At 46.5% G+C, this 1,153,433-nt stretch overlaps 3 protein-coding genes across 4 annotated transcripts in view; 1 reads left to right on the forward strand and 2 right to left on the reverse strand.

Annotated features, from left to right (window-relative positions):
• Positions 1 to 45,018, forward strand: part of CC2D1B (coiled-coil and C2 domain containing 1B) — a 654,195-nt gene extending 609,177 nt beyond the window's left edge. Inside the window, exons 25-26 of the mRNA XM_085602619.1 lie at positions 43,864 to 43,911; positions 44,038 to 45,018. Of these exons, the coding sequence (XP_085458745.1) occupies positions 43,864 to 43,878 (15 nt within the window). The 3' untranslated portion in view covers positions 43,879 to 43,911; positions 44,038 to 45,018. The remainder of the gene's footprint in view (positions 1 to 43,863; positions 43,912 to 44,037) is intronic.
• A 129,195-nt stretch (positions 45,019 to 174,213) lies between these two features.
• ZFYVE9 (zinc finger FYVE-type containing 9) lies at positions 174,214 to 740,020 on the reverse strand. The gene is made up of 19 exons (XM_085602620.1): positions 739,665 to 740,020; positions 574,245 to 574,345; positions 513,516 to 513,620; positions 492,454 to 494,540; positions 440,724 to 440,823; positions 377,792 to 377,971; positions 375,140 to 375,309; positions 361,395 to 361,518; positions 335,139 to 335,261; positions 276,549 to 276,704; positions 263,832 to 264,056; positions 262,360 to 262,442; positions 245,117 to 245,221; positions 231,494 to 231,644; positions 211,933 to 212,013; positions 195,113 to 195,275; positions 181,470 to 181,575; positions 180,844 to 181,020; positions 174,214 to 176,596 (listed from the first exon to the last, which is right to left on the reverse strand). The coding sequence occupies exons 3-19, from the start codon at positions 513,583 to 513,585 to the stop codon at positions 176,435 to 176,437; spliced, it is 4,263 nt and encodes a 1,420-aa protein (XP_085458746.1). The 5' UTR covers positions 513,586 to 513,620; positions 574,245 to 574,345; positions 739,665 to 740,020; the 3' UTR covers positions 174,214 to 176,434.
• A 33,421-nt stretch (positions 740,021 to 773,441) lies between these two features.
• LOC146834977 (uncharacterized) lies at positions 773,442 to 784,742 on the reverse strand. 2 transcript variants are annotated; one of them, XM_085602622.1, is made up of 2 exons: positions 784,472 to 784,742; positions 773,442 to 777,264 (listed from the first exon to the last, which is right to left on the reverse strand). In XM_085602622.1, exon 2 carries the CDS (start codon positions 777,089 to 777,091, stop codon positions 774,479 to 774,481), a length of 2,613 nt encoding a protein of 870 aa, XP_085458748.1. In that variant the 5' UTR covers positions 777,092 to 777,264; positions 784,472 to 784,742; the 3' UTR covers positions 773,442 to 774,478. The 2 variants fall into 2 exon arrangements, with proteins under 2 accessions (XP_085458748.1, XP_085458747.1); XM_085602621.1 differs by having other exon boundaries at positions 773,442 to 777,279.
• Between the last annotated feature and the right edge of the window lie 368,691 nt (positions 784,743 to 1,153,433).

A 1,153,433-nucleotide genomic window follows, 5' to 3' on the forward strand; every position in this document is an offset into this window, starting at 1 on the left:
CTCCCGCGGGTGATGCCGCCCCGCGTGTCATCCTATCCACCGTTTCCCGGTATTGGGGCATCGAGAGTCCAGATGGAGACTTACGCGGCAGCTTTGCAGGCCTCGCTGGCGTCTCCTCCTTCCCCACCTGGGGTGTCGGCGGATCCCTCGCATGGCGCAGGGCCCTCCGCAGCGCCACCGGTGGCTCTGGCCCCGGCGCCGACTACGTCGGATCCAGGCTTGGAGGATGTGGTGCTGTTGGGGTGCGGCTCCTTTGGGGCACCTCCTTCAGGCCACGGCATCTCTGCCTCACCGCACACCCCCGCGGGGGTCCCTGTGGTGTCGCGGAAGATCGCCGGGGCTCGGTCGCATCCCCGAGCCCCTCTCAGTCCCTTGGCAGGGTGGTCCTGTCTAAGGCCAAGGTGACGCCGCTACGGCGCTGGCATAAGCTGGACCATGCGGAGCCACAGGGATCAGTGGCCCCTCCTCGTCCCGCACCGGGTCGAGGGCAGACCCCTCGTCCCTCTCCGGGCCCCGCCTGTACCTCCTCAGAGGCGGCTGCCTCGTTGGAGGTTGTATCGTCCCCGGCACCGCCACAGGGGTTGCCGGGCGAGCTTCGCCTCCTTCTGGGCCGCGGCCGGCGGAGGACCTCGTGCCCCTCCCCGGGCCTATCCCGTTCACCCACGCAGGTGGTTGCCTCGGCGGGGGTTGGGCCAGTGCGTCTCCAACTCTACTCCGGTCCCCGCTCCGGTCTCCGGTGCGGGATGACTTGGAGGTCCCTTGCCCAGCGACGCCGGATGGCGCCAGTGTCCTGCCTCAGGCAGCATGCTCTACAGCTCCGCGCAGTGGTCGGTGGGGTTCTGCTTGTGGGGGTTCCCTTGGCCTGGCAGGGGTGAGGTTCTACCTGGCCCACAGATTTGGTCCCCAGTGGGGCCCTCTGTTCTGCTTTGGCTGGTGGGGTCCTTTCGCAGACCCTCCTTCCCGGGGGTATTGCTAGGGTATCAATTCTACGTGAAGGAATCTGCGGCTAGTAGTCTCTATCAGATGTACGAGTTACTTACCTTCGGTAACCATGTATCTGGTAGAAACGATTCTAGCCGCAGATTCCTTCATGGCCCGCCCTTCCTCCCCTATTCTGCGAGGTCCCTTGGGTTGGTCTTCGGTACTCGCATCCCGGTGGGGGGCTGTGTATCCTGTGAGTGCCTTCCTTGTTCTTAACGGGTGGCTCCATCTGGGGGCGGTTCATTCCTCCCTTGGTTCTTTGGAGGATGGGGTTTCGGTGCGCTGGTGCCCTGCTGCTCTGGGTACTCCAGGTTTGGGGGGGGATTGCTTATATCCTTGCCCTCCCTCCCCTCCCTTCCTTTCATTGCTATCCTCTGGTTTGAAGGTCCTCTGGCCATGTCTTGCCCTTGTCCTGGTGGGTGGTTGCCCTCTCGGTTGGGGTGGCTTGGTGGTTTGTTGTCCCTGTCTGTCTTGGGACTGGTCCCATTCCTTGCTCAGGATGAAGGGGGTGGGCTTCCTACGTGTGCCATGACTTTTTATGCCTGTTCTTCCCTTTGGGGCACAGGGATGGGAGGTTGTCTATGTGCGGGCAGGGTGGCTCTGCAGGTGTCTGCTTGTTCTTCTTTTTTCTTTCCCTGCCCTTGGGTTCTGCGGTGTTGGCACTACCCTGGTGATGTTGTTAGTCACCGTTTCTTTCCCATTTTTTTATACTCTTCGCACACTGTTTCCATGCTCCCACAGTTTTTATCTGGTGGTTCTGCGTTGTGGTTCAGAAAAGTGCTCCCAAGAAAACTGACGTGGGCGCACCGGCGGGTCTTATGTGACCTCGCTTATGTCACGTACGCGGACGACGCCTGGGCGGAGTCGCGTGATGTCGCCCCGCCCCCGGCGCCCAGGGATGCTGTGGCAAAAAGTTTCCGGATCCAGTCTCACGCCTGGGGATAATTCTACGTGAAGGAATCTGCGGCTAGAATCGTCTCTACCAGATACATCGTTACCAAAGGTAAGTAACTCGTACTTCACAAGGGTCAAACGGGAGTAGAGCCTGTGCTCCCCTACATTGAAGCGCTGTATGACATATTATTAGGGGCATGGGCTAAGCTTGTTGCGGGGACCCCTGTGGACCGGTCCATAAACACCAGCCCACCACTGGGGGACCCGGCCTGTCTCTTCCGGCACCCAACCCCAAGAAGTTTTGTGATGCAGGTCTCTTCAGCCTCCTCTGACTCCCTTATGTTACTCTGGACAGGGAGTCCAGACGGCTGGGCGCTTGTGAAAGAAGCATCTTCTCCTCCGCTATTTCAGCCTTGTGGTCAATAAACACTGCATGTGTTCTGGGCCGTTTTTTCCCCATGCATTGTTGACTTGGCTTCCGGAGGAAACCCAGAGTGAACTCGCCCAGACACTTCAGGATGGGGGAGAGGCAGCTAAATTTGCAATAAGATGTGGCATGGATACCACAGATTCAGTGGGTCGAGCCATGGCTCATTCGGTGACACTTTGCCGTCATGCCTGGCTACGCCACTCTGGCTTTTCGGAAGCTGCCCAAACCACCCTGAAGGACATGCCCTTCGATGGTGCCCGCTGTTCGGCACTCAAGCTGATTTTGCATTGCAGCGCTTTAGGGACAGTCTAGGTCGACCTGACTCTTGACTCTGTCTATTCTTGTGCTGGCTCTCTAGTTACTCGAGTTGTAATAGGGGACACTCTTTTTTCTTACAGATGGACCAATGCTGGTGTGTATTCCTCTACTCTCTGTTGTGAGTGGGCTTCAGCTCCCCTCCACGGCCTACCCATGTAGTTTTTTCCCATTCATAGTACCCATCCATCTTCTGGTGGCACCTAGTGTGGTGTTTCTGCCTTGTGCAGGCGTTATTTCTTACGGCCTGTTGATGACAGCTTTTAGCTCCTGCTCTCTGGGAGGTATTTTCTTTGTAGCCCTAAATGGGTTTACCACCTGATGGCAAAGGGTTTTCTTTTCTTTTTCTCTGAAGATGGGCTATAGTGTCCCTTACAGGGAGCTTTTTGTTACAATTACCTGGTAGACTTTGTACAGGGCTCACTGCTTTGCACTTCAGCCTAATTACGGGGAATCTCTTGTTTCTCCTTGCTTCACTTTATGGAGCATTACTTATGCTTCTTGCTCTGTGCCTATCCTACGTCTCCTGGGAGGTTATTACTTTCCCAGCATAGCAATGGGACAAGTGGTAACGCCATTCTACATCACTGCATCCTTGCACTTCTTTACCGAGTTGCTCGCACTATAACTCTGCAGGATGGGCTCTTACCGCTGGTCTCTCTGGCACTGGTGGTACCTGGGTTCAAATTCCTTCTTGTGTTCTCTATGAAAGGGGATTTTTCGTTCATCATTTTACCCTGATGGTCTTCCTTGTTGTGGCATCTTGCCTCCATTTCCAGTCTATGTGGGTCTTGTTTCTAGGCGCTGTTCTCTTGTGCCGCCAGTATTTTTGTTCTACTGACGCGAGGCCGTCTGTGATACTTACTTATTGCTTAGAGGCAAGGTTGTTTGCTTTGACTGCCACGGGCAACTTTGATGCAAGTGTTCTCGCACCACCCTGGGCATCCAGATGTTTTTTTGTTTTTTTTTAAATGTCTTATGGTGCTGCAATATAGCCCTTTTTCTGTGATGTCTGTCTTCCATCTTACGATGCATACCTTATTGTTTACACATATTCCTTCAACATTTTAGTTCGGAAACATCTATTAAAACGCAGGCATTACATCGTAGTACCTTTACAACGCAGTCAGTACCACAACTGCAACGTTACCACCAGTTCCATTACGACGACTCACTTTAGGCAATGCTTTGTTAGACTGGTGTTGGATTTTAAGGCCAACACCTTCCCTACTGATACATCGACTTTAGTTGGAATAGTAATTTATACTATTCCAAAGTCCAGCGCTTCCCTAAAGCAAGTTGTTGTAATGACTTGCATTGTAATGGAACTCGTGGTAACGACACAGTTGTGGTATTGACTGCGTTGTTAAGCCACGCAGAGTTTTGGCATGCGTGGTAACAGATGCTATTCTTTTAGTTCAGTTTTTCTTAGGATTAGTTCTTAATGGGGACTGATTACTCCCTTGGGATACAATCTCCATGGTCAGTTCCTTCCACTATATCCTACAGGGTGTTTTCCTGTTCCTAGCCCTATAATGCTTAGGCGTTCTTATTAGGGTTTCTTGCTTCTTTAGGAACTATCCCCCTCTAGCTGTGTCCCTCACTTCCTTCCGAATTAGCCAATATACCTTAGTATAATGAAGGCTGTGGGCTTGCCTAGCCTTTTGCCTTCTGGTGGTTTTCAAGTTCCCTTTTTTCCTGTTGGGACATTATTTTCCTATACTCAAGAATTGTTGCTCTTCTGTGTAGTTGCAACTCTTTCTGTTGATTCAGTTTTTTTTTAAAAAAAGGTGAAATAAATGTATTTTGGATTGTCGGGCTTCGTCTTTCGTGGGGGGGTTTGTCCCTACAGGAATAGGTCTTTTTCCTTTTGTTCCATACTTCAGCGGCGGCTTCTCCGCTAAGGCAGAGGAGCGGCACCCCACGAAAAATACAATGATAATAACATAACGTTATTCTCATTTTATTGTTACGGTACTGGCCCAGTTTTGTTTAAGGGGTGCGGCTGGGCTGTCATTCAGTAGGGGGAGGAGTGGTATGTGATCTTAAGTGCACATGACGATTTGGCCAGCCAAACAGTCATGTGCACTTTGCATGTTCTCCACCCAGGCTGTATTACAGCCTGGGTGGAAAACATTTCCAGGCTCCCACTGCCTGTCTGAGCGCCGCACTACGGCGCTCAGACCAATGATGACGCTGCTATCAGCAGTATTGTGATTGGCTGGGAGCCTGGGTGCTTCCTGATCCTGTTCATACGGAAGAAGAACGGAGAGGCGGCAGCCAGGTAAGTGCAATTTTCTTTCTTTTTTTTTTTTTTTTTTTTTTTTTTTTAACTCCCAACCTGCCCACCCCACTCACCGCTACGACCCCATAGCAGCCGCCACTGTACTTCAGCCAGATCCTTACAGTTTGATTTTGATGCTGGGCAGCTGTCCTAGGCCTTCCATGTGTGAGCCTCTTTCCCCTTGACCTTCTCTTAGATCCAAGTTGTGACCATTTTGTTGCTATCATAGACCCCAGTTGCAGGTAGTAACTGTTTCCCTTCCAAAGGGCATATTTGAATTAGCCGAGGAATCCATAGTAAAGTAAAAGGGAAAACAAAATGGCTGAGCGATTTGATTTCTAAACTTTCGTTAAACTTTGTTAGGTGTGGGCAAAAAATCAGGAGCCTAGACAAATGTATGGCCAACTTTGTGAGTTGGGCAATTAACATTTGTTCTGTATAGATAGATTTCATAGGCTTTTTATACCTTCTTGGCCAAAATCCACAATAAATATTAAAAATTCAGAGTCTTGTTAGCTGGTGAAAATGCATTTATTGCCTCTCAAACTCACCTGGATTCTGCACCGACTTCAGTGCTGACTTCCACTCCAGCTCCATGTTTAGGGCACGAGGCTTACTCATAATATATCTGAGGTAATAGTGGCTGTTTCTGGAAGGCACGATATCACCACACACTAGTATATGTGGTAGGCAAGCGCCCACAAGAAGCAGCAACTTTCTCAGGAGGAAAAAGCCAAAAGCGTAAAAAACCTCCTTCTTAGATGGAAGGCTTCAAGGAATCGGGAATCCAGCAGTGGAATTCTACTGGAGCGAAGATTCAGCATCAGCAATTGGAGGGAGTGAGGAGCCAAATAAAGGAACACAGTTTGGTTACGACCCACCCTTCAACCGGACTGAACCCCTAAAACAGAACAGAAAATGACACCAGACACCACGTCAGGAAACATATTGCGATAATCGGGTAGGAACCAAGGAAGAAACAGCCATGATAGAAAAGAGAACAAAAACCTGAACTGGGATAACTGTGGAGATGCTTTAAATGGTTTCCAAATCCTCATGCAGGTGATTGCCATTTTGGTGTTAAGGGAGAAGCTTTCATGAATCGGGTAGCTCTAGAAAAGGCAGCCCCAGATGAGTGAACCTTCCCAGTCCGCAGCTGTGGACTTATTGTGTTTTTTTCTGACCCCGTGAACCGCAGGGCCATGCAAGCTACAGTGGTTCTTGGGCACCCAGGCGGCTGAGGTACAGCGGACACAACACTCCACAACCTGTACCTGTTCGTTCAACATCAGCAATGGTCCTGATACTGCCGGGGGGGCCCTTTGCCCATATCCGTCTCTGGGCCAAACTCACCTCTGTCCCAACTAAGGTCTCTTGCTGACTTCATTTCGACGCACCCGGTTCCCAGATCACCAGATTCAGACAAAACACTGCCTCTATCACAGAGTCACCCTCGGTTTCTTCACCAGGTTTTTGGTTCTGACTGATCAGAGTTTGCTGCCATATGGAGACAACAACGAAGATGAAGGGGACGATTTTCCTCCACATTTTATATTGAAATTACAGGAGACCATTGGGCTTGATAGTTTTTGGGATTGTTTGGTGTAAACACCACCCACACCCCTCCTCGGCCACCAATGGAAGAAGGTGCTTCCTTTGCAATAATGGTTAAACATGTTGCTGAGGTCCTGGATCTGTGGCTTCCTTCTGTGAAAGTCAAAACGAATGTCCTTGCTCAAAATGTTACAGCCTAGGCTACTTGATGGGCACCTTATGTAAGCCTTACTTTTACCCACCGGTGAACAGGCAGCTAGCTAGAGGCCGCAGAAGGGCACCAGACCACCCTGTGTGTTTTTTACTCAACATCCTTCCTCTAGGAAGGTAAATCCCAATAAAATTTCTACCCACCACCCGGAGTGGGAGTCGAAGCAAATTGAGGCATACAGAAAACAATTGCTTTCTTCAAAAAGCCTAGCTCTAAGTTTAGTCAACACAGGTTACCTACTGGGATGATATACGTACTCCCTCTAGGACATGATCGGCAAGATTTAGCAATGGTCCCTGGCTCAGACTATTCAAGATGGATAGAATGCAGCCAAGCTATGATTCGATCTGGCTTGGACACTACTGATTGTTTGGGGTGAGCAGTCAGCACTAGCGTGGATGAGATTCACAGACTTTTCTGCTGATGTGTAGGCATTTCTTATGAATATGCCTTTGAATGGATCCCACCTTTTTGCTGGAAAAGCTGATTCTGCCTTGGAAAGCTTCAAGGAAAGCCAGGCCATGGCAAGCTCTTTGGGCCTTGCCTGGCTTTGAAAGTCTTCCTACTGACCATAAAGGGAGGCTGTTGCATGTTCTTACAGACAAAACCACTGCCATGCTGTATTACAACAAGGAGGGTGAAGTTGGGTCCTCTGTCAAAAAGCTCTAAGCCGCTGATGTTGTCTGAGGCTTCAGGACATCTCCCCCATCGTGAGCCACCTGATGGGATCTTTGAATATTAGAGCAGATGAGTCCAGCCAGTAGCGCCTGCCAGATCACGAATGGCATTTACGCCCCCAGGTGGAACAGGGCATCTTCCAACACTCAGTGTCACAACCTTTGCTTGTTGATTTTCCCAAGAACACTCTCTCTAGGAGATACATTGAAGATAGAGCAGAGCACAGGACTCTTGTATGCCTTGCCGCCACTGCCCTGAGTTCTGATGAATATCAGGAACGACTGGGCCCTAGTCATCCTATTGGCTCCATATTTGGCCAGGATAGTTTGGTACCTGGAATTTCTGGCCTCCAATCAAGTTACCACTTTGGGAGGATCTTTTGTCGGAGCTGCAGGGCAGGGTTCTGCACCCAATCCTGCACAATCTACATCTCCACACATGGAGATTGAGCAGTGGCAGTTGACTGTGTTTGACATATGACTGGAGTTTGGCATTTTACCCTCACTGGCAGGCATCTCTCTACAAAGTCCATTTATGCCGGGCATGGGGTTAAGTTTGTGGCCTGTTGGATGTTTTTCCATTTGTTCTGTCTTTGGGTCTGCAAGGACTTCTGGGCACCACTAGGGGTTATTTGTCCGCGCTTAGGACCTTTTTGCGTTTACCATACCATGTGTCCTGAAGTGATGTGTTTTATTGAAGATTGGCCACACATATTCCCTCCCAACCATTTTTTTAATAAATATGTCTTCATTGCATTTTTATATCCGAACATTCTGTTGGCAAATAACAGTTACTGTTCAGGCAGAGGATACAGCCCCACCAGCAGTGTCACATGTATACATAGATCAAAATTAATTCATTAGTCCAGATCTCCATCTGCTTAGCAGTGCCCAAGTGCTGCAGCGGGAGCGCCCAACTGTAACCCAGTTTACAATGGGGATCAGCAAGTGCCTCTTCACATATCAAACACAATGCAACATTAACATAGCTTTAACTTGGACTGAGGCAGCGATATCCCTATATGAAAAGGATCTTCATTCAAGAATCTGCGTACCTGAGAAAGGACGGGGGAGGACAGGGAGACTAGGCACACAATGGGGTTAATCAAAATCTGAAAGAGACACGTTAGTGATAGGTTTCTTACCTTCAAATTACCCCCAGGCGTCAGACTGGATCCGGAAAGTTTTTGTCAGCAGTACCTCTGCGCGTCGGTAGGCGTCGTCGTGCGGCTCCACGTACGTCGATGGCGTCGTAGTCGCAGAGGTGACGTCAATGGAGCTACTTAGACGCACCCACGCGGAGCCGCCACCATGGTTCGACGAAGTCTTCGCACTCTGGGTCAGGTAAGATGAAACACAAGAAGTCGAAGAAGCAACGTCGCTCTTCGCCTTCCCCTAGCCTGTCGCGCGACACGGCTGAGGGTGCAGGTGGTGCCACCCCCGCGGCTCTAGAGGAGCCTACGCAGTTGCCGACGGCCTACCCGCCTTTCCCGGGTCTGTTGGTGACTCAGGCCCAGCTGCAGGAATTCCTGTCTGCTATGGGCCCCGCGGGCCCGACCGGGGGTCCTCGCCTTCCTTCGTGGCCGGCTCTGGCCCCGACATCGACAGCTCCGGCCTCCGCGCCGCGAGACCTCCGTGGATCCATGCCTGGATCACAGCCGATGCTGGTTGGCCTCATATGACCTCCACCGACATCGACGCCTACAGCGCGACCGGCGCTGGCCGGCCCCCTGACCGACGCCGTCTCCCTGACCGACGCCGTCTCCGGCTGACGTGGAGATGGTGCTGGACCGGTGTCGGCCGACGCCGATTCCGACGGTGAATTTCTATCCCTTTATCCACCTGTGGAAATTTAGTTCGTAACTGAACATTATCTGCGCCATCTTGTCTCTCCCCAAGCGCCACACGCAGAAAACGCACGACGGCCATTTTAGGCACCATGACCTCATTGCCGATCGCCAGCGCGTCCCTCTGGCGCTGCGAACATCCCCCCGCGCGCTGACCACCCCCGCTCTCTCATACATGGGCCATAAACCCTCTCCTTCTGCGCGACCCTGCCATGGAACCACATCCCACGCCTGACCGACACCTTTTTTCATCCCATACATGGTCATACATCCCTTTGATAACCCCCTTCCTCTGCGCCCGATTGTCCGAACCGACCCCAGGCCATCACCTAGCCCTGCGGATGCAGTTTATTGCCCCTACTGTAAGGGAAACACCCCACATCAAAGGGATTACAGTAGATCAAGACCCCCCACCCCCTGAGACCCGACCAGTCGCACACACCCCCGGGAATTGGCGGAATGTCCAGCTGTGTGATAGCCATCTCCTACTGTGGGTGGGGTGGGAACTTCTACTGTAGCTATGTGTGGGAGCGGATCTGAGCCGGGGATTCTGAGGATGTTCTTTCATGTATCAAAGCGATCTCAAGAATGTGCCATGTATGATAAACCTGCAATAAAGTCATAAACCTGTGTATAAGAGCCCAGGCCTCAGAGATGTGGTTAGAGCACCTCGTGACGATACCTTGCTGTCTGATCTGATGTGTTCTACTCCGACGGAATAAAACTTTGTTTCCTGCCTTCCAGTCTCCGGCGCCTGCCTCTTTGTTTTTTTTGTTGTTTTTTTTTTTTGAAAACCTTTATTGACATTTCAAGCAATTACACATATGGGCCTACAACCCCCGGGGCCGGCCGCTAAACAATCAGAATAACAGAAAGCAGGTCTATCACAGTCAGTACCTCGGGGAGCAAAATCTCGACACTAGCATACTCCCAGTCTCTGAACAGCCCAGATAGGAGACCAGGATAATAAAGGTTTACATTTTATAATAGAAAAGGATGGAAGGATCAGGTGCCAAACAGTTTCCCAGCAGCGAAAAATGGCAGGCAGAACGATGAACGTAAACAATACACAGCAGTCTATCTAAGCAATGGCGCTGAAACAGTTAGTTCAGGATGTGGAGGAATGACACGGCCATTTGCGCCTGCAACCCCCTGCCCCAAGACCCAGGAAACTCCACGGAAATTATGGCACTCCGGAAACAGCAGTGATTAACAACAAAGGAGTACTACCATACTGATCCCAGAAAAAGACAAAGAAGAGTAAGAGAAGAAAAGGAGGCCATAGAAAAAGGAGGTGAAAGACTAAAGGATCCCCCCCCCAACCCCCCACCCTGCACCTCTGCAGATGAGTACGGCCCCCCCCCCCCAGCAGTGTGCCTGTCGCCCCGGAACCAGACCCGAAATATAGAAGAACAGAGAAAAGAAGTGGGAAAGAAGCCCCCACCAGACGGGGGGGTAGAGAGAGTATTAATAAACTGGAGGAGGGCCTGCAAAACACGCCCCCGGCTTCTCCCTCCCGCACCACACGGTTTCCCATAAAGCATACAATAAAGAACACAAAATCGACCCTGTCAAAAGAGGAGTAAGGAGCATTACGCACTTGGTACACTAACAATTATGCCATGGGGGCACACAACTCCCGAGCCCGCCCGCCTAGTAGGTGACCACCTCGGAAGGGTCAGCATCATCCTTGGCCACTCTTTGCAAACCCACCCATGCATTCCCCTCGTCCCAGTGCCATGTCCAATGTTACCAGGAAGAGACGTGTCCAATAAAACTCAGGAAGCGACACACACAGGTAGGGTAAAGGGATCTGAAGATCGACACAGTCAGCTCTAGGGAGGATCATCTTTCCCGATGCCGAGCCAGGATTTACACTGCACACCAGGCCCAGGAAGGCGGAATCAGCCAGGGCGGGTGACCGTTGCTTGGACGTTGCCTGGGTCGTCGGAGACCGCGCACGGGACAAGGCCACCCCCCCCCCCCGCTCAGGTCCGAAACCTCCGGAACAGACCAAATCCACAGCCAGCTGATCGCACGTTAATATACTGTCCGGAGAGTCCAGGTGTGCACTATTCACAGGGGCGGCCACGACACGGTCCCCCCGTGTGCGGCGTGAGAAGTCCCAGTGTACCTGGGGATAGGCAGGCGGCAACTGTTCCGACGCTGATGTCACTCCATCGAGCTTGCTCCCCAACACCCAGGCTCCGTGAATCAGGGTGGAGTGAAGGGCACCGAGAGCCTCGAGAAGGTCACCGTACCCCAGTACAGCTCCCGGCGCTCGCTCCGCTACGCTCCTCAGAGTCACACCCTCCCAATTCTGCTGCAACCCAGTGTACAGGATGGTGGACTCTGGCATACCAAAATGGCCGCTGGGTAGGTCCATCCCAGATCGGGACCGGGGCTCAGACACAAGCGCCTCGGGTTCCATGGCACTGGTAACCGGGTTCCGAGGGCAGGCAAGCAATGTGTCCGGTGTGTGGTCACGGGCCACAGTCGTCCCCACCACGGACCAGCGCCCGCGAAAATCCGGGAGCAGCCCGCAAGAATCGGGACAAGTTACGGGCGGCGTCCGGGCAGCTCACCGGCGAAGGCTGAAGCAATCACCGGAGAGTCCTGTAGTTGCCACCTCAGGCACGCACTCGTTCAGCTACGCTTAGTGGTAGGAGCGACCACGGCGAAGCGCAGTCCGACATTCGCACCACTCCGGCAGTCCGACCCCACCCAGTCACCAAAGGCCGTTGTTGTTGCACTGCCGCCCGGCCACGGCGTTCACTCGAGATCCTGGCTCCGGGGCTGCACAGGCCGCAAACTTCAGACGGACATTTCTCCGGCGGTACCGCTGCCAGAAATTTCGGGGTCACACGGCCGGTTGCCGCTCGCGTTCACCAACACGGGTAGGTAGCGCAGGCTAAGGATCTCGTGCAGGATATCTGTGCGGGGTGCGGAGGTTCACGGAGCCGGGAGCCTACGCTGCCGTCCCGGTCGCCATCTTGGCTCCTCCTCCGCCTGCCTCTTTGTTGGTTAATTATCGGATGGTATAAGAGGCGATTACCGCCGGGCAATACTTGAAAGGTTATCGACTGCGACCGCCCCTACCTTTTAACAATTGGCGTCCCAAGCGTGGGGCCCATCAGCGACACGTGGATCCAGTGGGAGAGGTCCTGACGACAAAGTGAACGACTGCAACGATCGGGAGAGCTCCTGCCCGATAGACCCTCGTCTGGCAGCCGATCATCCGAACTTCACTGGTTCCGAGCAGACCTCTCTCGAGTGATCTACGGTCCTGACTGGGAACCATCAGGAGTGCCGCGGCAAATACGGAGAGTAGAGGACGATCGGGCGCTGGAGGCGGAAGACGAGAAACTGTCCATGCGGTCCGGGTAAGGTCGTGAAACACAACAAATTGCGAAACGATTGATTGATTGATTGAAAATACTAGTATTGCTTATTGATTGTTCTCTTTGAGATATTCGCTGTCTACAAACGGAGAAAAGTAGAAATACTCTCTCTTCCTTTGCAGATAGTGAAGGGTAGGTAACGCAGACTTTTGTCCCCATTGTAACCCGTCGTGCCTATTTTTATCTCCCCACTGATTGATTGTCCGAACATTGATTGTTTTGAAGAATAGTGCTCTTTGAGATATTCTCTGTTTGCAAATAACGTAGAATAGAAATATTCTGTCTAGTCTTTGCAAATAGTGAAGGGTAGGTAACGCAGACTTTTGTCCCCATTGTATCCCGTCGTGCCTATTTTTATCTCCCCATTGATTGATTGATTGTCCGAACACTAGTTGTTCGATATTGGTTCTTTGGAGGTATTCTCTGCTTGCAAATAACGAGGAATAGAGATATTCTGTCTAGTCTTTGCAAGCAGTGAAAAGATAGGTAGTGCAGACTTTTGTCCCCGTTGTAACCCGTCATGCCTGTCTTCTCCCCACTGATTGGTAGTTGGTTCTGCCCGGACCGCTTATTAGAGGTGAACCATCCGGCTCCACTGGAAGGCACCCCTAATAAGGACATGTTCACTAAATATGGACTAGTCGCCGTAGCTTATAGCAAACTATGGCATAAATATACAAAGGGGGACCCCGAGAGTCAGTGGCCACTGATGGGATCCTTCGATGATCACAAAATAGAAACACTAGAAATAGCTCTACGTAGTAATAAAACAACGCCTACTATGCTTGACAGTATCGGCATGTGGCGCAAAGAAGCAACGCAACGGAAAAAGAGGGAAGAAGTAAAAGCAGAAAGGGAATTACGAAAGGCAGCTCACCTTGCCGCTAGAAAGTTAGAGGAAGAGATAAAGGAGAGAAAGGAAGCTAAACTAAAACAAGAGTCTGAAACATCAGGCCAGTGCCCTGTTAGGACCTCCTCTACGCTCTACCCTGAGTTACCTTCCAAGCAACGAGCGAATGACGAATTACTATTAGGTCCCCCGATCATCTACATGCCCCCTCCATACGCCCCCTTCCAACCTGTAGTACAGCACCCACAACCCCCAAACGCAAGTGAAAGCAGTACCAGGGCCTCGGTCCTCACGGCCTCCGCGCCGGCCGAGCCTCTCGTACTGAACACAACGTTAGCAATAATGTTAGATGACCCTGAGATGAGAAAGAAAGATTCCGCCAGAATGAATCGACTAACAAAGGATGAACAAGCCGGAATCGATAAGGTAGTAAGGACACTAGTAGAACGAAAAGAAAGTGAGGAATATGTAACAGACATGTACAACTCGTATGCTGACAACCGCAGACGGCACTTTGTCGTACGACTTTGTTATCGCACCCTGAATGCCTATGAGGATAGGTACCAAGATAGAGGTCCCGGAGGCTTAGCGACCTTGTATAGGAAGGTAGACATTGGGGAGGAAGGAGAGGGCGATGTGACGAACCTCTTCACTCGTACACTCGAAGTCTTCCGGCATCTTAGAGAACACAGACAGACAACCAAAGCAGAGGCCCCCATAGCAACTGAACCCCAGGCAGGGAAGGCTGATACCATGATGCCCATCAAAGAAGCTGCCCCCTACTGGGTCCCCCCACGAGGTCAGGGAACACACGACGACATCAACCACCAGGATGCGAAGGGGAGGGTTGTATATAACTGGGTTTACCAACCATGGGACCGACAAGACATCTTGACCTTTAGAAAAACCCTACTCGACTTAAGAAAGAACCCGACGGCCTTCTACACCGAACTAGGTACGGCCTTAGGTTCAACCATAATGACCTTAGCGGATATCGATTTGTTCTTTGGGTTATGTCTGCCGGCTGATGTGTGGAAGCAAATCCGGAAAGTCGACCACGCTGAACCGTTCGGATACACCTGGGTACAACTCGATACCATAGATAAGCAGCGAGAACCTGGACAAAAACCCCTAAAAGCCATATTGGAACTCCCAGACAAGATCGTACAGAAATTGAAGACTCTAATCCCAGAAAGGAAGGTAGACTGGTCAATAGTGACGGCCTGTCGCCAGAAACCCCAGGAGGATGTGTCTGAATACTTCTCTCGATTCGAGACAGTGTTTTCCGATTATAGTGGCCAGGACATGACCACTGCAACCGGACATCACCTCTTTGTCCAGAATTACGTGAAGGGTCTGTCACAAGAAGTCTCCCAGAAGCTACAGACCAGTGAGAGTAGTTGGGCGGCCTCCAAACCCGCAGCTATCCTCCAGATGGCCCAATACTACGAACATCAAAAGAATGAGAATGATAGGGCGTCCGAGAGAAAGAAAAAGGAACTGAAGGAGAGGGTAATGATAGCACAGTTGCAAGGGGTGACCATAGGAAGGGAGCCCCCTAAAGGGAATTACCAACCAACCGCCCCTAGAAAGCTACCCCCTAGAGACCATACACCTGCACCCTACGCTGGACGAAGAGACTTAGACGGGAACCAATGTGCGTTCTGTAGAGGGTTCGGACACTGGAAATCCCAGTGCCCGGTCCTTCTGGAAATGAACAAAAATAGAGACACCAGAGACATAGCATATGACCCCAGAAGTAGAGGACAGGGACGAGGGTACACGAACGACACCGCCAACGATAGGCCAGGCAGACCAAACACCTTTGATCGCCCCCGACAGAACCAATGCCAGCAGTCCGACTACGAAGACACCCATGACTTTGCATAGGACCGCCAGGGGCAAGGGAGGGATCCAGTCGAACTCAGTGTTGACCAGCAAGGTCCTTACGTCACTGCTAAGGTCTTGGGCACAAAGTCTCCATTTCTGGTAGATACTGGGGCGACACGTAGTGCGTTATCTAAACGACTGATTCCTAGGGCACCCTTGTCTGGCTCACACGTAACCTCAATAGGCTTTGATGGAACGCCCTCCACTAACCCCTTGTCAGCACCAATCTCCTTTGACTTAGAAGGTAACACCACTGACACGACATTCCTGCTCTCCTCCAACACCCCCGATGCTATCATGGGACTTGATTTGCTAAAACATTTCCGAGCTACCATCAGATGTTCCCCAGACGGAGTACGAGTCATCCTGCACGATAACCCGGATCTGTTCAGGTCTTGTCTCACACGACGTATTTTCTCCATAACCAATGCTGACTTGTCCCTACTCGACACGTTACCCTCACACCTATGGGCAAAAACTGACTCGGACGTAGGACGCATGGTGATCGACCCCGTACACATAACTGTCCGACCGGACGCAGTGCTCCCAAAGCTTCCACAGTATCGGGTATCGCCCGAAGGCGAGAAGGCATTGGTGGAAATCATCCAGTCCCTAGTCGATGCAGGAGTGGTAGAAGAAGTAGTCAGTAATGTTTGCAACAGCCCTATCCTACCTATTGTAAAGAAGCAAGGCGAGGGAGATGAGAAAGCATACCGCTTCATTGTTGACTTGCGAGAGGTTAACAAAGTAGTCATACCTCAGTACCCCGTGGTCTCGGACATCACCACCATCCTCACCCTGATTCCCTCCACTGCCACCACCTTTACCGTTATTGATCTCAAGAACGCATTCTTTTCCATCCCCATCCACCCAGACAGCCGCTACCTGTTCGGCTTCACCCTAAAAGCCCGTTCATACAGATTCTGTAGGGCACCCCAAGGCTACACTGAGAGCCCCAGCATCTATAGCCAAGCCCTCAAGAGACAACTAGATGCAGTCCAACTACCAGATGGAGTGGTGTTAATACAGTACGTCGATGACATTCTTTTGGCGGCCGACACCACTCCACTTGCAGTTACAGTCACCATTCACCTCCTCCACTTCCTTGCGGAGAACGGTCACAAGGTCTCCAGGAAGAAGTTACAATTCTGCCAACCCCAAGTGACATACTTAGGCCACCTCCTATCCAAAGACGGGAGGAAACTTACACCTGACCGAATTCAGACCATCTTAGAAACCCCTGTCCCCAAAACTCAGAAGCAAGTGCGGTCCCTGGTCGGCCTCACCTCCTTCTGTCGACAGTGGTTGCCAAACTTCAGCCTTATTGTAAAACCTCTGCTTTCCTTGCTAGCTAAAGACGCCCCCTTCCCCCTCCCCTGGACACCCGAATGCCAGTCTTCCTTCAAAGAATTGCGAAATGCCCTTTGTTCAGCACCAGTCCTAGGAACCCCAGACTACACTAAACCTTTCTCCCTCTACACCCACGAAAGGGAGGGATGCGCGTTGTCTGTCCTAACCCAGTCCATAGGTCCTAAACAACGCCCTTGTGCCTACTTCTCTGCCACTCTTGACCCTGTAGCCAGAGCTTTGCCCGCCTGCCTTCGAGCAGTAGCCGCCGCTGCTGTCTCTATCCGGCAAAGTGAGGGGATCGTGCTCTCGAACCCCCTCACTGTGTTAGTACCCCATGCGGTTGACACCCTCCTGAACCAGACCAAGACTCAACACCTGACTAGCGCACGACTGACTGGTTATGAACTGACTCTGCTTGCACCCCACATCACACTGAAACGATGCACCACTCTGAATCCAGCTACTCTGCTACCTCTCCCAGACACTGACCCCAACGCGTCCCCTATACATGACTGTGTGACCCTCACTGACGAACAGACCAAGAGTAGGGTTGACCTCCGAGATACTGCCTTCCCAGATCCTGACGGAGAGCTGTGGGTAGATGGCTCATGCATCACGCTCCCCGACGGCACCACCTCAGCCGCCTATGCAGTTACCACGGCCCGAACAGTTGTTGAGACAGCCCGCATCACACAGCGATCCGCACAGGCAGCTGAACTGATTGCTCTCGCCCGAGCATGCATCCTAGCAGCGGGGACAACCGCAAACATTTACACCGACAGCCAGTATGCCTTCGGGGTGGTTCACCACTTTGGGCTCCTATGGAAGGAGAGGGGATTCCTGACTTCCCATGGCACACCCATCCTACATGGAGATCTAGTCTCCGCTCTGACCTAAGCAGTCCTCCTCCCCACACGGCTGGCTGTAATCAAATGCCAGGCACACAAGAAGGTGACAGACCTTATAGGACAGGGAAATGCACTGGCTGACAGTACTGCCCGAACCACAGCCGAGAATAGGTCCACGACCCGCATGTACGTGACTAGGTCACAAACTGAGAAATAGAAGGATGCTAGAGAAACGATTAGGGACATCCAATTAGCCAGCTCACCACACGAATTGACGGAATGGGCACGGGTGGGATTGAAAGATGATGACGGTTGCTGGTGAACTAAAAACACGAACAAATGGTTGCTACCCGACTCATTCCTGATTCCCATGCTGACTATGACACACTCCCCCGCACACATAGGGTCTGCCCCCATGATCGAACTCATCTCTAAGGTTTGGCACAACGACAAGATCCCAGACTCAGCCAAACGCCTGGTCCAACAATGCCTGGTATGCCTCCAACACAACCCTGGTAAAGGAACTGCTGTACCCCATATCCAGTTAGAAAGGTGCCAAAGCCTGAAGTACGTACTTGTCGTTGTGTGTGCTTTCAGCAAGTGGGTAGAGGCCTACCCAACCCGCGATAACACTGCTATGACTACCGCAAAGGTATTGCTGAAAGAATTCTTCCCCCGTTACGGCCTTTGTCGAATTTTGTGGAGCGACAACGGCCCCCACTTCGTAGCCGAAGTTATCCAACTCATCCTAAAGGGGTTGGGTATAAAACAAAAGTTCCATGCGGTCTTCCACCCCCAATCTGCAGGCTTGGTTGAGCGACATAATGCCATATTGAAGCTCAAAATAGCCAAAATAGTTGCCACCACAGGACTGAAATGGCCAGACGCCCTCCCACTAGCATTGCTATCAATGCGTTCCACTCCTACCAAACACCACTTAACCCCCTACAAGGTAGTCTTCGGGCGGCCCATGAACCTTTGGACTGCACCAAAACCAACATCCATTCACGACGTCCCGGACGTCCTCATGTCTGACTATTTGTACAACCTAACTAAAACGTTGTCTGTTATCCATCAGCAGGTGCTGCAAGCTATTCCCGATGCTTCCAGGGGCCCCGGACACGATATCCAACCCGGAGATTACGTCCTAGTGCGTAATTTCCAGCGCGCAAGGAGTCTGGAGCCCCGGTGGACGGGCCCCCTGCAAGTCCTGATCACCACCCGAACAGCTCTTCGAGTGGAGGGGAAGCGCAATTGGCTGCATGCACATCATTGCAAAAAGGTATCACCGACCCTGACGACAACCGGCAACATCGTCGGCCAAGAAGAACTCCTGGACAAAGACCGACCATCCCTGAGCTGCTACCCGGATACAGAGACACTTGAATTAATGAAATACCCCGATCCAACTGTGCCATCCAAAGAAGGGTATAACCTGCGACGAAGGGAGGGAACTTCGGCTAAGCAGACCACGAGCTAAGTTGAAATCTCGAACCGGTAGCCTAATCACCTCAAAGGCCTCCAGAAGAGAAACTAAACAAAGTCTGTGGTTCTGCACGCTACCGAGTCCCTTGAAGGTGATGGAAGCGCCCGACATGAAGATGATGGAAGCAACCGGACGTCCGCATATCCACTACAAAAACCCAAAGACTGACAGAATGCACAGCTCAAAGACTATTGCACTTTTTATTACCCTCCTCTTTTGCCTTCTCCTCATGGTCACCTTCTGGATCATGGAAGAGAGCGCACCCGCCCATAAGACATTGCTGACCACCGTTCAACCAACCACCATGAAAGAACACCATCTGGTCTCACTTTCACCCCAACTCCAAGAAAGGCGTAAGGAGTTCTGGAATAACTCTTTCGTGCAGTTGCTCCACCAACACAATCTTGCCGCCAATACCACTAACTGCTGGATCTGTGGATTGCTACCACATGCCACTGGACACTCTATCCCTTTCATCCCTTCACCTTTCTCTGTCCATGGCTCCTGCCTCGCATGGCTAATCCTCCTGCAAGAAAGCTATAAGGACAATGCCACTTCCGGCAAAACTGTGTCGCACTTCTACCATGGGTTCTGGCTGAATAAAACTGGAAGAACTTCTGCCCCCTTCTGTCCTCTGAGATCAAACACTCCCTTTCACATGGACATCCCTGCCAAAGAACGAGTTGAAATGCAGGTGTTCAACAACCCAGCCAGACCCACCTTCTCTTACCTCCGGAAGCGAACGGCCGCCACCCTAACAGTGGCCCTATACGTCCTCAACATCACCGGTCTTGTGTGCCTCGAAGGCCTGGGGACACAGCTGGTGGGCCACAGTTCCTGTCTCATCACCCGAACATTGGACTCAGCTGCTCCACCCTCCTTTGTTACCTCCCCAAATATGTACTTCGTCTGTGGTACTAAGGCCTACACCTGGCTTCCGAAAGGTTGGGGAGGCACCTGCTACATCGCTTTTGTCCTTCCTCCGACATATGTGGCTCCAGCAAACCATCACCGGCAGAAACGTGCCAAGGACATTGTACAAGCTGACTCCACTGGAGCACAGTTCATGGATGCAGTAAAAGGACTTGTTCCACTGTGGGGTCCAATGGCAAACAGCCGTGCCATCCGACACCTGACCCAGGCAGTCGAAACCACAATGAACATTACAGCCGGCATCCTCACCAACAACACCGCTGAGCTTCAGGCCGTCCGCCTGGTGGCTCTTCAGAACCGCCTCGTCCTAGATGTGGTTCTGGCTGATCGTGGAGGAGCATGCCGCATCATTGGATCCAGCTGCTGTACCTACGTACCTGACAACTCACCCTCAGTCTACAAGGCGATCGAACACCTCCACAGACTTTCCTCAGAGGTTCATCAGGAGCAAGGAGGATGGTCGCTTGGGAGTTGGTTTTGGGACACTATCAAAAGTTGGGGGTGGAAGTTGTTTGCGTTTATCATAATACCAATTGTGATCCTATGTGGATGTTGCCTGGGGATTCAGTGTTTGCCACCTTTATGTTCACTTCTCATAAACGGCATCTGCCCTAAGACTCTGAACTTTGAAGCAGAACATATGAAAGCGCTTTATGATTTAGAAGTACGAGGTATTATGGGGATAGATCCGAACTAAACAAGCTGGCGAGATATGTTAAAAGGGAGGACTGTGGAAATTTAGTTCGTAACTGAACATTATCTGCGCCATCTTGTCTCTCCCCAAGCGCCACACGCAGAAAACGCACGACGGCCATTTTAGGCACCATGACCTCATTGCCGATCGCCAGCGCGTTCCTCTGGCGCTGCGAACATCCCCCCGCGCGCTGACCACCCCGCTCTCTCATACATGGGCCATAAACCCTCTCCTTCTGCGCGACCCTGCCATGGAACCACATCCCACGCCTGACCGACACCTTCTTTCATCCCATACATGGTCATACATCCCTTTGATAACCCCCTTCCTCTGCGCCCGATTGTCCGAACCGATCCCAGGCCATCACCTAGCCCTGCGGATGCAGTTTATTGCCCCTACTGTAAGGGAAACACCCCACATCAAAGGGATTACAGTAGATCAAGACCCCCCACCCCCTGAGACCCGACCAGTCGCACACACCCCCGGGAATTGGCGGAATGTCCAGCTGTGTGATAGCCATCTCCTACTGTGGGTGGGGTGGGAACTTCTACTGTAGCTATGTGTGGGAGCGGATCTGAGCCGGGGATTCTGAGGATGTTCTTTCATGTATCAAAGCGATCTCAAGAATGTGCCATGTATGATAAACCTGCAATAAAGTCATAAACCTGTGTATAAGAGGCCAGGCCTCAGAGATGTGGTTAGAGCACCTCGTGACGATACCTTGCTGTCTGATCTGATGTGTTCTACTCCGACGGAATAAAACTTTGTTTCCTGCCTTCCAGTCTCCGGCGCCTGCCTCTTTGTTGGTTAATTATCGGATGGTATAAGAGGCGATTACCGCCGGGCAATACTTGAAAGGTTATCGACTGCGACCGCCCCTACCTTTTAACACACCCACCTTCTTTCCCACTTTTCCGCAGGTTGCGGAGGACTGGGAGGGGTCTCGCAGCCCAATGCGAGATAGAACCGGAATGGGAAGAGGATTTAGAGGATGCAGGTGGACTGGATTTTTCTCAAGGACCTGGCGCACTGTCTCCTTCTACCGTGGCTACGGAGGAGGGTGATACTTATTCGGAGGTGTTGCGTAGGGCGGCCGAGGCTCTTCACCTCAAGCTCCCTACAGTGGCTGTCAGGACTAACCTCCTGACAGAAGTTCTCCGGCCGGCGTCTTCCTCTACGGAGCGGCTACTACCATTCAACGATGCACTTTCAGACGTCCTTTTGGGCACCTGGTCCAGGCCCAACATAGGGGCTCCTGTGGATAGGAACGTGGCCCAACGTCATCACCCGCCCCAGGACGACCCAATTTTTCTCTCCCAACACCCTACTCCTGAGAGCTCGGTTGTCCAAGCTTCTGCGTCTCCAAGCGCATTCCCTTCCACACCACCGGACAGGGAATCCAAGAAGCTGGAGCAGTTTGGTAAGAACATTTTCACTTCCGCCAGTTCAGGGCTGTGGTCCGTAAACACTGCATGCCTCTTGGGCCTTTATTCCCACTCTGTGTGGGATACAGTTGCGCAGGTGCTGCCCTGCTGTCCGGAGGAGGCCCGGACGGTGCTCTCCCAAACTATTGCTGAGGGGAGAGACGCAGCCAAGTTCACAATTGGTTGTGGCCTTGATATTGCCGGCTCGCTGGGCAGAGCAATTTCCACGACAGTGGCGCTATGCCGCCACGCCTGCTGAGGACATCTGGCTTTTCCAGGGATGTCCAGAACACTCTGATGGACATGCCCTTTGATTGCACTTGCCTTTTTGGCGACAAAGCAGATACTGCGTTGGAGCGTTTTAAGGACTCGCGGGCTACGGCCAAGTCCTTAGGCCTTTCGGCCACGCGCACACCTTCCGCTTCTGCTTTTCGCTCCTTTCGTGGCCAAGAAAGGGGCGCCCAAATACGTTTGTTTCAGAGCCACAGGCCTGCGCAGCAACAGTCTCGGTGCGGACGTGGGACCTGCAGAGGTGGGTCTCGTGGCCAGCGGGCGGATCAATCCACCACCTCCCCTGCCACCACTGCCTCCAAACGTTCCTAATCTGGTGTTTCAGGCTCACCAAATGCCAGTGGGTGTCAGGATTTACCATCACCTCCCCCACTGGCGCACCATCACTTCGGGCAGATGGGTCTTACAGATAGTCCGAAGGGGCTAATCCCGCCCCTTCGAGACTACCCCTCCAGCCATGCCACCTCCGTTCCAGCGTATGTCGGGATCACTTGGCACTTCTTCAGCGGGAAGTTGCGGCCCTCTTGGCCAAGAGGGCCTTCGAGCGCGTTCCGACACCAGAAGTAGGTCGTGGTTATTACTCCCACTACTTCTTGGTTCCAAATAAGGACAAGAGCCTGCGTCTTATCTTAGACCTTCGGAACGTCAATCGCTTCCTCCGGAAGGAAAAGTTCAAGATGCTCACACTTGCTCAGGTCTTGTCGGCCCTAGACCCGCAAGACTGGATGGTAGCGTTGGACTTGCAGGAAGCTTATTTTCATATTCCCGTCCTGCCGGCCCACCGGCGTTACCTGCGGTCACGGTAGGCCACGAGCACTTTCAGTTCACCGTGCTCCCTTTTGGCCTAACCAGCGCCCCTAGGGTGTTCACGAAAGTGATGGCGGTGGTCGCGGCTCATCTGCGCAGATCAGGGGTTTCAGTCTTCCCCTATCTCGATGACTGGCTGTTGAAGGCGAGCTCGCCCCAGGCAGCCGTCTCCCACCTCCTGCACTTGCTGGGGTTCTCCATCAATGTGCCGAAGTCACACCTGATTCTCTCTCAGAAGCTCCTCTTTATCGCAGCGATTCTGGACACGGTGCGGTTTCGGGTTTATCCTCCCGAACAGCGAGTCCGGGACATTTGGGCTATGATTCCGATCTTTCGGCCCTTGTTCTGGGTTTCGGTCAGGATGAACTAGAGGCTGCTGGCCTCCTGCATCCTGCTGACCAATCATGCCAGATGGCATATCGGGCTCTGCAGTGGGACCTGAAGTTCCAGTGGGCACAGCATCAAGGGGACCTGTCTGAGTACATCCAGATCTTGGAGGGCACAGAACTTGCAGTGGTGGCTCACGAACCAGCATTGGGTCAGCGGCAGATCACTCTGCCTTCCCCAACCGGAGCACACAGTGGTGGCGAACGAGTCCTTCCTGGGATGTGGCAACCACATGGGAGAGGCGGAGATCAGAGGCCTCTGGTCTCCGGCGGAGTCCAGGCTCCATATCAACCTTCTGTAGCTCCGGGCCTTCCTACTTGCACTGAAGGCATTCCTTCCCTCTATTAAGGGGAGAGTAGTGCAGGTGTTCACAGACAATACCACCGCCATGTGTTACTGCAACAAGCAAGGTGGAGTGGAGTCATGGACCCTATGTCAGGAGGCTCTGCGTCTCTGGACATGGCTGGAACATCAAGGCATCTCCTTGGTGGTTCAACACTTGGCAGGTTCTTTGAACGCCAGGGCGGACAAACTCAGCCGCAGGTGCATGATGGATCACAAATGACGTCCTCACTCGGAGGTGGCGCAAGGTCTCTTTCAACAGCGGGGAGGGCCTTGGTTAGATCTATTAGCCACCGAAGAGAACGCGCAATGTCAGCAATTCTGTGCGTTGGAATTTCCAAGGCGGCACTCGCTCGGCGACGCTTTTGGTCACGAGTGGAGTTGCGGTCTATTGTACGCCTTTCTGCCTATACCACTTCTGCCCAGAGTGCTGAAGAAGATCAGGCGCGACCAGGCCCAAATCATTCTTGTGGCCCCGGACTTGGCTTGAAGAGTTTGGTATCCCGAGCTACTCAGTATGAGCATGGATCCCCCGATCCTACTGCCTCTTAGGGGACGGTCCTCCAACCGAACCTGTCCAGCCTCCACCTCCATGCGTGGAGCTTGAGCGGCAAGAGTTGATTCCATTTGACTTGCCTCCTGAAGTCTGTGATATAACTCTGGCAGCCAGGCATCCCTCCACTAATTCGCTATACGCCTACAGGTGGAACAAATTTGTGGCATGGTACACAGCAAAGGCTGTGGATCCCCTTTCTGACCCTCTTTCAAAAGTCCTTTTGTTCCTTCTTTCGTTGGCCCGGCAGGGCTCTGCTTTGGGCACTATTAAGGGCTATCTTTCTGCAATTTCGGCCTTGATCAGCTCTCTCTTTTCAAGTCCCCTGTTGTAAATATATTTCTCAAAGGCATTACTCACCTTTTTCCTCCTATTCCATTTGTAATGCGACAGAGGGACTTGAATCTGGTTCTTACTTATTTGATGTGCGCTCTTTATGAGCTGTTTCACAACTGTCCTCTTCGTTTGCCAACTTGAAGACTTCTTTCCTGGTTGCCATCACCTCTGCTAGGCGCGTGAGTAAGCTCCAGGCTCTTTCCAGTAAACCTCCTTTTCTGTGGGTTCATCCGGACAAGGTTATGCTCCGCATTCGGCCTTCCTTCTTTCCAAAGGTCGTTACTCCCTTCCACATAGGGCAAACTATCACCTTGCCCACTTTCTTTCCGCCTCCGCACCCTTCCAGGGAGGAAGAGAGACTCCACCGTCTGGACCCAAAACGTGCGCTCTCATTTTACCTGAATCGCACACAACAGTTCCGGGTGGATGACCAGCTCTTTGTTGGCTACGTAGGCGCCAAGAAAAGCCGAGCGGTACACAAAAGGACTATCTCCCGCTGCCGTCTTGTGTATCAAAGCCTGCTATTCTCTGGCTAAAAGGGAACCTCCGGTGGAGTTGCGCGCCCATTCTACCAGGGCGGCAGCAGCTACTACTGCTTTGGGACGTGGTGTCCCCCTGCAAGACATCTGTCAGGCAGCCACGTGGGCCTCGCACACTTTTACTAAGCATTATTGCCTTGACAGTCAGGTCCAGAGAGACGGCTTCTTTGGCCGTTCTGTTCTCCGTGACTTTCTGGTGTGATCTTGGTTTGCAGACCCACCACCGGGGTTGGTATTGCTGGGGTATCTATTCTAAGGTAAGAAATCTATCACTAACGTGTCTCTTTCAGATGAACTAGTTACTTACCATCGGTAACAATATATCTGTAAGTGATAGATTCCTTACCCCCCCACCCATCCTCCCCATTTTGTGAACTGATTTCTAGGGTTAAGGTCATCCCTTTCAGGGCCCTAGTTTCAATGCACCAGTGGTCAGTATCTTGCATGGCTCTGCGTTCCTGGCGTGGAAAGTCGTGTACAGAACTGATGTCAGCGCTCGTGGGCGCGTTTAAGTAGCTCCAGCGACGTCACCTCGGCGACTACGACGCCATCAACATACGCGGAGCCGCACGACGGCGCCTACCGACGCGCAGGGGTACTGCTGACGAACACTTTCCGGATCCAGTCTGACGCATGGGGGTAATTCTAAGGTAAGGACTCTATCACTAACTAATGTCTCTTACAGATATATCGTTACCGAAGGTAAGTAACTTGTTCGTTAGGTAACCATTTCCCACCAATGGATGGTCCGTGTTGTTGGGGGTTACCAATTTTGTTGATCAGTTTAGCAACATAAGTGTCCCACAGGGTGGCAGAGCAAGCACCCTACATCACATGCCCACTCCCCTGTGGCTCTTGGGGTATAGCGTCAGCCTTCGCCACTGCTCACTTGCGTACTGTTTTAATCTAGATCGACTTTCAGTCCATCGCTAACTGATGTTTAAAGAGTAACATGGCTATGTCTGCAAACTTCATGTAGTGTCTTGTGCATTTGTTCTCCTTGCGACTTCCAGAAGACACAGCAATGTGTAGGAGCCAACCAGACATCAACCACTTCTGACACCACCTCCATCACTATCACCGAAGTCGGCCCTGGGCACTCCCATACCCTATGTAGAAATGTTGCATCAGGATGCCTGCTCAGCAGGCACTCCGGGGACAAACGTGGGAACATATTACGCACCCTGTGGGGCATGAGATAGGCATGGTGCAAGTAGCTGAATTGCGTGAATTTCAAGCGGGCATTGTGGCAGGCACACTTTACATACTGCATCTTCCATTGTTTAATTGAAAGGTCCACTTGGAGGTAGCCCTCCCATTTGTGCTTACTACGCTGCGATTGGATTTTACGTTTAGTCAACAGTGCACCATATAACATTGTGATCGCCCGTCTCCCATCCCTCGATCACAACAGTTTGTGATGCCCAAGTGGGACCTTAATTTGGTCCTGACTTTTCGAATGTATACTGTCAAGCCGATGCACAACTGCTTGTTGCGTATTTTGACTCTAAAGGCAGTCTTTCTCGTTGCCATCATTTAATCGCTTTACATGAGTGAGGTCCAGGTTCTTTCAGTGCACCTGTTATACACCACCTTTTTTCCAGACCAACTGGAGCTGAGAACTAAGGCGGCCTTACTGCCGAAAGTTGTGAATGTTTGCCTTATTATGTTAGACAATTCTTCAAACTCCCGACGTTTTAGTCTCCCTAATAGAAAAAAGAAGAGAAAATACATCTGTTGGACCCCAAAAGAGCTGTAAACTGTTATACTGAACACAGCAAAGATCATTTAATGGATGATCAGCTTTTAGGGGGTTGTCTGAGGTAAAAAAAAAAAAAAAGTAAGGTGGTGCAGAAATGGACTTTATGAAGGTAGATAGTCCTTTGTATTAAAATCTGCTATGCATTGGTTTCAAAGCAGCCTCCGAAAGGCTGCCACCACTATGTTCCTGTCCTTGATATCTGTCGGCTGTGACATGGGCATCGGTGCACATGTTCATGAAGCACTACTGCATTCACAGCTAGGTCCAAAGGAAGGGCATTTGCCCGTTTGAGCCCTCTCAACAGATTGTCCACCTTGGGCGGAATCTACAGTGAGAAATGTTCATCAAAAGAGCAAGTTGCTTATCTTTGGTAATGCTGTTTCTCTTGGATCCTCTATCTAACTGCAGAGTCCTCACTGCCCTTCATCCTTCTCATTCTGTGTAGTTACCATTTAAAAAGGTCTGAAATTGAGGTCGTGGCTTGGACAGCCAGCATGGCGCACGCAGCTCTTCATGTCCACGCCACAAATCCCACACAATCCGTATTAAATCATACCTAGTGCTACCCCTCGGACATCGGTGTTATCACACTAACGCCCGGAATAACATCTGTGGGCGGGAGGAGTGGAATGGTGGACATCAGCTGGCGTATTGCTTGTCGGAGCCTTCTGAGGTGTGACGTGGGCCTGGGTATGGCACGGCCCGTCTGTTCCCTGACCCCTGATTTGGTGCTTGCTGCTGAATGCAGGGCTGGATCGGGCTCTGGAGGTGAGGTGGGGTGCCCTGACACGGGGGCGGGCAGCGGTGGTTCCGCTTGTAACACCTGGTCCCCGGGGATCGTTGCGTGCCAGCTGTGGCGGCGGGCTGTCGGGCGGCAGCCACCGAGCTCCATACTGCGGTGTTGAACGCACGGGTTCCTGGTTGGATCCCCGTCAGCGGCGAAGCTTACCTGGGCCTGGCACCGGCTGGGGTAGTCTGCCCTGACGCATACTGAAGAGCGGGTGGCGCTGTACACCGGCCCCACGGGTCTCCTCCAGGCTGGTTCCCCCCCCATCGCCGGGGTGCGCCTTGCATTGCCTTTGGCTGGAGGGTGCATTGCCCCTGCTGCTCGGCGGGGACTGACGGAGCTGCACGCCGGCCCGGCTCCATAAGGCCAAACACAGTGAGGCTCCTGAGTGCCCTGGCGTCTTCCCCTCTATCATTGTGCGTGCAGGTTAGGCTTTGGTGGGTCTGGCTGGCAGCTGTGGTGAAGCTGCCCCCTCCCTGTTGGACCCTTGAATCTCCTCCACGTTTTGTGGGTATAGTTGGTGGACCTGCCCTGGGCCCCTGAGCCGGGCGTGTTGAACATCCTGCGCTAGTGCTGCATGAAGAGGGGGTGCCCTGCTATCATGGCCAGGAATAAGAGATTGGGCTCAATGCCAGACGGCTTGGTGGGGGCATGCGGCGGGTTGTTGGCCCGGCGAGTCTGGTCCCGGTAAGGGGGGCCCTACTTGGCTGGCTGTCGCAGGTTGCAGAGGCTGCCGAACTAGGCTCGGTGCGTCTTGTGGCCCGGGACTCGTCAGATTCTGTGAGGACCAGCCTGTGGTGTCCCCTGTGGGATAGCCAGCAAGGCGGATCCAAGACGCCCGGAGACATGTAGTGATCCTCCAAACAGAGCGGTGTGCCCCCCACCCCCTCCCTTGGCTGCGGACTCTCTGGGACCTTTGGTCAACCATTACAAGGTGAGAAATCATGGGCAAGGACAAGCCAAGTGGGACAGGAGCCAAACAAAGCACCCTCGACCGTTACACCCAGGCCCCAGGTGGGGGGGCGCATGCGGAGCCGTGCCGGACAACGCGGCGCTCCTGGCAGCTATCACGGAGGCCAGAGACACACTAGATGTTAAAATTAGTGCAGTAGGATCTGAGGTCTCCTTCCTACACCAGGATTTTCGAAAGGCGGTGGATCGCATCACGGAGGCGCGGGTCTCTTCCGTGGAGGACACCGTGACTACCCTGCAGAGGAAAGTCAATAAGCTGACGGTAGTGTCGCAGGAGCTGGCATATCGGGTGGAGGAGGCAGAGGGCTGAGCCAGGTGCAACAACCTCCGCTTCGTTGGCTTCCCGGAGGGCTGCGTAGGCACCTCCATGAACCGCTTTCTCAACCCAATCCTTGACGGCGGCAAAGCGGAAGCTACGGGATCTTAATGTCCAATATATGCTACTCTATCCTGCTAGACTACGCGCCATTTTTAATTCCATGTCCCTCTTTTTTGAGAAACCTGAGCCTGTCTTCGCTTGGACTCATCTGAAGCCTCATTCTCCGCTGCCGCTGGAGTCTGATTCCTCCCGTGGCTCGCAGTGGAACAGATCTAAAAGGGCGAAATCAAAGCGGCGACACATATCTGGTTCCGACCGATGCTCCTCCAGTCCTGAACGAACATCTTGAACTGAATCAGCTGACAGGGCTCCTTTGTCCCAGTTTTCTACTGATGGTCCGTTCTTACTAAGCACTGAGGTGGCATGGACAACAAAAAGAAAAGGCTGCCCAGCCCCAGACATTAGTACCACAAGTTGAGGTTTTATGGGAAGGTTGGGATTCATTGGCGGAGGGACTTAGGACCCCACTGTTGGAGGCTTTGGGTGTCCTTCACCGCAACAGATGCTCCTTGTTCATGGCAGTATGGGGGGGGGGAAGGTGGGAAGGGGTGGTCACGTTTTTTTTGTTTGTTAGAATAACATTAATTTTAGCACGAGTGCAGACACACGGCCTAAATCCCGATACGCCAGGTACTCAGAGCGTGTGTATAGACACTAGATGACTGCACAGGCTCACATTTCCCCACTTGGGGATCTGACTGTGGTCTCATGGAATGCCTGGGGGCTACTCAACAAAATCAAGAGGGGCGCCATTCTTCATCAGGCTAAGTGTTACGGGGCCGACATCCCCCTCCTACATGAGACTCACCTATTGGGCACCAAAGCTCCCTGTCTGGCGAGGTTTGGATACCCCTTGATAGATCATGCGGGGTTCACGAGGGTTTCCCGGGGGACTGCTATTCTCATCCATCATCGTGTCCCCTTCGTGCACTGGACAGATCCAGGGGGACGATACATCATATTATCAGGCACACTAAATGAGGAACATGTTAGCATTGGTAGTATTTACGCTCCTCCTCCCTTAGGGAATGCATTCATTGACAAAATCTCACATCTCTGGAGTGTACTCCCGGACGGATTGCCCCTTTTCGGGGGAGACTGGAATGATGTCTTGTTATCACTAGATAGAAAGCGCGGATCCGATACAGGCCCCTCAATCGATACCTCTAAATTGGGCCTCCTTGCAGCCACACTGGGATGGTCAGACATATGGCGTGAGTCCCACCCCACCGAGCTGAGCTACACTTACATGTCCACAATTCATGGTTCCCTATCCCGGTTGGACTATATGTTCACGCCATATAGCTACATCCATAGATTCTCTCAAGTTTCCCACCTCCCTAGGGGGCTGTCGGATCACTGCCCGGTCTCTGTTAAACTCCACACACGTTCCCAAAAACCTCCCTTTAGGTGGCATATGTCCACATGGCACCTCCGGGATCCTGATCACCAGGAAACTCTCACTAGGGCAATTCAGGAATATCTTGACGTAAATGTTGCATCGGGCCCATCCAAGACTACCCTATGGGAAGCCCTGAAGCCCACAGTCCGAGGGATCAACATCATATCGCACAAATGAGGAACGTAAACATTCCGCCCAATGGGACGAATTGAAAGCCTGCTATACATCCCTAGAGGCACAATATATTCAGGAACCCAGCACCACCCCCCCCCCCCCCTCCCCCTCCATCGCAGTATTCTTCAAACGCACCAGCAGACATAACAGCACCTCATGGGTGAGGCGAAAGAAATCTGGTTGGCTTCGCAACACCGTATTTATCAAGGGGGGGGGGGGGGGGACAAATCCAGTAAAATGCTACATAGATTGTGTCAGGTGGTGAGGACCCCGGCCGCCATCCCAATTATTCTAGGCACGAATGGGGGTATTCATTCATCTCCAGGGGCGGTCGTCAAGGAATTTACGCATTACTTCTCTGCATTGTACGTGCGACAAGAACAGTTATTGGAAGCGCTCATTGCTGAGTTCCTTAGAGATATCCCCCCGTAAACTTATGGACCAGATGCGTGATCACCTAGATGCCCCTATCACAATGGACGAACTAAGCGCGGCACTTGTAGCAGTGCGTCCTGGGCGGGCCCCGGCCCCAATGGATTAATCATGGAATTTCTTCGGCCACACATGCCCACATTAGGCCCTCACTTGTTAGAGGCAATACATGACGCCTTTGAACAACACCTGTTACCCCGGGATTGGCAGCATGCCGAGTTTGTCCTCTTCCTCAAGCCAGGTCGCCCACCGGAAGATCCATCCTCATATCGTCCCATCTATCTCATTAATTTCGAGCCCAAACTCTTGGGTAAGGTCCTAACTGATCGCCTACAGGCTTGCATAGAGGACCTTATCCAGCCAGATCAATCTTGCTTTATGCCACCCGCCACAACATTCGTCGGGTCCACAATGCCATGGCTGTGGCCCCTGAGCTAGGGCGCCCCGCAGAAATATTTTTAGCCGATATTGACAAAGCGTTCAACTCTCTCAGCTGGGTGTACCTTTTTCAACTTCTCGAAGCCGTCAATATCGGCCCGCGCTTTCTAACATATGTCCACCTACTGTATACAAATCTCAATGCCTCGGTCCGCTTGGCAGGACACCTTTCAGCCCCCTTCCCTGTCTGTTACGGTACACGACAGGGCTGCCCCCTGTCCCCACTCCTATTCACCCTGGCTGTGGTACCTTTGGCGGCGTGGGTGCGCGGTGACCTGGTACTCCGGGGCTTTGAGGGGCCACGTTTGCGACCCGACTGCTTCACGTTATATGCGGATGATGTCCTCTTCTTTATGACATACTCATGGATCTCAGGCCCATGAATCCTGCAGATCCTCTAAGTATTCGGCCTGACTACCGGGCTCCATACCAACCCTTCTAAATCCGTGCTGTTCCCGATATGCCGAGACCAGGGACGATGCACCTGGGTGGCCCAGTTAACCTACGCGACCGAGGACTTTAAATACCTGAGTATTTTCATGTCACCCTGCCCGAAGACTTCATGGGCGCACAATATAAATCCACTTGTCGCCAGTCTTCAAGATGAGACAACAATATGGTCCTCTCTTCCGCTCTCGCTGTACGGGCGCTCAGTACTATACCGACTGCAGAACTTCCCATATCATATATCACATTCCTGGTTTGCACAAATAAACGCCATCCATAATAAATTCCTATGGAATGGTGGGACGGGACAGGTGGCACTACAAACTTGAGCCCTGTCAACATATTGAGGTGGCATTGCAGAAGCAGATGTATATTCCTATTACGCAGCCTCAGATTTATTGATTATTAATGAATGGTGGTATAACTCACCAACAGACCCGGCGTTTGCACTGGAGCATGCGGTGATGGAGTGTGTCCCTCGTCTTCGGCTATTATATAGTGCTCAAAACCTAGATTTCTTACCTCATGCCAGCAGAACAGTGGTCCGGCTCTGGAGATACACGGTTGGCCGATGGGCTGGCGTGGCCATGTGACCCAAGCGACCCTCCTGTGGCACGGCACCTATTTGCGTCAGGTGACGGCTCTAGTGGGATTTCGCAAATGGGACCTAGTGGGCATATCCACATTGGGGGATGTTATGCAGGGCACTGCTCTAAAGTCCTTCCACCAGTTACAGGTGGAATTTCAGCTGAATTAGACGCAATTCTATAAATACCTTCAACTACGTCACGCTCTTACCCCCTTGATTCTCTCTCTGGACACCCCTTGAGGGCCGCCTCCTCATGGGAGACTTGGGTGCCCATAAAATCAGTCCGATCTATCAGACCCTAACGTCACACGCCAGAACCACATTACATAAGATTATTAAGGCATGGCAGGACGACATACCAGACTTGACAGATGACGATTGGGCCGAAGCTTTAGCTAGCCCCCGGGGAGGGCCATGTCTTCTCGATACCGCCTCATCCAATATAAATACATACACCATGTGTACTATACACAACTTTGCCTCTGAAAGATCGGGGTCATCCAATCCCCCCAGTGTTTACGTTGCGGAAGGGAAGAGGGATCATTCATACACACAGTGTGGAGCTGCACCACACCACAGCCCTTCTGGTGCAAAGTCTCAGCCTGCTTGGGCAGGGTATTATCCTGGGATCTCCTGTTCGACCCAAAATAATTTCTACAACATAGTGCTGACGGGATAGGAGAGAACCTGTATAAACAGCACCTGCTCTTCCTGGCCCTCAGTATTGCCAAGCGTGACATTGCCCAGTTATGGAAGGGGGCTTCTCCCCCGACATTGGGGAAATGAAGGAAAGACCTAGACAGTAGCATTGGAACAGAGATTGCGATATTCCAAGCCCGTGGCTGCCCCCAGAAACATAGGGAAATATGGTTCGGATGGGCAGCATACCGGGGAATAGACCTACCTACCCCCTCCCCTCCCAGACCCCCTGATAGGAGATCCTGTCTGCGCTCCCCTTACAACACTATATACATTGTACCTCATCACTGCCTATACACATACCCATCTGAACTTCTCACGGTACACGGGTATTGGATCTGTCTACGCCAAATTGTTTTTGTTGATATGTATATATGTTATACAATTAATACGATATACATGCTTGGTACACCAAATTATTTTTGTCGTTACTATGTATATGCCGGGCTGCTTCCCAGAATGTACCATGGAAAACTAATAAAATGTGTCAGAAATTAGAGATCCACAGACGGATACCTCCGATTGTTTTGTGCTCAGCGTCCAAGGGCGGGGAAAAAGTCAAGGAAGAGACTGATGTCGGCTCACAGAGGTGGGTCTTTTATGCAGCTCACTTTCAGGGCGAAATAAAGTGGTGTGTAGGCGTACTGTTGTGAAAGCTTCTGGATCCAGGTTAGTCACTGGGGATAATCTAAAGGTGAAGAATCCAGCGACGGCTCCTCCACTATGGCGGAGGAGCCTCACCCCCCCCTTCCAGCAGCCAAAAAGCAAAGCAAAATAAAACAATAATAAACCGTGGTTTATTATCATTTTATTTTGTGTCTCGGGGAGCGGGCCAGGGGGATAACAGGCACCCATGAGGAGTGGTATGCACTGTTATCAGTGTGCATGACAGTTTGGCTGGCCGTCTCAGGCCGGCCAGTCATGCGCACTTTGCATGTTCCCCACCCAGGCTGCATTACAAGCCCAGACCTCCAGTCCCTGGCTGAGCGCCGAAAAACGTCGCTCAGACCAATCACAACGCTGCCCAATCACAACACTGGGAGCCTCAGTGTTTACCAATCACAACGCTGATAGGCTATGGGGAGCCTGGGTGCTTCCTGAGCAGAGGGATGATGAGGAGAGAAGTGGTAATAAGGTAAGTTTAAAAAAAAATCTTTACTGCCAACGCCCCCCCCCCCCCCCCCCCACAACCACCAGCCCTAAACCGTGCCGACCGCTACTGGAAGAATCTGCGGTTAGATAGAGTATCTACCAGAAAGAGCGTTGCCAAAGGTAGGTACAGTAAGTAACCTGTTATTTCCAGCACGTGTAATGAGGTTTCCTCTGCCGGAGAGCCTTCCTGTATCTGGATAATTGAGTTTCACATGCTGCTTTCTATTAGGGCGCATTCAGCTTTCTTAGTGATCAGTGTAGTGCCTTTCAGAAATTCTGAAAACCTCTTTTTTTTTTTTTTTATGGCTTAGGTTGCCTTGCGCAGCAAAGTTTCCCAACTATGAATTGGTCAAATAATGCATGTAGGAAGTAGTACTACAACAGGTTGTTAGGTCTAAGCACAAGTGGGTAGCTTTTGGAGTTCATTCATAAGGTAATCAATTGTGGAAAGTCCTTATTTCTCCAGAGGTGCGGCTTGTTGGTTATTCTGAGCTACCATCCCATTGTGTTTCAAGCTTGACCTGAATAAGATAATGGTTTGTCGAGCCCTGGGAGTTCACCTCCAGATTAGAATAACCAGGTAGCACCCAATCAGGAGTGCGGTCCTTCTCATGTGTGGGCCACCCTTGCACTAATTTACACAAAGCAAGGGCCTCCAGTGTTACCAAGTCATCAGTGTAAAAGTTAATGTCTCCCAGCACCGTCCCATTACTGTATTACAGGAAGGTTAAGCCTCAGTAAAGTGTTTCACATATCTGAAAGAAACACGTTAGTTAGATTCCTCACCTTAGAATATCCCCAGGCGTCAGGCTGGATCCGGAAAGATTTTTCGTCAGCAATACCCCTTGCGCGTCGCTAGGCGTCGTCTGCGGCTCCGCGTCCGGCGTCGTGCGTCGGAATGACGTTGTCGGAGTACTTAGACGCCGCCCTCGCGCGCTGACGTCAGTTCTTCTTTTTTCCGCGCCAGACAGTGCCGATCTGGGGAGAGCTTACCCCTTAGTCATTTTTTGACTAAACTGTTTGACTCTTTTTGGTCTACTGTCGACTCGACTCTGGTGCCGGTAGGATACCTGGGTTTAAAGCCTGTGACTTCTGTCACCGACTGACGTCGGATCACCATCGCCGGTGCCTTTACTGTCTGAGGCCCGACCATGATGCGTAATCTTGTATCGACTGTCAGGCCTTGACCTCGAAGGCTAGGCGGGAGCGGTCCCGTAAGCTTCTCGAGCTTCGACACTCGGTTCCACGCTGTTCAAGGTCCCGGTCCAGGAGGAGGTCGAAGGAACGGTTGCGGAGCCACAGCCACCATCACTGCTCGTCGGGCTCGAAGTCTTCGGGTAAGTCGAAGCACTCAAAGAAGTCCAAGCTCTTCGGACTCCCCTCGTCGGTCGCGCGACTCGGTCGAGGGTCAGGGTGGTCCCACCCCCGCAGCTCCGTCGGAGCCGCAGAAGCAGTGTCCGTCCCCATACCCGCCGGTCCCTGGGACTGACGCGACTCTGGCGGAGATCAGTGCCTTCCTCTCGGCCATGAGGGGCCTGGCTGTGCTGTCGATGCCTGCCGGCGCGCCTTCGGGCCCCGCGGGCTCGACTGGGCGGCCTCGCGAGCCGGTGGCTCCGGCCCGGTGCCGTCGACGACTTCGGTCCCGACGCCGCAGGTCCCCGAGGGATCCAGGCCTGGATCTCTGCCGGCGCCGGTCGACCTCACGATGCCTCCTCCGCCGGAGCCGACACCGGTTCCACCTCCGGCGCCGTCTCCGAACGACGCCATTCTCCGGTTCAGCCCCGGTCCGGGCCCTGCGCTGGCGCGGCTCTGTCCGACGCCGCATCCGAAGCCGATGGATGAACATTTCATCTACCGCCCGGCTCCGATTATTCCCCCTGTTTATCAGGAATCGGATGACGGGGGCGACTGGGAGGGGTCTGAGGACCCCATGGTCAGGCAGGCCCATTTATCACAGGACTGGGCAGACGAACTGTGGGATGCCAGTGGTCTGGACACCTCCCCGGACACTGGTTTCGTCTCCTCCGACTGTGGCCTCGGAGGAAGGTGCAGCTTTTTCAGTGGTGCTGCGCAAGGCGGCCGACGCCTTTGGGCTGGAGTTGCCTGCTGTGGCCGTGAGGACTAACCTCCTCACTGAAGTGCTTCACCCGTCAGCAAGCTCCTCGGAGCCTCTGCTTTTGTTCAATGAGGCACTAGTGGATGTTCTGCAGGGCACCTGGTCCAAGCCCTCCACAGTACCTCCTGTGGATTGGAACGTGGCCCGGCGCCACCGCCCCGCTCCAGGCGACCCCAGTTTTCTGTCCCAACACCCCACGCCTGAGAGTCTGGTTATCCAGGCCTCTACTTCCCAATCCTCCTTCCCATCCGCACCTCCGGATCGGGAATCCAAGAGGCTGGAACAGTTCGGAAAGAAGCTGTTCTCTTCCCTTAGTTTGGGCCTGCGGTCTTTGAATACCGCTTGCCTCCTGGACCGTTATTCCCACTCTCTGTGGGATACGGTGGAGGACGTGCTGCCCCTGTGTCCGGAGGAGGCCCGGACACGGCTCGCCAAGGCTCTCACGGACGGGCGAGATGCAGCACGACATGCTATGTGATGTGGACTAGACACTACGGACTCGCTGGGTAAGGTGATGTCAACCACGGTGGCGCTCCGTCGCCACGCCTGGCTGCGGTCCACGTCTTTCTCGGGAATGTCCAGAGTACCCTCATGGATATCCCCTTTGATGGCACTCGCCTTTTTGGGCCTCTTGGACCCGCGACCGCAAACTTCCGCCTTTCGCCCCTTTTGTGGCCAAGGAAGGGGCGCCCCCTCACGTCCGCCTAGCCACCGGCCGCAGACTCAACCTGCACGCGGACGTGGATTCTGCCGAGGTGGTACCGGGGGAAAACGTGCCGGTCAGTACACATCCACCCCGGCAGCATCCGCCTCAAAGCCCTCCTAGTCTGAGCTTTCAGGCCCATTCCACGCCAGTGGGCGGCAGAGTTCGCCATCACCTGCTCCACTGGCGTTCCATCACTTCGGACAGGTGGGTGCTGCAAATCGTCCGAAGGGGCTACTCCCTCCCCTTCGAGACGACCCCTCCAGCCATGCCACCGCAGTACCACCGTATGTCGGGGGATCACTTGAATCTTCTGCGGGAGGAAGTTGAGGCCCTCTTGGCCAAAGGGGCCGTCGAGCACGTTCCTGGTCCAGAAGTAGGTCGTGGTTGCTATTCCCACTACTTTCTGGTTCCCAAGAAGGGCAAAGGGGGCCTACGCCCTATCTTGGACCTCAGGAGCGTCAACGCCTTCCTCCAGAAGGAGAGGTTCAAGATGCTCACCTTAGCTCAGGTTCTGGCTGCCCTAGACCCTGGGGACTGGATGGTAGCGTTGGACTTGCAGGAAGCTTATTTCCACATCCCCGTCCTGCTGGCCCACCGGCGTTATCTGCGATTCACGGTGGGTCAGGAGCATTTTCAGTTCATCGTGCTCCCCTTCGGCCTCACCAGTGCCCCTCGGGTGTTCACGAAAGTGATGGCGGTGGTCGCAGCTCATCTGCGCAGATTAGGGGTTCCAGTCTTCCCCTATCACGTGGGCCTCGCTGCACACGTTTGCCAAGCATTATTGCCTGGACAGCCAAGTCCGGAAAGACGGCTTCTTTGGCCGTTCTGTTCTCCAGGACTTTCTGGTGTAATCTTGGTTCGCAGTCCCACCACTGGGGTTGGTATTGCTGAGGTATCTATTCTAAGGTGAGGAATCTAACTAACGTGTTTCTTTCAGATGAACAAGTTACTTACCTTTGGTTACGAAGGTAAGTAACTTGTTCGTCGGTTCCAGCATTTGGGAGGCAGCATACCAACACAAATGTATGATCCATGTTAAGCAATATCTGAACCTGGCAATCTTTTAGTTCAGACTTCGGGGCATCCATTCTGGGGATGAGGTTACAAGCCAGTGCGTGTTTAAATAGTAGGACTGCTCCTCCCTCTGGAATGGTAAGAGACGGGAATGGAGAATCATATTGCCAGGTTGCCATAAGGAGCAGCAGGTGCAAAAAAAGGGTGTTCACCTGGACCTGCCAGTTATTCTGGCAACTTACTCTTATCTTATATTTACATTTTGCACTTCCGTTATTGCTCTGATTTGTCTATCATATGAATGGGTGCAATTTACTAATTTGTCCGGAATCACAGTGCTATAAAAGAACCAATTGAATTGATTTGGAATTTGAAGGTTTGTGAGAAATTCCATAGTGATTCACAACAAGCTTGATGGTTTCCGGGGCTGTAAATGGACAAACCCTATGCCTTGTTTAAAGATTTGTTAAGTATCACATAAGAATCTAATTCGTGTGACAAGCATTGAGAGATGGCATTTAAAACTGTTATTCAGCATTCTAGGTTTGTTTGAAATTATTATGTAAAAATCCTTAAAAGACCCACGAGTCATTCTGATCAGAATATGTAATTTAAATCAACAATACAACTATGATTCTTTTTGTTATGTTGCAAAGATAATTTATTAGACAACCTCTTTTTAAGTGTTCTATTTTTCATCTATCCTAGAGTCATATAGAGTTTTGCCACCTTAGGCCACGAGTACAAGTTAAGCAGAGAAAAATTAAGACTTTTTTGTGATTTAATTTTGAAACCTAAGCCTCAAGCTATTTTTCCAGCTGGAAAAATCAGGTCTGGTTCGCCCACACCCCGTAAGATTTGGTCTGGAAAAACCTAAGAAGTCGTAACCAGGGAACTCTAGTCTTTAACCGGCTACAACCTTTTGTGGAGGCGAATAACATTATTTCCAAGCAGGCTTTACACCAATTCATAGTTCATAACCGTGTGTAATCACTCTTCTGGATTACCTAGGGCTGATGGTCAGTGGCAGAGGTGTCAGACTGCTTGTCTTAATAGATTCGTCAGTGGCCTTAGTTTGATACCCTTGAGCACGCCACCATCTTGACAAGAATTCAGGACGGGGGAAAGGGGGTCACCAAGATTCAACCTTTTCTCACTTCCTGGGCCCAAACCATCTTTCTTCCACCTTTCAGACCCCACTCTAAACCCATCAGGTAGGGTAACTCACAAGGTTCAATCCTTTAGCCACTTCTATTTAACATCAGTAAAACCCCATTGGCACAACTCTCTTAATAGGTGTCCACTTCTACATGTATGCGGATGACACACCGCTTACATTTAGACCTTTCCACCTTGCAGTCGTCCAACAATACCTAGATCTTTCTCAAAGCTCTGTGTTCCATGCTGTGACCACAGTCTGCCACGGGATAGCTGCAAAGGTTCCTGATGCCCAGTCCTGTAAAAAAACTACTTCTCATCAATAAATGAGACCAACAAATGGGACTATTTTAGATAGCCAGAAGTAATGGGATCACCTCCATTCTCTCCCAGAGTGGTATGTAATCTGGGCATCTACTTCAATTCCGATCTCTAGCTTGACCTCCAAAGTTTGAAAGTTGTCAGCTCCTGCTTCTCACAGTTAAAACTACTGAATATTGTGTCCTATATCGACTCTACCATACGTGTCTCGTACTGTCCTTAGTGCAATCTTGCCTTGACTACAACAGCTCCTGTTACTTGGCTCTTCCTGATAAACTCATCAGATGATTATAAAAAGATATAGCGGCTCTTCTCATTTCATTCAGCCAACGATGGGATCATATCACACCAATTCTTATATAGTTCAAGTGGCTGCCATCAAGAAATGTGTCTTTTTCTAAGTCCAGAATTGTTCCTTGTGTCATTCATAGTAAAGCCCTGCACATTGAGACTGCTAAATTCCATCTTTACCTCCCCCAGTAATCCAGTCAATCTTCGGTCCAGTGTTTGTTAAATAATCCATAAACCTGCACATTGAAGCTTGGGGAGAAAGTATTCTCACGACCCACAACTTAGAAATGGAACAGACTTCCAATGTCCTTACTCTCCATTGCCTTACCATACCTTCTTTTGTGCCCCTCTTTTATACATGTAATTTTCTACTGCAGCGTCAAGAAACATTGGTGTATATGCACTGTAGGAATAATAAATAACATAACATTATCCTCAATCCAAGGGTAGTGGATGTTCGGATTTATGTAGTGACATTCCAAAGTTGTTTTTCTTTTCATCTCATCCTTTCTTTTATTTGAAAGAGTTCAAGAGAATAAATTGAACCAAGATATTTTGAACTTTGAGAAGCATGTATATGTGAGGAAATAAGGTTCTAAGAATCAGTTTGTCTGCCTCATTTTAGAAGTCTACCAGATGTGCAGTCTAACAATTAATAAGAAATGTATTTTCGGGGGAGGAGCCTAGCCTGCAGCCGAGATGGCCGCCTAGCTCTTCGGCTCCGCCGACCCTTTCGCCCTTCGTCGATATCCTGGCAAGAATCCTGCGCCTCCGAGCCCTACGCTTACCTGCGCCACGTCCCTGACCACGATGCTTTGACTCCGGTCGAAAACGGAGCTCCCCCGGCGGAGTTGGGCCCCGGTTTCCATTCCGGCCTTCCAGGCGGTCGCGGCCGGGCCATTGTTTGGTGGGGACGGCCGGCGGCGACAACGATAGCAGCGGCCGCTGTGGAGAGGGAGGAGCCGGTACACCGGACCTGGAACGCGGCGCTGGGATTCTCACAGCAGCCTTTTTCGTGCTCGGCTGCCCAGCGCGCCCCGCTTGCAACATTGTATCCAGCTCCCGTATACTGTATCCCGGCCCAGCTGGGAGAGGGCCGGGATCGCTTCTTTGTTGCAGCCTACAGCAGCGGACGCCATCTTCCGCATCGGAGGCCCTGGTCTCGCCGGTGGGTTTCCCTGCACCACAGATTCTCCTGTCCCTGAAGCCTTTCCACGACCGGCTGCCTCCACGTCTCCTGCACCACCGGGGCCCCGCAGAGAGCTTATCACCTTCCAGATACCGATGGTTGGTGAGGGGGGCTTGCTCCCCGGGGCGCTCGATGGTTGCTTGCCTAAGATGGCGGACGCAACAGCACCCTCCATCCTTGACCCACCGCTGGGGCTTCGCGACATCCTGGCAGCACTGGAGGACCTGTGGTTGGCCTTCCGCGACTCTGCCACTGGTTTGGAGGACCGGTTTGATCGGACTTTTTCAGCTGGCCATGATGATTCTCCGGTGCGGCATGTTAAGCCACATCTTCAGTCGACTGTCGGTGGATCACCCGAGTTGAGGTATGTGGCGGTGACGGGGGGACGTGTCCCAGTGCCCGCTGCGGTACTCCTCGGCTCTGCCCTGGAGGAGTCTGACAATCCTGCTCCCTTGGTATGGCCGGAGCTTGTGCCTCAGCCGCCGTTTTGCCCATCTCCTCTGTCCTTTGGTGCCACGTCTCTGAGCGTCCTCCTGGACTTGCTTCCTGTACATCGGCCGGCCGCTACTCTGGGATTTATGCATCGTCCTGCTCCCTGTTGTGCTAGCCACCGCATAGCAGTGGCGCATTCTGTGGTCCTTTACTATCGAGCTTCGCTCCAGTTTGACTTGTCTCTTACCCCTCGATTGCTGCAACGGACTCCATGGTGGCCCATCCCGTCCAGGTTGGCTGTACTGCAACTGGACTCTGTTGGACTGCAGATTCGAAGGGGCCAAGGCTGAGGAAGGGGGTTTTTCTTGTTGCACATTGATACGTATATGGCTGGGACTGGGACTTGTGACTGTTGGAGGTACATGTAGCAGGGTGTTAGGTCGGGGCTTGGGGTTGGGTGACCGCGGGTAACGATTTTGCTTGTATTGAATAGATCCTTGGCCCTCCTCCGATCAACCGTGACATTCTTTTTCTTTTTCTTCTCTTTCTCTTCTCCTACATTTCGGGTACTCTTTTGGGGCGACAGACACACTGCTAGGGGGGGTAGGCCGTAGCCTCTGCATGCGTGTAGGGTGGGGGGTATATTTCCTTGTTTGTTTGTTTTTTTCTCTATGGGCCTCCTTTTTCTTTCTTTCTTTTCTCTCTTTCTCCTCTCCCTTTCTACTCTTTACCTTTCTCGTTTGTTCTCTCCTTTCTTCTTTCTTGGGTCGAGGGGAGGATTGGGAACTTGTGGGTAGTGCTTGGGGATCGTCATGTGATATGCTTCTTTTCTATCCTGATTTTATTGAGTGCGATTGATTACCTTACGGATAATGCTTGCTGACTCTTCTGATGATCGTTGCCCACTATAGTCCTAACTGCATTGCTCTGATTCGGATCCTTCCAGACCTGTTGCTATGGACTTATTTCAAAACTTTATAAAACTTAAACCTCATCATCCTGCGCTCGGCGGCACAATTGTGTATAACGTACTCCGGTCTATTTGTGCTTGTACTGATATGCTGCTGAATCGTATAATTGCTTGCTGATGTGCCCTTTTTTTATGTCGGGGCCGGCCTGAGGGTTGTAGGCCCGTATTTGTCTGCACATACTGTTAAATAAAGGTTTTCCAAAAAAAAAAAAAAAAAAAAAAAAAGAAATGTATTTTCTGACTTAGTATCAATGTTTATGGCTTGATGAACATGGATTACATCGGAGTCCTTTATAACTAAAGTTACTTTCTCTGTGGCCACGGTTATACTTATTTGATTTCCTGGGACAGAAACAGTGCATATATTAGTAAAATTGAAATCTGTCTGCTGGAGTGCTGCCGGTATACTAGCAAAAGGCCATTTTCAGGTATCTTGCAGTTAATTGTCTCTGACACAGAGTGGTGTACCATGGCTGCTGCCATACTATCCATTGCGGAACGACGGGGGCTGCCATGTAAACATCAGTTGCACTCACAAGAAGAATTGAAATATGGGCAACATTTGCTAAATAGCAGAGATAAAAGACTCCGAATGTGTTTTTAAAGTTTCCCAACCAGTCGTGCATGACATACTTTTTTGAAGTACTGTTAGGCCAGTGCTATACACTTTCACCAGTATACATCTATGTGATAGTATGTTCTCAGTACATTGAGTCTAATTCTTATTTAGTGATTTCACAAGTTTCCTTAAATTACACCACCTTTGCTTCAGACTGGTATCCTCTTTATTAAGTAACTTGCTAAGTGTGAGAACTCACAAAGTTACAGTATGCTCATGGTCTTGTCAAAAAATCTTTGGAGGTGGATGTATGTGAAACTCTTTACCCCTTGCGTTTCCACTACTTCTAAACTGCCAACATTCGTTTTTTTCTATTTGAATATCCGTATGTTGGTGTGCTTAAAGATTCTCTAAATTAGAAGACCTTGTTACTATACATTTACCAGTGTTGGATGATTTTGGTGATGTCCAAGATTCTTGATATTCAATTTATAGCCTGCAACCTAAAGTAACAATAGAAACATTCTGATGTTTAAATATGTTTTTTCAGGTTGGAAATTCATGAGTAAAGCACTCTAATCTTCTAATGCATAATCTGGTAAGTCTTTCATATAACAATAGTGATTATCATAAAAAGTGTTAGGTCTATTTTTCTAGTGGTTAGACAATGAACACTTAATGATAATATATCCAAGGTTACTGTGATTTTATTTCTCTTCTACAGATGTGGATTGTGAAAAAGGCTGCATGATAACAGATATGGTGATTCAAACTTAGCTACAAATGCAAGCGCCAAAGATGAAGCCATTTGCACTACTGAATGTAGCACAGCCCCTTAGCTTGACAACCATTATGGTGCATCACAACCACGTGTTTTATATGGAGGCTGTCCAAGTGGCTGAGAAGGTGCTGTTTTCTTCTGTCATAGAAGGCAACGAGAATGTGCTAATGGTACATGATGTAAAAGCATTTGGCTCTACAGACTTGACTGACTGAATGCCATCTCATTACATTGTCTGCTGTCAAGCCAATGCAGTGTACCTCCGCGAGTAGCTGTGGTTGTACAAAGAGTTGTGTGTCTGGATATTGCACTGCGATACATAATAGATGACAGGGACTCAATTAAAACATTCTGCATACAGGGAAATTTCTAAAATAGAGGTATTCAAACCTGTGCTGTTGACTTCATGCTGCCCTTACGATAACTGCCAACATTTATTACTTTTTAATATATAGCACTAAAATGACGTTCTCATAGTGCTGCAACAACAGAATTTGCCCTCTTGTTCCAGAACATATGTGAACCTCTGCTGTACAAGCACCTTGTCCTCTTTCTACATCACAGGCTGATTTCCCATTCAGAAGTCAGCAGTTAAGATTATATTAGTTTACATCTAGCTCCAGCTTTGCCTGTTTTATGTGCCTTCATCATAAGACTGACTGTATTTCACTTTGACTTACCGCTTCATTGTAAATTCAGAAGTTGTAAAAGCATAATTATCATAGTTTTATTATTTTTTATGGGGTGGGGGCAGGATATAACATTTTGTGTACTTCATGACACTATGAAAGTAAAATGACTGTTACTGAATAAAACAGAATCTGTTATTTATTGCAAACGCTGGACCAGAGTTGTTAAGATCATGTGTGTAGATACAGTTGTATCTGTACTGTGTTTATATATAAAATTTTATGGGATACAAAACTGTTTTCTGTTTTCCTTTATGCTTTTCCTCAGAATACCTCCGTGTACTGATCTTTAATATCATAGGATGTCTGCCATTGGTGTGTGTGAGTGTGTGTGTGTGTGTGAGTGCCGAGTGAGTGTGTGTGTGTGTGTGTATATATATATATATATCAGGCTCACTGGGGATGTCCAACAGGCAAGCCGCACTCGGACACAGGACAGCCTTCCCCAAATCAGCTTTATTAACGGTAAAACAGCCACTCTTTTCCAGAAAGCATCAGACCGCTGCCCTGACGCGTTTCGAGTTCTCCTCACCCACACATGCACTTTCGGACTGCCCCACCCTTTGAAAAAGAGGAGAACTCGAAACGCGTCAGGGCAGCGGTCTGATGCTTTCTGGAAAGAGTGGCTGTTTGTACCGTTAATAAAGCTGATTTGGGGAAGGCTGTCCTGTGTCCGAGTGCGGCTTGCCTGTTGGACATCCCCAGTGAGCCTGATATAACAAGCGGCCGTCCTGCCGCTAAGCCTGCACCACTTCGAATTATGGAGGTCACGGAGCTCGCGATACACAGGGCTCTGAATGTGAGGCACATGACGAGGATAAGAGCAGCCACCCTTCCCAGGGCTCATTGAGAGCCTTGAATCTGCATTTAATGAAAGTGCATCCAATTGATGGAAAAATTAAGGACTTCACCTCCCAGAAAGCAACGTACTTACCTCATATAGAGAAGTCCAATCCATGGCGTACGATCTCGCATATAAGGAAGGTGACGCCCACACATGCACTTTCGGACTGCCCCACCCTTTGAAAAAGAGGAGAACTCGAAACGCGTCAGGGCAGCGGTCTGATGCTTTCTGGAAAGAGTGGCTGTTTGTACCGTTAATAAAGCTGATTTGGGGAAGGCTGTCATGTGTCCGAGTGCGGCTTGCCTGTTGGACATCCCCAGTGAGCCTGATATAACAAGCGGCCGTCCTGCCGCTAAGCCTGCACCACTTCGAATTATGGAGGTCACGGAGCTCGCGATACACAGGGCTCTGAATGTGAGGCACATGACGAGGATAAGAGCAGCCACGCTTCCCGGGGCTCATTGAGAGCCTTGAATCTGCATTTAATGAAAGTGCATCCAATTGATGGAAAAATTAAGGACTTCACCTCCCAGAAAGCAACGTACTTACCTCATATAGAGAAGTCCAATCCATGGCGTACGATCTCGCATATAAGGAAGGTGACGCCCACACATGCACTTTCGGACTGCCCCACCCTTTGAAAAAGAGGAGAACTCGAAACGCGTCAGGGCAGCGGTCTGATGCTTTCTGGAAAGAGTGGCTGTTTGTACCGTTAATAAAGCTGATTTGGGGAAGGCTGTCCTGTGTCCGAGTGCGGCTTGCCTGTTGGACATCCCCAGTGAGCCTGATATAACAAGCGGCCGTCCTGCCGCTAAGCCTGCACCACTTCGAATTATGGAGGTCACGGAGCTCGCGATACACAGGGCTCTGAACGTGAGGCACATGACGAGGATAAGAGCAGCCACGCTTCCCGGGGCTCATTGAGAGCCTTGAATCTGCATTTAATGAAAGTGCATCCAATTGATGGAAAAATTAAGGACTTCACCTCCCAGAAAGCAACGTACTTACCTCATATAGAGAAGTCCAATCCATGGCGTACGATCTCGCATATAAGGAAGGTGACGCCCACACATGCACTTTCGGACTGCCCCACCCTTTGAAAAAGAGGAGAACTCGAAACGCGTCAGGGCAGCGGTCTGATGCTTTCTGGAAAGAGTGGCTGTTTGTACCGTTAATAAAGCTGATTTGGGGAAGGCTGTCCTGTGTCCGAGTGCGGCTTGCCTGTTGGACATCTCCAGTGAGCCTGATATATATATATATATATATATATATCGCTGGCGAGCATTTTTCGTCCCTTAAGTGGCTTGGCCCAAGTCGCGAGAAAGCCCGCTGCGTCAAAGCGGACCTGTGATGCGGTCATTTTCCACCACTCTTAAGGGACGACAAACGCTCGCCAGTGAGAATTCTGCTAATAGCAGCAGGCACAGAACTTCTTAAAGACATTGACACACTTGAGAAGTTATTTCCACAGTTTTGCAGCGGCAGCACCCACTGGGGTTTCACTATGGCTCGGACTGCAAATACCATGGTGCTATGCGGCACATGCCCAGGTGGGCAGTAGAACTCGCTGGGAAGGGCGGGACTCTGTTTAAATAAATGCAGGTGTTCTGAACCATGTTTGTCGTTGTCTTACCTGTTTGGGGCTCTAGAAGAAGGATAAACTCCAAAACGCGTCCGCCCACGAAGCTTTTACAATGTTTTTAATGGAGAACAGTGGCCTGCTGCTGACCTCGCTGTATGGGGCAGGCTTTCATGAGGGCTTTCTCACAAAGGGTAACCTTGGATTGTATGTATGTATGTGTACATGTGTGTGTGTATGTATCTATATATATATATATATATATATATATATATATATATATATATTTTATTGGATTTGTGAGATAGTGTGCATCCAAATTAAAATAATTTTCGAATCTGATTAGAGTTCAACATTATTTACCTTACAGCAAACAGCTCGGAGTTGGAAGTTACTACTTACCTAGAAATGGAGTACTGCAGCATCTTTAAAGTTGAACATATCCTCAGATGCTAAGAATTAATGAAATATTTGTATGGGACGATGTGGCTTATGTACGGGCCATGTATATCCATATTTGATCAGAAATATCTAGCCACAGAAAAAACATGCTTCAAAGGTGTCAGAAGAGCAATGGTGAAATGTTTGTAAAATAATAAAGATTTTATCAGAAACATTGTGATGGTCAGGTAACTTGTTATACAATTATAAGATAAAGCAGCAAGGTTATACATGAGTGCACAGCCTGGACCTGTCACTTAGCAGTAGTGAGAGTATTGCCCACCTCAAATGGCCAGCTGCTTAAACGACCATAAATATAGCATATATACACAAGTATGAGAGGCAACACAGAACTAAATGCACTGTATTAATACAGAATGAAAACTGAGTGCTGAGTCCACACAAGGATTGAATGTTTCAAATGTTCTTTATTCCAAAATGCGGTGCAACCATATTCGCAGCCAGCGCGTTTCGCCCAAACATGGGCTTCTTCAAGGCTGTTAAAGATCATACAAATACATTAATTATAACATTTAACATGTACATAAAAAAGCTTCACAAACACGACTCGTGTGATAAAGAAACACCAGAAAGTGCAAGGAAAAAACTAAAGAAAGCAGAGGAAGAGCACGAGGCGGCACAGCACGTAGAAGACAGTAAAGACAAAATAACAAAAAGCCAAATGTGTTTGACAAAAGGAGTTTAAGAACTAAGTGAATTACACCAAGTCCAAAGATTTCATACTAAGCTAAGAGAATATTAAGACCAGAGGTGGAAGATCTAGGCTAAAAACAGTCGCTTACCAAGGTTAATAGAACGTGAGTGCACATCAAGATATTCAAAAATGTGACGAAGGCAGCTGGACCCAGTATTGTGTCTGTAATATAAGAAAGCACAATAAATAGTGTCCCAAGGTAGGGAAACACCGATAGTGTGCATCCAAATTAAAATAATTTTCGAATCTGATTAGAGTTCAATATTATCTACCTTACAGCAAACAGCTCGGAGTTGGAAGTTACTACTTACCTAGAAAGGGAGTACTGCAGCATCTTTAAAGTTGAACATATCCTCAGATGCTAAGATGAGACATAGAATTAATGAAATATTTGTATGGGACGATGTGGCTTATGTACGGGCCATGTATATCCATATTTGATCAGAAATATCTAGCCACAGAAAAAACATGCTTCAAAGGTGTCAGAAGAGCAATGGTGAAATGTTTGTAAAATAATAAAGATTTTATCAGAAACATTGTGATGGTCAGGTAACTTGTTATGTCTTCTACCTGGAGATTCTTTACCTTTTGAAGAGACTACTAACGCAGCCTGTAACCTGTTGGAAGCTGAAATACAAAGCATTGCATTGCCATACTAATGGAAGACTGTGCTATATACATTGCTTGCATACATAATATACAAATATACACCCAATCACCCAGTTCCCCTTTTACCACCAAATCTGTTTTTAGAACCCTCTTCTCTCACACACAGCTCATTTTCTCTTATGCAGCGGCTTGTCCCAATACATGGATCTCTTTAAACAGTTCTCTTCTCTCCATCATCTGCCTTCACATGGGACATCAGCTGTTGGCTGCAGCTGACCCATATGTATTGATCAGTCATCTCATGTATGCCAGCACTTTTTGTACTAGCATTGGTACAAGTTTTTCTCAGAACCACTTGGTTTGCATGCAGAAAAGTCAGGAGGCAAGGACAGAGCCTGGCAAGGATATTGAATGCCCTGCCTTCAGATGGAGTTGTGAGACATTCATTTCATCCACTCCTCCTCCTAACCTCTGGGACTCTTTTCCTACACTTTGAAGGTCACTCTCTAAATCAAACAATCACAAGGAAGGAGGCATGTGTGAAAACCTGGCAGAAAATAAAGTCCTTATGTACCAATCCTTTTGGTGTGAAATCTCAGAAAGGCAAAACTTCCCCGCGCATTTATATCTAGACTCTGCTATTGATGCGTTGGGTGTACAATCTCTATGGGACGTCACACCCTTCTATGGGCCTTTGAAAAAAAATCTAAAAATCACGTAATGAACAATCTTTCAGCAGTTGACGTCAAGGCATCTCTATCATGCAGAACACATGTCTGGATGATTTTAAATGGTTACAAATCCACGTGCCCTCAAGCTTACCTGGAGGTACATAAAGAGTTAATTCATGAGGTTCAGTTTCGGCCACCTTCCTGCATTAGTTCATATCTTGCCTTGGCTGCGGAATGAGGATCCACAATTTTGCAGGCTGTGCCACATGGCCAAGGAGGACATTGTACACCTAGTCTGTATTTGTCTTAAATTCATAAATTAAAGGAGGCCTTTTTTAAAAGTGTTTCTTAATCAACGAGGTATTGGATCATGTGGGCAGACGGTGATAGCGTGTTTTAACCCTACGGATCTTATTTTAAACCATCATTTTAACCTCCCTCATTTTGGATTATTAAGGACTCAATAATAGCAATACAAACCTTGGATAATTTATTATTTGGTTTTAATACAAACCTTTAGATTAATGCTTTACTCACAAAATGAGAAGCTTGGAACTCTCCTCACTATGGTTAAATAGTGCCTTTAAAATTGATCCCACTATGACCTTCTTAAAAGACTGGGCTGCTTTTGACATGCTTTATGTTAAAGATCTTGGTGAAATCAGGCATCCTTTCTCCTATGCTATGCTTGCTGAGCAAAGTCAGCCTCCAACCCTTACAACTTGTATTACTTTCTAAAAGTTGAAGCCCCTCCTATGTAACTAAAATCACCCTCACCCCACGGATTGTCTCGGCTTCCTCGAGAAACGTTCGTACAAACCACATAATTCTTCCCGGATATATAGAATCTTGCGTAAAAAAAAAACCTCTAAGCCTAATAATGCCTGTTTTCAAAAAGAAAAGTATGGGAGGACACTTGCTTAAACTACAATGTTGAAATCATCTCCCTCTCCTCCTGGGAGGAAATATGAGACTCCCGCTTTCGTCATAACATTTTCCCCCTACTTCAGTTTAAATACTGGACTGCCCACAGACCTTTCTGGTCCCCAGTGCATCTCTATAAACATGAACTGTCAGACTCAGAGGCATGCTGTCGTTGCAGTCTTCTTCTGGGGAGCTTGACCACCTACTCTTTTACTGCAAACATGTTGAACCTCTATAGAGAGAGTTGAGGATACCTGCAACAGCTGTTGTATATTTCTTTATTGAAATTTTCATTTTACATGAAAAACAATTAAATACAAAGTACCCTGCTCCAGCATAAATACTTTACTAAATATGACCCCAAAAAGGAACAAAAAAGAACTTTGGTAAGAATGAAAGAGAAATAGAAAAATCGAAATCCAATAAGCAACAAAAGACAATATCACTCAACAAATACAGTTCAAGCAATGCCCAAGATAACCTAGCCACACACGTTACATACATCCAAAAAACAAAATTAATTAAGACATCAACCTCAAACATTTCAGATCATAGATGAAAGAACTCCAATAGCCATCACAGTTGAATGGATAAAAGTACACCACAGACGAGGAAGATAGTTAAAATTCACATAAGCTCAAAAATGGCCCCCAAATCTCGTCAAATACCTGGAGATTTAATCTTGAATCTTATAAATCGAGTGTTAATATGAAGCTAACCGATAAAGTTCAGCTAGCCAATCTTGATGTGTGAGCACCTGGGCTGTACACAAGTGCTATAATATTCAGAGCTTAGCCACCATAAGAGCCGTCAACATCGATCTTTGCCAATGAGAAGTTGCACTATCTGAAGAGCAAAAATCATGTAACAACAAGGCCAGCTTGTTCGACTCTTCGAAAGGAATAAAACTAGTTGAGGGTATCGTCTCCCATACATAGCACAAATATATATCCAATACTGGGCATGACCAAAGTATGTGATGCAAATCGCATGCAACATCTGGACACCTCCATCATCCAGCACTAGGAGCCAGACTAGCCTAATAAAAATTGAATGGAGACCAATACCAGTTATGGAGGATTTATAAATAGGCATACTTTACGAGCGCTTCTCAGAGCGAGTGATCATGTCAGTCACCATCTGAGTACTCTACACCAAGCCGCTCCTGCCAATAAGATTTAACCTCAAAGCAAATATCTTGTGAGTAGATACTGTCAGTGAGACTTTGGTTCATATTCGACATCCCTTCCTTGGAAAAGCCTCACAACTTTAGGTAGTTTAGAATCTGTGAAGCCGAGAGATGAATCTGATACCATCCGAGCTTACATCTTATACAATGCCGCACTTGCCAATACCTCCGGAGCTGTGACTGGGGAAGAGAAAATTTTGATTTTAACATCTCAAAGGAACTAAAAGAATCTCCATTGTGAAGATCTCCAATTTTTTTAATTCACCCCTCTCTTACCATAAAGACCATTTTATCGGCTGTCGGTCTACAGTGATTCCCTCATTGTACCAAAGTGGCGCATCTTTACAAACTGTTCTGTCGACTCTCAAGAGTCAGTCTGAATCTTTCCATGCATCCCATATAGCCCTTAATGATGGAAGACAGAGCGGAGCTGTCAAAATGGGAGTATTGTAGAAGATGCCTTAACCCAAAGGAGCCTGGTCAATGTTTCGCGCCCATGATACCCAATGAGGCTGATCAGCTACTGGAACCAATAGATATTCCAGTTGCGATAAATGTTGAGCTAGATAGTAAAGCTGCATGTCAGGAACCTGGAAACCATCTGACCTGGCATCCGCATGCAACTTAAATGATTTAAGACTCATTTTCCTGCCTGCCCAGATATACCTCTTTATGCCCTGATTGATATTATCGGATAGAGACTTCTAGATGCAGATTCCTTACCTCTGCATTTCCAAGGCATCAGGCTGGATCCGGAAAAGTTTGCTGAGCAATAACCCTTGCTCGTGATGTTGGGTGGCTCCATTCGGCTCTGCGTGACGTAGTCTGCATCGTAAGCATCAGTTAGGACGTTGCTTTGCCTATATAGGCACCACCCAGGTGCGCGGACGTCAGTTCTTTTCTTTCAGAGCCATTTAAGCGCTGATCCGGGAAGAGTTAACCCTCTGCCGCTTTCTGGCAGGTTTTTTCTCGACTTTAGTTGACATTGTTTTATTTTTTCTGACTTTGTCAACCAGGGATTTCTTCAAGGAAGACTGGTTTCAAGCCGTGCAGGACTTGTACCTACATGATGTCAGTCAGCCATCCCCACCGCGTATGTCTTTGGTGTCTCGAGCGGGACCACGATACAAAGTCGTGTTCGGACTATCGGGAGATGGCTCTGAAGACCTTGAGGTCACGAAAATGAAGTTACGGCCCGGCAGTCAACACCGTCCAGCGAGACTCCGAGGAGGTCATGGTCCCGATCGAAGAAGAGGAGGTTGCGGGACCGCTCCCACAGCCCTAAGTCCTCTTCCTCCCATTCGAGGTCCTCTGGACACTCTGGGAAGAGGCATAAGAAGAATAAGAAGTCCATGTGGACTTCGTCTTCACCTCAACTGGCATCTGTCGTCGATTGAGGTAAGGAGCACCTACGCTTCAGGCACGGTATTGAAGCAGGAGCCAGAGTTGACTTTGCGCCTCCCCCTTTCCGGGAGCCGGAGCGACTCCCGCTCCGAAAACAGAGTTTTACGAGGTCATGTGCCGCATATTTAATAGGAACGACCCTGCTGGTGAGCCTTTTGGCCCGCAGGGTCCGATGGGCTCCCTCGGGTTCGACGCCGTCGGTTCAGGCCACGACTCCAGTGGGGCCTCAGGGATCCGGATCTGGTTCAATGCCGGTCGTGCCACCGCGACCTTCCCTGGTGTCGGACCTGAAGTTGGTGTCTGCAATGTCACCAATGCCCATTGGTGGCGCAAGCCCCATCCTCATTCCTGCCGACACTGAGCTGGAACGATGTCGATCGACGCCAATTCTGATGTCGACAGAACCCAGGGGGTTCTATGTTGTCGCCTGAGCACTTTAAGGATGTGCTAGGCTAAGGGGGAAGAATGGGAGGGGTCTGGGGACCCTCTTGATACCCAGGAAGTCTCTGAGGAGAATTTGGACTGCTATGTGGAACTTGGGGAGACCATTGGACTGGATACTCCTCCAGATACTGGCATGCTTTCTTCACCAACAGTGGCTACGGAGGAGGGGGCGTCCTATGCCATGGTGGTTAAGAGGGCAGCAGAGGTCCTTTGACTGGAGCTGCACTCGGTGCAGGTCAGGACTAATCTCCTGACTGATGTGCTTCAATCTGGAGCTTCTACTTCCGAACCATTTTTGCCCTTTAATGAGGTACTCACGGACTTCCTTCTAGGAACATGGTCCAAGCCTAGCACAGGGGCTCCTGTGAATAGGACGATTGCACGCCGCCATCGCCCAGCACCGGGCGACCCAAAGTTCCTCAGCCAACATCCCACCCTTAGAGTTTGGTGGTGCAGGGCTCTACTTCCCAAGGCACATTCCCTTCCGCCCCTCTGAATAGGGAATCCAAGAGGCTGGATTTATTTGGAAAGAAGTTGTTTTTTTCCTCCAATCTGGCATTGTGGTCGGTAAATACTGCATGCTTATTGGGCCGTTTCTCTCATTCTCTTTGGGAGATGATTGCGCAAGTGCTGCCACAAGCCCTGGAGGAAGCCAGGGCTGTGCTCTCCCAAGCTGTCAAAGATGGGAGAGCTGCAGCAAAATTCACCATACTGTGTGGTCTAGATACTACCGATTCGCTGGGTAGATCGATTTCAATGACGGTGGCCTTGAGGCGCCAGGCCTGGTTTCAAACAACTTTCTTCTCGGGTAATTTGATGGACATGCCCTTTGATGGAACCTGCCTTCTTGGGGAAAAGGCTTACTCTGCCCTGCTCGGGTTCAAGGACTCTTGAGCTACGGCCAGATCCTTGGGCCTCTCCTCCAACCCCCATGGCCAGTCTTCCTTTCACCCCTTTTGTGGCAACTGAAGGGGTTTCCAGCCACGCCAACCCTATCTCAGCTACTGTCCCGCACAGACTGACCAAGCCGTGTGAGAACGTGGTGCATTCCGAGCTCGGAATGGAGTCCAGAAGTCGTCGACCACACTTCCCCCAGCAGCCGCAGCCTCCAAGCACTCCTAAGCTAATTCTGCAGGACCAAACTACTCCAGTTGGTGGGAGAATTCGTCATCATCTCCCCCCACTAGAGATCCATAACATCGAATAAGTGGGTCTTGTAGATAGTTCAGGAGGGCTATTCTCTGCCTTTTCTTTCTTTTCCTCCTACTATTCTGTCAAATCAGGAACAGCTGTCGGAGCATCATTTAAAGTTGCTCCAAATGGATATTACGGCTCTCTTGGCCAAGGGTGCTATAGAAAGGGTTCTGATTTCAGAAGTAGGTAATGGCTGTTATTCCCACTACTTTCTGATTCTGAAGAAGAACAAGGGGCTACGGCCCATTTTAGCTCTTCGGACCGCCAATCTCTTCCTCAAAAAGGAGAAATTCTGCTCACTCTGGCTCAGGTCTTGTCTGCCCTCGACCAGGAAGACTGGATGGTTGCGTTGGATGCGTATTTTCACATTCCCATCCTGCCTTTCCACAGGCGTTATCTGCAGTTCAAGGTAGGCCATGAGCACTTACAGTCTACCGCGCTCCCCTTCGGCCTTACCAATGCCCCTCAGGTGTTCACCAAGCTAATGGCGGTGCTCGCAGGTCATCTGCACAGGTTAGGGGTGTCAGTCTTCCCCTACCTCGATGACTGGCTGTTGAAGGCGTCCTCGCCCCAGTCAGTCGTCTCCCATCTTCAGACTACGGCGAACCTTCTGCATTCGCTGGGGTTCTCTGTAAACGTGCCGAAGTCAACCTGACTCCTTCTCAGACACTCCCTTTCATCAGAGCAGTTCTGGACACAGTGCAGTTTTGGGTTTATCCTCCCGAGCAGCGAGTCCAGGATATTCAGGCTATGATTCTGATATTTCAGCCTCTATCCTGGATTTTGGTGAGACTGACTCTGAGGCTGTTGGGTCTCATGGCCTCCTACACCCTGTTGGTAAGACACGCTAGATGGCGTATGCGGGTTCTGCAGTGGGATCTGAAGTTACAATAAGCACAGCATCAGGGAAATCTCACCAACGTGGTTCAGATCTCGGAAGGAACTGCAAAAGATCTGCAGTGGTGGTTAACGAACCGCGATTGGGTCAGTGGTAGACCCCTCTCCCTTCCCCAACCAGATCTCACAGTCTTGACAGATGCGTCACTTCTGGGAGAAGTGGAGATCAGGGGACACTGGTCTCTGGTGGAGACAGGGCTCCACATAAGTTTATTGGCGCTCCGAGCGATTCGGTTGGCATTTAAAGCATTTCTTCCCTTTGTCAAGGGGCAGTTAGTCCAGGTGCTCATAGACAACACCACTGCCATGTGGTCCTGCAACAAGCAGGGCGGGTGGGGTCGTGGACCCTTTGTCGAGAGGCTCTTCGTCTCTGGATATGGCTGGAACAGGAGGGCATAACCCTGTAGGTTCAACATCAGGCAGGTTCTCTGAAAGCCAGGGTGGCAAACTCAGCCGTTGATGCCTAGCGGATCACAAATGGCCTCTCTAGTTGGAGGTAGCGCAAGGTCACTTTCAGCAGTGGGGAGAACCTTGGTTAGATTTGTTCACCTCCGAACAGAAAGCGCAGTGTCAGCTGTACTGCGTGCTGAAGTTTCCAAGGCAGCTATCGCTCTGCAACGCTTTTCGTCATGAGTGGAGCTCAGGCCTGTTGTATGCCTTTACACTCGTACCACTCCTGCCCAGGGTTCTGAAGAAGATCAGGAGCGACCGGGCCCAAGTTATTCTTGTGGCTCCGGACTGGGCAAGGAGAGTCTGATATCCTGAGCTTCGGAGAATGAGTATCGATCGTCCAGTCAGGCTGCCTCTTCGGTAGTATCTTCTGTCGCAACAGCAGGGGAGGGTTCTCCACCTGAACCTGTCAACTCTGCAGCTCCATGCACGGCGATTTAGCGGCTACAGTTGATAGCTTTTAACCTTCCTCCCGAAGTCTAGCATTATTCTGGCGGTCAGACGGCCCTCCGCTAAGACGGTATACGCCTGCCATTGGCAGAAATGTGTATTATACTGTACAGAAAGGTCCGTTGATCCTCTTGCTGCTTCTCTTTCTACTGTCCTTTTATTCATTCTAACCCTTGCCCAGTAGGGCTCTGCTTTGGGAACTCTCAAGGGTTACCTTTCTGCTCTGTCTGCTATTTTCCGGCTGCCAGGCCAGCCATCTTTCTTCAAGTCTCCAATTGTAAATAGATTTCTGAAAGGTTTGGCTCACTTATTTCCACCCATGCCCTTTGTTATGCCACAGTGGGACCTTTATTTGATCCTTACCTATCTAATGTGTGTTCCCTTCAAGCATTTGTACAATTGTCCCCTCCGGCTGTTGACCATCAAAACAGCCTTCTTAGTGGCGATTACATCTGCCCGGAGGGTGAGTGAGTTGCAGGCGTTATCTTGCTCATCTCCTTATGAGCATTCTTTTTGCCAAAGGTTGTGAACCCATTCCATCTGGGTCAGTCCATCACTTTGCCAACCTTCTTTGCTCCCCTGCATCCCTCTAAGGAAGACGAGCGTCTCCACCAACTGGACCCAAAAAGTACGTGTCATTCTACTTTGACCGCACAAAAGAGTTCTGGGTGGATGACCAACCCTTTGTGGGGTACGTAGTAGCAAAGAAGGGAAGGGCACTGCAGAAAAGGACCATCTGTTATGCCTTGGCAAAGAAGCAGCCCCCTGAGGGATTAAGGGCCCATTCCACCATGGGAAAGGCTGCAACTACGGCCTTGGCTCGGGGGGTCCCAGTCAAAGATATCGGTCAGGCAGCCACATGGGCTTCTTTGCACACGTTCGCAAAACATTACTGCCTTGATGGTCAGGTACTCAGGGACAGACATTTTGCCCGTTCAGTTCTGCAAGACTTCTTAGTTTAGGATGTGAGTCCGCAACCCACCACCGGGATCGTATGGCTTAAGTATCTAATTCAGAGATAAGGAATCTGCAGCTGGAAGTCTCTATCAGATGAACAAGTTACTTACCTTTGATAATGCATTATCTGGTAGAGACTCTAGCTGCGGATTCCTTACAGCATCACCCATGCCTCCCACTTTACAGACTGATATTATGGGACTATGGTTGTCCCCCCTTTTTCTCAGGGCACTAATTTTAAACACAACTATGTCAGTTACTTTGTGGCTCTGCGCTTCTGGCGTGGAAAAAACGAAAACTACTGACGTCCATGCACCTGTGAGTCACCTATATAGGCACCGCTACGTCATAACCGATGCTAACGATGCAGACGTCACACGGAGCAGAATGGAGCCACCCGACATTGCACGCAAGGGGTGTTGCTCAGCAAAAGTTTCCGGATCCAGCCTGACACCTGGGAAATTCAAAGGTAAGGATTCTGCAGCTAGATTGATTCTCTACCAGATAATGTGTTACCGAAGGTAAGTAACTTGTTCATTACAGGTACGCACAAGAATTATCAAGGCAGCAAATTAAAAACAAAGTTAAATCTGGGAGCTGTCACCATCTTAAAAACCTGTACTCTACCCCAAAAAGAGACCTGTAGGGCAGACTATCTCGTGAAGTCCTGTTCCATTTTATTTATCAGTGGTTGTATATTATCAGCCACCATATTGTCCAACCCCTCTATTTATCAGCAAACCCAGGTACTTCAAACCCAAACCATTCCACAAGATGCCAAAAGCATCTTGCAGAGTTGTACAATCTTTACATGTGAGTGGCGGGGTCTCACACTTAGACCAATTTATCTTATATCCAGTGAAGATCGAAAAAGCCTTGAGTAAAGACATGAGTTGGGAAACAGAAAGGTCTGGTTCACTCATAGTCAATAAGATATCATCTGCTTATAACTAGATTATGCAAGCACCAGCAGGTGTTTCTATTCCCTGCACAAGGGGAGACTGACAGATTACTGCTCTCAATGGTTTGATTGCTAAAAGGAACAACATGGTGACAGCAGACAATCTTGTCTCAAGACCCATGAGATATGAAAGGGCTTTGATAGATGTCCTCCATAGTCAATCTGCACTAGGGGAGAAGGTGTATAGCCATCTGAGTTGAGAGACAGCCGGGCCCTATCCCTGCCCTGCTTAAAGTACGGAAAAAATATCCCCCACTCAACTTGACTAAAAGCCCTCTCTGCATCCAACAAGAGCAACAGCTTATCACCTTAAGTCATTTCGGACTTTCCATATCAAATTGGATACAATACATATATGATTACATGAAGAACATCCGGGTACAAAACCAACCTGGGAGCTATGAATCAAACTGGGAAGGACTTTGAGAAGGGTTGCAAGGACCTCTGGAAGAATGTTCATGTCCACATCGATAGGCAAAATCGGACAGTAGCTTGCGCAGGAAGTAGGATCCTTATCGGGCTTCAAAACTAGGCTGATGAGCACTCCATTAAACTCCGACCTAATGAATGCACTATCTATCCTCTAGCTCCTTAAAAAACCTATAAAGAAGCAGGATCATCCACTCTGTAAACCTTATAAAAATCAACCGGAAAACCGTCGTCACCCGGGGCTTTGTTGTTATACATACTCTTAATAGTCTCTGAAATCTCCTACTCCATGATCTCCCCCTCAAGGCGCTGCCTACCATCCTCAGACAAGGAGGGGAGATAAAGATGCCTCAAGAAATCCAACTCGGAGGCAGTATCAGCAGGAGTTTCTTAGCTATAAAGTGCTGAGAAGAAATGTGCAACTGTTTCTGTAATCTCCACTGGATGTGTGAGCAATCCTTGAGTCTCACTATATATTGCTGGAATGGCAGAATTTGCCTCCAGTTGGCGCACCTGGTGCCATTTCAGGTGAAGCAGAGCATATTCGGCTTGCATAGTAAGATACATATCATGGTTTAAATAGTTTTATTGGATATTTTTGTAAACGAGAACCATACCACCTACAACTGGCCGGCGGGGAACTTTGCTGTCAATTTCAAGTTTTATTAAGTCAAACACAAATTAAAACAAAAGAGAAAAACAATGGAGAGAGACCATGAATAGTAAAGTAAAGATGAGAATGAGATTAATTGGAGAGAGGAGAGACAGAAATCCACCTACTGCTCAAGATAGGGCCTGGTAGGGTTTTAAGGCTGAGGTCCCTTCGGGGAAGAGGGTGGGGCCGCAGGGAGCCGCAAGACCCTGAGGTAACAGGGGCAAGGAAGCTCAATGAAGTCTGAGGATAGGTATGCCACGATGGGCCCCCAGATCCTGTCAAACTTGGGCAGCGTGCGGTTGATCCCAGCAGTGATCATTTCCATCCCGATCCAGCGCTAAAGTGATCACCCTACCCCTACAGTAGCAGAGAGGATATGTGAGGGGGTTAGGCAGTCCCAACAAGATTTAGCTGCGGAATCTACAAAGTACTGTCTGTTATATGTGGTCAACTAAGGGCAATATGGAGTCCCAGAATGACTGTATCTTGGGGCAGTGCAAAAGAATGTGGGACAGAGTGCCCACCTGACCGCAATTGCGCCAACAAAGATCGTTGCTGCGGGGTTTCCACTTGGCAACACGTGCAGGGGTATAATACCAGTAGTGTGCAATTTTTAGGAGCATCTCCTTCCCTGAAGTGCTGCACGATGATGCTCGGGCCCTGTGTGTAATGTTCGCCCACTCTTTTGGGGAAAATTCCCGATCCAAATCTGATTCCCACCTACGCTGAGCTGGGGGACTTAGTTTGATTCTTAGCCTTGTTGAGAAAGTTATAAATGTCTGACAGGAGACTTTTGTTTGAAGTGCGAGTAATGTACCAGATCTCGAATTTTTTAAGGAGCCGACCTGCATGTATACGGACCTGGGGCTGTGTGACCCAATGGCGCAGTGCTAGGTACCGTGAGTACGCCTCCTTGGGGATCCCATAGTGAGTCACAAGTTGGGGGAAATCCATAATTCGCTACACATCAAAAAGGTTGTTCATACGTTTACAGTTTGCTTCTTGCCATTTCAAGTAGGCGTTCCCTGTGAGACTTAAAGAATAAAAATCCTACTACACCTCCAGGTATCCCTTTATTAGTGGGGATGTAGTGGATGTTAAAAAATATATAAAACTGGTCTTTATAGGAGGTTATTGTCCTAAGACCCTAAAAGGCTGTCAACATGTTTCAGCCCAAATGGTCGGCCAAAAATGGTCCCTACATCCCCACTAATAAAGAGATACCTGAAGGTGTAGTAGGATTTTTATTCTTTAAGTCCCCCTGGCCTATATCTCTTAAGGGCTTCCTGAAACACGGTTTAGCCCACCCAGACCTTTAGGAGTCTGGGTGAACCCGATGATGAAGCATGACACCAATAGGGTGTGTGAGGGTTAAGTAACAAAAGGAAATTTTTCCTTCCCACTTTCGTGGTTTTTTGTCACCAAAGGAGTTAATTAGGCCTGAGGAGCCATTTCCGGGGTTTGGATACACTTATTATGAGTAGAGTTTGAGCTTGGGAGGAGGTATCCTCACCGTTTGCCTCTCTTACCCCTTATTGTGGATAGTGGGGTACTCCCCACTGCCACGTAGTGGTCACAGTACTTGTGCAGCGTACAGCTGTGGGGTATAGGAACATTTTCACATTCAAAAAGTGCACCAAACTTTAAAAGTAAAGGGAAAAAGCGATTTGCCTGAACCTTACCAACCACCATACAAACAACCGGTTAACACACAGATATAACAGTAATCACCATTATGGCAGAACAACTAGGAGAAGGATATTCTGATGACATGGCAACAACAATTCTGGCAGCTCCCTCGCTACTACCAGACACAAACATAACCCAGTGTCTAGGCCAATATCAAAGCTGGGATGAACCAAAAGAAATAAAACTAAATCAAATGAAGATCTTAATCCACGAGGCGATTATGACGGAATATTTGAGAGGCAATGCAGCTCCGACCCGGCCTGATCGTCACAAATCAACCCATCTTCAAAAAGGAGTGGTCACTCATCGCGCGGCACTGTACGCGCCAGTGGTTGATCCTAATAATCAACACGGCCAAACGTTTAACTGAGGCACTCCTGATAAACATCAAGACAAGTGAGGACGCCCTGAACACACAAATAAAGATCACAGTGTTCAAAAAGAAACTGGAGGAGGTGAACAAAGGGATAACTGAGCACAAGGAATTTCTGATGCAGAGCAAAATAGATAAACTACAGAAGGACCTAAAAAAGTTCTCTCACGAGAAGGTCTACCCAGACATTCGGGAGGATTACAGCAAACAACCTGATAGTGACACAGGGTCTTCAAACAGGAGCGATTCAGGCTCATCATATTCATGCCAAGATGAATGGTCCAGCGACAATTCCAACAAAAGCTGGAGAGGAAGACAACAAAGACAAAGTAGAGGAGGATACAAACAAGAAAATCCACCGCAACCGTTCCCATGGCAAAATCCAGACCATCAACAACCTTTCCATGGACCACCTCAATTCTATGGAATGCCCTTCTACCAGCCCAATCAAAATCAACAGTATTTTGTAGGACGGGGCGGGAGGAGAGGCAGAAGAGGAAGACGTACAAACCGAAGGGTCCAATGGGAACAGGACAAAAGGATGAATACAAGAAGCCAAACAAAGGAACAAGTAGCAGGCCCGAGCTCAAAATAGTCCTGGTGGTCAATCTCACTGATGGAGTTCTAACCACAGCGGAACGAACAGTACTTAACAAAGGCCTAGGATTCGTCCCTACTACACATATAGACAAATTCAAAACGCACTGTGAACTTGGAGAGTTTTTCCGGAAAATCCGTGTAAAAGCTTTCTTTGATGGTCAACCTATCCAAGACAAGGATACTGGATACACTACACTTCGTGAAAAATCTACCTTTCACCCTCCTCCATCCATCATACCACCTGAGGTAGAGGCGTTTGAACATGCAGTCACCAGGGAAATTGAACTACTCCAACCCAATTACAAATCATATAATAACCTCAGCAAAATGGAACGAGATGCCCTGGAGTCACTAAGCAACCGGAAGAATCTTGTCATCAAACTCGCCGACAAGGGGGGAGCAATAGTCCTACAAGGGATCAATGCCTACAGATCAGCGTGCATCTCCCTCCTCTCTGATGGCCGAAATTACAGGAAGTTCCAGCGAAACCCACATCAGGAACAATAATCCCTATTCAGATAAAATATGAAAGTGGCTACGGTACATAGATGACATTTTTGTTGTCTGGCATGGAGACGAAAGTATCAAGAATTTCATGACATGCATCAACATCATCAATCCATTTCTGAACACTAAGACCAAGGTTACTAGCCGGTTTATAGATCTGGGGTTGATCCTGGCTAAGCGAGAACTTACCTCCCGTTGGAAGGCAAGGCAGAATCCTAGTTTGATGAGGTGGAACAGAGAGATGGTGAAGTTGGCTGAGAGTGAAGGGAACTATAGGTTACAGATGGCCCGGCGTAGTGGCAATGGGAAGTCTCAGGAAATGGCACAAGCATGGGTGGCACATCTGGAGTTGCTCAAACACCCTCCGGATGATGGTGCGGAGGGTTCGGAGGAGAGGGATGTGGCAGGGGGCACTTGAGCGAGCCTTCACCGCAGGGGAGAGGGTGGAACGCGGGGAGATGCCTGGCTCGTGGGATCAGGAGGGATGATTTTTTCCGATGTTCTTGTCCGACTCCTTGCTGTGTCCCGTATGGTAGAGAGCGTGGGAGGTGGACTGCGAGGTACATCTGGTTTAGTGAATAATTTAGTAGCTGGCGACATGCTTGGGTGGGTGGTTGGGGGGGGTATTGTTGGAGATGTTTTTGAGTAAGAGAGGGGAGAGGGTGGGGGGGGACTGATGTTCCACTATGTTGTATTGGAGGGTACATGTATGGTGGGCGGCAGGGTAATGTGGATATCTTATGGAATGTTAGATATGGGTCTAGGCTGCGATTGTTGGACTGCTGATGGTATTTTTGTTATTTTATTTTTTATCCTTGTTATCGCCCAGGCATTGGGCGGCGGGGATGTGTTTGATTTTACATGAAAATTAATAAAAGCCTGTTTAAAAAAAAAAAAAAATCAATCCATTTCTGAAATTCACTAGCACCTGTAACAACATGAGTGTATCATTCCTGGACATTAACATCTTAGCCAGAGATGGGAAACTAAAAAGCTCACTATACAAAAAACCCACCGACCGCAATGGTCTCCTGCGCTTTAATAGCGCACATCCCCGTTTCTTAAGGGAAAACCTCATGGTTGGACAATTCTTGAGGCTACAGAGGAACTGTTCAAATTTACAGGACTACAATAAAGAGGCCAAACTACTCGCATCCAAATTAGAAGAGAAGGGGTACCCCATAAACGTGATCGAACAAGCTAAAAAAAGATCCCACAACACACCTCGAAGTCCTACTACAAACCAATACAAAAGAAGAAAGTACAGAACTCATTTGTGTCACTACACACAATTCATCCTCCGATAACATTAAAAAAATTGTACAGACTACTAGCGGATTTTAACATCTAACACATTGAAATTTGAGAAACCCATGTTCTCCTTCAGGAAAAACAAAAGCATAAGAAACATGTTGGTCCATACAGATAACTGGGAACCAACGCTGGACACTCAGATGACCCTTTGGAACCAACCACCAGTCCAGGGCTACTTCCCCTGTGGGAAGTGTACAGTATGCCCTTTTACCAAACACACTAAAAGCATTGACTTGAGCATGCGATCAGATTGGGAATAGCATAATCATCAATTGTAATTCAGCAAATGTGGTTTACTTGATCGTATGCCCGTGCAAACTGAAATATATCGGAATGACACCGCGAAAAGTAAAGCTCCGAATTGGAGAACACAGAAGCACAATCAGAAGAGCAATCACCGCTACTAGACTGACGGCACATTTTTCTGGAACTTAAACACAGCAACAAGGACCTAGAATGGACAGTGATTGAAAAAGTCAAAGAAGGTCCCAACGTCACTAGAAGACTTCTTGAACGAGAACGACACTGGGTGTATAGATTGGGGACTGACAACCAGGGACTCTATTCCTTGGAATACCCTAAACAGGAGGTAAAAACTTTACAAAAAATTCACATAGTAAGAACTGCTCTTAGAGACCACGTGTTAGACGACACAATCTGAGTGCATCTTAATATTGAACATCGATTGTGATTACCCATAACTGGGGTATCAGACATGTGATTCAAGAAAATGTATCAACCTCTCTACCCCTGTGGTTCACCTTGACGCGGTTTACAAACACTCCACAGCTGTCTAAGTATCACTGACAAAGTCCCTTGGGGCCTCCTTGCTTAACTTTATATCTTATTACTTGCCATGAAAGGAATCCTAGACATTCCTAAGTCTCTATTTTTCACTTAATACTTTCCAGTGTATTGAACAATAGACTTTAAAAGCCGGATATGCGATATATACAACTCAATTGTGAATGAGGAGATCCATGTCTACTATAGCTATTACCATCGATGCATCTATGGTTTTAAATATGTATAGAATTAATCATAGCACCTACTGACATCTGTCTTAACATGGTACCAAGACCAACCGGCTACAGTAAGATAAAGATCATTTAGCGTGTTATTTTACACAGAACCAAGCAACACCATTGCCCTAATCTTTCTACTCCTCATATGGTTGTTTCAAGTAAATCTTGTAAAATCGTGCTTAATAAGTAATTCAGGCTAAACTGAATAGCCTGTTACCACTCTGTGGGGAATTCACTAAAACTACAATGACGCTGTAAATATACTACACTTCCCATCAGGCAAAGCTGGAAGTGTCACTCGCGCACTGGTAGTGACGCGTCATAATACCGTCACACGCACTCGCCCCACCCCCATACTGGTGGGTATGCGGAGTTCACCCGCATATAGAGGCGCCCAACTAGCAACACAGTGCGAGCGCCGGGGACCAGAGGTACCAAATAGGTTTACCGACAGGCAGGACCTTTGAAGTAGTAAGTGGGCACTACGGAATGCAAACTCTAATTACAATATTAACGCGGAAGCCCTTTTTTTTCCTTTTCTGATCTTAATAGCGTTTGACTATGTTATATGTGTTAACCTACTTTCCCTTTGTTTATCTCGTGCTTGCATGCACGAGATCATATGCATGTTATTTTATAAACCCTTTGGTTCATGGCACGATCACAGTGTTCTAGAATAGAACATGTGATCGGTCCCATGAACCAAGAGGCGACAGTTGTTGGAGGTCTGCTGGAGCTGGAAGCTGTGTAACCAGCGGTGCTTCCTTTTCTTTATTTATGGATTAAATCTCGTTTTGAATCGTAATACGACTATTGGATTTACTCAACAAAACTGGCGACGATCTAAGGAAGCTCCTTCTTTCGAACCTACGAGCTGGATTGATTTTTCTTTAAAAAAATATATATTTCAAGAATTTCTTCGCATTTTTTTAATGCTCATCATCCAGTTTTTTTTTACTATCTCGTTTGAACTGGACCTCCATCATAATTCCTGGCCACTGTGCTTAACTTCGTGGGAGTTTATTGTATTGGGTGTTCGTTCCTCGAGTTCGTTTCCTTCAAGTGCTGTACCTAAGTCTGAACGGATTTTGAGACGGAGCGGGGAAATAAATTTATTTAAAAAAAATAGTGGACGAGCTCTTCGTATTTTACAGAGGTGTGGAACCTACAATGTAAGCATCGATCTTTTACACATGCGGAGCATTTGTGGCTAGCATCTGTGTACTTGTTATGTTTTAAAACATAACCAACGCTCCACTCACCGAATTCACCCCAGGAGCTCCATCGTCGTTCTTCCGTGCAGAGTTCTTTCTTCTTCCAGCACTGACTACGTAACTATGGTGATGGCGTGTGCGTCTTGAGTCACGTGCTACGCTACACATAGATCGGCAGAATTTCAACAGCCTACGGACTTCTTCATACTGACTGCCTGATTCAGTATTGTTCATTTGTTTTTTGAAAAAATCGTTTACCATCATTAAGGAGACGGATTTTATCCTTCTTTTCATCCTTGCGAAAGAATTACCATCGAAGACTCTTTTTATTCATTCTGTTCCGGTTTGGTTCGTATTTGCGAAGCAAAATTTACTTATGTTATTTTCTGTTCGATTTTTGGGTTAGCTGTTTTTGCCATCTAGTGGTTTAATATGGTATTTTTTTTTTTGTGTGGCATATCTGTAATTATTGCATTTCAAAGCATTTAGGTGTGATTCCTTCAAGTTTTTTTTCTTCAATGTTTTCTTTGGCAGTTTAAAGTGTGTTTTGGATATAAGCACATTATCTGCCTTGCTTTTGTGCACTTGTAGTACCTTATTTGATTCATATATCTCACATTTACTGTGTTTCTTTCTGTAAAACATTAACATGTGCGCACAAGGTTATACTCTTTCCCCTCCGCAACCTTATTGGTCAGCTGGTAGCTCTCCATGTATGCCCTGGGTTGAATGGAAAGCGTATTTCATAAACTATATTGAGACGTTGGATTCTAATGGTAAAATGAAACCACCAGAAAAAAAAGGCATTTTCTTACATTCCTTAGGTCCGGAAGGTCTGAAAGCGTTTAATCAATTACCCAGAGTGCAGAGCAGTGGTGATGGTAATGTTTTTGATAAAGCTATTTCAGACTTTGATCGCTACTGTTCCCCTAAAGTTTGTGTTGGCATTTCAAGGTACAAATTCTTTCAAAGGAAACAGCTTACTGATGAATCTGTGGATAGTTACGTTTCCATTTTGAAAACTTTGTCTTTAGATTGTAAGTTTGGCAATTTACAAGAGGAATTCATTAGAGATCAAGTAGTAATGCACACTAACAATGCTACTATCCGAGAAAGGTTATGGGTCAATGGGGATTCAGATCTGGAGAGTATTCTAGCCATCGTAAGAAAATCTGAAATGTCATGCAGAAGCGCAAAGCAGGTCAAGGGGGAATCTAACAGTGCCAATAAAGATACTATTGCTAAAGTTAATACAAAAACTCGCTTCAAAGAACAGGACGTTAAATCTAATAAAACCTCTAGTTCTTTCAAGAATAAGAATGACGAAAAAAAAGATAATTTGAGGTGTTATAGATGTGGCAGTAAAACTCATTTAGCTAATTTCAAACTTTGTCCTGCTATCAAGCAGAAATGTTCTAATTGTGGTTTAGTTGGCCACTTTTCTAAAGCTTGCAACAAAAAGAAGGTTAACAACAAAGTAAAGTGTATTGATCAAACTGATGATAGTGAGGGCGAAGAACCTAACTCTGATTACAGTGAGGTATGTTCTTACCTTCTCAATATTAAAGATTCAGATCATCCTATTCTGAATATTGATAATTCAGTCATCAGGAAAAAACCGTTGTGTGATATGGTTATCGGGGGTGTTAATACCAAGATGTATGCTGATTCAGGTTCCCCTTACTCCATAGTGAATGAGAATGTATGGAATTCGCAATTTGTGCCAAAACTTGGTTGCACGTTAGAGTTGACGGACATCAGTCCAGAGGGTTATTCCGGTGAAAGAATTGACATTCTGGGTTATAGAACTCTCATCTTCAGGTTCAAAAATAGGGAGTGCACCACCAAATTATATGTGTCAAAGAAAGGACCATCTGTCTTAAGCTGGTTCGATCAGGGCAAATTAGATATTATTCTTAACCCCAATAGTCCTGACCCAGTCATGGTAATTGATGAGTCTAATGGCCTTAGTGCACTTTTATTACGAAAATTTCCCAGTGTTTTCAGTACTGATATTGGCAAATTAACCAATTTTAAACATGAGATCCGTTTAAAAAAAGATTCATGTCCAAGGATTCATAAGGCACGCAACATTCCCTTGGCGGCCCGTGAGGAAGTTAAAGTAGAGTTAGAATCATTAGTGAGAGATGGAATTATTGAGCGAATTGAGTCTTCTGAGTGGGTTTCTCCCATCGTCGTTGCTAAACGTGCCAATGGGAAAATTAGGTTATGCATTGATTTACGCCATTTGAATAACAACATCATTATTGATCAGTTTCCTTTACCACGCATCTCTGAAATGCTGAGCAGCGTTGGGGGGGGCAAATTTTTTTTATACAATTGACCTATCGGCAGCGTATCACCAGATTGAATTGAATGAGAATAGCAAAGACTACACTGCATTCATAACTCCTTTTGGATGTTTCAGGTATAACAGAATGCCTTTTGGTTTGGCGTCTGCCGCTGCCATTTTCCAACGTGTAATGCAGGACATTCTCAAGAATTGCAAAAATGCAATTTGTTTTCAAGACGACATTCTTGTTTTTGGTAGTAATTCTCAGTCACATTTGTCAGCACTGGAGAATGTACTTAAAGTTCTTTCTGACCATGGTTTGACCATTAGACTTTCCAAATGTAAATTTGGAGTGAAGTCGGTGACTTATTTAGGTCACGAATTGTGTGAGGAAGGAGTCAAACCCAAAAATGATTTGGTTGAGGCTATTAGATCTGCTCCTCATCCCAAATCCAAGGATGATGTTAGATCTTTTTTAGGTCTTACTGAATTTTATTCAAAATATGTGCCAAATTTTTCTTGTCGAACATTTAACAAATGACAATTGCTAAAAAACAAAAGCAGATTTTTGTGGTGTAAGGATTGAGAGACTGAATTTAATGATAAGAAAGCCATTTGTGTTGCAACTGCACTTTCAGGTTTTGATCCTTCACTCCTTAGTATTATCACTACAGACGCTAGTTCGAAGGGTTTAGGAGCTGTGCTGTCTCAGAAATCTAATAATGGGAATGAACACATCATTGCGCATGCGTCCAGGGCACTCACACCTGCTGAAGAGAAATATTCTACTATAGAAAGGGAAACTTTAGCATGCGTCTGGGCGCTTGAGCATTTCAGGGTGTTTGTGTGGGGCAAGGAGTGTTTACTTAGAAGTGACCATAAACCTTTAGTACGCCTTTTAACCAGTGAAGGCATGTTGAAAGCTTCAGCACGCATAGCCCGAATGTCTATGCGCCGTTAGGATTTTATTTACACCATTGTTTATGTGTCTGGAAAAGATAATGTAACGGCTGACTTTCTATCAAGAATGCCTTTGCCTCTGAGAGAAAGCACATACAAGGAGTGGGATGATTATCATATAGCCTTGGTGCATGATGAAGACCTTTTACCAATTGACCGAAAGATTTGGTTTAAGGAAGTTGAAAATGATCCCATTTTAAAAAATGTTGAAGGGTACATTTTATCGAGTTGGCCTAATAAAAAGAACATTAATTCTGACTTTAGAAGTTTTTGGGAGATTAAGGATGAACTTTCTTTGGTAGATGGTGTGCTAAAAAGAGGTGATCGTGCCATTCCTCCATGCAAATTAAGACAGAATATCATTTCTCACGGTCACGAGGGTCACTGTGGTATTGTCAGAACCAAGCAAAAAGTGAAAAATAATTTTTGGTGGCCAGGCATGGATGTTTTTATTGAACGTATTATTAGGAATTGCGTCACTTGTGCGAATGCTGATAAGACTTTGGTTACTCTCAAACCTAATTTAGGTGAACATAACATTCCGGATTTTCCGTGGTATACTATTGCCATGGATATTATGGGTCCTGTTGGTCCTAGCTCTAAATTTGTTCTTGCAACCATTGATGTTTTTTCTAAATGGCCAGTGGTCAAAATTGTGGATAAAGTGGACACTGATTCTGTTTTATTGTTTTTGGATGAAATCTTCACTGAGGAGGGGTTACCAGTGCGGCTAATTACAGATAATGGTGTTCAATTTCTGTCTAACAAAGCTAAAGCGTATTTCAATAGAGTAGGCATCATTCATTGTACCACTTCTCTGTACAACCCAAGTGGTAATGGTGTCATTGAAAGGTTTAATAGAGTTCTCAAAAGTGCAATCCAAGTTACGGGAATTGGAAATGATAAATGGGAACTACACATTTTTAAAACTGTATGGATGTACAGAACCTCCATTAATGCTATGACGGGTTACTCCCCGTTTGAAATAATGAGGGGTAGACTTCCAAGAACCAAATGCAATCCTGCGTGGTTAGCCCCGTCTACCATGTCGAGTTTGTATTTTCAGATTATAAAGGAAAATCTCATCAAAAATCATGATGTTAATAAGGAACGGTATGATAAGAAGAGAGGGTCTGTACATGATCCTATTGTTAATGTAGGGATGCTTGTTAAAGTAAAGAAACCCTGGAAGGTCAAAAAAGGGGAAAGCCAATTTATGGGACCTTTTGAAATAAAAGAGGTACTTAAGAACTCTGTCAAACTTACCAATAATAAAGTTTGGAATTTGAGTAGAATTGCTGTTCTCAAAGGGGACAAAAGTATTTATTCCAATTCTGTGGATGAAACAAGGTCAGTTGACAATTTTGAAGATGAAGATCTCGTCAATTGTCCTATCAACAATGCCGAATTTGTAAATGTTTCCATTGATGTGGAATGTGATGCAGATTCTGGAAAACGACAGCGGAAAAAACCAGGGTGGATGGCTGATTTTGTTTCATTTATCAGAAACAGATTTGTGTATTAAATGTTTTAATTTTTGTTTATTTTACTTTAGGGGGGAAGATGTGTTATATGTGTTAACCTGCTTTCCCTTTGTTTATCTCGTGCTTGCATGCACGAGATCATATGCATGTTATTTTATAAACCCTTTGGTTCATGGCACGATCACGGTGTTCTAGAATAGAACATGTGATCGGTCCCATGAACCAAGAGGCGACAGTTGTTGGAGGTCTGCTGGAGCTGGAAGCTGTGTAACCAGCGGTGCTTCCTTTTCTTTATTTATGGATTAAATCTTGTTTTGAATCGTAATACGACTATTGGATTTACTCAACAGACTACAAGGCTACCTCCCTCCCAGAACCCCGTGACATGCCTTTTCCCCTCTAACAGGGTAAGGGTGATAAAAAGTGTAATGGCAGAGAATATGGGGTGAATGACATGTACTGTTCTACTGAGTACTACTGAACGGGAGTGCATAACCTTGATACATTAACATGACTAATGACTACCGAGTGAGCATGTATGAAAGATTGTGAGGCTCAATTAACACAAGGCTTTATCTTCTCAGTCACGAATATTATTCTCTCAGTCTCGAGTAATTTTATGTTGACAAATGTGTGGCCTCTGGTTTTGATGTTTTCAAATAAGATACGAGTGATTTGAGATGCTTAGTATGTGTGGTAAACTGGAACAGGCTTTTAATTTTTCCGCTTTCATAGTACAAATGGTACGCTATGCTAATGCGCACACTGCCGTTTCTGGGCAGTTTTGGATTAATAGTTTCAATACAACTTTACAGGGTGTGGTCACAGAAACACAGACCATGCATGAACAGGATTAGTGCACTAACGCATGATGAGGAATTGCACTTTAAGACTACGATTGAAATACAATGTTGTTTGTCTTTTTCCTTGTTTCTCCTTTTTTCTCCCAACTGGCGGAAGTTTTTGTGACAGAAGAAGGGAGATAAGTATTCTCCCCATTGTGATTGTTTTTTACTATCACTATATGCCACGAAGGTTGCAGCTTTCTGCACCTTCAAATCTAATACGTAGGTCAGCGTAGTTTGGTTTAATCAATACCAGGGAGACTATTACTTTTTGCCCTGACGAAAGCCCGGGCCATTTTTAGCCGACCATTTGGGCTGAAACATGTTGGCAGTCTTTTAGGGTCTTAGGACCTTAACCTCCTATAAAGACCCGTTTTATATCTTTTTTTAACATCCACTGAATCCCTACTAAAAAAGGGATACCTGGAGGTGTAGTAGGATTTTTATTCTTTAAGTCCCCCTGGCCTGTAACTCCTAAGAGCTTCCTGAAACACGGTTGAGCCGACCCAGACCTTTAGGAGTCTGGGTGAACCCGATGATGAAGCATGACACCAATAGGGTGTGTGATTCCTTCCCACTTTCATGGTTTTTTGTCACCAAAGGGGTTAATTAGGCCTTAGGAGCCATTTTGGGGTTTGGATACACTTATTGTGAGTAGAGTGATATAGCCGTAGACAGCTGACATTTCTCCTGGACCTTATCCCATACCTTCATGGTAGCACGCAGGAACAGAGAGAGGTATACGCCCGGTGGGCCAGGGGGGAGAGAGACTGTTTCAGATTGTTGCTCAGACCACCGCTTCTTAAATTCTTAAACTTTTAATAACATTGATTGCTCCTGTTGAATTTGTACTGTGATTTTAACATATTTTAACAAGGGGAATCTGTGTGTTTTTACAGTTCAGCGCGTAGCCATTTCGGAGCAAGCCCTCCCGAAGTGAGTCAGCGCTCTAGTTCCCGGGTCGCACACTATAAAGCACGCTATGACGCGACCGCGCACCTGATCGAAGGGGGGAGAGAGACTGTTTCAGATTGTTGCTCAGACCACCGCTTCTTAAATTCTTAAACTTTTAATAATATTGATTGCTCCTGTTGAATTTGTACTGTGATTTTAACATATTTTAACGAGGGGAATCTGTGTGTTTTTACAGGTCAGCGCGTAGCCATTTCGGAGCAAGCCCTCCCGAAGTGAGTCAGCGCTCTAGTTCCCGGGTCGCACACTATAAAGCACGCTATGACGCGACCGCGCACCTGATCGAAGGGGGGAGAGAGACTGTTTCAGATTGTTGCTCAGACCACCGCTTCTTAAATTCTTAAACTTTTAATAACATTGATTGCTCCTGTTGAATTTGTACTGTGATTTTAACATATTTTAACGAGGGGAATCTGTGTGTTTTCACAGTTCAGCGCGTAGCCATTTCGGAGCAAGCCCTCCCGAAGTGAGTCAGCGCTCTAGTTCCCGGGTCGCACACTATAAAGCACGCTATGACGCGACCGCGCACCTGATCGAAGGGGGGAGAGAGACTGTTTCAGATTGTTGCTCAGACCACCGCTTCTTAAATTCTTAAACTTTTAATAACATTGATTGCTCCTGTTGAATTTGTACTGTGATTTTAACATATTTTAACGAGGGGAATCTGTGTGTTTTTACAGTTCAGCGCGTAGCCATTTCGGAGCAAGCCCTCCCGAAGTGAGTCAGCGCTCTAGTTCCCGGGTCGCACACTATAAAGCACGCTATGACGCGACCGCGCACCTGATCGAAGGGGGGAGAGAGACTGTTTCAGATTGTTGCTCAGACCACCGCTTCTTAAATTATTAAACTTTTAATAACATTGATTGCTCCTGTTGAATTTGTACTGTGATTTTAACATATTTTAACGAGGGGAATCTGTGTGTTTTCACAGTTCAGCGCGTAGCCATTTCGGAGCAAGCCCTCCCGAAGTGAGTCAGCGCTCTAGTTCCCGGGTCGCACACTATAAAGCACGCTATGACGCGACCGCGCACCTGATCGAAGGGGGGAGAGAGACTGTTTCAGATTGTTGCTCAGACCACCGCTTCTTAAATTCTTAAACTTTTAATAACATTGATTGCTCCTGTTGAATTTGTACTGTGATTTTAACATATTTTAACGAGGGGAATCGGTGTGTTTTTACAGTTCAGCGCGTAGCCATTTCGGAGCAAGCCCTCCCGAAGTGAGTCAGCGCTCTAGTTCCCGGGTCGCACACTATAAAGCACGCTATGACGCGACCGCGCACCTGATCGAAGGGGGGAGAGAGACTGTTTCAGATTGTTGCTCAGACCACCGCTTCTTAAATTCTTAAACTTTTAATAACATTGATTGCTCCTGTTGAATTTGTACTGTGATTTTAACATATTTTAACGAGGGGAATCTGTGTGTTTTCACAGTTCAGCGCGTAGCCATTTTGGAGCAAGCCCTCCCGAAGTGAGTCAGCGCTCTAGTTCCCGGGTCGCACACTATAAAGCACGCTATGACGCGACCGCGCAGCGGACGCGCGCAGCGGGCGCGCCGGCGGCGCGCCGAAGGCAAGCCCGTCTGCGCCCGTCCGCGCCAAGACCGCGACCAGCGCCATGTGCCGTACGGCCGGTATCAGACTTGGGTACCGGCCGGATGAACTACGCGCCCTAAACACTGGTAAGTGTCCGCGGCCGACTCCTTTGTTCGACCATGATACAATAGGCCCTAACTGCTGCTCAATGTGTGGCCTAAAGACGGCCTTCTTTGCGCCTTATGGTATCTCTGCCCCTCTGAATTACTCCGATCTTAGCCCTCCAATCCAATGTTCTGAACAAAAAGTCCCCCGTGATCGGAACGTTAGCTCGGCCAATACCGCAAAATCGTGTAAGGAGCTGCTCTGTATTCTCCTGAACACTAGGTCAATGGCAAAACATAAGTACGAACTGGAGGATCTCATCTCAGCCACCAGTTCTGATTTGATTTTTCTTACAGAAACCTGGTCATCGGTTACCTCTGCTCCAGACTGGAACATTGCGGTCCCCCCTGGATACTCACTGGCGCACATAGACCGGACAGGATCGGTTGGGGGGGGTATTGCGCTTATCTATCGCTCCCACCTCAAAGTTTCCTTTAAACAAGAATCCTTACTAGAGGCCGAAGCCATGTCGTGTATTATAAAACTTAATAATGTGGAACTTCTATCCGGTCTACTGGTCTATCGACCCCCTGGAGTAAGAGCCCCTTTCACAAAATCTCTACAGACCTTTCTTGAATCGTGCTATGATACCACAACTCTCACAGTCCTAGGTGATTTTAATTTTCACCTAGAAGATTCTACCAGCTCAGACTCCTCCAACCTTGTTGACATCATGGCAGGTTATGGACTCTGCCAAATCATATCTCAACCCACCCACTTGGCAGGCCATACTTTAGACGGAATTTTCACCAATAACGATAGGATTGCTGTTAAAAATATTCAACGGGTCCCTTGGACGGACCACGCAGTAATCCTTTTTAAGGTGGACCTCCATCTACTTACAACGGGACGAAAATCCCGCCCTCGGCTGGTCAACACTCGCCCTTGGAACAACATCCAAGGCACCGAACTAGCTCAAGCCTTGCTAGAGGGTATCCCTCACCCTAAAGACAGCAATGGCGGGGCTACCAAATTTGATTCCTGGATCAGCAAGGCAATTGACAACCTAGCCCCAGTGAAATCTACTCAGCCAAAAAAACGACTAGTGACCTCACCTTGGTACACACCAGAACTGAAACTTGCTAAAATCAAATGCAGACGGCAGGAACGTCTTTGGAGATCAGATTATAGTCCTGCATTAAAGAAGGAGTATAATCGTACTCTGGATACGTACAAGTCCTTAATAAAACAAGCCAAAGTCACTTACTTCACTAATAAGATTCAAGAGGCTAATAGTTCGTCGAAGGAACTCTTCAAAATAGTGACTTTGCTTTCTAGGAGTCCCAATGATTCCACTTTCTGTCCTGACCAAAAATTCATTGACAATCTTGCCCTTTTCTTTCAACGCAAGATTCAAGATGTCTATAAGGAACTCCAGGAACTACAATCTGCTCCTGGGAATATCATAGGTCAGCCTTTGGAGCTCCTTACACCACCCCACAGCCTGTCCCAATTTTCTCCTCTCAGTGAGGAACAGGTCAGTGACATACTACTCCAAATCAAATCTGGATCTCCTCTAGATCCCTGCCCTCCTCGCATTTATCACCTGGCCCCTACGGTGATAAGCGCATCTCTGACTCCCCTGCTAAATGAGATCATTAGCTCAGGTGTCTTTCCTTCAACCTGGAAAAAGGCGTGTATAAGGCCGATTCTTAAGAAGCCTGCACTTGACCCCCAGGTCACAAAGCATTATCGCCCTATATCTTGTCTACCTTTGCCCGCCAAAGTCTTAGAAAAAGTGATCAATCAGGAGCTGATGCAATTCATCGATACTAGCAGTGCCTTGGACACCACACAACACGGTTTCAGACCGCGCCACTCCACTGAATCTGCCTTAATTATGGCTACAGAGGAAATCCGTAGAGCCATGGACAGTGGGGGCAGGGCCACTCTTGTCTTACTGGACCTAACGGCGGCGTTTGACACCGTTAATCATGTAGTTCTACATGACAAACTGATCCAGCTGGGCATAAAGGACTCTGCTCTGGCGCTCCTCCAATCTTTTCTCGAGTCCAGATGTCAGCAGATCCACTGGGATGGTCTCCGGTCTGAAGAACTTCCTCTTCCTTGTGGTGTGCCTCAAGGATCAGCATTATCCCCCACATTGTTTAATATTTATGTTACCCCACTAGCCAAATTAATAAAGGATCATGGGCTAAACTTGGTTTCTTACGCTGACGACACACAACTAGTAGTGTCCTTGTCACAAAATGTTGAAGCTACAGCGGAGAAATTTAAAACCTGTCTATCCAGAGTGATGAGTTGGATGAGCCTAAACTTCCTAAAACTTAACACTGAGAAGACGGAGGTGATAGAATTTGGCCACAAGCCGTCCATCTGGAATCATCTTTGGTGGCCATCTGAAGCGGGCATCTGTCCAGTCCCCGCACCAAAAGTAAAGAACTTGGGTTTCCTGATGGACAAAGACCTTTCATTGACGTTCCAAGTCAATCAGGTGACCTCGGCCTGTTTCCTCATGATTAAAATACTTCGGAAGGTCCTCCCTTTTATCCCGTTTACCTTGCGGAAAACAGTAGTGGGGGCCCTAGTCCTCTCCCGTATTGACTACTGTAACGCATTGTACGCCGGGATAGGGGAGCGTCAGCTTGCTAAGCTTCAATCCTTGCAAAATGCGGCTGTTAGAGTCCTGCTTGATCTCCCGAAGCATCATCCCACATCTTCCTACATGAGGAAACTCCATTGGCTTCCTGTTCGTAACAGGATCCAGTTTAAGACTTTATGTCTAGTGCATAAGGCTGTACATGGAGGAGGGGCTGATGACTTGAAATCCTTATTTCCTACCTATGTCCCCTCTTGCACACTCAGATCTTCTACCATGGGCCTAGTTTGCCCTTCAAAATTTAAGAGGTCGCGATGGGGAGGCAGGGCCTTTTCGTTCCAAGCAGCAAAACTTTGGAACACTCTACCAACAGCACTTCGATTGGGAACTAACATGATCCCGTTCAGAAAGGCCTTGAAGACCTGGCTGTTCACCAAATCTTAAGCTAGCCCCACCTCGTCCCTTCTATCACAGCGCCAAGACGCCTCGGCATAAGTGCGCTTAATAAATAACTCAGTCAGTCAGTCAGTCCCCGAGGGAGCCAGGGAACCTTTCAGATGTGAATCCCCGCCACGCCCCTGTCTATGAAGCACCAGTGCTTTTCGGACTCTAGTTGATACCATTCCACCATCCAGCGCATTTGCGCTGCTTCATAGTAGCGACCAAGATGGGGGACTCCAAGACCTCCATCCCCCTGTTGCAAGTCCGTGAGGTGTTGAGCCATGCGCTGTTTCTTTCCTCCCCAAATGAAGCCATTAATTAGTTTTTGCATTTGGGCCAGTATCGTGGTCGGCGGACATAAGGGGAGCATCGGCATTATGTAAAGGAGACGTGTCAAAATCGTCATTTTAACGGCGGCTATCTTGCCCAGCCATGAAAGGGCATGGTTCTTCCAGTTGTTCAGTTCTTGGTGGGCCTTAGCCAGCGTTTCCGAGTACTTCACCTGGGCCTTCTTTGCGGTGGTCGAGAAGACCCGGAGCCCCAAATACGTGATGTCACTGACAGCCCACGAGAATGGAAAGAGCTGCAACAGTTGGAGTCGGTCTGCTGCTGGGATTGTGAGACTCAGCGCCTGGGTTTTCTTCAAGATAATTTGGAATCCCGACGCCGCGCTAAAGGCGGCAACCTCCACCAGCAAGGGGGTAAGAGATAGCAATTGACTGGATAGGAAAAGGAGCACGTCGTCCACGTACAACGAAATCTTGTGCTCCTTATCCCCCATCCGGATCTCGGTGACCGCGGGGAATTGGCAGACTCTTTCGGGAAACTGTTCCATGTAAAGCGTGAAGAGGCGAGGAGAGAGCGTATACCCCTGTCTCGTGCCACACCTAATCTGGAAGGACCGGGAGACCACCCCGTTGACCAGAATGCTGGCTTGCGACCCTTGGTAAACACAATTCACCCATTTCCAGGACCGTTCCCCAAGTCCGAATCGACATAGGACCTGTTGCAAGTAGGGCCAGTGGACCCAAGCAAATGCCTTCTTGGCATCCACCGATAGAGACAAAGGACATGCGGAATGGGTGCCCCATCGGTACCGAAACCCCTGCTCATGGAGGAGGCATGTGACTGGTCGAAGTTCCCTGCGCCACTGCAGGGTGAGGGGCGAAAGATCCTTAAAGACCCCCACCTGAAGGCCCTCTAATTCCACCGTCGAGCGGTCCCGTGTGGCAGCCATGATGATCTCCTTCTGTCGGTAGGAATGCAGGCAAGTCAGGATGTCCTGCGGCTGGCCGGGTCCTGAGGCAGGTCGCCCAGCCCAAAGTGTGCGATCCAACGTGACCTCCTTGTCTCGCAACTCCGGAGCCATGTGTTTAAAGAGGCGAAGAACCCATTCTTCCAGCTTGCTACCGTCTGCCAGAAGTGGCATGCCCTTAATGCGAATATTAGATCACCTCGAGTGGTTTTCTAGGTCTTCCAGCTTGAGGTACAGCTCGTCGTTCCGTTCGCGGAGGTCGTTAAGCTCCCGTGCCTGAAGTGTAAGCCCCTTCTCTCGTCTGTCCCCATTGCGTTCCAGGGTGGAGGCCAGTTCTTGACGTAGGCTAGCGAAATCATCCCAGAGGGAGCTGAAGAGCTGTTCCATGAATTCTTTTGTGACGGGTTCAGCAGCGTGGCCGGCCTCAGGATCCCTCCCAGGTTCACCGGTCTTTTTCCCGCCCATTTTCTGGAGCAGGTCTTTAATGGATGGATCCTTGCTCATGGGGTGGTCATAGCCACAGCTCGCAGGGCCCAGAGCTTCGCAACTCCAGGTGCAGGGGTAGGTGCTCCGCCAGCCGTCCACAGCGTTGGGGGTAGAAGGAGGTACAAGCAAGGCCCGGAGCTCTCACTCACATGTCCGGCCTTACCCCTCTAAGGGTAATTTAGTGAGCCCCTGTAGTATTGTTGTTGAGACAAGATCAGGGCCTCTGCCTCCCGCCGTTCACTCCGGCTCTACTGAAGCCGCAGCGCCGTTCCTCACCCCTCACCACTCTTGCGCTCCACCGCTGGGCCCTTGCTGCTTCGCGCGGATCAGGCTGTTCACTCACCCGATGTAGGCCGCACCGTGTGGTGTCCCTCGGCCCGAGCCTGCACGTCAGCCACTGACTCAATCTGGCCCCTCAGAGCCAGGGGGGCACCGCTGCTAGTTTCATCCGATTAGAAGCCCCAGGGGAGGGCCTCGCCACTGGCTTCCGGCATCGTCCACCAGCCTCACTAAATATGGCCGCCTCGTGGTCTCCGGCCTCGGACAGGCCCTCACGCTGGTCCGCAGGAGGCAGCGGGCCCCCCGGTGTCATCACCCGCTCCGCCTCACTCCACTTTGTAATCAGGGCTCCGCCAGCTCCAAGTGCGGTGGAATTCGCAACCACAGGGGCCTTCTCTGTCCCAGCCGGGTCCCCCGGAGCAATCCCCCACTGTCACAGTTCACGCGGCCGATCACCGCGTCTAAGCCGCAGCAGCCGGTTCCTACTGAAGGCGTGGGCCGCTCACCAGCCCGCCTCGCTCTCTGTCTGCAGCGCAGTCTGGGATCGCTTTTGGCCCCCTCTCGTGTCTCAGAACTGCCAATGGATGCCTTGTATCGGCCTCGGCAAGCAGAGCCCCAAATTAACAGTGCTACTCTGCCGCCATCTTGGCCACGTCCCCCGTAAGATGCATATTAAAATCATATTTTGCTTGCTTTAGCTGACGTCCATAAGATCTGTGCGGAAGTTATAGATGATTCATTATCTAATAAGAATTGACGTAAATAAGTTTGTGTGCTCTCTGGAGTATGATTATTTAACAGATTCAGCCACCAACTCTTGGATACTGGAGACATATGCCCTAAATCCAATTCCCGCGCTGTCACAGCATGATCAGAGAGTCCTCCAGGGTCAATAGTGCAGGCACTCAGGTAGGCCAGCAAGGCATGAGACATTAAAAAGAAGTCTATACAGGAGCAAGTCCCATGAACATAGGAAATAAATGTATACTCCCTATCTCTTTGGTGTGTTAAATGCCATAGATCCTTCAAGCCATGATCACTCAGCACAACATGCAAGATTTCTCTATCCCTGCCCTGTACCCCTGGCCAAAGCAACCCTAATGGGGATCAATCGCTGTATTCCGGTCCCGTCCAATTATTGTCTTGGTATGACCAAACTCAGGCAACACTGATAAAAAAAGGTGCCCGATCATGGTTGGGGGCATGCCCCCACAACCAGAATCTGATCCATAGTTTTCAATTGTACGGAAAAGAAATAGCCTAACGGGTCTGTCCACAACTTCAGAACCGTGACTGGTACAGATTTGTGAAACAAGATTGCTAGTTCACATCGTTTTGAAAATGTCAGTATTAGCAAGGGTGTTGGGCAATTACCTACTACTAACCAGAGCCACCCAATCCCTCCTCAATTTGTTTGATTCTAGGGTGAAATATGTGTCTCATGTACTAAGGTGATGTGTAGGAATTTTGGGGCAATGTAAGGTAGTACTTTCTTCCTCTTCATGTAGTGTGTGAGGACATTAACATTAAGGAATAGTATGCGCAATCTTTTCAGCTGTGATGGCAATGGCATGAATCAAGGATAGAACTGAACTATTCGCAATGTGAAGGTGATGAACTAGTATTACATTTTGGAGAGTAAAGCAATGATTATTATATACCCTATTACATTATATACAATTTGGTCTGAAAGAGTAGCTATCCAAGGACTGCAAAAGTGCAAGGTGCCAGATTAAAGATAATATTTTTTAATAAAGGCAAGAATTTAATAGTCTAAATAAGAAGAAAGGCAAAGAAAAAGGAGAAAACTAGCCCCAACACCCCAAAACAATAACAGGAACCGCGTACTCTAAACGATTTAATTGTTTCTCGAGGAATCCTGGCTTGTTCAAATGCCCCGATCTTAGACAACTGGGACTGTTTCATGATAGACATTTTGCTTTCTGTTGGCCATCCTGACAAACTGGAAACATTATAAAACAATTTCACATCATACTTGGTAGGCTTGGGTATCCTTTAAGTGCGGACAACAGCATACACAACTGTGAATACAACAACAAATCCTTCCGTTTAATATGGTCAAAATTGGATCTTTATTTAGAAAAAGTCATACCTCCCTGAGCAGCACCCTTACACAATACATAAACTTTGTATCTCCCTAGAGCACATATCCCTGCCCAGCCTCCCATGATAACCCTCTCTTCTCTATATACTTCTGTTACTATGGCTGACTCTATAAATCCCTTCACTCTTTCTCTCTACCTTGTTTTATCTTGGTACATTTATTAATGTCTTTACTATATAATATTGGTGTCTTCACCTGACAAAGCTTTTGTTGTGAAATGTTTTAACATATAATGCCCAGGCTTTATTATCTGTGTTGTTATAAGATGAAACTCTCAAAAGCTTGTTGAAATAAAAAACTATATATAAGTGGACTGTGAGGTACGACATGAGGATAAGTCAGCACTACAGGACTGGAGATTAATCAGGAAAACTGAATTTTAATGCGAAATCGCGGTCCGAGGGAAAAAGCAATCGGGTACTTTGGAAATTTGACCAAGCAATTCAAAGAAAATATCGCAGATAGAGGTGGGGTGGGGGGGATAAAGATGGAAACAAGCTTATTTTCTATAGACACCGCAATATATAACCTATCGATCCATCTGCATCTATCACATGAAAAAACAGGATAAAAAGCAGAATCAATTAAGCTGAACTTCACATAAATAATGTGGAACGAGAAACGCACCCTGACTCATGAAAAAGTGCAACTGGAAAACCCTGGAGGCAGTTTGCAACAAGAAGGATGAACTGGAGGGCAAGACCCAAACTCAGTAACTTATGAATTGCTGAACTTGCAAAACTAATCTCAACAGTAAAGATTGAAACCTACATAGAAAATATGATCACAGAACTTTTTGGCAAGGAGCCTCTCATACATGTTTGCGGTTGAAAGGGCACACACAACTTTGACACCCAGGCTGCCTTCAGGTGCACCACCCAGGCCCGTAATGGCGATACCTTCTGATATTTGGCCAGGGAGAAACATGAGCTCCCTTATCAAGGGACTAAAGTCTCCGTTTACTAAGATCTCATACCACCTGTGCAAGCAAAAAGAAAAGTATTTAACATTAGCTGAGAGCTCTGCATATACGACTTTCAAAAAGGATACCAGAATCCTCAACACTAGTTTGGGTAGGAATAATTTAGTGTAGGGCGGTTGTATTGATAGTTTGCTCATGCAGCGAGTTGACCTAGTCGCAATGAGGAAGACAGAAATTGCAACATGCAGCTGTGCATCGGCTCAAAGTGAAAACATATGAAACAAATAATTAAGATCCCACTGTGGCACCACAAATGGGTTGGGAGGGAACTTATGTGTTAAACCTTTAGGAAACCGTATCACAACAAGTGATCAAAACAAAGGCAGTCTTTCTGGTATGTGCAAATAGGCTGAAAGGGCTGACAAATAATCTTTAATAGCACCCACTGCAAAAAACAATAAAACACCCCGCAGTTTGGCTTGAAAAGGGTCTGTTTTGCAGTCTCCACACTAGGTCACACATTTTTCCCATACCAAAGCATAAATAGATTTTGTAGACGGATGCCTGACAGCCAGGATGACATCCAGACCCTCAGGTGATAGATCGAATGCAGTCCACTGCTGCTGCTGCTCAGTCTCCACGAAAAGAGACTGCTCATGCAGGTTTGGGCGTAGAACCCTGCCCTTCTGCTGTGACAGTGTTGCAGGGATTCTGCACATATACAGAACTACGTGCAAGAAACCAGGACCTCGGTGTATAGTGGTGTACCAACTGCCCACCTTAGTGCCCGGAACCCCAATCCGACTAGCTATAGTGTCTCATTCATTCTCCGTACTACAGCGAAGCTACCAATGATTAGACATCCTAGAACATGTAACTCATACTCTCTCAGTAATCGCGGGAGCAAGAGCACTCTTTCGCCAACTCACTCATTCTTGTCCACAACATAAGTAATCATAGACACAGTATAGTTTAAAATGTTTATTTTAACTAACATGCTCTATAATGCAGTACACGAGTCAATACTAGAAGCAAAATGCATAAACTCAATATAGTGAGCATTGTTACAATTCCATAAAATATGAACGGGGAGATCATTTTATAAAGCTAGTGGAGAAAAAGGCCTAATTTGCCTTGCCACCCTCCCCGTGCCAAGAACTAGTTTATTTTATTTATAGAAGACCTCTGGGCTTTGTCAGGGGGACCCCATAAATCCAAGTTCAGATGCAAAGAGTTACATCTCCGGACAAGCACAGCTCTTCTTCTCTGAAAGGTTTTCTTCGAGTGCCTTAACATGCCTACAATGCAAAATTAACAGCACTGGATTATCGGTAGTGCACCTGTGGCAGTATTATGTCTAACATGCGTGGGACTGACCAACAGCAGATTAACGGAGCACATTGTTTTTTTACCTTGAACACGCTGTGCACACAGAGCCTCAGAGTACAGCAAGAGAAGTGAAAGGTAGACGGTTCTCATGTGAGCGAGCACAGGCAGAGGAGTCGTGGAAAACAAATGCATGTAGGAATTTGTGCAAAAGAGGCAACATGGCAGCCAAGCTTATACTAACATATGCTAACTTAGCAATGTATGCAGTGAATCCATACCCTCACTACACCCTCCCCTTGGTAAGTCCATTGCATATAGTCATAGGACTAACGCAGAGTATAGGAAGTATGAGCAGAGTTCGAGAGCGTATATAGTCCATTGAATTTAGAGAGATAGGAGAAAAATGGTAAAAAAGTTCTTCCGGGTTTGCAAATAGGTGCCCAAAAAAATGTCATATATATAAAAAAAAGGCCAAGATGAACGCCAGCCATTTTAATGCATCAGAGTGTACGAGCAGTAGACAGCAACGGCTTCCAATAGGAAATTATTGTCATCGGTAGGAAACATAGAAGCCATCCAGTTTAGCAAGCAGAATGAACATTCGTGATCGTCACAGTTGGGTGCATCTAGCACCATCGCAGGATAACTTGCGTGATATTCAATGTAGCTACGTTGTAGGAAATCCTGCACTGCCGCACAGATATCCCATTGTGCCAATACTCCAAGCGCAGCCGCGCATGCCATAAAACCAACCTCGGAGCATTCTTGCTCATGGGCCATCAATGGACTCATCAACAGGTTGTAATTCGGGTGCGGGTGATGACGTATTGGAGAGGCAGAGCTCCAACGCCCATTGAAAGGAGTATTCCAAGCATGAAAAGACGGGTTGCACGCAAGTGTAGTACGCAAAGCGGAAGGACAGTCTATAAGCCATGCTGAGTGTAACCAGTGACAACGTGCCATAGCATTCAAGCTTCCGGTCGCGCAGCAATTGTAACCGGTCTTGGTAATGTAGGACCACAAGCAGTGTATCCATTGCGTAGCAGGCAACTCAATAAAAGGACACCAGCGGCTATGGTAAGCAACAGTGGTAATCTCCCAAAGACGCTGGAAGCAATAGAATGAATAAAGGCTGGTATCACACCAAATATAGTCTGAAAAGAAGATAGAAGGCCAGAGCCCACAACTTTAAAAAAAAAAATGCACCAGGCCATGTGTATACGACGCATTGAAGATATGATGAACTAGTTCACAGAAATGTTGTGGGAGGTTTGTATTTATAAGGGCTTGAATCTCAGAATTTGTACTCGCTATCTGCAGGACAAATGTCTCACGAGCATAAGTGAGCGGTACCTCCTGTTGGAACAATAACGTTTTTATTCTGCTCAATTTATTGAAGTCTGTTTTGAAACTTGGGACGCAAGGCCAAATTGAGGTATCGAGGTTCCCATGCAGGGGTGGGAAAAGCACATTTTTACATCAAACCACGCGGTGTGAAACTTACAATGTACGGTATGCCGGCAAGCAAACCGCAACATTCATCGTTGTTCAAAAGAAGATAGCTACCATTCGAAAGTAGGGTGAAAATGGGCTTAATAGCTGGTACTGGAATACCTTTTAACCCCTTTGCCGCGGCACGAATTTTGCCGCGGCACTGGGGGGGTTTGGGGACAGCGCGGCGCCGCCATGCTCGTGACGGAACCACTCCATCATGAGCCACGGGGGCGCTGTGCTCATGACGGAGTGGTTCCGTCACGACTCCGCCCACTCGCGCTAATCGCCCGCACAGGCGGGGAATCAGCGCCGCGTGGGCGGAGCGGCCGCCAACGGCCGCAGCATGACGGAACCACTCCGCCATGAGCACACGGCGCCCATGGCTCATGACGGAGTGGTTCCGTCATGAGCAGCGATGCGGTTAAAACACATGCAAGATTTGGGGTGGTAACATTGCAAGCCCCGTGTATCTGTACGTTTTTGCAGACCAGGGAACGGCCTAATGCAGAGTCACAAGATTCCCCTGTAAGGTATACTTCTCTGTCATCTCGCAAACATCTGTATGTAAAAGGCTAAAAGGCAAGGACCACACTTCATGGAGGAAAGTGCTGCCAAGGGGTTCATAGCGACCTATTGGGTAATGCTTAATGCACAAAGTAAATTTAAACAAAGGAAATGGTAAAGAGATAACCCCGTGGATGAGCCAAACAGCCACAGAGTCCGTTTCAGCCACGGAGAATGGTGAAGGGTCACTGTTCTCAATATGTAAAAGCGTGTATGTTGCATTCTTCCTGGACATAAACTGTTGTTTGTCCGTTAAATTGAAAGGTTAATTTTGACCATGAAACAACACAGACACAGCCTCTTGTATAATGTCAACAACAGATGAAACAATATTATCTAATGTGTAAATGCGAGAAGATAGTGTGTTCATACTATTGTCAACAACGGCAAGAACCTTTTCTAGATTAGCCTGATCTATTTCCCTCAAACGTGGTGCGGCCTCAATTTGAGAAAGCTTCCATATTTCATTGTAAGCCGCATAAAGAAATCTTTGTTCTGGGACCAAAAGGGCCTTTAATAAAGTCGACCAAGTCAATGGTATTGGGCAACAGCGATAAGTGACTGATGATAGGGACGAGTGTTGTAGCTAACTTTGACACAATTGTCCCACAGAATAAGTGATAACTGAATGTGCATCAGCAAAACATAGATCTAATGTATCTTGTTTGTAAACAGGGACCCTGTTATGAAACTTTGTTTGCACTTAAATGATAAGAGTACTTTGAAGGGAACCCTTGAGGGTAATTACCAGCGATTGCTGCCAAGATGTCATTATCAATCTGAGTCATGGATCTTGTAACGGCTGCAACTAGACACGTGGCTACTGCAGAACGCTTCATCAGCCAAGCTGTTGCCAACAGCGTGCGTGCCCACATGTTGATGGCCAAGAGTATGTATAACGTGTGAGTGGCAGACGTTGCTTAAGATCTGCCACTCGAACCCAAAGCATTTTATGCTTAATTGTGCTGCCTTTGGAATCACGATAGTCATTCTGAGACCAAAAGAATAAGTTGTCATTGAAAGACTGAACACATTAATAGGAATCACTTACAATGAGAGTATTCACATTCGGATCGGCAAATTCTAGTGCAAGCACCAAAGCGCGCAGCTCGGCTAATTGGGCGGTACAGTCTCCTAGTGCCTGTGTATGCACAACCCTGGACTTGAACTCACCGTTCTTCATGGTACCTGCCACAATTGCACAGGCCGCCGAATACGCATGCTTAGAAACTGTAGCCGGTTGCACTGAACCATCGGCGTAAATGATGCAATCGAACTCCTCAAGTGGGCGCATAGACAAAGGAGGAGGATAAACGAATTCATACTCCTGTGTCTGGAACGAGGAGTCAAAGATAAAGGTAACATTCAGAGACGTTAAAGAAGTAGCCCACTGTATCCAACGAGGATGTAAAGCCTTAGAGTTTGGTACACTTGCCTTTGTCACTGCTTCAAGTGCAGGGTACAGTGTTACAAGTAAAATGCGTCTACCCTGTTCCAGTGCGCGTTCCTTCAGGATCGCCATCTGCACAGCTGTCAAGACTTTTTCAACAAAGGAAAATCGCATCGCGGCAGAATTGTATAAATGTGATTTGTAAGCAATAGGTACTGTCACCTTCATTAAATGTTAAGTAAGTGAAACCCACAGCTCCTGGTATAACTCTTATCACCAGGTTTGTGTGGTTATCACGTGTTAACAAGTATTTAGATTCAAGAAGATCAGCCTGCAAGGATTGCAGGATAGTCTAATGTTCCGGAAGCCAGCAGGCCTTTGAAAAGGTTGGTTGTATCAAGGCATAAAGAGGCTTGATACGCTGGGCATGTAAGTACGACCGAAGTTTAGAAATTCCAGCAATGATTGTAGTTTTTTCAGTGTTGTCGGTGGTCACAAATGTGCGCATTTCTCCAGAAAGTTAGGCACCAAGCCTCTACCTTCGTTATTGAGCTCATAGCCCAAGAACAACACCGTGTACTCTGCAATGTGAGATTTTGCAAAGTTGAATTTGTAACCGTAGTCCGCAAACAAAACAATGATGTGGTCTACTCGACAGAGATGCGGCCATAATTCGTTGTCCGTGAGATAAATATCATCAACGTACGAGTACGCATCTGGGTCTATGCTGTCTAACAAAGGGACAACACGTGCGGCGAAAACACCGGGCTGTTTTTATAGCCCATAGCTAAACGCCTAAATTGTTTTTGTTTACCATCGGCTGTAAAGGCGGTCCATTGACTGCACGCTGGCGACAGATTGTGACTAAAAAAGCCATTGGAAATGTCAAGTGTAGTTTTATATTTTTTATGAACAAGACTGTCTGCAAGAGCAGAACTATGGGTATTCTGCATCGCAAAAGTACGATAATGAGAGTTCAAATGTCGATAATCCAAAACTATGCGGTACGACCCATCAGGTTTGGTAACGGTAAAAAGAGGGTTATTTATTGGTGACACACATGTCTCAATCACTCCTTGATACTCTAATTGTGTCAGAATCTCAGAAACGGGACCCTTTGCTTCCCGCCGGATGGGATATTGGGGTTGTGGCTGAGGCATAGACCGCAATGGTATCTCATGGGGAGGCGAGTGTTTATCCCATCCCACATGCTTACGGTACAGAGCTGGTGCAAGCACCAAAGCCCACTCTTCAGCAAAAGACTGAGCATGCTCCTTGGAGACATTACGTGAAAAACTCGAAAGTATCACTTCCTCCCCTTTAGGAGCAGCAGGAACAAATGGTGGGGGCCAGTCTGTCTCTACTAGTAAAATGACGTAAGAAGAGGTCAGTTTTTCCCAAAAAATCCCTTTAATGACACGCTGTACATCACCTTCAATTAAAAAAACGATGTCATATAGTCTGTTAGGGGGACCTACTCGAGTGTCGGCTGTTTCAACTGTAATGAAAGTGTCAGTTGCTGTCGCCTCCAGAAACGGACGCAGTGCTTGCCACACTATTGTAACCTCTGCTGCGCTGTCTAGCAGCGTTACTGCACATGTTAAATTCAGGAGTCTGGTTCTCACCGTCTGTAGCATATCTTGCTGTTAAAGCTGCAACTTTCTTTTTCTGAAACTGTGGGCGCTGACGCGGAAAATCGCCTGGTATTCTCTTTCCGTCAGTCTGACAAGGCTGTGCTCCTGGCGTTCTCCACCACCGGCTTGTGAGCCTGATGTTTTCTGTAAAGAACGAGGACAACGCTGATCAGGAACCTGAAATCTGTCAGGTGACCTAATTCTCGCGTGGTCACGCAAATCATAAGTGCGTTCAGAAGACTCAGGTGTCGGTGACGCCGCACGCAACCCCTGTTTCTGTTGTTGCTTTCCCTGTTTGTTAGTTCTCCAATTCTTTTTATTAAAGACTGAAGGCTCGTCTTTCTCAGACTGAGATTTTTGTTGTGTTTGCGGTTGAGCTGATATCTTAGCAAAAGGCTTAACCCCCAAACTACTGCGGCCAGTGGTCTTATAAGCCTGTGCAATAATTCTCTGTAGTTCGCGTGGCCTGTCCGGTTCTGGGACCAGAGCCAAAGCATTAGCTACTTGAAAGTTCACTGCATCTCCCTTAACATTAGCAAGGATCAGATCAGTAACTACGTTGAACACCCCGACCAGTCTCATTCCCAATTCAATAGCCGCTTCAGGGCCGTGTTCATCCTGAACACATTTAATCACGGAAGGGAGTACGATCATTGAGGGAGTGCCGAAACATTTCGCATATACTGCCGCGAATACCTTACCCCAATTGTTACAATCAGTTACTTCGGGTATTAAGTCTTTCTGCAAACTAATTGTCAACATCCTGTTTTTCTCCACAGGAGAGGTATTCGGAAATACAGCCTCTAGATGGTCAAATTTTTCCGCAAGCCAGTAAGGTAAATCATCTTTATTTTGAGGACGCTTGCCCATTACCGTATTAACCATAACGGGACTGATGGTCCCACCTGGACGTTGCGCATAACATATCGTACACAGCCCTATGCACCCGTATCAAAGAGGTGTGCATTATGCGGAGTTCATCCACTCGAACTGTTAGATAACGTGGGTGTGGGGTGTACCCAGCCAAAACCGGCCATGTGGACCCATCGATATATAAAGGGCCCAAACGAATCAAAGTCACTGGATGTGGGAGGGCGCCATTAAACCAAATATGGTGTTGCCATGCCGTTAGCTGAACCTCAAGATGTGTATAGGGCCGATAATTGTGAGGAAGATCCGACGGAGTATAAGAATGGAACAAATCATCGTCCCCATTTACCGCCGGAAACGTGACCCACGAATAAAACACTTCAAAGTGTTGTGTTGGATCAGCTTCGACCACAAAGACTAGATCGACACCAGCGTCTGGCACTCCAGCGACAAGCACAGCTCTTCTTCTCTGAAAGGTTTTCTTTGAGTGCCTTAACATGCCTACAATGCAATATTAACAGCACTGGATTTTCGGTAGTGCACCTGTGGCAGTATTATGTCTAACATTTTTGACCGTGAACACTCTGTGCAGACAGAGCCTCAGAGTACAGCAAGAGAAGTGAAAGTTTTTCATGTGAGCGAGCACAGGCAGAGGAGTCGTGCAAAACAAATGCATGTAGGAACGTGTGCAAAAGCGGCAACATGGCAGCCAAGCTTGAACTAACTTATGCTAACCTAGCAATGTACTATGATTCACTCGTTTTCTATGATTGAGTAGCAATCCTCAATTCAAGACCAATCTTATAGTCTGACTTCTTTTGAAAGAATCCTTTTATTTTAATTATTAGTCATATACTTATTTGGATTTTTCAATTTCTTTAGACAAAAATTGAGATGACAACAAAAATAGAGACTTGAACAAAATATATACAACAACGTATAATATGTACAAAGACATAGGCAATGTCACAACTTTCATGTAATGTATAATACTTAACACAATATTCAGTAGACATATTCAACATTTAAAAGACAACATTAAGTGCACTTAGGGACATAAACATCAAGACCTAACAAATTGACGAAACATTGACAAATATTCCTGTTCATGGACAAGTGAAAACGCCCTGTGTTGATTAAAGTTTTTTAGAAAACAGGTGCGGATTCTGGTGATTAATAAAGAATTTATTTGTTCTTATTATCATATAATAGACCATCCAATAATCTGATTTTTAAGTTTGTAATCCTGGGGAGATTGGTCTATTTGAAAGGACGGAGATAAAGGGAACAGGGGTCGACGCGTTTCGAATCCCCTAAGTAACAGGGATTCTCATCAGGACCGTGAAGATTCAATCTAAAGAAGAAATAATAAAAACATTCTGTCAGTCATACTCAGAACACTCAACTTCAATCTATCAAGCAAACTCTCAGATCATACCTTTGTCATATGATTCAGTAGTCGTTCTCCCAATGTAGTTATTTGGAATATATCTGTAATATTAAGGATTCAATGGACTTAATTAGGTTGGTGGACCAGTAGAAAGGAAAACAGATAACTTGCGTGAATCAGGGCACTCACATGGAGATGCGGTGTATCCGCGTGATCAGTTCCTTCTTGTCGATTAAATCAACCGATTCTAGAAAGAAGAAAAACCTTTATTTGCCTCGGCAAAAAGGGGCAAGCACTGGCGACTTCGTGAGTGAAATTAGCTCGGAATTAAGAGCATATAAGCACGTTACGCGTCTGATTGTGAAGGGAGGGTGTGCCCATAAATGAAATAGTTCTTGCATTCGGTTACGTACATTAACGAAGACGTATGTGAGTACTTCTGCATTCAGATTCGTTTAGATTACGGCGGCTTCCTAGGTTGTGAAAATAGATTAGGGTTTAGGAGATCTTACCGGTGTTAGTTTATCAAGTCTCCTCCATACGCATCCATGTCCATGACTAAGGCGCGTTAGTGCTTGACCCGGTTGACCCGGTTGTAGAAGTAATCGGAGCCTGCTGCTAAGGCTTCTGGGCATCGTAGTTTTTTTATATATCTTGATGCATTTAAAAATCGATTGTCCACTCTATCCATGAATTCTTGTAACAGTAGGTGGAGGGAGAACACTGTGTTCATAAATTGTAAAGTTCCGACATTTCATTCAAGCCCTGTGTGGCCGAGTTGAATTTTAGGATCAACATCGCTTCTCGTTGTTTGAGTTTGGTCTCAAGATCTCCACCCCTCTGATCATGCTCTAACTTTGAAATGACGGTCCATCTGAAATCGAGATCTCCGTGTGACTCATCAATCCAATGTTGTACAAGAGGTGCTGTGGTGATTTTTTTCTTTATTCGTGATTTGTGTTGGGAGATTCTCTGTCTGATTTCCTGATTTGTTTTCCCTATGTACAGTTTAGGGCATGGACATAGGATGGCATAGATCACGTTTTTCGATTTACAGTTCGTGAAAAGGTTGTGTTTCCATGAGATACCTTCGTGTTGGAATAAATTCCCTTCAATTGTGGAATTACAACACATGCATGTTCCACACTTCTTATGTCCTGTAACAGGAGGTAAGTTGACAAATTCACGTATTGTAGAGGTCTTCTTGGCAGGGATGGCTGCCCTGATTATTTGGTTCGCAATACTTTTATCTTTTTTGAAGGCAAAAAGTGGTTTTTCGTTTAACTGTGTGTCAATATCCTTTATTAAATGCCAGTTCTGGTGGATGGTTTTTTTGAGGAAGTTGGATGTTGCCCCAAAGGTAGTCACACAAACTGTGCGTTCAAGTTGTCTCTTTTCTTTCTTTTTCAGAAGTTCCTCACGTGGTGTCCACCACGCGCGTTTAATTGCCTTTTTAACCAATTTGGATGGATATCCCCGGTCTACAAGTCTTCCCATAAGTAAATTTGCATGGTACATATACTCGTCTTTGAATGAACAATTTCGACGTATGCGCAGCAGTTGGCCTATTGGTAAATTTTCTTTTAGACTGCGCGGGTGGTTGCTTGAAAAATGCAAGGATTTATTGCGGTCAGTCTCTTTTCTAAAGAGGGTCGTCACCAGCTGTCCATCTGAGCAATAAACTTCCACGTCTAGGAAAGAAAGTCTTGTCGGTGATGACTGGATACTGAATTTGATGTCCATTGTGCGACTGTTAAGCCATCCATGGAAGTCAGTTAGTTGTTCCATTGTGCCAGACCATGTGAAAAAAATGTCGTCGATGTAACGAACCCACCCCCTTATCCAATGTGAGAAGGGGTTGTTGTTGTGTACGTATCTGTCCTCATATACACTCATAAAGAGTATAGCCAGCTCCGGGGCAAAGGGACAGCCCATGGCTACTCCCTTTATTTGGAGAAAAAAGTCCTCATGGAATTTGAAGTAGTTTTTAGTCAAAGCCATCCTGGCTAATTCCAAAATGAAGTCCGTGCTTATATGCTCTTAATTCCGAGCTAATTTCACTCACGAAGTCGCCAGTGCTTGCCCCTTTTTGCCGAGGCAAATAAAGGTTTTTCTTCTTTCTAGAATCGGTTGATTTAATCGACAAGAAGGAACTGATCACGCGGATACACCGCATCTCCATGTGAGTGCCCTGATTCACGCAAGTTATCTGTTTTCCTTTCTACTGGTCCACCAACCTAATTAAGTCCATTGAATCCTTAATATTACAGATATATTCCAAATAACTACATTGGGAGAACGACTACTGAATCATATGACAAAGGTATGATCTGAGAGTTTGCTTGATAGATTGAAGTTGAGTGTTCTGAGTATGACTGACAGAATGTTTTTATTATTTCTTCTTTAGATTGAATCTTCACGGTCCTGATGAGAATCCCTGTTACTTAGGGGATTCGAAACGCGTCGACCCCTGTTCCCTTTATCTCCGTCCTTTCAAATAGACAAATCTCCCCAGGATTACAAACTTAAAAATCAGATTATTGGATGGTCTATTATATGATAATAAGAACAAATAAATTCTTTATTAATCACCAGAATCCGCACCTGTTTTCTAAAAAACTTTAATCAACACAGGGCGTTTTCACTTGTCCATGAACAGGAATATTTGTCAATGTTTCGTCAATTTGTTAGGTCTTGATGTTTATGTCCCTAAGTGCACTTAATGTTGTCTTTTAAATGTTGAATATGTCTACTGAATATTGTGTTAAGTATTATACATTACATGAAAGTTGTGACATTGCCTATGTCTTTGTACATATTATACGTTGTTGTATATATTTTGTTCAAGTCTCTATTTTTGTTGTCATCTCAATTTTTGTCTAAAGAAATTGAAAAATCCAAATAAGTATATGACTAATAATTAAAATAAAAGGATTCTTTCAAAAGAAGTCAGACTATAAGATTGGTCTTGAATTGAGGATTGCTACTCAATCATAGAAAACGAGTGAATCATAGTGCAGTACTGGCATTTTTTTGTTGAATCTTATATTGGCGCAGCCTTACTGCGTTGGAGCCAGAACCCTCATTGTTGTCACTTTGTATAGCGGGTATTCACCCGCGAGGTTCCAAAAACCGCTGTTAAAGCATTAAATAACTAAACAGGTTTTCTTCAGGTTCACTGCCGGATTTTTCCTCCAGTTTGAACCCGTCCTCCCCTTTATCTTCTTCTTTTTTTGTTCTATTAATGGATGATTGAAGTACGTGTATGTATGAATGAGTCCATTTGGGTCCCCCAATAATAAAAACAACAGTTAATTGACTCAACCCAGAGACTGCTAAATTGAATATGTCAGAAGAACAAACCTTCGCATACAGCGAAGAGCATATAAAAAATCTTCTCAGGAACCCTCCTTCTTTCGGTTCCGCAACTCTCAGCAGTACCGCACAAACAAACAACGAATCTGACAAACTTATTCGTCTTAAGAAAAAACAAATTCGGACGGATTTGCATGGTCATTACCTTCTCCAACACCTCAGATCAGGCACAATACCTACAGGCTTGATTGTCAAAAATATACCCGTGATTTTTACGGAAGACAACATCTATAAAAAAGGCTTCAGTTACATTGAAACTAAATGCAGCAGAGACCTCATGGTCTTAACCATTGAAACCGCACAAAGGTTATCCACAGTTCAATTGGAAGAAATCGGAAAATTGGAAACGGAAATTAAATCAAACTCTTTAATTCAAGATTCCAAGACCCTCCTAGAAAAAATCGAGAAGGAAATCTTGGAATTCAAGGACTATTCTGTACAACAAAAAGAAAACAATTTCGAGAGAGACAAGCGCAATTTTTCTTTGGAAAAGGCTTACCCTTACCTGCAACAGGATTTTTATTCTCGCCCAGAAGCGAGACGTTTTTTATCGGACAATCAAGGTCGATCAAGAACAAAATATATAACCTTCTCGGACACAACATCGTCATCAGGAGGAAGTGATTCCGAACCAGGTACATATAGACCCCAATTCAATCGACGTGGAGGATACCAACAACAGCAATATCAACAAAATTTCCAACAAAATAAACAACAACAACAACAACAGCCTTTTTTAGATCAAGTCCAACAGAAAACTCGCGGAAAAACAAGATACAACCAGCCATGGGAGATGTCCACGAGGAGACAAAATTACAAAAACTAGAAGTTTCGTCAGTGATTAATCTCTCCAATAAAGTCCTTTCCTCGTCAGAAGTTAGTGTCTTGGAAAAGGGACTTTCTTTTGTCCCTGCTAAACCTCCAGATTTTGTTAGACTCAAATTGGAATTCATTGAGTTCTGCAGAAAGATTCGTCTGATTGCCTTTTTTTCAGGTAAAGAAATAATGTTGCCAGCAGAAACTACGGGTCTTAAGAGGAAATCTACTTTTTGTCCACCAGCATTTAAAATACCCAAAGAAGTTACATACTTTGAAAAAAGTGTATTGTCAGCTATTTCTTCAGAAGAAAAAAAGAACAAATTCTTTACTAAACATAATTTGTCGAAAAAAGAAAAAGATGCACTTGTCTCACTTAGAAATGATGAAAGCATTATAGTGAAGCAAGCCGATAAAGGCGGTTCGATTGTAATTTGGGGAACCAATGAATACATAGCGGAAGCCAATCGCCAGCTACTTGACATAGAATGCTATCGGAAAATACGATCAGATCCAACAATTGAATTTCAGAGAGAACTTGAAAAAAATCTTCAAAATGGGTTCGAACAAGGCTTTTTGGGCAAACAAGAATTCAATTTTCTAGTCAACAAACACCCAAGAATTCCATTGTTCTATGTACTCCCGAAGGTACACAAGAATGCCAAATCACCACCGGGGAGGCCCATAATATCTGGGTGCGATTCACTTTTTGAACCCATCTCCAAGTTCATTGACTTCTTCCTTAAACCCTTCACATTGACAGTTCAATCCTTCCTGAGAGATACCTCTGACTTTCTGTGCAAATTACAACAAGTACCATTTACCGAAGGACAAGATCTATTAGTAAGCATGGATATAGTATCACTATATACCCAAATTCCCCAGGATCAGGCTTTAGAAGTGGTGGAAATCTTCTTGGATAAAAGAGATCGTCCAACAAAAATTCCCACGGACTTCATTTTGGAATTAGCCAGGATGGCTTTGACTAAAAACTACTTCAAATTCCATGAGGACTTTTTTCTCCAAATAAAGGGAGTAGCCATGGGCTGTCCCTTTGCCCCGGAGCTGGCTATACTCTTTATGAGTGTATATGAGGACAGATACGTACACAACAACAACCCCTTCTCACATTGGATAAGGGGGTGGGTTCGTTACATCGACGACATTTTTTTCACATGGTCTGGCACAATGGAACAACTAACTGACTTCCATGGATGGCTTAACAGTCGCACAATGGACATCAAATTCAGTATCCAGTCATCACCGACAAGACTTTCTTTCCTAGACGTGGAAGTTTATTGCTCAGATGGACAGCTGGTGACGACCCTCTTTAGAAAAGAGACTGACCGCAATAAATCCTTGCATTTTTCAAGCAACCACCCGCGCAGTCTAAAAGAAAATTTACCAATAGGCCAACTGCTGCGCATACGTCGAAATTGTTCATTCAAAGACGAGTATATGTACCATGCAAATTTACTTATGGGAAGACTTGTAGACCGGGGATATCCATCCAAATTGGTTAAAAAGGCAATTAAACGCGCGTGGTGGACACCACGTGAGGAACTTCTGAAAAAGAAAGAAAAGAGACAACTTGAACGCACAGTTTGTGTGACTACCTTTGGGGCAACATCCAACTTCCTCAAAAAAACCATCCACCAGAACTGGCATTTAATAAAGGATATTGACACACAGTTAAACGAAAAACCACTTTTTGCCTTCAAAAAAGATAAAAGTATTGCGAACCAAATAATCAGGGCAGCCATCCCTGCCAAGAAGACCTCTACAATACGTGAATTTGTCAACTTACCTCCTGTTACAGGACATAAGAAGTGTGGAACATGCATGTGTTGTAATTCCACAATTGAAGGGAATTTATTCCAACACGAAGGTATCTCATGGAAACACAACCTTTTCACGAACTGTAAATCGAAAAACGTGATCTATGCCATCCTATGTCCATGCCCTAAACTGTACATAGGGAAAACAAATCAGGAAATCAGACAGAGAATCTCCCAACACAAATCACGAATAAAGAAAAAAATCACCACAGCACCTCTTGTACAACATTGGATTGATGAGTCACACGGAGATCTCGATTTCAGATGGACCGTCATTTCAAAGTTAGAGCATGATCAGAGGGGTGGAGATCTTGAGACCAAACTCAAACAACGAGAAGCGATGTTGATCCTAAAATTCAACTCGGCCACACAGGGCTTGAATGAAATGTCGGAACTTTACAATTTATGAACACAGTGTTCTCCCTCCACCTACTGTTACAAGAATTCATGGATAGAGTGGACAATCGATTTTTAAATGCATCAAGATATATCAAAAAACTACGATGCCCAGAAGCCTTAGCAGCAGGCTCCGATTACTTCTACAACCGGGTCAACCGGGTCAAGCACTAACGCGCCTTAGTCATGGACATGGATGCGTATGGAGGAGACTTGATAAACTAACACCGGTAAGATCTCCTAAACCCTAATCTATTTTCACAACCTAGGAAGCCGCCGTAATCTAAACGAATCTGAATGCAGAAGTACTCACATACGTCTTCGTTAATGTACGTAACCGAATGCAAGAACTATTTCATTTATGGGCACACCCTCCCTTCACAATCAGACGCGTAGCGTGCTTATATGCTCTTAATTCCGAGCTAATTTCACTCACGAAGTCGCCAGTGCTTGCCCCTTTTTGCCGAGGCAAATAAAGGTTTTTCTTCTTTCTAGAATCGGTTGATTTAATCGACAAGAAGGAACTGATCACGCGGATACACCGCATCTCCATGTGAGTGCCCTGATTCACGCAAGTTATCTGTTTTCCTTTCTACTGGTCCACCAACCTAATTAAGTCCATTGAATCCTTAATATTACAGATATATTCCAAATAACTACATTGGGAGAACGACTACTGAATCATATGACAAAGGTATGATCTGAGAGTTTGCTTGATAGATTGAAGTTGAGTGTTCTGAGTATGACTGACAGAATGTTTTTATTATTTCTTCTTTAGATTGAATCTTCACGGTCCTGATGAGAATCCCTGTTACTTAGGGGATTCGAAACGCGTCGACCCCTGTTCCCTTTATCTCCGTCCTTTCAAATAGACCAATCTCCCCAGGATTACAAACTTAAAAATCAGATTATTGGATGGTCTATTATATGATAATAAGAACAAATAAATTCTTTATTAATCACCAGAATCCGCACCTGTTTTCTAAAAAACTTTAATCAACACAGGGCGTTTTCACTTGTCCATGAACAGGAATATTTGTCAATGTTTCGTCAATTTGTTAGGTCTTGATGTTTATGTCCCTAAGTGCACTTAATGTTGTCTTTTAAATGTTGAATATGTCTACTGAATATTGTGTTAAGTATTATACATTACATGAAAGTTGTGACATTGCCTATGTCTTTGTACATATTATACGTTGTTGTATATATTTTGTTCAAGTCTCTATTTTTGTTGTCATCTCAATTTTTGTCTAAAGAAATTGAAAAATCCAAATAAGTATATGACTAATAATTAAAATAAAAGGATTCTTTCAAAAGAAGTCAGACTATAAGATTGGTCTTGAATTGAGGATTGCTACTCAATCATAGAAAACGAGTGAATCATAGTGCAGTACTGGCATTTTTTTGTTGAATCTTATATTGGCGCAGCCTTACTGCGTTGGAGCCAGAACCCTCATTGTTGTCACAACCTAGCAATGTAGGCAGTGAATCCATAACCTCACTACAACAGAAGGTCCTCCTAGAGGGGCAACCTGATTGGGGTAGACATACATGCGCAGAAGCTTTGGGTACAACACTCCTGGCCAAATCTGCAGCCACTAGGATCAATCAATCAACCAGGGTTTGTAAAGTGCGGCTACTCACCCGTGATGGTCTCCAGGCGCAAGGGGTGTTGATCCATCTGGGCGCTGGGTTTCAATCAAAGAGCCACGTCTCGAGCTCCTTCCTGAATTGGGTCAGCGACGGGGCCTTCCTGAGTTCCTGAGGTGGAAAGGCAGGGTGTTCCAGGCCTTGGTGGTGAGATAGGAGAAGGATCTTAGCGAGTTAGGAGAAGGATCTTCCTCCAGTCCTGGTATTGCAAATCTCTGGGACGGTGGCCAGGGCCAGTTTTGCGGAGGGGAGGTGTCTGGTGGGTACATGGAATGAGAGGCGGTGGTTCAGATATGCTGGTCCTGCATCGTGGAGGGCTTTGAAGGCGTGTGTGAGGAGATTGAAAGTGACTCTTGTTGACTGGGAGCCAGTTGAGTTCTTGCAGGTGTTCGGTGATGTGGCTGCAGGGGGATGCTGAGGACTAGTCTGGCTGCGGCATTTTGAACATTCTGTATGTTCCTGGGGAGTTTATGGGTAACACCGGTGTAGAGTGTGTTGCCATAGTCTAGTCTGCTGCTGATGAGTGCGTAGGTGACTGTCTTTCTGTATTAGGTGAGGATCCATCTGAAGATCTTTCAAAGCAGGCGAAGCAAATGGAAGCATGATGAGGATACGGTGTTGATCTGACGGTTTATTGTGAGCACTGTAAACAGACCTCCGGCTCCAAATTTGAAGGCATAGAAAGAAAGATACTAGCATCAGACACAGGATTAGTGTTCATATGCGGTTCTGCTCCATCGCTTCTGGAGTGGACCAAATCCTACATGGAGCCACACAACGACACCTAGTGGTGTGCTGTAACACTGCTATGAAAATTTCAGCTCCAGTTTGGCGTCTTGGGAAAGATGAGGAATCTGCAGTTAGAAGAATCCATCAGAAGTATGCTATTCTTCCATCTTCTCATTAAGTGTTATTGTTATTTCTGTAAGAATATTTATGGTTCATAGTACTTTATTGGCTATTTGTATTTTCTTCTAAGTTCTCCCATGTTTTCCAATATTTCTGTAGAAATCCAGACTGGATTCTGTCAGCGGTCTCTCTGGGCTCCAGTTTTTCGTGCTCTCTTTGGGACTGCAAAGGCCTGGTTAAGGGACAGTTTTTGAGCTCCGGTGAAGTTCTTATCCTCCCAGACACACAACACTATCGTCAGTGGTGTGTTTTGTAGTGGTAAGCCTATTATCTGTTTGAGTCTGGTTTTAATCCACATCCAATATGGTTGAATTGCTAGGCAGTTCTAAATGGTATGAAAGAAGGTTATCACCGACCACATTTGCAAAGGCATTTTTGCATCTGTTTTGAAAATGTTGTATTACAGTTCCCTTACATAATATACTCTATGCACAAGTTTAAGTTGTGTCAATCCGGAGCCACCAAGATGACTTGGGCCCGGTCGCGCCTGATCTTCTTCGGCACTCTGGGCAGAAGTGGTATAGGCGGAAAGGCGTACAACAGACGAAAAGCGTCTCCGAGCGAGTGCCGCCTTGGAAATTCCAACACGCAGAACTGCTGACATTGCGCGTTCTCTTCGGTGGCGAATAGATCTAACCAAGGCTCTCCCCACTGCAGAAAGAGACCTTGCGCCACGTCCGAGTTCAGACGCCATTCGTGATCCATCATGCACCGGCGGCTGAGTTTGTCTGCTCTGGCGTTCAGAGAGCCCGCCAGATGTTGAACCACCAGGGTGATGCCCTGATGTTCCAGCCATGTCCAGAGGCGCAGAGCCTCCTGACAAAGGGTCCATGACCCCACCCCGCCCTGTTTGTGAACACCTGCACAACACTTCCCCGGACAGAGGGAAGGAAGGCTTTTAGTGCAAGTCGGATCGCCCTCAGCTCCAAGAGGTTGATATGGAGCCGAGTCTCCGCCGGAGACCAAAGTCCTCTGATCTCCGCCTCTCCCAAATGGCCCCCCCATCCCAGGAGGGACGCATCCGTCACTACGACATGCTCCGGTTGGGGTAGGGAGAGGGATCTGCCGCTGACCCAATCGCGATTCGTGAGCCACCACTGCAGCTGGTTCGCAGTGCCCTCCGAGATCAAGACATGGTCGAACAGGTTGCCTCGATGCTGGGCCCACTGAAACTTCAGGTCTCACTGCAGAGCCAGCATCCGCCACCTGGCGTGAGGTACCAACAGGATGCAGGAGGCCATCAGCCCCAGAAGCCGCAGCACCAACCTGACCGAAACCCAGGACAGAGGCCGGAAGATGGAAATCAGGGCCTGAATGTCCCGGACCAGCTGTTCCGGCGGATAGACCCGGAACTGCGCCGAATCGAGAACCGCCCCAATGAAAAGGAGCTTTTGGGAGGGACTAAGGTGCGACTTCGGCACAGTGATGGAGAACCCCAGCGAGTGCAGGAGGTCGACCGTAGTCTGGAAGTGGGAGACGACTTGCTGGGGCGAGCCCGCCTTCAACAGCCAGTCGTCGAGATAGGGGAAGACTGGAACCCCTGATCGGCGCAGATGAGCTGCGACCACCGCCATCACTTTCGTGAACACCCGAGGGGCACTGGTGAGGCCGAAGGGGAGCAAGGTGAACTGAAAGTGCTCCTGACCCACCGTGAACCGCAGGTAACGCCAGTGGGCCGGCAGGACGGGGATGTGGAAATAAGCGTCCTGCAAGTCCAACGCTACCATCCAGTCTCCAGGGTCTAGGGCAGCCAGATCCTGAGCTAAAGTGAGCATTGTAGGAGAGTAGGGTCTGCTATCCTATGGTCACCCCAAATTTTTGCTTTTGCTTCACTGGTTTTATGACTTAGTGTGGCTGTGGGCCTGCTAATCAGACCCACAGCCCTGCTGCTCTCTCCCTAAACTAATGCCAATGCACACTAGGTGCATTACCAATTGGAACTGGTTCACCTTATTGGACCCTGTAACAGTGTACCCCAGGTACCCAGGGCATAGGTGTATCCAAGGCCTACCAGGGGCTGCAGCATGTGTTATGCCACCCCTGGCCTCTCTATTTGACACAACTGGCTGATCACTCAGCTGGGGTAAGTTGGTGTAATCACCTCTTACTTAGATATAGTATCTCTTTATCTAAACATATATGGACACATGGTAACCTATCAACCACTCCTATAGCAGGCCGTAACAATCCTGGAGGCAGAGGGCTTGGTTTCATGTGAGATGGTGCTCTGGCATGAGCTGAGCCTGTCTGCAGCTTTCGGAACAACGTCCTTTAGCTGTTTCATGATATTGCCATACCATATACTCTTAAGTGCATTATATACCTCGCGGTCAAATGCTAAATTTGGTTTGGCTTTATCAAAACATGTCGAGTAAGGTGTCATACGATTTGGAATACTACCCCCTCGCCAGTTCTGGCGACGGGGGTAGCATTCCACCCTTCTAGAGGGACACGACATGTACCTAACCTGAAACCCGGGTAGAGTTAAACAGAGCCTCAGCATCACAAAATGGATGCTGCCACCACAGACACAAGTCTGCCCTCCTGCTGCTGGGAGTCCTTCCAGCTTGGGAGGTTTGGACAAAGGGTTTCCTGCCAGGGGAGGTGCTAGCACCACCCCAGACAGGATTTTGTGTAGTGGGTTAGGGAGGGCTGAATAGATTGAGACATGCCTGGGGCACACATGGTGTCCCTGTGCATATGCCAGTTCAAACCGGAGCTGGGGCTCTCCAGCCCCAGTCCTGGCACGAAACTGGACAAAGGAAAGGGGGTGTAACCAGCCCCCTTCATGGTCCCACCCAGAGGAGGGACCTAGCAGGTAATCCGGCCCCTAGATTTGGAATAAGAGTAGGAGCTGTGTCCTAAGACTTCAGATCATCCTGAAACTCGACTTAAACAAGAAGAACTACTGGACTTCGACGTTCTGCTGCACAGAAGACTGAAGAGAATCTCCCTTGTGGCGAAGGAGTGACCACCCTGTGAATACAGGCACCATCCAGCAACTCGATGACTGCTTTGCCGCCACCTCCCGCCGGAGACCGAGCCCAGAGCCCGACAAGACCCAGACTCCCAGACATCTCTGAGCCAGATCCACAGTCCCTGCAAAGAAGAGACCCGTGGAGGCACCGAGAGACGTGGGACCGGTCATCTTGAAACGTCCACGAGAAGCTGACTGCGCAGCACCTGAGGCATCCTCAACGCTGTGCTTTGGGCCCTGAGAAGCCCCAACACCGAGCAGCATTTGCACCAAAGACCAGCCCTCCAGCATCCACGAGATCTGCGTGGGGCCCTTTTGCTTTTTGCCACTCGACGCATCATCCCGGTTACTGGCCCGTTGGCTAGTGGCCAACTTGGCGACGAAATCTACGAACAACACCGCTGGTCTGGTTGCTCCAGACTGGCCCTTGCTCCTGTAAAAAGGAGCAGCCCCTCTGACCTTGCTGGTTAGAGCACCAAGCTTTTATCGGATCCTGCATGGCTTGCATTAGCCAAGGCCTGTTTGCTCCAATCGAAAAGCCGACACCGCCATCAGCTAGAGCCTTCGTGGGACAGCTCGTGAGTGACTCCTGGTCGTCGTCGATCCCTTCACTTCCACGTGGCTGCGGAGACAAGCTTCCCTTCTTCACCTGTTGGCACCCGACATCGCCTGGTTCCTTCCTGGTTCCACGCCGGTCACTGTCCCCTCTGCTTACAGGTCGTCTACTCTTCAGATCCACCCTTGGATCCACCCGAACTCTTCCTGCCTGGCCGCCTGCAGCATCTTCATCTTCAGGCTCCATAGACCTGCACAACGAAACCCGACGTACTTTGACACCTATGCACCCGCTTCCTGTGGGTGAGGTAACACTGGCACTCTGGTGCTCCTGTGTAGAGAAACATCTCTAGTGTCTAGGTTTCAAGTTGCTAGGTTCTAGTCCATCCGGAAGGTTCCCTTTTCTTTAACTTTGTGACTTTTACGCACCCATTGAAATCAATAGGTGCACGCGTGTAACTTTTCACACTGCACACGCATCCTGTGGGCCTCCTGGTCACTAACTACAGTTAGCTCCTTGTCGCCCCAGCGATTCCCAAGGCCCTAGGCCTTCCTTCCTTTCTATTGGTGGTTCTTATACCACTATTTTAGTATATGGTTTAGCTGGCCACCTGGCCCATCCATAATTGTGCAACTTTTGTATATTTAAACACTGCCTTGTTTTAACGAATGTGCTTCTGTGCTCATAAAGAGTATAGGGGATACTTTTAAGTAAATAAATACATATATATTTTGAATATATATCTGTGTGGTGTCCTTTCATTTGGTATTCAAGGAGGTTACATATGGTAAAACAGCTGGCTTCACATGCCCTCAAGAGTTTAGCCTGCAGACTGCACTGTCCACGCTACCACTAGGATAGCTGGAAGTTGACTTCAACCACCACCATAAGGGTTGTTTGGCATGGTACAAGGTGATCACTAGAATTAGTGAGCATCATATACCAGGCCAACTTCTCACAAGCATCTTGAAACGGTCCTTCCGGAGGAAGGAGTTCACGCTCCTGAGGTCCAAGATCGGGCGTAGGCCCCCTTTGCCCTCTTGGGAACCAGAAAGTAGTGGGAATAACAACCACGACCTACTTCCGGACCAGGAACGCGCTCAACGGCCTCTTTGGCCAAGAGGGCCGAAACTTCCTCTCGTAGAAGATGCAAATGATCCCCCGACATACGGTGGTTCAGTGGTGGCATGGCTGGAGGGGTCGTCTCGAAGGGGAGGGAGTAGCCCCTTCGGACGATTTGCGCACCCACCTGTCCGACGTGATGGAGTGCCAGTGGAGCAGGTGATGGCGAACTCTGCCGCCCACTGGCGTTGAATGTGCCTGAAAGCTCGGACTAGGAGGGCTTTGAGGCGGATGCTGCCGGGGTGGATGTGGACTGACCGGCACGTTGACCTCCAGTACCGCCTCGGCGGAATCCACGTCCGCGACCGCATGCAGGTTGGTTCTGCGGCCGGTGGCTGGGCGGACGTGAGGAGGCGCCCCTTCCTTGGCCACGAAAGGGACGAAAGGCGGAACTTTGCGGCCGCGGGGCCGAAAGACCCAAGGACTTGGCCGTGGCCCGGGAGTCCTTGAACCGAGCCAGCGCACTGTCCGCCTTCTCACCAAAAAGACGAGTGCCATCAAAGGGCATGTCCATTAGGGAACTCTGGACATCCCCTGAAAATGACGTGGACCTCAGCCAGGCGTGACGCCGAAGCGCCACCGTGGTGGAAATCGCCCAACCCAGCGAGTCCGTTGTGTCAAGTCCACACCGTATGGCGTGCCGTGCTGCATCTCGACCTTCAGCAAGTGCTTGAGTGAGTCGTGCCCGGGCCTCCACCGGGCACAAGGGCAGCACGTCCTCCACCGTATCCCACAGAGAGTGGGAATAACGGTCCAAAAGGCAAGCGGTATTTAAAGACCGCAGCCCCAAACTCAGGGACGAGAACAGTTTCTTGCCAAACTGTTCCAACCTCTTGGATTCCCGATCCGGAGGAGCAGACGGGAAGGAGGATTGGGAGGTTGAGGCCTGGATAACCAGACTCTCGGGGGTGGGGTGTTGGGAGAGGAAACTGGGGTCGCCCGGAGCACAGCAGTGGCGCCGGGCAACGTTCCGGTCCACAGGAGGAACTGTGGAGGGCTTGGACCAAGTGCCCTGCAGAACGTGTATGAGGGCCTCATTAAACTGCAGCAGAGGCTCAGTGGAGCTTGCTGTCGGTTGAAGGACCTCTGTGAGGACGTTAGTCCTCACGGCCACAGCAGGCAACTCCAGCCCTAGGGCTTCGGCCGCCTTGCGCAGCACCACTGAAAAAGCTGCACCCTCCTCCGAGGCCACAGTCGGAGGAGAGATGAAGCCAGCGTCCGGCAAAGTGTCCAGACCACTGGCATCTCCCAGTTCGTCTGCCCAGTCCTGTGCAAGTTGACCCTGGAGGGCCATAGGGTCCTCAGACCCCACCCAGTCGCCCCCGTCATCCGATTCCTGATAAACAGGAGGAACGATCGGAGCCGGACTGTAGATGAAATGGTCATCCATCGATGTCGGGTGCGGCGCTGGATGGCGCCGTACCGGCGTCGGATCCGGAAAGGGGCTGAACCGGGGAACGGCGTCGTCCGGAGACGGCGCCAGAGGTGGAACCGGTGTCGACGCCGGAGGCGTCGTGAGGTCGACCGATATCCAGGCCTGGATCCCTCGGGGACCTGCGGCGTCGGGCCGGAGCCGTCGACGGCGCCGGGGCCGGAGCCCCCGGCACGCGATGTCGCCCAGTCGAACCTGCGGGGCCCGAAGGCGCGCCTACAGGCGTCGACGGTGGAGCCAGGCCCCTCATGGCCGAGAGGAAGGCACTGACCTCCGCCGGAGTCGCGTCAGTCCCAGGGACCGGTGGGTATGGGGACGGACGTGCCTCCTGCGGCTCCAACGGAGCCGCGGCGGTGGGACCACCCTGACCCTCAGCCGAGTTGCGCGACCGGCGAGGGGAGTCCGAAGAGCGATGTCGTCTCTTGGACTTCTTGGAGTGCTTTGACTTACCCGAAGACCCCGACGAGCGATGACGATGGCTGCGGCTCCGCGATCGGTCCTTGGACCTCCTCCTGGACCGGGACCGAGAGCGACGTGGAGCCGAGTGCCGAAGCTCGAGAAGCTTACGGGACCGCTCCCGCCTAGCTTTTGACGTCAAGGCCTGGCAATCGAGGCACGACTCCGCGTCATGGTCGGGCCCCAGGCAATACTGGCACCGGCGATGGTGATCCGTCACCGACATCAGGCGATGACAGGCATCACAGGCCTTGAAACCACGCATCCTACCCGCACCAGAGTCGAGTCGATAGACCAAAAGAAGTCAAAAAATGACTGGGGGTAAGCTCTTCCCGGATCGGCACTTACTCGCGCGGAAAAAAGAAGCACTGACGTCAGCGCTGTGAGAAGTTGGCCTGATATATGATGTACCACCTGTATCAGTCCAAACAACCCTTATGGTGATTGGTTGTAAAGTCAACCTTATAGACCAGCTATCCTAGTGGTAGCATGGACAAGAGCAGTCTTAGGCTAAACTCTGTATGGCATGTGAAGCCAGCTGTTATACCATTTGCAACCCCTTGAATACCAAATGAAAGGACACCACAACAGATATATTATAAAAATAGAATGTATTTATTCTAGTCAAAATACCCTCAGCACTCTTTATGAGATTCGAGGTAAGTACAACACAGTCTTATTTAAGCATACATAAGTCACACAGGTAAGTAATACAGTTAGGCCCTAGGGGGCCACGCAAACCATATACTAAGTAAGTGGTATAAGAACCACTGTCACGAACACAGGTTAGGCCTAGGCCTAGGGAATCTCTGGGGCTACACTATCCTATCAGTTGCTAGGCAGTGGGAGGCCCACGGGGTTCAGGTGCAGAGTGGAAACACTCACGCGTAATGCGTTAAAGTTGATAGAATTAGTAATATTTAGAAATTAAGAGTTTTAGGACACTTCGGAAGGAACTAGGAGTTAGAGACTTGGAAACTAGACACTAGGATAGTCAATACCCTTGTGAGCACCGGAGTACTCAAGTTACCTAGCCCACGGGCTGCGGGTGCATAGGTGTAAACTTGCGTCGGGTTTCGTCGTCGACTCCTATGGATGCCTGAAGAAAAGATGCTGACAGTCAGTCAGTGAAGAGTGTCCGGTGGATTCCAAGGATGGAATCAAGAAGGAGGATACCTGCAAGCAGAGGGGACAGAGTCTAGGTCACCAGCCAGGAGCCGGGAAGGAACCAGGAAGGAACCAGGCGATGTCGTGAAGATGCAAGTGAAGAGGTGAAGCTTGTCGCAGCAGCCACGGGTACCAGGAGACGTCGAGGACGACCAGAACCAGGAGGCGAGCTGTCCCACGAGGGCTCTTGCTGTTGGCGGCGTCGATTTTGAGTTGGGACACAACAAGCCTTGGCAAGCGCAACCCACGCAGAGTGAAGGATTCGCTTCTGTTGCAGACCAGGAAGGCCTGAGGTGCTTCTCTTTCACAGGGAAGCAAGGGCCAGTCTGGAGGAGCCAAACCAGCAGTGGAAAGTCAAGGGTTCGTCGTCACTGAGGTCACTAGCCAACGGGCAAGCAACCGGACAGACGCGTCGAGCAGGAAAATGCAGAAGGGCCCACGCAGAACTCGTGGAGGGCTGATCTTCGGTGCAGATGGTGCTCGGGGTTGGGGCTTCTCAATCCCCAGAGCACAACTTCGAGGATGCCTCAGAAGCTGCGCTGGAAGCAAGTAGCCAATTTTCCCAGGTAGCCGGTCCCACGTCTCTCGTCGCCTCCACGGATCTCAGCTTTGCTGTGGATGTGGATCAGGGTCGGAGAAGTCTGGAAGTCAAGGCGCTGGTCGGGCTCTGCAGTCGGTTCCTCATAGAACTTTGGGCAAAGCAAACGGCAGGTCGCTTGATGGTGCCGGTTTGCACAGGGTGGCCACTCCTTGGCCACAAGGGAGATTCTTCAGTCTTCTTCCGTAGTCGAATGTCGAAGGTCTAGAGTTTCTGTTCAAGTTTCAGTTATCAGGATAATCCAAAGTCCTAGGGACTCAGCTCCCACTCTTATACTAATCTGGGGGGCTGGGTTACCTGCTAGGTCCCTCCTATGGGTGGGACCAGGGAGGGGGGTGGTCCAGTTTCGCGCCAGGACTGGGGCTGGAGTGCCCCAGCACCGGTTTGAACCGGACTATGCATGGGACACCTTGTGTGCCCCAGGCAGTGTCTCGTTTCATTCATCCCTCCCTGCCCCAATACACTAAGGCCTGTCTAGGGTGGTGCTAGCACCTCCCAAGGCAGGAAACCTATTGTCCAAGCCTCCCTCGCTGGAAGGACTCCCAGCAGCAGGAGGTCAGACTTGTGTCAGTGGCAGCAGCATCCATTTTGTGATGCTGGGGCTCTGGTTAACTTTAACCGGGTAGTAGGTCTTCAACATGTCTTCTCCCTTTAGAAGGGAGGAATACTATCCTCATCGCCAGAAATGGTGTGGGGGTAGTATTCCAAAGTGTTAGACACCTTACACGACATGTTTTGATAAAGACAAACCATAGTTACCATAACCGCGAGGATTATAAGGCACTTTAAGAGTATATGGTAGGCTATATCATAGAACAGCTATAAGGACATGGTTCCGAAAGCTGCAGACAGGCTCAGCTCATGCTAGAGCACCATCTCACATGTTACCAAGCACTCTGCCTCCAGGATTGTTAAGGCCTGCCATAGGAGTGGCTGATAGGTACACATGTGTCTATATGTAAGTTAGGTATAGGAATACTACACCTAAGCAAGGAGTGATTACACGACCTTGCCCCAGCTGAGTGATCAGCCAGTTGTGTCATAATGGAAGGCCAGGCCAGGGGTGGCATAATACATGCTGCAGCCCCTGGTAGGCCTAGGGTACACCTATGCCCTGGGTACCTAGGGTACACTGTATAGGGCCCTAGAAGGTGATCCTTACCAATTGGGTTATGTACCTAAAGTACATAGTGTGAATTTAGAGAGAGAACAGCTGGGCTGTGGGTCTGATTAGCAGGCCCACAGCCACATCTAAGTCGAAAACCAGTGAAGCAAAAGCAAAAAGTGGGGGTGAACATAGAAAGCAGACCCTACTCTCCTACAAGCGCACAAGGGCGGCGTCTAAGTACTCCGACGACGTCATTCCGGCGCACGACGCCGACGACGGACGCGGAGCCGCAGACGACGCCTACCGACGCGCAAGGGGTATTGCTACAAAAATCTTTTCGGATCCAGCCTGACGCCTGGGGATATTCTAAGGTGAGGAATCTAACTAACGTGTTTCTTTCAGATTCTTTATATAGCTCCGCGGCCATGCCATCCATTCCGGGGGATTTAGCTGTCTTCAAATGGGCGATCGCGGCTCTCACCTCCTCTTCTCTGAAGGGTGCCCACAGGGATTCCTGACTGTCTGGGTCAAGGCAAGGTAGATCCATCTCAGCAAGGTAGGCTTCCAAAGCATGAGGGGCGAACATGGATTTGGGCTCGGAATATATTTTTTGGAGGTGTGAGGTGAATACTGCATTAATCTCATACTGGGTATAAACCATTCTGCCCTGACCGGCTTTAAGGGCCCGTATCGGGAGAGGCTGAGTCTCCACCCTGATCAAGCGCGCCAATAGGCACCCTGCTTTATCACCCTCAGTGTACCATCGATGCCTACTCGTGGTCTTATTGTACTTGCCCAGTGACTCTCATAGATCCCCTATCATTTGTCGCTGCTCCGTCCATTTGGCCGGCTCCTCTGGGTCTGTGTGAAGTTCTACCTCTAGGGTCTGTAAGCGTTTCTCCTGTTGTTTTAGGTCCCGCTCTAACACTCTCCTCACCCCCACCTCCGTAGACATACATATCCCCCTCAACACCACTTTCATCGCATCCCATTCTAACGCCCTTGAGCTAGCCGTGTTCCAATTCACCTTGAAATAGCCTTCCAACCCTGTCGCGATCGCCTCCTTGTACACCGGGTCCGTCAAGGCCTCAGTATTCAATCTCCACAACGGTATTTTGGAACGCGGGCGGCCCAAAGTGTAGGCCACCAGCAGGGCGGAGTGATCGGACAGATATCGGGCCAGGTACTGTGTCTCGAGAATCCGACCAGCCGCTGTTTCCTGAATAAAACAATAATCTAGTCTGCTATGCGTATTAGCTGCCGGAGTATAACAGGATTATACCCGACTATAGGGGTTACGGTGCTGCCATATATCTGGTGATAATTGTTCATCATCTGGCGTATGGATTCCCGTGTCCTGGGTTTAGCATCTACCTTTGGGGGGTGCCTATCCCATTACCCATCCAAAGCACAATTAAAGTCTCCTGCTATAATGAGTTCCATGTCAGGTGGCAGGTCTAATTTCCCCAGGACCTTAGCCAAAAAGTCCCCATCGACGGTGTTTGGAGCATAAACGTTCACTAAACACATGTGTCTCCCAGCCAGTGTCCCTTCCACCACCATTTATCTCCCATCGGCGTCAGGACTACATTGTAAAACCTTAAAGGGGACCCAAGGCGCCACCCATATAAGTGCCCCCCTGGCAAACCCCGAGTAGGAGGTCGCGAAAAACTGGCCCCTCCACCGCCGTTGGACATACTTCAGGCAATCCCCCCAGAGGTGCGTCTCTTGTAGAAAGGCCACACTTATCTTATATCGCCTAAGGTATGTTGCTATCCGAATCCGTTTGACCCTATTGTTGAGCCCCCTAACATTCCACGTTATAAGTTTATAGATCTGCTGATCGCCTGCCATAAATAGAAAGTTTCGGTGGACCGCAATACCTGATGCAGAAATGGTAAGAGCCACAGTGTATGATGACGGGAACACCTCCGCCCCCTCCGAAGGCTCTCATGACCTCTGGTGACCCGGCATAAAACATTCCCCTCATAAAACAATAAAACAAAAACAATGTGAACCTTCCCCCCCACCCGCAGGCAGTAGAACCTCATTCGCACAACCCAACCTAGGTCCGAGAACTCAGGACTCCACCCCATAACCACCACCCTCCCCTGAAACCCCCCCCGCAACAGTGGAAACAACAATGACAATCTACAAAAAGAAGAACCCCAGTCCTTGTTGTACAATCAAACTTCCCGGCGCTGCGCAGCCCCGCCCAACCTGCGGTCTAGCCGAGCTGGCACAGCACACCACAGCTGGGATGCCTAGACTGCAGTGTGGTGGATCCGCGCCCCCCCCCCCAACAGCTACTCTCCCACCCTCCCTTATAGTCCCTGAAACTGAAGACCCTCCCACAGGCGCTCCACAGTAGAGTTAGGTTACAGTTTCAATGAGGTCCTTACTTACAGCATCTAGTGCAGCCCCGCCGACCACCATCCCCCAAGTGGCAGTTCCCATACTTGCAAATTCGTGGCTCACAAGCCACCAGCTAGTGGGTCAGCAGTGCCTTCCGTTTCCGATAGAGTTTCTTGGACGAGGCATTAGGGGGAAAACTGATTTTGCGTCGGTATGCCCCCCCAACTCTTCTCTCAGGGTGCCATCCGGCCCCACCATGATGCGACCTCCGTCTGGTGTCCCCTGTGGCGCGGACCGCTGTCCTCCAGTGAGACCAGGCTGAGTACGCTGTTGACCGCTCCGTCTCTTCTGCTCCTGCCATCCTTGATGTTGATCTTGCCCCTCCAGGCCCATCGAATCCATCCAGTCCGTGGCCTCCTGTGGGTCGTTAAAAAAGTGGACCCTGTCTGCATACTGTACTCTGGGCTGGAAACATTAGGCTGTATTTTAGATTGAGATCTCTCAACCTCCTTTTGACCCTCAGATAGTAATTCTGCAAGTTTTGTACCTTTTTCGTGTAGTCCGGGTAGATATGGATCTCTTGGTTCTCAAACCGGGGGGGACCATTCTTGCGGATGAACTGTAGGATCGCGTCCCGGTCCCTAAAATTGAACAAACGAGCGATCAGAGTTCTAGGCGGGGACCCAGGTTTCGGGGGGGGGGGCAAGGGAGCGGTGGGCTCTTTCCACCGCAAACATCTTGGATAGTCGAAGACCAGGGAGGGCGGATCCGATCCACTCCTCCAGAAATAGGTCCGCTGCCGGCCCCTACGCTTTTTCCGGAAAGCCCAAAAAACGGAGGTTGTTTCTCCTCGAACACCCCTCCGCGTCTTCCGCCCTGTCTTCAAGATGAGAGGTATGTTCCTTCAATGCAGACACCGTTGCTTGCAAGTGTCGGACCTCCGCTTGCAAGGAGGTCAAGTCCCCCTCTGTAGTAGTGACCCGATCCGCCACCTTCTGTAGGTCCAAGCGCAGGTGATTGATGTCCATGGCCATACCATCCATCTTGGACTCCAACGCCGCCCGTGAGTCTAATGGCCTCCAGGATATCTGCCTTATCTTGCACCGCCGATCCCTGCGGCGGCCCCTGCTCAGGGTTCGGTCTGGTGCGCTCCGCCGATGTTGGGCCCGGTACTGTATATTGCATGATTTTGTTCGCTTGTGCTCCTCTAAGGGGTCGATCTTTTCCCATTTCCAGTAGGGGCTGGTCAAGAGCGTCCTCGGGCCCTCCACTCCGTAACCCCAGGCCCAGAAAAGTCGTCAAGGGGCACCTCGGGCCCAGGAGGCGTGTGTCCCTCACTGCACCCTAGTCCATCAATCGGGTGTGTTGTATCTGGGTGTGGCTTCTCATCCGTCTGTCTAGCGGAAACTTGGTAAGGGTATCCCAGCGGCCTCTCGCTCCCCAGGCTAACGAAGCAAGACCAGCCCAGGGCACAGTCTGGTCTGAAGGATATCCACCCTGCCACCATGCGTTGCCCCAAGTCCGGGTCAATATGTCACTTCAAAATAAAGGAATCGCCCCTCAGCCGCCTCTCTCTGTACACGAGGCTTGCCAGTGGCCACTTCCGGCCTGATCTCCACTACGGGCCACTTGTATTTGTACCTGTCTAGCTCCCCTGGCTTGCGGCTGGGCGGCCCCTTCACCAACCTGCGGAGCGAGTGCCCCGGCCACCGGCGACCGCCGCAAACTCTACGGCCCTGGCCACCTTGAGAGCCGCAACCTTGCAGTCCAGTCCAGCCGTCCGCCAGTCGACGCGGACACCACTGCCCCGCCACCATCAGCGGTGATTCCCAGGCGTGTGCGGCAGGATACCAGGTGGGCCAGTCGCGGCTTACATACAGCACGGGCTCGTGTAGAGCGTGCACCCGGATCTCTGTGCACGCAGCAGGCGGGCGATCCACAACAGCCCCTCGCCTCCACAGGGCCTCCACTTGGTGCGGCGAGGGCAGCGGCTCCGGCCGGGTCCCCGACACAGGTCTCCGACCCGGGGCCATTCAGGATCGGCTTACAGAGCGGCCCCGGATCCCCCGGCAAAGGCCAGCGCCGCCATCTAGCGCACCGGTGAGCCGCCGCGTCTCAGGATGTCGAGCGGCACTTTTCCCCTTCTGCGTCCTGTCTTCTCACCTCCAGACAGGGACCCTCAGGCACAGGGGGAGCACCGATGCCAATTTTCACGAAGAGAGTCACAAATCCGCCAGGATTTTTGCAGGATTTTGACATACGGGGCAGGAGCTACGCAGAGATGCGACTAGCCGGCCATGTTGTCAGGCCACGCCCCCCCCACCACGCCCCCCCATGCTTAAGACACTTACAGGCAGAATTGGAACGTGTCGAGGTGCAGGGAATGGGGGGGCAAAAATGAACATATATCCTTACGACTGGCAATGGTCTCAGCCCACCTTGCCATGCTGGTCGAGTCGTGTGATGTTTGGCGTCTGCTCATTGCCCTGTGTCAGGGGACACAACTCATAGCCCATGGGATCTGCATGGAGCTGTGCCACCGGACTGCGCCGACTGTGCGCTATGCTGACAGTGAGCAGGTGAAAAGGACCAAAAAGGTCACATGTCGTGCTACAGTGCCATGTGTGTAGTCTTCCTCCAGCAGTATGTCAGATTTAGGAACGTTGCCAAGCGATGCGGTGCAGCTCCGCACATGGGGCTGCAGCATCTTGCACAGGTGTGTGACAACACACATAGGTGCACACACATGCATTCTGAGTCCGATCGAATGCAGGCATGTCCACTGTTGTTCTGGCTTATGTGACCATTCCTCCACGATGCAACACGGTGTTGGGACATGTGCTCTGGGTGTCAGTCAGTTGTGGCTGCAGGAAGGTAGTTACTCATCCATGAATGCGAGCGCTGCTTCATAGGCAATCAGTTCCAGAAGTATGTTGTTCTCGAATTCAAGGAACACGAGGTAGAGCCAATGCATTAACTGGTCCGGACAGATGTGCTCCGACCACGCAGTTTCACCAATCCGCAACACAGCCCAATAGGGGAGCGCCTCGATGTGGTAACTGCACACGATGACTTGTGCAATGTCCCATCCACTGCTGCCAGCACAGACATCACATATCATGGCATCCCATGCCCGGGTATCACCGTTGCACTCCTGTTCGTGGGCCAACAGGGGGCGCACACACAAGTCATCATCCAGTTCAGCTACCACTGTGTTGGATAGGCAGACTTCCATGGGCCTATCGAATGTGCATGATCGACAGTGGAACCATGGCTGCTCGTATGTGACCTACGCAAGCCGGAAACTCAGACGGTAACTGATTCGCAAAACTGCCATTGGCAGAGCTCCCAACAGATGCAGCATTCATGCACGGTACAGTTCCACGTGACTGGGATTGTGCATGTGGCCGGTATGGCCTGCCATTGCGTATGTTGGTCTCGTACCATCGGCACTCCTCAGACCAGCGACAGTTCTGTGGACGATATGCCACAGCTCCGAGCAATGAGTCGTATGAATGTGTTCGACGTTTGGACGTATGGGTTGTCTTTTTAACAGATATGTTGGGAGCATGCCATGCAGGTGTAGCTCGAGCAGGGATAAGTGTGTGTGGGGTGTGGACATGTTGCTCTTTCATTAGCGCAGTTCGTGGGGTGGGAGTCACCAGAGTCCGGTATGGTATCTCACTCAGGGGGTGCCGGGCGCTTGGAGACCAAGGTCGGAGGTTCGGATGTATTTCCGCCTTGTGTATTGAGCCAAATTTTAGTCTTACTACTGCTTGTATTTCTGACATGTGATGTGGCCTTCGCGCTGGAATTGTTGCCAGGCCTTAGATTTTGGGTGCACCAACTGCGAGACACACGCTACAGTTGGCATGTATGTGCCAAGGGCCCAATTGTCCTTGCGCTCCTTTGTCAGTCTCTCTCTCTCTCTCACCTTCTTATCTGGGATATTGTCTCACAGGCTGTCACTTACGGATTGTCCTGAGATGACCCGCCTTGACTCTTCCAAATAGTTGATTGGTGAAAAATGTGATTGTTATATTTTGTTTGGACTCTCAATGGTGAATGGTTGATTCTGCTTTTTCTGTACTCACATGACTGTTAGTTGTTGTGAGTCTGCGGCCTCAGGTGAATGATTTTGTGATGTTGATGTAAAGTCTCTCGGTCCGGGGGAGGTGGAGGGTGCCCGGGGTCGGGCCCCGGGAGGGTGGGGGGGTGATACGGGGGTGGGTGGCAGTGGGTGTTGTGGCCCTCTTCGGTGGCCGTGCTGCATGATCAGTGGATCCATGGCATCTATTGTTCTTCAGGTGTGGCTGTGGTCTGGGCTCCCTTTTCTGGTGCCGGTTGTAGTCCGACTTTGCACCAGGTCAGAGCAGGTGTTAGTTTCCTGCTGCTAACGCGCCTTATTGCCTGTTTTGTGATCTTATCGCAGATCAGGCTGGTCTTTGAGAATGTTGAGGTGTGGTGTTGTCGCTGATTTTTCCTCGGGATTGCCTACTCTGCATCTCATTAGCGTTAGTTGCTGGGGTCATCTGTGGCGATGTTTTTTGAGGATGCTATCGCAGGAAAACTGGTGAAATAGGCTGTTTGCACCAGCTTGTGAATGGGGCGATAAATTTATCGCCAATTTGGCTGCGATAAAGGGCCGATAACTCGGCGATAGCTCCATGAGAATATGCCCCCATGAGATCGCCTCACGCAAAATGCCCCAACGGCTCCATTGTGAGGGGAAACAGCAGTGGGGATAGGGGCCATTCCTGACGTGTTCCACGGGTCACCTGGAGAGGCAGTGAAATGTGCCTGCCTATGCGAATCAGAGTTCTGAGGTCGGTGTATAACAGCTTGATGTGCGCCATGAGACAAGGGCCCACCCCCACCCGCCGCATAACCGCAAATAAATACTGCCATGCTAAGGTGTCAAACGCCTTCTCGAGGTCCAGCACAAGGCACGCAGCGCACGGGAACAGCGCCCTCGTACCCTATCTTGGACATGGAAAGGCCTTTGTATATTCTGGGAGGTATTCCTTCCCGGCACAAAACCACTCTGGTCGGGGTGCATGAGAGGGGGGCAGCACTTCCATGAGCCTATCTGCTATGATCCTGCCCAGTATTTAGAAATCTGTTGTGAGCAGAGTGATAGGTCGGTACGAGGACCTAAGCAAGGAATCCCGATCCGGTTTGGGGAAAGTCACCAGTACTGATTCCCGCATGGACTTAGAGAGCGTTCCAGTCTCTAACGCTGCCTTGTAGACTATGTCTAACTGTGGGGCCAGTTGCTGGGAAAAGGTGTTATAGAATTTTATTGGGAATCGGTCCTCTTCCGTCAACTGCGTCATAGTGATGGAGTGTAAGACTTTGTGGATGTATTCCTCCCTGTTCGGGATGTGTTCATCACTGTTCGGGATTGGCTCCCTGTACAGATCGCTATTGCACTCATGGAAGGTTAGCATAATTTCCGCCTGCTTGTATGTGACATCCCCTGACGTATTCCTTATGCTGGTGATGGGTTGTGCACCTAGGTTCTGTCGGATAAGCCATGCGAGCAGGGTTCCAGCACTGTTTCCCTCTCTGTGGGCTCTGGCAATATAGCCGCGGAAGTTGTATCTGCGCAGGCTTCTGCGTACTTGGTCTTAGCTTCCGCTACTTGTGTAGGGAGGGTTGCTTGTTTGTCTGCCTCTTTGGACAGCCATCTTGTGCTCTGTATCACCATTTTGTCAAAATCTTTTTATTAAGTTTACAAAAGGGTACAATCTTTGTAGCTCCGCCATGCTCAAATAACTAAACAAACACATGCAAAGATCATCAGTTAGCTAGAGATACAGCACAGTTTGATCACAAGTACCCCGCATGCATGAGGATTTTAACTAGGAGCTGAAAGTCCCATCAATTCAAAGTCCTACTGTAACACATCACGTTTCATGTTGCTTCTGCATCCAATTTCAGGAACCAACCATTTAAACCCAACGTAAAACACAAACATACCGAAAAGGAAAAAATTAACATTTCCTAGGTGTCAGAGAGTGCACATTCATGAAGTGGATGAGAGGAGTGTGGGGTATGCGTCCCCTTGCACCCAGTGGTAAAGGGCGAGGAGAGCTCGTCGCCCCCAACAGGAGCCCTATCCATTATGTCAGGAAGAGGTGGCGGGCTCGCAACCTAGTAACAGTGGTAAGCCCTCCGAGAGGAATCTCACCAAGAAACTCCAGATAAAGTCAAAACTTTTAAGGGAATCTTCAATGATATCGGTCATCCGTTCAAGGGCTAGGGCTCGCCATAGACGGGCGTGCCATTGGGTCAGAGAGGGGGCTTCAGGTTTTTTCCAGGCAGCTGCTATGGCCATCTTAGCTGCACCCAGGCATAACCACATAATTGAGCGGTCTCCTTGTGTTTGGTGCTTTAGGCCAGGGTCACGGAATCCCAAAAGTGTGTGTTCTAGAGAGGCAGGAATCGGGTAGCCGAGGAATTGTTTCATTTGAGAGAAGATCTCTTTCCAGAAGAGTTGAATAGCGGGGCAGTCCCACCAAATGTGACGGAAGTCTCCCAAGAGCCCACATCCCCGCCAGCATCTATCCGACGTGTTTGGAAAAATAGAGTGTAGTTTATGGGGGTAGAGTAACCAGTAATACATAATTTTGTAATGGCTTCTCTCAAAAACATGGAGCGATCAGATTTGGTGATATCTTTGTAGAGGGACCCCCATTGTTTCTCTGTGGTAGGAACCTGAAGTATGTCATCCCACACCCTTCTGTGTCGCAGAGCTTGATGTGGGCCGAGGGTGAGAAGGAGGGCGTATAGGAAGGAGACACAGCCCTTAGCTGAAGTGCCAGTTTGGACAAACCTTTATATAGGGAGCAGTTCCCTGGTCGCAGCCGGTCTCAACAGGGGATGCTGTACTCAGTGTTTCAGTTGAACATAATGGTATTCTTCCATAGGCGGGAGATTGAAATGGGTTGCACAGTCAGCGAACAACCGCACTTCCCCCGCCCGGAAGAGGTCCAAAATCATAAGGCATCCCCCCCCTCCATTTATCAAAGGGCCCTTCCTCAAGTGCTGGGGAAAAAGTGGGGTTGAAGTGAATAGGAGTATAAGGGGACAGGAATGTGGTCACCGGTAGTGTTTTAGTCACATTGTCCCATACCTTCAATGTGGTGGCTGTGGGGGTGCTCAAATAGGCGTTATGCGGCCTGTCCGCTTTCGTTTTCCAGGGCAAATTCCAGATAGTTCTTCCTGCAACCTGCCTATACATGTGTAGCCACAGTTTGTTTGAGGCCTTAAGAGACCATTCCCCCAGGACACGTAATTGCACAGCTCTATAATGCAAAAGATAATCAGGGAGAGAGAGACCACTCTCCATGCGTGGCCTTGTCAAGAGACATTGGGAGTGGCGAGCCCTCTGGATTTGCCAAATGAATTTGGTGGTCATACTCTGTAGCTCTTTGAATAGGACCTTGTCGATTGTGATGGGAGAGACCCTGGAAGAGATAAAGAAGGCGAGGCAGGACGTTCATTTTAATGGCGTTTATTCGGCCTATCCACGTTAGGCAAGCAGAACCCCATCTTTTAAGGTCAGCTTTAAGTTGTCGCAACAGGGGGGGGAAATTAGCTTTATAGAGGTCTGCCAATTTGGGGGTGATGTTAATGCCCAGATATGTAATTTCCTTGCGTGCGCACCGGAAGGGGGAAGCACTCTCAATGTCCCTCTGCATGTCTGGAGACATTGTCAATTTTAGTACAAAGGATTTAGAGAGGTTAACCTTGAACCCCGACACTCGTTCAAATGAGCGAGTTCGAGTTGTACTGCCGGAAGTGAAGTGGTGGGGCGAGTAATAGGTAGTAGGACATCGTCCGCAAAGAGCGAGATTTTGTGCTCGTCAGAGCTAAAACTAATGCCGCTAATCCCCCCATTGGATTTTATCCTCGCCGCAAATGGTTCGATAGTAAGGGCAAAGAGCATTGGGGACAAGGGGCAACCCTGTCTGGTACCTCGAGCAAGGCTTAAGAAGTCTGTGGCCACCCCATTTGCCAATACCCAGGATTTCGGGGATCCATAGTTGGCTTTCACCATTCACAGAAAGGCCGCACTAAACCCAAAGTGGCTTAGGGTGCGCAGTAAGAAGGACCAATCAACCCAGTCGAAGGCCTTCCCGGCGTCCATGAAGAGAAGGGCCGCTGAGATGCGTTTCTTCTGGACTTTGTCCACCAAGTGGAATACTCTATGGAGGTTGACTTAGGTCTGGCGACCTTTGATAAAGCCCGATTGGTCGGGGTGAATGAGGGTGGGTAATACATCCTCCAATCTGTTGGCCAGAACTTTAGAGTATAGTTTGGGGTGTACGTTAAGCAGGGCTATAAGTCTGTATGAAGCATATGATTTGGGGTCCTTCCCTGTCTTTGGTATTACCGTAATTAGAGCCTCCCCCATGGTTGAAGACACACTCTGGCTCGCCGCTATAACGTTGAAGAGGTCCGTGAGGTGGGGAGTTAGCTCGGATGCAAACGTTCGATAAAACTGGGCAGTTAGACAATCTGGGCCTAGGGCTTTCCGGAGCTTAAGACTATTGCACTCTGTACCTCCTCCTGTGTTATGGGACAGCTAAGCTCGTCATTGGTGGCCGGAGAGACCTGTGGGAGCACCAGTGAGCCCAGGTATTGGGTCTGGTCTTGTTCCAGTGGGGGGATCTGAAGTCGCAGAAGGCCCCTTTCCTGTCTCACTAATGTGTAGGGACCCCCTACTTTTAACTATCTGCTTGACATAGTCTTTTTCTTGTTTTGCTCTAAGCTGTTGTGCTAGCAGTAGGCCTATTTAGTCTTTACCCTCATATCCCCGGGCCTGGAGCCTAAAGATAGTTTTCTCTGCCCTGGTGTAGATGGCTTGGAGCTTCCCTTTTAATTCTGTGACTTTCTGCAGGGAGTGGATGGATGGGGAATCTTTGTGTGCCCTCTCTTGCCAATCGCAGATCCCTCTCTAGTGTCGATATTTCCTCCGACTGCAGCCATTTCAGGGAGTTGGTCAGAGCGATGCAGTGTCCTCATATGATTGCCTTGATTGCATCCCAATTGTTTACTTGGGAGGTGTCTGCGGGAACTTTGGTGGTAAAGAAGTCCTTGATCGACTGTCGTAGATCATGCTGATGGAGCCTATTTCGACATAGGATATTGGGAAAGTACCACCTAGCAAGTTTGGAGCGTGGAGCCAGCCAGGTTAGTGGACTTGCTAGCAGGGCATGGTCGGAGAGGCTTATAGGGGTGGAAATGGGCACTCGTGATGGAGTGCAACAGTGATTGGCTGTCAAAAATATAATCAATCCTGTAGTATGATCTGTGGGAGTGGGAAAAGAAAGAATAGTCCCATGTTGAGGGATTAAGGTTCCTCCAGACATCCAGCAGGCTCATGTGTTGCAGAGATGATTTCAGTGCTTTACTAAAGACCACCCCCCCGTGGCCTTTTGTGAGTGCGTTGTGTCTGTCTTGGGATCACAAATGAGATTGAAATCTCTCATTTAGACAATATCCCCCGTTGCAAAGCCCTCCAAAGTAGAAAGAAATGAGAGAAGAAAATCCGACTGCCCCGTGTTAGGAGCATAAACCGTGGCAATGGTCAGGGGGGAGTTGATGGGGCGATCCTGCACCATCAGAGACCTCCCCTCCCTATCTGTTTTGGTGTGGTGAGATTGAAAGTGGATGGCAGAATGAATCAGCAAGGCCACTCCATTCTGCTTTGTCACGTTAGAGAAGCGAAAAATAACAGGGTAGTTTTTAGGTTTCAAGCAGTGGTCTTCCCCCTTTTTAGGTCTCGCCTGACCCAGCGCTTGCGCTGGTCTGGCGAGACTTTTAGTGAGGGCTTCAAAAAATGCTACCACCGGCTACAGCTTGCAGTGCATGTGCGCTTGAGCAGAGGCGCCATATAGCGTGATTACTGCTGCGCGCGCACCACTCGCGCACATGCACTGCAAGCTGTGGCCGGCGGTAGCATTTCTCCCCCATTCGTGAATGGGCTCGTCAGTCATCCAACAAACCGCAGAGCGAGACCTGTGACCGGGTTGACCACTGCTCAATTTTACCGTTCCTATCAAACATTCCTCGAGCTGCTGCCCCAACTCTCTAACCCTCACCAGCCCCTTTAGAACCGCGATCGGCAGCGAGAACACCTGGCCCGTCTGAAAGGGCATTCACCTAGGTGTCGTGACTAACTCACCTTAAAATCCCTACCACCAAAGTCAAGTCCACCCCGCTCTAAAGTGGGCGGCACATGCCGACTTGCAGTGATTGTACCTTAACAGAAACACATGGACAACTCCACAGCCAATTAGCACTTGGCAATTCTTTGCTGCGCACTGCGATTGGTCGCTGTTCTCCGATACTCCACTCTTAAATGACCTTACATGTTAACAGTCCCAGAATATGTTTGTAGGAGAGTAGGGTCTGCTTTCTATGTTCACCCCCACTTTTTGCTTTTGCTTCACTGGTTTTCGACTTAGATGTCGCTGTAGGCCTGCTAATCAGACCCACAGTCCAGCTGTTCTCTCTCTAAATTCACACTATGTACTTTAGGTACATAACCCAATTGGTAAGGATCACCTTTTTGGACCCTGTACAGTGTACCTTAGGTACCCAGGGCATAGGTGTACCCTAGACCTACCAGGGGCTGCAGCATGTATTATGCCACCCCTGGCTGGCCTTCCATTATGACACAACTGGCTGATCACTCAGCTGGGGCAAGGTCGTGTAATCAACCCTTGCTTAGGTGTAGTATTCCTATACCTACCTTATATATAGACACATGGGTAACCTATCAGTCACTCCTATGGCAGGCCTTAACAATCCTGAAGGCAGAGTGCTTGGTAACATTTGAGATAGTGCTCTAGCATGTGCTGAGCCTGTCTGCAGCTTTCGGAACCATGTCCTTATTATTATGAAATCTGTTTATTGGCATTTTGTGGATATAATCACAGGCGCTTGTAGATTTGAACAATTTGAAGGATAAGAATTGAAACAATACCAGAGGTACATCCATAGGCCTGAGTTTAGTAACAAACAGGAGCGAGTGCCACCCCCACTGGTTGGAAAAGGCGAACATTACAAGTCTCCCGACCATTACCATTATCCCAACAGTCTACGTGTACTCTTCTGCCGTTGGGGAGCTTCCCCTGAAGGAGCCATCCATAAACCTCCCGTATGTCCCTGTGGTATGCCTCTAAACAGTTCCTATAAACAGCAAGAAAAGAGGGCAGAAAGAGCCTCAACATAACAACAGCAGCAGCAATTTTGACAGTCGTAATAATATCTCCACGTTTCGTCCCCCGAACCGACCCCCATCCATCAGCTCCCCGTCTCCCCCTGCACGCAGCGCCACTGATAACATCACTCCGCTCCCCAGCTCCCCTCCTAGTCAGCCAAGGCCCGCATGGTCCTGGACATGCCCACCTCGGTCTCCGCTCCCCCACCTCGGTAAGTGGATCCCCATTGGGCGTGTCACAGGGTCTCAGGGTGTCCCCATCTAATTGTGTCAGGGCCTGCAAGAATGCGTTCCACTGGTGTGCTATTGGTGTACTCCTGAGGCCCATCGTTTCCTCCCGCAAGAGGGCCATGCCCTCAACTCCCGCCCATACCAGCAGTGAGCTCCGCCATGCTCGTGCTCGGGGGGGTTCCGTCGCCTTCCAACGTTTGGTAATCAGCTGCTTCGCCACCACCAGGCCTAGGTCAAAAAATCTAGCGGCAACCTTCGTGGCAGGGGTTCTGCGGAACAGGTGTAGTAAGCAGATCGACCACTCCGGCGGCACCAGCTCCCCCACACAGGCACTCAGCGCTTCATGCACCATCCACCAGTACACAGTCAGCGCAGGGCAGCTCCACAGCATGTGAACTAGCCCGACGTCCAGCGCCCTGCAACGCGGACAACTTGCGTCTGCGCGGCGGAAATACTTATTTATAGATTCGGGCGTGAGATACGCTCTGTGTAGAGTAAAATATTGAATTTGACGGAACCTCATGTTCCTGGGGATCCGTGTGGGGCCCTGCAGTGCTCCGCACCACTCCTTATCAGCCATGGGACGATCCAGGTCCGCCTCCCATTTGCGGCGCAGTGGGGTCAGGTCAGTCGCCGCATGCGTGCGTAGGGAGGCCGCAAACCATCGTATCAAGTGCATCCCCCGTCCCAGAACATGCAGATATTGCACCATTAGGTGCTGCTCCGGTTCCTCCTTGAGATCTCCCCATCGGGCCGCCAACGTCGCGATAAGCGAACGGTGACAAAGGAATTGACCAGTCGATAACCCTGTCTCCTCCGCCAACAAGGCGAACGGAACAAGAGCACCATCGCGATATAGGTCACCCAGTGTGTAAAGATCCGCCGCATGCCACTCTGCGAGTTCAGCGGAGCGCAGCAACCCCTCGCCCACTAGGGGAGCCCTCTATCGGCACAGCAGGGGCATAAGGGATACAGCTCCGGGTCAGGTAAAGGGCACGGCGGTAGCATTTGTAGGCCACCTTAACGAGTAGGGGTCTCGGTTGAAACACCCCTGCGGTTGGATGGAACGATGCAACAATGTCAGCCAGAGGGATAGGGGGCTTCGTGGTCGCCGTGTCGTCTCGTTCCCTGTCCGCCAGCCACCTGGCCACCCATTGAAGTTGTGCTGCTAAATAATAATGCGCAAAGCCCGGCATCGCGAGTCCCCCCTGACCCGTGGGGAGGTACAACTTAGGCAGTGCCACTCTGTGGCGCGCGTCACCCCATACAAAATCACGAAGCGAACGCTCCAAGGTTGTAAAGAAGGATGCCGGGATATATATAGGCAGGTTAGCAAAATAGTATAGGAGCCTGGGCAGGACCACCATTTTGACTAAGGCAATGCGCCCCGTGACCGTCAGGGGAAGGGTGCTCCAGAACCGCATCTGGGCCCTGACCGCCGTCACCGCCTTACCCAAATTGCCCTCCACCAGGTCCGCCGGGAGCCTATACATTTGGATGCCCAAATATCGGAAGGTGTCCGGCCGCCATTTGACTGCCACCCCCCCCCCCCCCCCCAAACAATACTGCGGATCCTGTGTATCAGTCCGGAACGCGTAAAGGCACGACATAGCGGCGTTGACTCGGAGTCCGGAGAGCGCTGCAAAGTCAGTCAGGATGCGCTCCAGGTCCCCGGGGATGCACCCCACATCCTTTATGAAGACCAGGAGGTCATCCGCATATAAGGAGACCTGATGAGTCGCGTCGCCCATCGGAATGCCATCTGCCAATACTCTCCGTAGGGTTGCAGCCAAAGGCTCTATTGCGATCGCAAAGAGGAGTGGCGAGAGAGGGCACCCCTGCCTGGTGCCACGGCCAATCGGGATGGCATCTGAGATATACGGGCCAGTTCTCACCCGCACCACAGGATTTCTATAAAGGAGCGCCGCCATTTGAAGGAACCCTAGGCCCAGCCCGTAGTGTGACAGTGCTGCCACCAGATACCCCCATTCCAGACAGTCAAAGGCTTTTTCCAGGTCTAATACCAAACAGCCCGCTCTTGGCCAATTCTGCGCTCCCTCTGTGGCCACACGGAAAAACCGACGCAGGTTAAGAGAGGTGCTGCGTTTGGGCACAAACCCATTTTGGTCCTTGTGTACCAGCACCGGCACCGTCGGGGTCAGCCTCTCTGCTAGGACCTTGGCCAAGATTTTATAGTCAGCGTTGAGAAGGGCAAGGGGGCGGTAGGACCCCAAGTCGGTAGGGTCACGCCCCGGCTTAAGCAAGGAGATCAGGTATGCCTCCCTCATTGAGGCAGGCAAGGTAGCCTCCTCAAGGGCCGTGAGATACAGCGTATGTAGCCTAGGCGCTAGGGACTCTCGGTAGGCTTTGTAATACTCCGCTGGAAGGCCATCCGGCCCAGGCGCCTTCCCAGAGGCCAGCGAAGCCACCGCCTCACCTATCTCCTCCAACGTGAGGGGGGCCTCCAGAGTCTCCTGATGGGCATCCGGGACCCTGGGTAGACAGGCGGCCTCCAGGAACTGATCCAGATCCTGCTCCGGCCTGCGCCCCGTCGAAGTATATAGGGCCGCATAATGCGCTGCCAGTACGTGGTGGATATCCCGTTGCGTATGTACCACCGTCCCGTCCGGCCCGCGGATAGACTCTATTGGTGTATGTGCCGCCTCCTGTCTGATCAACCAGGCCAATAACCGCCCCGCCCTATCAGACGTCGCATGAACTCGAGCCGAATGAGCAGCATAATTATGACACCGCAGTCGCTCCATCAGCTCAGCGTGGCGCGTCCAGAGCCGCAGCAGCCGAGTCGAGTCCCGACCTCCTCCCTCACCATGATGCTCACATGACAGAAGGCGTGACTCCAAGGCAGCGAGCGATAACATGAGCTGCCTACGGATATTCCACGTCGCACCCAAGCAGTGCCCCCGCATTGTGGATTTGTGGGCATCCCATTCCGTCAGCGCATTCCCCGCCGTTCCCTCGTTAAGGTCGAAGAACTGCTCGATAGCCGTGCCTAGCGAGGCCCGGAATTCCGCATCTTCGAGAGCAGCAGGTTGTAGTCGCCACGTCGGAACAGGAGGTGTTCCCGGGTCCCAGCAGAGACGCAGCCGGAGCGGATTATGATCCGAATGGGTCCGACCTAGGTATTCCGCCTGAGCTATCAGAGGGGTCAATGAGGGAGAGCCCACCACCCTGTCGAGGCGGACATGAAGGTCGTGTACCGCTGAGTAGTAAGAGTAGAGACGATCGCTCGGAAGCAAGACACGCCATATATCACACAGCGCCCAGTGCGCCAGCCATTCCATTAGACTTCTCGCGTTCGAGGTCGCCTGTGTGCTGCGGAGTGGTGGGTATGATCTGTCGAGGAATGTGTCAAGCACTGCGTTAAAGTCCCCACCCAGTAGCCATGGTAGACCCACATACGGCGCCAGCGCCACTGAGAGCCAATCCAAAAACGACGCTTGGTCGACGTTTGGGGCATATATCGAGCCCAAGAGTATAGGCTGCCCATTAAATTTCCCCCTAACCAGCGTGTATCGCCCCTCGGGATCAATCACCGTGTCTGTACATGTAAAGGGTGTGCCCGCCCTTACCCAGATAAGTGTGCCCCGGGCATGCGCAGAGTATGTGGTCCCAAACAGTTGTCCCCTCCACCTAGTGCGCAGCTTGCCGAGCTCTGGTTGGGTCATATGGGTCTCTTGTAGAAGGGCTACGGCCACACCGTGCCGCTGGAGGTAGGCAAAGACAGAGTAGCGGCGCGCCGGTGTGTGCATACCTCGTATGTTCCATGTAACTAACTCAGTGTCCGCCATCGGGTAGAAAGAAGAACCGTATGAAGGACAGGGCTGGGAGCGGGCCAGCCAGAGGGACGGACTACTACCACAACTGTCATGGTCGCCCACTGCAAGAAACTAATGAACAAGCAAACGACGGTGCGCTGCTGAGTGCACTCAACTAAAACCAAAAACTGCAGAACTGTGAGGGCAAACCCCAGAACGGGCATTCGTCTAAACTTATAACTCAGTGACCTATAGGATACTAGGTCAGGTGTTAGTTGGTGGACGCTAGGGGCAGAGCAATTAATCCCAAGTCAATAGAGCCTAATGTCCTCTTTGTTTGCGCCTTGTGTGCCTACTGGGTTGTCAGTTGTGTCAAAACACCCCCCCGAGGCATGAGCATTCTCACCGCCGCCGCCCACCATCTATTGGCTGGATCAGGTGTGTCCCGTGCCCTCCACTCCTTGGGCGGGAAAATCTCCGCTGCCCCCCCAGCCCCCCAGTCCATCAGCGAAACCTCAATTAGTCCACACACACTGATACAGGGGGAGAGGGCCGTGTGACAACAGAGAGGAAAACAGTAAGGTCTACAACCCCAAGTCCCATGGGAGTTCAGTGGGAGGTACTTCACCCCTCCCCATCCCCAGTACCTGTTCGGATCCCAAAAAGGCAGTGTTCACATGATAATGTCAGCAGTTTGCGGTGTCACCACCGGCAGCATCTGGTCCTCCGAGAGTATGGCAGCTGGGGAGGAGGATCTGTCAGTCTCGGTATCGCTAGGCTCGCGAGCAGGTATATCCCCTTGACTGCTCACAGACCCCAGAGTCGCCACTGCTTCAAGGGCCTCTTGGCGTTCCAATCGCATTCTTTCTGGGCTAGGCGCTGCAGGGAGCCCCTGCCCCGTCCCTCCGCGTCTTTCCCTCTGCCGATGTCGTCGCGGCCGCCGCTCTCGACGTCCTCCAGCGCTTGGGTCCTGGGGTTTCGGACCACTGTGTTGCCCTGTTTCTTCCAACCAGTCCCAGACCTCAGATGGAGCATCGTAAAAGTGCGTCCCCCCTTTCGTAACCACCCGCAGGCGTGAGGGGAACAACAACGAGTATGGGATTTGCAATTCACGCAGCCGACGCTTCACCTCCAGGGAGTTGCTTCTCCGCCTCTGAACTGTCGCTGTGTAATCCGGAAATAGCATCACCGGGCCACCTCCTACTGCCAGGGCAGGCATCTTCCTCGTTTCGCGTAATATTACATCCCTGTCGCGGTAATTAAGGAGTCTGAACAGAAAGGGACGTGGTCGCGCCCCAGGGACAGGCCTCCGCGCCGGCACCCTGTGCGCCCGCTCCACCACAAACTGCGGGGAGAGCACCCCGGGGGGGAGTATGCCTCGCAGCCACCCCTCCACAAACTGCTCCGGATGCCGCCCCTCCTCACCTTCCAGTAAACCCACCACTCGTATGTTTTGGCGTCGAGATCGGCCCTCCGCATCCTCAGCTCGGTATTCCAAAGTGTTGACTCGGTCAATCAAGTCTTGTAAGGTGGCAGAGTGGCTTCGCACCACCGGTTGAACATCCTGCAGCAGCTGACTCTGGCTGGCGACAGTGTCCGCTAGTTTGCGGTGGTCAGCATGCAGCAGGGTAAAATCCACTGTGACTTTATCGATACGAGATTCCAGTGACGTTCTAGTCTGTTCCAAGGTGTTGCCCAGACGGTCCACCGCCGCCAGCATGGCGTCCATTTTGGCCTCCAGTGTCGACACCGGCGGTTCCGCATCTCTCTCAGGGCGACTAGGCGCCAGCCCCGGGCCCTCCACTCGAGGGCGGCCCTCAGACTGCTTGTTCCGCAGCAGCCCCATGGCCAACTGCTGTGCTGACGGCATTCACGAATCCTTACGTGGTGTTCCAGGGAGGGCGATCATGGACAGTGCGCTGGCCAGGTGATAAGGGGCCAGACTCCCACCTCCACAACCAGGCTCCGGAGGTGACGAGGGCCGCAGAGTCCCCACTCTCACCAACGGCGTTCCAGCAGAGTCGGCCCCGTCCAGGCAGTCCCCTCCGCAGTACCAAAGCGTCGTATCCCGGCCACACAGGGCGCAGCCCGTGGCAGATCCGCCTACTGCACAGCTCCTCTCGGTCCAGCAAGTACGCTAGTCGTCGGCAGAGTCCCAGGACGCTCCCCCGCAGTCGTTAGCGCCAAACGCCCGGGGACCCCCGCCAGGGGCACCTCAGTCCACTGGGCAGCGGTAGCAGCCAATACCGGGCAGCGTTGAAGGCTCCTCCGCGTCTTGTGCTCACGGCCTTTCCCCTCCACCAGAAGCCGCACCGACACTCCCCGCTGGCGCTCCGACAATCCGGTCAGCCACGCGGTGCCTCCTACGGACGACAGGCCTGTGGTGAAGCAGGGCCCAGCTGCAGTCATGCACCTCCCCTGTCGCAGTACCGGAAGGGGCCGCTCCACCGTTTAAAGGGTCCGCAGGTCTCCGCGCCTCCGCCCTCCACCAGCACCGGGACTGTCCTCAAGCGCCGGGCCACAGTATGTTACACCGCTGGGGGCTGGGCCGCAACAGCGGCGCATAAGACAATAGGGCAGCCCGATTCCCCAAATGGCTGATCGGGGGCATCCAGGTGGGTCATTAGTTTCGCAGTGTGGATGGACTCACCCATGCAGTGTCAGCGGGTCCCCCGGCTCCAGACGACAGCCCCGCACTCCTCACCCGGTCACTGTAGCGGGCGATCTCCGAGGCTCCACCCAAGGGATTGCAGCAGGAGCGGGAGATACTCTCCGTTCAGGCGCTGGCCACACCAGTCCTCAGCATCGGCGCCAGCCCCGTCGTCCGCGTCACACAGCGCCGTCTTCCGTCGGGGATGACCCTCGCAGCAAGTCCCGTAGCTCCGACACTGCTCGGGGATGATGCCTGCGCCAGGGCGACTACCAGCTCCCTCGAATCCTGCGGTCCTCTAGGCAGCCGCCAGTGGGCCCGTAGATCTCCCGCCCATCGCGCTCCGCCCGAGCTCGTGACCGGCAGAGCGCGTGGCCTGGGCACCTCGTGGCAAGCCGCGATCTGTATTAGTGTCCGCAGCTGGCCACCACTTCCAGCACGCTTCAGGACAGCCGGCGGAGCCAAAATCTGCAGCAGGGAGCCGGCTCCAAGTCCCGTTTTCCACTCCCGGGGCCGCCGGACTCCCGCAGCCGAAAGCGGGCGGCGGCAGCAGCTCCGCTATGCGCCTCGATCAGGAGAAATGCAGGAGAACGGCTCTGTGTAGCGGGAGCCCTACAGATTCGCGGCCATCTTTACTGTGCGCCCTCTAGCGCCCCCCGGAACCATGTCCTTATAGCTGTTCTATGATTTCGCCTACCATATACTCTTAAAGTGCCTTATAATCCTCGCGGTTATGGTAACTATGGTTTGGCTTTATCAAAACATGTTGTGTAAGGTGTCTAACACTTTGGAATACTACCCTCACACCATTTCTGGCAGTGAGGATAGTATTCCTCCCTTCTAGAGGGAGAAGACATGTTGAAGATATACTACCCGGTTAAAGTTAACCAGAGCCCCAGCATCACAAAATGGATGCTGCTGCCACAGACACGAGTCTGACCTCCTGCTGCTGGGAGTCCTTCCAGCGAGGGAGGCTTGGACAATAGGTTTCCTGCCTTGGGAGGTGCTAGCACCACCCTAGACAGGCCTTAGTGTATTGGGGCAGGGAGGGATGAATTAAACGAGACACTGCCTGGGGCACACAAGGTGTCCCATGCATAGTCCAGTTCAAACCGGTGCTGGGGCACTCCAGCCCCAGTCCTGGCGCGAAACTGGACAAAGGGAAGGGGGTGTAACCACCCCCCTCCCTGGTCCCACCCATAGGAGGGACCTAGCAGGTAACCCAGCCCCCCAGATTAGTATAAGAGTGGGAGCTGAGTCCCTAGGACTTTGGATTATCCTGATAACTGAACTTGAACAGAAACTCTGGACCTTCGACATTCGACTACGGAAGAAGACTGAAGAATCTCCCTTGTGGCCAAGGAGTGACCACCCTGTGCAAACAGGCACCATCAAGCGATCTGCTGTTTGCTTTGCTCAACGTTCTACGAGGAACCGACTGCAGACCCCGACCAGCGCCTTGACTTCCAGACTTCTCCGACCCTGATCCACATCCACAGCAAAGCTGAGATCCGTGGAGGCGACGAGAGAAGTGGGACCGGCTACCTGGGAAAATTGGCGACTTGCTTCCAGCGCAGCTTCTGAGGCATCCTCGAAGTTGTGCTCTGGGGATTGAGAAGCCCCAACCCTGAGCACCATCTGCACCGAAGATCAGCCCTCCACGAGTTCTGCGTGGGGCCCTTCTGCATTTTCCTGCTCGACGCGTCTGTCCGGTTGCTTGCCCGTTGGCTAGTAGCCTTTGTGACGACGAACCTTGAACTTTCCACCACTGGTTTGGCTCCTCCAGACTGGCCCTTGCTTCCCTGTGAAAGAGAAGCACCTCAGGCCTTCCTGGTCTGCAACAGAAGCGAATCCTTCATTCTGCGTGGGTTGCGCTTGCCAAGGCTTGTTGTGTCCCAACTCGACATCGACGCCGCCGACAGCAAGAGCCCTCGTGGGACAGCTCGACTCCTGGTTCTGGTCATCCTCGACGCCTCCTGGTACCCGTGGCTGCTGCGACAAGCTTCACCTCTTCACCTGCATCTTCACGACATCGCCTGGTTCCTTCCTGGTTCCTTCCCGGCTCCTGGCTGGTGACCTAGACTCTGTCCCCTCTGCTTGTAGGTATCCTCCTTCTGATTCCATCCTTGGAATCCACTGAATACTCTTCACTGACTGCCTGTCAGCATCTTTCTTCAGGCATCCATAGGAGTCGACGACGAAACCCGACGCAAGTTCACACCTATGCACCCGCAGCCCGTGAGCTAGGTAACTGGAGTACTCCGGTGCTCACAAGGGTATTGACTATCCTAGTGTCTAGTTTCCAAGTCTCTAACTTCTAGTTCCTTCCGAAGTGTCCTAAAACTCTTAATTTCTAAATACTACTATTTCTATCGACTTTAACGCATTACGCGTGAGTGTTTCCACTCTGCACCTGAATCCCGTGGGCCTCCCACTGCCTAGCACCTGATAGGATAGTGTAGCCCCAGCGATTCCCTAGGCCTAGGCCTAACCTGTGTTTGTGACAGTGGTTCTTATACCACTTACTTAGTATATGGTTTGCGTGGCCCCTAGGGCCTAACTGTATTACTTACCTGTGTGACTTATGTATGCTTAAATAAGACTGTGTTGTACTTACCTCGAATCTCATAAAGAGTGCTGAGGGTATTTTGACTAGAATAAATACATTCTATTTTTATAATATATCTGTTGTGGTGTCCTTTCATTTGGTATTCAAGGGATTGCAAATGGTATCACAGCTGGCTTCACATGCCATACAGAGTTTAGCCTAAGACTGCTCTTGTCCATGCTACCACTAGGATAGCTGGTCTATAAGGTTGACTTTACAACCAATCACCATAAGGGTTGTTTGGACTGATACAGGGTGTACACTAGAACTAGTGACATCATATATCAGGCCAACTTCTCACAATGTTCAACCGTGGGATTGGCTGGCAGGTAACCAGGAGGTGCTAACAATACTGCGAAATTTCATACATTAATATGATCTGTAACGGATAACGAACAGCAGGCTGAATTTATGGATGGTCCATGTAAGTAGGAGGCAGGCGAACCCTTTACTGTTAATGGCTCATAGTTTTTGTACACCTTATATAAATAATGGCTTTTTATTAAAGCGCTTTGCATGCTGGTATTTTTGTTCCGGTTCTTATAATATTAAAAGCGAAACTACAAGTGGGCGATGCAATTGACTACTTCACACAAAGTCGGGAGAGGATATGGTCCGTCGGCTTAAACTGCCGACTTTGGGCTGGAAACCAGAGTTCGAGCCTCGAGGTCGCGTCCACATCCTGTGATTCTGGGCAAATCACTTAATCTCCCCGTGCCTGAATGTGTAATGTAAATACGGTGCTCATGTAAAGCGCTCCAATACCTTCGAGTCGAGTTCGCGCTATATAAATATGCAAAAATAAAAAAACAGTAATCCTTTTGCCAAGTTTTAACACCCTGTGTCCAAATCAACCTTGTTGCATTTGAGAGGTGAGTATCTTCGTATGTGTCGTCAAGTCTGCACTTACTTCCAGGTGGTTGCCTAGATTTGTGTGTCTATATCTTAAAGCTCTCGTCAATTTCCCCTCAGTGTACACACTGTGCCATTCTCAGCTGTAAGCTCTCGTGTTTTACTTGCTGTAATAAAACCTATCCGCCTCTTGGAATCGTTGCTGGTCGTTTCTTTAGTTTTCTAGCAACTCAATTTTTGCCGTTTTGTCATTCAGTTTGCCCCGTTTACAAAGTGTTTTTTCTCTTCGGCGACTAGAACTCGGTGGAGGAAGAGACTAAAGCTTTACCACTGGACAACGCATCAATTCCTTAAGCAGGTGTTTCTACAAGAGTTGCCCCCCCTGCACGTCTTGCCACTCCTATCAGCCTCATGCCCAAATGCTTTCATTGTTTTAACGACTGAAGCAAATGCTAAATGTTAAATTCTTTTACTCACTACTTTCTTCGATGCCACTTACTGCCTTTCTTCAAAAGATTCAGACCAGTCTGTCGAGAACCAATAGCCAAACCTATGGTTTGACCTTGCAAGGCTGGTGCGGCGGTGATACCTTTTTATTGCAAGAATATTCCCCAAAGTAAAAAGACGGAAAAAAGCTAAATTGCTGCTGGCTAAACAAGGTAACTGTGCGCTTGCAATAAAACTGTAAAACGAAATTTACAATCTCTCATCATTTAATGGAACCGTGCAAGTGCTGCCTGACGGGCAGGTTAAGTTAGAACAGTTGAAGAAACCCTTTTAATGTTTAATGAATGTTGCATGACAATTATGATTGTTCGTGGTACACCTCGATCGGGACTTGCAGCAGCTTCTGAAATGTTAGTCCTGGCGTTTACAGAGTTCGGTTCAGATATTCACAGACCTCACCTGCCACTGCCCTTTTTACAAGCACTTTAAATAGACCGCTCGTGCAAAGCCCCTTATTCTTCACCTGCAGCCAGGGCTTTAAGTGGGATGGAAAAACTGGGGGGGTCTCTCAAAGGGACGTGGCCAATGTAATTAAGTGTGTGGCTTAAAAACACATAAGCTAAAAATCTGTGCTTAGCATAGTGTACCGCCCGACTTATATTTTGCTGTTTCTGTCATTGCATCTAGATATATGATACAACAACTAACATCATACCTACAAGTCAGGACTATCGGCTTTGTCAATGGTTGTTAGTTGCATAAGATAAATAAGCAGCAACTGTAGGGTGACCAACTGGCATTGGTGTAAATTCAGGACGGCGAGTGTAAAAATTCAGGACAAAGGGTCAAAATTCAGGTCACAAATTCAGGACAGGAGGTCAAAATTCAGGACAAAACTTCAGGACAATAGGTAAGTTTTACAAACACATCAGAGGAGGTCGCGCAATAGTATATAAGTAAGCCCAGCCATATCCAAACATATTCAACCATTTGCAAACCTATCCATCATGTATCCTTCCATCTATCATTTCACTCATCCATCCCTTCATCCATCCTTTCACTCATCCATCCATTATCCATCCATCTACCCTTTCCCCCTATCCATCTGTACACACATCCATCCACTCTTCTACCCATCCATCCACTCATCCATCCAGCCATTTACCCTTTCACCCATCCAGCCATCCTTTCACTTACTCATCCATCCACCCAGTCACTCATCCTTCCACCATCCACCCTTTCAGTCATCCATCCATCCTCCCTTTCTCTCTCCATCGTCCCTTTCACTTAGCCATCCTTCCTTCCATCCACCCACCCATCCATCCATCTACTCATCCACTCATGAATCCATCCATTGACCCTATCACTCAACCATCCTTTCTCTCATCCATTTATCCTTTCACTCCTTCACTCATCTATTCATCCTTTTGTCCACCTACCCTCCCTTTCACTCACTCATCCATCCTTACATCCACCCTTTCACTCATCCGTCCATCCATTCACCCTTGCACTTATCAATTCATCAATCCATCCATCATTTCACTCATCCATCCATCCATCCACTCACTCATCATCCACCTTTTCACTCATCCATCCTTTCACTCATCCATCCACCCTTTTACCCATCCAGCTGCCCTTCCACCCATACATCCAGCTATTTACCCTTTCTCTCATCCATCCTTCCACTCACTCATCAATCCATCCATCCTCTATCATTATCCATCTATTCAATCTTTCATTCATCCATTCACCCTCTCACCAATTCATCCAGCCATCCACCCATCCCTTCACTTACTCACTCGCTCACCTTTTCATATTAATTTTGAGCTGAGCCCTTTTGAGAAGAGGCCCATCAAGAACTTCACCCTCGCTGCAGGAGCCATTCCAGGACTGGGACAGAAGCCACCCAGGGCGGAGACAGGAATCACCACAGGCAGGGCCGGACTGGCTGTAGCGGGCACCGGGCAATCCCCCGGTGCGCAGCACGGGTGAGGGCCGGTTTGGGCCCCTGGGGGCCATTTTTGTTACAGGGACGTTTTTGAAGCATAGCTGCAAAATCGGCCTTGTAACAAAATTGGCCGAAAACCGGCCCTGGCAAAGAGCTCAGCGGCACTCCCAACCTCCTGCGGGGGTGAGGGAAGGGGGCAGCCGAGCACTTTGCCAGGGCCGGTTTTGGTTCCCAGTCTGGCCCTGACCACGGGGGGGGGGGGACAGGAGCCATCACAGGCGGATGGGGGGACAGGAGCCACCACATGGGGGACAGGAGCCATCACATGGGGGACAGGGGCCATCACAGGAGGGAGACAGGAGCCATCACAGGAGGGGGAACAGGATCCACCAGGGTGGGCACAGGGGTGGGCATGCAGTATTCTAGTATCATCTTGGTCTCTTCCAGGGTGGGGTAGGGCTCCTCACCCCCTCCTGGACAAGACAGCAAGACAACAGGCTCTCTTTCTAAAATGTTAGTTTTGCAATCCCCACTGTGATGTACAGTACTTAAAGGAGATAGCCCAAGAGAACTGATTTACCCGATTGTCCTCCATACTTTGTTAATCCGTGTGGGTGCGATTGTGCCATTTCTTAATTTTATTACATTATAGACTGCATGTTTGAAGAACCGAGGTTTGCTTACAATTCAGTAACAATAATTAAGCTCTGTGAAGAGAACCACGTGCTGCCTCGGTGTAATCGGGCCGGTTCTACGATTTCTGGGGCCCTGGGCAGGAAGGGAATGTGTGAGGCCCCTCTAAATTGCAGAGACTTGACGGATCCAGGGCAGTTTGCCTCTGAATAGATGCCCCTGCGCCTGAAGCTGCAGCCCCTCCCTCTCAGTCACCTTCAAGCACCTCTTAACAGCTCATCAAGGGCTGAAGGTGTGAGGGTTGCCGTCCCGCTGCGCCTCTCCAATGCTGCTGGGGATCTGAGCTTTGGTGCTGCATCGGAGTCTGTTACACCCACCTCAGCAGCATCGGAGTCAAGCAGGGAGGTGGGTGGACGCTGTGCCGGCTTTAGGGTGGTGCGACCGGTGCCCGGTTAAAATTACGGACAAATGGCGTCCGTTAAAGAATCCTTCACGGACAACGGACAGACGGCCGAAATTACGGACTGTCCGTGAAATTTACGGACGGTTGGTCACCCTAAGCAACTGTGGCTTGTATATAATATTTAAACAAGCATTGGCATAACCAATTGGTTTCGCCTTTGGGACCTTTTAAGTGTTTAGCCATGCAACAGTTGTTGTTGCACCAAGAATATTGTGCTGGATAACTAAATACTTAGAAGGTCCCAAAAGCGAGACCTATTGGCTAAAGTGTACCTGTTGATCCCCTAGAAATGTTCATAGGCGCTGCCTCTTGTTAGGGGAGTTTAGGCCCCTAACATTCCATGACATGAAAGTAACTACCATGGCAACGCAGTGGTGTGTCGTCCCGCATGGACCCGAGCTCAGCGGCGCCCACCCGATCATCAGCACCCCCAACCTCGTCCCCCCCCTCTCCCACCTCCATCCCTCCCAGTGATCCATTCAAAAGATACCCATATTAGACACCACGATGAGAACACTAACAATAAACTAAACCAATAACAGTCATTTAGGAAGTCCAGGAAGCCATCAAAGGGCTTCATATTATGGTGGCTTCTGGGGTAGGACCATTCTCGCTCCCAGAGCCCCGTAAGTGTTCACGGCGGAACCTTTACTTGGGCCGCAGTTGAGGTGTGCACACCCTGCCTGCTGTGGGCACATGTATGAGGTCCCATTGTCAACGTTTCATCGACTTGCCCTTCTTGGGTGTGCGCCACGGAGCAGGCGCATGTCGCTCCGTCGGCTGCTGCAACTGCCTCTTGCTACAGTGGGGATTTCCCAAGGCCAAGAAGGGCTACCGCCCCCTCCACCTCTATGAAATGATGTTGTTTGTTGCTGTGGGAGAAGGTTATCCCAAAGGGGTACGTCGAGCGGTATTTTATCTGGCGCTCTTTTAGGGCTGCTGTGATCAGCCGGAACTGCCGTTGACGAGCCAGTGTGGCCTGGGCCACGTCTTGGAAGAATGAGCATGTCACGTCACACCCCGAAAGTTGACTGTGTCACTGCTTCTGGCTTTCCTAAGGACCAGTTCCTTGACCCCGAAGGAGCTAAATTTAGCCAGGATATCCCTCGGGTGTCTATTCTCTCCTTTCTGTAATGGGCCCACCCTATGTACGCACTCCAGTCGCACCTCCGGGGGGGGTGGGGGGTGGCGGTCAGGGGAATGAGGGCGGGTCACAAGGCATTTTTTCCCTCACACCCCTATTTTTATTCTGGTGGGATTTCATAAAATTTCTACATGGTCTGGCGTATTTGATGAGCACAGGTGCGCCGGGGTGGGATAATTGTATTTGGTTGTCGCTTGAAGCAGGTGCATGGTGTTTGGCAGCTAGTTTTTAGATGGTTATAGGTTAAGTTTACTGTTCTTAACAAGTTACACCAGGAGGAAGCTATGAACGAGAAGTTAAGATAGGAGATATTTAGATAGGTAGATGTTTATAGAAGTAGGTAAGAGGTTACAGGGGCTTAAAGTTCACTTTTGAACGACCAAGTAGGGGTTTTAAAACAGTTGCAAGGAAAGAATACTAGGGTTAAACCTTAGGGGTGAGGGGATGAGCCAAGTAGGTGAACAAATGTATAGTTAGGTGTAGTTTTGTAAGGCAAAGGCCAAGGTTAACATTGTGAGGTGCACCTGTCTTCAATAAAGCAGCCTTTTTCACACATAAAGAGCGAGCTTGTGGTCTGCGCTGTGCCTCCTTTGGCCCAATTTAGGGCTTTAACGGGGCCAGGCCTCAGAGGACAGAAAGACTGCAAGAGAAGGCAAGATAAAGGGGAGGGCATCAAGTCAGTGTGCTGCAGGTAAAGAAAATAAATAGCACTGTGTTTCATACCTACTGAATAAAAGTTAAGTAGTGCAACCTGCATAAACGAAGGGCACTTGTAGCAATAATAGTTTGCTTTTCATAAAGGGTTTCAAGCCGCTGTTCTGCTTCTTTTAAGCAATGTAATTATCTGATCAGCAAGTGTGATACTCCCATCTTTTGAACTACCTCACCTACTTCCCAGCACTCAATGTATGTACACAGTGTCACTGAAAAATGTGAATTTGCAGCCGAGGATTTTTACGTTTAAAATTGTTTCAGCCACGCTTGGCACATAATTTAAGCTGCATAGTTAAAATGTATACAATCTATTAGCGATAGTGTCTGACATCTTGCCAATGTTAACTAGTCAGCTTTCAACTGTTGATTAGTGAATGTATGCATTTATTGAACTGGCAATTACGTTCAGATTGTGCAAACATCCCCCTTATGCTCATGGACTGGGCAGCATGAAACAAAATACTTACATTCAAACATAAAATTCATAACAGACAGTTCTCATAGCAGTCATTTCAAGAGAACACAGCGAGCATTGCACATCTCTATTTATATATTGTGTTTTGATTCATAAAACACCACCCTATGAAATGTATGTAATACACTTGAAATGAACCACAATGCTTTTTAAATGGAAAGCTGTGCTTTAAAAGACCCATCAGACGAACAAAAGGTTAACATGATACTCGTATTGTACTTACCTGGTAACAAGAAACTATTTTCTGTCATCCTTATCCTCCTGCCAATGTGCATGCCGGGCCAATGTAGACATTGTACCAGCCAATCCAGACACTGTTTTCATATTTATTTATAGTAAAGAGCATGAGAGCAGCACTTGGATTTAGCAGAGCAGATCTGATAGAGATGTTTAGCTGCAGATTCCTTACCTTTGAATTATCCCCAGGCACCAGACTGGATCCAGAAATGTTTCTGCAGCAGTACCTCTTCGCGTTGGTAGAGGGCGTTGAGCGACTCCATAACTACATCGTCCACCAAATGTGACGCCAGTGTCCATATAAACCCTCCCTTGACACACTGATGTCAGTTACTTCCTTTCCGCGCTTCCACATGGATCCAGAGTGGTAACTCTGGCCATTTTTGGCCTCCCATGATGGAACAGTGTGCTCTTTTCTAGTTATGTTCAAGGTCCAGTGGACTACGATGTTGACCCCTCATCCTATTTGCATGTGGTGTCAAGGTGCACACCCTGATTCCGAATGGTGTGGCTCATGTCTTTGGCTTTGGTTGTCGGCGCTGCAGGAGTGCAACATGAAACTTAGCGGCGGTCAACGCCACCTCGTTGGTCACAGTCCTCTTCTTCCTACGAGGATCGCTCCAGGGCCAGCTCCCAAAATCCTTCGTCCTCGCTGTCGCCTACTAAATCAGACAGTAGGCAGTTGGTGTTGCAACCTTCCTTACCTTTACGCACAGTGTCACTGACTTGCCTCCTATTCCTTCGATTTTGGAGTCAGAGCGTGTGTCTGTCTCACACTGTCCAGGTTTTCCCAGCACCCAGACAACTATCGCTCAGTTGTGAGAATACTATCTATCCCTTCATGCCATTTTTGGTTCTTAGCCTTCCTCTGGTGCGCTTCTCAGACCCAAGGAGGTCGGTGAGGCCTTGACTGACTTCAAACCAGCAGGACCTCCTCGGTGTAAGCGGGCCCTCCAAGTCCGTGATCGACTCAGTCTTGGTTCGAGTGCACAGCCCGTTGGGGTTTCCATGTGTGACGCCCGAGTTGGATCCGCAGGCACCGACTTCGGCGTCAATGACACAAGTTGCCTCTACTTTGTCTCTCCTCCCCGACGCCGGGTTGTCGCCCTCTCGATGCCGGTCAGGATCGGTGTTGATGTAAAAGTCCTCTTCGGGCTACCTTCCTCCACCTTCAGAGGAGCCCCTCATTATTTTCGCCTTGACACAAGCATTTTGATGATGTGGGTGATCACGTGACTGAGCCTCCTTCAGAGTTTCATAAGGGTTTCTGCCCTTGGTGATGCTAGTGGCCTTGATTATTCTCCATCCTCTGGCCTGTTTTCTCCATTTAGCCTTGCTTTGGAGGCTAGCTCAGCTTTTGCAGAGTTGATGTAGTTCTGGGGGTGCAACTTCCTTCTGTGGAAATAGCCATTGATCCCCTATTTGGGGTGCTTCAGCAGGGCCAGCTGAGAACTGAACCTGCGCTTTCCTTCAGTGATACCCTCTTTGATAGTCTGTTGAGCACTTGGGCATAACCCTTTTCTAGGGCCTCCGTGGACTGGCCTATAGCTCATAGGCTCTATCCTGCCCCTGTAGACCCGCTCTGCCTTTCCCATCAACCTACTCCACACAACTTTGTGGTTCAGGAAGCTACAGCCTCACCCTGCATCAGTGCCATGCCGGACGTCCCTTCAGACAGGGAGTCTAAAGGTCTGGATGCTTTGGTCGATATCTCTTTTATGCTACCAGCTCCCCTTTACAGCTTGTGTATTGGGCTGTTTTTCTCACGTGTTGTGTGATTCGGCCTCACGCCTTCTCCCTTCCGTCCCTGATGACTCTCGGGACACTCTTACTGAGCTGATCCGACGGGAGATCCTTCTCCCACCTCGCCGCCAAGACATGGAACACCCTCCCACTGAGCCTACGACAGACCCAAGACCTGCTGACCTTCAGGAGGATACTCAAGACCTGGCTGTTTGATCAGTAGCGCCCCCCACCAGCGCCTTGAGACCCTCGCGGGTATGTAGTGCGCTTTACAAATGATTGATTGATTGATCCAGGATGGCCGTCAGGTGGCTACATTGCTGATTCATTGTGGCATGGATACCACAAATTGGCCCTTTCGGTAGCTCTTCGCCGGCATGCCTGGCTATGTACCTCTGGCTTCTCTGAGGCTGTTCAGTCCAACTAAGTGGACATTCCTTTCAATGGTAAATATCTGTTTGGTTCTCAAGCTGACTCCCTTTTATGCCATTTTCGGGATAGTCAGAGTGGGGAGAAATCTTAATACCGTTTTGCCATACCGTCGCCCCCACCTGTACTCATTAGGGCGGGAAATAGTCTTCTGCATTCCCTTCTGTGTGGTTGTTATGCGGCAGTGCCAGTTGGCTGCTTCTTTTCACTCTCCACCGCCGCGTGCCGTCGGTGTGGTGCCCCTCTTTTCTTGTCTTCTGACCCCGTTTGGTGTCTACGCTGTTGGCCGCATGGTGATCTTTGTTTTCTACCCAAGTTCTGATAGGGGTGTTTTCATGGTATTGTGCGGATGCACTGTTGCCTTGTTCTCTGCTCAACAGGATACTTTGTCTCTATGCCTTACAGGTATTCATCCATATGTTTCTGACACCATAGTACCCCTTATAGGGGACTCCACATGCCAAGCTTTGGTGTACTGTTGCAAGTTGGAAGATGGTTCATGGTGGTTCTTCCCCCACAAGCCCTGTTGTTGAGTGTTTCTCCACAGTGGCCAGGAGTTTCTCCACTCTGTTTGGTGCCCTTCTTTCCTGGCAGACGCAGGAGAAGGGGCATGGTTCTTTGCCTAAGGTTCATTGTCTGATCCTGCCCTACGTAGTGTTACTTCTTAGTCTCTTCAGGCGTTAGCACTTCTTCTGCTAGTTTTTGCCATTACACAGGCAAGTAGAGCTCCTGCCTTTCATTTTTCTCTTAGATTCCTTCCGACTATACCTTGTCTATCTTGGCATGGGTGGCTTTCTTCAGTCACCCTACCTCTTCTATGCCTCTACATGGCCTGGTTTTTCTCTGCTTCTGCCGAAGCTATGGTTGCTTTCGCTTTTTGATTGGAGACGTTTCCAATACACCTACAATACCAACCCCAACGTTTTGTTACTGATCCGGCTGTTCTTCAGAAGTGCCTTCTACCCTTTTTGGAGGTTTATGGCAATCTTTCATCTTCCATTTTTCTTAGACATGGGTTCTTTACCCGTCCACTCTGGGTTAGCTCGTACGGTGGTTTGTGATCCCTTGGGATTCTTTTACGGGGAGTTTCCTCCACTTCTTGCGAGCGCAGTTGCAGTTCTAACCCCTTTGGGGGTTCGATTCCCTTGTACTAATAAGCATACCAAGTACGATGTTGGGTGAAGTCAGGATCATCCCTCACGTTGTTCCCTGGCTTGTTAGCTAGGCGCAGGTTACCCCATGCACACAAGGACTTTCTTTTCCTTCCGGCCTTCATGCTTGTTGGCCCATGCACACAAGGACTTTCTTTTCCTTCCGGCCTTCATGCTCGTTGGCCCATGCACACAAGGACTTTCTTTTCCTTCTGGCCTTCATGCTTGTTGGGCTCTGCCTCTCCATCTAGGGTCTCGGGCTATAAATTCCGCGGACCGGATATTCTCGCCTCAGTGCCTATTCTAATCATGGGTCCCACGCTGCAACTCTGGGCAATAGCTTGCTCAATCTCCACAACGGCCCCAACAGCGCTGGGATGCCTGGCCTCACCATGGGGGTGCCCAGGAGTGGACACCTCACATGGAAAGCCAGGAAGGGTTCCTTCAGCGGTATGAGTACAGCGCTGAGATACCCGTAGTGGTGATCGGCGCTATATAAATACCTATACATTACATTACATTACACTTCAGTTCTTTACACTGGCGGTTTGGTTGGGCCTCATTCCTGACATTTGGCTTCCCATTCTATGTTCTTTTGCGATAAGGACTAGTTATCTGACAAGGCATCCCGTGTTGGCTCTGTTCAACTCGACCCTTTTTTCCAGTTCTGCCTTGTGGTCTTTTATTTCTCTAGTCTAACGGGGTTGTTTCTCCCCTGCGGTTTTCTTTTCACTTGTCTCTCGACTGCCTAACAGTACCCCTACAGTCAGTAGTACTGTTTCTGTCTGCTTACTTGGTTTTCTGGGGTGTGTGAATTCTACCCCACCTTCTCCCTTTAGACAGGGCCATGTGTCTGGTTTGCAGCTCGCCGTTGTCTCACCTTCAGCCCTTGTTGTGGTCATTTGTACGTACCGTTCTTGGACACATTTTATTGTACAGTGTGAATTTTGTGTGTGTATATATATATATATATATATATATATATATATATACGCGCTCACTTCCAATCACTTTCAGGAACTTGGAAAAGCACTCAACGGGACACTCCTGCAATTATTTAATCATTTATTGCATTTGCGAGCATGAGAAAACATGACGCGTTTCGGCGATGCCTTAATCAAATGTTTTACAAAAATCGCGCCAGAGAACGGCATATTTAAAGAGGCAGAACAGGAGTCACATGATATTATTTCTCATGGTCATCGAAATGGGACAACAGAAAGGGGCGATCGTCATTAAAAATCAGCCGCCATATTGGGAGAAACAATAGTTAAAATGTATAGATACAATTTACAAATCGTTAAACATTAAACCATAAATAGGTCCCCAATATTGGTCTACATTTTAGAAAAAGCAATTATTTACATAAATATGTACATTTACTTTACAGTTATTACGCCGTATATCGGCACATGAAGTCCCACGGGCCTGACCATAATTGAGCCGTATATCGGCTATCTGCATTGCAGGATCAACAGTGAAATACGAAGAGGAAATATTCCTCCATTGCAGAGGAACAACTTGCAACTGTAGATCAATTGCCAAATGTATGAAAAAAGTTTCTAGCATGACGCCGTGTATCGGCCTGAACCCCTGCGTTAACACTATCTTACAAGCAGTAATGTGACCCCTGATACGAAAAGCCTCTATCACAATCATTTTATACATACAAAAAAGATAGATATGTTATCAGTCCTCACACAGAAACAGAACCACTGATATAAGTGCAACATCTCACAGAATCCTGAATACCTGATCCCTATCATAGGGCCATATTGCTCTATCCTGTTATTATTTAGTCACCAAGATGGACCGATAATTCCTCGCCCACATTCATACCCACGGGATTTTTTGTACCCAGATCTATAATGTAACGTGATTCAAGCCTACGTAGTTGTTTGATTCTATCTCCTCCCCTGATGCTTATGGGGACCTGGTCCAGACCATAATAGCGTAATAGCTCCCTATTGCTATTATGTTTTTCAGAGTAATGCCTTGCGACAGAATAGGTGATATCATTCTTTTTTTTTTTTTTTTTTTTGTTGAAAAACCTTTATTGACATTTCAATCATTAACAAGTATGGGCCTACAACCCCCCTGGGCCGGCCGCTAAGCAATCAGAGCAATAAGAGCAAATGTAAACACAGGCGGCACCTCGGAGAGCAGAATCTTCATTCCAATATAGTCCGGCCAGTGAGCCGCGCAAGTAGGACACCAGGAGAAAAAGGGTTTTTCATTTTATAATGAAACAAGACAGTAGGATCAGGTGCCAAACAAGTTCCCAACGGCGATAAGGGGCAAGAATAATAGACGTAAGCAATAAGCAGCAATCTATTGGATCAATGGCGCAGACACGGGAAAATCCGGATGGGGAAGAATATCAAAAACAGTTGCGCCTGCAGGCCCCGGTACCTAACGCCCAGAAAACACCCCGGAAACTGTGGCACACATGAAGAGGCGACGATTCACAACAAAGGAGGTGTACCGCGCTGATCCCAGAAAAGAAAAAAACAAGAAGAAGCGGAGCAGAAAAAGGAGGCCATGGAAAAAGTGATAAAGACTAAAGAGTCCCCTCCCCCAACCCCCCACCCTGCACCTCTGCAAATGAGTATGGCCCCCCCCCCAGCAGTGTGCCTGTCGCCCTGGAACTAGACCCGAAATATAGAAGAAACAGGGAAAAAGGAGTAAGAAAGAACCCCACCAGATGGGGGGGTGGAGAAAGTATAATAAACTGGAGGAGGGCCTTCAAAACATACCCCCGGCTTCTCCCTCCCGCACGGTGAAGTCTCCCCACCGCAAACAATAAGCAGCACCAAATCGACCATATCAAAAAAGGGGAAATGGGGAGCATTATGCACCAACTATGCTAATAACCATGAGAGTACGCAACCATGAGTCCGCCCGTCTACTAGATGACCACCCCCGAAGGATCAGCCTCATCCTTGACCACTCTTTGCAATTCTGCCCATGCCTACCCCTCGACCCAGCACCATGTCCGATGTTCCAAGGTAAAGGAGTATCCAAAAACAACCGGGAAGCGACGCACACAGGTGGGGTGGAAGTCTCTGAGTACCAACACAGTCCGCATCATGGAGGGACGTCTTTCGCAGTGCTGCCCCAGGATCTGCACTGCACACAAGGTCCAGGAAGGCTGAATCAGCCAAAGTAGACAAACGTTGCTGGAATTGTCCCTGGGTCGCCGGAGGCCGTGCACGGGACAAGGCCACCACCTTCCACTCAGGTCCAATACCTCCGGAACAGATCAAACCCTCAGTTAGCCGATCACACGGTAGCATACTGTCCGGAGTGTCCGGCTGTGCACTAATCGCAGGGGTGGCCGCGACATTATCCTCCTGTGTGCAGTGCGGGAAGCCCCTGTGTACCTGTGGACCAGCATGCCGCCACTGTCCCAACGCTGATGCCACACCATCGAGCTTACTCCCCAAGACCCCGGCGCCACGAGCCAAGGAGAAATGAAGGGCACCAAGGGCCTCTAGGAGGTCGCCGTACCCCAGCACAGCTCTCTGCGATCGCTCCGCCACACTCCCAAAAGTCACACACTCCCAATCCTGCTGCGACCCAGTGGACAGGATGGTAGGCGGCATAGCAACAAGATGGCCGCCGGGAAGGCCCGACTCGTATTGGGGCCGGGACCCAGGGACAAGCGCCTCGAGGTCCACGTAGCTGAAGACAGGGGTCCGGGGGCAGGCACAAACTCAGCCGTTGCGTGGTCACGGGCAACAGTCGTCCCTGCCACGGACCAGCTCCCGCGAAAAGCCGGGAGCAGCCCGCAAGGATCAGGGCGAGCTAGGGGCGGCGTCCGGGCAGCTCACCGTCAAAGGCAGGGGCAAGCACCGAAGAATCTGAGAATTGCACCCCCGGGCATGTCCTCGGTCCGCTACGCTTAGCAGTGGGAGCGACTACGGCAAAATGCAGGCCGAGGGCAGCACCGCTCCGGTGGACCGACTCCACCCAGTCACCACAGGCCGCTGTTGTGAAACTGCCACCCGGCCAAGGCGTCCACTCGAGGTCCCGGCTCCGGGGCTGTACGGGCCGCAAAGTTCAACTGCAGATTTCTCCGGCGGTACGGCAGCCAGAAACCTCGGAGTCACACGATCGGTTGTCACTCTCATTCACAAACACGATCTCATAGCGCAGACTGAGGATCTCGTGCAGGATATCCGTGCGGGATGCGGAGGTTCACGGAGCCGGGAATCTACGCTGCCGTCCCGGTCGCCATCTTGGCTCCTCCCCGGTGATATCATTCTTAGCTATCGCTCGCATATGTTCCAGGATGCGAATCTTGACACAATGAATCGTGCTGCCCACATATCGTAGGCCACACGGACATTCCAGACAGTAAACTACGTAGTTTGTGTTACATGTTATGAACTTCTTAATGGGTCGGGGATTTTTGAGGCCAATAACCTGATAGGTCAATGTCCTTCTGCTGCCTACACAGGCTTTACATTTGCCGCATGGAAAGAAACCTCTAAGATCCCTCAGGGTTCCCATCACCTTGGGGCTAGTAGATAGATGGCTTTGAACCAAACTGTCCCTTAAAGATCTGGCTTTTCTAAAAGTTACTAGAGGGACAGAAGGAATATCTGGACCGATCACATGATCCGTTTTCAAAATGTGCCAATTTTTTCTTAGGATTTGCTTCAATTGATTGGCACCATTTGAAAAGGTGGTCACCATTCTGAACTTATTGGTATCACACTCATCCATTCTACTTTTCTTGTTTCTCTTTTTCTTATCCTGTGTATCCATTTGCTGGTCATCTTTGAATAGAGTGGCCCTTGGTATATTCCTTACTCGCTGCAGAGTATTCTCAAGGAATGCTTTACTATACCCTCTAGTTACAAATCTACTGATGCTATCTTTGGCTGCCTTTTCAAAATCATCAACCCTGGTGCTATTCCGTTTGAGCCGTAAGAATTCTCCGTAAGGGATACTTCTTACTAGCCCAGGAAGATGATTACTGGTAGCATGCAGGATCGAATTCCCGGCTGTGGGTTTGCGGTACAGTGATACAGATAATTGGTTATCTACTACCCTAATCTGTAAATCGAGGAAGTTGACAGTTTCAGCACTAACTTCACCACTGAATTCCAAATTGATAGTATTCTTGTTCAGATTACTAATAAAGGTAGTAGCTGACTCGAAAGAGCCATCCCAAATAATAAAAAGGTCGTCTATGTACCTATACCAGCTGACCACCCTGTTGTACTCAATCGGTCCCGGTGCTCTGGACACCTGCTCCTCCCACCAGCCCACGAATAAATTCGTGTAACTGGGGGCGAAACAGGTGCCCATCGCAGTACCGGACCTTTGATGGTAAAAGTCATCACCGAAAACAAAAATATTGTTTTTAAGGCAGAACTCAGTAAATTGAAGGATCATGGCATTGTGTTCCGTAAATTTCAGAGGTTTTTTCTTCAGAAAATAGGCTATGGCTTCTAGGCCATGTTCGTGTCTTATCCTGGTGTACAGGCTAGTGATATCTAGCACAATGAGTTTGAAATCAGGATTCCATTGTCGTAGCTCAATACGCTTCAAAAAATCTTGTGAATCCTTGATGTACGCCGGTAAGGTTTTCACTAACGGAAAAAGAAAGGAGTCAACAAAAATAGACAAATGTTCAGTTAATCCCCCTTGGGAAGAAACAATAGGTCGACCCGGGGGGTGTTGAATGTCTTTGTGGACTTTGGGAATATGGTAAAATGTGGGAACCACCGGATTCAAACAACGGAGGAACAGGTACTCTTCCATACTGAGCATAGACTTGTCAAGCCATATCTTAATCATGTCATGGTATCTCCTGATGCTATCCAAGTATATATCCTTGGGAATTTTCTGATAGTTCTCTGCATCTGACAATTGTCTAATGGCCTCCATCTCATAGTTCGCCCTTGTTTGGAGGACCACGTTCCCCCCTTTGTCTGATGGTTTGCAAATTACCGTGTGGTCATTTCCCAATGTATCAATCGCCATACGTTGTTCCGTACTTATGTTCTGTTTGGTGCCCAAATTTTGAAGTTTTCCACGAAGGATCAAGAGATCTTTATTGACAGCCTCCGAGAATACATCAATCGCATCCACTGGCAATTGAGGTAAGAATTGTGATGTAGGTTTGAAGGTGCTAACGTCTCTCACTTGGTTAAAACCCAACCTTGTAGATCTTTGTATTGGATCGTTGTCCACGACGTTGTCACCTTGATCTTCTTCTCGATTGCCCGTCCGTAATGACTCCATGATTTCAAGAGCAGCTAGATCTTCACCTGTCAAAGTGTCAATCACCTCAAGTTGGCTAGAGGGTTTTTTGGATTTCAGAACACTGGGCTTCATTTTAAAATATTTGTGAAGCTTGAACTTTCTTGTTAACTTAAAAAGATCAATTCGTGTCTGTGTATACTCCAATTGGTTCGAGGGGCAAAAGGTTAGACCTAGCTTCAGGACTTGCTGTTCCACAGGTGTGAGGGTTCTCGGTGTCAAATTGATAATGGTGAGATTGTCTAATTCCATTTCCTCCCTCTCCTGTTGCGTGAAGCTCTGGTAGGGACTTTTGGTCCTTCGTTTCCAGCCGCCCCGTCTTGTCTTTCTTTTTCTTTTTCCCCCTCGGGTGGTCTGCTCTTGCCACCTCTCAGCCATGTCTGCCTCATTAGTCGGAATTCCTCTTGAAAAGGAGTCGCGATAGGTCTAGATTGTCCCGTTGCATCATCTGAGCATTCACCGCCCGTGAGGTCCGATTCGGATGTCTCAATTCTGGTGGTGACCGGTTCATTCAGTCTCGCTCTTAATTCTTTGCGTGGACCCTCAAATTTTTTGGCAAACGTAAGAACTCTTCCCAGGGCATAATCGCGCTCATCACGTTCAAACTTATCCTGTTTCCTTTGTTTGATTTTTGCTTCATACTTCACAAGTCTTTTTTTCATTTGTTCCTTTAATTCCTCTATTTTCTTCTTGTCTTCCTCCTTATCGATCTCCGCCTCCATTTTCTCAATTTCTTGCAAGGCTTTATCCCTATCGCTCCAAGCGAATTTCACTAGTATCACTAGCATTCCCTTACTTGACTCGGTTGTGTGTGCGGCCCATTCATCCAATAACTTTGGATCCGGGTTTTCATAGGCCGGGATTGTGTAGATTCGCAGCCCCCTGGGGACGCGTTCCACGTCGATGTAACTCTGCAGGGAGGTTGCCTCCCACTATTTCCGCTGTTCCCGCTCATATAACCGTTCAAGTGCCATGAACTTGGTAGTCAAGTTAGTAACCGTAGGGGAAGCCTTGCCGCCTCTCTGTGTGGTCTCTGTAAAGGTGTTCCTTTTAAACATATCCTGTGCCGCTTCGCGGCGCTCTGATACATTAAACATGCTTGCATGAGAATTGCTTATTAGTGAGAAACTGCAGGGTCCCTCGTCTTGCCTCAATGGTTCAGGGGAATAGCGAGTAAAACGTTGGAGTCTCGCTTACCAATCGCCGCTTGTCGGTTGATCGCTGTAGATACGGTGCGAACTCTGAACTCTGCAAATCCGTCCTCGTTATAATCCTTAGTTCCCCTTCGCCTCGGCGGTGCCGCTGATGAAAACAATCATGGCTCCATCTGCACCTCCAAACCAGCGCACTCAGTAGACGGGTGCTTTGAAACGCGAAGGTGCACTCGCGTTTAAAATGCGCGCTCACTTCCAATCACTTTCAGGAACTTGGAAAAGCACTCAACGGGACACTCCTGCAATTATTTAATCATTTATTGCATTTGCGAGCATGAGAAAACATGACGCGTTTCGGCGATGCCTTAATCAAATGTTTTACAAAAATCGCGCCAGAAAACGGCATATTTAAAGAGGCAGAACAGGATTCACATGATATTATTTCTCATGGTCATCGAAATGGGACAACAGAAAGGGGCGATCGTCATTAAAAATCAGCCGCCATATTGGGAGAAACAATACTTAAAATGTATAGATACAATTTACAAATCGTTAAACATTAAACCATAAATAGGTCCCCAATATTGGTCTACATTTTAGAAAAAGCAATTATTTACATAAATATGTACATTTACTTTACAGTTATTACGCCGTATATCGGCACATGAAGTCCCACGGGCCTGACCATTAGTGAAAACCTTACCGGCGTACATCAAGGATTCACAAGATTTTTTGAAGCGTATTGAGCTACGACAATGGAATCCTGATTTCAAACTCATTGTGCTAGATATCACTAGCCTGTACACCAGGATAAGACACGAACATGGCCTAGAAGCCATAGCCTATTTTCTGAAGAAAAAACCTCTGAAATTTACGGAACACAATGCCATGATCCTTCAATTTACTGAGTTCTGCCTTAAAAACAATATTTTTGTTTTCGGTGATGACTTTTACCATCAAAGGTCCGGTACTGCGATGGGCACCTGTTTCGCCCCCAGTTACGCGAATTTATTCGTGGGCTGGTGGGAGGAGCAGGTGTCCAGAGCACCGGGACCGATTGAGTACAACAGGGTGGTCAGCTGGTATAGGTACATAGACGACCTTTTTATTATTTGGGATGGCTCTTTCGAGTCAGCTACAACCTTTATTAGTAATCTGAACAAGAATACTATCAATTTGGAATTCAATGGTGAAGTTAGTGCTGAAACTGTCAACTTCCTCGATTTACAGATTAGGGTAGTAGATAACCAATTATCTGTATCACTGTACCGCAAACCCACAGCCGGGAATTCGATCCTGCATGCTACCAGTAATCATCTTCCTGGGCTAGTAAGAAGTATCCCTTACGGAGAATTCTTACGGCTCAAACGGAATAGCACCAGGGTTGATGATTTTGAAAAGGCAGCCAAAGATAGCATCAGTAGATTTGTAACTAGAGGGTATAGTAATGCATTCCTTGAGAATACTCTGCAGCGAGTAAGGAATATACCAAGGGCCACTCTATTCAAAGATGACCAGCAAATGGATACACAGGATAAGAAAAAGAGAAACAAGAAAAGTAGAATGGATGAGTGTGATACCAATAAGTTCAGAATGGTGACCACCTTTTCAAATGGTGCCAATCAATTGAAGCAAATCCTAAGAAAAAATTTGCACATTTTGAAAACGGATCATGTGATCGGTCCAGATATTCCTTCTGTCCCTCTAGTAACTTTTAGAAAAGCCAGATCTTTAAGGGACAGTTTGGTTCAAAGCCATCTATCTACTAGCCCCAAGGTGATGGGAACCCTGAGGGATCTTAGAGGTTTCTTTCCATGCGGCAAATGTAAAGCCTGTGTAGGCAGCAGAAGGACATTGACCTATCAGGTTATTGGCCTCAAGAATCCCCGACCCATTAAGAAGTTCATAACATGTAACACAAACTACGTAGTTTACTGTCTGGAATGTCCGTGTGGCCTACGATATGTGGGCAGCACGATTCATTGTGTCAAGATTCGCATCCTGGAACATATGCGAGCGATAGCTAAGAATGATATCACCTATTCTGTCGCAAGGCATTACTCTGAAAAACATAATAGCAATAGGGAGCTATTACGCTATTATGGTCTGGACCAGGTCCCCATAAGCATCAGGGGAGAAGATAGAATCAAACAACTACGTAGGCTTGAATCACGTTACATTATAGATCTGGGTACAAAAAATCCCGTGGGTATGAATGTGGGCGAGGAATTATCGGTCCATCTTGGTGACTAAATAATAACAGGATAGAGCAATATGGCCCTATGATAGGGATCAGGTATTCAGGATTCTGTGAGATGTTGCACTTATATCAGTGGTTCTGTTTCTGTGTGAGGACTGATAACATATCTATCTTTTTTGTATGTATAAAATGATTGTGATAGAGGCTTTTCGTATCAGGGGTCACATTACTGCTTGTAAGATAGTGTTAACGCAGGGGTTCAGGCCGATACACGGCGTCATGCTAGAAACTTTTTTCATACATTTGGCAATTGATCTACAGTTGCAAGTTGTTCCTCTGCAATGGAGGAATATTTCCTCTTCGTATTTCACTGTTGATCCTGCAATGCAGATAGCCGATATACGGCTCAATTATGGTCAGGCCCGTGGGACTTCATGTGCCGATATACGGCGTAATAACTGTAAAGTAAATGTACATATTTATGTAAATAATTGCTTTTTCTAAAATGTAGACCAATATTGGGGACCTATTTATGGTTTAATGTTTAACGATTTGTAAATTGTATCTATACATTTTAACTATTGTTTCTCCCAATATGGCGGCTGATTTTTAATGACGATCGCCCCTTTCTGTTGTCCCATTTCGATGACCATGAGAAATAATATCATGTGACTCCTGTTCTGCCTCTTTAAATATGCCGTTTTCTGGCGCGATTTTTGTAAAACATTTGATTAAGGCATCGCCGAAACGCGTCATGTTTTCTCATGCTCGCAAATGCAATAAATGATTAAATAATTGCAGGAGTGTCCCGTTGAGTGCTTTTCCAAGTTCCTGAAAGTGATTGGAAGTGAGCGCGCATTTTAAACGCGAGTGCACCTTCGCGTTTCAAAGCACCCGTCTACTGAGTGCGCTGGTTTGGAGGTGCAGATGGAGCCATGATATATATATATATATATATATATATATTACTGCTCCCTTTGCACCTTAGGTAAAAGGACAAAGGACAACACCAATGGCAAGTACACGAGTGGAAACTTCAGAATCCGACTTAACGGAAAATGAATCAGGAGACGAACGGAACATACAAGCATTGGAAGGTGTTTCTAGGGTGACTCCTTTTCACGACGAGTTTCAGATTATAAGGCAATCATGGCTGCGGGGCGGCAAAAACAAACCACCCGAATATCAGTCCGGAGAACACGTCGATCAGGGTGGGGCCGGAAGAGGCAGAGGCAAACCCACATGGATGTCACGCAAGAAGAGAAATCAGAAACGCCAGTGAAAGAAACCAATCTAACAATTGTTAATCTCACTCCTAAAAAATTAACGGACAATGAAATCAAGGTACTAACTTTAGGGCTGACGTTCTGCCCAACTAGTAAACTTGAGTTTACACAGACGAGGATTGACCTGTATAATTTTGTACGGAAATTGAAGCTACACAAATATTTCAAAACAAGACCAGCATTAACCAAAACTACTACAGCGGGAGAAAGAATCACGATAACCGACACACTTACCTGCAATGACTTACCAGGAGTTGAACTTCTGCATAATCTCGATACTGGGACACCCACCCAATCAGGCATCACTGAAGATACGGCACAAAGGGCAATAGCAGTGGGTATCGAACAACAATCGGAAGTAAGTCCTTTCAAATTAAAATCTACGTTTGTACCACAAATGCCTTTTGATGCCATAGATGTATTTTCGGATACAATGGTCAAGGACCTATTGAAATTCAGGTGTAACAATCAGAGGCGTAATAATTGTGATAACTTGACCAAAGAGGAGAAACAAGCTCTCGATGGTCTATTACGCGACACAACGATCATAATAAAGCCTTCTGACAAAGGTGGAAACATAGTGTTACAAACCAGATACCACTATTGCAGTGAAGCCTTGAGGCAGTTGTCAGACAGCAACTACTATGTGAAATCCACTTGGGAAATCTATCAAGCAAGTGTAAAGAGCTATGAGACTTTGATCAGAAAATGGTACGATGGACAGATGTTGGAGACTGATGAATATCTATTTTTAAGAAACACTACTCCTGTGGTGGCAACTTTTTATCACATTCCATAAATTCATAAAGATAATGTGAGACCACCAGGTAGACCAATTGTGTCCTCCCAAGGAAGTTTAACATAACACATGTCCATTTTTATTGACTATTTTCTGTTTTCATTTGTGTCACAACTCGAATCATATGTAAAAGACACTAAAGACTTTCTGAGTAAACTTAATACTCTAATTTGGGATGGCAAATATAAGCTCATGGTATTGGACATTACCAGTTTATACACATGTATAAAACACGAAGACGGTATAAAAGCTGTCCAATTTTTCCTAAACAAAAGACCATTGAGATTTGCAGCGCATAACTCTATGCTAATAGAATTTACCAACTTCTGCCTCTCCAACAACATTTTCGTCTTTGAGGATCAATATTTCAAACAGGTTTCAGGAACGGCGATGGGCACCTGCTTTGCCCCCAGCTATGCCAACTTGTTTGTAGGCTGGTGGGAGGAGCAGGTGCCCAGAACCTACGTGAGAGCAGACACCAAAGGTGAGGTGAAAGCATGGTATCGATATATCGATGACCTGTTTATCGTCTGGGAAGGCACAATAGAGTCAGCCAGAGGTTATATAGAAATTTTAAATAACAATGACCTCAACTTGCACTTTTCAGGTACAGTAAGTCCAGTGGCAGTGGACTATCTGGACCTGAAAGTGTTTGTTTCCGAAGGCAAGCTGGAAACTGCTCTTTACCGAAAAAGTACAGCGGGCAATTCTATTCTTTTTGCAACCAGCAATCATCCCCCTAAATTAATCCAGAGCATCCCATACGGAGAGCTTCTGAGATTGAAACGGAACAGCTCCAGAGCCTGTGATTTTGAGGCAGCAGCTAAAGATTGTATATCTAGATTCTGCATAAGAGGCTACGGAAAGGCACATCTGGATAAAACATTAGCCAAGGTCAGGGGGATCCCTAGACAGCGTTTACTTGAGGAGAAGAGTGAAACCAGCAAAGGTACAGGGTCGGTTGACTCCCAAGAAGCTAAGTTTAGAATGATTACCACGTACTCTGCAGAAGCCAATTTCTTGAAACAAATGCTAAAGAAAAATTGGCACATTCTCAAAAGTGATACTATCATAGGGGAAGATATTTCAAACTACCCCATGATAACCTTCAAAAAGGCGAGGTCACTAAAGGATAGGCTAGTCAGCAGTCACTTAGTAAAACAACCTACAATGCAGGGCACTTTGAAACATATGCAGGGTTTCTTTCCTTGTGGTAAGTGCAAGGCTTGCTCAAACAGCAAGAGAGTTTTAACATACACAGTGCCCTATGCAAATTTGAAAAGACCTATCCAAAAGTTTCTAACCTGCAGCACTTCTTACGCAGTCTATTGCCTTGTTTGCCCGTGTGGATTGTTGTATATAGGCAGCACCATTCATTCGTTAAAGATTCGAATACTGGAGCACAGGAGAGCAATAGTGAAGAGTGACGCCTCATATCCAGTAGCAAGGCACTATGATGAAAAACATCCTAATTGCAAAAACTTTTTACAGTTTTTTGGCCTTGACTGCATCCCAGACAATATCAGAGGAGGTGACCGTCTCAAGAAGTTACGCAGGTTAGAATCACGCTACATTATAGACTTGCAAACTAAGTTCCCTCGTGGTTTAAATAGTAATGAGGAATTATCAGTACACCTGGGAACTTAGTAAACAGCCGGTTATGAAAACAATGAAATCAATGAAAGTATGTGGGTTTTAGTAGTGTAATGACCACTATGGTAAGCTTTTAATTGCCTTTTTTCAATTACCTCTTTGTAGAATATAGTTTGACAGCAAGGCCGATACACGGCTTGATTGATTGCCATGCCGATACACGGCCTGATTATGTGTAGTAGAGTAGGTGCCACAAATCCATAATAGAGCGTAAGCCGATACACGGCTCTACAAGTAAACACGTAGAATTGGTGTTTAAAATATTACTGTTTTGGTACTAACGTTGATCTTTTGAGTGTGATTAACGAGGCAACAAGCTTTTTCCAAGTCTGTTAATCTCTGACAACTTTGAACAATCTGTACTTTCAGTAGTATGTATATGTTTATGTATTCGTATACAAGGCTTTGGATACATTACAAGATGGCGCCACCTTCTCTATGTACATTTACGCTGTCCTCTTTCTATGCTTAGCGCATGATGCACTGTGAGGTTTAAATAATGGCGTTTCACGGTGTGCTGTGAACACCGAGGAAGGCAGATCGCCGACACGCGTCTGTTCTGGGAATAAAGTCCCGTTGACACGCTACCCGTGAGTGCTTTATTCTTTACTATTGGAGAATTTTGGAGCGTCTATATATATATATATATATATAGTTTTATACCTTTCTTTCTTGGGATTCTTCTTTGATTAGTCCCAGAGGACTTCCTTGTCTCTCAAAGTGTTCCCTCTACCTCAAGTGGTCTATGGCTATGATTGTTATTGCTCGCAACCCTTTTCTTAAGCTATTGGTTGGTGCTCTGCATTGCCTACTTCTATGGCTAAAAGCTTTGGCCAAGTAGTTTTAGCTATTGTCCTTAGCCTTCCGCCTCGGTCTCTTGGGCCAGTTGACCTTCCCGGGGGCTTTGTAGCGCTATGTTTATATGGAGTGTTCTCCCAGTCACCTTATTCTCTGCAAAATAATTCTACTTTTCTTCCAGATCCCTCTATGCACCCTCTTGCCTTTCGTTGGTAATAATAAACAAGGGAAAATAAACCAAGCAACCAATAATAATTAATATAAGCGTCTTTCAAAGAGAGGATTCTTTTTTGGCACACTGTTTCCATTGCAGTTACTATACAAAGCTCTGCGTTTTAGCACGGAAAGGAGTGGTGGAAGAAACTGAAGTCAGGGGAGGGCTTATATGGACTCTTGACGACATCACATCCAGTGTACGACTTCGTTAGAGTCGCACCACGCCCTTCACCGACGTACAGAGGCACTGCTGTAGAAAAATTCAATTATCCAGTCTAGCACCTGTGGGATTATTCAGAGGTAAGGAATCTATGGCTAGATCGAGTCTCTACCAGAAAAGGCGTTACCGAAAGTAAGTAACTTATTTGTTACACCAACACTCCATGGGGTCTGTGTCTGTGCAGCCCCCGGCTCCCTGAAAGTGTAGAATAGTCGAGGCCTGGGTGCGAATGTCAGGCTGGATACAGCCAGACTCCTGTCCAACTGGACATGCGCACTTCAGTTCCATGGCCCTACTTCGGCTCAACGTAACCATGCCCTAAAAGAAGAAGACTCTTATGCCCACAAGGGGGAAAGAATAAATGTATGTATAAGTTGAAATAACATATGGAGTATATGAGGAAGGCGGCTCACAGTAAGTGGGGCGATGCTCCAGCACCCCCTATGGAGGAGCTGCTGCATTCTTTCGGACTGCATTCGTGGTCCCTTTAATTTGCAATGAACCAATCCTTTTCCCTTCTGCAGACATCGACACTACAGAGAAAAAGAAACAAACCAATCATTATCTGCTTCTCTACTGGGAAGAAAGACTGTGCTCCATTTGCATACTTTCGCCTTATTTTGACCATCTGTGTGTTATCTTTCAGATTCATGTGTGAAACCCTAAACTTTAACTCTCACTCTCTAGGAATGTTAAGAAAAAATATAACAGCAAAAAAAGTCCCACTCACTTGTTTATACTTTCACATTTGCAGCAGTAGAAGTGAGAGCAGAGCAGGGAGTTGTTCAGCTTGACTCTCTCCCGCCTTGTAGTGTCCTCCCCTGCTGTACTCTCCTCGGAGTGTCAGCAGGCTTGGGCTCCAGCTGGTGTCACTCAAGAGCTACAGCGTGAAGATGGCAGGAGTGGTGGAGCATGGCTGACAGTTAGAACAAGCGACAGGGGCAACAGGGCAGGAAGCAGGGGTGCAAGTAGACCTGAACTGAGGGCGGGGGAGATTATAGCACACCATGCAACCTGGTAGGGCTAACACGCCAAGCAATGGGGCAGGGCCATGCGCAAATGTATGATGGCACAATGCATGCCATTACAACACGGTTGTAACAACGCAAGTGCTGTTACAAAGCATTACAAAGCACAGTTTTACCATGCATATGCCTTTACAACGAATTTCGATGTAATAGCATCAATGGTAAATTCATATGCGTGATCAAGGTTGCATTTGAAAATATAAGAATTTTACAGGGAAATAATATATATGTATATAATATATGTAAAATACTTACATTTTTGTGGTAAAGATATGCTTGGTAATGGCATATGTTTTCTTTAAAAAACGTGCAGGTATTCAGCGCCTTGAACAGTTTTTTCTACAAATAATACTAAGACTTCAATGTCCCTGTATAAACGATTGGAAAACAAATTGCAGTTCAGTGAAGTAAAATATAGATGACCATCAAAGTGCTTTCTGGGGATTGCAGTATTACGAGTCTACAATGAGATCCTGTAGTCTCAATGGGGCGTATAAAACATGATGTAACGCCGCAAATCCTATGGACTGCTCACCTATGAACAAGGCTTTATATAAGCCGAAACACGTCAGGAGGAAGTGAAAGATTAAGCAAGTTGCCTTTATTGATTAAAGCGCACTTTTTCTACGAAGTTCGGTGTGCGGCGTTCTTCTTTGTGGAAGTACAAGGAAGACTGTGTTGAAAATATATATATATCTATATATATAAAAAAAAACAGGAGGGGCCTTGCATTAAGTACGCTACTCCACGGCAGAAGGTTCACTGAATCTTTAATGCAAAACCGCCATTTCATTCCGATAATAAAACATCCCTTACGCGTTTCAGGGCCACTGCCCCTTAATCATAGGGAAAGTTTGCCAGTCACAAATGTTCAAAACTCCCCAATTTCTCCTTTTAAGCACTTGACTTGATTGCCCTCCGGTGGGTCTCACTGTGTCACGATGTCTATGTATGCTGGGAGTTGTAGTTACCATTCTCTCCCCATCATATATATATATTTCTTTAAAACCCCAAAACTCAACCCATACCGACCCTAAAAGCTTAAATTATCCTTGCCAACCAAAAACCCATGCCCACCTTAAACCCTAAAATTACCTTTGCCATCCAAAAACCCATACCCACCCTAAAACCTAAAATTACCCTTGCTACCCCAAAACCCATACCCACCCTAAACCCTAAAATTAGGCTTGCCACCCAAAAACACACGCCCACCCTAAACCCTAACTAAAATTACCCTTGCCACCCTAAAGTCCATACCCACCTTAAACCCTAAAATTACCCATGCCAACCAAAAACGCATACCCACCCAAAACCCTAAAATTGCCTTTGCCACCCAAAAACCCATACCCACCCTAAACCGTTAACCATACACAACCTTATATAATATAAACTTAATACTTACAGAATACATATAAAATGCATATCTCTTTAATATTCATGCCTTTACAATGAAATTTGTTATAAAGGCATAAGGATAGTAAACGTTTGGGTTGTAATGGCAATGCGTTGTACTGGACGCGTTTTAATGGTAGTTTACCCCATGCGCATCGCCAATCTGATAAGGAGTGGGAATGCATCCTCTCCACCACAATTGAGTCAATCTTGCATTCACCTACTTGCCTCGGCAATAAAACAGACACAAACTCTGTAATCTGAGATTCCATGTAACAAAATCCCACTCTACAGCCTTCAACTCAGTGTGATGACAATGCACCCTTAAGGCCTATTGGCCTTGATAAAAGCATTTCACAATAGTAAATCAGGTCTACTTCTTTTGCAATAACTTTACCATATGCAGGTTTCAATATGTCAGACCTACTGTCTGTGTTGTACCTTTAGGATAAACCGATCAGACCTATGGTATTTTTCATAATTTTTCTCAATTAAACAATCATGCCCATAGCCTTTATCACTGGCTTCTCACCAATCTGGCCTATTGTATTAAGCATAAACGTTGCCACTAAGCAATCATCAGGCACACAGTCGTAAAAGACAGAACATGCACAAACTTAGAAAAGGTAAAACAATTTTCAACCTATAATTAAAGTTCACATTTTGTAGCAGCCGGGTTTGTCACCAAAATACTAGTCTACAACAGTAATCGGAGATTCCATGTAACAATATAACTTACATTTCTATCTACAGGCTTTAAACACAATATAAAAAACAATACATAATACCAACCCACCCTTAAAGGCTTATTGGTTTTATAGATCAATATATGGTTTCACAATAAATAATTTAGGCCTACTGACTTTGACTAACTTTTCATAATAAATAGATTAGACCTATTGTCTTCATCATAGATTTTCCAATGACCCATCTAATCTATTCTATATTTTGAAATATTGGTAACAATTTCTCTCCTCAGGCGTTATCCACCCCTCTGCTCACAGAGGTACTGCTTGTCTCTTGCACTGGTGCTATTTAGTCTCCAAGGTATGCTGGTCCACTCCTCTATCCTCAGTGTACTGATCAGTTCCTCTCCTCACTATGCTACCCACACTTTCCTTTATGATGTACCCCTCTCAGTGTGCTGTTTTTTCTCTCTCTCTTGCTGCAGCCCACTGAATCTAGTAGTTTCCTCCATTTGGGTGCCTCTCGTTCTCAGAAATGGCTTTCCTGTCACTCTCACGGTGACGCGTTGCCTTCTATAAAGGCAACTATAAACTATGGCACATCCACCTCCTCAGTAGTGTGGTATTCTCTCCATTCCAGGTACTGTCCTGTCATTCTGAGCATGCTACTACCTATTTGGTTACTCCCTCCTCGGAGGTGGTGTTCACTGCTCTGGGTTCCCCACCATCCCTCACAAAAATACACAAACTCTTGGGTTCTCTTCTGACTAGACGTTCTGCCGAATGTGCCTCTCCAGTACTGCCCCACCTATGGAAGCCCTCTCATGGTGCTAACGTTCATGAGGTAATGAGGCCTCATGAGAAACCCGTCACAGGGTGCTACTTAGTTTATTAGGTCTCGCCTAGAGTTGCTGCGCACATGTGCAGCTCGCTTGGCGAGATTTAATGCATGAGTAGTTTTCTAAAAAAGGCTTGAAGCCCCACCCCTCATTCTCATTGGCGTGCGTCACCGTTTATGTTAAACGGGGCGCCGCCATTGAGAATAAGCTTTCCAGGGTGCCTCCTTTTCCCTTTTTTGACCGGACTGGCTCGCCTGCATTACGGCTGTCATGACGAAGTTTCTTATCAGAAGCTTCGTCACGTTGCCTTGCACGCGCCAGTCAGGCTCTTTGATTGGGTCAGACAAAAAAGCAGACAGGGCGCCTCATGTTTATTTTCGCATCTAGTTTTCACTTTAAAGTGAATGCGCGATGCAAAAATAAACAGCGGATGCCTGGCGAGCGCTTGTTCTTCATAGCCCCGCGAGTTAAAAACGCGCTGTAGAACGTGCTGCTGTGTAGATGGCAATTGCCCCCTCCCCCCACTCCTCATGCTATCCATCTGAAGTTAGTAAAATTAGTATCTTTAAAACTTCTGATATTATCACGCTACCTGTACCGCTTAGAAACGACATCAGTGCGTTATGAGGCGCTATTTACAATCATGTGGCTGCTTTCAGCAGAACACGGTGGCGGTGTTGCTAAGGCCTCGTTCTCCTCCCGGCTGGCCTTAATCTCCGGCAGCAGTGCGCACCCCCAACTCTCTCTCGTGTCTGGGCTGCAGCGGATGCCCACAGTGCCCCTTCCATCCCCGGATCGGAGCGTTATCCTTGCAGCGGAAGGGGAGCAATTCATTATCCTTCTTATAGTCGTGATGCAGGAGGCTTTGTGCAACCCCCAAACCCTCCGTTTGGATATGGGTTAGTTGCTTACATTAAGCCGTCGGGAGGCGTCCTGCGGGTTTGTGCGCTGCTGCCCACCCTCTTTGAACCCCTTGCAGAGCGCTCAGTGCTTCTTCGAGTATCCTGAAGAAGCGCCAGGGGGGAGGGGAGAAGTCGCTGGTGGCCTCAGCTGACAGTGTCTTTTTGTCGCTCTCACACTGGGGGCCAGTGTTACTTAAAAATTAGTCTATCGCTAGAATATCAATGCGGGAGCTCTAGAGGCCCTTTTAATAAGTTGAAGCCTTCATCTCGCGCTTTGGAATCCAGCTGTCTTTGCTCAGCCTTTCATCCTGCCGAGGTCAGTAATATAAGTATCGTTTATTTAGGTACTAAAAGAACACAGCAGTGGCAGAAAACTCTACATAAGTGTCCGCTGTTCTTTTTTCTTTCCCCTCCAATTGCTTATTCTTTCTACCACTGTTGGAAAGTCTAGCCACAATCCACATAGCGCTGCCTTCTGGCCGCTCTCAATGCTAGCTTTGTGTGTGTGAAGGTGAGGCCTTGTCCTTCACCAGAGGGCGCTTAGTTCTGGCCCTCTCTGCCAGAGCTGTCAACTGTCTGACTTCTCCCGTCTTCACAAACGCAGAGTGCTTAGAAGCTAAACTGCTGACACAGAAATGCTACATAAAAGCAGGGTCGCTAACTTTTCACGCAGACATAAGTGGCGTTGGACCTGTCCCAATTATTTTTGGGGTGTTCTCTTTTAGTTATGGCCTGACTAGAACTAGCTCAGCAAGATTTTCCAGGTTGAGGAGTTACCCGCAAGGGGTAGATGAACACACACAAATATACATCTTGGTTGGTGTTTATCTACCGCTAGGTGGGACGTCCCTGGAGCGCCCTCAATCCAGTTCCTAAATACAAATTTGCCAATGTGGAAATTACAGCACAGAAACATAATTTCTGTGTCCGCAAACCCCTCGTGCAGTGGAAAATTTCATCAGCCCTTTCTGCGCATCTCAGGAGAACTTAGGTGCACAAAAAGGTTGAATTGGACCCTTTAGTTCTAGCCTTGTTCTCCTTGGAGTGCGTGCACTTTCTACTTGTTCGCACCTATTTCAAGATTCCTTTCACTAGAGCCCCAACAGTAGCTTTGAGATTCAGCTATGTGTGTGTTGTGTGACAACACCAAAAGTGTGGGCCTTTGGAACATTAAGGTGCAATGGCAGCTCTACTTTTAGATTTGGCTAGGCAGTGCACTATCTACTTCACAATCTACTTATTGTTACCAGTTAATTAAAATATACATTGAGTGTGCTTTGGCCAACATAAGTATTTGTCTTTGAGCTCACACTGTTGGCTGTGTGGTGTATAATTACACCTCCAATGAGGTGCTAGCATTGAAAAGTAGAAGGGCTATTTTACATCTCAAAAGAACACTGAAAAGACACACATAAAATTCAAGCAATCTGATTTTGGGTTCAACTCAGCATTTTTATAGCTGGACTGTAATAATGATTGACACATTTCTCCCACAGGCAAGGCGGTATAGTTTTAGAAAAAGAAGCAAACTATTCCTTGAAAGTTCAAATTGTGTGCAATGCAGAAACAGCTCGTTGTTAATCGAACTTTGATCCCTCTTTGGTTTCCTTGGATGTTTGCACTCATGCCGCAAACATTTTGTATGTCTTTTTTCCCCCCCAAAGGTGACAATGGGCATTGTTTAAAGGCAAGGCTTCTGATACCAATGCTGCACTCCAACAGCCTTACATGTACATATTACAGCATGGCCTAAATATGCACCAGAAAAAGCATCGAATGAGCCTTGTGACTTATTAACCCCTTCAGTGCCCATGACGAGCTGGACTCGTCATGGGCCGCGGTGGTGCTGTGCCCATGACGAGTCCAGCTCGTCATAGACCCCGCCCGCTAATGCAACGGCCGGCACTGGGCGGGGAAAGGGGCGGGCACTGAAGGGGTTAAAAGGCATTTGTATAGCTCTAGTGGGTATTTGATCCATTCGCCATAAAACGCATGTCCGATCTCAGTTGTCTGCTGCATGATAAACAACACCGTAGTAAAGTGGCAAAAACCAGTAATTTCATATTTTGTTTTGTGTGGCAACTAATCATAACAAGGATTTGCAATGCATTAGGTCTCACATTTAGGCATGTTTGAGCTATTGATATTGCAAATAATGCCTTTTATTCTTGTTTTCATTTTTAAAACATAAATAAAAGGCATTGTCATTTACAACACCAATAGCTTAACTTTGTGTAAACGCGAGACCTATTGCATTGCAAATGCTTGTTTATGGTGCTGCTGTCCCCTTCATGTGAAACCCCTCTTGAAGAGCAGAATTTCTTTGTTATCTCTTCCCAGTCACACACCTCTTGCTGTATTGCTCTTACTTCTGGTACTGCTTTGTAAGGGTGTTGCTGCTCTCTCACTCTGGTGTACTGTCTTAGGCACTGCCTTTGTTCTGTGAAACCCCTATCAAAGTAATGTTCACTCTACTTTCTCAGATGCTGCAGTCTCTTTATGATACTGACCTCTTTTGGGGGTCCACCTTGTCTCTATTGCCACTCAAGCTGCTCTCCCGTCAATTGCTTCCACTTCAAAATAGCGTTCTGTCTTTCTTCTCAATGTGCTGTCCCATCCAAGAAAATCTCTCTATGAGTAGCTGTCTCTACGTGTGCAGCTCAATAACAATGATAGTCTCCTCAGTGCATTATTGTCACTTTAAGATCCTGATGCAGATTTCATGTGAAGCCCTTCTCATGGCACTGCGTAGGGTTCCAACCGAGAGCGGTGTTCTGTATGTGCCACTACCCTCTCCTATGCTATATTTAAGGTGCTCTCGCTGAAAACAATCAGGATCCTACCCTCGTTTCTCCTTCTGTATGCTGGCTTCTCTCAGGGTGCTGTCCCCTTCCTGTGAAATGCCTCTTCGGGCGCAGCTCTCTCTCAAGAAGCTTCTTCAACCCAGGAACAGTCCTCAGTGCACTGCTGCTACTGGAAGTGGGACAGAGGGGACGGGGAGCACTGAAGCCCTTTTAGCCCAATGGGCAGTGTGTGCCTGGCATGAAGGAAAGCAGCAACAACGCGGGAGGGAGGGGGAAGGAGCGACGAGGCAATAAGCAACGAAGGAGGCAACAAAAAAGTACCTCCATCTGAGCAGAAGGACATCAATGAAAACATTAAACAGTACTTGGTTCACGCTCCATTTAAAAGAGGACAACACAACGAGGAAGTTTAGTCTGCACGCACTGACCAATGTGAAGCAAGGAAATGAGAGTAACAATGAAGCCAATCTTATCCAACGATAAGTAACAGGTGGGCTAAAAGCACCCTTTTAAGAGGATTGTTGTGACGGTGCATGTGCTCTCTCTGCAGGTGACAACTAAAGAGGGAACACAATATAACACGGTGTAACACAAATGCAGAAACATAATCTACACTCCTGTCAGAACAAAATATAAACTAAATATATTTGGGAACCGGTCCGCACATACCTGTATCACAGAATACCACAACAAAAGGCAGATGCAAACACAATACATAACAGATAATGAATCTGGAACTGTAGAGACAATGTCTGTTATACTGCTGGGCAGATTAACAAGACCCACACTAACCCTCTCGCAATACTGTCACTATATGATTGCTTTGCTGTAAACAATATCTATGAACATCATAAGACACCACCATTTTATTGGATGTTACCATATGTAAAAAGGCCCTAAGTACCACTAAGTGTAACGGTTTTGCTATATTATTGAATACAAAAATGATCATGATGTACTGCGGTCAGTGGAGTCAACATAACATATTGTAAACCAGCCGACATGTTCAGGCAACCTAGCCTATTTCCCAGTACGGTCTTCCCTGTTTATATAATTTGTATGGCTAGAAAAGGTAGCATTTAGCAGTAAATCAGCAAAGTTGCTTCAAAGGCCCCCACTTGTGCCTATTTTGGGTTGTCACGGAAGAGGTTCATAACAACTAGAGATTTCAGTTTTTCCATGAGAAACAGGGTCATCTCTTGTGCATGTTCACATTCCGGGAAGACTAAGAAGGGTCTCCTTTCACCTTTCCCATATATTTTCGTGTCAATCTGAAATAATTCGATATTTAAATTAAATATCTCATGCATACACCCTGTAGGCATAGTAGGACATCTGCAAGGAATGTTTCCTGGTCACTACCTTCTTTGTCCACTAGATACTGTATTACTTGAAATGTGTTTCCCTTCGGATTTTGTTGTTGTTGCTTCTTTCATCTACCACACAAAGACTGTCATAACAAGAACCTTAGTAGCAAATGCAATCAAATCAGATTACATACTAGCGGTTCTACTTTACCTTTCAGTTTCATCATAGTTTCAATCACACCTCCAATTTAATCTTTTATGTTGGGTTCCTCTCAATATTTGAAAAAAGTAATACTGTACTTGCTTATGTTCGCGATTTGTCATATTAGTGAATGCCTTAGCTAGGGAAACTTTTCTATCCTTTTTGTCTCCGTCAAGGTCTGGTGGATGGTAGAGGGAAGTCAATGTTGTATTTGCCTTTCAATGTTTTCCTAAGGAAATTCAGCATTTCCTGATGCGATATTAACCCATGGCTACCCCAAATACTCTACACCAGTAGCGGTAGTCCCCTGCCAAAGTGTCAAGGCGGGCCGGAGGAGGGTGATTAGGGATGGGAGGTAACTTTGGGGGACAAAAAAATAACAAGCATTTGCAATGCAATAGGTCTCGCATTCACACGAGTTTGAGCTATTGGCATTGTAAATGACAATTCCTTTTATTTATGTTTTGGGTTTTAAAACATAAAAGGCATTGTCATTTACAATACTAATAGCTTAAACTCTCGCAAATGCAAAACCGATTGCACTGCAATAAAGGGCTTTCTCGACCGCTTGTTAGATTGTAAATATCAGAGGAAGAGACAGGTCTGTGACGTCTTCAAAGCAGTGATAAATAGTGCAGGGAAGATGTGTAAGTGTTGTAAATTACACAGACACAAAGTGTGAAGTGAGAGTTACATATGATCCGAGCTATAAACACTAACAAAGCACTCCAACACCTTTAGCACTGTGATTACACTGTTGAAGCTCAGGAGGAAGAGCGGGAGGGGTTGGGGAGCTATTTCCTGCCCTCTATGTAATTTGAGTGTGCAGTGTGGCATTGGCTTCACCTCCTGATACAGGGCGGGCTGTGCTTTATGGCAGGCATGTAGGGACGGAGGGAGGGATGGTCTCAGCTGCAGCTACGGCCTTGTACAATGCCCCTGCTATTACTAGTGAAGGAGATGTGCTGAGGTGGTGGTATTGGTGGTGGTGGTGGAATTGGTGGAGGTGGGATTGGTGGTGGAGGTGGGATTGGTGGGGGATGTATTGGTGGTGCTGTTATTGGTGGTATTGGTGGTATTGGTGGCATTGGTGGTGGTATTGGTGGGGGTGGGATTGGTGGTGGTGCTGGTATTGGTGGTGGTGGTATTTGTGGTATTGTTCATATTGGTAGTGGTGGTGATATTGATGGTGGGGTATTGGTGGTGGTATTGGTGAAGATGATGGTGGTGGTACTGGTGGTGGTATCGGTGGCAATGGTGGTATTGGTGGTGGTGGTGGTATTGGAAGTGGTGGTATTGGTGGTAGTGATTGTATTGGTGGTGGTGGTATTGGTGGTGGTAATGGTATTGGTGGTGGTGGTAATGGTATTGGTGGTATTGGTGGAGCTGTTGTTAATAAAACAGGCTTTTTTGGAAACAACCCTTCAGGTGGCTTAGTAAAGATGACATGTAACACAGATGTGCTGTTGTCAGCTTCAGCGCATTAGCACACAATTATGTGCTACCTGGAATTCACATGACTTAATTTGCTAATCATTTCTAAATCCCTTTTACTGGGGGGGGGGGGGGGGGGGGGGGGTGAAACAGACACGAGATAATGCCGGGTTAAAGTGGGAAGTTACAAATGAAGACAAGGCTGTACTAAGGAGGGACTAATACGTCTATTAACGAATCCTAAGGCAGCATTTACGAAAGACAATGACACAAGCCAATGAAAAATATGGGAGGAGAGTGGGCGTGGCTTCTCTCCCATACTCTACTACAGCAGTCTCGCAGAGCTAGCAGCACATGCGCGCTGCTGCTAGGCTCGACCTAAAAAGAGCTATGAAGCAGCCAGCGCTGGTTGCGTCGTAACTCTTTTTTTATCAGTCCTGTTAACCACCCCCACCTGCTCTCCCATTCACCACCCCCACCCGCTCTCCTGTTCACCACCCCCACCCAATCCTCTGTTCACCACTACACCAATTGCCAAAGCCAATAGGTCGCCCAAAGTCGAGACCTATTGGCTTTGCCAATGCTTGTTCTCTCTGGGTCTCCTGTGTTTCGAACACATTGCGCAGGATAAGGGAATATATTATTTGTGCTGGATCTAGGATCTGACTACCCAAATGTGCTGAATGTGTCTTTCTGCAATTTGTAGACAGGTAGCACATTCACTGGCACCTGCACTTTGCATGCTTTGTGTTCAGAGCCTGCAGGGTCTGAGGGAGGGCTTTTATTTTCAATTCCACCTGGGCCGATCATAAAGGTCCCAATTAAAGGGCCATCAGCACCACCAAGTCTCATCCCGGCTGGGAGCTAGCTTGAGCTTAACTCCTTGATGCCAATGCCATTGTAGACAAGCATTGGAAATGCAATAGGTCTCGCATTTGTTGGAGCTGGGCCTATTGGTATTGTAAATGGCAATGTTTTGTACTTTGAAAAAGGTCTTGTGTTTGTTGGAGCTATTCACATTGTAAATGGCAATGTTTTTTATTTATCCTTAGGGTTCTATATAGCACGAACTTAACAGCCTCTTTTGTGAATTTCGATTCATCAAAGTTTTGTGAGCCCTGAAATGTGCACAAGTAAAGTGCTAACAGTATAAATATGGGCACTGTTTAATAAACGAAGCCACTGCAATACAAGAGCAAAGGTGACCGAGTGACTGCTTCTGGGTTTACGGAGTTGCTTACACTCCCTGCCCGTTAAAGCTAGCTAGCCCGCTACTATGAGTTTATCAAACTTAATGCTATGTTTTCTTATGTTATGTTATGCTATGTTTTGTTATGCTATGCTATATTTTGTGTATACTATGTTTTGTTAGGCTATGCTATGTTTGTTAGGCTATGCTATGTTTTGTTATGCTATGCTATGTTTTGTTGTGTTTTGCTATGCTATGCTTTGTTATGCTATGTTTTGTTATGCTATGCTTTGCTATGTTTTATGTTCTGTTATGCTATGCTATGTTTTGTTGTGTTTTGTTATGCTTTGTTATGCTATGTTTTGTTTTGCTTTGCTATGTTTTGTTATGTTCTGTTATGCTATGTTTTGTTGTGTTTTGTTATGCTATGTTTTGTTTAGCTATGCTTTGTTATGCTATGTTTTGTTATGCTATGCAATGTTTTGTTGTGTTTTGTTATGCTATGCGTCGTTATGCTATGTTTTGTTATGCTATGTTTTGTTATGCTATGCTGTTTTGTTTAGTTATGCTATGCTACATTTTGTTGTGTTTTGTTATGCTATGCTTTGTTATGCTGTTTTGTTTTGTTATGTTATTTTTTGTTATGCTATGTTGTGTTTTGTTATGCTATGCTATTGTTTGTGATGCTATGCTGTTTTGTTATGTTATGCTTTGTTATGCTATGCTGTGATTTGTTGTGTTGTGTTAAGCTATGCTATGTTGTGTTTTGCTATGCTGTTTTGTTATGCTATGTTTTGTTATGCTATGCTTTTTTATGCTATGTTTTGTTTTGATATGCTATGCCATGTTTTTATGATATGCTTTGTTGTGTTTTGTTCTGCTATGCTATGTTTTGTTCTGCTATGCTATGTTTTGTTGTTTTTTGTTATGCTATGCTTTGTTTTGTTATGCTATGTTTTGCTATGCTTTGTTATGCTATGCTTTGCTATGCTGTGATTTGTTGTGTTGTCTTATGCTATGCTATGTTGAGTTTTGCTATGCTATGTTTTGTTATGCTATGCTATGTTTTGTTATGCTATGTTTTGTTTTGATATGCTATTCTATGTTTTTTTATGCTATGCTGTGTTTTGTTTAGTTATGCTATGCTATGTTTTGTTGTGTTTTGTTATGCTATGCTATGTTTTGTTATGCTATGCTTTGTTATGCTATGCTATGTATTGTTTTGTTATGCCATTTTTTGTTATGCTATGCTGTTTTGTTATGATATGCTATTTTGTGTTTAGTTAGGCTACGTTTTGTTTTGTTATGTTATGCTATATTTTGTTATGCTATGCTATGTTGTGTTTTGTTATGCTATGCTATGCTATGTTTTGTTATGCTATGCTGTTTTGTTGTGTTTTGTTATGCCATGCTTTGTTTTGCTATGTTTTGGTATGCTATGCTATGCTATGCTATGTTTTGTTGTGTTTTGCTATGTTATGTTTTGTTTTGCTATGCTATGTTTTGTTATGCTATGCGTTGTTATGCTATGTTTTATGCTATGCTATGTTTTGTTTAGTTATGCTATGTTTTGTTGTATTTTGTTATGCTATGTTTTGTTATGTTTTGTTATGCTATGCTTTGTTATGCTATGCTATGTTTTGTTTTGCCATTTTTTGTTATGCAATGCTGTTTTGTTCTGTTTTGTTATGCTATGCTATTTTGTGTTTAGTTATGCTACGTTTTGTTGTGTTTTGTTATGTTATGCTGTTTTGTTATGCTATATTTTGTTATGCTATGCTATGTTGTTTTTGTTATGCTATGATTTATGCTATGCTGTTTTGTTGTGTTTTGCTATGCTATGTTTTGTGATGCTATGCTATGTTTGGTTATGCTACGCTACGTTTTGTTGTGTTTTGTTATGCAATGCTTTGCTTTGTTTTGTTATGCTATGCTATTTTTTCTTATGCTATGCTATGCTTTGTTATGCTATGCTATGTTTTGTTTTGATACTTTTGTTATGCTATGCTATTTTTGTTGTGTTTTTTTATGCTATACTGTTTTGTTATGCTATGCTATGCTTTGTGATGCTATGCTATGTTTTGTTATGCTATACTATGTTATGCTATACTATACTATGTTATATTTTGTTATGCTATGTTATGATTTGTTATGTTATGTTAGGCGAGGCTATGTTTTTTTATGTTATGTTATGTTTTGTTAAGTTATGGTATGGTATGCTATGCTATGCAATGGCTGTGTTTTGCTATGCTAGGCTTTGTTTTGTTGTGCTATATTTTGTGATGCTATGCTATGTTTTGTTATGCTATTCTATGTTATGTTATGCTATACTATGTTATGTTACGCTATACTATGTTATGTTTTGTTATGCTATGTTATGATTTGTTATGTTATGTTAGGCGAGGCTATGTTTTTTTATGTTATGTTTTGTTAAGTTATGGTATGCTATGCAATGGTTGTGTTTTGCTATGCTAGGCTTTGTTTTGTTATGCTATGCTATGTTTTGTGATGCCATGCTATGTTTTGTTATGCTATGCTTTGTTATGCTATACTATGTTATGTTATGCTATACTATGTTATGTTTTCTTATGCTATGTTATGATTTGTTATGTTATGTTAGGCGAGGCTATGTTTTGTTATGGTATGCTATGCAATGGTATGCAACGCTAGGCTATGTTTTATTATGTTATGTAATGGTATGTTTTGTTATGTTAGGCTATGTTCTGTTATGTTATGCTGTTATTTTATGTTAGGCTAGGCTATGTTTTGTTATGTTATGCTATGTTATGGTGTATTAAACTACTGTGGATTTTATAACATCCAAAAGCTGATGAATGGAGCGGGCTTGCACGTCTTTGGGCTTGTGCGCGCTCCCCTCCCTCCCCCACCACAGTACTTTGCATTTTGCCCTGTGTCTGTGTTTAGTTATGCTACGTTTTATGTTATGCTATGTTTTGGTATGCTATATTTTGTTATGCTATGCTATGTTGTGTTATGCTATGTTTTATGCTATGCTGTTTTGTTGTGTTTTGTGATGCTATGTTTTTTTTTTTGTTATGCTAGGTTTTGTTTTGCTATGCTATGTTTTGTTATGCTATGCTATGTTTTGTTATGCTATGCTACGTTTTGTTGTGTTTTGGTATGCAATGCTTTGCTTTGTTTTGCTATGTTTTGTTATGCTATGTGTTGTTGAGTTTTGTAATGCTGTGCTATTTTTTCTTTTGCTATGCTATGTTTTGTTATGCTATGCTTTGTTTTGTTATGCTATGCTTTGTTATGCTATGCTATGTTTTGATATTTTTTGTTATGCTATGCTATTTTTTGTTGTGTTTTTTATGCTATACTATTTTGTGTTATGCTATGCTATGTTTTGTTCTGTTTTCCTATGCTAGGCTTTGTTTTGTTATGCTATGCTATGTTTTGTGATGCTATGCTATGTTTTGTTATGTTCTGTTTTGCTATGCTTTGTTTTGTTATGCTATACTATGTTATGTTATGCTATCAGTGGAAGCAAAGCGTGAAGGCGATACACTGAGGACAAATGAGTGTGTGGCAAAGGAGCAGAGAGTGATGTAAAGTTAACTAAGGACAACATAGGAGGAAGGGAGAGATGGAGTGCTGAAGACAAAGTTGAATGGAAGCACAAGCAATTATCCTTACCGTTTGTCTGATCGTGCCTTTACATTTATTTACATGCGTTAGAGGACACGCGCTGTAGATGATATGAAATGAAAGTACAAGCGATAATCCTTCACGCTTGGCTGCATGCTGTTAGTTGAAGATGGGTAAGACTTCCCTTGAAATCGGAACAAGCGCGTATGAAACAAGGCTCAGCAAAATAAAAGAAAATCAAAGGCGGTAAAAGGCTTGAAAAGTTTGTAGCCGCGAAAGTGAAAGTAATCGAGCAGAGCATCAAAGGGCTGGGTGAGAAGGGAGGGGGGAATGCAAGGGTCAAAGCGGCTAAAGTGAAAGAAAGCTATAGAGAAGGGAGGGGGGTGTGGGAGCAGCTGTGCATGTGATCGTGCACTCAAGGTTTAGGCCAGCCAAAACTGTGGGTAGCACTTTGAAAATCCCACATACAAAATGTCTCTTCGAGCCTTTGGCTCGCGAGACCTAAAAATTACTTACCTCAACGCCGCCGCATCATGCTCTTCATGCCTCTGGGCACAGGCTCCCAGACAGCATTGCGGCCAATCCAGACACTGCCTGAAAGCAGCGTCAGGATTGGCTTAAATGCTGGCAACTGGTGCTCCAAGACAGACTGGGTAGCTTGTGCCTAATCTCTCCAGCCCCAGCAATGTAGCTGGAGAAAGCTTTGCTGTGCATGACGGTTTGGCTGGCCTGAGATGGCCTGCCAAAACAGTCATGCGCAGTGTAGGAAGTACATTACCTCTCCCTTACCAGCAGTGTAATTCCCCTGGAGCCGCCTACAAGACTCGTCAGAGTCCTGGGGGATTAAAAGTAACCAATAAGAAAACAGGTTTAAAGTCCATTTTTGTTACCGTTTATGTGAGGGTGGAGGGTCTCCTCCGCCTTAATGGAGAGGCCGCCGCTGCTCTGTCCCCACCAGTCAGGTGACCCTCCTTGGGATTTGGTGGGCTATAACATGAGCAATGTTCTGCCAACTTTGCACTGGACTACGAGCCACACCCAGCATAACACTCCTTGATTCCACTCTACTTTATCTCAGACCTTAGCATGAACCCAATTTCTGCCGTGTCCATGTTTTCCTTTTCCTCCAATTTCAGGGGCAAGCAGTCCTCCATTCTCCTCTGCTTCGGGCTGCATTCTGTTCCTCATCCAGACATTTAAGCAGGAGCGTGCGCTTCATGCCCAAATCTGAGTGTTCGTGCCACATTAAAGTCATAAAAAAGTAAGATATGGACTACAGAAGGGTAACTTGGACATTTTGTCTGGTGCTACAGCTGTAGCATCTTCAGCAGACAACTAATTTACAAATGAACCCAACACATTATCCTCTTCATAGAGTTATTACTAAACACCAAGTTAAATCATGCTGCTTTAGTGGTGGTGGCATGGTATAATTTATTTGTCCAATTATAGTTAAATACTGCTACACACTTCATGATCTCATCTAGGCAGAATCTTTCCTTGTACAAGAAAATATGTTAAATAAGTGAGAAAACAAATTTTGTTAGATAAATAAAAACAACAACAGAAATTAAACAAATATATAACTATACAAAAGTGTAATGTATTTTCTAATAATGATAGTGTTAAGCTGAATCCCAGAAGCCTCAACTAGTATATACTGTGTTTCACAAGGGCCAAGCAGTTGCCTTAGCATTTAGGCACACCTTACAATATTTAAGACGCACCCGGATTGGGTTAATTGGCCAAAGATGTGTGGGCAAGAAGATTCCTACTTGAGGAATACAATTTCTCAGTTCAGTTTAGATACACACCAGTATGACACTGTGTCTATCATTCTTATCTTATAAATCCATACTGATCTGTGCAATTTAACTTTGCTAGTCACACTCTGTAATTAGGAGGGCAGCAGTGGTCCCCTTGATTAAGCCAAGAAGACTATTTCCACTCTTATCACTGCAGGTCTCTTGTGGAACACAGTACAGTACACAACCCTTTATGCTACAAGTTCCAAATGAATAAGTCCACCCATTAAACATTCATTCCTCTGGAATCATTAATTTCAGTTAAAATGTCGATTTCAGAAAGTACATGGCTAGACTAGAGAATCAAATAATCTAGCAACTTGTAAACTAAGCCCTTTTTTTAGGAGAACTCAAGAAAATGTGCGTTTACGAAAAAGTTTAAAAGACGCCGACTTCTGACTCTCCAGTTACTATTCCACCACTTCATGGCTTTTTCTGATAACTCAACACACAGTAGCATAGATAAGTCTTTTGCTAGCCCAATTGTAAATATGCAAGGTATTTCTATTATCTAATGTCACAGACAGCAATATACCAACCTTTGAATAGCATGATATCAAAGCTCTTCAAAACATGGGAGGAAAGGCTTTACGGAATTTGGATGCCTGTTAGATTCTGAAGCCCCCACCTTTCTCAGCAGGAGTCTGGTTTCCACTCTTAGCAGTGAAATGAAATACATCCGTCCCACCATAACATCGACGGGAGGAATCCAATATCACCATCTTGGAGTGATCTTGAGAGTCAATGTTGTATTACAACTCAGACTAGCATTCAACAATGATGAATGAGCATGTGAAAACATATTTCTCAGGGAAAGAGGTCAAGATAAACAACAAAAAAAAAAAATCTGAAACATTAAAAAATAAATAAAAATGAATAGGTGGAAAATGGAATGCGATGTAATCGCAATCATTAAACATTTTTTTCCCCACAAGACATGCATAATTTCAAAATTACATACAGATCTTCCATGTCTGAGGCACAATGTTGTACAGGATTGACAGTGCCAACAAAAGTCTCCAGAAATGCGGGTAGTTTTCCTTACCATTATAAAAATAATAATAAAATTTATTCTGACAGCAACATGGTTGTCAATAATATATATATGTATATATTTACACAAAAATAACTGTCAATTTATAAGGAGCTGTTTCCTCTGGATCCTGTGAGAGATGTGTATCTAATCTGGCAACGAATCATGCACTCCCCCTACTTTATGTCTCTCACATGAATCTGACAGACATGTTCTATATGTTATGGCTAGGCATCCGTACCATGCAACATAATATGGATCTTCAAAGCAAATAGCAAATTGTCTTAGATGTCTTTGACTCATTAATCAGTCAAAGAAATGTAAACCGTACTACTTTACAAAGTATGCTGAATAACCACTGGATGTGTCAACAATTAAGATGAGGTTGCATTGTAGATCTCGATTGACCCTTCTGTGAACGTCTCTTTCACAACACTGCGTTCAGTTGTTCCACCATTAATCCGAGAAATATTTCAACCCGTTTAATCTTATAAAGTACATAGCTGTAATTAGGTCTTGCAATTCAGGTGCAGCAAGATTACCAAGAACGACTGTCAATCATCAGCTGTAGAGGAAAGATCCTTTTTTTAATTTTTAGAGGATAGAAGCTGCCCTGATCGTCTTTATTATTGACAATGCATAGAAGATTTAGAGTCATGGAACATCGGTCCTCAGACCTCCCACCTGCCCGAGCCCATTTAGTAGTGTTAACAAAAGCTTAAACTTCCAGTTTTAAAGTGCAAATGATTCAGATGCAATTGCAATGCAAAAGGTCCGAAAGAGAACGTGAAGTCCACTTATGAGATGTTTTCCAGGATATAAAATATAAGCTCCATGATGACTGGTCCCTCGTTCAATTGACATGCACCTCCATGAATCACTGGCACTAAGGCACTGTCAAGATCGTTCATGTACTGTGAAGGCAGGGGTTGCCCGTTACTTCCAGCTTGATATCCAACCTGCAACAAATACAAAAGTTAATGACATTGAGAGTTCCCAGAATAATATGCATTCATTACCTTCTAGGTTTCAATTTATTTACATATTTAACAAGTTTCATCAGACTGGTACAAAGAAGGCATAGTCCTAGCAAAATATGTCCATACAGCTTAAGGTTTGGACTGCCTTTTGCTCACAATATGGTACAGTCTCTATAGTGTAAAGACAAACATTAGTTCAATAGCAAAATATCTGGTAAACAGAAATGGAATATTTGAAGACGCACATGAGTAAACATTTCATATGATGCAAAACCATTTTCACAAGCTACCAAACTGCAGTTTCTTCAATACTATTTTTAATTTAACATTAAACACCCATCTCCAATTTGAAAATGCTACCATTAGCTTGCTGAATATATACAAGCACTAATTAACATACCCCTACAATCTCAGCTATGTTTCTCAGATTCTAATTTTGCTTGGCCAACGAGGAAACTAAGATTTAGTTAGACTATATTATATATAACCCAAGGGATCTTGACCCACAAAAATGTGATGTTGTCATATTTCAATATGTTTAAATGGTACATTAGTTCATAAGAATGCACAGATAGGAAAGAAATGGTAGACTTACACAAATTTACTCAATGACCAGAAATATCTCTATTGGAAATAAAAGAGAACAACTTTTGTAAGAGATAGCCCGATCACAGTGTTAAGATCATGCCATCCATGTAGATGAGTAGTTATAAGAGGTAACTCATATCCTCTAACGATTTAATCATTGTCTTTTGATGAGAGAGCTAATCTAAAGCTTTCAGGTTCTATTGAATGCTACTGAATAATCAGGGTGTCGGGCCTTTTAGCAATATGACTGGGGAAAAGACCAATGAAGTGACACCAAAAGAAATATGGCTACATTATACTCAACGCTATTAAAAAATGGGTACTCGCCTAACACAGTGACTGTATTGGGCTCCTATTAAAAGGAAGATATTGGAGACATTCCTTTTGTTGATGGTATAATGAACTAACAGCTAATTTAAAACATTTGGGGGTCAAATGTTCAGTCTTGGTATGTTTCTAGGAGGGTGTATTCCAAAAAACATAAACCTAACCTGATTTGAATTTAGTTATGTTTAACAGCATGTCTTTCAATAAGACCAAACAGTAAGATAAAAGACTGCATATCTAAATGCTTAGGGAGTGTAAAGAAACAGATTCTTTGTAGCTGGAAGAATACATTGAAAATACGCTCTTGTATGTTGAGCAATGCCCAAAGGCAGGAAAACAGCATTATGACTAGAAACAAGAAAAACTTACAGCATTAGGTATGACACGTTTTTAGGTGTAAATGCATTTTGATAGGTTGACCTTAAAATGTGAATGCTTACTCTCTTACCAGGTTCCCATTCAAACTAGGATTAATAATTAGCTATAATTGTCTTTTTCTTTACAGTACTCACTGTACCTATGAGGTTAATATTCTGACTAACTCTCAGGATATCAAATGTGGCGACACCTACCCGCTTACTTGGACTGATCATTCACTAATAAATTTTCAACTTACTAGCCCTATTAATTATATTTCTGTTGCATCCACTACTCCAGCCACTCGTCAATATAGACCAGTGGTTCCCAAACTGTGCGCCGCGGCACCCCGGTGCGCTGTTATGAGTAGCCAGGGGCGCCACGGCAAGTTGTGGGAAATTGCAGTCACAGCGCAACATACGGGGGAGAAATGCCACCTGCATAATCAGGTGACATGGTTTGGCCCAAGCACTGTCGCCATACGTGCGTGCGTACGTACGCGCTTTCACAGGCTTAGCATTATGCACATGCAGCTCTGATGCAGCTCTGAGTGTTTGATTCGTTAGTGCTGCCCGCCGTGCCTTGTGGGACCCTCTTCACATAGGACAGGTAAGTTCAGACCCTCTGGTTCTCCTCTCGTGTTATGGCCTACCCCTTCCCCTCCAGCCCCACACCCGAGCACGCACCTGGCGCAGTCACGTTCCTCCCTGGTGGGATGTGTAACTTCTCTGGCGGGTCCTGTGTTCGGCTGTAATAGCTGAGAGGGCAGCGTCTGGGAAAGTGTTCTCGCTCTCAACTTGGGAGTCGGGCTGTCTGGGTCTTTTCTTGTAGGGAGGAATGTCCAAATTGGACTCTACTGGCCTCAAGAGGTGCAAGGGGCAGGACCCAGGGTGGGTTATGTCAGTGGAATGATTCCCTAGGACTCCGAGACACGTCGCGCATATGGAATCCAGGCACCTTTGCTTATACCTGCTTGTCAGCTTCAAACAAAACAATGTTGCGTATTGACTTACTATTCCTTCCCGCCGCTGACCTCATTTACACGACCGGTTCACATATATTACCTAATGTCATACCAGAATACACTCCTGTGACTCTCCACCTCGATTTTTTGGGGACGCACTCCCGCGGTATTTGCCAACTCAGTGCCTCGTGTATAGCTGATAAACAATTCACGCAATATCTGGCCCAAGAGGTGAAAGCCTGCTTTGATCTAAACAAAGATACACTGAACTTCCGGGCACACTATGGAAATCTGGGAAGGCAACTGTGCAGGGCAATGCCATGTCCTAGTAGAGAAGAGAAGAAATCAAGAAGTAATGACAAACAACCGGCATGGAAATCAAGGTCTTACCCCTATAGTGGACTACCTGAAGCCCCAGACCGAGTCAGAGCGATGGCAGTTAGACATCAACAGGGTTTTCCTGTGAAAGCTCTCTCTCAAGGAGATGCCGAATGTTGGACGGCCTTGATGAGGAGAGTATATGAATGGAAGGATAAATCGAGCAAACTGCTAAGCTGGCTAGCCACAAGGGACACAGCCTCTTGGGGAGGGGGAGGGAGCAAGGCCATACCTAGTCAGGGAAGGTGCTACAATCGAGAGGGATGCCGTAGTGAGGTAGTCTGAGGCCTCCTCGCTGTTAGGGGTCCCTTGGAGAGTGGACTGTACCTCATTCCATGCAGGGGGATTTGACTGTTGGGGTGGCCACTGAGGACAGAATTGCCCTCTATGCAGACAATATCCTTTACTTTCTCCCACGACTCTCCCTCACAGGACCTCACTTGAGTCAGATGCTAACCCTTAATGGGAAGGTCTATGGACTTATGGTCAAATGGGCCAAATCCCTCCTGGCCCCTCGCAAAGGAGGCATACGATAGACTGACACTGGCAATCATTATTGCCTATCCTTATACTCAGCTTCCAATACCTGGAAATACATATAGCTCTAGAGCCTCACTTGGCTTTGAATATGAACTTAAGACCCTTTATGTTTAAGACGAGTACGGACCTTACCAGATGGGTCAAACTTCACTCAAAGTCCTGGGAAGAGTATCCCTCTTTAAAATTATGTTCTTGCCATGACTGCTCTACATCCTCCAAAACCTTCCCTTGCTCATTCCCCAAACTTAGTTCAAAGAACTGTTGGTGAAAATGTTTACCTTCCGTTGATGGAACCAGCCTTTCTGGCTGGCTTTCGGCAAATGTGTACAGTTACCATGTGATGGAGGCATGGCCGATGTCCACCTCTACTACAGGGCTGTGCAGATCTTGGTGGTAAATGACTGGTTAAGCCGGAAGTGGCACGACCCAGACTTCCGTCTGTAGGTGGCACTGCTGGACCAAGATGCTATTGTGGAGCTGTTCTATGGGAACCCCATACCACGCGCCCTTTGCCCTTTCGGAAATCACCAGGGTGGTCCTGCTTGCCTGTTGATCCATGCTGAGGAGGACCAGGTGGGATATTAGGATCATGCTTCAGATTCCCCAGTGGTGAGGTAACTGGCAGAGGCACACAGTGACCCTCAAGAGCTTTGAGAGGTAGGATCGTATTGGCATATCAAACTTGAGTGACCTTTGGAACGCAACACAAATAAAGTCCTTCTAAGTCTATCAAGAGCACTTTGACATGCAAAAGTCACAATTGTATTGCTACCTACAAGTATGTCATGCACTCTTCTTCCAGCGTAACTCCTTTGAAACGCTAACAGAGTATAGTCCACTCGAGGACAAAATCTTAGAATAAAAAGCTATTTTCTTTCAGCAGAGAGACGAAATGGTACAGAAAGGAAGCCTAAAAAAAGGATGAGTATTAATCAAAAGTTGTCTTTTTCTAACCTCATCAGGTCACTTTTATGTGTCTGACTAGTGTAACGAAAAAAAATGTTTACATTTTTCAGTCATATTGAAGTTTTTCATTTGTGCGCTGCAGAAATAGAAACCCTACAAAACATACTCGATTGGTGTCAAGTGTAACACGCAGGCCCAGTTTGGTCATTCCATCTTCCTTTAGCAGCTTGAGGTGTGGACAGAGTGCTAAACAGAAGGCCTTGGCAACGTTTTCAGTCAATCTGCTGTGATCAGCCGGGTCACTCAGACCATTCTGCTGGTCATCGTTCTCCAGAAAGAACACCTGAGGAAATAAAAGCAAACTAATATTGGCACTTCATACATGACAAACATTAATTGATATGTAGCAGAAAGGTTGAGTAAAGTTAAAAAAATAATAAAACTGGACATAAGAAAATGAATACCGAAGTCAAGAATTCTCTAGTAATTATACCAAGACAGCAATACCTTTTGATCGCTTGGAGACAGAGTTTTAGAAGTGTCCTGGGCTTAAGTAAACCTATCACATTTGAAGTTATTAATCAGTCAACTGAGTCAACATGAGGACCAGCTCTGTAGAGGGCCATTATGCCTTACTGCGATGTATTGCCTGCTGAGAGCACTTTATTGTAATACATACTTGGCATGAGCCTTCTTTATTCCCTTGACAGACAGCTGGAGAAGAACTTGAGGGATGATTGGAGCTCTGTTCTTACCCCTTACATTCTTAAGCAACTGAGCCAATTCCCTTACCTCTGTCCACCTAATGACTTTTCCATTTGCTTTGTATTCCGACCCATGAAAGATTTTAACACTGGTTATGGACTCCATCGATTTACCATCAATAGGACTTACAACTCTGTAGGCCGAAAAAGAGAAAAGAGATGCGAAATATTGTTGAGCTGATTTCACAAAATGGGCAAAACTTTCCTACATTTAAATATGTAAATCACATTACCAAAGATAACTTCATTGGTATGGCAAAGTATTCTTTCTTCCGAAACATTACACAACAAGACAACGCACAACCAAAAATAAATTCACATTGAAAACAAGCATCATTAAACTGAATCAGGACCCAACCTTTGCTTCCTTAAAGTGTATGATCTCACCACAGACATGTATGAGTGTGTGACTGTCAAATAACCAGGAAGCGAGCATCCCTTTCGGAGGGTCACTGTGTGACACAATTGCTGATGCTTGGGTTAAAGCCTGCAAGAATCATTACATATACTTTGTTGATTACAGCTTATTGTTATGATGCCTTAATTCATTTATCCAGCTACTCCAGGTCTGATTCTTCACCCAAAGTTCTTCAGAAAGATTTGGTTTAAAACTCTGCAGGCTTTTTATATTAAATACAATACGTTAATAATGACCTGAACATAAATATAAAATACAATATGGAAAAAACAAGAAGTCTTTGAAAAATAGTATCAAGCAAATGATAGAGTCACTCAAAATAAAATGTCTCCCTTCAGCTGTTATGTCAAGCATTAAACACCACAAAACACAGACCTAAAGGGAAGACTTCCAATAATTGCAGGTATAGTAGAGATCACATCTACAAGAGCTATTGGTGTACAACAACAAATCCAACAATTTATGCTATAGTTTTGAATGAAGAATTAACAAGAAAGCCACAAAAAACATGCTGTAAGGAAATAAATGTTAATAACCAGATTTCATAAAAGAGAAAACAAATCAAATACAAACTTAAACATTTATCTCCAGGCATCGATGAACGAACTGAGGTTCAGACCATGGGATAACTTTAGTCACTATGTTACTGCCGGGCGTGAACAGGTTTTCATATAGGATCAAAGCATTGTACTATTGCACCCCTGGCCACCACCAACGTGGAATTTTGTTGCATGCCTTTTTAGCCGTTTGGACTATGTCTAGTCCTTCCATGTCCTAGAATTTTGTTGTGAAACAATCATTTCATATTGTTGCTTGTTTTTATAAAAGTGTATTGTTCCTATATGTTTTCCTATGCGGTTGTTGGTATGAATGTGTGTCTTGTCTGAAGGAGCACCTTTGGGACCATTAACTACTGCTTGTATAGAAACTGTATTATTCTGATTTTTTGTCTCATTATATACCTTTTTGATTTAGTCTGTGTAATCTCCCTCTATATGTACTGAAAATTAATTCCTTATCTATTATAATCACTATTACAAAATAAATAAAAAAATATATTTTCTCTAAAACTCGCTTATCTCTCTATATCTTATTTGTTTGTTCTCTTGACTCTGAACTGGTTTGCCTCTTGGTTGTTGTTTCTGAAGCATCAGGATCCTCTTTAGGGCCTCCGTGTGATTTATCCGTGGCAGGTACTCTTTTTTCCTTTTGAACTCTCATGGGATAACTTTAGTCACTATGTTACTGCCGGGCGTGAACAGGTTTTCATATAGGATCAAAGCAAACACAAGGAGATGCTGGACGGAGCGCTGAAACTTTTCAGACACTCACCCCCAGTCACAGTTCTGGGATGAATCCATCATCGTTCTTTAGCTCACTTTGCCACCCAAGATTAGACCCAGCAATTTGCAAATCAGTCTTGACCCTGTGTCTCATGGGAACAGTCCAGCCGAACTGCAAAGCCAGGTCTTTTCCTGGACCAGAAACAAGCATCCTGGGACCGGTTTCGGGGCAACACCCCTCATCAGCCAGGCTAGCTTGAATCCAGTGGCAAAGTGAGCAAGGGACCCAGGTCTGGGCATACCCTGCCAACTTAGGGCGAACAAAGAAAACACAAGGAGATGATGGACGGAGCACTGGGAGAGTATGGGCGAGTCAGTGCTTACGAGCAGAGCTGCCTCAGATTCCTGAAAGACATGCTGCTGGCACTGGTAGGTTTGCACCTGGCTAGTGGAAATGTGGTCTTAGCCCCGATCTTGGGTTGCTGCCTAGGGAAGGTACCCCCTCAGAGAGGCAGACTACAGGGCTCCCACAGACTCTGCCAACTCCATGTTTTCCTTGGTCTTTTCTAACACCTCAACCACCTGGGGTCCAAAGAGATCATTAATGTTGAATGGGATGTTGAGGTGGTGTCGACTTGAAAACAGATATGTGAAGGCATGTGTGGCGGATGGCTGAATCTGCAGCATAGAGTGTGCAGTGATTATTCACTTTAAATGATTTTTCCTTCTGCAACTAGCTCCTCCGCTCTCTTTTTGTAGTCTCGGGGAGGTGCAAGAACACCAACTCCATCTTCTCCCAAAGAAATCTGGCATAGCTCAACAGCAAGCTGACTAAATTGGTGATAAGCCATTGGATGGCTTTATCAACTACCATGCGCTTTCCGGTGGCGTTGAACAGGAGTGAGTGTCCTGAACAGCTAGCACGAGGCTCGATTTCTTGCTCTGTTACCACCAGGGATTCTGGGAGAGGGGGAGACCATAAAATGGATATAAAGCAGGTTTTTGGGAAAAGCCTTTAACTTCTTCTCAAACCATTGGGTGACCACCTTCCCCCCCCCCCCCCCCCCCCCCCCGACAGGCTTTTTTGAAATTATCTGGAGGTGATTTCAACATGTCTGTGGGACTTGGCCCTTTTTCCAGAAATTTTTCGCTTTTCTGGGAAAATAAATGTGTAAATGGAAAGACTGAATGTGTGCAGACTGAGTTTCCCCATTTTAAAAATGTAATTTAAGATGGATGCCAAAGCTGTGTGGTTGCGCCGTTTGACTGAGCTGGGTTGACAGTCTAGGCATTATTTCCCAGCAGCCCCAGCTTTTGGAGGGAAGCCTGGCACCCAGGGTGCTCTACCCCTCCCCCTAGGCCAGTTAGAGCCAGTTTCCCCAGATGCTTCTAGAAGCTTCTGGGACTGTCTGGAAGGTGGGGTGAGGGGCGTCTAAAGGGCGGAGCTGGGCTGCCATGCAGTCAGTCAGAGGGTGGACCTGGGAGAGAGGGGACCTGCTGCCAGGGGTTACCGCCACATAGGCCTGTGTGCTGGGCCCTGAGCCTACCTACCCCCCCCCTACTGTCCACAGGGCGAGGGAAAGCTATAGTGGGGGCAACGCAAACCTGGAAAAGCCTTCGCAGGAGTTTAGGCGGTAGGATCAGTCAGGGACCTATGCCTCTGAAAGTGACAGGGCTTAGGTGCTGCCTTTCAAGTGAGTGAGGGATCCTGAACTACCCACTGATCTGGCCCGGCGAGGGGAGAATCCAGGGACGACAGGCAGAGACTAAATAGTCCGCCTTCAGCCACCAACGCAACTTCCCCCCCTCAAGAAACCCTCAACCAAGGGGCAGGAAAGAGAGAGCGCTATTTACAAGCCCCCCCCCTGGAAGGAGAGCGCTAGATTTGGTGAGCGCTACATCTGAAGGGACTGTATTCTGCTGGGGGCCGCTGTCTGTCCACTCCCCTGTGCTGTCGCCATATGGATGGTAAATCGACGCCAGCGGGAGCCCACCCCGCGTGATACCGGCCGTCGGCGCGAGTGAGAGCTGCCTCGGCACTTATTCACAACATCGGGAGCCTACCCCGTGTGTGTGCCACCACGCGGTGGGTGTAGTTAGACCACGGGAGCCTACCCCGTATTGGCGCTGAATTAAGAAACGGGAGCCTACCCCGTATTGCCCCAGCAAGAAGAAACTGACCAGAACTCACCGCCGTGGGCCGGGACCTCGCTGGTAGCGTGGCCGGGCGGAGAGAGCATTGCGTGTCCCAAGATCACCACCGCCGCCCGGGCCCACGGGAAGGAGAAGCACCCTGGCGAAGGAGGTCGCCGCAGCTCCGAGGTCCGGGGAGGGCCGCAGCGGCTTTCACGAGGGCGGTGCTAGGCCCTGGGAGTGTCGGCGGAGCGTTGCCAGGCGACCGGGGTGCCGGCCGCGTCATCGGCCGCACCTCGCCGGAAGCTGCGTCCTCATTGGTTCCCGAGCGAGGGCCGGAGCTGGTCCCGATCGTTACGGGAGGGGCTCCGCTGCCAGAGGGAGCCCCTCGATCAGCTACCCCGCCTACTGAATCGGCAGGAAGGAGACGCCGAAGGAAGTGCTGCCGCCCGGGGGTCTCTCCGCGCACTGAGGAGAGCCCCGTGTGCGCTGCCTGCCACCAGCGACGCCGAAGCCTGCCAGGGAAGTGCCGGTGAGTGGGGCCTTGGTCCGCGTTTGCTGGGGGAGGCATCGGGGCATAACCTCGGTGCTCGCCTTCCCCCCGGGGCCGCGTGGGGGCAGTCCCTGAGTTCCCCAGTCCTGGAGGGGGACTCCAACGGGACCGCCCGAGTTTGGATGTTTCTCAGCTGCCCCACTTGACAGCGGGCAGCTGCATCGGCCCCCAGAATCGATTTCAAGCACCTGGGGGGCAGGCTCCCCCACGAAGGGGCCTTTTTGAGGAGCGGGGGATTGGGATTGAGAGGGCGACGGGGCACATTGTCGGTGCCCGCCCCCCCCCCTTGCACCAGTGTGACTCTGGCTAACGCGGGACACGGGAAGAAGGGACCCGGGGAAATATTCCCCAAAGAAGGCTCCAAGCCAGAACCAGAGGTAGCGCTTGGTTCCCTGACATTGGGAAGCGCTGTAGGAGCTGGCAAAGTCTACTGCTCCAAGAGCTTGCTATGCGGAATGCCCAGTGAGGGCCATATATTAAGCGCCAGTTTGCCAGGTGTAGCACCATGCTATAGTGTCAGGTTCAAAGCGCTATGGTAAATGAGGGTTGTGCAGCGCTAATGATGTGCTATGTTCAGCGCTAGGCCCAATGGCTATGTTTAGGTGCCATGTGCTGAGCGCTATTGCCGTGCCATATTTGAAGTGCCGGGGTAGAGCTGTGATTGCTGGCCTAATGTTATGATAGGTGCAGCGCTAGGGTAAATGCCTGATTTAAAGTGCGATTCCATTGCCCCGTGCAGCGCTATGTTTAGTTGCCATGCCCTGTGCGCTAAGGCCTTGTTTTAACGCGCTATCGCCGTGAAAGGTGCAGCGCTATCTTTGAATGTCATGTGCTTAAGTGCTATGTTAATGGTTATGTCTAAATGCCAGGTTAATGTATTGATGCTCTGCCTAATCTAATTTCCTGCCTCAAGGGATGCCCGGGACGGTCATGTTTATTGTGATGCTGTGAGGTTTCCTTTACAGGTGTTCCGGCCTAATGTCTCACGTCATGCCCTGATGTATTTTATTGCAGGATTAATGTGGATGGATGGGAGCTTTATTCCTCACGTACAATTATTTTATCTGTAAATCGCAATGATTCCGGCAGGGGCCCGATTGGCCCTGCCCTGTACATAATTCCCCCCTGTAAATTGGAACCGGGCGCCAGTTGGCGCAGTGTAGAGATTTCCTGACACCTAGTGGTTTTGCCAATACAAAAGTTATTTCTACCTAAACTGGTGTAGTGTCTCTTTTTGTAGTGTGCCTTGTGTGTCGCATGTGTGTACTGCGTGGATGCTTTGCACATTTCCTCTGGAGTTTGGCCCACCTGCTCTGCACCACGCTACCCGATTCCAACATTGGTGTTCAGCGGTGGGATAGGACTTGTGTTTGCGCAGTACCGCAGCGACCACGGGTTGCACTGCAAACTGAGTGTGTAATGTAATCTCAGGTTTTGGGGAATTATTGTTTTTTCCATAATTGTGATTTCCTCCTGGAAGTGTTTTTAAATTGTGTCCCCTTGTTGCACTGTGGGTGGTGTGTCCCGGGTGTACCTTGCCAGGATGGGGTTGACCTACAACGAAGGTGATCTTGGGGAGTACACGGAGCAGGAAGTGATTTATTTCTGCAGGGAGAGAGGGATACCCCCAGTAGGCAACACACGCAGGAAGCTATTTCTCTATGAGGCCCTCAAGAGGGGGGAACCCTTAGAGATTGGTGGGGACCTGTCAGATTACCCCTCCGCATATTTAAAGGGTGGATTTAGTGGAGACCCGGAGGAGGACCTCCAGTGTAGGGAGGACTCCGAGAGTGAGGGGGCCCAGTCCATAACCCAGGAGGTAGGTGACACTGACGAGGAGGAGGAAGATGACCGGGGGGAGACGCCAGTATCGAGTAAGGACACCAGAGTTAGGGAGTCCAGCGCTGGGTCCAGTCCCGGGGGCACTGCCCCGTCCCTTTCCCTGTCCCCAGAAGAGTGGGTAGATAGGAGGGAAGAGAGGGAGCATCAGCTGGCGCTGGGAAGGCTCAAGGTGGAGCTAGCGCGGCTGAGTGTGCAGGAGAAGAAGCTAGAGACGGAGAAGGTCCTAGCGCAGGAGAGGATGGCGGAGGCAGAGAGGGCCTTTGCCAGGGAGAGACCAGCTCGGGAGGGTAGGTTGTCCCCTGAGAGTGGTTTTTGTGGTCTGGATTCACCAGTAAGGGTGGGATCCAGTGGTGGCAGCGAGAGTGGTTCCAATGTAGGGTGTCCCACTCCCAGAGCCCAGGAGACGGTGCCTGATTCCCAGGAAGAGGGGGACAGGTTAGAGTTCAGGGGCAGGGGAAAACTGTCCCACCAGTCCTGGGGGGAGTTTGTGGAGGTGTGTGGGACTGCATTGGAGGATTGGGTGGTGAGGAGTGCAGTGAATGAGTGGGAAGGGCTGTGCCAGGTACTCATCCGGGAGCACATGCTCAGAAATTGTTCCCCCAGGTTGCGTCACCACCTAGTACAGTGTGGGTTCTCCGACCCAAGGGAGCTTGCACAGGAGGCAGACCTCTGGGAGAGGGCCAGGGTGTCTGAGGAGGCATTGGGGAGTGACCCTGAAGGGGGTGGTGCAGGAATCTTCCAACCCAGCGAGGTGGGAGAGGTGGCGAATAGCCCAGCTAGGTCCCCGGGAAGAGAGAGGGTTGTAGGGCCTCACGACCTATCCATAGGAAGGAGTGAGACGGGGAGGTGTCCCGAGGTGCCCCAACCGCAGTCTCAGGGCCTGGAGAGTTCCGTAAGGGGGCCCCAGGTTGGGAGCCTAGGCTGTCCTGATGTGCCGCCCGGTGAGGGGGAGCCCCTAGTGTTAGGAGGACCCGGGGCATCTGTAATTAGAGCTCCCGAGGTTCTGGGGTTGGCCCAGTTGCAGGGTTTAGATCCTGGGCTGGGATGCCAGGTTCAGGGGTTGCCTGACCTGGCGGGTGGGGCATCTGTTAACAGTGTCCCCCCAGAATTGACTTCCCGGGGTACTTCTCCAGGTGGGAGGGTGCGGAACTCTGGAAGGGGGTGCCGAGGGAGGAAGGTCTCACCTCGGGCACCGGCTCAGCCACAGGGCCTAGATCCTGGGTTGGGAGGCCAGGGATGGGTACTGCCTGACCTGGCGGGTGGGACATCTGTTAGCAGTGTCCCCCCAGAATTGTCTTCCAGGGGTGCTACTCCCGTTGGGAGGGTGCGGAACTCTGGGAGGGGGTGCAGGGGGAGGGAGGTCTCACCCCCGGCACCGGTGCAGCCTAAGGGTTTAGACCCTAGGCTGGGGAACCAGTTGAAGGGTCAAGGCCCTGGACTGGCGAGAGAGTGGTGGTCTGAGGGTGCCTCGCATAGGAGTAGGGTGAGGAACCCCGGAAGGAGAGGTAGGGGGAGGAGAGCCTCGCCCCTGAGGGCTGGTCAGCCTGAGGGTGCGGACCCCAGGTGGGAGGACCAGTGGCAGTTCGGAACTGCAAGGAGGAGGAGGAGAGTGGTCAACGGGTACTACGGGCCTGGGGTTACTGCCCCCCACTCTGTGAGACCGCAAGGGCCAGGGACATCTGGGTGGCCTAGGGGCCAGTCTTGGCCACAACCAGCTAGGGAACCCCCGGGTGGTGGCTCAGTCGGTCGAGGAAGGTTTGAGAGAGGGAACCTTCGGGTTCCAGAGTGGAGGAGAACCTGCGGGTGCTTCTGCAGTTGTGGGCCTGCGTCCACCTTTTCTCGCCCTAAGCAGGGAAGCCCATCAAGGCATTGATCGGTCTACCCTGGCTTTTGGCTGGAAGGGGGTTGTGTGGGACTTGGCCCTTTTTCCAGAAATTTTTCGCTTTTCTGGGAAAATAAATGTGTAAATGGAAAGACTGAATGTGTGCAGACTGAGTTTCCCCATTTTAAAAATGTAATTTAAGATGGATGCCAAAGCTGTGTGGTTGCGCCGTTTGACTGAGCTGGGTTGACAGTCTAGGCATTATTTCCCAGCAGCCCCAGCTTTTGGAGGGAAGCCTGGCACCCAGGGTGCTCTACCCCTCCCCCTAGGCCAGTTAGAGCCAGTTTCCCCAGATGCTTCTAGAAGCTTCTGGGACTGTCTGGAAGGTGGGGTGAGGGGCGTCTAAAGGGCGGAGCTGGGCTGCCATGCAGTCAGTCAGAGGGTGGACCTGGGAGAGAGGGGACCTGCTGCCAGGGGTTACCGCCACATAGGCCTGTGTGCTGGGCCCTGAGCCTACCTACCCCCCCCCTACTGTCCACAGGGCGAGGGAAAGCTATAGTGGGGGCAACGCAAACCTGGAAAAGCCTTCGCAGGAGTTTAGGCGGTAGGATCAGTCAGGGACCTATGCCTCTGAAAGTGACAGGGCTTAGGTGCTGCCTTTCAAGTGAGTGAGGGATCCTGAACTACCCACTGATCTGGCCCGGCGAGGGGAGAATCCAGGGACGACAGGCAGAGACTAAATAGTCCGCCTTCAGCCACCAACGCAACTTCCCCCCCTCAAGAAACCCTCAACCAAGGGGCAGGAAAGAGAGAGCGCTATTTACAAGCCCCCCCCCTGGAAGGAGAGCGCTAGATTTGGTGAGCGCTACATCTGAAGGGACTGTATTCTGCTGGGGGCCGCTGTCTGTCCACTCCCCTGTGCTGTCGCCATATGGATGGTAAATCGACGCCAGCGGGAGCCCACCCCGCGTGATACCGGCCGTCGGCGCGAGTGAGAGCTGCCTCGGCACTTATTCACAACATCGGGAGCCTACCCCGTGTGTGTGCCACCACGCGGTGGGTGTAGTTAGACCACGGGAGCCTACCCCGTATTGGCGCTGAATTAAGAAACGGGAGCCTACCCCGTATTGCCCCAGCAAGAAGAAACTGACCAGAACTCACCGCCGTGGGCCGGGACCTCGCTGGTAGCGTGGCCGGGCGGAGAGAGCATTGCGTGTCCCAAGATCACCACCGCCGCCCGGGCCCACGGGAAGGAGAAGCACCCTGGCGAAGGAGGTCGCCGCAGCTCCGAGGTCCGGGGAGGGCCGCAGCGGCTTTCACGAGGGCGGTGCTAGGCCCTGGGAGTGTCGGCGGAGCGTTGCCAGGCGACCGGGGTGCCGGCCGCGTCATCGGCCGCACCTCGCCGGAAGCTGCGTCCTCATTGGTTCCCGAGCGAGGGCCGGAGCTGGTCCCGATCGTTACGGGAGGGGCTCCGCTGCCAGAGGGAGCCCCTCGATCAGCTACCCCGCCTACTGAATCGGCAGGAAGGAGACGCCGAAGGAAGTGCTGCCGCCCGGGGGTCTCTCCGCGCACTGAGGAGAGCCCCGTGTGCGCTGCCTGCCACCAGCGACGCCGAAGCCTGCCAGGGAAGTGCCGGTGAGTGGGGCCTTGGTCCGCGTTTGCTGGGGGAGGCATCGGGGCATAACCTCGGTGCTCGCCTTCCCCCCGGGGCCGCGTGGGGGCAGTCCCTGAGTTCCCCAGTCCTGGAGGGGGACTCCAACGGGACCGCCCGAGTTTGGATGTTTCTCAGCTGCCCCACTTGACAGCGGGCAGCTGCATCGGCCCCCAGAATCGATTTCAAGCACCTGGGGGGCAGGCTCCCCCACGAAGGGGCCTTTTTGAGGAGCGGGGGATTGGGATTGAGAGGGCGACGGGGCACATTGTCGGTGCCCGCCCCCCCCCCTTGCACCAGTGTGACTCTGGCTAACGCGGGACACGGGAAGAAGGGACCCGGGGAAATATTCCCCAAAGAAGGCTCCAAGCCAGAACCAGAGGTAGCGCTTGGTTCCCTGACATTGGGAAGCGCTGTAGGAGCTGGCAAAGTCTACTGCTCCAAGAGCTTGCTATGCGGAATGCCCAGTGAGGGCCATATATTAAGCGCCAGTTTGCCAGGTGTAGCACCATGCTATAGTGTCAGGTTCAAAGCGCTATGGTAAATGAGGGTTGTGCAGCGCTAATGATGTGCTATGTTCAGCGCTAGGCCCAATGGCTATGTTTAGGTGCCATGTGCTGAGCGCTATTGCCGTGCCATATTTGAAGTGCCGGGGTAGAGCTGTGATTGCTGGCCTAATGTTATGATAGGTGCAGCGCTAGGGTAAATGCCTGATTTAAAGTGCGATTCCATTGCCCCGTGCAGCGCTATGTTTAGTTGCCATGCCCTGTGCGCTAAGGCCTTGTTTTAACGCGCTATCGCCGTGAAAGGTGCAGCGCTATCTTTGAATGTCATGTGCTTAAGTGCTATGTTAATGGTTATGTCTAAATGCCAGGTTAATGTATTGATGCTCTGCCTAATCTAATTTCCTGCCTCAAGGGATGCCCGGGACGGTCAAGTTTATTGTGATGCTGTGAGGTTTCCTTTACAGGTGTTCCGGCCTAATGTCTCACGTCATGCCCTGATGTATTTTATTGCAGGATTAATGTGGATGGATGGGAGCTTTATTCCTCACGTACAATTATTTTATCTGTAAATCGCAATGATTCCGGCAGGGGCCCGATTGGCCCTGCCTTGTACATAATTCCCCCCTGTAAATTGGAACCGGGCGCCAGTTGGCGCAGTGTAGAGATTTCCTGACACCTAGTGGTTTTGCCAATACAAAAGTTATTTCTACCTAAACTGGTGTAGTGTCTCTTTTTGTAGTGTGCCTTGTGTGTCGCATGTGTGTACTGCGTGGATGCTTTGCACATTTCCTCTGGAGTTTGGCCCGCCTGCTCTGCACCACGCTACCCGATTCCAACAATGTCCTTGAGCACGGGGAAGAACTGAACGGTATGTTCCATCTTGGAAAAGGTCTCGGACATGTCTGGACACAGTGGAGGTAGAGGTTGCCTGCCTGGGTGTGGGAGGTCCTGTAGCCTTGCCCCTATGCTTTTTAGGCACTCGATGTATTGAAGGCAAGCTGCTCTTTGAAGGTTAGTCTTTATTTCTATGGAATCGGGGACAGAGGGGTTGAAGGTTTCACTGTGGGTGGCTTTGCAGTAATCTTGCCAGTGTCTAGCTGTATGAAGAGCCGCTTTTGTCTGGTTTTGAGCTCCTCAGTCACTCAGAGGTGCTCTAGGCATCTATATTGGCTATTAAGTGGGGGGCTGAGGGGGAGGCAGGAGTTGAGCACACTTCAGAAAAGAGGAAGGGCTATTTGTCAATGGTAGTCGAGGCTCAACACTCTTCACTGGGAGCTAGGCTTGGCTCTGAAGCCTTTTCTCTATGCCGACCACACCCTAAGGGCAGCGGCAGGCCAAAAGCTGAGATTTATTTTTTTTTGCCTTGGTCAGGGGCTCAATGTCGGACTCAAAATGGGAGTGGTGCACTGCCTCAACATGGGAAGTGAGCAGAGTTTTGCCCCCAGGCGTAGTTTCAATAGATATGTCCTTGGTCTCAAAGAATGACTGCTGCTGCATATTTCTAGTGCACCCACCAATGTTCTCTTTGGTACCTTAAGGGCTTCTTACACTGAGAGGTGAGGCACAACTCACAGGTCGTCTCTATTTGTTCTGGGGAGAGGCAAAGGTTTCGAATGCCATGCTGGTCCAACCAAGGGTACTTCCTGTCTGCATTCTCTGATGTGAGATTTGTGGAGATTAAATGAGGCTCGGCTGAGTCAAAGAAGGTGACCGGGGCACCGGGCAGTCGAAGTGAAGCAGGCACAGTTCTTGGAGGTAGAGCGATGTTCCCATGGGAGAACCATTGAACAGATGCGGACTATGCAGCGATTGTTCTTCAATCTTGACAAATTGGGCAGTTAGGCCTGAAAAAAGCTGTGAAGATTGCATCAGTCTCAGAGCCTTTGCTAAACACATTTGAACTTAATGGTGGAAAAAAACAATCTCGGGTGAGGAGTCGGTGCCAAAACGCATTGTGGACAAAGGAAGGAGTCACAGCACATCCAGTGACTTGAAACTTGTTTGAAGAAAGACAATTTGTAATGTCCGAGCACAACACTAGATGGCAAGAGTACGCAAAGCATATGTATCTACAGCTACATATGCTACAAACATGTCTGTTACACAGTGAAGGGAAATAACCGAAACTAATGAGTGCTGCAAGACTGCATTTTCCATCTACTATATTCCTAAATGCATTCATTCCAGTGAAATGAAAAATACAGACTAAAGGTTTGTTTTGAATAGAAAGCCAAGCCTTCTTATTCTTGCTAAAAATAAATTGGACTCTTATGACACTTTTTGTTCAGAATGTAGGGCACCAAAACCCTAAAAAAACGAACTGTATTTTGGAACCACTGTTACAATAGAAACTTTCATACTTGATTTCTACTAGGTTTCTACAATGAGGTCAGTAGAAGCCCCCACTAAAATGGTGTGAACAGACTGAGTGGATAAATAATTTTCCTAGTAAGAAAATCAACTAGAAAAAAAAAAACTTCAGTTACTCAAATAAAAAAAATATCAAGTAATATGATCAAGGCTTCGGATAGAGCAAAGTAATTCAGAAGCCAATAGACACCAAACCAAGAATATGATTGTGTGAACGCAGCTGTTCACTTGATAAAACTCAGGGTCATCATAAGATGGTTCTATGTTTCAGGAACCTGGGTATCTGTGGGAAGATTTCGAAGACATGACTGTCACCATGTCTTCTAGGTCTTCCAATAGACATCACAGCTGCCGTGTAACAGAATCTTCTTTTCCTAGTAGACATTTCCATCTATAAAAGGAAGTGGCACTCACAAAACGTATGGTGATACCTGGGTTGTTTTTGTATGACCATCAGCACAAAAAATATTTGAGAAAAAAAAGCTCTTAACTGCAAAGTGCTTAAAGGAGCAGTGCTAACATACTCTCATGGTGCAGCAGAAAAAAGAAACCATGGCAGTGTGGACGAGCAGGTGACCATCAGCCTTGTTAAGATTTTTTACATCCATAAAAGGGATCACTAACTGTGACAATGAAATGTGAACCATGGCATGGTATCAGTGGGTTATCAGCCTGTAGCAGAACCAGCAGGCTAAACAATTAACACAGTAAAAATAATACAGGCTTACTACACTGCAGCTCTTAAGAAAACTCTAAAGCATCACTGAGCTCAAAATATTTTGCATCTATTATTTAAGGTAGCCTATATCTTATTTCATACTACTTGCCTTACCCATTATCCTGTACCAGAGAAAGAAAAATAAGAGAGGCATAAAACCACGTGGTTTTGGGAAAGATGACCTTTAAATCACAAAGTCTTACCCAAACGTGGGTCCTTTCAATTGTATCACATTACTTCCTACGTTGCCCCACATGCAAACATTCAACAAGTCTGACAACACCATCTGCTAAATGTTCTATAAGGTATGCAGCTTAGAAGCATGTGAATAATAAAATAGAGAAACAAGGCTATGTTACTTAGGGAATTATTTACCCCTTGTTGACGTTTCGGTCATCATCCACCCACTGGATGTAAACATGTTCCTGAGCTTCTTCAGCATCTGCTTTTCCACAAGTGATAGTGAAGTCTTTCATTTCTCTTAGCGCCTGCCTTAGTGAGTCCATGTTCTCAGCAGTTATTTGGATCATAACTCCATCTGGTAAAATCAAGTTTTATATGTTAGAGGAAATCACTGCAAGTGGAGAATGCCATTCCACAGAAATCTGATAAAAGTTATATTTTTATAATTCTGTAGCATGAAATACAAACAAATAATCATTAGGCTAATTAAGCACCGGGCTGTAAGAATAGTTCACCTAACATAGATGGAGAGACAATCGTGAGTGTGAGAATCATCTTAGCTAAGTACTGGCCAACAATATCGGCATCTGTATGGGACCAACTTACATAAAAGTAGAACAGGTAAGGCTCACTTGTTTGCAAGGCACTGAGCTGTACTTTTTCAAAGGAAGAGCATGCTATAGACATTGAAAATTACTTATTTGGTAATTTGGTGTAAGTGTTGGCATAGCTAGAGGATGCTGAAGAAGATTCTCTACAACTTACATGCAGAAGGTTCCAATAAGTTCTGCAAGGATATCAAGTTTAGTGCAATATATGTGTAATCCAGGTAATTTATAGTGTTTAAAGCCCATGAAAATGGGAGATCTTCAACCTCTGTAGGGTGCCCAAGCAGAAAACCTTCAACTGGTAACATATTATAGAGTAATTCCTACAACCTCTCCAACCAAGCAACTATCTTCATGGTCTCGTGAATATGACCAGACTTGGCAAAAACATTTAGTAGCTGGACAATCCACTATAAACAGATAGAAATTCCAGCTGTTAATTATTGTTCATGTTCCACTAAGCGTTCTGTGGTACATATGTGCCAATGGTTCTATTATAAGCATGAAGGGTAATGGAGATTGTAGGAGCTCCCAATTCCCATCTGTAGCTTCCTCTGTACCATTCCATTTGCATGATTGACGCCATTCAACTGTGAGAGCTGTTTTGCACCTTCAGTGATACCGACTGACATGCTGTGCAAATTTTCTCCATCTAATGGGTGTGCTGGAAACAGAATGCTGTTTGGGTAACCTTTTGAATTGTGGCTATTGGCCACAGGTGTGTTTTAAACCACTCACTTTGAAGTCCACAATGGCAGAGAGCTGTAGACATTATATTCAGACTGTTAGTATTTTTTGCTACACATCTTGGAAATTGTGATGTAGAATAGTGCATTATCAATCATTACTAGAATGTTCCTGTCTGGTAGTATTCATTGATGGGAATGTTATGACGTTAGCATGTGACTATAACAAAGTCAAGCTCCAGAACAGCTTTAATAGGCTTGAGACCCATTTGTTTTAAGGCAGTAATCATGCATATTCCCATGTTGTGTGCTTGGGCTAGTCGAAAGCACATGGTCCGTAATATGTTGTAATACAACTTCTACTTCTTGCCTTGCCTAAATAATCACCCACTGTGTTGTGGATATGTACTGAAGATCCAAGTGGCTGACTTGCCTATGTCTGGCAATGACATTACAAATGATTGAAGTGTAACTGCTTTTTTATCATGTACAATGAAGCTGCGGATCTGACTAAGAGACTTAATAAATATTAGAACATTGGAATGTTGGCAGCTCCATTGAAAACAATGGAGTGCTCCGGGCTTATAATGGCTGGTATAAGCCCGGAGCGCCAACATTCCAATGTGTCTTTGTATGGCTGTGAACAAAGACTTCAGGGAGCCGGAGGGGATTTGAATCCCCTCGCGCTCCCTGAAGGCTTCGTTTTGTTAGAACATTCTGCCCTCTAGTGGCAGAATGTTCTAATAGCCTTATAGCCCTTCGTAGCAGGGCTGTACCGGCTTTTAAAGTCCCGCTGCTGTTGTTAAAGTCCCTCGCCTTCGGCTCGGGCCTTTAACGCTGCAGCGGGCCTTTAACAGCCGGTATAGCCCGCTACGGCGGGCTATAAGGCTATAATACAACTGTATGCAATCCAGTGTAAAAACTTTGCAATTCCTACATTATCAATGGATTTCTTGTTGGTCGATCATTCAATACCTCTTGTTCAGTTATTATGAGAACAACTCTAACATCTACTGTATGAAGAAATAACCGAGTAGTTTATAGTAAGTAAAACTGTTAATAGATCAACAGAATGACTAACATTGATAATAGACCTAATTAAAATATCCATTTAGGGTGTATTCTGAAAACTATCATTGAGTTGTGTTATAATACTATGCTAAGTGTCTGTTGTAAAAGCTAAAATTGATGCACTGTTTTTTAAAAAGAGGATGCAATTAATATAGTCAGCACACATTTAAGTTTTCCATTGGAAGTGGTATTTGATGTGGTGGAATCTTTCCCCGAATTGCATGTGTTACTGGTATATTAAAATAACAATATTCCTTCTTTTCTACGCATGTATGCTGCTGGGGTAACTAAATATTTTCTTATTGAATACTAGGATAACTTAGTAGTCACACAAACACTAGAAAATGTAAAATATCTGACTAGAGGCACCAGTGCTTTAACCATCATTCTACAATTTACAATCCATTGGGCTAAATAATGCATTCTAGCTGCTGGACTCCTAGTTTACCAGAGGATGTCCATGAGTGTGTGAAAAATCTAGACATCCATATTATCCGCAAGACTTCATAACCAATGCTGCCGGAAACATAGATAATCGGTTGAGATACGCTGGCAATTTCCATTGTTTTGTGGCAAACACCTGCATCAAATATTAGAAACAAATCTATCTGGCCCATGTTGTGCAGTGATAACCAGTGTCATCTGTTAAATATCTTTTATTGAAAGGGTACTGGGATAGATTTCTTAACCCACTACAGATACAACTGCTATTTTGTTCTGATATGGATGAAGAAATCTTCCATTACCTGCCAATTGTTTACGTACCGGGAAACATGCAGTCCTTGAATATGCAAGCTCACGACTAATAGGCATTTGACAAGCACCCACCGTACTGGTCGTACATACAGAAGGTAGGACTATCATTTAGTAATGTTTCCATTAACAATGTCTCGATCAGTGATTTCCTGGCTTTGACAAACTTGAAGCAGAACCTGATCTTGATGATCAGAAGCACAAAATGGGCCAACGTTCTGCTGTTCTGAAACTGGTGGTTAAATCTCTCCTTCCCACTGACTGATAAACTATCATTGTGGGAAAGGGGTGAATTGGCTATTGTTGAACTGGGCTACACCCTTTTGATTGTGGTTTTTTTCAAGTAACCAACTTTCTTCATAAAATAACTCTTTTGCAGATGTTCCCGGGTTGACGGTTAACTGAAGGCATAAGTCATACACTTGTGACATAGTCCTGTTTTAAGGAGGTTGCCTTCTTGAGGGTGTTGCAGCCATACCAAAATTGCTTCTGGGCTGCAGAGCTCCCATTGACTTAGCTGTCACTATAGCATTTATTGTGTCTAGTACTTCATTCACTCCTTGATCAAACAGATGTTTCCCTTAGAATAGATGGTAACATTTGCTCACAAATCTGATCGGAAGCAAGAGACTCAAAGTGAGGTGTTGCAGGAACGTGCCTCTTTTCGCATGATTAACCCCCCGTCCACACACACACTTTTTGCCTGACATCTGATGCAACCTGACTTGATGCGCCCTGGGTCCTTGCCAATCAGGTTCCCAGGGCCTGTGTTTTTTCCCAAGACTGTACCTTTGTACCCACAATTGGCACATCTCTGGCCACAGGTGAGCCCCCTGGAAAAGGTACCATGGGTACCAAGGGCACTGTGACCCGGGTAGGCCTCTAAGGGCTGAAGCACCTATTGTGCCACCCTTAGAGGCACTGTACCTTAGCACCCACACTCTGCCATTGAAGACTGCGTGTTTTGGTGCAGAGAAAAGTGAAGAGTCAACCTGCCATGCTTGCAACGCACTACCTGAGGCCTAGGTAAGTCACCCCTCTAGCAGGGTGCACTAGCCCTCAAGTGAGGGTACAGTGGCATGAGTTCTGTACCCCTACAGTGTCTTAGACATTGTAAGTGTAGTAAAGCCATAAAGAGTATATGGTATATGATCTAGGAGTTGGTCATTACGAACTCCACAGCTCCATAATGGCTTTACTAAAATCTGGGAAGTTGGTTAGCAAACCTCTCAGCACATTACACCCACACTGATGCCAGTGTTGGATTTAATGTTAAATGCAATCAGAGGGCATCTAAGAGATGCCCCCTGAACGACAACCATCCCTAGTGTAGTTCCCAAATGGCTGCCCGCCATTTGCCACCAACGGACAGGTTTCTGGACCCCTGGGTAGAGCCTCTGCTCTCTGGGTCCAGAAACAATGCTCATTTTGGGCAGAGGTGTCATGCTTCTCCCCCCAGGATGGGCTGGGTTCATGAAGAGCAAGCTTCAAAGGCCTGCCACCTTTGTAAGTTGTCCCTGCCTTTTGCTGCCAGGTAGCAACTAGCCCGCACTGGTACGGCCCCCTCCCCACTTTGGGCAGGAGAATTGCCGGGAAAACTAAGCTAGTGGGAGAGGTGAGCACACCTTGGCCAACCCTACCCCTCAGGTGGGGGAGGCGAGGTGAAGCACACATCTCAGTCCCCTCCATCATGAAGATGAGGGGGCCCAGCCAATTAGGGAGAGGCTCATGCCCCCTCCCACTGGAGAGTGGCATAATGGAGGTGTACCCACCCCAAGGAAGGGACCCATTGGTCTCGACCTGCACATCCCTTGAACGCCCCTAAATTTAGTATTTAGACGCAACCCTCAACTTTGCCTCCTCTGACTCAAGGAAGAAAGACCGAAGAACAGTGCTGACCCAAGAAGAAAAGGACACCTACTGCTTTGGCCCTAGCCCTACCGGCCTGTCCCGCCTTTAACCTACCTACAACGAGAACCCCGGTGAGTCCAGAAGCCAGCAACCCCCAGAGCCCGGAGGACCTGCCCTGCACTCATCTAACAGACTCCGTCTCCCGTGAACACCAGATTTGCTCAAGCTAAGACTCACCCACAGAATCCGGATCCAGGCAGCCACATGATTTTGCCCCACTCTGTACCAGACGCCCACGGCCTGAGTTCGAGTGGCCCAACACCACGAGGAGGTCTCCCCAGCAATCCTGACCTGGGATCTGGTGATCTCTGACGTCCCTCAAGCCAAAGCCAAAGCCTCAACCTGGAGGGTTCCCTCAACCACAAACTGAGCTGGTAAGAAGACCTGATGCCAAGAGACACCCCTGCACCCAACGCCCCACGGCCTTGGGTGGCCCAAACGACAGTGTCCAGGCATCCCCCAAGAACCCAACTTACCTCTGCAGAGGGTGGTCACCTTCAGGAAGTCTCCCTGAGACTGAGCCTGCAGCTACTTTGCAGAACCCAAGGTCTCCATTGGAATCCACAGGGTCCCCGACGTCTTCTTGGCACACTGCACCCGGCCGCCTCTATGCCGCTGGTGGTGCAGCTTCTGTGCTGATTGTTGGCCCTTGCAGTGCTTTGCTCACACCCCAGTGGCCTGCTTGTAAGCAGTCTCTAACCGAAGGCCCCCTTAGCTCCATGGGCTAACATTGGGCCCAGGCACATTGCACCCGGCCGGCCCAGTGCGGCTGGTGGTGCAACTTGAGTGCCTATCCAGATCTTGGAGAACCTTGGTCCTAACATCCAAAACTCCCACTCTTAAGACGTTTTCTTACCTGTGAAACTGATAACCATTTTTCTCCCATAGGAACCAATGTTAGGCGTTTTTGTTCCAAAAATGCTAGAAGTGTTGAACTGTTGTTGTATGGAAGAAAAGTCATTGTACCTTAAACCCTAAAAAGTCTTACCTACCTTGTGTTGCGAGATTCCACGGTGTGGTATCTAAGCATACCACCCGAGTGGTCGATATAATCTTTTGAACCAATACATACCTGTAACGATTGCAAATCCATTTCCAATTGCATTTCTGTGTAAAGTCTTACAATTGAAAATACATTTTACCTACCCGTACCAAGTCCTGCTTGGTTCTAGAAATGAAACATCAGTATACCTATTTTACAGTTACGCAATTGGTAATGATCCGGTCTCTGAGTGTGTGTAATCAGTACTTGATTGAGTGAATACAATAAATGCTTAACACACTCTCTGGATAAGCCTAACTGCTCACCCACACTACTACAAAGAGAGCTGTAAGTACTTACCTCATTTAGCCTCTGCTATACCTCTGAGGACTCTCTGGACTCTGTGCACACTATACCTTACTAAGGTATAGTATATACAGAGCCAGCTTCCTACAGGTGTGTCTTAGCACAATGCCTGTAATACACTGGCAGCTTATATCCAACATGACTGCAATAAAAGCTTTTCAAACCTCCTTTAATTCTTAGGCATTTGTTTAACCCAGTCCCTTTTACCTTTCAATATTACTTTTACAAATTTGTTCATATCATCCCACTGATAATGAGCACATATACCCAGCGATATGATGGAACTGGCAAAGGGTCCCAGCTTGTCTACCACACTTAGTTCTCTTCGTATCTTTATCTAGATAGGGTCCTCTTGCAGTGGTTCATGGGTTAACAGACACTTTCCTGGCAAGTCCAAAATATATTGAATATGAGTCTCTCATCTCCTGATGTAAATCAGGGCCTTTGTAGCTGGCTTGTACTTACTCTCTAGAGCAAACAAACGACTGATTTAACTGTATTTGCGCTTAAGAAGTTGGACTTGCCTGACTGTACTACTTTACTCAACATAGGGTGGTTTTATTTCTTCCTAGGTAAAGGAGTCAGTATTTCTACTTAGAATCAGAAGTTATTGTCTACTTCCATTGTATATAGATGTGAAGCAGTCTACATTATAATGTCTCTACATTCTTTAAAAGGATAGGAGACCGTTTCCAGACTTGGAAAATGAGCCTTCCCATGCCTGCTCAGAAGTAAGATGTTTTTCCTTGTATTCATGCATGCATGCATGGAGGCATTTCCTCTCTTGAAATATGACATACTGTTTCACCCCATCTTTGAGGTAATACGTGAGGAGATAATATAGGTGTCCCCTGAACCAAAATGATCGCTATGCCCCTTGGTTGAATGTTTTTCAGCCTGGAGGTACTGTTCATTTAAAGGTTACCTTTGTTTATTTTAAAGCTCAGTAATACCTAGTTTTTTTCTTCCTTGTTTTTCAGTGTTTTCAGCTCCAAAGGTTGATCATGTGCTCTCACCTGTTCTAAACATGAGGTATAAGTTGTTCTTTTGAGGCACTGAAGCTTGTTTGTGCATTGAAACCAAATGCATAGATATATCTTTAGAATAAGGGACTTGGATGCACCTTCGTTATTCAGAGGACCTATATGCACAAGTTTACCCAGACAACATCTCTGCATGTGTTAATGAGCCTTTTGGGTCTTTAGAATGGCTAAATTGGCAAGAATGTCAATCTAAAATTGTAGTGAAAAGTCCTGGAAATTATTCTCTGCTTCAATGGACCACGATTTTGGAGCAGGCTCAGCCTCAACATTTCAATGTTCCTACTCATAGCATGCTTGTGCTCTCGCTGAAAATTTTTCAGCACACAATTTCTGTCTCGACTCAAATGAAGTAAAAGGGAAACAACTGTTGGCTTACTAAGAGATGTGTAGGCTCAAATTAGTACTGTCGCGAGATAGATATAAATGTACTAGGTATTCACACAAGTTGAAGAAATGAAAGACATATGAAACTATTCTAAAGATGTTCACAGCTAAGGAAGAGAAAATCATGCCAGAGATACCATCAGGTCCTGGTAAGGAGTGGCAAACATCAAGTCTCTGAATTATTTTTTCAAATGGATACACACTGTCATGAAGTCCGTAGAAAAAGCCATTTACCCGGGTGCTAGACTAAAACATGAAACGTATGCACCCATCTCACTTCACCTGTACTAAGTGGCATGCTTCAACGTCCTTTGGTGCATCATGAAACTTCGCTAGAAGTGACACGTAAAACACTTCTAGCGAAGTTTCATGGTAGATGGGCAATCATTGAATTAGCTATGGGTGGCACGTCCTGTGCAATTTATGGCTCTAACCAGGACGATCCTCAGATATTCGAGGATTTAGAAGTAGAACTTGCTATCTGGCCAACCCCTTTGATTCTCTGTGGGGATTTGAATATCTCTCTGGACCATGTGACAGGGGTGTACACGGGTCGAAAGCCCAGGGTCTATAGGGCATTTAATTCTTTAAAAACTAGTCATGGCCTGGTAGAAATCTGGGCTACAAAGAACTTCGACAATCCTGGGTATAAGTATTTTTCCTGCCCACATAAAAAATATATTAGGATCGATTATTTCTTCTGTACAAGGGATCTTGTTGAGCGAGCCAGGATTAAGAAACTCCCTAAAATAATCTCTGACCTTAATCTCCTGATTTTAGAACTTGAAATAGCCAGTTTTAAGAGATCACGGAGTAGGTGGACTTTCGACAGGAATCTTCTCGTGAACAGTGGATATATTATACATATGAAAAAGAGGGCACAGGAATTCCTTGATATAAATAGGTTCAGTGCTAGTAGGGGGGTGGTGTGGGACACATTCAAGGCGGCCTTTCGAGGCGAAACCATTTCTTTTGTTATTAGGTCTAGAAAGCAGCAGGATTTAAAAAAGCAACAATTGATGCAAGATCTAGTTAGGGCTGAAGAAGAGCACTTTACGCAGATAGCACAGGGACTGGAGGGAGATCTAACTCAGTATCGAATTATTGCACTGAAAGCAGAGCTTACTAACTGGCTAAATCAGAAATCAGCTGAGGAGTATCAGTCGCACCGTGATAGTGTTTACGAAACCGGAGAACAAGTCGGCCGTAGGCTAGTGCTTTGTACTAGGCAGAAGACAGCCTTAAGCGCTATATCTTTGATTAAAATCGGTGGACAAGCCTATACCGATCCGGAAGACATCATAAGGGAGTTCCAAAAATACTATCAGGTTCTCTATCAAGATGATATTAATAAAAGTCGAGAAGAGGTCTCTCAAGGTATGGTAGGGCTGTTTGCAGGCATTACTATTGGTGAAGGGATGGACGGGCTCATGAGAGAGGAGTTAGAGGCAGAAATTACACTTGAAGTTCAACTAGCATTGTCAAGGTTGGCATCAGGAAAGGCGGCGGGCCCGGATTGTATACCTCTCGAGGTCTACAAAATCCTGGGATTAACTATTACACCTTTGCTTTTAGATCTGTTTAAGGGTGTACAATACAGTGGAGCCCCCCCTGAATCTTGGAAAGAGACCCCCATTGTAATTTTTCCTAAGAAAGGGATACCGGTGGATAATCCATCGTCCTACATCCCCATTTCCCTGATTAATTCTGACATAAAAATCTACTAAAAAATTTTGGACAATCGGCTAGGGAGGGTCATAGAACATCTGGTTTCCCCATGGCAGCATGGGTTCATCCCGGGCAAAGGAACATCGGACCATACCCGTAGAGTTGTTTCTCTCTTCGACATTATGTCTGGGGTGGGGGCCAGATGGCTATGATCCTTCTCGACGCAGAAAAGGCCTTTGATCGGGTGTCATGGGAGTTTTTATGGCTGATATTAGAACTGAACAGTATTGGTCCCCAGTTTGTAAAGGCTATCAAGGCAATGTATTATCAGCCAATAACCCGATTAAAACTACTGAAAAGAGGGGGGGGGGAATCTGGCAGTATCAAAATATCAAGAGGGACTAGACAGGGCTCTCCATGTTCCCCAATTTTATCTGCCTTTTATATCAACCCACTAGTTGACAAACTGTTACAGACCACGCGTATTGCACCAATAATTGCGGGTGGGTTTGAGACAAAAGTATTGGTGCACGCCGACGACATTGCGATCCTTACTCGCGACCCTGCCGAGGCGATCGAAGAAATCAGTAAGATTGCTGAGGCATATGGTCGCTTCTCTGGCTATGCTCTGAATGCTGGGAAAACAATAGTATTATGCACAGATAACCTTGACTTTAATGATTCTAGGAGAGCAACTGCAGCAGTCTACCTTGGAGTCCGAATAAGTGCCAAGGTATGAAATTAGCAGAATCAATTTCATACCCTTGATTACAAATATAGGGAATGACTTAAGGAGGGTTAATGGGCTGCACTTATCTATTATCGGGAGGGGGAATTATTTAAAAATGACCATATTACCGAAAATATTGTATTTGTTTTGCTCTATACCATTGGCTGTGGACGATATTTTATTGAGGACACTGGAAACAATTTTCTCTAATTTCATATGGCAATATGGGAAGGTCAGAAGAGCACTTGTATATTTAGCACTGCCCCAGGATAGGGGAGGCCTCGCAGTTCCTAATATCATGATGTATTACTGGGCAGCCTTCTTATATCAGATGACTACCCTGTTATCGGTGAATAATATCAAGGAACCAGCGCAGGGCCCAAATATACCCACAATTTATGAACTTTTAATGGGGAAGGAAGCTTCCGGGCTGCTATTGAGACAATTGGAACCCAGCTATTATAAGAAGGTGCGGTTCAAAGTAATCTATGGTTCGTGGAGAAATTGGAAGCAGGTCTCCAAGGTTATGGCAATCCCAAGAATCTCTAGATATACCCCTTTATGGCGATCATCATTGTTGCTTTACTTGGCGAATGATGATATGGGGAAAAAGTGGGAAAAATACAGGGTAGGAACAATAGGGGATTTCTGTGGGGGATTGCAAGATGCCCAATTCCTTAGGCTACAGCGGGTGTTTGGCATTCTAGATAATCAATATTTTAAATTTCTCCAGATCAAGAATATCCTTACCACATGGAAGCCAAAGATTAAACTGGAGGAGATCCCGCTTTTAGAAGCGGTAACCAGGGATACGAGCAGAATTAGGGATTTTTATAAAATACTTGTTGATAAAAGCCCCGACGACCTGGAAAAAACTGAAGCATCCTGGGTAATGAAATTGGGCAACCCTGATGTGGATATCTACATGAGCATTTCCCTAACTGCAGAAATTTTCTTAACTTCGAATTTAAAAGCTCAAATATATAAAACGATATTCAATCTCTATTTTACCCCTGCTAAACTCTACCAGTGGGGGAAGAGGGTTGATGACAAATGTCCTAGATGTGGGATTGGACCTGCCACTTTGATTCATATGTTTTATGGTTGCGACAAGCTGGCCCTACTTAAAGAAGGCCTGTCAGGTTTTTGGGAAGTATGGTTTGGTTTTAGACCAGAATTAACTCCGACCCTGCTGATTCTCGGATACGTTAGTACTATGGGTCTCAACACCAAACAAAAATATGGTTTGTTCCTGGGGGCAGCAGTATACAGGTTATTACTGGCCACAAGATGGAAAGACCCGGAGCCACCAACCTTTCATATGTGGCTTGCTAGGCTCCTTGGGATATACAAACAAGAGATGTCTATATATGCTTGTAGAGGCAGACAGGCCAGGAACCGGGGCAGGAAGATCTGGGCGCTTATCGCTGAAAGGAGCAGAGACGTGAGGACGAACTAGCTGAGCTTCTCCACGCACCCTAATTGATAATTCTGGGTAAATTGTACTGGAATGTCGGTTGCTCTTTCCTTTATCTGTGTAAAATTTTCTCAATCATCAACGATTTTCGTATTTTGTAAACTGTCTCCATCTTAATTTAATGAACTTGTATGTATTTGTATTTATTTTTCCTGGATATGCTTATAATAAAAATAATTAAAAAAAGAAATGACCTGTAGAACAAATGGCGCTCAAGCATAGGGAGCGCTTTTTGTTTTAGCCGCATCTCCATTGACTGGGGATGCAGAGTAGTCAAAGATTTTCCCTGGGCTTGCTGCCTGGTTTGACTCGGACACCGTGAATCTTTTCCCCATATCCTCTTTAAGGGCTAATAATATTTCCGCCAGTGACCCAGGGGCAGACCCTGGAGAAATTACCTGGGTTGCCGAGTGGGAACTTGGATGGGCGTCCTGCACATCCAAGACTGAGAATCTATTAGAGATACAAACCGTTGGGTGGATGGCAGAGAGGATATTCCCAGACATTTCCGTCTCCACCTCACCTAGACCACTCGTGGGATCTGGAAGAGCAGTAGACTGCATAATGGTCAAAGTTGAATCTGGCAGGCCTGAAAACTTGGAAGGAGCGGAGCTCAATGGAGTGTCAGATCGTAAACTGTTGGACACCGGAGAGCTTCCCTTATTGGGGCACTGATTCGTGGGAGTAGACAGGACTTCATAGAACGTTTTTAATGTGGGAGTGATTCTCACTTTAGAAGATGGAACTTTCTTCCCCCTTCTTCCCTCTTCCTTTAGCTCCAGTTGTAGTCTTGTGGTAGTGATACCTTTACTCTGCCTGGCAGACACTCGAGCCTCAGCAAGAGGAGGGGGGGGGGGATGGCACTGTAGTCTCAATAATATCAGAGGACTTGATGGCACTAGTGCACAGGGTATATCTACACACTTTGGATGAAAGAGCACCAACTTGCTGAACTTGGGCAGTGCGCATCTCCATGCAACATAAAGACCCTCCTTGCACCCTTCCGAACTCTGACATCTTGCCCTGTCGGTAAATAATCACACGGCAGTTGGGGAGATCCAACAAGTCACGAGAAAGGTAACAGGTGCTCTTACCTTCTACCAAAAAGGGAACCTCAGCTTCAGCATCGGGTTTAATGGGGGAGTCAGGATGTAAACGCCCTACCTTGTTCAGGCACCCTACCGCGCTCTCGCCTCTCCCACTGCCAACGACGGCGTTCAAACCTTCTTCCAGCGCGGAATTCCCTCTCGCATTCTCCCCGCACCAGACGCTGTCCCTGAGGCTCGCGTAGTCACAGGTGCTGCTTCCTCCAGCCGTAACCCGGAACCGAAAGCAGGAAACGCTGCTGCGCCGGCGCTCGCAGGCGAACCACCGCTGGAGCAAGGCACCATTCACTGTGCCTGGACAAGTCGATCTTCGTGGGCAAAGAGGGTTAAAATCAAGGTGAGGATGGGGTAGGGGGCATAAGTGGTATTTTCTAGCCTAAAAATACATGAAAAAGGGGCCCCCAAGAGTAATCGGCTCACAGCCCGAGGAGCACTGGCCGCGACCGCTAGCTTACGGCCGCCATGTTCCCCATCTCCATCCGTCCATTACCCCTTTTAGGTCCCACCAATACTGTAGTAAATTGGCTCTTTATGCCGACGATTTGCTATTGTACACTAACGATCCGGCTGAGGTAATACCAAAGGTTGAAGAAGCCCTATTGGAAGAATTTGGCTCATATTCGGGCTATTTAGCCAATACATCCAAAACTGAGGTGATGTGTTGGAAGATCAATAATTGGGAGGGCAGAGTAAGCAAAGAGTTTAAATACCTGGGAATTAACATAGTCAATGACTTAGACAAAATTCCACAGATCAATCTAAAAACGACCATCAAAGAAGTGGATCGTTTATTTTCTAGATAGGAAAACCTCCCCCTGACAATCTTTGGTAGGGTCAACTTAGTTAAAATGGTCACCCTCCCTAAGCTGACGTATTTGTTTAATGCTATCCCTCTTAACTTCCCTAGTAAGGATATTGGCAAAATTCAAAGCAAGAGTGGAAGTTTCATTTGGGCCAACAAGAGTGCTAGACTGTCATGGACGAAGTTGTGCCGCAGACTCCTGAAAGGGAGTCTAGCCCTCCCAGATATTGCCTGGTACTCCGTTGCTTTTCAATTTAAAAATATCCAGATGCTCCTTGCTAAAACGGAGGAAACAAATTGAGGTAGGTTACTGGGAGAAATGGTCATTGCGGAGGGTGGGGGGGAAGACTGCTTCCTTAAATTTGGGTCACCAAGGTACCTTAAAAAGGTACGCCTGAAAGTCCCAAGGGCTGCTCTCAGTTTGTGGTACAAGGTCAGATGTAGATGGGGGATTGGGTATTACTCTGACTTTGCCCCAATCTGGGACTCCCCCGGGACCCCGGCATGTTTTAAAGATAGCCTTGCGACACCAATAAAGAGGGCTGGTATCTCTATATGGTCAGAACTCATTTCATCAGAAGGTGTCCACCCTTGGGAAGTGTTAAGATCTAAAATCGGAAGCGGTTTCTCCAAATTCAAATATTTACAATTCGTCTCCTGGTTTTCAGCGGAAAAGGAGCCCATTAGTGGTGATTGGGAAACTGAGCTTCTCTTGCAAGACCTCCATTCTAAAAGGAGGGAAGTCGCATTATGGTACAAGAAGCTCCTGGAGGCTGATGACGTGGATTATCCTCCGCAGTATGTAGTTTGGAATCAGTCTCGCCTTGACTCGAACTTTGAAGACCTATTTGATTTATCATGGAAATTATATAAGTTTGTTAAGCCGGCATGTTTAAAAAAGAATCACTTTTATGTCATCAACAGACTATTACACCCCGGCGAAGATAGCTAAATTTGCCCCTCTATCCTCCCCTAAATGCCCAAGATGTGATCTTCTTAAAGCTGACGACATCCATATATTTTTTGAGTGTTCTAAAATAAGTGCCTTTTGGAAGAATGTGGAGCACGTCTTATGTGGCATTTTTTAAGTTAAGCTGATAGTTAATTCCACCATAGTAATCCTCTGCATTGATAGTGATTCTCTTGATCTTTTATAATCACCACCAAGAGGTTTATTGTTATATTTAATTCTTATTGCCCGAAGGGAAATTTGTAAGCTATGGAAAGATCCGAGGCCCTCTTTGTGTGAGGAGTGGTTGAAAGCTGCATTTGCTATGGCAGACCTGGATCAGGGGGCTTTTAATGAGCATAGCACGAATATCTGGATGGACCTTCTACATTGGGAAAGAGAGGGGAGACTGGTCGATGCACCCATCCCCCCGAGTCCTATGATTACACCAAGCTTCGAACAAAGGAGCTGGCCTGGCCAGGTCTAAAGTGAATGCAGTAGCCATGGGGTGCATAGTTCGTAAAGACGGCTTCGTGTCAGTGATTGCAGACGCTAAATGGTGAGATGAGGACAAAAAAAAAAAAAGGTTTTCTCTGGGGTCTGCTCAATGTTTTCTGCTGTTTCCTAAGTCATCAGCTTCAAGCCCAGCCTGATCTGCCTATGTCATTTGGCATCATCCAAGAAGGAAGTGTTGACACCGTCTTGATCCCCAGAGTGCTTTGAGCCCCTACAGTGATGGAACAGTCTTCTTAATTAGGAAAAGCAATTCGGAAGTAAGCGATTTCGTACCTCACAGTTCACCATTTCTATTAACTAGTTAGCAAGTACTTTTAGGAAGCTTGAGAGTCCATTCGATAAGGGGTACATAGATCACATTTCAAACAATCTGCAATGCAATAACTTGGTACTTAGCATACCCCTTCTATAAACATTACTTTCTGGCATCAAAGAATTAAGAACAGTCACAATCTGACAACGATCTCCTGCAGTTTTTCTTACTGTAAGGTAACATGGCTATTCAGCTCACTTACTTTGGATTGCTATATCTAAGGAATCTGCAGGAGTAGGTATCCAGAAATAGAACAAGTCACTAATGTTCTGTAACATTATTTCTAATGGATAAGGGAGCTCCCACAGAGGTCTTATGAACCTTAGACTTGCCCACTTGAGGATGCTTGTTGGGCTATGGATTCTCAAATACTTTTCAAAATCTGCTTTCGATGAACAACCAAATTGTACGAACTAACACCTAAATGTGCTCCTGATTAGAGGTGATATAATGGCTATGGTTCAATTAAAATCATAACTAGCCACTTATCCACACAAATAACTTACAGGTAATGAGATATTTTATTTAGTTAGACTAAAGTCTTCTGCATTCAGAATTAGTTTCAATTTCAAATGACCAGTTTCACCAGCAGAATTTTTAAAGCTAAAGCAAATATGAAAATGAAAGTAGACAGCCTTATTTTGTTCTGGCGAGGTCGATTTATGCTGATATTCACTGATCTGTGAGACTAAGGAGTCATTAAAGCTAGTTGACAAAAGGTACCTAATGTTAGACTGTCAAATGCTTTTCCAACATCACTGCTCAACGCTCAACAACCCCTTCAAAATTGGTTAGTTCTCCTGGTAATGTTGATAGTATTCAGTATTATTTCTCCCAAACCATTTTGAAATGGTGCCGGATTATTCTTGTAGACCAATGATTTTATGGCATGTCTTAATCTAACTAGCCACATTTTTGTTAACATTTTTAAACTCTTCATTTATCAGATAAATAGGTTGCTGATGTCCTTGTATTATAGGTTTTTGTCTACTGTATGCAGGAGAATTAATGTGATATATTTACAGTATCCAAGAAGTATCCAAATTTAGTAGCGTCATTATAGACTGCTGGCATAATATTGACCAGTGATTTCTTAAAGGCATTATAAAAGCTATTGGAAAACTAAGTGCGTTGTGACATCACGAGAGTTAGCAAGTCAGTTGGGAGTTATTTAGGGGTTTGTGGCTACTTCAGGGCCCTAAGAGTTTTAACATAAATCTATATCTGACGGTTGAGTTGGGAATTAAGAGTTTGACTGGAGTGAAGCAGTGATCTATTTTTCCACAAGAGCAACAACATTTCCTGTGTAGACTTCTCTTTAACTTATGCTTTTTTCCAAGATCATCAAATTGTTGTGAACTTAAGAGAATATAACCAAGAGGGAGAACTAAGTTTCCTCTGCAAATATTATGGTCTGAGAGACATGTTGAACTATAGCGACTAAATTCCTGCAATGCTGGGCTACGATTGCAATAACAAACGGGTTACAATTTTACCCTGCTACCCCCACAGGCTAATCACAGTTTATAACTATTATAGCAAATTTAATATAGAGAATTATTTATTTAGACATTAAGATACTGACGAGAGAGAGAGTCAGGCACAGCATCCCAAAAAACATAATGTAATCTAAGAAAAGTGTTTTACCTTCAACGATACTGGACTTCGCAAGGTATCCTGAAGATGATTTTAAAGCTCCACTGAACACAAAGAAGCTGGCACCAGTCACTACAATGATTACAAAAGATGGGTTTAAGAAACACTCATGTAGAATCAGTGACTGAACTTCTGGTCTTCCCCACCAATTCAAGATCTACTTATGCAGTCAGAAAAGTTGGAACCCTGAAGCATTACATAAACATCACATTGAAAGGCAAAACTGTGTCATAACATCATATCAATAAAAATGGTTGTAGTTGTATAAATTAATGATGACCAGTTCAAATGCCACATTATTAAAGCATTTCTGTGCTTTAAATGACATTCTTTAGTTTTTATTTTCCTTTTTTTGTTTTATTTAGCGCAAATGAGGCTTAGAATCTTACAACACTATGTGAGTGAGAGGCGGTTGCCCGAATGGAATAGTCAACAATTTTAACAAACAGTATGGAGATCGTAGACAAAAACATAGCAATATAAGACATACAGGATAAAAGCTCCAATTCTTTTACAATTTTGTTAATTGTTTTCAAACAGACAAAACGTATTGTGGAATGGCAATAAAGGGAAATATTGCCCTGAATACTAAATGCCGGTACGTTGCATGGGAACAGTCGTCTCAATGAGCATTTGTGTAATTCATGCACCTGCCAGTATATTATTATGGAATCACTGGTTAGTAAGCATTCTATTTGTGATGACACATAAATCCCAGGGCTATTTCTTTTTTGTGATGGTTTATCATTTTATTCATACTGTTTGTACTACTTTTTACAATCTGGCACTTTGAAACTGGATCTCGTCTGGCATTGACTGTGCTATATGAAATTAATAAAGACTAAATACAAATAAGTCAAGAAAAACTGCATACATTTAATCGTTACATCTTAAAGAATCTGCTTATTGGCTGCCCAACAAAACCTTCTGAAAAGTAATTTTTCATAAACTTGTAAAAAAAAAGTGCCATTCTTCTTCCATCACCTTCAAACAAGAAAACTGTGCAAGGTGACAGTTATGTTATGTTAATTTTCTTAAGTTTCCTAAGTATGAGGATACTAAATGTACAGATTCTTATGAGCTTGCCTTGCACAGCTGCTAAACTGAACACAAGATTTTTAAAAGAAGGTCAAACTGTAACACTGAATTGGGGCTCTTCTCTTTTGGAGGCACACATTAACTACTGGATCATATAAAAATAGCATGCAGTCTTTACCCCTTGGTCTTTGCCATGTAGGACGTCACCATGCAAGTACGTACACAGGCAGGCCCTTTTTTGAAACTTTACCATGCAAGTAAGTATTCTTTTTTTATTTCATAATCACTATGCAATTTGTTTTAAAAAGGAATTCAGGGTCAAGGAATGGTAAGAGAAGATAAAGGAAGATATGGGGGTTTTTAGGGTTCAGAGGGGGGTAGTGGTAAAGGGAGGTAAGGTTTTTTTTTTAGGTTTCCGGACCGGCAAAGGGAGGTAAGGGGCATTTAGGGCTTATTGAAGAATCAAGGTAAAGAGTTATTAGGGTTCTTGGGTGTGTAAAGGGCGGTAAGGGTTTTTAGGGGTTATGGGGTGGGTAAAGGGTAGTATGGGGAATTTATGGTTCAAGGCCAGGTAGAGATAAAAGAAAGTAAGGAGTTTTTCGGATTAAAGGGTCGGTAGTGATAAAGGGAACAAGGTTTGTTAGGGCTCAGGGGACGATAGAGGTTAAGGAAGGTAAGGGTTATTTGGGGTCAGGGCAAAGTAGATGTAAAGGGAGGTGAGGGTTTTTTAGGGATCAGGGGTGGGTAGAGGTAAAGGTGAGGTAGGCGTTTTTTTTTAGGTTCAGCGTCATGACAGGTAAAGGGAGATAATATATGAATCAGATAATACCAATGCCTAGCGCTGTTAAGGCCTGTGTGGTAAAGCCCTGGATGGTATTACAACACATTCTAAAGGTCAAAGCGTTGTATGCCTATGAGTTACAGGCTGCTATTGGTATTCATAGGTTAACTTGTCGTGTTGTTGATTCATATGGTGCGCACTCTATCATCTAGTGTTGGGTTCAAAACATTACAACTTGATTTTTCTCATGAAGTCATTGAGTTTCAGTTTCCAGCAGGTTACAGAAATATATTTTCAAATTTGCACCCTTTTCACCATCATTAAGTGGGTGTAGGAAGTGTCTGCTTTAAGAATTTTCACAAACTTTCCCTGGAGATAAATTATTAAATAGCACAATTTACAGCTTAAAATTGGGAGCTACTTTTACTGTAGAGTCTGCACCCATTCATGTTGGCCTTCTCAAAAGGCACTAGCCCACACAGAGCTTTGGTGACTCATCAGCACAACAAGCGTATCGCCAGTAGACCGACCCACCTACAAACAGGGGCCAGTCCCCTCGAATGTCTTCTGGTCAGCAAAGACTCCTTTAATCTAGACCTGTAGACAAAAAGGAAAAACCCACTGCATAACCATCAACCATGCTAACTCTCTTCCAGCTAATACCCTCATCGCCTTTAGCCTAATTTTTGTGTGACTTTGTTAATAAACATTTTAAGTCTGCAAATGCTCTCAAACAAACAAGTGCCTCCTCCGCAAGCGACCTACCCCAATCGTTAAGCCATAGTTTCAGAGTTAACTGTTGCATCTTTAATTGAACTGTCTAATGACTGAGGTATTATGAGACTGACGTGTCTAATTGTCGAAATTATGCGATTATGCCTGCTCGAGTAAATAAAAGTAATTTGTGGAAAAAATTCCCACCTCAGAAGCACAGGAACAACAAACTTAAGCAAGCATGAGGGACTGATGGCTGTTGCTCTTCACATCCTGTCGCATTTAACTATTTTCTTGACGCAAAATGCATTCTCTGGCCCATTTCAACCACAAGGGTGCATTTTGCGCTAAGAAAATAGCAAAAATACTGGATAAAGCTTCTTGTGTACTTTTGTGGAAATTACGCATAATTACACTAGAGACAATTACACAAGTTACACACACCCCTATCTGAAACTGTAGAGCAGCCTATGCGTAACATGGTAAAGGTAAAGCAAAAAACATGATAGGGTGTACTGGAGGATCTAATTTCTGTTAGTTGTAACCAGTCAAATAAATGAATTACTACATTCAGAATACATTAATTAACAAAAGGGTCAGCTACCTGACACCACAGTGAATGACTTCAGTCACAGTGCTAGCACTTTGCTTGAAGTAAGATTGTGAAGGTGGAACTTCCAATGTATAGGTCTCCTAGCTACCCATGTTGGTGTTTAAAGTGTGGCAACATCAAGGTAAATGCTGGCTTGTTAATTTTAAGTCCTGACCTACATTTACAACAGCTGAAAATAATAATAAGTTGGTAGCTCTAAATTGTTCAAGAGGCCCGCAAGCTTCAGAAACAAGTAAAGGCCAAAAGTAGTCATCTCACTCAGTCATCATTTAAATGTTTTTCTTCCTGGTCTTTATTCCCCATGTTTAACTAAGGGGAATATTTATATATAAAAAATTATGATGTTTGGCAGTCTGCAGAAAAAAGATGAGGAAAAGGGAGACATTTTTGAAGCAGTTTCCTGTAGGGTGCAGCTACCTTTGGGCACTGATGGGAATCAGAATGTCCAGGTTTTGTTTAGCTTTCATGAATAAAATGTTGATTAAACAATGAACTAATCATAGACATGTGTAGAACGGGTTTGGGTCTGTCATTATGAGGAAACTCATAAGACTAGTCAAACCTGTGGATCTGCTAAATTTTCAGATGAGTGATACATGGCTGTGTAAACCTATATGGAGGTTTGTAAAGAGCAACTTACCTACCTCCGGTGACGCTCTTTCTGGTAGAGACTATCTAGCTGCAGATTTCTCATCTTTTGAATATTCCCCAGAAGACAGACTGGACCTGGGAACTTTTCAGCAGTACTTCAGCATGCTGTCAGGTGGTTCACTATGTGGCACCGAATTTACGTCATTCTGTTCCAGAAATGATGTGTAGAGCCTACATTGGCGCCACCCTTGCGTGCTGACATCAACTAATTTCGAGACTGCCGCGCCCCCAGATGCAGAGCCCCAGTAACAAATTGGTTGTGAGAAGTGTGCAGTTTCCTAGACTTGGGATCTTAATAATGGGTGGAGTCCAATCACAGAATGGGGGAGGATGGGAGGGCTCGTGAGGAATCTGTGGCTAGAGTCTCTACCAGAAAGAGTGTCACCAACGGTAAGTAAATCATCCTTCTTCTAGAGATGTCTAGCCAGAGATTCCTCATCTTTTGAATAGTTACCAAAGCAGTACCTATTTGGAAGTGGGTCAAACCAGAAAGTCTTGCAGGACAGGGCAGGCAAAAGGCCCCTCTAGGCAGACTGAACTGTCCAGACAATAGTGCTTTGTCAACTTGTGGAGTGACACCCATGTAGCTGCCTGGCATATGTCTAGGCCAGACCAGAGCGAACTTACACAGTGGTAGCAGCTTTGACCCTGGTAGAATGAGCATGCCGTCCTTCCTGAGGCTGCTTTTTGGCCAATGTGTAACAGATTTTAATGCAGAGCGTGATACAGCAGGAGAGTTTTCTCTTCTGCACTGTCATACCTTTTTTTGCTAAAGAGAACGCCACAAGCGCTGATCATTTGGTGTACTTTGGTACAATCAATGTAAAAGCTGAGTGTTCTTTTGGGCTCTAAGCGATGGAGCCTCTCCTCCTGCTTAGAGGGATGAGCTGGAGAATAGAACTTTGGAAGGGAGATAGATTTACCAACGTGTAACACATCACAACTTTCGGTAGAAATGATGCCTGCGTCTGCAGAACCAGTTTTTCTAGGAAGAAGGTTGTGTATGGTGGATTGACTCAAAGGGCCTAAAGCTCAATTAGATGTCCTGCCAAGGTGATGGTGACAAGGAACTCCATCTTAATAGTAGGGAGCCATAAGTGACATCTGAAGCGGCTCATATAGAGTGCACATCAAATAAATCCGGACCAGATTAAGGTCCCACTGGGGACAAAGAGAAGGGAGAAAAATAAGTTGTAGCCCTTTAAAAATTGCATCACAACTGGTGACTTTGACATGGAGGCCTGATCTGACAACCGTAAGGCAACCTGGCAACCGTAAGATTGCTGAAAGGGCTGAAAGATAACCCTTATCATGGTCAAACTAAAGTCATGCTGGATAAGAGACAACACATACAACAGAACGTCAGATAGCTTGGTCTGGAGGGAGTCAATCTGGTGTGTGCTGCACCAAACCACAAATTAGTCCCAACAACAGGTGTATACAGTTTTCGACGAGGGATGTCTGGCAGCCAAGATGGCATCAACCACCTCTGGAGGAAGGTTGAAGGTGTTCCGCCGCCACTTTCAAGCATGAAGGTGGCGGCCTGGGTACAGAATCCAGCCCTGTTGCTGCAACAGCAGGTCCTCCCGGAGGGGCAGCCTGATCAGAGGACATACGCTCAAGCCCAGGAGTTCTGGATACCATACTCTCCATGTCCAATCTGGAGCCACTAGGGTGATTTGGGCCCGATCCGTCTTGATCTTTTGAGAGCTTGGGGCAGGAGAGGTACAAGCGGAAAGGCATACAAAAGTTCCAAATTCCACTAGAGGCAGACCGAGAGATGCCTTGAAAACTCAAACACACAGAAGAACTGACATTGCACATTCACGTGGTGGCAAACAGATCAAGCCAAGTTTCTTCCTATTCGTGGAAGAGTCCTTGCGCCATCACTGTGTGTAAATACCTCTTGTGATCAGCTAGGAGCCGACGGTGGAGTTTGTCTGCCCTGGCAGTCAAAGTGACCCCCAGGTGGTTGGCAACCAGAAAAATTCACTGGTGGCTTAGCCATTTCCAGATGTATAGCACCTCCTGGCACAGGGCCCAAGACCCTGCCCGCTGTGTGTCACAATACCACATGGCCGTGGTGTTGTCCATGAATACCAGAACCAGCCGCCCCTTGAAGGGTGGCTTTCAGAGCCAAGCAGATGTCCCTCAGCCGCCGGAAGATAGATGTAGAGCCGGGGTTCTGCCAGAGAACCCTAATCTCCACCTCTCCAAGATGGCTGCCCCAAATCAGAAGCGATCCATAGGTCACCATTGTCCGTTCTGGGTGGGGTAGAGAGAACAGTCGGTCTCTGACTAAATCATGGTTCAGCAACCACCACTGCAGGTTTGCAGTCTCCTCCAAAATTGGAACGTTGTCGGAGAGGGCCCCTTGATGCTGGGCCCACTGGGACTTCAGGACCTGCATATTCCACGTGGGATGCTCGACCAGCAGGATGCAGGAGGCCATTAGTCCCAGCAGATTCAGTGTCGACCTCACTGTCCAAGACAGAGGCCGAAATAATGGAATCGTAACCTGAATGACCTGGACTGTTTCCCACTGGAAATGTACAGAACCAAACAGTGTCCACAATGGCTTAGATTAAGGGGAGCATCTGAGAAAGAATCGGGTGTATTTTTGGCAAATTGATCGTGAACCCCAAGGGTGACCGTAGGTTTGTCAGTCTGGAGGTGGTTGACAACACAGCCTAGGCTGAGCATGCCTTCAACAGTCAGTCGTGGAGGTGGGGGAAGGCTGGCATCCATGACCTCTAAAGGTGTGCTGCCACTAACAACATCACTTTTGAACACCCGAGGTGCACTAGTGAGAACAAAGGAGAGCATTACAAACTGAAAATGGTCCCACTACAATCCACAGGTAGTGCTGGTGAGCTGGCAGGAAGAGTATATGGAAATAGACCTCCTGCAGGTATAATGTCACCATTCAGTCGTCACGGCTTAGGACAGATAAGACCTGGGCTAGGGTGAGCATTTTAAATTTCTCCTTCTGGAGGAAGACGTTGAGAGGACACAGGTCTAAAATAGTCCACAGACCTCCATCTTTCTTGGGTACCAGAAAGTAGCAGGAATAACCACATCCTACATTTGGAGCTGGCACCCTCTGGGCAACCCCTTTGGACTAAAGGGCTTGCACTTCCTGCCACAAAATTGAAAGATAGACTGCTGTCAGTCGCTGGGTGGACAGTGGAATGTGCAGTGGGTAAGAGGAAGAATATGGAGTATCCACTATGAATGATCTGTAGAACCCACCTGTACGACGTCATTACCTGCCAACACAGGAAGAATCAGTGGGTTCTGCCTCCCACTGAGTGGCTGTGCTCTTGCTAGGGCATGCTAAAGAGGTTTGGCAGGGGGGCTAGAGGGATAGGTTTAGACTGAGCAGCCCGAATACACGACCTACGGAGAGGTGGCGATGGGCTTCTCAACCTGGACCTCAGAATTACTGGTTTCATTGTTGAGTCTGGACAGGCTGGCAGTATGGGACACCTCTAAAAAAAATCCACGAAAGGTGTGGAAGAATTGTGGTTAGTGAGGAGGTACGGACAGGCCCAGAGAACAGGCAGTAGCCCTGCTCACTATGAAATGCTCTAAAGCAGAACCAGACTTGTCTTCAAACAGGCGAGTTGGGTTGAAGAGCATATCCATCAGGGAAAGACTGGACATCACCTGGAAAACTAGTCGATCGCTGCCATGCATGGTGGCGAATCACAATACTGATGCCCATGGCCCACCCATGGAATCAGTGGTGTCCAAGTCACAACCTGGCTGCATTAGGACTGTTTTGATCTGCCTGTGCAAAAACATTTCAGGAATCTTCAGCCACACCAAGGAGGACTTGTGCCACAGAGTCCCAAAAGGCATGGAAATAGCATCCCTACAAACAGCTGATGTTAACTGATCAGAGTGCGGGGCATGGCCAAGATGGCGACTGCACTGGACATGTTCCTGTGAGCTCCGTCTAGGGTCAGCTAATTATCCTACTATACACGTGCGACCCAGCCTCGAATCGCCATCCCTCATATGGGAAACTGCCCAGGAGCGTCACTGGCGAGGTGTGCAGCTGTTTCTGCTGCGGGGCCTGGCTGTCGCTGAGGCTGAGGCCGCTCTCCTGGGCCACATCGGAACTAGCGGTGTGGAGGCTGTCCCATCTGCTAGTTAACCGATGAGTGCCCTGCGGAGACAGAGACTGAAGTATGCTGGACCTGGCGGGACACGGATCCGAACATGCACTGCAAGCTGTGGCCGGCTGTAGCATTTTTTGAAGCCCTTACTTAGTCTCGCCAGACCAGCGCAAGCGCTGGGTCAGCGAGACCTAAAAAGGGGGGTATTAGGTACTGATTCTATAACAGGTATACTATGCAGATGGGGGCAGGGTCCACATGACTAGTCCGGTGTGCCTGCTTGTGATCAAGTTGCTATCCGTAGCCCTTGATGAGCATGTGTTAAGCAGTCGAGTGTACCATGTTAGACCCCACTATTACTCTAGCATAGTGAGCATTACTCTGCAAACCTGTGAGTAGTCTTTCACATTATGTCATCAGATGTTTGGGGAGTGATGATGGGGCCACCCCCCATTATTGTTGCGAGGCGGTCAGTGAGGGGTGTCCTCCACCTGGTCATCGGCCTCTGAGCCCTGAGTTGACTGGGGATGGGATGCTGCATATCTCTTGGCGTTCTTCACTGCTTGTGCTCTCTCCCTCACTGCCTGGTCCTTGGTGGGACCCTGTTGTCCGCATCTGTTTCGCGACATACGGCGCCTTTGCGTCTGCCCCCGTTGTTGAGGTTTGGACCTAGTACCACTGATGGATGACATCCCATGTTGTTCCATCCAGAACCATGCCTCTTCCTGTATGGTGCAGAAAGTGGTGGTGCTGTCGTGTTGTATCCTCAGGGTGGCTGGGAACTGAAGAGCGTACTGCACATTGTGTTCCCTTAGGCTTTTCTTCACATCAAGGAAGGAAGACCTGCGTCGTTGCACGGCCAGTGTATAGTCTGGGTAGATAAGCATCGATACGTTTTCGCCCAGCCATAGTCCACGTGCTCTCATTACTTGGAGTATATGACCTCGGTCTCGATAATTGAAGAGTCGTGCCACTACCAGTCTTGGTTGGGCTCCCGGGCGGGGGTACCACCCGGGACCCTATGGGCCCGCTCAACAGAGAAGAGTTTGCACTGCTTACCCTGGAGGACTGTATCGGTAAACCAGGCTTCGAGGTAAAGTTCCATGCTGTGTCCCTTTAAGCATTCGGGGAGTCCCACTATGCGTAGGTTGTTCCTGCGTGACCTCCCTTCTTGATCCTCCACCCGTTCTCGGAGTTATTCCACCTCTTTCTGCAGAGTCTTGAGCTGTTTGTGTCGCCAATGACGATTCCGAGTTTTCAACCCGGTCTTTTAATTTTTTTGTGGTCTTCACGTATTAATCCCACCTCAATGCATAGTGAATCTAACTTGTGGCCTAAGGTGGACTTAATGTCCACAACTGCTGCCAGGAGTTCATCAAAGCGATGTGAGTGGCCCAGCCAGGTGTTAGACACCAGCCTCTCGGCCTGGGCATTGTTCGGCGGGTGTGTCGCGGACTCCAGCGCGTCTCCTGCTGGGCATTGGTGTCTGTCTGTTCTGCTCTTACCTATCTCGTAGAGGTCGCGAGATCCAAGAGCATGGTGCCCCGAAGCAGTTACGTAAAATATTTAGGTGTGGCAGGTGGGAGCGTCGGTCTTTGCGGGGGTGTAGTCCCGCACTGCCCGAGTCCCGTGTGCCTTAGTGGGGAGGAGGGGGACCGCGGGGGCATTCCACCACCATCCAGCGTTGAGGTCCATAGGAGTATTGACCCACTTGGATTGAAACCAGGTCTGCGGGCCGCAGGGGAGGGTATCGTGACGCCCACTGCATAGGGGAGTTGATGACGTGGGTCCCACTTTCAGCAGTTTTCAGGCATTTAGGCAGGGGTTCCCCCCTCCAGCTCTTTATCACATTGCGCTGTATCTCGCCTTTCCTGGTGTGAGATCTGCCGATGTGATGTGTGCCGGTCAAGGATTCCAGTGTGAGGGGCGGTCTGTGCAAGGCAGTGTCCATGTCCCCCCTCGAAGAGGGTGTCACGTATTCACAAGATGCAAGTATTGAGAGCCAGGGGCGGCAGAGTCGCCTTGTCCCTCCCAGGATGGGCACAGTTCTTTGCAGGGGTGGTTCAGTCCACAGTGGACTCCCAGACTCTTCTGTAGTGGTGATAATTGGTATTTACATCCGAGGCTGCCCAGCATGGCCTGCTTCACCAGTCTCCACAGTAGCAGGCCAATCAGGTCGACCGATGGGGTTCCCAGAGCGTTCCAAGCCACCCATCGCCAGACGTGTAAGCAGGGCTGACTTCTATCTCCATGGGCTTCAGCAGCAGTGGCAACGAGCGCTCAATATTCGCCAGTGAGCTGCCATTGTACCCTGTACCAGTCACAGGCGGCATGTTTTGTCTCTCTGCTGTCTTCTCCAGTGTGTGCGGCACCCAGGCACACTGCTGCTGCCAGCCCTCATAGCGGATCACCACACTGTGGCACACTGCTGCTGCCGTCGCCCCATAGCATCAAGGAGGCACTTGTACAACCGCCGGTCTCGGTGATGCTCAGCTGGGCTCCCCCGTGCCAGTGTTATCTAGTTTTCATTACAATGGTTTTTCTACATCAGTATGGATATCCTTTGAAAACAAGTGGTTCCCGTCTTATTATCACGGTAGATCACCGATCTCAGTTCGATAGATTTCAGTCGGGGAAGAAATTCCCTCGTGTCTATCCAATTCTCCAGAATTTAATCCAGGACCCGGCCGCCTCTGAATTCCCGTGATAATAGGACGGGAGCCACTTGTTTTTAAAGGATATCCATACTGATGTAGAAAAACCATTGTAATGAAAACTAGATAACACTAATTATCTTATATCTACTCTTGAACTAGCCCGGTGAACTCCATCCTGGGCTAAGTAGATCCAGTGTCCTCTCAGACCTTACATCCCCTATAAGACGCCAGTTGTGGGCGAACACTATCTTGGGAAGGCAGTTTTTGTGATTCATTCCGATCCTATATGATTATGTCCAACTTCAAGTTCTTGTGGCATAACAAATTAGATTGACTAGGCATTAAGGAAACCTAGGAAATTGAACTGACTAAACTTAATTAATATTGTGAGTTTTCGCCGTTTGAAAATGCCATCAGCGCCCTGAGGAAGGAAGGTGTATGAGATTCCGAAACGCGCGTCGACACAATGGTTTCTGTATTTTTTGTATTTTTCTTTTAATGTATATGACTGTTTTGAATGTTTCTATTGATTTTTTCACTTTCATATGCACTGCACTAATTGTAATTGTCTTTCATGTGTTTGTGTAAATTGTTTATGCAGCTCTAGTATATATACTGTCTCGACTTCTCCAGTCCTAACACATGTGGCTGCTTGGACAGGAAGTAGTGCGACTCACACAACAATCCCCCGGAAACAAAGGTTCCGGTTTCCATTATGTTGTAATACTACAAGAAAAGTCCATCATACACAGAGAATACGTCATGACTCGAACGTGGCTGCATAGGTGGGACACGCTCAGCAAATCATTCCCAAAACAACATTCAGAAGCCCGTGCACTCGCTCATTTAACGCTCAGATCAGAGCCAGTCTTGCCGAAGGGGGCCATCTTGGAACGGGCAGAGCTCCCTTTCTTAGACATGGAAGTATTACCGTTCTTTAGTCAGAAGACATTTGTGGAAGCGCTCCGCTTAAACAGGTTAATAAAGGCCGCCATCTTGAATGAGGATGTCAAGAGGAGATCTAATGACAGCTTGAACAACACACTAAAAAATCTCAATGGTATATAGCTCGACACGCATTTCCACTTTCACTTTTGCAATGCTATCGCAGTTCGCCTTGTTTATGCATAAGGCTCCCAGTTTTCCGTGTTTACTGATTTTTACCGTAAAATACTGACAGAAATCATTGTGTTTCCTATCTGTATTTCTTTTTAAAAGTGGAAAAATACACAAAATTGTACATCTTTGGATTTAATCCCCATGCTGTCATTCATGAATTCCATGTCATTAGCTAGCTATTCGGATTGACAGCATGGGGAGTTAAACAAGCATTGGCATAGCCAATAGGTCTCGCTTTTGGGACCTTATAAGTGTTTAGCCATGCAACGGTTGATGTTGCACCAAGGATATTGTGCTGCCTAACTAAATACTTATAAGGTTCCAAAAGCTAGACATATTGGCTATGCCAATGCTTGTTTATAGTGGATTATTTATTTGAATTATAGTTGTATTGCAGTTAACTGCTGATGGCGGACCACCCATTGTTGTATCGGCCTGGGATTGGGAGTTGGGGATTATTATTGTTTACGAAACGCAGCCAGTGTCGTGAAATTCTGTGTGTTGGCCGGACAATTGTGACTACCTGTGCAACATGTGGGAGACAAATGCATGCAAGTGGGAAAAGCACATGACAACGTTATATTGGGCTCAGGCCCCCCTTAACATACCATGTCTATGACAACGGACACGGAGGAAACTCCAAAACTATTACTAACCTGGAATGTCAGTGGGCTAGCAGGCTATGCTATACCTACAACACCGAGTCTACCAGTACCTGAGAAGGCATAAAATTACGATTGTGCTTCTTCAGGAGACCCATTTGACCACTCAGACACTCACCTCAACACGTAAGCGCTGGAGGGGCACAGTAGTGGGGACCACATACTCTGGTTATGCACGGGGCCTTGATATGGGTGGCACCCAGGACCCCACTGGAAGTACTCCACACCGGCACAGATCCTGATGGGCAATATGTCACACTAGAAAGACTATTAGATGGCCAACTGATATCACTGATCTCCCTTTACGCTCCCAACTCAGGTCAATCCCTGTTCTTACAATCACTGTCCCTAGCGGACCTTCAAGATCCCACTAAACCAACCTACTGGGACGGAGACTTTAATTGCACTCCTGACCTAGAACAGGACCGCTCTCGCCCTCCTCTCCTAGGGGCACAATCCATCACCCTAAAGCAACACCTACAGACCTGGGTCACTAATCTCCACCTACACGATGTATGGCGCGGTATGCACCCCACTTATAGGGAATATTCATTTTACTCAGGACTGCACGACTTACACACACACACACACGTGTAGATCGAATATATTGTTCCCATGAGGTCCTCTCAGGAGTGACACGGATTACCTTGGCCGCACACTCTACAACTGCAGCTGTCACGGGGGAAATATAAACCTAAAATACCTACATGGCGTTTAACTTTCGAGGCACTGCGCAACGCCCCATTACATGCCTCCCTCACACAATCAATCACATCATACTTCTATGTAAATGAGGGTATGGCATCCAGTATCGGGATAAAAAGGGATGCATTTAAGGCAGTCCTGTGGGGACATGTAATTAAAGCAGTATACAGTGCCAGACAGACCCTAACTAAAGAAGTGGATGCCCTGGAGACAGAGATACAATGCTGTAAGTGCCAGCTACCCAATATCCCACAGCTCGCACCCACGCTGGTCCAAGCTAGGCTGTCCTGGAAGACAACATTAGACCGGCTATGTGCCTTATATTATAGAAAGTACTTAGCCAGGAGAAACGCAGAGGGGGACAAGGCGGGCTGGACGCTGGCATGGTTGTTGAAGTCTGAATTATCTCCAACACCCATCACTGCCATCCATAATCTGGAACGCCGCCTAATTAACATGCAGGACGAAATCAACTCGGCCATTTTCCATTATTATACCTCCCTATACAGAGCCACCCAACCACAAGATTCGGCGGAACTGCAACACCTTTTAGAGCAAGTGACGCTTCCCTGGATCCCACAGAATCGCTATGTGGCCCTGGAAGACCCCATATCAGACACTGAAATTGCGGACGCTATTCAACAACTGGCAAGGGGGAAGACACCGGGCTCTGATGGGTGGCCCCTAGAATTCTAAAATTTGTTCCGTACACACTTGGTCCCTCGTCTACACCGTGTGTACACAGAAGCTTACGAGCAGGGCATATTTCCACCCTTGCTCCTTGAGGCCGTCCTGGTGGTGCTCTTAAAGGACCCGCTGCAGATGGGCTCATCCTGCCTCCTGACACTCCTGAATACGGTAAAATACTGGGCAGGGTACTGGCTGATAGATTGTCAGAAGTGATACAACTGCTGGTGCACTCAGACCAAAATTGGGTTATACCAGATAGGAACACCAGCCTTAACCTACGCAGACTCTTCTGTTAGACTGGGCCCGCACATCCAAGAAACTGGCATGGATCACCTCTAGATATAGAAAATGTGTTTGATACACTTGGGTGAGAATACCTGCAGAGAGTGCTAGCAGGCTACGGTATTGGCCCACAGTTCCTACAGTGGATCAGGCTTCTATATACTGCGCCGAAAGCGTGAGTCAAGAAAGGCTGCATCATTTCAGACCCTTTGATTATAGCACATGGCACTAGGCAGGGTTTCCCTCTATCAACAATAATCTTCGCTTTAGCGATGAAACCCTTGGCCTGTGCATTGCGCCTCCAGGCACCCACCTGGGTCATCAAAGCACACAATCAATGGCATATAATCTCATTGTATGCAGATGATGCACTGATATACCTCTGCGGCCAACAGACAGTACTTCACGATCTAATGGACTTGCTGGATCGCTATGGACGCATCTCCAGCCTCAAGGTAAACTGGGGAAAATATCTTATTCCCAATGACCGCATGCTGACCTACCACACTCCCCACTCACCTGGGCCTGCAAATCCTTCAAGTACCTGGGAGTACAAGTATATCACTCACAAGTAGATCTAATCGATGGCAACCTGGGCAAGGCGATTGCCAACGCTTGCTCTTCCTTGCCGTTTTGAACAGAACTACCACTGTCGCCCATGAGACGAATAGCCCTCTCCAAAATGCTACTACTTCCCAGGTTGCTGTACTTCTTCGCTGCCCTGCCCTTCTCATTGCCAGATAAGCTGTTCCGCAATCTGAAATCACTATTAACGTCTTTAATTTGGGGTAAGAGTAGAATTAGAGTTGCACTTACAAAGCTTTACGCTCCAATCGCCGTTGTCGGCCTGGGAGCACCTAACTACGAACACTATTACGCCGCTGCACAGCTGCAATGGCCAATGCGGTGTCTGGCAGGAGGCAATACAGCCGAATTAGGATGCTGGGCGTACAGCCTACGTCAATCCACATTGCTGGAATAGAGACTTGGCTCCGAAACGACGAACCCGAAGAAGCTAGGCAATGTACTGATGTCCATGTGCTGAAGTCCACGGCTTGCAACTGTTGGCTCTGTTATTTACGGGTGAGACAGTCGTCACCACCCTATGCCCCTGACCTACCACTAGGAGTAATCCCTGGCTCTACCACTAGAGTTTCACGCCCGGAGATGACAGAATGGTCCGTGGCAGGCCTCAATACGTGGAGCAATTTGTTTGTCAACTCGACTTTATGTGAGTTCCAGACACTAGACCACGATTATGGTATATCCCCAGGCTCATTCCTAGTGTACGCGTCACTCACTCGACAATTATACAGGACATGGGGCATCAAACATGACAAACCTAAGACATCAACTTATTACACACATTGCTGACACATGGCGTGAGTAAACGGGCAATAACCATGCTATATACCTCTCTAAGATTGTATGCTGGATCCTCGTTAACACAAACGGAGCACTGGGATGGGGCATTATCAATCAAATTAACCGACAAAGAATGGGAGCAGTGTATAGGCTCCCCGAAGAGAATATCTACAAATGCCAGGCTAAAATACACTCAATTGAATTACCTTCATCACACATATCTTACTCCTCACAGGCTGGCACGAATGTGTGCGACATCCTCCGATATATGCCCTCGTTGCCACAACCCAGAACTTACGTTCATACATATGGTTTGGGCATGCCCCCAACTGGATGCCACTCTCCCAGGCCACAGACATGTTGATTGCAGCGCAGGGCCCTCATTTTCTACTGGGCATCACTAAGATCAATACATGGCTTAAAACCATCAATAAATTCCTAGTTCTTGCGCTAGGATTAGCCAAACGTCGACTGCTAATGTCCTGGAAGTGACAATTGCTTGGCACCCCCTATTCATTACTGGCTTCTAGATCTTTGGGGGGCATTAGTGGCCGAATAGGAGTTACCAAATAGCAACATCCTAGGGCACCCCACTCCCACCAACCCCCCAGATTGGAAAAGATATTAAACATTCATAGAACCCAAATTGGGCTATGCCCCCTCCAGCCCGGGGACTTCATAGGATCAATTTAACCCCTGACAGATGGTGTTCCACTCCCAGGAGACTGACCCTATGCCAGCGTCTGGTATCCCCCCATCATCCCCTCTCTCTCCCACTGTTCTACTTCCTTTGTAGGATACGCACACAGTGCAGTCCCACTCAGACTTACCACACTCAAACATACCCCAACGAGCAGGCGAGTTGGGCTTGGTCCTCATAGCCCACAATATGATTACACATAAAAATGCACACAACTCATCTCGACCAACACAGACAGTTCATTAAGCTACTTTTTCCAGTACACGATAGGCACGAACATGTTCAAAACTTTGTTACACTGTTATTCATAACCATGACTGTACATACTATTATTGTTGCTAAATCTCCAATAGTGGTGAATGATGCAGCACTTATGAGGCTAAACGCTGTTATACTGTCATATGTATCGCTTCACTTGTCCTTGAAGTTTGTACGCTAAATTGTAAATCAATAAATATAAAAAAAATGTTAAACTGATCAGGGTTCTAGGCTGCTAGAGAAAAACACTTCTTTCCCAAATGTTTCCACTCGCTTAGATTTCCTGAGTGTGCGGGGTGGCACGGGTTGGGGGGGGATTGTGGGAAAGGTGTTGGGATTAGACCTACACGTGGAGGCCTGCACCACTAGACTTTAGGGCGAAGGGTCCTATCCTGTGAGAGAAAAGCAGGGCTGCCTGTAGTAGGGCAATTGCGCCTGGCAATTAGTCGGTTGACTGGGGTGGCACCAGAACAACGATTATCCCAAGCCCTCAATAAGAGGTATCAGTCAGTGCCTCATTAAATGGAAGACGGGGTAGAGAAGATGTTTGCTCAGGTTGGAGGACTTCTATCAATATATTGGTCTTAACCTCCAAGGTGGAGAGCTGGAGGTCAAGTACTTTGGTTGCCCTATTCATTACCAAAACGTAGGAAGCGGATTCCTCTGTGGCTGGTCTGAGGCCGAGAGTAGTCCAGTTTCTGGTGATGTGTCAAGACCAATAGCTTCCTGTAAGTCATTGTACCACTTGTCATCCTGCTAGGGTTGAGTGAACTCATCACCCGGCACATAATCGTTATCTGAGTTTGTTCCGAAAAGAGAATGCACAGTATGTGTTCTCCCTTGTAGAGGTGGTAAGTAGGGAATGGGCACCTTGGGCGGTATCAGGCGCGACTTCAAAGTAGGACCGGCAATGATTTAGCATATGAGAGAACTATTGGAACTCCCTCCTCCTGCATCAATGGAGTTGGCATTGAAGTGTCCAGGGATGGCGTAAGTATTGGGCGGAAGAGGGTTTGGAACTGGAGCCAGAGGCACGATGGGCTCAAAAGGTCAAACTGGTGCCTAATGTAAACCCACTGGAGGTACGCCAGATGGAGGGCCTCTCGGCTACTTGGGGCCTGAAGGTGCTCCAGAGGTAGACAAGTAGGGATCCAAAGAGCCAGATCATATCTACGTTGAGCTCTTCGATCTGATGTGACATGGCTTTTGACCCCAGAAACTCAGGTTGTGCCGGAACCGGCTGAGAGATTGGCTCTGAAGTCGGCTGACTTCAGAAATGAGATCAAGAGTGAGAGGCACGAGGGGGGAAGAATCCTACTTCGTTTTGTTTGTGCTTTTTAAAAAAAAATTACTGTCAATTTGAACAGCAACGAAGACCAGCCTCTAGAACGGCTTTGTCAACTCCAGGAACCCAATCGAACTTTAGACACGGACCGTGAGTTAGAGCAGGACAGAACGTAGTCTTTTATGCTTGGCAATGTAAAGGTTCGCCTTGTTATCATCGATGCACAGTGCTGCAGGCCTTAGACCGAACCTAGGCGCTACAGGCATACCTGGTGGGGATATGTAAGAGAGTTGTTTACGACAGTCCTTACAGGATTTAAAACCTGCTGCTTTTGGGGGTGGCATCCCTTGCAAACTAAACAACATTTGAGGTACACATCTCTGAGAGACACGAAGGGAGCTCTGGATCAGAGTTTGGTGGTGCCAGAAGAAAGGAAGTGACATAATCGCTCACGGCTGTGACCAATAAAGGTTCCGCACAGCATTTCTTGAGCAGAACAGCGCAAGTACAGAGCCACACAGTGCCACTTAGTGGCATGTTGAGATACTGCAGATTTTTTTTTTTTTAGATCTGTTCTGACACGAGAATATTCAAAAGGTGTGGAATCTGCGACTAAAATGCTCTATCACAAAGAGTGCACAGATTTCACAGAAATCTTGTGTGTATGGTATTCTTGCGAATATAAGGAGATCATATTTGTGTAAGGGAATTTTTCAGTTATTCAAAATTGGTGAAAGATGCCTGTTTCGATGGACGTTATTGTAGTGAAATCGGGGCGCAGGTGAGCATATCTGTACTGTTACAGCAGAGTTTAGGTCCACACATTCATAGAAACATGCCAACTACCTGCAAGCACTTTTCCATTGGTGATGATTGTGGTTTGGGGGTGGAGGTGTGTGCATGTGTGTCTGCCTATTACCCTCTCAATGCAGTACCCTCATTACATTGAGGGATGAACTTCTGGAGTTATTACTTCACAGGCATTACACAACCTAATGTGTACTCTAATGAAGGTAATTTTTCAAACAATTACATTGGGGGTCACTATTTCACAATTAAAAATTGCTAAATATTACTATTTAAAAAAAGTATTTATGTTCTTTACCTTAAACCTCAAAAACAAAAAAGGAAAACACCCATTCTAAATGTATTTTCAAACACTGGATTGCAGGAATATTAATTTGATCAACTTTGAATGAACACAAAAATATATGGATGTTATAATCAAGTAACAGTAAATATTTGCCCTTTGGTGGTGTAAGGCTGAATACCCTGCATCCACCAGATCGCTCTTTCACAAACAATTTGTGAGGCATCCCATAACCACCCGATACAGGAGATGAAGTAAAAGGGCCTATTCTGACATACAAAACTCTCCCATTCAAAAACAGAAAAAAACATTAATTACGCCGAACCCCACTCAATAGATCTCACTGCTAGTGATGCAACAGAATTGGAATGATGAGGGTGAGGACCTGGGGATACCAATTCTTTGGAACAGTGTTTTAACTGGGTGCAGCACAAGAGTGTGTTATGCCTAGAGCAGCTGATGGCATCAGAGACTCTTAATTTATTTTGAGTGCTTTAGGTGAGGTGCATAGACGCAACTCACTATTATTATTCATGTGGGACTGCATAACAAAGACATCAAATGTCTTTCTGGGGCTGTAGCGTCAGAAGAACTGGTGGTTCTTTTTTCAGTAGGGTGTGAGGGAGGAGGTGCACAGTCTGTCTGACAGCAGATCGGCAGGATTTCATTTTTTTTTGTTGTATGAAGAGATATTTTGAACATGTGTGCATCTGAGTGACAATAAAATAGCAAAAAAACTAAAAAGACTTGTGTCCAGTAAAACAACACAATCTGGGAAAGCCTAATGTTTGGAAAACCATCACCGCTCTATCACTCACCCTTCCGAGGCTGGTTATGAATACTGATGGCCTGCGTTTGATAGTGTCCATCATCATTCTGCACACAGACTAGATGAGAGTCTGCTTTCTCATTAAAGCATGCGCCACCTGCAAGCACATGCTCGTTGGACTTGTTCATGGCTTTCATCATCTGAAACACACCAAAAAGAAACCTTTCTCAATGGAGTCTGAAGGAAATTACAGAATGAAAAAAACGCTGCCATACACGGTCTTCTAAAAATTATTGTTGCAAGTGATTTGGTTTGGATTGTCCAGTACACACAGTAATACTGAAGAGTTCCCAACCCTCTCAAATAGGTCTCCTAAAATATTTTCAAAGCCTTTATATGATGCATTTCTTAAAACTTGGTTAATGGAACTTCAGCTTACCAGGTTTTAGATAAAAAAGTCAACATGTGCATCTTATGATAATGGGGATGCCCATTCAATTACGCTCCTTAGTCATTAACACAACAGAATGTATAAAGACAGAACTCTGACCAATCAGTTTAAGATATATAACTCATTCCTACATGCCCGGTCTCACCTTCTGTTAAATAACAGCACAGTGTGTTGTAAATTGCAACAGTCAGATTAAGGCTAATGACCACATCATTCCTTGGTGAGAATGCTTCTGATTTGCCACCACCTTCTGACACTGCCCCAAGTCTCCCCTACTAGGGCAGCGATGGGCCAGGCGCACACAGCTCCCTTTGAAAGAAGGTGTCAAAACAGCATGCTCTATCGCTTCCAATACTGCACTCATCCAGTTTCCAGCACCTCATGCTGAGGCCATATACGTTGGGATCAATGGCACCACCACCAAAGGTTCAGGCCAGACCCACATCTGTCTCCATCAAAGCCCCAACAAAGCAATCCGCATATGTCATGAGTAGCCAAAACCTTGACGGTTCCCAACATGTCCCCCTGAGGAATCAATGTCCCATCATCCAGCTCCATACTGGCAGCAGTCAATGAAGAAAACATAGAACCACAAGAGAAACATCCTGGGAGGCCACTGTGGCACTATGACGCTAGAAAGACCTATACAATACATTTATGGTGGGTTTTAAAGTAGAGGTTCTGGCAAAAGGAGTATCTTTGGATCCAAGTCCCAGGCCAGGGAGCCTTGTGAGTTGCCCCCTAACTGGCAGGTGGGCAGCTCTGTGAAGAGGGCCATATGGGGAAGCCTGCTGTATATAACTTTATCTATCCAGAACCGAGTATGGGATAGATGGAGCGGGCATGGGCTCCGATGAACTCAGGAGCACCAACGGCACATTTCAGATTACAGTCCATCAGGGTAGGCTGCATAGTAGTCAGATCATATTACTGGAGTTCCACACACCAGTTTGTTACTTAACAGGGCCTACATTCTTTGCAAGGCAAAGGTGGGGTCAGGGGTTTAGAGTGGGGATAAGGACTGGGCTCCCACAGGTTCCAAAACCCAGGTGGTCCAGTATCATGAGAGGGACTGCCCTGAAGGGGTGGGCTCCATTTTGCAGAACCACAACATCAATTGGTTGGTGGTTTCCTTACCCCCCTGCTGGGTGGACTTATCAGTTACAGTGAGGTAGGAATGATCAATTTAGGAGCCTTCCGTCTTAGCTCTTCTGAGGCAACCTTGCTAAGGAGAGAACCTGGTGCCAGCTGCAGCCATTCAATGCGGACGTCGTTTCAGCCTGCTGTCATGTGAAGGAGGAGGCCTAAGGAGCGGCTGGTTTAATCCTCGGCCAGCAGTGAGGCACCTACGACTGCTCCACCCTTTCCAGTTGACTGTTCTGCCTCTCACACCCAGCTTGTATGTGCATTGCTACCTGCTATATTTGAATCCAGCAAGCAAGCAGGTGCTATGACTGCCAACGTATGTATGACAGCCTATTCTTTAATCACATTGCACTTGGAGATTCTGTGGGTTGCAAGACTCAGGGTGTGATGATTTCTGAGGGGGCAGGTGGGAGGGCCCTGCACCTAAGGACTTTCATTGTTTATTGTAGTGTTCTATCTGTCATGAAGAATGTTGGGGGTGATTGGGTACTTTACAGGCGACGGTTGTTCTAACCAGTCGTCTCTTTATGGTTGTTGTTAAGCTGTCTTTGTTGTGGATTAAATCTACATTTTCCGACCTCAACGTGTGCCGCCTCATTCCTATGTGTATTTGGCGATGATCAGGAAGAAGCGAAGGCAGCACTCACCTGTTTGCGTGCTCATCTACGGTACTGCAAGGAAGAGTTGGCAGCTTGTGTTACGCTGGTGCCGCAGCGGCTTTGCAGTTTAAATTTTGTTGGTGCCACTGCGCAGTTACCACATTGTCGAGACCCTTGTGAGTCCCTTTTTGGGAATTTTGTTTTCTGAGAGTGATAGTGGTAGCTGGAGTTGGATTAGCGCATGCTGTCCAGTGACTCTGCGCGTGTACTGGATTCTGGAGCACGTGCTGTCCATCGTATTGGATCCTCAGTGACCTTGCTGTTACGTTCGCACACAGGTGCCACGTTTTGGCGGCCATTTAGGCCTTTTTTCGTGTACTGCCAATCATATTTACAGCGTTCATTATACCTGCAAGATTATGTAGGCACGCTATTGAATTTTATGACTAACACTAGCCTGCACCTTTGGTGGCGGGCACACCTGCGTGAATAGAAGGTTCTATATCCTGCACTGGCACACCAATTGCTACTTTAGAATATCCAGCCTGTATTATCGGTGACTGGCACACTTCTGGTAACAGTAAGTTTTATACTGTAATTTTTTCATACATTTTGGGAAATTGTGGTACTGTTGGGTGGTGTTTTCATTATGGCTAACATTGCAGCACCGCCAAATTTTTTACAAGTGGCAGGTGAGCCCAAAATGGAGTGGGAACTAGGATTTCTTATGTTCTCAGCATATGTAGAGGTTCTTGAGAAGGAGGATTGTCCTGCTAAGAGGAAACTAGCATTACTTAAGCAGTTTGGGTGATGCAGGCATGAAGGAATTTAGCAACATACCTCCCATAGAGAACGCTGGGGATATGGATGTTTTTGAAAAGGCAATCAGACAGATGAAGGTCCGTTTTGGAAAGAAGATCAATGTAGTGATGGAAAGGTTCAAATTGTATTCACTCGCACAAAAGGAGGAGGAATCATTAGAAGATTACGAATCTGCACTACGTACTTTGGCCGGGTCTTGTGCTTTTCAAACTATTACTTACGAACAAGTATTAAGATATCAAATAATGATGAAGCCCAAGAGTAAAAAGATTCAAGAAAGATTATGGTTGGGTACTGAATCTTCTCTTAGTGCAGTGGTAAATACAGCTAAAGGCATTGAACAGTCTGAGAAATGTGTTACTGAAATTAAAAAACAAAATTTCAAGGTTCAAAATACTGAACCTGAAGTTTCAGTGGTAAGGAACCAAATGGGACCAAATAAGAGTCTGACTAGTTTCACCAAGGAGGTTGAAGGAAAAATGTTTGACAATAAATTGTATGCTAAGGGAAATACTATAATTTGCTATAGGTGTGGCAGTACGAACCATGTAGGAAATTTCAAAGGGTGTCCTGCCTGGGACAAAATATGTGTAAAGTGTCAAAAAACAAGCATTTGCAATGCAATAGGTCTCGCATCAGTTAGAGTTATTGACATTGTAATTACAATTTTGCACGTATCCAAAAAAAACTGAAACGCTCAGGTTGTGTTACCGACATGCGCCATGGAGAGCTAACAAGTGATATACACAGCATAGACGCTACGTTCTAGAGGATAAAACAGAGCCGCAGGTTGTGAAAGTGGAATCAAAATAAAGCTGCGAACCAATCTCGCATACTAGAATGAACACAGGTGGCAGGTGATCGTGCAAGCTGTGTTATCTGACACAGTTAATATAGGTTTAACATCACAACGTTTTCAGTCAGGTTCTTTCTACCTGTGCAGCCACAGGTTCTCTTACACATAGGAGATGGGATGAAGTTGGTAGGGTTGACTACATTATGTGAGAAGAAAAGGAAAATTCTGCAGGAGATGATGGTTATGAGGCAAGTGCGGCAAATGTATAATTCTGTGGGAAACACTGCGTCCACCGTAGGAAGCCAAGTTGGAAAATGTGCAGTATTGGGCGTGATGGTTCGGCATGTGTCGTGGGACGTGCTGTTGCATCACCTGTCGCTGTGGTTATGAGTGCTAGTGACTCGTGGCGACATGTCCTTGTACTGTTGCTTGCCTTTGCACTAGCGAGGGAATGCTTTCCCTCCACATATGAAATGCAGTGGTTCCTGTACTAGTGAGGACCTGATTTCCCTGCACTTGGGAAATGCCATCTTTCTCTGCAATTGTGGTATGCGCTGTGTCTGCGCCTGTCCGATGCCAGCTGTCTCTGCGCCTGTCAGATGTTATCAGACGTTATCAAGACGCAGAGCATTTCTCACACAGTAGCTCAGTGGGATGTATGAATGTTGCAGAGAGCGGTGTTCTTCCATAATCCAGTACAACTTAAGCTTTTATCCTTTCCAGAAGATGAGTATCGCTGAGCTGGGCAGCAACAACACCTTTTTTAGGTTGGCCGGATACGTACAAGTTGGCAGGACATTAGTTTTCGTTAGTGAGCTGTGCAATGAGCCGTGCAAGGTGCACCTGAAACAGCAGTGTCTGTTCAAAGAAGACAGCGGTTGGCTCACAATAGGTTCTCTTTGAAATGCAAAGCACTGGAAAAGTAAGGTGGGAATTGGGGTGATGAATGAAGAATAGGGATAACCGAAAACCAGGCAGGTGCTATTTTACATACTGACACTATGGACAGCATCTCTGCACACCCAGATGAGCGTGCTCTAATTATATAAATAACGAAGCGTGTTCTTATAGTGACGTTTAGCGCTGTGCCGTATCTATTCTCTGTTATAATGAATACCGTTTATAGCTCATATTTCAATCTGATTCGACTCCAAGCACTGAATGTTGTGGTAAATGGCACATTTTATCTACTTCAGAAGGATGAAAAACTGAGTGAGTCCCACTGAGATTCAAACTTAAAAACTTAAGGGTAAGAGAAATTTGCAGCAGGCGCATTGCCCCACTGGGCTACGGTGGGACTGCCTCAACGTAGTATTCCACGCCCCTCCTTTTGAACAAATGGGAAAATTAGTAAAAGAAAACATGACCACACTAGAATGTATGGCTTTATAATCGAGATGTTCAGAAATCTGAAGTTGTTCTTAGTAGGTTATTCAAACTGAGCGACTAATTTGCATTTTGGCTCTTGTGGGTGTCCCTACAAGTAGCAGAATGCAACGTGAATCACGACCGTATGAACTGCTTTGACGTGAGGTAGGGCACCTCGTGATGACCGGAAGACCTAGGCACACAGCAGAAAGGGGTGCAGGGCTGCGTTACCTCGAGTGCAGCCTCCTGGTGCCGGGCTCCAGGTGCTCGCTGTGCAGGAGAAGAGCCATACAGTGGAAGAGGAAAAACAAAGCTGCTGACACCCTTCCAAGCACTGCCCAGCCGAGGTTATCACAAACTGGAGGGAAAAGGCAAAATCCACCCCGAAAACACGCCGGCAGCGGCAATCCAGGGGCCAGGAAGCGTATGGCCCCCAGTTCCTGGTCCGTAATGTAATTGTTCATGCTACGGCAGCTAGGAAGTGAGGTATACAGTACACACAATCTGTGAAGCAGGCCCCGCCCCGCGCTGTGATGTCACCGCAGCTAACTTTGTCAAGAGTGTGAGAGAGAGGAGGGTCCGGAGGGCTGCTCAGATCTCTGTATTTCTGCCCAGAAGGACCTTGATCTGTCCCCGTCTGATGTGACAAGCCAGCCTGACATTCACGAGCAGAGCCGCCTGTCCTTGGCGTGCAACAGTTGACTGCACAAGTAACGCCGGCACTGCAGGGCGGGCGCCCGACCTGCTCGTCTGAGATTTTAGGAGTTTATATAATGCCCTTGGTGAGCCAGTGCCAGTGAAATATCTCCGCACAACTTACAAGGCAGCAAATCTAATATAATTCCATTCGCTTCATTTGTTTCGCAAAAGCTCTGTGTGTAAATATAGCAAGTGGGACCTGCGGAAACATCCGTATTTCTACCGATGTAATCAACGTGTAAGCCACATCCTGTCCCTGCATCGGTGACCGCTTCATGGACTCATCATATATGTGCGGGAGCGTGGAAACACGTAGCACAAAAGCATCTCCGAACCACATCCTATCCCTGCGTCGGTGTGCGCACGTACCTGGGAACAAGCACAGAGCGCGGAATTACAACGCGGTGTAATGTGCAGTAACATGAAAACATAGCAAAACCAAAGGGATGTCACGCCCTGCAAAATCTCCAGTCTGGGTGGGCGAGGCAAAAGGGAGATAGGGAGGGAACAAACAAGCCTCACTTCCAGTAATAAGCGAGCGTTTATGACGTGTGCCATTTAAAAGCATGGGTGACGCTTCCACCCATCTTCCAAAGAACCCAGACAGAAAACTAACAACAATAGATCTCGCAAGCGAGCAGCGCTGCAATGCTAGGCAAGACCTAAAAAAAAATGGTCAGTTTGGTACAGTATGCAGATTGTCTCAAAGAGATAACCACATCACATTACTGTGTGTTGGTGACGCTAATTACATGGGGTTTCCCTGATGTAGAGCAATAATTGATGGCAAGCCAGTGTCTATGATGGTTGACTCGTGCTTGATATAGCATTATTGGGAAAAAGTTGTTCAATGAACTTTGGAGTGAGAAGCAATTATTTCCACCTAATATTCAACCTGGTGGTCACAAAATCGATTTAGAAGGGTATATGTGGGCAGATTTGGAAGTTGAGGGAAGAAGAACTAGAGGTAAGGTATATGTGGCAACTAAAGGAGTGGCTATTCTGGTATGGCCACATCAGCAAGAAATGGGCTTAAGATTAGTTCCGAATGCTACTCCACCTGTCTATGTTGTTTCCGTTGACAATGAAGAGTTTGTCAATGGAATCAAAGAAACATTTCCGAAACTTTTTGATGAAACTCTGCGAAAATACATAAATTTCAGACAAGATTATACTGAAGAATGAGGCAAAACCTGTCCGGCACAAGGTGAGAAATGTACCTTTAGCATATCGGATCATTCTTATAGTTATGTTAAATGATTTAGTTCAGAAGTCTATAATTGAGCCCATCGAATCCTCATCTTGGGTGTCTCCCAATATTTATCTTTTAAGGGTACAGGGGATCTTCTTCTGTGTGTGGTTCTACGCAGTTTGAATAAGGAGATATGGGTTGACAAAACATCCCCTCCCTAATATAAATTAATTATTATCTACGCTATCAGGTGCTTCGGTGTTCTCCACTATCGATTTAGCTAGTGCCTACCACCAAGTAGAGTTGCATGATGAATCTAAGCGGTTAACAGCCTTTGTAACACCAGAAGGTGTGTTTAAATTTTTGCAAATGCCATTTGGTTTGGCAAGTGCTGCTTCTGTTTTTCAGCATTTGATGAAGGAGCTTTTGGAAGGTAGTAAGGGAGCTATTGCCTTCCAGGATGATATTTTAATTTTTGGAGGAACATATGAAGAACATGACAAGAATTTGGAGGATTTGTTAAGAAGAGTGCAAGATAAAGGGTTGACATTGAAATTTTCTAAATGCAAATTTAGGCAGAATAAAGTTGAGTATTTAGGTCATGAAATTTCCAGTGAGGGTATCAAGTTTAAATTTAGCCATGTGCAAAGTATTTCTAATGCAACTGCTTCAGTAACCAAAGAGCAATTATTGTCGTTTCAAGGTCTAACTGAATTCTATGTTAAATTTATACAAAACTACTCTACTAAAGTGCATCTGTTAAGACTATTGTTAAAGAAAAAGGCAAGATTTGTATGGGTGAAAGATCAACAACTGTCATTTGATGTACTAAAGAAAGAAATTGTTGATGCTTCATTTTAAAAATCTTATGCGATTGGTAAGGAATGCATTGTATCAGTGGATGCTAGTAGTGTGGGTTTGGGTGCGGTGCTCATGCACAAGGATAGTACTGGTGAATATGTGGTATCATATGCTTCAAGGATGCTTTGTGACTCTGAATGCAATTACTCTACTATTGAGAAGGAGTTTCCACCTTGTACTTGGGCGGCCCAACATTTTCGTAAATTCTTATGGGGAACCAAATTCCGATTAAGAACTGACCATAAGCCATTGATTAATATGCTTGCGGCTGGTGGAGGCAGAACACTGACAGCTCGTTTAGCGAGATAGGCTGCCAAACTGCATGAATACCAGTGTGTGGTTGAATATGTTCCAGGTCGGGTTAACGTTCATGCAGACCGTATGTCACGTCTACCTTTAGTGCAGTGGTTCCCAAATTTTTTTGACCTGCGGCTCCCTTGACCTATTGGTTGATGGCTGCGGCTCCTCCTGAAAATAATTGCAATGAAGGTATTATAATTATAGATGTATCCTAAGTGATTGACCATTTGTCTGTGGGTTCCCTTAGACCACTGTAGTTACAAAGCGCTGTGCACATAGGAGGAACTCATGAACGGAAATAACAGTAACAGTTCGCTATATAAGGAATTCAATAATTAACACCAAATGCACATTACATACCATGCATTGATGCCATATTCTGCCATGCTGGTGAGATACTTTTCTGAGTGACATCCTCTTGTGTGAGAAATAGGCTCCGGTGAGCTCCCTAACTGACAACTGAAACCTTTTTACTTTACTATAAATTATAAGGATATTATCATTCAGTCACTCAAACAGCATGCTTTAGTGGACTAAAATAAACCTGCTTGTATGTGTGCAAATACACAGATCACATGAAATACAAAGTATTGCTTTGGACACCATCTCACAGAACAATCTTTAATAAAAACTTGGTTATACCACACCCTGGCAGGGTCTGTTAAAGGCACAAAAAGGACGTGCATTGGTTACCAGGATGCCACTTTCATCTAGTCAAAAAAGTGAAACACAAAACATGTGGATTTATTTTCCATAAGGGAAAAAAAGGATATCTGCTCTGGATGTTAGCACCTGTGACATTATTTTGCATATGAAATATTGGAAAATCGTGAAGATATTTTGAGCTGGACTTTATAAATTACCGCCGCTGGGAAAGAATAAGGATACTGCATAACTAATAGTCCAACTCCGGATGATTTGGTGCATGGAATTAGAGTCCAGTGGAGGCAGCTGTGTTTTAAGCCCTTTGGACAACCTAGCCCAGAATAATACGCGGAGAATCGTTCATGAATAAGTGCGCCCTGGAAAGGAGGGTGGTTGCCCTTATGAACTAGAAAACTTACCTGCAGCTTGGTTTATCTGTTCCGCTTTCTCTCCTTGACACGCCAAAACGTGGGGCTCGTTTCTTGCCTTCCTACACGTTTACGGCTGATTCTCTGCTAGACTGCTATGTGAAAAGCAGCCACTAGTTGGCAGCACAAACCAAGAATTTAATGACAATTGACTTGTAGACTCTCGACTGGAAATGCAATTTATTAAAAAATGCAGAGGCATTTAGCGGACCAGGAATGTGTGGTTTTGAAACTGTGTGCTTGTTGCACAGCACCCCTGACTAGATTTTATGGCGCAGCAGGGTGCCTCGGTGCACAGATTGGAAACCACTGCTTTCGTGGATGTAACCGAATTCAAGGACAAGGAGGAATGTGACGTGGCTTATACCATGGATGACGTCAATAGAAGTTTGGGGGAGGAGCATCCAACTAAAGACACTTCTGAGGAGAAATTAAAAGAAGCTATGAAAGAAGACTGTATTTTGAGTGAAGTTCAGAAGTGTTTGCACAATGGTTGGCCTGAAGAGAGGACGTTGAGTGGAGAACTAGCTTCATTTTTCAAAATCAGTGAGGAGCTTATGTTTTTACAGGGAATAGTCATGAGGGGGGACAAAATTGTTCTTCCACGGAAAAGAAGGGAAATAATTTGTGCTTTGGCCCATGAGGGACATATGGGAATGTCCACCACTTAGAGAAGAATAAGAGCGTTCTACTGGTGGAATTGATGGCATGGTTGACAAGTGGATCCGGGAGTGTTCTCCTTGTGCTCGGAGTGACAAGTCTGTTAAATCATTAACTGTTGATGTTACACCCACTGAATATGCTCCTGGACCTTGGAGAAAATTGAGTGTTGATATTGTGGGTCCTTTTGGTACACATCTGGGCAAGGATATGTATGCGTTAGTTCTTGTGGACTATTTATCAAAATGGCCGGAGTTGAAAATTGTAGAAAAGATTACGTCAACTTAGGTTATTGAATTTCTTGATGATATTTTTTGTCGTGGAGGGTTACTGGAGGAACTTATTTCCGACAATGGTCCACAATTTCTAAGTAAAGAACTTGAATTGCTTCTCAAAAGATGTGGTGTTCTACATAAGAGGGTGTCTAACTATCATCCTCAGGCTAACGGTCAAGTAGAATGCTTCAACAGAGTAATTAAGGAGTGTATTCAGCTAGCCATTAAAAGTGGTATGCTGTGGAGAAAAGCTTTACTGGCACTTTGTTAACTTATCGAACGTCACCAAATTCTGTCACAGGATTATCTCCTTTCGAGGCAGGAGACCTGGATCTAAACTTATGCATTGGTGGTTGAAAGAGAAAAATTCCTATGATACAGTTTTGAATTTTGCTGAAGTCAGGGAGCGTTTTAAGAAGTACCAAGAAAAGATGGTTGGTGACAATTCTAAGAACCAGTCTAATGAGTCTAAATTAAAAGTGGGGGATTAAGTCTGTGTCAAATTTGGGGGACTATTAAACAAGAAGTTAGCCAAATGGTCTGATCCTGTGAAAATAATTTAAGTCTTTAGTAAAGCAGTGAGAGTAGAAGGTGGGAATATGTGGAAGTTTAGACTTATTTCTGTCTGCAAGTTTCATGCTGGAGAGAAGCTACATGGGTTTCCGAATGATCAGTGTTCTAAAGTTTCAGACGACAGGGTAAGTTCGAGAAAGGAATTTTCGCACAGCAAGTCTGATGAGGATTGTGAATGGATTACTGGTTTTGATGATATGTATGACAGTCTGAACACTCAGTCTTTGAGTGAGTCTGATGCCAGTGTGGGCAAGAATTTTATTGGGCAGGACTCTGTTCCAACCACCAATTCAGATAATCAAGTGGCACAAAGTATAACTCAACCTATGGGTGAACAACATGTAGGAGGAATGAGAAGAAGTTCACGTATCAAAAATTTGCTCATGAAACTGAAGGATTTTGTTCAGTATTGATTTATTTTATGTTAATGTTCGGCACCTTATGCATTATATAATCAAGCATTGTGTACATATTACTCTTATGTTTTATTCTTATGTATTTATAAAAAAACAAATTGAGTGTGGTTTTTTTGTTAAGGGGAAAGGTGTGTAGTGTTCTATCTGTCATAAAGAACGTTGGGGGTGATTGTTTATTCTATAGGCGACAGTTGTTCTAACCAGTCATCTCTTTATGGTGGTTATTAAGCTGTTTTCGCTGTGGATTAAATCTACATTTTCCAACCTCAAAGTGTGCCGCCTCATTCCTACATGTATAATAGCTGGACCCTTTGGTTCTTGGGAGCACCCATTCCAGGAAGGAGTTATGGCTGTAACTCTTTCTTGCTGGTCTTTGCAAACTGCATCTACTACCAGAGAATAACAACCACAAGGAAAAACAAGCACTCCCATGCTCACCCTCCAGCATTCTACCCCTTGCCAATCCCCCCGTAATTCCCAAGCAGACCAATGGACTGATACATATTCCCCCTTCAGCACCTCTCCTCTGTCACCCTGGTTCCCACCTTGCTGGTTCTTCAAATTGATATTTCGGATTCTTTATTGTCATTTCATTTATGAAATAAACCACAACATAAAACTAAAATAAAATGAAGAAAAAAAAACAGCAAGGTAGATCTCTAACTGTAACTTAACCACTGTAATATTTTTTCCTGACTATCTCAGGGGCTGCTTAGTGCACTATAGGAGTGCATTACTGCCATCACAGACCCCACTATTTGACGTCACGCATTATACATCAAAACAAACATTACACCATAACATAACGCGTGTATTTGTAAAACGCACTTATCACCCATGGGTCTCAAGGCGCTGAATAACAGATGCGATATATTTTGTGCACAACCGTCTGCAGGACGAGGCTTGAACGATGAGAAAGCAGGGTCAGTTCCGAAAACTATAAATGTTGAGTTTTCATTGAGGCAAGCGGCAGACTTTCTAGAAAGTTCACTGACAACTGTGAAATAATTATGAATGGCTGACACCTTGGAATACTCTGGGTCAGTCAAAGGGTAGGATCGGTTTTTGGGGTTGACCCATTTGTGCAGACACCCCTCATGGAGAAATCTGGGGCCGATCGGATTGGGCTGTAGAGAGACATAGATCTAAGTAGTTACAAAGTCAGGCCTTTGCCCCCCCCCCCCCCTCCCCCCCCCCCCCACCGCCCGTACAGTAACTTAGAACCGTCTCTTAAACTTGTCAAGAAGGGAAATTTGACAGTTCTTTCTATCCCCCTCTTTCCTCCTCCACCTCATAATAATTCCAAGTAGACAGTGCTTATCGTTGTGTTCGAATTCACAGTCTCTTCTCTCAAATGTCACCTCTTTCCTCTGATGCCCAAAGGCCTGCCCAAGAAACAATCACCTACTGACAAAGTCACTAGCATCACGAATAGGATTTTATTATTAGTCAGTAAACCGATCAAAAAGAAGCATAAAACCTGGGAAATAAAGTTTGCTTTCTTCTGTAATTCTATTCCCACGCAGTGACCTGCTCTGAAAAATAAGAAACTTTAGTGAAGGAGACAGTTACTTGAGTTTGCAGCTAAGCCGATTATTTGCAGACATTATAAACAATGAAAACTAAATCATGTTCTCTGCCTTGCTTCAAATAAGCAGATATCTGCCAGCAAATGCGGGAGGTAATTGACAGGAATTGGAATTAAGGAGTGGAGAAGGGGATTGTTTTGAAATGGACTCCATGTTGTAGACAATATTACATCATCGGTTTTGCGCTGGGGGGGTGGGGGGACGACGACTGAAAATGTATGGCGTCTTTATTGCCGCCGGAGGACGGCCCTGTCTATTCTGAGCCCAATCACCCCTCAGGTGCCCACTTCATTTCTGACGGTCACAACATGGCGCCCCGTTTCACTTTTGTGGAATCCATTTGCTGTGAGAGTTTGCGACGTGGATTAATGGCGCCTTACCTAACGAACTCAACTAGAACGGCGGTTCGGACAATCAAGCAAAACCTTTTTGTACTCAAGGGAACACTGAAATGACGTGACGTCAGCGCTATACACTCTCCCTTTGATTTGTGATGTGCTCAGCTGGTAACACATGCTGAAGCAGTCCCTGGCCATAATGCGTCTGAACAAAACACAATTAGCTTTTCAAATTACCGATCTATTCCAGGGTAATTTTCTTAGAACACACCATAAAGCCAACATGTGTCACGAATTCAAATTTCCAACTTGTGCCTTCATTAATGCGTCTGCTCACAACACATGTACGTGCTCCTGTGTCTCTCATCGTCCCTAATGGAGTTTGATTGACATGCAGCCTGAAATACTATCCAGTGCAGAAAAGACAAATGTCTGCTAAAAGCAACCACAAGACCTGAACAATTAATGTCTGCAGCACGCTGACATTGTACTTAGGAAGGTAGGCATACTGCACCTCATTGTATCTGTTGCTGGGAATTTTGATGCAAGTTTTTCGGACTTCCATGTCAACCACCAAACCTTGCACCACTGTCAGTGTATACTGGTAATTTCTGAAGTCCTTGTTGGCAGGATAAAGAAAAAGTAAAAATAGTCTGGGTTAGTGTGAAAGGGCTGGTTATTCATCAATACACAAGCAAACCCTGCAAAACTGTACAATCAAAAGCAAACCCTACAAAACTGTACAATCAGAAGCGAGGTGATACCGAGTCATCCATGGCATGTTCAAGGACAAAGGGGGCATTAGAATCATGGGAAACCGAGTCCTGAAAAAGAGAGTTGGAAATGTAAACATGAAAAAGAATCTGTACTAAGGTCCGGTCGATGGTTGGTATTAAGACACTCTTCCATTAATGCTTTTTCACAGCAGGAATGACAAGGATGTGTTAAACTACAGGGCACAATGCAGAACAATGCAATTCATATCAGCAAACAACACACCCCAACCCTGTAATTCAACAACCACCTGTTGGCCAAACTCTACCTCTATGTTTGCTGCTCTTATGCTGTGAGGTGAAAAAATCTCCAATTATGTTACGGTGTTTAACTTTGGATACGGAGGACTGAATAACTGTATTCCAACAGAGAGCTTTGTATAAGAACATGGTTCTCCTCACACTCCACCCGTTCTCCTCACACTGGATGTTCTCAGCTCTTGTCAGAGAGGGAGTGAATGCATCTTCCTGCCCTCTTGCCAAACTCTGTTCGCATAACCCTAGTCAAGCTTGCAGATGCTTCGGAAGCAAGCAAGCAGACCTTTCTGGATTCACGCAGGGCACGCTTCGATACGCAAACATTCACAGGCACGACTTCGCAAAGTTACATGTACCTGTTCACATTATGTCTGAACTGTCAAGTCTGCAATTTCTACAACTGGAAACCAGAGCAGGCAGCAGATGGGAATGATGACTAACTATAAATAGGGTTTTGCTTTAGTGGAGGGATAAGCAGAAAAAGAGGAAGGTAAGTCATTAGATGAGAAGGAAGGAAATGAAAGTAATAATAAAGTTAACCAGTGTTAAGTAAAGCAAAGGGGCAAAGTATTGTAGGTTTATGCGTATACAGTTAGGCCACTCCTGGCTTGTTTTGGATTTTTGTAACTTGTAGTCTTATATAACGTAATTTAAAACTAGGAGTACAGGTTTTACAAACTAAGTAGAACTTGGGACTGAATAACTAGTGACATGTAGACTTGGGGAAACTTGGCAGTTATGGTTACAGGCCACGGTCTGTAAGCCTAGCATAAGATAATAGGTGTTTACAAGTAGACCGCGTGTGCTGTTTGGTAGGGGACAAATAAAAATGGCAATATACAGGTGATTGGTATGTATATATTTTATGGAATCCCGTAGAAGGGTAAGGGCAGTGTTAGTAGTGATAGTAGAAATATTATGTGTTTAGTGCATGCCTCCACTCGCTTAGTGGAATGAATGTTTAATAATTTCTTTTTAATTTTGTTTGAGCATTTGTTTCATTGTTTTGAAAAAGTTTAGTGCATGTGTAAATTTGCAGTGTTTGTAAGTTATCGTATTCGGAAAGTGGTGAGTACAGACCCATAGTAGTATTACACGTATCACTGCTATATTTCTTAAGTGAAGTTAGTATTGTATGTTTTTTATTGTAACGTTTTAATTTGCATACATGCCCGTCACATTTTAGAAGAGACGTGCCCGTGCTTATTTGTATGGAACTTTTAAGGCCTCTAATGATGTAAAGGTAACATTTAAAGATATAGTAAATTGATTGCTTACTGTGATATGATATGGGCTTTTAGCTGTGGGGCATGGTAATAATTATTGGCTTGATTTATTGTATATTTTGCCTACAAATATAAAATTGTAAAGTTAGAAATTCTTTACATAGGTTTCAATTATTTTTAACGAGATTAACTGATTGTTTTGTGATATAGGTGCTGGTTTGCATTCAAGGGAAGTCATAAGGAAAGAGGATTTGTACATTTTGAATATAACTGTGTTTATGGCAGCGTAGTGGCTATGTTGAACTATCCATTCCTTGTATACTGAAAGCGTGAGCTTTGGAGGTTCAAATAATGTGCAGAATATTTTAGTTAGTGATATAAGCCCTGGAGCCGTTTTGGTGTTTTAATTTTTAAGGAAAGCCATTAGGAAGGTGTGCATTAGGCAACCGGCAGACTTTCTAGAAACGATTGTCATTCACTGACAACTGTGAAATAATTACATGTAACATGTAGAAAAGACCAAGGTAAATATGCCTTTCCAGTAGCACACCAGAAAATTAATATCGAACTTCTAATTTAATTTAAGTCATACCACTTATACTCATGCACGTCATGCCACTTGTAGGACTTCACTTTATTCCTGGTATGGACCTTCTTGAGACCCAAGATCTAACATGATCTTTCAACGTGTTTCCCATAACCAAAAAGACAGACAAGGGGGTTGATCTCTGGTTGTAGCTGTGGCGACGGTGTGGAATTCTCTATCACAAGCCATTCATACTCAATTGAACCTTCTCACTTTTAGGCAACACCGTAACACATTTTTCTTTCCTATAATGGCTAAATAAAGGTTTAAGAGGGAGCTCCATCGCCGCTTTCATAGTTCTAGTTGTCTCTCCCTAAACAATATTCTATCAGTTCCATTGTTGAATAGGCCATGGGGGTGGAACAACTGTCTATTTTAGATTTTCTTTAAAGCGTCAGGACACTTCCTTGGAAGTAGCGGTTATAAGTGGCTTCTTTCACTCATTCATTAACTAGGCTACTGCTGTTTTTATTAAGGATGTTCCCTTGATAATATTACAACTTACTGCTATGATGTGATGGTATCTACTCTTAAAATACTATTTTACTCTTACTTAGGTACTCTCCTTTTTGAAGCAGCAGTTCTGCAGCTAAGCAAGCCAAACACTGCAGGCACATATTAAGCCCACTTTTATTAAGCCATTTCTGCTTTGTTCGGACTTTTTAGACACCTCTATAATCCAGCACACTAGTAAGCACTTTTAGTATTCTCTATGAGTGGAAGTTTACCCTAGAAGGAGATATAGTTATTGGACTATAATTGTCTGTGTTTAGGTTACGACCTTTTGACAGTATGCTAGGTATTTCTGTGTGTGTTTTGTCTTTACTAAGTGTATTTCTACAGCCCGAATGCACACTTTTTTTCATTTTTCTGTGAGTTTTGCATTTCACTAGGCCTTCTTCTGCGCACTTTAGGTAACTGAGGGATATCAGTGTTCCATTCTGTAACATGTCACATTAAGTGTCATTTAACATGAATTTTTGTGGCAACGTTTGATTTTTATGAGTAGGTTTTAGTTATCCAGTTGCACAAAAACAGAGAGAAGGTTAGCTTTGCTGTGTGGTTGGAGTTTGTTTTATGCTGAGTTGGAAGATCACCCCTTTGATGATCATATTGTTTTGGAATATGAAAGGTTTGTCAGTAGAAGACTGAAGTGAGGAAAGAAGAAGATGTGGACAGAAGGGCACTTAATGTAACATATTTGGGGATTTCTGAATATGGAAGCGGCAGGTTAAAGGAAGATTGCATATGAATGGAGTTGCAACAAAATATCTCGAAAGGAATAATAGAACTAAGTGCTAATGTCGTTAAGATAGAGAGGTGTTTGGGTGGGGGGGGACAGTATGTGCGGCGTATGCAAAGCCTTGGAAAATGTGAAAAGTGATTTTGTGAGGCAATCAACAGTAGCATGCTTTTCAAGTGTATAGCTGTGGCTACAGTGTTTTGTGCAAAAATGAGAAATTACTTTAGTGGGTGAGCAAGTGTTATGTATATGGAGTTGTACCCGAGTGTAGTATTTCTAATGAATAAGGGTAGTTGTATGTGCAAACTGCAAAAAATAAATAAGTGGTAGCACACAGGGGTGCATTTAAAGTTGTAAAGGAAGAAAAAGGGCTTGGGTCTTGGGGTCAAATGTATTGTTCGAATGCAAACAAATGGACGCAAAGAAGGCAGTAGGAAAACATGTATGTAGATAGCTATAAGGCATGACGGGGGTGTCAAGGCACAAGGGAATGGAGCGGGGTTGAGAGTTACAGCATTGGGATCTGCAGCTCTTTTTTCGTGGGGCAAAAAATGGTAAACTATTCAAATTGTTGTGGTTGAAAAACCTGAGTGTGTGTGTGGGGGGGAAGAGTAAAAAGAAGAGTATGTTCGTAAAAGAGCAAAGTTTGATGAGGCAAATTTGCAAGTAAGGGATATAAATACAGTTTATATGCAGTTATATGTGATAAATGTGTATTTTGAAACGTGAAGTGCATGTTTATAATAGTGTGTATGTCTGGAAGAAAGAAAAGCAAATAGGTGTGTGAGTGAACGAGGACCCTGTTGTTTTTGGAGTGTTGGAGGATAGGGCAGTCTACAGTGTTGCTTAAAACTATGAAGTGTAACAATTATGACTTTTTTTATTTTAAGTAAAGAATTGCAATGGTAAAAAAGTGCCCTTTTAGGGGAGCTTTGTAAAGTGTTTGACAGTGAAGGGGCAGTGTGCTAGGAGTAACCGCTATCAGTACTGATTCAGTGCTGTACATGGGTCTAAAACCAGACTGTGAAGGGTCCAGGAAACCAATTGACTATGTATTCTGAGTTTTTTTTTGTTAATATAACCTTCTAATAATTTGCTCATCAGATGAAGATGGGAGATAGGGCGATCGTTAGATTAGATGCAGGGAGATTCGCCTTCTTACGGATAGGGATTATCTGAGTCTCCTTCCACTCTGGTGAAAGTTGGCCTTCCCTCAAAGATGGATTTAATTTCGGGTAGATGGATGGGGAGGCTGAGTGGATAGCAGCGAGAAAATCTTGGCTGGCACAATATCAAGAGGCGACCCTGATTTAGCCGATTTCAGCATTCCTTCCACAGTGTTCACCTGAAGAAGAGTGTAATTTTCTAAAAGATGGACATTATCCTTATTCAGTGGAGGGAGGATGGTTAGTTCTATGAGATATCACTGGCGCCAGGAAATGCATCATACATCAAATTTATTTGTTTCTTCAAAGTGGTTTGCGATAGCGTCACATAAATCTTGAAAAGGGAGAGTAACGTCAGTGCTGGCGATGGGGTTAGTAAAAGATTTGGGAACTTTGTAGAGTACTTAGGAAGAGTTCCCTGCTCGACTAAGTTGAGAGGCAATGTGGCCTTTCAGTGCTTTTTAGGTAGAGCCTAGAGTTAGTGCGTATGCACTGCTCTGCGAGACTTGTTGTAGTGGAGTAGGGAATAGAAGCCCCTGCCACTCTCCGCCCATATTTGCCACTGACTTGTGTCACTATCCTTCCTAAATGCTTGCTTCTGATTCGTAAATAGGCTTGTTAATCCCTCCTTAGTATTTCCTTGTCTTAATTTGTAATCTCCCATGGCCACTGTCCCTTTTACTTCGGTTGTCTCTGCTGAGCACAGTCACTAAAATAAGTAAGCCATGCCTGCTTTTTTGACGTGTTTTTAAAACAATCAAAGTTAGCCAAATCGTTTCAGGTCTGTAAAGTTTGGCACTGACAAAGAACTACCCTAAGTGACACTGGATACAGTTCACTGTTAAGGTCCATTCTATATCGAATATCACGCTATATAAAAACGCACCAATAAATAATAAATACATCTCGAGGCTGCTTGTCATGCAGGCCTTGGCCCGCCGATCAGAAGGCTTGCTCCACCCTGCTCCAGGCACTGGTGCTATCTCGGGTGCCATATTGACGCAAGGGGATATCATGAAGCAGGCACTTGGTATGTTTATGTTTCTCTTGAGCCGCTCATCAGAAGGCTTGACCCACCCTGCTCCAGGCACTGGTGTTCTCTCGGGTGCCATGTTGACTTTAGGGGATATGATGAAGCAGGCACTTAGTATGTTTATGTTTCGGAGTTAGGGAGGCAGGGGTGGGGGGTGCTCCCCGGCCCAGCCCAGCTTCTCTCTGCTCCGCTTCAGCATAGATCTGCAGGGCATAGGGTGTACATACAGAGGCTTATAGAGGTGGCATCGTGTTATTTGTGTGTTCTAGGTCTCTCTCTCCCTAGTAACATGCGTTTCTGACCACTTGTTTCAATTGTCCCTTTATAGTTTGAGTAAATAGATAGTAAGTGCTGTTAGCCACTCTTCAGTTATGGTTACGTTGTATAATTATTGGTATTTTTATAGCGCACAGTTGGTGATTTGTTTGGCTTTGCTGCACTTTCCAGGGTACCTTGTACTTGTATATATTTAACTCTAACCACTAGAATCTGTAGTAGATTTGTGTACTTACCACCATTCTTATGTGAGTTTAGAGTTTATATGTTTGTGTCTTGTATGTAATTCATGTACTCTGAAGTCCTTATGTAACGTAACTGGTTCTATTGTAAAGCACTCGGACACCTTTAGGTAAAGTTCGCGCTATATAAAAAGGCATAAATAAATGCATTGAAAAGGCATGCTGGCATTTTTTAAATTGTTCAAAAACAGGGCGCCTCACAAGGCCATGAAGGTCAGCGTCTTCAAATCAACTGAAACTAAAGCCTTTCGTCGGGCCGGAACTTAGCTTCTAGGTCCTGCGATTCAACATGAGTGATGGGTGCTATGCTTGCAACTTTTGTACTTTTGTAAGCATTTGCTAAATCATATTAAGTTTCACTTTAAAAAATGTGATTGTTCCAAAAGAACAAGTTACTTAACTTCGGTAACGATGTATCTGTAAGAAACATAGGTTAGTTATAGATTCCTTACCTTAGAATTACCCCCAGGCGTTAGACTGGATCTGGAAAGTTTTTGTCAGCAGTACCTCTGCGCGTCGAAAGGTGGTGTTGGTCTGCTCCGCATCCGTCGTTGGCGTCATGGTCGCCGGAATGAAGTCGCGGGAGTTACTAAAATACCGCCCTCGCTCGCTGACGTGAGTTCTTTAACGACTTTCCGCACCAGAAACGCAGAGCCATGCAAGACACTGACCACTGGTGCACATACCTAGGGCCCTGAAAGGTTATAGAAATTAGTTCGCAGAACTGGGAGGATGGGTGGGGCAGTAAGGAATCTAGGAACTAATTTATGTTTCTTACAGATATATCGTTACCGAAGGTAAGTAACTTGTTCATCTAGAAAGAAACATGTTAGTTATAGATTCCTTACCTTAGAATAGATACCCCAGCAACACCAACCCCGGAGGTGGGTCTGCAAACCAAGATCACACCAGAAAGTCCTGGAGAACAGAACGGCCAAAGAAGCAGTCTCTCCGGACTTGACTGTCAAGGAAGTAGTGTTTCATAAATGTGTGCAACGAAGCCCACGTATCTGCTTGACAGATGTCATTCAAAGGAACGCCTCATCCCAAAGCAGTAGTTGCTGCCGTCGCCCTGGTGGAATGGGCGCGCAGCCCCACTGGAGGCTCCTTCTTTGACAGAGAATAGCAGGCTTTTATACACAAAATGACCCATCTGGAGGTAGTCTGCTTGTGTACGACCCAACCTTTCTTGGCACCCACGTAGCCAACAAAGAGCTGGTCCAGACGGTGGAGCCTCTCTTCCTCTTTCGAAGAATGCAGAGGCGGAAAGAAGGTGGGCAAAGTGATGGTCTGCCCGATGTGAAAGGCAGTGACAACCTTAGGCAGGAAGGATGGAGGGGTTCTGAGAACTACCTTGTCTGGATGGACTGACAGGAAAGGAGGCTTGGATGAAAGAGCTTGGAGCTCACTCACTCTTCTGGCAGATGTGATGGCTACCAGGAATGCAGTTTTAAGCGTCCTTCTGTTGGAGAAGGCGCAGGTGATCCTCCGACATGCAGTGGTATTGAGGTGGCATGGTGGGAGAGGTAGCCTCGAAGGGGAGGGAGTAGCCCCTTCGGACTATCTGCAAAACCCACCTGTCCAACGTGATGGCAGATATTGCCGCCCATTGGCGTTTGATGGGCCTGAAAGGTCGGACTAGGAAGGTTTGGAGGCTACAGCAGAGGGGGGGTTGGTGGACTGGCCCTCCCGCTGGCCCCCTGAACCACAGTGGTGGTTCCCACGGCCCCGGCCGCGCAAAGGTTGGGGAACTTGCTGCAGCCTGTGGCTCGGGCGGCATGTATTGGGGCACCCCTTCGGTAGCGACGAAAGGGGCGAAAAGCAGACTGCGCAGGGCGGCTGGAGAGGCCCATGGACTTGGCCGGAGCCCAGGAGTCCTTGAAACGCTCTAGAGCGTTGTCCGCTTTGTCACCAAAAAGGAGACGGCCATCAAAAGGCATGTCCATAAGGGTATTCTGGACAACCCCGAAAAGCCAGTCGTCTCATCCTGGCGTAGAGACGAAGGGCTACTGACGTGGAAACCATCCTGCTCAGGGAGTCGACGGTATCCAGCCCACAACGGATGGCAAACTTCGCCGCATCTTTCCCGGTGGTAACAGCCTGAGAAAGCACTGTCCGGGCCTCCACCGGACACTGAGGCAGAACCTGCACCACCGTATCCCACACAGAGTGGGAATAACGGCCCAATAGATATAAGGTGTTTACCGACCGCAGTCCCAACCTGGCAGAAGAAAAAAATCTTCTTTCCAAGATGATCCAGCTTCTTGGATTCCCTCTCCGGTGGAGCGGAATGGAAGGCGCTCTTGGAAGTGGAGGCTAGGACCACCAAGCTCTCTGGGGTGGGGTGTTGGGAGAGGAAAGTGGGGTCGCCCGCAGCCTGGCGGTGGCGTCGGGGCAATCATCCTATCCACGGGAGCCCCCGTGTTGGGCCTGGACCAGGAGCCTAAAAGGACGTCGGTAAGGGCCTCATTAAATGGCAGCAGGCGCTCCGAAGAGCTCGCTGCCGGCTGACACATCTCTGTCAGGAGGTTAGTCCTGACCGCCACCGTAGGAAACTCGAGGTTGAGAGCCTCGGACGCCCTACGCAACACCACTGCGTATGACGCTCCCTCCTCCGTAGCCACCGTAGGAGGAGACAACATGCCAAGGTCAGGGGAGGTGTCTAGACCACTGGCATCCCCCAGTTCCTCTCTCCAGTCCTGCTCAGATTCTGAGAGGGTCACCTGACCCCTCCCAATCCTCATCCTCAGTGCCAATCTAGCTAAAAAGGGACCCCAGGAGTTAACAGGGGCACAAAAACCCTGCTCGGTGTCAGAGCCGGGCGACATTGGTCTGGCTCCGGGTCCACATCAGGAAGGAGGCTGGGGTTGATGCCCGCCAGGGGCACGACCGGCGTCTGTTGTGACAACGGTGCCAGAGGAAGCGGTGGAGGTGTAATCGGGTCAACCGGCACCGATCCGGATCCAGGCCCGGATCCAAGGGGGGGCCTGTGGGGCTGGAGACATATCAAAACAAACAAATACCTCTGAAACCATAAATGAAACTATACTTATGCCACAGTAGTCCTTTTTATTAACTCTGGGCTTCATTCATTGAGTTCTTTTTACAATTTTTTAAGGTAAAGGTTCCTTTCACATAACACATTAGGACATACACCTCTGTTTTTTATATATATACAAAGACTTTTCAAAACAACTCACAAAACAGCTAACAAAAAAAGATATTTACATCACATACATGTGTTTTACTACTGAAAACAAATAGTTTTTTCACACATAAAAGCAACAAGACCCGTGATTGTGAGAATACTTTCAATTTTTAAAGGAATAAACTTCCCATCAGAACTTTGAAGTCCTACTGGCTTGCCTTTGTTATTGGGACTTATTTTGTTTTTGTCCTCAATGTAGTCTATTTCATGGTTCCTAAAGAGGTCAGAGATTTATTTTCAAACTCTAATCTCGAGCTTATTAAGTTCAGCTCAAGACACCCAATATTAGGCGTTATATGTTTCTCGGTTGCTCTGGGCCTCTTGATGGTGAGGGCCGGAGCCGTCGGCGGAGAAGGCCTAGGTTACCCTACCGGGGTTCGGGCTGCCCAAAGATGGTGTGCATCGCCTCGTAAAATTTACGAAGCTGGGCAGGAGTAGCCCCGGGTCCCGGGAACAGAGGGAAGCCCAGAGTCGGCTATTCGGGCTCCGCATGCGGAGCCGCAGGAGGGGTACCGTCCGCATCCCTTGTCGGGTCAGCCGACTAATGGGGAGAAGTCGACGAGGCTTCTTCGACTTCTTCTTGTGCTTCGACTTTTCCGACCCTGTGTGTGAAGACTTGGAAGAGTGAAGATGGCTCTGCGACCGGTCCCTCGACCTCCCTCGCGACCAGGACCTCGAACGGCGCGGAGCAGACTGCCAGCGCTCAAGAAGCTTTCGGGACCGCTCCCGCAAAGCCTTCGGAGCCATGGACCAGCAGTCGGAGCACGACTTGGGGTCATGGTCACACTCCAGGCAAAAGAGGCACACGCGGTGCAGATCCGTAACCGACATCAGTTGACTACAGGAACCGCATGCCTTGAATCCGGGCATCCCTACGTGCACCTGGAGTCGTAGACTCAAAAAAAGACATCGACAAAAGTCGCTCAAAAAAGTCTATCAAAAAGTGACTGGAGGTGCCGCTCTCTCCGGATCTGCGCTGGGTGGCGCGGAAAAAGAAAGAACCAACGTCAGCGTGAGAGGGTGGCATCTAAGTAGCTCCTGTGACGTCATCCCGGTGACCATGACGCCAACGACGGACGCGTAGTTGACCGAAGCCCCCTTTCAACTCGCAGAGGTACTGCTGACGAAAAACTTACCGGATCCAGTCTGACGCCTGGGGGTAATTCTAAGGTAAGGAATCTATAACTAACATGTTTCTTTCAGATATCGATATTTCCTTTTGAAATGGTTACGTTACAGTTGAACAAAAAATATGTAAAGATGTATTAACTACAGTGTTTTCTGGAGCACTGCCATGTTCTCTAATAAGATTAAATGATAAAGTTTATCACCAAAGTATGACAATTTCTTACTGGCAACGCACGGGACAGATAAACCTATCACAATGTAGAAATGAGCCGCAAGGTAAAAGTTTAATTCCCTACATGCAAGTGACAAAATTCGAGCCAAATATATATCTTGTACCACAAGTCATCCTTTAATCGGAGATAGAGAAACAGTCTTTCAAACAAGCATTTGCAATGCAATAGGTCTCGCATTTGCAAGAGTTTGAGCTATTGCCATTGTAAATGACTATTCTTTTTCTGTGTTGGTTTTTAAAACAGGTAAAAAAAAGGCAGTCTATTCTCAATGCCAATAGCTTAAACTCTCGCAAATGTGAGACCTATTGCATTGCAAATGCTTGTTTATATTCTTGTGATAAAGTGGTAAAGAACTGTTGTAGGTTTGCTTCTCTTTCAGATTGCTAGATAGTCGCCATCGTCTGTCCAGTTGCAAATTGACTTCTTGCTCAATTCAGGCGAGTACCAGGACTCAAGCTGCCTCTAAGAAGCTTTGTATTGTTTTAAAGGGGAGATGATGTCAATAGCTGATTTTAGAGCATCATGGTAGTTGTCAAAACTTAAGTTAATATCACCTGACTCCCGTATCATAGGAGCCGTGAACTCTTTCTTAAGATCAGTCAGGAAATAGTCCGACCATACCACCTGGCGGGAGGCCTTGGTGTGTATATTGGGAGAATTAGTTAAAATGAGGACCAGCGTATGGCCAGCAGAATGGGTAGGACTAAATTTGGTCTTTTTCAGGCCCAAGGAGGCCAGGTCAGAAAGGAACCTTAAAGAGTTAAGTATATTCATGCGAGCAAAAGAGTGAAGAAGCTTAAAAGTGTAAATACAATTAGATGACCAAGGCTCACACTAAAAGTTAAAAGGCCTTCCCAGGCGACAAATTTATGGAGAATTTAAAGCAGCATTATAAGCTAAGAGTGCACATGAATGCCTTTTGAAGACACTGGGTGTAAACGTGTAAATTCAACAGCAGCAAGATCGAGAGGAGATTGAGGGGACAGGAATGTCTCTGAAGCCTTGCAACATATTTGTAGGATCTTTGAAGGCTAGTACTGCTGCTAAGTGTTATTTAATTTAAAAAAAAGATATTTAAATATAGTGATAGTGCACGAGTGTGCAGGTAAAGATATAAAGTTTGAGAAAGGGTGAGCTGATAGGTGACAGAAACACGCATAGGAGAGTTAATGGAATATGATGCATTGGTGTAACGCAGTGATAAGGATGCGAATGAGGAAGCTAGGAAGGATATGGAAAGTTGTACATGTGAATTGGGGTTTAGGTAGTAGCAGTGCAAGGTTTGCTGCAGTGGACATGACTGCTTTGATGTTGTCAGTGTACTGTTTGCGAAGGTGAATTTGTAGAGGAGCGAAATTAAAAGATGCGTTAAAGATTGAAAAATTATTGTTGGGGAGGCAGGAAGGTTGGACAGAAAGGAGACTTGATTTTTCCCCCTCTTTTTGTGTGTTTTGTGTCGATGATTTGAAATGTAAAGGACATTTTTCAGAGTATGAATTAGAAATAAAGGAAAAGAATGAATGTATGAAAATGGTGAGTGTGATATTACGAATGTAAGTTGGTTAAATATAGTTGCATGAAAGCATGTGAGAACCGTAAACGTGGCGTTGTTATGGTTCCGGGGGTAGAGAACAATAGTATAAGGGTATAAAAGTGCAGTGCATTCCAATTTTATAATCTGGGAAGATTAGGCATGAAGAAAGAGTAAACGTTTGTGTATTGATGCTAAATAGTAGGCTAAATTGCATGTTTCTTTTGTATCCTGGTGTCATTTTAACCAAATCAATGGGCATGGAGAAGCGTGTAAACATGGCCACACAAATAGAGTATTTAGGAGGCTAAAGGTTGCAATGTGAAAAGGTGAAGAATGTATAGTACGTTTGTACTGTCCACGTGTAATAACTGGGTTGCAGTTATAAATCTGTTGAAAAGCGCTGTATGTAATGGTATATAATGTATCCTGGACAGAAGTGCAGCTGAAAGTGGGAAGCTGTATGAAAGTGCAAAATGCATGTCCGAGCATTTCATAGGGCGAATGTGTTCAAAGAAAAAATCCGCAAACATTATACTGAAAATAAATGTGCAGGCAGAAGCAGCCATGAATAAGTTTGGAAAGCGTTGTGTAGGGGTACATCCCACGCAGAGCAAGAACTGAATGTTATTCCTGTATCCACCCTGGTACGACGGTTGTGTCAGGGATAGGTATGAGACTAAATATATGTGCAATGGGAACTGGTACCTATAATGATTGGGTGACACCATGCATGGAGTGTAACTTGTTTATGATGCCTTACACGTATCTGTAACCTTTAAAATTTTAATAAAAACAGATTAAAAATAAAAAATAAAAATGAATACGTTTGGAAAGACTGCAGTTTAAATAATTGGACGGTTTAAATGATTAAAACAGAATTATGTAAAGGACAAACAGGAAAATGGAGGCGGAAGCTGTTAAATATGTTATACATGTGAAACACATGTAATGTTATGCAGTGCTTTAGGAAAGTACATTTTAATTAAATAAAGGTGCACGGAGGAGCATGTAAAAACTGACATAGTAGGCATTGGAACAAAGGAGCATTTCTTAAGCTAAAGGTCGCTATGTAAGCAAATAAAAATGTATAACCTAGAGGTGGTGTTATAAACTAGAGCAGTGTTTTGTCCATCTTTCGACTTCAGTGGACCCCCACTACATCATTGCTGGAATCTGGGGACCCCCAAGGGATTGTTATTGAAATCAGGGGACCCCCACTGAGTCATTATTTTAATCCTGAGTCCCTTGCCCAAGCAATTTGGATGATTTGAATTTCAAACAATACACAACTATACGGAAACAAGCATTCAAACAAATACAAAATAAGATGAAATATTTAATTTACAAATAAATATTAGAAAAATATAATGGAATGTTGGAGCTTTCCTAAATTTTATGTAGGCCTTCCATTGTCCATGCTATATTGTATTTGATGCACTTGCACTTCTCCCACAAATCGATTTAAGGATACCAACTTAATTTTTTTGCCTCCAATTTCAAACTCCTTCATATTTACAGAACATTCATTTTTTACAACTTCCTGTTTATTCATATGCCCCTATTTAATCTGTTAATGTAATTTAATTTTCTAAACAGTCACAGACCCCCTGAGTAGGAGCCACGGACTGAGGGTGATTTCAGAAAAAGTTAAGAAATGGAAAGCAGCGGGACTGCAGCTGGAAGTGTCAAGTAATAATAATTTAAAAAAAGACAAATGCACAGGAGACAGGAGTGCAGCTAAAAACACAAGGCAGTTAAAACGACAAGTGCAAATATGAAATAATAAAATAAAATATTCAGGGAAAAGCTCCTAAAACAGAGAAGTGTTGAATGGCCTGTAAAGGCAGGAACAGGACATGCGGGATTGAGGTTTTTTAACACAGAAGTTTGTGGTCCAGGAAGGGCAAAAACACAGAAAATGGGGGAAACTCATGTAGTGCGTTTACAAAAAGGAAAAAAAAGGTTCAGAATAGCAGACATTTGGAGTTGTTTTCCAGGTCAGCTAGCAGAAGGTCCCCAAAAAATCTTTCTGCACTGCCTGGCATTGTTAGACCTAAAAAAGGAGAATCCTGGCAAGATCAAATCAAAACTTACTATAGGGCATGCTACAGGACTACGGAATGGGCAATCAATGGGACTATAGTAAGTCTCATCATTTTTGAGAGCTAACAATTCTTGGAAGAAAAAAGCAAATAACCGGTGTGGAAGGTCGTGTGATCAGGGAAGGAGCGTGGGCAGACAGATGTCCTTCCCCAGTAATCAATTAAACAGATTGTACAAGACAGTGAAATATGAAGCCTTTCCATTCACGGAGGGCTTCGATTTTTATTTTGTAGAGGAAAAAGAGGCCTTGTGTTGGTTTGCAATAACAAGCCTGAGAGCCATAGTCCAGTCGGCTGGTGACTATGGCCTGAGGGATGATTTTTCTGGTGGTAATGGGAAGCCATTTGAAGATCTTAAGGAGCATGCAAAGTACGTGGAGGCAGAAAGAGGTGAATGCATTGATCTGACTTTTCATGGTGAGTTTGCTGTCCAGGATGATGCCACGGTTGAGGGCTTGGTCGGTCGGTGTGGGTCCAAGTTCAGCGGGCCAACAGTTGTTGTTCCACGGGGCACGGTTCCACAGGGAAAATGTCTTATAGCATTTAAAGCATTTAGTAGAGAAGAGGGAAGAGTAGGAGGTGGTAAGATATTTTGGGGAGGGACCTATTTTGCATGGGCTGCCCATGACATCCGTCCATTTGCACAGACAGTCCATGTGGCCAGCTTAGAGGGAAGACTCAACACTGTAAGAGGTGTTTTACAGCACAGGTTTCCAAGAGGCATTCTTGACTACTTGCGCTTCTCGCTCATTACCTATGCCACCAAGAACCCCTCCTGTGGAAAATGGCCACATTTGATACCCACCAATCTACAAGTGTTTATATAGCAATACTAGAATTGGCCGGAGAAATTGGAGAGAAAAAGGTCTCCCTTAGACAGTGGTAGAGTATTCCAGTATGCCTACATCAATCTTCAGGCTCTCTCTTGCCCTTTGAACCCTTTTGCCCTCTGCGATCATCTTTCCATTTTTCACACTATGCTGATTGCACTATAATTTTTCAGTTATTTTCTCTCCCTAGTTTGATTCACTGTTTATGTCTCTTAACTTTCAACTCCCTTTCTCCCCGTAGCCCTATTTGCCCGTCCTTTTTCACCTTCTCCTCCTCTCGCTTTCTTTTACACTCTCTCTTCCCTTTCCACTCTATTCTCCGCTTGCTCGCACATTCTCCCTCTGTCTCTTAGGTCCCTTGATCCCTCTCTATCATTATTTATTCTTGTTTACCTCAATTCATCTCCCAGTGGCTTGGACCATTTTTACCTATCACCTGCTTGATAACTCTTTCTGTTTGCCTCACTCTGTACTGCTCCTCCACTGTGTCCAGTCTCGCTCCTTTTTAGATTCCTCTTTGACTCCATTTGCCTCACCTCTATCTTTTCTTGGCTATATCCTAGTTTATTTTCTGTTCATCTGTATCTGTAATTTCTCTCCCCATCACTTTACATTGTGCTTTTCCTCTTTCCTTCAATTTATTTGCCCTATTCGCTCAATGTTCACCTCTCAAATTCTTTTCGTCCAGTTTCACTTCCTCTGACTACATCTATCCTTTTTTTGAACTAATTTCTCATGTCATCTGTCTCACTCTGAACACCCATATATCAGTCTTCAACAGTCAATTCACTGTTACTATGCGTCACTCTACCATCTCTCCCAGTCTCCCTCAGTATCCTCCTTCGCATCCCTATCTACAGCTCACTCTTATGTGCTGATCTTTCTTTGTTCCCGTCTCTCCAGCTGCCTTCTGTATTCGCCCATCTCTTGTTTCCTGCATATCTCTCTCCTTTGCTCTCCTCATCTCTGCCAACTTTCTGCTTCGTATCCGTCTCTCCAAATATACCTTTCTGTTATTCGATGAAAATCTCTATTCTTCCTCCCTCATTAACATACACTCCATTTCCAAATCTACATCTCCTTCCATCTTTATAGGTTTCTCCATCTTTGTGTCTCTGAACCTCTGAGAATCCACCTAGCCCTCTCTCTCCCCCTTCTGAATCTATCAGACAATCTCCTGTATCTTCTCTAGATCTCCATCCAATTCACCTACTCTGTCTACTAGATTACTCTTCCAGCTCCACCAGAGTTTCCAATATGGTCGTTTTGGTCACTCTCAACCTTACAGGTCCCTCAACATCTCTGCCCTGCTTCTTCAGGTTAATCTTCTGTCGATTCTTTCCCTTCATCTACATGCCCCCTGATCCCTTAAACTCCCAATCAATGTTTATATTTCTTTAACTTTTTTCTCAATTTCTCCATCGCTCCCATGTGTGTATCTACTTGCATTTACCACTCTCTTACCCCCAACCTGGCTCTTTCTGTTCTTATCGTGATAAACAACGGCAAAACCTGTTAACAGAGAATGTAATCGGGCATATGCAAATAGTACATATTAGGACAGGTCTAAACCTGTTTAAACCCATCCATATGGAAAGTCAAGCAATGTGGGGAAAATACTAGTAACAACTGCCTTAAGATAGCATCCAGGACACGTGGATTGGACCATTAAAGAAAAAGATCAATCAGCCAAAGATTTCTCAAAAGCAACCACAGTATCCTCAAATTTTGTGTTCTCAGGTGAAGCAATTTTTTATTTAAACCCAGGGTTGTTGAGGTTGAAAATTCGTCCTAAGCTTGGCCTTGACTACCTTAATTTGTTCACATTTGAAAAGCAAGATTAAAAGTTGTATTGTGCCTTTCATTCAGTTTTCATTATGTATGTAATTCCCCCAAAACATATTCAAAGATTCACTTACTGCCAGAAGGTTCATTATTGTATGCCCAGTCTCTCCAAACAATGGCTTCCGAAATCTCACACTAAAAAGTGGACATGGATACACTAGGAAACAAGGTGCAGGATATCATTAGTCGAAACATTATGTGTGTCTTAAACAGAAAATAATGGATATACACCTATGTTATGCTGTATGAATGTATGTAGCACAATCCTACAAATAGAATACTCAGTACTTTTGAAATCCGGGAGCCATTGATGATTCTGGGATTCTCACGGGCTGGAGTCAAAGTAGTCTTGTGACGTTCTAACTCATTGTGTTTATACTGGTTAGTGGCAAGTCATATCCGTTAATGATGGCAACGTTGGAACAGACTAATATATTGATTAGTTATGCTAAGTTACTTAGTTTTTGTCTTGAGTGCCTGTAGTATACCACCATAGCACTCAAACAGCCTGGAGCGGTTATAGACAAACATGTATTTTGGGTTGGGGAGGTGTCGCTCACAGTATGTTGAAGTAGGAGGACTTGGGTGTGTTGCTTGAGGGCCTAACACATGCTCTGGTCATATTGAAGCGAACCTAATGCTGTTGGTATGCATGACATTGTTTATAGCGGTAGCTATTTATGATTCATGCAGTATTTATTACTGTGGTGATGGTGAAACCGGGGAATCAACAAACACTACAATAAATGGGTCTATGTGTTTGACCCTTGGTCTACTCACATGGACGAGTGCTATAGGGAACTCAGGTGTGTAGATGTGAATAAGTAATCCTGCTGATAGTTTGCAGTTAGATTTAAGAAAAAGAGGGAGTAGTGAGAAAGATGTTCAAAGAAACATAGAAGAGTGGAAGTCATCAGGGGAGGGTGAGGACCCCAGTCTCAACCTGAACCAAACGGCAAATAAAGTCGTTACAGGAAGTCGTCCTTAGCTTCTCCACCTTTTATCTGGATGACTGGCCGGAGGACCCTGAAATTAGGGGATAAGTAAAGGAGCATCCAGGATTCTGAGGTTGGGTCACTTGATCAATAGGCAGGCCCTAAAACTGGGACCTGCCCTATAGTAGAGAAAAGTTTCTATCTTGTTTACAGAGAGAGGGTGGGGACTGGGAGTGGGGGTCAGGAAGAGGCCCAAACTGCAGGCAGATTAACAGAGGTGGAACAAGGGTGGGGGGGCAGAGACAGGCAGGGAATAACAAGACTACACTGTATAGTAGCCGGTTACATCAGGGTGTCAATAATTAGGAGTAGGAATGAAAGTGCCAAAAGAGTTTAAGGCTCATTTTGTTCTGCTGGCGTGCATAGCTAGAATGATCTGTGTTGCAAAGTATTAACAAACATAATTCACTGTGTTGTTGAAAAATCTCCACATGCAAATAGCACATCATCAGAACTGCTTATCCAAACAGTTACAAAAAATGTAATTAAAATATTTTAATGCATTAAAATGAGAACAGCACAAGCAAAACAAAGACAATACCACCACTCACATCTGTATTCAGCCCCCAGCCTCAGCATCAGTCGGATAGGGAACACTTTTGCCCATGGAGTCTCCCATTTCTGAATCAGAATGCCAAACAAATAGGGAGGAGCTGGAAGCACCAAGTCCTGCAGAGATTGATACGTTGATGTAACGTAGAGGAAACCACCATGCTCCTTGCTGCCCAGAAAACTCTGGCTGAGAAAAGAGTGTCCGAGGTTCCCAACAACAGTGCCTGCAAGTACAATATGCGAGTCAGACAGTGTGGGACTGACAGGCACAATATCTTTCATTTTTATTTTCTAAAATCATTTTTATTGGCATTACTGATTCCTACACAGTGCATACTTTAACATTTCTTCGGGGATAAACAACATTCAAATTATACATCACGTCATTTGGTATAGCCTCGCATCAGTAACATATCATATACTTAAGTGTCATTGCCGGCGTGGGAAGGCATACTGGGGATAACGATCTGAACTCTTCAAACGGGGTGACTATAACTGGGGTACACAGTTTTTGAGGTAATATCGCACGATTGGGACCGGTAAGCTGATGTATCCGAATTAAGCTGTGACCTGCATGTTTGTTGGGGGGGGGGGGGGGGGGGGGGGGAAGAGTGCATCTACTCCGTGGAACGACTGCATCGGGCAACTACATGGTGCACCTCTGCTGTTGGGGATCAGTTAGTGTGCGACAATGGCTCCTCCACTATTTACTGCTTAAAGGAATGTAATAGGATAGCCCACTGCATGGATATGGGGTGTTTGCGGATACCTTTAATTTCTTCCGACCAGAGCACCTCTTCCTCCGCAGCGCCCCATTTCTTGACCGCCCCCATCCAGGCCTAAAGTGGTGGCCCCGGGTATCCTCCAGTGCATTGCTATGCAGCGTTTAGCTAAAAGGAGCACCAGGGACGCAAATCGCATTTCTACTTTTTGGTTATTACGGCGTTTGGTTGTGCCCAACCCACAGGCCTTCCATGTATTAATGTCAGTAAGCCACGTGTCTGTAAGAAGGGTGGTGTGGATTCTGGTCCAGTAAGAGCGGAGTGTTGGACAGTCCCAAAACATATGGAAAAAGATGCATTGGGTTCTTTGCATCTAGGACATGTAAAGGACGTGTCCGCATAGTACTGTTGGAGTTTCTCAGGGGTCAGGTAGGCGTGGTGTAATATGTGTAATTGGATGGACTTGAACCGATAGTTGGGAGACACCTTTTTAGGGAACTCCAATGCTCGCTCCCACTCTTTGTCGTCTAATGGTCTTTGGATCTCAGCCTCCCACTTCTCCTGGAGGGGCAATGAGGGTGATTGGATTTAGGGCTCGCACCACTTTATATATCCTAGTGATCAGATAGCACCCTGGGCCCATCTGCAGTATTGTATCACCGATGGGTGGGGGGCTCTCAGTATCTATTGTGTGCCACATACGACAGCAGTCTTCCATCAGTTGCCAATGGAGAAGAAATTGCCCCCTGGGGAGATACAGGTCAGCTGCCAGTTCTGCAAATGTCTGTAATTGCCCGTTCACGTAAAGGGAGCCTACCTCTGTGACGGAGTGCTGTCCACTCTCGCAGTGAGTGCGACCCATAGGGAACCCTACCAGCAGCAGGACAGGGGAATACATAGGAGCTTCATGGTTCATTCTATGCACCCATTTCAGACAAGTACGCAGAACTGTCAACTGAAAGGGACACAGGCACAATATCTTTCATAGTAAATAAAAAGCCAAATTAGAAATGTTAATGTAACATGATCATTACAAAGAGAACACCAGTGATAGGGTTTGATATCACCATAAAATAGTTACAATTTTTAAGAAAATTACAGCCAAGAAATATGTGCATTTTACAATGATAATTAACATTTTAGGAAAAATTACATGGTGCTGCCACCTCACCTCCTCTTGTACAAGAAGACAATTTGCTGCCTGTGCAAGCAATCTACCATCCCTTGCTGTAACAATTGTCTTTCCTAGAACAGAGTCCATTGACCGTATGTCACAAATATAGAAGATTTTGGGGACTTAGACAAAAGTGAAACACTTGAGAAATTGAGGTTGTGCAGAAGCATGACCAAAAAGGGTAAGATTTGAGCACACACAGTGGAGTCAAAGTTAAAGCTCTTTCACACTGCTGCTTGAATGTTCTACTCATTTATATGATTTCAAACGTTTCTGAGCCAGTTTCTAAGATACAAGCGTGCATGTAGATTCCCTGAAACAGGAAATGCTAGCTTCCAACATCACATACTACTTCACCTCAACTTTTTCAAATAAATCCATTCTTTAATACTCCCTGATGGAAGCAGTTAGATGGGCAGAAGGCAGGAAAGGAATGAAAAGGACAACAATCTATGATACATGTTTAGCAGCTATAAAGTTGTGAACAAAATCCTCTCCTCCAAAATGTGGGCAGCCACCGCTATCAAATCTCAGATACAGATAAGCACCACAATAAAGTAAACAATATCTATTCATGTTGCAGCTGCATAGTAAGGCTTTCCTCGTCAATGTTACTTTCACTTAGGTCCTCTCTGGTAAAGTCGGTCCTGGGAGTCATTTGTTTAATTGATTACCAAACCCCTTCACTCCAATGCCGGTGAATCTATCACCAGTGGTCTTGGTGGTGTCTCAATAGCTTCACCAGCTCCCTCTTAATTTCAAATCTCGACTACGGGAGCACATTCTACACCATCTCCTTATTGTTTTATGTTGAGGCAGCTGAATTAGTATCTGGACTCTCTAGGTTACTATAAGACTTTGTTCTTCTCTTTCATGAAACCTTTCTGCAAAGTTCCTGAAGTCTTGACTTGCCTCTGTGGCAGCCCCTAAGGACAGGCACTTGGCAAAAAAAGGACCAAATCCATTTTCTACCACCGAATCTCACCAAAAATCACACATTGCAATACTTATTCATCATGTATCGAAATACTGGTCTGCTTGAAGTAATACTTGCTGTGCAGAAAACACTACAAAGGTTTAATAAAATGCTGTTTGTTGAACTACATTTAACATATTTCAAGCAAAATTCTTTAATAATGTGTTTTGGAATGAGGAAATACACTTGTCACAGAAAAATAATCTTTTATGGTTGTTTATGAGGAGTTGCCAAAGCATCTTTGCTGTGCAGGACTGTAGGGTTTGCAGTGGTTTAAGATCGTAGTAATTTGTCTGTCTGAAATATCTTCAGTTTAACCTAGCATGGTTGGCAGCAAATTAATATCCAAGACAGATCTCGGATAATTACTGGAAGGTAATTAATTATAAACACCACAAGTTGAGTATTTAATTAATAAATTGACTGTTACGTTAAAAGCACAGTATTAGCCAAAGAGAGAACCTTCTCTTAGGGCTGGCGACCAACCTGAACACATAGGGGTATCCTGCAAATTCAGTGTACAAAGGATCCTTAGCGAGGTACTTTGCTGGCTGTATAAAATGATAAATCTCTGCTCTGTAAAAAGCATTTGAAGGGTGGTTGAATGAGGAGACGTACATATTTTTAAGCAAATGCTCTATAGAAGAAATGTAAACAAACCTTGGGCACACCCTATACATAGAGTATATATGGTTAGTTTCCGTGCAGTAGTTATTCCGATTGAACATTAACATGAGGAAGAGAATATGTTTCATATGAATAATGCAATCATCCAAGTCTTTGGATTCAGCAGAGATCTTTTATTCGTAGATCTTGTTCAATATTCATGTAGCCAGCATGTTTTTCGTTGGTTTAGTGACTTCATCAGGGCTACAACAAGTAAAGATAAAAATCAGGGATACATACTCCCAAAGTATGCCTAATACATTTAGGCAAATTCATCACCAACACTAGCTGGCGTGAGGTTGTGATTGTCACGTGCATATTTCCGGCATATACATATCCAGTATTCATGAGCATAGGTGCAACATCATTTCAAGTCACATTTATAATGATTAAATAAGATAAAATAATATTGCTCATGTTTATCCGATAAGTAACATTGAAATCAACATGTACAGTTTTGCTTTCTATTCTTTACAATTACTAATATGCATGTTAATAGCAGCGAATATGTGAATACATCACAGCGGAATAGAGAGGTGCAATAAAGATTGATAGGATAGTATCTGAACAATGTACCAAAAGAAGTAGCAGGAAAATGTCGATTTTATAGACCCTTATAGCCCTATGCAGTAGTAGTTATGTCATTGCTGATCACATACCCGATTTAAATAAAGTAAGGTCAGATGATAGGCAGGATCGTATTCGAAAGTCAGTAATCCACACAGGATATGTTCCTGGCGTGCCAACTGAATTGGTAATAATACTTAATTATATGGTACGAGCCTGTGGGGAACCAATAGGAGTAGAATCATGTAGTATTTATGTAATAGCTGCCAGCAAAGATCACCAACTATCTGAATTGCTAGTGCTCTATTGATTGCAAACAAAAAATTAAATAAAATTTCTTAGTGGTAAATATGAAGCGACAAACTTAAGAGGTAGATGACCTACAACTCCCTTGTATGGCGTAAGTTAACTGGAGGGATCCAATAATTGTTAACTCCCAGTTTGTTATGGGCTCCTAGAACACATTTTTTCAATTGTATTTTCTAAGTACAGCAAGTGCTGTCGGGTGTGACATGTAGCCCATCTATCTGTATAACGCTAGGTAAAATATGGGCCTAAACGATGAGCTATTGGACCAAACTTATATTAGTCATCGTGGTCATAGACAGTAAAACGGGTCCAGAGCTATCGAATTGGATCTTCAGTAATGTAAGCTAGCTCGGACTAAGGAGATTTCTGAGAGTTCTCCCCCTATGAAAAGTAATGTTTGGTTTTACAGAGATGTGGTCGTTAAGTAGTTGGTCAGTAGTTAGTAAGTGCCAATGTTTTTGTAGGTACTTCCTGAATTGAGAGGAGAGTCTGCTGTAGTTCGTTATAAGTCTCACTTCATTCTATCCTGTATGTATCCATTGTTTAATGGAAAGTGTCCCTGATCTACTTGTCTTGGTGATACGCTTTCTTGCAGCGTTGAACACCTAATTACTATATCCTCAATGAAGGAACCTCATTTCAATTTCGTTGAGTACTTTCTCACATTCCTGGTCATTACTGCAGTTGCGTCTTGCCCTGGTCATCTCCCCAAAGGGGACAGCATCTATTTGACATTTAGGATGTGCACTCGAAGCATGTAATATCGAGTTCCAAGATGTTGTTTACGTAAGAGTCTGCTCTCTATTTTATTATTTTCAATGCCCAACTCTACATCAAGGAAAACAATATTATCCCTGCTGTACTGATATGTAAAGCTAATGTTGCATGTGTTACTGTTAACCCCTTCAGTGCCCATGACGAGCTGGACTCGTCATGGGCTGCGGTGGCGCTGTGCCCATGACGAGTCCAGCTCGTCATGAACTCCGCCCGCTAATACAAAGCGCGGCACTGGGCGGGGAAAGGGGCGGGCATGCAAGGGGTTAAGGTATGTGTAATAAAAAGAAAGCGAACACTTCAGCAGTCTGCCGACAAAACACAAAGTTAATGAGTGGCGAAAAACACATCAAAAGTAAGCAGCACTACCTCAAATCAACCTAAAAGATGTTTTATAGCAATAAAGGTAGAATTCTGCCTAATGTGTATGTTTGCTGAATGTATCCCGCAAAGAAAGAATAAGAACTTGCAAGGTTGGAGCTGCCTTGGTGTTTTGAATCTAGCTGCAAGTGAAAGACGCATCATGCTTTTTCCCATTTCAGGGTCACTGTGGGGCACAAAACAAACCTGGTAATGAAATTACTCTCACATAAAGAAAATGCAATCATGATTTCACTGTCTCCAGAGGACTGCTAAATCAAAAGTGATGCCATGTAAAGAAATCCTGGAGGGATGTTCTGTCCTCAATAGGATACACAACACAGAAGAGGGTTAAAGTTCTCTTTGCCCTTAAATTTGGCTATTGGGTCTTCTTATGCTATTTTTATGAGCTTTGCAGAAACCTTGGCTATTCAGAGTAGTAAATAATGTTTTTTTTAAACAGGAAATTACCATTTTAATACCCTTATTAAATTGTATATTGCGTTTTTTTCTGTACAATAATTATAATTCAAAATTGAAGCGCTTATAAGTAAAGTTAAGCAAAAAATCGCACATTCAACGCAAAATCCAAATAAAATGTGCAATTCTTCACACAAAAGTTTGATATATCTTTATACAACAATAAATCGAAATGCAAATAACTGACACCAACCACTTCCCTGGACTCCATGTAAAGGTTTTTTAATACTTCTCACTGGGTAACCTCAAGAGGGGCCCTTCATTTATTATTCAGTTAATTGCCTGTCTGTTTTCTTCCAAGTTTGTACAAAGTAGGGCCTGATACATCTTTATTTAATCAGAGAGCAGAAATCCCCTTGTAGAGAGTTCCTTCTTTCTCAGATGCTGAATGAAATACTTCATCTGAACAAGTCTTACTCTCAGTGATTACATTTTATATTTCTAGTCTTTGGAGGACCGCCTGAGCTCTCTACAGCTACCCCGGAAGCCTTTAATACACTAAGCTCAGTAAAGAAGCATATGGCCGGGTATAGACCTTACACATCACTAAATCACACCACGTTGTCGAGAAATCTTATTTTTATTTCCAAACTAAAATGAGATGTTCTCCTTAACACACTGTCAGAACATATCCTTAGCAAGAGTTTCCATTTACGCTTTCCACTGTTTCGGGGTCCTGCGGCTCAATAATAAATAATGGAGTTTGACTGGTAAGTCGGAATGTCGCATTTAGCCACCTGTTGAAAGATCTGCACATCCATGAACAACAAATCAATCCTGGGATGAATGTGGTACATCACCCCGTGCGACAAACCACACAGTATTTCAGACATAAAACTCAAGCAACTCAATAGTTTTACCCGCCCAAAGGGAGAGACCCCACACAGTTACACAGACCTTTCACAGTCTAACAGAATTGCTAAGATATAGTCACCTCCCGAGATAATCTTGTATGCAAGCACTTGATGTTTGATGTGTTGGCCATCTCCTGTAAAATTCTGGAGACTCAACATTCAGATGCTAATAACTCCTCATTACTTCAAAATCCTAACAAGCCACTTTTGACACCACTGAAGGGGGATAGGAGCACACTGCTTCACCTCCCAGCATAGTTTACCCCTTAGCATTAGGGTAAATGCAGTTCACTTTAAATGCTTACTTGAATTTTTGCTGAAGTTTCCCACCAAAGTTGGTGCAGGTTAGTGCTGTGAATCTGTAGACACATGTTTCTGGATATTATCCTTCATCAGTAGAGATAAAAAACACGAAATTCATCTGGGGTTGCAGAGCTTTCTCATCAACCCTTGATGAAATTTGTTTCTATCTCTACTGATTAAGGATAATATCCAGAAACATGCGTCTAGAGGTTGAATAGATTTAGGAAGTGTACAGATCCCAATGGAACACCGAAGAAGTGGCTAACATAAAAGGACCTGACTTAACTCTGTGTAGTATATACCAAAAGATGTAAACCAACTGATCTCAGCATCACTTCATGTCATTTAAAAGGGTTTGATCAACGGTGCAAGATGCCACTTACAGATCTAGAAGGATCACTGCACTGACAAAGCCAGCAGTGAGGCATAGATCGTTGAACGCTGCACAAAGCACACTTACTGTGCTGTAGCCAGAAGGGAAACAAAAATCTGGGGATCATGCAGCACTCCATTAGTTTCTGGAAAGGTTCAGAATTCTTTAGTCAAATTAAGTTCCAATACTTTGGTAACCGCAGACGAGAGATATTGGCAGGTAGTTGGCCGAAAAGTCAAGACCTATTTTTTTTGTTGTTTTTTGTTAATCAGAAGGACAATATACCTATTTTGAAGGAAGTGGAACAGTGACTTCAGAGAATAAAGTGGTTAGAAGAGAATGGAGGGGTATGTTAAAGATGTCATCTGTACCAAACAAAAAGGATTATAATAGGGTACACAGGAGTGGACCGTACATATCGGACGCCATCCCGGTTGGTCGCAGCACCAGGCAGGGGTGTCCACTGTCACCCCTCTTGTTTGCGCTCGCAATGGAGCCATTGGCAGCTAAGCTTCGCAAGAGGCTGACCGGCGGCATCCCGCTGGGCGATGCGGTGCACCAGGTGTCCCTCTATGCGGACGGCCTGCTGATCTTCGTCAGGGACGTGGCCTAAATCCCTGTTGAGCTGGAGCGCATTTTGTGCAAATTCAAGAGACTTTCGGGGCTCCGGATAAATGCCGCCAAGTCCTGCTTTTACGCGTTCGGACCAGACGTCACGGATCCTAGTTATCGCCTTGGGGGAATACAGGTGCAGTGGCGACCGGACACCTTTCGCTATCTGGGTATCCAGATATATCGCCAATCGGCGAATCTCCTGGATGGCAATCTGGGAAAGGCTGTATCTGGAGTCCGGGCCCGGGTGAAATTTTGGAGTACCCTCCCTCTCTCGGTTACTGGCCGAATAGCATTAGTTAAAATGGTGATCTTGCCCCGACTACTGTATTATTTTGCCAACCTCCCCATCTATGTCCCGGTATCCTTTTTCACGGGCTTGACGCGCTCCCTCCGAGACTTCATATGGGGTGCCGCGCGGCACAGAGTCGCGCTGCCCAAATTGTACCTCCCCGTTGGACAGGGGGGGACTTGCTATGCCATGTTTCGAGCATTACTATCTGGTGGCGCAGCTTCAATGGATAGCTCGCTGGTTGGCAGACAGAGGCCTTGACGACACCGCAACTGCGATAACCCCCCCTCTTTCGTTGACTAGCCTCCTCGGGCTCTTTCACCCGGCGGCGGAGGTGGAGAGGCCTGCGCCGCTCCTATTGGCGGTGGCCTACAAATGTTTTCGTCGGTGTCTTCGTCTCACCCGGTCCAGGATCCCCTATGCACCGGCCATACCGTTGGAGGGCTCCCCTGGTGGGCGTGGGGTGCTTGGGGTTTCAGAGCTGGAAGACTGGAACGCAGTGGACGTGTGCACTTTAGAGGACCTTTATCGAGATGGGGCTCTTCTCTCATTCACCACTCTGGCGGAGGAAACAGGACTGGCCCCCGGCCAGTTCCTTCGGCACCGGGCCCTGGTGGAAACACTGGCGGAGCGGTGGGGAGACCTAACAGAGGAGCCAGAGCAGCACTTAGTGATACAGTACCTTCATGTGATGGGACGTGGGAGACACCTGGTTAGATGGTTTGCTTCGGCTCTACGTGCGCACGTGGCAGTGAGCCTGGCGACACTGCGGGGAAAGTGGGAGGCGGATTTAGACCGACCCATGACCGACAAGGAGTGGGATAGGGTGCTACAGGGTCCGAGAAGGGTTCCCCGAAACATGCGCTTCCGACCAATCCAATTCTTCATTTTGCACAGGGCATACCTTATGCCCGCTTCTATCAACAGATACTTTCGCCGCGCGGATGCTTGCTGCCCCCGTTGCGCGGAGCTGGACGTTGAACTGATTCACATGTTGTGGAGCTGCCCAGTCTTGGGCGTCTTCTGGCGGGCGATACGAGACACGCTCTGCGAATGCACAGGGCGTGATATCCCCTTCGAGTGGTCATCCCACTTGCTGCATTTTTTTCACAGAACGCCCCCCACAAAGGTCACCTCTAGATTTCTAGACCTAGGGTTTGAGGTGGCGAAGCGACTTCTCACTAAGCGCTGGAAGGCAGATGCCCCTCCACATGTAAAGGCGTGGCGCGGCTCCTTCCTGGTCTGGGCGAAGGCGGAGGGCGTGGCCCTCTGGAGAGAGGAAACATTAGGGCTCAGGACGACACCCATAGCGGCCCAGTGGGAGTCACTGGTACAGTCCATGCTGCAATTGGGAGAGACTGTCGCAGAGGAAAATGGGGGGTAACTTGGGGAAGTCACGCTAGCTGGCGAGGGGCTGACCTGCCTGACAGGGTGCGGCAACATACGATGTCATACCTTGGGTTGAAATGGTGAACCATAGGAACACACGCACCGCTGGTTGTGTGCTATCTTGAAGAGGGGATAGGGGGGGGGAGGTGGGGGGGGTGGGTAGCGGCTCCGGGTGGTGGCGGAAAGGGGATGCCTGGACAAACACCGGGCGCTGCTATCGAGTTTTATTGTTGTTACTCTGCAGGGGTGTTAGTCTCCCAACTGCGTAATCTTGTTCCTGATAAAGAATTTGGTTATCTGTTTATGATGAGCAGCTACAGGACAGTAAACGCAGATGCAATGCCTCCACATTATAGTTCCCCACACAGGGGGAGATCTCGAGATGCATAGCAATTCAACAAGTGTAACCACAGCCGTTGAGACCTTCAGTATGGACATGGTATAAGAGTTGCTCCCCATTGTCGCAGTTAATGTTGCATTAACATGAATATTCTCCTGTGCACCATTTGTAACTGTACATTATTCTACTTCGTGGTATGATGTATGTCATTTAAACTTCAATAAACAGATTTCTAAATAAATAATAGGGTACACAGGAGTGCCATATTTACAGTGTCAACTAAAGGAACTGGTAAAAGGCAAAAACCTATTTCAATACAATGACAGAGAAGTGCTTTTAAGGATAGCTTTCCCAGAGACACCCTTGCAATAAAACTGTGACCAACATGGGGGAGAAGGCAGTCCACGGCCATGGGCTGGCTTAGGCAGGTTTTGGGAGCACAAGAGAATGGCATCCCCCGGCACGAACACATCAGCCAACACCTTCGAACGCTCCACTGACTCCCCGTGGAGAAAAGATCGACCTTCAAAATCCTCATCCACGACTACACAACACCGGACTCAAATACCTCAAAGACAGAATCAACTTCCACAAACCCAAAAGAAAGCTCCGATCTTCCAACCTCACACTGGCCGAAACCCCGCACATCTGCAGAGTCAGAGCAGGTGGAAGATCCTTCTCTCACATTGCAACCAAAACCTGGAACGAACTCCCGGCAGACATCAAACTCGCCCTCTCCCTGAACACCTTCAGGAAGGCCCTCAAGGCCTGGCTCTTCGGCTAACGGATCTGCAAACCCCACACCCCCTTGGCGCCTTGAAACACTCACGGACCAGTAGCACGCTTAATAAAACCCTGATTGATTGAAGAGAACAGCATTAGCCCTCTATTCTGCTATCTTGGAAAACCCTCGAATGTGCTTACCCAGGAGCAAGAAGTGCTGTAATATGTAGGTGGGGACATACTGGAAATTTGTACAGAGAAATGTTCATAGGTCACCACTGATTATAACCACTGGGAAATTAAAGTAGTGCTGGAATCTGGGACTGTGCACTCCTGCCACCTAAAGAAAAACAACTAGAAACCAGTTTTCTTTTAAATCTTCTGACGTCCATTTTTTTTTAATGGAGTTTTATATAGCGCAAACTTGACCCGAAGGTATCGGGTATCAGAGCGCTTTACACGAGCACCAGTTGCGTTACATGAGGACACATTCATTTTTTGTTAGGCACGGGGAGATTAAGTGATTTGCCCAGAATCACAGGATGGTGCACATCCTTTACGAGACACAAACCTGGTTCCCCAGTGTTGAGGTGGACCACCCTAGCCGTCAGGCCAACTCCTCTACCCATTCTCTGTATCAGGGAAACTACCCTGCTTGAAGTCCATACAGATTAGAGAACTCACAGAATCCCTGCAGAAGAAATATGAGGCTAGTGTACCAGGACTTTTGTTGGATCCCCGATTGAAAACGGAGGTTGAGCTGTATGCACCCCACTGTAAACTGTGACCTGATAGCATAGGGTGTGTTTCTCAAGTTTGGAAAACTTGAATCCATAAGAAGACACTTAGATCTTTAGGAAATTTGGACTTTGAAATGTTTCATCTCCCAAACGCTGAGCTTACTCAACAACTGTGCACCCTTAATAATAAAGCTTTCCTAGATCAACCTGTTCTAAGCCATTTGCTGCTAAGTTCAATTCTTCAGCTAAGAAAACATGGTATTTGATCACACGAAAATTTGCCAAGTCATGCCTCCAAGTGTTGCTCTGATTAAGAATTTGTTTACTTGAAAATAGAGGGAAAAGGTGCGGGAAAAGTCGTTGAAGTGTGCCAAGTGCCAACACAATCTTGTGGTTACAGTTTTCAAGTTTATCCACTTGGAGCTTCTGATTTCAATCTTCAAGGCTTCAGTGGGATCACAAATACAGATATATCAGACCTTGGGAAGCCCAGAGCAGCCACAGTGTCCTCCTTTGCCCAGCTGGAAGATGACAATTAATAACAAAGACTGAGTCAGAAGGTGAAACTGTTTTTCAGTTCAGCCGGAAGCGTGGCTAAGACCCAGTCAACAGTACAACAAAGCACTGAATTTAAGGTATCGATTATTTTCTGTAGCTGTTTTTTTACCATTTCTCTAAAAGTGTATATTTCCTAAACATACAGTATGTACATACCATAAATACATTTGTTTTCTGAGAGATGCTTGTGCATCAAGGTACCAACCCCACTTTGTATCTTAAGTACTAAACTGTTTACATTTATAGGACCTCAGCTCCAGCTCACATCAAAATAGAGGCTTCTTTCCCCTAATTATTAATCCACTTTTCTACCCGAGGAGAATTTAACAAAGAAATAAAAGACCCCTTCCAAAACACAAGATAGGTTATATTAGTCACAAAACAGACAATAACTGATGTTAGGAAAATAAAAATGTTGTTCCGAGTAGATTTTTGCAACGCAGAAGCATAGTCTCACATTATTAGCGTAGTATTCATGAAACGTCAATCAGTAATCATTTTTACCTGCAAGGGCATCCCTATAAAGCTGCACAAAGTGGCTGAAGATATCCTTGGGAAGACACTTTTCATCTTGCAAACACTGCAAAAGAATAACTAATTCGGATTGGCCAACTGCATGCATTCCCTTGGTAGTGAAACACCAGCATTTCCTGTTGACATCTGTGGAGAACAAAAGAAATAAGTGAGGCTTGGACCAGCATTTATCAGCAGTATCCTTCACAAGAATATCAATGCATCATTGCAAATATGAGGCAAATGATAAATTACTTTTCACTACAAATGTAATAACCGTATTTAAGATTTGCATTAAGAAATGACGTGAATGGTTATAAAACTAATTAAATGTTCTTTTATAGCCTGAAAAAAGCTGAAATATATCTATCAGCAATCATTTTTCTCCACTGTGGGTATCGGTCATATTTAAGAACATTGATTTATCAACTTTTTTTTTTTATAAACAGAGTTTTATATAGCGAACTTGACCTGAAGGTATCAGGTATCAGAGCACTTTACATAGCACCAGTTGCGTTACATGAGGACACATTCATTTTTTGTTTTTTTGTTAGGCTCGGGGAGATTAAGTGATTTGCCCAGAATCACAGGATGTTCAGCGTCGTTGCCGAGACCCGAACCCAGTTCCCCAGATTCTAGGTCGACCGCCCTAGCCACTAGGCCAACGCCTCTCGATTTTGTTTACATGGATATTGGCTATCACATGGAACTTTTATAATTTAAAGAGTATAGCAGGCAGCTCAGACTAAAAATGACAAATTTCCGCTATTTCTCAATCTTCTGTTTTGGTAGAGGACCATAAACATTGCTATTGCCAAAATATATAACAAGTCACATGGCAAACATATCACAATCCCTTTCTCCGCTCAAGATGTTGGAGTAGTATCGTATCTTGGGGGAGACATCCCATACACCCTGGCACGGAGCAATACATAAAACAGGACAGGGGGGTCACATCCCATTATCGAGTTTCCCTTCATATGAGTAAAACATGGGAGCCACACCCTCTCAACTTTGTGAACACCTTCATGTACAACAGCCAAAAGCATGTCCATTGCAGAAACATTCCACACCTTTCCCCCCATCACATGTTAAGTTGGAAAGTTGTTCGCAATTTCCAGAACTGGGCAGTGAACAATCTGGCAGACAGTAGAAAATGCAAAATTTATTTCCTTATCAGTGACAACAAATGAAATATAATGTTTTTTACCGGTCCCCCCCAACAAAATAATCAAGGATCGCAGTGATAGAGTAAAACTAGTTACGGCCTTCATTTCTGACAGGATTTCACACCAGAATATTTGAACATGCATGCATGAGCAAGATGTATGAAGCAGCATATCCTACTCCTAAGACCCTTCCCACAAGTATCGGGTCTCTCAAACATTGCCTTCTATCTGGTGGGAGAGAGATACCACCTGATAATAACCTTAACGGAGTTTGCTGCATGTATTTTAAGATTTGGCAGGACTCTTCCAGATAGCCAAACAGGTCGTATCTGGGATTTCCTTCTCCAAAAGCTTTTCCCAATGTATTACATATTTGTGTATAGGCAACAGACACGAGTTCTTCAATGTATCGATAAACCCACGTGATGCCCTTGTGACTTGCTCTTTTCACAAAAAAAGATTACCAGCTCACGTTTTCTTTTAGTTCTCAGTTGTTAACCAAATATAAAATTCACAATAGACTATATTCATCTTCTACAGTCAAATCAAATCTGTCTTAGTACCTCGCAAGACAAAAAGTACCCATTTTCCAAAAATTCCCCCAGCAATGGAGTGTTATTTGGGTTCCAACTACAGAAGTGCAGATCAAATAGGCCTGGCGGAAAGTACAGATTTTGAACTACTGGCATCAAGAGAGAGGAGTCAGGCGAAGAGTCTTCCCTCCTCATTACCAGCTACCAGTAGTCTATTAAGCGTGATGTGGCTTACAAGAACGTGAGTGTTTTGGGTCTAGCTTTAGGGGAGAGCTGCCACAGCAAGTGACAAAGAGGAGCTCTGGAGAATTCCTGCTTTACCTTTTTCCATGTCTTTAATTCTGGATTATAGTTCCAGTCAATAACTGGGTGTATTTGGGCCGCCTCAATGTGTGTCAACATCTGGGAGGCCTAAGCCTCCTCCCTATTTATGCGATAGTGTTGTTCTAGTATGGGCGATCTAGCTTTCCAAATGAAACCATGCATCTTCTTTGGAATGTGGGTTATTGTTGATCTGGAGAAGTTAAGAGGCAGTGATTTGGCTACATTTAGGAGGGGGCATAACGTTCATTGTTAGGCTGGCTATCCTCCCCACCCATGACATTTCTAATTTGCCACAGCAGTACATGTCTTTCTATAGTGTTTGTCGAAGAGGATGAATATTGCAGTCGTATATGCTCTTTGTAGCGGAAAGTAAAGCGATGCCCGGGTATCTATTAGGATTTTCAGCCCAAGCAAAGCCAACTTGTGTTAATGATTCCTAAGGCATGTTATGTGGGTTTATTTTGCCTTTGGCCGGGGATTTCAAATAAATAATCTGTAACCCAGAAATATCAGCGAATTGGTAAGGCTCCAAATCCAATGCTTGTATAGATGGCCCTGCACGGGTTATAAATCAAAGAATACTGTTGGCCAATAGTGCCTATTTGTGCTCCACAACTCCCATTGTGAGACTCAATGTCTGGATTATGTAAAACAAGTCTAGAACCAAGGAAAGCGCAAACATTAGGGGTGAGAGGCATCCATGTCTCATCCCATCTCGATCTGGGTATATTAGCTAAATATTTACCATTTATACTTAGTTTGGTGGAGGGGTTTTTATAGGAGACTTGAATTAGAACGTTTACCTTTGGGCTTAGTTGTGGCTTGTCCAATGCTTTCATCAAGTAGGGCCCATCAACCCTGTCAAAGGCCTGCTCTGCATCAAGCTAGAGAAGGATCATCAGCTCATTGCTCTGGACTGCCACCTCTTTCTGGTTAAATGCCAGCCTTGCCACCTGCCTTCTAGGTGTTGATGAATCCCAATTGTTGGATAGATATCAGTTTGGGCCATAATGAATTAAGTGTCTGTACTCTAACTGAAGCAAATAATTTCAAATCACAATTCAGCAGTGCTAATGGGTGGTAGGATCTGCAAAGCAGAGAATCTCTGTCAGGCTTCAGTAAGAGAGATAAAGGTGTAGCAACCATAGTCTGCACGACTTACTTGGATGTCAGGAAATAATTAAACTCTCTTGTGAGGGCTATCTGCTAGAACAGTCATGAAGGTTTTATAGAATGAGGCTGGGAAGCAGTCAGGTACAGTCAGCTAGACATTCTTTTGATGGAATCCCTAACCTCATCCACTGAAATGTCATTCCCCAATGCCTCGATATCAGCTTGAAAGGATGCAGCCACTGAGTTAGTCATATTGTTTGGTTGAGTCTATTTTTTGGTGCCGAAAGAGTGAGTAGAAGAGCAGGAAGACTGTGAGGATCTCTGAGGTGGTGGAATATTTACAGTCCTCATCCACGATCTCCCTATTGTGGTTTTGTGCCCTTGCCAGTCTCAGTCTATATACAAGACGTTTGTCAGCCTTATCCCCTTTTTCATAGTATGTCTTCTTGACATAAAGATGCTTTCTAGTCGCTTCCTTCATAATACATTTTTCAAATTCACCTCTTATTCTGCGCAGCTCTCTAAGTGACCACATACAGTACCCTTGTTTATGACGAGCCTAAAACGTCTGCTTGGCAAGAATTTGAAGGTGGCTGTAAGTAACGTAAGTACCCCTCTTATCACTGTATTCACTACCTCATACAGAGTAGATTGGTTTACCTCGCCACTGCCATTCTCCATGAAGTATCTTTCTATCACTTCCCTAATACTTACCCATAGTGCCGGGGCTCACAAGGCTATTTCATTTACAAGCCAGGAGTGTGGGTGGAGCCCCTGCAGGGGGAGAACGCTCCTCTGTAGCCATTTAGAAGCACGGTACGACAGTCTTGACACCAATACAGGAATCCAGGATTCTAGGTAACAAATCTCTAGAATTTTGGAAATAATCAATCCTAGAGTCGGATTTGTGGGCCATGGAACAGAACATGTAGACTACATCGCTGTTGTGGTGATGTCGTCAGATATCCAAGAGATTTGAATCACCTATTCCCAAAGCGGAGGGTGGCGGGCTGTTGTAGTGCTCTGTCTCGTCTGAAATTTATCTGAAAGGATGTCCAAGTCTATTGAAATCAACCCTTTCCTCCCCGCCCACATTAGTTCCCCAGGAGCAAACTGAGCTAATCTAGGGAAAAATTGTAAAGTTGCTCTTTGCCTCATTAGGGGTGTAGATATATATCAAGGCTACAGGAGCGTGACCAATTCTGCCTCAGATTCCCACTGATCTACCCTCTATATATATCTGTGTTTAGCATCTATAGAAAGGTCTACACCCCTTCGAAGAATAGCCACTGTCCTCGTCTTAGGTGGCGTGGAATTGAGAAAGGAACTAATAAGATTGTAACCTTAAAACATCTTCAGCAAGGAGGTCGTTCTCTTGAAGAAAGCCTATATCAGCTTCCTTGCACTATGCCACTGGAGTATCACTCTGCATTTAATTGGGGAATTAAGAGCTTGTACAGTCATAGAAACCAAAATCAGTGGGACCATCTTCTACCTATGTATAGGTTTGTGCAATAAAGATCCTGTTATAGACGGAAAAGGTTTAGAATATTTGAGGACATTAATTAGGTTAGTTCTGACTAACCCCTTCCTGTTGTTGACCATCTGCCACATAATTGCGTATGTATTTACCTGCCCTGCCTGCTAATAGTGTAGAGGAAAAGTATAACAAACAAAAACAGCAACCAGTTAAAGTAACCATTTTACAGTACACAAATAGCTTGATGGCCACTGAGACATGATTATGTCCATGACCATCAAAGTGTGTTGAAGTTGTAGGTAAGGGGGATTAGTGGGGCCACCTCCCTCCACAACTGAATTCCATATTTAAATAAGTCTTGAATAGTCGACATCTTTAAAAGTTATTGAAAAGAGCAGAGTATAACAAGTAATTCAAAGGCGATGTTCTAGGCTTCTTCTGAGGACACAGGATGGATTTTTCTCCCTCTCTCTCTCGTTGACAGTATTTAGCTCTCTTTACGTCTTGCATTTGATTTCTGACTGTGCCATCCGCTCGATATCGTCTGCGACAGTGTGCTTAGCTGCTTGTTGAATGGATTTTGTGATCGGTAGACCAAAAGCCTCCTGTGCCTCTCACACCTGTTTTCCTGCTTGACAGTTCCTGCTGATCGTGAAAAAGAGGCAGAAGGGTTAACACCATAGTATGGATTTTTTTGCCTTTGTAGATGGGATTTGGCAAAATTACTTGAGGCACATGTAGTCCGCTTTCTTTGTTCATTTATAGAGGATTCAGACTTCCTGTACTTGCGTCAAGCGGGATTCCAGCCGGCAAACTCCACACAAGCAGTGATCATGTCAGTAGTAGATGATATGCGAAAGGAAGTAGACAGTGGCAATACTCGAGCTTTGGTGCTACTTGTTATGTTATGTTACAATATTCTTATAAAGCGCACAGCTACCCAACAAGGGTTTCCCAGCGCTGAGGACTGACAGGGGAGGAAACAAACAAGTTTAAGCGCTAAAAGACAATAAGGAAAACTGATTATTGGTCAAACAGCCAAGTCTTCAGACTTCTGCGAAAGGATAAAAAAGATGGCTCAGTACAGAGTGTTATTGGAAGAGAGTTCCAAAGTACAGGACCAAGGTAGAAAAAAGAGCGGCCGCCCATTCTTTTCAGCTTAATAGTGGCCACCATGTATTTACCCTGAGTAGCAGAACGAAGCACACGCTCATTTAGATAGGAAATGAGTCAGGGCGGCGCGCGAGGCTAGAGCGCGGACTAAAAGACGTGGCCCCTTCTAAAAATGGCTGCCGTTTAGGATTCCCCCCAGAAAGGCAGTAAGTGCAAAAAAACGCAAGTGCAAAGTAGCAAAAAACAGGGTTAAAAATGGACCGTAGGATACAATTAAAATAGTACAATGATTAACTCTTATTCCACTTTCGGCATTATCGCTTCAAACCCACATTCAAGAGAAAACAGTTCCCCCAAGCAAAATAACCTGTCAGGCGCTGCGCGTCCGCTCTGTGCTCATTTAAATAGGAAATGAGTCAGGGCGGCGCGCGAGGCTAGAGCGCTGACTAAAAGACGTGGCCCCTTCTAAAAATGGCTGCCGTTTAGGATTCCCCCCAGAAAGGCAGTAAGTGCAAAAAAAAACAAGTGCAAAGTCGCAAAAAACAGGGTTAAAAATGGCTGTCTGCGTAGTCTGTCTGCGGTATTTGACATGGACAACCATATCCTTTTGGCTGACCAGATCAGGGCCGCAGGTCTACGGGATTCAGCCTTCAACTGGATAATTTCATTTCTGAGAGAGAGATCTCAATCGGTTAGGTTACCCCCTTTTAATTCGGCAGAGGTACAACTAAATTGCGGGGTGTCACAGGGCTACTCTCTTGCTCCCCACCTCATCAATATTTACATTTGCCCCTTGATCAACTCTCTTAAAAACAAGAAAGTCAATATCTTCAACTATGCCAATGACATGCAATTGTCTTTATGATTAATGATAGCCCCACATCGAGACAGCAGTTTCAAGACACTATGCTGTTCATCCGGGACTGGATGAACAGTAACCACCTAAAGCTATACTCTGATAAAACAGAGATAGTTATCACAAAAAATAAGGTGGATCGCTGGAATCTCTCCCTCTGGCCCAGTGACATGGGTCCTCCTCACCTGCACAAAAAGGCAGTAAAAAGCCTCGGTATCATTGATGAGGAGTTAAGCAGCAGGTTGGTGCAGTGACATCAGCAAGCTTCTGTCAACTCCAACGCATAAAAAAGATAAAGAAATTCCTCACCTGGGAGGCGTGACCCAAGTCATAATAGCTCTAGTCATGTCTAGAATTGACTATGCCAATTCTCTCTATTTGGGTCTCTCCAAATTCCTCCTGCGTAGGCTCCAGCTAATTCAAAACCAGGCCGCCCGGCTGATATATCATCTGCCCAAATATGGTCACATCTCCCAGGTGACTAAGGACCTCCACTGGTTGCCAGTCGCACAGAGAACAATGTTCAAGGTGTGCGGTACAGTCTTTAAGGCTTTATATATGAACTGTCCCGCCTTTGTTAAATCCAGAGTTATTAAATACTGCCCTACCAGAGAACTGAGATCCAGCCACCTACACTATCTAATTATTTCCTCATGCAAAACCCCCCCCCACCCAAAAAAAAAACAGGAGGGTGTAGGCTCTCAGTCATTGCGCCGCAAGGAATACATTGTCATTGGAATTTAGGACTACTACTATGCTAGATTTAGACAACTACTGAAGGCATGGCCCTTTAAACAGGCCCACCAATAACTGTAGATCAATGTTGAATCAGTTACCTAGCACCAAGAGAACATTTGGTGAAAGTGCGCTCTAGAAATTCGCAGTAACATTACATATATTTGTGTTTTTTCAATGTGCATTAGGAGCATCCAGGAAAAATAGGATTGTGTCGCCCCTAAAAAGCATTGGTTCTGGGTTATGGTCCTTGAGGACCATCTTCTCTTTCTCCTGGTAATAATGAACAAAGGTCAAAAATTTCTGGCAGTAAATTAATCTTTTGTTGAAACACAGAATACCCTGTATGCGTTCTAGATTATCTTGTCTTCAGGTAGTTAAAGCAGCTGGGAAAAGAGGATTCAAAGTCTGTGTTAGCTACTTCCTTTGCGACACGAAGGAGCTATACATTATTGCACCATGAGCGATTTTCAGAGTCATCAAGTTTCTCCAGTATTACTTGGTATTGCTGTTCCAAGGTATCAGTATGAAGTGCCTGTTCATCTTTTTGATGCGCTTGTTCTGTTTTGGAGTGAGTGATCCAGTTCTGATAGCACCTTGTTGAAATCCTGAAGTAAGGAGGAAATATATTTTCTGAATTCCGATAAGAACGTATATATGTCCACTTTTGTGGATGGGGCTGGAGATGTGCAGCATCCGACATTTTAGGAATCCACCTTGTAAGGGCTTGTTTTTTGCGTATGAAACATTTCTTTAATGGATTTCGCTTTGGGCATCTTAGCTTGATTTGCAGCCATAATGAGTGAGTGGTGTGCTAACCAAGTGGATGTGCTAGGCTTTGTGCTTCAAAACAGAGGTCAACTTAAAAATTACTGTACCACAACATAGCTCTGTCCCCATTTTTTTATGTCCTCAGCGCAATCTTCTTGCCTTAAACCTTTTCCTGTGGGCATTCCTGGGGCCCTTCTAATGGGACTGGCTTGTCACTTTCTGATAATCCGCTATCCTATAAAGCAGTGCCTCACCATATGGTCGCCAGACGTGTCTTACAAGAAGACTACCCGCTTAAATCCTCTGGGGCGCAGGTCAGTATGTAAAGGCAACTCCTGACCAGTCGTAGTGTAAGCTCTCCACTCCACTAACATAATGGAGGGAGGATTTGCGATCAAGCCAACCACCATATCCTTCCTCCTTGCCACCCGCCAGCGCCAGAGATTAACTGACGATAGTCCTCAATGGCTACCAATCACCAGATGTTCACCATAATGCTGCAATTCATGTATCCTTCTTCTGGGCCACGGTCTCTTGCTGCTACAGACATGGCAGCAGCAGTTTTGTATCGTCTGCCCCATTGCTTCTGTCTGTTCCAGTTGACCTCCCTAAAGCTGCAACTCATACTGCTGCCATCTTGGAAGCCACTGCTCAGATCCCCTGGCTCTACTTCTAACCTAGCAAATTGTCCATGTTGTTTGATGTTAAGACCATGAGGCTTTTGAACCTTTATTCTTTCCTATGTTGGTGGACTTTCAGCGGCATCGTGGGCTTTGACAGGGGGCTAGGATCATGGTGCTCAATGGAGAAGCGCCTTGGTCACGCCCCAAAGACCTACGATTTAAATGAAAAAGAACAGGTCATCTTAAAACGTGAAAGTGACACTCATACTGTAGATGGATGTTAGCAATTCAATGGTTCATGGAAGGCTCCTATTAACCTTGCTCCCTCTATTTGGACTCTTTCCAATCACAAACTATGCATCCAAACTACAGTACACTACTCTTGCTATAGAGGCAGGTATTTTGCCACTGGCCTTGCCAACACCTAGCACAAGCACCATTCCTCAATAACATGTTCGTTAGTGGTTTCGCCAGTTCAATTTGGGCCAACGTGAGGGGGATATCAGCACTTTCTACAAAAAATTAAGCATGAAAGATAAACTTGTCACGAATATGATTGCCTTTATAAAGAACTCTGATCACATGAAAGAAACCTTTTCCTCATTTCCTTTGTAGCATCATAATTCTTAACATTTCAGAACTGAATTGCAAGCGGTCTTATCAAATATTGGTCAAGAGGACCATGATTTCCTTTAAATTGAAAAAATAACTTCCAAAATCTAAATAGACACTATTCACAGCAGAAAATACAGATGCTCCTCCAAGTAGCAGCATGACTTTCACCAATGAATATGTTCTGTAGAACTTCCATTCTCCACCTGGTCATAGCTGAGAGTACATGATCTACTAAGTAGAGAGTAGCTAGCTTTCTTAGAATGTAATCTTATATGAATACAATCTGAAAGAGCTTAGAGTATGTTAGATTCGTTATTACAAAAAGTGGGACCTTCAATAAATTTTATTGGTTGTCCCAAAGTCCTCAGTAACACCGGTCACCGCTGCGTATCCCAGGTCCTCTTGCCCCTACTTACCATGTTATGTTAAAAAAGATTTGTATAGCGCACGTACACCCGAAGGTTTCATGGCACTTCATTGTCATAAGGAGACGCGGCGGACGGACTAGTTGTATGATAGTGCAAACAGCTGTGTTTTCAGGGCCTTTCTGAAGCTCAATAGATTGTTCTGCATTCGGATGTCTAGAGGTAGCGAGTTCCAGAGGCCAGGCGCGAGGTAAGAGAACCTACACCCTCCCTGCCGTTTCCGTTTAATGGTTGGGGTAGCTAGTAACATGAGGTTGCCGGACCGTAGAGAACGGCGTGGTATGTATTTTATGATCAAGTTGCTGAGAAATTTAGGGCTCTTACAATGAAGCGATTTGAAGAGGAGGCAGCCGATCTTAAAAGCTGCACGTTGAGCAACAGGGAGCCAGTGTAGTTTAGCCAAAAGGGGGCTGGCGGTATGCCATTTGGGTTGCTTGAGTATTAATCTGGCTGCCTGGTTCTGTACCATTTGGAGACGTTTGAGCAGGAACATGGGCAGGCCAAAGTAGATAGAGCTGCTAAAGTCGAGGCGCGATAGAACAAGGGCGATCACTGCCTGAGTGAGAGCCGAGGGGGTAAGTAAGTGAGCAATTTTTTTGAGTTTCCGCAACTGAAAGACACATGAGGAAACTACGGACCCCACTTGTCCCCTGAGCGAGAGATTGGCGTTCAAAGTCACTCCAAGGCTTTTTACTGAGGGAGAAGGGGAGGGAGGTGGTCCAAGGTTAACAGGCCAAAATTGAGGGCCCCACATGGTTGCGCTAGTGCCTGGCAGGATTAGCTCAGTCTTGCCAGGATTAAGTTTGAGATGGTTGAGATTCATCCAGCGCTGAATGTGTAGCATGGTGGCTTGGAAGTCAGAGGCTGAGTTAGGCCCGTCTAGTGTGAAAATGAGTTGGAGGTCATCTGCGTAGTTAAAAGTTGTGACCTTCATATTTTTTAAGGAACTAATGAGGGGTCTGAGATAGAGATTGAATAAGAGAGGGGAGAGTGACAAACCCTGAGGCACTCCGCAGGAGGTGACCACCCTGGGGGCGATGAAAGTGCCTAGACGGACTGCCAGCGTTCTGTCTTGAAGAAAAGATTTGATCCAGTTGTCAGCGGGGCCTTGTATACCTGCTTGTTCGACACGGGATAATAAGATATGATGATTCACCGTGTCGAACGCGGCCGACAGATCTAAGAGGATGAGGGCCTGGTGATTGCCTTTATCCGCATTTGCTCTCAGGGTGTCTAGTACGGCGAGGATGACTGTCTCCGTGGAATGTGCGGGGTGGAACCCGTCTTGATTGGGTTCCAAGTAATCAGATTGTTCAATGAAATTCGAGAGGGACTTGGTGACGTGAGCCTCAAGAATTTTTGCTAAGAAGGGAAGCAAAGAAATGGGGCGATAGTTGGAATGATTCAGGGGGTCAGCCCCGTGTTTTTTTTAATAGTGGGACCACTATCGCATTCTTAAAGGCAGAGGGAACCTTACCTTGGGTAAGGGATTCATTTAAGAAGGGGAGTACAACATGGGGAAGGACAGATAGAACCTCTTTTAGGATATGAGGGGCACAACAGTCGTTAGGTGACCCCGACTTGACTCGGACCAGTAGTTCTGAAAAGAGCTGAGGGCATAGAGCTGGAAAGTGGTCCAGGGTAACAGGGTTAGTCATGACCAGATCAGAGTGGTCTGGGCAGCATGTGGCGGGGATACTGGCCTTAATTGTGGATATCTTGTCCACGAAAAATGAGTTCAAAGAATAACAAAACTCCTGAGTGGATGGCTGATCGGGGTGAATTCTGTCTGAATTACATAGATCGTTAATAATGGAGAAGATCTCCTTAGATTTATTTTGAGCATTCAGAATTCTAGCTTAAAAGTATGCGGCTTTGGCTTCGCGAATGGTCTTTTTATAATCATTGCGGGCTGAGGAAAACTGAAGTTTATCCTCCGAAGTATAGTGTGATCTCCATTTTCTTTCTTTTTGCCTTAACTCCAGCTTCTGTTTTCTAAGTTCCGTGGAGAACCACTTGAGAGGATCAGAGTGTCGGGAGCGAGTAAATTTTATGAGGGGAGCATGAGAATTATAGGCGTTAAGTAGCCAGTCGGAGATAGTAGTATTCATGATATCAACATCTGAGTTGAAGGGGGGGCTGGACCTGGCTAGGGTGTCGAGAAAGGCGTGTTTATCAATAGAACTCCATTTCCTTGATATGCCACCGCCTTTTGAGGCAATCTTAGGGGTGATAATAGCGGTGAGCGTGAAATCGATAAGGAGGTGATCGGACCAAATGCAGGGTGAGACAGTGAGCGCTGAAAGGGTAAGATTTGAGGTCCATATTTGGTCCAAGATGTGTCCTTTGGCATGGGTAGGCGTGGAGACGTTTTGAGTGAAGTTTAGACAAGCAAGCAATTCTGACAGTTCTGCGGCATGGGGCCCACCACGTGCGTCGTTGAACCAATAGTTCAGGTCGCCTATTAGCATAATGCTAGCATAGTTGGTAAAAAGATTAGCCATTTGTTCACTAAGGGCTGAGGGGAAGGTGGGCATGGCAAAAGGTGCTCGATATAATAACACCAGGACGATAGAGCCGGATGTGGCCTCTAACCCAATTACTAAATTCTCCACCTCAGGGAGAATCAAAGGGCTAAGGGCAGTAAAAACGTGATTCTTGTGGATAATAGCAGCCACTCCACCACCGTTTTGCCCTGGGGTCGATTGGCGGCTAGAATGTAGTATTCCGAGGGGAGGGCTGCTAAAATGTCAGGTGACGAGTCCTGGGTGAGCCAGGTCTCCGTAAGCAGGAGAATGTCCGGCTGCTCAAGGCTAAGTAGCAGAAAGATGTCCGTTTGGTGTGTTTGACCAATGAACGAGTGTTGAGGTAGAGTATGCGTAGAGTGGTAGGTGTAATGGGTGTGAGGGAGCTGGTATTGAGGGATTGAGAGATACGGGCGAGGGGAAAGCCATGGTCAGGGGAATGAGCATAGATGTTAAGTTCCCTGAGGCGATTTATAGTGGCTTGATTCATGGGTGAACAGCACTTGGCTAATGAGCGCAAGTAAATCGAGGAGTACATGGTGATTAGGCCAGAGTCTGTGGCCCCGGGGCCCGTCTGGGCGCGGACGGGCGCAGACGGGCTTGCCTCAGGCGCGCCTTTGGCGCGCCCGCTGCGCACGTCCGCTGCCACGAGCATTTGAAACAAAGCCCCACCCTCTTGCTCCTCCTCCTTGCACCCGATTGGATAAGGCCAGGCGAGGGGAATGTCAGGGGGAGACAAACGAAGTGAAGATTGGCAAACGCCGTGAAAGTTAAAAAGCGGCAACTTTGAAGCGTTTCTGGTAAGTTTCAGTTCCTTTTTTAAAACAAATGCAAGTTACAACAAAATGCAAGCAGCTATCTGCGCGTAAGCATAGTGGACAATTCCCCGCTCCCGCGCTGCCACGAGCATTTGAAACAAAGCCCCACCCTCTTGCTCCTCCTCCTTGCACCCGATTGGATAAAGCCAGGGATGGGGAGTGTCAGGGGGAGATAAACGAAGTGAAGATTGGCAAACGCCGTGAAAGTTAAAAAGCGGCAATTTTGAAGCGTTTCTGGTAAGTTTCAGTTCCTTTTTTAAAACAAATGCAAGTTACAACAAAATGCAAGCAGCTATCCGCGCGTAAGCATAGAGGACAATTCTCCACTCCCGCGCTGCCACGAGCATTTGAAACAAAGCCCCACCATGCCAAAAGAGGCAAGAAATCTCCTGCCAGCCATGCAATGCCGGTGCTGCATATGAACCTTAACAGAGACCCCGCCCCTGAGAACAGGCTGGCTTGCCAACTTAGGTAGTGCTAGGGCAGGTAGGCAGTTAGAGCCTAGCATGTTCAGCCTTCAGGATGTTAAGCAGTAACCCACGCACAGGCTGGGTTATAAACAACTCAGCCACCGGAGCCAGGGCATGTTGGGGAAGCTAGAGAGGCAGCCATTCAGTATCACAACCTCTGGGCATGCCAGGAGACCTGCTGAAAACCCCTCACTTGGGTCTAGGCCAGCACCAGGCTGACTACACCTGCCTCAATTCACCAAAGGCCTAGTAGGATGCAATTTATTTGGAAATTTAGGGGACGGTATGGGAGATGGGCTCTGGCCTTCATCAATGTGTGCTTCCTGTCCCCCCAAAGGCTAGAACTGGCCAAGTTCCCGGCTCGGGACAAGTCAGACTACTGGTATGCCCCACAATTATGTAATGTTTATTTGTAAAGCGCACTGTCACCTTCGTGGGTATCCTGGCACTGAGCAGGTGTGAGTCTGGCATCCCCTAGGGTGGGAGAGGCTAATCAAAGAGCAAGATCTTCTGCATCTTGCAGAACTCAAGGAGAGAGGAGGTGGCTCTGATGTGGAGTGGTAAATCCTTGCATGCTTTATGAGAGATGTAGGAGAAGGCCCAAACGCCAGATCTGGTTCTGTGTATGCATGGGATGTGTGCAAGTAGGAGTCTGGCCAAGTGTAGATGTCTGGCTGGTTGGTGAAAGGAGATGCAGCTCTTGAGTTATGCTGGGCCAGCGCTGTGTAGTGCTTTAAAGGTGTGAATGAGGAGTTTGAACTGCACACGCTTGGGTACTGGGGAGCCAGTGAACCTCATTGAGGTGCAGTGTTAAGTGTGATGTGTGTACTGCATGAAAGGTTCAGACTGATTCTGGATACCCAAGTTTTGGATAGTTTGAATTCTGGTGAGTTGTTTGCTCATGCCGGCATAGAGGGTGTTCTCAAAGTCCAGCTTGCTAGGGATGGCAGCGTGTGTGACGGTGTTGTGGGTGATGCTTGGGAACCATTTAAATATTCTCCTCAGCATCGCCAAAGTATTGCAGCAGGAAGCTGTAACAGTCTTGACTTGAGCGGTCATGTTGTGATTGCTATTGATGACGAACCCGAGGTTCGTGGGATGGGGAGTGGGAGTGGCTCCTATGTCAGCCGACCACAAGGGGGTATCCCATGGTGATGTGTTCTTCCCGAAGAGGATTACTTCTGCTTTGTTGGTGCCGAGTTTGAAACAGTTGGTCTTTATCCAGTTGGCAACTTCAGTCATGCAGGTGATGAAATTGTTCCGGTTGACAGTAATGCATCAAGCAACCCAAAGCAGAGCCCATGCTAGGAACAGAGCTTAATATGTACACCGTGGTGGCTGGGAACCCCACAGCACAACAGGATTTCTTTTGTGTGTGGCTGCTTCAGCTAATTCAGTTCATGGCTTAAGGTCAGTTCCATCCAGAGGCAGGCCTCAGGCAGCCCATGTCGTGTAATAGGAGAACTGAACTGGTTCTGACAAGACAGGTGCTGGTCACTAGCGGTTTATGAGGCCAAGTGTTATGGCTGACATCACAGGGGCAGTCCAGAGAGAGGATAGCCATTCGCAGAAGTAAAAATGACATCCACTATGTACATTTGTTGCGTACATCAGTGATTGGTTGCATAGACATGACAGTCACCCTTGGGAACCTTCTGAAAAGACTTTAGGGCACTCTTGGAGGATCTTTGGAGAGGGAGGACTTGCTATCAGAGTTTTTGCCATCAGGCCTGCGCCCTTTCAATGCTCAGGCTATTGATACACTGCTTAACAGCATGTAGGAAACGAAACGCTCTTCTCAGCATAAGGTTAGGCACCTGTCAATGTATATGAATGAAGTTGTAAAGTCACTGACCTGTCTGCATTCCCATCCAGTTTGTATCACTACTTCCTGCAGTTCAACAGCTGTTGCATAAACTGTAAGCACTTCATTTTTTTACAATTTTAACTGGAGACTACATGAGCGGGAGAACACAGAGGAGTGACCACTTTGCAGGGGGGACTGGCCATATGCATTTTGTGGATTCAGATAAGGATTAAGTATCCAGTTTGCTGTAGGGGGGTGTGGTCTCACAAGCAGCGAAATGGCCGCTCACTGAGCGAGCTCTGCCAGCCGTGACAAGATCCAGCATGATCACATCCTTATTCCGCACCGGAGGTGAAAATAAAGTCGGAGATCGATCCCCTGATGTTGAGCGGAGCAGTTTGATACCGCTCTGGGGGCGAGGTGAGCGTTTTCCGACTCTACAGCTAAATGCCGCGCCCGCCTTGGCACAGTGTGTGGCGGATGGTGAACTTCGAGTGAAGCGCATCGCCACAAACCCACGGCAATAATCGTAGAGACCATCCTGAGCTGAGGTGGGGATGCGGAGTCACAGGCACCCTATCTACGTTGCAGCCCTAGCACAGAGACTAGGATCAGTTGGAGACAGTACGCCTCTCGTCCCCGAAGACGCAGCGGCCGCCATCTTATGGTGCGGGAACGGGACACAAGGTCAGCCCGGCATGGTTGCTGAATGAGTCTCCATGTACCGGGCGAAGCGGGAGACACTGCAGAGGAATCACCCTGAGCCGACTGGAAGGAGCCGTGAGGACCCCAGCGCTGGTAAGAGGTAGCGGGGGGGGAAACGGGGTGGAGATTAGATCGTTCCGCTTTGCCTGATGCACTGGAGCTGGCGCTGACCCACCTTCTCGGCGAGCCTCTGCAACGCTCGCACAACGGGCTGATGTCATTCTGCTGGCCCCCTCTTGTAGGGCAGTGATTCGTGCATGAGACGTGCGTGTGAGGCCCGCGAGGCTCACGCACTTTTACCCCACAGTGCACCAAGCTAAAGGTGGGCACAGGACAGTGGTTGCTGCCTACATATGAGCCCTAGCTTCGGTGTAGTGACCCTGTGCAGCGTTATTGAGGTGGTGCGCCCCCCCCCCACTGATACATTGGGTAAGAGCTGGCCTACTGCATTGAAATAGAGACTAGGCCTATACCCTCAGCAGAACCCCGATATCTCTTCAAGAGTAACTGCATCTTCGGTGTCTGAGCAGGGGCAGCATTGTCAACAAGGTCCATTGTCTACAACTGAGGGAAGGTGCCCGGGTTCGTGGTGCCAGTCTCCCCATAAGGTGCGCCCTGAAGTGAATTGCGCTAGGGTGAAAGGTGAGAGAGGGTCTATTTTAATAACATAGCGTGCCCCAGGCCCGTTCTGTCCACACCTGAGCTATGAGACCCTTGCCCTGCCAGCCTAATTTGTAGGCCATGTTAAATTGACCGAAGGGTCCTGTGTTACTATATAACAAATACCCTGAGCCATCTTTACCACTCAGCCAGCATAAAACCCCTGTGTAGGCCCTTCTGTTCAATATGTAGGCCTCTTTGTTAAATTGACCATAGTTCTGCCATTTTTCTGTACAACAGGCTGAAGGCAGGTCTGATCCAAATCATATCCAGCTCCTCTCTCTGTGAGGCCTCCGGCTCCAAACTAAAGAGCCCCCAGCCTACTTGTGTGCGAAGTTAACCATCTCAAAGTTCAACATCCCCCTGTTCTTTCGACATGCAGCAGACTGCATCCTGGGCCAGTACATACTTTTAGGGAAGTTGCCACCGCAGATGTCTCAAGCTGAGGCAGGAATGTGGCAAAACAAGACGTGCAGATTTATACATGTATATATAGAATCCCTTTACAATACACATTTTTCTGCTTGCCCCATCCAATTTATGACAAGCGCCTGGCCTAAGACATGAACTTTCACCTAGCTCACTTGCCACAGTCACTGGAAAAGGCGTTACCATGTATAGTAAAATGTGCAAACCATGCCATAAGTGACTAGGTAGAAGTGGCGTGAGATGGCGTTATTGTAGGCGCGTCTCATAGCCTAAAACCATATAAAAGGGGAGCTCTCACAGTCCTCGGCGGACTACCCCACCCGTCTGTTAGTAGATGGCAGGCGGGTGTGGGTGCTCCCCCAAGAGCTCTTGTTTTTTGTTTTAGGTAGGTACGTGAGTATTCTCAGTACTTTAGATCAAGTGTGTTTTGCATTCTGGGAACATTTAACTTGATGTAACTTATGTTTTTCATAATGCATTTATAGATGTGTCTGAGGATTTCTGAAGTGTCTCTCTCCAAACGAGTTCAATGCCTTCTGATTCATGCGAGGTCACTATATTTGTATTTTGATGTCTTTGTCTTGCAGTTTTTGAAGTTGCACCTTCTTAATAAAACTGCCAATACTCTGAGAATCAGTTTCCATGGCTCACACGTCTGTTTCCTTCATTTTAGAGCGAGCGTTCCAAGAAACCCCGGCTCAAATTAAGGTGTCCCTTTTGTCCCTAACTCACTCCCCCGATCATACGGTGAAGGTTCCCTGAGCCCTGTGCTCAGCCCCCTGCCCTCTTGACCCTTAAAAAAATCTCCCTCCAACATTTGGCGCCGTGACTTGGATTGGCAGTACCAGCAGACAGGAGACAGCTGGGACCGAGAGGATGCAGATTAAACACTTGTGACTCCTTTCTAGCTGAACCACAGAGAACGCCGATTGGGTAAGTTATGTGACTACCTGAAGTGCTAGTGTCTTTTTTTTGGTAACAGTTTGGGGGGAGCGCTTGTGAGATATCTGCGTTCCTTCTCCCTTTCAGTTTTCTTCCCTATCTGGCTGGTCTCGATAAAGGAGATTCTAAAGCTGAGGAAGCTTGTGTGCGAAATGGAATTCTGAGCCAGAGAGTGAAGTTAGGAAGTTATGTGATTTACGTGTTTTTCTTGCTATAAATAGACGTACGTTATTATTGTGCCTTTCGTAGAGCCAGAGGGAAGACTGCGTCTGGCATCTTTCAGTGCTCATTTTTTTATTATTTTTATAACGTGTTATCGTGCCTCTCCAATATGGCTAGGGGAGGGCCTCTGTCCAAGTCACAAGGACCGGACAGGGAAGGAGAGGTTGCGTTTTGCATCTTTAAGTGGTTTTATGTGTTTTTTCAGTGTTTCTCTGAAAATTCAGAGGGGGCCCCTATTTCAATACTAATAGGGAAGAGGTCAATTACCAGACGGACCCGCCTAGCTAACAGGCTTATGGATATCTCCGGTTTAGAGTGTATTACAGGTGGTTACCCAGGGATGATTTATTAGATATCATATTTTCGCTACCTTAAGCATTGTTTTTTTTAGGGCTTACATTATGTTTTTTTTTTACTATTATAGAGATATATTTTGTGCAACGGAGATCGAGTTTACGCCTGTGCAGGAAGGCAAGGAGTTTGTATGATGCAAATCTCAGCTTTTTGCGGGCTCAGGAGCGGTTCGAGTCCCAGATAAGATGTGCCACTACGCCTTGTGACTGGCACATGAGGATTTATGATAAACAGTTATCAGACTTCCTCGGCTTTTGCGAGGGACTGTCAGTATATATTTTTATTTCCAAAGACAGTCAACATGAGTATTGTGTGATTATGGTTTATGAACAGAACACCTTCCAATGTGGTTTTTTGTTATCTTCCTGCGTTAAAATGAAATGTAAAGACGTTTATTTTTTGCTATGTTATTTTAAGACACCCTTCTGTACACATTTAGGCCAGCAGAGGAGAATGCGCAAATAGCGCAGTAGGTTTATATATATATATATATATAAATAGACGTGTACATAATATGCTTCACATTTTGTATAATTGAAGTGCGAATATTTTACGGTCAAATGTCTTTTTATTGTGGACTTTTTTTTAGCATTCATTGTGGTTGTCCTTTTAAGCATCTGTGCCTGACGCACCGACCTTTCATGTAAGACCAATATTAACTAGGATTGTTACTGTTTTTTATATCAAAGCTGTTGCCTTTTTTGTGTATAGGTAGTATTATATAGTCACCCCTTGCCCCCCCCCCCCCCCCCCCCCCAGCCCCTGTCTGACCCATGTGGCGCAGCACCACATTTAATTAGCACAGGTCACTGTCAGATAACTGACCACGTAGTGCACAACAATATACCCCGAATTGTTTAACTATTTCCTCACATTTATATTTTGAAGCATGTACTTGGTGACAGGAGGTTGCGTCCGGCGTCTCCCACTTTGTGCCACAAATACATGTTTATGGGACTGCGTCTGGCACCTCACATTTGTTTTGAATTTTGATTACCTATTTGGTGTAAATTGTATTGTTTGAACGTTTATTTCTGCAGGGAATGGGAGGCATCTTATCACATTGAGTTTAACAGTGTCTTTTTTTTCAACTGTGTGCTTCCAAAAGGGGAGCTACTACTCTTCATCACATCGCATTGTGGTTTCCTATCTTAGGCCTGGCAGTAACCAATGCCTTTCGACTTCTCTCTCCATATTGTAATGGGTGTCCTCTGTTGTTCTCCTTTTTCAGCTACATGCGGTGTACTTTAATAGATATAATGTCTTTCACCTTCTCTTGATTTCAAATTTAGCGTCTCTCCCTCTCTTACCTGGGTTATAGGCCTTTCTCCCTGAAGTGACGCAATTACTGTTCAATAGATGTTCAATTTCATTATGATTCATGGTCAATGATTCTGTGACCTTTGAGAACTTTTTTGTAACGTGGGTGGCACTTCTATTTTCTTAAATATTTCCCAGAAGTGACCACAATGCATCATGTCCTATAGGTCAGAGGCACCTGATAATGGTGTCCTTTTGTGGGCAATAGTTCATCATTAAAAGAGTATAAAGATCTGCTCCTTAGACCATTCGATGGATTACCCCGCTGCAGTGACCCCTTGGGTCACTGACGCCTGTGTAGTCTCCTTCAGCCCTCTATCTAAGCATCTTTGGCTGAAGCTCTAATTTCTTATTGTACTTTAAAATGGTCTTTTTCTCTCTCCTCTGCATTGCCCTTATTCTAAAACATTATTGCAAAGCACTAATGGTTGTCCCTCCTAACTTAACGTGTGCATTCCTAGCATTGCAGTAAAGTATATGTTGCATTTTGAAAGTATTTCCATTGACTTAAAATATATTTGCATTACATGAGTTTGTTCTTCGCTCTAGAAATGTGTGTTTAAATGCTAAGACTTTGTTGAGACTCCCAGGCTATATATTGAATTTTTTTCAACAAAAAAAAAAAAAAGGGTTCTTCTTTCATATAAATCAGAAAGCTATTTTTCTCTATTGTTTACACGTCTATTTTGTCATACTTTTGCAGAAGCACCCCCTCAAATTAAGCTGCCTTGGTGCAGTGCCCCAGAACCATGAAATGTACCCCTTTCATTGCCTTTAAATATATTTTGAAATTGTAAATCCTTGCACGATTAATTTTCTCATTTAAGGGTTTGCCTTCTAGATACTTGAGCGTCATAAACATCTATTCTTGTGTTACTATTTTTGGCAGATTACAATTGTAGTTTTGAATAGTCTTTCTGGAGCTAACAAACTGATGAATATATTCTCTGCTGTGGTAATGATTTGATGAATAAAAGTGCCACTTCAACGTAAGACCTTTTGTTTTCAGAAGGGAAATACTTACCATTAATCTCTTATTTTGCTTATGGGCCCTCCTCATCTTTCTCTCACAGTGGTACCACAGGAGATGTTATGTATAGGGGTACGTCTCTTGTGCACTGCAGTGAGAAGTGATAAGCAGGAACATCGGGGTACATGCCAAGCACACCCACTTTAACTGAGACAGGTTCAATTAGAGACCACGCAACTGGTGCGTGGTGCATCCAGTGAATAATGTGTCTAGCTTCCAAGTAGCTGCCTTCACGACTCTTAATTACGTCTTTTTTGAGCGGGTTTTAAATAGGCTCCCCTATTTTAACTCATTACACACTGAATTAAGTAGATTCTGTTCCTTGACAGTCACACCTCACGCTTCTCATCTCACCTTTCTGGCGTGCTTGAAACCATAGTAAAGAATCCTCCCACTTGAATATTAAGTCAAGTGGTAGGAAGAGGGGGAGGAAGGCTTTTTGCATGCATTTCTCGCCACAACACACAGCACCTTTTTGCGTTTTCTGGTTGCTATTACACCCTCGACTTGGTCCAGCGTCAAATGATAGACCAGCCACACAAAAGAAAGAGTGATATGATAAGGTGAGGTCAAGGACTGCCGCCCCTTACCGCCCAGATCACAATGATAGAAGATGTAATACCAGGTAAAATGGAGCTGTTCCTTTTGATATTTTTGGATCATGGCCCACAATATTAAAAAGACTGAAAGTGCCATCAATATAAGTAATATAGTTTCATGGCAGAAAAGGAGATACTTTCAGTTTCAAATGCATATGAATATATCTCTATTTGGATGGCCAACTATAATTCACACTGAAGATTACACCAAATGCTGTAGTACTGAGCAACCAAGTACAGAATAATTTACTCCTACCTGCGTCCAAATTCAGCAGCAACTGAAGCAGGCACAAGCAGTAGCCCGAATGCTAGGGCAGATCCAGTAAGTGCTACCACAAAGAGCACACAGTTGGGGCTGTTAATAGGAAAAGTTTTGAAATTGTGTCTCATGGCCAAGAAAGTTAGTGACACTAGACTTAGAGCAACGTAATTGTCGGAGCAGATGGTGCACATTAGACAGAAGATTGGAATAAGCAAGTTAAGACTGAAGACTGTTCCCTTCCAATTTCGTTTGCACGGAAGTGTACAGAAGAGGGGAGATAAAATGATGGAGTGGAATGCACGCTAGATATACCCATGGTTTGACTTCATGATCACACGTCAAATGCTGCTAGGTCTCCTCAGCCTTTCATCTTTCCAAGTTGGATAAAATGAGTACCATTGAGTTAGAGGAACAATAAAGATTTGCTATTTTTCACCACAATACCATTCTGAGTAAACATGCGTTTTACAAAAAAGCCATATTATTTTAAAATAAGCTATATTTTACGTACATTTAAAGACAACACATGTCTGGATACTACATGGTGTTGAAGGGTTAACAGATTTTTGAGGCTGCCTTCAGAAGTAGCATTCCTGGCTGACCACAGATTCTGGGCGTTGAGCCAGGCAGGAAATGGGCTTCCTGTGGTAGGCAGCGAACATAAGATTGAGTAGAAAGAAAATGTATGTGTAGAAATATAGTTGTGTCTATGGAAATGAACAAGAGAAATAAGTTGCCTAGAATCACACAATTTGGTAACGGGGGAAGCAGAGATTGAATACAGTGTTACAGGTTTCACGTTGTGCAGTTTAGTGAAGGAATATGTATGTGTTTATGTGCAGATGGGTGAGAGGAGGTAAGGAATACGTTTTTGAATAAGCACAGCTGTGTGCAGCCCTCAAAACATGACACAACCATAGATTTGTAGGAATAAGATTACCACAGGTAGCCACCACATGCCCCAGTGCTATAAAAAGACAAAAGAATAAATAATACGAGCCGATATAAAGTAGATCTCAATGCCAAAGGACGATATGCATGGAGTGAGCAATGCTCAGTATCGCAGTGTTGTCAGAATAATAGGTGAAAATTTAAAGAGGCCTTCTAAAAGTAGAGTTGCAGACTTTAGAGGTGGTTGCGTATATTTTGCAGTTCGACCACTACAAGTTTTTATCTCTCTTCAAAAGTTTCTATCTTCTGTTTGGGTTCTTCTTCGCTTTCTTAGTTAATAAATGATTAGAGGTTTTGCAACATTATTATTAGATTCTTCCCTGCGTCTTCAAGAAGTGTATTGGATTTCTCATCTTTGGGATGTTTGCTTACATAGGCTCAATATTGTTTATCACCTCGTATCTGGTTAGAAATAAAATACAAATAGGAAAATGTATCATACCAGAGGCTCAGGCCCACCACATTTTCCCACACGTTTGGATGACAGCTAGACCATGTGTCCATTATGATATAAAAGCAGCAACAACTTTCAGCAATGCCTGAACGGACTGTTTAAAGGTAATAAATTGAGAGAAAGCAACAATAGTTTATTGCCCATGGATCACTCTGTTTTCACTCACAAATATTACAATGTTCTGACAACAACTTAACGCCCCATATACTTCTCCCTGAACAATTAGTATATGTATAGGTCACATCAACTAGACATCACAATGGCATTGAAATTATGTAAGAAGGCATTTATTTGTATAAATTAACACCCGCTGCGAAGTTTCTTTCTACTCAGGTATTCAGGCAGAAGGGGAAGGGCCCCATCATCCCTGAGTCCAAAGAAGAAGAGGACAGGTGATCAGTCGCAACAGGAACACAACCATCTTCACAAGCAGATGTTCTTCAGAGTTGGAGAGAATATTGGAGTAATAAATTACAGTGTAAGGTGGAATGTGCTAAAATGCATTCTAAATGCAGTGCATTCGCCAGGGACACAAAGGATAGGAATAAAGAAAAGTAGTAATGTTGTGTTTATATTATGTTTAGGTATTGATCATTAGTAATAAGTATATGCCAATACGGAAGGATAGTGTGCATTGAATAACTGTGCTTCGTATTATAATGTTTCAAGGATACAATGTGTACAGATTTAATATGTGTGTTACTATACAGGTGCATTATTTTAGGGTGTTTGAAAATAGGTTTCAAGGTGTAGGGATTGGCACAAAGGGGTGTGGAATTTAATGAAATATCTACTTGTTCATGGGGCAGGTTGCTTCTTAAATATACTTGTCCTGTAACAAAATACACTTGTCCCTTCTATGCCATGCAATGAAGCGACAAATTATGGCAGCAATGCCATTATATAAGAGCTCTGAAATAGCCTTTCTGATTACGCTAGGGCTCCTTCCATAGTACGCTTTGAATACTAACAATTCCCTTATGTTGCCACGTTTCCGCAGATCTACATACTGGGGCCGAAGGTAATGGTAAGCAACAGTTCTGGCTCTCAAAAAAAAGTGGCTGGAGGAAAAGTGAACTTGCAATGGCTCAGATTTTTGCTTGAGCAATATAATACACCTGCATGTTTGCTCATGCTTAAATACAGTTCACAAATATTTTCTAGGAGTACTATTTCTTGGCCTACTTCTTGTGAATTCACAAAAGTTGTATATCTGCACTTAATACAAGGACATGGGTGCACTTTATTTCATGATTTGGCCCCTAATTAGGTCTAGCGTTAACTATGACCTTTTATGTTTAGTAAAATGTCTCTCCCTCCCTCTCTTGGCTAGCTTCACTGAGTGACTTCATTCTGTTCTTTCACAAGGAGCATATCGACACACAGTTGTTCTATTCAGTGCCAGGAACTACTGTGCAATGTGTGATTTGCAAGACCACAACAATTTCTGCTTTTGCCAATGTTTGTTATAATAGTGAGGGCCCAGCAGCTTCCACACCAATGAGAATACACAAAAATATTGCCAAAACAAGTTGTGCATTGACAAAGCCAAAAGGCTGACCAACAATTTCATTGGCTTTACCAATGCTTGTTTATTTTTTATGTTGCAAAAAAAAAAATGCTCCCTACCTTATTCCAGTAGTTTAGCGAAATGTTTTTGCATGTTTTTTGTGTGAACATTTTATTTTGAAAGCAAAGAATTATCAGTCTTGCTTTCAAGCTTCTGCAAATATTTGCATCTAATTGGAGAGCATTCTGAAAGCAGTATACATAGCCTCACATTGCTAAATATTGAAAAAAAAAGTGTGTACACATTTTTATACTCCAACCACTGTCAGTAGTGCAGTCTGAGCTTACAACATTTAGTTAGAGTGCTCACCCTAATAATAAAGCCTTTGCATTAATGAACAAGAATACAGCATTAACACATGGACACAAATATTACCTTTATTGCAAAGAATGCCTCTCCCTGATCCATAGTGTGGTACTGTAAACTGACAGCCAAGGGGTTTGTGCTGTAGGGGGTTGGGTCTACTTGTCACAAGGACAAAATACACATGAAAACTTGTTGCCATTGACCTAAAATAAAATATGTCCTGGGAGTGGGGCTACGGGAATTCCACATCCCTGGGCACATTTTGACAAACTATGAGTGTTTTTGGCTACTAAAGGTGTTACTGTGACAGAGATTTTCATCTGTGTTTGCTGTTGGGTCAAGCTATAGTACAATGTTTTAATTCCTCTTTTGCTTTTGGAGATAATGAATTTCTTTTTAAAGTCTTGTACAGGGATGCCAATATAACTTGTGGGTTCTTTTCTTCATTTGGAGTTCCCTCCTTACCTCAGCTGGACAACACATGCAGCGTGCACCATTAATAGCTCAATTATTGCAAGGCCTGTTACTACCAAAGTTTCAATTGTAGAATGTGCTGCACACACCTCCCCCAAGGACTGTATCAATTGGTAAAGAATTTATTGATGCAGATGTACAAAAAGAAATAGCATTAACTGATTGTGAGTACACAATGGTTCAGATTGCTTCTACTACACAGGATATCATGATATAAAGATAGAGGATGATGATATGTACTATGACACTAAGTAAATTATTGAAAGGGCTGGGAGTAAGAAAAGGAAGAAGGGAACAGGGGAGGATGTATGCAAACAGAAAAGGGATATGAATAGGCCCAAATGGAAAGATATGTTCACCAACGATAATGCTTCCCCCATGGCCCGTCTTTTTCATGGTTCATCACTTGTACGACGTGATAGGAATATCAGACTGTTTTCCTAAAGCTGTATTTCCACTGCATTTCCCCACATTAAATGGACTCCATCAACATACCCTCCTACTAAAACTACAAGTACGTGTTGGTTATTGTGTGCATGATCAGCAAATGGACCAAGGCATGCCAATTCAAGAACAGCAATGCACAGACTATTGCCAAATGCCTCCTGAAAGAGTTCACACCGCGCTTTTGAGTACCTCTGCTTTTGGGTTCTGAAAATGGACCGGCGTTCATCTCACATGTGATTGAGGGGTTGTGCAAGGGGCAAGGAGCCACACAGAAACTACATGTGTTCCACGGAAACTACCAAGTGGGAATGGTATCCCAAGCTCATCCTGAAAGGTTGCACGTGCTACACAGAAGAGAAAGGACGTGTGTGTAAGCGGGCCCCAAGGATACATCACCTAAAGAACGTCTGGAAACATCGACGCCCCAACCCCTCAGTCTACAAGTAGTGACAACGAGACATCTTTACCTTTTCTTCACTTTGTTTTCTTCATATCGAATGTGCCCAAGTAATAGAAGCGCTTGCAAACCTCTCAAATTACTTGAAGACAGGCACCAATGGTTACTTTTACTGTTTACAGGTATCATCTCTGAGGCTCTACATTATTGCTCAGCAGACTTTTTTTTTATGGAATAAAAGTTCAGCAGAAGACATTCTTCCAACTAGTAACACTAGCCACACGTACCAACGATTGGAACAATGCCTCAAGACTTGCTCAAGACTTTCAGAATTAGAGAAAATGATCATGGGTGCTACTAGCAGCATTGACTCCCATTGCTGCTATTATAATGACGTTTGTACCACATTGAATAAATTGCCATTGATAAAGACGGGACAGGGGGACAGTTGACAGAGCAGGATGTTATGCTTGCACACAACGGCCTACCGACACAGAAAGCAGCATGTGTTACAATGTCATACCTGTTTGCCCTAATGTACAATATGCTCTTCAGTAAACACACTGAGTAGGTAGCAGTTGCACCTCCTGAGAAATGCATAATTAGCAAAGGGAGAACAAGGATAGAACAGGGAATGTGAATAACTTAGCACTTATAGACGTTGTAGAAGTAACAATAGGACTACACTAAATGCAGCCTGCTACCATTACCAAATACCTCAAAGACCTGAAAGGTATGCTGTGAGGATTTTGTTCAAGAATGAACAAGAGGGGGAGGAGGAGCCTAGCGCGCAACCAAGATGGCCGCGTAGGCTTGTGGCTCCCGAGGGCCTCCGCAACCTCCCACGTCTATCCTGTCATAATCCTGGTTTTCTCGATGGGCTTCTGTTGATGATCTTGCGCTAAGGTGCCACTCGTTTTCCAAATCGAAATTGGACTCCGGGAACCGGTTTTGTGGCGATCTGAAGTTTGCGGCCTTCTTCGGCCTTGATCCCGAACTCGAGTTGGTGAAGTGCCCGGGTGCGAAGTGAACAACAGCGGCATGCCAGGCTGGGCCAGCTCCGGACCCCGTGCTTTCACTTTCGGTTTTGAGTTGATCTGCGGAAACTGACGTCGGGACATTGGGTGAGCAGCGCTAAGGACGGACTGCATAGCCTGATTCTTGCACTGTAAACGGGCCTATTTCAGTTGGTGGCCCTGATCTCCTGGCCTTCCTCCGGGTGCTGGAGGGTGCTGACCTTGGTGGTCGCCGACGATGACGACGACGAGAGTGGACGGCGATAAGCTGAAACCCAAGTCTACCCGGAGGGGAGCCTATTCCCAGGCCAACAATATGGACCGCTATGCGCAGCCAAAGGGATCCCCTAGTAGATCACGTAAATCGCCTGAGCCGCCCAAGGAGGCCTCGGGTGCATCATCCGAATTGACTCTGTTGGATGTCACGGGGGCCATTGAGGAGATGAAGGCGACGGTGAACCAGCAATTTGATACCTTGGCTAATAAATTGGACTCGGTGTTGATTGATGTCACTTTGGTCAGAGCGGACCTGTCCAAAACTAATGACCGGGTCGACTCATTGACTCAAGCGGCGTCGAGCCTAACGGTGGATGTGGCCGCTTTGCAGACGACGGTGCGGAGGTTGCAGCTCGCCAGTGACCTGACTGATCGTCGCCTTGAGGACTCCGAAAGCAGGGCCAGGCGGAATAACGTACGTATTATCGGGGTGCCCGAACGGTCGGAGGAGTGTGCTGTGGATCTTTTTGTGGAGGATCTAGTGGTGACTCATCTAGCACCCAAAGGGCTGAGCAAGTTCTTCGCTGTTGAACGGGCCCACAGGATTCCAGGGGGTGCGCCGAAGGTGGGTGCCCCCCCGCGGCCTATCATTGCCCGACTTTTTAATTTTCGGGATCGAGACGCTATCCTTCAGGCATCTGTGGAAATTTAGCTTGCAAACTGAACATTATCTGCGCCATCTTGCCTCTCCCCAGCGCCACGCACAGCGAATGCACGGCCGCCATTTTAGGCACCCCACTCTCTCCCCGCTCATTCTCGATCACCAGCGCTTCCCCCTGGCGCTGCGAACATCCCCCGCGCGCCGGCCACCCCCGCTCTCTCATACACGGGCCATAAACCCTCTCCTTCAGCGCGGCCCTGCTACGGAACCACATCCGACCGACATCCCATACATGGTCATGCCGCTCCTTTGATAACCCCCTTCCTCTGCGCCCCATTCTCCGAACTGGTCCCAGGCCATCACCTAGCCCGGCGGATGCAGTTTATTGCCCCTACTGTAAGGGAAACACCCCACATCAAAGGGATTACAGTGGATCAAAGCCCCTACCCCCTGAGACCCGGCCGGTTGCACACACCCCCGGGAATTGGCGGAATTCCCTGCTGCGCGATAGCCATCTCCCACTGCGGGTAAGGTGGGAACCTCTACTGTAACTATGTGTGGGATCGGATCTGAGCCGGGGCTTCAGGGGATGTTCTCTCATGCATCAAGAGAATCTCAAGAATGTACTATGTGTAATAAAGCAATAAACCGGTGTATAAGAGACCAGGTCTCAGAGATGCAGTTAGAGCACCTCGTGACGATACCTTGCTGTCTGATCTGATGTGTTCTGCTCCGACGGAATAAAACTTTGTTTCCTGCCTTCCAGTCTCCGGCGCCTGCCTCTTTCATTGGTAAATTATCGAGTGGTATGAGAGGCGATTACCGCCGGGCAAATACTTGAAAGGTTATCGACTGAAACTGCCGCTACCATTTAACAATTGGCGTCCCAAACGTGGGGCCCATCAGCGACACGTGGATCCAGTGGGAGAGGTCCCGACGACGGAGTGAACGACTGCAACGATCGGGAGAGCTCCTGCCCAATAGACCCTCGTCTGGCAGCCGATCATCCGAACTTCACTGGTTCCGAGCAGACCTCTCTCGAGTGATCTACGGTCCTGACTGGGAACCATCAGGAGTGCCGCGGCAAATACGGAGAGTAGAGGACGATCGGGCGCTGGAGGCGGAAGACGAGAAACTGTCCACGCGGTCCGGGTAAGGTCGTGATACACGACAAATTGCGAAATAATTGATTGATTGTCCGAAGCTTTTGAATACTAGTATTGCTCATTGATTGTGCTCATTGATTGTTCTCTTTGAGATATTCGCTGTCTACAAACGGGGAGGAGTAGAAATACTCTCTCTCTCTCCCTTTGCAGATAGTGAAGGGTAGGTAACGCAGACTTTTGTCCCCGTTGTGCCTATCTTTATCTCCCCACTGATTGATTGTCCGAACATTGATTGTTTTGAAGAATAGTGCTCTTTGAGATATTCTCTGTTTGCAAATAACGTAGAATAGAAATATTCTGTCTATTCTTTGCAAATAGTGAAGGGTAGGTAATGCTGACTTTTGTCCCCGTTGAAACCCGTCATGCCTATCTTTATCTCCCATTGATTGATTGATTGATTGATTGTCCGAACACTAGTTGTTCGATATTGGTTCTTTGGAGGTATTCTCTGCTTACAAATAACGAAGAATAGAGATATTCTGTCTAGTCTTTGCAAGCAGTGAAAAGATAGGTAGTGCTGACTTTTGTCCCCGTTGAAACCCGTCATGCCTATCTTCTCCCCACTGATTGGTAGTTGGTTCTGCCCGGACCGCTTATTAGAGGTGAACCATCCGGCTCCACTGGAGGGCACCCCTAATAAGGACATGTTCACTAAATATGGACTAGTCGCCGTAGCTTATACCAAGCTATGGCATAAATATACAAAGAAGGACCCCGAGAGTCAGTGGCCACTGATGGGATCCTTCGACGACCATAAGATAGAAGTGCTAGAAATAGCCCTGCGTAGCAATAAGACAACGCCTACTATGCTTGACAGTATTGGCATGTGGCGCAAAGAAGCAACGCAACGGAAAAAGAGGGAAGAAGTAAAGGCAGAAAAGGAATTACGAAAGGCAGCTCACCTTGCCGCTAGAAAGTTAGAAGAAGAAATAAAGGAGAGAAGGGAAACTAAACTAAGACAGGAGCCCGAAACATCAGGCCAGTACGCTGTTAGGACCCCTTCTTTGCTCTACCCTGAGTTGTCCTCCAAGCAGCGAACGAATGACGAATTGCTGTTAGGTCCCCCGATCATTTACATGCCCCCTCCATATGCACCCTCCCAGTTAGTGGTGCAACACCCACAACCCCCGAACACGAGCGAAAGCAGTACAGGGGCCTCGGTCATCACGGCCTCCGCGCCGGCCGAGCCTCCTGTGCTGAACACAACGTCGGCAATAACGCTAGATGACCATGAGATGGGAAAGAAAGATTCCACCAGAATGAATCGATTAACGAAGGATGAACGAGCAGGAATTGATAAGATAGTAGGGACACTGGTGGAGCGAAAAGAAAGTGAGGAGTATATAACAGACGTGTATAACTCGTATGCCGACAGCCGCAGACGACACTTTGTCGTACGGCTCTGTTATCACGCCCTGAATGCATATGAGGATAGATACCACGATAAAGGTCCCGAAGGCTTAGCGGCCCTATATAGGAAGGTAGACATCGGAGAAGAAAGAGAGGGCGACGTGACGAACCTCTTCACTCGTACACTCGAGGTCTACCGACACCTTAAAGAACATAGGCAGACCACCAAAGCAGAAACCCCCATAGCGACTAACCCCCAGGAAGGAAGGGCTGATGCCATGATGCCCATCAAAGAAGCTGCCCCCTACTGGGTCCCCCCACGAGGTCAAGGAACACATGACGACATCAACCACCAAGATGCGAAGGGGAGGGTTGTATATAACTGGGTCTACCAGCCGTGGGACCGGCAAGATATTTTGACCTTTAGAAAAACTCTACCCGACTTGAGAAAGAACCCGACTGCCTTCTACACTGAACTGGGTACAGCCTTAGGTTCTACGATTATGACTTTAGCAGATATCGACTTGTTCTTTGGGCTATGTCTGCCGGCTGATGTGTGGAAACAAATCCGGAAAGTTGACCACGCTGAGCCGTTCGGATATACCTGGGTACAACTCGATACCATAGATAAGCAGCGAGAACCAGGACAGAAACCCCTGAAAGCCATATTAGAGCTCCCAGACAAGATTGTACTAAAACTGAAGACTCTAATCCCAGAAAGAAAGGTAGACTGGTCGATAGTGACGGCTTGCCGCCAGAAACCCCAGGAGGATGTGTCTGAATACTTCTCCCGATTCGAGACTGTTTTCCGATTACAGTGGCCAAGACATGACCACCGCAACCGGACATCACCTCTTTGTCCAGAATTATGTGAAGGGTCTGTCACAAGAAATTTCCCAGAAACTACAGACCAGCGAGAGTAGTTGGGCAGCCTCCAAACCCGCAGCAATTCTCCAGATGGCCCAATACTACGAAAATCAGAAAAACGAGAACGATAGGGCGTCAGAGAAGAAGAAAAAGGAACTGAAGGAGAGGGTAATGATAGCGCAGTTGCAAGGGGTGACCATAGGAAGGGAACCCCCGAAAGAGAATTACCAACCAACCGCCCCTAGAAAGCTACCCCCTAGAGACCATACACCTGCACCCTACAACGGACGGAGAGACTTAGATGGGAACCAATGTGCGTTCTGTAGAGGGTTCGGACACTGGAAATCCCAGTGCCCGGTCCTTCTGGAACTAAACAAAAATAGGGTTCCCAGAGACACAGCATATGACCCCAGAAACAGAGGACAGGGACGAGGGCACACGAACGACGCAACCAACGTCAGGCCAGGCAAAACAAACACCTTTGATCGCCCCCGACAAAACCAGTGTCAGCAGTCCAACTACGAAAGCACCCATGACTTCGCATAGGACCGCCAGGGGCAAGGGAGGGATCCAGTCAAACTCCGTGTTGACCAGCAAGGCCCTTACGTCACTGCTAAGGTCTTGGGCACAAAATCTCCATTCCTGGTAGACACTGGGGCGACACGTAGTGCGTTATCCAAATGACTGATCCCTAGGGCACCCTTGTCTGGCTCACATGTAACCTCAATAGGCTTCGATGGAACGCCCTCCACTAACCCCTTATCAGCACCAATCTCCTTTGACTTAGAAGATAACACCACTGACACGACCTTTCTGCTCTCCTCCAACACCCCCGATGCTATTATGGGACTTGATTTGCTAAAACATTTTCGAGCTACCATCAGATGCTCCCCAGACGGAGTTCGAGTCATCCTACACGATAACCCAGATCTGTCCAGACCCTGTCACACACGGCGTATGCTCTCTATAACCGATGCTGACATGTCCCTACTCGATACATTACCTTCACATCTATGGGCTAAAACCGACTCAGATGTAGGGCGCATGGTGATTGACCCAGTACACATAACCGTCCGACCAGACGCAGTGCTCCCAAAGCTTCCACAGTATCGGATATCACCCGAAGGCGAGAAGGCATTGGTGGAAATCATCGAGTCCCTAGTCGAGGCAGGAGTGGTAGAAGAAGTAGTCAGTAATGTTTGCAACAGCCCTATCCTACCCATTGTAAAGAAGCAAGGCGAGGGAGATGAGAAAGCCTACCGTTTCATTGTTGATTTGCGAGAGGTTAACAAAGTAGTCATACCCCAGTACCCCGTGGTCTCAGACATCACCACCATCCTCACCCTGATTCCATCCACTGCCACCACCTTTACTGTTATTGATCTCAAAAACGCATTCTTCTCCATCCCCATCCACCCAGACAGCCGTTACCTCTTCGGCTTCACCCTAAAAGCCCGTTCATACAGATTCTGTAGGGCACCCCAAGGCTACACTGAGAGTCCCAGCATTTATAGCCAAGCCCTCAAGAGACAGCTAGATGCAGTCCAACTACCCGATGGAGTGGTGTTGATACAGTACGTCGATGACATTCTTTTGGCGGCCGACACCACTCCATTTGCCGTCACAGCCACCATTCACCTCCTCCGCTTCCTTGCGGAGAACGGTCACAAGGTCTCCAGAAAGAAATTGCAATTCTGCCAGCCCCAAGTAACGTATCTAGGCCACCTACTATCCAAAGACGGGAGGAAACTTACCCCTGACCGAATTCAGACCATCCTAGAAACCCCTGTTCCCAAAACTCAGAAGCAAGTGCGGTCCCTAGTAGGCCTCACCTCCTTTTGCCGACAGTGGTTGCCAAACTTCAGTCTTATCGTAAAACCTCTGCTTTCCCTGCTGGCTAAAGATGTCCCCTTCCCCCTCCCCTGGACACCCGAATGTCAATCCTCCTTCAAAGAATTACGAGACGCCCTCTGTTCGGCCCCAGTCCTAGGAACCCCAGACTACACTAAACCTTTCTCCCTCTACACCCACGAAAGGGAGGGATGCGCGTTGTCTGTCCTAACCCAGTCCATAGGCCCTAAACAACGCCCTTGTGCCTACTTCTCTGCCACTCTTGACCCTGTAGCCAGAGCTTTGCCCGCATGCCTTCGAGCAGTAGCCGCCGCGGCTATCTCTATCCGGCAAAGCGAGGGGATCGTACTCTCAAACCCCCTCACGGTACTGGTACCCCATGCGGTTGACACCCTCCTGAACCAGACCAAGACTCAACACCTGACTAGCGCACGACTGACCGGTTACGAACTGACTCTGCTTGCCCCCCACATCACATTGAAACGATGCACCACTCTGAATCCAGCTACCCTACTACCTCTCCCTGACACTGATCCCAATGGGCCCCCTATACACGACTGTGTGACCCTCACCGACGAACAGACCAAGAGTAGGGTCGACCTCCGAGATACTGCCTTCCCGGACCCTGACGGAGAACTGTGGGTGGATGGCTCATGCATCAAGCTCCCCGATGGCACCACCTCAGCTGCCTATGCAGTCACCACAGCCCGAACAGTTGTTGAGACAGCCCGCATCACACAGCGATCCGCACAGGCGGCGGAACTAATTGCTCTCACACGAGCCTGCATCCTGGCAGCAGGGACAACCGCAAACATCTACACAGACAGTCAGTACGCCTTCGGGGTAGTTCACCACTTTGGGCTCTTATGGAAAGAGAGGGGATTCTTGACTTCTCATGGCACACCCATCCTGCATGGAGATCTAGTCTCTGCCCTGACCGAAGCGGTCCTCCTCCCCACACGGCTGGCTGTGATCAAATGCCAAGCGCACAAGAAAGTGACAGACATTATAGGACAGGGAAATGCACTAGCTGACATTACTGCCCGAACCACAGCCGAGAATAGGTCCACGACCCGTATGTACGTGACCAGGTCACAAGCTGAGAAATGGAAGGATGCTGGGGAAACGATTAGGGACATCCAATTAGCCAGTACACCACACGAGTTAGCTGAATGGGCACGGGTGGGATTGAAGGACGATGATGGTTGCTGGCGGACTAAGGACTCGAACAAATGGTTGCTACCAGACTCATACTTGATCCCCATGCTGACCATGGCACACTCCCCCGCACATATAGGGTCTGCCCCCATGATCGAACTCGTCTCCAAAGTCTGGCACAACGACAAGATCCCAGACTCAGCCAAACGTCTGGTCCAACAATGCCTAGTATGCCTCCAACACAACCCTGGGAAAGGAACTGCTGTACCCCGGGGAGGGTTCGGGGTCCCCAATCACCCTTTTGAAGTCCTACAAATGGACTATGTCCATTTAGAAAGGTGCCAAGGTTTGAAGTACGTACTTGTCGTTGTGTGTGCCTTCAGCAAGTGGGTGGAAGCCTACCCAACCCACGACAACACCGCTATGACTACTGCAAAAGTACTACTGAAGGAGTTCTTCCCCCGATACGGCCTTTGTCGAATTTTGTGGAGCGACAACGGCCCCCACTTCGTAGCCGAAGTTATCCAACTCATCTTAAAGGGGTTGGGTGTAAAACAGAAATTCCATGCGGTCTTCCATCCCCAATCTGCAGGCCTGGTTGAGCGACACAATGCCACATTGAAGCTTAAGATAGCAAAAATAGTCGCCACCACGGGACTAAGATGGCCAGACGCTCTCCCACTAGCATTGCTATCAATGCGTTCCACCCCCACCAAACACCACTTAACCCCCTACGATGTCGTCTTTGGGCGGCCCATGAACCTTTGGACTGCACCAAAACCAACATCCATCCACGACGTCCCGGACGTCCTCATGTCTGACTATTTGTATAACCTAACTAAGACGTTGTCTGTTATCCATCAGCAGGTGCTGCACGCCATTCCCGATGTTTCCAGGGGCCCGGGACACGACATCCAACCCGGTGACTTCGTCTTAGTGCGTAACTTCCAGCGCACCAAGAGTCTGGAGCCCCGGTGGACGGGCCCCCTGCAAGTCCTGATCACCACCCGAACAGCTCTTCGAGTGGAGGGGAAACGCAATTGGCTGCATGCACACCACTGCAAGAAGGTATCACCGACCCTGACAACCACGGACAACATCACCGCCCAAGAAGAACTTCTGGACAAAGACCGACCATCCCTGAGCCGCTGCCCAGATACAGAGACACTCGAGTTAGTAAGATATCCTGATCCCACCGTGCCATCCAAGGAAGGGTATAACTTGCGACGAAAGGAGAGAACTTCGGCTAAGCAGACCACAGGCTAAGTGGAAATCTCAGAGCGGTAGCCTAGTCACCTCAAAGGCCACCGGGAGAGAAACTAAGCGAAGTCTGTGGTTCTGCCCGCTACCGAGTCTCTTGAAGGTGATGGAAGCGCCCGACATGAAGATGATGGAAGCAACCGGACGTCCGAAGATCCACTACAAAAACCCAAAGACTGACCGAATGCACAGCTTCAAGACTATCGCACTTTTCATTACCCTTCTCTTTTGCCTTCTCCTCGTGGTCACCTTCTGGATCATGGAGGAGGGCACACCCGCTCATAAGATATTGCTGACCACCGTTCAACCTACCACCACGAAAGAACACCATCTGATCTCACTTTCACCCCAACTCCGAGAAAGGCGTAAGGAGTTCTGGAATAACTCTTTTGTGCAGTTGCTCCACCAACACAATCTTGCTGCCAACGCCACCAATTGCTGGATCTGTGGATTGCTGCCACATGCCACTGGACACTCTATCCCTTTCATCCCTTCACCTTTTTCGGTCCATGGTTCCTGCCTCGCCTGGCTAATCCTCCTGCAAGAAAGCTACAAGGACAATGCCACTTCCGGCAGAACCATGTCACACTTCTACCATGGGTTCTGGCTGAACAAAACTGGAAAAACTTCTGCCCTCTTCTGCCCTCTGAGATCGAACACTTCCTTTCACATGGACATCCCTGCCAAAGAACGAGTTGAAATGCAGGTGTTCAACAACCCAGCCAGACCCACCTTCTCTTACCTCCGGAAACGGACGGCCGCCACCCTAACAGTGGCCCTGTCCGTCATCAACATCACTGGATTTGTGTGCCTCGAAGGCCTGGGGACGCAGCTGGTGGGCCACAGCTCCTGCCTCATCACCCAAACATTGGACTCAGTTGACCCACCCTCCTTTGTTGCCTCCCCGAATATGTACTTCGTCTGTGGTACTAAGGCCTACACCTGGCTTCCGAAAGGTTGGGGAGGCACCTGCTACATCGCCTTTGTCCTTCCTCCGACATATGTGGCTCCAGCAAACCACCACCGACAGAAGCGGGCCAAAGACATTGTGCAAGCCGACTCCGCCGGGGCACAGTTCATGGACGCAGTGAAAGGCCTTGTTCCACTCTGGGGTCCAATGGCAAACAGCCGTGCCATCCGCCACTTGACCCAGGCAGTCGAGACGGCGATGAACATTACAGCTGGCGCCCTCGCCAACAACACCGCTGAGCTTCAGGCCGTCCGCCTGGTGGCTCTTCAGAACCGCCTCGTTCTAGATGTGGTTCTGGCTGATCGTGGAGGAGCATGCCGCATCATTGGGTCCAGCTGTTGTACCTACGTACCGGATAACTCACCCTCAGTCTACAAAGCAATTGAACACCTCCACAGACTGTCCACAGAGGTCCATCAAGAGCAAGAAGAATGGTCACTGGGGAGTTGGTTTTGGGACACTATTAAAAGTTGGGGATGGAGGCTGTTTTCATTTATCCTCATAGCAATTGTGATACTATGTGGATGTTGCTTGGGGATTCAGTGTCTGCCACCTTTATGTTCGCTTTTTATGAACTGCATCTGCCCTAAGACTTTGGACTTTGAAACAGAGCGAATGAAAGCTCTGAATGAGGTGGAAGTACGGGGTATTATGGGGATAGATCCAAACTAGGCAAGCTGGCGAGATATGTTAAAAGGGAGGACTGTGGAAATTTAGCTTGCAAACTGAACATTATCTGCGCCATCTTGCCTCTCCCCAGCGCCACGCACAGCGAATGCACGGCCGCCATTTTAGGCACCCCACTCTCTCCCCGCTCATTCTCGATCACCAGCGCTTCCCCCTGGCGCTGCGAACATCCCCCGCGCGCCGGCCACCCCTGCTCTCTCATACACGGGCCATAAACCCTCTCCTTCAGCGCGGCCCTGCTACGGAACCACATCCGACCGACATCCCATACATGGTCATGCCGCTCCTTTGATAACCCCCTTCCTCTGCGCCCCATTGTCCGAACTGGTCCCAGGCCATCACCTAGCCCTGCGGATGCAGTTTATTGCCCCTACTGTAAGGGAAACACCCCACATCAAAGGGATTACAGTGGATCAAAGCCCCTACCCCCTGAGACCCGGCCGGTTGCACACACCCCCGGGAATTGGCGGAATTCCCTGCTGCGCGATAGCCATCTCCCACTGCGGGTAAGGTGGGAACCTCTACTGTAACTATGTGTGGGATCGGATCTGAGCCGGGGCTTCAGGGGATGTTCTCTCATGCATCAAGAGAATCTCAAGAATGTACTATGTGTAATAAAGCAATAAACCGGTGTATAAGAGACCAGGTCTCAGAGATGCAGTTAGAGCACCTCGTGACGATACCTTGCTGTCTGATCTGATGTGTTCTGCTCCGACGGAATAAAACTTTGTTTCCTGCCTTCCAGTCTCCGGCGCCTGCCTCTTTCATTGGTAAATTATCGAGTGGTATGAGAGGCGATTACCGCCGGGCAAATACTTGAAAGGTTATCGACTGAAACTGCCGCTACCATTTAACACATCGAGGGTGGCTGGGCCAGTAAAATTTGAGAACTCTATTGTTAGCTTTTACCCAGACTTCACGCAAGCGGTTCAAAAGCAACGGATGGGATTCTCGGCCATCAAACGGCGCTTGAGAGACATGGAGTTGAAGTATGCGATGCTATTCCCGGCTAAGCTGCGGGTAGAGTTAGATGGTCGCTCACACTTCTTCGACCGGCCGGAGGCAGTGGGAGAGTGGCTGGATGCCCTACCCAGGAGTCGAGGTCGGGAAGGTCGGATGGCGGAGAGCGGAGAGGGTTTGACGGAGTAGGAATGGAACTGTGATCCTCTCGATGGACTGGACTGGTAACGTTTTGCACCTGTGGCTGCACTGGACTCCAGTTTGTAACTCTTTGCCCCGTGGTATTTGGAGGTTGCGGGGGGCTTGCTGGGGCCCTTTCCTCCTTCTGGGGTTTTTCTTGTCCTTTTTGTAGTGAGTTTCATATTGGGGCGACAGGCACACTGCATGTTGGGGGGGCTGTTCGGGCTCACGCAGGGGTGCAGGGAGGGGGGAGTTCTGTTGGGGTTGATGGGGTGGGGTTGGGGTTTGTTTGTTTGTTTCACAAGGCGGGGTAATGTTTTTTGTTGTGCTATTATGATGGTGCTCTCCGGGAGGGGGATAGTTTGTGCTGGGAGGGATGGGGGGTAAGGGGTTGAGACTTCTTTCATGGAATGTGAACGGGCTGGGGGACAGGATAAAGCGGGGGGTAGTCCTGCAGTTCTTGAAACGTATTTCGCCTGACATCGTGTTTCTGCAGGAAACGCACCTCATAGAGAACTCTTTCCATGCCATGAACAGACGAGGATATCGCCTTCTGGCCCATTTTGGTTTCACCTATGGCTCGAGGGGAGTGGGCATTTTAGTCAGGACCTCTCTCCCGTTGGTGGTGGATGAGGTGCTCCATGACGACAGAGGGCGGTACACTGTGTTGGTGGGGAGGTGGGAAGGTAAGCTGATTTCGCTGGTCACGATTTACATGCCGCCGGGCCTGCAGACGGCCACCTTTGCTGATTTGGGGCGCCTGCTACTTGGGCTTCCGGGGGGGGGTTTGGTCTTGGGGGGGGATTTTAACGCGGTGGTTTCCGGAGTTGAGGATCGACACCCCCCTAGGGACCTCCCTCGGGCCCAGAACTGGCTGGGGGGCTTTCTGGATACCCTGGGACTGATAGACTGCTGGCGGTTGAAACACCCTGGACAAGCGCAATATACCTTCCACTCTGGGGCCCACGGTAGTCTTTCGAGGCTTGATTATATGCTCGTGCCTGCGGCCCAAGCTGGGATGATCGGGGAAGTGCGACACTTGGCACGCGGTATATCTGATCACTCCCCTCTTTTGCTACACCTAGATATCGCCTTGGGGGCGGAGGGGAGGGTGGCGCCGATCAACCCCTGGTACCTACGAAACCCCACGATCCGTGCAGACCTGGTTAAGTCCCTGGAACACTATTTTAATGACAACGTGGGGTCGGTGTCTTCCGCCATCTCCCTTTGGGAGGCCTTTAAGACGGTGCTCCGGGGCCAGGCTCTGTCTCTCATTTCCCATACCAAAAAATGCGCGGCGCAGGAGGTTGTTCGGCTAGAAAATGAGATCACCGAGTTGGAGATTGATTTGGAGCAAGGTGTTACGGATGACAGACTGCATGTGCTGGCGCTTAAGCAGGCCGACTACAAGGCGCTGGTTACCGAATCTGCTAGGAGTATGAGCAGGGAGCAACAGGGGCGTCTGTACGATATGGGGGATAAGGCCGGGAAGTTGATTGCCTGGTTGGATAAGAAGGAGAGAGCGAGTCGAGTGGTGCCGGATGTTGAGAGGGTGGATGGTGTGCGTGTGACGGACCCCGGTGATATTGTTGATTGCTTTGCGGAGTATTTTCACGGGGTTTATTCTCCGGTCTCAGAGCGATCGGAGGAAGACTCTCGACTACTGCTTCGAGACATTGCTCTGCCATCACTATCTGATGAGGATAAATTATTGATGGATGCGGCCCCGTCGCCGGATGAGATTGCTTTGGCCATTCGCTCTATTGCCTCTGGTAAGGCCATGGGTCCTAATGGCCTTCCCATCGAATTATATAAGTTGCGCCCAGATAAGATTGCGCCGTATCTCCGGGACATGTTCCTCGAGGCTCAGGCGGCGGGTTCCCTCCCTCCTAACCAACGTCTTGCTACTATTGTTGTTATCCATAAGGAAGGGAAGCCGCGGGATCGGTGTACTTCTTACAGGCCTATCTCTTGTTAAACGCGGAGCCCAAAATCCTTGCCAAGGTACTGGCCAATCGCCTGATCCGGGTTGTGGGCGACCTGATTCATCAAGATCAATCCGGTTTTATACCCCATCGCAATACCGCTTTGAACCTGCGGCGATTGCATGGCGTTCTCGCTAGAGCGCCATTCATCCGTGAGCCGGCCATTTTGGCGTCCCTGGACGCTACCATGGCGTTTGACACCTTGGAATGGCCGTATATTTGGGCAGCATTGGCGAAGTTTGGGTTTGGCCCGGGGTTTATCGGTTGGGTGAAATTGCTTTATGATAACCCACTGGCACAGGTGGTGGTCAACGGACGGGTGTCGGCTCCCTTTGTTTTGGGTAGGGGCACCAGACAGGGATGTCCGCTGTCGCCTCTTCTCTTTGCGCTTTGTTTAGAGCCCCTTGCGGAGTGGCTGCGGTGGCACCCCTCGATGCGTGGCCTTAGATGGACGCCGGAATACGAGGATCGTGTCTCCCTATATGCGGACGATATCCTTTTGTATCTTGCATCTCCGCGCAAATCGCTTATTGTATTGGTGGATGTGTTGAGCTCCTTTGGTCGCAACTCCGGATTGGTCATTAACTGGGCTAAGTCTTGTGTGTACGTTCTCTCCGGGGAGGCCCCCCCCCTTCCACGGGGGTGCCCTATCCAGGTTGCGCAGTCGGGGTTCAAGTATTTGGGAATCTTTATAACCCTGGACCCGGTGGCCCGGTATGAACGGAATCTTCTCCCCCCCCCTTCAGCGCCTCAGGGCGGATGTGGCGGGTTGGCGGCGGCTGCCGCTCTCGCCGCTCGGCCGGGCGGCGTTGTTCAAAATGGTGTCGCTGCCGCGCTTTTTGTACGCCCTGCAGAACACTATGGACGTAGTGCCGGCCCGCTACTTTCGGGAGGTGGAGTGTCTTCAGCGTCGATTGTTTTGGGATGGGCGGCCGCGGATTGCTCTTGCTAAACTAACCCTACCGTGGTATGATGGGGGGGGGTCGCTCTCCCTGACATTAAACGATATTATTGGGCCTCCCAGTTGGCTGCTATCAATCACGGGATGTATGGGCCTGCTTTGAACCCGGCTTTTGAGATGGACAAATTGTTATTGCCAAGCGGGGATTATAATCGAGCACTATACTCGGAGTCCCTTGATGCGCGGGTGACTGGCCCGAAGCGGGTCGCGGTGCAGGTGTGGCATGCAGCAAATGCGGCGATGGGGTGGAGGGATCGATTGACTCGGGCAACGCCATTGTACGCTTCCCAGCGTTTGGGTTATCTGTGTACTACGAAAGGCTTTGAGAAATGGGATATGATTGGTATCAGCAAGGTAGGGGATCTCTGGACGAAAGGTAAATTTAAGACGTTCGACATGCTGAAAACTGAATATCAGTTGAACGATAGGGAGTACTTTCGGTATGCCCAGGTTCATCATGCCTTGTGTTCCGTGTTCCCGGACATGGCGGCTATTCCAGAGTATTCCCCGTTGGAAGACAGAGTATTGGACGGCTATGTGCCGGATAGCACCATTTCGCTGATTTATAAGAAGCTTATCAATGATCGAATGGGTTTGCTGACCTCATTGCGGGAGACATGGATTGCCGACGGTTTGGAACTGGACGACGAGGACTGGGTGTCAGCGGTGGCCTCCCCGAAAGAGGTGGCTATCCCGGCCCGCTTGCGTTTCGTCCAGCTTAAGATACTTCATAGAGTGTACGTCACGGGGCCTGGTTTGATGCGTATGGGGTATTCGGTGGATGGTCTGTGTAAGCGAGGCTGTGGACTACTGGGGACTTTCCTCCATATCCTGTGGGAGTGTCCGGAGGTGACTCGGTTTTGGTGTAGAGTGCATGCGGTGTTAGAAGAAGTCACGCATGTTGCCTTGTTGCCGGTGGCACGGAGATGTTTGCTGAATGTCTGGGAGCCGACTGATTACAATGTGATGCAGACGCAGTGGGTGACTCTGGGCTATATGGTAGCGAAGCGTGACATTGCGCAATTGTGGGGCTCCCAGAGGCCACCAACGGTCTCAGCGTGGAAGGAACACATGGACTGGTGTATGTTCAGAGAGAAAACGGTGTATGTGGCGAGAGGCAAGCCTGGGAAGTGGATTAAGGTGTGGGGTCCCTGGAACTCCTATCGTGGAGGTATTTGCGCCCCGCCCCAGACGCGTGAGATGGATGCTGCTCTGTCTCCCTAGCCCGCGCATTCCTATATGCTCCTGCGACATGCGACTTTGGTTTCTTCTGCCTGCCCCCCCCCCCCCTCTCCCCCCTCTGTCTCCTTGGGTTTGTTTACTCCTTTGATCGGGGAGCACATGTTATTGCCATTAACCCCCTTTGCCTTGTGTGTGTGATGTTTTCTCGTTTTTTTTTTTTTTTTCAAAATATGAAACCTTTCTTTGCTTGTTTATGGACTGCGGCTGCGGCCGGCTGCGTTGATTAGCACTCCAGTAGCTCTTTTGTTGCTTCATCGATGTGAATGTTAAGCTGTGCCTAGGTTTACACTGTGCATTAGCGGCCGGCCTGTTGGTTGTAGGCCCATATTTGTATGTCTCTGGAAAAAAACAAACAAAAAAAAAAAAAGAATGAACAAGAGGAGGGAATGAGAGAGGGTCTATTTTTATATCATAGTGTGCCCTAGGACCGTTCTGTCCACACCCGACGTATGAGACCCTTGTCCTTGCCAGCCTAATTTGTAGGCCGTGTTAAATTGACCGAAGAGTCCTGTGTTACTATATAACAAATACCCTGAGCCATCCTTACCACTCAGCCAGCATAAACCCCTTTGTAGGCACTTCTGTTCAATATGTAGGCCTCTTTGTTAAATTGACCATAGTTCTGCCATTTTTCTGTATAAGAGGCTGAAGGCAGGTCTGATCCAAATCATATGCAGCACCTCTCTCTGAGGCCTCCTGCTCCTAACTAAAGAGCCCCCACCCTACTTGTGTGCGAAGTTCACTATCTCAAAGTTCAACATCCCCCTGTTCTTTCGACATGCAGCAGACTGCATCCTGGGCCAGTACATACTTTTAGGGAAGTTGTCACCGCAGATGTGTCAAGCTGAGGCAGGAATGTGGCAAAACAGGACGTGCAGATTTATATATGTATGTATAGAATCCCTTTACAATACACATTTTTCTGCTTGCCCCATCCAATTTACGACAAGCGCCTGGCCTAAGATATGAACTATCACCTAGCTCACGGGCCACAGTTACTGGAAAAAGCGTCACCATGTATGGTAAAATGTGCGAACCATGCCATAAGTGACTAGGTAGAAGTGGCGTGAGATGACGTTATTATAGGCGCTTCTCATAGCCTAAAACCATATAAAAGGGGAGCTCACACAGTCCTCGGCGGACTACCCCACCCGTCCGTTAGTAGATGGCAGGCGGGTGTGGGTGCTCCCCAAGAGCTCGTTTTTTGTTTTTAAGATACAATTTAACTTGACAATATATTTGCTGTATATGCTATGTATGCTATTTTGCTATGCTATTTTGTCCCTAAATTGCGTTTTCTTATTGAGCATTTCATACTTATATTACATTTGCAAAGTTGCTTTCTTTTAGGTTTTAGGTAGGTATGGGAGTATTCTCAGTACTTTAGATCAAGTGTGTTTTGCATTCTGGGAACACACTTTCCTTGATGTAACTTATGTTTTTCATAATGCATTTATAGATGTGTCTGAGGTTTTCTGAAGTGTCTCTCTCCAAACGAGTTCAATGCCTTCCGATTCATGCGAGGTCACTATATTTGTATTTTGTATTCTGATGTCTTTGTCTTGCATTTTTTGAAGTTGCACCTTCTTAATAAAACTGCCAATACTCTTAGAATCAGTTTCCATGGCTCACATGTCTGTTTCCTTCAGTTCCCAGACACCCAGGCTCAAATTAAGGTACCCCTTTTGTCCCCAACTCACTCCCCCGATCATACGGTGAAGGTTCCTTGAGCCCTGTGCTCAGCCCCCTGCCCTCTTGACCCTTAAAAAATCTCCCTCCAACAAATGATATTGGCAGCACTGCCTCGGAGTGGTGAAACAGTGCAGGGATGGGGAAGACGGACTCCAAGCAGTCCAAGTTGTCCTTTGATAAAAAAACGGCACAAGCGCCAAACAGACTCTGGAACTGAAGGTGACGTGATAATCCTCCCACAGGACATACTGATGACCGCGATGAAGATCTGCGCGCTTTACTGTTAGTAATGAGGTCCAGTCTCAAAACAATCGACACCAAACTCAATGTACTTACCTCACAACTAGATCGGGTCAAGAAGCGCGTTGATACACACAAAACTAGGCTGGATCAATTGGAGAACCGGTTATCAGATGCGCACGATTTTCAAGTGGAGGCCAAAGAACAGTCGTTGCAAATGGACATGGTTCTGATCCTGATCAGAGCCAAAAATGACGATTTCGAAGTCAGGTCCAGGCGCAACAATGTCCGCCTACTTGGAATTCCTGAAATGACGGCCATTGCCAAATTGGAGGCATTTGTGGAGGAGATGCTGTGTGAACTGTTTGGGGCCGACCTCTCACCAGTTTTTATTGTGGAACGCGCTCACTGCACACTGGGACCTAGACCAATTGTGGGCGCCACTCCGTGTCTGATCCTGGTCTGCCTGTTGAACTACCGGGACCGTGATGTGGTGCTCCGCCTGGCCAGGGAGCGGGGGTCCATTCAATACAAGGGCAACACAATCTCATTCTTTCCGGACTTCACCCCCACGGTCCAGGCGGCGAGACGTGAATTTGTCCCAGTTACGCGACTGCTGCAACAAGCGGAGATTCCCTATACTCTACTGTACCCGCCAAACTAAAGGTCACACAACGGCACCCCTCATTTCATCACGGACGCTAAGTCAGCTATAAAATTCACAAAACATATATGGGGGGGGGGGGGGAAGATATGCAACACCGGAGCCAAAAGAATGGCCATATCTGTTCACCATACTGAGGAGGATAGGACTCCTTCCCAACTTCATAGCTCTAATCCAGCTACTGTACACAAGACAGTCGGCGAGGCTGCGCATGAACGGTATGATCTCCAGTCCCTTTGTTATATCTCGCGGGATACGGCAGGGCTGCCCACTATCCCCGCTACTGTTCGGATAGTGGCAAGGATATGCCAACATCACGCAGCCAGGGGGTTGGGGTTCAGCTCTAGGGGGTTACGGATTTCGTTATATGCAGATGACATGACACTGTATATAAATGACCCGGAGGTCAACCTCGCAACACTACTTTGACAGCTCACTTTTTTTGGCAGCCTCTCAGATATATTCATAAATTGATCCAAATCGACCCTATTCCCCCCTCACAGCGGCCACTAAGTCTTTTGATCAGGATTTCCCGCTTAAATGGGGAGATGCCCCAGTAAAATATTTAGGCATTTGGCTGAGCTGTGATGTGCAAGAAATATGGAATTTGAATTATGGCCGTGCTCTCGCCTGCTTAAAAGGGTAAGTAGGGGTATGGGCTAATTTACCCCTCTCTCTTGCCGGCAGAATAGCCATAGCGAAGATGGTCGTATTGCCCAAGTTTTTGTAAATATTTATCAATATACCACTTCCATTGACCCAGACGTTTTTTTAACACCCTTCGGTCTCTCATGATCTCCTTGGTCTGGGCGAAGAGGCAGGCTCGAGTGACCTGAGAGTTACTTACCCTTACCTTGGAGCAGGGCGGACTGGAGGCTCTGGACATGCCGCTGTATGCATATTGTGCGCAAGCGCAGTTTTTGCATTTTTGGTTATATCCCGTCCCAGTCTCATGTGGCTGTTGAGGTGGATATAGCAGCCCCAATCCCTCTCCAGGTAGCCGTCTATACAAAAAACAGTAGAGCAAGAGATGGTATAGACACTGTCGAGACCCTGAGATGGGCATGGGAACGGTTATGCATTAGAGCTGGACTGGAGATACTGTATGCTCCTTCCCCCCCATGCCTTACAATCCACAGCTCCCAGCCATGAGTGATGATGGAAATGTGGCACTGGCATCATCAATGGGGCTCGAAACATTCGCAGACGTATACCCAGCAGATGAATTCTGTCCCCCACCAGATTTTGGTGCGGAGACATTTTCAGCACTTTTCCTCTATTTTAAAGTCAGAGCCACATGAAGGCAAATGCATTCCTCTTTCCCCAAACCCCCTGAACAGCTACCAGCGCTAGAGCAGTTGATAAGTATGGCAAACCCCTGTAGACTCATAACACAACTGTATTGTTCTATGCAAACCACGTCACCTCTAGTTGTGCCCAAGGCTTGGCAAGATTGGAATGTAGAACTTGATGGGCATTCATATACTTTGCATAGATCGCCGTCTGGTGTTGGCTCAGATGCTTGCAATTTGTTTTTTTCTAAGAAGTCTTTGTAGTCACGAAGGTAGGTGACTCCTCCTTACGATGATAGAGCGTATAGGCATCGCCTCCATCTCCAGATTGTTTTGCCATAAAAGGGTGATGATGGAGTTAGTAATAAATAGAAAAAGGTGTCCATGTGTGATGTATCTAAGTAAGATAACACTGCAACAGATAAAGGTACTCGGGGAGGCGGGTGGACGTATATGAATCTACAGCTCTACATGCCAAGAACAGATGCATACTGGTAAGTAGCATTTTCCGTTCGAGGCATACGAGCTGCAGATTATATACTTTGCATAGACTATACAGCAGTTATGTTTGTCGCGGTGACTAACCTGTATCTGTTGCAGTAGTTTGAAAACGTGTTCTTAATACAGCCTGGCCCACACAAGCTGCTTGTTTTGCATGCACATCTAATAGTGTTTTGTGAAGTTGTGAGTTGTAGACCAAGTTGCAGCTTTGCAGATGTCATGTTCCCTAAGAATGCCACAAAAGACCTTAGTTTGCATGTGAAATGCGCCCTAGAGGGAACGGTTAATGTACCTTTTGCTTTAATGTAGCATATTTGGATGCATTTAACTATCCATCGTGCAATACCAGTTTTTGAAATGTGATTGCCTTTATGCGGTGGTGAAAAAGCAACAAAAAGTTGTTTTGTTTTCCGGAAAGACTTAGTTCTTTCAATGTAGTAAAGTATTGCTCTTTTGACGTCTAGTGTGTGAAGAGCATGTTCTGCAACTGAGTCTGGTTGAGGGAAAAAAATTGGTAGTTCAATCGACTGATTGAGGTGAAAGGCAGATACAACTTTAGGTAAATATTTTGGATTAGCCTTAAGAACCACTTTGTTGTGATGAATTTGCAAAAATGGTTCTTGTATGGTTAGAGCCTGGAGCTCACCAACTCTCCTAAGAGATGTGATGGCTACAAGGAAAGCTACTTTCTAGGTGAGGAATTGTAGTTCGCATTTGTGCAACGGTTCAAATGGTTGACCCATAAGTCTTGTAAGGACAATATTAAGGTTCCAAACTGCAGAGGGTGGAATTCTAGGAGGGATGATTCTTTTGAGTCCTTCCATAAAAGCTTTAATAGATGATACTGTGAAAAGAGACAAGTGTTTTCTGTTTAGTAGATAAGTAACTATCGCAGCGAGATGTAATCTTATAGATGTGTATGCTAAGTTACAGCGCTGTAGGTGTAAGAGATAGCAAATGATGTTTTGAATGGTAGAGTTTAGTGGACCGATTTGATTATTTTTACAGTAGATTAAATATCGTTTCCACTTTGCAGCGCAGCATGCTCTTGTGGTGGGATGTCTAGCTTCTTTAATGACGTTCATGCAGTCTGGCGGGAGATTAAGGTAGCCAAACTCTAGGATTTCAGGTGCCAGATCGCAAGGTTCAGTTGACTGGGATCTGGATGTCTTATCTCTCTATGGTTCTGAGTGAGGAGCTTTGGGGAGAGGTACAGTCTTTGGTGAGGAACTACAGATAGTTCTAGCAGGGTTGTGAACCAGGGTTGTCGGGCCACATGGGAGCCACTAGGATCATGGCGAGGGAATACTGTTGAAGCTTCCGAACCAATAATGGAATGAGCAGGAGAGGCAGAAAAGCGTAAGCAAATCTTCCTGACCAGTTCATCAATAGCGCATTGCCTTTGGACAGTGGGTGTGGATACCTGGCCGCAAAGCTTGGGCATTTTTTTCGTTCTGGTGTGTGGCGAACAGATCTATTTCTGGGTAGCCACAGAACTTGAGGGTGTAACGCCCATTCGTGTATCTGTTGTCGTTGACGACTGAGCAGATCTGCTATGGGATTGTGTACTCCTGGCAGGTGTTCCGCAAGAAGATATATATTTTGAGGTATGGCCCATCTCCATATGCTTTGACCTAGTTGTGAGAGCTGTATGAAGTGTGTCCCTCCTTGTTTATGGATATAGTACATTGCTGTCATGTTGTCCGTGCGGATTAAGACAGCTTTGTGTACTAGATGGACTTGAAAGGCTTTTAACGCTAGAAAAATAGGCATAAGTTCCAGGTAGTTTATGTGGAATTGCTTTTGTTGTAGAGTCCACATACCCTGAATGGTGTGATTGTGAAGATGAGCTCCCCAGCCGGTGAGCAATGAGTCTGTTGTTGGCACGATCTGTGGAACCGGCTCGAGGAACAGTCGCCCTTTTGAAAGGTTTTTTGTGTTCCACCACTGCAGAGTGCGATGTGTGCGGCTGTCTACCAACACCAGATCTGTTAACAGACCTTAAGCCTGGTTCCACTGATGTGCCAAACATTTCTGTAGAGGACGCATCTGGAGTCTTGCATAAGAGACGATAAGAATGCAAGAGGCCATCATCCCTGTTAACTGCATTAACACTCGAGCTGGTAATGAGCGTTGAGGTTGAAATTGGGATATTAGGAGTTGCATGGTGTGTATCCTGACTGGGCTGGGGTATGCTAGAGCTTTGCAAGTGTCTATTGTAGCTCCTAGATACGCTTGTGTGTTGGAGGGCTGGAGGTAAGACTTGGTGAGGTTGACAGTGAATCCCAAGTCGTGAAGTACCAGTTACTTACCTTCGGTAATGGTGTATCTGGTAGAGACGATTCTAGCCGCAGATTCCGTAACTTAGAATTATCCCCAGGCGTGAGACCGGATCCGGAAAACCCTTTTTCTTGCCACAGCAACTCCGTGCACCGGGGGCGGCACCACGTAACTCCGCCCTAACGTCCGCAGGCGTGACGTCAGCGAGGTCACATAAGCCCCACCCCGGCGCGCTGACATCAGTTTGCTTCAGAGAACTTTTCCGTGCTACCACGCGGAGCCAGTGCAAACAAAAAACTGTGAGAGTATGAGAACAGTGTGCAAGAAAGTAGCAAAAAAGAAGAACAAAGTAAGCAATCCACGGTGACCAAATAGCACCACGAAGGCAGTGCCCACACTGCAGAGCAGAGCACCATGACCGACAAGACCAAATCTGCATTCCGAAAAGGACAGCCCTACAAGGGGGAGGGAGACACCCACCCAGGGGACAGATAAACCCAAAGACCTACAAGAAGGGCAAGCAGACGAAGGGAGACCGCAGCCATATCCGGGAACAATAAGGGGAAGAAGCCCAAAACAGACAAGGGACCACAAGACCCTAGACAATCCCTTCAAGGCACACCGAGATCCCGCAAGGGCCAGGGACCGAGCCACAACCTCGAAAACTCCAATCCAGAAGACTGCGAGCGAGGAGAAAGCCCCAGAAGCAGGGGACACAAGAATCCACCACAAAAGACCAACCAGAACGCACCTCCACCAGGGAGATAGCGAACAGGGCACCCGAAAGGGCACAGGCACCATAGAGAGGCGAAAGCAATCCCAACCCAAGGGGGAGGGGCACCAGTAGCGACCAAGCCACCCAAAAGGGGGCAAGTGCCGAAGGCCCAGCAGAAAGGGACCTCGCAGAACGGGGAGGAAGGGCAGGTCATGAAGGAATCTGCGACTAGAATAGTCTCTACCAGATACACCATTACCGAAGGTAAGTAACTGATACATCTGATAGAGATTACTAGCCGCAGATTCCTTAACGTAGAATAGATACCCTAGACATACCCAGAGGGGAGGAGGGACTGCGAGAAGAACCCACAAGCCCAACAGAACACAGAGCCCCAAACGTGGATGCATCATGAGGCAAGGAGGAACGGACCAGCCCCACCAGGCAAAAGGGTCGCGGGCACAGGGAGGAGCGAAGAAGCCCCCTGCCGAAAGCCAAGAGGCAGAGGGGAAAAGAGGGGCAGAGTCCCCCAAAGGAGAACGCCACCCCCACCCACATCGAAAGGACGGCAGAGCAGAGAGGCGCCGCATGGCAGAAGACAAGACAGGAATGGCACAGAGCCAAGAGGCGCAGACGTGCGAAGGAGGCACAGGCGCGCAAGACCCCAGCAGAAAAGAAAAAGTCATCGGAGACACACCACGGCCCCCTGAGAAGGAACACAACCCTCGGTGACGCACAGCTGGCACCAGCCGCAAAGGCGCACAGAACAACGGAGCACAAGGCGAAGTCGAAGGAAGAGAGCTCGAGGAGAGGCCCCAGAAAGAGCCGACCCAGCGGCAGAACCCTGGAGGAACCGGGGCAGCAGCCCAAGGGAAAAGACCCGGAATTGAGCACCAGAATTGGGGCCAGCTGCGCCAACGCAAGCCGAGACCAACCGGACACAGCAAGAACCGAGGCGGAACCACAGGCACGACTCCACCAAGGGAAGGCCGCCCAAGAGCCTGAAACCGAGCAAGAAAAAGAAGAAAGGCCGCCCCAGGCAGCATACAGGGTCGCCAGGGAACGCAAGGAACCCAAGAAGGCAGCCACAGCCGCCGGACTAAAAAGAGGACTACACAATAGTCAACCAGTACCCCACCTGGGGAATGACATCTCCAATAAAACCAGGGGATACACCTCTTAGGGGCAAAACCCCGCAGCAGAGGAAGAACAAAAAAGTGGGGCCCGTAGACAACCACAGGTGGCTTACCAAGTTGCCAAAAGAAGACGTACCAAGAAGGTGAAGGGCTGAACCAGCAGCCAAAGGCACAACGAGAGCAATAGCAAGACCTTGAAGGCGCACTCCAACCTAAAGCCATACACACCAGCGACCCAGAGGAGCAACAAGAACCTCAGGAGGAAGAAAGCCACAAGGCTGAAGGGCTGTACTAGCAACCAAAGTGCAGAAGGGCCAATAAACGGCCACCATGGCAGACTTCAACCAAAACCAGACACAACAAAAGACAGAGCTCCAACGGAGCAACAGGATAAACGTCTCCCAAAGAACACACAAGAACAGACCACCAAGGCTCATGGAGGAGGAGGAGGACGAAGTACCGCAAGGAGCCGCTGAATCACAGAATCCCCGTGAGTGTTAAACAGATGGACTCCACCAAAGGGTAAATCAACCAAGCGCTCCCGGACATTTTCTGGGAAGACACCATCCCGCAATCAGGCATGGTGGCGGAGAGCAACCGAACACGCCATAGCACGGGCGACAGAGTCCGCGTCATCCAGAGCTGATCGCAGAATAAACTACGCCAACTCGCGACCATCGAGCACATGGCGCCGCAAGTCCGCCACAACGCCGTCCCCGGAGGTGCGGGATAGAAGGGACTCCGAGGAATCGCTGATGTAGTCCTAGCCAAAATACAGAGCGTGTTGAGCACACACAGAGCGGCGGTCGAAGATGCAAAAACATTACGCCCCCAAGAGTCTAACCAACGGGCCTCCCACGACAGTGGGAGCAACACCAAGGGCAAAGACGGAAAGACAGCCAGAAGAACAGGGTCCTGGGCAGAGGGATGGGAAGAGAGGCAAGTAGGCCCATGTGGAGCCGGGCGGTGGCGACGAAGCAGTGGCGGAGGCACCGGATCCCCTGTAGCAGGGCAGCCCCAGGCTCCCAAAAGGGAATCATGGAGCGAAGCTTCAAAAGGAAGCAAAGGCTCCCCACCACCAGAGCCCTGGTGGAGAACCTCCAACAAATGGTCAGGAGGCACCGGCGCGATCGTGTGGCCCATCTGCAAAATCCCAGCGGCCGTGACGATAGCCCGGACAAAGGCGACGCTCGCTTACGAAGGACCGCGCAAGGGCGAGAGTTAGTCTTATGTGGGCGAAGGCTGCAAGCTGAGCCCCCCGTCCCCACGCCCCGCCTGAGGAAGGAAAGGCCCGCACAGAAAGGACAGGAACCCCACAGACGAGTGTGGAACCTGAGGGGCCCTGGAGAAGACGGGGAAACCGCAGGAGCAGCCCGGCGTGAGTGGTCACGGGATTCGCGGGGACGGGGTAGAGCTAGCCCCAGAATGCGCCGGAGAGAAGGCCACAATGCGGTGCCCAGACTCCGGCGAGGAACAGACAAGAAGACGGCAATCGTCCGAAGATGAAGGAGCGTCCGGGGAATAGTCGACGCGCCGATGCCGAGCCCGCGACAGGGGCCGGAGCTTACCCCACCGGCGCCGTTGCATCCATCCGAAGGGTCGAATCCACCTCCAGTACCACCCGACGTGCAGTAGACAAGGAGACGCGACAAAAAAGGCGTCGGCACGACCCCAGAGGGGCCCACCCCTCTGGGGTTCCCCTCCCACCTCCCCACGTCCCACTGGGAGAGGGACGTGGGGAGGTGATCTCAGACCCAGCCTCAACCCGCGGCGCCATCCGGCCCGGGGAAGAAAGCCGCAGGCGCCGAACCGGCGCCAGCTCGGCCGCCAGGAAGGCAACCGCCTCTCCAGAGGACCGAGGGGGACCCGGGGGCGAGCACCGAGTCCCAGCGACCCCCTGCGACGCTTTGCGCCGAGGCGGGAGCACGTGGGTCGAAGAGAGGAACCCCGAAGGGCTGCACCCCGGCGACACCACGTCACCCGCTCCTGAAGCCGCACCTGGCGGAACCGGGGACGAATCGGCGACGACTCTGCAGCCGGCCCCGCGCAAGGCAAGGGGACCGCGGAAGTCTCAGGGGGAGGGGTGGGGCGCAAGGGTAGGCCTCCATCTGAGCCCTGGATGCCCCGCGCCGGGGAACGGCGGATAGGGCGCCGACGTCCGAGGATGACGTCCCGAGAGGAACCTGCGCCCTCCACCAACCGAGGACCAGGCCCCGGAGGCAGACTAGCAGACTTACCCACCGGCGAGCGACATCCAGGGAGCAGCGGGGGAGGGCGGCGGCGCAGCCGGAAGCGGCGAGTCTTGGACCCTTCTGGGGACAGACGTGGTGACGAGGCCGACCTGGACAGGCAGGCTGAGAGCAGCTTCATCCGGCACTCCCGCCGGGACTTGGGCTTGAGCTGCTGGCAGGCTTCACAGTCCGTGGAGTCATGGTGTTTGCCCAAACACCACATGCAAATGGGGTGAGGGTCCGTCGCCGACATCGCACGCGCACACTCAGCACAGGTTTTGAAGCCCGAAGGCATCGCACACAGTTCCCACCAAAAGAGGTAAGGCCTGAAAACAGGCGAGCAGAGGTAATCCAGAAAAGAAGAAAACTGATGTCAGCGCGCCGGGTTGGGGCTTATGTGACCTCGCTGACGTCACGCCAGCGGACGACATCAGGGCGGAGTTCCAGGGTGCCGCCCCAAGCACGCAGAGTTGCTGTGTCTCTTTCAAATACAACTTGTGGGTGTGTTGAAGACAGGTTTGTTGTGATTTGGCCTTTATTAGCCAATCGTCCAGGTAAGGAAACACGTGAATGTGTTGTCTTCTTAAGTGTGCTGCAACTACTGCTAGACACTTTGTGAAAACCCTGGGTGCTGTGGTTACCCCGAATGGGAGGACTTTGGACTGGTAATGTTGACCGTCCACCACGAACCTGAGATATTTCCTATGAGCGTGGTGAATGGGAATGTGGAAGTAGGCGTCCTTTAAATCCAGAGTGGAAAGAAAGTCTCCTTGCTGTAGTAATGGGAGCACCTGTTGGAGGGTGACCATGTGGAAATGGTCCAACTAAATGTAGAGATTTAGCTGTCTTAGGTCTAATATTGGCCTAAGAGAGCCGTCCTTTTTTGGAATTAGAAAGTAGAGAGAATAAACTCCCGTGCCCTGATGATTGAATGGGACTGGTTCTATGGCATGTTTTTGTAACATGGAGAGAGCCTCTTCTTTTAACAGGGTGAGATGTTCCGAGGACATTGCATGGTGTTTGGGAGGAATATTTGGAGGAGTGGAGGCAAGTTCCAGGCAATAACCATACTGTATAATTTGACTTACCCACTTGTCTGTTGTGATGGAATTCCAGACATGTAGGAACTGTGAGAGACGTTCCCCGACAGGAGTGGTAGGGGAGGGAAGTCACTGTTTGTGGTAGCAGGGGAAGTGCAGGTGGAATTATTTTTGCCTCTTCCCATATTGTTATTTCCTCGACATCATCTTCGAAAATATCCTCTGGAGCGGAAAGACTGATTGGGACTTTTGTAGGTGGAGGAGGTATTTTCTGATGCCATTGTTTTGGAACTAACCCTGTAAAAGGAGCGACGAAAGGAGCCTCTGTTAGAAGGTAGTTGCAAGGCCCCCATTGACTTGGCAGTCTGTGTCTTTCTTCATCTTTTCTAATGAAGAATCTACAGTTGTTCCAAAGAAATGTTCCTGATCAAAAGGCTAATTAAGTATAGCTGATTGAACTTCTTGTTTAAATCCGGAGATTCGAACCCAAGCGTGGCGGCGTAGTAAGACGCTGGTGTTAATGCCACAAGATGCTGTATCAGCCACATCCAGGGCACATTTTATAGAGGTGTTTGTAATCAATGTACCTTCTTGAATGAGGTAGTTTGCTTTACCTTTGTATTGATCTAGTAAATGCTGTATTAGCTTTTCCAGTTCATCATAGTGAGCTCTGTCATAGCGTGCTAGAAGGGCATGTGCATTGGCAATACGCCAATGATTAGCAGCTTGAGATGCGATTTGTTTGCCTGAGGCGTCTATAAGTTTTGACTCCTTATCAGGAGGAGGGGCGTCACCTGTGGCTTGTGAATGAGCTCTCTAGCACACATTAGAGACTACAAGAGTCCAGGGTACCTGACTTTTGATATAAGCTGGGTCGGTGGAGCACCTTTATATTTTTTGTCCACTCTTGTGGTGAGTATTCTAGCTCTAATAGGGTCTTTGAATACTTCATTGGCATGTTTTAACATGCCATTTAGCATGGGCAAAGTATTGGTGGATTTTTGTGAGGGAGTGAATGTTTCTAGTAAGAAATCCTTCTCTAGTGGATCAGTGTGTAATTCCACCCGATGATACAGAGCAGCTCTATTAATAAGCTGTGCAAATCCAATATTAGCATTGGGTGTTGATGGTCTGGAGGTATACAAGTCCAGATCATTATCATTATCTGGGTCTTTATCGTAATCATCACAGGGATCTGTGTCCTGTGGTATGGTGCAATGGTAGTCATCCCCATCCCCATTATCATCCCCATCATCATCATCCTCTGGCTCAGGTGAAAAATGAGGTGGTGTTAAGTTATATGGAGAAATTAGTAAGTTAGAATTAGTATGGAGGAGAGGGAGGTGTGTAAGGTGGAGAGGGGTTAATACCCATGTCTTTGCTCTTCTACAGGGGTATATGGTAGTCCCCTGAAAGGTCCAGTTTCCGTTTTTTAGGAAGGGTTGCTATAAGGTGTCCAGTTGCTGGGTCAATATGTAGTTTTTTCTGTTTTGTGAAGGAAGTTCTTTGGATGGGGCATCCTTTTCCTTGTGTGTTGTTTCAGAGTTTTTTATTTTACCAGGAATGGTCTCTGAAGCTTTAGAAGGAGTGGTTTGCTTTTTCGGCTCCGATCCCTTCGGTGCGGGCTGTTTCGGCTCCGAAGGTTTGTCTAAAGGCTTATCTTTAGTTGGCTTCAGCTCCGAAGGCGTGTCTTTATGTTTCGGCTCCGGAGGCTTGTCGTTAGGTTTCAGCTCCAAAGATTTGGGTTTATTTATTGGGGGCTCCGAAATTTTGGCTTTATGAGCTTTCAGGTCAGAGTCTGTTGGTGCCGAAGATTACTTCGGTGCCGGCAGCGAATCATCGGGCACATGCTTGGGTTTGGATTTCGGTTCCAGAGATGGGGTCTTGGTGCCGGAATGAGGCCAACTCGACCCGGAAGACTTACCTTTGTGTTTCATAGCCGGCCCCGGGGGCGGGGCATCTGAAACGCGTTCACAGTGTTTACCTAGGCCTGAGGGTGAAGGTAATACCGGAGCCTTTGTTGGTTTTGTGACATGGGGCTCGGTACTCACTGTTCGTTGACCCGGAGTGACGTTCGAGTCTTCTTCCATGTCGGAGTCATCGGCTTCAGACACGGAGATTTGTTCCTCTTCTTCAGCGCTGTGCTGATGCGATTCAGACTCTTCTCCGAAGATGTCCGGCACCGGGCTAGTGCCGCGTCTCATTTCATGACGTCGAGCCAGACGTCACAAGTGGTTTACTCGATCGGAATGATCGACAGGCCTCGCAGTTGGTTTCTTCATGCTCCGGGGATAGGCACAGGTTACACACCTCATGCAGGTCCATGTGTGGGAACTTAGCACCACACCCTGGGCATTTTTTAAATGGAGTCCGTTCCATCTGCTGCTGGAGTGGTCGGCGCGGGTAGGCCTCGCGGCCCGCGTCGAAGCAACTGATCGAAGTTCTTGGATTTCAACGATGCGCGTCAAAGGGGAAACCGTAATCGAAACAATACCGTTGAGTGGTAAGGATTGCGCGTCGAAAGGGTTCGAAGACGATTACCGAACCAGAGCGCAGCAATACACATCCAAACCCGATGGCGGAAAAAACTATCTGGAGATGGAGTCGATGCCCATGCGCACTATCATCATAAGGAGGAGTCACCTACCTCGTGACTACAAAGACTTCTTCGAAGAAAAACAAAGTGCAAGCATCGGAGACCAACACCAGATGGCGATCTATGCAAAGTATATAATCTACAGCTCATATGCCTCAAACATGGGTCTTTTGCTGCGGCCAACTTCAGGTACTCTCACTTAATTATTATTAATTACCTAAGATTAATACACTTCAACTATCTACATAGGTTCTACAGAACCCCTAATCAGCTTTCCTGCTTGGGATTGCGGCCAGATTCTAGATGCTGGAGATGTGAGCATACTCCTGCCACTTTTTTTTACATATGTCCAGGAACTGTCTGCTCATTGCTGCCTATTGGATTGCAATAGTCAAGAAGATTCATGATATACTGGGGACACCCCATGAGCCGCATCCGATAATAGGACTTCTAGGTTATGTTAAAGACACTAAGGCCGAGCACCGTAAATTGCAGGCTTTGTTACTATTGATGGCCAAGTGCAGGGTATCCATACACTGGGGAAAAAGAGGGCGCCCACGGTGAAAGCTTGGATTACAGACGTCACATTCAGCCACACCCAACTGTCGATTTTTTAGGAGCTGATGCCTGCGGCCTCCAGGCCGAGAGACATGTGGGGACCAATCTTTGACTGCCTAAAGACACCGCAGGCGCATGAGCCCACCCCTCCCGCTCAAATCGCAGCTGACACCTCACTGCCATCAGAGGCGCACTCAGTAGCTCATTCAGGTTAGTTCACCCCTCTTAGTTGACTGCGGTGTCTCGCAGAGCGCAGGCGGTGGGTTTCGAAGGTATGCTAGTTGTCAACCTTGATGTGTGATGCTTTAGGGGAGATCTGACCTGCTGTTCTTGGTGTCTGGTATGATGAGATGCGTAGTGTACTAAGCCTTCTGTCCCTTTTTACATAGTGTGGATAGCTGTTCTTTGTTATTTTCTTTTCATTTTATGTTTGATTGTTCACATGCTCAAACCTATGCAACAATTTTGATGTCCTATTTCGATAATGAGAACTGTTTGTGTTTTATAAAATGTCAATAAATAAAGTTTTTTTTAAAAAGTATCCAGTTTGTTCAGCATCTCATAAATAGTTACCAAGTTCAAATCCGTCCATGCAGTTAATACTTACAATTCACAATTTTCACCATAGCCAGCAAGTTTGCATTTAAGACAAACACAAGAGGGTCAGGGCCACCATCTTCCAACTGTTGCATCACAGACATCTGGGATGGCCGCTCTTCTACTGCATAGTCTAAAGGAATACAAAAAGAAAAAGGGATTACTTGCGCAAATGGGCTGAAACTGTCATTTGATTTCTTAATGCAAACTCGCCAACATTTGGATTGCTGTTTGTTTTTATTTCCAGAGGGGAACTGAACAGAGTGCTTTTGGTCCTTTTTCAGATCAACCTTCAATATCTAAACGTGCTAGCATAATCTTGCATGAAAGAAGAGTGCCTGTCTTTAGAAGCTTATCAAATCAGAGTCCCTCTAAGATATGTTCCACTACGCTACCAACTGGCCACCTGAGCCAAGGAGCCTCTGGACTTCCAACATCACAGAGGTTAGCTGCAAGCAAACTATGTTATCTCCACCAGTGTGGTTTTACAGCCCCCCCCCCCCCCCCCCCCTGAGAGAGCAGTAATCTGCTGTAAGCTGTTTAAAGTGTGTTTAATAGAGACTGTGCACTTCGTTTTGTGGCCAGGAGAGGGAGTAAAGCTTTATACAAATAGTATTGTTAGAGGACAAGTTTGTTAGGGCCTTACCAAAGTGTGGATTGAGCCTGTCTGTGTCCTAGGAGATCTCTGAACAGAGCAGCTCCCCAGGCCCAGCACCACCCCCAGGCCAGCAGATCTAGGACTGCTATTGGTTTTCCCCAGCTCCAAGCAAAGCTGAGCCCTCCTCTCTCACCTGCCCAGGCCCCTTAAGGCTTTGATGGGTGCACCCCAAATCATTCTCCTCCATCTTGTGAGTTGCAGCCTACCTGTGCCCAGATTGCAGTGAGCAGAGTCCAGGAAGTGGTAAGGAGGCAGACTAGTGCCTAAAAAAGTTTTAAAAAACGATGTTCCCTACCTGTGATTACATCATCCTATTTTTTCTTTTTAAATTTCTTTACCTGTCTTTGCCGATGGTTGTTACAGTTTAAAATTGTAGTTTTAACCTGGCAGTGATTGCATAATTTATCTCATGTTTTTGTGTTTAAACTTGTGGTTTTTCCTGCCTGTGACTGCATCCATTTAACCTTTTGAATTGTGGGATTTGCAGTCCAAACTCTGTAGTTTTTCCCTCTCTTTCCCCGTGACTATCAGTTCTTCCCTCCAAATGTCTCCTTTGCTCTGTGCTAAGACCTGTATGTTAAGCAGTGCACCCCCAGCGACCATTTTGTGTTAACAAGTCAGTAAAACCAGCCCCCCCCCCCAACTTCCCCACTGAGACAGCAGTAATCTGTTTAATGGGGACTGTGCACTTCGTTTTTTGGCCAGGAGAGGGAGTACATCTTTACACAAATAGTGTTGTTAGAGGACAAATTTGTTAGGGCCTTACCTGCAGAATTCCAAAGTGTGGATTGAGCCGGTCTGTCTCCTAGGAGATTTCTGAATAGAGGAGCAGCTTCCAACTCCCTTGCCAGCAAAACTTGTCTGAGGTAGCTGGGACCTTATATAGTCTGATATTGTTTGGTACATGTGTACACTGATTGGTGGTTGTATCTGACGTTTCTATTGGATTAGGGTTAGTGTCCTCATTGGTTGGGTATTTGAGGGTTCTGATTGGTTTCTGGGTCTGTGATTCAATCAATGTAGGGTTGGGACTAGGGTTAGGATTTCTATTGGAAGTAGGCACTAGAGCTTCCTGTGTTATTGGTTGTTGGGACTAGGGCGGGGTTAAGGTAAGACCTTGAATTGGAAGTAGCGATTAGGGCTTCTGGTGTTATTGGTTGCTGGACTAGGTGCGGGACTAAGAGTAAGTTTAGGCTTTCTATTGGAAGTAGTGCCTAGGGCTTCCTGTGCTATTGGTTGCTTGGACTAGGGGTGGGACTACTGGTAGGGCTAGGGCCTCTATTGGACGTAGAGATCAGGGTTTTTGAAACTGATTGGGTGCTTGGACTAGGGCTAAGATTTGCTGTAACGTCCTGGTCTCCTATTGGTTCTAGATTTTAGGGCTAGTGTTGTGATTGGATAGTGTTAGGGATAGGGTTCCCGTTGGCTGAAGGGATCACCTGACTACTAAGGCTATAAAGGGCCTAGGTTTAGGGTGTCTCAGCCCGGGTGGAGAGGCTCAGGGTGGAGAGGACAAGGGTCAGTGCCTGTTTGAGCCTGGTCGAGACCTGGGCCAGAAATGCTGCCCATTTTCCCATTTATTAATACCCACCCTATGTATGTGTCCCTCTGTATATAAGCATTTATTTTCACTATAGATATGTACCCATCTTTGTTTATTGCTTTGTATAAACATGTAGAGTAATTATGTTGTTATTAAAACAACAAAAAATATAACAAAAAATTAATCTTTGATCTACATGTACTTGCTTCCATTGTGCATCTATGTACCTCCATGTTCTTGGATCGGTGTGTCTGTCACTTTTCTCCTGAAAAAGCATATCCAATGCACTACCCTATTGCTCATCCTGTACCTCTATCAATATCTTTAATGAACAAGTTACTTACCTTCGGTAACGATGTATCTGTAAGAATGATTAGTTAGTTAGATTCCTCACCTTAGAATATCCCCAGGCGTCAGACTGGATCCGGAAGATTTTTGTAGCAATACCCCTTGCGCGTCGTTAGGCGTCATCTGCGGCTCCGCGTCCGACGTTGGCGTCGTGCGCCGGAATGACGTTGGAGTACTTAGACGCCATCCTCGCGCGCTGACGTCAGTTCTTGTACATAGCTTTCCGCGCTAGGAACGCAGAGCCATGCAAGAGACCGACACTAGTGCGAAAAGATCTAGGGCCCTGAGAAAGGATAGCCTTAACCCTAGATGTCGGTTCACAGAACGGGGAGGATGGGTGGGTCGGTGAGGAATCTAACTAACTAATGTTTCTTACAGATACATCGTTACCGAAGGTAAGTAACTTGTTCATCTGAAAGAAACACGTTAGTTAGATTCCTCACCTTAGAATAGATACCCAAGCAATACCAACCCCGGTGGTGGGTCTGCGAACCAAGATCACACCAGAAAGTCCTGGAGGACAGAACGGCCAAAGAAGCCATCCCTCCGGACTTGGCTGTTTAGGCAATAATGCCTGGCAAAAGTGTGCAGCGAAGCCCACGTCGCCACCTGACAGATGTCCTGCAGAGGGACTCCCCATCCCAAAGCAGTAGTAGCCGCTGTGGCCCGAGTAGAATGGGCTCGCAGCCCAACAGGAGGGTCCTTTTTTGCCAAGGAATAACAGGTTTTTATACACAAAACGACCCACCGGGAGATGGTCCGTTTGTGCACAGCTTTCCCCTTCTTAGCACCCACGTAGCCAACGAAAAGCTGGTCGTCCACCCGGAACTGTTTTGTGCGGTCCAAATAAAAGGAGAGCGCACGTTTTGGGTCCAGACGGTGGAGCCGCTCTTCCTCTTTGGAAGGATGCGGAGGCGGAAAGAAGGTGGGCAAGGTGACAGATTGCCCAAGATGAAAGGGGGTCAACCACTTTCGGTAGAAAGGAAGGACGAGGCCGAAGGACAACCTTGTCCGGATGAACAGATAGAAAAGGAGGCTTGGACGATAGAGCCTGGAGCTCACTCACCCGTCTAGCAGAGGTGATGGCTACCAGGAAAGCAGTTTTAAGAGTCAGAAGACGAAGAGGACAATTGTGAAGAGGCTCAAAGGGAGCGCACATCAGAAATGTTAAGACAAGATTCAAGTCCCACTGAGGCATTACGAAAGGGACAGGAGGGAACGTGTGAGTAATGCCTTTAAGAAAGCGTGAAACTACAGGGGACTTGAAAAGAGAAGGCTGATCAGGAAGCCGTAAGAAGGCAGAGATGGCAGCAAGATAACCTTTCAAGGTGCCCAAGGCAGAGCCCTGCTGGGCCAAAGAAAGAAGAAAGAGGAGAACCTAAGAAAGAGGAGAACCTCAGAAAGAGGGGCGGAAAGGGGATCCACAGCCTTTGCTGTGCACCATGCCACAAATTTGTTCCACCGGCAGGCATATACCGTCTTTGTGGAGGGATGCCTGGCTGCCAGAATGATATCACAGACTTCAGGAGGCAAGTCAAATGGAATCAACTCTTGCCGCTCAATCTCCACGCATGGAGGTGGAGGCTGGACAGGTTCGGGTGGAGGACCGTCCCCTGCTGCTGCGACAGAAGGTCCTCCCGAAGGGGCACACGTATCGGAGGATCGGTCAACATACTGAGTAGCTCGGGATACCAGTACCTTCGTGCCCAATCCGGAGCCACCAAGATGACTTGGGCCCGGTCGTGCCTGATCTTCTTCAGCACTCTGGGCAGAAGTGGTATAGGCGGAAAGGCGTACAACAGACCGCAACTCCACTCGCGACGAAAAGCGTCGCCGAGCGAGTGCCGCCTTGGAAATTCCAACGCGCAGAACTGCTGACATTGCGCGTTCTCGTCGGTGGCGAATAGATCTAACGAAGGCTCTCCCCACTGCTGAAAGAGACCTTGCGCCACCTCTGAGTTCAGACGCCATTCGTGATCCATCATGCACCGGCGGCTGAGTTCGTCCGCTCTGGCGTTCAGAGAGCCCGCCAGATGTTGAACCACTAGGGTGATGCCCTGGTGTTCCAGCCATGTCCAGAGGCGCAGGGCCTCCTGACAAAGGGTCCACAACCCCACCCCGTCCTGTTTGTTGCAATACCACATGGCGGTGGTGTTGTCCGTGAACACCTGCACAACACTTTCCCGGACAGAGGGAAGGAAGGCTTTCAGTGCAAGTCGGATCGCTCTCGGCTCCAACAAGATGATGTGGAGGCGAGACTCCGCCGGAGACCAGAGGCCTCTGATCTCCGCCTCTGCCATATGGCCACCCCATCCCAGGAGGGACGCATCCGTTACTACGACATGCTCCGGTAGGGGTAGGGAGAGGCTCTTGCCCGTGACCCAATCGCGGTCCGTGAGCCACCACTGCAACTGCCGTGCAGTGCCCTCCGAGATGAAGACATGGTCGGACAGGTTGCCGTGATGCTGGGCCCACTGAAGCTTCAGGTCCCACTGCAGAGCCCGCATGCGCCGCCTGGCGTGATGCACTAGTAGGATGCAGGAGGCCATCAGCCCCAGAAGCCGCAACACTAGCCTGACCGAAACCCAGGATAGAGGCCGAAAGATGGGAATCAGGGCCTGTATATCCCGGACCCGCTGTTCCGGCGGATAAACCCGGAACTGCGCCGAATCGAAAACCGCTCCGATGAAGAGGATCTTCTGAGAGGGGCTCAGGTGTGACTTCGGCACGTTGATGGAAAACCCCAGCAAATGCAGGAGATCCGCCGTAGTCTGGAGGTGGGAGACGACTGCCTGGGGCGAGCCCGCCTTCAACAACCAGTCGTCGAGATAGGGGAAGACTGGAACCCCTGATCTGCGCAGATGAGCTGCGACCACCGCCATCACTTTCGTGAACACCCGAGGGGCACTGGTGAGGCCGAAGGGGAGCACGGTGAACTGAACCCACCGTGAACCGCAGGTAACGCCGGCAGGACGGGGATGTGGAAATATGCGTCCTGCAAGTCCAACGCTACCATCCAGTCTTCAGGGTCTAGGGCAGCTAGAACCTCAGCCAAAGTACATTTTGAACCGTTCCTTCCGGAGGAAGGCATTGACGTTCCTGAGGTCCAAGATAGGGCGTAGGCCCCCTTTGCCCTTCTTGGGAACCAGAAAGTAGTGGGAACAACAACCATGACCTACTTCTGGGCCCGGAATGCGCTCGACGGCCTCTTTGGCCATGAGGGCCGAAACTTCCTCTTGCAGAAGATTCAAATGATCCTCCGAGATACGGTGGTGCTGCGGTGGCATGGCTGGAGGGGTCGTCTCGAAGGGGAGGGAGTAGCCCCTTCGGACGATTTGCAGCACCCACCTGTCCGAAGTAATGGTACGCCAGTGGAGCAGGTGATGGCGAACCCTGCCTCCCACTGGCGAGGAATGGGCCTGAAAGCTCGGACTAGGAAGGCTTTGAGGCGGATGCTGCCGGGGTGGATGTGGACTGACCGCATTGTCCTCCAGTACCGCCTCGGTGGAAACCACGTCCGCGTGCAGGCTGGTTCTGCGGCCGGTGGCAAGGCGGACGTGAGGAGGTGCCCCTTCCTTGGCCACGAAAGGAGCGAAAAGCGGAAGGTTGTGGCCGCGGGGCCGAGAGGCCCAAGGACTTGGCCGTAGCCCGGGAGTCCTTGAAGCGAGCCAGCGCACTGTCCGCTTTCTCACCAAAAAGGCGAGTGCCATCAAAAGGCATGTCCATGAGAGTGCTCTGGACATCCCCCGAAAAGGACGTGGACCGCAGCCAGGCGTGACGTCGAAGCGCCACCGTGGTAGAAATCGCCCTACCCAGCGAGTCCGTAGTGTCGAGTCCACATCGGATTGCATGGCGCGCTGCATCTCTCCCATCGGCCAGAGCTGAGGAAAGCCGTGCCCGGGCCTCCTCCGGGCACAGGGGCAGCACGTCCTTCACCGTATCCCACCGAGAGTGGGATTAGCGGTCCAAGAGACAGGCGGTGTTCAAAGACCGCAGGCCCAAACTGAGCGAGGAGAACAACTTCTTACCGAACTGTTCAAGTCTCTTGGAATCCCTGTCCGGAGGAGCGGACGGGAAGGAGGATTGGGAGGTAGAGGCCTGGATAACCAGACTCTCGGGGGTGGGGTGTTGGGACAGAAAACCGGGGTCGCCCGGAGCAGGGCGTTGGCAACGTTCCTATCCACAGGAGGGACTGTGGAGGGCTTGGACCAGGTGCCCTGCAGAACGTCAATGAGGGCCTCATTGAATTGCAGCAGAGGCTCAGTGGAGCATGCGGCAGACTGAAGCACCTCAGTGAGGATGTTAGTCCTCACAACCACGGCAGGCAGCTCAAGCCCAAGGGCTGCGGCCGCCTTGCGCAGCACCACAGAAAAAGCTGCACCCTCCTCCGAAGCCACAGTCGGAGGAGAGATGAATCCAGTGTCCGGTGAGGTATCCAAACCACTGGCATCCCCCAGTTCATCTGCCCAGTCCTGCGAAAGTTGGCCCTGAAGGGCCAGAGGTTCCACGGACCCCTCCCAGTCGACCCCATCATCCGATTCCTGGTAAACAGGGGGAATGATCGGAGCCGGACGATAGACAAAATGTGTCTCTAGCGGCGTCGAGCGGCGCCGCACCGGCGTTGGGTCCGGACAGGGGCTGAACCGGGGATCGACGTCGACGGGAGTCGGCGTCTGAGGTGGCACCGATATAGACGCTGGCGGAGGAGGCGTGACTAGGTCGACCGGCGTCGACGGGGGCCCAGCGGCGTCGGTGCCGGAGCCTCCAACGGCGCCGGGGCAGAGCCGCCGGCGCGCAAGGTCGCCCAGTCGAGTCCGCGGGGTCCGAAGGCGCGCCAGCGGGCGTCGACGGCGTGGCCAGGCTCCTCATGGCCGAGAGGAAGGCACTGACCTCCGCCGGCGCCGCGTCAGTCCCAGGAACCGGCGGGTATGGGGATGGGTGCGGCACCTGCGGGGGTGGAACCACCCTGACCCTCGGCCGAGTCGCTCGACCGTCGAGGGGAGTCGAAAGAGCGGTGTCGCCTCTTGGACTTCTTGGAGCGCTTCGACTTACCGAAGACTTCGAGCCAGACGAGCGATGATGTCGACTGCGGTTCCGCGACCGATCCTTGGACCTCCTCCTGGACCGGGATCGTGAGGGGCGCGGAGCCGAGTGGCGACGCTCGAGAAGCTTACGGGACCGCTCCCGCCTAGCTTTCGAGGTCAGGGCCATACAATCGGAACACGACTCTGCGTCGTGGTCGGGGCCCAAACAGTACAGGCACCGGCGGTGATGATCGGTCACCGACATCAGTCGGTGACAGTCGTCGCAGGCCTTGAAACCAGGCATCCTACCGGCACCAGAGTCGATAAAGTGACCAAAAAGATTCAAAATATTTAGTCAAAAAATGACTAAAGGGGTAGCTCTCCCGGATCGGCGCTTTCTGGCGCGGAAAAAAGAAGAACTGACGTCAGCGCGCGAGGGCGGCGTCTAAGTACTCCGGCGACGTCATTCCGGCGCACGACGCCAACGACGGACGCGGAGCCGCAGACGACGCCTAGCGACGCGCAAGGGGTATTGCTACAAAAATCTTCCGAATCCAGTCTATTCTAAGGTGAGGAATCTAACTAACGTGTTTCTTTCAGATCTGCATATACTTACCTCCTTTATGCATCAATATACTTTCAATGTACTTATGGATCTATATATTTATCACTTTCTTCTAATTTAGCATTTCCAATGCACTACACTATTTCTCAGCCTATACTTCTCTCAATATATCTTCTAGTCCAACTTTGACTCATCTCAAACGTTTCTACTACTCTTTTCAATGCACTACCCTATCTCTCACCCTATACATCTATTATATCATCTACACCCACTCTCTCATTTATCCCAAACCCCATACCACTACTATGTTCCTTGCATCATCTGACACCCCTTTTACTATACCGATCCCACAAAACAAACCTTTCTAAACTCTTCCCTCTGACTCTTCCCCTCCAAAAACCCTTTTTACTCATCCAAAAGCCTCCTCCTACTGCTATGACCTAAAAAACAAGAAATCCTTCACTCTTCTATCCCTCCACTATCGTTTTCAATCAAAATAACAGACTAACATGTTCACTTCTCTAATTCCATATTCCACTAAACTAATTCACCACTAATCCTTTATGGGTTCCAGAGTAGCGTGCTACACACCAACAAAGTGTTTCAACACCTCATCAGGGTTACAAACGCTATATAAATGCAAACCTTTTTCCCTTTTTTACCCCTCCCCAACTCTTCTCAATCCAAATAACTAACAGAACCACCACTCAAATTACTTCATATTTCACTATACTAATTTTCAACACTAATCCTTTATGGGTTCCGGAGTAGCCTGCTACTCGCCAGAAAAGCGCTGCAACACCCCATCAAGGGTAAGAAGCGCTATATAAATACAAAACTTTTTTTCTTTTCTATCCTTCTCCTATCCTTCCGAATCCAAATAACTGACTAACATATCCACCACTTAAAATGTACTTGCATGTTTCACTATACTACTTCAACACTAATCCTCTATGGGTCCCGGGGTAGCGTGCTACTCGCCGACAAGCGCTTCGACGCCTCGTCAGGGGGAGTAAGCACTATACAAATGCAATTACAATACAATACTTCCACACTGTACACCACTTTCAACTGAGAAGAATTTTCTTCTCTACTAGTGCTGGCACTTGCAGATTCATCAGCTGCAGACAAAGCTTATGGCTAGGCCTCAGCAGGACAAAACTCAATTCAACTTCAGCCCCTGAGTGAACTGTATTCCTGCCATGTTGAGGTGGTGCCTAGTTTGTCTTTGTTTAACCCACAAGCAGTCTTCATAAGGATGCTTCAAGCTGCCCACTTCTAATTCCAAGGCCCAGAAGCTAATAAACCTGCATAAATCTCATTAACATGCATTAATCTTATCAGTTGAACACAAACATATCCTTACGGAAAACATGTATTGTTCCATGCTTTGATATTTGATCATTTTATGTTATTTAGTAAGTCAAGGTTGGTTATATGTTTCGCTTTCTAAATAACATGGATTACCATAAGTAATTGGAAGGTTTCAGAGCTGGAATATATATACAAGTGTGGACATAGTGAACCCAAGAACGAGCATGGTGTTTTTTGAAGGATGGTCAGGGCGAAGTGCTATGAAGTGCCACTTGGGATTGTGAAGGAAAATATTGGTAATGTGAGCTGGGGAACAGTGGAGAGAGGCAGTGCTCTGTGGAGAGGATAAAGGTATTAAAATTGGACATACAGTAACTTTAGACCAATCTGTGCAAGTGTTTCATTAGTGGTGATTAAGTACACTGGCTGCAGGATTTAAAACATTTTCTTTTTTCAGACAGTAGAGTTGGGGCTGGGAGAGGGAGGCTAGGTTTTAAGTCATATCATTTACATACGTGTTGCCTTGGAACCATTTTAGAGCACTTTCCTACTGCAACTCAAACATTTTGTGGATTGGATAACTGATGGAAGAGTCACAGCTGACTGGTGACACCCATCACCGTGTGCTGCTGGATGGGTAGCTGTGTTGTAAGTCCAAGTTTAAAGACTAAATTAAAATTGGACATGTTAAGTTGCGGATATTAACAAAGGGCATGCAGACTATAAATGACAGCTCACAGTAGGTTAAGAGTCCGCAAGGATAAGGTGTTCGTTCCTATGAGGTGCTCTCAGTCACTGTGTTGCACCGTATTACCAGTATTGCAAAAGGTCCAGGGATCCTGATCCCGAAAAATGTGCCCAATATTCTAAGTTTTTGAATAAGTGGAGAAGACCTATCCAGCATCAATTAGTTACTGGTGCGAAATGAATCTAGTATTTACTCTGCCTTGATTAACATTTTTCTATGATTGTCCACAGAAAGATCCCATTTGATTTTGAGGAAAAACTCTTTATTTTATGATTCTTTTTGTATTTTCTTCTTGAACTTTATCGGTTACATCCTCATATATCCAGGTTGTTGTATGGAATACATGGTAAGTACTGTAGTAGAAGGGATTCTTCTGTGGACAATCACAGAAAAATGTTAATCAAAGAGGAGTAAATACTCAATTCATTTCGCACTATGTTGCAATGTACCAGATATTAATGGCTTGTTTGAACTGTTTTGTTTTTCAGGAATCCTGTGGATCACACATGGTTTGGTTGTGATAAAAAAGTGTGTTGAGAGTACTCCATAATTTAGGGTTTAAACACTTAATGAACTATCCACTTGCTTTTTTCACTTCATCTACTGGTAGTGAATTGATCTAGTTTGACCGTAGGTTCCTGGTTGGGACATGGGAAGATACCAGCACCTGCAGTTACCCAAGACTATTAGAACAATCTTGTGGGTGACAAAGGACTTGATCTAACCAGCAGTCAGTACTTATTAAGCTGAATTTGTGCACTTTTATGTTGATATCTACTCTGGCTGCCTGTAAAGAGTTCTTTTCGGTGACTAGTATAAATAACATACGAGTAATCCGGGCATGCCATGTTATACTTTCTGCTCAAGTACTGGGGATGTCCAACTTATGGTCCTGAAGAACTGAATCACCTTGGCCCCTCAGAGTCATTATTTATGCATCTGCATTATTAGACGAGTGGTAGTTTTCTTTGCAGCAGTAGTACAAATGGTCCAGGCAATTTAACCATCATTCCTTTAAGTTAGTTTTGTTGCATGCATTATCAAAGCCAGAATGTAGAACATGTTACTTTTATTTGGTTCAGAAAAATGCTTTTATGTAGTCTTTCTTTACACACCATAATGGGATTGGCTGCCATTATTTTTGGGGGGTCTATCATGGGAGACATGTTCAGTGGAGGAGCAGAGTGCTCCATTTAATCTTGCTATTGTAATGTGGCGGGAGATAGACTTTGGCACATTTAAGGAGCGCCCAAGGAAAGCTCATCTACGCTGGGTACAACCTCTGACAGGGAGCTGCAGAATTTAAAACATAACAAATGTGTATTTTTCCTCCAATTCATGCGACCCGTGGCTGCATTTCTATCATATAAAGCACCTGGCAGTTACCACACTTGCAGTTATTTGGGAATGCTAAATCATATGTAGCGGAATCCATACCCACAGCATCTTTCACCGTAAATTATTCAAAAAGTCCTTCTCATGTCCTCATAGCCAAGAACAGTCTTGGTATCGTACTACTAAGGAAGCAGAGGTAGCGCAGGTTTTGGTTAAGGCAAGTTCAGCAAAAGCCACATAAATTCAGAAAATATTACCATTATATAGATCAAGAATGCTATACATTTTGATTTGATACCCCATAATAAATTTGACAGAAACAGAGTAATACATATTAAAACAAAAAGCATTTTGTATTTATACATCTGGTACTATTTGTTTCCAAGAGCTTAATGATAGGCTCGATTACACCTCCCCTACTCTTGCTTGAGAGATAAGTGAGCACAAGAGAACTACAAGGGCCGTAGAAAAAAACGCAGAGGAAGTTAAGGGAGTGCTTTTGACATTTAATTCAAGTGGAAAATTCCAGGCATTGCTCGCTTGAATGGAGGCAAGCAGAAATGCTAGCCTCCTAATAGGCTCTTCTTACAGCCCGAAAAAAATGCCTTCATTCCATTAATTGTTCTAGCGAATAAGGTCACAAGTGGAAAATGTGTGTTAAGTTGTCTAACCTTACAAATAAGCCTGAAGATGTGCAGATTGTGAGAAATGCACTGGGCGATTTCAACTAGAACTGTTTGAGAATTATATTACTTAATTGAGAAGTCATTGTAGAAAAAAAATATTGGATGTAAAGTTAAAGCCATGAATGAATTTGATGGTTGTTACAACTGCATTAACTGATGATGAGTCATGTCAAAGCTAGTGCAGTGATCAGTGGGAGCTTTCCTTTGTCTTACCGGGTTAATATTACATAATCTGTGGGCTTCTAAGTGCTCCGATGCAAAATATCCAGAGCTGTGCTCCCACGTGAACCCGAGCCCTCTGATCGTCGTCTATCTGCTGTCAAATTCTGAATCAGAGGACTGGGAGCAGGTCCATTATGTCTCAGGAAGCAACTCCACTTAACAATCTACACGCTGACATTAGAACTGTTACTGCTGAACAAAGTGTTTCATGAAAGCACCAGAAAAGGTATCTTCTCAGCACAAGCTCCCACTATATTGTGTGGTAGATTAATACGATGAAGAGGATGACAACATTTTGCACCGTTGCAACAGCTCGATTTTGTTTTCCAGGTTATTAGCATGCATCTTCAGCTCTGCACCTACCACTGAGCACAAATACATTTAACACAAGGAGTAACACACTAGAGCAGTTTGCAGAGTTAGGTAAAGAAATAGGTCAGTCAAAGATAGTAGGAAACAAACTTTGTAAAGGGCAGTCTCAAAAGACTACTGGTGAGAATGCAACAGATCAGGGGACAATAAAAATGGCTGACAGCCGCTGCGAGGCCATCTTCAGGCACTAGCAATGGTTATCAAAAATTTGGGGTAGGGGACAGGGGAATTCATAGGTGGGGATATAAAACAAGCATTAACAATGCAATAGGTCTCGCCTTTTATTAAGTTAAAGCCATTTCCTTAGCTTTACAATACCATTAGCAAAGCAAATGACTAACTTAATCAAAGGCGAGACCTATTGCATTTTCAATGCTTGTTCTCAGCTGTTATCTCCACTTGGGAAAGAGCAGGTCTGGTGCAAGGATGTTTAAACTCTCAGGTTAAATGGCCTGTTGCTGTTCAAGTGCTCCTTTTTCCCTAAGCAAAAAGTCCTTTTTGGGCCATTTCAATCCGAGACCACCAAGTGGTTGTCTTTGATTGTAAAGTTCGCTGCCATGGGTAAGGGAGGGAGACTGAGCTTGTGTTGCTTCGCTGTAGACTCGAGCCGCTGGGTAGTCCCCAGCGGTGCCACCATGTGCCTTGACTCTAGTGAGGCCCCCGCGGTGCCAGCAGGCGCTTTACTCTGGTAAGTACCCCATGGTGCCAGCAGGCACTCGACTCTGGTGAGGCACCCACGGTGTCAGCAGGCACCTTGACCCTGGTGTGCCCTCCTCAGTGTTCCACCACGTGCCTTGACTCTGGCTAGTCCCCCACGGTGCCACCATGTGCCTTGACTCTAGTGAGGCCCCCACGGTGCAAGCAGGCTTTTTACTCTGGTAAGGCTCCCACGGTGCCAGCAGGCACCTTGACCCTGGTGTGCCCTCCTCCGTGTTCCACCACGTGCCTTGACTCTGGTGAGGCCCCCGTGCCAGGAGACGCCTCGACTCTGGCGAGGCCCCCGATGTGCCAGCAGGTGCTTGACCAAGATGAGCCACCCCCCTCCCCATGTGCCAGCAGGTGTTGACCCTGGTGACCCCCGCTCTCCCCCCCTCCCCCGTGCCAGCAGGCGCCTCGACTCCAATGAGTGGCGCTGCTGTCTTTGGCACTTGAGAAGCGGCATGTAACACGCACAGCCATCGGCTCCAACCCTGCATGAGGTTATAAAGCGCCGGCACACCCAAAATATCTTGGCGCTAGAGCGAGACCATCCGTGCTGGTTAGAGGGATTGGGACAAACAAGCGCCTACAGCACCTCCTAAAAGCCAGGTCTTCCTCAGCTCAGGTTATAGCGTCAGGACGCGGGTTCCGGAGGGTCCTTCCTCCCAGACGCCATCTTTTGTTACGAGGAGCTAGAAGGAAGAGCACACAGGGGCCGGGTGGTCTTTAGGGTTTCAACCGATCACGTATTCACGGGTCTGCGGTCACTTCGGGGCACTAGGTAATGACCAGAAGAGGGGTTACAGAGGTTGGGGTTGCGGGGGGGGGCGTCATATTCATCTGCCCCAGAGGTATGGGGTTAGATTAATACACGCGGGGACAGTACCCCCCACAACCCCCCCCCCCCACACACACACTGAAATATTCCAGCTATGGGGAGACTTATCTCTCACCTGCTGGACCCCCACCCAGTAGATCCGGGTCCAGGCCCCCCTCTCTCTGCCCCTCAGTACACAACACGACGTCAGAGAGCAGCTCGCCCGGCTGCCCCCGTGCCAGGTTCAGCTCCTAGCGCCTCCCCTCGCCTCTGGGCACACCGCAGGGACTCCAGGCTGTATGTAAATGCTTCCAAACCACTAAATTCACGAGCTCAGCCTTTCTTTCCCCCTGCACCTCCTTTCATCATATGGTTTACAGTAACTTATTCCATCTTTCTTCGACTTTCCGGCACTGTCTTAGATTTCCGACGTGAATGACAGCCTCTTGTTTCCAAGCCTCGGTTTCAGGACTTTTCACAGCAAATGATCTTAAAATGAAGATTAAGAGCCCTGGGCATGTGACCCCTTGTGACCCGCAACCGAGCCTCGAGGCCGCCACGTACGAATCGAAGTGCTGCAGCAGGACGACGTGTCAGCAAATGCTCGAGCTACAACTTTCAGCAGATGACCCCAGAGAGAGTGCCAACACTTCACCCCTATAAAATAAGAATGACAAGGTGTACGTTTGCTTTATACAGATTACTGCTGCTTGGGACAGCCGACCCTGCGGCCTTAATCACCAAGACTCCGTGCGCCCAAGGTCAGCGGAGGCATCAGGGGCGCTAGGGGATTCGCAGAAGAGGCGCTACAGTGCAGGCGGTGGAGGGGGTGGGGGGTGAGGGGTGTCCTGTTTCACTGCCCCAGAGGCGTGGGTTAGGTTCACACACGCTGGGACAGTGCACCTTCCCAAGGTCAGCGGTGGCGTCAGGGGCCTGACTATAAGGTGTAAAGTGACTTTTCAATCACCATTACTCTGTGGCTGCTGGTGCACTCTACATATTTCCGACACGAAGCCAAAAATTACGTCTGCGCGGCTCAGGCTGGCATTAACTGACCCGGCCTAGCCTGCGACCCGCTGTAGGGGGAGCACTACATGACGCCTCAGGGGTCCAACGCCGGAGCGGTGCTGGTCGGGACTCTGCCACATCCATAGAGGCGGGCGAGTCCGGCGTGGTGCGGGCGGGGGGAGGGGGTTGCGAAAATACATGGACAACGGACCTTATCTTTAGGGAGGGCCATCTAGAAACAGATGGCCCTCCCTAAAGATAAGAAAGTGCTTCATGACAGCCGTGAAGCAGGAGAGCCAGTCCGGGTGGGCCGTCCAAAAAGGCGAAAGGGCGGCCACCGAAAACCCTCCTTTTCAATGGGAAGCCAGCATTTAACAAACACTGACGCTCCCCAATGAAAAGGAGGGGTGGGGCTTAGAGTCCCCTTCTTGAAACTACCTTGTTGACTATAGTTCTCGCAGGCGGGAGCGCATGCGCGCTCCGACGCCAGTCGAGACCTAAAAAGGGCAGCATTTGGCAAAAAACTGGAGTAAAGAATAAAACAAAAGCACTGTTGAAGTGAGAGGAAGTAAAAATAGGACGTGTACACAGCTGTCACGGAAAGTCGTAGCAAACACTGCTATTTGGGACAGTCTATGGGCTACCACTCTGGCTGTTTTTTCAAGTATATTTCAGATTCTGCCTCTGTGCCAATATGGCAAACATTTCTTAAACCAAAATTATTCTAACTAGGCAAAAAATACATATAGTAACGCAGGAATATGCCTCACAGCCTGTGGTAGACGTGGTGAATATCAAAATGTGTTTTACAATATGGAAAGGCCAAAATAGGAAAACGCTTCTTACGTGGTGTTCTGACAGAACGCTAATTCAAATTAAAGGCAATAGTTAATATGAAACCGCAGTATTGCAAATAAAATGTTTCATCAGTACGACCAATCGCATTTATCAGTTAATTGAGTACATTTGATCTTTAGGCCATATAGAAAAAAGAAACAAAGGAACAGACAACTGAATTTGCACCCAGACAGCAATTAAACTACGAGCTAAAATACTACCCAGCGGCTTCACCATCTCCAGCACATTTTGCCGAATGCCACAATACAGAGGAGATTTGTAATAAATGGTACATGCAGCTTAACTTTGGCATAATCCACGCAATATGTGGTTAAAAGGATAATGTTCCTTACCCAGTAAGCATCTGTTCTTGGCATATAGAACTGTAGATTCACATGCTTTGCATACTCCTACCATCTAGTGTTGGGTCCGGATGTTTGCAAGTTGTTTTTGTTTGAAGAAGTTTTTCCAGTCATGAGGTAGGTGACTCCTCCTTTCGGTGATAGTGTGCATGGACATCGACTCCATTGTTGGATTGTTTTCCCGCAGAGGGTGAGAATGAAGTTAGTATGTTTGGAAAGAGATGTCCATGAGTATGAATGTGAATTAGGAGCCACAACAACTACAGGAGACCGGGGAGGTGGGTGAGCGCATGTGAATCTACAGCTCTACATGCCAAGGACAGATGCTTACTGGGTAAGTAACATTATCCGTTCAAGGCATGTGAGCTGTAGATCGTATGCTTTGCATAGACTATATAGCAGTGAACTCCCAAAGCGGTGGCTAACCTGTAGTAGTTGTTTAAAAAAGTATTTTAAGTACTGCTTGGCCTACATTTGCCTGTCGTCTTGCTAACACATCTACACAATAGTGTTTGGTGAATGAGTGAGGTGTAGACCATGTTGCTGCCTTACAAATATCAGCTATGGGAATATTACCCAAGAAGGCCATAGTAGCCCTTATTTTGCGAGAAGAATGCGCTCTAGGGGATACTAACAAAGTTCTTTGCTTCAACATAACATGTTTGGATACATTTTACAATCCATCTTGCAATATCTGACTTGGATATAGGATTGCCCTTGTGAGGTGGAGAAAAAGCAACAAATAGTTGCTTTGTTTCCCTAAATTCTTTGGTTCTTTCTATGTAATAAATTATAGCACATCTAACATCAAGTTTGTGTAGAGCTCGTTCTGCTAAAGAATCAGGTTGAGGAAAGAACACAGGTAACTCAACTGATTGATGATATGAAAAGCAGAAACTACTTTAGGGAGAAATTTAGGATTGGTACGAAGAACCACTCTATCCTTGTGAAGTTGAAAGAAATTTATTATTTATCTGTTCCGCATCCGAAGCTCTTCCTTTCCCCCCTCGCGTTACTTTTGGCGCCATCCTAAAAGTATTGCTAGGGGTACCGCTGGCTGTTCTTGAGTAGCTCCGAAAGAACGCCGATTTGAATACACTGCCTGCAAGCTCCTCTCCAGGAGATGCACTCCGTGAGCTGTATTGCCGATCTCTCGGTGTTCTGCTTGCCCCCCTGGCTCCTACAGCAATGACAGCAGTCCCGTCTCTCTCGCCGTTCTCAACTTTGCTGACTCTGCTCTCTTCACTGCCCGCTACGCTTGCTCCTCTGTCTGCATCCGATATCAGCCTGGCTCCCAGCCCGGCTCTCCAATCTCGGAGCTCTGCAAACAATGTCGCTACCGCCGCCAGAAGTTCGTAAATCAACCCCTCGGCCGCTGACATGAGATCACCTGCGCTGGGGGCTGCTTCCATGGGGTATGTAGCCTTAATACACCATTTAAAGCCTCATTTCGTTTCTTGGCATCGGGAGCGTTCTCTACTGCCGCTAGTCAGACGCCATCTTGCCTCCTCCCAGTATGCTCCAGAGATCTCAAAGTAACTTTCTCCAGACAAAAAACTGTGTATTCCCCCCTGACACAGGGCATATCCATGCGAAACCACCATCTAAGCACAAGCTTTCTGATGACAGCCCATGCAAAATTCTTTTGAAGAAAAAAGTGTAGGCAGTAGTACTTTCCATCTCCTCCATCACTATAGCTTGATCCATTACATATTACATCTAGTCAGTCTCCTCCACCTCAATTTGATGCAAGTGACACTGACGATGATGCACAATTACCAGATCCTTGGACGGACTACACAACTGATCCTCCACAGGATACAGACCCAGATCTTTATCCTGCCAGGCCATCTCCATCTGATGACAATCTGTCATACCAACAGTTTATTGCTAGAGCAGCAAAATACCATGTGGTGGAGCTACATAAAGAGTCTTTAGAGGAAGATTTTCTTTTAGACACTCTAGGATCACATAAGTCCAGTCAGACCCAGCCTATGCTCAAGGGTATGTTAAGGCATACAGACGATATTTTTTAAGATCATGTCCGTGCCAGAATCCTTACTCCTAGAGTAGATAAAAAATATATAAATCTTCCCCCACAGATCCTATTTTTATCAAGGGTCAGTTACCACTTGACTCTTAAATGGTATCAAATCCTAGAAAGAGAGCTAACTCTCAACCATCTGGGGATGCCCCTTCCCCAGATAAAGAATCAAAGTTTATTGATGCTTCGGGCCAACGTGTAGCTGCGCAAGCAGCTAATCAATGGTGTATTGCTAATACATCTGGCTTACTTGCAAGATACGATAGAGCCCACTGGAACAAGAAGGAACAATTGCTTCAGTTTCTCCCAGAGGTTGATAAGGCAAAGGCTCAGGATTTAATCCAAGAGGGCCAACTAATTTCTAATGCCTCTATCAGATGTTCTCTAGATGCAGCTGACACCGCAGCTAGAGAGGTAAATACTAGCATCTTACTACGACGACATGCATGGTTACGGATATCAGGATTCAAACCTGAAGTCCAACAATCCATCCTGAATATACCTTTTGATAAAAACATCTTTTTGGCTCTGAAGTCGATCTAGTGCTTGAAAAAATGAAAAAGGACACCAATGTAGCAAAATCGATGGGAGCGCTTCAATCTCCCTCAAATAGAGGTTCCTTTTGGCACTCTTTTTAGAAGGGAGGGTCCAGTGCCACAGCCACTGACCAGAACACTTCCTCGTACAAAAGCAATTCCCAATCATCTTTTACAAGAGGATTTTTCAAAGGAGGTTATAGGGGAAATAGTCCCAGGGGCAGAGGTAAAAACACCACACCCCACACTTTCCCTTCCTCAAGTAAACAGTGACTTCCCAACACTTCTCTCCGACTAGGAAGACTTCAAGACTTTCTCCCCATTTGGAAATCAATAACAACCGACAAATGGGTGCTTGTCGCAAGCAGTGGCCCCAGTGGCACAGAGGATAACGTAGATGCAGTTGACAATTTCTTTTCAGTGACTGATGGGTCTGAAGATATTCTATCCGAGCTAGAAAGAAGCGATGAGGAGGTCTCTACAGACGCCAGTCTTGGTCTTAGCTCAGGGAGCAGCAGAGTCTCCCTTAAAGAAAAGGACATAGCCATTAGAAGAAAGAGGCTCTCAAAACGACAAAGAGATACACAGTCACAGGAAAAAGCGTCTAGTGGGCAAAGGCGTGTTAGCGGAGGGGGTAGCGCAACAAATCTAAAATGGGATTACTCAGCCACCCAGGAGGTTTATCCGGAGCCACTGATGCAGGGGGGTATCGGAGAGCCAGAAACGGAAGCTCCTCCGCTGCAGTTGATATTAAATTCGATAAAACAACTCCAAGAGGCAACGAAGATTGAGGGGAGGAAAAATCAGCTTGCAACCAGGAATCTGCAAGGCTCAATTAAAAGAATTGCCAAAATCTGCTCAGACACAAAAACGAAGGTATCCCATCTAGAGGACCGTATTAGCACCTTGGAAGATCAACATGCAGAAGATACAGCCATGGCGAAAGGACACGAACAGCAACTCTCTGACATCCAATGGAAATTGAAAGACTTAGAAAACCGCCAACGGCGGAATAATCTAAGAGTTCTGGGTATTGAAGAAGGAAAGGAAGGGAATGATGTGAGAGCCTATGTATTGAAGATGCTGAAAGGAGCCTTTCCAGAACTGAGTCATTGGGACTGGGAGAAGGAAGTCCAAAGAGTACATCGATTCCCAATGATGATGAAGAGGAAAGAGATACAGGCTCAGGCAGGAACTCAGAGACCACAGAGACCAAGAGCTATATTGATATTTTTCGGAAACTTCTTATTAAGGGAGGAAGTGTATGCCAAAGCCCGTCCCGACTCTAAATGCTCGTTCGACGGCCAATCCTTCTTTACAACCCCAGATTACTGTCATACAACAGTGGAAAGGAGATGGAGACAGAGAGTTGCTAGATCCATGCCATCAAATGGGATTGCAGGCTTATTTGATGAACCCTGCCAGTCTGAAGATTATATATAAAAACACGGTTAGAGTATTCACTTCTGAAGTACAAGCAAAGGCGTATATGGATACATTAAAAAAGACTAGTACTACTGCCTGAAGCAGGAAATATAAGAAATATTATGGGCCTCATGGTCATGTAGATCTATGCAGATATTGGTGATGGGGGGAAAGATGACAATACAATGGACCTTCGAGACTGTATGAAGAGGGGGAAAGAATATGTTGCAGGACAAAAAAAAAAAGGTAGAAAAGGAAGGAGGGGTATAATAACAGAAGAAGAAATGGACGATATTGCTGTATAATGCACCAGAAAAAAAAAAAAGTTAAAGGATTTAAGGCTTAGGGAGGCTGACAGTCAGACTCCATCACAGAGACCTATTGGTCTGCTTGCCTCACTGGGTGGAGGGGAGGGAGGGGCTACCCCACGGGGGGTCCCTGCAGGAAGGGTGGGATAGGGGGGGATTTAGGGGGAGAAAAGAGAGAGAAAACGACATCATCATCAAGAAATTATACAGGAGGGGGAAGGAGGGGATTAAGTGGGAAAAGGGGAAAAAAAATCAAACTTTATGCGGATAGTCACAATCAATATAAGTGGTCTGAACGATGCTAAAAAACGGAGAGAGCTGAAAGAATACTTTAGGGCAATACACGCCGATATTGTATGTGTACAGGAGACACATATTGAGATATCTCGGGGCGGCATGTGACAGTAAAAAAAAAAAGAAGGCAGACCCCTATGGTCGATGGGTCATAATAGAATGCAAGGTGCAAGAGTTTGGCTTTACACTTTGCTCCATCTATGCTCCAACAGTTGATGATCCAGAGGCCTTGGATCATATTAACGCACAATTGACAAACTGGCCTATGCCCATTATAGTCTGTGGAGACTTGAATATTAACGGCTTACATGGTCTGTGGAAAAACGATCCAGCTAGGTTCACAGGTCGAAAAAAGAAAAGTCATAGGGCACTAATACAGATAATGCAGGATAATGGGCTGATGGATATATGGGAACAGCAAAATACTGGGGGAGGGGGAAGCACCTATTATTCTGCACCACATAAATCTTTAGCTAGATTGGACTATTTTCTGGTATCACCAGTATTGATAATGATCTCTAAGGTTAGAAAATTACCGCGGGTGGTATCAGACCATAGTCCTCTAATATTAGATATTGCCATCTCAAATCAACAAAGAGAGAGATCTAGCTGGACCTTCGAGAGAGCTCTGCTGCTTGATTCTAAGTATGTTACCCAGATGGATAGCTGGCTAAAAGAATATTTAATGGTAAACAGAGGATCTGCTTCCCCCAGAATAGTTTGGGATGCTATGAAGGCTGGCATAAGGGGGGAGACCATCAGCTTTTCATTAAAACGAAAAACTAGAGAAAGAAGAAATGGAGGGCAAACAGAGATCAGTCGCTGCTATTGAAGAAGAATTAATCAAAGCAATTGAGGCCAAACAAGAGGTCGCTGGAATACTACAAAGGGTGGCAATAGCAAAGGCAGCTGTGGGCGAGCTGCTCGCAGTCAAAGCGGCCGGAAAATATTTGGCGTGGAAACAGGACCAATACGAGTTTAGCGAACAGATAGGGCGTATTTTAGCTATTAGGACATGACAGGCGGCCACTAAAGGAGAAATTTTACAGGTTAACTCTGTGGCAGGGATAACAGCGACAACACCAAGGGGGATATGCTCTATTTTCCAAGAGTTTTATCAGAATTTATATAATCCTGAAAGTGGCGCTGCAGGTGGTGAAATAGAGAATTACTTAGAAAGTGCGCAAGTAGAGAAATTGACAATGGAGGATAGAGCGGAGTTGGAAACCAATTTTTCGCTAGAAGAGGTACGGGCAGCAATAAAAGATTTACCTGCTGGGAAAGCTGTGGGTCCTGATCTTATACCGCTTGAATTTTATAAAAAATTCCTCCCTAGTATAGAAGAGGATTTCTATCAATTAATGGTAGCTACGCAAAGAGGGGAGACACCTCCCGAGTCTTGGGGGGAAGCAACTATGGTGGTATTTCTAAAAAAGAACATTAATACAGACCTATAAGTTTGATGAACAGCGATACTAAGGTTTACTCTAAGATATTAGCTAATCGCCTTAGTGCAGTTATAGGCAAGATCATCTCTCCCCGACAGCATGGGTTTATCCCAGGCAGGGGTACAGCGGACCATATTAGAAGAGTGTGTGCATTGTTTGACGGGACGGCAACCTCACGAGACCCTATGGCTTTAATTTTGTTAGATGCTGAAAAAGCGTTTGATAGGGTCTCGTGGGGCTTCCTCTGGGCGGCTTTAGGGAAGGCAAACATAGGAGATGTCTGTATTGGGGCTCTGAGAGCTCTATATAAGAACCCCACGATAAGATTAAGGATTATGAGAGAGCAGAGCGGGATAATAAAGATTGGACGGGGTACCAGGCAAGGGTGCCCCTGCTCCCCGCTACTCTTTGCCTTTTATATAGACGCTTTCATAAGAAAGATAGAGCTAAATGAAAACATTCTGCCCGTTGTTTTGAATGGATTTGAAACAAAAATTTTAGGGTATGCCGACGACCTAGCCATAACATCTACGGATCCAGCAGTAGCGCTGTTAGAAATAGAAAGGGAAGCAATGGCTTACGGGGCGCTCTCGGGGTATAAATTAAACCAGAGTAAAACTCAAATAGTAATCAATAAAAAGGTAACGATGGTGGATCAAAGAATTACAGACTCAGCTACCTATTTAGGGATAATAATAACTTCAGATCTCTCAAAAGGTAGTGGAAATGAATTTGGGGCCGGTAATAAAAAAGGCTAAAGGGGACCTAGATAGATTAAATAATCTACACTTGACAACAATAGGCAGATGTAACTTAATAAAAATGATATTTTTGCCTAAAGTACTATATCTGTTTCGCACCATTCCATTAAAATGTAATAATAACTGGTTTTGTGAAATAGAAGGACTCACAAATCGCTTCATATGGGCTAAAGGCAAAACGCGGCGAGCATTGAAATTTCTGTCGTTACCGAGAGAGCGAGGGGGCTTGGCGGCACCTGATTATAGGGTTTATTATTGGGCGACTGTCCTGCAATATATCAGAGGGTTAGTGGGTGGAAGTATGGAGGATCGGTGGAGAGTAGGAGAGAGCGTTCCTGATATATATGAGCTATTGATTAAGGACTCTAATAAGTGGCTTCTTTAGTTTAATGAAGGTAGCTATTACAAAAAAGTCAAGTTCAAGACTCTAGGTGCGGCAATGGCAGTATGGTCAACTGTCAAGAAGAAAATGAAAATGGGGAGGATGAATTATTACACCCCGTTATTTAATAATCAGCTGTTGCCAGAGGTATTTCATGATCCAGTTATGAAGAGGTGGGATATGATGGGGGCAAAAATGATAGGTGACCTTATGGGTATAACAGGTTTCATAACATTTGATCAAGCACAGCAGTTAGCTTAGATCGTAGGGACTTCTTTAAATACCTTCAAATAAGATCAGTTTTGTTAAAAAAACAGGGAGGGGATACTAATTATAAGAGAGTAGAAATCATGGAAATCCTAAGAGATAAGAAGGGCTGTTCAATATCCCAGGTATACGGGGAATTGACCAGGCATAAGGAGGACGATTGTGCAAAGGTTATAGAAAAATGGAACATTAAATTCAATTTATCTGGGAACGAGGTTGAAAAAGCATTCAAGCTATTAAATTCAGTGTTAAGAGTAGCCACCTTACAAGTTCAGCAATATAAGACCATGTTCGAGCTCTATTACACGCCACATAGAATTGCTCAATTGGGTGGAACAACAGGAGTGGTTTGCCCAAGGTGCCAGGCAACACAGGCGGATACTATACATATGTTTGCTGCATGCCCCGCCTTGGATTTATTTAAGAACTCAATAGAGCAATTTTTGGATAGAGCACTAGGGATTAAAATTACTATAACTAACGAAGTTATGGTTCTGGGGGTAACTAGGGATGGTGTAGAAATACCCCAATATGAGTTTATATATATAGCGATGACTGAGTCGACTTTGTGTCGCAACAATGTGGAAAGACCCTAATCCGCCAACATTTCAACAATCGTTATCACGATTATTAGCTGTATCTGCATTAGAAAAAGCCTTGTACGATAAAAAAGGATGGAAGACAAGGCAAATGGGGAATCGGATATGGGCCCCTATTGCTTATTGGAAAGAGAGGCTCGAAAATGATTAAAATAATGACATTCTCTTTTTTGATTGGGGGCAATTGGCTAGCTTTTCATCAATTCATGGCCTAATCATGTCTTTTTTTTTTTCTTTTACTCTGTTTTTTTTGGTAATTTTTTTTTTCTTCTCTTTTGATGAAACTGTATAATGAAATGTATTATTAAATGTAACTCTTGATGATGATGAATAAAAATAAAAAAATAAAAAAAACATCAAATCCAATTTAGGAGGTACAGTGTCTATGTTTGGATCCGGTTGTGTTGTAGGCAAGTCTTTGTTTTTCGGCACCGAAGCTTTCAGAGCCGAGCCGGAATGCCCTTTTGGTGCTGAGGGTTTCGACTCCGAGGGTTGTTTCTTGGGTTTCAGTGTCGAAGGTTTCGGTTCGGAAATAGGCTTTGGCCAACTCGGTCCCGGGCCGGAAGGCTTTTCTGAGTGTTTTGGTGCTGAGCCATGAGGCGGAGAGTAAGAAACCTCTACTCGGTGCCGACCTTGGCCTTGAGGCGGTCGGTGGTGCTGAAGCCTTAGATTTTTTAGGGTCGGTAGGGGGAAGGGGGGGGGAGGGGAGAAGGTGTCTTCGGTACTCACGTCCCCTTGTCCCTGTGGCACATCATTGTCCTCGAGGTCGATCTGTAAGTCTTATCTGGAGTCAGACGCAGCTGAAGCCAGCTCTTCCTCTGCTGTTGGTACCTCTTCTTGTTCCGAATCTTCACCGAAGAGGTCCAGTGTGACATCCAACCGCTGCATCTCTCCACATCGAGCTAGACGATCACGGAGAGTTTTCTTTGATCTGAAGGATCGGCATGCGTCGCAATCTTGATCTTTGTGCTCGGGGAACAAGCACAAATTACACACCGGATGAGAGTCTGTATGCGGATATTTCACGTGGCACAGGGGACAGAATTTAAATGGAGTCCGTTCCATCGACGAGGAGCCGAAGGGGCGGGGATGGGTCAGAAGGCCGCCAGCAAATCTTCCGGTCGAAATGTTGAAGTCTTGAAACTCGAATCGAACCGTGGAAAGAGAAAGCGCATTCGAAAACAATATCTTTGAGGTACAGAGAAGTACGCACCGAGGGGGAACCCGAGGATCGATTTCGAAGTGAAGTGAAGCAATACCCGTCCGAACCCGATGGTGGAAAAAAACAATCTAACAATGGAGTTGATGCCCATGCGCACTATCACCGAAAGGAGGAGTCCCCTACCTCACAACTGGAAAGACTTTTTAAAACAAAAACAACTTGCAAACATCCAAACCCAACACTAGATTGCAGGAGTATGCAAAGCATGTGATCTACAGCTCACATGCCTTGAACATAGTATTTTTACATTGCAATCTAACACGGTTTAATTTATTTCATCAAATGAAGATAATGGCAAATGATACATATTTTGGAACATGACACCTAAAACTGTGCCCCTTCTATGATGCCCCTATCAACATCCCTTTGACATTATTTGATCAAATGAAGATAACCATGAGTGCTCTTCAGTGATTATTATTCTGCTAAATGTCTCACTCACCTCCTTTGACTCCGGTAGAGATGAGAATTGGAGGGAGACCATCTTCAGGAATAAGATTCATTGCACTTCCAACAGGACTTCCGACCTGAGTAATACTCCCAGAGAAACCAGAAGTGTTTTCACTCTAAGAAAGAAAAGAATCAACAGAAAGTGAGTGAAATAAGCAAGAGAGGTAAGTAAAGCATTTAGGTAAGTGATAAGATTCTTACTTTTTTTTATCTACAACAGGAATAGAGTTCACATTCAGTATTCACTATTTGAAAATGGACGAGGACATTTGTGGAATGACCACTTGAACAAACTAATGCACAACACAGGCAGACAATTCCACAGATAATCAAAGTAATCCTAACAGAACATGTTGTGGAAATGTGCTTGTTACCTCCTGGCACTATGTTATATTAAATCCATGCAAAAGTTTTCACCTTTGAAATGAAAAACATAAATGCTTAAATGTAATTACTGGGATCATTTTCCAAAAATAATTTTGAGTTGTTGTCCACAAAATATATTTTTTCTGTCCATTTAAAAAAAACATCTGTGTTCATACACCATCTCCCAACAGTGACAGATGGCTGTTTTACCAAATAAGTAATTGTGATAACAACTGAAAAATTCAATAACACAGCAAACAGTACATTATATATATATATATATATATATATATATATATATATATAAAGCACTGCCAGTGCTACAGAACTGAAGTTTTGAAAGTTTCCCAGCCGTACAATTAATTAGTCGATCATTAGAGGGAAATCAAACTCAAGTATGATAAAGTGACCTACTTTGCGCCTGAGGAAGCTCTCATATGACACAGTGCACTATGTTGCTGAAGAAAAAGTGACCAAAGTGCTTAAATCAGTTAAAAAAAACAGCATTGAAGATCCAACGCTCTTTATGTGTGTGTGAACCCATACAAAATGCAGTCAAAGAATTAACACCCATCCTTCGGAGCCATACTCAGCAGACCTTCATTAACATGGTTATGGTAAATGACTAGAAATGTCAGCATAAAGTTATAGTGCAGCCAGCGATGGTGCACACACAAACAACGGGAGTCCAAATAACTGGACCTGGGTGAAATTTAAAGTACGCTAGTGTAATTTTGGCAATTTCGAGTTATGAAGAGCATAGAACAACACGTACAACCAGAACGTGAGCAACTGTTGTTCGCAGAAATTGTCTTTCTCGTGTATTTCTTAGTGCAAAATGCCTCCTTGCATCCCAAAAATTAATTGAGGACGCATTTTGAGCTAAAATATATTGCTACATTTTAGATGTGCTTGTTGCATAATTTCACATTTTCCCCAAATTTCTCTTATTTATACAAAAGCAAATTATGTGAATTTCTCACAACCCAACAAATAACCAGTGAAATACTGTGTAAGTCGCAATACTCAGCAGATTAAACATATTGTTTTTTAATACATGCAAGACAAATTAAAGTAAATGACCCACACTCAAAAAATACTGTGCCACTTCTGACAGGTAGACGTTTGATAGAACACTGAGGCAATGATGATATTACGTACCACGCTGAACATGTAGAATTTGCTTAAAGTCCTCAATAACAGTACAATCCAGGTAACAGTGTAAAATGTTTTACTGTGGAGGGCAACATGTATAATTATCTAAAAACAAGAAAATGCCAATACTGATACAAATTACACAGTCAAATCAAACAATCACTCATGCCACTCATAGTGATTGAAACCATCTTACTTTTGCGTTACTTTTGTCGGGGCTCGATTCCCCAAAGGTGTTTAGAAAGCATATTACATTGTATTAAATGCGGGTATCTGTTGTTTCAGTGGATTGCCAGATATGACCCAGGTCCCGGTCGCTGCTTAGAGGATTTATTCAAATATGGGCCAGCAAGCCATTTTTTGAAGGTAAACGGAGTCTGTAATATTCTAGCTCTGTTTTTTAACCGATTGACAGTTAAAGTAGTAAATACGTTTTGTATTTGTATTTTTGACTCCAGAAGGTTAAACGTGTTTGAAATAACATCGGCTGTGAAGCACTATGGGTGCCGTCACAGAGATTAAATAAGGTACAGATTGCTTTGTCTTGAATAGAGGTGTATGAGAATAATTGGAAGATATATACGTGTGTAACACATGCACTTTTGTTTTATTTTGACAGCTCATTTTCCCAAGTCCTGAGGATAACCCATAAATAAACACAGTGTTTGAAACGCGTAGACCTTCTTTGTTAGGTTAAAACAAGTGGTGTTATTAAATAAAAGGTGTCAGGTTCATATACAATGTACGACTGATAGGTTTAGGTCGTATAACCTGAATACCGTACTGTTTTGCCAAAGTTTTCTGGGATTATTATGTTCCCTTTTTTATGTGTAATTCTTTAAATTTCTTCCTGAGTTTTATTCCTACTTTTTCTTTTCTCTTTATATTCTTTATATTTTTTGCGGGATTATGGTCATGTTTAAATTGGTTGTATATTAGTGTAATTTGTAATTTTGTCTTATATGTTGTTCACTATCTTGGAATTGTAAATATTATTGTTTTGTCCATTAAAATCTGTTGTTTTATCTAATCTTTAATAATTAAAAGATTTCTTAAAAGAAATTTGACTAGAATACGAAATATAAAATAAAAATAATTTCTGAATAAGATGGTTTCAATCACTATGAGTGGCACAAGATATTGATTGGACTGTGTAATTTGTATCAGTAGGGACTTTTTTAGTTTTTGGATTATTGAGTTGGCCTAGCAATGCTGATTAAGGGCCAGAACCCTTTATTGATTGCTCCAACATGTATAATTAAGCAGCTAATATTGGAGAACAAGCACACAAGCACTTGTAAAGTCAATAGGTTTCACTTATGTGAGATCTATTGTCTTTGTCACTGCATTTTTAGGTCGAGGCTGGCAGCGCGCATGTGCTGCTCTGCGAGGCAAGCTGTATCTGCTTTCTGGGATTGATCCCACCCCTTGCACGCCCCTCACCTTTCATTGGTTCCCTTCAGTGCCTTGTCTAAATACGGTTCTTTTGTGTGGTAAATGGGTCACATTACTCCCTCCTTTCATGGTATGGTTCACACCCATGGCGACTGCCGCACTTACGCGTCTCATCTCTCCAAGGGGCATTTAGGTCACTTGAGTGGGAATATTCTCTTACTTTGCGTTGCCTCGGGGGTTGGTTTGTTGATTTTTAAGGATGGGAGAAAACAACCGCACATTAGCAAACATGATTTTCCCCATGCCATTCCCTTCGCCGTCGCCCCGCCCCACTTCTGCTCCTTTCACAGCTTCTTTCAGTGTAGTGACCGCTTCCTGCTTCCATTCGTCATCACCCACATACCTCAGACGGGTACAAAGTTTTGAGGGGTTCAGCGAGTGTGGATATCGTAAGATCTGCCCATCTTCATAAGGTTATGCTGAGAATGAATTCATTTAGCCTTTCTGCATGGTGGGCATATGATATGTGCTCTTTTTGAGGAATTAGCTAAAATGTGCCACACAGCGGAATGTGTATTAACTTTTAACCCCTTCAGTGCCACGCCCTTTCCCCCTCCTGTGCCGGGCGTTGCACTAGTGGGTGGGGTTAATGACGAGATAGTCTCGTCATGGGCACAGCGCAACCGTGCTCCATGACAAGACCATCTCGTCATGGGCACTGAAGAGGTTAAAGTAGCCTTCATCATAAAACACATGTACTGTTGTGACCGCTGAGAAAATAATATCCTTTGACGAACACCATCATTACATGAGCTGCATGCCCCTTTCCTCACGGCATAGTGTAAAGGAAGAGCGCGGCCTTCGTCTAATATTCCTAGGCCGTAAAAAAATTCTCAGGCTAGCGCGGAGGTAAACTAATTTCAGCTGAACGCTGCCTTTATATAAGGTATGCGCCTCATTCCTCAACGCATAGTGGGGAGGATGCGCAAAATCTTCATGCAACATTCCACAGGCTGTAACGGTTTATCAAGTAGCGCTGAGGTGAACTCCTTCTTTAATACCATTCACCTCGTTGTCACTAGCGCCATGTCTGTGGGCTAAATAAAGTACAAATATTCTTTCTATACGTCAGGGCCCTCAGCACATAACTTCTTTGTGGAAACTATCTCACCCCGTCCTCCCTCAAGGAAATCAGGAGAACTCGGGTGGTTCCCTTCCTGTACACGCCCATTGTGTAAATATAGGCAGTTTTCCATTGTACACACCCTTATGGTACTAAAACTACTACTTTTAACACACCTACTGTAAGAAACAGAGAGGACTATCTTCAGTGTGTTTAAAGAAACAGTATTTGGGGGATACAAGCAAGTGTACTGAACAAGCATTGGCAATTACAACAAGCATTTGCAATGCAATAGGTCTTGTATTACTGAAAGTTTGAGCTATTGCTGTTACAAATAATAATGCAACGCTAATAGCTAAAGCTTTCAGTAATGCGAGACCTATTGCATTGCAAATGCTAGTTTAGACCTGTTGACCAGCATTTGCAACATTTGCACTTTTTTTTTTCTTTACTATAAGCCATGTTGAACAGTAGCCTGGGCTGCTGTGCAACATAACCTATGATGCAGCCAGCGTTGAGGCATCATACACTTATTTTCTCCTTTTAATTAAAGTCATGTTGCACAGCAGCCCACACTGCTGTGCATTATGCAAAATAAAAAAAAGGTGTTGGGCAAGCCACACGGGCAAGGTTCAAGGAAGGAGGGAGGTAGCAGCAACAACAGAAAGCAGGATGTGGAGGAAGCAATAAGAGGGAGGTGCAGGGAGGAAGCAACAAGAGACATCAGAAGGAAATTGGGGAAAAGCAACACAAACGAAGTGCAGGGGAGGAGGGAAGGAGCACCAAACAATGGACAGTGAAATGAGGGGACACAAGCAACATGAAGGCGGTGCAGAGCAGTAGCAAGGGAGCACCAGCACAATAGACAGCAGAAGGTGGGCAGAGGGGGACAAGCAACATGAAGGGGGCACAACTAAAGGGAGGAGACAACAATGAAGGCCAAGGAGGAAGCAGAAAGGAGTAGAAGGCGCTGACCAATCAGAAGCAAGGAAAAGAGAGCAATATGCAATTCAACCACTGGTAAGTATTGGGCGGGCTTCAAGTTCGTTTTTAGCTTTATTTCAATTTTTTAACATTGAATTTAGCTGACAGCACATGCAAAACCTAAAAATGAGGCTCAGAAATTAAAATATGCATTGTAATGTTGAAGTTACCATTATGTTTCATTAATAGAAAACATTGCCTTGAAAGTGCTGTTAAAAAGAAGCATATACATAACAGGTCTCTTAATGCTATATACAGTACACTTTGCTGATATTTATGAACCCTTAACATAATCACCAAAGGCATTAGCAGATTATAAGTAATGCCTGCTTCCAACATTTGTTCACAAGATTTAAAAGCACTGTCATTTAACAATTAATTGTCTTCAGTTCTCTTTTGCTTGATGTGTTTCAAGTCAAAGTAAACACAGGCAAGTAAAAAGCACCTGATGTACAGTTTGTAAAAGGCAGAAACAAGGAGCCTCTTTGAGGAAAGATTGTTATCATGCCTTTATAGGTCGGGCATTAGCCAAGACCTTTTGATTTTACTAAAATTATATGTATAAGATACTTACCTAAAGGGACTTTCAGCCGGCTCCCTTCATCCACTGGTCTATTGTTGTGACATTCATATTTTGCTACCACCCACTAAGGGATACAGCATGGTGCAATGTGTCAGCCTACTTCAGCTACTGGCTAACTGGAGTTACAGCATTTTTTTCTTTCACAAGGAGCACATACACACACAAAGGAGTTCCTTTCAGTCCCAGTAATTTTTAGGTCTCGCCTGGCGAAAGCAGCGCATTCGCTGCTCCCGCTATTGCGAGTACCTTTTGGAATCAATTTGCCGAGGGCTTTCATGAACGTGTCTGCATGGACAAACATGGCTGCTCTTGCCATTTGTCCATAGCAAACAGCATGCGCGTGTCCGTAGGGACTGTGGACAGTCCCATGCCATTTTGTTGCCATAGCAACGAAAATGCCGCTTTGCGTGTGCTTTGCTTTAGTTTTGCTGTTAGTTCCCCCGGCGCACAAGCAGGCATCCACTTCTGTCTTCTTGCTGCAATCAGCTTGTTTCTATTGGGACAAATGTCTCTCCACATAAGACACTGCATGTCTTTCGTATTCCACAGAGTTTCACTAGCTGTAATTTTAAAAGATGTGACGGCAATCTACAGAGAAACTACTACAGCACTCTCTGGGGAAAGGAGGAAAGCTCTGTTTACACTGAGCACACGCGCAATAAAAATGCTTGTTTCAACATTGCCTCGCCGCCTTCCCAGAGCGGAGCGGGGAAGCAGAGCAGTCTGTCTCCGATCGGCTTAGTTCGCTGCACGTGCCATTTTTTTCAGCGCTCCAGTCCAAATTGAACTTTGGAGTGGGCGAATAAACATTAATCAAGGGCTTTGCCCTGCGGATTCGCGCAGGTTTCTCCTGCCACATAAATCTGGCTGTTTTTTGCCTGGTTTCTGCATGTTGGGCTCTATTGCACCTGCTCTGGGGCTCATACCCCGTGAAGTGCTGCAGTGTGAAGAAACAAGGGATGGTGAAGAGGTAACGGGTGTTTCCTGCCTGTACTCTCTTTTGTTTTCCACTTGGGCTGAGCATCCTTGGGAATGCAAGACACTGGTGTCTCATGGCAGCCTGACCTTTAATCGAACACAGCTCTGCCTGGGCACCCTGCCTATATTTCCACTCACTACGAAGCGTCACTAGCAATAACAAAGGCCGATAGAAGCTCCAATTGCGTGACAAATGCATTTCAGCGCAGTGATGTGGGAACTAGCACTGAAATGGGTTATTCTTACTTTATATCCGTAGCACTTGGCAGAGCTAGTGTGTTAACTCAGGCAAGGTGGCAAAAAGATAGGGTTAGAGGATTGAGACACGCCTAAAAATTCCAGCCTCCTTGGACTCATTTCACCCTCAGACAAGCAAATTCATACCTCTCAACCTTTTGGAGCTGCTTGGAGGATGAGAGACAGGTCATTGTGTTGCCTTTACATGCCTGTTGGGTCTTAGTGTAAGGGGATGTAGGACGTAGAATCAAGAGTGTAGAATATGTATAGGAATGTTGAATGTATTGTTTTGAAGGCTAGGCAGTTGCTGGTTCTGTGGCTGCATCACTGTGACTTGGAAAATAAGTAAACTTACTGTGTAAGTATCCTGGTGTATGTATCTTTTTAAACCAATACCTTGCATTGGCAACGAGCAGAGGAAGAAATTTGTTACAGCTGGCAGGGTGGCGGTTGAGAAAGAATTGACCCTGACAAACACGTCCACACTTATCTGCAACAGTGGTTGAAGTGGCAATGGTGCCTGGGACTGGCTGTTCATGTCCCAATGTATGGTAACCTGGATTGGGGTAAGATGTGGTGTACATAATTTAGTTAAAAGGAGCATCGTTGATGTCACTGAACTACACTGAAATGCTAGTGCGTGACGAAGGGACGTTGTAAAGTGGTGTTTCAACCTGTGTGTCCTGCGCCCATGCGCGATTTGAACAAGCCTTACTGATCGTAGAAAATTTAGTTTTTCACACTGGAGCAGCAATTTTGAATTGTACTACTTCTCCTTAATGTGCATGGTTGGCACGACGTTGTGGGAAATTGCGGCAAATTGGCAACATATTATTGTCAATCACAGTGACAGGTACGTCTTTGTGCTTAAAGGCCTGTACGCTGCCTGCATACAGTGATCTTTGGTGATAGGCACGCCTTGTGTTGACATTACGACGTTGGCTGATACAACTTTGTTTCTGTCCTGCAAGTTTTACGACAACAGGCACGACTAAGAAGTAATTAAAGGTATGAATGTAACTTTAATGTTATAATGGTGCCTGTGCATTTCTGGTGTTAGGCATGCCACATACCCTTTTTCATCCATCTGTGACTTTGGTTTAATCCTGGTCTGGCTACAAGTGGAGTATCGTTTTAATTTGCATACCTTACAAGTGTGGGGCACGGTTATCTGCACACCTAGTTGCACTCATCATATTCAGTATACTCTAATTAAAAGCATCAGGGATTCGCACACCTGGAAGGTTGTGAACGCTGTATTTTTTACCCCACAGGAACTTATAAGGAGGCATAAGGGTAGTGTAGGTACTGTTTTAGTATATTTCTATATTGGCTAGAGTATTGGTTAGTATGCAACAATACATTAATCCTCCTGCACCTTTCTTGTCATCTCTCGGTCTGCCTCCTGTAGATTAAGAACAGTAAAAGGAGGAATTTAAAGCATACTTGGAGACAACCGAGGGTGAGGTTTTCACACAGAAAAAGAAATTCATAATATTACGTCACACCTTGGTCAGAGAAGGCAGGAAAGTGTTGAAACATCCACCTGTGTCGCCTGTATTAGGTGAGGGAAATGTGGTGGATGAGTATGTGTCTGCCATAAAAGTGTTGGACTTACGTTTCAAAAAGAAATGTCCTAATGGAGCAACATAAATTTTATAGGAGGCATCAACTTTATTAAAATGTTTACAAAAGTGGGGGCGTGGCCATGAGCATCAAGATAGCAGTCGCACCTTAGGTGTGCTCCGGACCTCTCCTTCATCCGCAGCCATCGAGACCGTCTGGCACCCTGCAACGCTTACCTGGATGCCGGGGGGCCTCTGAAGTCCCTCGTGTCCCGCTAGGTGCTGCGTTGGAGCGGGGCGAGCTGCTCTGGCCTTCCGTCTGATCGCGCGGACGCTGTAAGATGGCGGCTGCAGCCGCGCAGGGACTCGGCACATTACTGGTCTGCGACCGGCCCTGCTAGCCTGTGGCGGGAGCTCTCCAGGGGGCCTGGGAGGTGGGCTCTCCTCCGCCTGGACCGAACGGCTTCTATCCACATCAGAGGATGCTGCCCAGGCCCGACAACTTGCTCTCATTCGGAACGACATTCGACAGCTGTCCCTGGACGCGGCTAAGCTCCTCTGGAGGTCCTCGGTGGCTAGAGTTTACGGTTGGGGGGACAAGAATGGCACGATCCTGCACAGGTAGGCCACATATCCCAATGGCCAACACCTTCGCTGCCTACTATCGTAGGCTGTACATGGCACTCGCCCCTGAGCTGCCCATCTCAGCTCTCCTTGAGCGAGGTAGGGTACATCTCCCCAGGTTGGATAGGGCTGCTCAGAAAGATTTGGAGCGCCCTATCTCGCTGAAGGAAATAGAAGAGGCGATCACCCTGGCCTCCCCAGGTAAGACCCCGGGCCCGGATGGACTTCCTCTGGAATATTATGCGGCATACCGGGAACCCTGGCGCCCCACCTGGCCAACCTATTTCACGAGGCTGTGGAGAGAGGTTCCTTTCCACGGGAAACGGATATTGCCACCATCGTGGTCCTCCCGAAATCCCAGCCGGCCTCCAGTAGATATGCCTCCATTCTGGCCCAGCGATTGAAACCCTACTTAAAATCACTGGTACATCCAGACCAATGTGGGTTCATGCCTCGGCGCGGGACCCGCCACTGCCTCTGCAGGCTGCAGCTGGCTCTTGCTCACCGGCACCTGCTTACCCCTTGCTTAGCGCTCCTGTCCATAGACTTTGAAAAAGTGTTTGATTCGGTGGACTGGGCGTACCTACAGGACGTGTTGGCCGAGATGGGGTTTGGGCCCCACTTCCGCTCCTTGGTTCGTGTCCTGTACGCTCACCCGAGAGCGCGGTTGCTGGTTAACGGGGCACCGTCAGAGGCCTTCCCCATCGCCAGGAACACTAGGCAGGGGTGTCCTTTGTCTCCTTTGCTATTTTCCCTGGCGATGGAGCCCTTGGCTTCCCTGGTGCGGGCTGAGGATCGTATCCGCGGATGGGAGTGGCCCAACACTGAAGTGGACAAGATCGCATTGCACACCGACGATGTCCTGATCTTCCTGGCGGACCCAGCCTCTTGCGGGCCACACTGCCTCCAGATCTTGCACTCTTTCGAGCAGGCCTCAGGGTTGCGGCTAAATCCCGGGAAATCGGTTCTGGTGTTTTGATTGGCAGTCCACCATACCACTTCGGCGTCAATCCTTTAAATACTTAGGGATATGGATTACCCTCCTTCCCGAGCTGGGTTGGTCCCTCAACGTGGCGCCGTTGGTCCGGAGGGCCAAGGAGGACCTCCATAAATGGAAGGCGCTGCCTTTCAACACCCTGGGGAGGGTGGCCCTGTTTAAAATGATGATCCTCCCCAGATTCCTTTACGTCCTACAGAACACCCCTTTCTGTTTCCCCAGGACTTGGTTCCGGGAGCTAGACAGTCTAATTACCAAATTTCTCTGGAAGGGAGGAAGGGCTCGCATGGCTCTGTCTGTTTGCCGGATTCCCTCCTATGATGGGGGTATGGGGATGACGCACTTGTACCTGTATTTCTTGGCGGTACGCCTCTTGGTAGTCCACAACTGGTTCAATGGGGGCTGGTCTGACCCAGCCTACAGGCTTAAACTGAGCGAACCTGGTCTAGCTAACATACAGGCCATGATGTACATTGGGCCCATTTCATCCCGAATGCCTGACGTGACACGCTCCGTGCTATTAGCCTGGCGGGCCTCGCTGAGACACACTGGATGGACAGGTAGGCTGACCCAGTGTACTCCCATCTGGCATGGGGCTTGGCTCTGGACTACAGGGGTTTAAAACTTGGGGCATTATTGGCGTCTTGCAGCTAAGGGACGTATGGGCTAGGGGTCATATGCTGTCCTTCCAGGAGCTCCAAACCCGCTACCCCCTACATTCGTCCCAATTCTATAAATATTTGCAACTGAGACACGCTCTCCGTATGCACATTGTGGACGACACAAGGCTCCCCGAATATAACCCCTCTGAGGCTCAGACGATGATGGGCGACTTGGGTAAGGGAGGGGTCTCCCGCATTTATCGCACCCTAGTTAATAACACCCCAAGTCTCATTAGGTAAGTTGAGGGCTCAATGGGTGGGCCCCCTTGACGAGGTGGATTGGCGTGATGCCCTCATGGCCACTAGAACAGTTAGAGTCTCTGCCAAACTCAAGCTGATTCAGCTCTACTACTTACATGCTGCATATCTCACACCCCTGCACCTCTATCGATCGGGCTCTATCGAGCGGGCTTATGCCAAGATGCGGCATGCACGCGATGCTCTCATGCCCCGGCTGACTTCCTCCATATGGTTTGGTTGTGCCCCCGCCTGGAGCACTTCTGGGGATCTATTGAGGTGGAGCTAACAGAGGTATTGGGCTGGGTGGTTCCTCATGACCCACGTCACTCATTGTTGGGGATCACGGATGGGCTGGATGGGTCCAGAAACTAAAAGTTATTATTTAATACTGCTATGATGGTGGCCAAGCGGGACATAGCGGCGGCCTGAAAAAGCCCTGATCTGCCCGACCTGGGGGGATGGCGCAAGGGGTGGACTGGTGCGCAACCCAGGAGAAGACTCTTTACATGGCCAAGGGGTGCACCAAGAAATATCGTAGAATGTGGGGGAAGTGGCTGGGCAATGTGGAAGGTCCAGGTTGACCCGGTCCCCTCTTCTGGATGTGCACGTACTATGGGGGTCATGATGGTGGGTTGCACTGCTTTTAAGAATGAATTCGAACCAATGATTTCCGTGTATTTGCTGATTTGTTGTATGTGTTTTAAAAACAATAAAAACTTGATTATCAAAAAAAAATGTTTACACAAGTACAGAAACGTTAAGTAACTGTCACAGATCAATCAAAAAACAGAAAGATATCTCATGAGTAAAATATGCAATAGGAATAAGAACAAGCATTGGTATAGCCAATAGGTCTTGCTTTTAGGACCTTTATAAGTATTTAGTTATGCAGCACAATATCCTTGGTGCAACAACATCAACTGTTGCATGGCTAAACACTGATAAGGTCCCAAAGGCGAGACCTATTGGCTATGCCAATGCGTGTTACTTTATTACGTTAGAGTTGCCTTTGTTTTTAGAGACTGATGTGCTAGCAGGACACTTTCTACGAGCTCTCTCATGCACAAGGCACATTCCAGCTTTATCACTTCCTGTCTCCTACTAATGCTGTTGCAAATTCATTTGCAAGTGACCTTTTAATCTGACTGCTGCTATTTCACATCATACCAGCTTGTGTCCACTGAAACTGTTCTTATAAATGTATCTTCTTTTAATGTGCACATAACGAAGTGTGTTTATAACCGCAGGCCTGCATGTCATGCTGGTGTGCATTTTTAATTGAGGACTACAGTCATACTTGTAAACATTTTAGTCTGTATGTCTGCTTGTATGGCTTTCTCGTTTGCTTCCAGTGCTCTTGTATACCATGTTTAGACATTTAACTATTATATTACTAATTGGAGCTATGCATTTATTCCAATTTCCAGTCCCATTTATCTTTACAACTCCTATCTGCACAATATATATCTAACTTTCCAGAGCTATCAATATCTCCCTATCCAGGCAACCCTATCTGTCTCAATCTTTGCAACCCTATCGATCTATCTTTGAAACCCATGCTATCTATCTTTGCAACACTACCTACCTCTCTATATTTCTATCTCACTAACTTTATCTTTCTAGCAACCTCTTTTTCTCTCTAACTCTCCATGTCTCTCCTATCTGTCTTTGAAACCCTATCTATCCATCTCTCTATCTCTTCAACTATCTTTGCATGCCTCTCTGTCTGTCTATGTACACCTCTATATTGGTAATAAAGGTTTACAAAAACATTGCAAAGGCAAGAGGCTGGCAGCCAATGCCACAGTGATTGACTGTTTTAGGTCTGGTGTTAGCCAAGACCTTTCAATTTGACCACAATTAGGTGTACAACATAATTATAGGGAACTTCAGCCAGACCTTATACATTAGTCTATTTTTGTGTCATTCACATTTTTCTTCCACTCACTATAGCATGGATCATAGGGTAATGCGTCCACTTCAGCGATTCGCTGATTTTGCTTTGAGATAGGGCATGTTTCTCATTCACAAGGACCACATCCACACAAAGCAGTTTGAATCAGTGCCAGGAACTGCTATCGTAATTTGTGCTTTTTTGAGACCCCAAAAACATGTTTGCATTTAGGCTTTTATTTTTTTTAAAGATTGATGAGGTACCACAGCTTCCAAACAATACATTTTTGCAAAACTCATGACAGACCAAAACAAGAATTGCTAAAGCACAGAGGCTTGTGACCAATACCAGACCTATTGGCTTAGCCAATGCTTGTTCAGATAAGCCACCACAGTGGAGTCCCTAAGCTTGACCCTCAGCATGCCTGAAAATGCTGAGAAATCTCTTCTTCTGCACCAATGTGTTTCCAGTCCAGACTGACGATTTTAAACACTTTTAAACTAGTCATCCATTGACCTTAACCTGGAAACGGAGTAGCGGAAGACACATAACTGGAGACAGTCTTTCATTGCGTGCTAACGGAAGGCCCTATCATCCACTGTTTAACCATATTTGTAGTTGTTACCAGTACTTCATCATCTGCATTTTGCTGAGAGGTCCTGTTTAAGAGGCAGCTACATGTATTCAGTGATAATCATGGTGTCACAAATGTAAAGATGAGTGCTTAGTATATGCAGAGCTATCAGCACAATGTTCAGCAACCAGAAAAAGAAATTAGAACTAGTATTAACGATAACTACAATACATCTCTCTATTGTGCCATGGAACCCTCATCCATACGTGCGGTTACAAATACCCATATGCAAATGGAAATAAGCACAGGGCAACTGGTGATATTAAGAATAGTTAGTGATATAATATATTTAGTTATTACCTCTGAAGACGCAGGACTATTCAACACGGGTTTGACTTGTTCATGTGACAATGCTAGAGACCCTGCAGCAGTAGTCCCGGTCACTGTCAATTTTGCTTCATCCGCAACTTCCCCATTGGGCAATATTCCATCAGCAAACCAGACCCGTCTCTGCTCTCGGGGTTGTGTCACTTTTGAGATTAAAAAAGAGAGCGAGATTGAGAAAAAAATATTTATAAACTTGGCTTCCCATTTAATTACATCCTTTCTGATCACCACACAATAATCAGTTACTAAGCTGTAGGAACAGATGAATTAACAGATAAGATGCATGTGTAACTTACTTCATTGTGTACTGGTATTACAGCATCCTCTACAAGTACATTCTTATACCCACACCCAGCTCCTGATTCATTTGGCAAAATAATGAAAGAAACATGCAATAGCAGATAAAAAGCCACCACTTTATATTGACCTCCAGCCCCCATTCCATCTCCACGTGACCAACCTTGAACAAGTTCAAGCCTCTTGAACCATCAGCCAGTCTGCTGCATACAACCGCCCATCAATCCAAACAACTTTTACATCACACATTCATTCGAACTCATGTTGATATATTGGATCAAGACCTCCACGTAACCTTCTGTGTAGTTATGCAATTGAAGAGGTCATTTCAAACATGTGAGAGTTTGGAGAACCTCAAAGTTGCATAGCTATCTTTACTTGCAATGCTAGAAATGTTGGGGCCCTGTATGATGAAATTAATATAATATCAGTGGACACCGATTGAAGGAGATAAAAACTTGTTTGTACTAACCTAGCCCAACTCTTCCCCTAGGCAGCAAACATTACCATTCCTTCAATTAAGGCTTTTTCAGTGAATATTAAACCATTCGTTAGCCCATCAATGGAATATTGCACACCTAACTGTACTTTATAAAGATTTTCCAAGTCGTCGAGAAGTTACAAGAACATAAAGAGGAACAAGACCACAGGCTGAGTGCTATTATGAGGTCATGGAACTTCAAAGCAGACTTGAAATGTCCTTTCGAAGCTAGTAAGGGGTACAATAATGCACATAACAGCCCCCCAAATGCCACAGTCAGTTTCCTAGTCACCCAGATATGCAGGAGTAGTTCATCCAAACAGTTTTCCTTTGAATCTAGGAATTTGTAATTTACTTCGATCTAAATGCATCCTTCCATATTCTTCAAGAGCTCCAATAACGGCAAGCAGTATCAAGCGAGGACCATGGGTTAGGAAGGTTCTAAAAACAAGAGCATGCAGGACCTAGCTCATGACAGCTCTCCTTTCCAGAGTTCCATATGCTGGAACTACTTGTTTTAAAAATGTCCTACCATCCTGTCACAGTCTCCTTCCTCTGGGAATTTGAGCAGGAGACAGAAGAGAAGGTTTAATCAAGCAAACAGGCAATCATTTTTTTGTTGTGCTGTTGCCTTTCTTTGTTGTAGGTGCTATTGCTGCACGACGCTGTGTCTGAAGGCACAGCTGCAAAGAGTATAAGATTTAAAATGATCAGGAAGGATTCAGCTATTTAACCAAAAGATGTGAAAGTGCTTCCTACTGGAAAGCCCATGTCTGTTAGGATCAGTCTCCTAATCAGAAAGTGTGGCCATTTTGAAGACGGTTTACAGGCTCAGTTCATGTTGCGAATATATATTTCACTACATTTGGCTCCAGTCTCACTGACCTAATGTGGAATCACTCTCAAATCGCTGTCAGTAATCTTCCATCTGCAAGTCAACGTCCAAGGATCTGACCACATTGGAGATTTAGGCCATCATCATTACAAGGCATATTAAAAATTAAATTACTGTGTGAATCAAGGTAATTCTTAATGTCATTTTGTTCATACGCAATCCATTTAACTGTTGCAATGACCAATAGCCCAATTCATTCTCCTAGATTTTTTTCCACACACCGCCCAAATAAATTAAGGACTGGGAAAGATAACATTTTTAAAGAGAGCTATTACAAATTGAACACCAAACAGAGAAAGATCTGAATAAAGGTTTTAACCAGACAGATTTACAGTTTAAAAAAACATGAAAATCCATACTGCAAGGTTCCATCACAAAGACAGGAATATTTCTGTCTTATAGAAGCAGGGTTGTGCTTCTATAATGTGCATATTTATTCTGACAAATGGAAAATATCTCCATGTTCTAGTGCATTACACAGTAGCTGGACTTTATCTTGACTCCGATGTGCTCGAAGCCCAACAAGTTAAAATCCAGATGCGTCACTGAACAAGCCAGCATTTTGGAAGCCCACATTATGCTGTGCAGCACATGTGGTTTACTTTTAAAGCTTTCATTCCCTCTATACCCAACACTGGTCTTGCATCATTGCTTGGGCAGATAATGTAATAGAAAGTGATAATTTTTAAATTAAATCTTCGCACAAAATTGAGGACACTGAAGAACCGATGATCTTTGAGGATAAAGCACACTGATACACTTCAGTGATGTACAGATTTGAGGCGTTTAACAATGCATGAAGTTCATTTTGTCTCACCACTTAACCCACAGCTACGCTGCTGCTTAGATCCCACTGGTCCTATTATCGCTCCATTCAATGGAATGACGCAATTCTTTCAAACGTGCACCAACATTTAATGTCAGAGAAAAGAACATCAATGTTATGACTTACCTTCTGCCCCAGGGTGCTTCAGGACTCCCACGGGTACCATGACAGTGAGAGGAGGAGAGCTAAGTGCGCCTGATGCTTGAGCTTGCTGCAGCGGTGGGATTGTCGAACAGTATTCAGCGGGATTGTTGGGGTTAGGGCTCTGGCTGTTTGAGGCACTCATCATGTTGTCCCATGCTTGAGCTGAAGTAAACAAAGGGGAGAATGCATGACAACATCCCAACAATAACTTACTTCCACTGAATATTCGGCAATATTAAAAAGAAGAAATCTAGCTCTACCCCATTTTACTTACCAAGGTATTGTTTCTAACTCTGCAGATCAGGCCTCAGTAATTGTATGCTTTAGAAACATCCCAGCAAATTTGTCTAACAAAGCTGTGATGGAAACCATAGGTACCCGCAAGATACCAGTCAACCCATCTTGAAAAGAGATCTCTTACCACTGAAAATGATTAAAGGAAATTCCCACTGAATATGTGTGAATAACTCGTAAATAACAGGGGTTTAGCAATGCGCTTAAGCACCGTGAATTATTACATAAATATTAAGTGAAACAATATCAATTATAATAGATTGGTATTTACCTCAGTATCAAGGAATATTAAATAACTAATTTCAGTTCCATTAAGTCACTGTATCCCTCATATATTTGCCTATTGTAAATGTTGCCATGTTGTAGTGAGGATAAGAAAGTGCCTGTACAATTTTAGAATTAATCAGTGTATTTCCTGGCGTTATCTGGTCGACTCAATCTTTCCTCTTTTTCTGTAGCTCTCTGTTCCAGAAAATGTAGTCAGTCATTAAACCTGTGGCAAAGGCTCATCTGGGAAGAAGGGTATCTACAATACGAGAGTTGAAGGTACTGGAGTCACTTATCAGAAGGTCCCTCTGCTGGGAATGATTATATACTGCCCTTGACTGTGAAGTCTGAGGGCTTTCCCATATATCCCACCCCTTTTTAATATTAACTTAGCCATTATGTTCTCTATGCTGGCCAGCTTTAATGCTGCAAAAGTTCTACGCAGCCAATACCCAAATCTATATTAAAAAATAACAATTCCAGAGCACCTGACAGTTACAAAATTGCCTGTTGTTCATCCAGTATTGGACGAAGACCAACAGGCTCCAATAATTAATAAGGGAAAAATAAAATCATTACCTTGGAACTTAAAATAAAAAAATAAAATACAAATTCATAGGAACCGCTCCAGGTGTCCTCAAAGAATCTCTCCAATTAGCTGCTACCACCCAGTGGTGTACTCATGAGCTAAAACAAGAGATGCACTAAGAGAAGTAAAGATGCAATACAGGGGATGACGAAACAGGACCCAATGTTCATTGGTGCTGAGTAGCAAAAGCTGAGGACTACAGCAGGCTCCCAGGCCATCGCCGACTACTGGGGAAGGCCAGGAGCATCAGTCCTTCACGTGCAAAGAACACAGCTGCTATGGGGTTGGTGAGGAGGTGATGGGAAAAAAGTGAGGAGCAATTGATGAAAATGAACTAGGAGACAGAAGCCATATAACTGCCATCCAGCTTCCTGGAACCACTCAAGGAGAATTAAGCTTCTGCCAGATCTCAACAGCCATCTTAATTAAATTCTTCTGTAAGATGAGGACCTGTATGAGGATTCCTTTTAGGGTGGATAGGTGACAAAATGCCCTTTTAACTATGAAGAGTGCAACTGACATAAAATAAATATCACAAATAACCTATCAAAGTGCCCACTGCAGGTCCTTGCTGGATTAAAGAAGGAAAAAAAGAGAATCTGAAAGCCAGGCATGTAAGGCATCAGTGTTTCAGACCTGACTTCGTAATAGGGCTTATGCCCACTGAGATGACATCAACCACCTCGGTCGGCAAGTCAAAAGCATTTAACAGCTCAATCTCCATGCATGGAGGAGTAGGTTGTGGAGACTGTGATGCAGGACCCTGTCCTGGTGCTGAGACAGGAGGTCCTCCTACAGCCTTAATCGAAGGCAAATGCTCCAGCACTCTGGGTGCCACAATCCTGGCTCAGTCTGGGACTATTAAGATGATTTGTGCCCGATTTATCCTGATCTAGAGGCAGGAGAGGCAACAGTGGGAATTTGCATAACAGTCATTTGTACCATGCCCACTGGAATGCTTCTTCAAGTGAATGCCTTGGTCAAAGAGGACCAACATTGCCTCATGAAACTCCTTCAGTTGTTGAGGAGCAGGCCTGGGAAATTCAGGATGGCATAGGGCTGGGGCTGGTTCTGTGGAATTACTTCCGGAGCAGGTCATGGAGACACAATGACGCACTAATGCCCTTTCAGGGGACAGATTGGCAGGATGGGGTCAGAATCCACTTTGGCTTCTTATGTTACTTCTTGGACTTACCTGAAGTCTTAGATCTCAATGACGATCCACTGCAGGAAGGTCTTTGGGAGCTGGGATGGGAGCGTCCCCATGACTTCAACCAACATGGACTTTTGGGTGCTTGGTGACAAAGCTTTGCCTCGCCTGTGGGTGCATCAAGGAGCAGCTGCAGGTCTTTCAGTGGTGGTCCGACCACCAGACACCACATGCAAACAAAGTGAGGATCAGGCATTTATTTGCGCCATTCCATATAAAGTATAAGCCTGTTAGACTTAGATGGGGATATTTCCCTAGCAAATTGGAAACAATAAGGAGAAAAGTTGGGGGAAAAAAAGTCTAATTGAGACCAAGGATAGCTCTGGATCCCCATCTATGGGTTTGGAAAGAAAGGAAGTGATGTCATGCACATGGGTGGCACCTATATAGGCCGACAAGCATCACTTATGGTGCGGAGTGACGCAGACCCACTGGTGCCACCGGATGGCGAGCATGGGTACTGCCTATGATGTTCAGATACAGTCTGATGCCTAAAGGAGCATACAAAATGTGAAGAATCGGCGGATAAAAGCATCCATCAGAAACAGGATTTACTTTCTACTGTGGATTATGTTTCTAGTGCAAGTAATAATAAGCTGGATTTCTTATCATGCATACCAGCGCAGAAAGACGAGAATGTGAGAGATAAATGCACATTAGTGATTATGCAGGAGTTGGAAGTGTAATAAAAAAGGAAGAATAATCACATGATTACAAAGATGATGAAACACTTAACAGAGCAAGTACATGGATTGTGGGAAGGTGGTTGTGGCCTAATAAGAAATTGAGTAGTCATTATGGTGCATCAACAAAAACATGAGTTAAGAATCCTAGTCTGAAAGAAGTTCAGTCAACACCTTTGGGAATAATAATGGTGTACCCTGAAGATCACCTTGACCCAATGGAAAAGAGTCTATAAATCAGTGACATTGTTTTTTTTTAATGCAGCAAAACAATGAAATGATAACCAGAAGCTCTGTTCTCCATGAAATTAGAAACAACTGAAGGAAGCTACTGGTTTGAAGCATTTGTGCATCATCAGATGTGATGCTCACATTTGAAAGTAACAAACAACAAAGCTATGGAAGCAAAACTTGAATTGTTCTCAGCCGCTCCCAAACAATCGAGCAGCATTTCAGCCTATCGTTTTTCACCCACTGTGCCACTTTAGACAGGACCAGTCCATGCTCAAACTGCTAGGCTAAGTCACCTCTGAGATGGAACACAAGCAACGCCTGACCCGTTTTGGCCTACTTGTGCCTCATCAGTGAAGTACAGCTTGAGTCTTGTGGCATAGTGATCATGCTATTCCTATTGGAGCAGGACCAAGGATGATTTTTTTATGACTGGTTCCTGTTTAAGGTGGCACGGTGGGCAAAAAATACAATGGACTGCATTGCAGCCCAGTAACTTGAATTAATTCATGCAGTCCACTCATCACCTTTTTATTTTTCCTCACACTTCAAAGTAAGCATTCTGACTGGCGGGATGGTACAGGCCAGCTTAATAAAATTTGATGCCCTCGCCAGAGGATGAAAATAGTTTATTGTGGCTATTTCTCTAAATTCACAGATTTTACAAGCATCCTCCTGCTAGTCTTCAAATTGGAGTAAATAATGGGATTGACACTGTGGGAATTTCTCAGGGGCAAAACCGCAACCATTTACTTTTGTTTCAAGAAAATACAAAAAATGAGAGAGGCATTGTTATAAAAGTAACAAATTGTTTGTTGGGTTCAAATCCCACAGATGTTGGAGAATGGCGATGACAGAAATAGCCAGTCTTTCAACTAGATGATTTTGCAGATTCTTTTATTCATCAGTAAATACAAAGCAGCCAACGCGTTTCACCCATGTGGGCTTCTTCATGGCAATTCGGTTGTGTCACGCAGTCAAACACGGTGTCCAGAAAGAGATGGCCCAGTTCGGTGGGCACTCTTTTTATAATAGCTAAGTTTCAGTCGTAGAATCTGAAAAAGTATAATCCAATGTGTGAAAATCCGTTACGACTAATCCCCTTCAGGGACATAGTTGTGTATCGCGCTCAATCGCCAGCCTCTTCACGTGGTCATCGTGGAGACTCGTGTCAGGTCCAGAGTATCAAGACTTTTTTTTTTTTTTTAAACCTTTATTCTTTTAAATCAGTGACACAGCTATTCAGCCGACAACCCGGAGGTACGGCAGCTTTAGAAACACAACACATGCGAGCGTCCACATTTCACTGACAGGAGAGTCAAAGGTTCAGTTTTAAATAAACACAAACCCAAACCTAAACACAAGCAAGGCGATAAGTACTGAAAGCATAAGAAGGGTTCCCATCAGGGGGAGCGAGCCCCAGTTCGGCCAACAGACACAGGTCGATAGCAAGGGAAAGGAGGGGAAGTCAGAGACTCAAGAAGACAAACACATACCAGCAAGAAGCACAAAGCCGGAAAGAAAGCTAAGGGGAGAGCTGCTCCTCAGGCGGGTCCGGGTCTGGGGGCAGGCATATGCCCCCTCTGTACTGGTTCCATCGCCCCCATACAGAGTGCCATTTCCGAGGGCGCCCTCGAGCACAATACACTGTCTTCTCCCTAAACATGCTCCAATCCAGGTTTTCCATCCACGCAGTCAATGTAGGAGGCCTAGTAGAGCCCCACAGACGAGCGATGTCGCGCTTGGCTACCATGTTCCCTAGGGTCACCCATTGAGTCTGTGCCGCGTCGTGGTCAGTAGGGCCCCAAACATTCAGGAGACAACACCGCGACTCAGGCTGCATGACGATGCCTGTCACCTCCCCCATCACATCGTGGATTCGCTTCCAAAACTCCATAATCACACCGCATTCCCAAATAATATGTAGGAAGGTGCCCACCATACCACAGCCTCTCTTACATAAGCCCTCCTCAGAGAAACCCATATGGACCAGCCGGGGCCCCGTCACGTAGACCCTATGGAGTATTTTAAGCTGCACCAGCCGCAGGCGCGCGGGGATCGCGACCTCTTTGGGAGAAGAAACTGCATACTGCCAATCCTCATCATCGAGTTCGAGGCCATCCCTGGTCCATTGATCGCGCAACCCTAGAAGAAGATCCGCCCGAACATTAATTAGTTTCTTATAAATGAGCGAGATCGTACTCTCTGGCATATGGCCATCCAGGATCCGGTCCTCTAACGGAGAGGACTCAGGCACCTTCTCCCCTTCTACAAGGAGTGATCGCAAGGCGTGGCACACTTGAGCGTATCGGAAGAACTCCGTGCTCCCTAGCTCGTATTCCTTCTGCAGCTCCTCGAATGACTTTATCCTACCCTTAACCAAAAGGTCTCCAACCCTGGAAATGCCGATCAGGTCCCATTTCTCAAACCCTTTTGTATGCCAAAGCTTTCCTAGAATATCGGAGTCAAACAGAGGGGTGGCAAGGGTAAGCTTACCCTTCCAGCCCAGTGAATCCGTCGCCACCTTCCATACATGCACGGCCACCCTGGTGGGCCCCGTAAGAGTTAAGTCCAACGACTTCGAGTACAACGCTCTGTGGTAATTACCCCCACGTAGTAACCATCGGTCCATGGCAAAGCCGGGGCTCAGCGCCGGACCATATACACCATGGTTAATCGCGCTCAACTGAGTGGCCCAATAATAACGTCGAATGTCTGGAAGCGCGATACCACCGTCATACCATGGAAGCGTCAACTTAGCAATCGCTATGCGCGGACGCCCTTCCCACAATAGCGCGCGCTGGTGGCTTTCGACCTCACGGAAATAACTGGCCGGGACCAAGTCAAGGGTATTCTGCAGGGCATAGAGGAAACGGGGAAGAGACATCATTTTAAACAGGGCGGCATGGCCAAGGAGGGAAAGCGGCAACCGCCGCCAGCCCGCCACGTCCCGTCGCAGACGTGCCAAGGGAGGGAGCAAGTTCTTCTCGTATCGTAAAATGGGGTCGGTGGAAATATAGATCCCCAAATACAAAAAACCCTGCTGGGCTATCTGGATCGAGCAGTTGCGCGGGACAGGCGGGACATCCCCACACAGGACATACAAGTATGACTTCCCCCAATTGATGACAAGACCAGAGTTCCTACCGAAAGAAGTCAAGACGTCACAAACCACTATAAGAGATTTCTTAGGCGAGGCGAGGTATAACAGAATATCGTCGGCGTAAAGTGAAATACGGTCTTCGTGGTCAGGCGACCAACGAATCCCACGTATATCGGGGTGCCATCGTATCCACGCCGCCAGCGGCTCAAGAGCAAGGGCGAACAACAACGGCGACAGGGGACAACCCTGCCGGGTGCCTCTCCCGAGCGCGAACGGTGTCGACGCCCGCCCGTTCACCACGACGCTAGCAAGAGGCCCCTCATAGAGCAACCTCACCCAGCCTACAAATCCAGGCCCAAAGCCAAACTTGGCTAGCACAGCCCACAGGTATGCCCACTCCACCGTATCGAAGGCCATCGTGGCATCAAGGGACGCCACAATAGCCGGCTCTCGCATCGTGCCCGTCCTAGCAATCACTCCATGGAGACGTCTAAGATTCAGTGCAGTGTTACGGTGCGGGATAAAGCCCGACTGATCCGGGTGGATCAAGTCGCCAAGCACCCGGACCAGGCGGTTAGCAAGGATCTTAGCAAGGATTTTCGGCTCAGCGTTGAGAAGTGATATCGGCCGATAGGAGCCACACTTGTCCCGGGGCTTACCGTCTTTATGTATGACCACAATCGTCGCCAGCTGTTGATCAAGCGGAAGAAACCCATTCACCCGCGCCTCCACAAACATGGCGCGCAGGTGAGGAGCCAACTTATCCGGGCGAAGCTTATACAGCTCAATCGGCAAACCATTTGGGCCCGAGGCCTAACCGGAGCGCCACGCACGGATAGCACACGCCACTTCGTCTACAGTTATATCGCCATCGAGGTCATCCCTATCAATGGCAGAAAGGCAGGGCAGAGCGATATCACGCAGAAGGTCACACGAGTCCTCAGTCGGCCTATCCGAGACCGAGGTGTATACCGTACGAAAATAGTCCGAGAAACACTGGACTATACCGTCGGGGTCAGTGACAACCTCTCCCCCATCCATCGACAACTCCGGCACCACTCGATTAACACGCTCTTTTTTATCCAACCACGCCAGCAATTTCCCGGCCTTATCACCAACATCGTACAATCGACCCTGCTGCTCCCTATTGAGGGTCTTGGCAGCGTTCGTCACCAGATCCCTATATTCCAATTGCTTCAAGCTCAAATTATGCAGTGTGGCCGTTGCAACATCCTCTTCCAAGGCCACTTCTAAAGCCGCTATCTCGTCCTCTACTTGTGTCACCTCGGCGGCTCTCCGCCGCTTGGCGGCCACTACCAAGGAAAGGGCCTCCCCTCTCAATACAGTCTTAAAAGCTTCCCACAAGGACACCGCCGATTCAACCGAACCCTGATTATCTTGAAAATAGTGATCAACTGTCTTCAGCAACGCACTGCGCAGCTTGGGGTCACGAAAGTACCAGGGGTTAATGGGAGCCACCCTGCCCCCCACCACCCGGCCAATATCCAGACGGGCCCACACCGGCGAATGATCAGATATGCCCCGTGCCATGTGCCTAGCCTCAGATACCAATGAGGCGTGCACAGCCAGAGTGAGCAAGTAATCGATCCGAGAGAGACTCCCGTGGGCCCCGGAATGAAAGGTATATTGTCTCTGAGTGGGGTGCCGTAGCCTCCAACAGTCTACCAGCCCAAAAGTATCTATAAAGTCGGGAAGCCACTTCTGAGCACCCCCGGTGTCCCTGGGCGGGTACCTATCGAGCATTCCAGACCCAACCGCATTGAAGTCTCCTCCCACCACTAGCATCCCTTCGGGGAGTTCCAACAAGGCCTTGCCCAGATCAGCAAACGTGGAGGCCTGCAGGGCAGGAGGGACATAAACAGAAACCAATACCAACGTTCTGCCCTCCCACCTCCCCGCCACAGCCACAAAGCGCCCCCTGTCATCAGCGATGGTGGAGTCAACCTCAAATGGTAGGGAAGCTCTAACAAGTATGCCCGCACCCCTGGAGCCCGAGGAAAACCCCGAGTGAGCAATGAATTTATAACCCTTTCTGTTAAGTGCATAACATGTATTCCCTATAAGGTGGGTCTCCTGCAGGAGGACCACATCTGGCGAGGTCCGTTTCAAGAATTGCAGGACGATCCCCCGTTTAATACGATCCCCTAAGCCATTAACATTCCAGCTAATTATGTTTAAGCCCCTATCCCCCATCCCCAAACACAAAGAGACCTCCACCCCACCGGAGAACCACGATCGGACAATACTGACAACCATTGCTACGCCTTGCAAGAAAAAAACAACCCCCAACAACAACCCCAACATCCCGAATCCCCCCCCTCCCTGCACCCCTGCGTCAGCTTACAAAGCCCCCCCAACTTGCAGTGTGCCTGTCGCCCTATCAAAAACAAATCTACAAAAAGTACCCCAAGGGAGGAAAGAGCTCCTATCTTCCCCCCGCCGCCCTCCCATTACTGCAGTAGGGTACGAGTCACTGTCCGGGGCTGAGTCAAAACAGACCGACACCGGAGGTATCACTTCTGTCCATCCCGGTCGCCTTCCGCTCCATCCACGCGGTCCCGGCCGGGCTGCCGCCGAGGGAGCGGATCCAACCAGTCCCCCGCCATGTCCGGTGATTCGAAGAAGAAAGTCCGATCCTCATACACCACACGTAGCCTGGCGGGGAAAAGCATGGCATACTTCAGGTCCATCTCCCTAAGCCGCCGCTTCACCCCCAGGAAACTCTGCCTCTGTTTCTGCACCATCTGGGTGAAGTCAGGATAAAAGCTCACAGAGGCATTCTGAAAAGGCACCGGGCCTGTCACCCTCGATGCTTTCAGGATAGCGTCTCGATCCCGAAAATTAAAGATCCGGGCGACAATCGGCCGCGGGGGGGCTCCCACCTTAGGCCGTCCACCAGGCACTCGGTGAGCCCGCTCTACCGCAAACAACTTGCCAAGGCCCTTAGGCGCAAGATGATTCACCACCAAGTCCTCGACGAGTAAATCCACGGAGAGCTCCTCCGAAGTTTCCGGGACCCCAATAAGGCGCACATTGTTGCGCCGGGCCCGACCTTCAAAGTCTTCAAGCCGGCGGGCGGAGAGGTCAATCGCGGTTCGTAGCTTACGAACCTCAGCCTGGAGTTCCGAGACATCGTCCGCGAGACCAGTAGTCTTGAGGTCCAGGGACTTGACCCGCTCATTGGTTTTGCCCAGGTCCGCGCGAATCAAGTTGACATCAACCAGAATCATGTCCACCTTGTGCGCCAGGGTCTCGAATTGTCACCCAATCGAAGATTGCATCCCATCTATCGCCCCCTTGATATCCTGCAATGATAACTCCAAGGCTGGGGATGAATCGGCCTTCTGTGCTTGCAGCGACTGTCCCGATCCACCAGGCGACCCCTTCTGCTGGGCATAGCGATCCATATTGTTGGATTGGGTATATCCTCCCCGCCTGGTAGTCTTAGACTTCGACTTGTCTACCTCCAATTTGGTCGACATCTCGAACAGCAGGGCGGTCAGACGCAAAAAGACGTCCCTCACTCAGCCAGAGGAAACAGGGTCAACTAGGACGCCAGCAGCCAGCCAGGGCCGAGCGGAGGTCTTCCAGACAGCAGGGGACCAGCATGAAGCACTCCCAACCCAGAGCAAGCAAAGGGCGAGAAAGCGAAAGTGAAAGTGCAGCGGCACCCGTTCGCCAGTTCACACCTCCCGAGGCCGCTGTTGTTCAATTAGTGGCTGGGCATCCTGCCAACGCAAGCCCCTGGCATCCTTCGGAGGTAGGCCGCAATCTTCCGCCATGCACAACTTCGGTTCCCGGTGGGCGATCTTAGCCCGGACAACGTCAATCGCCCCAGCTGTGACTCATCTGCAGGATTCCGTGCATGAAAATCAGGATTTAGGACAGGATAATTGCAGGAGGGCGCGAGGGTCGCGGGAGCTCAAGGCTCACGCGGCCATCTTGGTCAAGCGCTAGGCTCCTCCCCCTGATCAAGACTTTTTTGTATTAGAGACTGGTAGTCACGAGGAGATCAGGCTTATGAGAAGAGAGCCAAGGAAGGCACAGTTGAGCCCCTCAGAAACTAGCTGCTCAAGCTGAGCAATTTTATGGAACGATGAAGAATTTTACTTCCATCCATGACTATTAGGTCTCTGCTGAAAAGATGCTAGAAGTGCATGAGGAGGATGTGCAGAACAGTCCGTGACCAGGGCCTAGCCCAGTATACCCGCCTATGCCAGGGCACTGGCATAGCTGGGCATACTCGGCTGTCCAGGGATTTTCGGAACTAGTGAAATCAGAAAGGCATACATAAACATGCAAGGGCAATGCAGCATAAGACAACTGTGGCATACAGATATGAGATGCATTGTAAACAGATCCTTGTAAGGTCACTCCTGGATCATAGAGATGGAGGTGAGAATGACCTGGTTGGATGAGTATAGGTACCTGCTTAGGCTGTTATCCTCTGGTTGCGCTCTTCAGCAGTTTCGGAGATTAGAGTGTACATACCCTGAAATGTGTGATCAGGACATGAATTAGTAGGTGGGCAGTGCTACCCAACCAAACTTCAGAGGAAGGGCACACCACATGAAAGGTGTGTGAGCAGTGGACTAAAACAAAATAAGGAAAAACAAGGCAGCAGGCTTTTTCCATCTATGCACCCAGGATCTGGAACAACATCCCGTACACATCAGGACCGACCCCACTCAGCTTCAATTGAGGAAAGAGTTGAAGACTCACTACTTTAAAGAGCGCTATATCACAATGCATTAAACAACCATAACCCAGCTACCTCTCCTATTAATGGTTGCCTATATGCTGGTCTTTGACTCTTTACAGCGCTACTCTGCCTTTTGGCAATGTTCGCACAACAGAAATACGATCTACATACAGGTGGTCGAAAACTGATCCAACAACTGTGCAAGCTTAAGGTCAATGGTCTACTGTTATACAGTTAGCCAGTTACCCTGAGAAGTCTCTAAAACCTTCCAGGAAGAGGTTCCCAGTCTCCTGGATGGATTTCAATCACCAATCAACGTATTGGGGGAAGGCTCCAGTGAACATAATGTTCTTTAAGCATCAATGAGGATTTTAGTAGATTTCACAATAACCCAAATTGAAAGTGTTTGCAAGAACCGGTAATCTCTTTTGATGAAGATCTTACTAGGTATCCATTCAGGTGAATGTGGGAATTGAGTTTGACGGTCTTCAAGGGTCACACTGGGTCCAGCATGTTTCTAAATACTTAGTGAGCCGAGTTGCGGCCAAAGGACCTCATCCTGTAATACTATACTGGCCCCACGCACTTGCAAAGGGGTAATATCCTGTGATCCTGAAAGACACATTAAAGTATGCATCCAATTGGTCTAGAGAGCTTAACCAGTTATCTTTCTGAACATAGTGTAGCACTTGGGTCAGTATATTGAACTTTGAGAGGGGTAGGAACTGATTTAGAATATATAAATTCAGTGCTGCACACTGTTCTGTTCCTCACTAGGTAATAGTGGGGATTTGTAGCCAACTTCTCTTAGAAAGTGGAAGAGGGTTTCAGCTCACTCAAGATGAATCGCCCCACCTCTCCTCAGCGAGATCCTGGGACACCAAATGAGGCATAAATAACTTCAAAGGCAGATGCAGAGGTATTATAAAAAAAACGCCTCACCCCCAAAAAAAGAGCACATAAAAGCCCACTGGGACCACTGCTGACAGTGATGTCAAAGCCTTCCACAATGCAGTGACAAGCATTCCCGTCAGTTAAGTAACAGAGACCACCTGGTCGCTGAGGATAAGGCTGTGAAATAGTAGACACTGAGCAGAGCTGGTTAATTAAGGTCCTTGCCTTCATATTTCTTAGCTGATTGAAAGGCAGAGCAGGATCTTTCCTGCTCATGTGATCCTTGGACAGCAGCAGATCCTGATGAACTGCCCCTTTCCAGGGCTTAACATACGTTTCCTGGAAATGATTGGGAAGCATTCAAGGACTGTGGTCAACTTTCTGCAATATGTGCAAATTAACTATGACTGAAATTAGCCTAATTGACAAACAACCAAACTGGCACATAACCATGAAGGAGGATAATCTTTTCCATCTGGGAGATTCCCTGTGATAAAATGACAGCCACTTATCAAGTTTGATTTCTTTTAGTGTACCATAGCAGCTTGAGGACTTACAGATCCAAAAGAGAGGGAATGTTTTGACAGGGGGCCAAGGATGCCATAAGAGTGTAAATGCTCTCTCTCACTGAATGGCAGAGGCCAGTGTGTCCATGGACATCAATTGAAGCACTTTGCTTGGACTGATTAATACCTTCAGGAAGCCAGTTCATCACTTATGATGTTACTGTGTGCAGAACTTCCAAACTTGGTGTTTTGCTTATAGACAGATTACCAGTAAGGTCAACTTGGGAGGCTTGGGATGGACAGCCCAGTGAAAATCCCCATTTTGGAATGAAATGGAGAGGCCCCATCTGCTGTTCTGCCTTGGAGGTTGATGACACATGCTTGGCTGTTTGCTTAACACTGAAAGGTGCACAAGAAAGTGTCCAACATTCGAAGAGACGACAGCAAGTTTTTAAACTCACACTATCGATAAGCATGAATACAGTACTCTAGAACAACATTTTGACAGTGTGATTGTGGACTTTACAACAAACTGTCCTCCAGGGACCCCCTGACAAAGGCTAGGGGGTCAGGAACTCTCTACCCTGCCCCCTTTTCACGTTCGCCACCTCTCTTTTTCACTGTCGCACCCACAACAAACAAAATGGCGGCCGACACTTCCTGATTTCGACCGATTCGAACGTTGACTGACATGTAACCACCAATCAGAATTACGCTTGCGCACGTTAGGGTCCGCGCACCGTGCGCGCCTATAGATATTTATGTACTTTTAACTACAATTTTCTCAGGAACTACTGAACAGATTGACTCCATATATGCAAAAGGCACATGCCTGACCTGAGGACTACCTCTCTGCCAAATTTCAAGTAATTCTGTTCAGCCGTTCGGGCTGTACCTTCGACTAAAGGTCCTATGGGAAAATGCATGGGGAAAACACGTTTTGGGACCTCCCTTTTTTCTCGGCCCCCGCTTGACGAATCACCCCGAGACTTTCAGGGTAGGAGCTGAGCGGAGCGCCCCATGGAAACAATTAAACGTGCATTGCGACTGTCCAGACAGTACAGTGCTTTATGCCTGGTAGTGCCTTGTTCTCGGATCTCTAGATTGTCAGATTCGTTTGAGAGACACAAAGATAAAGTGATTGCTCAGGGTCACACGGTGCTGCGAAGTTTATCAAGTGAGAACGAACATATTAGAAGTAAAATCTCCTGCTTCCAGTACCAACAGACCCGCCTCCACCAACCAGTCTGATCTGTGAGGCATCTTCCAGGCGCTGCGCTGGAACATGAACAGAAGTCTCCAAAATTAAGGCTACTTGCTCTAAGCCCGGATTTAAAAACATCTCCATATCCCCGACAAACACAGACTCCACAGCCTTCAACCTCAACTCGAATGCACCCCAGTATTCCTGCTGTTCACTGCACAGCCCCTCGGTGATAACATTAAGAAGCAACCCGTTATTTACAATGCCCACTGGTGCATTTACTGTGCTTGTCGGATTCACTCGTCTAGGTAAACATCTCCAGGAAGCTGATCCTGTTTACTACTCACATTTTATGGCTGTATCGCGTGATCCCAAATCCGGTGCGGTAGGGGCGGGCCATAGATTTCAGATGCCCCTAGAGTCGAACCGATACATAGGTGAAAAGGCGGAACTATGTGAGAAGGCAATCGAGTAACTACTCAAATGATTTTGACCCCGGTGCCTGTGGGGTGGGGGTGTCATCCATGGAAGAGGCTACTCAGAAGCCCCATAATCCAATTGGTCGGACAATGAACTCTCATAGCGCTTTGGCGAGGTCTTGGAGGGCCAGCACACGAAGAAAAACAAGAATAAGCCCGCGAGAGCGAGCACCAGGCAATCTGTTTTCAATTATCGCGCCCGCGTCTGGGCATGATAATTTAAAACAGATGGTGCCCGTGCACGTAACTGCAAACCTTAGACTGTGGGCGGTTACGTTGGCTGGGAAAGGCTGGACATGCGCCCGCCTTTACCCAATTGCGTGCTGTCTTTTAAGTAAGACGCACGCAAACGCCAATTGCAGGAACAAAAGCCACATGCACAAGCTTGTGAAAAGTGCAGGTCAGCTGCGAGAGGTCGTTTTCCTATTGCAGCGCATGCGCGCTGCTATATGCTCGACCTAAAAAGGCCCCCTGCACGAAGCTAACAATATTAGTAGTAAGTCCCCACCCCTACAGTGTCCCCTGCACCAAGGTAACAATATTAGTAATAAGTCTCCCCAGTGCCGCATGATTTATCACTCAAATATCAGCATATTTTGGAAACTTAATTACTTTTCCCAAAAATCAGCTTATTAGTTCTCAAAACACACAATTTCATCTTGAATAAATGCTTTTCCATTTTAGTATGCATATATTCACCAAACTAATCTAGTTGGATGGGCTGCACACAGGAGAGCTACTTACTGGGAGATGGAGAGCTACCAGTTGCTCACGAGTTACTCGTTGTAGAAGCCTGTTCTAATAACTAACAAGCATTGGCATAGCCAATAGGTCCTGCCTTTGGGACCTTGTAAGTGTTTAGCTATACCTATTGGCTTTGCTAATATGTTTAAGCTATGTTGTAGATAAGTGTGGCTTGTGTGTAGCAAAGTAATAGGTAGGTAAAGCTTTATTCGATAAAAATATCATAAAAGCACAACATACAGTATTAAAAAGGATCAAGTTAGACAGTAAAAAATCAATTGATCATAGGTACATCTAAAAAGGATTATAAGAATAGTTAAGAACAACATGTGCAGAATACAAGGAGCTTGGTGGCCTGAAGTTCATTAAAGTAATATAAGGACAAATCGCAAAAGTGAATCAGTGCATATGAAGGGCAATTTCTTTTTTCCGTAGTAGCCAAGCACAGCCCAGATACTTAGCAATACCGCAGACGATAGTAAGGGACGAGGCATCGGTTTGGAGGATGCGTAACACAGTACGATAGTCGCGGCATCCGAGCATTCTACAAATCGGACTCAGCCACTTGGCTCTTGCTCTTCTATAATGGAAACAGGCAAATAAAAAGTGGGGAATAGACTCTTTGGGTGCTGTACAGCTCGGACAGCCAGCGGATGAAGGGAGAGATCCCTTCCAACCAGCAGTAACACAGTTGAGGGGGAGGGACCCCAATCTGAAGCGCACATCTATCCAATGGAGACTGGATAAAGTCGAGATAGGCTTCCAATTTGCGGAAGGGCTTATGTTCGAAAAAAGCCTCGCTCAACTTCCCCGACTTTGGATTGTTCAACTCTCTTGAGTTTACCCAGCTCCAGTAGGCCTTCTTAAGATCCTGTTTCGAAGGGGGTAACTGGGATTCCCAGCAAGCTTCATAGCCAATGGACCTCAATGTTTGTTTTATATAGGAGATCCATTTTATCCTCCTCCCAGTGTCCACTGATATAAGATCACTTAAGCCTGCAGCATATTTAGCAAGTTCTGGGGTCCGTCGCAGTCTTGCCCAGAATAATAAAGGTCGTAGACGTGCAATGTCCTGAATGGAATGTCTACCTAGGTCATACAACAGGGGTTTTAGTGGAGATGATGTAGGGACAGAAATAAGATTCCTCATGAATTTATTCTCCGAGACGACCAGGTCATGAATATTTTCGTAACCCCAGATTTCAGCCCCGTACATAGAACTAGACAATGCCTGTGCCTCGTATACCACAAGGGCCGGTGCCACAGGTCGACTGGTAGAGAGGTGTTGTTCTCTAATAATGGCACCAGATACCCTCTTGTGGCATAGGAGCATCTTGGTCAGGTGCGAACTCCACTTCATCCCTTTTGCAATACGTATGCCTAGGTAATCGAAGGAATCCACAATATCTAACGGTATGCCATCCAGAGTAAAAGTATATCTAAAACGTCTCGGAGGATTAATGACCATTAGTTTGTTTTTTTCTGTATTTATAATAAGACCATAGGACTTGCAAAAAGAGTCGAATCTATTTAAAATTCTTTGCAGGCCAGCCGGGGATTTAGAAATCAGGAGAGTGTCATCGGCGAACAGGAGAGTAGGGACCTTTTCACCAGCCAGGACTGGAGCATCAGCTGGGACCTCTCTAAGGAGATCCACCACCCCGTTGATATATAGGGAGAACAGGGTGGGTGCCAGGACACAGCCCTGGCGTACCCCCCTGTTCACCGCGACACTCCCTGTAAGCTGGCCCTGGGCACCCTAGTAGCAAAGTAATAGTAAAAAGTGATGTAAGCATTTCGTTACCTTTTCTATAATTAAGATGATATGTATAACTGAACAACTTGGCAACACACCTAAAATATGTGTAACTGACGGGAGCTATTACATTGACTTTTCTATTTTTGCCAATGTTGTCTGCAATAGGCGAGTGTGTGGAAGGGCGGGGGCTGAGTGAGATAAGATTAGATGGCTTATATTACGGGAAAGAGCCATTGCATCATACAGTAGAAAACTTTTGAGGTATTAGAAAAAAAGAGAGGAATAGATAGGGGTCAAGGGGGAAAGGAGGGAAAGCAGAGTAGGGGTAGAGAAGGGATGGTGGAGGGAGGCGGACCTCCTCGGTAGGAGATGCAAGAAGCTAAAGTGTAAATGAGAGAGGGGGTTGGTAGAGAGGCAAAGGTGAAAGAAGTGTATAAGAGGGAGAAGTGAAGAAAGAGAAAGAGTGGAGGGGAAGTCGGTGGTGGAGAGGGTTTAAAAAAGAGAATGGGAGATAAGAAAGGGGAAAAGAGAAGGAAGGTGGAGAGGCAACACGGAAGGAAGTTGGAGAAGTGTAGAAAATAGTGATGGGGAGGGGCAGAGAAAATGAAGCTGGGGAAGAGTTATAGTGGAGGGGTAAGAGGGCATGCTGGATTTGAGGGGAGAGGAAATGATCAGGTGAGAGGTGGGTAGCAAAAGACAAGAAGAAGGGGACTAAAGGGTTGACATAAGAACAAAAGGAGTGGTGGGGGAATGAGAGATGGCGGAGAGAGGTCAAACGAAGGGCGGGTGGAAGAGGGATGAAGGCAGGGTGAGAAACAAGAGAAGAAAACGGACACGGGTGGGAACGGGAGGAAGGTGGTATGAGGGCTAAACATGAGAGGCAGACCTAAAAAGGTGAAAGCACCATTAGCAAGTCGATATTAAGAAACGTGTACATCACCCATTCAAGCACATAGATGCCACGCACTATATTTAGTTAGGGTGACCACAGTGCCCAGCATTTAAATTAAAGGCGATCCCCAGTAGTGAGGATCTTAGTCAGTGCTCAATCACAAACGGCATATTGTGCACGTAACTGTAGTAAAGGCTCCTCATTAAGAGATGCGGCATGATGGAAATAAGACCCCGCTTCCGAATACGGAAAAAATAGTACCCATTAATGGAAATCGTTATGAGGCGTACTGTGCACACAAACATAGTGGAGGCTAAATGACAAGAAATGCAGCATGCTATGAAGTGTTGCACGATCCCAAATATGAAGCAACTTTATTCGGCGTGTCCATAGGTAACCATATGTTAAATAACATATGTTACGTACTACGTATAAACACATACACTGCAGAGTGCCAAATACCGTAGATCTAATGACCAGAAGCCGCATCCATATAGGGCCAATCCTTAACTTAGTCAGATACGTCCGTGAGCATTAAGTCCAATATGGAGATTTAAATTGCGCACCATGTTAAAACACATTTAAAGAATAAGCGGTGTGAAAGGGAAAGACGTCACCAACAAAAACAAGCACGCGAGTGGTGCGCGCACCACAGCGAGACATCTGTTTTGAATTATCACGCACGCGTCTGGGCAAGATAATTCAAAACAGATGGTGCCTGTGCGGGTAACCGCAAGCAATAGGCCGTGGGCGGAGCAAAGGCAGAACATGCACCCGCCTTTACCCAATTGCGTGCTGTCTTTCTTAGAAAGATGCACGCAAATGCCAATAGCCTCTGACCAAAAACAAAGCACACACACGAACGTGTGGTCAGATTTTGAAGCCCTCTTACAAAAAGTCTTGCAGAGCAGCGCATGCGTGCTGGCCCAGGCGAGACCTAAAAACAAATGCCTCTCGGAGCCCGAAGGAGGTTTAAATCACCTCGGGCTCTGAGAGGCCTTTATTCACAGTAGCAGTTGTGATACGAAAAAAACATTGGCATGTTGCTCTGCTGGCTTCTACCGGCCCGTTGAAGACCTGAGCACATCATTGTCTGCAACGGAGCGCTCAACATTCCAATGTTCTAATGGTGTTTAGAACTTAAGGTCACTGTAATCAATGTTGTATGAAAGAACATCAAAACATTATTTTTGAATTAAGGTGACCGCATTCCAAGTTATACCCCAAAAATGACCAACTAGCTGAACAGATGGCAGAGCTGCCTTCCCAAAAGTTGCTCGTTAGTTTCAAGTGCACAGCCTATCTAAGATTTGAAGGCAAACAGGGAAAAACTTGAATGAAAAACCATAAAGGCTGCATAACTTTTAATGTTTTGCCATACGACTGCATTTGTCGTGAACACATGGCATGTGTTTTTCTGCTGAAATCTCAGAAATTCTTATGTATGTCAAAAAAGCAGTTTGGTAATGTAACACCATTAAAGCATTTTGATAGATCTTGGTCCGAAACCCTGCATTAATACGAGGGGAAAAACTGGAATGAAATATAGGAATCTTGAAAGCTACACAACTTCAAAAATTCAACATCTTTCTGATTTCATTAAGATCTGGTCACAGAAAGACTATACATATACTCACAGCAATATTTAATATATACCATAGGGTTACTCCTTTTCGTCCCAAAGGAATTCCTTGTGCCAAGTATCAGAAGTACTGCATAGATAAATTAAATGTCCCATACAATACGGTGGTGGAGAACCCTAAAGCACAGATTTTGGAATGAAAATGAGTGGCTTTCTCCAGAACTCCCCAGAAAACGCTTTCCAAAAATAAGGAGACCTATAGGTGCCCAATGTTCTCCTGAAACAACTTCACGTCGTTCTTTTAATGACATCAACATTGCAGGAACACGCCTGAAATTGCGTTTTAAGACTAACACTAGAGAATGTAGGACTCAATGACCAACTTAGTATGCAGTTGATTCCAGCAAGTTCTAAGATGGATTAGTTTGGTGGCATTGATGAATCGAATAATTGCAGATCTCAACATAAATGATGGGTTGGAATAGCATGCAGGACCCAAGATGGCTAACTTTCAGAAATGCATTGTGTAGATATCTCTGCTTTTATTATGATGGCAAAACAAGGCACCTTTCTTCATGTCTCTGGGTGTCCTGTCCTGTAAACAGGGAGTGGAGAATCATGGACTCTTAACGTGTGTATTTAGCTGGAAAAGGTAGTAGATGTTTTTGGTCTTTTAGACTGCTACCCCAGATTACTGTAAATCCCTGGTGTCTATTAAGTACCTTTCCACAGTCACTCAACTTATATATATATATATATATATATATATATATATATATATATATATATATATATATATATATATATATATATATATATATATAATTAGTTCTTTGCTATCAAAACTGCCTTGTTTATCATTTTCGATGTAATTATTGTTGTAATAAGAAAAGTGGAATTAAGGAAACATAATATCTCACTGTTTGGAAAGACACAATATGACATGGTTACAAAGTTGGTTCATGTAAATAAGAAGAATGGTGTTTAACAGCTTCTGGGTAAGGGCAAAGTCATGTCTTTCAGTGTACCCATAGGCATATAAAAATGCTAAACAAAAGAGCTGAGGAATAAGAGGCTCTTGCTATCAAATTATAAAAACTTGGTATGCATTACCCTCCTAATGATATGTTCACATTTTGAACTAAATATTGGACTTTTTGTGGTCATTACAACATTTATAGTGTCACATATAAAGGATAACGGTCTGTTGGTATATCAATTGTTACATCCATCTATAATCTAGGTTTATCTAATTGACTGCTATTTAATGTGTGGTTTGGTCGAGTAAACTTATGCTAAACCACTGCAGTGATAGTTGGACAATGACAATGTATTGTAACAATAAGAAGATAAAGAGACAAGTATACAATACATGAAAATTACTGTTTATGTATGTTTATTGGTAAAGAATATTACATCCTATTTCATTAATTATTATGTCTGCCGATAAAATAATTTGAGGAAATTAATTTATGACAGCATTAAGTGTACTATCAATGAAAAATATGAGTTATTCTGTTTTTCTGTGTAGCTGCAAACTCCAAGGAAGCGAACATTTTGCGAAACACATGCTGGCTAGATACATGAATAGACAAAATAACTTGTAACCATTACAAAGAAGAACGCCTTTATAAGCAACATATAAAAGTATCACAAAATAAATGGATTCGGAGTTATGAGAATTATTCTACTTCCCAAAATTCAGAGTTAACTATAAGTGAGAAACTGATGTAGTGTGCACTCCATCAAACTAAGGGAAAAGGACTTCAGGTGGGTTTAATAAAATATATGTGGGGATATCATGGACAGTACTCTTACATCGGCTGGGTACCTGCGGTGTGAAGGGCTCTGCCTGACAATGGTTGGTATTATATTTACAGGACCGCTCCTTTCAAGTGGTGCAAAAACCCTACTCCTCTGATCCGATCTCACTGACCCAGGGGGTGCCACAGGGCTCTATCTTGAGCCCTACGTTATTTAATATCTATACGCGCCACCTGGCTGAAATTGTTGAGTGTCATAACGTGTCAATTGTATCCTATGCGGATGACACTCAACTACTAGTTGCACTATCTCAGATGTCAGATGGGGGGGCTGAGCAATTTGAGAGGTGCCTGACAGGTGGATAAATGGATGATCAATAGCTGCCTCAAATTAAATGGCAACACAACTGAGGTTCTCATCGTAGGAAAAAGCCCTTCGATCTGGTTATCAGCTTGGTGGCCTGATGTAATGGGCTCTGCCCCGGTCCCCAGGGACAAAATAGAAAATCTGGGAGTGTGGCTAGACCCGGCATTATCACTAGAACACCTGATAGCTGCTGTGGCGGGAAAGTTCTTTAACACCTTCAAAATGTTAAAAAACACTTTCAATGTCCTTCTGCTCTTGGCAAGGAAAATCATCGTACAGGTATCAGTCACCTCCCAGTTGGACTACTATAATGTACTCTATCTGGGAATTATTACATTGAGATTACAGAAACTACAGTGAGTGCAAAACTCTGCGGCCTGTCTTGTACTAAATCTGCTGAGACGTGCTGCTGCTAGGCCTGCTCTGGCCAGTCCACACTGGCTACCACTTAAAGAGAGAATCTTATTTAAAGCCATGTGGTCCTGTCACCTAATCTTTAATGATAAACGGTCCAGGGTACTTCGCCTCTCTGGTGAAATGCCACAAACCAAGCTGTAATCTCAGATCCTCTGAAACAAACCAGGCAGTTATTTCGTGGGTAAGGAAAACTAGATGGGGCGGTCTCTCCTTTGCATTTCTAGCAGCTCAGACATGAAATTCCCTACCCCTCCATCTGAGGGTGGAACCATCGGAGCTACTGTTCCAAAGGAGACTAAAACGTGACTATTTCCCCTAGATACCAGCGTAGTCATAAATCTCAGTTCTGGCAGGTAGCTAGACATATGGCATTAGATCTCTTTATCTGGTCACTCTCGCGCAGCGCTGGGACAAATAGCCTAATTATTACTATCTTGGACAGTAAGGGGGTAGTAATCAAGAGCGAGAGGAGTACATTAGTTGCCTGTACGGTTTTCTAGAAGTAATTACACACAAAAGGTCCTGAAGAATATTGTGATATCGCAAATCAGTGAGCATCCCAAAAACATCAGAAGAGCAACAGGATAAACTTAACTACCCTATGCAGGTTATGAACGTCCTAGAGAGGCAGCTAAGATGGTGAAACCTAACAAAGATCTAGGTCCTGACCAACAGTTAACTTTTACAAAGCTCATGGTTTTCCAGACTTTCACTCTTTCGGAGGTCTTCAATATGTTTACCATTGATTGAGGCAGGACGTGTTATAGAAAAACTACAACTGTAGTGACCGTTGCCAAAATTAATATTGATCCACAAGACAGGCAAAGAAACCACTGAATAAACCGAACACACTCAATTGGTCTGACCAATTCAAACACCAAACCCTTTGCAAAAATCCTAGCCAACAGACTTAAGAGTGTTATTCCACAGCTGAAAAAGGTGTTCGAATGGGCTTTCTCAAAGGCAGACAAACCTAGGACAGTGTGAGAAATACGGTCCCCTGATTGAGAAAATCCAACACAGATGTCTCTGTGCCACCACATTGACCTCTGAGACAGGCAAGGCATTTGAATGAGTTAAAGCTAACTATAAATGTATAAAGTAGGTCAGAGTTAACTACAAATATCCCAAGTCAACCATCCTACTTAATAGTGTGAAAAAAGAATCTCTCAGCCTACAGCACTTGACAGGGATGTCCTCTTACCCCATCACTATTTGCAATAGCAACAGATCCTTTTCTGATAAGTATTCGCCAGAAGCCCGAGATCATACAGGTACCCTTTGTGGTGACCTGTTTAAAATCTGTTTGCTTAAAATACTCTTTTTGTGCTATGGAAGCCAGAGAAATCACTTGCATCCCTCGTGGGTGAGCTGGAGGGGTTTGAAACCACCTCACGGTTTAAAATAACAAGTCAATGGTTGAGCGGTCAGTGGGCCTTGGAAAGGCATACAGGTTCAGTTACACTACTTTTTTATATGTATATTTGTTTCAGTTGTTAGTATTACAGTAAGCGACTTTAATAACCAACAACAACAAAAAAACTGAGAATCCATAGAGGTTCGGACATTCGGGAGTAGGAACGCCAGCTGCGACTCCCTATATATTTCATTTATATTCATCAGTCATGTATTTGGTACACTTCACCTCTCTTTCTTTCCTTTCCCTCCCTTTTATCCATATAATTCTTACAAACAGAGCATCCTAGGAAATAACCCTACCCACATTTCAACTGTAATTAATACCAAAATATAGACAACTCTATACAGTACGTTATTTATAGAAAACCCTGCTGTGTTTGTCGTTGTCATTTTCAGATACCAATAAATACCTCAGTGGGCTCCTACTCTACCTATTTCTCATGGCCCTCACGACCCTTCTTCATTACGAACTGAAACAGTTGCAGGCATACATATGTATGCTAGAAGATCCAGACTATATATATCGAAACCTGACAGCTCACAAACAGAGCTTGTCCCAACACAGTGCAGTACTATACAGCCCTGTCACTACTAGAGAGTGGCTCCCATGTGAAACAAGCATTGGCAAAGCTAATAGGTCCGTGCTAGCTGCCAGCATGTTGGCATTGACGTTACTTATATATAATAAGGTGACCAAGAGTGGCTCCAAAAAAATTCCCTCTCTCTGTGTTTAAATATATAGTGGCAAAAGACACACAGTTGATGGACGGAATGCAGAACATTCACCCCCAGTCAAGAGATCTGGATTAAATCCATCATTCTTTTGCTCACCATGCCACCCCAGTTTAGACCTGGCCATATGCAAATCAGTCTTGACTCTGTGCCTCATTGGAACAGTTCAGCCCGAACTGATTTGCATATGGCCAGGTCTAAACTGGGGTGGCATGGTGAGCAAAAGAACTATGGATTTAGCCAAGATTTCTAGACTGGGGGTGAATGTTTTGATTTGTTCTGCATTCCGTCCATTAATTGTGTGTCTTTTGCTTTCTCACCCTAAGCGCCAGGTATGCCCAGACGTGGGCCCTGGGCTCACTGTGCCACTGGAATCAAGCTATCCTGGCTGAAGAGGGGTAAAACCCCGAAACCGGTCCTAGGATGCTTATTTCCAGTCCAGGGAGGACCTGACTTGGCAGTTCGGGCTGGACTGTTCCCATGAGGCACAGGGTCAAGACTGATTTGCATATGGCCAGGTCTAAACTGGGGTGGCATGGTGAGCAAAAGAATGATGGATTTAACCCAGATCTCTTGACTGGGGGTGAATGTTTTGATTTGTTCTGCATTCCGTCCATCAATTGTGTGTCTTTTGCTAAATATATAGTGGCAGAGTGCAGCTGGGAGAGTTCTTGGCCTAACCTTTACTGACACTGAGGTGAATGCTATTTTAGCAGGACCCTCACTTTTTGCTGATCGAAATATAGCTCTAACCATTTCCCAGACAACTGAATGGGAGAAATTGACTGAGCAGAAGCGGAATAGAATTAGAACTATCCTACACGGTACAATCTTGACAGAATACCTACGTAACAACACAGCACCAAAGGGCTTACTAGTAACCAATGCACCTTAGATTTTCTTGGAGGATGCAACTTTTAGAAAAGGGGCCCAGATCGCGTGGCAATGTACACACGACTGGCTAATCTTAATTATCAAAACTGCATTGAGACTATCAGAAACAATGTTGGTTGAGATCCAACTTACTGAGAATCACTTTAAGACCATGATTACGGTATATAAGAAGAAGTTAGACAAACTGAATAAAGAAATCAATGAATATAAAGAGAATCTTACTCATTCCAAAATCCATAAGTTTCAGAACGATCTGAAACGTTTTTTCTTCAACAAAACTTATCACTATGCAGTTCCCCCTACAAAAAATGACAACCACTTTGACCTCTCTGAGGAGGACTCCTCCACGAACAGTGGGTCTAGTGGAGGGAGTTTCAAATCAAGACAAAGAGGGAGAAACAGATTTCACAAAACACAACAGCCATGGCCACCTTACCCTACACCAGGAGGGGGAAGTTTCCCCAACCATTTCAATCCACATCATCAATATTCAATGATGGGCTAAAATCCTGTTTTCCTACATGCCCCGCAACCACCCCTCTTCCCTCAGAACACATATAGACTGCCTTTTTTAGGAAGAGGCAGAAGGGGAAGGGGAATGAACCAGTTTAATTGGGAGGAAGACGAACCATTAGGGAACAACACCGAAGCAAGTCACTGGAACAACAGGCAGGGACGAGCAATCTAAGAGCATGATTACAAATTTATCCTCCGTCACTTTAACACCCACGGAAGAAAAAGTACTCAATCGTGGACTGGACTTTGTACCCATGGCCCGTCTTGATAAATTTAATTTGCATTGCGAATTATCTGAATTTTTCAGGAAGCTTAGACTAAAAGCCTTCTTTGATAAACAGGAGACGAGGGAGGACACTAATCCCATGGGTGATACAGGACTACGGCTGAAATCTACTTTCTGTCCACTACCACACCTGTAGAAATTCTTACATTTGAACAGGCTGTGTTTAATGACATAGAAGCAGTGGAAGACAGGGGTAGCTTTAAAAAGCTGAGCAAGGAGAGCGCGCTGCGTTTCAAGATGGCCGCTCCCTGAAACGCTCTCTGACACCGAGCTCCAGTCAGCGCTGGAAGGCTCATTAAACGGTTGCGGTTCTGTCGTTTGAGCATGGCCCCTTGTGTACAAAGTAGCGGAGCACACTGAGGCAAGTTTGTGGGCATATTGAAGGTCATTTTCACTGGTTTTGCTTCAGCGCTTGCCTCTCCTCAGTGTCTCTGCCCTGAACGACCGCCATTTTGTGAGTTTGCTGTTGCTTTTCTTCACACAGCAATAGCTTAACGCAACCTTTTTTTTTCCTGGGATTTTCAGCCCTTTCTCAACAAGGACCATAACCTGGCTTGCTAAGAGGACACTAAATGGATCAGCTACTGTTATTTTTTTTGCTGGACTCTCTAATTTTACCTCTTCATTGTCTGCCATTTACTGCTACCTTTTAATGGCCAGTAATTTGTCACAGTGTTATGTGCATTGACAATATCAGGTGGTCTCTCTCTATTGTGGTCTCTTTTTTTCTTTTCTGAAACCTTCCTCTCCACATTAAGGATTTAATGGCTCATTGAGGCAAGTCTATAGACCCGCTGTCCGTCTTTTTTTTTGTCGCCCACTGCTTCTCCTCATGGTCTCCAATTTATGTGGTCACCAATTAGTGCTTTTTGCTACCAGACCCTTTTTATTACAGAGCTCTTCCACAGCATATATGGCTGATAATAATTTTTGTTTTTTTCTGCAATATCTGCAAGCAATGGTCTGTCTGATATCTGCACATCAGAACGGTTCAGGTATTACTACATGTCTGCTGGATGGCTCATCTAATTAAGGCTCTGAAGCTCTTTGTACTTTTCAGTTAGCTTTGCAAGTGCTCTACTAACATCACTTCTAATTGACTGCACTAATGGTGGCCTTAGTGTTTTTGGTTCTACGAGGTCCTACCATTTCTTGTGTTGTTCACATTATTTCGCTATGGATTCTTCACACTCAAACAAGTCCCTTGGAGCTACTGGGTCCACCTCTGGAGGATGTAAAGATTCAGTTGCAGGTGCTAACAAACGACCCAAAAAAGACCCGTCTTCTCCATCAAAACCACCTCTTCCTTTGAGGTTAGAGGACATAACGGAGGAACTACGCCACATTAGACCTTTTATGTCGGATACTACTGCCACTCTTCAGAGAATTGAAGAGAAATTGCCTGGACTTGAGCCAAGACTTTTGGATTTGGAACAAAAAATTAGCCATGCACAGGACGTTGTTGCCAGAGTCGATATCCTCACAAAAGAAGTTATTGAACTTAAAAAGTCTACAGAGGACTTACAAAATCGTAATAGGCACAACAATTTACGCATTTACGGAGTTCCGGAAGGTTCTGAAGGCTTGGACATGATCTCATTCTTGAAGACTCAAGTTCTATAGATTGTGGGTCTTCCAAAATCTCTGGTTCCTAACATTCAAAGGGCGCACAGGTTGGGTCCACAAAATGCATCTTCCACGTCTAAACCAAGAGGCATCATCGCTTATTTCCTCTTGTACTCAGACCTCATGGCAATTCTTAATGCTGCCAAGCAACACAAGCAGATGCTCTGGTCGGGTCACAAAGTCTTTTTTAGTCAAGATGTTTCTAGGCCAACTGCTACCCGGCTTAAGGAATTTCTCGACCTCAGACCATGCTTGAGATCCATGAATGCCCGCCATGGTCTTATACACCCGTGCTTTTTCAAAGTGGCTTATAAAAACAGAACTTTTTCTTTTGACGATCCGGCTGATCTTCGGAAATTCATCCATACCCATAAAGGAGTAGCTATGGAATTGAGTAAATCTTAATTGTATTCATGTCTGTTCTCTTCCCCATTTCTTAGGTCTTCTCTGTGCAGTCCTCGATGCTGATGCTCATACTCTCGTTTTCCTTATGTTTTGTTTTGTACGAGTTATTCCATTCATTGTCTTCCCATTGTCTGGTAAGTTCCCTTCCATTTTGTTTAATATGTTTACCATACACTTTCTTTCTTTTCCATTTGTAAACTTACCCCTTCTCGGAGTCCCACCATTTTTTGGAATGACCGTATTGTTCTCGCCCCCCCCCCCCCCCCCAATTAATGTTTTTTCTGTTTTTGACCACCATGACTAAAGCCTCTTGGCTTTTCGCCATCTTTTCTATCTCAACTCTTTCTGGGCGACTATAGTCCCCTTTTCATCTTCTCTTCTGTCTCCTTTTCCTTTTCTTTTTTCCCCTCTCCTTTTCACGCCTTTTCGCTCTCGTCTCTACTGCTGCTCCTTTTTTTCTATTTCATGCTTATAATACGTCATTACTTTCTCCTTCTTTCATTCTTATGGATACAGCAAGCTAGTAACAAATTTCCTTCCTCTTTTTATCCTTCTACTTTTTGCTCCTTATTCGTTATAATTAATCTCTATGTTACCTATTCTTGCTTTTTTGAGATACTTGTATATTCTTTTTTTTTTGATGGGTTTGTCACACATTCTTTTCTACCTCTTTTTTTTATTTTTACTTAAATTTTATTGATGACAGGGCGTGGCTTAGCAAGCCCGCATGGCGGACGTCTTCTAAGTAGGCTCCGTCCAGCCCTTCATTAATCCTTCTTTGATTCTGCTCCTCTGGCCACGATATCACCCGTCTGCTGTACCTGGAGGTGGGGAGACGCGGCGACGCTTGTTGGTGGTGTTTTGGGGGCCGGAGCGGCATCCTGCAGAGGCAGGATCGGATCGACGCTGAGGCCTGTGGGCGGCGCTGAGACCGCGGCCTCGAGTGCGGCCCGGCTGGTGGATCCTGTAGCGGCGGAGCAGTTGTGGATGGGGTGGCCCCCCGCTGGTGGCGCGGAGTGAGTCATCCTGCTGGCGGGGTTTCCTGTGTGGTGCCCCCCCCCCCCCCACATTGATCGACGGTCGGTCGGACCGAGGGGGAGAGTGTAGGCGACCAGGGAGGTGTTTTCTGCTGCGGCCGCCATTTTGGCCCCCCGGCGGTGGAGCTCCCGGGACCCGTGCCTAGCCTGGTGGTGTTGGCGGTCGGCGAGGGAATTGCTGGTTTGGACATCGTGGAGCCGGGGCCTGGTGCGTGGCCCCCGAGCTGCGGAGGTTGGCCCGCTCTTCGTGGTTCGCGGGTGGGCTGCAGCCCATACCCTCTGCGCCTCCGGCGATTCCCGGCCATTACAGAAGATCGTTCCTAGTTGTCGGCAGTCAGATCGGGCTGTGGGGAGGACCCAGGCGACACTGGGTGAGTGGTCGTATCCCCCGCTGGGCCCAGGGGTGTGCTGCGGTGGACCGGTGGTAGTGGCCTGCTCTCCACAGGTGGGCTTGGGTCCCTGCCCTCCCCCCCGTCTTCTCCAGGTCTGTGTGGGGGTTCGGCAGTGCTGTTGGACCGCGTGGGGGCGCAGGGTGGTGACCACGGCCTGCAGAGTCTACAGCGTCTCTTGGATGGCCCAGGGGCGCATCCTGTCCGTTCCCGGGGGCCTTTCTGTGGCTCTGTGGGGGTACCATTGAGGACCCAGACTCTGGGGCATACGGTGATATTGGGGCCAGTGCTGTGATTTCTTTGACGCCCTGGCAGAATCCTCATCGCCCACGGGGTCGCTGTGGGACATTGACATTCACCCGTTGGGTGGCGTGGAGCAGTGCCACTTGGCGCACAGGGATTAGGGACAATCGGCGAGGGCACCCCGGCGGCCGCATCGGCAGTTGGATCGAGCTGCGCGGACCGCTGCCGGACAGTAGTGTCGCCCCTGAGCTACTTACGCTACCCTACCGGGGTGCACAGTGATAGCGCCTGCCTGTTGGGAAGGGGGATCACGAAGGTATACTCCGCCCACCATGACGAGAGACAAAACCGGTGGAGGGTCCTCCAAGCAAAGTACGCTGGACAAATTTGCTGGCCCTGGGGGCTCCGCGGTGGCGGCGGGTGGGGCCCAGGGTACTGTTCCGGACAATGCCGCCCTCCTGGCAGCCATTACCCAATCCAGGGACGCCCTGGATGCCAAAATAGGGGCAGTGGGTTCAGACGTTATGTTGCTGCGCCAGGACCTGCGAAATGTGGTGGCACGCATCGCTGAGACTGAGACACGGATCTCTGGAGTGGAGGATGTGGTGACGACCCTGCAACAACGAGTGGCATCTCTGGAGACTACTCAGCGGGGTTTGGCGTCTAGGGTGGAGGATGCGGAGGGCAGGGCGCGACGCAACAACCTCCGCTTTGTTGGTTTTCCGGAAGGGTGTGAGTCTGGAAACATGGAGAGGTTTCTCACCCAGTGGCTGGAGAGCTGGCTACCCCCCCCCCCCCCCCCGACTCCCTATCTAAATGCTTTGTGGTGGAGCGGGCACATAGAGCCCCGATGCAGAAGCCTCCCCCAGGGGCTCAGTCGAGGCCAGTGATTGCGAAACTACTTAACTATCACGATCGGGATGTGATCCTGAAGCAAGCCAGGGCCCAAGAACTTTTGCAATATAACAATGCCCGTATCCTGATATTCCCGGACTGCGGGAACTCAAACTTCCATATGCGTTGCTCTACCCGGCCAGGCTACGTATTTTTTTGACTCTCCGGAGAAGGTTTTCCGTTGGACGGATGAGACGGTGCGGCTGCGCCCTCACTCTCCGCCTGGGAGAGAATCTGACTCATCCTCGAGCGGAGTGGTCCGGAGCGTGCCTGGTGGCCGGGTGAGGGGGTCTCGCCGCTCCAGGTCCAGGAGGCAGTCCAAATCCGGCGATGTTCCATCATGTGCGGGATCTGCTTTGGATCAAGCGGCACCAGCTGACTGATTAATCTCTGTGCATGTGCATCTATGATTCTTAGAAATGTTAGTAGTGTTAAGAGGAGCCCGATGAGGGCCGGTATCTCTGTTGGTTATTCCAGACGGGGATGGAGGCTAGGGGACGATGGGCTGTAGTTTGAGGATCCACTGGCAGGTGAGGGGTGGTACCCTCTGTTGGGGTCTGCCCTGCCTGCCGCGACAGGTACTTCACTGTTTGAGGTATAGGGTGGGGATAGGGGGTTGGTTGGGTTGTTCAGAGGAACTGTTGTTCTTTCATCGCACTGTCCAATTGCAGGTCTGGGTCGCGCTGTGCGTCATGTCTTGGGCCACCAGGGTTCTCCATGTTTCTGATGTTTTGGCATGGTCGCCATTGCGGGTAAATCGTTAGATTCCTTGGGGTCCCTGCGCATTTTGAGCTGGAATGTCAGAGGGGTGCTAGATAAGATTAAGCGTGGCGCTATCCTTAAGCAGGCTAAACGCGCCTGTGCAGATATCTTGATACTACAAAAGACACACCTTATGGGGACTAAAGCACTCTGTTTTCAGCGCTTCGGATATATCCAAGTGTTTTATGCGGGCTTTGTGCGGGGTTCAAGGGGAGTGGCAGTCTTGATCCACAGACGATTCCCTTATATCCACATTAGAACGTGGGGTGATGCGCAGGGCAGATATCTTTTCCTACAGGGTACGTTGAGGGGCGAGTCCATGATTTTCGGGAGCGTCTATGCCCCACCACCGCTGTCCTGGGGTTTTGTAAAGAAACTTGTGACCGTGTGGACAGATATCCCAAGGGGACTGGCAGTGGTTGGTGGGGACTGGAACGATGTGCTAGATATTGCTCTTGACAGGTGGAGGCCCGACGGGGACCCGATGGTTCGCAATCCCACCAAGCTTCATTCCCTCGTGGTGAGTCAGGATTGGGATGACCCATGGCGTCGGTTGCATGGCGGGACTCCGGGGTTCACCTATCTCTCGGCGGTCCACGACTCCTTCTCTCATATTGATTATATCTTCGTGTCTTGGGGGGGATGCTGGCAGGGTGGTGGAGGCCGACATTCTCCCTCGAGGGTTATCTGATCACTTGCCTGTGGCCATTACACTGCGTGCTGGCCTTGTGCGAGGACCTTTCCGGTGCCGCCTCTCCACATGGAATCTCCAAAAGGCAGAATATAGGGAACACATGGGGGACGCCATAGACCACTATTTGTTGCACAATGTGGGAACGGTGTCGGCAGCGGCGTCTCTGTGGGAGGCGATGAAGTCCACACTCCGTGGGGTGGACATCTCCTCTTGCGTGGCGGCCCGCAGGGAAGCTCTTGTTCGGGCAGAGGCAAAGATCTTGGACCTAGAAGCGCGCAGTGGAGACAAGGGGGGGCGGCTGGTCCGCCGCCAGTTGTCGCAACAGGATTACAGGACGAAGCCCGCCAGGCATGGTTGGCAACCCGCAGCAGGATATATCAGTGGGGGGACAAGTTGAGCAAACTCTTACATAGATTGTGCCAAGGGGCGACGGGCTCCCTTGTTCTCCCGGGTATAGTCGGACCCGATGGAATACTGATCTCGGATCCGTCGGCCATCGCAGAAAGTTTCGCGGTCTACTATGCGGACCTCTATGCTGCCCGAGAATGTCTGTCGGCAGAGGTTATTGCCCGATTTTTGGATGATCTTCCACCCAGAACTCTGACTGACTAGGTAAGCGCGGACCTTGACCGCCCATTCTCGGCAGATGAATTGAATTCTGCTCTCCAGGAGCTGCAGCCTGGTAAGGCGCCGGGTCCTAATGGTTTCCCGAATTAATTCTTTAAACGGTACTTCCAGCAGCATGGTCCCCATTATTGTAGGGTCGTGGAAGAGGCTAGGGAGGTTGGTCGTTTGCCCAGAGACTGGCGGCATGCTGAGGTGGTGGTTTTATCCACACTCAGTGTGGGAGGGTATGCTCAGACGTGAGTCCCTTGCTCATTGCACAATCAGGATTCAGGCAAGCCGGGCTGACGAAGGCTGTGATGCCAGAAACCGGTCCCCGGAAGCTTGTTTCCTTCCCAGTATAAGAATTGGCTTGGTAGTTTGGTTTGCCCTGTTCCCATCATGCACTGGGACAGGTACAGACTAATTTGCATGTAGCCAGGTTCTGAGCTGGGATGGTGCAGTGAGCTAAAAAATGGTGATGGATTAAAACCATGATCTCTTGACTTGGTAAGAGTATTCTGCATCATTCAGAAACTCTGTCCATCACCACCCTCTTTTTCCCAAATCGCTTTTATCCACACTCAGTGTGGGAGGGTATGCTCAGACGTGAGTCCCTTGCTCATTGCACCATCAGGATTCAGGCAAGCCGGGCTGACGAAGGCTGTGATGCCAGAAACCGGTCCCCGGAAGCTTGTTTCCTTCCCAGTATAAGAATTGGCTTGGTAGTTTGGTTTGCCCTGTTCCCATCATGCACTGGGACAGGTACAGACTAATTTGCATGTAGCCAGGTTCTGAGCTGGGATGGTGCAGTGAGCTAAAAAATGGTGATGGATTAAAACCATGATCTCTTGATTTGGTAAGAGTATTCTGCATCATTCAGAAACTCTGTCCATCACCACCCCCTTTTTCCCTAATCGATTTTATCCACACTCAGTGTGGGAGGGTATGCTCAGACGTGAGTCCCTTGCTCATTGCACCATCAGGATTCAGGCAAGCCGGGCTGACGAAGGCTGTGATGCCAGAAACCGGTCCCCGGAAGCTAGTTTCCTTCCCAGTATAAGAATTGGCTTGGTAGTTTGGTTTGCCCTGTTCCCATCATGCACTGGGACAGGTACAGACTAATTTGCATGTAGCCAGGTTCTGAGCTGGGATGGTGCAGTGAGCTAAAAAACGGTGATGGATTAAAACCATGATCTCTTGACTTGGTAAGAGTATTCTGCATCATTCAGAAACTCTGTCCATCACCACCCCCTTTTTCCCAAATCGATTTTATCCACACTCAGTGTGGGAGGGTATGCTCAGACGTGAGTCCCTTGCTCATTGCACCATCAGGATTCAGGCAAGCCGGGCTGACGAAGGCTGTGATGCCAGAAACCGGTCCCCGGAAGCTTGTTTCCTTCCCAGTATAAGAATTGGCTTGGTAGTTTGGTTTGCCCTGTTCCCATCATGCACTGGGACAGGTACAGACTAATTTGCATGTAGCCAGGTTCTGAGCTGGGATGGTGCAGTGAGCTAAAAAACGGTGATGGATTAAAACCATGATCTCTTGACTTGGTAAGAGTATTCTGCATCATTCAGAAACTCTGTCCATCACCACCCCCTTTTTCCCAAATCGGTTTTCCACAAACCCATCAGGCCTACTGAACACCATGCATCTTACCGTCCCATCTCTCTTCTCAACGTCGAGGCTAAGGTTTTGGCCAAGGCGCTTGCTAATCGCCTCCGTCCTCATGTCTCGTCTATTGTTCATCCGGACCAGGCCGGGTTTATTCCTCAGCGGGCGACCAGTCATAATATTCGTAGAGCTCATACAGCAATCGCGGCAGCCGAGAGCTTGGGGGGTACGCGCGGCCTTATTGCTTGTGGATATGGATCGAGCTTTTGATTTATTGAGCTGGGAATATTTATTCGCCCTCCTACGCAGATTGAATCTAGGACCTCGCTTTCTCTCCTATCTGACTTTACACGGACATAACAGCGTCTGTGCGCGTGGCGGGTTCTGTCTAGTCGGTCTTTCCCATTGGTCGAGGCACCAGGCAGGGGTGCCCCCTGTCACCCTATCTGTTCACCCTGGCATTGGAGCCCCTGGCTGCATGGGTGAGTATTGATGCGCAAGTGTCAGGGCTTGAATGGGCCAACGGACTGTCGGATCGTATAGCTTTATATGCGGACCATGTGCTATTCTTTCTTACTCAGCTGGATAGGACTGACCCGCGGTTGCTGCATATCATGCAGGTGTTTGGGGAGACTACCGGCCTTTATATGAATGAGCGTAAGTCTACCCTGTGGGTCCTGGGTGGAGGGGCTGACCCTGGTGCCTGGGCCTCCACGGTGCAGGTGACGTGTGGGGGGCTGAAATATTTGGGTGTGTTCCTCTCGGACGCACGGTCGATTTCCTGGGAAAGGAACTTGGTACTGGTGTGGAACAGGGTGCGTGAAGATCTTAGAGTCTGGTCCCACATGCCCCAATCTATATATGGCCGCTCTGCCATTTTCAAGATGGTCGCTCTTCCTCGCTTGCTGTACCAGCTGCAAAACCATTCATATCCTATTTCCTCGGGTTGGTTCCGCCAAGTTAATGCGGCTTTGGGCCAGTTTCTCTGGGGCGGGGGTGTTGTTAGGGTGGCTCTCCGTACTTGCTTTAAATCCACGTACTGTGGGGGACTCGCTGCTTCCAACATTCTTTCGTACTATATGGCCTTCCCAACTGTTGGTTCTTAACGAATGGTGGTATGGCGGCAGGTCGGATCCTGCGTATATCCTAGAGCGCCGTTTAATGGGAGATCACTCACTACATACGCTCCTCTATTCTGCGCCCTTGCGGCGTTCTTTGCCGAGTGTGACACAGCTGGTGTTTCAGGTTTGGAGACAGGCGTTGCGGAGGATGGGCTGGTGGAATCGCCTAACTCGAGAGACGCCACTTTGGCAAAATGGACGTCTGCCGCAGTTGGCGGCCTTGCCCGGCTTCCAAGACTGGGATGCGATTGGGATCTCCACCTTGGGGGATGTCATGAGGGGTCCTGTCCTGAAATCATTTCAGGACTTGCAGAAGGACTTTCAAATGCCGCGCACACAATTTCTTAAATATTTGCAATTCCGGTATGCTCTCTCTCCTAGCTTGGTGGGCCTGGGGGAGCTAGCCGACTTCAGTCCGGTAGAGGCAAAAGTTTTCATGGGGGACCTGCAGGACCATAAGGTATCAAAAATATACCAGTCCCTGGTAACACACTGCTCCCCATCTCTGCAGCGTCTCCGTGGGGCATGGGAGGAGGATGTGGGCTCACTTGAGGAGGAGCACTGGACGGAGGCCCTGGCCTCCCCACGCGGGGCGGCTATTGCTATGAGCCTTCGACTTATCCAGTTTAAATACCTCCATAGAGTGTATTTTACTAGAGTCAGACTGTACTGGGCTGGTCTGGTGGCATCCCCGAATTGCCTTCGCTGCTTGCATGAAGAAGGGACTCTGCTGCATACTATATGGGATTGTTCTGCGCTAACTAGGTTTTGGCGGGGTGTACTGGCATGCCTCTCAGAGGTTCTGGGTTGGGATCTCCCTCGGTCTCCTAAATTAGTGCTCCTGCATGTTATGGAGGATATAGGGGGCAATGTCTACAAGTGCCACCTGATGCTCATGGGCTTTACCCTTGCCAAGCGCGACATTGCGAGGGCTTGGAAGGCGTCGGCCGCACCCTCCGTCTCAGTGTGGAAGGCAGGGCTGGATTTCTGTATGGGCCTTGAGGCACCCATTTTTATAGCACGGGGCTGCCCGCGTAAACATTATAAAATCTGGAAGCGCTGGGCAGATTACAGGGGATTGGAATTGGAGCCCATTCCAGCGTTGGGATTGTGTGGGTTGTAGTCTTTTCCTCCCTTGTCCTGGGGGGGCATGTAACATATGCGTATTGGGCGGCATGGTGTCTTTTGGACATGTTTCATAGCGAGAGTAGAACGGTAGCTTCGATCATACTTGCTGATTTTGCTGGGTTGGTTGTGCGATGGGGTGGGGGGTGTTATTTGTTATTTTGTTTAATTGTGTTGTATTTTATATGCATGTCCCTTCTTTATTCCTCTTTTGTTACTTCATGAGAAAACTGTCAAAGTCAGTATTTTGTCCATTGATGCTACGGAAGCCTCTGGGTTACAGAGCTCCGCTGAATGTGCATTTGACAAATAAAATTTGTTTACAATTTTTCTTTTTTTTTATTGATGACTGGCTTTCGTGTAATCTCATGGAATGTTAAAGGTATTCGTAATCTTGTTAAAAAACAGCGAGTCTTGTCTCACCTCGCAAAATTGAAAATGTCATATAGCGTTATTACAAGAAACACATCTGAAGTTGCACGATCTGTCTTCACTGCGCAAACAGTGGGTAGGGGAGGCTTTCTGCTCCCCGGCAGTTAACAACAAGATTGGAATTATTTTGTTTCACAAGTCTTTAAATGTTCAGTTACAAAATGAATTCCAAGATACTAATGGTAGATGGCTGTTTTTGAATGCTAAAGTTAATAATATTCAACTCTCTTTTTGTAATGTTTATTGAATGCTAAAGTTAATAATATTCAACTCTCTTTTTGTAATGTTTATGGCCCCAATGGCATTGACTTAACTTTTTGGAATGATTTTTCTACTCTTCTTTCTTCTCATGCTGCAGATAATTTGATTGTGGGTAGCGATTGTAACCAACTTATGGACCCTTTCCTAGATCGAAAATCTCAAACTAAATATATTCCTAACAAGATGTAGAAAACCTTTGATAAGGTTATCACCTCTAGAGGACTGGTTGATTCATGGAGAACTGCTTACCCTGACGTTTTAGAATATTCCTTTTTCTCCCCTGTTCATAGATCTCATTCCCGCATAGATTACATTTTTCTTACTCAACATGCTCTTCAATTTATGACTAATGCAGAGATTGGCTCCATTCTTATTTCAGATCATGCCCTGTCATTTTAGATATGGATCATCCTTGACCTTCCCCTACATCCCGTCATTGGCGTTTTAACAAATCCCTTCTTCTGGATTCCCAATTTGTTTAACCATTCATGCTTTTTATTCAGGAATTTTTTCATAATAACCTATCCTCTGCTTCTCAATATCACTTTATTTGGGATGCCTTCAAAGCTACTGCCAGAGGCTTCATAATCGACTTTGTATCCTGGAAAAAAAAGAATGCTCTTATTGATTCAACCCTTATCGAAATCAAAGCTCTTGAGCACAAATACTTCACTACCAATTGTCCTGACACGGTCAACTCTTATCAAAGCTAAAATGCAATATAATAAACAATCTTGGGATTCCACTTGTAATGATCTCCTTGAATTCAATGCTAAAATGTACGGTGGTCGGAATAAGGCAGGTAGGTCTTTAGCCAATTACCTTAAAATCAAAATAATCAAAATCTAAAATTGCGGTTATCCCAGATAACTCCGGAGTTCGGCATATTACTGATGCAAAGATTCTTGACTGTTTCACTCAATATTATACCTCCCTTTATACTCCAAAGTCCACCCCTTCCCCTGAACAAATTGATTCCTTTTTTCAATCTATCCCCAAATCTCCTGAGGATATCGTCCATCTCACATCCTTGATGCTCCCATCTTGGAACAGGAAATCATTAATGCCATTAATCTAGTACCCAAAGACAAGTCACCTGGCCTGGACAGTTTTACTGTCCGATTTTTTTCTTCATTTTAAACAACTTTTAGTTCCCCAGTTATTCTCATTGATAGGTCACTTCTTACTACCGGTGAATCACGAGGATCTTTCACTCAGGCAATGTTGTGTTTGATCCTTAAAAAAGATAAAGACCCCTCCATCTGTAAAAACTAGAGGCCCTGAGCACACCCTGAAGGACGTAATGAACGCCATTGCGGGAGTTCGTACCTCTATGGAACAACGCACCAACGCCATAACAGTGGAAGTCACCCTCATCAGGGCGGAACTCTCCAAGATGAGCGACAAAGTAAAGCAACTTGAGGTCACTTCGTCTAGTCTCGTGGATGAGGTCTCACAGCTGCAAAACTAACTCAGAGACCTTCAAGCCTTAAAGAAGCAAGCGGAAGACAAGCTAAATGATTTTGAGGGGTGCTCTAGAAGAAACAATGTGCGCATTATTGGGGTGCCAGAAAAAGCAGATTGGCAGGCGGCGGACCTGTTCGTTGAGGACCTTATAACGAAACATCTATGCCCCAAAGGCCTGTCTCGTTAATTTGTGGTCGAGAGGGCCCACAGAGTACCAGGGGGAAGACCAAAACCGGCGGCTCCTCCACGACCAATCCTGGCTCGTCTGCTGAATTTTAAGGACTGCGATGTAATCTTGCAGAGCGCCAGAGTAGCCCCGCCACTCAAGTATGATAATTCCACGATATCCTTTTTTCCAGACTTTACTCAAAATGTACAGAAACTCAGGCGTTCCTTTCTTGCAGTCAAGAAGCAGCTACGGGAAAAAGGAGTAAAGTACTCGATGCTCTTTCCGGCTCACCTACGTGTGGAATCCAATGGAAAAGCCTGGTTCTTCGAGCGCCCTGAGGAGGCAATGGACTGGCTGGACGGCTGGCGTGATGCGAGAGACCACAACGCCAAGTGAGGTTCCAGAAGGGGCCGCACACACTGACCTGGTAAGACGCTTTCCTGACTCTTTCACTGATTGGAGGTGAGACACTGATGGGACGCCGGAGACTGACTTCTCACCCTGCACTCTGGTCGGGGAGTGCTTAATCTGCGGCAAATATGGATATTAGGGTGGCCTAGCTGAGGAAATAATCTGGACCTTCTATTTTGCGATTTGGGCGGGCTGTGGGGGCGATTGTTCCCCATAGTTATCTTCTTTTATGGTTCACAGGTTGGGTGACAGGCACTCTGCACAGTTATTTTATTTGAGCAGTTTGAAGCTCAGTGTGCAGGGTAGCAGGGAGGGGGGAATTGGGCTTGGGGGACAGGGAGAAGTTCAAAGACGTTTTCTTTTACAGTTTAGTTGGTTGTTAATTGTGATAAGGCAGCTGGATATCTTGCACTCTATACACATGGATAATAGTCACACAAATTCACGCACAGTTATAACTACTTAGCTGGAATGTTAACGGACGTGGAGATAGGCTAAAGCGTACATTGGTCCTCCAATACCTCAAGCGCCGCTCCCCGGATGTGGTGCTTTTTCAAGAGACCCACCTGAAGGGAATTACCTGTAGAGCTCTTAACCGATGGGGCTATAAGATGATCGCTCATGCTGACTTTACCACTAACTCACGGGGTGGGCATCCTCCTGAAAACCACGTGTCCCTTTACTCTGCAACAGACACGAACCGATGATGGAGGTAGATATGTGGCTGTCACGGGACGGTGGGATGGACACACCCTCAATCTAATTTCAGTCTACGTCCCGCCCGGCCTCTATCAAACAACATTCACTGACCTGGGGACGCTTCTCTTGGGCCTCCCTGAGGGTCTCCTCTTTGTAGGCGGAGATTTTAATGTGGTAGTTTCAGGCTCCCTAGACCACCACCCCCCGAGAGACTTATCTTCCTCGAACCGCTGGCTGCCTGATTTTCTTGATTCCCTGGGACTTACTGACACGTGGAGGGCACTGTACCCCACCAGTATACAACACACATTCTTCTCGGGAGCTCACAAGTGCTTCTCTCGCATTGACTATGTGCTCACCCCTGCTACACAAACGACTTACATCCAGGAGGTCGAACACCTTGCTAGGGGCATCTCAGACCATTTCCCCCTGTGGGTGCAAATAGGGTTGGGAGAAACGCAGACGGGTGGGGTCGCACCGATCAATCCATGGTATCTGCGAAACCCACAGGTCAAAAAAGAACTCTTAAAAACTATTCGGTGGTACTTTCAAGAAAACCAGGGCTCGGTAGAATCCCCACAGATACTCTGGGTGGCTTTTAAATCAGTTGCTCGGGGTAGTGCCATATCTCTTATTGCTGGGACCAGGGAAGAGAAATATAAAGAATTAGAAAAAAAATGAGTGACATTTTAGACCTTGAGAGGCTTTCGGATGGGGATCTACCTCCAGACACACTGCATCTCCTACACCGAAAAAGGGAAGGATACAAACACATAGCAACAGATAAAGCCAAGGAATGGGGTGCGGAAAGAGATGGTGGGATCTATGAATGGGAAGACAAAGCCGGCAAATTGATCGCCTGGCTCGATAAAAAAGAGCCAGCAGACTGATCTCGGAAATGACGGTCGACGGCGGCAACATAATCAGTGACCCCATGGCAATAACGAACGCATTTGCAGAACACTTTAGTGAAGTATACAAATCCACATCGCCCCTTGGGGAGGACGGCTCTGGAGCCCTCCTGCGAGATATCAGATTGCCCACACTCTCCCCTGATGACAAATTATATTTAGACCGCAATATCACTACCGAAGAGATAGCACAGGCCATCCGGAGTCTTAAACCAGGGAAGGCCATGGGTCCCAATGGGCTCCCCATTGGGACCCATGCCCATGCTATGCCCTGACCTGCTCTCCCCGCACCTGAAGGCAATGTATGAAGAGAGTAGAAGTAGAGGCGCTCTGCCATTGGATCAGCGTCTGGCCTCTCTGGTAGTTATCCACAAAGAAAACAAACCTAAGGATCTGTGCACCACATACAGGCCCATCTCCCTTCTCAATGCGGAACCCAAAATCCTCGCTAAGCTACTTGCTACTAGGCTAATTAAGGTCATAAGTAGTTTAGTGCACGCTGACCAATCGGGCTTCATCTCTCAGCGGAGTACGGCCCTTAACCTGCGGCAAGTACATGGTGTATTGGGCAGGGTTGACACGATCCAGGAAGACGCCATTATACTATCCCTGGATGCCTTGATGGCTTTCGATACCCTCGAATGGCCATATCTCAAGGCGGTGCTTGAGAAGCTGGGTTTTGGGCCTACCTTTATATCCTTGATCAGACTGCTGTATGCGACACCACAGGCACAAGTAGTAGTTAACAACAAACGCTCTGAGGCCTTTCAACTAAGTCGAGGTACCCGTCGGGGGTGTCCACTGTCACCATTATTATTTGCTCAATCCCTGGAGCCCATGGCGGACTGGATCCGACAGGACCCAGTTATTCGAGGGCTGAAATGGTCAATGGATTGGGAGGATCACATCTTGCTATATGCAGATGACATACTCCTCTTTTTAAGCTTTCCCCCGTAGGTCGCTCAGGAGTATCCTGGACATTTTTGCAGCATTTGGGCAACACTCCGGTTTTTCGATTAATTGGGATAAATCCACAATGTATGTGCTTAAGAGTGCCCCCCCCCCCCCGTTTACCTGACGATCGTCCCATCCAGACCGCTGGATTTCGTCATTTGGGAATATTTGTCACTACCGACCCCAAATTACACTTTGCAAGAAACCTGCGCCCACCTTTACAAAGGCTGCGGCAAGATATTGCTACCTGGAGGACGCTGCCTCTCTCCCTCCTTGGATGGGCAAGTCTCTTTAAAATAATATCGCTACCCCGTTTCCTGTATGCATTACAAAATACGCCCAATCCAGTGCCGGCCAGTTATTTTAGGGAAATTGAGGGTCTCCAGAGGGAGTTGATCTGGAACGGGAGACCTCGCATAGCACATAAAAAATTGGTCCTCAACTGGTATGACGGCGGCATAAGCCTCACAGAAATTAAAAAATACTACTGGGCTACTCATCTTACCGCCTTTAACCAAGTCACTTTCCGCAGCCCACATGATCCAGGCTATGCCATGGATAGATGGCTCCTGCCGGGCAGGAACTATAATGTAGCATTATACTTCCCCCACAAAAAGATACCGCTCACTGGCCCAACTAAACATACGGTAAGGATTTGGCACGACGCCCAGAAAAGTCTGGGTTGGAGTGGTAGGTTAACTCTTGCCACCCCTCTGTGGGACTCGGAACAACTAGGTCAGCTGAGGACCTCCAAGGATTTTGATAGATGGGATCTAATTGGCATATTACGTATAGGAGATCTCTGGTCAAAGGGAGAGGTAGTAGCATTTGACACTACAACAGCAATATGAATTGGCGGACACAGAATCCTTCCAATACTTACAGATCCGACATGCCCTCTATGCGGCTATACCAAAGGGCACTCCCTGATTCCTCCCCCGCTAGAAGATAGACTCCTGGATGGCTACTTACCGCAAAAAGCGATTTCTCTTACGTATAAGAAGCTGCTACATAATACCCCTGACCCCCTGGAGAAACTTAGGGAACACTGGGTGGCAGACGGCCTTGAAATAGATGAGTGGCAGGAGGCGGTGGCGTCCCCCCGGGAAGTGGGTATCTCCGCCCGACTGCGACTGGTCCAACTCAAAATCCTCCATAGGACCTATATCACAGGACCATAACTGATACGTATGGGGAGGGGAGGTGAGGGTGAATGCCGTAGAGGGTGTGTGCAGGTAGGAACGTTTATACACATCATCTGGGAATGTGACCATATTCAGCGGTTTTGGCAAGCGATACATCGGACCTATAGGACGGTCCTGACCAAAGACATACAACCCAAAGCGAAGCGCTGCCTCCTTAACATATGGGAGCCTACTGACCTTAACACCTCAGAGAGAACCTGGGTGACATTAGGTCTTACAACGGCAAAAAGGGACATTGCACAAAAATGGGGTCCGTCATGCCACCTACATTGTTAAACTGGAAACAAAACCTTGACTGGTGCATGTTTAGAGAAAAGACTGTATACATTGCACGGGGATGCCCAAAAAAGTGGTCCTCAATTTGGGGTAGCTGGAATGCTTACAGAGGGGATAGATGAGAGGCACCTTTGATACCAACAGATGACGAAGACCTGTTTTCTTGAGTCCATGTCATGAAACTGTCTTGAAATGTAGTACCGACGTTTATTATATGTATTTTGCAAGTGATAGAATCGTTGTATTTCTCTACTGCTATGCTGCTGTCTCTTGGTATTCTCAATAAAAAGAATTTAAAAAAAATATTTACCAATCAGGGTTCGTCAAAAGGACGATTTATCATAGATAATTCAAGAACATTTTTCAATATTATTCACCTCGCTTCTAAAATGGATTCACCAGTTCCTGCCATTACATTAGATGCTGAGAAAGCATTTGACAGGGTCACCTGGGAATTTATTTTTGGCGCACTTAGATGGCACGGCTTCAGCCCTTCTATTATTAAATACATTCAATTGTTATACTCTGCCCCCTCTACCTCCATTTGGGTTAATAGCTGTCAATCTAAATATTTTCCACTCCTTAGAGGTACTAGGCAATGCTGCCCTCCAACTTTTATTCATTGTTGCTTTAGAACCCTTCTTAGTGAAACTCAGACGTTCTCCTCATTATACAGGTCTCCAATTTAAAAACCTCGATATTAAATACACTTCTTATGCGGACGACATTTTGTTGTACATCTGCAACCCGTTCACTTCCTTGCCGACTCTTTTCTCTTTATTACAAGATTATTAGTTAGTTTCCGGCTTTAGATTGAACATTGAGAAGTCTGAAGTCCTACCATTAAACAAATACTGCCTTCCTCACATGTTTCATGGCTCAGATTTTGAGTGGAACTCCATAAGTATCAAATGCTTAGGCATTCTATATGCTAATAGCATTAGGGAAACTATCAAAATTAACCTTGTGGATATACTCAAAAAGCTCTCAGCCCTTATTGAGGGCTGACCCCTCTTTTCTTATCCTGGTGGGGTAGATTTGCCACAATTAAAATGATGCTCCTTTCGATTATCAACTTTTATCTTTCTATGCTCCCGGTTTCCCTCCTGCTTTCCTTTTTTAGTAATATTAATCGCGCCCTGATCAAATTTTTGTGGAATCGTAAAGCTAGGATTTCACTTTCTCGTCTCCAACAATCCAAAGATTTAGGTGGAGTCAATTTTCCCAATCTTAGACGTTATCACTCTGCATTCACTTTGAAACAAATATGGACTTTTTTAACTGAGTCTCCACATACGCCAAATACGGCTTGGAGCTCATTAGAACAAGCACAACACACACCTTTTTCGTTTATTACTGCAACTCGTTTATCTCAACCTCCCAAGCGTTTTTCCTCACCCACCTTTATTCATTCGAAAGCACTTGCATCCTCTTTGCTTCGACCTCATCTTTCCTCTGCAGATCAATTCTCTTGCACTCCAATTTGGTATAACAAACATTTAAAAGATTAACAACAGAGCATTATTGTGGAAGGAGTGAATTGATAAAGGCATCATTACTCTAGACCATTTGTTGAAGGATGGATCCCCGAGGGACTTTTCGGATATCCGAGAGTCGTTTGGCATTTCCACCATGCACGCCCTTCATTACCCTCTACTTAAGGCATCCCTGATTCATCTCCTTTCCCAGGATTGCTCTTCTGATGCACCTAATCAGGCCTCCTCCTCCCCACTTGATTTTTCTACCCAGTATAAAGCAGCAGTTATTTACAAAATGTTATCTTGTCCTTTGAACGTTAGAACCAAATCCAATTTAGAACTCTTATGGGAGAAAGATTTGGCCCATAATTTTTTGTTTCAAACATGGGATTCTATTTGGTCCAAAATACACACTTCTTCTCGCTCAGCTAGCACTACGCAGACTTTATATTATTTTTACAGTAGACTTTTCTTCACTCCTACTGAATTGCACAAATTTAAGTTGTTAGACTCCAAAAATGTTGGTCTTGCTCCCATGAAAATGGCGATTTCCTTCATATGTTTTTCCACTGCCCTTTGGTTAAGCCCTTCTGGTCTCGAATTTGGTTAAAATTGAATGAAATTTTATCTACAAACTTTTCTTTTGAAATTGTACGTGTGTTTTTGGGTAGTTCTTCGCCTATCTGGGATGTCCAGATCCATGTGGGTAAATTTATTGATTGGTTTTTAGCTATTTCCTTCCAGATTATAACCACCAATTGGAAGGACACCTCAAAAATCTCTTATCAAGCTTGGTGGAACTTGCTTTGTCATCATCACAGGCTTGAATGTGCCCACACCACTTCATTCCCTCTATTGATCAAAAAAAGATTTGTTGTGGTCACCTCTAACCTCTTTTCTATCTAGATCTGCTACCTGATTTCACTCGTTTTTAATTGTACTGTTATCTTTTATTACTTTATAATACGTATTGTTTTCCATGATTATGCATTACTGCTTTACCTTCTGATGTATCGCCCATCCTTCTCTCTCCCCCCCTCTTTCTTCCTTTTCTCTTCCCTTCCTTAAATTAGAAATGTTAAAATGCATTTACTCTATGTACAATTTTTCCCTCTTGAGGGTTTTGTTGGCATTTTCGTCACATATATTTTTTGCCCTTAATTCCTTTGCTATATGACTATGTAATTATGTTTTTACTTTGTTTATTATATTAATAAAGCATTCTAAACTAAAAAAAAAACCTGAGCAAGGAAGAGACAAAAGCCTTACAACATTTACACGCAAATGACACCATCGTGATCAAACCAGCTGACAAGGGAGGGGGGGTGGTCATACAGGATAAGTCAGAGTACCAAAAAGAATGTAGAAGCCTTCTAAATGACTGAACTAACTACATCCCTTTGAAAACTAATCCTACCCAAGAATTGAAAAATAAGATCGGAAGCTTGGTGAGTTACGCAGAAACTAATGGGCATATCTCTACACAAGGCAGATTTCTTAGTAATAGGGGCCGAAAAACAACAACATTTTTACACTCTGCCCAAAATACATAAAAACAGGACCCCTCCCCCTGGCCGTCCCATCATCTCAGGGATTGGGACCCTGTTGGAACCCTTGTCTCGCTTTTGCGATTTATTCCTAAAACCTCTTATACAGAAAAATCTAACTTATCTGAAGGATACCGAGAGCCTTCTTAATCTGCTACAGGACATAACTGTGGATGATGACTCAACCATTCTAGTAGGCCTCGATATCGAGAGCCTATACACGAGCATCCCACAAGATGATACGATCAAAGTAATTAGCAACGCACTAGCAGACGCCAACTGGAACTTCCGGACACCGAGACAATTCATTATGGAGTGTAAGGAGAACTTTTTCAAATTCGAAGTTGACTTATTTCTCGAAATCACAGGCACTTCGATGGGCAGCACCTTTGCCCCGAGTGTGGCAGGGCTGTATGTGCATGATTTTTAGCAAAAATAAATCCTCGACGAAAGTAACCCGTTTGGCACATGTATCTCTTTTTGGAAGAGATATATTGATTATGTCCTTGTCATTTGGCAAGGACCGGAACAAACACTTACCGATTTCTTTGAATGGATAAATAATTGTGACAGTAACCTGGAGTTCACCCATTCATTTGACAGGAAAGAAATGTTTTTCCTGGATGTAACTATCACAAAAGAAAACGGAAAACTTGAGACAAGGACGTATCACAACCCAACTGCAAAAAACAACCTCCTTGAATTTACCAGCTTTCATCCGAAGACATTGAGAGAGAACCTGCCTTATGGGCAGTATCTCCGCATAAGGAGAAATTGCAGTAAATTGGAGGACTATGTCACCCAAGTAGCAGATCTATCAAAAAAACTGTAAAACCGAGGCTACCCGGACATAATCCTTAATAAAACCCAAAAACGAGCAAGAATTCTGCCTCGTGAGGCACTATTAGAGGAAAATCCTAAACACACAAATCAGATCCCCCTCACCTGTGTGACCACCTACAGCACAGCGTCTAATGCTGTTACAAAATCGATCAACAGGCATTGGAAAATCTTAGAGACCAACGACAGGCAATGGGATAAACCTATTTTCTCATTTAAGAGTGAAGTATTCCCTGGTATCTACTCGCCCACGAAAAACAGACCTTGGCCCAAACCCCCTCAATTCTAAATGCCTGGGGTCTCCCAAGTGTGACAAGTCATTTTCCCTGTGGGAACTGCAGCGTCTGCCACTTGACATCCCCTGCAAAGAGCCTTGAACCAAATAAAACCTGGACTCTAAGATCACACACCAATTGTAATTCTATGAACGTGGTGTATCTGATTACGTGCCCATGCGGCCTCAGATATCTGGGAATGACCAACAGGAAGGTGAAGCAGCGTATCTGTGAACAAAGAAGTAATATCCATTGCAAAAAAAAAACACCACCAACAACCTGAGATGGACTGTAATTGAACAGATAAAACCAAGCACAAATACACCTAAGCTCCTTTTTGAAAAAGAGCAGCGCTAGATCTACAGGCTTACCACGCACAAACATGGGTTAAATGACAATATTCCATGGAACTAAGTAATGCGAAAGTAAGACACCTCGTCACTGTAAGATAAGGAATTAATGTACATACTCCCTACCAGATAGAGATACATGGCTTCTAGGAGTCAACACTTTATTAACACTACTGCCTAGGACGCATTTTGTCCCCCTGACGGGTAGATATAATAGACACGTACATACATATGCTTCCACTCTCCTGTGCCTTATACCCAAGCACTAGCCTGCCCAAGACTTAGAGGACATATAAACAGGTACAGAATTAGTCTACATGGGATGCAATAATATGTAATTTGTACCCTAGATACTTGTGTTTACTCTGGATCTGTATTTTCCAGATAAGACTTAACCACATGTATGGATAATATATACTGTGACCCACAAGTTGTTAATCTAATAACCGTATATCTATCTCTATTCTTTTCCGAAATGCTCGTGTGGCAAGATGGTGTATAACTAATAAAATTTCGAAACAGGCCACCATTCAAGAGAGTTAGCATTCCACTCTTCAAAAACACGCTTAACCAACCATGGCGCTCGCAGCCGCACTTAGAAGCGATGACGTGAACGCTATGCGTCGTCGCGTTCGACGTGCTGATGCGGACGCCTGCTAATTCCACAATGGCGGGTTGAATATGCCCGACTCAAGGTCTCCCGTATCCACGGGGTCCAGGTGCCGAAGGGCGTTTGGTCTTGGCGTAGTGAGTATGACTTAGTCTAGCACCAGTCGTAAGGTAATTCTTTCGCCTGTTAATTTGATTTAAACATGATAAACTGCTTTAATCCTTTACCTAGTGTGTGACTACAGACCAACACCCCCCGCTAGGATCCATGGGGTAGGAACTCTCTACAGCGCATGTATGTAAGCCTGATATTCGTGATCTCCCCCACACTTGAGTGTACATGAGCCCAACGTTATCGTGATGCTCACCGATTAGTCATGTTCATATGTTTCTCTTCACCAAAATTGTTATATAAAAACGTCAGCCCACAAGACACGATGCGCTGACGGGAAGCAAATGCAGTGCTAATATGAACTTTATATGTGTTTAGTCTCACACAGTACTTTGGATTAATATAGACCACGTGAGGTACTATCGACTGAACTGTAGTGCTAAATCACGCACTTCACGATAGGCACTATAGGCTTGTTAGCCTGTTATAAACACTTTTGAATAGCACGCATGGCAGCCCGAGGTTTGAACCACATACTATTGCACTGAGTTCTAGTGTAAACCAACGATGTGACATGAATGTTTTCACAATGTGCTGAATGTCTAAAACCTGTAAGTTTACGGTAATAAGTGTCACAGGAGAGGGTGCACCTTAGCGTGTGCATACCCCCGTGACAATCCTGATCCAGACGAAATTTGCATTTTGATGCTGAAACATGTAGACTGGCCACAACCACGTATTCACTCAAGGATGTTACTGGTCAATTTAACCAGTTAAAACATCCACTTTCGCATTTTTAATCTTGCCTTACTTTTCCAATATTGAAAATTGGTTAGGATAAGTAAAGGCAATTTTAATATTCACGTTGTTATTGTGCACTCACTTTCATATTTCAACAAAACCTGCTCCGCTGTAATCAGGTGTCATAGCACACCCGAGAGGCATTCGGCCCCTCGGTGGGAACCCTATGATGAAGCATGTCACCAACTAGGTTGGTGAGTGAAGGTTCTTTTAAAACACATATGTGACTCCTTTTGCCTTATTCAAGTCAATCATTTGGAATCACTCTTTCATTGTTTACTTACAGTACGATTATTATGTCATGGTTTATTTAAAACTTTATTGTAGGAGGAAAAAATAAAAAATAAAAAAAACACATTGGTTAACTGCAATTTCTTTTTTTTTGGCTTCAAAACTTAAAAGACACACATAGTCATAGTAGTCCCGAGTACTGAAGGGAACTAACTTGTGTGTGGTGTTCTTTGTGAAAGAGCAGAATGCTGTCACTCTCAGTGAAGTCAGCCAGTGGCATGAGCTGACACACTGCCCCATGCTACATGCTGTAGTGGGCATAAGAGCAATACATTTTAATGATGCAACAACAGACCAATGAATGAAGACGGGTGGCTGAAAGCCCCTATATGTATTTATTTTATACACATTATTTTATAACGATGTTTCAAGATGTGCAGGGACCAGAGGTATTTTTGCCTCTGTGTATTGTATGGGGCCATTTCAGAAGTGGAATTATCAACACCAACTGAAAACAGTTCTGTGAAGTTAAAATATCCAACAGAGATAAACATGCCCTTAATATACAGAGGACCATTATAAGCTAACGTTCCATGGTAGATGATAAACAACAGGTGTAAATTCTCTAATCACATGAGCCCCTGCTGGAGATACGGGAGCGGAAGAGGGAGACTGACTGTGTGTGGGGTAGTTCTGTCTGCAGCTCCAGTGCTTTTCTGAATGAGATTACTTATGATTCTAGGGAAATTCTGTTTGTCGTGGGAACAGGGATGCCAGAGTCAATTTACTGGAGACACAAATGCTGGAACGATGCTTAGAGCTGGGGCAAGGAAGAAGTCACAAACACTAACAAATATTCATAGTTACCATAAACTTTGGGAAATCTTAACACTTGAGAAGCTTACTTAAGAGAATTAATTTAAAAAACAAATTCTACAGGATTTGTAGTTCGCTGCAGAATTTTTTTGCCAGCAAAGATACTGCATTCACTTGACTACCAGAGTTCAGGTCCCAGAATATTTCTATTAAGTTGTGCATAAAGCCAGTGGGATCAATCCAGGCAAATACGTTTATTGGGGCATTCAGCCCTTCACAATTTCAGAAAGTAGAGGAAATGGGGGAGTGGGGGTGTACTGATTCTGGAGTTGGTGTGTTCTGTTTACTATAGTGGTTAATTTACTGAATGGGGTAAGTGGGTTCACAAGACAACACTGATCCTTCTTTTGATTTCATTGCACTGTTTTATCGGAAACCTAAATAAAAAAAGATTTGGTCTAAAATACAACTTCGTGGCTCTCGACAATAAAAGAACTCATCCAAATACACATGGAAAAAATATTGCATTTCTTCTGCTGCAGCATAATCAGCTTCATTTTACTATATTTTCATATAAGACCATCTGTTTGATCTCTTCCTCTTTTCACTGTATGGTCTTTTTCCAATTATACCTTCGATTGCACTAAGATCAAAAAGTTAAGGCATGTTTTAAAGTTCCTGTGACTGATAAGCCCCTGCTTGTTTTCCACAGTGATTAGGCGATGCCGTTCTTATGAGACCCCAACTATACTTGCGTCGTAATATAGTGAGAGAAATGCTTACTGCAGTCATGTCTGCAAAGCAACCTAGAGCGGCTCACACACTAAGCCAGGGCTGCAGTAATCATTATTTTATATTAGCCTTTTATAAAGCGCTGGCACGAACCGTGAGTAACTAAGCACTTTACATGACATTTTTTTCTTGAAGGACAGTTTTTGTTTCTTTTCAATTCAATTCAATAGTTCAATTCGGTGGTTAAAAACCATCATAAAAGAGTACACATATATACAGTTAAAACAGTATTAAATAAATTTACAGAACATTGAACGAGTCTCTATACATACCATTAGTTCATTAATCACAGAAAATCCTTCTTGATCGCTTATTCAAACTGACAAGTTGGCGAGTCTACAGTGTTCATAATTAATGCTGGCCTCTAGTTACCCTGAGTCTAAGTGCAAATTTCAGGAAACTTATCACCGTACATAGTGTTAGCGGGTCACTAGCCCTTTGAAGAAAGGTCAGTGCCTCTTTGGCTCGGGTGAACCTTGCCTTTTTAAAAATATCTTTTAAAAATCTGCGTCTTGGAATTGTGTATATGGGACATAAAAGTACAAAATGAAGGGTGTCCTGCGGAGACCTATTGTCGCAGCCGCAGGCACCCTTCTGCTCAATTGATTTACTAAAACCAGCTGGATCAGCTAACAAATAAGGTAAAAAATTGAGCCTAAAACGTGACATTAAAAATCTTTCTTGGGCATTGTACAAGACACAGAGATACGGTTCCATCCCTTCAGTGGTTTCAAGCCTACTGTAAATGCTCACTGTTGGTTTGCTCCCTTCTAGTAAAACCCTGCCCGATACTCTTGATTCCATAAAAAGTCTCTTCAGGTTAAGCTTATCCTGAGCAGTAATCAGTGAGGGGTTTGAATACAGCTCTTGATGACCCAAACTTTCCAAACTAATCTTAACATAATTGATCCATGGGATATTCAGATGTTTATCTCTACCAAGGCAATCTTGTATAATCAGCCTGCTCAATGCTGCTTCCGGGTTCGTCCATAATTTGAGCCAAGCCAGGATTGGTCTAAACTTGATCAGATCCTCTAAGTAGGGTCTTCCTAGTTCGTTGTGGACTATGAGAGCTGGTGTACAATTGGGGACTTTCAATACTGAGCGGAATATTTTATTTTCTTCCCTTTGTAGTCCATCCAGATTTATAAAACCCCATACTTCTGAGCCGTACATAGTTTTTAGACAACACATTGAGCCATAAAGGTTCATTGTTTGTTCCGGGCACCAGCGGCCAACTCTCCTCCCGTAACCTGAAATTGCCCCAGATGATGCCACCAATTTGCCACACCTTTCCTGCGCAAGAGGTGTGAATTTTAGTGACTCATCGAAGAGCACACCTAAGTACGAGAACGAATGCACCCTTTCTAATGTGTGGGTGCCGATTCTGTAAGTGAAGCCAGTCCGTGGTTTGTGGCCTGCTGACATTACATATGATTTTTTTAGGTTGACAGACAAGTCTAGCGCCTCCATGAATTTGACGAACCCATCAATTAGGGTCTGCAGACTTTTTGGGGTTCGTGCCAGAAGCACCGCATCATCTGCGTACAACAGCACAGGTATATTACGTGTCCCAACCCTTGGGCAATCTGTTTTTAGATTGTTAAGAGATTGTTCCAAATTATTAATATATAACGAAAACAAAAAAGGAGCTAAAATACATCCCTGCCTCACGCCACTAGTACAGCTAAAGGGTTCTGTCAATCCCCCATCCTTGTTATAGCGTACCCTGGCGGAGGTATCTCTGTGCAATTCCCTCAGTATGCAGATTATCCCTGGGTCAATTCCGAGTTGGTTCATCATTACCCATAGCTTATTCCTATTGACATGGTCAAATGCAGCGGCCAAATCCATAAACCCCAAATACATGGCTTCGTTGCTGGTTTTAGTATACTTTGCGACCAGCATGTATAGGTTCAGGCATTGATCGCTGGTGGACCTACCGATCCGAAAACCGTACTGGGCATCTGAGATGATATTATTATCCTCTGTCCACTCAGTCAATCGATTCAGGATTACTCTGCCCAGGATTTTGGCGGTAACATCTATCAAAGAGATAGGGCGATAGCATTGAGGGTCATCTTTGTTGCCTTTTTAAAAAATGGGTACAATAATGGCCGATGACCAGGACCGAGGCAAACCGACTGTAATGGCCGCGTTTATTACTCTAGTTATAATAGGGGCCCATAATTCCACGTGACTCAGGAACAAATCTGGGGGGGTCCCATCTGGGCCTGGGGCTTTATTTTTGGTAAGTCCCTCGATACCCATTCTAATCTCTTCCAGGGCGAATACCACCATCATTCTCTGTATGTTCACCCCCCTCTCCTCTATGGTGTCCACCTCCCCATGGTTGTACAGGCCCTCGAAGTGAGCTATCCACTGTTCCGGTAGGATGTTTGTTGCGACCTCAGGGGCGTTGTTGTCTTGAAAACAAGGGGAATTTATTAATCTCCAGAATTCTGTAATATCCCTTTTTTCAGAGGCCTCTCTCAAGGCCGCCCATGCTTCCCCCTGCAGTGTTACTTTCCTTCTTTTTAGCTCCTTCCTATATATTGACCTGCATGTGTTAACTTTTACTGGGTCCCTCGGTGTGCTGCTCAGGGCTAATTTTAGATCCTTCAGAGCGCGTGTACAACCCCCATCAAACCATCTCGGCGAGTTGGGGTGAGTATTCTTGGGGGCCTTGGTCAACAATAGCCCATCCACCAAGCCAGTTATTTGTCCAAACGCGTTTATTAAGCGAGCCCCTACCACAGAGGTCTAAACACTCATCAATAAGTGACTTGCCTTTTTCCATCAGGGACCGATAAAATCTGACCCCATCTAATTTTGCCCACTTGAGTCTTCTGCCCTGGGCCGTCACACTTTCAAGGGTGCCCTCAACTGCCTTCTTCTTTTGCTTGGCCTGATACAAAAGCTCCATAACCAAAGGGTTATGGTCGCTAAATGAGCTCCACTCAATTCCTACTTTAGTGATCCGATTTTTTAGACCTCTAGAGACAAAAATATAATCTATATAGGACGAGCACCCTCTCCCTTTAAAAGTAGGGGGAAGTGTGCCGTCCGGTCCCAGTGGGATCATATCTACTGTGTGTTCGAGGTCATGAGAGTGGAAGAGCTTGCCCAATTCTAAACCACTTGGGGAGTGGCTAAAATGGGGACCTTTAACTATTGGACATTTTGACCAATTGGCGCTGATCGGGAGCAGCCGCGGGCATAAGTGGCAATTCAAACCACCCGTTACTAGTATCGAGGGGGCCAAAGCACCATGGACGGGAGCGAGTTCTAGTTTCAACTTAGCGTCTAATTCCCTCGTGATAGTAGTATCATTTTCAGGGAGACCGGTATTGTACACATTGAACAAAACAAAACCAAACCCTTTATTCCTGAACCTCAGGGCCTGGATGTTCCATGCGAACCAGTCCACGTTAGACCATTTACCTTCTATATTTAGGTCAACATATACAATCAAACCGCCCTTGGCCCTACCTGCAGAGGTTTTTTGTGCAGGCGTAAAAAGCATTTATAACCCGCCATTTGGAGGTGGATGTTATCCAATGCCCAGGTTTCTTGTAGGCAGATTATATGGAAATGGTCCATATACTGGCGCCAGTCCTTGTTGTCAAATTTTCCTGCAATACCTGCTATGTTCCAAGATATAATTTTCAGGCCCGCTTTCTCAATAGTAACGGGCCCTGCCCCTGCCCCTGCCATGCTTTGAGTGATATTAGCCCACCCCCCTTTGTTCCTGGGGGATAGTTTCTGCGAATCACTATCCTGCTGTCTTAGTACAGGGGCTGTGATTCCTGTCCCTAAGGGCGTTTGTGGGCAACCCCCATCAAGAGGGTCTGGAGCTCCTGAGGTCCTTGCTAGGGTCCTGCGCCTACCCACCCCTGGTGAAGACTGTACATCTTCTTTGGTCAGGCAATGTGTAGGAGGGGTTCCTTCTATCGAGTCAATCCGATCGGATTTTGTGTGATCCATATCAGCCTGCACAATAGGGGAATGTGGAATGAGTAGTCAATCAATCTCTTCTAGCGACCTTAGTGGGGTGAACCTATTTGCCCAACATGGTTGTCCTCCTTCCCAGATCCCTGTCGCTTGGCGTGTGCGAATTGGGGCCCAGTTTAAACTAGGATTTCGTCCCTCCACGCGTGCCCCCTATAGTGTACTGTCCCTCATTTGGTACCTGCTGCCTCAAATAGAAGTAGCTAAGTGCCAATGGCGTTATGCCCGCCGTGCATCCCCGTGGTCCCTGTCTTAAAATATGCTCAACCACCCCCCTGTCCCTAAAGTTAGCAATAATGCAGTTTCCTTCAATATTTTTAGGTCTAGTCCCTATCCAATTCACTCGTCTGACCAAGAGAATTTCCCCATTCTGGTTATTAGATATTGGTCTGTTTTGGGTGAGCCAGTAGATGAGTTTGTTTTTAAGCTCCTGATGTGATTCTCTCTGGTCCTCTTTTAGTTCTGGGACCCCTGCAAAAACAACGACCAATGGGCACGACTCTGGGGGAAGATTTATGGTAGGGAATCTCTTACGTGTTGTGATAAACCTATCTTCGTGATTTGCTGCATTTAATTTGGGGTCAACAGGGGGTTGGGACTGTTTGTCAAATTGTTGTGCACCTGGGCCACTGTTACGGTACGGTCCGCTCTCACTAGGGTTATGATTCCTGATCACTTGTCTATGGGTAGCCGGGGCATCGTGGATCTGTGCAGATGTTATTTGCACGTTCCTTATGTCACTGATGTTATTCGCCCTTTGGATTACTGGGTTAGTATCTAGGGTGCTAGTGGGGTTGCTTGAGACACCTAGTGAGCTGCCTTTAGTCTCTCTATTCTTTAGTTCACTTAAAATTTTGTCCAGCCTACTTGTCACCGGCTTCAGCAGGTTTGTAATCAATGTTTCTATTTGGGCCTGTAGGTCTAACATGATCTTAGTTAACCAAATTGGAGGATCTGCTTGAGCGGATGTCTGTGTGGCTCGCTCCATCCCACTATTATTTCTACTCGGGAGATTGGGATGGGAGATTAGGCTGTTTTTATTCTTAGGCTTTTTTTGGGCGCATTTCTTTTTTTTAAGTAGAGTAGCACGTTTGGTGGGGCCTAGGTCCTCCTTATTCCTGGTGGTGATGAGTTGGGCACATGAGATGTCCTTCTCACTGGTTTCTGAGGGACTAGGGGGTGAGATTAATACAACCTCCTGCTCCTGATCTTGTGTGATTAAGAAAAGATCAGGATCTGGGGTTAGAGACAAGCGCCTCTCTGTGCGCTCGATTTCGCTCGACACAGCCCCTAGCGCTCTTTTGAGCATACGATCAATAGCAGTAGGCTGCATGATGACAGGGAATACAGAACTAGTATCATCTTTGTGTGCCATAGAAGCCTCGGGGGTGCTACGCTTTGCTCTGAACGAGCGTGGCACTGTTTTGCCTGTCATACTTCCCACCGCTACAGTCAGTACCTATACTAATATATTAGGTGTATTTGATCACCCCCACCCTACCACACATTCACTGCACCCTACGTGGGATAAAAAGCGTGTTAGACCCCTCCACCCCTTAACACGGCTTTCACAATATGCAAACCCAGCATGAGTGGCTTGTCAAATGGTAGAGTCTCGAATGAATGGGGTGATGTCTTGCCTCTATCAACCCTGAGTCCCGACCAGTATTACTCACGTACAGATGTCCTGCGATTACTAACAAGAGGGGTGGCCCGGCCTGGCCTCTTCTGCCCCCTGACGGCCACAGACGGCCCGCCCTCTGCCCGGGCTCAACCCGGCGTCGCCCGCGCGCGTCCGCGAGGCGGAAGGAGCTGCCTGCTTTTAAGCGCCTCCAGGCGCGGCAACCAGGAAGTGGGCGGTGTCCCGAGGCATGCTGGGAACTGTAGTCCGCCCCACTCCGCGGCCGAGCGATGTCAGCTGCTCGGCGGCAGGGGCGACCACAACGTCGGGGCTCCTGCAGTGCGGCAAGGTAAGTGGTGGCAACGCGACCCCCTCCTTCAGCTTCACGGGTCAAAATGCTCCTCGCTCCTCTATGGGAGCTACCTGCTTTTAAGCGCCTCCAGGCGCGGCAACCAGGAAGTGGGCGGTGTCCCGAGGCAGGCTGGGAACTGTAGTCCGCCCCACTCCGCGGCCGAGCGATGTCAGCTGCTCGGCGGCGGGGGCGACCACAGCGTCAGGGCTCCTGCAGTGCGGCAAGGTAAGTGGTGGCAACGCGACCCCCTCCTTCAGCTATACGGGTCAAAATGCTCCTCGAAGCGATTCAATTACTGCGTATGTATCCCTTAGGCTTATGGATTGAGCAGAAAAAAACCGTTCGTGTGCAGCTAGTGTCTCATGGAGGACTGTATAGCCATGTCCTCTAAGGCTCCTGTGCTCCTTCTCTGGTCCGCAGGGCCTCCTCTGACCCAAACTGTGGGCACTTGCTGTTGATGGGGAGGGAAGCTGGGCAAATCTGCCAATGCACAAAATTGAAGGCGGAACAGTGGCAAAGTAAATGCACAATCCGCTCGAGGCAGTCAGAAAAAATGGGGGGGCAGGCGAAGGGTCAGGGGCCGCACCGCACCACACCACACCCGCGTCGACTGACCCAGTCCATTTCCACCGAGTTAGTCGGTCGGTTGGTCGGGCTGTGTCGAGGTAGAGACAATTGCTCCGGCGGTTACCTCGTTATTCCTGGCTTCCTTGGCTTGTGTTGATGTACCACGAACCTCCGCTACTACCGCTACTACCGCTGCCGAAGGCCGTCAAACCTGCAGCGCGTTTGTAAACAAGCCGTGGGCTGGGGGCTGCGGTCTGCGGAGGAAGCCTGCCTTACTTTCAGTCCCCTCTTCACGACCTCCACAGCCTTTGCGATAATGCTTGCCGATCTCTGCTCTCGGAACTTAGTTCTCAGCCGCGACTGCAGCCGCGACTAATCTGCTAGGCTGCGTAGTCAGCGGGCCAGGTGAGCGGCGTCCGCCAGTACCTTCCTCAGCCACTCGGCACTTTAGGACTTGTTTCTTTTCACTTAGAACGGTTTCAGACGTTTTCAAAAGAACGTTTTTTTTACACAGAGGAAAGAAAGAAAACACTACCAGATACTATAAAGAACATGCTGCCTAATTACATAACAACTTGCATTGTAAACCTATCGAAAAATGTAATAACCAGTAAAGATGATATAACATCATGTGAGTGTCAGTGAGTTGTGCTCATGAAATAACCTAATTTCAAGAAATGTAATGGCTACATTCAGTAAACTTAGGATAAAAGTCTGAAAGCAAATGGAGAGCAGCAGACATACTCCATCAACTCCTAGAACAACTAAGTCTCCTGACAATCCTGTGAATTTGGTGCGCCCACTAAGAAAAAAAAATCATCCAAGTAGTGTCATGATGTCTTTCCCCGCTACATTTGTAAACAATTTCTGTAAAAAGGAATTGAAAGCTTCAAACAAGGAATGTGAAACTGAACAGCCCATAGGTAATCAACTCGTAGTCCGCAGGGTGTACCGGTAGTAGTGGGAAAGCCAAATTAACTTCACATTTCGCCATCAAATCGCATCAGTCAGTCACCAACTGAACAACTGTCAGCCGACACACAATGCACCTTTCCTGCACACCTCTGGAATTAAATTGCTCTCCTACAAGCCACCCGCCACAAAAGGCTATAAATCAAAACAAACTCCCCCAGCTCTTTTTTAGAAGCCACCTCAATCAGTGAAATCCTTTAGTTCTCTATTGGCCATTCAGCAAAGGGCTCTTCCATCCACCCTTCACCATTTCCTTTGTCAGTTTGAGATGTGGAGGCCTTGTACACTAATATCCCACAACAGGCAACCCTCACAGTTATTGAAGCGGCCCTACGCAATGAGGAATGGACATCACCCACACCAGTGTCATTTATCATGGACCTGGCGTCCCTGGCATTGACGGAGAACTTTTTTGAATTCCGGAATGAGCTATTCCACCAATGCCAGGGGACTTCTATGGGGAGTACATTTGCCCCTAGTCTGGCCTGCCTGTACATGGCCGCATTCGAAGAGGAGATCATCCAGAGCCCCACCAATCCTTTTGGTGATAACTTGGTCATGTGGAGACGCTTTATAGATGATGTCCTAATCTTGTGGAAGGGTCCGTGTACACTTTGTGATGATTTCTGTCAATGGATTAATGTGCAGAACCCTTATCTGAAATTCACTAATCACATCTCCACGACTCACATAGCATTCCTGGACCTAGATATCAGATTGGCTTCTGGGGTTCTGTCTACCAGCCTTTACAAAAAACCAACCGACAGGAATAGCCTCTTGCTTTATAGCAGTCACCACCCCAAGGCATTGAGGGACAACTTACCTTTCGGTCAGTTTCTCCGTTTGAGGAGAAACTGCAGCTCAGTAGTGGACTACAAAAAAGAGGCGGATACCCTAGCAAACAATTTAAAAGAAAGAGGTTATCCAACTAACACAATTACAAGAGCTATGAAACGCGCAAGGAATAATCCCAGAGAAGCACTGCTGGAGACTAGGACTAGGGAACAAACTGACATCCTAACCTGCGTTACCTCATTCACCCCATCCTCAAATAAAATGAAGAAGGTGATTAAAAAACACTGGGGTATCCTATCTTCTGGTGAACTTTCTTTACCCCAACCCAGATTCGTCTTTAAGAGGACACAGAATCTGAAAGACCTATTGATCCATACCAGGCCAGCCAGAAAAGAAATACAGAACCCCTAGGGCACTCTATGGGGGCTACCACCAGTTGTTGGACACTTCCCCTGTGGTAGTTGTACGTCCTGTAAACAGACGATCACTACCAAGGAGGTTACCTTGTCCGACTCCCTCACTTGGTCATTGACACGCCACACGAATTGTAACTCCACCAATTGCATATACCTATTACAATGCCCCTGTACACTGATCTACATAGGGATGACGACACGAGCTATTAAGACACGCATCACCGAGCATAAAAGTAATATACGATGCTTGAAGGAGACCACAAAACTGTATACCCACTTTAAGAATCTACACCATACACCAGACTCCCTTAGATGGGTCGTTTTGGAGTCACATCCGAGAATCACAGCGCAAGCACTATTCAGACTCGAACAAAGATGGGTGTACAGACTATCATCTGATAGGAGAGGTCTGAATGACGACATACCGTGGGGTTCACTTACACACTGATATATTAACACTCTTCCATAGTGTTGGCATTGACCTTACAGTTAATGGGTGTTTTGAATTATTTACTGTCATGGAAATAACCCCCGGATGTTCCGCACTAATAATTGAACTCCCCCGGTGCGTGAACAGTATAACAACAACTCCGGAGTTACCATGGTCTAACTCGCATTACATGATCTCTCTCACGAAGCATACAACCTATACTAGCTACTCTGTCGAGTTTACCTTACCCTGTGAATTATACAACACGGGACCCTAGTGTAGTGAGCATCGCTTCTCCATCTAGAGTCATTTTTCGCAGTAGTTATAAGCCATGCACACCATTTGCACACGGGGTGGAGAGTGTGGGGATAATTTTTTTTTTTTAATATTTTTTTTTTTAATCTTTTAGTTTTTTACTTATGTAATAAGCCATGCACAATTGGTAACCTTCGGTCACCAATTGCACACGGGGTGGGGTTAGTGTGGATATTTTATTTTTTTAAATATTTTTTTACCGTACGCGTACGGTAAGCGTAATCGGCGAAATTAGCGAAAAAATAAAAATTCCGTTTTTGGCCTTGGGGGATCTTTGGGGACTCCCTGTACATGGCTATGTGTGTGGGAGCTGTCAAAACAGCCCCTTTAAATGTTTTTGTGCTTTGTTTGTTAATCATCTCTCTCAGTGCGAGAGAGAAAATGGCGGCCGCCGCTTCCTGGTTTCGGCCGATTCGAATGTTTACTAAGATCTAAGAGCCAATCATAATCGCGCTCGCGCACGCCACCGTACGCGTACGGTAAGCGTACCGTAAGCGCACCGTAAGCTGGCTCAGATATATATATTGATTTAAAGGCTATTTTCTCAGAATCTACTGAACAGATTTACACCAAACCTACAAAAGGCACTTCCTTGACCTGAGGACTACCTCTCTGCCAAATTTCTAGTAATTCTGTTCAGCCGTTAGGGCTGTAGCCCTGTCTAAAGGTCCTATGGAAAAATGCATGGGAAAAACGCGTTTTGGGACCCCCCTTTTATCTCAGCCCCCGCTTGACGAATCCCCCCGAGACTTTCAGGGTAGGAGCGGAGCGTAGCGCCCCACCTATTTTGAAAAATTCGCGAGGATTCGTCGACCGGCGCCAAAGTTATTCAAAATAGAATGTTGCGGATTTCCTATGGAAACGCGGTCCTAACTATAACTACCTACTGGCGACCGCTTACGATTACGCTTACCGTACGCGTACGGTAAAAAAAATGTTTAAAAAAAAAAAGTATCCACACTCTCCCCACCCCATGTGCAAATGGTGCCCGAAGGGCACCATTTGTGCATGGCTTATCAATCAAATGAAAACAATAAACAAAACATTTCACAACGATGCGCACAATATGTCCCCCATGTGCGCACGGTGCGCGAAGCGCATCGTGCGTACATGGCCCATCTCGCATAATGTGGGCACGCGGTGCGCGCAGCGCACCGCGTGACCACCGTGCGTGCATGGCACTAACTGCGTAAAGTGGGCGCGCGGTGCGCGAAGCGCACCGCGTGCTCACTTTGCGCGCACGGTGCGCGAAGCACACCGTGCGCGCACGGAACGAACTGCGTTAACTGGGCGCGCACGCCACGAACGGCGTAAAGTAAGTTAGCATTTAAAAAAACGTACAAATTCACTGAAAAAACCATAGGTTTCACACACGTTATAGTTAGGAATTAGCATTTTAAAAACCTTGCAAATTCACTGAAAAAACCATAGGTTTCACACATGTTATAGTTAGATGTAGATTTTACTGATAAAAAACCAATGAAATTCCCCCGTTATAGTTACTGTAGGCAACTATAACTCACGCGACCGTAATCCTCTGCTGATGACATATGTGTCTTTATGAAAAAAAAATATTTGTAATATATGTATAGCTAAAATTTAATGGAAGAAGACATGGGCAAATAAGTGTCTAAATACAGTATTAGCATCAGCAGAGGATTGCGGTCGCGTGAGTTATAGTTGCCTACAGTAACTATAACGGGGGAATTTCATTGGTTTTTTATCAGTAAAATCTACATCTAACTATAACATGTGTGAAACCTATGGTTTTTTCAGTGAATATATATATATATATATATATATATATATATATATATATATACACACACACACACACACACACACACATGCAATCCTTGTTACAGCGAGATGGCGCAGTGCTTCCTGATCTGCGGTGGTGGTCGTGATGCAGCGCGCCGAGTAGTTAATCAATTAACAGGTTCCCACTCTTATCAAGAGGAACCACGGCACTCCAGTGCTGCTACATCCAGTTATGCTTTATTTGGAAGAAGCATCAATGCGTAGATGCTTCTTCTGAATAAATCATAACTGGATGTAGCAGCACTGGAGTGCCGTGGTTTCTCTTAATACGAGTGGGAACCTGTTAATATATATATATATATATATATATATATATATATATATATATATATATATATATATATATATATATATATATATAGAGGGCTTGAACCAAAAAAATTAACAAGTTAAAATCTCTTATTGAAATCTAGAAATAACACAGGCATAGCAGACCAGACTCAGGGACCCCAAACCCAACTAACATTACCCCTGAAGTTACGCCCCTCATGAATGTGCAGCCACAAAAGTATATTTTTGTTCAGTTGAATGGCAACGCTGGGAACAGATAATGGTAACTTCAGACCGCATGGATTGGTTTGGGGCTATGTATATTTACAAGTGTTGTACTCGCCATACAAAAGGGCTAGTGTCTACAGAGACAGCAGAAGAGCTTCAGGCAATCTGTTCAAGTAAAGGGAATTTGGGTCTCAGGAAACAAATCCCCACCCTCTGCCCACCCCTGTAAAAACCGTCAAAGGTAAGGCGCGGGAAGGTCACATGTACTACTGGATCTGACAACCCTGCTCACTTACCATGGCTTTGCTGCAGTGTCTTTATGATGTGTGCACAAAGTACCACTGACTGGCTTTCTGGGGAGAAGCAGTGAGTGCCTAATCAAGGCGCCCCTATTCTTGCGCACACTTACCATTCATGAGTACAGAATGGCAGATTACACACACACGGGCTTCCTTTTTGTCCATGTACAGAAGCTGGCATTTCAAGCTGCAACACGCTGCACAGAAGACCTGAAGCAAAAAAAGAGAAATAAAAAGACACACAACACACAAAATCTAGCGTTACCATATGATGACAAACCTCACTTCACAAAGTTGATTAGACAGAAACAAATGAAGAACATTTAAGAACAACTTGAAAAAAAGAATAGCAATTTCAAATTTGCAATGATACACAAATAAAACGCACTGTACTGCAGACAACAAAGAATGTGTTTAGCTGCATGCAGGGCACAGTTGCAGCGGCTGCTTCCGGTGGCCAATCTGAGGATGAATAAGTATTTAAAATCCATGGAAGCTCTCAACACCTACACAATAGTATGCACTATGTTCATTTCTCACAGTCTAGTTGTGACGTCACTAACCTGCGGCAGGAAAATTACATCACTACTCTACTGGAATAACTTAGATCTCAGTTCTAAAGTCACAATGCCTGCTCCATGCGTCAGACACGTGAAAAGCAGCCCAACATGACGCAGTTGAAGAAATAAAAATAAGGTCTATCTGATACGAAGACACGTACAGTAATAGTATGTGAACGCAGAATGTTCAAAACATTAATGCAAGAATCTAGCTGCTTGTTACCACACATTTAAAATACCTGTTGGAAAAACAAAATATAAGCTGTTTTATTTATATCCATAGAGGAGATTCTATAAGTATTCTGGTATCTGCAGCCTAAAAGAATACTTGCATTGGAGGGAGCGGAGACCAATTACTGGAGGGTGACAGCCATGAACTCAAAGATGCCCGCGATATCCACCAAGCTAGGGAATGCTGCATACCGTACAAAATGAAATTCTCTAAAATGGCGGTGCACAATAGGTTCCTTGTACTATAACTTCAAAGCTTCGCATGAAGGCCAGCTTCATGTGATCTTAAGCCTATCAAGTGGAAAATGGCGTGTACCTCCACTGTGCCCAAAGTGTAGCAATACATGAAACAAACAATCAAGGTTTAGAATCATTACGTCCATTGTAAACTATTGTCAGCGCACTGCCATCTTCTCTCGCTGTACCAAGGTGTTTCCAGATGGACCGCTTCCATAGAACTCTGGAACCAGGATTATGGAAATTCATAATAGGAAATTCTCAAAGTAAAGGTGGTGTGAAATGCCCCACACCGTACCCAAACAAGCATTTACAATGCAATAGGTCTCGCAATTACATTATTTTGAGCTATTGTCATTGTAAATGATATTGTTTTTTGTTTTTCTTTTCACAAGCATTTAATAAACCCAATTCTTCTGTTCCCCGGTAACTGTTGTCTAGCTCGATGATATCTTTGTACCAGGACATCACCAACCTCAGGTGAGGAAAGGGGGGGCGTGAAGCGGGGGAGTTTGGATAAACGTGGATCAGTGTGCCAGCCATGCTCACACCACATGCACTTGAACCAGAGGGAGAATGTAGAGAACATGGAGGAGAATTAAGCATACAACAAAAAGTAGTAGTGACAGCAAAATAAAAAAAAATTAAGTCACAAGTTGTTGTCAAGTAAAGATTGAAATAATGGCCTCAAATACTGGGGGGAGAGGGAGAACACATGAAATGACATCATTCTAGCATCATTTCCATGAGGCCATAGAATAAAAACTTCTGCGAAACATCAGCGGGACTAATCAAATAACCTTATTTCGCTAGTTGCATGTGGAGCCCACAGGCAAAAAAGATCAGTGGGAGTTAGTCTGGTGTGCAGTATGTAATAAATTTGATTTATCCTCTGTCTGTGGGCTCATAGTATTAAAAAAAATTCAGCGTGCTGCCCATCAAATGCTCATTTATGAAGCTTAAAGCCAGCTAACAAAGCCTGGTCTGTCGTCATTGGAAGTGGAAAGTTGTCATCACCACCGCCTTTGCATGCGCCTACGTGCCGGCAGATGGAACTTTAAACCGGGCCTATGAACCCGCGAGTGCACACCGGGGTGTTCTGCACGCTCTATGCCGCCAAGTTGCAAGCGAGTAACATTGCTTTCTTCTGATGTACTGGAGGCTTTCCAGCTATTTAATTCAATAGAAAAACGAAAGAAAGAGCGGACAAAGCCAGTCTGTTTTGCCTGTCCCACTCGCTGGGCTGTTGTTCGTCCCCTTTCAGCGAAGGAGCGGGCCAAGCTGGGTCAAAGTTGGAGAACATTGGGCAGGATTTAAGCCTGATGCGGAGATTCGGATTGTAGGGTTTAAGTGGAGGCTGGGTTGGTTCTTCAGAACTGGAAATGTTTGTGCCACGTGTTTTGTTGCTGTGACAGATGGCGGGCAAGCAACCCACAGAGAGAAGCGGAAGTGTAGGACTGTGTCCAGTGTTTACTGAAAGGCTGAAATATCCCTGCGAGCGAGTTTGTGGGTAATTAGAAGGAACGCTGTTCAGACCAACACCAAATGAATGCATGCACGCGGTGAGCACACTAGGCCTGCTTCCTTATTTCAGTCCAATTGTATTGAAATCACCGCTCTCTCCCTGCAGACGCCCTCATTATATGAGCTTGTAATCCCGTTGAGCCCCAAATCTACCGTTTTAAAACAAAACAGGATTACAAGTGACCCTAGCCTTCTAAGCACTTGCTACAATCAGGTGGTATGTTGCGGGAAGGCAGCCGCTTGTTTATATTTGCATCGCGCTTTCACTTTAAATAAAAGCGCGATGCAAAAATAAACATGCGGCTGAGTGAAACTGATAATTAGAAACAGATGGCCCCCCTAAAGATAAGAAATTGCTTTGCGACAGCCGGAAAGCAGACGACCCTGTCCGGATCAGCCGGAGGAAAAGGCAAAAGGGTGGCAACAAAAAAAAACTAATTTCCAATGGCAGGCCACCGTTTAGCATAAACAGTGACGCCAGCCAATGAAAAGGAGGGGCGGGGCTTCAAGTCCCCTTCTCAAATCTACTCTCTCGCTATATGTCTCGCCGAGTGAGCAGCGCATGCGCGGCAACACTAGGCGAGACCTAAAAAACAGCCACTGAGAATGTGCTAAGCCTGACTTGAGCCTTTAGTGCGTGCGTATTTTAAAGAGGAAATAAGTGCCAGAAACCACAATTTTTATTAGGTCAAGTGACACTCGCACTGCAAGCACTTTCAGTATGTGCATCAGAGGTCTGGTGGAAGGGAGGGCCAGAAGAAGGCACGGGAAATAGTAGCGTGTGGTTCCATGGTTCACTAAAGTGCTTTCAAACATATTATACATTTATATCACAGTGAATATCGATCACATGCCTTCGAGAATGGGACTAGTAAATGCCAACTGGGTTCACACTCTGCATGTATTGGGCATCGGACAGTACTGGATAATGCTAAAAAAACAAAGGGCCGTTACTGGACATATGTTATACCACCTTGGCTGTATTTATTCAATGAAACCTTATTTTGTTTTAGAAGCATGATCATGCCAGACCGATTCCAGGTTTTAGTTGTGCCTTTTATATTTTTTAACTTTTGAAAGGGGTTGTAGGTGGTCACTGCCTGAGCTCCAGCAGCCAGAATATCCAGGTGAATTTTGTATGCATTGCATGCTGTTTTATATTGCTTTAAAACATCTTGCCCAGTCAATGCTAAGCGGGAGACAAACTATCCCACTGTTAAGCGGCACAGCGCTTCGCTTCATTTTTTTGATTTGCCTACAGTGAGGCTGTACAGGATATCGCAGATAATGCATTTGTTCTCGGGCAGCAACAGTGAACCACCACGCCAACAGACCATATTTAGAACCACATATTCCGTTCCCATGCAGCATCCATACATTGTGACAATATATATTTGTAAGATAAGGGATGTGATGGGTATGCTAATGTGGAAATTTTGGAAAGGTGCAAACGGCTTTAGTGTGGTAAAATGCTAGGACTTTATGCTGGTTGGTTTGTTTATGCACCCATTACTAAATGCCATATGTATTTTGTGTTAACATAAAACGTATGATTTGAAGTAATTAGACAATAGTTCAGCTCTAACAATTAAAAAGGCCAGTGCACTAGAAGTATCTCAGTTTTATTTTATCGGTACTCACACTGATGGATTCTTAATATGTTTAATGGTGGTTGTTAAAAAAAAGAGTGTTTTTTTACTCCGCAATTTACACCTTCTTTTGCTGGGAACTGCCTCGGATTAAACACACTGTTGCAACATTTCTCAATAGGATGAATCATATTTTACGTACATGAATGCCACGTCCAGGAGCAATCTCAATGACAAAGCCCTCACTACGTTTCATGCACCACATTAAGAGTGAAAGCCTGAAGGAGAGTTACTGACTGCAAGTCAATCTATGCGACATCGGTCACCTTGATGGGCTATGACATGCGGCTGCACCATGACAGTTTAGGCAAAAATGTACAAAAGGACATTTTAAAACTGCATTTTCCATCATTTGTGCCTACTATAGCAGCATCAACCTAGACATAAGCGCAGGGGTGCAAAAATACCTCCTGGTGGCTCAACACCAACTAATCTGATACAAATGAAGCAGCATCTGTAGTACTTTTTTAACCAGAATGCATAAAGACAATCCTCTATACAGAGAGCACGAGGTTCATGGGCCGGGGGCAGTCCTGATTGGTTGGCATGCGCGTGGGCAAGCTTATCTAGTTAGGGACATGCAGACAGTTGCCAGGTGCCATTTTTGTTTTATGTTGCACCCCGGCTGACAGGGACAGTTTATCAAGGTTTTTTTTAAAGTTGTTCTGAGTAGTTGTGGTGGCTTGCTGTAAGTTGTTCTGTGGCAATTACGGCTGATACCAAAGAGGAAGTGCGCCAGGCGTGGATGATTCTTTGTGAGCTGGGTAGAGCGGCCTGGTTAGCGGCTGGGACCCTGGCTACCGTAGGGCCTGTAGCAAGGCCCCGCAGAAGATCAGCAGGAGTTGCGGTGGTCGTGATGGCCTGCTCATCTCCTCAAAAGCAAGTAAGGAGAGGACGTTGGGAGGGTAGAGGAGGGTCAGGCAGCACAAGCAGAAATCAAAGCTCTGCAGGGAGAGTGGGGAGCCCAGAACATTATGCCCGAAAGGAATGGAGGGTTGCGGGGCCTGGGCCAAGCTTGGCTGGAGCGATGGGCAGACAGCAGCGTGGGTCCACTATTGCTGCCAGATTGACCCAGGGGGTTTTAGTTTCTGGTGGTGGGGAGAGGGGCTACACAGACATGTCACTGGTTTCCAGGGTGTGTTGTATGGCATGGGTGGATGGGGCGATTTTTCAAGGTGGGGGCCTGGGAGGTGGGTATGGTGGGTATGGTGCCAAGACACCCTCCCCCCATTTAGTTTCGCGGGCCAGCTAGGTCATGGTCAGTTAGCGGTCAGCAAGGTAGTTCAGGCAAGGACATTGGCAGAGGTGACAGCGTATCTGTCGGGAGTGTCTAGTGCGGCCTGGCGGCCCTGGCCCAAAGTCAGAGTTCGCGTCAGTGCAGCCGGCTCTTGGATAATGGTGGACCGATAAGCGGAGAGGCAAGGTTTAGGATCTGTGGGCGCCTTGCTCGATTTCAGCCCATCTCAGGACCTTTATTTACACTCACAAAAGTCATGTTCATGGGGACAGAAACATTTCTTTAAAAATGTCCTTTCTTTGTCTGTCTGCCTTTTTCTTACTGGACACTAGTTTCCTGACTTTTGTGAGTTGGCAACCAATGATGATAAAACGTGGGCATACTGATGAGAACCAGCTGGTAGCCTCCCTGGTGTTGCGTACGTGAGGTGCCTTCTCACTCTTCACATTTATTTCTCTGATTATTTTTTGGAGTTTTGGCGATTTACTTTTTGTGGAAAGTTACTGTCAGGCAACGGAGGGCTTTGCTGCAGGATTTTTTAACTGAAATCTAAGAGGTTTAGGACTGCACTAAGTTGGACGTGATGCCAGAGACTGGGGGGAGATAGGTATTCCCACCAGCAGTGTAGGTCCCAAGTTAAAGTGTGATTCCTCTTGGTGTCAAGCCTTCATTGGTTTTGATGAATATTGAGAGGAGGGCGGCTTGGCATGTACCCTCTTTAGCTCCAATTTGTGAAGGCTGCTGAGGGGTAGCCAACTGGGACAACCTATGACTGGTTGTCCCACAAGGCTTGCGGTAACTGCTTCCGCAGCCACGAAACGGCTGGCCATAAACAAGGCAGCTGATGATTAAGGCCAGGGTGAGATTCTTGAATGAGCTTGTAATATAAGGGAGTCTTACCATGTCACTAAGGGATATAAGAGCTGACTGTAGTCTCACAAGGACAACATGCCTTGAGAAAAATCTTAATAACTTAAAGGTAGACAGCTAGATGCTTTAATTTGAAATTGGAGAGAGACTTAAGTTTATTTCGAGAAGCTGAATAAAGAAACAAAAACAATGAAGAGCCCGGGAGAAGTTTTATAATACTAGGAGGCAGGCTAGGATTTCCGGTACCACATGTTTGAATTATACTAAGGGTGTATACGTACGGAGCTACATTTTGAAGAGTATGCTGGCTATATTCCTGCAATGCAACAGGAACCCAATTTATGCGTGATATCCACAGGACAATGCAATCTCAACCAGTTTTTGATCTCACCAATTACAGTAGCGATTGTATGAGGCCCAGTGAAATTTTATTAAGAAGGCTGCAGTCCTTGGTGACCTTTGAGTCAAGGATACAGCAGTCACTGTAAATTTAATGGATAAAGCATACCCAAATTAATTAAGATTTTCCTTAGCAGTCTTCACTTGAATCACACTGCATCTGCTCTGAAGCTTTTGAGAATTGAACTTAAGTACCAACATAATAGCTATTCTTTTCTCGTTTCAGCAAATGCAGAAAAATCAGCCTTTTTATATGGAGGATCAGAAACTGGAGCCACAAGATAAACTAGCTTAGAAGATAGCACTGTCTAAATGTCTACGGTATGGTCAGACACACCCAGGACAGCTATCTTTGTGCTCTTCTTGTGTTTCCTCTTCCTCTCCATAAAGGATTTTAAAAAGGATAGACTTTGAGGCTGACCTAAACTGGTGTAGAGGCTCTTTACGCATAAGGGCTATAGAAAGTTTGACCATGCATTCTTTAATGGTCTTGGCATTCATGAGGCTGCATTTATTACACTGACTTTGAATCGTGCTTCAGCCCCAGGCACCACAGGCAGACTTTGTGGGGGTGGCATGTGTATTTCTGTCCATTGCAGGAACAACAGGATCACTACACACTGCACTTTTTTAATGTAAATATTTAAAGAAAACTCTGAAGACTGGGGCAAATTCACAAATAGCAGCTCTAGATCAGTTGTGATGGGTGTGGGAAGAAAGGAAACTGAAATTGGGGGGGGGGGGGTGAAACGAGATGCCAGTATATCGCTCCAATGACATCACACAAGCGCCATTTCTGGTGCAGAGATGGAGATACCTCTACTCGCAGACAACAGAGAGAGCTATGAAATTTGGTGGGTTTCAGTCTGGTGCCTGGGTACATTTATAAGGTGAAGAGCCTTCAGCTGGAAACATCCATCAGAAATACTGATGCAAAATAGACCCTTGCCTAGATCTAGTGCAGTTGTGATGGACTGACCTTGAAATATGCATGTGACCGACAATAGAAAGATAGACCGAACACCCTTCTGACTCTTATGAATACTGCAATATCAATAAAGATAGACCGAACACCCTTCTGACTCTTATGAATACTGCAATATCAATAACTGACGGTTCATTAGAATTATGATGCTTGAGCCCTGAGAAGGCTTATTGGTAATTCAGGGATGGCAATGAGACAATTGGCAACTGCAGATCACCAAAAGGATTATGTTACTTACCCTGTAAGCATTTGTTTGTGGCATGTAGTGCTGTTGATTCACTATACATACTCCTGCCATCTAGTGTTGAATTCGGAGATGTGCAAGTTGTTTTTCTTCCTCTCGGTGATACTGGCCATGGGCATCGACTCCTCCTTTAGATTGTTTTCCCGCAGGTGGGTGAGAAAGGAGTGTAAGAATCGTGTAAGAATGAGGATGTCCATGCTAAATGCAAATGTATTACCCAAGTATGACATGCAACTACAATGGCCACAGGCGTCCGGGGAGGATGCATGTAAATCTAAAGCACTACATGCCATGAACAGATTCTTACAGGGTAAATATCAATCCGTTTGATGGCATATGTAGCTGTAGATGCACATGCTCTGCATAGACTGTAAAGCAGTCCCTCCTAATAAGCGGTGGCAAGCCTGTGGGAGTTGCAGTAGTTTCAATGAGTACGTAGCACTGCCTGACCTACATTGGCTTGTTGGCATGCGAAAACATCCACACAGTAATGTTTTGTAAATGTGTGTGAGGTGGGTCACGTAGCTGCCTTACAAAGCTGAGCTATGGGAATATTTCCTAAAAACGCCACAGTAGCTCAATTTTTACAAGTCCTCTGGGATTAACGGGCAAAGATCATTTGGCTTTAATGTAGCAAGTTTGAATACATTTATCTATCCATCTGGCTATGCCTGATTTCGATATGAGGATGAGAAAAGGCTACAAAAAGTTGCTTTGTTTTCCTGAAAGTTTTAGTTTGGTCTATTTGGAACATGAGAGCTCTTAACATCTGGGGTATGAAGAGCTCTTTCTGCTACAGAATCAGGGTTAGGGAAAAAAACAGGGAGCTCAATGTACTGATTGAGGTGAAATTGAGAGACTACTTTAGGTAGAAAGGTAGGATTAATACGAACAACCAGTTTGTCTTTATGTATTTGAAAGAATGGTTCCTATAAGGTTAAAGGCCGAAGCTCACTAACACGCCTGAGTGAGGTAATGGCAACCACGAATGCCACTTTCCATTAAGGAAACTGTAGGGGGCATGAGTGAAGAGTCTCAAAATGGGGACTCATGAGCCTGGTTAGAATAATGTTAGGGTTCCAAGATGACGCTGGAGAAACCCTAGAAGGGATGATTCTTTTTAGACCTTCCATAAAAGCTTTATTGACTGCTATTTTGAACAATGAGAGATGCTGTCTATTTTGGAGATAGGCAGCGATGGCATACAGGTGTAATCTAATGGAAGTATAGACTAATTTAAACTTTTGCAGATGGAGCAGGCAGCTCCATCTGCCTGCTTTAATAGGATCAATTTGTTAAGGTAGGCAGTAGTCTGATCTGTCCTTGAGATCTGTCCTTGAGTTTGAGTGAGAAGGTCCGGCCTGTTGGGGAGCTTCTCGTGTGGAACTACTGAAAGATCGAGTAGTGTTGTGAACTACTGCTGACGCGCCCAAGTGGGAGCCACCAGGATCATAGGGAGAGATGTTTGCCTGAGTCTCAGAACAAGAAATGAAATGAGAGGAAGAGGTGGAAAAGTGTAGGCAAATATCCCTGACCATCTCATTCATAGTGCGTTGCCCTTGGATTGTGGGTGTGGGCACCTGGAGGCAAAGTTTGGGCATTGTGTGTTTTTGGCTGTGGCAAAAATGTCTATTTGAGGACCCCCCCGCCCACTTTTGAAAGAAGTAGGTAAGGAGGACAGGGAGGTGGAGTTCCCACTCGTGGGTCTGTTGCTGCAAAATTGTTGTCGACTCCCAGCAGATATTCCGCCATGAGATGAATGTGGTGGTGAAGAGCTCAGTTCCATATGATCTGAGACAGTTGTGAGAGAAGACTATGTCCCCCCTGTTTTTGTAAATATTACATGGCTGTCATTGTCTATCCGGACTAGGACAACCTAGTGAGATAGGTGTGGGAGGAAAACTTTCAGGGCTAGGAAAATCACCTGAAGCTCCAAGTAGTTGATGTGTAGGGATTGATTTTAAACATCCCATAGACCTTGTACTATGAGGTCTCTAGATGGGCACCCCAATCAGTCTCCGATGCATCCGTGGTGAGAGTGAGGTGAGGAACAGGGTCCAGAAAAGGCCAACAATGTAGCAGGTTGTTGGTGTTCCACTATTGCAGAGAACAGGGAGTGTGGTGGTCTATAAACACTAGATCTTCAAGGTGACCCTGTGATTGAGCCCACTGGTGATCTAGACATTGCTGTCGGGGACGTGTATGTAACCTCAAGTAGGGGACTATGGCCATTATCCCCATCAAACGCACTGTGAAAGATGAGTTGGGTTGGAAAGGTGGGAGAGTTATTTGAAAATTCTGACCTCAAGCTGGATTGGAATATGCTAATCCTGACTCTGTGTTGAGGATTTCTCCTAGGTATGGCTGAATTTGGAGAGGTCGAAAGCGAGACTTAGGAACAGTTACTATAAACCCCAAGCTGTGAAGTAGATCCACTGTCAACTGAGTGTACTGTTGGCACTGAAGGGAGGTACTGGCTTATATGTGCCAATCGTCCAGGTAGGGAAATATCTGAACGTTGTGTTAGATATGCTGCCACTACTGCCAAACATTTTGTGAACACTTGAGGTGCTGTGGTCACCTCGAAAGGTTTAACTTTGAATTTGTAGTGTTTTTCTGCTATGAAAAACCTGAGGCATTTGTGGTGAGCAGGATGCATGGTTATATGAAAGTAAGCTTCTTTTAGGTCTAGTGTTGCCATAATGTCGCCCTGTTGTAGAAGTGGAATGGCATCCTGTGGAGTAACCATATGAAAGTGTTCTGATAGGATGTGGTGGTTGAGAGGTCGGAGGTTTAAGATTGGTCTTAGTGACCCGCCCTTTTTTTAAATCAAAGTATAGAGATATACTCATGCACCTTGTTGTTCATGAAGGACTTGTTCTATGGCCCCTTTGAGAGGAAGGGGTTTGACCTCTTGTTTGAGAAGTGTTAGGTGACCCTGTGATAACCTGCGAGTGCGAGGTGGGATGTTGGGTGGTGTGGTAAGGAGCTCCACACAGTAACCATGTTGGAGAATGGCTAGTACCCACTGGTCTGTGGTGATGGACTCCCAGACTGGGTGAAAAAATTGTAGTCATACCTGCCAGGTTTTGTGTGGTCAAGGGGAAGGATTGGTTAGTCACTGTTATGCAGTGGATGTTGCTGCATGTGTGGAGGTACTCCTGCTCCTTCCTTTATTGTTACCATCTCTGAAGGAGCCCCTGAAATAGCCCTTATTATAGGTGGATTGGCCCTGCTTTTGCTGAGAAGTGGAGGCATCTGTGGTGGTGGATTTATATCCGCCCTTGTAGCTGGAACGAAGAAAGGAGCCACTAGGTGTAGTAGCTTGTAAGGCTCCCATAGCTTTAGCAGTGTCTGTGTCCTTTTTCATTTTATCTAAGGTGGTGTCTACCTGTGGGTCAAAAAGATGTTCTCTGTTAAAGGCATGTTGAGAACTGCCTGCTGGACTTCTGGCTTGAATCCAGAACATCTGAGCCCAGCGTGTCTCCTATGGAACACGTTGGTATTGATACCTCTAGTAGCTGTATCTGCTGCATCTATGGCACCTGATGGAATAATATGCGACAGCCTCACCCTCTGCAACAATTTGTTGTCCCAGTTTACGATGGCCCTCACGGAGATGCTGTAGTAGCTCCTCCATCCCATCCCAATGGGCGCCATCATAACGTGCTAGAAGGGCCTGGGAATTGGCAATGAGGCAGTGATTAGCTGCCTACGCTGCTACTCTTTTCCCCGCTACGTTGATATGCTTACCCTCCTTTTCAGGAGGTAGCGTAGCCTGGCTGTTGGCCCTTTTACGAGCAATAGTGGCAACTATGGAGTCTGGTGGTACCGGAGTCCCTATGAAGAGGGGTTGGACTGAGCCGCTTTATATTTTTTATCTACCCGTGGGGTAATAACTCGGACATGGACTGGTTCTTTGAAGATGTTGTCAGCGTGTCAACTCCATTATAAGTAGCTGCTCTAGCAATGACCTGTTGAAAAGAACTAGCATCTTTGGGAGGGGCAGGCTGGATAAAGATCTGGATCATTTGGCATCATAGGATCTGTATCATATGTATCTCATTGATCAGGATTCCCCAATGGCTCTCCTAATTCCACTATGTTTGATCTTGGTGCCCTGGAGGTGTAGCATCAAGAGGGTCATGAGGTGAAGATGCTGGGGAAGGAGGAGGAGATGGTCGAGGTGGAGGTGGTGGTGGCAGAGGAGGCTGATGAGCAGGACTGGTATCTTTGTCCTGTTTGGGAAGAACAGGAGCGGTCAATGTATCCTAAAAGATTAAATTGCCTCTTTGGTGTAAGGGAGGCCATTATTTCTCCTGTGCATTCTTGAATATGGCTCTTACGTTGTCTAATGTCCATTGCTTTAAGGATAGGCTCAACAGGAGACCTGGAAACCGAGGAATGCTTCGAGGTTTTGGTCTCAAATGGTTTCGGAACCAAAGGTTTTGCGATGGATGAATGTATCTTGCTCAGTACCGAGGTTGATGGGGCCGGTTGCTGGGTCGTTCCATAAGGTTGGGATGAGACTGAAGCATGCGCTCGATCCGAGGAGGAGGTCGACACCGAGGGCTTAGCCTGGAAATGTTGGGGGGAGGGGCAACCAAAGTGTTTTTTTCGGGTACGACCATGGCCACACAGCAGTGGTGGTCCAGCGACCTCTGATATTGGAAAGGGAAAGTTTTTTTAAGGTCTGCTTGAGTTGTGGAGCAGGGTCTGGGGAGATAGTATTCACGCGCTACCCGGGTGACAGTGTGTACTCTAATTCCTCCTCCATGTCGGAGCTAGAGATTTCTTTTATGGAGAAAGCCCCTTCTTCCTCTTGCGCAGCAGGCTCCTCGAGGGTATGCTCCTCCCCGAAAATGTCGGGAGTGTCGTCTTCACTCTGACGAGACAATGCCAACTGACGAGCCTTTTGGGCCCAGCACGTCTTTTTGGATGGAAAACTTACAGGCATCGCAGTTGGGCTCGCAGTGGTTGGGCGAAAGGCAGAGGTTGCACACCGGGTGCTGATCAGTGTGCGGATATTTGGAGTGGCACTAGGGGCAAAATCGAAAAGGTGTTTGTTCCATCAGGAACACCTCTTGTACATAGAATGTGCAAGTAAGATGGTAGGCCGAGACGGGCAGAGCCCCGCAGGGCGATCGGTCAGTCAGTGTCCGAACCAACAAAGACTTAAGAGGCGCAGTAATGGAAAAGCATGATCGGGACAAACTATACCATTGAAGACAGAATAGGACCGAGGACACTTAATGAACGGAGTTCAAAACTGAGGAGGGTCGCACACGTTGGAACCAAACGGCAGAGAGAAAACAAAGTAGTCAATGCCCATGCACAGTATTACCAAGAGGAGGAGTCACTCGATCTCCTGATCGAAAATCTTCTTCGAAGAAAAACAACTTGCACAACTCAGAATCCAACATTAGATGGCTGGAGTATGCAGAACATGTGTATCTACAGCCACACATTCCATCGAACGAACAAGTTACTTACCTTCGTTAACGCTTTTTCTGGTGGATACAGTATCTGCCTTATGCTTCTTGGAGATTTTAATCTCCACCTAGAGGAGGTTTATCTCCCATTAGTAGTAGAGATGACTGAAGGTCTCGGAGTACGGGATCTAAAACAATTGAGTAATAACCCTACTCATAATAAAGGACATACTCTTGACTCCATTTTTTCTACAATCTCTAATCTAACGGTGGCTGATCTGATTCCTCTTCCTTGGTCGGACCATTTTCTGATCCCCTTCTCATGGACAATTCAAGGAGCTGATTTATGGGTAAAAAAAAGTACCAGGTCAGTACGATCTTGGGCAAAATTGTCATATGATTCTTGGTCGAAGCATCTAGAAGAAACTGTCCCTATACTAGACTCTAATCCAGCAATTGCTAACGACCAACTTAATAACTGGTTACAATCTTCATTGGATATGGTTTTACCCCAAAAATGTATTCATAAAAAAAGAGGGGGTCACCATAACTTATGGTACACACCTAAGTTACGTACCCTTAGACAAAACTCCAAGCAGCTAGAACGTTGCTGGAGGAAATCTCCGACAGCTGATAGGAAGGAGGACTATAGAATCGCAATCACAAGCTATAAAGATGAAATAAAATTAGCAAAATCTGCTTTCTACGAAAAAAATTCTTTTAGCTGAAAATAGCCCCCGTGAAATTTTTAAAATCGCCAAATCTCTTTTTATCCCTCCCGCTCCCCCTAGCATTGATAAGGATAGTTTCCAACACTGTAATTTAATTGCTAAATTCTTCAATGAAAAAATCCAGGCTATTTATCAATCATTTCCTGCGGGCTTAGAATCACAGGTAATACCCCCCATACGCACTGCTATTAATCAACTTGAGACTAGTCCCCCTATAAATCTAACTATTCTCCAGAACATTTTCAACCAGGTTAAATCTGGAGCTCCGTCAGATGTTGCCCCCCACTACGATTTTAAACAGAGTTTTTGAAACCATTGCCCCAACTGTTCTTGAAGTAATCCATACCTCCCTAGAATCAGGCTCTGTTCCCCTCTTATGGAAACAAGCTATGGTCAGAGCCTTATTAAAGAAACCCAATCTGGATCCTGAGATACTGTCTAATTATCGTCCTATCTCACTACTGCCGGGTATTAGCAAACTGGCAGAGAAATATGTCAATACTACGATCTCGTCCTTCTTGGAAACTAACAACTGCTTCCATCAAACTCAGACAGGCTTTAGAGCCCAACAAAGTACGGAAACAGCTTTGCTAGTTTTGACGGAAAGTTTAAGAAGGATCACGGATAATGGAGGCTGTGCTGCATTGATTCTGCTTGATCTCAGCGCAGCCTTCAATACCGCGAACCATCAGCTTTTAATCCAAAAACTTAAAAGCCTTGGAATTACTGATATGGCATTAAAGTGGCTACAGTCCTATCTTGAGGACCGCTCATTTGTGGTCTTCGATGGAAATGTTGCTTCAGAACCATTACTTCTTGGCTGTGGGGTCCCTCAGGGCTCGTCCCTGAGCCCCACTCTATTCAATGTGTACATGAGTCCCCTTGACGAACTGGTAATTCCCCATGGAATTCAGATTATTACTTACGCAGACAATACCCAGTTAGTGGTATCACTCAGCCAAGAAAATAAGTCTGCTCCTAATCTCATGCTGTGTCTGCAAGAAGTGTCAAAATGGATGGATGTTTCTTACCTAAAACTTAATGTGGACAAGACGGAACTCATGTTTATTGGAAATTGCTCCCCATCCTCTATAGCTCCCTTCTGGCCTAACTGTCTTGCCCCCCCCCCCGATTCCAAAAACAGAAATTAAGAGTTTGGGAGTTTGGATAGACCATGATCTGAACTTTAAGAAGCAAGCGAATAAGGTAGCCGCTAGCTGCTTTGGATTGCTCAGAATGTTAAGGAAGATTCTCCATTTTCTCCCACTCACTGTCAGAAGAACAGTAGTCCAGGCGCTCATTCTGTCACGCCTGGACTATGCGAATGTCCTGTATCTGGGAGCTCCTTTGGTGGCAATTAACAGACTTCAAGTCATTCAGAACTGTGCAGCACGACTTCTCACCAATTCTGCTAGGTGGATGTCTGCCAAACCCTCTCTGGCATTACTTCACTGGTTGCCGGTTCCCCAAAGGATCCATTTTAAAGCCTTGTGTATTGCCCACAAGGCACTTTCTAACAAGGGCCCCCCAGTTGTCCGATCTCTTATTCAGTCTTATTGTGCAGCTAGATCATTGAGATCAGAAAATAAACACCTGGCCCTAGTACCCATTGTAAAACGAATACGTAGTGGAGGACGGTGCTTTGGCTACAATGCTGCGAAGCTTTGGAATGGCCTACCATTGACCATTCGATCTGAATCCAATTACATTCTGTTTCGCAAATGTTTAAAAATAACATTTATATACAAATGCATAACCAATAAATGCATGGAAAAAGGGCAACAGACCAAGCATTTCCCATTATTAAAACATAAGAATGAAAAAGACATTAAAAACATTCATGTCAAACAGGTAAAGAATTTTCTTTTGGTAGAAACAGGTGGACAACGAGGAGGCGGGTGGGACAGTGAGGAATTCACAGGCAGATACTGTATCCACCAGAAAAAGCATCACCGAAGGTAAGTAACTTGTTCTTCTGATGGATACTTCTGCCTGTGGACTCCTCATCTTTTGAATAGAATCCCAAAGTCGTACCTCTCCCGGAGGAGGGTGTCCACTCGACTAGACCAAAACATCTTGCAAAACAGAACGAGCAAAATGGCCATCCCTCCTAACCTCCGAACCCAAGCAGTAATGCTTTGCAAAGGTATGGAGGGAGGCCCAAGTTGCTGCTTTATAAATATCAATAACAGGAACACCTCTAGCCAAAGCAGAAGATGATGACTTAGCTCTGGTAGAATGAGCTCTGATACCTTCAAGAGGGTCCTTCTTGGCCAAGGCGTAGCAAATCTTAATGCACAAGATGATCCACCTGTAGAGAGTCCGCTTGTGCACAGCCTTGCCTTTCATTCGCCCAAAGTAGCCCACAAAGAGCTGATGGTCTAGTCTCAGATCTCTTGTTCTGTCCAAATAAAAGCTGACAGCTATGTTAGGGTCCAAACGATGAAGCCTCTCCTCCTCCCTGGAAGGGAGAGGGGGAGGATAGAAGGAAGGTAAGGTAACGGACTGTCCCAAATGGAAAGGAGTACCACCTTAGGAAGGAAAGCAACCCTGGTCCTTAGAACCAACTTATCTGCATGAATGGTCAAGAATGGAGGTTTAGAACTAAGAGCCTGAAGCTCACTTACCCTCCTTGTCGAGGTAATGGCAATCAAGAAAAACGTCTTAAAAGAGAGAAGCCTCAAAGGGCAACTAGGAAGAGTCTCAAAAGGATAACCCATTAAAAAGGTAAGAACAAGATTTAAATCCCACTGAAGCATAATAAAAAGAAGGGGAGGAAACCTATTAGTAAGTCCCTTAATGAACCTCATAACAATGGGGGACTTAAATAAAGACGGCTGGTCCGGCAAACATAGAAAAGCTGACAAAGACGACAAATAGCCCTTAACAGTGGCCACAGCACAACCCTGCTGGGCCAACAAAAGCGAAAACTGAAGAACATCTGACATGTGGGCCTTCAAAGGATCAATGGACCTCTCTCCACACCATTTGACAAATCTAGACCATCTGAGGGAATAAATAGACTTAGTGGAGTGTCGCCTGGACGATAAAATAACTTTCACCACATCCGGCGCGGGAGAGAGAAGGAACTCAGATTGCCCCGTTCAATCTCCAGGCATGAAGGTGCAGGCTCTGGAGGTGGGGGTGTAGAACCTGCCCCTGCGACAGGTGGTCTGCCCTGAGAGGGAGATGGAGCGGAGGGTGCGATGAAAATCTGTGTACCACACCCTTCTTGGTCAATCCGGGGCGATCAAAATGACTTGGGCCCGGTCTTGGCGAATCTGCCTCAGAACTCGAGGAATCAAGGGTATGAGAGGAAACGCGTAAAGGAGTTGCAAGCTCCAATCCAATTGTAACGCGTCCCCCAGTGCTCCCTGCATCGGATACTAGAGACTGCAGAACGGGCAGTGCGCGTTCTCGTGAGTGGCAAATAGGTCCAACCGAGGACACCCCCACATCTCGAAGATGCGACGGACCACTCCAGATGAAACCGCCATTCGTGATCGGCTAAGTAACGCCGACTGAGATGGTCCTCACGAACATTCAGCACACCGGCTAGATGATTTACAAACACACAAATCTGATGGTCCTGTGCCCAGGACCAGAGTTGCAGAGCCTCTCGACAGAGGCGATACGACCCTACACCTCCCTGTTTGTTGATGTACCACATCGCGGTAGTGTTGTCTGTCAGAAACTGAACTGACCGACCGTGAAGGGAGGGAAGGAAGGAAAGCTTTCAGTGCTAAACGTATCGCCAGCAATTCCAGAAGGTTGATGTGAAGCAACCTTTCTCTGGATACCAAAGACCTTTGACCTCCAGATCAGTGCCCCACCCTAGAGTGGAGGCATGCGTGATCACTGTGGCCACCGGCGGAGGAGGCTGAAAAGGCTTTCCCTGAGACAGGCTGCCCTGCACACCCCACCAAGACAGCTCTGCTGCAGCGTCTCTGGAGATTCTGATCTTCTCCCAGAGATCTCCGTTGTGTTGATACCACTGCCTGCGGAGGCAACACTGGAGTGCCCTCATGTGCCAGCATGCATGACTGAGCAACAGAATGCAGGAAGCGAACAGACCGGGCAGACGAAGAACCTTCAGGACTGGAACAACCGTTCCATCGTGAAATAACAAAATCATCTCCTGTATGTCGAGAATCCTCTGCGGAGGCGGGAATGCCCTACACACAGTAGTGTCCAGTATGAACAGGCTGCGCTGAGAAGGCACCAGGTGAGATTTGGGTACATTTATCGAGAAACCCAAGCTGAACAACAGTTGTGTTGTCGCTTGGAAGTGGCGCAACACCAACTCCGGAGACTCTGCTTTCAACAGCTAGTCCTCCAGGTAAGGGAAAACAGGGACCCTACCCTTCTGAGATGTGCCACTACCACCGCCATCACTTTTGCAAAGACCCGAGGTGCGGAAGTCAGATCAAACGGAAGGACCGCAACTGGTAGTGTTGTGATCCCACCGTGAACCAGAGATACGTCCAATGCGACTTCAGGATGGGAAGATGAAAATACACATCCTGCAGATCGATGGACACCATCCAGTCTTCCTGTTGCAGCGCAAGAAGAACCTGAGCCAAGGTCAAAATTTGAACCTTTCCTGCCTGAAGAAAAGATTCAAAACCATGAGGTCCAAAATCGGCCCAAATCGACCGTCCTTTTTGGGGATCAGGAAATACTGGGATTAGCCCCCCTGACTCCTTTCATGCTCTGGAACCACCTCTATCGCACCTTTCTGTAACAAGGTAAGAACCTCCTGCTGCAAAAGCAACAAGTGGTCCTCTGAACACCAACCCTGGCGAGGAGGGTAGGGAGGAGGAAACTCTAAAAAAGGGAGGGTGTATCCATTCTCTACAAGATTTAAAACCCAAGGGTCTGAAGTAATCTATTTCCAATCTTGTAGAAAGTGTGACACCCAACCCCCAAGAGGACCAACATGTTCTAAGATGGGGGATCTAGAACTGCTTTCCTGAGGCGCCAACAGTGGGGGAGGAGAAGAGGAGGAGGACTGCTGTCGAGGAGCTCCTCTAAGACGGCCCATGTTTTTACCACTGTATGATTTGTACAAAGGATTCTGCTGCTGGCCCTGTTGAGGTTGTTGAGGGCCACGAAAGGAAGCAGCCCTCCCAAATCCACAATACCGCTTGTAGCCGTATCCTCTAGACTGCGTTTGAAGGTCCAGCGATCTTGCAGTCGCTCTGCTATCCTTAAAGCGTTGTAAGGCAGAGTCCGCTTTAGTGCCAAACAGTCTTGAACCATGAATGGGAAAATTCAGCAGGGTTGCCTGAACATCAGGAGAAAATCCAGATGACCTCAGCCAAGCTTGTCTTCTTGTTGCTACAGAAGACCTCATTACACGAGCCACAGAGTCAGCCATGTCCAGACCCGATTGTATAACTTGACAGGCCGCAGCCTGAGAGTCAGAAAGAGCCTCCAGGAAATTATTCCGATCATCCTCAGGCAACATTGGAGCTAGCTGCTTGACAGAGTCCATAAGAGCATGGATATAGCTGCCAAGTAAACAGGTAGCATTAGTTGACTTTAATGCCATACTCACAGAAAAAAATACCTTCTTTGCCGCTTGCTCCATTTTTTTAGAATCCCTATCCCCTGGAATGGTAGGGAATGAACCAGAAGATTGTTAGGAGCACGAAGCCTGGACCACCAAGCTTTTAGGTGACAAATGTGAAGAAAGAAATACCGGATCCCCAGGAGCTGGCGTGTACCTTCTTGCAACGGACCTGGAAACTGCTGGAGCAGTCAAGGTTTTTTGCCAGACTTCTAAAATAGGCTCTGTTAAGGCCTCATTGAAGGTCAGAAGAGGCTCAGAAACTGCAAAAGACGTATTTAGAACCTCAGTCAGAAAGTTAGATTTTACCTCAGCTGAAGTTAACTGCAGATCAAGTAACACAGCTGCTTTCCTTATTACAACATGATAAGGTGCAACATCCTGTAATACCCCAGCCTTTGGAGTTCATACTTAGGGGAAGTATTCAATCCACTGGCCTCCTGTAAACCTTCAAACTCGTCCACAGATTCGACAATTTCCCCTTCCTCCTATTTCTGTCTATATTCCTCCTCTTCAAGCAGCCTCTGCGCATCGCTCCCAGAGCGCTGCTTCAGAATCGGCATCGGCGTCGATGGAGGACCTTCAGTTTCAAATCTCGGCATCGATCGAATCCGAGGCGGCACCGACTCAACAGTCGAAGGAGTCAGAGGAACCGAAAGTGGAAGACCTGAGCACCGGAAAATGCCAAGCCAGAGTCATTAGCAAGAATAGCACGAAGGGTGCCTGGGCATACTGGTGAGGTACACCCAAATTAAAGGCCAAAGGACCCACGGGGCCCGAAGGCGCACCAGATGGATTAGAGGCTCTGGCAAACATGCCAAACATAGCATTTAAAAAATGCGGAGGGTCCGTTCCAGGAAAAGGAGGATATGGATCCATGCCTTCCTGAACAGGTATCACCCGAGGCTGATCTAGAACTTGTGGAGCCGGTGAAGACAGCACCCGCACAGGTGAAGCCACACGAACGGGAGAAGACTCCCTGGGCGTCAGAGACTTACTGGGAGCCGGAGAACCTTTAGGTGTCGAAGAGCCCCTTGACGCTGGCGACATCGGAACCGGAGATTGAATCGGCGTCGCCTGAGGAGAAGGAGTAGGAGACACAAAGTCTTTCCTTTGAAGACGCTTAGCTGGAGAAGGCGACCTCGAAGCCTTGTTCTTCGACGAACGGCACCGAGAACCATGCCTCTTCTTCAACTTCTTGTGTTTTCTCGACCTCGAAGTGTGAGAAGACGACGACTTTGCACGCTTTCGACCCCTCTTCTCCTTTTTGGCTTTGGCCATAAAGAGTTAAGCCTCACGCACTTTAAGGGCTTTCGGATTCATCTTCCTGCAGTTGACACCCTTCGACGTTGTGATTGGAAGATAAGCACCAAAGGCAATCATCATGGGGATCAGTGATCGACATGTGACTGCCACACTCCCTGCAGGGCTTGATTTCGGACTTCTTCTAAGTAGCCATCTGAAATCTTCAAGGAAACAAAGTAATCGCCAAGAAAATGGAGAGTCCCTAGAAAAACCGTTATGCGTCAACGGAGCAGAAAAAAGGGAACAGACGTCAGCACGCCGACGAGGTCGTCTTATGGCTCCGATGACATCATACGGAGTCGCGGTCGGAGCCGTGCTATTATGACAACCACACACGAAATGCTGGCGCAGGGGGTATTCAAAAGGTGAGGAATCCACAGGCAGAAGTATCCATCAGAAATATGCTTATGTTTACCTGAATACTTCACAAACATGAAAACAATGATAGCGTCACAATGCGAGAACTGAAAAGGAATTCTAATAGCGACAAAGAACAATTCAGAACATAAACAAAATGGAGGATTACATAGTATACCAACAAGGGGGCCTCCGTTGTTCACAATAGCTGCTAAACTTCAAATATTTACTGGGCAGCAGTGAGAAACCCAGGCATGCAGAGACAGCACCTACAGAATAAAAATCATGAAAGGCTGTTCCGATTCAAAACCAAATACCTGCCTTAACAAGCACTGAACAATTGAAATTGAATCTTTCAGCACAACAGAGGCTTACACATGTGACTAAAGAATCATTGCACAGAGGCATGGAAACCTTTATAACTGCCTTCCGTGGCTGTGCAACTAACGCATCAGCGTCCAAGACATGGCAGAAAAAAAAACGTATTTGAACTGCTACAACAGGACGACAGACTAGTTTCAGAAGCAGCATGGCCAAACGTCTGAGGGACAGTTCCTCCGCTGAGGCTGTCATGAAAGAATCATCATGGCAAAGGAACTTGACTTCCAATTCTTCAGGGTCTGTGTAGGAAAGTAGGATCTGCTTTTATGGTTATTCCCACTTTTTGCTTGATGTAACACTGTTTCTAACTAGTCTGACTGGGATCCTGTTAATCAGGACCCCAGTCTCTGTGCTTTCTCCCCTACATTGGTTTGGTAAGTACTTGGGTACATCCCAGATTGCACGCTAGTGTAACCTTATCAGTCTTTAGTATATGGTACTAAGGCACCCAGGGCATAGGTACACCAGGGGTCCACCATGGGCTGAAGCATGTATTATGCTACCCATGGGAGATCACTCAATTTGTAACTACAGGCCTGCCATTGCAGCCTGTGTAAGCTGGTGCTAGCACCAATAACAAAAGATATAGGTTTCCCTATATCTAAGGACACTGCACTTAAAACCTCTAAGTCACCCCTAAGGGAGGCTTTTCAATCCTGAAGGCAGGGTGCTCGGTTCTAAGTGTGAGGGTGCCCCTGCATAAGCAGGACACCCCACCAGCCTACGGAGTCTATTACCCAGAGATGTAAGTGAGAAAGCCATATAACATATATAGGGACACCGCATCATTACGCGAATGACCATCTCGAAACTGGCTGTAACGAATCATATCATGTTTGGCATCAAACATGTTGGAATCATAACCTCACACCGTAAACGGTGTGGGAGGTATGATTCCATGCATCGTAAAGCTCCTTTGGGAGGCCCTTGGTGCTCCCGATACCAGTCTTCCAGACCCGGACAGCAATCTTGGGCTGCTGCCAGCCAGAGACACGTTTCTGTCCTCCTACTGCTGAGCCAAGTTCGGGCAGGGGAAGGCAGAACAATAGGTATCCTGTCACAGGGAGGTGTGACCACTTCCCAGACAGGGTTTAGTGTATTGTGGCAGGGTGGAGGCGCTTGCCAGTGCCACATAGACTGACTGTAGGGCACACTTGGTGTACTCCATGCATAGTCCAGTTCAAACTATTTTAGGGAGCTGTTGGCTCCTGCTTTGACACGAAACTGGACAAAGAACAGGGGAGGAACCTCCCCCTTGTCCAACCCTCAGTAGGGAGGAACCACTGAATCGTCCCAACCAAGTCCTTACGGTTCTTAAGGGCTTACCTGAGGGTGGGTCCCTAGATTCGTCGTGGGACAAGATTAATTTCAGACACCACTTCTTCAATTGTCTGGGCACTCTGGACTTCGCTGTGGGCATTAAGGCAACCGGGAAGATTCCTGCAGCTCCTGATTTCGTCACCCTGCTCTTCTGCTGCAACGTCCGTCCGAGGACTTCCGATCCCAGCATGCACAGGCTCACATGAGTACTATTTAATTTCTGATGGGGATGACTCCGTGGTTGTGACTGCTACATATATTGTGTACTGTCTTTGAGGAAGGAAAGACTGTTTCCAAAACACATCAGGCATACTACTGCTTTGTTTTTAACTTACCTTGAACGCTTCCAGAGAATTACATGATCTGCTTTGAAGGGTGCACTTCGCCTGGGGGCATATATATCCCAAGATGGCCGACTGGTAGGAGCCCTACGAAGGAGCTCCATGCGCTTGGGATCCCGAATTCGGAATATCCCGGTTAGCGGCAACAACGGAACAGAACGGAACACACCACAGTAACAGGATTTACTCAGCATCGCACGTACTTATTTTCAGAAGGATCAGGTCAAAATCAACGCCACTTACCCCGATAAAGCCTGTGGATTGTCCAGTTGTTTTCAACGAGACTCGGTCGGCGAGCTGGTGGAGCCCTCTCATCCACCCAATGATGTAGCCGAAGCTGATGGCAGCCGGAGGAGCCGTGACTTGGATCGCATCGACGAAGGAAGGAACCAGCCGGGCGTACGATGCAGAAGGTTAACCCCGGACCCCATGACGAGGATCGCATCTAAGAAGGAAGAGGCCAGTCGGGCATTTGATACATAAGGTTAACCCCCGGACCCCTGGACGAGACCACCTGACCAGAAAAGACTGCTGCGCCCCCGGAGGCTGCTGTTGAGGGCCCCTACAGCACACATCATAGTGGAAGCAGAGCACCGAAGCACAGCCCCGGTCCACAGATCGGAACGTGATTGCAGGAGCGTCCATCTACGAACCTGCTAATTCGCGCACTGTCGGCACGGGCCAATGATCTGGGAGCGCCCAAGGTGGACGGCAGGCAGCACTGGAGGAGGCAGAACCTTTCTAACCGCCTCTACAAAGGCACAGATAAAACGCATTTCTTCCCGCACTGCTTGGTCTGCGGTACGCGACGGAAGCAGTCAGTTCTTTTCCCCGGCCCAAGGCTCAGAACACAACGACGAGGAGTGCACACAAATGGGTTTCTTGAGTTTGCATTTGGATTCGTATGGGGTATAGAATGAATCTACAGTAGCCCCGTTACAACCCCACGGTAATCAAAGACTGGCCCAGCGGGAGCCCGCAGTCCCACCAGGCGGGGTATACATCTACTGTAGCAACGACATCAGGGATGCCCTCTTGGTACGGTCACTCATTCTTCCTCTATTATTATCTTTTACCTTACTTTTAACTGTATACTAAGCTAGCTGACAATACCCCCCGGTCACAGACTCGTAAAATGGCCGACCACTGAAACAACAAGGGCGAGGGGTCCACCTCCGGTCACTGGTCGCTCCTGTCCTAACAATTTCATCCTACGCATAAAAACTGAAAGAGGACTAACAACTACAACAAGCATTGGCATAGCCAATAGGTCTCGCCTTTGGGACCTTATAAGTGTTTAGCCATTGAACAGTTGCATAACTAAATACTTATAAGGTCCCAAAAGCGAGACCTATTGGCTATGCAAAGCGGCCCTGCGGCCGCGAAAGTGAAAGTGATCGCGATCAAACATCAAAGCGGCCGTGGGGCCGCGAAAGTGAAAGTAATCGCGGTAAAGCGTGGCGCGCGCGCCCGCGCACATGCACTGTAGCTCCAGGCTGGCCTTGTAGCACTTTTTGGAGCCCTCTCAATAAGTCTCGCCAGGTCAGGCGAGACCTAAAAAGGAAAGGAAAGTGAAACAAGCTAATTCACATGCCACAGAGATACACAGGTCAGCATAGATAGCCATTCGACTCCCGGTCAATGGAGGCGGCCATCTTAGAATGACTCGATTTCAAGGGTATACCACATATCCTTTCAACATTGACCGACCTTCCTAAGAGTTACAGGTCTGATTCTTTATGTAAACCTTTGCCTATTATATTCTTTTCTCTGCACAGCCTGCCCCCCTATCTCGCCACGCAATTTACGCCCATGGTCCATTCCATTAGGGCTATAGAATTAACACACTCTCCCCACCCAGAACCAAACCTACATACCTATGCAGCTGTTTACCTCCCCCAGCCACCTGCCTCCACAATCCAGCCTTAACTCACAACACAGACCCAACACAAGCCCTATACACTTTTTGAGCCCCTTATCGTCACATAAACGGCGCCATATCATGGAACTCACAGGCTCCCATACCTACACCATCATTTACCCTCCCAACCTATCAAAAAATTCAGCCAAACGCTTTAAACACAATCTCATAAAAATACATCCTGAAACATCCATCGCTGATCCCTACTTCTCACTTTACAACGGGCACACTACTACCGATATCATTTTTCATACGAAACGAAGAGCGCAATGGAGGAAAGCCGTCCTTACCTTATTTACGATTTCCTCCACTTGGAAATCCGCACACGGCCTAGTTATTTACATCTCCCCCTCCCAGCTCTTTCACGCGACAGCAACCATCACCATTTACAATAACGGCACCATCCTCATGCAATCCACTGTCCGTAATTTAAACCTCCTGGATAGCATCTTCCCTATTATTAAAGATCAAGTCTCGAAATCCCAAATTAGCACCCAGGCCATCCCCACCACCACCATACAAGTTACCCCAGCATCTCTCCCCATTGACAGCCCTGCCCCAGCACCAGCCCCACCACTACCTCCATCAGAATTAGACGCTACTTCCACCCAGACTACTTCTGACTACAACACGCAGCACATCATCCCATCAAACATTCCCCCCCACCCTTGCGCCGTTATTACACCGACCGTTAGGCACATTGGATTCAAAGGCAACAACCATATCGCCTGACCCTCTTTCAATACTCCAACCCAGCACTACCGTGGCAGCATACGCACCACTAACAGATAACCAATCCCCCTTATTCTCGAACACAGCTGCCCCAATTGTCAACACCCTCCCCTCCATACCTAACACTCCAGCCACTCCATCTCCACTTACCACCGAGACTCCCTGCACATATAGCCCGCAGCCCAGCCTACCACACACAGTTCAACTGGCAGAACATAATAAGACTCCATCACCACACTGATGACTCACCACCACCGGAGCCCCTTCTGGCCCCAAGTACACCTCCTATACCCTCTTCCCACCCACCCACGCCAACAGTTCAACCTTCCACATCCCCTAATCAGACATTCGCACCCGCGACACCCCTTCCCACCCCTCCCATTTCTGCATTAGACCACGAACCAGACCAAACCACAACGCACCCAGCCATAGCCACATCACAGCCTACAACCCTACTCTGAAACACTCCCGACCCCAGACTTGATGAGATCATGATCGCACTACATAAAATCAAAGAAGAAATCCAAGCATTTAATGAGCTGATATCGAAACAACCATGGTTCTCTGGAGCTACAAGACAGCCCAAAGCTAGCGGGCTCCTGATGCAGCTAACAAATACCTCAATTCCGATCTTATCTAGCTGGAAATCAGTTCCCTCCATCAATAACTCTACCCGCCCTCGACGAAGCAACAATTCGCTTTCAGAGAGGGATCTACTATCTCTACTTAACTCATATGCACCCTCCCTCACGAACCCTATCACGCCCTCTTCTATGACCATCCCAACTATCCCCCCAACCCACACAGGGCCATCAAACATAACATTAGAGGCATCATTGACAACAACCTAAAAATAGTCCCCCTCATTCAAGAACCTACATCATCCCTCATTACGCCCCAACTCAAATGCATCCTCTTAAATTGTCGATCGGCCGCTAGACACGCAGCGGATATAGCCGACCTCATTCTCACACAAGAACTGGACCCGATACTGCTTACCGAAACCTGGCTAAATGAATCCTCCTCACCTATCATGGACATACTAGTACCCCCTAACTATGACATCATCAGACTAGATAGGATTGATAAAACCGGGGGAGGCATCGCTTGTATACACAGGAGCAGTATCTCATTAAGCAGATCAATTGCACCGGTATTCCCGTCCTGCGAATACATATGCCTCAACATCTCCAGTAATGACTGAGAAGTTGGCCTGATATAGGATGTCACTAATTCTAGTGTACACCTTGTATCAGTCCAAACAACCCTTATGGTGATTGGTTGTAAAGTCAACCTTATAGACCAGCTATCCTAGTGGTAGCATGGACAAGAGCAGTCTTAGGCTAAACTCTGTATGGCATGTGAAGCCAGCTGTTATACCATTTGTAATCCCTTGAATACCAAATGAAAGGACACCACAACAGATATATATAAAAATAGAATGTGTTTATTCTAGTCAAAATACCCTCAGCACTCTTTATGAGATTCGAGGTAAGTACAACACAGTCTTATTTAAGCATACATAAGTCACACAGGTAAGTAATATAGTTAGGCCCTAGGGGCCACGCAAACCATATACTAAGTAAGTGGTATAAGAACCACGGTCACGAACACAGGATAGGCCTAGGGGATCGCTGGAGCTACCCTATACTAACAAAGGTTAGGAAGTGGGAGGCCCACGGGATTCAGGTGCAGAGTGGAAACACTCACGCGTAATGCGTAAAAGTCGATAGAATTACTAGCAGTTAGAAATTAAGAGTTTTAGGACACTTCTGGAGTAACTAGGAAGTCGAGACTCGGAAAATGGAACCTAGGATAGTCAATACCCTTGTGAGCACCGGAGTACTCAAGTTACCTAGCCCACGGGCTGCGGGTGCATAGGTGTGAACTTGCGTCGGGTTTCGTCGTTGACTCCTATGGATGCCTGAAGGAAAGTTGCTGACAGGCAGTCAGTGAAGAGTGTCCGGTGGATCCCAAGGATGGAATCAAGAAGGAAGGATACCTGCAAGCAGAAGGGACAGAGTCTAGGTCACCAGCCAGGAGCCAGGAAGGAACCAGGACGGAACCAGGCGATGTCGTGAAGATGCAGGTGAAGAGGTGAAGCTTGTCGCAGCAGCCACGGGTACCCGGAGGCGTCGAGGACGACCAGGAGACTAGCTGTCCCACGAAGGCTCTTGCTGTCGGCGGCGTCGATGTCGAGTTAGGACCCAACAAGCCTTGGCAAGCGGAACCCACGCAGAATGGAGGACTTGCTTCTGGTGCAGACCAGGAAGGTCTGGGGTGCTTCTCTTTCACAGAGGAGCGAGTGCCAGTCTGGAGGAGCCGGACCAGCAAGATGAAATCAAAGGTTCGTCGTCGCAGAGGTTAATAGCCAGCGGGCCAGCAACCGGACAACACGTCGAGCAACCCAGGTGCAGAAGGGCCCCACGCAGAACACGTGAAGTGTGGGGAGCTGGTCTTCTTTGCAGATGGTGCTCGGAATTGGGGATTCTCAATTCCCCAAGCACAGCCTAGAGGAAGCCTCAGAAGTCGCGCTAGTCAGTTACTAGCCACCTTTCCCAAGTCGCCGGTCCCACGTCCCTCGTCGCCTCCAAGGATCTCAGCTTTGCTGTCGATGTGGATCTGGTTCAGAGGTGTCTGGAAGTCTCGGCGCTGGTCAGTCTCTGCAGTCGTCCCTCACAGGATTCAGTCGCAAAGCAAGCAGCGGTCGCTGGATGGTGCCTGGTTGCCCAGGGTGGTCACTCCTTGGCCACAAGGGAGATTCTTCAGTCTTCTTCCTGAGGTCGAATGTCCAGAGTTGCTGTTCAAGTTGCAGATTCAGGATAATCTAATCCTGCAGGGCTCAGCTACCTACTGATATACTGGTCTAGTGAGCTGGGCTACCTGCAAGGTCCCTCCTATGAGTGGGACCAGGAAGGGGAGTGGTTACACCCCCTTTCCTTTGTCCAGTTTCGCGCCAGAGCTGGGGCTGGAGTGCCCCAGCGCCGGTTTGAAATGGACTATGCATGGTACACCTTGGGTGCCCCAGGCAGTGTCTAGTTTCTTTCATCCCTCCCTGGCCCAATACACTAAGTCCTGTCTGGGGTGGTGCTCGCACCTCCCAAGGCAGGAAACCTATTGTCCAAGCCTCCCTCGCTGGAAGGACTCCCAGCAGCAGGAGGTCAGACTTGTGTCTGTGGCAGCAGCATCCATTTTGTGATGCTGCGGCTCTGGTTAACTTTAACCGGGTAAGTAGGTTACAACATGTCTTCTCCCTCTAGAAGGGAGGGATAATATCCTCATCCCCAAAAATGGGATGGGGGTATTATTCCAAAGTGTTAGACACCTTACACGACATGTTTTGATAAAGCCAAACCATAGTTACCATAACCGTTTAAGATTATAAGGTACTTTAAGAGTATATGGTAGGCTATATCATAGAACAGCTATAAGGACATGGTTCCGAAAGCTGCAGACAGGCTCAGCTCATGCTAGAGCACCATCTCACATGTTACCAAGCACTCTGCCTCCAGGATTGTTAAGGCCTGCCATAGGAGTGGCTGATAGGTACACATGTGTCTATATATAAGGTAGGTATAGGAATACTACACCTAAGCAAGGGGTGATTACACAACCTTGCCCCAGCTGAGTGATCAGCCAGTTGTGTCATAATGGAAGGCCAGGCCAGGGGTGGCATAATACATGCTGCAGCCCCTGGTAGGCCTAGGGTACACCTATGCCCTGGATACCTAGGGTACACTATACAGGGGCCAATAAGGTGATCCCTACCAATTGGGTTATGCACCTAAAGTACATAGTGTGAATTTAGAGAGAGAACAGCTGGGCTGTGGGTCTGATTAGCAGGCCCACAGCCACATCTAAGTCGAAAACCAGTGAAGCAAAAGCAAAAAGTGGGGGTGAACATAGAAAGCAGACCCTACTCTCCTACAATGACAAACCAATATGCTCCCTACACACGATATATGATCCACCAAGTGACAACCTGGCCTTCACCGAACACTTCATGGACCTGGTATCAACAAACACCGGACGCCAAAATACCCAAATATTCCTTGGCGACTTCAATCTCCATTTGAACGACCACAAGGATGCAGTGGTCAATAGCCTCAAAAATTTTCTAGAAGACCTAGACCTCACCCAAAGCTGCAACACCCCCACACACGACAAAGGCTCAATACTGGATATAATAATCTCTGAAAGTGATTGCATTCAGCTAGACTCGATCCAACCTTGTGACTGGTCTGACCACCATATCATTACCTTCTTCATCAAGGAAATAGTGAAACTGAACTCGGTGCAATCCACAAGACCTAAAGTTTGGAAAAGAGACATAAGAAAAATCAACCCCATTACTTTTTCATCCTCCAGCTACAACCTACTTCTGCCCCCCCATGGGATCTTCAGAAGTCCATGACCTCACCAATCACTACCTTAATTCTAAGACCAGGATAATAAATGAGGTAGCCCCCATGCAACTAAAGAGAGCCTCCATTAAGGACTCCAAGCCTTGGTACAACGGAATGCTCAATGAAGACAGACGCTCTCTCCGAGCTTCGGAACGCACTTTGAGGTCAACTCCTTCAGCCAATCACCTAAATACACTAAGGAAAAAGAGAAACGCTTATTTCAGAAAGATCAAGTGCACTAAAGCAGAATTCTTCAGCCACCAAAAAGACCAGGCAAGAGATCGTCCCAAAAAACTCTTTGAACTAATCAAATCCCAATCTAAGGACCCTTCGCAACGTCTACAACACATAGATTGCCGGCAACCCAATTGTGAAGAATTCTCCGCCTTCTTCACTCTGAAGACAGATAATATCAGGACTGACCTCCTTAATGATCTAATCTTACACACGGGACCGCACACGAAGACCCCCCCACAAAGGCCAATGGCACCTTACCATTTCCCATCACAGCCTAACCTAAAAAATAATGCCGACTGGTCATCCTTTTCGACATTCTCCGAAGGAGCCAAAGGTAAAATACTTGGTGCCATGAACCCTGCCAATCACTTCTCCGATCTCCTACCCGCTAACGCTGTTAAAAATCTTACCCCACTCCTTCTGCCTCTCTGGACTAAGATCATAAACAGTTCACTTCAACAAGGTTGCATTCCGGACACCCTCAAAGTGGGTCAGGTCTCACCCATTCTAAAGAAACCCTTGGCCGACCCTACGGACCTAAACAATTATCGGCCTATTTCCAACATGTCTACATTGGCCAAACTCCTGGAAAAATGTGTACTCCTCCAACTGACAAGGCATATCGACCACTTTGACCTGCTTAATAAATACCAATCAGGCTTCTGAGCAGGTCACAGTACAGAATCAGCCATGACACATAATTGATGACGCGCTACAAATCCTGGATCAGAATGGATCATGCCTACTCATCCTGCTGGACCTATCCTCAGCTTTTGACACGGTCAAACACGAAAACCTGTTGGATCTTCTGAAGCACAGAATGAGTTTATCAGGTTCAGTGTTAAACTGGTTTACCTAATTTCTCCATAATCGAACACAGCAATTCAGGGTCAACAATACCATGTCTAAACCCGTCCCAGTAACATTAGGAGTACCGCAAGGGTCCTCTTTATCCCCGACTTTGTTTAACCCTTTCATGGAACCCCTCACCAAAATTCTTCAAGCTTCTAACGTGCAATATCACATGTACGCTGACGACACTCAATTATACCTCAAGATCCACACCTTAGACGATATCAAACTGCTCAACACAACGCTTGGGAATACCCAGACATGGCTGGCAAAAAACCATCTCAAATTAAATGCCCTAAAAACAGAGTTCCTGCTTATAGCTCCACCCGCCCAAGTCCCTGTAATGCAAGATTGGATAAAACACCTTATGGCACTCAACGTCCAACCAATCATCGATGACTCAGCGAAATCTCGGGGAATAATTCTTGACAGTAACCTAAATATGCAAAAACACATCAGCAACGCTACTAAGGGAGCTAACTACCAGATAAACACACGGAGGAAGTTGAAACCCTTCCTGCCAATCAAGGACTTTAAGCAAGCAGCTCAAGCACTTGTTATCCCCAGAGTGGAGTACGGAATTGTCTCTTTGCGGCCTACCCAAGGCAACCACCGCACCATTAAGAGCCTCAATCAATGCCGCAGCGAAACTCATCATTGGTTCTAAAAGAAATGTACACATCTCACCGGACCTCAAATCCCTGAATTGGCTACCCCTGGAAGCCAGAATTCATTTGAAGATAGCGTGTATGACGCATAAAGCCATGCACCACAAAGCACCCAGATATCTAACACAGAAGCTGACGATCTCTGGGGGGCTCAGATCTTCTAGAAGTGCGAAAAACTTAATACTAAAACCACAGAGATTCAACAAGAAAAAAAACACATAACCGTACCTTCTCAGGGATGGCACCAAGAATTTGGAATGCTTTACCACCCGAAACCAGACTTAACCCCTCTATTGTCTCCTTCAAAAAGGAAGTAAAATCAATTCTCATGGCCAAATTCACCTGAGTACGGTCCAAAGAGTGGGGGTGATGATCTTCAGTGTTGCCATTACCCGGACTAGGACAAGGGTCCATCTAAGTAATTTGGACATTCCATCTTCCTGTTTCCTGACGCAAGGGGATATAGTCCCAATGTACCTGATCACTTTGTTTGTGCAACATGTGTCTGTATAGATGTTACAACTTGCCTTTTATTTGTGTCTAAAAACTCTATTTACTGGTAAGCTCTCTGATACCCGCAAGGGTCTTGTTCGCGCTCTATAAAACTTTCAAATAAATAAATAACTCCTTTAAAAAATGTATGTATATATATATCTCCAGAACACGCCACTAGCAAAAGACAAAAATGTACTCTACAGGAGTCCTGATGCATACATTTTGTAATCCTCAGGCAACAACTCAAAAACAGGAGTTGTTTCCTGAGGATAAAAAAAGTATACATCAGGGATCCTGGAGAGAGCGTGTTTTCCTTTGCTAGTGATAAGAAGCATGTTCTGAAGATTTCGGGCACCCCATGCCCGCTTACGCGTCGCAAACTACGGGGACGGAGGCTGATATATATATATATATATAAATAGCACTGAAGAGAACTACTTTGTGTGTGCATCATCTCCATGTGAAAGAGCAGCATGCAGTCTCTCACAGTGAAGTTAGATAATGGCTGATGCAAACTGACCCATTTCTCATGGTGTAGAGGGTATAGGAAAAATTTGAATGACACATGAACCTACCAATGGATGAATAGGGCAGGCTGAAAGCCTCTATAGGCAAGTATAGTATACATTCAATTTTAGTAAAATGAAAAGATATTGGCTAACACCACACCTGGAAGCCTTTCTTTGACTTTCCAGAGAAATCAAAATTGGGAGAAAAATCCACCCACCTTCACTTCGTGTGTGAACAAGAAAAATCGAATATGTATCTCATCCAAATGGAAAAAAGCATTCTGCTTGAACTACCCACTCATGGGATGAACTGAAAATCGCAGTCCTGGGAGTTGTGGGTTGTTCAGAGGAATTTCGACAGGCTGCCTGCCAGACTGCCCCTACCATATGAAACATTTCAACCAATCAGAATAGGGCCATGTGTTAGGACAATTCCGAATAGCTGTTGCGAACTTATCAGTATGGCAATGGCATTATGGCGCATTGGACGTCTGCTAAATTATTTTGTACAGGTTGCCCCCACTTTTCTGATTCTTGTAGTTGATTTTGGATCACGTGTAATGTGCCAATTCAAATACCTATACCACAGACAAAAACAAGTTTATCGACCACAGTAAAGGAAACATCCCAAAGCACAGGGGGTCAATCCTCAACATTCCAATGGCAGTACCACAGAGAAAGGGTCACCCAACCCAGGTTCTAGGAATCTGGCATGAAACGTATTCCCGATGAATGTCTAACCTCAGAATATTTCGTCTCAGGCAGCATCTTCTCTCTATGTCTTGGTCAATTCATTGCTCAATTAGTCACTTAAGCACGGAAACTGGCCAAGTGCCTGGAAAAAAGGCTCTTGTTCGATCACTTCTGAAAAAGACCACTACTGAGCCATCAATTTTTAGTAACTATAGACCTATCTCTTGATTGCCAGCAATGGGAGAAATGCAAAAACTTTGGTCAATGCCCAGAGTACTAGTCCTATTGAAACGAGTGGCACCCTTCACATGAATCAGCACTTTTAGAGGTTACAGTATTTATTTGAAGTAACTTCGATCTAGAAAAAAAAGTCAGCGGTCATTCTTCTCGATCTATCTCCTGCATTCGATAGTGCCCCATGATATCTTGTTGCAGGGATTATAATCTCTAGTTCCAACATCAGTGCCCAGAAATACAGGGGTGCATTTGGACACTGATCGATCATTTAAGCCACAGGCACTGTCAACAGCAGCAGTCTGTCTTACCCATTTAAAATCTTTGAAAAAGAGGTTAAAAAGGTCTCCCAGTTGAGAAGTGGAAGATTATTTTACATGCCTTAATTACATCCAGGTTGGATTATACTAACACACTGTACCTGGCTGCACCAATGAAATTGTTAAATAGGCGGCAAAGAGCGCAAAACATGGTGGCTAAACTGGTCTCGAATATTCCTAAAGGGCAGTTCGTCCAGAAAGTTCTGGAGCAGCTACTCTTAACACTCAAGCAAAGAATGACGTTTAAAGCTTTAATGATCACTGATAGGGTCAAAGGCAAAAAAAAGGGCATTTTTTATGCAGGAAAAAACTTTAAAAAATATATATACACCTCAAAGCCAGAGCTCCTCTCAGCAAGCCAAAATCTACTTTGAATTCTCAAGATACTTAAGATCAGAGCAGGTGGAAGGTCCTTTGCTTTTCAAGCAGCTAATCTTTGCCTGACCAGCTTTTCGAGCCAGCTTTTAAAGCCAAATTGCTAAGTTTTTGGTTTAGAGAAAAGTAGAGCATTATGGCAGAGAGTGAATATATGATGTTGTTTTCATCTACTGCTTGGCGTTTGGACGCGTCTGTTCGCATTTAGAAATATTTTTCATACATTCAATCATTCATCTATTATTAATTAGGAAATTGAGAATACTTCTGAGGGCTGAAGGTCTTTTCACAAAAGTCTTTATTCGTCGGCTGAGTGGGGCACCGAAGTCTGATTAGAAAGGAGGAGCCTCGTACAATGTTCCTTAAATTTTTTATACCGTTTCCAAGGAATTACGTTTTTTGGAAGACAATATGTTTCAGGGTATTTTTTTGTTACCGCTTAATTTACCACTTTTTCTAAAATACTGAGCTTTGAACAAGCAAAGAGTAACATTTAAGAATTGATTAAATAAAATATACTTTATTTTATTTGTTTCACAGAATATCTGAAATGTACGTTAGCGAGATATGGGAAACACCGGTTATGTTCGGAGACTGAGTGAATGAAGTTAATTGCCACAAGCCTGGTGTTCACTACCCTTGAGCATTGTAACATAAGATCAGAAACCTTCATAGAAATTAGTCTTGTAATATCCAGATGGCTTTTCAAAAAGCCGCCGATACAAAACACTAGTGCTTTCCTTTTGTGTTGGCGCAAATCTGAATTTTATTTCTGCAGCTAAATTGAAAATGTTCCCCAAGGAAAGGAAAGGAGCACGTGCAATATAGGAAAGAGCTGAATTGCGTGTCAATTAGAAAGCATTAAGTGGATTCGAATTATCACACAAAACAGGATTTTTGCCTTCAAGTGTTTTCTGCACAGAACATTTTAAGTATCAAGATTTGGAACGGACATCCGGGTTAATATATAAGCCTCTTTGCTTATAAGTGACATACTTCTAAACCAATGCATGCATTCATGTAACTAGGTCACAGTAAACTGTGTAGTGGACAGCTGTACAAGCATTGGCAACGCCAATAGGTCTGGTTTCAATGTGTGATGCAAGTACACAGGCAATCACAAGTGCTGTTTAGCGCAATAAAACCAGCCCTTCCGGCTTTGCAGATGTTGGGAAAAAAGTCTAAAAAAGGATTGATTTCTGTATTCAATGTGTATAGGAGATGAATGTGAGAAACTGTGTACTTTGTAGGTGTAAAATAGTCACTCGTGCCTTTGAGTGGAAGAACTTCCTAATAAGTGTAATAATACACTAAATAGTTGAAAAGTATGAGGAAAGAGAAAAACATACATTTGAATGCAGCCAAAGCACACTATGTATATTTGAAATAACTGACATAAGTCGACCTGATAGAGCCGTGCTTAGTTAGCCGTCTGCCTTTACATGTACTGAACTCCATTAAGGCGGTGCCTGCATATGTGAGTGGGTGAAGGTCAGGGCACATGCACCCATTTCACTCCTTCAATGAAGTCCGTGCACGCTGCACGGGCTCCTGTTCCCAGTCATGGCATTTCAAAACTCTGCGCTGTCCATATGCATTGCTTTCATGCAGCCAAGGTTGCCTCAGCAAACTATCAACCCTACCAGCGACCGAAGGATTTGCGTGACACAGTCTGCTTGCCACTCACTCACCTATCTATGTAGGAAAAGTTCTAGTCCAATAATAACTCTTTAAACATGCTATAAAACACACTCCTTCTGTGTGGTTGACTACTTCAGCAAGCTCTCACTGACGAAAGATTTCATGGCAATGAAACACGAATAAGAACAAGCATTACATAGCCAATAGGCCTCGCCTTTGGGACCTTATAAGTGTTTAGCCATGCAACAGTTGATGTTGTTGCACCAAGGATATTATGCTGCACAACTAAATACTTATAAGGTCCCAAAGGCGAGACCTATTGGCTATGCCAATGCTGGTTTCTCTTGCATGCCCAAGGTGGCTGTTTTTGCAGAAATATGCCTCCAAGTGGGGTATACATATTTCAAAAAAATAATCTATAAAGTCATAGTACGAATTAGTGAAATAAAAACCTATGTCAGAAAGAAGGCAACATTAACTGAATCACTTTGAATTTAAAATTCAATGGGGTCCAACCATAGGATACACGTGGTGGATAAAAATAAAAGTAAATTCATTTGAGTAGTTCAGGTTGGTGGACTTAACAAATAAAACCATACACAGGTGCTGGTTTGATCTAGTCTAATGTGAATTACCTATAGAAAGCAGTGCATCCTCTGGGTGGGGCAGGTCTAATCAATCGTCGGTCAAACAGAATAATTTAGGGTTTGGTGGTAATTTGAAAAAATGGCGATCAACTCTTCCAGTCGCATCTGGTGCAGAGTCGAGGGAAAAAGTACCACCCCAGTGTCTTGTGGGAGAAAGATCACAATGAATTTCCACTGTGTGCTTCGCACTTGCTTGTAGCTACCTTCAGAGCACCAAGGACCCAGGGTAAGGGTGGTCCCTAGCACTAGAGAGAAGTAGCGAATTAACTAAGATGTAAATACGTTTTTAATGGTTTGTGAAAGCTGGGACAGCAACTGACTGAGTGAAGGCTGAGGGAGAGCGGTCCAGACATCGGAGGTGATGGTGGAGGATGCCCAGATATCCAGATGCCCAAGCCTAGCATGTAAAGCCCAGAAATGGCCAGATTAGGAGAGACGGAACAACGGGCTCTACTGGGCCTGTAGAGTTTAAAATAGAAGAAATCCAAGGCCTTTGCTTTGAAAATGGGGTGAATTTAAACTAGAGCAATGGCTATTCGGTCCCAGAATGAGGATAACAGCACTATCCTGAATGTGCTGCAGTCTGGCCAGGACTGGGAGGACAACAAAAAGAGCCTTGTAATGATCTAAGTGCGGTCAAATAAATGTTTTAACTATGGTTTTGTGATCTGGAAGAATGGAAAAGTCTTGATTACCTTCTGTCCAAAGAAGCAGGTAGATTTAAATGTATCAATATGAAAGGGGAAGGAGTGTAGTGCCTCATAAATGACACCAGCATTGTGGGTGGATGAAACCGGATTAGGTGAAGGGCTCAGATCTTCAGACCACCAAACCAAGGACCACACACAGGAATTTCCAAACAGAAAGACTGTTCTGTCTGTGTAGAGATGGAGAATTAATGTACAACCATTTAAAGACAGAAAAACACACCATTTTTTAACTGGGTTAGTAGAGAAGATAGGTCGCCATCAAGTCAGAGGATTAACTGTGGGTTATGTGGATGGGCAGTGAATTGCAGGAGGAAATGAGGGGCGCTAGTGGTGAGACATAAGTGCTGAACCAGGACAGGTTTACCCCATGGGAAACCACAATAGACCTCTCCAAAGGAACAGTAATAGAGGGGGGGAAGAGTAAAAGCTAGACCGTGGTCTTCGAGAAAAAAAGATAAAAACCAGGTGGGGGGGGCTTTCACAACTGTATATGCGAGTCAGGAAGTCAATGAGAGAACGTTTCCAATACTGCAGAGAGCTCTAATGAAATCAAGGTGGTTTCACCTCCCATGTCAAGCAGCATATGGGTGTCAATAGCTGCTGAGACCAAAGCAGTCTTTCTACCGACCCAAGTGCTGGACCCAAATCGACTGGGGACAAAAACATTATGGACTTCTCCTGATAGGCTGTGTTTTCTATGATTTTAGCAGGAAAGGGGAGTAGTGGAATACAGTTGTAGATAGTAAGCACAGAGGGGGGGTAGCACTGTTTTTTTTTTTAATAAGGGTACAACAAGTGCCTTTTTCCAAACATGTATACGGCCTGTGGTAAGGGTCAACAGATGGTCGCAGCAGTATTGGGATTAAAAACTTGTGACTATAAGCACCTTTTAGTCCTCCCCTCATTAATACATAATGACCAGTGTGGCTTTATGCCCAATCGTAACACCTGACATTGTAACCATAGGGTCCAGGTGGCAGCGGAGTACAAAGATAGACTAAAGGGTGAAAACTCTTTCTTACCTCTTGACTTTGAGAAAGCATTTGATATGCTGGACTGGGACTTTTTGTAGGACAATCTGCACCGAATAGGATTCGGGTACAGATTCATATCATATAAACATATCTTGTATAGGACTCCTAGGACCTGGGGGAGGGGGTCATTGGTGCCTTGCTGGATACATTCCCCATAGGCAGGGGCACACAACAGGGATCAGTTGTCGCCTCTGTTATTTGTTCTAGCGATAGTGTTGTCGGCGACATGGGTCAGATGTGAAGCCCAAGTAGAGGGGTTTCTATGGGATGAAGGGATGGAAGACAGTATAGCACCATATGTAGATGATGTACTGCTGTTTGTGGCTCACCCAGAGTCCGTGTGCACACGTATCCTTCAAATGTTCGATCTGCATGGCTAGGCTTCAGGCCTGCAAGTGAATTAGTCCAGATACAATGGTGCCCCTCACAGGCGCTACAGACACTAAAAACTGGCTGACTCACATCCCCGTCTGTCAACTGAGTTTTAAGTACTTCGATAAGTATACATATAACTTTGCTACCGAAACTGGAGTAGTCCCTCAACCTGGCCCCCTTGAGGACTACAATGCAGGCAGATCTCAGGAAATGGGCCAGACTCCCCCTTAATATCATTGGCACAGCAGCCTTATTTAAAATGAAGGTTCTGCCATGCTTTCTACGCGTGCTCCAGAATTGGAGAGATAGCAGTCGCAGCCCTAAGACTATACTACTGGGCTACTCAGCTCATTGTGATAAGGGACAGCTCCAGGGAGTGTTGAATGACCCGGAATTTCAGTTAGAAGTTTCCATGCTAGATGTTGAAACTATTGTGAATATACTATATGGTTCGCTCCTCCCTGGTTCACTCTCAGAGCTGACAAATGGGATATTTCATATGGGGAGAGTGGCTCTGCGCTGGACCGGGTACAACAGAAAGATCACACTGCAAACCCTTCAGTGAAGAGGGTGACAGTTGGGCCCAACTGCGTAGCTGGAGGGCTGCACTTAATGGGACCTCATTGGTCTTTCTCAAGTAGGGGATGACTGACGAGGAACTCACATGATTTTGTTCCAAGACCTAAAAAAGGAATTCCACTTACATCAATCCCGGTTCTATAGATACTTCCAACTCGGATTTGCACTGTCAACCCTCGGGAGCACTATTGGAACACTGCCCAGAGTACAGCCCAAAGGAGGCACTGCTGCTGTCAGGAGCATTAGGGAATGACCTTACACACATATATGTCATTAGTCAATAACTCACCTGAATTGTCCACCCCATTGAGGACTAAATGGAAAGCATGGGTAGATTCACTGGAGGACTGGGAATGGAGGGAAGCCCTCATGGCACCAAGGGAGCTGGGGATCTCCAACAAGCTGCGTTTGATTTAACTTCATTATACGGATATTACAAATGTTACCCCACTGAGGTTGTGGAGGGCCTGCAGGCATCCCTGATACTCCTGCGCAAGCTGTGGTGAGGAGGACGCGGGCTGCTACCATGTGGGCTTAACTTGCTCTATCGTATCTCGCTATCGGGGAGCTGTTCTTCATAACTTATCACGTTATTTTAGGCGCCCAATACAGAAGATGGCACATATTCCCCTCCTGGGGCTGATGGAGGACGTGTGGGGTGGGGGGGCGGGAAAGGTCATTGGTTGAGGTAGGAATTCTGATTGCAAAGAGGGATATTGCTCAATTGTGGACACACCCCCAAGATGGCAGACTGGTGTATGGGGAAAGACTGGTGTGCCAAAATGGAGGAGCCCATATATGCGCAATAAACAAACAAATCTGGGGGTCAATGGTGGAGTTTTTCTGACCTGGATTGAACCAAAACATACGAATGTGTATTATCCGCTGTTCTAAGCCTAACATCACTGTATGCTCAGTAAATGCTACTATTTAATTTTTGATGAATTTAAAATCAATAAAATCTGGTGTATTAGAAAAAAAAACTCATAACTATACCTCCTGCAGAATAATGGTGCAGCAACTATCCATGATGCCATTTACACTAGCCCACTGAGCTTTTTGTCTCCAACTTGTGAACCATGGACCGATCTGGCCAATGCTGCCATGCATATAATCCTTTTTAGGCTCCCAATCAATTTTGTCCTGATTTTTTTGTAAACATTTTATAGGGTTTTGTGTGACACACATTCTCGGATCGTCATTAATTAGAATTACATAATATAGCGTACTTAGCGATACATTGGCGAATTACAATCTGTTTTTCGCAGTAGCCGAATTACAGTCTTGGTATCATCAAATTGGTTGGGTTCATTCACCCCCACTCCACTCCACTCCCCCCACCAAAACACTCCACCCTCCCTCGCACTGCTGGCCATCGTAAATCTCGCCTACCATTGTTTGCTGTGTTTCCTATTAGTCATTAGCAGGCCGTGTAGTCCTCAAATCTAACTCTCTGAGTCATATTTGTTTCATTCAATTTTACTGATTCTGTGGGCCTATGTCCCCGGGTAGGGCTCTAAGTCAGGCTCAAGTTCTCGTCTCTGGGTGCTCCCTTGTCTGGACCCCGCCGCTGTGGAGGTGCTGCCAGATTCTTGCCCATTACGCTTCATCTTCTCCACCAGTGTCTAATCAATTTTGTCCTGATGATGACCCGTTAAGCAATTTAGAGGTCAAAACACAGTTGACACAACAGGCAACTAGACCAGATAAAGTTCTTGTTTAGATTATGTTTGTTGGATACATATAAGTGACTGGGTAACAGCATTACTTATTTATTTATAGGTGGCTCATAAAACACTGCATGTCACTATGTTCACATTTTGTCATGTATTTCGCCTGCACTGTGTAAGCACCTGTGAGATAAGCACTTTTGGACAACAGTTTTTCAAACATATTGTGTTTTAATTAAAGAAAAGTATTGTTTTCAAATTCTTTGGTATGGTCATTGCAAGGCATTAATAAAAAGAGATTAATTGGTTGAAATATGTATACATCAAATATGTTTGAGAATAATATAATGCACTCCAACATACCTCATGAAATCTTATTCTTTATTTGTATTAACTGCCGCATGTTCTTGGTGGTTTATAGGGCAGGTACTGTTATTTGCACATAATGTGGAAAAATAAGTATTGTATGGGGCCACGAGGCAAGAACTTCGTCTATTTTAATAGGACATGGGTCGAGGGTGAAATGAGATTGATCTAAGCTTCAATAAAATCACAGTTTGGGGCTAGAGTGAAGAAAGATGTAGAGTGAGTATATTAATGCTTCTGAAAACCATTCAGTGGTGAACTTGTATGGCGAAGAAAACAAATTGAGAATGTTGTCCATTTTAGAGTGAAAAAAATCATTGAACAGAACTGAACAACGTTTCAGCAGAGATGCTTTGTTGATAACCACAGGATAAGCAAAGCTGTTCTAGATTGAAAATACCCCTCTGGTGGGGTTGACCACATTCACAATGAGAGCCTAATAGAAGCAGGTACATGCATGGCACGCCAATGTAATGTTTTGAACTTGTCCTGACTCTTTGTTAATTTCTCTGTCTAACGTGAACTAGTTTGCTTACCAGCATCTTTCAAAGCCTTTATGGGATTGTTTGGTGGTTTCCACATTCTACGTGAGGACCAGGGGGCAGACGTCTGCAAGACTTGGCAGGTATATGGGCAATAGTGGAGTTAGGTGCTGCTGCAATCCAGTTAATCAAAGTGACAACACTGAGATTTACTCCAGTGTCTGAATTCAAAGAAGAATTATTTTATTTTATTTATTTAGAAATTTATAAAGCGCTCAGCTACCCCCGACGGGGGTGTCCCGGCGCTGACAACAGGAGAATGCGACGGGCAGGGAGGAAAAGCAGAAAAGGAAGATGGAGCTAAAGGCGAGAGAAAAGCCAGGTCTTCAGTTTTCTTCGAAACAGAGGCTCAGATGTCGCAAATCTGAGTTCCATCGGCAATCAGTTCCACAATCTGGAGGTAGCCACGGCAAAAGCCCTACCTCCCATGCGTGCCAGACGGAATCGTGGGCAGAACATTAGGCGAAGATGATTAGATCTCAGATTTCGTGTCGCCTGAGTCAATCTGAGTCTATGCATTAAGTATGCAGGACCTCGGCCATTAAGAGCTCTAAAGACAAGAACTAGAGCTTTAAATTGAATGCGATAGTTCACTGGTAACCAGTGCAGTTTGGCCAAATAAGGTGAAATCGAGTGGCGATAAGGGATGTTACAGATCAGCGGAGTTCTGTACTATCTGCAAACGATTAATGAGGAACGCTGGCGCCCCGATGTACGGACTGTTTGCATAGTCCAAATGAGAAGTTATTAGGGCATGGACTACTGTTCTGCGGAACTCAAGAGGCAGGAAAGGGATGATTTTTTTATCATGCGGAGTTTTCCAAAGCAGGAGGAGGAGACTTTATTGATTTGTGTTTTACAAGAGAGTTGGGTATCAAATTGAAAACCCAAATTACGAGCAGCCTGAACTGGTGCCGGGGGAGGATTAAGTTCAGCTGGCCACCAGATGTTGGAAGGAATGGCAGATTTCTGATTGAAGAAAAGAACCTCCGTTTTGTCAGCATTCAGTTTTAAGTTGTTGGTAGACATCCAGGAGGCGATGTTAACCAGGCAGTGGCGAAAATTAGCAAGAGAGCTTTCAGAGTGATCCTTGAATGAAAACACAAGCTGAGTATCATCAGCATAGAAGATCACTCTGACGCCCCAAGATTCGACCACCTTCGCCAATGGCCTAAGATACACATTAAATAGGAGGGGGCTCAGGGCAGAACCCTGGGGAACCCCCCATATCAATGGTTTCTCCGTGGACACAAAAGAGCCAAAGGTGACCTGTTGGAATCTGCCCGTCAGAAACGATTTCACTCAGGCCAATGGAGTCCCGCCAATGCCCACTTCCAGGAGACGATTTAGTAAGATGTTATGGGAGATGGTATCGAATGCTGCGGATAGGTCGAGGAGGACCAGCATGGCCTCCTCTCCTCTATCCACACATTCGCGAATTGATTCAGTTGCTTCAAGCAGGGCTGACTCCGTGCTAAAGTTTGGCCTGAATCCTGACTGGGTGTCATGTAACAGATGATTTGATTCCAGGTAATCAGACAGTTGCTCCTGTACCGCCTTCTCTAACACTTTTGCTGGTTTAGGGAGAAGTGAAATGGGCCGATAATTAGTAAAACAAAGGGTCGGCACCCGTTTTTTTCAGGATTGGTAACAACAGAGCATGTTTCCACAGAGAAGGAAAAAGGCCCGATTGCAACGATGAATTCCATATTTTTAACAGAGGTTTGATCAATATCGGAGCTAATTCATTCAGAATCTGAGCTGGGGCAGGATCAAGGGGGGAGCCGGACTTACATTTTAGAAGGAGGGACAAAGCGTGATCTTCAGACAGCGGTTTAAAAGAGGTAAATGTTGTGGCGCAAGTCAAGTCATTGGCTGAAGTAGTAGCTAGGGGGGGTCTGTTGAATAGCTGCCGAAATGTTCACAATTTTCTCAAAGAAGAAGTCCGACAAGCCATCGCTAAGTAGTTGGTAGGGGTGACAGAGCATGCCATAGCAGAAGGGTTTGCGAACTCCTTAACAATATTAAAGAGCGTCTTGGTGGAATTTTCAGCTTTTTTAATTTTGTCCGTAAAGTACTGTTTCATGGCAGTACGTTTGAGTTTGTGAAACTCTTTAAGAGCTGATCTATAGATGGCTTTGGACTCCGGGTCGTATGAGCGGCGCCAAGTCCGTTCCAGTTTTTTACATTTACTTCTGTTCTCCCGTAACAACGTTGAAAACCAAGGGGCTGATGGCTTAGAGCGTAAAGAGGAGAAGTTCTGCATAGGGGCAATTTGTTCAATGGCGGCGTTAAGATCATTATTAAAAGTAGCTACAGCTACATTGAGATCATCATCAAGAGGATCAGAGTTGTTCCTAAACAATTGTTCCAGAGCCGTATAGGTAACTTTATGCCACTTTCTACCCTGGTCTCTGATAGTCAGATTCAACTTAGATGGTGAAAGAGTGGATAATTCAAACGGAATCAAGTAATGGTCAGACCACGTGAGGGGCAATGGTGAAAGAACCTTAAGGTCAGACCAGCTAGAAAAAATCAAATCAAGGGTGTGCCCTGCAGAGTGAGTGGGGCCTATGACTTTTTGGGTTAAATTCAGACCTTGAATAGAGTCTAAAAGATTTTTGGCACGAGTACAATCATGTACATCAATATGGTGGTTGAAATCTCCTAGTACCGTAAAGTGAGGATGTTTAAGGGAGAGATCAGCAATGGCCTCCAACAAAGCGATAATTGCGGGCTGGGAAACATTAGGGGGGGAATATACCAAGGCGCCTGAAAATATGGCATTGGAGGCATCTGAGATGGAAAAATAGAATGCCTCTATGGAACCTATATTAGGGATTTTCCTTGAGGTAATGGTTAAAATAACCGCAATACCACCTCCAGACTTTCCTCCCTCGCGGCTAATTCCCGTTAGGCGATATCCAGGGGGAGTGGCCAGAGCAATATCTGGATTAGAGGAGTCCTTGATCCACGTCTCTGTGAGAAAAAGTAAATCCCAGGACGTTTCAGAAAGTAGTAGCCATATGTCACTAGAATGACACGGCAGAGAGCGGCAGTTTAATAAGCCAGCCGTATATAGTCGGGTAGGCATGGGAGGAGTACATGTAGGAAGAGGGCTGGATTTATTATTCATAACGGAGAAGGTGCAATGCTTGCATTTAAAATGAGGCCAGGAAGGCGAGGTCAAATTGCAGCGTACCTGGGGAATAACAAGCTTCTTTGTTCAAGGCCATCAGCTGGGATCTGGAGCAGGGTGTCTTTGGGTAAGATGAGAACCGACGGCATGACTGACCCTAGGCCCGGGACTGGCACGGACAGGCGCAGACGGGCTTGCCTTCGGCGCGCCGCCGGCGCACCCGCTGCGCCCGTCCACTGCGCCTCCTATGCCAGGGAACCATTTTATGCTGTGTGGCGGGAGGGGCCGAGCACTAGACCGCTCTCCAGCTCCTCGCCTCACTCAAGATGGCGCCCGAAGTCGACACCTCACGCAGTACCTATTCGTCTGCAATGGGCGCTTCGGGGAAAACAGAGGGTTCCCAGCAAGTGAGTAGCAGCTCAGCGTGCGCAAACTGAAGAAAAGTAATACAAATCAAGCTCAGTAATAGGCGAGTAAAGTGCAAGTGCAGTTAAAAATTGAGTAAACTTAAAAACACAATCTCAACAAACGCTCTTGCAGGGTCCCGGCTTCCGCCTCAGGACCGACACATTCATCTGTAAATCAACGAGTGAGGGGAAAATGCCGAGTATTTATGCTGTGTGGTGGAAGGGGCCGAGCACTAGACCGCTCTCCAGCTCCTCGCCTCACTCAAGATGGCGCCCGAAGTCGACACCTCACGCAGTACCTATTCGTCTGCAATGGGCGCTTCGGGGAAAACAGAGTGTTCCCAGCAAGTGAGTAGCAGCTCAGCGTGCGCAAACTGAATAAAAGTAATAAAAATCAAGCTCAGTAATAGGCGAGTAAAGTGCAAGTGCAGTTAAAAATTTAGTAAACTCAGTTAGGTGCTGCTGCAATCCAGTTAATCAAAGTGACAGCACTGAGATTTACTCCAGTGTCTGAATTCAAAGAAGAATTATGAAGTCCAAATTGGGTGAAAAGGATATTGCGAGAGAAGCTAAAGTATTAAATATTGACCTGGGTCTTCTAACTTAGATAGGATAAATATTTAAGGCTGAAGAAGGAGCAGTCGGGTAAGTGAGAAAATAGGACTGCAAGATGGTGTGACCAGTACAAGGACTGAAAGAAACTGAGCAAGGTCTGGATGAGAAAACAGAAGATAAAGAGCGTGGCCTGCTCAGGGCCTAGGTCCTACTACCTATTGATGTAAGACTAGTAAAGTGGTGGGCTAGACCGCATACTTCCGCGGAGGAGAGTCTAGGAGTGAAAATCCCAAAGAAAGATCAGCTCATAGAATTTGAGTTTGAACGCAGGAGTCCACTCCATAAAAGGTTTGAAAAAGGTATTCGGTAAGCCCAGAGGCCAGGAGACGAAGAGTGTTTTGAAAATGACAGATGGGCTGAGCATAAGGTTAAACAAGAGCATCTCAGCAGGAGGAATAGCATCAATTGAAAAAGAGGAGATGGAAATCAAATATTTTTGGCAACACCTATTCTACCCCCTGGATGAGAAGGTTGATCTGCACATAATATATAGTATTTGGGATAACAGCCTGGAAAAAGTCTGGCTCAGAATGTTCTTTTCACCACATTTCAGTGACAAAGTTTATCTAATTCATGTACTTCCATACCATGCATAACCATAGAGTGAGTGCTAAGTAAAACAACTGGAGTGGGGCTATCCCGAGTTATGCCATCTACTCCAGGAAAGGGAGGTCACTCTAGGATATAAAGAGGACCATATGATCTTGCGAGATACTTGCAAGCAAGGAGTAGATCGGTGAGGCAATCAAGCGTAATCATACTCAGGGGAGTAGAAGCAAAGGGAGGCATTCCTTACCTTAAACCTTTTCGGTTGCTTGTCAATTTCGGAAATATTTAAGTAGTCATGTTTGTGTATCCTAAATGTGTGTCCAATATTGATTTTAAAAAATGCGAAATCGAACGTACCTGCTCTCAAATAACAAAATCAAAATGAGGCCTTCAGTTCTGTATTTGGTTTCAACAATTTGTATCCATTTTGACATCAAATAGAGGGACATTATTATCAGTTCTGATTTAATGGAGATTAACACCTGCAGATATGCCACCAATTTGTATAATGCAGCACATCACTGAAAGGAACTCAATAACCAGGACAGCAAAAGCAACAATGTAGGCGAGTACCAGCAATATGTAAATAGGGGCATGCTGGATTGAACTAGCACTGATGTGCAATAGCAGGCTGCAACATCCCTGTGACAGAATGGCTATTTCAGTTCAGGGAAACTATCAGTGCTCCAAGAAAACTGTGCTAACGCATAGCCATTCAACTTTGTCCCTGTATGCTGATGCAAAACATTTCTGTTCCCCCAGATTGCCAAGGTCAGCTCAATTAAATACTTGAAGCTGCAATAGTCACCAGCTTGAGGCACTCAGGCTACCTGAAAGCACAGGAACTCTTAACTGCTTATGCAGTCCATGGATAGCATTACCAGATGCTTGTGTCATGGTCGGCATCAGCAAGTGCCCAACTCCCCACAGTGTTAACTCCCTCTATTGTGGACTCTCCAGCTTCTTGACACCGAACCTTCACAGGAGATCACCCCACAAGCAATTGATTTTCAGAAGAATTTCGATGGCTCCCTAAATGGAAGAATGTAACAAATATCTATCCCAAACCTTATGCACTAGTTCATTATTAAGTCTTAGATTGGATCAAAACCACACAGCCCTCTCAATATGTGCCAGCAACAGTGCATAACAAGCTAGTGCATCTGAGAGCTCAATAGAAAGAATGACATCTCAGGTAAATCCAAAGTGGTAAGCAAGCCTCAATTACGCCTCCCGTAAACCTTAAATCTTAAACCAACATAATCGAGATACTGACACAAACAAACAAGCTCTTGGCTAGCATACCCGAGATACTGGCTGACATTAAGCAAATATCAAATAAAATATCCTTATTCTGGCTAATGTGAGACAGTCATCAGCTTTGATCTTCTAGCTATGACGACGATCAAGCATATCAATTGGTGTTTTCTGGTGTGAATGAGACAACAGGCTATTCTGGATTCCACTACCAAGGTTCAACATAATCAATAAGCCATTACTAAGGCTGCATTAGATATTTATCCTGGATGCCATTATGGAGAATCAGCTCCATTATACCAGGTAGCATGAGAAAGTCTGCAAACACAAATAAAAGAAGATTTTTCAGCATAAAGTTATTTTTTTATTACATTGTTTCCCTTTCCAATAGTAAATCACTGAATACAGCCTCTACTTGAAAATTGTGAAGGTTCTGTTTCCACCCACACAATGAAAGTTGATAACAGCTCAAGCCTGGACAGCGAGCTGTGTCCATAGGTGTGGTAATGAAGCATTAACCCCTCAAAGAATGCCACTGTGGACTAGGCTTCCTAAAAAGTTAGACTCAAAAACACATTTATCAGTGGTAGGCGTAAACAACTTCAATTAAAACTACAGATATTAAAGCATGAAAGCCTCAGTAAATCACGTGACACATAGGGCCCCTCCAAACCCTTTGAGCGAGGACCATTGATGAGAAGTCTGAGACACAGTAATGTTTTCAGCATCTCTTGTCCAGTCACTCCCTTGAGCGGTACAGAGGTTGGTGAGCTCACTTTTCAACCTTTTGGATTTTGGTTGAGTAGACCTGGTCCACAGTATCTCAAATGATCTAATTGGGGGAATGATAGCAAATTTCTTGTTTTCCTGTTATCACAGCAACTAAGTATTTCTTGTGCATCATTTAGTTGCTGGAAAGGAGGACACGGTTTAGATTAGGTCATGTGGTATATAAGGTATACTATGTTGTGGTATGGACAGTCACTTTGACAACAAGGACAATTTCTAAAAGAAAAAGTGGTGGTGAGCATTGGTGGAGTCAGAACGCTGTACAGCCAGCACAGCTGTGTTTTTTTGGTGGAAGTAATCAGAATAAAATGGGCAGCAATAAAGATGGTTTTGCTAAAATAAAAAAATACTGTCTTATTGGCAGAATATGAGTTAAGAATTGTTAGCTCAAAATTGCATGTTTGGGATATGGCGAGATGGAGTAAAACCAATAGATGAGAGGTAGAGGTATTGGAAAAGAAGGTAAAATGCTGCCTTTAGAAAGTAGGAAAGCAAAAGCAGAATGATAATGAGGAGAATGAGAAGGGTATTTTATAAAAGAGTGACCAACAAGGTCATACAAAATGGTCACTAAATGATTTTGGCTGGAAGAATAGTCGTGGAGCTTGAGTTAGATATTAGGGCCAAGCAAAGGGGAAGGGTCATTGAGTGTAGGTGGATAATGGGTTATACATTTGATGGAAGAGAGAAGCTTGAAGGGCATGTAGTAAAGCTAATGGTGTGGGGAGGGTCTACTTGGAAGAATAACAGGTTTGTGATAAGGATCTGGGGATTGTGAATACTAAGGTCACAGAAAGTAAGGCTACCTTAATTCAAAATTGAAATGAGTAAGCTTAACTCTGTGTGGCTGTTGGGTTTAGGAGAGAAAGTGCTTGATTTTTTATTCATCTTGGGAAGCAAGAGGTTCATGCTCATTACGTGGCTTCTCCTGTGCATAAATGGTGGCTAATACCAGGCAGGATCAAAGCTTTCTAAGGACATATTCGTTACTAAGTGCTTTTGCTCAGGCTTGGAATCATGTCACCACGAGACCAACCTATGATTTTCTTGGGCTTACCTAGCCAGCAAATACATCATTTCTCCTTCCAACTGTGTCACTGGTGCCGCGCTAATGGTATGCCAGTATCCGACCAGTTATTTTGAGTGGTTAGCGCGAGGAACTAACTGGAAACGCCTTGGAAATGCCAGGCAAGAGTTATGCCGGCTTATAAGAATTCTTACGAGTATGGGAAGGACTACACTAATAGATTGCACTCAGGGCAGAATGTCAAATGGTCTCACAATTATCTGCTGAGCTTCTGTTTACTTATTTTATATTATGTACATAACTAAGAGGTCAACAAACATGCTTTTTTGACGATCAAGTAAGCAATGCTAGAAACTACCAACGGTGTTTGTAGCATCAAAATTGACATTTTGTGTGCAAATAGTACAAATATAAAGGTTGTTTGTACAGTCAAACAGGGAATATTTATGGATGTCAAAGGTGCAGAATGTGAAAGTAGAATAATTTAAGATGAGACAGACTAATGGTTCTTACCAGAGGTACGCCCACTTCTAGCTCCTCTTAGGTTAGTAAGAGAATACCGGTTTAAATAATACATAAATGATGAGTTCTAAAAGCCAACAGGATGTTGTCAGCTAGGAGTGAGTCTGAACGTCTCATGTTCTTGGGACAGACTTCAAGGTTATTTTGGTACTGTTACTTCATGCCAATTGTTTTTGTAATTACGTTTTAGTAAACTGTCCCAGCACAAGCTTCAATATTCCCATTGTCTGTTCCTTTTAGAAACCTAAATTGGGAGAGAATGTAGCCTTGCGGCTAGAGCGGTCGACCTAGAAGCTGGGGAACCAGGTTCGAGTCTTGGCAACAACGCTCAACATCATGTGATTCTGGCAAATCACTTAATCTCCCCGTGCCTAAGCAAAAAATTAATGAATCCTTGTGTAATGAAACTGGTGCTAATTTAAAGCGCTCTGATATTGGATATCTTTTGGTCAAGTTCGCGCTATATAAACCTGAAAAGAAAAAAAAAGGAAATGTAGTATAAAAAAACTGCTCAATACGTGACTAAATGGATGACAGATTTCAATTGTAGGCTACCTTGGCCTACTTGCAGATGTCCTAATGACACTAATTCATTAGCATATGGGGAGATGCTGTTCCTCTTACCATACAGCACTCACAGTGCGTAAGCACAGAGACATGGCCCTTACATAGGTTTATAAATTATTATAGCTAGAAGTCTTCCCCTACGTATTTTTGATAGAAAGTATAAGTAGAGCATATTGTGTGTATCCTCTTATACAGCTGGTTTTCGAATATGGTGACAAAAGCTACCTCCAGTTTCAAGACTACAAACTAGTTATAACTGACTGATTTAGATCATCCCACCAACACCCATTTCTGATTACCCATTAGCAATGAGTTGCTCCCCACAAAGACTTGCAACATCTTGTTTAACAAGGAAAATAGACATTCTTGATACACCACTCTCTGTTTCCAAGAAACTTTTCAAGACGCTTAATTGTAGGGTCAGGCCGGAAAAGGACACATTTAACATACCACGAAAACAGAGGCCAGCAGAATAGTTCCTTAGAAAAAACATTTGTGCTAAGGAGAATCTTGGAAACCTAAATTCTAACATCGACCACACACTGGCATTATTTATTATTCATGCCTGCCTCCGACGGCCAACTTACCTTCCCGCATGCTCTGCAGTGATGTCTTCTCTTTGTGAAAGTGAACTTAGCCTCACACTTCATACAGTTTGGTGCCTTTGAATCGGGGACCCACACTGGAGCCACCTCTCCCAGAGTGGTAAATGGCTTTCTTGTGGGGACTCCATATTGATCAACTAAAAGGTCATTGTCTGGACTATCAGGTGTTGCAGCAATGCAAGGACTAGTGATGATCCCAGCGTCAAACTCCCCGAAATGTTGTCCATTAGTTTCGGGAGGTGGACTATTTACTGATTTCCTATCATGACATTTATCAGATGCCAGACTGTCCCCTAATTTTGCTTTACAAAGTCCATTTTTATTTTTACTGGTAATCCCGCAGTTCGGGGGTACCAGGTCACTTTGTAAATGGTCTGACAAAGGCTTTGGAATTGGCAGTTTAAGATTTGTGGGTTGTTTAGGCCGAGCACCACCAAAAGGAACACTTGTGGTGGGCAGATTTGACGTTTTTGGTGATGTTGGGCCTTGCACAGATGGCGCCTGATTGCAAATATTATGTACATAGTTTTTCTTCATTTGGTCACCACTGCTGTGCACAAGCATGTCCCTCCCCTCTAAAGACTCATCAACTCTTTGTTGTTCATAAATAGTGATGTAGCTTTCGGACTTGCTCTCCTCAATCTCTTTCTCTTCTGTTACTGAATCTTCTTTAGAGGGTAAAGTCTTTGGAATTGGAGACACCACTGAGTTTTGTATTCCATAGGAATGACAACCATTTGACAGAGAATCTCCTGTTGATCTACCGAGAACAACAGAAAGAACGGATTCTTCTAGCTCACTCGTACAAGTTCCTTCTACCACCATACACGGACATGATTCCATTTCGCTGTATTCCTTCTCTCTGTGGGTGCCAGATGGCTCTTCAAATATTGGTTTCACCTCAAGCCTTTCATCATCTGCCATTTTCTGCTCTTCGCTCATTCCATTCAGTAATGACCCTTTACCATTAGCCATCTGCTGAGGTTCAGAGAAGTGCTCTTCATGGCTGGATAACCCCAAGGTACATGGACTGTTCTGCCCATTACCAACTTCAGTTTCCATTCCGCTGATGTTACAATCAGCAAATAACAGATTCCTGTCATCATCCCTCTCAGACACACCAAAATGTACGTCAGCCAGCTTAGGCTCTCCCACTTTCAAAGGTGCTGTAACTGTTGTGGCTTCGGTGCACAATTCACTGATTGACCTCACATCACTTGAATGCAGAGGTTGCTTTTTGACTTTGGATTGTGTTACCAGAGTGATGGTTCCTTTAGAAGAATCTTCATCTGATGCACAACTCTCATGCATGTAAACTGCTTCGTCTATGGTTTTCTGTGACAAAGTCACTGAATTCATGCCTGGAGTTTTAAGTCCGTGATATAGAGAATCTTTACCTCTATTATTTTCACAATTCAACTCTAAGTCGAGACATGTATTGGCTACACTGTCCACTGATTTATTACTAGAAAGGCTAACCAAATCATCTTTAACATGTTGCTCATTTAGCAATATTTGTTGGACCTCTATATTGGATTCTCCAAAAGTGGGACCATTCGCAGTTACACTCAGCTGATCACATTGTCCATTTTTAAAATCTGGTGCTAGATCAACAGAATCCACAAGAGAACCACTGTTCGAATTGTTACAACTCAGCAAATCCCCACTAGGTAGCGTCCTGTTGTCACAGTTGTGCGTGATTGCTACTATATGCACATTTTTATCTTCTGGGAAGCAGGTTACGTCTGCACACACTTTCTCGGATGTCTCAGTGGAGCTGTTGCAGAGGGCATCAAGTCTACTGCTTTTGGTATTTAATGGATCCTCTGCCATGGTCTGATCACCAATCAACATTGTGGCTTCTTCTGCCCTGCCTTTGCCATTAGCAAAATGTCCTGTACTTTCCATAGACGAAGGCGCCAAGGTGATCGATTTGATGATCTGGTGCTGTGTCTCAACAGGTACTTGACTCAAACTGGTCAGGGAAGGATTGCAAGACAGCCGGTGGGAGGGAGGGTCAAGAATTTGACTCCACTTTGCAATCGATAAGCGGGATGCGATATTCTCATCTGGAAAACAAATATTTTAATGTTAAGCACATAGGAAGTACCCTGGATAACAAATCAGTTATATTTGCACATTTTAAACCAAGTATTTTCCACCGCTAGGCCACCTAAAAGAGGTGCAAAGCTTTCTTTACATAGTGGAAATGCAATTAGAATGCGACAGCCCTTTATTGTTATAGAAGCTTCTTCGTGAAAGGAAGTCTGTGGCAGGGTCAGAGAGCAGTATGAGGAAAGGCAACATTGGTGAGTAATGAACAACTGCATTTAAGTGCACAGAAAATAGATATAGGTTAGCTTAACTTGATATTGTTTAAGATTTTGTCTAAAGCTATAGATCTTAGCAATTTGAAACAAATAGCCATTGCTTGCCCAATTAAGTATAGATTGGTGAGGCCGCTTGATAGGATTTAAGAAATGTTGGTAAAAAGGGTTAGAAATGTATGAATAAAAGGGTTCAGACTAATTTGGACCACACCTTTGTTTACCTGCATAATAGAAACAGTGGTAACAGCTCACATTAAATTGTTTAAATATTGAAGTCAAATCGAGCACAAGTGTTTCCAAGTGTCAAAAACGGTAATAATTCAAAAAAATGCTCTGGAACCTGTATTTAGCACATGCATGTTAGTATTTTGCATTTTTCCAAATTTTCGGTATCTTGGATTTGTCACAACTGAAAAAATTGGTTCCAGGCGGTAGATGAAAGAACGTGAGCCTGTTACAGTGCAAAAACACAGCCAGGCAAAGGACCGCTTGGTGGTGCCATGCATGATCATTGTGAAATGAATGAAGTCCGTGGTGATCAGTCCTGTAGGAAGCGCCACAGGTGAGCCACATTGGAGTGTTCATCTGAAGTGAATGAGTGTGTGTATGTATGTGTTGCAGTGTGCAGAGGGGTGCTCATCTGTGTGCATGGGAGACACAGGTTAAGCCCCGGCCAAACTAATATACACAAGGCTGGCGAGCATGTGCTGTTAGTTTGAAAGGTGTAGGTATGCACAAGGATGTATATATGTGCGGTTATTCGGAAGTAGAGAAGCTAATCTTGAACTGATCGGTTCCCACTTACCTAAGTCACCTAACAACTCAAATTCCCCCTCCCTCGATATTATCCCTGCTCCCTCCAGCACTCACTGTCCCTGATCCATTTAGGTCCTCCCGGCTGTGCTCCAAGTAAGCTTCATCAGTTCTCCACATAAGCTACATCAATTCTCCACTCAGTCCAAGATCACTTCACTGCTCCCGTCTGTTGCTCATTGCACCCATTTCTTATTGTGCTCCTAAAACACATCCTGAACTTATATACTCTACTTGTACCTGATACTGGTAGAGGCCAAAGACACAGCTACAATAATCAGAAATCCAATGACTACTGTGGCGCAGCAGTAACAAAACTACTAACTCTCTCTCTGAAACCGTGCACTTCGCAAGCAAGATTTAAAAGGCACACACAGCATTTCAAATGGTAACTACTGTTGAGGACAGTTGTGATAAATGCATCTCTCTGGGGTTATGATACTGAACACATGATCAGCCACAAAAACAAAGCAACCTTGTATTTGAATTCCTTTCTAGTTTTTGTCTTGTTTTATAACTCATTACAAGATCTCGGATCATAAAAAAATATATATATACGGATACTAGAACTGCTCCAAGCCCAGTTCAAATTCATCCTTGCCAATCACGCATTTGGGGCAGTATTCCAAATTATTTTCTAAGTCAGGGATAATTACATTTGAAATAAAGCATGAATCATTGCATATAATATATACATTAATACTTAAGTAAGGAGCTAACGTTTTCGTATACACAGATCAGAAAGAAAAAACTGTTAAAGGCTGATGACTTCGTGATAATTATTTATTTGTGCTTGGTTAATAGTTAACAGTGCAGACCAAAGCAGAACAGTAACGCATGTTTCGACCTGTAGCGGCGTGCAGGCCTGGGTCCTTTTCAAGGCTTTGTGGCATTTAAATCAGATAATGCCTCGAAGTAACTAATTTAAAAAGGTATGCTCCCGAAATGTCTTCAGAAAATCTGTAACAATGGGCTGTAATTAGTGGTTCTGTTCGGAGAAGCGAAAGTAGCAGTCAGTATCCCAGTCAAGGGAATTGTGTTTCATGCTGTCTGGACTCACACAGACCGCATGAGACCGACTTGCAAAACAATTTGGAATAAACACATTTTATGAGGGATGGGGTCCTACACTCAAAGGGGAGAATTACAGGGGTGTAAAAACGGCAATATTAGAATATTAGGATCCCAAGACCACTCTACCTCAAATGGAGTAGGTTTGAAATTCATCTATTCTGTTTGTTTTTCTGCAAGCGAGATACCCAATGTTAAAATCACTAGATGTGAACTTGTCCTAACACAAGGAGTAACGAATTACACTTTTCTACTAGACAGGATTGCTGAGGTGCTGACGTTTTGTCCTAATTTTATAATTCTGGAAAAACGTCTTAACCTTTTTACAAACCTTGACACTTTAAACTTTCTGTTAGTATTAGTGGATGAACATCATACCGGCTACACTTTATTCGTCACTTTCAACCCAGAACATCTTATCCTTGATAATACACTTATCTCTACATTCAGAACTGACCATCAGGTTACCTATTTTTAAAATTACCTAATCGGCTCTCTGTCTCAGATCATAACTCTGCCCAAGATTTTTTTTTTTTATAAAAGATGGTTAAATATTTGGATTTGATGGCAGTGGTAACAAGTGTCACTGAGGGTCAAACACAGATATTCTTCCTAGCAAATTTTGAGAAACTTACTAAAGAATGAAAACTGGCACTGCACAATTGCCCCTCAAATAAAGCTAAAATGTGTGCCCTTAATAAACACTGGCAATGGTTTGCCCTAATCTTCAGTACGCTAAAGCTAAAAATGAGCCATGCAACATACATGGTGAACTGAGTATACCAATAAAACACAGATACTATGTGCAATATATCAAATAGTTAATGATAAAAATTATAAAAATATACTATCCATGTAGAGTTGGTTAATTTTAATCAAAGACTGACAGGTCGTACAATAATTTTGTCATACCATTGACTTAAAATCTTTGTTAAACCTTCACACTAGATATTTATTACCTCTACATCGTCTTTGTGGATGGATAAAATCTAAATACTCAGCATAAAATATTGATCACCACCAATGGCTATTAAACTTCAGGATGACCACAAACTTTTTTTTGTAAAGAAAATTGGCATTCTTCACCTGATCAAAATGCAAGCCAGCTTTATCTGAACCTTTAAGTGATGAAGAAAAACAGCATCTTTTCATCTTAAGTAAAGGTTTAGTTCTCCCCAATGACTCCTTGCCATTGATATATTAACTGTTTACTGAACTAGACCAGATGAGAGCAATATAACAACACCAACCTTGCCAATTCTGTCCTAGCTCCTAGTAGGAACAATGATCACTCAAACCCACGTGGCCCTTTCACTGGTTCTCCAGGTAGCAGATACAATAAAGGTGCACTTTTTATCACAACAAATCAATTCTGAAGATAGTTTCCTCCCTCGATTAAGCTAAAAGAAATTCAGGCAACTACAGCATTGGTAACAATGAACTTGCATCACACTTACAGAACCTTCCTTTCCTAAGCAATAAGGCACAGCAGGGGTGGGGGGTGGCTTTGGAGCGTCAAGATGGCGGTCGCACTCTAAGAGTGCTCTGGACCCCTCCGTCATCTGCCCAGCCATCTTTAAACATCGCTGTGAAAACTGCGACCCAGAGCGTGAGCATACTCTCCTGAACCGGCACCGGATGACCAGACGTGCCGCTGTGAGGTTGGAGGCGCCGCCTACTGAGACCCGGGCCAGCCGCCAGCACAAGATGGCGCTGAAGCCCACTGAATGAAATCCCGAGACCTGGCCGGTGGGTGTGAAGTGGCTGAATCCGCGGCGGTCTCCCTGCAGTGGCACTCAAAGTCATGTGGAGCCTACGCAGAGGTGTGCCAGACGCGAGGGCAGATCTTGGCCTGGCGTGGACACAGCCTGTGTGACACACCGCTGCCACTAAAGAGGTAATTCGGGCTTACCGCGACCTCCCTGCTGCGTGGCGCCGAAGAGTGATCGAGGGCTGGGGTGGACCCCAGCTGCGCCTGGACTGGAATACATCACCCGACTGCGGCAGGGCTCGAGCAAAACCTGACTCAGAGTCGTCCCGGGTCCTGAGGCGTGGGTGGCGCTGAGACCAAAACTGTTGCGGGTGGCCGCGAGGCCCAGTGCCTGCTTCCCGGGGTTGCATACGTCGCACCAAGAGGAACTTAAATTAGTGGCATGGGCCCGAATTGCGGCAAGCTGCGGGGGATGCTCCGGAGCACTGGGGGAACACTGCGGTTAGCTTCCCATCCAGGACAGGATCAGCAGACTACGACGGCTGGTGGGGGGGGTGGGGGTGGGGGCGCTGAGTGGGCCTAGCGCTCAGCGCTGAGGCGGGGGCCGACGGCCCTGTTACAGTCCGGTTGGCCCTGCGAGCTCAGTCGGAGCGTATACGGATTGGAGGCCTAGAAGAGGACGGCATTGGGGCCTACCGAAGGCGTACCTGAAGGCCAGGCAAGACCGAAGAAATGAGGGTCTACCACCAGGCGCCGGTCTGAGGCACACTCCAAGGAAAGGGAAGAGGCCATTCCAGTGATTGACCTCCTTTCATCCCCTCAAACAATCCGGTAAGCTGTCGGGTGGGTTTTGGTCCCCAAGGAGAAACACGACCCTCAACCCCGCAGTGCCTATCGGCCCAACTGATCACCTGGGGAGGCCTCCCAGAAATACATCTCTTGAACTCTTCCAGATTGACGCGGCTAAGGTCATCTCCCGAGGATCCTCCCTCCCCATCGTTTGCCCTGCATTGGGAAGTCTGGCAGTAGGAGGAAGTGGCGTGGTGGGGCCGTTACAGCCAAGAATACAGACCATTGATTGGATGCCTCACTACATGCTCACACAGGACACCACAATAGACACGGTCCCACACTCGGTCCCTCATTGACCCTGCACTACTAATGCTCGGTACCTGATCCAGTGATCCAGCTGAATGGCCGTGGGAGGCCCTCGGGAGAGCCGGACGCTGAGCTGACTCGAGATCCCCTGCTCCGACCGCTCACCGGAGCCCTGTGACAACACGGTTAGTCGGGCCGGCGAATAGAAGACTGCTGGGACCTAGTAACTCATACCACCTTATCTCTGCATCGCCAACCACTGGACGCAGCGAGAGAGACCCCTGGCGGACACACTAGACGCTCCCCTCTCCCAATGTCCAGAGCCACAGACAAACACTTCCCTTCTCCCTTTTGGACGCACCGGACTGCACCCTGAAGCATTGGACGTAAGTAAGGCACATACTCTGTCACCATCACGGGGAAAGACAGAGGACCTAAGCCTCCCCAACGCAGACCAAGATGGCCCAATTTACCACCAACTAATCTCGGGCGGCGGACGGGCCCACAGAGAAATCACCTCCGCTGTGGCTGACCTCAATACAATCCTGCAAGCAATCAGTGCCTCACAAACCTTGGTCGAAAACAAAATTGGTGAAGTTCGAGTTGATATGGCTCTCCTTCGACGAGACCTCCGCAACGCGGCGGCTCGGATTAAAGAAACTGAATATCGCATTTCCACAGTCGAGGACGATTTCCAGCAGCTAAAGGAACAGGTCACACGTCTGAAAACCTAAACCAAGGAACTGCACAAGAGAGCAGAAGATGCTGAAAGTAGATCAAGACGTAATAACCTCTGCCTAGTGGGATTCCCGGAGGGTTCAGAGCAAGGCCAAATGAGCAACTTTATTGAACATGGATAAAATCCTGGATGCCTCTGGCTCCAAGATCCCCACCCGGAGCACCATCATCGCCAGGATCCTCAATTTTAAAGATGGGAACTCCATCCTAAATGAAGCACGCAACCAAAAATATCGATCATACCAAGAGCAACCAATAATGATCTTCCCAGATTATACTCAAGAAGTCCAGACTCAATGACAGGCGTTCGCTGAGGTGAAGCAGAAACTGCATGCTCTGGACCTCCAATACCGGCTGCTCTTTCTGGCCCACCTTCGTGTGGTGTTCCAAAGCAAAACACATTTTTTTGATTCTCCAGGGGCGACCTGGACTTGGCTGACTGAGGAACGGCCGCTAAGAGCAAACGCCCGGGATCCATCCACCAGGCCTCGGGCAGGGGTGCCCAAGTGAGATCATCCAAGCCAAGTAGAAGACGCACACGCTCCGGCAGGGGACAGGTAACGCACCAAGTCAGATCGGACTCCTCTGCAAGCCCCGGACTGCATCATAGGGACTATGCACCATTGAACAGCTCCCGCTCTCCACAAAGATCCGGTTCAGTGAGCCGCTCAGAACCTGGAATCACCGCGCCCAAAACACCTCACCTGGACTGGGCTGGCTCAGACCATTCTCGAAGTCTGGCGATCCTAGGATGAACACCTTGGATGACTGCGGGCCACCCGGAGACACCCTGCATGGGATATCTTAAGAGAGACGCTTCTCACTGCAAATTATAGTTGTTTCACACTGCAACGATAAGTATCCTTTCGTAAAGAGGGGTCCTCGACGCAATTCCATACCCAAGCGTTCTAGTTTGGATTCTCTCTTGTTTACTTGGGACGACAGATGCTTCTGTTATCGAAGTATAGGGTGGGGACCATTGCCCCGAATTTCAGTTATTGCATTATGTTTACTACACCAGCACCTTCACTCAGCAGTAGGACAATCTCATACATTGCCCGCAACATGGGAGGGTGCCCATGACTCCCCAAATTGCGCACTGTGCAGAAAGCTCCACACCCAGCTCATGTCTTACAGACCTCCATCTACTCCCTTACCCACCGTGACAAACACATGTAATGGCGGGATCCACTCTGCATACTGTCATGGAATGGGTTACTAGACAGAGTTAAACGAACAGCAGTCCTGTGATATGCCCAACGCCAGGCAGCCAACATAATATTACTTCAAGAAACTCACCTTATGGGCAATAACTCCCCCTTCATGGCACACTATGGCTACGATAGGGCTTGGCACTCAGGGTTTACCAGGGGTCAAGGGGTGTGGGAATTCTCATGCGATGCAACCTCCCCTTTATACTCACAATGGCTACTAACGACCCCCAGGGATGCTTCATAGCCGTTGGAGGGTCAATAAGAGGAAACGCCCTTAACCTACTCTCCATATATTCCCCTCCATCATTGCTCACTTCGACCCTAAAGCGCGGCACAGAACTTATCGCCTCATTACCCCCAGGACTGACAGTAATTGGAGGAGACTTCAACGCGGTTATGCACCCAGACCTCGACACCACGAGCTCACCATCCAGCACGAGATCCACTCACGCTAGACTCCTCACTAACTGGGCAAGCACCCTCGCTATCTGTGACAGTTGGAGAATCTGGCATCCCCAAAGCAAACAATACACCCACAACTCTACAGCACACCACACGCACAAACTAACCACCTCTTTATGCCTGCACTAGATTGTCAGAAAATCAGTCATATTGCCATCCTTCCCAGAGGCATACCCAATCATTCACCAATATTTCGGAGGGTGGGAGACCCATCGGACGTATACTCTGAAGCGGTTGAGAACGGCTTATTTCCACCTGAAACAGATGCCGCCTCCATTGTGGTGATCCCCAAAACACAACCTTCCTCATCAAACTGCACAGAGTATCGCCCAATTTCCCTCAAACACGGAGGTTAAAATGTTTGCCTCGATTCACGCCCACCAACTGAGGCCTTATCGTACCAAACTGGTCCACCCCGACCAATGGGGATTCAAGCCATCTCGTGGGACCAGACATTGCCTCAGACACCTCCACCTAGCCTTAGCAAATCGCCAATCACTAACCCCCTATTTAGCAATCCTCCATATCGATTTCGAGAAGGCGTTTGATTCCGTAGACTGGCAGTATCTTGAAGATGTGCTGATCGAGAGGGGCATGAGCCAACACTTCCATAATTTGGTTAAAGTGTTATACTCATCTGAAAGCGCGAGTGCTGGTCAACGGGACCCTCTCAGAGCTATTTTCTATTGAAAGGGGTACGAGGCACGGCTGCCCCCTCTGACCTCTCCTGTTCGCCCTGGCGATGGAACACTTGGCATGCCTTATACGGTCTGATGATCGTATTCAGGGCTGGAGATGGCCAAACTCTGAGGAAGACAAAATCGTTTTATACGCAGACGATGTTTTGCTCTTTTTAGCCGAACAGGCTCAGTCCGGCCCCCAGTGCCTCTGGGCGTTGCACCTCTTTGGACAAATATCTGGTCTGAAACTAAACCCCAGCAAATCCATCCTGGTCCATCTCCACTTATCAAGGGACTGCTTTGACTGCCAATCCACAATACCTATCAGAAGGCAATCACTCAAGTATCTGGGAATCTTGGTGGCCTTGCTCCCTGACCTTGCCTGGTCACTCAATGTCACCCTGCAGGTGAAGAAAGCTCGAGATGACCTTAACAGATGGCAGATTATTACCACTTAATGCCCTGGGAAGAGTTGTCTTCTTTAAAATGATACTCCCCAGGTTCCTTTACATAATTCAAAATACCCCATTTCATTTTCCATGGACCTGGTGTAAGGAGCTCGACAGTCTGCCCACTAAATCCTTTGGGGTGGGCGTAGACCTCAAATGGCCCTGTCCCAATGCCAGATTCCATCCTTCGATGGAGGTATGGCCATGACTAAATCTATACCTATATTACCTGGCAACCCGCCTGCTCACGCTACATGACTAGTTTAATGGTGGATGGTCTAACCCAGCATACAGAGTAGAACTGAGCGACCTGGGCCTGCCCAAGATACAGGCGATGATGTACAGGGGACCGATCCTAGAACCTTACCAACTGTGACACAAGCGGTCCTCCTGGCTTGGCACACCTCCCAGCGCCATACCCAATGGACGAACAAATTGACCCAATACACACTGCTCTAGCAAGGGCTTGGCTCCGGGAGGTCAGCAGACTGGAGAGTTTCCGGACATGGGACCTCATTGGTATCTCATAGCTTGGGGACGTGTGGACAGGCGACCATGTGTGCATTTTTCAGGCTCTTCAAACCAGATATTCCCTACACTCCTCACAATTCTACAGGTATCTGCAGCTACGCCACGCCCTCCACACACATGTACCAAATTGCACATCGCTACCAGAGTACAGTCCCCTTGAGGCGCAAACTATGTAGGCAACCTGGAAAAGGGGGGGGGGGGGGGGGGGGATTCTCTTGTATCTACCGTTCCCTAACCAACAACACTCCAAACACATTAGACCAGTTAAGGAGTCAGTGGGAGCAACGGATAGGACCTCTTGAAGAGGAAGATTGGAGAGACGCAGGGATGGCACCCAAAACAGTCCCCACCTTAGCCAGACTCAGTCTGGTCCAAATATACTATCTACACTCTGCCTACCTCAAACCCAACCGACAACTTTGGCTGCCATCTTTGACTGTCTTTGTTGGGTTTTTTTTATTATTATTTTTGATTTCTGTCCCTTTTAGGGATGGCTCTCACATTAAAGTCAACCCAATACCCCTTCCTTCAGGATTAGTGTGGCTTGGACTATACTGGTTTTCTTTTTTTCTGACACAATTTGCATTAGCACTACGTACAGCTTGTGTTATAATACAATTGTAGTTGGGGATTAAGTTCTCAATTTTGTATTTCCAGCATAGTCTCCATTTGGCGCATCCTAATTCATTAGCCTTACTGTTTGCAGTTATGAGTCACACCTGTGCAGTCACTTGGATCCTCCCCCACGCACAGTGGCTTCCGGATCACTATCCTGCAGTTCACTCTGACTTTACTTATTGACCATTCCTGAGCCCACGCAGAGGTTCATTAGGATGTAACTGTCCCATCCTCAACCCCGTTCTCCAACTTTTGTCCCAATTTCCCTTCAAGGATCACCCATGTTAGCTCATCTCTGATTAACCGCTCAAGAGCTCTTAACTCTGCTCCTTTCTAAAGCTCTGCAACCTGACCCCCCACAAGAATGGATACAAGGCTTGTCCCCATCGGTCGTCATGCCTACACAATCAACTATCCTCCTAACCTCTCCAAAAATGCGTCAAAAAAGTCCAAACATCGTTTACTCAAAACCCAACCCGAAACACTCATCTCTGATCCCTACATCAGTACCAAGTAGGGTATACTAACTAATGACCTCATATTCTTCTCCCAGAAACAGGCACGATGGAGGAATGTCTTCCATTCCTTTCTTCACATATCGGGCACCAGGAAAACTCCGTATGGCCTCAAACTTTCAGCATCACCTTCGCCCTTTCTACAATGCTAATGCCACCATCTCCCTTTATAACAACAGTATTATCTTAATTCAAGCCTCGAATGACAATCTAATTAGGATGGACAATATCTTCCCCACCCTCAAGATGGCAGTGACTTCCAGGTCTCCTCATTCCCGCCTAACCCGGCCAATTCCAAATGATCTCGCACTCACACCTCTCTTCATGCATGTGATGACAACCTCCACTCATATCCCTCTGCATGCCTTAGGTAAGCGTTGTGCCACTCAGCTCCCTGACTTTGCTTCTCCTGAGAATAATTATGTCCTTATTCTCAGTGATTCACTCAAATCCTGGACCCATAGCTTCACTCACTTCTCCAAACTCCACAAAGCTATCTACTGGGACCATTGCAGTGGAATCCTCTCTAGCCCCTCTGCCTTACCTCTCCCCCGGTGAACCTCCCTGCTTGATCCTACCTAACTCGCCTTTAGCCCTATCCGTATCCACCCGCCCGTCCTCCTTGGAACCCTTTCCACCCATCCCACCCAATCTTGCTTACTCCACTTCCCATCCGCCCCACTTAAGCCCTATCGCCCGCCTTACAAACACCTGTTCGCCTCGCTAAGTGGCAAGCCACAAGACCTCTATGACTAACCCGCTCCCTTTATCTCATGGTCACCCCGGCCCCTTCTGCTATCCCCCGAAACCCCACCTCACCTCCTGAACCCATCAATCAACTCCCTGATTGGGCAGTATGTCTACATGAGATATCTAGCCACCTGCACCTTCTCACAAAGGAAATTCAGGAATTGAAAGACATCCCTATCGTACACCTCCCTCTTCTCAGATCCCTTAGCATTATAGAGAATCGTCCCATCATCATGGAGGGCGCAGCTCCTCCTCTGCCCATACACACCTTTCACCATACTTGGAAAACTTTACCTCTCCTGATTACCTCTTCCCGCCCCAGACGACTGAAAGCTGGCCTCATCTATTGAGATCCGTGAGCTGTTCCTATCCTACTCCCAATCACCTATCGAGTTCCGAACGGGGCAAATTCAAGACATCCAAGCTAACCCTTACAGATAACCTTCATACAACCTGGGAGGCATAAATATTGACAACCTTCAGCGCATCAATATCTTCCCAGCATCCACCCCTCACTTAACTGACCAATTGAAATGCGCTCTACTCAATTGCAGATCAGCAAGTAAACACGCCTCCGACATCTACGATCTCATCTTAACCAATGAGCTTGACATCATTTTCCTCACAGAAACTTGGTTAAACGACTCCTTCTCACCTATACTCTACTTTCTAGTTCCACCTAGCCATGACATAATTCGCATGGATAGAGAGCTAAAACAGGGTGAAGGGATAGCCAGTATCCACAGAAATACACTCTCGCTTTGCCAACCTGACTGAACCACGCCATCCTCCAGTGAATATCTCTGCATCAACATTACCAGCAAAAACTGCCATGTCTGTAAGTTACACACATTCTACCCCCCCCCCGTGACAATCTTTCCTTCATTGAGCATTTAATGGAAATCATCTCGTCCAACGATGACCCTCTCATGTCCCAAATCTTCCATTGGTCTAACCCAAATGATCACGCAGTGAATTGTTTTAAATCCTTCCTACTGGATCATGAGCTGACTCAATTTTGTGATAGCCCAACTCATAACAAGGGAGAAACTCTGGATCTCATCATATCCAACGGTAACACTATCACATTGGACTCCATTATCCCTTGCGACTGGTCCGACCATCATTACATCTTCTTGTTTATTAACAGGGAAGTGCTAGCGAAGGGCATTCAACCCAAGAAAATAAAGCACTGGATAAGGAACCTTAGAAATAATAACACTGAAGAGCTAGCAATCTGCTGTTTAAAAGCCTGGTCTCCTCCCTCAGAGGCATTATAGAAATCTGTGAGGACATGAGCATCTTTCATCTCTATCTCCGGTATCATGGACGATATAGCCCTGCTACAACAAAAAAATGCCTCCTCCAAAATCTCCAAACCATGGTTCAACCACAACCTTAACTCGGAACGTCGTAATCTAAGGTCAGCTGAAAGATCCTGGAGATCGTCACCATTGACCGAACACCTGACCCTCCTTAGAGCCATCATGAGTTCATACAACAAGAAAATCAAAAGTGCTAAAGCAGACTTCTTCAGGTCTCAACTTAATCGAGCCATAAATCGCCCCAAGAAACTATTCAAAATTGTTAATCAACAATCGATCAAGGCACCCATCCACACTGACCCTGGTGAAGGCACTTCTACTTGTGATGAATTCGTCACCTTCTTTTTCGAAAAAAAATCAAGCATCAACATAGTCCTTGAATCACAAAGGGCTCTTCTCCGAGGCTCAGGACACACTGCCCCACCTAACCACCAGGAACTACCCGCCCTCCTTAGTATTAGTCCCAAGAACAATGAATCCTGGCACGCCTTTACACCCCTTAGTGAAAACGACATCTACAACACTCTTCTTGCGATCAAACCCTTCAACCACTTCCATGATCCTCTACCTCCTCCCATATTCAAAGAAATTAAAGCTGCCATCCTTCCCATCTGGGCTAAGATTGTTAACGCTTCACTATTACAAGGCATGATACCAAACTGCCTAAAAGCTGCACAAGTATCCCCCATTCTAAAAAAACCAAACATAGACAGTTCAGATCTGAATAACTTCCGTCCCATTTCCAACATCCCCACATTGGCTAAACTCTTAGAAAAGTGTGTGCATTCTCAACTTTGTGCTCAAATTGAGAAATTCCAACAGCTGGATCATCATCAATCAGGCTTTCGGAGTGGCCACAGTACAGAATCGGCACTCACTCACATCTTGGACGACATTTTTAAGGTGCTTGACCAATATGAATCCAGCCTCTTCATTCTGCTGGAGCTTTCTTCTGCCTTCGACACAGTTAACCACAGCAAACTACTCAAAACACTAGAACACCGGATGAGTCTATCAGGTGTGGTTTTGCAATGGTTCTCTTCCTTTCTCCACAATAGATCCCAAAGAGTCAAAGTGAATCAGTCTCCATCTCAGCCATCTACAGTTCTGATGGGGGTTCCACAGGGGTCCACCCTTTCCTCTATACTCTCCAATCTATTCTTGGAACCTTTAGCTAATGCCCTGAACTCAGCAAACATTCTCCTTCACATATACGCAGATGACACCCAATTTTATTTGAATGTCTCCTCCCCGGAAGACTTCATTTCACTCAACTCCATCTTGATGAACACCCAAAACTGGCTCACTGAAAACTACCTCATGCTCAACACCTCCAAAACAGAATTCCTCCTCATTGCTCCCCCTAACCATGCCCCCAAGATTGACATCTGGATGCATCACCTCTCAGACTTCAACTAGTCCCCCCACATTATCGATTCTGCTAAATCTCTTGGTATCACCCTAGACAGGCACCTGAACTTGCAGAAACATATTAGCGATGCAACCAAGGGTGCTAAACACCAGATGAGGCTCCTAAGGAATCTGAAACCATTCCTCCCACAGGAAGACTTCAAATGGGTGGTTCAAGCTTTAGTATTGCCAAGGCTTGATTATGGCAGCTCCACTCTTTGCGGTCGCCCCAAACAAAGCTTGGTTCCACTTACAGCTTCCATTAATGCCGCAGCAAGATTGATTACTGGTACAAAAAGAAAATGAGCACATTTCCCCAGCCTTAAAATCCTTAAAAGTTACCTTATGAAGCTAGAATACAACTAAAGATCGCTTGCCTGACTCACAAAGCACTGCACTTCAAGACCCCCATCTATTTGGCTCACAAACTTTAATTATCAGGGGGGGGCCGTACGTCTCGAAGAAAACGAGTAACAGAGCATTCTCTGGCATGGCCGCGAAGATTTGGAATTCCCTTCAACCGGAAGTTCGTCGAATCCCTTCCTCCCCTTCCTTCAAATAAGAAGGGAAAAAAATCATAATGCTGAAATTCCTGCCATAAAGTACTGGTTCAGCTGCATCAATACTGCTCTCCTCTCTGATGATTTGCCTGTCCAATTCACAGTTACACTTCTGGGTTTAACAGTGTGAACAGGCCACTCCACAAGTCTGTATGCTATTTATGGAATGTCTCTCTCCCATTGCTTGCTCGCTATCCTTTACTTTTGTGTAATCCGGTGTTTAATAGGAATGGCAGGCTACCACTGGTACTGTGGACATTGCCTTTCCTCTCTATTATTGGAACTATCCGGCTTTGTTCCCAAATGCCCTGAATCATTTTATTTGTCATGCTCTAGTCTTGAACCTTTTGGTAACATTTATCTTGAACCCATTTGTAATGCTTGCTCTTGGCACACTTTGTTATCCTACCTACCTCAACTGTGAAGCACTCGGATACACTCTTGGGTCTTGTTCGCGCTAGACAAAACTTTATAAATAAACCCATTAAATATGCTCCTGGGAATTACGGATGGATCCCGAGCTCACAAACAATTCCTTAATATTGCCATGATGGTGGCCAAGCGAGACATTGCTGCTAGTTGGATAAACCCTGTACCTCCTGGTATAGTGAAATGGCGCAGAGGTGTGGACTGGTGCGCAGCACAAGAGAAACCAATGTTTGAGGCCAGAGGGTGTCCGGCTAAACACTGCAATGTTTGTGGCAAACGGCTGGGGCAGATACACTAAACGCATCTCATTTCAGGAACTGTGTGCACTATGTGGGACTCTATGGGATCGTGTATCGCAAATTCATCTCCCCTTGTATATGTAATGTGGAGATGTCTTATAAAAAACTAGTTACTTAACTGTACACTATGGTTCTCCAGTATTATCTTTCATAGATTCACATGCTTGTATCTTCCCCGTCGTCATGGTGGGAGTCTCACAGTAACAGAATGACCACAGCAGTATAAGAAAAACTGCATAGCAAAATCCCATAGGGAATCATCTTATTTGGTAACCAAATCTCATCATTATGTGGTCCAAGACTCAGCCAATCGGCTGCTAGCCCTGCCCTCACTGGCTGAGTCTTGGACCACATAATGATGAGATTTGGTTACCAAATAAGATGATTCCCTATGGGATTTTGCTATGCAGTTTTTCTTATACTGCTGTGGTCATTCTGTTACCGTGAGACTCCCACCATGACGACGGGGAAGATACAAGCATGTGAATCTATGAAAGATTCAATTCTGGAGAACTGCTGTAATATACTGCCCCTGATTACTGCTGGTATTTTCTTGTTCAAAAAACGAATAAAATTGATTATCAAAAAAGAATGCAAGCCTGGCTTTATGATTTTCCCTGACAGCAGCCCGTTTCCCCCAGAATCTTTTAAAAGGGCTTAATTATCAGATATGGAGAGTGTTCTCTTAATTCTTTTTACACAACCTCCATGCTGGTTAATTTGGCTAACTGAAAGAGAACCATTAAGGGTCCCCATGAAAAGGGCACAGCAGTCTTACATAAAGACATAGACCACAGTAATACAGGACCAGTCACAATTCGATTTTGGTGCCAACACTTGTCCCAAGAGTCAAGGCTTTAGTCCCCTTGAATGCACAGAGCTAACTTCTGGCAGGCCGTTTAAAATGTGAAGGAAGCCTCTGGGCTTCCACAAGAAATATATATGATACCGATTAAGCCGCTTAAGTGGGTTTCAGGCAGGCAACATTCCATATTTAATGTAAATCAAGTTTAAGGAGTTAAAAAAGAACCATAGTTCTGAGGTAGTCTTTTCATGATAAACTACATATCAAACCTGTGTCTAGTACCATTTGCTATCAAAGCATGGATAGGAACCAAAGCCAAATTATATGTTTTTATTCGAAGACCGGTTGGGCGCACACAGAAGCTAATGGTCACGGTAGAGCTGCCGCTCTGCATGGCACTTTCTTTTTCAATCTGCCAGCTCCTTTTTGCTTACAGTTGGACCAATTGGCAGGTATCAGTGAGTGCTAGTCTAGTGCCAAGACATGTAAGCAGGCAGTGGCCTGCAACCATAGCAGTAGCCCAAATTATGCAGAAGTCCTAGTCGAAACAATGACGGTCACCATATTAGGCATTAGAAAGAAAGTGTAATAACAATCTTATGTACGATCTTTAATGATCGTGCCACTGGAGAGCAATATTTAGGAGAGTGGCTCAATGGACAGCATTTCACACAAGAGAATGCAAACAATGGCAATGAAGTTGACAAGGATATTAAATGCTAAATCTAATCCGCATACGTTTGTAAAGGGAGTGTACGGTAGAAATAAAATAGGCTACTATAGAATTAAAATGTGATATTGGTGACAATATTCTTACAGTACGTTAGCTCAAGCACCAAATGATCACTAGTTCTTCAAATACAGACAGTTTATTCGTCTTGAATATCACATCATCTAATGTCGAACGCATGGAGCAGGGTGTGGCAGGTTGAGCCAGTGAAGCTCAAGCAGAAGAAAATGGGAAACAAAGAAGTCTTGGCGGCACAGAGGGAGGATTTTAGCAATTTGGGGGTCCAGTGTGTGATTTTGGTGTTGGATAGATCATGCACTGGACCTGCTGGTGTTGAACATTTGTTATGCCTCAAGCATCCTGATGGAAAATAGGACTAAAAGATTAAAACTGATACATGCAAAGAAAAAAATACTTAAGTGTGAAGGTATTTGATGTTCAACTGATTCACCTCTAATCATACAGCTTTTATGTACATCGAAGATATTAGCAATGCTAAGCAGGTCCAGACAATTTATTTGGAAGTGTACCTCACAGTAATGTAGACATCACTGTTAGTTTTCCCCATTACAGCAAACCAGGTTTCTCAAAGGAACTATTGGAGTTTAACGTCCGCAAATGAGTTACCAATTCTTCTCTCATTTCTAATTCAGTGATCTATCTCCTTACAAGTAGTAGGAATAATTCATTTAGTTTAGTCAAAGCTCTTACAAATCAGTTCTGCTCACTTAGACCATGCACTTATCAGCGGACATTTCCTTTCAATAGTCTAGCAGTCTCAAAACAACACACTGTGGAGAAACACATACGAAAATAAATTGATAGTGGCAAGTGCATAATGTACTTTTCAAACAGAAAACCAACCTCAGATGGTAATGAAAAGTACGGATTGTGGAGAAAGAATGTGTGAATTAACAATCATGTTTACATCTACAGTTATCTGAAGATACCAAGTCCGAATCAAACGTATTCCTTTCTTCCAAGGTCGGTAGGTGCACTACCATTATACTGGTTAACAGTAACGTGTGATATTTACAGCACTTAAAAACAAAGCGAGTGTGGTATAAAGAGCTATTTCAAACAAGTTATTAACATTAACAAGTAACTCGCAATACTAGTGCAACAGAATTTCATGAATGGTGTTTTTGACTTAAGGCCCAACACCCCAAGTCTTCTCTACCCAAAGCTTTTAAAACCTCAAAACAAAATAAATCTGCTCTATGTGGGAAACCAAAAACCTAAAAATGTATTTGAAACAATTGAGCTCATCTTTGAACATGGCAGATTTACCAACAGACAATTCTAATCCGTTCATCACTACACTCAGTTTGTTGTCTGATACCAAAGTAAACCATCCCTAAGGGGCTGCAGAAGGTGAAGTATGCAAATTGAAATGAGTCATTTATCTGTACTAAAAGATTTCAATGTGTGGTTCTTTAACCATTTTGACTCCTATGACAACTGGATGAACATCTTTTCAATTATTCTAGAAAATCATGTTTTTTTCATACAAGATATTTAAGCAGACTTGAGAGAAGTACACTGTGGTTTAAGCAGCCTGAAAGAAGAAAGCTCTAAAAGGTTCCTGTTGTAGGATTCCACTCCACAGCAACAAACCATTAGCCTAATTCAGGAGCATCACCCCACTCTGTACAACCGACCATGGGATATTATCTAGGATTGTCTCCGAGCTGACAGCCCCTATACAGCCCCCCCCCCAAACCAGCCATGGTGGGACCTGCTTTGTGTTTGCAAATATATATTTACCATAGATAGGGATGTTCAAGTTTCAAGTGATACTGCTGTGCTACAGCCCCTCTGACGCAAAAGCAATGAACAGAGCTCACATGTTCAAATGTTGCATTTTTTGTTTTTTCATGTTATCTTCTCCATTGTCAGTCAAATCTAAATCCCTCACTACTGGCATACATTATTGGATGGGCTGGATCTTTCCACCACTTGATTGCAGTCTTGCATTGACCAAATTGACTGTGCAATAAGTCTATTTTTGGGCTGTGTTGCCTATATTTCCACTCTTCCCAACAGCTAAAAGTCTCAATTCTGTGGCAGGTCAACCCCGATTATGAGGTTAATCTGTTACAATACTTCTTTACAAAAGGGTCTGATTTTATTCCATCTTTGTGACTGATAAATTAATGGCCTATTGTCTGCACATATCATTCAGAGGTGCCTAAGAAAGCAGTGCAAAGTCTGTTTGGGGGGACGTCACATCTATCATTGATTTATGAGCAGATTCCATAAGCATCCTGCAGAGTTTCCCCCTCTGTCCTGCAATCTGGTATCTAAGGGTAATTACAAAGAAACCTTTCTCAGTGCCCCATGCAAGTGACCCGCCAGAGTGTCTCCACTTAATTACAATAGTAAATATATATGTTAGTGATGGCTTTCCAGAAGATTACGCTCTCCCTCCAGGATGGATTTGCAGTGTTTTGGGCTTGGTCTGCTTCAGTTACAAACAGAAACCTCAGGTTGCACTCATGCTTACCTTCGTTTTGCTCAAATTCATCTAACACCTTGTCCAGATTATACGACTCTGTTTGAAAGTAGTTCTCCATTTGTCAAAAAACACCATCCAGTTCTTTACCTAAACCTGATAAAAAGAGACAAAGTATGATTATTTCAAACAAACACACAACTGTAATATTCTAGGAATCCGTACACTTTACAAATTCCACAACAAATAAGAACAAAAAGAAAACTCACAGCAGATCAAGCCAGTCAGGCTTATCAGGTTTCCATTTCAAAGACTACACTAGAATTCCAGAACACTATCCGTGGCCGTTTTTCCTCTCGTTAAGTCTGCATTACGCATTTTCAATTCATGTACTGTGTTGGTCTTCGCCACTTCTCCTAAAAGATTGCTCCATTGGGTTTTTGTAGATAGTCCCGCAAGGAAATATTGTTCTCTGAACAAGCATAAATTGATTGCAATAATCACAAAGATGATGCACTCAGTCATTTTATATATGTTTTAAAAGATTCCAGCCACCCTCCCACTAAAGCCTGTCTCCCTTACTCACCTCACCTTCCATTTTTCTTTGTAATGCAGAGACCACGTTTTTAGTGCCCAACGCCATTTAAATTTTGTCCCGTCATATCAATTTTACGTGTGTCCAAATCTCTCTTGCCTCGTTCCTTTCTGCCTGACGTCCGTTTTGATGACCCAATGACCAGTGAGGCTCTCTTTCAGGTGCTTTAAAGGAATGCAGTCATTTTCCCTTCTGGCACCTCACAATGGTCAATAATTATCCTTCCGGTTACTACTCCCTGAAGCCAAAAAGGCCCACGCAGAAAATACAGACAGCACTTACATTGGAAATGTCTGTCTACCTGAAGATACCCCATTTCCCAAAGCTGGCTTAGTCACAATGCTATTCAGCACTGATCTACTAGACTTTTCCTGCCCAGTCTCGCATTTGATTCTATATGACAAATTAAACTATCTTTTAGGTTAGTAGCACTTGTTTTTCTTCATTGAGTATTCTATTAAAGATCAGGGTTATATTCAATATATGTCACTTCAGACGTTTACATGAAAATATTTTTGCTATGAACCCTTCACTTCTACAAGTTCGTTTTTCCTGAATCCTGGTAGTTTCTTGCACCATTTAATCCCTTTAATGTCTCTATCAATTCCCCCAGCCATCCCTTTCTCCAAGGTAGTCCTCATTAGATTTTGTCCCCATGACCTGCAGTTTCTGGAATAAATTTCCTTTTCGGTATCCTGGTACTCCAATACCTTTAAACTCTTTTCTATTGCGAAATACACTCTCCAGCACTCCAGGGATCCAGGTAAGACCACATCAGTTACATGGGAACTCACAGTTTAACCTTCCCAAATAGAAAAGCATTTCTCTTGCTCTCGCTGTGGCCTTCATAATTCCTTCAGAATCTGGATTTTATTCTGGCGGCTACCCAAGATTATGCATTTGTACGCTAAAACTTCAGCACCTTACCTTCTCCTCTTGTACATATCCTCAAAATGTATGCATTCCAAACAAGCCTGTGCTTGGCTACAGTTTTGATATTTAACAATGGGATTTGCAACAGACAAAATGTAAAACACTTTAATGAACTGGTACCCCAATCCTCAAGCAAGTACCCATATGCTTGAATCTTCAAGATCAACAGTCATTCTCAATCGTGCTACATGAGCCATATGAAGCGAAGTACTTCATACAGATAGAATGCACAAAATTTTAATCAATAATTGAACAACTGCTTCCTCATAGATAAAAACTACTAAATCAGTAAAAGCAGATAATTCAGTTTCATCTTTGCAGACTCATAAGTGAAAATAAAATAACAAGCAGAAACGAAAAACATGTAACTTTGTAAAAGATGGAAATGGACTGCCATAAGGGAAAATGGTGATGAATTGTGGAATATTTCACAAGATGACCGTGATATAAGGCAGAAGAATCGGGTATGGGAAAAAGATGTAAAATATAAGTAACTTACAGCAAGTGAGCTTGCAAATACAAACCTGTGTCTGCATTAAAGCAGGGATTATTGGACGAGCGTCCGAACAAGGAAATAAATTGCAGCTAAAACATCAAGTTACACAGAATTATTTTTTTTCCTTCTTTCTTCAAAGAATCAGACGTACCCTCCCTAGGCTACATGAGTTTAATGATGAATTGGTGGACATCACAGACCTTTTAAGAAATTGGCAAATGGGTTATACGGTAGGGTTCACAGATATTCAACCACGAACATGTATGAAGAGAGCAGCCGCCAATGACGCATGGTGAGGTTTACCCGAGACGTTGGATAAGGGAGATTACAGAGGGATCAAAGCACACTTAATAGTTGCTTTCTCTAGAGATACTGCGACAAGGCCTGTGTCAAGGGAGGGGATATGAGAATTCTCACCTTGTTGTGATGGTTAAAACCATACGAAACTTTGAAAAAACTACTGAATTTCTGTCATGACACGTTTCTGAACATCACAGAAACTTTGGTGAGTAATCTGCACAAACACAAGGAGACTGCCATGGCGAATATCCTAGTTTTTCTAGTCGCTGTCCAAAGAGTATTGTCCACAATCCATTGATAGCAGAACATAGATATCCATCAGTCTCTAGCTTGCAGCTATGGTGACATTGCAATCAGGACCAGAGACTCAAATCTCCAATGTGATGACTCTTTTGTTATGGTGTCTTAGAAAACTAGTAGATGTTTCAAAGATGGAACTCAAACAGGGCTCCTCCAGCAAAATTATCAGCTACTTTCACAGTTGAGTTTTCATTGAGACTTTAGACTTTCAGGATTGTCGGATCTGGGCCTTATTGAGGGTTATCCGAAACTTTTTGCCTTCTTCCTCCTAGTTTTCTGGCCTTCTTTTTGTTGGCTTTAGGAATCTGGGAACTTTACCACTGCTAACCAGTGATAAAGTGCATATGCAATGTAATGGTAAATGTTTTTTCCATGATTCGATATTTGATCAATTAATAAGTCGCTAGTATAGTGCTCTGTGTGTGCACAGGGCCAGTAGATCAAATGCTACAAGCTGGCCTGCAGCACTGATTGTGCCACCCACATGAGTAGCCTTGCAAACATGTCTTGGGCTCGCCACTGCAGTGTCTGTGTGTGCAGTTTCAAACTGCCATGTCGACCTGGAAAGTGCACCCACTTGCCAGGCCCAGGCCTTGCCTGTTTCTACATATAAGTCACCCCTACGGTAGGCCCAAGGTAGCCCTAAGGGTAGGGTGCAGTGTATTTAAAAGATAGGCTGTGTACTGTTGTGTTTTACATGTCCTGGTTGCTGAAATAGTGCTAATTGTGTTTTTCACTACAGTGAGGCCTATCTCTCCCATAGGTTAGCATTGGACCTGCCTTGTAACATCTTACAAGTGTATCTTCCGATTGGGAGCTGATAGAAAATTGGAGTTTTGGGTCTCTGGACCCTCAATTTAAAAATGTATATTTTAGTGAAGTTGGTTTTTAAATGGCAGGTCTGAAAATGCCACTTTTAGAAAGTTACACAACAAAACACTTTGCCACCACATTCAATGCTGTTATCTATTTAAACAGACAAAGGACCCAGCCTTGATTCATTGATCCTGGTTATTTATTTAACCACTTATTTCATTTGCTTCTATTTTTTAAATGTCATGAACGTCTGAAATTGAGAAAACACTGTTTCAACACAATACTTTACATTACTTGGACATAAAATAAACGACAATACACTAAACACATGAAAACAATTATAACAATCTGAATTGTACGCCAGTCAGATTTTGTTTAGGAAGTTCATACATGCAGCAATCCTAATTCATGTGATTTATAAAGTTCTGTTTGTTAGGATGCTGCCCATTGGGAAAAAGAATTTTCAAAAGCAAAGCCAACTGGGGAAGAATGTTACAAAATCACCCTCAAGGCTGCTTATATTCATAATTTAAAGAATCCTCAATAGTAGAAAGATGCCGACGCGTTTCGAGACCCGGAGGTACTCCCCGGGCCCTCTTCAGGGCTTTCACTTGGTGTAATCTAAAAAATGAAAAAACACGGTATTGCTATTTTTTATCTAATTCCCCGGTTCTATTGTTCTATGTGTCAGTTTAGATGGGAGCTTACTGCACTATACCTGAATGGTACTCTGAACTTGATTGCTAGAAGACTCTTCGTCATTAATGTGAAGAAAATTTGAATTCACGGGCTGTTCTGTTAGATGATATAAAAAATTGATAAGTAAGAGTCGTAAATGCATGGTATTGGGACTACTCTTTGCCCAACATATTGTGTTTTGTGGATATCTTACTTCGATATTAGTGAGTCACCGCAGGAATCATATCGTCTTGATTTAAGAAACTGTTCAAATGTGGTCACTGTGTTCCCTCCTATAGATGGAACACACTATTTAGAAAAGTTACATTTGTATTCTACATTCCGTTTGTTTGATCAGTTTCACGTCGCAATACTCGAGCTTACTTGTAAGTCTGTGAGGCTGTGGCTCTCTAAAAAAATTCCCCAAGCGTACTCTGCGTTAAACATTTTCGAGAAGAACTTCTCCGTATTTTCTTTCTATTTGATAGAAACCCGACACGCGGTTAGGGAATCCTTTGCTGGCAGCAGTGTAACATTGCATTTAAGCAAAACGAGAGAGGCTTACTTCTTTCAATTGCGGCGTTCCAACTTCGTTATTCCCAGTTCTGACGATGGCGGTTACTTCCTGCTTTGTGTGGGCTCTTTATCAAAACCGGACGGCGGCCCCTCTGGTTTCAAGTTGTGAATTGAGTTACTCTTGAGACAAGAAAAAATCCTTTTCTTTGGGCTGTTCAAAGATCAACAACACCACTACATTATATTTTAGCCATATCATAGTCAACACTTAACGTATCTGTGCTCAATAAAGATGTCCATATTCCAAAGCTGATTATGATGCATTATGGGACGTCGAGTTCTGTAAATGGAAGCCATTATGTCTTAGATAGTTACAACATTTAATTTAAGTCGTTAGTCGTACTGTTCAATTTTAATATGAGGTACGCCTTTTTTTTGTAGTAAATACACTTCTGTGTCTCTGCCTCGAGGATTGTGTTTGATCACTGCGAGCACTGTCCATTTGAGTTCCTTCTTACTATGGTTCTTTTCCACAAAATGGGTAACCATGGGTGGTGTCATCACCTTTTTTAGGTCTCGCCTGACCCAGCGCATGCGCTGGTCTGGCGAGACTTATTGAGAGGGCTCCAAAAAGTGCTACCAGGCCAGCCTAGAGCTACAGTGCATGTGCGCGGGCGCGCGCGCGCCGCGCTTTACCGCAATTACTTTCACGGCCGCTTTGATGTTTGATCGTGATCGCGATCACTTTCACTTTGGCGGCCCCACCGCCGCTTTGCATAGCCAATAGGTCTCGCTTTTGGGACCTTATAAGTATTTAGTTATGCAACTGTTGCATGGCTAAACACTTATAAGGTCCCAAAGGCGAGACCTATTGGCAATGCCAATGCTTGTTTTATTCTGGAGCGGTGCTGGACTATGCGTTGATTCACATGTTGGTTTGTTTTACCAATGTATATTTTGGGACATGGGCAAACTACTGCGTAGATGACTTTCTTTGTTTCACAGTTTGAAAATTCTTTGAGACCTCTTCTGGGTGTTATATCTGAATTCAATTCTTTCAACTGAGGATTCACAGACTGAACAATTGCCATATTTATGGTGTCCCACAATTAGTTTCAAATTCATTGGGCCCGTAGGTCCTTCTTTTGACTAAGCACAGCCAACTCCGCTCTTACAATGTGTTGGCCAATGCTGGTATTCTTCCTCTTTGGAAAAATTGGGCGTTCAAACGGACATTCCACATTTTGGAGAAGGTGCAAATTCTTCAGCACGATCTGACAAAATTTGTTAGTGTACGGGCCATTAGGTCGAGAGACAAACCAGTTTTCTAAAGGCTTTTTTGTTTTGTTCGACAAATGCAAAAACAACAATTGAGGGACAGAATGCAGAACAATGTCATACATTCACCCCAGTACAGAGATCTGGGCCTAAACCCATCGTTTTTTTACTCACCATGCCATTCCAGTTTGAACCCAGCCATATGCAAATCAGTCTTGACCCTGTGCCCCATGGGAACAGTCCAGCCCGAACTGCCAAGCCAGGTCCTCCCTGGACCGGAAACAAGCATCCTAGGACCGGTTTCGGGCTTTCAGCCCTCGTCAGCCAGATCTCTTGACTGGGGGAGAATGTCTGCATTGTCAGCATTCCGTCCATTATTTGTTTGTTGTAACGCTTTTCGCCCTAAGTGGGATGGGTATGCCCAGACGTGGGTCCCGTGCTCAATACGCCACTGGAGTCAAGCTATCCTGGCTGATGACGGCTGATAGCCAGAAACCGGTCCTAGGATGCTTGATTCCGGTCCAGGGAAGACATGGCTTGGCAGTTCGGGCTGGGCTGTTCCCATGAGGCACAGGGTCAAGACTGATTTGCATATGGCCATGTCTGAACTGGGGTGGCGTAGTGGGCAAAAGAACGATGGATTTAACCCAGATCTCTTGACTGGGGGAGAATGTCTGCATTGTCAGCATTCCGTCCATTATTTGTTGTAACGTTTTTGTTTTGTTCAGCAGTAGAACTTCACGTGGAGTGTACCAAGCTCTTTTAACGGTATGGTTAAGTAATTTCTTTGGATAACGCCTATTTTTCAATTGTTCGCAAAAGGCCGTAGCATTGCAGTGGCATTTTCACAAAAGACACTGAATATAAGAAAGGGTTCCGCTTTATCAGTACAAAATGTAGCCGAGACCTCATGGTCCACACGACAGACTACTCAAAGGAGCTGTAAAAAAGAAGCAGAGGAATTGGAATCATTAACTCAAGCAATTAAGTATAATCACACTGTAGCGGAGGCCAAAACTTTACTCGAAAAGATTGACAAAGATTTTGACATCCAAGGACAACACCATTATATTTAAAGCATATAAATTTGAGAAGGTTACCAAAACATTCAATATTGAGACTGTTTACCCCTATTTGAAAGACGACCTATTCAAAAGCCGGATCACGTTCAGCACGGTCCGAGTATTCAAGAAGATCCATAAACACTTTTTCTGAATCATTATCTTCGGATTCAACAGGAGAGTCCGATCAAGGTGAAGGTTCCTCCAAAAGACCGAAGTCTTTTTTGGAAAGAGGCCAGCAAAAGACAAGGGTTCGTTTCAAACAGCAGCAACCATGGGAAATGAAAACAAGGCGCCAGTTCTACAAGATATAAAAGAAATATCTATTGTAAACTTATCCAAAAAACAACTTACTAAAGAAGAAGCATCTGTTTTGGAGTTGGGAACTAAGTTCGTCCCAAATAAATCTACAGCCTTCACAAGACTCAAAATTGAAGCGATTGAGTTCTTCCAAAAAAATCAGACTAAAACCCTTCTTTGCGGGAAAGAAAAACAATATTCCCAAAGAACCCCCAGACTTGACAAACCAGTCCAAATTTGTCCCTCTGGCCCACAGCATACCCAAGGAAATAGCAGCCTATGAACAGGTAGTTCTTTCATCAATTAATCAATTGGTAGGAAAGAAGAATTTCATTTGAAAAAAATGTAAATCACAACAACAAAAAGCCATCAGAGATATGAAAAATACCTAAGCCAACCAGAACCACCATTTCTAACAACCATCAACAGGCCACATGGTGGCAAAACAGCGTTTTGAAACTGTATTGGTTTATGGCTTATGATATTTGGTTTTCACAGCACAAACAGCCTATTGGTTTAGATGGTTGTATTATGTAATAGGATGGCTTTTGGAGAAGTTGCTTCATTGTCCAAAGTAGCTACTAGTATTGCATCTGCATTTTGACTAGAGGTAGAATTAACAGGTCAGACTCCTTAAACCTGAACGGCAAGTTGCAGTCCAAGAGCAAGGGCTATGCTGGTTGTTTAGAGGTGGTTGTGGAGCACAGGACATACAATCTGAGACGAGGCCCGAAATGTGTCCTATGAGCTGGGTGATGGAGAGCAGAAAGTTGGTTTTCCCAGTGATAATTTCTGAGAGGACAAATCATGTTATGCGGGTCTAATTTAGAAAAAGGGAAGCAATTATGGGTAATATGACCTAAAGGCCTGACTGCTGAAACTCTGTTAGTGTATTCAGGCACAGACCTTTGGAAGACATTCCTTGACAGGAAACCGTGGTGATGTGAGAATGGTTTTGCTACAGAAAATGACTCCGATAATATCCCTCATTAAATTAATATATGTAAAAGAGTTTGAATACCTTACCAACAAAACACTCTTTACCCCCAGAGATTTAACCACATTTAGAGTAGCAACGTGTTAGGTAGGGCCGTGAATTGATCTCACCTTCACCTAGGTTTTAAAAAATGAACTTCAGCAATATTTCTGCTTTACATTTCCAACCCATACCAAAATACAAATTATAAAAGTATGTGCCAAAATCAGTGTACTGGGACCCAAGAAAATTCATGTACCACTAAGCCTTTAGAATTGTGGGTCATACTGAGTATATATATTTAATGGAGTTTCTCAGCTGCCACCAAGTGACTATGATGCACTGGGTTTAGTAACTCTCGTTGAAGGGAGCTTGTTTTCCGAGCTTAACCAGTTTGTCCCTGGTCCAAGAAGAACACGGTGAGGATGAATAAAGTGTCACCGCTGACTATGGCATTGTGGAAAACATTTAGAGTGGGCACATTTTACATCAAGTACTGCGTTCATGCAGTAGGTTTCAGTTAGTTTTATTTTCAGGGCAGCAGTTAATGCAGTGACAATACTGTGCATAACCAGTCATAACGAGGAGGTGTTAATAAATTACAATTTTGGAGTGCTTTTGAGCAGCAATTACCAAATGTCGTCAATGAAATTAGAGAGACCTATAAGACGTGTCGGTTTTACAGCCACCAGTCTATACAGGGAAGAGGTTAAATGAGAGGGGTCCCTTGCTGAGAACAGATATTTGTGTTGCATTCAAACTCATCACCACTCAGCACATTTAAGCTCCTCAGAAGAAATTTAATAAAAAGTTGAACATTATGAGGTCCTGAGATTACTGCAATGAAAACGAAACTGTATAACCTATTTGAAAGACTTATCCTAATGAAAATCGATGAGGGTTTTATTGTGTAAATGTAGAATTTAGAGCAGGCCCTTTTTCTGGCATCCAAAGTCATCTAAAAAGTACCCTATGCTACATCCTACTGAATTTCATTTGGGTATCCTCTACTGATTATATCTTCTAATGTACCCCCCACAGTGGTGGAAATCTCCCGTCAACTGTGATGTATGCTAGACTAGCTTGGCTGAAGGTGGCTGCATTTACTAGGTTTTTGCCTTATCCGTAAAATATGTAATCTAATCTATGGAAATAGCATATAAAGTTAGGGAAACTTGAGTTGCATGTTCAATAAAACTTTGCCGTTTCTTGTTGTTGGATTAATGCTAAATTGTGAGAGTTAAAACCCTGTGACGTCATTCAGACTTCGCTGGGACTCTTAAAAGAAAAGGAAACTAAGTATAGGGAATCTTCCACTTCCCTGGTGGCTTAAATATGGGTAAAAGCATGAAGTGTCTCACTATTATTAGAATTTCTTCTGATACCTCTTCATTAGAGAAAAGCTCAACTTTTATCTTGATCCCAAACTGGGAGATGGAGTGGCAGATGCTTGTTGGCTAACATACACAGGAATATTCAAAGATGCTCTGGAGATCTAAATTCTGAATTAAGATGGAAATATATTTCCACAGGCAAAAGCTTTAGCTCAGAAGAAGCCCAAAGATGGTGACAACACAAAAATGACCTTGAACAGTCATACTTGAAAATGCTGATAGCAGTAGACAATTACATGATTTAATTGTTGGTTCAACAGAACAACACAGCATGCATAATGTCTACCAAATGCAACTGAAGCAAGAAACTCTCAACAGTATGGACAGTGAAATACAGAGGACACTGATCCAATTTCCAAAGTCCTATGATAAGACACCTTTTTGGAGCAAGTGGACAGATATTTATGGACAACCGAAAAGGGAGGATGCTTGTGTGGTACCCACAAGAGCGCACTGCTGGTTCTTTTGCTATATACATCAAGTCACATAGAAAAGCACGGAACACTTTCTTAGCTTGGTAAGTGTTACCTAGCCTGATTGATTTGCAGATTTAGGACTGCCTTTTCACTTAGGACAAGACTTGGGATTTCACTGAGCCTCTGCTGCTCGACAAGCCTGCCTGCTTGGGTGGCAGAGGACCTTTCCTCTGCTCACCCATAAGAGGACCACCTGCCCCATCTTGAGATCCCTGTGTCAGTAGGGATGTCTTTGCAAGACTGCATCTGCCAAAGCTGAATGCCAAGTGCTCCACTATACATTATTCTTTCTTTTTTCACAATCGAAAGTAGATGTTTATTTTTTTAAATAAAAAAAAAACGGCCGCGTTGCGCAGTGATTTTTCTGTTTATTTTCCCTACTTGCGTCAGCTGGGAAAATAGGCTTCAGGAAGTCAACCCTAGCTACCCTAACTTGGAGGTCCCTCCAGATGCATCAGAGGCAAAGGCCCTGTGGTGGATGGCTTCATTGACAGTCAAAATGTGGCTCCCCCACCTAAAAGGGGCGTAGGAGCTTAATGCAGAGCTCCTGCTCACCCAAACTCTAAATGAGTGCCTTAGAATGTTAAAAGTATGGGAGAGAAAAGGGAAATGACCAAGACATTTCACCAAAAGCAGAAACTCGTGTGACTTGTTATATTGGATTATCAACTCTGTTTTCCAGTGTATTCTAGTGGTGGGTGCAGAGAGGAAAGAGAGCAAAAGGGCATTCAAGGAACCCAGTACTAAGAGAAGGTAAGTCAGCAGCCCCAGCAATATGACTCTATCCTAACAGATGAGATCCAAGAGAGGGCAATCTTAGAACTATCCCATCAGAAGCTGCACACACAAAAAGTGTATAATTGCTGCCAGTGCGTACTTGACCAACAGGAGAGCCCACATTTTCTCTAGAGGAGGGCTAACTGAGCCAGCTAAATGTGGCCAATTGAGAAATAAAGGGAGGGTAAAGAAAGGTGATGAGAATTTGTTCAGGCCGGGTTACCAAGTAAGGGATGACCATCACCAGTAAACCACAAGTATGGTAAATCAGTGGTCACGCATCTTGATTTCAGGCTGAATTCCTAATACAAAAGACCTTCAACAATAATGAACTTAAGGTGATGGAGTGTAAGTGGGTGCATATTAGTTTAGAAAAAGTGGTGACTGAGCAAAATATAAGAGGGATGAACCAACACAGTACTTGTCTTGGACGTCAACTTGTTGAATTATTCAGTTGCATTATAATTAGGCTTATGCCTTAAAAAGAAGCACATACAGCTAACTAAAAGAGTGTCAGTAGATTAGGGACTAATCTATTCGGTTTAATTTTTGTTATAGCGCCGAATAGACCCACAGATCTCTTTTACAATAGGAGGGTAAACTTTAAAGGGAGTAAATGTTACAGACGCATCAGGGAAGAGTAAAACGACATTGCATAACATAGCTGAGAGGGCATAATATTAAATATTCAAACATTAATCTTAAGGGAAAAACAGAAACGTTAATTTGTTCTCAAGATTATGAAATAATAGTTCAGAGAAAGAATATGTTTAGGCACTTGTTGAACATGAAAAAGAAGGGCCCTTATTCACCTTGGTAGATAGTGCTCTTCAGATTTTAGATGCATTTCCTCAATCAATCAATCAGGGGTTTTGTAGAGCGCACTACTCACCCGCGGTCTCAAGGCGCTTGGGGGTAGAGTGGGGAGTGAGCAGCGCAGTAATGGTCATTCGAAGAGCCAGGTCCTGAGGCCCCTTCTGAATTGTTTCAGTGTCATGCTCTGTCGGAGGTGAAGGGGGAGTTTGTTCCAGGTCTTGGCTGCGAGGTAGGAGAAGGATCTTCCACCAGCTCTGGTCCTGTAGAAACAAGGGACGGTGGCTTGGGCGAGGTCGGCTGAGCGGAGGCTTCTCTTGGGCGCGCGGAGGCTTCTCTTGGGCGCGTGGAAGGAGATTGTCGTTGAGGTATTGTGGTCCAGTGTTGTGGAGGGCTTTGTAGGCATGTGTGAGGAGCTTGAAGGTTTTCCTTTTTTCAACAGTGAGCTAGTGGAGGTCGCGGATGTGTTCGGTGATGTGGTTGTGTTGTGGGATATCTAGGATAAGTCTGGCTACGGCGTACTGGACGGTCTGGAGTTTGCGGAGGAGGATTTTGTTGATTACAGCATAGAGGGAATAGCCGTAGTCCAGTCTGCTGGTGATGAGTGTGTGGGTGATGGTTTTCCTTGAGTCGGAGGGGATCCACTTAAATGTCTTGCGAATTATACGGAGGGTGTTGAAGGATGTGAAGGATACGGCATTGATCTGTCGGTTCTTGGCGAGTGAAGGGTCCAATATGATGCAGAGGTTGCGTGTATGGTCCGTTGGGTTGGGTGAGTCCGAGGGCGGGGGGTCAGCAGGTGTTGTCCCATACGGAGGGGGTAGAGACAAGGATAAGAACTTCTGTTTCCTCTGAGTTGAACTTCAGGCAGCTGGTGTTCATCCAGGTTGAGACGGCTTTTATCCCTTCTTGGAAGTTGTGCATGGTGATGTCGGGTTCCTTAGTGAGGGAGGGGATGAGCAGAGTATCATCGGCGTAGGAGACAATGTGGTTTCTGACGATGGTTGCGAAGGGGGCCATGCAGACGTTGAAGAGCGTGGGGCTGAAGGAGGATCCTTGAGTTACTCCGCATCTGATCTCTGTCGGTTCCGAGAGGGAGGGCGGGAATCTTCCTCTGTGTTCTGCCTGATAGGAAAGAAAGTATCCAGTCTAAGGCCTTTCTTTGGATGCCTGCTTCGAGGAGTCTGGTGGCTAGTGTGCGGTGGGAGACTGTGTCGAAGGCTGCTGATAGGTCCAGGAGGAAAAGGGCTGCCATGTGGCCTTGGCCGAGGAAGGTGCGGATGTAGTTGTGGCGGCGAGGAGGGCAGTCTTGGTGCTATGGTTGCTGCGGAATACGGACGGAGAGGTGTTAAGGATGCTGTGGGTTTTTATGAAGCGTGCTCGCTGGGTGTTGGCAGCCTTTTCAATGACTTTGGCGGCAAAAGGTAGCAGTGGGATGGGTCTGAAATTTTTTAGGTCTGACGGGTCTGCGAAGGGCTTCTTTAGGAGGGGGTTGACTTTGGCACGCTTCCAGTTGTCAGGGAATGTGGCTGTGTCTTGAAAGTTGGTAGGAGAGGAAAATACAGCCCTTTAAGGTTAGAGGTAACATTTATTTGCCCTTCTTATTAGTTTAGGCTGAGATATAGGGAACCAGAGCAAGGGTAAGCAGACAGTGCACAGCTGGATGCAACATTACAACAGGAATCATGGTGCTGAACGAGGCAGTGCCCTGCTGCGATCAAAGAAGAGAGAGCACCTGAATGAAGCAGATCGGACAGGAGCTGCTCAGCTGACCAAAGGAGGTGAACTGTGCCAAGAACATCGTCCACCATTTGTTTGGTGTCCGAAATGATGAACTGAACCTGAATGAATATAATTAAGTCAATTAACACAGCATCTACCAAAGCAGGACACCAGAACAACTGTTCACGGACCACAAACTGTCCATCTAAGCTGGTAACACCCATGATGTTTTGGGTCATGAGGTAACCCTTCCTTTTTTTCTGGTGAGAGGTGTCAAAACTATGGCACCCCGTTTTGGTATCAACGAAGGAACAAGAAAAATAACACCAGACAACAGACGCGCAGCAGAAATAAAAGGGATTGAAGGAGAGGTTACATTTCAGTTATGAATATTTGCTGCAAAGACCTTTCATCAAAATCTACCAGCGCACGACCTCAAAATACTTTCCAGGAAAATTTGGCAAGTACATCTCTTGGGTGCAATGACCCTTCGCGGACGGGATTAAAATAACAGAATTATACAGAACTGAATTTTACTTCAGAAAGAAAACATTCAAGATAGGCACTGCCATGAAACAAATAGAACAGCACGTGGGGTCTGTAGACACGTCCCTGATCAAAGGAAATAATATTTCTACTAGAAAAAAAGCACTGAAGGTTTTCCTAACGAACAAATGATCAGAGCCTTTTACAGCAAAACCAGTTGTCAGTGGCATGACACACGCAGCAGTGAATGTTCAAATATTAACTTTACTAACATGGTACGTCCTTGTAAACTGGTCTTTCAAACGGAATGCGCCATGAAACAATTAAGGGATACTTCACTAGGTTTAATAAAAATTACTAGGGAAAATAGGATTGACAGAATTGGGTGGGTAAAATGTAGGTATGAGATTTCTCGCCTTACAACTATTCAATAAGTAGGTGGCCCCACTCGAGACATTCCGGCCTCACAATCAAACACTAGTAAAACATTAAAAGGATTCTGTTCTAACCCGGACTATTAATTTACGAAAATACACCAAGCGTGGGAGGACTGGGTAAGGCACCACCCGACTACATAGTATGCTTCTTCGGCGAGTATTTTAAGGACCACGTGACAACCTGATGCTCATTGTAGCATCCAGCAGACCTGGTATGTATTCCTGTGCGGGAGATCCAGGCCGTAATTCTCCTGGCAAGAGCTGAACAGGATTTTGAAATGCTGCTTACCCATCAAGCGCTACACTGTGTTAGGTGATAGGGGTACCCCAAGTGTCACTGTGTTTAACATGGCTTGGTAAGGTCATTACGGTTGGCAGCAGCTGATAGACGTGGGATACAGGCATGTGGGTGACTGCCTACCAGCTTTCCCTGGTTAATCCATGAAGTAGGTCATGACTAGTGTCCCAGAATCCCCAGTCATATGTGGAGGGCCTGGGTACTCACAGAAGTCAGGTGCTTTACCAAGTCCTCCCACACTTGGAGTACTCCATAGATGTTGTATGAATTTTTATTTTTTTTAATTGTTTTTCAAATCCGAACAGGAACAAGACAGTCGGTAGGGTTGAAGCATGATACTATAATCTCCAAGGGGCATGCAAATCAGTTAATCCAGAAACATTAGATGCATCAGGTGATGTACATTGTGTGTCGTCCCATAAGCCTCCCATCCTGCTGGACAGACATGGCCCAACGCCCCATCACACCAACCCTCTATAGTCTCGCCAAGAGGAGCACACTTTCTCCCATTTCTGGGGCATAGTCAAGGAGTGGAGCTGTATCAGCTAGTGTGTTGAGAAAGTCATCTTTATTGATAAGATTACACCTCCTGGCAAGGCCTCCTTCCATCGCATTGATTTGATTAGTAAAAGAGCGTGTCAGTGTGAATTTTAACAGATGGTGATCGGACCAGATGCAGGGTGAGGCAATAGGGATGGAAGTAGTCAGGCCACTTATCCATATTTGATCCAGGATCCGGCCCCTCGAATGTGTCGGGGATGAAACTAGCTGGGAGAGATTTAAATTTCTGAGCAAGTCAGACATCTCTGCTGATTGGGGCCCTTCATGAGGGTCACCATACCAGTAATTAAAATTGCCCACAAGGAGGACCTTGGCATGCTCAGTCACCAGTTTAGCTATCTGTTCGCTGAGAGCTAACGGGAAGAGAGGCATCTGCTTAGGTGGTCTATATAATAAGACACAGACCAAAGAGTCGTTAGCTGATTCCAATTTTATAACTATATTCTCGGTGTCTGTGAGAGGAAGACTTGACAAGGAGCAGAACCTAAAATCAGTGTGAATAACAGCAGCCACTCCCCCGCCTGACTTGCCAGAGCACCGATTGGCAGATAATGTAATAGTCAGGGGGAAGTCCCACCAATATGTCAGGGGCAGAGTCAGCAGTGAGGCATGTCTCGGTCAATAGCAGGACGTCAGGTTTATCAGTAGCCAGAAGTAGAAAAATAGCCAGCTGATGCTTGACAAAGGAGCGAGTGTTAAGATAATAGATTGACATAGGCACAACTCTGGGTTTAACCTGATTCAGGGGTCTCTGATTATAAACATTTGTGGTCTGTAGTTCAGGGAAACTACTCCGTTTGAGGAACAGGTTATGTGCGACTATAGAGGACAGGGCTTCTTGTGGGAGGCACCAAGTTAAGGTGTGCATCTGTTTCAGAGAGGCAGATGAATAGGTGACGAATTGGGCATGGCAACTGGCCCCTGGGCCCGGAAGGGCGCAGACGGGCTTGCCTTTAGCGTGCCTTTGGCGCGCTGCCGGCGCGCGCGCGCTGCGCGCACGCTGTTATCTGCTTTTATCCCCACGTGATGGGAACGTCTAGAGCGCTGCCCGGGCCCCCACCCAATGTGTCTGCCTGCTCCTACCTGCATTGCGTAAGAAATAGAGGCGGTGCAGTTTCCGGATGGCCAACAATAAGCTGAGTGAGGTGAGCTCTGGGTAATGGTGAGGTTAAGGGGGGGGTGAGACGCAACACAAAATATTAAAAGGAATGAAAGAAAATACCAATAGTTTTAAAAGCTCCCGGCTTCCACCTCAGGAGTCGACCTTTGATTCTGCGTGCACGCGCTGTCATCTGCTTTTATCCTCACGTGATGGGAACGTCTAGAGTGCTGCCCGGGCCCCCACCCAATGCGTCTGCCTGCTCCTACCTGCGTCGCGTAAGAAATAGAGTCGATGCAGGTTCCGGATGGCCAACAATAAGCTGAGTGAGTTGAGCCCTGGGTAATGGTGAGGTTAAGGGGGGGGGTGAGACGCAACACAAAATATTAAAAGGAATGAAAGAAAATACCAGTAGTTTTAAAAGCTCCCGACTTCCGCCTCAGGAGTCGACCTTTGATGAGGCTCCCGCCCTGCCATTGCAAACAGCAGTGTCCCGGGTGGGCACCCCGGGACACTGCAGGAGCCGGCCCTGGGGGGGTGGCGGTCCCCAGGGCCATCATTGGCTCCAGGAGGGGGTATGGGGGGGGCTTTGACTCCCCCCACCAATATCTAATAAAGCCCCGGGGGTGGCGGTCCCCGGGGCTGGGGGTGGCTGAGAGCCCCCCCCCATAACTCTGATAAGCCCCGGGGGTGGCGGTCCCCGGGGCCCCTCTGGGACCACCATTATGATAAAGATATTGCCCCCGGGACGTGGCCCCCCCGGGGGCTAAATAAAAACGAAGCGCGGTAGACCGCGCTTCATTTTTTTTTCCGTCAGCGGAATGCGTGGACCCTACGCGCATCCCACGATTTAAAAAACAAAAAACATTTTTTTTTTTGGCCTTGTGGGTCCTTCTGGGACCCCCTGAGCACGCCTAGGGGGTCAGGGTGTTTCTACCCTGCCCCCTTGTCGCGTTTTGCACCTTTTTTTCGGTTTTCTTGTGCCTCGGTTCTACCGAGGCACAAGATGGCTGCCAACACTTCCTGATTCAGAGTGTTGGCAGCCAATTAGCATTCAGCTTGTGCGGGTGCGGGGAGGGTGTGCGGATTCTCCGAGGCCATAGATCTCACTAACTTTTGTACCCTAATTTTCTCAGGAACTACTGAACGGATTTACACCATTTAAGCAAAAGGCACGAGTCTGAACTGAGGACTACCTCTTTGCCAAATTTGGTGTAATTCCGTTCGGCAGTTCGGGCTGTAGCTGCGTCAACAGGTCCTATGGGAAAATGCATGGGGAAAACGCGTTTTGGGATCCCCCTGTTTTCTCGGCCCCCGCTTGACGAATCAATGTGAAATTTTCAGGATAGGAGCGGACCGGAGCTGGCCAAAAGTTTGGAAAATTTCGCGAAGATTCGTCAATTTGCGCCAACGTTATTCCAAATAGAATGTTGCAGATTTCCTATGGAAAATAGGTCCTAACTACATCTACCTACTGGTAGATATATATATATATATATATACACACACATATATATATATATATATATATTTCATTTTACCACGTCATAAAACCAAAGGTTAAAGTAGCGTTATAGTTAGGTGTGATAAAAAAAAAATCCGTTCTGTTTAAAGTCAGATGAATAAGTCAGTGACAAAATTAACGTTTTGAATTAGAAAACCAAAAAATTCACCAGTTCTAGTTAACAAATCCCACTATAATGTGCGCCCTCGCTATGTAATACTAAAGACCTCACATATTCTCATTTTGCAGGCAGCCAATCAGAGGGCTCACTCTCACAGGAGCAAGATGGCCCAAGGGGAAAAAAAGTTCCCTGGGCCAATCACAACGCTTTATTTTTAAATTGGCGCTCCTGCAAGACTCTTGCGGACCCAACCGTCCAGATACACAAATATTTTTAAACCTTAATTTCTCAAAAACTACTAGATGGATTTACACCAAATCACACAAAGCACAATCTGTGTTCCAAGATCTAGCTTCCTGCCAAATATGGTGTAATTCTGTTCAGCAGTCTTTGTAGTAGCACTTCTTAAAGAAGTCTATGGAAAATGTACTTGGATAGTGTGCTATGGTACCTCCCTTTTTTCTCGGCCCCAGCTTGACAGCTCTTCCCGAAACATTCCGTGCACAAACTAGTTAAAAAGGGTACTTTTTTTGTAAAAGTTTTGTGGAGACTTGTGGGACACCCCCGCGCCGCACGGCCACCAGCTGCTGCGTGTGCCCCTTGCCTGCCCTCTGCCTCGCTGCCTGCCTCGTTGCCGGCTGCCGGCTGCCTCCGCTGTTGTTGTTTTTGCCTTGTTTTTACTGTAATTTGTGCCTGTTTTTATTTATTTCGTTGTGCCTGTGTTTTGGTTTTCCTTCCTTGTTGTCCGCCTACCTCGCCGCCCTCCGCTCTCCCTTCCCGCCACCGCCGCTTTTCCCCGCCCCTTTTTCTATTCTGTACCCTCCCCGCTCCCGCCTCCCAGCTGCTCCGCCCACCCGCGCACTTGGCCTTAAATGGCGACCGTGCGACGCAGGTGAGTGTGACCAACTTGTGGGACACCCCCGCGCCGCACGGCCACCAGCTGCTGCGTGTGCCCCTTGCCTGCCCTCTGCCTCGCTGCCTGCCTCGTTGCCGGCTGCCGGCTGCCTCCGCTGTTGTTGTTTTTGCCTTGTTTTTACTGTAATTTGTGCCTGTTTTTATTTATTTCGTTGTGCCTGTGTTTTGGTTTTCCTTCCTTGTTGTCCGCCTACCTTGCCGCCCTCCGCTCTCCCTTCCCGCCACCGCCGCTTTTCCCCGCCCCTTTTTCTATTCTGTACCCTCCCCGCTCCCGCCTCCCAGCTGCTCCGCCCACCCGCGCACTTGGCCTTAAATGGCGACCGTGCGACGCAGGTGAGTGTGACCCACTTGTGGGACACCCCCGCGCCGCACGGCCACCAGCTGCTGCGTGTGCCCCTTGCCTGCCCTCTGCCTCGCTGCCTGCCTCGTTGCCGGCTGCCGGCTGCCTCCGCTGTTGTTGTTTTTGCCTTGTTTTTACTGTAATTTGTGCCTGTTTTTATTTATTTCGTTGTGCCTGTGTTTTGGTTTTCCTTCCTTGTTGTCCGCCTACCTCGCCGCCCTCCGCTCTCCCTTCCCGCCACCGCCGCTTTTCCCCGCCCCTTTTTCTATTCTGTACCCTCCCCGCTCCCGCCTCCCAGCTGCTCCGCCCACCCGCGCACTTCGCCTTAAATGGCGACCGTGCGAACGCGCAGCGGTCACGCGCAGCGGGCGCGCCGATTGTGCGCCGAAGGTGCGCCAAAGGTAAGCCCGTCTGCGCCCGTCCGCGCCTGGACCGCGCCCAGTGCCAGGACCCCTGGCCCACGAGGACCCCGACCGACCCGCCTGACGTACTCCGCCGCCACCCTCACCGCTCTCAACACCGGCCGACTCCCAGATTGCCATCAAGCCACTCCACGACGTACCCACGGACCTTTCAGCTGCCACGCCTGCAAGTTCTCCTGCATCCGGACCAGCCTCGCACCAGCACCCGCCAAGTCGAACACCAGCAGCACCCACCTCAAGTGCATCCTGCTCAACACCCGCTCCGTCCACAGACACGCCATCGAACTCTGAAACCTTCTAGACGCCACAGCCCCTGACGTTGCCTTCCTCACGGAGACCTGGATGAACGCCTCTTCAGCTCCCGACATCGCCATCGCTATCCCAGAGGGCTACAAGATCGTCCGGAGGGACCGAAACGCCAACCAGATGGGAGGAGGCATCGCCATCATCCACAGGAACACCATCCGTCTCACGACCAGCACCGACAACACCCTGACCAGCGCCGAACACCTGCATTTCCAGATCCACACCAACCCGAACACCACCCTCAGAGGCACCCTGATCTACCGACCCCCTGGACCACGCACACAATTCAGCGAGGACATCGCCGACTTAGTCAGCCCGCATGCCCTCCCCTCCGCTGACTACATCCTCCTGGGAGACCTCAACTTCCATCTGGAGAACAACAACGACCGCAACACCAGCACCCTGCTCGACAACCTCGCCAACCTTGGATTCAAGCAACTGGTGTCCACCCCCACCCACCTCGCCGGACACACACTCGACGCAGTCTTCTCTTCCAGCACAGACATCGACTTCAGCCACGCCACAGAGCTTCAATGGACGGACCACAGCTGCGTCCACTTCACCTTCAGGAGAACGACGACCCACCAACACCAGCAACAGGCCGCCCGCAGAAGCTGGAACAAGATCACAGCAGACCAGCTCGCCACCTCCCTGAGCCAGCACCCTCCTGCCAGCTCAGCGAACCCCAGCCAGGCCGCCGACAACCTCACGAAGTGGATCAGCAACTGCGCGGACGAACTCGCCCCACTGAGGACCCCGCCTAGCAGACCCGGCAGCAAGAAGGCCCCATGGTTCACCGACGAACTCAAGAGCTCCAAGAAGAACTGCCGAGCCCTCGAGAAAGTCTGGAGAAGGGAACCGACACCGGACAACAGGACCTCCTTCAAACTTGCCACCCGGAAACACCACCAGCTGATCCGCGCCGCCAAGAAAACAGCATTCAAGGACCGGTTGGACAACAACGCACACAACTGCAAGGAACTCTTCAACATCGTGAAAGAGCTTTCCAACCCCAGCGCAGGAAACAACGACATCACCCCATCGCAAGACCTCTGCAACTCCCTCGCTTCATACTTCCACAACAAGATCGCGGACATACACAACAGCTTCAACAACCAACCAACGCACACCATGACCGAACAACCACCCCCCACCACCACCCTCCACGCCTGGACCCCGACCAGCACCGAAGACACCATCCGCACGATGAACTCCATCCACTCCGGATCACCGACCGACCCCTGCCCTCACCACGTCTTCAACAAGGCCGACGCTGTCATCGCACCCCACTTGCGAGACATCATCAACACATCCTTCGACACCACCATCTTCCCTGAGAGCTGGAAACACGCCGAACTCAGCGCTCTACTCAAGAAACCAACAGCGGACCCCACCGACCTCAAGAACTACCGCCCCATCTCGCTCCTCCCGTTTCCAGCCAAAGTCATCGAGAAGACCGTCAACAAGCAGATGGCCGCCTTCCTCGAGACGAATGGATCCCTCGACCCCTCACAGTCCGGCTTCCGAGCCAATCACAGCACCGAGACCGCCCTCATCGCCGCCACCGATGACATCCGAGCCCTGATGGACAATGGAGAAACAGCGGCCCTCATCCTCCTAGACCTCTCCGCGGCATTCGACACGGTCTGCCACCGCACCCTAGTACGGCGCCTCAGCAACATCGGAATCCAGGACAAGGCGCTGGAATGGATCCTCTCCTTCCTCGACGGAAGAACACAGAGAGTCCGCCTACCACCGTACAAGTCAGAGGCCTCCGAAGTCATCTGCGGCGTCCCTCAAGGATCATCTCTGAGCCCCACCCTCTTCAACGTCTACATGAGCCCCCTCGCGGCCATCGTACGCAAACACAACCTCAGCATAATCTCCTACGCCGACGACACCCAGCTGATCCTCTCCCTGACCAACGACCCCGCCGCCGCCAGAGCCAACCTGCACGAAGGGATGAAAGAGGTAGCCGAGTGGATGACGACCAGCCGCCTGAAACTGAACTCGGACAAGACGGAGGTCCTCATCCTGGGCTCCTCACCCTCCGCCTGGGACGACTCCTGGTGGCCTCCCGCCCTGGGCACCGCACCCAAACCGACAGACCATGCACGCAACCTGGGCTTCATCCTGGACTCCTCCCTCTCCATGACCAGGCAAGTCAACAACGTCTCCTCGGCGTGCTTCAACATCCTACGCATGCTACGGAAGATCTTCTGGTGGATCCCCACCGAGACCAGGAAGACCGTCACCCAGGCCCTCGTCACCAGCCGACTGGACTACGGCAACGCCCTCTACGCCGGTACCACCGCCAAGCTCCAGAAGAGACTCCAGCGGATCCAGAACGCCTCAGCCAGACTCATCCTCGACATCCCACGAACCAGCCACATCGCCGGACATCTGAGAGACCTTCACTGGCTCCCCGTCAACAAAAGAATCACCTTCCGCCTCCTCACCCACGCACACAAAGCCCTACACGACCAAGGCCCGAGCTACCTCAACAGCCGAGTCAACTTCTACGCTCCCAAACGCCACCTCCGATCAGCCAACCACGCCCTCGCCGCCGTCCCCCGCATCCGAAGAGCGACTACAGGAGGAAGGTCCTTCTCCTACCTGGCCGCCAAGACCTGGAACTCCCTCCCTCCCGACCTGCGCCTGACCCAAGACCACCTCTCCTTCAGGAAGAAGCTGAAGACCTGGCTGTTCGAGCAGTAGCGGCACCCCCCCCCCCCAGCGCCTTGAGACCCTACGGGTATGTAGCGCGCTTTATAAGTGTCACTGATTGATTGATTGATTGAAACTGTGTCAAAGTTATTAGAGACACAAAAAACGCATTTCCAATGGAAACGCTGACCTAACCATAATATATATTACCTACTGGCGGTCGCCAGTAAGTAGTTATAGTTAGGACCCATTATCCATAGGTAATCCGCAACATTCTATTTGGAATAACTTTGGCGCCGGTTGACGAATCTTCGTGAAATTTTCAAAACTGGTGGCGCGCTCCGGTCCGCTCCTATCCTGAAAGTCTCGGGGTAATTAGTCCAGAAGGGGCCGAGAAAAAAGGGGGTCCCAAAACGTATTTCCCCCATGCAATTTTCCATAGGAAACATTAATCGCAGCTGCAGCCCAAATTGCTGGACGGAATTAGATGAAATTTGGCAAAGAGGTAGCCCTTGGTTCACACTCGTGCCTTTTGGTTAAATGGTGTAAATCCGTTCAGTAGTTGCTGAGAAAATCAAAAGTAAATTCATAGATATATCTGGGCGGAGTCTAACCACACAGCTCATCGTGAGATCTGATTGGCTGTCAGCACTTCATCCAAGAAGTGTTGGCAGCCATCTTGGGACCAATATACATGATAGCACCTCATTAAAAAGCATTGCAGTTAATAGAAGGTTTTAAGACTTTAGTTACATTATAAATCATTTGTTGATGGTACCATACTCATTTTAGGAATTGTGGTGTGTTCTAAGGTGATTTTACCATGTGAAAAAGCCGTCTGCTGGGATATCATGAATAATGTTTGAGAGAATACTATTTTCTCATACTTTTCCCACAGAGGTTTGGAAGGTGATCTGTAAGCTAAACTGAGAGCATATTTTCTGTAAATTCACATTATCTTTCTCAGTCATGTGAGAATGAAGTCTGACATTCTCAGTAAAACATGTACATCCAACAAGGGCAGACTGTCAGTTGATTCCTTTGTGTTCTACTGCAGCTTCCCAGAGTGTTCTAAAGAACAACTAGAGCGCTAACAGTCCTACTTATGAAAAACGTATGGCACACCTGAAGCCATCTTGATTGGAATAAAGTGGTAACTCTTAAAACATTTAATTTAAAAAGGAACAAAATGAGGGGGTTCATTTTGCCATAGAAAGTATGATTAGTGCTGCAGAAAGAAACATTTGGGCACATTTTGAGTGACTTCTCAAATCCTCTTCTATTTCATTAAACAATTCTGACATGCAGACTGAAACATGCACTTTCAATACCAGCAGCAGACTTCACTGGTGAGGTCTACTGGTTTACTACAGTGATCTAATGGGTAACTAGAGTGCTAACATTCTGAATTTATGGCAAATGTGTGACATCTGAATGCCTTCTTGATGGAACCAAAGTAAACAAGCATTGAAAAAGCAATAGGTCTCGCCCTCGTTTAAGTTAACGCAATTCTGTTTGTAATTAGGTGGCTTTTTAGCTTTGCTTTTATTAGTGTTTTTCCAACTTTCATGTACATAACATGCATATGTATGCATGTATGTATATGCACATGTAGAGGTAGAGGGGTAGAGGGTTAGAGGTAGAGGGTTAGAGGTAGAGGGTTAGAGGTAGAGGGTTAGAGGTAGAGGGGTAGAGGTAGAGGGGTAGAGGGGTAGTAGAGAGGTAGAGAGTAGAGGATGAGTAATAGAGAGTAGCATAGAGTGAGTAGTACAGTGTGAGTAGTACAGTGTGAGTAGTACAGAGTGAGTAGTACAGAGTGAGTAGTACAGAGTGAGTAGTACAGAGTGAGTAGTACAGAGTGAGTAGTACAGAGTGAGTAGTACAGAGTGAGTAGTACAGAGTGAGTAGTACAGAGTGAGTAGTACAGAGTGAGTAGTACAGAGTGAGTAGTACAGAGAGAGTGGCAGAGAGAGTGGCAGAGAGAGTGGCAGAGAGAGTGGCAGAGAGAGTGGCAGAGAGAGTGGCAGAGAGAGTGGCAGAGAGAGTGGCAGAGAGAGTGGCAGAGAGAGTGGCAGAGAGAGTGGCAGAGAGAGTGGCAGAGAGAGTAGCAGAGAGAGTAGCAGAGAGAGTAGCAGAGAGTGAGTAGCAGAGAGTGAGTAGCAGAGAGTGAGTAGCAGAGAGTGAGTAGCAGAGAGTGAGTAGCAGAGAGTGAGTAGCAGAGAGTGAGTAGCAGAGAGTGAGTAGCAGAGAGTGAGTAGCAGAGAGTGAGTAGCAGAGTGAGTAGCAGAGTGAGTAGCAGAGTGAGTAGCAGAGTGAGTAGCAGAGTGAGTAGCAGAGTGAGTAGCAGAGTGAGTAGCAGAGTGAGTAGCAGAGTGAGTAGCAGAGTGAGTAGTAGAGTGAGTAGTAGAGTGAGTAGTAGAGTGAGTAGTAGAGTGAGTAGTAGAGTGAGTAGTAGAGTGAGTAGTACAGAGTGAGCAGTAGAGAGTGAGTAGCAGAGAGAGTAGCAGAGAGAGAGTAGCAGAGGGAGAAGTAGCAGAGACAGAGTAGCAGAGGGAGAAGTAGTAGAGAGAGTAGCAGAGAGAGTAGTAAGAGTAGTAGAGAGTAGTAGAGAGTGAGTAGTAGAGTGAGTAGTAGAGTGAGTAGAGAGCAGACGAGAGTGAGTAGTAGAGAGTAGCAGAGAGTGAGTAGTAGAGAGTAGTAGAGAGTGAGTAGCAGAGAGTGAGTAGCAGAGAGTGAGTAGCAGAGAGTGAGTAGCAGAGAGTGAGTAGCAGAGAGTGAGTGGCAGAGAGTGAGTGGCAGAGAGTGAGTGGCAGAGAGTGAGTGGCAGCGAGTGAGTGGCAGCGAGTGAGTGGCAGCGAGTGAGTGGTAGCGAGTGAGTGGTAGCGAGTGAGTGGTAGCGAGTGAGTGGTAGCGAGTGAGTGGTAGCGAGTGAGTGGTAGCGAGTGAGTGGTAGAGTGAGTGGTAGAGTGAGTGGTAGAGTGAGTGGTAGAGTGAGTGGTAGAGTGAGTAGTAGAGTGAGTAGTAGAGTGAGTAGTAGAGTGAGTAGTAGAGTGAGTAGTAGAGTGAGTAGTAGAGTGAGTAGTAGAGTGAGTAGTAGAGTGAGTAGTAGAGTGAGTAGTAGAGTGAGTAGTAGAGTGAGTAGTAGAGAGTGAGTAGTAGAGAGTGAGTAGTAGAGAGTGAGTAGTAGAGAGTGAGTAGTAGAGAGTGAGTAGTAGAGAGTGAGTAGCAGAGAGAATAGTAGAGTGAATAGTAGAGAGAGTAGTAGAGAGTAGTAGAGAGTAGTAGGGAGTAGTAGAGTAGTAGAGAGAGTAGTAGAGAGCTGTAGAGAGTGTATAGTAGAGAGTGTATAGTAGAGAGTGTATAGTAGAGAGTGTAGTAGTGTAGTAGAGAGTGTAGTAGAGAGTGTAGTAGAGAGTGTAGTAGAGAGTGTAGTAGAGAGTGTAGTAGAGAGAGTAGTAGAGAGAGTAGTAGAGAGAGTAGTAGAGAGAGTAGTAGAGAGCTGTAGAGAGTGTATAGTAGAGAGTGTATAGTAGAGAGTGTATAGTAGAGAGTGTATAGTAGAGTGTATAGTAGAGAGTGTATAGTAGAGAGTGTATAGTAGAGAGTGTATAGTAGAGAGTGTATAGTAGAGAGTGTATAGTAGAGAGTGTATAGTAGAGAGTGTATAGTAGAGAGTGTATAGTAGAGAGTGTATAGTAGAGAGTGTATAGTAGAGAGTGTAGTAGAGAGTGTAGTAGAGAGTGTAGTAGAGAGTGTAGCAGAGAGCAAGTAGAGAGCAAGTAGTAGAGAGCAAGTAGTAGAGAGCAAGTAGTAGAGAGCAAGTAGTAGAGAGCAAGTAGTAGAGTGTATAGTATAGAGTGTATAGTAGAGTGTAGTAGAGAGTGTAGTAGAGAGTGTAGTAGAGAGTGTAGTAGAGAGCAAGTAGTAGAGTGTATAGTAGAGAGTGTATAGTAGAGAGTGTATAGTAGAGAGTGTATAGTAGAGAGTGTATAGTAGAGAGTGTATAGTAGAGAGTGTATAGTAGAGAGTTTATAGTAGAGAGTTTATAGTAGAGTGTATAGTAGAGAGTGTATAGTAGAGAGTTTATAGTAGAGAGTATAGTAGAGAGTATAGTAGAGTGTATAGTAGAGTGTATAGTAGAGTGTATAGTAGAGTGTATAGTAGAGTGTATAGTAGAGTGTATAGTAGAGTGTATAGTAGAGTGTATAGTAGAGTGTATAGTAGAGTGAGAGTAGAGTGAGAGTAGTAGAGTGCGAGTAGTAGAGTGCGAGTAGTAGAGAGCGAGTAGTAGAGAGCGAGTAGTAGAGAGTATAGTAGAGAGTATAGTAGAGAGTATAGTAGAGAGTATAGTAGAGAGTGAGTAGTAGAGAGTATAGTAGAGTGCGAGTAGTAGAGAGTATAGTAGAGTGCGAGTAGTAGAGAGCGAGTATAGTAGAGTATAGTAGAGAGTATAGTAGAGAGTATAGTAGAGAGTATAGTAGAGAGTATAGTAGAGAGTATAGTAGAGAGTATAGTAGAGTATAGTAGAGAGTATAGTAGAGAGTATAGTAGAGTGCGAGTAGTAGAGAGCGAGTATAGTAGAGTATAGTAGAGAGTATAGTAGAGTATAGTAGAGAGTATAGTAGAGAGTATAGTAGAGTGTATAGTAGAGTATAGTAGAGAGTATAGTAGAGAGTATAGTAGAGTGCGAGTAGTAGAGAGTATAGTAGAGTGCGAGTAGTAGAGAGCGAGTATAGTAGAGTATAGTAGAGAGTATAGTAGAGAGTATAGTAGAGTGTATAGTAGAGTGTATAGTAGAGAGTATAGTAGAGAGTATAGTAGAGTATAGTAGAGAGTATAGTAGAGTGCGAGTAGTAGAGAGCGAGTATAGTAGAGTATAGTAGAGAGTATAGTAGAGAGTATAGTAGAGTGTATAGTAGAGTATAGTAGAGAGTATAGTAGAGTGCGAGTAGTAGAGAGTATAGTAGAGTGCGAGTAGTAGAGAGCGAGTATAGTAGAGTATAGTAGAGAGTATAGTAGAGAGTATAGTAGAGTGTATAGTAGAGTGTATAGTAGAGTATAGTAGAGAGTATAGTAGAGTGCGAGTAGTAGAGAGCGAGTATAGTAGAGTATAGTAGAGAGTATAGTAGAGAGAATAGTAGAGAGAATAGTAGAGAGAATAGTAGAGAGAATAGTAGAGAGAATAGTAGAGAGAATAGTAGAGAGAGTAGTAGAGAGAGTAGTAGAGAGTAGTAGAGAGTAGTAGAGAGTAGTAGAGAGTAGTAGAGAGTAGTAGAGAGTAGTAGAGAGTAGTAGAGAGTAGTAGAGTGAGTAGTGGAGTGTAGTAGAGAGAGTAGTAGAGAGAGTAGTAGAGAGAGTAGTAGAGAGAGTAGAAGAGAGCTGTAGAGAGTGTATAGTAGAGAGTGTATAGTAGAGAGTGTAGTAGAGAGCAAGTAGTAGAGAGCAAGTAGTAGAGAGCAAGTAGTAGAGAGCAAGTAGTAGAAAGCAAGTAGTAGAGAGCAAGTAGTAGAGAGCAAGTAGTAGAGAGCAAGTAGTAGAGAGCAAGTAGTAGAGTGTTTAGTAGAGAGTGTTTAGTAGAGAGTGTTTAGTAGAGAGTGTTTAGTAGAGAGTGTTTAGTAGAGAGTGTTTAGTAGAGAGTGTTTAGTAGAGAGTGTTTAGTAGAGAGTGTTTAGTAGAGAGTGTTTAGTAGAGAGTGTTTAGTAGAGAGTGTAGTCGAGAGTGTAGTCGAGAGTGGTAGGGAGTAGTAGAGAGTAGTAGAGAGCAAGTAGTAGAGAGCAAGTAGTAGAGAGCAAGTAGTAGAGAGAGTAGTAGAGAGTAGTAGAGAGCAAGTAGTAGAGTGTATAGTAGAGAGTGTATAGTAGAGAGTGTATAGTAGAGAGTGTATAGTAGAGAGTGTATAGTAGAGAGTGTATAGTAGAGAGTGTATAGTAGAGAGTGTATAGTAGAGAGTGTATAGTAGAGAGTGTATAGTAGAGAGTGTATAGTAGAGAGTGTATAGTAGAGAGTGTATAGTAGAGAGTGTATAGTAGAGAGTGTATAGTAGAGAGTGTAGTCGAGAGTGGTAGGGAGTAGTAGAGAGCAAGTAGTAGAGAGCAAGTAGTAGAGAGCAAGTAGTAGAGAGCAAGTAGTAGAGAGCAAGTAGTAGAGTGTATAGTAGAGAGTGTATAGTAGAGAGTGTATAGTAGAGAGTATAGTAGAGTGCGAGTAGTAGAGAGCGAGTAGTAGAGAGCGAGTAGTAGAGAGCGAGTAGTAGAGAGCGAGTATAGTAGAGAGTATAGTAGAGAGTATAGTAGAGAGTATAGTAGAGAGTATAGTAGAGAGTATAGTAGAGAGTATAGTATAGTAGAGTACAGTAGAGAGTGAGTAGTAGAGAGTATAGTAGAGTGTGAGTAGTAGAGAGTATAGTAGAGTGCGAGTGGTAGAGAGCGAGTAGAGTAGAGAGTATAGTAGAGAGTATAGTAGAAAGTATAGTAGAGAGTATAGTAGAGAGTATAGTAGAGAGTATAGTGGAGAGTATAGTGGAGAGTATAGTGGAGAGTATAGTGGAGAGTGAGTCGTAGAGAGTATAGTAGAGTGCGAGTAGTAGAGAGTATAGTAGAGTGTGAGTAGTAGAGAGCGAGTAGTAGAGAGTATAGTAGAGAGTATAGTAGAGAGTATAGTAGAGAGTATAGTAGAGAGTGAGTAGTAGCGAGTATAGTAGAGTGTGAGTAGTAGAGAGTATAGTAGAGTGTGAGTAGTAGAGAGTGAGTAGTAGAGAGTGAGTAGTAGAGAGTGAGTAGTAGAGAGTAGTAGAGAGTAGTAGAGAGTGTAGTAGTAGAGTGAGTAGTGGAGAGTAGTAGGGAGAGTAGTAGAGAGCGAGTAGTAGAGAGCGAGTAGTAGAGAGCGAGTAGTAGAGAGCGAGTAGCAGAGAGAGTAGTAGAGTAGTAGAGAGAGTAGTAGAGAGTAGTAGAGAGAGTAGTAGAGAGAGTAGTAGAGAGAGTAGTAGAGAGTGTATAGTAGAGAGTGTATAGTAGAGAGTGTATAGTAGAGAGTGTATAGTAGAGAGTGTATAGTAGAGAGTGTAGTAGAGAGTGTAGTAGAGAGTGTAGTAGAGAGTGTAGTAGAGAGTGTAGTAGAGAGTGTAGTAGAGAGTGTAGTAGAGAGTGTAGTAGAGTAGTAGAGAGCAAGTAGTAGAGAGCAAGTAGTAGAGAGCAAGTAGTAGAGAGCAAGTAGTAGAGAGCAAGTAGTAGAGTGTATAGTAGAGTGTATAGTAGAGTGTTTAGTCGAGAGTGGTAGGGAGTAGTAGAGAGCAAGTAGTAGAGAGCAAGTAGTAGAGAGCAAGTAGTAGAGTGTATAGTAGAGAGAGTAGTAGAGAGCAAGTAGTAGAGTGTATAGTAGAGAGCAAGTAGTAGAGTGTATAGCAGAGAGTGTATAGCAGAGAGTGTATAGCAGAGAGTGTATAGCAGAGAGTGTATAGCAGAGAGTGTATAGCAGAGAGTGTATAGCAGAGAGTGTATAGCAGAGAGTGTATAGCAGAGAGTGTATAGCAGAGAGTGTATAGTAGAGAGTGTATAGTAGAGAGTGTATAGTAGAGAGTGTATAGTAGAGAGCGAGTACTAGAGAGCGAGTAGTAGAGAGCGAGTAGTAGAGAGCGAGTAGTAGAGAGCGAGTAGTAGAGAGCGAGTAGTTGAGAGCGAGTAGTAGAGAGCGAGTAGTTGAGAGCGAGTAGTTGAGAGCGAGTAGTTGAGAGCGAGTATAGTAGAGTATAGTAGAGAGTATAGTAGAGAGTATAGTAGAGAGTATAGTAGAGAGTATAGTAGAGAGTATAGTAGAGAGTGAGTAGTAGAGAGTATAGTAGAGTGTGAGTCATAGAGAGTATAGTAGAGTGTGAGTCAGAGAGTATAGTAGAGTGTGAGTCAGAGAGTATAGTAGAGTGCGAGTAGTAGAGCGCGAGTATAGTAGAGTATAGTAGAGAGTATAGTAGAGTATAGTAGAGAGTATAGTAGAGAGTATAGTAGAGAGTATAGTAGAGAGTATAGTAGAGAGTATAGTAGAGAGTATAGTAGAGAGTATAGTAGAGAGTATAGTAGAGAGTATAGTAGAGAGTATAGTAGAGTATAGTAGAGAGTGAGTAGTAGAGAGTATAGTAGAGTGTGAGTAGTAGAGAGTATAGTAGAGTGTGAGTAGTAGAGTGAGTAGTAGAGAGTGTGTAGTAGGGAGTAGTAGAGAGCGAGTAGTAGAGAGCGAGTAGTAGAGAGCGAGTAGTAGAGGGAGTAGCAGAGGGAGTAGCAGAGTGAGTAGCAGAGTGAGTAGCAGAGTGAGTAGCAGAGTGAGTAGCAGAGTGAGTAGCAGAGTGAGTAGCAGAGTGAGTAGCAGAGAGTGAGTAGCAGAGAGTGAGTAGCAGAGAGTGAGTAGCAGAGAGTGAGTAGCAGAGAGTGAGTAGCAGAGAGTGAGTAGCAGAGAGTGAGTAGCAGAGAGTGAGTAGCAGAGAGTGAGTAGCAGAGAGTGAGTAGCAGAGAGTGAGTAGCAGAGTAGTAGAGTGAGTAGTAGAGTGTGAGTAGTAGAGAGTGAGTAGAAGAGTGAGTAGAAGAGTGAGTAGAAGAGAGTGAGTAGAAGAGAGTAGTAGAAGAGAGTAGTAGAGAGAGTAGCAGAGAGCGAGTAGTAGAGAGCAAGTAGTAGAGAGCAAGTAGTAGAGAGCAAGTAGTAGAGAGCGAGTAGTAGAGTAGTAGAGTAGAAGAGTGAGTAGTAGAAGAGTGAGTAGTAGCGAGTAGTAGCGAGTAGTAGCGAGTAGTAGCACACGCGACCGCAATCCTCTGCTGATGACGTCAGATATTACATCACTGATTAAATATGTGTCTTTCTGAAAAATAAATATTTGTAATATATGTATAGCTAAAGATTAATGGAAGAAGACATGGGTAAATAGGTGTCTAAATACAGTGATGTAATATCTGACGTCATCAGCAGAGGATTGCGGTCGCGTGAGTTATAGCTGCCTGCACTAACTAGAACAGGGGAATTTCATTGGTTTTTTACGAGGGAAATATCCAGCTAACTATAACATGTGTGAAACCTATGGTTTTTTAAGTGAATTTGCAAGGTTTTTTAAATGCTAATTCCTAACTATAACGTGTGTGAAACCTATGTTTTTTTAAGTGAATATATATATATATATATATATATATATATATATATATATATATATATATATATATATATATAATACATATTTAAATTTCAAACTAAACCACATTCACTGGATGATGTCATCAGTGATGTCATCAGTGATGCAATATGTGACATCATCAGCAGTGCATTGCGGGCGCGCGAGTTATAGTTAGCAGAACTAACTATAACAGAGGAATTTCAATGGTTTTGTACGAGTGAAATGGCCATCTAACTATAACACCCCTGAAACCTATGATTTTTTCTGTGAATTTTTAAGGTTTTTTTAAATGCTAATTTCTAACTATAACGTCTCTGAAACCTATGGTTTTTTCAGTGAATATCTCTCTCTAATAAACAAAGGATAAAGTAATGTTAAAGTTTGGTGAAATGTTCAGCAACAAAGTAATGTTTAAACAAAAAAAAACTGAAATTCACCAGCTATAGATATAGTTATCTCAAGTAACTATGACTTGTGCCCCAAGGTAACTATAACTTGTGCTTAAGCCCCAAGGGATGGGGTACCCGGGGCCTCTCAGAACCTTGGGCCCGCCCCTAAATAAAAATAAGTGTTGCCCTAAAGTTACCCTTGCCGCCCAAAAACCCATACCCACCATTAACCCTAAAAAGACTCGCCACCCAAAAACCCATATCCATCGTAAGCCCTAAAATTACCCTTCAATCAATCGGGAGTTTGTATAGCGTGGCTACTCACCCGTGAGGGTCTCAAGTCGCTGAGAGGGGGCTGCTGAGCTGTCTGGGTGTGGAGGTTCAGTTAAAGAGCCAAGTCTTGAGGTCCTTCCTGAATTGCCACCCAAAAACCTATGCCCACTCTAAGCCCCAAAATTACCCTAACAACCCCAAAAACCCACACCCACCCTAAGCCCTAAAATTACCCTTGCCACCCAAAAACCCATATCCACCCTAAGCCCTAAAACGACCCTTTCTACCCAAAATCCCATACCCACCCTAAGCCCTAGAATTACACTTACCACCCTAAACTGCCACCCACCCTAATCAATTAATCAAACACAAAATGAGTAAAGTGCACTACATACCCGAGAGGGTTTCAAAGCGCTGGGGGGGGGGGGCTGCTGCTATTGGTCGAAGAGCCAGGTCTTGCATTGTCTCCTGAAGGTCAGCAGGTCTTCGGTCTGTCGCAGGTAGAGGGGGAGGATGTTCCAGGTCTTGGCCGCGCGATGGGAGAAGTATCTGCCTCCGGAAGTAGTTCTCCGGATGAGAGGGACCGTGGCCAGGGCGTGGTCGGCAGATCGGAGTTTCCTGTTGGGTACGTAGAAGGAGAGTCGACTGTTGAGATAGGCTGGGCCGGTGTTGTGGAGAGCTTTGTGTGCGTGGGTCAGGAGCTTGAAGGAGATTCTTTTGTCGACAGAGAGCCAGTGCAGGTTCCTTAGGCAGGGGGTGATGTGGTCGCGGCGCGGGACGTCGAAGATCAGGCGTGCAGAGGCATTCTGGATCCTCTGTAGTCTGCTGATGAGCTTGGACGAGGCTCCGGCGTAGAGGGCGTTTCCGTAGTCGAGTCTGCTGCTGACTAGGGCCTGGGTGACTGTTTTCCTCGTGTTTGTCAGGATCCATCTATAGATCTTGTGGAGCATGCGGAGGGTGTTGAAACAGGTGAAGGAGACTGCGTTGACTTGTATGGTCATGGAGAGTTTTGAGTCTAGGATGACTCCTAGGTTGCGTGCGTGGTTGGTGGGGACCGGGGGGGACCCCAGTGACGTGGGCCACCAAGAGTTGTCCCATGTGGAGGGGGTTGGACCCGAGGATGAGGATTTCAGTCTGGTCTGTGCTCAGTTTAAGGCGGCTCTCCTCCATCCAGTCGGCGACGGTCTTCATTCCCTGGTGGAGTGTGGATTTGGCGGTGAGGGGGTCCTTGCTGAGGGAGAGGATCAGCGGAGTGTCGTCCGCGTAGGAGATTATGTTGAGGTCGTGCTGTCGGGCGATGCGTGCTAGTGGTGCAATGTAGACGTTGAACAGTGTAGGGCTGAGGGAGGATCCTTGAGGGACGCCGCAGATGATCTCGGAGGCATCGGATCGGAACGGGAGGAGGCGGACTCTCTGAGTTCTGCCAGAGAGGAAGGAGGTGGTCCAGTCCAGGGCCTTGTTTCGGATCCCTGCGTCGTGGAGGTGCGTGGTGTGCGGTGGCAGACGGTGTCGAAGGCGGCGGAGAGGTCCAGGAGGATGAGGGCCGCCGTCTCGCCATTGTCCAGCAGGATCCTGATGTCGTCTGTGGCGGCGATGAGGGCGGTCTCAGTGCTATGGTTGCTGCGGAATCCTGACTGGGACGGGTCCAGGATATTGTTGTCTTCGAGGTGCCGGGTGAGCTGGGTGTTTACTATCTTCTCGATGACCTTTTCTGGGAACGGAAGCAGGGAGATGGGGCGGAAGTTCTTGAGGTCGCTCGGGTCCGCTTTGGGTTTCTTCAGCAGGACGTTGATCTCTGCGTGCTTCCAGTTCTCAGGGAAGGTGACGGTCTCGAAGGAGAGGTTGATGATTTTGTGCAGGTGGGGTGCGATGGAATTGCCGGCTTGGTTGAGGATGTGGTGCGGGAGAGGGTCGGATGGGGAACCGGAGTGGATCGTTCCCATGGTCTTGATTGTGTCCTCGATGCTCACGTTGGCCCAGGTTGTCAGGGTGTCGTGGGCGGTGGGTTCGGTGCGGTGTGGTCGTCCGGGGTCGTCCGGGGTCTGAAGCGGTCATGGGTGTCAGTGATTTTCCGGTGGAAGAAGGTGGCGAGGGAGGCGCACAGGGCTTGCGATGGTGGGATGTCGTTGGCGTTGGAGCTGGGGTTGGAGAGTTCCTTCACGATGGTGAAGAGCTCCTTGCTGTTGTGTGCGTTGTTGTCAAGGCGGTCTGTGAAGGAGGTTCTTTTGGCGGTCCTGATGAGGTGGTGGTGGTGGTTGCGGATGGCGTCTTTGTGGGCAGTGTGGCTGTCTGGCGTCTTGTCACTGTGCCATATGTTTTCCAGTTTCCAGCAGGTGCGTTTGGAGTCGAGGAGTTCCGGGGTGAACCAGCGTACTTCTGCTGGTGTCTCTGCTGGTGAGGTTTTTCAGTGGGGCGACGGTGTTGGCGCAGTCGTTCATCCAGCGTTCGAGGGCGAGTGCACCTTCATCTGGGTTGGTGGAGCTGGGTTTGACACTACAAGGTTATGATAGAGTCGGGAAGCTAATCACAGTGGAGCAAGAGAAGTCATCTTTGGCATCCATTTAGTTGACTCACTGCCTTTTATCGTGGGTAGGGGTAATAGCTTATTCTGAAAGTTGATACATATGAAACCCATGCATGTGAAAATGTGTTAGTCATAAGTCCCTTGTCTATGGAACCCTGGCTATCCAGAACTCACCCTCTTAACACAGCACTGGGATGGGGGTCACTATATGTGCTTTTAAGGAGTTGGACCCAAAGACATTGTTGTATTGTATTGACTTTGTTGTGTGATTGGTCTTGAGCATCCAACACTTCTCAGTGAGGGACCCTAAGTGGGACTGGTGAACCCAGATATGGACCCTATGATTGATCTGTCACAGGACTCAAAGTGCACCTCACGGATGAGACAAACACAGCTGAAACACGTTTGGTTTTGTTAGTGTTCCTTACAGGGGAGGTGACCTAGAATCAAAGGTGGAGTGTTTCTATTGAGTAGGGCCAACAGTGTTAAAAGTGATTTAAACGCCATTGATCTTTGTGTGCGGTAACATGGTTAACAAAAAAAAAACGATTAAAAGGAATGAGGCTCAGATTATTGATGAAATGCTAAGAGTAATTCAAGCATTCAATCCATCACGTTTTGTTTCACTAGGCGTTTGAGTATCATTTATTTCAAGGAAGTTAGGGATTAACTTGCAAGTCTGTCGGCGGAAATCTGGGCCACAATTAACTTTGTTTTGGATGAGGAAAGTTAGAATTTTGTCTAACTTAGAGAAAGTATACAATTTGAATGCAAAGCTTGATACAGTCTAATGGGCGAGCAACTAAGCTCCTTAGATTCAACACCATCTGACATGCATCTCTCAATTACATTCCTTTGAAGTGATAAATGTTAAAGCAGGCCATCATCAGGTATATGACCTTTTATTCCTCAAAAGGGACAGGACAAATGTAAGCCAAATACATTTAAAGAATGAAAACGAGCTGCTTATAGACCTAAACCATAGGGATGCATTTCCTTCCGACAAATATTCCCCTAAAATGCCACCCCTTTCAAGAGTGGGGACTGTTTTTAGGTCGAGCCTGGGCAACGCATGCCCTGCAATGCATGCTGTAGTCGAGTATGAAGTTGAAGCTCCGCCCACTCTCCGTCCTTATTTTTCATTGGCTTGTGTCATTGTTCTATGTTGGCTTCTTATTCGTTAATAGCCATGTTATTCCCTCCTTGGACCGCCTTGTCTTTATTTGTAACCTCCCATGAGGACTGGCCCTTTTACTTTTGTTGCTACACAGTACTCTTATTTAGTCTGTAAGCACGATTTTCTTTAATGAGTTTCTCCTACTGCATGCTTTCCTGCAACATTAAGCACGCCATGCACGCTTTCGCTTTCCAAGCAGCCTGGGACAATGGCAGCTGCTTCTTGGAAGTGAAATAGGTCTGGCATTTGCAAGTGTTACAACTTTTGGCATAGTAAATTACAATGCCTTTTATTTGTGTGTTCATTATCAAAAGAGATAGATAAAATGGGTTGTCATTTACAATGTCAATAGCTTAAACTCTCGCCAATGAGAGACGTATTGCACTGCAAATGCTTGTTTCTAAAGGAGCTAACCACTGTCTAACCAGCTCATCAGAAGGTCAGGCTCGCCAATCCCTGACCCTGGAGATTGGAGTCCATAATGCTATGATGTCTAGGGGTGTTTGGACTCCATAATGCTAGGATGTCTGGGGGTGTTTGGAATCCATGATGCTATGATGTCTAGGGGTGCTTGAACTCTATAATGCTATGATGTCTAGGGGTGCTTGGACTCCATAATGCTATGACGTCTAGGCGTGTTTGGACTCCATACACCCCCAGACACCCTAGCATTATGGAGTCCAAACACGCATAGACATAGCATTATGGAGACCAAACACCCCTAGACGTCATAGCATTATGGAGTCCAAGCACCCCTAGACATCATAGCATTATGGACTTCATACACCCCCAGACACCCTAGCATTATGAAGTCCATAATGCTATGATGTCTAGGGGTGCTTGGACTCCATAATGCTAGGGTGTCTGGGGGTGTATGGAGTCCATAATGCTATGATGTTTAGGCGTGTTTCAATCTGACCACTGAATGTCCTGGACCAGGCGCACTTTCTTAGGGGCATGAAGGAGTGACGTGTGTTGTGTTCATCCAGCAAGCACTGTACTGTTTAACTCATAAGCACACTCTTCTGGCGGGAATAGATACCGATTTCAAAGCACACGCCTCTAGGCCTACCAGCCAGACATTGAAAGTGCTGAAGAGGAGAATGCTGGGTTAGAACCAGGGCAGTGTTAAAGGAGGAACAAATTAGGCAAACATAGCTTAATTTCTAAAGAGGTACCTTTGCAAGGCGTGGTCCTCTCTGAAGAAGCAAAACAAACATCCAGAAATGAGTCGCAAGTTTTTGATCGTAGATGTTTCACTTGCAGTCAGTGTCGATTGAGGGTAGTTTTAGGAGAGGGGAATAAACATGACCCACTGCAAGCAAAGTGCATCGGAATTTTTTTTGCCGCTGCTTTTAGTGCATCGGAATGCTTTTTGCCGTATTATAAAACATACCAGTAAGTGCCAAGGCTTGTGGATACAAATCTATCCTTAGCCCACACTCGGCCCTCTGGCCATCTGCACTGGTCATTTAGAAGCATTCTTTCTTGTACAGTTCAGCAGAGCTGCGGACATTCATGGTCACTTATTCAGGGGTGAATGACAATGCACATCAAACCATTTCAGTATGCAACTTCATGCGTTCAACAGACTTTTCAATTATACATTAATTACCAAAGAAACTAAGTGGAGGCGTCTACAGTTTTGCGAAGTAAACATAATAAACCCTTACCGCTTTAATGCTTTTCTATTTTAGGTCTGGTCTAGAAATAATTTTAGCTGTCTCACTAGCCTCATGTTTTTCATTTTAAAAAGCATAATAAAAATACATACAGATCTTTCAAATGTACACCTCATCCTAGAAACTAGTTCATTTTAGTCCCAGGGCAAGTAGGCAAATCTCTGGTCACTTTCTTTTACAAACATACACACGTCATTTAAAAAATATTTATATTTTTACACTTTTATAATGTGTACTGCATTGGTTTGCAAAAATAAGACGTACAGGCTCGCCAATGCTAAACCTATGAGCTGTGTCAATGTTTGTTTATTTCTTTAAAACCCTTCGGTGCTTTACATGGTCTACAATGCTGCAGTCCGCCACTTTTTCCAAAAATCCTATTATACCATGTGAAGCATGAGAAACGCCTATAAGTAAAAACAATGAACAATCGAGGGACTCTCAGTTTCTGTGTCCTACACAGGTGAGTAGCTCCGACAGTTTAGAGGGGGGTGGAAATCAGGGCACAAAGCGGTAAAAGAATGTGGATTGCTGGGGCTGGGAAAATCTTTTCATCCAAATAAAACTGAACACAAAGAACAGTCATTTCTAAACCAGTACTAGCCAGAACCATCAAACACTCCCTATTTCTCCATAAAGCCAGGGCCCAGAAATGTGCAAAACAACATTTGTCACAATACTGAGAAAAAGAAAACGTATAAAAATCCAATGAAACATCAAAATGTGATGGGAAAAAAAACTCAACGCTTTCAATTGTCCCAAATACCTGTGGAATAGATTCATAATGAAACCAGCATTGTTAAAGGCAACACATGGCGTTTGGGGGGGAAAGAGGGATAGAAAACGCAAAAAACATTTTTATTATTCTTTTTATTGGGTTTTAACATCATATACCACAAGCAAAAACAACCTGCCAATAAGTGCTACATGGCTATGCCATATAATGCCATAGAGGCAAGCTCAAATCAAGGTATACCTGTTCATCATGCCCTAGAATCACAAACACAGTCTTGCACAGTAGGTTTTATCGGACCTTGTAAGTAAATGGGTTATAAACGGGCTCCAAATGTCTTTTGGTCTCATAGGCCATGGTAGATCTTCCGCATACAGTTCAAGTTGGTCTCTGCAATATGTCATATCATTGAGCAGTTTTTGGAACAGACTTTTTCCCCCAGTGTATCGCCAAGAGGAGGGCCATTGCCACCTGTTTACGATTGGCCAGCTGTAGTGGCTTAACCAATCCAAGCAAGCACATTTGAGGGTCGGACTCCACCACCATATCAGTAAGAGCATTTACTACCTGCTCCCAGGAGTGTCGGATAGGAGCACATAGCCAAACCAAATTTAGAAAGTCAGTCTCCAAGGCTCCACAGCGCACACAATCTGCATCCTCACAAAGCCCATATTTAAACAATCTTACAGGAGTATAGTACATTTGCAATGGATAATTCGCAAACAAAAGCCCCAGTCTGACGAACTCCACGGCGTATCAAGCATGGTGTTCAACTTATCTAAAGTTGTGTGCAATGCAGCTGTGAAGCATTATACAACTTAGTAATAAGATTTCTACGTGTGGTGCTAGTAAGTAACATTTGCAGCACACCAAGAGTCGTGGGTTCAACAGGGAATTCAGGGTTTAACTCTCGCAGGGCAGCCCGAAGACGATGGTATGTGAAGGGCAGGAACGGGTCTTGGTGCTGCGTCTGTGACATGTCAGCCATAGCAACAAAGGTCCCTCTGGGATATGCATATCCCGTTGTCTTCAACCGTGCCTCCCCAAGCTTGGCAAGCACCCCCTTCCATGTGTGACTGAGGTAGCTGGTTGATGCAGCAATGGGAGCACTGCTGCATATAGCGGAGTATTGACAGTTCACGCACCAAGAGCTCTACAATGCCCTTGTAGTACAATTGATGGTGTTGGTCTCTTCTCGGGACCCCTCCACAGCTATCTGTGTGGCAAAATAGCTTATTGGGGAATGGGATATGCATCATTGCTTTTAACACCAAGATGTAGCATATATGTAAGGGGATAGAAAATCAATAGTGGGCAAATTGCACCTGTGCACACAAGTAATAAAGGTGTAAGTCCAGGGCCCCAAATCCACCTTGAACATAGGCAACTGTGAGCGTTTCTGTAAAGTCCAAGAAATCCAAGTAGTCTTCAAGCAGATTTTGTAACTTTTATTCCAGTAGTAGTAATAAAACCACCAGTCCTTATAACAGCTAACCGCCTCCTCCAACACCAACTTCCACTCTCCCTTGCCAGTATTCTGTTGTTAGGCTAATGACAAATAGAACATAGAATGCAACCCAGCTGCACAGGCAAAGAAGTAGTGAAAAAGAAACAGGGTTACATAAGTAAAACCACAACAGTTTCCCAGCTAATTCTAGGCTGCTTTCCTATCCAGGCTAGGGTGATCAGGTGAGATCTAAGTGTTTTGAAAAATTGCTGTGTCAGAGCAATTGTTCTATTAATAAAGAGGCAGAGAAGCTTGGGCAGTACTATCATTTTCATGACTCTACCGTAGTTAGGGCAGATAACTAACTCCGGGTCTCTATGAACCCAAATCACTAAATATTTGACGGGGTCCATGCTCCACTTCAAAGGAAAATCCAGCAAATGTTGCAGGGTGGCTGGAATCAAAGGAAACATAGTTGATTTCAATCAATTAATACATAATCCTGAATAACGCTCACAAAAGATAAGCTAAAGAAAACAAACCATAGACTGCGTTCTCTCAAATCTGTCATCCTCAAACTCAAGGCCACCGAAGAGCTAGCCCTTGATCTCTCTCCCAATATGGCCACAATTGAGATCCCCCACCTCATTGCCACCATGACAACACGAGATCCCACATTTGACTCTCCCGAAACCCCCTGCCCCAAACTCGAACACCACTCCCGACCCTACTGCCCCGTCTAGACCTACCAGATCCATAAATCCTTATTCAGAACCAGATATTCTCTCCCTCCTCCTTGAATACTCCGCTCCATACTCAGAAGCTGATATTCTCTCCCTCCTCCTTGAGAAATCCTCTCCTCCTCCTTGAGAAATCCTCTCCTCCATTGGCCAGCGCAGTCCATGCTAAATCCTCACAAACAGCCCCACTTAATTCACCTAACTCGTCACTCCCTAAACATGGGAATGCCGAACCCATCCTAACCATCACGTCACTTAATGCACCTAACTTGTCACTCCCTAAACATGGGAATGCTGTACCCATCCAAACCATCGCGACCAACCCCTATAGAGCGCCCAGTCTCAACGCCAATTTCTCAAACATCAATAACCTCTTGCAGATCCCCACTACACAACCTGCGCACACAGACACCTTGCACAAATCACACCTGAAAAGCATGTTACTTCACTGCAGATCAGCGGTGAAACATGCCACAGACCTTGCTGATCTCATCCTTGCCCAAGATCTGGACCTCCTTATCCTCACAGAAACTTGGCTCAACAACTCTTCTGGCCCTATCCTTGACCTACTAGTCCCTCCTAGTGACAACATTATCAGACTCGACAGAGTTAAGAAATTGGGATACAGGCATAGTCTGTATCTTCCGCAACTCTCTCACAGCTAAACAGTCCCCCTCAGATATTCTCTCCTCCTGTGAATACCTATGCATAGATATCACAAGCACACACAGGCAATTATGCAGCCTTCACATCTTCTACCACCCCCCAGATGATAACCTAAATCTATTCGAACAAGTTATGGAAACCATCTCCTCCAACCTTTGCCGACACGCCTCCCACCCCCCCCCTCCCAGATCTTCCTTGGTGACTTCAATCCCCACTGGAATGACCTGCACGATCAGTCGATTACATCCCTCAAAACTTCCTAACCGGACCCATCTCTGACCCAATTCTGTGACAGCCCCACTCACAACTTAGGCTCGACACTGAATCTCATCATCGCCAATCCTAACTACATTCATTTCGAATCCATTCTCTCCTGTGACTGGTCTGACCATCATTTTATCAACTTTCTGATACTTGAAAGCTGGAACTACAAAACTGCTAAACAAGTGAAACTAAAACACTGGAAAAGACCGCTCCATAAAACAAGCGTTAGTGACCTCATACAGCGATGCAATCTTTCCCTTCCGCCCCCTTCTAACATGTCTGACTTTCACGACTTCACTGAACACTATAACACCACCATGCTATCTGCCTTGAATGATGCGGCCCCACTTCAACTAAAATAATTCCCATTAAAGACTCCAAACCGTGGTTCAATGAGTCTAAATGCTGACAGACGTGGTCTTAGACTAGCTGAACACAAGTGGAGGTCCTCGCACTCCACAGATCTTCTAAAAACTCTACGACTCAAAAATAGTACATACAACAAGCGCATTAGAACGGCGAAAGCCAACTTCTTCAAATACCAACTTGACAAAGCCAAAAATTGCCCAAAACTACTTTTTGCGCTCATTAAATCACAATCCAACAACACCTCTACCCAATCTCAGCACCCTTCTTGCCCGCAACCAAACTGTGATGCGTTTGCTGAATTCTTCCTAAAAAAAACTGGAGAAAAAAAAATCGAATCAGACCTAAGGTCTGCTGCACTCACTCTCTCGCCTTCTCCTGACGCCTCTGGCTCCATACCCCTGCCCTCACCTCTTGATCTCTCACTCAAAAACAAGGCTTCATGGAGTCAATTCACTCCCCTCAATGACATTACCATCCTAAATACTCTCTCGACCCTTAAACCTTCAAATCACTTCAATGACCCCATTCCCCCCAACTTTTTTAAAGAAATGATTGGCTCACTAGCTCCACTCTGGTCTAAGATCACCCACGCCTCACTTCAAGGTGAGATCCCGGACTGCTTGAAGGCGGGCCTAGTTCTCCCTATTCTCAAAAAAACCTAGGCTGACCCTGTTGACCTGAACAACTAATGTGCAATCACAAACATACCCACCCTGGCAAAACTTCTGGAGAAATGTGTTCAGGAACAGCTACACTTGAGCAATTCCAGCTTCTCGACCTATTCCAATCGGGCTTCCGCACTGGCCACAGCACAGAAACGGCAATCACTTACATTGTGGATGCCGCTCACACTTTACTCGACCAAAATGAAGCCTGCCTCTTAACTCTGCTCGATCTCTCATCGGCCTTTGACACTGTCAAACATGACAATCTACTCTTCTTCCTGGAATGCAGGATGGGGCTCCCAGGCACGGTCTTTAAATGGTTTTCCTCTTTCCTCAGCAACAGAACACAGAGTGTCAAATCCAACCAGTCTCTCTCCAACCAGAGTACATGCACACTTGGTGTCCCCCAAGGACCCTCACTCTCCCCCACACTCTTCAACCTTTTCCTTGAACCACTGACTTTAATTCTTAAAGCTTCAAACATCCAATATCACATGTACGCGGACGACACCCAACTCTGCATGAAAATCTCCTCACCTGAAGACATCAACTCCCTCAACGGAACCCTTCTCAAAACCCTCAACTGGCTCACCACCAACCATCTCAAATTAAACACCCTTAAGACGGAATTCTTCCTCATTGCACCCGCTAGGCAAACCTCCACTGTGGTGAAATTCCTCTGTAACCTCATTGCCCTCAACTGCACACACCACATAGTGGACTCCACTAAATCACTGGGAGTTGTGCTTGACAAAAACCTAAACATGCAAGACCACATCAGATCATTGACCAAAGGAGAGAACTTCCAACTCTGCATCCTAAGAAAACTCAAACCCTTCCTTCCGCAAGAGGACTTTAAAGTGGCAGTGCAAGCACTTGTCATCTCCAGACTAGAATTCGGCAGTGCGACTCTTTGCGGTCTGCCGAAACTCCGTTTAGCACCTATCAGAGCATCTCTAAATGCTGCTACTAGACTCATCATGGGTTCTAAGAAAGACAACCTAATTTCTCCGGACCTGAAATCGCTCAATTGGCTTCCATTTGAAGCAAGGAAACAACTAAAGATTGCTTGTATGACCCATAGGGCACTACACTTCAACACCCCACTCTACCTGACAAACAAGCTGGAACTCTCTGGTGGCTCCCTGTCCACAAGGTGCACCGGCACACTGTTGCTCAAGTCCAAGATATTTAATAGGCTTAAAACCTACAATCATACATTCTCTGGCATTGCCCTGAGAATCTGGAACTCCCTCCCAGTGGAAACAAGACTGATTCCCTCTACACTTGCCTTCAAAAGGGAAGTCAAAGATCTACTCATGAACAATGCGTTGAACTAGATGCTATGCTCCTCTTGCCTCCAAGTTACTGTATACTGTCTTGTTTGTTCTGGTCATTTATTGCCCTACGTGTCGTTCTCTCCCAACCTTGCTTCCTTTGTCCACCTCGATTTCATCTTGCACCTGCTGTATTTTGTCCCACTGTTTCCCCGATTTCTCTCCCCAGTTGTTCCTTTGTTTACCTAAACCGCATGTAAAGCGCTCCGATACCCTTCTGGGCCATGTTCGTGCTATACAAAACTTTAATTAAATAAATTCCCATTTGACCAGTGCCAGATGTGTGCCCGGGACTCGGACATATACGACCATATTGTCAGCATATAACAATATGGCGAGCGGGCGCTGACAGAATCTCAGTGCAGCTACAGCATGTCGCTGCTAAATCACACACACCAGGGGTTCTAGAACAAGGCAAATAAAATCGGGGATAATGGACATCCGTGTTGCGTGCCCCATATATGTGCGATGCCTCAGATGTATTACCATTGATCCGCACCCATGCCAGTGAATTAGTGTACAGCGTGTGCACCCACCGTAGGAATGTCTGGGGCATCCCCAATCGATGCAGGACTGTGAACATGTATGTCCACACTATGGAATCAAAAGCTTTGGCGGCGTCCAGCAGGATGGATGGGTCTAGCTGGTGGAGCAGTGCAAAGAGTGCAAAAATTATGTGACGTTGAGTGAGTGTGGATAAAACCCGAACTGGTCCGGCAGCACCATATTGCTAAGTAAGGGTTGGAGCCTTGTGGCCAGGACTTTAGTATCCATATTTATCAGTTATAGCGGTCGTTAGACTCACATCTTTCAGGTTATCAGGCTTTAACAATGCAATAATGGGGCCTTCTCTGAGGGATGGAGGTAATATCTGCTTAGTATATGCCTCCCTATACACTGCATGAAGGTGTGGGACCAATATCTCCGTAAATTCTTTATAAAGGTCGCCCAGTAGGCCATCCTTGCCCGTGGCCTTGCTATTGGGTAGGGAGCGGATGGCCTCTTTGACCTCATCCACGGTAACAGGCTGTACTAGATATTCCGGTTGTCCCAGGGAGAGCCATACTAAAGCCACATCTAAATAGTGAGCCATCGCCATCTCGGAAGCCGAGGCACAGGTTTCATACAAGTGGGTATAAAAATCCGTAAAAGCGGACAGAATGGTTGGGGGTGTCATGACAGGTCACACCGTCAGGAGCAGTTGCACTTGTACTGTACGTATGAGCCCAGGGCTCTTTCAGCTTGGTATCCAAGCTATGGCCCAGGCGACCTCCCTCTCCGAGGGACTTGCCACGTGTCGTCTGGAAAAGTGACAACTCCTGCGCCACATTGTCAGTGTAATTTGTGATCTCATCCGTAATGGTGGCTTGGTGTGGTCTCAATCATGTTCCAGGTCCCAGATGTTCTGCTTTATTTTCAGTAGTTGCATGCGTAAGACCCTTAAGACACCCGCTTGTGTACATATACATACCCCTATGATAGCCTTAAATGCCTCCCAAAGGGTGTCCGCCAAGTCACACAGGTCACTTTTTTCTCAAAATATTCAAGTATTGCTGTGTGCAATCCCTCTCAGAACACTCGGTCGAGTAGTGCTGTAGCATGAAATCTCCATGTAGATTGCATAGGGACAAGTGTAGGTATCTCTACCACCAGTTTCACCGGTGTGAGATCTTGTAGTGTTCTGGGCATATGCTGCACGTCAACTGCCCAGCTGCACACCTCCCGGGTCACCAACCAATAGACTAGCCTGGACCATGGGCCAAGCACGCAGAAAGTAAACGTACGTTATCGGCCTACTGAGTGCCGCAGTCTCCACAGATCAACCAGACCAAAATCTTCCATTCCGACCCAGAGAACCTGAGCGGAGTGTTTACCTTGCCAAGCCGCCATGGCAGATCGGTCAAGTACCGGGTCTATGTATGTGTTGAGGTCCTTGCCCCATATAATGGCAGAGTGTTGTAACATGTGCAGGTGGTGTCACAGCTGTGTACAGAATTTAGGATCATCGGTGTTTGGCCCATAGGAGGTTACCAGAGTTATCAAAGTGCCAGATAGGTTTCCATGCACTATCGCATAGCGATCCTGGTCATCCGTTTCGGAATGGCTAATCGTGAAAGCTAATACTCACAAGAGATACACGGATGGTGTGCCAACTATACCTAAAAGGAAAGTTGGGATTTGGTAAGAAAGGTTGAAAAGACAATTATTTTTGTAAAGACGGGAACCCTCACTCACCCAAAGGTGACGCGCTTCATCATTGGGTTCCCTCTTGCACATTGCGAACGCAAGGTGCACAGTGTGGGCTACAACTCTCCCACAGGAGAGGAGCGTGAGGTGTTTTGTCTCATCCAATGATACGATGAGTGAGGGGCAGAGTGCAAAGTAAATAAAAAATGTGAGTTAAAACTATCTCAAGGGACAAATGAATTTATTAGTTGTCCCAGGCGGATAGAACTAAAAAACAGCATCATCTCTGCGGCGCCTCCAACACCGCAAGCCGCCCAAGTCCCAATGAACGCGCTTCTCCCAATCTTTAGCAGCAATGAATCTCGCAGCAGCGTGCCGCAGCCTCAAGCCCCGCACAGGAACAAAAACAACGCTTAGCGGAGTGGCCCCTCAACACAGTAGTTCACTCGGCCACCTTTTTTGCTTCAATAGGCTTCATATGTGGCTCATCTTCACGGGTCAGATGTTGTGTACCACACTTAACCATGGTACACTTTAAGGGTACATGAACCCTCAGCACCTTCCCACACGGTAGGCCCCCCATTTCTGGGGCTGATGTGTGCCAGAGATGAATAACTGATTTTGGGTCCCAGCCAGCGGAGTGTGACCAACTTGTTGTGGGTTCTCTAGCACCTGGACACAGCAAACCTAAAAAGGAACATTTGCCCAGTCCAACATAAAGAGGAGCAAGAGTACTGTGGTTGATAGATTCAACAGCTGGAAGATTCAACAGCTGGAAGGCTTTTAAACAAGAGGTAGGTAACAAGGGTCTAATTCAGATCGTTGACCTGACACCTGCAAAACAGATATTTCTATATTTTTTTGAAATATCCAAGAATTGATTACAAACTTGAAATGAAAAAGTGTCTTCTACAACATAGAAAAAAATCTGGATGAAGTACTTACACAGCTAAATTATAAAAAAGGTACCACAGGCTGAATTAGGTTAGCGGAGATAGAAGGAAGGTCAGGACTGCAGGAAAATAACCTTAAAGAGGATTGCAACAACATCTTGCTTCTTCAAAACTAGTCAGGAATTCTAGCTACCACAAGCGAGGGTTAAACTGTACTTCCCATCATCCTGCCACATTGTGCATCTGTGTGCATCACTCCACGTGCATGGGCCACCCTCATCTCGATGTGTCAGTTACAACATACATCCAGTTCTAAAGTGTTAAGATGGTGCACATCATAAGCAAGAGGTGATAGGAGGGTGGATTTTACATAAAAAAGGTAAGGCTAAGCATAACATGGGGACACTGATAAAGAAAAACAAAACACACACGGAAACACAGTGATGTAAGGAGACGGGTACACATGGACACACGAACGCATAGATACAAGGACATGGGTAGGTGTATCCAATGTATCCCACCAAAATAGAAGACTGTGGAAAGACATCAGTTCAAGCGGAAACACCATCCAGGATGCGCAAAGTCAAAGAAATGGCAGAAGCTCACTACACAAATGTCAAATAATTTCAGAATACCAAATTTCTTTCTTGAGAGATGTTGTGAGCCTTTTACAGAATGGGTTTATGTGATCCCCTAAGCTGTTGACAGAGGTCTCTACGCTGGCTCACTTTGAGTGAATGTCACTAGAGTGTGTACTGTACAGCTATGGAGAATACACTATGTTGTTGGTGCATGACATCTGTAGTGATTATGTGAAAATCTTGAGTATAAAACACATAAAAAATACTCAGGGCGAAAAAACAAGATTTATTAATCATGAATTTACAAAGGGGGAAATAAGTAAATTATTTACAGCATAGGTGAAAGGTCTGTGAGACATTTCATTTTGCGGTAGTGAAGTAGAGAGAATATATAAATACCATTTAAGATTCAAATTATGAAATCAGCTAAATATAATGTATATACATATGTATAAACATTTTAAAATGATAAAGAAAACATTAACATTGAGATGAAAACATGTATTACAATGAAATAAAAAGGTTTAATAAATGAATAGAAAATCAAAATGGTGGTAAACAGGACAAAAATTATGATTATATGTTAATAAATATGAAATTTCAAATGCAACTAATTATGAATACAAAAGGTGGTGGATGGGGCTGTTCGACGATTTTTCATTCTTGCAAAAGAAACAAATTCTTAAATGTTGGACCCTTGCCCCCCGATCCCCCACCCCCCAAAAAAAATCCGTCATGATTTAAAAGGAGAAAAATGTGGCAACATTTTGCGATTCGGCAATTGAAATGAGAATTAAGTTAAGCAGGTTACTGCTTACTTTTGGGGTAAAGCAAATTCCTAACTGATGGCAGTACTCATCCCCAAAAATTAAAGGTATTTGGGTTCTCCTGCTAGGTCTACCAGTCAATGAAAGTAAAGTAAGCATTTCATGAAAGCCCCGAGTCAGCGAACTGAAGGCTGAAGTATGCTACCAAATTGTACATGCACGAATGTTCTACTACCTGGCTATTTAAAGTCTTCCGTCTATTTTACCTACTGGCTCCATATACAGGCCAGCATGAGGAAATACACCGAGAATAGGACGAACCCTTAAACGGGCTCCGCGTGTTTGTTTCAGCGCCGCTGCCTGGATCTTTCATAAAGAGGCAATCGACTGATAATGTCTGTGAAGGAGAAGAGCAATGCAAATGTGGAAGGTAAATATGGTGGCTGCTTTTGTCCAAACACTGCCAAAGGTTTGAGCAGCATTAACAGCGTGCGCTTGCCAGACTAAGCAATTAATATTTTACTTTGCTGCTGTAATTGATCTGAACACTGCATTGTCTGAAATGCAGATGTCACCTCTTGGCAATGAAGGAGGATCACAAAATGGAAAACAACCTAGTTCAAATAATGCTAACACAAATTCTGATAGAAAGAAAATGAACTGAAATATTTTGGTAGGAAATCCTAGCAGCAGTTAAAACATTAATAGTATGCAAAGTTATTTTTTCATGAAAATATGCAAATGCCTTTTAACTGGTCATGTGAGCACAATCCTCTAATTTAAACCCCCTTACACGTGGGCCAGACACTAGGGCCACCATTTTCCTACAACTAAACAAGCTAAGGTTTTAAATTTGCCTAAAAGTACACACAATTAATCATATTGCACTTTCATATACATGTATGCACATATTATATTTTGTGCTGCATTTCATCTTCCAACTTCTGCCCTTCTCTAAACAATGCATGCATCTTTACAGCTAAATGTGTCTTTCTGCGCTCTCTACAACTCACTGTTGGGCAGGTGTCGAATCCACTCATACCTTATATATAAACTGTGATCCTGAAATAATTCTACAGTTGTGCTCATATCATATTTGGGTGGCACCTAATTACCAACTGTGAGACCATCGTCTGCTAATACACATGCATTGGGGTAAGTCTCACAGAAACATTTTGGTTTTGAATACTATTCAAGACTGTCTCCCACAACACCCTCATCAACAGACTCTACAACATAGGCATACAGCAAGACGCCCTCAAGTGGATCACCTCCTTCCTTACAGGACACACACAGAGCATCCAACTGCGTCTCTTCACCTCCGCTCCCAAAAACATCATATGCGGCTTACCACAAGGATTATCCCTCAGCCCCACCCTGTTCAACATCTACATGGCCCCCTTCGCAGATGTCATCAGATCCCACGGACTCAAAGTAATCTCCTAAGTAGACAACACTCAACAGATTCTCGCTCACCAAGGACCCCTCCTATGCCAAAACTAACTTCTGTGATGCCATGACCAACATAGCCAAACGGATGAAAGACAACTGCCTCCAACTCAACTCCGACAAAACTGAAGTACCGATCTTTGGAAAGAGCACCTGTGCATGGGACCAGAGCTGGTGGCCTGCAGAACTCGGACCAGGACCTACACTCACACCGAACCTTGGCATCATCACCAACAGCCAACTGACCACGAAATAAGTGAATGCAGTCGCCTCCTCCTGCTTCCATAAACTTCGCATGCTTCCCAGAATCTTTGGATGGATCCTAAACACCACCAGAAAGGTCCTCGTCACCAGCCGCCTCGATTACAGCAACGTCCCTTACACTGCCATCTCCACCCAGCTCCTCAGAAGACTCCAGACCATACAGAACTCCACAGTCAGACTCCTCCTGAACCTCCCCAAACGAACCCACATTGCCCCATCTGAGAGACCTCCACTGGCTCCTCCTCCCGAAGAGATGACAGTTCAAGATCCTCACAAAAGTCTACAAAGCCATCAATGAACTAGGGCCTGCTACATCAACCATCAACTTCCACAAACTCTAGACACCTGCTCTCCTCTTCACTCGCCCTCACACACACTCCTCCCCCCCCCCCCCCCCCATCAGTCACAGCCACAGTAGTGGCAACCTCCTTCTTATATCGCTGCCAAGACATCACGTCCAGGGGAAGAGGGACTACCAAGAGATATCTGCTACTGGCACCATGATCTCTGGTCATGCTGTTAATCTTAACTACATCAGGCGAACCTTCAAAGCAGGGCAACGAGTTTTCAGACACCAAGATTAGCCAAGCTCCTTAAGAAGATCCTTCCAAATCTGCTGTACTGGCGCATGCCTACTTCATTACTCAGCCTCTTTCAATCCCATTTACCTTGACCTTTCCTCCCTTTCAACCCTCTTGCCATTACTTACCACTCTACTTCTCTCACTTGTTATTTTAATACTAATTCCTGTCACTCCCCTGTAACCTATTCCCCTGATGTTTCTTAAACACACAGCTCTGATCAAACTCACAGCATTCCATCTACACTTTTATTCCACTCCATTCCAATGCAACTATTTTTTTAGCCACTTCTACTGATACCTTTCTGCAGTGGCAGCCAGCACCGATCGGGGCGGAGCTGGTGGTGAGGGGCTGTAAATAAAGAAATAAAAACGTACCTGATTTCTGCGTCTCTACTCGGTCGTCCATCAGTCGTCTCTCCTGGACAGAACAGGAAGTTCCAGGCTCCCCATAGACAACCACAACACTGTAATGCAGCATTCTGATTGGTCTGAGCTCTGTGGTTCGGCACTCTGACAGGCTGTGGGAGCTTGAGCATGTTCTCCACTCAGGCTGTGAAGCACCTGGGTGGAGAACATGCAAAGTGTGCATGAATGTTTGACCGGCCCAAGACGGTCGGCCAAACCGTCTTGGGCACTTGGAGTGAGCAAACCACTCCTGCGTGAGCAGCCCTGCCCCACCTCACCCGCAAAGCAGCTGCAGCGTGAAGACATAAAATGATAACATTGTGTTATTATGATTTTATGTTTCCTTTATTTCACTGCTGCAAAGCAGTGGGGCGATACTCCTCCACCTTAGCGAAGGAGACGCCACTGCCTTTCTGTCATTAATCCAAAGCCTATCTTGGCAGACATCAACCCTTCGCAGATGCTTTCAGATTTTTTGGCATCGCACTCATTAAGTTAAACCAGGAAACTGGATCTGCTCCTAGATTCCACAACCCGGCTTTCACCATCTGAATGACTTATAAACATGATCAATACTAGTGTCACCTTCTGCTCTTTCCCATTGCTTTCAGAGGCGGAATTCTTTTTGAGAGGTCTTGCAGCAAGCAGAGTTTCTAAACAGACCTTAACACTCTATGACACCACCCAAGCTACCCACAGCAGAAGCGGTTATCATGACCATTATTAACTCTTCTCAAAAAAGGAAGGTTCCCTCAAGATCACCACACATCTTACTTCAGACACCTCCTCGAAAAGCAAGGACTAGATATACTAACTCAGGAAAACACCAACGTATTACATTTGTGCAGAAGCAGCTATCAGATTTTGAATTAATCTGAATGTCCACATGGATAGCCTAAAAACAACTGTTTCTGCAAAAGGGGAAGCTAGCCTTATTCGCTTTGTTTTCTCAAGTCTCCTTCAACACTATGGTGCTTATCTGTGGGCTGAAACACCCAATGCAAGGCTCCTAAATGGAAATACAGACTTCAAGTTGGGGCAAGTTGGGATATATTTCTCCCACCATACTCGCCTCAGCCAACGCAAAATCAGACGTTCCAGGTGTTCCACAAGGCTCCACCATAGCACCTTAGATATTCAATGCTTTCCTCAATATTTGCTGGTGATGAGACTGGAGAAAGACAATCACTGCACTATTAGCTGATGTTTGCTGACGCTTGCTGGCAAATGGAAAATGGATCTGCATTGCAACAACATAAAATGCAATACCACCAAAAATGAAACTCCCACATGCAGGAGCTTTCCCTCATACCAGCCAATATTTTTTACGCTGCTCACCTCCGCTTGGCAAGTCACCCTTGTATGATCAGAAAACTCAAAGATATTCTGGATAACAACTTCTACTTGGCATCTCAGGTTTAATAAATAGCGGCATCATCCTTGAAAAAGCCGCGACTCCTTTGAAGTATATTCTCTTATCGTGGATTACCACAGCACTTGTGTTGCCCAACCCAAAAAGCACAACTGGTTGTATATGGGGGCACCAGAATATTTCCTGTACAGAACAAAAGATGCAAGACAGCACTTGTATCTGAAAGCATGCGGCAATATCGCTTAAGGTGTACAAGCTCCTTACTTTTTTTTCATTCTAGGCACACGATTATTCGTAAGTCCTTCAATGGCATCGGCCATGTATTTGTACAGAAAACAAATTGGCATCTACAGCCTCGACAAAACATGACAAACATCAGCAGCGGCTCAGAGCATCGCCCCACTGGCTCCGAGCTAGCAGCTGAAAAATAAAACTATATTTTATCATCGTTTTATTTTTCATCTGCTGGCAGAGCCAGCATGTGTAGGAAGGGGCGAGGTCGGGCCATAGTACGGAGGAGGTACAAAGTGGTGTGTGCACATCTAAGTGTGCATGTCTGTTTGGCCAGCCAAACAGACATACGCACTTAGGTTTCTCCAACCCAGCTGTATTGCACAGCCGGGTTGGAGAAACAGCACAGAATGCCTATGCCTGAGCGAGCGTTAAACCAGCCCAATAATGCCAATCCCCGCGCAGCTCTCATGCTATTCATAATAGCATTAGAGCAGCACAGGGATTGCAGAGGGAGTCTGATGCTGTGATGCTGCCCCAGTGTCTGCTGGGACCAGAAAGGTAATCTTTGCAGTCCGGAACTGCAAATGGCCCCAAAAACTGGAAGCGAAAAGACATTGGGTGGCATTAGTGGAGGTATTGAAACAGCCGAGTGACGACAACGATGTACCCCCGGACGGTGAAGACCCTGTTTTGGGGGATTGAGCGCTTGATTAACTGGGAGACCCAGCGCTTGATTTACTGGGCGACCCGGACTGATGGCCGTGGGCTCGGGCTGCCCAGTGGAGCACCTGATCAGCGATACTATTGCTTGTCCTATCACAAATTAATAAAAATCTGTTTACAAAAAAAAATTAGAGGGCTATGTCCATGCCAATTTATTTAGCATTTGGACTGCCATTTCCTCGAATAATCGCAGGCTGTCCGTACTGGATTCAATAGTACTAGAAGCAATTGACCAGACGGAAATCACACATAGAGAACAAGCCCACCGCTTTCACTGAATAAGGACCTTATCTGAGTAAATGCAATCGGGCTCAATCCAACCATTGGACGAGTTCACTACCTTCATTGGCTGTCTATATGCTTTGCAGCCAGTCCTGATGAAGACCCTCTGTGATGTCTTTACAGTAACACATACATCCTGGGTCGAAACGTCGGCGTACAGCAATTTTTTTTTTTAACAGTTTTATATAGCGCGAACTTGGGGTATTAGAGAGCTTTACATAGCACCAGTTGCATTACATGAGGACACATTCATTTTTGTTAGGCATGGGGAGAGTAAGTGATTTGCCCAGAATCACAGGATGTTCAGCGTCATTGCCGAGACTCGAACCTTGTTCCCCAGATTTGAGGTCGACCGCCCTAGCCGTTAGGCCAACTCCTCTCCTCTTCACGTCTTTACTCACTCCCCCAGTCTAAAACAATTGTGAAAGTAGTATAGGATGGGAGTTTAACATTGGAATCTGGAAAGACAGAACGCCGTGATTTTCGTGAAACTTTTTATGTTGTTGTGAAATGGGATCATTTTGCAAATGTCTGTCACTATTTATGTCACAAATATTTTTTGGGTTTGTCTGAAGTCTTTTCAATGTTTGTTATGAATTTGATTGTATAGTAGCCATATTTATAACATAATAGATATATGTTAATATAAGTATATTGTGTGGTGTATCTTTGATTCATTTTGTCTGATTAAACTGAATACGAATTACTATTGTGACAAAGTAATTGCGAAACCCAACAGAACCAATTGTAGCATGAATCTACTAAACCCAGGTTCTGAGGGATACAGGGTTGCCACATTATATGCAATGGGGACCACAAAGCAGCAGAACACCGAGGAGTGAGGCAGTCGGCAGCTTCAGGTAAGTTTATTGTTTTTTATTACTGCTGCGCTCTCCCACGTCCCCCCACACCCGCTCCACTAAAGTGTTTCTGTCGGCCACCGCTGACAAAAAACAAGCCTCAAACTGATATCAAATTGGAAACGCATCCCACTTCAAATCAAGAGGGGCTTTTTCAAAACAATCTTTCATTTTGCTAAACCATTTTTCTAAGGAAACAGGCATTTTATTTAAACAGGAAGTGAATGATGATGTGTATGTAAAATAAAATACACACACTACACATAACAAAACACACATTTTTCTTTCTTCAATACAGTACCCTACAGCACTGTCATTGAATGAGTCCTGGACACAAAATGTCGGGTGTTTGTTCAAAGGCCCAATACCCTCGAATGTCAGGGAGAATAGATGGTATCACGACTTAACGGTACATTGGTGATAGAATCCACTATAGTAGTTGAGCACTCTACATTATCATACTACACACCAAGAAGATTTTAGGGTTTGTGGGATTTTAAGCTGGATGAGCTGTGTTGCATGCAATTTGCCCCAAATATTTTATTATGAATGTAACTCTGAAATGTTTAGTTGTTCCAAGTTCTACTCATGGACGTGAAGAGTCTTCTCTCCTGTCAAAGCACTTGCAAGGGTTATCCACTGTCAATATGTAGTTGAGCCTTCTGCTAAAACTAACAGGATGAGACATAGTACTAATGGATAAAGAATAGATTACGATACCATATGGAGCAGATGTTTTCTTTTGCATCAGGGAAGCATCTGTCAACTTTGAGATGATTTAACGGGATGAATCAGCCACATTTCCACCAATTACTAGTAGTGAGCTGGGTTCCACCATGTTCTCATTGAGGTTAATAATTTAGACATTACAGCAGTGCTGTACAGGAAACTTTTATAAAATATAATTTTGTGTGTAACTGCTGTCACAGAAAAGTAGAAGATGGTTACACAGCTGTTGTCTATTCTGTTATGTAGACTATTGCTAATCAAGATGATTATATTTTTGTAGATCCAGATTGTGCCACTTCTGGCAGTTACTTGCACCTACCTAATTATTTCTTCAAAGTTCTTAAGATCATGGTAGCATTTCTTGTCGGCACCATGGACCATATACATTATGATTTTAATCCCTGAACAAGGCATATGGTGACACTAGACTGACAGCGTTGACCTCTGCGGTTTACTTATCAATGACAAATGGAGGCTTACTATAATCCATCCAATTAATGTGCTGCAAATCCAAACAGAATCAATGTCCGCAACCGCTTGGGATATGTGCGATACTCTTAGTGAACATTTTCTGCAATAAGCTAAAAACACTAAATTCTTTTAAGAGTTCCTTTACCGATTTGTTGAGAGTTCTGAGATTCAACTGGTGTAGATTTATCAGTATTTCCTGATGTATAGATAAAATGTATTTCGAATTCTGAGAAAGCCAAAAAATGGTAACTGCGCAAGGCAGCATCCTATCTTTTGTTCACTGAACAGACAGTTTGTATAAACGAAAATCTAGAATTCGTCATCAGTAGACTAGTAATTGTATTGATGTTTTTTTTTCACAACAGATTTTATTGTTGACAGACACGAACGCCCAGGCGACGCCAGGTAAAACACATTGTATACGTATCATGGCAATGTTAAAGATGTCAACTTTTACAATATACAGTTGTCGAAAATAGGAATATGCAAAAATCTGAATTAAACGCAAACAAACATTAGAAACAAGAAACATCGGTGTCACAAAGTATATATATATATATATATATATATATATATATATATATATATATATATATATATATTATCGTACAAAATCTCCAATCGTAATATTTGAGGATGGGTATGATTATTCTCGATATTATTACCCACCATTAGGTCTTTAAGGCAGATCTTCATTGTGTAGCGTAGGGGGGATAGGTTCAAGATACAGACCCGAATAATCAGGCCAACACTTCCATATCTTGGGATGTTTCTTGGGACATCCCATAGCCTTAAAAATTGGTAGTTCTAGTCCCATGGAAAACTCAAAGCCTCGTTTCAAGGCCCCTACAGATGGCGGGGAAGTCGCTTTCCAAGCCTTGCCGATGTCTCGCTTAGCCAGAGTAAGACCTAGGTATAGCAACTGTCTTTTGTACCGGTTACCTCCGATTCCTTCCGTAATATGAAGCATAGCTAAATGCGTTAACCGTGAAACGTCCCAATCCAGCACCTCAGAGAGACAGGTCGGTACCCCAACGCCAAAACCGCTATAAAGCAGTACATTTGCATACCGTGTGGTGGAGTGTGCCATCGGCTATTTCGCTGCGCAGACAGGGGGGGTGCAATCATCCTGATGCGCCAGAGCCTATAGTGAGTGAAATATACACGGTGGAGGTATTTAAATTGTATAAGACGAAGGCGCGCAGAAATGTCCGCCTCGCGCGGGGACTCAAGAGCCTCAACCCAGTCGTCCTTATCTAGTGGACCCAAATCGTTCTGCCAGGCGTCTCTAGTCTTACTAAGTGTAGTGTGGCTATTCGTGACCAATGTGCAATATAGTGCTGAAATTTTGTGTGCACCCATCTCGCCCATGAACACCTTGGCCTCAATGGGGTTGAAGTTGGGAATATTGTCTTGTTGTGTTAAGTAATGGGAGAATACATGGCGAAATTGCAGATATCTGTAAAATTGTGACCAGGGCAATTGGAATTCGGATTGAAGCACCTGGAATGATTTCAGGATCTGACCATGAAGTTATTTTGATACCATGAATTGTTTTGACCATGAATTGTTGATACCTATAGCATTGTGGTAGGAGGCCATTGCGCCAGAGAGCAGTCTCTTTTGTGAGTTTGCCCCACCACCCCATCCTACGCAGTGCTTGTCGCCATATCACAAAGATCGTCCTGGTTGCGGGCGGTAGCGGTTTAAGTGTCGGGCCAGAATATAGAATTGTGTGTAATTTGATGTCCATTAACCAGTGCTCGACAGCGTAGAGATGGTCCTGTGTATCTCCGTACCACCAATCATTTAAAATAAGGAGATGTGACACAGCGTGATATGCCTGGAGTTGCGAGCCCTCCCTCCCCCCCCCCCAGTATGTAGACTAGAAGCATGTTCATAGTGCGATACGCACAGAGCCCCCACCCCAAAAGAAGTGATTAAGGACTGCGTTTAATTGCCGGAACCATGTATGCAATATTGTGTAGGCATGATTTTGAATTTGATAAAGAAGGCAGGGTAGCGAGACCTTCTTAAAGATGGCCGATTTGCTGAATGCCCACTGCTCTTCAACATTTATTTGACCCCATTATTTTCACTGATTGCCAACTGGGGGGTGAAGGCGATTTCTTATGCCGATGATACTCAGTTGGTATTTCCTTTTAAAGATTTGTCGTGTGCCTCTTTTGAGAATTTTAAGAGCTGCTTAAAGGATATAGCACAATGGATGAACAACAAATTTAAGTTGAATGCCGACAAAATTGAGGTGTTGTTCTTCGAGAACAGCCAACCCCCCGCCGCAGACTTCTGGTGGCCTGCAGAAATGGGCTGCCCTCCCACCCCAGCAGACTGCGCAAAAAACCTGGGCGTAAAATGGCAGGCGGACCTATCTTTCTCGGACCAAATTCGACAGGTGACAGGTGCATGCTTTGCCAGTTTGAGAAACTTGTGGAAAATTCTACACCTTCTCCCAGAGAACTGTTGCCGGAAGGTGGTCCATGCCTCAGTAACCTCTTGTCTGGATTACGCAAATGGCCTGTATTTAGGCCTCCCAGCGCACCAGATCAAGAAATTACAGATGGTCCAGATTGCAGCTGTAAGACTGATTAAACATGTCCCATTTAAGCAGCATATCTCTCCGCATCTCAGGGAACTGCATTGGCTGCCGGTCACCAACAGAATAAAATTTAAGGCCCCTAACCCTAGCCTTTTGGGCATTCCACAGATCCTTCCCCTGCTATTTGAAGAAGAGGCTTGGCGCATACAAGCAGATTTGTTCTCTCCGATCAGGTTCCTTGAGCCTGTTGAGCACCCCATGAGTTAGGAAAGCCCGGTTAGGGGGCAGATCCTTTTCACTCAGGGCTGCCATGCTTTGGAACACCTTGCCAAACGCTTTGCGACAAATCACCTCTGAAAACATTTTTAGAAAAGCAGCCTAAACTTGGCTGTTCAATCAGGACTAATTCCATGGACTCTGTTCAACGCAGGCTGCCCTGTACACCACCAGTTGCTACAGCGCCGGGGCACCTCTTAGGAGGTAGCTGTTCGCGCTCTACAAATGACAGTATTATTATTATTATTAATAATGATAAAGGCAAGTGTGACCAGGAACGCACCTGTTCTTTAATTTGGATCAACAAAGGGGCCAGAATCTGAGCTGTTAAGTTATGTTCCAACAAGACTACAAACACGCCATCTAGTTAAAGATTAGAGCCCAAAATCAAGATATATCTGGGAGTAACGACTGTTGAAATAGCTTGAGTGAAACTGACATAGCCTGCCTTGTGATATTTTCGTTTTATTGTGCTGTCACTTAAATTGGGACTACGGGCACCTAGGATGGTTGGGTGGGTGGAAGGGGATAGTGTAATCTCTTTCATTATAATATTGTTATGTTCTTTAAAAGTACTTCTGGTATACTGTACATGTGTTCCTCTACTTACTGAAAAAGCAATAAAAAAAAAAAGGTCAAATACAAATATGACTTCACATGTATGTTAGATAGCAAACGAGGCGCTCCATTCATATGCCCCTTGCAAAGAAGTCCTGTTAACATTTTTCGAAGGTATTGAGATCATCAATCAAAACAAGCCCCCATAAGAGACATATGGTACCTTCCAAGAAGAGGCAATCGCAAAATCGTATTTAAAGCTTACAACTTGAATGTACCAACAAAATCAGTTGATTTGTGTAGTTCTCTTCCCATTCCTGTTTGTTGGACTACGCTTGCCTATTTCTGAAGGCTAAACATGAACTTGTTAAACATTATGAACATTTGCAGAGAGCACATCTACCACTGATAGTGCCATATGCTATGGGCTGACTGGGATGTGTCCTCAGATTACTTAATACAGGCTGGGTTAAAGTCATCAAAGGATGACAGCTTTTGGGCATTTTGTGCTAGTCTATACTCAGTGCGAGATGTGAACGAAGGCACACAGTTCAGCTGCAGAAGTATCATAAGGTTATGTTAGATCATGGGTACTCGCAAACATTTGTCCTGGGGCCACAAAGTATGGTCTGTGGTGTGACAGAGGGTCACACTGATGCCGGCAGGGTGGCGGTAGGGGGCCTGGGTGGGGCAGACATTGTGTGAGGAGGTATAAAAAAAAAAATTTAAAAAAAAAGTTAAATAAACGGGCAAAAATGTATTTGCAGGTTAATAAATGTTTGGTCGTTTGTTTTTTTTTTTTTTTTAAATCTGCATACTAGCGCTGAGCAACTAAACAGTAGCTGATGCTGCTATTCACCAGGGGGGGGGCACATGCAAAGGTCAAAAGGGCCGCAAGTGGCACCCGGGCCGTACTTTGAGTATCACTGTGTTAGATGGCTATGTAGTAGTTTTCTAACAAAAATGATGTATGTTCTCATTTTTTTGCTTACACAACATATAAAATTCATTGAAGTTATGAAGGGCCTAAGGTCGGTGTGCTAAGTTAAGAGAAGAGTCCTAGCCTGTAAAAGAAATACAGGTTCAAAGCAAAACAAAGCAGTATAGAGAACCTGAAAGGATTGCATGGTCAATAAGAGAACGGATTCCGCCCTTCAGAACCATCACATGTCACTGGCTACCATCTACATCTTTCCTTCAGCGTCTCCTGGGCTATCCTACTCTGGGAAGTCCTCGTATAATGTACTGTATTTAAATGGGAGATACCTTTCTATATGCTGGTGCCTACTACGTGTAGGTAGGTGCGGTGGTGAATAATTCTACTTGGGTGATGTCGGTCTTCCCAAAGATTCTTCCAGAGAGGATTTTGCCAGAGAGCTGTTCAAAGCGGACTGAGCCAATAAGCGGTCTGCTAAATGTTCCAGGCACTCTTGTGTGCTCTCTTCTCAAGGGGTGGGAAGCCTGCCAGCAACAAGCTGGGCTCCCACTTGCTGATAATCTCATGCCACTTTGATGACTGAACTTAGGACCCTGCGCCACAGCATAACATAAGTCATAACACATGCACAACAAGCATACCTATGGATCTTACCTTTTCTGTACATTTAATCAGCGACACAAGATTCCGCGAATCCACGTGGTGGCGTGCAAAAAAAGCTCTTGTTCCTCTAAGCCAGTATGTTCGACTTTATCCTATGAAGAGAAAGGGAACACAAGATGTTTGAGAAACGGCACAATGTATTAGTCAAACGTATACAATGTACTCTGAGGCGTGAGGATCATTAATTTCTGGGTCTATACATATAGGTTCAGTAGCAACAGTGAAGGCAATGTATAGATAAGCGTTACTGCGGGTAGAGGCCGTGAGGAGAACCACGTGGTGACAGCATTGAATCGACAGGATAGTAAACTCACTGCGAGCAGAACACAGCAGAGCCGCATCGCCCCCAACGACCTTGAACGTCATCCATGACGCCAATGCAAGTAAAAAGTTAATTACGTGAAATGACAATAGGCTGCGCGAGGATGCACAGCAGATCGGCTTCAGAGAGTGGCATCTGGTTCTTAGCTTTCCTTTCTGAAAATGCGGATTTTTTTGTGGTCGGATCCCGCTCCCCGCTGCGAGCTTTAAAAAACACAACAGCTGCCTGCGGGGGCCTCGTTTTACCACCGTCTGGTTAATCTGCCATTACAGCCGTCGCGAGTGGCAAAGCGCTGCGAAGTATCACAGGCTCTGCTGTTTATCTTGTGAGCATTTATATGTGGAAAGCCTCCGCTTCGAGTCACCGAAAAGCACATAGGCAAAGCCCAGTAAAGCAAAATAACCAAAGGGGGCATCTCACATTTCGTAAAGCACAAGAAGAATAGCAAAGAACTAATGAAGCAAAAACCAGTTCCAACACTCAGACTGTATTCCAAGGCGAAAAACCAAAACAGGCCCGACCCGGCCATGATTTATAAGGTTAGGATTCAGAATGCATTTTGCGTTAGTGATTCTGCAACACATTTTGAACGAATGGACTAACCACTGTTCCTTTCATTGAAGGGCAGCGTGGTGAATGTTTCACGAAGACCTAGGCTGAAACCGAGAGACAACCCCATCTGCACACTGCGCTTGAAGTTGTAGGTACGGTACGTATACTACAGAGTATACGGCCACTCGGAGTGGTCTCTCGCGGTGCCATTTGGTGAACCGGGCAGCGCTCCCATCGCTCCTCTAAAGACGGCTCTCTATCCCGGAAGCGTGAGGCCGGATACACCAGGGGCAGTCGTTACACTGCTCAATTTAGATCCCTTTCATATCCTTAAGATCTGGGTGGATTACATCCTACACGGCCAGCACACGAAATAGGTTTCAGAACATTAAAGGACAAGTATTGACAACCTTGACCCTGTTCTCAGGCAGGTCGCTCCCCACGCCGCACAGCACCACCTGTGTGCCCGTGTCCCGCTCGCTGCTGCTGCGAGTTCGAGGACCTCCTCCACCCGGAGGCTACCTCCTGCGCCTCATCCCTGGTGGCCCAGAGGTGGGCTGTAGGTATCAGGGTAATCGCGCTGCCCCGGTTTCCTGTTTGCAATCTTTAACTCTAAATCTGCACTCTGTCCCTTTGCCTTCAGTTCGTTTTTGCTTGTATTCTGTTTTTGTTTTCTTTCCCTGTATTTCCTTGATTGTTGTGCATTGTTTTCCCTTGCCCGCTCTGATCTCCTGTTTCCCGCCGCTGCATCCCCTGCGGCCCTGCCCCCCCGCTCGGCATCACGAACTAACACCAGACAGCAACACAGCCTACAAGAGCGCCATCCGCAGACACCACAAACTCATCCGAACAGCCAAAAGGACCTCCTTCATAGAGCGCCTTCACAACAACGCACGCAACAGCAAAGAGCTCTTCAACATCGTGAAGGAGCTCTCCAACCCCAGCAACAACTCCAATGACATCCTGCCATCACAAGACCTCTGCGACTCCCTAGCCACCTTCTTCCACCGCAAGATCGCCGACATCCACGACAGCTTCAGCAACCAGGCCCCCGACAGACACAGACACCTCAGACTCACTGCCCCCCCCACCCCCAGCCTCATCGACCCCCTGCTGTCCTGGATCCACGTCAACGACTTCAACACCATCAAAATCATTAACACCATCCACTCCGGCAAGAACCTTTGGCTTCACCAATGCTTGTATATTTCTGGGAGTGTTGCACTATGGCAACTGAGTAAAGCCCTAACAACTCGCTACTGTGCAAGGCTGCCCATATATTTGAGAGTTGAATAGTACATGAAACCTCTTTACACCATAGCTAGCTTCCCATTTAGATAGTCTGTACAATGATAATGCCTCCAGAACACAGCCAAACAATTCATTGCCTCCTTTTTCGTCAAACTTCAAGTCATTAAATCAAGGCGTGCCTCATGGGTCTGCCTTAAGCCAGACTCTCTTTAGGTCTCGCCTAGCGTTGCTGTGCACATGCGCAGCTTGCTCGGCGAGATTTATTGCAGATGAGGACTTTGAAAAAACGTGCTTGAAGCCCCGCCCCTTATTTCCATTGGCTGGCGTCACCGTTTATGTTAAACGGTGTGCTGCCATAGGAAATAAGATTTCTAGGGTGCCTCCTTTTTCGCTTTTTTGTCCAGCCCACCCGGACTGGATCGCCTGCTTCACGGCTGTCGTGAAGCAGTTTCTTATTGGAAGGAGGCGCGTTGTATAAACAAGCCGTGCGATCGAGATCGGATGGGCCGGACAAAAAGGAGACATGGCGCCGCATGTTTATTTCTGCATCTCGCTTTCACTTTCAAAGTGAAAGCGCGATGCAAAAATAAACAGCAGATGCCCCCAGGCGGGTGTGTGCTGTTCACACTCAATTCTTAGCTCGCCAATGCCTCCGGTGCAACTGTTGCTCACTATAAATAAATGCGTTGAAAAAAATGGGAGGAAAAACGAGGTGCTCGTTATCATCCAGTCTCGCCACCTTTGTCACAAGCACTTTCAAAAACACTCTTACTGATTCTGATGCACTTTGCTCTGAGGCATGTTGGCACATGTTTAAATGACCTCAGATACATGCTATCACCCTGCACGGATTTAACCCATGCTGCTCGTGTTTTAATATTTAACTTACATACATTATTGTGTGTGGCATGGAAGCGCGCCGAGTTACTCTTCTAATAAGGCACTAGCGGTTGGGGGGTGGGGGCATTGACTCATGTGATAACAGATTGCCAGCAGGCGTTGCCTTTAGCAACAGAGACAGAAGTGAGTGTAGTGCTCATTTCTCACAGGAGGTAACATCCTCTGCAGGCAGCCCTAGACCACCACAGTGGCGGACTCCAGGGGAGTAGGGTTGAGTGCTTGTAGCAACATTTTCCTGTATTGCAGCATAATCGACGGATTAGGCACGGCGCCTGACTACTCAGCTCAACTTCTAAGCGCTTGAAAAGGATAATTCCAAAGACACTAGAAAAGAGGACGGAAGCAGAGGGTAAAAGGAGAATTATTGAATACATGACTGATTTGGAATGCCCTAATGAGCGGGTTTTGAATAATTCTGCACAGTGTATGTCTAGCCGCTGCCTGCGTTGGGCTACAAGGGACATTTTGAGCCATGTTTATATTTCCCGGCTTATTGTTTCTCCTTGGGGTGGATACGTCAAGCTTCCTGGGCTGAACTCGTAATATAAATTACTTGTAAAAGACACTCGTGGATTCGGGGACTGCCACAGCCAGAACCCACATGTTGCTATAATTGGTATAAAGTGCAGACTAATGCAACTAGTACAAAGCGACGCTTAGAAGCTTGTTTCTGCGGTCTCTTGGCACTTGCAAACAGCACTTGTGGGAAGTGCCAGGAAGCAAGTGATAGATTCCACAGCTGGAATAGCAGTGAACAATCCGCGGCGCTGCGGTTTTTGTGAACGACCCGCTCTCTGTGGCAAGTGTCCTGGAAGCCAGACAGGCCATCATTAAAATAACAAACCAACTGCTGGGGAATAGATTTGGGTTCTGTGCAAAGGTGCTTGCTGCATTTGCCTCCTTGTATTGTGCTGGTGGCTGCATTCTTGTGCACAAATGGCTTCTGTAGCCCTTTGCTCGACAGCTAATTAGGATCAGCATGCCTGCTTTATCGCGCTCTATTAGACAGCGATTTTCGGTGTTTTACCCTATCATGGTGATAAATGGTCTCCATATGAGCTGTTGGTTTCGATGAGGCTTTCAGAATAATGTTTGCCTTACTGTCCCAAAATCCAAGGGGTACGGAGGAAAAGCCATCTGTACTGCAAGCACATGCGCCTGTCCGTGTTTAACCCTGTAATTGCCAACACGTGCTGTTTGGACTTTTATTGTCCATGACGGCTGTCTGTCGACCTTGCAGGTCTGTCTATTCGTGCTGCATGTAAGTAAGCCTTTGATGTGGAAGGGTCCACAAGAAGTGCTAATAATGCTTTAGCCACTACTTAGACTCCGTGCTAATATCACATTTAATTCTATTATAGGACATATCCTGGACATTCGTGGGCTTAGCTCCCTTTATCAGAAGGCTGCTCGAATATTAATCAGCAAAATGCACTTTGCTCTGAGGCATGTTGGCACATGTTTAAATGATCTCAGATACATGCTATCACCCTGCACAGCCCCGCGTGTTTATTTTTGCATCGCGCTTTCACTTTAAAGTGAAAGCGCGATTCAAAAATAAACAGCAGATGCCCCCAGGCGTGTGTGTGCTGTTCACGCTCAATTCTTAGCTCCCCAATGCCTCCGGTACGACTGCTGCGCCCTGTAAATAAATAAATGCGTTGATCAAAACAGGAGGAAAAACGAGGTGCTCGTTATCATCCAGTCTCACCACCTTTGTCACGAGCACTTTCAAAACAAGCAATAAAAATGCAATAGGTCTCGCCTTTTATTAAATTAAAGCCATTTGTTTTGCTATACAATACCATTAGCAAAGCAAATGACTAACTTAGTCAAAGGCGAGACCTATTGCATTTTCAATGCTTGTTTAGTATCTATTTTTGTCCACTGGCTCAATTAGTTGGCTATTTGGTCTTAACTGCATGAATTATGCAGACGATACTCAAATAATCATTGCCATGGATCAGTTGGGTGCGGATCCTTTCAAGTCCTTCCATCAGTTTATGTCAGCAATCTCGTCTTGGCTGCAACAAATTTCCGTGAAGTTTAATTTGGTCAAAACTGAAGTGCTTTGGATAAACCATTATCATTTTCTCCAGCCCTTTCTATCCGATGTCTGGCCTCCATCTGTGACCGATTCCCATGTCCAGCAAGGGCTGTGCAAAACTTGTAGCCGGAGAGATCGCTCGAAAAGCATGTCAATCATTCTACTTCCACCTTTTTCTTTCCGTTGTGGGCAACAAGGAAGATCTTACCATTCCTTCCCATACTGGCCTGCCGGATGGTGATGCAAGTGCCTATTTTGATTTGCCTCCACTATTGAAACTTGCTTCTTCTTGGCTTATCAAACATCACAAATGAGCTACAAGGATACAAGACGCAGCTGGAAACCTTGCTCTTGGACTTCAGCGTTTTGCTAGCACCTTTTCCGCACTGGACAACCTGCACTGGCTCACAGAGGAAAAACGGATTTGCAAATCCCTGCGTCCCGCCTCTAAAGCGGTTTATGATATTGGTCCTTCTTACTTGAGGAAACAATTCAGTACCTTTGTTCCTGGTCACTCACTCCGCTCTAAAGATGCATTCCTATTAATAATACGAATATTTAGGTGGGCCTGTTCCGGATGTAGGATCTTTTCTGTGGCAGCAGCCAAACTCTAGGATGCACTCCCTCTTACTCTGTGCAAAACACATGGTCTGCTGCAGTTCAGGAAAGCCTAGAAGACCGAGGAGTCTCCTTTTTAGGTCTATCCTAGTGCAGTGCGCATGCGCTACTCTAGGAGATGACCTTTTGAAATCAGTCTTCACTTTTCTGACACTCGTGCGTGTGGCAGCATCCACCTTACTGGAGCGCGGCGCGCAGGGCGCCATGTGATCTGTATCATGTTTCAACAATTAGCGTGGTGGTTTTCATTTTCGTGGGCGCACGTTCATGTTTTTTGCAATGGCTTGTTAGTATGTGCGCTCCTCCCTGAGACTCACTTGTCAAGGGAACCATAGTGTTCTGGCAGTGCCTGGCTCAGCCTTCACATTATGAATTGTTGGGTCTTGTCTGTCCCTGCAAGCGACATTCCTTTATGTAGGTGTGAGTGAGTTCAAGGTCTTGTGTGCCTTTCCCTTCGCCAGGACAGACTGATGGATGGAGGGCAGCACCCTGGGAGGAGGGGGCACGCTTCTCATGCTGCTGCAAGGTACTGACAGCCAGTCTTTCTCTTCATGTATTTAAAAGTATTTTCCCAAAATATCCGTCAATGGCATGGATACCGGATGTTGTTTCAGTAAACAGTCTGTCACTCTTATCACCGGACAGCAGTCTCTGCTATGCGCGTCATCATTTCCGCCTCTCCCTCCTTAGTTTATTCGCGTTCCTTGATAATCCCACTTGTTCTCTGTGGGAGTGTTATCCTTCTTGCAATATCCGCACTGAAGTCTCTGTACAATATTCGAGAAGCAATTTCTGGTCCATTGGCTTGAAAGCTTCAGGACTGGCAGGGCTTTAAGTGGGATGAAAAAACTGGAGGTCTCTCAAAGGGGGTGCTTGCTTGAATGGGCAGCCGTGAGATGGTGCTTGCTTGAATGGGCAGCCGTGAGAGGGTGCATGCTTAGTTGGGCAGCCATGAGAGGTTGCATGCTCAGATGGGCAGCCATGAGAGGTTGCATGCTCAGATGGGCAGCCATGAGAGGTTGCATGCTCAGATGGGCAGCCGTGAGAAGTTGCATGCTCAGATGGGCAGCCGTGAGAGGGTGCATGCTCAGATGGGCAGCCGTGAGAGGGTGCATGCTCAGATGGGCAGCCGTGAGAGGGTGCATGCTCAGATGGGCAGCCGTGAGAGGGTGCATGCTCAGATGGGCAGTCCTGAGAGGGTTCTTGCTTGGATGGGCAGCCGTGAGACAGTGCATGCTGGGATGGGCAGCCGTGAGGCAGTGCATGCTTGGATGGGCAGCAGTGAGAGGGTGCTTGCTTGAATGGGCAGCCGAGAGATGGTGCTTGCTTAAACGGGCAGCCGCGAGAGGGTGCTTGCTTGGATGGGCAGCAGTGAGATGGTGCTTGCTTGAAAGGGCAGGTGTGAGATGGTGCTTGCTTGAAAGGGCAGCCGTGAGAGGGTGCATGCTTAGACGGGCAGCTGTGAGATGGTGAATGTTCGAATGGGCAGCCGTGAGATGGTGCTTGCTTGAATGGGCAGCCGTGAGATGGTGCTTGCTTGAATGGGCAGCCGTGAGACTGGGCATGCTTAGATGGGCAGCCATGAGAGTGTGCTTGCTTGGATGAGCAGCCGTGAGAGGGTGCATGCTTCAGTAATGAAACACCCGCTACCCCACGCTACTTCCCTTCTTTCCCACAACCCTCCTACATATCATTTGACTCAGTCTGTGCTTCCTGCATATGCTTGCACACACATACAAAACTCCTCCCACACCGCCTACATTATCTCTTTCCTAAAATCCGCTTTCTTGGTGTCTATCATTGCCATACAGACCCTTCTGCTCTCCCTCCACTTTCACACTCTCTCTCGCATCAGCACTTGTGCCCTCACACAGCTGGCGTCTCTCCCGTAAACACCCACCCCGCCAGGGTCGGTGCAGCCCCCCACATTGTCCCACCAGTTACGGAAGCCAACCCGTGGCCCCTCCTCCCCAGAGCCCAGATGGTGCTATACATTTATATCCAGGAAGAAATTAAACATTCAAACATGTCGCTGAAGCATTTTGCCCTTTGAGTCGCACTTTTATTACCTTGACATGCCTCAGTGGGAGTAAAAACACTTTCTGGACAGTCCCACGGAGGGTTAGTTCCACTCGAAAAGGCATATCAACATATTTATAATCCTTTTGTTTTCACACATTGTACTGCCCATATTCTCCCTGATTGTCCAGACCTCAGTGGAATGAAGGCAATCAGTTCTTTCACCTCTCATATAATTTTTGATCGCATGTCTGTGCAGCTATAAGGCTTATAAGGTCCCAAAGGGGAGACCTATTGGCTATACCAATGCTTGTTATTTTTCATCTTCCCTATTCAGTTCTCTCAGCACCAGGACCCCAGCATAAGTATGTGTATACTTCAGAACATAAATGTACAATATAACCTAACAAAAAATAATATACCATAACTTGCTTTCATTACTATTAGGGCTACTACTTAGAGCCTGATGTTTTTAAAGTACACAGAATCATTGGGCTAAAAGGTTATATTTTAGTAAGTATAGCTTAGTTTGACAAATCAATCCTCATACTGAAAGAACATTTCAACAGAGATTTCCAGGGTTATGCAACAATACTGCCACTTTCAAATAAATTGAGAGATTTAAACTGTTTTTGGAACTCAAGACCCACAAAAACTGGCATTCATTGGCATGTCTTGGCATTAAACATTCCTTTCCCCAGAATGAGTCACACAAACCACTCCTGGGCTTGTACATTTTGGCTGGAGGGATCTTTGAGAGTGGAGCAGTGAGATTTTGTGAAGTGAGCAAGATGCTGAAACCCCTCCAGATATTGGCAGAGAAGTCAACAGAAACCAGAGGTAAACACTGATTGAAGACACAATAGTATGCATTCATTTCAGCTGGTGTCTAAACAGATTGCCTGCCAATATCCCTAACTACGGTGAGACTGTAGCAGGATGGCAAACGCACAGCATACCATAAAAGCGATTCATTATTACATCAGCATCCAGCCTAGAGACAGCATAAGCTGTCTTGCTAGCGTCATGGAATCATACACAGAGGGGCTTTGGTCAACACCTTGTTATCCTTTGATCTGTATAGCTGTAATTATATTTTTTCCACTCACCACAGCATGGAAGAAATGGTCGGCTTATTTTCAGCTACTGGCTGACGGCATTTCACATGGTCACATACCCCTACAATGAAGCACACTCCAGTGTCAGTGTGCAATGCTTCACTTTGCCAACGTTTATTTCAATCCCTTCTTTATCATTTTGCACTTTTGCATTCACCCGTATGAGATTAAACTAGGTCTCCAGGATGCAATAATTCAGATGCAAAAATAGTTTCTTTGCCTCAATAATTGCAAGCATATGGTCGCCACGTTCCATCTCTTTGTTGTGTGTTACTGCGCGATAGGCATGGGTCCCATGAACACTGTGCCACTTGACTCATGTAAACCCTCACTGACAAAACGGCTTAACTAGTCAAAAATAAATGTCTAGGGTGGCATGTGTTCCCAACATGGCCTGGAAGTTCAGGCTAGTTTTTCTTACTAGAGCAGGACCAAGACACATTTGCAAATGGCTAGTTTCTGCCTACAGTGACATAACAGGTGGAAACATGGACTGAAATGTGGCCCAAGAAATCACCATTGGCTGACATTAACGCAAGTATTCTTTCTATTACTTTGTTGTTTGATATGTTATCTGGTGATATGGTGTCTTTTCCTTTTATTTTTGTGACATGCTTTAAAAAAAAGATAGAAAATTGTAACCATGGCATAAGCCTTCCAAGGCCAGATTTTCAGCCTGCCTTTCACATGCTTATTGGTACCCCCAAAAGAATAAAAGGCAGGACAAAGTACCTAATTCAGATCAATTTGCTTATTTAAGTGTACAGTTGATCTCCTCCTCCTTGGCACATTCTTGTAGAAATAATAAGACCATTTTGAAAATCAAGAGGGTAAATAACTATCCCCGCTGCCATCCTTAAAATAAAAGATTCAAAGCAGATAATATTTTTTATTAAATATTTTTTATTAGAGCAGGATAAAAAAACACAACATTACAGAATAGATAAAACGATGAGAATAGCAGATACCAAATATCAAATGACGTAAAATACATTATACAACGTAGCGTAAAAAGATCAGTTATCCATTGTTGATTAATAAAGTCAGTTCCAAAATGTATGAAAAATAGCATATGTAAAAATATGTTCATCACTACCCTACATTAAACCGTATTCACATAATCTACCAGGATTTCCTTCCCCCCGATAGTTTTCCAGAAAAACCTATACATATATTCACTAGTAGCCATTAATGCTCCATTAGTATTCTGAAATCAATACAGCGACTACTTCTCTCTGTCATACTGGTATAAATAATTATTTAAAGTTCCTGCAAAACTAGCAGCAATTATTTTGGTAAAGTGCATAAACTGAATCCCTAAAGAAAGTGCTATACAATTCGAATATGATATTCTACGTTCTACAATAAGAGGAGAAATTTGCCCAGATAGCTTTAAATCTTACAGTAGCTCCTACACACTTTGCATAGGCCTCCTCAAATCTGTAAGTCCTGCACATTTTATTAACCAAATGGTCAATCCTTGGTTGTTTATTTGTTCTCCAATTTTGTAGAATGAGTGACCTTGCAACTGCTATAGATATTACTATAAAATACTGCAGGCATTTCTTTAAGCATTTTACCTCCCCTGATGAACCAAATAAAACCAACATTCAGGAATACAGGCTGGGACAATGGTTATAGACAAGCAGTGAGTGATCAAGATAAAAGCATCCTTCCAAAATTGTTGTAGGTTAATACACTCCAAACGAATACATGTACCCAACCCCCTTCGTCCTGTTTTTTACATCTAAAACATTGGTTCTGATTCATTGGAAACATCTTATGCAGTCTCAAAGGAGTGTAATATGCCATCCATCTGGACAGAAAATGCATTCTTTTGAAATTAGCACCTCGCAGCGCTTTATTAGTTCTCACTGAGCTTCTGCCATTTTTTAGTGTTGAATTAACACCCTGTCTCAGAATGAATTTTCTGAAGCTCTTTCATAATAATCTCTTCTCTATTAGCCTTTTGATGTAATAAACTAAACCAAATTCCAACACCCACTATTTTGTTTGGCATCTGCCTTGTAATCGGACGTGCAGCCTCTTTGTATAATTGTTTTTGAGAAAATTCACCACCTGATGGAAACTCATATAAAAAGGCAGTGCTTGGGTTACTGGATTGCAATCGTATCATTTCCCATGTAACTAAGCTATCATGATTGTAAAAATGCCCAAGCCGAACAAAACCTAATTCTTGCCATAGCTGGTAGAGTCCTTTGTACAGCATTAAACCACCTGCAGCACAATCTTGAATAGGAGTATAAGCATGGTATGTTGGAATATCTTGAGATTTAAAAAACAGCGGAGTTCTCGCTGCCAACGGCAGTAGAACCTTATATCTGGTTCTTTTGGGGAGTTTTGTGAAACGTAAAAAAGCTGGGAGTTTAATGGCACTTTCCTTTAGCATATGAATTGAAAGGAAGTTATCGAAAACAGAATTCTCCTCTCCTAATTGTGAAACCAAGTTAATCAGAGAGGCCTAGTAGTATGTTGCAAAATGTGGGACTGCCAGTCCCCACATGCTACATCTAATTGTAATGTGGCTAGTTAAACCTGGAGCTGCTTATTATTCCAAACAAACTTTCAGATCTTTTCATCCAATTTTTTAAAATAGGAACTGGGAATTTTTAAGGGGAGATTACTAAAAAGGAACAAAACCAGTGGAAGCACTGACATTTTGACAATTGAAATCCATCCCATCAGTGATAGATGCAAGAGGCCATATATCTAGCAATTTTTCACTTTCGCAAGCATATTGCTATAGTTCAGTGAAATCATTTGGTCATATTCATTTGTAACAAAAATACCCAGGTATCTAATTGGGTGTGGTGATCGGTGTTGCAAACAAACCAGTATATCGGAAAACTCCGAATTAAATGTGAGGATTTCCGTTTTTTCTTGGTTCCCTTTGTATCCCCCTATATGCGTAAATTTCTAGAGTTTGTCAAACGCATCCTGTATATTAGAACCCCCGGCTGTGAGATATAAAATTATATCCTCCAAATTCAATTTAATGCAGCTAGGGGTTCAATAAACAGGGAAAATAAAAGGGGAGATAACCGATAACCCTGTTGGGTTCTGCAATTAATATTTACAATCCCAGCTTCTGCCCCATTAATAATAATTAATAATTTTGGCCTCCGCCTGTCTATATATACTTCTTTTAGCATACGTATCAACTGATGTGGAAAACCAAACTTATCCACAATTTATAAAAAGACACTCCAATCTACCAACTCAAAAGTCTTTTCGGCATCCATCATCAGAATTACTGCTTTGAACTTATTAGCCGAAAAATAGTCAATAGCTTGCATTAAAAAATATGTATTACTGGCCATTAGTCATCCTTGAAGAAAACCATTTTGATCTATTTTAACCACTTGTTGGGTACATGGAGCAATTCTCATTACCAGATTTTCATAAATAATTTATAATTGGTGTTTAACAGACTAATAGGGACATAAGAATTAGGATCCCGGGGAGGAGCCTAGCGCGCAACCAAGATGGCCGCGTAGGTGCGAGGCTCCCGAGGACCTCCGCAACCTCCTACGTTTATCCTGTCTTCATCCTGCATCGGTTGAGGGGATTGTGTCGGTGAGCCTGAGCCGAGGTGGTACCCGTTTCCCGTTTTCGAATCGGACCTCGGGTGCCGGAGTGAGCACCGATTGAAGTTTGCGGCCTACTTCTCTCCTGACCCCGGATTCGCGTTTGGGGGCGACCCGGTGGCAAAGTGAACAACAACGGCGGGCTGGGCCTGGCGAGTCGCGTACCCCGCACTTTCACTTTCGCGCCCCCTTGCTGTCTTTGCAAGTGGGATCGCGGCGCTCTTTGTGTTGGGGTGGCCTCGCTGGGAGACCCTGCCTGCCTGCCTGCTGTGGCCCGCTCCGCCATCCTGGGGTGGCCCCCCGGAGCTCGTGGCCTTGATTGCTTGCTTTTTACTGCGTGGCTGGTGAGGGTGTGAGACCCGCGACGATGGCCACGAAACAAGATGGAGATCGGTTGAAGGCCAAGTCGACCCGGCGTGGCGCCGCACATCAGGCCAACATCATGGACCGCTACACCCTCCCGAAGGGATCTCCCGGTGGACCGCACAAGTCCTCTGAGTGCCCCCCGGATGCCCCGGATTTGCCCACAGATCTGACTCTGCAAGACGTCATGGGCGCCATTGCTGAGATGAAGGCCTCGGTGGGCCAGCGGTTTGACACTTTAGCGCATAAAATCGACGCGGTCCTCGTTGATGTCAACCTGGTGAGAGCTGATCTCTCGAAGACTAACGACCGGGTCGATTCTTTGGCCCACACCGCGTCGGGCCTCACGACTGAGGTGGCGGCCCTTCAAACGGAGGTACACCGGCTTCGTCAGGTGAGTGCGCTCATGGATCGGCGCCTGGAGGATTCCGAGAGCCGGGCCCGGAGGAATAATATCCGCATCATCGGAGTACCTGAGGGACGGGAGGAGTCGGCGGCGGATCTTTTTGTGGAGGACCTGATCACTACCCATCTCCAGCCTCAGGGACTGAGTACGTTTTTTGCCGTGGAGAGGGCTCATAGAGTTCCCGGGGGAAGGCCGAAGGTCGGAGCCCCTCCGCGGCCTCTTATTGCCCGTATTTTTAATTTTCGGGACAGGGATGCGATTCTGCAAGCCTCCAGACTGCAAGGGCCGATCAAGCTGGAGAACATGGAGGTGAACTTTTATCCTGACTTCACCCAAGCGGTCCAGAAGCAGAGACTGAGCTTCTTGGGCGTCAAGCGGCGGCTTCGGGACATGAACTTAAAATACGCCATGCTCTTCCCGGCCAGGCTGCGAGTGGAGGTGGATGGTCGCACTCACTTTTTTGACCGTCCTGAAACGGCCGGGGACTGGCTGGACACTTTGTCTGGGGGTCGGGATCGGGATCGCGGGGGGGGGGCTGCGGGAGGAGAAGGCCCACTGGACCGGGACTGAGGTGCTGATACTGGGACTCACTCTGGACGAAGATGCTGCCGCTTTCGGCCAAGCTTAGGGTCTCTCGTTTTTTGTACTCGTTCCCCCTCCTTTGTAGGTGGTGCGGGGTCTCGAAGGGGTACTCTTTCCTCCTCTAGGGGGTTTACCTAGTTTCAACTATATAGGGGCGACAGGCACACTGCAAGTTGGGGGGGCTGTTTGGGCTCATGTAGGGGTGCAGGGAGGGGGGAGTTTAGTTGGGGCGGTGTGTTGTTCATTTGTACCACAAGGCAAAAGTATCGTTGTGTTATTCCCAAAGTGCTCTCGGGGGGGGACGAGTGATTGCTTTCGTTTATGATGGGGGGTAGGGGACTGAGTCTTTTGTCCTGGAACGTTAATGGACTGGGGGACAGGATAAAACGAGGTGTGGTCCTGCAGTTCCTGAAACGAATTTCACCTGACATAGTTTTTCTGCAGGAGACGCACCTCATTGGCAACTCCTTTCGAGCTATGAACCGACGGGGCTACCGCCTCCTGGCCCATTCGGGCTTCACGTCTGGTTCAAGGGGTGTGGGCATCATGGTCAAGACCTCGCTCCCGTTGGAAGTTGATGAGGTGCTCCATGATGACAGGGGACGTTACACGGTTCTGGAGGGCAGAGTGATTATTTTTGTTTCTGTCTATGTCCCGCCAGGGTTGCAGACGACCACCTTTGCGGATCTGGGGCGCCTCCTCCTTGGCCTTCCGGAGGGGATTCTGGTGGTTGGGGGGGATTTTAACGCTGTGGTTTCCGGAACTGAGGACCGTCACCCCCCTAGGGATCTCCCCCGTGCCCAAGCGTGGTTGTCTGGCCTCTTGGATACCTTGGGGCTGGTGGATTGTTGGCGTTTGAAACATCCTACGCAGAAACAGTACACCTTTCATTCCAGGGCCCATGGCAGTCTCTCAAGGCTAGACTATGTCCTGGTGCCGGCGGCGCATGCGGGGAGGATCGGGGAGGTGCGCCATTTGGCGCGGGGTATTTCAGACCACTCCCCGCTCTTATTGCACTTCGATATTCTCCCGAGGGGAGAGGGTAGGGTGGTCCCGATTAATCCCTGGTACCTGCGTGACCCCACCATTCGCGCAGAGTTGGTTAAGTCCCTTAAGCGATATTTTGACGATAATGTGGGGTCGGTGTCATCGGCGGTCTCGCTATGGGAGGCATTTAAGACGGTGATTCGGGGGGATGCCCTGTCCCTTATTTCCCATTCCCGGAGGCGTGAGCGGGAGGAGGTGACCCGTGTTGAAACTGAAATAACTGAGTTGGAGGGCGACCTCGAATGTGGGGTGACGGATGACAAATTACATGTTCTCCGACTCAAGCAGGCGGCCTATAAGGCCCTCGTCACGGAGGCGGCCAGGGGCCTCAGTAGAGAGCAACAGGGGAGACTGTATGATGTGGGTGATAAGGCTGGGAAATTGATTGCGTGGCTGGATAAAAAGGAGAGAGCGAGTCGAGTTGTCCCGTCGATTGAGAAACTGGATGGTGTGTGTGTCACTGAACCGGAAGAAATTGTCGATTGCTTTGCAGAATATTTCCGTGGGGTGTATTCCCCGGTGTCCTCCCGCTCGGAAGAGGATTCCCATGCCCTGCTTAGGGATATCGCGCTGCCTTCCCTTTCGGAGGAGGACAGAGTGTTGTTGGACGCCGCCCCAACCTCTGAGGAAATTGCCCTCGCCATACGCTCGGTCGCTTCCGGCAAGGCCATGGGTCCTAATGGTCTTCCCATCGAATTGTACAAGCTGCGACCGGATACGCTGGCGCCGCATCTCCGTGCGATGTTCCTCGCGGCCCGTTCGGCGGGTTCCCTCCCGCTAGACCAGCGTCTGGCTACTATCGTGGTTATTCACAAGGAGTGGAGGCCGCGGGACAGGGTCACGTCCTACCGGCCTATTTCGCTGCTGAATGCGGAGCCCAAAATTCTCGCCAAGGTGTTGGCTAATCGGCTGGTTGGCGTGGTGTGCGATTTGATTCACCAGGATCAGTCCGGCTTTATCCCTCATCGCAACACTGCGCTTAACCTGCGGCGCTTGCATGGGGTGCTCGCGCGTGTCCCGTTTATACGGGAACCGGCCATTTTGGCATCCCTGGACGCCACTATGGCGTTTGACACACTTGAGTGGCCATATATTTGGGCGACACTGGCGAAGTTTGGGTTTGGCCCGGGATTCATCGGTTGGGTGAAATTGTTGTACTCTGGACCGCTGGCGCAGGTGGTTGTGAACGGTAGAGTGTCGGCTCCGTTTGAGCTGGGCAGGGGCACGCGCCAGGGCTGCCCATTATCGCCGCTCCTCTTCGCGCTTGCCTTGGAGCCCCTGGCGGAGTGGCTGCGGTGGCATCCTTCTATTCGTGGTCTCCGATGGACCCCCGAGTATGAGGACCGCGTATCTCTTTACGCTGATGATATTCTTCTGTACCTGGCTTCCCCGCGTAAATCACTGATAGTACTGGTTGATGTATTGCACTCATTTGGCCTCAACTCCGGCCTGGTCATCAACTGGGCTAAATCGTGTGTGTATGTCCTCTCTGGGGAGGATCCTATCCTTCCGTGGGGTTGTCCTATCCAGATCGCCCCGCGGGGATTTAGGTACCTGGGTGTCTTCATTACCCTGGACGCGGAGGCCCGATATAAACAGAACTTGCTTCCCCCCCTCCAGCGCCTGAAGGACGACGTCGCGCGTTGGAGGCGCTTGCCGCTCTCGCCGCTCGGCCGGGCGGCATTGTTTAAGATGATGTCGCTGCCACGTTTCCTGTACGCTTTGCAGAATACAATGGACGTTGTCCCGGCGCGCTACTTTCGCGAGGTGGAGAGTTTGCAGCGCCGACTGTTCTGGGAGGGTAGGCCGCGTATCGCCCTGGCGAAGCTGACGCTCCCGTGGTACGACGGGGGGGTTGCCCTCCCAGATATCAAGCGATATTACTGGGCCTCCCAGCTGGCTGCGATCAATCACGGCCTTTACGGGCCCGCCCTAAACCCGGCCTTTGAGATGGATAAAATGTTACTGCCGGGTGGTGACTATAATCGGGCGCTTTATTCTAGCTCGCATGACGCGCGGCTGACGGGCCCCACGAGGGTCATGGTACGGGTGTGGCACACGGCTAACGTGGCGATGGGGTGGAAGGATCGCTTGACCCGGGCGACGCCACTATACGCATCTGAGCGGCTGGGCTCCCTGTGGACCTCGAAGGGCTTTGAGAAGTGGGACATGATAGGCATCAGCAGGGTGGGCGATCTCTGGACGAGGGGGGGATTCAAAACGTTCGATGTGCTGCAGACAGAATTCCAGCTGCAGGACAGGGAGTACTTTCGATATATGCAGATCCGTCATGCGTTGTGCTCCGTATTTCCGGACGCTGCCTCCATCCCGGAGTACTCCCCTCTGGAGGATAGAGTGCTAGATGGGCATGTCCCGGACGGCGCGATTTCATTAATTTACAAAAAGCTCATCAATGACCGTTTGGGACTGCTGACCGGCCTTCGTGAGGCGTGGGGGGCTGATGGATTGGAGCTGGATGACGAGGACTGGGTGTCTGCGGTGGCCTCCCCGAAAGAGGTGGCCATACCGGCCCGCCTTCGCTTCGTCCAGCTCAAGATACTCCATAGGGTCTATGTTACGGGGCCGAGGCTGATGCGTATGGGCTATGCTGTGGACGGGTTGTGTAAGCGTGGGTGTGGTTCTTTGGGGACCTTTCTCCATATTTTGTGGGAATGCCCGGAGGTGGTGCGATTCTGGCGTGGTGTGCATGAGGTTTTGCAGGTAGTTACGCATGTGCCGCTGTTGCCTGAGGCGAGGAGATGTCTTTTGAATGTATGGGAGCCAACCGACTACTCAGTGCCGCAGACGTGGTGGGCGACTCTGGGGTATATGGTGGCCAAACGTGACATTGCGCAACTGTGGGGTTCCCAGAGGTCGCCGACTGTCTCGGCGTGGAAGGACAACATGGATTGGTGTATGTTTCGAGAAAAGGTGGTGTATGTTGCGAGAGGTAAGCCTGGGACATGGGTGAAAGTATGGGGACCCTGGAACGCCTACCGTGGGGGAATCTGTACCCCGCCGCTACTGCCTGATCCGTCACCGGCCCCGTCTCCTTAGCCTGTTTGTCTTCCCGGTTCTGGGCAATGAGTCTACTTAGTCCCCGTCCTGACCTATTCCCCCCCCTCGATATTCCTATGGATCGGTGGGGTCCCCCACCTAGGGGAGCACATGCTGTTGTTTCCGACTGTGGGTTGCCTTGTGGACCTGTTTCTTGTTGTTATTTATATAAAAATGAAACCGTCGTGTGGGGTCCGGATGGTGTGGCTGCCAACGCCTCTCAACTCCTGTGAATTCCCTTCTGCCGCAGCGTGTGTTCTACTGTCTGTATTATATGCTCCTTCTGTTTGCTAGCGGCCGGCCTGAAGGTTGTAGGCCCATCTTTGTATATTTTTTGGATTCTGTAATAAACGGTTTCAAAAAAAAAAAAAAAAAAAAGAATTAGGATCCCGCGGATCTTTATCCATTTTAAGGAAAACTACCACCACTGATTCTTTAAAACTTTTCGGGATATCTATCCCGTCCTTGATTCGATTAAACCATTTTGTTAAAAAAGGAAGTAGTTCTCCTTGAAATATTTTATACACTTCTACTCGGATCCCATCAGAACCACTGGCCTTATCATTTGTTATACTTTTCAATACTGTCAACATTTCTGAAACTTCTATAGGAGCTATTAAGCCTCTCGGTGAACTGCTGAGACAACTGAGGCCGGTCCAATAATTCAAAGTATGATGTCAATTCTGACTCTACTATAACCTGTAATTCCGTGTAAAAAAAAAAAAAAAAGAAAGACATCTTCAATCGCGTATTTATCTTCTTCTAATTGGCCAGTAGTTGGATTTTGAACTTGACTTATTATTTGTCCAGCTTTCTGACTTTTCGTGGTCCAGGCCAAGAATCTGCCAATATGCACATTCTCTTCATAAAGGTTTTGCTGGTATGTCATACTTCCCAAAATCTCCTCTAACAAAAAAGATCCTTCAATTGCTCCTTAGCTTTTAATAATTATTGCTGTTGTTGTACCTTAAAAGTATATTCCTCTGTTGTTGCTAAATTTACATCTTGTCTGGCTATATCAACAGCGACCTATAACCCCGGAATCTTTTGCTTACGCGGTTTTCTCAGTCTAAACTTATAGGAAATTGTTTGCCCTCTGAAAGCAGCTTTAAATGCCTCACAAACTGTAAAGATTGGGGCAGTATTTTCATTCAATTGGAAAAACTCCCTAATAAAAATTCTAGTTTCCCTCAGCCAAGTAATATCTGCCAATAAAGACTTGTCGAACGGCCACCCTGGTTTCTTTTTCTAAGATTAGAGTAAAAGAACCTACGCAGTGGTCAGAAAAAGAGTTGGCCAGTAACTTCGTCTTGCCATTAGCTAGTAATTTATCTACCAAAAAAAAAATCTAATCAAGATGCTGTTCTATATCTGAAGGAGTTAACCGATAAATTGAGAGAACCCTGGGTGCCCTTGCATCCATGGATCGGTTAAGGCGAAATCCATTGTCATATTTTTTATTAGCTTTGCCATTTTAGGCTTTGTCGTTTTGCTTTATTCGAGGTATCTAGTGTCAAATTCTGAATGTATTTAAAATCACCACCCATAATCAGTATACCTTCCATATTCGCCGCTGTTTAATAGATTTTTTTCGATAGATTTTTTCAAGTGCTATGGATTCATCATCTATGGGACCGTAGTAATTCGCTAGATTTGTCACTGTCTCCTCAACCTTTACCTTAACCCATAGCCATCTACCCTTGCCATCTTGTAGAACCTCCTCGACCTGCCACTCAATTGTATGATAATAAAATCCCGACCCCTCCAACCGCTAAATTAGCAGACAAAAAATATGCCACTGCATATTTTGTAGGTCGAGATAACTTGGGGGTTATCAGTCCTAAAATGGGTTTGTTGTAAAAATAGGATCTCAGGGGCGAGGGCTACTAGCCAATTTAAAAATGCACCGCCTTTAGATTAGATTGCTGAGCGATAGCCGCCTGAGCCACCTCTACCTTGAAGTACAGACGTTTAACAAATTCCTTCCTACCACTAGCCGCTGCTCCAGAGAAAATGCGGCAGCTAGGAACTTCGAGAGTCGAAAATTGCCTCTTTTGGATGGCCCTGCTCAGTATCTGTTTTTTGGCCCGTAAATCTGCGAAGTTCACTAGGATTGTTCGCAGCAACTTTGAGTTCGGATATGGTTGGGCAGGGACCCTATGTGCCCTCGTGACAATAAGATCTCCTGAGAATTCGGGCAACACATTGTCCTTAATATAGGTCTCGACCCATTGATGCATTTGTGATCCCTCACAACCTTCTGGAAACCCAACCAGCTGCAGGTTAGAGCGTCGAGATTTTCTAGCTCTTCCAGCTTACTTTCAAGTACATTTTTCTGTTTTTTATCCAAAGTAGCCTGGTGCTGCATCGAGGTCATCTGATCTTCAAGCTGGGATATCCTGGATTCGGCTTCTTGTATACTTGCCGGATAGCTGCCAACTGCTTCTTCGATTTTTGACACGCGAAGATGTAGTGCAGCAATCTCGTTTGCTTGCATTGCTTTCAGCTCATGTAGCTCATCCTATATAAGATTTAACATAGTTTTAATGTCATATTGGATGATGGTCCCTGCCTCCAACATCTGTTTTCCTAAGGGTTCTTCCGATGTTAGCCAAGTCTGATCTTGGTGTGCTGCCTCTGGGATTTTACCCAACATGGAGGATAGAGGCTAACCGTCCATTAAGACTCCCTTCCGCTGTTCTAGGTGCCTCAGAGGCGAAGTAGGAGCTTCAGCGCTTAGTGGCATGCTCGCTTGCATATTACGGACAGACTTTTGCTCTAGAACTTGAGCTTGCGTAGGCGATGAGGGTATTTTGGATTTCAGGAATAATGGGTGTTACTTAGTTTAGCCTTGAAGCAAGCTAGAGGAATCTTCCTTTGAGATCTTTGTTCACCCTCTATATTTCCTTTTGTCTCGCTGTCTTCACCAGAAATATGAAATATCCACTTTACCAGCTAAGCCAGATTGAGCTGGGAATAGCCCCTCAGCACCTAGATCCTCAGTCAGCCTTCCCTGCTGGGGAGTTTACAGAATTTCCAGAGCTTGATCACCTTCAGCCCCAAATCGTGCTCCACCACATCATCTTCTGAGCTCAGATGGCTTGATATTGGAGCTGACCCTCGACAAGCTTTTTGTGACCGTTCGGCTCCTGCTGGTGCTGAGGCTGTCTTCATCTGAGCTGTTCGAGTTTTTGATTTAAAACCCGCATTTGAGTCAACATGAGCCATTACGTTGCCATTCTTGAAATGTTTCCTCATTATACCAAGGGCCAGAAAGCCTGCTTTTTCCCCCTCTTATTAGGGAGATAGCTGCCCCAATAGCATCTAGATACGTACAGTTATATGCCAAATTCTATGCCAAATTCTTTCCTCCAATAAGTAGATTTGAGTACTATAACAGCACCTGCGATGTAGCATTTACTGCTGCAGAGAGTGCCCTCCCAGCTCCATAGCAGCTGTCAGCAGTTAATACTCCTTTTGATTTTTCTACTTTTTTCTTGCCTTTTCACAGACACAGCATGACAGTACTATAAAGCGTCCAAAATAGTACCCACCGGGGGGTCTCTCGGGGCCTCCCAAGCAGCAGCAAACAAAATAAAAATATAAAAACCCCGGGAAACGAAATGTCTCTGGGTCCTGGAGAGCCCGCTCACCTCAACGGTCCATGAGAAAGCAGCTCTATCCCTTCGCAGTCCGTCCTCTACAGACCTCTTTTACTCTCCTTTCCACTGATCCCCCCCCCCCCCCCACCCCCAAACATGAGTCAGTTTGGGTCAAAAAACAAAAAGGGCAGAAGGATCCTCCTCAATATCAGATTTGTTTCTCAGTGTCTCCTCACTCGGCTGCCGGCATCGGAATCTGTTGTGAAGCAGGGGGAGGGGCAATGCGGTCACCTGCGGCTACGCTAGGCGGGATTCGCCGTCATCCGTCTTTGCAACTTTAATTTACTGGTAAATACTTTCTCCAATAATATACAAGCTCAAGATTCCCAACATCTTGCGTTCTAGGGAAAAAACAACCTTCTTCCTACATGCAGAAATCTCTTTGGGAAAGGTTGCGGACCGGATGTTGAAATGTGCCCTGGATTCAATATTACATCATGACTTAAAACACAGGACATGGAGTAGCAGCGGGTGGCTGATTCCAACCTGTCAAGAAGTGCTTTCACACAATGTTTGCCTAAGAAGAACAGAAATTACTAAAGACATGCAGGGACGAACAGCATTTCTTTTGCAGTGAATTTTATGTAAATGTAAATGTTCACACATCAAATAATAAAACACTGAAACACTAATCAAGAGATGTTATAAAAGAATAAGCATGCTCAGAAGCTTTTTAAAACAAGCATTGGCAAAGCCAATAGGTTGCGGTTTTTAGATCTATTGGCTTTGCCAATGGTTTTTCAGCAATGCTGTGCAAGAAGACAAAAGCTGGGGAAAAAAAGGGTAGGGTGCTGTGACTCCGCTGCATCATTCTGGAGGCACGTGTAACACCCATAAAAAGTGTGCAGGTGTTTTTTATTTTTTTATTAACTGATCTAAGTTGGTTTGGTAAATTAAAAGGAAAGTGCAAAAGTGTTTTGAAAAAATTTGAGTGGTGAGAGCAACAAGCACCGTGAAGGTGGAAACGACACAGAAAACGTGAGTGAGGGAAAGCATCGCGGAGAGTGGGGTCATAAGCAACACAGAGCTACGGGAGGAGTAACGCGTGAGAGAGCGCAAGACGTACCGTGGGAAGGACAGAAGCACATGGGAGGGAGAGCGCAGCATGGAACAGGGGCTAAGTAAACAGGGGAGAAGCATACAGACGAGGAATCAACGCAGGATGAGAAGCACACAAGGACAAGCAGAACAGTGAGAGGGGTGAGGGTGCGGCATATATGCAACAGCAACACAAAGCACAACGAAGGACCAAGAGAAGTACATGAGGACGACAGCTGGAGTGTTTAACCCAAAAGAAAAAAGAAATGCCTGAAAAGTATGCAGCGGATGTCCGGCTCCAAAAGAGGAACAAACAAAAGAAGAGGAAGGAAGCTCAGACAACCAGTCTTTGAAAAGTGTACGGCCATTAGAGAATCGGCTGTGATTCTGTTGCGCAACAGAATCACAGCTGATTCTCTAATGGCCGTACATGGCTCTCAAACATTGCGCAACTTAGACACACTTTTGATTTGACCCCGTACAGTATGAAGACATTAAATAAGCGACTAACAATAACTGAGATTTTCACCAACTTTTGATGAAAATTTTGATGAGGACTTTTTTCCAACACTAGGACACCCCCAGAGGGGCATTACCCAGCAAGATCACGCCCTGAAGAAGCCCTAATTGTGGGCGTAATGCGTTGGCAGTTTTTGCAAAAAGTTCATGTGTAGTGCCAAGAAACGAATAAAAGAAACTAAGACTATACAAAGAACGAACGCCTGTCATTGTGATTTCACTGTCTTGTGGATTACCCCAAGGACTTTGTTCAGATATTGTCATATATGTGCCTCTCTTATTTTGTGTTTACATGTTGTGATATTAAGGACCATTAATGGTGGCTGGTTCTCAGAGGTGGGCATTTTTTGGAGATCGAATAGGAAACTAGCCTTGGTTTCTAGTACTTTGAAAAACACAGGTAGTGGTGCGGTAGCCTATATGCCACCAATAATTATTTGGTCGGAAGTACAATGGGTGCATCAAGGACGCAGTCTTTGGGCTATTCTCTTGGGGACAGGGAGCGAGGGGGGTGAATTCAGACACAAAAAGAGCAAGTGAAGCCGGCACGCGCTAACCAAAAAGCAGTAAGGGAATGAGTGTGACTATGAAGTCAACCAGTGGTAAGCAATGGGCAGGTTCTTAGCCCCATGTAAGTAAACAATATGTCTCGCAAGTGACAGTCTCAGGACAGAACAGCAAATGCAGCTCTGATCGATCAGGGATTTGCCCACGACCATAGAAGGAGTTAGAAAAACTTTCTAGTAACATTATACAGTTAAAGCATTACTTCAAGTAGAGGCTAACTAAAGGTCACCCTATGGCAGGGCAAAGTTAGATTCAGCCAATTAGAATGGGAGTGTATTCTCTGGACAGGAAGAGAACTGTAGGATGAACCAAAATGCCATTGTTCACAGGAGGATACTGAACCGAGAGGCTCAAAGGGCATGGGCCAATACTCCTGTCTGCAGTCAAAGAAAGTACCTGGGACGAAATGCTAGACAAGCTCAATATTTCAAGTGCTTGCTTCTTCCAGCAAGTTACTGTGTTTTATCTTATATTTTACTAAGATGGATTCACAAGAAAACATTTTTTTCAGGGCCTATTAAATCAATGCCCGCTGACCAGGATGAGAGAGCAGGACAACAAGCCGCAGTGTAGTTTGCGGCAGCCGCTGCCCACACTAGTTGTCCAGCACCAGGAGGTGGGAATTTAGGCTGCTTTGGGCTCCCGCAGCGCCCGGGTGAAGACACGGCCAAGAGCACGCCAATCTGCGACATCCATGGCCGGTCAAGGCTGGGCCACATCCCTTTCATCGGCAAACAATGCCAACTTCAAGGCCGCCAAAGCGTTGCTCGGCTGTCTCTACAGCGGTAGACGAACATTCCAGTCAGTGAAGTGCCTTTGATGGTTTTTGCTTTCGTTTTGTATCTTGCACACCGTACCTTGCCCTCTACACCCACCTTCTCCACATTGGTTGCACTTCTGCAGTATAACAACAAGGGGGTCCCTTTGGTCTCCTGCTAAGACCAAGCAACTATGGGGAAGCGGACCTGCCATGACAAATTGAAGGTGCAGGCCCAGCCACTAACCTCATCTTTGCCACCCACATCAATTGACAGGTTGTTACAGAGGGCTATTGGAGTGGTGGCAACCGAAATGAAAGGCGGTTATCCTTAACCCCGGACCTTTGTTGCTCTCCGACTGGCCTGGTCCCCCCTCTAGTCACCACCGCCTCAGAGATTAATACCCCTTTGTTCTCACAGGACACTGAAACGGAGGCGGGAGCGATACCTAAAGTGTACTCGCAGGAGGGGGGAGATTTCTCCGGCCCCTTTAAGATTGACAAACTCAAAAAAACGTCTTGAGCGGGGGCCAAACGAAAGTAGTAGAATGATGAATCCTCCAATTACACTCTTTGCCCTGACGACTCATTCTTTGGTCATTCTGACACAAGTGAACCCGGAACATCCAGTATGGGTGGCAAATGTGTTGGTGGGCCTACAGGATCAGTTTATGTCTATTGTGAAGGAAAAACGTACTCACCTGGTAACACACATAGATAAGTTGGCTAAATAAGGGCTGAAAAGTGTAGCGAAAGCTCCCCTATGGCCAAATCTGAAGAATCGATGTTAGTTGCCAGACAGCTAATACCAACAGAGTGCCGGCACCAAAGTTTGACACACCACGTGCCCTAATAAATACCCCCACCAACAATAATTGTAGTGATAACCGTGTGAATAAGACTAGTGGTTTGGCCCATGTCAACATGGCTATAACAAGGCAATGCATCCAAACGGAAGGCCCAAGGATAAGTAGGGCGGGGGAAGGGAACGAGCTTAGCAGAGAGGTCAGGACTAATAGGGATGATCTTCCCACCATTAATTTACGCCCTGTATCATCTCCATATGTTATTGTTGTAAGCAGGTGTACCCCAAATTAAAACAAATCAGAGGGAAACCCAGCATGAATTAAACAAATGTCTGTTTTGGCTGCCAGACACAGGCAGTTTGCCAATGACAAAGCAGGGGAAATTCTCATGACCCACAGGGTTAGTTGGGTATGAAATAGACAAAATGACTTGCAAGGGGGACTGTGTTGTGATCAATTTTAGAAAGCCCCATACATCAGTGCTTGAAATGGAAATAGAAAATGGCGAGTACTCACTTTACCAGAATATTTGTTAGTTACTTAGACGTGGTGGTATTCCCTTTCAAATTCAAGAAGTGCAGGTACTCGGTTGCTTGGAGTAAATACGCTTTAAAGCGAAGGCATGCATGCGTCAACCTGTGCTTTTGTTTTTGCTGATCGTGCTTCATACCTCTGCTTAAACGTTTCTAAGCGCTATATATGACAAGTGTTACTTTTACATTTGCAATCCGATACCCAAAGGAAATAGGTATAGCGTCTGCTATAAAAAACTGAATGCAAAAGGACAATGTTAAAAAAAAGTACAAATGTGTTAAGATTTTTTTTCATATAAAAGAATGAGTTAATAAAAACTGTGCAGCCTGGGCAATAAAAAGATTTTAGACTTCAACAAAACGAAGTCAGTCCAGTGAAGCGGTGGAAATGAAGTTAATCTGAAACACTCGAGAAATCTGTCTTGCAAGCGTCCAACACAATGGCCATACTCCAGCTTGGCGAGGTTTTTTTCAATACAGCTCACTAGGTCTGGTATTGCAATGGTTTACTTCCTTCCTCCACAACAGGTCCCAAAGAGACAAGGTGAATCACTACCCATCTCAGCTCTCTACAGTATCCATGGGGGTTCCACAAGGGTCTGCCTTATCACCCATACACATGTATGCGGATGGCACTCAACTCTATCTGAAAATCACCTCCCCTGAAGACTTCACTTAACACTACGCAGACGAATCCTCAAAACTGGCTAACTATGAATCACCTCTTGCTCAATACCTCCAAAACAGAATTCCTTCTCATTTCGCCTCCTAACCACACCCCCAAGATCGACCTCTGGTTGAAACACCTCACAGCCTTCAACTGCTCTCCCCACATTATTGATTCTGCTAAATCCTTTGGAATCACACTTGACATGCACTTGAATATGCATAATCATATTGGCAATTTAAGCAAGGGTGCTAAACACCAGGCGAGTATACTAAGGAATCTCAAACAATTACTTCCACAAGATGACTTCAAGCAGGCGGTTCTAGCGCTTGTACTGCCTAGGCTAGACTACGGTAGCGCTACGCTCTGTGGCTTTCCCAAATATACCTTGGCCCTACTAAGGGCCTCCTTTAATGCCGCAGCAAGATTGATTACCAGTACAAAAAGAAATGCTCACATATCCCCAGCCCTAACATTTCTAAACTTGTTGCCTTATGAAGCAAGAATACAGCTAAAGATTGACTGCATGAATCACAAAGCCCTCCATTTTAAGACCTCATTTTATCTGGCTCAGCTAGGGGGTCAGGGGGGGTGGGGGACATCACGAAGTTCAAGTTCATTGCTCCTGAAACCACAGATTTTCCACAAAAAGAGAACGAGTCACAGAGCTTTCTCAGGCTCTGGCCCGAAAATCTCGAAGTCCGGTGATTTTCTTCCACGGCTTCTTTCAAAAAAGGAAGTAAAAATAATCCTAATGAAGAAGTTCTTGCCTTAAATAGCCATGACTTCACTCCTTACTCACCGTCCCCAGATTGTTTACTAGTTTGGTGTACACCTGTTAATCCCTGCGTCACCTGATATGCACTGTTAAATAATGTATGATCTTCTCCCAATAGGGTACATGTCTTACTCTAAATGTGATGTACTCTGATACCCTCTGGGAACGTGTTCGTGTTTGCATTTATAAGTAATGCTGGTCCTTTCCCACCATTATTTCCTACCCATCTAAATTGTGAAGCGCTTCGATTCCCGTCTGGGTCTTGTTCGCGCTATACAAAACTTTATAAATAAACAAACAGGTGTGGTGCAATAGTTGTCAATAGTCATAGCAAGGTTATCTTTTGTGGCACAAGCTGGGTAAAACGACTATTCTGATGAGAGCGCAAGTTAAGTTTGTGGACTGCTGAGAAAGCAGGAACCACCTGGTAAGAGCAATGGATGCACAGATGACGCAGTTTTAAATGAGTGTTTCATTGATTCACAGGAGGTTTCCACAGTGCACGGAAGTGCTCACAACTTGAACAACGCTGACGCACTAATGCAATCCTGCCCTGTTCATTAGAGGAGTATGCAGATTAGACCCAATGTTAATTGGACAAGTGCATTGAACAATGACTGCTTGGAAAATACTCACAGATGGCAGGTATGGAAAACCGTCCCATAGAGGCCAATAATCCCTAGAGAACACTGAAACAGAGTCAACAAAACGGGTAGAGAAGTCCTGTCACCAGTTATAGAGTTAGAGCCCTAGAGACAATTACTAATTGTAAAAGGTAAGGACATTAAGAGGCGAAGTACTGCAGGGGCCTGGAGGGCAGTGTAGCGTGTCCCTCTTTCCATTACTTTCACTGCAAATAGGCGGGTTAATGGCAGAGCTCGCCGGCCACTGCCCCCAGGAGAGTGGAAAAAATGTACAACACCGTCAGGGGAGATGCATTAAGGGCCAGTCCGCAATGTCCGTGTATTGTACAGGAGCACAAAAACATGTAAAAATGTATACATGTAATGTAGTCTCTCAAGAATGCTTATGCTGTCTTTTCAGGACACTGAGAGAAGGCTGCACAATGACAGACGGAGGGGAAGTCATTTGCTGGTACTGAAAGGCTGTTGCGATAAGGCACAGGAAACGCGGAACTGTTACTACCCGCATCAAGCCAAGGTGCACGAGGAACCGCCTCTTCCTGCCAGCTAACGCCCATGGAATTCTGGGCTTTTAGCCAGGACTCTGGAGTCTTAAGAAGGTAATCAGAGATTTTCACATTTAAATACCGGAATGAGCCTGATACAACATATATACTTTTTAAATTTTTTATAAAGAACTACCCCAACATCCATGAAAGGGCTCAACACTTGGGCGAGGGGCGGGGTATGCATAGCATCCAAGCGGTTAAGAGTTCACTGGGCAGTCCTCAAGGCACTATACATTGTGGTCAGGGGGGCACGATCTGAACAAATCCAAGACCTCCACCGAAAGCTAGCTGCATATTTAAAAATTCTGTGTGTGTAGCAGGATATGGGAGCATGGACTCAGGGTGTGCACAGAGCTTACTGCAGATCACCAAAGGCAGAGAGTGCTGCAGCCTCTAGCGACACTGGGACTGGGTGTTACCAAAGGTCACACACTGTATCCAGTGCCCAGTGTGGACACTGCTCCAACCTCCATGGGCATATGGTGCAGTTGGTCTGGGGGCTAGGCTGTGACCCAAGGATTAAAGTATATCGTAACAAAACCACTGAAAACATTTGTAAAAGGGGATTTATTAAGATCAGGGAATTGCAATTCACGCTTAAACCTACATAAAAAAAATTCCACAAAATATATAAATAGCAAGCTTGTGTCCCTTTATTCAACATTCCGGAGGTTCTAAAGGTATTCAGGTTTTGTTGATTCCCCTTAAGGGAACTGAGAAAATAGCCAAAATATACCAACTTCTTTTTTGGAAGGGGGGGGTTGAGTTAAAGTGCAAGGTGCCATAAACAAATTCTTGTCTCTTCCCTACAGCTCAGCTGGAATGTGTGATGACATCAAAGAATGTTTGGGTGCCTGTGTGTGGAGCTTCAGTTGGTGAATGCAGGCTGAGCAGCAGGGAGGCTGCTCCTGGTGGGGCTACGCTTCATATTCTTATATCCTTGCTCCAATTTTGGTTTCTAGGGTGATTACTTACCCCAATTTTGGTTTCTAGGGTGATGTTTTACCTTATGGTGTACCCTTCATTGGGGAAGTTGTGGAGCCAGTTAATGCTCCATTTGAGTCTTCTAGAGTCGCGCATACTCTAAGGTGTACCCTTTAATGGGGAGGTTAATGTTCCTTTTCTTTAGGTTGTGGGGGCAGTTAGCGTCCCAGCTATTCTCTCTAGCATAAGAGTGTACCCTTTTACGGAGAGGTTGTGGGGATAGTGCGTATCCCAAAGTTATGCCCTCGCAATTTTGTTGTTCTCCAAGGGAGGGGGATTGGGCATGCCTAGTTATTCTTCTTCTATTTTTCATGATGTATTACACCTATTGTCATAGGCACTTTGAAGTGTTTCTTTTCATGCTTGTTGTTTCTGATGTATCGTTTATAAGGACTATTCCACTCCTTTGCGGTTTTAATTCCCTAAGGAAAGAGGATGCGTCATAAACTAGTTCTGGTCTCTTCCTTACTGCTCAACTGGAATGTGTGATGACCTCATAGAATGTTTGGGTGCCTGTGTGTGTGGAGCTAACGAACAAATGAAGGGTCTTGGCTCCAATCAGTAAGGCGGAGCCTCAAATATCAAACGAACAGAATTGCCAATACTGATAATATATCAAAAATTCCTTCCCTGGTGTATAGAAATAAAGTCTGTAACACCAAAAGCCAAATTTTGCATATTTTAATTTAAATGTAGCATTCTTTTTGTTTTTTTAAATTCAAAAGAATTACTTTTTGAAAATACAACACAACTTTATCGAAAAGAGACAATAGAAAACATATTTAAATACAGCCAATCGTCGTACAAAAAAAACTCTTCCACATTCCCACATTCTAATCATACACCCCATTACCTAAGCATTTATAACCCACACTGATCAGCAAACATACATACACCACACCTGTAACCTGGCCTCAACCTATTTTCAAAAGTTTACAATACCAGGGGCAGCAACCAAACATCACCCAAGTTTAAATACAATAATCCCTACTGTGCATTACAACAATGGAAACATCGTGTTTTAGTACTTTTAAATCCAATTTACATTGCACAGAAAGGCAACCAAGAACTAAAACTAAAGGCTGGAAAGTCGAGTTTCTCAGCTTTCCAGCAATATCTCCCTTTTTTCACAATTCCCTGTGTTTTTAGCCCACTTCTTGCTCACAGGGAAATCAGGAAACGTTTTTCCAGGGTACCAGTCCTGCAAATGACGTAATAATGTCACTGAAATGATCACGTCTTTTGCAGGACCTCAATACACCCCTCACCCCCCTCCAGGAGCTTAGAGGAGACCTCCACACCCATAGCTTCTGGTTGCTAGTGCGATGGATGTGGTGGTCATATCTACTTCGTCCCAGAATGTGAGGCAGACCGCCATCTGTGAAGAACTGTGCTTCCCAAAAGTACATCAGGACTCATGAACGTTGTGAAAAAATATTATCCAGAACTACTGCATGGATTCATACCAAATAAAAACAAGCAGTGGCAATTACAATTGTTTTAGCTTTTGTATAGTGACTAATTTACCAAGAATCTCACACAATACTGTAACAGCATGGCCAGCATTGGTACAAGGTTATAGAACAGTAGCAAATGGAGCAACTGCAAGTGAAGCTCCTCTCGCATGCAGAAACTACAAAATAGCACACGTAGCAGCACTGAAAGATCCCAGGGTATGCACAAAAACAAGGCTTGCACACCATAAACATCAGTTTCGATGCAGGCAGGAAAAAATGTAAACGACATAAACACACAAATTTCTTTCAAAGTACTGTTAACTGTCCTTATCCTGAATTAATGACTGCCATACTGATAAATTGTGAAAACTATTTACCCACACAACAACTCAACACCCTATAAGTACATGTCAATTTTTACAATATCCCAGGCAAAAAAATGTGCCGTATTATAAATGACTATATCAGCATTAAATAATAGACCACTGCTGCAACAGACAACAGTCTCCAAACTATGAAGCTAAACGTTTGGAATTTAAAGGTACATCCATGACAAGTTGCACTCTTACTTTGCAGTACAGAACACATATTAAGGAAAAGCCACCAATGTACACATGGCTTCAAGCCACATAGTTAAGCATTTGCTTCCCCAACAACAAATCCATGTCCATCCATACTCAAACTTGAGCAACACCCACAGCACACTTTAGATAACTCCAGGAACCATGATGCGTACAGCGCAGCTCCAGGTCATGTAGTGGGCATCTGCCGTATCAACAACACATCTATATCCTCAAATTAAAATAGATATCAACCAAACCATCTAGAAGAAGCCAAATTCTACCCTCAACTATGAGAAGCAAGGAAAATGGCCCTAACTCTCAGACTCCTAGCCAGCTCCAACAATGACAAAGAACTCTTCATCATCAACAAGGGTTTTTCACTACCAGGACATGTAAAACTTGAAAACGCATGCCCAACTTTTTAAATACACTGCACCCTTCCCTATGGGCTATTTAGAGACTTCCTTAGGGGTACCATATGTATTAAAAAGGAAGTGTCCCGGGGTGGGCACAGGAGGGGTAGTTGCCCCCAGAGGACATTCTTAGGGGCCGACTACCCCTCCTGTTATCTTCAATAAGTCCCACACTGTAGGACTGCTAAGAGGTCTTCGGAGGCCACAACCCCTTTCTCCACCACTCTACAAACTCGGCTTGTGGTGCACTACTGATTGGGAGATTAAGTCCACTTTACGCCTGAGAGTCGATGGGGGCCAAGAAGCCCTCCTGTAAGTCCTACACAGTAGGATTCCTGAGAGCTGGCCCCTTTTCTCCAACACTCTGCAAACACGACTACTAGTTACAAAACCATAGAAATTAACTGAAAAACCAAAGGTTACAGGGACGTTATAGTTAAAAATTAGCCTTTAGAAAACCTTAGAAATGCACTGAAAAAACATAAAGGCTGAAGAGAAGTTATAGTTAAGCTCAGGTTTCACTCGCACAAAACCAGAGAAATTCAGCCATTATAATTAGTGAGATCAACTATAACTCGCAACCCCCACAATGCACTGCTTATGACCTCACATATTACATCACTCATGACCTGGTCAGTGACATCACTGATTACATCATCCATAGAATCTGTCGCACCCACTCACAACCTTTCATACAACCACTTCAACTTCCTGCAACCTATAACGTCTCTGTAACCTTTGTTTTTTTTGTAAGTGAATACATACACACAGCCTCCCCCCCCCAAACATAGATCAGGATGAAGTCCTAAGTTGTTGAGGAACACCCTGTTGACATGGTCTGTGAAACGGGCTCCATCCTGATACATTGTGTCCATGTCAAAGCGCAAGTTGTTATGGTATATAGAGCCCATGTTGTGGTCTTGCAGAAATGCAGAAACCGCTTTATTGACATGCTTCCTGGTTTTCTCCATCTGCAGACAAAATTGGGTTGGCCCCTCCTACTTTGTCTTTGGCAAATGTTGAAGAACACTAAGGCAGGTTATGGGAAAAGTGATATTAATATTTCCAATCCTATCCCAGTAAATGTGTCTAGGTCATTGCCACTACAGTGCAGAAACATGAGGTCTGGATGTTGGCAATCCGTAATGCTTTCAAAGAAAGGCAGCAATTTATGCCACTTTAACCTTGTCTGGCCAACCCAAGTAATGTGCGCCTTAGATAAACCTAGGTCTCGGTCAACGGCACTCTTTCTAGCACTCTCTCTGGTACAAAACACAAACCATGGTTCACAATCCAGGCTCTGGGCATTTTGGAGAAGAGCAGGAGCAGCACGCAGGAAAAGGCAGCAGAAGAATGAGGCAGTTTTGAAGATAAAAGGCAACTACAATGGAGGACAGCAAGTAAAATATAATGAACACATTTGATTGGATGGTGGAGATGTGCAGGGAACTAAAATTAGGTAGTGGCTTTAAGAAAAAAGTAACTAACTCTGTGATTGGCTTTGAAAAATAAAAAGTTATGTTGTTTGGGATATGCTTGGAATATCTAGAGGTCAACCACACCTGCTACAGATAATGTGAAGCTAGTATGCTGTTTGGAGAAAGTCTTATGAACTTCTGACCTACTGGTAGGCCTAGACTATTGGAAACATGGTTAAATGGAGCGATAAAAAGTGTGGAGGGAAGGGATCAAAAGACTGCTGTGTGAAATTGAAAAGCAGACTAGTGTACAAAAATTGCTCAGTAGGGCGTGTATGTCTTGTAATTGACAATATTTTACAAAATGAAATATAAATGAAAAGCATTAACAGCAGATTGTTGAATGCTTTCTAGGGCTGTCATGTGCATCTACGGATCTGCCACAGATTCACAGGGTGGGTGGGGGGAGGGGGTGTGCTGAGCACGGCGGCAGAATTGCGGATCTGCAAAAAACCTACCAAATTGGGCTGCTTTAGAGAAAACATATAAAGGGGTAAAAGAAATAGTGACCATTTAGAAGTGGTATAACAACAAAAACAAGCATTGAAAATGCAATAGGTCTCGCCTTTGATTAAGTTAAAGCCATTTGCTTTGCTAATGGTATTGTATTCTAGCTTTGCATTATTTAGTGTATATTTGTGATATGTGCATATATTTGCATATATTTGCTCTCCCTTCGCCCCTTTCGTCTGCCTCATGCTATTGTAATCCTCACTATATGAAATTCACACATACTATTCTTCTATTCATTCACCTCCCAAATCTGAAACACTGCTCTTTTCCTACTAACGCTATGCTTTAAACCACTACACAGCTAACAGAACAATTCTAACTACATACAACTACACCATATCACAAATATACACTAAATAATGCAAAGCTAGAATACAATACCATTAGCAAAGCAAATGGCTTTAACTTAATCAAAGGTGAGACCTATTGCATTTTCAACGACAGTGATGTGCACTTACTCGATGGTTAGAAAGAACGGGGGGTGCAGAGGGAGATTAAAGGGCTTGAACCAAAGGGTAAGGGAGAACACACTGACACAGATGCCGACAGACGGCTCATGTGGTCAAAATGAGACTTTCCAGAGTATATTAGATTCTGTTCTAGCAGCTGTGATCTTCCAACAAAGAATTCTTCGAGCAAGTGCCAGACAAACAACTCACCCTGCTTAGAACCCGTGATCGGGGCGCCGCTATGTTTGAAGCGAACACCTCCACACAAAACATGCTCGCGGCCAAGCTGAACAAAGCCTTTGCGCCTCAAGCTGAGGTATTCACACCAAGTTATCGCACTTTCAGTCACAAAAAAAGCACTTCCACGCAATAACAAACCAAAAAAAAAAAGAGAGAAAACATGTCTTGTCGCCTCGCCCCACCCCGTACACCATCTCTGCGTTGCAGACACATTCATTTTTAGGCACCGAGCGATTTGTCCAGCTTCACAGGATGTTGAGCCTCTCGCCGAGACGTGGACCCGGTTCCTCGGCTTCAAAGTCGGCTGCTCTAGCCGTTACGCCTCTATTAAAAGCCTCTGCTAGTGACTGACATTTTATGTACAAATGCATCCAAGTTGGCCAATCCGCCTGTCACTGGACTTCCGCTGGGAAACGGAAACCTGTTCGACACTCCGATGCTCACCTTTCGGGGTTCGATGTTCAAACATCAACACCAAGCCCCCGAGTCCAACTGTTTGGTGAAAGCAGCCACTTGACAATGTCTAGTGTCCTTATAGTGCCTCTTTACCATTGACGGTTCTATGTGCTTTTGATATATGAACCTCATTGCTTTAAAAAAACAAGCGCGGCCACGAAAGCGAATGCGCTGCAAACAAAAAATAAATAAAGAATAAAAAAAAGACATTTCAACGTTGTCTTCCAAACTTCAGAAAACTTCAGGGGACTCACCGAAACGCCACCAGAACACCCCAACTAAGCTGGATGGCACCCAATCACTGCCATTTTATATACAAATGCATCCAAGTTGGCCAGTCCGTGATGACGAGATTATTATCCACTGTATTGTAAATAAATTGTAAATACTGATATATATGCATCAAGGGAATGAGATCGGCAGGCGGCAAGCAAGAAACGGCGCAGGACGGCTGAATGCCAAAGAAAAACAACCGCAAAAGTTAAAGCATTTTGCTTGCAGTTGGAGCCGATTATAGATCTGCATCAAGGGAATGAGAGCGGCAGGGGGCAAGCAAGAAACGGTGCAGGACGCCTGAATGCCAAAGAAAAACAAGCCCCGCCAAAGAAATGAAAGGCACGTCAGCCATTCTTGAAGATAAACGCAGCAATACAAGAAAAAAGTGCTTAGCGGCTAATTAAGAGACACTGTCTCCCACTGCAAGTAAAAGATCCAGTCCGGGGGGGGCAAAAGATGACAGGGTGGCGACCAGGAGGGACTAAAAAGCCTTTGGTGCAATCATCACACTACGTTAAGCATAATCCATGATGCCAAATGACGCGCGACAATGTAAATTGCAGGCGGAGCAGAGACACGACTTCTGAACCCTTATTAATTCCAAGAAGCCCTCGCAGAGCGAGCAGCACATGAGCACTGCAACGCCAGGCGAGACCTAAAAAGATGAAAGGGACTCTATGATTTGCTAAGTACAGGAGTATGAGTGAGCAAAGTGGGAAGAGTAACCGTTTTGGGTACTTTTTCTACTGAGCGTGGAGGAGCATTGCCATATTTCGAAATTGAAGATTTGCAGTGGAAAGCAGATGTTAACCGATATTAAATTAAACGTTTATCAACTAGATTTTACAGGTACGTTAATTGAGTTGTACTATAAAAAAAATATTTTACACAAATCTATCAGTGTATATAAGCTGGAAGAAAATGTGTGGCCTCTACACACTACAGTAAAAGGCAAAACAGAAGGGAGATTAGACGGGAACATTAACAATATAGTGAGCAGCAAAGAGAGGAATTGCTATACTGAAAATAGTTATTTTATTAAGTCAGTATGACTGAATGGAGGCAGTGTTGGATAAGATCAAAGATGTGCTAGGAAGGGTGTTGTCTAGAACGATTCAGACGTGTTTGTTGGGCCTCTTCCCTAGGACGCTTAAGTGCAAAGTCGGGAATCGGTTGATACATCTTGCGCTGGGCCTCGCTAAGCGCAGGATAGCGATGGAGTGGAAATATGCAAGGGAGCCTGGAACAGGGATGTTATAGCATGGGCAGAGTACTAGCCTGGGAGGAGGCCATGGGTATGAGAAAGTGCCCAATTGCTGAACAGTGGAAAGAGGCAATGGCCAAATGGGAGAACCCTGTGGGCTCTAGTAGTGAGGGGGGTGAGCCAGATCATGGACCTCAAACTGGTGCCGTGGCACAGGTCGCTCTTTTAAGATCCCCCGTAGCGCCAGGGGTTTGACTCACAGGGCGGTGGTGCAAGGGCTTAAGACGTCATAGGGATTATTAGCTGGACGCAGATGGGATGCCGGCTGTGGGGGACCCCTCTCGGACCTGCTAGTGGGTCAACTTTGCTGTCACTTCTATCGAGTATCAGTGATTCAACGCATCCACACCCCTCCTCTGCACAGGTTAATCTTTTTTTCTTCCTTTTCTTTCTTCTATTCTTTGCCTTTTCCAGGGTATGAACTTCGTTATTGGTAGGATACAAACATATTTATAAGCTGTATATGCATACAATGGACCGCTGTTGGACAACTGCCCACATAATTGTGGTAATATAACTGTATTAGTGGAGCAAGTACTGGTGAATCTATTCGGTAACTGATTATATAAATTGTTTTGTTTTCCTTCTTTTCCTTTTTGTATCCAGTGTGACGATCTGTATAAAATGCCAATAAAAATATGTTTAAAAAAAAAGTCAATATGAATGAATGTGTTTGAAATTAGATGTGGGTGCTTGCTTATAGTATGTAATTTAATAGTGTGCAATTTGCAGCCACTCCCATAGTCAGCCAGGTACTTACACACCCAGTTACACTCCCACAAAAGCACTTATGAACCTACCACTCATATAGCCAAACAGTCACTGATACTCCGTAACACAGACACAAAACCATTCACTCACCTATACATCAACTTACATAGTCATTCACACATCCATACAGGTATTGTCACACCCACCTTTACAGCCCTTCATGTACCCAGCACTTAATCAGTTACACATGCACTTACACCCCTCCAGCAACTCAACCACACAGCCACTCACATACCTATTTACAAAACCATACAGCTTCTCACCCACCCAGTGACAGAGGTACGTACACATCCATCTACACACCCACAAAGCACTAATATAGCCACTTGCGCACACAGCTACTCACCCAAACATCCACTAACACAGCCAGTTACCAATACATACAGCCACTTACATACCCATTCAAACACCCATACAGTCACTAACAGACACAGTCACTCACCAACACAGATACTTACACATCCAGTGACACACCCACAGAGTCACTGATACACTCACATATCCATTCACACACCCAGGCACCCACACGTACAGCCACTTATATACCCATTTATACACCCATACTCGGACACTTACACAGCCACTTACACACTGACAACCATTTATGTAGCTACTTACTTTCTTATAGTATGTAGTCTAACAGTATGTAATGCCAAGTTAAATGTCGTCTAGATTTGCTTTTCAGATATATACTTGTGTTTAAAGAGGAATGGAAGGTGAAACGGGGAGGTGAAAAAAGAATGAACAATTATGCTTTTTGACAGCATCCATAAAATGGGCAACAGATGACATCTTTAGTGTAACTGGCATATAGCATTTGCAACAATAAGTGACCATGTCTTGTGGGAGGTTTTAACTTGGCTCTTGACCCTACGCGAGACAGATCACAGTTCAAATCCCCTCCTCCCCCCAACTCCTTCCCCATTAGCAGGTATTAAATATTTCAATATTATTGATATCTGGCGCTCACAGCATCCTAAAGAAAGATTATCATTTCTTTTTGTAGGTTAACAGAACCCACTGAAGGATGGCATTCTCCCACACTTAAGGATACAGCATTCATTACAACAATTGATGCCCAAATATTATCAGACCATAAACCAGTAAGATTAATGCTTAACACTCCCATTAAAATAACCCCAACTAGAATATGGAAAATGAATGAAGTGGCCTTTAGCGATCATATTTAGAAGCAACATGTGGGAAGTCTTGGAACAATACTTAGTGGAGAACAAAATGGACAACAGATTGTGGGTCGTATTAAGGAATGTTGACAAAGCAGTAATCAGGGATGAGTTTATTTCACACGTCACCCCTCCTCATTCTTAGAGTGGCACGAGTGAAAAGAGCAGAGCTTGAAAAAGAAATAATATGGCTAGAGCAACATCAAAAAACAACTAGCTCAAAGAACACATATTGAGAGCTTCATAGAGTGCAAAGCAAACGTGAAGCACTACTACAGATGCACAATCCACAGTGAGACAAGCCTGTTATGGAGGAAAAGGGGGGACGAGGCAGACAAATTCTTGGCCTATAAAAGCAGCCAAGAATAGAAACTATATATACACACGTCATAAAATAGGAAAATGGATACATTCAATTAACAGACCAAGGAAGAATGAAAGCTTTTCTATGATACTAAACAAATCTACACAAGCAAAATTCACGACCCTGACCTCCAGAATGAATACCTAGAGGTAATACCATTTCCTACTATACCCTCAAAAGAATTAGAGGGATTGGAAGAGCAGCTTATAGGGAGTTAGAATAGCAATAAACTCACCTCCGGACAATAAAGGTCCTGAACCAGATGGGTTCCCAAGCTTGTTTTACACGGCATTTATTGATATCTTAACACAGCTAACCAAGGTGTTAAATTAATTTGCAGAAACAGGACCCCTAATACTAAAATGTAACTTCTACAGACTGATAGCACTTTCACGAAGATCTTGACCACAAGAATTAGGAATATTTGGCCTACATTGATTTGACCCCTTCGCATCCGGCTGGCTTTATACTAGATAGGCATGATGGGAACAAATACTAGATTGGCCATAAATATCAATGAAAAAAACACCCTAGCAAACGCCCATCTACTCCTCATTTGGGCTTACTTCAAACACCCCTAAACAAAATTAATAATACGATCCCAACTATACGAACTGGTGGTGCTGCAGGGAGAAACGAGACAGTGCTGCTCGGTCTCTCTCGATATTTGAACTTATTATGTAACCTTAGTACAGAAAACAATGGCTAATCCCCAGATAATTAGCTTTGCTACGAAGTGAGGTCAGATAAAATTGGTGCAGTTTGCAGATAATATTCTGTGCTTCCTGACAAATCCTGGAGCCCCTCTCCCAAACTTGGACTAAATATGAAAGTTCCAGACAGTAACAGTTTGAAAATCAGTTATCTGGAATCGAATGAAAGGGGGGGAGGGGGGAGAACACCACATCCGATAGCAAGAATATAATTAAATCGAATGGATTCACATGGGCCCTAAGAGGTCTGAAATATGTGGGTGTCGATTACAACATTCCAAATCAAACGTTTTTTTAATCTAAATATACACTTCCCTTTGACGTACTATACACAGACCTCAATATATGGGGTAAACTAGAAGAGTACATGAACTGGCAGGATAAATTGTATAAAAATGTATTTCACGCCTAAACATTTATATGAAATACAAACAGTCCCTATGGAAATTCCACAAATGAGCATTAAATGTATTCAAAAGATGCTTTGGTGCTTTATTTGGGATAATAGTACAGAGTAGCAAAATCTATTCTTTAGCGAACAGCATACTTAGGAGGGCTAGATGCTCCGGATCTAAACAGACATTCTAGTAGTCCACAGATAGTGCAAGCAAAAGAGTGATTCACATGAAATACCTAAAGCAAATTGTCATTAAACCATGGTGTACTTGTTATGTTATTTGTCAGAGTTAATGCAATATCCCTTTGTGTTGCATAAACACATGTAGTAAAGTAAATTCCCTTCCTGTTTATTTGGTCAGAGCTCACATTAATAGCATCTTTTTCTACTGTGTTTGTGAAAGGGTTACACCATGTAAACCCATTCTTCCAGAATTTGACAGAGACTGCGATAATAATGTCTCCATCAATTATATGCAATTAAAGTACTTTTCTTGGGGGGGAGGGGGGGGGCTACTCAATTGCAGTCCAATTAAGACGCTGTTAGGAGAAAGATCAACAAAGGGACGCAATGAAAGCATTTTTTCTACACTAGAAACATTTTCTTGCGGTTACATGAGCTCTTGCAAAAACTTGAGCTGTCAGCCAGACCAAAAAAAAGACATTGACATTGGAAATTGGTTGGGTGCAGCCATACTCAATTACTCATTAACTGATACAGAGAGTGAATGATTATCAAGACAAGAGCTCTCTTGGGCAGCCACAAGCCCAAGTGGATGTTGCAATCCATTTTACTTCATAATAGACCACACACTACAACAACATGGCGTCAAGAGTGTGATGGATACACCCTTCTGACCGTTCCTTTATCTTTGTCTGTTATTAAAGAGTAGAGAATTCTTGCATGCCTCTCTGAGATCATAGGTGCTGAGTCGGAGGTCACCTATACAATGCTCTTTCCTGTGGTTACCTTTTGCAGTGTGCTCCATGTCTGCCCTGGGCTCAGGGCCGGACTGGTGATTCCGGGCACCGGGTAATCCCCCGGTAGGCCGGATGGTGTGGGGTCCGGGTTTATCGGGGGTGGGGGGGGCGTTTTCGCTGGTGCCGATTTTCGGGCCTTGACTCCGTGAGTCAGTGACCTTACTGCCGGGGTGGTGGGGAAAGGCACAACTGGCAGCATTTCTTTGGCCAGGCCCCTGTGAGCATGGCATTAATATATGGCAGGTCAGGTCACGCAGTGATATATTAATGTGTGGAATGTTACACCTACCTAGGGTGACCAGATTCTCAAAACAAAAAACGGGGACAGGTCATAGACATAGAAGTAGGACTACGGTTTGCAGTAACCATCGACATAAAAGTGGGACTATTTGACAGCTGTCATAGACATAGAAAAAGGACTACCATTACAGCTCCCTCCACAGACCGAGATGAAGCATTACAGACAAAAAATCTGCGGTCTTTTATTGGCAACCCTCTCATTCACACAGCAGCATTAGTACTTTTTATTACATTTACACTTTTAAGGACTATAGCATATATTTGCCAGAATTCAATAAAACATCACAGGCTAGCAAACGCCAGATTTACTAGCTTTATCAATGCTCGTTTCTATAGCTGCGCGTCAGCACCACGTAAAGTACAACTCACCAATGTTGCTTAGTTGCTCATGACAGAAAAGCATGGGAGGTAAACTGCAGAATGCTAAATTGCCAAATGGCAGCCATGGACCAATGTACAAAAAAAAACTTCTCTCCAGGTATTACTGCCTTAGGGTCTTAAGGGTGGCAAAGGCTGGCCGACCACACAGTCCTCCCACATTTGCGTAGTCACTGCTGGGATGTCATGTTACCTTACTGGGGTATGTATAGTGCACTCTAGCCATTGGTATCATCTCATAGTGCAATATTGTGAAGACCTGAGCAAAAAGCTCGAGCAGCGCTGCTCGCCTCTCCCACAGGCGTTAACCCTGCTCCTTTAAGTCCTTTCCAGCTAAACAGTTTGCCGTGATCTGAAAGGTCAGTCAAAAGGTCAAGTCATAGCTTTGATATGGAGAACACAAAGCATGCATCAATTGGTTATGAATAAAACATGCAATGAGAAATGCATTAATCCTTGCACGGTATGCATAAGGCTACTGAAAAGTTTGTATGGCTATGAATAGAAGCTACAGGATGAAGAAATATTGTTTTATCCAAAGTAGAAACTTTGGCTGGCACGATGACGTAGGTGGCGCTGCGTGTAAAATGTCTCTCTTCAAAGGAATTCCCTTCTCGCTACAGCGCTCACCTCAGTGACGACACATGCTGTAAACAGTGCAAAGAGAGTATGCGCGCGCATGCTCAACCGGAACAATGAAAAACAGGGACATTTCTGTGTTTAACGGGGACACTGTTTGAAAACAGGGACATTTGAGTCACTTGGAGAAAAGTGTCGGGACACTTCCCCAAAAACGGGGATCGTCCTGGGAAAAGGGGGACGTCTGGTCACCCTACACCTACCCACTGCTGTGCCGGTGTGCAGCGCGCAGATGTCTCCGCGTCTGTGCGCGTGGTCTTTAGGGTGGCGTTGGGGCTGCCTGGTGTCATGCGCATTGAGGGCGAGCCTCAGGGCGAGGCTCGCGCAATTAATAGTTCGCGTTTGGCTTGCAGCTTGCACACCACCCCCCTCTTCGTCTGCTGCCCACAGGTGAGTGTCTGGTCAACTCAGGCAGGCCTGGTGTCTCGTGCCGTCCGTCACTCACAGGTCCACTCGGGGCTGGTTGTCATCATGGGCTGGGGCTGGGCACAGTCAGGTAGGGGCTGGGGCTGGGCACAGTCAGGTAGGGGCAGGCGGCCGTGCCGGGATTCAAAGTAACCATATTAGGTTAGGCCCCGGCCCGGTTTTGCCTGGATGGGATTGCCCTGATTGCATACATTTATTTGCTCCAGCCTCCTTCAGTTTGCGAGAGGCTGTTCCCACTTCTGAGCGTCGACCTCAGCGCAGCAGAGCAAGGTGGCTTGAGAAACCGCGCGGGCCGGCGTGGTGGATGATAAATCAAAAATGTTAATCATGGTGATTGTCACCGTGACCGTGATTTATTGCAGCCACGCGACCGCTGACAGCCGCCCACAACTGCATGATGGCATTTGGCAGGCCTGATGATGAGGCTGACTGCCGCCACGTCCGGGGCCGGTTGAAGACAGACGGTCGTCTACTACTCTCCACTGCTGCGCAGTGCGCACTGTGCTGTTCTGTGCACAGCGCAGAACCGGGCCCGGGCCTGTATTAATTCACAAATTACCTTCTAGGGCCTAGACGGTAATTTGTAAATTAATACAGGTCCCGGTTCTGCGACCATGATTGCCACTCCAGGCCAGTTTGTGAATGTGAGAGCCTGAGGAGTGCTTTGCAGGGGGGCCAACTGAAGTTTTATTACACTGTCCTGGCCACTGCAGGAAAATATCACATCCTGGGATCTTTTCAATGTGAAACCATCCCTAAAAAGATTAGCTCGAATATCTCTCTCAAACAGGATAATGAATAACTCCTTCACTTTACAAAACTTTAGAAAATGAAAATATTTACCCTTACACATATAACTGACCAAATCCGATATTACAATCCAAAGTGTTAAAGATGTCAAATCATCCCTCACATACCAGGCATCAGAATGTTATCCTCGCACTCGCATATTCAATGCAGCATAATGATGCAATTGATGTGCACGTGCACCGCAGGAACCTGTGGTTCACATCAATTGCATTGTTATGCCACATTAAATATACGAGTGCGACCGGCTACGCGCATCATCTGGGGATTCATTTGCTTTCCCTTTCTACTGGTAAGTGCAATTACCAGACAATCAGGTAGCTACCAACCTATTTGGGGAGGACTGACTGGTGCAGCCGCACCTGATGCTGACCTGGGGGGCGCTGTGTAAAGAAATAACTTATGGGTTTAATAGCACCTGCTGCAAAGTACCTTGTGTGTAGTGTGTCCAGCAGTTTTCAGGCAACAATAAAAATGCCAAGTTAACTCTGGTGGTTAATGTTCCTGCTGGAGAGGACAGATTTGGGCTAGAGACAGTTTTGACTCATAAAGTAGCACAAAGGGTTAATATGTCTGCTGCAAAGAACATGTACCATGCAAATCACATAACTGTACTTTATGTGCATAGCTCAGCGGGTTACTGCTTTTGCCACAGAGATGTTTTTGTAACCAGCAGTTCCTAAATTACAATCCTAAAATAGCGCAATGACCAATAAACTGTCATCAAAGAGCTGCAGGTTAACTGCATGCTACAGGTTAGAACATTTTTCCCCAGTTTTTCATTATCCAAATGCTGCCAAAAAAGGTTGGTTTGGGTAGAAATATATTCTTAATAGTAAAGCCAACCCCTACCACTGAGGTACATTTTAAATCCCGAGTTTGTGCTTCTCCAGAAAACACATTCTTAAAATGTACTGCCTATCAGTATGGATGATATGTGATTCTTACACACTGCAATTCACATTGTCTTATTGTATTATTTCCTATAGATTGATTTTACACACGTATAATTCATGGTCTCCATATGTTGTAAAGTGTTCACACAACCTACATTGCCTGGTATGAGTAGCGCTATGAAAAACAAATGAAATGCATATGAGAATGGCTATGCAGAGAAGAAGGGCACTGTTGGAGGGTGTTGGCTAGGAATTCCACAGAGAAGGAGATGATGGGGTGTGCCAAAAAAGACTGTTGCCCCTGGCGCCACCAGCGCTAAAGCCGACTCTGCCTTCTTCATGTCAGAGTTTACTATTTGTACTCCTTTTCAAAGGGATTAAACACTGGGCCCCTGGAATTCAAACCCTTGACCCACTCAGGTGCTTATTTACATGTCGCCACTAGCACAAGCCCTGTCCATAAGGCAGGGTGCAGTGTATTTAAATGGTTTGGCTATACTTTCAAGTTTTATATGTCCCAGAATAGGCGAGACTCAATTGCTACCCTTGTTCTTTGTGTGATTCTTGAATTTTTCACAATCCCATGACTTCAGTGATGTACAGGCAACATTGATGGCAGCACCCACACTCTGAAAAGTGTTCCAGTGCCACTGGCCTGGGTGCCTTTGTGTGAATTTTTCATTCTTTCTGGCCAGGGTGCTGTGCGAGACATTTCCATGCTTTCTGGCTACTTATGTGTGACGTGTCCATGCTTTCTGGTCTAGGTGCTTATGTGTGCTATTTCCATAGTTTCCTCAGTAACCTGGAGGCTCATGTGTGGCATTTTCATGCTTACTGGCCTGGGTGCTTATATGTAACATTTCCATGCTTTCTGGCCTGCTGTGACCAGACGTGGGTGTGATGTTTCCATTGTTTCTGGCCTCTGTGCCCTAGGTGCTAGTTATCAGATGCTTTTGTGTGTCATTTCCACAGTTTCTGCCCTCAGGATATAAAAATCATGTAATGTTTGCACCTTGTCGTGAAATGTTTTTCCTCTGAACCTTTGCACAGTTGTTTGAAGTTAAGTGTGTTTTTAAATGTCTTTATACTATTTTATATTAAGAATAAATTGGTGATATTTAAATTCATCTTTCGTGCTCGACATTTTATTTTTTAGTGTTCTTTGTAGGAATGTCTGATTTATGGCTGGGTATCCTGGTGCTCCATATGGTGATCATTTACTATGCTTTAAAAGTTAATACAATCTAATATGTAATTTAAAAAAATGTGTTAAAATGCATTGTTTTGGCCTTTCTGGCTCCAAAATTTTCTTGGGGGGGGGAGAACCCCCCAAACTCTCCCTAGTAGTGATTGCTCACTGTGCTTGCTCGCTACACACCATATGGGGGCTGGTCTCACTTTTACTTTGTTATCTCTGATTCACTACTCGTGTGTATTTTTGGTGCTCTCTGTAAGAATGTCTATAGGTACATATGCCTGGGTGGGTAACCTGGTGCTCTTTTAGGTCATCATCTACTATTTACTGTGCTTTGAAAGTTGATACATTTAAATATGTAATGAAAAATGTGCTGTAAAATGCACCATTTGGGTCTATTTCCAAAATTTTCTTTGGGGGGGGCGGGGGTACCCCCCGAAACCCCCCTAGTAGTGGTCAGGCTCGCTCGCAACGTGCCGGAAGGGGGCTGGTCTGGCAACATTTGCCAGGGCTGCTTTCAGTTCCCAGTCCGGCCCTGCCTGTGCTCTGCAGGCTTCATTGTTCAATGCCTCTTACTCCTGGGGAAGCTCTCATCACAAGGGTGAAGAGAAAGACCTGACAAAGACAGGCAAAGAGACAGGTTCTGAACTACAGGTGGATTGATTGAGAAAAAAGGAGCAAGTGTAATCTGACAGACACTGTGCATTGGCAGCTCTGCTTGGAAGCTGGTAAATGTATTTAGTATTTTGGTAGCATCGACCTAACCACAAAGACGTGGGGCACTTTATAGGTAAGTCTTAAGATCAGAACATATGACATAAATTATCAATAAAGGATGGCAGAGTTAAGAAGAAATCAGTTAGTTAAGTGAAGTCTGAATAGTGTAAACGTGCATGTATGTGGAAAGCTTAATTTGTAGTGCATGAACAAGTGATTTCTTATCTGCTGGGGGACAGCCTCCATCTCAGTTCACCTGAATGCCGGATTCTTAGTTGATATACTTATTGAGGAATAACCAGATGACACAAAAGAGGTACAAAGCAAACACAAGGAGATGACGGACTAAGTGCTGAAACTTTTCAGACACTCGCTCCTACTCGCAGATCTGGGTTGAATCCATCAGATTTTCCCCCCGAATGGGTTTAAAACTAAATAATGTCTGGAAATCTAGTTTCTGTAAATATTTGTCATTTGCACATCACCAAGTAAAGTGTTGTGATTTGTTTTGCTCCTATGCAAATCTTTGTTTGCATCACACTAGAATGATAAAAAAAAAAGTGCTTTCATAATTCCGGATATATTTTGAAATAATTGTACAATTCATTTACAAGCTGTTTAAATGTTGTGTTAGGAAAGAAAAACTGACATTTTACAGCATTTTGTTTCACAAACATTGTCAGATAAGTGACTTGACAAAAAGCACTAACTATAGTAAAAGAAAGGAAAGTAAAAACATTTTCCAGGAACAGATAACCAACAATTAGTAAAAAGACAAACTGGCATTTTGACGCTGTCCTTGAACAGACAGTAAATGTGTCAAGACAAAAACAAGATTTAAAAGAGACTTTAATTTCAAGTTAACTCACCAGCAATACTAAAAATAGCTCTACCTGATAAAATCTCACTAGACATTGCAAGTGGATTTTTCGAAGCCCTGTACATTCACCACCCGGAGATTGCAGTAAGCCGCGACCTCGGACACCACAAGATAGCATGACCAGGGGTGCATGGGGGCCACGAAACAACTTTCTGAACCCCCTCTGCCTCATGGTAAGTGAGATAGCATATCACGCAAGTTATAGAAGCACCCAGGAACCAAAAAAAGAAGCCCAAAGTTAACCCACAAAGTCTCTGGAGAAAGGGTGGAGTCGAGATATCTGGTGCCACAATGGAGGGGCACACTGCATGCCGCACGCGGAGAATAGAGAAGAGAGACACGTAATCTTGTGGCATGATGCAACCAACAACAACACTTAGGAGGGACACAACCCGTCCTCGCACAGTCCCGCGCACATTTTGGTTGAAAGCAGCTTGCACCGATGGCCCCCTCATGCACACACCAGGAGAGACTGGGTCTTGAAAAACTGGCGGCGCCCATAAAACGCTAGATAAAAACTGATACAAACCAGGCCAGACTGAGAACACAAGGCAGCCCTGACAATTTTATTGGACCGGCCACTAGGAGGGGGGCACAGGAGGCGGCACGCAGGTGGGCGAGGGTGCAAGTGTGAAACACTGCTCCATAATTAAACCGGCCCCCCAGCCCCGGTGCTTTTGTTTCTGGGTGCAGATATTGCAGCACCACTGCAAAACCGCTCCCATCCTTCCAGCCTCCCGTGGAAACCTCACATTCCCCCGACAGCCAGTCCGGCCCTGTATACGATCCATCCCAATGATAACAAGACCACCCCATAAACAACAAGCATTTGCAATGCAATAGGTCTCGCATTTATAAGAGTTTGAGCTATTGGCATTATAAAATTACAATGCCTTTTATTTATGTTTTGGTTTTAAAACAAATAAAAGGCATTGTCATTTACAATGTCAGTAGCATAAACTCACATAAAAGCAGTGTGTGGAGTGCAGCAGTGTGCGGCGTGCAGCAGTGTGCGGCGTGCAGCAGTGTGCGGCGTGCAGCAGTGTGCGGCGTGCAGCAGTGTGCGGCGTGCAGCAGTGTGAGGCGTGCAGCAGTGTGAGGCGTGCAGCAGTGTGAGGCGTGCAGCAGTGTGCGGCGTGCAGCAGTCAGTAATGCAGCAGTGTGCGGCGTGCAGCAGTGTGCGGTGTGCAGCAGTGTGCGGCGTGCAGCAGTGTGCGGCGTGCAGCAGTGTGCGGCGTGCAGCAGTGTGCGGCGTGCAGCAGTGTGCGGCGTGCAGCAGTGTGCGGCGTGCAGCAGTGTGCGGCGTGCAGCAGTGTGCGGCGTGCAGCATGCAGCAGTGAGTAATGCAGCAGTGTTCAGCGATGTGCGGCGTGCAGCGGTGTGCGGCGTGCAGCGGTGTGCGGCATTATGTTATGTGATGTTATTCGTAATTTGTAAAGCGCACGGGCACCCAGAGGTTTCATTTTTTCTTTCAATTTTTTTATTAGGGTTTTGCATGCATTTCATTACAGTAAACTTTCGCTTATATATGCTCCAATCATTACATTACATCGTCATCAACCGTTGCGTGAGCTATAGTGAGTGGGTGCTGTGGTTCGTTAGTTGCCGAAGGTATCTATTATAAGCGGTAAGGCTGGTCGCCCCCTAGTGCGCTCTGCTCCGTCCCCATGTATGTCTGCACAGTAATGTCGCCAGTGTCCGTCTCTATCGGGGTCAGCACTACCTCCCCAATGTAGTGTATGCAACGTTCCCTTCTTTCCCAGGTTCACTGTCAGGTCATGTATCTAGGACCACGGCGTGTAAGCCGTCAACCGGGGCAACTACCACCCAGAGGTTTCATGGCGCTAGAGAAGAAACAAAAAAAAAAAAAAGATGGTAAGCAGTATCCTAACCGTGTGCTTGCTTGAACAACCAGGTCTTCAATGTGCCCCTGAAATTCATAAGATTAGTGCAACTCCGGAGTGATAAAGGAAACGAGTTCCAGATCTTTGGGGCCCAGTAGGCAAATCGGCATCCACCGAGGCATTTCTTGTTAACAAGGGGTGAGGTGAGGAGGAACAGGTGGGCAGAGCGGAGATTACGAGTCGGTTTGTGTTTCTTTATGAGATGGTTTATAAACTTGGGGCTTTTTCCAGGAAGAGCCTTAAAGGCCAGGCAGCCCACTTTAAAGGTTACCCATTGGGCTAAAGGTAGCCAATGAAGAGTGGCTAGCAGTGGTTTCGCCGAGCTCCTACCATTGCATTTAAATATTAGTCTAGCCGCTTGATTTTGCACAATCTGCAAGCGATTAGAAAGAGCCAAGGGAATGCCTAAATAAATGGAGTTAGAGAAATCTAAGCGGGAGAGCACCAAGGCAATTACCACCTGGATGAGGGCGGAGTGCGTGAGCAGATGAGCAATCTTCTTAATCTTCCGTAGCTGGAAGAAACATGAAGAGATCACAGTTCCCACCTGACTTTTTAAAGAGAGATCGGTGTTAAGGGTGATCCCAAGACTTTTTACTGAAGGGGAGGGAGACGGGGAAGATCCCATAGCGGGCAGCCAGAAATGAGGGCCCCAGCTAGTTGCACTTTTACCCGGTAGAACCAGCTCGGTCTTTCCAGGGTTGAGTTTTAGATGGTTCATCTCCATCCAACCTTGAATGTGCAACATAGTGGCCTGAAATTCCTCAACGGAATCTGTGGAGTTTAGTGGGAATATGAGCTGCAGGTCGTCCGCATAGTTGTATATTGTAACCTTCCTGTTTTTCAAGGAGTGCAACAACGGTTTGAGGTATAAATTAAACAGGAGGGGGGACAATGACGAGCCCTGTGGAATGCCACAGGTGGTGGAGAGTTTGGGCGCTGTAAAGTTCTGAAGCTTGACAGCCTGGAATCGGTCATACAGAAAGGACTTGACCCATCCGAGAGCCATGCCTCGCAGGCCGGCCTGTTCGACACGGTGTAATAAGATGGTATGATCCACCGTGTCGAACGCTGCCGACAAGTCCAGAAGCACCAAGGCCTGATGTATACCCTTATCGGCATTAGACCTCAATGTGTCCAGGACAGCTAGGATCACCGTCTCGGTAGAGTGCCCCTGGCGAAAGCCGGCTTGATTAGGCTCTAGGAAATCAGATGTCTCTATAAAACTAGAGATACAGCTGGCCACATGGGCTTCTAGAATCTTTGCGCCGAAAGGGAGAAGTGATATGGGCCGGTAGTTCGATAGATTGGAAGGGTCAGCACCAGGTTTTTTAATTAATGGGACCAGCACGGCGTTTTTAAAAGAGTTGGGGACTGTTCCCTGCAATAGGGACTCATTCAGAAGGGGAAGTATTCCTTGGGATAATGTAGTATAGACTTCCTTCAGTATGTGCGGGGGACAGGGGTCGTTGGGGGACCCGGACGTTACTCGGTTCATCAATTCTGCTAACCTCAATTGATCTATAGGAGGGATAGCCTTGAGTTCGTGGGGATTTCTGCAGATGTCGACTATTTCCGCCGTAGTCGAGCTGGGCTGAATGCTGGCTTTAATCTTGGCAATCTTATCCTTGAAGAAATCATTAAGCTGATTGCACATCATTTGAGTGGGAACTTGAGAGGGGGAGGTTCTGACATCATTACATAAGTCATTAATGACCCTGAAAATTTCTTTGGATTTATTTTGAGCATTAGAGATTTTTTCGGAGAAGAAAGCTGCCTTAGCAGATAAGATAGAGTTTTTATACTTCCTGCGGGCGGCTGTATATAATGATCTGTCTTCATCAGAGTACCCCGTCTCCATTTTCTCTCCAATTGGCGCAATTCTAATTTTTGATTTTTTAGGTCTGTAGTAAACCACCTATGGGCATCCATGCGGCGAGCACGTGAGAACTTGGTAAAAGGAACATGCTCGTTGCTGGCTGTCAGGAGCCATTCAGTAAGATCTTTGTCCATGCGATTAATGTCTGGGGAAAAAGCTGGAAGAGAGTTGGCCAAGGTGGACAGGAAGTCCTGTTTATTTAATGAACTCCATTTCCTTATTAGCCCCCCCGCAGAAGCGGGAGCCTTTAGATGGCCCTGACAGGTGATGGAGAAATGCAGTTGATGATGATCCGACCATATGCAGGGCATTATCGTTGGAGTGGATAGTGGGACATTACGAGACCAAATCTGGTCCAGAATATGTCCCCTTTTATGAGTTGGAATCAGAACTGATTGAGAGAAGTTCATATGGGAGAGAAGCTCAAAAAGTTCTGTGGCCTGGGGTCCTGCTTCCGGGTCATTGTACCAATAATTTAAATCCCCGATCAGTATGACTTTATCATAATTAACAATTAGGCTGGCCATTCGCTCGGACAGCGAGACTGGGAATGTAGGCATAGTTTTGGGTGGACGATAAATCAATACCAGCACCATAGTTGCTTTGTCTGAGTGGGATTTAATTACGAGGTTTTCCGTGTCTGGTAAGTCCAGAGGGGGTAGAGTGGAAAACGTATGATTTTTATGAATGATTGCGGCAACACCGCCCCCAGGTTTTCCTGGTTCTCTATTTGCTGATAGAATGTAATAGTCTGCCGGAAGAGCTGTGAGAATATCTGGTAAAGAATCCGCCGTGAGCCAGGTTTCAGATATAAATAGTATATCTGGTGTATCGGATTTAAGTAATAGGAAGATGTCTAGTTGGTGTTTTACCAGAGATCTGGTGTTAAGGTAAAGGCAATGGAGGGTCGAAGCTTTTGGGCTTGGAGGAAAGCTGGTGGAGGAAGGACTTTGAGAAGTGGTATAAGAGCCCTCCTCTATTAGGTGGAGAGGATAAATATTATTAGCCTTTAAGCGGGTGAGTGTTGCAGGATCGGGGTCGGGAGTACCAGAGTGTTGCAGAGAAAGGAGTTCAAAAGAAGTGTAGCTGATAATTTCTCCATTCTGCCTAGTCCCTGGGCCCGGCCTGGCGCGGACGGGCGCAGACGGGCTTGTCTTAGGCGCGCCTTCGGCGCGCCTTCGGCGCGCAAACGGCGCGCCCGCTGCGCTCGTCCGCTGCGCTTCCTTGCAAGGCACATAATTATGAGGAGAGATGGGGGGCGTGGCCTAGCAGTAGTGGGCGTGGCTACTGCGTGTCCCGGGAAGATGGCGGCAAGAATAATAGAGCCCCGTGTCAGCGTTAACATCCGCTGTGCGGGTGGTCCTAGAAAGTACCCTGTCACCAGATAGAGTGCGAGAGGGAAATGGTGAGTAAAAACACAATATTAACAATCATACGTTTTAAAATACTAACAAGTATCAAAATACTGACGCGATTCGCCCGGCTTTCCGCCTCAGGAGTTAAAACTTCTCTGCCTGGCTGAAGATGGCTGAAATGCCAGAAACCGGTCTGCAGCGGTGTGCGGAGTGCAGCGGTGTGCAGCAGTGCGAGGCGTGCAGCAGTGCGAGGCGTGCAGCAGTGCGAGGCGTGCAGCAGTGCGAGGCGTGCAGCAGTGCGAGGCGTGCAGCAGTGCGAGGCGTGCAGCAGTGCGAGGCGTGCAGCAGTGCGAGGCGTGCAGCAGTGCGAGGCGTGCAGCAGTGCGAGGCGTGCGGCAGTGCGAGGCGTGCAGCAGTGCGAGGCGTGCGGCAGTGCGCGGCGTGCGGCAGTGCGAGGCGTGCGGCAGAGCGAGGCGTGCGGCAGTGTGAGGCGTGCGGCAGTGTGAGGCGTGCGGCAGTGTGAGGCGTGCGGCAGTGTGAGGCGTGCGGCAGTGTGAGGCGTGCGGCAGTGTGAGGCGTGCGGCAGTGTGAGGCGTGCGGCAGTGTGAGGCGTGCGGCAGTGTGAGGCGTGCGGCAGTGTGAGGCGTGCGGCAGTGTGAGGCGTGCGGCAGTGTGAGGCGTGCGGCAGTGTGAGGCGTGCGGCAGTGTGAGGCGTGCGGCAGTGTGAGGCGTGCGGCAGTGTGAGGCGTGCGGCAGTGTGAGGCGTGCGGCAGTGTGAGGCGTGCGGCAGTGTGAGGCGTGCGGCAGTGTGAGGCGTGCGGCAGTGTGAGGCGTGCGGCAGTGTGAGGCGTGCAGCAGTGTGAGGCGTGCAGCAGTGTGAGGCGTGCAGCAGTGTGAGGCGTGCAGCAGTGTGAGGCGTGCAGCAGTGTGAGGCGTGCAGCAGTGTGAGGCGTGCAGCAGTGTGAGGCGTGCAGCAGTGTGAGGCGTGCAGCAGTGTGAGGCGTGCAGCAGTGTTTCGTATAGCAGTGTGAGGCGTGCAGCAGTGTGTAATGCAGCAGTGTGTAATGCAGCAGTGTGTAATGCAGCAGTGTGTAATGCAGCAGTGTGCGGCGTGCAGCAGTGTGCGGCGTGCAGCAGTGTGCGGCGTGCAGCAGTGTGCGGCGTGCAGCAGTGTGCGGCGTGCAGCAGTGTGTGGCATGGTTTGTAAACAAAAAGAAAAGCGGACATCAAAGGAAGGGTGGGAGGGAACGAGCATATGGGGTGTGAGTTATAACGTAAGTTATTTGTTGTAAGAGAGGATGCAGGAAGTGAGGCCGAGCGCGCGCTGGCGAAAGGAGTCTGCTGCTTTCAAGTCCGATGCCAGATGCCAGCTTCGCGCTTGAATGCCTCACATGCACTGGCGCCATAAACCGCATTCCTAAGGTCTTGTGCCCCTTACTAAATCTCTCTGAATGCGTGAGGTGGCGCACGCGCAGGAAGTAGCTGGTGGCAAATGGAATGCGCGTGGTTGTGCGCGTAACCGCCACCCGATCCGCCTGGGAAGCTTTTGGGAGCATTTTCTGAAGCCCCTACATAAGTCTCGCTGAGCTATCGCTTACGCGATAGCCAGGCGAGACCTAAAAAGCACCCAGTTAGGTATGAAGAAAAAAGGAGGGGGGCTCAACGGCTCATAAAACAGAATAATTTGCCTGATCACCAATAAGCCACCTTTAAATTTAACCATCAAAAAGATACCATGATCGGGGCCACCTTCCGGTGCCCCACTAAAAATTGCATAAATAGTGTGGGGAACACACCCCTAGAGGAAAGTACTGGGACCCCGTAGAAAAGATTACTGATGACGCACATGCAATGTTTATCTAAATTAACAAATGAACCAAGTTCTTATCCAACAAGTCTTCAATCGAACCTCCAAGTGCACCGCCTTTCAGCTGGCCAATCAACACCCCAACGCGGATCTAGAGTGTGCAAATCAAAATTACAAACTGCATCGTGACCTTTTTTGAACTGTTACACCAGAAACCCCAATCACCAGAAGACCAAAGACACCTCCCCTGGATCCATGCCAAGACCTTCAATGTTCAATAACAAGTTATGTATCATTGCACTTCCATGTACCCTCTGTCTCGCTTGGGTGCTGCCACACTTATTTACTGTTAAAAAACCGCCTGGCTATGGGAGGTCTGCCTGCTGGGCATAGGAAAACACCGAAAGCAGCAAAAAGTGGAAACACGCTTTGTCTCCCTGGCGATCCTCCTGGCGAAGAGATGCCATAGCCATGTATTGGAGAGCATCAGAGGGGCCATCAACTGAGGCATGGCGGCGCGGTTAAAAGGTGGTGGGCCTCTGAGGAAGACAAGCTTAGGTTGGAAGAAATCCAAGGCACATGCAAGCATCACATTTCCATGCAATGGGCGACACTGCTCCATGCCTTCACACAAGTTGGAATGGTTGAGCCACCCACGCAGGCCACTATACCCCTGATACAGGAGGCACACCAGGAGGACACACAGAATACCCCCCACCCCGCAACTGGTCCCTCAGTCTCATGTGATCCTTAATCTGACCATGCGAGGTGGCCGCCGCCCTTCACATAGTCTTGCACAACCCACACCCTGTCATATAGAACCGAGCGACCGACGCCACACATTAAATTACCTAGCCCTCATAAACACACGAACACCTCTATACAGTGAATCCCAGGTCAAATTACCCACGTTGAAGAGTTATATTTATATTATGAGAAAATACAATTGTCGGTGTTACCCAGCACCAGTATAAAAGGTCCACACATGAGTAACAGCACATCCTTCAGAGGTCAACATATGTTCACACGGGCTGTACGTGTAAATCGTCCCTAGATACAAAGCAGAATGTTGAGTAATGACTCATGCTTCTAGTTAATGCTATACAATCTGAGAACAAAAAAGGCTTATGATTTATGTAATAACCACCTGCAATGTTGATTTCATAAAATGTGGACCTTGTGAAATAACGAAATTCCAATAAAAAGATTTTATCCCCCAAAAAAACACATAAAAACAACATGCCGGGCCAAACTGAGTCTGTTCAGAAACTATCACAGCGCTTGCGTAGGGATCCCTCCCATGTCACTTATAATTACACCAACCCTAACACTAGAATTCCATATGCCCTACACAGCGCCCTTTTGCACAAGTGGTATCCGCACACGACTCCCGGGGGCTCCAAGACATCAGCCAGGTCGCGTTACGTCTGTTCACTGATACCGCATGTAGTAGGTGCAGTTCGATTTTCCTTGTCACAAGAGGTAGCCCCTGAAATAGCGAAATGCGTTCTCCACTTATACCTATGCAGAATTAAGGCCAAAATCTCGTCCAACAATGTAGAACCCCACAGTTCTACATTGGTAGGTAGTAGTAGGTCAGATTCCCTCATACAAGACCAACCCATCGGCGCTATACCTTTTCAACGAGCCATATGATATTCAAACTTAGCTGGACAAGATGCGCAGGAAGGGCACCATACAGGAGGGCACTGTTTGGCACAGAGACTTCCCAGGAAAAGAGATTCCTGAAGGTAGCGAAACCCCCAACTCAATGCACCTGTGGTTCCATGGTGACCGTTAGCGTATCTGGGGCAGTCAAAATCGTGGACCCCAGACATGGAGTTCCTGTCTAGGGTTGCTCAATTTGAAGACACGAAGAGAAATGAGTCTCATAGGGGAGGGCTGAACAAAAGCATTCAGGAAATCTGGGATACCGAGGAGGGGGGGGGATACACTTGGCTAGACGGGAAGTGGCAACCCCTAATTGTACAGAAACTTACACTGTATTTCTTATTTCAGAGGTAAAGGAACGCTTTCACTGGACACGAATGAAAACTGTAGCATGATCCTGCACATTCCAGATATGCAATGGAGCACCTCCAAGCTTATGGATATGTACTGGCAGTGTGGCGAGTTTGTCTACCGACAGATCGTCTCTGGATGTCACGGACTCTTTTCCCTTGTAACCATACACACCGCTAGCCTGGTAAATTCCTGTAGAAGAACAATCAGAATTGTACCAGCACCCGCTAAGGAAGAAGACAATCTTGCTGCATCAGACTTGTGAAAAAAGAACTGTGGATTATGTTGGTTGGCTCAGTATAAGGAAATAACAGAAGAATTTAGACTGTTCTCATTCTCACAAGTTTCGGCGGAAGGGTCTATGCCCTTCTTCACTGTGGAGACGAATGCTAATGCCCACTGGCTCCAAATAACCATGTGGGAAAAGCTTAAATGATAAACAGGATTGAGCTTGGCCTGAACTCTATCAAGTAAGAAATAAGAGCAATCACTCATGGCGATGCAGCATCGGTATGTGTTAGACTAAATGACTTGGGATGGAGGGAGGGGTGTATGCCAAGATTGGTGCATTCTGCTGTTAGTTCATCCCAGGGAATGACCTGCATAATGGGACATTGACTATTGCCAGCCAAGCACTGAACTGTTTACAAAGAGACATGCGTGAGGAAGGAAGTGCCCCTGAGCAGGAGTGGTTCTCGAATTGGTTCTTCCTCGCTCCCTCGGTGGCTCTCGTCTGTGCTCATCTTTGTTGCCAGCTTTCATTGTGTTGTTGTTTACATGTGGTTCCGTGCAATTGAGATTTTCTGTTTTAAAAACACAGTCTTCAAACTGGGTAGAACGCAAGTAACTAGGAAAGTAATTGTCAAAACCGAAGGACAGGCCCCCAATAAAGTAACTGTCATGAAGTATGGATTAGATAGTGTAGTTGAAAATTCAACTAGTTGAAAATTCAGCTAGAGCGGGGAATGTTAGTTTAGAGAATGTCGATGTCAATATGAATAACGATACAATCTTGTATAAAAACAAAGTTGCATCTTTATTGACAAATTTGCCTGTTATTAACTCCACATCATCCCCGACTCAGATACGTAGTCAGGCAGGCTCCGAGACCCAGGCCCAAGGTCACTGAGTGACAGGTCACAGGTGGCATGACACGTAGCCAGAAGACAAACAAGTGAAAAGGAAACCCCAGATCAAGTCCACAGATTGGTGCAGTGACACACAATGGTCCAGGGACACTAACCCCAATAAAACACACATTACCATAGGGGTACGCGCATTCCCGAAACACCAGGAAGTCCGATGCCACATGAAGTTAGGAACATAGCCAATCATGACAAAGTGCACACAATGATCATGCGCTCCCCTTGCCAGAAATCTGGCCACGTTACCTACTGGCCGCATTGTGTCCACACAAGGTCGAGGCTCACCTGGATTCCTCATCCAATACATTAATTTATGGCTCCAAAGACAGAGTTCGCCAATCCTTACCAAAAAAGGATTGCCTGAACTATTTTATTGCATTCAATAAAGTGTACGAAGAAAAGAAAAAATGTTAGACTGATTGTAAATTGAGACAGTCCTCAGACCCTATGCCTGTGACTGTTCTCCCGGCAGCACTGTTTAATTAAACAAACTGTTTCCTGTTTTGCCAAACGACTAGTTTGTTGATTTTCAAGGTATTTCATCTTAAAGCAACAACCATAAGTCTTGTTTAATGATTAATCAGCAAATAACTAAGGAATCCCACACTGTCATGAGTATATGAAATTGAACCCTAAAGCCGGTGGAAATGGACAGAGAAGAAGCCTTACAGAGAGTCGTGCAGTATTTCAACATTCTGATACCTACAACTGTAATAAATTTTATTGGAATAAGGGAACAAAATGGACAATGAAAATAGGGGTTCACCTAGCTGAATTGGTGAGAAACGGCTGAAGCAAAATGCCATTTTCCCACGCATACAAATGTGGAATTTAGTGATTGATAGATCGTAAACTCAAAACAACGTTAATGACAAAATAGGACTATCTACGACAGACATTCCAATATGGCAAGTCTGTTCCTATTGATAAGGTGGAAATTATGTTGGGAGCTGGCACTTAAATATGCCCCACTGAGAAGGAGTATTAATGATGACAATGTTTCAGTGGGAAAACATTTCACAAAGAGTTAGTGTATATTTACACAGTTGATTATAGCTTAATCAAATGATATAAAAATAAAGCAAAAATTTGAATGTGTTAGGCGAAGGTCTTCCTGTATTTTAGAAAAGAAAAAAATAACAGACGTAGCTTTCGTTTGGAAAAGAGATTTTAGAGAAAGGATGTGCTCTGTGCATTAGGTGATCACACTTTATTTTCTTTAAACACTTGAAAGTTAATAAAGACGTGGAGCCAGCAAAACAATTGTTGTGAGCTGTCGAGAAAATAAAATCCTCAACCAAATCTGCAAAAGACATTTGTTCTCTAAATTAGGTCACCGGAACCCTCACAATCGATAAAATATTTTCTCAATGTTGTCTCTTTCTATGCCTCTGTGTAAATGTCTGTAGTGCAGGGCAGACCTCAGAGCAGGGAGCCGTAGATTAGTTATACACGTCATGCAGCGGGATGGAGAAAAAGGCCCCGAGTAAGCAGGATATGGCCTGAAAGGCACACCCACCGAGAACAATGGCACACTAAAGCGACACCGCCTAATGTCAGATAGCACTGCTATGTCTTGCATCCTATGTGGGACTGCCGCCTGTGGGTGACTTCTGGAGCAGCAGTATCGGAGAGACCTATTCCTTGCCACCAACCCATGCCACTCCTGATTCCTAAGGCTGCTCCTTTCACAGACTGCCCAGCTGACACCAGTAGGATTAGAGATAGCAAAGCACTGGCTCAAACCTAAAGGTGTACAATGCTGACAGAAATGAGGCTGCCCCTCTTAAGGATGCACCTGGATGTAGGATTTCTTGTAAACAAGAATGGAAATCACTCTGCTAAACAAAACTGTGTTAAATCAGTCATATCTGCAAGAGTGTCTGCTTTGTTGTTTTAAGGTGCAAGTGCACTGATTTATTTACATAAACGTAACAGAAATTCAGACTGGACAAAATGCATACCTGTGCGATCTACAGTGTGCTGCATCTTGGCGAGTGTGGTGGACCAAAAGGGACCCCACCGCTCCTCACCTTGGTCGGTGACTCTGGGCTGTAATGCGCTTTTACACCATACAGGTCTGAACTATGTGCATGAAGGAATAAAACAACCAATTTTAAAGAAATGACTGGCTAGCAAGATTTGTGAGTCCAGAAGAGAGTTATCCATTCTTGTTCGTGTGCCTTTCTGCGTAGAGTGTATCCACCACCATCAACTGGTCAAGATGCTCTTTCATATGGACTAGATACACGGCTTCTTTGAAATGAACACATACAGAACAGCGATGGACAGTGCTACCCTAATCTTGTTTATCACAAGCAACGACTGAGGGACATGTAGTGGGAATACAGAGTACAGGCATGTAGCAAAATACTAAACATGATCAGGAAGGCGGAATTAGATATTTGATAAATATTGATGGCTACATCAGGGGAAAATATATTATCTGTATGACTGACTGGCCTTTGAGTGGTTTTAATCAGTGTCTAACACAACATGTATGAGTGCACAATGCGCCTTCTCCACCAGTCAGCAAGTAAACTATATCCATGAAGGAAAGGCAGAGCCACGAATAAATAAACATTGAAACAGGAACAGTGGCAGATAGCCCAGTGGATGAGGCGGAGGCAAAAAGGGTTGAGAAGGTTTAAAGGAGTAATCTCTCCCAGTAGTGGTGGAAGGCGTCAATGCAGTCTCCTGGGTTAGTGGGGATCCACACCGAGGCACAGTATCACAGCAGGGTTAACCATAGAGAGGCAGTACAACGGATGCCTTGTGTTTAGGGTTTGCTTTTAGGACTCATTACTAGTCACCCAAAGGAAGACTTTTTTTAAACCCGCTGGTTCTGGGGTGATCGCCATCACACCCGATTCCCAATAGTAAGATTTGTCAACAGTACATCAATATTAAGTTTTTATGACAGACCGTCAAAGGGGCCTGAAAGTGGTGACCTGGCGCAGAACTTGCTCTGTGCATTTATAGAACCCGTGCCTGACAGCCACATTCCTCAAATGTTTTGGCAATATACCATGAGCTTAAATCTAGACGCCTCATCAGTACAGCTCCTTTGCTTATTATTAGACAGTACAGCCGGCCACCTTCTCGCTCCAGTTACGCTGCAAGCACTCTTAATTTTGAGGATGAAGAAAGATCTTCCTAAAGCTTTTGTACCCTGTAAAAATAATGACATCATTACAGTTACAGAATAATATCCCAGGAAAACCTCCTTCCTCAGTACAAGCCCCAGGCATGTACACATTTCTATAACTGTACAGAAAGGCGAGTTTCACTACAGGGATGGCTCAGTGCAGCATCCTTGTGTGTGGGGAACCTCGGAGGCTAATACCTGTGTCGGCTACTAGTCGCTTTAGAATGGCAGTCAATAAGATTGGCAGGCCAATAACTGAACTGGAATCAGTAAAATGCACTTCCAAAGCGTATCCCAGAGAACAATGAAGTGGGAACTTCCAAATAAAGGCAGGCATTCTAAGGCTAGACTTACACTAGAGAGTGGAGCTGACCACCCACAGAGGGGCTTCAACGAAAAAGGGATAGGAACACATAAGAAAAGTGCAAAAAAAAAGTCATCAGAGGCAAAGAAGGTAAGTATATAAAAATGGAACCATTCAAAGTCCTTTACATAATAATCCATAATAACTATGATGTGCACACCACTTTAAACGAAAAAAAGTATAAACATGTCAATTAACTTAAAGACAGAAAAACAAATATTTTTGAACATTTTAAACAAACAATTCCAACATCTTGCAAAAGCTCTGAACGATTTAGGATCGTTAAACACCAACTTTTAACAGCGGCTGTTATCAAGTTGTTAGCGGGGTGCAGCATTAAGAGGCATGGTATGTAGTTCCATCTTCAATATTCGACTGACAATCAAGTGATTCTAGGTAATCATCCTTGCGTGTCGCTGTGCCTTAATTCATAAAATTTCAACATGCTGAATACTACCAGGCTTCTTGGCTGCTCCTGCTCTTTTTTCCAGCAACAGCAGCATGCCTTTGGGGTTGGATAACTCCACCCACGTGCTCTGCCAGTGAACACCTTGTCCCTGCAGCTATGACTCCCGCATGTGCTAGACTACTGCAGTCTCTTTGCCATCATGCCCTCCCCTAACCTCAACCCCACCCCCACCCCCACCATTCTCCCTGGGATGCAATAGGAGTGCGTGCTCCTCTCCCCTCCAACCACCACACCCTTAAGTAACCGGTGCACTGATTGACTCCACGCGGAGGAGCTCCGGCGGGTGGGGCATCCGGCTACTGGCGGGCCTTCACAGAATGTCGAGCCCGGCAGACCCGCCTCATCGCTGCTGCTGCCCTGTGCCCCTGTCGGGTCTGATGATCCCCAAACGAATGCATCTAGACAGAGACCCACTGCTTGCGGCTGTTGCTTGCCTCACTTCCCTGGTTCCGGGCTGGACACCCCAACATCCATCAAGGGGCCCCTCGCTGCCACGATCCGAGGAGGCAGCTTGGGCCTGAGGAGGAGACGAGGGGGGACTTGGTACTGGGTGGCTCCCCACCCCCCTCGGAGGGCAGAGGACCGTGGACTACGCTCCTTCTGGGCACCGCCGGCCCCCGCAGCTATGGGCCCCAAGGCAGAACAAGCATTGGCATAGCCAATAGGTCTCGCCTTTGGGACCTTATAAGTGTTTAGCCATGCAGCAGTTGATGATGTTGCACCAAGGATATTGTGCTGGATAACTAAACACTTATAAGGTCCCATAGGCGAGACCTATTGGCTATGCCAAGGCTTGTTTTAAAAGGTTGCTCACTTAAGATCAGGTGACAGCTGTGATGTGAAGCTAAACCTAATAAAATCTTACTGCTCATTGATACCACATACAGTTCTGAATGGTCATTAAAATAGTAATTTCTGAGCAAAATGGATTATATAGGTACAAACAGCATAAAATGTAGGTGCACACATGACGTCATGCCAGGTGAGTGCTGCAAGGGAAGGGAAATACTTTAAAGAGTCAGTTTCTCTCTGGATGTCCCTTCTCTTTTTTAAACTCGGGAGCAGCAACATTGTCCTAGTGCCACCAGGGCTTTAAGTCGAAGCTTTTCAATACTATATACAAGCCCTAGTTGCTGCTTATTTATCTTATGCAACTAACAAACACTGACAAAGCCATTATTCCTGACTTCTTGTAGGTATGATGTTACTTGTTGTATCATATATCTGGATGCAATTAGAGAAACAGCAAAATGCAAGTTGGGTGCACACTAAGCTATGGACAGATTTTTAGCTTCTGTGTTTTAAGCCACACCCTTAATTGCAGTGGCCACGCCCCTTTGCGAGCCCCCGCCACCCCCGTTATTTCATCCCACTTAAAGCCCTGGTTAAAAGTGTCTTAAGCTAATCCTAAAAGGGATGCCAGCTACTCACCAGAGGCCTGGGGCCGAGGATGCACAGTTGCTCAACCCTGCATTTGCGCGTCTGAGGGCAGCACGTGGGCTTGAGAGCAGTCACTGCTGGCTCGCGCTACCCTTTCTAAATCAGGGTCGTAAGGTCTGGGACAGCGCTATTCATTTCAGGGCAAGAGAAGTGGCCTGCTTTTCTCTACAGAAGAGCCTTCCCTCTGCATACGCTATCCCAGGCTGGCGACGTCCAACAAAATATTAGCACTTTAACCAGCATGAAGGACAACCCATGAAACGAGCAATTACTAATGGTGCAATCTATACCAAACCACGGCTAGAGTGAGCGCTCTACAATCTCATGCGCCTCTTGGATTCCAGGGACGAGTGCACCGAAGGCTTCGGTTAATGCTCTCTTAAGTTCAGTCCCACGGGAGGAACTAAACACGTTTTAAACGGCGGAATTATATTTGAAAGGTCCCAGTCACTTAAATCGTACGATCCTGCCGACTGCCCAGAGGCTTTGCTCCGACCCTAGGATTGATTTATTCGCCGCGTTTTAAGTGACTGGGACCTTTCAAATATAATTCCGCCCGTGTATCTAAATACTGGGCCCTTCCCCCACGTCATTCATTTGGGACCATACTATACAAATACTGTCCTTGCGCCTTACACCGGCCCTCCTCACTGATCCTTCCCTCCATCCACACGCTCTGGCCGGCTGGCCTTCTTGCGTCCTGCGCCCCTTTTGGATCCAGAATCCTTGAATCATACAGCGTCCGTTCAGTTAACCAATTATTCACGTGACGCCTTCTCTTTACCAGAAGCATTACCCTTTAACCTATGACCTCTGTCCTGATGATGACCTGAAATTATCCAGGTTGAAACGCCGTTGACTACACAGCCTAGAACTTTGGCTCGTCTGTGGTCAACTGAACTATTTTTTTTAAAAACATTTTTGTACCTAATTGTATATAATTACATTGTTTGTTGACCTTTGTATTTTCTTCATTGCGCCGTTCACGCTGTTTCTCACACCTCTGTGTCACTGAGTCATTCACAATTCACCAGCACGTCCAGCTCTCACCCGGTGTGTTATGGTCATTGTATAAATAGATGTACTGTAGTGCTTCTTAACTATTTGCAGAATTGTATAAAAACCTTCTTTTTTCCACCCTTGGCTCTTGCTGTGGTCTCCCTCCCTGTCCTTCGTTCCTTTGTGATTCACTTCACTTTGTTAAATTGTTCCCTCCCTAAAATACCCTCCAGTTGAGACATTGTTTTTTGTTACATATTACACCCGGTCTCACCTGGGTTAACGGGTTATACTCCTGTGTATTGTTACTCTCCCTTACACAAGACTGATCTAAGATGAAGCAATCCGATAATGCCAGGCTAAGTTATCTACGGTGCTATTGCAGCATGGCCCTGGGTGGTGTGAGATGTGGTCCATTCTCCACACCCATGCTCAGCCACCCAGCCTCACGGCGGGTAGACCCCGCAGAGATTCTGCTGCCCCCGGGATGATTCCCGGAAGTTTCAGTTATGGAGGGATACCTCAACCTAATTGGGGGGGTTGGAGTGGGGGGGATATTGAGGGTTAGTTATTTCAGTTAGGTTTATTGCATTAAAAATGCTGGCACACCTATGCACATTTCCCCCCAACAGCTGGCAAAGACATACGGACACATCAGGCTCCCCGGCGCAATTTCACAGCCCCTCCTAATGTAGATGGATAAGGTTGCCTCGATTAAACTACTCATATGGAACGTAAAGGTGCTAAATGATGGCAGGAAGATACGCTTACTACACACCTATCTGAACACACACCATAGGCATCTGCCTACTCCAAGAAACCCACCTCATTAGTAACAATCTTCATCCCTGCTCGCCAGAGGTTGGGGATTAACATACTCCTCCACAAACTCCAACTATGCAAGGGGGTCTATGTCCTTATACAAAAGGGTCTGGCCTGGACCACTGATTACTGCATTTGTAGCGACGAAGGACGTTATATCATTCTGACCGGTAACCTTCATAACCACCTCATGCCCTAGCCACCGTCTATGGTCCTAACATGGACGACTCTACCTTCTTTGCCAAAGTTTGACACTTCATTGCCAGCTCCAAGCCGCAGAATGTTCTTTGGTGCAGCGACTTCAATGTCCCACATGTAGACGCGATAGACAGGGCAGGTAGCTCCAGACGTCCGCACCCACAAGCTGCCACTACACTTGCTTCAATTATTACAGACAACTACCTCATAGATGTTTGGTGCGACACGCATCTCAGCGCACGCAAGGGCCCATGCCTCTCCATGCAGCATGGGGCATGGTCCAGAATCGATTACTGGCTGGCATCCAGGGATGTGCTACCCTGGCGGCCCGAGCTTCGCACCTGCTGCAAACCCTCTCGGACCATGCCCCGGTACAACTGGTCATCAGGCATCCCCAGGCACTTCCAAGCACATTTTTCTGGCGGCTACCCTCGAATGCACTTAGAGACCAAGAGGTGCACGTTCCCATTCAGGACTACTTCGAACACAACACCGACTTGGTTAGCTCCCCCGCTGTACTTTGGGACGCCTTCAAAGTGGTTATCCGAGGCATCTGTATAGCCAAACAGCATGGTGTGCTCAAAACTATCCGAGGAATGATCTCAGCACTTGAAGCAGACATCTCCACACTCGAAGCTCAGTTCCATCGCTTTAATGACCCCGCTAATCTAGCTAACATTCGCAGTAAGATGGCGACATACCAAGAGGAGGCAACTAGAGCAGTCCACTTCCTAGGCAAAGAAACCCAGGCACGCAAATATGGCAAGGGAGAACGCCCAGGCAGAACACTAGCCAGGATGCTCCAGAAACCACGTGCCTCTTCCTATATTTCCTGTCTTGTCAACTCGGGGGGCCGACGCCATTCCTCCACTCCAGATCTGCTATGTACCATGGTCGACTTCTTTGCCCAACTGTACTCCACCTCCCCGCCAGCTCACCCCACGGAACTACAGGCCTATTTCGACACCATCGAGCTGGTGTGTCTATCGGACTCACACCGGGAATCCCTAGACTCCCCATCACTTCCGAATAGGTGCGTCAGGCAATCGCCAGCCTCTCTACGGACAAGGCCCGCGGCACAGATGTGCAGACAGCGGCCTTTTATAAAGAATACTCTGACATTTTAATTCCCGAACTGCTGGAGGTCCACCACGACGCACTGGAGGTGGGCTTGCTCCCCCGTCAATGCGGAAAGCTGTACTTTTTGCGCTTCTCAAGCCGGACAAGCCAGCTGACCAATGCGATTCTTACAGGCCCCTGTCACTCATCAATCTAGATAACAAAATATTTGCAAAGGTACTAGCAAACAAGCTGCAACTTCTGCTACCTCTAATTATCAGGCCTGATCAATCCGGTTTCATACCGGATCGTTCTACAGCACACAACCTTTGGACTATGTTTGCAGTTTGCATTATCTACATCCTCACACCACAGCACTGGTGGCCTTGCTCGATGCAACCAAGGCCTTCGATACATTGGAATGGGGATTTGTATTACCGCTACAGAACAGAATGGGCCTTGGTTCCACTTTTCTTGCACAGATAAGCCTCTTGTATATCTCGCCCACCGCCCGGGTACGCCTCAATAGGCAGATATCGGAACCCTTCCCGGTCAGCAGGGGCACGCGGCAGGGGTGTCCACCCTGCTCTCGCCATTGCGATGGAACCCCTGGCTGCACAAATTCGCCATCATGCAAACCGAGGAGTGGGTTTTACAAACCAGGGCTCACAGTGTCCTTATATGCAGACATTACTCTCTACGTGAGCCAGCCGGAACACAACCTCTCCCCGCTAATTTGTGACATTATATGCTTCGGAGGCCTATCCGGAGTTCAAATTAACTGGGCCGAATCAGTACTCCTCCCATTAACTGAAGCCACAATTCCATTCCCTATCGAATACCCACTCTAGTGGGCCACTGGCCCCGTTAAATACCTAGGTATCTACGTCAGCAGAGACACAGCGGAGCTATGGAAAGCCAATTTCGGCAAAGCGATGGTGTTGTTTGAGTATCGTATTCCCTTATGGGCCAAGCTCCCACAGTCGCTGGTGGGCCGGATCGCTAGCGTGAAGATGGTTATACAGCCGACATTCCTTTATTTATTTATAAATATTCCCATCCTGATCACACAGGCCTTCTTTAAACGGCTTTGTTCCAATCTTATTACGTTGGTCTGAGCAGGCCAACAACCTCAGCTTCAATATGAACTGCTGACCTTACTGCAAAGTCAAGGTGAACTGGGTGCACTAGATCTATAAATTTACGCGCTATGCGCCAAGGTACACTTCCTGCACTATTGGACACACCCTACATCTTTTCAACTGCATGATGTAGTGGAGTGGGATGCAGTTTCGCCATGGCCACTCTCAACAGCCCTGTTTATTCCATATAAACGCCCCACTTATGAAATAGATACTTCGCAGTTTATGCGGTGGGCGTGGGCTTGGTTGGCGTGCCGCGCAGGTGTCCCTCTCCTTTATGTCCCTTCGGTTCAGGTGGCGAGACACCCCCTACTACCCACCCTACATGATGGGAGCACGTGCGATCGCGGTAGCAGGATTAACACTCACACCTTCGCAGACCTCTTCCCGGATGACCAATTCCGCAGTCCTCCGACCCCGCAACCTGCCTCCAGCGCACCCTTGGACACTCCTCTATATTAGTAACTACGGGGGACGTCCCGAGCGCTATTCAATACATTCCCAGCCCCCCGCCTCCCCGGCGACACCGACAGCCTTAGACTACATATACACTACTGCATCACACAGAAAACGTATCACGTCCCTATACAAACATATACAGCACACCGCACCTGCAATATCCACACCTGCCCGAGAATCTTGGGGGAAGGATCTCGCCCTCCCCTCACAGATTCACAATGGGCAATCTGCTGCGGCCAACTTCAATTGCTCTCCAAACTACAGGCTACGACTCATCCATTTCAGTTTTCACCGTACCTATCGCACCACAGTGTTAATTCATCGAATAGGCATATCCCCAGACTACCACTGCTCAAGCAGTCACGCCACTTCAGCAGATTTTATCCATTGCGCCTAGCAGGGCCCCGCCATGGCTGCATACTGGGTGGAGGTCTTTGAGGTAATAGAAAAAGTCAAACATACCGTTGTCCCCCTCTCCCCTGATCAGGCTGCTGGGCTACGTGGTGGAGATAGCCAGCAGTTCCTGCAAACTTTCTGCTCTAATGCTCCTCCTTGACAAACGCAGGGTCGCAATGTGCTGAGGCAGCACGCTGGCGCCACGGACACGAGACTGGATCAAAGACATTTCCTACTGTCAAGAACAATGATCTAACTTTTGGGACCTAATCCACCCAAGATCCCGCACTCAGGACATTTGGGAGCCCTTTATAAGTTACATTCACCAACAGGATCCTCCCCTTAACACACATGACACTCTGTTGACTGGACCAAAGAGTAATTGTCACTCACTATGATACCGCTACTCACTATGATACCAAATTCAAGCATGCCATTGCTGCAACTGCTATGCAATTTGAAGTTTTTAAAAGAACACTGGCCACTGTTGTGAAAAACTAGGGCCATGAAAGGGGACACCCTTGTCCATAGAAGTCTGTTCACATAGGAGGGTCGTAAGGAATCTGTGGCTAGATAGAGTCTCTTCCAGGTAATGCGTTTTCCGAAGGTAAGTAACTTTTTTTTTGTAACATATTTTATTGCATTTCTTATTTACCTTTGCATCTTTACAATGTACATAGCTTGTAACATTTTATATTTCCAGTTTAGTACTCGTTAACCGAAGGTAAGTAACTTGTCTATCTAATAGAGGCTACTAGCAGCAGATTCCTTACCTTAGAACAAATACCCAAGAACTACCCCCAGAAGTGGGTCTGCGAAACAATTTCACACTAAAAAGTCCTGCAGAACCAAACGGCAAAGTGCCCATCCTGACGGACCAGACTGTCTGAACAGTAGTGTTTTGTGAACATGTGCAAGAAAGTCCACGTTGCTGCCTGGCGGTTGTCCAGAAGCGGGACTCCACATGTTAACGCAATGGTTGCAGCCTTGGCTCTGGTGTAATGAGCAGGCAGACACTCAGGGGGTTGCGTCTTGGCCAATGCATAGCAGATTTTAATGTGGAGCATGATCCATTGGGAGATGGTCCACTTCTGCACAGCCTTTCAAATCTTCACTCCAACTTGCCCCATGAAGAGTTGGTCGTCCACCCGGAACTCTTAAGCTGTCATAGTAGAATGACACCACTCTTTTTGGGTCGTGACGGTGAAGCTGCTCCTCTTCCTTAAAGGGATGTGGCGGAAAGTAGTTAGAGTGATGGACTGCCCTACATGAAAGCAAGTGACGACTTATGGTAGAGAGGAAGCTCTAGTCTGTAGAATCAGCTTGTCGATGTTCGTGTATGGAGGCTTGGATGACAAAGCCTGAAGCTCACTGACCCCCCGGGCAGAAGTTAAAGCCACCAGGTACGCTGCCTTGATAGTAAGAAACCTGAAAGGACAATTGTGCAAGAGCTCAAAGGAGTGCACATCAGAAACGTCAGGACGCAACTAAGGACCACTGAGGAATGATAAAAGGAGAAGGTGGAAAGACATGCTGTAAACCTTTCAAGACCTATTTACAATAGAGGATTTGTAGAGGGATGGCTGGTCAGGCAACCGCAATATGGCTGAAATTGCAGAAAGATAACCCTTTAAGGTACCCACAGCAGAGCCCTGCTGGGCAAGGGAAAGAACAAAAAGTAGAACCTGAGAAAGAGGAGAAGAAAAGGGGGTCAACCTGCTTTTCTGCACAGCATGCCACAACCCTGACCCAATGGCAGGCTTACAGCAGTTTGGTGGAGGGACGCCTGGCTGCCAGAATAACACCACAGACTTCGGGTAGAAGGTTGTCAGCTGTTGCAGCCCAATCACAATGCTAGATGTTAGAGTTGACAAGTTTGGTGGAGATCCCTCCCCTGCTGCTGCGAAAGAAGATCCTCCTGAAGGGGCAGCCTGATCGGAGGGCTGATGGCCAAGTTCAACAGCTCAGGGTACCAAACTCTCAAAGTCTAGTTCAGAACCCAAAGGATGACTTGGGCCTGGTTGTTCCCATGGGTATGGGTGGAAAGGCATACAGGAGGCCTGAGCTCCACTCACGAAAACAAGTGTCTCCTAGGTAGAGCCGCTTTGGGAACTCCAATTGCACAGAATCCCTGACATTGCACGTTGCCAGCGGTGGTAAACAGATTTAACCAAGGCTCTCCCCACTGCTGAAAGAGACCTTGCACCACCTCCGGATGGAAACGACATCCGTAATCCGCTAGGCATCTTTGGCGGAGTTTGTTTGCCCTGCCATTCATAGAGCCCGCCAAGTGTTGAACCACCAGGGATATGCCCTGCTATTCCAGCCATGTCTAAAGACACAGGGTATCTTGACAAAGGGTCCACGGCCCCACCACCCTGCTTGTTGCAGTACCACATGGAGGTGGTGTTGTCCGTGAACACCTGCACTAGTCTTCTTTCGGTGGAGGGTAGAAAGGCTTTTAATGCTAGCCCGATTGCTCGGAGCTCCAGAAAGTTAATGTGGAGTACGGATTCCGCCGGAGACCAGAGCTCTGATCTCCACCTCTCCCAGATGGCCGCCCCATCCCAGGAGTGGCACATCTGCCACTACTGTCAGATTTTGTTGGAGGAAGGGAGAGGGGTCTGCCGCTGGCCCAATCGCGGTTCGTTAACCACCAGTGCAGATCTTTTACATTTCCCTCCAAGACCTGGACCATGTCAGAGCGATTTCCCTGATGCTGTGCCCACTGGAACTTCAGGTTCCACTGCAGAGCCCGCATGTTCTAGCAAGCATGTGTCACATGCAGGAAGCCATGAGGCCCAGCAGTCAGAGTCAGTCTCACCAAAATCCAGGACAGAGGCTGAAACATCAATATCACAGCGTGAATACTCTGGACTTGTCGGGAGGGAGGATAGGCCCAAAGCTGCAATGTTTCCAGAACAGATCCGATAAAAGGGAGCATATGAGGGAGTCAGGTGTGACTTTGGCATGTTGATCATGAACCCCAGCAAATAAAAGAGGTCCGCCATAGTCTGGAGGAAAGAGACAAAGCCTGGGGCAATCCCGCATTCAGCAGCCAGTCGTTGATTGAGAGGCAAGACTGGCACCCCTGATCTCCACAGATAAGCTGCAACTACCACCATCACCTTGGTGAACACCAGAGGAGCACTGGTGAGGTCAAAAGGGAGCACAGCAAACTGAGTGTACTCGTGGCCCACCGTGAATCACAGGTAAAGACTGTGGGCAGGCAAGATGGGAATGTGTGACTATGCGCCCTGCAAGTCCAACGCTACAATAAAATCTCCCAGGTCCAGGACAGACAAGACTTAAGCAAGCGTGAGCATTTTGAACTTCTCCTTGAGGAAGAAATTGAAAGGGCGCAGGTCTAGGATAGGACGAAGGTGTTCGTCTTTTTTGGGCACCAGAAAGTAGCAGGAATAGCAACCACGACCTGCTTCTGGCATCCGCACCCTCTCTATGGTCCCCTTAGCAAAGATACCAGTCACTTCCTGACAGAGCAGAGAAAGATGTTCCTCTGTGAGCATGTCCCCAACAGGTGGCATGGGTGGGGGTGTAGTCTTAAAGGGGAGGGGTTAGTCTGTCTGGTCAATCTGCAAAACCTATTGGACTGATGTGATAGACCATCAGTGGTGCAGGTGATGGCGGATCCTGCCACACACTGGGTGCCCATGATAAGGGGGCAGACTATAAGGGCCTGGAGGCAGCGGCTGCTGGAGGATGGTGGTGGACTGGCCAGACCGTTGGCTGACCCACCCAAGAGATCTGTGGGTAGGGCGTTGTTGGCCACGCAGAGGCTATAAAACTTGCGCACCGTGGTGGCTGGGGGTGGGTATAGATGCCGCTCAAAGCCCCTTCCGTGACCACAAAAGGAGCGGAAGACTGACTGGGAGTGACAAGGGGCCATTGAAAGGCCCAAGGCCCTGGCCAGAGCCCTTCTGTCCTTAAAGCGCTCCAGCGCTGAATCTGCCTCATCGCTAAAGAGACATGAGCTATGAAAGGGCATGTCCATAAACAATGCTTGGACATCCCAAGAATAGTGGTGCTGTAAGCCAAGGTCGATAAAACCGCCCTACCCAGTGAGTCAGTGGGGTTCAGTCCACAACGTATGGTGAACTTTGCTGCATCTCTCCAGTCAACAATTGTCTGTGGGAGGAAGGCCTGAGCATCCTTCGGGACCGTCGTAAGTCCTTGTGCACCTGGGTCTCTCAGAGCGTGGGAGTAGCGGCCGACAAGGCATGCAGTGTTCGCCGACCGCAGTGCGGTTGGAGGAAGAAAACATCATCTTCCCTAAGGTTTCCAGCCTCCTGGATTCCCCTATATGAGGGTGTGGAACGGTAATTGCCATGGGAGTTGGAGGCTTGGATCACTAAGCTCTCCAGGAGAGTGTGTTGCGTTAGGATGTTGGGGTACAACGGGGCAACGTACAATCGTCCTGTTCATAGGAGCCCATGTGCTGGGCTTGGACCAGTTCCCAAGCAGGATGTCAGTAAGGGCTTTATTTAAGGAGAGAAACTGTTCTGATGGGGGCAGTCCTGGTTGAATCACCCCTGTTAAGACGTTAGTCTGGTGCGCCACTGAGGGCATTTAAGGTTCAGGACCATGGTCCCCCTTCTCACCACCACTGCGGATACTCCATCCTCCATTGCCATGGTAGGGGGAGTAACTATTTCTCAAGAGCCTGCGGCCGCGCTACTAAGTGCCAGGAATGCCAAGTCTAATTCCACCTCATGCCTCTTTTTTCCAATACACTACATTCCTGGTCTCTTTATCGCACTCTTGCAGGTTCTTTTCATGAGAGCTTTCTCTTTGTCACAGTTTTCCTCTCTTTCTTCTTCTTTCTCCCTTTTTTGCCTTTCTCTGTCCAATGATGAAAAAGAAGTACTGATCCACACAAATGAGTGCCAGTATCCACCACCTGCAACCACTTACACAAATTAAGCCATGCATACAAATTGGCTGGACTACAATAAACTAAAAAGAGAACACGCAAGGTGTTTGTGATGCTGCTCCTAAAGGGCCATAATTATGTTTTAAGAACCCAAAGTGGCTTCTGGTTGGTCCTGCAAGGGGTAGGAAAGCACAATGCAAATGCTCCATCCAATACAAGGTTGTATTACCTAACTATACATAACATGGTCAGCGACAATTCACCCAGTGCTTAATTTGAGCCAGAGGTTTCCAGTGCCAGCACTTTATTGTCAACACTGGCTCTTATGAAAGCCTGCCACATGGTTGTGCAGTTTGTCTTATTTGTTTCAGGAGCACAACAGCTGTTTAATAAAAATAAATATAGATTAATACTACTAATACCGGCCATCCAAAGCTATAAGAATAGCTTGGGCAGCATGTATTCATTTTAATGTGTATCTTAATTGTCACACTTTTAAGAGTGTGATGGCTAGTAGTGACAGTACTGCCACTGGCAGAGTGGTGCAAGTTGCTGGGGCCTCCTGGCCTGAATTATTCACCCCATTGTTGGAATGTAGCAGCACGAGTAGATAAAAAAACCACATGGCAGTACACAATGCAGACACGAGCAAGAAGTCACTGGAAAAAAAAAAAAGTACAGACGAGCTAGCAATGACCAAAAGTGCCGAGTTCACACTTGTACAGTTCCAAGACAAACGCAAGTTATGGCCCGCTTTAATTAAAAGGACTCTCGGTTGAACGCCGATAGCCACGACACAGTTCCAGTTCACATAACGACAACGACTGGCTGCAAGATGACGTTTTCTATCTCAAGTTTACAACACCGCAGCATGGTGGCGGCACTTCACAAAGCCTGCATGTTGTACTGGCAGAGGGGAGAAGCGAGATGTGCAGTGTGAAATATAGGAATGAGGACAGTCTAAAAGTGTGTGGTGGTGACCTCATCCTATAGAGTTAGCAGTTAGGGAGGTTGCAAAGCTCTCACACTAACCTGCCACATTCAGAAGGTCTGTGCGCGAAAGTCACACTTGAGTCGGTTTCCAGAGTGCGGATCACTTAAGTCCCCTTCCACCGATGAACCGACAGGAAGACGGTGCAGCTGGGAAGCGGAGAGGTCTGCCCTATGCCTTTCTCAGGCACATGCATGTGGGGATTCGTGCTTTCAACATCCACAGGAAGATTTAAAATACAAACCATGTTAACTGTGAACTTGTCTTTGTGCCATGCACAAGCTAAGGCAGTAAAAGTAATGCACCTCGCAGAAGGAAGTCTGCACTGGTCTACTATCTACTAATAACGCCGGAGTAAATTGGAGTCATTTTGGTAATTTCGTGTTCGTCTTTCGACACAAAATACCGAGTCACAAAATTAGGAGTGATTTGCCACAAAAAGCCATTCACAGAGCGCAGGAGTACCGAACTTGGCTAACGTGAGCGGCTCTTGCTATTAGCGCAATTTTGTGGGCATGAAATGCATCATTCTGTTCGTTTTTAACGTGAGGTGCATTTTGTGCAAAGAAAATAGTGCTAAATGCTGAGTTACGCTTCCCAGAGAAGTCATCCTAACCGTGCGTAATTCTGCTGTGATTACGCTGCAGCAAATTGCGCCCACCCCTATCTGCGTATCTTTGCTTCATTTTTTGTGATCCTTAAAGCCCATGGGGTACTCCAAGGAAATCTGCAAATTAAGTCATGTATCCTAGTGAATATCCACAAGGGAAAACATTTAGGAATGTAGAAATTCCTTCTCCCACACCTTCAAACAAAACAGAGAGGTTTGGGAAACTTTCCATCGCTCCCAGGCGCTGAAGGCTTCCTCTAATCAACACATTAGTTACTTGTGCATTCCTGTGCTGTACCTAGATTAAGTGTCTTTTCAGGCCGCACTAATCGTGCTGTGAGGATTTGCTGCAACGGTGCAGCAAAGTAACCACCACGATTCCGGAGTCGCTCTTGAACGGTGGATTAGCGAAATTGGGTGTTAGCGATTTATGGATTAGCGTGGCGATTGTGTCTGAACTCAGGCTCACCACAAGCGAGCCTATGTCGTCCCTGGCGAACGAAGCACCATACACAACATGTCTCTTGGCGCTTTAGAAAGGTACTCCACAGCAGGAGGAATAATAAATCCACATGAACCGATAACAGTAGACAGAACCGAACAGACAGGCATGGTAGAGACAAGACACTTTGAGGTGTGTTTGTCGGAAAAGACAGCATTATCATTTAACGAGGCTGGACAAAATCTAAGGCAGACTAGAAGCAAGAACTAACAAGCATTTGCAATGCAATAGGTCTCGCATTTACACGAGTTTAAGCTATTGGCATTGTAAATGACAATGCGTTTTTATTTATGTTTTATAAACCAAAACCTAAATAAAAGGTATTGTCATTTACAATGCCAAGAGCTCAAGCTCGCGTAAATGCGAGACCTTGGTGCATTGTGAATGCTTGTTATACCTTGTAACACTGTCTGGGAAAAGATACCGCCTTAATGGTACCAATTTAACACCCAAATGCAGCAATAATCAACGGAAAGATGACCAGTCAACATTTGTGAAAGGCCTTCTGGTGAGCAGGAACATGTCGCCATGTTTTTTTTAGTAACTTTTGATCTGTTTAAGGTAGAAACAGTCTTTGTGTTAAAATCTGCGGATTATGCAGCAGGTAATGGAGTATGCGGCAAATGTGGCAAACCCATAATTATGCGGAAAAAATGCGCGCCCGCAGAATCGCATATTTCGATACTGCCCACTGTAAATACTGCATCCTGCCATTAGCTCCAAAAATAATAGAGCATTGGAAACCGAGCCCTGAGACACCCACCTCGATTGAACCAGTGTGTGTCTGCATTGAAAGCACCGGCTCGTTCATGTTCCTCTCAGCCACTTGAGATCATGCCAGACACAGGAGAAATGTTGTCATACATAAACCTATGTGCGTATACATCAAAAACTCCCCTTCAATAGAACGAAGTCGTGCCGGCGAATGTTCCATAAGTGCACTGCGTTAGGTAGAAAACAAAATACGGCTGTGGAGGAATCGTGCACTTGTCTTGACCCCTCTGATAATAAACACTACCAACTAATGGAAGTTTGCTGTTAAAAGAGAAATTGATTTCCCTCTCGTGATAACAAAAACACTAAGTGAAAATGCAGCTCTTTTTCATCAGCGAGGCCAACAAAGTAATGACCGCATTCCAGGCCAATCAGAAACATAAACAAGGAGTATTACCATTTCTGTTAAAGGTCCTTGGCAAACCAGAAGCCCCGTTGTGCGGAGGGCGACACGGGCAATCACAAGTCACCTAAAGAACTAGTTTGCGTGTTTTCGTGACAGCCATCAACAACAGGTGGATTGGGGGTAGGGAGGAGATGAGAAGTTGCGTTAGTTCTGGCACCAGACACTAAGAACAGTTAAACAAGCATGCCCAACGCATCTGTACTTTGTGTGACAGGTCGTGGCCTCTCGCTTGGAAGAGTTGCCCGGTTCAGGCCTGTCCCGAGGGCCCCTTACTCTGTTGTTAGTGTTTACTAGGACTCGCTTGAACTCGGACAACAGTCCCCAGGAGAAGTGACACAGCACCACACTTAGGGAGAAACCAGCGAGAGACTGCTTGCCAAGTGCACACCTTGTTTCGCTTTAGATGTCGGAGAAGTGGTTGCCGAAAGAAGAAACGTGAGCAACTTCACAAATAGAATGACGGGCAGGAGGTGGGGATTTGGGGGGGGGGAATGCGTCGCACAGGGAGGTTAAATTGTGACAAGAACAGGAAACAGCGGTGGGTGGGAGGTAGCACCGCGATCCGAGTCAACCGAAATAAAAAAAACTGATCTTGGACGTCGGCGTGCCCTTGTTTCGCTCGTTGCCCCGCCGCTTGGCCCACTCATGCAGGTGGCCCTTCTCCAGGGCACCATTGAAGAGCACGCAGAGCTCAATGTTACCCTGGAAGTAGGCGCAGGCTAGCACCGCCAGGTAGCCCAGCATGTGGTTCAACTGGCCACCTGCTCACCCAGTCGGTGTAGAAGCTGCCGTTGAGCCGGTGCAGGAAGTTGTCGGCATCGCTGCTTCCCCTGAAGGCAGCGCGCGAAAGTGAAAGCGCGGTGGGAGCGCGCAAGGTGCTTGAGCGTGCACACCTGCTGTCCGGCCACAAGCTGACATCGGCAGAGATTTGTCAGCTTTGCTGCTTCTTCTGCAGGCAGTGTGCGAAAGTGCAGTGGAAGCGAGAGAGGTGCCGTGAGCATGCACATCTGCTGTCCGTCCGCAAGCGGACATCGGCAGAGAAGAGACGGCATGAACGTGCACATCGGCTGTCTGGGCAAGTGCACATCTCATGTCCCCCTTCGGCAACCAAGTTGACGACAATAGATCTCACCAAGGCGACGCAGCGCATGCGCTGCGTCGCTAGGCGAGACCTAAAAAACACTACTTGGTATTGACTTGTCTTTTCGTAATGCTCGAACTCAAACTTGTCAACACAAATCCCACTTTCCGATAAAATAAAGTTTGGTATTAAATGTAACATTACTTGTGGAACAATTCTTTTGAGGGTCAATCTACATACTAATTGTTAATACAGTTTTCTAGCTCCTTTCACATTCTCTTTATTTTCCTTATTTGACTTATCAGTAAGCAACAGATTTGCACTGCCTTTATCTGAACATACACTTTGTTTAATCTTGTCAACAACAGTAGTGCGCTACAAACAACGTTGCCGTCCAAATGCGCGCAGGCCCTACCTAAAAGAAGACAAGAACAAAACACTGAAGTAAAAATATTTGAAGAAATAGCAAAATGTTGAGTTTATGACCTACTAAGTGACTTTCATTCCTAAATAACATTCCATAATTTTACCCAAGCCACAAAGATTGTTTTCCTCCCTGGACTTTAGAAATTGGCAGCCACTAACATCCATGTATTTACTGACCTTCGATTCCTTCCTGAAAGTCAAGGAACAAAATGATTGGAGATACTTCGGGGCTAATGACCATAGGGCTTTGTGCGTCAATTTTGGCAATTCATACATAATTCTATGTGAACCTGGAGCCTAATATGTGGGCAGAATCTACAGCCAGTGCCAACTACTGCATTCTTTATCTTCTGCAACCAGTTCAAGGTTTTTCATGAAGGCTCACAAAGACAGCATTACAGTAATCCAATCTCGTGATCAGTTCTTGCTATAACAGAAAGTAAAAGGAGTTAAGAATGGAACCAAAGCATTCTCCGGCGTATATTAAACAAGAAGTAAACTGTCCAAACAGCACGGACTTGTTTAACAAGCACAGTTTTTCATTTATTGCAAAATATATGTAAGGATTTGATTCATTACAACATGTGGTTTGTTACATATGATTTATCTGACTTGTATTCAGAAACAATTAACAGCTGCGTGACCTCTTCAAGGCTAGAAGAGACAAAGATGTGTATACATTTCAGAATCCAATCAGTTGTCCAAGCTGAAGTGGTCTTTGTAGTCAAGAAATCCTAACAAAACGTAAAGAGTTGCGTTATATTCCCCAAATATTAGAATCCAAATGTATGTTAAAGCCGAAATGGATTGCAATATATCTTGGGAACTACAGACAGTAAGAAGTAGTCCGTCTTGGTCCCACTGCATAACAAGGTACATGTAACCCGGTACTTGTAAAGCACAAACTAATTGCCCCTAAGGGTCTGGGGATCGAACCGTGAGCCCCACGCTCCAGAGTCAGCCGCCCTGGCCGCTGCGCCACACCTCCTACAAATGAGAGAGAGCACTGATAGTTCGATGTGACTTTTTAAAGTGAAATATCTGGTTAAGCTAAAGAGGAGGCTATGGTGAGCTCCACTGAGTCCCGTAGTTCCGAGCAGTGCTTCTTCTCCACGGTAAACTAAACGTTTTTCACTTCAAACGTCCTATCAAACAGTAGGTGCTCTCTCAATTGTAGGAACAGTCTATGCAGTGAGGCCAAGACACGGACTACTTCTTACTGTCCATAGTTCATAAGATAGATCGCAATCCATTTCGGCTTTATACATTCGGAGTCTAATACTTGGTAATATAACGCAGCTCTTTACCTTAAGCAAGGTTTTCTTGACTACAAAGACCACTGCAGCTTGGACCACTGTTTGGATTCTGAAATGGATTTACATATTTTTCTCTTTTATCCTTGAAGAGGTCACAAAGCGACGAAACACGTGTTGGCTGTTAATTTGTTCTGAATACAAGTCAGATAAATCATATGTAACAAATCACATGTTGTAATGAATCAAATCCTTACATATGTTTTGCAATAAATGATAAGCTGGGCTTGTTATACCAGTCCGTACTGTTTGGCCAGTTTACTTCTTGTTTAAAATATGCCAGGGTGCTTTGGTTCCATTCGCGACTCATGTTTAACACACCGATAAAACTATCAGTATGGGTCTGCATCTTTGGTAATAGGGTGCCTTAACCATTATAGCACCTCATCATTACCACGGCTTTCTCCCAACATACTATTTTCCCACTTTACTCTCTATTCCTTTCGTACGAGGTGCGTTAACAGTTACCACTACTACCCATTTGCTTTATTGTTCAGAAAGTAAAAGGAGTAGACAAGGAAATCACCTGCAATAATTAGTTATTTGAACCCACCTTAACAATGCTCAATAAACATTTTTGGATCCAGTGTGTAGTGTCTTGCAAGTTAGAGATGACAGGACCGTTTCGGTTCTTGACGGACTCTGTAGAACAGTGGCCTAAGTGTGTGGTTTTGGGTGATAGAATTCATGATGTAGAATGTTTAGTCAATGGTTACACACTGAGGAATAAAGACGTGTAATACCAAGCCTAATGTCTGAAGTAATAATTTGCATGTACCCGGGCTGGAAAGGACGTTACAACAGCCTACAAGATAGGAGATTACGTAAACCCTGCGACCCAAAAAACTGAGCGTGCTCTCCCGGAGCATTTGTCGTGGACCAGCAAACTGCTTGTGCGGGCCAGGTGTGCCTCACTCGCAGTGAAAATCGACAGTTGGCATATGTGGAGTCAAAGCACCACTCTAGCCAGTGCAAGGCCTGTGAATGCCTTACAGAAAGTTTATTTGTCGTTGGCTAAAAATTTGCTGGTAAAGTAGAAACAAGAGATACTGTGCCACAGCCTAACAGAGCAGTCATTCATACACTACAACTACACTAAAGGCAGCGACTATCAGGTCTCTCTGTAGAAGCGCTTAAGGCAATGATAGCCAAGTGCAAAAAAGCACTAAAAGCGGAAAGCCGCAACTCACAGCCAAGGAAGAAGACAGCGCCTCACAGCTGGAAGAAGGCGCAACGACCAAGGTGTCTGCACGCGGCTAGGGCTTGACGAAGGTGCCTGTACTAGCGGACAGCAGACGCTGCTGGGGAAAGCACTGATCCCAACAGCAGAAAGTTCCACAGGTTACGATGCTGCCACATCCCTTCGATACAGCCATAAAGCAAAATATTGGCGACAGATGGACTGGATGAAAACCTTTGATAGTTCATTAATGCATTGGAAGAAGAAAGTGACAAAAAAGATCATTAAATATCTAAAGAATTTAGCAGATGAAGGAGTAAAAGAAGTGATACAGAAAATACCACAAAGTGATGAAGTGACGCACCATCAAATCAAGTGGGCATAAACACCAAGTCCGATCCCAAGCCGAATGTCGACTATTTAAGGTATATTTTTAGTCAGGAAAGGCAGAAAGCTGGTGAAGCAATGAATTAGTTTGTGGAAAGACTTGATTCACTCAAGCACTACAAGCTCATAAAGTTTAATGATGAAGAGGCCACGGATATCAGAGTAATAGATGGCTGTCTCTCAGATTCCTTCAGACAATGAATGTTGAAAGAAACACTCAGCTTGGAACAAAACTTCATGTCTGTAGCAGAGATTGATGGTTTTTGATGATTGTCTTGATTAGATAAGATTGTTTTTATTGATTATTGGTTCATGTTGGTATATGTACTAATACTATATGTTGGAGTCGTAATGTTGAGTTATATGTAGTGCTTCTGGAACTTGGAAGCTGTGGCAGTTCCGTAGTAGGGCAGAGGGAAGTAAATGCTGCTCTCGGGAAAGACGGAATTGTGAGGAATAACGTGTGACAATTGAAGTTGCGCGTCACATTGTCTGGGGTCGGAATCAGTGACATCGTCGTATGTTACTATTAGATATTTCTGGTATATAAGGAGTGTGTATGATAGTGAAGGTTATCTGTGAAACTCTGGTCTTAAGTCCCAGGGATCCGTAAGGATTTCCGTTAAAGCTTATTGCGGGAGGAGTAATAGGTATTCTCTGAGCTTATTTGAAGAACTGGGCAAAGAAAGCTTGCTTAGTTGGTGTATGTTATAATTCTGTAGTGGAGCAGATTGTCTGTTCTCGGGAAGCAGGATTCTGTGCGTATGTACTGTATTTCCTTTGTATGAATGTGCGTGAATGTTTGTACATTTAGTTGATTGTAAGACTCTTTGGACAAGTCCTAGAGGAAACAGTTAATGAATGTATGTTAGTAGGGCAGAGTAGAAGAAGTGCTACTGTGTAAACGAAAGGTTTCTTATGAAATAGACTCTCTTTTACTATTCTGTGGTTAGCGAAGCAGACAATGGAGATGTTTTTATGTTGTAACTAATAGATTTTGTAGAAATTTTGACACGAAGTCTACTGAAAAGATTTTGTAAAGGAGGGGTAGACGAGTGACAGAAGACAAACTGCAGCGACTGTTGACGTCAGAAAGACCGCGCTCTGATTGGATGGTAGATCAGAATAGTGCTTGCGCTAGGATTGGTGCGTTAGTGTGAGCCGCGCAAGGATTGGAAGAGCTAATTAGTGACGTAGACGTTCCAGGATTGGTGCGTTAGTGTGAGTCGCGCTGTAATTGGTTGAAAATTCGTATTGTATATTTATAATACGGAAAGAGTAGAGAGTTTTTTGTAAACGCTAAAATGTATTACCAAGAAGAGAAAAAGAAGAAAACATTTTTTGGTAAAGTTAAAAAGTGGTTTAGCAAGGATAAAGATGTTAAGACAAGAGAGGGCGAATTGTTACCTCCACCGAAAACACCTGCATCCTTCATGGCTGCAAGACATGGGTTTCATACCTGTATATGGTTGGAGAATTGGGTTAGGTATACTAAAGAAGATGGTGTTCTAGCTTTTCCAGAACATGGTTCATTTAATCTGGCCGTGTTGAGAAATTTACGGGAAAAGATGCTATGTCTTGACCCGAAACCGAGACCTACACAGTTCGAGGCTTTAGTGGAATGGGAAGAGGAGGTACATGAGAGAGAGAGAAACAAAGATCTGGAGGCTCACATAGTCGATTGACTAAATATGAAAAAGTGATACTGGGAGCATCAAATGTGACTCTCGAGAGATGTGTGAATGTGAATCCAGCGACGCTTTTGCCAGACATTGAAAATGTGGGTGTGAAGATGGAAGATGATCATGATTGTTTGGATGTGCTTGAGTACTGTACAAAACCAAGACCAGACATAAGAGATCTACCCTTGGATGAGAGTGATCATGTGTTTGTGGATGGATCATGCCTGAGAAATGATGATGGTGTGCTATGTGCAGCATATGCGGTATGCAAAGTTTCAGAGGTCATGGAAGCATCACCATTGAAAGGGGTGAAATCTGCGCAAGTTGCTGAATTGATAGCATTGACAAAAGCTTGCGAAATTGGGAAAGATTTGAGGACGACTGTGTTGACTGATAGTCAGTATGGATTTGGAGTTGTGCATGACTTTGGCCAACTTTGGCTACAAAGAGGTTTCTTGACATCGAGTGGAACTCCAATAAAGAATGCTGAAATGATTGGTAAATTGCTTGAGGTGATACAGCTGCCTAAGGAGTTAGCAGTTGTAAAATGTGCTGCCCATGGATTAGGGGAGGATTTTATAACGGTCGGAAACCGTTATGCGAACGATGTTGCACAATATTGTGCAAAAACAAATCAGTCCATCAACAGGGACAGAGAAGGGGAAATGTCTTTACTCTCTGTGATGTTTACTAATGTCCTAGAGACCTGGGATGAAGTGAAACAGTTGCAAGATGAGGCAGGAGAGGAAGAGAAAAAAGATTGGATTAAGGCAGGATGTGCTCCAAGAGAAACAGACCATGTTTGGGTCTACAGAGATGGCAGACCAGTGATGCCTAACTCCATCTTGTCGTCAATGGCAAGGATGTATCATGTATAACACAGAACAACCCGGGTCTGATGTTGAGTCAACAGGGATAAGCAAAAAGCATATCTACTAATTTCGACATCTCTAGTTAGATAAGAACCCTTTGGGGAACAGAACCCATCAATCACCGAGGAGTCAGTGTGTTGTCATCATCTGGGTCTGTCTCTCTTAATACATCGCAACAAGTCTAGGTGGAACGACCTGTTTGCGAGTAAAGAGGAATGGTATACGAGGGTTATAATCAAATCTCCACTAGAGATGACACAGACCAAAAATTGAGCTCTCGTTCAGGTGAAAGGGGTTCTAAAAGTGCAGCATTAAATCAAAAATGTGTGAATAAAACTGGCTAGGGGAACTCAAAAGTGCTTTAATCAGTAGAGTGCCTCTGCCAGAATTAAAAAGCAAAATGGCAACCTGGCATAAATACGTTGTCATTATGCGCGTTGTCCATAGTATATGGTCGACATGTTTCTGCCCGCTACGATCTAAACAGTATCAAGGGCATTCATCAGGACCTATTTTTGCTGCTACTATGTAAAAAATGTGAAAATTATAAAAATATAACTGACAATCCTACCACCGGTTGAACTCTACGGATGTCTAAACCGGAAACCTAGGAGAGTAAAGAGACAAGAAATAAGAAAATGCAAGGAGTTATCAATGTTGACTAACAGACAACAGTATATGTATACCGTCTTAGATAGCACAAATAATGTGTCATGTACATCCACTTATTTATTAGATTGTACTTACCCCAGAATTCTGGGTAATACCCTCACCTCAACCTGGTCACTACTCAGGGAAGGGGGCCCCGCTCTGATAGGGAGGAGGAGAAAAAGAAAAAAGGCTGATGAACACATGCCCAAATCTTTATATTCCCCATCTAGATGGCTATAAAGAGTGGTATAGAATTTGTCCATGTATAGGTTTAAAAGTAGGTGGAGGCAAAAATATGTGGCAATAAAGTCTTCACACAGTTCTAGCCAATTGTTTGAAGAGACAACTCTAACCCTCCAACATGAGTAGTGTTTACGAAAAACAACTGAAGAACTAAAGAACCAGGGTGTTCTTCTACAAAGCGCCAGTGTTAGAGGCTACAGTTTAACTGGACTGAATTCTGACTACAAAAAGAGACACAGCGATGTGAATCAAGCTTACCTCTCCGTCGGTACCCCGGGGCGGTCTATGAGTAAAGACCGGAGGTACCGACGTGAGCGAGAGGAAGATGTTTTATAGCACGCTGGAACAAGAAACAGGTGAATCTAGGTGCCTAGGTGACTTCGGCACTGCCTGTTGTAATAAAAGCGGCGTGAGGACCCAGCTCACTTTGTCTCGTAATGCGCATGTGTAGTAAGAGAAATATTACACCGGCTGAGCATGCGCATAAAGTGTATAGAAGACACTACTATAACCCTCGTATACCATTCCTCTTTACTCGCAAACAGGTCGCTCCACCTAGACTTGTTGCGATGTATTAAGAGAGACAGACCCAGATGATGACAACACACTGACTCCTCGGTGATTGATGGGTTCTGTTCCCCAAAGGGTTCTTATCTAACTAGAGATGTCGAAATTAGTAGATATGCTTTTTGCTTATCCCTGTTGACTCAACATCAGACCCGGGTTGTTCTGTGTTATAGTTGATTTGGTTAAGGGGATTTACAACCTGCTGGTCTTTAAAAAAAATTTTCCCTTGGGCCTTCTCCCACTTTGTTCTGTTGTTATTAAGGATGTATCATGGCCAGGGACATTTGGGGAGGGACGCGATGGTTAGGTCATTCAAGCAGACCTGGTACAATGCAAAGTTCAGGACAATTGCAGAAAACATCTGTCAGAGGTGTTTAGTTTGTCAGCAATTTAACACTGGAAGTGGTGAGTCTGGGAACAATAGGCAGAGAAGGAGGTCCTTTTACAAGAATGCAGATTGATTTCATTGAAATGCCCCAAGTAAACAGACTGAGGTATGTTTTAGTGGTAGTCTGTTTGTTTTCAAGGTGGGTGGAAGCTTACCCGACTAGAAGAAATGATGGATTAACAGTGGCGAAGTTACTGTTAAGGGAGTTGATTCCTAGGTACGGGTTTCCAGTAACAGTTGAGTCTGATAGAGGTGGACATTTTCAAAAGGAGCTCATGGCTTTGATTTGTGAAGCATTGAAAATACAGCAGAAGCTACATTGTGCATACCGACCAGAGGCTTCTGGTGTGGTTGAGCAGATTAATGGCACAATCAAGAATAGGATTGGAAAAATGTGCTTAGCCACTGGCATGAAATGGCCAGATGTTTTGCCTCTAGTTCTGATGACAATGAGATCTACTCCAGATAGAACTACTGGTTTGAGTCCGCACGAGATAATCATGGGACGTGCTATGCGCCATGCATTCGTGCCTGTCAATAAATTGGTGACAATAACTGATGACATGATTTTGGATTACTGTAAAGGCCTGGCTGACGCAGTTCATTCTGTGTTTCACCAGGTTGGAGAAGAAGCTACCACACTTGAGAAGAAGCAAGCCCATGATCTGAGTCCGGGAGACTGGGTGAGGATAAAAGTTCACAGAAGAAGAAATTGCTTGATTCCAAGGTGGGGAAGGCCAAGACAAGTTATTCTGACTACGACGACTGCAGTAAAGTGTGCTGGAGTGAAGCACTGGGTACATGCAAGTCATACTCTGAGAGTTCCAAACCCGAAAGAAGGGACTGGTAAAGAGTATTTTGAAAAGTCAGATTCCAGTGATGATGAAGATACAGAATCAGTGGGGAAAGAAGTAGGAAGAGCTTCGAATGAACCACTGCGAGTATCAGAGAGGAGATCAAATTCTGTAAAGGAGCCTGAAGTTTCAAACAGCAGTGAAGGAAAAAGAAAAGAAAAGAAAAGAGAAATCACACAGAGACTACTCCTGAATCAGAAGAGGAGGAGATTGAAGAACCACTTGAGATTATACTTGAAGAAGTAGGGTCAGAAAAAGATAGAGAGGGACAGATTGCGGAAGACCCCCGAGGAGGTGTAGGGAACATTCTTGATGAGCCAGGTGAAGGGACAAGTAGACAGCAAGAAGATTGCGTGTCGGAGATCCGAGGAGGGACAGGAATAGGGAAGTCTCAAACAGTGGTAAAAAAATCTGTGGAAAAGAAGAGAGCTGCTGGAAAACGGAAACAAGAGGCACTTGAAACAGATGATGAAGATGAACAAACAGAGGGTCGAGTTCTGAGAAAGAGAACTTGGATCGGAGAAAGAAGTAATGAAGAAATAAAGCCGAAAAAGGTGTTAAGAGGAGACCGTTGGCCTAACAACAGAGTTAAGAGGCTGAGATACAAAATAATAAGAGCAAATACATCGAAAGCTGAACAAGTGAATGAAGTTTCAAGTCAAAGTTCAAAAGCTGAAGGAGAAGAATTAAGGGAGTCAAACGAACCAGTAGAAATAAAAGGAGTAAGAAGACCCAACCAAAAGTACAGATCACCGGAATGGTCTTATGTGGCACTGTCTGAAGGAGGAAAAGAAGAAGCAGTGACTCGAGATAATCCGGAAGAGATCTTGAGAGATGATGAAGATGAACAAACAGAGGGTCGAGTTCTGAGAAAGAGAACTTGGATCGGAGAAAGAAGTAATGAAGAAATAAAGCCGAAAAAGGTGTTCAGAGGAGACCGTTGGCCTAACAACAGAGTTAAGAGGCTGAGATACAAAATAATAAGAGCAAATACATCGAAAGCTGAACAAGTGAATGAAGTTTCAAGTCAAAGTTCAAAAGCTGAAGGAGAAGAATTAAGGGAGTCAAACGAACCAGTAGAAATAAAAGGAGTAAGAAGACCCAACCAAAAGTACAGATCACCGGAATGGTCTTATGTGGCACTGTCTGAAGGAGGAAAAGAAGAAGCAGTGACTCGAGATAATCCGGAAGAGATCTTGAGAGATGATGAAGATGAACAAACAGAGGGTCGAGTTCTGAGAAAGAGAACTTGGATCGGAGAAAGAAGTAATGAAGAAATAAAGCCGAAAAAGGTGTTCAGAGGAGACCGTTGGCCTAACAACAGAGTTAAGAGGCTGAGATACAAAATAATAAGAGCAAATACATCGAAAGCTGAACAAGTGAATGAAGTTTCAAGTCAAAGTTCAAAAGCTGAAGGAGAAGAATCAAGGGAGTCAAACGAACCAGTAGAAATAAAAGGAGTAAGAAGACCCAACCAAAAGTACAGATCACCGGAATGGTCTTATGTGGCACTGTCTGAAGGAGGAAAAGAAGAAGCAGTGACTCGAGATAATCCGGAAGAGATCTTGAGAGAAGTGGTTGAGGAAGATACTGGTGAAATCCTGAAAGTACTCGACTGACATTGGAGAAGAGTCGAGTACTGAAGATTTTGATGTTGGAGATCTAATACAATTTGATGTTGAAGAAATTGAAGTGAAGAATGACAAGTATCCAAACTGAATAAAGGAAGGATTCACTTGGATTAAGTGAACAAAGAGATCATTTGGATAAACTGAAAGCTGAAGAATTGCTGGAGAATTGAAATTGAAAAGTTCAAACAGTAGTGGAGTAGTAGAGGCTAAACTAAAATGGCTAACATAGAGGATAATAGAAATAGATGTGCTTTTCTTAAGAGGTGGTGTAGGATGTGCTGCTGCTGTACTGGATTATTAATGCTTCTATGGGGTGTTTTAGTTTTATTAGTTACTTTTAAAGTAGAGTTTGAGATGCATACAGAGAATGTGACAAATATAGAGAAGAATTCACAAAAAATAGTTCCAATTAGAATTAGTAATACTTACATACACAAAGATAGGTCAATTGATAACTTTTCTAGTAATTTTTTTCGAAACTGTTATATGAATATGTGAAGACAATGGAAGTAAGGGATTGCTACGTCTGTATGCAATTACCTGCATCTGTTTCAGAGGGTGTTACTTATCATCATTTACCAGCTACATATGGTATTTCCTGTAGTATTTTAAGTAGTGTTTTTTATTTGTTAGGGAAAGTAGATTATAAGATGTCTAACAGAGATAGTATTTTTGGGCACTTGCCAATGAACAAAGAGCTGAATCCAGCTAAAGAAGCTAACACTTTTGGTGAGATTTTTATTGAAGAAAAAGGATTAACATTAGATTACATTTTTAAGAATAATTTAACTTGCAGTTTGAAAGGAGAGGAGAAAGCTTTCCTGGATATGGTAGAAGAAAGGAGATTGAACATGCATGAGAAAGCAGGAAAATATAAAGTGAGTGAGACAATTTGGGACATTGAGATGGGAAAAGAATTGAAGAATGGGGCTAGTCCAACTTTAGCTCTAGATGCACCACAGAAGGGTAAACTTTGTATTACAAGAAGGAAATCCCAATATGATACATATTTTGTCGGGACTAGTGAGTGCCATGATACATACTTCATTGCAACAGGTTGGGGTTTCAGAGGTGGAGAAGATACAATTTTTCCAGGAGTATATTATGTTTGTGGGAATAAGGCTTATTACAAGTTGCCTGACCATTGGTATGGCACATGTTATGTGGGCCTAGTTTTTCCAAAGATTTTTCATATAGATAAAATAACAGATGTAGAACATATTAATTTACTAATGCGTTTTAAGAGAGAAACTTGGTCTGAAATAGTGGGTGATATTTTTGGGGTTTTGATTCCAGCAGTGGGAATTTCTTTGAATGCTTATGGAATTCGGAAACTGTCTACAGTGGTTGATCGCTTATCGACAAATACCGCTGGAGGGTTTCTTTTAGTGAATACGGAATTAAGTGCCGTACGTGCCATGTCTATGCAAAATCGACTTGCCCTTGATATTCTATTGGCCAAGGAGGGTGGAGTCTGTGGAATGCTGAAAGTTCAACATTGTTGCACTTACATTCCAGACGAAAGCAGAGACCTAAAAGTCTATATCAAAAATATTACTGATTTGCATGAAGAATTAGTACCACTTGAAGCTGAAAGTTTATGGACTAAAATAGCTAATAAAATGATAGCTGTTAAGGATTTTATTGCAAAAATAGGTAGTACTATTATAGGTAGAATATTGTTTCCCTTGTCTTGTATAATTGTGGCTTTATTAATAATAAGATTGGTGTGTGTGTGTTGTAAAAACAGGGGAGGGAGGAAGAAATTGAATAAAGAAAAGAAAAACAAGAGGTTGAAAAGGGAACCTCAAGAAATTGAACTAGAAGAATTGAGGGAGAGTGTTTACTTAGAGACAAAAAGGGATGATGAAAGAGTGACTGGTGTTTAATGTTGTGTAAAGGGGAAAAGACATTTCCAATTTCTCCTAAAATGGGGCTAAATTTTCACTATTTTTTTTTTTGGGTTTATTTGGTGATAAAATCACCAAAGGGGGGATTGCTGGAGCAGAGTTTTCAGTTTGAAAATTCTGGGGCTTTTGAAGCTCTGGCATGTCTATTCGTTGTATTAATTTATTAATAATTAATAATTAATTATTTGTCTTGTGCAAGTGCGTTTATATTAATCAATCCGTTTGTCCTAACAAGAGAGAGTTACACGTGAGTGTGCATAAATGTGCTGTTCTAAAAAATAACGTGCGTGTTTTTATGTTTAAACGTTGCTATGTGCTGTTTATTTTTGAGCACAAAACGCTTTCCGAATTAATGCTTTTCTATGTTGCAAGTGCTAGATAAATGCATACACATAAGGGTATTAGTGGGGTTAACACTGTTTAATCACTATGCTGTAGTAACGTTGTTTTTGTCTCTTTTAATTAAGATGGTCTATTAGGGCCTATGTTGGCCTAAGAAAAGATGGCCGAATTATGAGCCTGGCTGTGATTATAATATGAAAACTGTGACGAGGGAGACCCCTGCTGGAAATGGTCCTGAAGCTAACTGACCATGGTCCTTGTTGAAAAACTTTCCATGAGGACAGCAGCAGTTTTTGGGAAGTCTCCAAGAGAAGTGAAAGTGTCCTTGGCAGCCTTGGGAAACAAAGGAGCCTTAGAGAGAAGCTCTGAACTGTGGCTCGATGGCCGAGGAGAAGCAGGATAATTGTGATACATGTTTTATTTTCTTGGTTCCTGTTCCGTAGTTTTCGTTATGTGTATTTTTCCTGAGCGGAGATTCTCAAATGTAGCAATGTTACATCCTTTCCTTCTCGCTCTGCTCAGCAAGTCCGGCGGACATTATAGTTTTTTCTATGTTCCCGATGTATCTTTCTATTGTTTAGAAACTATAAGAGATGTTAGCCTAGAGAGGCCATTTGCCACTTGCCATTTTGCCTTTGCCGCGTACCGAATCTGCGTTGCTGAGGATTGATGCTGATGGGACTTCGTCTTGAGAAACATTTACCGAGAGACTTGTCCTGACCCGTTCTGACATTTAGCTAGAATAGGTAACTATGAGAAATTATTTACTCTGATTGATTTCCTTTGACTAATTTAGATAAAGCAATATAATTTTAACATGGTGTTGGATATTCTTTCTTGTCAATTATTGGGTTTGCATTATTGATTATTGTTGTATATATTGTATAGGTTATGCTTAGGGACAGTCACAAAAACCAGGTCTTATCGACCTCGATATAGATGCAGGGTGTTCAGGAGTGTTTTCCTTCCACAGGTTTATTGCTGGTAGAGTATTTGAGCGTATGTTAGTGAAATGGGCCCTAGCGTATGATGTATACATGTGCGTGTAACTGTGAGATTACTTTATCCGTGGTAGTGGGAATATTGTACACACCCTGATCTCTATCACTGACAGGCAAGCAGCTAACATGGAGGCTGGAACGGCCCAAAATGAATCGACGTGGAGTGTGAAAAGTATTCCAAAATACAAGATAGAAGGCCATAAAGCAATGACCGCAAGGAAAAATAACTTGTGTTCTCTGTGAGGATTTTCCTTACCACATGAAGGTAAATATCCCGCAATTGAACAGATATGCAAAGCATGCGGGAAAGAGAATGATTTTGTAGCAGTTTGCAAAGCGAGGGAAAGATCAAGTACGTCACGTTGAGAAAACAAAATGGATGCCAGAAAGTTCCAGAGATGTTCCAATCACACCCACAAGGCCAAGCGGCAACATCAGTTGAGGCAATTAGAAACAGAACGACGTCCCTTGTCATCAAATTCCTAGTCTAAAAGTTTGTCACCAGCAGTGTCAAGCGACAGTGAAGAAGATGGGTGAGCAATGTCAACGTTGACTGCTGGATGACGTGCAGATGTAGGATTAGCTTCTTGCAAGGAAGAATGGCGGTCGAAGTTAGGTCGACAAGTGAAAGTGCGAAATTCAGTTGGACACGGTCCCAAGATCACACTGAAAGCGAATGGGTGCTCCATACCTTTTATCATAGACAGCGGCGCGTCGATAAACATTATGCCAGTGGAAATGCACAATGAACTGCCTCCAGTGCCCCGTTTAACCCCGTCGAAATGAAAGTGTATAAATGGGCTCTTCGATGCCGCTTTAAAGTCAAGCTTCAGTCACAGCAACTCTGAAGCATAAAAAGACGAAAGTTCAATCACCAATTCATGTCTTACCAGGAACTTCACTAACTGTATGTTAATTCAGTTTCAGTACTGCTGCGGACATGGACCTGATTTCTGTAAACTACAATGCCAATTCCTATCATGAGATAGAGAATCATGGGGGGGCGTGGCTTACCACGCGGCGAGAGCGGACATGCCCGGGTAGAGCTCCTGCCTGAGCTCGCCTGCACCGGGCCTTTTATCCGCTAAAAACCTCCTTTTCTGGCCCGAAACTGCCGGCGGACCTACTTCGGCGTCTCCTGCATGCCCTGGCCAAATTTGGGGCTCATCGGAGGCACCGCGCGCCGCCGACGGCGAGACTGGGGCCGCCCTGAGGAGCCCGCGCCTGGGGAGAACGCCGGCGCGAGTCCGCGGTTTGAGGCGCCGCACCAGGCCTCGAGGGACCCGGCAGCCTCTCGCGATCCAACACCATAGCTGGCCCTAATCTGCTCCCAGCTACATGCCCTGACCAAACCTGGGGCTCCCTGGCGACGTTGCACGACGCTGCCACCAACGACGGGCCTGGCGCCGCATTGACGAACCCACACCTGGGGACGGCGCCTACGCGAGTCCGCGGCTTGAGCTGCCCTCGCAGGCCCCACGCTGCGGCTTAGGATACGCCCTGCGACTGCTGTTGTGACCCCCTGGGCGACGGCGACCCTTGGACCCGAGACGCGACGCGGGGAACTCGCCTCCCCCCCTCCCCCCCCGCTTTGACCTGGGGGCTGCTGCACCGTAGTCTGGCCTCCTTCGCACAGGCTCTCCATAGACCACCATGCTGTGCCGCCTGCGGCCGCACTCGCGCTGACGAACCTCCAAGAGATTGGACCTGATCGGAGCTACGCGGGTGCCCTGCTCCCCTGGGGAGAGACCTTCGCCCTGCGCTGCTTGGAGCTGCTGGCTCTGCGGCGGGTGAGGCGCGACCTCCACCGGCGATCCCGGAGACGCCGGGGTGACCTGCTGCGGCCGACGGGCCCCTGACACACAGCGCCGGGGGTCATTGCCTTGCGCTCACCACCAGCCCCATGCCGGGAGGAGCGCGGACTCGCACTGGATCGGGGTCTGCGGGGGCAAAGGGGAGACAAACGAAAACGGCGCACAAGATGGACACCGACCACGTGGCGGCGAAGCTGGACAGCGTCTTGGCGGCCATGGAGCGGATGGAAGAGTCGCTGCAACAGACGCGCGCCTCCCTGGAGGCCAGAATAGATGGCGTGGCGATTGACCTAACCCACCTCCGCGCCGACCACAAGAAGCTGCAGGCCCGCACTAAGACACTGGAAGATGGAGTGGCGGCGGTTGAACCATTGGTGGCACAAACAGACAAAAAGGTGCGTGACCTCCAAACCAGAATGGACCTCTTGGAGGGCAGGGCTGAGGATGCAGAAGGACGGGCACGAAGAAACAACATTCGCCTCGTGGGCATCCCAGAGAAATGGGAGGGAGCGGATCCCGCACGTAAGGTCGAGGACTGGCTGCGAGACCTTCTTCCAGCTGGCACACTTTCCCCCCACTTCGTGGTGGAGAGAGCCCACCGAGTGCCCATGCGGCCGCTCCCTCCGGGCTCTAACCCCAGGTCATTCCTCCTTCGAGTACTCAACTACCGAGATCGGGACGCGATCCTACGCGAAGCCAGGAACCTCGGGGAGGTCACCATCGAGAACGCTGCAGTGATGTTCTTCCCGGACTACACTGCGAAAGTTCAGGGACAGAGACGCTCCTTCCTGGCTGTCAAGCGGAGGCTGCAAGAGGCAAACCTAAAATACTCGCTACTTTTCCCGGCTAAACTACGAGTCGTGCTACGTGACAAGACCCACTTCTTTATGAACCCTGAGGAGGTTGCGGCCTGGCTGGATGGAGGTATGCCTGACGCGCCGCGAAGGGCGCCGGGGGCCAACGCGATGGAACAGTCCAGGGGCCCGGGGAGGCGACGCCGCCGACGATCATCCACGCCACCGCTACACGGGGAGGCAGCACGCCACTCCCCGCCGGCGGCTCTGGTCCAACAAGAACAACAAGATGCTTTACGCAGAGTGGCGGAAATCAGCAACTCCCCGGCGCCGTCGCTCCACCCGGGCGCCAGCCCAGTAGCGTCTTCTACAGATGACGAGGCGATATATGGGTTACCGGACACGCAGAGCTCTGGGGGACCCCCGGAGGTCACACCCCAGACTGTGGATCTCTTTGGTTGACGGCGGCTGGCCCTGACTGCTGCTCCCTACATAATGAGAACCCGCCAGGGCTCCTGCCTGACTGCCCCGCTTGGCCCTGGGGCTGTCCTGGACCTGCCACCGATCACACTGCCGCTACCCTGGGGAACCGAAATGCGGCGCTGGCCACTGTAAGTACTTTACCTACTTGTTCGTTTGCAGCTCACGCACCTCCGCTGCGGACGCGGGGGAGCGCCGGCCCGCAGCAACTTGACCAGCCTGGGAGGAGGGGGCTTACACCTCCCCCTGACACTCTTTCACACCCCAGACTAATACCTGAACGTACAGCTGCCGCAGCATGGAATAGGAGACGCTGGGCGTCCGCTGGCCAGTGGAGGCTTGCATGCAGCACCCGGGAGGGACACTGGGCGCACCAGTAACTGCATTGTTTTGTTTCCTGTTTGAACGCAACCACGAGCACCCCCTTAGACTGTATAGTTTGCGAGCTCACTTGAGTGTTTGGACGGCGACCTGTTGTGTGGCCGACCTTTTGGTATTTGGACTTGTTGCCATGTTAAGGCTTTTTGTATTCCCCCTATTCCCTACCCCACTACCCTGTTGGAGATCATGGTACTGCGAATATGACACCTATGACAGTTGCACGGCTGGGACGGGCTACTGGAGCTGGGGGGTCTCCGACCGGGGGACCGCACCTTGGGGGGAGGGATGGCGCGCAGGCATGAGTAGCCGACATGACTGATATACAAATATGCACCTGGAACGTCAGGGGAATGCACACACCAACCAGACGCTATCAAATCTACTCTTACCTAAAGCGCCACCGCATCAACATAGCACTGCTCCAAGAGACCCATTTAAACGGTGCTGAGGTGCAAGCGCTGCGCCGTCGATGGCGGGGGCAGCTTTACGCTACGGAGTACTCCTCCTATGCGCGTGGCACGCTGATATGGATACGCCCTGGGACCCCCTAGGTAACTACGGAGGTGGCGGTGGATGGGGAGGGCAGATATGCGGCTGCGCAGGGCAGATTAGATGGCCAGCCTCTCACGCTAATGTCCCTCTATGCCCCCAATGTAGATCAGGGCGGCTTTCTGGCGCGAATCTCACAGGCCATGGCACCATGGCACGCAACCTCGTGGATAATAGGGGGCGATTACAATTGCACACTAGATACAGCGCTGGACCGCTCCTTCCCACCCCCCGCTAATGCCTCTACACGGGGAGCCACAAAAGCGTTGCTGGAGTGGGCTGCACAGTGGGACCTACATGATGTCTGGCGGCAACGCAACCCGGGGGCGCGGACATACTCTTACTACTCCGGCGCTCACGACTTGCACGTCCGCCTGGACAGGTTCATGGCTTCCGCTGCCCTCCTACCCCACGTGACGGACACACAATACATGGGCCGCACGCACTCGGACCACAACCCACACTTCATGACACTGGCCTGGGCGCGTCCGCACCCTCCTGTCCCCACTTGGCGTTTGCAGCCTGCGCTGCTGCTGGACGCGGCTTTCCGAGACAACTTGCTCACATGCATTGCGCAATACTTCGAGGACAACGCTGGCACGGCGTCAACTCCACAGACGGAATGGGACGCCTTTAAGGTGGTACTCAGGGGACATTGCCTACGCGCACAGGGGCACATAAGGCTCCAATTGGAGAGGGACCTGACCAGCTTGGAGTCGGACTTACTGCCACGGGAGGAGGGGGCTGTGGCTGGCGACGGGGGTCCGCTACAAGAGGCCCGCGCAGAGCACGTGCGCCTTTTGGAGCGGCTCCGGAACATAAACTATGCCGCGCACTCGGCGAGGACGCATCACCTGGGCGACAGACCTGGCAGACTCTTAGCGTGGCTCATCTCTCAGGAGACCCGCTCGACACCAGTGGCGGCTGTACAGACGGAAGGGGGGGACTTAGTGTACACGCAAACCGGTATTCACGAAGCCTTCACGGCTCACTATGCAGGGCTGTATCGCTCCCGTTTGACGGCTCCTCCTATGGCTATTGCTGACTACCTCTCCCCCCTGCCAATGCCGCACCTAACTATTGCGCAGCAGGACGAACTAGGTGCCCCCCTGGAACCTGATGAGCTCCGAGAAGCCATCTTTAACCTGTCAAATGGTAAAACGCCGGGCCCGGATGGACTGCCGGCCGAGATGTACAAGGCCGGCTCGGATATCCTCATTCCGGAGCTGCTGAAGATGTACACCGCGGCAGCAGAGACTGCCGCTCTGCCCCCCACATTAAATGAAGCCACGCTGGTCTCTATTCTTAAACCCGGCAAGGATGGTGCACAGGTGGGCTCTTATCGCCCATTGGCACTCCTGAACACAGATTATAAAATCTTGGCCTCTACTTTGGCTAGAAGACTGGCCCCCCATGTGCCCACCTTAGTACACAGTGACCAGAACGGGTTCGTCCCCACACGCCACACTTCCTTTAACATACGCCGCCTCTTCCGGGTGCAGGAGTACGCTACACGGCAGTGGCCGCGAGCGGGATGCCTCATATTGGATCTAGAGAAGGCTTTCGATTCTGTGGAGTGGCCGTACCTGCGGGCGGTTACAGAGAAATATCGGCTGGGGGGGGGATACCAGACTATGATTGGCCTGCTCTACGGCAGACCGACAGTCCGGGTTCGCACAGGCCGCCTCATCTCGGACACCATCCGGGTCTGCAGGGGCACCCGCCAGGGCTGCCCGTTGTCGCCACTGCTGTTCTCACTGGCCATGGAGCCATTGGCCACGACCCTTAGAGCACACGGGCTGGAATGGGGAATCCCGCTGGCGGATGGAATACACGCCGTGTCACTGTATGCAGACGATTTGCTACTGTACGTCAGGGACATAACCGCCATCCCTGCCTCCCTCGCTGGCGTTTTCCGCACTTTTGAAGGAATATCGGGCCTCAGGGTTAACTGGGCCAAGTCGGGGGCGTACCCCTTCAACCCTGATGTACAGGAATGTGACATCCGGCTGGGGGGAGACAGGCTACAATGGCATCCCACCACTTTCCGATACCTCGGGATACAAATCTACCGCACACCGGCGGATGTCTTGGAAGGGAACATTTGCCGTGCGATCGCTTCTATCCGAGCGCAAATTAGCTTTTGGAACACCCTCCCCCTGAACGTGCCCAGCCGTGTGGCGCTAGCCAAAATGATTGTGCTACCTCGCCTTCTCTACTACTTCGCGAACATGCCTCTGTATGTGCCCGTCAGGCTCTTTCGAGACCTAGAGGCACTGCTCCGTTCGCTCATCTGGAACAAGGGAAGGCCACGAGTGGCGCTGACTAAATTATATATGCCCACAGACTCGGGGGGTCTGGCGGTTCCTAATCTGGAGCTGTATTACCTCGCAGCGCAGATGCAATGGGTGGCGGGATGGCTGAGCGGCAAACACCTCGAAGACACGGCCACACATATGGCTACAAGGACGCAAACGCACATTAATGCGCTGTTCCATCCGATAACCCGCGCACCCTGCCCCTCCCAGATCTACCTGGCAGTGGCGCGCAGATGCTTTCTGAGGAGCCTTCGTCTCACGCGCGCTACGAAACCTTATGCCCCTAGCGTGCCACTTTTGGGTATGCCCAGCCCGACGGGGCCGCTCACGGCGACTCGCTTAGCTGGCTGGGACCAGGCGGGGGTGGACACGCTGAGTGACCTATATGCTGATGGCGCATTGCTCACGTTCGCCAACCTGTCTGAAGACTCGACCCTCCCGGCGGGGCAGTTCCTCCTACATGCTTCCATTCTGCGCACACTCACGGCGTCCTGGGGTGACATGACAGATGAGCCCCCGACACATACCTTTATGCAGTACCTACACGTTATGGGCCATGGCGCGCACGTCGTACACTGGCTGGCGCAGGCGCTGCAGACGCACTCGCAGCCCTCCACAATAGCATCGAGGGAGCGCTGGGCGACGGACAGGGGAAGAGACTGGACGGACAAGGAATGGGCGATGATACTGGCCGGCCCAACGAACATCCCACGCAACCCCCGCTTTAAACTTATACAGTACTACATCCTGCAGCGCGCATACCTCACCCCTGATAAAATTAACAGATATTTCGCGAGGGCAGACGCAACCTGCCCGCGCTGCTCCTTGCTGGGAGCGGACCTTTTACACATGCTATGGCACTGCCCGGAGATACAGGCATACTGGGGCACGGTGCTGTCACTGCTCGCGTGCGGCGCAGATGGGCGGCTCCCGCACACGTGGGAAACATGCATTCTAGGGCTCTACAGGCGCACAAAAGACAATAAGGTGCAGGCACGCTTTTGGGACATGGGTCTTATCACGGCCAAACGCATGATTACCAAGCACTGGAAGGCAGTGGCTTCCCCGCACGTACGCCACTGGAGAGCCTCCTTTGTTAATTGGGCGCAAGCAGAGAGCGCGGTGCTCCTTCGCGAGGAAACGGCAGGGCTCCGGAAGTTCCCCATCGCACACCTCTGGGACACTCTCCTTGGGACATTCCAGGGGGCTTGCCGGGATAGGGGGATAACCTGAATCCCTGAGATATGTTGCACCCCCGCTGACGGGACAGCGCCGGCCTTGGGGCTGCTGGGAGGACGATGCTTGTCTCCCCCCCCCCCCCCCCTTTTTGCCCCTGCTTGCCCCTGACGCTCTGGGGATACTGGTGGGCGGACGCGGACACTAGGGAGTCTTGACCTCCCTGAAGGCCCTCTGTCTCTTTTGTTCCCCTCCCCTGACTTGCGACCCCCCGCGCACATCGCGCAGTCCTGCCGAGCCCAGCCTGACAGCCAATGACCCTCCTGCTTTGCTGCAGACCGATCTCCCCCCCCCCCCTTCTTCACTCCCCCTCTCCCCCTCAGCCCTGTTTGAGTTTATGACCTTAACCCTAGCACATCTTTTTGCTATGCATACACGGGATAGATAAGGACTATGATGCTGCACACCAGGCTCGCCAGCTCTATGCGCTGCCATATGTATAGCTGTGAGCTATACTGGGTTATCCTTGCCGCGCTGCGGCCTGCACTCTGAGCGCGCTACTGGCGTTCGACCACCCGGAGGCCTCTACATTCTGGGGACATGGTGACGTCCGCTGGGTCACTGGCTTGGGTGGCAGCCGGCATAGCTGTGGAGTGGGCTAGATCACAGCGCCATCCTCTACCGTTGATAGCACGCACCTGAGACACCTCTACAACTAAAAAAAGCACATACGTAACATTCCGCGCCTACTCCCTTTACAACGCACACACCCCCCCTTCTGCGTGCATGTCATCCTGAATAATGCCGCCGGACCTCCGGGTTGTCGGCTAAATGGCCGTGTTCTTATCTCTGGTGATGTACACTTGATTTAACTGCTTTACCACCTGGACGGTGAATGTGCGTTGTAAGATGACATAAATGTGCACAATAAAGGTTTTCAAAAAAAAAAAAAAAAAATGAGATAGAGAATCATTTTCCATCTTTTATTTCATGGACTGGGAAGACTCAAGACCATGAAAGTGCAACTTCAGATAAATGAGGACATCCGTCCTGTTGCTCAAAGACATCGTCGAATTGTATTTCATTTACAAGAGGCTACTAAAGTATGACATCATTGAGCGATCCACTGCGCTGACGCCATGGGTTTCACCCATAGTGGTAGTGCCGGAAAAGGATAGAGGAGGAGCTGTGAACATCTGCGTTGATATAAGCCAAGCAAAAAAGGTGAGAGACTGAGTAAGACATCCAGATCTGAACATTGCCGACATGATTACGCAGCTGAATGGAGACAAAGCCTTTTCCCACCTTGATAGTGGAGAGGTGTGGCTCACTGGTTAGAGGCGGCAGACCCGTAAGCAGAGGACGGCCCGGGACCAGGGTTCGATTCCCGACGCGGCAGGGTCGTGGACCAGGGTCAGCGGGCTCGATAATTCTCGCCTCGGTGCCTACTCCAGTCAGGGACCACACTCGGCAACTCTGGGCATTAGCTTGCCTCATCTTCACAACGGCCCCCCAGACCGCCGGGGATGCTTGGTCGCACCTTAGAGATACCCATTAGGGACCATCTCTCAGGGTGAGCCAGGACGGGTGAGCCAGGACGGGTTCCCCAGCGGTCGAAGCGCGGAGATACTCCTCCGGGAGTCGATTCTAGCGCTATATAAACCCACAATTAAATTAAATTTAAATTTGAATAAAGGATATCACCAGCTTGAACTGGAAAAGACTTGCAGGTACATTACAACCTTTGACTCATGTTTGTTCATTCAGATATGAAGGGCTACGTTTCGGAGAGTCATCAGCTGTCAAACGTTTTCCAGATGTCATTTGCCACATAATGAAATTACGATAAGAGATCCACATACCCCTATCTGGCAGACGATTACTACCAACAGGATAGCCAAGGTTTCTTTTCTAATAAAAGTAGACAAGGCCCCAGGAGATTTAAGACTTTCTCTGACTCTTCGGTAGGTAGTGGTTCTGATTCAGAATTGGATAGACCCTCTACTAGCCATCAAGATAACCAAGTGTCCCATTTTTTAGGGGAGGGCCACCGACAATCAAACAGGGGTGGAGGTCAGGAACAGTTGTGGGGGCGCTCAAGAGGATGGAGCAACCACAGGGGCGGGAACAGCCGGCGCACCAACTCACGGGTCCGCTTCTTTCAGCCAGAAGCACATGGCGAGATCTCGACCCGCAGGCAAATATACAGATGGTGAACATACATCTGGACGCTGTAGTTGTTGCTGATCCACATCCGACTCCAGCTAATATGAGTACTATTCTTAACCCTGACAATACCAATGTGCCAAAGGTCCCTCAACTTAACATTCCTGGGGTCATCGCATTGGTCCCTCAAAATCACATTTGTCCCACAATCATTCAAGTAGTGTCTGATCCATTGACAGCTGGAATTTTGGATCCCATAATCAATCTTTCTGATTATATACTATCGAATGAGGAAAGGATGGTCTTAGCGAAAGGGCTAACATTTGTACCCACATCTGTTCCCGATTCCTTCAATGTCAAGGTTGAATTACAACGCTTCTTCAGGAAAATTCGGTTGAAATATTACTTTGCTAAAAATATCTATGCTCCTGTAGCTACTGCCACACCTTTCGGACCTCCCTCAACATTTACACCGAGTGCGTATATGATGAGCGAGAAAATACTCGCATATGAAAGAATTGTTCTTGAGGAGATCATGGAGCTGTTGGAGAAAAAGAAATACATAAAATATAATATCAGCAAGCAGGAAAAGCTGGCTCTATCGACATTAGGAGCCAATGAGGCAATCGTGATCAAAGCCGCGGATAAGGGCGGAGCAGTCGTCCTGCAGAACACACAAGACTATGTGGCTGAAATAGAGCTCCAATTGGGTTGTAGAGACAGTTATTGCCTTGTACCAAGGGACCCTACAGCCGAGGTCAAATTACTGATTGAAAGGATAACCATGGATGGAGTGGAAAAGGGTTTTCTCAGTCAACCTGAATGTGAATTTTTAAACAAAAAGGAAGCTAGGATTCCAACCATCTATACCCTTCCCAAGATACACAAGCGCCTAGACAAGCCGCCAGGAATACCAATTGTCTCGGGTTGCGGATCTATTCTGGAACCGCTTAACCAGTTTCCTTGAGGTTATTAGAGCTACCCTTGACAGAAGAATGAGACCTCATTGGATACCAACGGATTTTCTGATTGGTCTTTTGGAAATTGCAATGAAACATAACTACTTTATCTTCATGAAGCAATTTTACTATCAATGTAAAGGCGTGGCGATGGGGGCCACCTATGCGCCGAGCCTGGCCAATATCTTTATGGATGCATATGAAGAGGAACATCTTTATAGCCACCAAAACCCATTCATTGACCATATCACGGTTTGGAAGCGTTACATAGATGACGTGATAATGATTTGGTCTGGCACTGAGGATGAACTTAAACAATTCTACAACTGGTTGAATGAAAGATCGGATGATATTCAATTCACTATGACGAATGACAACAGCACCATTGATTTCCTAGATCTCACTTTTGAAGTTGATGATGGACAGCTAATGTGTGACCTTTTTCGTAAACCGACGGAGAGAAACACCCTTCTCAAGTATGACTCTCACCATCCATGTAGCTTGAGAGATAATCTCCCATATGGTCAATATCTCAGATTAAGGAGGAATTGTACACGAAGAGCTGATTTCTTTAAAGAAACTGAGATCCTCACCACTCGGCTAAAGGAAAGGGGGTACCCAACTGGCCTTTTGAAACGCGCACGCAAATGCGCTTGGTATTGCCAGAGAGACCAACTTCTACAAATTAAGGAGAGAACACCCAAAATGGAGAGTATTGTATGTGTTACAACATTTAATACCAAGAGTAATGACATGAAGAAAATCATGAAAAAATACTGGAACCTCGTTGCCAGTGAGCTCTCAATTACTGAGGAACCAATTTTTGCTTTCAAATGGGGCAGGAATGTGAAAGACAGTGTTGTCAAAGCATATCTTGAACCACCAAAACCCCGTGGACTCAGATCATTTGGGATTACCTCCCCTCATAGGCCATTACAAATGCGGCCAATGTAAAGCCTGTCCATTAACAGTAGAGGGATCTTCTTTTATCTACCACAACAGAACGTATAATTCATTGAGTTTTACAAATTGTAACAGTTCCAATCTCATCTATGTGATAAGTTGTCCCTGTGACTTGTTGTATGTGGGTCAAACCACGCAAAAAATAAAAGTCAGGATACTTCAACATATGAGTCGCATTAGATGTAAGACACAGGGGGCCCCCATGGTGGACCATTTTCTTGCGCAAAACCATCAGCCTGAAAACATCAAATGGTGGGTGCTAGAAAAAGTAAGCTTGGCACCAAGAGGGGGTTCAATTGGATTTAATTTAAAGAAAAAGGAATGTAGATGGATTCACTCTCTTAACACTGTTCAGCATGGTTTGAATGGGCTTGAGGAAACATCTAGAGAGATGGGTCAATTATAATTTACTCAGGCTCATCATTTTGACTGCACACACTGTAACTTTATAAGCCATGGTTTATTTCAGAAAAGATACATGTCATCTTGGCTCTATGGGTTTTGAATAACAAACTAATTTATTCTGAAACTCTATTGTAACAGTTTCTTTCACATGTAATTGTAAATATCCCTTGTGCCTCACTCACTGAGTGCTTTCTTGTAATCTTTGTGTATAATTGTATAGGTGATGTAACTAACGAACTTTGATGCTTCACTGAAACAAATGTCATTGTGAATATTCCTTGTGTACCAATCAGTTAGTGCTCTGTGTTAATCCATTTTTTGTATATGACCAGTCTACAAACTATTACGTGTCAATGGCTATTTTCGTTTCCACTTGATAGCTCGAATTATGATATACAATTATAGCACAGGGTTATTGACAACGCAGTAACTGTGTGCCTCACTCATTGAGTGTGCTTTTGTATAGCAGATTGATGCCCCTCTGTAATTCATTTTTGTATAGCACGGGTATGTTAACAACGGAGTAATCTTGTGCTTCACTCATTGAGTGCTCTGTTACAATCCAGTGTGTGTGCACACGATCAGTCTACGAACGATTACATGCTATTTTTGTTTTCACTTGTTGGTTTAAATTACGATAAACAATGGCAGCGCAGGGTGGTCGACAATGGAGCAATTTTATTCTCCTTCATTCGGCCCCGTGTTGCCTAGTAACCTAAATGGGCTGACGCCTGAAATTCCTTAAAGCCCCCACGGCTGACGTCAGGGTAGCGCTCTCAGACGCTCACGATGGCCTTCAGCTGTCCCAGGTTCTTGACGCGACCGGGGTTGCTTGGCAACCCTTACGGTACGTCACTTCGCCTACGTCATACAGGGTGGAACTAGCTTGCTTACATATAACAGCCGTTTTGTCATTTGCGGTTCCCCACCACAACGAAAGTTGGCTTGGGAGCGGGATTAAATACCGCTTGACAGCAAATCTTTGAATTCCCTTAAAGTGAGTATTATCCTAAAGCGTTTTACTTTCTTTTTTCACTTTGCCACGAGCGTATCATTAAACGTGCATTTGTCGTTTATTGTAGACGCTGGCAGATTGTTTTAACGACTGACATCAGATTGGATCTGACAATATTCAACCAACATAGCTTTGCAGCCAGTAAGTTGCGGTTTGAGGTGAGCTGCTTTCAGTTTTTTAATCCGTTAGGGCTTGGGTTTCGTAATTTATATAACAAGACTGTTACCGTTGGCTTCAAAATCGAGCCTCCTTATAAAGAACTCAAATTCTTGGCCTCTTATTTAATTTTCCTGAGAGCATTCCGCTTTTCAGCATGGTCATATTAACCCTAATATGTCACTTATGTGTTTAGCAACGGTTCTAACGGGGCTATTTTGTTTGTTTAATCAGATACCGTTTTCAGACGCATTTCTTGCTCTGTACTGGTATATATGAGTTTCCCTTCAGTGTATAACGATGCACTAGGGTTTGTCTGAATATTATGAGTCCCCTTAATCGCTGGTGGAGCCCCTCAGTAGTATTATGACTATTGGTGATGACGGGATGATGATTTCATATCTAATACCATCCCATTTTTAATTTTCAGATACCCCATTGGATGAGTGACTCGTTTCTATAATACTTGAATGTTAGACCTTCCTAGACTAAAGGCTAGGTGAGTTATGGCCCCTTTATTGCATCTTTGTAGACTTAGGACCACATACATTAGACTATTAAGTGCTACACATTGATATGCACTTTACTTGCTTCTGCAGGTTGCCATAGTTTATTTTAAAGTCCTGATGAAGACCCGCATGATGATTTAAGATCGCTTATACTGGGTTGAAACGTCGACGACAATAGCTAGGACCAGTTCAAGACCCGGTTTCACACATATCTTGATTTATTCATGGAAACTGTGTCATTGTACCTTTCTTCATAACTGGCCCCCCTTTTTATATCGTGTACATAAAAAATCTTTTGTATTCAATTTCTGTACATATTATGCACAACTTTGTCACTTATGTCACTATTTCACTGATTCACGAATTCACTTTATGGTTTCCTACTTTGGTAACCGTGCTTTGCTATAAATGATATGGGTGTCAATATAAATGATGCAATTTATATATAAAGAACAGCATGAAACCCACCAAATTTGATTTCACCGTGATTTGTATTTTGTCATTTGTTTATGCGATGTGTACCTTATAATTTATGTGGTCCTTTCAAAAAGGGAATACTCTTCTCTATGATTGATTTCTTCATTTTCTGATGGATAAATTCAGTGTTTTTCGATCCATCCGTAGAACAAAGTAATTGTTTGATCATACCCGACAGAACTATTGTTTTCTATAACATAATGCAGCCAGTCACAAAATACTTTCAATTACAGAAAGGACATACTAGTTTTTGGGGCCACACGAAAGGAACATGACAAAGCCCTCACATAAGTGTGTCGTTGAGTTGCAGATACAGGTCTCACTTAAAATGCAGCAAAGTGTGAGTTTCATAAAACCAAACCCAAGTTCTTTGGTCATATAGTTTCTGATGGAGGAATGACTCCAGATCTAAATAAAGTACAAGCCCTGTCATCCACTTCTTCCCCACAAGATACAACTATGCTGCATTTCTTCCTTGGTATGGCAAGTTACTGGTCAAGGTATATACATGACTTTGTCATGTAAGTTCCCCATTGAGAGACTTAACGAAACAAAATGTCTCTTTTCCATGGTCAAGTGAATGTGAAAAAAGCTTCAAGAAAATCAAGCATGCAATTATGAATGCCACTGAAATAGCATACTTTAAACCAACATTACAGGAGGAGGTTGTTGTTGATGCAAGCCCAGTGGGGTTGGGTGCCATCCTTGCCCAGCACACTAGACATACCAATGCCCAAAGATACATTGTGGCTTATGTTAGCAGAAGTTTCTCATAGACAGAACATGCCTATTCCCAACCTGAAAATGTAAGACTTGCTGTGGTGGGGGCTTGTGAGCTTTTTCATTTGTTATTGCATGATAAACAATTTACAGTTGTCCGATGACCAAGCATTGTTCACCATTTTCAGCAATCCTAAAGCCAAGATGCCCCCTTGCATTGAGAGGTGGGAGTTGCGATGGCGGGAGTATGATTTTACGATTGTGTATAATCCAAGAAAAGAAATTAAAACCCTGCTGAGTACTTCTCATGTGTACCCATACAGTGTCATGGCAATACTTATAAACCGGCTGATGCTTATGTTAACTTTATCGTGAAATTCAGGACCCCTGCTGGCATATTGGTGGAACAAATCATTGCTGCCATGAGCACAGACAGACATTTGTTGATACTCAAAGACATTATTACACATCAATCGTGGAAAAAACATAATCGATCTCATCATGATGATCTTGACTACTAGAAATTCAAACATATGTAGAAATAACTTTGTTACCCCAGAAGGTAACAGTTTATGATCGTCAAGAATTGTCCTACACGAGAGTCTGAGACGATAAGTTACTGAACTGGCCCATGAGGGACATCATGGAGTTGCTGCTACTGAACAAGCTCTAAGAGACCAAGTGTAGTTCCCTCTTCTTGATGAAAGAGTTGAAAAAGAGTTAAAGGCATGACATTTGTGCAATTGCTTGTCATCTAAGACCACCCCGTATCCGTTAAACATGTCTCCAAAGCATGTGTTATAGAAGACTGCAATTGATTTCTTTGGACCCTTGACAATGGACATCATCTGCTAGTAATTGTTGATTAATATTTCAGTTTTTCCCTTGTGGAAGACCTGTTGTCAACTATTCATGACAGAGTCATTGAGAGACTAGAAAGTATTTTTGCAACCTGGGGTGTTCCTTCGATTTTGAAATCGGACTATGGCCCGCCTTTCAATAGTCGAGATTTTAAAGATTTTCACACTCATCTAAATGTCAAGCATCAGAAAAGCACACCTCTATGGCCACAGGTGAATGGTGTGATCGAGACATTTATTATCCCCCTCAAGTAGACCATTCAGCGCGTTGTGCTGGAAAAGGTTGAACTCAAATCAGCTGTTTAGTCTGCGCTTCGTGCATACAGGTTAACTCTCCATTCTACCACAAGTGACAGCCCTGTCACCTTAATGTTTGGGAAAGCCATAGGCACCAAATTGCCACAATGGACCACTGAGTTATCTAGTGACATTAATAAACTTCGCATTACTGATTTGTCTCACAAACAGTGTAATAACGTGAACCCACACCAGATGAAGATATGTGGTAGGAGGTATTTATTACAGCCTCAACCAACAGCCAGCATATATCAACTGTCATGCATAGAACCCTGCATGAGAGAACCTCAGAGCAAGCTGGTTCCATGCCCAGTGTTCTGGCATGGAGCCATGTTACATCATTACACTTCTTCCTCTTTACATTAGAACAGAAGTAACATGAGAACAAGAAACACATTTGAACAGAAAGAAAAAGAGGGTAGAAAGAACTACACAAAATCACGCAAATGTAAAGGAAACCTGCGTGTTCTGACACACCTACAAGTATTATCAGACCTTAAATCAATGTCAGAGGGAAAACGATAAGAAGTATCATCCCTCCTGTCGGCCACACCACACCCCCCAAAATGTGCTACACGACTATGATTCCAGATGCGACCATCATCCGTCTTGACAGCATTTTTAAACAGCTTAATGATAGCTTTTGGAGAGGTATATTTTGACCAATTTTGACACCCAACAGGAGCTTTGACCTTTACTTTATCTCAAACCTCAAAATTTGTAACTTTCGCATTATTCCTTTTATCAACATAAATCTTCCTTTTGTTTTGCAGAGACACTTCTTTGTCTCTCCATTCCCCAATACCATTGTTTTTCCAAACCCTTCCCAGCAACCATCCAGCCAGGACACAAACAAGTATTTGGAGATCTTTCCCTGAGCAGTTCAAAAGGAGTCTTCCCCGTTGATGCATGAGGAGTGTACCTGTAGGCTGTTATACGACCCTGCAGTTCTTTTCTCCAATCTAAACAGTTTACCTTTGCTAATTGTATACTCTCCTTTAAAGTCCTGTTAAATCTCTCCAAAGCACCATTCGCCTCTGGATGATATAACGCAATTTTTTTATGTACAATTCCACAGTTTACAAAATACTCCTCCATCTGAGCAGAACAGAACTGCGGACCATTGTCAGAAAGAATAGAGTTAGGAAAACTCTCGCGTTTGAATACAGATTCTAAAAAACTGATCACAGAATGAGAAGTGATCTCTCTCACCAAACTCACCTCCACCAATCGTGAATACAAATCCAGCAACACCAACAGGTAGGGAGTCTGATGTTCTCCATGCAATGGTCCCACAATATCGATAGCTAATTCATCCCATGGACTTTTTGGTAAACTTCTACAAACCATAGGTGAACATCTTGGTTTGAGCACCTTATCACTAGCTTGACAAGGTGTACACTCCCTAACAGTACGTTCCACCATCAAATCTAATCCAGGCCACCAGAAATCCTGACTGATGCGCTCTTTGGTTTTAGAAATGCCCATATGCCCTTCATGAGCCATGTTCACGATGACTTCTCTCAAACTCAATGGGGGAATCATTCTTGTGCCCCTCATTAGAACACCATCAACAACGGCTAACTCATTCGCAACTAACGACCAAGGTTTAACCAGACTTCGAGACTTATGCTGTTCCAAAAGAGACATCACAGAACACAATTCACTATCCTTTTGCAACTCATCCCTCCATTCATCTTCCTTTACAGCCCCCAGCGTAACATCACAAACTCTTATGCCACACTCAGCATCACATTGATCATTTTCATCCTGAGATTTATCATTCTCTACCACCTCCACCAATCTCGACAGACAGCCTGCCGTTACATTTGCCTTTCCTGGAATGTATTCAAACATGAAGTTATACTCCTGTAAGGAAATGACCCATCTCCTGATCCTCGAGGAAATTGAGTCCAAACCCTTCTTCCCAAAAATTTCTTTCAGGGGTTTATGATCAGACCTGACTACGAAAGAAGATCCCCACACAAATTTTCTGAACTTGTTTATGGCCCAGAAAATTGCCAACGCTTCCTTCTCTATAACAGAATAACCTATCTCCGCCCCTTTCAAGCATCTTGAAGCACAAGCTATTAGCACCTCTTGGCCCTTCCTGATCTGAAAGAGAAGAGCACCCAGCCCCTTTATACTCGCATCAGTAACAATGAAAGTGGGATTCCCAGGTACAAAAGCTTGTAAGTTTGGTGCATTCCTGAGATCATTTTTTACTTGTTTAAACTCTGTACCACACTCTTCCGTCCAAACAAACTCTGCATTCTTACACATCAACTTCCTTAGATTTACTGTCTTATCTGCAAAATTTCGGATAAATGTGTTATAAAATTCTGCCATACCTAAGAATGAAGAAACCTCATCTTTTGTACACGGTTCTTTTAACATTTCGATAGTGTCCACCAAATCCTTTTTAGGACTCACCCCCTGCCGTGAAATATGATGACCCAAATAGTCCAGTTCAGTGACTCCAAATTTACATTTGCTTCCCCTAAGAGATAACCCAGCATCAAGCATCCTTTTAAGCACAGCATGCACCCTCTCATCATGTTCTCTCACGTCACTCCCACATATTAATACATCATCCTGGTAGCACTTTACGCCTGAAATGCCTTTAAAAAGATCTTCCATAATCCTCTGGAATACTGAAGCCGCAGAAACCAGCCCAAACGGCATACGCAAAAACTTGAAGGCCCCCATTGGCGTAATAAAAGCCGTTAATTCTTGACACTCTTTACTCAACGGAACCTGATGGTATGCTGATGCCATATCCAGAGTGGTAAAATAACCAGCACCATCCAACGATGATACTAATTCCTCAATATTGAGAAGTGGGAACTTGTCAACCACCACTTCTTTATTTAAGGCACGAAGATCCACACATAAACGGATTTCATTATTTGGTTTGGCTGTTGGTTGAGGCTGTAATAAATACCTCCTACCACATATCTTCATCTGGTGTGGATTCATGTTATTACACTGGCGACGATTGGGCGGAGAAAAGAACCCAGAGGAAGGGACAGCCTCAACAACAACAAAGAAGGAAGAGCTTGGATTATTTAAGAGAAAAACGGTGATAACTTACAGAGACGTGCTGGATGAGGATCGAGCGTCTTGCAGCATGTTCTAGCGGAGAAAAGTGGGAAATTGCCGTTGTAGGGGCTTTGTGGAAAGCTGTTTGAGCATGTACTGAGGATCTAAGTGGTCTCTGTATGCTTCACGACGAACACCTAAACAAATAGACGCTGTTGTGTCACTCAGAATAGGAAACGCAAGACTGATGCTCCTTTTGATGTTGACCCGCTGAGGGTTTTGATTAGTAAAGGACACATGGTGACAAGTAGCCATCTTGGAAAGGCCATTAAGCGAGATTATTCGCATTTCAAACCAGCTCCAGATGTCAGAAGTGAGACTTATCCATCTGAGAATCCAGAGAGTCCAACAACTGTACCAGTGTGTCCGTCACCAGTGCCAGTCATGGACACTTCTCCTGTATGTCCGCAACCTCACATGATCAGATGTGGGCAATTGATTTGAGCACCATAACAACTTATTGAAGAGCTGTGATGCATATATGTATTATTCGTACTTTAAACAAAGAGGGAGATGTAGGGTCTTGTGAGTGAGAGATGACGGGACCATTTTGGTTCCTGACAAGACGGAATATTCAGTTAACAGTTACATGCTGAGGAATAAAGACGTGTAATACACAGCTCCATGTGTAGCGTGATGATTTGCATGTACCTGGGCGGGGGAGGACACTACACAGTGTAACACCCAAGGTCTTACATTGTGTAACGTTGGAAATGAAATGACTTGTATCTTGAACAATTTAATTTCAAGGTCAGATTTCTGTAAGACTGTTCTAGGACCTGCCACCATTATTACATACAGTGTTAATACTATTTAAAAGGAACGCCAATTAGCATTAAGCTTCTGCTTGAGATTGGATTAACAACCGTTCAAAGTCAGGTTGTACGGTTCTTTATTAACAGAGGTAGGGGAAAACAGCATTGATTTGTTGGTCTAATCATGAAGGTACCCTCTATTCTTAGTCAATAATACTTTTATTATGGTTACAAGTGGATATCAGGGGTAAGGAAGGGGAAGAGTCCTATAGTACTCCAAATGTTAGAAGTGTAGGAAAGGCTTTCACCAGTCACGCTCATAGTCAGTCCTGAAGAAAAGAGGTAGAGGATTAGAAGATCTCACCAGCAGCTCTACAATGGTTTTTAAGGCAACAATCATATGGCAACATATGTGTCCAGCTGGTCAACATCTTCACCAGTGATGCACTGGCCCTACCAGCCTACAAAGAAACGTATTTCACAAGGCTGATTCAATGTCTCCGAAGTATTACCTTTACTGGAGGTGTTTCCTAACTCACAAAACTTTCCATTCTCCAGGACCTTTGCTCACAAGGATACTTTGGCCAGAGATCTATAGATGGTGGAACAAACATGGCTTCCCTCAATAAGGGTAAAATCGAAGGTTATTTACATTTACTCAATTTTTGTTCATCATCTTTATTGACAACCAAGGAATGAATGACAAAACGTCAATATTGGGCATCATGAAACTGTTAATATGGAAAAAGTCGATGCATATATGAAAAACAATACATTTATTTATGAGAAGAAAATTGCGTCTTTATTAACTAATTTGCCCGTTGTGAAGTCCACTTCAACCCCGACTCGCAAAACCTAGGCCCGAGGTCACTGATTGATAGGCCACAGGTGGGCTGGCATGTAGCCGGCAGACAAACCCACGAACAGGAAACCTTAGATCAATCTCACAGATAGGCACAGTGACACAACAATGGTCAAGGGAGATTGGCCCCAATAAAGCACACATGGCCGGATGAGGTATGCGCACTCCTAAAACACCATAAAATCAGAAGCCACACGAGTTAGGTACATACAGCCAATAAGGACACAGCACACACACAGATCGAGCGCTCCCAATGCTGGACATCTGGACACGTTTCCCACTGGCCATATTGTGCCCACGCAAGGTCGAGGCCCACCTGTAATTTTTGATTAGACAATTAATTTATGACACCAAAAGGCAACAACTTGCATTCCTCACCATACATGGATCACCGGAAACTTTTATTGCCTATGATGAACTGTATAAAAGGAGGCCGCAGACTGATTGTAAATAGAGACAACCCTCAGACCCTGCACCTGTAACTGTTCTCCCGGCCGTAATGTTTAATGAAACAAACTGTTCCTGTTTTGCTGAACATGTCTTGTCTCTAGCGTTTTCAAGGTATTTCATGTTCAAGTAACAAAACCTCGGTGCCCCATTCAAATCTTCAACATATGAGGCAGGTCTTTGAAAGTGATTGGTGAAAAGTTAAACAACTGGTTTGCCACCAAGAGCGCCACCCAGGATCGCCAGTCCAGACTGGAAGTCAACCCTGTCCCCTAACCCCAATCAGCAAATCTTTGTAAAAAATGCTTATAATGTATGAAAATGAAAACTTGAATTTCTCTATATTATATAAAGGATGACATTTCCAGCACTTGCTGTGTCAATGAGAACAGTAAAATGTCTCTTGATTATTCAAACATTAAACGACATAAGCCTTTAGCAAGTCCATATGAAAAGGTTACTTCTTTTAGCCACTGTTTAGTAATAAGTCGAAGGGAAGACGTTTAAAAGAACAGCTCAGGAATAACACATATCTTAGACTGTCTTGTTCGCTTTCACTACTTCCAAAAGATGCAGAGTGGAATGGAGCATCAAGGCCATTACTGCGCTCTTCCCTGGAGAATTCACAGGTCTCCATGCCCATCCTCTCATTGCCCTCTGTGCAATTATCACTTGTAGGCAACAATGCATGCAGTCTGCTTGCCCAATGCACCATTGGCATAACTGGTGTGATCATACCCAAGCTGCACTGCAATTCAGTATTTGTATCTTATTAGTACTAATAGGGTACAATAGGGTTTGCTATATGCCCCCATGTAAGTGAAACAGCATCACCCCGGTTCACAGATGCCTTTTTTAAGAATACAATTGTATTAGCCTCTTCAATCAAATTTCAGCAACAGACTACCACTCCCAGAATGCACAGATTAGTTCAATGAAAGCCTAGGAGTAGAAACAGTGGGACCTATTTACAAACCGTATGTTTAGGACTAATGTAGCATTACAGTAGTACTACAAAATGCACCTCACCAACCTGCGGGTGGAGGGCTACACCTCTTCTATCATTTCTCAAGTATACTGTCAGGAATACTTATCTCTAAAGTAGGAAGGGATTAGGAAATAGTAAGGAGGGGTTGAAAGAGGGACATGGCAATACAAACATCCACCCACCCACAAAAGAGAATGGAAATTGCTATTCACAAACTACACTTCTAAAGTTACTACTGCCCAAAAGGCCACAAAAGTCATTAATGTACTCCAAACGAGCCTAGGAGTATGTCTCTCAGCACACATACACTGCTAACACACTACCATAGAAAATAATGAAGGCATGGAATTAAAATAAAAGCCATAGAAAATATGTTAAGTTTATTAAATTATGTATACGTTAATATTAAATATCTAATTTTAGCAGTATTATAAAGTTAAATAGTAAAACTCACATTTATTTTAAAAATAATTAAATTATTTTAATAAAAGTTAAAGTACTGAAAAAAGAATTACACAAATAACTTCTAATTAAATCTGGTAAATATTAAATAAATATTAATATGCTAGTGTGAGTGAATTTTTCAATTCATTGAAAATAATTCTGAAAGAAATATATTTTTATTTAAAATATTAAATATTTAATTCAAAAACGTAATGCCCTGTAACATTTTATTAGATCTATTTTTACATTAACTTACAATTTTATTTTACATTACAATAAACTAATAAACTTTATTAATTTCCCTATACTTTACAGTGGAGAGATCTCCGCTCAGGTGGCAAAGTTCACTGCACACATGTGAAAAGATACTAGTTTTAAATTTATACTCAAATGTACTCTTCGATTTCCCTAACCCCTGGTTTCAGAGGGTAAAGACACAGAAGTCTAACCTTGCAAATAAATATACACTTGTACTATTCTATTTTGACTGGCACTGCCAAAAATAAAAGGCTTGTTGCCAATATTGAATATCATCAAGGGAAAAAAGTAAACAAAATCTGGCTCCATCATGATAAAGTATACGTGTGCTTACGTGACCATGCATGCACATGCATACATCATGGAGCAAAAGCTATTTTGGCTTTTGATCCAGCGTGATGAAATCTGAGCACATGCACCACCATGCTTCAATACGCAGCAGCCTTTTTTTTCTTAAGTTACTGTCTGTTCCAAGAGGACGTCCACCCAGCTTGGAGTGGAATATATATACATATCTAGTGGGAAAAAGATCATTTAGGGAAAGAAGAGGCTGGTAGCAAATTGCATATGTCAGGATATCTTAAAAAGTTAAAACAAAAATAACAAATTTAAAACTAAAAAAACATGACAGAGGGGAGTGGGAGAACAATGGAGAATGGGGGTGGAAGACTGTGAATACTTCCACCACCAGCGAGTGGCAATGAGAAGAGAGGGACGGGGAGCAACAAAGGAACAGATGTTGCAAGGGTGATGAAAAAATAAAATAAAACCACAGAGGGATGCAGAGGAAGAATCAACGGCTAAGCTGGTGGATTGGAGAGCAACAAGGAGAGCATGAAAGGGGAAGCAGCACAAGGGTTTAAGGGGAGAAAAAGTATAACAAGCATTTGCAATCCAACAGGTCTCGTATTTACGCAAGTTTGAGCTATTGGCATTGTTAATGACTGCCTTTTATTTATGTTTTGGTTTTTGAAACATCATTAAAACGCATTGTCATTTACAATGCCAATAGCTTAAACTTGCGTAAATGCGAGACCTATTGCATTGCAAATGCTTGTTATGTTGGATGTTGCGTTGAGGTTGGGTCTCAGGCACAACCCCACACCAGACACTCATGTGACATGGCGTTAACTGAAGTGAAGGCCTGAGCCACAGCTCCACTTTACTGAACCAGTCACATGACCAGTGACACAGGTGATGGATGGATGCAGAGTCAGGCAAAGTGTACGCGACAACCCTCTAGGAGATGGGGCTGTCCACAGAACTTGTCCTCATGGACCAAACAGTTAAATAAATTTACATTTTGAGAAAACGGCATATAGATAAGCAATAAATACAGAATTTAATAATGAAGCAATGGATGTAACGCCTGCGGCTCAAACCACGCCTTGTCTGTGACTGCAAAAGGCGTGATAATAAAATGAGTCAACACATCATATGCTCACTTAAGCGCCATTGCGCCATTTGGTATTCATTGATTTTGCAGGTATAAAAAAAAGCCAACAACCGCCCTTTTTCCACAGATATTGCTGGCTGCTGGTATATTAACGGTACGAACACGAGAACGGCGCGAAACCATTTAAGTCTGTAATGTAATCAACACACAGCTCAAAGGGCTCCGTTGTTTTAGCCCAAGGAAGTTACACCAACCTCAAATCAAAGCTGTGCAGTCTGCAAGTGTGATTAATTCCGTTAGGAATTCTGGAGAATGAAAAATCCACGCATCTCGAGTTACCCTGATGTCGCCTCTGTTTGCCCCCTCCCTACCCATGGGCAGCCTTATGTTTTTTTTTGCTCGCTCCTTCACTTCCTCCCTTCACAGCCTAGTGCAAAATTGCTCTCCCCTGAAATAATCCTGTTGCTTCTAGCAGCCTCGCTCCTGCTTTCTAGAAGACACGTCGCCACCTCTGGCAGCGAAGGCACGGCCGCTTGATTCAAAGGGAACGTGCGTCTGAGCCCACCAAGAAGCCATTAGGCAGCTGACACTGGATGCATCTTGGCATGTACATTTCACCAGACTGCCAGGAGCACGCACATCACATACATACAAGGCGGCAGAGCGCAGGTTAGGCTTCGGGAAAAAACCACAGAGGGGCGTGGAAAAAGGAACACTCTTCAGAGATATTCGCGGACCCTTCTTCGCAGGAACGGTAAGAGACTTGGCAAGGGGGGAATTGAACGGGGTGTCAGTAGGACTGAAAAGGCGCAATCTCCTCAGAAGTTTTGCTACTGTGTGCTGCTATATGTGGCGGTGTCTGCTGCGATAAAGATTCTAATGCAAGGGGCGCTTTTGTGCGCGTGACAGGCATTTTAAATTGAACATTCAGCTGCCAGCTGAAAGCCGTTGACAACGCTGAGAACAGTCTGTGTCGACGAGAGAGAAATATTGCATTTGAAAAATTTGGGGCAGAACAGCAGAAGGGAGGAAATGGTGGGTGTGCAACACAAACGCCATGGCGTCCTGAAGACGCGGATTTATATATTTCGTTTGTGTGCCAATTGTCAGGAATTCATTTAAAAACAAGTGCACGCCATGACGCGACGTATTTGCTCGGCTTTTTCTGCCGAGCCACTTGGACGGCCTCGCCTGCCAAAAGGTTTGTCGTCTTTATGGGGCCATGTGTTTGGCCCCATAAAGATAAGAAACATTTTGCGACCAACGCAAAGCAGGCGAGGCCGTCCAAATGGGACGGCTCGAAAAGCCAAGCGAAAACGTCACCGGCACCTCTTTCCCAATAGCTGGCCGCCGTTTACCATAAACGGTGACACCGGCCAATGGGAAAGAGGGGCGGGCTTATTGCCCCTTATTGAAAATACCGTCAACACTAAATCTCGCCAGCGAGACTGCGCATGCGCGCAACCTTACACTAGCGAGACCTAAAAAGGCATGGTCTTCCATGGAGAGCTGAAGCAGGAGACACAAGCATTTGCAATGCAATAGGTTTAACATTTGCAAGAGTTTAAGCAATTGCCATTGTAACTGACAATGCCTTTTATTTATCTGTTTTGATAATTACCACATACATAAAAGGCAATGTCATTTAGAATGCCAATAGCTCAAACTCTAGTAAATGCCAGACCTATTTCACTTCCAAGAAGCGATCGCCATTGTCCCGGGCTGCTTAGAAAGTGAAAGCGCGCATGTTGCGCTGAATGTTGCAGGAAAGCATTTCATGTCTGCAGTAGGAGAATCTCAAAGAAAATAGTGCTTACAGACTAAATTAGACATACCGTGTAACAGAAGTAAAAGGGTCAGTCCTCATGGGAGGTTAAAAATAAAGACAAGGCAACAGTAAGGAGGGACTAACAAGCCTATTAACAAATCAGAAGCCAGCATTTACGAAGGACATCGTTTGCTATCAGTATTAATGGCTGGTAAACGCCGAATGCACCCATTCATTCTGAAAGTGTTTTCTATCCCTTTAAAGGCAACTGATGTGTTCATTCCGATTCCTAAAATGATAAGTAAACTTTTCAGGAAAAGGCTATGACAGGGAAAAAACAAAGGACAACATCACAAAACAAACATTGGCATAGCCAATAGGTCTCGCCTTTGGGACCTTATAAGTGTTTAGCCATGCAACAGTTGCATAACTAAATACTTATAAAGTCCCAAAAGCGAGACCTATTGGCTATGCCAAGCGGCCGTAAAAGTGAAAGTGAAAGTGATCGCGATCAAACATCAAAGCGGCCGCGAAAGTGAAAGTAATCGCGGTACAGCGTGGCGCGTGCGCCCGCGCACATGCACTGTAGCTCTAGGCTGGCCAGGTAGCACTTTTTGGAGCCCTCTCAATAAGTCTCGCCAGACCAGCGCATGGGCTGGGTCAGGCGAGACCGAAAAACACATTTAATAGAACCCCACAAGTTGGTGTAAGGAGGAACAGGCCCTTAGCAAGCCTCAAACCGACCCAACAAGCTGCTGTCACTAACTTGTCACAACTCTCAAGCTAGTCAACCACAGTTGGGAAACGCAGTTCCCAACGGTCAATCAGCCCCATGCTGTAGTAAATGTAAGACAAACGTGAATACCAGACGAACAGAGCAAGAGATGGAAAACCCTGACCAGGGACAGAGAGTGAGTGTTTTTCAGTCAGTCAAGATAATGTTTATTTAGACCACTGGTCTAAAAACAACTGAGTGCTTTTAATTATTCTTTTGTATTTACAGGAGGCTTATTGAACAGATAAACATCTACGATTTCTAGTGCTCGGAAATCTATCTGCAAAATAAATATGTCTGGGCCCTGTTAGTTTCACAACCCACTGGTTAAATATCAGAACAAAGGGTTTTCCACATTAAATAGACTTTGCAGGGCAAAAGCTAAAATGCCCAGAGGAACTGAAGGGAAAATGACAGATACTGTGGCTAATTCTCCCCAATGCAATAGACTCCAGCTCGCCTGGGGCGCTCTTCAGTTTAGCCGGTCAATGCGCAGCTTTAGAAATTGACCGAGTTATGATCTATGCAAAGCTTTTAGCTGCAATGTCCCCAGGAGGCACACGTCAACTAAAACACGCAGGTCCATTTCGAAATGAAGAGTTGAAGTGCATGCGAGCCAGAGGGGGAGGGGATGTTATGGCGTGGGACACATCCCTCTGGACAGAGGTAGGACGGTCTCCTCAGATGAGAAGGATGGTGCAGAGGCTCGATGACGGTCATTCCCGCGCGCTCACTGAAGAGATGCTGACTCAGACCTGTGGCTCATGGTAGAGATGCTGACTCAGGCCTGTGACTCATGGAGGAGATGCTGACTCAGACCTGTGACTCATGCTAGTGACGAGTCCAGGGCCACAGGCGTCCAAACGGCCTTACAGCTCTCCACGACAAAGCGTCTGCTCAGGTTTGCCAATAGACCAGAAAAGTGTGCATTCCCCACACTAACTCCTATTTAAAACAAGCATTGGCAATTCCAATAGGTAGCGCCTTTGAGATCTATTGGCTACGTCAATTCCCTTTGATCCTAGTGTACAGCAGTGGCAAAAATGAGGAGATGCTGTACAGCATGGTCAAATGATGACAAGCCTGTGTCATTCATGAGCCGTGCACGAGTCATAACGCATGTGTGTGACATTGTGTCTTTTTTTAAATTTACTGTTCTGCAAAGGTTAAAAAATAAATCTCTCACGAGATGGGGGGGGGGGGCAACGAGTGGGACAGCTGGAAAACACAAACACTCATGGAATGCTTAAGCAAAAAGAAAAAAGTAGCTACATAAAGGTAAGCAGTGGAAGGAAGCTAGCGGATAGGCTATGACCAAGGTGGGGGACAAATACCAGATGGATAAGTCAAGTCATCAATTCAGAAGCAAATCAAAGAAGGGCAACAAAAAAGCCAACCAATGATAAGCAATGGACGAGCTTTAAGACCACTGTAAGTTCTTGATAAGTTGACAGAAGGTATTTTGCAACCAGACAGTTTGCACTGTCCAGCAGGTTTAACCTAACCAGTTCTGCAATTCAACGTATTTTTTAATGAAAGTGAAAATTCTTTATGGTTTGATTAATTAAAATCATTACAATATACATTATGAGACATTAAAACAAACAATAACGAGATAAAACCCCTTTTTTGGTTAATGGAGAACACACGACCTCCAAGAGTGGGGCGAAATTTCACTCGAGTCAGCAAAGCATTCAATACAGGAGATAGTGATCGAATCCGAAAAATAAACTGCTGGTTCATGAAAGTGACCATGACATCTAGATACATGATCTTCCTGCGTTTTAGATGTGCTCATTGACTAAAGTTCTTCCACTTAGACCTTTATAGTCAATAGTGTACATGAACCATTTTGTTTGGCAATTTAGGTGACTGATAGTTATAACAAACTCGTATAGAGCGGTTTGGAACCACCATCCAGGAAAATTACAGCTATCAGACAAATGGCCCTACAATGGAGAGCATTATGGTTACTTGGAGACAAAGTACTTGTACTTATGATAAGAGAGGCATCAGTTGGAAGGCTTTAATTGATTGACTGTTGGAAGAAGATGTGCCAGGAGGTCTAATCGTGGGGCTGTTTTTCAATTCCCTGCCAGCACAGGTGGGAGTGTGTCCCCGATTAGGCAGATCTCAGCCTCTGGCTCAATTTAACTAAGGCCCCATTCCTTACAGGGCCAAGGTGGTGGAGGCCAAACTCTAGCCTGATTTGATCTTGCGACAAATACTGTGGTAACACAAACAACTTTTCGAAGAGGTTTGAACCATAAGAGTGATGGCATGAATTTTGCACAAATGACCGGAAGGAGATGATGTGTCGAGGTGTTGCATGTCTTTTGCTGTAATGTTTTGATTGCAAACAAATGTTTGTTCACATTTGCTCTTCTGGATGCAAGGTAGGCTTCAAAAGTTAAGTGCGAATCCATATAAACGCCAAGGTACTTGTAAGGTTTTGCAGATTCTACAACTCAGCCATTTGCTCACCAAGGGAATTTGGGCTTCGATTTGACGAAGTGACTCGAGAAGCAAACCACCTTAGTTTTGCTAAGATCGAGTTCCAGATGCAGATTTTGAATGTATTCGCTTAATTGATCAATTAGATGCTGCAGGCTGATCGGTGTTTGGCTGAGCAAGACTAGGTTGTCTGCATAGTGAAAGTATCATAGTTGTTCCTGGGCCAGCCTGGGGGTGGGGTATTGTTCAACACCTGGGCAAGGATCACGGTCAAGATCAGCCATGTAGATGTTAAATAGACGGGGTACCAGAACACATCCCTGTTTTCGACCTAGGTTGGTGCTAATTTTACATGTAGTTTTCCGGCCATCACAGATTTTGATGTGTACCCAGGTGTGAGTGTAAAGTTTGACGATTGTGTCCAAAAGTTCTGGCGGCAGCCCGCAGCGGGTCATTTTTTTCCCCTACAGCGGTTCCGGCAGGATCTTGTCGAAGGCTACCTTTCAGACAAAAAAGCAGGAATAGAGCTTGCTGGAATTTGCTTTTGCTTTTTCTGCATGAAGAGTTACCGCCAGCAAATTTGTGATTGTGCTCATGCCTACTCTGAGGCCAGTCTGTGCTTTCGGAATAATATTTGGCAGATTGACCCAGGGCTCTAGATTTAAGAGCAGTTTTGAGGCGTAAAGCTTTGCTTCTACATCGATTTGGACGATTAATCTGTAGTTTGCGGGATCTGCGTGAATGCCGGATTTGTAAAATGGCTGAAGTTCTGCAACGCAAAGAGTCTTGGATGAAATTAGTTAAAAATGTGTGATTGAATAACGGCGTTAAATGGGTGGCCCAAAATGAGAGGTCTTTTTAAACAGCACATTAGGAAGGCCAGTAGGCCCTGGCACCCCATCAGACCAGAGCCTTTTCAGGATTCGTACTGCCTGTGTGTGGTTCAGCATGGAGTAAGGTGCCTGTGGGGGTGGTGAACATTGAGAATTAAGCCAATGGACCTCCACTTGTGGCCACGATGGCGGGCCTAGATCTGACATGGTGTAAACTGCAGCTATGTGTGTTGACAGGGCGGACTCAGTGATGTCGGCATTATGATGTTGATGGGTGCCATTTACTCATTTGTTTATTACGGCCCAAAAGAGTTTGGAAGTTTTTGTTTACTTGTGTGGAGCAATTTATTCCAGAAGCCTGTCATGAAGTAAGTTGGATTTAACCATCCAAATCGTTTTTCTATAGGCTTGTCTCATTTCGGAAATTTTAGATTAGTTTCACTATTTGGTTGACAGCCTAGCTTAAGTGCTCATCTGTTTTCCCTATTGAGTTGCTTTGTCTTTTTCAGCAGCTGTGACGTGAATCATTCAACCACCGCCGATCCGCAGCCATCCTTGAGAGGAGGCTTGGTTGGATATGCAATTGAAAAAGCCTTGATGAACCTTCCCAGGCCTATGTGGGCGAATTGATGGTGGTCGCTCTCAACGGCTTCGTATCGAAGTAGACATTGACGAAGTCCATGATCCTAGCTGCTGCTGTGTCTTTCCATATGAGGCACCTCAAGTTGAACATGTGTGCAAACGAAGATAGTCGAATTGGCGCTGAGGGCCTTGGGGGTCTGATCTTTAATGCAAATGTTTAAGCAGAATGGTCACTTTCTAGTCTGGCATTTATAGAGAAATTGATGAGCCACGTGAAAAGTTTGGGGTCAGAGTGTAATCCAGGATGAAATTTGCTCGGTTAGTCTGGTGAACGCTGCTGGCTAGTCCAGAGGAGGGCACCCATTTAACGTGTGGAAACCCATGGCTTCAAGTGCGTTGATGCACGCCTTACCATGCTGGTCTGTTCTTGCCTGGTTACAGATTATCTGTGGAATTGGAGAGGGAGGCTTCAGATGTGGGCCTTGCAGTAAATTCAGATTGAAGTCTCCATACAGCATAATATGGCCTGGTGAATGGATGCATTGGAGGGTTTTAAGTAGGCCGCTCAGGGTCTGTATCTTTGCAGGTTTGTTCTTCTGGCCTGGATAGATGTACAGGTTCAAGATTAATAATGTGAACCGTTTTGTGGGGTGGGGGGGGGGGGGGGACACTAGAAAGTTTAACTCATTGTATCCAGGATAAGCCCAGGTCTAGATGTTAAATGTATGCAAACTGAGATATCTATTTCTCAATTAAAACAATAACTTCCTGCATGGCTAAGGTGGCCTAGATGGCGGTCAAGCCGTAGAGTAGCTCCTGTCGCCTGACTGTAATCCCTTATCCTGCCTGACAACAGCTGCCCCCCACCCGGATTTGGTGCACGGTGGCTTGCTGCTGTGCCTCACTACCTTACCCGACGCCTTCTGAGCCCCATGGGTCGCCTTCCAACTGTCCATATCCTGATTGCAGTACGGTGTGCCGCAGAGTCACAGGCGGAGCGGCCCGTCGCAGAGGGTGACCCGTGTGGACTAGGGCCACAGGCCCGCTCCTGTTTGAATCCAGAGAGGGACCCCCACTTGCTGAGGGCAGTAACAGGTTGAGTGGCAGAAGCAGACTCTGCTTGGCAGAGCGGCTGCCTCACTAACCTGCTTGGCTGCACCGCTTTGGATCAGACAGTGGGGGACCTGCCTCTCGGGTGGTGCCTCAAGCCACAGGGAGTCCCGCACCTTCAGATCAACAGGAGCCTAACCCACCCTCTCCTTTTGGGCGCTCCACGCCGAGTTTCACCACGATGGGCAGGTGTGGAGGAGGACGGCCCACTCAACCTCCACCAAGAGACTTCCTGAGCGCTGGCCTAGTGGGGATGCGTGCGGCCCTCCCACATCCGCTATCCAGGTGGGGGGGGGGGGGGGGGGGGGCCGACAGGCATCTGACACGACCAAGTGCAGGTACCGGCGCAGTGTGAAGCCGGCGCTAGGAAGCGGGCAGCAGCCTACCCAGTAAGATACCGAGCCGACAGCACTGCACTGGAGGTTGGGCCCAGCTGCCGCCCCTTATCTGGTGTCCGAGCTATGAGGCCGCAGAGAATTCTACGGTGAGATTGAGATCCTTGATGGCACTCCTGAGGGCCTGAAAAACGGGGATGGACCCACCTGCCCTGGGACTGCAATGCTGGGTATTTGAGGCAGACTGCATCTGGGGCCTGGAGTGCGGTGCCTCTGCGGGCCCACCCATGCCCGGGAAGACAGGCAGAGAGCCCCTGTGGAGTGGTGGTCTCAGTGGAGCCCGGCAGGGACATAGGGACCCTCATTTCAGTACTGGGGGGCACCACGACACCCAGGCAAATGGTGGCCTGGTCGAGGTTTGTCCCTTGTTTCTCCCCCCAGCCATCTGAACTGTGTATCCCGTGGTCTTGCCCAGCTGGGCCTCTCTTTCCAGTCCAGTGAAAATCTGCTCGGTAAGTGGGACACAGTGAAAGTGTAGTGCCTGGGAACCCACCAGGTCGATAGTGGGCCTCCATTCCCCCCTGGCAGGTCACCAGCCCATGGCCTCTCTGGCGCATAGGGCGCAGGAAGGTGCCACCACAGACCCCAGTCCAAACCAAGATGGACCAGTATATGGTCCCACCGCCTGACCTCAGCAAAGACGCAGATGAAATTGCAGTGCGAGCTCCTGCTTCGGTGCAGCAGGGGGTTGGCAAACCTAGGGTGATCCTTAAGGCCATTTAAGACTCGAGGGAGGCAGCTGAAACTAAAGTCGCCGGTCTTCGAATGGACCTCTCTCTACTGCTCCAAGACCTGTGCAAGGTGGTGGACAGAAGAACGGAAGTCGAAGCTCGAGAGTCCATCGCGCAACATGAGATTGCCTGTGTTAAAACCCAGATGTCTAAAATGTACGCCTCTCTGTCAGCACTCACGGACCGTGTAGAAGATGCCGAAAACAGATCATGGAGCAATAACCTCAGACTTGTTGGCCTTCCAGAGTCCCTGGGGCAGCAGGGTCTTGCCGGGGCACTGGTTCAAATCATGGATCCCCGGGAACAATCTGTCCGCCTTCTTTGTCAGAGAGAGAGCACATTGCTACCTGGTGCCGAAGCCCCCACCTGGAGCCCCTCCTTGACCTGTGATCTTACAGCTTCTTAACTTCAAGGACCAGGACATCATCCTGCAGGAGGCCTGAGCTCAATCAGACTTGCAGTTCTCCAACTCCAGAGTCATTATATTTCCCGTTTACACCAGGACAGTGTAGCAGCACCAGAGATCATTTGCCAAAGTGAAACAAAAGCTCAGAGCACGCAACCTGCGTTACATGCTCCTCTTCCCTGCTCGCCTTAAAGTTATCTTTCAATCTAGTACCCTCTTATTTGACCCACTGGACCCGGCTTGGGAATGGGCGATGGAGCGGCAGCGGCCTTCTTCCGGCCGGCTTCGCTCGGGTGATCTGGTGGAGCATGCCCCGGCACAACCTCGTCGGCGGTGGAGGGAAAACCGTTCCTGCTCCCAGAGGTCCTGGGCCGAGCTGGGCGCGGCTCGGGAGGGCCTCGGTGAAGGCTGTCTCAATCCCAACCCACTACGACATCAAATGGCAACTGCAATTATCAGACACTCCCATGACTTTCCAATCCAAAGACACTGACCTGGAAGTCGCCTCCCAGCTCGTCATACCGCCTTGACTGGTTGGTGTTGTTATCCTGGACATGATCCTGTTCTGATCTTGGGAGGTGTCTAAATATAACTGAGTGTGGAGGCAGAAACCCTTATGTCTTTCTGTCTGGAGCCAGGGTGTACGAGCCCCCCACACCCCTGGTGGTCCCGGACAGTATCTACCTGGGTGCTTCTACGTAACTGTTTTTTTGGTTTATACTCACATTGCTATGTTGTCAGGCTCTGCATCCTTCTCCATGGGCTCATCTTGGCTACAGACGCTCTCCCTGAGTTAATTTGTTGTGTGTATTTATTCAAGGATGACATATGCTTCCTGGGGTGAAGTGTGAGGTGGAGGGTTTTGGGGGTGGGTGATTCAAAATGTTTCTATTGCGTTCTTCTTTCCCTACAGGTTGTTAACGGCAGACACAACCACTATCACTTCTGAACTTGTATGGCTTCACGTTGCAGGCCCACAGGTTACCATATTAGATCCTGCTCCCTGGCAGGAACCATCTACAGTTCTCCACGCAGGTAATGCTCCCCCCCCCCCCCCCTAAATTAACAGTTCTCTCATGGAACGTTAACGGCCTACTGGACCGGATTAGGTGCTCAGCAGTCCCGTGGTATATTAGACGACACAGGCCGGCAATCGTTCTCCGACAGGAGACTCACTTATTGGGTATGCGCTGCGCTTTCTTAGGACGCTTTGGTTCGGCAGGGTCAACCCTTCTAGCTTTCTCCGCGGCTCGAGAGGGGTCGCCATCCTGATACATAAATTCCTCTCCCTGCCGGTCACTGGGCAGCACACAGACTTACAGGGGTGCTATGTAGGTGTTGAAGGCCGCATGCAGACTAGGCAGCAGAATTTCGTATCATGCCCTGCCCCTCCTGCAACCCTCCCTCAATAAGCTGCGGTCCTTTCTTTTGACTCTTCCTCAAGGGGTTATTGTGGTCGGGGTGACTTTAACGCTGTCCCGATCCAAATCTTGACACTTCCCATGCCTCATACTCCGGTAGGCGCGCCCGGTCGGCCTCTCTCTCCTCTTGGGCCGACTTTGTTGGCCTCTGTGACGCGTGGCGCTCCTGGCATTCGACCCTGCACGCATGCCGCGAGCTTCCACATAAATCTGCTGTGGCTCCCAGCATCGGACCCCCTCTCGGTCAAGTACGTGCATATTCTCCCACATGGTCTCTCTGATCAGGCTCCGCTTCTGCTGTTTTGTCTACTCCAGCCGGCTGCCTTACGCCCGGCTTGGAGATTCAGTGCTTGTCATCTACAAAGCTCCTAATGCATGGCATTTGTGGAAGAAGAATAAGAGGCATTTTAAGCTTAACCTTGAGATCAGTTTCTTCAGCAGCGACGCTGAGGGCAGTCAGTAAGCATTCGTTGCCTGGCCACCTTAAGGGGTAAGTGCACAGAGTTGAGGCCCACGCCTCTTATGGGTGACCGAACCAGAGAGTCGCCTACTGCGCCTGGAGATCGCTTTGTGCCGCCGTGAAAACGAGGATGTCCATCACTCCCTGGCCATAGCTTGCACAAAACTGCAACAGATCTCTCAGGAGGCCAAGCAGTGCTGGCTGGCCATCACACAGAACATATACACATCCGGTGACAAATTGGGCAAACTACTGTACTGGCTGGTGACTTGTGGCATCTCGGACAGGGTGGTACCGGGGATTCGGGAGTCATCGGGTCACCCCCAGGAGGAATCATTCACCATAGCCCAGACCTTTGCTGATTTCTACCGGGGGTTGTATTCACGGCACACGCCGCAACCCGCTGAAGTAGCGAACCCGCTCCTGAAGGACATACCGCTACCATCCATACTAGATGCCTTGGCACAGAATCTGCAGCTTGAGGAGGTGCAGGTGGCGGTGACTGCGCTGCAATCCGGAAAGAGAGCCAGCCCAGACGGGTATCCCATTGAATACTTTAAGCAATTTTGGGACATTCTATGTCCCCATCTTTTGAACTCTTATACAATTGCGGTGCTGGTCCTTTCCACCAGATCTAGACTGTGCCACAATTGTGGTCTTATCTAAGGAAGGCCTCCTCGTGATCAGTGTTCGACCTTTCGTCCGATCTCCCTTATTAATACTGCTATTAAGATCTATGCGAAAGTCCTGGTGGCACGGCTGACGCGTGCTGTACCACATCTAATCCATCCAGACCAATGTGGATTCATACCGAGTCGCAGCATGCTCCACTCTCAGTCACAAGACATCGAGGGATCCTTGGCTCTCTTGCTAATTGATTTTACCAAGGCCTTCGACACAGTATCATGGGATTTTCTGGACTGTGTCCTCCGGCGGGCTGGACTGGGGTAGGTGTTCCGCTGCATGGTGAATCTTCTCTATAGCACCCCAACCGGTCGGGTCCTTTCTTCCCTATTCAACACTGATCGCGGTTTGCGCCAGGGTTGTCCGCTTTCCCCACTGCTCTTTGCCCTGGCGATAGAACCCCTGGCACGGCCCATCCTCTGTGATGTGCAAATCTGGGGCTGGCAGGAGATTCGAGGACCGCATCGCAATGTACGCGGAGCACATTATCTCATTTTTGCAAAATCTGGAGCACTTTTGGCCTAGATGCCAGGCCCTCCTTAGGTTATTTGGCGAGGCATCCAGCCTCCGGATTAATGAGGGCAAGTCTTGCCTAGGGAAGATGCTCAAGGGCAGGTTTGGTACCCAAATATTCTCATCCGGCGCAACTACTTTAAATATTTAGGGATAAATATGTCCACCTTCCCAGAGCTGGAGAGGAATCTTAATTTCCAAGGGCTGACCCAAATGCTCGAACGGGACCTAAGCCACTGGGCGACTCTTCTGTTGAACCCTATGGGGCGTACCACTCTCTTTAAGTTGGTGTGCTAGCCGCGTTATTTACATGTCCTAGGTAAATACCCCCACCCCATATCCCCCAAATAGTTTTACTTCCTAAACGCCAAGATCACTAACTTTGTGTGGGTGGGTGAAAGCCATAGAGTGGCTTTTCAGACACTGCGCAATTCCCCCTTTGATGGCGGCCTGGGCCTATCGGACATATACCTTTAATACCTTGCAGCCCACCTGGTAACGATTAATGAATGGTTCACAGGTAGGTGGGATGACCCGGCATACCGCTTGGAGATTTATTTACATAGCTAGGATGGTCTGTTTGACCTCCTCTGCGGGGCGCGTCTGCCCACTACACTTCCCTCTTGTACGCGAATGTCTCTTACCTGCTGGTGGGCGGCCCTTCGGCTCATTAACTGGGACCGTCGGCTTACCGAGCGGACTCCTTTGTGGCAGGGAACGTGCTGTGTCAGCTCTCAACTTTCGAGAGCTTCATCAGCTCTCAACTTTGAAGGGCTTTGTCCCCAGGGACTGGATTGGGATCTCTTACCTGGGAGATGTCTTTAGAGGGGGCCACCTCAAGACGTTCCAAGATTTGAGGTCTCGTACTGCCTCTCCAAATCAGTTTTTTCGGCATCTCCAACTATGCCACGCTTTGCAGGCCCACGCTCTCCCAGACACGTCACTATCTGAATACAGTCCGCTAGAGACAAAGATCTTATATGGGCATCTGGATAGGGGAGCCAGCTCAAGGATCTATTGTTCGCTGGTCAACCACACCCCAGATGGGCTTGGGCGTGCTAAGCAGCAATGGGAGGCGTGGGTGGAGACCTGGATGAAGCTGAATGGAGGAAGGCTTGCATGGCGCCCTGTGAGTTAGCGATTTCAGCGCAACTGCATACGGTTCAATACACCTATCTGCATGCACGCTACGTAAGAGGATGTAAAGAGAGAGAATTAGTCTTTGAAATTGGCAGAATACTTAGTTCGCCACCAAACCGGACTGCCCCCCGTTGAAGAATTGTGCATACAGATAAGGGGGTATCATTGCCACTAGAGCCAGAAACGCAACCGGACGTGCTGAACTCACTCTCATGCCAGTATAATTGGTTCGATGAGCGGTTATGTCGACTCGAGATTGTTGCTGCTTTCCTTGTCCTGAAGAGGCCAAAAGGAATTAATTGGCTGAAACGCGACCGCGTCGACATCTTGGTTTCAAAGAGAGCTTGTAAAAAATTTGGATTGTGTTGGGACTTATGACTTTTACATTGCCTTTAAAACTCTTTGGAGATAATGTTTTTCCGATGCAATGTATATGCTCTCGTGGAAGTCCACACTATTGAAAGGTGGATCCCTTAATTGAATATTTATTTTTGGATAGTAGCGTATTTACGTTTTATGTATATAGGTTATGTTGTGTAAATATATGTTTGTTATACATGCTCAGCAAAAGAAATGAAGAATGAGATGTGAATTTAATACACACGAAAGGATAATTAAAAGTATCCTTGTCTAAATAACTTTGGTCTATTTGTTCCTCCATACTGATTTGTTTACATTGTGTTTGCTTTACCCAGGTATAGGAGGGTGATTGATGGGTACACCCCCCAACTTTTTGGAGACTTTCTTCATATGGCATGGAACTGTCCAGCGTGGAGGCCCTGCGAGGAGGGAGTGGGTCGGGAGCTTTGTTCGGTCCTGGGCCGCACAGTGGAACTCACCCCTCGTAATGTGCTGCAGGGGCTGGTGGAGGACTTTGGAGGCCCGTGTGTGAAGCAGGAATTTCGGGGGGGGGGGGGGGGGGGCGTGCCTGGGCTCCAAGAGGGACGTAGCCCATGCCTGGAAGCAGCAAGCTCCACCGGGGACTAGTGTGTGCAGATGGAGAAGCCAGTTTTTGTGGCTCGTAGCTGTCCTCTGAAGCATGGCCGAACATGGGGGAAATGGTTTAACTATTATGGGTTATCATTGGAACTCTAAGCAGGTTGGCTATACTGATGTCAGTTCTTGCAATGTCATTAATTGCCTATGTGCGATTTCTGTTTTGGAAAATTATGTGTCTTGCCGTAAAACTTTCAATAAAGTTGGTTATAAATTTGTTTTCAAAAAACTTCCAACACATGCAAGCCCACCAGTCAGGTGAAAAGGCCTAAGGCAGATTGTCATCTACAACATACTGTCTCAAGGGTGAAAGGCCACATCTCCCACTGTCTTTTAGTGTTTGTTTTTATTATTTATAAATCACAGAACAGCTTCCATCAAAGAAAGTTTCAAGGAGCAGCATGTATACAAACAGAAGGCTAGTTAAAAAAAAACAAAAAACTTTATTTAAAAGAAAAAGAGAGCTATAACTAAACATGGCGAATAACCAGTCATCAAACCACGTTATAAAGTAGAAGCTTAAAAACAGCAAAACGATTACAGATACAGAGGTGCAACTGGAAGGAGAGCTGGTTTTGCATACATTAGTTAAATAATTGATTGACTGCTGGAGTCATTTAGTTCAGGAAAAGAGCAGCTGATCAATTTGACATCAGTGTGACTGCTCACAAGTGGATTTGAAGATCTAGAGACCGAAAGTCCAGATTTTTAAACCAGTGTGTCAAATAATCATTCTGTTTTAAGCCACAGGTGACCTGAACGTCTCTCCTGTGACGGGCCTGAAGCTGGCCAATCAAATTACCACAAGAGTGCAAATAAACTGGAATACAGTACTGCTGACACGAAGAAACTACTAGGTGCCTTTTGTGTCTTTGAGTGAGACTGCGAAAAGAGGGTACAAATTAAAGTGTGCAGTTTTCACCACGGTCATCACCAGTGATTTGAAGAAAAGGTTCCATGCAAAAATCATTCAGATTTTTTTGATGGACCTACTCAGTGGGGATATGCAATATTTTGCTAGCTACTGAAAAGGTAGTGGCATGCAATTGATTCATCCAAAGAGCAGAACATCTGTGCTGCACCATTCCACAAATAGCTACCCAGAAGTAGCTCGTCATCATGTGTTTCACCAAAAACGTATATGATCATAACTGATGGCACACCTGTAAGAAAGGTGTGTGCCACTGCAGCCATATACCTCACATGTCCATCAGATGGTTAAGACAGTTGACAACAATATTGTAGTTCGTGATGTCAAAAGGTACTGATAGATCTAAGGTAAGAATAAGTTTGATTATTTAAAATCATTACAATCATAAATATAAATTAAAATCATAAAAAGTTCTGAAAAAAGCTAGAAGGAAAAATAGATAAGAAAAAGGAGAATAATTTGTGCAAGTTCACAGTGTGCAAGAGCGAACAAGATAAATGTACAGTTCCACAACCACAGCTCATACATTGGTTTGTTGTGATTTGCCAGGGAGCTCATCTGGGATCTGATTCAGCTCAACTGCCTGCGGTCAAGACAGGCTTTTCTTAAAAGTGTGGGGGGGGACTATTTGAATCACCTTGTGGAACCAGTTCATCAAAAGTGTTGTTTATTTGCTAATTATTTACAAAAGACACATTTCAGGAATCAAACAGTTAATTGACTATTTTCACCCTTTAAGCACCATTCCACTGCTTTTCAGCAGGATTAGATTTTCAGACTTTATGAATACTGGACGTAGCCAGTATTTCCAGGGTGTGAACAGTTTTTAGGTCGAGCCTAAGGGCAGCGCGCATGCGCTGCTCACTCTGCGAGGCATGCTATATTGAGGTATGCAGTGGAAGCCCCTCCCACTCTCAGCCCATATTTGTCATTGGCTTGTGTCATTGTCCTTCATAAATGGTGCCTTCTGATTCGTAAGTAGGCTTGGTACTGCCTGGTCTGCAATTGTTACCGCCCCTAATGAATGGACCTTTTACTTGGCTCGTTACACGGTCTGCTTTCTTTGGTATTTGCATAATCAGCGCAGCGCACGCTTTAGGGACACCACAATCATTTTAAATTTTACTTTTATTAAACTTTCATGTTGAGCGCGGCGTCCCCTTCTAGAATACCGTGCTCGGTTTAATTTTGTTTTACTATAAAACTGAGCACGGCGCCCGCTTCAAGGACCTTAAAGCTGGCGCCGCTCTCAGTGTTAAAGTTGGACAACCATTTTTGCATTAACGCAAGTTAAACAAAACGGAAAGCCTTTTAGGCAGCATATTTCTATCCCCAAAACGATTGGCCTCTGTGCTTCACCAATGAGTCACAAATCTCTTCAAACTTTTTTAGGCAATAACCCCCTTTACGCATCACTCTTTATACACCAGTGCATTTTACAAGCCCATTAGTCAGTGTTCAGACAGGGTTAGACCACCCCATTGCATCCATGTCCCTTTTTGCCACTATGACGTCTTGGTTTACAATTTCTGAGACTGGGTTGCATTTGGTGCCCGGTATTTTCCTATAACCTGACAGTCCAAAATGCGCTTCCGACCACAGCCACCTAGGCATCTCTCAATATTTGCCCACCTAAATTTCATTAACTGAATTCTTGTATAACAGACTATGAAGAATTTTCAGTTAGACCAGTTGAAAACCAGATTTTATTGATACTTCAAACAGCGAAGAACACATCAACCTCTTCTTCCCTTCTAAACTTGAGGCCATTTTTTGTTTGTGCGTGCATTGTGGGTGTAATGTATGTCCTTGATGGCACTTGCCGGATTAATCCAGCCTCTAACACTATTTATTGAAGTGGTGACCATTCCAGTGTACTTTGAGCCATGCGGTTAGTGCATGTTTGTGCTGCATATATTTAAATGTCTATTTGCTGTGTAATTGAAAGAGAAGGATGGTGGGAGCACACTGCCTCACATCCCAGCATTCAATTTGCCCCAATGCATCATGGTAAATGCAGTGCACGATAACACTTACTTCAGAAGTAGTCTTTAATTTTTCATTCTTGTTGGTACAGCCTCTGCTGTAACTCTAGACGTGTTTCTGGGTTCATTCCTTCATCAGCAGAGAGACACAAGTCATTGAGGGGATGCTGGAAATGCTGCACTGCATTTACCATGATGCACCGGAGCAAACGGAGTGTGCTCCTACCCTCCTTCTCTATGAAAAGACTCCCTTGAGCTACTGAGCTGACAAGCTAGTGCTATACAGAGACCCAAGACGACTGTGGGCAGCATTATCAGCAGCCCCGAAATGACTTGCTTCTCTCTACTGATGAAGGAACGAATCCAGAAACATAGGTCTAGAGTTACACGGCACAGACTGCACCAATAAAGGTACAAAATGAAATACTACATCTTAAGTGAGTGTTATCATCCATTTACCATGATGCACTGGGGCAAATTGCGTGCTGGGACGTGAGGCAGTGTGCTCCCACCATCCTTATGTTGTACAATTTATATTCAGTGTGTAATTTGAGAGTGGTACAATTTGAACCAAACGCCTCCAAATGTAGATATCTCTGTATTGTCCTAGGTTAAAATCCTATTAGGGCAGTCAAGTCTCAAAATCAAGTTCCTACCTAAAGCACTGTTTTTGTGTCAGTTTCCCTTTCAACTGTTCAGTTTGCCGATGGAGTGCTATCCAAAGCTTCATCGATACTTAGTTGAAGACAGGTCATTATAGGAGGTGAATGCCCTGTCACTTACTGGTGACAACTGCAGTTCCTCAATATTTCCTAATATTAGAAAGAGCTACTCCATCTGTGTATGAGGGTTTTTGAAGCATGGATGGTCCATGAAATTCTGGCTGCACCATCCTACCTAGGTGATCCAGCTTCTTGAAGTATTTGGTCACACTGTGGCGAGTTCTACAATATAAGTCTTCAGTTCGGAAGTGCAATTATTGTAATTATAGTTACACAACCCATGAACCTGCTGGACGTCTGTGCCCTCGACCTCCTCTTTTACACGGAAACTTGGCTAATCCCAGCATCATCACCAGACATCGCCAAGACCATCCCTGTCAGATATAAGCTCATCAGAGAAGACTGCCAACACTGGCCCAGGGAAGGAATTATCCACAAGGACACAGTCAGCTGCACAGCATCTGCTGACACTGAAACCAACGACAGAGCACCTTACCTTTAAAATGAGAATCATCAACTTCACCTTATGCGGCACCCTGACCTACCGACTGCCAGGACCCAGCGCAAACTTCACCAGCAACATCGTAAACTTCAACGCTCCACTAATCATCGACTTCAGCACCTTAATCCTCCTTGATATCTCAATTTTCACTTAGAGCGCCTGATTGACATCAATCCAGTCACCCTCCTCGAAAGCCTAAAAACCTTGTATTCACAGATGTATCTGACCTCACCTACATCGCCACAAATTCTGGACACTGTGTTCACCTCATTCATGGACAACACGTTCAACAAACTAACACCCATCACATGGACAAACCATACCCTCGTCAATTTCAAAATCAATATGCCGCACCACAGAAACCCTACAACTATCAGTCCGGCTCACCACTACTGGAAGAAGAACATAGAGAAGGATTGGGCTTCTGCCCTCTCCAAGAACCATCCCGAACATACAGGCAACCTACCAATAGACATCAAGAACTTCAATGACTAGATCACCCCCTACACAGACACCCTGGCCCCTCGCAAACGGAGTGAAACAGCACAGACTCAGGCCAGCTAGTACACAGAACTCCAGATAACCAACTACATGCAACTACAATACAGGTGGCGACTGAGCCACAAAGTCATGGTCACCTTCAAATTCACCACCACTAACCAATCCGTAACACCAAACGAATGGCCACAGCGGCCCCGCATTAACGCCAGCTCCAACAACAGCAAAAAACTCTTCTCCATGATCAAGGACTTAACCACACCACGACCGCAGTCACATCTCATCTCAAGAGCTATACAATGACCTCTCAGACTTTTTGTACAACAAAATCACAGTCATGTATGACAACATCGACCTTCAAACTGACCCCTGAGACCTTGCAGCCAGTCTACCAATCTTGGACAAAGAACATACCATGACAACATTGAACCTCATCACCAGAGACGAAAACGTCACAATCATGTATTCCATCCACATTGGGCCCCATTATACACTTACTCCCACCATGCCTTAAACATAGGACTCGCCTTATCGGCAAAGCCCTCGCCCGCGTTCCCAATATCTGTATTGACAGAGCCACAGGAATCTGAAAGCACTCAGGAGGCAATGCCCTACTGAAGAAGCTTGCAAACTACCAACCAATTCCCATCCTACCCCACCCAGACAAGGTACGAAAGATGGCCATCAACCGATGCCCCACTGAATACTTTGTTAACCACCAGCTCATCAACACCACAGAGTCAGGATTTAGTCCCAACTAGAACACAGAGACAGCTCGCAATGTAGCAACAGACGACATCCAGATGATCCCACACAGAGGAGAAACTGTGGCCCTCTTCCCACTGGATCTCTCAGCTGCAGTTGACACAGTCTCTAACCCCATACTGATCAGACGACTTCACGGCGCCCGGCATTCAGGGACCTGCTCTTCAAAGGATCTGCACATTCTGAACTAGAAGAACTCAAACAGTTAACCTGCCATCTTACTCCTCCAAAGCCAGAGGACTTCTCTTCGGAGTACCTCCAGACTCCTCACTAAGCCCCTCCCTCTTCAACATATACATGATCCCACTGGCCAACACCATTCATACCCACAACATCAACATCCTCTCTTACATAAACAGGAGAGAGGATGTAGCCTTACGGCTAGAGCAGTCTACCTCGAAGCTGGGGAACCAGGTTTGAGTCTCAGCAATGACGATCAACATCCTGTGATTCTGGGAAAATCACTTGATCTCCCCGTGACTAACAAAAATTAATGTGTCCTTCTGTAACAAAACCGGTTCTCAATTAAAGCACTCTGATACCCGATGTCTCAGGTCTAGTTTGCGCTATATAAATCTCTTTAAAAAAAAAAAAAAATGCTACTTATACTGCGTCTCTTGAACAAATCCCCTACCATTAGGAACAAATGCACTGCATGCATGACAGAAGTGGCCACTTAGATGATGTCCAGCTGTCTCAAGCTGAACACCAACAAGACAGAAGTCATGATTTTCTGAAAGGATTCCTCACCATGAGTCTCCACCTGGAAGCCATCAGACCTCTGCCCCAACGCAGTCCACATGTAAGAAATCTCAGGATCATCATCAACAAGCTAAACATGTCCGTACAGGTCAACGCGATCACAGCATCCTTCTTTCACACTGAGGATGCAGAGTAACATCTATAAGTGGCTACTGAACAACACCAGAAAGACCATCACCCAAGCCCTCATCACCAGTTGGCTGGACAATAGCAACTTTCTGTAGGCAGGGATTGACAATCACTTCAAGAGGAAACTGCAGAGCATCCAGAATTCAGCAGTCAGACTCGTCCTCAACCTCTCACGCTGGGGCCACATCACACCTTAGGGAGCTCCACTGGCTCCTGATCCCCAAGCGCACACAGTCAAACCCCTCACCCACACATACAACGAGCTACGCAACAGGCCAAGCCTACCTGAATAACCGCATCCACTTCCATCAACCTTCTAGGCACCTACACTCAGCCAGACTCTTCCTAGATTGTAACCCACACGTCCACAAAAAGCAGAAGCGGAGGTCGAGCCTTCTCTTACATCGCTCCTAAAGCATGGAACAACTTTGCACTAACCGTTGGAGCCTGCTGTACTATTCTTGAATTCCACAAGAAGTTGAAGACATGGCTATCAGAGTAATTCCTCCCCTGCCCCACATCCCTGGAGCTAGCGTCACACACCTGCACAGAGCCAGGATACCCACACAGGTGATAGTGCGCCATACAAAAACATATAACATAACATCAAGGAGAGGAGAAGCTTCCGTCAGTGTGAAAGTGCCACATCCTAACAGATTCCAGGCTTCATTGCCCACCCCTCCGAAAAAACAGCTGTTTATACTGTTCCCTCTTAGCCTACAATTGCCTTCTTATTAGTTCACCAGGATTTTCTATGCAAGTATTTTCAGATTCCCTCATTAATGACCATATATCACTCCTACTTTCCCCAGATATGAGCAGACCCCACATAAGCAGCTTAAGCACCTTTAACACTATCACAACACTAGGTACTGACTCAGTGCCTTTCTCAAAGTATGCTTCCTAGGAGTGTTTCAGCATTTCCACTGCAGTGTGGTCAACTAGATACCATGGATCTAGCCTCCAGTTGTCAATGTGTTTCCCTTGCAGGGAGGATATCCTCACCATATGAGGCGAATCTAAAGGTTTCAGATATAACCCGTGCCAGTTATACAAAATCTTGAAACGTACTGGTACAAAAGTTGGTGGTTAAAAAAAATTTAAAAATCTTGAGAGCCTTAATAGTTTAAAGAAGGCTGTCTTTAAACCAGTGGTTCTGAACCTATGGCCAGGGACCCCTGGGGGTCAGCAGAGACTACTCATGGTGCCTGCAATTCCTTAGGAAATTAAATATTAACATCATATTAAGGTGTGTATAAATAAAGAAGAAAATGCAAAAATGAAAAATGTTAAACATTCTGTAAATGTGAAGGAATTTTAAATTGGAGGCTACAAATTAACTTAGCATCATCAGATTGATTGTGTGAGCAGTGAAAGTGCAAAAAAACAGAGTGGCCTTAATTGAATTTATAAAAGCTCCAACCTTCTCATTAGATTTAGCATTTTTATCTTTTTTCATATTTGTCTGTCAATATTTAATCAATTGTATTTTTCTATGAATGCTGGTTTCTGTATTTTTTGTGTTTTTTTGCGGTTCAAATCAATGCTTAGCCTGTGGTCTGTGGCTTAGAGTAATGGCTCATTGGGAGCCCCTGGATACCAGTAATGAGTAAGTGGGGGGTCCACTGAAGTCAAAATGTTAAGACCCACTGCTGTAAACCATTGACTCCTCTCCTTAGTTATGTAGTCTCAGAGTGAATGACCCCCCCCCCCCCACACTTAATTTCAAACTTGCGGAAGTCGTAGTCCGCCCTGTGTCATATTTGTTAACGGAGTCTTCGGTGACCAATCTAAAAATCCCCCAAACACCCCCCACCTCCCCCACCCAAACCTAACACCAGTGTCACCTGGGAGAGTTCAAATAAGACTAAGCCTGAAGTAAGCAACATAACCGTTTCTTCTGCATTAGTTAATCAAAAGAAGTTTTCCCCTTCTCATGTCCCCAGGTATAGCTTCAGTCTGTATATACCCATGTCTGTTGCAAGTGGAATGTTATGGACTTCCTAATCAGTATTGTCACCAGCCATGAACCTGACGCATAGCAAGGAGCTGCATTATAGTTTAAATATACCTCAAAATACGAAGTGAAAGTGTTTGCCCGAAAAAGCGGCTTCTGTAGGTATAGAACGTCTGCACCATGTTTGGTCAGACAACAGTACACCTCTTCTGTTTTAATCTGGTTTTCCAAACCGTTTACAGCCCGCATTAGACAGTTCAAGAATTACAACACTGCATTTAAATAACTGTAATCGCTGTATCAGCCATTAGTAGTAAGTCTTCTTACTTATAACCATAAACAACTTTTATATCTGTGACTCCAGTTTGCAAAATAACCCAAATATCACGCAATAACCCAACAGCACCCCATCCCACACAACTTCACCAGAGGCTTAGAAGTGCAACCCAGCACAATAATGCACGGTATGCTTTTCATATTGGAGGAAACCAAACTCGTGTGATATAGTGCCAACAATCACAATGGAAGTAAGGAAAATTCCTTTCAGTGGCAGTCAAGTATCTGGGTCCTTGCTCTTGTTGGATGGTTTCGAGTTACCATTCTCGAGTCCTCCGTCAGTAACTCGGACTCCCTTTGAATTTTTTTTTTCTTTTACAGTTATTCTTGTGGCCAATGGAGATATATACCACCTGGGTCGGAATTTGTGTATCTGTTTGGGACTCAGTGCTGAGAGGTCCTTATTTTGTTCTGAAAGCTGCAGGACTATTGTGATCGCTGGTTCCACTGCTGGGTCAGGCACTAGTGCCTTTCCCTTTTTAATGTCATATTTAGGATTTGTTGGATGCCAATCCTCCACCCATTCCCACACCTCGTCCGGTGCTGTGAAGTGCCAAGATCTACCTTTTGAGGTAATGAGCAGTCTCACAGGAAACATCCTCCTGGACTGCATGTCTTTTTCCTTTAGAGCTTTATTCATCAGCTTAAAGCTTTGACACTACCATTGTACAGCCACAGTAACGTCAGGAAGATTTTCATACTGAATTGATGCCTGCCACATTGCATCACGATCTAAGTAATTAAAGAAGTGAATTCCAAGTGGTGTTCCTGGTCTTGGCGGGGGTACCGATGCCCAATTCCCCTCCCTACAGAGAAGAAAGCAAATAAGCCATTAGTGCGAGTATTCAGTTTTCTACAAAAAATTCTATGCTCTGCTTTTTGTTGGTTCTTTCAAGTTCGGCAGCTGAGAAATGTTTCTCCTAGACCTTTCTTCTGTCTTTTCCAGGTATGCAAAAAAAAAAAAAAAAAAAAACACAATCTGTTACCAAACTGTGGCTTTATTTTCCTACCGACTGTAGTTGTTTACTTTAATAGACATTACTCTGAGGTTCTCTTTACTTTGTCCAACTCTGTCAATACATTTCCTCAAGTCTGCCCTCGGCACATTAACTTTAATGTTCATCACAACAATTGTTTGAGGTCTAATACAGCCCTTGTTTCAAGTACTACCTTCAACATTTCTTTCAGCGTTGGTTCAGCCGCAGGAGGCGGCCCTACAACCATACTGGATGGGGCCCCTTGTGGAAGATGATGTCCACTGTGCCACTCAGTCCATTGTTACTTTCATCAGCTGCCTTCATGTCTATTAAAGGACAGCAGAAAAGGGCTGGGAATACTCATTCAGTGGTATCTGTCCTAGCTTGCCACCTACTGGAGGACGCTTGCAACAGAGGCCAACAACTCCATCAACCTGGTTCCCTTGCAAATGTTATCAAATTCCCTCTGCGACAATCAGCTTTACCTGTCCCCATTCACCAGAGCCTCTTTATGTCGGGGATCCGCATATGGTAGGTGTGTAGCTTGTAAAAGCATATCCCTTAAAACCTGTTCAACTGTGCATCGTACACCAACAGTGGTTGGCGGTGGGCCCCAAACATAGGTTTTCTTTGAATTATAGGAGTCTTAAGAAGTGCTCAGTCCAACAGCAACTGAAATATCTAGCCCCATTCTCATCGGCTTCCTTTGTCTGCAGTCTGCTCCCATTCAGACCTTGCAGTCTCTGTACACTCACTCAGGAGTTGCTTCAGATTCCTACTGGACTGTTGATTTATTTAAAGTGGTTGGAGTCACTTCTCTCCAATCTGTGGGCTGCTCCCCGCTGCCAGGCTCGTATACAAGGGGTGCAGTCTTTCACTTTCTGACGGCTGCGCCGTCACATCAGGCTTCAGGTTCTGGGGTGCAACAGCATTTCTCTAGGCCTGTGAGTCATTTGTCCACTTCCGATTCCTCAATTCAAAATTGCCGCTAACGAAGTAGCATGTCATGGAACTAGTTTCTGCTTCCAGACGGATCTGTAAATTGGAGGCCATGTGGATGGTAAGTACAAGATTTAAGAAGAAATTAAACTGATGACTGTATTGCACTCTTGCGACCCAAAGCCATCTTCACTGGCTCCATCTGCACCCACCACAACTTTTTTTTAAAGTTCATTTATTCAATTTTGTGGCTTAATTGTTTAACTATTATATTATGACAACATTTGTATCCTCTATAGATGTTATTGTTTTGTAAAGCATTAGCTTGTAATGAGGCACGTCAGATCACTGCTGGGAAGGAAAGAAACAACTACAATCAATCCTGCTCCCAAGTGAGGCTGGCTACATGGCTGTGGTTGGCCGGGAATTTCTTGTATGTTCAATGAGATATTGTCTTGGTCCCAAGTTATGCCATGTTCCACAGGCATGGGTACCTATTTCAGGTAGCTATGGAGGAGCATCCCAGTTGTCTTGCTGAAGGACAAGAAGCATCCTTCAGCAGGCAGGTTTTCTTGAATGAAAGCAGACTTGGGTAGTTCCTCAAGTATCCCATATGCAACTCCCGCTGTACTTGTTGCCATTGAATATGCACTGAGTGATAAGGTGTGATTTGTTGGATCTCCAGGTGCAGTTTGGAATACAGGAAGGAAATAGCAAACTGAGGGTACTTTAGACTTTTGAATCCCCCTCGAACCACCGCCACCCAGTGGCTTGCAAGACAAACTTAAGTAGCCAGGGTAGTTCTTTAACTGCAAGTGTGGTATTATCAGACTTTTAAGTTTCGAAATGCCAGAGGCTTAATTCTGCAGACTTTAAAGTTGAGCAACTAGCAGCATCGGGGCTCAGCTACATAGGACACTACATTAAGTGAGTCTTTCATAACGCCAGTGCCCTCATTAGTTCAATGTGATGCATTACTTGAAGAAGATTAATTAATCTTCTTAGAACCATTAGGCTGAGATTAGTGTTCTTAACCACCTCAGTGATTTACCAGCCAAAAGATTCTTAAAAAACGTGTGCTGGTGATAAGGCAGCTCTTAGTTCCACATGCCAGTTAAAAGGTCCTGAACTCTGAGAATTTTGGTCTTGGAGCCATTCAAGGATAGGACCTTTCGTTCACATGGATATGGATTACAGGAAAAAGGCTCTGACTTTGTTTTGTATTTCTTGGTCGACCAGATAAACGTGTTTGGATATCATCTGCTTACATGTTGAATGGATGGGATATTGAAACATAAAAGATAACAGGGTGTAGTCTCACATAAATATAGAAACGGCGAGGGAATGATGGCGATCACAGTAGGACCCCCTGTGCTATGCTTCAGGATGATGAGTCAATTCGGATTAGTTTGCTTCAATTTTATAAGAAAGACTGGCACCATTGGAGAACTGTTCCATTAATACCGGGCTATTTTTCCAAGCAATACAGAGGTGTTTTGTGGTCCACTCTGTTATGCGATGCCTAAAGGTCAAGTAGTTTCATATTGAACTTCATCAACTGGGGTGATTGGGTCTTCTTTACGGAGGTCATCATGTCACCTGCTGTGGTTTCAGTCACTTTCCCTGATCTAAAGTGTGATTATTCATCATATAGAATGTTTTCAGATTCTACAAGAACCTTTCCAGATTTCTACAGATAAAGCAGGAGATTTGAAAAAGGTATATCATTTTCTGGGTCATATGGATTAACCAATGGTTTCTTTACTAGTGGTGAGTTATTATATAGTGCACAGCGCTGGTTCTATGCAGAGAGAAGCAGTTATAGGTTTCATTCTTTTCAAACCCAAGGGTGGAGATGTTATCATTTATTATAGAAGTCGAAAATGGTTCCACACAAAGTTGAGTGATTTGATTTACTGGACAGTCAGAGTAATTGCTCCACTGTCTGCGCTGTTCTACTCAATGAATGTCTTTCTGTGATTTAATTTTCTTTTTAGATCAATGGGCACTACTAGGTCCACCATCCAGTAGTTTTGTGATGTAAGGAAACAAGAACAAGTGGACTGTGGTCTGTTGACAGACTGGGGCAGTCCTCAGCATTGAAAAAATCATGGACCTTTTCAAAAAAACATTTTCAGTAGCCCTTTAAAAGGTTTATTAGTTTCAGCGGATTACAATTGGATGTAGAGTTAAATCCAATTAGTGAGAACCCGGTCCAAAATTGATCTTGATAATTATGTTTTGAAGTCACAGTATACACAGACTGAAAAACTTAACAAGAATCGTACAGTGCAATAGAGTATTAACATCTGGTCACATTAGTTGAGATGTTAGGGCAGAACTCCATAATACTTGACCAGCTGTGAACAAAAACAAAAAAAATACTCAAATGCATATCATGGTATTCTTTTACTACGAACATTTTGTATTGTGTGACCTCTGCTGTGACTGAACTCCCCAGCTAGAGGTCTTCTGCTGGGACTGTTTAAATTGTTTTCATAAGCATGACAGTTGCATTAAGATGCTTTCACTTCACAGCTCGGGAGGATAGCTGGAGTAGGACTAGAATATGGCCCGAATGGAACAGGCGAGTAGGAAGTGAATGCAGAGGGTCAGAAGATAGCATAAGAACAGAGTATCTCCAGCAAGCCTCAGTGAATTGGATAGCAGTGACTGTAAGGAAAACAACTGTCTCAGCAATAATGTACCTAGTGAGTAAAACTTCTCAGGTAGTCTGCTTCTATCGCGCTTAGCATGACTCACCCTTGGAATTGGTCTCAATGGAGTGGATTGGGTGGCTTCACACAAAAATGTAGCTGTCTGCCGACAGATAGTGTCCCTTTTCAATCATTTGCCAAACTCAGGTTAGAGCTTGTGAGTGTTCAAGCCCAAGTTGCCTACTGCAATATCTGAGGATACTAGCCCCGAGAGCAGGTTTTAAAAACCGTAGAGGAAAGTAAATGTGAGATAGCGCGCTCACAGACACTCACTCACAGACACTCACTCACAGACACTCACTCACAGACACTCACAGACACTCACAGACACTCAGACACTCACAGACACTCACACACACTCACACACACTCACACACACTCACACACACTCACACACACTCACACACACTCACACACACACTCACAGCCTCTGACTCGCAGACACTCTCACTCACACCTACACCATCCCACCGACACACACCCTCCCACCGACACACACCCTCCCACCGACACACACCCTCCCACCGACACACATCCTCTCAGTGACTGACCGACTCTCGCTAAAAAGACTAAAAAGACCGACTCTCGCTAAAAAGACCGACTCTCGCTAAAAAGACCGACTCTCGCTAAAAAGACCGACTCTCGCTAAAAAGACCGACTCTCGCTAAAAAGACCGACTCTCGCTAAAAAGACCGACTCTCGCTAAAAAGACCGACTCTCGCTAAAAAGACCGACTCTCGCTAAAAAGACCGACTCTCGCTAAAAAGACCGACTCTCGCTAAAAAGACCGACTCTCGCTAAAAAGACCGACTCTCGCTAAAAAGACCGACTCTCGCTAAAAGACTGACTCACTCTCACTGACTCACTCTTTCACTCACTGACTCACTCTCATTCAATCTCACTGACTGACTCTCTCACTGACTCTCACTCTTACTGACTGACCTACCCTCTCACTGACTGACTCTCTCACTCACTCTCTCTGACTGACTGACCTTCACCCTCCTGTTATTTATGCCCCCCTAACAAAAAAAAACACAACATAAAACCATTGGGACAGGCAGATACAAGTTGCCAGCATTGAAAGGACAAAACAAAAACTAAAGACATTTTTAATACTTTTTTAATATGGTCGTTTAGTTGTACATAATGCTTTTTTGGTCATATCCAAGGTAACAAAAATGCTTCTGACACTTCTTTATTATAACTTTTCAGCATGCTGCAAACTTCTGTACAGCACAGCTTAAAGACATAGGTAAAGTCAATATCTCTGGCTAAACACTTATAAGTTCCCAAAGGCGAGACCTATTGGCTATGCCAATGCTTGTTTGGGCTGGTATTAGTGCTGGGGGGAGGGGGGTGAGGGGAGGTTTCAGGAGTGGGGCCAGCTTTCAGGCCTCGTGGGGGAGGGGGGGGGGGGGGCTGAGATTGGCAAGTGTTTTTGAGATAATTAATAAAGTCGGAATTTAAACTCATATGCAAGACTCCTGAATAATTGAATCTCATCGAAGTATCAATACTGCATATGTTTTGGACAGCACAATGTTGAAAATATGTTGAGAAATAGAACAGAAATCTCATTATTATAATTTATGCTCCTTTTCAATTGCTAAACCTCCACATGTAACTCAGGCAGGAACTTTTGATGCTAAAACAGCTTGAGTAGGGGCTAGAAGGGAGGGTTGATGAAGAAACAACTGGTTTCGTCAATCAATGAACTTCTGAAACAAGATTACAGTTCATTTTAATATTTGGCTAATTAATTGCTTTCATTACCACTGTACTGTTTATTTTCATCATTACATTCAGACATATTATATTCACTAGATCAGGACAGTCTAAAAATAAATCTATAGTGTGGACTCTAGTGTGCGTCCGTTCTTGGTGAAAGGAGTTTAGGAGCAGAGTTACAAATAATCCTGCAAGTCTCACAGGACTGATCGGTGCCCAGAAGGAATTCTCCTCCTGCAATATGAAGGTGTCTCGTTGGTTACAATCCACCAGGTTTCGTGTCTTAAATTGGCACTGAGCCTATACCGTGCCAAAGGGTCTAGGGAAACAAAATTGGAGGTATATTTTTTTCCAAAAGACTGTCAAAAACGTATCATTTGGTGCCCATCCACAGAGCCGATCCTTGGGTAACTTTGGGTGACACAAACAAGACTTTACCAGAAATTACTAATAGTGGAGGCATCAGTTGTAATATTTGGTACCTCACTCACTTTAGACAGGAGCTCCCTCTCTGCCGTGGGTGTGTCACACACTTGACAAGTAAAAGGTATTCCCTATTCAATTTCATTTTTTGCACCTCATTCTGAATCTGTTTTACAATGCCTGCACAACCTGTTGTGATGAGGGCAAACTTCAGGGCACCATCAATACAACACCTAACGGGAAGAGGTTTACCTGGGTGGGGGGGGTGGAGTAATTTTAGTGTAAATGCACTTTCTGCATTCCCCTTTGAAATATTTTACTGATGGGCAGAGTTTGATTCTGCAGATTCAACACTTGGTGGGTCGATTACAATATCGGTTGGAAAGTCTCCGATCGTCTGTTTCACTTCCGCCCGCCTTAATTGAAACCAGCCTATCTTTCTGGCTGTCTTCGACCTACTCAAGGAGCCCACCGGCCAGTCAGAACAGACACGTAATCCATAAGGACGGTGTTTTACACCATCCAGATTACAATGCTCGGTTTCCGGCAGGTTTTCCATACCGAGCTTTCTGACATGAAAAGCCTGTCAGAAAGCGAGTTTGGGAGCCCCTAGTAGGGCCCCCTTCAAGCAGCGGCCGACTAATGGTGGCCAATAAAGCACCTCTGTTGATCCCTGCACCAACCTCCCCTTTCCCTATGTAAGCTTGTGCTACGGCCAGTTTACGGCCATAGCACATACTCCCATATGCGACCGCACCATGTGCGGTCGCATCATAATTAGGCAGTAGGGACCGATGACCGGAGGTCAGTCGGTCCTGTTTCCGCGACGTTCGCCCGGCATCGTAATAAGCCCCTAGGTACTTCCATATATGTCTAATCCTGCCCTTAATATGATCCTTATCAAAACTTAGGAGTCCCTATAGGATATCAGGAACACCAATCTTAGTTTGGTGGACGTTTGCCACATGTAGAGCAGCATGTCAGAATGGGCCCCTTAGGGAATCCAGGGGCTACACACCTGACCGTGTTGGTTGCTTATACTCCACACCCAGCTGCAGAAAATCTAAATACTCCAGAATTAAGACACTTATTATATTAATTAGTTGTGATATATAGGGAACTATGCTTTGCAAACTGCAGAGACTGGTTGGATTGTTGGTTCCCAGTGCACAACAAATGCAACCTGAATTGGAGGCAATTAGTCCACAGACTGCACATGATCATGAGCAAGGCACCTACAAAGAGAGACAAGATTCCATGTTGGATTGCTCGTAAAACTAATCAATGGGAAGGGATCTATCCTCAAACACCACCCCAAGACAAACCACTAGGGATCGTACCACCCGTACAGGAGAGTACTACATGGGGAGCAATTGTTGCAAGTATTTACAATACTATCCATGGCGCACCCTCATTGGCAGTGCTAGTGCCGGAAATGTTAAAACAAATAAAGAACAAGCATGGAGCAGCTCTGGCTGTGGAGTTATAAATAAAATTCAAAGGTAATTTTGCGACAGTCCCTTTGACAGTTTTGAGGAACTTTAGAGGGATAGTGCCAGTTCCGTCAGCGCACCAGCACTTAGCTGTGGTTCCCTTTCAGGATCATCAACAGAAGCTTCTCAAAGTTATTTCAGAAGTATATACCTCTGGGTCAAGATACATTGGGTCCTTGAGCTTCAAAACCACGGCTCAAAACAATGAGTCAGGGTTTCCGTATAGTAAAAGCACCAAAAACTAAGAACACCCCTCTTCAGCCAGGATAGCTTGACTCAAGTGGCGTAGTGAGCGTAACAATGCCTTTTATTTATGTTTTAAAAACTAAAACAAAAAAATAAAAGGCATTGTCATTTACAATGTCAATAGCTCAAACTCGCGCAAATGCGAGGCCTATTGCATTGCAAATGCTTGTTTCTAATTTGATGTCTTTCCTTCCTCTTCTTGTGTTTGTCTCTGACCTGGAGCAGTGTGTTCTACCACTATAACCGATCTTGTCTCTTGGTATCCTTTAGCTGATGGGTAGGAGAACGGACGGAGGACCCACTGCATTTGCAATGCAATAGGTCTCGCATGTACGCGAGTTTAAGCTATTGGCATTGTAAATAACAATAAAACACACAAGATGATGGACGGAATGTTGCACATTGGCAAAACATTCACCCCCAGTCACAGATCTGGGTTTAATCCATTGTTATTTTGCTCACCACACCACCCCAGTTCAGACATGGCCATATGCAAATCAGTCTTGACCCTGTGCCTCATGGGAACAGTCCAGCCCGAACTGCCAAGCCAGGTCTTACCTGGACCGGAATCAAGCATCCTAGGACCGGTTTCGGGGTTTCACCCCTCTTCAGCCAGGATAGCTTGACTCCAGTGGCGTAGTGAGCGTAACAATGCCTTTTATTTATGTTTTAAAAACTAAAACAAAAAAATAAAAGGCATTGTCATTTACAATGTCAATAGCTCAAACTCGCGCAAATGCGAGGCCTATTGCATTGCAAATGCTTGTTTCTAATTTGATGTCTTTCCTTCCTCTTCTTGTGTTTGTCTCTGCCCTGGAGCAGTGTGTTCTACCACTATAACCGATCTTGTCTCTTGGTATCCTTTAGCTGATGGGTAGGAGAACGGACGGAGGACCCACTGCGTTGCCTGCGCAACTGGGGAAGGGGGTGTTGCACATAAGCATCTGAAGTGCTGCATAAATGTTACGCTATTGAACCACCCACTTTGCACTGAGGCTCTCCAGTTACCCTCTTCCTTTTTGATACAGGACACCCCATCCTTCACAGACCTAACTACCCATTAGCAACAAATGTGGACTCAAAATCCTCGAGGTGCTCCATTACCAAATTTTATTTTTATTTATTTAAAATTTTACCACGACCATACCACCAAAGCCCCCTGTCCCACTAATTGCTTCCAACTCCGGTCAGCATTTCACCATGCAATTTTCTACCTATCTCCCTCTGCGATTGAAATGAGCCGCTCTTATCTCTGCTGGTCACGTGAGAGAACGCGGACGTGAAACTACGCCGTTGCTAAGGGTAAGAGATTGCTCCCATGAAGCAGTTATTGACAGGGTGGCTCGTGTCTGCAGAAGGAGCCACGGACCCCACGACTAGGCGGAGTCCAGTTTTGAAGAGGTAAGCATGCCTCGCCAGCCCAGATCAGGTTGACACTGCCTGCCTTGCTTCCAGCCCTTTCAGGCCTGCATGCCGGTTTACAGAGCGGGACAGACGAAGTCACCCAGTGAACAGAAAAAGAACTGACTCGCTGGCAGAAGGTGGGGACGTGCATCAGATAAAGTCTGAAAGTAAAATTTCCGGGATCATCTGACAATCATGCTGAACAGCAAATGGTAAATCACAATACAGTCTCCAATCACCAATTGCCAATAAACAACGAGGACTCAGTTAGCCAAGCCCATCACAAACAAGCGTTCGCCAGGCAGCCTATGACGTTTTCGTTCGGCTTTTTCTGCCGTCCCACTTGGACGGCCTGCTTTCCTTCTTTAGTAAAAGGTTTCTTATCTTCATGGGGCCATGTGTTTGGCCCCATAAAGATATGAAACCTTTTACTTCAGAAGGAAAGCAGGGCAGGCCGTCCAAGTGGGACCGCAGAAAAAGCGGGGCAAAAACATCACCAACAGATCTTTTCCAATGGCTGGCCACCGTTTAACATAAACGGTGATGCTGGCCAATGGAAAAGAGGGGCGGGGCTTAATGCTCTTTACAGAAATACCCTAAATCATTAAATCTCGCCAGCGAGACTGCGCATGTGCGCAGCCTGCGCCAGGCGAGACCTAAAAATCCGAAAGCTAAAAAGATATTACACTGAATCTTCACCACAGCAGGAGTCCAGTGTTAAGATACAATTTGAGGGACACTGAAAAATTAAAAAAAGTCAGAACGGTATCACTATTTTGATAGCCTTTGTTCCCGTTCTCTGCAGGACTCTAGGGAGAGTATCACAGAAAGGAGCAGATGGACAAAGTATCGCAGAAAAGATCAACACATCAGGTAGAAATGTGAGCCAGCACACAATGTAGAAGATAGTGTCGAAAAAGGAGAAAAGTTCGGACTCCAAACCTAATTTTAAGAAAAAGAAATTTGCTGTATTGACAAAGAATAAGTAAGGCTCAGAATCTTTGCATACTTTTGTGGAATGGGACTCTGGACAGCGCAGCATAACTATAGCTCGCCTGACTCTCAAAGAGTGTCTGGTGGTGACTTCAACTGAAGAAGACATAAAGGATGAGACATTGGATAGACACAAACTCTTGTGATAGGGGTTATGATCTACAAATACATATTGAAGGGGATATATTGGGAAAAATTCAAGTTGTATTCTGGTCACATTTGTCGTATACCTACAACATCATTTTCACAGAGGATAATTGACCCATCATTTATAAAAAAGATCTCCGTCAAGTTGAAGAGGCAAAAGAGCATGTTTTTTTCTGCTCGATACCTGAAACACTCGGGGAAAAATATGCATGTGAGTGGACTTTAAAGCAGACTAATATTGTAAAGAAACTAAGCGAGGTGGGACAAAGTCTGTGTCACAAGTGATTCCCTCACAGAGTGAACCACAAGTTAAATAAAGCTCAGTACCCATTAAATCCAGAAGTTTAGCATGATATAAGGACCACCCTAGATCAACTACAGTATCGGGGTATAATACTGCCTTCTCATTTAACCATAAGCACTCCCCTTTTTAGGTCGAGCCTGGGAAGCACATGCGTTGCTGCGAGGCATGCAGTAGTGGAGTATGGCTTTGAAGCGCCGCCCACTCTCCACCCATATTTTTAATTGGCTTGGGTCTTCTTTCCTAAATGCTGGCTTCCGAGTGGTTAAAAGGTTTGTAAGCCCCTCCTTGGTACCGCCTAGTCAGCATGTTACCTCCCATAAAGACTGGATCTTTTACTGGTGTTGTTACATGGTCTGTAATATAAGTTGGTGAGCACCATTTCCTTTAATGCTCTTCCCCTATTCCGCCCATATCATCGCAGCACACCGCATGCTTGGCCTACTATATTTATTTAAATTACAGCGCGGTCTGCTTCAACTATAGTGGCTACGCTTATTCAATTATTTTATTTACGACACGGTCCGCTTTCAGTTTAGCGACCAAACTTATTTAATTATATATTTTACAGGCTGCCGCTTTCACATTAGGGGCCGTGCCTATTAATTTTATTAATTAATAACGCAGGCCGCTTTCCCTTTTAGCAGCCGTGCTGTAGCAGTTCCTAAATTAAATTTGTGTTTGCGTTGTGTGAAAGCACACCATATACACTTTCACTTTAATATTGTCTGTGCCCCATTGTTTAGACGCTGCTCACTGTAAACGTAATACGGTGAGCAGCGTCTAAGGAAAGGGGCATGGCCAACATTAAAGTGCTCTCGTATATGCGAGAGTGAGTTATTGGCATTAAAAATAACAATGCCTTTTATATATGTGTTGGGATTAAAACACAAACAAAAGGCATTGTCATTTAGAATGTCAATCGCGTAAACGCTTGTAAAAGCAAGACTTATTGTATTAAAAAATGCTTGTTCCGATGTTGGAGACAGACAATTCAGATAGAATAGTTTTAGATTACAGACATTTAAATGTGCACACACAAGTGGAGTAAAATGCTGACAATACGGGACTGAAACTTAATTAGGAAAAAATACAAAAATACATTTGATACCTACTTTTCGCAATGGGCCCGTATTTTCAGTGTCACTGTAAGAAAATATACTACATCTTTACTTTGTGAACAAAAAGCTGTAAATCTAATATTTTATTACAACAAAGTAAAATAAATTAACTTTAGTCTTAGCCTGGCATAAACATCCTCAAAAGTCATGGTTTTGATGGACAACATATCCAAGCTACTGGCCAACCATGAAAAAAACATGGAATCCAAAGGCTAACCCAAAGCCCACTCTCTGTATTACTTCTTAGGACTTTCCTAGGGACAGCTTTTAGCAGTCTGCTTGTGAAAGACCTCTTCTGGACCATAACAAACACTTGCAGGGGGCTTAGAGCCAACCCAATATTAACCACTGGTTGGCTTGCTTTGCACTCATTTGCTCGCTTCTTTTTCAATGCTGTTCACGCCTCTTCTTGAGTTTGTCCCTCTGGTAGAGCATTGCTCTTTTACCATCCTTTTGATTGGCTGCCTTATATTCTTTGACTGCTCACATTCAGGGAACTACTTTTTAGGTCTCGGCTAGCAAAGGCTGCGCTTGCGCAGTCTCGCTCGAGAGATTTAATGATTTTCAGAAGTGAGGCTTGAACCCGCCCCTCTTCTTCCCTCTTCTCCATTGGCTGGCCTCTTAAATGCTGGTCAGCCATTGGAGAAGAGCTTTGTCTCTCCAAACAAGCCCCGTCTTTTTCGGATTCGGGGGCGTGTTTTTTCACTTCTTTCGCGTTTAAGCCCCGCCCCTTTTACACGTGGTGGGCGTGGGTTTTTTTGTTTACCGTCGGAAGATTCGTCCATTTTGTGCGCGGTCGGAGCGGGACGTGGGGTCGCCTCTTCCTTGCTGCTGGATCGGCGTTTCAAGTCCGGTGAGTAAAAGCGTTAAGGTAACAATGTTGTTCCTGCTTGCATTTCACATGGTTCACGGGCGGCAGAGAAGTAACAGGACTCTGTCTTTTCCTTCTTACTTAGAGAAGAAAAATACAGTGTCCGCTTCTGCTCTGCCGCTTCAGCTGCACCCCCCACTCTTTCATTCCTCCCTCTCTTTCTCTCAGATTTGATCCATGACCCCTACTCATGTTCTCGTGTCACCATAGTCCTCACCTCACCTCAGTCCTCACTGGTTATTTTTGTGGCGTAACTGTCGCTTCTTCCCTTGGTGATTTCGCTGCCTTAACCTTTCTCGTTGCCATTTCCCCCATATATGGAGATCACTGGCATTTGTTGTGATGACACTGCCCCCTCACCCTGGCGTTCGTGGTGATGCTCTTTTTGTGATGTCATTGCCCCACATCCGCTGGGAAAGACAGCAGTCTCTTATCGATGATGTCTTATCTCCTTAGTAATGGCGGTAGCTTCATCATTCTATCACTGATTGCCCAAGCTTTCGGTAATGGTGCGGTTTCCTCTCTCTTTGATGATGCCACCTCCCTTGCCCATCTTGGACCTGATATCAATACCCTTTCTTGAGGTCTACTGCTACTATTTTGTTGCTTCCTCACTGAGATGTCGTAGCCCTGTTTGTGATGTCTCTGGCTTCTTTCTAGGGATGTATTTGGTGTCAGTGCCCCCTAGAGTAGTGCACCATTTGATGCCCTAGTGATGTCACTCATTCTCTTCGGAGTCTCGTACCCTGCTCTTATGTTTTATGTGGTGCTGGTACTGGTTATATTGCAAACATATTATCCCACTCTCTACTTATCAAGCGGTTATTGTTGATTTGTTTGCACAGTTTAACATCAGAAATGTAATGTGTCATGTTTAAGAGGTTTGCTCAAGAGCTACATACCCCCAAAAAATTGCCTATGAGCTTTAGGAAACAAAGGTACAAATTCGCATGATTTACTTTCGTGTGCTTATGCAAAATTTCGGCCAATTACATGAAACTGAAATATGTCATTTAGTGCGATATTTTAGCACAAAATGAGCCCTATTGCCACATTTTAGTGTGAGGAGTTATTTCGTCCCAAAACATCAGTGCAAAAAACAAAGCATCACAGCCACTCACGTTTTTTTGTTCCTATGCGTTTGCACATAGAGTTAATGTCCCTGCAGCAAAGAACACATACCATGCAGATCACAAAGTGCACATAATGTAAATAGGTCAGTGGGCTACTGCGCGTGTGTGTGTGTGTGTAGGTGGCTCTGTGGGTGGCTCTATTTGTGTGTGGGTTGCTCTATGTGAGTGGCTTTGTGGGTGGCTCTGTGTGTGTGGGTGGCTCTGTGTGTGTGGGTGGCTTTGTGTGTGTGGCTCTGTGTGTGGGTGCAAATGCAATAGGTCTCGCATTTGAGAGTGATTAAGCTATTGACATTGTAAATAACAATGCAGTTTCTTTAAATGTTTTAAAAACAAAAACCTAAACAAAAATAATGTCATGGACAATGCCAATAGCTCTAACTTTAACAATGCCGAGACCATTGCATTGTAAATGCTTGTTCATTTTTCCTCCAATAATCTGAATGCACGCATTTTTTACCTGTTTCTCTCCGTTGTGTGATGCTTATTCTCTTCCCTAAACTACGGCAACCGCTGTGTTGCTCCCTCATCCCACCAGACGTGTCAATTGACTCCTCCACCCCTCCCTGGATTTTGTATTCTTAAATTATATTTTTTTCTAGTGCTGGCCCAGCCTCAAGCATCTCTGTTGCTCCCTTGTATGCTGCCCACTATCCATTGCTTTCTACCCCACCCACCCACGCTTATGTTGGTCCCCGACCCCTCACCAATTACATTTTTTCTGAGGGTCAGCCTGCGGCCATTTGCTGCAAGGCTTCTCTGCATTCCAAGAAGCACTTTCGTACCAGTTAATTTTTTATTTTTTCATGTATGCCATCTGTAAATGGTGTCCGTCCTATTGGATATGTAAATAATTTATTTTAAAAATTGAAATGAGTAAAAAAGGAACCCGCTTCATTCCATAGGCATGCACATACGTGGTGACGCATGCATGAATCAAACATACATCATCATCATCCACACGTGTGCCTAGGGAATTACACAGCTGTACCATTGCGCCGTTATTGTACCAATTAATGTCTACTACACAGCATCGGCAACAAGCACTAGGAAAGTTTTTAAAAAATGTGACCCACTGGCTATGCCAATACTTGTTTAAAGAATTGGCAAGATGAGGTCTATCAGAAAACCAAAGTTGTCAGCAACGAGACATAAAAATGAGGCTCAGAGCAAAATAAATACAAGGGTGAACAAAACTTATTTTAACAATACTGCTTTGTGTTTGGCCAATTTAAGAACTATTATAAGAAAAGGAGTGGCTTCTTATAAAGTGCAATCCTGGCTCACAATAACTGTATCTTGAAGAAAGAGCAAGCGCTGTCCCAACATCCAATAACATAATGCCATGCAGCATTAAACTAACATACCACTAGGATTAGGTAAATGTTCAGTCATGCTTTACAGACTAAACGACAACAAGGCTTATCAACAGGTTCCTGCACCAGCCAGCCATTTGGAATAGATGGAAGTGCGGAAAACAGAAGCAGGGACAAAGTGGTGCCTTGTGGAACAATCATTAACGCAAATCAGAAAGAGAAATTACGCCTCTGGAATGTAATAAAAAACCTCCCTCTTCCGCTTCAGTTTTCATCTACATTCTATTGACTTTATTCACAGGTGATATTTTCACACATACCTGTAATTGTAAAAGCCTAAACACAAAAGGTATTTCAGAACACTCATGAAAGCAGCGGTACTTCCAGAACACGGTAGACATGTGGGCAGTTTAGTGAAGCTATGCCCCTCCCTGTAACCCAGCAGGACCGAGCCTAATGTTAAGGGCATGTTCAGGCAGCACAATTTCTACATCAGATATTCTAATTTAACACCGAACAGTAGAGGGAACAAGCCAAAGACGTTTAGTTTTCATGCGGAGTGTGTGGCAAGGTGCTTTTTACTTCATTTCACTGCGAAGTTGCTTACTCGCTACAAAGGACATAAAACCTGACAATGAATAACACTGGAGACAGCTGAAAACCAGAAATATAGCTGTATGGCATTCGTGGAGCTAGACAACTCACAACGTAGAATTCCCGGTGACAAACCAAGCTGAAAAGTCATTTTTCTACCCAAGTCACTGAAAGCAGGGCAAAGTACACAATAAGTGGTTTAATATGGGACACTCGAAAACTAGAACTGTCCTCACTTCACAGTAGTTCATTCAAAATTACATGCACCACCACCCCTAAATCACTCTTCCTTGGTGGCCCATTTCTCTACAATGCCGCTCCTGGAAGCATTCAACTTGGACAGTCCATGGTGTCCTACTGGACAAGAGCGGTGTAAGGAATGTCCAAGATATAAAAATCCCCCAACGTGTCTCCTCGATACCACGCTCTGGTGACACATTTTCCGCTACATGCTCACAGTCCAAAGTACTTCCTGCAGCCACTCATCTTTCATGTCTTAGGGCCACCTGAACTGCCAGTGCAGGAGAATGAGCACTTACGCCACCTGGAGGGCTTCCAGAGGTGATCTGTCGGCAACCACGAGAACACCGTTGCATGGCAAGGGATGTTAAAACAACCAAGAAGGAGAATTTGGCCACTGTGTCTATAAGCATAACAGAGCGACCAAATAAATGATTGAGCAAAGCGAAAACTAAACTACAGTTAGGTTTCGATGAATCAAGTGGTAGATGGAGACAAGAAAACAATTCATCCCTGGCTATGAGAGGTTTCAAGTTTGGAATACAAGATCATTTTAAATCCAGGACAGTGAATAAAAGTGGGAAAGAAAATTTAATTTTTCATCTAATGGGATCCGTGAAGATCACAAGATTCGAGTGTCGTACTTGTGTGAAGTTGTGTGTTCTGCTAAAGTAAATTGTTTCTTTAGAACTACAGATGTAATCAAGCTTTTTGGCACTTGTCAGATTAACCACGCATATTAAAGGATTATCAATCATTATGCTATTTTAACAGCAATTAAAGACACCCTAGTGATTTTCTAATACCCCCACAAAGTAACCCTGAGCGCTCTGCGTGAACATGCCCAGCACCAGGATGGGACTGACAAAGGAGTAACTCCAAGGATGAAGCATTTTTCCTAGGTCTATGTGAGGAGTTGCATCCTTTTTTTCCCTTTATAAAAATGTGCACAGGGCATGAAAGTTGCTTCCCTTGCACTACAGCCTACCAGTTCATTTATGTGGTTTACTCTGTATGAAGGGAGGTCGTAACTGGTAGGGCTCCTCACAAAATGCTCCATTTCCCTGTTTGCATTGCTAGGGAGATAAAACCCATGTACTGCGTTCACACTGGGGGCGTGGGAAGGTAGGCTAATACAGAAAGGAGATTAATTATAACTTTGGCTCCTCTGCCTATGCGCATGCCTGCTCAGGGGAGTAAGGATCCACTGAGTATAGGCGAGTGGTAGAATGCTCAGTGGGTGAGGTGGCCTGAGCAATAAAGCTTTGTGCTCCTGAGAGGAGGTGTGTACTGTTACACAATTTCATGTAACTGAACCAAGGAGCAATGATTCCATACAAGGGTCTGCCAAGTGCGTCTGATTCTTACTATAAACTTTACCATGGCTCGAGGTATTCCGCTACTGAGCCGGAAATAACCAGATAGAGGAGCGAGAAAAACACAGTTTATATTAGACTAATAATTTGGAATCCTTGCAGCACTGCTCAATTAAAGGATTGGAAATAACCAGTTAACCAGTACACCTTTAACAGAGGGCACACAGTCATGTGAGGTTCGCCTCTGATAAAACCTTGCAATCTACAAAGTACATAAAGTAACTCATCATTATAAGTAACTCATCATTATACTGATTTGTACGAATCAATTTGATAGACTTTGTTCTTTTTTGTCTCTACTTTTTATGTTTCTTGCATACACTATAATGATCTAGAATAATATCAATATATAAATGTTGGTTTGAAGATTGACAAAAGATATATTACTAGTAAAGAGTCCAGATAAGAGGTGATAGTGGTGATGTGTCACTAGAAGGCACCCACTAGTGTTGCTTTTTGACCTGAAGTGGGACTTTCAGCTGAAAATGCATCCTTTAAATTAATTTCCAGTTACATAAAATAAATGCCTGTGGTTAGCAATTAAAACTTTATATTTTCACTTGCTTAAAATACTCCCTAAGGAACTAGAGTGGCTTTTGGACTTCAGAAAATAATTACACCCCCACCTTCTGAAAGCAGGAGTATAATATTCCCTCCTGCAAACCTTATCCTGAACCCTGCTAGGTCCCAAGTAACTCCTTCCCACTCTTTCCAAATTCCTGACATGTGAGAAACCCGCCGATGAAGCAGGAGTGAAACGGTGACTGGAGTTTCCACATTTTTGCTGAATTCCCTCAGCCTAACTCAGCAGTAACAAAGCAACTAAAGAAAGCAACTACAGAAAACACTCCAGGTAGGAGAAGCCGCTTGAATGGCCCGAAGCAAGATACGTGGCTGCTGGAACTATGCAGTGGGCTTATCCTTTTCACAGTTCCACAGCAATCTGGAGAAAATATCACTGTGGGGCAACCAGGTCACAGGAACAGTCTATCAAGAGTTACAATGCAAGGGTCGACTATGGGAGTCTATGTTAAAGAATTCTGGAGAAGATGAAAATACTTTGGAAGGAGGAGGTGTTATCGAAGACCAAGACTGATGCAGAAGTCCACAGATGAAGTGTGGAGCAGCAGGGGTGTGGAATTCCTATAGCCGACTCCCAGGACATACTGTTTGGGGTCAAGGACAAAAAGTTTTCATTAGGGCGAACCTTAGCGCAGCGCGCATGCGCTGATCTAAGGAGAGGGCCTCTTGGAGCTGACCAGCACTTCGCGCACGAGAGAGAAAGCTCGTGCTCGAAGTCCTGACATTCCATTGGCCTTTGCGTGCGTCTTTGCAAAAAGACAGCACGCAATTGTCCAAAGGCGTTTTTTTGTCCCACCTTTTTCTCCCACTGTCGACGCCCACGGCCTAATGCTTGCGGTTACCCGCACGGGCGGCATCTGTTTCCAATTATCGTGCCCAGACACGGGCGCAATAATTGGAAATAGAGGGGCTGCTGTTCGCAAGCACGCGTGTACCCCTCGCTGGCTTGTTACTTGGTAAGCATTGCTTTCGTTTAGCAGAGCTTCGGACAGTGCTTCTGTTCCCACCTTACATCTGTATGCCTTGAATGTTCCAATGACCGGACGCTATTCTGCACATTACACAAAAACTGGCAGTCCATCCGGGCGCCGGTGCCCCTGTGAAATAATCTCTTCCGGTAAATCCGTTAGCTGCCAAGATTATAAACTAATAGTGTTATGTGTTCAATTGTTGAATAATTCTGCTATTAGGAATTTCATTCATTGCCCCGGTGATTTAATGCTTCTTACCGCGGATTCTTCGTGATTTTTTATGCTGCGGCATGCTCAGACCTTGGCAGCGCTCAGCGGCACATATTCTACGAAAAACAATAAAACGGAACCTGTTTCACAGCGAGTTTGAGGCACGGCCCGGGGGAGTCAGACTGAGGCTGCGTGTCCAGAATTATACATGGTGGCTGCGGCACGGCGGGGGGGGGGGCATTTTGGAATATATCCTCCATCTATCATATTCCAGAGGCGTGGTGCATTGTGGGTCTGTGGCAACATCACCCATCATGCGTTGATGGGAGAGAGCACGTTTGCAGAGTCGGCTCGGGCAAGCACTTCTGCATTACTGCATCTTAGTCTGGGCCACAGAAAACAAGTTCAGAAAGTTCAACGGTTACAAAATGAAGCAGTGTTTGCATGTGTATAAAGATCGGAACACCTTGCTCCACTATGACAGATCTTCACTAGTGCCCAATTGGGGCCAAGGATTCCGCCCAAAATACTCTGCGCCAACCGCAAGCCGAGCCCCGAGTACAGGTAGAAACCGTGTCCTTCACCATGCCAAGGACCATTGCCCTGTAAGCGACAGCAGGTAGGATGGCTCCGGCTTTTTTTTTGCTACTGAGGCTATTCGGCTTCTTTTTCAGGTGCCTAACGCAAAAAAGTACATTTCTATTTGAGCAAGAAGCGCCTTATCGTTGTGATCCATGTTACAAACCAGCCGCTTTATTTTGGCTCCTTATCTTGAACTCTATCTGCCCCAGAGCCTGGTACTCCTGTTTGGGGAGTTCCTGGCGCACAACGCGCAGCAGCCCCCACCCTGCCCTATGCGCCGGCCCCTCCCTACCCCCAGTCCATGGAAATGAGAGCTGGAGCCTCTGCACACTCTGGGGGAGTTTACATTGCTTTCCCCCTCAGCAGAGCTGGGTTGAAATGAAAACTGAACGTGGATTCAGCCTAAAACTGGAGCGGTACGCATCTCTGAACCTAACAAACTACAACCAAAGCTTACCACTACGGTCTTATTACACGCATACTGTCAACTTACTCTCATTTGGCGGATGACACTCTTTTCACTCATATTCACCTTCCTCTAAATAAAATGCTTCCATAGACTTCAATGGACACCTGTGGCCCTCTTCACTCGCCCTCACACCCCCCCGCATCCGTCGCACCCCCAGTCTATAAGGTGTTACCTCCTTGACTGTTTTTTTTACTGTAGTTGAGAAATAATTTTTTTAACCTTATTCTGTTTGTCATATAGAAGATGTACTTTAAGGTCACAGTGGAGTGGGGTAAGGTCGTTTTCTAAGTAACTGCTCTGTGAGATCCCCGGTAAAGCACTGTGGAGTTTGAGGCACAATGTTGGACAGTGATATCACAAAGTATTGTGTATTTGTTAGTTTGACGTCACGTTAATGTTGGCATATTAATATACAGGTTTACATTTGGCACTATGGTGGATGTGTGCGATCAGCACGTTTTGTGAGGGGGCGGTTAGTGCAGGAAACTGTCAGGGTTCTGTGCAGTATGATGTTACAGGCTTTGTGTAGTGATGTGCCTTGTACAAGTGTCCCAGGTGCAGTATGATGTTACAGGCTTTTTGTAGTGATGTGCCTTGCATCAGTGTCCCAGGTTTAATTTTCTGATGTGACAACATTTAGATACATTTTATTTCTTTATAAGTTTTAAAAAGCTCTGTTCGTTGTCTTTCATAACTCTACAACATAGCTTAAACCCATTGGCAAAGCCAATAGCTCTGGCAAAACACGTATAAGGTCCCAAAGGCGAGACCTATTGGCTATGCAAATGCTTGTTTTTATTTTGTCCTTGAGACAAGTAGGTCCAACCCCATGCAGCACAAACACTTTGGCTGCCCGTTTAAAGTACCACATTACGGATCAGGGAAGGGCATAGTCTACAGATAATATATGAGTCCATATGTTAATGCTGTTCTCGTTCAAACTTGTATTTATAGTTCATTAATACAAAGCCTTTCTTATTAGGGTGAGCGCTCTAAGGAAATATTGTAACCTAGGACTACACTACTGACAGTGGTACCAGTGTAAAAATGTGTACACACATTTGCAAAATTTAACAATATGATGCTACCTACATTGCTCCCAGAATGCTCTTTAATTAGATGCAAATACCTACAGAAGCCTGAAAGCAAAATTGATGATCCTTTGCTTTCAAAATAAAATGTTCACAAAAAAACGCAACTAGGAAAAAAATGTTTTGATAAACTAAAGTGAAATAGTAGGTAACATTTCTTTGAACCATCATTTGGTAAAATGCGTTGATGCATGCTAGCATTTCTCAAAAATATTCATAATGGAAAATCAGTGCAACCAGTTTTAACAAGATAATGGGAAACATGAAAATAAACCAGCACTGGCAAAGCCAAATAGGTCTGATATTAGTGGTCAGCCTTTTGATTTTGTCAATGCATCTTTGATCTGATTTTTTTTTAAACTGTGTGGGAGCTGCCAGATCTCACCATCATAACAAACACTTACAAAAACAATATTTTTTGGTCTTAAAAAGCACACATTGCCACAGTAGTCCCTGGCACTGAACAAAATTACTTTGTGTGCAGATAAGATCCTTGTGAAAGAGCGGAAGCCGATGGATGGATAGATATTTATTAAAAAACTAAAGGCCTTGGTGAACTCCAGTCCTAATTAGGGGCCCTATTTTTAAATAAAGTCACACATTTGAATCCATGCTATATGTTCTTGCATTAGTGCAGATTTATGGCTTTCATGAAGTCACATGAATGTATAGAAGTGGGACAGGAAATCTTACTCCGAGAAACAATTTGTGAACTCCTTTTTAGCACAAGCAAATATGCAGGTGTAGATGTGCTCATGCGATGATCTGTTGAGCGTTTACAAGTTTACTTTCCCTCCAACCACGTTTTTCCCAACACAGGAAGAAGATTTACTTCTGCCATTGTCTGGAGTAAATTTATAACCTTTCTCAGAATGAGAAAAAATTAGAGAAGAGCTGGCAAATCCTTAAAACATGCAGTTTAGTAGGTTTGCTCAGACTCAAAGGGGCATTCAAACCCTGGAACTATAGCTTAACGTAACCTCCAGGCCCAGTATGTAGATCCGTGGAAAGGTGGCAAAATAAGGAAATTGCTCAAATTCAAAACCTACTATTGTATGAGCCTTGGCATAATCAAAAAGGCTAATATCAGAGCTTTTACATAATGTGATTGTTGCCATAATATGTCGCTGCACCGAATGGACAAGTGGATGTTTTTACGGGACAAGTAGATTTATGAAGCAACCTGACCCATGGACAAGTAGATATTTTATTAAATTGCACACCCCTGGGAGCAGGTAAGCTGAATTGGGCATCCAACAAGGTTGTACTGTTTTTGCAGAGCTTGGGGAGTCACAACGTCATACAGTCTTTCTGACTTTTTTTTTTTAACTCTGGCACCAGTTCTCAATACTGACAAAATAAAATAAGTGATGGGTGTAACGCTTTAATTAAACCCACCCATTGGTACAGCAAGAACTGCTTTCCATTCAATCGTATTATAGCCAGGGCCACTGGAATTATGCAGCAGGGAAGGGTCAAATTATATGGCAGGGTTGAGTAAATTATGGGGTAAGAAAAGACATTATGAGGCCTATTTTGTGACAGTTTTACTTCATTATTTTGAAATTTTTAAACTTGCTAACACTGTCTGGGTATTAGTTTCAGCTCAATAGTACCAGTTTAACACCCAAACATAGCAATAAGCTACAAAAAGGTGACCAGGATGGCTCTCCAAAGGACCTTCCACTGCGTGGCAACACATGCTGCTGTGTGTTTACTAACTTTTGAACCGTTCGAACTAGAAACTAATTATTTTGTTTTGTTAAAATCTACAGATTATGCGGCAAATTGGGGATTATGTGATGAATCAATAATTATGCTAAAATCGACGTACAATCTCATAATTGCAGTGGCCCTTATTATAGCTCACTGTGTCACTATAGACAGGGACTAACCATAGGCAAATCAGACTTAGTACTACCCCATAAAGTTCAGTCCAGCTTGAGTGGTTATGTCATGTCCCTTCTGAATATATACACAAGAAACTTCAACCACTTTCGATCTTGTTGGGCCTCATCAGAGGCAGGCAGCTGGATTCTTATGGTTTAGTGAACAGAGGGCATCATGTCTGGCATACCTAGTGCGTCTCTCTAAGAAAGACACAGAGACAATCTCAGACACCAGTATTCAGTCTGGGCCACTCCACTTATAATCAATGAGTGGTGCCATTGTCAAACACTTCCTGTGTTCTTGGTGCAGTGCTTTGATGCAAGGTTTCAATTTAGAGGAGCTTCTTTTTAAACATTCCTATTAGAACCTTCCTGTTCAGACAAAACTTTTCGTCCCATCTCACCTTAAGAGACTGATCACCAAGATCACTACGGCTATACTCACAGGATTCACTGGCATGACACCCTAAAGAAGACCTGGGTATTCAACAGCAAACTGAAAGACACTAACAAAGCTGGGGGAGCCAAGCTAAGATGCGACTCTAATAACTACACAAAATATACTTCAGTCCAAAAGTAGTAAAAAACGCTCTTCACCAGTCAAGCTGGGAGAAACAGCATCTCCAAAGATGTTGCGGTTTGTGACACCTAGATTCGCTCTGCGTAGGAAGATGCACTCCTGTAACTGGTGTAGGCTTCCAGTCTAGTAACTGTAAAATAGCACTTTTTTCAACACTGGTGTCCACCTACCTTTAACCAATACCAAAAGGGAGGGACAAGCAGTGTGAAATTCCTGTGTAGGGATATAGGTCTCCCAGTGTGGTAAATCCAGGGGACTGCTTCTATTATGAGCAAGGGTCCTCAAACAACCCGAAAGGTGTCATGCTTGATCATCGAGCAGCTCCTCATTGGGCAGGCCCTGCAATGCCCAACGGGCCCCTCATGGGGGCTCTTCGCCGGAGTTCTTTTCTTTTTTGCCGACGTGAGGAGTGAGGTTTGGATGTGGTGTGTAGATGTGTGCTGAATGAGAGGAGTGTGTGTGTGTTAAAAATGACTAGCAGGATCCAAAAACTATTTTAGTTGTCGGGTCCTTTCGTCATGGTTAAAAACGTGGGTTTAAGTTAATGATAGATATAATGGTCTATCTTGGCTCTGATTAGTAGAAGTCAAGGGTCGACGTGTGTCATGCCTACTACTGTCCACAAGGATCACGGCATTTCATCAGGACCAATTCAACTTTATCTCCTCAAACAAGGATTGGCTTGTGAGATATGTGCACCATGCCCTGTATACCTTACATAATATATGCAGGGTATCTCCTGGGGAAAGACCCAAAATTAGTAACGTGTCTCGCTACAATCAGATCGGTCCGGGCAAAACGCTATTGTGCGTGCTGATGGTCAGTTGCCGGTGCGCGATTCGGGCTTCCAACCTACCTCTTACTCTGCCGATCCGCCTACCTTTAACTACAACATGATTATCAGCAACTCTCAAAGGAGTGCCTGTGGACACCAGATAAAAAAAATATTTTTGGAGGAGAATGTAGCTAGGCTGTGAAGAATGTCTGCTAGATACAAAAGAGTATGCAGCAAAGGGTGTATAATGTGCCAGCTGAATGTAGTACGATTTAGCAGTTCAGCAAGTTGCAATGATAAAAAAGCAAAACTGAAGAGGGGGGAAAAGTGGAATATAGCAGTCTGTGAGGTTTGAGACAAACTGGAACACAACTGTAAATCTGACTTCAAACACTATCCTCAAGTGCAGTAAAAAACGAAAACATGCTTAATCCCTGCCTCTTGCATTCACATAACTATTTTGAACGGTTGAATGGCAGTGTGAGAAAAGGCGCAGAAAAGGGGGCGAAGAAAGGAACAAATATGGAAACAGCAGCACAAAATGTAAACAGTAGGTGAACGAGTACAAGGCAGGTGAGCAGATATAAATAAACAAGAATTCAGCATTACAAAGTGTTGGAAGGAGTGCGTTGTGATGAAGCAAACAGCAATAAACAAGTATTCAGTAGACAATGCACATAGAGAGTGAAGCAAAAAACAGCAAACAATCACTAGCACCCACTGTAGACAGTGAAAAGGTATACAGGAGGGGCAGGTCAAGGAACCGAAATGGATCCACATCTAATCACCAGCATGTAAGGAGGAACTCAGGAGGAAAAAGCAAACAGAAGGCAGCAGAGCGGGATTAACGCAGTTGGCAGCTCAGTGTATGCAGTACACTGCAGCAGCGAGGGGTGAATTAACAGCAGCACATACGGTCTGTGAAGGGATACACTTCAACTAGGGGTGAACAATAAACAGCACAAACAGTGGGTGAAGGAGGTACTTAGCAGCAAAGGAATAAAATAAGAAAATGCAAACACTACATACGTAGAGACTTAAGGCATCAAGAACCAGAGAAGTAGAAAGAGTAATTAATCTGCAGTATACAATAGGTGGACACAGGCGGAAGGAAGAGATAAATACCTTAGATTCTCAAAGTATGCAATGTTACAGGTCAGAAAAACAAAAGGAACAGCGTCATTACCATGACTCCAGCAGCAGTGTCAACAGTGTTAAAGGATAACAGAGGAGGGGCCAAGCAGTAATCCTTAAACAGAGCACAATTGGACACAGGACAGAAAAAAAAACTCGGTAGCAAAAGGGGATCACGAGGCATTAGCTGTAAAGGGAGCATGCAGTGGTGCAGTGGCAAGGGTAAGGCCCCGCAGCAGAGGTGGATAAACATCCAATCAGCACTCAAAGTGTAAACAGCGTGAAGGGAGACATGACAGGAAAGCACAGCCAGCAAAAGAGGTGGGTCGACACAGCAACAGAGAGTGCACATGGAAGCACAACACGCAGTATCAGACAGACACAATCCAGTATATTGTTCGCCTCCTACTTTGTTTGATCATTCAAGTTTGCTGGACTACACAAACATAACAAGCAAGCATATTGAGCAGAGAAGGGACCTATGAACTATACCCTGGAACAAGAGAAGACTCACCAGCAGAAGACTGTAAAAAGTTATAGCAATTTACATATTATGACGATAATGTACAGTTGAGGATGCATATACAAGCATGCGAATCAAGCACAGACAACAGAAGAGGTGAATACACACATCAGCGGTGAACATGGTAAATAGGTAGCTTAAGAAAGCAACATACGAGCAACGGGGGGGACGTCAGAACATCGAAGACACACAGACTGCAGGCATACAGGGGTGCTAAGCGACCTAGCTGCAGACAGAAATAAACAAGGACCCAGGAAGAGTGAGTTTATGATAATTAAGTATATCTAGGCAAAAGACCCAGCCAAGGGGCGGCTGGCCCAGAAGAGGCAGAAACATTCTGATGGAGAGAAAAGGTTGTAAGTCTCTAGGAAGAGGGCTGGAGGGGCCCTTCTCTGCACCCGAATGTGTTCTTGATAACCCAAAACTCCAAAATTGCCGTAGAGGGCTGGCTCCTTCTTTGGACACTTAAAGTAGTTAAAATGCATGTTATATAGGTACGGTTGAACCAGTGCGATCATCATCTGCCTCATTAAAAAATAACGAATCCAAGCATTAAAAAAGTGGTAGAGCCGGACCATTCTGACCCCCAAATTAAAACGTCCTCTAGTGATTCCCACATTATATTTAGTGTCACATATTCCCATCACGTCAACCACAAGATTCATTAATTGCTACCTCCAAAGCAGCCACTGCAAAACCCTGATGCATTATCCTGCACTCAAACAAGCAGAGCGGAAGCTAAACCTCCCAGTGCCTGTCTCTGCCACCCCAAAGGTCCTTTACATGTACCCTAAACGGCGCAGTAATCGTTCCCCCAAAGTGCCCTTCCTTTGGATATTAAACTACACCCGCACGTGCCCTCCCAAATGCGCCCCAGTCCCCCTTTCACTGCTACCACGTGGCCCCCATTATCTGACACCCCACCCCTGCAGTGCCCCCCACCCTGCTGAGCTGTGTTTGCAGGTCCCCTGCAGTCGCACTCACCGGAGCCGGGCGCTTCATGCTGAGGGAGCTGCGGCTTCTCGTCCAGGCCTCGGGCTGGTGCAGTGCCCCCCGCCTCCTCCTCCTTCTCTCCTCTGCGGCTCCGTGTTCTGCCCGCCCTCCAGCGCTCAGACCCCCTGCCCGCTGCCGCCCGGGCGCCCCCAGCTCCCGGCCAACGCCGCCGCCATCCCCAGTGCCCAGGAACCGCCGAACGAGTAGATGCGGCCAGGCAGCCAGAGCGGAGCCTGCCAGCCAGAGCGAGGGTCAGGCGGACGGACGAGCGCCCCCTGGCCGCGCCTGGCGGCAGGGACTGCGGCAGAGCAGAGGACACGCTGCTCGTGCTGCTGCGACTACTGCTGGGTAACCCTGAGGGAACTCAGCGCACATGGTCTATTAATAGCACTCGGGGTTGGCAGACCTGGCAAACACCTCTCTTGGGGCTGCACGTCCCCACTACCTAGTGAAAACGCCTATTTTCGGACAAAAGTGTACACGTGCTCGCCTTTGTTCTGCTTTTCTCTGCAAATCTCGGAGTGTGTTTTAGTGGCATTTTACTACCGGTGATCGTGCGTACTACGCCGTCCCTCTGCAGCGCCCCGGCGAGAGTGCACCCTAGATTCAAAGCACAGGCTCTGGCAGATCAATGGCATTGCGCATTTTACAGATAATCTGTGATTAGGACCAAAAGCCCAGAATAATTAATTGGGCACAGCGCAGTGCATGCCGCACCTGTTTTCCTCGGCATCGCGGGGACAACCCAGTTTTCTGACTAAGTAGTTGAACAGATAGAAGATAGAGGACCCATGGAGATAGTTGGTGGCATTTGACCTACTGAAATCAGACACACGTTCCAGGTTTATAGTGGCATTGTATTGTCGATGATGTCTGAGGAACCAGGCGTGGTCTTATTAAACAAGAGAGAGAGAGGGTTGTATGTTTATCTGTCTCCCCCCATATTAAGCTTCTTAGATTCATAAACACTCTATATATTCAAATTCAAAACCTGACACAGGACAATGCAAAAAGTATGGCCACAAGAGTCATGAGGCAATGGAGGATCAAATGAAGCAGCAGATTTTACTAAATTATGCAGTAAGAAACGCCAAATGATGTGACATAATGCGGCATATTCTGTGGCTGAGTCATTGCGATAGTGTGTCATTTAAACAAAATAGTACCATGATTATCCACAAGAGGTTCCTCTCATTGCTACCAGTTCAACACCTGTCGGCAGCAATCAGCACCGAAAGTTAACCAATTGACCTTTGCCAAGGGTCTTTCACTGCGTTGCGCCACGATAGAAATCAGGTTTTCACTGAAATCTGCAAATTATTCAACAAATATTTATATATGTGTTAAATACAGTAAATCCATAACTATGCGAAAAACGCTGTGGTCACTGATTCGTAAATTTCCAGCGTTCTTGGCACTATGCATCCTAAATCTGCTGTATGTATTGGTCAATTATTGCATGTTAAATAACTTGTCCAATGTCCATTAATTGTACTAAGACAAAGGTCGTGATTTGTAAGCACAAATGAATAAAAGGTGGGTCTTAGGCCACACAAAAAGGTTCTGTCGGGAAGGTGGTATCTTCTAAATGCCTAGGGAACTGGCTGGATGAACAGACCAAATTACCCCACATGTTAAGACCCACTAATGCCAAATTCCCTGACTTGGGCATTTTGCAAATTACACCGGTCCCTGCAGTGTCCCGATTTAAGAACTTTGTTGAAGGTGGTAACCAGCAAGTTAATGCATTGTCCCTGTGCTATTGCCTAAAGCTGCAAAGGGTCACGGCAGGGCCATTAAAACATCTTCTATAGCCTGCAATAGCACAAGAGAACTCCGCATGGTAACAGTCAGTTCTGGATTATCAAATGGGCAAAATAGGACCTAGCCTATGGGACCCACTCCTTTTAGGGGCCCCGCGACAACAGATCAAAATAATATTAATTTGATCTTGAAAGAAAATTACAATCAAGTTTTCTTAAATAGTTTTCAGTTAATTTTTGTTTAATTACATTAATAATTGTTGATGTTTAGTTTTGTTGATTAAAAATTGTTGGATAGTAAGATTAAAAACGTATTAGGAGATAATGTGTGAAGGGGGCCCGAACTTTCGACTGCCTAGGGGCCTACACAAGGTTTAATCTGGCACTGGCAACGGTACTTGAATAGTTCGTCGAAAAATGTGGAAGCACATGATATGAGTTCTGCTAAACTCCAGCCGAAGCAGATTTGGAAACCTCTATTAAAGCAAGAAACAAATATCTCGACAGATCTAGATAGGGAGACACTGAATGAGGAATGTCATGCAAGTTGTGCCGCCAACCTTTATGTTCCCGGGGCACTCCCAATGTATTCGCCCCAGCCCATTGTAAAGGGTCTGAAGAAGCCGCTGATGAGAATCATGACATTACGATCTGATTCCATTAAAAGCATATTGGTATGGACATACAGTGCGGATTGTTCCACATGGGTTCAGAATCTCTTATTCACATAGTCTGCATTTGTAAGTCTTATTACTCCTTACAAAATCTTGGTTAGATCCTATTTGTAAGTCTCTTGATATATGCACCTGCAAACAAATCCTGCTGAATCTACCCATTTGTCTCTTCATTTCCTGAGCTTTCTAAAAATTGTCACCTCCGCCCCCCAGGTCACCCCGGAATCACCGTGTTCTTAAGGAGTCTCCTCTTGTGGTTTTGATTCCCCACGATATGGGATTCACATGGAATGACCGTAACTACTTTGTACTGACTGTGCAGGTAAGTATCTCCTTTAACAAGCTTTGGGGATACAGAGTTGGCACTTATAGCACTTTAAATAGCACCTAGAAGCACCCCACTTTGTACCTTACCCTGCACTCTAACTAGCAGCCACCCTCCCGGCCCCTGCCGAGCATAGCCCATTCCTTATTTGCATGGCATGGTATGCACAGCACTTTAAAATCTTATAGTAGCCATCAAGTGGTCCCTTTCCCTTTTGATGTCCGCACAGCTCTACTTTTTAACACTCCCACAGCTATTTTTAGATATGGTTTTATCCAATTTGCACTTTAACCAGCCCATCACTCTAACTAGCAGGCCATGTAGCATTTACCCTGTTAGTCCTTGCTGGGCGTAGTGGTCCATTCCTAATCAGAGCTGCATTGCATGTACAGCACTTTAAAATCCCCAAAGTAGCCGTCAAGTGGTCTCTTTCCGTTCTGATATCTGGCCCCGCTCTGCTTTTTATCACTTCCCCCGCTATTTTTAGATATGGTTTTATCCATGTTTACCAACTCGAAGGTGTAGACCTGTACTCGAACCCTGGAGCCCTTACAATCAGCACAATTTGAATCGTGTGCTGCGGCCAATCCGCGGAGGGAGCTCCAACTTTAAAAGTCCTTCCTTTATCTCTATGAAGGTGTATAGTTATATGTCACCCCATTTGTCATCCGTCCATGTCCCTCTTAGTAAAATAGATTATACAGCAGGTGCAAGATGAATACCATTGTTACAAGTCCTGCTATTGGCTATTGCAATGTCTTTTAACGAACACTCAATTTTATTTGTTATACATCTACGTTCTTGCAATCAAATGATACCTTTTTTTTACAGCACTACTGCATTGTCTTTTAAAAAATTGCGCAATTTAGTTTTTTTTATGCATTTGCGTTCTGGCAACCAAATGATATCCTCAGTTGCAGCATGATGGCCGTTAGCACTGTGACCCTGCAATGAATCCACACCACACTGCTGGGCCTAGATGAGGCTAAGTGGCAACTGATCGCTGGTTGGCTATCGTCAAGTTTTTAACAAACGTTTACTTTTAATAGAATATTTAGTAGTGGTGATCTGGTATTGTAATGATTTTTAATAATTGCATATTTGTTCAATACATCTAAATCCAAGACCGCACTGTTAAGGTTCTCTCCTTGCAAGGGGAAGGGTTTGCAAAAATGCTTGCATCAGCCATGACTGTGTGCCAACCTTGGACTAACGTGCTCTCTCACTCGACTTTTAGTCTCGCCAGAAAATGCCCTACATCTCTATGAGGCAGGCATTCCTCCCGATTCAAACGGATGCACATGATGGAACAGGACTGGACATCCCGCAATTCAATACCTCTGTGCTTGTTCCCATTGTGGACGAGGAAGAGCTCTGGAGCACGTGCTAGGAGCACTCTCCAGTACCCACCTGGCATCACTTTGGTGATCTACAAGGTCTCTGCCATGTGCATGTTGCTATCAGGATTACTAGGTCTCCTGTGATGGACTAGGTTAGTGCTATGTAGCTGCCCGCGTGTTGTAGCCCACAACCCTGACAGGACTGCTTGTACCAGGATGTTTAACAGGGCCTCCAGGGACTGGGCCTCTGCCACCTCTCCATGTACGCCATATAACATACTCCTTTCTGGACTCTGCCTATCAGCTTGCTAAGAACTCTATAATAGTCTCAACCTAAAGAAACTGAAGACTTCTAAAATGGTAGCTATACCCGGCAGCATCTATTCTCACAGCTCTGCAGCACCTCAGACTTATGCGCAGGGACTTTCACCACACCATATTTGGACGTGTCTTTTAATCCCGAGCAGCTAACCCAACACCTCTCATGTTGGCCAAACTTCATCCAGTTCCACATGGGCCATGCACTCCAAAGAGACTGGAACGCGTGGTGGTCTTGTCAGGAGTATGAAGCGCTACATAAATGCCACCATGGCATGCAATACAAAAAGTGATCTTATCCTTTCTAAAGCAGGGGAGATGGGAGGGTAAGCCAAACCCAACGGGAGCTATGGACCCACATAATACAGGGGTGTTTTTCCTGTCCCGTGCAGCATCCTCTTGGTCAGAATAGTGTTTCCACCAAGAAACTGTGCCTGCTTCTGGGCCTGGGAGCACCTCCTATTTCATCACCTTTTACAGGTGAGAGGGGAAGGCCTAAACTTGTATAAAGAACCCATAGACAAGCTGATGCAATATTTTTGAGAAAAGCCTGAAGTACATTTTAGAATAAGAGTAATTTTGATTGATCCATGGGCCGGACACACACCTTAATACTAAAGCTGTCTTGCATAAAGGTTAGCTGTTTGAGATGACTAAACTCCACCAGCTGTTTAGATTCAACATTGGTAATTTCTGATTATTCATTCCAAATCTATGGCTAAATATACACATAGAGGCCACCTGTGAGGTGGCCTTTCTTAGGTGTTTTTACCCCCATGGCAGATCATTCATAACCTTCTAATATTAGACTCTCGGGACCTAGTTTCTTAAAAACAAAATAGGGTGATCATTAAATAAAAATTGTGAGTGTCCAAGAATTCCAGACACGGGTTGAACACGGCCTCATTGCAAGACATACAATCCAGAGGTGGATCAGCAAAAAACACACTATTATTAACTCTGTTTGGGAACAACTTTAATATTGCACACAAATGTTGTGGGCACAAAATCCACTGCAATTCTACGCAACCTATCAGCTGCTTGCTACATGGTAGACAAGAACATCCAGAAAAAAAGACTATAGGGTTTGATGGAAGGGAATGCGATAGGCTTCAAATAAACTGCATTGTTCCTCAGAAACAATTAAAGATCAGGCTTGGGATCCATGAAATCCTCCCATCAGTGGGGGTGACACGCCTTACCCTAAGGTCCATCTTCTACTTTCCCTTCTACCTAACACGTATATGTGCCTAATCGCTCATCAAATTGAGCACTACCAGCCGGGGCTTCCGAAACAAGCATAGAAACCGATCTTCATCTGGATACAGAGCTCACTTGTTGAGCCAGCACCATGAAACGCATGGACGATATCTATCATTGAACGCAAAATCAGTTCTTCTGTCTCAACAGAGTCAAAACCGATATTCTTGAATTGGGAAACCCACAATAAATCATTATCCCATTCCAACGGCCTATCTTCCTCAGACCAGCTTTGAATCCATTGCAGAAAGACTGACATGGTGGTGTAATATTTGATAGAGGGCTTACCTTGCCTCTTCAAGGAACACCGATGTAATAATTTCCAGCTGTCCATGCTACATATAGACCTCCCACCTCTAAAAATAAGACACCAGGTAAAGGCGATCAAATCCCTATCAATGACACAGCTACAAGGCTATTATATAGAGTACAAACACAATGAAAATCAGATTTTCAGCTATTTGCTACCCCGCCACCCTCCCTACGTATGCCGTGCCCATTCCCAACACTGTCCACCTGATTCCAATCACCTTGGGTCAGACTAGCCTATAGGGCAATCTGGCAGTGTCTGAAGGGCTCACCTGACAGGCCAGTGTTTGGGAGGTTGTATTGGCTGTTTGTGAGCCTATAGGTCAATCTGACAACGCGTGAAGGGTTCGTCTGACAGGCCAGTGTATGAGCGGTTTTGTTAGCTCTTTGTGAGCCTATAGGGCAATCTGGCAGTGCCTGAAGGGCTCATCTGACAGGCCAGTGTTTGAGCGGGTTTATTGGCTGTTTGTGAGCCTATAGGGCAATGTGGCAGTGCCGTAAGTGCTCGTCTGACAGGCTAGTGTTTGAGCGGTTTTATTAGCTGTTTGTGAGCCTATAGGGCAATCTGTCAGTGCCTGAAGGGCTCGTCTGACAGGCCAGTGTTTGAACGATTTTATTAGCTGTTTGTGAGCCTATAGGGCAATCTGGCAATGCGTGAAGGGTTCGTCTGACAGGCCAGTGTATGAGAGGTTTTATTAGCTGTTTGTGAGCCTATAGGGCAATCTGGCAGTGCCTAAAGGGCTCGTCTGACAGGCCAGTGTTTGGGCGGTTTCATTGGCTGTTTGTGAACCTATAGGACAAGCTGGCAGTGCCTAAAGGGCTCGTCTTACAGGCCAGTGTTTGAGCGGTTTTATTGGCTGTTTGTGAGCCTATAGGGCAATCTGGCAGTGCCTGAAGGGCTCGTCTGACAGCCCAGTGTTTGAGCGGTTTTATTGTCTGTTTGTGAGCCTGTTTTATGACCTAGAGGGGATTTTATTTTTCTCCGGTATTACCACACACAATTTCTGCAGTTGGTACAAATGCATGCAGTCCCCCATATGTTGTAAAACAGACATATGGATTGTCTTCATATGTTCAAAACTGTCCTATTTTGCAAATGTGGGGCATGTTTTTGGCTATCTTGGGCCGTATTACAATAAGTGCCCCGGGGGCGCAACGGGCGTTTGCGCCCACTTTGCGCCCCCACGGGCATTTGGTATCATAGAATGGGGTGCAGATGCTTGTGCGTCCCCTTCTATAATACCGATAGCGCTGGTGCACTTAAAGCGCCAGCTCTAACTTCAGAGGGTGTTTCCTCATTTGCATAGGGGTGTGCCCTATGCAAATGAGGGAATTTCTTTGACTCTGCGCCTGCGCCATATTACAGAAGTGGGCGCAGAGTCAAAGGAGCCCTCTGGACGTGCACTGACTGTGCGCCTTTTAAAAGGTGGCGCACTGTCAGTGCGCCTCCTGACAGCAGCCCTCTGCAGCGGGTAAAGGGGGTCCCATGGACCTCCAGACATCCCCTTGCAGGTGTGTGCAGTCACTGACTTTGGATCTTGGGGTTATTCTGTTCATTTACGCCTAGTACATTTAAAGTACTTTCATGGAACATAGCGGGTTTAGGGTCCAAAGTTGACTCAGAGGATTGGTCATCATTTATAGAAGAGGCGGACATCATAATGTTACAAGAAACTTGGGCTAGGGAAACATATTTTAGGCCAGGCTTTCTGTCCTTTGGAAAGCAGGCCACTCCTGCACCTAGGAATAAGGGAAGATCTATGGGAGGTCTTTTAACCCTGGTTCGCCAACGGGCTGATATTCTAGTTAAGGAGTTAGAAATGGAGGATCCGGAGGAGGATATCCTGGCTCTTTCCATTTCGATTGGTAATGCCCTTAAGTGCACTTTTGTGAATGTATACGCCAGAGGTCAGGCGGGTGGAAGAATATCTCCCACAGTGGTTGCTCTTGACACGTTTTTACAGTCTTTAAATAATCCTGGCAACCTAATTATTGCCGGAGACTTTAACTGTACCTTTGAACCTCTTGGGTTTGAAGATGGTAATCTTACGTGTGATGAGGATCCGGTTTGGGGTATCCCGTCTCTGACATTAGATCCGGTCAAAATTTGGTCGCAAGCTGCACTCCAGCTAAAGGCACTCACAATGGGATTCGGGCTCAGGGCAGTTAATGGTAGGTCTAAATCAGACCTCCATGGTAAATCTACATATAACATGGGTAGGAAACATAGCAGGATAGATTATTTTATCCTAAGTGTTGAACTATGGCCCAAACTGATTGACATGGAGGTGCGATCTAGGACAGAGAGTGATCATGACCCTCTCCTAGTACAGTTGAAAATCTCCACCAACGCGAGAGTAGATACTGAGAGAGTTGGTGTAACGCCCTCTATTTCACTCACTAATAATTGTCGCAGAGTTAAGTGGGATCAGATTATAAGTAATGAAGTAAGTTGCTCTATGATTAGGCAAATCTTACTAGATACTCTAGCTGCTGTTACTCGGTTAAATCCAAATGCTGCAGGAAGTAATGTTCATGGGCTAACATCACACCACTTAGCGATGGTTAAGAAGATGAGATTAATTCTTTATAAATCGGGTCAAAGCCACAAATGCACTAACAATATTAAATACAAGTCGGCCAAATGGTACAATGGCGATTGCAGGAGGGCTTTTAGAGCTCTTTCTTGTTCAATTAAAATGGGGTCAATTCCAGAAATAAGGGAATGCCGAGCGGCATTCAAGCAAACCCAATATCTAGCTAAGCGGATGTTTGATGAGTCAAGATGGAGAGATTTATTGGCATCCTGTAGGGATAGGAACTGGAGTAAATTTTGGCACCAAATTAAATGGGGAAGTGGTATTGATAATCCAAAACCGGTAAACCATGTACCCCCAGAAGATTGGGTCATCTTTTTCGAAACGCAGTTCGCCTGTTCTAATACTCCGATTCCGTTTTCCCTCCCGTCTGATCCCAGTGTGAGGACTTTATCATTTTCTTATGCAGAGGTGGAACACGCACTGAATGGTCTGCCGGCCGGGAAAGCACCTGTCCGGACGGGCTCCCATCTGATATATTTAAAATTGAACGTGAAAACGGGGTCAAATACATTCAATTACTGATTAATGGTATCGCAGGAGGTGCCCCAATACCCGATTCATGGTTAGGGGCCCAAATCATACCAATTTACAAAAAAGGTGATCGGGCCCTGCCATCTAATTATAGGCCCATCAGCCTGATTGACACAACCCAGAAGCTGGTGGCTAAAATTATACTTAATCGGGTGTTGGAGTGGATAGATGAAAACGGTATACTATCCAATTTTCAGGCGGGCTTCCGGAGCCATATCAGCACTATTGACCAGGGTTTTAGATTTATGATGCTGTACTGGAACACAGTAGTGCTGGGCGGTGGTGCCCTATACGCAGCTTTTGTGGACCTTAAATCTGCTTTCGACCTAGTTCCACGTAACAAGCTTTGGGATTCTCTGGAAAGGGCTGGGATGCCACTAGGGATTTTATCATTTATTGTAAGGCTCCATGGAAATAACTCTGCTTGTGTGAGATGGGGAGGGCAAGGGGAGATTACTAATAGCTTTAAAGTCGGCAAAGGTGTGCGCCAGGGGTGCGTTCTAGCACCCACTTTATTCTCCCTTTTTATCAACAATGTCATTTCCTATTTCACTGATTTTCCAACTGATGCCCCCACACTTGATGGATTAAGAATCCCGATTTTAATGTTTGCAGATGATACCCTTTTATTGTCTAAAACTAAACCCGACCTTCAACGTGCTCTGGATCGCTTCCAACTCTTCTGCAGTGATAATGAGCTGGAGGTTAATGTCGGGAAGACAAAATTTATGGTTCTTCATAAGAAGAAAAAAATCAGTACTTCACTTAGAATGAATAAAGCTCCCATTGAGCAAACTGATTTCTTCGCATATCTAGGGGTGACTCTGGGGCGGAGATTAAATTGGAACCATCAATTGGATCTCTCAGTAATCAAACATAATCAACTGGCGGGAGCTCTTTTAAAAGAACATAGATCCTCCCTAACAAAACCTATAGCTCCAGTTATGAAGCTGTATCATGGGAAGGTTAGAGCGTCAATACTCTATGGCGCAGAACTCTGGGGTTTTGAAAACTTGCGTCCTCTGGTACTGGCCCAAAACAAGTTTTTGCGATCTCTCACTGGTTTACCCCAATCTACACCTTTAAAACCATTGTTGCAGGATTTGGGGTGTGTGTCCTATGAAGAGATAGCTGGGTTTAGACCATTGGCGTACTGGAGACGCTTGTGGACAACCCCAGAGTTAGCTCCTTACGCTTTGGCCCTTAAATATCTCATAGGGGTGGACAAGTCCCGTCAAATTTCTTGGTTACATAATATTAGAGCAGTTCTTACGGCTCTGAACTTAGGCCATCTTTGGTCAGATCCAGAAGGTTCTTCTTTTCCGTCCAAGAGTGACTTTAAGAGATTGTACGTTGAGATGCTCCAACTTAGGTCCCTTGCCAAGACTCCCAGGGATTCATTATCTGATCTCTTTATGGACCATAAGGTCGATTATTTATTGGAACCCTATTGGGACATTATTATTGGAACCATTGACAGGAAGTTGTACCATCAATTTAGAGTTGGATGTTTGCCCCTAAAATCTTTTACTAAAAAATGGGGAAACAATCAGGCCTCAAATGCAGATTTCTCCTGTCATTGTTGCCCTGGGTTTTCTGAAACAATTTCACATGTGTTATTTGTATGCCCAGTATATAGAGCTCCCCGTATGAAATGGATCAAGCCTCTGTGTAAACAGTTAGGCATAAGCTCAGCGCAAACAGCCCTGCGTATCCTTAAGTGTGATACCAAGGAGGTGATTGTGGTTGCCATGGCGAAGTTCTGGTCCACGTGTTGGGCCATAAGGAGGAATCATCTGAATCATCTGCAATCGTAAAAGCTATCATTGGGTTATGAGATTATATTGTTTTTATTGATTCACTGTTATTATACTAGTCTTGGTGTATTTAATGCTTTTTTACTTAATTTATTGATGTGGCTTATATATTGTGATGCTGTGTCTTTTATGATTTTTAATCGAATAAAGACTAAATGAATGGACTCTGGATCTCTATTACCCAGTAAAATTGCAGGCGGGTGCCACCTGCACTGTGAAAACACACGGAGCAGCTGCTCCGTGTTTTCACATGAATGCGCTGCCCCGGGGGAAGTACGAGTTCACGGCTGCCCTGGGGGCAGTGCATACATCATAATAGGGCACATTGTGATTGTTTGCTCCTGGTGCACCTTTCAAAAGGTGCGCCGGGCGCAAACAATCACAATCCATAACACAGCCCCTGGTTCGCTGATGAGGGTTACTCTTATTTTGGTGCTCAGGCCTATTTTCTGTCTCAGTCTGACCCTGCTATCGCCAAAGCGAATGTGCTAACGAAAGCTTCTACAACTACCCGCAAGACAATCTTATCAAGCTAGATCACCAGGCGCTCTAATGGACCCATTTTTATTGTCAACATCTAACAAATACAGTGCCCGGAATTATCCATCATGCGACAAATGTCAAAGGTCTGTACAGACTGAGTAATGGAAAGTGCATCAATAACATGGACTCATTTAAACCAGACATCATTCCAAGCAAACACTAATATGCTATTAAAGGATGCAACCATGGCATATTTAACCTAAGTAAATACTGTGAACTAAATGTAGGCAGCATCTACATCTACCACTTATGGCAATATTGATGCAGGCTAGTAAACCAAAGGTAAACATCACCAGGAGCCTGAGTCAGAAGGCCAATCACCCTCTTAGAGCAACACAACACAACACACACATTAGAATTGCTATTTAATAAGGCAATCATAACTTTATCTTAATATGTATCAGAATGTTTTCACTAAAATATTTTTCCACAACCCATTGGTAAAACTTTTCAAGATTCAGTGCAGTGGCTCATGAGAAGAATAAAAAAATGGCTTCTCGTCTCAACCTCAGTGTGAGGAATTGGGGTGTATTATATGATGTGGTTGTGAGACCTCGCCATGTAATACACTTCCAACCCCTTTAAAACCAGTCAGGCTTCATTGGTCAACCGTAGGTCAACCCTGGGCAGCTGTGGTTTCGAGCAGTCAGGCTTTAACAAAGGAACAAGTGTAAAGCATTTAAACAGCAACAAAGCAACTGAGGAAGAAGGAAGCACGGCTCTCAAGAAATCCAAGACCAATTTATAAAAGTAGACTGTATTTGGACACCAAAAAAAAAAACTCCACTGGAGTGTTTCTGAGATATAGATTTTTAAAGGAACAATAAATCAAGACATTTCACTTCGCCACGAACAAGCATTTCTCAAATTCAACAAATTTAACAAGAATTTTTTCAGCAAAGTTACATCAATGGTGAATGTGGTTGCGCGGAGTTACTTTGGCCAATCAACTCCAGCAGGGAGCCAGGGAGGGGGGCCAACAAGGTCCACAAAAACAGTTACCTTTACCGGGGAACCAGCCTCCAGTTCTGTTCCTGCGTTAGTTGGCAGTTGCCATTAACTTCTATGGAGTGGCCCTGATGCAAGGGATATATTGAAGATGTTGTGTGGTCGACGGGGGTCTTCCTGGGGCTACTCCTTGGTCCACGGACCTGGGAGGGCAACTTTAACCAAAGGTGTTAATGTCCCTCGAGGTCCTTTTTGGTCCAGCAAAAGTCCAGTCACCACCACTGGTTGCCAGACACAACAAAGTCAGCGGTTTCCTTCTTTTGGCAATAACTCTCCTTCTAGTGACCAAGATGCACTCTCCCTGGTCCAGCAGACTCGGTTACAACTTTTCAGCATCAGGGCACCGTCTTCCAGGCTTCACAGGGGCAAGGAGCCATGATCCAATGATCTTGGCTACCAACTCGCCAGGTAAGCTTCTTCAGCTTTTGTGACCCTGTTTTATGAACGGGTAGTCAGACAACTGACTCATAGAGTCTCTCGATCTGGCTGAGGCCCGAGGAAGTCTTCTCCTCGAGCAGGACACAACAGGCACAGTCCTTTTCTTCACGAGCCCAAGGAGCAGCAGATGCAGTCAAAGTTCAGTGTAGCCTCTCTTTGCCAGGTGCATAGTCAGCAGGTCAGTCTTTATTTGGTCCTCTTTTCCAGTCCAAATGAGATCTGAGTTCTGGAAGCTTGGGGGTGCCCATTTTTATGCCCAGAAAGTGCCCTTAAGGAAGGTTCCAGTTACTTGCCAATGGGGTACCTAGTTCCCTCCTGCATGATGGCAACTGGCTGTGAAGTGTGGCTTCTAACACTACCAGAATTCTCTATTCTACCCATTCTCAAGATGTCGGGACCCTTTTCTGGTTTGTGGAGCTTGGTAGCCAGGCCTATAGGTGTGGCTACCTGGGGGCTGCATGCCCATGGGGAAACCGGTTTGCTCAGTGTGTTCCCCTCCCTGTCCCCCGCACCAACATGTAAATGAAGAAAAAAGAACAACGCCTCTCAAGGGTGTTCACCATTTGCTCTTCAAAGTTGGCTTCCCCATTGAAGCTTGCCTTTTGGGCTAATACCCCATGTGGCTTCCTGTCAGATGGAGGTAACACCTCCTCCAGCGGCAGGCCTCTATTTTTTCCTGTCCTGCAAGCCGTTTACGCATCTCCCCTGGCAGGCAGAAGACTGTCTCATGGTCAGCATCTGTGGTTGGCCACTGGTAAACTCGGGCAGCAGAGAAGCAACTTTCCAAAATTTCATGTATCAAAAAGTTACATTAAATTCGACTTGGGCATCAAGTCAGGTTTAAAGTAATGAGGAGTTTTATACCTTGAAGTACCAACTTTAGTAGTCCCATTCAGAAGTTAGCATGAAACCCTGTACTTGTACTTGCAAATAGGGCTACTAGCCTCTCACGGCAAAAAAATGTGTGTTGTTTCTGCTGGAACATGTAAAACACATGTCATACTTTTTAATATGCTACACCCTGCCTTAGGACTTGATAGGCCTGCTGAAGGGGTGTCTTACACCTATTAAATGGGAGATATGGGCCTTGCAATGACATTAAATGGCATGGTTGGGTTAGCAGTTAGAACAACTCTTTCAGGCTGCAGTGGCAGGCTGGGAGACATATTTCTATCTTGTCACCCTTAGTATAGAACAAACAGTGCTGCAGTCCCTGGGGTGGGCACCTTTACTTACAGGCCCTGGATATCCATAGCACCATATACTAGGAAATTACAAGTAAGTTAGCCTATGCTGTTTGGGTACTAACCAATTCAATATGCACAGTTTAGGGTCAAGGTCCTGGCACTGAGGTCTAGTTAGCAGTCCTCAGTGCACACCCAGAGTCGAAATTCCAGCAGCATGAGTCCAAAACTTTGGGGGTGAACATGCAGAAGGAGGCATTTCCTTACGTGGCCTACTCCAGATGAAAAGGTGATAAACAACAAACTGTTATCCTGGTAGTTCTGATCATCTAAGTGGAAGAGGAAGAACCTAGACAGGCCATCTGCATTGCCATGGTCAGTCCCAGGCCAGGTCTGTGTTCCACTGTGAAGTTCATACCCTGTAGGAAAATGGACCACCACAACAGTTTGGGACTCTCTCTTCTCATCTGCACTAGCCACCTGAGAGGTCTTTGGTTAGTTTGAACTCTGAAGTGAGTTCCAAACAGGTATGGTTTCAGCTTCTTCAGGGACCAAATTACAGCAAAGGCTTCCCTCGCAATAGCGCTCCAGCACTGCTCTCTGGGGAGAAGTCGCCTACTGATAAAGGCAACTAGTTGATCTTGGCCCAAATCATCCACTTGTGACAACACTGCCCCAATCCCATGTTCAGAAGCATCTGTTTGGACAATAAATTCTTTACGGAAATCAGTGGCCATCAGGTGTAGAAAAGGCAGACCTTTCCTGGGCTCCTGGAGTGAGGGCTATCTGCCTATAACCTGAAGTCAGGTCAAAGGTACTCAGATATATTTCAGACCCAAACTTATCAATGAGCTTATCAGCTCTAGGTATGGGGTGGGTATAAGTCTTGGTGCTTTGATTTAGGCCTCTGTAGTCCATACAGAGCCTCATCTCAGGCTTCCGTCCTTTTGGATTGGGATTGGACACCAGTACCACTGGGCTGGCCCAAGGATTATTAGCGGGCTCTATCACCAGCACCTCTAGCATCTTGGCAACCTTAGTCTTAATGAAAGCTTTCACCTGATCTGACAGTCTGTAAATCTCACCCTTGACAAGTAAGCTGTCACCTGTGTCCTCATCATGGGTACACCAAGTTGTCAGACCTTGGGTCTATGAGAAAAACCCAGCAATCTTGTTCCAGTAACTGATAGAAGTCCCCCTTTTGCTGGTCTGTGAAGGTAGAGGATAGAACTACTCCGTCCCCATACCATCTTGGGCATTTGATGACAGAAGGTCATTGAGAGCCTCCCTCTCCTCCTCCTCCCCTCCACCTGTCACAATGAGCATTGAGATGGCTACTATGTTATAGTGAAGTTTGAGCCTGTTGACATGAATGACCCTGTGAGGGTTCCTTGGGGTTCCTGAGTCTACCAGAGAGGCGACCCCCCTTTTCTTTTCCAAGATAGGAAAGGGCCCAGTCCACTTGTCTTGAAGTGCTCTGGGGGCTCTTGGTCTAAAAACCACCCCAGCTGTCCTGGCTGGTTCTTCGTGCTGATGCATACACTATTCCTAACCATAATACCAGCATTCTTGAAGCTTGTGTACTTGATTGCATTCTTTGAATGTAACCTTTGGTTTACTGGAATTCTTAATAAAGAATTACTGCAAACAAAGAAGCTGATATGAGATCTAGCCCAACCAGCTCAGCGTTTGGCCGAAAGCTAGCACTTCACTCAGAATATGCTGACGATTGCTATAGAATGAGAGAAGACCTGATGTAATAACACTTCTCAAACCAGGATCAGGATGTGCAATTTGCACATCAACAGCTTTGCAAAACGAGTGTGCAATTTGCAATGCAACCTATTTAATAATAGATTACATCACAAATTGTCTATTAGTGGGTGGTCACAAAACAAACTGGCTAATGAATATTAATAAAGCAGGTTGCAATTTGTGTTTCCCTGTGTTGTAGGACGCCTACCAGAGACGGCAGAACCACGTCCCTGCAATTTGCATTTACAAATGAGAAAACGTTTTTTAAAGCAGCCCATATTTATTAAAGGGACAGGTGCTGCTTTAAAAAAATGTTTTCAGTTTAGGAAGCAATGCACATCTCTACTTTCCTCATATGAAAGGGCAGGCAATGTTTTACCTTATTTTATTTAATGTTTGCCATAGCTTAATGATTGTTATCTGACCCATGTAGTCTACTAAAACATTTCAGGTTAGGATGGCTCAATATTCACATGTGACCTATTAATATCTGTAGATTGAAAAAGGAAGCTCAAGAACCTACTGGGCAAAATGTTGATACAATATCAAACCCCCAGGCTGGTATTGTTCACTGAGGAACATACTGTACTGGAACCACTGAGTAAAGCCGAAACAGTGTATGCGAACACTAAAATGAGTTTTTTAAATAGCCATGGAATACTAGACTAGAAGGTGGAAAGATCGGATAATGCAGAGCAAACACTAGAACAGAAAAGAGCAGCATGTATTATGTGCCCTAAATATACCCCGAGGAAGGAAGCTGTGCTACCAAAGGACTCAAAGCTTATCAGACCTTAACTGGGCTTATTTTGCTCTCGATGGACACAGGTTAAATCAACAATAGTCCTACAAACATTTCAATCGTTTTCACAACACTGGACCATATCAAATACTATGCACTCTGTGGAGCAGAACCGCCATTACGATTACAATTCTAAAAAAGGGGCAGTGTAAGGTCACATCAATATTAAATCAATTCTTGGTCTGCAGACATCTCTCATATATTATGTTTAACTGTATAACAGTTCCATTCTTGATACTTGTAAAGATAACACAAATGCTTTTTCTCTTTTTGTGCAATCCGAAATGAATTCCAAATGATTGTGAAGCAGACTAGTGTTATTTCACATATTATTTCACATATTATAGCGCCACTAAATTGAGCACCCCTTGTTAGACCCAGTGGTTTCAGGCTTGCTTAGACGCATCAAAGCGAGTCAGAATCCGCCATTCCAAATAAGATGAGTACGATACATTTGTACGATAAACTGTGCTCATCCTCTGGTAGCTTGGCATTGAGCAGTCAGGCTTATCCTCAGGGCTCAAGTGCAATGCATTGACACAACACCCCCCTTGCAATACACTGCGTACGCTACAAAAAAACTCCACACCATATGTATAAAAACACTTGTCTTTGGATTACACACCTGAAATCAAAACGAAACACTCATTGTATATACACTTTACAGTTATATGCAATTGTCGGACTTCCCCACTGCAAAAGGTCAAACAGTCACCAGTCTCTGACTACGCCTCGTGACCCAGCCCTTCAGTCCTTCAACTCCACCAGCCAACGATACACGTTGCCGTGGCTGGTGCCCTGTTGACTAGATAGTCGGAACCACCTATCATGAACAAAACAGTTACTTAGTTTCATCCGTCCGGATTAGAACTCTAGGCGCCCAATGGCACCTGCATGAGTGCAGGATCGCTAACCCCCTCCCATAGACTAAAGGTTGTGACCCAGGATGCTGGCGCGCTTCCCCTCAAGCGGAGGTGTGACCTGATGTAGACCCCGAACAGTCAGCTGCAGATGCCTACAAGGCATACAAAACCTCCTGGGTCTCATTACAGTGTTTTCCAAAACAAAGCACCCTGTGGAGTGGTTCCAGGGAGAGGGAGCCAATATCTCGGACAGAGTTTGCGATGTCAGGCACTGTCGTCCTCCCATTCTGGACGCCAAAGGCAGTCTCAGCTCCCGGCTCAGGCTCCCCCAGAACACCACTCGGACACTACATATTCTGAAACTCAAGTGAGCACAGGCCCCTGGTTGCAAGCACAGGTCCCTCGGAATCTGTAAACTTCCCCGCACTCCTCAAACTCCTCATGTCCCTGCACTTCAAATGCTGCTGATCTTGTGCACACACTCTCCTGCACAGCAAGATGATGGTGTATGTCAAGACTGTCCTTGTCCCAAGCACAATCACTTCCACCTGTCTCCGCTGCACCCAGTGCGGTCCTTAAGATCTCGAGGAGACAGTGAGATCTTTTATGTCTCTGGGATCTCGTGGACAGGAGGCCAACTCACCGGCCCTTGGAGAGCAGTTCGAGATCCAGGCCATGACAGTCACCCTTAGCTGCAGGCCAGCAACATCCAGGCAAAATCAACCAAGTGAAAGTCCCCTTCTTGGAGCACAACAAGCTCCAAGCCACCACAAGTCTGCAGATAGTCCAGTTGCAGTCCTTCCTGTCCTAATGAATCCTTATGTCAATGTCCCAGTATCGAACCAGCGTAGTATGGTTCCAAATCCAAATGTATCTACTTTCGGAGGCTGAAGACCCAGTATTTATTCCCACCATTGAAGATAGGATCAGTTCAAAAGGCCACCTTTGAAATGCACAGGCCCTCTCTAAATGTTGCCCTGTCTGCCATCCTACCCAGGGCGGTTTGATCACAATCTTCAGTGGGGCCAAGACCCTGCCCCTCGGAATGCAGGTGCCAATTCCACCCCCACATAACCATAGTAGCAAGGCCCTTAGAGTCAGAGGTCCGCATTTGAACCCCTCGTTTATGATCCTCTATCAGAAATGCACAGATGTGGCTGTACCCCTAGCACCCAGTTGTGAATCAGGAGACAGGCCACCAGGCACACAGAGCCCTGAGCATCGAAATGCTCACATTCCCACAGTGACATTTCCAGCCTTGTAATGTTGAACCCCCTCCCACTATCGGAGAGGATTCTCCATTACAAACTCGTCAATACCAAAAACTCTACTGGTACTATTCTGTCCATAGGGAATAATGTTCAACAGTCTTTCCCTACACCCCCTGACGCTAATCCAATGCGAGAAGTAGGCCCCGTTGTACCAAACACACCATCCAATGTCATTCATGACTCTTGCAGGTAACACCTACACACACCTGCCCAACCTCTTCCTGACACCGCACCCTGTCACCAGGGAGAACTCTGATATAGCAGGAGACATGTAGAACCTTGACACATAGCTTTTTAAATGCCAAACCGAGTAACAGTAACCTGTGCACACAGACCCCACCAGGGCAAACCTGCAGCACAATTGATGAGCTCCCTCTGTGGATGGCACAACCAATGCGGCAAGCCCACAGAGGCGCATTCAAGATACATGCCCCTGGTATAGGTCTTAACCCATGACCCTCAAAAGCTGTAATTTCATATTTTCTAGCACTCTTCTCTTTTATATCCCCTCAATTAATTTCAGTCCACCAGAAGGTCTTGTCAGGTAATCAGATCACCAATAAAGATAGGAAGGGGGAAGGGCTAGAGGAGGAAAAGAGTATTTCCATAAATGGGGTAATGATTCCCAAGAATATAATCAAGTGTAAAGATTGAGAGTGACACCCCAAAGAATGGGTTACATTGGCTTGTCAACCCAGTCACAACTAAAGTGCTAATTAATATAAAATAACATCCACAATATATCTCACTGAGCACAAAGATTAAAACATGAGGACTATATTAGATGGTCAGTCTTATCATACACATCTACATTATTAAAGTGCTGTTTAACAATTCAAAATGCTCATTCCCAAAGTTAAAAATTGTCATTCTTTTTGTGCTGAAAGTGCTACAGTGCTAAAGTGAGTTGTGTGCTATATTAAAGTCAGTGTCAGGCTGAATCTCGCATTGTATTCTAATTTATATCCACATTTTTTAAACTTGGAGATAAGCAATGAAGTTATAACAATTAAAAAATAAGTCCAATTCAATGTGAAGATAATTCATATGAACGTTAACCTAGATTTCACTATGTTAATTCAATAAATCTTTATTCGGTAAACAAAATCACCATAAAAGAATCGAAGTCAAATGTCAGTAATATTAATTTCATACATAAAAATAGACGATAAAATTGGTCTTAAAGACAAGGACATTAAAACAATTAATACAATTAATCTGGTCTGGACTTTTCCGACACCCAGACAACTTGTAAAAAAGATAAAAGCGAAAAAATTACCCGTTTGGAGGGAAGCATCTGAAGATACATCAGGTCAGGCCTAACTTGTTTAAAAATCAATGATTTAAGCAAGGGGATTTAAAAAATGCTTTCTAGTAAGCATAAGGAGATGATTGAGGGAGTGCTGAAACTTTTCAGACACTCACCCCTAGTCACAGATCCATCATCGTTCTTTAGCTCACTTCGCCACCCCAGTTCAAACCCAGCCATATGAAAATCTGTCTTGACCCTATTCCTCATGGGAATAGTCCAGCCGGAACTGCCATACAAGGTCTTCCCTGGACCGTAAACAATCCTCCTGGGACCAGTTTCGGGGTAACACCCCTCATCATCCAGGCTAGCTTGAATCCAGTAGCAAAGTGAGCAAAGGACCCAAGTCTGCACATACCCTGCCAACTTAGGGCGAACAAAGCAAACACAAGGAGATGATGGGCAGAGCACTGAAACTTTTCAGACACTCACCCCCAGTCACAGATCTGAAGTAAGGGCAAAAATGTATAAAACGGAGCGTATTCTGCGGAGAGAAATTGTCACCTTCCCTCCGCCCGAACCCACCCACATGGGGACACCAGCATGTAGTGCAATTGAAGAAATCTAAACCTGGCCAATAAAAACCTGTCATGCTTTGATCGAACCAAACCCAAATATGGTTCCATACCCTGCACAGTTTTTAAAAGCATGTGACCCCTAGTAGAAGGCTTCTGGAGGTCTAAACATTCTCTCTCCAAATGGGAGCGTTCCAAGAACAACCTTTTAACACTCCCCAATTCCTGGACAGAGTGGGGTGGGGTTGGTAAAATATTTCTGGCCAACCTATGGAAAACAAGGCCGCCTTAACATGCACAATCCACGGTATGCTAGTACCCAACCGAATGCCAGGCAGTCCTCAAGAATCAAACAACTTAACTTCAGCTCTGCCCTGCTCCAACTCTTGATCCAGCACATGAGCAAGACCCAGTTCCTCATGTACAGAAAATGCTGGGGTTGAGTAGGGGACCTGGATCAACTTATGCAAGAAATTATTCTGCATTGTGTGAATCCGACCCAACTTAACATACCCTCAGACGTCACTTCCATACCACAGCTGTGCAATACACTTGGCCTGATAAATGTTTAGGAGATCCCTTAGTACCTCAGACCGAAGCCTATGTGCAAAACTAAAAACTGCCCCCATAGTTTTTACAGACTCTGATCTTTTGGCTTCAATCAGAGGTTTCCAACAATTATTAACATCAAATAAAACCCTCAAATAGGGGAAGACCTTGACTTTACTCAAGGTAAAATGTGATACCTTGAAGGTCTTGCTCCTTGTTGCTTTGGGGCTCACTACCATTCTGTAGAACTTCGAAAAGTTAATCAACAAGTCCAGGAGCCCCATAAAACACACGTACTTGGCCAACAACAGGTCTAACCCCTGTGTAGTCCGGCCATCAGGACCGCTTCATCTGCATATGATAGGACAGAGAGAGATCTGTCACCAATCTTAGTACAATCGGCCAAAACTGATAAAAACGCATACTCCAATCCATTAACATCACAAGGTGAACATAACAAGGGCCAGTAAGCACCCCTGCTGAACCCCACAACTCGTCTCAAACTATAGAGTGCACTTATCAGCTTGAAAAAAGCGCACAGACTGAGGTCATTGAGTGGAGATCAGCTGAAAAAGTCACAATACTGGGATCGACCCCCTTCTTGATTATCAAAGCCAGAGTTTTGCTCGGTTCACCCTATTAAAAGCGGACATCAAATTCAGGAACGCCAGGTGTAAGGATTCAGGCCGAGTCACTGTATACTTATTAATAATTAAGTGGAGGTTCAAACATTGGTCTGATGTTGACCTACCCTCCCTAAAGCCATACTGGACATCACTCAGAATCTTCTTTTCATCTGCCCAGTCGCACAGCCTGTTTAGGATCACCCTCCCCAAGACCTTAACCGTAGAATCCAGTAAAGAAATTGGAAGGTAATATTGTGGGTTCTCTTTATCCCTATTCTTAAAAATGGGGACAATCACCACGGTTAACCAAGAGAGTAGTGGCCCCTCCTGCCCAGGCACATTCATGACCTGCATTAATAAAGGAGCCCAGACCTCCATATTTCCTTTAAACAGGTCAGGTGGTATGTTTTCCGGACCAGGGGCCTTGTTGCTAGACAGGGCTAGAATGCCTTTTGTGGTTTCATCTTACGTGAAGAACACTTCGTTATCAGCGGACACAGATGCAGCATGGATATTAACACTCAAATCGGCCCCCGATTATAAAGTCCCTCAAAATGATCCACCCGAGGGAGGAGCCTAGCGCGCAACCAAGATGGCCGCGTAGGTGCGAGGCTCCCGAGGACCTCCGCGACCTCCTGAATTAATCCTGGCGATATCCTGTCCTTGTTGAGGGGACTGTGTCGGTGAACCCGAGCTGAGGCGCCACCCGTTTTTTGGGCTCGAATCGGACCCCGAACACCGGTGGGAGCATCGATTGAAGGTTGCGGCCTTCTCCTCGCCGGCCCCCCGGATTGGAGTAGTGGGGCGATCCGGGGACGAAGTGAATAACAGCGGCGAGCGGGGCTGGGCGACTCGCGTACCCCGCACTTTCACTTTCGCTTTTGCGCCCTCCTTGCCTCAGGCGGGGTCGGGCTGCGGAGCGGGGTGCGGTGGTGTTGCCTTGTCCAGGTGCCCGGCTGACCCGCCGGCGGTGGGTTGACCCGCGGCCCGGTGGTCGCCCCCGCCCCCCCCCCTGACACCCGTGATTTGGTGTGGCGGCCCGTTTGGAGATCTTGGCACGACGGTGGAAGGGCCAGCATGTCCACCAAACAAGATGGCGACCGGGCGAAGATGAAGACAACCCGCCGTGGCACGGCGCACCAGGCCAATAGTATGGATCGCTACACGCTCCAGAAGGGTTCTCCGGAGACATCGCGGTCATCCCTGGTGAGCCCGACGGAGGCGCCTGCCCAACCGGTGGATCTGACCCTCCGGGACGTCATGGGCGCCATCGCAGAGATGAAGGCCTCAGTGGACCAGCGTTTCGATACCTTGGCGCAAAAAATTGACTCGGTCCTGGTGGATGTGGGCCTTGTGAGGGCAGACTTGTCAAAAACGAACGACCGAGTTGACTCCCTGGCCCACACCACAACGAGCCTCACTACGGACGTGGTGGCCCTCCAGAAGGAGGTGCGCCGGCTTGGCCAGGCGAGCGCCCTGATGGACCGGCGACTGGAGGATTCCGAGGGTCGGGCCCGGAGGAACAATGTTCGCATTTTTGGTGTGCCGGAGGGCCGAGAGGCGGAGGCGGCAGATCTCTTCGTGGAAGAACTGATCCTGACCCATCTCCAGCCCCGGGGGCTGAGTAAGCTTTTTGCGGTGGAGCGTGCCCACCGGGTCCCTGGGGGCCGCCCTAAGACCGGTGCACCGCCGCGGCCTATTATTGCCCGGATTTTTAATTTCCGGGACAGAGACGCCATCCTCCAGACCTCCAGGCAACAGGGACCGGTCAGGCTGGATAACATGGATGTACACTTCTACCCAGACTTTACTCCGGCGGTCCAGAAGCAGCGACAGAGCTTTCTTGGTATTAAACGTCGCCTAAGGGACCTAAACCTCAAGTACTCAATGCTCTTTCCGGCTAAGCTGAGGGTGGAGGTGGATGGCCGTACGCACTTCTTCGACCGGCCCGAGGCGGCTGGGGACTGGTTAGATACTTTGCCTGGAGATCGGGGTGGGGGGGGCGCGGCTGGCGGGGAGGGCCCGCCGGATCAGAATTGAGGGGTGACTGTATAGGCCTTGCTCTGGATATTGTTCCTTTACCATATATTGCTTTCGTATGTTCCCCTCCCATGGAGGTCGGGTGGGGTCTGCTGGGGGCTTCCCTCCTCCTCGGGGGGACTAGTTAGTAATTAGCTATGGGGCGACAGGCACACTGCACTTTGGGGGGGCTGTCTGGGCTCATGCAGGGGTGCAGGGAGGGGGGAGTTCTGTTGGGACCGGGGGGTGGGGGGGTGTGTTGTTTGTTAGCACCGCAAGGCAAACCCGCAACTGTTTTGTTGTTTTTAAGATGCTCGGTGGGGGGCGACCGATTGTTTTGACGTATGATGGGGGGTAGGGATTTGATTGTGTTGTCATGGAATGTTAACGGCCTGGGGGATAGGATTAAGCGTGGTGTGGTCCTGCAGTATTTAAAACGTATTTCTCCAGATGTTGTCTTCCTGCAGGAGACACACCTTATAGGTAACACCTTTCATGCAATGAATCGGCGGGGATATCGTTTGGCGGCCCACTCCGGCTTCACTTCGGGCTCGCGGGGGGTGGGTATTATGGTCAAGAACTCGCTCCCGTTGGAGATTGACGAGGTGCGCCATGATGAGAGGGGACGCTACACTGTTCTGGTGGGGCGAATGGAGGGTAGAGTGTTTATCTTTATATCAGTGTACGTCCCGCCTGGGTTACAAGCCACTACATTTGCGGACCTGGGGCGCCTCCTTCTGGACCTTCCGGGTGGCCTGTTGGTGGTTGGAGGGGACTTTAACGCGGTTGCCTCTGGGTCTATGGATCGCCATCCCCCTAGGGACCTCCCCCGGGCACAGGCGTGGCTGCCCGGCCTTTTAGACACGCTGGGCCTGGTGGATTGCTGGCGCTTAAAGCATCCCGTATTGCAACAGTACACCTTCCACTCGGGGGCCCATGGTAGCCTCTCGCGGCTTGATTACATCCTTGTCCCGGCGGCCCAGGCAGGGAGGGTGGGGGAGGTGCGCCATCTGGCACGGGGTATCTCAGACCACTCCCCATTGTTGTTGCATTTCGATGTCTTCCCGAGGGGGGATGGCAGGGTGGCCCCGATCAATGCATGGTATTTGCGCGACCCCACCATTCGTGCCGACTTGATCAAATCCTTACAGCGCTATTTCGATGAGAATGTGGGGTCGGTCCCGTCTGCCATCTCCCTGTGGGAGGCTTTCAAGGTGGTTCTTAGAGGGGAGGCCCTCTCCTTTATTTCCAATGCCCGGCGGCGCGAGCGGGAGGAGGTGACCCGGGTTGAGGCCGAGATTGCAGAACTGGAGGGTGACCTGGGGAGCGGGGTAACAGACGCCAAGTTGCATGCTTTGCACTTAAAGCAGGCGGCCTATCGGGCCCTCGTCACGGAGGCGGCCAGGGGCCTCAGTAGAGAGCAGCAGGGGCGATTGTATGATGTGGGTGACAAGGCTGGCAAATTGATTGCGTGGTTGGACAAGAGGGAAAGAGCGAGCCGCGTGGTGCCTCTGATTGAGAGCGTGGATGGTGTGTGCATCACTGAGCCGGAAGCCATTGTCTCCTGCTTCGCGGATTATTTCCGCGAAGTCTACTCCCCGGTTTCTCCCTGCTCGGAGGAAGATTCCCATGCCTTGCTTCGGGACATCGCACTGCCCTCCCTTACGGTGGAGGACAGGGATTCGCTGGATGCCCCGCCCACCTCGGACGAAATTGCCTCGGCTATTCGCTCGGTTGCATCCGGCAAGGCCATGGGCCCCAATGGTATTCCCATTGAGCTATACAAGCTACGCCCGGATGTGTTGGCGCCCCACCTGCGCGCGATGTTCCTTGCGGCCCACTCGCAGGGCTCCCTCCCGCCGGACCAGCGTCTGGCTACAATTGTGGTGATCCATAAGGAGGGGAAGCCCCGTGAGCGGGTCACATCCTATAGGCCGATTTCGCTTCTGAACGCGGAGCCCAAAATCCTCGCCAAGGTGTTGGCCAACCGGTTGGTTGGCGTGGTGGGCGATTTGGTCCACCAAGACCAATCGGGCTTTATACCACACCGCAACACGGCGCTTAATCTGCGGCGCTTACACGGGGTGCTCGCGCGTGTCCCATTTGTGCGGGAGCCGGCCATCTTGGCGTCCTTGGACGCCACCATGGCGTTTGATACGCTCGAATGGCCATATATTTGGGCGATGCTGGCGAAGTTTGGGTTCGGCCCGGGTTTCGTCAGCTGGGTCAAATTGCTATATTCGGGCCCGTTGGCGCAGGTGGTGGTGAATGGGCGAGTATCTGCCCCATTTGCGCTGGGGCGGGGCACGCGACAGGGTTGTCCCCTGTCGCCTCTCCTGTTCGCCCTGGCCATGGAGCCCCTGGCGGAGTGGTTGCGGTGGCACCCTTCTATCCGTGGTCTCCGCTGGACCCCCGAGCATGAGGACCGCGTGTCCCTCTATGCTGACGATATCCTTTTGTATCTCGCCTCCCCGCGCAAGTCACAGATCGTCCTGGTTGATGTTTTGCGCTCCTTCGGTCGCAACTCAGGCCTGGTCATCAACTGGGCGAAATCCTGTGTCTATGTGCTCTCCGGGGAGGCCCCGGTCTTGCCACGGGACTGTCCGATCCAGATTGCCTCCCAGGGTTTCCGGTACCTGGGTATATATATCACTCTTGACCCGGAGGCCCGCTATGAGCGGAACTTGCTGCCCCCCCTCCAGCGTCTGAGGGAGGACGTGGTGCGCTGGCGGCGTCTGCCGCTCTCGCCGCTCGGCCGAGCGGCCTTATTTAAAATGATGTCCCTGCCGCGCTTCCTCTACGCCCTCCAGAATACCATGGACCTGGTCCCGGCACGCTACTTTCGCGAGGTGGAGGGCCTCCAGCGGCGCCTGTTCTGGGACGGGAGGCCGCGTATTGCTCTGGCTAAATTGACGCTCCCGTGGTACGATGGAGGGGTCGCCCTCCCGGACATCAAACGGTATTACTGGGCCTCCCAACTAGCTGCAATTAATCATGGCCTTTACGGGCCCGCCTTGAACCCGGCATTTGAGATGGACAGGACGCTTCTGCCCGGTGGCGATTATAATCGAGCGCTCTACTCTGGCGCGCCCGACTCCCGTTTGACGGGACCGACGCGTGTCATGGTGCGTGTCTGGCACGCGGCTAATGCAGCTATGGGGTGGAAGGACCGTTTGACCCGAGCGTCTCCGCTGTATGCATCTGAGAGGTTGGGCTCCCTGTGGACGTCGAAGGGCTTCGAGAAGTGGGACACGATCGGAATCAGCACGGTGGGAGATCTCTGGACGAGGGGGGGATTCAAAACTTTTGAGACGCTGCAGGCGGAGTTTCAGCTGCAGGGCAGTGAGTACTTTCGGTACCTACAGGTCCGCCATGCGCTGGGCTCCGTCTTCCCGGATGTTGCATCCATTCCGGAGTCTTCCCCCCTGGAGGACAGAGTGCTAGATGGCCATGTCCCGGACAGCACGATCTCCCTCATATACAAAAAATTGATTAACGATAGATCGTGTCTGCTGACTAGTCTCCGCGAGGCTTGGGTTGCCGACGGGCTGGAGCTGGACGACGAGGATTGGATCTCCGCGGTGGCCTCTCCGAAAGAGGTGGCCATCCCGGCTCGCCTTCGTTTCGTCCAGCTCAAGATCCTTCACCGGGTCTACGTGACGGGGCCAAGGCTTTTACGTATGGGTTTTGCCGGTGATGGAATGTGTAAGCGTGGCTGTGGTGCGTTGGCGACTTTCATGCATATACTGTGGGAGTGCCCGAAGGTGGAGCGATTCTGGCGTGGTGTGCATGAGGTTCTACGAATGGTTACGCGTGTCGCGCTGCTGCCTGAAGCGAGGAGATGCTTGCTGAATGTCTGGGAACCAAATGACTACTCGGTCCCGCAGGCGCGGTGGGTGACTCTGGGATACATGATAGCCAAGCGTGATATTGCCCAATTGTGGGGATCCCAGAGGCCCCCTGCGGTGTCGGCCTGGAAAGAGCATATGGATTGGTGTATGTTTCGTGAAAAGGTGGTGTATGTGGCGAGGGGTAAGCCTGGGGCGTGGATGAAACTCTGGGGCCCCTGGAACGCCTACCGCGGGGGTATTTGTGAGCCGCCGCTGCTACCGGCGGCCTCGCCGGCTCCGTCTCCCTAGATGGCGCCCCTCCCTTGGCCGCGGGCGCGCGGTCCCCCAGTCCCTGATCTACTCCCGTCCCCCTCTTCAGAATTTTGCTGCTGGTTTGGATCCCCCACTTATGGAGCACGTGTTGTCACTTTGGATCGAGGGTTGCCTTGCGGTTGTGGTTTGTTTACGTTGTTTTGCGTTAAGAAAATGGAACCGTACTGTGGGCATGGAGCTGTGAGGCCTGCACCATTGATCACTCCTGTCTTCCTACTGTGCACCGCTGAGACAGCTTTTTGCTGTATGTATGTAATATGTTTTTGATGCTCTAGCGGCCGGCCGTGTGGTTGTAGGCCCATACCTGTAACTTCTATAAACTGCAATAAACGGTTTAAAAAAAAAAAAAAAAAAAAAAAAAAAAAAAAAAAAAAATGATCCACCCACTGTTCCTCTAAAAAATTATCACATAAAAGTGGACCAGAGCCCTCAGCAAAACAAGGCCTGTTAACAACGCGCCAGAAAAGAGCGCTGTCCCCCGTTTCACTGGCTTGACAAAGCTCCTCCCAGACTAATTCCTGTAAATTATATTTACACACCTTTTGCGCCGAATTGCACGCCCGCCTACAATTTCTAATCATCTGTATGTCCCTCGGTGATTGCTTCAATCCCTATCAAACATTTAGGGTTTTGAGCCACCCGATTGGTAGGAGCCTTCACAGTCACAGGTTTGCCAACCCCCCAGAGCTATGCTGTTAAACGCTTCCAATATCTCCCCCCACCAGCCTCACTATCCAAACAAATGCTAAACTCCCATTGGCAAGTTGCAGAGAGAGAGGTTTGGTGGCACTGGGGGTCCACTTGGGACCATTTCAACCTTCTCCCCTGGTCAACGGCCACAAGGATCTTGAGAGCCCCCCTTGACTGATGTTTTGGGCACAAGGCAATATCCGGAGTTATGGCTAAGGGGTTGTGGTAGCTAAAAGGGCTAGCAATGATATTATAATAAGAAATGAACAAATATAAAGGTGCTGAAACAAATATAAAATCAATAAGCGATCCCCTGCCCCTCCCTTTGTAAGACGGGTGAATTACCGGGTTCAAAGAATTCATCAGTTTCTCCAAGCTAGAAACCATATTATGGGAGTCTAAGAGCTCATGTATCTCCCTACTCTCTTATGAGAGGACAAAGTGAACACCTTTGTTCACCAACAACTGCCAGAAGGGGAACTGCCATCAAGGGGAGGATTACATAAGTGACAAGTAAAATCACCAGTCAACACAATTAGGGCTTGACCATTCCCCTTAGCTGAAAAATATCTCAAAAGACGGTCCAAATCGGAAAGTCTGAAGGGCTCTAAACTGCCCCGCTTGTTATTGTAAAAATTAACTACCCCCAACGAACAGGACACAGGGATTGAGAACCAAAGTCCCTGCGTTGTACCACCATGCCTGTTTAGGTCCGCAATATAACCACTCAGCTCAACTCTGACAAACATCACTAAACCCCCCAGTCACCCTTCCTGCCATGGAGGTTAACAGCTGGTACAAAATAAGTCATGTAACCTTCAAGGAAAAAGATGTTATCAATTGCCCAAGTTTCTTGGAGACTAATTATGTGGAAGGATTTAACATAAAAAACCCACCTAGGGTCATTAAACCTTCTATATTCCAGGACAGCATCATGAGGCCCTAAGACTGCTGAGAGGAACTACCGGGGACACACTGTGGGCCCTACCCGCCTGGGGAAAATCACATGGGTCCAGTCAGTCTCCGGTCTCCAGACTGCTCAAAGGAAGAAATCTATTGGCAGTGGTACTAAGATGGTTGGCCTTAAAACCGGGTAATCAATAGCAGGGCAATGCCCCCCGAGAGATGAAAGTCTGCTGGATTGGCTAGGCTACCCGGTCTGTAGAAGAATCTGCAAGGCAACTATCCCTGGTGAGCCTGATGTTGATCGGGGCGGCAGCAAGTAGTTTCCCAGCTAACCAGGGATTATTAAAGTTAACCACCACACAATCTCCTGCCCAGGGTTTCCTATCCTTTCCAATCCAGCCTATAATCCGTTCCATAATAATAGAATCCACAAACTCCCTCCTAAAAGAGAGATGAGAGCTAAACCAACGCCTCACCTTATTCTTAAGCTCCTGAAATGATTCCCCAGTGGAGCCAGAGCAGGGGGCACATTTCCCAGAACAATGATATAAGGGGTTGCGTCTGGGGGCAAATTTAAGACCATTCCACTCTTGCTTTGAGGCACTGAGTGCCAGTTCCCCCCCTCTTGCCCAGACGGCAGGAGGGGCTTCAACTTTACCAGACCCACAAGCAACACCCGGAAGCCCAGGCTTTAATACAGGTTTGATAGGACCCCGCTCCTGCGGTCGTGGGTTGACGCAGAGTCCCTCCTGGAGCCCATTAAATCACCTGGACCTCGCGACTCTTCTAATAACCCCTGCTCCTGACCACCCCTACACCATTCAGGCCTTACTAGACCTACATTTTACAAATTCCTTCTTGTAATTTTGTACCCAATTGCTCATTTTTTAACTAGGATTGAAGAAACTACTTTTAAAAATATCACTCAGATTTGTGAGGTCATAAGCAGTGCATTGCGGGGGCACGAGTTATATTTAACTCAGGTAACTATAACGGCTGAATTTCTCTGATTTTGTATGAGTGAAATCTGACCCTAACTATAACGTCCCTGTAACCTTTGGTTTCTTTACCGAATTTCTAGGGTTTTTTAAATTGAATTTACTAACTATAACGTCTAGGGTTCTTTTAAATGCTAATTCCTAACTATAACGTCCCTGTAACCTTTGTTTTTTTTAGTGAATATGTGTGTGTGTGTGTGTATATATATACATATATAATATATATATATATTAATCGAAAATAACAAATGTTAAAGTGATGTTATAGTTAGGCGAACATTTTAGTGCCAACATGGCATTTTAAACAAATAAAAACACTGAAATTCACCAGTTATAGTTATCTCTACTATGTATAACTGGTACCCTAAGGTAACTATAACTCGCATCACCTCCATGCACAGTATTGTCATCAATGATGCCATTTCAAATGTTGCAACGATGTTATAAATTATATTATAGGACATGTCATAAGTGATGTAATATGAGGGATAATTAGCTGTCATATTGAGGTGAGGCAAGCAACCCCTAGCTGCGCAAGGCTGGCGTGTGGGGTAAGAGGCTGGTGGCAGGTCCTGGATTGCAGCCAGGCCCTGCGTCCAACACCCACTGGCAGCCAACCACAGCTATGCATTACCTTTGGCCGTGCATGGCATGGGTTAGAGCAAAGGGCCTGCAGCCAACCCTAGCCTTGCATGGGCTTCGACTGTGCACAGCTTGGGGGTTGGCCCAGCATTCAAGCCTCCCCCACAGGTTGCCATTGGAAAGTTATCATTAGGTCTTCTTTTCTAAAGAAGGAGTGTTTATTGGTTTGGTAATAACTTTGGCGCCATTTGATGAATCTTCACAAAACGGAAACAAAAGATTGCTCCTACCCAGAGGGAGCAACATTAGGAGCTGCTCCCTGTGGGAGGAGCAGTGGTGGCTTCCATTGTATGTGGGGAGCCGCAAACGGGGAGCCGGCTGGGGTCGCAGGGCCCTTGCGGCTCCCCCAGCGGCCCCCAACAAGACTATGGTGGGTGCCCTGGGTGGGCACTAGGACAGCCACCTTTAAGTGACAGGGCCCTGGAGGATGGGGTCCCCAGAGCCGAAATTGGCCCAGAGAGGGGGGGCCACATGCCCCCTTTCCCTCAAAAGAACACCAGGCTCTGGGGTCACTGGGGTCAAAATAGCCCTTTGGAAGGGAGGCCCATGGACCCCCTTCTCCTTCATTTAAAAGAGTGGCTCTGAGGGATGGGGGTCCCCAGGGCCAAACAAGGCTCGGGGAGGAGGGGCCATGTGGCCCCTCCCTTTTATTTAAATAAGTGGACCCCAACAGATGATGTCCCCATGGCCAATCACGGCTCAGGGAGGGGGGCCGTGCAGTCCCCCTAGTCTTAAAAAATACACAGCCTTGGGGAATGGGACCCCCAGAGCCTAATGAGGCTCAGGGAGAGGGGGTCACGTGGCCCTCCTCCCATTTAATTTAAAAAAAAGGTCATATACAGAAAAAGGCAACAGAGGTGTTGCACATATCCCTCAAATTGGAAAATGATGCTCATACACTATTACACATCTGTTGCCACAATGTGCCTAAGCATGATCCCAGATGCACAGTGATCATTGCTCAAAACATATACAGACAATAAATATTGGAGCACTCATTATACTTACAAGTACATAGACTTGTAAAACGGCACCTTAAAGAATTAGCAAATAGCTATTGAGTAACTTTTGTAGTCTCTGTTCATTCCTACTGAAATCAAAGCCCCTGATTCATATGAAGTGTAAATCATTTTTCGACTTTGTCTTGACACAATCAAACGTTAAAAACATTTGATCCAGTGATGAGAAATTACAGATAATTCAGTCGTGGTGAATTTTGTCCAACCTTGGACTTTTTCATGGCTCTATAGGGAAAGATATTTCGCGAAGTGTAGTAATGTATCAGAGAAAGCTTATCCTTCCAGATATTAGGCCTCAATTAATTGAAAAAAGATAAACATCTTGTCAAGTGTAACTTAAAAAAAATGAATAATGCTTCCATTCAAAACCAGTCGTCGTCATACATAGTCCAACTGGCTTAGGTTACAAAATTAGCTGTACCACAGAGTCAAAGTCACACGTTTATTTAATGAATGTAGTTATAAATCTATTTCCTACCCTAGGGGAGACCACAATCTGTGTTTACACACTTCAACATGTAATAGGCAGTAAACATCTGATTTTGAAATATCTGGAAACAAAGACTTTGGGTGATGGGGTCCTTAGAGCCAGGACCTTTGGCCAGCTCCCACCGCACACAGCTGAAGGCCATGTGGGGTTGGCTGCCTTTGGGAGGGATGACCACATGACCTGGTCGCAGGCCCTGTGGCCATCCCCCCACTGCGTATGATTAAAGAATGTGTGCAGCGTGCGGTTGGGTGCATGCAGGGGGTTGGCGGCCAGGCCCTGCCCCCCCCCCCCCCATGATCACAACTGAAGGCACTGCGCAGTGTGGGATTGGCTTCCTTTACAGGCCAACAAAGTAAAGTTATAGTTAAGTGTGATAAAAAGATCGTTAAAAAATGAAAAAGAAATTCACTGAAAAAAACCAAAGGTTAAAGTAACATTATAATTAGGTGAATTTGTCAGTGACAACATTAACGTTTTGAACTAAAAAAACACAGAAATTCACCAATTATAGTTAGCAGCACTAACTAGAACTTGTGGCCCCGCCATGCGCTGTTCATGACCTCAATTATGACAACACTCATGATATGTTCTATGACATTATTTATGAGATCACTGATGACATTTGAAATGACATCATTTATCACATCACTGATGATGGCATCATGATGACATCATAGAAGCTTCTTTTGTACATGATGCTCTTTAAAAGGGTATACCATTAAAGATATGAAAGTAAGTGCAAAAAATCTCCAAATAATATGAAGCTTCTTTACTGCTATCATCCATGCAACCCCCATAGGAAAAGCAAGTTTGTGTTATTTGTAATATTGACCCTATACCATATAATTCATGGGTAGCCGATGTCGGAGGGAGGATTTATTACAGGACAAGGAAGCTAGGGGCGTTACTCAGAGCCCCGGGAGCTACCACAGAACTGGGCAGGAGAGTGAGTCAGGGACAAAAGGGGCACCTTAATTTGGGCAGGGGTGCCTGGGAACGCTCGCTCTAGAATTGAAGAAAACAGACATGTGAGACATGGAATTTGAGGTAGAACACAATAGCAGTTTAATGAGAAGATGCAACTTCAAAGAAACCGCAAATCAGAGACACAAAATACAGAATTCATATGATCACATGTCCATTCTCTCCGTATCAGATTGCCTGAGAGAAGGAAAGCATCTTAAGAGACAAGTTATACCTAGGAGATATGTTTCAGAGTACAATAACTCTATTACCTAGGAACTCTCACGTCTACTCTAGAGCTAGCATTCCTGCAATTTTGAATGAAACCAATACATTTTGATCAAATATAAAAAGACAATAACTAAGCATAACAGTACATTTCATATAGGTGAACACAACACAATGCTAAGCAGGCGCAGAAGCAAACACAAGAGCCCCTAAGAACTCTTGGGGAAACCTACGGAATCTGTCTGTCACCTACATACAGACAGCGAGGTAATCCGTTAAGGTGTCTGCGTGCTCTCCTTATATACTAAATTTTGGGCTGCTTCGCACGCAACTCTTACCCAAAAATAAACCTCGTCTGCAGAATTTCACCAGACATGTCGTCATTTACCCACTTAATGCTGACAATGAACTAGGTGAAAAGGTCAGTTTCTCAGGCCAATCGCTTGTCGTAAATTACACAGAGCAAGCAGAAACTATAAGTAGACATTGTGCGCAAAAGCGAAAAATACAAACAGATATTGTGTTCAAATCGAATATATACATACATAAATCCTCTCAACTTAAGCTCTGCGGTTGCCACTTCCTGAAATGCGGGAAACCTGCCCAGGAAGCAAGTGCTATGCCAGGATGCAGCTTACTGTATGTTGAAGTGTCAAGAGGATGCTGAACTTTTGGTACCGACCGGGTAGGGTGGGGGCTACCAGCTTGGAGGCAGAAAGCTTCGCAGAAAGAGGAACTGAATCTGCGTTGGGTCAGAGTTGGGTCAGACCTGCCATCAGCCTGCGATGCACTAAAATGGCAGAGCCACGGTCAATTTAACTAAGGCCTACATAACATATAAAAGGGCCTACACAGCACGGGCAAGTGGGAGGGATGTCTCAGGACAACTATATGGGACAATCAGTCCCTTTCTCATTTCCCTCCTCTTGTTCATCTTTAATGAACACCATTCGTACAGCATACTTAGCTGGCGGTGGGGGGAGTGGCCATGTGGCGTCACAAGGAGAAAGCCCTCCCTCACTCCTATTCGGGCCTGCTTCTATTTCTCCCTGTGATTCCTCTTTATCCCCAGCCATTATCTCATATGGGTGTACTAAGTCTTTCCTTGAGGGAAGTGGGGGGCTTCCAGGCACCTGGGGCTGATAACACCTACTAAGGGAAGCTTGTGACGCGTTGGACCCAGGGATGGTGAGCTCTACTATGTTCAGCCTAGTTACTTCTTCCCCATCCCCCTGTTCAGTGCGTATTCCAGTGTACTCCCCTGAGCCTGCGTAGTTCATACCAATTACCGTAGAACTGAATCTTTTCACACAATGTATTAGAATCTGTACACCACAACACAACAGCAACAGCACACAAATTATAGGCATCATAAGTTTTAGTACAGCAGACAGCCATGAAGGCATCCAGTCAAAACTGAACAAATTATCAAAAACGTCTGCTTCAGCACCTCCTTCCTCATGCATCTGTCTCCCCAAAGTGTCCAAGTCTTCGATGGCTTTTGTAAGTGTTCCGTTGTCCGCATCATTAGCCAAAATGAAAGTACAGCAGGATTTCCCCACTCTTGCACATACACCACCACTCATCGCAGTCAGCTGATCTAGAACATATCTGTGCTCTAGAACCATAAGTCTCAGAGGTCTCAGTTCTTCTTTCACGGCGTTGAACCCATCACGGGTGTTGTTGACGAGCTGCATCAGTTCGTATCGCGTCACTTGGAGCCAGCGAGCATTGGCTTTTGTCTGGAACATGGGGACAGCGCCCCCGAAGAATAGTTCAGCTTCGTTGAAAAGGAGGAAATCTCTTGGAATCTCGTGAATTGGACCACTTGAGAAATATTCCTGAAGGCTCCTTTTTCGGTGGTGGAGCAGGGTGACATCACCTGTCATTGGGTGGGTATGGATGCGGGAAATGTTCGATGCTGGTACAACCAGGTGTAGTTCATGCATCATGACCATGGAACACAGTCCTTTCCAGTGGGGTGGCAGCTGCAGATAAATGTGTTCACCGCAGGCCCAATAGATGTCCATGAGGCTGGAGGTGCCGTACTGAAGGTCCGAATTAAAAATTGTGCTGCTGCAGTTTGTGTTGCGGCCCACAGAGATCGTTCCGTTACCTAGGAAACAAAGGAGAGGAGACTTTAGCTTGTATGCTTTCTTTGGTTGGTATCTTGTACCCTCATTGAAAGTGTATCTTCTAGTCTCTTGTGCCCATATCTCAGCGCACTCCTCCCCAATCTTCTTATCAACACGATGTGTGTCGTTTTCCTTCACAATTGCATCCCCTAAGGAGGCTGCCTTACATACCAAGTCATGTGGGCCATTCCACCTGCCGTTAAAATAAATGTTGGCCTGCAGGCGCAATATTGGCCTCCACTGACAAGGGCACTGGGAATCATTATGGTAGGCTTGGCGATGCACTGGTGAGTGACATTTTGACGGGGGTGTTGGGAAGGCGAAGTACCCTAGTCTCCTAAAGTTGTATCTCCAGACCTCCAACAGGCCGATGGGCATTTCCATACCATGGTAAGCCTCTATCCTCCTTTCATACTCTGATGGATTTGTTATCACTGTAAATGTAACATACTTGTCATCCCACTCTGTAGCAGTCACAAACACACCATCTATTGTGGCTGAGTGGAGCTGTATCTGACCATGTATGCGACAAAGAAACAGATGTAGGAGACATTTGGCAGTGGGTGGTGGCACTTCTCTGGGAAATATCAATTTGTCTGCGCCTACAGCATGAGGGATGTGAGAGCACACAAAGCAGGATTCATTCGTGACCTTCCTCCCGACCTCCCTCATGTCTCTATACCACATGTTGTCAAACAGTGCATTGTGAACCCCATTATCCTCTGATATCTTATCAGTGCGCTGGGAGGGGGAACCAGGCATGAAATGCTGGTCATAGGTGAACACAACTGTGTCCTGAAGTTTACTAACCCAGTCTGCTACTGGCGGGGCCACTGCTTGCTTGTGAGTGTTACGTGGCGTATACCTGGCAGGTGCCTTTATGCCTCTGACAATCAATTCACTCCCAACACTTCGCTTGTTCTGGCGGGCCTTTTTATGAGTATCTGGCACATGGGCATTCAAGGTGATATCCAGTACCATATCCCATTCTGTTGGGTTAGCAGGCGGTGTGGATGGCACCAGAGTGGGCGGTGCATAGGTGTCAGGAAGTGTCTCAGACTGGGGTTGTCCTAGGGTGGATCTAACATCGCTAGCTGTACCTCCCCTTCTCTCTGGATACACCACAACCCAATCAAATGCAATTACTGCAATTAAAAATGCAACAAAGAGAATACCAATTACTGTACATATCTTTTTCAGTGAAAGCGAGGAACGTCTGTTACTGTGTCTCAGTCCATAGATGGCCATGCGATCTTCATACTCCTTCTCTTGGTTAGACCATGGAAACATGATGCCCTCCTCTTGTCCATAGTTCAGGCCTGGGATGGTGCCGGGTGGATCCTCACGTGGCTCCGATGTATCCATGCCTTCCTTTCGGCTATTCGGACTGCAGTGGGTGAAGAGTCTATGACCTGATAGGGTCCTTCAAATTTAGGATCTTTCCACTTCCGGACTTTTTTCTTTACGAAGATTATTGTCCCAGGGCAAATAGGTGGAAGTTCATCAGAAATAGAGCCCTTGTTCTGTGTCCTTGATATCTGAATAGAAAGGAACTTTGCAGCACGAGTTAGTGCACACAAGTAATCAAACAGTTCAGCTTTCACAATCTCAGAAGACATTTCAGTGTCTACTTTAGGTCTGGTGGAGGGAACAACCACATTCATTGATCTGCCCGTGACAAGCTGGTGAGGCGTAAGGTGATGGTCAGAACTGGGAGCATTTCTGAGTGTGAACAGAGCAATGGGAAGGCAATAGAGCCATTTCTTTCCAATTGTGGCACTTATCTTACTGATTTTGGCTTTGAGCAGGCCGTTAAGGCGCTCACAAATACCATTGCTTTGTGGATGATAGGCTGATGTCAACTTATGTTTTATTCCTAACATTGAGGTAATTATGGCAAAGATATCATTTGAAAAATGGCGGCCATTGTCACTTCGAATAGCATCCGGTAATCCCCAGCGACATATGACCTCACGAAGCAAAAAAGTAGCTGCGGCCTTTGCGTCACAATGGACACATGGTCCAGCTTCAATCCACCTTGAAAATGGGCATACCACTACAATGAGGTACCTGTAATTGTTGCATCTGTCAATCATGTCTATGTAATCAATGTGGAGTTCTCTAAAGGGACCTTTGGGCCTTGGTATTGTTGAGGCAACTGTCTTCATAGTTGGGTTAGGTGAATATTGTTGACAAATGAGGCACTGATGAACGAAGAGTTGTATCTGCTCATATGCATTGGGGATGAACCACTCTGTCTGCAAAGTTGTGGACATGATATCACGAGGGACATGTGTCGGAAGGTGTAACTGAGTGAGCGCTACTTGTAATAGTGCCTGTGGCATAACTGGCTTCCCTGTCATTGTCTGTCTGTAAATGAAATCTGAGACATCTTGTTGCACTCCTCTCTTCTTCCATAGCTCTTTCTCTTCAGGAGGGGCACTCTCCTGTATCTCTCGTAGGTGTAGTTGTGCAATGATATCATATTGCTGTGTATCATCTATAGTGTATGGAAGTGTTGGATCAGGGGTATCTGAGAGCAACGATTCACTTGTGTCATCTACTGTACTTTGTGTATCTACCTGTACTATGACGGATGCATCTTGAGCAAACAGAATGGGGGCACAGGTATTTTGCTCTGTCACTTGAGATGGTGCAGGTCGGGGCCCTCTGGCAGCTGTTTTAGCAGCCCAATCTGCCATGGCATTTCCTCTGGAAACAAAATCTTGGCCATTTGTGTGTGCAGCACACTTTACTACAGCCACTTCTGCTGGCAATGTTAATGAATCTATTAGTTCCTCAAGTAACTGTTTGTGCATTACAGGTGTGCCATCAGTTTTAAGGAAGCCACGCCTTTTCCATCTCAGGATGCTGGAATGTGTTGTTGTGGTGACATATGCAGAATCTGAGTATACAGTAATCCTCTTATCAGCTCCATGTTTGAGGGCTGCAATCAAAGCTACCAACTCTGCTGCCTGCGCTGAATAATGTGATGGCAATGCTATTTGCTGTACGATGTCTAGAGAGTCAGAGGAGTCTCTCTGTTGTGCTCTGACCACTGCAGCACCTGTGTATCTTATTCCTGTCTCTTGATCAATGGTAGAGGAACCGTCAACAAAGTAAATTACACTATCTGGCAACGGGTCTTCTTTCGCTGTTCCTGACTCATCTGGACAATATGTGGCACAGTCATGACTGTCATCATCAGTGGTGGCAATGGGATGAACAAAGAACGTGGCAGGGTTCACAGTATGACATTTAACAACCTTCAAGGATGGTAATGACAGTATCACTTCATATCCTGACACTCTTTGTGTAGTAAGAGTTGTTTTAGCTTTTTGTATCACTGCGAATACTGCATGCTCGGTGTACAGTGTCAGAGGGGACCCCATGACTATGGGGGTGCTTTTCTCAACAGCAAATGCTGCGGTTGACAAGGCCTGCTCACAAGGATAATGGCCTTTCATTACCGAATCTAACATGCCACTGAAGTATGCAACGGGTTTGTGGCCCATGGGGTACTTCTGGGTGAGGACTGCTGTCATGACCTGTCCATTACAGTGAGTGAATAGATAGAACTCTTTTGTGTAGTCAGGAGAGCCTAACACAGGTGCGTTTGTAATCTCATCTTTCAATTTGGCAAAGGCTGACGTCATTTCAGGTGTCCAGTCAATCTTATTATGCCTGTCTTTGGCCGTTTTGACAGCTGTCAGGAGTGGTGCAGTGATGGTGGAATAGTCAAAAACCCATTGTCTAACGTAGTTCACTAGTCCTAGGAACTTTTGCATGTCCTTAACTGACTGGGGTTCAGGAGTGCTTCTTATTGCCTCTACTCTTCCTGGGGTAACTTTTCTCCCTGATGCTGAGATTAGCTGTCCTAGGTACTGTACTTCTTCCTGACAATATTGGAGTTTCTGTTTGTCTACTTTGTATCCTCTCTGTGCCAATGTTGTAAGCAGAGCAACTGTATCCCGTCGGCACTGCTGCTCAGTGGCGCTACAGAGGAGTATGTCATCAACATATTGTAGCAAGGTGCTGTCACATTGGAAATTTGACAAGTCATCTTTGACAACTCTGTTGAATACACTGGGGGACTCACAGTACCCCTGGGGCAGTCTTTTATATGTGAATTGCCTACCTTGGAACGAGAAAGCAAATAAGAACTGGCTGTCTATGTGTAGAGGGACACTAAAAAATGCATTCTTCAGGTCAATGACGGAAAAATATTTAGTGTCAGGTGGGATGTTGGTAAGTATCACTGAAGGGTCTGGGACGATGGGAAACTCTGGGATCACTATGCTGTTAATTGAGCGTAGGTCATGCACTAATCTCCATTGATTAGTCTTCTGTTTCCTCACCGGAAAAAGGCACGTGTTACACGGCGAGATACAGGGGTATATCACACCTTGATGTAGCAGCGCTTGTATGGTAGGGGCAATTCCCTCCTCTGCTTCCCTAGACAAAGGGTACTGGCGCACTCTGGGTAGAAGGGCACCTGGTTTCAGTGTTACCCTGAATGGCGCAGCTGATTTAATGAGCCCCACATCATTGGGACCTGTTGTCCAAAGAATGCTTGGTACCTGAGCTAAGTCTGAGTCACGGGTAGCATCGAATACTTCGGGCGGAGTTGGAGTTCTAATCTCAACTGTCACCGACAAAGGCACTGGATTTTGATAAATAATCTCCACTTTGGAAAATTCCTCAGGATCTCCAAACAGTTGGTGATCTGAAATATTCCTTACCTGATGTCCAGGTTCAATGAAAATGACACAGGCCCATGTGTGGGCATTGTCGTCTAGTGCTAAGAAAGCTCCATACGTGGGTGTTATTTCAAGACAGTGTATTCCTAGGATCATATTTTTGTCAGGCACAGGCATGTTCTGTGACTGTGGACGAAAAAGGAATTCTTTGGGAAGTTGGACAGTGCGCCCATTCATCTCTGGTGTATTGGCAACAACAATGTGTACCGCTGTGGAGAATGCTTGCTCATCCATTGGGCGGGCTCTTATCTCATCTCTCAGGGAGGAATCCACAGTGACAGCCATCATCCTGCACATCGATGTACCAGGAATGGAACAAGTCATTGTACCGTTCTCTTTAAAACTAATTGTCATATTTAATTTGGCCATGAGGTCTCGTCCCAAGAGATTCACTGGGGACTGTGTTGAGTAGAGCAAGCGTTGCTGAATACATTTACCTCCTATTTCCATTGGTACTGGTTTGGTAAAAGGGACCCTTATTATTGCCCCAGAGAAACCCTGTGTGTCTGCGCTCTGGTTGGAGATGGGCAGTGCTCCTTCCCTGATGCAGGAAAACGTAGCACCTGTGTCAACCATAAAACTATAAGTTTTGTTGTTTATCGTGACATACACAACTGGGTCCTCTCTGATATTTGTGAGGCACGATAACACGGGACACACTAGAGTTGTCTGTGGGCTGTCCTAACTTGAATATCCTCCAGCCTGGTACTGCTGGATGGTGCCCTGTGAAAAGGGATTGGTGGTGGGCAGTATCGTGGCTCCCTGAGGCACAGGAGCTTGCGTCTGTGGCACCATTTGGTACACAGGCATCTGTGGCTGAAGTAGCTGTGGCTGTGCTTGTTGGATCTGGGGCTGCACTTGGGCTATCACAGGTGTCTGTAATTGTACCTGCTGCAGCATTGGCTGCTGTGCTGGGGAAGGAGAAGGATAGGAATATACTGCTTGAGGCGGCAGCGGCTGCTGCTGCTGGTAGTATTGTACTGGCACTTGAGCTTGTTGTGTATTTCCTCTACCTACTGACCTCCCTTCATCCCGCATCTTCATATGACATTCCCTCACATAATGTCCTGGTCGCTGACAGTAGTAGCACACTCGTGCTCCTGGCTGTGGTGCAGGTCTTTGGAAGCCTAATCCTCTACCTCTCCCCCGCATCCCAGTATTTGCATACCTCATTTGCTCATTACCATAATACTGCTGCTGTTGCTCATTGGTGCATGCCTGTTGTTGCACACCATTATTGAAGGGCTGTGCCTGTATGTTTGGTGCAGCTACTTGTGTGTTACCTCCTAGTGCAGTCTGGGCATCTTGTGGGAAATTAGTGACAGCAGTCATCTGACTCACTGGTGAAGCCACCATCATTGTGTCAGGGGTCTCCCTTTTCTTAAGTTTTTGCTGCACTAATTTAGCTGCTGCATTTTCAATAGCTAATAACCTTTTCTTCTCCTGTTCCTGCTCCTTTTTGCAAAAATGAATGATGTGGTGTTGTATCTCTGGCCATGGTTTGCACTCCATGGCTACTATTCCATCTAATTTGTCCTGTGCTGTTCACAGCCTAATACGTCGCTAGTGATTTGTGTGATTTGTGACCCTTCCTGTTGTTCCAGGTGGCTGTCGCCTGGAGGAGACGGTGTGAATAGAGGGGATGGTGTAAGTGATTCTTGGTGAGCGAGATCAGGGCTCCCCAGCTGGGTTAATGCCGTGGAGGAGTCTCTAGCAGCACACGGCGTCGGAGGGGACACTAGTGGCGGCTGCAGTGTATCTGGAGCGTCTTCCACAGAGGGGGTGCTCTGTGGCAGCTCAAGTACAGGGTCTGGGTTCAGGGTAATGGGTCTATAGGTAGGCACTGGGAGGTGCAGCTGCACTAGGTGTAGTGAAGATACCTTTACCTCAGTGCCATGTGCTAGTGTGATTCCCAGCAACTTCCACGCTCTGGCTATCAAGGCACTTTGTCGCCTCCCAAAAGTTGCTATAGTCTGTTCGCCAGGATTGTGCACCGCTATTATTCTGTCATTTAGTATGTGCAGAACTATCCCAACTGACTGATGCTCACTATTGCTCATCTGTATCCCTTAGTACTCTATATTAATAAATATATATATACTGCTCTCCTTATGTGTCAGTAGTCAGGGTAATCATATATCAGCTCGTCCCCCAATGCCTCTTTAATGGTTAAATAAAATGCCTCTTTAATCTCCCGTTTATCTGGACCGTTATAGACTCCTTCTGGTGAGAAGTCAGGAAACTGCAGGGCACCAGGATGTTCGCCAAGGCAATAATGAAGGACCTTGCTTCGCAGGGGGTTACGGGGCCAGGAGCTAGTGACCTCAGTCAGTGTTTCTAATCCTGGCACTATCATAGAAATTTGCACATATATGGTGTCTGCGGTTCTATAAGTTCTGTAACCAAATATTCTATTCATCTGTGTACCTATGCTGTACCTCAAACCTTAGTGACACCTAGTTAATGTTAGCAGCACTAGAAATGTTCAATGGTTTGGAAAAAAGGCAGCACTAAATAATATACTTGTAACAATTGTGGCGCAAAAACATTCCAAATACAAAACACAAAACCTTCAATAAAACGAAAATCACTACGGTTATCAGTGGCAGATCAATACATGTGGGAGTACAAACAACAGAAAAGCATTGACATTCCTCCCTAGTTATTGAATCTCACTAACAAACCAATCTTCTACATTTGACAGTGATCTTCTGTTACAATGATAACCCTACCTAGCGGGTCTTATCCTAATAAAAACGATACAGACCAGTCAACATCAATTTAACATCATGTCCTTATACATTCAATATACATCTGCATATCATAAAACATATCATCAAATCTGCATATCATAAAATATATCATCAAAAAAACAAAATACAAATAACAAAATAACTGTGCACGTAAATATGGCCTTACTAAAAGCAGCTTCTGTGTCAGTCAGTGACCCTTACTGCAGTGCCCATATAAGCACCAACCACAATAAAGTGCAATTGCTTCACTTTAATGAGCCTCTGTATGCATTATCAGACGGTAACCTGAAGTCATGCAGTCATGAAATTCTACATGTGTTTCACGAAAGAAGTAAGTCAGGCACGTTCAGAGTGTCTATTCTCAGACAATGACTGCATACCTTGCCCTCTGAAGGACAAGAATAGAACACGTGCTTTCTATTTACAAATGGCGCACGCACAAAAGGGAAACTGTCACAGAACTACCAAAAACTCATAACATCCAATAAACCAACCCGGGGAACCTCTTAAAATCCTCATAAACCAGGCGATATCCGTTATCCAGTAGCTAAGTGGACCGACAATATCCAACCTCTTTCCTACCTTGTATTGATGTAGGAGAGCCTCCACTGTATCCACACAGCACTCGGTGGAGCACTTTTTTATTGCTGAAAGAATACGATAGTAAATCGTATCTCTCCTTCTCTTCTACCAGGCCGACCCGTAGCCCCCTGGTAAAGAGGCGCTCTCTGTTTCACTATATACAGAGAGACCCAACAGCAAGCTATACCAAAAAGAATAGCATTGAAAAGACTGCAGACATAACCAGCCTCTCCTTATCCCTTATTCTTTTTACTTTTTTATTGTCTTTCTTCTATGCCTGTTTTCCTACAAAAACCAATGTAAAAAATGTAAAATGTAAAATGTAATACTAAAAAAAGAGCTAAATAAGCCCGTGAAAGGCGCAAGACGCAGCCTTCTCCTCCGGGCACTCAAGGCGAAAACAATAGCACACACATCTATATATAACATAAAGGAAACAATAAACCAACAACTTCCTGACCGTACTGTCCAGCTCAGAATCCCATGTCGCACACACAAGCCTCCCCAGTTAAAAATGTCCTTAGCGAGGCCAACCAAGACAGGAGACAGGAAAGAACTGAGAGCCGAGAAAAACACAGAAGCCTCACAAGCGCTCCTTTCATAAACCGTTACCAAAGCGTCACTTCACGTCAGGTAGTCATAGTACTCACCCGAGTGCTTGTACTCAAAGGCTTCAGCCAGAAAGGAGTCACGAGTGCTCAGTCTGCGTCCCCTCGAACCCAGCCGTTACTGCCCCCGTCTGCAGGCACTGCTACTCCGAGTCACTCGGCACCAAAATGTCGGAGGGAGGATTTATTACAGGACAAGGAAGCTAGGGGCGTTACTCAGAGCCCCGGGAGCTACCACAGAACTGGGCAGGAGAGTGAGTCAGGGACAAAAGGGGCACCTTAATTTGGGCAGGGGTGCCTGGGAACGCTCGCTCTAGAATTGAAGAAAACAGACATGTGAGACATGGAATTTGAGGTAGAACACAATAGCAGTTTAATGAGAAGATGCAACTTCAAAGAAACCGCAAATCAGAGACACAAAATACAGAATTCATATGATCACATGTCCATTCTCTCCGTATCAGATTGCCTGAGAGAAGGAAAGCATCTTAAGAGACAAGTTATACCTAGGAGATATGTTTCAGAGTACAATAACTCTATTACCTAGGAACTCTCACGTCTACTCTAGAGCTAGCATTCCTGCAATTTTGAATGAAACCAATACATTTTGATCAAATATAAAAAGACAATAACTAAGCATAACAGTACATTTCATATAGGTGAACACAACACAATGCTAAGCAGGCGCAGAAGCAAACACAAGAGCCCCTAAGAACTCTTGGGGAAACCTACGGAATCTGTCTGTCACCTACATACAGACAGCGAGGTAATCCGTTAAGGTGTCTGCGTGCTCTCCTTATATACTAAATTTTGGGCTGCTTCGCACGCAACTCTTACCCAAAAATAAACCTCGTCTGCAGAATTTCACCAGACATGTCGTCATTTACCCACTTAATGCTGACAATGAACTAGGTGAAAAGGTCAGTTTCTCAGGCCAATCGCTTGTCGTAAATTACACAGAGCAAGCAGAAACTATAAGTAGACATTGTGCGCAAAAGCGAAAAATACAAACAGATATTGTGTTCAAATCGAATATATACATACATAAATCCTCTCAACTTAAGCTCTGCGGTTGCCACTTCCTGAAATGCGGGAAACCTGCCCAGGAAGCAAGTGCTATGCCAGGATGCAGCTTACTGTATGTTGAAGTGTCAAGAGGATGCTGAACTTTTGGTACCGACCGGGTAGGGTGGGGGCTACCAGCTTGGAGGCAGAAAGCTTCGCAGAAAGAGGAACTGAATCTGCGTTGGGTCAGAGTTGGGTCAGACCTGCCATCAGCCTGCGATGCACTAAAATGGCAGAGCCACGGTCAATTTAACTAAGGCCTACATAACATATAAAAGGGCCTACACAGCACGGGCAAGTGGGAGGGATGTCTCAGGACAACTATATGGGACAATCAGTCCCTTTCTCACCGAGTTCATGTTGACTATGAACCACAGATGAAACGATAACCTATCCTGCACTTGGTGTTCAATCTGTATACAACTCTTCAGGGTAAAGAAACTTCCTACAGATACTCCAGCCCTGTTACATAACTAATTCCCTACTATGTAAACTCTTTACCTGTATCAAATCCCGAGAAATGAAGTGGATATGAGTTGAAAAGTGGGTATACTGTTAACAGTGTTTACTCTATGGAGAGAGTTTACTCTGTACTACACTGTTTGTAGACAGTGAAACTCTCATGAGAAATACACCACAGAGTATTAAAAAGTATCTACTAAGTTCAGTGTACGCTCCATGCAAAACTAGTCCAAAGAGCGACTGTTGTTTTAAAATAACCAAGGTGCGATGGTGCTAAAGTTCATACTACCTGCAGCCTTCATACTGTGGTGAAAACTTTACAGATAGCCCAAGTTCTGAAGCAAAATAAGCACATGTACATAGGTTCGTAACTGGTGCACACAGTCTACTCTGTTAAGTGGAAATTGTCATGCTGAGATGATTCTCTCTATAACTCAAGGCTGCTTACTATACTTAGTATGTAGTACGTAAAATCTTTGCCCTGTTGAATACTTTTTGTGCAGTACCAAAAACCTTGTGTGGAACATGCTGTCACCTATACCCATAGTTACTCTTCAATACAAAGATTTATAACGTGTTCAATACCTCTCCGCGCCTATGATGCATTAGGAGCTTATGTGTTTTGCAAACGTTTGCACCCAATAGCTGGACACAGGCTCTTCAAAATTAGGTAGAAAAGTAATACGGTAGTTTCCTGCCACTATGTAAACTATAAAACAAACTAATACACTCATTGGATGATGCCTTCAGTTATGTCGTAAATTATGCCAAAGAACATGTCATGAGTGATGTCATATGTGAGGTCATAAGCAAGTCATGGCAGGAGTTCAAGTTATAGAGGTAAATGTGTGTATTCTTTTTTGGTTCCAAAAGGTTATTTTGCCACTGACAAATTCACCTAGCTACAACGTTACTTTAACCTTTGTTTTTGAATGAATGCATGAGTACCCTGTGCCGAGATTCTGCCCGGAGTGCAGAGACTCCACTCTCGTATCTTTACTACACATAAACCCCTTTGTGAGTCGGGCCAACATGGTCCCGCGGCAAAGTGCTTGGTTCAAGTTATCCAACCCAAAGGCAAGCTCACATTGCTGGAAAAAAGAGCTGGAGAAGCCAGTAGCCTTGTAGTTTCTGTACATGTGGACGTTTTATGAATTAAGGTACAGTGATCGCAGCAAAGACCCAGAACTGCCTCCCCACCTCGGACCATCACCTCATTTCCTGAATTCCGAATGGCCCTCAAGACCTGGCTGTTTGAATAGGCCTCCGGGACCTGCCTGCACCTGGAAACCCTATCGGGTGATTAGCCTCGCTTTATAAATCCTGATTGATTGAGGGACACGTAATGATGATTGCCCAGAATCAATTGACTGTCAGTCGAATACTGAAGCTGGGACGACACCCCATGCCTCGTGTTGACACAACTGGTACCACTGGACACCAGGCCCTGCTAAAAGGTGAAGTCCTTAACGAGTCTAAATGGTTTCAAGGTTTTTAGAAAAAGGTGGACTTGTTTGTTTACAATGTTCAAAGATGTTTGTTTTTGCAGTTTCTCAGTTAATTGACATGCTTAGCTTTTTTTTACGTTTAAATCATCTTGTAAAGGGTTATAGAAAAATCTGCTCTTTCGACAGACCGTAATTTTTTGTGAGTCCTCAAAAACACATCATGGCTGTTGCTAGAAATTGACGTGTCTTCTCGAACCCCCTCCGGCCAGTCCAGGATGGGATGTCAGGAACGTCTGTGTTTGAGTGAGACATTCTGGTCCCTATGACTGAAGGCCGTCACCTTCTACAGTATAATACCTGGATCATTCATAGTCAGTGCCATTACTCTAAGTCTCCCTCCCTCGCCCCAGGCCTTGTGCCCTCCACTTCTTACTCTGCACAGCTCTGGCTGTAGGCACAAGCCTCGGGCTTCAAGGGAACACAAATCACTAATAAGCACGGGGGTGACAATGGGAGACGAGCCAGTCACGTTGCTGGATAATAACATTACTGATCTGTGTGAAATCAACCCGTCCCACGAGTAAATTCAGAAAGTTGTGAAAAAGGTAAAATAAAGTCCTTAAAATAGAAAGACGCAGTAATGCCTCGGGTCCAGATCTCCTACAAGACCAGGGTTCAGGAGCACCCTACTGGCAGAACTAAGCGGCTCCATTCGTGGACTGTAGGTTGTGCATTGGAATTTTTAGATTTACTGACTTTTACTCAGTGTTTGTCTTTTTAAATGGCAGTGATTATCTTCTTTTTTAAAGGAATTTCACAACAGAGAGACATGTAAAAAGTTAGATGCATCAACACCCGGGACTAATCTAGACACAGCTTGGCATGAAACATGAAGCTGTAATTAATGTAATAACAGAGCCAGTCTGGCGGTAAATGACTTGCTTTACGAGGTGGGTGAGCCAATTGCAGGCCTGTAATATGCTGTGTCCTTACTTCACTCACTGAAAGCCCTCAGAACGGGAGCGGCTAAACCGGTAGCAGCAGGGGTGTCCCAGCGCCTGGAGGCAGGAGTCCCTGGAGAGGTGTGGTGTGGGATTTAAGGGATTCCTGCTCAGCCTTCTTGAGTTGGGTGTATCCGATCTCACGCCCAACGTGCGATGGCAGTGCAATGAAGGCACCCCGCGCCCATTGAGCGATGGCGGTGCAATGAAGGCATCCCACACCTGATGAGCGATGGTGGTGCAATGAAGGCATCTCACGGCCAACGTGCGATGGCAGTGCAATGAAGGCATCTCACACCTGATGAGCGATGGTGGTGCAATGAAGGCATCTCACGCCCAGTGAGCGATGGTGGTGCAATGAAGGCATCTCACACCCAGTGAGCGATGGCGGTGCAATGAAGGCACCTCGCGCCCAGTGAGCGATGGCGGTGCAATGAAGGCATCCCACACCTGATGAGCGATGGTGGTGCAATGAAGGCATCTCACGCCCAGTGAGCGATGGCGGTGCAATGAAGGCATCTCACACCCAGTGAGCGATGGCGGTGCAATGAAGGCACCTCACACCCAGTGAGTGATGGCAGTGCAATGAAGGCATCTAACGCCCAACGTGCGATGGCAGTGCAATGAAGGCATTTCACGCCTGATGAGCGATGGCTGTGCAATGAAGGCATCTCACGCCCAGTGAGCGATGGCGGTGCAATGAAGGCATCTCACACCCAGTGAGCGATGGCGGTGCAATGAAGGCACCTCACACCCAGTGAGTGATGGCAGTGCAATGAAGGCATCTCACGCCCAACGTGCGATGGCAGTGCAATGAAGGCATCTCACGCCTGATGAGCGATGGCTGTGCAATTAAGGCATCTCACGCCCAGTGAGCGATGGCGGTGCAATGAAGGCTTCTCACACCCAGTGAGCGATGGCGGTGCAATGAAGGCACCTCACGCACAGTGAGCGATGGCGGTGCAATGAAGGCATCTCACGCCCAGTGAGCGATGGCGGTGCAATGAAGGCATCTCACACCCAGTGAGCGATGGCGGTGCAATGAAGGCATCTCACGCCTGATGAGCGATGGCTGTGCAATGAAGGCATCTCACGCCCAGTGAGCGATGGCGGTGCAATGAAGGCATCTCACACCCAGTGAGCGATGGCGGTGCAATGAAGGCACCTCACGCCCAGTGAGCGATGGCGGTGCAATGAAGGCATCCCACACCTGATGAGCGATGGCTGTGGAATGAAGGCATCTCACGCCTGATGAACGATGGCTGTGCAATGAAGGCATCTCACGCCCAATGAGCGATGGCAGTGCAATGAAGGCATCTCACACCCAGTGAGTGATGGCGGTGTAATGAAGGCATCCCACACCTGATGAGCGATGGCGGTGTAATGAAGGCATCCCACACCTGATGAGCGATGGCGGTGTAATGAAGGCATCCCACACCTGATGTGCGATGGCAGTGCAATAAAGGCATCTCACGCCTGATGAACGATTGCTGTGCAATGAAGGCATCTCACGCCTGATGAGCGATGGCGGTGCAATGAAGGCATCTCACGCCCAGTGAGTGATGGCGGTGCAATGAAGGCATCTCACGCCCAGTGAGTGATGGCGGTGCAATGAAGGCACCTCACGCCCAATGACCAATGGAAGTGCAATGAAGGCACCTCACGCACAGTGAGCGATGGCAGTGCAATGAAGGCATCTCACACCCAGTGAGTGATGGCGGTGTAATGAAGGCATCCCACACCTGATGAGCGATGGCGGTGTAATGAAGGCATCCCACACCTGATGAGCGATGGCGGTGTAATGAAGGCATCCCACACCTGATGTGCGATGGCAGTGCAATAAAGGCATCTCACGCCTGATGAACGATGGCTGTGCAATGAAGGCATCTCACGCCTGATGAGCGATGGCTGTGCAATGAAGGCATCTCACGCCCAGTGAGTGATGGCGGTGCAATGAAGGCATCTCACGCCCAGTGAGTGATGGCGGTGCAATGAAGGCACCTCACGCCCAATGACCAATGGAAGTGCAATGAAGGCACCTCACGCCCAATGTGCGTGGCAGTACAATGAAGGCATCTCCCACCCAATGAGCGATGGCAGTGCAATAAAGGCATCTCACGCCTGATGAACGATGGCTGTACAATGAAGGCATCTCACGCCTGATGAGCGATGGCAGTGCAATGAAGGCATCTCACACCCAGTGAGTGATGGCGGTGCAATAAGGGCATCTCACAACCAGTGAGCGATGGCGGTGTAATGAAGGCATCCCACACCTGATGAGCGATGGCTGTGAAATGAAGGTATCCCACACCTGATGTGCGATGGCAGTGCAATAAAGGCATCTCACGCCTGATGAACGATGGCTGTGCAGTGAAGGCATCTCACGCCTGATGAGCGATGGCTGTGCAATGAAGGCATCTCACGCCCAGTGAGTGATGGCGGTGCAATGAAGGCATCTCACGCCCAGTGAGTGATGGCGGTGCAATGAAGGCACCTCACGCCCAATGACCAATGGAAGTGCAATGAAGGCACCTCACGCCCAATGAGCGTGGCAGTACAATGAAGGCATCTCACACCCAATGAGCGATGGCAGTGCAATAAAGGCATCTCACGCCCAATGAGCGTTGGCGGTGCAACGAAGGCGCTTTGTCGATGGCTGCACCAGCCAAGGAGCTTTATCCCTTTCACATTACGAGCAACAACAAAGCACAACCACATCATAAGGCTCAGTTGACCACAGGGGGTGTGCTAAAGATGCAAAGGCCTCAGCTAAATAATGCATGCAAAGGAGGCCCCACAAAGTCTAATCTGTGCAAAGGCAAGGACAGTGTCTGACACAAAGAATGGACATCCAGGACAGCACATCTAGATGGGAATTTTGAGCCAATAAGAGGCACAGACCCCAGAACTTTGCAGAAGGTAGAGTCAGCAGTGGTATAAGGGAACATGAAGGGTCCTCCATTTTGCAGAATGTGTGAGGAGCCCCTGACATGCCCACATCTCACAGGTATCTAAAGGCCTTGGAGTGAAAATGGAACCTCTGAAGGGTGTTCCCCCCGCACACCGCAAGGACTGCAGAGGCCTACATTACGCCTTTGAGTGTCGGGGTTTGAAGACTTATTAGATATGAATGACGAGCACATGACCTTAAAAATATTCAGGAGCAACCCCTTAGCATCTCTGTGGGTATCCTGGCCAGAGAGATCGGTAATGCTCCCCTGTGAACTGGAGATTTACCCAGTTAATTAAAAACATCCTACATAAATCAGCATATATCCCCCAAGTTTGGCTCAAGCAAGTTAAGACTTGTAATTACACGCCAAGAATATGAATGCAGTTGACAAGCTCAACCCTAGCTGGTGTGTGCAATAGATCCAACAGACTCAATGACTGTGTTAAAATCCTGGCTTGGGATCTAAGGCTGCTGAAGCTGACGAGAGGTGCCATCAAGAGAGCCATTGGACCATCGAAGCAGGGCCTCTTCTGCTTGAACAGTACAAGATGTTCTTGGCAGGGGGAGTCCTGGAATGAAAGCATCTTACTGCAGGTGTGCCTCGCTTTGTATATTGCGGCATTTCCTTCATCAATGAGGAGCAGCATCTTCACATGGTGGGGTGATGCACCCCAAAGCGATGTAGAGTACACCTGCTGAAGCCTTGGACCCGCTCCCGCACCGTTAAACTCGTAATTGGCCTCACATTGTTCAATCCTCGAGGTAGGCTAAACAGCTATGCATTATCTGTAGGATTTACAAATGTAGTGACTGATTTCCGAGATGCACAAGTGATATCCCTGCAGTAAGTGCTTTCTTTGAAATTCGAGATGTAGAGTAAACTACCAGTGAACTGAGACAACAAAAGTGGCCACTCGAGCAGTTTGCCTTACCCTGTCTTCCATCTGTAACATTTACCCTGTCTTCCATCTGTAACATTTACCCTGTCTTCCATCTGTAACATTTACCCTGTCTTGCATCTGTAACATTTACCACATCTCGCATCTGTTACAAGCGCCAACAGCAGGCATGCCAGATCGTTCCTCTGTTTGGGTTTTGAGACCTATTTGACATCAGTCACCATATGGCAAAGGAGAATGCTTTATACATGATTCTCATTTAATCTTTGTGCACAGAGAGGCAACCTGCATGTGTGCCTTACAGACTGCACTGAATGTAAAGAAACATGCATCTGCCTGTTGACTGGGTGTTCATAGAAGGTGGGTAGCATGGGAAATATTTCCTAAATTCGTCTATTGTCTAAAGGGCAAAGCAGGAGATAGTTAAGTACGCCCTTTGATTGGGGATACCATTGGAAAGAAATTAAATGAACACTCAAGCAGTGCTTAATTTGAGCCGGTGTTTGCCGGGCACCGGCACTTATTTTTATAATTTTGCAAGAGCGGAAAAAAACACAGATTGGAAAGATGGCAAAACCATCACAAATGGAGAAAGCATAAACCTGCAAGAGCAAAAACAAGCATTTGCAATGCAATAGGTCTCGCATTTACGCAAGTTTAAGATATTGGCATTGTAAATGACAATGCCTTCTATATATGCTTTAAAAAGGAAAACAAAATTAAAAGGCATTATTATTTGCAATGTCAATAGCTGAAACTCGCTGAATGCGAGACCTATTGCATTGCAAATGCTTGTTCTTCAAGACACCGGTCTCGTGTTGTTCCTTACACTACCCGGCGTCAGCATAAGAATTTTTGGATCCCAAACGAGACATATTTCAACTGTTTTTGTGTGACCCTGTTAAAGTTTAACATATTATTTAAGAATTATTTGGCATCAGGTGTTTTTAAATTAGCAGGCGATGTCTTGCCGAGGGCCCCCAAAAACCTTAAAATGACACTGACTTACAGGGGTAGATTTCAGATTTAAGGGCAATTAAAGGTCCATATATGCACAGAGACATTTCTTGCATATTCTTCCGAGTTACACATCTGTTCCTAGCAAAGTAAAACGTCTCCAAACGTGTAAGTGTGCGGCAAAGAATCATCCAATGAGAAAGCTGGTACATTGTACAGACTGTAGTTCCTGTTCTAACAAGTTATTGTAGTTAGCCTAAAGGCTACAGACTACATTGTAAGAACTGCTTTAAACCGCAGGTTCCTTTTTTTTTCTTTTTTCTTTTAATAGAATTCCAAAGCAGCAAAATACGTAATACAAAACAAAGCACATATATCAAGACAATCATCATTTCGCTTTTTAAGCCCCATCCTTACCAATGCCCTCTAAATCAGATTAAAATAAGATACAACCTATATTACACATAATAAACTTAATTACCCCGACATATACTCCCTCACCAGCCCCCAAATTAATAACCCTAATTTCATTTTCCTATTTCTTTTAAGAGCATATAAACTGTATTCCATATTGTAGACAATGAGGAACTTTGCGGTGCCTCTTGCTGTAACCAAAGTGTGGCAATCGCCAACCGGGCAACCGCCGTGGCCATAAAGATTAGATACCGATGCTTATATAGTGGCTGCCCCTCACAAAACTCCTCCCCAATACCAAGCAACATCATGGGTTGAGAAATTTTAACCGAATCCCCAGTTATTTCTGACAGAAACCTCTCTATAGATTCTATCAGAGGGTCCAATACCGCACACGCAAAAAACACCTGCACAATATCTGCACTATCCTTTCCACAGCGAAAGCACTTCCCATCATGTTGACTGCTCCACCTCATCATTTTAAGAGGGGTGTGATACAAATTAAATAACATTTTATAATGTTGACTTTTGAGGTTAGCTGCACACAAAATCCTCCCTGCCAAGCCAATAGATTTTTCCAGTGAGATTCTGGGGTTCCCCAACCAAGTTCTCCATTTCATATTATATTTTTCTAGATCATCCGATCGACCCTCTAACAGTGCTTTATAAATTACCCCAATGTTGCCCTGCCGTCTAATAGATTCTACAATTTTAAACTTACCAGTGCACATAGGGTGTTTCCCCAGAAAGTCCCTGACTTGTAAGTATTTAAATAATTGAGTTGTGGGTAGATGGAATTTATCCGCCAACTAAGTACAATCGACCATCATCATGGTATATGTCGCCAAGTCGGGTAATCCCCTTCCTTCTCCAACCTAGGGCCACCTGGTCCCAAAGAATCGCAGGCAGCACTCCCGTAGCATTAGTGGGGGTATACCTTGAAAGTACTGGAATCTCAAAACTTTTCCATACATTCTTCCATACTTTAAATACGGCATTTAATACCTTAAAGCGCGTTCTTTTAAAATAACTGCCGTCCACTCTTTTGAACAGACACTGCTTGACCTCTGACCCTAGAATCATCTGATAAATTGAGGGGGCTTCGGCAGGATTACTGATCTCTTCTTCGGTAAGTAAGATACGTGCATTAACCAAAATACAAGAATAATAATACAACGCAAAGTCAGGTATAGACCATCCTCCCCTTTCTCGAGAGAGAGTCATGTATCGAGCAGCCCTACGAGGTTTCCCCGGGGCCCACAAAAACCTAGCACAGAGTGATTGTAAATATTGAATTTGTTTATAGGATACCTCCAATGGCACTGCCCTAAAGAAATGTATAACTCGCGGTAAAACATTCACTTTCAGAACATTAGCTCTGCCCACTAATGAAAGATGGTGATTCTCCCACCTTCCAAGTGAGCGTTTTACTCCCCCCATAATATCGCCCCAGTTAACCTCAGTAATCTCTTTAACAGAGATACGGATCTTGATACCCAGATAGGTAGCTTCCTCAACACACCTAATATCCCCATCCATTGCATGACTTGCACAAAATATTTGGGTTTTAGCAGTATTAAGTTTATACCCAGAAGCTGCCCTAAAAGACTGCGCCAGGGATTCTATTTCAGGTATAGCGAGACAGAGATTAGAGGTAACAATCGCTATATTATCGGCGTAAGCCATTCCAGAATACCGTTCTTGTTGTACTATACAAGGCAAGATGTTTCTACTTTGTTCTAACATAAGAATAAAAGGGTTAATATATAACGCAAATAAAAGTGGTGAACAAGGACATCCTTGCCGTGTGCCTCTAGAAATCGAAATGATCTCTGAGTAATATTCCATTGAGCAAATTTTCGCTGAAAGGGAGATGATAAAGTGCCTTTAAAGCCCGTATATAGCCCTGGCCGAAACCCATTTGTTGCAGTCCCCTCCAGAGGAAATTCCACGAAACCCGGTTGTACACCTTTTCGGCATCGAGTAAAATCAGGCCAAATTCTTCAGATTCTACCTGAGCGATACCAAGGAGGGTAATTACTCTACGCACATGGTCTACCATCCCTCTCCCTGGTATGAAGCCGTGTTGCTTAAGCGATACTATTGACAATATAATTTTTGCCGACCGTGGGGCCAAGATTTTTGCATAGATTTTACCGTCAGCATTAAGAAGAGAAATTGGACGATAAGACCCCGGTAATTCAGATGGTTTCCCCTTTTTCTTGAACACACAAATATTGGCCTCGGACCAGGTTCGTGGAATCTCCCCTTTCTGTGCAGTTTGATAAACTTTAAGCATATCATTTTTAATCTCCTGAAAAAAAGTCTTAAATACTTCCAAGGGGAGTCTGTCCGGCCCGCGGCTTTCCCTACTAAAAGAAAGTTTATGGCCTGCTCTAATTCCCCCATCGTAATGGGTTCCTCAAGTATTTTAGCGTCCGTTTCAGCCAGTTGGCCCCATAAAGAGGCTGGAAGTCCCATATCTATCAAAGAAAGGCCCCCAGTCTCATTCTTAGTATATAATTCCGTATAAAAGTCATGAAACACTTTAAGAATTTCCTGGGGATCAGACTCAATAACCCTGGCTGTATTTTGAATCCCCGTTATTCTTTGTTCGGCCTCTTTTATTCGCAATTTCTGGGCTCGCCGTTCTCATGACACTCTTTTCTATATGTTTGATATTTTATGGCGATCTCCTTACGCCACTCTAGATTAATTTTAGCCTTACATCTCGCTAAATTATTCTCCAGTGCTGTGATGTTATACCCTGCCGCTAATCCGTTAACTAATTCCTCCTCGGCGATCTTAAGCTCATCATATAAAGCCTGCAATGCCTGTTTCACCACTTTACATTTTAAAAACCCAAAGCTCTGTGTTTCCCCTTTAAATCCAGCTTTAAATGTATCCCATACAGTCCCCCAGGACGCCGAGTGTCTATTGATTTGGAGGAATTCCTTAATCCACACCTTCATGTGCTCAATACATTTTTCATCCATCAAATGCTTCCTATCAAATGTAAACATTCTCGGGGCTACACACCGAGCGATCGCCGGGATTTCAACTACCACAGGTGCATGATCCGAGGTCACCCTTGGGTATACACAGATTTTCAGCCTGGTAAGCACTGATGTAGGTACAAAACAATAATCGAGACGTACAAGCCGATTGTGGGAGTATGAATAAAATGTATATCCTGGGTCTGATCTATGCAAGCTACTCCAGACATCCAATAGCCCATGATCAGATAGTCCTTGAAAAGAACCCTGTTAACCCGGGGTTTCCTACCTTTATAATTTCGCCCCCAATTTTGAAAATCTTCAAAGGTCAAATTTATATTAAGATCTCCACACAAAAATAGAGGAGTGGGCAATGTAGCGATCTCCCCATTCAAATATTCCAAAATTGGGGCTTCATCAAAGTTAGAGCCGTATATTGTACATAGGGTAAATATAACCCCCCTGTCCTACATTCCACAATGGGCCAGCGTCCAAACATATCTGCCAAAATACGCCCAGTAGCTTGAATATAAGGTCTTGCCAAAATCACCACCCCTCTTATCATGCTAGACTGCCTTGAGGTTACTAATACTGTATAACCTAGTTCTTCTAAGACCTTCCGTTTTGCCCACGGAATATGCGTCTCCTGCAAACACACCACGTTGGGCTGAATCACCCGAAGCTCTCTAGACACCCTCTGTCTTTTATTGTAATTACTTACCCCGCACACATTCAGTGTGCATATTCGGAGGCCTAAGTTCGCCATATATTCAAAGTTGCCACACCTACAAGCCTATATGCAAGTCTCTTTACCCTTCTGTACATTTCTTTGCTGTTTTGAATCATCCTTTTTCTTTTGCTTTTACCCCTCCCACCCTCCTCCTTCCCCTCTCCACCACCCTACCCCCAACACCGCCCCCACAACATCTCCCACCACCCCCCTACCTCGAGGCTTTAGGACTGCTCCCTACACCCAAGGTGTCTCCCACACCCGTGAGATCCCCCAGCAGTTAAACCTAACAGCACAAGGCCGTTAACCTACAAATCCATAAGCAACACACAGTATACCACACTCATTCACCTATAACATACCCTGTTGCAGCCTCTGGGGGTATTCAACTTCAAAAGCAAGGGTTATGCAAATACTTCAACATAAGAGCACAAAAGGACACTGTAAATTACATAATCATTCAACAAAATCATTCAACATGCCGAATCCCTCCTTATCCTCCTTTGAGGGTTTGCCAAAAACTCTTTCGCCAAGATTTCAGAGGTGAAGAACCTAGTATTCCCTTTGTGAATAATTTTAGGTTTTGCTGGTTGTAATAAGAAATGGTAGAATCAGTTGACGTAATTGCCAGCGTTTCTCTACCGTCTGTTGGCAGTAATCGGGCCTGACAAAAAATTCAACCCCCTTGCAGGCTCTTTTTCTGTCGGGCGGGCCAGATCAGAAACGGCTTCTCGTGCCAAAAAGTTGTTAAATGAAATCAATATAGCCCTTGGTTTAGACACTTCTGCCGACTGACCTGGCCGAGCCGAACAGAGAAGGGAAAACGATGAGCGCTCTGAACCTCTGTCTGCCAGTCCCATTGAGTTAATTCTGGAAACACCTCAATAAACAATTCAATAATAAATTTACGAGGATCCTGTCCTTCAACCCCCTTCAGGAATTTGAAGGACTCTCAGATTGTTCCGCCGTGCTCTATTCTCCAAATCAGTAAATTTCCATAACATATCATCCTTCCCTGCACGTAGAGTCTCATTCATCGTCTTTTGCAAAGCTAGTTCGTCCTCTAAGTATGAAATATGTGCTTCTACCTCTGTAATTCTTGTAGTAAACTCTGAGCATGTTTTGGCTATGCGCCGTACTGAATTTTGTAATTTACGACAGACATTCTATGTCCTCTGGCTTTCGGGTCGCGTTTCCTCCTTGTGAGTCTTGATTGTTTGATATATGAGGCTCAGAGATACCTCTTCTGCTGACTCTAATGTTCTTCGCACCACAGGTTCCTCTGCTAATTGTTTACCAAACAATAAATTGCCGGAAGCCTGTTATAACGAATCCCCTGCTCTAACTAATGGCAGAAGGGCATATTGTGACTGATATCCGCGAGGGGCGTGGCCTCCACGCTTGCGTCTCCCTGGATACTGCTCCAGCAGAAAAGGGCAAATTTACATATCCTCCTTGCGTCACAGACCCATCATCACACTTACTCATTCATACACGCATTCATTGGTGGGGCCCATAACACCAACACTCATATGTCTCACTCGAATCTGCTCACAGGAGGAAAGAAGCGCTGGACATGTGGGGGTACCTTGTTACCTATCGGGAGAAAATTATTTACCTTATATACATCGTATACATCTGCACCTATAGAATCCTAACTTTAACATCAAGGCACTCCACCCCTTGGTCGATGGACCAATTAGTTGGACTGGTTGATGGTGATTTAGAACCAGCTAAAATACATTTAAAGCTTCGGAACCTTTTGGTTAACTTTCAATACCTTATTAAAGAATCACAAACTCATTTCTTATTAATCAAAGTTTAGTTTATCTAATTTAGTTCACTCTATGTTATTCAGGATTACAGTTCAAATCATTCTTCTATTGAGTGATTTCCAATCTTTGATCTTAAACATATATTGACATAACATTTATATTTACCTAAATTTGAATATTGGCGACCACTTCCAGAAGAACCCGTCAACCCTCAGCAATAATCCAAATCCCTTCAGATGGAATCGTCTTTTTATAATCAAAGAAAACCCAGGTAAGTCCAGGAAATCTCCTTCAGCACGGCACAGTCCCCACGATTTAGCCAAGGGACCAGGCGATCGTGCCAACAAACCAACAATCCAGCAAATCGACTCTCCACACCAACAGCCTCCCACAGCGAAAATGATAACACCGCCCCCTCTTCCAAATCCCCTTCTTTTATATTCTTTTTCCTGCTTACTTTTAGGACAATGCGCAACAATTTAGGGGTAGAAAGTGTTCTGATTGGCTAAACCCTCTTAAAATTGCAAGTCTCTTCAATATTCCCTTGTTTGCCTGCTTTCAATGAGACCGGGCATGACAATTCTCAATTGTATTCTTTTTGGTAGTTTCACAGGCAAAAGTTCAGAAGTAACAACATGTAAGCTTTCTTGTACAGGTCCTTCATTGTCCATCGGTCATTCACATTAGTTCTTATCTTGGCAGTCATCCATGTTCCTATCCTTGAGAAGGAACATCTCAGTTCTCGTCGGAGGTCACTTGGAGATCTTCAGAGCCATCCGAGTCTGCGCAGTAGACATCGCGCTCACATGACGGTGGCCACTTCCGAACTCCATTTTAAGTACTGCGGCCTAGTAGGCCCGAATGCCAACTTAAGCAAAAACAAACATAACAGTAATTAATATATAGAAATGAAGATTCTAATGTTAAACCCGCACTAATCCCAATATATATTAGTATTTGCCTAGCTTATAACAACATTTAAAGCAATAAAACTCACCATTCTGCAACAATGGAAGCACAAACCATCACTAAAGCAACATGAATCATGCAATTCTCTATTTCACCACATTCTAAAGTTCACTTACGTACCACAGTTAATCATTTAATTAGTTGCCATGCAATTAGCATTTTAGTCCCACGTGTATTTCGTGTTTATTAAGGTGCATTTGTTGATTAATTATACCACTCCATGGGGGAGGTGCCAAGATGGCGATCGGGACGGCAGCGTAGGCTCCCGGCTCCGTGAACCTCCACATCCCGCACAGATATCCTGCATGAGATCCTTAGCCTGCGCTACATGCCCGTGTTGGTGGTTGAGAGCGGCGACCGATCGTGTGATTCTGAAGTTTCTGGCGGCGGTACCGCCGGAGAAATGTTTATTTGAAGTTTGCGGCCTGTGCAACCCTGGAACCGGGACCTCGGGTGGACAACATGGCCGGGTAGCAGTTCAATAACAGCGGCCATTGGTGACTGGGTGGAGTCGGAATACCGGAGCGGTGCGAATATTGGCCTGAATTTCGCTGTGGTCATTCCTGCCACTGAGCGTAGCGGAACGAGTGCATGCCCGAGGTGGCAATTCCAAGATTCTTCGGTAATTGCCTGAGCCCTCGCCAGTGAGCTGCTCGGACGCTGCCTGTAACTCGTCCCGATTTTCGCGGGCTGCTCCCGAATTTTCGCGGGTGCTGGTCCAGGGTGAGGATGACTGTTACCTGTGACCACACACTGGACACATATTTTGCCTGCCCCCGGAACCCTGTTTGCAGTGACATGGAACTGGATGCGCTTGTGCCTGAGTCCCGGTCCCAATCTGGGGTGTAACTACCCTGCGGCCATCTTGATAGGATGGAGTCTATCATCCTGTATACTGGGTCTCAGCAAGAATGGGAGTGTGTGGCGAAGAGGAGCGTAGCGGAGCGGGCGCGGGGAGCTGTGCTGGGGTACGGCGACCTTCTCAAAGCTCTCGGTGCCCTTCATTCCACCCTGGTTCACGGCGCCCGGGTATTGGGGAGAAAAATTGATGGTATCGCGTCAGCGTCGGAACAGTTGCGATCTGCCTGTCCCCAGGTACACAAGGATTTGTTTCACTTTACACAGGAGGGAAGTGTCGTGGCCGCCCCTGTGAATAAGGGAAAGCTGGAAACTTCGGACAATGTGGCAGCGTGTGGTCGGCTGGCTGTGGGTTTGGTCTGCTCCGGAGGTTTTAGATTTGAGCAGAAGGTGGTGACTTTGTCCCGCGCACGGCCTCTGGCGACCCAGGCAATATTCAAGCAACGGTCGCCTGCTCTGGCTGGTTCCTCCTTCCTGGACCTTGTGTGCAACGCATGTCCTGGGGCACTACCGGGAAAGATGATCCTCCATGATGATGACTGTGTTGGTATTCAGCGACGTCCACACTACATGTGTGTGTCGCTTTCTGGTCTTTTTTGGACGCTCCTCTTCCTCGTCACATTAGACATGGCAATGGGTCGAGGGGTATGCATTGGTGGATTCGCAAAGAGAGGCCAAGGATAAGGCTGATCCTTCAGAGGTTGTCATTTAATAGGCGGGCGGGCACGGGGGATGCGTGCTCTCACGGCATAACTAATAGTGTAGTAGGTGACTAATGCTCCCCATTTCTCTTTGACATGGTCGATTTTTGTTGTTTACTGTTTACCTTGGGGAGGAACATATTGTGCGGGAGGGGGAAGCCGGGGGCATGTTTGAAGGCCCTCCTCCAGTTTATTAATAATCTCTCCATTTCCCCGTCAGGTGGGGTTTCCTTTCTTTCTCCTTTTTCTCTGTTTCTTCTATATTTCGGGTCTGGTTCTAGGGCGACAGGCACACTGCTGGGGGGGGAGCCGTAGTCATTTGCAGGGGTGCAGGGTGGGGGGTTGGGGGAGGGGATTTTTTTTTTTTTGTTTTGTACTTTGTTTCTATGGCCTCCTTTTTCTTCTCTTATCCTTCTTTGTCTTTTCTTTTCTGGGGTCAGTACGGTACGTTTCCTTCGCTGTCAATCACTGCTTTTTCATCTGTGCCTCAATTTCCGTGGTGTTTTCTGGGTCTTAGGGCAGGGGACTGCAGGCGCAATTGCTCGTGATATTCCTCCACATCCTGAACCTCCTGTTTCAGCGCCATTGACTTGATCGATTGCTGTTTATTGTTGACGTTTACTATTCTGCCTGCCATTTTTCGCTCCTGGGAAATTGTTTGGCACCTGACCCTTCCATCCTCTATTATAAAATGAAAACCTTTTATATCCTGGTTTCCTACTAGTGCTGTTCAGTGGCCAAGAGTATACTAGCATGGAGAATCTGCTCCCCGAGGTGCTGCATGTGATTAAAATTTGCTTTCTGTTACTCTAACTGCTTAGCGGCCGGCCCCGGGGGTTGTAGGCCCATACTTGTCTTTGGTTGAAATGTCAATAAAGGTTTTTTTTAAAAAAAAAAATAAAAAAAAAATTATACCACTCCACACAATTAGTACAAGTTAATATTTAGAATTATTACGTAATTAATATTTCATGCAAAGATAGAGGATGCATACAACATTTTGCTTAACCTGCTCCATCAATCCCCCCTTTGGTGATTTTTAACATCACCACAAACCCCAATAAATGGTAACATTTTTGCGGAAATGATTACTCAGTTCTCTTACATTGTGTTACGTTACATCATAGTATCTCCCATCTCATCTTCTCTTGTTTTCTTGTGCATGTTCTCTTTTCATTCTTCTAATTCTATATCTCCTACTTCTCTTTCTCTTTTTCCTTCTCCTTTCTTTTTACAATTTCTCTTTTTATTCTATTTTGTATTTTTTTTCTTTTTATACATACAGACCCTAATCTTAAGATCAGTATCAGTATTACCACACAAGTCACTGGTATTAGTATTTTACCTACAAATGAATTACCTAATTTTGTTAATAAACCCTTTATTGTAGAAAACCCTTTACCAAGCTTCTCCCAAACACTTTCAACCTCCAATGGAACAATTTCCTCTTGCAAATCAGTTATATTCTTAATGTATTTCTTTAAATGTTGGCTCTCGTCAGGAATGTAAGTACAGCAATGTTGTACCTTCAGCATTCCACAGACTCCTCCCTCTTTGGCTAATTTAATATCAAGGGCAAGTCGATTTTGCATAAGCATGGCTCTCATGGCAACCATTTCGGTATTTACCATTAAGAACCCTCCAGCTGTGCTTGTCGATAAGCGATCCACAACTGTAGACAATTTTCAAATTTGATGTGCATTCAGAGATATTCCAACTGCTGGTATCAGTGTTTCAAAAATATCCCCTACAATTTCTAACCAACTCTCCCTCCTTCTACGTGTTAGTTGTCTATCTATTTCGTGCAAACGGTCCTCTCCCCTTCCCACATGAAATATTTGTGGGAAGACCAGGCCTAGGTAGCATGTACCATACCAGTGGTCCGGTAACCTATAATAAGCCCTGTTCCCACAGATGTAATATATTCCAGGGAATACCGGATCATTTCCTCCTTTGAATCCCCATCCTCCCAAGATTTTATATACATCGTGGCATTCACTTACACCTACAAAACAATTATCATAAACAGTGTTATCTCTACTGGTACACAATTTCCCTCTCTGAGGCCAATCCAAAGCCATTGCAGGATTTGTTTCTCCCTTTAAATGGTTTTCCTTTTCAACATCCCAAACGGTTGTTTCCATCTTTTCCCCAGGCACTTTTCTTTGCATCTTAATTCTCCTTTCTTCTACCATGTTCAAGAAAGTTTTTTCTTCTTTTCTCAAACTACAAGTAAGATTATTTTTAAACACTTCTTCTAACGTTAATTCTCTAGTTTCTAAGAAAAATTCACCTAAAATTCTACCAGGAATCACCTTATTTAATTCAGGGACTACAGGTATCTGTGAGAAAACATTATCTACATCAGTATAATAATACTCTAATTTCCCTGTTCTATAAAACAAACTTGCTAATACACTACAAGTTATCCCATATGTCAAAGGAAGGTGATGATAGGTGACACCTTCTGACACCGATGCAGGTTACTGCATACAAATATAGCAATTTCTAACTTCCATAGTCTTTACATATTCGTACAGCAACATTTAAAAAACATTATTAGAAAAATCATTTATAGACCTATCCTTATGGAAATCTGTTCTATCTACCAATTTAGTAGCATGAGTATCGTAAACCTCTTCTCTATTAGTCCTGTTCTCAGTGTGATTTTCTACCCTTTCAAACATCACTTTGAATGAAATCGTTATTGCTAATATAATCCATAGAAGCATTAGTAATCCTGTACAACAACAACACACTTTGCACCATCTTCGGAGAAACCCACATGTAGGTTTTCTACCTTCTATGTTTGCCATTTGGGAAATGATCAGTGTCTTTTGACTTAGCCTCTTTTCAGTCACAACTTAATTTTGTCTAAACCTAAGGCTTTGGGGCCTACTTGGTTCTTTCAGTTACTTGTCTTGTCCAGTGTTTTAAATTCTCAGCGTCTTTCTTTGTCACTTCAATCCGTGCATGGATCGTCTTTCTTCTTCAACCACTTCCGGTACAGTTGTAGAAGTGGACCTCAGCTAGGCCTACCAGTGCAAGGGGTTCGCCCGTCTCTGCACAGAGACCTCAGACCAATAGGAAGAAGTTGGCACAGAAACTGGAATAGAAAATACAAAGTTTAATAAACCTCATGAGGTGGAACTACATTCACACAGCACCCTTCGGTATTGAGTAAAGTAGCACACTGAACAGAAAGAGCATGGTCCTTTTATACCCACACAGGGGCTGAAAAAGGCGGTACAAGTACACATGAGAAGAGTTATGTACATAGATGGTCATACAGAAACTGCACAGTCGACAAGTAGGAGGAGTTAACAGTTTGCCAATGCTAGTAAACACATCCTGACAGTTACATACTACTAACAGCTGTAAACTCAACTGGGCATGTGCGAAGGTAGAAGATACTAAATATAGTTTGTTTCTAGGCAGATTACAAGAGCAGTTAACACTAAAGGAGGACAAAGTGATGGAGCGGGTAAAATATTTTCTTTTTATATACCCAATCCATTTATATATGTTTATATTAAAACGATTAATGAATAATTTTAATAACTAATAGTTGATGTGAAGGTACTAAACCAACCTTATTAACAGAAAGAACACACGTGGGAATGCATTTGCATGGCTAAAATTAATAGGTGAACTAAGTTGTATGCATATTAAAACGATAAATGTTGCTTGAGTAATGTTATTGTGATTTGCGCTAAAATAAACCAGCATTAACGGCTTTGGATGTTGCATATGGCTAGATAAATGCATACACATAAGGGTATTAGCAAGGGTATAACACTGTTTTAATCATTTCTATGTATTAATTACGATTTTGTGTTTCTTTGCTTAAAGTTGACTATTCTGGCCTACCAAAAGATGGCCGCCGACTGAAACCTAACTAAAGTACATTACTTCATCATTTGAACAATGGAGAACGGCGCCTGCACTGACTTCGTTCGTGTCCCTTGTGTGACCTGTCAGACCATGCCCATGAAGACTACCCTGGGCGAGGTGCCAATGCCCCTGAACGTGAAGCAAATGTTGCTATTAGAAATATGAACTGTCGAACCCAACCTGTTTCCAACGAACTGATACATTTAGGACTTCGGAGTAGTCTTTCCCATACATTTGCTTTGAGACTTCTTCCACATGGGAAAATTTGAAAATGTTTCCTAATGTATTGAGATGTATTTGAATTCAGCCAATCATTGGCCTGGGAAATGAGAAAATGTAACTTTTATATGTAAATTTTAGTATAAATATTAGTAGACTAGAGAGGGAATTAGTGCAGTCTCCCCATCGCCGCTTTATGCAGAAGCTACTGACGGAGAATCGATGATCAGAGATGCCTATGCTGACAGAGAGGACGGTGACTCTATATGATAGAAAACTCTGACGAACTTATTGAGGACCAGTTCTGACTTAGAGAACGACATTTAGCCAGAATAGGTAAATATGACAAAAGATAATATTGCATTTAACCTGCATTTAAATTAGATAAAAGAAAAATCATTATTTGAATTACTGTGTCGGGTGATTATTTCATTGAAATGTTTATTGATTGGTTCTAGAGTTAAAGTGTCATTAAACTAAATAACAACTAAATGATTCAATCAACCTCTTGATGGAGGAATTGTTAGGGTCATTCAGGAGAAGTGTTTTCCTCTATCAAAAGAATAGTTGTGGTTGGGATTTGATATCCCTTTGTAGGCACGGATAGTTTGAGAGAATGAATGTTGGTGTTATGGGCCCTACCAGCGTATGATGTGTGTATGTGCGTGTGCCTGAGAAATCATTCTGTCCGTGGAAGCAAGGGGAAATTTAGTAACCCGAACTGCACCAGTATTTCTGGTAGCTAGAGATGGTTTTTATTGTTTTGCTTTAATGATTTTTGGCATGTATATAGCTTATCGATTATTGATTGGTATTGATATATGTACTAACACTATATGTTGAAGTTGTATTGAGTTTTATGTCGTCTGTACGGCTTCTGGGAGGTAGGAAGTCGGGAATTGATAACAGTTCCGTAGTAGAGCAGAGGTAAGTGCTGCTCTTGGGAAAGACGGGATTGTGGCTGCCCGTAGGTACACGGGAGAAACGTGTGACAATTGAAGTTGCACAACGCATTGTCTGGGTTCGATTCGGTAGCATCGCCGAGTGTTACCATTAGTGATATTTTCTGTGTGAGAAAGGTGTGAATGATAGCAAAGGGTTACCTGTGAAATTTTGGTCTTAGGTACCTGGAAACCAATTGGCATACCGATAACGCTTATCACTGAAAAGGTAGCTGGTGTTCTCAGAGCTGGTTAGAAGAACAAAGTAGAGGTAAGCGCTGCTTCGTTAACGTATGTTATAATTCTGTAGTAGGACAGACTGTTTGCTGTTCTCGGAAAAGACGGGATTCTGTGTGAATGAACTATATTTTCTTGTGTGAAAGTACGTGAATGAAATAGCATTCTGGTTAATTGCGAAACTCTGGATTTATTTCTCAGGAGCATTGCGTTTCCAACTATGTGTCTTAAGTCTGGAGAAAACAGTTAATTGATGCTTGGTAGAAGGGTAAAGTAGAGGGATGTGCTACTTTGCCAACGGACGTAACGATTCTGTAGTAGGGCAGAGGTAAGCGCTGCTCTCGGAGAAACAGGATTCTCGTGGGAAAGGTCTTTTGCTATTCTGTGGTTAGGGAAGCAGACAATGGAGATGTTTGTATGTTGTAACTAACAAGTATTGTAAAATTGAAACAAAGTCTCCCGAGTAGTTTTGTAAAGGAGAGGTAGATTGAAGACAGGAGTCAGGAACAGGAGCTGCTGCAGCGACTGCTGACGTCAGAAAGACCGCGCTGGGATTGGACAGCTAGTCCGAGGGGTAAAACGCTCTGGATTGGTACGTCAGTGTAAAACCGCGCTAGGATTGGAGAAGTAGAGGGTGATGTAGACGCTCCAGGATTGGTGCGTTAGTGTGAAGTCGCGCAGAGATTGGAGGTTGTGACAATGACATAGACGCGCCAGGATTGGTGCGTGAGTGAGAGTCGCGTTGCTATTGGACTAAGTGATTGAACAGTCGAAGACAAGACTAAAGGGTTTACGAGAGAAAGGAAGATGTATTATCATTCACCCGAGAAAAAGAAGAAATACTTATTTAATAAAATAAAGGGGTGGTTCGTGAAAGACAAAGAGATTGTGACTAGGGAAGGACAGTTACTTCCTCCAGCGAAAACACCCGCATCCTTCATGGTTACGAAATATGGGTACCATACTTGCATATGGTTAGACAATTGGGCGAAGTATACAAAGGAAGATGGAGTATTAGCGTTTCCAGAAAATGGTTCCTTTAATTTGGCAATATTAAGGAATTTACGGGAGAGGATGATGAGCTTAGATCCGCGACCTAGGCCTACGCAGTTTGAGGCGTTGACAGAGTGGGAAGACGAGATGCATGAGCGAGAAAAACAGAGAAATGGCAGTAGATACAGATATATGTTCGGACAGCCAAACGATCGGGAAACTCATTGTGATCGAATGAGAAGGTGGCGAGACGCAAGTATGACTGAAGGATTGTTTCCAGTAAGAACTGCAGGGGAAAGTGAGGGAAGGAAATGCATAGAAAAGAAACACAATGTAGAAACCAGAAGGTACGGAGCAAATGAAACAGAAGACGATATCTTAGATGATATGTTTTACAAAAGTCCACCTCCATACAGGCATTAATCAGAAACGCCAACCGCAGGTACACCAGTGAGGGAAACTCTGCGAATCATTAAGACAGAAGTTATGACTCCAGAGGTAAAGAGAAGGAATTCTCTTAGGGAACGAGAGATGGAAAATAAGGTAGAGAGTGAAAATTCAAGGGAACTAGCAAAAACCACATTAGAACTGACAGAGAAAATAAGAGAATTGACGAAAAATCTAGAAGCAGTTACAGTCCCTGTGACCATAGGTCCCGTTATGCCCATTTTTGAGAAGCAGAAAGAAAGTGAGCATGGTCTAACAGTCCCGTATGTGAACAATAGACAGACAGAACAGCCCCTGATGAGAGCAAAAGAGAATCCCTGGAGACACACCATGAGTGAAGGTGAACTACATGTGTCAAATAACCCATTTTATAATCCTGATACTGTAGAGAGAAGCAGAATGGTAGGGGGACCAATATTAGAACCACAGAGACTGATGGAACCAGGGAATGTAGAAAAATCAGTGGGTATAACTACAGACGAATTGAGCGAATGGCTGAAGGGCTTGCAAGGTAAAGAGAAAGAATCCCATACCATTGATGTGGCAAAATTACGGATGGTGTTAGAAGAATTAATAGTAGGGACCATCCCCACAGAAAAGCTGAAAAATTACCAAGATGAGGAATTGTTGTTTTTATGTAAAAGCATCACTTGGAGAGCAAATCATTTACATGACAGACTAGCAGAAATAGCAAGTGAAATGGGAATTGACATGGACAAGGTAAAAGCTTTACAGAAGCCTTACCGAGTGGATTTCACGGAAAAGGATATTGAGAATCTGAACACTGCAGGGCGAATAGGGCAGATTAGGGACATAATCACAGTGTTGAGGAAATGGGGAGATGTGGACAAATGGAAAAGCAGGTGGTATAGGAAACGGGATGATACCTCAGACAGAACTTTTCCAGCATTTCCTGTGAGAGAAAAGGAAAAGGTAGTGACAGAATTCCCCATGAGAGAGATTCCAGGAGGGGGATATATGCATGTCCCATGGACAAGACAGGACATTTTGTCATTTACAAATGATTTCCCTCGATTACGAGAAAAGCGGGTTGAGTGGTACAGACAGGTAGACAGATTTGTTAAATTGTCAAAAGTGCTGTGGATTGATCTGAATAGCCTATTTGATATAATAGTGCCAGCAGACTTATGGGCAGAATACAAGATAGTCATAGATTGGCCAACTAAAGAATACCCGAGAGATCCCAAAACAGGAGCACCAGACCCTGAGGTAATGAAGAAATATGAACAAGTTATGGTGTTTTTGAAAAACAAAGTGCCTCCCAAAGAAACAGACTGGGTTAAAATAGATCGAACACATCAAGAAGCGAAAGAATCAGTTCACGCTTACTATGAAAGGCTAATATTAGCTTTCAAACAGTTCAGTAGAGATGACAGTCTGGAAGAAAGAGTCATTTTGTGTACAGATTTGTGTATGGTTTGCGTCCCGAAATTGGGGAAATGATTAAGCAGCATACCGTGGACTGGCAGAGTAAGAAAATAGATGAGATCCTAAGGCATGCTAAATACTTTAGTGATGAGATTGAGGCAAAGCAGCGAAAACTAAAAGAAAAGGCAATGTGGGCTCAAGTGAAAGTCGCAGAGAGACAGGAAGCTCAGCTGGTTGAACAAGCTAATAACCCAGGCATTAAACCGAGATTTGGCCCAGGAAAAGGGAAGGGTAATATAGAAGAAGCTAAAATGAAGTTTCCATGCCACAATTGCGGATTGTTAGGGCACTGGAAATCCGAGTGTAAATATCCACCAAGTACTAATAATGAAAATCCATCATTGAATCCACAGGTGCTGTGTGAGGTGAGTCGCCCACCGCCGCAACAGCAGAAGGCTGTTAATCCACAGAATCAGGTGCCAAAACCGCCATTACCGCAAAGCAGGAACACCCAAAGATATAGCAAAGAAGCGGGATTCTACAATGAAGAACAGGTAAACAAACCGCAACGCGTGAGCGCTGTGTCGCAATATTGGCTGCGAAATGACGAGAGTGAGTCAGAGGAGACTTATTGACGGTGCCGAAGAGAGGAAGAAGGGTGCGTACTTGGCGCAACTCTAGAAATAGATCAGACAGGACTATTTGTGGATGGGAAAGTTAATGATGAAAACATTACTTTTCTAGTAGACACTGGAGCTACGCGATCTACTGTCAGGTCAGCAGATGTGAAAAATCGTCCTCTTTCGGATGAAACAATCCAAGTAGTTGGTGTGTCAAACTCCTAGATTAGGACCTACCTTACCGAACCGGTAAAGGTTAAAATAGGGAAATTCACAGACATGCACCGGTTCGTTGTGTGTGATACTAGTTCTGTGAATCTGTTAGGGAGGGACCTTCTGTGCAAAATGAATTGCACCATATTCTGTACTCCAGATGGAATTGCATTTGAGACACCAGACGAGGATGTACTGTATAAGATGACAATAGCTAATCAAGAAAATGGAATTACAGAAACCTATGCAGTATTTAACCCAGATGAATTACCCAAAGAATTGAAGCAGTCAGTGAAGGCAGGAGTCTGGGATTTTACTGGAGAAGATGTAGGCCTTATGAGAAATATAGATCCAGTAAAGATTACACTCAAAGAAGGAGTAGTTTATCCAAACATTCCCCAATATAGACTGACACCGGAAATAATTGAAGGGGTGACACCTTTAATTGAGAAAATGATTCAACAAGGAGTGTTGAGAGAAATAATGAGCAGTCCATGTAACTCACCTATAATGGGACTGACAAAGCCCAATGGGAAGTTCAGGATTGTGCAAGATTTGAGAAGGATTAACAAGATTGTTGTGTCATGTTGTCCCATTGTTCCAAATCCATCAGTGATTTTGTATCAGATTCCCCATGATGCAGAATGGTACACAGTAATTGATTTGTGTCATGCTTTCTTTTCCATTCCGTTGCATCATGACAGCCAGCCGATTTTTGCATTTCGGTTTGGAGAGCGTATTTTGGCATGGTACCGAATCCCACAGGGCCCCTCAATTTTCAATCAGTTGCTAAAGAAATCTCTGGAAAGTCTTACCATGCCTGAAAATTCAGTTTTGGTTCAATACATTGACGACCTATTGGTGGCGTCAAAAACACGCGAGGTTTGTGAAACGGACACAATAGCTTTGCTGAATCACTTGGCAGATGGAGGACTAAAGGTATCTCCGACAAAATTGCAATACTGTAAAAAAGAAGTACAATATTTGGGTCATACCATTGAAAAAGGGCTGAGAAAAGTAACCATAGACAGGATAAGAATCATTAGAGGAATGAGAGCTCCAATGACCCAAAGAGAGGTGAGAATGTTCCTAGGGATGGTTGGTTACTGTCGTCAGTGGATAAGTAACTTTTCCCTGATTGCCAAACCATTGGTAAAATTGACAAAAAGTGAAGTTAAAGACCCCCTTGAACTGAACAAAGAAGAATTGGCAGCATTCAGACAGTTAAAGAACAGTCTTTGCGAAGCCCCAGCTTTGGGAATGCCAGACTACGAGAAAGAATTTGAACTATACTGCAATGAGAGAAATGGATGTGCACTTTCAGTGTTAATACAGAAACATGGAAGGCAAAGGAGGCCAGTTGCAATTTTTCGTCAATGTTAGATCCAGTGGCGGTAGGTTTGCCCGGGTGCCTGAAAGCAGTAGCTGCTACATGCCGAAGCCTAGAACAGAGTGAGGGAATCGTGATGGGGTATCCAGTAAGAGTGTTTGTACCTCATAATGTGGCAATCCTCTTAATGAGGAGCCGAACACAGTTCATGTCACATAGTCGGCTGACTAAGTATGAAAAAGTCATTCTAGGTGCAACCAATGTGAGTCTGGAAAGATGTGTGAATGTGAATCCAGCTACACTTTTGCCTGATGCAGAGAGAGTGGAGGTAAGAGATGATGTTGATCATGATTGTTTGGATGTGCTTGACTTTTGCACGAAACCTCGACCTGACATAAAAGATTTACCCTTGTCAGAAAGTGATTATGTGTTGTTTGTGGATGGGTCATGCTTGAGAACAGATGAAGGATTGTTGAGTGTGGCCTATGCTATATGAACAGTTGCTGCAGTCATAGAAGCATCACACTTGAAAGGAGTTAAATCCGCTCAAGTAGCAGAACTAGTGGCATTGACTAGGGCATGCGAAATTGGGAAGAATGTGAGAGTGACTGTGATAACAGACAGTCAGTACGGCTTTGGAGTTGTCCACGATTTTGGCCAACTTTGGCTGCAGAGAGGTTTCCGGACCTCAAGTGGAACTCCTATAAAGAATGCAGATGTGGTAGGAAATTTGCTGGAGGCAATACAGTTGCCAAAGGAACTGTCAGTGGTAAAATGTGCTGCTCATAGTCAGGGTAGTGATTATATCACTACTGGGAATCGCTATGCCAATGACATGGCTCAGTACGGTGCCCGAAATCTATATTCGATCAATAGGGCCAAGGAAAAGGAAATGTTTTCTTGCTCCATAAGGGTTTACTAACGTTGTGGGAACATGGGAAGAAGTGAGGCAGTTGCAGGATGAAGCAGGAGATGAAGAAATGAAGCAGTGGGTAAAAGCAGGTTGTGCACCAAGGGAGAAAGATCATGTGTGGGTCTATCGGGATGGAAGACCAGTCATGCCTGATAGCAAGATGTCAACCATGGCACGGATGTATCATAGCCAAGGACATCTGGGAAGGGATGCCATGATAAGGGCTTTTAAGCAGACCTGGTACAATGCAAAATTCAGGTTGATAGCCGAGAGTCTCTGTCAAAGATGCCTGATATGTCAGCAGTACAATCCTGGAAGGAAAACAGTGGTGAGCCTAGGCACAATAGGCCGAGAGGGAGGACCCTTCACCAGAATGCAAATAGATTTCATTGAAATGTCCCCTTATCTTATAACAAGCTGAGGTATGTTCTGGTGGTAGTTTGTCTGTTTTCCAGGTGGGTGGAGGCATACCCAACAAGAAGAAATGATGGAATCACAGTGGCCAAGCTCTTGTTAAGGGAATTCATCCCAAGATACGGGTTCCCAATAACCATAGAATCAGACAGAGGAGGACACTTTTACAATGAGATCATGAAATTGATTTGTGAAGCATTGGGTGTACAACAAAAACTACACTGTGCCTATTGACCAGAGGCTTCTGGTGTGGTTGAGCAAATAAATGGTACGATCAAAAACAGAATAGGAAAAATGTGTTTAGCCACAGGAATGAAATGGCCTGATGTCTTGCCTCTAGTCTTGATGACAATTAGATCTACTCCAGACAGAACTACAGGTTTGAGTCCCCACGAAATTATCATGGGACGAGCCATGAGACACGTATTTGTTCCAGTCAACAAGTTTATGACAATAACTAATGACATGATTTTGGATTACTGTAAAGGCCTGGCTGACGCAGTCCATTCTGTGTTTCACCAGGTTGGAGCGGACGCCACCACCCTTGAGAGAAAACCAGCCCATGACCTAAGCCCAGGTGACTGGGTGAGAATAAAAGTCCACAGAAGAAGGAATTGCTTGTTTCCAAGGTGGGAAAGGCCAAGGCAAGTGATATTGACTACAACAACAGCTGTGAAGTGTGCTGGACTGAAAAATTGGATACATGCGAGTCACACTTTGAGAGTTCCAAATCCAGCAGACAGCATTGGAAAATAATATTTCGATGAATCAGGATCAAGTGATGATTCAGGTGATGAGAATGGAAAATCAAAAGAAAATCCTGAAAGGGGGGTAAAGGAGCCAAGACTAGTTCAGACTCCAAGAGAAGAAATTCTGAGAAAGAGATTACAGATTTCAGATGGTTCAGATTCTGGAGGCAAAACGTCAGTGGCGAGCTCAGAAAAAAGAAGAGAAAAGAAAAGAATGTCCCGTCAGAAGTAACATTTACACCAGATGAGAGAGTAGAAGAAGTTCCACCTGAGGAAATTCTGGAAGGAGAAGAAGGGACAGTCACAGAGAGAGAGGGACAGATTGCGGAAGACCCCCGAGGAGGTGTAGGGAACTGCAACACACAGCTAGGTGAAGGGACAAGTAGTCAACAGGAAAATTGCGTGCCGGAGACCCGAGGAGGGACAGAAGTAGGGCAAACACAAGAGGTGGAAAAAGAGACTGTTGAAAAAGAAAAACCAAACGAGACAGAATCTGAAGACAGTGAAACTGAAATACCAGAGGGTCGAGTTCTAAGGAAGAGAACTTGGATTGAGGAAAGAAACAGTAAAGACGGCAAAACAAGAAGGAATGCTAAAGGAGATCTTTGGCCAAACAAAATAAAGAGACTAAGATATCGATTGACACGAGTCAAACCCTCAGAAGCTGAACAAGTGAATGAAGTAACAAGTCAGCATAGAGAAAAGGAGGGAGAGACAGAAGTGTCTGAAGGAAACAGACGATTGAGAAAACCAAACCAGAAGTATAAGTCACCTGAATGGACGTACGTGGCACTCCCTGAACAAGGAGAAGAGGTAGATAGTCAAGGAAATCCAGAGGAGACTTTACTGAGAGTGGTGAAGGAAGAAGAAACAGCGGAAATCCTGAGAGTTATCCTATCCGATATCGGAGAAGAAGCGGAAGATCAGGAAATTCTGTATGTGGATGATGAGAAGGAAGTGAAAAACGACGAGAGGCCAAGCTGAGTGATTTCAAGCAGGTCCTTGTAGAAAATATAAAGGATTGAATAAGAAATTGAAGTATTTGGATTACCTGATAAGGGCCTAGCTCTTGCAGGAAAAGAAGCGGAGTAGAAGAGGCAAAATCAAAAGACACGGTTAATTTTAACAAGATGACTAACATAGGTGATAACAAGAGTAGATGTACCTTTATGAGAAGATGGTGCAAGGCATGTTGTTGTTGTACAGGACTATTAATGCTTCTTTGGAGCGTACTCGCTCTTTTGATCTCTTTCAAAGTAACTTTAGATACACTAGAGGGACATACAGAGAATATGACTAACATAGTGAAGAGTTCACAAATGGTAGTTCCATTTAAAACAAGCACTGAGCATATGCACAAGGATAGGTCTATAACTGATTTTTCTAGCAATGTTTTTTCAAAATTATTGTATGAATATGTAAGACCCATGGACGTAAGGGATTGCTACGTATGTATGCAATTACCTGCCTCTGGGTGACTTATCATCACCTTCCAGCAACTTATGGAATAACATGTAGCGTTTTAACTAGTATATTCTATCAAGTAGGAAAATTAGAATATAATCTGTCTAACATAGATAACATTCTTGGACAATTGCCCATGAATAATGAATTGAATCCAGCTAAAACTGCTAACGTACTAGGTGAGATTTTTATAGAAACTAAAGAACTAACTTTAGAATATATTTTTAAGAACAATTTAACTTGTAGTTTGAAGACAGAAGAGAAAACATTTTTAGATATGGTTGAAGAGAGGAGATTGAAAATACACAAAAATGCAGAAGGACATAAAGAAGGGGAAAACATTTGGGAAATAGATGGGAAAAGGGAGACAAAGGGTGATGCTAGACCAACAATAGCTATAGATTCACCACAGAAAGGCAAATTATGCATTATGAGGAAAAGATCCCAATATGATTATTATTATATAGGGACAAGTGAGTGTCATGATACATATTTTATTGCATCTGGATGGGGATTTAAAGGCGGAGAAGATCCAGTTTTTCCTGGACTGTATTATATTTGTGGGAACAAGGCTTATTACAGGTTGCCCGACCATTGGTATGGCACATGTTATGTTGGCCTGGTCTTTCCAAAGATTTTTGACATGGATAGAGTAGAAAATAGTGGACCACATAACCTACTAATGCGTAGTAGAAGAGAAACTTGGCTAGAAATTGTAGGTGATATTTTTGGAGCCTTGATACCAGCAGAGGGAATATCTTTGAAGGCAAATAATTTTCGGAAATTGTCAACCATAGTGGATCGCTTGTCAACAAGCACCGCTGGAGGATTTCTTTTGGTAAATACTGAAATGGTTGCCATGCGTGCAATGATTATTCAAAATCGACTTGCCCTTGATATCTTATTGGCAAAAGAGGGTGGAGTCTGTGGAATGCTGAAAGTTCAACATTGTTGCACTTACATTCCTGATGAAAGCGAAGATCTAAAAGTATATATTAAAAATATTACAGAATTGCATGATGAAATAAAACCACTGGAGGTTGAAAGTATCTGGACTAGAATTAGTAATAAGATGGCTGCTATTAAAGCTTTCTTAGGTAAATTAGGTAGTACTATATTATTGAAAAAATATTATTTCCATTAACGTGTGTGATTTTCATATTATTAATACTTAGATTAGGATGTATGGGTTTTAGACATAGAAGAAATAAAAAGAAAATTAGACGAGAAATTATCAAAAAGAAAGAAAAGAAGCAAGAAAGAGATTTTAACGAGATAGAATTGGAAGAATGGAAGGAGAATATGTATGACAAAACCAAAAGGGAAGATGAAAGAGAAACAGAATTTTAATTGAGCAAGAAAACATTTCGAATTTCCATAAAAGGGGAAAATAAATAGATTTTTGTGGGTTTTGTTTTGTGGTGATAAAATCACCAAAGGGGGGATTGATGGAGCGGGTAAAATATTTTCTTTTTATATACCCAATCCATTTATATATGTTTATATTAAAACGATTAATGAATAATTTTAATAACTAATAGTTGATGTGAAGATACTAAACCAACCTTATTAACAGAAAGAACACACGTGGGAATGCATTTGCATGGCTAAAATTAATAGGTGAACTAAGTTGTATGCATATTAAAATGATAAATGTTGCTTGAGTAATGTTATTGTGATTTGCGCTTAAATAAACCAGCATTAACGGCTTTGGATGTTGCATATGGCTAGATAAATGCATACACATAAGGGTATTAGCAAGGGTTTAACACTGTTTTAATCTTGTGTTTCTTTGCTTAAAGTTGACAATTCTGGCCTACCAAAAGTTGGCCGCCGACTGAAACCTAACTAAATTACATTACTTCATCATTTGAACAATGGAGAACGGCGCCTGCACTGACTTCGTTCGTGTCCCTTGTGTGACCTGTCAGACCATGCCCATGAAGACTACCCTGGGCGAGGTGCCAATGCCCCTGAACGTGAAGCAAATGTTGCTATTAGAAATATGAACTGTCGAACCCAACCTGTTTCCAACAAACTGATACATTTAGGACTTCGGAGTAGTCTTTCCCATACATTTGCTTTGAGACTTCTTCCACATGGGAACATTTGAAAATGTTTCCTAATGTATTGAGATGTATTTGAATTCAGCCAATCATTGGCCAGGGAAATGAGAAAATGTAACTTTTATATGTAAATTTTAGTATAAATATTAGTAGACTAGAGAGGGAATTAGTGCAGTCTCCCCATCGCCACTTTATGCAGAAGCTACTGACGGAGAATCGATGATCAGAGATCCCTATGCTGACGGAGAGGACGGTGACTCTATATGATAGAAAACTCTGACGAACTTATTGAGGACCAGTTCTGACTTAGGGAACGACATTTAGCCAGAATAGGTAAATATGACAAAAGATAATATTGCATTTAACCTGCATTTAAATTAGATAAAAGAAAAATCATTATTTGAATTACTGTGTCGGGTGATTATTTCATTGAAATGTTTATTGATTGGTTCTAGAGTTAAAGTGTCATTAAACAAATAACAACTAAATGATTCAATCAACCTCTTGATGGAGGAATTGTTAGGGTCATTCAGGAGAAGTGTTTTCCTCTATCAAAAGAATAGTTGTGGTTGGGATTTGATATCCCTTTGTAGGCACGGATAGTTTGAGAGAATGAATGTTGGTGTTATTGGCCCCACCAGCGTATGATGTGTGTATGTGCGTGTGACTGAGAAATCATTCTGTCCGTGGAAGCAAGGGGAAATTTAGTAATCCGAACTGCACCAAAAGCACATGGTGAGCACATGGCAAACAAAATGGCTGCCAGAAATACAAAATGGATTCCAGAAAATGGACAAGATAGCCTCTAAATACCAGATGGATTCCGCTAATGCTAATCCAATCGCAGCCAATTTACAACACAGTCACTCCTAGACTTCCTTGGCTGTCTGCTTCCTCTTGTATATCAGGAAGTGCCACATACGTCCACTCTGGTGACTTGTACTTCTGGTTGGGTTTCTTTATTCTTTTTTCTCTTTTCAAGTGTGCCTGATCAGTGTCTTCTGATTTCTCTTGACTAGACACTTCATTCACTTGTTCAGCGTTAGGAGATTTTACTCTTGTTAGTCGGTATCTTAATCTTTTAAGTTTATTAGGCCAAATTTCCTCTTTCGAAGGTCTTTTCAACCTGTTCCCCTTCTCACTTTGCTCTGTTTTCCAAGCTCTTTTCCTTAAAATTCGTCCTCCTTGGCCTTCTCCTTCACTTTCTTCAGATTCTGAATCGGTTTGACTTTTACTTTCTTTAGATTTTTTTCTCAGGACCTCAGGTTCACTATCTACGTTTTCCCCTCCTCGTGTTTCTTCCAAGCAATCTTCCTGCTGACTAACTGTCCCTTCTTCTACCTGGATGTGTGTTGTCCCTACACCTCCTCGGGGGTCTTCCGCAATAATCTTATCCTCACTCTCTGTATCTAATTCCTCACCTTCTATTTCTATGACTTCAGGCGGAATTTCTCTCGTGCTTGCACTTGGTGCTTCTTTATCAAGAATTTCTTGCTCCGTTTCTTCAATATTCTCCTTTATCCTTTCTTGTATTCCCGCCTGTTCAGTCTCTGATTCAGAGCTAGTGTTGGAAATTTCCAGTCATCTCCTCAGTGGTATGTTCTCCGGCTCCGCAACTTGGTTCAACTTCGCTTCTCCGGTTCTTGGAGTTTGTCTTGTTCTTGTTTCCTATGATTCTGACTCAGAACTGGTATCAGACTCTTCCAAATACTCTTCCTCAGATCGATTTATAGGACCAGGGATTCGAAGAGTATGACTAGCATGAATCCAATTATTTACCTTGGCACACTTCACAGCAGTCGTCATTGTCAGAATCACTTGACGTGGTTTCCCCCAGCGTGGGACCAGACAATTTCTCCTTCTATGCACTTTGATTCGCTCCCAGTCTCCAGGACTCAAATCATGAGCTGGCTTCTTTTCAAGGGTGGTTGCATCCGGTCCAACCTGATGAAACACAGAATGAACGGAATCAGCCAACCCCTTGCAATAATCCAAAATGAAGTCATCAGATATAGGCAGTAGTTTGTTGACAGGAATGAAAACATGTCTCATCGCTCTACCCATAATAATTTCATGGGGGCTCAGGCCAGTGTTCCTATCAGGAATCGACCTAATAGTCATGTGCACCAGAGGCAAGACATCTGGCCATTTTAGACCTGTGGCCAAACACATTTTTCCCAATCTGTTTTTAATGGTGCCATTCATTTGTTCCACTACTCCAGAAGCCTCTGGACGATAGGCACAATGTAGTTTCTGTTTTACATTCAATGCTTCACAAATCAATTTTATAATTTTGTTCTGAAAATGCTTTCCTCTATCTAATTCAATCGTTACTGGGAACCCAAATCTAGGAATGAACTCTCTCAATAGGAGTTTCCCTACAGTAACTCTATCGCTCCTTCTAGTCGGGTAAGCTACCACCCAACGTGAAAACAGTCAGTCAACTACTAGAACATATCTTAGCCGATTACATGGGGGCATTTCAATTAAATCTATCTGCATTCTGGTTAAAGGACCTCCCTCCCAACCTATGGTTGCTGAACTCACCACTGTTTTCCTTCCTGGATTGTACTGCTGTCATATAAGGCATCTTTGACAAAGGCTCTCAGCTACAAGCCGGAACTTGGGTTATACCAGGTCTGTTTGAAAAGTCTAATCACAGCATCCCTACCTATGTGTGTCTGTCCATAGTACATCCGTACCATGGTAGAGATCATGCTATCAGGCATTACTGGTCTTCCATCACGATAAACCCAAACCTTGTCTACCTCACATGGTGCACATCCTAACTTTATCCACTGTTTCTTTTCTTCCTCTCCAGCCTCTTCCTGTAACTGCCTCACCTCATCCCAGGTACTCACAGTGTTAGTAAAAAGTAAGGGACATGAGTTCATTTCCTTTTCCGGATTCCGATTTAAGGAGTTTTGGTTTCGCGCATAATACTGCGCTATGTCATTTGCAAATTTGTTGCCCGCAGACACATAGTCTGTACCCTTTGAGTGGGCTGCACATTTTACAACTGCAATTTGGTTAGGCAGCTGTATCGCCTCAAGCAATTTTCCAACCACTCCAGCATTTCTGATCGGAGTTCCACTCGACATCAAGAACCCTCTTTGTGACCAAATTTGTCCAAAATCATGCACCACTCCAAACCCATACTATCGGTAAGCACAGTGACTCGCAGGTTCTTTCCCAAGTTGCATGCTCGAGTCAGTGCAAACAATTCAGCAACCTGTGCTGATTTTACTCCTTTCAGGCAAGACGCTTCCAACACAGCTGCCACAGTACATACTGCATATGCAGCACTCAGAATTCCTTCTTCAGTTCTCAAACATGACCCATCCACAAACATCACATAGTCACTTTCTTTCAGAGGCACATCTTTTATGTTCGGACGTGGCTTAGTGCAAAAATCAAGCACTTCCAAACAATCATGATCCACGTCATCCATCACTTCCACATTCGCAGCATCAGGTAGCAATGTTGATGGATTTACATTAAGACACCTTACAAGGCTCACATTTGTAGCATCCAGAATGACCTTCTCATATTTAGTTAGACGACTATGCGTCATAAATTGGGTGCGGCTTCTTGTCAAAAGGATTGCAACATCATGGGGAACAAACACTCTCACAGGATCTCCCATCACAATTCCTTCACTCTGCTCCAAACTCTTACAGGTAGCAGCACCTGCTTTCAAACAACCAGGCAAAGCTACAGCTACAGGATCTAGTACAGCTGAAAAGTATGCAACCGGTCGTCTTAATTTTCCATGCCTTTGTACTAACACAGAGAGTGCACATCCATCTCTCTCAATGCATTAAAGCTCAAATTATTTTTCGTAATCAGGCATTCCCAGAGCTGGTGCTTCACACAAGCTGTCTTCAGTTGTCTAAAAGCCTTCATCTTCTCTTTATTCAGTTCAAGGGGGTCTTTCACATCACTTTTTGTCAAGCGTACCAAAGATTTCGCATTCAGCAAAAAGTTGCTGATCCACTGGCGACAATATCCCACCATTTCAAGAAACATTCTCTCTTCTCTCTGAGTCATTGGTGCTCTCATTCCTTTTATTATCCTGATCCTGTCTGCAGTCACTTTCCTCAGACCTTTCTCAATCTTATGACCTAGGTATTGTACTTCCTTCTTACAAAATTGTAATTTTGATGGGGATACCTTAAGTCCTCCATCCGCCAAATGATTCAACAATGCAACTGTGTCCACCACACATGCCTCTCGCGACTTCGATGCCACCAATAGGTCATCGATGTATTGCACTAGTACTGAACTTTCAGGCATTTTCAGACCTTCTAAGGACTTCTTTAGAATCTGATTAAATATCAATGGACTTTCTGTATACCCCTTTGGGATACAGCACCATGCCAAAGTACGTTCGCCGAACCGGAACGCAAAAATGTGTTGGCTATCGGGGTGCAATGGGATAGAAAAGAAAGCATGACACAAGTCGATGACTGTGTACCATTCCGCATCATGGGGAATCTGATACAGGATTACCGAAGGGTTTGGTACAATGGGACAACAGGGTACAACAATTTTATTTACTTTTCTCAAATCTTGTACTATCCTGAAAGTTCCGTTAGGCTTCCTTAAACCCATGATCGGAGAATTACATGGACAACTCATTATTTCTCTCAAAATTCCTTGTTCAATTATCTTGTCTATTACAGGCGTCACTCCTGCAATTATTTCTGATGTCAATTTATCTTGGGGAATATTCGGGTAGCTTACTCCTTCTTTTACAGTTATTTTCACAGGATCTACTCTTTTCATCAATCCCATATCGTCTCCCGTAAAATCCCATACCTCGGGTTTCGCTGTCTTCTTCAATTCCTGAGACAATTCCTCCTGATCAAATACAACAAATGCCTCAGTAGTTTCAAGTTCCGAATTTGCCATTGTCATTCTATACAGTACATCTTCATCTGGAGTTTCAAAAGCTATGCCATCAGGGGTACAGAAGATAGTGCAATTCATTTTACACAACAAATCCCTCCCTAACAAATTCACGGGGCTAGTGTCACACACGACAAATCGATGCATGTCGGTGAATTTCCCTATTTTAACTCTAACAGGATCAGTAAGATAAGTCTTTATCTGTCTATTTGAGACTCCTTCTACTTGGATTGTGTCACCAGAGAGAGGAAGATTTTTAACATCAGCTGATCTAACAGTTGAACGAGTAGCACCAGTATCTACTAGGAAAGTAATATTTTCATCATTTACCTTTCCATCTACAAAGGGTCCTGTCTGGTCTACCTCTAGAGTTGCGCCAAGTACGCACTCATCTTCCTCTCCTAGCCACCCTCAATAACTCTCTTCTGACTCACTCTCATCGCGCTGTAGCCAATATTGCGAAACAGCACTAGCGTGGGGTAGCTTTGTTACCTGTTCCTCCGTGTAGAATCCTGTCTCATTACTGTAACTCTGAGGATTTACACTCTTTGGAAAAGGTGGCTTTGGCACCTGACACTGGTGGGTAACAACCTGCTGCTGTCGCGGCGGTTGACAACTCACCTCATTCTGCACCTGTGGATTCAATGAGGCATTATCACCATTAGCACTCGGGGGCAATTTACACTCGGATTTCCAATGCCCTAATTTTCCGCAATTATGACATGTCCATTTCTTTTTTGCTTCCTCTAAGCTGATTTGTCCCTTTCCTTTTCTAATATTAGGTTTTTGTCTAACTTGGCCCATGCCATTAGCTTGTTCAATCAGCTGGGCTTCTTGTCTCTCCGCTACCTTAACTTGTGCCCACATAGCCTTCTCTTTCAGTTTGCGTTGTTCGGCCTCAATTTCATCACTAAAATATTTTGCATGTCGTAACACTTCATCTATCTTTTTATTCTGCCAATCCACTGTATGCTGTTTGATCATTTCGCTTACCTCAGGTCTTAAACCATAAACAAATCGATATGCAAAATGACTTAAATCCTTCTCGCTTAATTTCTCATCACCACTGTAATGCTTAAAAGCTAACAGCAACCTTTCATAATAGGCATGAACAGATTCTTTAACCTCTTGTTGAGTTCTATAAATTTTTACCCAATCGGTTTCCTTTGGCGGCACTTTGTTTTTCAAAAAAGTAATTACCTGTTCATATTTCCTCATTACCTCCGGATCAGGGGTTCCCGTCTTAGGATCCCTAGGGTACTCTTGAGTTGGCCAACTTATTGTAATCTTACATTCTGCCCATAAATCTGCAGGTACAATTATAACAAAAAGACCATTCAGATCTATCCACAACACTTTTGATAATTTAACAAACCTTTCTACCTGTCGGTACCACTCAACTGGTTTTTCTCTTAACCTCGGGAAATCATTGGTAAATGACAAAATGTCCTGCCTAGTCCATGGAACATGTACATAACCCCCTCCTGGGATCTCCCTAATGGGACATTCGGTTACTACTGGCTCCTTTCCTCTTACCGGAAATGCCGAAAAAGTCTTATCTGTCGTATCCTCTCTCTTTCGAAACCACCTAATTTTCCATCTATCTACATCACCCCATTTCCTCAACAAAGCAATTAGTTCTTTAATTTGAGTCAATCTCCCTGCCGTATTCAGATTTTCAATGTCTTTCTCAGAAAAATCTACTCTATATGGTTTCTGTAATGATCTTATTTTCTCAAAGTCAATACCCATTTCACTCGTTGTCTCTTCCAGTTTCTCATGCAAACTCCTCGCTCTCCGTGTTATACTTTTGCAGAGAAACATTAGCTCTTCATCCTGATATGCTTTTAATTTTTCAGTTGCAATAGTCCCTACTAACAATTCTTCCAAGGTTACTTTTAATTTTGCCACATCTAAAGGTTGAGGTTCTGTATCTTTCCGCTGTAAACTCCTTAACCAATCACTTAATTCTTCAGAAGTGGGACCTACAGGGATTGTTTCACTTCTTATTCTCTCCGCATTTCTCTCTGGGGTTTCTGGTGCCGATTCTGTTGTCATCAGCGTCTTACTTGCTGGACTTTGATTTATACAATAAACATAGTGATCCACCCACAGATGTATATGTATGTCAGAATTTCCCCAGACAAAGTGTAGATCCCCACAATGGTGGAGAATACACACTAGTTGTTAAAATACCCCTCACACACCAAAAAGGCCCTTGGTGTCATGCTTCATCATAGGGGTCTTCCCGCCCCTCTACGGGACGGGGCGTGCTACGACCTATGTGTACGTGGGAGCACTGTTATTATGAGACAACTATGTGTATTGTAGGGTGTGAGAGGAAGGGTCAGGGGTGAATGGAGAAAGTGAAATAAAAAATACCTGGCTCGTCGGTCTAGAAGACTTTAATATACCTATGAGCTGGTATTAATAAAAAGTGGGGGGGAGGAGGTATATATGCCTCAATGAGCTGTGCCTCCTATGTCTGCCGACATGTTTCGAAGCTCCCCAAGCTTCTTCTCCAGGACCATACGGAGCCACACGGTGAGGTCGTATTAAGGAGGGCAGTGAACCCGGGAGTCATAGCCTATCAGGCACTCCTACGACCCGTGCATCAGGCTCATGACGCTGTAGAAATTACAGAAATCAAGTATATTGGCCGTGAAGACCCATTGAGGCATTATATACATAACACTTATAAGATCATTTTTTTCTTTTACACGACGATTCTTTCACGTTATTCCACAGCACTGTGAGTTTAGGGAGGGATCCTTATGGTCCTGAAGAAGAAGCTTGGGGAGCTTCGAAAAATGTCGGCAGACATAGGAGGCACAGCTCATTGAGGCATATATACCTCCTCCCCCCCACTTTTTATTAATACCAGCTCATAGGTATATTAAAGTCTTCTAGACCGACGAGCCAGGTATTTTTTATTTCACTTTCTCCATTCACCTCTGACCCTTCCTCTCACACCCTACAATACACATAGTTGTCTCATAATAACAGTGCTCCCACGTACACGTAGGTCGTAGCACGCCCCGTCCCGTAGAGGGGCGGGAAGACCCCTATGATGAAGCATGACACCAAGGGCCCTTTTGGTGTGTGAGGGGTATTTTAACAACTAGTGTGTATTCTCCACCATTGTGGGGATCTACACTTTGTCTGGGGAAATTCTGACATACATATACATCTGTGGGTGGATCACTATGTTTATTGATTGAATCTTGGGAGGACGTATCCACCTCCACCACTCAGGTTGAGTGGTACCTCTCTACTCCCCCCTTTGTTTTCTTTAGGACTTTGATTTATAGTCAGATTTTTAGGAGTACTTAAACCTGATGTTCCTGCCATTTTTCCCCATGCATTTCCTCCAGCTCCACTTCTTTCTGTCTCGATTTGTTTACTACTATTGTAGGGAACTGTTAAACAATGCTCACTATCTTTCTGTTTATCAAAGACAGGCATCACCGGCCCTATAGTTACAGGCACAGTCACTGCTTCCATATTATTGGTTAATTCTCTAATTTTCTCAGTTAATTCCAGAGTAGTTCTAGCTAGTTCAACCGAATTTTCATTTCCAGTCCTAACAGATTGTGACATTTCAGAGTCTCTAAATGGATTATTTTTCCCTAAATCAGGTGGCATTTGCTCAAGATTTTTATTTAGCATGGTTTCTTTTACCGGCGCACTCAGCGTCAGCAACGTAGAATTTGGTTGATACAGGGGAGGATTTTTATGAAACATGTCCTCTAGCACTTCGTCCTCCGATTCATTCACACCTTACTTATAACCTTTTGACCATGTATAATTTCTCTTTTCTGTACACTTTCTTCCACTTGTCTCTTCAATATTTCTCAACGGAAACATACCATCAGTCATGTTTGCATTCCGCCATTTTCTCATTCGATCCTCATGACTTTCCTGACCACAATGTCTACCAAACATGTAATTATACCTTCTTCCACTCCGATGCCGTTCCCTTTCATACATCTCTTCTTCCCAATCCGTTAAAGCCTTGAACTGAGTAGGTCTAGGTCTCGGTTCTAACCTCATCATTCTTTCTCTTAAGTTCCTTAATTCAGCTAAACTAAACTAACCACTTTCTGGAAACGCTAGGACTCCATCTTCTTTTGTATACTTTGCCCAATTCTCTAGCCAAATACATGTATGATATCCATATTTCGCTACCATAACAGATGCAGGCGATTTCGGTGGAGAAACTTTCTGTCCTTCTCTAGTCACAACCGGCTTATCCCTTTTAAATAGACTTTTAATTTTTCCAAACCATGATTTTTTCTCTTTCTCAGGTGGATTGTAGTACATCATTTTATCTTTCCTAGTTCTGTATCATTAGATTTTTCAAATCACTTCCCTTGCGACGATTCCGTATTCTCCAATCCCAGCGCGACTCACACTAACGCACCAATCCTGTGCGGCTAAGTCACTCCTGAAGTTCTCCAATCCCAGCGCGACTCACACCAACGCACCAATATGGGGCGTCTATGTCACACTGGAAATTCTCCACTCCTAGCGCGTGGCAGAAGTTGGCCTGATATATGCTGTCCACTAGTTCTAGTGGGCACCTTGTATCAGTCCAAACAACCCCTTATGGTGAATTGGTTAAAGACAACCTTGATTGAAAGCTATCCTAGTGGTAGGTATGGAGAGCAGCCTTCAGGCTAAGTCTTGAAGGAATGTAAAGCAGCTTGTTTTACCAGTCTATAATCTCCTGAATGATCAAATGAAAGGACAACCACACCAGGTATATATTTAAAATATATGTATTTAAGATAAAACACACCCCTCTAGTCTCTTTATGAGGCTGGAGTTCGAAGTACTTAATTTACAAGTTAGCAATCAACAGTAATAGCACAAATACACGTTTGGGCCCTGGGGTGTACCAAACCATATTCCAATAATGTGGTATAAGAACCACGACTGAACTAGACACAAGGCCTAGAGCCTGTAGAATCGCTGGGACCCCAAGGAACCATCCAAGGTAGTGACACAGGGGACCCATGGAAGCTGTGTGCAGTGTGTTAACACAACCGCGGGTTCCAATTAGCTTCTATGGGTAATGTCGCGGTTGGAAATTTAAAGATTAGGAACACTTAGAATCGAGTCAGGACCAAACCCTTTTGGACTTAAGAAGTTCTAGGGCTAGCACCCACGGGAGCACCGGAGTACTCGTGTTACCTCACCCAGGGAAGCCGGGTGCATAGGTGTCTTTTGGTGTCGGGTCACATCGTCGATTACAATGGAAGCTGGCGAAGAACTGGTGCTGCCGTGAATAGGAGAAGTGTCCGAAGAGATCCAAGCCTGGATCTAGGATGGAAGGAACCTGAAAGCAGAGGGGACAGAGTCTGGGTCACTTGCCAGTGACCGAGGGCAGGATGAACCAATGCCCACAGATGTTGGGTGCTTCAGGTGAGTTGACAGGTGTCTTGACTCTTCAGCCACGAGGTCCAGGAGGTGTCGACGAAGTCCACGAGCCGGATTCGAGCTGTCCCACAAAGTCTGTCAAGTGCTGCGGTGTCGGCGACCAGATTGGACCCAACAAGCCTTAGCAACGGCAAGTCTCGTGGAAAGAGAAGGACGTCGGTGCAGATCAGCAAGGTCTGGGGGACTCACCCAGCGAGGGTAAGTCGGGGCACATCTGGAGCAACCAGGAAAGCCCTAGCAGAAGAGGAGTTGCCTTCGTGGGGACCCACTAGCCAAAGGGCTAGCGATCGCGAAGGAGCCTCAAGCGGTCGCACTGGAACCTGGCCCACGGGTCACTTGTGGAGTGGAGACCAGAGATCTTCGGTGCAGTCGGTGCTCAAGGCTAGGGCTACTCGGAATCCAAAGCAGAACTTCAAGGATAAACAGGAAGTCGATGTGCCAGCAATAGTACATGGTGCCCAGGGGTCGCGGTTCCTCATCACCCACAATAGCCATGGGCCTCAGTTTTGCTGTGGACTCAGGGTAGCCTCGGGGAAGTCAGGAAATCCACCTCTGGTGATGCAGAGACTTTGGCGTCCAATGGGAGCTTCGGAATTGCAGACCGGACAGTTGCTTCTTTGGCGCCTGCCAAGCAGGGGTGTCACTCCTTGACCCCAAGGGAGATTTCTTCCATCTTCTAGTCGAGATAGAAAGTCGAAGGTCCAGGATATATATTGCAGAGTTTCGTCCAGTCTAAAGTCGCAAGGACCGGGTTCCGATACTTTTACTAAGTTTGGGGGTTGGACATACTCTAGGGACCCACCTATGCGAGGGTTTGGAAAGAGGGGTGGTTACACCCATTTCCTTTGTCCAGTTTCACGCCAGAGCAGGGGCAGGTAGCCCCTGCAGCCGGTTTGAACTGGACTATGCACAGGGACACCAAGTGTGCCCCCAGTGCAGGACTTCAAAGCACCAGAGAGTGCTCCCGCCCAGCCCCAATACACATCTGCCTGTCTGGGGAGGTGGTTACACCTCCCTGGGACAGGAAACCTATTGTCCAGGCCTCCCCTGCCGGAGTTTCGGTCAGCAGCAGGAGGCCAGACCCATGTCTGTGGCAGAGGCATCCATTTTGGGATGCCAGGGCTCTAGAAAGTCCTACCGGGTTAGACCAGTGTGAACATGTCTCTCCCTCTAAAAGGGTGGAATGCTACCCCCGCCGCCAGAACTGGCGGGGGGGGTGGTATTCCAAAGCGTTTTACACCAAACACAACATATTTCCATGCAGCCATCCCAAAGTTAGCATTTACCGCAAGGCTATAATGCACTTAAGGGTATATGGTCAGGCTGCACTGTGGAAATTTAGCTTGCGAACTGAACATTATCTGCGCCATCTTGTCTCTCCCCAGCGCGACACATAGGAAAGCGCACGGCAGCCATTTTAGGCACCCTGGTCTCTCCCTGCTCATTGCCGATCACCAAGGCGTCCCCCTGGCGCTGCAAGCATTCCCCCGCGCGCCGGCCACCCCCGCTCTCTCATACATGGGCCATAAACCCTCTCCTTCTGCGCGACCCTGCCATGGAACCACATCCCACGCCTGACCGACATCCCATACATGGTCATGCATCTCTTTGATAACCCCCTTCCTCTGCGCCCCATTGTCCGAACCGATCCCAGGCCATCACCTAGCCCTGCGGATACAGTTTATTGCCCCTACTGTAAGGGAAACACCCCACATCAAAGGGATTACAGTAGATCAAGGCCCCCCACCCCCTGAGACCCGACCGGTCGCACACACCCCCGGGAATTGGCGGAATGTCCAGCTGTGTGATAGCCATCTCCTACTGTGGGTGGGGTGGGGACTTCCACTGTAGATATGTGTGGGAACGAGCTCGAAGTGGGGATTCCGAGGATGTTCTTTCATGTATCAAAACAATCTCAAGAATGTGCCATGTATGATAAACCTGCAATAAAGTCATAAACCTGTGTATAAGAGGCCAGGCCTCAGAGATGCAGTTAGAGCACCTTGTGACGATACTTCGCTGTCTGATCTGATGTGTTCCACTCCGACGGAATAAAACTTTGTTTCCTGCCTTCCAGTCTCCGGCGCCTGCCTCTTTATTGGTTTAGCATCGAATGGTATAAGAGGCGATTACCGCCGGGCAATACTTGAAAGGTTATCGACTACGACTGCCGCTACCATTTAACAATTGGCGTCCCAAGTGTGGGGCCCATCAGCGACCCGTGGATCCAGTGGGAGAGGTCCCGACGACAGAGTGAACGACTGCAACGATCGGGAGAGCTCCTGCCCGATAGACCCTCGTCTGGCAGCCGATCATCCGAACTTCACTGGTTCCGAGCAGACCTCTCTCGAGTGATCTACGGTCCTGACTGGGAACCAACTGTCAAGAATTCCTGTCATGCGAGGGGAGGAAAACGGTAACCAGCGAAAACGGACTACATCTCCCAGGATGCTTAGCGGTTGAGAGGTTATGTAAACAGGAGAGCTGTTACATAACTCAAGGAAAACACGCCCTTATGTAAACAGGAGAGCTGTTACATAACTCAAGGAAAACACGCCCTTATGTAAACAGGAGAGCTGTTACATAACTCAAGGAAAACACGCCCTTATGTAAACAGGAGAGCTGTTACATAACTCAAGGAAAACACGCCCTATAAAGGGAGGAACCGGGAGGTACAACGCTGTCGGATATTGTGTTTACACCGACGTACCTGCTTAGTGAAGAGCAGTGTTCCGGAGTGGAGCTCCAGTAAGGCAAGAACGGAGGTAGGTCGAGTCGTTACTCCCTGGGCCGTGTCTTGCCCCATCGTCACCTGTGAAGGACCCGGAAGCTCTACCGGATAACCATTGAGCTTCGCTTTTTGACTCGGCTGAGTCAAAGCGCAGTGGCGCTTTTGCTGGTTGGAGTCGTAACTCCCAGCCCGACCAGAGATACAGGGACTGCCAGCTGTAACGCACACCAGGAGGTGTTTGCCGCGTTACAGACTCGGAAGTCCACAGGATCGATCGAGCGGCTCCTCTCGGTTCAGTCTTCTTTGCTTGTGATTGGGGTATCGGTGACGCATCACCAGGAGGTGACTCCGCATCCCGGTGCAGTCTGAGGAAGAGGTTGAGCGGCTGCTCCCTTCAGGTAGAGACCCCGGCTGGGTGTTTCCTTGACTCCTCGATTCTCCCCAACACTCTTCGTGCCCCCTCACAGCCTACCGATTGGCATTGTCGGCCATTTCATTTCTGCCCTCTGTTGGCATACGCCGGGATCGGCGTATATGCAGAGGACGGTTAGGACCATCCGTGCTGTGGGCTGGTAACGTACTTAGCCTGGAGGATTCCAGTGACTATAACCTTTGTTTATGCCTTGTATTATTTTTGCCTTCATTAAAATAACTAAACCTTCACAAGTGGTTGCGCTCTCATTATCGTGTCTGTTAAACGATCCTGAGACGTTCAGGGCGTTACACCATCAGGAGTGCCGCGGCAAATACGGAGAGTAGAGGACCATCGGGCGCTGGAGGCGGAAGACGAGAAACTGTCCACGCGGTCCGGGTAAGGTCGTGAAACACGACAAATTGCGAAACGATTGATTGATTGGTTGAAAAAAATACTAGTATTGCTTATTGATTGTTCTCTTTGAGATATTCGCTGTCTACAAACGGGGAGGAGTAGAAATACTCTCTCTCTCTCCGTTTGCAGATAGTGAAGGGTAGGTAACGCAGACTTTTGTCCCCATTGTAACCCGTCGTGCCTATCTTTATCTCCCCCACTGATTGATTGTCCGAACATTGATTGTTTTGAAGAATAGTGCTCTTTTGAGATATTCTCTGTTTGCAAATAACGTAGAATAGAAATATTCTGTCTAGTCTTTGCAAATAGTGAAGGGTAGGTAACGCAGACTTTTGTCCCCATTGTAACCCGTCGTGCCTATCTTTATCTCCCCATTGATTGATTGATTGTCCGAACACTAGTTGTTCGATATTGGTTCTTTGGAGGTATTCTCTGCTTACAAATAACGAGGAATAGAGATATTCTGTCTAGTCTTTGCAAGCAGTGAAAAGATAGGTAGTGCTGACTTTTGTCCCCGTTGTAACCCGTCATGCCTATCTTCTCCCCACTGATTGGTAGTTGGTTCTGCCCGGACCGCTTATTAGAGGTGGACCATCCGGCTCCACTGGAAGGCACCCCTAATAAGGACATGTTCACTAAATATGGACTAGTCGCCGTAGCTTCTAGCAAGCTATGGCATAAATATACAAGGAAGGACCCCGAGAGTCAGTGGCCACTGATGGGATCCTTCGACGACCATAAAATAGAAATGCTAGAAATAGCTCTGCGTAGTAATAAAACGACGCCTACTATGCTTGACAGTATCGGCATGTGGCGCAAAGAAGCAACACAACGGAAAAAGAGGGAAGAAGTAAAAGCAGAAAAGGAATTACGAAAGGCAGCTCACCTTGCCGCTAGAAAGTTAGAAGAAGAAATAAAGGAGAGAAGGGAAACTAAACTAAGACAGGAGCCCGAAACATCAGGCCAGTACCCTGTTAGGACCTCCTCTATGCTCTACCCTGAGTTGACTTCTAAGCAACGAACGAATGACGAATTACTATTAGGTCCCCCGATCATTTACATGCCCCCTCCATACGCACCCTCCCAACCGGTAGTGCAACACCCACAACCCCCAAACACAAGCGAAAGCAGTACAGGGGCCTCGGTCCTCACGGCCTCCGCGCCGGCCGAGCCTCTTGTACTGAACACAACATTGGCAATAACGTTGGATGACCCTGAGATGAGAAAGAAAGATTCCACCAGAATGAATCGACTAACAAAGGATGAACGAGCAGGAATCGACAAGATAGTAGGGACACTGGTGGAGCGAAAGGAAAGTGAGGAGTATATAACAGACGTGTATAACTCGTATGCCGACAACCGCAGACGACACTTTGTCGTACGACTTTGTTATCACGCCCTGAATACATATGAGGATAGGTACCACGATAAAGGTCCCGAAGGCTTAGCGGCCCTATATAGGAAGGTAGACATTGGGGAAGAAGGAGAGGGCGATGTGACGAACCTCTTCACTCGTACACTCGAGGTCTATCGGCACCTTAAAGAGCACAGACAGACAACCAAAGCAGAAACCCCCATAGCGACTAAGCCCCAGGCAGGAAGGGCTGATACCATGATGCCCATCAAAGAGGCCGCCCCCTACTGGGTCCCCCACGAGGTCAGGGAACACATGACGACATCAACCACCAAGATGCGAAGGGAAGGGTTGTATATAATTGGGTCTACCAGCCATGGGACCGACAAGACATTTTGACCTTTAGAAAAACCCTACCCGACTTAAGAAAGAACCCGACTGCCTTCTACACCGAACTAGGTACAGCCTTAGGTTCAACAATAATGACCTTAGCAGATATCGACTTGTTCTTCGGGTTATGTCTGCCGGCTGATGTGTGGAAGCAAATCCGGAAAGTTGACCACGCTGAGCCGTTCGGATATACCTGGGTACAACTCGATACCATAGATAAACAGCGAGAACCGGGACAGAAACCCCCGAAAGGCATATTGGAGCTCCCAGACAAGATTGTACAGAAGTTGAAGACTCTAATCCCAGAAAGAAAGGTAGACTGGTCGATAGTGACGGCTTGTCGCCAGAAACCCCAGGAGGATGTGTCTGAATACTTCTCTCGATTCGAGACCGTGTTATCCGATTATAGTGGCCAGGACATGACCACCGCAACCGGACATCACCTCTTTGTCCAGAATTATGTGAAGGGTCTGTCACAAGAAGTCTCCCAGAAGCTACAGACCAGCGAGAGTAGTTGGGCAGCCTCCAAACCCGCAGCAATCCTCCAGATGGCCCAATACTACGAAAACCAAAAGAATGAGAACGATAGGGCGTCAGAGAGGAAGAAAAAGGAACTGAAGGAGAGGGTAATGATAGCACAGTTGCAAGGGGTGACCATAGGAAGGGAACCCCCAAAAGGGAATTACCAACCAACCGCCCCTAGAAAGCTACCCCCTAGAGACCATACACCTGCACCCTACAACGGACGGAGAGACTTAGATGGGAACCAATGTGCGTTCTGTAGAGGTTTCGGACACTGGAAATCCCAGTGCCCGGTCCTTCTGGAATTGAACAAAAATAGGGACCCCAGAGACACAGCATATGACCCCAGAAATAGAGGACAGGGACGAGGGTACACGAACTACGCCATCAACGACAGGCCAGGCAGACCAAACACCTTTGATCGCCCCCGACAAAACCAGTGTCAGCAGTCCGACTACGAAAGCACCCATGACTTCGCATAGGACCGCCAGGGGCAAGGGAGGGATCCAGTCGAACTCCGTGTTGACCAGCAAGGTCCTTACGTCACTGCTAAGGTCCTGGGCACAAAGTCTCCATTCCTGGTAGATACTGGGGCGACACGTAGTGCGTTATCTAAACGACTGATTCCTAGGGCACCCTTGTCTGGCTCACACGTAACCTCAATAGGTTTCGATGGAACGCCCTCCACTAACCCCTTATCAGCACCAATCTCCTTTGACTTAGAAGATAACGCCACTGACACGACCTTTCTGCTCTCCTCCAACACCCCCGATGCTATTATGGGACTCGATTTGCTAAAACATTTCCGAGCTACCATCAGATGTTCCCCAGACGGAGTTCGAGTCATCCTGCACGATAACCCAGATCTGTTCAGACCTTGTCACACACGACGTATGCTCTCTATAACTGATGCTGACCTGTCCCTACTCGACACGTTACCCTCACATCTATGGGCTAAAACCGACTCAGATGTAGGGCGCATGGTGATCGACCCAGTACACATAACCGTCCGACCGGACGCAGTGCTACCAAAGCTTCCACAGTATCGAATATCGCCCGAAGGTGAGAAGGCATTGGTGGAAATCATCCAGTCCCTAGTCAATGCAGGAGTAGTAGAAGAAGTAGTCAGTAATGTTTGCAACAGCCCTATCCTACCCATTGTAAAGAAGCAAGGCGAGGGAGATGAGAAAGCATACCGCTTCATTGTTGACTTACGAGAAGTTAACAAAGTAGTCATACCTCAGTACCCCGTGGTCTCAGACATCACCACCATCCTCACCCTAATTCCATCCACTGCCACCACCTTTACTGTTATTGACCTCAAGAACGCATTCTTCTCCAACCCCATCCACCCTGACAGCCGCTACCTGTTCGGCTTCACTTTGAAAGCCCGGTCGTACGGACTCTGTAGGGCACCCCAAGGCTACACTGAGAGTCCCAGCATTTATAGCCAAGCCCTCAAGAGACAACTAGATACAGTCCAATTACCCGATGGAGTGGTGTTAATACAGTACGTCGATGACATCCTTTTGGCGGCCGACACCACCCCACTTGCTGTCACGGCCACCCTTCACCTCCTCCACTTCTTCGCGGAGAACGGTCACAAGGTCTCCAGGAAGAAGTTACAGTTCTGCCAACCCCAAGTGACATACCTAGGCCACCTCCTATCCAAGGATGGGAGGAAACTTACCCCTGACCGAATTCAGACCGTCCTAGAAACCCCTGTTACCAAAACTCAGAAGCAAGTGCGGTCTCTGGTAGGCCTCACCTCCTTTTGTCGACAATGGTTGCCAAACTTCAGTCTTATTGTAAAACCTCTGCTTTCCCTGTTGGCTAAAGATGTCCCCTTCCCCCTCCCCTGGACACCCGAATGCCAATCCTCCTTCAAAGAATTACGAGACGCCCTCTGCTCGGCCCCAGTCCTAGGAACCCCAGACTACACTAAACCTTTCTCCCTCTACACCCACGAAAGGGAGGGATGTGCGTTGTTTGTCCTAACCCAGTCCATAGGCCCTAAACAACGCCCTTGTGCCTACTTCTCTGCCACTCTTGACCCTGTAGCCAGAGCATTGCCCGCCTGCCTTCGAGCAGTAGCCGCCGCTGCTGTCTCTATCCAGCAAAGTGAGGGGATCGTGCTCTCGAACCCCCTCACTGTATTGGTACCCCATGCGGTTGACACCCTCCTGAACCAGACCAAGACTCAACACCTGACTAGCGCACAACTGACTGGCTATGAACTGACTCTGCTTGCACCCCACATCTCATTGAAACGATGCACCACTCTGAATCCAGCCACTCTACTACCTCTCCCTGACACTGACCCCAATGCGCCCCCCATACATGACTGCATGACTCTCACCGACGAACAGACCAAGAGTAGGGTTGACCTTCGAGATACTGCCTTCCCGGACCCTGACGGAGAACTATGGGTGGATGGCTCATGCATCAAGCTCCCCGATGGCACCACTTCCGCTGCCTATGCAGTCACCACAGCCCGAACAGTTGTTGAGACAGCCCGCATCACACAGCGATCCGCACAGGCGGCTGAACTGATTGCTCTCACACGAGCATGCATCCTGGCGGCAAGGACAACCGCAAACATTTACACAGACAGCCAATACGCCTTCGGGGTAGTTCACCACTTTGGGCTCCTTTGGAAGGAGACGGGATTCCTGACTTCCCATGGCACACCCATCCTGCATGGAGATCTAGTCTCTGCCCTGACCGAAGCAGTCCTCCTCCCCACACGGCTGGATGTGATCAAATGCCAGGCACACAAGAAAGTGACAGACATTATAGGACAGGGAAATGCACTAGCTGACATTATTGCCGAACCACAGCCGAGAATAGGTCCACGACCCGTATGTACGTAACCAGGTCACAAACTGAGAAATGGAAGGATGCTAGGGAAACGATTAGGGACATCCAATTAGCCAGCTCACCACACGAATTAACTGAATGGGCCCGGGTGGGATTGAAGGACGATGACGGTTGCTGGCGAACTAAAGACTCGAACAAATGGTTGCTACCTGACTCATACTTGATCCCCATGCTGACCATAGCACACTCCCCCGCACACATAGGGTCTGCTCCCATGATCGAACTCATCTCCAAAGTCTGGCACAACGACAAAATCTCAGACTCAGCCAAACGTCTGGTCCAACAATGCCTGGTCTGCCTCCAACACAACCCTGGGAAAGGAACTGCTGTACCCCGGGGAGGGTTTGGGGTTCCCAATCACCCCTTTGAAGTCCTACAAATGGACTACGTCCAGTTAGAAAGGTGCCAAGGTTTGAAGTACGTACTTGTCGTTGTGTGTGCCTTCAGCAAGTGGGTGGAAGCCTACCCAACCCACGACAACACCGCTATGACTACCGCAAAAGTACTACTGAAAGAATTCTTCCCCCGATACGGCCTTTGTCGAATTTTGTGGAGCGACAACGGCCCCTACTTTGTAGCCGAGGTTATCCAACTCATCTTAAAGGGGCTGGGTGTAAAACAGAAGTTCCATGCGGTCTTCCATCCCCAATCTGCAGGCTTGGTTGAGCGACATAATGCCACATTGAAGCTTAAGATAGCAAAAATAGTTGCCACCACAGGACTGAAATGGCCAGACGCTCTCCCGCTAGCATAGCTATCAATGCGCTCCACCCCCACCAAACACCACTTAACCCCCTACGAGGTCGTCCTCGGGCGGCCCATGAACCTTTGGACTGCACCGAAACCAACATCCATCCACGACGTCCCGGACGTCCTCATGTCTGACTATTTGTACAACCTAACTAAAACGTTGTCTGTTATCCATCAGCAGGTGCTGCAAGCCATTCCCGACGTTTCCAGAGGCCCCGGGCACGACATCCAACCGGGTGACTTTGTCTTAGTGCGCAACTTCCAGCGCACCAAGAGTCTGGAGCCCCGGTGGACGGGCCCTCTGCAAGTCCTGATCACCACCCGAACAGCTCTTCGAGTGGAGGGGAAGCGCAATTGGCTGCATGCACACCACTGCAAGAAGGTATCATCGACCCTGACGACCACGAACAACATCACCGCCCAAGAGGAACTACTGGACAAAGACCGACCATCCCTGAGCCACTGCCCGGATACAGAGACACTTGAATTAACGAAATATCCCGATCCTACTGTCCCATCCAAAGAAGGGTATAACCTACAACGAAAGGAGGGAACTTCGGCTAAGCAGACCACAAACTAAGTTGAAATCTCAAGAGCGGTTGCCTAGCCACCTCAAAGGCCACCAGGAGAGAAACGAAACAAAGTCTGTGGTTCTGCCCGCTACCGAGTCCCTTGAAGGTGATGGAAGCATCCGACATGAAGATGATGGAAGCAACCGGACGTCCGAAGATCCACTACAAAAACCCAAAGACTGACAGAATGCACAGCTCAAAGACTATTGCACTTTTCATTACCCTTCTCTTTTGCCTTCTCCTCATGGTCACCTTCTGGATCATGGAGGAGAGCGCACCCGCTCATAAGACATTGCTGACCACCGTTCAACCTATCACCATGAAAGAACACCATCTGATCTCACTTTCACCCCAACTCTGAGAAAGGCGTAAGGAGTTCTGGAATAACTCTTTTGTGCAGTTGCTCCACCAACACAATCTTGCCGCCAATGCCACTAATTGCTGGATCTGTGGATTGCTACCACATGCCACCGGACACTCTATCCCTTTCATCCCTTCACCTTTTTGTGTCCATGGTTCCTGCCTCGCCTGGCTAATCCTCCTGCAAGAAAGCTACAAGGACAATGCCACTTCCGGCAGAACTGTGTCACACTTCTACCATGGGTTCTGGCTGAACAAAACTGGAAGAACTTCTGCCCCCTTCTGTCCTCTGAGATCAAACACTTCCTTTCACATGGACATCCCTGCCAAAGAACGAGTTGAAATGCAGGTGTTCAACAACCCAGCCAGACCCACCTTCTCTTACCTCCGGAAACGAACGGCCGCCACCCTAACAGTGGCCCTATCCGTCATCAACATCACTGGATTTGTGTGCCTCGAAGGCCTGGGGGCGCAGCTGGTGGGCCACAGCTCCTGCCTCATCACCCGAACATTGGACTCAGTTGATCCACCCTCCTTTGTTGCCTCCCCGAATATGTACTTCGTCTGTGGTACTAAGGCCTACACCTGGCTTCCGAAAGGTTGGGGAGGCACCTGCTACATCGCCTTTGTCCTTCCTCCGACATATGTGGCTCCAGCAAACCATCACCGACAGAAACGTGCCAAAGACATTGCGCAAGCCGACTCCACCGGAGCACAGTTCATGGACGCAGTAAAAGGTCTTGTTCCACTCTGGGGTCCAATGGCAAACAGCCGTGCCATCCGCCACTTAACCCAGGCAGTCGAAACGGCGATGAACATTACGGCTGGCATCCTCGCCAACAACACCGCCGAGCTTCAGGCCGTCCGCCTGGTGGCTCTTCAGAACCGCCTCGTTCTAGATGTGGTTCTGGCTGATCGTGGAGGAGCATGCCGCATCATTGGGTCCAGCTGTTGTACCTACGTACCGGATAACTCACCCTCAGTCTACAAAGCAATTGAACACCTCCACAGACTTTCCACAGAGGTTCATCAGGAGCAAGAAGAATGGTCACTGGGAAGTTGGTTTTGGGACACTATTAGAAGTTGGGGATGGAGGCTGTTTTCATTTATCCTAATACCAATTGTGATACTATGTGGATGTTGCTTGGGGATTCAGTGTCTGCCACCTTTATGTTCGCTTTTTATGAACTGCATCTGCCCTAAGACTTTGAACTTTGAAGCGGAGCGAATGAAAGCTTTGTATGAGGTGGAAGTTCTTGTATTATGGGGATAGACCCGAACTAAACAAGCTGGCGAGATATGTTAAAAGGGAGGACTGTGGAAATTTAGCTTGCGAACTGAACATTATCTGCGCCATCTTGTCTCTCCCCAGCGCGACACATAGGAAAGCGCACGGCAGCCATTTTAGGCACCCTGGTCTCTCCCTGCTCATTGCCGATCACCAGCGCGTCCCCCTGGCGCTGCAAGCATTCCCCCGCGCGCCGGCCACCCCCGCTCTCTCATACACGGGCCATAAACCCTCTCCTTCTGCGCGACCCTGCCATGGAACCACATCCCACGCCTGACCGACATCCCATACATGGTCATGCATCTCTTTGATAACCCCCTTCCTCTGCGCCCCATTGTCCGAACCGATCCCAGGCCATCACCTAGCCCTGCGGATACAGTTTATTGCCCCACTGTAAGGGAAACACCCCACATCAAAGGGATTACAGTAGATCAAGGCCCCCCACCCCCTGAGACCCGACCGGTCGCACACACCCCCGGGAATTGGCGGAATGTCCAGCTGTGTGATAGCCATCTCCTACTGTGGGTGGGGTGGGGACTTCCACTGTAGATATGTGTGGGAACGAGCTCGAAGTGGGGATTCCGAGGATGTTCTTTCATGTATCAAAACAATCTCAAGAATGTGCCATGTATGATAAACCTGCAATAAAGTCATAAACCTGTGTATAAGAGGCCAGGCCTCAGAGATGCAGTTAGAGCACCTCGTGACGATACTTCGCTGTCTGATCTGATGTGTTCCACTCCGACGGAATAAAACTTTGTTTCCTGCCTTCCAGTCTCCGGCGCCTGCCTCTTTATTGGTTTAGCATCGAATGGTATAAGAGGCGATTACCGCCGGGCAATACTTGAAAGGTTATCGACTACGACTGCCGCTACCATTTAACAGCACCACAAACAGCATCAGAGGAGGTACTCCGAATGCTGTAGAGGGGTTCTGCTCATGCAGGGGCACACTCTCACATAAAACCAAGCACTCTGCCTTCAGGATTGTTAAGGTCTGCCACAGGAGTGACTTATAGGTTTAATATGTGTGTGCAATGGTAGTGATATAGGTAGCCTATACCACTGTAAGGGGTGCATGCACACACTTACCCAGGCTGCAGTAGCAGACCTGTGGTGCCATTTTGGAGTGCTTCCCAGGGGTGGCATAATACATGCTTCAGCCCCTGGTAGGCCTCTGAGGTACCTATGCCCTAGGTACATAGTATACCATATACTATGGGCTTATAAGGCACTCCAAACTCCAATTAGATATATACCTAATGTACATGGAAACCATTTTAGAGAGGAAGCAGCTAGGCTGTGGTCCTGATTAGCAGGGCCATAGCCAGACTAAGGTAAAAAAACAGTGAAACACCAGCAAAAAGTGGGGGTACCCATGTGAAGCAGATCCTACTCTCCTACACAACCTCCCCAAATGCAGGGACATTAAACTAACCTTGACCAGTTGAGTCTTCATGTTCTAAGTGGAAATACCTAGAGAGTCCATCTGCATTGGCATGGTTACTCCCAGGTCTGTGTTCCACTGTAAAGTACATACCCTGTAGGGAAATGGACCACCTAAGCAGTTTGGGGTTTTCACCCTTCATTTGTTTTAGCCATAAGAGGGGTTTATGGTCTGTCTGAACAAGGAAGTGAGTACCAAACAAGTATGGCCTCAACTTCTTCAGAGCCCAAACCACAGCAAAGGCCTCCCTCTCAATGGCTGACCAACGTTTCTCTCTAGGGGCCAGCCTTCTGCTTATGAAAGCTACTGGCTGATCCTGACCATCATCATTCAATTGTGACAGTACAGCCCCTACCCCCAATTCAGATGCATCTGTCTGGACAATGAACTTCTTGGAGTAGTCAGCACTCTGCAGAATGGGAGCAGTGCACATGGCCTGCTTCAGGTCATCAAATGCCTTTTGACAGCTAGCTGTCCACTGAACCTTTTTTGGCATCTTTTTAGAAGTTAAGTCATTCAGGGGTGTCACTATTGATCCATACCCCTTGACAAATGTCCTATAGTACCTAGTCAGGCCCAAGAAGGCTCTCACCTGAGTCTGGGTAGTTGGAGCAACCCAGTCCATTATGGTCTGGATTTTGCTCTGTAATGGTTGAACCTGGCCTCCACCTACAAGGTGGTCCAGGTACACAACCTGACTCTGCCCTATCTGGCACTTAGTAACCTTGATAGTTAGGCCTGTTTTTTGCAGAGCCTCCAAAATATTCCTCAGGTGGACCAGGTGATCCTCCCAGGTGAAGCTAAAGACAGCAATATCATCTAGATATGCTGCACTAAAGTCTTCCAGGCCTGTAAGGACTTGAATCACCAACCTTTGCAAAGTGGCAGGTGCATTCTTCAAACCAAAGGGCATTACCACAAATTGATCGTGCCCACTAGGGGTAGAAAATGTTGTCTTTGGCTTTGCATCATCAGCTACTTTGATCTGCCAGTAGCCAGCTGTCAGGTAAAATGTGCTTAGAAACTTGACTGAGGCCAAAGGATCTATTAGCTCATCTGCCCTGGGGATGGGATGGGCATCAGTCCTAGTGACTCCATTGAGACCCCTGTAGTCTACACAAAACCTCATTTGTCTCTTGCCATCTATGGTATGAGTTTTAGGTACCAGGACTACTGGACTAGCCCAAGGGCTAACTGAGGGTTCAATCACACCCAAATCCAACATCTTTTGGACTTCTGTCCTTATACAGTCCCTGACATGGTCAGGTTGCCTGTAGATCTTATTCTTCACAGGTAGACTGTCCCCAGTGTCCACTTCATGAGTGCACCAGGTGGTCTGACTTGGAGTCAGAGAGAACATATGTCTAAACTGGCTGAGAAGTTTTCTGCAGTCAGTTTGCTGCTGGACAGTGAAGCTGCCTGCCAAGGCTACACCATCAACTGACCCATCATCAGGGTTCTGAGAAAGCAGGTCAGGGAGTGGGTCACTCTCTTCCTCCTGTCCTTCATCAGTAGCCATGAGCAAGCCCATGTCTGCCCTGTCAACATATGGTTTAAGTCTTTTGACATGAAGTACCCTATGGAGACTCCTGGGGGTGCCAAGGTATACCAAGTAGGTAACCTCCCCTTTTTGTTCAACCATTATATGGGGGCCACTCCATTTGTCCTGGAGGGCTGCTGGGGCCACAGGCTCCAACACCCACACTTTTTGTCCTGGCTGGTAAACAGTCAGTACAGCCTTTTGGTCATGCCAGGCTTTTTGCAGTTCCTGGCTAGTCTCAGGGTTTTTGTTTGCCTTTTTCATGTACTCAGCCATCCTGGAGCAGAGATCAAGTACATAGTACACTATGTCTTGCTTTGGGGGCTTTAGAGGTAACTCCCATCCTTCCTTCACCAAACACAATGGACCCCTGACAGGGTGACCAAACAAAAGTTCAAATGGGCTGTAACCAACCCCCTTTTGAGGCACCTCCCTGTATGCAAATATAAGGCAGGGCAAGAGTAGGTCCCATTTTCGCCTAAGCTTCTCTGGGAGTCCTTTAATCATGCCCTTTAAAGTTTTGTTGAACCTTTCAACTAAACCATTGCATTGTGGGTGATAGGGTGTGGTGGACTTGTAGTTCACTCCACACTCCTTCCACATAGCAGTCAAGTAACTAGACACGAAGTTTGCATCCCTGTCAGATACTACCTCCTTAGGAAAGCCTACTCTTCAGAATACACTCACAAGAGCTCTTGCCACCACAGGTGCTGTAGTGGTCCTTAGGTAAATTGCCTCTGGGTACCTGGTGGCATGATCCACCACCACCAGTATAAATCTGTGCCCAGATGCTGTTTGGGGATCCATGGGACCAACAATGTCAATCCCTCCCCTTTCAAAGAGCACCCCCACCACAGGTAGTGGTATAAGGGGGGCCTTTGTAGTGCCACCTACTTTGCCACTGGCTTGGCAGGTTACACAGGAGCCACAAAACTCCTTTGTGTCTTCAGACATGTGGGGCCAGTGAAAGTGAGGGACAATTCTGTCCCAAGTCTTGTTCTGGCCCAGGTGTACTGCTAGGGGAATATCATGGGCTTTTGTCAATAGGAAGCCCCTAAACTTCAGAGGTATAACCAACCTCCTGGATTTAGGCTCCAGTCTCTCCGGAGGCGTGGGTTCGAATCCCACCGCTGCCACCAATGTGAGAAGTTGGCCTGATATATGCTGTCCACTAGTTCTAGTGGGCATCTTGTATCAGTCCAAACAACCCCTTATGGTGAATTGGTTAAAGACAACCTTTATTGAAAGCTATCCTAGTGTTAGCTAAGGAGAGCAACCTTCAGGCTAAGTCTTGAAGGAATGTAAAGCAGCTTGTTTTACCAGTCTATAATCTCCTGAATGATCAAATGAAAGGACAACCACACCAGGTATATATTCAAAATATATGTATTTAAGATAAAACACACCCCTCTAGTCTCTTTATGAGGCTGGAGTTCGAAGTACTTAATTTACAGGTTAGCAATCAACAGTAATAGCACAAATACACCTTTGGGCCCTAGGGGCGTACCAAACCATATACCAATAAAGTGGTATAAGAACCACGTCTAAACTAGACACAAGGCCTAGAGCCTGTAGAATTGCTTCGACCCCAAGGAACCACCCAAGGTAGTGACACAGGGGACCCACGGGAGCCGTGTGCAGTGTGTAAACACAACTGCGGGTTCCCATTAGCTTCTATGGGCAATGTCGCGGTTGGAAATTTAAAGATTAGGGACACTTAGAATCGAGTCAGGACCAAACCCTTTTGGACTGAAGAAGTTCTAGGGCTAGCACCCACGGGAGCACCGGAGTACTCGTGTTACCTCACCCAGGGAAGCCGGGTGCATAGGTGTCGTTTGGTGTCGGGTCACATCGTCGATTACAATGGAAGCTGGCGAAGAACTGCTGCTGCCGTGAAGAGGAGAAGTGTTCGAAGAGATCTAAGCCTGGATCTAGGATGGAAGGAAACTGAAAGCAGACGGGACAGAGTCTGGGTCACTTGCCAGTGACCGAGGGCAGGATGGACCAATGCCCACAGATGTCGGGTGCTTCAGGTGAGTTGACGTGTGTCTTGACTCTTCAGCCACGAGGTCCAGGAGGCGTCGACGAAGTCCATGAGCCGGATTCGAGCTGTCCCATGAAGTCTGTCGAGTGCTGCAGTGTCAGCGACCAGATTGGACCTAACAAGCCTCTGCAACGGCAAATCTCGTGGAAAGAGAAGAAGGACGTTGCTGCAGACCAGCAAGGTCTGGGGGACTCACCCAGCGAAGGTAAGTTGGGGCACGTGTGGAGCAACCAGGAAAGCCCTCGCAGAAGAGGAGTTGCCTTCGTGGGGACCCACTAGCCAATGGGCTAGCGATCGCGAAGGAGCCTCGAGCGGTCGCACTGGAACCTGGCCCACGGATCACTCGTGGAGCGGAGGCCAGAGATCTTCAGTGTAGTTGGTGCTCAATGCTGGGGCTACTCAGAGCCCAAAGCAGAACTTCAAGGATAAACAGGAAGTCGATGTACCAGCAATAGTACGCGGTGCCCAGGGGTCACGGTTCCTCGTCACCCACGATAGCCACAGGCCTCAGCTTTGCTGTAGACTCAGGGTAGCCTCGGGGAAGTCAGGAAATTTACCTCTGGTGATGTAGGGACTTCAGCGTCCAACGGGAGCTTCGGAAATGCAGACCGGACAGTTGCTTCTTTGGTGCCTGACAAGCATTGACCCCAAGGGAGATTTCTTCCATCTTCTAGTCGAGATAGAAAGTCGAAGGTCCAGGATATATATTGCAGAGTTTCGTCCAGGGTAATCTAAAGTCGCAAGGACCAGGTTCCCATTCCTATACTAAGTTTGGGGGTTGGACATACTCTAGGGACCCACCTATGGGAGGGTTTGGAAAGAGGGGTGGTTACACCCATTTCCTTTGTCCAGTTTCGCACCAGAGCAGGGGCAGGTAGCCCCTGCAACCGGTTTGAACTGGACTATGCACAGGGACACCAAGTGTGCCCCCAGTGCAGGACTTCAAAGCACCAGAGAGTGCTCCCGCCCAGCCCCAATACACATCTGCCTGTCTGGGGAGGTGGTTACACCTCCCTGGGACAGGAAACCTATTGTCCAGGCCTCCCCTGCCGGAGTTTTGGTCAGCAGCAGGAGGCCAGACCCGTGTCTGTGGCAGAGGCATCCATTTGGTGATGCCAAGGCTCTAGAAAGTCCTCCCGGGTTGGACCAGTGTGAACATGTCTCTCACCCTAGAAGGGTGGAATGCTACCCCCCCGCCAGAAATGGTGGGGGGGTAGTATTCCAAAGCGCTTGACACTAAACACGACATGTTTGCGTGCAGCCATCCCAAAGTTAGCGTTTACCGCGAGGTTATAATGCACTTAAGAGTATATGGTCAGGCTGCACCACAAACAGCATCAGAGGAGGTACTCAGAACACTGCAGAGGGGTTCTGCTCATGCAGGGGCACCCTCTCACATAAAAACCAAGCACTCTGCCTTCAGGATTGTTAAGGCCTGCCATAGGAGTGACTTATAGGTTTTATATGTGTGTGCAATGGAAGTGATATAGGTAGCCTATACCACTGTAAGGGGTGCAAGCACACCCTTACCCAAGCTGCAGTAGCAGACCTGTGGTGCCTTTTTTGAGTGCTTCCCAGTGGTGCCATAATACATGCTTCAGCCCCTGGTAGGCCTCTGAGGTACCTATGCCCTAGGTACATAGTATACCATATACTAGGGGCTTATAAGGCACTCCAGAATCCAATTAGATATGTACCTAATGTACATGGAAACCATTTTAGAGAGGAAGCAACTAGGCTGTGGTCCTGATTAGCAGGGCCACAGCCAGACTAAGGTCGAAAAACAGTGAAACACCAGCAAAAAGTGGGGGTACCCATGTGAAGCAGATCCTACTCTCCTACAGCGTGGCTCACACCAACGAACCAATCCAGGAAAGCTTTATCTCTCTACGGCTGGCCAATCCCAGCGCGGTCTTTCTGACGTCAGCGTTTCTCGCTACTCCTGCTTCTGCTGACCCCTCCTTTACAAATTTTATCGGCAACCTTTTCTTACGTTTTCTTTAATCAAAATCTGTTAGTTACAACATAAAAACACCACCATTGCCTGTTCCGCTAAACCAAAGAGATAGTTTTGTTCATTTACACAAGAATTCTGTATTTCCAGTAGGCAGCGCTTACCTCTACCCTACCACAGAATTGTTCAGTTTCGCTGATAAAGTAGCACTTCCCTCTACCTTACCCTTCTAACAAGCAAATAGGCTAACAGTTTCTCGGGGGTTAAACCCATGTGGAGACTACACTGCTCCTGAGAATTAAGGCCAGAGTTTCACGAGAGAACCTGTTGCTATTTCACTCATGCACGTTCACACAGAAATGTTCGTACCGATAATACATGACGATGTCAATAACTCGAAACCAGACAATGCGTTGTGCGACTTCACTTGCCACACATTTCCCCGTGTACACACAGGGCAACCTGACAATACTCCGTACCACTTCACTTGCCACACGTTTTCCCCGTCTACATATAGGGCAACCAACTTCCTACGTCCCGGAAGTCTTCAAACCAATTGACAACATAAAACGCAACACGACTCAACGTAGTATGTTAGAACATAAATCAATAATCAATAATCACCAAACCAATGCAATAAAACCATAACTTTGCTACCAGAAAACTGCTCCAGCGGAAAAGGGCAAATTTACATATCCTCCCTGCGTCACAGACCCGTCATCACACTTACTCATTCATACACGCATTCATTGGTGGGGCCCATAACACCAACCCTCATACGTCTCACTCGAATATGCACACAGGAGGAAAGAAGCGCTGGACATGTGGGGGTACCTTGTTACCTATCGGGAGAAAATTATTTACCTTGTATACATTATATACATCTGCACCTATAGAATCCTAACTTTAACAACAAGGCACTCCACCACTTGGTCGATGGACCAATTAGTTGGACTGGTTGATGGTGATTTAGAACCAGCTAAAACACATTTAAAGCTTCGGAACCTTTCGGTTAACTTTCAATACCTTATTAAAGAATCACAAACTCATTTCTTATTAATCAAAGTTTAGTTTATCTAATTTAGTTCACTCTGTGTTGGCATATTCAGGATTACAGTTCAAATCATTCTTCTATTGAGTGATTTCCAATCTTTGATCTTGAACATAAATTGACATAACATTTATATTTACCCTAATTTGAATATTGGCGACCACTTCCAGAAGAACCCGTCAACCCACAGCAATAATCAAAATCCCTTCAGATGGAATCTTCCTTTTATAATCAAAGAAAACCCAGGTAAGTCCAGGAAATCTCCTTCAGCATGGCACAGTCCCCACGATTTAGCCAATGGACCAGGCGATCGTGCCAACGAACCCTCAATCCAGCAAATCGACTCTCCACACCAACAGCCTCCCACAGCGAAAATGATAACACCGCCCCCTCTTCCAAATCCCCTTCTTTTATATTCTTTTTCCGCCTTACTTTTAGGACAATACGCAACATTATAGGGGTAGAAAGTGTTCTGATTGGCTAAACCCTCTGAAAATTGCAAGTCTCTTCAATATTCCCATGGTTTCCTGCATCCCATGAGACCGGGAATGACATTTCTCAATTGTATTCTTTTTGGTAGTTTCACAGGCAAAAGTTCAGAAGTAACAACATGTAAGCTTTCTTGTACAGGTCCTTCATTGTCCATCGGTCATTCACACTAGTTCTTATCTTGGCAGTCCTCCATGTTCCTATCCTTGACAAGGAACATCTCGGTTCTCGTCGGAGGTCACTTGGAGATCTTCAGAGCCATCCGAGTCTGCGCAGTAGACATCGCGCTCACATGACGGTGGCCACTTCCGAACTCCATTTTAAGTACTGCGGCCTAGTAGGCCCGAATGCCAACTTAAGCAAAAACAAACATAACAGTAATTAATATATAGAAATGAAGATTCTAATGTTAAACCCGCACTAATCCCAATATATATTAGTATTTGCCTAGCTTATAACAACATTTAAAGCAATAATACTCACCATTCTGCAACACTGGAAGCACAAACCATCACTAAAGCTACATGAATCATGCAATTCTCTATTTCACCACATTCTAAAGTTAATTTGCGTACCACAGTTAATCATTTAATTAGTTGCCATGCAATTAGCATTTTAGTCCCACGTGTATTTCGTGTTTATTAAGGTGCACTTGTTGATTAATTATACCACTCCACACAATTAGTACAAGTTAATATTTAGAATGATTACGTAATTAATATTTCATGCAAAAATAGAGGAGGTATACAAAATGTTGCTCTACCTGCTCCATCAATACCAAGGGCATTATCTGCTCTCCGGGCGTTAATCGTCCTGTTTACAGGTTGGTCCTACGCCTGGGGCAGGGCACCCACGACACACTTCCGGAAAGATACAGTCGTCCGGGAAACCCCACCCCGTCTATCTTCTCTCCTGGTCTCCCCTGTGCATCAGTTCAGCGCTTGAAGCGTCCTGTAAAATTTACAAATAACCAACGTAATATAATGGACCATAAGCTGTAACCCTGCTCCAATACAGGAAAAATTAAATATAGTACATGTTTTTACATGTACTATATTTCATTTTTTTCTATATTTTTTTAGCTTTTGCTAAAACGTTGCATTTTGAGGTTTCTTTTAGTTCTTGCCTCAGCAGATTAAAGTCTTTTTTGTTTTGTTTGCACTTTTATATAGTGCGAACTCGACCCGAAGGTGTTGGTGCGCTTTACATGAGCACCATTAACGTTATTCAAGGGCACATTCACTTCTGGTAGGCTAGTATATTTGAAATTATACACTAACTTAACTAAACAACATACCCCACGAAGAATATAATGAAATGAGTCTTGTGTCTCGGAAAAGTTCGTCCTGGGCTTCAGTCAAGCTGCGGTGCCAGCAGGCAGGGACCTCACAGGAGTTTCCCCCTCAGCAGCCGATAGAGCGGGGCTGTGGATGCACGTCTGCCAGGACCCCAGGGTCTGCCGCCGCTGCTGGTCAAGCGGCTGCCAAGAGAACGCCACCGGCGTGCGCTGTCGAAATGGGAAACTTTACTCCAAGGAAAGCGGAACCTTGCGGCGCAAAATGAGTGCAAGTTCACTGGGCTGCCATCCAGAGGGGGACAACATGCACCGCCCACAGTAAAAGTGTGCCAAGGCTAGGGAGAGCCGGGAGCCTCGGCTGATGCTTTCAGAGCAGAGGCCAGCTTCATGCAGCAAGCAGGACGCAGAGGACAGTTGTAACCCAGGTAGAATGTATAAACATTAGTCCCGATATCGGTGGTATTTCTAGAGTACAGAACAATAACTGAGACAGCTGTCAAAGTGCATTAAAAAAAGCGCTCGCCATCTGTTTTCACTCAGCCGCTTGTTTATATTTGCATCGCGCTTTCACTTTAAGTGAAAGCACGATGCAAAAATAAACCCAAGGCTGAGTGAAAACAGATGGCCCCCATAAAGATAAGACATTTCTTTGCGACAGCAGCAAAGCAGACGGCCCTGTCCGGATCGGCAGGACCAAAAGGCGTAAGGGCGTCAACAAAAAACCCTCATTTCCAATGGCAGGCCACTGTTTAGCATAAACGGTAATGTCAGCCAATGAAAATGAGGGGTGGGGCTTCAAGTCCCCTTCTCAAATCTACTCTCTTACGATATCTCTCGCCCAGCAAGCAGCGCTTTGCGCTGCAACGCCAGGCGAGACCTAAAAAGGGGCTTGAAGTGTCTAGATACTTGACTTGATATTCGGCGCCCCAACATATAATTGCACAGGCCGCCGGCCTCTGAGCATTGCTACTGGCTGCAAAACTCTTTCTATTACAAATTATGCACTGCCAGGCTCTGTGGCTAAAGTTACATTTGTGAACGAACTTGGGCATGTGTTTTGAATTGTTTTTAATCCCACGTAGCAAATTCAGGAATGTGCTCACAAAAATGTTAACACAAAAAAACTGTGTTTTAGTATTTTGTGTGTTGAGCTCAAGTAACTATTCTATGCTACGTTTCAAGCCAAAGAAAGTCTCAGTAACAATCTGTTGGTGCTTCACGTTAGCGGTCAAGTGGTCCCTGACCGTAGTAACTCTCTTAACTGGAGTGCCTGCTGCTTATCAGGGTTAATCTACACATTATATTATCGGGGGTCTGGGGGAACAGCCACTTGAGTCACTATGCCTACACCCCATGTTTTTCTCAAACTGGCACATCCCCTACCACTTTTGTTTCAGGGACTCAGTTTTTCTGACCAGTTGCCATAGCATGATCCATTTAATTTCTATGCTTTCCACACTGAATGCATCCACCCATTGCACTTTCATCCTATGATGTTCACACTGCTGGCTAAAAGATTTTTAGGTAATTCTATGTAGCACATCCCCATGACCCTTGGTTTTTCATAGCATGCTTTCGATTAATTTTGTTTTCCTTTTTTTTTTATAGAGCTGCATGTAGGAATGTCCATGAAAGCCCAATTTTTACCACCATTTCAATATTTGTGTGTATCAGATCTACCTCTCAAATTTTTGCTGTCCTACACTGTGACACTCTCCATACATCTGTCTTTGCTTTTCTCTTACTCCTTTTTTCTACCTGTGTACAAGGTCACTGGAATTACGCGGTATAGGAAGCCAAAATTATGCAGCAAAATTGACTAAATTATGCGCCAAGAAAAGGCAAATTATGCAACTTTAATTTGGCACATGGTGTGATGATATTACTTATATTGTCATTTTTAAACTTGTTACCACTATCTGGGAAAATGTTACACCTCGTTGGTGCTAGTTTAAAACCCAAATACAGAAATAAGCAACAGAAAGTTATCCTTTGCAAAAGGGCCTTCCAGGTTGTGGCAACACGTGTCACTGCATTTTTAGTAACTTATGAACTGTTTAAGCAAGAAATAATTTTTTTTTGTTCAAATCTGCAGATCATGCTGCGGATGATGGATTATGTGGCAATTGTGGCAAAACCCATAATTATGTGAAAAACTCAGCAACCACACAAACCAATTATTCCAGAGGCTCTGCTTATGTGCCACACCCTTCATGGTTTTCCAACCTTCATGACTTCAGTAAGGCTTGCTTTAACCCATATGACCCAGTTTGTCCCACGTCCATCCAGATATTGGTTCAGGTTACTCAGAAGTTGGGCTCCTGATGTGGCTACGAAGGAAAGGGTATGATGTTTCAGGACAATTACCTTAATTTAGTACTTGCTCCTGGTTGGGGAACCGATGCTTGCAGAAGTGGGAGATAATTATGCAAAAGAGTCAGAATTGCTAACATCTTCAGTTTGATACAGCTGAAAAGTTTTACGTAAATTCTACCTTACAATAATATAGAAACACACTAAATATTAAACCTAAAAATGCATAATAAGTTAAATGTTAGAATATGTGCCTTTATTTAACATACAAGGAAGTCAGAGCCAAAGGTGCCCCTACGACGAAACACGTGTTGGATGTTTTGGGTGTGTATGCCTTCTATGGTGACTAAGGGGCATATGTATCAACCGATTTTGTATTTGCAAACGCTGCGAATCGCAAAAAAACAGCGTTTGCAAATACAAAATCGCAAAAGGAGATGTATGAGGCATTTCAGCCTCGCAATCTTAAGGAATCGCAAAATTAGCGATTTCTTAAGTTTGTGTAAGCATTTAAGAAATCGCAAATTGCGATTTCTTAAATGCAATGTAACACGCACCCAAGTTGTGCGATTTCTCCTTAAGAAATCGCAAATTACCACCAACTTCAAGTTGGTGGTAAATTGCGATTTCTTTGAAATATGCACTTTTTTGCATATTTCAAAGTGCCATGTCGTGCACATACATGCCCTTAGGGCATGTATGTGCGCCGTATGTGCGCCATATGTGCACAGATGCTGATTTCAGGGGTGCATCAGGGTGTCATCATGACACCCTTGCACCTTTGAAATTATTCTCAATTTGCGATTAGCAAATAGCGAATCGCAAATTGAGAAGGACTTCCCATTCATTGCTATGGGCCTCCTGGCCCATAGGAATGAATGGGAAGGTATTCCTTAATTGCGATTTCGCAATTTGCTAATCGCAATTAAGGAATTTTAAGAAATCGCAAAAGTTTTGCAATTTTTTTAATACATCCCGTTTTGCAATTCGCAAATAGCGATTCTCAAAAAATCGCTATTTGAGAATCGCAAATGGAGATGATGATACATATGCCCCTAAGAAGCTTTATCTCTGTGCATGAAGTGATGTAAATAAATATAGACTCAAGGAAGTTCTTGGGGATTCAATAAAAGGCAACAGAAACAACACAACTCCTATTTGAACACTTGATTCATGTTACTTTGAGTGCTCAGGACAATGTTTATATATTCTAACTCCCCCTTAGGGTATATTTGAGTTGTGAGGTGGCTAACTATTGCCATAGAGCACCAAACTTTGGTTTGGATATTACACTAGATTACCCCCACACATTGAGGAGAGCACCCGTGTGCATGGCTACCGTTTTTGATTAGTATATCTGACAACAAGTTCAGTTTTATGTGGCAGTGAAAGATATTCTCAAGGTGTGTCTGGATCTCTGAGCATAAAGGAGTATGGGAGCAGGGGGTGGGGCCTCAATCTTCACACCCCAAAATTTATTTGAAACAGAATGGCTACAATTTGTTGAATCGGAAATGGTGTTAAACCCCAGTTTAATGAGGCAATGTGTCCCCCAGGTGAAGGCACCTCCCAACACATCAAAATATCAGAAATACAGTTGATTATGTAAAGGGCCTATTCAATAACGGAGTTCTATATCAGGGGAATAGTTAAAAGGTTTTATTACAAAATTAAAAAGTATGGCAATACAGAGTCAAATCCATGAAGGCTCTCAGTGAGTAAGGTAATACAGAAATATGGAAAATCAAAAAATTAGTCTAAGTCCCAAGTGGGCAGCAAAATCAGGAAATAAACGGACAACATCTCTAGTAGAACAGGAAAGCCTCAGGCTCACCCTCATAATCTAGTTTTTTTTATACATTATTTGAAATTAACAGATGTTGGGTGTTCTAACCGGGTTCCTTGCACGGAACCTGGAATGTAGATTCTGTGCAGGGAACGTGGAACGGACTGGGATGGCAGTTGCTGCCGGGAGGTCTGTCTGCTGGACGTGAATAAAGAAGCTTAACTGTACCTCGGTAGTCGTCTTCTTTTCACTGGCGACGGGCTGGTCCAGTGTTCAGCCTCCCTTCCTGTGGATCCTGTAACTTCCCTGATTCTCTTGCTTCGAGCGCTATTCATGGTGGATGTGAGCGGGGTGAGCTTCGTCAAAGTCGATGAACACCTCCTGTTGTTGCCCTTCCGAGCAATCTTCATCTGGTGAGATCTTTAACTAGATATTTCACGTCGTTTCCTGCTGAATTTTGGCTTGTTTGCTTCGGCGCGTATATCGACGCGAGGCGTCAGCGCGAGCGTCACTGCGAGCGCTTCTCGTTTCCATCTCAATTGTTTATCGTTGCCCTGGCAACTGTTGTGCGTTTCAACGCGTGTGTTCTAATTGAAGATCGTACAAGGATCATTATCGCATATTCATCCCAAGCGCTATTTACTATTGTTTTTTCATCTTTAATTGAAGCAAGAAAACATTATTTGTTGAACTGTGGTTATTTTGAAGTAACACTTGTTGAACAGTGGTTATCTTAAAAGTGGCAGCAACTCACCCACGCAAGGTAACCAATGGATAACATCGTTGCTCCACCTCCGTTTTTACAGTCACCTGGCCCTCCTCCTATGCTATGGCAACAATGGAAGGACACATTCAAAGCTTATTTAGAGGCAATTGATGGCGATACTTTTACTTCTAAAAAGAAAAAAGCCTTACTGATGTACAATGTAGGTGCTGAGGCCAGGTCGATTTTGTAAACTCTACCTCTGGAGTCGGTTTGGACGTGCACCAGTCGAGGTGATGATGGCGATTCACTAGTCGTTGGTGACTATGCTTCATTGATAAAAACTCTTGACAAAAGATTTAATCCTAAGCGCAATGTAGTTCTTGAGCGGCATACATTTTTGCAGCGTGCACAGATGCCTGGCGAATCCATAGATGACTTTGTTGCTGCTCTCAGAATTTTGGCCGTCAAGTGCAACTATAGGGAATTTCGTGATGAAATAATTCGTGATCAGCTGATTGAACGCACATGTGATAAGAAAGTTCAACAGAAACTGTTATCCTCAGATGATCCTGATTTAGAGACTGCTCTTATTTTAGCGAAGAGTGTTGAGCATTCTCAACTCTGTATGAAGGAGTTAAATACACCTACTTCAACATCTGATACCACATCTCAGTCTGAAGTCAAACTTGTCACTACAAAAGCTCCTACCAAACCAATCAGGGGCATAAATACTAATGTTTCCCATGTACCATCTGTGTCTAATTGCCCGAAAACGAGAGCTGAAGGACAACATCCTTTATGTTATTGTTGCGGCAGCGCCTCTCATCTGGGAAATTTCAAGTTTTGTTATGCCATAAACCAGAACTGCTTCAAATGTGGGAAGAAGGGACATTTGGCACGTATGTGCAAAGTAACTCCAGCCCACAAGGTACCCCCTCGTACTGTAAGGGCCATAGAAGAGGATTGTGTGCATCAGTATGAAGATGATGAAAGTTATGAATTGTTAATGCTATCTTCGTCATCTATACAAGAAGAGGGGGTTGTGGAAATAGCTTCTATTAGAGAGGGTCAAAGAAGGAAAAACCCTGTGTGCACTATAAGTGTGAATGGAAAGGGCATTGAATTTCTTGCCGATTCTGGTTCCCCTTTTACTCTTCTCAATGTCAAGGATTTTAAAAGTTTGGGTGACATCCCTGTAGCTCACTCTTGTATAAGGATTTTTGCGTATGGTGGCAAAAGAGTGGAGGTTTTGGGCAAATTTAAGGGGAACTTAGAATTCAAGGGTGATGGTATTTTTGGTACAGTATTCATCGTGGAAGAAGGTGCCAATTTGTTAGGATGGCATGAACAAGGTGAACTAGGAATCATCCTTGATCCCAATCAAGCTGACATGGTTTTATCCAAACGGGAAGCTAAACAATACTATGCTAGTCTTCCTGATTTTGATGTTGCTCCTGTGCGTACTATTACGACTGATGTGCGTGTTGAGAATGATTGGATTCAAAATTACCCTGAAGTTTTTAATGGGAAGTTAGGCAAACTTAAAGGTTTTCAGCACCGTATTGTTCTTAAAGAAGGTGCTAAGGCAGTAACACACAAAGTGCGGAAGGTACCGCTTAGTATGCGCAGCGAGTTGAGACAAGAGGTGGAACGGTTATGTGCTATGGGGGTGATTGAACCCACAGAAGGGTCCGAGTGGTTGTCACCTATTGTTTTAGCGTGCAAAGCAGATAAGTCTCTTAGGATGTGTGTGGACTTGCGCGATCTGAATGCTTGTATATGGGTGGATCGTCAACCTCTACCGAACATTAATGAGATGTTGTCAACCTTGGAGGGTGCCAAGTATTTTTCTTCTCTTGACATATCTTCTGCTTACCATCAAATTGAACTGTGCAAAGACTCGAGACATCTCACATCATTTGTAACTCCTGATGGGGCATTCGGCTATTTACGTATGCCGTTTGGTTTGGCATCAGCTTCCGCAGTGTTCCAACGTCTCATGGGTAACCTGTTTAAGGGCACTGCGGGGGTTGTGTTCTTTCAAGACGACATTCTTGTTCACGGGAAGACCATACAGGAACACAATGCCAGAGTCAAGCATGTACTAGAAATTGTTATGTCTAGTGGGTTAACATTAAGGAAAGACAAATGCAGATTTCTTCAACAGGGGGTAGATTATCTTGGTCACCATATCTCTGCTAAAGGAGTTGAACCTAAAATGAAACTACTAGATGCCATTCAGAATGCACCTGAACCTAAGAACAGGGATCAACTACGTTCTTTTCTGGGGCTAGTTGAGTACTACGCAAAATTTGTTGCTAACTTTTCTGATAGAACTGTATGTCTGCGTGGTCTTCTTAAGAAAAACGTGAAATATATATGGTCTGATCAATGTGCGTCTGATTTCAAAATGTTGAAAGAAGCAATTGTACAAGCACAGCCACTTAAACTTTTCAACATCAATGATCAATGCATTGTCGCCACCGATGCCAGTAATGTGGGACTTGGGGCTGTTTTGATGCAGAAAAGATCGGACAATAGGGAAGAAATTATAGCCTTTGCTTCTAGGACACTCCGTGGTGCCGAAGAGACCTATTCCACCATTGAAAAGGAAGCTTTGGCGCTATGGTGGGGTGTACAGTATTTTCGGAATTTCTTGTGGGGCAATAATTTTGTTCTCAGGACTGACCACAAACCTTTGGTGGATCTTTTTACCACCAAAGGTGGGGGTAGAGCAACGCCTCGTATTGCCAAATGGCAGTACAGACTCAACGAATTTAATTATCGTTTGGAATATGTTGCTGGTGTAAAGAATTGCGTGGCTGATTGCTTGTCAAGGTTGCCTCTTTCGGAAAATGTGGTTGAACCTGTAAATGATCATTTGGAAATGGTGTGTGCGGTCAGCACTATAGCTGATACGGGAGCTGCTTTATCTGAGGTTGATTGGAAGCTGGCCATTTCTGAGAACGTTGAGCTCAGTAAGGTGATAGATTTTGTAACTCTGGGTTGGCCCAATAGTACTACTGTTCCTTCGGAATTAATTCCTTATTTGAGAGTTAGTGACGAGTTGTCTCTAGTTGATGGAATTTTGCGCAGGGGTGGGTTACTGGTTGTTCCTTTATCATTACGAAATAAGGTTTTAGATTTAGCCCATGAAGGCCATTTGGGTATTCGGGCAATGAAGCGGAGGGCGATGGAGGATTTTTGGTGGCCGGGTGTTGACAGGTCCATCGAACACTGTGTTAGGGATTGTGGTGCGTGTGTATTGAGTGACAAAACTCAAGTAACCTGTCCGTCCTCTGTCAGCCCTGTTCCTGTCAAGGAATCACCTTGGTACAAATTAGCCTTTGATGTGGCTGGTCCATTCGGTGGCTTAGGTAGTTCTCCCAAGTATGTGCTAGTTCTAATTGATTACATGTCCAAGTGGCCAGAAGTTAGGTTTGTGGACGGAATTAACTCTAGTATCATTATCAAATCTCTTACGGAGGTTTTTCTTCGTGAGGGATTTCCGGAGGAATTGGTAACGGACAATGGTACCCAGTTGGTGTCTGCTGAAATGCAAGATTTTCTGAAAAAGCATGGCATTAAACATATACTCACCTCTCTTTATCACCCACGTAGTAATGGGTTAGTTGAGCGTTTCAATCGCGTTATCAAAGAGCAGTTACAGTTGTCCTCCATAAATGGTCTTGATTGGAAGTTAGTGATTTCGGACATGCTATGGGCAATAAGAACCACTCCACACTACAGTACTGGAATGTCTCCTTTTTCCTTGCTGAGAGGTAGAGTTGCGGGTTCCAAACTTAATAAAGATTGGATGTTAAGGAAGGTGGTGGATTCACAAAGGTTAGGGATGGTAGCTGATGTCAGAGCTGCTGCTCAAGCCAGGTACGGATCTGATTGTCCCAAGCGGTCTTCAGTGTGTCAAGGAGACTGGGTAAGAATTAAGAAACCAGTGTTTGTTCGTAAGGGTTTTTCCCGGTTTTCTGCTCCTGTCAAGGTCAGTAAGGTGAGGGATCACGTAGTTGTTCTGGAAAATGGTAAGGTTTGGAATAAGTCTGCTTTCTCAGTTGTGCCTAAGCCAAAAGTGGAGTTTGTGAAAAACAAATTTGGTGTCAACACTTATGGTACAATTCTAGCTCCTAGCATTAATATTCCTAGGGATCGTGCATCTGGGAGCAACCATGCTCTTCAACAAGGTCCCTTGAAGACTAAATTTCTCCCTGCCAGAGCTAGGTCATCCCCCGTCAAATTACAGGACTATGTTAGATTTTGATTTCCTGTATTCGGTGATTAATGCAGTTTCATGTGGTTCGTGATTGTTTTCATGTAATGAGGGGTGTTGTTTTTTTTGTGAAGGGAGGGGGGTGTGTTGGGTGTTCTAACCGGGTTCCTTGCACGGAACCTGGAATGTAGGTTCCGTGCAGGGAACGTGGAACGGACTGGGATGGCAGTTGCTGCCGGGAGGTCTGTCTGCTGGACGTGAATAAAGAAGCTTAACTGTACCTCGGTAGTCGTCTTCTTTTCAACAGAACTGCAGAATCATTGTGTTGTGAACAAATTAATCATTTCATTAGCAAATCAGAGCACAGTCGCATAAAATGTCATATTGCCTAAGCACCAAAGCTCTATCCCACTCACTACATGAATAATCATTTTTCTGCATCCTCTATTCTAATGTCAACAGGAGACGGTAGAACAAACTAGATACATAAACAACAGCGCTTTATATGAATGACTAAAGCACAGTGATCTAGCGGAAAATCCTAGAAGAAATAGTTGCAGTTTTGTGACTGAGCTGCGGAAAGGTAATAGAAAACAGCATGAACAATGACAATGAAAATAAACAAATAATATTCTACTGAGTAGGTGCTGCAGAAATTACAGAGAATGAGGTTTGCAGGTGGAAGACAAGGGTGACATCCATTTTGAAAATTAAGGCGACTAGGGCCAAATTGAGGCCTACATAACAAGGATCAGAAAAACACACATACATATCATAGAAAATTCATTTTAAAAGCAACATCACTATATTTGTGTGTGCAAGTGCAATCAAGTGTAAAACTATATCTTTTACATTTTTAATGATGTACAAAAATATAAAGGCACAAAAAATCTTTAATTGGGGATAAATATTTAAAGCCATATATTACATGAATTTTGTCACATTTCACTTTGTGGCGCTTCCAGCAATAGTCCAATGTAAATATAGATAGTTGGAACAAGCTATCTGGTAAAAGACAAGATTGTGGCACTATCCCTAAATAATCTATGAACCTCAACCAGCATGGAAAGCCTTGATCTGAATTGACAACTAAACTATATCAAATACTTTGATAGCTGTTTCAATAAATAGGCCCTCAGTTTTGAGACAGGATTCCTGGTGCAGACGTATGTCAAGGAAGCAGGAAGGCTTCCTTCAGCTTCTTAAGAAAATGCCACCTGCAGAGCAATACCCTGTGGCTGCCATCTATGTTAAGAAGGCAGTCTTGAGAGTGGGTAGCCTTTCAGCAATGGATGTAATCAGAAAAATAAAGGCCTGGTAGAACTGATGTGTAGAAAGAATGAAAAAATGAATTGCTCCTCTCAGTCAAACCTTAATATAATTCACCAACTGTCTGGAATAAGCTTCCATGCACTGTACTGTGCCGAGGACAATGCCCCACTGTTAAGGAGGCTGATCTTGAGGGTCTCATGTGGATATTCAAGACTTGATTGAACAGAGGCAGTACTACTAGTGCATGAGGGGGCCATGACACATGGACCACGCTTACCTGTATTTAATGGAAAGGCAAGCAGCCGAGCTACTGTAAACTTCATGGGTGTATAGATCTTTCTTAGTAGGAGAAGTATGCAATATACGCAAAGCATGGGCGCTACTTGATGTGATACTTCATGTGTGTAATACAGGCACTACATGATAGATGCAGATGGACTCAAACCAGACTACAAGTTGCAGAGCACCATGGGAGTGACAAGACTTGCAATGGTTGCAGCCATCTTGGATCCATGGAGTATAAGTTTCTCGTGTTTCAGCGTGTTCTTTACTGGGCAATCAAGGTACTTAGTTGCTGCAGCAGAATCCTTGTAATCCAGATATTGCACTGCATATATTATAATGGTTTAATTTACATTTCAGATCTAGGAAGTCCAAGAGATCAACCACTTATAGAGAGTTGGACATACAGAAATTTCCACAAGGTATACTATGTGATAATAAAAATTGTGACTGTGACCTTCAAGGGTGAAAAAGTGAAAGAGTAATTTCTTGTTCTAGATATCAATGCTTCTCCAGTGGAGATTAGGTTGACCCCAGCTGTAAAACAGACAGAGTTAATATATCAAATGTCTCTGTTTTTCTCTGACCCACTCACCTTTCTCCAGGTTCCCTGCTAGCCACCACAGTATGCTTTGCATGGTTGTCTGTCATTTCAGGGAAGTTAGGAGATTGACATCACTAAACTTAAACCTGGATTTCCAGATTAGTGCAAAAGTGACAGAGGGTCTCCCTGACAAGTACCCAGCACATGGGGCAGCAGCTGCACACCACACTGTCTAATGAAAGCCCAGTGCCACAACAGAAGCACAGAACGAAAAATATGCAGAATTGTCTGATGTTCTTATGCACTTGGGTAGAGGTACAGGGTGCTTCCCTCAGGACATCTGCAGTGCTGACACTTGGAACACTTTTATTACCCATTGTAAGTTGATGGTCGGGTGGTCTCAAATATATTTTTGGGTTCAAAAGCCTTGGCTACTGTGCAACAGTGAGCTGCAACTTTGCTAACATAATCCATGGAAGTTACAATGCTTTGTGAGTCCTAGCTTTTGCCAGTTCCTGTGAACTCCTATGGTCATGAGTAGTTCTTGTTAATTTCTCACATATAAGTACTGTAATGATTCACAGATCAAGCAGCAATGGCCTAATTACTTCACATAACCTTCATTACTCTGAGTTGTGTGCTGTTGTATTACAATCCTAGCATTCCCACCCTCGAGTTTCAGCTTCGAATGACAAAGGATTGCCATTTACCTTAGGGGAGGGTGGGGTTTTATAGCAGAAAAGAAGGAGAGGAGACACATTAAAGGGAAGAGTTGTGTTAAAATCTAGTAAGGGCATACATCTCAGGACTTGCGACTATTAAATCTATCTCCAGGGTAAGGTTCTGTTGGAACTAATAGGGCCTGTGACATGGAAGCCAAGATTTAGAGTGATGAACTTCAAACTGCTAACACCACCTAGCACTCCTCACCCTCCCAGGACCTACTTAATGGAGGCCGCAGTGCAGGCGTGCCACTGGTGCTCCAAAGGCAGACCCATCTGTGCCCATCTGTACCTGGACCGCGCCCAGCACCAGGAACCCTGGATCTGCCGTCACCCACAGCTACACCGGCACTGAGCTCAAAGCCTTGGACCCCACTCAACAACTGCTGCCGCAACTCTCCATGCTCAACAGCAGGACCATACTCATGCCACCACTGTCTCTTCTCCTGCAACATCAGAACACCTGTGCATGTAATTGCCACCACCACAACAACCCCGAATGTGCCTGGCCAACTCCACTGTCTCCTGCTCTGTGCCCGATAACTCTGCAAACACACCACCGAGACCTGGGACACCATCACCTCCCACATTCCCGATGTCTTCTTCCTCACCGAGACCTGGCTCAACCCTGCACCTGTGCCCTACATCTCCACGCCATACCCAATGGCTACAAGATAACTCACCAAGACTGCATCAACAAACACGAAGGTGTAATCGCCTTCATCCACAAAGAATGCATCCACTGCACCACCGCTGCAAACGACATGGAACACCTCAACTTCCAACTCAAGACAGATTGCAAAACCACCATCAGAGGCATCCTCGCCTACAGACCTCCAGGACCACGCCCCAGCTTCTGTGACAACATTCCCCGAATGCATTGCAGGATAAGCCATCAACAACGAAAATTACATCTTCCTTAGACACCTCAATATACACCTCGATGACTCCAATGACACCAACACAGCCAACCTTCTCGAAAGAAGAACATCAGCCTTACCCAACTGATCACCAACCCCACACACAATGCCGGACACATGATCAACTCTATTTTCCCATCCAGCGATAGAGTCAAGTACAGCCATGTCACTGAGTTCACCTGGTCGGGCCACTCAATCGTCCACTTCACCATCACAACAGCCCCCAACACCACTACAAAGCTCTCCAGTACCTCACACTGCAGCTGTTACAAAGTATCCAAAAGCCAATGCACCGACACCCTCAACACCTCCCACCCTAACACCATAACCAACCTTGAACAGGCTGTCAAGAACTTCACCGCCTGGATAACCAACTGCGCTGACAGAGTCGCCCCATCAAAGCCACCATACTCAAGAGATCCACCAAACATGCCAGCTGGTACACCCCGGAACTGAGAACCCCAAAACGCAAATGCAAGCAACTGAAAAAGAAATGGTGCTCCAGGAAGGAACCCACAGGCTGCACCACATACAAGACATTGTTAAACCACTACCACCAACTCCTGAAAGAGACATAAAAAATACCCTAGCTGACCGCATCAAAGCCAGCTACAACCACAGCAAAGAACTTTTCAGCATAGTCAATGAGTTCTCAAACTCATCAGTAACTGGAAATATCATCACCCCTTCCCAAGAACTCTGCGACATCCTGGCGGAAGTCCTCCATGTCAAGATCACCACCATCTACAAACATTTCAAACTCCTACCCTCCTACCCTCCGCCTCCGACACCCTCAGCCTCCTTGCCTCCACAGACGCAAATTCTGACCACTGGATTACTGCTAATGACCAGCTCACCACACAGAGCACCACAGCCATCAGCATTCCGTCCACTCAGGAGCATCCACGGACCCCTGCCTCCACCACCTGTTCAACCTTGGAAACAGGACCATCAGCAACAAACTCACTGCCATCTTCAAACACATCCATCACCTCAGCCACCTTCCCAGAAGAATGGAAACACGCTGAAATCAAGCCCCTTGTGAAGAAACAGTCCACGACCCTAACGAGCTCAAGAACTAACGGCCCATCTCTCTTCCACCCTTTACTATCAAAGTCCTCGAAAAGGCCATCAGCCACCAACTCACCACATACCTGGAGAACAATGATATTATTGATCCATCCCAATCCAGATTCCAGGCTAACTACAGCACCAAAACCACCCTGATCACAGCCATCAACAACATCAGAAATGGCCCTCCTGATACTCCTTGACCTTTCAGCAGCTTTAACCACTGTGTCCCACCACATCCTGATCAAGAGGTTTCATCAGATCTGAATTGGAGAGGATGCCCTCAAATGGATCGTATCCTTCCTTTCCGAAAGAACTCAGTGACTCTGCCTACCACCATTTTCCTCAGAACCCAAGAACATCATCTGCGGCGTCCCTCAAAGCTCATCCCACAGCCCTACCCTGTTCAGAACCTATACGACCCCCCTGGCCAACATCATCAGAACCCATGGACTAATCAACATATCCTACACAGGTGACACCCAGCTCATCCTCTCTCAATCATCCTGTGCATGATCAGCTTCACTGACTGGATGCAAAACAACTGCCTCAAAGTAAATACAGACAAAACAGAAGCATTGATCTTCAGAAACAAAACCTCCCTGTAGAACGACTCCTGATGTCCTACTGAACTAGGACTCTCACCTACTCCCACAGACCATGCCCAGAACCTCGGCATCATCCTGGACAGCAAACTTACCATGAAAAGCAAGATCAATGCAGTCTCCTTCACCTGTTTCCTTACTCTTCGCAAGGTCTGAAAGATCTTCAAATTGCTTCTAATCAGCACCAGAAGTACAGTCACTCAAGCACTCTTCACTAGCCGCCTGCACTACAACAACACACTCTATGCAGGAATTACCACTCACCTCCCAGACTGCAAGGAGACTGCAGACCATACAGAACTCGGCAGCCAGACTCATCATCGACCCTCCCTAATGGACCCACATCACACCTCACCTCAAGAAACTCCACTGGCTCCCCATCCACAAGAGATGTCAATTCAAGATGCTGACCCACACCTACAAGGCCCTGCACAATCTAGGACCGGCATACATCAACCACTACCTGAGCTTTCACCACCCCTCCAGACACATGCGCTCTACCTCCCTCTACCTCGCTCACACCCACCGGATCCACTGAAGGAACAGGGGCAGACACTCCTTCTCCAACCTCGCCGCAAAGTCCTGGAACAGCTTCCCCTTCCACTTCTGGACCTCACCCTCTGTCCAGGAAATCAGAAAGGGACTCAAAAAGTGGCTGCTCAACTGATTCCACCTGAGCAGTATGGCTCTCAGCACCTGGATACCCTTGCGCATGATTAGCAGCGCTCTATAAATCCTGTTTGAATGATTGAGAAGACCAGCAAGACATCTTGCTCCCCGGAGTCCCGTGCTCAGTGAAGCTGATACTATATTTTAAAGAAACTATCAAGACCTATCTCTGTCATCAGGGCCGGACTGTCCGTAGCGGACACCGGGCAATCCCCCGGTGCGCCGCACGGGTGGGGGCCGGTTTTGGGCCCCTGGGGGCCGTTTTTGTTACAGGGCCGTTTTTGCAGCATAGCTGCAAAACCGGACCTGTAACAAAATCGGCTGAAAACCAGCCCTGGCAAAGAGCTCGGCGGCACCCCATCCCCCCCGCACCCCTCCCCCCCAGGTTGGTGGGCCAGCCGGGCACTTTGCCAGGGCGGGTTGTGGTTCCCAGTCCGGCACTGTCTGTCATTTGATAAATTCTTCTCTATCTGTCCAGAAACAACTCAAAATAGCAGTGGTGAACCCCGTTAAGAAATTGTGTCTGGATCCCTCTAATCATGGCAATGGCATTTTAGTTGACTTCCCCCATTCAAAGATTAACAAATAAACGTTGTACCTTCGGATCCTGAAACACTTCTATCTATTTTGCATTCTTTTTGTGGTATCTCTGGAGACAGCTCCAGCTGCCTAACACAGACCGAGTTATATTCAATACTCCACGGAGCCAATCTGATCTTATGATTAGATGGATTTCTTGTCACTCATCTGCCTTCTTCTTATTGATGGCTTTCCTCCCTATTCCTTTTTTGTCCCTGACAAAGGAATGTTTTGGTTCAACATTTTCCTGTAACATTTCCCCTGACTCCCACTTTTTTTCTCATTGATCACATTACTGATAGGCGCACAATTTTTAGATCCAACTTTTCTTTGTGTTCATTTTTGAGGGCTAGGAGCTGCACACTGCTATTGAGCCTATTCTACACTTGCCTTGGACTTTAGGGCTGTTTTGCTCACCAGCCAACAGTGTGGCCTTGTGCACAGAACCCAGAAACTCCTGAGGCGGAAGCCGGGAGACAGAGACTTTTGTTTTAACTTGATGCACGTGTGATATTGTGTGTCACTTTATTTTCTTGTGTTTTTAAAAAAATAATCATCTCCTACCTGGCTGCACAGGACTCGACCCTGTAAATCTACCGCTCAGCTGCCCTGCGCTGACAGCGGCTCTCCCCTGACAAACACGGCGCCATTGCCGGCGTGCGACTAGGCCACGCCCCCTTGGAGGCCACGCCCCCTTTTCATCTGGTACTTAAGCTGACCCACGAGCGCTGCTTGCCAGAACCCAGAAACTCCTGAGGCGGAAGCCGGGAGACAGAGACTTTTGTTTTAACTTGATGCACGTGTGATATTGTGTGTCACTTTATTTTCTTGTGTTTTTAAAAAAATAATCATCTCCTACCTGGCTGCACAGGACTCGACCCTGTAAATCTACCGCTCAGCTGCCCTGCGCTGACAGCGGCTCTCCCCTGACAAACACGGCGCCATTGCTGGCATGCGACTAGGCCACGCCCCCTTGGAGGCCACGCCCCCTTTTTCATCTGGTACTTAAGCTGACCCACGAGCGCTGCTTGCCAGAACCCAGAAACTCCTGAGGCGGAAGCCGGGAGACAGAGACTTTTGTTTTAACTTGATGCACGTGTTATATTGTGTGTCACTTTATTTTCTTGTGTTTTTAAAAAAATAATCATCTCCTACCTGGCTGCACAGGACTCGACCCTGTAAATCTACCGCTCAGCTGCCCTGCGCTGACAGCGGCTCTCCCCTGACAAACACGGCGCCATTGCCGGCGTGCGACTAGGCCACGCCCCCTTGGAGGCCACGCCCCCTTTTTCATCTGGTACTTAAGCTGACCCACGAGCGCTGCTTGCCAGAACCCAGAAACTCCTGAGGCGGAAGCCGGGAGACAGAGACTTTTATTTTCACTTAATGCACGTGTGATATTGTGTGTCACTTTATTTTCTTGTGTTTTAAAAAAAATAATCATCTCCTACCTGGCTGCACAGGACTCGACCCTGTAAATCTACCGCTCAGCTGCCCTGCGCTGACAGCGGCTCTCCCCTGACAAACACGGCGCCATTGCCGGCGTGCGACTAGGCCACGCCCCCTTGGAGGCCACGCCCCTCACCTGTATAAAAGTATGTGTCACTTCCGTACGCGCAGCGGACGGGCGCAGCGGGCGCGCCGTCAGCGCGCCGAAGGCGCGCCAAAGGCAAGCCCGTCTGGGCCCGTCCGGGCCCGACCGGACCCAGGCCCAGGGACGCTGTTGGATCCACCTCTTGACCGCTTGGTGTATTCAGGAGACATGCTCCGTGCTCTCCAACCGGAAAAAACTCTGCCCGCACACCGAAGGTAAACCTTTCTCCAACTGTAGGCGTTGTAATCCTACCACCCTAAACTCAGCCAAACTCGGACTTAAGATAGGTCTTCTTAACTGCCGCTCCCTTCCTAAGCATGCACACGAGACTGATCTTGTTAATACAAGATCAGGAGTTAGACGCGCTGTTTCTTACCGAAACGTGGCTATCTGACAGCTCTGACTCGGACATCGTCATTGCTCTCCCCTCAGGCTATCTTTGTCAAGCCCTACATAGACCCAGAGGGAGAGGAGGGGGCTTAGCCTTAATCTACAGAGAGCAGCTTATCTGTAGAACCTCCAACGCTCACATCGAAGACTGTGAAAGTTGCCAATTTTCCATCCAAACCTCCCCGGCCCACACCCTGTCGGGACTACTGATCTATCGCCCTCCAGGTGCTCCTGGGAAATTCCTTAATGCCGTTACCGAATCGGTTTCACAATTAGCCTCCTCTGCTCCTAACTTCCTTATCGTAGGTGATCTGAATCTGCACTTTATGGACCCCACTGATCGGATAGCCTCAGATCTTCTTCAGGACCTGTCATCATTTAATATCCGACTGGTCAACAATGAGCCTACCCATGATAAGGGACACCTACTAGATCCCGTCCTCACCAATGTCGCTAACATCACCACCAGTCCACCCCTGACTTTGCCATGGACTGATCATTTCCTAGTCCCCATCTCTTGGGATGCCCCCATTATAACCCCTCAAACTACGAAAATCCAGGTCACCGATAGACGGTGGCACAAACTTGTACCCACGGAATGGGCCACCACTCTCTCAAACACCATCCCTGAGCTCTCCATCGAGCCTGGTACGGCCGATATACAGTTTAATTCCTGGATCACATCTTCGCTAGACAAACTAATACCTAAAACAGACACTCTTAAGCATACCAAAAGAGTGTCCTCTGCTCCGTGGTATACCCCAGAGCTCAAAGCTCTACGCCAGGAATGTAAGAGAACGGAAGGCTCCTGGAGGAAAGATAAGTCCAAAGCTAACAAAGACGCTTACTCTACCTCCCTTTCAACTTACAAAACATCCATTCGTAAGATCAAAAGCGCATTGTTCCAGGAGAGAATAGAAAAAGCAGTATGCTCGAGTAAAGAATCCTTCGTCATTCTAAAAGAACTTCTGAAGACCCCAGATCCTGGACCGAGAAACCCCCCGGATCCTAAGGCCGATCAGGAAAAATGCCATCAGTTGGCCAACTTCTTTCAAGAAAAGATACTAAAAATCCTTGATTCAATCCCCCCTGTTAGTTCGTGCGAGGAAAACGACCCCCCGAACACTCGGACATCCATCTGCCTCCCCTCTTGGGGTCAAGTAACTATCGAAGAAGTGGGAAATACTCTAAACTCCATTAAAAGCGGATCTCCCAGGGACCCCGCCCCGCTTCGGACCCTTAAGGAAGTAGCTTCCATCATTGTTCCCCCCCTTACCCACCTGATCAACGCCTCATTCCAACAGGGAGTCGTGCCCCCGAGCTGGAAGGCGGCAGTAGTTAAAGCACTACTGAAGAAACCCTCCCTTGTTCCCGAAAACCTGGCCAATTTTAGGCCAATCTCTCTTCTCCCAGGGATCAGCAAGGTTGCTGAAAAACTGGCCAACAAGAAACTTTCACAGTTCCTGGAGGACAACAACAGACAGGTTTTCGTCCGGGGCAGGGCACGGACATCGCCCTCCTGGCAGCGGTAGAGGAGGCCAGAGCACTCTTAGACGAAGGAGGATCAGTGGCAGTGATCCTCCTCGACCTGAGTGCGGCCTTCGATACCATCAACCACCAACTTCTCATTAAGCGGCTCAAGAGAGTCGGTGTGGAAGGCTCCGCCCTATCCTGGCTGTCATCCTTTCTGGCCCAGCGCACCTTCCAGGTCTGGGAAAACAACACCTGCTCCTCCGAAACTCCCCTCCAATGTGGCGTGCCTCAGGGCTCCTCCCTGAGCCCCACATTATTCAATATCTACATGGCCCCATTGGAGGAGGTTATCACCCCGTTCGGAGTGAGCGTCGTCAGCTATGCTGACGACACACAATTAGTTGTGTCATTATCCCATCCCAGCCAACAACCAGCAGATTTATCTAACTGCCTTACGCAGGTTCAACGCTGAACAGTTCAGCCTTAAAACTGAACGGAGCAAAGACTGACGTTCTCCTCCTTGGCCAGAAAGGACCCACTCTCTCCCCGAACATCTGGCCAGGATGTCTGGGTCCCCCACCTGACCCTAAACAAGAAGTAAAAAGCTTAGGCGTGTGGCTCGATACAGACCTTTCGTTCACCACGCAAGCAAAAAAAGTAGCCGGGACGTGCTTCGGGCTCTTGAAATCACTGAGGAAGATCCTTCCCCTCTTGCCCCCCAACTCGCAAAAATTGCTAATTCAAGGCCTGATTCTCTCTAGGCTTGATTATAGCAATGTGATCTACTTGGGCGCCCCTGAAGCAACAATGAACAAGCTTCAGAGAATTCAGAATGTCGCCGCAAGGATTCTCAATGATTCTCACTAATACTCCTGCCAGAGCCTCGGCCAAACCAGCACTAAAACTCCTTCACTGGCTCCCAATTAGGGAGCGGGTCAAATTTAAGGCCTTGTGCCTAGCCCACAAACTGCTACAAAATCAAGCCCCCCCCTATTCTCAGAAAAGTTATCAAACCTTATAAATCCTCTAGATCCCTCCGTTCTGACAAGGAGAATCTCATCATCACTCCCAGATTTAAGAAGGCACGTTCAGGCGGAAGACGTTTCTCAGTCCACACCGCCCGCCTCTGGAATGCACTCCCCCGCGACCTGAGAATTGAACCACATTACCTACGCTTCAGGAAGCGGTTGAAAACCCACCTTTTTCCCTAAAAGCAACTTGCTCTTCCGGAACCCCGATCTCCTACCCCCCCCTCCCCTCCCTTACCCCCCTCCTTTCCCGGCCCTCTGACCTGTAGAGGTAGGGTTCTTAGCGCTGAGATACCTCCGGGTGACTACGCGCTTTATAAACATTTTTAATAATAATAATAATAATAATAATAATAATAATAATAACAACATGGGATGAGTTTGGAATAGACAAGTGCAGGGGAAGCCTATGTCGCAATGGTGGCAATGAAGCTTGCCAGGGACAGCATTGTAAAATAGTTGGCTCGGTGGAATAATGAATCTATGGCAAGAACAATGTGTAGAGTTACTTATGTACATGTAGTTGTTTATTATTATTTTTGGATGTACAGTGCCTCATAAAGAGTGCTTGTTTCACTCTAGAGAAACGTTACCTTAATGGCTCCTACCCCTGAACGATCACTCATGGTATCTGAGGCTCCCCTAATGTGGAGCTTTGTCTAGCGCCCCCTAGCTGCTGTCTGTAAAGAGGAGCAAGTCAAGGCACTGACCCCATCTCTCTGGAAGCCAAGCCCTGGCATGTCAGAAGCCTGAGCACAAGGGCAGATAAGTGAACCCTGATTCTGAACCCCGATTCTGGGAGGACTCGCCTCTCTTTATCTGTCATTCGCAGAAGAGGCTGTCCTCTGAGCAGGGCATGCTAGCTTTCTTAGTTAGATGTGCATGCAGCAGCAGTGTAAAGGCAGAGAACAGAATAATGACAAAGAAAACAGGTACAAAAAACAGAAGCCGCTTGTATTCGGTGCCTGGGTCTCCTACCTCCAGCCGCAGGAATGAAGGCAATACACTTCCACTGTGAAGATAACCTCTCCCCAGTCCTGCACTATGCAAAACCAGGGGCATTCAAATGGATCTCACTTTGCTTTGGTAAACAATCCTGGGAGACAAACCCCAGGGGTAAACCTCTGAAGACATCCGCTTCAGCATTACAGAATCTCCTTTTCGATGTTTGCGCTAGACGTTTGCTTTGCTTACCACATATATTTTCTAATGCTGCTTTGATCACGAGGTTACTGCTTCAGTCAAACACAGAAAAAAGCTCTTGATATTTCCATAAATATGTATCCAGCCATTACTTTATGCTTCCAGCCCCTGGACTCATCAGCTGTCCATGCTGAAGCAGTGGTCTTTAAATAGTCTAGCAGTAAACACATTGTTCACCTGATTCTAGAGCCTATGAAAAGTACCCCAAATAGCACTATCTCACATGTAAATAAGGATTTTCCTTTCAACAGATTTGCATCCTTAGATTGCAACAATCTCAAAAATCTACCCTATGTTCACAAAACCTTGTATGAAAATGTTGTCCTTGGCTTAAACTTTGCGATAGTCGCATCTCCTTTTTTCTTTGAATGACCCTCTCCTTACTTTCCCTCCTCTGATTGCCTCCTCTCTCTTAATACAGGCTACTCTAAAGCATGTGCATGTTTGCTTTAATCTATATTTTTGCAAATTTCCCACACCTGATCTTAAGGATCATAACCTGTGCTTCTTTGAAAGCCATACCCTGCAACCTAGCAATAACTATACTCCTCTAGTTCACCTACTAATTCCTCCTACCACCTGAATTAACACACTCTCAACTAATGACTACACCTAACTCAGACTACTTTAATCTACTGCAAAGAGACCGGAGTAAATGCATGGAATGGTCTCCTTGAGAGCACAAGACTTCAAGATACTTACCAACAATAACCATTGAATGAATCACTAAACTTGGGTTCCAGGTGTTGTGGGGGGGTAGATGGCATGGACTTCACAGGGGTAGCGGGGTATGCGTGGAGGGATGGGGTGGCTATGGGCCCTGGGTGTGGATTGTTGATGTCAGTTTCATCTGTTTCAATTTAGACAAGTATTGATGGGGGATTGATCAAGGGGGTTCTGATGTCGGATGCCATCCATAAGTTACACATCTTGTCAGGGAGCTGGAAATGTTATGATGTACCTCCATACTTTATCGTTGGTGGACGCACAGCTATCATTTGTGTATCGTTTGATTTTGCAAATCTAAATAAAGCTTTAAAAAAAAAAAAAAACGTGGGTTCCAGAACAGGGTGCTTCCTGGCGTAAAGCACTTTAACACCTCATCAGGGATAGTAAGCGCAAACTAAATGCAATTACTTTTACAATATTGTATGTGGTAAAGGTGCTGACTGGGGAAGATTTGGTCTGACTTACTATAATTACTGTGACCCTGGGCAAGTCGCTTTATCACCCTCTGTCTTGCGTCTCATCTGCAGAAATGGGACTGCTTAGTTAAAGGCTGAGCCACAGTGCTCTATGTGTCATAAAACAGATGGGCATTTGTTACCCATGTTCCAAATTATAACAGAAATCACCCCTTTCACTGGAAAAGCAACTGTACAGGCAATCAGGTGGGACATCTTAAAGATTTGGGGGACCCGGGCCAAATATACTTTGGTGTCCCCTGCTCAGAACAACTCAGAATTTCTTTTATCAATTTTTTGCTTACTCATCCCTTCGAGGACAATAGTCAGTCATTTACCACCCTATTCCTTGTGCAGCCTACATTTGGGCCCAAGCTTTGAACCAACAGTCTCCCTCTGGCTGGCTGGCCTGCTGGATGTGGTACAGGAGAATGGCTGTGACTGCACTGGTGTGGCAGCAGGAGGCAACTGCCTGTGATTGCACTGGAGAGGCAGCAGGAGGCAGCAGGCTGTGGTTGCACTGGTGTGGCTGAAGGAGGCAGCAGGCTGTGATTGCACTGGTGTTGCAGCAGGAGGCAGCAGGCTGTGATTGCTCTGGTGTGGCGGCAGGAGGCAGCAGGCTGTGGTTGCACTGGTGTGGCAGCAGGAGGCAGCAGGCTGTGATTGCACTGGTATGGCAGCAGGCTGTGGTTCCACAGGTGTGGCGGCAGGAGGCAGAAGGCTGTGATTGCACTGGTGTGGCAGCAGGAGGCAGCAGGCCGTGGTTGCACTGGTGTGGCAGCAGGAGGCAGCAGGCCGTGGTTGCACTGGTGTGGCAGCAGGAGGCAGCAGGCTGTGATTGCACTGGTGTGGCGGCAGGACGCAGCTGGATGTGGTTGCACTGCTGTGGCAGCAGGAGGCAGCAGGCCATGGTTGCACTGGTGTGGCAGCAGGAGGCAGCAGGCCGTGATTGAACTGGTGTGGCAGTAGGAAGCAGCAGGATCTGGTTGCACTGGTGTGGCAGCAGGAAGCAGCAGGCCGTGGTTGCACTGGTGTGGCAGCAGGAGGCATCAGGCTGTGATTGCACTGGTGTGGCAGCAGGAGGCAGCAGGCCGTGGTTGCACAGGTGTGGCAGCAGGAAGCAGCAGGCCGTGGCTGCACTGGTGTGGCAGCAGGAGGCAGCAAGCTGTGGTAGCACTGGTGTGGCAGCAGGAGGCAGCAAGCTGTGGTAGCACTGGTGTGGCAGCAGGAGGCAGCAGGCTGTGATTGCACTGGTGAGGCAGCAGAAGGCAGCAGACTGATTGCACTGGTGTGGCGGCAGGAGGCAGCAGGCTGTGATTGCACTAGCGTGGCGGCAGGAGGCAGCAGGCTGTGGTTGAACAGGCGTGGCAGCAGGAGGCAGCAGGCTGTGGTTGCACTGGCGTGGCAGCAGGAGGCTGCAGGCTGTGGCTCCGTTGGTGTGGCGGCAGGAGGCAGCAGGCTGTGGTTGCGCTGGTGTGGCAGCAGGCTGTGATTGTACTGGTGTGGCAGCAGGAGGCAGCAGGCTGTGATTGCACTGGTGTGGCGGCAGGAGGCAGAAGGCTGTGGTTGCACTGGTGTGGCAGCAGGAGGCAGCAGGCTGTGGTTGCACTGGTGTGGAAGCAGGAGGCAGCAGGCTGTGGTTGCACTGGTGTGGCAGCAGACGGCAGCAGGCTGTGATTCCACTGGTGGGGCGGCAGGAGGCAGCAGGCTGTGATTGCACTGGTGTGGCAGCAGGAGGCAGCAGGCTGTGGCTGAACTGGTGTGGCAGCATCAGGCTGTGGTTGCACCGGTGTGTCAGCAGGGGGCAGCAGGCTGTGGTTGCACTGGTGTAGCAGCAGGAGGTAGTAGTCTGTGACTACATTGATGTGGCAGCAGGAGGCAGCAGGCTGTGACTGCACTGGTGTGGCAGCTGGAGGCAGCAGGCTGTGGTTGCACTGCTGTGGCAGCAGGAGGCAGCAGGCTGTGGTTGCACTGGTGTGGCAACGGCTCCACAAGGACAATGCAGTTACAGAAGGGGCACACAATGCCACTCTTTACTGCACCGTAAGTGGCACATGCTCCCCAAAGTGAAAGGCCTGGGAAGATGGACAAGGCCTGTGAAGTTTAATGGCTAAGAGCCCATCGCCATTCGTGGGTGGGCACAGGCCCGGACTGGTCATGTCGGGCACCGGGCAATCCCCCGGTAGGCTGGATGGGGTGGGGGCCGGTTTTGCGCCAGGGGGGGCCGGTTCTGTTGTTGGGGCCGATTTGGGACCATGGTCGGTCCAAATCGGCCCCAACAACAGAACACAGTAAGTACATTATTTGTGCACAAATCAGGCCGCCTGGTGATGACGGAGCACAAAAATGCTTGCTGGTGCTCCGACGTGTCTGCCGATTTTCATTGCAAGGCAGCCAGGCTCTATGATCCGGCGGCAGGCCGCCCGCCACCCGCCCTACTCATTGTAATTTTATTAAACAAAAAACACCACCTGACCTGTCACCTGACCATGATGATCATTGATGACATCATGGTCAGGTGGTGTTGTTAGTTTAATAAATTATAATGAGTAGGGCGGGCGGCGGACGGCATGTCGCCGGATCATAGAGCCTGGTGCTTGATGATGACGCGCGCAGCGCGCACATGTCACCACCTCCGCGTCTGCGCGCCTGTTTTTTTTTTTAGGGTGGGGTGAGGCCTGGGGGCAGGGCTCATCAGGGGCTTATAGCGCATTGGGGAAAAAGTGCGCGTGACCAGAGACTGACTGAGCCTACGCGAGGTCGAGGCAGGCTGAGGCATTTCAGAGGCCAGAGGAAGACCGGGACTGGAAAGAGAGCGGCTGCTCAGCACCCCATAATTTATTCTCCCCTGTCTGCCAGTGCCGCCTGCAGGTGAGTGCTATGCTATTTGTTCCTTCCTGTTGATTTATGGGTGGTGTGGTGGCACTGTAGTGTCAGGGCAGTGTTCCTGGTGCGGGGGAGTCGCGACTCAAGACCGGGCTGGAGCGGGCCAGAAATTTCAAAAGCAAAAGGGGCCTAAGGAAGTAAGGCGCAAGGGGGCTACTACTAGGCACAGGCCCGGGTTCTGCAACGTAGTGGCACTGCACCGGCTTTTGTTTGTTGCTGTTGCTTGCCTAATATGAATGTGAGCAGGGAGCGAGGTGGTGGCTGGCCTCAGGCCTGGCACTGCAGCCAGCACGGGTTTATGATTATCGCCTACTGCCTGACACGCGACGCTGCTCCCTGACACTGAAAGCCGCAGGACTGGGTGACTGTCCAGCGCTGATTGACAGTCTAGTTCACGGTGCGATGTGCGTCCCCTGTCTCATTCCTCTCCTTTCTTTTATTTGCTCCCCTGTGAAATGGATCCAAAAAAAAAAAAACACTTTTGCTGGAAATGTCATATTTTTCTGTTATTTTATTTCCAAGGTGCAGCTTCGGGAATAAAAGGTTAAAATATGATAAAATAACTAAATAAAGTAAGACAGAGTGGTAGCAAGCTGGCCAGATTGATTTTATTAACACCCAAACACATTAGCGTCACTTTTACAGAGTTTGCCAGTGAAGCGCTATTTTTGTTTTCTTGTCTTTGTTTTTCCTGGGCTTGCACCTAGTGCACCAATCCTGGAGGTGCTGCAATGTGTGGATTGGAGAAAAGAAATGTGTACTGCGGCTCTGCGTCCAGGGATGTGGTCTTTTTTACCCTACTGCTTACATTTTGTAAGGATATAAGCAATGGACGTTAAAATGGGTCCATTCAGGGCCTTGTTGTCATGTCCTCAACTTTTCAGGCAAAAGCACTCACTGATTTCTGAATAGTGAGTGTAAAAGCGCTAAGCTAACCATGTTGTTCCTGCTTACATTTCACATGGTTTGCTAATTTTGCATTCCCTTTGAGTGTTTGCTTTTCCAGGATGTTGTTACTATTTTTTGTAGGCCACATATTGCTCTTGTCTAGTGCGTCATTTAAATTGAGCCACATCCAGGTGTTTATAGCCGGCAACAATTGGGTTGTAATTGAAGGTAGTGTGAGTTTTTCTCAGTGGGGCAGTATGGTTTTCAGTGGGGGAGAGGATGTGGCACTATGGCCAGAGCTGCCGAATTTGGAACTGGTGAACCAGGTTCAGCCTTAATAACCAGTTCATTAGACCACTCTCCTGAGTGAGCACAACCCATGCTAGACCTTAGAAGGCTTCGCAAGACCTTAGAAGCTCTGGTGTCTTAGCACCAGCAGGCGGATCCTAGCAGTGGCAAGTGTGGTTTAACCTTCAAGGCTTGTCCACCACAATCCATACTGAAGTTCACCTCCAGTCTTGCGGGCAGGCCTATGAAGCAGCACACCCTAGAACAGTGACTGTCATTGAGGTCACAGGACCCTTAAAGGGCCAGCTCTAGGGCAGTGCAACCGGTGTGACCGCACCGGGTGCTGACTTTGGGTGGAGGCATTATGTTTGCAAGTATATTAAGATTTTAAAAGCGCTTGCTGCCTCCTTCCTGGCCTCCAGCAATTTTCGGCATCAATAAAAATGGCATGATGAATCTGGTGTTGAATGTTCTTCCTAGAGAGAGATCTGCATATTGTTTAGTGGAAGTTTTGACTTATGGAAAGGTAGCTCAGAGTGTTAATGTGCCTGCTGCAAAGAACATGTACCATGCAGATCACAAAGTGCACATAATGTAAATAGGTCAGTGGGCTACTGCTTTTGTCAGAGAGATCCTATTGTTACTTGCAGTTAATAAGTTAAAATCCTAACATAGAACAGTGAGCTATTAATGCAAAGGGCACCACCAGTGCTAAGGCCGTCCCTGCCCTTGAGGGCAGTCTTCCTCACTGACCTGCCTGTGCCTGAGGCTGCGAGCAAGACTCCGGCTATGCTAGCAGGCTGCACCACTACCTACCAGGCCCGGTTCTAGAGGGTGGGCCAGGCCCACCAAACATGAGCCTCCTTAGCCCTCGCAGTCGCAGTGAATCTGCCACCGATGTACAACAACAATAAAAACTGTTAACTTGTGATTTACGATCCTGCTGCAGAGCAACCATTTGTCGGTTGGTAGTTCGTAAATGCAGATAAACTGAATTTTATGGGAATAGCTCAGTGGGTTACTAACTCTGTCACAGATATCCTTGTGTTACTTGCAGTTCAGAAGTTGACATAAGACAGTGACCAATGAACTGTCATCAAAAAACTGCATACAAACTTCGCTTTTTTTGTGTTGTGATGTACTTAGAACTTCTCCATTCTTTCATTATTCTAATGTTACTAATAAGAGTTTGTTTGGGCAGTTATACATTTTTATCAGTAAAGCCAACCCTGACCACTGGAGTACTCTTTAAATCCTGACTTTGTGCTTCTCCGAGTCCCGACCAAACCCCCGTAAAATATACTGCCCACCAGAATGGATGAAGTGATTTCTACACCTTGTAATCCTCATTAGTTTATGTGACATTTCGCGTAAACTGATTTTGATTTATTGTCTCTGTATAATGTGTGCTGCTGTTATGTAAAGTACTGTGACACCTTACACTGATATGAGTAGTGCTATACAACGAATGGAATGGGTATGAGAGAGGGGCAATGAAGAGATAAGGGGCACTAGTGGAGGGTGGCAGTGAGGGAATACCAGAAAGAGGTCATGGGGTGGGGGGAGCTACGGAGAGATGAAGGGTGTGGGTGGCAGACAGTGAGGGAGGGTGGCAGTGAGGGAGTCAGAGGAGGAGGTCACGGGGTGGGGGGGAACTACAGAGAGCTGAGGGGCACTAGTGGAGAGTGGGAGTGAGGGAAACCGAGGTGGAGGTCATGAGGCGGGGGAACTACAGGAGAGATGAGGGGTACTAATGGAGGGTGGCAGTGAGGGAAGCCAACGAGGATGTCATGGGGCAGGGGGAACTACAGAGCGATGAGGGGCAATAGTGGAGGGTGGCAGTGAGGGAATCTTATGAGGAGGTGGGTCACAGGCTGGAAGGGAACTACAGAGAGATGAGGGGCACTGGTGGGGGTGGCAGTGAGGGAATCCGAGGAGGAGGTCACGGGGTAGGGGGGGGAACTACAGAGAGATGAGGGGCGCTAGTGAAGGGAGCAGTGAGGAAATCCGAGGAGGTGGTCACGGGATGGAGGGGAAACTACAGACAGATGAGGGGCGCTGGTGGAGGGAGCGGTGAGGGAATCTGAGTAGGTCATGGGGTGGGAGGCTACAGAGAAATGAGGGGCACTAGTGGAGGATGGAAGTGAGGGAATCTGAGGAGGAGGTCATGGGGTGGGGGGGCTACAGAGAAATGAGGGGCACTAGTGGAGGATGGCAGTGAGGGAATCCGATGAGGGGGTCATGGGGTGGGGGGAAACTACGGAGTGATGAGGGGTGCTGGTGAAGGTTGGCAGTGAGGGAATCTGAGGAGGAGGTCATGGGGTGTGGGAGCTACGGAGAGATGAGGGGCACTGGTGGAGGGTGGTAGTTAGGGTGTCTGAGGAGGAGGCCATGAGGGGGAGTGGCTATGGAGAGATGCTTTATTTTAGCACTATTTACAAAACTCAGGATATAAAAATCATTTAATGTTTGCACATTGTCTTGTACACTTTTTACTCTGAACCTTTGCACAATTGTTTGAAGTTAAGTGTGTTTTTAAATGTCTTTATGCTGTTTTATATGAAGAATAAATTGGTTATATTTAAATTCATGTTTTGTGCTCGACATTTCATTTTTTAGTGTTCTCTGTAGGAATGTCTGTGTTTTATGACTGTGTATCTTGGTGCTCCTTAAGGTAATCATTTACTATGCTTTAAAAGTTAATACAATCCAATATGTAATGAAAAATGTGTTGAAAAATACTTTTTTTTTTTGGCCTTTCTGTCTCCCAAATTTCTTGTGTGGGGGAGACAAGTTCAACCCCCCCAAACTCCCCCTAATAGTGGTTGCTCACTGCGCTTGCTCGCTACACACCATGTGGGGGCTGGTCTCACTTTTATTTCTCTCTGATTTACTACTCGTGCCTATTTTTGGTGCTCTCTGAAAGAATGTCTATGGGTACATATGACTGGGTGGGTAACCTGGTGCTCTTGAAGGTCATCATCTACTATTTACTGTGGTTTGAAAGTTGATACAATTGAATATGTAATGAAAAATATGCTGTAAAATTCACCATTTTGGTCGGTTGTTTTCCAAAATTTTCTTGGGGGGAGAACCCCCCCAAATCCCCCTAATAGCGGTCGGGCTCGCTCGCTGCGCTCGCTTGCTACGCTCGCTCGCTACGCGCTGGACGGAGGCTGGTCTGCCAAATTTGACGGGGGCTGGTCTGCCAAATTTTGCCAGGGCTGATTTCAGTTCCCAGTCCGGCCCTGGGTGGGCATCATTAGTCGCTCCACCGTGGAGCTGTGGGAGCCCGAAGGAAGTGGGTATGACCAGAAGTCGTCACGGTGTATGCTACTAGGGAAGGGGGCGCAGTAAGACTCTAGCACACTAAAGATTAATGCGCTTTCTAAATCTAATTTCACATCCTGAATTCTTTATCCATCACTATCTCTCGAGATGGGACTGGGCTGGCCGAAAAAAAAGTAAGCAAACAGACTGGTTATTGTAAAACTTTAGACAGTCTGAGACTGTCCTGAAAGCTTAAAAAGGGGGCTCATGAAAGGTGGGGGCCTTGGGCAATAGCCCACTTTGCCCATGCCTTAAAATGTCATTGCATGGGAATGGTTTGAGGAATGACTGTCAAGCATGACAGCTGCTCGTCAAAAGTTTCCAAAGTTTTTAATTTTCAAAAACAAACTTTGAACAAAGTAGCCACACATCATACTGTCTCTTCACCTCTCAATATTACCAACACATGTCCCATGTCCCTGAAAGCCATAACCTACAACGCAAGCAGACCTGTTAATGCAAGCTTTTTATCAGTAGGCCATGAGAAATTTCAGGAGGTTTCTTGATCCACATAAGCCACACCACTGCCACCCTACCTGCTATGTAAGTGCTCCATTTATGTAAAAAGCTTTATCCAGCACTACAGTTCTGGAGCTCGGCATCAATATATTTTATGCAATGATGGAAGGTAGTTAGTAGTAATAAGGTATTGTACTCATAAGCAAATGTCAAAAACACTAGAAAATATCTTTTAAATTAATAAAACTTCTATATCATACTTAACACAGTAAACCCCATTGTAGCTCATGTCCATACTATATCATAAAATAATACAAAACTCCATGACAAGGAAGTAACATATTTTTGGTGAGGCCTGGTCAACCTCCTTATATAGAATGTAGAAGCAATTAGTAGTCGCGGTTGACTGACAGTATCCATCATAGTAAACAGAGGGGAGGGAAATAAATGGTATAGAGACTAAAAATATGCTAGTGATATGTCTTAATCGATCACTGATGTATGACAAAAAAATACACCAACCCCTGTGGTGCTTTAACCAGGCCCACGTCAGATCTGGGCCGAGTGGAAACCCCGTTCCCAACCATTTGGCCACCCTGGGAACCATATTGTAATGAATGCTGCATGTGGACCAAGTCACACATAATACAATATTGAACCCTAGCAGGACATAGAGCTATCACTCGCTGCACGGAGCTTACCTTTGGTCTGTGTAGTGCACCACCAGAAACCCACCACACTGCGCTCGAAATGGGTGGGGATAAAACAGGAAATCGTCTTTTTAGTTTAGCTAAACGAAAAAGAAAAATCCTTGTACCAGACAACTGGGACTCCAAAGGGAGCTTTTTGGTCAAACGGAACGAAGATTGTTTTAAACCTTTGAACGTGTTTAAGAGGTTATTGAATGGGAGGTCCTGAGAGATCTCTTCAGAGACGGCCCATAGATCAGAAAGTAGCTGTCTCAACCAGCCCTGCTGTAGCCTGCAGATCCTTCTAACTGCGCTTCATACACCACGATCCCGCCAATCCCGTACTACCAAAGGCCAGACAATTTCATATCAGGTGTCCCGGGCCAGGTAGGTGCACACATGCGCAGTTGTCGCCCAGGGGCTTGAGGGAGAGGGGATTGGTTGTCCAAAATAGCCGTAGTAATGTTTTCATGTGTTGGCTATGTGTACTTTTATGCCTGGGTGAATGCACTGTTCATTACACAATTGATCTTGTGTACTTGAAGAATGTATTCACTGAAGTAGGCGCTTGTTGCGCACGACTGTCGGACGTTTAATTCATGTCTAAAAACAATGGAAAAAAATATGCACACGTGTCTGCCAGCGTAAATGACCCGTGCTTTGCTGCAGCGCTGGTGTTTCAGCAAGTGAAGACACACAGAGAAGGAGAAGCCAAAACCTGCGGTCAGTCTTGAAATGTGGGCGAGTTCCATGGGGTCGTATTTGTATGTATGCACGGCCTACCATTCATTCTTTCAAAATGATTTTCCATTGTTTGCCCCCAGTACTGTATGTGGGTCCCCAAGGCACGAGCTTTTCTTTGATTCGCTCAGTCCTGCCAGCCGTCACTGCGGCTTGCACTTGAATCGTGCATTGTGTCAGGAAATTAATTTGAATATTGCTTCACTCTCCATTAAATCATCACAGACTAAAGATTATTCAAGTGGGCACGGAAAACCACGGCATAGCATTTAACCTTGTTCATAATCACGCGTCCACTCTATGACGCAATGATGCTGTTTATGCAATGAACAGTCATCGATTTACATTCTAAAAAGGTCAGTGTTGGTCAAATAGAGAAGCGTGTACTCCTCCGTGCACGTTCAGCATCAGAATGTCAATGCACCAGGCACGTTCCTTTTCTCTTTTTATAAAATATGCAATAAGGTAGCACCGCCGTGTCGCTTGTTTATCGGGACACAGTGTTTTAATATGTAACCCATGTCCTGTTACCCCCATACAGGGCCGGCTTTAGTGCTGGTGGCGCCCTGTGCGACAATGTTTGTTGGTGCCCCCCCAATGACCACCTGCACCACGGATTCTCTCACTAGCACCCTTTAACAGTGAACAAGTCACCATAACCACACTCTCTCAGCTGCATTGAATTTGTTATATAGCGCCACTCATACCAGTGTAGGGTGTCCGAGCACTTTGCATCACACACACATTACACAGAGACAATCAATTATACGTGTGTAAATCAGTGTATAGGAAATGTTACATAAGCCAAAGGACTGAAAGTGTAGGAGTCACATGTCATCCATACTGGTAGGCAGTATAGTTTAAGACAGAGTGCTTGGTGTGGAGAAGCACAAACGCAGAGTCGAAAAAGAAACAGCAGAGTTGGGAGTTTTCTTTAATAATAAGAATCGATTTCTAGCCAAATTAACCCTTTTTGCAACATTAATCAATGTTCTAAAAATATATACTTTGCAATGTGTATGCAGTTCTGGGATGAAAGTTAATAGCTCAGTATTCTATATTAGGACTTTAAGTTATAAATTGCAAGTAACAAAAGGATGTCTCTTTTGAAAGCAGTAACCTGCTGATCTGTTTACATCATATGCAGTCTGTAATCTACTTGGTACACGTTCTTTGCAGCAGGCATATTAACCCTCTGCACTAACTTCACCGAAGTCAAAATCTCAACTTTACAAAACACTGATCTCTCTCCAGGAAGATAATTAATCACACGAGTTTTCTTGACATTTATGTGAGGCTTGGTAGCTGGCGGAAAGAAACGCTGCAGCAGGTGCTTCAAAAGCTCAATAAACTTTCAAACACGGCGCCCCCAGGAAGCCAGCACCCGGTGCGGTGGCACCGGTCGCACCGCCCTAAAGCCGGCCCTGCCCCAATAACAACATTTCGAAAGCAGTTGAAATGGAATAGCTCAGAAGGTCAAGATGACATACAGACTAGACTTAACATGGCAAGGAACAGAGACAGCCAGAAAGCCCTGCATTCATCTATGACACCCCTCTCTATGGATGCAGGGTATGTCCCAAGTTGGAGCTCAACACATAGTTTCTGGTGTGGTGGGTGGCAAATGTACACAAAATTGTATGTGGGTATTCTAAAGCCATGGACCATCCTTTGTCATGTTTCGCCCTATGGAGCTCCGATTCCCATGTGTCTCAAGAGGCTGGAGGGAGGTTTGGGTGTGATTTGAATGGCCTTGTAGAGCCAGCTGACAATTTTCCAGTCATTCCCCATAATATATACAGTTTGTATTAAAATGCAGGTTAAGGTTCAGCGTCAAAGTTAGACCACTTGGCTCTAAGGCAATGTCTTAGTGAACGATGCATAAAAAATTGTCTAAGATGATATCGCTACCACGCTTGCTGTATCAACTGCAGAACTACCCCTTCCCTGTCCCTCCGTCATGGTTTCGACGAGTTAATTCGACCCTGGGGCAGTTTTTGTGGGCAGGAAGGGCCTATAGGGTGGCACTGCGAACCTGCTTTCAGTCGACTTATTGTGGGGGCCTGGCCACGTCAGATGTCCATGCATACTATATGGACTCGCAGTTATTAATCTTGAACGACTGGTGGTATGGGGACAGGTCAGACCCGGCTTACATGGTAGAGCGGAGATGCATGGGGACAAACGCTATTCATAGGATCTTATATACTGCATCGGTTCGCAAGGCTCTACCCACTGCTACTCGAGTAGTATTTCAAGTTTGGAAGCAGGCACTACAGAAGATTGGGTGGTGGGGCACGTTGACGAGGGAGACCCCACTTTGGTCTATTGGACGGCTGCCCCAGCTGGCTGGTCTGGCGGGATTCCATGAATGGGACTATATCAGGATTTCCACCCTGGGGGATGTGATGCGTGGTACGGTCCTCAAATTCTTCCAACAGCTCCAGCTTGATTTCCAGATGCCCAAGACCCAATTCTTCAAGTATCTACAGTTCAGACATGCGATTCTCCCTAGTATTGCTGGGCTGGAGTCAATCCCGGCCTTTAGCCCTATCGAGGCCAAGGTGTTCATGGGAGACCTACAAGACCATGCAATCTCTAAGATCTATCATCCTCTTGTCACTAATAGCCCCTATACCTTGAATAAAATTAGACAAGCATTGGAGGAAGATCTTGGCCCACTGGAGGAGGAGGATTGGACAGAGGCCTTATATTCTCCTAGGGAGGCTGCAATAGCAATGCGCCTCAGACTGATACAATTTAATTATTTCCACCGGGTATATTATACATGAGTCAGATTGTGAAGGGCCGGCTTGGTGACTTCTCCACTTTGCCTGAGATGCGGCCAGGAGAATGGCGCCCTCTTCCACACGGTATGGCAGTGTAGGGTGATTTTGAGGTTCTGGAGGGGAGTGGTTGCATGCTTGGCGGAGGTCCTGCGATGGGAGCTCCCTTATTCACCTAAACTGGGATTGCTACACATCATGGAGGGGGTGGGGGGTAATATATATAAGCGCTGCTCCTAGGGTTTACACTTGCCAAGCACGATATTGCACGGAATTGGAAGGCGGTAATGGCGCCCTCCTTAACGGTATGGAAGACTGGGATGGACTTTAACATGGGATTGGAACTCCCAATATTTAAGGCACGGGGGTGCCCACAAAAACATGGAAAAGTATGGAAAAGATGGGCGGACTATAGAGGCCTCCCCCTGGATCCTACAGGTACAAATGATGAGACGATTTAAGGATTGGATATCAGAATATTATGCAATATAGGGATAGTACTGGAGAATTCAGCCAATGATGCCATGGATGTGGAAGGTCTACATAGGTTGCGGGGTAATGACAGTGCATGGAGGGTAGGGGATTATTGTTAAATTTTCATAGTATTTCATTATTTGTTTTTCTTAAAAAGTCAACACAATTATGGTATCGTGTATGTGGCAGCTCACCTCTGGGTTACAGAGCACTGCATAATATCTGAAGATTGACGCAATAAAAGTTGTTTAAAAAAAAAAAAAAATTGTCCCTTATGTAGTCCAAATTGATCCCAAAGTGAAAAAAATGATAAAAGATGTCTGTCTTGAGAATGGTCACCAAGAGTCATATTGCAGGCTGACCCCCAGTGATGTAGATCGGGCCTAGTGAGGCGCCGCAACTGTTTAGGTAGACCTAATAGAGGTATTGCAATGGCATGCTGAGTTACATGTTTGGTAATGTGAAGGCTTGTGCTCTGGTGCCTGGAAGCATACACTCATATATAAATCGATGCAGCACAAGTTTCTGTTTATGGTGGATGTTTCTTTCCGTGATCGCCTTCAGAGCCAGCTCAGTAGCCACTATAATGTGCCGTGAAGTAAAAGTGTTTGAAATTAGAGGCGCCCAGGCCTCTGGGGTCAACCAGGAGCCTAAGTTTGGCCATCGTCACCCTACCAGGCCCTATGTGCCAGATGATGTTTCCTAATATGGTGTCTAGTAACTGGAAAATACTTCTGAGGGAGGAACAGCAGAATATTAACAAAGCAGCACAGGAGGTGGGGCAACAAGTGCTACACGTCCTGCTACTGACAACAGTAATGATCGCCAAAAAGTTACCTGAGCTTTATGGCTTGACGTGGGAGGTAACAACCTCCCAGGTCAAGCCATATCTGCGGAGTGGAGGGGTTTATCGATTCCTTCCCAAATAACAATGAGCTTGATTCACAAAGGTAGTTTACACTTTTGAGTAACACACCTTTGAATAACTTTACTACTTTTTGGCTATTCATAAAATCCGAGTGCAAATTTACTCTAAAAGTGTAACTTACATGTATACACCAAATTGAAGGGCATGGGGGCTATACAATTTGGAGTAATTTAGACTTTTGAGTAAGTTTGCTACTTTTTGTCTATTCACAAAATTTGAGTGTAAGTTACACTTTTGGAGTAAATTTACAGCCAATCCGACCCCTAACCCACATTCTGTTTTTTATTTTATTTTCTAAAATGTTTGTGAATATCATGACACTCTCATGAGGCCCAATGCTCCTGCTTCACCCCATATACCCAGTACTTAGCTTCCCTAAGGAAACTTGCAATATACTGTGTATCATAAGGCAGAAGCTTGAGCAGCAGATTCTCTAAAAGTACTGTAGTACTGCATGAGATGGGCGAGCTGGGACACGCAAGAGTACTGCAGTACCCACAGCACAAATAAAAAAATACTTTTGGCCCCTGGAGGGATCCATATCGGTCCCCCCGTGATGGGGTCTTTAGCCTGCCCCCTACACACTATTGTAGACATTTTCTAAGTCCTGTGATGGTAGCTGTAACATTTTCTTCTCAGCTGCGGCCAGCCAATCAGATCTCTTCATTTGTCGGGCATTCAGGAGAAAAAGCTCCTGCTGCCAATCAGAAGGCCCTAAATTTGTTCATTTATAGTACTGTGGGACTCCCGCGGGTCCTAGATATACCTAACATTTTAACCCTTCACACCCAACATGAACACCTCTTTAAATGCGAATTTCTCCAAAACGACTGAACAGATTTACACCAAGTCACAATGAGCACTCTTTCTGAATAACGTTCTAACATTTCTCCAAATTTGGTATAATACAGTTCAGGTGTTTTTTTCTGTACCAGAGAGCAAAGTTTCCTATGGGAATTACAATGGGCAATCAACTTCTTAAAAACCCTCTCTTTTCTTGGCCCTGCTTCATGAATCTGAAATTAAAAAAATTGGGGCGTGAGGGAAGAGTTTAATGCAGATTTTTCAAATGGTGCCAAACTTATTAGCAAAACAAAAAACGTTCTTCTTATGGAAACATACCTAACTGTAAGTGGAGACCGCCACTGTGTAATATACATATATTTATACATGTACATATACATGTATATAGCTATGTATACATATAATATATATATATATATATTCACTTAAAAAACCATAGGTTTCGCACACGTTATAGTTAGGAATTAGCATTTAAAAAACCTTGCAAATTCACTTAAAAAACCATAGGTTTCACACATGTTATAGTTAGGTGGACATTTCACTCGTAAAAAACAATGAAATTCCCCCGTTATAGTTAGTTCAGATAACTATAACCCGCGCGCCCGCAATCCACTTCTCATGATGTCACATATTACATCACTCATGACATGGTCAGTGGCATCACTCATGACATCACTGATGACATCATCCTTGTGATAGAGTGGCGGTCGCACGAGTTATAGTTATCTGAACTAACTATAACGGGGGAATTTCATTGTTTTTTTACGAGTGAAATGTCCACCTAACTATAACCTGTGTGAAACCTATGGTTTTTTCAGTGAATTTGCAAGGTTTTTTAAATGCTAATTCCTAACTATAACGTGTGTGAAACCTATAGTTTTTCAAGTGAATTTGTACGTTTATTTAAATGCTAAGTTATGTATTTATTAATATATATATTTTTTTAAGGTTTTTCACCGTGCGCGCACCGTGCTCACGCTTTGGGCGCACGGTGCGCTTCAAGCACAGTGCGCGCACGTTAGGCACCGTGCACCGTGCGCGCACCGTGCGCGCACCCCGTGATTTTTATATAAAAAAAAAAAATGTTTATTTCACCCATGGGGGACCTTCTGTGTCCCCCTGAGAAAGGCTAGGGGGTCAGGAACTCTCTTCCCCGCCCCCTTTTCACGTTTTCCACCTTTTTTCCCCCTTTCCTTTTCAGTCCGAGAGACAAAATGGCGGCCGACACTTCCTGATTTCGACCGATTCGAATGTTGACTGACATCTAACAACCAATCAGTATTTCGCTCGCGCACGGCACCGTGCGCGCACGGTGCGCGCGTATAGATATTTATATGCTTTTAAATGCTATTTTCTCAGGAAATACTGAACAGATTGACACCAGACCTGCAAAAGGCACTTCCCTGACCTGAGGACTACCTCTCTGCCAAATTTCAAGTAATTCTGTTCAGCCGTTCGGGCTGTACCTTCGACTAAAGGTCCTATGGAAAAATGCATGGGGAAAACGCGTTTTGGAACCCTCCTTTTTTCTCGGCCCCCGCTTGACGAATCACCCCGAGACTTTCAGGGTAGGAGCTGAGCGGAGCGCCCCCTTAGTTTTGAAAATTTCGCGAAGATTCGTCAACCGGCGCCAAAGTTATTCAAAATAAAATTTTGAGATTTCCTATGGAAACACGGTCCTAACTATAACTATCTACTGGCGACTGCCAGTAGATAATATCTATATATCTATATATATATATATATATATATATATATATATATATATATATCTATATATCTATATCTATCTATCTATCTATCTATCTCTATATATATATATATATATATATATATATATATATATATATATATATATATATATATATATATATATATATATATTACCTACTGGCGGTCGCCAGTAGGTAGTTATAGTTAGGACCACGTTTCCATAGGAAAACCTCAACATTCTATTTTGAATAACTTTGGCGCCGGTCGACGAATCCTCGCGAATTTCTCAAAATAGGTGGGGCGCTACGCTCCGCTCCTACCCTGAAAGTCTCGGGGGGATCCGTCAAGCGGGGGCTGAGATAAAAGGGGGGTCCCAAAACGCGTTTTTCCCATGCATTTTTCCATAGGACCTTTAGAACGAGCTACAGCCCGAACGGCTGAACAGAATTACTCAAAATTTGGCAGAGAGGTAGTCCCTAGGTCAAGGAAGTGCCTTTTGTAGGTTTGGTGTAAATCTGTTCAGTAGATTCTGAGAAAATAGCCTTTAAATCAATATATATATCTGAGCCCGCTTACGGTACGCTTACCGTACGCTTACGGTAAGCGTACGGTGGCGTGCGCGAGCGCGATTCTGATTGGCTCTTAGATCTTAGTAAACATTCGAATCGGCCGAAACCAGGAAGCGGCGGCCGCCATTTTGTGTATTTCACTCTGAAAAAAAAGAGTGAAAACAAGGAAAGGGGGCAATGAGGAGAGTTACAGACCCCCTAACATTTGTAAGGGGGTCAAAGAAGGACAGAAAAGTACAAAAAAAACATTTATTGATTTTAAAAAAAATCACGGGGTACGCGTACGGTAAGCTTACGGTAAGCGTACGGTAGAAAAAAGAAAAAAAAAAAAATGAAAATCAGATTTAAGTGTTTAGATATTAGGGGGCTCTAAAAAGAGCCGTTGTGTTTATGAAATGATTTTTTAGTGGTACCTACAAGTAAGTACCGATGCAGAGTCTAAGGTTCAAGAGGAAGACTCTGTTCCCTTCATCATTGAAGTGCACACCATCTCCTCTATAAATGTCTTGCATGTCATAACGCATGTTGTTGTGGTAAATGGCACCCATACCATAGTCACGGAGGAAAGCAGAAACAGATTTGTTGACGTGCTTTCTTGCTTTGTCATCGCACCGCGTGCCCACCGTGCGTGCACGGCACTAACTGCGTAAAGTGGGCGCGCGGTGCGCGAAGCGCACCGCGTGCTCACTGTGCGCGCACGGTGCGCGAAGCGCACCGTGCGCGCACGGAACGAACTGCGTTAAGTGGGCGCGCACGCCACGAATGGCGTAAAGTAACTTAGCATTTAAAAAAACGTACAAATTCACTGAAAAAACCATAGGTTTCACACACGTTATAGTTAGGAATTAGCATTTAAAAAACCTTGCAAATTCACTGAAAAAACCATAGGTTTCACACATGTTATAGTTAGCGGAAATTTTACTAATAAAAAACCAATGAAATTCCCCCGTTATAGTTAGTGCAGGCAACTATAACTCACGCGACCGCAATCTTCTGCTGATGACATATGTGTCTTTATGAAAAAAAAATATTTGTAATATATGTATAGCTAAAAATGTATGGAAGAAGACATGGGCAAATAAGTGTCTAAATACAGTATTAGCATCAGCAGAGGATTGCGGTCGCGTGAGTTATAGTTGCCTGCACTAACTATAACGGGGGAATTTCATTGGTTTTTTATCAGTAAAATTTCCGCTAACTATAACATGTGTGAAACCTATGGTTTTTTCAGAGAATATATATATATATATATATATATATATATATATATATATGCATCAATGAGGTTCTAACCAACGTGCACAAAAGCGGGTGCTGACGTGAGGCCGAACCAATGGCCTGAACTGAAATTTCATTTTCTGTGTCTGGAGTGGCAAAAGGTTTTGGTCATTTCACTGCTCGGCATGGAAAGCACTGTGCTAATTTTATGCTTAAAAACTTAGCTGTAGAAATGGCAAAAGACTTTGTCCCTTTCTATCTCAGAGTTGATAGCACTGTGCTAATCCTACACTTAAAGACTTTGATAGAAAAGCAGACGTTTGAGGTGAGCAAATTTAGAGTCACTCCCAATCCCAATGATACCGTCCAATCCCCTTACTCAGTACCCTCTTCTTCCACATGGCCTAATCATACGTGGCTCCCACCAAAAGCAAGGAGCTCTTTTAGCTCAATTACCCAGCAACTGACACAAATGGAGTAGAAAATAGAGTCCCTAGTGGCCGATATCCTACACCTTCAACAAGACCTTCACAGCTGGAGTAAGCCATCGTGCTCACACACTCCGGGCAGCTACGCACCTTCCACCCACACTGCCTCCCCCATGGCCCCACTTGGCTCCCCTCGGCCCTCCACGCCTTTGGAGAATCAGGCACACCGACCTATCCGAGATCTCCACCCCAGTTCAGCACTGGAAGCAGATGAGATCAACGACTTTTACTTCGCAATGAGCCAGAATATGGTTCCTTTCGCTATCCCAGTTAAAGTTGGCACAAACAGAGTCCCTAGAACTATCCGCTCGCCCAGACCTCCTGCGCAATACACTTCTATCCACACAGCTCACACCAACATTGAGGCTCCCTGTTCTCTATCTTGCATGCTCATCAATTGTAGATCAGCAGTACAACATGCCACAGACATCGCTGAAGTTTTACTCGCCGAAGAAATAGACATTGCATTCCTCACAGAATCCTGGCTAAATGACCACTCTACCCCCATTCTAGACTTACTCACCCCTCCAGGATACAACATCATCAGACACGACAGACCGATCAAAACGGGTGGCGGACCAGCCATCATTCACAAAGTAGGAATATAGCTTATCAAACTAAAACCTGCAGAATACCGTTCTCTTGAATACCTGGGTGTTGAACTCACAGTCAAAGGCCTCACTCCCATCAAATTCCACACCATCTACCATCCTCCTGGGGAGCGTGCCCTCTTCGCCGAAGAACTAACAGACCTAAAAACACTTTTCTCCCTAACAGACACAAAAGATGTGTTCCTGGGAGACCTCAATATGGCGTGAAAGAGACAATATATGTTGTACTGATAGATGTACATTGCACGGGGAGCTGCTAATGAATTTGCGTTTTTGCATAGTAATGGGAAATCGTTTTTAAATTTCCCAGTGCATGACATGGTTATTCTGGCATCTCCCCGAAACAATAATCTCTCTGTGCACTTATTTGCCAGCGCCAGGATGCCTGATTGGTGATAGTGCGCTTTATAAATGCTAAAAAATAAATAAATACCCCCTGGAACAACCCAGAAGATCCCACAGTCCAGAACCTCACCAACCTGCTTGAAATAACCAACCTCAAACAACTCTGTAACGAACCAACAGACATGAAAGGAGCAACACTGGATGCGATCATCACGAAAAACGAACTGGTCTCTCTGAGAGCGATTTCTCTCACTGACTGGTCGGACCACCACCTTATTCTATTTACTATTGACTCACATGTCAGATACCAACCAATACGATCTGACAAACCAAAGCATTGGACCAGGAACATCAAAGAAATCCCTATAACCAAACTTGAAACCAGGATTCAGACCCATCTACAGCTCCAACCTTCCTCTCTGACGGCTGATGACCTCACAGCTCACTTTATCCACAATGACTGAGGTGTTAGATCAAGTAGCGCCGCTCAAACTCAAACAGCTGAGAACAATCAAGTCTAAATCTTGGTTCAATGTGGATCTTAAGAACGAAAGACGACAACTCAGACATTTCGAAAGGACTTGGAGATTAAACCCATCGACATTGCACCTAGCGCAACTTAGATCTGCTAGATTGGCATATAAAAAACACCGTTTTAGAGAAAAAGCCTCTTTCTTCCGCAGCCAACTAGACCAGGCAAAGAACAGACCCAGAGAACTCTTCAACATTGTTTAAAGTCAAACAAACGGCACATCCCCACACGAAATCAAAGCCAACAATGATCGATACGAAGAAATTGCCAGCTTCTTCACAGACAGGGTCACAAAAATTGAACAATCCTTCATCCAAACGTCAAATCCTCCCTCCCTCTCAACCTGCCCCCCTTTAATCACCCTTGACCAAACTGAAGGAGATCATACCAAGGACAAGCATGTCTGCCTCCAACTAAAAAATAATGCTCATTGGTCAGTCTTCGAATCCATGTCTCAAAGCGAGGTCTTCAATATAATTGCAAGCCTAAAGCCTACTTCCCACACTATAGACCCCCTCCCATCCACAATAGTCAAACAACTCAACCACATCATTGCCCCTGTCTGGACAAAAATCATCAACTCCTCTCTCACATAAGGCTGTGTCCCAGACTCCCTTCAACTAGGACAAATCACACCCATACTCAAGAAACCAGGAGCCGGCCCTAACGATCTCAACAACCTCAGACCTAGCTCCAACCTCCTTGCCAAAACCCTGGAGAAGTGCGTTCTCCAACAACTCAAACATTGATGAGTTCAACCTCCTCGACACCTTTCAATCGGGTTTCAGGAAAGAGTGTAGCACTGAAACAACCATGCTCAACATTTCCGATGATATCCACAGAGCCTTAGATGAAGGCAAAGCTTGTCTCCTCATCCTCATTGACCTATCAGCGGCATTCAACACTATAAATCATCCAGATTTACTTGAGACCTTGAAGAGGCCCTCTGGCATTAACGGCACAGTACTAAAATGGTTCACTTCCTTCCTTCAGCACCGTTCGCAACAAATTAAAATCAACCCCTGTCTCTCTAGACCTACATAAGTCACACTTGGGGTTCCACAAGGCTCGATCATCTCACCATCCCTCTTCAATCTCTTCATGGAACCCCTAACTATCATTCTGAAACAAGCAGGAGTTAACTACCACCTATATGAAGATGACACACAAATCTATTACAAAATTAAATCACACAGCGACATTCTACACCTCAATGTCACTCTAGCCAAGATCCAAACTTGGTTCCACGCAAACTACCTAAAGCTGAACCCGGACTAAACAGAATTAATATTGTTCTCCCCGAAAAGTAACCACCGACCAATTCAAGACTGGCTTAAGAATCGTGATGCCCTAAACTGCCCCCTCGTCCTATCCGACTCAGTTAAGTCACAAGGCATTTCCCTGGACAATAACTTATTAATCAAGACCCACATAAAAAACTCTGCAAAAGGTGCGCTTTACTCACTAAAACACCTCAAGAAAATTAAACCTTTCATTCCCCAGGATGATCTCAAGGCAATAGTACAATCCCTAGTCCTTTTTAAACTGGACTATGGGAACGCCATCCTAACAGGGACACCAAAAGCTCACCTAGCTCCACTCATAACTGGTGTAAAAAAATTCGCACACATCACACCAACCCTCAAATCCCTCAACTGGCTTCCCATGGAAGAGAGATGTATTTACAAACTGGCCTGCATCCCACACAAAACCCTTCACTCACCTTCCCCCAACTACCTAAACAGCAAACTGGTTAAAGCAGGAAAATTCAGAACTCTGAGAAGCCCCAACTCACTTCTTCTCATCCCTCCGAAAATGAAAAAGAAAACCACTCAGTGACGATCCTTCTCTGGTAACGTACCCAGGATGTGAAACACACTCCCTAGAGACCTCAGATGCAACCCCACCTTCTCCTGCTTCAAAAGGGAACTGAATCTCCATCTCCTCAACAAACACTTTACCGACCAACGTCAACTAACCTAGACTTCAATATCCTAGCGGACTCGCCTCTCACTTGACGATTAAGGATAGGTGCTTTCTTGAATGTGTTTTTTTTACCTCCCCTTTTCTGTTTGCCTAATTATTATGTTTTACTTATATCTTCTCTGCTTCCTTAGGTCCTGATATGTAATGCTTTTTTTCCCCCCACCTGTGTGTATGTAAAGCGCTCTGATACCCATGGGTCAAGCTAGCGCTATATAAAACTTTTAAAATAAAATAAAATAAAATAAAAAAGAGTGTCGCTGGTGTTGAGAGTGCTCTATAGTAGAGCTTCTTTCCACCTAAACTTGAGAGCTACCCAGAGTTCTCTGCTTCTTTTTTTGCGCCACTGTATGCCTGGAAGGGTTTTGTTTGGACTTATACTGGGTGCTCTCTTGTGTCTGGACAAAGCTATACCTCTCTGAAGAGCTCTAATGATAGCAAAACACATGTCAGGGGTTGCTTTTATTCATTTCAGGTTGGCTTGGATGGTATTTGACCAATCCAAAGCTGTAATACTATGCCTGGAGTGGTAAAAGGCTTTGGCCATTTCACTGTTTGGCATGGATAGCACTGTGCTAATCCTATGCTTAAAGACTTTGCTGTAGAAATGGCAAAAAGTGTTGTTCCTTTCTATCTCGGCATGGATAGTACGGTGCTAATCCTATTCTTAAAGACTTTGATAGAAAAGCAGATATTTGAGGTGAGCAAATTTAGAGTGTTGCTGGTGTTGAGAGTGCTCTATAATGAAGCTGTTTTTCACCTAAACTTGAGAGCTACTCAGATTCTCTGCTTCTTTTTTCCCCCATATGTATATATATATATATATGTATATGTATGTATATATATATATATATATTCACTGAAAAAACCATAGGTTTCAGGCCTGATATAGTTAGGAATTAGCATTTAAAAAACCTTAGGAATTCACTGAAAAAAACATAGGTTTTAGGGGTGTTATAGTTAGCTGGACATTTCACTCGTACAAACCATTGAAATTCCTCCGATATAGCTAGTTGTACTAACTACATCTCGCGCGGCCGCAATCCACTGCTGATGATGTCACATATTAGTGAATTTCTAAGGTTTTTTAAATGCTAATTCCTAACTATATCAAGCCTGAAACCTATGGTTTTTTTTCAGTGAATTTCAAAGGTTTTTAAAATTTCTAATTCCTAACTATATCAGGCCTGAAACCTATGGTTTTTTCAGTGAATTTCAAAGGTTTTGTAAATGACAAATTTTAATGTATTAATTGTTATACTGATTTTTTTGATACTGATTTACTACATTTTTTAAACTATTTATTTTTAGATATTTTATTTTTTTAATTACATTATAATTACATTATACATTACAATACAAAATATACTTTCTCAGAATGAATTACTTTAGTTTAAATACTGTGCAAATAGGCAATAGAATTTTAAGTACAGTAGTTACAGTTGTTGCAATGGGCAACACAATTTCACACACAATGCAACATTGAGCTCAATGTGAATTTCTAGTCAAATGCAATTAGTTACTTTATAGATTACTTTTCTAACCACAGGACTGGATCCTAGATTCAGTCCTTGGACATCTCCTGTAAAAAGTTGAGTAAAAGCATTTTGGTTACAGTAGTGATTTTTAAGGAATATTATTGTATTTTAAAAGTTGACACTTAGAAATTATTTCATATAGAATCACCAATGTTATCCTATGGAAGAAAATTCACTTAGCAGGTAAGTAGTGTTATCGTTAGGTTTTCTTACTCAGTGGTGTACCCTGGATCCAGCACTGGTGCATCTCCTGTAAACAGTTGAAAGAATGTGTTTAAGTCATACAGATGATTTTTTAGGAATATTTTAAGTTTGTGAAAATAGACACTTAGAAACTTTTCTGCTGAAAACCACACAATGGATTCCTATGGAACGAAATACAAGTTGCTGGTAAGAACGCTTAGAATTACTTTTCAGGGTCAGTGCTGGGCTATAAGATACAGCACTGGGTTCTCTCTTGATAACGGGTGAGTAAATCGGAATTCGTAGTTCGGCTGATTTTAGAGGAATATTTGTACGTTTCAAAAATCGACAGAAACTTCTGCTGAAAACCACACAATAGATTCCTATGGAAGGAAATAAAAGTTACTGGTATGTACGCTTAGAATTACTTTTCAGGGTCAGTGCTGGGCTAAAAGATGTAGCACTGGGTTCTCTCCTGATAACAGGTGAGTAAATCGGAATTTGTAGTTCGGCTGATTTTAGAGGAATATTTGTACGTTTCAAAAATCGACACTTGGAAACTTTTCTGCTGAAAACCACACAATGGATTCCTATGGAAGAAAATACAAGTTACTGGTAAGTACGCCTAGAATTACTTTTCAGGATCAGTGCTGGGCTAAAAGATGCAGCACTGGGTTCTCTCCTGATAACAGGTGAGTAAATCGGAATTCGCAGTTTGGCTGATTTTAGAGGAATATTTGTACAATGGTGAAGGAAGGGGGAGGGGCCTGAGGTGACGTGTGCAAACACGCTCTGTGGCGTGTTTTAAGTTGGGGAATTAATTCCTCTTCAACCCTGCGGTCCCCTGGGGGCCAACTAGCCCGCCAGGTACCTCCAGTATGCACCAGGGAGCTGTGTTGCAGAGAGGTGTTCAGAGGCCACGCCCCTTTTTACAATACTCTGCAACACAGCTCTATAAAATTATTCTATACATATATTTTTTCCTATTATTTTTATTATGTATGTCTTTTGGGGACTTAAATTTTAATGTATGTCTGTGTACATCTATGTTTTATATTTTTCTGAAAATAGGTTTTTGTTACTTTATTGAGGGTAAACTCCGTCATACCCCGCATTTATTTTCATGGGTATATTGTCCTCCAAACTCTAAATAGGGCCCCATTTTGTTAACAAATGTCTACATTCCAAATAGTGCTATATTCAAGACAGTCATCAGATTTAACATCAGGAGAATGTTTATCTGAATGAAACATAATGTCCATCAGCGGTCAGACATTGATCCAGAGTTAGATCAGTAATTAATTTTTTTTTTTAAACTGTTTTTATTTGCAACAAAATTGCATCGTGCATAGCATTGTACAATCGTATTGATATATCCAAAACAAAACACTGGCATCATCCCCTTCCATACAGTGGACAGAAAATACATCAGTTCGCTGCCTCTGGAAGGCGCCCACTCCTCTATACTATACATCACTAAACCAGGGTAGTAATTACCATGATTAGATTAAATGATAGGGCCAAATGGGCACAGTTGTTTTAGCTTGCCAGTGGGGAGGATTCAACTTCATCTGCGAGCTGGGCCTTTAGTGTTTGTCTCTCACGCCGCAATTCAACAGTAGGGGAGATGCAGATGTCACCTCTATATTTGTTCCACTTTCCCCATTTATGATCCCATTTCCTGGGGCATCCTCGTCCCTTGAATACCGCTTTCACTCCAATCATTGCGCTATCCATGTCTTTTGGCCCAATCACTTACCAGTGGGATCGCGGCCACCCCCCATTTCTGTGCGATGTTGCGCTTTGTGATAATCCAAGCCATCGAGGCCCACGCCTGCTCCGCCTGGGAGAGGTCAGTAGCCTCCCATACATTGAGGAGGCAGAGTTTGGGAGAGGGCCCCAGGGGTTTGTCACATGTCCCGGCAATTTGGCGAGTCACCTTTTCCCAATAGTGCTTTATGTGTGGGCATTCCCAAAGTATGTGTGTAAAGGTGCTGGTTTGGTTGCAGTGTCGGAGACAGAGCGGATTAGGCCGCTTACCCAGTCGAAACAATAGTTTAGCGTCAAAATTAACCCGGTGATGGATTTTAAGCTGGATGAGGCGGAGGCGCATGGGAATTGCTACCTCTCTGGGAGAGGCCAGTGAGTCTCTCCAGTCTTCGTCATCCATATTACCCAGGTCAGCCTCCCAGCTCATACGTAATTTCTGCATCAGATCAACACGATTATTCACCAGTTTCTTATAGGTGAGGGAAATAGCTTTGTGGTCCATTGGATCTAGTAACAGCCGATCCTCTAAGGGGGAAGAGTCAGGGAGAGGGATTCCCTTTGGTAGGGCAGTAGAAAAAGTGTGGCTGATTTGGAGATATCGAAAGGTCTCTGAAGGTTTAAGTTGGTACTTAGTCTGGAGGTCAGCAAATGTGGCCAATTTCCCTTTCACCCAACTGTCCCCAACTGTGGAAATCCCGATATTGTCCCATTTATCAAAACCGGGGCAGTTGCTTAGTCGACCCAATATGTCAGGTTCCCAGAGAGGAGTTGCTTTAGTTAGACGGTTGTGCCACCCCAGCTTTCTCGTGACTCCATGCTACACCTCAACCGTACGGGCCATGGGGCCAGTCAAGTTAAGCTTACGGGGATTGGTATATGACGCTCTATTATAGCCACCCTGCCCCATGAGCCAGTGATCAGTGCAGAAATTGGGATATCAGTATTTAATTTGAGAACGATCCGCTGATCACATTTTTAAAAAAAGCACTCAATACTGTACGAACAGGAATTGGTTTACATCTTTAATACAAATAAAATTCCAGTGCGATGGAAAATGCTGATGAACCAGCCGCACGTATGTTTCAGAAATCAATATACAACACTGTAACTGAGAGCTCCTTGCTTTAAATGATTGAAATTACGGAATCCAGAATGCCGTGATTTAAGTAAAGTATTGGGAACAAGAATAGACAGATTATGAAGGAAACCAGCAACTAAATCATATTTAGGGTTTCTGGTTTTTAGTTAAAACCAACTGCTTTGTTATGTGTATGTGTATGTGTATAGCACACAACTCACCCAGGAGAATATCCTGGGAAAGAAACAGGAGTTGTATGGGCAAAGCCGGATTCAGGACTCGGTGAAGAGCCTTGTTTTCAGTTTCTTGTGGAGTTCAAGACCTGTGGAGAAGGCTCTGATGTGAAGAGGCAGGTTGTTCTAGGCTTTAGGAGAGTTGTAGGAGAAGGCACGACCACAGGGTCTGGACTGCGTATGCAGGGTGTGTGTGCGAGTAGAAGTCGGGCTGAGCAGAGGTGTCTAATAGGTTTTTGGTGTTTATGCAGTTGGTGAGGTAAGTGTCTTCTGGTCAGCTGAGTGTTGATTCTAGGATAGAGTGTGTTGCTGTAGTACTACTTGCTGGCAATGAAGGCTTGGGTGACTGACTGTTCTGCTATTGTTGGAGGGAACCATTTGAAGAACTTATTGAGTATCTTGAGTGTGTGAAAGCAGGTGATGGAGACTGCTTTCACTTGGCAGGTCATGGTTGAGTTAGGTATCCATTACTATTCCGAGGTTTGTTTTGTGGGTTGCTGAGAAGGGTGTGGTCTGAGTTAGGCAGGCCACCAGGTGGAGTCCCAGAACAAGGTGTCTTTGTCAGAGATTACTACTTCAGTCTTGTCTGTGTTGAGCTTGAGGCAATTGGTTTTCATCCATGCTTGTAGAGAAATTGGTCTGGGTGATTGGCGTCTTGTCGAACAGGGAGAGTATAGCTGGGTGTCATCAGCATAGGATATGATGTTGATGCTGTGGGAGCAGATGATGCTGGTGAATGGGGTCATTTAAGCATTGAACAGAGTGGGGCTAAGTGAGGACCTTGTGGAACTCCACAGATAAGGTTGAAAGCGTCTGCGGTTAAGGGTGCCAAGTTGACTGATACGGTGCGGCCTGTCAGAAAGGAGCAATACCAGCGAAGTGCGGGACTTCATATGCCAGATTTGTGCAGTCATTGGATAAGGATGGAGTGAGAGATGGTGTGGAAGGCTGGAAGGCAGTGGAAAGATCAACTAGGATGAGAGATGCGGTGTGACCCCTATCCATTATTTGCCAGATTTCATTCTTGGTGGCGATGAAGGTAGCCTCTGTACTGTGGATGGGTCTGAAACGAGGTTGAGTAGTGTTGAGGAGGTGGTTGTCATGGAGGTGAATGGCTAAGCTATAACCAATAAAAAACCATAGAAGGGAACAGAGTGGAAACATGCAAACTACAAATGTTGCTGCACTTTTACTCCTTTGGTAATCTCTGGTGTCAAAGTAGTACCTATACAGCTGTACCTCTAAGTACTTTTCTGTGATGGATGTTCCTGCTATGACCAACTCAGGCCATGGCGAGCTCCTAACATGCCTTTGTGACAACCAAGAAAGTCCTTTGACCAGGGAAATACTTCCACTTCCTATCTGGTAGCAGTGCTCACGTCATATTCCTTCTGCTCACTATACTGACCAGCAGGTTGCAGATGAATTCTGAGCTGCATTGCGATTGGCTTAGGGGAGGGAGCCTGGCTGCCTGCTTCAACTGCAATAAACATCGTTGTAGCCTAAAGGGTAAAGATTGAAAGCTTTGGAGGACACGAAAAGGGAAGGGTTTCCAAACTTGCAAGAGATGCTTACTCTCTACTAAACATCACATTTCCAGGTTAGGAATAGAACTTCCGGCGTAATAGTTGCAATCAGTATAAAAGGCCAGTTTTTCATGTAGTCTTTATCTGGCAACGCTATGGATAGTTATATGGGTATTCCACTCCCAACCTTCGCTCCTGCACGTTTGTTTTTCCTGTATCAGTTACCACACAGTTCCTTCCTACCTTTCCCATTACCTACCACGTAGCTTTGTATGGTTTGTTTGCGAGTGTTTTGCTCCATTTCTTCTTACTCTTAGCTATTACAGTGCTGCGGTCTCCAACCTTTCTGTGGGTGCTCGAAAGGCTCCTGGTATTTTCGTTGTTTGTCAACAACTTGTCCTTTTCAGAGATTTGTAAGCACTATTTCATTGGTTTGCTATATGGTTACAATGATCACTAGAAACGTTAGTTATATAATTCTCTGATGCTCCAGTGTGAAGATCTGTTTGCCAATTACTTATATTTTGACCTGTTGTGAGAGAGACGAACCAATACCAAAAAATGCTGTGTTTCTCTCGTCCCTAATCCCATTTTCTCTGGGTTTCTTCTTCCTATATCTCACTCCATCTTTTATTGGTTCAGAGACTGGGGGAAGGTGCGGATATATGATGAAATTCACTGAAACACAAAGGTTAATGTGACGTTATAGTTAGGTGAACATGGCCATTGAAATGTAACATTTTCAACAACAAAAAAAACACTGAAATTCACCAGTCATAGTTAACTAAAGTAGCTATAACTCGTGCCCCTCTGCCATGGACAGTAATACCATAGAACATGTCAGAGTGATTTAATATGTGAGGTCATAAGTAGCGTGGGGTTGGGTGAAAGAACTGGCTGTATGTATATATGTGTGCGTATATATATATATATATATATATACATTCTGTCAAGCCGAGAAAAAGGGGGGGGGGGGGTCCCAAAATCCTTATGCAATTTCCAATGCGAATTTTAGACTATGATACATAAAAAAAAATCTGAACAAAATGACATAATTTGTGATGTTGTGTCAATCCATTCAACAGCTTTTGAGAAATTTAGGTTTAAAAGTGATATCCGGACAGTTGGCCTCCCAGGAGTCCAACAGCACTCTCAAGGCACGACAGATTAAAAAACAGTGCAATCTAATTGGTTAAGAAGTCTGCTTTTTACGTCAGCAGGTTCAGCCCCACAGGACCGACAAGGTCCCATGGGACAAAATGACATGATTTGCTGGCCATAACATCAATAAAAATATTGCGCCTGCATTACAGGACATTAGAGCCTGGTCTCTGTATCCTGAAAATAAAAATAATTAGGGTATAAGGGGGTTGAGGTACTCTGACCCTTGGCCTTTGTTTAGGTGGGCCTATAGTGCCCCCCTCTGGGGCCAAGTTAAAATAAAAAAGAATTGTTTCACTTCCATGTGTGGCGGGTAGTTGGCTGTCCATCTGGAGTTGGGTCAGACCATGAGTCTAGGTCCTGTGTCCAATTGCCTACTGTGCACGGTCAAAAGGTATGCCCTCAGTGAGGGAGTTGGGTAAATATGATAAAAACACTAAAATTCCCTGAAAAACCAAAGATTAAAGTAAAGTTATAGTTAGGTAAGGCAATTAAGATCCAACTGTAAGTTACAAAAAGCCCCAGAAATTCACTGAAAAAAACTGAAGATTAAAGTGATGTTATAGTTAGGTAAGGTACTAAGATTTCAGCTTACAATAAGAAAACCCTAGAAATTCACACAAAAAAACAGTTACATTATAGTTAGGCCTTGTAATAATATAACATGTATTGTTTTAAAACAAAACAAATACTGAAATTTACCAGTTATAGTTTTCTGAGCAAACTATAACTTGTGCCTTGGTCATGCACTGCTTAGGTCCTCACATATTACAGCACTAATGATATGTTTAATAACATAATTGATTATATTACTGATGGCATCTCAAATAACATCACTGATGACATCATTGTTGACATCACTGATGACATCATTCAACCCACTGCTGTTCAAGTACTCTATAAACCAGTAGAGCATTTTAGACATGAAAGTAAGTACTGTAGGGTGCATGCAGAACCATGTAAAGCATAAATTACCCTTCAGACACACAAGCCCCGTTAGGTGAATGAAGCTCCTGCTACGCACAGCCTTTGCCCTATACTGAACACTGTGTGGATAGCCAACCTCATGTGGGCAATCAACCAAACATTGTTGGGCAAGCCCTTGTTACACATAGTCTTTGCACTGTGGACAACTCTTCATGGAGAACGCACTTCCTCCAGACATCTAAGTCTCATGAGCTGACCAAGCCCTTACTATTCATAGCCTTTGTTCTGTACTGAACCCTTGGCGGATAGCCGATCTCTCATGGCCAATGAACCATATAGGTAGGAGAGTACTTACTGCGAACAGTCTTTACCCTTTGCAGAACCTCTTCACGAAGAACTCACTCCCTCCAGACACCCAAGGGCTCTTAGATGATTAAGGCCTTACTAAGCATAGCGTTCCTCATCTGTGCCTTCTATTGTGCAGATAGCCAACCTCTTGTGGGCAATCAAGCCCACATGGGTAAACAATTACCTCGTGCGTACAGGCTATACCTGCAAGCACAACTTCTCATGGAGTGCTAACTCCATCCAGGCACTGAAGGCTCTTTAGGAGTGTAGTAAGCACCTACTACGTACAACCTTCACCCTGTAGCAAAGCTTTTACAGATAGCCGACCTCTTGTGGGGAATCAGTGAGACACTAGAAATGTATGCTTCACATGATTCTGCCCTATTTAATACCTACTAAATGCTTATTTTAGTAAGTTTTCACATAGAAGGTAGGAACATTGAACATGTGGATAACTTTTCGTATTTAGGTATTCTTTTTGATTCCAAATTAAAATGGAATAAGATAGTGACATCTAAAGCTAATCACATGACTAAAAGTAGAGCAGCAGTCTTCAGATTTGCCAAAAACGTAGGTAACAAGCAATGGTAAAATTTTAATTGGCAAAAACAATACCCGTGGCCACATATTGGGCTGCAATCTGGGTTACAGCAGAAGTTGAGATTTTACATACAATAGAGGATAGGTTCGCTAAAAGGTTATGGTCTACCTTTTGTTACTGATACTAATAAAAGGGCACCATTGTTATTATGGCTGTCAATCTGGAAGAGGATAACGGTGCAATTAAATTAGCTCATTATAAAAGATATTATGAGTCTAGATCCCGCCCTAAAAATCCCATGGTATTTTAGATCAGACACACACTTATTTCTTTGGGATTGGCGGATCTTTATGAAAATCCAACCTATTGTGAAACTTTTCCTAAATCAAGATTAAAAGAATTTTTTATGGTCAATAGATTACAAGACAGAATGGACAGAAACAAAGAAAAAAAGCACAATAATTGCATATTAAGCCTTACCCTCTGTGTTATATGGGTCTTCCTCCTATCTCGCTTTTGTTGAAAATCCACGTCCCTTTTACATTTTGACACGATTCTGCCTAAATTATGTCCCTTTGATGATGGGTTATCCCGCAAATTCATATTCATTGAATCAGCTTTCAGTGTGTCCATGTGGTGTCAAATCAAAGCAGTCGATTGTACATATTTCATTTTATTGCTCGTTCTATGCGATGGAGAGGAAAAGGCTTATTGTCCCTTTACTAAGGAAATTCCGCCTGCGAAACTGCATGGCAGCACTTCTAGTTCTCCAACATTTAAAAACCCCACATGTATGTTTTGTGACTGCTTCCTTTTTACAGGTGGCTATAAAAACTCGTGGGGCTGTTATTTCTCTAGTAGACTAAGGTGATATGAACAAAGTCAATTCAGAGATAAAGTGCAAAAGCATAGACCAGATCCTTCTGTATTTCTGGACTTCCTTTTGCTGGCCATTATTGGTTGTGGTGAGTGTCCATCGACAGAATGATAGGATTCGGCTGCAATTATAAATGATGACCACCTACAGAGGAGCACTATTGATAATACAGCTTTTTATGGAGTAGAGCTTTGTAAGAATTTTTATAATTTAGTTGTGAATTAACTGATTCTAAAGAGGACTGGTAATGCTGCAAGATATTTTACACCCTGTACGGCACTATTTTATGCTTCATGTTTTTTTTCTAACTTACTGTATTTTGCTCTGTACTTTTATGCATTTTTAATGCAAAATAAAGTTTCGAATCGATTGCTTACTTTAGTTGCTGGATGGGGGGCAAGCTAATGTGTTGGTGAGGGTCTATGCTGGCGGCTAAGGCTCATTTTATTTGCATTTCTGAAATGTTTTAAGGGAGATATTTCAGTGCATTCAATCTTGGAAACACTGTTACTTTTTTAGTTACATACAGTAACTTCTTTCAGAGTTTTCTTGCCTATATATCATTTTTGAGGTATGGTGCTGGAATATCGTGTTTTAACGATTGTGCTGCAGGACTATAGTAGCAAAAATATCAACAAACAACAAAGTATGGCTTGGTGAGTATAGGTTTACAATACTGAACTCCACATACATGTACCTTGACGACATCAATTTCTTCAAGGCACGAAGATGTAGAGCTAAGAAGAGTAAATTTATATTTCACAATATTTACTTAACTGCAGTAGGGCCGTGGATATCAATCAGTGCAGAAGGGCCTGGGCACGGTGGGCCTCTTAACTCAGTTATGCCTGTATTTCATACCCTAGCAGCAGGGCAGGAGTCTACTTTCTTTGCTTGCACCAGGGCCAATGGTACCCTTGCACCGCCACTAAACTACAATGAATTACAGCATAGCTGCCCTCTCAGACTTTCTGAAAAACACATTTTATAAGCTTTTCCTAACCAATGTATGCCTGTATTTATGTATGGAGATTTTTCGAGTATGAACCTAGCTAGAAAACAACAAGCACCTAACAAAGTTGGAAGCCCTGGATACTAACACAAATATTGCTAAATGCTATTCTGACTTTAATTGTACATTTGGTATTTTAAACATTAAATATCCACTCGTTGCTTGTTATGATGCATACGATCAGTCATTGCTAACGGAGGGATGTCAGTGTGCGCCTGCAGAGAAGTTGGGTCTGTTCGCTTTGTCGACAGTTATCCTAACATCAGAGCCGAAGACAGATCACACCAGCAGCTGCTTCAAGCATGAATACTACCTAAGTAGAATTGTGTCTGTTACCGAGCAGATGCCCCACAGGACAGAAGGTACCATTAGAAAAGACACTGTCTGCTGGCAGAGCTCCAGGGAGGTGCCAGCCTCAAAAACCCCAGTCTCAGGAGAATACTTCATACTAAAAGGTGTCATCCTGCTTTATAGAATAACTTTGCAGGAGCCATCGCTGACAACCTGACGGTGTTGTGATGGGCAAGAAAGGGATTTTTGAAGAGGTTTTGTTTTCAGCTGTTTCTTGAAGGCCTCAATATCTGGTTAGGACTTTAGATCTGGTTTAGTTCCTTCCCCAACTCTGCCCCCGCCAACCAAACGACTCTGTGACTTGCCGTTTAATCTGAGCGGAGGGACCCGGTTTGCATTGCTGGACTTCAGGGTCCGGCTGTATAGCTGAACTGTGAGTATATGTCATTTAGGAAAAGTGTTTGTAGGTATTTAGGATTACCTCCTTCCTTGCTTTGGAAATGGTGTCACTGTAGGGTTTAAAAGTCATGATGTTCTCCAGTCTCTTATAGTGGAGCTCCAGCTGCCCCATTTTGTAGTCTTTATTATTTTATAAACTCTTTCATTTGGAGAATGCAGAAATAATGTTGCAGTAATTCCATCTCCACATTATGAAGGGCTTGGATAAGTAAATTTGACGAGGCAGCGGGGAGTAGCGAGAGCATCCTTCTCAGCAGCAGGAAATAAAAGTTATAGGGCCTCATGTAGGTAAATAAAATTTACCGATTCTTAAATACCGAACCGTACCGATTCGGTATTTAAGAATCGGTAAGTTATATGTAGGTAATAATTCGGTAATATTTACCGAATCGGTAACATTCGGTATTCAAGAATCGTAATTTACCGAATCGGTAATTACCGAGGTGGTATTTACCGAATCGGTAAATACCGAATCGGTATTTACCGAATCGGGAAAAGAAAATCACATGACTGGATGAAACAGTCAATCCTGTGCAACCACACCCCACCCAACCAGGAAGTGGCCACACCCAGGCAGGTGCACACAATTAACAGACTCTGGAGAGGCTTGGAGTGCAGAGGAGAGGCAGGGAGCCAGTGCCTGTTTGTGCAGCTCTAAATCATCATGTCCAGCCAGAGGACACAGAGAGATGGAGGGGAAAGGAGGAGGAAGATGAAATTCAGCCCCAAGGAACTCCAGGTGCTAGTGGAGGAGGTGGTGAAGCAGCACCAGAAGCTGTTTGGGAGGCAGTCCCTGCAAGTGCCGGAGTCTGAGAAGCGCACTATATGGCTGGGTATCCAGGCGCAGGTCAATGCTGTGGGAGTGACCCACAGGGACATCGAGGTACTCAAAAAGCGCTGGTACGACCTGAGGATTGTGACAAAGAGGAAGATGGGGGAAATCCAGAAGGAGGCCAGCCAGACTGGAGGTGGAATCAACAGGGCACCTGCCCTCACCGAACTGGAGGAGCTGGTGGAGGCCACAATAGAGCACGAGAGCGTCGTGGGCTTTGGGGATGCCGACAGCTCTGCCAGAGCCGCCACCCAAGAAGGTAAGACGAATGCACAGCAATGTAGCCCCTCCTACCCCTCTCCCACATCCCCCATTGTGAAATGAGTATCCCACTCCAGTCCATGTGTTAGTGCAGACAGGCAATGCATTATGGGAGATGTAGTCAGGGAACCCCCAACCATGAAGTGATTAGCACAGGACAACAATGCATGGTACACACATTAGCCAAAAGCAGGCAGAGGACAATGTGAGAGTGTTACATGAATTTATTGTGATGCTTGCAATGCAGCCCTTCAGGTACACTGAGCTGATGTTGCATTTCTGTCCACAGATGTAACATCGCGCAGGACTGCACATGGTACAGGAGAGAGGGCACACCGGCAAGACAGGTCTGCTCTGGCCAGCACGAGTACTGCACAGCCAGCATCACCACCACCACAGCCTGCATCACCACCACCACAGCCTGCATCACCACCACCACAGGCCGCATCACCACTCATGCATGAGTCACCGCCCACATCACCACTTGCAATTGTGATGCCGAGGAGGCGTGCTGCTGGCAGGTTGGCAGCGTTAGAAACCTCATCGGACGACAGCAGGGGCACGGAGCCAAACACAATGCCCCAGGATGGGAGCTCTGCCACTGTGCCATCCACCTCACAGGGAGCACACACGGGTGCAAGACGGCACCGCAGGTCGCGGGTTCAGAGTCCACCAGCAGACGGTGACAGCCATGGGGTCTTTGCGGGACTCGAGGGCAACATGCTCAAGCAGCAGCGCCTACAAACAAAGGCAGTCATGTCAGTTCAGCGGCATGTGCGGGGACTGAGAACCACATTCAAAAACATGGGCAGGAACATCAGCGCAATGGCGGCGGGGATTACTGACATGGCAGCGGGCCTGCGGGACGTGTCACAGTCCATGCAGCTGTTGTGCAGCAAGTTAGACGCAGATAGAGCTGCAAGGCGCTGGGAACGCCAGAGGGGAGACAGGCACACCAGGGCACTCAACCGCCTGGTAACAGCAACTTCACTACTCTGCCGGCGCTCAGTCAACATGCAGGAGGGCCTGACACACTGCAGCAGCGACGTTACTAGGGGGATGGTGCAGGTCACCAGTGCCCTGGAGGTGCTATTGACCAGTCAGGCGGACACAAGTGGTGCAGGGGATGCTGCAGAAAGCATCGAGACCAGCAGCAGGAGCAGCATAACACCCCCGGTCCCAGATACCCGCAGGAGCAGCAGGCGGCTTGGGGTTGGCAGTAGTGAGGAGGCTCAATCCGTGCCATCCCGCACTGTAGTGCGTGGACGCAAGCATTAATGCTGCACCACATAGCCAAATACTATTGGGTGACGTAACCCTGGACTTACTCCTTGTACATACGCAATGTTGCCAGAATGGCATATTTTTGGTGTTGTGGCGTAGTGCCGCATTAAAACTACGTCATGACATACAACAATTGGCTGTGTCCCCTTACTTACTCAGAAATAGTTGCATGTGATCTCTGCCCGTCTCTCTCTCCCATCTGTTGCTGTTGGCACTCCAGCAGCGTTGTCCTCTGGCTGACCTGAATCATCATCATTGTCCTCATAATCTGTTAGTTCCACCTCTGTACCTCTCTTTGTGGCAAGGTTGTGCAGCATTGCACAAGTGGCAATGATCTTGCAGCAGATGATGGGTGTGTACTGGCGTGCGCCTCCGCTTTTGTGGAGGCAGCGGAACCTGCTTTTCAATAGACCAAACGTGCGCTCCACCACGTTGCGTGTAGATTTGTGTGCCACGTTATATCGTCTCTCACTCTGGGTTGATGGGTGTAGGTAGGGAGTGAGGATGAATGACCGCACGGCATATGCACTGTCGCCTAGGTGAGTGAAAGTGAACCATCAGTCACATGTCTCAATACACTATGATTTGCAAGTCTCATGGGGCGTCACTGTTACTTACCTAGCAGGTATCCGTCTCCAAATTCTCCGGCAAGCAGTCGTGTGTAGATCCCACTGTTCTGGAAGATGTAGGAGTCGTGGGTGCTCCCAGGAAACTTCGCTACAATATCAGTGATAATGTTCCCTGCATCGCAGATTACCTGCACATTGATGGAGTGGGTGGACTTTCTGTTCCTGTAGATGTGCTCAGTGGCAGCTGGTGGGCAGATTGGGATGTGTGTGCCATCAATACAGCCAATGACATGGGGGAACTGTGCCATGTGATAAAAGTCAGTTTTAGTTTTCTGCAGTTCAGCCTGTGTGTTTGGGAAGCTGATGTAGTGGTGCATTCTCTGCATCATGGCATCCAGGAACTTCCTGAAGAAACGGGATAGGCAACTCTGGGATACACCGCCCACCGCAGCTATCACCCCCTGGTAACTGCCAGATGCTAGTAGATGTAGGCTGCAGAGCACCTGCACATGTGGTGGTATGGCATGCGCCCTTCTTGTTGGCTGGTCCAGGAGTGGATGCAGGTCCCTGATCAGGTCCATGATGGTTTGTGGGTGTAGCCTGTACCTTTCATGTATCTCTGCGTCAGTCTGTTGAAAGAGTGTGATGCGCTGTCTGTAGATGCGTTCCTCCCGTCTCCAAATCCTCAGACCTGCTGCCTGTAGACGTAGGCGCCTTGCAATGACATACAGAGCGGCCATGTTGTCCACGCTGTTGCATTTTGGGATTACTTATATGCACTGTTGATGCTTACCACCTGCTTTCAATCCGTGTTAATTACCGACTCTTAATTACCGAATTTCATGGATTTCTTAATTACCGAATTGACCTACATGTCTTTTTCAGTTTTACCACTTCATATTTACCACTTCATATTTACCACTTCATATTTACCACTTCATATTTACCGATTCGGTAAATCTGTATTCGGTAAATATGAATCGGTATTTACCGCTTCATATTTACCGAAAACTGGTTTTTGGCCTCCTACATCTCACTTGACTAAATACCGGTCGGTAACGGCATATTTACCGAATTTCGGCCGTTACCGACCGGTATTTAGCTACCTACATATGGCCCCTAGTGTTTTTACTCACAGTTGAGATCTATTGGCCAGAGGATGGTTTTGTGTCAATTCACACTCCAAGATTTTTTACTTTTTACTACTTTGGACCGGTGGGTTGTAGCTCCTTAATTCTCCAGCCAGTGGAATGGCAAGCTGTTGTCTGAGGATTCTTACACTGAGAGGGTTTTTATCTTTAAAACATTCAGGCAGGGTCATCCTAAGGATTTGGGGGGCCTTGGGCCAAAGGCATTTTGTGGGCCCCTGTTCAGAACAGATTTGAATTAATTATCCAGTTTCAGGTCTGTCATGCCTACCCTCTTTGTCCAGTGCCCAGGCACACTGGTCCAAATTCTAAATCTGTTTGCATCTAATATTCAGGCATAGTGACATGTCTTTTTTAATATTATAATGCAGCAGCAGCTCACTAATATTATTGCAAATAATCATTGTGACCCCGTCCTATTTATCTTATGTAAAGTATTGTTTTGATCTGAAACAAGCTTTTAATGGCTATTGCTTGGTCATATCACTCACATTAAAAATAAATTAAAGGAAAACAACATTTAACACAATCTGTTTAAAAATTGTTCAAGGTCATCAGGGCAAAACTCTCTAACAGAGCTAACTCTATGGGGGGGGAGGGTGAAAGGCTGGGGCCCTGGGCTAGGGCCCACTTTGCCCAGGCGTTTAAACGTCTCTGCATTTAGGCAAAAGTAGTGCACCTTAAATCAAAGGTTCACATATGTGTTTCAAGCAACTCATGAAGAGGATCTTTGTGCCGTTCTGCCAGATGTGGAGTTGGATATCATTCACGAACAACTCAAAATGGTGATTGTGTTGAGAGATTACTTGAGCCAGTAGTTTTATGCAGAAGAGGAGAGGCAACAATGGAGAACCCTGTGAGACCGCCACATGAGACAGACGTCTCTTTAGAAGAGGAGCATCAATTCTAAATTACAGGCTATTGAGTGAAGGGCAGATCCTGTGATCCCAGCTAATTTTTCCAAGCATTCTAGTCGTGTTTTACGATCCAAGGAAGGAGATCACAGATGAGAAAAGGGGTTCTGAAGGAGAAAATTTAACCTCTCTTATCAGAGTCAATAAATTTCAAGCAAGGCAGAGTCCCTAATAAGGGACGGGAGAATACTTTTGAAGTGTGAGGTCTGGTTGCTTTTGATAGGTGGATTAGTCCTGATCGAGTGTTCGATGGTAACCTGGCCCTCACAAGGAAGGGGCTTGGTCATGATGGTGTTGTTTCAGGGAACAAAGCTCTGTATTTAGATTCCTCATGATCCCTTTAAAAGCAGGTCATTTGATAGCTCTGCTAGAGTAGTCCTTGGTTGACTACAAAAGTTTGCAAAACTCTCGAAGTTTTGGTGGCGGTAAAATGAAGTAAATATATTCATGGAATGCTCTTGGTTGACTACTTTGAGGAGCATCCTATGAATCAAGGCAGCAAGTATCTGATCCGGGTGGGAATCTTAGAGCTTCTTTAGTGGCAGCTTAGATTTCTCAAGCTGGAAAAAACTGAATATTGGCACTGAGGGTCAGAATAAGTGCACACCTCATACAATACTAAAATATACAACAATTATGTCAGAGATCATCTCGAACTAAGGATAATAGATGTTAAGAGCAGGGAGATTACATTTCAGACAGACAGAAGGAGCTTGGCATCGATCATATGCTGCGGAAAAGTATGTGATTATTTGGGCCCAACTAAAAAATATATATGTGGTGTCTCTTTGAGGCCAAATGAAGCATTCCCATCACACTTTGCCCCTAATTCCCGAAAATCTATATTTCTAGATGTGTCAAAACATACCTATTCTGACTGTATGAAACCGGCAGTTGCACATTCTCAATACTTATGTAAAAATCTTGCGCCATATTTGATACTCTTATGCTTTTTACGAAAACATTAATGAGTTTTTTCCTACCTGAAATTTCTGAAACAGAGGTCTTTGGGCTGCTTTTTTCTTTGAAAGCAGATCTCTTTGTGATGTTTGCCTGGCGAAGATCATGAAATCCATTTCCACAGCCACTCTTCCTGTAATTACCTCTATTCCTAATTCCTCTTTCTCCTCTGGCACCAGGGATAAAAGGAAGGTTGTGAATCCCCACCTGAAAAATCCAACCTTGATCCCACAGCCGAGGTTAACGACATCCTATTCCCCTTCTTCCCAATCTATTCAAGTTTGAGCCAGTGTTTATCATCGGTGGACCGTGGGGCACATGGAACAGCAACTTCTACTCAGGATTCAAATTGGTTCCAGAGTGGGGTTAAGGGACAGAAACAGGTTTAGTGTCTGTGTTGAATCATCTTACGGTTGATTTGGATCTTGGCCTTCCCATTTGTCAGCTGCCTTTGGCATGACTGACACCGCCATCTTAATCACACGGATCTAGGATGATAGTATAGTGGCCCAGTTAGAGAGTGGTTAACTTTATACCTTCACGGTAGAACATAGTCCTTAATCCTTCTTCCCTTTTTAATTTTTTTTAATATCTTTGTATTTTTGCCATTACAACTTAAACATTTGTTTTATTACATTTTATTGAAAACAGTTGTGTCTACATGCAGGCGGCCGTACCAATTACATATTTTATAGTGACAGAGAAATACAGACTGCTAGCGCATGCCGTACTCAACAGCTCTCAGATTAGATATATACTTTGCCTCTGTCTTTTCATCCTGCATTGATAACCCTGGGGTTCCAGCACACTCGCAGCATAGAACAAAGAAAGAAGAAACTAGGAGAGGAAAGGAGAGGAAGGTGGAAGGGGGCGACGGTCTAGCCTCTTCTTATTGCGCACTGTCATTCCCTCAGGGCATTCGCCGTTCATCCATTTGCATTCTATTTGGATCCCAATATGAGTACCCTAGTCCAAAGGAGGGAGCTCTCTCTCATCCTCTGAGCCATCAATGATCGCGGACCAAACTACTTGAAAAAACGTGTCTCAATATCCCGTTCCATCAGATCTTTGAGATCCAATGACCTACGCCTTCTGATTTCTCCCCGTTTCAGACTATCCAGAATGGGTGGCAGAGGGTTCAGTGTAATTGCGGCAAAACTATGGAACTCACTGCCAGTCGATCTTAGATTCTGTCCCTCCGTATCCATCTTCCGGGCCAGACTTAAAACTTGGCTCTTCTCTGGACTCTGATTTACTACGCTACTTCCCCTTCTTGCTCCTCTCCTCTCCTTTGGAGGTTCAGGTTCTAGCGCCGGGACACCCCTTCGGGGGTAGCTGTGCGCTCTACAAACTACATAAAATAAATAAATAAAAATAAAATCTTGTCGAGAGGTACCTCTGCAGCGGCTCCCAAATGTCCCTGGGGTGTGCCTGTGTAGGCATAAGTTCCCAGTAGGCAGACAGCTGCCCATGGCAGAACGCAGTGTCCGTGAGTCAGTCTGCCTCCCGGGTATCTGGCGGCAAGGCCGGCCTGGCCGTAGCAGGCACCGGGCGTTTCCCCGGTAGGCCGACAGGGTGTGGGCTGGTTTTGGGCCCCTGGGGGCCGATTTTGTTACCGGGGGCCGTTTTTGGAGCATAGCTGCTATATCGCTCCCCTACAACAAAATTGTCCAAAATGGGCCCTTGCAAACAGCTTGGTCGCATGCCCCACCCCCTTCTAGGGGATTAGGGGGTGGTTGTGCAGTTTGCCAGGGCCGGTTTCGGTTCCTAGTCCGGCCGTGTCTGGCAGCGGCCCCAGCACATTGCAATTCTGCGTTTGGCAAGCAGCAGGAGCATGAACACTAGCCTTCTACTCTCCGCAGGCACACTCCTCACATAACCCAGAAACGCTGTCAGGGGAAAGCGCTCCATGTGGAACTCTAAAATCTCGTTCATCGCCTCAAAAATGGTTCCCCCATACTGACTAATGTGAGGGCAATCCCACGCCAAGTGCGGGAAGGATGCCAAATGTGCCCGAGACATCACGCATCTCGCATCCACACTCAAGCTGGCCCTGTGCAACCACTCTGGAGTTCTATATAACCTATGTGACAACTTAAAATAAAATAAGACGCAGTCTATAGTTGGGGGACTGTGCTCAAGCTTGCGCGCAGCAGAACTGCCACTGGTACTCTGTTATAGGTGTGCCCAGCTGCTCTCCCATTCCCACCGGGCCCCAGGTACCATCTTCTACATAATAACTCTGTATATAAGGATCACCACTATCGTCATCCTTGGCCGACAGTTCCATGACACATCTAGGTAGAACTCCTTTCGGGTATATAAGTACCACATATTTGCTGGACAAACCAGAGGAGAAAAAATACTTCCATGCTGACATGAGACGCTGAAGTCCCTGCACACAGACACACCAGAAAGCAGTGGTCTGACATCCCTCGCGGATTGTCCAACTCGAGGCCAATACGAGGTCCTTCGCTCTCTCACATCAGGTGATGGGCTTGGCTCTTTCCTAGGGGGATTCTTGGCTATACTCCTAAATACATGCAAGGTACACTTAGGTACATCTAGTTAGGGTTTGCATCGTAGGAGTGCGCATTATTACGTTCATGTATTAATATGCCTGCATATATTCATTGTTTTAGCACCATGGTAGAATTGTACCATTTATTTACTCTATTGGTGCTTGTAATCGTCAATATCTGTTTTTGTCTTATGGTTGTTGCAGCATATGTATTTTATACTAGAATGACGCTTGTTCAATAAATACTTATTGAAAAAGTCCCCACCGTTTATTCTGTGTATCTCTCTGAGACAAAGTGAGCACAAGTGACTGGGCAAAAAATACTGTACTGTTTACACGATCCCTGAGGGGTCAGAGTTGTCATGTCCTATAGTTGCCAGAAACTATTCGCTCCTTGATAAGGTTGAGGAGGTTCTAGTGGCACTGTGAGCTAGCTGGTCTACAGATTAACATATCCTTTGGGGGTGTCTGGAATCCGTCTGGACACCAATCCCTTAGTTTATGTTGTCTAAAACGCCCAGATCCTATATAGATTTGTAGGAACTACATGATAGGGTGGCACCGCCGGGATAGAGGCAAAACAAGCACGCAGAGCAGCAAGGAGTTGATAATACGTCAGTCTGTCGAGCCCATCCAGCCCTTCCCCCGCCAGCTCCACGCAGGCTCAACAAAGGTGTCCCCCTGGAACGCATCTTCCATTGTGTTAAGTTGGTGTTTCTTCAGTCTCTTACAAGACCCTGCATCTGCTGAGAACGGTAGTGTGGAGTTTCTTAGTAGCGGTATAGAGGCGGCATACAGCATCGCTAGCTATATCCTGCATCTCAGTCCATGCCAAGCCCAGACAATGCAGTGTATCGTGTCCACCCTAGATCGTGGTCTGAACTGTGGTCTGTATAGGATCGTAGCCAGCGGTGTTGGTGCTGCTTGATCGTGCTCCGGCATCGTATGCGCCATGTATTGCATGGGGTACATCCAGTGAAAACTAAACTGGGCTTGTGCACAGTTATAGTAAAGATCCATATCTGGAACGCCCAATCAGTCCTGTTCAAAAGGTATGGTTAAAGTTTCCCAAGAGATCCTGTGTTGTTTGCCAGCCCAGGCCAGGAATATTAGGTTTGATCGCAATCTATGTCTGGAGGTGCTACTGAGAGGGATAGGAAGATTAATAAACAAGGAAAGAAACTTGGGGAGGATGACCATTTTGGCTATCGCAAGCGCCCGCCAGAGACAGCGGCAGTCCCTCCCTCCGCTTCAAACGGCTCTCCATCCATTCTATGGCCACTAGGGGCTCCATGGCAATGGCAAATAAAAGGGGTGACAATGGGCATCCTTGCCTAGTGCCCTGGGACACGGAAAATGGGGGAGATATCACACCGTTGACTCGGATCCTCACCGTGGGATTAGTGTATAAAGAGTGATTTGGAACTGATACCTATTCTGGACAAAAGCGCAGCTAGATAGGGCCATTGAAGGGAGTCAAATGCCTTGGTGGCATCAAAACATTTGCTGTAGCCTGAAGTGAGGGATTAATTTCCTGCATTGTGGCAAAAAAGGTGCACCAGTTGTGGGATGTAGCCCTCCCAGGGACGAAGCCACACTGGTCAGGTCGCATTATAATAGGTAGCAGTGTGAAAAGTCTTGATGCAATGAGTTTAGGTTAATGATAGACAATCGCCTGTAGGAATCGCATTGCGCCGGATCTTTGTCCTGTTTTAAAAATCGTGATGATGATCTTTTCACGAAGCGACGGGGGGAGCTCACCTTTTTGTACCGCTTCTTCGAACATATTGATAAGATGCGGTGCGGTGCTAACAGTGCTGCATATTCTTTGTAAAATGCTGCTGAGAGGCGATTGAAACTGGGAGCCTTATCCCCTGGCAAGGCATGGATGATCCTGACCACATCTTCCTACGAGAACAGTCCTCCAGATAGATCAGATGCCCGCTCTCAAGCCACAGCAGCTGAATTGAATCGAAGAAATTGTTTAAATGTGAAGGAGCGTTCCTTTGACCCGGCTCATACAATGTAGAGTAGAAGGAGATCATTTCAGACTGGACTGTCACTTGGCCGATCGACGCCTTGTATTGAAGGTACAAAGCTCACAAATATAATCACTGGCCCAAGGCTTCCTGAGTAAACCTGTTGGCTCGGTACCCCTCTCCATACCTTCTAGCACTAGCCTACTTTCCAAGAAAATGAGACTCTCGTGTGGCAGCCTCCTCAAAATCCCCTATCTTACCCCTGATGCTCCCCAGGTCTTATTTATTGTTGGTGGCAAAGAGCTCCCTCTCCAGACCCTGTATCTCCTCTTCCAGTCATTTAAGATCTGCCCGTAACCATTGTAGGACACCCGCCTGCTTTGCAATACATTCGCCCCGAATTACAGTTTTGAATGCCTCCCAGAGCATGGAGGGGGACTCAACTGAATTCATATTAAGAGTGAAATACCCTAATATCACTGTCCTGATTGGTTCCCAGAAATCCTGGTCTTGAAGAGCTCCCGGTGGAAGTCGCCAGCTGAATGCACTGCTTGGGTACTCTGGCAAGGCTAATTCAACCAGCACTGAGGCGTGGCCAAACTGAGTTCCTGCCAAATCAGTGATATTGATGATGCAGTCGAGCACGTCCGTTGAGGCCAACCAATAATCAATTCTAGACCAGGAGGGGCCTGCTGAGGTCACACAGGTAACCTCTTCTCTATTTACGTTTCTACTGCGCTAGATGTCCACTAAGTCATTATCAGCTATAATGGTGTGTAGTTGTGCCACTGCTCTTGGGTGAGGGCATCATGCATTCCCCGATCTGTCTCAATGCGGATCCAAGACCACATTGTAATCACCTCCCCACAGGACCGTGCCCGGCCCTAAAGTGTTAATCAGCCTCCAAACTTCTCCAAAGAAGTCCGGGTCATCTACGTTAGGGCCGTATATCGAGACTAGGCTGACTGGGTGTCCCCTCAGCGTGTCCGCCAGCATTACGTATTTTCCCTGTGCATCACAAAGGACCTTTCGCATGTGCCATAGCAGTCCCTTCCTGATAAGAATAGCCACCCCTTGCATGTAATTAGTATAGCATGCTATAAGTTTTTCACCCAGCCATCCTCCTTGCAGGGGCTCGCAAGTGTAGTCTGTCAGGTGCAACTGCTGCAAAAAACAAATGTCCGCACCCTGACGGTTCAGATAACCCGCTATCAATCGAACCTTCCTTCTGTTATTCAGGCCTAGGGCATTCCAAGGTGTTATTTTTTTTTAGTTTAACTTTGTTTTATTGAGTTTCAATCAAAGAAGTAGACACAATACAAACCCCTTGTTTTCCCGTTTGATCAAGCCGGGCACTCGTGCGTACAGGCTATACCTGCAAGCACAACTTCTCATGGAGTGCTAACTCCATCCAGGCACTGAAGGCTCTTTAGGAGTGTAGTAAGCACCTACTACGTACAACCTTCACCCTGTAGCAAAGCTTTTACAGATAGCCGACCTCTTGTGGGGAATCAGTGAGACACTAGAAATGTATGCTTCACATGATTCTGCCCTATTTAATACCTACTAAATGCTTATTTTAGTAAGTTTTCACATAGAAGGTAGGAACATTGAACATGTGGATAACTTTTCGTATTTAGGTATTCTTTTTGATTCCAAATTAAAATGGAATAAGATAGTGACATCTAAAGCTAATCACATGACTAAAAGTAGAGCAGCAGTCTTCAGATTTGCCAAAAACGTAGGTAACAAGCAATGGCAACATTTTAATTGGCAAAAACAATACCCGTGGCCACATATTGGGCTGCAATCTGGGTTACAGCAGAAGTTGAGATTTTACATACAATAGAGGATAGGTTCGCTAAAAGGTTATGGTCTACCTTTTGTTACTGATACTAATAAAAGGGCACCATTGTTATTATGGCTGTCAATCTGGAAGAGGATAACGGTGCAATTAAATTAGCTCATTATAAAAGATATTATGAGTCTAGATCCCGCCCTAAAAATCCCATGGTATTTTAGATCAGACACACACTTATTTCTTTGGGATTGGCGGATCTTTATGAAAATCCAACCTATTGTGAAACTTTTCCTAAATCAAGATTAAAAGAATTTTTTATGGTCAATAGATTACAAGACAGAATGGACAGAAACAAAGAAAAAAAGCACAATAATTGCATATTACGCCTTACCCTCTGTGTTATATGGGTCTTCCTCCTATCTCGCTTTGGTTGAAAATCCACGTCCCTTTTACATTTTGACACGATTCTGCCTAAATTATGTCCCTTTGATGATGGGTTATCCCGCAAATTCATATTCATTGAATCAGCTTTCAGTGTGTCCATGTGGTGTCAAATCAAAGCAGTCGATTGTACATATTTCATTTTATTGCTCGTTCTATGCGATGGAGAGGAAAAGGCTTATTGTCCCTTTACTAAGGAAATTCCGCCTGCGAAACTGCATGGCAGCACTTCTAGTTCTCCAACATTTAAACCCCCCATATGTATGTTTTGTGACTGCTTCCTTTTTACAGGTGGCTATAAAAACTCGTGGGGCTGTTATTTCTCTAGTAGACTAAGGTGATATGAACAAAGTCAATTCAGAGATAAAGTGCAAAATCATAGACCAGATCCTCCAGTATTTCGGGACTTCCTTTTGCTGGCCATTATTGGTTGTGGTGAGTGTCCATCGACAGAATGATAGGATTCGGCTGCAATTATAAATGATGACCACCTACAGAGGAGCACTATTGATAATACAGCTTTTTATGGAGTAGAGCTTTGTAAGAATTTTTATAATTTAGTTGTGAATTAACTGATTCTAAAGAGGACTGGTAATGCTGCAAGATATTTTACACCCTGTACGGCACTATTTTATGCTTCATGTTTTTTTTCTAACTTACTGTATTTTGCTCTGTACTTTTATGCATTTTTAATGCAAAATAAAGTTTCGAATCGATTGCTTACTTTAGTTGCTGGATGGGGGGCAAGCTAATGTGTTGTGAGGGTCTATGCTGGCGGCTAAGGCTCATTTTATTTGCATTTCTGAAATGTTTTAAGGGAGATATTTCAGTGCATTCAATCTTGGAAACACTGTTACTTTTTTAGTTACATACAGTAACTACTTTCAGAGTTTTTCTTGCCTATATATCATTTTTGAGGTATGGTGCTGGAATATCGCGTTTTAACGATTGTGCTGCAGGACTATAGTAGTAAAAGTATCAACAAACAACAAAGTATGGATTGGTGAGTATAGGTTTACAATACTGAACTCCACATACACGACATCCATATCTTCAAGGCACGAAGATGTAGAGCTAAGAAGAGTAAATTTATATTTCACAATATTTACTTAACTGCAGTAGGGCCGTGGATATCAATCAGTGCAGAAGGGCCTGGGCACGGTGGGCCTCTTAACTCAGTTATGCCTGTATTTCATACCCTAGCAGCAGGGCAGGAGTCTACTTTCTTTGCTTGCACCAGGGCCAATGGTACCCTTGCACCGCCACTAAACTACAATGAATTACAGCATAGCTGCCCTCTCAGACTTTCTGAAAAACACATTTTATAAGCTTTTCCTAACCAATGTATGCCTGTATTTATGTATGGAGATTTTTCGAGTATGAACCTAGCTAGAAAACAACAAGCACCTAACAAAGTTGGAAGCCCTGGATACTAACACAAATATTGCTAAATGCTATTCTGACTTTAATTGTACATTTGGTATTTTAAACATTAAATATCCACTCGTTGCTTGTTATGATGCATACGATCAGTCATTGCTAACGGAGGGATGTCAGTGTGCGCCTGCAGAGAAGTTGGGTCTGTTCGCTTTGTCGACAGTTATCCTAACATCAGAGCCGAAGACAGATCACACCAGCAGCTGCTTCAAGCATGAATACTACCTAAGTAGAATTGTGTCTGTTACCGAGCAGATGCCGCACAGGACAGAAGGTACCATTAGAAAAGACACTGTCTGCTGGCAGAGCTCCAGGGAGGTGCCAGCCTCAAAAACCCCTGTCTCAGGGGAATACTTCATACTAAAAGGTGTCATCCTGCTTTATAGAATAACTTTGCAGGAGCCATCGCTGACAACCTGACGGTGTTGTGATGGGCAAGAAAGGGATTTTTGAAGAGGTTTTGTTTTCAGCTGTTTCTTGAAGGCCTCAATATCTGGTTAGGACTTTAGATCTGGTTTAGTTCCTTCCCCAACTCTGCCCCCGCCAACCAAACGACTCTGTGACTTGCCGTTTAATCTGAGCGGAGGGACCCGGTTTGCATTGCTGGACTTCAGGGTCCGGCTGTATAGCTGTACTGTGAGTATATGTCATTTAGGGAAAGTGTTTGTAGGTATTTAGGACTACCGTCCTTCCTTGCTTTGGAAATGGTGTCACTGTAGGGTTTAAAAGTCATGATGTTCTCCAGTCTCTTATAGTGGAGCTCCAGCTGCCCCATTTTGTAGTCTTTATTATTTTATAAACTCTTTCATTTGGAGAATGCAGAAATAATGTTGCAGTAATTCCATCTCCACATTCTGAAGGGCTTGGATAAGTAAATTTGACGAGGCAGCGGGGAGTAGCCGAGAGCATCCTTCTCAGCAGCAGGAGATAAAAGCTATAGTGTTTTTACTCACAGTTGAGATCTATTGGCCAGAGGATGGTTTTGTGTCAATTCACACTCCAAGATTTTTTACTTTTTACTACTTTGGACCGGTGGGTTGTAGCTCCTAAGTTCTCCAGCCAGTGGAATGGAAAGCTGTTGTCTGAGGATTCTTACACTGAGAGGGTTTTTATCTTTAAAACATTCAGGCAGGGTCATCCTAAGGATTTGGGGGGCCTTGGGCCAAAGGCATTTTGTGGGCCCCTGTTCAGAACAGATTTTAATTAATTATCCAGTTTCAGGTCTGTCATGCCTACCCTCTTTGTCCAGTGCCCAGGCACACTGGTCCACATTCTAAATCTGTTTGCATCTAATATTCAGGCATAGTGACATGTTTTTTTCAATATTATAATGCAGCAGCAGCTCACTAATATTATTGCAAATAATCATTGTGACCCCGTCCTATTTCTCTTATGTAAAGTCCTGTTTTGATCTGAAACAAGCTTTTAATGGCTATTGCATGACCATATCACTCACATTAAAAATAAATTGAAGGAAAACAGCATTTAACACAATCTGTTTAAAAATTGTTCAAGGTCATCAGGGCAAAACTCTCTAACAGAGCTAACTCTATGGGGGGGTGAAAGGCTGGGGCCCTGGGCTAGGGCCCACTTTGCCCACGCGTTTAAACGTCTCTGCATTTAGGCAAATGTAGTGCACCTTAAATCAAAGATTCACATATGTGTTTCAAGCAACTCATGAAGAGGATCTTTGTGCCGTTCTGCCGGATGTGGAGTTGGATATCATTCACAAACAACTCGAAATGGTGATTGTGTTGAGAGATTACTTGAGCCAGTAGTTTTATGCAGAAGAGGAGAGGCAACAATGGAGAACCCTGTGAGACCGCCACATGAGACAGACGTCTCTTTTGAAGAGGAGCATCAATTCTAAATTGCAGGCTATTGAGTGATTCTGCCCTTCATTGGGAGCGAAGGGCAGATCCTGTGATCCCAGCTAATTTTTCCAAGCATTCTAGTCGTGTTTTACGACCCAAGGAAGGAGATCACAGATGAGAAAAGAGGTTCTGAAGGAGAAAATTCAACCTCTCTTATCAGAGTCAATAAATTTCAAGCGAGGCAGAGTCCCTAATAAGGGACGGGAGAATACTTCTGAAGTGTGAGGTCTGGTTGCTTTTGATAGGTGGATTAGTCCTGATCAAGTGTTCGATGGAAACCTGGCCCTCACAAGGAAGGGGCTTGGTCATGATGGTGTTGTTTCAGGGAACAAAGCTCTGTATTTAGATTCCTCATGATCCCTTTAAAAGCAGGTCATTTGATAGCTCTGCTAGAGTAGTCCTTGGTTCACTACAAAAGTTTGCAAAACTCTCGAAGTTTTGGTGGCGGTAAAATGAAGTAAATATATTCATGGAATGCTCTTGGTTGACTACTTTCAGGAGCATCCTATGAATCAAGGCAGGAAGTATATGATCCGGGTGGGAATCTTAGAGCTTCTTTAGTGGCAGCTTAAATTTCTCAAGCTGGAAAAAACTGAATATTGGCACTGAGGGTCAGAATAAGTGCACACCTCATACAATACTAAAGTATACAACAATTATGTTAGAGATCATCTCGAACTAAGGATAATAGATGTTAAGAGCAGGGAGATTATATTTTAGACGAACAGAAGGAGCTTGGCATCGGTCATGTGCTGCGGAAAAGTATGTGATTTTTTGGGCCCAACTAAAAAATATATATGTGGTGTCTCTTTGAGGCCAAATGATCTTTTATAAGCATTCCCATCACACTTTGCCCCTAATTCCCGAAAATCTATATTTCAAGATGTGTCAAAACATACCTATTCTGACTGCATTAAATCGGCAGTTGCACATTCTCAATACTTATGTAAAAATCTTGCGCCATATTTGATACTCTTATGCTTTTTACGAAAACATTGATGAGTTTTTTCCTACCTTAAATTTCTGAAACAGAGGTCTTTGGGCTGCTTTTTTCTTTGAAAGCAGATCTCTTTGTGATGTTTGCCTGGCGAAGATCATGAAATCCATTTCCACAGCCACTCTTCCTGTAATTACCTCTATTCCTAATTCCTCTTTCTCCTCTGGCACCAGGGATAAAAGGAAGGTTGTGAATCCCCACCTGAAAAATCCAACCTTGATCCCACAGCCGAGGTTAACGACATCCTATTCCCCTTCTTCCCAATCTATTCAAGTTTGAGCCAGTGTTTATCATCGGTGGACCGTGGGGCACATGGAACAGCAACTTCTACTCAGGATTCAAATTGGTTCCAGAGTGGGGTTAAGGGACAGAAACAGGTTTAGTGTCTGTGTTGAATCATCTTACGGTTGATTTGGATCTTGGCCTTCCCATTTGTCAGCTGCCTTTGGCATGACTGACACCGCCATCTTAATCACACGGATCTAGGATGATAGTATAGTGGCCCAGTTAGAGAGTGGTTCACTTTATACCTTCACGGTAGAACATAGTCCTTAATCCTTCTTCCCTTTTTAATTTTTTTAAATATCTTTGTATTTTTGCCATTACAACTTAAACATTTGTTTTATTACATTTTATTGAAAACAGTTGTGTCTACATGCAGGCGGCCGTACCAATTACATATTTTATAGTGACAGAGAAATACAGACTGCTAGCGCATGCCGTACTCAACAGCTGTCAGATTAGATATATACTTTGCCTCTGTCTTTTCATCCTGCATTGACAACCCTGGGGTTCCGGCACACTCGCAGCATAGAACAAAGAAAGAAGAAACTAGGAGAGGAAAGGAGAGGAAGGTGGAAGGGGGCGACGGTCTAGCCTCTTCTTATTGCGCACTGTCATTCCCTCAGGGCATTCGCCGTTCATCCATTTGCATTCTATTTGGATCCCAATATGAGTACCCTAGTCCAAAGGAGGGAGCTCTCTCTCATCCTCTGATCTTGTCGAGAGGTACCTCTGCAGCGGCTCCCAAATGTCCCTGGGGTGTGCCTGTGTAGGCATAAGTTCCCAGTAGGCAGACAGCTGCCCATGGCAGAGCGCAGTGTCCGTGAGTCAGTCTGCCTCCCGGGTATCTGGCGGCAAGGCCGGCCTGGCCGTAGCAGGCACCGGGCGTTTCCCCGGTAGGCCGACAGGGTGTGGGCTGGTTTTGGGCCCCTGGGGGCCGATTTTGTTACCGGGGGCCGTTTTTGGAGCATAGCTGCTATATCGCCCCCCTACAACAAAATTGTCCAAAATGGGCCCTTGCAAACAGCTTGGTCGCATCCCCCACCCCCTTCTAGGGGATTAGGGGGTGGTTGTGCAGTTTGCCAGGGCCGGTTTCGGTTCCTAGTCCGGCCGTGTCTGGCAGCGGCCCCAGCACATTGCAATTCTGCGTTTGGCAAGCAGCAGGAGCATGAACACTAGCCTTCTACTCTCCGCAGGCACACTCCTCACATAACCCAGAAACGCTGTCAGGGGAAAGCGCTCCATGTGGAACTCTGAAATCTCGTTCATCGCCTCAAAAATGGTTCCCCCATACTGACTAATGTGAGGGCAATCCCACGCCAAGTGCGGGAAGGATGCCAAATGTGCCCGAGACATCACCCATCTCGCATCCACACTCAAGCTGGCCCTGTGCAACCACTCTGGAGTTCTATATAACCTATGTGACAACTTAAAATAAAATAAGACGCAGTCTATAGTTGGGGGACTGTGCTCAAGCTTGCGCGCAGCAGAACTCCCACTGGTACTCTGTTATAGGTGTGCCCAGCTGCTCTCCCATTCCCACCGGGCCCCAGGGATACACACCGACGCCGTACGCTGCATACCTATATAGAGCCGCGTGATCAGTTTGTGGGCGGAGGGGTTACACAAGAAGTCCCCCAATACCTGAAGCATGGGCTGTTATGAACCCCAATGTACCCCAATTGAGGCCTAGGTAGTTGCACGACCTTTTCCTACATTTGTCCTACCATTGTTCTACATAACGGTTCTGGCTCTGACCTTTTACCTAGTTAGGTGCCATATACATGTCGTGTGGTTTTCCCTTCATTTATTATGCATGAGGATTCTCAGTATCACAGCAGGATTACCATCTTCTACATAATAACTCTGTATATAAGGATCACCACTATCGTCATCCTTGGCCGACAGTTCCATGACACATCTAGGTAGAACTCCTTTCGGGTATATAAGTACCACATATTTGCTGGACAAACCAGAGGAGAAAAAATACTTCCATGCTGACATGAGACGCTGAAGTCCCTGCACACAGACACACCAGCAAGCAGTGGTCTGACATCCCTCGCGGATTGTCCAACTCGAGGCCAAGACGAGGTCCTTCGCTCTCTCACATCAGGTGATGGGCTTGGCTCTTTCCTAGGGGGATTCTTGGCTATACTCCTAAATACATGCAAGGTACACTTAGGTACATCTAGTTAGGGTTTGCATCGTAGGAGTGCGCATTATTACGTTCATGTATTAATATGCCTGCATATATTCATTGTTTTAGCACCATGGTAGAATTGTACCATTTATTTACTCTATTGGTGCTTGTAATCGTCAATATCTGTTTTTGTCTTATGGTTGTTGCAGCATATGTATTTTATACTAGAATGACGCTTGTTCAATAAATACTTATTGAAAAAGTCCCCACCGTTTATTCTGTGTATCTCTCTGAGACAAAGTGAGCACAAGTGACTGGGCAAAAAATACTGTACTGTTTACACGATCCCTGAGGGGTCAGAGTTGTCATGTCCTATAGTTGCCAGAAACTATTCGCTCCTTGATAAGGTTGAGGAGGTTCTAGTGGCACTGTGAGCTAGCTGGTCTACAGATTAACATATCCTTTGGGGGTGTCTGGAATCCGTCTGGACACCAATCCCTTAGTTTAAAACGCCCAGATCCTATATAGATTTGTAGGAACTACATGATAGGGTGGCACCGCCGGGATAGAGGCAAAACAAGCACGCAGAGCAGCAAGGAGTTGATAATACGTCAGTCTGTCGAGCCCATCCAGCCCTTCCCCCGCCAGCTCCACGCAGGCTCAACAAAGGTGTCCCCCTGGAACGCATCTTCCATTGTGTTAAGTTGGTGTTTCTTCAGTCTCTTACAAGACCCTGCATCTGCTGAGAACGGTAGTGTGGAGTTTCTTAGTAGCGGTATAGAGGCGGCATACAGCATCGCTAGCTATATCCTGCATCTCAGTCCATGCCAAGCCCAGACAATGCAGTGTATCGTGTCCACCCTAGATCGTGGTCTGAACTGTGGTCTGTATAGGATCGTAGCCAGCGGTGTTGGTACTGCTTGATCGTGCTCCGGCATTGTATGCGCCATGAATTGCATGGGGTACATCCAGTGAAAACTAAACTGGGCTTGTGCACAATTATAGTAAAGATCCATATCTGGAACGCCCAATCAGTCCTGTTCAAAGGGTATGGTTAAAGTTTCCCAAGAGATCCTGTGTTGTTTGCCAGCCCAGGCCAGGAATATTAGGTTTGATCGCAATCTATGTGTGGAGGTGCTACTGAGAGGGATAGGAAGATTAATAAACAAGGAAAGAAACTTGGGGAGGATGACCATTTTGGCTATCGCAAGCGCCCGCCAGACACAGCGGCAGTCCCTCCCTCCGCTTCAAACGGCTCTCCATCCATTCTATGGCCACTAGGGGCTCCATGGCAATGGCAAATAAAAGGGGTGACAATGGGCATCCTTGCCTAGTGACCTGGGACACGGAAAATGGGGGAGATATCACACCGTTGACTCGGATCCTCACCGTGGGATTAGTGTATAAAGAGTGATTTGGAACTGATACCTATTCTGGACAAAAGCGCAGCTAGATAGGGCCATTGAAGGGAGTCAAATGCCTTGGTGGCATCAAAACATTTGCTGTAGCCTGAAGTGAGGGATTAATTTCCTGCATTGTGGCAAAAAAGGTGCACCAGTTGTGGGATGTAGCCCTCCCAGGGACGAAGCCACACTGGTCAGGTCGCATTATAATAGGTAGCAGTGTGAAAAGTCTTGATGCAATGAGTTTAGGTTAATGATAGACAATCGCCTGTAGGAATCGCATTTCGCCGGATCTTTGTCCTGTTTTAAAAATCGTGATGATGATCTTTTCACGAAGCGACGGGGGGAGCTCACCTTTTTGTACCGCTTCTTCGAACATATTGATAAGATGCGGTGCGGTGCTAACAGTGCTGCATATTCTTTGTAAAATGCTGCTGAGAGGCAATTGAAACTGGGAGCCTTATCCCCTGGCAAGGCATGGATGATCCTGACCACATCTTCCTACGAGTCCTCCAGATAGATCAGATGCCCGCTCTCAAGCCACAGCAGCTGAATTGAATCGAAGAAATTGTTTAAATGTGAAGGAGCGTTCCTTTGACCCGGCTCATACAATGTAGAGTAGAAGGAGATCATTTCAGACTGGACTGTCACTTGGCCGATCGACGCCTTGTATTGAAGGTACAAAGCTCACAAATATAATCACTGGCCCAAGGCTTCCTGAGTAAACCTGTTGGCTCGGTACCCCTCTCCATACCTTCTAGCACTAGCCTACTTTCCAAGAAAATGAGACTCTCGTGTGGCAGCCTCCTCAAAATCCCCTATCTTACCCCTGATGCTCCCCAGGTCTTATTTATTGTTGGTGGCAAAGAGCTCCCTCTCCAGACCCTGTATCTCCTCTTCCAGTCATTTAAGATCTGCCCGTAACCATTGTAGGACACCCGCCTGCTTTGCAATACATTCGCCCCGAATTACAGTTTTGAATGCCTCCCAGAGCATGGAGGGGGACTCAACTGAATTCATATTAAGAGTGAAATACCCTAATATCACTGTCCTGATTGGTTCCCAGAAATCCTGGTCTTGAAGAGCTCCCGGTGGAAGTCGCCAGCTGAATGCACTGCTTGGGTACTCTGGCAAGGCTAATTCAACCAGCACTGGGGCGTGGCCAAACTGAGTTCCTGCCAAATCAGTGATATTGATGATGCAGTCGAGCACGTCCGTTGAGGCCAACCAATAATCAATTCTAGACCAGGAGGGGCCTGCTGAGGTCACACAGGTAACCTCTTCTCTATTTACGTTTCTACTGCGCTAGATGTCCACTAAGTCATTATCAGCTATAATGGTGTGTAGTTGTGCCACTGCTCTTGGGTGAGGGCATCATGCATTCCCCGATCTGTCTCAATGCGGATCCAAGACCACATTGTAATCACCTCCCCACAGGACCGTGCCCGGCCCTAAAGTGTTAATCAGCCTCCAAACTTCTCCAAAGAAGTCCGGGTCATCTACGTTGGGGCCGTATATCGAGACTAGGCTGACTGGGTGTCCCCTCAGCATGTCCGCCAGCATTACGTATTTTCCCTGTGCATCACAAAGGACCTTTCGCATGTGCCATAGCAGTCCCTTCCTGATAAGAATAGCCACCCCTCGCATGTAATTAGTATAGCATGCTATAAGTTTTTCACCCAGCCATCCTCCTTGCAGGGGCTCGCAAGTGTGGTCTGTCAGGTGCAACTGCTGCAAAAAACAAATGTCCGCACCCTGACGGTTCAGATAACCCGCTATCAATCGGACCTTCCTTCTGTTATTCAGGCCTAGGGCATTCCAAGGTGTTATTTTTTTTTAGTTTAACTTTGTTTTATTGAGTTTCAATCAAAGAAGTAGACACAATACAAACCCCTTGTTTTCCCGTTTGATCAAGCCGGGCACTCCTTGTACCCAGTCTAGCCACCCTGCACCGTTACAGTTCAAAATGAGAGTTCGTCAGTGTAGCAAGTGTCCAAAATGGCCATGCAGGGCATAGGACCCTGCTAGATAAGCAGTGTACAAACTCAGATTGACAAAAAGAAAAAACCCCTATCCCCTTATCACCCCCACCCACGGAACCAGTGTGCCTTGGCCTGAACGAATTCGGTGAGCGTATATGAGGACTGCGGTGTGGCTACTCCTCAGAGGTTAACCCTGACTTCGAGGTGTCAGTGAGTCGCAGGAGACGAAGATAATTTGGGCATGTGATTTCATTGAATTCTAGCACCAGTATAGAGAGTAAAGGGTGCCATATGGTGGCAAAAGAGGCCGTGGATGGGGTAAGATTGGCTTATATACGCTCCATACCGACAATGTACCATAGCTTGTGCAGCCACCCCTTGTGTGTAGGGCGAGTCTGTGTCCCCCATAGAGACAGAATGTGTTGAACTGTCGCGCCTATTGCCAGCCCCATCTACCCCGGACTGATTTCAGTGGGAATGTAAGTGCGTTGGGTAACCCCAAGAGTGTGTAGGAAGGGAAGCGAGGCATTTCAGTGTCGAACTGTTTGTCAATGTCATTAAGTACTGCCGTCCAAAATTCCGTTACTTCGGGCATTCCCATAATAGATGAGTTAATGTGCCCTCTGCATCACTGCCCCGCCAGCATGTTGGGCTGCGGTTAGGATTACCCCTGTTCAATCTGACTGGTGTTAAGTACCAATAAGTTGCTACTTTGACCGCTGCTTCCCTGCTCGCCATGTTCCTGGCGGTGTGATTTGCCCTATAGTATATGGCGTGCCATTCCTTTTCAGAGAGATCCCTCCCTAACTCTCTCTTCCATCGTTTCTGACCAGCTGAAGGCCGCTGGGGGACAGATCAGCTTATAGAGTTCGGCAATCAGCCTTCGGTCTGTCTGCTTGGTGATAAGCCATTTCTCACAGATCGTCAGCTTTCTACCTACCAGTGGACGAGTCTCTGGCTGCATCAGCCAATGCCTAATTTGGAAGTACTGGAATCGTTTCGGGTCTGAGATGTAAATCTGTGTTAGATCAGAGAACTTAAGGAACCCATCAAAGTCAAATAAATGTCCAGCGGATTTGCACTCTGAGGTGCGCCACTGCGAGAACTCTTGCCTTTCCATCCCAGGTACAAATTCAGGATTGTCGAGTAATGGCATGAGCGGCAAGGGGAAGGTTGTAAGCTCCCTCTTAGTTGCCACTCTATCCCATACGCACATAACTGTGCGAGTGATAGGAGATTTGTTGAGGTCTATCAGGTCGCCTCAGGAAAGGTATCTTCCAGAGGGCTGACTGCGCCATCGCTCTATCTTGAAAGAGCCACCTCTTTTTAGAGTCGGCCCGGCTCCACTCCACTAAGTATCGGAGTTGCGCCGCCTGAAAGTACCTCAGTATGTTAGGGATCCCCAGCCCTCCCTCATCTGGAGGTCGGTAGGAGAGGTCTCTGCGCATCCGTGGTCTCTTCCTGGTCCATGTGAATTGTTTTTTTTTTTTTTTTTAAATTATTTTTATTGCAGGAATCAGTAAATCGTTACATGATCGGCCAACATTATATCTCAAACCAAAGCATTGAAACACAGCCCTCCATCCCCCTCCGGATGTTGCTTACACAGCCATTCAGCCCACAACCCTGGGGTCGGGCGGCGAAATTCAATGGGGGCTCCGGAGGATGTCGGGGTTGGCCCGGAAGATCCAGTGTCCTTCATCTGCTTTTCTAAACAAGCCTATAACTCCAAAAGAACCCCCCACCCTCAAAACACCCCAATCCCAGGAAAACCCCTCCCCCCCCCCCGCCATCAGCGCGCGGCATCAACCGCAACCGGATCTTCTAGAGGACCCATAGGGAAAACCAATAAAGCTGAGAAGTGCAACCATCTAATGGGACTCGGGGCGCGCCGCTTCCTCACGTTCGGCGTCGCCGGGGGCGCAATAATCCCTAAGGGCCTGCACTAGCATCTCCCACTCCAGCGCTGTCTCCTCGGCCTTCTCGTTACGCTGCCTCCAAGCTAGCTGGTATCTAAGCGTGCTCTCCCCTGCTGCCCACTTCAAAAATTCGCTGTGCCACCTGCTCCCCGTCGGGCCGGCCCGTGCCTTCCAGTTCCTGGTCACCTCCCGCTTAGCAAGGAGCAGCCCCAAATCAATGAATTTACTAGATATTTTATTCTTGGGGGTATGAGGGAACCAGTGCAGGAGACCCACCGCCGCATCCAACGAAAGGGATCGCCCCGTCGTCTCCTCCAGGGTCTTCCCCACTTCCTCCCAATAGGCCGACAGACCCGGGCAGGCCCACAGCATGTGGAGAAGGTCCGCCTCCTGGGCCGGGCACCTGGGGCACTCCGCCGATGCCGTAGCAAAATATCGCCTGATTTTCACCGGGGTCAAATATGCTCTATGGAGCACATAATAATGGACTAATTGAAAGCGGGCGTGGCGTGTGCCCTTCCAGGCTCGCCGCACCAACTGAGCCCAGGTCGTCTCTGGGATCTCCCTGCCAATGTCCTCCTCCCATCGGTTTCTCAGGGTGGTGAGGGGAGCCAGCCCCTCGTTGAGCAGTCTACCGTAAAGGCAAGTGACCGCCCTTACCGTGCCCGCGGACATCATCACGTATTGGCACACCGGGGATAAAGGGGGTTCCGCCTGCCCGGACCGCCAGTGCGCCTGGTTCCGCCGCCACCGCCTCTCTCGCCTCCGCCGTGCGTACCTGTAAGTCTGGGCGCCCTGGGCGGCGTAATTCCAACTCGCGGAGTTTCCGATCCGCTGTCTCCAGGTCTGCGAGGATAACTCGCCGCACCCCGACCTGTTTAGAAATGCAGTACCCCCTCACCACCACCTTAAAAGCGTCCCACTCTAACGCTCTTGTGCTCGCAGTGCCACCGTTGGACGCGAAGTACTCCGAGATCGTGTCACCCAGATCCGCCTTGAAGACACTGTCCTCAAGAGTCTCGGGACGCAATTTCCAGGTGGGCACCGCTGGTACCCCGGGAAACCAGCGAAGGTCCAACAAGAGGGGGTTATGATCAGAAATGGTTCTGGTCAAATATTCAGACCGGACCGCCGCCGAAACCAATTCGGGCGAGCCAAGAAATCCGTCCAGTCGAACGTGCAATTCATGGAGGCTCGAGAAGTAGGAGTAGTCCCTAGTTGTGGGGTGTTGCGCCCTCCAAATGTCCGTTAGACCCCAGTGAGTCTGCCAGTCCCGACGGTCCCTAGCCAAACGACGAACCGGAGAGTCAGGGAGGGGTGGGTGCGAGCGGTCATTGTCTACATCCACTACAGAATTGAAGTCTCCACCCAGCAGGATGGGCCCGGAGAGGCAGTGGGCCAGCGAGCCCGATAACCTGGAAAGGAAGGCAGTCTGGTTGACATTAGGAGCATACACACAGCAAACGTTTAGGTCTCTCCCTCCCAAAGTCCCCGAGATGGCCACATAGCGCCCCTCTGGATCTATCACTGTGTTCGTGACTTGGAAGGGGACTCCAGCCCTAACCCAAATCAGCGCCCCTCTGGCATACGCGGAGTACGAGGTGCAAAAGACCTGCCCTCTCCATCTACGCTGTAGCGCCGCCCCTTCCGCCTTGTTCAGATGGGTTTCCTGTAGCAGCGCCATTTGTATCCCCCTACGCACTAAGTAAGCGTGGACCTTGTGACGCCTGGACATTGTATGAAGCCCCCGTACGTTCCAAGTAATACATTTCAGATTGGCAACCTCAGCCATTGTCCCATATCAGTCTCGCAAAGTCTCCCCAGCTGGGTCCCAACCATGCAAGGACATCTATCCTCACAGCACTGATGGCGGCCATTTTCCCCAACCAAAACTGAACAACCCAAAAATTAATCAACTCCCCATCCACCCTCCCCAGAACAGGACCCAAATAGCACCATCTAGTTCCCATCCAAACCACACTCGCTAACAACCCGCTACACCCTACTAATCCTGCAGTCGCCACCACAGGAAGGCCTTAAGGGCCAGGTGCGGGCTGGACGGAGGCAATGGGCCCTCGTCGCCCAGGCCACCAGGACTAGAGCAAGCCCAAAACAATGTCACGAAAAAAAACCCCCCAGGGGGCCAGTCCAGGGCACCCCACCCATCCTACCCCGATAGACAGCAACTCTTACCGTCCCCCGCCATCCCCCCGCCGGGCCCCCACCCAAACTGAAGAAGCGCACCCTGCTACCCCTGTCCATCTAGTATGTCCTCCACCGATTGTGGTGTGATCTCCGGCGTATGGCCACTGTCCGGCACAGATCCCTCGGAGTCCGTTGAACCCCCCTCGTCACCCGGGACCCCTTCCTCCATAGTGGCATCGTCCCGCGACCCAGACAGCGCCGTCAATCAATCAATCAATCAGTGACACTTATAGAGCGCGCTACATACCCGTAGGGTCTCAAGGCGCTGGGGAGGGGTGGTGCCGCTACTGCTCGAACAGCCAGGTCTTCAGCTTCTTCCTGAAGGAGAGGTGGTCTTGGGTCAGGCGCAGGTCGGACGGGAGGGAGTTCCAGGTCTTGGCGGCCAGGTAGGAGAAGGATCTTCCTCCTGTAGTCGCTCTTCGGATGCGGGGGACAGCGGCGAGGGCGTGGTTAGCTGATCGGAGGTGGCGTTTGGGAGCGTAGAAGTTGACTCGGCTGTTGAGGTAGCTCGGGCCTTGGTCGTGTAGGGCTTTGTGTGCGTGGGTGAGGAGGCGGAATGTGATTCTCTTGTTGACGGGGAGCCAGTGAAGGCCTCTCAGATGTCCGGAGATGTGGCTGGATCGTGGGATGTCGAGGATGAGTCTGGCTGAGGCGTTTTGGATCCGCTGGAGTCTCTTCTGGAGCTTGGCGGTGGTCCCGGCGTAGAGGGCGTTGCCGTAGTCCAGTCGGCTGGTGACGAGGGCCTGGGTGACGGTCTTCCTGGTCTCTGTGGGGATCCACCAGAAGATCTTCCGTAGCATGCGTAGGATGTTGAAGCACGCCGAGGAGACGCTGTTGACTTGTCTGGTCATGGAGAGGGAGGAGTCCAGGATGAAGCCCAGGTTTCGTGCATGGTCAGTTGGTTTGGGTGCGGTGCCCAGGGCGGGGGGCCACCAGGAGTCGTCCCAGGCGGAGGGTGAAGGGCCCAGGATGAGGACTTCCGTCTTGTCCGAGTTCAGTTTCAGGCGGCTGGTCGTCATCCACTCGGCTACCTCTTTCATCCCTTCGTGCAGGTTGGCTCTGGCGGCGGCGGGGTCGTTGGTCAGGGAGAGGATCAGCTGTGTGTCGTCGGCGTAGGAGATGATGCTGAGGTGGTGTTTGCGTACGATGGCCGCGAGGGGGCTCATGTAGACGTTGAAGAGGGTGGGGCTCAGGGATGATCCTTGGGGGACGCCGCAGATGACTTCGGAGGCCTCTGACTTGTACGGTGGTAGGCGGACTCGCTGTGTTCTTCCGTTGAGGAAGGAGATGATCCATTCCAGCGCCTTGTCCTGGATTCCGATGTTGCTGAGGCGCCGTATTAGGGTGCGGTGGCAGACCGTGTCGAATGCCGCGGAGAGGTCTAGGAGGATGAGGGCCGCTGTTTCTCCGTTGTCCATCAGGGCTCGGATGTCATCTGTGGCGGCGATGAGGGCGGTCTCGGTGCTGTGTTTGGCTCGGAAGCCGGACTGTGAGGGGTCGAGGGATCCGTTCGTCTCGAGGAAGGCGGCCATCTGCTTGTTGACGGTCTTCTCGATGACTTTGGCTGGAAACGGGAGAAGCGAGATGGGGCGGTAGCACCTCCAGCACTCCCCTCCGCTCCGTCGATGTCTCCACAGTTGAGGGACCCCCCGATCGGCCCCCACGACCTCGAGGCCTCCTGGATCTCCGCCTCTGTCCCGGCTCTGCCATCCGTCGAGGCGAGGAGCCGGGTCCACCTTTCCCCGCTCTATATAGTTCGAGCCAGTGACAAACGTCCTCTGGGGTGTCGAAGAACTGGGTCTTGTCATCGACAATTACGCGGAGCCTCGCCGGGTAGAAGAGCGAGTACTGGATGCCCTCGCTCCGGAGCTCGCGCTTGACCGCCAGGAAGGAGAACCGTCTGCGTTGAGTCTCATAGGTGTAATCCGGGAAGATGTTCACCTGGCTGTTCGCCACTTTGAATGGCCCGTTATGTCTAGCGGCATTGAGGATCAGGTCCCTATCCCTGAAGTGCAACAACCGCGCCACCACCGGCCGCGGGGCACGGCCCTGCTGCGGCGGCCTTGCCGGGACTCTATGGGCACGCTCCAGGGTGTAGAAGGAGGACAGACCCTCCGGGGCCACCGTGTCGCGGAGCCAGGCCTCCAGATACGCCACCATGTCGCCATCCTCGATCTTTTCCGGTAGGCCTACCACACGAATGTTATTCCTCCTGTTACGGCCTTCCGCATCCTCCGCTCTCTGCTCGAGGACCGTGATCCGGGATAAGGCCTCTTTCACTTCCGCGGCCAGGGTGCGCTGTGCCGGCTCCAAGGTTTTCACCGAGCCCTCCACTTCCTTGACCCGGTCCGACAGTTTGCCGTGGTCCGCTCTAAGGAGACCCAGGCTCGTCGCCACCTGGGCAATGTCCTGCTGGAGGGCCGAGCGCGTGGTCGCTATTGCCTCCAAAACGCGGTCGAATTGCTGCTGCAGAGGTGCACCGCCGGCCTCCTCTGGGCCCCCGCGTTCCTCCTTGTCCTGGGTCTCCAGGTCCGAGACGACCGGGGCAGTCCCCTTGGCGCCTCTAGGTTTCCCCATGTCGTCGGCCGCTCTCCGTCCGGGCCCCGGAGCAGGCGTCCCCGAGTGTCGGCACCGGCTACGACTCCCTCGGGTGCTAGGCCTCAGGTCGAGTGCCGGAGATCCCCGTCTCCAGGGCCCGTTGGATCGTCCCAGCCGCGGCCCGTGCCACCACCGTGTCGTCCGGGGGCACCGCGGAGGAGGCGGGGACAATCGTCGCCGGGCCGGGCAGGCCCACACGGCCGACCGAGTCCCGGAGCGAGTGTCACCAGCTCTATCGGATAACTCGCGGCTCCAATGGGTTGCGCCTCCCATGGGAGTGGGTCAGCCAGGAGAAAGTAGCCAAGTGCGATGCGGGGAGTGGGGCCACCGTCGGGATCCCCAGTTGTCCCCGCGTGGGATCCGCTATGGCGAGGGCATCCGTTCATCCGAGTGTAATCCCCAGGGAAAGAGACCACTCCGACCGATGTCCAGCTTCAATCCCCACCGGGAGATTGCCGAGCAGGGGGCGCCCCGCCGTCAGCGACGGTCCTCCAGTCTATCGGATCCGGCCAAGGGGACAAAGAAGTCCGGGCGCCATGTTGGGTCACACTCCGCAGTTCCCTTAACTGCGATTTTCACCGGGTCACCGCTCTTGCCGATCGCGCCGGGGGCCCCGGCAGGCCTCCGTCGGGCTGGTCACCAAAATGCGGGGGTCGGGGTGCCCCGCAGCCGCCGATTTACAGGATAATCACGGGCTCAGTCCCGGAGCCGAGCTCTCAGGCGACCATCGCCATCGGCGCCCAAGCCACGCCCCCCTGGTCCATGTGAATTGTTGCACTACATCTTGTAATATACGAATGGTTCCTATGGGGGTTCCAACTGGAATGGTTTGAAAGGTGTATAATATTTTAGGTAAAATGGACACCTTTACCGCAACGATGCTGCCAAGAAGTGATAGTGGTTGTTTCTGCCATCGTCTCAGATCTCCATGTATTTGGGAGGTGAGGTTTGTGTAGTTCAGGGTGACTGTCTGTTCTGTGGATGGGGTTAAGGCTATCCCCAGGTAGGGGATCGAGGCATGTGATTGAAGGTCTCCATATACGGGAGATGCGCCTCGTGGCATATTTTCATTGCGACCAAGAGGTAGGAGCATCGATTTCCCCATATTTATTTTGAAGCCGGACGCCCTCCCAAAGGTTGCCAGCTCCTGCAGGAAGGCTGGCACTGAGCACTTGGGTGAATCGAGAGCTGCCTGGATGTCGTCTGCGTATAAGCTGATCGTGTGTGATTCCCCTCCAAAGTGAATACCCGCGATGTCAGGGTTGTCTCGGATCCTCTGCGCTAGAGGTTCTACGTAGAGTGCGAAAAGGAGGGGCGACAGCGGGCACCCCTGTCTCGTGCCCCGTATTATTGTGGAACGGCCGCGAGCTTGTCCCGTTAACTCGTATTGTCGCCCTCGGCTTACCGTAGCAGCTCGCCAACCCAGGCCCCAAAGCAGTCTCCGATGCCAAAATGTGCCATCGTTTTGTCTAAAAAGCCCCAGTCTACCCTATCGAATGCCTTTTCAGCATCTAACGACAACAGCATGTCATCCATACCCGTGTATTGGGCCTTGTCAATTAGGTGCATGAGGCGTTTAGTATTGTCACTACATTGTCGGTTTGGAATAAAGCCAGATTGGTCTGGTTCGATGATGCCAGGCAGTCATGGGCCAAGTCTGGCCGCGAGGACCCCTGTAAAAAGTTTTAACTCCAGGTTAAGTAGGGATATCGGTCTATAAGCGACACACTGGGTAACGTCTTTCCCTGGTTTGAGCAATACAATTATGTCTGCCTCCAGCATGTCTGAGGGTATAGATCCCGGACCCTGAAAATATTAAAAAGACGGGTTAAAATCAGTGCCAGGAGCGGGCAAAAGGTTTTATAAAAAACAGCTGAAAAGCCGTTTGGCCAGGGAGATTTCAGGGGTTTGAGGCGGGAAATCGCTCCGATCACCTCCTCAATCCTAATAGGTGCATCTAATGCTGCGCCCCGGTTGAATTGATAGCAGTCGTCACCGCTTGTCGGAGGTAGGCCTCCCCATCCGTGTCGACAGTCAGGTCCTTACTATAGAGAGAGGCATAGAAGTCCCTAAAGGCCTCCGCTATCTGGTCGTCGTCTCCCACCGTAATTTTAGACCGTTGAACGCGAGCTCTGAGTTTGCTTGCGAGAAGGCGCCCCGTTTTATCGCCTCCTATGTAGTATGTGTGCTTGAGCCGCAGGGCCGCGTACTCGGCTCTGTCGAGGTCAACGCCCGCTAGCTGCGCCCTGGCGGCCTTCAATTGTCGCTATATCCTGGGAGCTCCCGTGCGGCTATGCACTCTGTCTAATTCTACCACATAGGCCGTGAGGGATTCCCTTTTTTCCTTTCGCTCTTTTGGTTTCTGCTGCAGATATAGCTATCAGGTCCCCCCTCACCACCGCTTTAAGAGCCCCCCACAGCGCAGTCAGGGGCGTATCGAGCTTGTCGTTGGTCGTGAGGTAGCCAGTGATGCATTTGTGTAGCTGTTGGGTCACCCCCTTCCTTTAAAACAGGGTCTCTTGCAGTCGCCACCTCCCTCTAGACGTTTTCGTTTGGGGGACTATTATAGTCACCGACACAGCGTCATGGTCAATCAGTGCGGCCGGAATGATGTCTACTTCGTCCACTAGTGTGTTGAGTTCCAAGGACCCAATGAAGTGATCCAGCCTGGCGTATGTGTGGTGCACATGTGAGTAAAAGGAGTATTGTGTGCTCTGAGGGTGGGCCTCTCGCCAAAGATTCAATACTCTCCTGTGACTCAACCAGTTCTTCCCCTCTGTCGATATAGCTCCCGTGGCCCCAAAGCGATAGCCCGACCTGTCTGCCTCCGGGTTCGTGACCGGATTGAGATCGCCTCCCACTAGAACATGTCTATCTTGAGGACCTAGGATGTCTGACAGGGCTCCCATGAGAAAGGTTTCTTGACCTGAGTTGAGGACGTAGTGGGACCCAACGACCATAGAAGTACCACCCACCCTCACCGTATGTTCCAGCAGCCTGCCTTTAATTTCTGCCACCTTATCACCCACCGTGCCCTGGAAATGCCTAACAAACAAAACCCCCCTCCCCTCCTCCCTAACCCCAACTGAGCTTTCCCAACAGGTTACCATTGTCCAATGCCCGCTTTCAGTCACAGGCAAATGGGGAAGAAAGAACAGGGTCCTCGTGGAGCCCAGGCGACCCCGGCCCCCGCCCCCCCCCCCAGCCAGGATTCAGTGCGTTGGGATTTCCTTGTGCTGCTTTAAGTTTATTCGGGAGTCGAGGTGTCCTGTGACACCGCTTCTAGGGCTGATGCCCTCTCCTGCAACATTGTTGCATGGTCTGGTTTCGATTCAGCAGTGGGCGAACGCCTGCGACCCACTTTCTGCCAGCCGTCCATCGGTAGTCGTGGCGAAGGGCTAGGGTAGGCCTCCGGGCTGTGGTGTGCCAGCCCTGGCAGATCACAAGTCTCTTGGAGCGATTGCAGCTATTGTACCTTGCCATCCCATTTAAAGATCAGGCGAAAAGGGCGGCCCAAAAGAGTACGGCACTCCTTTGTCTTTTAAGAAGGTGGTCACTTCTTTGAATGCTTCTCTCTTCTGCAAAGTGGTGGAGGCCAGGTCTTGGTAGAGGGCTACGGGATGTCCTTGGTAGATGAGGGGTTGTTTCAGCCGTGCCTCCCGCAATATGCGTTCTTCCAGCGGGGAGTCCGGCAGTAAGGCCAGAATATCAGGAGGCGAGGCCGGCGCTTTCCTCCCGGCACCCACTCTGTGTGCTCGATCAATGCAAACCTCAAAATCAGAGGGCTCACCCAGGATCTCCCTGAAGAGGCCTTGGAGGTATCTGGCCACGTCCGCCCCTTCTTCGCGCAGCGGAACCCCTCTGACGCGGATGTTATTGCGTCGCGACCGATTCTCTAGGTCTTCAGTGTGGGCCTGTAGATCCACCTGCTGGTCCTTTAGGCATATGACGTTCTTGCTGTAGGAGCTCTACTGATTCATTTTTGGACTGTTCGCCATTTTCTTTGGCAGCTACATGCTTCCCTAGTTCGTCGACATCTCAGTGCATTTCTCTTACTTCACCCGCTATTTCCTGCTTCAGGGTCTGAAAGTCTTCCCGGAGCGTGTTGAAAAGTGTTTCAAGAAATGCCTGAGTGATAAGCACATCCCTGTGCTCTCATTCAGTGTGTTGTGTTGACGTCGGAGAGGTAAGTGCTGCTGTGGGGCCTTTAGTGAGCATTTCTCTCAACGACCTCTCCCCTTTCTTCCGCATTGTGGACATCGTAAGGCCGCCTGCCAAACCCACCAAAGCCTCAGCGTCCCATCTGTGCAGATGTTGCTAGGGGATCCCTGTTCCCTCCGTCTCTTGTCACACGGACGTCCTCTGTTTTCCCCAACGTTGTAGATGCTTACCCACTACGGGTTCCCCCTCTGGGCCCTCCACTTGCGGGACTGTCCTGTGTAGCACACCAAGCTGTACGGAGAGGCCGGGTGACGCTCCCCCCCTCTTGGGATACGTGTGGTGGGTCGGTATGATCCTGTCGGTGTGTGTGCTCTTCCGATCCGGACCACTCGCTAGGTTCTTCTCCTATCCGAATCTTCTACCTAGCGGCTTACAGCAGTGGCTTGTCCCGCGGAGCGTCGTCACTGAGGTTTGTGTGGGTGTCTCATTAGGCCACAGGTGGATGTAAGTCTGTGTAGCTGCTAGGCCTCTCGTACCTTTCGTTAACTTGTCCTCCTCCTGCTGCCTGGAATTGGGAGATGCGCCTAAGGAGGGGCTCCCGGGGCAATCCCCCCCGTCTGGCCGGCCTTCGGTGTGGGGGCCCCGCTGCTGGGTACCTACCACTGTAAATCGCCTTGCACTGCGTGAGTGGGCTTTGTTGGTCGGGGTACGCAAGGTCTGTTCCGGTGTGCAGTCTCTCTGCAGCGTTCCGCTGATCACCGCTTGGCTATTGACCGCTGCCATGCTCCCTGAGAAGGCCCTCTGGTGCTCCCGGAGGAGGCCCTCCGGTATGGCTTGACGCGCTCGTGGGCCGCGCCCTGTATTTGGCGCCCAAGTCAGATTCCTTCTGCAGCAAGCCCTCGATGTTGGCCCCGCAGCCCGAGACCCCTGGGAGACAAGCACTACGGGGACCAGACGCTTTCTTCACGTTCCTCCCCAGGCAGACACTGCAATTGGTAGGGCCCCACCCAGGACTCCGGGGCCGGGTTCCCTGTCTATGGAGGCCCACCAACCACGCTCTTGGGTGCCGTGCTTCTGTCTAGGTGAGGGTCTTCACTCTGCACAGCGCAGCCCAGCTCTCAGCCACCGTCGAGGAGGCAAGTTTTGCAGGGGGCGCCCTCCGTGCTCTCAGCCTTATCACTGACCGCTGCTCCCCTCTCTCGTCTGTGCCGCTAGCTGTTGCCGATGGAGTCCAGCACTCGCCTGTGTAGGCCTGTCAGCTGCGGTCTCAATTTCCGTGCCGCCGGGCCCTCCTCTTCACGCTCGCTTTCCTCCCGCAGCTGGAGTCTGAGCCCGCTCCTCTTGTGTCTGCGCACCCTCTCGGATATGAGAGTGCTGCCTTCGGGAGCCTGCTCTAGGTCCGGCGATGTCCTCTCACCCCAGGGTCTGGTGTCTGGCAGACGTCGCTTTGCAGTGCGGTGCTCACGGTCTGGGCGCCATTTTCAGTTGGAGAGCGCCAGGCTGTTCGGAAGGTCACCACTGCGCCCACTGCCGTCAAAGCTGTTCCTCGTGATAGCGCTTCGTTTCCCCAAGCTGTGGTACCCTTTGTGGCGCACAGCTGGGGATCCTGCTAGCGAAATAACAAGGGATAGGGGGCCCGCGACGAGGAGCCTCAGGGAACTTCGTCCGATCAGGTCGCCATCTTGGCCACGCCCCCAAGGTGTTATTTTTAAGCGAGACATTCTCTCTCTATGCATATCCCAGAGCCGAATGACAGTCTCACACTCATTCCCAAGGTAGGAGGAAGACAGCCCGAAGGGAAAGGAGAAGACGGGGAACAGTACAACTAGAGAACAGTTTATCATCCATACATATCCAAATATGACCCACCCTGCTCCCGTTACCGCCGCCCAAATTGGCAGAATATATCCCAATAATCCCGACACAGCCATCCATGGCCAGATTTTGTAAAAAAAAAGGAATCACTCCTGAGGGGGAACCAGTAAGTCCCTAGCTCATCCTAGCTGTAGGTAGCTGGGTGGCTGGACAGTTTTAAGCCAGCAGGGAAGTAGGACCCCGCTGCTCGTAAGGCAGGCATCCACAGACAAATTCAAAAGTATATAATTAAATTGAAAAATAGGTATGGTCCTATGGGCTACCATGTCCTGCCCCACAAGCCCAGGGCCGGGCTCTCAACCATGAAGGGCTGATATGCCAGTTCTCTATCGACCTCATTGTCCTTCTCCTGATGCAGATTCCCCCCAGCCGAGCAGAAGCCCCGCACAAATTTAGTGGCAAGCTTTGGGTTGGTAACGTACGAAGTCTTGCCCGAATGAAAGATGCGTAGTTTTGAGGGGTATAACAAAGAATACTTAATGTCCTGCTTTTAGAGTAATCTCTTCACCAGCAAGAACTCTCGTCTGGCCGCCCTTTGCCGCTAGGGTGAATTCGGGGTAGAACGACACAGTATTTCTCTGATAAACCACTTCATGTTGATCCCTCGCCATCCAAAGTACAGTGTCCCTGTCCCTATAGTTCAATAGGCGAGGAATTAACGGTCTAGCGGGAGTCCCAGGCGCGATGCCTCAGGCCTAATGTTCTATATTCCCTTTCCACAATGCAAACAGGGGACAGTGAGTTTCCGTAGAGGGACCTCAGCATTTTCTCAACAGTCTTCCACCTGTGTCACGGAAGTGGACTTCAGAATTCCCATTATTCGTAGGTTGTTCCGCCTGGACCTGGCTTCTAAGTCCTCATTTTAGTTCTGGCTCACTTCCGGTACTTGTTCTATGCTGAGCTGCTTCTCACGTGTCGTTAGTCCATCATCTTCTAATTGAGAGGTGCGATGTTCCAGTTGTTCAATGCATTCATCGTGATTAGATATCTTGTCTTTCAGTGTGTCGAGTCTATCCGCAAAGGAGTCGATTTTTAAAAAAATATTTTTATTGAAGTTCTTGTATCATAATTTCAATGTGACAATAACATAAATTGGCAGCCAAAAATAGAAGTACATAAAAAAAAATTATTCACAGAATACAAGAGTCCAACATTACTCAAAGTAAGAACTCCAAATTTTGTCAAACTTCTTCGTCCCACCAATTCGCTGTGCATATCGCAGTTCACTCTTTCTGACATTCCTCATTTTTTGAAGCCAAACATTAAACAAGGGAATTTGAATTGACTTCCAGTTCTGGAGCACCAGAGACCTCACCACTGCCATTGCAATAAATAATAGTTTAACCATCTGTTCTGTCAAACCGGAATCAGAATCATATCCATACAGTACTAATTTAACGTTGTAAGTGATTTGGATCCCACGATACTTCTGCAAATACTCGAAAATCTCATTCGAAAAAGGCACAATTTTAAAACAGTGAGCTGTAATATGAGACCAGTTAGCAGGAGAATATTGCTGACATCTAAAACAGGTGGCACTAGTATTAACGTACATTTTAGCGATGGTAGCAGGAGTGCGATACAGGAGCCATTTACTAAAGAATAACATTCTTCTCAAATTGGATCCTCGAAGAACACTAAAATTCAACTTATTTAAGGTTTTCCAGGTATTAATAGTAAGTACGTGATTCTCCTGTTCTTGCCATTTTTTAATGGCTTTCTGACTCAGATCTACCTCATTATGTTGGGCTAAGCAACGTTTCCATGCCCCTGGCTTCCTCATCCAAGGAATCAAGAACAAATCGTCCCATAACTGACTAGAGGAATCAATAAGTCTTGGCTCCACTTGTTCCAGCGTCTTAAAGATCGAAACATAGGAACCTAATAGCAAAAAATGTCCCGAGATTAGTAACTGCATCTCTCCTGGTAACAACCATAACCCTCCCTTAAAAAATCTGCAAGAGTGTAAAACCCAAATCGTTCCCATTGTAGTATAGTATCAACTCCAATTTCCATCCCCAAAAAAATTAGATCATTCCTTAAGGGAGTTCTAATATTAAACTGAGGGAGAGAATATCTTTTCAGAAAGACGTCACGACGCTTAAAAAAACAGAGCATCATCTTGTATCGACTAAGTTTCGGTGATTTAGGAATATGCAGCGGAAATGGGGTCTGAGCTTCATGACAAATTTGGTAAAAAAAAAAGTTAATAAAGACGTTTGGACTCTGCATTCCAGATTTAAACCGCTCTAAATATTGAGCAAAATATGCGCTATAATAATCTCTAATATTAGGTACGGATAAACTGCCAAATTCAGTTTCTGCGTAAAGAGTCCCCATTGCTATCCTGGGACTTTTTTTTGCCCATATAAACCCTGAAAATAACGATTCTACCTTTAAAAAAAAGCCACTGGGCAAAAAACAAGGAATAGCAGAAAATAAAAAATTAAAGAGTGGGAAAATAGACATTTTTATAAGTGCCACCCGCCCCAAAATGGAGAATGGCAATAAATCCCATTTAATAAACAAAGATTGAACCTTACGTAAAAGAGGATCAAAGTTCAGCATAGCTAAATCGGAAACGCAAGTAGAAAACATAACTCCCAGATACCTCTTCGGTCTTGAATTAATACAGCCCAATAAATCAACATGTAAATCCACCTCCCCCTCCACTACAAAATTTCCGTTTTTTAAAATTAATTCTATAACCTCCCAAAGCTTCGAATTCTTCAAAAAGCTGCAAAACAGCAGTTTGAGATTGAATATCCGTCTTAATCAACAGCATAATATCATCGGCATACAATTTAATTTTTGCCATAGTAGAGATCGGAGGAGGAATATTCCCAGACTGACGAATTGCGGTTCAGTGAAAAAAGCAAAAAGAATAGGGGACAAAGGGCAACCCTGCCTGGTGCCCCGTTGGACCGCTACTGTACCCACCATAACAGAATTGATAACTATATTGGCTTTAGCACCCGTGTACAAATTCCGAATTAAATTAATAATTTGTGAAGGAATTCCAAAGTGCTTTAAGATAACAAATAAAGTTGTCCATACCACCAAATCAAAGGCTTTCTCCGCATCTATTAATAGGATCAAAGCAGAGATTTTTTTTGTCTGAAAATAGTCTAAAGCCTCAGTAAGAAAATGTGTATTGGTAGCTAATTGCCGTCCGGCTACAAAGCCATTTTGATCCAGATGAATAAGATCCTTTGAAATGGAATTAAAACGTATTGATAATAATTTAGTAAGGATCTTATAGTCAGTATTCAATAACGTAATAGGCCTATATGAGTTAGGGTCTTTAGGATCTTTACCTTTTTTCGGAAAGCTAACAACTGTACCCACCCCAAAAGAGTCTGGAACTTGCCCGCCCACTAACATATAATTAACTAATTGTAGTAGTAAGTCAGAGAAAGCACTAAAACAAACCTTAAAAAATTCAGCTGGGAGGCCATCCAGACCACAGGCCTTGCCAATTGGTAAATTCTTAACTACTAATTCTAATTCTGACTTAGAAAATAAATGCATCATTGCACAACTGTCTGCCTGAGATAAAGAGGGCATATCTAGCTAAAAAAATTTGAGAGCCTAGAATGATCTATCTCGTGATGTTGGCTGTATATCTGTTTATAATGGGACAACATTATAGTGCCTATTACATCGGACGGTGATGTTTCTATCTGAGTAGCAGGGCATTTCAGAGTATTAATCCGATTGGCGGTGGCTTGCTCTTTAACCTGCCACGCGAAAAGTTTACCAGAGAAATTACTTTCCTCATAAATCCTCTGAGATTGTGTCAGAAATTGCTGTTCACTCTGTGTAAAAAAGAGCGCACTGAGTTCACGTTTGGCCTCATTTAATTTATTTTGCACGACACTAGAAAAGTTGGATTGTCGAAGCAGAGTAAGCATACAAATTTTTTGATAGAGTGCAGTCCTGACTTGTTTAATAGAACGCCATTCGTCTGCGTCTTTACCGATTATGATACCGCGAATAAAGGCTTTTAATGAGTCCCAAATAATGTGAAGCGGAGCTGTATCTGAATTACGAGCGATAAACTCAACAATCTCCGATTTTAAAAAAGAAACCCAGCTACTATCTTGTAGATATACTTTATTGAATATCCATCTCTTAGGGGGCCTAATTTCTTTCCCCTACTTCAAATTCGATTACCAACATTGCGTGGTCTGAGAAGCCATTATGCAAAAAATGTTGATAAGAAAATTTTAATAACTTAGGGCCATATGTATCAATACATTTCCCCATAGACACAGAATGGGCAAAACCCTTTGATACATCTGGCCCTTAGAAGCTAAAAAAAAATCTATACGAGAAAAGGATCTATGTCTACCCGACCAACAAGTAAATTCTTTTTTTTGTGGGAATTTTAATCACCATGGGTCACAAAGATCCAATAAGGCTATATTCTTCATCATAGACCTTCTTGACTTTGGTTTACATTGTTTCTTCAAGGCACCAGTAGAGTCTAGTTTTATATCCACAAGAATATTAAAATCTCCGCCTGTAACTATATCCCCCCGAACCATCAACAATGATTGGAATAACTCCTCATAGATGGGGGCACGATCCTCCACTGGGGCATAAAGAGAAACAAAAGTAATTGGTCTATTCCTGTCTTTTATTACACACGTGACCCAGCACCACCGGCCTTCCCCCCCGTCTTCAGACTGAATGATCTCTGCGTCTAAGTTTCAATCTAAAAAAAAGCGCGACCCCCCCTTTGAGATTCTTGTGCGCAAGAAAGCCCACGATATAAGGACGAAGTTTTAAGCATAGAAAAGGAGTTCATTTTATCCGCGGGAATATGAGTTTCTTGCAACATCACAACTGCTGGGCGCTCTGTTTTAATCCATAGCTCGATAGCTCGCATTTTTTTCTTATTATTCAGCCCATTAACATTAAAGGAAATCACTCTCAGCCCCCCATAAACATATATTTAAATCATTGAAAAGCCAAATCTTGCCAACATATTTTTCCATCACATCCAACAAGAACTCCAATTTTCCATTTCCCCCCCCCACCCATCCCAATCCCCCACCCAGGTGCCCTCCCCTTGCACCTAACCCCGTGGCCCCTGTACTCCACCTTCACCTCCCTCCCACGCAGGCCACATGGCACTAACCCTTCTCATAAGGGCGCCTTGATGTTGCGCCCCTGTTCCCATGGCGATTTTGTGATCAATGGCAGTGAGAGACTGCTTTAGGTCCTTGAGCATCTCGCGAATATCTGGCTCCTGTTGGGGCAACTCCCATGGGTCCGTCTCCTGCTGGGCCTCCTCCATGGGTGCCATGCTTCTAGGTGGTTTGTGCTGTTCAAATACCAGCTTGTGCCCTGTGTCCGTCTTCCCCATGGTTGACTGGTTCTTCTGTGCACTCACAAGGCCACACCGCGGTCTCCACACAGTAGTTTAACCGGTGATCTTGCCCCCAATTAGCACGTATGCTGGTTGATTTCAGGGGTGTCTTCTCCAACATTCGCGGCTCACTGTGCTGCAGCCCAGCTACCTGGAAGTGTGACCAGTGGGGCGTCATCACCTGGTCTGATAAATGGTTGAGTGCTATGAGCCCTGCTCGCCTGTACCCAAGCAGACACAGAAGTTTCGACCCGCCAGACGGCCTGAGTCCCTCACTCTTCAGGTTGTGCTGCGCCTGACTGTGGTGCTATGACCCTGCACCTTTTGTCACCAGCAGCGGCCTGGAGTCCTGTGGTGGCGACCACTCCCCAGGTGATTTCCCTATTAGAATGCTCGGCCTTGGTGATCCGTAGACACCACAGGAGGCCGTAATTTCTTCAATTGCTGCAAGGTCATCCACACTATGCTGCAAAGATCACCAATCCCATCGATCCTCCATTCTTGTTCACCAAAGTGTCCTCTCCCTAAGACCTCTTCCCCGGCGTCATTCTCACGGATCCAGCCCCCACTAGTCACTGGCCTTTTCACCCTCGGGCATAGTCCCTTACTGCAGACTCGCCTATAGATTATTGCCTGGTAATTACTTAGATGCTGGGGGGGAAAGGTTGGCCAGTTTTAAGCCAGCGGAGTCTGCCTGCAATCCACGACAGGGAGTCCTTGTATTCCTCTTCCTGAGGCCTATATGTAGGCCATCTGGCAACGTCCTTCACGTTCCCACAAAGCCTGTCAGGCAGCGGTCTGCGTCTCTTGGCGATCCGGTGGGCTCTGTATTGTTCTAGTGGCCAGATTCTCCCCTCTTCGGTATTTCTGGCCTGCAGGGGTGGAACTGCCCTGGGCGCTCCGCCTCAGATCACTCAGCCATATTCTGCATCAGGCCCGGGCCCCTCTGGTTGATGTGCGAACCTTTGCCGAGACGCACCCGGGGACTCCTCCCGGCCCGGCACAAGTTGCTTGCGAGCCCAGCTCCACAGCTCTGTACTCCACTGAGACTCTGTATTTCCTCCCTCTGGGCCAGCCACAATCACTTCGGCCACTATGTTTCGCCTGTTCGCCTCTTCCGCCTCCGCTCTTCCCCGTCACCACCCACTTCACCAGGGGTTTCCTGCCAGGCAAGGAGGCTCAGAGTATGCTACTCACTGTTATTTCTCTGCTCCGTCATGGAGATGATCCGCGTGTCGTCCTCCTCGGGTACGGGGCTTACCAGCTCCTTCGTTCCACCTTTATGGTGCCTAGTTGACCCCACACAGGCGATCAGGCTCGCAGAGCCACCTCCTCAGGGGCTCCGCACTTCCCAGCGCTAACACACCAGCATGCCAGCAACTTTTTTTTGCAGGACTAGGTGCGGGCCTACACTCCACAGCGGCCCGTGGACTTGCCACACCTGCCTTAACCTCCCTCTGGTTTTTTTGTCAAAGGAGGTCACACTCAGGCCATTTAGGTAGCACCTCACCTTGGACTCTTCTTCTGCCCCCAGGGTTCCCGCACATTCACCGATGTCGCCGGCCTCAATGCTCTGCCATGTTGGGTCCAGGACGTGGTGCTGCACCGATCCACGCCCAATGCCGTTGTTTAGCAGCTAGCAGGCAATCCAGTTAATGCCTCAGGCATCCACCAAGCCTCCATCATGTACTCTGCAGCTGCGATGTCTGCCAGAAAGGACGGATGACATACGAATTGGCCGTCCAGCCCTCAGAGCCTCATGAAGTGGCGGCCATCTTCCAGCTGGGCTCTCTAGTGCCCCCTTGCCATTACAAACTTAAAGTCATATAAGCAACAACAACAGTTGCATGGAGGACAAGTACATGACATATAGTTAGTCAGAGAGCAGCAAGTCCATGTTTAGAGGGCAATATATAGGAGGTGAAACACTTAATTACACAAAATACACAATAGCATTTTCACCACTTCTAAAATTTGTCGACCACCTGGCCCCGGAACGTGTCATGGTTCTGGTCAAGTGTAGATGTTATTGAGGGTTCTGCAGCATCGTCCACCAAGTCCAATCCATAGTAGCTTATCCAGCTACCCCACACCTTATGAAATTTTCAGGGGCCACCCCTGTTAATGTATGTGACCTTTTCCACCACCATATAGAGGTCCATTCCTCTCTTTTGCTACCCCCTATCACCTTGCATATCCCACTTAGCAACAATGATGCCGAGAGCACTAAAGAGTAGCTGGGACCGCGGAGCATCTACAACGTTTGGAATGCCCAGTATTACATATTTGAGCTCTACGGTAAGCAGGACTTCCAGGATGGTACTAAGTTCCTCTAAAATCTCAGTCCAATGCGCTCGGATATGGGGGCATCCCCATAGTGTATGTATAAAGTTATGCTTAGCATACTGACATCTAAGGCAAACTGGAGTCACTGCTCTGCCTATTGCGTGGAGTCTATCCCTGTCATAGTATACCCTATGTTTTTTTTTATATTGGATGAGGCGCAGCTGAGACTTAATAGCCACCTCCCTAAGGTGCATAAGCGCTGCCTCCCAGTCAATGTCCTTCAGTTCTCCTGTGCCTTGTTCCCAACGCTCCCTGAGTTTGCCCAGATAATCGTGCATATTATTTTCCAGTGTTTTGTAGGTGAGAGACATCACCCTCTTAGTGAAATGAAATATTCTTTATTGTTTAAGTTAATTAAAACCATAACAATTTTGATAAAATTAAACAGTCCGTAGAGGAAAATATAATTTACATATTAAAATCATTAATTGCCATTAATAAGGTTTACAGCTTTTGATAAAATCATATTTAAAGACGGCATTATCACCAATGTTGTCTACATGTTAGATTTACTGATGGTCCGCCAGAGAACCGATTACAAGTAGATAAGACAGTATTAAACAGCGCATCAAGGATTTTCCTCTCTTTGATAAAATACCATTTGAAATACCAATTCAAGTTAATTTCTCATATAAAAGTAAAATTTTTACCAATTTGCAGTTAAGTTGCGGGTCATTTGGATCAAGACACTTTGTATGGCAGGTCTACAAGTGCGTATGCCCCTGGAATTAAAAGGATTTTTTAACAATAAAAGACGGTTTAATTTTAAAACGGGATATATACAGATCAGATGAACAAAATCCTGCTAGAGCACCACATAGAGTGCATGATGTCAGGCCACTATATTTCCAGAGCGGTTGATCAGCATTGGTTGGTAGTGACCCAAGACCTATTGCTAGCAGTTTCCTTTTTAAATATATAGAGTACGTTATGTTCAAGTAAGCCGCTGGTTGTAGGATTGTATAAGATTGCAGTACCATCCAGGCATGGGAGCGCTTGCTGAATATAAATGTATCCTCCGTTAACGAGTGTCTTTTTGCTGCTTTATTATTTGTCGAAATGTTGTGAATGGTAAGTTCAGGTTCCATAAATCGTTAACTTTATTGATAGCTGCAAATACTTATGATAAGCTGATCGTGGATTATTCTTCTGTGCTTCCGAGATGGCACTATTTAGCGGGTTCTGGCAGTGTAACCGGATTTTGTACCATAGTTTTATTGTCTCATGCATTCTTGCTAGACATTGCTGCAGTAAACCAAATTCTAGGCGAATCTGCGCAGGGGAGGAATTTCTCGGTAAACCAAATACTGTCTTAATTTGTATTCTCTCAAGGAATGCTGCTTCCTTACCATATTGAACTTCAGTAGCATTAGCTAGAGTCGGCAAGAGCTTCGCTTTAACAATGGCCAATAATGGTTTCAACGATGGACCGCTTAAACTCTTCGCTTTTAAGCAGAAAGCATGTACCAATCCGTTTCCTTTCTTGATTAAACCATCATTCTGTGTTCTAAAATTAAATCGGCTGTCGATATTTAGACCAAGATATTTATAATGTGTGACTCCCTCCAAGTTCACACTGCCTAGTTTGAATTGTTGTCGTACCTGCAAGTGGTGACTTATTTTCATGACTTTTGTTTTCGCTATATTTATTTCCAATAAGTTGTCCTTGACAAAATCGCTCAATATGTTGATCCCTCTTTGAAGCCCTACTTTCGTTGAACTTAACAAAACTATACTGTCCACATAGGATAAGTGTGTTAGTTGTAAGGGGCCTAGGCGTGGTGGGTGTAAATTCGCCTGGTCCAACTAGAGGGAAAGATCAGCCATAAACAAGTTAAACAGGTGAGGGGCTAAAATGCAACAGTGTTTCAGGCCATTTTCTGTTTGTATTTTCCTCCTGAGTCTAGAGCCATCTGCCACTTTGACTTGCATCGAGGTGTTTGTGTATAGCTGCATTATGGCTCGGAGGATGTGTGCTGGAAGCCCCCATTGCCTTAATTTGTTACATAGAATACATCTGTCTGCACGGTCAAATGCCGCTTTGAAATCTACGAAATATACATATGGGCTTTTCCTTTGTTAGATAATCTTGTCTACCATTGAGCCTAAAGCTAGGATGTTCATAACTGTGCCCGAACCCCTACGAAATCCAGACTGATTAATGGGAATTATGTTATTATTTCCGACCAATGTACCAAGTCTCTGAGAGCTAGAGAGGCATAATATTTAGCTTCTGAGTCCATTAGCGAGATCAGTCTATAATTTGCTGGTTCCTCCAAATTGCCTTCTTTATACACAGGATTGATTATGGTGCCTCTCCAGCTTTCAGGTAAAATACCAGAACTGCTCACCTCGTTGTATAAATGTGACAAAGGAGTGGCCCAAAAATCCGGGTCCGATTTACAAATTGCCTGTGGGATGCCATTTGGTCCTGGAGCACCATCTATTCTGCCTGATCTTATTATTTTGTAAACATCTATTGTATATTGTATTGGAGGGTCTTCAGTTATGCCGTTTACGGTTGCTTTTACATCATGGAATTTTCCCAATGTTTTACCAGTGATATAAGGTGGATTATTTTGTCCAGTTTGGCTCTATGAAATCGGATGTATAGTATCCCTTGTTATTAGTTCTAAAATTGCATTGTCATCCTTCACTGGAAAATATTTAGTGATGTTTATAACTTCATTTGTCTTGTTTTTCGCTTTCCCAAAGGTGTTTGTCAAGTGATGTATCCAAACTTGCTCTGAGAGACAGGGAGCGTTGATTATCTTTTTTGGTCTCGTTAGGCAGTTGACCTGTTCCCAGAAAGCTTTGGCATTTGTTTGGTTCGCGTTGAAAAGCAGCTTGGACCAGAAGTTATCTGTTTGCACCTTTCTGTCCTCCCAAATATCCTTTTGATACTGTTTTTAAGAGATTTTATTTTTTCCCAGGTACTATTAGAGACAGTTTTTGCCTTTGTAGATTTTACCAATGCTCTCAGTTCTTTCCTTGTATTCCAAGCTTTATTCCCCATACGTTTATGAGGCGTCTGCTGCGTTTTTATGGCACGTTTTCTTGTAGGAACATCAGTTAGCAGATTTCTTTGGAAAATTTCCCAGTGGGCTATCAAGGGCTCCTCCCTGGGATAGTGCGTTGTTACCAGCTCCTTTGCTTTGACAGCTATCTCAGGGAGGGTGTCGGTCGTCCATCTTATACTCTTTAGATTAATTGTTGATATTTCTCCTACTGACGACAGGGCTTCCATAAGCCTTGGTGGGGAGATTAGTAATTCGAGGCGCTGATGCGAGTGGTCACTTTTGATGTTATATTTAATGGAAAAGTCCTTTACTAATGCGAGCAGTGGCAGGGTGAGTATTGTGTAGTCTATAGTGGACCGTGCCTTCATCCCATGGTATGTAAAGTTTGGAGGGGTATCACTCTGGGTTCTTCCATGAATTACTCTCATACCGAGGAGTTCTAAGTTTGTCACTAAATTCAGCCCTTGTCGGTTGTTTCGTTTAAGGTATAGTGCAGCTTGTGTCTTCACTCCCCAGATTGCATTTTCCGCATTTAAGTGACCATCTTCTTCTGGTGTAAATATTAAGTTAGAATTGAAGTCACCTGTTATAATTATTTCCCATGAGGGGTTCTCGAACCATATTTCAGTTATTACATTAAATAATTTGTTAAATAGTGCCTTCTTCCTCTCACTGCTTGGATGTGCGCACAAATTTATAAGAATGATGGTATTTACTACATTGCAATACCCCAATCCAATACTGATCAACTGCATGTCATATGATGTTGCTGGCAACTGCACAGATGCAGTGTTTAATGCTGTAGAGATGTAAACGGCAAGGCCATCCTTTGGCCTGCCGTATCGTTGAGTTCTTGTTGCCTCTACATGATGTAAGGTGTAGCCTGCTATCTGTACTGGCGTGATCAGCCAGGTTTCTTGAAGGGCGATTAGATCAAAAGGTTCCCACTCGTACAGTGCCGTGTTATGCTGTAGTTCTTGTTTTGCTCCTGCAATATTCCACGATAAAAGTTTTAATGACGGCTGGAATTCGTGATTGCTGTCATTATCATGTCAATCTCTTAGTTTAGCCGTTCTCGATCCGCCATTTACCACATCAACTTTTCTTTGTTTCTAACTCAATGCCTTTTGAGTCGCCTCTTGCATTTTTTAGTACAGAATAAACTGAGGTTGAACTCTGTGTATGTCTTTGATTGTTAAGTGGACATAGCAGAGGTAAAGGATAACATCGCTTTGCAGGTTTAGAGAGTGTTATGCCCCAGTCCTTAAACTGCTGATCTGCTTTTAAGATCAATGAGACTGATTTGGATGACTTCCAAGTAGATAGAGTTTGCTCATTTTGGTTCATTGTTCCCTGGTTAATAAACTCAATAGAAAGATCAGTCGTGTTGAGGTGGCTTAGTGACGGGATAGCTGCCATTAGACCTAAGATGTTACCTCTGTTCAAACAATCCTGAGGACCTTGTGATATATATTGTGGAGTTAATATTATCTGGTTGTTTACATTCTGTGTTTGCTCCTGATTTTTTTTTTTTCTTTTTATAAACAACTTTTTATTAAGTTTAAGGGATCACTCCTGTAGCAGTACACAGCTTATTCGCCTACAACCTCAGGGGCCGGCAGCCACCACATTCAAATAACAAAGGGCGAAGGCCCAAAAGATCAAGGAGTCATGCCATGTCCCAGGTACAAGTTCAGATGCAGTTCCAACATGTACAAAGTCCCCCGCCCCCTAAGCTCCAAACCCAGCGGTAGCCACAGAGCATAACAGCGGGAACAGACAATCGTAGGGATGCCGCAGGTCAACAACAGGCGCAAAGGACGACTACCGCACCCGATGGGTGACCTGTTCCCTGTAGGATGCTTAGATCTGGAACACCCTCGTGGCTTCTAAGCCTTGCGTATAGTTACTTTAGTTGCGCCGAAGCCCATGTCCCCTTAAGTGAAGCAGCGCCCAGGCAGACCAGCCCCGGATGAGTGCCCCACCATTCCCACATCGCGTCCAGCAGCCCATGTTCACACACCCAGCATGCAATGGCAGGGGCGTTGGTCCATGAGAATACAGCATCATTCTCCAGGGACCTATAAGACATGGAGTGGCTTAACCGCTATTGGGCTAGTCGTGTCTATATGAAAACCGGCAACTAGGCATTTCAGTTTTGACAGTAATAGGGTGGTGCGCGAACCCCCCGGGGCAGTCCCTGAAACCAAGAGTGTCCACAAGGCAGTCAACTAACTGAGGGGAAAAATTAGACAAAAGTGGGGGAATAGGAAGGGTACCGGGGGGGGGGCAGGCTAGGCGGGGGGGGGAGATGGAAGCGTCAGCTACACTACCACTAAACGATGAGGGCCGCAGGATCCCGGCTTTGCAGAGTCAGCGTCCCCTCTCCATTGGGGTGGGGGGCAGTAGCCGGCACTCCCTGCCCACCGTCCGACAACCCCCAGAGACCTCCTGGATCCGCAGGGCATACAACATCATCAAAGAACCTCAAGGCCCGAAGCCGTGGCGGCTGCATTCGAACATGCTCCAGCCGCCCTAGATGATCCACCAGAGGCGTCCAGAGTTTCCTAAATTGAGTATCTCGGAATTGAAGACGGGCCGTGAGCAACTCCATCGCCACCACATGCCAAGCGAGTAAACCATACGTTTATGGAGGGCGTCTCAGCTTTTTTCCAATATAGTGCCACCGTCTGTTTGGCAGCGCACAGCATGTGGAGGCTAAGATGCCGATCACGCCCCGTCATGGCTCTCGCAGCCACTGGTCTGAGGCCCAGAACAACAACCAGCGGATCCGCAGGCAGGGGGTACCCCAGAACCCGTTTGATATGGCTGAGGACCTCTTTCCAAAAGATAGCTAGAAGGGGGCAGGTCCACCAAATGTGAATAAAGTCTCCCGGCGCCTGAGTACAACGCCAGCAGAGGGGAGACGTCTTAGGAAACATCTTCTGAAGTCGAACAGGGGTATAATACCATTGAGTCATCACCTTATACGCTGACTCCTGCTGAGGAATGCTGCGTAGAATTTTAGGGATGTCCCTCCACAGCCTTGCCCATTGAGAAGGGGTGACACCTGAGCCAGAGACAGTCTGCCATTTCAATTGGTATAGATGAAGAGCTGGCCGCTGTGCATGTTGCAGTACCCGGTAGATACGTGAGATCAACCCCTTATATGTGCCGAGTGTACGCAAAGCGGTTCGAACGGTGTGAAGGGTCGTGTGGCCGCCTGCATCAGGGAGAAGCCCTGAATCCAGTGCCGAAGCTGGATGTATTGGAACTTGTCGTTCTCCGAGAGCCCAAATTCGTGCTTGCATTGCGCAAAAGATTTAAGACTACCCCCTGTGAAGAGGTTCCCGATCGTCCTACAGCCAGTTTCCGTTCAGTTCGCAAAAAAGGGCGGACGACACGCTGGGGGGAACTGCGGATTGCGCGCAATTGGGGTGTGAGGGGATGGAAAGGAAGTGAGTCCCCTGCGAACTGCCACCTTGTCCCAGATCTCCAGGACCGTTCTGGTGGGGACAGCCAGATAGGCGCTGCGATGACGCGCCTCTCGAGGCAGCCAGGCATGATCCCACAAAGGGCGGCAGGTGACTGCCCGATCCATGTGAAACCACACCTTTTCACTCTCCCACGCCTCCCATTCCAAGACATATCAGAGATGTGACGCCCAATAGTAGTCAAGAAGGTTCGGGCACGCGAGGCCACCCCTGTCTCGGGGGAGCATCAAGATCGTGTTAGAGAAGCGCGGTTTCTTCCCACCCCAGATAAATGCTACAAGCTCGCGTTGGAGCCCCTGGATCTGGTGCTCTGGAATCGGTGTCTGCAGCGTTTGGAAGAGGTACAGGATCTTCGGCAAGATAGACATTTTCACCGTGTTGAGTCTACCAAGCCAAGAGAGTGGTAAGGCTCTCCACGTACGTAGGTCCGTCTGGACTGAACATTTATACTCCTGCCAATTGGCCTGCGTCCAGGTGGCCAGATCTGGGGTCAGGTTGAGGCCTAGGTAGCGCACCGACTGAGTCGCCCATTGATAGGGAACGCAGGTCCGAAGCGCCAAAAGATCCCCATCCGGGATCGTGATATTGAGGACCCAAGATTTCGCATGGTTGATTTTAAGCCCGGACGCACGTTCAAATTCCTGGAGCAGCAGGTGGATCGCCGGCAGGGAACGCAGCGGGTCAGATAGGGTAAGAAGGAGGTCGTCCGCGTAGAGGGTGATCTTATGCTCCACCCCTCGAAGGGAGATACCACGGACGTCGGGGGACCGGCGTATCATGATGGCGAGGGGTTCCACCACAAGAGCGAACAGTAGGGGAGACAGGGGGCACCCTACAGATGGGAAAGGCCTGTGTAAGCTGACCATTCACGCGTACTCTAGCCACCGGCGAAAGATAGGGGGCCATAATGCGCGCCACCATCTTCGGGCCCAGACCCACCCTCTGTAAAACCACACGGAGGAACAACCAGTCCACCCGGTCGAACGCTTTCTCCGCGTCAAGCGAAAGCAAGCATGCCGGTATCCCCCAATGTTTGGCTTTCCCGATGATGTGCGCTATGCGGCGTACATTGTCTGCCCCTTGACGGTGCTGGATGAACCCCACCTGATCTGGCTCGATAAGATTGGGCATGTGGACACTAAGCCGTTTAGCCAAAAGTTTAGTGTACAACTTAAGGTCTGTGTTTAACAATGCAATGGGCCGATAAGAGGAGCAGAGAGTATGATCTTTCCCGGGTTTCGGGATGAGAGCTATTTCAGCCATTGCCATATCTATCGATGGGCCAGCCAGCTCATCGAACGAGTTAAAGAGACGAAGAAGATACGGTTGCAGTTGCGGCCAGAAGATGCGGTAGAAGGATACCGGCAACCCATCCGGGCCTGGCGCTTTACCCAGCGGAAGATCGCGCAGGGCGCCAGCTATTTCCTCGGAAGTGATGGAAGCCTCAAGAAGTCCCGACTGGCGCTCACTTAACGATTCCCAGACACAGGCACCCATGGTAGAGGCTATCAAGTCCGGCGCTGGGGGGTCGGCGGTATAGAGAGTTGCGTAGAAGTCGTGGAACATTTGGAGCTTAGCCGACTCCGCGGTAGCCCAGGATCCGTCCGCCCATTGTAGCTTCGCGATGTGGGCCTTGGCCGCCCGTGTACGCAGGCGTCGTGCCAGCACAGCGCCCACCTTGTCGCCACCCGCATAATAACGCTGCTTAAGCGCCAGTAAGGCGCGCTCCACCTTGTTCGTTCTGTGCGCTCGGAGCTGGCCTCTACGGATAGCCAGGCGGTGTTTGTGTGCCATCAACGGACGCTCTTGGTCCATCCTCTCAAGCGTTTTGACCTCCCTCTCGAGCTTATGCTCGTACAGTCGAGTCTCCCGTGCTCTCGCGGCCGCGATAGCAGTGAGGGTACCCCGTATGATAGCCTTGAAGGCGTCCCACAAGAGGGGAAGGGGAGTCTCTGGGAGATCATTTGCCGCAAAGTATGCTAAAATAGCTGCCTGAATTTCCTCCTTGTCTACTGGGTCCCGGAGAACGTGATCTGGAAACCGCCATCGACACAAACGCTGGGGACCGGTGCAGCGCTCGTGGAGACTCAGCTCCACGTGAGCGTGGTAGGAGATGGAGATGTTGGAGTGCGTCGCCGTTATAGTTTCTTTGAGCAGGGAATGTGAGACAAGCAGTAGGTCTATACGAGAGTAAGAGCGGTGTGCATGCGAGTAATACGTGTAGTCACGCAGGCCTGGGGAGTGGTAGCGCCAAACATCCACTAAATTGAGGGCACAGAGGGAACTCTTCACTGCCGCGGACATGGCCCCCACCCCATGAAAGGCTCCCCCACAGCGATCCAGCTCCGCATACCACACCAAGTTGAAGTCACACCCAACTATGAGGTCCGTGGTCACCGGCTCCAGGTGGTCCCTGATCAACCTGCGTAAAAAAGGATCCTGACCCTGATTGAGAGCATAAAGGTTACATAGGGTGAGTGTGCGATGTCCTCTCCTGACCTCAACCTTCAAGAACCTACCCTCACTGTCTCGAAGCACCTTAGAAACCCCTGGGGTGATCCCCGCCCGGCAGAGAATAGCCACCCCCGCCGTCTTAGTGGTCGCCGAGGCCCAGAACTGTCGAGGATAGCGAGGGTGAGCCATACGGGTCACGTCAGCCTTCAGGAGGTGGGTCTCCTGAAGGAAAATTATGTCAGGGTTCTGGAGCAGTAGGTACCGCCACACTTGGCGATGCTTATTGGGCGAGTTAAGCCCCTTCACATTAAGGGAAAGGACCTTCCAGCAAGGTTCAGCAGTCATATTCCCAGATCCACCAGGCATGCTATGACCCTCCCAGTCCTCCACTCGCCAGCACGCCCCCCCCGCCAAGAGGGCACCGATGATGGGGAAAGATAGGGGGGGAGGGAAGAACCAAGGAAAACAACACATACTCTTAACCGGCCAACATGGCCAACATGTCCTATTCCAGTCTAGGGAGTAGCCAGGCCCCGCGGCACAAGCTGTCCCAGAGATGTCACTCTCCCATGGATAGGCGTGGGGGTTCGTCATCGCCCGACCATGAGACCACAGTGCCAAGAGCCCGCTCCGGGCCACCGCCTCTCCTGTAGAGACGTTGTGTCGAAAAGCAGGTCCAGGCGCGCCACCCCAGCGGAGCGCCAGGAACAGGAAAGATGGAGCCACCAAAGCGGCCGCCGGCCCAGCAGACCGGGAGCACGCACAGTTAAAATGCTGTCACCAAGGAGGGTTGGGCACCCCAAGGGGTCTCATTTGAGGGGTGATGCCTGTGAGCCCATCAGCGACGAACCGCCCTCCAGGGATTTGATGTGCTGGATAATATCTTGCTTGTCTCGTGATGTCCTGCTGCCATCAGGGGAGGAAGGGTGCCGGGAACGGCGCACTGTAGACCATTGCGGTTTCGGAGGGGCTCTACGAGCAGCAGGGCGCCGTGCCGGACTGACCGACGGGGAGCCCGGAATCTGGAGCAACTGGGCCGCCTCTCGATAGGAGCGTAGCACTCGGCGCTTGGATTCCCACTGGAATATGAGGGCGAAGAGATGGCCCCACTGGTAGCGGATATTGAGATCTCGCAGCTTGTCCGTGATGGGCCGAAAGTCCCTGCGGCGACGGAGAGTCGCGGAGGCCAGGTCCTGGTACAGCTGGACAGGCGTGCCTTTATATAGGATTTCAGGTTTGTCTCTGGCTGCTTTGAGGATCGCTTCCTTCTCGACAAAGAAGTGGACCCTCGTCAGAATGTCAGGGATGAGCCCAGGTCTCCCAGGCGGCCCCGAGACCCTGTGCGCTCGGTCCAGGGCTGGCGGCGAAGCATCATCGTCCCTGCGGATATCCTGGAGCAGGTCCGCCACAAATGTCATTATATCCTCCCCTTCAGCCCCAATCGGAACACCCCTGATGCGAATGTTGTTCCGGCGCCCCCTATTTTCCAAATCCTCCTGTTTGATCTGGAGCTCGACATGCTGTTCCTCCAGGGTCGCCAATCGCTGCCATAGGTGTTCCTGATCTTCCGTGCGGGCATCCAGGGTTTTTTCCATGTCATCCACACGATCTCCCAGGTCCCCCACCTCTTTCCGGAGGTCTTTGACGCAGGCCTGGACTTCAGTACAAAGGGACCCAATTTCCGTCTTGAGCTCCTGCATAAACAGCGCCATGAAGGACTGAGTGAGCGGCTCAGCGGAGGCGCCCCCTCCCGATGAGGCAGCGCCCGACTTTCCCCATAGGTCGATGACTGAAGCGTCTTTGGAGGTCGCCGGGGGCTCCTTCCCGGGCTTCGTGCGGGTCATGCTGCAAACCTGTCTGTGCTAATCCCCTCCGAAAAGGCCAGGCCTCCCCGGACGGTAGGCCGCCCCCAGGCAGTCACCGCCGAACGTGCGGAGTCAAACAAGGGGCCAGAAGCTCCAGGCCAGCAACCGCGCGCTCACAGGGGCCCTTCCACGGACCACCGCCTCACGCTCCCCAGGCAGCGGGGTCTCCGCAGTGCATCGTGTCGGATCCGCCACAAGTCCCCAAAGTCCGCGAAGGTGCTACAGTTCCCGGTCCAGCCTAGCCAAGAGCCCCACAGTGTCCTGCGCCCTCCAGCCTTCTCACCCTTACGTGCTAGATCCCTGCGCGGGAGACCCCGGCTCAGGCAATGCGACCAACAGTCTAGGGGCCCGTTGACAACCCCCCGGAGCAACTCACTGTGCTAGAGCTGGCGTCGTCCTTAAGCGCCGTCGCCGGTTCTCCACGGGCTCCTGCCCCAATCGAGCCAGTCGCGAAGTGCAGTGCAGGCGAAAGGGCGGCAACAGGTTACCGCCCGGGTCTCCGGAGCTGACAAAGGTCCCCAGCGAGCGTGCAGGAGGTCTCCAGTAGTCGCAGGGGTGGCCTCGTGCCCAGCCGCAGAGGACACAGGCAGGAGCTCCAGGGCAAGGCTCCCCACCAGCCCCGGGCCCGATGCAGCCGCCCAGCAGGTCCCCAGTCTCCAGCCGCCAGTCCCAGGGCCCCCGTCCGCCACCACTCTCCCGAAGCCGCTCCAAGGGCCGCCACACCACCAGGCCCTAGCCGCTTCCAAAGGCCAAAATGGCGGGCGTAGTGCTCCCCGCGGCACTGCTCCCGGCTCTCCACAGGGTCCTGCCCCGACCAACCAGTCTCCAGGGGCGATGCAGGTGAGGCAGCGGCAGCCGGTCGGTACTCAGAGCCCCAGAGGCCCCACGGGTCACCAGCAGACTGACAGGGGGCTCCCGCAGACACAGGCACGCTCCAGCCCTCCGCCGCAGGGGGCTGAAGCAGGGACCCCAAAGTAAGTCTCTCCACCAGCTCCGGGTGTAAAGCGCCCCTCAAGCAGGCCTCCAGTAAACAGTCCCGGGGCACACCTCCACCTCCGCCGCACCTCACCGGAGTCTCCTCGAGGGCCGACCACGCCACCAAACTCCAGCCGCTCTCACCACAGAAAATGGCGGCCAGGTCCCCTTCTGCAGCTCTCAACTGCTCCGGCTGGGCAGCGCCGTCCGGAGTCCACAGCCCAAATCACCTCTCGGGTGCTGGACCCTGCCTCACCGCCGCTGTCGCCGTCGCTGCGCTCCTGGCCGCCTCACCGCTGCCGGTCTTCTCTATTGTTCTGCGCCTCCAGCAGTCCGCCATGGAAGAAGGCCATATCGGGGGAAAATGGCGGCCGCCACTCCGCCAACGGGACCCCCGAGACCGGTATCCCAGGCGGTCCGGGGTCCACGGCACCACAGGGCGGCTCCGACGATATCAGCCCAGCACTCCGGGCCTCCAATCTCTCCCCCACTGCAGCTGTCGGGCGCCTGGAGCTCAGACGAGAGGCGGGCAAAATGGCGGGCAGTACAGCAATCTCCGAGCCCTCTGCCTTCGCCACCGCAGAGTCTCGCGCCCGCCGCCGTCCGAGAACACCTCCAAGCCCCTCGCTGGGTGCCCTCCGTAGTCAGCCCCGCACGGGTATCAATCCGGGCCCAGGCTCTGCCGCAACACCGCTGAAGAAGGCAAATGATCACAGCGGCGGCCCGGAGCAGAAGCGGCGCACGTCTCACTCCATTCCCGGCGAGACCACGCCCCCTGCTCCTGATTTTTTAACTGGGTTAACGGATGTGTGGTCAAGTCCGTCTTCATTAGTTGTTGTCCTGGTGATTGTTGCGTCATGGTACTATCGGATGGATTTATTTTGATTGGTAACCGTTCCTTTAAATCCCGGCTTGGTTAGGGTACATTCTGTAATACCACTTCTCGTTGTTTTGCAAAGAGTTTATTGTTTGGTTTATGGATTTGGGCTACGTCTAATTTTTTTCCCTCTTTCATTTCTTCAGCTACTGTGGGCACTATGGGCCCGATTCACAGAACTAACTTAAGACAAAATCCTAAACTTACTACCATTTTCGTATTCACAGAAGGCACTTACTCATTTTGGTATTCACAGAAGACACTTACTCACTTCGGTATTCACAGAAGTTAGGAGTCCTAACTTTAGGACTCCTAAATGCCTTCTGTGAATACCGAAAGTCTTAAATTTAGGACTTTTCTCAGTTTAGGAGTCCTAAAGTTAGGACTCCTAATTTTACTACTACTAAACTGAGAAAAATCCTAATTTTAAGGCTTTCGGTATTCACAGAAGGCATTTAGGAGTCCTAAAGTTAGGAGTCCTAACTTTACTACTACTAAATTGAGAAAAATCCTAATTTTAAGACTTTTGGTATTCACAGAAGGCATTTAGGAGTCCTAAAGTTAGGAGTCCTAACTATACTACTACTAAACTGAGAAAAATCCTAATTTTAAGTCTTTCGGTATTCATAGAAGGCATTTAGGAGTCCTAAAGTTAGGACTTCTAACTTCTGTGAATACCGAAATGAGTAAGTGCCTTCTGTGAATACCAAAATGAGTAAGTGCCTTCTGTGAATACCAAAACAGTAGTAAGTTTAGGATTTTGTCTTAAGTTAGTTCTGTGAATCGGGCCCTATGTTTTGAACAATTGCGGATAGGCCTGTATGAGTTCTGAACCGGTTACTATATTCAGTATTCCCTTCTATTTTAAGGGTCTGCATCCTTTGATCAGGTCTTTGTTCCTACTGAATTACTCTTTATTGTAAATCTTGTGAAATTATCTGGTGATTCGCATGCCTTTTTCACAGTCCTGATTTCACTAATTGGTTGTTCCAATTGCGGAGCATTTACCATGGTGCACTTTCGTTCTTCTGTGGGCTCCTGATTGGTTACGTTTTGCTCCTTGGGTTTTGGGGCAAATATTGGGTAGAATCTGTTCGCCAATTGAATCACACTTCCTTTTTATATTGCTGATTTTTCCTGGCCTTCCTAGCGTGTTTCTTTTGCCTTTTAGTCTGATCAGAATTTGGGAATTTACCTGAATCAGCTTGTTGTTTTATCGTTTTCTCTGCTAAATCCATGTTACTAATAGCTGAGATACTTGATATTGATGAATGATTTGGTAATTTTAATGATTTCTGATCAATTTCACTAGGATCGTTTAATGGAGTGAATCTCTTTGGTTCCTGTTTATTTGTTACTACATGTGTTTCCTGTGGCATCGTTCTACTGACTCTTGTTATCTCCTGCTGCGGAATTCCAGATGCCGCAGTCAACTTATTGGTTAGTTTGTTTTCATTCAATATAATCATTAGGATTACTGGTACAGTACTTAATTTGTCCACTATTGGCCCACATGCACAACGGCCCTCTGTTATATTCACGGCAACTTTGTCTTTCTGCGTTATAAAGTCCGTAAGCATTTCAATCTTTGACTTTATGTCCGCTATATGGACTGCAATTATATCCATTAAATTAATCTGGATATCCAGTTTGTCCGACTGCATTTTGAGTGCATTGACAGTAGTTTTCAAACAGTTTAACAGTACTGTGTGTATTTTAAAAAAATCTTCCATTTTTATTTTTCAAATGTCCTCTTTAATATCTTTTACTTTTGTCGTTGTTAGGGTATTTGCTTCATTTTTCCTTCTTATAACTATTGGTGGTATTCTACTACCCAGGAGGCAATTGCTGTCCTGCATGTCAGCCAGGTTTATTATTTGATCATTTAATATTTGATGCTTATGAAACAGATTGTTATCATCACTGATTGCTTGTTCTAATAGGCTTGAAATTTCAATTATTCCTTGTTTTTCTTTTTGCGTTTGATCTTTAATTGGATTACACAGGTATTTTGTGCCCAGAATTTTTATTGAAGTTTCTGATGCTTGTATTGCATCAACATTGTTTGTCAATAAAATAGATTCAAGCCATAAATCAATTGTTTCATTTGCTTTATCCAAATTCAACATCAAATTTAAATTATCCTGTTGTACACTGCTTCTCGAGTGCTCCAATATTGGAGTAGAGTGAGTTATGTTTGTGGAATGTACTTGAGCATGTATCACATGGCTGTTTTTTGCAGGAATTATTGCTTTTGGATCTCCACTCTGGTTAACTACTCTTTTTGGGTTTCAGCTATTGTTGAGGATTGCTACTATGTCTCTTGTAGTTGGACTGAGCTCTGTATTTATAGTGAAGACCTCTTCTGTAGGAGAACCCAGCTTTTGTGGTGTCAATGGATTTGAATTCTCCATCACTCTCTCTGTTATTGGATAAATAACCGTTGCTGGGTCCTTAAGAAAGGTAAACTTGCCGGTAGGATTCATTGCCCCGAATATTGGGTCGTTGAGAGACGTTAACCCTGAACCAGGGTGTTGAGCGGATTTTATAAGATTTTTTGGAAGGGTTTTCATACACTTTGTTGTTTTCCTTTGATTTTAGGATTATTCTGCTTTGCTTGATTCCTAATCCTTCCAGATCTCATTGTTCCCGTTTGCGAGTTTAATGCTAAATTAAGTAGGTTAGTTTAAGAATTGATGAAAAAGAACCTTCTATTCACCACCCTGATGTTTGCACCACACTCACACGACCAGCCGGCAGTTTATTTACAACAAACACTGTAGGCCCAATACCCTGTTGTTCTACTGCCTTGACTGCTCCTCCTCCAACCTCTGAGTCTGTACAGGCGCCCAAACGCCCGTAATGTAGCGATGGGGGCATCGGTAATATGGGAAATTACGACCTAATTACGCCACAAGGTCAGAGGTCTGTTTGTTCGACACCCTCCCTCCCCCAATGTGCAAAGGAGTAGGGGGTGAAGCGTTTGTGATTCGTGGTAATCTCAAGAGCACCTCTGGGAAGCGTAATGTTGCAGTGGCGCTAACAGAGTTTTGGGAGCTCCGTAGTCCGTTCTCCGCTCTCTGTTTCAACTCTCGTTTTCGCTCTGTCCCCAAGCAAAGTGTCCGGTTCGATCACTGCGAACCCACTGGCTTACTGAAACGCCGGTACACCGGTCCGCATGCTAACCCCCCTAGTGAGTTCCTCCTGTAGCAGTCTCCCTTCTAGAGGTGCAAAGTCCGGTATCTCATCCTTCTTTTTTGGTTCAAATCTTTCCTGAATTGATCTCCCTTATTCTTTTAACAATTATATTTGTCCCTTAGCCAAAATCACAGAAAAGTTGAATGTAGGTTAGCATCTTATACTGACACACACCCAGCTCATTTTAAGATTCGGTAAACCCCGTCCTGAGATCCAAGAAACATCTCTTGCTTCTTGTTCAGTGCTCTCAATGTTTTGTGCACATTAGCTGTGGGTAGTTGTGTGGTGTACCTCATTAAATGACGTCAGAGTATTGGAATCATCTGAGGTCATTGATTCTTGTAAGCTGTACTGATGCTTTGAAACCTTTTACATGTCATGTGGAACTTGTTATTACTTGAGATGTGTTGCAGTTGTAGCTCTAGTTGTTTCTTAGATGGTCAAACTCTAGCTTTCATTTGGTACTAAATCTATCTCACTGTGGTGGTAGACAAACAACCTCTTACACGTAGTTGCTGGAAATCCTTTTAATGGTAAAGTAACTCCATAATACGGACCCACAGAGAAGCGGTTCACGCTTGATGACAGAGGCAGCCGAGGCTAGGCCAAAAGGCAGTCTTAAATACTTATACGCACCAAAAGGGGTGACAAAAGTGGTAAGTTCTTGTGAGTCTGAATGCAATGGTATTTGGTGATATGCAGAATGCAAGTCTATAGTGGAAAAAAATTTAGCATGGCCAATATTTGAAAGCATTTGTTGAATGTGAGGAAGGGGATGACAGTCAACTATGATGCTACGGTTTAAAGATCTGAGGTCCACACAAAGACGAAGATTTCCATTCTTTTTCTTCACAAGAACAATGGGAGAAACCCACTCAGAGGATTCAGTTGTAGTAATAACACCCTCTGCAGAAAGTTTCTCCAACTGCTCTTTAAGATCATTACGAGCACTGATAGGAACAGGTCTTACTTTGTGTGAAACAGGTATAGCATTATTCTTCAGTCTAATAACATGTTCAAAACCCTTAACGTTACCAATTTTGTCACTAAAAACAGAAGGAAATTCACTTTTAAGAGTATCAATAGTACATAAGTTTCCTACACAACCATCAATGGCCAGTATAGGAGGATCTCCTAGAACGATAGGGTTCTTGTGTCCAGGTCTAAGAATAATGCCTAATTTGGCTAAATCCCTCCAACCCACCAAGTTCCTGCCTCTGACAGCAACATATATTTTTGTGTCAATAGATCTTCCAAGAATTTGTAAAGAACCAACAAAATAACCAAGTCAGTCAATATCCTTTTCACCAAAAGCCTTTGGAGAAATGTCAGGGGCTTGAAGTTTCATGGAATGACCCCAGGTGTCATAAAAGGTAATGTCGGCTAACACAGTGATAGGTGCTCCAGAATCCGCCATAACTTGTATAGATTTATCATTAATAAAGGCTTGGCAAAGGGGACGTTCAAAATCAATAGAATCCAGAGGGTCATCAATGGACAACATGAGATTCGAAAACATATTAGTACAGTCAGAGACAGAAGGTGTAGGAGGTGAGTTCTGTACTTCAACAGTATGAATCTTAACAACTGGGAATGAACGACGAGATTTACAATACTCTTGAAAATGACCAGTTCTCTTGCATTTGCCACACTTTTTACCCAAAGCTGGACAGGATGGAAAATTCGCAATGTGATTCTTATTGCCACAGCGAAAGCAAAAGTTTTTCTTAAACTCTTTGTTAATTTTAATGGCAGATACCGTCGAAAAATCTGAATTGTCAGAAACATAGGAAATGGGAGAATGACCTTCTTGTCCTGACAATGCTTGTGAAGATATAATAGAGCGCTCAATACTTTTTCCTATGTCAATAACTTCCGATAAGGAAGGATTACGACAGGTTAAGAGACGCTCTTGCATTTTTTTTTTAAAGCAGTTAAAAACAAATTGGTCTCTAATGGAGATGTCAGTATAATTTTCGAATTCACAGGTAGAAGCAAGAACTCGCAGAGCAGCTATATACTCTTCAACTGATTCTTCACTAGCTTGCTTCCTTTTAAAAAAACTATGTCTCTCCAAAAGAACGTTGGGTTCATCTGAAAACTGTTTTTTAAGCTTGCTTGTAGCCTCAATGTAGATATTCCAGGTGCCATCACCAGAGGGTCTAGGAAACGGAGGTAAATTATCAAAAATGTTCTGTGCCGCAATCCCCAGATGATTGTAAAGCAGAGCTTGTTTTATTTCCGGAGAAAACTCCTTCCCATCAATGGCAACCAGATAATTTTCAAAAATATGGATCCATTGTTTCCAGTGAACTTCCGGTTTGCCAGGTCTCTGCAGAAATGGAGGAGGATGTAAAGCACTGTCTGAAGCAGACATGACGACTCCGAGATGAAAAAAAAATAATTTATAATAATAATGATGGAACACTTAAAAGAATGTTCAACACTTGAAATTCCAACCAAAGGGCAATAAAGGTATTTTTCTTATGGTGAGAGCCCTTGATTATGAAGTATTGCTGGCTGAAACAGTAGAACAAACACTTAAAGGAATGTTTCCCTTTTAAAATTCGAATTGGAACACTTCTGTTGTCTCTAGTGCAGCTTTTGACGATCAGCGCGTTTAACAATGAAGAAGTTCCATTAATCAATGTTCTTTTTGCCGGGAAACAGTGGGCTGCTTGTTGCTAGGATACGTGTAAACAGAACACGGCAGCTCGCGTTAGATACAATGTAGCACATTAGCATAAAGCGCGTGAGAATAAGCTCGCTCACGGAGCCTAGTCTCGTGCTACAAAAACGGTTATTCCTCGCAACAGTGTCCAAATGGAAAAAAACAGCGAAAAATAAACTTTTAGATCCAACCTGTCTCTGCGGGTCCTTTACGGGTCCTTTAACGAAGCAGGAACCTTGCGAGTTATTTCTTTATCTTGAGAGTGAGGATTACGAAGCAGCAACGAAGAATCCGATGAAATCGGAAGACGAGAGGTGTTGTTTCTACCCCACTCCTGGTACCAAATTATGTGGTGGTAGACAAACAACCTCTTACACGTAGTTGCTGGAAATCCTTTTAATGGTAAAGTAACTCCATAATACGGATCCACAGAGAAGCGGTTCACGCTTGATGACCAAGTCGGGTACAATACAATCCAGCATTAACATTCTAGAATCAAGAGGGAAGGGACAGTCAATAAAAGGAGAAGAAATAATTACAGGGATGTTACACTCACACACTTTCTTCATCATTCTTGGCGAATCAATTATGGTCGGAGGGGAAGCCGTTTGACTACAAGTAGCAGGTCGAGAGCCACACTCCAGTCATTCCTGAAAATGGCCTTCAGTGTTGCCGGTCACAGCCCCAATATCAGCTCCTGGTTCAGCCGGGATTGGGTAGCATAATACTTTTCACACATGACTTAACATTTTCTTCCAGAAGATGGTTCATTTTGGACAAAACCACCATACATTAATCTCATCCTCTTCTATACCGTATCCCCTCCAGAATGTCCCATCCAGCTTAGAATAGGTTACTTTCAATTTTCTGTCAAAAACCACTTATACATTATCTTATACTGTGTTTATCTGTTTTTTCTATTTCTAAACACTTTTGGTATGAATTACCATAATGTTTGCCATTCCCCTCACTAATTGTTCTATTAAGTGCAGTACCCCTATTTGCCATAAAGGACCACCTTGGAGAGATTTTGCGATCTAATGTGGCATATACATTTGTGATTAAATATTTAGTAGTGCTATATTTAGTAAATAATTTCTGAAAATGAGTGAGTTCCCGTCTCCCTGTCTCTTTTTGGGGTGAGTTGTGTGCCCAGTGGAATATGGGTAAATATTGGAGTCCTCAGTTTTCTTCGGGAGAATGCATACCCAATACAATTAGACAGTTCAACAATGGGCAACGATAAACACATCAATGGCTGATTTGCAAAAAAACGATGATGTCCAATCAATTCTGAAAAGTTAAAGTAGGAATAAGGAAATAACCTGGCCCAATGACAGGACAAATTTTCCTATAATTGTTACTCACATATGAGCCCAGAAAGGTCAGCTAAGAGGTCCAACGACTCCATCTCAGCTCGGTGAAGATTGGAGTTGGCTTTCGACAGCATTAGCCTGAGCCAGCAGAAAGTGAACAGCTCCCATAAAAAGACCATCCACACCAACTGGTGCACAGACTGCAAATTTGTTCTTGGAATGTAGGAGGGCTACTACAAAAATTGTCTGACCCAGAGGTCATCCCCTTATGGAAGAAGTACAATGTAATCATCTTACAGGAAACCTGGAGTTTGACTTCTAATGATAGGCTTCATTGAAATATTCAACCCAGTGGTGAAGAGCAAGTTCAAAGGCAGGCCCAAAGGAGGGTTGTCTATTTAAATTTCATCAGCATTAGCTTTAAACGTTACAAAAATCCCAACCTAAGAGCCTTGGAGTCTATCAGTCCAAGTGAAAAACTGGTCTCCGCTGGAGGTTTCAAAACTGATCATTCAAAAAGTGTAGATAGATCCGCTGCATGGGCAAAAAAAGGAGATGGTGCACAGGTTGCAAAGTTCAATTGCTGCACTTAAAACTAATTATGATAATTCACTCATATTAATGACCGATGATTTTAACTTGAATTTATTCATCCCTCCAGTCGAAGAGGTGGTTAACTCCCTAAAAGAAGACAAATAGGGCATTCCATACCAACTCCGAATTCAAAGAAACACAACAGGCTTGGAGAAATAGTAAGGAGCATCTGTGAGCACGAAGACCTCAGAGTCTTCAATGGGAGATTCAGAGATGATCAACCCCACTTACACACTTTTTTCACCACAAAGTGCAATCCACTTTTGGTTATACGATTGCAAGTTTACCACCATTCAAGTACCTAACTAGTTTCTCTATAACGCCCAAATATGAAAGTGATCACTTTGCACACTACCTGGAGCTCTCAATTGGAACCATGGTTCACCAAAAAGCTACTACGCTAGGGGCAACCCCTCACACTATCAATCTGAGAAGAAAAATAATTGGAATGGTATGCTCCATGATGGTACTAACTTTAGCTGCAAGGCTATGTATAAACAACTACAACAAACCTCCAGCAACCCAGTACATGTGTGGGAAACATTCAAAGTCAAACTTGTGACACAACATCCAGTCAAGACGCATAAAGCTCATGGTCTGCTCCCTAGGTCAAGGCAAAACTGGTGGTTCACGCTCCCTCCGAGACTGGCAGAAAGGGAATTAAATAGAGAACTAAGATGAGCAAAGCAAAACATACAGACACCAGCCCAACTAGAAACGAGTAAAGTGTTACATCAAAGTATAAAAGGCCAATTTGGGGTTCTAAAAGACAACATCGAGTCATGTTCTGAGGGGAAGCTCTTCCCAGCTAGCAATGAAGGGAACTCAAAGGAGTTGTGGCGTATTGTAAAAAGCCTGGATAAGGGCTAAGTAGCAGCAAACAATGCTAACATCAGTTAGAATGACTGGGTAAGTTACTACTCGATCACACAACACAGAATGCTGTGAGTGATTCTTTGAATTTGCCCATAACTCCTACCAGGGGAGCGGTCAACAAAAATCATACTGAAGCTATGGAGTCTGCATGCCTGCAAGACGTGCAAGCGAGCCAAGAGCTCACCGAACTCAAAGTAGAACAAATGACAAAAAAGGGTCAACCAGTTGCAGCCCCTGGCCCAGACTGCTGTTTAATATTTTCTTGGCAGACTTGTCTACTGCACTAGCTGATACAAATGCCCATCATCCAAAGCTTGGTGGCTGTTTTCTCCCAATTTTATTCTATGCAGACAATATCCTGTGAATGAGCAAGACCCAGATTAGTTTACAGTGTTTGATAAACACTCTTCATTGCTGCTCTCTGTCCAATAAGTTAAAAAGTAAACCTCAGCAAAACCAAAGTCAAGATCCTGGGGAACAAAATCAAGAAACATGCAATTAGGACCTGAACAGCAGCAAAGTACAAAAGGGAACTCAATTTAAAAAGTTGGGCCAGCTTATTGACAATTGAGTCTCTTACCTCATAAAAGATGCCTTGTTCCTCCTTTTTGCATTTTGCTCGCTCTCCAAGCAACTTTCTAGTCCCACGCTGGACCCAATGCTTAAAGTAATTCAGGCGAAATAACTCCTATGGTTCAGAGGTCCTGAGGGGGAAAGAGGCAAAACTGCTCAACAAGCTCAGCACAATGATTACAAGAGTGTGTTTCACCTACCACAACACCACTCACTGCCCAAATACAGTTAGAATTTGGTCTAGTTAAGCAATTGATTGCCCATAAAGGGGTGTTCTTGAAATTGTGTTTTAAATTCTGGAAGGTCTGATGACCACTTTAGATCATCTACTATGGCTTGAAGTCGGGAACTCTAGAGAGAAAATGGCTGTAAAGCGTTATTTACATGCATCACTAGCTGGCTTGCAGGCACGCTATGCTATGTAATATCGGTCCCAGGTTGCTTGCTTCCGGTCCAGGGAAGCTCTGGCTTGGCAGTTCAGGCGGACTGTTCCCATGAGGAACAGGGTCAAGACTGATTTGCATATGGCTAGGACTGAACTGGGGTGGCGTAGTAAGCAAAAGAACAATGATGGATTCAACCCAGATCTGTGAACAGGGGCGAGTGTCTGGAAAGTTTCAGGGCTCCGTCCATCATCTCCTTGTGTTTGCTATGCTATATAATACCCCAGTCACATTTGGCCCTTTCAAAAAACTGCTTTCCAGGAATATCTGTTTATTGTCACTGCTGGAAGACAAGCAGGATCTGCCAAAACTTGCCCAGGCCTGGAAGGTCATTAAGAGCTAGCCAGTCTTCTCCAGACAACACCATTTAGGAACTCCCTTTGGAAAAAATATTAAGGATAAACCTTTGTTATACTGCCTGGGAGGACTCCCCACCTTATTGCCCAGTTGACGTATCCCCACTGACTTGCAGCATTGTCTACCATGTGGCTACTTTGAGGAACCCGTAGAACATATTCGCTGCGTCTGTCCTGCAGGGGCAGCTGCAAGACGTGCTTGCCTAAAACAACTGTTTATTCGGATAGGACTTTGTTCATGTTGACACGCAGTGGCAGCTGCAATTGAAGTGACTAACATTCGCTTGAGAGCTTGTTTTGTGAAATTCATGAACCTTGGCAAAGCATGTAGCAGTTTTTTTTAGCTAACGTTTCCTTTAAAAAAAACTCAAGTGACCTTATCGCCAGAGTGGAATTGATCTCTTAACATTCTGCAATCATTTTCCTCTGATATAGAACAAGCATTAACAAAGTCAATCGGTCTCGGCAATACGAGAGCTTTTGGCTTTGTCAATGTGTTTCAGCATTGCATGGCCAGATGCTAAGTGTTCCCCAGGCAGATGCAGCACTCAAGTGCCTGCAGTTGATGCGCCATTACTCCTTTGTGCAACCACGGGCATACATGAACAAGGCATCCCAAATTACATTTATCATTTGATAGAGAGCAAAACACAATATGAAATGTGTCAATTTCCTTTAACAACTGCTGCCAAAATTACCTAGTAAAATCATGATTCTTATTTTCTTCATGGTAATGGAACATTAAATATGGGTAGGCACAATGAACCCATCTGATGGAAAAGCCCCTAGTTGCAGGTGGTGTCTCTGGTGTGAGAAGAGCACACACCTTTGGTGAACTGAGTGTTCCTGATGTGAAGGAAGGTGAGTCTACCTGAGTTGAAGAAGGTCAGAAGGGCTTTAACTGGGTCGAACCGAGTGTAAATGGGGACGGCGTCAACCTATGGTCATCTGAGTCTAGTTTATTGTTGGAAAGCTTTCATGCTGTGTAAAAGGCACCTCAAAATGTCAGTTCGAAAACAAAAGCAAGAGAACAAACAAGACTGCAGCTAAGGATACGCACACCAAGGACCAAAGTCCGAGTCGGTCCAGGATAGGACGTTCCACAGCTCGGCTGCTGCTTGTGTCAGAGGCTGCTGGCAGCTCCCGTTGGACACAACATGCCCTGCCCAAGAAGTCCACTTCCCCATTGTGCAAAGGAAAACCCACCCTCTAGGACGGGGATCATGAGCTTGCAACAGATGTCATGCACCAGGCCTTTGGAGTATGATTTATGAGGGCAGCAGGAAAATGTAACATGTGTGACATGGTTATGAACTCTCCCTCATACGGATGACGCATTTACCGACCATTCCAAAGCCCAGAGCCAGGGAGACAAGCATCTTGGATGAGAAAACAGCACTGTTAAAGGTTGAGTAATTGTATGTTTAAACCAGGCAGAAAGCTATAGGTCTGAGAACATAGAGGTTAATGTGAGGAAAAAGCAGAACTCCAAGACCAAATTTGAGGTGAAAACAAAGGGAGAGTCACACGAGGGAAGGAGCACATGCACTCTCTTGGAGCGTCACAAAAAGCAATGAAGAACACAAGCAAGCAATAATCGGGAGGAGGATGGAGCACTCAACAGGCGCCCTGTGAAAACAGCGTCTGACATTTGATCTTGGTCTTTGAATGAAGACTGGCGGCGACAGTAGCAGTTCCCATAACCTGATGCAAGCAGTGCCTGTAATCAATAAAATTAAATAAAAAAGCAGTTTTCACTCACCAACGCCTTATTCAAGCAGCAAAGTGGGAGGGAGTTATAGACATTTGACCTTGTTCTTTGAAAGCACAGCAAATGTGACGAGATAACAGCTAGATTTACGGGCTTGTTTACGCAGCTCGGTGCCAGTAAAAATATGAGCGCTCGTGTTAAGTGCTTTTCATCTAAGAAACTAGTAGTTCCTCGAACTGATGCTAAAATGAAACAAGTGGATTGATATAGTAATTGGTCCATGCTGTCGGGGAGGGTTAAACACAGGAATAGGCATTACGCATGCATGCCATGGACAAATGGGGAGAAAGAATAGGAGAGAGATGAAGGAGCCAGCAAATGGGAAGCCTATGGACGGGCTGAAGCCCACAAAATATATACAACATGTCTCGAAGAGACAGCGCAAGCGCTGTCTAGCCGAGACAAAAAAAGCATCCCTTTAGAGCAGGGGTAAACTCTGGGTTAGCATGTATTAGTCTGAAATGGATGGGAATGCAATTATCCTTATATCTCTTGATACCTCATGCCACATTTCTATTAATGGGTGTACGATCTAAGATACATACGTCACTGAGGGGAGGGGGGGAATCCTTCTTTGAGAGCCAAAGCAAATCCCACGATGGCCTACCCATCAGAGCACATTCTCTGGGGCCCAGTGTATTTCGATTTCTCTCAGTGACCATAAGCAATACATGACTGGGACCTTCCTTAATCTGGGATCATCAGCCTACCTCCTCCCCTAGTTACTTGTAATGCTTTCTAGATAGACATGCGCAACTCTTTCCCCAGACTAATACCTCACAATCCTGTCTCAGGTGGCATAGTACATTATTGGGGATCATAACCAGCAAGACCTGGAAGAGGTACAGACGGTGCAGCAATATATTCATTTTTAGCATTGCTAAACTACTCAGCCTTGATTGAATAGGGGCTGTCTTTTTTAATATCTGCAGTTAGTGGTAGATAATTAGCTTTATAAAGGCCCCATATTGTTGATGTGATATTAACCCCAGGTAATAAGTCTGATAGTTCACTTATATAAAGGCTTTAAAGACTAATCTGGCCAGTAACATAGGCTCCATTATACACCTCTGATTTCTAAGTTTTCCAAATTTACCTTAACCTGGATATCTTTTGTTATGTCATTGATGGTTGCTTCAATTTCTGATTTGACTGTGTTTAGGGGTTCCACTAATGTTTTGAAGCTCCAATATGTATCGCAGGAGGTCCTCTTTCATAAGGCCGGGTATATTCCTTGTTTGGCTGTCATCATTGATGACTGTCTGGGAATGTCATCTCCTTGAGTCAAGGTTTTGGTGTCTCTTTTAGATTCCCTTTTGTGCCAGCATGAACAGAGATCACACTATGACTTTCCTGAGTCAACCTTCTTCATGGGGGCAACAGGCCCAGTTTCTCAGAAAGTTTGCATTAAGTCTTTGTAGTAACTTCCTTGTTCTCCTCAAGATGAACCTCTGATCAGTATGCACAATATGCACACTGAAGCCCTCCACTATTTCTTATAGCGGTCATACCCTTAGGGATAGTTCCCATGCAGATGCAGTCTTCCCACTTTTGCTGTTGCAAATGTCTTTCCAGCATAAGATCAGCAGTTAGTGGATAACTATTTTCGAAGTTGTAATGGAGCTTCCATTTCTGTTGCCTCCTAGAAAGCCATTCCTCTCAGCAACACACCTGTGCATTTCGGGGCATTTCTTTCAGTTATGGCGTTTCCGGGTGACCTTTGATCTGCTAATCCTGTAACACACTGGTGTAACAATAGCCCCCTCCCCCGCAGACCCAGAGTGCTGGGGGGGATCTCGAGCTCCAGGGACCCCCCTCCAGCACTATGCAGAGGCATGCCTAAGAGCTGATGACTAGGTTTGGAGGGGTCTCTCCACGCACTTTGCAGGGGGGCTCTGCAAGTTTATCTACACCACTGCTGTAACATACTCCTGCTTGCTGAGGTAAAGGTTCAATCTGTGTCCTCTATCAAATGTTGTGCATGGACCGCGCAGTGGTCTCTCTTAGGGACAGGTGGTGTATACTGGGAGGCAGCCTGTTTCACACAAGCCTGTTGGATTTGTCTTTTAACAGAGCATACACAGGCCCAATATTACAGTGCCTCTTGACACAAGCAACTGTCTCACCCACGGCAGCTCCTAACAGTTCCCTTACCTCACTGAGGGCAACTCAAATGCTTCTCCATCATTTCCCCTGGTCTTGCAGTATGAGGACTACTTCATCAATGCTACAGACAGCCAATACAGATGGGTAGCACAAGCTCATCCCAGGAGAATCTCCATTGCTCCAACGCTGACCAAAGTCCCCGCAGCCCCATATGTTGTTATGTTCTTAAGGGTATCATCTGGGTGGTTAGACTGCCTACTCTTGGTGTGAGCAATGATTCAAGCCTTTAATTGAGTCCTCTATTGGAGGTGCTCTATTAGAGCATAAATATATATCGTCTCCTGTAGAGAAAAGGAAGTTCATTCCTATCAATGTATTGATGTTGTGGGGAGGCCATCTCCATCATGATCCCCAATTCCAAAACTTAAAGCTAAGGTATATCAGTCTTCCTAGAACTGTTCATAGTGCTCAGTGACTAACTCGATCATTTTTAATATTATCAGGCATTCCCAAATGACATGGAAAAAATCAACTAATCAAACCTTTGAATTGCATTTAGGATTGGGTCACATTTCTGTCCACCTTTCAGTCATTCAGTAGACTAATAGTGGTGAAGTAGACCCAAATGCAAGAAATTGAACTGTACGCAAAGGAAAGGAGCAGATATAGCCAACTCTTGAGGGACCATCTTTGCTTTTCTCCATTCATCTTCTTCCAAGGGGCCTGGAGTGCACTGGCAGAATCTGTGGAATTTACCTTAATGGAGCAATAAATGTGCATGACACGTTTGCCTATCGATTTTTATGGTAATGTAGGTTACATAGGAATTCAGTAACCGCTGCAAACTCCGCACAATATGCTTCCAGTGCACGTTGCACTTCCAGAAAACTACAAAAGTGAACTATGGTCCCCTGCCCATAAATCACCTAGTTTGGGCATCTCAATGTAATCCCATGTCCTAAAGCCAAGCAGTGTTTCGTGGGACTGCCATGTGCCCTGCCATGAAAAAGCAGGGTGAGCAGGCGGGTATGTATACCGCCCCCACCTTTCCATCTTGGAGTGGCATACCAACAATCTACCATAACTCTAGTGACTGAAGGGAAGCTGGTTGGTGGTCTAATGCCATATAGTAAACCGAATTGGCTAGGTTCCTCCAACTTACCCACTTATAACTGAAATGCGGTGTCATCCCCATCTCTGAAGGGCCAGTCATTAATAGTAATGAGCTTTGTTGTCGAATAGTAGAGTTTGATGTCAGTCATTCCAATCTCCTTGTCCTAAGGGGACTGAACACATTTGGACACCATAATCTGTTTACCAACCCAAAGGAATTACCAGTTCATCTACATACTAGCTTAAAGAAGCATGGTGGGACATCAAAGGGGTAGTTCTGGCCTACTTCATCCATGATGCAGTCTCAATTCTACTGATGAGAGGTCAGAGAGGCTTGGATGAACGATCTGTGAACCTGCAACACATGACAAATCAATGGATGGGAGGGAAAAGTAATCTATCTGTACAAATTATGTGAAATGATACTTTTACTTTAAATTTATGGTATTTTAAACACACTGCACCTTAATATTTTTAATTACAATGAAAACTCTTTACATTTTAAATTTTAAAATAATTAAAATCATGAACATCCTCAAATTAAATGTATGTATTTAAACATTAAGTATGTCTCCATCACTCCACAAAAATAAGAAACCATGTTTTTTCAAAATATTTGATTTAATACAATAAACCCCCTATTTTAATCTATTTAAAAAAATATTCAACAAATAAAATATGAACTAGTTACTTTAACCAAACAAAACTGTTAATTAACATATAATAAAAAGAAAACAATACTCCCAATAAAACCCACTTTCCAATAAAACATATTTTAAAAAACGTTTTATGTGTTAAACTAATTAAACAACTACTAAATTAACAAAAATTACAATAAAAATTCAATGAAATAAAAAATGTTGGAGTTCTTATTCAGGTACCACACTTACATAATTAGGGTACTTAGCTCCCAATGTTCTCCTGATGCTGCCATTGAACTCTTGGTTTCTGGTTCCTAATGTCAGGTGTAAGAAACTGGATTATTAGTTGTGCAGGACTTGCAGTAATAGGTCTGCAATTATCTCCTTGCTGGGAACCAAGTACCCCATTGTAGAACTTGACTCTCTCATAGTGGCGAAGCAAGTCAGTCCAAGGCGTACTCAGAGGAGGTGGTATGGGTGAGTAATCTCCATACACTGGAACGCAAGTACAACACTCAGTGAATGATTGTTCAGTCAGTGCTTTTTCTTTGAAAAAGGAAACATACATGTATTATACACACATTACTAAATACTATGAATTAATTTACAAATATCTACATCAGGCAAATGGGAATACCCTTGGTGGCATTAAAATTACAGTTGACCCTCAAGATGCACTTGATTCTAGGTGTAGATCGGTAATGCTGCTTTATGATAATGACAGTATAGCAATATGTTGCTTGTGGTTTGCATATTATAAAGATGTGCCTTCATTTCACATATTCATATAATCTGTAGTGTTATAGCTTAGCCTAGTGCAGTGTTTTCCAAACTGAGTTGTATGCCGATTTTTGGTGTGTTACCAAACTTCAAGCAATAAATAAAAAGATGCCTTTAAATTCTGTATTTATCGACTCACATTTGCTGCGCTTCAGATACAGAGGTCAAATGTCAGGCTATGTCTTCTGCTGCTTATTTTGTTTAAATATGGTATTTGTGTTTACACTCCTCTCACTTTGGAGTCATACAAAGAAAAGTAAAGTGAATTATGTGACATTCTGGCTGGGGTACATGTAGTGTGAAAGGAAATGAAAGGCTGTAGGATGTCTTTTTTACCTAACACACAACTAAATGTAAATACCTGTGAATGAACTGTACACATTCAGCAGTTGTAATTCTGAAGTGTGATGGAAACAAAGATTTTCATAGGATCAGAGCAAATCAAGACACTTAACTTGGTGAAGCACAAATAATAAATATTCACGCAATGCATTATCATTTGTGTGCAATATAGTTTTATCTATAAAACTGTACATCTGTGCAAATTTTAGTGACCATTTCAATGGAAAATGTACTGTCTGCACATACTAATATGCTACCACATGATGCTTTAGCTACATTAACAAGTGCCCACCTCATGTCCATTACAGCTAGGTGGATCTCGATTGTTTGTTATACTAAAAAATCGGTCTTGGTTCTAAAAAGTTTAGGAAAATCAGGCCTAGTGCTTCCTATATGGATACTCCTAGATAGGACTGCAAGAATTCCCATGAGAAACTTCACGCATTGCATCAGTAATCAGGGAGACTTACATCAGGCATTTACGTTGTTTGCCTTTTTAATTCAAAAGTCATTGAATATTAGCCACTATTTGATTTAACACGTGGCTTTGACGTGTAGTGAACCATCAGTGTAACTTGGCCGGGTCCATGGCTGTGTTTGTCAGCTTCTTTAAACAAAGCACCCAGGACAGGGCAATTTTTGTCGCCAGTCAAATGCTAAGCAACTGTCCTTGTAACCGAGAAGACAGAGCGAACTGACAGGCAGGAAAAGACCTGCAATAGGGAATAGTCCAAGACCACCAGCTGAAGGTGATGTAGGAGCGACACACCTAGAGGAAAACTACCTGCCAGTTCAATTGAAGTAACTGATAAGGTGGCTTGGAGATAAATCGGTCCCAGAGTGGGATGACGATTGAGACCACCTATCCAAATAGATCTCTACATGAGGCGATATTAGGTGACATTAAGTTTACAACATTTCTTGCCCGGTCGATTGAACAGAGATACAGTAAAAACTGTTGAACGGAATTACACCAAATTTGACAGAAAGGTAGATCTTGGTCCAGAAAGTGAGTCTTTTCTGATTTGGATTAAATCCATTCAGTAGTCTTTGGAAAATCAAGGTTCAAATTTCATGCATATTTCCACTGCAGGGGATCCACAGAGCCGACAGATCTAAAAATAAGATCTGATTGGCTGTACCACATCAACAAAGATATAGCAACAGCAATTTTAAGACTCGGGGACTCAGTCCACAGTCCTAGAAAAAGTTTAAAAACATGTAGTGGGGCACGGTAGGGGTACCCTGACCCCCTTGGCTTTGTGATGGGTCTTAATAACCCAAAGACTTAATATTTGTTTTGTGGTAACATGGATCTGCGGCACAGTGAAAATAAAAAGGTAGCCATCATTTGATTTTTAGGCTCCCCAAGGTGGACCAGGGCCAGGGAGTCAGAACATTACATTTTTAGGGGTTGGGGTGTTCAGCCCTCTCCCCTAGTCTTATCAAGGCCCCAAGGATTCTTATCGCTGGGGCTGATTTATTCATTAAGGGGAGGGGCATCTGTCCCCAAGCCTCTGCGGTCCCCCCTCACTGAGCCTCAGAGAGGCCACAGGGACAACATTCCACAGGGCAGAGCGAATATTTTTGGTGAGGGGGCATGTTTCCCCTCTCTCCGAGCCTCAGAGAGGCCCAGGGACTCCATTCCTTCAGGCAAATTTCTTTTAGGGGGATGGGGGCATTGTACTCTGAGTGGTAGAGTGGTCCCGGGAACCCCATCCCCTGGGTTTCTGCTGTTCCCTACCCAGGGAAGTGCAGACCCGCATTCTCCTGGGCACGGAGCTCAATTTACTAGCCACCCGGCAGTAGCAGAGAAAAAAGCTGCTCCTACCCTAGTGTCAGGCTGTTGATACCTCGGGATTGTTTCGCTGCACAAAAAGAGTCCACCTCCCACCCAATCGCCTCAATTCTGCTTGCTGTTTAAGCACATAATCTTGAGATGAATAAGTGGGGAAAGGAAAGTATGGGAACAGCATGGAAGGAGACCTTGAAGCAAATAACACTATTAATGATAGTTTATCTCAGAGTTACATATATTCATCATTTCTCCCTCTGCAAATACCTATAAAATAATATAAATATGATTGGTGATGCCTGTATAACATATATGTATGTAGATAGATATATCTAGAACATGAAAGTATGTTCCAAATTAGATATATGAATTAGGATTGTACTGTGAAAACAAAAAAAAGCAACACAAGATCAGGAACCAGAACGATATAAAATTCTTCCTCTTTTTGTTCCTTAGTAAAATATTCTGTGAACAATTCACATGGAGTGTTACCCACCATAAGAAAGATCTTGCCAGGCTTCACAGGGGAGGAGAACAAAAACCTCACTCTATTGGCACTCCCTGCAATAACAAAATAAGCAAAGCAATTCTCCTGTCGCTGAAGGCTCTTGATATTCCTCTTATAAGTGCTCATAAGCATACTTCATAGTGTGATCGTATTTCCACACTTGTAAAAAGATATTTTATTCCTCATAGCTTTATCTGTAAACCCCGCATAAAGTATCTTTCTTTCTTAAAACTTGTTCGTACTATTCGAAAGAAAACACAGCCTCAGAAATTGCATTTTATTTCGAATTCCTTACCATACTGAACTCACTGTTTGTACATATTTGTTCACACAGCGTGAGCCACAAAGAGTTTTTCCATAATCGAAAGAAATTAAATACAACTTCAGTTTCTTTCAGAATTGTTTCCATAAAGGAAATATATTAAATACAACTTGAGTTTCTTTCAATTTAACTCTAATAAATCCAAAGGTCACCTGAAAGCGCAGACTACTCATTAAAAAATCCTCAACATGAATTTATTTCAAGTGAAAACGCTGCTGTCTCTCGGAGAGATACCCAATAGAGAGATTAAAGGAGAACCACGTAACTCTCCCACCAAGGATTCCCCTCACTTACAAGTGAGGCAAAATTAGACCCAAAAAAAGGTGCAATGGCACCCCTACTCCACCACAGATGATTTACGAGTATCCGCTGCTGATATCCATGCTGAAGAAACAATCTGTAATGCGCTGCGGGCTGGAAGCATGATTTATAGTCCTGCCTCTTCCACTTCCTGCTGAGGCTATGGAAGCACAGAGGAAATGTCCGCAGAGCATCATGGGCTATGTAGTCTTCTGTGATCACATAGGATTATTCGCCATTCATATAATTAAGGCGGTAGGGACGACGGTGAAGTACTGGGTATTTTAGACCCAGCGGTGCAGGGGCACACACCCTATGACTTCTGGGTTCACCCTGTTCCGGACCTACAGAAACACAGAGTCTTCTGGGTGAAGTCAAAGAATAGTTTATTGGCTGCAGACCAATGACAGGTATCCTAGAAGTACAACAGCGTGTATGTTCTCAGGAGACTGCTGAAAATCATAGGAACGGACTTCTCCTTAAGTACAAAATATCATGCTCCAGGCACACATTCCTTGGTTTACGATATGGCCATTATAAGTATACATTACAAACGAAAAAGCAGAGTCATGATGACCATCCCACATTCCAGTTCGGCCAGCCCACAATGATTTACACAGTAAGGTTCAGATCCCATGTTTGATGTAAATAGACCCCCCAATAAACATGAGCATCTCCTGTTTTGGGAAACAAGTCATAAAGCAGGAACAAGCAGGTGTGGAAGAGATTAGCCGGGGGATTGTGTAGAATGAAAGGGTTTTATGACGGGTCAAGCCCTGATGCTAATCACAGGTGGACGGAGGAAGGGGAGCTCGTGAGACCAGTTTGACCCAGGGCAGCAGAGCCAGCTGCCCAGGTCACAGAGAAGTCAGAGGGAAAGCCCATGTACTGTGAGGCCCGTATTTACTCCATTATAGCCTATGTGAGGGCAATGACAAGATGGCCACTGCTTCCAAAATGGAACCCGCGTAGTGAAGCAGAATAACGTGTACACAGTGCATTCATAGCTAGAACGATATATAAAGCACTCGTACATGCCGCATTTACCATTTGCGGTTCGCTAATACCAAGATAGACAGGGGTAGGGCCCTGTCCCCTACGCGGTCCCGAATATTAAAGTACGACAGACCCTCCTTTTGCCCTTACATAGGCAATCACTATACTCATCTTAATCCGAGTCTAGGTCAATGTTCACAAAGTCATGGAGATGTTGCTGTAGCATCATCCTATTACTTAGCTCGTCCCTCGATACAGGTTTCCTTACACATAAGGTAGCACAGAGACCACATATCGCGGGAGCACACTGTATACACAGGCAGAACAGGAAAAGAATGGCTAAGATCATTCCAATGACCATCAGAACTTTCCAACCCCAGGCAGATATCAATTCCCAGAACCACCCCACCAGTGACCAATCTCCCTTATCCACGTGTATGGCTTCAGATATTTTATGGAGTTTGGAGATGGCTTGATACACTGTTGGAGCATTATCTGGTATGAAAATGCAGCAACTGGATTGGATGACCTTGCATACCTCACCGCGGTCTGCAAGAATAACGTCTAGAACCATGCGGTTCTGCAGAGTCATAAGGCGATCCGCTTGGAGCTCAGCTGTCAGATTACTAAGGGCACCAGCCGTTACATTGACAGTGGATTCAACCACACGTGTCAGCTGTCTCAGGTTCCTACTATTGACCATAGGTCCCCAAAACGGCAGGAAACCCAAGAAGAAGTCTCCTGCTTCCTGACCGGCAGTGTCCTCCTTACTAATCACACCTCTCACAACTCTGGTCTTGTGATAGTCAGAGGCAGCAGTAAATGTCGGCGGTAGCAAGTTCGCAATATAACATGTGCCCGAGAAATCAGGGGGCAGCCATGTATATGCTCGGTCATGACAGATGAAATATGTGCCCTTAGCAGCCAAAAACGCAGGGGAAAACTGTGACGGGAAGGTGTACGTTTCAGTACAGTCACTTCTTCCCAGTTGAGCTCTAGGATTCTGACCATTACCCTGTAAGCAGAACCGACCCATGTGGGGTACGACCCAGATTGGAGATGAGATTTTTCGCTGTCTTTCACCCAAACTAATACTATACCCCGTCGCGTTCCATCCTACATAAGGTCTCAACTCTTCTTTGGGGATGGATGAGTATGCATCGATATCCCTACTCATATCGGCAACTCCTTTCATCAAAGCCTTATTATTGGTGATAGGTCTGATGGAACGCGGTTGGCGAGGGGAGTATGTATCTAGAGCATAGAGAAACATGGTTTGGAATGCCCATGACGATCCATTGTAACTGTACGGCAGCACCAGGTAGGGAATACCCTTGTTAATGGTATGTGGCATTAACCCACACACCCAGCAGTTGGTCGTATTCATTACTAGTTGGTGCTGGTGCAAGAGCTGGATAAATGAGTTATTTACAAACTCTGATCGTCTGGTCTGTTCGTGCTCAGGAAAAGGGTGAAAAGAGTGAGAGGAGGCAGTAGAAAGAGATATAGGCTGTTCAGTGGGTGCAATGGGCTTTTGAGCGGAGAAGAACACAAATCCTACAATAAACATTATGATACTACACAGTATAAAAAGACACAAAAAGACAAAACATTTACTTTTTACAATTCTACACATCCTTGCGTTAGAGTTCATTTCCTCAATCGGTCTCTCCATCTTAAAAAACTCCATCCTCTACTCGGGCCGCTCGCGGTGGATGAGTTTCTTCTGCTGAGGGGCACGCCTGTCAGTCCAGGGAAACGCCCTAGACCAACCAGAACCGTCGACCTAGCGTCTTCGGCCTGTACCCCAAAGTCTTGGCACCGCGACCCTGCGGCAGAACCCGGATGGTGGTTCGAAAAACAAAAATCAAGAAAGTCCTTCAGATGGGAGAGCAAAAATGTCAAAAGGAAAATAGTGAGGAAATCTTTATTTGTCCATGGGCCTAGGTCACAAATTATAGCGGAGACGGCCAGGTGCTGTTTGGTCTTGAAACAAAAGTTCAGGCTCAGTGGTGTCCAGTCGACTTGATGGTGGCACAGCTTCCTGCAGAATATTGTCACTCTCTTGGCCTGAAACTCTGCCTCTTAAGCGTGCGTCACTGAATGGTACAAAGCGAGGTACAATGTCTGTCTCTGAGTCGGCGGTACCCTCCTTGACCCACTGGTCATATGGCAGAGGCAAGGGGACTACTTTGCAGTGGGTACCATGAATCCAGTGCTTCTTCCCTTTCACTCGCACTGCTGATCTTGTCGAAAGAAGAACAAGATGATGGCCGATCCAGCGGGGCTCGTCGTTGCTCTTGCGCTGGAAATTTCGGACTAGCACCCACGTACCAGGGTTGATAGGGTGTCCAGGAGGTTCAGAAGCTTGGGGAAGAGTATCATGTACCTGTTGGTGCAAAACACGCAGTTTAACAGTCAAATCATACAGGTAATCGAGCAGTACTGGATGTTCTATTTCGCTAAATTTCGCCGGTCTTGGCACGCCCCATACATTAGCCGGGCGGCCAAAGACGACCTCATAAGGGCTAAGTCCCACTCGTGAGTGTATGGTCATTCTGGTGGACAGAAGTGCTAAAGGCAGAGCGTCAGGCCATTTAAGACCGGTGCTCGCCTGGATTTTGGCCAGCTTGAGCTTTAAGGCTCCATTGTAGCGTTCTACTAATCCAGCTGATTGGGGGTGATTTGCAGCATGGAACTTCTGCTTTATCCCTAGCCCTTCACATACATTCTTCATCACTTTACCCACAAACTCACTTCCGTTATCACACCACACCATTCTTGGCATCCCAAACCTAGGGAAGAATTCCTTCACAAGGGCTTTGGCTGTGGATAGGGCAGTGTTATCTTTCAGGGGATAAGCCTCTATCCATTTTGAGAAAGCACAAACAACCACCAGTACATATTTCAGGTTGTTGCATCTTTCCATGTGAATAAAGTCCAGCTGCAAAACTTCAAATGGACATGATGGGGGTGCAAAGTGACCAGCCGGAGTTGGGGTTCCCCTACCAGGGTTGTACTTCAAGCATACTATGCAATTCTTGACCACATTCTCTGCACACTTGGGAATCCCAGCATTCTGCCATACTGGGGCTAACAACTTGCATATACCTTTCGTACTGATGTGTGCCATTCCATGTGCCATAGTAACCACTGGAAGCACATATGCATCAGGCAATAACCATCGCTTATGTTCTGTCAGATCAATCCAACAACCATTCTCATCCAACTTACCCATACTTTCTCTCCACTTGCTTAACTCTTCCTCTATGGCTTCAGCTTGAAGCGACTTCACACTCTCTATTGTGTTTTCACACATCCCAACATCATTAACCCATCTTGCAGGGCCTGCAACATACATTCTAGTCTTCACATTCTGTGCCGTTTCTTTCGCGGTCTCATCAGCAAACGCATTCCCACGTCCAACATCATCTGTGACTTTCCTGTGCGCACTGCATTTCATGATCGCAACTTGCAACGGTAGGGTCAGTGACTCAAGGAGATCATTCACCAGCTTGCCATTCTGAATTTTAGCTCCATGCGACGTCAGGAACCCACGCTCCTTCCACAGTCGCCCAAAATTATGAGCCACGCCAAAGGCGTACTGGCTATCTGTGTATATGTTCACTCTCATTCCTTCGGACAACACACATGCTCTCGTGAGGGCGATTAATTCTGCTGCTTGGGCCGAATTATGTGGCACTCGTGCAGTTTCCACAACCGTGTGCAAAGTCGTGATAGCATATGCAGCAGTCGTGTCACCATTAGGGAGCTTGAAACATGACCCATCTACCCATAAAGTGCCATCACACTCAGTCAGGGGAGTATCTTTTAGATCTACTCTCCCTTTCGTCTCTTCTTCTGTCCTGAACAGACAGTCATGTTGCTCAATCTCATCTGAGTCTGCTGGAATTGGCAACAATGTGGCTGGATTCAGCGTATTGCATCTCTTTATGTGTATGTGATTAGCTAATAGTGTAAGCTCGTAGCCCGATAATCGTGCACTAGTCAAGTGTTGTGTCTTAGTTCTATTTAATAATGTGTCTACAGCATGTGGAACCATGACAATCAATGTGTTGTCCATTACCAAACCAGCAGATTGTCGGATAGACATCGCTGCAGCAGCTGTCGCTCTCAGACAGCTTGGCAATGCCCTCGCTACAGGGTCCAAGGTAGATGAAAAATATGCGCATGGGCGCGGTCTGTCACCGAAAGGCTGTGTTAACACTGACAACGCACATCCATCTTTCTCGTGAACATACAATGTAAAAGGTTTGCTGTAGTCAGGAGTACCCAACACAGGTGCTGAACATAATGCATTACGCAATTCCACAAAACTTTTCTGGCACTCTTCAGACCATGGGATAGGATTCGGTGTGTCTTTGCATGTTAAGGCTAACAAAGGTTTTGCCAATAAAGAAAAACTAGGGATCCAATGCCTACAGTATGAAGTGATGCCCAAGAAAGCACGTACTTCTCTCTGTGTCTTTGGCACACTCAACTGTGCAATGGCTTGAATTCTTTCTGGGGTCAGTTTCCTTCCCTCCTTCGATAAGAGATGACCTAAGTAGGTCACTTCTTGTCGACAATATTGCAGCTTAGAGAGAGACACTTTGTGATGGAAAGCGGATAAATGGCGCAACAGTGACAATGTGGCTTCTTTACAGATGTTCTCAGTATCCGCGGCGATCAGTAAATCGTCCACGTACTGAATCAGGATAGCGCCACTAGGTAAAACAAGTGCATCAAGCTGCGCTTTCAAAGCCTGACTGTATATGGATGGACTCTCACAGTAGCCCTGGGGAGCGCGTTTGAAGCGGAAGCTTCGGCCTCCCAGACTAAACCCAAAAATATCTCTACTCTCTTCTGCAATTGGGATACTAAAGAAAGCATTCTTTAAATCGATCACCGAAAACCATGCAGCAGAGGCTGGAATCATTGTTAACAAGGCAGTTATATCGGGGACAACCGGAAACTGTGGCACAACAATCTTATTAACCTCTCTAAGATCAATCACAAATCTGTAAACAGGTGGCTGTGAAGGGTCCGTTCGTTTTAAGACAGGTAAAATCGGACTATTGCAAACGTTGCCTCTTGTCTCCTCAATCACACCCTTATTAATCAAGTCGCTGACAATGTCTAACAATGCTTTCTGCCCTTCATTAGAGATCTTGTACTGGGGAATACGTGGCAGTCTGACATTAGCCTTTAAAGTCACCACATATGGCGGTATCTCCAAGAGGCCCACATCATTGGGACCAGTAGCCCAAAGGGCATCCGGAAGGGATGACAATTCAGGTGGCATCGTGTTTTTAGACAAGTACATTGGGGAAATCACTTTCTTACCTAATGTAAGTTGTACTCCTGAAGGAGAACAGTACAGTGTAGCGTGCAATCTTTTCAACAAATCTAATCCTAGCAAATTCTCACCACAACCTGTTGTCAGAATCAAGGGTGCTTTCAGCTCGCAAGGTCCAACAGAAAGTGACATGGGACTGGAAATCGGGTTCCTAACTGGGGCGCCAGAAAAACCTACTGAAACATTTATATCGCCAGACAAAGGTGCGCCAGGGAGTTTTGAATGCATGATTGAACTCTTTGCAGCACCAGTGTCTAGCAGAAAAGGCTCCGTTACATTTGCTGTCGTCACCTCAACATACGGTCCACTCTGATCCACTGGCACTGAAACAACTCCCTCTCTCTGTCTATGGCTGTCCTAGTAATCATTATTCTCTGCATCACCGTCCTCTGCATAATAATCATTATTATAATACTGGGCCGTATTACTAGTCGCGTTAGCTTGCTGATCAAAGCTATTGATGGTACTTTGAGGCGGCAGAGGACGCGCGTTCTGGGGAGCATTTCCACGCCCTCTGCCTCTAGGAACTTGCTGACCACCCCTTCCTCTTGCGCCATATGCATTACCGTTCCGCTGCATTAATTTAGGGCAACTGTATTTAAAATGACCTTCCTCTTTGCAGTATGAACATTGGTTGGGACCTACAGGGACACGTGGTTGATAATACCCATTCATTTGCTGATTGTTCTGAAACTGTTGGGGTTGGTGATAGACACCTTGGGGTTGCCTATAATTATTCTGACCTCCACGTGGCGGATAGGCCTGCTGTAAAAGGACCTTTGTCTTTAGTTCCTTCGTTTTCTTCTCTGTTCTATCTTTCTCGTCCTTATCTCTATTTTCATAATACTGTGCAGTAGCCAGTATTTGCGCGGAAGAAGAAACAGCCCAAGAACTTTCCGAATCTTTTAACTTTTTACACAAGTCAGGAAGTAAATTCTGCACAAACTTGTCCACAAACAACCGTTGGCCACCCTCAGTACTCATATCCTGCCCACTGTGGTCAATAAACGTTTCTTCAAACCTAGTAAAGAAGTCTGACACTGTCTCATCTTTCTTCTGCTTGCATGCGGATAACTTGTCCCAATTTACGCGCATCGCAGGCATTATTGTCTTCATATACGTGATGATTCTACCAGGCAGTTCAGCTACTAAAGGTTCTGGTTTCGCACCACCAGTTTGTCTAGCATCAGCAGCAACAATGTTAGCCCATGTATCCCCTAGTTCTGCATTATGATCTACATTACGAATTGATCCCCATAGAGGCTGTGGAACAACATTACCAAACAACATGTCTATGTCGGCCAGATTCATAATGCATGACCCTGCCGTCTGTGACAACTCTTTATAATAACCTGCTGGGTTCTTACGGGGATCAGGCAAGGACTGCTTAAGCGCTAACACCTCAGAGCGCTTCCATGGAACATGCACCCAAACACGCTGGAAATGCGCTGCCACAGCGGGGTTACCACCGGCAGCTGCAACCGCTTCCTTCCATACCGGGGGAACTTCTCTCATAGGGTATTGGCGCGCTTTTGCCTTTTTCCCCACAAGGACCTCTTGTTCAAACAATGACTGTTGGCAATCGTCATTCCTAAAGGACAATACAACCGCAACTGCTTTACCTACTTCGCGGTCCACAATTATACCAGTTCCAAAATCGAACCTCACTCTACACAACTCCTGCGGGTTCGGATTTTTACCACTATCCTCCAATTCTTCACAGAGAATTTCACACATTTTCTCAAACACATATCTCTGTTTAGGGGCATCCCATTGATGGAAAACGTTGACAACTGATTCCACATCATACAGTGAAGGAAAAACGATCCATCTACGCGCCATGTTATCTATTACCTTTTTCTCGTCAGGGTTAGGCAATTGGCTACGCAACTGCTTACGCTGTAAACCAGGAGTCGCACCAGATGACTCAAAGAGAGGAGACATTAATGTAGTAACCACATTAGCTAAGCGCTGTCGCGCTGAAGGAGAAGCTGAGGCGAGAACAGGGGGAAAAACAGAGGGAAGAAAAGAGGATGTAGAGACAGGTACTGGAGTGGTGAAAGGAAGAGTGTTAGGGGAGGCAGTTACTGGATTAGGCAAAGTCGCAGGAAGTGCGGGGGCAGTGGGAAGCACAACTGGCGGCGCTTGAGAGGGCTGCGCTACAGGAATAGGAACTGGTTGCAAAGCAACTGGCGGTTGCGGCAAGGCTTGCAGTATATGCACTGGAGGTGGCATATTTACAAGCTGGGGAGGCGACGTGGCAGTTTGAGCATACGGGGGTGGCGAACTCAATAAATGTGACATCAGGGGATCTTTCTCCTTTTCTTCTAACTCATTCTGCTTAGAATGTGGTAAAGCTGGGTAACATTTGTCAATTCCTAACTTACGCTGCCTGTGCAATTGCTCGCTCATCTGTTCCTCCTCATTGTCTTTAAATTGTACAGCTGCTTGCATTACTGACATACCTCTCTCTCTCTTGTTCTTTTTTGCTAGCTTAATTTCCTTTTGTTTGGCTTCCTTTCGCCATAAGCGGAAAGAGTCAAACATCGCCGGTCGGGCTTTCTTCTTAAACAATTTAATTTCCAAATTATCTAAAATATCGGTATCAAAACTACCATTTTGGGGCCATTTTAAAACACCATCTTTCCTGGTGTAGTGGATCCACACTTCGTTATATGCAATGGGGCCTACGCCATGTTTTACATAGAGCTCATAAGTTGGAGTTCCAACCGGAGGAACCGGACATGATTCCTCTAGCTGGAAATCTTTTCCACAACCCAAACAGAATAATCTACCAAATATTCCAGAACCAGGCATCTTCGCTCACTAGTCTAGATCCAAACGTCAAAGGATTATCGATTACGATAGCCTCGTGAATACACGAGTCCTCTGGTTTTGGCGTTTGCAAACTCCAAAGTACCAATTTACCAAGTCAAACGATCCCGAAGGATACCAAAAACAAATAGGAGACGCTCCACTTATACTTAACTGAATATTGCTGATCGATGGCGTCACCAGAAGACTCTCTCGATTGTTTCGCTCTCTCAAAAACTCGTCAAGGGTCCAAAACAGGTCGATTAATCAGGGCAGCAGTCCTTCGTAGCCGTCGGGACGCGGAGAACCTCGCAGAAAAGACTTTCGGACCACGTCGACATGCAGGGGTCGATGAAGTGGCGGCCTTCCTCCGGAATTTCCACACAAAGCTCCTCACGAACCTCTGGCTTGGACTGGTACCGCTGAAATCGTCCCGAGTTGGGCGCCAAACTGAAGTACTGGGTATTTTAGACCCAGCGGTGCAGGGGCACACACCCTATGACTTCTGGGTTCACCCTGTTCCGGACCTACAGAAACACAGAGTCTTCTGGGTGAAGTCAAAGAATCGTTTATTGGCTGCAGACCAATGACAGGTATCCTAGAAGTACAACAGCGTGTATGTTCTCAGGAGACTGCTGAAAATCATAGGAACGGACTTCTCCTTAAGTACAAAATATCATGCTCCAGGCACACATTCCTTGGTTTACGATATGGCCATTATAAGTATACATTACAAACGAAAAAGCAGAGTCATGATGACCATCCCACATTCCAGTTCGGCCAGCCCACAATGATTTACACAGTAAGGTTCAGATCCCATGTTTGATGTAAATAGACCCCCCAATAAACATGAGCATCTCCTGTTTTGGGAAACAAGTCATAAAGCAGGAACAAGCAGGTGTGGAAGAGATTAGCCGGGGGATTGTGTAGAATGAAAGGGTTTTATGACGGGTCAAGCCCTGATGCTAATCACAGGTGGACGGAGGAAGGGGAGCTCGTGAGACCGGTTTGACCCAGGGCAGCAGAGCCAGCTGCCCAGGTCACAGAGAAGTCAGAGGGAAAGCCCATGTACTGTGAGGCCCGTATTTACTCCATTATAGCCTATGTGAGGGCAATGACAAGATGGCCACTGCTTCCAAAATGGAACCCGCGTAGTGAAGCAGAATAACGTGTACACAGTGCATTCATAGCTAGAACGATATATAAAGCACTCGTACATGCCGCATTTACCATTTGCGGTTCGCTAATACCAAGATAGACAGGGGTAGGGCCCTGTCCCCTACGCGGTCCCGAATATTAAAGTACGACAACGGTGGCAGCTCGTCCCGATCCCGCTTGGCGCCATTATTGCTGATGGTCTAATTCTTTGCTGTGTGATATTTTTTTAACTGAACTTGTTAAGAGGAAACGTTTTTAAAAATGTTGTGTTACCTTATAATCTTAGTTTGCTGTAGGGATCTCTTGAAGCTAGAATTTTATTATCACGCTGTACAAAACTACATACCCGCACTCATTAAGGGGTTAGGTGCTTTAGTACTGCTCTAGAGGTCGAATAGCACATACACGCCCGGTCCGACCCAGTAGCCAATCACGGGTGCGGAGGGTGGGGCAGTGACTGGCCCACACAGGAAGGCGAGCGGTTAGCGCTCTAGCTTCTACTCACTTGAGGGCTATTTAGCCACTCGTCGCATCTAGCGCGCAGCGTTAGCGCGCAGTGTGGCGCCTACTCCTGCGCCTAAGACGAGCCGAAGACGAGCCGAAGACGAGCCCGTCTGCACCCGTCCGCGACAGGACGGGGCGAGGGGCAGGGGGTAATGGAGGAACATCCAGCCTGCGCAGACACACCGTACAGTAACAGGATAACATACACCTCACAGGTAATAATGGAGATTGGCTCAAATGTATCTAGGGTATGCACATATGAGGTGGGAACCAATTTGGAGGGTCCGTTTGCCTGTCGTAGATGTCATGCACAATTTTACAACTCCTCTGAAAGCGGACTATATTGGGAGTGCCCCCCGGAACTGGCGGGACAAGTACAACATGTTACATCGATAAATAACCCTATGGCCGACTTAACACTGGGAAGTAAACACTTGCTGTGTAACATTCGCTCATTAGCCAAACACTCCACCGAGGTATGGGACCTCATATCATCGGAAGAACCAGACTTATGTTTCCTAACCGAAACATGGCTCAAACCTCATTCAGTCCCGGCCATAACCCTGGGCATACCGACAGGATATAAAATATCCAGGTTGGATCGCCCAAATAAAACAGGGGGGGGGGGGGTAGCTATTGTTTTTAAACAAGAGTTGAATGTTACCATCATTGAAGAACTTTGTACACCCCAGATTGAATTAATGATTTTTAAAATCAATTTAACATCTAAGGAAAACAGGAAGGGAGCTGTGGTGTACCGCCCCCCTGGCCCGTGCGAGAATTTCTCTGTTCTTCTTATTGAGGCCCTAGCCCCTCATGTACAAGAGAAATCTAATTTTCTCCTTGTAGGGGACTTTAATGTACATAGTGAGCTGGGTAACTGCCCGGAGGCTACTACCTTGCTTACGGACTTAGACCTATTGGGACTTAAAAAGTATAACCACGGCCCTACCCATCAAGCTGGCCACACTTTGGATTTAGTTATGTCTAATTCACCCTTGGTTAAATGTATGCCTCCTACTCAAGTGGACTGGATGGACCATTTCATTCTTAAATTCTACACTTCTGCTACTTATAAGCTCCAGGTTACACAGACTGCACTAACCAGCACAAGGAGACCTTGGCATAAACTAACTTTGGAGAATTTTAGGGATAACTACAAGGAACCTATAACTCATAGCCCAATAGGCGATATTTCAACAAAATTAAAAATGTTTGAGGAAGCGGTCGCTAAGGCTATAAACGCCACCATCCCTTTAAGAGTGTTTAAACCCCGTGTGGCACATAAGCAAGAGGTGTGGTTCTCTGACGAACTAAGATCCCTTAAGACGAAGACTAGGAAACTAGAGAAAATTTGGAGATCATCACGGGGGACTGAAGATAAGGAACATCATAGGATAGCTCTCAAGACATATCACAAGGCCATTCGGACCGCACGTAAAAATTACATTACAACACAACTATCTGCAGCTGGTAAAAACTCAAAAATATTATACCAAATCCTACAAACATTTACAAAGCCAGCAGCCTGTGAAACGGCAGAATTAACATCTCAAGAACTTTGCGATGAGATCTCACTATTCTTCACTAAGAAGATAGATGGGATCTATGATAAAATACTGCATTCCAACAAAAGCGCTCTGACTGATAACATCTTCCCACTGACTGCTGAAGTCCAGTCTCACTCCAGCCTGTACCTCACAGAATTCCCCCCCCATATCGATAGTTGAGGTAACCGCATTAATTATGGAAATAAAGAGTGGTAGTCCTTTAGATACCATTCCCGCACGCATCATGCCCACATTAGCTAATGAATTAGGCCCAAGAATCATGCAACTAGTCAATTTGTCCCTGAGTACAGGGGAAGTTCCCCCAGACTGGAAACGGGCGCTGGTAAGACCTCTAAGGAAGAACAATGCCATACCCTGGACAGAACTATCTAATTTGAGACCAATCTCTCTTCTTCCCTTTTTGGCAAAGTTAACTGATAAGTTCGTAAACAGTCACCTATGGTCATACATCGAAAAATCTGGAACCCTGGACTCCTCTCAGTCAGGGTTCAGGCCTAGACACAGCACTGAGACCACCTTGCTGTCCGTCGCAGACGATCTACATATGCTCCAGGATAAGGGTTATTCCGTCATACTGGTGCTGTTGGATCTGCCTGCGGCGTTTGATACCGTGTCACATAACATCCTGACCTCCAGGCTAGCTGACAGTGGCCTGGGAGGCAAGGCGCTGACCTGGCTGAGGAGTTTTTTAACAGATCGCACCCAAAGTGTCACCCTGGGTACATTTCGATCGGAGGAGCTGAAGATCTCAAAAGGGGTGCCACAGGGCTCTTGTTTGAGCCCTACGCTTTTTAATATCTATGTGGCCCCCCTGGCTAACATCATGAGATCCTATGGGTTCATTCCGGTGTCTTACGCCGATGATACCCAACTCCTCTTCCCTTTTAAAACTCTCACTATAGAGATTAGGAACTCCTTTGCCCAGGGAATGAAAGCAGTGCACATTGGATGACGTCCAATTACTTACAATGTAATGTGGCTAAAACGGAGGTGATGTTATTTGGCGAGGCTAAACGTCTATGGACTCCGGACTGGTGGCCTCAAGATCTAGGGCCAGTCCCTGAGCCCAAATTGATAGTGAAAGACCTGGGGATTAGGTTGGACCAGGAGCTTTCCTTGAAACAACATGGTAACCTAGTGGTGGGCTCATGCTTCCACATTATTGGGCTGCTTCGGAAGGTGTTTCCTTTACTCCCAGATGCCACACGAAAGACCTGGTGCAAGCGTTAGTGTTGAGCAGACTAGATTATTGTAACGGCTTGTTACTATCTGCCAATGAAGGAGTCATCTCAAGACTGCAGGTGGTTCAGAACACTGCTGCTCGCCTTGTACTTAACGCACCCCCCCGAATTTCCTCCAAACCTTTGTTGATCAAACTACACTGTTTACCAGTGAAACAGAGGTTTAAGTTTAAAATATGCTGCATCATACATAAATGCTTGAGGGGAACTGGCCCGGTCTATCTGGCCAATAAGTTTATTCCATATGTACCCACACGCTCCCTGAGATCTGGGGAGCGGGCTCTGTTATGTGTCCCCAGAGCTAGGAAAGCAAGACAAGGGTCTAGAGCTTTATCTGTGGCAGGTCCCACGTTGTGGAATAGCCTTCCCATGGATATCAGATTGCATAGAGAACATCTTCCTTTTAGGAAATATCTGAAAACTTTCCTCTTTCAAATTCAAGATTAGGATATCTTCTCTTTGTTTCACTCTACACGGCTGTTATTTGTTTCTGAGGCTGATGGTGCTTAAGGGCGCGGAGATACTCTTCTGGGAGTCGATTCTAGCGCGGTATAAACCTACAAATAAAATAAAATAAATAAATAAATCAATGCTCCTGACTCCTGTTTATACATTATCCGTGGATGATAGGGGGAGCTTTCGCTTCATCAAAGTTAGACTGTCCCTGTTTACTGGTGTTCATTCTTAAAGGCCCATGGCAGCGTTCAATGTTCAGAGAGCATGGGATGTGACACAAAGACTCAAAGGTTTCCACTTAATTTATTTACTAGAGACCTGGGATGCAACAAACACTGTGGAGAAGTGTGGCTCACTGGTTAGAGTAGGCAGACCTGGAAGCAGAGGTCAGCCTGGGACCAGGGTTCAATTCCCGGCTTGGCTGGGTCTTGAGTCCATAAATTGTCCATGGACTCGATAATTCTCGCTCCAGTGCATACTCGATTCATGGGTTCACACTCTGGGCAATAGCTTGCTTAATCTCCACAATGGCCCCTCGTGGCGGGATGCTTGGCTTTCACCTTGTGGATGCCCTGCTGGGTTATCTCACAGGGGAATACCAGGACAGGTTCCCTAAGCAAGTGCTAAGAGACCGGTTGGTGATTTGCGCTATATAAATATCTGCACATTTTCATTTACTGTTCATTTAGAGGGCTATAAAACATTTTTCATTCCAGCAAGTCATTCACTGGTGGTAAGGGCCAAAGGGGATTGATTATTTACATATTACTTGAGTTTAATGGGCGTATTATTGAGTTAAATTCGGGGGTTTCCACTATACAAGCCCTCAAGATTACATTTGCAGGATCCTCAGTGGCTTACTTTTCAAAAAAATGTACAACGCGAAGTCATGGTCGCAGATTACCCCCAGGGCCCAGAGTTTGAATATGTATCTTTGTTCCTTAGCTAAGCGTCGGAGGGGGCAGATGAATTTAATTGTTGCACGAGACTTTAATACACATTTATGTGATGTTACTATATACACAAGGGATACCACGCAAAGGTTTGACTGCTCACGGAGGTGTTTTCTGACACCAGGGCTACACTTGAAACACACCAAAGAGGGGACTTAGTTAACAATGATGTTACATGATTTTAACCTTGTATTTACTATTTATAAGCAGTCAAAATCTTATACGGTCGAGGGCCCCCCCTCCTCATTGGTAGCATCAATACTCCTAAGGGGGTGCTGATCGGTGTGGGCCAAGCAGGCACCCTTGGGCCCAGACTTACGGAACTTGCAGACTGGTGAACGCTTAACGGGGCCTAGTGTGCGCCTGGCCAACCGTGGAACACGATCCTCCGCCACTAGGAAGTTGCATCAGCGCAGCTCTGCCGGGATGGTTACTAGGCCAGGGGTCCGGCGAGTTTGGTCCCTATAGGGGGCCTACTTGGCCGTCCTCCCAGGGTTGCAGTAACGGTCAAGCTAGGCTTGGTGCGGCTTGCGGCCTGGGGAGCCGGATTGCGTGAGGCCTGGCCTGGCACCCCACCTTGGTAGGTACATTACTAGGGACGCAGGCTGCCTGACTCCTTGTCAGGTCAGCTATCTCGCTGCTACACCCGGGGGGCCATCGGGGGGTTAGGTAGCCACTCCGCACCTGCAAGTTCCCTCCAAATCTATCATCCTCCCTCCCCCAAGATGGGCAAAGATAAGGAGGGGACCACCGCATCAAAGCAAAGTACCTTGGATCACTATATCACCATGGCCTCGGGCCCAGGGGATGAGGGTTCTGGAGGCCCCTCCCCGGACATTGCCACCTTACATGCCGCTATTATCCAGTCGAGGGAAGCACTCGAGGCGCAGATTGGAGCAGTAGGATCAGATGTCTCCTTCCTGCGACAAGATCTCCGCGAGGCGGTAGACAGAATCACCGAAGCCGAAACCCGAGTCTCAACAGTAGAAGATACAGTGTCGTCTCTGCAGAAGAAAGTCAACAAACTCATAGTCATGGCGCAAGAACTTGCATCGCGGACGGAAGATGCGGAAGGTAGGGCCCGTTGCAACAACGTGCACCTGGTGGGCTTTCCGGAGGGATGCGAGGGCTCATCGATGAACAATTTCCTCACCACTTGGCTTAAATCCATGCTTCCTGCAGAATCTCTCTCCACATGCTTTGTAGTCGAGAGAGCCCACAGAGCTCTGACAAGGAGGCCACCGCCCGGTGAGCGCCCATGACCGGTGATTGCCAAACTTCTTAATTATGCAGATCAAGATGCCATTCTCCAATTTCCAATTCGCGAGATCCCACAGAGACAAACTGCCCATACCCGATCATGGTATTCCCTGTTATACTCGGCTCATGCAGCAGCAATGACAGTCCTTTGTTGCCGCGAAGCGCAGACTCATGGAACTTAATGTCTCTTATATGTTGTTATATCCTGCTAGGCTGAAAGTGATTTTTAACTCCAAATCCTATTTTTTAGACTCTCCGGAAGCAGTGTTCGCTTGGACTGATGAATCGACCACCCTTAATCCTCATTCTCCGCCGCCACTGGACTCGGATTCCTCCCATAGCTCACATAGAGGCAGACAGAACAGAGGCAACTCGAATCGATGACATAGATCTCGCTCCAACTGGCGAACCCAAACTCAGACCGAGACAGGAGAGTGATTTCAGATGAGAATGACTTAGAAGCAAAACGCCCGGTTGGGCACCAGCGTATGCACAGGTTCATACTATAACTCTGGGGTCCTACAAAATGGCTTATGGCCACGAACGATCTGTCCACGCCCCTGGACATTTGGTTCTATGTTGTGTGATGTTGGGACAGTTGGGCACCATTGGCGGAACTCTCTGGGTCCTCCCGGTTGGAACCCCGGTGCAGTCTCCGCCGCAACAGATACTCCTTGTTCTTGGAAGTATTGGCATGGTAGGAGGAGGGATGGGTTTTGTGGGTTTTATATTGTTTACACAGTTCTAGCCATCTAACGCACACTAAGCTTATACACCAACATCCTAGTACTTGCAGCTGAAGATTCTATGGTAGTCAGATGACATCCCCTAAACGCAGCTCCCCACTAGAGGAGCTGAACATATTATCTTGGAATGTCAGGTGACTTTTGAATAAAATTAAGAGGGGAGCAGTACTTCGCCTAGCCAACACTATGAAGCAGACATACTCCTACTTCAGGAGACTTATCTTCGCGGCACTAAAGCCCCATGCCTTAGTAAATTTGGGTACGCCACGGTATGCCATTCTGGGTTCACGCAAGGCTCTTAGGGTACGGCAGACCTGGTGCACCGCCGTGTACCATACCTTATTTCCAAACACTGGACTGACCCAGGAGGACGCTATACCGTTGTCACGGACACAGTAGCTGGGGAGCAGTTAACTCTAGGCAGTACATATGGCCCACCCCCACTGGGACACACATTTGTAGATAAAGTCACGCAGCTTTGGGGCGACCTTCCCGAGGGCTTGACGATACTCGGCGGGGACTGGAATGATGTTATGACACCCCAAGACAGATGGTGGGCCATGCAGCAGGACTCCCCCCTCACCACATCCAAACTGAGCCTTCTAGCCAACACACTGGGGCGCTCAGATGCATGGCCCGCATTTCATACCTCGACTAGCGGGTTCACATTTACATCAGCGGTACACGATACACTATCACGACTAGACTATTTTTTCCTCCCCCATAGTTACACCCACAGGGTGTCCTCCACACTCATCCTACCTCGGGACTGTCAGATCATTCGCCAGTTCAGCTTAAGCTGCACCTCAACACACAATGGGCTGCCTACCGCTGGCACATGTCCCCTTGGCTCCTCAAGGATTTTAACTATCAAGAGGTCCTGTGTAAGGACATCTCAGATTTTCCATTGTCGAACCTAAATACAGCTCCATCGCAAATTATCTTATGGGAGGCTCTTAAGCCTGTCATCCGGGGAGTGGATATCAGTTTTCGTACAGGTGAGAAACAAACACACGCCTGGGCCAAATAATTGTGCTGGAGGACCGCCAGCGATCCTTAGAAGCGCAGGTGGTGTCCGGGACTGCACCGGGATCACGGCGTAATCTCTTGCTTATCCAGCAGCAAATCCACCAACTCCTCACCAATGAGGCTAAAGACACCTGGTTAGCAACACAACATAGGATATATCAGTGGGGCGACAAGTCCAGCAAAATGCTACACCGGCTCTGTCAGACCAGAGCAGTCCCCATGCCAGTACCGATACTACGGGACACTGATGGTGCACTCTGCACATCTCTGGAGTAGGTGGTCCAAGCTTTCGCGTCTTTTTATGCCTCCCTATACCAGCGGCGGGAGCTTATATCTGAAGCCCTTATTGATGAGTTTCTGTCTGATATTTCCCCCACAAACTGTCAGACCAGGTGAGAGATGCCCTAGAAGAGCTGGGGGCTGCTCTGACCAACATTCACCCCGGTAAAGCGCCGGGACTGAACGGATTCCCTAGTGACATCCTGTGGCCGCACATGACGACATTGAGCCCACACTTATTAGCAGCCATACAGGAAGCCCTTGAGCATCACATCCTAACCCCTGACTGGCGCCATGCAGAAATTGTCATTTTTCTCAAGCCGGGCCGCCCTCCCGAAGATCCGGCTTCATATCGCCCTATTTTATTGCTTTAGTTTTGAGCCCAAGCTCCTGGGCAAAGTGTTAGCAGATCGCCTACGTACATGCATTCAAGATATTGTTCACCCAGATCAGTCTGGCTTCATGCTACAACGTTCCACGAAAACATAATATTAGACGCGTTCATAACGCCATTGCTAGGGCCCCCGAGCTGGGCGGCCCTGCGGCGCTTCTGCTAGCTGACATTGATAAGGCGTTCGACACCCTAAGTTGGACATATCTCTTCAAACTCCTCTGTGCCCTAAACCTAGGCTCCTGTTTTTTAGCATACACCCAACTGTTATATACCGATCTCTCAGCATCTGTGCGAGTTGCAGGACACCGGTCGACCTCCTTCCCCATCCATCGCGGTACACGACAGGGTTGCCCCCTGTCCCCAAAGCTCTTTGCTCTGGCCATCGAGCCCTTGGCGCCTTGGATCTGGCAAGACCCGCTGATTCGTGGATTTGAATGGACACAGGAGTGTTCTGACAGAATTGCACTCTACGCCGATGATGCCTTATTCTTCCTGACAGATCCGTGGTCATCGGGACCTCGGGTCCTCCAGATACCTCGAATCTATCTTATTTCCTGTTTGTGGCGACCAGAGGCACCAGGCCTGGGCATCACAATTATCCCACGCTACAGATGGTTTTAAATACCTTGGAGTGTTTATATCGTCGTGTCCCTCAATTTCGTGGTCACATAATATAGCCCCACTGCTCCCCGCGGTTCGCAACGAGACTGCTGTGTGGTCCCCGTTGCCCCTCTCTCTTTATGGGCGTTCAGCCATCTTTGAAAATGGTATCTCTACCACGGATGATATATCGACTACAAAACTTTCCATATGATATCTCCCTCTCTTGATTTACACAATTAAACGCGATCTCGAATGGGTTTTTGTGGCAAGGTGGGGCGATTTGGGTTGTACTTCACACATGTACGCAGTCTACCTACTGTGGCGGCATTGCGACAGCAGATCTGTATGCATATTATGCCGCCTCCCATCTCCTTGTTATTAACGAGTGGTATAGTTCTCAGTCAGATCCAGCATACGCAGTGAAACAGTTAGCTATGTCAGGCAGTCCTCTACAGAACCTACTCTAGCCGTGCCAGTCTTGCCACCCTTCCCTCAGCTTGCATAACGGTCGTCCAATCATGGAGACGCACAGTGAAATCCATGGGCTGGTGGGAGAAGTTGACACAAACTAACCCCCTCTGGCAAGGCACGTATTTGTTCCTCGTTTTGGCTCTGGTCGGTTTCCGCAGGTGGGAACTCATCGGAATTTCCACGCTAGGGGACATCATGCGGGGCACCACACTTAAGTCATTTCTGCAGTCACAGACTGAGTTCCAACTGCACTAATCCCAGTTTCACCGCTACTTACTGCGCCAGGCCATAGATCCTCACATTCGTAACATAGAGACACTTCCAGAATTTCACCCTCTGGAAGGTAGGCTATTAATGGGCGACTGTAGTGTCCCTGTGCTCGTATCTGGCGAGGCGCGTGGGGCCTGCAACGCGCGTGGCGCACAAAGACTCCGGGACACTGGTGCTGGTTATGCTGCCGTCTCCGCAGCACGGGGCTTGACTGCCGCCGCGTCCGCGTGACGTCACATTTATTCTATTACGTACAGCAACGTGCCCTGACGCGCACACCATCGCGTGTCACGTCAGGGCCTAGTATCGCGACATTACATTCCTCCCCAACACACAAAACAAAATTACAGTATTCCCCGAAACAGTCCGTAATTAGACTCTTCAACATGGACGGCAGGTCACGCCTTGTCCACCTCTTAGCAGTTCAAACAGGCTCATACACAAACATGAACAGTCTTACTTTACGTAGTCTCGCAGCCGGCAGGAAGGCGCTGGGTGCGGCCTCAGGTCGTATCGCATTCCACCACGCTCACCGGCAGCGTCTTGATCTCCGCTCACAAAGTCACCCTCCGCTCCGGTCTCTCCGGCCTCAGGTACGCCTGCGACTCCAGGCGGCAGGGTTCTGACCGGGGCGGCATGGTGACATGCCCTTGACTGGTGAGCTCTACCCTCTCACTCACGGGACTCTCGGGTCCTGAAAACCCTTCTTCTCGCGGCATGTCTCTTAGGTCTCTGCCTTGTCGTTGCACCTCCCTGTCCTGTCGGTGTTCCTCCCCTCCGGAGGGCACAGGAATCCGCTTGAAGAAGGAGACGTTCCGCGTTATCCTTTCAGCACCCTTCCGGGCCGTCACACAAGTGCCTCTCACTTTCTCCACCCTCCAGGGCTGACGTTCAAAGTTCAAACGAAACTTGCCCCCTGGCACCCTGTTTCGGATCAATACATAGTCACCTGGGGCTATTGGTGAGGACACAGCCCTCCTCCGGGCGTCGGCTTGGGCAAACGCTCCGCGTCGATGCGCATCAATGGCACTGTCATTGGGAGTTTCGGGCTGCCAATCTGGGTGATGGGGTATGGAATCGGTGACAACCCGCCCCATTAGCAAGTGCGCAGGAGCCACTCCCGTGATGGAGTGGGGCGTTTGACGATAGCTCCGGAGGAACGTGAAGATGGCAAGCTCTACAGACTGGCTCTTTTCGTGGGCTATTCGAATGACTTTGTTGAGAGTCCTCATGAAGCGTTCTGCTTCTCCATTCGCTTGAGGCCATCGTGGAGTGATCCGCCGATGGTGAACTCCGAGAGCCTGGAGGTATGCCGCGAAGTCTTGACTCTGAAATGGTGACCCATTGTCGGTCCTGATTTCCTTGACAATGCCATGTGTGGCCATGATCTTTTCGAGCTTCGGGATTACTTCCTGGGCACTCAGAGCGGTCAGTATCTCAACCTCGGGGTACTTGGAGTGATCGTCTATGGCCACCAAGGTGTGCCTTCCGTCAGGCAGGCTGCCGAAGTCAACGCTTATCTTCGACCAGGGCCTCCTTGGGCGAGGCTCCATCACTACCGGGGCAGGCCGTGGCACTTCACCGGACAGTTGACACGCCTGGCACTCGCGAACTGTCGCCTCCACGAGGTCGTCCATGAGAGGGAACCATACTTTGGTTCGGAGCCGTGACTTGGTCTTGACCATACCCTGGTGACCGATGTGGGCGAGATCCACCACTCTCTGAGTGAGGGACGTCGGGATTACCAGCCGGTGGCCTCTCAGCAGGCAACCAGTCTCGTCTTCCGTTAATTCTGTCCTCACGTGGTATAGGCTTTCCATGATCTGCTTGGCCTGAGGCGTCAGACTCTTCCACTCCTCTCGGGCGCGGGTCCAGCTGTTGTCCCGGACCGCCATTCTTGCCCTCTGCAAGCACTCGTCTTCGCGGGTGGCCTGGGACAGGCTTGTCATGGACACTGGCCGGGGGCACGACCGCGCCGTGACGCACCGGACGTACTCCTCCGTTTCTGCCGCCTCTTGTGCTTCTCTTGGAGTGGCTGTTCGGGGGTGACGAGAGAGGTAGTCTGCCGGGTTGCGCGCACCCGGTTGGTACTCAATCTTGCAGTTGTAGTCCTGCAGTTGCAACATCCACTTTTCTATTCGTGGCGGCGGCTTCGTTGAGGTGCCTGCAAACAGGGATACCAGCGGTTTATGGTCGGTGGTCACGACGAACGGTTTGCCATAGACATACAAGTGGAAGTGACGACACCCCCAGTGAATGGCGATCGCCTCCTTTTCTATTTGAGAATACCTCTGCTCCGTCTCAGTGAGGGATCGGCTTGCGAAGGCCACCGGGGCCCACTCCTCAGCGTCCGTCTTCCGCTGCAGCAGGACTGCTCCTAGCCCGACCGGACCAGCATCAACGGCAATTTGTGTCAGCTTGGCCGGGTCGAAGAAGGCCAGCGTCGTAGCTTCTGAGAGTGCATGTTTGACTTCCTCAAATGCTCTGCTCTGGTCCATGTTCCACGTCCACGGGGTTGAGTCTTTTGTGAGCTCTCTCAGCGGCGCTGTGAGGTTCGCTAGGTCCTTGATGAACCTGCCACAGTAATTCACCATGCCTAGAAAGCTTCTCACCTCTGTGACATTGGCGGGAGCGGCTGCTTCCTTGATGTCTCTGACCTTGTCCGGATCGGGGTTTACCCCATCAGCTGAGAATGTGTAGCCGAAGAACTGGATCTTTCGGCATAAGAACTCACACTTCTCCCGGTGCAGCGTGAGGCCTGCGTCTCGTATGCGTCGTAGCACTTGCACCAGTCTCTCGTTGTGTTCCGCTACCGTCGTGGCGTGTATCATGATGTCATCGCTGACATTGAGCGCCCCTGGGATCCCCACGATCAGTTCCTGGATCACATTTTGGAACACCTCCGCAGCGCTCGAGACTCCGAAGCTCAACCTCGTGTATCGCCTCAGACCGACGTGCGTGGAGAATGTCGTTATGTTCCGTGACGCCTCATCCAGGACCAGTTGATGATACCCTGAGCGGAGGTCCAACTTTGAGAACCACTTGGCGCCGGCCATTTCACCAACGATATCATCGATAGTGGGGGTGATGTGTCGCTCCCTTTTGATGGCCACGTTCGGGAGTCTCATGTCCACACATATCCGGACAGCGCCTGGCTGCTTGGGTTTCTTCACCACAACGATCGGTGACACCCACGGGGTCGGTCCGGACACCTTCTCGATGATCCCCGCCGCCTCTAGCTTCTTCAGTTCCGCTTCCACGAGTGGCCTGAGGTGGAAGGCTATGCGGCGATGTCGGAGGGCTATCGGCTGGACTGTGGGATCGATGTGTAGGTGGACTTCTTTCCCCCGGAACTTGCCTATTCCCTGAAAGATGTCCTCGAATTCCTCCAGAGTGCGCTGTACTGACTCCTGGTGTACCCCAAACGCGAAGGTCACCACTCCCAGGTCTTCCGCCGCTCGACAGCCCAGGAGCATGCCTTGTCCGTCTTCGGTGACATAGACGTTCGATGTGATAGATCGGGTCCCATGGGATATTACCGTTCTAAATTTTCCTCGCACCTTCAACGGTTCTTCCTGTCCATAGGCGAATACTGTGATGGTCGAGGGCTGTAATGGGGGCTGAGGGCACATGGACTTGTGCATGGCAGCGGCCATGATGTTGATGCTGGCTCCTGTGTCTACCACTGTTGTGACTTCTTCTGACCCTATCCGGATGCTGCACTGCGGCAGTCTCCTGGTTCGGCGGGCTGCCGTGCCTATCATGTGCACCCGGTGTATGACCTTTTCCTCCTCTTCGTCGTCGTCCATGTCGCTGGCCCCTGGGCCTCCTTCCTCGACCGTGTGCACAGCCTGGCGGGGCTTCCGAAAACCCTTCGAACGGCACACTTTCTCAAAGTGATTAAAGCGTCCACACCCTCTGCATTTGGTCCCTCTCGCTGGGCACTCTGCCGGGGCGTGGGGTGAGCCGCCACAGTACCCACAGGACTTCTGTTGTTCTTGAGCAGCCGGGGCTTGCTTTCGTCGGGGCCACCTCTGTTTCGGCTTGACCGCCACGGCATTGACCGGCTCGGCCTTCACTGGCACTTGCAGCGCGGCTTCCATGTGCGCGGCGCGCGCCTTGGATAGCTCTTTCGTTCGGCCCATCGTCAGGATGTCCGCTAGAGATTTCCCGGATTCCTCCAAGATCCTCTCCCTTAGCTTGGCGGACGCACATCCTTGAATTATCTGGCCTCGTATCTCTTCCGCCTCGTCTCGAAACCCACAGGTGGCCGCTAAGTTCTTGAGACGAGCGTGGAACTTGTCGAGCGACTCCTCCGGCGCCTGGCGCGCCTGGCGAAATATGAAACGTTCATAGTCGCGATTTGCCATCGGTTCAAAGTGCTCGTTGAGAGCGGCTATGAGCGTCGTGTGCGTCTTGGGGGTGGCCTCTGTGAGAGTCTTCACTATGTTATGAATTTCTTTCCCGCCTAGGTGAATTATCATGGCGCGCTTTTGATCTCTGTGGACCTTCGTGGCCTCGAAGAAGATGCGCACTCGGTCCTCCCAGTCTCTCCACCGGGCCGCTACCGTCGATGGGGCCCCCTCGATGGAGAACGGCTCTATTGGCGGGATTGTCGCCATGGTGCGTGCACGTGGCTTGCGCGGGCTTGAACCTCCTTCTTTCAGGCGCAGGCCCGCTGGGCGAGACCTTCTGACGCGCGTGTGTGTGCGGCGCGATGCGAGACCTTGCTTCCCTTGGGCCGTTCAGGCTCCCCTGGGCGAGACCTTTTGGCCTGTGTGTGGCTAACTTTAGGCGAGACCTCTTCTCCCTTGGCCTGTCCTTTGTTCCCAGGGTCCCCAGGGATCCGTGTGTGTGAGTGGGCCAGCCCCTCCCTTTTGCCGTCTGATTTTGGAGAGTCTATGGGAGTCCAGGGGTGCTTGACCCTACCTTCACAGGCCTCCGGTGGTCCCGATGACACCGTGTGCTTTCCTTGGGTGGTCGCGTGGCAGAGAGGCGGGGCACCGAGGCTGCGGCGTGCTCTCCGGGTCAGGAGGTCAGGAGGTCAGGGCACGTGATGTTGTTGAAGCGCGCTGGGCGTCGATTGCAGAGCCGGCCCCAGCGCGAGCAGGCAGGCACACCGAGACGCTTTCTGTGTGGGCTCACAGTATGGGGGCCTCCAGCGCGCTCCGGCGGGGCACGAGCACCGCAACGAGGACCGTTAGCGGCCGCCACTCCAACCGGACGCGCCGAGGCTGAGCAGGGGCACGATCGCACCCTCGTCGCCAATTTGTAGTGTCCCTGTGCTCGTATCTGGCGAGGCGCGTGGGGCCTGCAACGCGCGTGGCGCACAAAGACTCCGGGACACTGGTGCTGGTTATGCTGCCGTCTCCGCAGCACGGGGCTTGACTGCCGCCGCGTCCGCGTGACGTCACATTTATTCTATTACGTACAGCAACGTGCCCTGACGCGCACACCATCGCGTGTCACGTCAGGGCCTAGTATCGCGACATTACAGGCGACATTGGGGCACACAGGATTAAACAGATTTATCAAACATTAACCATCACATACCCAACACGTTACACAAGACGAGAGCAGCGTGGGAAGCAGACCTGGCGACTCTGACGGACGACGACTGGACAGAGGCTCTGGCTAGTCTCCGACATGCAGCAGTGTCCTCGTGTTACCGCCTTATTCAGTTTAGGTACATACACCAGTTATATTACACACGATACCGGGTGTGGAAGATGGGTGCCATTCAGTCCCCCCATTGTCTTTGCTGTACTACGGAAGAGGGCTCCTTCCTGCACACCTTCTGGAGTTGTGCCAGATACGACCATTCTGGGAGAAAGTGGAGTCATGCCTGGGCCAGGTGCTGGCTTGGACCATTCCACCTGACCCTCGACTGTTTCTTCTCCATAGCACAGACGAGATGGGGGGAAACGCTACAAGCAGCACCTCCTATTTTTAAGCCTAACCCTAGCCAAGAGAGACATAGCCAGAGTTGGAAGGCGTCTTCTCCGCCTAGTGTGGGGGGCTGGAAGAGAGCAATGGACAGGTGCATGGGAGCAGGAATTGTGGTCTTTGAAGCAAGAGGATGCCCGCAGAAGCACAGGAAAATTTGGGCTCGCTGGGCGATATATAGGGGTTTCGACCTAATCCCCATACCGCACTCAGACTTGCATGACGCCAAGATATGACTTATGAACCCCATTCTGATACCATAGTACGGCAAATGGTTCACTAACAGTATGGCTCTTCCTTTATTTTTCTCGTTTTTAACAGCTTGCATGTATATATATTTTGGATGGGTTTGGTGTCGTTTGTGGCTCATTCGGCCTGGTGTTCTACAGGCCAACTTGTTATTGGCTGATAAACCGGGTACTGTATAACTCTGCATCATTTATAATGTACTTTCCGGGCTTTGCCCACTTAGGACACTTCAAATGAATAAAATATGTTGTGAAAAAAGGAAATCTGATACGGAGGGTTGGTCCCAAACTTATACTAGGGGGCGCTGTGCCTCCATTATCGATTATATTTTTATATCTGCCCTGTTACTTACAATGATTGTTAATTTAAGTATCTCTTGTCAGCCTTTTAGCGACCATAACCCTTTAACTTTAACATTGAGGGAGCCATGTACATCTTTAAGGAGCGTTTCAAGGCCCACATTGTTTCCCCAGATACAGAGTCAGGGCAGACCATTAAGATGGGTAATGGTGGAACCAGAAAACTTTGTAAACACACTATTCCAGAACTGTACCAATGAACTATAAATTTGTGTAGATCCATCTATCCCTGACCATATGCTTTTATCAGCCTTTGGCCACATCGCAGAGAAGGTAGATGAATTTCTCCACCTGCTAAGCACAAAAACCTCCCTCCCTGCCCCAAAATGGTTTGATTCTAGCTGTTCAAGGGCTTTGGACAATCTAAAAAGTGTGCTTATAAAAGTACAGAGGGATAGGGCACAGGGAGCCTCTTGCTGGCACACTTATTTTTTTGGTTTGATCCGTTTATTAGTAGATTTTCATGAAACATTTACATCAGGTAAATGAGCATTATTACAGTACAACTGTGTCCATAAATGATTGCATAGTAGTAGCATCTGTAAAAACCAGCATTTCTGATTAATTATGCATCGCCATAGTATATAGTTTAGTGAGCGTATACAATGTACAGTGAGGATGAAGCACGCTTCACAATAAATAGGGCACAGAAAGTAGGTATTAAAGATCGCCATATAATTTGCTACATACCATGTTAATAACATCTAACCTACAAGCGAATGATGTGACCATAAGCATCCGTGTCTTTTCGGAGAAGATAACAATGTGTAGTACAGACTTAAATCAAACAAATGAACTTGGGGATAATAGCAAGGGATTAACCAAAAGAAAGGTTCGCTGTCGCACAAAGCAGTGTCTGTTTGCCATATGTTAAATACTAACATTGCATTAAATTCCTGATTTCCCTCACTTCATGTATTACAGTGTGTGTATTCAGGACCATGATAACTATTAAAGCCATGGCTTGTGAGTATGTGCTTGCCCAAGGGCAGGTCACACCTCGCAAGTGTCATCTGCGTCCCCTTCAGGTCGTGATGCCAATTGGAGTGCCGTTAATATTGCATCCCACTTTTGCTGGCACACTTATAAGGAGGATTTAAAGAGGAAAGAGATTTTAGGTGAAAAGTCATTGGAGGAGTTGGTACAAGCCAGTGTCGTTAAAAAAGAGCTCAGCCTTCTGGCGAATCATCAACCAACCCAGTTTTGCCCAGGAGACTGCCCCTAGTTTATGTCATCATATTCCTGCACAGGACAGGGTGACTCACTTCGACCTTCGACCCTGTCACCAGGCAGGTTGCTCCCCTCATCCACCACGCAGCCCCCGGTGGGTTGAACATCCGATGCCGCTTTTGCCGCCTGACTGCTCGCTCCCTTTTTTATTCTGTTCCCCTGCGCTTGGCTTTCTGTGCCACTTTGTTTTTTAATTCTGTGCCCCTGTGTTTTGCTTTCTGTACCCCTGTGCTCTGTTGTCCCTCTCCCGCCGTCTTTTCCCGCTGTTTTTTCCCCGGGTTATCCCCCGCCGCTGAGCCCCTGCGGCCCCGCCCCCTTCACTCCCATTGGCCGCCCCGCTCCCACCTCCCAGCTGCTCCTCCCTCCCTCTGCCCTCATATGGATGCCGCGAAGCGGCCGCACAGCGGGCGCGCCACAAAGCGCCTGGACCGCACCCAGCGCCAGAACCCCTAGACCCCGCCCCCCCCCGCAACGCCAGACTGCACTACGACGCAAGCACCCTCCACGCACTCAACACCAGACGAGACCACCCCTACTACCGGGCCACCCCGAAACACACCCAGGGGCCTTTCACCTGCCGGAACTGCAGATTCACCAGCATCCAACCCTCCACACCACCAGCCAGAGAACCCAACCACCTCTGCTGCATCCTCCTCAACACCCGCTCCGCTCACAAGCACGCCATAGAACTCTGGGACCTCCTAAACTCCACCACCCCCTACATCGCCTTCCTGACGGAGACCTGGCTGAACGCCACCTCAGCACCAGACATCGCCATAGCCATCCCACAGAGCTACAAGATCTCCCGTAGAGACCGCACCAACGGAGTGGGAGGAGGAATCGCCATCATCCACAAAGACTCCATCAAAATCTCAACGAACACCGATGACACCCTCACCACCGCCAAGCCCATGCACTTCCAGATCCACAACGACCCCAACACCACCCTCAGAGGAACTCTCATCTACAGACCTCCCGGACCCCGCCCACAGTTCAGTGACACCATCGCCGACCTCATCAACACCCACGCCCTCGCTTCCACGGACTACATCCTCCTCGGGGACCTGAACTTCCACCTCGAGAACAACAACGACGCCAACTCCACCGCCCTGATTGACAACCTCGCCAACCTCGGCCTCAAACAGCTCGTAACGACACCTACTCACGCCGCTGGACACACGCTCGACCCCATCTTCTCCGCAAGCCCCCACGTCTCCTTCAACCACACCACCAAACCACACTGGACCGACCACAGATGCGTCCACTTCACCTTCAGAAAACCCATCACACACCACCGCACCCAACAGCTACCACGCAGCTGCTGGGGCAAGGTCACCGAGGACCAACTGACTACCACCCTCGCCCTAAGACCACCCACCGACCCCACCGACCCAGACACCGCCGCGACCAACCTCACACAGTGGATCAACAACTGCGCCAACACCCTCGCCCCTCTCAAGACCTCTGCAACCAACCACACCAACAAGAAAGCCGCCTGGTTCACCGAGGACCTCCGGATCTCCAAGCACACCTGTCGGAAGCTGGAGAAGAAATGGCTCCACGGACCGAACACCAGACTACCACACAGCCCTCAAGAGCGCCACCCGCAGACACCACCAACTCATCAGGACCGCCAAGAAGACCGCCTTCAAGGACCGCCTAGACAACAACGCACACAACACCAAAGAGCTCTTCAGCATCGTGAAAGAACTCTCCAACCCCAGCTCCAACACCAACGACATCCCGCCATCTCAAGACCTGTGCGACTCCCTGGCCACCTTCTTCCACCGCAAGATCACCGACATCCACGACAGCTTCAACTCTGACCCCCCCGCACCCACCACCCCTGCGACTACCACTCGCACCACTCGCCTGACCGTCTGGTCCAGCGTCAGCGACGAAGACACCATCAAAACCATGAACTCCATCCACTCCGGATCCCCATCGGACCCCTGCCCTCACCACGTCTTCAACTAAGCCAGCGCAACCATCGCGCCCCACCTCCGGAAAACAATCAACTGTTCCTTCGAGACAGCAACCTTCCCAGAAAGCTGGAAGCACGCCGAGATCAACGCCCTTCTGAAGAAGCCCAAGGCGGACCCCAAGGACATCAAGAACTTCCGGCCCAACTCCCTGCTCCATTTCCCGGCAAAAGTGACCGAGACGATTGTCAACAAACAGCTGACCCGCTACCTCGGAGTTAACAACATCCTGGACCCTTCCCAATCTGGTTTTCGCAGCAACCACAGCACCGAGACCGCCCTCATCCTCCTGGACCTATCAGCAGCCTTTGACACGGTCTGCCACCTTACCCTATGAGCACGCCTCCATGACGCCGGTATCCAAGAGAAGGCCCTGGCCTGGACCACATCCTTCCTCTCCGGCAGAACCAAGAGCGTCCTCCTCCCACCCTTCCGCTCCAAATCCACCGAGATCATCTGCGGCGTCCCACAGGGATCCTCTCTCAGCCCGACGCTGTTCAATATCTACATGGCCCCCCTCGCCCACGTCGCACGACAACACAACCTCAACATCATCTCCTACGCCAACGACACCCAGCTGATCATATCCCTCACCGTAGATCCCCACACCGCCAAAGCTAACCTCCACAGAGAAATGAAGGCCGTAGCCGACTGGATGAAGGACAGCAGACTGAAGCTGGACTCAGACAAGACAGAGGTCCTCATCCTTGGACCCACCCCATCAGCCTGGGACGACTCTTGGTGGCCCACGTCACTAGGCACAGCCCCGGAACCCACGGACAACGCACGCAACCTGGGGGTCATCCTCGACTCCACTCTCTCCATGACCAGGCAAGTCAACGCCGTCTCCGCGTCCTGCTTCAACACCCTCCGTATGCTCCGCAGGATCTTCAAATGGATCCCCCTCGACACGAGAAAAAACGTTACCCAGGCCCTCATCACCAACAGACTCGACTACGGGAACGCCCTCTACTCAGGAACTACAAACAAGCTCCTGAGACGACTCCAACGCATCCAGAACGCCTCGGCCCGACTCATCCTCAACGTCCCCCGCCGCAGCCACATCACACTCCACCTGAGAGGCCTGCACTGGCTCCCCGTCAACAAAAGGATCACCTTCAAGCTCCTGATCCACACACACAAAGCACTGCACAACACCGGACCCACCTACCTCAACAACCGACTCAGCTTCCACACCCCCACCCGAAGCCTCCGCTCAGCCAACCTCACCCTCGCCACAGTCCCTCGCATCCGAAAAACCACCGCCGGCGGCAGATCCTTCTCCTACCTCGCCGCCAAGACCTGGAACACTCTCCCCACCATCCTACGACAGACCCAGCACCTGCTGGCCTTCAGAAGACTCCTCAAGACCTGGCTCTTCGACCAGTAGCACCCCCCCTCCCCAGCACCTTGAGACCCTCTCGGGTATGTAGCGCACTTTGCAAATGCAGTGATTGATTGATTGATTGATTGATTGATTGATTGACTTCAAGGGTATCTATAACTGTACAGATCAGCTCGCTACGGTGGAGTGTGATCTGATAGAGAAGGAGAATGCAACACTTGTCTTCACTTTGGATGAAACTAGACAGGCCATTAAGAGTCTTACTAGACTGAAGGGCCCAGATCCCGATGGGATACCACCTGATTTATTTGTTCTACATCTGGATCTGTGGGCAGCAAGGGCAGGGGCACCACCCTCTTGGCCATCATCAGTGACTGTGCCAATTTTTAAAAAGGGGAACAAAGACAAACCTGAGTGCTAAAGGCCAATATCATTGCTGGACTCTGTTGTTAAGGTGCTGGGGCAGGTGATATCGGACAGAATACTAATTTGGGCTGGATGATAATAACATTATTTCTGATTCCCAATATGGTTTCCGGACAAGTAGATCTACCATAGATCACTGTTTAAATCTTGATATGGTGACTAGTAAATACACTATTGCCTGCTCGGAAACAATACACCCGGCCTTCATGGACCTTACGTGTTCGACCGGGATAATAGTTGTAAATTGTGGAAGATCCTTTTGAGTATAGGTTTGCACCCTAATATGGTTTACTTTTTACAGGATCTCCACGCTGAGACATTGCCTCTGTAAGATTCTCTAATGACTTAGCATGTACGGACAGCTTTAAAATGAGCCGTGGGGTGCAACAGGGTTGTATCCTTGCCCCTCTTTTGTTTTTGATTTACATAAAAGAGTTGGGGAAAGGACTTAGTGGCTCCCAAAGCAGACTGCCCATTTATTGGCGCCTGTCTTTTACCAGTAATACTCTATGCGGATGATGCAGTTCTGATGGCGCGGAAGGCCAAAGGTCTGCAAACCTTGTTAAATTCCTTTGACCGCTTTATGAGAGATTCTTTATGAGTAGTATATTATGGTGGTGGGAACCAGGTTAGCAAGAACTAAGACCTTCACTTTGAACCAGCATACCCTTTCACAAGTCACTGCTTGGGGATTTTGTTCAAGTCAAAATTAAGTTGGAAACCCCTGGTTGAGGCCAAGAGGAAGGAGCTTAGGAAGTCTGTAGGTGTTGCTTTTAGCTTTCCCTCTAGGCTGGGAAGTAGACCTCTCAGAGCCTTAGTTAAAATCTATGAAGCTAAGGGTATATCAAAAGTACTGCATGGGAGTGACATCTGGGGGTATCTTCCAGCAAACAAGCTCCAAATAAGGGAAAACAAATGTTGTAAGTGCGCATTCTGTGTTCCACAGAGCACATCAACTTATTGTGTGCACGAAGAGTTAGGGGTTAGGTACTTAAGTGACCAGATAGCCTTGTATCCGCTGCAGAGTTTAATTAGGATATGGACCCGGGAAGAGTTCCTGAATAGTTTCGTCATGGGGGATTGCTTGTCGCTTGATCATGCTTTAAAAATACCCTGGCTACGGTATTTAAGAGACTCCTTGGTAAATCTGGGGAGGAAGGACATATTTTTTAATCCAGAGGGCATTTGCAGAGGAGACCTCAGATGGGTTAAAGAGACTTTTAGGGAAATGTTGATCATACTCAGGGAAGAGGCTGAGTTAACAAAACAACAGTTCGATCATATTTACTACTTTGGTGATGGAGCCTTATTTAATCTTGGTGAAGTGCAACCGAGATAAATGCCTGTTGTTAACTCGTTTCTGATTTACCTTGCTGTATTTGATTTCAGCTTCCTCACGCAGTTCTTATGATTTTTAAGCCAAATTAATGAAGTCTTTCTTTAGGGGTAAATATAAACATCCTAAGGCCAAAAAACAGATTAACAATAGGTATGTGGACAGAAAGCAGTGAAAGGGTTAAATCCGACTAGTTAATTTCATAAACAATGCATTGATGTGTAGCACTGAGCTTGTAATGAAGAAACGGAGGGGGCTGAAAAAAAGAACAAGCACTGGCAAAGCCAATAGATGGAACATGTGTACAGTGTGCTATTAGCTTTGCCAGTGCTTCTTTGAGTACTGGGAAGTAAGCATAGGCTAAAGAATATGAAAAACAAATGCTACAGAAAAAAGGGTTAGCTTCTTTCATGTAGCATTCATTTTAAAGATACTTTAGTCAGTATTCCCCAGTGCTTCTATGTGGCTTGCTGATTGTAAAATAGTCCATCAATCATTACAATGGAGGAGGAAAGACACACCCAAATAGCCAATAGAAAAATTGTGAGGCTGAAATATTCTAATACTCTTGAAGACTGAGCCAAGATGTGATAGACAATGTCTCAAGCCACTGGCTAAAGTGGCCAGTGGCTCAAGGAAGCTCACCGAAAGCTCCTTAAAGAAACTACAGAATGCAATATACCTTTCATGAATGCGTCAATCTTAATTCTTTTTTAAAGTTAAACCTCCAGTTGGTACGGATTAAATTCGCCACAATGAGTGATTTTTTCTATCATTATACTTTTGATAGTTGACTTTCTTCATTGACGGAACACACATCGAACCTTAAAGAGCTGTCTTATAATGACATAACCCATTTATCAAGGGCAGGGGTTTTCCTTCAGCAAATGAAATGTTCCCAATTAAACATAGAATAAATAGCAGTAACAGTTCCCAATACCTTATGGGCATTATATAATGTATTTCTTCTGCCTAGTAACAAGGGTTTGACATAATAAAACACTGACGGTCGCAATTACTAAAACCGGGTTTTAATTTGTTACAAACCCCCTCAGGAAATTAAGAATTGCTTTCCAATTTTAATTTTAAGGTCATCTATTTTAAGAACACCTACATTGGCAGTCACTTTCCTTTCTACAACTAGTCTTTTTTTCGAGAAAACACAATTTGAGTGTGGAAGAAATCAAAGGACCCTGACAAGCAGCAACGTTTCTTGAGTGTTTTTGAGCCTTTACACCCTATTATATGTACATTAAGGGACACAAATTTGCATAGTATTTGCATATATGTTCTCTCACTGTTCTTATTGCTCTTTGATTTCCAAGAGAGAGAATGTTTTATTTTCAGTTTAAAAAATGTTTTCATTTTAGTTTTCGGTTTCCTACATCTACTAAAAAAATAGGAATTCTTAGATACAGTCTACTCGTGATTCTGAAGCATGTTGAAAACATCTGAAGCATGCTGTTCTGCTTGCTTAGAAGGGAGGAATTGTGTCGTGTCGGTCTACTGGACCCTCAGACTGGTGCAACCTGTATTTTTCTCGTGGTTAAATGCTATGTTAATTCTGTGATAGGCCACCACATCATACCTTTTCAAGATTCTACTGTACATGTCTATCAATGATGCAGATGTCCCACCCTGTCTGCCAGCAGCACCTGAAGAAAACACTCTGCATGTGTGTCCAGCGAAGGAAATAGGATCCATTTCAAATTTGTCAATAGCCCGACCAGCCTTGTCTACCCCTTACTGGTTGACATACCCACAGCAGATAGGTCATTCCAAAGAAGTGGACTCCAGGAATCATAAGGATGACCTCCTCTTCAGGATAAAGGGATACACAAATCCATAAGAGGGCTTTTCCTGAAAGTAACCAGCTGACCAGTGACAACTGGACCTGGAATGGACCTTGCTGTTGGCCTCTGCTTGACCCCCTCAGAGTCTCTAAATCTCTCCACTGAAGCCCTAGGGGGCTTAAGAAGTCTGTGGTGGATTGGGACTTAAAGGACTAAGTCAATGGGTAAAATCTTTGAGCAGGATGAACTTGGTTGGCATAGCCCACCCACACTCTATTGCGGCCAACCTCGAATTTCAAGGCCCGATCTACCGAGCGCATTGACCATCATTGGTGCTTTGTGGTGTTATTTCTACTTTAAACTTTAAAAATTCATATAGCTAGTTCCCTTTATTGAATTTTTGTCATTTTGGTGTTATTTTGTTTAGTAAATTTTACTCAATTTGGTTAATTCAGTTTGAATTTTTTTATTGTTTTGCATTTTGACTTACTTACTGTTTTTATATTACAGAAATACTTTACACATTGCCGTAAATTAAGCCTATCTACTCTGTGGATCACCCTGACATGGGTTGTGATTGTTCGTTAAGAGTAGTCACCCAACCCAAATAATAATGCAACTTCTTACAATGAGGAACAATTATTTGTTGTGGGAGGTGTTAAAGCAAGCTGAAAGTGGCGTGTGTCCAAGTCTTATGGCCTCCTGACATCAATCCATGCACAAATGAAAACTGAAGTCACAGCCTGCAGTCAGCACAGCTATCTCACTTGGACACATGTTTTGAAGATGAGCTCTTTTCAAGAGCGTTTGCATGCCCAGTGCCTTCTTTTTTTTGACAAGTAGATCTTTATTGGCATTTTTTATTTTCTTTGTACAGCATACATACATTTCAGATTTAACCATAAGTTTCTGGCCAATGCCAGTGGCATAGTGTTTGTACATAAAATAGGTATGTCAAAGCCGTATCCTGTGTAAACATCCTCGTTGCCATATTGTGTGTTTCCCGCATTTGTGAAGCTGTGAGGAGTGCACTGGCATGAGTCAGGGAGTGTGTGGCAATGTGAACAGTGACCTCTTGTTGACTATATGTGTAACTGCCCATCTGGGGCTGAAATGCTGTAACCTTAATTTCGTGGAGTCATATAAGCCTACTTTCTAGAGGGGGCTGCAGGCCTCTGTCATCCCATGGGCACACCGAAGAGGCAATGAAGAAATATCACTAGGTGATCACTTTCTTGAAAGGAAAAATTCCTCCAAAAGAAACAGATTGGGTAAAAATAGACAGAACAAACCGGGATAGAAATGAGTCAGTACCTACTTACTATGAACGACTGTTACAAGTATTTAAGCAGTATAGCGGATTTGAGAATATCGGGGATAAAGATTTTTTTTAGTTTAACATTTTTTTATTGGGATTTTCACTTTTCATGGTACAGAATTACACGTTTTTATTAAAACATGAAAGCAATTGCATGCAGACCGTTGAATGATTTCCTTGTGGCCCAGAAACAACCATCCCCCTACCTATGTTGCATTAGACATAAGAAATAGTGAAAAGGGGACGGAGAGTACATTGCAACTGAACTATTACGGGTAGTGGTAGTTTGTCTGGTGCCTGCCTATGTGGGGTTCCGTGGGATGCGGGTAGATATTCAGCCCCCAGCTCTATCCCCGTGCATTTTCTTTGGAGTTGCCTATAAATGTGTTTCCGACCCGGTGAAATCGTCTAAGTAGGCGCCAGGAGAGGTAAGCCAATAACCGTTAACAAAGGAGGGAAGTTGGGGGCAAGGGGAGGGTCAGGGAGCTTGTAGATTGTATCGTGTTATTCACTTAGTGTGTGGTTGATTCTGGTTCCGGTTTGTTCATTACTGTGCCGTGCTGTCATTGGCGAGGAGGGGAATCACTAGAGAGGGTGTGTCTCCTATCATTAAACCAGAGGTGATATTCCGATGGGGCATTAGCATACCATCTGCCCTTCAGGCCATATGCCTGTTACGTGCTAGTGATCGTTGGCGCCGCAGGGGACAGGGGCAGAGTTTGGGGTTGGAATTTTGAGGCCACGGGTGAGTCCTCAATCGTCGTTTCCTGAGCAAATTGGAACCTGAGCTGAACCCATTTCATGGAAATGGGATGCTTACAAATCCCTTTCACCTCCTCATCTCGCAGCGCATCTTCCTCTGCTGCCCCCCATTTTTTAACTGCACCTATCCAGGCTGCCTCTGGGGGTCCCGTCGGGGCTCTCCAGCGCATGGCTATTCCTCGTTTCGCTAGGACCAGACTTAGGGCAGCGAACCTGCATTGCACCTTTTCCATCTTCCGCCTGCGGAAGATACCTAGGGCGCTCGCTTCCCACGTGGAAATATCTGTGAGGTTGACCGTCGCCCTTAGAGTCTGATGCACCATATTCCAATACTGTAAGAGTGTGGGACAGTTCCAGAACATGTGTTTGAAAGTCGCCTCCGGTGCTTGACATCTGGGGCATGCGAAATGTGTGTCGGGGTAAAATTGGTGGAGCCTGTGAGGCGTTAAGTATGCGCGATGTAACATATTGAATTGGATGTTTTTGAAACGTGCGTTTCTGGAAACCTTTTTTGGGAACTCTAGTGCCTTTTCCCATTCTTTGTCGTGGAGCACCCGTCCTATTTCGTCCTCCCATTTCTGGCGCAGGGCTTGTAGTGGAGTTGCGAGCAGTTCCCGTATCGCTTTGTAATGCCAGGTGACTAAGTGTCTCCCTCTGCCCATACGCAGAATTGTGTGCAGCGCTGGGTGCGTCGGTGGTTCCCTCCCCGTGAGATCCCAGCATTGTCGGGCGCTTTCTAGCAATCGTCTATGGACCAGAAACTGTCCCGGGGGGAGATCATAGCTTTCCCTCAGTTGGGCATATGATTTCAGCTGTCCATCTTCGAAGAGGGACTTGACTTCTGTCACCTCATGCTCCGTCCATACCCGGAGGGCGCTAGAGGTGTAATATTTCTCCCGCTGAGGGAATCCTACTAATGGGAGCAATGGGGAGTAGAGGGGCTGACCCCTTGACATGTGATGTATGCGCATCATGCATTTACGGGCTATCACTACCTGCAGGGGATGAATACGCTCGGGTTTGGTGCCCGGCATGAGTAATCGCTGAAGGGCTGGAAGAGGAATCCGGCCATTGGTGGAGAATGTCTCCTCTATGTGGTGCTCTGCCGTCCAATGGGACAGCCACTGTAATTGGGCCGCCAGGAAGTAAGCTTCAAAGGAGGGGGCTCCCAGACCCCCTTGCAACGTGGGCAAATACAGGATTTGTAGAGCTACCCTGTGTCTACCCACCATATTAAGGTTGTGAGTAGCGCAACTAGTTCTTGAAAAAAGGAGTGAGGTGGTATTACTGGGATTTTAGTAAAAGAGTAGAGTAGCTTCGGTACCATAATCATCTTCGCCAGAGCTACCCTTCCTATGGGGGCCAAAGGCAGAGTCTTCCAGAACGCGACTGCCGTACGCAGTCCCGCCAAAGTCCTGCAGTGGTTCCCTCATAGAGACTCTCAGGCGAGTGATATAGTCGCACTCCCAGGTATCGGGGTGCCGTGGCATCCCAACCGAGCATCTGGGGCCCAATCGCTATTTCCGAAGGGGCTAGGTGGGGACTTAGCAGAAAGATCGACGATTTTTCCCAATTAACTTTGAGGCCCGAGACCTCTGCGAAGTCCTGTAGTATTGTCCATATCGGCGTGATGTCGCTGGTGATATCTCGCATGTAAATCAGGGGATCATCAGCGTACAGTGATACACTATGCATTGTGTCCGCTATTGGGATGCCCCACTCCTCACCCCCTGTCTCAAACGGATGGCCAGGGGTTTCACCGCCATGGCGAAAAGGAGGGGAGACAAGGGGCACTGAGTAGGGTTATCGGTCTGTATGAGGATGGAAGAGTGGGATCCCTATGTGGTTTAAGGAATGTGACCAGGGTAGACTCCCGAAGTGAACCAGGAAGTTCACCTCTCTGTAGTGTGTCTTCACTCATGAATACAAGCCGTGGAGTCTGGTGACCTGAGAAGGTGGTCTAATTTTCTAGGGGAAAGCCATCCATTCCCGGGGCCTTGCAACACGCCAGTACCCTGATTGCGTGGGTCACTTCCGGAGATTTTATCTTTGTTTCTAACGCCATCCTATCTGCCACCGGGATACGTGGTAAAGGCAGTGTGTGGAAGAATTGGGGCAACGCTAGTCGCTGTGGCTGCGGTGGAGCCCGATAGATTCCCGTATAATAGTCGTGGAAAATGCACATTATATCTACTTGTGACTGTTTAGGGGTCCCCGTCGCATCTATCAGTTCTGTTATCGGCTGTATGTTTGTATCCTGTTTTGCTAGCCAGGCTAGGAGTGTTCCTGCCCTATTTCCCTCCTGATGGGCCCTGGCAGCGTATGCCCTAAAATTGCATTTACGCAGGTCGCTCATGGTTTCCGCGTATGTTGTTTTTGCCGTCGCCACTTGCTCTGGGGTAGCTTCCCCTTTGTCCATGCTTTTGGTGAGGTTTGCTAATTTTGTTTCCGCTGCTTGCAGTGATTGCTCTAAAGTTTTTCACACTCCTACTATGTGCTGTATGCAGTGACCTCTAGCCTCAACCTTAAACGCGTCCCATTCTATTGATCTGGATGAGGCTGTACTGGTGTTTAATGTGAAATATTCTTGTATGTGATCGCCGTGTGTGTGACAGAACACCTGATCTGTGAGGCACTCCGGGGCAATTTCCACGTGGGTACAGGAGGGTGGGGCGGTCTCCATCTGAGGATCACAGAATGTGGGTCGTGATCAGAGAGTACTCTGCCTAGATAGTCTGCATGTTGTATTTGGGGGAGCAGTGCTGTGGAGCAGAAGAATCTGACTAGTCGTACCCTGAGGTTGTGCGGGGCGGAGTAAAAGGAATATACTTTTATATTTGGGTTCTTCTCTCGCCAGGCATCTGCTAATGACCAGTGGGTAAGCCATGTTTGGAATTGCTCTGTCTGTTTCTGCACTGGGGACCGTGGCGGAGGGGGGTGAGACCTATCTAAGTTAATGTCTAGTGTGCAGTTATAATCTCCTCCCAACAGCCAAGGCAGTGATGTATATTGCGTTAATGCTCCAGTAAGGCGGGCCCAATATTGATCCTGTTCTACATTTGGGGCATAAATACTTCCAACCAGTATTTCCTTGCCCTCTAGGAGTACCGCTAGTAGGGAGTATCTGTCATCTTTGTCTACCGTTCAGGATTGTTCTTGAAAGGGAACCCTCGGCCTTCCCCAGATCAGGGTTCCCCTGGCGAATCCGGAGTATGTTGTAGCACATATAATACCTCGCCATTTCTTACGTAGGCGATCCACCTCCGTTGCTGTCAGGTGAGTATCCTGTAGGAGAGCTATCTGGGCGTGTTGTCATTTAATGTAGGCGTAAATCGCGTACCTTTTATTTGCTGTGTGCCTGCCCCTGACATTTAACGTAATGGTCCGTATTAGGGATCTGGGCTGCATCGTGTTTAGTGACTAGGTCGTGTTTCTTGCGTCTTGAAGTCTCTGCCCTCCCCTAATCGAGTAGTAATAGAACAGAAACACGCCCATTAAATAAAAATTCTTCCTGCCACTGGTACCTGAACCGAGATAGTCTTTGCCGTGTGTGCGCTCCTCTGGGGGGTGTGATGGGAATGTGAAATACAGGGGAGATAAAGTGAACCAAGGGGAAACAGTCCCAACTTATAGGACCTAACGCTCGGGGCGATACGTCCAAACTGCATGTCATGTGCAAACTTTAGTCCGTTGCGTGGGGGAAGTGGTCGTCTGCCTCCTTCCGTCGCTGTCGCTGCAGCTATCCGCTCGTTGGCTGTGTTTTGGTAGTGCCCAACCGAGGCTATGCCAGCCATTGCCGTCTGGTGCAGTGTTCTACTGTGTACCGCCTATCTACTTCTTACATGTAGGACTGGTTGCAGGAGCGTCCCTTCAATGACGAAAAATGTTTTTTGGTTTTAGGAGGTGTAGAGTTCTCAACTGATGCCCCCATACTTCATGTTTTTCCGTTCCGGGTATATCAGATCAGAGTGTCTGCCGTTTGGGGAGTCACTATTGGTGGTGTCAGTCAACCATCGCCTGGAGTATTCATGTCACTGCCCTCTTCCTCTGAAGTGAAGAGATGTGGGCTTCTCTCGCCGTCCGAACTGTCCCCTGGGGGTCCCATCTCTGCAGCCGCCTGCAGTGCTCTCCGGCGCTCAGCTATGATTTGGTCGAGATAGGGAGAGCTCTAGTTAGACGAGTTCGAACGCGAGCTCAGTTGTGTAAGCGTGACTTTTTTCTGCTGCCGTCGCTGTCGACCTGCCGGTAGATAGGTTTGCGCCCTTCTGTGGATGACTACTTGTGGCAGGTGCTGCTCCACCCAGTCGCTGGCCTCTGCGGGATCCGAGAAAAAGTGGGTATTTCCATCATGTATGATCTTGAGTCGGGCCGGGAACAGAAGCGCATATTGGATGTTCTTTTGGCGCAAGAGGCGTTTGACCGCCATAAAGGTAGATCTTTGTTGCTGAACGGCCCGTGAATAATCCGGGAATAGCATGACTTGTTTGTCCTCTACTCTGAGTGTTCCCTGCCGTCTTGCCACCCGGAGGATAGCATCCCTGTCTTGATAATTGAGCAGTTTTAGGAGAAATGGTTTGGGTGGCGACCCCGGCGGTGGTTTCTACGGAGAAGAATGAGGTCAGGTCCTTCGCTTGTGTGAATGTCGCAATCCATGTTGTAATGTACCCGAGAGGGTTGGCCCCCTCCACTCCCTCTGGAAGATTAATAATGCGGATGTTACTTCTGCGGGACCGTCCCTCTAAATCATCCATTTTGCTCTCAAGGATCTTCACTCGGGCTTTCAGGTCCGCCAGGGTGTCTTGTTGTTGTTGTATATGTGGTTCCAGAATATGTAATGTTTTCTCTCCTTGCTTGACTTTGTCCGCCAGCTTTCTGTGGTCATCTCGGAGCAAATTGAGGTCTGTAGCCAGTTCTCCGAACTTGTGTTCCATGGTTACCCTTGATTGTTCAATAGCCGCAAGGACTTTATCCAGTTTATTCGACATGGACACCGAGGGCGTGGGATCCTCTCCTTCTTGCATGGGGTGAGGCGTCGGGGATGTTGTTCTCGGTAGTCCTGAGGCCTGCGAAGTGCCTGTTGGTGCCCCATAGAGATCACGCCGCTCGACAACGGTCACCGGTAAATTTTGTGGTCCTTCTTCTTCTATGGAGATCCAGTGGGCCACTGTCGATCGGTGTCTGTATCCCCAGTGAGGGGTCCTTCACTCTTAGACTGGTTATTTCTTCCACCTGTCGTCCGGTCGCTGATGGGCGAGGGCCACCGACCTGCCTGGGATGCTCAACGTGTTGACTGGTGAGGGTGCTACCGGGGGTGGATCACTCCGTGGAACTGTAGCGAGGAGTGACTGGACGCCCCTCCATGGATCCTTTTGGGGGGCTCAGCGTCGTCTGGGGCCGGTGGTAGCCCTGGGGCAGATGTCTGCAGGTGTGCTCTTTGTACGCCTTTTGTTGCGTATTATTTCCACTCTGGGCCCTCCCCTATGGTGGAGGGGTCTCCATGCGTCGTCAAAGGTGCCCCGGGATCCCCCGCGCACAGCAGCAGTCCAGCGTCCTATCCCTCTGTCACTCCGTTTAGTGTCGTATCCTGCCCGGTCCCTGAGGGGGTCACGGATAACTGCTGGAGGTACCCCTGCCTCAGGTTCTTGCCGTCGGTCGTCTCGCGGCCTTCAACCCACGCCAATTTTTGGTGTTTCCACTATCGAGGACGATGAGCACTTTCCCCCTCGACCAGGCCTCTGCTGTGCCCTCGTGGTCTGCCGCCCCTTCCAGGCTCAGGTTCCCGGCTTCCCTCGGGGTCGTAGGCCCACTGTGTTATGGGCTATTACTGGTGAGATGCAGATTGTGCTGGATCCCTCCTGCTGCCTGGTTTTCTCTCCCCCCGCACACCTCGAAACCTGGTGTTGTGCCGGGGGAAGGTGCCTCGTGTGAGCGTTTTGTGGGATTACTGTAGCGAGCCCCGGTATCAGCGCGGCATTTCTTCAAATGGGGGCTCCCCTCCTCGTGTGGTCCGAGTCCCCAGTTCCCGGCTGAGGTGCACGGCCGCTATGTGATGGGCTGAGGCTGGCCGCGTGGATAATGCGCCGGTGTCCGTCCGTCTTCCAGTTGTGACTCCCCCCGTGCGCACCTCGAGGCCCGGTGCTGTGCCGGTGGGCGGGTGCCTGGCATTGGTGCTCTGCAGGAGTACTGCAGGTGGGCCTGGCTTTGGTTCGGCGCCTCGTTGGATGAGGGCCCCTTCTCGCGCAGCCCAGGTTCCCAGCTCCCAATGGGCCACTGTGCCAGAGGTGATCACTGGTGGCATGGAGGATTCACTGGCGCCGGGCTGCTAACCTGGCTGCACCCCTCCCTGCGCACCTCGAGGCCCGGTGCCGTGCCGGGGGAGTGTGCCTTGCGCGGGTTCTCTACAGGCTTGGAGAGGCGGGCCCTGGCGCTGTCACGGCGTCTCCGCATGTGGGGAACCCCCCTTGCACGGGGACTGCTGTGCACAGGGGGCCCCGGCCCACTACCGCTGTTTTAGACAACAAGGGGACCCAAGAGGCAATAGGTCAGGTAAGTATGGTACTGGCTGATGTTTTCCATCCTGTAATCCGCACCAAGAGGCGTGCACCGAATAGCCACCCCTGGTGTAATACTGCTTGTAGGAAATTGCGAAAGGAACTTCTAGCAGCAATTAAGCTAAAAAATAAGTCGAATATTAGAGCCCTTAGGAAGGCATATAAGGAGGAAATACACAGGAGTCGGATGGACTGGGAAGAGGATACATGGGGAAAATTGAGGAATGCCCTGATGCTGAAGGACGCCAAACCTTTTTGGGCTATAGTGAATAATACCATGAGAAATAGTGCGGAACCCTTTTTGCCAAATATTGCCCCCGCAGTGTGGGAAGCACATTTTGCGACCCTATATAGTTCTCCCTCGGGGGTAACATTGGTGCACCCAGTTGGTGAGAGGGTATCCCAACCGGATGATCCTATTTGTATGACACCGAATCCGTACTCCCAATGTGAGTCCAGAACACGAGGGTCTATGACACTTGCGGAACGCACAGACCACCCAGGTGCTAGGGCTGGGGTAGTTTCTGAAAGCATTGTTAGGATATCAATTAAGGAAGTAGAGCACGCCATCGCCAGGCAGCCCCATAATAAAGCACCCGGTCTGGATAAAGTGCCCGGTGATCTTTTCCATTCCCAACCTAGAATCTGGGCACCCTATTTAGCTGCACTGTTTAATGCAGTGCTACAGGGAACTAATATCCCAGACACATGGGCCGGGGCTGAAATTATCCCTATATTCAAAAAAGGTTCCCCCTTTGTCCCCTCAAACTACAGACCGATAAGCCTCCTGGATACCTCACAGAAACTTATGGGTCGGATCATCTTGGATAGAATTCTAGAATGGGTAGAAGAAAATAAAATATTAACCACTCTCCAAGCTGGGTTCAGAGCCGGGATTTCGACCTTAGACCAGCTTTTTAGATTACAGGTTCTGTACTGGAAGACGGTAATACTGGAGGGTGGCAGCTTATACCTGGTATTTGTAGACCTACGGGCCGCTTTTGACCTTGTGCCCAGGGAAAACCTATGGAGGGTATTGGAAGACCTAGAGCTCCCACCATACATATTAGAAGTTTTAAAACGTTTTCATAAAGGGAACTATGCCCAGGTACGTTGTGGGAAGAACGGCGATTTATCAGACCCTTTCCCCGTCACCAGAGGAGTACGCCAGGGTTGTGCCCTGGCACCTACACTCTTCAGCCTTTACATAAATGGCTTGGTTGGTGATCTGGATGCGGTCAGAAACAATGATGCCCCTCGTTTGTCAACTGGGCGGGTGCCTTCTCTGATGTTTGCGGACGACACCCTGCTGTTATCGCAAACATCAACAGGCATCCAGAGGGTTCTGGATGGATTTGTAACATTCTGCGCTCTGAGGGGACTTGAAATGAACTTAGACAAGACAAAGTATATGATTTTCGGCCCACCAAAGCGCACCCGCCCCTGCCCATCTCTGAACGGCATCCCGCTTGAAAGGGTCAGTACTTTTGTTTACCTGGGTGTTACCCTGACCGAAGACTTCGGCTGGGGCCCCCAGGTGGCCAAATCTGCCTTAAAGTTAACGCAGATAGCGGGTGGCATTAATAAGTTCCATAGGAAAACGAAATTTAAACCAGTTTCTCCAGCCCTCGAAATGTACAGGGTTCAAGCTAGACCTGCCGCTACATACGGCGCAGAACTTTGGGGCCATACTCGTGTATCACCCGTCTCAAAGGCCGAACACATATTCGCTAGAAATCTGTTAGGGCTCCCACAGAGTACACCTCTTATACCTATGAGGTTAGACCTAGATCTGGAACCCATTTCTGAATTCCTAGCAAACCGACCCCTTCTATATTGGAGAAGGTTATGGACAGCGCCCGAGCTCAACGACTATAGAGCTGAATTTCTAGCAATCTGGGACCAATTGAAGGCCAAAAACATACCCTGGCTATCCCACCTCAAAGCCTTAATACATGAGATAGGCCTGCCACAACTCTGGGAAACTCCAGGGGTGAGCTGTATAGCGGTACAGAAGAAGGAGTTGCTAGCTTTACTCAGACAGTATAAACTAGCTCTGTTATACCGCTCACAGTCCGCGGGTAGGTTGACCACAGACTTCCTGCAAGTTAAGATGGTACCTAGCAGGGAGGAGTTCCTAGATCAAATTCAGCCCCCGATAGCTAAAAGTTATATATTCAGCTAAGGTATGGCTGCCTTCCAATCGGAGACCTGACCTGTAAATGGGCAGGGAGAAGTGAGGGACTTTGCCCGGGTTGTAGCGAAATTAAAGAAGATTTAGCCCACATTTTATTCTTCTGTCCTGCTTATAAAGAAATACGCAGATCTTGGCTTGTGCCACTATGTAGAAACTTAGGCTTAACATTGTGCACAAGCATGCAGGATATTGCGCTATGATACATCACCCCCAATTGTGTTTACTGTTTCCCGTTTTTTACATAGTATGTGGCGGAGGAGGGCCGCCCTTATCAATTAAATTAATGATGTGCAAATTTCATCTTTGATAACTGCTGTTTAATAACTTTTTATTTGTATGTATAATTATTTATGTTTTATTTTGTATGTACATATTTTATCTGTGCTTTTATGGTCAACGACCGAAATAAAGCTATCAAAGTAAAAAAAAAAAAAAAATAGGTCAGGGACCTTGGGTTTGTAGACAATTTCTAAAGACAATGGTCCCTAGACAGTTTACGAAATTGAAGCAAACAGTAAACATATACTAAATAGACTATATGTTCTTTGTCCAGCCGGACAGGATTTATATGATTAAATAAATGCATATAAGGAAAATCAAGTACAAATTCAAGTGGGACACATCCTGCGTCCAACTCACAATCATAGACAAACAAAAAGAAAAGGGGAAAGGGATTTCTCATGCAGGGGGAAAGTGTCTGTACATTATACAAGGTAACAGACTTGAATCGCATGAGAATACCATTGCACACTACAATCTACAGTGTTTATGCATATGGTATACAGGGTGTCGACGGCGTTTCGATCCCTAGGGTAAGATCATGGGATCATCTTCAGGACAATAATTACATGCCTGTGTAAGAACAATTCTAGACATTCGAATTATGCATGTCTAAGTGCATTCATACAATTGACAAATATTCACATGTAAGGAAGAATAAGGAGGAAAAATTTGGGAAAAAGGGGTGGGGGGGAAGAAATAAGAGAAACCGGCAATAAATAATGTGGGCAAAGGCAGACCAAGACATAAATAGTGCGGTGACATTGATCTGTTTAACCGGGTGATTAAGGCCGTGTGCGCATTGCTGGCTTATAAAAAGGAATAGAGAAAGGGAAGAGAAAGGGGATACCTTAATGGAGAGCGAGTGACGAAATATTCGTGGGATGAGGGAAGGAAAGGCTATGTGAGAAGATTGAGGCCGTGAAATATAACGCCTGTGGAACTAATTGGCGAACGGCTCGTACCGCAAGCTAAAAGGGTCTTTACCAGAAGAGAGGGCAATTTCTGGCACACGTGGCGGACCGCGAGTGATTGACAGGCGCCAAGCTTAGTGTCTTGTAAACAAGAGAAATGTGTGAAGCTAATGGGAGGGGTATGAATGGGGTGAGCGAAGGTGTGGAGGAGCAAACCTTACCAGGGAAGGGTAATGTCCCGGACTGCCAGAGTCCGTGAACATTGGTTACGAATCTGAAAGAGGGAGACGGGTGTCAGGTAAAGCAAAACAAAAAATAATAAAAATTACGCTAGGGCAAGGTGGCAGGGAAAAGTGATATCTAGCTCACCGAAATAATTGGCAAATCGTGGCAGGTAGCGATGACCGTCACGGTGCAGGAGGACCTGTAGGGAGAATTAAGGGCAGCCATTAGCGTGGGGGCTTCAGAGAGCTAACGGGAATGGCCGTCGGCATAAATGGCAATCACAAACTTACCGAGAGAATCTCGGATAGGGTCCATACGGCGGGGTCCTGGCTGGTAATACAAGGCTCGACGTGCAGTGTAGTGTAGTGGTGAATTAAATAGTTAGAAAGACGGTCACGTGATTGAGGTCATGTGATCGGCCCGAAGAGCTAATAGAGTGAAAGGGAGAAATGGAACGGCCATCTTGGAATGGTTTAAGAGACAGATTTAAAAGCATGGAAATAATAGCAAACACACTGGTATACTTAAGAGCAAGGATTTTAAGCAGCAATAAAGTTTTTTAAAAAACGTTTTCATGAACAGTTATTTAAAAGGGTTAGTGTATGGGTGTAGGGCAGCAAAAATGACACGCACATTATTACAGTAGAGAGGTCCAGTCCTCAAGACAGTTTAAACCATTACGGATACTGTTAGTTTTTAGTATCCATTTTAGTTCCTCCTTATTCAAAAGCTGATGCATATCAGCTCCTCTCGTGGGAGGTCTGATTGCAGTGATGATAGTCCATTTAAAATCCATTTCACTGTGTCCAGATTCCATGAAGTGGTCCACCAGTGGTGCATTCGGGATCTTGCAACGAATTCTGCTCCGATGTTGGCAGATCCGGAGTTTGGCCTTCTGCGAGGTCTGGCCAACATATATTTTCATGCAAGGGCAAAAAATTGCATAGATAACATTGGCAGTATTGCAATTCGTAAAGTTTCTCCTTTCAAACTTTATTTGATCATACACAAAATCTTTTCCTTCAATAGTAGTGTCACATGCAATACAGTCACCGCATTTGGCATGGCCAGCAAGGGGTGGGAGTCCCCAGAGGTCATTCAGAGTGCTTTTGGGTTCATTGGAAGGAAGAGCCGCTCGTACCATGTGGTCTTTAATATTTTTAGCCTTTTTAAAGGCAAAGATTGGACGTTCAAGGTTTAGTACCCCTGCCTTCATGACTTTCCCAGCGCCAATTTTTGGCATTTCCACTATCGAGGACACTTAGCACTTTCCCCCTCGACCAGGCCTCTGAGGTGCCCTCGTGGTCTGCCGCCACTTCCAGGCTCAGGTTCCCGGCTTCCCTCGGGGTCGTAGGCCCACTGTGTTATGGGCTATTGCTGGTGAGATACAGATTGTGCTGGATCCCGCCTGCTGCCCGGTTTTCTCTCCCCCCGCACACCTCGAGACCTGGTGTCGTGCCGGGGGAAGGTGCCTCGTGTGAGCGTTTTGTGGGATTACGGTAGCGAGCCCCGGTGTCAGCGTGGCATTTTTTCAAATGGGGGCTCCCCTCCTCGTATGGTCCGAGTCCCCGTTTCCCGGCTGAGGTGCAGGGCCGCTATGTGATGGGCTGAGGCTGGCCGTGTGGATAATGCGCCGGTGTCCGTCCGCCTTCCAGTTGTGACTCCCCCCATGCGCGCCTCGAGGCTCGGTGCCGTGCCGGGGGAGGGTGCCTGGCGTTGGTGCTCTGCAGGAGTACTGCAGGTGGGCCTGGCTTTGGTTCGGCGCCTTGTCAGATGAGGGCCCCTTATCGCGCAGCCCAGGTTCCCAGCTCTCAGCTCCCAAAGGGGTCGCAGGGCCGCCGTCCCAGAGGTGATCACTGGTGGCGCGGAGGATTCACTGGCGCCGGGCTGCTAACCTGGCTGCACCCCCCCCCCCAGCGCACCTCGAGGCCCGGTGCCGTGCCGGGGGGATTGTGCCTTGCGCGGGTTCTCTACAGGCTTGGAGAGGCGGGCCCTGGCGCTGTCACGGCGTCTCCGCAGGCGGGGACCTCCCCTTGCACGGGGACTGCTGTGCACAGGGGGCCCCGGCCCACTACTGTAGCGCTTTCACCTGAGTTGTTCCGGTGTATTTACCCGCAGGGGGGCTGCTCGATCGGAATGGTTAATTGCCGCGAGGCCCAGATGGCAGCGATCTCCCGGCCCTGTCTCCAGGACTTCATGCAGCCGCGGGAGCGTTCAGCGTCTGTCGCGCGCCGTCATTTTGTGAGCGGGGCCGTGACCCCGTCTGAGCCCCCTCGTCCTCAGGGGCATCGGTTCTGCTGCCCGCACGGGTCCATCGGGTGCTCCTCTCTTGTGCAGTGGCTGTGGTGGCATTTGGAGAAAGTTGTTGTCGGGTTTGGGCTTATTATTATGGTGACATTGCGGGCTGCCGAGCGAAGCACTATGGAAGTGCTGCCGCCATCTTGGCAGGCTCGGCCACGCCCCCATATCGGGGATAAAGATATGGGACATTTTATGTATCGATTTGTGACAGGATTAAACCCAGAAATTAGAGACATTATTCGTCAACACATGTTGTGTTGGCAGGCAAGGCCAAGAGATGATATCCTCAAGCACGCAAAATTGACAATAGACGAAAAAAGTTAGAGGAAAAAATGATGTGGGCTCAAGTGAAACTAGCAGAACAGCAGGAACTCCAACTAAATAGTCAGACGGGAAGTCAAGGGAAGGGGCAAGGTCAAGGTGAAAATAATGGGGGAAAACAAAGGGAAAGAATGAGTAGAGAAGAAGCGAAGAAAAAGTTTCCCTGTCATGGGTGCGGAAAATTGGGGCATTGGAAAAATGAGTGTAAAAGTATTCAGATTAATAATTGCCCAAATAAAATGTTTAATCCACAGACGCAGAATGTGGGGATAATGAGTCAACCGCAGCAGGTTGTAAGTCCACAGAGTCAGTTGCCACCTGCCCCATGCCAAATTTTGTGAACCAGGCCAAGTACAGTGTGGATACCGGATTTCAAGGAGGAAATGGTAAGAAAAATTCTGTAACTTCACAATTTCTTTTGCAGGATAATTATTTCCAGGATAGTGGTCAATGACAGTGCCTGAGAGGGGAGGAAAAGGAGTGCGTACTTGGCTCATCCTTACCTGTAGATCAGTCAGGTCCATATGTTGATGGTACAGAGGAAGAAAAGGATATTATCTTTTTATTGGATACTGGTGCTACCCGTTCTACTGTGAGAACAGCGGACATTCCAAACCTCCCCCTCTCGGGAGAAACAATCCAGGTAGTTGGCGTCTCGAAAAAACAGATTAGGACTCCTATTACAGAACCAATGGAGCTACGAATTGGCAATTTCAGGGAAATGCATACATTTGTGGTGTGTGACTCCAGTCCTGTTAATCTATTAGGCAGAGATCTACTGTGCAAAATGAACTGCACATTATTTTGCACATCGGATAGTGTTGCAATTCAAACCCCAGATGAATATGGAATATATAAAATTATGTTAGCTAAAAAAGGCACAGAGGTAAATGAGCTGTATTCTATGATGACAACAGATGATTTACCAGATGAGGTTAAATCGACAATGAATCCAGCAGTGTGGGAATTTACAGGAAAAGAAGTAGGATTAATGGCAAATGTAGATCCAGTTAAAGTAACCATAAAAGAAGGTGCAGTTTATCCAAACACTCGACAATATAAAATGAGTCCCGAAGTTAAAGCTGCGGTTTCAGCAGAAATTAATCGGATGGTTGAACAAGGCATTTTAAAAGAAATAATGAGCAGTCCATGCAACGCCTATAATTGGCATTAAGAAACCTAATGGAAAATATAGGGTGGTGCAAGATTTACAAAAGATTAACAAGATTGTTGTACCATGTTGCCCTGTGGTGCCAAACCCAGCAGTAATCTTGTACCAGATACCGTGGAAAGCTAGATGATTTATTGTAATTGATTTATGTCACGTTTTTTTTTCCATCCCGCTGCATCCTGATAGCCAATATTTATTTTCTTTGAGGAGCGTGTTTACGTTTGGAATCGTGTTCCTCAAGGGTATACTGAAAGTCCTTCAATTTTTAACAAAATTTTGAAAAAGTGTCTTGAAACCTTAGTGCTGCCTAGGTCAGTCCTGGTGCAGTATTTTGATGACCTATTGGTTGCATCAAAAACAAGAGATGACTGTGTTACTGATTCAATTGCCTTGTTGAACCATTTGGCTGATGGTGGACATAAGGTGTCCCCTGAAAAATTGCAGTTTTGCAGAACCAGAGACAAATATCTTGGACACCAAATAGAACGTGGCGTGAGGAGAGTGACTCCTAAAAGAATAGAAATAATAAGACAGATGAAATTACCTGAAACCCAAAGGGAAATAAGAAGGTTCCTTGGAGTTGTGGGATACTGTAGGCAGTAGATTGTAGGGTTTTCTCTGCTAGCCAAACCCCTGATACAAATGACCAAGAAACGAGCAAAAGATCCAATAGAATGAGATGATGAAAGTATGGAAGCCTTTGTAAAATTACGAAAATGTCTATGTGAAGCTCCTGCTTTAGGTATGCCAGATTACTCGAAAGAATTTGCACTATTTTGTTGTGAAAGAAATAGTAGTGCACTTTCAGTTTTAACTCAGAGACATGGTTTGATGCGACGTCCAGTGGCATATTTTTCTGCCACCTTGGACCCTGTAGCCTCCACTTTACCTGGTTGTTTAAAAGCGGTAGCTGCCACATGCACAAGTTTAGAACAAAGCGAGTCAATTGTGATGGGACATCCGGTAAAGGTACATGTTCCACATTCTGTTGAAATTCAGCTGACAAGAACTCGAACTCAGTATCTCACCCATAGTCGGATGACTAAGTATGAAAGAATAATATTAGGTGCTGAGAATGTGACAATAGTCAGGTGTACTATTTTAAATCCAGCCACTTTGTTGCCAGATGTATACGGAGAGGAAGTGAAAGATGAAGTCGAGCACAACTGTTTGGACGTGACTGACCTTTGCACCAAACCCCGACGAGATATACAGGAAGAGCCCTTGAAAAAATGCTGATCATGAGCTATTTGTAGTTGGCTCGTGTATGCACAATGAGGAGGGAGGACTAAGTGCTGCTTACGCTGTGTGTACATTGGCTGGAATAGTCAAACCATCCTATTTACCAGAAGTCAAATCTGCACAAGTAGCTGAATTAGTGGCTTTAATTAAAGCATGCCAAATTGGGAAAAATTGGAAAGTAACCATATTTACTGATAGCCAGAATGGTTACGGGGTTGTGCATGATTTTGGCCAGCTCTGGATGCAGAGGGATTTCTTGACTTCTTCAGGAAGCCCGATTAAAAATGGAAATTTCGTGAAAGAATTGCTTGAAGCAATACAATTGCCAAAAGAAGTGGCTGTGGTCAAGTGTGCCGCACATCAGTCAGGAAATGACTATGTGACAGCTGGGAATAGGTATGCTGACCAGGTTGCCCACACTGTGCAAAATATAAAATAGCAGTGAACAAAAAGATTGAGACATGCGGAATCAGCTGCTAACTTATGCTATTCTCACGATTAGAAACATGGGAAGAAGTAATACAATTACAAGAGGAGGTAGTCTTGAAAGAAAAGGAAGAATAGGTGAAAGAAGGATGCGAAAAAAGGTCCCAAGATGATGTGTGGGTTTACCAAGATGGCAGGCCAGTAATGCCAAATTGTTTGCTTTCTCAATTTGCTAGGATGTACCACAGTGACACCCATGTAGGCAGGGATGCCATGATCTGACTTTTTAAACAGGATTCATATAACCCGAGGTTCAGGAATGTAGCAGAAAGTCTATGCCGGAGGTGCTAAATTTGTCAGCAAATGAATCCAGGTCATAAGACAGTAGTCAGTACAAGGAAAATTGGAAAAGCAGAAGGTCCTTTTATAAGGCTGCAATTAGATTTTATTCAAGTACCACCATGCAGAGGTTTGAAGTACATACATGTCATAGTTTGCTTATTCTCACGGTGGGTGGAGGCATACCCTACTAGAAGAAATGACAGTATAACAGTTGCCAAACTATTACTGAGAGAACTGATTCCACGGTTTGGTTTTCCAGTGACCTTGGAATCAGATAGAGGGTCTCATTTTAATAATGAGGTAATTTGATTGATCTTTGAAGCATTTAAAATTGAATAAAAACTGCACAGTGCATACCGCCCAGAGGCTTCTGGAGTGGTAGAACAATTGAATGGCACTATAAAGGCGAGACTGGGAAATGTATGTGCATCTACCCCACTGGAATGGCCTGATGCATTACCTCTTGTTCTGATGGGCCTCAGAAGCATTCCTGACTGGAATGCAGGATTGAGTCCCCATGAAATACTCATGGGAAGAGCAATGAGGCAGGCATGCATACTAGGACATAAACTGTTAAATATATCTGATGACTTGGTATTGGAATATCACAAATAACTGGCTGACCTAGTGCGTTCTATCTCTCACCAGGTTGGAGAAGACGCAGATGCCAGGCAGCCGAACCCAGCACAGGATCTGAATCCTGGTGATTGGGTGGTGGTGAAGGAACATACACGAGAGTCGTGCCTAGCACCCAGGTGGAGAAAACCACATCAGGATATATTGGTTACAACCACAGCAGTAAAATGTGCAGGCTTGCCTAATTGGATTCATGCAAGCCATACTAAGCGAGTACCAACACCTGACACAGAAGGTCTCAAGCAGTTGAGGCTGCAGAAGGTTGTACAACTGAAGGATCTAGAATATCAGATCCTGAAGTAGCTGGCCAAGAACAACCGAGCACAAGTCAGGATGACTGGATGCCAGTGGTTGACATACCTGAAGTGATTGTGAGAACCTGAAGCCAAACTAGGTTAGAAAGACAGGAAAATAGTGAGGACCAGACAGGTATAGAAGAACAGGCTCAGGAAGGTGAAAATACAATTATTAGAGACCCTGAGCAGGAACAGACAAGGAAAGAACAATCTACTCAGACAGAAGTGGACGAAATAAATCATAAGTCTGGGAAGGGACAGATAGGTCTAGAAGAACGCATTCAGACGGCAGAAAGCCAAAGTGCAGTAAGACCTGATCAGGACCAGACTGGAAAAGAGAAACAAGTTCAGGTAGAAGAGGAGAAAATCGAAATAAAACCTGAACAGGGTTTAGCGAGGGAAGAAGAACACATCCAGGCAGAAAAGGACATTGCAAAAACAAGCCCTCTACAGGACCAGACAGAGAGGGTTGCCGGAAACGAAAAGGATCAAATCGTGCCACAACTTAATGAAAATAAAAGAACACTCGAAGACAGTGACAGTGCAGTGCAAGCAAAAATGGTCAGAAAAAGGTGATATTTGGCCAAGTGTTGTGAAAAGATTGAAGCATCATTTCAAAACAATTAATCAAGAACCTGACCAAGTAAACGAAATTTCAAGCCAGTCTGAGGCATCTTCGGAAAGACACAGATGACGAAGTCAAAGACTAAAAGTATTGAACAATAAGTTCAAAGGTCCTGAATGGACCTATGTAATTCTCGAAGATTTCGAGAATTTAGATTTAAATGAAGAAAGTGAGGAGGAAATAAATGCAGAACAGATTGCTGAAGAAGTGAGGCCAACTTGAAATTTCTCCAAGAAATTTATATTTCAAATTTTAATCTAAATTAAAGAAGAGAAATCTTCTTTGCTCAAAATGGCTGATGTTAGGGCTGCTGGAAAACCGAAACGAAATTGTGTACAAAAATGTTGTACAAAATGTATATGTAGTATATTTTTAGTGCCCATAATTTGGTTAGTACTGACAGTAGCCATTCCTTATTTGATGGTTACAAAAGAAAAGAATAACACAAGTACCCATGAAAGGGTAGATAACACTAAAGGAGATAGAGTAGGATCAAATTCACCGAATTAATCTAAAACTGAAAGAGATAGAGTAGATTTAGATGCACCAGGTGAGTTAGATGTACACCACACTGTGACAAATAATGACACTGCTTTAAATGTTTTCACAAATTTATTAGTACAATATGTAGACACTATGGAAGTGAGTGATTGCTATGTGTGTATGAAAATACCAGCATCAGTAGCAGTAGGCGTAACATACCACCATATTCCTTTAACCTATGGTATTTCTTGTAGCGTTTTAGCAAGTTTGTTTTATAGAACAGGAAAGTTACAGTATTATTACTCTAATGTAGATGTGATTTTCTCTGAGGTTCCTATGCGAAAAAGCATGAACCCAGTTCTTAGTACTAAGGATGCACAGTTTATGGGAGAATATTTTCTAACTATGAAAACAATAGATATAGCTGAAGCACACAAGCACAATTTAACATGTAAATTACGTGAAGAAGAAAAGATATTTTTGAATTTAGTTGAGCAAAGGAGACAGGACTTCCAAAGAAGGGCTTCTGAACCAAAACCTCAGATACCTCAATGGGCTGAGAAAGAAAGTATGTACACAACTGGCAAGATGCATGCTGCTATGTCCCTGGACTTTGAAAAGAAAGGGAAGATCTGCCTCCATAGATTAAAGACTAACTATAACAATGTATTTATTGGTTCCAATGAGTGTGAACATAATGTTCTAGTAATTGGGGGATGGGAACTGAAAGGTGGAACAGATCCAGTATTTCCTAGGATTTACTATGTATGTGTTGACAAAGCATATTTTAGGCTGCCTGATCATTGGTACGGGAGTTGCTATTTTGGAATAGTATTCCCCAAAGTGTACCATGTGAAAAGAATCACTGGAAGCAATGAAAACGGACAGGAACTAACACGTGTGAAGAGGGCTAGTTTTTCAGAAATAGTAGGTGATATAGTCAGTGCATTGATACCTTCAGTGGGAGTAATTCTAAACTCACGTAGGATTTGTCAATTATCTACAGTGGTTGATCGTCTATCGACTGATACTGCTGGAGGCTTCTTGATGATTAATACAGAGATGGTTGCGATTAGATCTATGGTTTTACAAAATCGAATTGCTCTTGATATATTATTGGTAAAAGAGGGCGGAGTCTGTAAAATGCTGAAAGCGCAACATTGTTGCACTTATATTCCTGACAAAAGTGTCGAAATTGGCGGATATATTAAGAATATTACAAAATTGGAGGAGGATTTGAAACCACTGGAAGTTGACAGTGTATGGAAGAAATTAACAAATAGTATTACACCCATAGGCGGTTGGATTTCTAACTTGGGTAATAGCCTTATAGGTCAAATAATATTACCAGTATTAGGAATAACACTATTAGTTCTAGCAGTAATGACATGGTTCAAGTGTTGCAAGAAGAGAAAGAGATTTACAGTAAACGAAAGGGGAAAGAAGAGAAAATACGATGAAATACAGTTAGAAGAAATGAAAGGAGATCTATACAAAAAGATGAAGAATTTACAAATTAACAACGAAAAAGAAAGAAAAGAAAGGGTTGAAAAGATTAAAGAGGGAAATGAGATGTGCTAAAGTTGGCATCTGATTCGGTGGTGGGAAATTAGTAATGGCATTAAATGCCATCAGAGAGGGGATTGATGGAGCAAGGACTCGCATAAAAAGAGACTTGCTAGGAGGCAATCCTCTCAAATAACTCGTAACCCCGTAATAATTGTGGTTGTAAATACTAATTTACACTACATGTTCGTACACACAAAACTAGGGGAAGCTTGCGTATATGTTTTACTAACAAATATTCCGGGTGTTTCTAAAATGGCTGCTGAACGCGGGATTCTGCATTGTGCATATGTCTACTGCATCTACGTAGTATGGCGTGCTGTCGCTTGGAGGGAAATCTTTGCAGCTGCGCAGTTGCTCCTAAAATGGTCCCTTGAAACAGTGAAACTATTTTATTTTGATTTCTAAAGTGTCTCTTTCTGACTTTACTATTAGTTCGTATTTGGGCCTCTGAGGGTGACTAAAATCCACACCCCATGTGACGACTGCACTTGCGCAGTTGTAAGCCGCCAGGAACCATGATGAAGCTCTAGAACCACAGCCAAGGCCGCGGATGTTGCATGTCCTGGTAACCTAACTGTCTTACACGGAACTGGAAGAAGCTGAACATTAAATGGCATACATTGTATTGATTAACTTGTGAATACGGGTGGGAAATAAAGCATGGGAAAGTAAATTACGGGGTGGAAACATTGAACAATAAGTTTGAAGAAAATATTAAAACTTAGCATGGTGTGATGATCATCTCCCCTTGCTTGTCCAATCAGAATTAGGCATTTCATGAACATTGAAACATTTGGGGGTGGTGTTACCATTAGAAGAGTATAATTGAGGTAGTTTAGTTAGTTAGATGCTCTCCCCGCTCATCCTGCAGAGATGCTGAAAGACTGAGATGCTGTCCGAGAATTGAGCAAATCCTAAAGGAGAACCGAACTACATAACTTAGAACCAAAGCTAAATAGAGAACATCGTGGAAGAATCGAAGAGGCACATAATAGAGAACATCGCGGAAGAATCGAGGAGGAAAATAGTGTCAGAGAGGGGTGTGACGCAGGCGTCGTATCCAGAAGAGGTCACCTTTCCTGTCCTGAATCCTGTCCTGAAGCCTTCGGTCTCCTAACCTGTCCCAGGGGACCCTTTCCAACACCGATGTCAAGGGATTGGTTTCCACACCATCCTAGGTAAATATAATTCTGTGTAGTATGTAATTGTACTGCTCTCTCTGATTTTTCTCCCTTTTCAGGTACTGTCATTTTATAACTTAGTTCAAAGTTTCTGAATAATCAGATTTTCCTTCCTTGAAAGAAAACGGTGTTCGAACTGTACTTTATGCTTCTGGTTTCACATGAAATTTATTATATAAACTTGTTCGAGTCTGTGGTCATTTAAAGTATTTACTTGATGGTATTTACACCTAAACTGCTAACAACTATGTCCATTGATCAGAAGAAATTATATTCGGACGGAAGGAATGGTACGAATTGGTGAGATAAATTCATCTCACAGGCATTAGCGCATAAAATTGATCAGAGCGGCACTAACTAGCATATGTATGAATGGTTATGGGTCCAGGTGAGTATGTGGATTATGTAACTCTTTAGCTGGTAACTCTCTGCTCCATCACCTCCCAGTTAGGGCCACTCGGTATTCCCCACACTGGGCCCTGCGAGCAGAACATAAGAGCGAGCGGTTCCATGGCGAGGGCGTGAATAATTGGTGACAGTGCGTATTCCTGCCGTGTGCCCCTACGCACTTCGAAAGGGGCTGAGATTTCCTTTTGCCAGTTTGGACTTGGGCCAGTGGGTTGGTGTAAATAAGGTTCATCCTGTGCAATATTTCTGGGCCAAGTCCCATGGACCTCAACTTCGACATTCAAATGCGCCTCAATGCACCATTAAATAAGGCCACCCCAAGGTGTCAAAGGCCTTCTGTATATCTAGTGAGTGTGCTGTGTTGGGAGGCAATTCGCCAAGGTTTTCTTCCATAAGGCAGAAGAGGCGTTGTAAGTTTACAAATTTGTTTCTTCCAGGTACAAAACCATTTTGTGCTTAGTGGACCAATGTAGGTAGGCAGGGGAGCAGCTTCTTTGCGATGACCTTCTTGAAAATCTTTTAATTGGTGTTTAGGAGGGACGGTGGTCTGTAAAAGTGTACTTCCAGAGGTTCCCTATTGGGCTTAGGTAAGACCACTATTATAGCCTCCTGTAAGGATCCTAGCAATGTGTCCTCTACCCGGGCCTGTTTGTATATTCGGAGCAATTTTGGTGCAAGGGTAGATTTGTACGTGGAATAAAACTCCATTGGGAACCATCCATCCCAGGAGTTTTGCTACGCAAAGTCTGATCAACCGCAAGGTCAATTACTTTGGTGGTCAGGGTTTAGTCAAATCTATGTCGCCGAAGGTAGATGAGTCTGAAGATTGGCAGCCTATTCAGGTGCCCATCCAGTTGAGGGGCTTCCAGTCCTGCCTCGGCTCGGTGTGGTATTCCAGGAAAGCCTGGTTGATGTCTGCTTGCGTGTTCCAAACCTCTCATGTCAGGGATCTGATAACGTATATGTGTTTTTTTAGGGTCCTGATGTTAGAAGCCATGCTAGTAGTCTGCCTGCCTTGTCTGCCTCTGCATGCTACCTAGCTACATATTCAGCATAGTCTAGCATTCCTAGTCTAGCCACTAAGTCCCTGTACAATTTGCAGAGAGGAGCGATTGTGTTCTCGGTTTTTGTGGCTACTCCAGCCTGCACTTCCACTGTTCTTATCTTTTGTTCAAAGTCAGGGATCTTAGATCGTAGGGCATGTTTTATGCCGTACGATGTTTGAATGTAGAGACCAGGTGTGACAGGCTTAGAGGCCTCCCACTCCATCTCAGTCGTAGAGGCTGTCCTTTTGTTCTCCTTGAAGTAAGTGGCCATATGTTTACCCATGGTGTTGCTGAAGATTCTGTCCTGTACAGCTGGAGCACATAGCCTCCAGGTAGGCATGGGTGCACGTCTTCTGCCCACTGAATCGTGATTTGGAGAGGGTTGTGGTCTGACAGTTTGAGGCCTAGATATTCAGTAAGCAAGACTAATGGCACTACAGGTGGTTTTCAAAGGGACGGTCAAAGCATCATGCACACTTTAGTGTGCCTACCCCTCCTTCCCTGCTCTGTCAGCAGAGCAGCCCTATCCTGCCCTCATGCTGCCGCAGCAGTGTAGAATAAAATGATAATAACATCGCGTTATTATCATTTTAGTTTTCCTTTCTTTCACTTCTGTAGTGGGGCGACGGTCCTCCGTGTTAGCGGAGGAGCCGCCACTGAGATTTCTGCTGTGGTGAAAGTTGGTATTGCTCAGAGGGAGGTCCCTGCGAAGCCCCAGGGCATCCGCCCAAGCCAATGAATGGGCCACAGTCACCGCACACCAGTAATGCCTGGGAGGAGAGCTTCATGCCCATCCTGTTACAGGTGCTCCAATGTCCAACGTCCTCTGTGTTGCGATCCCTAATGACAAGTGGGGGGTGCACCCTGTGGTAGCAACTCCCATCGGGAGGCCCCTGCTGGCATTATCCGGGCTATCAGACCACTGCTCCTCCAAGATGACTCCTCTCTCTCTGTCATTCCACGCTTCCCGGTGGCCTGGGCAGGTCATGAGAGTTGCGGCTCCCAATGTGTGCAAGCCTAATCCCCCTGCCTGGGAAGACCGCAGTGCACCAGTGTAGGTTCCAGTAGAGTGGACACTCTCACTGCACCCCCTCTGGTTCTGCAGGGTCTGCGGCTTTCAGGGGTGCCGCCAGGTGGTGTGTGGAGCCATCAGGATAGTGCCGGATGGGCTTGCCTCACATAGGCTCCTTACTAAGCATTTGGTCTGGACCCCATCTTGGCCATGCCCCAAATGCCCAGTACCTTCTTGTGTCACACGCAATGCCTGCCTATGTATGGCCTCCCTGCACAGGCTATGCCGCTGCCAACCCGGGAGCCTGTCCCCGGAATGTTGCACCCATTTGTCTCGAAGCACTGGAGAAAGTTTGGAAATTACAAAATGCATTTGTTCCATCTGTCTGGGTGCAGCAACATGTCATGTGGTCCAGCCAGTGGCTGTTCACACCAGAAGGGGAAGCATCCTGTCTTGTAAGGGTGATGGTCAGGTTTGGGTGCTGGACGATGAAGGACTTGGGACCGAGTTGAAGCTAGAATCTTCTGTCCTATTACTGTTGATGAAGTCCAGTCCAAGTCCAGACTTGGGACACCTGTTGTGACTCGCAGACAGAAAGACATCAGACAGGCACATACAGCCTGAAGCTGTTAGTGAACAAGTGGACTCGGGGGTATGCATGTGCAAAGGCAGCAATAGTGCAGAGGGAAGTTAAATGGGCAGCCCGCTCAACTCAAATTTGATCATTTAACAATATTGTGGCAAGAATGCGGTTACATCCATAGTGACACAGGGACAAAGGCAATCATTAGATTGCAACTGTGTTGCCTGTGACCGATGCCAAATCATCTTGACTCTGCTTGGGCCCAGTGAAATATACAAGTAAGAGGAGCATTTACTTTAATCTATAAACATCGAGATAGACACCCATAGAATGATCAGAAAGCAATCTGCGGCTCCAAAATACGTCTTATGGTAAAATCTACTTTTCAAGTCAACTTAGGGGAGTATTTGAACTCTAGAGGGGAGACAGAGGGGGCACTCGCCACTCTCCCACTATAGCTCCACCAATACGAAAGGGCAACTCACTCCCAAACCTCCTGTTGGGGCTGGTCTGCTGCACTATGACAAATCCTTTAGTCGGGGCACTGAAACGACAGGGCAGTTGATATAATGCTTTATCGATAAGAGCCAGAACACACACTAACCAGAATCCAGAAACTTTAGATAAGGCTACAGGTCAAATTGCTGAACGGAATTACGCCAAATTTGGCAGGGAGAAATTTCTTGGTCCAGAAAGCACGCTTTTGTTTAAATGGGGTAAATCCATTCAGTAGTCTTTGAGCAATATCAAATTTTACAGATATCGATATTTGAGAATTCTGACATCTGATTGGCTGAGGTGTTACGAGCACGAGCTTGCACCTCATTGGCTGCGAACTGTTGAAACTAGGAAGTGTTGGCAGCCATTTTGTGATTCAGTCCGTTAGCTCGCATCTCTCCCTCTAGAAGGCATCAGGTCCATAGTTCTACCTCTGCGAGGCAACACTTAAAATATACCACAGCTCTGTCTGTGCGAGATACCCCTTTTAGGCTCCCTCTCCCCACATCACCAGCTCACGGCTATGCCTTTAGAAGCCAGTCCATCGGCTCGCAGCTCTGCGTTCACGAGCCGTCGGGCCCGCAGCTCTTACTCTGCGAGCCACCAGAAGCCAGTCCGTCGGCTCGCAGCTCTGCGTCTGCGAGCCGTCTGGCCCGTAGCTCTACCTCTGTGAGCCACCTCGTTAGCTCGTAGCTGTGTCTGTGCTAGCAGGCCCGTCGGTCCATTACTCTCCCCTCTGCGAGTCAGCCCGTGGGGTCGCAGCTCGGGCCCGCAGCTTTACCTCTGCGAGCCAGCCCGTTAGCTCGCAGGTGTGTCTCTGTGTCTCTGCTAGCAGGCCTGTTGGCCCGTTGGTCTCCCTCTGCGAGTCAGACCACAGCTCTCCCTCTGCGAGCCAGTACGCTGCTGTGCTTTTGCGAGCCGACGGCCCGTAGCTCTCCATCTGCGAGCCAAGCCCATGGGCCGCAGCTCTTCCTTTGCGCTCCTGCCCGACGGCCCGCAGGTCTCCCTCTGCTAGCCGGACCGCTGCTGTCACTCTGCGAGCCTATATTGGGAATATAAGGCGGCTCTAAAAAGAGCCCTTGTGTTTATTAGTTGGAGCTACATGTAAGTGCGGATGCACAGCTTCAGGTTATTCAGCCGCCAATTTTTTCATCCTGCTTAAAGCTGTTAATATAGGTATAGTAAAGGGACGATACATAAAAAGTTTGGAATTACACCTTCATTTACTCTGTCCACCTTCCACCACCATTTTGTGGCCCCTGCAGTACTGTTTATAAAAAATAATCTAATACAGCTTTTTGTATTATAGAAATAGCACTTATAGGTTTATCGGCATATTGATAGAATTTGTACTATATAGAGAATGTTGAAATTAGTTTTAATGGTATAAAAGTGCACTGTATTATGTTGGAAATATTACATATGCATAGGTTGTGATGTCATTTTTTTCACTGTGAGGTACATTTGAGTATAAGTGAAGACAGGTGATATACTGCGAACCCGTTCAGAATGTGCACAGATTACATGGAGAGTAAATGGACAAAGTAAACGCGCACGTTGCTTTGTGTATGTATGCATGGTTTGAATCATTTGATGATACTTTAAGATATAATCTAAACACTGTTTCTGCTTTACAATTGGGTACAGTGCAGTGTTAATAGTTAGTGACTAGATGCTGGTAAAGGGATTAGTTATTGCTCGTTTGTACGAAATAAAGGTGTAGAGGGGCATTTCTTTACAAGAGATATTTTATAAATGTGTGAGAGATAAAAAAGAAATAAAAATATTCTGAGGAAATTTTCTGTACGATTTTTTCACAGTAGTAAACTAACTGTGATTATAAGTGATGAAAATTGTTAGGGTCTGTCTCTGTGCTGAATAAACGCAGGACTTTAAGTGGGCTAGGTCTTACCGGTGCTGAATACTGCTACCCCTTTTAGACACCCGCAATTTTTTTCATCCCACTTAAAACCCTCAATATACGTATATTAAAGGAACGGTACAATAAAAGTTTAGGAATTACACCTCAGTTTACTCTCCTCATGTGTCACCCCCGTTTTGTGCACCAAACAGTAGTGTTTATAAAAATTAAGTAACAGAGCTTTATTTAGTATGAAAATAGCACTTATATCTTTATTGGCATGTTCGTGGGATCTGTAGTGTAAAGAGAAGGTCGTAATCAGTTTCAATGGTACAAAAGTGACGTGAAATATGTTTGAAAGAGTACATGGTTTTCGGAGTAAGGTATAGAGGTAACAAATAGAAAGTATAGTTTGTTATGTTTAAACGAGAATGTAGTTTTGTAAATCAGATACGGCGTTGATTTGTGTTGAGAAATAAATTTGGCCGAGATAAAGAAAATGTCGCACGTTTGGAAATTATGTTTGGTCTGGAAATAGTGGTGAAGGGAGGGGGTGGATATTTATCTGTTATTAATTTAAGGCAGATAAAATAAAAACCAGATATGTGTACCGCTTGTGGGCTGATGTTTTACACAGAGAGGTATATTTGAATATAAGCTAAGGGAGGTGTTGTACTGCTAGCAAGTGTACAAGTTGCAGACATTACATGGAGAGCAAATACAGAAAGTAAATTTGTACCTTGGTTTGTGTATGTACGCATGGTTTGAATAATTTGATCATAGTGTTAGATATAATATGGAATGCCAGGTGATGAGGGGCAAGAGAGGGTGAAGGAGGTATTTCGGAGAGAGACAACTGTGGTATATTGTCAGTATTAGTTTGCAGAGGGATAGCTGCGGGCTGGTGATGTGTTGTGTTGCAGAGGTAGAGTTGCTGGCCCCACGGTTTGCAGAGGGAGAGCTGCGAGATGTTGTCTTGCATAGGGATAGCTGCGGGCTGTTGATGCGGGTCGAGGGAGGGTGAAGGGGGTATCTCATACAGGGAGAGCTGCGTTATATTCGCAGTGTTGGCTAGTAGAGGTAGAGATACAGACCCGACGGCTTGTACAGACAAACCTGCAGGCCCGATGGCTCGCAGACGAAGAGCTGTGAGCCGACCGGTGGTTCGCAGAGGGAGAGTTGTGAGCCGGCGGGCTGGCTCGTAGAGGGAGAGCTGTGATCCGACTGGCTTGCTCGTAGAGGGAGGGCTGCCTTTGCAAGCCAACACTGGAAATATACTGCAGTTCTCCCTCTATGAGCCAGCTGGTCGGCTTACAGCTCTCCCTTTGCGAGCCAGCCCATCGACCGACGGCCCGCAGCTCTCCCTCTGCAAGCCAGGCCCTCGGCTCGCAGCTCTGCCTCTGCGAGGCAGCCCGTCGGCTCGCAGCTCTCCCTCTGCGAGCCGTCAGGCCCGCAGCAGTAACTCTCCAAGCCAACACTGAAAATATACCGCAGTTGTGCCTCTGCCAGACACCGCCTTCACCCTCGATCCCATCACATCACCGGCCTGCAGCGGCCCGCAGCTATTGCTGTGCGAGCCGGCCCGCAGCTCTCCCTCTGTGAATTGGCACACAACTGTTCCTCTGCAAGCCAACGGCTCGCAGTTCTCCCTTTAGAAGCCGTCGGGCCCGCAGTTCTACCTCTGCAAGCCAACACTGGACATATACCACAGCTTTCCCTCTGCCAGATACTCCCTTCACCCTCCCTTACGCCACATCAGCGGTCACAGGTATCCTTTTGCAAGGCGACAGCCCGCAGCTCTTCGTATGCGAGTCGGCCCGCAGCTCTCCCTCTGCGAGGCAACCGGTCGGCTCGGAGCTCTTCCTCTGCGAGTCCTCGGGCCCGCAGCTCTACCTCTGTAAGCCAACACTGTAAATATACCGTATATGTCCCTGTGCGAGCCAGCCCGTCGGCTCACAGCTCTTCCTCTGTGAGCTGCCGGGCTTGCAGCTCTACCTCTGCCAGCCAACACTGGAAATATATCACAGCTCTCTCTCTACGAGCCAGCCGGTTGGCTCACAGCTCTCCCTTTGCGAGCCAGATCATCGACTGACAGCCCAGAGCTCTCCATCAGCGAGGCAGGCTGTCGGCCTCGCAGCTCTGCCTCTGCAAGGCAGCCCGTTGGCTCGCAGCTCTCCCTCTGCGAGTCAGGCTGTCGGCTCGCAGCTCTGCCTCTACGAGGCAGACCATTGGCTCGCAGCTCTCACTCTGCGAGCCGTCAGGCCCGCAGCTGTACCTTTCTGAGCCAACACTGAAAATATCCCGCAGGTCTACCTCTGCCAGATACCCCCTTCACCCTCGTTCGCCCCACATCACTGGCCTGCAGCAGCCCACAGCTGTTGCTGTGCGAGGTGGCCCGCAGCTCTCCCTCTGCAAATTGGCACGCAATTGTTTCTCTGCAAGCCAACGGCTCACAGGTCTCCCTCTAGAAGCCGTCGGGCCCACAGTTCTACCTCTGCAAGCCAACACTGGATATATACCGCAGCTTTGCCTCTGCCAGATACTCCGTTCACCATCCCTTGCCCCACATCAGCGGTCGCAGGTATCCTTTTGCAAGCCAACGGCCCGCAGCACTCCCTATGCGACTTGGTCCATAGCTGTTCCTGTGCGAGCCGGCCCTCAGCTCCCCGTCTGCGAGCCGTAATGCAAGTGTCCTTCTTGGAGCCGGCAGCCGGCAGCTCTCCCTCGACGAGCCAAACCATGTGGGGGGGGGGGGGGGAGTCTCACTCCCACTGTGTGCTATTTTTGTACTAGATAAAGCTCTGTTTTATAAACAGTAGTCTCAGGGGTACAAAGTATTGGTTACAGTGCAAAAGCACACTTAAATGTAAATTAACGTAATTATGATGTTTTCTGCTGGTGTTAAAGCTCCGTACACGACAATGACACCTTACTTAATCTTTTCCCCCTCTCCATCCCCAGGTCAGTCGTTTTTGTTGCTCTCTAACAGTTGATCTGTACTTATTTATGTACATCCACAATGAAATGTAAGCTTGTACAATATCTTTGCTAATGTGGTGCAGTGTTGTGCTTGCTAAGTTGCTGATAGGAGTGTTAAAATAATAAGGGTAACGTTTACATGTGCCATTTAGAGAATATCACTCTAAGTATACAGATAACAATTTAAAAAATGTGGATCACAAGTAAATGAGAGTACTACAAAAAGAGTTTCATCTGGTAAAAAAACACTAGAAATTTTTTTTAAAAAGTATTACGAACATTTAATGAAAATAACATCACACAAAGGAAAAAGAAGAATTTTTCAAGTAAGGAGAAGCAGAATTTGACTTCAATTTGCAAGACAAAAAATCATGATAAGGGAAGAGTATTTGTTACCCGTAGACAAAAACAATTTCAAGAAATTCGTCAGACCTTTTCGAAATAGAGTAATTCAGAATTTAATAAAAGTATGCCGCAAATATAAAAAGAAAGTGTTGCAATTGAAACAGAAACAGCGTGTTGAAAGTATAGTGGATTCTGCCTTTAAGTTAAAACAAAAAATATTCATTTTGATTTTGAAGAGGATGAAAGTGTTGGATAAAACAATAAAGATTCTGAAAGACAAAGGTAAAAAAAAAGAAGTGTGAACAGAAGCAACTTTTGTAAAATCTTCAGTGGAAAATGGAAACATACATCTAATAGTGAACCTTTTTTTAATGAAGAGAGTTACTTCCAAGAAAATAGTTTACCATTTGCAGTTGATACTGGAGGTCGTTGCTACGAAGTTCAGAATGGTTGTCCTGTTCCAAAAGAGGAAATGGTTACTATTAGTGCAGAACAGTTAATAGCTGAAGAAGTGCAAGGAAAATGCACACAAGCTCCTGTGTATAAGTGGGGTTGTAGCAGTATCTGTAGTATTCGACAGGAATCTATTGATTTAATGCAAAATTTGTTATGAGAATATGCACAGAAAAGTGTAAAACAGAAGATTAGGTTGTTACAAGGACTAGATCCATGTAATGTAAGAAAATATACTGAGAAACATGGGCATTCTCTGTCTTTCAAGAAAAGTGTGTAAAAGTGTTTTTCATCACTTGAGGATGTTAGCAGTACACCATTCAGAAATGCAGAAGTTTGTAAGGAAAGTGTACTATGTAAAAAGTCCTGCATTATGTTTAAGTGAACTGAATACAGCTCTTTTACACAGTTCTTTATCAGATGTACAAATAAAGTATGATGATATTCAGTTCCGATATTTTGGTTCAGAAGAACAGTGTATAGAAAGTGAAAGTTTGACAATTACAGATGTTGAAGAAGATGGGAAAGTGATTATGATTGATCAGTTTGAAGAAGAAATTGTAAAGTTTAACATAGTGTACTCTGAAATTCCAAACTATGTTTGTGTTTGTTGTCTACGTACTAATTCTAAAACTCAAACTAGGAATGTTAATTTGTATTTGAAATCTGAAAAGAAGAATAATGATAAATGGAAGGAATTTGCAACTTACTTGTTAGTGGAAGGTCAATTTGAGTTAGGCAGTGATCAACCTATTTGTAAATATTGTTATAACAAATTAGAAGAGAACAAAATGCCCGCTAGAGCAATACATAATAAGTTAGGATTAGTAGCTATTCCGGAGGAACTGGCAGATTTGAATACATATGAGTCAGGTCTAATTCAATCTGTTCATCCATTTCAAACTATAATTCACATGGAGCCTAAAACAGGTAAACCGCCACCATCAGACTTACATAGAGGGCTGAAAGGAAGAGTAGTGTACTTACCTTTGGATTTTAAGAAAAATATTGAAATTGTTGGCGGAGCCAGAGATGAAAATGAAGCAGTAGTCATTCTAGTAAATGGAGTACCAACAAAGAGTCAGAAAATATGGCAAGAATTTGTGGATGTTAAAAAACTTCAAAAGGCTACGTTATATCTTGTGGAGAATAATATTTATTAAACAAGTGTAAATGTGGAAGATGAATCTGAAATTTCAAATGGTCAAATAGAGAAAGTGGACAAGTCAAGGAGTGAAGAGATTTATGAACATTACACAATATGTCCTCTACATTCAAAAGAATTAATAGGAAACAGCATTGAGTTATTTTAAATGAAAAAAGCAAAGGGAACTCCAATGAGTGTATGGGAGAAAAGTTTAGAAGCTCGTTGTTTTCCACAGCTGTTTCCTACTGGAGAAGGTGGACGATATGATGATCAACCTGTACAGATTCCAGCTTCAGAATATCGCTCAACAATTATACTCTGAAGATCCTGGATTCCGGCAGTGTATTCCGTATATATTTCACCTTTTGTTTGAACGTGATCTGTCTTCTCTGTCCTATGCAGTGAACAACATACTGAAAACTGGAGTTCATCAATCACTTCTTTCAGCGAAAGAATTTGTGGAGAAAGTTCAACAAACAGATGAAAATTTAGAAGCACAGTTAATTAATTTGATGGCATGTCACCGAGGAACAAATGAGTATTGGTATCGTCGTCGTCATAGAGAACTGAAGTGTATGTTACGGAACTTAGGTACACCAACATAGTTTGTGACACTTAGCTGTGCAGAGTATGCATGGGAAGATTTGCTTGGATTTGCTACGAGAGGCAAATTCCAATATAAAGAATGTTGAAATGAAGACACCTGGAGGACTGTGTTCTTTGGATCCTGTAAATGTGTGCAGATATTTTAATCATAGGTTTCAAGCTATGATGTCTTTCATCTGCAATAAAAAGAATCCACCTCTTGGAGAAGTTACCGATTTCTTTTGGAGAAATGAGTACCAAGCGAGAGGTGCTCCTCATTTACATATGCTATTGTGGATCAAGGATGCACCAACATTTGGAACTGATTCAGATGAAATAGTATTGTCTTTCATTGAACAGTATGTGATATGTGAGATTCCAAGAAAAGGAGATGATGGAAGCTTGAGACAGCAAGTTTTACGTTTCCAAAGTCACCGCTGTGGAAAGTACTGCGAACGAAAATACAAGTCTAAAGGAAAATGTTATACCAAGTGTCGGTTTGGATTTCCACGTCCAGTAATTTCTATAGGAAGAGTAAATTCATTTTTTTCTTCTGTAAGGCACACAATAACTCACAAATCTCCAAAGAATACCTACAACTTGAAATTAACAGAACTGTCAAAGTATATTAATGACTACAATCCAGTTATTTTAAAAATGTGGAATGCAAACATGGACATCCAGTATGTTGCAGACAACTCAATTGCTGTTGCATGCTACGTTACATCATAAATAACAAAATCAGAAACAACCGAGATGAAACAAATGTGGGAAGAAATTGCACAAGAGAAGAGCCTTAGCAAAAAAGTGTACAGCTTTACTTTGAAAATGCATTCCCACAGAGAAATTGGATCCTATGAATGTTCGGACCGCTTGTCCTCTTCAAGTTTATATTCAAAATCACAAGGGATCATTTGGGTAAGTTTAGGTCTTGCCTGCTCAAGAAATAGAGTGTTGAAATCATTAGAAGAAATTGAATACTTAGCAGAAAATGAACCAGACAGTACAGAAATTCTTAAAACTAATATGTTGGATACATACTATCCAAAAAGGAATCGATATCTGGAACAGCTATGTCTGTATGAAGTACTTCAACATTACAGCTTCAAAAGAAATGTTAAACAGAATTTAAAAGAAGGAAAATATGCAGTAGTTGGATGTCATGGATGTTTAGTAAAACACACAAAATGTAACCTTATCAACCACAAGAAACTCAGTTGTGAAACTCCAGATAAGTGAGAATTTTACTATTTAGCACTTCTCCAACTGTTCAAACCATGGCGTAGCGAAAGTGAATTACTTAGAGATTTCGACTGCTACGAAGATTCTTTTAATGCATGTAAAGATAGCATTGAATGTTCAATTTTCCCTACATGTTGAATGATGAAGTTGCAAAAACAACAATTGATGGACAGAATGCAGAACAATGTCATACAGTCACCCCAGTACAGAGATCTGGGCCTAAATCCCTTGTTTTTTTGCTCACCATGCCATTCTAGTTTGAACCCAGCCATATGCAAATCAGTCTTGACCCTGTGCCTCATGGGAACAGTCCAGCCCGAACTGCCAAGCCAGGTCCTCCCTGGACTGGAAACAAGCATCCTAGGACCGGTTTTGGGGTTTCACCCCTCTTCAGCCAGGATAGCTTGATTCCAGTGGCATGGAGAGCACGGGGCTCACGTCTGAGCATACCCTTCCCACTCGGGGTGACAAATGCAAAAACAACAATTGATGGACAGAATGCAGAACAATGTCATACATTCACCCCAGTACAGAGATCTGGGCCTAAATCCATCGTTTTTTTGCTCACCATGCCATTCCAGTTTGAACCCAGTCATATGCAAATCAGTCTTGACCCTGTGCCTCATGGGAACAGTCCAGCCCGAACTGCCAAGCCAGGTCATCCCTGGACTGGAAACAAGCATCCTAGGACCGGTTTCGGGGTTTCACTCCTCTTCAGCCAGGATAGCTTGATTCCAGTGGCATGGAGAGCACGGGACTCACGCGCGAAATTTTAATGCTTCAACGCTGAAGACCAAATGGAAGAAAAGTGGAAACGAAAATTAAACATTTTGTTGCTACTCAAGTATCTATTTCTGGAAGAACTTTCACAACACTGGCTATTGTTTTCCATGCTGGAGCTACTACCACATGTGGACATTATACTGTATATTTAAAATGCAATAATGGTTGGAGTCACTACAACGATACACACTTGGAAATAAAACCGAGATTGCCTTATGAATTACTCAACTCATACTTGATATTTCTGAAACAAAATTTTAGATACATTATTCGGCCTAGAGGGAAAATGGGAAGATGCTTTAAGGAATTCATACTGGATCATTTCCCCAAAAGATTTCGACACATTATTGAGGAAAAATTTGAACAGAAACCAGTAGCGGTCCGTGGAGGGAGTTCCGTGGGGCGGTGAGGCGGGGTGGGGGAGTGGCAGGGTGGGGAAATGTAAACACCGGAATATGGATGAACGGAGGTAAGTACACATTTAAATAAATAAAACAAATTCCTTTGCGCGCGCTGCATCGCAAAATACGATTCAGCGCGCGCAACGAAATTCGTTTTATTTATTTAAATGTGTACTTACCTCCGTTCATCCGTATTCCGGTGTTTACATTTCCCCACCCTGCCCCTCCCCCGCCCCGCCTCACCTCCCCACGGAACTCCCTCCACGGACCGCTACTGACAGAAACTACAGAATAAAGGTAATATTTAAAAATTGGAAATAGTATTGGATGTGTTATTTGTGTTGATTTCGTATTGTGGTTGCAAGAATTAGTCATTTGTTTTTTTTTTAACAATCTAGTTGATTGGTTTTTTTCCCCAGCTGTTTATGATGATACTACACTGACATCATTGTGAATAGTGAAGTTAAGTAGAATCTGATAACAGCAGAAAAAGTGTTAAATTATGTTGTAATATTTGATAAGTAACACTGTAATTTGTTAAATATATTACATTACACAACAGTTTTAAAGTTTATTTTCTTTTCTGTAGTGGAAAAGTTAGAAAAAACAGTACTAATGAGAAATAGAAGAATAGTAGTTTAATATTTGAAAAACCTTTGAAATTCACTGAAAAAACATAGGTTTTACAGACGTTATAGTTAGAAATTAGCATTTAAAAAACTGCACAAATTCACTTAAAAAACCATAGGTTTTACAGACGTTATAGTTAGGAATTAGCATTTAAAAAACCTTGCAAATTCACTTAAAAAACCATAGGTTTCACACATGTTATAGTTAGCTGGACATTTCCCTCGTAAAAAACCAATGAAATTCCCCCGTTATAGTTAGTGCAGGCAACTATAACTCACGCGACCGCAATCCTCTGCTGATGACGTCAGATATTACATCACTGTATTTAGACACCTATTTACCCATGTCTTCTTCCATTAATCTTTAGCTATACATATATTACAAATATTTTTTTTTCAGAAAGACACATATGTAATCATTGATGTAATATCTGACGTCATCAGCAGAGGATTGCGGTCGCGTGAGTTATAGTTGCCTGCACTAACTATAACGGGGGAATAATAATAACTTTTTAAGTCATAGTTAAAACCCTAGGCAAACATCTCAGTGAGAACTGGTGAAGCCAGTGACCTAAGTAGGATGCCCCTGCCCCAACCTACTCAGATCATTAGATTTTTAAATCCGGCGCCCTGAAGTTTAAGGTACCAATGGGACTCCACAGTGGGTACTGGCTCTAAACTCCATATGAGCCATTAAAACGCATCACAACCATTTGGATCCTTAACTAGTGTGGTAATCTTAGACGTTATGCCTTAACAGTCCCAGGTAACTATTAACCTAAAGCCAGATCACCAAGACTTAACTGGAGTGGAGTTATTTGGTTAGAGTGTTTTTTAAGCTTTGGAAACAAGTTGAGGGACATCTTTTATTATCCTTGGTTATTGGAAACTGAGCAACAGAGGTTTTAGACCATCGAGCTGTCCAGGATGGTAACCCATTTGGATCGGAAAAATAGTTTGACCGAGACTCTCATCATCTTATCTATTGCACAAACTCTGATAACTTGCAAGAGAAACTCCTTGCATGGAACAAAAGACTCAGCTCAGTCTTAGAGGATACCACTGGTTTACGAAAAAACAGGAGATAGGAGTTATAACAATGTTTGGATTGGTATCTCAACTCCGTAACCTGCTTGTGCTATCAGATTTTCTTTCTAGATCCTGGTTTATATCAATTTAATATCATGATCTAGAAAGTCCTTTTCTTCTTTATAAATAAAGTAATGGCTTGATTGTCACCATGATTGTAACATTGTATACACAGATCACTGTTTAATAAAAATTTTAATAAAAAAAAAATAATAATAATAATGTAATGGCTGAACATCTTTGGTATTTACTGAATAATAATGTTTTCTAAGTAATTACGCCTGACCACTTCATTGATGGGCATATTTACAAGCCCCTTGCGCCACTTTTGCGTAACTTTTCCCATGTTTAAAGTGACGCAAAAGTGGGGGGCGTGGTCTCGCTACGAATGCGGTGATATGCAAATCGCGGGGGCTCCGGCGGATCGCCACCTTTTAGAGCCATTATCAGTGGAGCTGGGGCTCGTTCGGAGCCGCTTTCTGGGACACACGGGCGGCGGAAGGTCCACGGCATCCGCCATCTAGTGTGTCGCGGACCGGAGACACGGCGCGGGATCGACTGGACCCGTAAGGACCCTCCTTGAGCCACACTGACCCTCCTCACGCAGCATTGGTACGGCGCCGTCCTGGTAGCGGCGGCGCGGCCCCTCGGAGGCGGCAGGGACAGCGGGAGACATTGCAGGTCGTCCGGAAGCCCGACGATCGTGCCTGCTGTCCACCATTTGGTGGAGTGGCGCAGCCTGGACTGCAAAGGCTGGTGGAGAGGGCCGGACTTCGCCGAAACGTGGTGAGCTGCTGGTGGCTGGGCTGCCTGGCGGTGAGTGGTGCTTTTGTTTGAAGGGCGATGGCTGAAGCAGACGTGGGAAGGACTTTGACTGCGGTGGGCCCGGCGTGACTCTGCTCCCAGTGCCCTGCCTTTGTGGTGCGAGGGGGCCTAGCGCCTGGGGTTGATTGGAGACCGGGCTGGTTCTCTGCGGGACTTTTGTGTGCCAGTGGCTTGGGGATTCCCATATAGGGGGGTCCCCTTACGACTCTCCTGGTTGTCGCCTGTCCCCCATTGGATCGCTCCCGCGAGCCGCCTGCCGATCCTGCCGCCCATCCAGCCTGATTGCCCGGCCTGCCCTTTCCGCTGGCCTGAAACCGCCCCTGTCCTTGGGAGGACACTTCCTTGCATCGCCAGTGGGGAGGGGCCTGTTGCTGCGCCAGTGCATCGCCCCCAGCTGTGGCCGCTCATCTTGCTGGACTGATCCTCTACACTGGTCTGGGAACTCTCCTGTGTGGGGGCTCACTTGTGGCATTTCACCCGGCGCCGACAGTGCTGGGCCGCAACCTCCTGGGCTGCACCTGACTGGGGTCTGAGAGGAGACTGGCCTGATCCTGGTCTGTTGGCTTCTACTCTTGGGAGGTGACCATTGGATGTATCCCTGCTGGAGGAGCGGTGGGGTGGCTGAGAGTCCCGGCTGGGGCATTGTACTGTGTCCTGGGGGTCCAGCCGCATACTCCCGCGGGGCTCCCTTGTGCTTTACAGCGCCGCTGTGGGATCGACGGGGGCTGCTGGCCTCGAGTGTGGCTATGTGCTGCGGAGCTGTGGCGACGGTTGAGTGTTGAGACTCCCTACTCTGCACTGCCTGGGTTACCTGGATCTGCGGTGGGGCTGGACGCATCTGGGGGGGACGGTGCTTCCCCTGAGACCCTTGTTTTGCAGACGCTGCGGGGGGCTCTTCGCTACCCTTTGGGACTTGAAACTGGCTGAACAACCGCGACGCCAGAATGATGCGCACTAATAGAGGCAAAGACGTTCCCGGGCCAACCCCCAAGGGCAACTCAGTGGGAGCAATGTGGGGCAAGATGGGCCTGTCTGCCCCCGCTGAGGGGCAACTGCAGGCTGGGGGGGACTTGTCACCGGTGACACAGGCCTTTATGACCTCCTTCATGTCCGAGTTGAAATCTGAGATTGGCTCCCTGCGTACCGAAGTGCACTCCTGTGTTCGAGAACTCCGGAAAGAGGTCGCAGATCTTGGTGGGCGTGTAGATGGGCTGGAAAAGACGGCTGACGCCTGGACTGAAGACCAAGAGCAGCTTTGGCAGCGCCTGGCTGTCCTGGAAGACCAACACATAGAATTGAAACTGAAGCTGGAGGATCTGGAAAATCAAAGTCGCCGGAATAATGTCCACATCCGGGGGTTCCTCTCGGAGCGGAAGGGAAGGACATTCTGACATGGCACGGCTGCTGCACGAGGTGAGGGGTGATGACGACGCCTCCCCGCCGGCTTTGGATCGGGCTCATCGGGTCTCCGGGCCCGCGGGCAGGCCGGACCTCCTTCCCGACATTTTAACCAGGGTCAACTTTTTTACAGAAAAAGAAGCTATTCAACGGGCGGCACGAGGCAAGCAAGATCTCACGTATGAGGGGAACAAGATCCATATTTTTCAGGACCTGGACCCCGCTACCCTGCGACACCACTGTGACTTTAAGCCTGTGACGGACAAGTTGCGGATCATGAACATCTCCTATCAGTGGGGTCACCCCTTTGCCTTTATTTTTACATAGGAGTCCAAGCGTAAGGTGATTCAGTCCTACAGAGATGCGGTGCAGCTACTCCGACTCCCCCCCTCACGGCCCACCAGCCCCACTCGTCCTTCGCCTTCTGCACGGGTGCCTGCTAAACCGACCTGGTCGACCGTGCATCGGCGCAGGCGCTCCCCACCCTTCAACGAACAAGACTCCCTACAGGCTAAACAGGACATAATAGAGCACATTAGGTCCTTGGAAAGGGACAAGTCCGAGTCTGGTTCAGATTCTCCAACCTCGTGATCAACAGCTCATATATCTGTGATGGCCCTTGGAACCCTCCTCTGAGAACACTGCTCCTTCTAGTTTAGCACTTTCTAGTCGGACTCGGTGACTGGTATGGGGGCCTTGCAGTTACCCCAGCTCCCATCCTTTATTTCTTTTGCAGTGTGGCTGGTGCCGGAGCACTCCGCCTGGATGAACTTGAGAGCAGCGGACGATGTACCCCCCTCTGTTCCTGAGAGAGTGACGTCTCTGGGCTTGTCCGAACCTTAGGGTGTAGGCTAGCCGGCGACTGGAACAGGAAAATGTTGCCCGGTTGGCCAAAGTTGGGTTCATATCTTTCTATTCTCTGTTTTCCTACTTGTCTGTAACTTTTCTCTTCGTTTGATTTGGGTGCTAGGTATGGCGGACCGATGACCCCACAGCCACGACGCGCGCTTGTTGACAGAGTAGGCCCATTCCTGCATTCCCTTTCCATTCCCCTGCAACGCTTTCTACGGTGGCATGATGGACTCATTTGGGATCTGTTCTCTGTATGGCTATTCCCGGCCCTTTAAAGGTACTATCCCTTAATGTCAAGGGACTCAACTCTCCCAATAAGCGGCAACAGGTGTGGCGCTACCTGCGACAACATAGTCCGGACATTATCTTTCTGCAAGAAACTCACCTGCTGCACATAGATACCCCTCGCATGGCGCACCCAAACTACCCCCTCCAATTCTGGGCCACGGCAGCTACCAAAACAGCTGGAGTGGCTATTCTATGCAGATCTGGTATCAGGCAGGGGGATTCCAAAGTCTTTCGTAGTCTGGATGGACGTTTCATCAGGGCGGGGGTGAGGTTGGGGGGGACGCCTGCTTACACTGTGTAATGTCTATGCACCAAACCAGATGCAGGACTCCTATCTCCGAACACTTCTGCGGGAACATGTGCCATATGGCGACCTCTTCCTAATTTTGGGGGGAGACTTTAACCTTGTGTGGGACCCTGCGATGGACCGTAGTGAAGCTTCTTCCAATGGGACGGGAGCCATGTCCTCCACACTCCGGAAACAGATAACAGACCTTGGCTTGCTGGATGTGTGGCGATACCACTCTCCGGAGGTGCGTGATTACTCGTACTACTCCCACGTTCACCGTTCGTACTCGCGTATTGATTATTTTTTTATTTCGTACGATATCATGAGGGACACGTTGGGGGCGTCTATGTCTGACATATCGCTATCTGATCATGCCCACGTGGAGCTCCTTCTGCAGGATCCGGCCGCCTCTCCAGCCCATCTTCCGAGGTGGCGTTTGCCGTTGCATGTCTTGCGTGACCGGTGGATGTGGAGAGCATACGGACCGCCATTGATTCTTATTTTGTGAGCAATGACCTTCCCGAGACTCCCTTTCAAGTGGTGTGGGATGCATTCAAGGCTACAATCCGCGGTCACATCACATCTTTATCGATTGCACGGGCACGGGAGGCCCGCCGCCTGGAGGATAGCCTTTCCAAGGACATTAAGGCGTTAGAGAAGCAAGATCAGGGTCATTCTTCGGCCGCGAGTCGGCGGCGACTTGCTAACCTCCGGGGTCAACTCCGCGCTCTGCGCACTAATAAAGCAGAGCGGTCCCTGTTAACCCTAAAACAAAGATATTTTGAGGGGGGAGACAAAGTGGGCAGAGTGCTGGCGAAGCGCTTGAGGGCCCGTGCAGCGAAGGCCCACATAGCGAATATCCAAGCACCGGATGGGACCTTGGCCACCACGGAGCGAGCTAAATGCGAGGCCTTTAGGGCTTATTACGCTGCCCTTCATACGGCGGAAACTCCCTCTCAAGCCCATATAGATGATATCTTAGCCCAGTGCCCGTGGACTCCAAAACACCCACACCATGCCAAACAATTAGAAGACCCTCTCACGGCAGAGGAACTGCTGGCAGCGTTGAAAGATCTACCTCTCGGGAAGAGCCAGGCCAAGATGGCCTGCCACTGGTTTTTTACCGTATGTTCCTACCGCAACTCCAGCCACATCTTTTGCGGCTATATAATTCCTTCTCGGACACGGAGTGGCTGTCGCCCTCCATGGGTATGGCTGAAATAGCTCTTATCCCCAAACCGGGTAAGAACCCCATGTTGTGTGCATCATATCGCCCCATTGCTTTGCTGAACACGGACCTCAAAATTTACACCAAAATGCTTGCCAGACGCTTGGATCCCCACATGCCTGGCCTTGTGGAACCGGATCAAGTTGGCTTCATCCGCAACAGGCAAGGGGTGGACAATGTGCGTAGAATCGCGCATCTGGTGGGAAAAGCCCAGCACTGGAATATACCAGCCTGCCTTCTCTCGCTTGATGCGGAGAAGGCGTTTGATCGGGTGGACTGGGGCTTACTCCGCGCGGTGCTGCAAAAGGTCGGACTGGGCAGGAATATGATCTCTATGATCATGGACCCTTATCTCTCCCCGCAAGCCCGGGTTTGGGTTAATGGACAACTTACAGACCCTTTCTCCATATATGGAGGTACACGGCAGGGCTGTCCCTTGTCACCTCTGTTGTTCGCCCTGGTGGTATAGCCCCTAGCAGAGATGATCAGGCAGAATCCGGACATACATGGGATTTCTCTTGGTGGCAGGCAAAACAAGGTAGCGCTCTTCGCGGATGATCTCATCCTCACCATATCGCGTCCACATACATCTCTTCCGGTGCTTCACGTCCTGTTACAGTCTTTTGAGCAAGCTGCGGGCCTCAAAATTAATCATGGCAAATCTTGGGCTCTGAACCTCACGATCCCGACAGAAGAGGTACCAATCTTGAAAATGCTCGCTCCTTATCAATGGGCCACGGAGCATATCAGGTACCTAGGACTCCAATTGACTCCCACCTTGGACACATGGACCCAGGTAAATTGGCGAGAATGCAGGAGAACTGTTTTGGAAGACTTACGGGGTTGGAAAAACCTAACGCTTTCCTGGTTGGGTAGGCTAAATGCCGTGAAAATGTCAATACTCCATAAAATCTTATATTTATTTCAATGTCTCCCCACCCCTATTCCGCAGCACCAAATACAGGGCCTCCAGCGAGATCTCATTCGCTTCATCTGGGGCGGACGTAGGCCGCGATTTTCTCACAAGACTCTCATGTCGCCGCGCGATAGAGGGGACTAGTGTGCCCCAACCTACTGGTCTATTATTGGGCCTCGCATCTCCGCTTTGTGTCGGAGTGGATAGCCATTGAAAGCAAAAAGGTATGGTTCCATATGGACAGGACGGTAACTGGATGCTCCATCTGGGACCTTGCGTGGCACCATCGTACAGCGCGCACACGCAGTGCATATATTGCAGTGCCTACTAAAACGGTTCTGGATATATGGGACAGGGTTGCAGTGCGTAAGGGATTAACGACTTTCCCCTCCCCCATACTCCTATTTCGGGTAATCCACTATTTCCTCTGGCCCTCCACCCACAAGCATTCGCCAATTGACTACAGGGGGGATACAGAGTGATTGGAGATTTGTATGAGGGGAGAACACTTAAGACATTTGCCCGGTGTTGGGAGGACTTTTGTCTCCCGCTGAACGCGAGGCTACAATATGCGCAGTTGCGACATTGGGTGTCCTCACCTGAGATGTAACAGACCGCTGCCCGTCCATTCACCCCTTTTGAACGGCTGGTCCGTTCCTTCGATGAATCGAAGGGCCTTAGCACCCTCCAATACTAATCCCACACTCATATCAGCGCCAATGGCAATCAACGTCAACCACGGAAATCACATAAACACAATGGCATCGCCTTTGCCGAGATATCCCTAGGGTCTATTGCAGTATCCCGCAGAGGGAAAATGCATATAAAATCATGACGCAATGGTATTATACGCCTACTCGACTGCACAAAATGTGCGCGTTATCTACCCTCCAAGCTTAGAGCGTTACGACTTTTTGAAGATGCCATACTCCTGTTGGAACCCAATAGGCTCCTTGCGTAACCAGATCAGTCCTGGGAGACGTCCCCTATGGCAAGCTCCAAGATATGCACTCCTAACACCATGCGCTGCTGCGTACGTTTTCCCGTCCGTCTGCCTAGCTGCTTTTGTTGCTGTACACTTCCTCTCTCTTTTCCCCTCTTCCCTTCTGGCCTATCTCTGTCTAGTCTCTACTATCCGCTTTGGACGGGCCCCGTGTTCTTATTGTTCTTGTTGTTGCACCGAAAAGGTCCCGACACTTCGCATAACACTCTAATACTGCCACAATGCCAGGGATTGTAGGCGACATGCTGTGTTTTAAACTGTCTTTTGATGCCTTCACATATTCTTAGAGAGCCTTGGATGAAACGCGGCCGGCCCTAAATGGGTTGTAGGCTTAACGCTGTATCAATGTGGACCTCTGTTCTCCTTTGTTTGTAGGAAAAAAAAACAGATCTTTAAAAAAAAAAAAAAGTGACGCAAAAGTGGCGCAAGGGGCTTGTAAATCTGCCCCTGAGTGTTTAACTCTGTCAGCTAGAGAGAGTCACATGTATAAAGGACGTAAGCTGGTTATCCAACAAGAGCGCAATATTATTCTAGTCCTGTGACGCCACTGGGAAACAGCAGTACCCTCAGGATGCTGCCCAGTCAACGAGTGGCCCAAGACCTAAGTAAAGGCATCACATCATTGTTAGCCTCACATGGCTAATCTAGATTTTGAAGTAGGTTGTTGAAGACAAGAAGCAGGGCTCTGTGGATCGTCACAAGTATCAGGGTGACTAACTGCCAGGTTTTAAGCCACAACATTGGATAGCGGCAAAACGATCTCCTTACCTTACTGGACAATGTGATGTCCTCATTCTTTGATCTGCACCTAACCAATCTCGTAGGAGTCTCTCACACTGCACTACACCTTAACTTATACATCATGATGTCCCTGGGTGCCCCCCTTTTTTCCACATCGATGGGGTGTTAGCTCGTGCCTCTGAATTATTGCCGGGGTCCACCAGACCTTGTCGATATCCTTGGACAACTTTTGGCCTTATAGACCGACTTCTCTGCCTGCATGCACCAATTTAGCTTCACAAGCCACGGGTCTATGGTGGGAGTCTTCTGGCTGCCCCACAACTTGGCAACATCCCTCCTCGCCACCATCAGGGCAACGTTACAAAGTAATAAAGTGTATTTGGGCAGCATCTGCTCCCTCCACATGCCCAAAGTTGCCAGCGCTGGTATCAATGTTATAGTCTCGCTGGTTGCCTTTGAGAGTTGGCAACACACCTGATCCCAGTAAGACGGAATTAGTGAACACCCCTCTAAATTTTACTTAACATGTATGAGGGATTGGGTTCCTGGATTGGCTGGCAGGAGCTGTACAAATGCTGCAAGCATCTCCTGCAGCCCATGTGCTGCCTTCTGCCTGTGGGGCCGGCTGTTGAGATTCGAAAGCCCATCCATTCACCATCAATAATTGAGTAACCCAGTAGTACAGACAGAGGCTTGGGAGCTTTGTACCTCCCTTGTGTGGGTTTCTGATCTGCATCAACAGAACGAGGCATGAGGCACCCCCATCCCACAAGAATACTCTTGTTACTGCATCTGATACCTGAAAAAATGTCTCGGGCACCTCATAGAATGTATTTTGTAGCATGCATGGGAACTTTGACAAGGTGATCATTTTGTATAAGGCAGCTCTCCCCATCAGTGAGAATAGGAGTTTCAGCCAGTGTCTCATATCTGTGTTGTAGTCCTTAAGGACCCGCGGTAGGTTATGCCTGTGAAACTCCATCTGGTCAATTGTAATGTACATGCCTCGGTACGTAAACCCTTCCTGCAACCAGCACACTGGGGCCTGCCATGGGGCAAGAGGGAACGTTAATGACTTGGTCCAGTTAATGAGTATCCCTGAGTATTTCCCAAAAATGTTCAGGATCTCTAAAATACAGGGTATGGACTAAGCCGGGTCCGCCAAGTAGAGCAGGAGATCATCTGCGTATTATGAGATCACGTCTTACCAGTCCGTGGCCCATCTTATTTGTCTAATCTGGCCGAAGGCTCCATCGTTGTCACAAATAGTAGGGGCAAAAGGGAGCAATCCCGTCTAGTCCCCTTGCTTAACTCAAACTTATTGGACAGCCCTCCATTAACCCTGAGCTGCACCTCGGGTCTGGTGTAGAGAAGCTAAACCTATGCCAGGAACTTCAGCCCAAACCCCATCTTCCACAGTACCGTCAGCAAGTATGCACACTTTACAGTGTCAAATGTCTTTTCGCCTCCATCAGAGTTCCCCATTTCTTTAAGCATCCAAGCAGCCTCCGGAAGTTGTGCCTTGTAGACCCGTGGGGCATAAAGCCCAACTGGTCAAGGGCAATTAATTTATCCATGACCTGGATTGGATGAATCACCAGCACCATGGTAAAAATCTTCACCTTCAGGTTGAGCAGAGGGATACGTGTATATGAGGCACACTGTTTAACGGTAACCCCCTTTGAGGATCAGTACTATGGTAGCAATCCATAGGTCCTGCAGTAGGAATCCCACCCTATTAGCCTCATAAAAGATATCCCTGCAAGGGAACTCCAGTTTACTCCCCAGGCATTTGTAAAATTCAGACGGGAATCCGTTAGGGCCCGGAGCCCTCCCTCTTTTCAACTGACTGATCACTTCCCTGATCTCCCTGTTGCCTATGTTACCATCGAGCATCTGCTTGTCATCCTTATCAAGTAAAGGGGTCAGGATTTCTGCAACAAATATGCTGCATTAACGCAACCCAGTGCCAAATGAGACCCATAAATGCTCCCCAGGTAAATCACAAACGTTTCCGCTATTTTCTCTGCAGTGTGGACCATAACCGCCTCCTTATCCTCTACGTCGGGTATCCATCACGGGCCCTGTTCCCTATGCACCAGCCATGCCATATAACTTGTGCTGCTTGGCCCTATAGTACACCCGTGCCTCCTGCTCCACCAGTCTTTTAAACTCATCCCTGGCGATGGCGATTTTATGTGACAAGTCAGGTCTGGGTTGATGTATACTTTCTGCCTCCCACTGGCATAGGTTCTCTTCCAGGGTTGTGACTGTCTTGACCCATTCCTTCTTTTTCCATGCAACATGGGAGATGAGGTGCAGCTTTGACCACTGCCTTGTATGCTTCCCAGACAGTAACTTTCGATTGTACCAATGTTGCACTTTCCTGAAAGTAATGGTCTGTCACCATCGTTGGGAACCCCTTGGTTTGCCAGTCAGTCAGTTCCCATGGGTCCACCCTCCAACCCCATAGACATGTGCCCTCCTCGCCCGTCGCCTACTTATCCCGGATGAACCTGTAACCATTCTACCCACATAGTGAGACTGAAATCCCCCTCACCAGTATTAGGCGTGTGCGGCTGGCAAAGCAGCTGTTCTTCCATCACCCCAGGAAGATCAACTGTAGCCCCGGGGGAAGATACCAGGAGACCACAGTCAAGTGCTACCTCTCCCAGACCTCACTCACTGCAACAAAACATCCTCATGACCATGTTGTAGGACCCAAGTGAGCCAATAACCCAAAGTTGTTCCCCACCAGGTGGGTCTCTTGAAGCAAGACAATATCAGGACTATGCTTATATAAATATTAAGATACCACCCACTCTCTATAGCTTGTGTCCTAGCCAATTACATTCCAAGATAATATGGTGAGCCCTCCCCCGCAACCTTACCTGTGAAGTCATGTGTAATGTGAGTAGTGAATAGTCTTTGAAGTGCTTCTGGTCTGTTTGAGTGTGCGTGTCCCCCTAACATGTCGGTAAACCCCTGCCCATGTATAAACTCCGCCACGCCCTACGTCCTCAGACTGCGGGTTTAAAACGACCCACATCCCAAAGCTGGAGGTGTCTGTCACTCTCCTGTTCCCATTAATAAACCTTAACTTGAACTTCTAAGTTACAGGTCGCTTTCTTTTGCCCGAGTTAAGGAATGTTGTTCAGTTGGTAAAAATGCGATAAATTCTAACATTCTGTGCCTCCACACGTGCCACCACTGCACTGTAATCTCCTCGCCTGCTGTCCCATAGGTCTCAGTGTTGGATCAGGGTAGCCACAGTCTGATTGAGTCATCCTCTCCTGCATCCAACTGCAGCGTGCGAGCCCTGTCATTTCGTTGCTTCTCAGCCACCCGGTTGGTGATGTGCGTCCCTTTACTCTCCGTCCATTCTCCACCAGTCTATATCCCTCGAGCCACTTCTGCCTCCTCTGGAGATCCAAAAAAAAACAGGAGTGCCCTTTCGCCATTACCATCAAGCACAAATGGAAAATAATTGTGTATTCCATCTCCGGAGCTCCGCCTTCACCTTGTCAAAGGATCTGCGCCAAGCCTGTACTTCTTGGGTGTAGTCCAGGAAAAGCATTATTGTATGGTTTTCAAATTGCAGGGGACTTTGCTGATGGGATGCCCTCAGGATTACACCGTGGTCCCAGAAGTTAAGGATACAAGCCAGGAGGGGTGCTTGTTCGACCACAAAGTGGGGGGGTGAGGCCGCTCAGTTTCAGTATATGGCACACCAGGTGCTCAACAAAATGTTCCACGTCTGTGCCCTTTGCCTATTCTGGTATGCCCATCAGGTGCACATTGTTGCGCCTAGAACGTCCCTCTGCATCTACAGCCATGGCATGAGATCAGTGGGTCCGCTCTTGAAGCTTGTGCACTTCCGACTGCAAGAAATCAACAACTCTTTGTGAGCACTCAATGAATGGTGCACAAAACATATCTCACTGCTAAGCTAGAAAGAGCCCACACCACTTTTGGTATGTTGATATGCTATCAGGCGATGCATTACAAATTGCACAATACAGCCTGGAACCCAAGACAAAAAGGCTGCAATGGTCAGGTGATCACAAGAAGCTCCACAAGATTGATGTGGAACCAGTTCTAATAAGGAATGACACACAACTGATACAGGCAATACTGATAGATTCACCAATCAAAAAGTGAGGCATGTGACCAAGCCCAGAAGATGGGCTCCTTGGCAAACTGCTTGTCCTACACACTACTCCACTGTAGGAAGACAGGCCAATTTTGAGCCACCAGGATCAGAGCTCACCATTCCAACTTCATGCTTGACTCTAGCTTGTCTGCAGCTGCTATATTACCTTAGGATGGGGGATGCTGTGGATAAATACTTGACTGATAAATAACCACAGTGTGCCATGTGTAGTGGTGTCCCTGTGGATGGCTTCTTGTGGAGTAGGGGGAGTAGAGGTGGGGGCAGTGTGTAGCACAGACGTATCTGGATTGAGTAGTTTGGTCCTGCAACACTCTCTGCACCCACCACCTGTACAAAATATAAATCAAACAGTGTTAGAAAGAGAAGTCAATCAAGAAAAAGAAGTAAGTAAGGAAGCAGAAAGGGACAGAGAGACAACTGACAGAAAAAAAGACTATAAAAAGTTGATGAAAACCATCTCATGATGCAAACAGGAGCAAGAGCCCCAGAACACCAAAGAAGAAGCAGACAGCTTTTCTGCCACAGTGCCACCCTAGAAGAGAGACTCCAAATGCCTTGACCGGTATACCTTGCCGCAGACCCAGGGGATGAACCCATAAGGAACTGAGCAGGGAAGAATGTCAGGGACCAGGCAAGAGAGACCAAGGATGCTGTGACAGCCGAAGAAAGCAATTCCTCTTATTACCCTGCCAGCAAATGAGACACCTGGGAGGTGGCAGATGGTGTGGCCACACCCTCAACTTCCTAGACCAGCCACAACCCAAGGAAGAGTCCTGGCTTTCGAAGTGTGTACTGGGGCGGCTATGGGCAAGCAGAAACTAGGCAGGTGATCGGAGGATTCATAAAGGGGGATATTTTGTTGTGTGTCTGTAAAGCCCTGAATACTCACTGAGAAGGAAGAGGTGTGGGGCAGAAGAAACTATGATTCAAAAGCGTTACATAGAAAAGCAGAGCTAAAGACCTGCCACTATATTGAAAGGAGTTTTTCCAGTTAGACAGGCAGAAACCATGCAACATTTGACTTAAAACAAAGAAGGCAGCAATTTCTGTCCTTTCATTAGTCAGTTAGAGACAGGCATCAGCAGAGGAAGAGCAGGAGAAGAGTAACCGGGCCGGCCATCTAAAAGAAACAAGAGAAGAATCAGCAGAGCTTGGAAGAGACTTATAAACAAGGGTCCCTGTGAGATATTCTAATGGGTTATGATTAGCTTTTCACTTCATTAGACCCTCCGAGTCCTCCTACAATTAAAAAAAACCTTTGATGTCCTTGTTAAAAGACCTGTGTCTGACCCATAATTTGTAAACCAAGCACCACCCTCTACACCTGGTGATAGAAGTAGAATCAGGCTAAGCGGTTGTCCAGGTGGAGACCCTGTATCACCAACCAGAAGAAACTGGAATCGGTCCTTCAAAACTATGTTAAAGCGGCCATACAAGATAGAGAGAATTTCCAACAGAATATCCAAGAACAGGCTGATTAGTTGACTCAAGTTGGCATGGCCCAGTCTGCCACCATGGGAAAATTAGTTGATGTGCTCACCCAGCCAAGAGGCAATAGGTTATGTTATCGAAAATATGTAGAGCGCACGTTCACCAACAGGTTTCTTGGTGCTAATTTTTCCTTGGAGTCACCGCTAAGGAAGGTCCAAGTCTAACTGTAAGCTTGGGAAAAAAGCCAGGTCTTCAGCTTTTTCCTGAAGCGCAAGTGGTCTGTTTCTAGTCTCAATGACGTAAGCAGGGTGTTCCAACATTTGGGTCTCTATATTGAGAAACGCGACCCTCCAGTCCGTTTACGTCTGAAATCCGGAACAACCAATAGATTCATGTGCATGGATCTTAATGTGCGCTGTGGAGAGTACCAGTGAAGTTTTGAGGATATGTACTTTGGGCCAGTACCATGTATAACTTTGTACAGGATGCCTCCTGTTTTAAACATGGAATGCTGCTCAACTGGAAGCCAGTGCAGCTCCTTCAGCAGCGGATTAACGTGACAGCGTCTGCCTTGTTGATAGATAATTCTAGCTGCCTGATTTTGTATCAGCTGCCGACGATGTATCTGTTTGCGCTGGAGGCCTAGGTAGATTGCGTAATCAATTTTTGATAGGATCAAGGCAATGATGATTTGAATGCTGGCCTCTCTGCTGAAAAACCTTCTGATTTTTTGCAATTTACGTAGTTGGAAAAAACAGGCAGAGGTGACTGCCCCAATCTGCATGTTCATGGTGAGATCCGAGTCGATATGTATGCTTAGGCTCTTTATCAAGTTCTTAGGGACAGGTGCAGGTCCTAACTCCACGGGCCAACGGGTAGGAGTCCAGTGCTAGAGTTTGCTATTTGGGATGATGATTTCAGTTTTTTTGGAATTTAGTTTTAATTGATTTTTGTTCATCCAATTCTATGTCAGGACCGGAGGCGAGGATTATGCCTTCTTTCTCCACTTTATTAGTACAGCAGCACAGAAAGAAGTAAATAAAGACTACGTTTCCCATGAACCATAGGGAAAAAAGTAGTAATTTACACTGTGATAACAACCAATCAATGAAAACAACAACGTCCAATTAGGGCCTCTCCAGCTCCCTATAGTCCTTTGTTAGTGTCCTGATCTTCTCTTTCTTCGCTGCTGCGCAGCCAGTTAAGTCTCCTTAGAGTCTTTATTGGGGGGGCTTTTGTGGTATTTATGTTATACCTTTAAGGTTACTATTGTACTGAATCGCTTTGTATGCGCGATGTTTATGGTTCATTTGCTTATGTGGCGTTTTTCCTTGTGCTATTTCTTTTACTGGATAGCGTGTTTCGTCTTGTGCTATTTATTTTACTAGATAGCGCGTTTTGTTTCTTGACGCGGTCGCCGCGTTTGTATTTCGTTGATTTTGCGTGTCTTTACCTTTCCGACCGCGGGACCGAGAGGTTTCCCTCTCGCTCCTACGCGGTCGCTGCTGGCGCGCTCCGTTCCTCCTGCCGCCTGGGGGCGCGGGAGGCTGTAGCTTGGCGCGTCGCATCTCTGGTTTTTCGTCAATGTTTTCCAGAGACGCGCGCGTTTTCTACGGAGCTCTGGGCTGAGGCGAACGCCGTTTTAACGGTCGGTACTGGGTCCGCGAGTCTGACATATCGCTCGCAGCCCATCTTGCATAATAGACACTCGTTCCCTTCACAGAAACGGGGATTCGAGTCTGTGTTTGCTCGTGGAGCGCTGACGCCTCCTTTGGAGGTCTGTAGTAGCCTTTGGGCTTCTTTTGGGGACAATCCCAGCCCAGTTTGTCTGCAATTATTTCAGTATAATTATTTTGGCCAGCGTTGTCCCCTCAGGGCCAGTCACCCATCAGAGTTAGTGGTTTGTGCCACGTGTATATATTATAAGCTGCAACCCAGCTTTGAATTTTTTTGCGAATTGCAGCGCAAAAGCTTTCCTTACACTTCCCTCAACTGTGATGGATTTTTATGAGGATTACCACGAGGAGGAGGAAGACCCTCTGGCGGACATGCCATGGGGTGACGCCTTTTATGAAGCTGTTGATACCTCTATTTATAGAGCAGTGGATCAAGCCATCTCCCCTTTGGAGGATAGGCTGACGCAGAAAATAGAACAAGCGTTCTTGTGTCTAGAGCGTAGGACAGTTCTGCCTTCTACCTCCCACGAAGGCCCACCGCCTCCTAAACGCCCCTGTGCTCAAGGGGTGGATGTGGACGCTTTTGAGCGCCTTAGACAAGCCTTCATTGATAGCCATCCCAGCAAGAGTCCTGTTGATCCTCCAGCCCCAGGATTGCCCTCCGGGGATCCAGACGCCAGCCCGTCCAGGTCTTGGCTCCCATCCCGGCCCTCGCAAGTCCCGCAGACCCCTTCGGGGCCTTCTGATTTACTACCACCCCCAACTCCTTCAGACATGTTGGACCCCAACGACATTGTCCACCCACGTTCCTCCGACTGGGTCCCAGCTGAGAAAGTCGCGACCTATGTCGCAGAACATATCAGGCGCCCGCTTGAAAAGGAGGCTCGCAGCTGTCTCCGAGCTGAATGCCCCCGCCCTTCCCTCGAGGGCAAGGTTGCCCTTACCCCTGAAATAGATCCTAGAATGTTAACGTTCCTCCAGAAGTTTATTAGGGACCCCAAAAAGGGCATTGACAGGTCTTGGAGGGCGTGCCAAGACAAGCTCTTGGACGTCCTGGGGCCCGCCACGAAAATTCTGGATATGGCAGAGGAAGCCAAGGCTTCGGGGTCTATAATTTCGCCCGAGATGTTATCAGGCTGGGCTCAACGGGTGGTGATATTTTTAGGTAACGCTAACTGCGCTCTCTCCACCGAGCGCAGGAGGTCCCTCCTTATTAAGATCGACCCCAAACTTGGTGACTTGGCAGATTCAGAGGCGGGAGCTATTGCCCAGGGAGGTCTCTTTGGGGAACCCTTCATCAAAGAGTTGGGGAAATTCGTGAACACCTTCACGTCACTGGACAGGGCACAATCCACCATTAAGAAAGTGTTCCCTCGGGATTTTCGAGGGGCCGGTCGAGGCAGGGGCCGCTCGACCGGTCGACAAAATCATCAAACCACCCAGAGAGGCTCCGGTCAGTACCAGGACCAGTCGAAGTTTGGGAATTTCTACCCCACAAGAGGTCGCCGCGGCAAAGGCAGAGGACACAGGGGAGGAACGTCTAAATGCAAACTCTGGTGAGTGTTCTCCCTTTTTCCCCACAAAACATAGGGGGGCGTCTGGCAAGTTGTTACGGGGCATGGCTATCTATCACCCGCGATGCCTGGGTTCTTCAGACAGTGAGGGGGTTCCACATAGAGTATGTTGGAAACCCAGTGCAACGGGTTCCTCCACGTCCCATTCAGTTTTCACTTCACGACGCACATCTGGTGGACGAAGAGGTGGCTTCCCTTCTTCGCAAAGGCGCCATCTCCCTCACCACGCTCCATCTGCGGGGTTTTCTCAGCAATCTCTTTTTGGTCGACAAATCCGACGGGGGCAAGCGCCCCGTCATAAATCTCAGCGAGTTCAATGGATGGTTGGTCTATCGCCATTTCAAAATGGAGGGTATCCACCTCCTTCGGGATGTTCTCCGTCCTCACGACTGGATGGTCCGTCTGGACCTGAAGGACGCGTATCTGGTAATTCCAATTTTTCGCCCACATCGCCGGTTTCTTCAGTTCGCTTGGTGCCATCGGATCTACGAGTTCACGTGTCTCCCTTTCGGGCTCTCTTCCGCGCCCTGGTGCTTCACCAAGGTGCTCAAACCGGTGGTAGAATTTCTGAGGGCTCGTGGGGTCAGGTTGATCGTGTATCTCGACGATCTCCTTTTGATGGCCCCCTGTCCCAATATGTTATCGGATCATCTCCAGATGACAGTGACTCTCCTCCAAGATCTTGGGTTTGTGATCAACTGGAAGAAGTCCCTCCTTCAGCCGGCGCAGTCCGTTACCTTTTTGGGGTTCGTCATCAACTCCATTGCCTCCACTCTAAGTCTCCCGGCCAAAAAACTTGCAAAGATACGCCACGAGTTTCGTCGCGTTCTTGCACATCAGAGGGTGTCTCTTCGCCAGCTGGCCCGTGTCGTGGGGCTTCTCTCAGCTTCGATTCAGGCGATTTTTCCGGGCCCGCTCCACTACAGGGCCCTTCAGCGCCTCAAGGCATACTTTCTTCGGAAGGGGTTTTCGTACTCCCACAAGATCCGCTTATCCGACGAGGCTCGGAGCGAGATCCAATGGTGGCTGACGCACATGGAGGCATGGAACGGAAGAGCGATCTTCGGTTCCACTCCAGATTTGGTTATCGAGTCGGACGCCAGCAGGCTGGGTTGGGGCGCTCGCTGCGGAGATCTTTCCACCGGGGGCTTGTGGTCTCCCGACGAACAGAAATTACATATAAATTGTCTCGAGCTTCTGGCCGGCTCGTTTGCAGTAAAGTGTTGTACGAAAGACTCCGTACAGTCATGTGTGCTTTTGAAAATGGACAATGTGTCGGCCGTCCGCTATATCAACCATCTTGGAGGCACCAAGTCGAAAGCTCTCTCAGACCTAGCGGCGAGCTTCTGGCAGTATTGCCTGGACGCTCAGGTGTCGGTCACAGCGGAGTATCTTCCCGGCCGGGACAATGTGGAGGCGGATTTCCAGTCGCGCCACTTCCGGGACTCCAGTCTTTGGAAGTTGGACCGTACGGTTTTTCTCTCGCTCAGCGAGCTTTGGGGTCCCTTTACGGTGGACCTGTTTGCGTCCCGCTTGGATCACCAGCTTCCCCGGTTTTTCAGCTGGAGGCCCGATCCTCGGGCAGCAGCCACGGATGCGTTTCTCCAGGATTGGAGCAAGGATCGCGGCTATGCGTTTCCTCCCTTTGCGATGATTACCCGGACAACGGCCCAAGTCCGCAGACAGCTAGCAGACCTGGTTCTCGTCACCCCTCTGTGGAGGTCTCAAGTGTGGTTTCCGGTTCTACTGGAACTTTCTTGGGATTTTCCAATCCTACTCCCCCGGATTCCGGATCTTCTCACGGATCCGTACGGCACTCCGCATCCTCTAGTGTCCACACACTCACTGTGGCTCATGGCGTGGAGGATTTCCGGGGTAGATGGCAAGCCCCAGGCCTTTCGCGAACTGCTGAAGGCCTCATCTCCAAAGCCTGGGCGGATAGCACCGTTAAAAGATACAAATCCGCGTGGGGCAGATGGTCCCGTTGGTGTCTGCGACGGGATCTCGATCCCGTGATCGCAGATGTGGTCCACGTTGTGAACTTTCTGGCGCATTTGGCGTCCAACGGCCTGGCCTATCGCTCTATTAACACTTTCAGGTCCGCCATCTCTTCGGGTCATGTCCCGGTTGGTAGCTCGGCTGTGGGTGAGCACCCTTTGATTTGCAGACTCCTAAGAGGTATTCGACTCTCCCTGCCGCCGGAGCCTCGGTATTCGGCTTTATGGGATGTTAATCAAGTCTTGAATCTTTTTCTGTCATGGCAACCTAATAGGTTTCTATCTCGTAAGGAGCTGTCAGCAAAACTTGCAATGCTTCTATGCCTGGTGTCTTGCCGTCGAGTGTCGGACGTGCGCGCTCTTGATATCTCGGGCCGGATGTTCACCCCGGATGGAGTGACATTTACCCTTTCCCGTCGTACGAAATGCCACACAAGAGTCATCTCGTACCCGGAATTCTCGGATTCTCTGAAACTTTGTGTAGTCCATTGTCTCAAGGCATACGAGGAAATGACGGACGACTACCGTCCCCCGGGTGAGCGTCAGCTTCTCATCGCACTCCGGAAGCCCTTTAAGGCGGTTTCCTCACCCACCATCGCGAGATGGGTTCGTTGGGTGATGCAAGAGGCAGGCATTAGCCTCAGGCTCTTTGGGGCGCACTCTACAAGAGGGGCCATGGTGTCTAAGGCGTTTGGCCTGGGTGCCCGCTTGGAGGATATCCTCAATGCGGCGGACTGGTCCTCAGATTCCACCTTCAATCGGTTTTACTTCAAGCCTATTCTAAATATGGCTCAGCTGGTTGTGGGCAAGCTTTAAACAAGCATAATCCTCGCCTCCGGTCCTGACATAGAATGAAAAATGTCCTAGCTATCGTAACGGAAAGTTTCAATTCTATTAAGGACTCGGAGGCGAGGATTATCCCGCCCTGTGCTCTCAGAGGACATCCCTCCCCGTACTGAAGTAAGTATAGTCGTCTTTTGGAATTTATGTTGGAAAATGTTGTGCTTGATTTTTCCAATGTATGGCTAAAATGGTGTACATATTCTGTTTCTTTCCCTTGCTATTTAATACCTAGGGTGGTTTTTTCCCCTGGTAATACTGCCTTGTTTGTTGCAGGTTCGGATACCCACAAACGGGACTCATGAACTTGAGGGTTTGGCTGTCTTCGCGCTTCGAAAGAGAAGATCAGGACACTAACAAAGGACTATAGGGAGCTGGAGAGGCCCTGATTGGACGTTGTTGTTTTCATTGATTGGTTGTTATCACAGTGTAAATGACTACTTTTTTCCCTATGGTTCATGGGAAACGTAGTCTTTATTTACTTCTTTCTGTGCTGCTGTACTAATAAAGTGGAGAAAGAAGGCATAATCCTCGCCTCCGAGTCCTTAATAGAATTGAAACTTTCCGTTACGATAGCTAGGAAATTTTTCATTCCTGATGAACAGCATGGTATTCCTGAGAAACTCCTTGGAATTTGTAGAGTCATCGATGGAAAAGATCAACTGCATATTGTCAAAATAGTTGTAAATCTGTGCGCCCATCTGACAGAGCGTGAGTATGAGGGGCCGCATATATACATTGAAGAGGTGCGGGACAGTGATGAGCCCTGCGTTACGCCACAATTCAAGTTGACAATGCCAGCTTTGTAAGGCGCGAGCCACACTGATTGTTTCCGGTCCTCTAGGAAGGATTGAAACCTATTTAGGGCAGCACCTCTGAGACCTGCTGCAGCAATCCGTTCCATCAGGATGTCATGGTTGACGGTATCGAATGCCCCAGACAGGTCCTGGAGAATCAAGGCTTGAGTGCAGTCTTCGTCAGCCTTTCCTTTTAGGTCACCCATGATGGATAGCATAATATATTCAGTAGAGTGGGATGAGTGGAAACCTGCCTCATGTGAGTCTAAAAAATTAGAGTCTTCTGTGAAGGTGCTAAGAAGTTTGGCTACATGTGTCTCTAGTACTGTTGGAACCATCCCTTGGATTAAGGATAGATTCAGTAGGGAGAGGATAGTCTCCGTAAATACTGATAAGATCTATTTTTGTATTCAGGGGGCAGACATCATTAGGGGAGCCTGATTTTACTTTGTTTAGAAATTCCAAAAACTGTTCTCTGCTTAAACATGAGAAGGTAGCCATGGAGTCGGAGTTGGTGTTTCCTGCCAGTTCTTCCACATCCTTGTTGTTGGAGTCTATGGATTCCTGAATTTTATTACTTTTATCTAAAAAAAAAAAGCCTTTAAATCATTACATAGTTTCTGTGTGGCAGGGATAGAAGGGGGTCATACGATCGGGGTTAGATAGCACCTTTACCGTGTTGAAAATATCTTTTGTTTTATTATTTGAGTTTAATACTTTGTTGGAGAAAAACAATTTTTTAGTCTCCAGAGTGGCTTTTTTGTAGGCCATTAGATTAGTATTGTAATGTTCTCTAGAGTCTGTCGAATAGGTGTTTCATCATTTCCTTTCTGCCTGACATGTTCTGAGTTTAGCTGATTTTAGGTCAGCAGTAAACCATTTAGATGCTTCATGCCACCTGATGCAAGAGGTATGGCTGTGTAGCGGAGCATGAGTGTTAATAGCATTCAATTGCCAATTGGTGATTTCTCTCTCAAGGTTGTCTATATTTTTCAGGCTTGCTGGAAATTTATGGTTCAGGGTCTCACATAGGGGTTCTAAGTTTATGTGATTCCAATTCCTAGATAAACTCTTTTGATGGGACGTAGTGGGATGTACACTCCTTCTGTGGCCTTGCAAAAGTTTACTCCTGGTGAGGACCTTTTCTAATTTTTTTTTTTTTGTAATTTTAAACATATTGCACAGATTGCAAACTGTCCTTCAGAGAACTGGGGAAACTATCTAGGCCCACTCCTTGTGGAGGATACGCAAGCACTATCAATCCGCTAATCCAGCCGGAGCCACTCCAAAAGCAGATATGAACTCGTTAGCTGCTAAGGCATGTCCACCCTCCCAGTGCTGAGCCCTTTAATTGGGGTACTTTGCACTTATGCCTTCATAACTTGTTTTCCACATACGGTATCCATGTCAAATGTGCGTACTTTTTTTTCAACATCCTGATGATTTAAAAGGTACCCAAGTTTTGAAGATTCCCATAGAGGGTACTAAAAAACATAGACAAAATATAGCTAAATCTTGTTTTTTTATTGTTTTTTTTTTTAATGGGATATGTGCTAAGCAAGAAAGTGTATGTAATTTTTTTCAAAAAATTGCATCAATTAAAGGTTTGCTGAGATCAGATCATAATCTTCCCAGCTTGCAGACACATGCAGACCTGCATCAAAAACAACTTTTTTCTTACCACAATTTTGGCATTTTCCTAAAAGGTAGCCCATTTTTCTTCATTTTTGTGGTTTCAATATACTAGCAGTTTGTGGTAGACATAGGTGTATATAGCACTCCTTAAAGTAGATACAATTCTGTATTAGGCAAGGAGTAGTTTGTGTAGAGTCCTCAAGGTGTTCCCAAAAAAGCAAACAATTGAAATAAAAACATAATGAAAATGAGTGGGAAAAATAACAGCCATTAGGGACAGCGTTTTCATGTGTAACTTCATGTTACAATCGCTGATTTACAAAAGCAATATACTGTTACGTCCAATGGACCCTTTTGGTTGCAGGGATATATAGGGTTTGCAGGTTCTCCAAAACAACATAATACCCAGAGCCAACAGCAGCTGCACCGTATAATGATTTTTTATTGAATACCAAGTTTACAGTAATTGACATAGTAAAATATAAAGAATAAAAAATGGGTATGAAGGAAACCGCTGTATTTATGAATTGTACATACGATATTGACTTTAGGAACAGTGGTTATTTGTAAACCACTGAATGTGTGGGCACCCAAACTGTGATTGATAGGACCTTTTTCAAATATCACCTTTCTTGAATACCGGCTTCGATGTGAAAGTAACAAATGCAGAGAAATCCATTCGGTAATACCAAATGTTTTACTATTCTGTGTCCCCACATATCTCTGGATAAAAATGTTACACCACTTGTGTGGATGGCCCAAGCAGCAGCTACAGGAAATGGCCCAAAATGCAATATGGACAGATTGCATTTTTCCTATGAAATTGTGTCGTGGCGCTCACTGGGTCCTCTCCTCAGGATGACGCTGATGCTATAGAGGGTTCCCCCTCCCATCCGTCCCCAGCCCGGATTCGTGTGAATGACCCTCGGGCTCGGGAGACAGGTGGACGAGGGAAGGAAGGGAGGAGTCAGCTGGGATAGATACCTGCAACGAGACAAAGAGAGGGGGTTTAGGTACTACTCCTTCTCTCCCGGAGTCTATAGTATTCCCCCAGGTGTCCCCAGCATTGCTTGCCTCGTCCTCTCTTCCCTGGTTGGGCGGAGCTGTAATCAGTGCCCTGGTCAAGATCTCGGTCCCGTTGGTCGCACTGGGGTGGCACCACTCTAGCTTTTGGCTCTGGCTGTGAATGACTCAAATACGTTTTTTGAGCCTCACGAAGGCGCTACAACTCAAGACCCGGGAATCCGTGGGGCCGAGGAGCGCCTGGACGAAGGGTGCAGGCAAGGAGAACAAGGAGGTCAGGAGCCCCCGATCACCGTTGGTGGCGCTTCCACTCAAGGCCCAGGAATCCTTGGGGCCGAGGAGCGCCGGGGTAGCGGTTTACAGAGGGGGTGTTTCTTGCGGGGTGCCGAGGCAACGGACTCACCCGCTGGAGAAAAGCAAGTGATGGCGAACGGAGGGCACTGGTCACCCCTCCATATGGGATGGAGCAAAGGAGCGGGGTCCGGAACCTCCGGGGTCGCGTCGGGCACAGGACGCAGTGAAGGCACTCACCTCTGGTGACTGGCTGCGCCGGCGGTGAGTAGGGCGGCTCCGGAGGGGGTGAGCGCAGGACTGAGGACACGGGCTGTCCGGCGCTTCTGGAGGCGCGGGTCTTCGGTCGTGGTTTCCGGGCTGTCCGTGGTTCAGGAAACTCGGCGGGGTCCGATGATGCTGATCGCGGGCCGTTGATCAGCTACTGGTTTCAAAGCGAATCATTGGCGCCGCCTCCCTACGTAGTTCCGTCTTTTAACCGGCCGCGCTCCTGGTCACGTGGGGGAGCGCGGTCGCTACGCCTTGTGGGAGCTGAAGTTCCGGCGTGATTCTCCCTCGGTCCGTGTTCCGATCTGTCCTGCCCAAGCGATTATGACAGCACATCCCCCTTCCCACCGCTTCCAGCGGCGAGAGTGGGACCGGGTTTGTCTGGACAGCGGCGGTGGAAGGCCGCAACCAGGCGCTCCGCATGTACAGCAGACGCGGGTTCCCATGAGTTCTCCTCTGGCCCATACCCTTTCCATGCCAGGAGATACCGCAGCTTGCCCCTAACCAGCTTAGAGTCTAGCACCTTCTGCACCACGTATTCCTGTTCGTGGTGTACCCAGACTGGGTCAGGGACTTTTCGGACCGGACAGAAGGAGGGTTTCAGCAGGGAGACGTGGAACACTGGGTGTATGCGCAGGTGATTGGGCAACCGCAGTTGCACGACCACGGGGTTCACATGTCGCACCACAGGATATGGTCCAATGTATTTAGGTGTGAATGCACTGGGTTTCTTGAACCGGATGTGTCTGGTGGACAACCACACCCTGTCGCCTTTGTGGTATTCCGGAGGGGCTCGGCGATGTTTGTCCGCTTGGGCTTTATACCGTGTTTTGGCTAAGTGCAGATTGTCCAGGGCTTGTTTGAGGGCTGCGTGAATGATTTCTATTCTGTCTTGCACCTCGGGAAGGTTACTTCGTGCCCTCGGGAGAATAAAAGGGAGAAAACGGGGGTGATGACCTGAAGCAAGAAAGAATGGTGAGTGGAGTGTGGAGGAGTGCCTAGAGTTGTTGTAGGCTATCTCCGCTACCCAGAGCCAGTCCACCCATGAGTCCTCTGCCTGATCAACATAACAGCGCAGGTACTGCTTCAGGGTTTGGTTCAGTCTCTCTGTTTGGCCGTCCGTTTGGGGATGGAAACTGGTGGATAGCGCGGAGTGTATGCCTAGTTCCTCACACCAGACTCTCCAAAAATGGGCGGTGAATTGTGATCCCCTGTCCGATGTTATCCCTAGTGGAAGGCCGTGTAGCCGGACCACGTGGATCAACAGTAGTTTAGCCAGAGCCCCTGCCGAGGGTACTTGCTTGCACGCGATAAAATGTCCCATTTTTGTGAGGTAGTCGATGACGACTACTATCGCCGTGCAGCCTTGGTCCTTGGGCAGACCTACAATGAAGTCTATGGAGATCTTCTCCCACGGATACTTCGGGGTCGGAAGAGGCATCAGGAGACCTTGTTCTTTACGATGATCGGCCTTCATTTGGGTGCAGACAGAGCAATTTCGTACCCAGGTCAGGATATCTGGGCGAACAGACGGCCACCAGCATTGTCTCAACACCAACTCTAGGGTCTTGGTTCCTCCCATGTGACCGGCACAGGGCACGTTGTGACACCAGTCGAAGACGAGTTTGCGGAGTCGAAGAGTAGGGAGCAATACTCGAGAGCCACACATGGGAAGGCCATTGTGGAGTCGCCATTCTTTGTGTCGCTTCAGCCAAGCCGACCAGGCAAACGTTTGTATTCCTTTCCTCACGTTCTGCAGGAACGTCTCGGTCTTCAGACTACCCACCACTTGCTCTGGTGACAGTATTGGTTGGTGGGGGTCTCCGCCATGAGGCTGGGGAATTCCTGACGAGACAAGGCGTCCGCCTTCCGGTTTTGTGCTCCTGGCCGAAAGGTAACTAGAAAGTGGTACTCCGCAAAAAAGAGCATCCATCTTTTTTGGCGGGGCGTGAGATGACGTGCGGAGCGGAGGAACTGAAGATTACGGTGATCGGTGAACACCGTCACCTGATGTTGCGCGCCCAGCAACCAATGCCGCCATTCAAGGAACGCTTCCCGTATGGCGAGTAGTTCCTTTTCGGAGATGGTGTAGTTCAGTTCGGCCTGGCATAGTTTTCGAGACATGAAGGCGACCGGATGGAGCTGTCCAGTGTCGGGTTGCCGTTGGGATAAGATAGCGCCGACCGCTACGTCGGAGGCATCTGCTTCTACGATAAACGGAAGGTCGGGTTTGGCATGGCGTAAGATGGGAGCGGAGGTAAATGCCTCTTTGAGCAGATCGAATGCTGTTTGGGCCACAGTAGACCAGACGAATGGAAGCCTTTTCCGCGTTAACCGGGTGAGGGGGGTCACCAACTGGGAGAAGTGGTGGATGAATCTCCTGTAAAAGTTCGAGAAGCCAAGAAAGCTTTGGACCTCCTTCACAGACCCTGGCCGGGGCCACTCCACTACGGCTTGAACTTTGCGATGGGTCATTACTTGTCCGGCAGGGGTCAACATGACGCCGAGGAATTCCACCGACGTTACATGTAACTCACATTTCGTGAGTTTACAGAACAATCGATGGTCTTTCAGGGCTTGTAGTACCGTCGTGACGTGGTGTATATGGTCGTGTAGGTTAGACAAAAATATGAGAATGTCGTCTATATACACCACGACGTACTTGTCCAAGAAGTCCCTCAGCACTTCGTTGAGGAAGAACTGGAAGGCAGCCGGGGCGTTACAGAGCCCGAAGGGCATGACCAGGTACTCATACAGGCCGAACCTGGTCTTGAAAGCTGTTTTCCATTCGTCCCCTCTTCGTATGCGAACTAGGTGGTATGCCCCTCGTAGATCCAATTTGGTGTAAATGTTGGCTCCCCGTACTTGTTCCAGGAGCACCGGAATCAGTGGTAGTGGGTATTGGTTCCTTACGGTCAGCGCGTTGAGGGCGCTATAGTCTATACAACAGCGGAGTTCGCCGTTGGCCTTCGGGATAAAGAAGAGGGGAGACGCCGCCGGAGACCTAGAAGGACGAATGAAGCCCAATTTCAGGAATTCGTCCAGGTATTCGCGGAGATGCTGGGTTTCCGGGCCCGTAAGGGCGTAGATTCGGCTGCATGGGATGGTAGCCCCCGGTATCAGGTCAATGCGGCAATCGTATTGCCGATGGGGAGGTAATTCTTCGGCTCTTTGTTTATCGAAGACGTCCAAGTATTGGGAGTACCAGTGCGGGAGAGTGATGTCTTTTTCGGCGGCTGTGGCCACGTGTTGGTTGGGGGTGACATCCGATTCTGGGCGCCCTCTCGACAACTTGCACTGGTGGTGACAGAAGGCGGAGTCGAACCGTATCAAGTTGGTTGCCCACGTGATTTGGGGTTCATGCTTTCTCAACCAGGGCAACCCCAGGATGAGGTTGCAGCGTGGAGCGTGAATTACGTTGCAGGTGAGCCACTCGCCGTGGTCTTCCCCTATGGTGACCCACAGAGAAGGGGTTTGATATGTGATGGGACCGGAGTCCAGCTCTTTACCGTCCACCACATAGACGAGTTCGGGCTGGTCCTTGAGCAGCAGCGGGATTTCCAGCCTTTCTGCTTCGGTCCTATCTATGAAGCAACCAGTGGCTCCGGAGTCAACCATGGCGCGAACGAATCGGGGAGTGTGGTTCACCACTACGTATAAGGAAACAAAAAAGTGGTTAGGCTCCTTGGTGACGTTGGATTCCGTAGAAGGGATCGTCAGGTGGCTTGAAGTTGTCCCCTCCTGAACCTTCAAGCCCTCGGGTTTCCCGTCGTTTCTTCGTTGGTAAGGGCGGCAGCTTGGCTGGGGCGATAGCGGCCGGTCTTGGGGCGTACGGGACATTCACGTAAGAAGTGGCCCTTCTTGCTACAATATAAGCAGAGGCCCTGCTTGCGTCGATGGTCTCGTTCGCTGAGGGTCAGAGACGCTCTCACCGTCCCTATGTCCATGGGCTCGGAGCGGGTTGTTACGGGTTCTGAGGTACGGGGATGTTCGTACGATGCAAGGGGTTTCTCCTTGCGCTTGTGGTCTCCTTTTCTTTCCCTCAGACGATATTCCAGGCGGGAGGCCAATTCGATCATAGCCGCGCAGGTGCGGGGTTGGGGGTCGATTTGGGCGATCACGTCCTTCAGGTCTTCCGAAAGCCCTCGGTAGAAGATCGCTGCCTGCTTAGATTCGGGCCAATCTGTTTCGGCCACCAGACGTCGAAAGCTGTTGACGTAGCAGAGGAAACCGCTGTTGCCTTGCCGGAGTTCAAGGAGGTCGCCGTCGGCGGAGAAGGTGTCTGCCCGGCGATCAAAGGTCTTTTCGAACTCCAGCCGAAAGGTGTCCCAGTCATACAAGAGGGCGTCATCTCTCCTGACTATCGGAACGGCCCATTGCGCCGCGTCCCCGGCCAGGTAGGAGATGAGGAACGCTACCCTGGCTTGGTTAGTCAGAAACAGTTTAGGCTTGCATTGGAAGTGCAGAAGTATCTGGGTCATGAACACCTGTACCTTTTGTATCTCACCATGATATCGTTCAGGGGGAGCCAAAGGCACGTGTGCTGGCATCTCTACTACCACTTGGGGCGTGGTTGTAGGGAACGTGTTCCCTGCATCAAAGGGGTTTCTCTGAAGGCGGTCCAAGCGGGCATGCAACGCCGCTGTTTCTGCCCGAGACGTGGCCAACTCAGCCTGGACTAAGGCCAGCGTGGCAACCACGTCGTCTAACGTGGCCATCTCTAAATCAGCGTTATCAGGAGGAGGATAATTTGTGGGCCAATGATTCTGTTGTGGCGCTCACTGGGTCCTCTCCTCGGGATGACGCTGATGCTATAGAGGGTTCCCCCTCCCATCCGTCCCCAGCCCGGATTCGTGTGAATGACCCTCGGGCTCGGGAGACAGGTGGACGAGGGAAGGAAGGGAGGAGTCAGCTGGGATAGATACCTGCAACGAGACAAAGAGAGGGGGTTTAGGTACTACTCCTTCTCTCCCGGAGGCTATAGTATTCCCCCAGGTGTCCCCAGCGTTACTTGCCTCGTCCTCTCTTCCCTGGTTGGGCGGAGCTGTAATCAGTGCCCTGGTCAAGATCTCGGTCCCGTTGGTCGCACTGGGGTGGCACCACTCTCGCTTTTGGCTCTGGCTGTGAAGGACTCAAATACGTTTTTTGAGCCTCACGAAGGCGCTACATCTCAAGACCCGGGAATCCGTGGGGCCGAGGAGCGCCTGGACGAAGGGTGCAGGCAAGGAGAACAAGGAGGTCAGGAGCCCCCGATCACCGTTGGTGGCGCTTCCACTCAAGGCCCAGGAATCCTTGGGGCCGAGGAGCGCCGGGGTAGCGGTTTACAGAGGGGGTGTTTCTTGCGGGGTGCCGAGGCAACGGACTCACCCGCTGGAGAAAAGCAAGTGATGGCGAATGGAGGGCACTGGTCACCCCTCCGTATGGGATGGAGCAAAGGAGCGGGGTCCGGAACCTCCGGGGTCGCGTCGGGCACAGGACACGGTGAAGGCACTCACCTCTGGTGACTGGCTGCGCCGGCGGTGAGTAGGGCGGCTCCGGAGGGGGTGAGCGCAGGACTGAGGACACGGGCTGTCCGGCGCTTCTGGAGGCGCGGGTCTTCGGTCGTGGTATCCGGGCTGTCCGTGGTTCGGGAAACTCGGCGGGGTCCGATGATGCTGATCGTGGGCCGTTGATCAGCTACTGGTTTCAAAGCGAATCATTGGCGCCGCCTCCCTGCGTAGTTCCGTCTTTTAACCGGCCGCGCTCCTGGTCACGTGGGGGAGCGCGGTCGCTACGTCTTGTGGGAGCTGTAGTTCCGGCGTGATTCTCCCTCGGTCCGTGTTCCGATCTGTCCTGCCCACGCGATTATGACAAATTGACCCTTTTTGGCAATGTGGGTAGCTGTGGATTTGGCACCTGAGCTCTCCTGCCACCCAGAGAAACCTACCAGAGCCAAACATTTCTGAAATCTAGACACCCATCGGAGTGCAGAGTGATGTGACTTGCATGGCTCTCACAAGGTTTCCTTTTTTTACCCAGGAGCTCTTGCAAACCTTCAACTTTCAAATGCACTTTTTCCTCACATTTCTGGAAGGGAACATTCTAGATGTAGGGACCCTCAAATATCCTATTATCCAGCAGTCCTACACGTCTCCCTATAAAAACGCTACCCCACTTATATGGGTGGGCCCAGGGTCCATGACAAGAAAGGGCCCAAAATACAACATGGACAGATCAACTTTTTCGACTCAAAACAGACCTTTTATTGCAATGTGGGTAGCTGTGGATTTTGGGCCTGGGCTCACCCACCACAGAGGCAAACCTACCAATTCCAGATGTTTCTGTAAACTAGAAACACCTGGGGGAGTCCAAGGTGGAGTGACTTGCATGGATTGCACAAGGTTTGTTTACCCATAAGTCAATCTTGATTAAAAACATTTTGTGAGGGAAAGTTTCCGAATCTGCCGGGATCCACACATTTTCTCCACCTAGCATTCCCACACGTCTCCTGATAAAAAAGATACTTCACTTGTGTGGGTGTGCTAAGCAGTTGTAATAGGAAAGGTCCAGAAATGCAACATGGACAGATCAAATGTTTCCACTTTAAACCAGCCCTTTTCTTTGCAATGTGGGTAGCTATGGATTATGGGCCTGGGCTCACCTGCCACTCTGAAAAACCTACCAAAGCTATATATTTCTGTAAACAAGACACCTGCAGGAGTCTAGGGTGGGGAGACTTGCAGGGACTTCACAAGGGTTCTTTTACCCCGAGGCCCCTGCAAACATGACATTTTGGCTCAAAAACACAGATTTCCTCCATTTCTGTGAGGGAAAGTTACAGAATCCGTGGGGATCCACAAATTTCCTACCATCCAGTGTCCCTACACGTCTCCCGATAGAAACACTACTTCACTTGTGAGAGTGGGCCAAGCGGCCCCAACAGAGAAGAGTCCAAAACGCAACTTGGGCAGAAACAAATTTCTACTCAAAACAAACCCTATTTTTTACAATGTGTGGAGGTGTTGGTTTGGGGCCCGGGCTCACCTGCCACCCAGGTAAAACTGACAAACTCAGACATTTCTGACAACTAGAAACCCAGAGGACTACAGGGTGGGGTGACTTGCATGGATCTCACGCAAAGTGTTATACCCAGAAGCCTTTGCAAACCTCTAACATTGGCCAAAAACACACATTTTCCTCACATTTCTGTGAGGGAAAGTTCCAGAATCTGTAAGGACCCACAAATTTCCTACTGACCAGAATTCCTACTCATCTCTTTACAAAAATGCTACCCCACTTGTGTGGTGGGTCAAGCACCTTTGATAGGAAAGGGTGAAAAATGCAACACGGACAGATAAAAATTCTCCTCTCAAACGGACTCTTTTTGCAATATGGGTAGCTGTGGATTTGAGCCATGGGCTAAGCTGCAACCAAGGTAACCGTACCAATCTCAGATATTTCAGTAAACTAGATACCCAAGGAATCCATGGTTGGGTGACATGTGTGGATCACAGGAGATTTGTTTACCCAGAAGTCCTTGCAAACCTCAAACTTTAGCTACAAACACATCTTCCTCACATTTCTGTGAGGGAAAGTTCCAGAATCTGCAGGGATCCACTAATTGCCTAGTGCTCAGTGTTACCACACATTTCCAGATAAAAAAGCTATCCCACTTGTGTGGGTAGGTCAATCCCCCACGAGAGGAAAAGGCCCAAAACACAAAATGGACAGATCAATTTTTCCCACTCAAAACCACACTATTTTTGCGAAGTGGGTAGCTGTGGATTTTGGACCTAGGCTCAGGCGCCACCTGGCTAAACCTTCCCAAACTGAAACATTTCTGTATAATAGACACCTGGGGGAGTTCAGGGTGGAGTTACTTGCATGGAGCTCACACGGTTTGTGTTACCCTGAAGTCCTTGCAAACCTCCAACTCTTTGTCTGAAAAATCAATTTTCCTCACATTTCTGTGATGGAATGTTCAGGAATCTGCGGGGGTCTACAAATTTCCTACTACCCAGCGTTCCCCCACGACTTCAGATAAAAACGCTACCCCACGTGTGTCAGTGGGCCTAGCGCCCAGGACAGACGAAGGCTCAAAACATAATGTGGAGACATCAATAGTTCCTGTAAAAAATTATGGCCTAATTTGGAAAAAGGAGTAGCTGCAATATTTGGACCCGCGTTTGGCGTCAGCCAAGGGAAACCCACCAACCCAAAGATTTCTGGAAAACTAAACACCCTGGGCAGTTCAAGGTGATGTGCCTCACATGGATCTCGTAACGTTTTCTTACCCATAATGCCCTTCAAACCACAAACGTCGCCTTCCACCCACCACAGTATAAGGAAAGATGTCAGCCTATGTCAGGCACTGATCAGTTATTGTGTCATTCATATTTTACTTCCAGACAGCATATATCATTGCTCTGTTAATATGCCATCCACATGTTAATTCTACCCTGCATGGCATACATATATCATGGGGCAAAGGCCCAATCCGCTTCAGTCACTGATCAGTTATTCAGCCATACACATTCTGTCCACGCAGCATAGACAAATGTTCCAGCCCACCCACCACAGTTTCCTAAATATCACAGCCATAGCAAAACAAGAATGCCAGAGTGACTGATTAGTAGCTAAAGTGGGCTCACCCATTGCCCCATGATATATGCTGGGCTGGGTGGAAGTACAACGTGAATGTCATACGGTAACTTATAAGTGGCTGTTGTGGGCTGAAACTTCTGCCAGGGGAGGGGGCACCTGAAAATCCCTAAGCAGCAGCAAGTACAGAAGAAAAATTGGTGCCATATTGTCCCTGCCTGCTGAGGGGGGGCTGACTGTGGTCCGCCACGGAAGGGGAAATCTCCTATTTTGTGTGTGCCCTAATGTGGGATGTCGACTCATGCAAACGAGTATGCTCGGAAGCACTAAAACCCCTGGGCACTTCTACATAAAAAAAATGGCTCCCATATTTTCCTTTCTCTGGGGAGCTGATCGCATTCCTCGAATGTGACTGCGACAGGGGGTGTTGAGGATCAGTCTGGCTGCGGGTTCTGGACAGTCTGGAGTTTGAGAAGGGGTTTCTTGTTGGTTCCAGCGTAGAGAGCGTTGCCAAAGTCCAGTCTGCTGCTGATGAGTGCATGCGTGACAGTTTTTCTGGATTCAGTTGGGATCCATCTGATTGGGAGCACAGAGCCAAGTTTTGTCCATAGAAAAAGGAAGATGGAGAAGACACCATGGATGTTAGCTTTGGTATAAGCAAAAAGGAAGGTGAGCACCAGAAATAGAATCAATATTGCCAGTGTCAGTTCATCATCTTCTTTTATTGAAAACGATTGATCATATGCTTTAAAATCAGCCATCAGCTAACGCGTTTCGTTCCTTTTTCCAATAGAAACTTCATTAGGGCTCCAACTATTAAATAGTATATTCACGCTTGTAGATAAGAGTCGTGTGAACAGTACCAGGATTCTCACCCCAGAATGAGGGTATAAAGTAAATTCCTGTCACGGCTGGAAATCCAAGTCCTCGGAGGTTCCAGCATAGGCACGGTCACCCCTTGACACGTTGGCTGATGGCTGATTTTTTTTTTGATAATCAACTTTATTGCATTTTCATAACAAAGACAAGAATTCATCGGCAGCAAATCAAACACATTATTGGGACAAAAGACACTCAATTGAAGATGACCGTGACTCGTAAGACACCTTTGAAATGGGCATGACACCTACTTAACGGAATATATGTATCCAACACACACAGACCCCTCGGGCGGGTCTAAGTGGAACCACTTGCCCCATATTTTACTAAAGAGTTCGGGGCAGCCCCGGGCTGCCAAAAGGGGCTCCTCTTGGGCTCCACACCAATCTACTCCTCGTCTCCACCTCCACACAGAGGGCGGTTTAGCCTGGGACCAGAGTGTCGCTATGTCCCGCTTCGCCACCGCTACCGCTGTACCTAGGAAGCGCTTGTCCCCCCGGGATCCATCAAGGCCATCAAACACCCCCAAGAGCAGGCGCAGCGGGTCGTGTGGGACCTCCCAACCCAGGGCTCTCGTAAGCTCAAGTTCCATTCCCCCCCAGAATGGCTCGAGACCGGCACACTGCCACACCATATGGTAAAAATCTGCTGGGGTGTGGCTGCAGCGCGCGCAGGCTGGAGAGGACCGCATGCGAGCGCTGTACAGGCGTGCTGGAGTAAGGTATGCCGCATGAAGATAGTAGAGTTGAACGAGGCACAGCTTGGAGGAGGCCTCCCATCGGGCCCGGAGCCGGTCCAGGGACGCGGGACCGTTATTCACCAGGGAACAGTAAATCCTAGACACCCCACCTCTGCCAAGGTTCCCCGTCATTACCTGGCCCTCCAAGGGGCTAAATTCCGGAAATGCAGTGGGAGATGGAATGTGTGAGTGGAGGGTGTGTCTGAGTTGTAAGTACTTGTAAAATTGGGAAGGAAGGAGGGAATGGCGTTGTTGGAGGTCAGCAAAGGATCTTATATGATCACCCACCCAGACGTCCCCCAAGAGCGAGATTCCAACAAGATCCCAAAAGACGAAAGTCTTGGAGAGATGATACCTCCCTCAACCATGCTCCGCTCCACAACGGCGTCTGTCTGGTGAGTGTCCGGTCCCACTTTACGTGGCGTAGTGTGGTGCGCCAGGCCATTAGTACCGTTCTAGTGACGGGGGTGAGAGCTTGTGGCACTGGGCTTCCATACAGGTAAGCTTGAACCTGCGTAAGGTCCATTGATCTGAGTTCCACCCGATACGCCGGGTCGGACCAGCCGCCCGCGAACCAGTCGTGGATCACAATGAGCCTCGTGGCCAAGTAGTAGAGGTGCAGATTGGTGACCCCCATACCCCTGTCGTAGGGAGGGATGCGGCAATGTGCCAGGGATAATCACGGCCTCCCGCCACCCCATAAAAATTGAGTGAAGACGCCGTCCATCTCCCGGAACCAACTGCCCGGGAGGTGGGCGGTGAAATTCTGTAGGATGTACAGGAAGCGGGGGAGGACCATCATTTTGAAAAGGGCACTCCTACCCAGGGGGTTGAGGGGGAGGGACTGCCACCTCTTGAGGTCGGCTTTGGCCCAGGTGACCAAGGGCCTGATATTCAGGGCCCATTCAAGCTCCGGGAGGAGGGCGACCCACACCCCCAAGTACTTGAACGATTGCTTGCGTAAGGGGATATTCACTTGCCAGTCAAAGCATGCCCGCGATGGATGAAGGGGGACGAGCGTGGACTTCGCTGGGTTGAGCCTAAGGCCAGAGACCTGTTCAAAGGCTGAGAAGGCATCCAAACAGCGTGGGCCAGAATTCTCTGGGTCCGCCAAGAACAGAAGGACGTCATTGGCATACAGGGCTATCTTGACAGTGTGGCTCGGTGAAGAACCTAGACCTTATGGGCCTGGCGGTGCAGGGTACGCCTTAATCTCCTGAGTTCACCTGCTTTGTCGAACAGAGACACAGGACACTCCGTTAGGCGTAGAAGGTTTGGTTTATTAGCTGCAGCTAAGTACAGTTGTCCCAGAAGTACACTCGGTATGTTCTTAGGAGACTGCCACTTTACTTCGTGGCGCACAATCTTTTATAACACACATATTCACAAAGAACACTCCCAATGCATACAGGGTCAACCAATGAGAAGAATGTGAAAACAAGATATTAAGTAACTCAAATAAGCCTCCCTTCCAACTGTGTTTGTCACCCTTCCCCACAAGTTAATCAGTGGTAGTGTTTATTAGTCGACTTGCAGGTGACAGGACACATTTGTATGCCCCGCAGGACAGTTGTGAAATGAGAGAATACGAGTAAAGAATAGCGAAGGCCAGAGGATAAGATAAAGTCAGGAAAGAATGGTGCGAACTAATAGATAGTCGAGACAGGGATCAGTCAAACCAGACGAGGATTAGTGGAGTCGGCCAGACCCTGACACCAGCTATAAACAGAGGCAGGAGGTTATTTGACATGTTGCAGTAGGATGAGGGAAAACAACACCTCATTCCCGCACTGCCTGAGTGAGGGCAACACAAAATGGTGGAAAGACACAAAATGGTGGCTAAATACGAAAACTGAATTACCGGCCCTCCTTTTGCCATTACTCAGGCAAGACACACAGACTCATTTTAATCGGAGTCAACGTCAATAGTCATGAGGTCATCAAGCTGTTGCTGCAACATCATTTTAATGCTCTCCGTCTTCCGTGGCACAGGCCTTGGGACACACATAGTGGCACAAAGACCACAGATGGCGGGGCCACACTGCATACAGAGACAACAGGAAAAAATGATGGCCAAAATCACTCCAAGGAATGTTAATACCTTCCATCCCCATTTGGACAGTAATCCCCAAAACCATTCCAATAAAGACTAATCTCCTTTGTCCTGATGAATCGACTCGGAGATCACATGTAATTTGGAGATGGCTTGGAATACCGTAGGGGCGTAGTCAGGTATATCAATGCAACAGCTAGATCCGATCAATTTACAAACTCCACCACGATCTGCAAGAATAACATCCAGAGCAATCCGGTTCTGCAATGTCATGAGACGATCCGCCTGAAGTTCAGCTGTGAGATTACTCAAGGCTCCCACAGTGACATCTATGGTAGTCTCAACAACACGAACCAATTGTCTCATGTTTCTACTGTTGGCCATTGGGCTAAAAAAGGAAGAAATCCTTTAAGGAAATCACCTCCCTCTTGTCCTGCCGTGTCTTTAGAATCAATAATCCCTCTGCCATATCTGTTTCTGTGATGTCCCGAAGGAGCAGTGTATGTAGGGGGGAGAAGAAAGGCTATATAGCATGTTCCTGAAAAATCCGTCGGTAGCCACGTGTACGCTCTATCGCGGCAGACAAAATACGTGCCCTAGGATGGCACTAACGGTGGTGAATTCTGAGATGTGTGAATGTATGTATGGGAACAAACATTCTTTCCTTGTCCAGTGTCAGTAGTCTGGCCATTCATTTGTAAACAAAAGTTACCTCGATGAGGCACAGTCCAAATTGGTGGAGATTTTCCCTCTTTAAATCTATCTGTAAGGCTAGTAGCGTAACGAGTCACGTTCCAACCATCGTATGCCCGTTTCTCATCAACCGGAACCCTACTATTCTCCACAATTCTAGCCATTGCCACTATTCCTTTTATCAGAGAACTATGACTAAAATCTTGCCCACTACCATATGAACCAACTGGACGTCTAAATCGGTTCTGATATGCATTTGAAAACATCACAAAATAGGCCCAAGCGGAACCTTCATAAGAAAATGGAAGGGCTAAATATGGCATCCCTTTGTCTGTGGTATGAGGCATAAGTCCACACACCCAACAGTCGGTTGTGTTGACTACCAATTGGTGTTGATGCAACAACTGGACGAATGAATTGTTAAAGTATTCTGTTCTCCTGATTAGTTCATGTTGGGGAAGCGTATGTAATTGATGTGGGGAGATGGTAAAATGAAAAGGCAAGGAAATAGAAGTAGGAACAGATTTGTGCTGCATAGCATGAACAATCCAACCTATACAAGCCAATAAGATACTAGAAAACATAAGAACACGCAATGTTATGCCACATTGACTGTACACTAATTTACAATATTTCTTTCTCATCTCTTCCTTCTTCTTATTCTTTCCCAATTTGACATCCCAATTTGGGCCTAGCCACTATACATGTCACGAACCAAGACTCCTACCGTGACCCTGCAACCTGGACAGATGATACATGTCACGAAAGAGATGAGAATTTCAGGTGTCCTTGACCAGTCTAGGCCTTAAATTATATTGAGTTCTGTTCAGTACAGTTTGGTCCTGAAATAGTGTCTGTGGATCTGTAGTGTTCAATCGGAGATGTGGCGGTACAGCTTCTTGTAAAACGTCGTCATCTTCTGTCTCTGACCGAGCTCCATCTAGGTGTGCACTACTGAAAGGTACAAACCGGGGGACCCTTTCGCCTTCAAAATCACCTACACCCTTACGGACCCACTGGTCAAAAGGCAAGGGCACCTTTTTGCAGTGCACGCCATGGATCCAGTTCTTTTTCCCTTCGACTTTCACTGCTGTACGTGTCACCAGAAGAACCTGTTGAGGCGCCTTCCAACGAGGTTCCAAATTCCTTGTCCTCTGAAACTTTTTCACACAGACGCAGTCTCCCGGTTGGATAGAATGACCTGGGTCTGTGGAGGCCTCTGGTAAAGCGTTTTGAACCTGTTGGTGGAGAACACGTAATTTAGTGGTGAGGTCATGTAAGTAGTCAATCAGCATTGGATACTGTATGTCAGAATACTTTTTAGGGCGAGGGACTCCCCAAACATTAGCCGGGCGCCCAAAAACAACCTCGTATGGGCTGAGTCCCAAACGAGAATGCACAGCTGTTCTAGTGGATAGGAGAGCCAAAGGTAAAGCATCGGGCCAGGCAAGTCCCATGCTAGCCTGTACCTTTGCAAGCTTAAGTTTGAGAGTGCCGTTATAGCACTCTACCAAACCCGCTGATTGGGGATGGTTCGCCGCATGGAATTTCTGCCCGATACCAAGACCGGCACACACCTTTTTCATAATTTGGCCCACAAATTCACTTCCATTGTCACTCCAGACAATGCGTGGCAAACCAAACCTAGGGAAGAACTCTTTTAGAAGAACTTTGGCAGTGGACAAAGCAGTGTTGTCTTTCAGGGGGTAGGCCTCTATCCATCTGGAGAAGGCATACACCACCACCAAAACATATTTGAGATTGTTGCATCGTTCCATGTGAATATAATCAATTTGCAACACCTCAAAAGGATATGTTGGGGGAGCAAAATGACCTGCTGGAGTTGGGGTTCCCTTTCCTGGATTATGCATCAAGCAAACGATACAATGCTTCACTAAATTATCTGCACATTTTGGAATCCCTTTGTTCAGCCACACTGGAGCCAGAAGCTTACATATTCCTTTCGCACTGATGTGGGCTGGACCATGTGCCATAGCAACTACAGGCAGTACATAGGTATCTGGTAACAGCCAACGCTGATGTTATGACAATTCTATCCAACATCCCATCGCGTCTAACATTCCTGTACTCTCTTTCCACTTACTCAACTCTTTCTCTGTAGCCTCTCCTTGAATCGATCTCACACTTTCTATTGTATCCTCACACATTCCTTTTTCCTTGACCCAATTTGCAGGGCACGCAACATACATGCGACTCATAGCATCTCTGGCTGTTTCTTTCGCTACCTCATCCGCAAAAGCATTCCCGCGACCAACATCATCAGTAATCCTCTTATGCGCACTACACTTTATGATTGCTATCTGGGTCGGCAAAGCAAGTGACTCAAGAAGATCAGTTACCAACTGACCATGCTGTATTTTAGTACCGTGGGAGGTAAAGAATCCTCTTTCCTTCCACAAACGACCAAAACTATGTGCCACACTAAACGCATACTGGCTGTCGGTATATACATTCACTCTCTTCCCCTTAGATAACACACACGCTCTGGTCAAAGCTATCAGTTCAGCCGCCTGAGCTGAATTATGTCTGATGCGTACTGTCTCCACGATTGTATGCAAGGTGGTAACAGCATAAGCTGAAGTTGTTTCACCATTAGGGAGTTTAAAACAAGAACCATCCACCCATAGGATCCCATCCGGGTCCATTAGTGGTGTATCTTTCAAATCAATCCTACCTTTTGTCTCCTCCTCAGTACGGAGAAAACAATCATGTTGTTCCTGAATACCTTTCTCTTCTGGAAGAGGTAACAATGTGGCTGGATTTAAAGTGTTACATCGTTTGATGTGTACATGACTAGCCAAGAGCGTCAGCTCATACCCAGACAAGCGAGCACTTGTAAGATGCTGCGTTTTCGTCCTATTTAGCAAGGTAGCCACTGCATGTGGTACCATAACAATAAGAGTGTTATCTAGCACCACTCCAGCAGATTGACGAATAGAAATTGCTGCTGCTGCTGTAGCTTTAAGACAACTAGGCAATGCCTTGGCTACTGGATCTAATGTAGCCGAAAAGTAGGCACATGGCCGCTGCTTGTCTCCAAATCGTTGTGTTAAGACTGACAACGCACAACCCTCACTTTCATGGACATAGAGCGTGAAGGGCTTACTGTAATCCAGAGTACCCAACACAGGAGCAGAGCACAGAGCAGCACGTAAATCAGAAAAACTCTTCTGACATTTGTCAGTCCAAGGAAGGGGTTGGGGTGTGTCTTTCAAAGTGAGTGCCAACAAAGGTTTAGCCAACAAAGAAAAATTTGGAATCCACTGTCTACAATAAGAGGTAATGCCCAGAAAGGCACACACTTCTCTTTGTGTGGATGGCACAGACGTTTGTGCAATTGCTTGAATACGTTCTGGGGTCAGTCACCTTCCCTCCTTCGACAAGAGATGACCTAGATAGGTAACCTCTTGGCGGGCATATTGTAATTTAGAAGGTGAAACCTTATGGTGAAGGTCAGACAAGTGACGCAATAGTGCAATAGTCACATTCTTGCAAATATCCTCTGAATCAGCAGCAATCAATAAATCATCCACATACTGAATAAGGGTAGCACCTGGCGGCAAATGAAAAGCATCAAGCTGGCACTTCAGAGCTTGGCTATGGATGGAGGGACTTTCACAATAGCCTTGGGGTGCGCGCTTGAACCGGAAACTTCGGCCTCCTAAAGAGAAGCCAAAAATATCCCTACTCTCTTCAGCAATGGGGATGCTGAAGAAAGCATTTTTCAGATCAATAACAGAAAACCAAGCTGCCGAGGCAGGTATCATAGTTAACAGGGCAGTGATATCTGGAACAACAGGAAACTGCGGTACAACAATTTTATTAACCTCCCGGAGATCAATAACAAAACGATAAACAGGAGGCTGAGAAGGATCAGTGCGTTTAAGAACCGGGAGAACAGGACTATTGCATACATTTCCCCTCGTCTCCTCAACCACACCCTTCTGAACCAAATCATAAATAATAGCAATAAATGCTCTTTCACCATCATTGGGAATTTTGTATTGAGGGATGCGTGGCAATTTAGCATTGGGCTTGAGGGTAACGACATAGGGTGGGATCTCAAGACAACCAACATCATTTGGACCCGTAGCCCAAAGTGTCGCAGGGAGAGAGAGCAATTCAGGTGGAAATTGATCTTTAGACAAATACATTGGAGAAGTCAGTTTTCGCCCCAAAACGAGATGTACACCAGAAGGAGAACAATATATCGTTGCATGCAATCTTTTCAATAAATCCAAACCCAACAGATTTTCGCCGCAACCAGTCGGTAAAAGAAGCAGAGCTTCCAAATCATAAGAACCAATTGAAATAGGCAGAGGACAAGAAACCGGGCTATGAACTGGGGCGCCAGAAAATCCTACGGATACGTTTGTTAAGCCAGACAAAGGTGCCCCAGGGGGCTTGGAGTGAATAATAGAACTTCTCATCGCACCAGTATCTAAAAGAAATGGCTCTGAAACACCCATTGTAGTGACATTAACATAAGGCCCATTCTGATCTACTGGAATCGATACAACTCCCTCACTTTGTCTATGGCTGTCCTAGTTAGCGTGAAGACCGTCATTCTCACCTTCAACATAGTAATCATCATTGTAATACTGTGTAGACTGAGTATTTTGCTGATCAAAGTAGTTCGTAGAATGTGGAGGTGGAGGGGAACGCTGTGTCTGGGGTGACATACCTCGACCTCTATCCCTGGGCGCTAACTGGGAACCACCACGACCTCGTGGAGTAGATAGTCCTCCATTAAGCTGTAATAAAACCGGGCAGCCATTCTTAAAATGACCTTCCTCCCTACAATAGGCGCATTGGTTAGGACCTAACAAAGGCCGCGGAATATAGGGCTCAGGCTTTTGAAACACCCTCTGAAACTGGGGAGGCTGTTGAAACTGGCGCTGAGCAGAGCGAGGAGGATAAGCTTCTTGCAGAAGAACCTTCGTTTTTAATTCTTTAGTCTTTTTCTCTTGCTTGTCTTTTTCCTCTTTGTCCCTGTTTTCGTAATATTGAGCAGTAGCCAATATCTGAGCAGAAGAGGAAACAGCCCATGAACTTTCAGAGCCTTTTAATTTATGTGACAACTCGGGGAGCAAATATAATACGAATTTATCTACAAATAATCGCTGTCCAACCTCCGTAGACATATCCTGACCACTGTGATCAATAAACGTCTCCTCAAAATGAGTGAAGAAGTCGGAGACACTCATCTTTCTTCTGTCTAGACGCAGCTAATTTATCCCAATTAACTCGTAAGGCGGGCATCATTGTTTTCATTAAACTAATAATCCTACCAGGGAGTTCTGTGATCAAAACATCAGGCTTAGCACCACCCACTTGTGCTCTATCCGAGGCAGTTATAGCATTCCATGTACCACCCAATTCCTGAGCGTGATCCTCTCTACGAATCCGAGCCCATAACGCTTGTGGGACTACATTTCCCATCAACATGTCAATATCGGCTAAATTCATAATACAGGCATCAACAGTCTGGGACAATTCTTTATAGTAACCAGCAGGGTTTTTACGGGGATCCGGTAAAGATTGTTTGAGGGCCAAAACATCAGATCTCTTCCAGGGGACATGTATCCATATACGCTGGAAGTGAGCTGGAATAGCTGGATTATTACCTGCTTGCGCAACCTCTTCCCTCCATATCGGAGGAACCTCTCTCATTGGGTAATGTTTCAATGTCTGCCGAACAGCAGGATCAGAATCAAGAAAAGTTTGTGAGGAAAATAACGACCTAAAAGTAACAAGTGTCCTTACGGCGTCCTCAACCTTAGAACCCACAATGAGTCCTTTATCGAAATTAACCTGAACATCCACAGACCCTGGGGAAGTAAACCCAAATCCATATCCTCCCATCCTTTAGCAAGAGTGTCACACATAACATTAAATACATATCTCCGCGTGGGCGCATCCCACTGATGAAAGGTGATCATGATATCTTTCACACTATACTGGGGACCCTTCTCGATCCATTTGCGATCGAGAGAGTCCGATACCACCCGTTCATCGGAACCTGCAAGTTGATTACGAGACTGTCTTCGAGAGAAAGCCGGAGACATGTTCAGAGTCCCAAAGAAAGGGAAGAAAAAGCCAGAGACAGTATCTGTTATTCGTTTGCGCACAGTAGGAGAATTAGACATAAGGACAGGGGACAAGGTATTAGGCGATACAGGAGAGGAACTGGCAGTTATAAGGGGAGCCAAAGGCAAAGAAGATTGATGTTCAGGAGATGGAGACAAAGGAATCGGTGGCACGAGATGTGGGAGTGGCAATACCGGAAGGGGCAAATGTGGAAGAACCGGAACAGGTGGGGGGACAACAGGCAACTGAACAGGTTGTAACAACGGGGGTGCATTAGCACCTTGTACATAGGGTGGAGGCAATCTCAATAGGTGAGACATCAAAGGGTCTTCCTCCAGATCCTTACTTTTATCAGAAGGGGAATTAGGCAACACCGGATAGCATCTATCTATTGCCATACGATGCTGTCTCTCGGAAATTTCCATTGCATTATCAATCTTATTATCTTTAAACTGCTGTGCAGCCTGTATAATCGTCATATTTTGTGCTTTCTTATCTCGTTTTGCCTGCTTAATTTCTTTCTGTTTGGCTTCCTTACGCCAGAGGCGGAAAGAGTCAAACATTGCCAGCCGGGCTTGTCTTTTGAACAATATCGCTTCCAAATTGTCTAATATGTCAGGCTCAAAACTACCATTTTGTGGCCACTGTAGAACGCCATCATTCTTCGTGTATCGGATCCATGCCTTATTAAAGGCAATGGGGCCGACACCATGTTTTCAATAAAGCTCATAGGTGGGAGTTCCAACCGGTGGAATCGGACAAGAGTCCTCCAGTCGGGAATCCCTATTACAACCAAGGCAACAGAACTTCCTAAACTTACTCAGACCAGGCATCGTTATTTCACTAGACTGTCCACAAACATCAAGGGGTTAAATCAAATAATACAGCACAAACGTACTCACCCCTCGGCTTCGGCTTTTGCAATAGCCGAATCAAAGACCCAAATCAAAACAAAATAGTGGGAGCTACCCACCAATACTTAACTAAGTGTCTTCTTACGCCAATAGAGGCCCGTCTAATGTCTCGCGACACCAAACATCATCAAAGGGACCAAAGCAGGGCGGCAGTCAGGGCAGCAGTCGTCAGCAGCCGTCAGAAAGGAGAAACCGCGCTGCAAAAGACCTTCGGACCACTTCGACAGACAGGGGTCACTTGACGTGGTTCGCGATTCCTCCAGAATTTTCTTGCGGGGCTCCTCGCGATCCTCGGGCAGAACTGCTACCTCTGAAGCCGGCCCACGTTCGCGCGCCAAATTGAAGAACCTAGACCTTATGGGCCTGGTGGCGCAGGGTACGCCTTAATCTCCTGAGTTCACTTGTTTTGTCGAACAGAGACACGGGACACTCCGTTAGGCTTAGAAGGTTTGGTTTATTAGCTGCAGCTAAGTACAGTTGTCCCAGAAGTACACTCGGTATGTTCTTAGGAGACTGCCACTTTACTTCGTGGCGCACAATCTTATATAACACACATATTCACAAAGAACACTCCCAATGCATACAGCGTCAACCAATGAGAAGAATGTGAAAACAAGATATTAAGTAACTCAAATAAGCCTCCCTTCCAACTGTGTTTGTCACACTTCCCCACAAGTTAATCAGTGGTAGTGTTTATAAGTCGACTTGCAGGTGACAGGACACATTTGTATGCACCGCAGGACAGTTGTGAAATGAGAGAATACGAGTAAAGAATACCGAAGGCCAGAGGATAAGATAGTCAGGAAAGAATGGTGCGAACCAACAGATAGTCGAGACAGGGATCAGTCAAACCAGACGAGGATTAGAGGAGTCGGCCAGACCCTGACACCAGCTATAAACAGAGGCAGGAGGTTATTTGACACGTTGCAGTAGGATGAGGGAAAACAACACCTCGTTCCCGCACTGCCTGAGTAAGGGCACAACAAAATGGCGGAAAGACACAAAATGGTGGCTAAATACGAAAACTGAATTACCTCATCGGGTCCCAGGCCCAGCCTCGGATAACGGAGTCTTGACGGATGAGAGAGGCCAGGGGCTCCATCGCCAAAGCAAAGAGGAGCGGCGAGAGCGGGCAACCCTGTTGGGTGCCCCTCCGGATGGGGAATGTCTCAGATAACACGCCATTAATAAGGACCCGTGCCCTGGGTCTAGAGTAGAGGACCCGGATAAAGCGCCGGAAAGGGAGGCCAAAACCCAACCTCTCCAACACCCCATCAAGGTAACTTCAGTCCACCGTGTTGAACGCCTTTTCAAAATCTATAAAAAGCAACGCCAGATACGGGGTGAGCTGATGGCGATGTGCAAGAGCGAGGTGTAGGCGGCGTATGCAATGCCGTGTGCCCCGAGCAGGCATAAAACCGCATTGATCCGGATGGACCAGGTCCTGCAGGTGGGGACGGAGCCGTTGGTCTATCACAGTGGCAAAGATTTTGACTTCTGTGTTAATGAGGGAAATAGGGCGGTATTTCGCACAGTCAAGGGAGGGCGGCTGTGTCTTCGGAATAACCACAATGGTTGCCACATCCGTCTCAGGTGGGAAGAACCCCTCATCTACCACGTAGTGGAATAGAGCTGTTAAGTGTGGGATCAATATGTCGCGATAGGCCGCATAGTATTCTTGGGGGTACCCGTCGGGCCCGGGCGTCTTGCCGGAGTGCAGCAGTGAGATCACCCCATGGATCTCTTCCGAGGTGAAGGGAAGGTCCAACGCCTCCGAGGCCGACCGGGAGAGGCAGGGCAGGTGAGTATCAGTCCGAGCCAACCAATCTGCCAAGGAGCTCCGCGGAGGACGGGCCGCATAGAGGGCCGCATAGTATCCTGTGAAGGTTAGGGCGATTACTGGTAATGTGACGTGATGGGCTCCAGTCTCAGCCCGAATCTCTGGAATAATGTGGTTGGCTTTGGGATAGGACACTAAATTGTGAAGTAGTTTGACGTTTTTGTCGCCCCAGCCATACACACGAGCCACCGAGGAGTGCCATAGCATCTTAGCAGACTCCAGCGAGATCTGACAAATCTCCTCACGGAGCAGCGCAAGCCGCCGAACGGAGTCGTCACTGTCGCTGGCAGACTGGGCCTTCTCCAACTGCACCGCCTGGGCCTCCAATTGCGTGAGTCGTGCGGTCTGTTCCTTTTGCTTCGCATGAAACAGGCCTCTAGCCACCCCGCGTAGGACGGCCTTACCGGCCTCCCACAATGTTCCCGGCGAGGAGACAGAACCCGTATTGGATGAGAAATAAAGCCTCAGTTCCTGCCCGAGGGCCCCGACAAATTCGGCATCCTGCAGGAACCATGTATTTATCTGCCATGCCGCACGGGGGCCTGCAAAGGAGGTCCCAATACGGAGGGAGACGGGGGAGTGATCAGAGATACCCCTGGGTAAAACAGTGACACCGGACAGGAGCTGACTCTCCATGGTAGGCAGTAGGAACAGGTCGATACGGGAGTGGGTGTGGTGGCTGCCGAAGTGTGGGTATACTGTTCCTTACGGGGGTTCCACACCCTCCAGGCATCACAGAGACCCAAGGCAGGGGACCAGTCAGATAGACGTTTTGCAAAGGCCAGGCGGGAGGCTGATGGAGTACATGTTGCGTCGCGCATGGGTTGGAGTACCACCTTAAAGTCGCCCCCCCCACTACAGTCAGGCCCGGTGGGAAGCAGGAAAGTATTGGCGTGAGGCAACGGAGGGTAGAAGCCATAGTGGCGGGGGAATATATGTACACAAGAGATTAAGAGGTTGACCCTCGATCGTACCCGACAGGGCCACATAGTGGCCATGTGCGTGTCAGGGTAAAGGGGAGCCTCCGCCGTAGCAGCACCGGCACCCCCCGGGACCTCATGTAAAACCAGAGTGCCAGACCCTGTCAAACCCGTATCTGGCAAGGAAGTTGCATTGGGATCCCAGGAGGTGGGTTTCTTGCAGAAACAGGACGTCCGGGGCATGTCGGTGGGCGCTACGAAGGGCAGCAGCACGTTTGATACAGTCAAGTAGGCCGTTGACATTCCAGGAGAGGATGTGGAGGGCCCTACTGAAGGTGGACGCCATCAGGGTGAGCGGTGCATGGATGGGTGTATGCAAGCGCGAAGAGGCCCGGAAACCCCGGGAAACAACGTCGTAGGGCCTGGGGTGGTGGATGGAAGATGTGTGATACGATGAATCTCGTGTCAGCGTCAAAGGCGGGTCGGTAAGTGTAGCTACCGAGTAGAACTGAGAACAGCGACCCGTAGGCGGCTAAAAACAACAAACTGTTGGGAGATAACGGTCTTCCCCCCCCTCCCTCGCCCCCCAACTCCCCCCACCCTATACTTCAGAAAAGGAAGCATCTGTCGCCCTAAAAAGAGAAAGCAAATCAAACCAACAATTCCACAGTGAGGCTAACTGCTAATCTAAAACGGTTAGTGAAACAGGAGCATGGCAGAGATGGACCCCCCTCCATGTATCCGGATAAGAGAGTCATCAGCAGCTGTCAATATAGTCAGGACAACGTGGTTATCAGAACTATAAGCAAAACCTGAACGTAAGGTGGAGATTACGTTTCCAGACTTGAGGCAGCATGAAGCAGAACCGCCCGCTGCGGGAACCTCGGGAACAATCTTGTTGTAGAAGATATCTGAAGGCGAGATACAGAGTCCCAGAGTTCCAGCCACGTGGCCCGCTCAACTGTTCTCCTCTTTGCCGGAGCTACGGATCTCAGGGCTCCGGGACAGGTCAAAGTCTGACAAGACATGTTGCAGGATTTCAGAGGAGCCAGGTAGACAACTCGAGTCAGTCAGTGAGATAGCCGGGCTGGGGGAGGCGGACCCCCGAGCCGGAACCTGAGGGGGGGTGAGGAGGAGAGGAGGACACGCTGGGCGATCGAGAGTCTGCCCTTCGACGGTCAATTTTCTTGCGGGACCTGGTCCGTCGTCTTTGGGGTCCAGGGAGGGCTGGATGTGGCTGCGTGGGGGCTCGCCGGGCGCGGGAGGGAGCCGGGCTCGTCTGGAGGGGCCGCTCCTCCGTGAGCCAGGTCCAGGCCTCCTGGGGACTGTTGAAGAAGAAAGTCTTGTCTCGGAAAATGACCTTGAGCCGGGCCGGGAAGAGAAGGCCGTAGCGGAGACCCATGGCGCGAAGCTTCTGTTTGACTTCGTCGTAGGATCGGCGTAGGATTGGTGTAGTCTGGGAAGACCATGATTTTAGTATTTTGAAACTGCAGTGGACCCTGTGTTCTGGCCGCCTTGAGGATAGCGTCTCTGTCTCGGAAGTTAAAGACCCTCAAGATGATGGGACGGGGGGGCTCCAGGTGGCGGCTTGGGGGTCAAGGAGCGATAGGCTCGCTCAACAGCAAACCAGGACGAGAGGCCCTCCTTGGGCATCCAGGAGCACACCCAAGTCTCCACGAAGGTGTCGGCATGGCCCTGTTCCAACCCCTCGGGAAATCCCAAAAGGTGCAGGTTATTCCTCCGTGATCTGTTTTCAGCATCCTCTGCCCTTCGGCGGAGCTCCGAGGTCTGGGTCTGGAGGTGGGCCACCTGGACCTTAAGCTGGGCAATGTAGTCTTCTGCAGTGGTAATGTGGGATTCCGCCTCCGTGATGCGTGCTGTAGCGTTGCGCAGTTCTTGACGGATAAGAGCCACATCCACTCTCACTTCGCCAATCTTGCTCTCCATGGATGCCTGCGACGTGCTTATCGCCTGAAGGATGGTGGAGAGATTGCCCCCGGCAGCTCCCGGCACGGCCGGCGCTCCCCCGCCAAGATCCCGATCCGCCGTGGTGAATGGGTCCATCTTAGTTTGAGTGGCGGGGACAGGGTTCTGTGGGGCGCGAGGGCTGCCCATCGCCTCCACGGTACAGAACGGTCCGGTACCCGCAGGGAAAGGCCGCAGGTCCTCTGGGGGAGAGGGGAAGGGGTGGCTCGGCCAAGACCCAGGCCGTCAATGCTCCGGTCATGGGCACCCGAGACCGCAGGGAGGGTGGGCCAGGCCGGTGTAGGCGGCCGTTACAACAGCAGGCTCCCAGCGCGGACCCCACCGGGAAGGAAGGGGGTGGTGGAGGCGCCGGCGTAGTGGCTGATCCCCACCCCACTCACCGGAGCAGACACCGCTGGTGTGGAAGGAGCACCGCAAGGCCTCAGGTCCACGCGTTTCGATGCAGGCAGGTGGGCCGCCGCAACCCACAGGCGCAGGCCCGGGACAAACCGGGCAGCAGCGGCCGGGAGGACACTCCTCGGGGCTCCAAGCAGCCTACGAGGCAGGTCCAGGACCGCCTGGGGAAGGAAAGTAGTGGGAGATTAACGGAGAGGGGGGCGGGGCACTAGGTCGCTCCACGTCCGCCACCCGATGTGATGGCCGAACTCCCACCTTGGGACCCCTTCATCAACGATGATGGGAACAAGGGGCACCTCCACCAGGGGCCCCCAGCAGGAGGCCGGTCCCACCTCCGAACACAGACAGGCCCAGGCAGCCCCCAGGCCCTGTAAATAAATAAACACAAGACCTGTTCATTAGTAGGCTCCTCATCTAGAGGTTAAACATATAAGCAGAGGAAGGGGTTCCTGTCAAGGTTACCAAGTCACTCTTACCTTCAGTATACTTGTTCTTACCTGAAAGGTGCTTGGTGGGTTTTGCAGAGACGCTATGGACCAACCTCGCTGAACTCCTAAAATACAACCAGCTATATCTATTGAAAACGCTATGGCCATACAGTAGAAACTTGGGGAGGAGGGCCGGATTCGGACGCTAATGGATCCTGTTGTCGACCTGCGAGGCAACAAGAAGTTTTTTGAGTAATACGAACGTAAGACTTCCTAAGTCTAATACTCTCTACTTTTAATTTGAGAATAATGTAGTGTAAACGTCCTACCTGCGATTCTACAGGTGTATTCCTAGCGTCCTGTTGTCGTCGTCAAATGGAGTTGTTTTGCAGGAGTGAAGTCCAGGTGAAAATTCGTGTTAAGATGTTGTGTTTTTTCATCAAACCTTCTTTTCCTTTTAAAAGAAATAATCACATATTAACAATTTTAATTCTATATTCAAAAAGGGCTTCACTGTACCCCTATTCTTTTTCTAAACTCTAATCAGGATTTCACTTACTCCACATAAGTACTTTTCCGCATTCTCCATCGTTTTTGACGTAGGTTCTTAGTCTAAAGATAACACATTTGCATCAGAGAATAACATAATTATATCTACTACTCAGCGTATAATCTAAAATTCAAGATTGCCAAAGTAAAGTTCTTCTGAAATGTTCAAAAGTAGGTCCAAAAATTGTTCTTATTATTCAAGTTGTTAAATGCTCCTTTCTTGCGTAGGGCGCCTTGTTGAATAACAGAATTAAAAGTCACTTAGCTTTCTCTGTTTCATTTCAGGTACCGAGGATCCGTAGTCTACGAATGCCAGGGAGTCCAGACTTCGTCAATGAGGGAAACTACAAACGTGAGACCCTCGAGCGAGGGACGAGGAAACACGGTTGGGTGTAAAAGAGGAAAATAAGTACGACAGTAGCGTATGCACCGAGACGAGGGTCTCACGTTTGGAGTTTCCCTCATTGATGAAGTGGAGGACTGGTACGAATGAGTTAGTCGCCACATGTCACGTGTATATATATACCAGTGTCCCTGAATGGTGATTTAAAAGACCCTTCAGTCCTGACGAAATTGCCGAGAATTGAGAGTGGCAATGAAACATGTCGACATAAAGGTTTGCTATTAGGCAACCAGTTTTTAATTTGAATAAGTGCACATATAATTAATAAAGTTGGTAACTGTGACACTTATTTCAATTTTAAAATCACGGGGTCTTGTTTTCTTTCAATACACCAGAGTGGATATTACTCTTGCACCTTTTTTAGGGGACGCACTTTTTCTTTTTGGCAAGATGGTTGCCTATGATGATATCAGTGGGCATAGCTGGTGAGTACCAATCAGCAAGCTCTATTGGTGGTGCGCACATGAGGTGCCATCTTGTCTTCCTCCTTTTTTTCACAAAAATACGTTTTTTTGGTTCACATGTATTGATGGAACCGTGTTGTTGATTTGGCATATATCCCTATATATATATTTGGGATGAAGATGCTGTGACTATCAAGTGTATAAATAAAGTTTTTTTAGTTGAAAATTTTCAGGCAGTAAAGTGTGAGGATACTACCTCGATGGAAAGTGAGGAGTAGTATAAGGAAAATTGTGATGGAACCCCTTCCTCTGCTTATATGTTTAACCTCTAGATGAGGAGCCTACTAATGAACAGGTCTTGTGTTTATATATTTACAGTGCAGTGAGTGGGGGGCGACCTGTTTGTTCTTTCCCTCTGTAGCTCCATATTGTTTGAGCCCCCAGGCCCACCTCTGGTCCCCAATCCAGCGGCCAGGGTCCGTCTCTCACCAGGTCACCAGACCCTTCGCCGAAGAGAGCGAGGCCTTGTCCATGAAGAAGCCCCCCGCCCTCACACACCAGGTCCAGCCAGCTCCGAGGCCGCTCGTACCCCCTGGGCAGCCGGTGGGGGTTGGGCCTCTCAGGTCGACGTCCGTGGGGGCAGGGAGGCCCAGCCAAAGCCAACAAAAGACTCGCCCAGCAACACGATCCCTCACCAGGGAGCAGGGGATCCTCACGCCGCGGTAGATCAGAGGCCCAGCCGGGGCCCAGGGAGCCTCCGAGCCTGCCCCCCTTTGATGCGCCACCACCCGATCCTGGCGGCTGAGTCAGGCAGTATGGGGGAAACTGGGCCCGTCTGGCAGTCCGCCCGGGACTAGGCCGCAGCAGCGCCCAAGGCCTTCAGGGCGGGGCAGGCCGCTGACAGTGTGATGGGCCGCCCTCAGCCCTCCGCTCCTCCCGCCGTCAGTATCGGTGAGATGACTGTGTCCCCGCTGCGGGAGTTAGAACTCCGCCGCAACTCACCGCAATGCTGGGCAGCAGGCCCAATCCCCGTCAGATGATCCGCAGCTTCTGCGGCGGGTCCCGCCTCGGGGCCCCGGGCTGCCGCCACGCCACGTCCCCTCCAAAATGCGGCAGCACCGGCTCTCATGAGTACACCCAACGCCTGGACAGGAGCGGCGAAGGGAAGATCACCGGCCTCCAAGATCCGCAGCCCCGGGCCGCCGACGGGTCTGCCATTACTTGCACGCAGCCTCTGCAGGGGAGTTGAAACGGGTCCGTCAAGACGTCAGAGGATCCCGGAACCGGCCCAAAGTGAAGGAGCGATGTCAGCAGGTTGGTATTGGGAAAAGTTACAGGTGGATGGTGGCTGTTGGCGACGGGTGTAGGGCGGATGACGGAGGGGGGTTCAGAGCACTCTTAGAGTGCGACCGCCATCTTGACGCCCAAGCCCCGCCTCCCTGATGGCTGATTTTAAAGCATATGATCAATAATTTTCAATAAAAGAGGATGATGAACTGACACTGGCAATATTGATTCTACTTCTTGTGCACCTTCCTTTTTGCTTATATCTGTTTCTCTGGTTTCCAGTGGCACTAAATAGCAGCAAGTGCCGGAAGAGGATGAACAGGACTGCTTACTAAATAAATGGGGGAGTGTGGTACGGAACCTATGGAAACACTGCTGATAGCTTTGTGTTTTGATGTTAGCTTTGGTACCTGTCAAGTGTGTATTGGGAAAACTTGCCACACAGATGTCAAATGTCGGTACAAGCTAATAGATATTCGTTTAAGGCCCTATGAGACACTGGTTTCTGTCAATCTGTAGTTTAAAGGCTCCTTCGTTTATCCACACCAAATAATACCTCAAGAGAGGGTAACCATTAAATGCGGACATGGGAATACAAAAGATTAACCCTTGGCTAAAATGGGACTAGCAAGACCATCAGAGGACTCTTCCATACAGTCACAGATGGGAGTAATCTCTTACCTACCAAAAGACATGATAATTGTACAAACACATCAAAAATTGACCCCTTTATGCAAGCACACCTTACCCAATACCCAGTAGACAGGGATCCTCCATTACTGGTGGGAAATCCTGCAAAAATCCCAAAAGTAGAAAGGAAACGAGGGCAGATTTAAAAAAACAGACCTCGAAAGCCCTTACTTACCTTTTATCAGTAACCTTGGACTCAGGATACTGACTTTAAGATTGCTTAAAGGAATAATCCCCATTTACAAAATGCCTAGGAGCAAGCTAAACAGGAAGAAACCGATCACAAGGTACGAGGACATTTTATTATAAGGGGGACATTGCATACACACTTCTATTAGAAGGACATTTTGCACCAGACAAGACTGAGAAAATTATATCTGAGCACTTCTACTGACCAGGGATGCTTGCGCACATATTCTCAGCTGTCAGAGATTTTTTTTTCTATAATCTGATTTCCCAATTAATTCCTTACAAGGTAGCTCCTTTGTTTCAAAATTTAAAAAGTGGGCATGCCAAAACTTAGAGATCAAACAATTACGTACACAGTTTATCATCCACAAATGGATAAATCAGCAGTGCATTACAACGCTAGCCTTAAACGAACTTTAAAAAAATAATGTGAGACGGAGGGTTGAAATCTGGACAAAATGCTCCCTCTTGCACTATTTGCTGTTAGATGCCAACTTGAGTCAGTCTAAGCTTCTTCCCATTTGAATAACGGTTTGCTTGGAAGCGGAGGAGATTGCTAGAAATGGCAAAGAAAGTCTGGGAAGGGCAAGAAGGGGGAAAAAAACTCTAATATATTACGCTTCTCAATTACTGAAAAGACTCGGGAAACTTAAGACAGTTTAAGTCTAGAGAAACCCAAACTAAACTAAACAAAAACTCCTAGCTGAATAGCAGGACCCTTATAAGATACAGAAAATAATAAACCATGTGATGCACCAGCTTTAATTGTTGGGAAAAGAAATGGCTCAAATTTTCCACGTTATTCTTCATAAAAAATGGGAAGGACCTGTCCCTAAAGAAACTCAGATCGCTTTTTCAAGTTCAATACCAGATAATTTATAAATAATAAATATTAGTCCCAATCTTAGTTGTAGGGGAAAACAGGGGCTAGGAGGGATCCTAATTCCCTTCCAGAAACTTTCCTCTAAAGAGCCTAGAAGAACACAATTGGTGAAACATTACATTCACACAGATCCAGGACAGATTGTAAAACAAAAAGCTTAATGTATTCTGGAAGCTAAATGAAAAGCTATTGAGAAGGAGATAGAGAGTATGTTGAAGCTCGGGGTAATCAAACTATCCAATATCATTTGGAGCTCTCCTGTGGTGTTAGTAGGAAAGCCTGGTAAACAATTTGGTTCTGTATCGATTTTAGGAGAGTAAATCATATCTTCAAATTTGATGCTTTTCCATTGCCCTGGATAGACAAACTTATAGAACAGCTCCTCAAAGACAGATATATTACCACCTTAGACTTAACCAAGGGTTATTGGCAGATTCCGTTGAACCCTTGGATAAGTAGAAAAAGGGTTTTATCACACCTAAGGGACTATCAGCCTCATGCATCAACCCAAAATCCAGTCGGTAAAATACCGATTCGCTAATAGCTCCCGGTATTAAGTTAAAAATACCCAATCCCAATGCATCAACCCAAAAGCAAAAATCGCTATTTAAGGAATCCTTAAATAGCGATTCTTTAAATAGGGATTCCTTAAATACCGATTCCTTAAATAGCGATTGCATTTAAGGAATCCCAAAGTGAGATTCCTTAAATGCAATGCATCAAAGTTTAAAAAATAGCGATTTCGCTAATAGGGGGAGCAAATTACCATGAAGATGAACTGCATGGTAATTTGCAAAAACTTTGAAAAATGCACTTTTGTGCATTTTTCAAAGTTTCATGTTGCGCACACACATGCCATGCCCTTAGTGCATGTGTGTGTGCAACATATGTGCACATATCATTTTCAGGGGTGCTATAGGGTGTCATTTTGACACCCTTGCACCCTTGAAATTGCATGAGCAATTTGCGAGAACCTACTGGTACTCGCTATTTGCTCATGCAATCTCCGATTCATTCCTATGGGCCTGGAGGCCCATCGGAATGATTGGGACGGCATTCCTTAATTGCTACTCGCTATTTGCTAGTAGCAATTAAGGAAAGTTAAGGAATCGCTATTTGAATAGCGATTCCTACATGCATAGCCTTTTGCTATTCCTTATTAGCGAATCCTTATTTTTCGCTAATAAGGAATCGCAAATGCTAATGTTGATGCATATGCCCCTATATCATTTCACAGTTCTTCTCTTTGGTTTACATGGGTTCCCTGCAAAATTCCAAAGGTTAATTAACCAGCTTCTAAAAGGGCAACAGCAGTATGCATTTGCGTATCTCAATGACATTTAATTTTATAGTAAGATGTGGATAGAACACTTGAAAGATCTAGTAGATTTTCTTAATTCCTTAAAGGACACACAGTTGCGTATCAACTCAGAACAGAATCAGCTTGCTATGAGTCAAGTAAAATATTTAGGCTACTGTTGTAATCTGTCACCCACTCTCCGCTACTGACAGCCTGTTGAACATTCCAAGGTGAACTCTCAAGGACCGTCCCAAGAGGGAGGAAAGGCGGGGGAGGAAAGGAAGCTACCACTAGGAAAAGAAACTGGAAAATACGTCAGGGAAGGTAACAAGGGAAAAGGAGAGAGATTACAACAGCTACCTATTTGGAAACAGAGATTAAAAAGAAGAAAAAGTAGCAGCCTTACTGGTGATACAGTTTCCCCAAACCAAGAAAGACCTACTAGCTTTCCTAGGGTTTGTCAGTATTGCAGGATAGTCATTCCCTAATTTTTCTCAGGTTGCCGCTCCCATCACTATCTTGCTAAAAAAGGAAGCTCCACAATGACTCAATAAGATTCAATCAGAAGCTAAAGATGCTTTCCAACAACTTAAGGCTATTATGTCTTTGAGACCTTTCTTACAATTTCCTGATTTTACTAAACACTTTCATCTACAGACAGATGCCTCAGATTTAGCAACCATATTGTCCCAAAAAACAAACGTGTGACAAACCCATTGTTTTCATCAGTAGAAAATTCTCAGGCTCAGATTATATTTCCCTTTCTTTAATAGCTCCAAAACAGCAGCTGACCAAAACATTAGAAAAACTTTATGTGAACCAGAAGTCCCATGAACCCATCAAACCACACCCCCAACCACAGTCCACTAATCATCATGTTTCAGAGGCCCCAAAACTGAGCGACACCATCCGTGACTGCCTCATTCTTTGCTGCTCTGCAGTCAAATAAGTGTCTCTATGGCTTCATGTGGTGTTGTGTTTACTGCTGTTGATGCCTTGTTGCTGTGTTTGTTTTGGATAATGCGCTTTGCTTATTTTGTTCTCACAACACAAAATCATATCAAATGCCCCAGAAGGCCAATGATAAACATTACTTAAAAAAGCACAACATGCATATCAATCTAAGATGCTTGAGAATTTATCTAATTTCACAATTTGTATATTCTTCTCACTGTTTTCCATTTTGTGATCAGCTTCTCTATTTGGTACAAACAATATACAAACAAAATACAAATTGACATAGGTCAACACAAAACAAAACACAACAGAACAATCAATAAATTATTTGAAAAAACAGTATTTACTGAACAAAAATGAGTGTGTCAGTTTGTCCATTCATTCATCCATTCTCCTTCATCCATCCACCAATACGCCCTCGTTTTATCAATCCAGCAGTCTATCCTTCCACCCCTCTATCCAGGCGACCATTCATCCATTCACTCATTCATCCAGACTTTTATCATTCCAGCCACTTTCTTTCTCTCACTCATGCAAATATTGTTTTATCCTTACATGCATCAGTCCATACGCTCTTGCCTCCATCCTTTCATCCTTTTTACCCTTCCTTCTTGTCACAGTTTCTTCCTTAATTTCATATGCCCTTTATTTTACTCTTCCTTCCAGTAGCGTTCTCTCTCTCTCTTTCTTTACCTATTAATTTCTTTGCTGAAATTAACTTTCCTTGCTTGACCTCTTTTATCAGTGTCCCGAATTTGTAGGAGCTTTTGCCTGCAGTGCTGCAGACAAGAATGGCTCATAAATAACTGAGTGTCAACACCACCCCCACTTAAGCTGCAGAAGCGGGGGGTTCATGACGATACTGGAGGAGGTTGGCGGATATTGGTATACATGTGCTCCTTCCTGCTACATCGAGGAATATATAAATATTGCCGCGCGTGTGCCAGTGCCAAGCTTGTGTAATATCTGTAACTGGTGCTCATGTAAAGCACTCCATTGCCCTTGGGCCGAGTTTGTGCTGTAGAAAACTGCAAGAAAATAAATCTCATAGTCTGTCTCCTTGAACACCTTTTGTCTTAAGCCATGCTGCAACACAATATTTATGGTGCTCAACCAGTCCAGAAAAAAATAGGGAATGGGCACTGCTTCACCTACTACCTTATTTTTCACAATGGCCCATCCTCACTTCTTTGCAGCATATCCTTAAGTAACTGTGATTTATCCCTTGAAATCCTTGAAAGACAGCAGACACAAAACCCTCAACAATGCTTTACTGTACAATTTGCACACTACAGTAAGTGTTGAACATATTTAATGCAATAACATAGAGAGATGTTTCATGTTTAAATTTTTGAAGACTACATATTCAAAATAGCTTCATAAACCACCTTGCTTTCTCACAAAAATTTGTTTTAAAATAAACCATTTTATACTCTGTTTTCTCAAAACATTTTCATGGTTGGGGAGACAACTCCCAAACGCTCCTTGTATCAGTTGGACTTGCTCACTTCATTCGCTCCCTATGTAAAACTCAGCCCTAACTTAATGCCCATCACTTTGAAATGACACCAGCCTCCACCCGAGGCACTAATTGGGGCCGTGTTGTTCCTGACTGGGGGCTCCGGACCTGTGATTGCACAGAGAGGCTGATGGGGGCACCCAGCACAGACAACCTCCAGGGACAACACTCCCCTACACTGCCAGGCCCTTCCGCATCTCCCTGGGGCCGCAGCTGCGGTACTCTGGCTGTTTGTAGCCTGAGTAGAGGTTAGGAGGCTCAAGACCCAGATTGGGGCCTGCAGTTGGTGACGGCAGAGGAGGCGACCGGTTGTTCCCTCTCTCCTGGGAGGAATCTTACTGCGGAGGGACAGGACGCTTCCCACCCTGGCCTGGAGCCTGCTCCCCCTGGTGTAGATGGCACAGGACCTGCAACTGCCGAGCGCGCCCCCTCCCCCTGGTGATACGGTGCTGTACCTGGGATCTGTGCTGGGCCACAGTGGTATTCCTGGCCCTTTGTGACTGCATCTGATAGGCTAAACTGCAGCAGAAGATCTGTGCTCTCTCGTGGTGGGGGTACGTGAGCCGCCCGCTAGATACTTTTGCGATGCACCGCCTGTTGCAGGGAATGACCTCGGCTGTGAGGCCTGGACGTAGCCCCTGTGCCCTGTGTCCACCGCCGGAGATCAGTAGGAGTGGCAAGCAGCACATATTGGCTTCATCAGGGCTGCCCCCAGCTGCAGTGTATCACTGGGGCTGTGAGAGGTTACAGGCTGCACTAATTATAGCAGCACTGAGACTATACCCGATGATGGTGGCCGGAGTCTGGATTGGGACCTAGTGGCCTGATGACTGAGGAGATTGCTGCATGGTCCCTGAAAAATGATTAAGAAGATGTGGTGGAGTCGGGCCTGGGTCAGGGACTGGAGAAGGCACTGCAGGGACTATCGTGTGGAATGGCCTTCCTAATAAATCTGACCATAGACCAGTTAGTTGAGGATCACATTTTAACTTACTGAGCCAGCTGGACTTTGTCTCCACTTGGGTCCTGTATAACATTGATTGCTATTATGGGTAAATCCTAACCTAAAAAGGGAGCCATGAAGCTGGAGATAGGAGAGTCATCACTCCTGCCATTGGGGTCAAAGGAAGATGGAGAGGTCACTGATCCATGCTCATCTGGGCAGGATTTTTGCCGCTATCGCAGACAGTACGACCATCTTCCAACTGGACATAGGTGCGGTCTCTGTGGGGCTGGGCCTGCAGCAGGCAGAACACCACAAACTAGTAGATCGAGTCAAAAATGTGGAGCAATCAGTAGACGAACTTCTCCCCAACCAACAATTAACAGATCGTAAAGTGGAAGATCTCACTGCTAGAGTGCTGACTCTGCAACGCAGAACCGAAGATGTGGAGGACTGAAATCACCATAACAACATCAGATTGATAGGACTCCCTGAGGGGATTAGAGGAACAGACATGGTGATCTTCCTAGAAAACTGCCTTAGTACAACAGTTGCACCTGACTATCCCACTAAAGTCTTCGCCCTGGAAAGGGCTCATAGGGTGCCAGCTCAAACCCTGGCACCGGGGAGACCCCCTCGGTAGGTGATGGCGAGATTACTTCATTCTAGGGACCAAGATATTATCTTACAGAGGGCTCACACCAATGGTCCATTTTCAATTGAAAATAGTAGGATGCTGGTGTTTCTCAGAATTTACTGCCAAAGTGCAAACACAGTGTGCGTCAAGAAAGCCAGAAAGCCAGCCAAGAAAGCTCTCCGTGAATAGGGCATACAGTATTGATTGGTGTTCCCAGCCAAACTTTGCATCATACTAGATGGCAACACTTTTTTTTGTGCTACTCCGGATGTGGTTTGGTTATGGTTGGAGGCATATAAGGTGGGTGCACTGCTCTTGGGTTCCCGGGTCCGCGACCCCTAGACATAGAACCAAGAGACGGCTTAAATGACCCACCAAGACGACTTCCCTATGGAAGGCTTCCACCTCACAAACGGAACACAAACACAGAGTGGCACTGCTAGCCGTAGCCGAAACAGTATCATCACAGAAGACTGAGGCTGACATTGACACCTCTTCAGACCCCCGATCAGTGGCCTCTGACTCATGGAGCTCGGCCCTTAGTGGAAAGGGCCTCCCTGTTGTTACTCCACAGTTTATAGATGATATAATTTGATGCCTTCACCAGTTGATTTTTTCGCCCCTGGCATATAGTTGTGAATACGGGACTGAATCTGGACATATAGTGGTATTGCTTAATTTGTTAATCTCTGCTCAAGACAAGGCTGATGTTTACATATAAGATGAGCACTACGGTGGTGCCTTGGGTTTGGCTTGCTGCTCATTGCCTTCGGGGGGGCATCTCTTCTTTGTTAACCTGGGTGCTCGACCGGTGTGTACTTGGGCTCTTTGTACTATTTTGCTTAGTTTGTTGTTGGGATGTTGTTATCTTGTCCTGGTGTTCATTGATAGCTTTGATATCGCTAGGGGGTGCACAGGGGGGTTGTGTGGCGGAGGAGCTGGAATCCTATATTGTTGTCAGCCGTGGGAGAACTTCATTGTAACATCGGCGGCGATGCTGTGGATCCGGATAGGAACCCCTGTTGAATCAACCAACACTATTATTGATCCAGAGGGCTGCTATGTTTTAGTTAAGCGATACCAAAGGGGATGATGGACAGAGCATTAGAGCAAATCAAACGCTCACCCCCAGTCAACTGATCTGGGTTTAATCCATCATCATTCTTTAGCTCACTCCACCACCCCAGTTCAGACATGGCCATATGCAAATCAGTCTTACCCTGTGCCTCATGGGAACAGTCCAGCCCGAACTGCCAAGCCATGTCTTCCCTGGACCGGAAATAAGCATCCTGGGACCGGTTTCGGGTTCATAACCCTCACCAGCCAGGCTATCTTGAATCCAGTGGCAAAGTGAGCAAGGGACCCACGTCTGGGCATACCCTGCCCACTTAGGGCGAACAAAGCGATACCAAAGGGGATGATGGAAGGAGAGTTAGAGCAAATCAAACGCTCACCCCCAGTCAACTGATCTGGGTTTAATCCATCATCATTCTGTAGCTCACTCTACCACCCCAGTTCAGACATGGCCATATGCAAATCAGTCTGACCCTGTGTCTCATGGGAACAGTCCAGCCCCAACTGCCAAGCCATGTCTTCCCTGGACCGGAAACAAGCATCCTGGGACCGGTTTCGGATTCATAACCCTCATCAGCCAGGCTATCTTGAATCCAGTGGCAAAGTGAGCAAGGGACCCACATCTGGGCATACCCTGCTAACTTAGGGCGAACAAAGCAATACCAAAGGGGATGATGGACGGAGCGTGTATGTATATCAATTGTGAAGAGTATTTCCAGGGTTGGTATCGATTAATCAGTATGTGAATAGGCATAGAGATAATATTCCTTCCTCTTTAAAATGTATCCTCTATATTTCCTATATCCTTGGGGCTTATTCAATCTGTAAATATGGAAGCGGGTGGTGGATTTTGGCACGAGGAAGGTACCGGACAACAGGAGGTACTATTGACGGGCTAATAATCCCCGCCCTGACTAAGTTCAAGTTGATTACTCTGAACGAAAAGCGTTGGCTGGATGTTTTTTGTACATGCATGGATTTCGTATGATTAATGTACTCTGAATATAAAGGAAGAAAAAGCAAAATAAAAATGAATATCTATAAAGACTGCTTTGAATATTCATTTGGATAAGAGGATCTTTCCGATGCACCATTCCATTTCAAGTATTATTATTATTGTTCTGCCAAGCAGCAGTACTAAAAAACAGCGGGTACAGGAATTGCAGTGCACAGGACCTTTTGAATTGAAGAAACCAGATTTGAGGTGCAGTACGTACAGTCCGCCATTGTGGTCCTTAAGCTTATGATTTTTGAAGTATCTGAATGCGTGTTTGAAAAAGTAGACAAGAATTTTTTTTTTCTCAAAGTTTCATATAGCGCGAACTTGACCCAAAATCAGGTATCAGAGCGCTTTACATGAGGACACATTCATTTTTGTTAGGCACAGGGAGATTAAGTGATTTGCCCAGAATCACAGGATGTTGAGTGTCGTTGCTGAGACTCGAACCCAGTTCCCCAGATTTGAAGTCCACTGCCCTAACCATTAGGCTACATCCTCTCCCTAATATTTGGGCTCCGGTAAGAACGATGTGGGATGTATGACAATAGCACCTGTACAAACAACAGTGAAACAAAATGTCCCTCTCCCACGAGTGCCACAGTACAAAATGGAAATAATGACACAGGACTTACTTTGGAATGGGGTGATAAGAGAGGTATAGGGTTCCCCATGTAATAGCCTGATCCTCCCTGAATTGAGAAAGATTGATGATCCACTAAGGGAGATGTCTGGAGGTTTGTGGTTGACCTCTGCGAGATTAACAAAATAGTGAAACCATGTTTCCCCATGGTACCTAATATTGCCACTGTGTTAGTTGACATTACTCCTGATGCATATTACTTTTCTGTCATTGATTTGAAATTCCCCTGTATGAAGATTCACAATACTTATTCAGTTTTTCATTAAAAAATTACTCTTACTGTTTTACACGTATCCCACAGGACTTCACAAAAAAGCCCCTTCATTTATTCACAGGTACTAAAAGCACAATTAGAAACTTTGCAGTTGACCCCAACCACTACTCACATACAATACATAGATGACATATTATTGACCAATACCAGTGAAATAGACTGTGCTTCTGCCACCATTGCATTATTAAATTTCCTTGCTACATATGGCCACTGGGTATTTCTCACTAACTTGAAATCTGCTCAACGTGAGGTTGCCTATTTAAGAGATCTCCTGTCGAAGGGGGAAGGGAGACTTGACACTCAAAGACTGAAAGCTATATTGAATATTCAAACCCCTAAAACACAACAATAAGTATGAGCCTTCCTGGATATGGCAGGTTACTGCAGACAATAGTTCCCTAACTTTTCCCTTCTTTCCAAAACCTTGCTAATCCTCACGACTAAAGACACCCCACAAACTGTACCATGGGTAACTGAACACCAGAATAGTTTTCTGTAACTCAAACAGGCACTTTGTGATGTTCCTGCTCTTGGAATGCCTGACTATACTAAAGAATTTCATCTTTTTTGCACATGAACAAGATCGGTGTGCACTTACAGTTTGTATACAACAACAGGGTTACAGGAAAAGACCCTGTGCTTATTTTTCCACGACCCTTTGAGTTTGACGCTTAATGATTCTTGTTATATTCCATTTAAAGAAGTGATCACCTATTTTTCTTGCCTGAGGGGTAATGATATCGTACGCAAATAGAGCTAAAATAGTGTTACCATTGGATTGTTCTGTCAGAGTCTCACCCTACAGAGACACCTTCAACGATAGTGTCATGAGTAAAATTAGTCCTAGGGAAGAATAGTTCAATTTACTACTCCTCTGCCTCATTTAATAAGCCTGCAGACCCATGGGTGACAAAAGGACACAGGCAATTATGTCTTGCATCAAATGGATTGCGAGAGATGGGACAGAGTAACTACACCCATGTATTCAGTCTGGCCAATGCCTCTTGGCCCTCATTACCAGAGGCAGTAGTAGAAGACATTTATTTTGTACGTTGACAAAAAGCATACCCTTGGCTGCCCAAGGGTTGAGTAGAGTCTTGTTATTTAGGCTTAGTGGTTGCCTGTATTAACATCATTTTAAGGAGCATATCAGTAAATACTTGCAAACAAACAGTATAGCTAGAGGAAGCAGAGAGGTGGACAGGCACCTCTCTCTCTCTCTGCTCAGGAGTTCGGTGATTTTGTGCTAGGAACAATATTTCTTCACTATTTGGAGGCTGGGGTTGCACTATAATAAAGGTAATAATGTTTATAGTTATTGCAATATTAGTTGTTTATTTATGTGGAAATATGCTTCTTGTTTGCTGTCAGGCATGTACCAAATTGTGCATTCCTTCACCAAGTAATGTTCATGTTTCAAGTGTCATGATACAACAGGAAGAAGATGTGGCCGTACCAATGCAAAGAAGTATTGAATAGTAAAGTTATAACAACATGTTGAACAGTTCTTCAAAGGGCGGTTTGTGGGAGCATAAATATGATAATGATCAACTGTTCTCCATGGTGTGTCGTCACTGTGACCTTATGAGCGGTTCATCTGTACAAACCCTGGCTTCTGCACGTGGCCAGGAAGAGGATGTAAACTCCGAAAACAGTTTATCCTTGTTAGCTTCCCTAAAAACTGAAGGAACAGGTAGATAGGAAGTAGATGAGAACGTATTCATACTCTGCTAAGATTCAGATTTATTTTATTTATAAAGCGCACACATCATCCCCGAGGGGACATCCTGGCACTGAAACATGGAAGATCTACAGATAAATGCCCCTTAGAGAGGATACAGCCAAGTTTTCAAACGATTACGAAGCACAAAAAGATCCTACATAAGATGTATATCTAGAGGAAGAGAATTCCAACGAAGTGCGGCTAAGTGGCCGAAAAAGCTGCTACCGATCCTGGCTTTCCTAATTCGGGTGCTGCGAATCAGGGCTTGATGGGAAAAATGTAATGCTTTACTAGGCTCATAGAAGGCCACCTTGCCAAATAAAAAGGATGCTTGTTTCTGGTCCAGGGAAGACATGGCTTGGCAGTTCAGGCTGGACTGTTCCCATGAGGCACAGGGTCAGACTGATTTGCATATGGCCATGTCTGAACTGGGGTGGTGGAGTGAGCTGGTCCTGACTCGTGGCGTGCCTTGTTCACAAAGCAAAGTATTTAGCCCTGGCTCTCTTCTGTACTGGGAGCTAGTGCAACTGATTGAGGGAGGATGATGCTGAGCTCCATCTAGGGTAATCGCAAATAAGTCTAGCTGCTTCATTCAGCATAGGCTGCAAGCGACTGAAAAGGTAGTCAGCCATCCCTAGATATAAGGAGTTGTCATAGTCCAGTCTGCTCAGAATGAGTGCCTGAGTGACTGTCCTATGCCAGGCTGGAGGAATCCATCTGAACAGCTTCCTCAGCATGCGTAAGAGACCAAAGCACCTTCAGCAAACTGAGTTTACCTAATCCTGCACAGAAAGGGAGTTGTCTAATACAATTTCCAGATTCTTGGCGGCTCTTGAAAGTAATGGAGCCACTTCAAAGTAGGTAGGCAACCAAGTGTCATTCCAGACTTTATCCTCCTCCCCAGCACGACTTTGTTTGTTTCTGCGGTCAACTTCAATCTAAGGGTGGGCGTAGTTCGCGAAGTAGCACTTCGCGAAGCTACGCAAAGTGAAGTTCGCACTACGCGAGCTACGCGTAGCACTTCGCGAACTGCGTAGTAACATGTTCGCACTGTGCAAGATGTTGTTTTCAATGATTGCACAGTGCGGACAAGCAACCGGCACTGTGCAATCATTGAAAATGGCATCTTGCACAGTGCGAGCTGTAGTTTTCTGCTGCTCGAGTAGATTTTTACTCGAGCGGCAGCTTTCTCAACGCGAACTGGTAGTTTCTCATCGCGAGCGGTCGCGAGCATACGCGACCCCTCGCAATGAGAAACCTGACCTCCTCGCGTTGGGAATCTCGCCGGGAGGTTTATTTTCCATGCTCGCGATCGCCAACTTGATGTTGCTGATCGCGAACAAGGAAAAAGTCTCGCCGGGATGTCATTTTGCTTGCTCGCGGTCGCCAACTTGACGTTGAGGACCGCGAGCAAGCAAAAAATTACCGCAGCACTATGCAACACTACGCTACGCGTGTTCGCACTGTGCTACGTGCAGTTCGCGTAGAGCGAAGTAGCGCGAACTTCGCAAACTACGCGAGCGTAGCGTAGTGCTTCGCCCAGGCTTACTTCAAACAATGTGAACACATCCAGCTAGCCACATCCAAGAGACAGCACAATAGATTCTCACTGGTTTGATGGTAATAATAAGCTGGGTATCATCCGCGTAAGAAAATGTCTTGAAGCCTCAAGATTTAACAGTGTTCGCCACGGGGCGACATATACCTTAAGCAGAGACGGGCTTAGAGGTGATCCTTGTTGGGTACCACAATTAGTCTGTAAAGGGGTAGATTTAAGCAGAGCCAAATAAACAGAATCCCCAGTTTCTGCTCCAGCCTTTTTCAATAGAGGTAACAGAAGAGCAGAATTCCAGCAACAAGGAAAGTCAGCATTTTCCAAAGATAACCTAAACAGCCAGGTATTAAAAGGACCTATCACACACCGGGGCAAGCCTGAATAAGATAAAATAGGGATATCCTGATCCTGATTTTGCCCTCATCATGGTCTTTTCCATTATATCCTGAATAAGATCCGAGAATTCAACCCAGTGGATAGAAGTTCTGGGGTGGGGATGCCTTCATCCAGGAAGAACTCTGCTAGGGAGGGTTGAGTCTCAAAAGCAGAGTAGATCTTATCAATCTTCTTATGGAAGAATTCTGCCAGATCTTCACATTGCTGAACAGACATTGGAATATTCTGACTCACAGCTATGGGCTGAGATACTTCCTTGACTATCTTAAAGAGTTCCTTGGTAGAGCTACTATTCTCCTTTAATCTCCTGACAAAAATGAGCTTTTTAGCTATTGTAATCATTTTATGATATGATTTTAAAGCAGCTCTCAATGGTAAAAACTGTCTACACACATGTCTGACAGCTATTTCAATGTATGTCAATGTAGTGTCGGGACTACCGGCCCCGATCGAATTGCCCCGCAAAGAACTACGAAAATGGCGGCTGGCTTTGAGCGCATGCGCGGAGGAGGTCGGGCGTGTGTTAAAACCCGACCTCCCGCAGCTGCTGACGCTTCGCGCTCTTCCTATACTCAGTGTCTCAGCTTCTATCATCGTACCTGTGCTTCCCTCATGGTGCCTGGATCTCCGGTCGGCATCGGGTTCCGGCTTCCCTCCGTGAGTGTGGTCCTTGTGCTTCCCTGGAGCAGCGTTTGGCGGCGGCAAGTACCTTTTGGCCTCGGGGTCTTCCTGCGGGCATTTCCTTCGTCGAGTGAACTCCCTCTTCGCTCACTGTGTTCCACGGTGATCCCTGGCGGCAGTCTTCTGCGTAAGGCTTTGGAGTTTACTTCCGGGTGGACTTCTGTAACCTGCAAGTGGAACTGTAAAGAGAGACAAAAGCTATTACGGTAACAGCGCTCCTGCGCTGCCCTTATTTATTATTACCTACCGATATATATATACTTAACCGAGTTGTTCTGGCACTTACCTGAGTTGTTCTGGCACTATGGGATCCGTCCTCTTTTTTTTCTTTATTATTGTTACAATTTCTGAGAGACAAGAGAAGAGAAACAACCTGAAGTTAAGGTTCCATTTTGTGTTTAATGACAAAGCTTTACAATACCAGCAAGGTGGGTTCTAGTATAATACTGATATCCTTCCTGCATTCCTTCCCTCACATACAATTAGAAATCTTAGTGTTTCCTTTGTTGTTACATTTCAAAGTATTACAGAAGCATTATACAAAAGTCTTAGAAGAAGGGAAAGATTGAAACAAGCCTCTCTAATTTAAATGCAAGGTAAGAGGGTAATTTATCAGGAAAAATAAAAAAGAAGACATAGCTTATACAGGGTTATAGGTGCATTGTTATATTTATTTATTTGTTACCCTGTTTTTAGCCAGGTTCTTCATTCTGACGGGTCCTGAGCCATAAAGAATCTCAACAAAGGATTTCCCTCTGTTCCTTGTTGTGTTTCCCTTCTTCCCCGGATTACCTTTGGCACTGTGACTGTTGTTGGGTGCGATGGGTGGTTTAGGGAAGTAGTGGACATTGCTTCATGCCTTTGACGTTCCTGCAAGTATATAGCAAATCCTAACATGTAGTTCAAACAGTATATAAAGACTGCGCCAGCTGTGTCTCGCAGAGCATAGTTGGAAGCTGACTGCTTCGTATCTCTAAAGCATAAACTTAAATAAAAGTACCTCCATGACTGTGTTTGATTGCTGTCTCTCATTAGTAGACAAGTATACCTGATTTGTGCATTCACAGCACCTTCTGCCGCTTGTTTGTAGCATCCCGCACCTCCCCCATCTTCTTCTACCACATGTTGCGCTTCCCGTCCTGGGCCATGCGGGCCACCAGTAACTCCACGACTACACTTTGGAGCGAGGGAAGTGCGTGTAGCCCAATTGAGCTAAAATGCACAGTCCTCTTTTTACCTCGATGGCCAGCGCTTTATGCGTGAAGGGGCTCTGCAAGGTTCTCCCCTAGTCAAAGTATCAGCACTTTCCCTGGGCTGCAATAATAGGGGATTGCCTCAATTCTTCAACCAGCTATTTTTGTTTCACTTGCTCTGAGGTTCGCCAGTGCTCCCTCCCGACGTCTGATAGAGATCTATCAGGGTTGAAGTAATTGTGGTCTGCTCTGTGCCCTCCCCCTGAGCTTCTCCAGCTTGTTCAAGGTCCTCCATTCTGCCTACCCCCGGGGCTGTGGTAGCGGGGTGGAGAATTTTCCACAGGAGGTCATTGGTCGGGAGAAAAGCTCGCTCTTCCCATCAATTGTCTTGAACCTTTGGTAGGCTCCTTTGCAATCAAAATCATATTGCCCAAGAAGGCCAACTGCTGCACCCTCCTACGAATGGACAATGTCTCTGCAGTTCGGTAAATAAACAGACTGGGCGGAATCAAGTTAAAGATGTTAGCCGAGATCGCCAAGCATCTCTGGCACTTCTGTCTCCAGAACAGGATCACGGTAATAGCGGAATACCTGCCTGAAAGAGACAATACTGTGGTGGATTGGAACTCCAGATTCCTGAGGGACCCCAGCATTTGGAGACTTAATCCCCAGGCTTCTCGGGTGGTTAATCGGACTTTGGATCCTTGCAAAATGGATCAGTTTGCGTCCAGAACTAATTGTCAGTTGAAGGGTTTCTACAGTTGGAGGCCGGACCCAGTGGCGTTAGCCACAGATGCCTTTCTTCAATATTGGACAACGCAGTGGGGTTATGCTTTTCCTCCCTTTGCAATGATTCCCAGGGTCTCTGCCCATGTCAGATGTCAGCGAGCGACTGTGGTGTTGATCACTCCCATAAGGAAGACCCAGTTTTGGTTTCCTTTTCTTCTGAAGAGGTCGATGGATTTTCCGCTGGCCCTTCCGATCTTTCCAGAGCTGTTGCTGGGCCTGGCTTGGATGTGCCATCCTCTTCTGACGCAGGGACAGTTGGCTCTCATGGGTTGGAAAAATCTCGGGAGACATGGCCAGATTGTTGGAATTTCAGAGAAAGCTGCTCGCTTCATACACCAAGCTTGAGCTCTGGCCACCCACAAACGATTTGCTTCAGCATAGCGGAGGTGGGTAGGTTGGTGCTTGGATTGAAATTTGAATCCCGTGGAGGAAGATCTGAATGCTATCATTAATTTTCTATCGGAACGGGCTTTATCAGGAATGTGTCAGTAAACAATCTTCGGCCCGCTATATCTGCGGGTCATTCGCAGCTGAATGGTAAACCGGTAGGTATGCATCCTTTGACTTGCAAACTCCTCAAGGGCATCAGGGTTTCTAATCCTCCTAAACCCAGATGCTTCCATTTATGAGATGTTAATTCCATTTTACTGTTGTTTGAGCAAAGGCAGGACTATGTTTTGTTATCAATGAAGGAACGGTCAGCTAAATTGACCAAGTTATTGTGTCTGGTATCGTTTAGAAGAGTTTCAGATGTGAGAGCCCTAGACTTAGTAGGTCGATTCTTTTATCCTGAAGATGTTCTTTTACAAATTAGAAATTGACTAAAACCCTTTCTAGATACATTGAATGCCCAATTTACCCACATAATAGCACACTTTGTGCTATCAAATGTTTGAAGGCCAATGATGGGAGAGCATACTTGCTTGTCGTTTGGCCCATTTGGCCAATTACTTTTGTCTATTCAGAAGCCGTTCAAGCCAGTTTGTGCAGCGACTCATGCCTAGTGAGTCATGGCGGAGGCTGGCAGGTTTCCATTTATGGGGCTCATTCATCTAGGGGTGCAATGGCCTCAAAGGCTTTTGTGCAGGGATCCAGGCTGGAGGATAGTTTATGTGTGGCCGACTGGTCGTCTGATTATATGTTTAATCATTTTTATTATAAGCCTATTGTTCAGGCAACTTCTGTTGTGGTGGATCAGTATAATCTGAACCTCTAGTCTTGACAATTGAAAAAATTGTTAGTGTTCGCGACAAGAATTTTAGATTCTATTAACAACATAGAGGCAAGGATTATCCCACCCGATTTGGGTTTTGGATTGGTATTTGTTGATTTACCTTATTAATAGCAAATTGTTTATGCTGTTTTGATGAATGAGAACTATTTCCGATATGTTGAGTATTCGCCCACCCGGATGCAAGATCTGTTTTCATGGCTTCTTGTGGTTTGATTTTGAGAGCACAGCAAAAGCAGGAATAAGCAACGCTGGACCCAGAGTAGGGCTGTTGTAGCTGAAGGAAGCTGTGCTCCTGTGAAATGTTCATCTTACGAACAATCCTCTTTGAATTGGTTTTACCCTTCCTGTGGTTACTTTGGATGGTTGATTTTGCTCTTTGGACTTTTTGGTGGAATTTATTGGGGACTTTGGGTTCTTGTGCAAAGAAAGAGGCAGTCAAGATGGTGTCTCTCAGTTTGGGGGTCTCTGAACCATGATCACTGGTGGACTGTGGTTGGTGGTATGTGGTTTGATGAGTTCATGGGACTTGTCATTCACATAAAGTTTTTTCTAATGTTTTGATTGGCTGCTGTATTGTACCTAGTAAAGAAAGAGAAGCATAATACTCCTTATAGAATCTAAACTTCTTGTTGCGGACACTAGCATTTTTCTTTACTCTTTAACAGATAGAAGGATTGTACTGCCATTGAAAACGAGTCCCTTGCATCAAGTGGGCCTAAGAACATTTTAATTACTATTTAAAAGGAATGGAATTTACCCTGCTTACAGATCATGTCCTGGCTATCCAGTAATAAAGGTCATGATATTCGGGTATTTCGTTTGTTACTCTCTTTATAACCATACAAATTTCAGGTAAAACAGGAAGGGGGAAGACCAAGTAAATATTGATTGTTTCACAAGGTTCCCTTGCAGTCTTCCCGAACTGCAGAATCCTAGGAGAGACGTGTGTAGCATAGACTTACCTGGCATCAGCAGTCAGTCTACCAACGCTCTCTGCACCAACTACCTGTAGAAAATAGCAACCAAACAGCGTTATAAAGAGAAGACATACTAGAGGAAAAAGAAAGTAAGGAAAGTGCAGAGGGACAGAAAAACAACAACCGGTGAAAAAGAACCCATAAAAGCTGATGAAGGCCCTCTAATGGAGCGAGAAAAAGAAGCAGCCACAGAACGCTAAGGTGGTGTTGTGTCCTGCAAGACACGTTCTAGTGTCTCGACAGACACAGAGTTAGTAGCCACTCCCCTATGGGAGTGGGCACACTTGCACCCCCACATGCATCCCTCAAAGGCATCACAAATGACGTGAGCCTGTCAATAAAAGGGCCCGGTGCACGTGCACGGGCCAGTTGAATGACCTTGGCCACTGTGTCTGTGTCAGTTCTTTGCCAGCATGTGGGCCTAGAGCCCTCAACACCACATTGGCGACGAGGCGGGTCTGACCCCGCGTGCCTGCCGCTCGGCACGGCATCGTCCCTCAGGGGGAGGGAATGAGCCTGAACTGCAACAGCGCCACATCCTAGACCCTGGCGGATCAGCATAGCCTGCCGGAAGGCTTACACAGGCGTATCGCCAGCACGATGGCCGAGGCCGTGCTGGGACGGATGAAGGTCACCCGGTGCGCATACCGGCACCGCAGATGCCGACAAACTGCCGTCGCTCCAGCCCTGGTACCAGACAGCCCAGCTGTGAGAGGTCAGTGAGGGAAACAGAAAAGGTGCGAGAGGAAGCGCCACTGCGAGCGCCGGAGGCAGCTGTGAATCTGACCAGCAAAGCACACAGCCCTGAGGCATCCATTTGCTGCCCCGCCTGTCGGTTCTGCACCAGAAAAGAAAAGGAATTGTCCCGGTGCCCCCTCGGGGTGAGGCAGAGCCCCCTGCTCAGGGTTAGCACGGCCGCAACTCTTCCAAGGAGTCCACCGGCAGCCGCCTGCACACGTGTGTCCCCCGCTCCCACACCGGCCAGGACTGACAAAATATACCTGCACGAGCGAGGAAGCTGCTGCCACAGCGAAGCGGCCAAAGCGCCAACAGCTCCCCGTGCTATATGTCACGCCAGCCCCAGCACTGGGGAGCCAACACCGGCAATCCCAGCCTGGTACTGCCTGGTGGGTCACCCCCATCGCTGTGAAAAAAAAAGAAAGGAGACAGTTTGCAGCAGAGCGTATTGGTGCCGCCACTGGGAAGGTGATCGAACTCTGAAAAGCACAGCACTAAGGCGATACCTGCTATTTGACCTGCCCCGCACCTGAATTCTGGCAGCGGCCACCGGAGTCACGCCGTACCGCCTGAGCGCTCGACTGCCCCATTCTCACTGTGTTCAAGAGGAGGAGCTGCAGGCACACAAAAGGGTTGTGGCAAGGGTCGCTCCCTGCATCCGGAGCGTGGTGAGCAAACGAAGAACAGCGCATCAACCAGCGGGGGCAAGAAGCACTCTGGTTCACGGCCTTCCTGCCACTGCAGGTCATCATTGCAGCAAGCACGAAGCAGCTGCAGTGCCCCTAGCGGCAGCTTATAGTATCGCACCACAGCCCCGAGAAAATGGAGGGTTTTCACCCAGCCGCACCAGCAGGACCAGCTCCAGTCCCCACGCGTAATCCCGGTGACTCCAGAGAGAGCACCTACAGCGCCACATAGTGGTTGAGTCACGGCACCTCGCCAAAGCAGCACTGGTATAAGCATTTCCCCATGAGGCAAGACGGCCATCAGTACAATCCTGCGGACAGTGTTTGAGCAGCTGAGGTGAAACACTTATATATAAAAGGGGAACTGGAACCATACAAGCACAGAGTGCAGCCAACTCTACCTCTGCACAAATGGAAATACCCAGCGCTTCCCTGCTCCCACACTGAGGCTAAAGACAGTCAATCATGGCAAGCAGAAGTCAACCAGAAACGCAAGCGCCTGCATGACATAGCATGATAAGGTACACGTGCAGGGGTGCATCACCCGTTCTACATCACTGAACTCTGTAAAAGTGTAAGAACAGAGTACTGCTTACAGCCTCTGCGAAGCACAGCCACAAGTGAGACTGGCTACGTAAGGACCGCGTCCCATGCACTGCTGCCCATTCAGTTGCGGCTGGAAAAGAGGGAGGAATCAAGAACCACATAAGAAGCCGCAGGACGCCCACTGATTCCCCACCACACCCCGTGCCCAGCACAGAGCAACCAAGGACATTGCCAAGGAGCCCAGATCTGCCCCAGCTCAGAGAAGCCTCAAGCAACCAAGGGCGTGCATACCATCAGTGGCGAACAAGCACCATCGCAAGTTAGGACAAGGAAGTGCCAACTGCCCGAAGAAGACTGAGCACACGAAGTCAGAAATGTGCAGAAGGCTGCACCAGCGAATCTGACAGCACGGGCAGGCACCCGGGAGGTAGAGACATCTCCACAAAGAAGTACTGCTGAACGCAGCACCGAGAACAAACATATCTCTACTGCACCAGCGAAGCCCTGCAGTGGACCGAAGTCCACCCAGAGTGTCCTCCCTCGCATTCCCACAAGAAGGAATCATCAGTGACCCAAGACAGGCAAGAGGAGAGTCACACACCACAAGTGGCCAGCCGCCATCACAGCTCACTACTGCTCGTGGAAGCCATTACCAGGAGAGGGAATACCCAGAGTAGGAGCTTCAAGAAGCTGCCTGAAAAAGGAGCACCCGAGATGAGTGGCTGCTCGCCACGCAGCAGAGAAGAGAGACAGAAGTATCGCCCGCATGGTCCAGAGACCAGTGAAGTTAAGAGGCCCTGTTGGTCTTGTTGGAACATGGTGCATGTCACTGCACCTGGAGAAGGAGCAAAAAAAAAAGGAAGAGTGGCAAGCCTGTCACCTGGAATAGCCGGACAAACATAGGTGCACCCAGGAAACAAGAGGAGAAGCACAAGGACTCGTAGTGCCACAAGCCAAGAGCACACCCAGAGACATCAGACAGCCACCAAGGAGGACCGACGTCCCTGGTGACAGCCCCGGAGGAAAACCGAACGTAAGCCGTAGCAAGTGCAAACTGCATTGCTCCCAATGCTTCACAGTGAGACCGTCCAGCCCCGAGTGTCGGTAGTAGAAGTCGGATGGCGTCCCTGCTCTTGTCCGCAAATGCCAGCGGTGAAAGAAAAGCTTCAGCAAAGCAAAGACAGGCAGCTTCGATGTCCCTCCAGAAACGTCCTCTCCTAGCTGATCATCGCCACCTGTCGTCCAGGCCCAATGGCAGCTACATCATCAGTGCCATGTGCATGACACTGCACTCAGCAAGAAATGTGGACCGGAGGGTCTACACCAAGAATCGGACAACCACCTGAGGTCAGAATGGGAAGTCGTGAGTGGCAGGGCCAGACGATGAAGAGAACCCGAGCTACAAAAGGAGTGAGTCCTGACACAGTGACAGCAAGGGAAGAGGGTGATAACCCGAGAAGGAACTGGCAATCGCACAGCGGGAGTCCGAGAGTAAGCCGCACAGCCTGCACGAACCGAGTCTCAAGCCTCACGTTTCTCAGTGTGTCCAAGAAGTCCAAGTACACAGACGCAAGTGCCTCCCCACAGGACATGGAGGTACCTGGCCACTCCCTGCCTCAGGTGATCGACTCCACAATAAATGTCCGCAGCCATCAAGGCAAGTCATCACCAGCCCCCGTCCAGATTCACAACACGGCTGGCAATGTCACCATGCCAGTCCTCATCAAGTGTGTCAACCGACACCATCTCGAATACAAATGGATTGGAGTTCTACACTGTTGCCAAACCTGCTGATAAGCAAAACCCTGCGGCAGCGAGAGCATGTCCTGACCAAGACCCATACACCCTTGAGGTCTGTGCGAGAGACTGGCTACTGGCTCCTCGGCGGTTTTGCAGCTGGCCCCAGTCGGCACACACACAGCCCCAGCGCAGCCTACAAGCAGTCCCGTGGCAGACCCGACAAAGGGCCTCTCCAGGCGGGACAGTTGGAAGAGACATTGTCCCACCGACAGGTCACCGGACACAGCAAGACAGTCTAACAGAGACTTCAGGCAATCCTACAACCATCCAGTGAACCTTCACCACGGGCTCCAACCATGATCATGACGCACCCTGTCAATGAACTATTGTTACCCACCACATACCATCCTCCATGTCAGTGAAAGGAAGATACTTGAGACTAAAGGACATGCTTACACCGGCTCGGTAATAGTGTGCAGCTGACGTCTCTAAGCAAGCGTTCGTGTCCGGCACCGCTCAGGTTAAATAACGAGTACCTGCCGAGATTATCCTGCCACAGTCGAAGTCACCAGTCCGAGAAACTGATGGACCCTCTGGTGTATATTTCGTTTTTGTTTATCCCTACAGGTTGAACTAGTGAGCTCTTGTTTTTTTGTCATTAAAATTTGGGAGGAATGTTGTGTCTTGCGAGACACGTTCTAATGTCTCGACAGACACAGAGTTAGTTGCCACTGTGGGAGTGGGCACACTTGCACCCTCACATGCATCCCTCACAGGCATCACGAGTGACGTGAGCCTGTCAATAAAAGGGCCCGGGTGCACGTGCTCGGGGCCAGTTGAATGACCTTAGCCACTGTGTCTGTGTCAGTTCTTTGCCAGCATGTGGGCCTAGAGCCCACAACACCACAGGTGGGACGTGGATAGCCTTTCTGCCACAGTGTTGCACTAAGAGGGAACACCTGAATGGGCTTGACCAATGGATCTTGCTGCAGAGGGGCCCAGAAGAAGCCAAGCAGGGAAGACCATCACAGACCAGAGAAGAGAGCATGAGGACTCTTTGACAAGGGAGGAGAGGTACTCCAGTTATCACCCCACCAGCAACTGAGACACACGGGAGGAGGCAGACGCTCTCACCGTCCTGGATACGCCGTAACCCAGGGGAGGGTCGGGCTGCCCAGGTGAGTACCGGGGTGGCATTGGGCAACGACATATCAAGCAGGTGGCAATGGGAGTCTTGGAAGTGGTGTGGGTTAATTTTGTTGTGTTCCAGTAATGCCCCAAATAGTTACTGCGAGGGAAGAGGAAACTGTGTCAAAAAGGCTACCTAGAAAAGTAGAGCAAGAGACCTGAAATAAGTGGGTTAAACCCGGCTTGTAAAAAGAAGGCAAATCATTTCCACTAATTAGTTAGATTTGAGTTCTTACTCCCTCTTTTTTCATTTTACTTATACTTACTTTTCTTATTTCAGTGGTCCTGACACTCAAGGAGAGCATCAGCAGAGAAAGAGGCACTGGGCCAGCTACCTAAAAGAACAAGCATTTGCAATGCAATCGGTCTCACATTTGTGAAATTTAGAGCTATTGGCCTTGAAAATGACAATGTTTTATACATTTTTTGTTGTTGTTTTCAGTGGAGTGATCCTATTTGCCTAGCGCTATTGCCATTCGTATGACCTCGCGGCGCTGGAGAACCAGAAAATGGGAAATAGGTTATGAGGGAGGGAATGTGGAAAATACATGACACAAATGGAACAAGCATTGGCATAGCCAATAGGTCTCGCCTTTTGGACCTTATAAGTGTTTAGCCATGCAACAGTTGCATAACTAAATACTTATAAGGTCCCAAAAGCGAGACATATTGGCTATGCCAAGCGGCCGTACGGCCGCGAAAGTGATCGCGATCAAACATTAAAGCGGCCGAGAAAGTGAAAGTAATCTCAGTTGAGCGCGCCGCGAGCGCCCGCGCACATGCACTGTAGCTCCAGGCTGGCCTGGTAGCACTTTTTGGAGCCCTCTCAATAAGTCTCGCCACACCAGTGCATGCGCTGGGTCAGATGAGACCTAAAAAGGAATACAAAAATAGGGAAGGAGTTGCTGTAAAGGGGCGGAGATAAATCATGACTAGAGAGTGAGTGTGATACTGCAGCAAGATATGTACGTGAGAGACAGAGAGAGCAAAAGAGGGTTTAGAGAGAAGTGTGCGTGAGTGACAGGGAGAAAAGGATGGTTAGAGGAGAATGGGGTTGGGGAGAAGAAATATGAGAGGGAGTGGGAAACAGAACTAACTTAAGACAAAATCCTACATTTACTACCATTTTGGTATTCACAGAAGGCACTTTCTCATTTTGGTATTCACAGAAGGCACTTACTCATTTCGGTATTCACAGCAGTTAGGAGTCCTAACTTTAGGACTTCTAAATGCCTTCTGTGAATACCGAAAGTCTTAAAGTTAGGATTTTTCTCAGTTTAGGAGTAGTAAAGTTAGGACTTCTAACTTTAGGACTCCTAAATGCATTCTGTGAATACCAAAAGTCTTAAAGTTAGGATTTTTCTCAGTTTAGAAGTAGTAAAGTTAGGACTCCTAACTTTACTACTCCCAAACTGAGAAAAATCCTAACTGAATACCGAAATGAGTAAGTGCCTTCTGTGAATACCAAAATGAGAAAGTGCCTTCTGTGAATACCAAAATGGTAGTAAATGTAGGATTTTGTCTTAAGTTAGTTCTGTGAATTGGGCCCAGAGGGCGGTTGTGAGTTTGTGAGGAAGAGATTAGAGCAGAATGGACGAAAGAGAGAGCTGGGGGGAAGGGGGGCGGGGGGGGAGTGTCATTGGAAAGAACCCTTGTGGGAAACATTAGAATAAAACCAAAAGCTCTTACATCTATCTTGTATCGATTTTAGTGCCTCATGTCGGCATAGACCAAGTATCATGTAGGCTTTCCCCACTAGTGCATTCTTTTCACTTTCCTGCTGCGACGCACCAAATATTTGACATCTATTAAAATCCACTTCAATAAACATGACGTGTTCAATGAACATATGCCTCAAAACAGGTTTCCCAGGTGTCAGCTGTGTTTGTAGGAAACATTGGTCACTAAAAGTGAAGGTCAGTATAAAACTAATAACTGGTTTCCAATAGTACGGCACATTTTCGCAGTGCTATAAAACGTGTGAGGAGTACCCAACGCAAATGGTACTCATTTCAGCCATGTGAGAAAGGTGAAAAGCCGAGCCTGTCACATCTTTAGTTAAACCTGTCATATGCATGGTGCAATCAAATCATGCAGGTAGCCGTTATGGTAATCTGCCATCTCAGAGCCATTAGAAAAGGAGGTCTGTTAATGCAGTCATCCCAAAAATACATTTGAGCAAGGGAGGCATAGGCGTTTACATTAATTAACCACGGCTCTCGTTTTCTGACACTGCAATGGTGGCTGAGCTTCACAGTGAACTCAAATTAATTGGACTGGATGCATATGTCACATTAGAAAAGTGGCCAATGTTTAACTGAGTAAATAGAAGGACCCGTCTCACAAAACAATGGAAACTCAAGGGGGGATGTGCAAAAAACAAAAGCACACACACAAAACCTCACCATTGTCAGCGTTTTCCTATCAGGGAGATGCTAAGAAACATCACAAGAATCCTCGTGCAACTTGACAAATAAAAGAAGCATAACCAACCTCTGACTCGCCAGTGGACACATAGAGCCCACAACCGCCCAATTTGGTGCTAGAGGGAACACAGAGCACAGGGGCTTGGGGTGGGGTGGGGGGGAATGTGAGTGTCTATCTCCTAGGACATATGCTACCGTCTTGGGTCTTACCCGCTTAAATGCAGAGGTAGTTTTGCTTTTTTTCTGCTCAATAACAAAAGAAATTTGCACAGCCTCCAGAAGCGGCCCCATGGCGTTCTGAAAAAAAAGAAGTTTCCAGCTTCCTCGTCACATCGTCATTAATGCGCCAACGGTGACGGGCATTTAGGATGACAAGTAGCAACACTGCAAAGACACAAGTAGTACTCAATGAATAATAATAAACAAAAAAGATTAGTACACACTCAAACCAGTAACCGATTAATAATAATAATTTAAAAAGATTAGTACGCACTCGAACCTTTCCTTTCTCAAGCAAAGGCAACTGCAGAGAAAACAACCAGCGAGGGGAGGGTGGTGGTGTTGGGGGAACGGCTTGGGTAGATTAAGTGAACTGGGAGCAGCGCCAAGTGCCAGCGACAAGAGACTGGAAAGACAAGCACCAATAGGTCTCGCTTTTGGGACCTTATAAGTGTTTAGCCATGCAACAGTTGCAAAACTAAATACTTATAAGGTCCCAAAAGCGAGACCTATTGGCTATGCCAATGCTTGTTTCTGTTTATTACTGCTCTGTAGTAATGGCGGCGCACGGGTGCCACCATTACTACATAGAAGTAATAAACAGGAAAAAAAAAACTGCCTCACAGAGAACATCAAAGCGGCCGTGCGGTCGCGAAAGTGATCGCGATCAAACAGCAAAGCGGCCTTGCGGCCACGAAAGTGAGGCGCGCGGGCCCGCGCACATGCACTGTAGCTCTAGGCTACAGTGGTAGCACTTTTTTGAGCTCTCACAAAAAGTCTCGCCGACTAACGCATGCGCTGGGTCAGGCGAGACCTAAAAAAAAGTAGTGCAGTAAACTAAAATATATGGACAATAGTGGAAGGAGCCATGTAGCAGGGGAAGTCTACAGGGCGGAACAAAACAGCCAAAAGGTGGGACAAATGTATACTGGGGAGAGGAGTTGGCCTAACGGCTAGGGCGGTCGACCTCGAATCTGGGGAACCGGGATCGAGTCTCGGTAATGACGCTGAACATCCTGTGATTCTGGGCAAATCACTTAATCTCTCCGTGCCTAACAAAAATGAATGTGTCCTCATGTATCACAACTGTTACTATGTAAAGCGCTCTGATACCCAATACCTTCGGGTCAAGTTTGCGCTATAAAAAAATCCGTAAAATAAAATTAAATTAAAAAAATACTATTCACCAATTAAACCAAAGGAATTTGTAAAGGCAGACGAGAGAACCTGCTGTAAAGTACCTTGATTGCGTCAACTTCGGACGAGACGTGAGGAGCAGAGGAATGGTGCATCGTCATCGAAGATGAGGTGCAGATGAGGCGAGGCGTCATTGGTCCCCACAGATAGGCGATGCGTTGAATCCGAGCCGCGCAACAGAAGAAGGGAGTCAATGTGCCGCGAAGTCCATGATGCATCTGAATCGATCCTCGCAAAGGCATGACGGCCAGTTCCGAGTCCTTTGCATTGACAGTAATGCGTGGATTCTGCTGGAGCGGCACTTTAGACCTACTTCCAAGGGTCCAGGACTGAATTGGCATCACTTAGTAGAGCAGCCTCACTGATGGCAGAGTCCAGGTGATGTAGCAGATGAGGTGGAAGTATTTTATATCCCTGAGACTTCAATCAGGAGGCAAGCCAGAAAGCCCTTGGAGTCACACTCTGGGTTATGAGTTCAAATGACGTGGGTCCAGTCCTTCCCACCAAGGCTAGGAGGGCAGCAAACAGCAGGTCAGCACAGCAGGAGTCCAGCAGAGTAGCAGCCTAGCAGAGTGGCAGTCCTTTCAGCAACACAGCAGTCCTTCTTCCTGGCAGAGTATCCACAGGATACTGAGTGGTGATGCCCAGTTGGGCCTATGAATTGGGGGAGATTTCAAAGAGATGCCTTTGAAGTGCCAGAGTCCCTGCTCTAGCTCGAGACTCACTACAGGGGAGTATGCAGCCCTTTGTGTGTGGACAGCTCCTCCCTCCAATCCTGCCCAGGATGGACCATCAGGATGTGGATGGCCCATCAAGTCACACCTAACCTCCCATTTTATGTGGCTGTCTAGAGGGAATGCACAAAGCCCAACTGTCACCCCGCCACCCTCACCCGCCCAGATGTGTATTGAGAGACAGGTAGCATGTACCAAATGGCTAAAGTAAGACAAAGCCAACTTTCTAAAAGTGGCATTTTCAGAATTACAATTTAAAATCTAACTTCACCATACGTTTTCACTTTAAATTGTGATTCTAGAAGCACCAACCATGGGGGGGTGCCATCTCTTCCCACTTGGAAATTACACTTATGAAATGTAATAAGGTTATCCCTTTTTTTATTATTGATTTTATCCTCATTTTATACAAAAACATTTTCAATGTTACAATTCATGGCACATTCGTCAAGAAACAAAACACAAAATATACAATGGCAAGCTTGAAATAATGAAAAATAATAGAAAGATACACTGATAAATTATTCTCAATTGGAACCAGAAATTTGATCAAGATCCACTGTCCCTCCTATAAGAGAAAAAGGTGTTACACAAATACTCATGGAATAATTACAATATGTTATTATACATTACCAAGGCTTACTGTACCCAATTTGTGATAGGAGCCCAAATGTTACATCTCAATACCCTCTTTCATCGTCCTCTCAGTTTATATACAGAGGATTCTAAGTTATAGATAGCCAACATCCTTGATCGCCAATTAATAAACGTAGGGGGATCGGGACTTATCCATTGGGAAGTAATCCATAAGCGAACAATAGCCATTGCAATAAACAAAAATCCAGTTGTAGATCTCGGCCTTGCATTTCCTTCTAAATTATATCCTAAACCCAGAATTACAAGATCGGCCGTAATGGTTATTGAGCTCCCTAAGATAATAGTCAGAAAAGATTCGACTTCCTGCAAAAAACTACCCAACCTAGGGCAGGAAAAAACATATGAACAGAATCTGCCACCTGCAGCCCACACCTATTACATTCCCCCCCCCCCCCCTCAAGCCCCTCCACTTAGCAATCTTTGCTGGAGTATAATAAAGGTCAAAAACAGACATAAAATGTTGGCTTCTGAGACTTCCAATTATTAAAATCTGATTTGATAAATCCAATGATTACTCAATATTTATTCCTATCTTTCCAAGCTTGCTTTCCCACTTTACATTCCAAGTGCAAATATCATCTGGGTGAGCTTCCAGTAATTGTTGATAAATATCGGAGATTTCTTCCGTATTATTTCGATCAAACATATCTTGTCACAACTTTGATCTAATCCATGCATGCTTCTACCTAAAAAACTACGAACCTGTAAGTATTTAAAAAAAATCTTGTTTCCATAGGTCACATTTTTCCTTTAACAAGTTGGCCTCCATTAAACAAATCACCCAGAGAAAAAACTCCTTTACTCCCCCATCTAAAAGTAGTATGATCCTGAAACATTGGTGGAAGGATACCGGAGGCCGGTAGTGGAGTATATATATTTACATTTGAAATCTTCATATTACTCCTAATTTGTCTCCCTACCGAATAAGCAGCTTTAAGTACTTTAAATTTGGTCTTTTTATAGTAACTAGGTTCTAATATCCTGGCCAGACAGCTATTTGCTTCGTTCCCCAGCCCGATTTCATATATGGTTGGTCTACGAGCCATCGGGATTTCAGCCTTAGCCCCAACTAAAAGGATCCCCATATGTTGTAACTTGAATGCCCAATAATATAGAAGAAAATGAGGCATAGCTCATCCTCCCCGATGTCTCGGAAGAGCCATCTATTTTACCGCCCTTCTTGGTCTGAGATGCCCCCAAAGAAATCTGGAGCAAATCCTCTCTGCCCTTGCTAGGCAAGATGTAGAGAACTCAAGAGGACCAGTCCTAAACAAATATAAACATTTGGGAATGATCAACATTTTTATGACATTACTTCGCCCATGTAGAGAGAGATGTAAGTGGTCTAACCTCTCCAATTTCCTATTAACAGTATCCATCACTGGAATAATATTCAGTTCAGGAATTTGGTCTACTACCGCTGTGATCTTAATTCCCAGATAAGTTGCTTCGGAGACTGGAAGGTCTACAGGGAGAATGCTATGCGAATGAAGGATCTGGGTTTTAGCCACATTTAATTTGTAGCCTGAGAAGATACCAAGCTGTTCTGCCAAAGTCCTCACTGCTGGGAGCACCAAGGGAACATCACTAGTGAGTATCACAATATCGTCGGCATATGCCAATGTTCTATACTCCATATTGTGAACTCTGATTGGATTAATATTCATACTCACATCTAATTTATTGAGAAACGGATCAATATATAATGTGAAAAGCAAGGGGGAGCATGGCACCCCTGTCGTGTACCTCTGCTAATACTAAATGATCTCGACTCCTGTCCAGAAATACGAATGACAGCTTCTGGGGATAAATAAAGAGCCTTAACTGCTTGAGTGAATTCAGTACAGAACCCCTTCCATTGCAGGACATACCACAAAGACCGCCAGGAGACCCAGTCAAACGCATTCTCAGCTGGATCACCCCAGCGGAGACTTCGTTGCCTGAGCCCAATCCAGAAGAGCAATAACACGCCTCACATGGTCAGTTGTATCCCTTCCCGGGCTGAATCCATGCTGGTGGATTGATACCAGAGGAGTGATAACTTTTCCTAACCGAGAAGTCAATATTTTAGAATAAATCTTGCTATCACAATTGATAAGTAAAATAGGTCTATAAGAAGAAGGATTCAGCTCAGGCTTGTCTTTTATTTAAAATAGTACTATGGTAGTCTTTCGCCAGGAGTCAGGGATAGAACCCCTTTGAGCAGACTGAAATAAGGTTATAATATCTTGTCGGAGTGACTGCCAAAATGTCCTAAAAAATTCCAGAGGGATGCCATCCGGGCTGACCGCCTTGCCAGTAGCTAGAGACATTATAGCCCCCTCCACTTCTTCCCATGTAATCGGAGCTGCAAGAATCTCATCTTGATCATGTGTGACCTTGGTTGTCTCAAGATCTGCAGAAAATTCCTGCATAGAATCTTTCCCTCATGTAACCTCTCCCTCCGTATACAATTGATTATAATACCTTAAATACATTCAGGATTTCTATTGGAGAGTCCTGTATCTGGTCTAAATGCTCTTTAATCCTATGAATTCAATTAGCAACTTCCCTCTGTTGCAGTCGCTTTGCTAAAACCTTTCTTGTATTTTCTCCTAATTCATATATTTCGGCCCTATAGTGGATGTATTTAGCAGCTAGCTCCTCCCCGAAGTGCTGATGAAGTTTCACTTTAATAGTAGCGATAGTCTTTTGAGATTCCTCCATATTCAAGCCCCTCGCTATTTTCCTCATACGTTCAATTTCAGCTACCCTCAGCTCTTTCAATCCATCCCCTAATTTCCCCCAGTATTCTCTTCTGGTGAGATATGGAAAAGCTAAGAGTCTCCCCGCGTACCCCAGCCTTAAAGGCATCCCAAACCATGGAGTCAGAGGCTGTATTTCTATTGATGTTAAAAAATTCCCCAATCCACCTGGCCATGTGAGCGCAATATGACTGATCCAACAGCAGTTTTCTTTCAAAAGTCCAAGACCTCTGTTTTTTAAAATTGGTAGTTAGTGGTAATTCTATTAATATCAGATTATGATCCGAAATGACCCTAGGAGAGATCTCAATTTTAGCCGTCTCAGCAATTTGGTTAGAAACAAAAAAATAATCCAAACAAACTAATTTATTATGAGGAGCTGAATAAAAAGTAAACCCTGAATCATCTTGTTTATGCCTGTGCCAAACATCAACCAACCCATGTTCCCTAGCTAAGCCTTGAAGAGCTTTAAAGACACTTACTTTCCTTCCCTGATATGGGAGCTTTCCCATTAAATCAAAATCACTATCTAAATGGATGTTCAAATCTCTGCAGAAAATTAGAGGGTATGGCCATAACGCCAATTCTACACTCAGATGGTTCATAACATCCGGATCATCTTGGTTAGAGCCATAAATAGAGCAGATTGATAAATGGTCACCATTATCTATAGTTTCTAAGATGACCCAGTGTCCCAGGCTGTCTTCCTTTACTCGTTTGCAAAATCCAATGCCTCGTTTTGCCAGAATGGCCACCCCTTGTTGTACCTTGTCGAGTGCAAGCTAACACCTCAAGACCCAAATCCCTCAGCCAGCCACGTTTATTCCAGAGAATATGAGTCTCTTGTAAGCATAGCACATCGACCTGCATAAATTGGAGAATTTTAGCTGTCAAGCCTCTCTTTTTCCTGTCATTCAGGCCGCATAAATTCCATGAGCAAATACGCATTCTACCCATCATTCCTGTAGCTGAGATACTCAATTTCAGGTTTTGCCATCCCAGACCAATAACCATAACCAACAAAAATCAAACAGTTAATTCTTACTTGCATAGAAGAAGATGCCATGACCATATGTAAACAAAAACAACAGTGCCACCCTCCTACCCACCTTTACCCACCCCTCCCTAACCCCCCTCCACCCCATATCCGCCCTCCCGCCCCCCTCCCCCTTCCTCCTAAGTGAGGCATAAGGACCTAAGTCCTCTGTGATGGAGAGCTGTTAGTCAGTCCTCTCCCGGCCCTCCGTCCCCCCCCCCCCCCACAGAGCAGAAAAGGTGCAACAGAAAAAGAAAAGATCAGAAAAGAAAGGGATCCGATTCTAACATTAAACCTAAACATCGGTGGCCATCAAACACCTTATATGAATCAGCAAAAACATTGTGTCCAATTGTCCACCTCAGATCGAATTGCAGAAATTCTTCAGCTAAAATTTCTGAAGAAAAATATTGTGTCTGACCCTTAAATATAACTTTATGCTTAGCAGGATTTAGTAAGAAAATCTGTGCCCCCTTTGCCTGAAATAATGGAATCAATTGTCGAAGGTGCCCCCTTCTCTCTACTGTTGCCTGACAGAAATCGGGTCACACAAAGAATTTGCATCCCTTTCCCGCTCTCTTTTTATCCGGTCTAGCCAGATCATATATTGCTTCACGGGCTAGAAAATTGTTAAGACAAATCAAAATGGCTCTAGGTCTATCAATAGACTGTCCTGTTTACGTTGTTTAAAAGTAAACCTATGAGCCCTTTGCAGTTCCACTGCCCAGTCCCATTGTGTAAGTTTGGGAAATGCTTCCGAGAAGAGTTCCACCACAAACCGCCAAACATGAGTACCCTCCACACCTTCTGTAACACCTAAAATCCGCAGATTGTTCCTTCTTGAGCGATTCTCCAACTCAGTCAGCTTCCAAGCTGTGTCGTATTTCTGTGCCCTCAAGGATTTTTGAAGAACTAGCTCATCCTCCAATGTCGACATTCGAGCTTCAGCCTCCCCAAATCTGGCTGCAAACTCTGAGCATGTCTTTGCGACTCTGCGTATTGAGTTCTGTAATTTTCGAACTGCACCTTGGGTCTGTGAGCTCTCTGCCCGGGTCTCTTCTCGATGGGCCATTATACTCTGGTGGATAGTAGAGAGAGTGATTTCCTCTTGACCCCCTGTATTTGAACCAGAAGCTTCCATAGAGATTCCTCCAGGCACTACATTTCACTCAGTTTTGGAGAAAAGGAGTAGTCCCAGACCAGTGACCCAGCTGGACCCAAGGCTTTCTTTGCCAGAATTTCGGCTTCTTCCCTGTGTGTATGAACAGTTCCTGGGGTTAAGGAAGAGTCATCTCCTGTCTCCCCCTCTTCCAGACGTAAGCTACTGGAGTCACTTTCATCTTCAGCCCAGTCTTTTCCAGGACTTTAATTCCCTGCAGAGTTAGAGGGATCCGACATAGAATAAAACGTATCCCCCGAATCCCCCTCCTTTGCGAGGCTTATGACTAACTGGTCTGCATTTTGTAAGACCAGATCCTCTTCTTCGCCCCTCTCGCTGAACCTGCCTGCAGGTTTCTGACTGGTGGTTCCTTTTTCAAAGGCATTCTTTTGAGAAGTAATAGTGTCCAAAACAATCACTTTATCCTTATTCGCGGATATTTTGTCCCCTAAAGTACAGGGTACTGTGGTAGTCAACTCCCCCTCAGGACCAATAAGCTCAATGAGACCATCATGCCCCTTCGAGCCTCCCTTAGCCCCCCCCCCTTCCCAACACTCTCCTCGCTCCCATTGCCAAAAAAGAAAGACGCAGTACCTTGTGAGAGTGTTTCCGGGGGCAGCACAGACATATTTGTTGCAACATTGTTTGCAATATTCGGTGTGTCCGAGGTATCCGCCGGATTTTTCCCTCTGCCTGCTTAAGCTTTATACAGAGCTGGAACTGTCTGACGGCTGCGAGCAGGAGTGTCACCTTTCCCCGCTGAGCCTGGAGACAAACCATCAGCTAGCCGACATGCTCCCGCATCACCTGCTTTCCCGCTGGTAACCTTCGCGGGACTCCCAGCACCTGTGCCTGCACCTGCCGGAGGTCCCCGGGTCCTAGTCATCTTAGCGGTAGTCTTAGGAGGCATTGAAAGGAACGGAGAAAACAAGCAGGTGTGAGCGGCTGTAAACCGCATGCAAAGGGGACCCGTGCAAATAAGTCTCAAGGGTGCAGGGAGCTCCAATCGCCCCAGACAGAATCTCCAAATCATGCCTGCTGTGCGATTGAATTAATTCACTTCTTCATCGCCTGAGGACCGTAAAGAGTGGGGGGGGCGGAGGTTGAGCCGGGAGAGCACCGACAAACAGCTCACTCGGCCGAACGCGCGGCCGCCATCTTGCCTTATGAATTGTCCCAGGTGTCAGATTGGATGCTGAAACTTGAAGCAGTACACCCTTGACAGATGGTGCCTTGATTCTGTCTCTACTCTGGTTCATCCATAGTCGTGACATCAACGATCTATATGTGGCACCACCTGGAACACATTTGGTCCTATCTTATTTTCTACACCTTTAGAGGCAGAGCTGGAACAGCACAACAGTCACCAAGGTTGTAAAGAGAGTCATCCAGAGGAAGTGTGACAGGCAGGTATGGTGAGGAATCTTGTGGGAGTATCTAAAATGAAGTGTTACCAAAGGTAAGTAACTTTCTTTTTATGGATACGTCTACTTGCAGATTCCTCACCTCCTAAATAAACACCAAGGCAGCTTCCAATTGATGAGAGTCTGTAAAGTGATGAATACAAATCATGCCACAGGGTAAATTAAGAAAACTAGAACCCCTGCCCAAAGGCAAAGCATGCTCTGTGAGCTACCCTGAGTGTATTTGGTGCATTGAGTGGTGGGAAATATCTCCATTCGACAAGCAGGACGAGTAATGGGCTAGACCCCACATGCCGACTGTTAGAAATTGGGTTTCTGGTTGGCAGAGGTATGGACCCTTTCAAAGCAGGAACCACAATCCTAGTCAGGTTAAGTCAATCACACATCCTGAGTTAACCTGTGCTCACCCCCTGGTAGCTTGGCACAGAACAGTCCGGCTTAGCTTAAGAGGCAATGTGAAAAGTATTTGCGCAACACTTCAAACAGTAAAGCATGAAAAAATCTGCACAAAAAGATACCAATCCCCGTTAAAAAAAATTAGCTTAATTTAATGAAGAGGACAAGACCAAAACAACAGAATCCAAGAAGTAGAACTTGAGTTATGACTTTCTAAAGAATAAACTGAATTGTATTGCTTAAAAGCATAAAGTGCCAACCAGGACTATCTGGTCACGCTAAACCTGGTCAGATCCAAAAGTTCAGGCCGACTATGATGGAGTGTGGATCGGATGCAAGACCAGCCTTGACCTGCTGGAAAGTACCTTGTTTGCGTCAACTTCGGACGAGACGTGAGGAGCAGAGGAATGGTGCATCGTCATCGAAGATGAGGTGCAGACGAGGCGATGCGTTGAATCCGAGCCGTGCAATGGAAGGATGGAGCCAATGTGCCGCAAAGTCCGTGATGCTTCTGAGTCGATCCTCGCAAAGGTATGGGGGGCCAGTTCAGAGTCCTCTGCGTTGACAGTGATGCGTGGATTCTGCTGGAGCAGCACTTTAGACCTACTTTCAAGGGCCAGGACTGAATTGCATCACTTAGTAGAGCAGCCTCACTGATGGCAGAGTCCAGGTACTGTAGTAGATGAGGTGGAAGTATTTTATATCCCTGAGACTTCAATCAGGAGGCAAGCCAGAAAGCCCTTGGAGTCACACTCTGGGTTATGAGTTCAAATGATGTGGGTCCAGTCCTTCCCACCAAGGCTAGGAGGGCAGCAAACAGCAGGTCAGCACAGCAGGAGTCCAGCAGAGTAGCAGCCTAGCAGAGTGGCAGTCCTTTCAGCAACACAGCAGTCCTTCTTCCTGGCAGAGTATCCACAGGATACTGAGTGATGATGACCCAGTTGGGCCTTTGAATTGGGGGAGATTTCAAAGAGGTGTCTTTGAAGTGCCAGAGTCCCTGCTCTGGCTCGAGACTCACTACAGGGGAGTATGCAGCCCTTTGTGTGGGGACAGGACCCAGCCTATTCAGATGTAGGTGTGAGGCTGTGTCCAGCTCCTCGCTCCCATCCTGCCCAGGATGGCCCATCAGGATGTGGATGGCCCATCAAGTCACACCTAATCTCCCTTTGTATGTGGCTGTCTAGAGCGAATGCACAAAGCCCAACTGTCACCCTGCTTCCCTCACCCGCCCAGATGTGTATTGAGAGACAGGCAGCATGTACCAAATGACTAAAGCAAGAAAATGGCAACTTTCTAAAAGTGTCATTTTCAGAATTACAATTTAAAATCTAACTTCACTATACGTTTTCACTTTAAAATGTGATTCTAGAAACACCAACCATGGGGGGGGTCCCATCTCTTCCCAATTGGAAATTACACTTATGAAATGTAATAAAGTTATCCCAATGTTATCCTACGGGAGAGATAGGCCTCGCAGAAGTGAAAAACAAATGTAAGAGTTTTTCACTACTAGGACAGGTGAAACTTAAAAATACATATCCTGCTTTTTAAATACACTGCACGCTGCCCTTGGGCTGTCCAGGACCTACCGTAGAAGTGACATATACGTATTACAAAAAGGAAGGATTGGGCCTGGCAAGAGGTTTAACTTGCCAGGTAAACATGACAGTATAAACCTTCACACACAGGCTCTGCAATGGCAAGCCTGAGACATGGCTACTTAAGTGGGTAGCCAATCAGTGCCACAGGCCCACTAGTAGCATTTAATTGACAGGTCCTGGGCATATGTGTAACGATCAATGGTTCTGTTCCGCAGGAGCGCCAGGAATCCTGAAGAGAAGTCCTCAGTCGTCCCTCACGCCCCTTCCGCTCTATCAAACTCTAGAGCCAGGAGGGACGCTAGGGAAAACAGGGAAACAAAACAAGGGTAGGCAGGGGAGAAAAAGGCAGGTCGTGTGGTGGACAACTTCTGAGTAACAGGCAGGCCTTCACAGCTGTAAAACAATAAATGCTTCGTTAATGTGCATTAATTCCCCCCTTACAGTCTAACCTTGTGCGAGTGGAAAGACACCTACCACGCTATCTTGAACTCTGGGAACTCTCAGCACGTATCTCATCGTAGATGCTAGGACTCCTATGTGAATACACAAGGGTTACCACCAACAATCAATCCCTCTCTAGACCATAATTTCTAACTGTAATTGTTGTGCTTACCCCTATCTTCTAACTAGTAGGAGTAGGCGGAATGCTAGTTTCTTTGTTTGTCTACTGATAGTCTGAGGTGAATACGTCACCGAAGAGCTGCAGGGAATATGAGTGGAAAAGAATGTAAGGGATATACATGAACAACCCTCTCCCAAATAGACCAGTGCAATAACTAATGTTTACCGTGTTTGATGAGGAAGCACCACTGTAACCTATAACGAAACTCAAAAGTCCACGCCAGTTTATCCCACCTACTAGTGGTAATGAAATATAAACGGAACTGAAGAAATCCAAGAAAACAATATCCCTCTGGCCAGAATTGTCAGAGAGGCTCCTTAACCGCAGGATTCGTTTAGAACAAACACAAGAAGTTCACTACAGTGAGCTGAATAGAGAACAGCCCCGTGAGTAGCACCAAGCTACTAACACCGAGACCTTACTTGAAACCAGAGGCTTCTGGGCGGTAGACGACATCAGCAGGGTAAATGGACCAGCGCGCGACTATCGTTGCTGCCCCAATGAATACGGGAAATCCAACCACCGCCACACAAGGAACAGCACGGCAGCTCGTACTGTTCGCTACACAGCGACCACTGAACCGGAAACAGGAAACACGCCAAAACAGGAAGTCAGGCAATACAACGAAGGACGGAAATGGGCTAACAGCTAGAACGCTAAGCAGCGTTAGAAACCCTCCGTGTTCCTTAAATACCTTCCGCATCTCCAGGCGTGATCGCGGGGCATGACAATATGTAGTGCAATGTTATCATGTTTTAAGCCGAGAGCACATGCACTTTGCCACTGCCAACCAGTGCTAAAGTTTTAGTTAACTAAAAGGAATTGAGTAAAAGAGGAGATGAGGCAAAAAGCATGGGGGTGACCTGTAGAAGGGCCATTTCCAATATGACCACTCTTCAGCCTATAGCCAGGGTAGACTAATCAATACCTTGATGGAGGTCCCTGCTTAGGCGATAGAACACAGACAGTGGCCCACTACTGCAGAGGTACTTGTCACTTCTATGCCTCACTAAGCACAGTTGAATCCCTCTATTTACATTCTCCTGAGCCACTGAACTGACCCATGGAGAACACTTCTGCTCACCTGTGGATCTCATCTGTGCAGCACATTACCTTAATTTGCTCACAGTTGCATCCCAGTAGGCAGACAGTACCACTATGGCCAAGAAAGTGATGTGGCCCATTCCACCCCTTGGATCTGACTTCTGTCCCTAACCCAAGGAAAACCCTGTCTACAAGGACAACAAGCAGCAGAGGCCACTGTCAGCTGTCAGTATCCAGAGCCAGGCTCCAGGCCATCCATGGCTCTGACCTCTGAGGCTTCCCAAAGTGGGAGGCAGTAGCCTCAGGTGCGTTGCACCCTTTTTCCACTATACCTTCCACCAGTTCAGGGGTGGTGTCCTGAAACTGGTCCTTCAACCCCAGGTCTGTACCCTTGGGCTGAGCATGTGTCTGGCAAGCCAGTACTTCCGGGGGAGTACCGCCAACCCCCTCAAGGGAGACACACTTTGTATGTGTCATGCAAGAGTCTGTCTGCCGCAGGTCCCCAGTCCTCTGTCCCTGTGACAGTGCATGGAGCCCCCCTGGCCAGAAGTGGCCTCACTAACGTCAGCCTAGGCGTGCTCTGTTCTACGAGCTGGCAAACCCTGACCTACTGGTCCTCACACTGTGGACTGTTTCCACCTCTTACCCCTCCATCTGTGCATATGTACCCTCTGCTGTAGAGTGGTACCCCCAGAAACAAGACCTGAGAGGGCACCTCTGGTGACAGCACCACCCAGCTCCCGTAACACTGTGGAACTCCCATCAATAGACTGTTTCTTGGTACAGACCAGGTCCCCCTGCTTGTGTCCCAACTGAGAGCAATTCACCATAACATTCCATCCTATTTTTAGAAGTGAAATGGGACCCCTTTCCCTCCACACTATACTGGGACCTGTCTAGGTCACTGCATACCCCCTGAGATGGAGGAACCTGAGCCACCCTACTGAGGATCATTACCCAATGCCTTCTCAGACACTCTCATACTCACCCAGAGGTCTGCATCCTTTGAAAGCTCCCCAGGATCGGTGAACTTACAATCAACCAGGTGTTGGTGTAGTTCTGGAAAGCAGTAACTGAACATATGTTTTCTAGCAATCAAATTGTACAGCGCCTCAAAATTGTTTACCTTACCACCCTTCACCCAACTATCAGTGCCTTGCAGATGTACCCACACAAAATCCCCCAGGACTAGTGAGACGGTTTCTGACTGCCCCTGACTCTCAACCTGCACTCTTCTGGGGTGAATTCATATCTCTGGACAAGGGTCTCCTTCATGGGGGGATACCTCAGCCTGTCCCCCTTCTCTATGGCCAATAGGGTTCCATCACTAGACATATGTCTCCATATGCCAGCTCCGCAATCCTTCTCAGGAATCCTGTGAACCTCTAGTGACCACCTATGTCATCCCCCTCCGTGAAGTCGGGCACCAAGTCTATCGGTGTGTGGATCCTTTCTTCACCACTGGCCACTGTCGTTTTGCTGCCACCATTTCTGCGTAACTGTGCCAGCTGTTTGGGCTTCAAGTCCAGCTCCTCGAGACACAGATTATGAGTCAGCAAGACCTTTTTCTGTTCTAAGGCTCTCTTGGCCTCAGCCGTTCTCTCCTCTGCAGACAGTTGGGCCATCTGCAGCCTCAGATCCCTCTCAGCCTGTGTGTCCTTTGACTCCTCAGGAGATAGGGTGTGGGAGGGGACACTGCTTCCTGGATCCAGCAGAGGACTCCCATTCTCTGGGTTCCCCTTTCTCCTCTGGAGCCTTTGCCCAGTCATTTTCCTTCTCCTCTTCATCCTTCTCAGGACCACTGCCCTCTTGGTCCTCTGATTGTGGATCTCCAAGTATACCAGGGCTCTACTTTCACCAGAGTGGCGAAATAGTCTTTCTCTAACTCTTCCTAGTGTCTACACTCATCTGGTTTTCTGACACCCGTTGGGCCTCTGCCCATGCCATCAAAAGCTTTTGGAGATTTGCCTTTCTGCTGCTCCTGTTGGCAGGCAGACCCCTCTCTTCACAAAACTACTTGAGCTCCTGGGGCCACGGTGTAGGTCTCCGGGTTGGCCAGGTCAAACTCCATTTTGCAGGTGCAGCAACGAAAGTCCCATGTGTATGAAGGTGTAGCAGGAGCCACATTTAGAAATATGATCAATAGAGAGAAAAAGGAAAATTTCAAACTTAGATGTGAAATAGCAGTATACACTAGTCACTGTTTGACACTGCAAACAAAAAAGTCCTATCCTCACCGTTGATCATCAATGTTAAAAATGTGGTTTCTGGTTGGCAGAGGTATGCATTCTGTCCAAGCAGGAACCACAATTCAAGTCAGGGTAAATCACAAACTCACCCTATATTAACCTGTACTCACCCCCCAGAGCGGTAAGGCTTAATTTAAGAGGCAAAGCGTGAAGTATTTGTACAACATTTCAAACTGTAAAATGGTGAAAGCATCACACAAAATGATACCACACCTGGTTAGGAAAATAGAGCGTCATTTTAATGAACAGAACAAGACCAAAGCAACAAAACTCCAATAGGTAGAACCAGAGTTAAGAATTTTTAAAGAATAAATTGAAATGTAATCCTTAAAAGCATAAAGCCAACCAGGGCGATCTTGTCATGCTAAACTGGGTAAATCGAAAAGTTCAGACTGATCACGATGGACCGTGGGTTGGATACAGGGACTAGCCTTGGCCTGCTGCAAAGTACCTTGTTTGCGTCGACGTTGAGGACAAGATGTGAAGAGCAGAGGCAGTAATGCGTCACCAATGAAGATGAGATGTGAGGTGCAGATGAGGCGATGGTTTGTCGGCGGTCCACACAGGTAGGCGATGTGTCGGTTCTGAGCCGTGCAACGGCTGGACAGTATAAGCATGCTGAACTAAATTTAGGTGAAGTCTAACTTGCTATATTTTGGTTGCTTATGTTGCATGTATAGTCTTGCATTGTTTGTACTGTGTTAAAAGTGCACCAATTATGTCCTCTAAGTAAAAGAGGATGGAAACCTATACTGTTTGTGTAGGTAGGAATGTGAGGAGTCCAGAGTGGAAGATTGAGTGTGTTTAAATCCGTGGGTAGAGAGAGGAGGCTCTAGAAATAGTGCAGAGATAGGGAACATAGGCAGGAGCGCCAGGACCCAAAGCTCAGACCCTTGAAGGATGAATGTGTGTGAGAAAAAGGCCCCCTGATTTACCTGCCCTGGCTCCTTCACTAGCCTATTCAGGACCACAACTGAAGGCTGGATGAATGTGTGAGTGAATTATATCCCTTTGTCATCCCTCGACAAGACCAGTTAGAAATTGTAATTAAGGGCGCCCCCCCCTGCTTTTCCATTTCCTCCCATTCCACTCTCCTCCACAGAATGAACAGCGGGCACAAGGTTTGCGTGGTATTCTCGTGTTTTCTGTGTGTGTGAGTGAAAGTCCAGTGAGGGGGCTGAGAAATCTAAAGATAACAAACCCTTACTGAAAGGGACTCCTGCCCACACTATTTATCACCAGTACGGTAAAAACGCATGCAAGTATCTGAAACAGTGGGTGGACTCACTAACAAGCATGGGAAGAAGTAATTTCTTGAACTAACTACCTTTGCTAAAAAGATATTAGGGGAACTTGTAAAGGAAGTTAAAGTATCCTAGAAATAAGACAGAGGCTGAACAGTGGCTGCTCCTTTCACAATGCCATGAGGAGGCTAACAAACACAAACCTGAGTCCCAAGTCTGTGATATCAAAAATACCCAAGAGAAGCAGGAATACAAAATATGTCACCTTTGGGACCGAATTGGGCTTTATGCAACTACTGCTCAGCCTTCTCCATGTTTATTCCCCAGGGTCACTGAACCACAGAAGAAAGGGTGAGGATCCAAGAGAGGTGGATTTTTTGGAGGCTTCCCCATTCCAGCTAAAGGGTGGGAGTGGGAGGGTGAGAGGGGAATTCAGGATGGCTGAGACAGGGCTTCCGGAATGATGGGGCCCAGAACACAGCAAAGGATGTGTTGCTGGTTGCTGTAGTGAGTGTGTGTGTAGTTAAACCAGATTGGATCAAGGTTTCAAATTGTAAACAGAATAAGGGTTGGTTGCCCACAGATTACCTAGACATGCTTAAGAATGTATTTGAGAGGTACTCCGGCATTGTCCATCTGATTGAAAAGCTGTATGTGCTGCTTTTGCATAGGGGTTGTGAAGTAAGGACGCCACAGCAATTTCAAGTAAATCCTTTATTGCTGAGGAGCAATCATAGATACATCTTTCTCCTTCCACCACAAATACCGGAATCCCGTAGAACCCGTTATCTATTCCAACCCAAACAATTCCAACCCACGAGGATGCCCAGTAACTCATAGTCACGCGAAGCGTAACCATTCGTTACCTAGCAACACAACACTTCCCCCTTTCTTATACAACATATTAATTCAATAAATGAACTACACAATACTTTAATCCTGCTGAAATTTTGCATCAACCTCACTCATTGTTCACCACATAGTCTCTAAGCCAAATAGGAGCATTCCTTGAACGTGACACTCTCTGATTATTAACAGGAGGGTCAGGAAACGGAATGTTCTCCACAGAACTAGGACCAGCCTCCTCTGGAGCATCTGAGACCACCCCATCCCCCTCCTACACAGCAACAGGCAGCTGTACATTGGTACCCTCAGTTGACACAGAGGAAGAAGCAGCTGCCTCCATGAATTCATCCTCCAACCAGTCTGACTTGCAAGACGCTTCCCCCAAATTTTTACGCAACCTCCCCTGATGATCCATAGCCACCCTTTTTAAATTCCAAACTTGCCCATTTTTAAGTTTCACTGCATTGTGGAGCACCTCTGCTACCTCTTCAGCATCAAAGAAAGCGCTTTCACCCTTGCACACAAAACCCGGCTTTTTCACTCTGACCCAATCTCCAGCTTCAACCACGGCTGGTTTGGTAGAATGCTTAATATTATAATAATCACTATTTTTTTTCTGGATACGTTGCATTCTGTTCCAAACTTCATCCTTTGACCAATTTATCAATCCTGATGGGAATAACCAACTAGGATTAAATTTTGAACGAGGATTAAGCCCCCGCATTATAACAAACGGAGGTAACCCAGTTGCCTCCGTAGCAGTCACACGGTAAGCCCAGACAGCCTTTCCAACCTGTGAGATCCAATCCTGTGCATTGCTGGAAGCAATTTGAATTATCCCTTTCAACACACGGTTGAATCGCTCAAACATACCATTCCCGCTAGGGTTATACAACGACGTAGTCCTATGCCGTACCCCCAATTTTGTAAAATACTCCTTAGCCATATTCGAGACAAATTGAACTCCATTATCACTAATTAAGGACGAAGGAATACCCTCTGAAGAAAAAACGTCATCCAAGAATTCCAGTACCGCCGAAGTATCTGCCTTATCCACTATTTTTACCACTGGCCAACGGGAAAAAAGATCCATAAGAACCAGAATGTACTTCTGAGAATCACCGCCCTGATCTTTAATGGGACCCAAAATATCAATAGCAACAGTGTCCCACGGCTCCGTTGCCACGGTAACCTCCGACATAGGAGGTCTAAACGTTTTCAAAGACTTATCCGAATTCCCACAAGTAGTACAATTTCTAACTACTCTCTCCGTTTCAATGTCCACACCAGGCCACCAAAATAATTTTTTGATCACTGCCTTAGTTCTAGAAATACCTGAATGACCGTCATGGCACAATTCCATAATAGTAGACCGCAAACTCTCAGGGGGGACTACTCTTTCACCTCTTAACAGAACTCCATCAGAAAAAGATAGTTCCGATCTGATCTCCCAAAAAGGCTTCAACAAGTTGGGAATACTATCTTTACGTGGCCAACCCTCCAAGGAAAAAGATACCACTTTAGATAACGTTTCATCCTTGCGAAATTCAGAATCCCATTCATCTCTATCGATGGACGAACGACCCTGGTTATGGATTAAAGCAACTTGGAAATCATTCCATACCTCATCCTCACATTTTTCCAAATTGACTGGCTTTCTGGATAAAAAATCTGCAACCAAATTATCTTTACCAGGAGTATATACCATTTTGTACGTAAAGTTCTGCATTCTCATAGAAATCCTAGACAATCTAGAAGAGACATTAGGTGACCCCTCAGATGACAAAATCTTAACTAAAGGTTTGTGGTCAGACCTAAGAGTGCATACTTTTCCCCAAATGAATGACTTAAAATGATCAAGGCCCCATGCACACGCCAATGCCTCCCTCTCAATTATTGGGTACTTCTCTTCGCACGGAGACAAGGATCTAGAAGCAAATGCAATGATGATTTCCTTGCCCTTACCTGCGTACTGAGATAACACCGCACCCAAACCTTTATTGCTTGCATCCGTAGTTACTATACTCTCCGCAGAAGGATCAACACTGCTCAGACAGGACGCGTTTGCAATTGAAGTCTTAATATCCTTAAAATCCTTGTCGCCTTCCTTAGACCAAGAGAAATTAACATTTTTCTTCAAAAGTTGACGAATATTGAAACATTTATCTGCAAAATTTGGAACATACTTAGCACAAAATTCCGCCATGCCTAAAAAAGACCTAATATCATCTTTACTGCAAGGGGTTGCAGCCTCTTCGATGGCCGAAACTAAAGATGGCTTTGGCCTAACCCCATTACAATCAATAACATGACCCAGATAAGTCACACTTTCACATGCGAATTTACATTTGGAGAATTCAATAGTGAGGCCCTTATTTTCCAAAATTTTTAGCACCTTAGTGAGCCTAGCGTCATGCTCTTCCTTAGTTTCTCCAAAAATCAAGATATCATCTTGGAAAAAGGTTACGCCAGCCTCCCTTTTAAATAGATGGAACATTAATCGCTGGAAAACAGCACCAGCTGACGCTAAACCAAACGGCATGCGGGTAAACTGAAAACACCCAAATGGGGTTATAAAGGATGTGAGCTGTTTTGAATCATGAGATAAGGAAATTTGATGATAGGCAGACGATAGGTCCACCGTAGAAAACCATTTAGCACCCTTAAGGCAACTCACCATTTCATTAATCTTAGGTAAAGGGAACCTATCGATTACAATGTTATTGTTGAGATGGCGAAGATCCACACAGACCCTAATTTTCCCGTTGGCCCGTTTAACAATCACAACTGGAGAAATCCACTCTGATGCTTCAATTGGCTCAATAACCCCTGCTGCCACCAATTTGTCTAACTCCTTGGATACTTCCTCTTTAACCAGTAATGGCACATTACGACAACGGTGCACCTTAGGGACTGCGTTCTCTTTAAGACGAATACGATGCTCAAAACCCAACAAATTGCCTAATTTTCCACTGAAAACAGACGGAAACTGTGTAATCATCTTTTCACCTAATATAGAACCCTCATCCAAGATTAACACCTGTTCCTTACTATTTGGGTCAAGTATGATATGCAAAAGTTTTTGATCCAACCATCCCAAAACAGGAGGACCATTCTTAGCCACATACAATTTGGCACGACAACATCTATTCTTAAATTCAAACACAAACCATCTGAACCCTACCAGATCAATTTTCTCTCCACCGTAACCCTCAGGGTGGATATCTGGCTCCCACAATTGTTCCCCAACCTTATTAGCAAATTTGCTCTTCCACAATTTTTCCTCAATTATAGTGTAGGGTGACCACGAGTCCGCTATATTGTCAATTTCCACACCCCCAATAGTCATATTGCAAACCGGTTTGTTGGTACATGCGATGTCATTAATGTTTAACATCAAACTGCTCCTAAAACTGTTATTCAATTCAGCGCTCACAATCATGTCACCAGGATCGGGGCTTGGTTCATCCACATTCTCACCATCAGTAACACATTTTACCTTATAATTCCTTCTTTTACACACTTTTGCGAAATGACCCAACAACCCACAACTAGTGCATTTTTGCTTAACAGCCGGACAATTTTTACTATGATCCAAATGGTCCAAACTCCCACATCTGTAGCATTTAGCACGTTCTCTGAAAGCAGGTCTATCCTTAAATTTGTGTTGACTCTTGTTAAAATCAGATGTATGAGGAACACTTGTCTTGCTCACCAACGCAACATTTTGCGACTCCTTTTTAAGAGCTACAGCACATCGGCCTGAAATTTCCGCCTTCCTCACAATAGCTAATATATCATCTAGAGGGGCGTCACCATTTACCCATAATCTATCCTGGATTGCAGAGTTGGCGGTATGCATAACGACCTGATCTCTGATCAGATCATCATGCAAATTTCCAAATTTGCAATCAAGAGCCAACCTTTTCAGGTCAGAAACGTAGTTATCAATGGTTTCTGAACTTGACTGTTTTCTCTGGAAAAATTGGTACCTGGTAACTCCGATACATACTTTAGGCTTAAAATAATTGTCTAACTGTAACAATGCAATTTCAAACACATTAAAATCCCCCGCCGTAATGTTACAAGTTAATTGGTGAAAAGTCTTGATTCCCATGGCACCTAGAGCATGCAAAAGTAGCCTTTTCTTTTGTTCTGCTGACATCTTTTTTGCTTCATCCACTGCCTCAATATAGTTGACAAAATACACCTTCCACTCTGACCACTTGAGAGAAGGCTCATTGCCTGTGGCCCAAAATGGTTGCAGCGACGAAATGCTGAAATTAGCATTGTTTGGTTGAGCTGAACCTTCTCCTTCATTAGGCATGACGACGCATGAAACGGACTTAAAACAATAAATCCAATTAAAAGTCACGGTCCAGAACAGAGTCAAAAACCCAACCAAAAATACTTTTTAAGCTACCTTCATGCGCTATACAAGCCGCGCTGGAAGTAATCCTCTTTTTTTTTTTTTGCACTAATGTTGAAACGAAACACTGCAATCCGCCTCTGCTGTTCTGTTGCTTCTTCGGCTCCGATCAGTAACCTAGCAACCAATCAACAAAATGGCCGAAACGTGCGTGGTGACGTCGAGAATGCATCTTGACACTGCCGAATAATGCGTCCTTGTGGTGACGATCACGTCCCTGTGATGACGCTCTCAAAAGCTCAACGTCAATCTGGAAGGAAGAACGCGGAGGGCGTCCACAATCGCAGCGGAAGAACGCAGAGGGACGTCAGCAGTCTGCCCGAGCTCCAAGAACGCGCTTGCCTTCGAAGATCCTCGATGCTTGAATGATGCGATCTTTCAACGGCAGAGGTACACTTTATGATACAAACTGTAAAGCACAAC

The sequence above is a fragment of the Triturus cristatus genome, chromosome 4_2, assembly GCF_964204655.1.
Source record: "Triturus cristatus chromosome 4_2, aTriCri1.1, whole genome shotgun sequence".
In the NCBI taxonomy this organism is placed as follows: domain Eukaryota; kingdom Metazoa; phylum Chordata; class Amphibia; order Caudata; family Salamandridae; genus Triturus; species Triturus cristatus.

Bases quoted from the DNA above. Each gene is read 5' to 3' on its own strand.
- ZFYVE9 (XM_085602620.1), bottom strand. From the start codon at position 513,585: ATGGAGAACTACTTTCAAACAGAGTCGTATAATCTGGACAAGGTGTTA. The intron at 212,014-231,493 runs GTGAGTGATAGA...TAATCATTGTAG, and splicing joins TCATAACCAGCCTCGGAAGG to TGACTGGTGCCAGCTTCTTT. The intron at 181,021-181,469 runs GTAAGGGAATTG...TTATTTCCTCAG, and splicing joins AAGTCATTAGGTGGACAGAG to GTGTTCTTTCTGGAGAACGA.
- LOC146834977 (XM_085602622.1), bottom strand. From the start codon at position 777,091: ATGGATACATCGGAGCCACGTGAGGATCCACCCGGCACCATCCCAGGC.